At 40.2% G+C, this 1153433-nt stretch overlaps 29 protein-coding genes, 4 long non-coding RNA genes, 1 other non-coding gene and 2 pseudogenes across 49 annotated transcripts; 20 read left to right on the forward strand and 16 right to left on the reverse strand.

Annotated features, from left to right (window-relative positions):
* Positions 1 to 764: 764 nt before the first annotated feature.
* On the forward strand, positions 765 to 98907 carry LOC134222878 (dual specificity protein kinase shkE-like). Of its 2 annotated transcripts, XM_062702021.1 has the most exons (3): positions 765 to 1243; positions 1669 to 2366; positions 61420 to 61965. In XM_062702021.1, the coding sequence occupies exons 2-3, from the start codon at positions 2020 to 2022 to the stop codon at positions 61463 to 61465; spliced, it is 393 nt and encodes a 130-aa protein (XP_062558005.1). In that variant the 5' UTR covers positions 765 to 1243; positions 1669 to 2019; the 3' UTR covers positions 61466 to 61965. The 2 variants fall into 2 exon arrangements, with proteins under 2 accessions (XP_062558005.1, XP_062558004.1); XM_062702020.1 differs by lacking the exon at positions 61420 to 61965 and adding an exon at positions 98634 to 98907 and having other exon boundaries at positions 766 to 2366.
* Positions 98908 to 184279: 85372 nt separating this feature from the next.
* LOC134225991 (IQ motif and SEC7 domain-containing protein 1) lies at positions 184280 to 650888 on the forward strand. 7 transcript variants are annotated; one of them, XM_062706474.1, is made up of 9 exons: positions 353959 to 354855; positions 453895 to 454304; positions 454608 to 455604; positions 615405 to 615803; positions 639372 to 639686; positions 645371 to 646452; positions 646512 to 647315; positions 647574 to 647966; positions 648468 to 650888. In XM_062706474.1, the coding sequence occupies exons 3-9, from the start codon at positions 455009 to 455011 to the stop codon at positions 648920 to 648922; spliced, it is 4044 nt and encodes a 1347-aa protein (XP_062562458.1). In that variant the 5' UTR covers positions 353959 to 354855; positions 453895 to 454304; positions 454608 to 455008; the 3' UTR covers positions 648923 to 650888. The 7 variants fall into 7 exon arrangements, with proteins under 7 accessions (XP_062562459.1, XP_062562458.1, XP_062562463.1 ...); XM_062706475.1 differs by lacking the exons at positions 353959 to 354855; positions 453895 to 454304; positions 454608 to 455604 and adding an exon at positions 184280 to 184524; XM_062706479.1 differs by lacking the exons at positions 353959 to 354855; positions 453895 to 454304; positions 454608 to 455604 and adding an exon at positions 600932 to 602406.
* LOC134222900 (RNA-binding protein fusilli-like) lies at positions 321858 to 322919 on the forward strand. Of its 2 annotated transcripts, XM_062702045.1 has the most exons (3): positions 321858 to 321921; positions 321989 to 322243; positions 322416 to 322919. In XM_062702045.1, the coding sequence occupies exons 1-3, from the start codon at positions 321907 to 321909 to the stop codon at positions 322896 to 322898; spliced, it is 753 nt and encodes a 250-aa protein (XP_062558029.1). In that variant the 5' UTR covers positions 321858 to 321906; the 3' UTR covers positions 322899 to 322919. The 2 variants fall into 2 exon arrangements, with proteins under 2 accessions (XP_062558029.1, XP_062558028.1); XM_062702044.1 differs by having other exon boundaries at positions 321989 to 322919.
* On the forward strand, positions 585108 to 585937 carry LOC134222938 (uncharacterized). Its single transcript, XM_062702084.1, has one exon. It carries the CDS (start codon positions 585108 to 585110, stop codon positions 585921 to 585923), a length of 816 nt encoding a protein of 271 aa, XP_062558068.1. The 3' UTR covers positions 585924 to 585937.
* A 12155-nt stretch (positions 650889 to 663043) lies between the features above and the next one.
* Positions 663044 to 727596, reverse strand: LOC134226001 (zinc finger protein 791-like). 5 transcript variants are annotated; one of them, XM_062706504.1, is made up of 5 exons: positions 727018 to 727596; positions 692203 to 692326; positions 673223 to 674566; positions 672167 to 672992; positions 663044 to 663453 (listed from the first exon to the last, which is right to left on the reverse strand). In XM_062706504.1, exons 1-5 carry the CDS (start codon positions 727446 to 727448, stop codon positions 663413 to 663415), a joined length of 2766 nt encoding a protein of 921 aa, XP_062562488.1. In that variant the 5' UTR covers positions 727449 to 727596; the 3' UTR covers positions 663044 to 663412. The 5 variants fall into 5 exon arrangements, with proteins under 5 accessions (XP_062562488.1, XP_062562490.1, XP_062562487.1 ...); XM_062706506.1 differs by lacking the exons at positions 663044 to 663453; positions 727018 to 727596 and adding exons at positions 692520 to 692608; positions 694015 to 694444 and having other exon boundaries at positions 671514 to 672992; XM_062706503.1 differs by lacking the exon at positions 663044 to 663453 and having other exon boundaries at positions 671514 to 672992.
* LOC134222946 (uncharacterized) lies at positions 674985 to 680077 on the forward strand. The gene is made up of 3 exons (XR_009982448.1): positions 674985 to 675122; positions 675387 to 675652; positions 679519 to 680077. It is a non-coding gene; the product is annotated as an uncharacterized LOC134222946 (long non-coding RNA).
* A 13668-nt stretch (positions 727597 to 741264) lies between the features above and the next one.
* Positions 741265 to 744903, forward strand: LOC134226003 (BAG domain-containing protein Samui-like). The gene is made up of 2 exons (XM_062706508.1): positions 741265 to 741776; positions 742817 to 744903. The coding sequence occupies exon 2, from the start codon at positions 742831 to 742833 to the stop codon at positions 743824 to 743826; it is 996 nt and encodes a 331-aa protein (XP_062562492.1). The 5' UTR covers positions 741265 to 741776; positions 742817 to 742830; the 3' UTR covers positions 743827 to 744903.
* Positions 744904 to 762491: 17588 nt separating this feature from the next.
* On the forward strand, positions 762492 to 774840 carry LOC134226004 (zinc finger protein 853-like). Of its 2 annotated transcripts, XM_062706510.1 has the most exons (5): positions 762492 to 762752; positions 763955 to 764192; positions 764781 to 766574; positions 774276 to 774348; positions 774454 to 774840. In XM_062706510.1, the coding sequence occupies exons 1-4, from the start codon at positions 762712 to 762714 to the stop codon at positions 774306 to 774308; spliced, it is 2106 nt and encodes a 701-aa protein (XP_062562494.1). In that variant the 5' UTR covers positions 762492 to 762711; the 3' UTR covers positions 774309 to 774348; positions 774454 to 774840. The 2 variants fall into 2 exon arrangements, with proteins under 2 accessions (XP_062562494.1, XP_062562493.1); XM_062706509.1 differs by having other exon boundaries at positions 762493 to 762752; positions 774276 to 774840.
* A 2106-nt stretch (positions 774841 to 776946) lies between these two features.
* Positions 776947 to 778345, reverse strand: LOC134222971 (regulator of nonsense transcripts 3B). Its single transcript, XM_062702114.1, has one exon. The coding sequence runs from the start codon at positions 778233 to 778235 to the stop codon at positions 776982 to 776984; it is 1254 nt and encodes a 417-aa protein (XP_062558098.1). The 5' UTR covers positions 778236 to 778345; the 3' UTR covers positions 776947 to 776981.
* A 7687-nt stretch (positions 778346 to 786032) lies between these two features.
* Positions 786033 to 787609, forward strand: LOC134222973 (uncharacterized). Its single transcript, XR_009982450.1, has 4 exons — positions 786033 to 786390; positions 786459 to 786608; positions 786720 to 787037; positions 787124 to 787609. It is a non-coding gene; the product is annotated as an uncharacterized LOC134222973 (long non-coding RNA).
* A 3478-nt stretch (positions 787610 to 791087) lies between these two features.
* LOC134222794 (RNA-binding protein spenito-like) lies at positions 791088 to 800467 on the reverse strand (annotated as a pseudogene).
* Positions 797021 to 798448, forward strand: LOC134222978 (uncharacterized). The gene is made up of 3 exons (XM_062702120.1): positions 797021 to 797467; positions 797527 to 797604; positions 797832 to 798448. Exons 1-3 carry the CDS (start codon positions 797290 to 797292, stop codon positions 797885 to 797887), a joined length of 312 nt encoding a protein of 103 aa, XP_062558104.1. The 5' UTR covers positions 797021 to 797289; the 3' UTR covers positions 797888 to 798448.
* Positions 798602 to 799557, reverse strand: LOC134222977 (uncharacterized). Its single transcript, XM_062702118.1, has 2 exons — positions 799164 to 799557; positions 798602 to 799101 (listed from the first exon to the last, which is right to left on the reverse strand). Exons 1-2 carry the CDS (start codon positions 799212 to 799214, stop codon positions 798679 to 798681), a joined length of 474 nt encoding a protein of 157 aa, XP_062558102.1. The 5' UTR covers positions 799215 to 799557; the 3' UTR covers positions 798602 to 798678.
* A 705-nt stretch (positions 800468 to 801172) lies between the features above and the next one.
* Positions 801173 to 802722, reverse strand: LOC134222979 (uncharacterized). Its single transcript, XM_062702121.1, has 3 exons — positions 802347 to 802722; positions 801758 to 801903; positions 801173 to 801666 (listed from the first exon to the last, which is right to left on the reverse strand). The coding sequence occupies exons 1-3, from the start codon at positions 802675 to 802677 to the stop codon at positions 801304 to 801306; spliced, it is 840 nt and encodes a 279-aa protein (XP_062558105.1). The 5' UTR covers positions 802678 to 802722; the 3' UTR covers positions 801173 to 801303.
* A 542-nt stretch (positions 802723 to 803264) lies between these two features.
* Positions 803265 to 804808, forward strand: LOC134222980 (uncharacterized). The gene is made up of 2 exons (XM_062702122.1): positions 803265 to 803690; positions 803753 to 804808. Exons 1-2 carry the CDS (start codon positions 803271 to 803273, stop codon positions 804302 to 804304), a joined length of 972 nt encoding a protein of 323 aa, XP_062558106.1. The 5' UTR covers positions 803265 to 803270; the 3' UTR covers positions 804305 to 804808.
* Positions 804809 to 805537: 729 nt separating this feature from the next.
* LOC134222981 (deoxyhypusine hydroxylase-like) lies at positions 805538 to 809981 on the reverse strand (annotated as a pseudogene).
* A 1258-nt stretch (positions 809982 to 811239) lies between these two features.
* Positions 811240 to 815321, forward strand: LOC134222983 (serendipity locus protein alpha-like). The gene is made up of 5 exons (XM_062702124.1): positions 811240 to 811435; positions 811514 to 811693; positions 812222 to 812867; positions 813123 to 814031; positions 815000 to 815321. Exons 1-5 carry the CDS (start codon positions 811340 to 811342, stop codon positions 815209 to 815211), a joined length of 2043 nt encoding a protein of 680 aa, XP_062558108.1. The 5' UTR covers positions 811240 to 811339; the 3' UTR covers positions 815212 to 815321.
* Positions 815322 to 819352: 4031 nt separating this feature from the next.
* LOC134222795 (uncharacterized) lies at positions 819353 to 821573 on the forward strand. The gene is made up of 3 exons (XM_062701948.1): positions 819353 to 819772; positions 820914 to 821186; positions 821550 to 821573. Exons 1-3 carry the CDS (start codon positions 819353 to 819355, stop codon positions 821571 to 821573), a joined length of 717 nt encoding a protein of 238 aa, XP_062557932.1.
* Positions 821574 to 826005: 4432 nt separating this feature from the next.
* On the forward strand, positions 826006 to 827558 carry LOC134222987 (uncharacterized). Its single transcript, XM_062702128.1, has one exon. The coding sequence runs from the start codon at positions 826008 to 826010 to the stop codon at positions 827505 to 827507; it is 1500 nt and encodes a 499-aa protein (XP_062558112.1). The 5' UTR covers positions 826006 to 826007; the 3' UTR covers positions 827508 to 827558.
* Positions 827559 to 839989: 12431 nt separating this feature from the next.
* On the reverse strand, positions 839990 to 935768 carry LOC134226007 (uncharacterized). Of its 3 annotated transcripts, none has more exons than XM_062706514.1 (6): positions 934961 to 935768; positions 865545 to 866773; positions 848634 to 848836; positions 848028 to 848438; positions 846448 to 847969; positions 839990 to 841629 (listed from the first exon to the last, which is right to left on the reverse strand). In XM_062706514.1, exons 2-6 carry the CDS (start codon positions 866754 to 866756, stop codon positions 840760 to 840762), a joined length of 4218 nt encoding a protein of 1405 aa, XP_062562498.1. In that variant the 5' UTR covers positions 866757 to 866773; positions 934961 to 935768; the 3' UTR covers positions 839990 to 840759. The 3 variants fall into 3 exon arrangements, with proteins under 3 accessions (XP_062562498.1, XP_062562499.1, XP_062562500.1); XM_062706515.1 differs by lacking the exon at positions 934961 to 935768 and adding an exon at positions 894827 to 894968; XM_062706516.1 differs by lacking the exon at positions 934961 to 935768 and adding an exon at positions 878116 to 878518.
* LOC134222796 (uncharacterized) lies at positions 921227 to 923206 on the reverse strand. The gene is made up of 2 exons (XM_062701949.1): positions 923194 to 923206; positions 921227 to 923046 (listed from the first exon to the last, which is right to left on the reverse strand). Exons 1-2 carry the CDS (start codon positions 923204 to 923206, stop codon positions 921227 to 921229), a joined length of 1833 nt encoding a protein of 610 aa, XP_062557933.1.
* Positions 935769 to 945619: 9851 nt separating the features above from the next.
* On the reverse strand, positions 945620 to 947058 carry LOC134223015 (larval/pupal cuticle protein H1C-like). The gene is made up of 2 exons (XM_062702153.1): positions 946902 to 947058; positions 945620 to 946797 (listed from the first exon to the last, which is right to left on the reverse strand). Exons 1-2 carry the CDS (start codon positions 946911 to 946913, stop codon positions 945853 to 945855), a joined length of 957 nt encoding a protein of 318 aa, XP_062558137.1. The 5' UTR covers positions 946914 to 947058; the 3' UTR covers positions 945620 to 945852.
* Positions 947059 to 984894: 37836 nt separating this feature from the next.
* On the forward strand, positions 984895 to 985838 carry LOC134223018 (cuticle protein LPCP-23-like). Its single transcript, XM_062702154.1, has 2 exons — positions 984895 to 985041; positions 985130 to 985838. The coding sequence occupies exons 1-2, from the start codon at positions 985030 to 985032 to the stop codon at positions 985691 to 985693; spliced, it is 576 nt and encodes a 191-aa protein (XP_062558138.1). The 5' UTR covers positions 984895 to 985029; the 3' UTR covers positions 985694 to 985838.
* Positions 985839 to 1000086: 14248 nt separating this feature from the next.
* On the reverse strand, positions 1000087 to 1001533 carry LOC134223019 (adhesive plaque matrix protein-like). Its single transcript, XM_062702155.1, has 2 exons — positions 1001412 to 1001533; positions 1000087 to 1001136 (listed from the first exon to the last, which is right to left on the reverse strand). Exons 1-2 carry the CDS (start codon positions 1001421 to 1001423, stop codon positions 1000231 to 1000233), a joined length of 918 nt encoding a protein of 305 aa, XP_062558139.1. The 5' UTR covers positions 1001424 to 1001533; the 3' UTR covers positions 1000087 to 1000230.
* Positions 1001534 to 1023981: 22448 nt separating this feature from the next.
* On the reverse strand, positions 1023982 to 1025343 carry LOC134223032 (larval/pupal cuticle protein H1C-like). Its single transcript, XM_062702170.1, has 2 exons — positions 1025190 to 1025343; positions 1023982 to 1024913 (listed from the first exon to the last, which is right to left on the reverse strand). The coding sequence occupies exons 1-2, from the start codon at positions 1025199 to 1025201 to the stop codon at positions 1024110 to 1024112; spliced, it is 816 nt and encodes a 271-aa protein (XP_062558154.1). The 5' UTR covers positions 1025202 to 1025343; the 3' UTR covers positions 1023982 to 1024109.
* Positions 1025344 to 1042470: 17127 nt separating this feature from the next.
* On the reverse strand, positions 1042471 to 1043988 carry LOC134223033 (cuticle protein 16.5-like). Its single transcript, XM_062702171.1, has 2 exons — positions 1043836 to 1043988; positions 1042471 to 1043336 (listed from the first exon to the last, which is right to left on the reverse strand). The coding sequence occupies exons 1-2, from the start codon at positions 1043845 to 1043847 to the stop codon at positions 1042596 to 1042598; spliced, it is 753 nt and encodes a 250-aa protein (XP_062558155.1). The 5' UTR covers positions 1043848 to 1043988; the 3' UTR covers positions 1042471 to 1042595.
* Positions 1043989 to 1061589: 17601 nt separating this feature from the next.
* On the reverse strand, positions 1061590 to 1062875 carry LOC134223035 (cuticle protein 16.5-like). The gene is made up of 2 exons (XM_062702173.1): positions 1062755 to 1062875; positions 1061590 to 1062485 (listed from the first exon to the last, which is right to left on the reverse strand). The coding sequence occupies exons 1-2, from the start codon at positions 1062764 to 1062766 to the stop codon at positions 1061712 to 1061714; spliced, it is 786 nt and encodes a 261-aa protein (XP_062558157.1). The 5' UTR covers positions 1062767 to 1062875; the 3' UTR covers positions 1061590 to 1061711.
* A 22577-nt stretch (positions 1062876 to 1085452) lies between these two features.
* LOC134223038 (cuticle protein-like) lies at positions 1085453 to 1086085 on the forward strand. The gene is made up of 2 exons (XM_062702175.1): positions 1085453 to 1085602; positions 1085661 to 1086085. Exons 1-2 carry the CDS (start codon positions 1085591 to 1085593, stop codon positions 1086021 to 1086023), a joined length of 375 nt encoding a protein of 124 aa, XP_062558159.1. The 5' UTR covers positions 1085453 to 1085590; the 3' UTR covers positions 1086024 to 1086085.
* A 17842-nt stretch (positions 1086086 to 1103927) lies between these two features.
* LOC134223039 (uncharacterized) lies at positions 1103928 to 1104715 on the reverse strand. The gene is made up of 2 exons (XM_062702176.1): positions 1104576 to 1104715; positions 1103928 to 1104514 (listed from the first exon to the last, which is right to left on the reverse strand). The coding sequence occupies exons 1-2, from the start codon at positions 1104582 to 1104584 to the stop codon at positions 1104020 to 1104022; spliced, it is 504 nt and encodes a 167-aa protein (XP_062558160.1). The 5' UTR covers positions 1104585 to 1104715; the 3' UTR covers positions 1103928 to 1104019.
* Positions 1104716 to 1121362: 16647 nt separating this feature from the next.
* Positions 1121363 to 1121767, forward strand: LOC134223313 (uncharacterized). Its single transcript, XR_009982520.1, has 3 exons — positions 1121363 to 1121468; positions 1121533 to 1121608; positions 1121670 to 1121767. It is a non-coding gene; the product is annotated as an uncharacterized LOC134223313 (long non-coding RNA).
* Positions 1121768 to 1121853: 86 nt separating this feature from the next.
* Trnak-cuu (transfer RNA lysine (anticodon CUU)) lies at positions 1121854 to 1121926 on the forward strand. Its single transcript has one exon. It is a non-coding gene; the product is annotated as a tRNA-Lys (tRNA).
* A 1101-nt stretch (positions 1121927 to 1123027) lies between these two features.
* LOC134223044 (uncharacterized) lies at positions 1123028 to 1123359 on the reverse strand. Its single transcript, XR_009982452.1, has 3 exons — positions 1123308 to 1123359; positions 1123168 to 1123243; positions 1123028 to 1123106 (listed from the first exon to the last, which is right to left on the reverse strand). It is a non-coding gene; the product is annotated as an uncharacterized LOC134223044 (long non-coding RNA).
* A 3089-nt stretch (positions 1123360 to 1126448) lies between these two features.
* Positions 1126449 to 1127820, reverse strand: LOC134223046 (serine protease 1-like). The gene is made up of 2 exons (XM_062702183.1): positions 1127373 to 1127820; positions 1126449 to 1127320 (listed from the first exon to the last, which is right to left on the reverse strand). The coding sequence occupies exons 1-2, from the start codon at positions 1127407 to 1127409 to the stop codon at positions 1126533 to 1126535; spliced, it is 825 nt and encodes a 274-aa protein (XP_062558167.1). The 5' UTR covers positions 1127410 to 1127820; the 3' UTR covers positions 1126449 to 1126532.
* On the forward strand, positions 1127427 to 1128182 carry LOC134222797 (trypsin, alkaline B-like). The gene is made up of 2 exons (XM_062701950.1): positions 1127427 to 1127459; positions 1127700 to 1128182. The coding sequence occupies exons 1-2, from the start codon at positions 1127427 to 1127429 to the stop codon at positions 1128180 to 1128182; spliced, it is 516 nt and encodes a 171-aa protein (XP_062557934.1).
* An 8422-nt stretch (positions 1128183 to 1136604) lies between these two features.
* Positions 1136605 to 1144146, forward strand: LOC134222798 (trypsin-like). Its single transcript, XM_062701951.1, has 2 exons — positions 1136605 to 1136638; positions 1143356 to 1144146. Exons 1-2 carry the CDS (start codon positions 1136605 to 1136607, stop codon positions 1144144 to 1144146), a joined length of 825 nt encoding a protein of 274 aa, XP_062557935.1.
* A 1500-nt stretch (positions 1144147 to 1145646) lies between these two features.
* LOC134223047 (uncharacterized) lies at positions 1145647 to 1146514 on the forward strand. The gene is made up of 2 exons (XM_062702184.1): positions 1145647 to 1145930; positions 1145997 to 1146514. Exons 1-2 carry the CDS (start codon positions 1145808 to 1145810, stop codon positions 1146444 to 1146446), a joined length of 573 nt encoding a protein of 190 aa, XP_062558168.1. The 5' UTR covers positions 1145647 to 1145807; the 3' UTR covers positions 1146447 to 1146514.
* Positions 1146515 to 1153433: the final 6919 nt, after the last annotated feature.

Genomic DNA, 1153433 nt, shown 5'->3' on the forward strand with positions numbered 1-1153433 from the left:
TCTCTTGGAAAATTTCAAGAAGGGAGGTAGACATTATTTAAAAAAAAAAGTGTTGTGGTGGTTTACAATACAACGCAAATTTGGGTAATTTTAGACCCTCTCTCCCCATCTTAACCTTGCACAGACAAACAGACATAACACAATGAACATTCACTCATTAAAATTCAGCAACAATTGCTGAAAAAAATATTAAAGATGATTTCCTAATGCTAGGGTAAAGGATGTATTTTGGACCACCCTCACAGGGTCTCTTATTTTGGACCACCAAGAGGAATTTGCACTCAGTGGTCCAAAATATGAGCCGTTGAACTGGTGGTCCAAAATACTTCCCTTACCCTACAATGTGTCAAAGTGTTACCAGCACTGATCGAGTGATGGTCAAAAAAATGTCATCAATGGAATGTTGTGAATGGCAAGAACGACGACAATGACACAACCGTGAATGAGTTTCAGTTTCTTCACACCTTCGCTCTAGCAGTGTTTATGGTCTTACTCCACGCAAAATCTTCGCTTTTGGTATTAGTTCCGTCGTTGCAGCACTCAAACACCACACCAACAACGTGGTACGTACCGCGTTTGCATACGGTCGATGGACACGATCCTACGCGCGCTTGTTGACGAGAGAAGCAGCGAGCAACGGCGATGCAGAGAGCGAGGAAAACCAGTCTCGCTGCCAGCCAGTGCGAATATACACAAACCCAGCCAGATAAAGCCAGACGGAACGGTATGGGTTGTTCTGAGCCTTCTACTGCTGGTGTTGCTGCTGCTGGTAGCTTGCCGCCGCCTCTATCTTGTTGCAATCAGTAGTCGTACGGAAACTCTCCGGCAAACGAGTTCGGCACAGCATCGTCATACGGCGTCTCGGTCGTCGTTGTCGCGCGGTTCGTTGTCTCTGAGTCACCACAAGTGTCACGGTTAAGGCAGTGCAGTGCGGAGCGGGTTTAGCCGCGTGTGTGGTGGGTTCTTTGCGCGAAGTAGCGACAGGCCGTGGAACTGTGTTCTTTGCACGGGGTCTCCTTTGTGGCGGGTTCGGGTGTGTTCCGTGGGTTGGATAGGAGATTTGCGTTTCACCGGGAGTATCAATTGGTCAGTTTTTGGGCTCTGGGCTGAGCCAGGCTACTTGACGGGCCGCTCCGCGGAGGTCCTCGTAGTGAATTTTCCTCGGCAAAGTGCAGTTGTGGCGAGGTGATCTAGTGGTCAAGCGAAAGAGTGGGTCCTGCGAAGCAATCGCAGCAAGCGGAAGGTGAAATTTTTGAATTTGAATGTCATGGTGATGAAATTGCGAATTGATGCGAAAAAGATCATCGCCTACTGATTTTCGGTCAAGTGAGCAGAAGTAGAAGAAGAGAAGAGGGAATTTGCACACTCTCGCTTTCCAGTGCTTTTGAGATTGCACTTTCTGGACGGTCAAGAGTCTGTGAATAGAAGAACTAAAAACACAAGGAAGAGTTGACGGCTCCATATCAGCAGGAGTGCAGTGCATGTTGCCTGATGCTGAAGCGTACGGAGAAGTACAAGGAGCAACATCCGTGAATGTGTATGCGTGCGTATTTTGTTTGTGCGGCTATCTCCACTCGCTCATTTTGCTGCAAATAAGGAGTAGGGGAATGAAAACAAAGTAGAATCCGTGCAGCGATTCTATCGTCGTCTCCGTTGTCCTTGTTATAGGACTATCGCTGGATGCAAAGGGAAACGATGTGAATGAATTTATCAGCGCGAATCGGGAGTGTAGAAACCAAACAAAAAGAGGGAAAATGTGAATGATAAACGATTGTTATCAGCAGTGAGTGAAATTTCAAGGCGAAGAATATCGATCTGCAACCGGGTGTCTATCCGTATCTCGTGTATGTGAGAGTTGGTGCTGGTGCATGAGTTATTGAATCGTCTCGCGGGTGATAAGAGCAGGCCTGCTACATTGCTCCTTTTGCTCCTCGGTCGAGGAGGAAGAGAAAGCGCATTTGTGTTCAGTGCGTGAAAAAGTGTGATATTGTCCCTGCAAAAAATAATTTCAAATTCAAAATGTGCGACAATGAGAGTGCGGTTAGCTCCACTGCCGGAGCCAACGGCAACAATAACAACAACAACAACAATACCAACGGAACTCCCACAACCAATGGATTGCTGGTAGAGGCCATCAATCCGGCGGTTCACATGGCAAGCTCCCTGTCGGCACCGTCGATGCAACAGCAGATTCAGAAGCAGCAGCAGAATGAGTTCTTAACTGCTCAGGATCTGGCCATGGAGAACCACTGGTTGCGGGAGAAATTGAAGGAGGTGACGTCCGATCGTGATCGGCTACTGTGCGAGGTGGCCAACCTGCGGCTGGAGTTGGATATGGCAGAGCTCAAGCGGCTTCCCGAAGACAGGTAGGTCGGAGGTGAAATAATTTAGTTTGCAAATTGTTTTCGCTAAGAGTGGATTCGACAAATCCGAGTTTCACACACGGATATCAAATGCTCACAAAGGGTTCCGTTAAGTGATGTCTAACGATTTTTGACATTGTGACTACTGACTGTGTTAAAGTTAATTAGAGCAAAATGTTCTAGAGTTTCAGGTCTGTATGGTAATAAAAAAGAAATAAAAATCCAAACACGACATTAGGAGTGTTCCCAACCGTTAGACATTTTTGAACATTTCAAGGCTTTGAAGAACACACACTTAGTATACGAGAAAGGCAAAGGCCTGGATTCAGAAGAATCTCTCTTCAAGCAATATCCGCTCCGAGATTTAGACGAATCCTATTCATTAATTCAGAAGAATTTTCTCCGAAAGATTCAACAAATCCCCCGGCGGGTTTCAAACAAATCCATCTACTTGATTCAGAAGAATACATCTCAGGAAATCGGGCGAACGGGATCCGGACAAATACTTCAACGGGATACAATAATTCCCTCTGCAGCATTCAAAAAATCCCTCTAAGGGATTAAGACGAATTCTTCCGAGGGCTTCAGACAAATCGTTATGAGGGTTTAAGACGAATCTCTCTGTAGGATTCAGACGTATTCGCCTGCTTGATAAAGACGAATCTCTCTGTAGGATTCAGACAAATCCATCTGTGAGATTCAGATGAATCCGTTTGCGGGATTTAGTCAAATGCCTCAGCGGGATGCAGATGAAACCTTCCTCGGGATTGAAATGAAACTTTCTCCGGATTTCAGACGAATCTCTCTCCGGGATTGAGTCTAATCTCTCTCTCTCCAACATTTCGACGAGTCATTTTCCGAAATTCAGATAAATCTTTCTCCGGGACTCTTCAGTACTTTTGCAAGAGGTTTGTCTGAATCCCGGAGAGGAAATCGCCTGAATCCAAAAGCAATCCCACTTTGGGATTCAGTCGAATCTCGCTTTGGGATTCAGACGAATCTAGTTTTGGGATTCAGACGAAATCCGTTCCAGTATTCAGACAAATCCCGTTTCAGGATTCAGACGATTCCCGCTCCGGGAATCAGACGAATTCCGCTCCAGGATTCATACGATTCCCGCTCCGGTTTCAGATGAATCCTGCTCAGATTCAGACGAATCGTGCCCCGGGATTCAGACGAATCTCGCTCCAAAATTCAGACGAATCCCGCTCCGGGATTCAGACAAATTCCGCTCCGGAATTAAACGAATCCCACTCTGTTATTCAAACGAATCCCGCTCTGTTATTTTGACGAATCCCGCTCCGGGATTCAGACAAATTCCGCTCCGGAATTAAACGAATCCCACTCTGTTATTCAAACGAATCCCGCTCTGTTATTTTGACGAATCCCGCTCTGAGAATCAGACGAATCTCGCTCCGGGACTCAGACGAATCCTGCTTCGGGATTCAGACGAATCCTGCTCCGGGATTCAGTCGAATCTCGTTCCGAAATTCAGACAAATCCAGCTTGGAGATTTAGACAAATCCCGCTCCAGGACTCAGACGAATCCTGCTTCGGGAGTCAGACGAATTATCGCTTCGGGATTCAAACGAATCCCGCTTCGCTTCAGACGAATCCCGCTCCGATTCAGACGATTCCCGCTCCGGGATTCAGACGAATCCCGCTTCGGGTTTCAGACGAATCCTGCTCCGGGATTCAGACGAATCCCGCTTCGATTCAGACGAATACCGCTTCGATTCAGACGAATCCCGCTTCGGGATTCAGACGAATCATGCCGCGGGATTCATACGAATCCCGCTACGGGATTCAGACGAATCCCGCTTCGGGATTCAGACGAATCCCGTACAGGGATTCAGACAAATCCTGCTCAAGGATTCAGACGATTCCTGCTCCTTGATTCAGACAAATCCCGCTCCGGGAATCAGACGAATCCCGCTCCGGTTAGATGAATCCTGCTTCGGGATTCAGACGAATCCCGCTTCGGGATTCAGACGAATCCCGCTTCGGGAGTCAGACGAATCCCCCTTCGATTCAGACGAATCCCGCTTCGATTCAGACGAATCCCGCTTTGGGATTCAGACGAATCCCGCTTCGGGATTCAGACGAATCCCGCTTCGGGATTCAGACGAATCCCGCTTCGGGATTCAGACGAATCCCGCTTCGGGATTCAGACGAATCCCGCTTCGGGATTCAGACGAATCCCGCTTCGGGATTCAGACGAATCCCGCTTCGGGATTCAGACGAATCCCGCTTCGGGATTCAGACGAATCCCGCTTCGGGATTCAGACGAATCCCGCTTCGGGATTCAGACGAATCCCGCTTCGGGATTCAGACGAATCCCGCTTCGGGATTCAGACGAATCCCGCTCCGGGATTCAGACGAATCCTGCTCCGAGATTCAGAGTCATCCCGCTCCGAGATTCAGACTCATCCGCTCCGTGATTCAAACGAATCCCGCTTAGGAATTCAGACGAACCCCGCTGAGGGATTCAGACGAATCCCGCTCAGGGATTCAGACGAATCCCGCTCCGGGATTCAGACGAATCCCGCTCCAGGATTCAGACGAATCCCGCTCCGGGATTCAGACGAATCTCGCTCCGGGATTCAGACGAATCCCGCTCTGGAATTCAGACGAATCCCGCTCCGAAATTCAGACGAATCCCGCTCCGGGATTCAGACGAATCCCGCTTCGGGATTCAGACGAATCCCGCTTCGGGATTCAGACGAATCCCGCTTCGGGATTCAGACGAATCCCGCTTCGGGATTCAGACGAATCCCGCTTCGGGATTCAGACGAATCCCGCTTCGGGATTCAGACGAATCCCGCTTCGAGATTCAGACGAATCCCGCTCCGAGATTCAGACGAATCCCGCTCCGGGATTCAGACGAATCCTGCTCCGGGATTCAGACGAATCCTGCTCCGGGATTCAGACGAATCCCGCTCCGGGATTCAGACGAATCCCGCTCCGGGATTTAGACGAATCCCGATCCGGAATTCAGATGAATCCCGCTTCGGGATTCAGACGCATCCTGCTCTAGGATTCAGACGAATCCCGCTTCGATTCAGACGAATCCCGCTTCGGGATTCAGGCGAATCCCGCTTCGATTCAGACGAATCCCGCTTCGATTCAGACGAATCCCGCTTCCGATTCAGACGAATCCCGCTTCGATTCAGACGAATCCCGCTTCGGGATTCAGACGAATCCCGCTTCGATTCAGACGAATCCCGCTTCGGGATTCAGACGAATCCCGCTTCGATTCAGACGAATCCCGCTTCGGGATTCAGACGAATCCCGCTCCGGGATTCAGACGAATCCCGCTTCGGGATTCAGACGAATCCCGCTTCGGGATTCAGACGAATCTCGCTTCGGGATTCAGACGAATCCCGCTCCGGGATTCAGACGAATCCCGCTCCAAGATTCAGACGAATCCCGCTCCAAGATTCAGACGAATCACGCTCTAAGATTCAGACGATCTCCACTTCGGGACTCAGACGCCTCACGCTTCGTGATTCAGACGAATCCATCTCCGGAATTTAGATGGAATGCAATCCGGATTTCAGGCGAATCCCACTCAAGAATTCAAATGAATACCGCACTGGGATTCTTTGAGGTGCATACGAATCTAGCTTTGGGATTCAGACGAATTCCATTCCGGGATTGAAAAAAAAGAAAGAAAAATCCCAAGACAAATGCTGCTCAGGGATTTAGACGAATCATGCTCCACGCTTCAGATGATTCCCGCTCCGTGATTGAGATGAACCCCGCTCCGAGATTCAGACGAATCCTGCTCCGGGATTCTGATTCGTCTGAATCAGATGATTCAGACGAATCCCTTTCCGTTATTCAAACGAATACCGATCTGAGATTCAGACGAATTCAACTCCGAGATTTAGACGAATCCTGCTAAGGAATTTAGACGAATCCCACTCCGGGATTCAAACTAACATTGATCCGGGATTCCGACGAATCGCACACTGGATTTCAGATGAATCCGGCTTTGGGATTCAGATAATTTCCGCTTTGGATTCAGACGAATTTCGCTCCGGGATTGAAACGAATCACGCTGCGTGATTCAGACGAACCCCACTGCGTTATTCAGACGAATCCCGCTCTGTGATTCAGACGAATCCCGTTCTGGGATTCAAACGAATCCTGCTTAAAAATTGAAACGAATCTTGCTCCGGGATTCAGACAAATCACGCTCCGTGATTCAGACGAATCCCATTACGCAGTTGGAACTGTGGACTTCTATGCATCTATTTTGAAAAAAAGAAATCATGATATTGTGCATGCTAGCCGATTTCTGGTTATGTGAAGCTTTCATTTTAAGGTGAAGGTGGGTTGAGTACCAAAACAAAGCTTTGAAAGTATTGGTACAATAAAAACTGTCATATACTGTAGTAGTATTGGTGTCGTATTTGTAAAATAACAAAGAATATTAGTAGGGTGTGTCAAAAAACGACCCAGCTTCACCACGCTCACTCGATTCCGTCCCATACTCCGAGTGTCTTCAAAAAACCGATTTGAATAAAAACTGGTTTAGCGCAAGCCGGTTCAAGTTTGTATGAAAACTAGTATGGGAAACTAAACCTTTTATTACACTGGCTACAGCGCCTCCCCTCCAAACGCTGGCGAAAAGAGAACCCACATAGCCGAAAGCAACATTCCAGAGACTTCACTGAACGAAAATCGCACCGCAGGAAAGATCCATTGATTACGTAATGCAAATATAGCATTTTATACCCCACTCACCCTTATGTCATACTTTTTGTATGAAGCATCTGCCCCCCGTGCGATAGTGTAGGCTAGACTAGACTAGAAGTACCGTGGGGCATCGAAATCCGTACACTTAAGCACCTTAGTGTATGAAAAAGTCATTAGAAAACAGGAATCGAACCTAAATAAAACGTTTGTCATTGACACAGGAGCATGAAGGCTTCTACTTTTGAAGTGTTTCACATTTACTCATTAAAAACGTCGAAAAACATGATAAAATAAGGAATAAAATCAACTACTCTTGACTCGAAATCCGTCCACCGTGGACGGATTTCGAATCAAAAGATCAAAATCCGTACAGCTATTTTTAAACTAAATATTTAAATTGAAGCAATCTGATTGACTAAACTACCACTGTAAATAGTTCGATACGCACCTTGAGAAGCGATCCCTTTGATTTGTATTCCGCTTATCTCATGTAATGATTTGTAATTAGCAATTAAAACACAGTTACTTTTGGTGCAATTATGCTCTACACGAAAACAAAATGGCGGCCAAAACTCCGCGTTTGGTGGGTGGTGATTTGTTTTTTATTTTTGTTGTTTTAATTTCAAAGCCTTCTTTCCATTTCTATGCCGTCAAAGCTTACTGCCAAGTATCTGAACAGGATAAGATAAATTATTTCTTCATTAATCATCTTCAACCTCCTTTAATTCATTGGTATCTCATGAGGTGGACGGATTTCGGTGCTGTACGGATTTCGGTCCCGCACGGTATCTGCCCCTGGTGCGATAGATATCACAGACAAATTTTGGGTACTTTGTTGAATTGCACGTTTCACTGATGCCTTCTGAGAAGGCTAATTATCATGCGATAGATTCGCTACCTCGATTAAAATCGACTCCCAACAATTGGAACGACCATTTAATATGGATTGTCTATGGAGTTGAAGCTCTTGAATATTTCATCCAGTCATATGGTGTCCCCCCTCGCTAGCGCCCAATGACGGAGTGCCAGAATCAGAATAATGTTTAATTCAACCTCGGCATATCAACTCTCATACAAACCTGAAACGACTTGATGTCCGTCTAGCTGGCAGGTCACTTATCATAACATTGAAAATAAATGCCTCTGGGTTGATGTACTAAATGCGTACCTATGCGTACCTCCGGGGATTTTCAACGTACCTCAATATTTCCTAGAAAATCGGTGGCCTGCTAATAGACGGTCGATTTTTCGAAAATCTTCGTAAAACTTCTCAATTTTATCGCTAATGTAATGCACCAAGTACGTACCTTCTGGAATTATATTTGTTTTTCAACGTACCTCAAAGTTTCCCATACTTTCTTATACTAAACTTTTCAAAACATTTTATATGTTAGATAACTCTACGGAATCGGATTCCTTGGAAAATTCTAGGCCGGAAACATATACAAAACCTTATACTTAAGTTGAATAATGGCAGTTTTATACTAAAAAGCGTGATTTCGGGTCAAAAATCATATAATTACATTAGAAAACTCCTAAATACACACCAAAACATAAATCAGAGCTTACGCCTGAAAGTAGGCAATATAAAAAACGCGTGGATATTGTATGAAATGCAATTGCAATAGTTTTTAATTCAAAACGAAATTTAAAACCGATAAGATATACATATATAGTTCAAAAATGCATATCAATTAGGTACATTGCACAAATCGACCCCAAATGTCCTTCTGATCCTTCAAGGACATTCTCAGGTATTCCAAGTTTGTCGCAATTGCATAGCATGCCAACGTACCTCGATAAAAATAATTTTAATCAAATTATTTAATAAAAAGTCAATTATTCCAGATTAAATCCAATTAATTCGAATTTCTTTAAGTACATTGCACAAATATTTCTATCGAGGTATGTTAGAATGCCATGCAATTGCGACAAACTTGGGATACCTGAGAATGTCTTTGAAGGATCAGAAGGACATTTGGAATCGATTTCTGCAATGTACCTAAAGAAATTCGAATTAATTGGATTTAATCTGGAATAATTGACTTTTTATTAAATAATTTGATTAAAATTATTTTTATCGAGGTACGTTGGCATGCTATGCAATTGCGACAAACTTGGGATACCTGAGGATGTCCTTGATGGATCAGAAGGACATTTGGGCTCGATTTGTGCAATGTTCCTAAAGAAATTCGAATTAATTGGATTTAATCTGGAATAATTGACTTTTTATTAAATAATTTGATTAAAATTATTTTTATCGAGGTACGTTGGCATGCTATGCAATTGCGACAAACTTGGAATACCTGAGAATGTCCTTGAAGGATCAGAAGGACATTTGGGATCGGTTCGTGCAATGAATCTAATTGATATCCATTTTTGAACTATATATGTATATCTTATCGGTTTTTAATATCGTTTTAAATTAAAAATTGTTGCAAATGTATTTTATACAATATCCACGCGTTTTGTTTATTGCCTACTTTCAGGCATATAAGCTCTTATTTATGTTTTGGTGTGTATTAAGGAGTTTTCTAATGTAATTATATGATTTTTGGCCCGAAATCACGCTTTTTAGTATAAAACTGCCATTATTCAACTTAAGTATAAGGTTTTATATATGTTTCCGGCCTAGAATTTTCCAAGGAATCCGATTCCGTAGAGTTATCTAACATATAAAGTGTTTTGAAAAGTTTAGTATAAGAAAGTATGGGAAATTTTGAGGTACGTTGAAAAACAAATATAATTCCGGAAGGTACGTACTTGGTACATTACATTAGCAATAAAATTGAGAAGTTTTACGAAGATTTTAGAAAAATCGACCGTCTATTCAGCAGGCCACCGATTTTCTAGGAAATATTGTGGTACGTTTATAATCCCCGGAGGTACGCATAGGTACGCATTTGGTACATCAACTTAGAGGTATTTATTTTCAATTTTATGATAAGTGGCCTGCCAGCTAGACGGACATAAAAAATAGCAGTTTATATTAAGTTTTCGGTGTAAACAAGTGACAGATTTCGAAAAGTGATGTTTAATTTGCATTCCATCAACATTTCGGGCAGCTCATGTGCAGAGAAGTGAGTAAAAACTTGATTTTTTGCGTGCCCTTTGAGAAGAAGTGAAGTGCAGTGATAAACCCACCAAATCACGAACCGCTTTTAAATGAATCAGATACAGTGGTTGGTTTCCTACCTGCCGCTGCCGTACCCAGGCGCTAACGTATATGTAAAAATAGCCGGCAAGAGTTAACCACCTGAAGTTTGTATGGCGAAAGACATCTAACGCGGGTTTTCTCAACAGTAGAGACTTTTAACGAAAAACTATTTGGTACCAGTTATGTAGGAAGGTATCCGCTACTACGCCTACCAAATATTTTTTCGATTAAGGTGCTTATTTTCGATATATTAAACATTAGATGCCTTTCGTCATACTGATTTTCAAAAGTTAACTCCTAGTGTGCCGCTGTAAGCACGCTCAAAGCAATCGATTTATTGACACGAAACTGCTGATTTACGATTAAATTCGAGCCGAAATTCATAGGACTCTTTGATGAAACATGTTCATTATCACGGGAAGTGAATAAATATGCTGTGAACAGGTTAGTAATTTCAATATTAGACTTTTATTCGATGCTGTTCGATGCATCCGAATGTTGGTGGGAGAGGAGTGCGGGAGGTGTGGGGTTGACCCGTGAAAGGTCCGGTGCCATATTGACTGCCATCGTGGTACTCTTTCAACTATGTCCTTAATTTAGTCCGATGTACCGTCATGACTCATATTCCGAACATTGGCGTTTTAGCGCCCCAAAACTAAAACATTCATCAGTTTCCGCACTGAGGATCAAGATTACAAACAAATTCAAGATAGATCCTATGGAGAAAATTACACGAATAATTCCATTTCATCGCGGAATATGAGTCATGTTCGGAATTTGAGTCAAAACGGCAGTATGCATCTCTAACTGCACCAGTTTTGTGAAAAAATATTAAAATACGGTTAACTCGGATGAGCTGTATACATTGTTAGTATTTCGGGAAATTTTCAGTTTAAATATTCTTTAGTGAATCAGTGGAAGTCTTAAGAGCACTCTCGTTGTCTAGAGTAAAGGTAAATAGTGAGCAAGAAATTAAGAACAATCTCTGTATAACATTCACCATATGAGAATGCCGATAGTTAATTTTTGACGATGAAATTTTTCCTTCGGATTTATTCTTTCATTTAGCCACAACATTGTGTTAATAAGTAGCCGGGATATCCAAAAGCGAGTCAATAACGAACTAACTATTTATGCACAGCACACACATGACGCTCTACCGTGCCATCACGATGTCATTCGGCCAGCATAATTACGTGTCAAATTTCTCAACCTCGTAAACCTTCCATAGGCCAGACTTCTTTACACTAACCATCTGGACGATGATGCACCATGTCAACCCGCTACCGCATGTCTGCCCGCTTTGCATTGTGCTGACGTTAATTCGCCCTCGACAGAAACCGATTGTGTTAACCACCGGCAGTTGTCGTTCCCAAACTACGACATTCTTCCGCACTGTTTCCTAGCTCTGTGACCTGCTTAAGCGATAAGCTTGGAGGAGGACGAGGTGGATCTCTCGCTTTGTGCAGAGTTTCATCCTACTGCTTGTTAACGATTCTTCGCTTGTTTACTTCTAACAACGGTCCTCCACCGCTTCTGTTCGTTTTTGATTTCAAGTTGGGATTTCCATGTTTTGATTTTTTTTTTGCGTAATCAGCTAGGTTTTCATCGCATTTTAGTAGTTCTTGCCTGTGTCTGACGCCTTTTCTCGTTTCTTATGGTTCTCTCTCCGGCTGTTGTTGGTTGTTCTGCTACTGATGAGACCGAGTTGTACATGTGCTTTAGTAATTAAATCCATTTTCAACTTTCAACCTGAGACGAGGAACAGCGACAATCTTGTTCGTCGAGGAGGTCACCCAGATTCACGATGGAAGCTAAAAATAACCCATCAGGTCGTATGACATGGAGGGGGCTTTCGATATTTTCGGATTGTGTATCTCCGGCTTCGAATGGGATAAGCCATACTGGCGGTCGGCGTTGTTGTCATCGTCGGTAGCTGCTTGCCTTTCTCCATAAATGGGTGACAACTCGACTCGGCAGAGGCACACGGCACAGCAACACGGAACGCTGGATGACAACTAGCAGCACTATAATTGCTCTGCGGCATCGTAAATAGAGGGAAGAACCAATCCGATGACCTAGTTTTGCTTTTTGTAACTAAAGTGGGAAATCGTAAAACTGGGACGCGCACATGATTCAATGCTATTTGGCTTGCTGTAGGCTTGCGAGTTGCGACGACTTTCAACCCAACCCAGCAAAAGGAAGCAGGCAAGTGCCGTCGAGTGCATCGCGATTATGCTCATCTCTGTGTTGGATGGTGTTTAAGTAAGAGTTTTTTTTTTTCGAACAGTCCGATAGAAGACGAAATAATTAAAATGGAACATAAATGAACTGACAATAAACTGTTCGGAGTTGAACATGTATAAGTACTTCTACGTATTGGTATTGAAAAATGCATACAAGATTCATAAACAAATGTGGTTTGATTGAAAATCGGGAAACCATCTTCTGATATTGCAAACATTTTCAGTGTATAAACTCCCTAAGGATTGCACCATTGAAGAAATGGATACTGTGAATATTCTTCAAGCATTCCAACAAATCAACTTTTGCAACTTTTTGCAACTTTGGCCGCTTAGCAACGGAAGGCCGCAATTCCAACTCCAAAATTATAACTTAACCATCTCGTGGTAGAAAAAGATAGATGGGATCCATTAGTTTGCATATCAATTGCAATGGTGAGGTCATTATACTACGACACTTACGAACTGAACTTGAGTCATCAAACATGAGTTGCAAAAACTTCCCTCTGGAACCCCAAGAAACAGAGCATGAAATTCCAGATAAACAACAGCCCGCATCTCAATCGTCAACGATTGAACCGGGGCCCTGCTGCTATGTAGCTGCATTGAAGGTGAGACCTTCCCGTGAAAGTTCGAACGAGAACAAACGGAAGACGCCGGTTGACGACGACGACAACGACAGTAAGACGACGCGAAAAGCATTTTCGCAATGACATTAACGGTAATAAACGCCACCGTGCGATGAACTGGCGGTTGTTGGTCGTTGTCGTTTGTAGCCAGCAGAACATCGAAGCTCCTATCTTCCATTCAAATTGTAGGTATACTGCAACACATCGGTGTCTCTGTGCCTCGGTCTGGGTGAGAGGTTATCACCCATGTTCTGGGCGGAAATCATCCGGCATCGTGTCGGGTGGGCGGTGCATGGGGAAGAATCACAAGAAATAGAAGAAAAGTCAAAGTGGCTGACTCCGGACGATTACGAGCTTGAAGAAAGATCGTCGAAAATGTGATTGCCCCGGGAGGTACCATGGAGCGGAGGGAAGCTAAAAAGTTGTTTAGCTGGGCGGAGAAAATTGCAATTCAAATTCAATCAATTAGATGCCCGTTGCGAAACGACGAGTCGGTGCTTGAAGAAATCGATACGATAGCTACTTATGCTGGGAGGTGTGATGAAATTGTGTAATAACAAATTGCATTCAGTGTTCGTTTATTTTTATTTAAGTTTGGATCAGTTATAGTTAAAGTTGTCTAAGTCAATATTTCAACACGATGAACCTTTTAGCAGTCAGTCCAAGTTACGCTTCGTGGCTATCTCGAGGGTTTTGAAGCTATCATGTAATGATTTAGAACCATCGTCATCATACCGGATAACGCGTTATGCATATCTCTCTGCGCTCAAAATATTGAAAGATATTTTCTGGTCGTATATGTTTCCAGAAAGCCGTTGGCAGTGCTAGTTCTAATGTCTAGAATCTCAAGATTGTGCTTGAATTGATTTTCTAGCCCCAAAAATTGGTTTGTCAGAGTGTAGTTCTTAATTCACGAGGGTTTTCGCAATTTAATGAATTTTCCACTCTAACATTCTTCAGAAATTTTTCAATTAATAAATTATGAAATCATGAATTATATTCTTGGTGTATTTCCATAACATGAAAACACGATGGATTCACGAAATCGTTTTCACATTTCGAGGAGCAAATTTGTATTTCACAAACCCATCTCTTCTTCACGATCTATTAGTTTGTAGATTATCGAATTAAGTGGAATTAAGTATTAGAATTAAGTCTAATGAACAGGCTGAAGTAGCTCGAACTTTTTCCCATCCTGCTCGATCTTTTTTGTCAACAAATGGAATTACTTCGAGACGAACGAGAGAAGGCCTTGACTAAGATGGATGATTTTTTTTATCTCGGCTGTCAATTTTTTCTTCAGTAATTGGCCCATTTTTGGATTTTCTGAGTCTATTTGATGATCCTGAGAACTGAGTGATTTCAAAAAGTGATGTTTATTTGGCATTCCATCAACATTTCGGGCTGCTCATGTGCGGAGAAGTGTGTGAAAACTTGATTTTTTAATGTCCTTTGAGGAGAAGTGAAGTGCAGTTATAAGCCCACCAAATCGCGAATGGCTATTAAATTGGCACGAAACTGCTGATATATGATATAATTCGAGAAGAAATGCATAGGACTCTTTGAATAAACATGTTCATTATCACGGGAATTAAATAAATATGCTGTAAGCAGGTTAGTAATTTGAATATCAAACTTTTGTTCGGTGCTGTTTGATACATTCGAATGTTGGTGGGAGAGGAGTGCGGGAGATGTGGTATTGACCCGTGGAAGGTCCGGTGCCATATTGACTGCCATCGTGGTACTCTTCCAACTATGTCCTTAATACTGTATGATAAATCACTATGAGTGTGATCACCTTTACATTCAAGGGCATTTTTCCCATTCAGTTATAGAATGTTGAATGAAATATATTACTTTAGCGGGAGGGATAGCCCCAGGATTCAAGAATACCATTGTCAAGAAATTTAAGCCGTTTGTGAAACATTGCAACACAGTTGCGTAGTAAGTGCTCAGAGCTTTCACTCTCAAACTTGCAAAAGCGACATACGTCGGCTTGAAGCTTTCCAATGGTTTTTATGTGATATTTACAAGGACAGTGACCTGTTATCAAACCAGTGTAAAATCTTAAATCATGTTTACTTAGGCTAAGTAGTCGTAATGCACTGGAAACATTTGGACTAATAAATCGTTTTGATTGCCGGGAAGCTAAAGTATTTTTCCAGTTATTCTGTATCTGTACTTTTTCCCAGTTTCTAATCTACATTTTGAAAGCACAAAGTGATGGACTTGTGGAGTTTATCCTGACTGTTGGCAAGCGGGAGCCACTTGGAACGTCTTATCGCACTGTTTGTTCACTGAATATGACGGACGACACATTCCCCGATTGCTGTGATTGCTGATGATGTGACTCTAAGTTGTGGTTCATATTAGGCCTACTTCGATGGTTTCAAAGCAATTGAATATATCTAGACCAACATTTGAAAAGGGCGTAACAGCCAAAATTTATTCCTTCTGATTCTTTGCCTACATATATAGCTATATATGTGGACAAAGAATCAGAAGGAATAAATTTTGGCTGTTACGCCCTTTTCAAATGTTGGTCTAGATATGATTTATGTAGTGAACGGCAAGTACTGTTTCACTGCCACACAGGACTGATGAAAGGTTCGGGTCCAATAAACTGTCTGCTAGATCCACATTTTGCTGGCTGGTCTGCTATTTCGTTTCCCTCTATTCCGCAATGGCCAGGAACCCAATATAGATTAACCTTATTGCGATAGGAAATTAGCTACAGTAGCTTGGAGCATTCCCACGCAAGCATTGAATTATAAGTTTTTGACTTAAATGCTTTCAATGCTGCTTGGCTGTCTGAACATATGCATATATTTGCATTTCGATAATTCCGTTTTAAATAAATATCTGCACATTATAGAATGGCGTACATCTCCGCTTGAAAAACCGTTGGCTAAATTCTCGTTGAATCGAAATGTTAATGCCAGGGCCAGGACAGGCATTTGGAAACACTTTAATATGGATGGTTCGTAACACACTTTTTTTTGGATACGTTTGGAGGTCTTTCGTCTTACCGATCTCATATGATTTCACTAACTACGCATCGCAATGTTAGCTGTAGCCATCACTATATTTTGGCTCGTTCTAAAGAATACAATCGTTTTATTAGAAGTGCCATTGTTATATTACTGTCGACTCACATCGGTCAGATCACACAATTGACAGACCACCGATTGTGTTTTGTACTTTGCCGAAATTTCTATCCTGATCAGCTATGTTTTGTTTTGAATAATGGTCTTCAAAAAAAAAAAATTATTTTCAATAATGCGAATTTCCAATCACTAAAGCCCCCTACGCAATAACACTTGGCTTGATAGCGACAAACCCAAAATTAGAATCTTGAGAGCAAATTTCACTTGGGTGACACTGTCGCCATCCTTGCGAATATATTTTTGCAGGGGCTGCTTCTATCGTTGCACTTGTGATTCTGCTGCCAAAGGCCACTTACTGCTGTCGCTTAGTGATTATGATTTCGACCGCTTTATGCAATACAGGAACAACTCAAAATCCGCAAGTTTTCAGAAAAAAACGTTCAAATTTTGTGACCCAAACAATTAAACTTTTATATGAGTTCAGTGCGTGTTGGCTCTTGTTTCGGACGGCAGAACGATTTGCCGAAATTCTGTGTTTCCCTTAGGACGGTTCGTAAGTAAATTGATGAATATATTTTATTATTTCTACAGCATATACTGTCATTGACAAACGCTCTATATTGTCGAATAGAGCTCCCTATTATTCACCTTTCCCACTAACACAAACTTTCCTTCCCGAGACATCTATGAAGGTAGTATGGGTTCCCTGCATCTTCACTAGTAGATGTTGAACTAACATTCCTTCCCTTCCTTCCGTGATTGTAAGGACGTGGCCAGGTATACAACTGCTACTGTATAGGAAAAGGTACTAATCCCAAGTACCAATTTGCGACAATATACAGTAGATTGCTCAATTCAAGCTCTGTCTGGTGGGGGGGCGGGTGTCGCGGGGGAGGGTTCTCTTCGTCGACTTCCCCTCATTTGAATGGAGGTGACAGGCAGGGAATTTCTTTGCAGTTTATCACCTCAGAATGCAAGTTCGCATTGTTTTCTTTCGTTCTGAAGTGATGAACCACAGAGAGATCTGCTGCTTGTCACTTTTGTTTAAGGGAGGGGGGGTCGACGGGAGAAATCTTCTCTTGCGACATTCGCCCTTATTCCAGAGGTAGCTTGAATTGTGCATTGTATAGCCACCCACGATTTGTACAATCACATATGCTATGCTATGCCAAACAATTAAACTTTTATATTATTGGCATTATTTCGAATTTCGCGGTTCTTTGTACAATGGATTAGTTTTGTGTGTTTCAGCGAGAAAACTTCAAAAAATCAAAAAAAATAATAGTTTTTAATATTTTTTACTTTTACTTTAACGTTTCACCTGACAATTACTCAGATTGAAATTCACAATACATTGAAAGTAGAAAAAAAGTAAAAGTAAAAAACAATTATTTTTTTTCAATTTGTAAAGGAGAAACAGTAAGGTACAGTGGGGCAAGTGGGTAAAGGAAATCGTATAGTTAATGTTCATCAAGTCATAAAAGTTGAATATAATATTGAAATTGATCATATTTATGTTATAACAAATCATCTATCCAATCTTTATATGCCTGTGAACAATATTTTTGAAAAATATTTTTAGGATACAGAATATTTAGAAAACCAAAAAATCTGTTTGAATTTTTTAGTGAAAAATGTATTTTAAAAGAGGATTTTTCCGAAGTAAGAACACATTTTCTGTTCATATATTTCATGCAAACGATAATTATACTGAATAGAGCACAATTGTGTTCTGTTGTGATGCTTTTTGATACTTCAAGAAAGTCAAAGGGCACTGAAGTGCCTCCATTAAATGATTTTTATTTTTTTGTTTTCTTCACTTGAACTTTTTGAAATCTAACATTTCATCTCCATTTGCGTCCAACATTCTTTTTGTTTCAGGTTTAAAGTAAGTTGATGAACCCTTGGCGATAGTGATGTTTTGTGTATGCAGAAAAATCTCGCTAAACTTTTCAAAAGGTCCTAAGTAACATTTTTTTCATGAATTAATTTGAATAGCGCAATCAACAGACCAATATGAAAGCTTTTGATTGCACTACTCAAATTAATTCATGAAAAAAATGTTACTTAGGTCCTTTTGAAAAGTTAAGCGTGAAATTATCTTTAAAATATTAATCAAACCTAGAATCAACGATGTTGTGCTTCATAAACAATCCACTTAGTATTTCAGTAGGTCTGCAATAGCAAAGTCTTCTAAATCTCGACTAAATAAATCATAGCTGTTGATATATTCGCAATTGTAGTGATTCTTGTTTTTGAGTTCTATAAATACCATTTTTTCACGAAATATTTATCAAACATGGATTATTTTATACACTGACACGCTTTACACTTTCGGTTCCTTATTTAGTACTACCAAGTGTTACCTTAATTACCAAAAGCCTTCGAATGAGTTTAAATTGGTATAAGCTAAATTGAAATTATTTGTATTTGAAAAAATATAAAAATGCATTTAATGTCGGAAATTTTTCACTTGCCCCATCCGTGGTGAAAAACAGGCAAAATCAGGCCTATGCTAAGAGTTCATGTTTAGCGTAGCCAACACCAACACCAACGCCGAGCAACGTACGTCAAATCTAAAAAAGCTTAACATCATAAAACATCTAAATTCAGCTTTCTTCAATATGCAACTTCAATCGGGAATATTCATTAATTCATTATTCATGAGTTTAATTGATTCAAAACTTATCTACATGATCAATTTTGATTTTAATTACATGGAGAACAACAATTTGTCTTTTATTTCACCGTGAAAAGCTTGAGCAGAATTTAAAAATAAATCCTGCTCTTTTATTGTTGTGGATATTTTTAATTATCAAGCTACAATCATTGGTGTTGTTGACGATTGTTGACATCTCATGCAACTGACAGCGGTCTATCTGCACACTGTGCCCGGGACATGGTGGCTATTTTCAGGCTAAGGGAGTTAGATAGGGATGTCTATAGCCTGGGCAAAATCATAAATTTTTTTTTTCAAAATTTTGATGTTCATATCCAAAAATTTTGTGTCTGGAATTCAAAACTACAGAGAAAACCAACTTAACAATGCTCTAATTTTGAATGTGTCATGAAAACCAACATAAAAAATATTCGTATTTATTGATTCGCAAAACAACTTGTGCAAAAGATAAACATGGCAGCTTAATGAACTTTTACTCTCGCATGTTGAAATGGCTCATATTTCATGTTTCACTTATTCAACACAATGATTAGAATGGCTTTGTATGTTTGTGAAATGAAATTGAATAATTCTGTGCTTCATTAGTGAAATATTTGCGTTTTTTTTTTCACTTACCCCATTTACCCACTTACCCCACTGTACCTTATACCATTTTCCGTGTTTTGCCATCAAAAGATCAACAACGAGAAATTTTGAGATGTGCCAGTATTGCACGAAATCTCGATTTACACTTTAAAGAAAATTTGACTCAACTTTTTCTTCTATCATGTGGCTCAGAAAAGAACCGATTTATTTTCTATAATGCGCCTTTCCAATCACAAACAGCAACAAAACCAAAATCATAATCTTGAGAGGAAATTTTACTTGACTGCTACTGATGCAATCCTTTTGAATATTTTTTTTGCAGCGCCTCGCTCCGACGCCCGCTCGTGATTCTGTTCGACTGGCAACTTTCTGCCGCTTTGAAGGAAATTCTCCCCGGCTCAACCTCTCTCCAAACCTTTTATAGAATAGTGGTCCTGAAAAGAACCGCCCAATTTCTAATAATACCCCTTTAGAAATAATAACAGCAACAAAACCAAAGACAACATCAATAGAGGATGCAATACAGGGTTTTCATTTCGGAACGACACATCACTAAAACCCCTCCGCCAAACTTGGTATCACAAATTAGCATCACACAAATTCATATAATGTCCGCATGTCATATCTGGCTTGTGGTGCGTGTACGAAAACTCTTTCTTCTGTGAGTGTGGCTGTGGCCCAGAAAAGAGCCGTTTTGGTGTACCTTTCGTCGTTGTTCGTGTTCAGCTGGAGCTGGTGTATTTGGTGACGACTTCGATTCCTTCAGATGGCGTGCTTGACCACCTTGTGTGGCAGCAGGAGGCAGACGCAGGTCAGAATCTTGCACAGGTCATCGTTGAGCCTGGTTGTAGTGCGTCAGACGGGAGGCTTCATCTGCGATGCGCTCGAAGATGTTGTAAACTTTTTTTTTTTTTCAGTATCTTTATTAAGGAGACTTTCAGCCCGAGGCTGGCTCGTCTCCGCTTTTGTAAACTCCGTCTGTGGTTTCCGCTTCGGGTGTTGTCGGGCTTGACGATGTTCTTCTGGCCTTGCTGTGCCGCCTCCATTACCGTTGTTGTTGCTGCAATCATCATCGTCGTCGTCTTCTTTGGTCTTCCGCCAACTTTGGTGCCATGCCTCCGATGTGCCTTGCTTCGCTTCGTTTCGTTTCGGTCCGGTGCGATCTGTTCGGTTCGACACGCACAAACGGGATTGGTTGGATCTATCTAAACTGTTTACCCTTGTTTGACAATAATTGAAATTTTTAATAGTTTATCGGTGATAATCTGCTGGCGAGTTTCTGAGTTGATTGATATATAAATCTCCAAAATCCATCGAAAGATAAAGGCGCTATTAACGTGGAAAATCTTACATGATTTCGTGACGATTCCCAATACTGGATTCTGATTTGACACCCAGTGCCTTCGGGTAAGACGTTGTTGAACGCCAAAAAGCATGTCGACTTTTAGCAGTGTTATACGAAAAAGTGAACAAATTATGTAGTTTTTTTTGGATAATGACGTCAAATATGAAGCAAACGGCTCAATTGGAAACACTGATGAGATCGATCCTTTAAGTAGATTACTGTAGGCATTTTTGTCTGCACTCTGGTTCCCATTTGGGCTCGAAAATCAATGAGGGCAACGCTTATTCTATGTGGCTCAAGAATCCGTAAACCGATGAACATTCTGAAACAGTGGAGTAGCAGCACTGTCGTACATAATCTGAAAAAGTGACGTATACGCCAAATTACATCTTACATGTTTTGCATATTTTTGTTGAAGAGCTCGACAAGTACTACTCGCTAATACTATTTTTGAAAAATGGCATATTCGTCAATTTTTCAGATTATGGCAGAGCAGACCGCGATGCTTTCGTTGGGCTTTAGAGCCTAAGACAGAAGTTGCCATTTTCATACTTTTGTGCCTTTAGACTTGTATGTTTTATTAAACATTTTTATAATAATGTCGCCAAATCAAAAAAAAAATATTTACATGCATTAGTTTTTACTGTGAGTTGATATATAACTCTAACTCTAGTTAGAATTTCTTATCCTTGACAGTATTTCTAATAGTTGAATCTTAGAATTGCCACACGCTGGGAGTTAAATTTGGTTAAATTTTTCAGAGGGCGAGCAATGGCGCTTAAACCCAGCCTTATTAGCTAGGAAAAGTCTGATACCCAGTCAACACAACATCGTATATGAGGTCACAAAGATGCCAAAGTGGAGGCAATATAGATACTTCCCCATACAATATGTACGCCAAATATCGCCTCCAGTTTAGCATCTTATGTTGCATCATATACGATTTTGTGTTAACTGGGTACCTTGTCCCATCTCAAAAGATTCTACGGCCAGGAGAACGGAATAACATAAATTTTCTTATCATGGTCACTCCCAGCAACTCTACTGATTTCCACGACGAAAAAACTAACATAACGGTGCTGGGTCATTAGGCCGAATTATTATTAGTCTGAATAAGAAACGAAAAGTTATAAGGAAATAACAAGGATGCAAGGATGAAAGAAGAAAAAGCAAAGGAAAGAAAAAGGAAGGAAAGATCGAAGAAGGAGAAAGCAAGGAAGAAGGAAGTAGAAAAAGGGTGATTGAGGAAAAATAGAGAAAGAAGCAAAATGAAGAAGAAGGCTAGAAGGAAGAAGCAAAAAGAAAGAAGGAAGAAAACTTTCTGACCAATTTTCGTGACGGTCTCAAATCTGAATCTGCAGAATGGCCTCCCTTTTTCCAGAAGGACGATTTCCTAATTTAAAATGAAGAAAGAGGAAACATAAGAAAAGGAAGAACAGATTTCTCTTTCTAATTTCTCACTTCTCAATTTTCATTTTTCAACCGGCCCCAAAGTCATTCGGTCTAATGATTATTCGGCCTCCTGCTTTAATTCCCACACATAGATTGAAATTATTTACCAACCATCCGCTTATAAGGTGGGCCAAAAACACATTCATGAATGTTTTGCGTTTGTTGCGTTTTTCTTTTTCCATTCTATTTGCTATGGATTTTCTATGCTATTAACAAAATTTCAGCCAAATCGGTCTACGTTTGGGCGGTGATAAACTCATTGACATTTTATATAAAACCTAGATTAACCCACCTAGCAGTGATGATTCCTTTCTCGCTCATTATAAAATGTATCGAGAAAAGTTCTTTAGGGAGGTCAAAACAGAAATATAAAACATTTAATGGTTTTTGGCTGTCATACATGGGAAGAAGTTCAATTGTGGGCTGGTGTTCGATTATGGGCACCCCTACATTTCTTTAGACAGATAACAGATACTATCACAGTGCCGGAAGTTCCTGTGTGGACCATATTGTCACGCTCCGTATCATTCTGAAGCAGGTCAACAAATTCCAAGAGTCCCTTTACTTGGTATTCATTGACTACGAAAAAGCTTCGACCGTCTCAATCACGAGAATATGTGGGGCGCCCTGAGACGCAAGGGAGTTCTGCACAATGCACATTGGGCCACGGAGCGGAGCTAGCCCGACAAAATACCTTGGAGCTTAGGGGATGCGTAATTTTGAGTTGGTGTCTTCGGAAGAGTGTCGTGTTTTGAAAACGTATGTAGCCCAGCGTCGAGCATTAGTTCAAATTTTCGTCGCATAAGTGGCGCTGCAATACAAACTTTTTTGTTTTACGGTTTAGAGCTTTGGTGTCTTCGGCAAAGTTGTAGAACGTGGAAAAATAATTGTAGTTGCCGAAGACACCTAAGCTGTATACCTTTTATTTGCAAAGATATAGTAAGAATTGTAAAGTTCCACCTTTTTTCGATTTTCTTGGACTATTTACGAAAAATGTAAAAAATATCATATTAAAACCTAGTAGTCTGTCACAGCGATAGTGCTCATGCTTTATGCAAGAGTTTTTGATATTTCATCAAGTTGAAAGAGAAATATTAACCTGAATATTGAAACATATAATGTTTGTTTGGTATCAAATATATTAAATAGTTTTAAAGTTTAGTATAAAAGTAACATTAGTGGGTCACAGCAAACAATTCATGGCTAACCAAGAAAACTAGTTTGCAAACACAATACACTTCAGTTGCCTTCTCTTATTTTTCCCAGACTTCAACTTTCATTGGACAACGTGACATATGAAGGAAAAAATAATAAAAATGACTAATCTACAAACAATTATGAAAATGCTTTTATTTGCTCACTTTAATAGTTGTTGCACTGATTCTGGGAAGAAATCTCTGGCCGTTTGAGGAAACTGTTTTCTTGGCAATTGTTCGTATGGTGATACTGGATACTGATATACTAATTAATGTATGATATGTATAAACTGATTAAAATAACTTACCTTGAGCCATATCGATTATCGGATAAAAACAAAAAAAAAACACATTCGATATAATGTTTAACAAGAAAACCACAATTAATGAAGATGAAATGTTTTGATTTTGCCTGCATAACCCTCGGTAAATATGTTTACTAAGATCAACAGCATACGCTTTGCCTACTATGATTCTTAATCGATATGTTGTGGCAAAGATTTGCAGAACACGTTACCGTGCATCGATTATTTACTGAATTTATCGTAAACAAATATATATGACTAAAAATGTCAATCATGTTATGCGTTTAGATTGCATTAACTCATTGAAATTGATATTTATCCGATGATTTGTACTGTGTGATTTGTTACTCGATAAAAATATGGACTACTCTGATCGGTTCCTTTATCTTAATATGATAGTTTAATGTTTCGAATTCAATAACTTCCCTAACTCTATGATACTTTTATACCAAGTTACAGTAAAAACAACTCAAGCATGGACCATAACCATAATCAGTTGTGTAAATCAGTTAGTTCTGTCGCGATTAGTTTTTTTTTACAATTTTGGGTAAAATAGTGCGAGAAATATAAAAATCAATGAAATTTTACAATTTTAACTATATCTCAGCAATTTGAAGACATAGAGCTTAGGTGTCTTCGGCAACTACAGTTATTTTTTTACGTTCTACAACTTGCCGAAGACACCAAAGCTCTAAAACGTAAAACAAAAGAAATATCTGGGAAAACAGGCAGATAAGTGAATGCACCAACATACGAGTTTTCAACTCTAACGTGAAATCTGTGCTGTTATACGCTAGCGAAACATGGCGTGTATCAGTGGAGAACACTCACCAGATGCCTGCGGTATGTAATTCGGGCCTGGTGGCCTCACAACTGGATCTCAAATAATGAGCTGCATCGTCGTTGTCACCAGAGGCCGATAGCAACAGAAATTCGGGATCGGTCTGGGGGAGTTGGCCTGTATCGAAATCTGTAAACAAGCATTTGACTGGAACCCAGCGGGATATCGCACAGTGGCGGAAAGCTGGACAAAACCCCAATTATTTTCGTGGTTTTCGTCAATAACATATTTTTTTAATTTAACATATACATTAAATGAGCTGATTCCAAATTTTTTTGATTGAAGCTTGTAAATTTATTTTTCGGTGTCTTGTTGAAGTTCATTCCGTAAAATGTCTCCCGAACAAATATGTATGGGGAAATGAAATTTGGCTAAACTTTTTTGGGAAAGATTCGAAAAGATCTGGTATTATGTATTGAAATCTATTTTTTTGTTTACTTTCCGGTGGTTAGTGTGGTGAATTGCGCATAGCTGTGCCAAGCGGGAAATTAACTGGTGCAATGTTAGAATAAGGTCTTTGTTCTAGATCCTAGGGCTTGGGCGTGCGATTACGTTTCAAAATTACTCTGTGGTGAAGTTTTGAACGCAATCTCCGGGTTTGTCCGGGATTTGTATGAGGGCCCGCCACTGTGCATCGCAGCAGAGGCAGACCCAGAGGTTCATGGCGGCGAAGCCTCAATAAAAAAATAAAAGAAGTCGACCGAAATCTAACCTGGCAACAGATTAAAGCGATAGCTGGGCAACGCTCAGGATGGGGATCTTTCAAGGCGACCCTTTGCACCACCGGAGGTGTACAGGATCCATAAGCTAAGCTGAGTCACTGTGACAACCGTCATTTATTCACTATAGCAACATGATGTTTTGTGCTCAATAACAACCCAAATAGACATCTCTACTTTGAACTAAGAATACTTTTTTTTTTACAAGAAAACTTCACGGAAGTTTTTTTTTACCTTTTTCAACGTGTAAAAAGGGAAGATCCATTAATTACGTAACGCAAAAATTGGCCATTTTCACACTTTTTGTATGAATCATTGAAAATTGTTGTATGGATTGTCACACTTTGGTCAGCCCCCTCCCCCCTGTAAGCGTTACGTAATTTGTGAATGTTCCTTAAAATAAAGTAATTTTATTGGAAAAGTTAGTTCTACTACGTATTTATATAGTAGATTCAATCTATTTTGAGGATCAATAACGATTGTCATCAAAATTTTAAGGCAAAATTTGTTTTCTTCACATTTCAAAAAGACTGCGAAACACGGTTGTGGACATACTTATTGGTTCGGTTATGGGCAACCACATTTTATTGAAGATTTTTTGCAGTTTTTATAATTACTTAGACACGATCGATAGAACACACCGTTCCTGACGCCAAATGCCAGGATGAGGTGCGGTAATTCCCTAATTACGAATCCTAAGCCCCATCCATAAGAAAATGTTAATCTAACTTCGAGTCACCACGTCCCTCTCTTATCACAAAGAAACGTGGCTTTGTAAGGTGTTATACACGCCTGAGCCTACCAAACAATCAAACTAGGAAAAAAAAATGATCGATAGAAATAATGAGTTTAATTGAATTTTTGGTTTTTGGGCAAGTGGGCAATACCTATCATAAATCATTCAAAAACCTGCTTGGTGCAGTTTGGCAGAATATCGACCAAGTAGGCAGTATTTCAAGAAAAATCTGGATCATGTTGATCCTTTGTGTCTGCATCATCAAATAACTTTTCAAAAGGACCTAAGTAACATTTTTTTCATGAATTAATTTGAATAGCGCAATCAACAGAAAAACATGAAAGCTTTTGATTGCAGTACTCAAATTAATTCAAGAAAAAAATGTTACTTAGGTTCTTTTGAAAAGTTAAGCGAGAAATCTATATTTTTAGATAACAGAACCTTTTATCGAATCATTAACTTTAAACTTTAAACTTCATGTTATATTCAGATAGGCAAAAAGTAAAAATGAATAAATTTTTTTCGATATATTTGCTTACATATGTAGAACGTATACCAAACGAACGTCCGTGTACGTACTACCGAGATATGCCAGTATCAACATTAGAGTGATTCAAATTTTGACTTTTTTGCTTTCCGATGCTTAAACCACAGACGTAACACTGAGCAAATTCCCATCGACCATGAGCTCAACAGTCGTTTTAAATTCAACTGCCTGCGAGTTTCACATCTAGGGGCGCGCGCATCGTATACCTTTGTATTTGACATCTCACACTACCGCCTTCTGTTGACATTGTCGTACTAAACTTTGTTTCGTACAACATGTTTGTTAGGTGGTGGTAAAATAACTGGGCAATGGATTTTAAAACAAATTGTTCTAGCTGTTACGTCTGTTTGTCTGTGGTTAAACGATTGCATTTGCCATTTTAAGAGTCCTCCTAAATTTTCAGCTAATTTGGATGTAATTTGAGTGAGCACGCACAGTTTGTAGTTTGTATGAAAATTACTATGGAAACAGTAACTTTTATGCAAAACGTTCCCCAGCGCTTCCCATAAAGCTTTAAAAACATATGAGTACATCAGCAACATAGAAAATTTTCCAAGGAAACAGGTCGTCTTTGTTGCGAAACGATTTGATGCTTGCAAGAAAAGTTATTGAGGGAATACTGAATCGTGGGAAATTCAATTTAACACGTAAAAGAATTACATCAATATCAATAAAGAGAATTTTTGTTTTCTTCATAACTTTGCTTCCAAACAACAAATTGCTTTGCAACAACAACTGCCTTCTAGCTTAAGAAGTATTCTAAGTAGTCAATGTGTTGATTATATATTAATAGTTCATGGGCCACCTCACGGAAAGGTGTTTCACATAAGTTGCGATTTCCATAGTAATTTCTATAATAACTTCAAATGAGGCGTGCACAATCAAATTACATCCAAATTTGCTAAAAATTTAGAAGGATTATTAAAATGGCAAATGCAATCGTTTAAGCATCGGGGGGCAAAAAAGTCAAAATTTGAATCACTCTAATCAACATACTTATTTCCCTCCAAAATGATATAACAAATTATCTTAATCATCCAACCATACGCATGTAATCACAAATTACAGCTCAGGAACATCGTCGTGAATTTCAAAATCACAACATGTCTATTAAAAATTCAAATCAGATACAGCCACTAGCGGCACAAGCTATGGCTCTATACCTGCAAAAGGGTCCAGACCAAACAAGTTAGTTTTTTTTTCGGCTTGATCGATGATGGCCGTAGTGGGCCACCCAAAAATAGGCAAATTAATTATTCAACCGAGTCCGCTACCGCCTCCATTGATGTCGCCAGGGAGCTCTCGGTTGGTTTACTGAAGAAGATCTACGAGTTCTACAGTACCCAGCTGAGAGAGCCGTTTGCGATTTTGATTCATAGATCATCGTGGGTGATTTGGCGTTTTAATAGCCATCCCATAGTGGGAAAGATTGCTCGAAGGTCGATTGGACCAACAATGTGCCAAAAACAAAAAGGTTTCAAACTAATGACTGGTTTAATCGTCTGTTGACGATCGCTGATCCAATGCACGATGGAAAGATTTCCACAATCGAACTTGATCAACCGCATGTTGCAACGCGAAGCACGGTGGTCGCAAGGTGATGCAATCGAATGCAGCTCGGAATATATATCCAGCAGAAGAACACCATCCATCAACAGATGCGCTTGTTGAAAACGATATTTGCCATAACGAGCTGTTAGGCATATTTACCATTCAATGACTATTGAAAGTCCAAGCGTAAATTTGATATTTCTCCAAGTCCAAGCGAAACAAAGTCATCTGTTGTATGACACTGTGCTTGAAATGATTTGTAGCCTTGGTTGTCATCCTTAGTGGAATGCATCACCGACAAATCAGAAACGAACACTCCTCTAATCTAGCGTGACAGTGTGAACAACTTAGTCCACTAAAGCCATTCAAATTAAATACCAATATCGACCGCAGACGGAGATCGTCATCGAACAGTTTCACACATATGACTGTGCAGCAGCGGAAAGTTTCCGATCGCTTAACCTTTTTGGGCACGGAGTCTAAACGCATCAGACCGCATCTAAACCGCTGTTTCGCGTTTTATTTACGCATATTCATTGAAATTTAAAAAACCAAAGTAAGATACAATCGAATTATTGGTTTAGATAATCTAACAAAAAGCTTATTTATAGAATAGTCCAAATTTGATGAATTAAACACCTACATCTGATTACGTCCACAAACGAAAATTAAAACAGAACAACATTTTTTAATAAGATTACACCATATTCAAAAGGGTTAAAACGATTCATGTCTACACACTGACAACAAACGTCGTCATCGTTGGTGCTGCCGCCGCACAAACGAGTCAACCGCTTGCTTGACAAAGAGAGCTGCTTGGGGCGCTTCATGCCCAACGGCCTATAACCGGTAACGAACGAATTGAACACCTTCAAGGACAAGACTTCAACTTGACGCCACATACTGACTGTCGGGGAAGATTAGGTTTGCATTTGTGAAGAAAAGATCGCCACGAGCCACGAGGGATGATGATGCTTGCGGTACGTTGGACGATCGGCCGGCGGCGGCTTGAACGATGTGGTAGGTACCGCACATACTCTGAGGATACGTCTGGGCGTCACAGTGGGCGTTAATGAGGGATTGATTGCATGGTCAAGAGGAATATTTACGCCTTATATCAAGTAACACGGAGGAGACCTGCTTGGGACAACGGCTCCTATATTACGTGATATACCGTACAAATGGTGAGTCGTTAGTGTCATTTTAAATTGCGAACGGAGCATGACACCGCACGAGTTACGGGTAATCTTGCTAGAGAAAAGACTTTTTATGGCTAGGAAATTTGAATGATAGGTGATGTTTGTTATTCCACACCCTACAGAATGATTTGTGTTAACGTATAATAAATTAGATCCATTATACACTTTACGCGGCGTGACATAAATTGCAAGGTGTCAAAGTAATGAATTAAAAAATATGTATAAAAAATCTTTAAACTAGACTCATAATAAGAAAATATGATGCTTTGCTAAAATTGAGCTCAACCGAACATGATTTAAATTGACCCTGTGCCACCCCTAAATCATCACCAAACCGCCTGAAATTCTGCCAGGACTCCGAAATCATCAAAAACTCAAAGATGCAGCCCCATCGGGTTGTACGCAAAGATGACGTAGGACTACGTAGTTATGCGAAATGAATGGTATTAGTCATTAGATGGCATTAGCTTGTGTCTTTTTATTAGCATTGAAAACTGCTCGGAGGTCAACCGAATCAATAAGCCGAACAACAGATCCCAGTTGGATGGACTTTGAGTCACTATTCGTGGAAAAGGGATTAACACGATTCATCGGCCGCATCGCCGCTGAAGCCACTTCTGCTTTTCAGTGGAGGACATCAGAATCCCAGAGGACACCAGATATAAACAGAATCTTAAGCAGCGCAAAGCAAAACGCAAATATATTTATTTGCAACGTTCGGTTTTGAACAGGGATATAGCGCAGCTGTCAATCCCATACAAATGCACCGTATTTAGTAAACATGAATTCGACATTTTTGGAAATTTTGACAGTTTTGGGCATTCTGACATTTTCGGTTTGTGCACGCTTAATTCAGTTGACCTTTTTCCATGAGTTTCAACGGGTTTATTTCCTGTAAACAACTCGTTATTTTTTAGCGTGTACGTAAGTGCACTACACAACTCAGAGGAATAAATCATTTTCAAGTCATAAATCTGTGTAAATCAACGAATAAAAGAGTAAACATATTTGGGTATGTATTTTATGTTCGCTACGGTGGTTTTATCTTTTGCTATGACGAGCTCTGTGGTCTAGTGGCTACCGCTTCTGACTTATAAGCAGGAGGTCGTGGGTTCAATTCCAGGCTCGTCCCTTTCCTACTTTGTATTTCTATCTTAGTTATCTCTGTGTTTCACGTTCTACCAAAACGATTCCTACTGTTATAACCTTCCACACCCAAAACCTCCTGTGGCACCTATGAGAGGTCGTAGAGTTCTCTGCATCTTTCTTAAGTAGGTGCCCAACTAACCATCCTTTCCATTCCTCAGCATTCGCAAGGACGTGGCCAGGACAGATCTCGACTATTGGAGAGTGCATTGCTTCCATCTAAGAGATAGTGATTAGTCCCAAATCATTATCTATGGTAACGGATGAAAGTGATGCTACTTTCATACAATAGTCTTGGCTTGTACCACCTACGAATTTGTGCGAATTGCTCAATGCTAATGCTAATATGATAGCGCCTGGACGTGGAAGTAGAAAATTAGTGCCAATAATTAATTGTTTTTGATTCATATTCATCAGAAGAAAAAAGTAAAAACAAACCGTTCGCAATCATCGGAGTATGAGCGGAAGCGCGTGCGCGGTGCGCCTTTCGGCAAAGCACAGCCCGACACTCCGACCGAGTCTAAACCGAAGGTACGTCGCGTCGTTGATTGTTCTCGCAGCACATCGAACGGGTTGGACTCCTTCGCAACATCTCAGCACTAACAAACGACAAAACCACCGTAGCATAATTAATTATATATAAATACATAAATATTAAAATATAAATTATCTATATATTACTGTAGCTGTGTGGAGGTAGTGGGGTTTTAATGAGATTTATCATAATTATACACTTTTCGATGATTTTGATTGATACGTTGTGCTTTAAATATCCTGTTAAATGTACACGGATAAAAATCCGTTCAAGGAAATGAGAAAATAATTCATGATTTCATGAATCCAACGTGTTTTCATTTAATAAAAATACACCATGAATATAAATCATGATTTCATGATTTATTTTCGCGTAACGCAACCAATGCGTTACGATTTGGTTGTTGAGATTACCTCCACTATTGGTACCGTTACCCTGGATGCCTTTCACCATACTGTTTTCAGAAAGTTAACTCCTAGTGTGCCGCTGTAAGCACGCTCAAAGCAGGCGATTCATTTAGCATTAACAGCAATAATAAATTAATGTTTGAGTTTTGAAAAGAGACAAATTATCCTTGTTTACAAATAATCAAAATCAATCAAAACTAGAAATCAGCTAAACATACAAAAAAAGGTAGGGGAGGAGGTTCGGTTGTGGGCACCCCTACGTATCTTTTGACAGATAACAGATGCTGTCATTCTGACAACCGTTATTAGTTTGCTATTGTAACATGATGTTTTGTGCTCAATATCAAACCGGATGGGGATCTCTACTTTGAACTAGGGACAAATTAATTTTTTTTACAAAAAAACAACACGAAAGTTTTTTTGCCTTTTTCAAAGTGTCATAAATTGAAGTGATTTAATTCAAAAAGTGAGTTCCAATGCATATTTATACAGTAAATTTAATCTATTTTGAGGCTCAATGACGATTGCCATTAAAATTTTAGCGTGAAATTTTTTTTCTTCATTTTCCAAAAAGGCTGCGAAATTCGGTTGTGGGCACCTTTATTGGTTCGGTTATGGGCACCCTTATTTTATTGACAAATCATTCAATATCGTTTTAGTTGTCCCCTAACTTATTTCAAATGATGTTTTTATGCAGTTTTTATAATTATTCAGACATAATTGATTGAAATAATGAGTTTAATTCATATTTTTGTACTTTGGGTATGCCTAGTTATTATATACACACTTTGTGGAACACATCGTTCACTTATTTGCTTGTAACAAGTTGCATTCGACGGGAAATCCTGTCCCATTATTGAAAATTGGTCAGATCGGACCATGGGATCAAAAGTAATGGCCAAAATATTAATTTTTGCAATGAATGAAAAAGGTAGGGGAAGGTGGGTAGACTTGATCCCCGGGGAGACTTGATCACCCCCTGTTTTATCGAAAACTAAAGTAGTTTTGTTCTAGTGTATGTTTTAGTATAGATCCTCTAGACAAATGATCTTTATGTGGTGAGTTATTTTTTGGATTGACAATCTTATTTATTCTGCAGGGCGGTTTGTATGTTTTGACCTTCCGAAAGATTTGTTTATTGGCCAAACAACTTTTCATAACAATGACCAAATGCTTTCGTTTTTTCACAGCACAAAATCATAAATATGCTTAATGATCTGTACTGATGAAAATGTCAACATTCTATCAAAGTTCTAGGATATTTGGATTTGAAGTTATTACCTCAATATGGGGACACTTGATCCCTCATTAGTCATCCATACAAAAATTTGGCGGAAAAATTCAAAAAAATATAAATATGTTCTCAGGCTTCTAATTTTTTGTAGATTTGACAGATTTGATGAAGGGTTGTCAGGAAAAAATATTTATTGCGTAGATATCATAAAAAGGGGATGAAGTCTCCCCAAATTTTAAAATTGCATGTGCTGTCGAATTCAATAACCAAAATCGTTCACGTATACGCACAGAAATTCGAAAATTCCGCGTATTTTGAAGGAAAAATATTTAAAAATTTGAGGGTACCTTTCTAATTTTATCAAAGCAAGTTCTTGGAGAGGGATCAATTTCCCCCGAATATATTAAAAGTTGATTTTTGACTGCACTCCAAAAAATCGATTGTGTATCAATAACAACAATAATTTAAGGACTGTCATACATCAGTAAAGTTAAATATTATATTTCTTAGAGAGTGTGTGTAAATCGCGTATGTTTATTTATTTTTAGTTGTGATACATCGGAAATCAGAAAAGGGGATCAAGTCTACCCAGTCTCCCCTACTAGTACCGCTAGGGTGATTAATCAGATTGTTTTTCTTTGGTGTATATCAATAAAACGTAAATCAATGAAAAATTGATACCCATTTGCCTAAAGTGCTATTTTGGACTTTTCTAATGTGATTTTTTTTTTCAATATCCTCCCTAATGCACCGATGGAGGCAGCATCACTGCTAGGTGGATTGATCTGATTTTTAGTGCCTCCTGGCTATTAGAATGAATAAATTATTCCTTTTCTCTTAATCTGTATGGTTTCTATTCATGCTTCTTCATTTTTAGCTGAGTTTTCAAGGGTGCCTGCAACCGAACCACAAAATTGAAATGTCCAAAAATGTCAAATTTGCAAAATTGTCAATATTTTTTTTTCAAACCGATGAAATCAAACTATTTTTTCGCTAGTAGTAAGGTTATTAGTCTAGCTTTACATTGGTATACAAATGTCGGCATAAGATCAACTAGGGCCAAAGTTATGGATCAAAGACAAAAGGGTGCCCACAACCGAACCTTTTCCCCTACCTATACTTTTCACTAAATTTTCCAAGATTAAATAACTGAAAATCATTTCAGCTTCTGAATGCGACTCATTGGTCGTCACAATTTGGGGTCGTATCAAATGATGATGATACTAATAATGGCTAATAAAACTTCTCTTATAACAATAAAACATGTGAGAGTTTAAATGTTAGCGGATTTAGGCGGATATGGGTCCTGTGCACTTCGAATGGTGGAAAAAGCTGATTTTCAAGATCTCATCATGAGCAATATCCAGCTGTCGCCAACTGTTATCAAGTTAGATTTCGGACTACTTGCGAGAGTGTAAAATTTTAAGTGCATCTCAATTCAAAACATTTTTGGAACAAAAAAGATCAATTGGCTGTTTATTGTTTTGTAAATCCTTTCTATTTAAATTGATTTGTTTCAAATATTTTGTTGAATTGCACAAGAAAAGCATACTCAAGCATATTTTTCAGCAGGTCGGTAGAACAGGTGTACCAAGACTCCACGAGACGCCCCTGAGAAAGGCTTTGAATGATTCGAAAAGAAACGAATGATTGAACAACATGTGGTAAAGCAGATTTGAAGGAAGAAATTAAGTACCTACTTCGGAAGATTCAAAAAGAAAAATGGAAAATAAACAATATCTGAAAATTAGAATGTATGCCTCTGTGCTTCATTTTATTGACGTTGAAGCGTGATCTGATTTAAGGAAATACTTATCTACCAAGTTACTAATTCCGGAATAAGCAGAGAAAAATCATTGATTGTATGAAAATCTCCAGGAGAAGTACCTGTTGTCATTATCTATTAAAAACGATTAAAAACTATTAAAATTCGATTAATGTAATATACAAAACGGCATTGATAGCATTATTTTAAAAGCAACACTAATAACATTATATCTCACCCTTTTTTTAATGGATTTCGTCCACTTTCTTCATTGAGGGCTATAAATCGCTTTAAAAAGGATGCTAAAAAGTACACACTATGTATAATAATTGAAAAAACGGGACAAATTGAGGATTTTTCAGATTACGACAGAACAGCTCAAAAGATCTAAAAAACGGGGCTGTCCCGTTAAATACGGTACGAACTGTAAGCCTATCTAGTAGCCTACACTCAGAATAAAATGCATATTACATCTATGTTCCCCGCACTTATATTTGGACCAGTGTACTTTGCATTTCCAAAGTACGTGCGGCGCTAATGCATGCATACCTATTCTCGATCATAATAAGTTTTATGTGCAAATGTATTGCTTTTTCTATTAGCTCTGCACTTAAAATTCATAACAAAAATTTTTCGCATATATTCATTAGGCTTGCTAATATTTTCCATAATACGTGATTTATCAGTAATGTCCATCAAGAAATAATTATTTGTTGTTTAATATCAATCATAATTATATTGTTTATTATTATAAGATACACGTTAAGTTTTGTTACCTTTACAATTATACAAGCCACTTGGTGTGGATTTTGGTTTTAGATGAAACTGTATTCTGAAGATCAATTTGTTTTTCCTTGATGAACTCGGGCATAGTCAAACATCCCTCGGTGGACTTATGCATAAACATTCGGTATGCATGTTAAGGATCCATCCACCGATTTTAAAATGATGGGACACGTTGGCTTTTGGTGAGAAAGATCTAGAAAGATATACGTTTTCCGTCAATTGGCAATATGGGTGCTTGAGTGATAACGACCGTTTTATGCGTGGATTTGACCAAATTCTGAAACCGAAGATTTTTTGAATTTTTAGATTCATCTCTGTGTTAGACTTTACACGTTTTCTGCACTTACCTTGTTATAACTATTTATGGTGTTAGATCTAGTTGATAATAATGAAAAATTCCACGTTTAAAAACAGCTTAGGAAAGGCAGTTTTCACTCGACACATTTTCTTTGTTTTGCTGCTGACAGTTGTTGGAGTCTGTTAATTATCTTCGTAGTGAATTCTATGTGTGGGAATCATAGTTTTGTTTTATTATTCACCGCACTTAAAATAATTTCAATTGTGTAATGAAATGCAATAGCTTGGCACATATTTCACAAAAGGTGCACTTGAAACTGAAAACTAGCACTGATCATAAGTTCTATGCGAGTTTCGCACATAGAATTTATCAATCAATTAGTTTGAGTGTAGAAATTTGAATATATCGGCATAGGGAGAGTTGAATGAAACTTTCTGGACATGTAAACCAAGTAAACTTTGTTACAAAAAGCCACTTTGTGAATTATTTTTTACAAAATTGACCTAGACTATCTTTTGGAAAGGGCCACACTGTGGATTATTATTATCGAAGATTATTATCGAAGTTTCATGTACCTTTGATTTTTTTCGCAGAAAGTAAGACAAGACAGCAATGAGGTACAAGGTGTTTAAAAATATTTCATCGGCTATTTTTTGAAAAAAGGTAATTTTTATTGTTTTCTTCCTTAATATACCGTCCTAAATTCAATTGATAACTCAGCAATAGATAAATTATAATATTTTTCTTATCTTTATTAAGGAGGCTTTCAGCTCTTGGCTGGCTCACCTCCGGAAAGATAGTAATTAAAAATATACATATTTTTAGACTTGTATATAAATTCTATCTTGAAATGGATCTGAAAATTTGAAAAAAATGTTTTTTTTTTCTGTGAATTAAGCGTTTTCTGACATCAGCTAGAGTGAGAGGGTGCGTCCTGTAGGGTCTTTCTAGGATGTGGTGGGGTTCGACAGTGGGCTCTGTTGAACTTCTATAAAAAGCTGCATGTGTCCCCAAGCAGGCCCTATCAAAGCGACCGTGTGCCGCTCAAAGCGCACTAGCCTAGTCCTGGTGTTGGGTGGGACTTTAAACAAATTTGACCCGACTGATCGAGCGTCTGTCCACCAAGGAGGTGCGGCTACAACAGCGTCTGTTCTGGCATCCAGCGGCTGAGTATGAAATGCTATTTCCCGGAAGCTATACCTAAGATGGCAGCCCCATCCCGGTGGTCAACAACCTACTGTTCCTGAAACATCAATTTGTTCGAGAATCCGATAATGAAAGAATACGGACTGATTTTACGGCGAAACAACGGACACGAATAGGAACATGGAACGTTTTAACCCTAGCACAGCAGGGTAAATTGGCATAACTTGCCAATGAGGCACGCCGCATGAAGCTTGAGATCCTGGGACTGAGTGAAGTCCGTTGGCCAAACTTTGGAGAACACAGTTCTGCTATACTCTGGTTTACGAGGTGAACACGCTCCCCGGCATCGCGGAGTTGGCTTCCTACTAAGCACTCAGGCACACTCTGCGCTTATGAAGTGGGAACCTATAAGTGAAAGGATAATCGTTGCCAGATTTAGAACACGGGTCCGAAACCTTACTTTAATCCAATGTTATGCGCCAACCAAATTGATCCTTTTGGCCAAATGACCTTTTAGGCTAATTTACCCTTTCGGCCAAATGACCTTTTTGGCCAAATTATCCTTTCGGCCTATTCGGCGGCCAAATGTCCTATTCGGCCAAATGACCCTTTCGGCCAAATGGCCCTTTCGGCCAAATGATCCTTTTGGCCAAATGACCTTTTCGGTCAAATGACCATTTCGGCATATTTGGCTAAATGACCCCTTCGACCAAACGACCCTTTCGGCTAAATGGCCGTAAATTAATGATTTCGTGTGTGTTACTTCTACGTGAAGTTAAACGATTTAGGGTAAGACGGTATAATATGCCCCCCCTAAGGCAACTCCTTGATAACTTTTTATTTTTCAACGCAATTTAAGCAAACTTTGTGTTATTTGGTAGTCCAGGAAGTCGCAAATGCATTTCCCGTGAGTAGTCATATAAAAATATTACAGATAACACGTAACAAAGCTTTTTTGAAAAGTCGTGACAAAATGAATTTTAAAAAGTGCCAGGGCAATACGCCCCACCTTAACCAAAGACGTTTCATAGCCCTTCATTAGTATTTTATCAATCCCATAATAAAAAGGCTACAAATCAACATTAAAAAACCAACATAGGTCCATTCAAGCAGGTGTGAATTACATTTCAATATTTTCCATACAATTTGGAAGCAACTGCTGCAGGCTCGCTGCGCTTGTGTCCGGTTGGTAAGGGCATATCGTCCTGCCTACACTGGGGTGTTTTGGCCAGTGAAACATGTTTTCGAAAATCGTTACATTTTTGAAGATGGAAGCAATTTTATATCTTATTAACCAATGAGAAAAGTTATTTTGTTACCCAACTGAGTGTTCCAATGCAAGTTTTGCCAGAGTCATTCCATAAGGTTGGGCAAACAAACATGAAAAGTTACATCAAAACAGTAACTTTTTGTATTTTGTTATTATTTTCATTGTGTAATACAAAAATACTTCCACATTCACATAGTATGGTGGGTTTACAAATACTTATAGGTACCAACTGATTTTGATCCTTAATTAGTTATAGGAGGGAAGAATATCAGTGTGGAAGCTGATATATCTTCACTGGCAAAAGGAAGGTGGTTTGACTTGCTCATATGCCATCGCGTGCGGAAGGATTTTCTATCGACGAGTACTGTCTCCGAATTTCTAATATGACATCAGCAAATGCTCGACTAAATGCTACTCGTCGGTAGAAAATCCTTCCGCACGCGATGGCATATGAGCAAGTCAAACCACCTTCCTTTTGCCAGTGAAGATATATCAGCTTCCACACTGATATTCTTCCCTCCCCCTTCATACGGGAGCTTGGCAGAAGGAAGGTCGTGTGATATATGCCATCACAAATATTGCCCTCCGCTCGCTTTCAAATCGACTTCTATAAAAACATTATTCATGCCTGCCGTATCCTAACGGAACTATCAATTCTATACTTTCGCCTCTAATTCTATCATGAACATGTACGTCCAAGTTTGGAAGATGATATTAGCATTTCCATATCATTGTAAATGGCCCTATTTGGCCGAATGACCCTTTCGGCCAAACGACCTTTTCGGCAAAATTACCCTTTATGTCAAATGATTTTCGGCTTAATGGTATTTTCGGCCAAATCGTCATAAATCCAAAGAATAGTTCGGACACCCCCATAAAGAATAATTTTTAAAACAACAACCAAGCTAAAGTTTAGAAATTAATAGGAAACTATGTTACGTTAGACATGATCAAGACAACACAACAACATTTCTTCTATTTTGAACGTATTGCAAATGATCCATAAATCTTCAAATTTGCGCATTTTTTATCGTGATGATAATCGATAATTTCGCTAACATTTTGATTGATAGTTTTGTTCATATGATCAATATTTTAGTGATATGATTTATAATTTTTACCATATATTCCATAGATTTAGAAAACAATGTGGTTCAATTAATATAGTTTTATTGGCCTTATTTCCAAGTGTTATGGATCATATTACCCAAACCTATGGATCATCATCACGATAAACAATGCCCCAAATTTTAGTGTAGTTATGGATTTAAAAATTATTCCTTTTGGATACTCCTGAACTATTTTATGGGTTAATGGTAGCGTTTCATGGAACATTCAGATGTTATTTACGGATCGATTTTCATTTTTATGGATCGTTTTTGCCTCTTTCACGGTACAAATTAAGGGCTATCATAAAAAAACACAGTCGTAGTCCCACCGAGTGAAATTGAGAATATTTGTTCATGAAAATTTTAGCTGTTTTTCTTTTAGAAATTCAAAATAATTTCCTGAACAAAAAAATGCCAGAGTAATTTTGTTTTTTTTCTGTTTGTTATTTTTTTAAACTTACAGTCTTCTCTTATGCAAGGTCAAATAATTTTCTTAGGCAAACTGATAAGACTTCTTTCTCTGCAAAATTGAGGATGTATTCTTCGGGAGTGCTTGGCAAAATATCCAGGTATATTTAAAAAAAAAATCGTCAAGATTTTTCTTACGAAATCCAGAAGAATATTACGCCGCCAGCAAAATAGCAACAAATTTTTGGAATAGCAAAAAACGACAAACTTGTTGGCGACGATGCCAGGTGGATAGAGGAAGCATAGACCGCTTTTATGCCTTAGCTATAACGTTTTTCATTGGTGTTTTTACTTCTTGCAACAGTTAAAGAATATAGCTAGCTATTATATTAAAATTAAGAAAAATCTCAATCCTATTGATGATATTCACATTTTAACAAAGTGGTGATTATTCGTTGCTGGAAAATTAATGAGGCAAAACGCCTTTTAGCCGGCAGCTCTTAGGGATCAACGCACCACGCGTCGGCGTCGGCCACGAATCAGCATTCATGTACGGACAATGTGTTGAGACGCGTAGTACATTGTAGGTTAGTCACCCTAGGGCGTTTGCCTTGCCGAAATGTGGAAATGCGGTTTTTCCTACATTCACTTCTATCATTTTGACACTTTTTTCGTCAAACCTACATAATTTTACGTCTAGTTTTGTTAAGGCTATCTCAAACATGATAAATATAAGTGAATACGCAAGAGTCGTTTACCTCGAAGCGGGTGGCGTTTTGGGGCCTCTTCCCCTACCAGAAGAAGAAACTAGCATTGCGTAAGATTGATCAATCAGGTTGATAAAGACCAGGCGAAATGGAGAAATTGTAACCCAGATGACATATTCGACCGAAATATGCCCCTTTTCATTCTTGTTTATTTTGCCTTTGTGTTAATATTGCGTGGAATATAAATTATAATGCCAAACAGCAATTAATCTGTTGGCCGATATAAACCTTTGAAGGCCTCTTTCAGATCCTTCATCTGAATGCAACCAACGTGAAAAGTATCTCTCCCAGAACAAGGCAAATCACCCACTTGCATTCCTTTTATTTCCGAATACAAAAGCGGCATGCCAAGTAGCAAAAAGCTCCGGCTAAATTACTGTTTCTTGTTCGCTGAAATGCGCTTTGCCTGTTTTTGCACTTGTTATGCACTGTCCCAGTGCCAGCTTTTTCCCGGCTTGTTTGTTTGCATCTCTCTCCATGCGCTTTGTTCGGGCACTGTGCACTGTTGCAGCAAAACATAGAACAACTAGCATCAGGCCCGCCCGGTGGCGTTGGGATTGTCATCGGTCGTCGACACTGTTGTGTTGTTTCCAGTTTTCCGACAATTCCGTTCACGGCGATGCACAGTTGAGAGAAAATTAATTACGGAAAAGCTCCCGGAGGCACTTCCAGACGAGAAACATATGGCAGAGAGCGGACAAAAAATCCCCTGAATGAATAAATGCCTAGTTTCTTATTCCGGTTTATCTGTCTCGCATCTCTCTAGTTTGAAGAGTTCTTTCTGTGGGGCCATCCGAATGGAACGGAAGAACTTTTTGTTCGGTTCACGCTGATTGCTTCCATGTTGAAGAAAAAGAAACTTGAAAATGTGTTAACATCCATTCTTTGCAAAGTACCTGCTTCACATTCTTTCAGCGACATTTAGGTAGTACATGCATCATTAACTTTGTTTTTCAAATAGTTCGAAACTATGTCAGTTTTAGTTTATTCTGAATCTATTTGAAATCAAACAATCTATCTTATAAAATCTGTAATATCAACTTTGATGTCTTTAAAATATACTTTCCTTCCAAGAATCTTCAACGGTACTGTCTTATATCTCTTTCACATATTTCCACAAAAATTCCACGCGTTTCCGACCATCCAAGCAGATAAAGCCCTTTTCGCTACTTAGCCATCCAGAGAGTATGAGAAATATTGGTTTTTATCAAGTTTCCCCGGCACCGTTTCCTCCCTCCGCTTCCGTCAATCCAGCTCAGTCTTGAGATGCCATACCCGTCATGTTTAGTGTAGGGGCACGTGGGCGTACTCGATCAGCATTCTTTCTCACAGAATATCTAAACGAAGCCGCGAAGATGCTTTCCTCTAGTGTTTGCTCCTCTTCTCTATGGACTTTCGCTTGGCTTCCACTATTCGTCTTTCGCATCTTTTTCGGATTAAAATACGTACCGTACACCAGCGGCTCTTGTCGCGGAAGCTGCCGACGTTATTCTACACCATGTCCCGGTGCCGGTGGTTGTCATCATTGCGAGCGAGCCCATACATAAAAATATCATCCTCCCATCCACCACGCAACACCCTCCGGATTTATCCGCGTAATCTGAACGGGTTGAGAGCATAAGCCCTATTATGGAGTGAGCAGACGGGAAAATAAACCTCCTATCTGTGATTATGCAACCATCGCCACAGCCGCCTAGGAATCGTCTTCACATGATCGTTGAAGCCTACCCAGCCAGGCCGCACCGTCTCGGTCTCAAGTTGCATCCCGAAGGAACCGAGTCTCGGTATGGGTGGAACTTCATTAGACGCTCTATTCACCAACCACCATCATCATTCATCGTAGTTTTATGAGACAAGGTGAGTAACCGGAGAAGTGCACCGCACAGAGACGGTCGGCTGTCGCGATACGATTTTGAGCCTCCGGCAGATAGCGCGCAGGCCGTTCAAAAGTGGGTGGATTTAAGTTGTGCAGTTTTAGTGCGATATCATCGTTCACCATCGTCGTCGTCGCCATAAACTGGGTGGAAATTGGATATGGCGATTTCCCTGGCAGCGGCGATGAACTGAACAGCTAAACATGTTTTGCGTTTGACAACAAACGAAAAAAAAAATTAGCAGAGTACAAACTTAATTTTGGAAATACACATCAATTGTTCTTTACTGCTTGTCCTTGACGGTACCAAACATGAATATTTTTATGTTGTTTCGATACAAATCTGTGTTAATGATTAATCATCTGTCTTACACATCGTACAAAAACTCCCATTCCCATCAAGATTTGTTATAAGTAAGCTATTTTCTTGTGTTCGGGTTGTGACGACGGGATCGATTCTCACCGTTAGGCGGTCATTCATCCGCACAGTGAAGCAAATGGGCGTTTAGCAATGGTTCGTTTAGAAGCCACAGTGGATTCGGCTGTTTTTTTGTTACGACTGGTGATGTAATTTCGTTTGCATTCCGATTTTTTCCCGATAACTAAAAGTTTATACCAATCAAATCAATTACAAAATGAAAAGAGGCATTCGTTTCGTTTGTTGCAGAAAACGATGCTAGGCGAGGTTGAGATGTTTAAGACGTCGGAAAGCAAAAAAAAGAGAAATTGATTTTGCTTGAGTTGGAATTCTCGCTTAACTTTTCAAAAGGTCCTAAGTAACATTTTTTTCATGAATTAATTTGAATAGCGCAATCAACAGACCAATATGATAGCTTTTGATTGCACTACTCAAATTAATTCATGAAAAAAATGTTACTTAGGTCCTTTTGAAAAGTTAAGCGAGAATTGTAAGAGGACCATTTTAACACTTTCGTTTACATCCCCCGTTTTGAAAACGAAAATAAAAATCTTTTTGGTAGTAACTTTTTTGTACTTCAACTTCAACTTCAACTTTCAACTGTCTTTCTTCGCACGTTTACCACAAGAATCGGAATTTATCCTAGTTTGAGAAGCTTTGCTAATTTCCGGGATTATTGGTAATTTTGTTCCAGAGTTATTCTGGATTTGAAATGGGTTATAGCATTTGGCCATTTTCCATAACGCATAGTTCGGAAATGATCATTTTAGATACAGTTAATTTTCTTCTTACGTCACTTACTGGCGAGACGTAAAACGAATATGACCTAAACAATAATTTATCCTCAAATTACTAGTAGGGCCGTTTGGCCAAATGACCTATTGGCCTATTGGGCAAATGGCTTTGGGCCGAATGGGTTTCGGCCAAACGACCCCTCCCCGATCTTGGGACACTCTTAAATACGATACACAAACGAGATTCAATTTCTTGTTTAACGCTCATCCAATTTGGTTCTATGGATCACAAAGAGCATGAATCATCTTTGGAAAATTGAAATATCTAATAACCCTTAAGGCGTATAGTCCAAGAAATTGTTGGATGACCTGGAATGGATTTTTTAAGGAATATCCATTTTAAAAAGAAATAAAAGCCCTTTGGGTACGCGTGACGAACTCAAGACCTAAATTCCAGGGAAAAGTATATTTATTTTTTTATCCACTTGTGCATACACCATTGTTAAAAAGTTACTAGAGGCTTTCATGCGTGTAGTTCTTAAGTCATGTGCTCTAGGAAATTGTTGGACGACTTGGAACGAAACATTTGCTGGAGGGCTACCCAATTTGACATTTTTTAATCAAAAAGGGCATGAACCTTTCTTTAAAACAACATGTCCTTTTGACGTAAACTACGTCTAAGGGGAAGACTCTGATACAGGGTGTAAAACGGAAATTTCCAAATTTGAGACCGTCACGAAATTAGGATAGATTTCAAATGCTAATAGCTCCTTTATCTTTCAATGGATTTTCGAGATATTATTATCAATCGAATCGGCAACTCTCCAGCAATTTTTTAAGCCTATTGGAACTATTGATTATCAACGTAAAAACATGAAAAAAATCCAAATCTTTACCAATCCAGTAAAATTTCACAGTTTCGTTACGACCGCCGTCTGCGGTTGGTTCTTGCGCTCTACTTTTGTGCGGTGATTCGTAAAAAAAAATTAAAAACAGAACCAGAGCAATGACGCGGCCGGAGCAAAAAAGTAGTGTTTATGAAAAAGTGCTACAGATGCTGGACATATTGTCGGCGTAGCACCAAGTTAGAATTCGGAAGTCGGGACTTCCGAACCGAATTTTCTTCCGAAGTTTTATTTGTCAAACTAATTGATGCGTTGTTTATGGCCCGTTTACATATGAGCTAGTTCTAGCGGACAATACACTATCCGACAATACTAGCACGAAATTAGCATAATGTAAACGCTTATTAGCGAGGACAATTCCTGTTTACATTGTGCTAATATCGCGCTAGTATTGTCGGATAGTGCATTGTCCGCTAGAACTAGCTCATATGTAAACGGGCCATTAGCGCATCTTTAGGCGAATCCAGCGCCCTACTTCCGAAGTTGGGAAAGTTGCCTGTATCTGGAGAAAAATCCAACTTCGGTATAAAAAGCGGTATAAATTTATTCCGGAATCACAATATTCATGAAAGCAAGAGGTGAATATCAAAATTTATTAGGGGTCGTACACATATTATGTAAGCACTTATGGGGGTCTGTCAATATCTTACGCTCTATATAAATAAAAAATCATTTGTATGAAAAAAATCTTACATGGGAGGAGGATGGGTCAAATATCCAGAAAAATTGCTTACGTAATAAGTGTACGACCCCTTATCAACTTTAAACAAGGTTACAGTCTAACTTTTTTGACTGAAATTGAGTAAAATTTCTGTGGGATAGAAAGAGAGAGCAATGCAATTTTACTCAGTCACTGAGTAGGTGAAAGTTAGCGTGTATCCTACTATTTAGGCAACACTTCATAACATTTAATTGCCATTTAATATGCAATTAACTATGAAATGCATTAATCACTCTAAGTCGAATAACAATCGGAGAAAGGCATCATCACCACTGCGGAATAATAAATTTGGGGTTTTTAAATGAAAATTTTAAATTGTCATATCCAACCATTTTCATATATAGTGAGTTACGCCAATTTTGTTCGAAACATAAATAGATTGGTGTCCGATCGAACATGATTTGCGGAAAAACTACACATTACACGCGACAAAACGTTTACCAAAACAAACCTTGCTACCTCCCGACCCCATGCATATATCCAACATCCCAATGTTGCAATTTGACTAAGCACGCACGCGCGGTTTGAAGTTTGTATGAGAATTACTATGAAAACAGTAAATTTTTCGGAAAACCGTTTTGCAACGTTGCATATCGTCATAAATATCTAAAAATATATGAGTACGTTGGCAACATAGGAAACTTAGCAAGTGAATAAATCGTCTTTATTGTGAAACAATTCCCTGCTTGCAAGAAAAATTATTAAGGAAATACTACATCGTGGGAAATTCAATTGAGCACGTAAAAGAATAACATATCAATAATGAGCATTTTTTTTCTTTATAACTTTGCTTACGAAAATCCGATCGGTTCGCAGATTTAGACAACGATGTTATCGATCATTTAGTAATCTTCGTTTGATCATTTAGTAGTTTGTCAATAACTCATTCCAGAGGCCTAATTTCAAAATATATTGTATGGTGGACTTTTAGTGCGAAGGTTTTTCTACAACTCTTCTTAACAGGTCGATGTTCGAATTCCACTATTAAAGGAGTTACGGTGCTAGTTGCTATACTCATACTAAATGATAACAAAATATGCAATCATTTAGTCTAAGTTACTGCTACTAGCGATATAGCTCCGTTATTAGTGAAATTCAAGCAACGAACTGTTAGGCAGAGTTGTAGATAAACCTTTGCACTAGTAGTCCACCATACAACACATTTTGAAATTTAGCCTCTGGAATGAGTTATTGACAAACTACTAAATGATCGAAGGCAGATTACTAAATGATCGATAACATCCTTGGATTTAGATTTACAGATTTAGAAATATTCTATAAAGTATTTGGGTTGACTATATTTAGGGGGATATCCTCCAGTTCCGGACACATAAGTCATTTAACAAACAAAAACTATCCGGATTTTGTTTCCTTTTATACCATACTAGCAGAACGTACCCTGCGTTGCTCGGGTTTTACGTTTAACGTTCGAAATGTCATTTTCTGCGTTGATTGCGAGCGACGCCGCACTCTAGATAATTGTTCGAGCGATCGCATTATGCAACGTACACACCAGTCAAGCAGTTTGACGAACATTGACTCCGCCCCCACGAAAACCCTTCGGTTGCTGCTTTGTTTGAACGTGTGTGAAGTTGTTCGAACAACCATTTGACAGTTGGCGGCTCGGTTGGAAAAAATTCAATCGGTTTGATTTTGGTTTGAGTTGTCGGGGGTGGAGTCAAGGTTCGCCGAACATGTTAGAGCATTTGTAGTTAAGTTGGACAAACCCCCATATATTTTTTGATGGTTGGTGCTCAAGTTGGGGCTTCGGTCATTCGTGTGTGATATTGTTGGTCGAATAAATTGATTGTTCGTGCCGCTGTTGTTAAAACTTTATGGGTGTTTGAACAAACGAGAGATGGAGTCAATGTTGGTCAAACTGCTTGACCGTGTGTACGTTCCATTAGGTTTTCTCCAAACTCGCCATAATATTGTATTTTGACAATTTTCCCAACTTTTCCTTAAAAATTTACTAACCTTTTGCATAAAAACACAGCTGATCCCAATACGAATCGATTAGTGAGGAAATCTCGCAAATCGGTCATCCTCTTCGTGAGTTATATTCCCTCAAAGGAAGAATAGATGGAAGAAAGAAACACAAAATATGACTATTGACCATTGATGATTCTTACCTACAAACTATATTTGATCATTTGAACACGTTTTTCGACAATGAATTTTGGTGAAAAAATGTCTCCTAGTACCGGACACTATTGCATCATATTCAAATGTGACTAAGTTCCTGTTACATGAGTAGACATCATTCAGAATAGTAATATTATTCGCGTGCTTTAAGTAGTAAATATTAAAAATTGTTACTGGAGCTTATTTGACTCTTCAGTTAAATTGTTTACATCCTAATCCAAATTCCCACCTTTTTCAATGTCCTCTTCAATTTTTGTTTCTGCTAATTTCTGTGGCTTTCTCAGCAAGAAGAAACAATTGAATTGAAGTTAGTGTAACAAAACAGGAGTGAAGAATTTTTATTCAACTTCAAATTTTGTACAAAGTTTATCACATGAAGATCTGATATTCCTTGCCATTAGGAGCCTTTTCAATAGCTTCCTTTTGTACTTAATAAGATGAAGGAGGGACCTCTGCAAGTAGTGTCGTTTTAAGAAGTGTCCGGTATTGGGAGGTGTCCGGCGCTGGGAGATCTCCCCCTAAATAGTTAATGATCCGCCTCACGAAACGATCTCTCACATACGGGGCGATTTCTATAGTAATTTCCATACAAACTTCAAACTGCTCGTACTCAGTTATATTCTAACCAATTCAGTTGAAAATTTGGGAGGTACACCAAAACAGCAAATGTTATCGTTCAAGCATAAGTCAAATTTTCAATCACTCTAGGCTCTAACCACAATAACTATCTTATGATATGTTTTACGTAGTTTACGTCGAGCGGTCGTATCTTGTATATAACCCTTCTGATTTTTAGGACTTTTAAAGGCCTATACCACAGATAATTCTTAGATCACGTAAACCAGGACAGATATTGAAGGCAAATCCAGCCATATGGGCTAAAAAGAGAAACAGACCCTTAGTTATGTTTTTTTTCTTCCTAAGTAATGGAGAGGGAATCTGCTCAACAGACATCCTGGGTTGTCCAGGAAGTGCGGGGTTAGGGACCACCTCCAACAGCAAACTAGTGAGGCAGGACTACATCCCCGACCCGCTAAACCGTTTGCATTTCCGCCGAGCTCGTCGTCCTTTCGGTACAACCAGAATGTAATTCTTCAAAGGGGGGCCAGTGCACAATACACCCTCGAGGTTAGCTGCGTGTCCTTGCAGCATCGAACATCGTGACTCGCTTTTTTAGAAGAACACCATGGATCGTGCCAGCGCATTGCCGGCAGTCTTCCCAAACGAACATCGAACACGCTGAGTACAGCTGTTCGTATACTCCATCTGTACCCTTGCTTCGTGTTTGTACGCATACGCACGAAAAGTATACTTGTACCCGAACTTGCGTTCGAGTTTCATTTTGTACATGTGTACTGTACATCTGTACAGTACCATGTATAATCTGGCTGTAAAATTTTGCCGCTGAATATAATTCCAGAAGCTTCTCGAACAAAACAAATGTAGACAGTAAACAAAATCATAGATGTGCGAATATGAGAAAATTTGGGTTCTCAATATTTTCATGAGGTTTGGTACTTTAGAACGCTCAGTGAAGTGTTCATGCAAAAATTAGGTTTATATTTTCAAATGTTATGATTTCTCCGCTTTGAGGAAATTCATGCCTTGAATATGCCCCCTCCCTAAATACGGTATTTATTGCGACCCATCAAACTGCGAATGTTTGTATATTTCAAAAGCAAAACATATGGCTATTTTTATGTCACCATATTGAAAACCAATAAATTCTTGACCGAAAACACCGTCAGAAGCCGGTCACTTCACTAGATGCGCGGAAAACAATCATGTTGTCCTATTTTGTTGCATTCGGGGCCGTACACTAATTACGTAAGCAAATTTTTCGGGTTTTTGAATACCCCCTCCCCCCATGTAAGATTTTTCCCATACAAATATTTTTTTACTTATGTGGAGCGTAAGAAAATGGCAGACCCCCCTCCCCCGTAAGTGCTTACGTTAGTGTATTAGTGTAGTTAGTTAATTAGTGTACGATCCCTTCCTTGGTTGTAGCCTGTACAAATTACGAATATAGTCATTTGATATGATTGTAAAAGAAAATGAGGCGTGTGATCTTTGATATCAACCTATACTTTTTAATAAGTCATAGAGCTGGTAGTCTGTGAAGGCTATTACGTAATATGTTATAAAGGGTATTTTCCAACACGATGCCGGTTTTTGATATTATAATGCGGTCATGCGGTGCATCCATGAGGGGTGTTCATGGTTTACGTGGCGCTATAGGGGGATGAAGGGGATAGCCTCAAGCGTTATGATCCAGACAAAAGATTTAAATTGTCCATACACCATGTGCCATAAAGGAGGGTCTGCATTCGCCCCACTTTATGTTACGTAATTTGTGAGCGGCTCCATAGCGCAACGCAAAATGCTTTCTCCTGATGAACAATACACAATTTGGTTTTATTACGAAAACATTAACGGAGAGTCAAGAAATTGTTCCGCTGATCTATAAGTATAAATAGTATTTATAATTATGCGCTTTCTATTCCTTCTCTGTGGAATGTACACGCTCAACTAAAGTTGTATAGCGGCATGTGAATCGAAGTCAAATTTATCAACATCTTCTGTTCTCTTAGGGACACGGCAGGTATTTCCGTCCATCGTCGTAGGGGCTAAAACCAACGTACATTTGCTTGAACTCCACTATGGCAGAACGTTTCTCCTGAACTTACGATTTGGTACGTATTTTTTTATAAAAAAAGCGTCTCTTTTATTGGTTTTCGAGACTATGACGAACAGACGAAAATACCTGCCGTGTCCCTACGTGATGTTGAAAACCCATATCAGTTGGTCATTAACGTCATGAAAAAGTGCTGCATCATTAGAAAATTATTCGCAAAAAACCTTTCAGATCCACCCATCACTGCGCATCTTCATTTCAGCGTGTATAGTTTCCGAATTCCATTTTGTTCTTTCTCTTTGTCTCTTACTCTATCGACTCTCGGACCGCTCGGAACTGAAAGCAAGTTTGTACACGTGTTTTGTACTTATACTTAAGTACAAGTTTGTTTAGGCAGGTACTGGGTATCCCGTTGTACTCGAGTACGTCAATAATTCACGTTCTGTGTTCAACACGAGTTGATGAAAATGTACTTGTGTTGAACATCACACATGTTCGTGGGAAGACTGATTGCCGGTCTTCCAGGTGGCCTTACCACGCCGTATATCCTCGGAAAGTGGGAATGGTCGACTTCGCGCCTGCTTCCCTCTGCACGGCATCCCAAATTGACCTCTCTGCGATAGGGCCTATTTGCCAACACACAGAGGGACTTGCCGACGCGGCCACCTGTTCGATAAAAGATCGAGTTCGACCACAGGGCACCGGTACGACCCATGAAGCCGACCCCGGAAACCTTGGACCACCTTTTAATTAGCCATTCCTCGAGTCCACGCGCCACCTTCTGTGTAGCTCCGAGACGATTTGGATGATAGCCGATAAAACGGCGTTCCAGCCAACTTCATCTTTACACATCCTCCGGACCAGGTTGTCCGGGGTAGTGTCCAGACCACATGTGGCAAGCATGTGGTCACGCATTGTGCGAAAACGCGGGCACACGAACAACACGTGTACCGCCGTTTCCTCTAAACCTGCGCAACCTCAACTGGCACTATTGAATGCATTCCTCACGTCGAGAGTCACTACTGCACAATAGCGAACTCACCTCCTCTTACGCTGGATAGCTATCTCCGCGGATTTGGTAACCGACAAGATAGCGTCTACGGTCGACTTTCGACCCTTTCGGAAGCCAAACTGGTTACTCGATAGACCATCAGTACCCTCCGTGCTTATCAACAACCTGTTGAGGATGATATTCTCGAGCACCTTTCCCGCCGTATCAAGCAGGCATATTGGTCTATATGCCGACGGATCCCCCGGTGGTTTTCCCGCCTTTGGCGATAGGACCAAGCTATGCGTTTTCCATGTTTCAAGGAAGAATCCCTCGTCCAGGCATCTCTGCATGACAGATCTGAACATTTCGGGAGCCTCAGCAATGGCCGCTTTGATGGCCAGGTTCGGAATACCATCCGGTCCTGGCGCCTTAAATACACTAAGGGACTGTACAATCCCCGCAACCTCCGCCATAGTTACTCTTCCCTCGAGGGCCACCCTGGCCCATGGCAGTTCCACAAAGTGAGACCAGCGACTTGGGTCATGACGTGGGAAGAGCCCCGCGATGATCCTCTCCAGCATCTCTAAAGACCGCTCTTTAGGGGCCATCGACCCACGTGTCTTGGCCATTTCGACCCTATAGGATTCGCGTTGGCACTTTGACACAGGCCCTCGAAGCAGGCTTTTTTGCTTGATCTAATCTCAGTCTTCAGAGCGGCTCAAGCAGCCACGAACGCCACCCGTCGTTCAACACGCTCCTCTTGTGTGCGTACTCGCTGCATCCGCCTCCGTGCCCGTAGGCAGGCGTGGTGCAGGTTCGCAATTGCTTGAGCCCAGCAGTAAGCCAATGGCTTTCCATTCCCAAGGTGGACTTTCCTAGGCATGGTGGCATCGCATGCACGCGAGAGTACTGTTACCAGCTGCTCGCCGCTCAGACCGAGAGTATTGTTCTCGTGGCAAAGCGCTTCCTTAAACACCTCGTCGTCGAAGTACGATGTCTTCAACATACTAGAGCTAGGCCTCGCCCCCGCTGAATGCTGGTCGTATAGTCGATACTGTAGCGAACCACCAGGTGGTCGCTGTTAGTGTAGCCATCATATATATACCCTCCAGTTCGATCTACTCGTTTGGCTAGGGCTCCAGAACCTAACGTCGATAATCGACTCGGCCCCGTTCCTGCTGTAGGTACTTTTGGTACCGGCATTGGCCAAGTCCACATCCAACATGGCCAGTGATTCCAGCAGGATCTGCCCCCGTTGATTTGTGAAAAGGCTCCCCATTCCACGGCCCAAGCGTTGCACTATGGGGAATCAGGTGGCCGAAAATAAAAAAATCGACTTTCTCTGATTCGTAATTCAAGTTGACCTACTAAATGCTAATGCTTTGGAGCATTAAACCCCAGCATATCAGCACTCTAAGCCATATGGTTATCAAGATATAGGCATTAGAGCCAGACACTTTTTAGTTCTTGAAAAATCAATGCATTATTCAACTGTCAATATCTTCGGTTACAGTAGATCTTTTCCAACTCTTTAAAAAGTTTCTGAAAGCTTGTTTCATGGACTTGCGAAGAACGGGTTAGTTATGGGAAAATAGGTAGTGAAACATCAGAAAATGTCCCGAAGAAAAAAAAAATTTTCATACAAAAAGTTCCATACAAAAAAAGTTTATCAAAGTTTCGCTTAGCGACTACCACTACGACTTTCTTTGGACCTCCCAGAAGGCATTAAAACAAATTCCAGCTGCTTATGGCTGCAAATCTGCGATTCCGATCACTTGTTCGAAAAAAAATCTTTAATTTTGAAACATTAAATGTAATTATTCTCATAATACACGGCAGACTGTGATGGGCTGGATACAAATCCCATGCGTATGACAAAAGAGCATCAAGAACAGTTAAAATAGAGATAGTAGATAACACGAAAAGTGTCGTAGGCTTCGTGGTAGGCCGTGTACACGATAGCTTATGCAGCTATATGATACTCCATTTGGCGTAGGCTCACCAAAAGGAGGCAACTCATTATCTATCAAGTATCAAGCAAATAAATATGAAAAAAAAACAATATACTCTTGAGGGTTACGAAAATACTCTAGGCTTCATTTGAAATTATTTCATAAAAAGTAAAATTTTGATTTTTTTTGTTAAATATCTTGGCTGTGCATATGCACAGCATATGTTTCGAAATGGACAAATTGATATGAAATTTTGCGAAAAAGAATCCACGTGTCTTGGAGGGACTCGAACCCTCAACCTCCTACTAGGAGTAGGAGGAGGTAGGAGTAGTAGGAGGTTGAGGGTTCGAGTCCCTCCAAGACACGTGGATTCTTTTTCGCAAAATTTCATATCAATTTGTCCATTTCGAAACATATGCTGTGCATATGCACAGCCAAGATATTTAACAAAAAAATGGTTTTCGTACGGCCGAGTTGCCGAATAATATGCAATTAAGTGAAAATTTTGATATTAATTTAAATCCAATATGTGAATACAAGAAGCAAAAATGTCTGTACCTAAGGACATCTTTCGATAATTATTGGTACGTACCTAGGTGAAATAAATAAACAGAACATTTATAAATGTCTATCTGAGTGCATAGTGAGCTGTGAGTGCGAAGGTAAATCGTGTGAAGTGTTTGTACTTATTATTTGGTGAATCATGAATTATAGGCAACTCATTGAAGTATTTAGAACTCACGAGGGACGTCAGGTAGATCGCGTTGAAAAAGCTTTGGAATATATCTGCCAAAGCTTCACTGTGGATAAACAAAAAAAAGAGTCAACTCCATACAAAATTGAAAAATCTGCTTTTGAAATTTGAAAAAAAAATGGCAGGCCGCATCCCGGTCCAAAACTTACTTTGACTCATATAATGAGGAATGGCTTGACACAGAATTTGAATTAGAAGAATTTTATCATGCTGAGCCAGAGCCAGTGGCTTCAACATCTCGTGGAAGGCCATAAAAAAATTTTGAGGATTTAAGTGAGCGTACGAAGCGCAGAAGAATTAATGACGAGCTAATGGATCCAAGAGAGGATACCTTAGAAAAAGCGCTACTGGGAGCAAGAAGAACTGCCTACAACAGAAGTGATACGAGTATGGTGAAAGTGATAGGCCATATTTTAAAAAAACCGAGATCACGCTTCCAGAATGTACACTACTCTAAGTGATTCTCATGGAATGATGTGCGATGAAGAAACTTTTGAATATTTTCTCGATTGTGATATGAGTAAATATGTGTACGAACAAACACATAAAAAAAATCCTGCAAGATTTCCTACTTACAAAGTGATACAAAAAATGAAAGCGATATGTTCTCCTCCGCTGGATTCCATCGAAAAAACGCCAACAAAAATACAGGTAATGAAAGATAGATCATCTCCCTTGAAATGGAATAATATATGTATTCATATTTTTCTTTTAGGTTAGAATACAATCGCTAATGCAACATACTGTAGAACGAATAGTGAAATCATTGAAACACGAAATCAATCAATATATGGATGAAAATAACCAGGACTTCGTCGAAATGGTGCTTTTAAGTAGTTGGGGTATGGACGGATCTACGGGATACTCGCAATACCATCAATCATTCCCAGGTACGAATCAACAAGATGATTCAGATGTATTTTCAGTGACAACGACTCCAATACATTTGTATTTACTAAGTAATCGTAAACATATTTTCTGGTACAACTTGACCCCACAAAGTATTCGTTATTGCAGACCAATTATGCTAGAGTTTGTGAAGGAATCGAAGCAAGTTGTGATCGATTGCAAAAACACCATAGAGAGAGAAATAAGTGGATTAGTTCCAGTTAAGATCGATTTGGAGCAGGAGAAATATGTTTTGGTTGACTTCGATTTTGTCATGAGCATGGTGGATGGTAAAGTTCTAAATTACATAACTGGTACGTCATCTATGCAAAATTGCCCAATTTGTAAAGCCACTCCAAATGTAATGACAAGCCTAGAGGTATTATTTTTTTAAAGAAATACTTGTACATTTTTAAAAACTGTTTTGTTTTTCAAATATTCTAGGAGTTTGAAAAGGATATACACCAGAGATAGGGACACTTATTTATGGAATATCTCCATTACATGCATGGATGCGATTTTTCGAGTGCCTTCTTCACATATCTTACCGAATGGATTTTAAAAAGTGGCAGGTATCAAAGATATTAAAGGAAGCGTACTTGAAGAGAAAACAACTTATACAGAAAAGGCTTTATGATAGCTTTGGTGTGAGAGTCGACCAGCCAAGGCAAGGTGGAGCAGGATCAAGTACAACTGGAAACATTTGTCGACGAGCGTTTTCGAATCCAAATCTGTTAAGTGAAGCATTAAATGTCAACGAAGAGCTAATTCACCGGTTCTGGAACATTCTGATCGCGATAAACTGCCAAGAGCCAATCAATCCTGAAAAGCTAGACAGTTATTGTAAAGCAACCTACCGGTTATATTTGCAGCTGTATGATTGGTATAAAATTCCTGCTACGGTGCATAAAGTCCTTGCCCATGCTGGGGATATAATTATTCATTCACCAGCACCACTTGGAATGTTGGCTGAAGAAGCAGCTGAGTGTCAACACAAGCACTTAAAAAAGTCGGACTCATCATGCCAGGAAAGCCTCAAGAGAAGAAAATTTACATGACGTTTTCATTCGTGCTATGAACTCGTCGGATCCTTTGATAAGCTCCCTCAACTTAGGTAAGCGACTTCAAAATAAATCTAATCTGGAATATCCAGAAGATGTTCAAAGTTTTTTAGTGACTGAAACTTCTTGCAATACAACAGATTCGAATACAGAAAAATATACCATAGCAGATATTTTAATCGATCTTGAAGAAATAAATGATGATTTTGTTGAGGATGTTCATGTACATAATGAATAAATAAATGTTGTTGCAGAATACTTATATATCTTAAAGCTTTTATTGCATGGAGTTCGTTTAGCTTTAATAGAGCTTTATATTGTATTCCCTTTACTTGTTTTACGGGTTAAGAGCCTGAACCAATCTGAAAAATCCTACAAAGACAACCTGTTACGTATGTAGATGCAATGGCCTGTATTTGACGGAGTCCTTGTGCAACTTAGAACATCTGTACAACTCAATTCACATAAAAACAGTATACAATTTTCTAGTTTGAACTCTACAGGTCTGCGCTGCAATAAAATACACATCTATAGACTGCTGTGTACATGAGACATTCGTAGGTAAAAGGGATATATTCCATAGAGATCAAAGGTCTGTATTCCAGGGAGTTTGGAGACCTTAGAAGTAATAACGACCTGCAAAACAAGTATTTCACATCTTTTAGACAATAATCTACGATATAAGTGTGAAATATTGCAGAAATGAAATGAAAATATTTTCGGCCACCAACTTGTATAGAGCCGCCCCATAGTGCGTTGAAGTCCCCCGCTATCACCACCGGCCTACGCCCCATCCAGTTAGCCGTCAAACAATCCAGCATACGACAAAACTGCTCGATCGACCATCGAGGAGGCGCATAGCTGCTGCAGAAGAAGACCGCGTTGACTTTGGCAATGACGAAGCTCTCGTGTGTTGAAGTCACCAACTCTTGGACTGGGTATTTCCCCGTTGTCTATATCGCCGCCATTTTATACCCATCGGTGACCCAATTACCGTTCCTGGCGGGTACCCGGTAAGGATCCGCTACGATGGTGATATCCGTCCCCCATTCAGCAACTGTCTGACATAGCAGTTGCTGGGCTGCATCACTGTGGTTCAAGTTTAGCTGCGTTACCTGCACTGTGATTTAGCAGCACGCCTAAACGCCGGGCACTTCAAACCCCCCATGGGGTGCTTGCTGTTCGCAGCTTTGCTGAAACAAATCAAAGAATTGGAAGGGTTCTTGCAGCATTGTGCCTTATGTCCTTCCAATCCGCAGCATCGGCAGAGCTTGCTTCTGTCAGGGCCTTTGCAGTCCCATTGCTTGTGCCCCGGTTCCAGGCACTTGAAGCAAACTTCAAGACGTCCGAGTACTTAGCCTCGTCCGTCTTGATGACTAAGGAATCGTCCCTGGAGCGATTGACGCCTACCCTAGACTTCTTGCTACCCTCGACTCCACGGAGTTTACGGGTTTGCACTTGGCCGTCCCAACCGCCCTCTCCAGCTTGGCGTCCAGCATCGACTTTCGAAGTTTAAATAAGCTCCCCTTGAGGTCCTTACTGATATTATGCTTCGATGGCGTAAAGTCGATGATGGCGTCCAGCTGTTCCGTCGCCACCTCGGAGGCCGAAAGCCCATCGCGTTATCGGTTCATCGCCCTCACAAGCCATGGACCGTCCATAGCCTCTACCGGCATAGCCTGGGAGATGGTTAAGTGACCCACGCTGGCGCTGTGCACCGAGCTGCCGACTATTGCCTCTGGCCTCCTAGGCGAAGACCTGAACAACCCATCTCTGGCGAAGGGGTTGTCGCTTACACTACTACCACTAATTGAAGAAGAATTGACTTGGTTTTCCGTTTTGATCCCACGAGTTGCTCGGGAAAAAAGGTCCACCACGCCAGAGCCGTGCATGACGCGGTAAGGGACAATTACTGTGGAGGGTGCCCAGGTATGCCACAGCATCCGTTAAAGGCCTAGCTCATTATTTCACCTCCTGGCAATGAATTCCCTCGGCACGGGTCGCTTAACGCCTTGGGATTAGGGGTTAGAGACGATGGTCCCCTTGGTCTCACCCCTTAACTCGCGCCTTCTTATAGGATTGGATGTCAATAATGCTTAAAATTCTTTTTACGTCGCTTTCCGTAATAAAAAAGACGAAAAAGTGACGTATGAAAAAGTGCAATAAAAAGAGGGTTGAGTGTATTTTGAACGGAAATGACGCGTAAACTATGCCAACTTTAATCTGGAATTCGATCGGTCCAAAATATGGCCTGTATTAAGGATTTTGGATGTTTCGCCGGAACCCTTGTTACTAGGGATTTTTAGTCACAATCGAGTTGCTGCGACCATTTTTGTCTGACTTGTGTTGCTCGGGTATAGAATAATACCATCATAAGAAATAGAAAACTTTATAATTTCAAAAGTTATGACATTCTGTGGTAGTTTTGTACTACCTAGACCATATTTGAACCGGTTGCGATCGGCAGACGCGTGGAACGCGTGGATGATGATGGCCCCGCCACATACCCCTACAAAGGTTTGAGCTAGACGAGTTAAGATCAATTCAATTATATTTGCCAATAACAAAACAAAAACGATCCGATTATTTTACAAATATTAATTCTAATACTGGGCCTTCCTTAGCCGTGCGGTAAGGTGCGCAGCTACAAAGCGAGATCATGCTGGAGGTGGCTGGGTTCTTCTTCTTACTTCTTATTTCTTACTTTTCACAGCCGACATCAGCTTTTCACAGAGACGTCAAATGACACATTCGGCCTAACGACCTATTCGACCGAATAACCTGCTCGGTCAAATGACTTTTTCGGCCAAATAACCTATTCGGCCAAATGGCTATTCCGCAAAATCATCTATTGGTCAAATTACCTATTTGGCCAAATTACTTATTCGACCAAATGGCCTATTCGGCTTATGAAACCTATTTGGCTATATGACAAGGCCATCTTATTGTACTGCGGGGGATATATATTCTCAATGAAATCAAGCTTTTCGGGCAATTTTGACCTCTCGGATCCAAAATAAAACCATTCTTTTGGCGGGCGTTCCATCAACGCACAGGAAGAAACTAGAGGTGTGCGCCGGCCGTTTGGTTATTCGGCCGAAAATCATTGTACCGAAGGACAGTGGACTGAAAGTTGTTGGGCCGAATATGTCATTTAACAAACCATAAGGCCGAAACCCAACTGGCCAAAATGTTTTAGTCGAAAAAATCGTTTGGTCGAATTGGTTATGTTACCTAAACTACCATTTGACCGAAATGATCATTTGGCAGCAAAGACCGTTCGCTTAGTTTAGCATAGGCCGATGACATAATGCCGCGTGTGCGTGCGTGATCGCGTCCAAGACAAAAGAATTCCTCTTGCTGCTATTCTGCTTTACGAATGGTTAGATGCGCTTCGCATCGCTTGAAGTGTCAGCATGGCAGCCCACTTAGACTTAGTTCGGCCAAATGACATTTTCGGCTGTATGTCCCTTGCGACGCTATGTCTGTTATTATATTTAAGGCCAAATCGTTTTCGGCCTATCCATCTATCTATCTCAGCTGCTCCTTATTGGACCTCCAAGTCAGGAATAAAAAATATATTTGAGGTAATCCTATTCAGCAGACATTGTGTCAGTTACAATAACTCCAGCCCCCATTCACGAGACCCTTATACTTCCAACTGGCATGCGGTTAACAGTCGTGAAACCAAACACAATTCCGCATCCAAATGGACAGTGACTCACCATGGGCGGCAGACACGCAGCGACAGCTATTGGAAGCCAACCGTCTGGGGCCACCCTTTTTCCACACTATTTGGTCGTCAAAATTTGCACTCAACTCGTCACGCTCGAGCTGTGGCCGCCCGCCGCCACCTAAAATGGACTTCAAACAGTAGTGCCTCCTCCACTTCTAAACGCTTTCCCCCTTACTTGGCGTGTGCTGCAATAACTAATCTAATAAACAGACAGTTTTTGCATCATCAGTTGGTCGTTCAGTCAAGCGAATTGCTTCGAGTGAAAACTGAAAACTCGTTCACTCGAGTGCAGATGGGGAAAAACAACTATACCGAATCGAGAGACTCTTCGACTTGTATAGAGACAAGATCCATTCATGCGAGGCAGATGACGATCAACATCATCAACATCGAGCGCAACAACAACAAGCAAAACGTCGAGTCGCCGAGACTGGAGCAAAAACTAAGAGTTCATAAACATTCCAATCCCTTGTGCTCGGCCGAGCTTTGTTTGTTTTCCGTTTTTCCTCTCGGCTGCTGGAAAATATGTAAGCTTGGATTGCCACTGCCTCTTCCAGTAAGTGGAGTGGCGCAGAGCAGCGAAGGAAATGGCTTTCACCACCTACCCACCCACTTCAGCTTGGCTCGCTTGCTGGCAGTTCACACTCGAAGTTGGTGCAAAACTAATTTTCACTCCAGTTTTCGAAAGTGCATTCAGCATGGATTTCCGAGCGCGTGCTTAAGATGCTACTCGGGATTCTCATCAACGGTAAATTAGCGATAGGAGGCACTTTCCTGAAATGGGCAGCCGGTTCCTAATTGGAGATGAACTTTTTGCGGCGATCGCTTGGTGCGTCGATGGCAAAAAATTAAAAGAAATCACATCACTCGAGTCTATTAATAGGATTTTACAAATAGCAGCAGTGCGTCAGTCAATCAATCTCCCCCGGGTCCATAGCGCGAACTCAACCATCTGGACGATGACGATGGTGATCTGGTCCGGGTGTAATAACTTTTCGGTGTGAAAACCAAGTTGGGCAAACAAGAGATCCAATGTGTGATTCTTTTCCTACCTCGAATCTTCCAAAAGAGAATCATCCCGGAATGATGGATAAATATTGACTAACTGTGAAGAGCGTGTTGGTCGCCCCATATGGTTCCGGATAGAGCCAGACCACGTGATGGAGCAGATCGATATCGGCGCTTTTTCATTGACGGGATTTAAATGAGACTCAACCGTGACGACTGTCATTAAGTAGTAGCTGTTGGCTTAGGATCGACTCGCTCAACTGCTAGCTGCTAGCCGAGAAAGTGTGAACGTACAGATGAGGTATTTCCGGTTGAGACGGAGGGCGATATTTTTGGATGGCTGGTCAAGGTTTGTGGGCGTTCTCATATGAAGGCCAATTAGGTGAGGTCAGATTTGATGGTGTTTATCCGGAAAGATTAATTCAACATGTGGGATCGATTAGAGCAGAGAATAATTGGCAATGATGAGATAATTGGAGCATTGTATGATTCTGTTGGATTATCGCAAGTGTTTTTTTTTGTTCAACATTCCAAACTTGTTGCAAATAATCAAATTAAATCCATTACCATGCAAGCAGAATCCAGCGCAAAGTCACACTTTTGTTGAGATACCAGAAGCACCCATTGCTTATGATATCATAACTCAATATGCGCCAAATAAATCTCTCTCGACCTACCAAGCAAAAAAAAAGCGTAATGCAAAACTGATCCAAATTGTGCTATTTATATGCGTGAATCTGAACCCGCTGGCTGGCTGACAGCCAATATCCAAACAAAGTCCATTCACTAACGAGCAAATGTTTACCGAACAACGCAAAACCCTGTTCCATTCCATCACGGTGTTGTGCCAATCAAACACCGCGTTTGCATACCCTCGAAGTAGCGGCACGTGCCTATGGCACACCGGTTCAGCTAAACTGGCCCCGGGGAGGAGGGTTTTAATTTATCTGGCTGTGTTTAGTTGGCGATTTTTTTGTTTTGCTCTCGTCCAATATAATTACGTAATTTACGCAAACTATCCACATCTTGGTACGTGTATCTCGGTCAGCCTTGGGCCGGGTATGGTCAGTTTTTGGATGGCTCTCCTCACTTTGCTTCAGGTGTGGTATTCGGAGCTTCTCTATTGCATGGTGCCATTTTTTGCTTACTTTTCGATGATAAAATGCCTACGAAGCTTGCTTAGTGAAATATAAACATTTCGTTTCAAAACGTTTCAATTTAAAGATTGTCAAAATTTATAGATTTTTGTTTGTAATGTAATAAACAGCTCGCTTTAATTTAATCAGCTTAGTGACGAGAGTGTTAGGGTCAATAATATTATATATTTTGATAATGTTCTGATAGCGAATTTGTTTTGTTTAATTACAGGTACGGTGAATCATACAAAAATAATGCAAGCTCACAGGTACAGTAAAATCGATAATGCTTAATTACTTTCTTTAGATAGACTTCAACAGATGCATTGTCCGTTTCATGCAATTAGAAAGGTTTTGCCGTTAGAAACTTTTGATTAGCATTTTGAAATATTGAATAATCAATACAGACATGAGAAATACATTAACAAAGATATGTTTAATTTACAATCAAAGTTCATTACCCTTGTACACGTAAGCAAGAACGTAACATGCATTCACGTTCCATCCGCGTTGAGTCACAGTTTGATTCCATATCATAATTTGCATTTTTGCATAATTCCTCCTCCGCTAACAATTGCCACCATTCAGCGAATCAGCTCTTATCAACCCTGCGGATCAAAAGGTGCTACGAACAACGACGCTTAAAAAGTCATTATTTAAATGTCTTTCTTACCTCATTCTCCCATCCTCCGCCATTCTTCGAAACATCACCCAACAGGACTGAAACTAAACACAGAAGAACAAAGTTCACCGGCCACCTCTGACTGCACTTGCGAGCTTGCGACATACGGATGCGCTTTTCTCTGTCACCATCGCATGCTCACGGGGACACGCTTGCGCGCTCATGCAATGCTGCTCGCCATCCGATGCAAGTTCAATGTGCATCAACAATCAGCAGGCGAGCGAACGTTACGAGAAAAGTCAAACATTCGGGGCCATTCAATGATTACGTACCGTTTTGACGCAAATCCTAAACATACGCATATTCCGAACACTTGTCACATGGAGATTTATCTGAAACACAAAAACTGTGAAACATTTTGCTATTATTGTGTGAATAAACATACTTTTTCGACAGGCATACAGATCACGGATTTGATAATAGCCCAACAATGGGTACCGTTGAAATCAAAACGGAAGCCAAGCACGAAGCAATTTCCCAAAAGTTAAAATTCGAAAGGTTAGCCTGTCGAAGTGGAAGTTATTCTTGAGAATTCGACAGGATTTTTCACGGAATGCCGAAAAAGCTCTTGTGGAGTTTCATAAGAATTTTCCGTTGAAATTGGAAACAATTTTTCGTGGAAGTTTGGAATAATATCTAAAAGATTTACATTGAAATTTCGAAGGATTTCTAGTGAAGATTCAAAAACGTTTCTCGTGGGATCTCGGGTGAATTTTCCAATGATATTAGACAAAACATATTGACACATAAGGCTGAAAACCCATAAGGCTGAACACGAAAGGCTGAAAAAGATAAAATCTTACATAAGGCTGAAATAACAAAAGGCTGAAAAATCGTGAGAAACCAATTTTAGTGGAAGAATTCACGTTTGACGCTAATAGGGGCACAAACTAAAATGATCCGCAACCTTCTTGCGACTTCTTGTTGTCTTTCAATTTTTATTTTTCGATCTATACAGCTAAATAACCATATGCGGTATTTCGAAAAATTTCGTTTTAGGGCATTCGAAACGAAATTCCGCGAAATTTTAGTATGGCGAAATCTGATTTACTGATTTCGTTTCGTATCGTTAAGTTTTAAAAAATTTCGACAGAAAAATCATTCTTTTAACGAAATTTAACGGAATTTCGTGGAATTTGAAATTTATTTTTAATAATTCCAATTTCCATATCATAAAACAAAAATAGGCTGCGCCACTTAATGAAGCCAATCAAATTCCACTCAATATTTTATACATATAAATTCTTTCATTAAATCTCACTACGTAATACAATTCTGTATCTTCAACAGAAACGCGTTTAGCTTTCCGCTTGAAAATCTCTTCGATGTTTTGTTAAAAGTGTTCAAGTATAAAACGTAATGCATATTTGTTAATTTAAATAATATTGTTCAGTGAAGTAAAAATAATTTGTAATACTTTTGATTCCGTATATCATGGAAATCTATAATTTTCTCACATTTTCTAGATCCTTCAGATCCAGATTATTCAAATGCTTCAAAATCGTACCGATTTTCTGTCATTATCTGGTGCGGTGCGTTTTCCGTAGGGCAGTTTGTTGTTAGTTTGGACGTGCTGCTGCTTTTAACAGTTAATATTTAGCAATAATCGTAAATGTCTGCGTTCGAGTTGTTGGCATAAAATAAGTAATGGCCAAAGTACATGTAAGTAATGTACAAAAAGCGTATAAATAGTCCAGCCATTTTTTTCTTGCACGTATTCTCAACCAACAAGTTGCATTCAAATGGAAATCCTGTCTTATCATTTCATATTGAAAATTGGCTGGATCGGACTATGGACTCAAAAGTTATGGCAAAAACACTATTTTTCCATAATACACCAGAACACCACCAGAACACACCATAATACACCACCGATGCCGCAGGTGGATTATTCAGAGTTTTTTTTTCTAAATAATATCTAAATAATATTTTAAATTGCAGATTTTATTTTTTATGGTGATTCGATTATCCGGAGTGAAAATAAAATCGATACTCCGGATAATCGAGTCCAACCTGTATTTGGAAGATTCTATGCCATATTAATTAGTTTACACTGGCGATCACCTTTTCAGAGCTACCGACTGAATAGTAACAAGGCAGTCTCGATTGAATTGTTATATCATGTCCTTGCTTTCATTTTATTGCTAAAATCAGCATATAACCATATTTTTTACGGAAATTTGTTTTTTATTTTGCTGAGCTGCAGAAATACTGGCTTTACAGATTCATCATGGAATTCGGAACGTTTTCTGGGGCACCAGGAAATGCGAAGCAAGTAGACTGTGTCACTATTCCACATAATCCGAGACGTTTGGCCACTGTAAGCTAACGCCTACATTAGAGTGATTCAAATTTTCACTTTTTCGCTCCCCTATGCATAAACGATTGGTTTTGTCATTTTAATAGACCTCCTAAAGTTTTAGCTAATTTGGATCTAATTTGACTGTGCACGCGTCATCTGAAAAATGTACGGAAATTGCAATGGAAAACGCAACTTACGTGAAATAATATTTCCTGTGGCCCATAAACTATTTGAATATAATTTATATTTGTAGAATGCTTTTTAAGCTGGAAGTCAGTGGTTGTTGCGAAACGATCTGACTGTTGTAAGTAAAGTTATAAAGAAAACAAAAATGCTCATTATTGATATTGATGTTATTCTTTTACATGTTAAATTGAATTTCACACGATTCAGTATTTCCGTAATAACTTTTCATGCCAGCATCATTTTCCATATTGGCAGTGTATTCATGTATTTTGAAGCTTAGTGGGCTACGCTTCGAAACGGTTTTCCACAAAAGTTACTGTTTTCACAGTAATTTTCCTACAAACTTCAAACTGCATGTGCTCAGTCAAATTACAACCAAATTAGCTAAAAAATTATGAAAACTATTTTAATATCAAATGCCATCGATTAAGCATAAGGGAACGAAAAAAGTCAAAATTTGAATCCGTCTAGCCTACATGCAGATAGCGTAAAAGTTTTGCTAGAGTCAGCGCATACCACGGATATTATTGTTAAGGTTCAACTCCCACCACAGCGCACCAAAGAATTTGTGAAAAGTGATGAAACGAAAAAAGGTTTTCATCTAGCAGTCACGATTTTCGTTTATCTTCCAAGGCTAACTCCATAAAAAAAGGGATGGATGAAAAATGCCCCTCACCATAAAAAAAACTAACAACGTAAAAAAAATACTTTAAATTAAAAAAGTAATATTTCGAACAGACCAATTTTTTTTAAAACAACAGAGCAATTTTTTTTAAAAAGTCCAGTTTTGTATTGCAATCAACTGAAAGCTGTTTGTACTGCTTAGATCTGTTGAAAAGACTATTTTGGAAAGTTTTACAGATTCAATAAATCTTCATGAATTTGGTCGAAAATTTACCTGGAGACTTTATTTAAGATGTTAATTGAAATGGAGGGGTGACACTTTGAATCTGTAATTCTTTTCTAAATGGTGAACAGATCTAATCAATATGAAATTTGTTGATAATATTGAGCAATATTAGGCGATGAATATTTTCAGTTTGTTTATGGTGAGGGGCATACTTTTGAAAATGGTGAATAGATCCAAAATGATCTGTTACTTACCTATGTCCTTTTGTAAAATTAAGTCATATTTTCCCTATGGCATTTGGGTAACAATTATGTAGAATGAAATCAGTAGTGATTCAGTTTCATTTCAAATTTTCGATCACTATTCTACTTTGAATCTGGAGCAAAATAGAACGAACTCGCTTGTTTCCCCAACACATGTTTTTAAAATTTTCAATTAAATGAAATCATTATGTTGCTGCCAAGATAAAATGATGCCTTCATTAACCAAAATATTTGAAACTGGTGATTCATTGGTGGTCCAAATCTGCAGAAAATAGAACTAAGCGTTTTGTCAGTTTTAAGTTTTTGACAGTTAACTGGTGTCTGAATCTAAAACAGCTTATGGGCAAATAAATGTTTCAGATTCATATTCGAAATGAGCATTGCTGATTTTTCTCAAAGGCCGTTACATTTAATAAAAAAATAGGCCCTACTGATGCCGGCAAGGTCAAGGGAGAGGAGGTAATAAAAAATAGATATTAAAATGAAGAAAAAAAATCAAAAACCTCCTCGGATTTGTTAAAGAATGTTTTGAAAATCCTTATAATTTTCCGATATTTTTTGTTGTCGCATCTGAATTTTATTTTAGAGAAAAAAAAATCTAGAGAGGGCAAACTTTTTTATATATTTATATCGACCGTTATCGAATGTTAAACAAAATTATTTTCCCCCCGGATTTTTTTTTATTTGATTTTGAATTATGTAGGTATATAATGCTAAAAAAAAACTATTTAATAAAAATTCCGCGGAAAAAAAATTAAATTTCGTTTCGTTTCGAAAAATTTCAAATCAAATGGACCCTGATTTCGTTTCGTTTCGAAGTCTCGGAAGAAAATTTGAATTTCGTTTCGTTTCGTTCCGATTCAACAGTAGCATTTCTAATTTCGTTTCGTTTCGTTTCGTCAGGAAAAATTGTGTTATCGCATACCCTTACAGCTAAAAATGTTGAGGTAACATAGAAAGGAATAAGACTTTGTAGTTCTTGGTTCTTGTATTTGGTTTTTTATTCTTGCCAAGATTACTTTCTTATTTTTTATTGTTTCTTCTCTCTTCTTCTTCTTTTCTCTTCTTTATTCTTATTTTTTCCTACTTCCTTCTCCCTTTTTATCTTTTTCCTTTTTTTATTCCATTTTTTTTCTTTTTTTCCTTCTTTCTTCTTCAACCTTTTCTAGTTCCTCCTTCCTATTTCTTTCTTGCTTCTTTTTCTACCTTTCTTAGTTCTTCCTCCATAGTTCTTCCTTCTTCCTTGTTCCTATTTCCTTCTTCTACCTTCCTTGTTCTTTTTTCTTCTTTTTACTCCTTTTTCTGGTTTCTTCTTCCTTCATTTTTCTTTGTTCTTCTTCTTCCTTCTCCATTCATTCCTTAGGTTTTCTTAGTTCTTCCTTTTCCTTGTTTTTTCTTCTTTCCTCCTTCTTTTATTTCCTTGTTTTTCCTTCCTTTCTGTCTAATTTCCTCTACCTTCTTCCTTTTCCTAGTTTCTTCTTCCTTTTTCCTTATTCCTTTTCTCTATTTTTCTTTATACTACCTTCTTTTTTCTTCTTTCTTCATTCTTTCAACCTTTTTTTTCCTTTTCTTTCTTTCGTCCTTTCTTCCCTTGTCTCTTCACCTTTCTTTCATCATTCGTTCTGTTTTCTTTTTCCATTATTTTCCTTCCTTTTTTCCATTTTTCCTTCTTCTTTCTTTTACCTTCTTCTTTTTGCTTCGTTCTTGTTCCTTCTTCTTTCTTTCTTCTTCATTCTTCCATCTTTATCCTTTTTTCTTGTCTTCCTTCTTCCTTGTTTCTTTTTGCTTCATAATTATGCCTTCTTCCATCGTTATCTTATTTTTTCCTTCTTTCTTCTTCTATGTTTTTTCTTCAATCTTTCATCCTTTTTTTTCCTTCCTTCTTCCTTGTTTCTGCTTGCTTCATCGTTATTCCTTCTTTCATCTTTATCTTACTTTTTCCTTCTTCTTTTTTCTATGTTGTCTTCCATCGTTCATCTTTTTTCCTTCTCCCATTTTCTTACTCTCTTCTTCCTTCTTCTTTTCTCCTTCCTTCTTCTTTGTGCAATTTTTAATTCTTTGTTCTCTATTCTTTATTCTTTAATCTTTATTTTTTATTATTTATTCTTTATTCTTTATTTTTTACTTTTTATTCTTTATTTTTTATTATTTATTCTTTTTTCTTTAATCTTTATATTTTATTCTTTATTATTCATTTTTTATTTTTATTATTTATTCTCTATTCTTTATTCTCCATTCTTTATTCTGCATTCTTTATTCTTTATTTTTTATTCTTCATTATTCCTTATTATTTATTCATTATTATTTATTCTTCTTTATTCTTCATTATTATTTATTCTTCTTTATTTTTTATTCATTATTCTGTATTCTTTATTCATCATTCTTTAAGTTATTCTTCAAACATTATTCACTATCCAACCACTCAACATAGTTGGTACAACATATCGTATGGTTGGGATTAATTTTATCCCATCAATTTCATCCTTTCGATACATTTCAGCCTTCTGATACTTTCAGCCTTTAGAGACTTTCAGCCTTTCGGGATTTCAGCCTTTTGAGTTCAGCCTTATGAGTATTCAGCCTTATGTGTTTCAGCCTTTCGTAGGACACCCGAAATTCCGAAGGATTTCTAGTGAAGATTCAAAAACGTTTCCCGTGGGATCTCGGGTGTATTTTCCAATGATATTAGACAAAACATATTAAATATTATAAATTTTTTTGAGATTCGATATAATTTTCCATGGAAAATCGGCAGAACATTTCGAGAAAATTCTGAAAATGGCAAATGTTGAGGAATTTTTCTTAAAAAAACGTCCGAAGAAACCCTGAAAGCTTTCTCGTGGTATGTGAAAAAAAATTCATTGACCATTTAAAAGAACTTTCCGCGACAATCCGAAAGATTTTTTCCAAATAATAATGAAAAAAATCAGAATGGCAGACACGACCGCCCGATGCAAACTACAAAAAACTTTTTGGTGCAATGAAAATTGTAGCGTCATGTAAATATAAGGTTGTTAAACGCTACAGACTCTGCCGTCGCCAAGCTGTTATGTTCTGTACTTTGAAGCAAATTAGTCTCGAATCAACTTTCTCATTTATAAAATCCTGCTACCAACCAATTATTTTTAATAGTCCAATTTATTTTCAATAATATGAATTTCCAATCATTAATGATGATGATGATACTACCATCTATTGTAGCAAGGCACCTACCGATAGCACTGACCATATCTGACAAACGATTGGATCACGATTATATTATTGTTTGTATTTCATCAAACTCCTCTATGAAGGGCCAAAAATGGGTGGGGTGGTTCCATAAGCAGAGACACTTATGCGTATCTATGGGATGAATAGAGAATCTCCTTCCAGAAGAGAGTTCGTAAATACAATAATATAATCTAGCCCTCGATTCCCAGACTGACCCAATAGATGGGGAGAAGAGCCCGCCCAATCACTAATAGCAACAAAACACAAGTTATGCTGTAGCGATTTTAAATGCGTATTTTTGAGTACAGTTGATCCGAGACGGACTTTCTTCAAACCACAAAAAAATGGTTGGCGTTGGTCACGGAATCATGGCAACAGTGCCGTTCCGAGCGAAGACCTTCAGCGAGTGGTTGCTGCAGAAATTTATTGGCGTTTTCGTCGATTTGGCTGTAGTTATCGAAAATTAACATTTTTTTACACGATTCTATCTTTGGTTTTGTTGTTATTAGTGATTTAAAATGCGCAGTTTGTCGGAATAAGACGCTGCAATAAATTAATTCGCAGACGACGGCTGAAAATGTCTTCACTATGCTGTCGTAATCTGAAAAAGTGACGTATACGCCATTTTCCAAAAATGGTGCTAACGAGTACTACTCATCGCGCTCTTTAACAGAAAAATGGAAAACATGCATGTTGCAAAATGGCTGTTACGTCACTTTTCCAGATTACGGCAGTATGGTGGCGTCTTCATCGGTTTTGCTGGTGTCGGTGAAAAGTGCATTTTTTTTTTTGCAAGATTCTGAGAAGAATTAACGAGTGCAGTTCATATGATCTGTGCAAAATCATGCGTGCAATATATAAACCACAGACAAATATAAACTTTTATTTTAAATGCATGGTTTTGCACATATTTTGCGAACTCCACCTAAACAATATAAAATAAGAAATCAGAAAATGCCAATCGTTTAGTCGTCGCCCTCTAGATCGATTTCAGTTCGAGCTTGACGGTTTTGTTCGGAATTCATGGAAACGCATTATTTTTACATTTGTTCAACTTTCCCAGAAAAATGTTTTTTTTTCATATACATAAACACAGAAGAGCCCAAAAAGATTCGATTGGTGATTAAATCTTGCAAATCGGTCAGCCCGTTCGTGAGTTATATTGCCTAAAAAGGAAATGCAAACTCATTTTTATATATAACTAGTCGACCCGGCAGTCGTTGTCCTGCTTAGTAGGCGAAAATGCTCATGTGAAATTTCCATACGAATCTCAATTTTATATTTTTACAATTTGTACAACCTTTCGCGTAATTTTCGCATGAGGAAATATCATATAAACCCGTCGGAAACGGTAACGAACATATCTGCTGAAGAAATGAAGAAAATCCATCCAGCCGTTTTCGAGTTATGCGGATACGAACACAGACCATTTCATTTTTATATATATAGATTATATAAATATATATTTTATATTTAACTTTCTTTCCAAATATACTGGTGGAAAAGAACTGATTTATGTCTACTTATGTGCCTGATTATCGGGGCCCTCCTTAGCCTAGCGGTAAGATGCGCGGATATAAAGCAAGACCATGCTGAGGGTAGCTGAATGCCGGCTTCCAAGATTCCCGGTGCCGGTCTAGGCAATTTTTGGTTTGGACAGGGAAACAGAAATTTAGTTAAATTAACTAATTTGTAAATGTAAATATGCTAATGGGTCCATTACTAGCACACAAGGGGGGGGTCCATTATAGGCAAAAGGAACATGTGGGAATGGAACATGTAAGTCAAATGGGGGGACCATAATATGTATACAAACAAACTCGACGTTGCGTATTATGGACCCGGGGTGGCCATAATAGGCATGCTAGCTACATAATTTTAAAATGCTTTTTTTATTAGTAAAAGTGAATGTTTTGGCTAGTTTTATGTCAAACGGCCCGCGGTTTGGTTCACGGTCAATCGCTCCTACCAGAATCTCGTCGATTACGATGAGGAACAGTAACGGTGATAGAATACATCCTTGCCTCACACCAGCTACGACCAGGATAGGGTCGGACAAGACCCCATTGTGCAGCACTCTACACGAGTGCTCAGGGCGCCCCACATATTCTCGTGATTGAGACGGTCTAAAGCTTATTCGTAGTCAATGCATACCAAGTAAAGGGACTCTTGGAATTCGTTGACCTGCTCCAGAATGATACGGACAATATGGTCCACACAGGATCTACCGGCACGGAATCCGGCCTGCTGCCGCCGGAGAGTCGCATCGATCTTCTCCTGAATCCGGGCTAGGATAACTTTGTACAGAACATTGGGAGCGGTACACAGCAACATAATGCCTCGCAAGTTATCGCATACAGTCAGGTCACCCTTTTTGGGCACCTTCACTAAGATACCTTTCCCAGATACTACCCAGATATTACGAAATAAACGATGCAGTAGTTGAGCGGATTTCATGGGGTCAGCTTTGAGCATCTCGGCTGATATGCGATCGACCCCTGGGGCTTTATTCGATTTCATGCTTTGGATGGCTGTTTGAATCTCTAGCAGTGATGGAGCTTCGGTATTGACGGGTGTTATACGTCGGATCCTAGGCAGATCATGCCGAGGTGGTGGTGGCCTGGCTGGCGCTTAAAAAAGCTATTCGAAGTCCTCGAGCCAGCGTTTCAGCTTGTCAGTTGGGTCGGTCAATAACTGATCATTCGCGTCTTTCACAGGCATCGTTGCATTCATCTTCGCCCCGCTTACGCGTCGTTAGATATCGTAGAGGAGGCGAATATCTCCGGTTGCTGCCGCACTCTCTCCTCCGTCGGCCAGAGAGGCCGGCCACGCTCGCTTGTCCCGGCGACATGAGTGTTTTACATCCTTCTCCAGAGCCGAATATCGTTGACGGGCTAAGACTTTGGTTCCTCTGGTTTTGATCGCTCTATTGCGGCTTTGGCTTCTTGTCGCTCTTCTATCTTCCTCTAGGTCTCATCGGTGATCAATTGTTTTCTCTGGGTGCGCAGTTCGCCCAGATTGTTTTCGCTGGTGGCGATGAAGGCATTCTTGATGGCAATCCATTGGTCTTCCACGCTGCAACCTTCCGGAATATCTGAAGTACGCGTCTCCAGTTCCTCAACAAAGGACCATCTTACCGTGGCATCTTCCAGTCGGCGTATGTTGAACCGTCGTCCAACTCTCTCCTCCTGCTGACGAGTCCCAAGGCGTATTTCGCCGATGAGGAGGTGATGATCTGACGCAGTATCGGCACTACGTTAATTCCGTACATCAAGAAGGCTCCGTTTCCATTTTCTGCTGATGAAGATGTGGTCGATTTGATTTTCTATAAAACCGTAACGGGAGACCTACGTGACCTTGTGAACCGGTCGATGAGGGAAGAGCGATCCCCCGATCACCATGTCGTTATTACCACAAAATTCTGCGAACAGCTCTTCGTTTTCGCTCATTTCTCCGAGACCATGGTGTCCCTTAATGCGCTCATGGCTCGAGTTGTCGGATCCGATCTTCGCATTGAAGTCGCCCAAACAGATCTTGATATAACCCTTCGGAATTCTATCTACGACGGCATTGAGTTAACTGTAGAGGTTCTCTTTGTCTTGCAGATCGGCAGCATCGGTTGGCGCATAACATTGGATTATAGTAAGGTTTCGGACCCGTGTTCTAAATCTGGCAACGATTATCCTTTCACTTATAGGTTCCCATTTCATAAGCGCTAAGTAGGAAGCCAACTCCGCGATGCTGGGAGCATGTTCACCTCGTAAACCAGAGTATAGCACAACTTGTCCCGACGGCGTTCTGTGTTCTCCAAAGTTTGGCCAACGGGTTTCACTCAGTCCCAGGATCTCTAGCTCCATGCGGCGTGTCTCATTGGCAACTTGTGCAAATTTACCTTACTGGGCTAGGATTAAAACGTGCCATGTTCCTATTCATGTCCGTTGTTTCGCGCTAAGAGTCGTTGCTGTTAAAACCAGTCCGTATTCTTTTATTATAGGATTCTCGAACAAATTGATATTTCGGGAACAGTAGATTGTTGGCCCAAGGTTTTCTGTCCACCGGGATGGGGCTGCCATCTTAGGTATAGCTTCCGGGGAATAGCATTTCATAGACGCTGTTGGAGCCACACCTCCTTGTTGAACAGACGCTCGATCAGTCGAGTCCAGCCCTCCCGTCCTACTTAGTCACACTTGGTCGACAACTAAGAAGCTTTGCACAAATCCAAAAATTTATATTTGTCTGTCTAGGCTATATGTGTGGATGTGAGCGTGTATGTGTGTACAAAAAATAGTGTGCCGTACGGCCGATCACCTTTACAGTCTCTTAAAATGCTCCTGCAGGTACGGATTCACACTGCTTCCGCCCTCATGGGTCTCAATTGCGTACTGTTGGTTACTATCAACTCCCCAAAGCCAACATTTTGCGCTCCCTCATGTACGGATTCGCACTGCTTCCGCCCTCATGGGTCTCAATTGCGTATACTAGCATCCATATTGGTCCCAGTTTCGTATTGGAAGTATCTTACTGTTCCCCTGAAATCCCATTTTCACATCGCATGAAAAAATAGTTTATTTTGGGATACTTGGGTTGATATTTTCATTGATGTAGGTTTGCTGATTGTTATTGTCAATTAAGGCATTCATGGTTTTGTTGATGTTGTGGAGATGTGTAAGTGACAAAAACTTAGTTTTGAGAAAAATGGGTGCAAAGTTTCTCAATATTTTTTCGTTCCATATAAATTGTATGGAGGTTCAAAAAATTACTAATTTTCTTTGAATTTTCATATTAATTATAAACATCGTACAAACTCTATCACCATATTGCCGCAAAGCTCTACAGCCATAGATTTTTTTGCTATAGTCAAGTCAATTTTGACAAAAATGTCAGTTACACCCCTTTGCTTCTTATTTTTATAGACCCTTCTACGTGATTTAATAGACCCTTGCTCTAATCCGAGCAAATATGGAAATAACCGATCAAACATTTTTGATTATGCTAAGCATTTTTTTTATGTCAAGCAACTATATGAATCATAAAACTTCAGTGGGAAATTATTCTTGTAAAAGAAATCTGTTCGACTCTATAACCAATTCGGGTGAACAGTCCATTCGGGCGTGTGGTCAATTCGGGCAAATTGTCTTTTCGAGCGTTTCGTCTTTTCACGCGAATGGAATTTGGGCAAGTGTTACATTCGGGAGAATGGAATTCGGTCTATATCATTCGGGCGTTTGTGATAGAATCCAACCAGTGCCATCGTTTCCGCTGTTTCCGCTCCGCCGCGACTGCTCTGCATGAAATCTTGTTCGCACTGAGGATTAGATCCAAACCCGCAATTTTGATGCTTGATTTTTAAGTCTGTGCTTGCGATGCATGTGCGGGATTGGTTGTTTTGCTATTTCTACACTGTTGGTCAATTTTCAATAATAAATAGTTGAAAATCCGTATTTTCAGAACAGAAATCCATCCAGAAACGGCTGAGATATTGACGATCAAAGTCTATCATATTTTCGTGACAGTCTCCGATTTTCTTAATCGCAAAGTGAACCACAATATAGAAAAGACACACATAGTCCTAGGCTAGCTCCTAGGTCGAAATAAGGAAAAATGGGGTAAAATAGTCCATATCTTTTTTTTTGTGTATATGAAACCACCGCAAATCGATTCTTTAAGAAGTTTTACATCGAACTAGCCTTTTTTAGTAATTGTCGGGAGCTCGGAGTTAAAATATGGACGAATAATTTACAACACTGTGGGGAATTGGGGTATAATGAGCTCGATATCTGCACTATTGGCTTTGTGCGGTGCATAAAACCACCTCCATTCAATTCTCCAGTAATTTTGACTTAAGAAAATGTTCTTTTTGTCCAATGCATCCCACTCCGAGCTGAATTATTTCGGTTTCGGATCCTTTTTTCCTACTTGAGATAGTTTGGGAAATAGTTTAGGAGTTGACAAATAATAAAAAAAAAATATGCTCGTTGAAAACATAGATTTCATCCACACTCTCCTTGATATTCAATTTAAAAATAAATCCATATTAAAAAATCTAAAATGCGAATAATTGACATTAGAAGGATTTTACGATTTTAAATGTAGTATTGATTCAATTGAACTTGCTGCTATTTTAAACCGGAATGAATTCATATTGTAGTAGCTTGTAAAATCTAGCAAGACGTTGAATTCCACTACGTTTTGTTATCTTCACAGATACGTATTTCGACCTCAACTGTGAGGCCGTCTTTAGTGTCTCGTATTTGACTTGACTGACTCGTCGAGTCAAGTATGAGACACTAAAGACGGCCTCACAGTTGAGGTCGAAATACATATCTGTAAAGATAACAAAACGTAGTGCAAAGTACTAAACTCGTCTTAGACAGCTTAAAATACTGTTTTCGTAATTATCGAGTAACCCCTTGAAAACAACGTGCGAATGAGGTGTAAAGTCCTCACACCACTGATTGCTCCCCTGTGTGGCGCGCCCGGTGCACTCTCTTTGTTCATCAAACAAGAAAGGAAGAATGGAACAAAGAAAGAGAGATAGCAGTTGTGTCAGGTATTCCACTAATGCTAATATGGGAACATGCAACCCATCATGACACAGCCATTTGCATACGAAAGTTCCGATCTGAAACAGTTTCGCTGCTGCACGCGGCATGGTTCCAAATTAGGATGCTGCTTCCTGGGGCTAGATTCCGGCGAACTAATTTACAAGTTGCCTATTTAAATATTCACAAGCCCGGCGCTCCGGAGGAAAAACCGCACGCTGGTCCCAACGTAACCAGGATATGGTGTAGCGTTAAATTTTTGAAAAGCGCGCAATTATCAACTTGGCGCTCTCATGGGAACGATTTATGGAACAGGGAACCAGTGGATTCGGGATGGTCCGCATTAGCAGGAATATGATTTCCATGGAACACTTTTCATCGGAAACGGACGTCGTCTACAGCAGGAGCAACAGCACTCCCAGATCCAACTTTCGCCCAACTTTTTCGGAATGCTTCGCACGGGCACGGCTTACAGTGCCGCAGACGTGCGCCAGATAATTTGAATTTCCAATTAATTTTAATTGCTCCATGTAGCGGAAAACCTGGTGATAACATTTACCCCCTTCGCATTGCCCTCCGAATGGGCGCTGCTCTGCTGCTGCAGCCGACTGCGAACTCTCCTCTAACGGTGGAGATGGATGGTCTCGTTGGGATCGGTCCGAAGGGCAAACTTAGCGCAGTGCTATTTTTGGGCAGACGCGATATGGATCTTCAGCGTTGGAGTTAGGATGAAATAATTGGAAGGGATTAAGCGATTTGGTTGATCCGAAAAATGAAGACTTTGCATTTCATTTTCGTGGTAGATCATTTAAACGTTCTGATTCAATTTAAAGCATAAAGATAACAAGTTTCTCTGTATCCATCGGAAGCATATTATCTGCATTCCGACAACAAATGTCATGGAACGCGTGATTTTGTTTTTTGCTGTTTTCCAAAGATAAAGTCGATAAAGATATTAAAAATATTTGGGGAATTCATAATCGAAATAGTTTTTTTTTTCTTTTTACAGCTTTGCTCTTCATCGGATAACCAGATAGCTACAGCTGGGATAGAATCTAAATCCCATTTTAAAAGAAAATTTCATCTGAAATTCTCTCAAAGGTTTCTTCAGAATGTTCTTGCACTATTTTTGACTCCTTCCCGATACAGCCGACTGGATAATGCTTGTTTCTGTACCTGTTCCTTTGGGGGTTACATGCTTGGTTACCATCCTTCTTAATACGTCACTGATACCGCACTTGGTAAAGACAAGAGCAACCTCTTTCCAGCTCAGTAAGATACTGTCTCGTCTCGTCTTGAAACAGCTGCAGTATATCTTTGCCTTCTTGAGAATCGTCATCTTCAATGAGACCTGACGACGCATTTCCAGACGGTGTGAGTGCCGGGTTGCATTTGTCACCAAAGATCAAACCGCACTTGACATGGATTGCGGATGACTCGGCAGCAAATCTGGCACCAGACAAAACGAAAGCTTTACAAATTGGTCGGTTCCCTTTAAACAGAAGCACTAAGTCCATCAGCGAAATCCTCCTCTTGTCCATCTGTCAGCAAATCGTGAACCTCGTAATGCGCCACCGAGCAGAAAAATTCCCCTCCGAAAAGGTAAACAAAACCTAATTCCATCACAACAGCCAGAATATAAAGTCATTAAATTTATGAGTCTCTTAGGGATCTATCGACCATCACGCCATAAATCCGACAGCCGCGACGACGATAGGCGCCGACACCGTGCCGTGCGTCGTCTTCGTCGTTTTGGCCTTCCGTGCCGTCTCACACCACACCGCAGAGCTAACACGTCGGTCGGTCGCGATTCATGCTGCACTGCGTCCCCATTATTATTCCGGAATGGGTGTGTGCATCTTCCACACGTGTATTCTCGATGGCTGGGCCTGTGCGGTGTTGTTGGACATCGCATTGCATCATCGCCCTCACCAGCAATGTCGTCGTTTTCATTTGTTTGTATCGATTTTTAAATGGATTTTATGCGCGACGAATGCAGCCGACTATACTATGGCGAGATTTTTCACACTATGGAAAGCCGGTGTGAGAATTCGTTCTAATCGTATCAGAAGCCGCAGCGACACTTGCGCGCTGTAGCGCGGAGGAACGCTTTTTCGTGCACGTACTGTTGCAATTCGATAACGGGTGCAGCCTGGATGGCAGATTCAGCAGCACAGCGGAGCAGATCTATACGTGACAAACGTGGCGGTTCGTGAATGGAATTAATTTTTTCGCATGAAACTATAATCGCTTATGGTTGGAATAGTGTGGTGGATGTCTTTTAATGGGTAGCTTATTGGAAACTGTGCTTACGACTTGGTAACATATGTTAGGGATATATTGAAGCGAGATTTACCAACATTCTCCCAACAAACAAAGTTTGAAGTAAATAAAACTACTGCCTAACAAAGTTTGAAGGAAACAAGACTAAAAATGAACTTCTTGCGAACTTTTTTTGTGAATATCTTTTTTTGTAGTCTCACAATAAGGTCAAATTTGGCCGCTTTGGTCGGTGCTCCTCCAGTTTCTCCGAACATTTTGGGTCCCTAGGACTTCCACTGCGTGTGGCCAGGATGTTCGTGGCCTTTTACGAAGGCACCGACCTTCTTCTTTTACATCTTCTTCTAAATATGGATCTTCTTTCCAACTAGAACTTGGCCTACTTTTCAACATAGAGGATTTCAATCAAACTTTCTGGACATGTAAACTTTGTGACAAAAAGCTACTTTGCATACATTGTTGTTTTTTTCAAAATTGACCTAGACTATCTTTTGAAAAAGGCAAAAGATTTTTTTACCGTTTTTGTTCAAATGGATATAATCGTAAAACGACGCATCCTACAAAAAAATGTTGTATGGGTGAATATCGCAAAATCAGTCAGTTTTTCAAATAAAAATATTGAATAAATACCAAATTTAGTCATACACTGAAAAACCCATTTTTTTTAAGTCGATTTGCAATCCCATCTGACAAGGGATTATATCTTTAAACAAATATTATATTAATCCATTAAAGAAACAAATCCGAAAGATCCTCCCAAAAATTCCTCCAGAAAATCCTCCAGAAAGTCCTCCAGAATTTCTTTCGATAGCTTCTCCAAAAAGTCGACCTCGAGGTTGAAGGTTCGAGTCCCTCCAAGACACGTGGATTCTTTTTCGCAAATTTCATATCAATTTGTCCATTTCGAAACATGTGCTGTGCATATGCACAGCCAAGATATTTTTCCTACGGAATCTGGAGAGACTTCCTAAATAATTTCGGGTGAAATTTCCGGAGGACTCTTATTTGTGTTTTAATCGGAATTATGTACAACATAAAAGATAGTTTCCGGAGGAATTTCTGGAGGATTTTTTGGAAAGACTTTTTGGAGAAACTATCGAAAGAAATTCTGGAGGACTTTCTGGAGGAAAGGGAGGATCTTTCGGATTTGTTTCTTTAATAGAACCATTTGAAATTTGTTTAAAAATATAAACCCTTGTAAAATGGGATTCTAAAATCAGATAAAATACTATAATAAATAGAGCTTCATTGGATTCTGAGATGATTAGAATTTTTACTGGTTTAATTTCGGATGAAAACACACTGAAAAAAATCAATTTCGGTTAGTAGGGAACATATTTACCTAGGGGAAAATACCTATTCTTGGCAGTCTAAGACATTCGCTAAATTGAATGATAAAAATAATGAATAATTCTAGGAACTTTTTCAAATGGGCGTACATGATTCTGACCTTGATTTTTGGAACGGCGACTGTGCTCTTCAATTAAACTATGTTGGTGAACTTATGTGCCTAACAGAAAGAATAGATTCCGAGCTATCTGGTAGTAACGTTTGTTGAACGAAATATGCTGAATTGAGGGAATATTAACCGTTTCTAATTTCAAGGTCAAATACAGTTACGCCTAATTGAAAAAAGTACCTAGAATTACACTAAAACACAGGAACAGTTTAACTGGTATACAATTGTATGCTCTTTCTTTGATGATTGGTGCTCACTAAATATAACAGCTTCTACCACAAACTCAGTAAATTTAATATTAAGTAACAGGTCATCGTTTCTTCTATTGGCATAGCAATTTCTATTATCAGCAATGAGTTTGCTCCCTTTAGCAACTAGACATGGAAGTAGAAAACTGGTAATGTATTGGTGCCAAATGCTGGTTGTTTATATCCTCCAGTAGTAAAATTCATTCATATTAATCGGCCGCACGCTCATCTCGCTTCACTCAATTTTGGAACAAACTTTATTGTTCATCAAAACTGGCTTAAAACAAAACATGAATTTTTAGCCTTGGCATCAATTTTATGTCATGTAGACAATTTTAATTTAAAACAAATTTAACCTTTATGCGGCCAACAAAAAACAGACGTGGATGGCAGATAGGGTACCCGTGTACCCAGATATTGACATTTTCATAACTTTTACCATTTTCAACCTATTTGAATAATGTTGGCCATTTTGGAGAAGGGAACTTATATGCTTTTTGTCCGCTGCCAAGATTTACATCTTTTGTCTTTTGTAATGCCTTAGAGTCGTTAGCCAAAAGTCTATCAACCAGTTTCAAATTTACAACCTGCGCTTTGCGGTCCTTACATAATCTCTTTGTGTAAGAAAAAAATCATGGTGGTTGTGTACAAGATAAATAGAGGTAATACTATAGAAGAAGATTGTCGCTGTCGTCACTGACGAAACATCTTTTGCTGGCGAGAATAGGGCACTAAATGTCAACAAAGGAAAAATCAGTACGTTTTGACAGATAGGTACCCAACATGTTTGGGGACGATAACAAAGGGAACCGCAGCGACAATCGTCCTCTATAGTTTATTACCTCTATTACAAGATACGACCGCTCGACGTAAACTACGCAAAGCCAAATCTATACACATAAGAATGAATTTTTGTCTGTCTGCCCTTATAGACTAGGAAACGGCATGAACATTTGTTTTTGGGAACGATGAAGATTCTTATGATGGTATTAGACCCCTCCTCTTCTGGAAGTGGGACTCCCATACAAATGAAGTACAAATTTCTGCTTTAATCGAAAATTAATCTAAAAAATGGAATCCAAATTTGCAAATTTCGAATACTTAACCATCTTTTATATAATGTAAAAAATATATAATTAATCAATTTTAGGTGAAACGAAGCTCGTCGGTTCTGGTAGTATAGTATATTAACAATATATTCCACCTCGTGAGTCTTCATATGTTGAATAATGGGCAGCACTGTCCTATCCATATCCTATCCCCATTCTTACACTACGTTTCACAGTTGAATAATATATAATACCCTAAAAGTAGGCAATTATTTATGGTTGAAATGCGCTATGTAGGAACGGGAATGGTTATGATTTTTTGGATGAGCTTGGAAAGTATTGAAGTTGCAAAAGGAAAACGGTCCTGTCAGCCACATAAGGGTTAAAATATTACGGTGTTGCTATCACTTTTGATATATGTAATTCATGGTCTGCGTAAAAATCTGAATAGAAGCATTTATATTTTAACACTTTTTTTTAAATAAATGCCATCGCCACCTAATGCCACCGCCATTAGCGTGTGTTTGATATGCTCACAAACACATTCTCTCGCTCTATTCCGAAGTGTGCTGCTGTCAAAGAAAACGAACAGTCCCGATTTTATTTAGTGAAACATAGAGCAAATATTGCATAAATTTGCTCTTTGTGGTGATAATCAAGTGGTTATAAAGTGTAAAAGTAGTTTACGTACTTAATTGGTCGTGTCATACGCAATAAATAGGAGAAACAGGCGATCCAAAAAAGCAAGTAACAGTTTGCTATTCGTGCGCTGCTTTCTTTGGCAATGCAATAATGGCAAGGTTTTCGTAGGTGCAAATTTGTTTCGGTGATTATCACATCAAATCTTGCTACTTTTACGCAAACAACTTATTCAAATGAAAGCTTAGACTTGAAATTGTGTGATTGAATCAAAATTATGTTCATAAATAGTGTATGTTTGCTGGAAAACGCAAATATTGTTGAGGGTGCCAACAACTGTCGCACCCTGCCAATGCCGTATTCTACCCTATTTTAATTTTAAAAATCGATTTTTTCCAGTGTATGACTCAATTTGTAATTTTTCCAATATTTTTATTTAAAAACTTGACTGATTTAGCGATAGTCACCCATACAGCACTTTTTTGTAGGATGCGTCGTTTTACGATTATTTCCATTTAAAAAAATCGAGACGAGTCAGTCTCGGGCTAAAAGCCTTGTTCATAAAGACTAAAAAATCGGTGAAAAAAATTTTGGCTAGTCTAGGTCAATTTTGTAAAAACTAAGTATGCAAAGTGACTTTTTGTAACAAAGTTAACATGTCCAGAAAGTTTCATTTAAATCTGAGAGGATGCTGCTAGCCCCATATACGAGTTGGCGTGAAATTCCTCCATAGTAAGGGAAGAGGTGGTAAAATGAACAGTAGGTTATATTTATATTAAAACAGTATTTAGGCGTATGTTAACCATGAATACGTTTTCCTCGAAATAAAATAAGGTACCTTAGCTAATATTTTGGTTTTGAGACCGGAAGAAAAGTTATTACTATCCAAAATATCGAACGAGGCCGTAAAAATAGGGTCTGATGTAATTTCTCAGCCAGAAAGAGAGCATAGAGAGCGAGCAGAAGAACTTCCGAGCGCTCCAATGTTCACACTTTCTGGCATCGTGGAGCTCATCCTCAACTTCTTTGATGCTTCCGAGTTCGTGAAGAACATGGTCAAAACGGTTCTTCCTATTCTGACTCCTCTCCTGAAGCAGCTGGCTTCGAAAATGCCCCTCCTCGAGTCATTTGTATCCTTCGATTGCTAACTTAGTCAATAAGGGTAACATGATTTCGATTATACAGTGGAACTGTCGAAGTATTCTTTCAAAATTAGATGTTTTCAAATTTTTAGTTAACAAAATTACAATGTCACCTGTCTTTGTCGAGTCAAGTACGAGACACTGAAGACGGCCTTACTGTTGAGGTCGAAATACGTATCTGTCAAGATACAATTAAGTGGTGGAATTCAATGGGATTGTATAAACTCGTCTTATGACAGGTAAAAACATTCCACTAAAAAGCTCAAAATAATTTTCTTATCAAATTACAATGTGATGCTTTTGCTTTATGTGAAACTTGGCTAACACCAGATGTGAACCTTCATTTTTCTGATTTCAACATAATCCGCCACGATCGGGCAAATCGATATGGAGGGGTGCTTTTAGAGATCAAAAAACAGCACTCCTTCTATAGAGTTTAACTTGCGCCGATATCTGGCACCGAAGCTGTCGCATGTCAGGTGACTATTCAAAGAAAAGACCTCAGTATCGCGTCGATATATCTTCCTCGAAACATCGCGATATCTCGTAGAGATCTCTCGCACATCTGCTCGGTTATGCCCGAGCCATGGTTGCTCCTGTGAGATTTTAACTCCCACGGAACAGGCTGGGGGGAACTGTACGTCGAAGACCGTTCATCATTGATATACGACCTCAGCGACGACTTTAATATGTAAATTTGGAATACAGGCGAAGTTACACGAGTGGCTCCTCCAGCCGTCTAGATCTTTCCATTTGTTCGAGCTCATTATCGTTGGACTGTACTTGGAAGGTGGTCCAAGATCCCCATGGTAGTGATCATTTGCCGATTGAAGTTTTGTTTTCCAATGGACGTAATCAATCTGTTTCTGTCGACCTCTCATATGACCTCACGAAGCACATCGATTGGAGCACATATGCGGAGGCCATCATTTATGGCGTAATGTCGATAGAAACACTTCCCCCGCGAGAAGAGTACGAGTTTCTACCCCAGTTGATCCTTGACAGCGCTCTTCAGGCACAACGACGGCCACTGCTAGGAGCTTCGGTTCGTAGGAAACCATACAGTCAGTGGTAGGATGTCGAGTGTACACAACTTTATCGCAAGAAATCCGCCGCGTTTAACGAATTTCGGAAACACGGTTCGATCGTACTTCACAAACAGTACATCGCGCTCGAGATCCAATTCAAGAAAGGCGGATATTAGCGCACTTTTGTTGAAGGTTTATCGCGCGAGACCTCAATGAAAACTCTGTGGACCGTCGGGAGAAGAATGCGCAACGTGTCGTCCGTAAACGAAGATCGTGAAAGCTCGTCGCGGTTGATACTCGACTTCGCAAAGATAGTTTGTCCGGATTCGGTACCGATGAGGCAAGAGCTACGTGATGCTTTTGATGACAGGGATGATATGGATTGTCCCTTTTCGATGATTGAATTCTCACTTGCTCTCCTTTCATGTAACAATTCCGCTCCAGGGATGGATAGAATCAGGTTCAATTTGCTTAAAAACCTCCCGGACGTCGCGAAGAGGCGCTTATTGAGCTTGTTCAACCAGTTACTGGAGTGCAACATTGTTAGGGATGATTGGAGGCAAGTGAGGGTGATCCAAAAAACCGGAAAACCCGCGACGGATTATAATTCGTATCGCCCCATCGCTATGCTGTCCTATCTTCGAAAGTTGTTGGAGAAGATGATTCTCCTCGGGCTAGACAAATAGGTTGAATCAAATAGTTTTTTGTTAGATACACAATTTGGTTTCCGCAGGGGCAAGGGAACGAACGACTGTTCTGCGTCGCTTTCTTCAGAAATTCAACTAACATTCGCTAAAAAAGAGCAAATGGGCTCAGTATTTTTGGACATTAAGGGGACTTTTGATTCAGTTTGCGTTGATGTCTTATCTGACAAATTCCACTCGTAAGGACTTTCACCAATTTTGAACAATTTTTTGTACAATTTGTTGTCAGAGAAGCGTATGAGTTTTTCTCAAGGTGACTCGGCAACTTCACGAATTAGCTACATGGGTATCCCCCACGGCTCATGTTTGAGCAATCTTCTTTACAATTTTTACGTTAGAGAAGTTGATGAATGTCTCATGCCGAATTGCTCGTTAAGACAGCTTGCAGATGACTGCGTTGTATCCGTTTCGGGGCCAACCGCAATTGATTTGCAAGGACCATTGCAAGATACTTTGGACAATTTCTCCACTTGGGCTACGAAGCTGAGAATCGAATTCTCTCCGGAGAAAACTGAGATGGTTGTCTTTTCAAAAAAACATAAGCCGGCAAATCTCCCGCTCCAACTGATGGGTAAGAAAATCATTCATGGCATGTCTTCTAAATACCTCGGGGTCTGGTTCGACTCGAAATGAGAAAGCGGACTCTTTGGCTAAGGTGTTTGTCGTTAATCCCTTCCGTATGTCTTCCTCTAGTAGTCGTTGTCTCCCAAAAAAAAGTCTCAAAAAAATTTTTTGAGAAATTTAAATTAAAACGATTTTTTTTCAGCGTGAAATACTTTTTTTCCCGATATAATATTTTCCCATCAAGGCTTTCTAGTCCCATACAATTCGTTCTCAGACAGTTGTTTCGTACAATAAATGGTTTCCTAGTTATTATAAATTCCTATACATTTATTACTATAATTATTTAATAAATTTGTTCGAAAACACATACGACCTTTTTATAAATTACTTGATGGTCGATTTTTTTTTAAATAAGTGGAAAATTGACTATATCCTACCTACACCGAATATATGTGAACAGTTTCAGTCATCGTCAAGTTTGGTCGATGTGTCATTCTGCGCGGAGCCCGCCAGACCGCTATTAAAAGACACTCAGAAGAAGAGACGTTGAGAATAACCCAACAAGCTTGCGAGTACGGCAGTAGCAGGGGAAGCTCGGTCGATACTGATGCATGTTCGAAGAACAATGTGGAGAACTGGCTGACAGTAGACAGAGGAACCGGTTGCTTGCAGTGAACCTTAAGGCCGATGTCCACGTAGCGGTTTTTTAAGCTGCGTTAACGCCGCGTCCACGCAAGGTACCCAGCATCAAATAGAGTAATGCACACGTATACGTGTGCACGACTACATTTGATGCAGGGTACCTTGGGTGGGCGCGGCGATAACGCAGCTTGAAAAACCGCTACGTGGGCATCGGCCCTTAGTGGTGCATCAAAGCAAGTAGAAAATACTAACCGTCAACAATTCAACAATAGGACCGCTAAGAGCTCAGACCTTCCACCTTACCAATTAATGCTGTCTTTGTTAGGAAACCTTTTTCCTCACAACATCTTATTAGTCTAGCGATTTAAGAACAGCAAGCTCACACGAATGCTTTCGCAGAACGACATTTCGTTGATGAGCTTCAGCAACTGGGCTTAGGAGATGCAAATGTTCACGCCAGTACCAGTAACCATGCTCTGAACTTGTTTGTTGGCGATGTCAAATGTAACGATGGCTTGCAAGGACGGAATCAGATCAGCAACTTCCGCCGATCACCATCTGCTTGTGGATTCTCCGAACCGGCTTATGATAAGTACCCTGAAGATGCGGTATGGTCGGCCTGAGGACACTTATTCGTTCTATGACGGAACGAGTTCGAGTTCAGTAGCCTTCTTTGAAGATCAATGACCCTGAGGGAATAATTTTTGTTACTGTATTCGACAGCACATGCAATTTTGAAATTTGGGGAGACTTGATCCCCTTTCTATGATATCTACGCAATAAATATTTTTTTCTGCCAACACTTCAGCAAATCTGTCAAATCTACAAAAAAAAAAAGAAGCCTGAGAACAGATTTATATTTCTTTGGATGTTTTCGCCAAATTTTTGTGAAGTGTCCCCATATTGAGGCAATAGCTTCAAATCCAAATATCCTAAAACTTTGATGGAATGTTGACATATTTATGGCTTTGTGCTGTTTAAAAACGAAAGCATTTGGTCATTGTTATGAAAAGTCAAATAAACTCTATTACCAAAATAACGGAATATATTGGCAAGAGACAGCACATTCATACCATCTTGCGTCACAAAATCAGCCTCTATTGGAAAGTTATTCAAATTTTGCGTGGTCAATAAAAAAATGTTTGCCCCGTCCAGCGGAATAAATAAGGTTGTCAAAACAAAAAAATAACTCACCACATAAAGGCCATTTGTGTAGAGGCTATATACTAAAAAATACGCTAGAAAAAGACAATTTTAGTTCTCCATAAAACAGGGGGTGATCAAGTCTCCCCACCTTCCCCAATAGTTTTCCAGTAATTTTAAGTATAGAGAAATAATTGAGAATCAACGATTATATTCAATATCTAAGTGTAAAACCACCTTACCAGCGTAGAGATTCGCTCCGATGATAGCAACAATCAGGAGTTCACCTTGACACTCTCTCAAGCGGAAAAGTCTATTACCAAAACCAAATTTCACCTAACGGAACTAATCGATCGCTTAATAATGGGCTCAACAACTCCCCAATACTTTGTAGCTGATGAGCGCGCGCAAATAACTTTTTTTTCATATGCAAACATTCTTACTGAGCTGTACCCGTCTTGGTAATAACCTTCGATCACGATTTCATTTCTAGCCAATGTACAACGGCCACCAAAATGATCAGCCAGTACTTCGTTCAAATGCCGGCACTTCTCTGTTCTTTTTGATTGCGATTTGGCTTCAAATCCTACTCGAAGGACCAAATCATGTCCGGCTTTCGAAGATCTTTCTTAGCAGCCACCGAAAAACACTAAAGTCCGGCAAACACCAGCACGAAAGTACTGACCGAGGGGTTGGATCACCACAAGTTCTTTGTTTCGCGCACTTGTTCTTCTTAAACTGAACCCCAAGAAGCTGGTCCACCTTTTCACTAAGGTCCGGCCAATACACTTGATATAAAAAATCCACCAAAATTACATCGTGCGGGAGTGATTGACATTGCATTGAATTAGACAACCCTTTGCATAATCGAATATGACAACACTTTATACTTCAACTTCACATACTCGATGCATGAACATTTGCTGCTTGTGATATTTTTATAAATAGACCACCGAAAATTCACAGTGGCTATAGGGGAAAAAGCCGCATAATGCCAGAGCACACACCCCCCTCCCTCAAAGGCTGACGAGAAGCATGACGGGCTCTTATTCATTGGACTGGAGGTTGGTAAAAACTCAAATTCTCAAATCTCATCCATGATTCAAATCAAGCGCGAGGCAAACCTCGCCCGACTCATGGCCCAGAGAATCGTCCGTGATTCGACTTGCGATTTGCATCATTGCGTGATTTTTGCGTGTTCTTCTTCGTTAAACTCATCGGAATAAATTTCGTTGCTTGAAACAATGGATAACAAATCCATACCTAAACATAAAATACGTTTCGATTGGGTATTGACACTTTTAGGAGCGAAATCATTTTTCGGCGAATGAGCGAAACGATGCGATTCTGCGTGAAAAACTCATGCGCATTGCTCTCTATACAGAATCGCATGCAAGACAGCTCGCGCATGAGACTTATGCAACGTACACACCAGTCAAGCAGTTTGACGAACATTGACTCCGCCCCCACGAAAAACCTTCGGTTGCTGCTTTGTTTGAACGTGTGTGAAGTTGTTCGAACAACCATTTGACAGTTGGCGGCTCGGTTGGAAAAAATTAAAACGGTTTGATTTTGGTTTGAGTTGTCGGGGGTGGAGTCAAGGTTAGCCGAACATGTTTGAGCATTTGTAGTGAAGTTGCACAAACCCCCATATATTTTTTGATGGTTGGTGCTCGAGTTGGTGCTTCGGTCGTTCGTGTGTGATATTGTTGGTCGAATAAATTGATTGTTCGTGTCGGTGTTGATAAAAATTGATGAATGTTTGAATAAACGGGAGGTGGAGTCAATGTTGGTCTAACTGCTTGACCGTGTGTACGTTCCATTAGGCGAGTGAGATTTGAGCATGATTCTACCAACACTGATGTTGATCTTCTTGTTGAACTTTTTTTTCAAACCACCGACCACCGAGTGCATCTCTGTAATCTTGATCGCACTGATGATAAAGATTACAAACTAATTCAAGCAAATGTTCGGAATATGAATCATGTTCGGAATTTGAGTCAAAACGGTACCTTTCGCTCACCGCTTTTTTCTCTATAACAAATCTGGAATAATCTGGATAATATTTAGTAGAGAGCCCGGAAGTCAATTAATGTTTTAGGTTAAGGGCAGGGATTTAATCCTAAAGAGAATGAACAAATATCTCACTTATCATCTCTGTACACATATACGATATGTAGCATACCGCGAGATACTTTTTTTTCGCAAGCTGTCATGATAGAGAACTGATTTGGGAGGCTATACCCCATGATAAATTTCTTTTAGAAAGCTCAAAATGCGGGGAGCACTGGCTCTGATGATGCATTTCAACTTGTTCTACACAGCTGTGCAGTAACCAACACGAAATGAGCGAAAACAAAGCGAGAATCACCATTTTTCTGTGGGGGGCCCAGTGTTGTAAAATGTCATTTGCATTCGTTTGTATAATTTTCCCAGAACTTTTTTCAGAAGGTAGCTATCAATTCATGTTGTATGACGAACTTATAGCGGTTAAATGGGCCTACAACTTTGTCTAACGAGACTTTGCTGTAAATATGTAATCTGGGGCGTGGGAGGCAAAATGTCATTCAAATGGCATTATGTCAAATGACACGTGACATTTTGGAGAGTTTTTGCTCTCCAGCCTTTGATGTTATACTTAGAGCAATGTACCCTTGGACAAAAATATAACCCTACTCAAGCGTTATGAGTACATTCAAAATTAAGGAAGAAATTTGGCTTCTAATGAAAGTTATGAACAAATTAGTCAAATGACATGCAGATGACATTTTACAAACCTGGACTGGGGGCTGCCTATCCGATTTTGGTTTTTCGCACTTGTATACAAGTTTGATGAATTTGTTATCATGGCTTGTCATGATTCGGAACAGTTTTTGCCTCTCTTTTATCGTTGTTCGTTATCTATTGAAAGCGATTTCTGCAAACCCTGGTTTAGGGCGCTATTTTAGCCAGTAGTGTTCGGAATATAAGTCATGTTCGGGATTTGAGTCAAAAATAGAGTCCTGTAAGAAGAGTACCGTCATGTGTCACGTTTGACAGGTCTTTTGTTCATTTAGAACGCGCATTTGCGTGGAACTGACAGTTGAACTCACATTTGATGACACTGTTATTATAGTAGTCACTGTAGGAAAAAATATCCACCTTCGACCGAAAATCGCTGTTTTTCGTCTCAAACGAAACATTAGGAACCCTGCCCTGATGAATAGTGTAAAATCATCAACTAACAAAACACTTAATAAAAGCACCCACTTCTTGCTTCTAACGAAGTCGTTTGCGTGAGATTCGCTACAATTTGTATTGGTAATAAAGACCGAGACCGTGCAATAAAGTAATCTCACGGGCTATTAAAAATTCTGATGTCTACAATCGCTTACGCGATTAAACACAAATGGCATGGAATCCAGTGTTGGGAATTTGAATTCATCAGTACCAGCTATGTTGCGAAGGCTGACGGAGGTCCTTCGTAGCTTAGTTGGAGAAGACACCGATTTGGCGAACTACGGGTCGTGGGTTTGAATCCCACGCCAAAGGAAAGTGGTTACCTTCATTTTTCACTTGCTGTGCAGATGCAAATCGAAATTTCAAACATTGTATATAATTAATGTACATGTCAGATACTCAATACCTGCAAAATAGGCAATTAGCTTTGATTGATCTGGGAGAAATCACGTTTGATCGCAAGATTGATTTAGATAAAAAAGAACAAGTGCCAAATGCACTTGCAGCTAAATGTCACTCATCCTATATCTCGAAATCATCTCGATGGCCATTGCCTCGATGGTAGATTCTGAGCAGAGACGGGGAGCCATGGAGTTCGTTCTGTTTTCAACCGAATAAATAAGCCATAAAATAAATTGCCAACGCCTATTGCTTTGACACGCGAGTCAGCTGGTCAAATCAAGACAGAAAACGAAACGACACAAATTGAATCGAATGACATGACGCTCAAACGTTCTATCTACCATCTGGCAGAGGGGGCTCTGGGCCAGATAGATATTTGCAGCATAGTTTTTGTAGAAAACTGTTTTTTGCAGTCATTTTCTTCAATAAATGTACGAAACATGGTTCGACCGAGATTGACACATTTGAAGCGGATCCAAGATTCAAGCGTCGAGAAAACTCTGCATCTGACGATGTTTACCTCAAACTTGAGGCAATCTCCCACGGCGGCGAGTGCATTTCGATTTATGTTGTTTTGAGGAGAACCATTTCTGGGTTAGTTTACAGAAGAAATCTCACGCCCGCAGAACGACACGGAGTGGCATGAGGTGGACGTGCTCGATACTGAAAACATAAATGTTCCACTTTTGGTAAATCACCGAGCAGCCGCCTGCAACCACAACCGACTGTGTGCAACCACTTTCAATCGGTGAGTCCGCAACGAGAAGGTGGTTCGAGCAAGTAAGCAATGGTATCGAATTTCCGCCGAATGTAAATAAATGTAGCCCCTCGTTCGAAGGAAAAGCTGAGTATAACCAAACCTGTGGAAATTCGAAATTTTGAACTTCCTGGCAGGGAATGCGGAACGCTGTGTTGCACTAATGGATTAGGTGTGGGGCGAATTCCAGTAGGCTGCTTTGTGGTTTCTTCGTATTATTATTAAGTTCGTAGCTTAAGTGTTACTTTTTCGCTCTTTTTCTTTCTGAATGGCTCTACATTCCAACTGGAACTAGATCTGCCTTTAACTTAAACGGCATATCAGCGCTCAGCAGTTTGCGAGAAGTGCGATATTTGTTGTTGAGTTTCCACAATCTTCGTCTGTTTTCCAATTGAATGATCGCGGAACTCTATTAATTTGTACCACCCCTGAATGTTTAAAGATTGCCAATAAAGAAATCATAGTTCCCAAACCTGAAGTTCTTAAAATTTGGATTTGACCCAAACTCAATTTCGGTTCCGTTTACAGCTGGACTTTGAGATAAACAAAACCCTCTTCACGTATGAATGCAATGCAATGAGTGAAACGAATTAAGTACACTCAATAGTTAGCAACTGAAGTATTAGAATTTAGTTTTTCTAAAAATAATTGTAAGAAACCAAGTGAATCAAAATTAACTGGTAAGTTTGGAAATTAAATCTGCATGAGCATACTACAACATTTTCTGACGGTCTGAATTGAAATTGAATGTCGCTAGCTCATGTCTCAGCGGAAACATTGATTGCATCAAATAAATTCGATTCCAAAATTGACACATCGATGAATAACCAATAGTTCACCCTTCGAATGTGACCCACATCGAAACGATTGTCCCGACGACCGACGTCACAACGTGTGATGACATTTCTCCTGGCCTCATATCCGCATACACAAATTCATGGGAAGCACGTTCCTATCGGGAACATCATTGTCGCCGATCTAAACTGACAACCCCATCGTCTTTCTAAGCACTTCAAACCGATCGGTAGCTGCATGATGAAGGTGCTTGTCGCTTGTTCCCGTTTGATACCTTCAATCATCGATGGAACGGGGACGATGGACTAAGGCGCACTTGTCATTGTGATGGAATCAAACGAATAAAATAATTTACTGAGGATGTCCAAACAATGAATTGGTTGTATTGGTGAATTTAGATCTTTCGACTCTGATATTATCAGAGACATAATACCGAGTCCCAACAAGTAATAAAAAAAATTGAAATATATTATGATTATACACACTAACTTTTTCTTTCTCGAGCTCGGCAAAATCGGGCACCGCTGTAGCTCAGTAAATTTCAGAACTGAACTTCGGTATAAAATTTGGTTTATTACTGATTTTCGGCAAAATATTTACCATATCTCAGCAACTGAAACGTCACTTTTACTGAGATCTCGGCAAAATTGAATAATTTTTCGTACCTCGAGACGAGCCAGCCTTGGGCTGAAAGTCTCGCTAACAAAGACATACCGTACCTCATACATTTTTTATAATTCTCCTGTGACTGTTAGTTGACTAAATTTATGGAGAAGCATGTTTGGGCAGTCGCCTCTTCACATCTCGATATTGAAGGGACCATCGAGATAGGAAGATATCGAGGGATGGAAGAAAATTGAAATGAGTACTAGATCCAAAAAAGATCATTGCTATGAAAAACGACAACAAAACAAATGTCGTTTCCTGTTGTTGATGTATTTGTTATTGTCCAAAGATGGTATTCACGGAGAAACTCGATTTACTAATTAATGGGTACATTTATGTATTATCTTTTTCTGCCTGCACAAAAAATTACCCATTTTTTTAAGTTCAGTTATGCAGCCGAATTTAAAAAAAAAATGGGTAATTTTTTCTGCAGGCGGAAAAAGATAGCACATAAAAGTACCCATTAATGGGTAAACGAAAATCTCCGTGTTGTAGACTAAAAATTTGAACATATCGACATAAGGAGAATGAATCCTGAACAAAATATGATCAGAACCCATCAAGATAAGGAGGCTAGGCTAGGAGTCGAGTGCATGTTTTTTTTTAAATCGAAACTTTCAACTAATTTCATAATGATGTTAACTAACAAACTAATTGCTACCAGACTTACGTCAAATTCATGTAAATCTTCGGTTCTTTTAATTTGTTTTTTTTTAACCCGCCACTTTCCCCCACACTAAGAAGCTCGGTGGGGCAACAAACAAGCAAGAACAAAAAAACTACATTAATAAGAACTGAGGTAAAAACACAAATGAAATAACAAAAAAAGAGAGTAAGTAACTAGTCCAACCCTACACAACTAGGCCTGGTAGCGAGTAACTTTTTAGTGGCTTGGTCACTATTTTGAGTCTAGTCACTAAAAAGCCACTATTTACATCCGAAAGCCACTAAAGTCAATATTATTCGGAAAATGCTCACTAAAGTCACTATTAATACATCGCCTACTGTAAAAAAAAATAAAAATAAATGTGTTTGTGCTTCCTTTTATTATCAACCAAATCATGTGAATCTGGTAGCAAATTGAGGAGTATTGGAACCAGAACCACGCCTGTTAGTGAGCGTTAATACCCTCCAGTGACTAAAATAGCGAACAGCTTTAGTTTCATCACATGACAACGCCGATGTCGAGCGATGTTTCTCAACGTCAGGGTGAATAATGAGCGATAAGGGCGTTTATGAGAGAAAGTACATTAAAATCGTTTATGGTTGTTATATCCGCCTTGCGATCCTCCGGGATAAAAGTCTCGAAAAAGAAATTGTAAAGCTAGTGTCGTTTACAGGGGAAGACGGCTGCATCCATTATCTTGCATCAAAATCAGGAGAAAAAAAAAACATTTTCAACATTCTACTTATTCCTACTCTTTGTTTATATTTTTAACGCTTAACTCAGGTCAAACACTGATTTCGGGATGCAGTCATGGATGGAGCTCACCAGGCTCTAGAACATCAATCTCTCATCAAAATTGAAAAAAAAAATCATTAACAACATTCTACACAACTCTTTGCTTATAGTTATTCTTACACTTTGTTTACATTTTCTAACACTAAACTGAAGTCAAACACTGATCTCGGAATGCAGTAATGGATGGAGATTACCAGGCACTAGAACATCATTCCTGCATCAAAATCCGAAAAAGAAACATCTACAATATTCTACATCATTCTTCGGTTACTTATTCCTACTCTTCGTTTACATTTTCTAACACTGAACTCAGGCAAAAACACTGATTTCGGAATGCAGTCATGGATAGAGCTTACCAGGCTCTAGAACATCAATCTTGCCATCAAATCATAAATTATTCTCTACGCATCTCTTTGTTTACATGTTCTTACTCTGAATTCAAGTCAACCGCTGATCTCAAATATGCCGTCATGGAAAGAGCTTAATCAGCTCAGTGATACCCTCTCGGGAGAATGATTGTTCACCATCTCAGGGGAATGATCGTTTACCCTATCAGGGATAGCCTCTCGGGGGAATGATTATTTACCCTATCAGAGATACTCTCTCCGGGGAATGATTGTTTACCCTATCAGGGATTACCTTTCGGAAAATTATTGTCTAGTTCACACTACTAATAATCTACACTTTGTGAAATCTTTAAGTGCAATCAACTAAGTTTAGCAGCGCACTCATAAATAATTCTCCATGCGATATACAAACAATATCTATATTCAAATTTCTGTTTCTGTCTCGAATCAGAAATTTACATTTACATTTTCAAGAAAAAAAATTCTTGTGTCACATTCTATTTTTGCAAACAGTTTTTTTTTCCAGTGTCACAAATGTCACAAACGAAACTTTCACAATTTCGCTTTTTCCGAGATTTTTTTCTTTTTTTTTTCAAACAAAACAAGCACCAGCGATCCCGATTTTTTTTGTTTTCCCACACTTTTTTGCGACCGAGCTTGTAATTTCGGGAGCGCAACTGATCACAACGTACCGACTTGGCCATTGGCGTGTCAGGAGGAGACGGCTGCTTCCGAATCAGCCATCTCCAGCTGCTGCTACTTCCCGCAAAATACACGGAAGAAATAAACTACCCAATAGTGAGTTTAATTCACCCAACCTCGAACATCCGTACGGGAAGCCAAAATTGAGTAAGTAGGGTCGAAGTAGTTTGCCTTTACTCCCATGTTAAAAAAGTACCCAACGGAAAATTTATTTACCCAAATGTAAGTTTAATTCACTCAATTTCGACCTCAGGTATTAAAACTCAAAATTGGCTTCCCGTATTGAACTCTAGACCAACATTTGAAAAGGGCGTAACAGCCAAAATTTATTCCTTCTGATTCTTTGTCTACATATATAGCTGTATATGTGGACAAAGAATCAGAAGGAATAAATTTTGGCTGTTACGCCCTTTTCAAATGTTGGTCTAGAACTGGCGTCGTTGGATTGTTTGGCTCTTTTGTTTTTGACAACAAAAGAAAGAGTGGATGAAAGAGAAGAGGAAAAATAACTCAAAAGTAAGTTTAAAAATACTCAATTTTGGGTACTTTTTTTCTTCCGTGTACATCACAAAACTGAAGGCTAACTCCGCTCATCTGTCACCCTCACATTTGGCACTCACGACCATTGTATATGCCCTTTTATTCAGTTTATATTTATTTTATCACACCCGACTCAATCCTTCCAGCTAGTTATGTCAGAAGTAATTGACCTTTCCTGTCAAACATCTCGTTTTATTGTCTCAGTCCATTCTTTGGCTTATTTAAGGTCAAATTTCCCGAAGAACCCATATTTTTTGAAGCCTCTAACTATTTTCAAAATCGAAAACAAAAATCGGAAAAGTGCTTTTTTTTAAGATTGGTCCGATTTTGAACGAACATCGGGTGAATTTTTCAGGCCGGTCTACACGTGCAGCACTTTGCGGTTTTTGTTTTCGATTTTAAAAATGGTTAGAGGCTTCTAGAAATATGGGTTCTATGGGAAAATTTACCTTAAATATGCCAGCGAATCGATTGAGCGAATAAAAATGTTTGACGGGATAGGTCAATTCTGGCACAAGTCTGGCCGTGCATCAAAAACAGGCTTTGCAAAAATGAGTAGCGGATCAAGTGCAGGAGGTCTTGAAAGAAGAAAATTGCTTGATTTTTTGACCGTCTAAGACGAGTTAAGTACTCTCCATTTGATTCCACCAATTATTTTCGATACCTTTGCAGATACGTATTTCGACCACAACTGTGTGGTCGTCTTCAGTGTCTCGTACTTGACTCGACGAGACACTGAAGACGACCACACAGTTGTGGTCGAAATACGTACCTGCAAAGATATCGAAAATAATTGGTGGAATTAAATGGAGAGTACTTAACTCATCTTAGACGGTTGAATACATTCCACTAAAAGAGCTTAAAATATTTTTTTTGATTTTTTGCTTTTTCACAAAAACATCGAAAATTGACACGACGCTGTTAACGAGGGTGTTCTTTTTTACTGTTCTTGTGCCGATTTCTTCATCTCCGATTAACTCCTAAGTTAACGCTTACTATGATGGTTTAAAAATCGTTATTGCTCCACCACACTCATTCGATTCTGTTCTGAGTGTCCTCCAAAGTTTGGATAATGATTTATTTGAATAAGAAATAATTCAATGACATTGTTAATTCGCGCGAAAAAAGAACTCTGGTGAGGTTTGTAAAGAACATGGGCGTGTGGAAAAACCTTGCGAATAAAATCACTTAAAAAGGATCATGATGTAATTCAAAACTTTCCGATGGAAAATATTTCAGAAAAACCACATTTTTTGAAGAGATTCTGTTCATTTAAAAAAAAGAGTAGATGCTTAATTAAAAATTGTTTGGAGGTTAATGAATCGGTTGAATTTATAAAAAATCTCAAAAATAAAACGAACAAGAAATAAGATTTAAATTATTTTTTAACTTGAGATTATTTGTCATTTAAGTCATCAGTTTTTCTATCAACTTCAATACTAAGCCTGCTATTTAGAAATTATAGTTAACTAGTTTACTAGGATTTCTAATAAGAGACCATGGTTTTATTAGAGCTTCAATTTGCCACTCAAAATCTCAAAACTTCATTTATATTTGTTATTAAACCGAATACGTATAGTTTTGCTAGAATAACCGTATTTAAAAAAAATCATCGCTAACAGCCCTGTACGCAAACAAAAGACTTCCTGCCTATAAGGGGCCTTTCACAAATTACGTAACGCTGAAGGGGGATCAAGCCAAGCGTTACGATTAAACCTTCCATACAAAAAGTGTTACGAGGGAGAGGGTGGGGGTCAAAATCACCAAATTTAGCGTTACGTAATTTCAGAAAGAACCCTAAGAGTTTTGCCAGCTATGCCAAAGTGTTCGAGAAGATTTCGCTTGCGGAAATTACGGAGGACCTCGATGAATACAACCCGCCACGCCTAGCTTGCAACCAGTAAGGCTACCGGACCACGGTACTTGTAAAAGTTGTTCACGACATCTTCAGCAACCTGGAGAACAATCGCTGTATAGTTAGGGTATGGGTGGAAATAACTTGTCCGCAGAACACCACAGGGATCGTCCCTCAGTACGTTGCTGTTTAGTTAGTATATTAACAGTTTTCCAAGAGCTCGAAGATGCCAATGGCAACTATATGCGGATGATTTACAAATTTATCTTCATGGACCTGCCGAAAAAATTGATGGAATGTTGCAAACTATCAACAAAGATCTAGCTACTGTTGTCGAATGGTACAACCGGAATCGTCCCACGCCAAACCCCAAGAAAACACAGGCGATTTTCAGAGCATCAACAATCTTCTTGCAATCTACCTCCTTAGGTATAATGTCCACCAGGTCTACCAATGCCGTTTCAGTGCTACAAGACTGTCGAAAACCGTACTGAAATTCTCATAGTAGATTATATCGCCCAAAAAAGTTCAACTACCTGTTGGCTAACAATATCTCAAACGCCTTACTAAACACTGACAGCGTAGAAATGGGACGATATTTGTCCAGTGAACAAGCGTCCCCAGACATAAAAATAGGCGAAACTTTTGCTAGTTTTGGGTAGAGGCCTGAATAAGAGAAACGCGGATAGGTATGTGCCGCCAATCGAACCGTCAAAAAACAGCAGCCAATCGAGCAGGAGACCTGTCAAGCAGCCAAAATGTTGGCTCAAATACTGAAAACGGCCAAATTAGATATTATGCCATTTTTCAATAAACAAAATTGAATGTATTTTACATTAGTTTGCAATAATATATGCTAGTCATTAATAGATTGTGAAATGAAATTCCATTGTTTATTGGATTCTATTGTTATGTGATGTGGACACATAAAATAGCGGATTGTGAGATTTTATCTACATAAACCATTTCTTCCTTTTCATGTGTTGTTCTTTGATGAAGTAGATTGAATGCAGTGTTGGCAGAGTCATATTTTCTATCCGCGTTTCTCTTATTCAGGCCTCTAGTTTTGGGCATTCTTCCCGGTTGAAATTATTTTATTGAAACTTTTGTTTAAAATATTGGGAAAAATGGAAGCATTAGTTTTAAGTATAAGTGAAGGAATATTATCTGATCCAGAAGTTTTATTTACCTTCAAATCATGAATAATATTAATGACCGGAAAGCAAGGTTGTAAAAATATAGCCTCTCTAACTGAATGTAGCTGCTCTATAAGATTCTGTATATCAGCTAATGGTATACTATTGGTTATTTCTTTAGTCATTGAGATATTTTACAGCATACAACATCGAAAAAGTTCAATGAAGCCATGTTTGACCGTTTTCCCCCTATGTAATGTAGGTGGGTAATAAAAGGAACGGCCGTAGAGCCAGACCCACGTGTCCACGAGGGAAGGTGCTCGATGAAACGAGGTGGAAATCGATACAAATCGAACCAAATTTGAATTGAAATGTGTGCTGGCTCGTGACCTGTCGGATTCCGTCTGTTAACGTCGTCGTCAGACCGAGCGAGCTCCTATGCCCTTTTGTTCCGAAATAACAAACATGCCATTGTGAGTGTGCTCTTTTGACTGCCGCCGAACCGGCAGTAACTTTATTTGATCTCCAACAATTGGAGGAAATGAATTCGGTATTAACTCCGCACTGTAAATATTGGAAGTTTTGTTGATTTTAATGGGATTTTTTTTCTGTCTTTGTTCTCTTTCTTTCAGGTATGGACCGAATTCGGCGACCCACGATTGGAATCATAATAGCTAATAGCCGGTGGCGTTGTTGATTATGCGCTCTTTGAATTCGCCCTGGAAGTCCGTTTATGGCCGTGTCGTATGTAGGTATTTCGTGTCAAAGCTCAACAATAACAATGAGAAACGGTTTGCATCACGAGAACGATACTGAGGCTGATTCTGACGACGAATGATTCATGATCTGCATCATTGCAGTTTGACTTTGAAATGAAGCGAAGATGATAGACAGCTGGACAATCGTCCCATAATAAAAGTTGGCTTATTTGGATTTAAAAAAATTAATGAAATTTACATTTTTTTCCTACGTATACCTACCTCTATGGGTTTATATAAGCAGGTTCGTATTTTGCCTTCTTCTTCTTCTTCTTTATTGGCATTACATCCCCCACTGGGACATTGCCGACTCGCAGCTCACTGTCCATTAAGCACTTCCACAGTTTTTAACTGCGAGGTTTCTAAGCCAAGTTACCATTTCTGCATTCGTATATCATGAGGCTAACACGATGATACTTTTATGCCCAGGGAAGTCGAGACAATTTCCAATCCGAAAATTGTCTAGACCGGTACCGGGAATCGAACCCAGCCACCCTCAGCATTTTGACTTCTACTTTACCATATTCCAGTGTTTTGTTATCTACTTATTAAGTATTTTTATCAACTATGGAGACTCTTTCAACACTCGGTGACAAGCTTCCGGCCGGTTTAAACGTCAGACTTTTAAAGAAATTTAATAAGAGTTTATGGAGAGTATATTTCCAGGTTATGAGAAATATGGAACCATACGAAGCCATGCATCAAATCCAAGCACGAAAGAGTGAACATTGACAATGAAATTAACCTTTTGATACAATTGAGGCTCTTCTGCACCGCATGGTTGTTTTGCTCTCTTTATAGCCGGCAGTCCTCTTTGTGAAAGCTGTATGTCAGTCAGAACCGCAGTAAAAAACGATATGAACTTTAATAATTGTGCACCCTTTGTGCAAGCACATCACCTACGCTAGTTGATGATGTTCCCACATCCAACTTCATCAGTTCTGGGCAGTTGGTATACGCATACATGCATCAAAAATGAAGAAAAATCCTTACTCATATGCTTTCGTTGATTACCGTTTTGACTCAAATTCCGAACATGGCTCATATTCCGAACGCTCGCTTTTAAATGGCCATTTTAGCTTTATTGGTGTATTTTTTTTCCCATACGATCTTGTATTTATTTGTAATCTTGATCCTCATGATGAGGCGCTAAGGCGCCAAAACTCCAATGTTCGGAATATGAGCCATGTTCGGGATTTGAGCCAAAACGATACTAATTTCTAAACACATTCATAGCACTGTTCTGATTTATGTTCCGAACATGACTCACATCCAGAGTCTCCTAATTCTCGTGTATACATGGATGAGACAGTGTGCCATGAGCTACAAAAGCTCACGTAGCACCGATTCAGTGCGACAAGAGAAGCTAGCGCGCGCATAAAATAACTGAGTGAGCGTGTCTCAATGTACGTCTCATGAGACTCATCTCATGCGCTAAGAAAGCATAGCTGGGGTTACTTAGGCGACGATTTTATTGAATGAAAATTTCCCGCCCAAGCTGTTTTACGCACCTTCGTTGTTGTTTGCAAAGGTTTGCCATGGCAAACAGCGCATGAGCTGATCGCATTGAGATGTCTCATTGCGACTCACCAATGTTAATGTGAGGTACACAAGCTTCGTGAGACTCGCGTGCGCTAAATTTTATGTGCGCGTAGCAGTCGTTGCTCAATCTCATCGTTTTTTGTACGCGTGCATGATGTCTGCTCACATCCCTAACGCTCGCTTTTTAAAGGTCATTTGAACTTCAAACAAGCGTATCATGCCGCAGGATCTCGTATTCGTTTGTTCTCCTACTGGCCATCCTTAAAAGTTTTATTTTTATGGTGTCAGAGCACCAGTGTGCAGAATTCTAGACATTATAGTAGACTCCCTTTTATTAGCTTTCGTTTGGTGGTGAATATTTGTGGACATTCCACAAACAAGGAACGTACTAACTTGTTTTGTTATCGATCAACTTAGTGGAACTTTTAAACACCTTGACCGACTTCAACAAAATTTGGAACACATAATATCTGTCCTAGGAAGACGATAGTGAACCAAGTGGGAGGGTCATAGAGGATTAAATTTGTATTTGGAGATTTTCTCACTTGAGGGCACCATCCTCAATACTAACATTGTATTTAATATGATTGTACCCCGTTTGGCATAAAGTCGTTTGGCATAATAGCCGTTTGGCATAACGGCCGTTTGGCATAATGGTCGTTTGGCATAAGGTCATTTTGCATAATTGTTATTTGAGCTGTGTAATGGATAAGTAAGATTTGTTGAGCCATTCAGTATACGAGGTTTCATTCTTATGAGCAATACATGATAATTGGAAACGCAATTGTATGGCGTGCCAAATTAAGAATAATACAGCTACCTGTAAAAACGGGACATATGTTGACGCACCTACCAGTGAGATAGATCAGCATTAAATTAAATTCACATTGGTGGCTTGTTTTGTTTTTCATGTAAGTGTAAGCCAGAAAACTTGCCCATTTCTCCCTTTTATTAGCAGCGGTTTCTAAGAAAGGATCATTTTTTCCCGAACCAAATGCTTCAATTGAAAGAATGAGTCATATCCTCTGGCTTCTGCTGGGAAAATGCATGCTTTGAAAGATTAATACTTTTATTCAATACCTTTTCCTCAAGCCGAGCAAATGCCTAAATTGAAGGGAGAAATCATATCGTCTCTTGCCGTCTGCCGGGCAAATGCATTCACCGTGTTGGACTCGCGATTCGGTTAATCAAACTGAAAACAGTATAGAATGAATAATTCTGGTTACATACTATGTGCTACCTCTGAAGACTGTTGAAGCCGAGGTGAGAATTTCGCAGCACGTTCTCATGCTCAATGCAGGGAGCTGGAGGAAATTTCAGGCATTGTTTTGTTATACCTTGCAAACGCGATCATTTAATAGAGGTGTTACCTCTTCTGTTCGCCTCATACCAGGCAAACGCGTTTTTTTAATAGCAAGCAAGCAACTATGTTTGCCTCATATCGGGCAAATACATTCATCTAAACAAGGCTTTATCATCTCTGTTCGGATTAAACCGAGCAAAAACGTCCATTAAAAGAAGGCATTATCTTCTATGTTAGCCTTATCCGGGCAAATGCAGTCATTAAAAGAAGGTATTACCAACTCTGTTCGCCTTATATCTGGCAAATGTGTTCATCTTTTTTTTTTTTTTTTTTACAAGGGAGAATGCATTTACACACTAACCCAGTACACGTGCATTGTAGTTGCCAAACTACCACACGGAAGTGTACTGGAGTGTCGGACTCGACCATACCGGTAATACCGACTAAACTCCCTTGGGCTCCACCATCGTTTCCCCCAGGAACTACCTCGCAGTACTACTTCTGGGGGGATGGCAGTACTAAGCGTAATCGCTCATTATCACTCACACAGGCACTCGTCCCATGCGAGACTGACTTGGGTGCTCGCACACCATTCACTCCATTTGAGTCTTACTTGGATGCTCTCCCGGGCGCTCCGCTGCCATGCCTCGAGGTGTCAATAGCGGTAACTGCCTGGGCCTACAGATATTACGCTACGACACTCCTGCCTCAGCACGAGCAGATCAATCACACCACTGCCGAAGCAGACCACACGCTACCCTGCCGAAGCAGGGACACTCCCCATGCACCACATGTGCACAACTGTAGGTGTGTGGGTACAACCCACTGCTACCCTGCCGCCGAAGCAGCTTCTCCAAAGACCATTCGCTCCATGTGACCCTTTTCGGGTGCTCACTCTAACACTCCACTGCAATGCCTCGAGGTGTCGATGGGTACCTCGACTCCTACCTCAGCATGTGCAGTCCATACTCAGACTTCTGCTGCGCTTCGAGGTGACAATAGCGGCGACACGCTATGACACTCCTGCCTCAGCACAACCAGATCACTCACTCCCTGCCGAAGCAGCTCACGCGCTACCCTACCGAAGTAGGGACACTCCCCAACTCACTCTAACACTCCACTGCCATGCCTCGAGGTGTCGATAGCGGTATGTAGGGACCAAACAACGATACTACGCTACGACACTCCTACCTTAGCATGTGCAGTCCATACTCAGACTTCTGCTGCGCTTCGAGGTGACAATAGCGGTGACGCGCTATGACACTCCTGCCTCAGCACAAACAGATCACTCACTCCCTGCCGAAGCAGCTCACGCGCTACCCTACCGGAGTAGGGACACTCCCCATGCCAATTGGCACTCCCTGGGCTTGTGCTTTTGAACATAGTCGGCACATAGTCGCTTTGATAGAGTCTGATTACGGGCACTTGTGGTTTTTTGGGAGGGATTTTAGCAGAGCACACTGCCAAATCCCACCACGCCCTAGGCAGTTCTCCCTGACTCGCAGACAGCTGGGGAGGGGTCGTCAAGCCCTTGGACATGGTCCATGCTGTCCCTGCTGCCCCCAAAATGTGTTCATCTGAAGAACTCTGTTTGCCTTAAACCGGGCAAACGCGTTCATTTTAAGAAAGCGTTATCAACTCTGTTCGCTTTATATCAGGCGCATTTGCGTTCATTAAAAGAAGACATTACCAACTTTGCTCACATTAAACCGGACAAAAGCGTTTATTTGAAAAAGGCATAACCTCCTCTGTTTGCCTTATACCGGACAAATTCATTTAAAGAAGACATTATTTCCAATGTTCACCTTATGTTAACAGAAAGAAGGTGTTATCTCCTCACTTACACCATTTCGTAGGATAGCAGTTTTACAGATAATAATGGTCTATAAATTTAAGTTAATTAGAAGAAAAGTCAAAAATGTTGAATAAACAGAACCTTTATTGCGTTTCTCTAAGTAACTCTAAGTAGTATATACTTTTATTCTTAACAGATTCTATTCAAAGATTGTCATTTTACGATTCATCAGTTAAAAATAGTGCTAGTGGAAAACTACAGATTCGAAATGTATTCAGGGTAATGGACTTTCGGGGTAATGGATTTCGGGGTACTGTCCCATTCGAGGTAGTGGCCTTCGGGGTAATGGTATACGGGGTATTGGCATTCGGGGTACAGGGGTGAAGCCACCATCCTCTCTTGACTTCTGCCGGGCGAATGCATTTTCTGAATAAAAGGATCATACATTCCTTTGCCTTAAACCGAGCAAACGCCTGAATTGAATAAAGGAACTACGTTGTCTTTAACCTTCTGCCGAGCAAATGCATCCTCTGAACAAAAGAAGTAAATGCTTGAATTGAAAAAAGTTACCATACCAACTTTTGCCTTCTGCTGAAAGAAGGGATCATATCTTCCCTCGCATTAAACCGAGCAAATGGCTGATTTGGAAGAAGGAAGCGTATCGTATTTCGCCATCGCCGGGCAAATGTGAAAATTGGAACCATATCTTCTCTGAAGCAACTGTCGGGAAGATACATCCTTTGAAAGAAGGGATCATATCTCCCTTTGCCTTAAACCGAGCAAATGTCTTAATTGAACAATTGCCTTCGCCGAGAAAATGCATCTTGTGAAAAATGGAATTATATCTTCCCTTTCCTTGAACTGAATAATGCATACCTTGAGAATAGGAACAATACATATTCTCCCTTGTGTTATGCCTGGTAATGAAAAAAAAGTTTCGAGTCTTCTTTTGTCATATGCCGGAAAAATTCATCTCTTGAAAAACGAAGCATATACTTTTTAGACTTATGAACGACAAAGTATACTTTTAAAGAGGTGAATATATCTCATGCAGAAATAGCTTCATTTGCTTTCCATAGCCTTTTTTGTGTGAAAATAGTTTTTGCTCTTGAACACTCACAATCTTGCTATTTGAGTTTCCGTATTTTGTAGTTTGTTTTAGTCAACGACGATCTTGCTGCTGACCCAGAGGTAAAAAGATTTTAAGTGAAATAGGCTGATAATTAAAATTCTACTAAAGTTCCTTCGAGCAGTGATTTGATAGAATCTGATCTTCAATTCGAAATCATCAATTTAAAACATCTCTCTTATAATGTTCAAGTGACGATCATTATAAATAAGGGAACGTCCAAAAATTACGTAACGCTTAGAGGGGGAGGGAGGTTCCATGAAGTGTGACGACTCATACAAAAATTTCAGATGCTTCATACAAAAAGTGTGACATAGGGGGAAGGGGGGCTCGAAAATGCCCAATTTTTGCGTTACGTAATTAATGGATCTTCTCTAATTATACATAATATACATATTATACATAACTTCGAAATTGATGATTACAAAACTATTATGCCAAATGACCATTATGTCAAACGGCAGTTAAGCTAAACTACTTTTATACCAAACTGCGTTATGCCAAACGACATTATGCCAAATGAACTACCACCATTTAATATTATGTAATTGAATAAGAATTCAACCCAAGAAACAATTCAGAGCCATAAATCAACAAGCTTGTTGAACAATTGTTGTATAGAAGCGATGGTAGTTGAACAATAAAGGATGTTTAAGAAGTTGTTTAATAAAGGTTATACTGATTGAAATCACCGCATTAGTTCACTGTTTTGTTGTTATTTGAATAAAGCATCGAATGAAAGTTTAACAAATGTTGCCCTAAAATTTCCCTTGCAGGGTGAAGTACAGTTGTATTATTCACTGTAAATATACTTTATTCCACTAAAGTAAATCCTAAGTTGAAATTTAATAACATGTTTATTAGACCTCTTCATGTTTTCAAAAAGTGTCAAAAATTCAACCGGTCAGCCCAGAATCACAATTCTTATGCTAAAAAAAGTCTCCTGTCAAATTTTCAGCTAATTCGGATGAAATTTTGAAGTGGCGCAAGTCGATTTGGTGTTTTTAGGCTATTTTTAAGTTTGGATAGAATCTAACAAGAGATATAAACAGCGTGAACAAGTTGTTCAAACAAAGAAGCTTAGATTTCACTTGTTACTACGATGCACTCAATGTTAAAAGCAAGAAGACATATTGTGAAATTAACAAAATTTGGAAGTCGTTTGTTGTAAGCATCAAATATCGTATAATTTGATTTATGTTTTGTTCGATCAACTTGTGTTAAGAAATCCTAGCGTGCAAATTTATGACAAATGTTCAGCTTCTGATTTTTAAGAATTTAACGGTAGATCGCACATATTACTCAAATTTTCAGGGAAAAAAGAGGAATAATAATATAATAATTTAGCAATCATTTGTCATAAATTCAAGAATTTTATAGATTAACGACTTTTGGGGGAAACAGTATTTTTATGCACTTAAAAGCTTGAAAATCACTTTTACATGGACAACGGAATGAATCACAATGTTCACAAGACTTGTAAAACACACCAAAAGCTTCCGTATAGAGGTTGTTGCGATAGTTTTCAACGTTTATATCTCTTGTTAGATTTTTTCCAAAATTGAAAATAGCCCAAAAACACTAAATCGACTTGAGCCACCTCAAAATTTTATCCGAATTAGCTGAAAATTTGACAGGATACTTATTTTAGCATAAGAATTGTGATTCTGGGCTGACCGGTTGAATTTTTGATACTTTTTGAAAACATGAAGAGGTCTATTGTTTATGTGATGTTTAATAACATTTGTTAGAATTTGTTATTCAACAGCACTGCCGAAGCTGTACAATTCAATGAAGTAATGTGTCTTATATTAGATTGAAAGCCTTTGAACCAATGTTGATTAATTGTGAAATAAGTTTACTGTATGATAACTGTTAATTATAGTGATGTTCTTTCAAATGTTGTTCAACACAACATAATTACTGTTGATTCATCATTGTTGACAAAATCAATTATGTCGTATCTGGCTGTGCAGATCTCGGTGCGGATGTCACTGTGCATTGATTTTTTTTTTTGTGAAAATGGATAAATCTTTCTAAAAGTTCAAAAAGAGTGGTACATATCATATCAGTGGTTAGTGAAAAACACCGGTTGTTGTGTAGGACGCTACAAGTACAACACAAAACAGTGGAAAATGCAGCGACATTCGCAAAACTCAAAAATCCTACGAATGGTATAAAGCTTGTTTTTGCTTAATATCATCAAATTATACTAAAAAGCATAATTTCAGACCGAAACTGTTTGTTGTTGCTGTTTTCACAGTGATGGGCAACGGATGCGCGCACGGATTGACTATTGGAGGCAGATTGTTTCAGAATTCATTATTCAACGATTCTTAAACTGCAATCGGGGCAACTACATTCGATGCTCATCTGAATTTGTATAAACGTTGCTGTGCAAACGTTTTCAACAATATTGTTGTCATATACATTCTATTTAATAAACATGTTCAAATGTTGTTTATGCAATGTTTGTGCAATAAATTGTTCAATTTGGTGTTAAATAATTTATAACTACATTTAACATGGTCGATTTATATGACCTTGCATGGAGCAGCGGAAGAGCAAGCGGATGTCAATCGAAGGGTCCTGGGTTCGAGCCTCACATTGTTCGAGATTGTGATAACTGTAGTAATGACTAGTTGATGTAAAAAATCAAGTCACTGTTATATAAATTAATTAGTTGAAAGACAAAATATTATCAAGATAAAAATTATCCGTAAGAATTAGTATTCTTTTAACATTTTTATAAAAAAATGCTTGTTGTAGAAACTTGTAATAAGCTTTATTTGAGATATTCCTTACAACAATTTAGATGCCACCAAAACTAACGTTATTCAACTTGTATTCGGGACTTTTTCTCAAACTAATGTTGAATAATAGTTTCCTCCAATCTTCCAAACAACAGTATATCGAACAGCCTTATTTGTAAAACATTGAACAAAAGCTTTATTAGTTCGGGTAATAAGCTTTGAAGTAACAAGCGTTGAATTAATGTTGTTTGAGCTCTTTTATTATTTTTGCAGTTGAACAATCGAGGCAAGGTGATAGCTTGAAATTTTTTTCAGCATGCTTATAGAACCACTGTTGTTGAATAGATTCTCCATTTTTGGGCGAACAAGGTTGGTATAGTAGTATCAAATGCAATAAATCAATCATAATTATACATACAGCTGAATAGCGTAGCTGTAAGAGACATTTCTTCAAACAACAATTGTTTCTTGGGAAATTACTTAGTTTATTTCTATCTTCAAAAGAAACATTTATGAAGCCGAAGGGTATTTAACCACATCCTTGGCTGCAACAAAACAGCAGTTAGAGAATATGAGAAATTGATGAAAGCACATTTTTGTAAGTGCAATATTGCACCGTGACAGCGCCTGCAGTAGCCCCGTCAGTAATTTCCAAGATATCTGCAAACGTCAAACCAGTTGAAAAGAATTTTGTCCATCATTTTCACCATCCGGAACACCGAGTTTGCTGATAAACGGTCTTGAAGAACTATGACCCTAGCCAAGGTTATTCGTTCTTCGAAATTGATCTGCTTTAGATTTTCTTCAGATCTTCTCTTCTGAGCTCACGGCTACAAAATCTTCCTTTTTATCTTCCTACCAGAGAATATTTAGATTATTTACAGTGTAGTTCCGAAGCTTTTGGGTTATCTGTATTGGGGTAACGTAAGAATAGTGTTACCGAACGATAAGTATTTTTTTCAATTGGTTTGAGGTCGTAGGGCTAACATTTATATAGACAGAAATTAACGGGCAATTTAGAATTTGCTCGTTTGGCCGCGGTGCTTATGTTTACCAAGCGCGCTGATAACGAGTGATGGAGAAGAAGATCCAAGTGGTAGCTATACGAGGCAAGTAGCGAGAGTGAGAACCAGGAAAAGAATAAGAGATATTGGTAAGCATGGGCTTCGAGATTGGAGACATGGGGATTGTTCGTGAGCTCTTTCGATGGTGTGGTTGTATTTATACCAGCGGAAAAAATGATTTAGCAAATTCCGGTTAATTTTTAAACCAACTTGTTAATTTTTTTACTGGAAAATTATACTCCAAGTGCGACAGTGTTCTGGGTGTACCCGTGAACGTAGGCAAGCAATCGAGAATAGCGGAAATCACCATTCACTCGTGCGCGATTTACATCGCCATTGTGCTCTGTTTGGCTAGCAGATAGGCTTCTAGGCGGGTTCTTTTGACATCGGTGCCCGCTGAGTATAAGTGATTTCATGCTGCCCTGCCATTCGACTGGCCGCCTATGAGACGCTGCTAAGTTCGCTAACATTAAAGCTATCCGTCGTAAGTCCTGTGATCCAATAGGTCACCCCGACCATTCGACCGAAAAGTTACTCCCCATCGTCGCCTCTACGCTCCTGAAAACCAAGCCTTCCCAGCCAGCGCCGTCCCTCGGCAGATTAAAATCCGGCCACCAAAAACCGTCCTCCGACAGGCTCTGATTCTGTCGCTGTGAAGCCCGTTTCGGCACACCACGCCTCTACGCTCCGTCTCCGCTCAGTCTCAAAATCCGGCCTCCAACGTGTCAGCACCGCAGTTATTCCTCGCCGGCTCCGCTGCCGTCCTCTGACAAGCCTTTATTCTGTTGCGGTAAAGCCCATTTCAGCACACCACGCTACTGCGGCCGCCATCCAGCCACCACTGCTGCAACGCTTGCAGCAATCGAAGTCATCTCTTGCTGTTGGCCGTCCTTCGGGCTATTGTCATTCTTGCTTTCACTGGAGTTTTCGGCCGCTAGCCAAAACTGGCCGCTGCGTGGACGAGCTTTAATAGCTTCACCAAGAAAGCGTATAGTATTTCCAGAGAGCATGAAGAGATATTTCTGGAAGAGTTCTTAAAGGAATTTTCGCGGATATTCTTGTAGATATTTTTGAAGTATTTTTCTTATGGCATTTCGGAGGAGTTCTCAAGGGTATTTCCCAGAAAAATCCTGTAACCTTTTCTAGGCGACTTCTTAGAGACATTCTGGAGAAGTTCCCGTGATTCTTGGAAACAATTTCGGAAGAGTTCCTAAACAAATTTCCGGAGAATTTATTTTCAAAATAATTTATTTGTGAACGACTTTCCGGGAGAATCCCTAAAGTAATTTCGGGGTAGGAATTTCTGGAAGGATTGCCAGCAGAATGCGCGTAAGAATTTCTAGATCATATTTTCGCAATACAATTTCCATACGAAGTTCTTCAAGAATTTCTGGAGAATTTTCTGAATTTCAGAAGGAATTCAGCAGAAATATCTGAAGGGCCCTCGTGGTAATTTATGTGGTGTTTGCGAAGTAATTTAGACAACCTAGATTCTCACCTATGGTTTTCAAAATTTTACCGCTAATGCTTTCAAAGTTTGAAGAAAAATTTGTTCTTTTACCGATTCTTGCTAAAATCAGTCTTGCTCTCAAACCAAACCGAACATCTACCGGAGTTCTCCTGACGCAACAGCAGATATCCATCCGAAAGTGGAACAGTACGAACACGATCTTTGTTGAAGCTACTCCCGCGTACAATTCATTTTCTCGCTACATGGAATGGAAGCCCAACTAAACTTTTCGGTGATTATTCGTCAAGTACTGATGCAGCTCCCTGGTGCTGAGGCAGATCAAACGAGCGCCAGCAGTTTTTAGCTATTACCAAGTTCCGCCTGGCGCCTGACCTGTTTCTGAGTGCAATCACCGTTTACTAAACATGGAGCCAGCTGCTTATGTCAGAGACATAATCCAGAGAAAGTTCTGAAAGCTGTTGAAGTACATATCAAGCGGTTCTGAAGCGTTTTGCGAAGATGACTTCCCAGTATCTAAGGTGATAAACAAACTTCCTTAGTCGATTGATATCCATCCGTCAAACAAGGACCATCCAACTTGCCATCCAACGGATCTTTGGTGAGCCCTTTCTGATTTATTTTATTATTGTTCGTTTTATATTCGTGGACAAATGTATGGTACGAAGTAACTTGTACCTATTGAGGGTTTTTATCCAGAGTTTAAAAAAGATAATTAGATATTTTTAGTATATCCAATTGAGCAATAGGAAAAAGCACTGATAAATTTTATGTAGGCTCAGATTGTTTGGCCTCATGTGATTATTGTAGGGAGTGATTAATAGGTTAAATCGTGAATTTTATGATTTGAATAATTTAAGTTTGTGATTTTGGGTTCATATTTTTATATACTCAAAGTGGTTCCAGAGTAGCGGAACTGATTTAGAATTCGAATACTTTTCTATATTGCAAGTCTATTAGTTATCTTAATTTTCTTCACCTCATGTTAATTTATAATCACGGATGTCAGGGTTATAATCATGCTAATATAAGGCCACAGGTCGGAAAGATATTGGTAAAAAATTAATCTGAACGTGATCTTGCCTACCGAGTAAGAAATGGATAACTCCGTCTTGTGTTTAAGTTTTTAAATATCATATTGACATTTAATTTAAGCCATCGATATTGTTAAAAAAATATATAAAAGCGAAGCTATCAGCGAATCACTTAGTCTATAATAACTATAATCAAGAACCTGTTCTACAGAGACGAGTCTGTCGAAGGCTGCAAGTGTCTTTAATAAAGACAACAACCTCTAAAAATCAGATGATAAAATGCTAAAACTGTTGTACATAAAAATATTCATACAAGTTAATAAAATAGAAGTTGCATAGGTCACATCACTTTCCATTGCGAATCACGATCTATGTAACTGAATAAATCGTAAAGAGTGCAAGTGTGTTCGTATTTTGTGCTGGACGCAGTACGGTCGCGCGGTTATCAAATTATCTGATTCTGCTGTGTGGGTGAGTAAATTGGAAAGTGAAACAATCAGTTCAGTTCAGATTTGTTCGTGTTTTCTATTGGACGTAGAAAGATCTGAGATCGCATCCAGACGTGTTTTCTTCAGTAATCAGAACGATCGGCCGGTCATCGAAATTTTGTTCTGCTTTGTGCGGTAAGCAGAACGATCGGCCGGTAACCGAGATTTTGTTCTGTTTCGTGCGTGTATGTAATTTAATTAGAAAGTAAAAGTTTAAATCGTGTCTAGACATGTTTTCTTCAGTAAGCAGAACGATCGGCCGGTCATCATAGTTTTATTCTGCTTTGTGCGGTAAGCAGAACGATCAGCCGATCACCGAAATTTTGTTCTGCTTTGTGCGGCCTTTAAAAAAATAGTTTTCTTTTCATCGATCAAACTACACGCTATACACGGCATACCGTTTACCAAAACGAACCATGCCACACTCCCTACCCCATATATCCAACATCCCAGTGATCTCTCGTGGAAGTGCAGATGACTCGTCGGCTTCTATCAAAGCGAGTATCACGTCAACAATTCCCTACCTATTCCCTAATTGACCTGCATTCGGACACGGCCGGCGCTGGTATTGCTTACTTTTGGGTCACCAGTTCTTACACATTGAGGATGATGTTAGTCCCAAACTTCATCTGTTGGTTCTCTGTGTAATTACAGCTGACCTGGCAATAACGGAGTAGCAACCGTGGGCGGTCAATCATGCTCATGCTCATGCTGTTTGCGAAGTAATTTATAAAGTGTTCTTAGAGAAGTTTTATGAGTAATTTTTCAAGAAGTTACAGGTTTTCTCGTTTATTTCTTGAGCACACATTCTAAAGAATTCATATAGGAATTTCCGGAGGAATTCCTGAAAACTTTTTGAAGGAATTACCCAGAGAATTCCTAGAGGCGCTTTCGAATAAAGTCCTGGAGAAAATTCCGGACGAATTGATGGAGGGACCTGCGGAAGACTCCCTGGAGGAACTTCCGGAGGAATTCCTGGAGGAACTTCCGGAGGAATTCCTGGAAGAACTTCCGGAGGAATTCCTGGAGGAACTTTCTGGAAGAAGTTTCGGAGTAATTCCTGGAGCAGCTTTCAGAGCACTTCCTGGTGGAATTTGCGGAAGAATTTCGGAAAATTTCTAATGCTTGAAATAAACTCACGCCGCCGCCGATTACCACCGGCGTGACGCCGCCAAGCCGTAGCCGATGGCTGAAAATTATTTATCACGCCGCCGCCGACAAATTTTCAATCGGCGCACTGGTCTATTTCAGCGAGTATATGAGGGATCCGAAGTCAATACCTCTGAAAGATGGACCCCTCGTTAATTATACACGAAATCGCTTGTATGGACCCCTCAAGTTTTTGTCAAATCTTAACCCTCCAAAACTGTCATAACTCCAAAACATTTCTCAACCGATCTTAGAGGTCAGCATATCGTTGGGAAGAGGAAGAGTGTAGCTTCAATTTCCAATCATAAAAATTGAAATAGCCATACTGAATTTGGCCGCTATCTTGGATTTTTTTTGAAAAATATTTTTTCGCTAGATTCGCAACCACCGATTTTTAATATTATATATATTTTTAATATTATATAATATTATATATTATACATCGTTATATTTTTTTACTGTAGTTATAAATATAAGTTACTGTTATTATAAATATTCTTCTTTTTTTTCTTCTTCTTCCATGGCTCTACATTTCAACTAGAACTTGGCCTGCTGTCAACTTAGTATTCTACTAGCATTTCCTCAGTTATTAATTAAAAGCTTTTCTATGCCCGCCATTGCATGAGTATGTATCTTGTGTGGCAAGTACAATAGATGCACTATGCCCAGGGTGTCGAAAAAGTTTCCAAATCGAAAACATACTATACCAGACCGAGAATCGAACTTGCCATCTCCGGATTGGCAATCCTACGCCTATGCAAGCAATGCTACTGGAGACTGTAGTTATAAATATAAGTTCTAATAATCAAGACCTCTTTTCACTTTTATCGCATTTTTCATTGATGATATGTTGGGAAAAATAAGTTTAGAATAATAATAAAAAAACTTTACAATACCAAGATTCTTGAATTATTTAATCCAATAACTTGAATACGGCTTCGTTATGCTCAAAAATTTTGAGCCTTCCCAATACTGTTGAAGATATGCTCTTCATATTAAAAACGAAAGTTTGGCGTAGGTAGAATAGTGTATAAAATCAAGAAACTGACGTCGTTGTATCATATTAACCATAAAATAAAGTTCGTTGGTCATAAAATTATACACTTGAGATTTTTGGACACAAATCACAATGATAAGAAAATTATTTTGAGCTTTTTAGTGGAATGTTTTCACCTGTCATAAGACGAGTTTATACAATCCCATTGAATTCCACCACTTAATTGTATCTTGACAGATACGTATTTCGACCTCAAAAGTAAGGCCGTCTTCAGTGTCTCGTACTTGACTCGACTATGTATGAATATTAAAATCGGTGGTTGCGAACCTAGCGAAAAAATAGTTTTCAAAAAAATTCAAAATGGCGGCCAAATTCAGTATGGCTGCCTTAATTTTTATTATTTTGAGAATTTGGCAATTGAATAATATTTCATCAGAAGACCATTAGCGTCCCATCGTATCTGTAATATGAATTGCCCCATGCCAAACTTTAATAAATTATTTTTATGAATTGAGATCATTGTTGTAATGGTGCTTGTTAAAATTCACAGATATGTGATAAGGGTGCTTAGATATAAACTTAACAGTTCTCCAATGTCTCAAACATTCATCAAGCTTTGAACATTGCTAAAGTATATAGTGATGGAAAATCATTTTCCAAGTTGATGACGACATTCAAACTTTCTATATCAATAGCTACGGAGCGGTCCTTACACAGGCGAGTATCTGAAACTATGTACTGGAGAAATTTTGCAGCTCCAACCACCCACGCCGGCTTTTTCTTAACAAAGCCTCAACACGCGCGCTCGGCCACAACTGGGAACAATTTACCATCCGAAAACGCTTCAATTCCTACAGCGAAATTTTTGCTTCCAAGAAGCACTGGCGGCCCAGTTATTTTCGCATCTTCGGACTGCCGCTGCTGGTGCTGATATCAGCAGGTCTCGTCGTTTCATCATCAAATACCGCGAACGAAAACAATGCGAATTCTTTCTCTTCAAATGGCAGCAGATCTTACATGATTACCTTGGTGAAGAATGCTTTCTGCTGGATGTTGCCTTCGTGGTTGCTGCGAGCTCAGTCCGCATCGTGGAGCAGTTTTAGTGTTGATGTGCTTCATGATGCAAGGTGCTCTTACCCTCGTTAGGCTTCGAAGCTAATCAATCATAACATTACCGTGGATCCGGGGAGTTGTTCTTTGCCAAAATGACTACGCGTAAAAATGGCATCATTCTGTTTCGTGTGCTTATCAGGAGCGCAGTTTTACGAAAACAACGTTTTGCAGCTGCTCGCATCTTTTTTTGTGTTAACCCTCCGGGGATGGTTAAATCATTGGTAAAATGTTAATGAGTTTGATACATGATTTTGTAGTAAGTGACGTTTGTTTAAAGCTTGGTGAACCATTTTAACCTTCATTAAGACTTTAAGATTGTGCGCTTGAATTTTGGGAATTAAATTCCAATACTTTGGATACTTTACGTTTGAAGCCAAAGCAATTAAGAAATCCTCGGAAATTACAAAAAATCCAGAGAGATTTAGTTTCTCTCTATCTTTATACTTACTATAATTCTGAAACCCAATAATCGCTACGTTAGTATAAAACTTCAACGTCTTCTTCTCAACTCGTTTCAGATTCCACTCCTTCTTCTCAATTTCCACGTTTTCTTTTCAACTGGTTCCGGATTTAATTAAGTTCTTTCGAAGAGTTTCGAAGTAGGTTCACGACAGCTCTAAGAAATCAAAGGATGCCTTGCTTGTGACCCGTCATCAATAGTGATTTTTCTTTATTTTTCTCATGCTTTGAAACTGTTGAAACACAAAACCTTGGCAAATTTCGGCTGAACGCTTCCAAATGTTTCGAATAAGTTGCATGACTTCATGCAACTGATTCGCAACTCAGAACTTTATGCAACTCAAAGGGTTAAACAATATTGTGGCGGTGGCGGTTGTGGTTGCCGTTGGTTGTTAAAATCCTTCCTTTATGACTGGGAACAAACGAAATAGGGCTTCATTGGCAGCGATGTATGCGGCAGCTGCAATTGCCATTCCTTGGCTCGCCGAACGAGCTACCGGTGGTGGTTCGATAAAAGGGCATCATCATCATCGTCATCGTCACAGCCACCGATGCTGGGCAATAAGTAGCTACGTCCCCCCTTCCTCGGAGAACCAGTTAATGTATGTCAGGGCAGGCGTTTTATAGTGCAGGCTGGGAAAAACACTGGATGCAGCCTGCAGGACAACCTCTCTCTCTTACCCTGTAGGTACCAATTTACTTCAATGTGGGAAGTGAAGAGGTCAATGCAACCTTCTTGTTTCATGATCAAGTGGCACTTGGGCGGGAGTACAAATCTGGAATCGAATTTCTGCACGTCATTTCCCAGATGAAAATTGGAAACGAGAGGGTTGTTTTGTGAAAGAAGGAATTTCAAATGATGGTATTATTTGATATGCAGTTGGGCAAGAAAATTCACACTTCTTTTTAAGCGGTTTTTTGACGAGCTGAGAAAATCTGAATTTCTCTTTGTCAAACGAGGGCGTCATGCCGGGTACTTCAGTGTGTCGATAAAACTCATCAAATCTAAGTCATTATCGATCATTTGGATTCTATTGTCGCTGTTCGTCATGTCCTCATATCTTGACTGTCGATCGGATATGATACCGCTTCAGAAGAAAACGCGATTTATTGATTTTTCTTCCTTTCCATTATGAGCGATAATCATCAGAGATGGTTGGAGAACCAACCGAAAAATCAAAATCAACCGCAATTCAAACTTGCATTGACCCGATTTTGAAATCCGTCGCAAGACACCGCATCATTGGAATAGGCAGTTAACTACCATGTCACGTTCGATCTTTATCTTTATGGTTTTCGACGGCTGTCGGTTAGCCACCCGGTGTGTTTCGTCTCCACCGAATGCAGTCAAAGTGGCAATCTTGGGCAAACGTATACCGTTAACTGTACGGGTTGGACCAACAGGTGGGATAACATCAGCATAGCGATAAGCCATCAAATAATCCAAAGAGAAAAAAATAAAATCTTGGTTGCCTTATTGCAATATTCGTATAAACGAGTTAACAGCTCGAAAAATAGAAACAAAATATTTGGAATCAAGCGAGAGTTATGACAGTCTTACTAGAATTCCAAAAATCTAAACAAAATCTTTTACTATAAAAACAATATATCTTGAATCGAGAAAACCTTTAATATATGAAGAAATATTTATGCTCCCGAATAAATTTATAAAATTTGAAAAATAATCCAAAACCAAAATTCAACTATAAAACTTGAGGATTTCTTTACGAAATCTTAAAAATTTAGTGCAACAATTATGATTTATTCTAATCTGTCCTTTAAACTGGGGATTACAATGAATAGGGCACCCAAGTAAATATCTGATCTGCGCCATTGGGTCGTATGAATAAAAAGTTGCAAAACTCAACGCTTGTAGTATCTTCTAAAAAATAAGTCCACAAAGAAAACTACATGTTTGATATGAATAGAAATAATTTCGAACTTATGGCATATGTAATGTGACCAAATGGACATAATCCTCCGAAGTGAACAATTTTTTTGTGTCAAACTGGTGTCCTGAATCGCTGCAGCCTACTTCTTCCATGCTTTCTCTTATCTATCGCGTCCTGAATGAGGCCATAAATGTAACTCTCCAGGATCAGGCAGATTGTTAAATGGGAAGGGTCATTTGTATGCTATTATACCGCACAAGCTGTTAAGCCGAAACCAATTTGGTCAAAACGGACATATGTACTAACATACGAAACTTTTCACTGTACTTTAACCTTTTGTCTGTGCTCTGGGGTCAACTTTGAAAGACTGCCATTTTTTAATTTTCAACCGATTTTCGTAATTTTTAGTAGTTTGGGAATTCGCAAAATCGCTTGGGAAATCTTGAAAATAAACGCTACAGTCTAATTTTATTGAAAAATTTACGTTGTCTGTGCTCTGGGGTCATATTAACCCCAAATTTAAATTGTTATAACTTTTTGGTTGTTTGGTTTCCGGATTTTTTGGGCTGTTTCGAAAGATAAATTAATCATCTTTTATCATCTTAAGATCGACCATAGCTGGGTGGGTACCTCGCGGGGAGGGGTTTTCATAAAAAAAGGTACGAAAACAGTGATTTTTTATGCTTATTTTGCTTATATCTGAAAATCCTACCCATTTTGAACTGCACCTTTTCGAAAAGGTTATGCAGGAAGGCGTGTGCAGGTGGTGGTATGTATGAACCCATCATTTTAGACTACTCAAGATACTTCGATATATGGAATATTGTACATTGTAAATATTTTTGTCAAACAAATTTGGAATTTGTAAAGATGATGTCTTTAGCAACGATCGTCTAGTGCAGCGGTTCTCAACCTGGGGTACATGTACCCCTGGGGGTACCTTCGATGGCCCTAGAGGTACCTCGAACGAAAATTCTTAATGGCGGACGAATTACAATTCCAATCAAAATTTATTGATACAGTTTTGATAATTTAGTATTTTTTTATTTCAACACTTTGTTCTCTACATAATATGCATGGCGATAAGTAAATCCAATGGAATCCTGCCCTCCACAACCAGCACAGATTTCTTCCAAGCAGCTCGACGGCCTCCTTACAATCGGAGGACTCCTTTCAAGTTGTTCAGAAGCCTTTTTCAAAAGGTTCGGAAGCTTGGAAACCTCCTTTCAAGACGCCTGGAAGCCTCCTTTCAAGACGCCTGGAAGCCTCCTTTCAAGAGGCCTGGAAGCCTCCTTTCAAGAGGCCTGGAAGCCTCCTTTCAAGAGGCCTGGAAGCCTCCTTTCAAGAGGCCTGGAAGCCTCCTTTCAAGAGGCCTGGGCCCTGTAGCATAATCAGACTAATAATATTAGCTACAAGTTACAAGTTACAAGTCAACAAATTACAAGTACTTGTAATTTGCGTCGCATAATAATGTTTTGCCAACTAATAATATTAGTACTTGTTTTACTAGTAAGATTGAAATTACAAGTCCGTCAGGTTCATTTACCTGTCAAAATTCATTCGACAGTTCACTGTCAATGCGGACAGTGTTGCCACAAGTACAGATTTATCTGGAAAGGTACAGATTTTTTAACAAATTTTGGTACAGATTCTGTACGGTACAGATTACAGATTTTTACCAAAAAGTACAGATTGGTACAGATTTTTAACAAAGCATTAGAAAAGTAAATTTGCTTCTGCCTATCATTCTCAGACTTTGACAGTTATCTTACCCTCTCTCTTCATCATGGACAGGAGGAAAACAGAATGTCAAACCCAACCCAGATTCCAAAGAAGTACAGGGACGAATACACTTTTAAATCAACAGAGCCGCCATTACCATGCGCGATATTTTGGCTGGATATATTTTGGCTGAAATCCCCATATAAACTTCAAATCAAATGCGCCAACTTATGCAACAAGCGATTGAGCTGAAATTTTGAGAGGTTGTTTTTCTCACCCAAAAGACACAATCCTGGGGGATGCCCCGTGGAATTCCACAACTTTTTGTTTCCTGGGCCAGTCTAGTCAACAGTACGTAAAAATTTAATATTGTTTCGTGTTATGGCTCTGCGATAGGAAGAAAAATTAGTTCAAAACGTAACACTAACGATAAATGCTTGAAACTAAGATACGATTTTTGAACGATTCTTATTCGCTGGCGAGTTTTTATTAATTGATAATTCAAACTTACATCGCGTGTGAGTGTTCATCAGCCTTGATTTATATATAGTTACAAAGTGGCAAAATAATATCAACTCATCCTTAGTAACACCGACGGTTCTATCATGGTTTTATAGCATACTTGAATAGTAAATCGTTGTCTCCAATTATAAATCATAATTATTACTTGGGATGCAGGAAAAAATATTGAAAATTAAACGACAAGTAAAATATGAAGTAAAATTACTGGAAGTTACTATTTTACAGGTAACCAAAGAATATGTTAACTATAACTTATTGCAATACGTTTTCATAAGAAACCACTGAAATTCATAAAAATGGTACAGATTTTGGTACAGATTTTTGAAGATTTTGGTACAGATCAAAAAGATTTTTGAGACCATGGTACCGATAAAAATGTGGCAACACTGAATGCGGAGGTAAACGGTTTGTTTACATTTGTTTGCAAATTTGCAGATAGAATATATATTTTGACTGCGATAGGTATGCACGGAACACTCTCTGTAAATTTATTGATTCCGCGGCTTAAGCCGGCTTCGTGGTATTGGCATTTTTAACCAAGCCAATGTAATGCACACTGGAGTCGTTTTTACGTGGTCTTTGGGATTGACTTAAGTTGTAATTAAGGCGATTTGTAAGGTACGCGAACGTATGCTCCATGACAAATCGAATCCCGCTAGATTTGTTTGTTGTGGGGTTTTGAAGAGGGTTTAATTTACGTGTATTGTGAGACTTACGTAAGTACTTCTACTATATTTAAAATCATTTGAAAATTTTCTTAATTCTCAGTGTTATATCGGAACGAGAAATTTATTCTTAGTGCACAGTATTTCATTATATGGTAATTTGAAGCAACTAGAATAATAGTTTCTTTCTCTGTTATGTCGTTAAAAACAATTAAACGATACATGATTGCTTTGCACAGCTAAAATAATAAAATAAAAGCTACTTGTAAATTGAATTACAGCACCATTCATACTTGTAAAAGAAACTACAAGCCAACGCTAATAATTTCTACTTGTTGCATAACAGTTACTTGTAAATTCCACTAATATTATTAGTGCGGTTTACTTGTAATATTAGTCTTGTAAATTCATACTTGTAGATTCATTATGCAACAGAAAAATACAAGTTACAAGCTACTCTACTAATATTATTAGTAAAGCTTCGATTATGCTACAGGCCCCTGGAAGCCTCCTTTCAAGAGGCCTGGAAGCCTCCTTTCAAGAGACCTGGAAGCCTCCTTTCAAGAGGCCTGGAAGCCTCCTTTCAAGAGGCCTGGAAGCCTCCTTTAAAGAGGCCTGGAAGCCTCCTTTAAAGAGGACTGGAAGTCTCCTTTCAAGAGGCCTGGAAGCCTCCTTTAAAGAGGCCTGGAAGCCTCCTTTAAAGAGGCCTGGAAGCCTCCTTTCAAGGGGCCTGGAAGCCTCCTTTCAAGAGGCCTGGAAGCCTCCTTTCAAGAGGCCTGGAAGCCTCCTTTCAAGAGGCCTGGAAGCCTCCTTTCAAGAGACCTGGAAGCCTCCTTTCAAGAGGCCTGGAAGCCTCCTTTCAAGAGGCCTGGAAGCCTCCTTTCAAGAGACCTGGAAGCCTCCTTTCAAGAGGCCTGGAAGCCTCCTTTCAAGAGGCCTGGAAGCCTCCTTTAAAGAGGCCTGGAAGCCTCCTTTAAAGAGGCCTGGAAGCCTCCTTTCAAGAGGCCTGGAAGCCTCCTTTAAAGAGGCCTGGAAGCCTCCTTTAAAGAGGCCTGGAAGCCTCCTTTCAAGAGGCCTGGAAGCCTCCTTTCAAGAGGCCTGGAAGCCTCCTTTCAAGAGGCCTGGAAGCCTCCTTTCAAGAGGCCTGGAAGCCTCCTTTCAAGAGGCCTGGAAGCCTCCTTTCAAGAGGCCTGGAAGCCTCCTTTAAAGAGGCCTGGAAGCCTCCTTTCAAGAGGCCTGGAAGCCTCCTTTAAAGAGGCCTGGAAGCCCCCTTTAAAGAGGCCTGGAAGCCTCCTTTCAAGAGGCCTGGAAGCCTCCTTTCAAGAGGCCTGGAAGCCTCCTTTCAAGAGGCCTGGAAGCCTCCTTTCAAGAGGCCTGGAAGCCTCCTTTCAAGAGGCCTGGAAGCCTCCTTTCAAGAGGCCTGGAAGCCTCCTTTCAAGAGGCCTGGAAGCCTCCTTTCAAGAGGCCTGGAAGCCTCCTTTCAAGAGGCCTGGAAGCCTCCTTTCAAGAGGCCTGGAAGCCTCCTTTCAAGAGGCCTGGAAGCCTCCTTTAAAGAGGCCTGGAAGCCTCCCTTCAAAAGCCTCCCTTCAAAAGGCCTGGAAGCCTCCCTTCAAAGGCCTGGAAGCCTCCTTTCAAGAGGCCTGGAAGCCTCCTTTCAAGAGGCCTGGAAGCCTCCTTTCAAGAGGCCTGGAATCCTCCTTTCAAGAGGCCTGGAATCCTCCTTTCAAGAGGCCTGGAAGCCTCCTTTCAAGAGGCCTGGAAGCCTCCTTTCAAGAGGCCTGGAAGCCTCCTTTCAAGAGGCCTGGAAGCCTCCTTTCAAGAGGCCTGGAAGCCTCCTTTCAAGAGGCCTGGAAGCCTCCTTTCAAGAGGCCTGGAAGCCTCCTTTCAAGAGGCCTGGAAGGCTCCTTTCAAGAGGCCTGGAAGCCTCCTTTCAAGAGGCCTGGAAGCCTCCTTTCAAGAGGCCTGGAAGCCTCCTTTCAAGAGGCCTGGAAGCCTCCTTTCAAGAGGCCTGGAAGCCTCCTTTCAAGAGGCCTGGAAGCCTCCTTTCAAGAGGCCTGGAAGCCTCCTTTCAAGAGGCCTGGAAGCCTCCTTTCAAGAGGCCTGGAAGCCTCCTTTCAAGAGGCCTGGAAGCCTCCTTTCAAGAGGCCTGGAAGCCTCCTTTCAAGAGGCCTGGAAGCCTCCTTTCAAGAGGCCTGGAAGCCTCCTTTCAAGAGGCCTGGAAGCCTCCTTTCAAGAGGCCTGGAAGCCTCCTTTCAAGAGGCCTGGAAGCATCCTTTCAAGAGGCCTGGAAGCCTTTTTTCAAGAAGCCTGGAAGCCTCCTTTCAAGAGGCCTGGAAGCCTCCTTTCAAGAGGCCTGGAAGCCTTTTTTCAAGCGGCCCGGGCGCTTTTTTCAAGAGGCCTGGACGCCAACTTTCAAAAGGCTTGGAGGCCTTCTTTTAAAAAGGTAGCAAGGTTCCTTTCAAAAGGCTCGGAAAGCTCCTTTCAAGAGTCTAGGAAGCCTCTTTACAAGAGGTTTAGAGACCTTTTATCAAGACGCTCGGAAGCCTTCTTTCAAAAAGCTCAAAAATAAGCATAAAAATTCACTGGTTTCGTACCCTTTTTTATGAAAACCCCTCTCCGTGAGGAACCCGCCCACCTACGGTCGATCTTAGATAACGTTCTAAAAGATGATTAAATTATCTTTCGAAACAGCCCATAAAATTCGGAATTGACCAAACAACCAAAAAGTTATAACAATTTCAATTTGGGGGAAGTTTTTTGAGCATAGACAGAAGGTTAATTACCGACAGAATCCATAAACAACATTAATCAACAAGCTGTTAATCTGCTAACAAATTATAAGCTGTTCATCTGCCATGTATTATTATTATCATTATTATTAATTATTGGGATGAAACTAAATAAATAAATAAATCGCATGATAAAAGTAAGGAAACTGTTCCGTTTTCCAGCTCATCGCGAAGCAAAGAAATACAGCACTAATTTCGTCGCTTCTTGTTGCTAACATGATGCTCAATAAATCAAATTCCATTAGATAAAGTACAGGAGCAGTAACCCTACTCTAGATCAATTTATATATGATTGTATTGAATTAACACATTCTCTATCCAAGCAAATGAAACCCCTAATGAAATATTCTCAAGCCCCGGCCTATTCCTCCTTTGATCACATTAGACAACAATGCAATGGCTCTAAAATCGTTGGATAACTTTTGTAGAGAAGGTCTCCAGAATAGGTCGTCACTTCGTCAGCTCGCACAATATTGGACAGAACATCATTTGTCCACACGAAACAGCTGTCAACGAGCATGCTAACAACATCCACTTGACTCCCAAGGACTTTTCGGAGGAGTTGGAGATCTCAGCTGGCGAATTGACGGTTTATATCAAATCATCAAAAACATGAAAACATTTCGAAAACTTTTCAAACCTTAAAAACACTTGAGTGCTACGTTTTTCGACCATTTTTCGCTTATCTTTAATCAGTGTCTCCTCTGTAGCTAGTACTTTCTAACTAACTTTCCAATCACTAACTCAACAGCAGCCTACTATTAGTCCGAAACTTGCGCAAAAATATCACTTGACTGCTGCTGCTGCTGGTCAATCACACGAAGATTCCCCACGCTAACGCCATCGAAGAAATTGAATTCTCAGTAACAACCACCAGAAGGCCATCACTAATGGTATTCCATTCCAACCGTTACAGGGGCCTCCGTTGCTAAGCTGCTGGGTCCGCTCTCCGCGAAATTTTGTTTGAACTGAGGATTTCAGCCAAACCTATAAGTTGCTAGATTCTGAGGTCTGTGCTTGCGATGCACGCACGTGATTAGTTGGTTTACCTATTTCTAAACTTTTTATAAATTATCGATAATTATAAATAAATGACATTCAATATTTTTTCCAATGCTATATAGAATCGTTGACTCATCTTTGATCGAATGTTCATAACAACTTGAAAAACCATCGAAAAACGGCTTAAAAGTCCAACATATTTTCGTGAGGTTCTTCCGCTTCCGGATTGTGTTTGCTTGAGAATTTTTGTTTAAACTCCCTCGGGATTCTGTATCAATACCTTTCGGGTTTTTGCGAAATCTTCAAGATCTTGTTCAAAACTATTTCGGTATTTTGTTCAAATCCACTTCAGGATATTGCTCAAATCTCGTTCGGATTTTGTAAATACATTTCAGGATTTGTTTCAAGTGTCCTTCGGGATTTCGATTGAATCAGGAGTTCATTCAAATCGACTTCGTGATTGTGTTTGATTTTTCTTAGGGATTCTGTATAAATCCCTTCCGAGATTTTGTTCGGATTATTTTCGAGATTTTGATCGAATCTTCAGCTGGGCTGTGCACCTTGGAAATCCACGTTATCGGAGAAGTTCTTGAGCTGCTTCAAACATCATCTTCAATCATCCAGAGGTGTATTCTGTACGCCAGAAACGCTCGCTTTGGATGATTTGTTCAATTACCTAAATACTGTATTAGAGTGATTTTTTGATAATAATTACGTTCATTACTCATGTTTATTTAATCAGCCTCTCTTGCAGATCATACTTACCGACTACGAATTAGTTGCCGAATCGGTTTGCTGGTCCGTTCAGCAAAATAGCATCGTAGGATCGTAAATTTCGTTCGCTGAACTGGTGTTAGGCTATTGTTTAGCTGCGAATAGTGCATGTGAAAAGTGTTAAATGCTTTAGGATAATCAATAAGTGAGAAGTAAGAAATAAGAAACAAGAAGTAAGAGCTGATTTCTCACTTCGCACTTCACTCTTCTCATCGTGAAATACCCTTCCATAAAATTCTAACCCAAGTTTAGTATTTTGCATATGTATATCATGTGGCTATGTGACACTTTTATGCCCAAGCAAGTCAAGTCCAACCAGACCCGCTGGGCTGGGGAGGGCTCCGTTTGACGATTGGTGATGTCATCTTCAATCTACAATTTTTCCAGTTACCGACTGCGACTATTATGTCTTGCTGTGCGCTTTACACAATTAAAATAAATCTTCAGTGAAATTTCACCAAAACTCAACAGCAGAACTGTTCGGTGAATAATTTTACAGATTTTCGGTGGTTTTGACAGTTGAACAAAGGAAAACCCGCCGAAAAATTTGTAAAACAATTACCGAACAATTCCGCTGTTGAGATTTTGGTGAATAGAAGCTAAATTAATCGAAATCTGTGAAACGATTTAAGTGTGTAGGCTGGAAGTTGGAATACTAATAATTATTTATTGAGAATAACAAACCTAGGTTAATGGAAAACGAGTAGTAGACTCCGCTCTGATCGGGAGGCATGCTTTGAATTTATTTCACATTAATGGCTAATTTCATTTTCCATCGGAATCATATGCTTCATATACTACCTTACCATTAGCCAGTCAAATGCACTCTTCCAAAAGGGATCATATCTTCCCTTTCCTTAAATCGAGCTAATGCCTGAATTAAAAGAAGGAATCATATCCTCTCTTGTCTTCTGCCGAGCAAATGCATCCCTCAAAAAAGAGAACATATCTCCCCTTGCCTTAAACCTGGCAAATGCCTGAATTAAAATCAGGAGTCATATTATATCTTGTCATCTGCCGGGCAAATGCATTATTTTAAAGAAGGGATCATATCAGCCCTGGCCTTAAACCGAACAAATTCCTGAGTTGAAAAATAGAATCATATCCTTGCTTGCTTTCTGCTAAGAATATGGCTCCCTCAAAGAAGGGATCATATCTCGCCTTACCTCGAACCGAGCAAATGGCTTATGGCTATATCGAAATAAGGAATCATATTCTTTCTTACCTTCTGCCGCTTCGGCAGAAGAGATCATATCTCCTCTTGCCCAAAACCGAGGAAATGCCGGAATTGATAGAACGAGTCATATCCTATTTTGCCTTCTACCGAGCAAATTCATCATATGGAAAAAGCGATCACAAACTTCCCTTGCCAGAAGCAGAGTACATGCCTGAAATGAAAGAAAGAGTCATAGCCTTTCTTGCCTTCTGCCGGGCAAATGGATCCAAGATGCTAAGTGGAGAAGGCACCATCTCTCCTATGATGTACAAAAGTGACAATAATTATAAAGGATTGAACATATTTAGCATTAGTTCCGAAATTGACCATTATACAAAACGGTCATTATACCAAACGGCCGTTATGCCAAACGACATTATGCCAAACGGCTTTACGCCAAACTGCGTTATGCCAAACAACTTTTTGCAAAATGACCTAGCCGAATATTCCCTAAAGAGTGACTCGATGTGAACACACTGGAATTATCGATGAGGTGGATCAATTTGACTGCGACAATGGCAAGTAGCAGCAGCAACTGGAGCCTCACAAAAATTATCACAACCAACAAGAATCGGCTGCATTTGGGCGTTGCGATAACGATTCCAAATGAAGTAAAGGTGAATGAGAAGTACAAATTTTGCAGTCTTCTGGGTATCCCTGACCCTTCAGGTACGAAATTGCAGCACTTTAAATAGTGGACGAACTAAATTGGTGATCCCCGTTTTAGTTCTTTTACATTCTATCTTTCATTCCATCAATAATTTATAAATGCATACAATCCGTTGGAGATTTCTGCGGAATTCCTCCCGGAATATTCTTGGTAGAATTCTCCAGAATTTTTAGTGGGAATTTATGTGAGAAAACTGCTGCGGGAATTTATCTGAAATTCCTCAGGAAAATAATAATGGGAATTCGTCCAAAACATATGTGGAAATTCGTTTGAAAACATGTTTGGGAATTCATCCGGAAATAGATTTGGGAATTTCACTGGAAAACCCTGAAGGAATTCATTTGAAAAAATAATGTAGAATACATCCGGAAATTCCTTTGGAAGGACTTCAATAAAATCCTTTTAAAATTTCTATGAAAATTGTTCTGAAAATTTGACTGGGAAACTTAATGCGAACCAATTCCTGGTTTAATGATTGTTGCAATAACTGTGAAAATTAATTTGGCCGGAAATTGCTGTGGAGTTCATATTTGGAAAAAAAAATCCTTCGATTTATTTTGTAAACTTCTGTATTTTGTTCGGAAACTGTTCCAATGATTCCCAACGCAATTACTGTGGCAATTTTTCAAAAATATCTTAACGAATTCTTTCGGATACGTCTGCAAGATTAGTAAAAGAACTTTAAAAGGAATTCCTCTGAGTATTTCTGTGAAAAGTCTTCCATAAGTTGCTGTGAGAAATCATCTGATTTTTTTGATGTAGGACGTCTGTCTTTTCTATATTGGGGTACACTTTGCGTTTGCGAGAATCGGAGACCGTCATGAATATATGATTGTCTTTGAACGTCCCGCAAGGTTTGTATATACATAAAGTGGCTGATTGTGATGGGGAAAGGTGGAAGATCATTGAAACAATTTTGGGTCAGCTGTTGGGGAAAGCGAAACAATCGCACGGAAATTGATCTGGCGTGCGGTGCTGCAAAGAGTTCAATATACCTATGTGACAGTTGAAACAGAAACACCCGGGCAAAGCTGAATATTTTTCGCTAGTTTTCAATAATATATAGAATTATACAACTATACTATGACTCATCCTTGATCGAATGGTCCAAAAATATTAGAAATCCGGCTGGGAGTTTGGAAATAGTACAACAACCAATCTCGTACATGCATCACAAGCACAGACATCAAAATCAAGCAAATTGCGGGTTTGAATTTTATCCTCAGTTTGAACAAGATTTCACGCAGAGCGGACACAGCAGCACGAAGGCGCTGGTAGCATTTTCAATGGAAAACCATTGCATTGGTAATGGTTGTCGGCGTCGGTGGTCGTCATTCAACCTCAACGAACGAGCATCTTATGTGAAGCAACCCTTTCTTCACATAAGATGCTCGTTCGTTGAGGTTGAATGACGACAAAAATGCCATCTGTCGCATAAACAGCACAAAATGAAATTTCAACGCGGTTGGTTGCAGTTAGACATTAGAAAAACGCATTGGGGAAACAAAATTGGTTCTTCTCAGGACCAGCATTTTCTGAACAGGAAGGGTTGATTGCAAAAATGGGCTATTTCGGTGGCTTTGGCGTGGTAGCTGTTAGTGATTCCATCCATTCGAACAAATTTATTGCATTATCTCCCTCCAACACGCGCTTGTGATTCTGCTACCGGAAGGTAACATTCTGTCATCGCTAAACTATAAATTATGCACTTTGATGAAAATTATTGGATCTCGGATCAACTTTCCCTTGTGTAAAATAATGGTCCTGTAAAGAACCGATATATTGCTAGCAATGCAACTTTTCAATCCCCAACAGCAACGATTATGTTTCAAAATGCCTAAAATAAAAACTCCCTTTAAAAATTTAAAAAATGTTTATAAACATTAAGGAAAATGTCAACAAAGAAATCAGGGTATGATCAATAAATAAATATAAAATATCCCCAAATAATGCAAAATTCCCATAAACAATTGACATTTTAACAAAACAAAAATAAATTAGCACTTTCAAAAGCAAAAAATGCAATTATAAGAGAAGAATTTTCAATAAAGAAATCAAAATGTTCCATAAATAAATCAATATACAAATATACAATCAAATATACAATATACAATTTACAAAATAAATATTTTTCCCATAAAAATTAATAAATTTCCAAAAAATCCAGCTTTTTCTTCTTCTTCTTCTTCTTCTTCTTCTTCTTCTTCTTGGCATTACATCTCCCACTGGGACAGAGCCGCCTCGCAGCTTAGCGTTCATTAAGTATTTCCACAGTTATTAACTGCGAGGTTTCTTAGCCAAGTTACCATTTTTGCATTCGTATATCATGAGGCTAACACGATGATATTTTTATGCCTAGGAAAGTCAAAACACTTTGCAAACCGGAAATAGTCTAAACTGGCACCGGGAATCGAACTCAGCCCCCCGTCAACATTATTTATTATTATTTATTCAGACTAAGGCCGAAGTGGCCTGTGCGGTATATAAGAGTCTTCTCCATTCGGCTCGGTCCATGGCTACACGTCGCCAACCACGCAGTCTACGGAGGGTCCGCAAGTCATCTTCCACCTGATCGATCCACCTTGCCCGCTGCGCACCTCGCCTTCTTGTGCCCGTCGGATCGTTGTCGAGAACCATTTTCACCGGGTTACTGTCCGACATTCTGGCTACGTGCCCGGCCCATCGCAGTCGTCCGATTTTCGCGGTGTGAACGATGGATGGTTCTCCCAACAGCTGATGCAATTCGTGGTTCATTCGCCTCCTCCACGTACCGTCCGCCATCTGCACCCCACCATAGATGGTACGCAGCACTTTCCTTTCGAAAACTCCAAGTGCGCGTTGGTCCTCCACGAGCATCGTCCAGGTCTCGTGTCCGTAGAGGACTACCGGTCTAATTAGCGTTTTGTAGATTGTCAGTTTGGTACGGCGGCGAACTCTATTCGATCGGAGCGTCTTGCGGAGTCCAAAGTACGTACGATTTCCAGCCACTATGCGTCTCCGAATTTCTCTGCTGGTGTCATTTTCGGCAGTCACCAGTGAGCCCAAGTACACAAATTCTTCTACCACCTCGATTTCGTCACCACCGATGCAAACTCGCGGTGGGTGGCTCACATTGTCTTCTCTTGAACCTCTTCCTATCATGTACTTCGTTTTCGACGTGTTGATGACTAGTCCGATCCGCTTAGCTTCCCTCTTCAGTCTAATGTAGGCTTCCTCCATCTTCTCAAAGTTACGTGCCATAATATCTATGTCGTCGGCGAAACCAAATAGCTGGACGGACTTATTGAAAATTGTACCACTCGTGTTAATCCCTGCTCTTCGTATTACACCTTCCAAAGCGATGTTGAATAGCAAACACGAAAGACCATCACCTTGCCGTAACCCTCTGCGGGTTTCGAAGGGACTCGAGAATGCCCTGAAACTCGAACTACGCACATCACCCGATCCATCGTCGCTTTGATCAACCGTGTCAGTTTATCCGGAAAACCGTGTTCGTGCATTAGCTGCCATAGCTGGTCCCGATCGATTGTATCATATGCGGCTTTGAAGTCGATGAATAGATGATGTGTGGGCACGTTGTATTCGCGGCATTTCTGCAGTACTTGGCGAATGGCAAACACCTGGTCCGTGGTGGAGCGTTCGCCCATAAAACCCGCCTGGTACTGCCCCACGAACTCCCTTGCAGTTGGTGCTAGTCGACGGCATAAAATTTGGGAGAGTACCTTGTAGGCGGCGTTCAGCAATGTGATTGCGCGGTAGTTGCTACAATCCAGCTTATCGCCCTTTTGTAGATGGGACACACGACACCTTCCATCCACTCCTGCGGCAAAACTTCCTCCTCCCAAATCTTGGTAATGACCCAGTGCAGCGCTCTAGCCAGTGCCTCACCACCGTGTTTAAATAGCTCTCCTGGTAGTTGGTCAACCCCAGGGGCTTTGTTGTTCTTGAGCCGGCCAATCTCCTCCTGGATTTCCTGGAGATCCGCAGCCGGTAGAATTATGTCCTGCGCGCGTTCTCCCAGGTCCATCACCATACCGCCATCTTCGTCTGCCACATCGCCATTCAGGTGTTCTTCGTAGTGCTGCCGCCACCTTTGGATCACCTCACGCTCGTTCGTAAGAAGGTTCCCGTTTATGTCCTTACACATATCGGGCTGTGGCACGTAGCCCTGACGTGAACGGTTTAACTTCTCATAGAACTTTCGTGTGTTATTAGCACGGTATAGTTGCTCCGTTTCTTCACGGTCTCGATCTTCCTGCTGGCGCTTTTTCCTCCGGAAAGTCGAGTTTTGTCTGTTCCGCGCCTGTTTATATCGTGCCTCGTTCGCCCTCGTGCGGTGTTGCAGCAATCTCGCCCATGCTGCATTCTTCTCTTCCACTAACTGCTCACATTCGCCGTCATACCAGTCGTTTCTCTGATCCGGGGGCACCGTGCCAAGTGCAGCGGTTGCGGTGCTACCAATGGCGGATCGAATATCTCTCCAGCCATCTTCAAGAGATGCTGCGCCTAGCTGCTCTTCCGTTGGAAGTGCCACTTCCAGCTGCTGCGCGTATTCTTGGGCTAGTCTACCGTCTTGTAGCCGCCCAATGTTAAGCCGCGGCGTCCGACTTCGACGCGTGTTGTACACCGTCGAGAGTTTTGAGCGCAGGCATACTGCAACGAGGTAGTGGTCGGATTCAATATTCGCACTGCGGTAAGTGCGGACGTTCGTGATGTCGGAGAAGAATTTACCGTCGATTAGAACGTGGTCGATTTGGTTTTCCGTTTCTTGGTTAGGTGATCTCCATGTGGCCTTGTGGATATTTTTGCGGGGAAAGAAGGTGCTTCGGACTACCATTCCGCGGGAGGCTGCGATGTTTATGCATCGTTGGCCGTTGTCATTCGATACGGTGTGCAGACTATCCGGTCCGATGACCGGTCTATACATTTCCTCCCTTCCTACCTGTGCGTTCATGTCACCGATGACGATTTTAACGTCCCGCAGTGGGCATCCATCGTATGTCTGCTCCAGCTGTGCGTAGAACGCTTCTTTCTCGTCGTCGGGTCTCCCTTCGTGTGGGCAGTGCACGTTGATGATGCTATAGTTGAAGAAACGGCCTTTAATCCTCAGCTTGCACATCCTTGCGTTGATTGGCTGCCACCCAATCACGCGTTGGCGCATCTTACCCAGCACTATGAAGCCGGTTCCCAGCTCGTTGGTGGTGCCACAGCTTTGGTAGAAGGTAGCCGCTCGATGCCCGCTTTTCCACACTTTCTGTCCTGTCCAGCAAATCTCCTGCAGCGCCACGACGTCGAAGTTGCGGGGATGTAATTCATCGTAGATCATCCTGTCGCAACCTGCGAAACCTAGCGACTTGCAATTCCATGTTCCAAGCTTCCAATCGTGATCCTGTATTCGTCGCCTAGGTCTTTGCCGATTATATCGAGTCGCATTATCTCTTATATTGTTCGTAATGATTGGTTTTCTAGGCGGCTTATTGGGCCTGCGCAAACCTCCTGTCTCGTCGGAGGGCCGTCGTGTCAGGGCTGTTTAGCGTCCCACCTAACACCAGGACTTGGGCTTGTGCGCTTTGAGCGGCACACGGTCGCTTTGGTGGAGCCTTCTTGCGGATACATGCAGCTTTTTATAGAGGTTTAACAGGGCCCACTGTCAAACCCCACCACATCCTAGGCAAGCCCCACAACTCGCAGATGGCCTGGGGAGGGATCGTCAAGCCCTTGGACATAGTCCCTGCTGCCCGCAAATGGTCTTGCTTTAAAACCGCGCGTCTTATCAGCTTTTTACGCCAGCTATAAATTAACAAGGGGTAAATCAATTTTGACGTATGCTGTGTACAAACTTATGGCGACGTCTCATCAGTAGCGATGGATTTTTGTTCATCAACAACTGTCAGACTTTTCAGTCATGTTGCGGAGATATAAACAAAATCAAGGACACAACTGTTCTGAATAAAAAAGTTTACTAATTGTACTTGAACTAGTCCATATTCAGATTCTAAGTATTATTCTTCTCTAGAAAAAATGACAAATCTCAGGGTAATAGCTGAATGTTTGTGGTGAGACAGAAGACGAACTTCATAGGGCACTGCACGGGCTACTTTGTTTCTTTCTCGCTGCAAAGAAATTAGAAAACAACAAGGCCAGTAAACGTCAAAATTTATGAGGAACGGAAGAGAAAGAGATGTTTCCGTGCAGTGCCCTATAGTTGGACGAGTGCGAGTGTGTAACAAAACTGTCGCGCCACGCAATCTGACAATGTTTTCGATCTAAGATCTCCAGCATCAGTCTACCTCATTTTAAATTATTCCAACATTTTTCCTCTAAACAAACTAAAACTTTACAATGTTGTGAAAACTCATATGTGAATAAGTATATTATGCGGAAGATATTGATTTGAAAATGTACTGGAGGTAACCACTTTCCCTTCGATGGGACTCGAACCCACGACCCTACAGTACGCTAGGCTGGTGCTTTAACCAACTAAGCTACGATAGACCTCTGTCGGCCTTCGCAACCTGGTGGCTACTAAATGAGCTCGAAATTCCCAAATTCGTAGATTTTTTGTCAGATGTTCTGATCAGTTTTCATGTACATGTGTAGCTTGTTAGAGGTTCGAAACCTTCAGTACATATGAGCTTGTTTAAATAAAATTTGCTTTAAGATCAACATGATAAAATAAAAAAGTCCGCGAGAAACAAATTGCCAACCGTATGAAGCTTTGTTAGAAGCTCGAAGCCTGGCACTATCATATGCATATTGTGTTAAACAATTTTTTTTTCTAAATAACCTACCGGTAAAAAAAAATTACGAGGCAGACAAAAAATAGGTTCTCGGTCAGAAAACAGGTGCCGTCAATTTTTGTTTTTTTTTTTTGTGTAGATATTTTCATTCATCTTCATTGATTATTTTGTGGATTTTCTTTTATTTGTGGCAAATTTTGTAATTGATTTATTAATGGATTTTTTTCGTGGAAAATTATGATTTCTTTATGGAAATTTCTTCTTTTAAGTTGCACTTTTTGCATTTAAAAGTGCTAATTTATTTTTGTTTTGTGAAAAATTCTCAACTGTTTATGGAAATTTTTCATTATTTGTGGAAATTTTATATTTATTTATTCCTCATACCCTGATTTATTTATTGGCAAATTCCTGCACTCAAAATAATTTTCACTTAGAAGCTACTTGAAAACATATGCAGATATTTTCCATGTAGTTTCGTGTGTAAAAGTTAAATGATTTATTAGTGATGGCACTCATTATTCTCAATTCACTAGAAAATAAAATAAAATTTAAGTGAATTTTTGTTTGGCCATGTACTTAAATTTTAAGTGAAACTTTGATAATTTTTTTCTATACTATCCCTATTAGTAATGTGTATCCCGTCCACTAGAAGCGGACGAGGGCAAAAATAGGAGTACAAAACTATTTCATACTCAAACATTTTGCTTCACAAATCGTTCTCATAATGCTTTTGCAAAATGTTTCATTAGCGATAGTTGATAAACATACATTTCGCTCTGAGAACCCCACTCATATATTTTTCATACATTCATTTTGAGTAGAATTCACTAGAAGAGTATATAGATATTATTTTCTATGTTTTCTAATGAATTCCACTACATTTCTTATTAAGATTTACTTGTGATTTGAGTAAGATTTATTTGATTCCAGTAAGGCCGATGAAAGTTTCGATTTTTAAAGTCTACATGACTTTTTATAGTGGAATTTAAGTGACAATTATTTTGAGTGTGCCTAATCAAAATCGTGTGAGGAAGTTCCATTTGGCTGCTGCTATCCATTCGAAAAAAAATATTGCATCATCTCCCCTCCGATCCGCGCTTGTGATTATGCTACCGAAGGGCAACTTTCTGTCGTCGCCAAACGATTAAGTTTTGCACTTTTAGGAAAATCTATTTCGGATTAATATTCTTCTATATAAAATGTTGGCCCGGAAAAAAATCGATTTCATTTCCAATTACTAACAAAAACAAAACCAAAAAATCTTGCCAGAAAATTTCACTTTCCGCCGAAGACAGTCAAATCCATGAAGACGCCACTGTAGAATCATTACGAAATTGTTGAATATTTACGGGAGCTTTTGACGACCATTCGGTCAGACTCTACACCTACACAGCCACCTTAGTGGAAAACTTGGTTTAGCAGCTTTAGTGTTTGAAATGGTGCAGTATTGAAAATAAAGGTCCTTTTTGAAATCGTCATTGTTGTTTAAATTCGAAAACCATTTAGCTAAAATTAAATCCAAACGGAAATCCTTGTTTTTGCTCATGGTGGTTGACGTTTGTTGTTCTCTGATTTTTTTTATTATCCATGGCAAACTAGATGAGTTCCAATGTTTTCTACCTCTTGAACGTCAAACTGTATGGCACTCACGCCGCCATTACCGAGCGCAAAATACTGGATTGAAGTTCCTTTCGCTTTGTCACCGGCGCCATAGAAAACGATACGCCTAGGCTTCCATAGCGCAAATAGATATATTTGCGTTTGGCTTCGCGCCACTACCGATTCTGCTTATTTTTATTTTATTTCGGACATTTCTGAAGATGGTCTTCAAGGATTCTGATGTCCTTCACTGGAAGCCAGACGAGTGGCTTCAGTGGAAATGCGGCTACGGCAGATGAGTAGTGTTAATCGGATTAACTTCATCCCTTTTTCACGGTTGGAGACTCAAAGTTCATCCTACTGGGAGATACTTTTCGACTTCTTGATTAGGTTGACCTCCGAGCAGTTTGATCAATGTTAATAAAACAACACAAATAATGACGACAAATACCATCCATTTCGAATAGCTACGTGGTCCTACGTCACCTTTTCGTACAACCCAATTGGGCTGTACCTTTGATTTTTTTAACAGAATACGGGATTAATGATTAATTATTTTAGAGCGTCTTAGGGGAAATGCTACAAGGTTAAAAGACTATTATTCTAGGAAGTAAATGGAAGAATAATAATACGGGAAGCAGGAACAATTATCAAATCATCATCATTTCTATCGCGATGAAAAATAGATATGACTTTGAAAAAATATCACTCCGCGTACTTACTTGCAATATGCGTGCTGATACATTTACTGTAACATAAAAAAACTGGAACCTTATCATCAAGGTGATATGCTAGAATTGTACGAAAGGTAGGAAAAATAACATAATGCATAGTGCCTTCTCGAAAGGTCTTTAAGGTTATTCGATGAGCTTTCAAAAACAGAAACTCCTTCGCCAACCTCAAAGTCACCATTAGTATTGACCGATAGTTAGACCTAAATCAAAGATTTGTAAGCTAATTTTTATTTATTTATTATTTATTAAATTCATCTGACATTTTCTGTCTTAATGAATATCTTAAAACTATTGCAACTAACTTCATTTACATCAGAATCCAATAACATTTTTACATTTAATATATAATAATTTAATATACCTATAATATTTGCCTAAATGCTTACAGCATCCACAGATGAAGAGACCTTTTTGGGCCTATTCGCGCACCTTCGGCGAGCATTGCAAATACTGTTTCTTATAAATTTTCTTGGCAATGTTCTACTTTAGTTGGCCACTAAAAATGGTAGATCAACTAGGATATGATATGAGTGCAAAACAATCCCGTATCACTTTTTCGGAGCCGGTTCCTGTGACGAACCATTATTGATGAACCCGTGAGCAAGGTATCATTTTTTGCCCATGTTTTCATTTATGATGCAATTATTTTTCAGTGCGATGATGCTGCAGCATCGTATGATGGATGGATGGACATCAGTGGTCAAAAGGAAAAAAAAACACCTGCACATTATGGTTGTTGTTTCATGTTTTTGTCGTTTTTAACAATAGACCTTTCTACTTTCTGCTGCGGGTGTTGCAATTCAGGTTTTGGTTGGAACATGGTTAGGAATTTTAAAAAACTGCGTAAAGAGAAGCAATTCATCTTAATTTCTCGATACATTTTTTTATTGATTTTTAGCGACAGGGCCTATTAGAGCATCAGAGCACTAAACAGGGGGCTCATCATCGGTTCTCGCTGTAGGACTTGCACAGTAGTTCGGCAACGAGCATCAAAAAAGGTTAAGCAATCGCGGGAGTTAAAGCAACGATGCTGATTCACGACTTTCAACATTTCACGTCGTCACTGTGGATGTTATCCGATTTTTTTGCGACCGTCTGCCACAGGCTCTTTTCGTTCATGAGTATGCTATTGCTGTAATTTGGTTAGGCTCAGCCAAATGAGCCAGAACGTTTATCGTAGAATCCCAATGGCCGTTTTGGAATTGAGATAAATGTATTTTAGTGAAGGGAGAGATAGCTAGACTTGTTTCATAGATATGTTTGAATCTCTCTGTCTCTGAGAGGAATCCTTTGTTGGTGTACTAATAATTTAGAAACAAAAGGCATTTTGTATCTTAGATTGACAATAATGATCATTATTCATAGTACTTCGGAATCCGTACGATAATTAAACCGAATATTATGGCGACGAAAGAATTTTATCATCTACATAAAGTTTATTGGAATGAGGATATTCAAGCGGCTTTTTAAGAAGGCTGGGATTCTCTGTATGAAATCAGTCGTCTAAAGTCAATAATCCAGTGAAAATGGTTTTCGCTAATTATCTGATTGGATGATGAAAATTAGCATACGAAATGGATCGATCCGATCGGATGACTCTTACACGCTACGCAGAACAGCCTTAGTTTGAAAATATTTAATAAAACCTCTGAAAGTGTAAAAGACCCTGGATCCACTAGCTTCACCTGTCTTCAGACAAATTAGTGGCAACTGCACTAATCCCATGAACAGTATTTTCTATCTATTCGCCATTGAATCGCCCTATAACGCGCAATAATAACTGAAAACCTCCAGGAAAATAACAAACGAATAAAAAAAATCTTTCATTAAAATTTTATAATATTTCCATTTGTTTGAACTTGAAGCTTATTCTTCAAGATCGAACAGAAGGAGAAAAAACTGCAACTTTTTAGTGCTGCTGCTGGTGTTGACCACGAACGATGAAGAGATTTGGGGCGCCAGTCGGGAGCGCCCACGCGCAAAGGCCGTTTCTCCATTTGACGCAGGACGGCGTTGATGGCGACAGCAGCAAGTAGTCGCCGCGCCGCGATCAATCGGGGGACCTAGAAACTAGGACACAACATGCCATTTGAAGAGCAAACAGTAGTAAGCGGGGCGTTCTGCGGAGGTGATCGACCACTTGATCGGACGAATGCATGCACGGTGCACGCGCGCGGGTTTCGGATTAATTTAATAGCTTTGTTGAGGATATTTAGGCATGAGCCAAAGGCGGACTCTTTGACGATGTTAATAGGTGGTTAATGTGGAAACCTTGACTAAGGTATAAATGGATTTTTCAAGGTTGCAAAAAAATGTGTGTCTCTTTTGCCTCAACTCGATAATTAGTCCAAATACAAAAATATTTGCTATTTGGTTGAATCGGAGAGAAATTAAACAACTAACTCGCGGAATGTTGAAATAATAATAAATCATAAATTTGAAGTCACTTCCTACGACTGTAAATAATCACTTTCCCACATATCGTCTAAAAGTTCAATCTTATTGATTATATCTTTATTACTCTATAAATATACTGAAACCCAATCAAGTTAAAACTGTTATGAACACCCCTCCCCATCAGCTTTCAAAACAATCAGCAGCTTTCCTCAAAACATGTCCAACATGACAAACAACGGATGACCGCCTCTGCCATCCTTCTAATCGGAGCCAGTTTTTCCATTTCAATCCACCCGTAAAGTGACGACCGCACACCAAACAGATGAAAGAAGAACCAGTTCGAACCAGAGTACCGTCGTCGATCCAAGCCCGCGATAGAGACGAGCGAGACCAAGCGCCACCACCACAGCACGATGGAGCTTTGGCTCCAGTTCAGTGCCCACATCATCCATCGGTTTGCTAAAACCTGACATAATTTGCGGCCCATTAAGCACCAGCAAGCAGAATCTCCCCGGGCTGCAGCAGCAGCGATAGAAATCTCCGGTGCTGGCTGGACCGGATGATGACGATGACGTCGACGACGACGTCGATGATAATCGAAAGGAGAGCGAAAGTGTTTCTCGGTAGCAGCACTGCTTATAGGCAGTCGATGGTACTCCAAGACTAATGGACTTTCACTTGTTTTTATATCGACAGCTAAACCGATCATTTAGAGGTTGAGTAGAGGATGCTCTGGTTGGTGCGATTTCTATGCGCAGTCAAATCAAAGTCGAAGCATTTGATTTTTTCAAAATACGAGAATATTGTATTGAAAAATTAATTTAAAATCAACTATTCTGCTGTGTCAACTCATTTCGATACTGGAACTCTAGAACAGGCAAACCATTGAAAATGTTATACTAAAATTTCAAAGCGTATATAACAGCATCTTATTTACAATCTGAATCTGAAGTTGCAGCGGACTAGTTCTTGTAATCCTGAAATGTTTATCAAATCCATGTGAGAAGCACGTATGATGTCAAAATTCTCAGAGAGAACTTTGCGTATCGAACGTTTTACAAAATGTTGCTATTTTTATTTCAATACCAGTACCTAATGCATATCATATTTTGCATATTTAACATATCATATAAGCTTACTTATTATCATTTTTGTATTATTTTCATTTGTTCCTGAGAAACTGGTATTCCATTCCCATCTATCTAATTGAAGATATTTGTGAGATGGAAACTGATTATTCGATTTAACGATTTTAATCAACGAAATGTATTACAACCGAGGGGTTTTGCTATTTTATTATTTCTATAGCTATTTTATTATTATTTTTTTATTTCTATAGCTATGGTTGAAATCGATCCAAGGGCTTGGAAGTTGCATTAAATTATTCGTTCTATTATTAACTATTTTTATTATCGTCTCATCCCCTCTATAATCGACTACAGAGGATAAAGAATATTTATACCAAATTTGACAAAGCAAATCGCCAGCTTGGTTTCGTTTTTTGAGACCTATCAAATGGATTTGCTTCTGCTGTCTGGAATCCATATCAAGCTTTTTAAACTGCTCGGCTTGAAGCTGTTCGTCCATAAGCACTGCCCCATCTCTCATAAACAGACCTGCAGACAAACTGAAACGGACGGCGCTAGCTGCCAAAGTATTGCTATCCGAGTACCACGTATTGTTGGATTTGTTGGACAAAATTGCACTGTACATTGCATGCACCCTTACGATCACGTCGACCTAAAGATTTGATTACGTTGAAAAAAGGCAAAATATCAATTAAGCTGCTAACAGCTGATTTGTCCCCATGATCCGCTATATCAACGATCGTTCAGATCAATTCAACTTCAACATCAATTCATTTGGATTCCGTCAACGGCTGAACAAATATTTTAATAACTGACCTTTATTTTTATGTTTTCATATAGACCACGTTGTCAGATACAATGTAACTTTTTCGGCGGGTGATCAGATCATATTATAATTGTCGTTGAATTTTTGCATTATTAGTGATTTGTAGTTAGTATTCGTAGTTTGAATCAAGGTATTCGGAATTGAAGTCTCTTTTTTCTAAACGTGTTTGTTGTTTGAGACAAAGTGTAGCGGAAATGAAATCATTCATTATTGATAGTTACAAACAATAAAACATGATTATTAAGTGATTACAATTTTATTCTAATCCACGAGTTCAAATCTCCATCCTAGTCAAACACCATGTCCATCCAATCCGGAAAACCGGGAAAAGAAAAAAAACGGGAGTTAAACCCGACCGTGAAAATTCGGAAAAACATACAGCCTAACAGGAAATTGAACTATCAATATAAGTCAATTCTGATTGTTATGTTTTATTTTATTTTTTGAAATATGATACTGAATAAATATTGCACTATTCCAACATTTATTCAAGCCTTTTTTTCCTGGTTACAAACCGCCATAAAATTGCATCGTTTTATAGCACGATTACTTTCTGGTCCGAGTTCCGGTCGCTTGATCTTGATGCTCTTCTTATAGAACCATGTGTCCAAAACTTCAATATCACTTCCATTTAACGATACATCGGAGACAACAAACAACCAAATTCTCTTGTCATAAGACGAGTATGCCGAGGAAATTCGGCATCGATTTAGTATTCTCCAGCAGAAGCAATCAACTGAAGACACTGTTGGGCTCCACAAAGGATAGAGTAGAAATGTTAAATAAGGCCGGGGTTTATCAAATTAATTGTTCACAGTGTGATAAAGTATATGTAGGTCAAACAAAAAGATCGTTAGATGTAAGGTTCAAAGAACATATTGCAGAAGTAAGTAAGGCTAAGAGGGAAACTGATAAGGGATTAAATTATGAGTTTAGGCCTAAGGTAGCTGAACATGTATATCAAGAAAATCATTCAATTACGACATCAAACATTAAAATTTTAAGAAATGTCTCTTCTCTGTGGAAACTTGATGTTGCTGAGAGCTTGGAAATCTACCGACAGGTACAAACGCGGTTGTTGAATAAAGATCAAGGAAATGGTAGCTCCTGGCTGTTCAAGTTTATACCTAAGCATTAAGTGCAACAAGCGAGTAGAAGTAAGCACCGTAGTAAATGTAACTAGATAAGTACCTAGATAAATTATTATACCTACGCATAGTATAAATAGTGTAAGCTGCGATCATTTTCTTCAAGTCGAGTCAAGTACGAGACACTGAAGACTGTTGAGGTCGAAATACGTATCTGTCAAGATACAATTAAGTGGTGGAATTCAATAGGATTGTATTAACTCGTCTTATGACAAGTGAAGACATTCCACTAAAAAGCTCAAAATAATTTTCTTATCAAAATGGCAACCAAATTCTGATTCCAAACTTACAAGGTAATACGAACCAATACCTTTATGAGCTTCTGAGTAGTAACACTTTGAAAGTGGATAACTTATTTTCAATACAGTACTTATTTCTTTGGCAATGGCATTAGGGATAAATATGTGTGGCACTAATGTGAATGACACAAAAACTGATAATTTCAGGATTACAGAAAAGAATCTAAAACTTCTATTCAAAAGAGTTGGATTTTATGAGGCATCGTGGGTATTTTGTAGTTTCTGAAATTGTTACAGACTTTTTGATTCACTATTTTGTGAGTTTCATTTGAAATGTATTCTCTTTAATCAATCTCTGCATTTCCGCATTCCGGAAGGTTTCAAAAACTTAAGGCTCTGGCTTTTCACCATATTAAACTTACACTAATAGTGATAACTAAAAACAACGAATGTTTCTTTTGACCTGTAAGGCCATGAAATTTTTTTGACGAACATTCAATTGTGTTGTTAGGTTAATTAAAAACAAGAATTACCGAGGATTAAATTTTGACCATTTTCTATGCTAAGAATTATTTGCATACCATGTCGATGATTTATTATTTGATGATCGGGATTGTATAGCTCTGGGATATTGTCAGCTATCGCCTCGAGTAATAGCTAGAAATTCATGAGAAAATTTCCCTAGGAACTCGAAGAGTAACATATTCTCAATAATTCCTAATGGAGCTTATAAAGAACATCAACAAAAGCTTCAAATAATGATAAATGATTCCTGAAAAATTATTCATGAATACCAATTAATTTTAAAGGAATTAGGAGTATTTATGAGAATACTGTGTTGAGACTTTTAGATAGTTTTCAATTATTTATTTATTTGTTCAGACAAAGGCTGGGGTGGCCTGTGCAGTACGTGAAAGTTTTCGCCATTCAGCTCGATCCATGGCTGCACGTCTATGGAGGGTCCGCAAATCGTCCTCCACCTGATCAATCCACCTTGCTCGCTGTGCACCTCGCCTTCTTTTGCCCATCGGATCGTTGTCGAGAACCACTTTCACCGGATTACTATCCGACATTCTGACTACAAAGCTGGCCTATCGCAGTCGTCCGATTTTCGCGGTGTGAACGATGGATGATTCTCCCAAAAGCTGATCCAAATCGTGGTTCATTCGTCTCCTCCACGTACCGTACGCCATCTGCACCCCACCATAGATGGTACGCAGCACTTTCCTATCGAAAACTCCAAGTGCATGTGTTCGTAGAGGTCTACCGGTCTAATGATCGTTTTGTAGATAGTCGGTTTGTTACGGCGATGAACTCTATCCGATTGCTCGGCTTGTGAAGTCCAAAGCATGTACGGTTTTCAGCCACGATACGACTCTGCATTTCTCTGCTGGTATCGTTTTCGGCAATCACTTTTTAAAAAGGGATTATATCAACCTTTGCCTTAATCCGGACAAAGGCCTACTTTTAAAGAAGGAATCACATCCGTCATTGTCTGATACCGAGCAAACACCTACTTTTGAAGAAGGAATCAAATCCACCGGCACAGTGGCGAAAATCGGTTTTTAGTGTCCTTATTAAGACATTCCACTCAAAAGCTTAACATAATTTTCCTAACAAAATTGAGAAAATTGTTTAAGCTCTTTTAGTGGAATGTCTGCAACTGTCTAAGACGAATTTAAGAATTTCCATTTAATTACACAACGTTTTGTTATCTTTGCACATACGTATTTCAACGTCAACTGTGAGGCCATCTTCAGTGTCTAGTACTTGACACGACGATTTAAATGGAAGTACTAAACTCGTCTTAGACAGCTGAGAGAAAAGTTTGATTATTTATTTAAATTCACTTTTGATTATTTATTTACCTTGAAAATATTTCAAAGGAAACGTGTCTTTTAAGTTTTTAAGAATTTCTGTATGCGAATAATAAGGAAAATAAATCAACGTTTTTACGCTGAAGTCCATTTTTACCTAAATCCCAGAAACCACGTAAAAATTACTTCAACTAAAACGGCGTTGAACTTAATTTTAAGATAAAAAAAAACTCAAAGGTGCAGCCCAATCGGGTTGTACTCAAAGGTGACGTTGAACTACGTAGGAGTAAGTAATGTAAAGGTTTTTGACTTCTCTGTTCTGTTTTCGTTGTTTATCCTGGGGCCTCATTGCGCATCTCCTTTCGATAGCTCTTTCGTTTTGCATGGTTTGCTCGTGTCGAGTCGAGGTGCACAATGTCACCTCAGTGCTCCTGAGATTGAGTGAGTATTACGAACCCTGGTGATGTATATTATTTTTAGGCCAACATTGGAAAAGGATGATACCTTATTTTCTTAATAAACACCAAGACACAATGCCAAACATCCGATTGAACTTCATTGTTGACGTTAAATTGGTATTAGCAAATTATTAATTATTCGCGTGGTTGTGTAAAAGTTTGTAGTGGTCATTTTGAAGTATGCCATTATGCCTCCGTTGCGTGGTGCTAGTGTGCTGATAAACATGGTTCAAATTTGCCGTGTTTTACTTTTTAGCGCTAGGGTTCATTCCAAATTGCCCCTAGGTGTTTATGTATTGTATTCCAACGCCATCGCTTAGTACGATAGAGCTTTTATGTCGGATAGCCCGCGTTCGCGGCGCTGAGGTGCGATTTAAATCTTTACACACGATTTCAACGAAATTTTCTTCGAGCATCCAAGTCTGTTCTCTGTGGTATTAGTTAGGTTTACAGATTGGCGTAGCTATCCTCGATGCCTAGGGGGAGCTATAATCCCTTCATCTATCTTCTCTATTTTGAACTTTTTTTCAAAAATTCTCGAACATTTGACCACCTCATTAAGTTGTCTTAGTGGTAATGTAATTAATCCGGTCCAACCACCTAAGGCAACTGGGGAACAATAACACTCATCCATATTCTCTTTTCTCAGGCACGTACTTTCTGTTTTATCCCACGGTATCGAAGAGTGTTTGTTTACCTGCCGATGATTGCTACAACGACTCAAATTGACGTATGGCTATTGCATCTAAGTGTAGTAGCGCTCGGCTTTGTCCCGCACACTCAAAGGACAATATGTGATGGGTCGCCGTCAGGTTCTCACCGAGGCAGTGCCACAGTGTTTTCTAACCCAGGAATTCGTGATCGAAAATGTTTTGGCCATGAAAAGTTGATTTTAGAGGCTCAGTGACTTCGGAGAAAAGTTTCAGTATGTTAAGCTCCATATTTTGGAAAAAAATATTTTTTGACTAATCCCCCTAAAAGTGAGATGGAAATTCTCTTTCCTCCAATTATGAAGATACATCATTGGTGTCTTCGAAAAAGTTGTAGAAAAAGTTTCTAGGAAAAATTTTGCTATATAAATTTTATTTCTATCTGCTATAGAAGTCGAGATATGGGTTGTTATTTATGAACGACCACCAAAAATCAGGTTTTCACGATACTTTCGTCAATATATTTTTTAGATTTTTCAAATGTTCTACAAAGATCTCCGTCGCGATAAAAAACATGAACCTTTCGAAGACAGTTTCTTCTTATTTTCAATATTGACGAAGTTATTGACGATTTTTTGTTCAAAAATGAGCATTTTGACATTAATTGCATACATGTAGGGGCAAAATGGGGCAGAATTTTAATTAGGAGATTGAACGTATAACTCATGCACTAACGGTTGCATTGCAACATATATGTGACTTAGCTTTCCGTAAGTACCGTATGGATATGTTTTCTTCTTCTTCTTGTTATATATAAAAAATGAATTGGTCTGTATTCCGCATAACTAAGAAACGTCCGGGTTCAAATTTCTTCATCACAGTTTCCGATGGGCTTACATAATATTTTCTTGTGTAAAAATCACGACTTGAACTGAAAAAATATGAAAAATTCAAATTAGAATTTGTATGGGTATTTTGTATAGGCATATCACAACACGCATTCTCACCTACTGTGCAAGACAACGTCTGCCGGGTCATCTAGTTCATGATAATAACACTTACGCCAGACCTATGTCTTGTTTTAATGTCCAAATTTTGAAAATGATTATCGAATCGACGGATATTTTATAGAGAAATACCAATATATCGGGATATTGGTATTTCCAGAGAATTCTAAATGAAAAGAAATAAACTAAAATTTTTGGAACACTTTTCTGTTAACCTGTTTTGCAATATTGTGATGTTTTAGACGTAGCAAACCGGCTTTTTATTATTCCGGATATTTCGAAAAGTAAATAGGTAAAACAAGATGACCCTGCAGACCTTGTCCTGCACAGTAGGCGAGAATGCGATCTACCTTTTTAAAATTTCCATACAAATTTTATTTTCAATTTTTCATATTTTTTCCAATTTTGGTCGAGATTCTTACATGAGAAAATATACTGTAAATCCGTCGGACATGTTGATAAACAAATTTGGTGAAGAAATGAAGAAAATCTATCCAGCCGTTTCTTAGTTATGCACAATACAGACCAATTCATTTTTATATATAACAAGAAGAAGAAAAAGATGTTCATACGGCACTTATGTCAAGCTATGTCACATATATGTTGCAATGCAACCATTAGAGCATGAGTTATACTTTCAATTACCTAAATAAAATTCAGCCCCACTTTGCTTCAAAATTTATGCAGTTTATGTCAAAATGCACATTTTTGAACCGAAAATCGACAATAACTTCGTCAATATTGAGAATAAGAAGAAACTGTCTTCGAAAGGTTCATGTTTTTTTATCGCGACGGACAACTTTGTAGAACATTTGAAAAATCTAAAAAATATATTGACGAAAGTATCGTGGAAAACCTGTTTTTTGGTGGTCGTTCATAAATAACGACCCATATCTCGACTTCTATAGCAGATAGAAATAAAGTTTATATAGCAAAATTTTTCGTAGAAACTTTTTCTACAACTTTCTTGAAGACACCAATGATGTATCTTTATAATTGGAGGAAAGAGAATTTCCATCTCACTTTTAGGGGGATTAGTCAAAAAAAATTTTGTTCCAGAATATGGAGCTTAACATACTGAAACTTTTCTCCGAAGTCACTGAGACTCTAAAATCAACTTTTCATGACCAAAACATTTTCGATCACGAATTCCTGGGTTAGAAAACACTGTGCCGTGAATACATCTGCATATTTCTACAAATATTCTATCTTTCTCAAATAAGGCAAAGACAAAGGTGCTGTTTGAAAGAGATGGCGCCACAACATTTAAAGTAAAATAAATTTCCTTGTATGGACAAATCATCCGTTCTCATTAACTACGCATCGCATCAATATGAAACCTAGGTCAAAAAGCAACAAATAATTTTTAGATTTTTTGTTCCCACGACTTGTTTTACAGTTCTAAACAATAAAAGAGATTTCATTGTACCTCCATACTAAATTCTAGCTGTATACTTTCAATTTTTTCAAGACTGTTCTCCACCTCGTGTGTGTGGAAGGAACATTGAAAGCTTACGATATCGAACAGCAGATGTCACTAGTGTATATGCAATATTACATTGATACAAACACACAGCAACACCACCTGTCGCCTGATAATGGAAATATTGCAATTATACCATCAGGTGTAGTGGCTGTTGTTAAAATATTTAGGAAGGGCCTAATAAAAAATATCAAAATATCATGAAAACAACTTGTTTAAATCACGTCCCTTAACAATAAAATCTGCATCAAACTGCAATTCTCGAAATAACTTACACAGAAAAAAAAATTTTTTTACTAAATGTGAAAATTGTGAAATGTTTTAAATGTCATAACTTTTTTGTTTATTAGTTTACCATCACCAAATTTTTATGGTAGATAGCTAATATAATGGACCGTTTTCCTAAAAAATTACGTTCGAAAAAAGATAGGGTTTTGAGATATTTGAGTTTTTGTGACAAAATGATATTTTTAAAGGCAAAAAAATTTTTTTACTGTGCACATTTTCTTAAGAATCACCATTTAGTTGTCTAACTTTGCTGAAAAAATCATAACAATCGAACATTCCGTTTTTGCTGTGCAGCTTTTAAATATTTTTGAACCATTTTCACATACACCCTTTTGAAAAGTTAGTCGTGACTCAATATGAAGATTTGATATCGAAAAATGACGATTTAGATGAAATTGAAAAACTGTGCAAAGTTTCAACTCAATAGAAAATCATGAATTAAAAATTTTCTTAAATTTTGATGCTGTTGCTTGGAATCGCTCAGGGGGAATATGGGAGATAACTCTTTTATCTTCTTTTTCAGTAATTCTTTATGCTATATGTTGAAAATTCACATCACTACTTACTAACTTTTCAAATCCTAGGGGGGCTAATTTCTAAAGCCCCCCCCCCTTTATTTACGCTAATGGGTTTACATTAAAATGATTATTTTGTTTATTATCAATCGATTGCAAGATTTGAAAAGTTATCGCCGATGAAAACTCGCTTACTTCATCAAATGATAATTCCAATAATTATCGTTTGAGAATGATTCTCTGACTGATAGTGTACCGCCGCAACTATCACCGACGCAAACTGGAACAGAGACTAAGCACCCGCTACTAAGTCAGTCTAAACTCCCGGTGGCTCATTACAGAAAAGCCCATCGTGAAAGCTGGGCTGTCAACAGCGTTTGGTGGCCATTCTATGGAGAAAGTCAGACGTGACAAAGAAGCTTGACAGTTTATTGATAATAATTATTATTCCTTCACGTCAATTAGGAATTAGCAAAAACGAGCCGCAGTAAGTTTACCAGAACCCATCCACTGCAGCAGCGAAGATGATTCCGAGCCGATATTATCATACATAATTATTGTAACACACTGGAGTCGGTTTTTACGTGGAGGATATAGGCAGCGTAAATTAAACCAACGTTAAAAACCTTGTAATTCCCAAAATATGTCTAAATAAACCGCGGAAATACCGAACATCAAGTGAAAAATAATCGCATAAAAAGCTATTCGTGTGAAAAACCGCGTAAAAACGACTTTGGTGTACATCGGGTATAAAGCGTTGACTCTTTCTTGATCAAATTGTCTAAGAAAATTGAAAATCCATCGAGAAACGGCTGAGATTTTTACAATCAATGTCTATCATATTTCCGTGACGTTTTTCGATTTTTTTCGACATTATAAAAAAGACAGACGTGGTTCTACGTCAAAACACCTAAATAAATCTTAAAAAACTTCAACTAAAATCGGTTTCCATGGATTCAGGTATTCCTCGTGTTTGTCAAAAAACCTACGTATATGGAAACACTTCAATTTCAAAATCCGCGTATAAAAATTTGCTTGTAAAGCAACCTCAATGTATTTTATAATTATTCAGCTGCGTTTCCTCATATTGATCCGCTTTTTCATCATCATCATCTTGACGGTTACTATAATAAAAAAACTAACTGAAAAAATAATCAACGTGCAATTAAAATACATGTTTTTTTTTTCCAAATGCAAGAAAGTATTTCAGACAAACTATTTTTAACAATAGTTTTATTTCTTCCAACGGCTTGTTTATGTTGAATGGAAAATTAAATATTGTCAACAAATAACAATAACTGTAACAATCAATTTGGAGTTATATATCGCGCTGCAGAAATTCTTTTTTTACATTTATCTCTGATCGCCTAAATAAATTTATAACTGTAATCATCTATGATTTTTTTTTGACTTCACAACATACGAGGTTTGTGTCTTCACAAAAGTTGTAGCAAAACTTCTTCTGAAAAACTTTGTCAAAGACGCCAAGTTCGTGATTTTATTGCTTTTGGAGATATATTCCTATTTATGCCTAAAAGTTTTGAACATGTTCATCATATAAGCACAGACAAACAGACATAACACATTGAACATTCACTCATCAAATTCATCGTCATTCAAACACTAACGACATCTGTTGATTTCAGTTGGTTGGGCAAATCACGAACCAGATGGCGGTAGTGAGCAACATCAGACTCGAGCAAATCCGATGCGAGCGCCACGAGTGATCGATTGGCCAACTAATGATTAATTGAATCAACCAGTAAATCGCTGAACGATGGAAATTAGCCGAGTGTTATGTCTGTTTGTCTGTGATATAAGCATAAAGCATATGGAGACGCATGGTGTATTGTTACATCAGCTATCGGAACTAAACTCTTTGTGCAGCAATTAAAGGTTTATAATATTCCGCAAGGCAAGACCATACTGAGGGTGGCTGGGTTCGATTCCCGGTGCCGATCTAGGCAATTTTTGGAATGGAAAATGTCTCGACTTCCCTGGGCATAAAAGTATCATCGTGTTAGCCTCATGAGTCATGATATACGAATGCAAAAAATGTACCTTGGCTTAGAAACCTCGCAGTTAATAACTGTGGAAGTGCTTAATGAACACTAAGCGGCGAGGCGGCTCTGTCCCAGTGTGGGGATGTAATGCTAATAAGAAAAATAAATGAAGAAAAAGAAAAATATTCTGCATACCAATGAGAGCATATTTGCATGAAGTTATGACCTAGCTTGATGTTAAAGCCTACTGAAAGTTCCACGGAGACTGGTTCGCCTCTTAATGCCTAGAAGACATTATTACACTAAATCGCATAATAAAGGTGCTATTAATTAAACGCGGTAAAACACGATTTATGTAGTATCGTTGAATTCAAAGGTTTTCTTTTTGGTTTAGTTACTCCGAAGGTAGAGGTTTGGTCTGAGTTACTGAGTTTTCGTTCTACATAGACCTCATGAAAGCGGCCATAGAAAGTGTGTTCCAATAACTGAAGTAATTTGACAGTTGCTCAAGTATGATCAAAGTTTCATATTTTCTTATGGAACAATAGGAATATTTTTCCAGCAAGAAGCTCTATTTTAGTTTTTTCCTTGATTGATGACTTGTGAGGGAAGTCAGATTTTTACTTTTTGGAAAAGATGTTTAATTTTGATCACATAGTTAAGTTTGCCATTTTAAGGTATTTTTTTATGCGATATTGCGAAAAAAGAATCGGCTGCCGGTGGGATTTGAACCCACACTGTTCCATTAAGTACACGAACGTATTACCAATTATACAATAGCTGCTCTAGCGAGAAGTTATTCCATAACCAGCTAATAACGATGGGATATCAGTCTCAATACGACAAATAAAAGCACATGTTCGTGATTCAAACGCAACCGACTGTTGTTCAATTCTGATACACATAGTTGGGTAGAAAGAAAAGGTGTGAAATGTTGCCAAAGTAGATTCGATGGATATGTACAAGGAATTAACTGATATCTCATCGTTATTAGCTGGTTATGGAACAACTTCTCGCACGGGCAGCTGTTGTATAATTGGTAAAACGTCCGTGGAATATTGTGGGTTCGAGTCTCACCAGCAGCCGAATACTTTTTCGCAATATATCATGCAAACTTAACTATGTGTACCAAAATTAAACAGCTCTATTTTAATTTACATTACAGGCGTTATTAGCGTAACCAGCTCTCTACTGTTCAAGGATTTTGAGTATTGTCATTCCTTGGCCGCTACTTGTTCTCTCTATTTCCTATTACTTAAGCTAAGCACCCAAAGGTGAGCTATAGATCAGTAACAAATATCTATAAAACTTAAATTATTTTACGCCTGAGGCTTATAGGAGCAGTCATCGAATTCTCTCCAACGAGTATCCTTTCTACTCATGGCTTGCCCGGAAAAAATATCAATATTAATCACTCTAGTCTCTTACGGGTCGTACGCACCTATAAAATACTGTGCAAATAGATAGAACAAGTAATGGTCAAGAAATGTTCCGTTGCTGAAATTTCTACTATTCACCTCAGTTTACCAAAGAATAATCTTTAAATATTATTTTTTTGAACTAAATTATGGCCTCCAGACAAAAGTTAAAATGTTCGCCCTAATCACCTAAACATTGTAGGAAGGTTAACTCGAACGTCACTAGTATACAAAAAGTTGAGCAAACGGCAAACCCCGAATTGACGAGGCGACGACAATGATAAGCCTGTATTGCTGAAAGGTGCTTGCCGAATGTCGATAGCCTAATATGAACTTTGTGGTTTTTCGCTCAGTTAGATGTGATTCGATATGACCAAGACGACGCAGCCGTGGGTTGTGATAATTATGTAGAGCTGTCCCGACGACGGACGGCTGAATGAAACCTAATGGCCATGGGAACTTTTGAGCCAGCCGATTCGTTTGATGGTTGTTGAAGCAAGTCCATTGACGATTTCTGTTAGCAAGTCGTAAAATACCAGACTTGTGATAACGACGAGATTGACCTTTTGTAATGTGGAAAGATTATTTTGCCATAAAAGCAAAGTTTTAAAGAAAGTGTTATTCTTAATTAATAAAATTAATTAAGAGTAACACATTTCAAACTAAAAGAATTGAAAACACGGTGAAGTAAGTAACTGACTGTTCATCAAAATTATTTGTCAATTGGTATTTTTGGAATTAAATTACATTCCTAGGCAACTAGCATTATATTCACCCAAGCCTATAAATTAAAAAAAAAATCAAATATTTTTGATAGTGTTTTTAAAAATTTTCCTATGATTTTGACAGGATTGTTCTATTGCACATGAACATTCATCATTGGCCATGGTATCCTGCCAATAACAAAACGAAACCCAGGTACCACGGCGAATATAGAAGTTTTTTCAACCACCCTGCTCGATTAGCCGCCTACGGAAGTTACCGACATCGAACGGGTGGGGTGAATGCATCCTTTGGAGCAACATGTTTGCCACCCACTCAAAAGCACACTAAACCACACTCACGGTGCATCGAGTGTAGGCGAACCGTTCTCATTTTGTGTGCGCAGAATCTCTCCCAAATTGTTGAGGGCTACATTGCATTGGTACTGGTGTTGTTATGGTTTTGAGACGCATTTTCAACACCACCAGAGTATGGTGTGGTGGTGTTCCAAATAAAACTGTGATAGTAGGTGGAAGGCAGAATGATGAACCGAGCATAAAGGAGGTCATTATCGACGCCGGATATGCACAACATGGACAAGGAAACAACAGAGGGTTGTGTCTTGGCAGTGGTTGAGATATCGAGGTTCAAAAAAGCAGAGGAATATGTAGCAAGCGGTAGACTGGTCCAGCTGGAATTGAACCGTTCGATGATGTATGGTTGCTTTTCAACAATGTCGCATACCAATAATGGTGGGTGTTTTTTGAGTAATGTATAATGAAAACTTAAAAGGTTTAAGGGTTTGCAGATATATTATAATAAGTATAATAATTCAAAGAAATATTTTTATTAACTTTACCTTTTTTTACATTTTGTATGAAATGAAAACCTGGTGAAACCTCATAGTGGGTGAAAATTCAACACGGGAGTAAATGCAAAGTACTCACCGGATTTTTTTCGCATTTTCCATATTTTTGGCTTTTTTACGCAAGGGTGGATTTGGGTGAAAGGAACCATAAAGTGAGTTGTTTCGCGGGTCCGTGTACGTTCATTCGATTCTGTCTCATGTTCTTAGAATTTCAAAAAATAATCTTATTTGTATGAAGCCGTTTCAAGATTGTATGGAAATCAGTAAAGGAAGATTGAATTTTTCATTTAACTAATTATTGCTTCCTAATCAAGCGAAGGCGAAAAGAGAACCTACATCGCTGTAAGAAAGACTCGATGGCTTTTACTCATATTGCAAAAATCATATTGTACTATTTGATTCCAGGCTGCGTATCTTTGGTCATTATCACTAAGCTTCTCAGAGGGCATCACTGACTGCAACGTAGCTAGCTCGAGAAAATTACGACATAGATGATGCTTTCTTCTATTTGGCTTTCTTGTGCAGACTCGGTGCTAACCCTTTTCCTTTCTTTCGCGGTAAACATGAGAAGCGATTATGCAATCGTTTAACCAATGCAAAAAACCTAAGCCCAACCGTATCCCTTATTTCATGCATCCATAGAAGAGAATCAGGGGTTAAAGGCGAGCACATATTGGGGAAGGAACTAACCCATCCCCTGGTTGCAGTTTCGTAATCGCATGGCGATCTTTTGGCGTGGGGTTCGGGCTCTACTGGATCCTTCCTTAGTGGTGGGGGTGGTGCATGACGTGTTTGGTTTCAGGCAAATTTTGCTTTCATTGCACCGGGCGATGAAAAGAACCAGATAGCCAGCCCGTATGGTGCCTTTAGCTTTCGTCAGCCCTTTGATTTTGCCTTTGCTGTCCGGTATAAAGTCGCCGTCGTCGTCGTTGTCGTCTTCGTGTAATCGGAAGCAGTTTCATCTTTACCGGTCGGCTCCCCATGGCTTTGAAAGGAAATTTGTTTGAGATTGTGCACTGAAACCTAGCAAAAAAAAAATTGTGGAGAATGGAAATGACCTAAGGCGTGGATTAAGGTTGAATAATTTAAAAGCAAAAAGTGCAAATGGTTGACACCCTGAATGATCCCTGGGGGACTTTTGTATTTTTGGAAATTCATTTTAACACAAAACTGTGCACATACAAAGCATGAGTCGGTTCGGTTTGTAATTTATTCATTCTCTCTTCGAAATCAACAAAGTAAATTACAACGTGTTAATTTGCGTCAAAATACTTGCGGCTCGTCTATCGTAATTGCTCAAAATAAAGAACAAGACTTTACCTTTTCTTCAACTGAGTTAAACAAAATTGAGAAAAAAAACAGAATCATCCACCTAATGATTCGAATTTCTATTTAAGCATATTATGCTTAAGTGAATTGACATAATTTATTGTATTTCTGAGAACAAATTCACAAATACAAAAATTAGGTAGAATCGCAGGGTCCAGTTAGTTTTTCGCCGCTTTTGTAGGCAAAGTCGATTGTCATACGAACCCAAACCAACCATGCCTTACGCCGGTAACTTCTTCCCAAGATGATCTCACACCCATTCAGTGCACTCTGTAGTACAGAAGTGGCGAAAATTTGAATGATCGTACATTCAATGCCGAACACAATTATGCCATGTTCTGCAGAGTGCTCAACGAGCGTGACTAACTTTTTTTTTCCTTTTCGTTGTTTTTTCTATCGGTGTGCTAATTTTTTATAACCACGATATTGAATTCAAGAAGGAACGCCATTGTCCGCAAAGAGTAGTATTTGCTTTTCTATGGTGACGGCAGTCGTAAAATTTTACGCCCGTTGCGCGAGACAAGATTGGTGCAAAATTTGACGTCACTCCGCACGGTTCGCAATGACTTGAGTGGGAATATTCAGTAATTAAAATATGAAGATAGCATCAGAAGCACACGAATCGATAGGGAATAATTGGCTATTGAGCAGTTATGTTTTATAATTCAAATTATATTTGTTTTTAATTGGCAGCTTTTACGATCATCATAATCGGTAAATCATTGAATCTTTTTCAAGTGATCGAAATCAACTGTTAGCTATGTTCCCGCAGCAATGCGATATTCAAAATCAATCCAATATCGATTTGTATTGATCGAGTTGAACAATTAACCCCTCAACACAGCTATTCTACGCAAGTGAGCTTAATTTACGCAACAGGAATGGTCATAAATACTAATGATTGGGTACTTTTCTTTTCGTTCTTCGTGGCGATGGTTTCGATGAGAACCAATAACAGGGTAATTATTATGAATGTCACTCAGCAGCACGACATCGGGCTTAAATAATGTGCTTTGCATATGTATGCGATTTGATTAGGTTCTATTTCGATCATTAAAAATGAGCAGTGTATGGTACTAATTCTATCAATAGAACAACACGAAGTGATGTCTAATAAATGGACTGATATGCTTGCATGCATGGAGACGATTTTCACTTTTCGTCACACTTGTTCAAGCGAGTATTGTTTGGAAGCATTACACACTGGAATACATTCATTATCATTAGGTAATCATATTAGGTAAAAAACGAGGGAACAATCAAAGTAAATTGCAATAATTTATTAATGGGAAAATCCAAATACACAATGAAATTGAATCTAACTCAATTGAAAACGAAATTCGGAATGACAAATTGCAAATTAAAATTCCTACAAAGTATAATCTAAATTTGATATAATCAAAAACAAACCCAAAATTCAGTTCCAAATAAAATTTACATTTGAAGTTGATTTGAATACAAAGCCAAATCCAATGATAATGAAAATAAAAAAGCAAATTACAACCAAATATAAATTATTATACAAATCCATTAACAGATCTAAATCCATAGCTTATTATGAATTTAAATTCAAGTACAAACATAAATGTGAATCCAAATTCAAATCAAATATTTGTTCGAATCTATTTCAAAATATTTGTTGTTTTATAAACGTTTTCACTATCTAAAAAGACAGTCATGATAGCCTTTTAGCTTTGAAAATTAAATTAATTATGTTCAGATGACCCAATAATACACATTTTTGATCCAAGGAGAATTAGTGTGTCTTAGTTCGAATCAAGTTTCTAATTCAAGCTTCAACCGAATTTGAATCTGAAACAAACACAAAAGAACCAAATGCAGATCAGTAAATAAACCCCAAACAAAACCAAAAATTAAGTCAAAAGCCAAATGAAATCTGCATTTGAAGTCCATTTTAATTCTAATAATCAACGTCTAAACTAAATTTATTATAGGGGAAGTGTACCGGTTTTAGCCACCTTAGTGCCTAATTTGGCCAAACCTGAAAATGCATATTTTCCAAAAACTATCGATCAGTTTCCACAGCGAAGAAGCATAAGGGATGTATCTCCTGATACAGCTAATAAAGCCCATGGAAATGGCTTTATTTCCAAAGTTATGCGAGAAACTAACCAAATTAAGAACATGACCAAAACTGGAACAGATACAGTACACGTTATTTATTTCTAAATCTAATTCTTTTGAAACCTTAGTCATCAAATCTAAACGCCGCCAGAGAATTCTTATCAAATGTTCAAACCCAAACTAAATTTACATTCAACGCCAAATCAATATGCCAATCCAAATGCATATAAGAGTCAAAACCAAACCAAAATAGAAATCCCCAATCAATTGCCTAGATGAATTTGAAGTCGATGAAAAATAATCAAAATCTTAGTTTTGAACAAATGAACAAAATGAACAAATCATAGTTCAAATAAAATTTCAAATGGAAATCAAAACTCACCAATTCGAAAGCCAATTTAATGTCTCAATCCTAATCCTAATAGATGTATGAATGTAAATTTCATCACAAATCAATATCTAAATACATAACTCATATTACAAATCAAAATTTATTTCCCAGTAGAGGAGAACAGAGCAAAACGCACCCACGAGGCAAAATGACCAAACTCATAAAGTCTCTTATGTATATCATCTTTTGTAGAACATTTCTGAACAAATACTACCATTGCAATTCAATATCAGCTATTCATCACCGAGCTGCAATGAAGAAACTGAGCAAAATTCCTCCTTTTTCATTTGCATTGAGCGATTTGCTTTTCTGGTGCCGTGCCGTACGATTTTCGTTCAATCTGTTCAAACAAAAAAACAACTATACGATTACCGTCGTTACATTGCAATATGTTCACACCACCATTCGGGCGTTTTGCCCCAAGCCGTTTTTAAAACATATTTTAAATGTTTACCTAACTAATTTTAAATGATTACCTACTAATGAAAACATCGAAGGAACTAAAAGGGTGCTTTTTGGACTGTTCTCCCCTACATATTCGATAAGGGTCAGAGTTTTTTCCTCGAATTTCGTTCCCGCATATTGTGTGAAATGAGAACGAGAACTGTGTGATTGAGAAATAGATAGCAACAAGTGAGAATTCCCATTCCGCACTTTTATGTGGCATCTTGTTCTCGCTTTTCCTTTCCCACAACTAACTTCTTGCTACTTGCTGTGAGAAGAGAGTTGTATAAAGTAAGACATTTGACAAAGAATAGAAAAAATAAGAAAATCGAATACACAAATCCAGAGAAAAAAAACAAGAAATATTGAAACATGAAATTTAAATATAAGGGAAATAAAATGAAAAAAAGTGAGAAAATATGAGAAATGAACAGAAGAGGAGGAAAAAATAGAAGAAAGATCATCAAAAATAAATAAAAAAGCGAGAGAAAAACAGAAAAAAAGAAGAAAAATAATGAAAAAAGAAAGCAAATAATGAAAAGAGAAGAAAGAACAAAAAATTGATTGAAGAAGACAGATCAGAAGGAAGAGTAAAAAATAAATAAGAAAGAGTGAAGATGAACGATAGGAGGGAAAAAATTAAGAAGGCATCAAAAGTAGAAACTAAAAAAAGGAAAAAAGCTAGGAGAAAAAAGTAGATGAATAAAAGAAATACATATTGACTAAATAATAAGGTGAGAATGAAAGGCAAAAAGAAGCAAAAAGGAAAGCAGATATAAGAAAGGAGGAAAGAAAGAAGAAAGAAATAAAAAGAAGGAAAAAAAATTAAAAAAGGGAAAAAAAACAAAGAACAAGGATTTAGATGTTTTGACGTAGAAGAATAGCGTTGAAGGAATAGAAAAAACAAACGAAGATAGAGAACGTAATAAGGAAGAAAATAAAAAAAGGATGGAAAAAAGAAAGAAAAAACGCAGAAAGAAGAAATAAAATGGAAAAGAGGGGAACAGAAAAAAGATAGAAGAACCAAAAAATAAATAAGGAATGACGCAGAAGAAGGAGAAAAGAGGAAAACGGAAAAATAGAGGAGATGGAAAAAATAGAGAGGAAAGAAAACGAGAGAACAATCCTCCCTTGGAATAACGATGACAAAAGATGAACGAAAGGCAGAAGAGAGGAGAAAGGAGAAAGAAGAAAAAATAAAGAAGCAGGAAGAAACAAGAAATAATAAATAAGACAAATAGCGATGTGCAGTCTAGAACTCTGTCTGAACGTTGATTTTATGTAAGTCCGAATGTCCGGACGTACATACGTACATACATAAAACCATCGTTCTGACACAGTTCTAGACTGCACAGCCGAATATACCATCACAGATTATAATTAAGAAAGTAGTAAGAAAAAGAAATAAAGAATACAGTAGAAAACCGGAAGAACAAAAAAAACAAGAAAGTAGAAAGAAAGAAGAGACAAGATAAAGAAGGAATAAAAAGGGAAAAAAAGAAGTAAGCAAAAATAATATAAAAAATAATAAAATATGAAAGATAGAAGTAGAAAGAGAAAACAAGCTTATTAAGAAAATTGACAAAAAGAAGGTAAGAAGTAATGATAAAGAATAAAGAAAAATAAGAAGAGAAGGAAAAAGCAATGAGAGTGAGTAAAGAAGTGGGATGAACGAAGAAGGATGATGGCAAAAAAGGAACTAGCATTGTAATGTAAGAATAGAGAAGGAAAAGATGAGAGAATGAAAATAAGATAGTCGAAGAGGGAATACAGAAGAGAGATAGAAGAAGGAAGAAAAAAGGAACGAGTAAAGAAGAAAAAAAAAATACAAAAGTATAAATCAAAAAGAAAGTCGATAGAAGAAAGAAGAAAGAAGAAGAACTAAATGAAGAAAGAAATATGTGAGAACAAGGAATAAGGGTGACAAATGAAGAAAGAAGGCAAAAGGAAGTATAAATAAAAGTAAGAAAGACAGTCAAAGGATATAGAACTAGTAAGAAGAATAAGAAGGCAAAGGAACAAATAAGAAAAGAAAGTGATAAGAAGAATGAAGATTGATTAACCCTTAAAAGGCTGGAATGACACTCATCTCGTCCAAAGTGCTCGTTCTCAGTAATGCGCTGACCGATCCTCATGACCTCGGGCTTTTCTCAAAGGGGATTAGCAGGGCTTTCTTTTAACATTGGTATTGCCCGCTGAACCCTTCCCCGCGTTCATAAGATTACGATTTGTCTGCGTTTTTTTGTTATTTTTTGCTGTTATAGCCAAATTTCTTAAGTAATCAACTATCATCAATCCCTAACGTCATAAAACCGAAGTAGATACATGAAATATATCAAGTAGAAGTCAGTTTGAATGTTTCTTATTTATCTTATTACTGTATTGAGAGCCATATATACCTTAGTTATTATTGACCATACGTCTGGTCATATTTCTTGAAATCTTGTCACGTAATATACCAAATCGTGTCGTGTTGTAATCTACCAAATCGTGTCAAACAAATGTGGAGATGCAATTTAATTAGTGAGAATACTATTGGGAACATTCCAAATCATGCAAAACATTCATGAGATCAGGTCTTGAATTCTTCCTTCTTCCACAGATATCAAATGATTCATGTGCACATTCTTGGAGTGCCCCATAGTGATATTCCAGGAACTAGCGAAATATTCTTAAGTTTAGCTTGCATAGGCCTCCAAAATGTCTTTGGATTCAATCAGAATTCTTCTCAACAGACCCTTAGGCATCTGTCAAGATATATTAAATGTATTATCCTATATTTTAATGCATGCAATGTCATCCAAAACGTTCTTGTGTTCAGGTCATCAGATATACAATCATGTAGAAGCGTGATGCGTGTTTCAATCCAAGCTAAGATCATTCTGCTTAATTCAAAGATATTAGATGATTTATGTGTAAAAAATTTGCTTGCTCCCAAGTGATATTCTAGAATTCGCGAATCGTTCTGAAGTGTAGGTCGTAAGGCCTATGCGGTAATGTTCTTCAAAAAGTTTATGGCATCTATCAAAACTCTTCCCAACAAATCCTTAGATGTCTGTGAAGATATGTTATACCAATCTTGCTGTACTCCAACACACCGAACGCCATCCAATATGTTCTTGAGTTCAAGTCATCGGATCTACAAGCATATAGAAGCGTATGTCATGTTTCAAACGCAGCTCCTGTTGAATTCAAAGATACCAGAAAATATTTTGCGAAAATATTCTGAGTGTCGCAAACTGGCATTCTAGAAGTCGCAAAACAATCTGAAGTTCAGGTTGTAAGGCCTATGCAGTAACGACTTCAAAAATGACTTCAGCTTCATCCAAAATTCTTCTCAACAGACCCTTTGACGTCTAAGGCCTGTCAAGATATGTAAGAGCTGTTATCCTACATTTTAATTCATGCGAAAATTCAAAAAACGATCTGATCTTTAAATTATACAGTCTATACAGTAACGGCCTTCAAAAAGTTCATGGCATACATCAAAACTCTTTTCAAAAACATAATGAGTAGCCTCACACCTCGTCAGATCTTCAATCATGTAGAAGGTTACTGCGTGTCTCAAACCAATCCCAGGTTTTCTGCCCAGTTCAAAGATATCAAAGGGTTTATGCGGATCATATGATTTCTGTGGATCTGCACATTATGGCTTTCAACATAGTAAGGTTCTGGAACTTGCGAAACGTTCAGATGTTTAGGTTATAGGAACTACACACGGAGTACCATCAAAATGTTTTTGGCATCTATCCAAACTCCTTCAACATTTGTTTACCCGAGTAGCACACATGTCACACAATGAGCACAGTAACTTATATGTGACCATATTCAGTCACTATAATGTTGCTGCAACCAGTTTCACTTGACTTGTTCTGCTCGGGTAGATACTAAACCAGATAAGGGATACCAATCTTGCTGTATTTGATTACACGAAACCTAAAATGTTTCTTCACCTATCAACATTATTTTCAAAAGATCCTTGAATACCTGCACGATTATGTGAGACCTATCTTCCAAGTCAATGCGGTAGGTTCACCAATGAGAAAGAGCATTTTTAATGAGGCGACCTTCCTGCCATTGAACGGACCTTGCAGTTACTTATTTCTTTATTTATTGACATCGTTTTCTATGGAAACTGTCATACAGACTTATTCAAATTTTATCAAATATTAGTAGAAATATTATTTGAACCGCCCGCTAAAGTTTTCTCTTCGTTTATTATATGCAAAAAAGTTCAATTATTCAGAAGTTATGAATCGAATTCGCCATCCCCGGTTTATTAATCCTACGCCTTTGCTCGCAAGGCTTACTGCCCGAGTAGACGAAAATAACACAATAATATCAAATGTTGATCAGATAGCAAAACCGAGATGTTGACAAGATTGATATAAGAGATAAAATATTAAATGACAATATCAAAATTTTGCACTAAAATATCATGAGGAGATCAAGTTAAGCAATTTGTAAGAACCCGAGTAGACGAAAATAGCTGAATAATATCAAAAGTTGATAAGATAGCAAAAGAGATATGTACATGATTGATATAAGAGATAAAAGATCATTGTCGCCTGATCTTATTTCAATATCTGATCAATATTTTGCACTAAAATATCTTGAGGAGATCAGGTTATGCTATTTGCAATAAGTTATCATTATAATGCGCCATTAGTTTGTTCTTATCCATAGCATATCTTGATATTTAAATAATATTTCGGTGCAAATTTTTGATATTGTTGCCTGTTCTGTTATCTCTTATATCAATCAAATCCATATCATGTTACGATATTCTGTTCATGGCTTCTGCCCGGATGGAGACCCGACTCAAGAATTAAACTCAAGGATTATTTGAATGGCCTTCAATGTAATTAAGAAAAGCTGAATGGGCAAGATAAATATCACATATCTTGTCAGGTATCTAAGGATCTGTTGGGAAGAGTTATGATAGATATCGAAACCAAATTGAGTTAAGAAAATAATTTTGAGCTTTTTAGAGGAATGTCTTCACTTGTCATAAGACGAGTTAATACAAGCCCATTGAATTCCACCACTTAATTTTACTTTAAACTTTAAGTGGTGGAATTCAATGGGATTGTATTAACTCGTCTTATGACAAGTGACCAAATTGAGGTCAATACTGCATAGGGCTTACAACCTAAACTTCAGCACGTTTCGCAAATTGTAGAATAACGCCACCATCAGGCTTGCCATTTTTTTTTTCACATAAATCATCTGGTATCTTTGGTCTGAGCAGGGTGACCTACAGTGGTACCAGTTCCACAGACTTGTTAAACTATCCCAAAACAAATGTTTAGTAAATGTTGATGTCAAGATGTACAGCGCTGCTGTTTGAACCTTCAGCGTGCATATTGAAAACATGATCAAGAGAGAGACTAAGAGATTACAACATACAAGACACGTGTCCTATACGCCACCACATATTTTTGGTTCACGCGAATTCGCATGTTATCCTGTTTTGGTTCGGTACACCGTGTCCAATATATATAGTTACACTTTTTCATCTCGTCGTAGTGGTCAAGTTATTTGATATTGCGGCGAGCTACCGTTTGTTCATACAGAGAACGGTGTTAAGATGAACGCTTTCTATTATAAAATGGAAGTGTCGTTAGCCCAAACTTGAAGGAAATATTCGAAAAAAATATTTCGTTTTGACGTAGAACTACGTCTGTCTTCCCTATATTTGGGTACACTTTACGATTGTGAAAATCGGGGACCGTCACGAAAATATGATAGACTTTAAACTTTAATATCTCAGCCGTTTCTCGACGGATTTTAATTTTTTTTTTCGGACAAAGATGAGTCAACGCTTATTTGTATTTATATGAAAATACTGATTTTTAAATATTTATTATCGATAATTGAAAAAAAGTTTAGAAAAAGGTAAACCAACCAATCACGTACATGCTTCACTAGCACAAACATCATAAATCAATCACATGTGGGTTTGGATCCAATCCTCAGTTTGAACAAGATTTCACGCAGAGCGGGCAAGGCAGTGGCAATTATATTGTCACCAACAAATTATATGTTTTTCTGTTTATTAACAAGTGCTCTACTTATTATTTCCCATGTAGTGGCTATATTTGCTACCTAGCAACCCCCCAGATGAATTTGTACCATAAAAATTGAAATGCCAATTTGAGAATGGTTTTTTTTATTAACAGATTGTAAGTTTCGAGTTGAAGAAGGATTTTCAGTTATAGTTCGTTGAAAAAAGACGACAAAGATATACTTTTCCCATTGGTGATACTACTACTACTACTACTACTACTACTTATTGGCATTACATCCCCACACTGGGACAGAGCCGCCTCGCAGCTTAGTGTTCATTAAGCACTTCCACAGTTATTCACTGCGAGGTTTCTAAGCCAGGTTACCATTTTTGCATTCGTATATCATGAGGCTAACACGATGATACTTTTATGCCCAGGGAAATCGAGACAATTTCCAATCCGAAAATTGCCTAGACCGGCACCGGGAATCGAACCCAGTCACCCTCAGCATGGTCTCGCTTTGTAGCCGCGCGTCATACCGCATTGGTGACAATTATTTAGAATCTCATATGTTAGATTATGGTGTGATTAGCGTGAGGAATGCTATGCCTTTCTTATATATTAGGGTAGCTCAAATTAGTATGCGAATTTTTTTTTCAAATTTTTTGATGGGCCTCTTATTCGGTTCTATTTGATGCCCTGATGCTCCGGACAAAATTTCAGCCAGATCGGTCAACGTTGGAAGTTTATATGCAAAAATGTATGCAGAAACATCCAAAAACAGTGAATGGCAATTGGACGGCACAACTTACGGTGAAGAACTATGATACTCATTCAGATCTTGAAGAATTTAATACAGAATGTTATGCAGAAAACCGCGAGAAGATTAGATTGCTTCTGCATACAATTTTCCATATAAATTTCCAACGAGTTTAGCACCGCCCAAACGTTGACCGATTTGGCTGAAATTTTGTCCAGAGCATCAGGGCATCAAATAAAACCGAATAATAGGGCGGCCAATCAAAAAAATTTGAAAAAGGGTTTTTTGAGCCACCCTATTATATATTTGGTTTTTAGATTTATGACGAAATTCCTTGGGAAAAAAAATTTCTGCTGTTATTCTTCACAGCAATACGTGTCTTAGATAACCAACAGCTCATAACCAAATTCAAAATCTTGCGAGAAAATTTCATAGGATTCTTAGAATTTGTCATTCTACGAATGGTCCGTTGTCTGCGGAATCCCGATCAAAATGGCTCGCTCCATTCTTCATTAATCGTTATGAATGCACATTTTATTTACACCCACATCAGATCGCAAAGGGGCGGGACTAACGGGCCCAATTTATTGAATACAAGAAAACTGCTTTCCGGCGCGCGCGAGTCATTTTGATCGAGATTCCGCAAAGAGCGGTTGAACAAGATTTCATGCAGCGGAGCGGACATAGCAGCACGAAGGCGTGGTTAGCACCAGTGGCAATGCTGAAAATGTATTTCAAATGGTGGAGGCCTAGCGAAAAATCATCAAGTGGCTGTCGGACAATTTCAACGCAAGATTCCGAAAAGCATTTGGATACAGTTAGTTATTGGAAAGGCGCATTGGGAAAAGAAAATTGGTTCTTCTCAGGGTTGATAGCAAAAATGGTTTATTTTGGTGGCATTGGCGTTTGGCGTGGTAGCTTGGTTGCTGTGAGTGATTCCATCCATTCAAACAAATGTATTGCATCATCCCTTCCATCGAGCGCTTGTGATTCTGATACCGAAGAGTAGCTTTCCACCGTCGTAAAACGATTAAGTTTTGCACTTGAAGAAAATTTAACTCGAATTGACCTTCTTTTGTATAAAATGGTGTCTCGGAAAAAAACTGATTTCAAATCCAATGACTAACAGAAACAAAACCAAATAATCTTGCCAGAAAATTTCACTTTCCGCCGATGACAGCCAAATCGATGAAGACGCCAAGTCCTGCAAAAGAACATTGAGTAAATAATTCTTGAATTTCTCCTCACTTTGCCACGTACGTTCCCATCGCGGACGAAAACCAAACGTTGCAAATAAATATATTTGCGTTTGGTTTCATGCCACTTCTGATTCTGCTTATTTCAAAACGGTTAAAGGCGGTATTGTTGCGAAGCACATACTTTAATTATTGCATATTATATGAACTTTCAAATAAGACAATTACCGTTGACATCCGAATAACTGATCAAATAATCATAATGTTAATAATAATAAAATATTTTTTATGAGAATATTTTGAATACGGTGTATATACTTGTCTTGTACAATTGGCATTTTCTACAGACTGGAACGAAAATTGGATCCACCATAGCAGGGATCAGAAAGTCAAATCCAAACCCGATAATCCAAAATACTAATACTCTTACCCAAACCTAAATCCCAATCCAAATTCAGGCCGAAACATAACTAAAATATAAATCAGAGACGAAACCCAAATTCCATAATATAAATACCTATCTTAATCATTATCCACTTCGAAACCAAAATCTAAATCGCAACTTATATCCACAACTTTTGGATTTGTTAAGGAGCGCAAAATAATTTCATTTATTTTTGACAAATCTCTAACATGAGAAAACAATAATATTTCAAATTTCAATCGTTCTCCTTTTCTTTTTAGTGAAGAGCCACTCCAAGAAATTTCTGCTTTTCAACTCAGTGCTCTACTAGCAGTTATTATTTGACAGCTTTTTTATGACCGTTTTATGACCTTTTTTTATGATTTTGTATGGCGAGTTTATGGATACACTGATCCCTAGAAGCCGAGGGTGTTTCCCTAGCCCGGATCGAGAATCAAACTCGCGATATCCAGATTGGCAATCATACGCCTTTGCTCGCTAGACTAACTGAAAACCATCGTCTTCAAAGATAAAATTATGTCGAAGTGATCTAGTGTAATCCAGGGTTATTACAAAAACTGAATAATTCGGCTATTCTCAAGCGCAGAAAAATAGGATTAAGATTATCGTTGAAAGTAGAAAATATTTAGATATATGAATATTACTAAATACAATTAAAAAGAAAATAAAAGCCTGCTTTTAGGGATGCATCAATTGTTTTTTACGGGAAAATTATTGGTGAACATTGAATCTCGCTAAAAAGAATACTAATGTAAACCAATTCAATTTCGATTCAATTTATTCGTGTAATAACATCTATTTCTTTCTCTTCCAGGTACGGATCATTGCAGTTCTACGTACTACGTTGCAATCTAACAGTTCCAAACAAAACAAATGAACTTTTCCTAATCTACGTTATCCGACATCATCCTATGAATGGTATGACACTTTTTTATTGAATATAAGCAAACAAAAATAAACGGCTGTTCCCGCATGATCCACTTCACGCTGAGCCCGATGGTTAGCTTTTCCGTAGTCTGTGACTCAGTGATAGTATAAATGTATTCCGCAAGCTCAGTGTGATCATCGAACTTAGTTTTTATTGTAACTACTTCATAAATCCTGTTCGGATATAAGAGAAAACGTTATGGAAACTCTCTCGCGAGTTCACTGAATGTTCACCTTACTTCCACCTTCATTTCAATCGGACACATGCCCCAATTCGAGGAAAAAAAACAATCCAACTGAACAGCCGCACAGCCGCAACCCTTTCCATACAACCGCGCAAATCGCCTGTTTTTACAGCAACTACCGACCGAAAACTTTTCCTAATAAAATTACGTAAACATTTCCCCGAGTAGTTTCATGAACATCGAACCAGCTGAGAATCTCAATCCTGAATCCGTGTGGGCACCCAGAAGGAAAGTCGCCTCCTGTGCATGGAAGCTTACAATATTCAAAAGGCAGTTATCGTTGTCGATGCGATGTCGTCGTCGCCGGTCGTCGTCGTCGTCGGCGACAACGTACCTAACCATGTCAAGCAGAATGGAGAAAATATGCTCGAGGATATGCAGGATGGCTTACTTCTGGCTGGTAGCGGGTGGAACGCAGGGCGAGGCGAAATTTTTCCGACTCACGTTTTCTCAATCGGGGACAAGTCGCGGTAGACTAGTTGTCGTCAGACTCGAGCTATGAACTGGTCTAGCTACAGCATGAATATGGGCCGGAGGAAAATCTACTGAATTGTCGGTAGCTAGTTTGTTCGTGCACAAGGGGGGTTGTGTTAGACGGAATAACAACTTGTAAATCGTAAAATCGTGTATTATCGCAGCACGGCATATTTAGAGGATATTACACATGACAATAAGTTAGTTAGGTGCGTTGTTGGAAGCCGGATGTCATTAAATCTCGGTGTAGAACAGTTTATTATCACTGAAAACGCTCAGAAGTTGTTAGGCTTTACGTCGCTTCTATAAATAAAAAAATAGAAAACAGTATTTTTATTATTACACAAAAAATCAAAAACCACGCAGAATGTAAATTTGTTTAAACTAGATTACATGTCAGTTGAACACAAAACAATTAACTTGTATTAAAAAGTTAAGCATTATACAATCATTTTTTAAATCAATATCAATAATAATCTTATGGTACATACAAAAATAGGCGCTCGTGAACTAACAATATCGCGGTGTATTTTAAGTCGTAGTTTCGGGCACGTTCTGGAAAACGTGTCTGGTTATATGGAACGGCGAAAGTTTTCATTGAATATTACTCTATTTTGAAAAATTGTGGTAATGTTGAATTGAAAATCAGTGAGGATATATTGATTGACTCCTCTGTGTAAATAATTGTATACACTATAGAGTGAGGAAACCCTACTTCGATTGGATGGATACAATAACCACAATAACCCGATATTTCATCACTAATTTAACCTAGCCCTACCCTCATGATATCAATCGTGCCGCTAATATGTTTTTACCGCCTCCAAAAATCTTAACCAGTTGGCACGGCATTTCACAAGCCGGAATATCACTTTGTCATTGTTGTTCGCTGCATATGTTTGTGTAGTGCAATGACAATATTAATATACACACAAATACTAAAATTTGGAACATGGGATCAGAACCTACATAAATGAACGCGTATTAACGTTTTTGCTGCTAACAACATCGTCATCATCGTCGTTGGTTGACGGTGGCTGCCATTCATTAGGGTGTTCCCCGTTTAGTAATTTACTCGGAATACAAGACTTGCAACAATTTAAATCGCAAACATGAATGTACCGTTTCGACTTGAATCTCAAACAGACTCATATTCCGAACACTCGTTATTACTGTTATGCTTACGTGTTATTATTCTTCTTCTTATTGGCATTTCATCCCTACACTGGAACAGAGCCGCCTCGCAGCTTAGTGTTCATTAAGCACTTCCACAGTTATTAACTGCGAGGTTTCTAAGCCAGCTTACCAGGTTACCGATGATACTTTTATGCCCAGGGAAGTCGAGACAATTTCCAATCCGAAAATTGGCTAGACCGGCACCGGGAATCGAACCCAGCCACCCTCAGCACGGTCTTGCTTTGTAACCGCGCGTCTTACCGCACGGCTAAGGAGGGCCCCTTACTTACGTGTTATTACTGCATACATAAACGGATTCTCTCGGCAGGCGTACAGATCAAGGGCATTATAAATTTCCAACGAACAAATAACGTTTAAATTATGCATTTGGGTGTATTTAAAGTGCTGTTTGGAATTTGAATCAAAGCGTTTGGAATTTGAAATAATTTCTACTATGCGTGTTTCATTTAATTTATTTATTTATTTACACCGCCTTCGACATTTGCGTACAGACTGAAGTATTAAAATTAGCTTTTCTTATTTCCCTAATTCTATTTCTAAAAACATCTCTTGACACGTTGAAATCAAATAAGTGGTAAGGAATAGCCGAAAGTGAGGAGTGACGAAGTCGTCTGCTTGGAACGTGTAGTGCGATTTGTTCTAAAAGAGGCGGACAGTCGATGATTCCGGTAAAAATGTCGAAAATAAGCATTCACTGCAGGTTGATTCGTCTCGTTGATTTATTTATTTATTCAGACTAAGGCCGAAGTGGCCTGTGCGGTATATAAGAGTCTTCTCCATTCGGCTCGGTCCATGGCTGCACTTCGCCAACCACGCAGTCTACGGGGGGTCCGCAAGTCATCTTCCACCTGATCGATCCACCTTGCCCGCTGCGCACCTCGCCTTCTTGTGCCCGTCGGATCGTTGTCGAGAACCATTTTCACCGGGTTACTGTCCGACATTCTGGCTACGTGCCCGGCCCATCGCAGTCGTCCGATTTTCGCGGTGTGAACGATGGATGGTTCTCCCAACAGCTGATGCAACTCGTAATTCATTCGCCTCCTCCACGTACCGTCCGCCATCTGCACCCCACCATAGATGGTACGCAGCACTTTCCTTTCGAAAACTCCAAGTGCGCGTTGGTCCTCCACGAGCATCGTCCAGGTCTCGTGTCCGTAGAGGACTACCGGTCTAATTAGCGTTTTGTAGATTGTCAGTTTGGTACGGCGGCGAACTCTATTCGATCGGAGCGTCTTGCGGAGTCCAAAGTACGTACGGTTTCCAGCCACTATGCGTCTCCGAATTTCTCTGCTGGTGTCATTTTCGGCAGTCACCAGTGAGCCCAAGGACAAATTCTTCTACCACCTCGATTTCGTCACCACAGATGCAAACTCGCGGTGGGTGGCTCACATTGTCTTCTCTTGAACCTCTTCCTATCATGTACTTCGTCTTCGACGTGTTGATGACTAGTCCGATCCGCTTAGCTTCCCTCTTCAGTCTGATGTAGGCTTCCTCCATCTTCTCAAAGTTACGTGCCATAATATCTATGTCGTCGGCGAAGCCAAATAGCTGGACGGACTTATTGAAAATTGTACCACTCGTGTTAATCCCTGCTCTTCGTATTACACCTTCCAAAGCGATGTTGAATAGCAAACACGAAAGATCATCACCTTGCCGTAACCCTCTGCGGGTTTCGAAGGGACTCGAGAATGCCCCTGAAACTCGAACTACGCACATCACCCGATCCATCGTCGCTTTGATCAACCGTGTCAGTTTATCCGGAAAACCGTGTTCGTGCATTAGCTGCCATAGCTGGTCCCGATCGATTGTATCATATGCGACTTTGAAGTCGATGAATAGATGATGTGTGGGCACGTTGTATTCGCGGCATTTCTGCAGTACTTGGCGAATGGCAAACACCTGGTCCGTGGTGGAGCGTTCACCCATAAAACCCGCCTGGTACTGCCCCACGAACTCCCCTGCAGTTGGTGCTAGTCGACGGCATAAAATTTGGGAGAGTACCTTGTAGGCGGCGTTCAGCAATGTGATTGCGCAGTAGTTGCTACAATCCAGCTTATCGCCCTTTTTGTAGATGGGACACACGACACCTTCCATCCACTCCTGCGGCAAAACTTCCTCCTCCCAAATCTTGGTAATGACCCAGTGCAGCGCTCTAGCCAGTGCCTCACCACCGTGTTTAAATAGCTCTCCTGGTAGTTGGTCAACCCCAGGGGCTTTGTTGTTCTTGAGCCGGCCAATCTCCTCCTGGATTTCCTGGAGATCCGGAGCCGGAAGAATTATGTCCTGCGCGCGTTCTCCCAAGTCCATCACCATACCGCCATCTTCGTCTGCCACATCGCCATTCAGGTGTTCTTCGTAGTGCTGCCGCCACCTTTGGATCACCTCACGCTCGTTCGTAAGAAGGTTCCCGTTTATGTCCTTACACATATCGGGCTGTGGCACGTGGCCCTTACGTGAACGGTTTAATTTCTCATAGAACTTTCGTGTGTTATTAGCGCGGTACAGTTGCTCCGTTTCTTCACGGTCTCGATCTTCCTGCTGGCGCTTTTTCCTCCGGAAAATCGAGTTTTGTCTGTTCCGCGCCTGTTTATATCGTGCCACGTTCGCCCTCGTGCGGTGTTGCAGCAATCTCGCCCATGCTGCATTCTTCTCTTCCACTAACTGCTCACATTCGCCGTCATACCAGTCGTTTCTCTGATCCGGGGGCACCGTGCCAAGTGCAGCGGTTGCGGTGCTACCAATGGCGGATCGAATATCTCTCCAGCCATCTTCAAGAGACGCTGCGCCTAGCTGCTGGTCCGTTGGTAGTGCCACTTCCAGCTGCTGCGCGTATCATTGGGCTAGTCTACCGTCTTGTAGCCGCCCAATGTTAAGCGGCGGCGTCCGACTTCGACGCGTGTTGTACATCGTCGAGAGTTTTGAGCGCAAGCATACTGCAACAAGGTAGTGGTCGGATTCAATATTCGCACTGCGGTAAGTGCGAACGTGCGTGATGTCGGAGAAGAATTTACCGTCGATTAGAACGTGGTCGATTTGGTTTTCCATTTCTTGGTTAGGTGATCTCCATGTGGCCTTGTGGATATTTTTGCGGGGAAAGAAGGTGCTTCGGACTACCATTCCGCGGGAGGCTGCCAAGTTTATGCATCTTTGGCCGTTGTCATTCGATACGGTTTGCAGACTGTGCGGTCCGACATTTCCTCCCTTCCTACCTGAGCATTCATGTCACCGATGACGATTTTGACGTCCCGCAGTGGGCATCCATCGTATGTCTGCTCCAGCTGTGCGTAGAACGCTTCTTTCTCGTCGTCGGGTCTCCCTTCGTGTGGGCAGTGCACGTTGATGATGCTATAGTTGAAGAAACGGCCTTTAATCCTCAGCTTGCACATCCTTGCGTTGATTGGCTGCCACCCATCTTACCCAGCACTATGAAGCCGGTTCCCAGCTCGTTGGTGGTGCCACAGCTTTGGTAGAAGGTAGCCGCTCGATGCCCGCTTTTCCACACTTTCTGTCCTGTCCAGCAAATCTCCTGCAGCGCCACGACGTCGAAGTTGCGGGGATGTAATTCATCGTAGATCATCCTGTCGCAACCTGCGAAACCTAGCGACTTGCAATTCCATGTTCCAAGCTTCCAATCATGATCCTGTATTCGTCGCCTAGGTCTTTGCCGATTATATCAAATAGTATTATCTCTTATATTGTTCGTAATGATTGGTTTTAAAGGCGGCTTATTGGGCCTGCGCAATCCTCCTGTCTCGTCGGAGGGCCGTCGTGTCAGGGCTGTTTAGCGTCCCACCTAATACCAGGACTTGCGCTTGTGCGCTTTGAGCGGCACACGGTCGCTTTGGTGGAGCCTACTTGCGGATACATGCAGCTTTTATAAAGGCTTAACAGGGCCCACTGTCAAGCCCCATCACATCCTAGGCAGGCACCACAACTCGTAGATGGCCTGGGGAAGAGTCGTCAAGCCCGTGGACATAGTCCCTGCTGCCCGCTCGTCTCGTTGTCTCGTCGTCTCGTCTCGTTGATAGTAACTCCAGTTTAATTAACTAACACCGATCCGGGTAAGGTGGCAGATTTGATGGCGACATGACGACGAATGAACCCTAGTGTTAAATAGACTCAGTTATTATTGCCTGATTTTCTCAAAATTGCCCGCGGCGAACCCTTCATGAAAGGTATCGCCACGCTTTCTGCACCCCGTTAACTTGATTCTTATGGGTGAATAACATTGCGGTGTATCGTTTGGCACGGCCGTACCTTTCGACAGTCATTCGCCGCGTGAAGTTTTGTGCAAGTACCTATTCGAAAACATTACAAACGCCGCGCAGTGTATTATATCCAGAAAATTTGACAATATCCCTATGTGATCTGTGAACCTCAGCTTTGAATCCATAGACTCCTAGATCACAAGTATATTGTGCACGATTTAGTAGGGTAAGACGGTATAATGCGCCCCACCTGGCCAAAACGCCCCACTTTGATTTCTAGAAAACTATAACTAATTAAGGATCAAAATCAGTTGGTACCCATAAGTATTTGTAAACCCATCATACTATGTGAATGTGAAAGTATTTTTGTATTACACAATGAAAATAATAGCAAAATACAAAAAGTTATAGTTTTGATGTAACTTTTAAAGTTTGTTTGCTTAACATTCTGGAGCGACTCTGGCATACTGTCCGCAAAACTTGCACTGGAACACTCAGTTGGGCAACAAAATAACTTTTGGCAGTGGTTAATATGATATAAAATTGCTTCCATCTTCAAAAATGTAACGATTTTCGAAAACATGTTTCACTGGCCAAAACGCCCCAGTGTAGGCAGGACGATATGCCCTTACCAACTGAACACAAGCGCAGCGAGCCTGCAGCAGTTGCTTCCAAATTGTATGGAGAATATTGAAATGTAATTCACACCTGCTTAAATGGACCTATGTTGGTTTTTAATGTCAAGCGCATAAGGATTTGTAGCCTTTTTGTTATGGGATTGATAAAATACTAATGAAGGGCTTTGAAACGTCTTTGGTTAAGGTGGGGCGTATTGCCCAGGCACTTTTTGAAATTCATTTTTTCACGACTTTTATAAAAAGCTTTATTACGTGTTATCTGTAATATTGTTATATGATTACTCACGGGCAATGCATTTGCGACTTCCTGGACTACCAAATAACACAAAGTTTGCATAAATTGCGTTGAAAAGTAAAAAGTTATCGAGGAGTTGCCTTAGGGGGGGCATATTATACCGTCTTACCCTATAACGTTTGCCATGGAATACTCGTTATGCAAGGGGCTACCATTTCTTGAAAATGATATGACGATGCAATTTTTATAATAACTCGGTAGAATCGTCAGCGAAGGGAGTTTAGATGAGGATATCATCATGTTCAAGTCGTTCACGAATATGTTAAGGTCACTCCTGATGAAATCCAAGTTTCAAAGTGCTCGCGTTTTCGGGGGCAAAAATGCCAAAAATGACAGTTGTGCGTTGCTTCCGTATCGAGTGGTGTGCCCCCGAAAACGCGAGCACTTTGAAACTTGGATTCCGTCAGGAGTGACCTTAAACAACAATGGCCCCAACACACTGCCTTGAGGTACGCCTGAAGCTATTGAGATCGACCGAAAACGGCAGTTGTTGACTACCACAAATGTTTTGCGAGACGTTAGGTAGGAGTAAATCCAATCAGTGATCCATTTAAGATATCCCAAGCGCTTCATTTTATCGACCACTAAAATATGTGGAACGGTCTTGAAGGCTTTTGCTAACTCTGTATGTATACTGCATCTACCTGCCGTCGTGTAGCTCATCAAATTGGTAGAAGTTGATCGATGTTTCATGAATCCATGCGGGGTGTTTGATATGAACGGATACGCTGCATCATACAAAGTTTGTGTAACGTCGTCAGGGGTGACAATGGGTCAAATGGGGGTGAGAATGGGTCACTGTTACAACTACTTAGAATGCTTGTAGAATAGATTGAATATATCTGAGGGCAAGAAGACTTTAATATATATACCCTTTTGAATGATTTTGCTCTACGACCTCCAGGCTGCCGGTGAGAGCGATGACCCATTCTCACCCCCTAGACGCATTGTCACCCCGGATGACTGTACCAAATTTTCAAAAACTTTACTCCTGCAGCACAGAATAGAGATTCCTCTGTAGTTGCATACGATGTTACGGTTCCCAGATTTATAAATCATCGTGATTCTTGCGGATTTTTATGTAGCCTGGAATGTCTTATAGCGTAGGGCAAGAGTTGTGGCGTATTTCTTGAGGAAGAGTGGCGGAATACCATCTGTATCAGCGCCTTTGTCGGCGTCGAGATTACACAGTGCTTCCCGGACTTCATTCATTGTAAAATTAATAGCAGGCAAAAAAACATCGCAGTTGGGAACATGTGCAAAATAGTTACTACGTTGAACTGCCGACGCTTTGCTATACACATTTTCAAAAAATCAGCAAAAAGATCAAAAGATCAGAAGCAGTTTTGGCTGTGGTTGAACTATAGCATATATTAGATGGAATACGGCTAGTCGACTATCGTTGCCTCACGAAATTCCAAAAAAATGACGGGTCTTGCTTTCTTCTTGCCTTCTCTTGCATATCAACGATGTAACTGTCGCAGGACGATGATAGAAGCGATTTATATGAAATTTCAATATACCGAACGATCTCTCCGTCATTATTGAATCTTGAGCGATAAAACCGTTTACAGGCTTTCCTCAGACTATTTCGAAGATTTCTTAATTCTGGTAACCACCATGGTTTCCTGGACTTTAGACTTTAGAACTTCCCTTTGCACAATCACGTGCGTTGACTGCGTTGAGACTATCGAGGAAAATCGAAAGCATTTCATCCACTGTTCCTTAGTATCCCATCTGATAAGAGAAATAGCATCGTTCACCTGGCAATAATCGCAAGCTTGGAAGTCGTGAATAGTCCTGTAGTCTAGATGGTCTGGTTGATCAATTTCGCAGCCGTCCAGGAGTAAAATATATGGAAAATGGTGATTATCGACCGGAAGTAATGGTGATGAAGGTAGGATGATGTCAACATATTCAGGAAGATTGATGAATGATAGGTCGAGAAGCCTCCCATTGATGTTGGAAAACCCGTTGACCTGGTGCATGCCCATCACGAATAAAGTTTCAAGGAGAGTCCTTTCGTTTTCAGTTGAAATATTCGACGGCAGGTATCCATTCGTATCGTGGTCTAATTGCCAATGCAAATTCAGGAGGTTGAAATCCCCTATCGACAGAACAGCATCAACATCTCTTGCTCGCTTCACCAGTAGCTTTGTTGCATTTACGTGAGCTGAGTAAAGCTCGACACTAGAGTTTGGAGGAATATATACGGCAACGGCAGAAATTTCGTGATTGAGACTCGATACAAACGGCGATTTGTTCAAGATTCTCACAATCCTCTAACGACACATGTTGGCAGCTCAGATTGTTTTTGACAGCGATTAGTACACCTCCCCCACGTAAATGAAGGCTTGTAGATTCATTGCGATCGCCACAGAAGATGATATAATCGGTTGAAATCTCTGAACTTGTGATATTGGAATGCAGCCAAGTTTCGTAAAAACTAGTACGTCATAATCAGCAGGGCTCAAGGGCGGCGATTGAAACGATAGGCAAGGCTTTGGTGAAGGACTGAGATTTCTGCTGCAATGGGAGCCATCATCAGCGCCGGAGGCGTTCAAAAGATGATCATACTTGCCAGAAAGTACCGGCTGGAAGCCCCTTCCACCAGACCCAAACACAGGACCAGGATGGCTGTTGTTCGCTGGCCGGATGGTCTAGACTGTGTTGGGGGACTCTAGGGCTTCCAAGATGCTTGATTCAGTGCGTCCTGGGTGGTGAGCTGTAACAGCGGGCGGGATGTTGCGTGCGAGTGCGTGCTGACCTCACATTTGTCTGCGAGCATGGATTGGAATTACTTTACACGTGACCCAAACACAGGACCAGGACTGCTATCGATCGCAGGCAGGAAGGACTCGACTGTGTTGGGGGGCTCTGGGGCTTCCAAAATGCTAGATGAAGTGCGTCCTGGGCGATGAACTTGTATCGTGGATAAGCTGAGGCTTGTCGACTGGAGGAGCTCGATTGGGATGGTTTCGAATTTGTAGGGTGGTTCGAGGGGTTCCAAGGTGAAATATTCAGTGCGCCCTGTTGCGCTTATCGGGTAGAGGGCCTCTGCGGTTGGAAGAAATGTCTACAAAGCTGGCAATGTTCAAGCTTGGAGAGTACTTGCCTGATGACACAGGCTGGAATCCTTTTACACCTGGCACAGCATACAACATAGCTGGTCTAATAATTTGTTTGTAAATCAAAAGTTTGTTTTTAAGACAAAGTTTTGATTTTCTGTTTATAAGTGGATCCACTTAATATATTTGTTACATTAGGCTTGAATGCCTTCAATGTGACTTTTAAAAGTTAAAGTTCTAGCAGAAGTCCTAAATATTTAGCTTCGCTAGAACAATTAATAGGAACCCCATTCATAGTGACAATATGTCTGCTAGAAGGTTTAAAATAAGAAGCTCTCGGCTTATGTGAGAAGCTTATAAGCTGAATTTTGGAAGCATTCGGGGAAATTTTCCATTTTTGCAAGTAAGTGGAGAAAATATCCAAACTTTTTTGCAGTCTACTACAAATGACACGAAGGCTTCGCCCTTTGGCTGAAAGGCCCGTGTCATCTGCAAACAAAGATTTTTGACACCCTGGTGGTAAATCAGGTAAGTCAGAAGTAAAAATGTTATACAATATGGGCCCCAGGGGAACACCAGCTCTTACAGGTAATCTATCAGATCAAGAATTCTGATAGTTTACCTGCAGTGAGCGATCTGATAAATAATGTTGGATCAGTTTAATGATGTACAGAGGAAAATTAAAATTCATCAATTTTTCAATCAAATCTTCATGCCAAACACTGCCAAATGCTTTCTCTATATCAAGAAGAGAAATTCCAGTCGAATATCCTTCAGATTTGTTGGGCCGAATTCAAGCTCTACCTGGAATAAGGGCGAATGTCGCAAGAGAGAATTCTCTTCGTCGACTTTCCCTCTTTTAAAATAAAGTGACAAGCAAATGATTTCGTTGCGGTTTTCCCCTCAGAACGAAAGAAAACAATGAAACCTTGCATTCTGAGGTGATAAACCGCGATGAAATCCACTGCTTGTCACTTTTATTTAAAAGAGGGGAAGTCGACGAAGAGAATCCTCTCTTGCGACATTCGCCCTTTTACCAGATAGAGCTTGAATTAAGTTCGTAGCTCTTAATAACTGATGAGTGGTTGAATGTCCATGGCGAAAACCAAATTGCTCATCAGCAAAAATAGAATTGACATTAATATGAATCATCATTCTATTATATATCAATCTTTTCAAACAGAACAGAGAAGAAAGCAAACGGATTGAGCGATAACTAGAAGCCTCGGCTGAATTTTGTCCGGCTTCAAAATTGGAACAACTTTGGCGTTTTTCCATTTGTGTGAAAAGTATGCCAATTGAAAACATTTGTTAAATAAATTAACCAAAAAGGATAAAGAGCTCTCAGGAAGTTTTTCGATAAGTATGTAGAAAATACCATCATCACCCGGGCCTTTCATATTTTTAAATTTTCTTGTAATAGATCTCACTTCATCCAAATTAGTTCCCAACGAAGGGTCGAAAACATTCACTTGGTTGAGCATGTCTTCGAAGCTCCGTATAACCTGATCCTCAATTGGACTAGTGAGACCTAGACTAAAAATATGGGCATTCTCAAACTGCTGAGCAAGTTTTTGAGTCGTTTCGTTATTTATTGATAATATTTTATTTCCCTCTTTAAGCGCTGGAATTGGCTTTTGAGTTTGTTTTTAAGAATTTCGTTCATTTCTAAAAGGGTTTCGAAGTGGGATCCAACTTCGAGAAATTATTCTCAAAGTTGGTATTTCTCAGAATAGCAAACGTTTTTTAATTTAATTTTGCAAATCACGCCAAATAACTTTCAACGCGGGATCGCGAATTCTTCGGTATCACCTTCGCTTCACATTTTTAAGATGGATCAGAAGCTGAAGATTGTCGTCAATAATAATGGAGTTGAATTTAATTTCACATTTAGGAATTTAGGAAGTCTCTGGCTTTGACAATAAAATTTGTCAAAGATACGAGATCATAGTCAATATCGCTTTTGGTATCGAAAGGAATATCTACATCAAAATTCTTATCTTTATATGTTTTATATAAATCCCAATCAGCTCTATGATAATTAAAAGTAGAGCTGATTGGATTATAAATGGCTTCTTGTGTATAATATCCCGCAGAACAATCTTCAAATAAAATTTTGCCGTTGGAATTGCTTTGAGCATTATTCCATGAACGGTGTTTGGTATTGAAGTCACCAATTACGAAGAATTTAGATTTGTTGCGAGTTAGAATTTGAAGATCAGCTTTCAACAAATTCTTTTGCTGCGCCTTGCACTGGAAAGACAAGTAGGCAGCAATAAAAGATAATTGTCCAAAATTTGTTTCAACAGAAACTCCCAAGGTTTCGAAAACTTTGGTTTCAAACGAAGAATATAATTTATGTTTGATAACAATGATTTGATGACAATGGCGACCCCACCACAGGCGATGTCAAGACGATCATTTCGGTAAATAAAATAATTTGGATCTCTTTTGATGAAAAGTCCAGCTTTTAAATATGTTTCAGTTATAATGGCGATCTGCACATTGTGAACTGATAGGAAGTTGAATAATTCATCTTACTCTTTAAAGAGCAGGCATTCCAATTTAAAATATTCGAAAAATTATTCGGATCGATTGAAACGAAGTCCAATAACAATTTTTTTAGTAAATTCTGAACAGCTTCAGTTTTGGTATTTGCTTTGAACATAACATCAATCATGTGATGCAATTGTTCATTTAGGAAATCAAAGTCAGAAGCAGGCATGCTATCTGAGTCGTCAGAACGAACGTTATTTTCCGTTGAAGAATGGGTATGAAAATCATTCATCGTCGGTAAATGTTTAGAAATGAAATTATGCCTGCCTGTAGCGATGCTTGCATAGGTAGGCATGTTTGAAAAATTAGAATTCGACGAACTATTTGTTACCCGTGAGAGGTAGGAGTAAAATGCGTTCGTTGATGGTGGTGGCTGGTGGGTATTGATTGTTCGACCGGCAAATGATTTCGGATTTTGAAGGTTTGAAATACGTTTACCCGGTGAATCTGGTATCTTATTAGAATTTCCCGTCATCAACTTTGGACGGGAATTCACAACTTTATTGCGTGAAGGGCAGTCCCAGAAATTGGATTCATGGTTGTCTCCACAATTGAAACATTCAAATTTATTAGAATCTTCTCTCACAGGATGGGCGTCCTTGGCGTGAGAGGTTCCACCACAAATCATGCATTTAGTATCTATGTGGCAATGTTTAGTTCCGTGACCCTCCTTTAAGGCACTTAAGACACTGTGTGGAATGCTGTAGATTTCCTCCAGGCCTGCGTAAATGCTCCCATGTAACACGGACAAGGGACATAATACAGGCCTTTTCCAAACTTTTCATATTATTTAGTTCACTTTTGTTAAAGTGAAGTAAATCAAATTTTTGAGAAATACCCCTCTGGGAAGTACCAGAGCGAGATTTCTTTTTCATCTTAATTACTTGGACTGGTGAAAATTCAAGTAATTGAAAATTTTCAATTTTAATCCCATCCAGTGATTTATCATCGCTGGGGAGACCTTCCAAGACGACTTTGAACAATCGCTCAGTTTTGTCGTCATATGTGAAGAATTTATGCCGCTTCTCAGTTAAATACTGAAAAAGACGTATGCGATCGTCAAAGGGCCCCGGCAAAACGAGGCAGCACCCTTCCTGGCAATCTGAAATGAAACCTTGATCCCCTGCAGGTTACTCAAAATCTTATTACTAAGGCCAGAAAACTCGCAGCATATACCACAATTGGCGGAATCCTTTGCTTTTTCGCATAAATTGATTCACCTGGGCTAGAGGTAGATTCGATTTGCTCAATTTCGTCATAGATCAAATCGAACTGATTGCTCAGTTCGATAGGAGAAGAATTATGCTCAATGTTAGCGTTAGAAGGAATATCTGAAATCTCCAGCTTCCTTCTATTTTTTCCGCGCTTTGGCAGGATGGTTTTGAAACCTTATTTCTTAGAAGGAAGTGAATAATTGAGATACTCGTCCATCCTCTTGTTTTTATTAATGTTCATTGCTGAGCGAGAACGGTGTCCCTGCAGGATTACCACTGCTTGTCGGAATTTTTCTTCCGCAAACGGATCCAACGTAAAACGAAGACACGGGTCCAAGCAAAGATCGTAACGGAATCAGTAAGAGAAGCACTATTGAAATTAAAATAGCTTCGGGTAGTATTAAAAACTTCCTTCCGCAAAGAGATAAAAGAACCGCACAGCACGAAAGCACGATGCGGTCTGATAAAAAATTGTTTTCAATTTTTGTTATGCTCTTCTATAGTCGGGTAGACAACATACACAGTTCAAAAAACCCTGTAAATTTACGCCATATAAGACCGACATATAAAACCAAACCATATGACGGATTTTTACGTTAGATTTTTACAAGAGGACAACACACTTCGAAAAAGATCACTCTTAATTTTATACGGCTGTTTTATTCAAACAAAATTGGCGAAGTTCCACATGGGAATCGAAAATTTGGTGTCCTGAGTGAGCCCCACCCACGCTACCACTCCAGCCATTGCTGCTTTTTGAAGAAAGAGGAATCAAAGCAAAACATGTTCTACAAATGCTGATGTCATATTAGAAATTAGGAGACAGTACTCGTCGATAGCAAATCCTTCCGCACGCGGTGGCATATGAGCAAGTCAAACCACCTTCCTTTTGCCAGTGGAGATATATCAGCTTCCACATTGATATTCTTCCCTCCCCCTTCATACGGTGCCATCACAAATATTGCCCTGCGCTCGCTTTCTAATCGAGTTCTATAAAAAACATTCTTCATGCCTGCCGTATCTTAACGGAACTATCAATTTTATACTTTCGCCTCTAATTCTATCATGAACATGTACGTCCAAGTTTGGAAGATGATATTAGCATTTCCATATCAATGTTCTACATGTTTCCGCGAATGTTCTGTTCGCTGCATCAACCCCCGTCGGCTGCTTGAGTGTAGGAAGCGTATATTGTCATTCCAAGCGCTCATCGCAACGGTTGCTGTGTTTTGGTTTAGATGAATGTAAATTTAAGTTCTTCTCCATTAAAACTACTGCAGTTGGACAGAAACTTTCGTGTGCATCCAAGTTGGCTGGAAAATACAGCCATATTACGTTATTGTTTAAGGTACTGTAATTACGTCACCTTTAACATTCATATTTTTTAGTGTTTTTTTTTTAGTTTTAGTTTAGAACAAATTAATGATTTAGCAATCGACGAGTCCGTATCCAAAGTAAAAAAAATACAAAAAAGCACAGCTGCTCTAGTTTATGCTTGTTGTTCAGTAAAGCTTGTCTTCCATAAGTAGGCTCGCTAGTGTTTTAAAATCAAGGATGAGCCATATTCCACGGCAAACATATACCTACCGTCGTCGGACGTGACAATGGGTCAAATGGTGGTGAGAACGGGTCACTGTTTCAACTACTTAGATTGCTTGTAGAATAAATTGGATGTGTCTGAAGACATGAAAACTAAAATATACGAGACATCTTCTTCTTCTTATTGGCATTACATCCCCACACTGGGACAGAGCCGCCTCGCAGCTTAATGTTCATTGAGCACTTCCACAGTTATTAACTGCGAGGTTTCTAAGCCTGGTTAGCATTTTTGCATTTGTATATCATGAGGCTAGCACGATGATACTTTTATGCCCCGGGAAGTCGAGACAATTTCCAATCCGAAAATTGACTAGACCGGCACCGGGAATCGAACCCAGCCACATGGTCTTGCTTTGTAGCCGCGCGTCTTACCGCACGGCTAAGGAGGGCCCCATGAGAGACCTATTTGAACGGTTTTGTTATCCAACCTAAAAGCTGTCGGTGAGAGCGATGATTCACTCTCACCCCCCTTGGCGGCATCTGTTTCATTTTCTGATAAGCCTCACAAACAGATGGAGACGCATGGTAGCAAAGCATAGTTACGGTGTACTTCGTAGATTGGACACTAGTGATACCTACTATGTTTTTCTAATATACTTATCCAGATTACTATCAGAAATCAATTTGGTCCTTAATTTCAATCTAGTATGAAAATCACAAAAGCATGAGAATTACTACTCCTGGCCAACCCCATCTTCACCGTACTTGGGAGGGGAAGAAAGTGTTGATGTTGCACTTATTTAATGAGAGGCCCCCGACTCAGCGACACCCTCATAAGTACCACGGAGTTAGTATTGGGTAAGGTATTCGTTGGATCAGGATTAGTCTATAACTAACAATGTGACCATAGTAGATCTTACACCGTAACAAACAGATGGTAAGCATGGTATACTAAAACCCAAATGAAGTTTTTATCAGTATCTCCTTCTTCTTCTTTTATGGCTCTACATTCCAACTGGAACTTGGCCTGCTTTTCAACTTAGTATTCTATTAGCATTTCCTCAGTTATTAATTGAAAGCTTTTCCATGCCCGCCATTGCATGAGTATGTATCTTGTGTGGCAAGTACAATGGATACACTATGCCCAAGGAGTCGAGAATGTTTCCAACCCGAAAACATCCTAGACCGGACCGAGAATCGAACTCGCCATCTCCGGATTGGCAATCCTACGCCTTTGCTCGCAAGGCTACTGGAGACCCCTTTCATCATTATAATTTTGTGTAAATTCCATACATTTATTCAAAGAGCGTTTATCCTATTATTTGTATGGAGGCAAACAACCCACGCTTACTTGGAACATCAATATAAATAAGTTCTATAATTGGCGATGGTGTATTAATGACAATCAATCCGATAAATGTGTGGGAGATCCGATTACAACAAGTACGATTCTCAGTCGGAACGATTATCTTATCGAATGTCAAAATTAATTGATGGCCTTAGCACCTGCATGATTTCCACAAGTAATCGTTCAATATAATTCAGAGTCAAAACTTTCGAAAATCGAACGCAGATAAATGAAGCGAAAATTCAAACCGAAAAGCATAGATCACAACGAGAAGAATGCTGAAAACAATGCATTTTTATTGAGACACCCTATCGTACACTCCTATCGCTGATCTATGCCTTTCTTTCGCCGCTAGACCTAGTTCAGTTCAGAAATAGTAGCAGTAGTCGTCCTTTTGCTCGTTTGTCCTTTATCCTCTGCCTTCAAGCGTGTTTTTATTTTCGTAGCCCCATCAATCCCCACGGCATCCGATACCCTCACATACACCGCAAACCCACGCTCCATTCATATTTGTTTTTTTTTTCACTCATTGCTGTTAATGCGGAAGACCCCATCCACGTAGTTCGTTATCCTGCCTGGCTACCGCTTCCGTTTTTTCGTCGTCGGAATGCACGACGACGTCGACGCAAAATAGAAAAGTCGAAAATATAGAACCAAACCGAACTCGAACTCAAACTCAAACTCGGTGATTGTGAGTTTGTTTTCCGGCCTGCCATCGACAGTGGCATTTTGGAACTCGCCAGTTTTGCATCTCGCACGGTGTGGAGCGCTCCGTCAAGCGATGTTTGATTTCTTCGGGTGTCGGTAACAGACCATAGTGGGCAGAACTGCAGTATCGGATTGATTTCTTTGCTGAAGTGGTGTTAAGCATCGACCCGGCAGAAGTGGTTCACATTGAGGGCTCCTCTATAGCACACCACCGTCGTCGGAGAGTCAATGTCATAGATCCGATTTGATGTCGGAACGAAGTGTATGGAATTTTCGGTCCGGTCGTGTTTTCAAGTGGATGTGCCCAAAATAGGACCTCCGGAGGTCACACAGTTGCAATGTGCTACTTGTCAAAGCAGTTGAATAGGCATTTCGCGAGTGGAGTACCCGGCGCCACCATACCGTCGTCGTCGAACCGTGTGGGCTGAGGATGTGCAATGTCGGTTTTCGTTGATTAAGATTGTATCTTTGCAATTGGATTTAATATTAACTGGGATTGTGTATTAATTCATTAGAATCAAAAATATTTTAAATATCCATTAGTGAGCAATTCTGTGGAAAATAGTTTCATTTGATAAAAATAAACTTGTGAATATCGCATACCCTCGTTGAAAGCCTCACTTGTGTTCTTCTCGGTAGCAACTAGAGTTCGCTCTCGCTCTGGCTCTGTATCGTAAAATCGATACTCAGTGTCTGGTGATGTGAATGGTTTACGACGGTGATTGCCATCGTCCGGCTGTCCGTCCGTTGGCGGTCATTGAGTGGTGGTTTACGGCGACCGCGGAGGCCCCTCGAGATACGAGTCCGGACAAGCCACACTTTACTCCACGTCGTAGGGCGTCCAATCGAGTGCAATCCGGTCCGCTCGCGTGGAGTGAATTACCGGTACAACGTCGAGGAATATAAGTAATTCCATTACATAGTTGCAGAGGGGAAAAAAGGAGTGAGAATTATGCGTCATAGTTTCGATACCGAGTCCATCCGGCGGCAGAGTACCGAATGGCGCAAGGAGGCCGTCTACCGGCAATCACAGTACCAGCCACGACAGGAGCATGATCGCCGAGGGGTGGGTCAGCACGGGAACAAGTACAACACGCTGGTGGAGGAAGGAGCCGCTCGTTGGCGGCAGCACCACGAGCTTCCGGTGGAGGTGATTCGGATGACGGTGGTGCGGCAATGGAGGTAGGCGTTTAACTATTTTTAATCCTTTATCTACTACGGAACTGTATATTTATGAAAATTGGAGCTTATGAAGTATGTAATATTAGTAATGCCTGACATCATAACCAGAGAACTAACATAGGGGATAGTTCGGAATATTTAAATTGGCTTCACAGTCTAATAATAGTGGAAAACAATACATCAACTAAATGCCACCAGCAGTAGGAAGCCGCACATCGAGAGCCTGGCAATCTACGGGTGGTCCAGAAATCATCTTTCACCTAATTCATTCAATCTTCTCTGTTTTCTCTTCTCGTACCAAATCAATTTCAGTAATAACACAACTTTTCACTACAGGTTTCCTAATAATTAAATAGCATTATGATTTCTTTAGAATAAAAACTTCTTAAATTAGGATATTTTAATGTTTTTTCCCGATATTAGGCCGGAACAAACATTAATTCCTTTTTTGTTTTGTTGGTAATTGAATCGTTTGTTTATGGAACAGTATATGGGACATTTTTGGATAAAATGAAGTGTGTATATATTCTGAATCTCCAGTTAGGTTCAGTTCCAAGAGGTCTCCAGTCACCTTGTGAGCAAAGGCGTAGGATTACCAATCCGGAGAAAGGTGTTGAACTTAATTTTAATCTGGGCCCTTAAAGTCGTAAGACTTATGTCCCGACTCTAAGCACCAATATTACCTGCCCACTGAAGGTGGCTGAAGTTTGCTTATTGGGCTTACTGATCAGGCGATTTCAACATCCCTCGCTTCATGAACTAGGGTAGGCTAGCTGCGTGCCAAATGGACGACCTTTGTACCGAACTGCTCTCTGACACCAGATACGACGTCATCCGCGTTCGTGTCCTCGTCCTGTTGCTTGCACCTCAGCGCCGGCACCCAAGATCTCTTCCCGAGCGGTACAAGTCAGACAAAAATTGATTGTGTCTGAATCTGGTCACTAGGGTGGCTTAAATTAGTATGGGAAAAACTTTTTCAATTTTTTGATGGGCCGCCCTCTTATTCGGTTCTATTTGATACATTGGTGCCTTGGACAAAATTTCAGCCAAATCGATCAACGTTTGGGCGGTGCTAAACTGGTTGGAAGTTTGTATGCAAAAATGTATGCAGAAACATCCAAAAACAGTGAATTGCAGTTGGACGGCACAAATTACGAATAAGAACTTTGATACTCATTCAGATCTTGTAGAATTTAATACAGAATGTTATGCAGAAAACCGCGAGAAGTTTAAAGTTTGCCCGGCTAAGTTATTAGCATTTCTCTGATGTGGGGTTTGAGCAAATTTCGTTTCTTTTACCTTTGAAAAGAAATAAATTCACCCCTACAACACTCCAGTAAAATGCTAATATCTTTGCCTAATAAACTCTAATCTTCTCGCGGTTTTCAGCATAACATTCTGTATTTATTTCTACAAGAACTGAATGAGTATCGTGGTTCTTGATCGTAAATTGTGCCATCCAACTGCAAATCACTTTTTTGTGATGTTTCTGCAACCATTTTTTCATATAAACTTTCAACGAGTTTAGCACCGCCCATACGTTGACCGATGTGGCTGAAGATTTTGTCCACAACATCAGGGCATCAAATAGAACCGAATAAGAGGGCGGCCCATCAAAAAATTTGTAAAAGTGTTTTTGAGCCACCCTACTGGTCACATATGAGTTGCAGCAACCTATGTGAAGCATGTGTGCTGCTAGGGTTGGGCCAGTCGTCTCGCTAGCTAGCGCTTTACGTTTCAGCACAAAGATCATTTCACCAGTCTTTTCGATTGATTTCCGCTTTGAGCTACTGACCAGCTGCCAGGGATTTTCGGTCGCTTGTGCCCATGGCACTGGCCGGCAGGTACCCTCTTGCGGCCCGGCGACTTGCGTCTGGTTTGTGCCTTTCGCTTTTTGGGCCGAGAAGTCGCCTTCTCGGGTCAACGCCCTTCGGGCTCCGCTACAGCCCGATGTGCTCCGTCAAGACAACGTTTGGCCTACTGTCGCCTACTGTTTGGCTTTGCTCTGAGCACCTTCGCCGGTTTGCTGCCTGAGCCGTTTTTGGTTAGGCGCAGTCTTTTCCTCGTTGGCCGTCAGGGCGAAATCAATCGCCTCTTCGGCCATATTCGATCTTCCAACGAAGGAGAAGGCCTCAGTTGTGGCACCTTTGTCCGCCTTCTCGCTTCCCTGTTCTGTCTTACGACTCGAACAGCATGGCGGTGCACCAGCAGGTTGTGTTTCAGTTCCTTACTGATGTTCTGCCTTCCGCTTGCGAACTCGATAATGTTATCGAGCTGCTTTGCGACCACCCGCATCCCGGGTAGTTGTATAAATATTGTACCAAAATCAAAAAGGTTCTATAGACGAGCTGAGGCGAAGACGAGTGTAGCCAAACGAACTCTCAACTAAGCATATGCGGTATTTCGAAAAATTTCGTTTCAGTTGGTTCGAAACGAAAATCCGTGAAGTTGATTTGGTTTCGTTTCGTAAAATTACAAAAATTTTGTTGGAAAATACTTGCTTTTAACGAAATTTAACGGAATTCCGCGGAATTTCGAAACAAATTTAAACTTAAACCATGCTGTCTCGTACGGTCGTGTATTATCAAAAATTTTGGCTGCGCCGCTGAACAAATTCATACAGCTTTATGCAAAACTTAATGTTTTACAATTTTTTCTATTAAGGTTCACTACATAATTCCATTCTGAGTCGACAAAAACGTATTTAGTTTTCTTCTATGAAACGTTTTCAGCGTTTTGTTAGAAATGTCTTACAGAAAACGAAAAGTGTCTTTAATTATTCTATCCTATTTTTTTCAAAAGTGATCTGACTCAATATTTAAGACGTCAGGCTCAGAGTGTAAATGTAATCAGAAATGAATCAGATTAGTAAAACTTGGCCCTTGGCATTGTCAAGTCTTCTAGAGCGCTTCTTTCTTATTAAAGGCCGATTTCGTCATCTCTCTTGGGCAGCAGGGACTATGTCCAAGGGCTTGACGATCCCTCCCCAGGCCATCTGCGAGTTGTGGGGCTTGCCTAGGATGTGGTGGGGTTTGACAGTGGGCCCTGTTAAACCTCTATAAAAAGCTGCATGTATCCGCAAGTAGGCCCCACCAAAGCGACCGTGTGCCGCTCAAAGCGCACAAGCCCAAGTCCTGGTGTTAGGTGGGACGCTAAACAGCCCTGACACGACGGCCCTCCGACGAGACAGGAGGTTTGCGCAGGCCCAATAAGCCGCCTAGAAAACCAATCATTACGAACAATATTAGAGATAATGCGACTCGATATAATCGGCAAAGACCTAGGCGACGAATACAGGATCACGATTGGAAGCTTGGAACATGGAACTGCAAGTCGCTAGGTTTCGCAGGTTGCGACAGGATGATCTACGATGAATTACATCCCCGCAACTTCGACGTCGTGGCGCTGCAGGAGATTTGCTGGACAGGACAGAAAGTGTGGAAAAGCGGGCATCGAGCGGCTACCTTCTACCAAAGCTGTGGCACCACCAACGAGCTGGGAACCGGCTTCATAGTGCTGGGTAAGATGCGCCAACGCGTGATTGGGTGGCAGCCAATCAACGCAAGGATGTGCAAGCTGAGGATTAAAGGCCGTTTCTTCAACTATAGCATCATCAACGTGCACTGCCCACACGAAGGGAGACCCGACGACGAGAAAGAAGCGTTCTACGCACAGCTGGAGCAGACATACGATGGATGCCCACTGCGGGACGTTAAAATCGTCATAGGAGATTTGAACGCACAAGTAGGAAGGAGGAAATGTTATAGACCGGTCATCGGACCGGATAGTCTGCACACCGTATCGAATGACAACGGCCAACGATGCATAAACTTCGCAGCCTCCCGCGGAATGGTAGTCCGAAGCACCTTCTTTCCCCGCAAGAATATCCACAAGGCCACATGGAGATCACCTAACCAAGAAACGGAAAATCAAATCGACCACGTTCTAATCGACGGTAAATTCTTCTCCGACATCACGAACGTCCGCACTTATCGCAGTGCGAATATTGAATCCGACCACTACCTCATTGCAGTATGTCTGCGCTCAAAACTCTCAACGGTGTACAACACGCGTCGAATTCGAACTCCCGTGCTTAACATTGGGCGGCTACAATACGACTAGTCCAAGAATACGCGCAGCAGCTGGAAGTGGCACTCCCAACGGAAGAGCAGCTAGGTGCAGCGTCTCTTGAAGATGGCTGGAGAGATATTCGATCCGCCATTGGTAGCACCGCAACCGCTGCACTTGGCACGGTGCCCCCGGATCAGAGAAACGACTGGTATGACGGCGAATGTGAGCAGTTAGTGGAAGAGAAGAATGCAGCATGGGCGAGATTGCTGCAACACCGCACGAGGGCGAACGAGGCACGACATAAACTGGCGCGGAACAGACAAAACTCGATTTTCCGAAGGAAAAAGCGCCAGCAGGAAGATCGAGACCGTGAAGAAACGGAGCAACTGTACCGCGCTAATAACACACGAAAGTTTTATGAGAAGTTAAACCGTTCACGTAAGGGCCACGTGCCACAGCCTGATATGTGTAAGGACATAAACGGGAACCTTCTTACGAACGAGCGTGAGGTGATCCAAAGGTGGCGGCAGCACTACGAAGAACACCTGAATGGCGATGTGGCAGACGAAGATGGTGGTATGGTGATGGACCTGGGAGAACGCGCGCAGGACATAATTCTACCGGCTCCGGATCTCCAGGAAATCCAGGAGGAGATTGGCCGGCTGAAGAACAACAAAGCCCCTGGGGTTGACCAACTACCAGGAGAGCTGTTTAAACACGGTGGTGAGGCACTGGCTAGAGCGCTGCACTGGGTCATTACCAAGATTTGGGAGGAGGAAGTTTTGCCGCAGGAGTGGATGGAAGGTGTCGTGTGTCCCATCTACAAAAAGGGCGATAAGCTGGATTGTAGCAACTACCGCGCAATCACATTGCTAAACGCCGCCTACAAGGTACTCTCCCAAATTTTATGCCGTCGACTAGCACCAACTGCAAGGGAGTTCGTGGGGCAGTACCAGGCGGGTTTTATGGGCGAACGCTCCACCACGGACCAGGTGTTCGCCATTCGCCAAGTACTGCAGAAATGCCGCGAATACAACGTGCCCACACATCATCTATTCATCGACTTCAAAGCCGCATATGATACAATCGATCGGGACCAGCTATGGCAGCTAATGCACGAACACGGTTTTCCGGATAAACTGACACGGTTGATCAAAGCGACGATGGATCGGGTGATGTGCGTAGTTCGAGTTTCAGGGGCATTCTCGAGTCCCTTCGAAACCCGCAGAGGGTTACGGCAAGGTGATGGTCTTTCGTGTTTGCTATTCAACATCGCTTTGGAAGGGGTAATACGAAGAGCAGGGATTAACACGAGTGGTACAATTTTCAATAAGTCCGTCCAGCTATTTGGTTTCGCCGACGACATAGATATTATGGCACGTAACTTTGAGAAGATGGAGGAAGCCTACATCAGACTGAAGAGGGAAGCTAAGCGGATCGGACTAGTCATCAACACGTCGAAGACGAAGTACATGATAGGAAGAGGTTCAAGAGAAGACAATGTGAGCCACCCACCGCGAGTTTGCATCGGTGGTGACGAAATCGAGGTGGTAGAAGAATTTGTGTACTTGGGCTCACTGGTGACTGCCGAAAATGACACCAGCAGAGAAATTCGGAGACGCATAGTGGCTGGAAATCGTACGTACTTTGGACTCCGCAAGACGCTCCGATCGAATAGAGTTCGCCGCCGTACCAAACTGACAATCTACAAAACGCTAATTAGACCGGTAGTCCTCTACGGACACGAGACCTGGACGATGCTCGTGGAGGACCAACGCGCACTTGGAGTTTTCGAAAGGAAAGTGCTGCGTACCATCTATGGTGGGGTGCAGATGGCGGACGGTACGTGGAGGAGGCGAATGAACCACGAATTGCATCAGCTGTTGGGAGAACCATCCATCGTTCACACCGCGAAAATCGGACGACTGCGATGGGCCGGGCACGTAGCCAGAATGTCGGACAGTAACCCGGTGAAAATGGTTCTCGACAACGATCCGACGGGCACAAGAAGGCGAGGTGCGCAGCGGGCAAGGTGGATCGATCAGGTGGAAGATGACTTGCGGACCCTCCGTAGACTGCGTGGTTGGCGACGTGTAGCCATGGACCGAGCCGAATGGAGAAGACTCTTATATACCGCACAGGCCACTTCGGCCTTAGTCTGATTAAATAATAATAATTCTTCATCTCCGGTTGGGCCTCAAATCAGGTTAAAGCGCATGGGTAAGCACCGCTTAACAGTTAAGAAGGCCCTAAAGAAAACAAAATGCTACATTTTACGTCCAAAGAACAATTTGAATATAAAGTTCAGAGTCAATATTCGACGGATCATCGAAACATACATACAGCCCCAAGATTTAAATTTAAATTTTGTGATTGTCTTTGACAATTTGCACAATATGAGTGCGGAATCGATTTTTTTCCTGCTGGTCACGAGACGGCAGCTAGTCCGGGAGAACGCGAATTGAAAAAAAAATCTGCCTCGCAGAGCAGAAACTTGCTTAATCAGTGTGCAATCGATCGTGTTGATGCTGATCACGCCAGCTAGTTGCGGGAGCACGCGAAGTGATGAAACTAATGTCTGCATCGAAGAGCACAACATTATTTAGTGCAGAATCGACAGTGTTGTAGAAGCTTATTAAACGAAGCACATTGAGTTTGCGTTGGATTGATTTGAAACACGGTTTTCGTTTTCGAGTTTTTAAAATAACTTCATTTACGTTGTGGTGGCTCTTACATGAATTAACTTTTCAACTAACCAACGATCCCTTTCCCGTGGTGCTCACGGAGATACACAGCATTCCTGGGTCTCTTATAACAATGAGTGTCAAACTAATTTTCCTCTCCTAATCCTAAATTGACTGTAAGGACGTGACCGGTTTGTACTGTCCATAGCAGCTGTTTTATTGCATTCAATTGAAGTAGCTTGAGGATGAAAATTTGGCAACAATTTCTGCATGCCTCATATGCAAAAACACATATACAAGGACAGACATACAATGGACTATGGATGTCCGTACCTCCTATAAAAAGGTTGAATTTGGAAAAAATGATAACCTTTTGGTACATCTTTTTGTATGAGGAAGAAATAAATGTTTTTTTCATACCTGGCAAACTGCTGCCTTAAAAACTTTGCGATCGTGTTTCTGAAATACATATCTTTGCGCATTCAAGAAAGGTGCAAAGTTTTCTTCTTGTGAGCAAATGCATGCTATTAACGATTCTCTATCCGCGTTTACGCCCGACAGATGTGGATATATATGCATTTATTTTCTGGTTTTGAGTTAGCTCAATACCATAAAACCACGCTGATAAGACAATATGAAGTATGCTTCAGCATAATCACACAGTTTTTTTTTTTTTTTTTTATCAAAACAAACAAACCACAAATTTGTAAAAACATACACACACATCTACACATGAGGCAGGGTACGAACGATAAACGGAAAGGGTTTTACCATAAACGCGGTGCTCGAACCGTTCTCGTTTATGTGGGAGTAAGTACTCTGGAGGAAATACTGTCTGGGTAAAATGAATATTAATCGAAAATGTTATTATAAAACAGAAATCTTGACCTCATGACAATCATGGTTCAGCAGAACCACAGTTGAGGATAAACCTGTAAGAATTGGTAAAAATTAAATCAAAAAAATGCTTAATTAGAAATAATTACAAAGTTCAAATAAATACTTTTAGAGTCCCTGAGGAAGGTCCCAAACGGACCGAAACGTTGGACAAGATTAAATAACAGTGTTTTGATTTTGTCAAGACTGAAAAGCCATCTCCGAATCATCTTCTCATCCACTTTTTACTTCTTCCTTCTCGCTTCTCATTTTTTGCTTCTCGTTTCACACCACTCGTTTCTCATTTCTCAGTTCTTACTTCTCACTATTCACTTCTTACTCCTCACTTTACACTACTTACTTCAAACTTCTCATTTTTCTCTTCGTATTTCCTACTTCTCTCTTCTCACTTCTTTCGTCTTAATTTCACTTATCGTATCTCATTTCTCACTTATCACTTCTCACTTCTTACATATCACTTCTCAATTCTCATTTGTCACTCCTCACTTCTCACTATTCACTTCTTTCTGCTCACTTCTCACTATTCACTTCTTGCTTCTCACTTCTCACTTTTTTTTATTCATGTATTTATTTGGTAGGCACTCTGTGTTCTTAACCGCTACTGTGCCGTGATCTACTATGGTATTCTGCTGTACAGAATCCACACAGAATCTATTTTCAGATATTTCGTTATTGTTGTCAATGCCAGTTCGTCTTGTCGTGAGTCCATTGTGTCCGTTTGTCCATGTCGAGTATCCAATGATCGTTGCATTGTTCGGTTGCCATTTAATCCGGGTAACGTTGAAGGAATGCCTCCGAGAAAAACAAGTTGTCAGTCGTCATCAGGCAGCCGTAACGGTAAGGCGCGTACCCCAAACGCCACCGTATGGGCTGCGGATCCGGCGACTGACGAGGGTTTGGTGGAGGGACAGGGTTCACCTTACGCTTGTAAGGCGAACGTGTAGCCTACTATGCTACGGGACCCCCCAATGATAGCCTTACTATTTCAAATAATTTTGCAGAATAAATTTTTCTTTTAAATATAGCTTTGGCGTAAAATACATCTTTCCGCGTAAAACTGTATCCTGGACCATAGTGCACTGCTTACTTTCCACGGTGAGAAGTGAAAAATGATGCGTGAGAAGTGAAAGCGAATTTCAACTCGTAATAGCAAACAGCAGCGGTAGAAACGAAAACGGAAGCTAATGAGAATTTTTTTCTTGAGCAAATCGTAACTTCTGAAGACCCTGGTGGACTATAGAAAAATTTAAAACCTACAGAAAAAGCAAAATATTGATGGTGAAATACCCTCTATTCTCTTTTTTGACACAAGCTAGAAAAACAATGATATCAATGTTATTTTGCCAATGCTTCATCGCAGTCAGCTTTGGGAAATTTCATCGAAAGGACGTTTAGTCGAATGGACATTTTATCAAAAGTAAAGTGCAGCATAGGTTTTCTTATTAATTTTATGGATATTTTTTTGCCTTTCTCGTATACTAAGGATACGTAAAGGCTATATGTTCGCTCCAAAAACAAACCTTTTATAGAAGGCTCGGAGACCTATAGTGTGATATATCAATTGACTCAGCTCGACGAATTGAGGTGATGTCTGTGTGTGTATGTATGTGCGCAAAGAGTCTCGCTCACTTTTTAGGCACTTATCATCAATCGGACTATGGGCTTAGTAGTTATGGCCAAAATACCATTTTTTCAACCAAAAACCCACAAAAAAGTCTCGCCTACTTTTTGGGCATTTATCCTCAACCTATTTACTAGCAACAACTCGCATTTGACGAAACGTCATTCGACTAAATGTACTAGGATTATTCGTTCGAAAATCTACTTAGGACCAATGTCCATTCTACCAAATGTCCTTTGGACCAAACGTCAATCTGACGTCCAAAATCTGCTTTCGACTAAATATCCATTCGAAGTAGTGTTCTTTTGTCCAAATGCCATTCGACTACATCTCTAGTGGACTAAAAATTCATTTTCGACCAAATGTCCACTCGACGTAATGTCCTTTCGACCAAATTTTCATTCAACTAAATGTCATTCGGCGAAACGTCTTTCGATGATATTGATTCAATGATGTATCGTTAAATGACACATGTTCGGAAAGACATTAATACGTCGAATAGACATTAGGTCATATGACCATTTGTTCGAAATTGAATTTTCGCTCAATAATTAGCGAATTACGATTGGAAGTGAATTTTATACTGAACTAATTGTTGTGTAAATATTGAGTGAAAGAAAAAGTATCAATGAAAAGAATAAGAAAACCATTTCCTTTCGACCACATGTCCCTTCGACTAAATGTCTTCAACTTAGTGCCTATTTTGGCCAACCCTGAAAAATAAATATTTTTACAAAATAATCGATCAGTTAAAAGCAGCGTTGAATCGTGAGGGATATATCTCTTGTTGGAACTAATAAAACCCTCTCGAGTTGCTTTATTTTTGGAGTTATTCGCAAAATTGGTCAAATTAGGCACATGGCCAAAACCGGTACAGTTCCCCTATCTAATATTTCGCTATTTCTGTAGGTTTTCAATTTTTCTATGATCCACCAGGGATCTTCAGAAGTTTCCGTTTGCTCAGGTGAAAAATCCACATTAGCTTCTGTATTTGTTTCTTCCGCTGCTGATTGAACTTCCTCACGTCCACTGAATTCATCTAAACAGTTCATCCATGTTTCTTGTGGATTATTAATTCAAACTTAGCCAAAAATTAATCGACAAATTATCCATTTTACTAAATTATCTATTACCAGTTGAAATTCGCTATCAACATTCGACTGAATTTCCATTCGGCTAATCGTCTCCTCGATCAGTCGACCAAATGTTCCTTCGACCAAATGTCCTTTGGTTAAATAACATTCGACCAAACGTCATTCGACGAAATGTTATTCGACCTACTATCCCAAATCCCTTTATGGATGGGGGCTTTTGTTCTTCCACGACAAACTGAAAAATTCCAGCCCTTGTTCCCTCAACTTATCTCTTATTTGCGATTGTATGGAAATTTCACAAATTTTGTATTGTTATAAATTGTGTTGGCGAAATTGTAAGAATTCTAGACGCAGAAATGCAGGATTACGTGAAGTCATGCCACTAAACGAACTCTCTGATACACAAAATCAGGATTGAAATAGACAACATGCTTAACCAACAATATCCCACAGAAGAATAAGCTTATTTTTTATTTCACTTCTTATAAGCCGAGTTAGTATTATTTCATTGAATTCAATTGCTTTTTGTCACTTTACAAATTCTTAATTAGACTTCAGTTTCTCGTACTTGACTCGAATCGACTGTTAAGTTGCAATCAAGTGTAGATATTGAGTGGAATAGAACTGATTCGTCTCATTCCATTGCTTGAACCTAAAACTCTTCATATACTTGATGGACTACAGCTCATCGATGAACCTACGCCGAATGGAGTATCCTTCTCCACTGGACTCGATCCTGGACCAATCGCTTCCAGTCGCCCTGAACATTGAGCGCCCTCAGGTCCTCTACAACTGCAAAAAGCCATCGTGTACGCGGCCTTCCACGAAGCCTGCGGCCTCTTCCGGATTCTCTACTAAATATTATCTTCGCTAAACGTTCTTCCGGCATACGAACAACGTGACCAGCCCACCGTAGTCTGCCGTGTTGTATAAGCTTAATAATATCCAGCCCTTTATACACCTGGTACAATTCGTGATTCATGCGACGCCACCAGATACCGTTCTCCTGTTTACCGCCGAGTATTGTCCGCAGCACCTTACGCTCAAACACTCCGAGAGCTTTCCGATCAGCCTCCTTTAACGTCCATGTCTCATGGCCGTATAAAGCCACCGGAAGAATCAAAGTAGTATACAGCGCGAGTTTTGTTTTCGTTTGCAGACTACGGGACTTAAGCTGGTTACGAAGTCCGTAATAAGCCCTATTTGCAGCTGCAATACGCCTTTTCACCTCGCGGATAACATCGTTATCGCACGTCACTAATGTTCCAAGATACACAAATTCTTCTACCACTTCAAATTTTTCACCATCCAGCACCATTTCGCTACCACCACCACTAATGAACCCACGTTGATTGCCAGCGACCATGTACTTCGTTTTGCTGGTATTGATCGTGAGTCCAATCCTCGCTGTCTCCCTCTTAAAAGGCACAAAAGCCTCTTCCACGGCACGGCGATCAATTCCGATAATATCCATATCGTCCGCAAATCCCAGGAGCATATGCGATATTGTGATAATGGTACCGCTCTTGCACACCAGCTCTCCTAATCGCTCCCTCAAGCGCTATATTGAACAGTAGATTCGAGAGTGCATCACCCTGCTCTAATCCATCTAAGGTAACAAATGACGTCGATATTTCATCCGGAACCCTTACACTTGATTTCGATCCGTCCAACGTTATACGAATCAGCCGTATCAGTTTCGCCGGAAAACCATGTTCAAGCATAATTTGCCATAATTCATTCCGTTTCACTGAATCGTACGCCGCCTTGAAATCAATGAACAGATGATGTGTCTGCAAGTTGTACCGTTTGTTTGTTTGTCTCGGGGTAAACATTTGAGCCGTCGTTGATCGGCCCTCACGAAAACCTGCTTGGTATTCGCCGACGAAGGACTCTTCAAGCGGTCTTCAAGCGGTGTTGAACAGAATACGGGACATAATTTTGTACGCCGAATTAAGGAGGGTTATTCCTCGGTAATTGGCGCACTCCAGTCTGTGCCCTTTCTTAAAGAGAGGGCAAATGAGGCCGTCCAACCAGGCATTTCCTCGTCTTGCCATATTTTCGACATAATATGGTGCAGAACTTCATAAAGCTGCTCACTGCCATGTTTGAGAAGTTTAGCCGGGAGCAGGTCCTTCCCCGCAGCCTTGTTTTTCAGCTCTTTAACAGCTTTTTTAACCTCACCTAGTGTAGGTGACTCCACAGCTTGTCCATCGTCGCTAATATTTATTCTGTTCACCGATGCACCGTCACTTCCTCCATTCAACAAAGTCTCGAAGTGTTGCTTCCACCTGGCAGCCACTTCAGTTTTATCTGTCAGCAAATTCCCTTGTTGGTCGTTGCACATGACGGGAGATGGCGCTGTCTTTCTCCGCACGCCATTGACAGACTCATAAAACCTCCGCATATCGTTCTGCTCCATTTTTTCCTGCACCTCACTAATAACTTGTTCTTCGTACTCTTTTTTCTTCCTGCGGTGGGTTCGTTTTTCGGCTGCTCTTGCTTCCTTGTACCGATCTCTATTCGATCGGGTACCCGACACCAACATCCGGCTTCTGGCAACGTTCTTCTCGTCTGTCACTCTCTGATACTCCACATCGAACCAACCCGTCCTGGGTCGCCTCTGTGCAGTGCCTACCACTTCTCGTGCTGTTGTGCTCACCGCTCCATTGATCGACTCCCATAGATCGTTGATGTTGTCACTAATGTTGATTGCACTTATCCGTTCGTCGAGCTTCTGGCGGTACTCAGCCGATACTCCTTCCGCCGACAATCGCTGGATATTGTAACGCATCGTTCGCTGAGATCTTTCGTTCGATACAGTTGACAACCGTGATCGAATTTTACTGACAACGAGGTAGTGATCAGAGTCAATGTTCGGACCTCTGAATGTCCGCACATCGATAACATCCGAGCAGGGATTGAACTTATCATTTCATTATCATTTAGTATTCAGCCAATAACTCATTCCAGAGGCGGGGTTCCGAAAAGTGTTGTATGGCGGACTTCTAGCGCTGATTCCCCTCTACAACTTTGTCTAAGGGTACATTGCTCTATGTCTAATATTAACAGCGTGAAACGCTAGGATCACTCAATATACTAAATGATAATAAGTGTTATTATCATTTAGTATATCAAATGATACTAGCGTTTTCCGCGGTGAATATTAGACATAGAGCAATGTACCCTTAGACAAAGTTGTAGAGGGGAATCAGCGCTAGAAGTCCGCCATACAACACTTTTCGGAATTCCGCCTCTGGAATGAGTTATTGGCTGAATACTAAATGATAATGAAATGATAAGTTCAATCCCTGCATCCGAGAAATGGCGCCCATCCACCAGAACATGGTCTATCTGGTTGCAAGTTTCACCATTTAGGTGTCTCCAGGTGTGCTTTCGGATGTTCTTTCGTGCAAAGTAGGTGCTACTGATGGCCAACCCTTTGGCAGCAGTGAAATTGACTTGCCGTATGCTGTTGTCATTGGTAGCGGACTGAATGTTCTCGCTACCGGTTATAGGATGGAAAAGTTCTCTCTACTGACCTGAGCGTTAGTGTCTCCGATAACAATTTTCACGTCATGCTTTTGGCACTCTCCATAGGCTCAAGACATTCATAAAACATGTCCTTCATCGTCGGATTTATCGTTTGTCGGTGCGTAAACGTTGATTAGGCTGTAATTGAAGAATTTGCCCCGTATCCTCAACACACAGATTCGTTCGCTAATGGGTTTCCACCGCATCACTCGCTTCATCTGCTTGCCCATCACTACGAAACCAACTCCATGCTCTGCTTTTTCACCGCCGCTGTGATAGATGTTATACTTGAATGCAGTGTTGGTCGTGTGGTCCACGGCTCGGAATTCACGTTCTCCGGTTCTAGGCCATCGGACTTCTTGAATAGCAGCCACGTTCACTCCAACCTTCTGCAGTTCACGAGCCAGAAGGCTCACTCGTCCGGTTCATTTAGGGTCCTGACATTCCAGGTACCGAGTTTCCAATCATAGTCCTTATTTCGTTGCCGGGCCGGTTGCCAAAAATAACGTTCTCTTTTTCTTCTATCTCCATTTTTCGTGGTATTTGAGAGGCTTCAGTAAGCTACCTTACCGGGGTCGCGTTACCTACATCGCGATGATGGGGCTGCCACCTTAGGTAGAGCTGACGCGATTCAGCGTTCCGTTAATCAGCCGCTGGAATCTGGATACCAGACAGACGCTGCTGTTTGAACCGCATCTCATGGTGGACAGACGCTCGAGACGTACCTTCTCACTCTAGCTGATGTCAAAACGACAACAGTGCCCGGGCTGCACTGCCAGCTAAGTACACAACCCTTAGCTGGCGGTCTTTTGTCATCGGACGACCCGTGGAAGCGTGAGATAGTGACTTGTGGGGACCAGAGCTCTCTTGGGCGCTCCTTCCTTGATGTCAACCCACCATTTTGCAGCCCAACTCTTCATATACTAATTTAATATTGACGAATGTCTATCCATGTGTGACAAATTAGGTTGCTTTTAATAAACAAAACCACTGAGCCCTTCGTCCAAACTTTCTTTCGCACATAAGGTGTTTCCGATACAGACAGCAAATTTTTTACATGTTCAGTTACAACTATGAATCATGCTTCAACACCATACCCGACTCCGATCGTTTTGTAACAAACGACATTCTTTTGTTTTACACTCCCAGTGCTAGTTTACAACGCCATACATCATGCTTTTTCCTGTTCATTGCATAGAAAGTAGCTCCGAAGAGCGAGCGGAGCTAGGATTCCAACCAATAGACCAATGCATCCCTGAATCAGACAACCTATCGTCCTGGATACCCAACTGAAGTCCCCTCCCTGGATAGGAATGCTTTAGCCCCACAAGCATCATTTCCTACCGCAACTCCGCCCAGTTCCGTAGCACCCAGCGCGTTTCTAAGCTAGACGAAGTAGTTTCCAGCAACTATTTCCTGGCTGACGTGCCACAGTTCAGAATCTGTGTCGCAGCACTATGGTCGCCGCGTCGTCGTCGTCCCCATCTGGATCGTTTCGAATACATTATCGTGAGTCCCATCCCGTGGTTCCTTCAGACGGAAACTATACCCCGTTCCAGAGAAAACTAACTGCAGCCCGAACCCAACCCAAACGGTATCGGCATCGGGATGCCATTCAGCTCACCGACCGGGGACAAAAGACTATTATTATCGGTCCGTCAGGGTAGTGTCCTGTCTGTTTAGTGCCGCATATTTGCTCCACATGCAATTCGATTTTGCCCTCGCAAAGGAAGGAGGACCGACGAAGTTCTACGGCGCGGGAAAAAAACGGAGTGTCGTTGTTGGTTCGAAATTCTAAATTTTCCTGGCGGACGGGCAACGCCAGTTAGTTATTTCCGTGCCACTGACTGACTACGATGGTTGGGATGGTTTCTGTTCGGGGTTCGAATGCAAGGAATTTTTGGGTTGGGATATTTATGGGTAGCTAATTTATTGCTTGCCTGCACGAACATGTAAAGCGGAGATGGAAGTGCAAAATAATGAATGTTACATAACGAAAAAAAAAATGATTCACGAAACAAACGATAAACCTATCATGTGACCGAAGCTCTTTGCTCGGTGCAGAGAATAGCACACCAATGAAAACCAACCAACCATAATCACAATTTAAAACAATGCGTTTATAAATAAAGAGAACAATCCATAGCTCTGTGTTCTACAGATTTCAAACGAAAATAAGGAGAACAAATAAAACTTATAACATCTTTCACATAGTTTGAAGCAAACGATTCCAATCAAAAATCGATGCATTTACCGAAAATCAAAGTTCTTTAAGATGATTTCTAGGAACTTTTTTCAAATAGGCGTAACTGTATTTGACCTTGAAATTTGAAACGGCTCCTACTCTCTCTATTCAGCATATTTCGTGCAACTGGCGTTACTACCTGATAGATCGCAATCTATTCTTTCTGTTGAGTACGTTAGTTGACTAAAATAATTCGAGTTAACAGCACAATCATCATTCCAAAAATCAAGGTCAGAATCAATTACGCCCATTTGAAAAAAGTTCCTAGATTTATCGTTCCTAAAATCTCAACCAACTTTAAATTAGTTTTTTTTACAATCCCTACAATGTCGAACTATCTTACCATCCTTGAGTTGCAATAAAACACATGCTTCCAGAACTGTGCACCAGCAATGCGAGTTGGTCATTTGTTTCTGTAGCACAAAAACAATGACCACAAATAACGGAATCAAGATTTTATTGCACCCCATTTTCATACAGCTTACTACCTAAAAGGGAAAATTTTACGACATACGGAGTTATGAGTCATCCAACGCCCACAACTCCCTTCGTTCGTGCTGGAAAAACGTATTAATCATCCCGTTGTTTCCCCAGCCCTTACCGGTCCCATTCGACTCCAGACGGACGACCCCGGTCAAGGTGAAACCTCGTGCCAGACCAAATTTTTGGAGCAACGCCAAAATCGTGGCGTGAAAATCGTGGTCCATGCTCATCATTTCTCGCACAGCTGCTCAAGGTGTTACGTAACGGATGCATTCGAATCCACAGCACCACAGCCACGAATCTGGAAAGGGGTCAAGGTTGCAGAGCTCAGTGTCTATTTATCGTGGCTCAGTACGACCGACTCTATTAGGAGGGACAATAACGAGCCATCATTGTGTCGGATTTTCCGAAAATCCATAAAGAAACGCAATTTAATGACGATTATGGTGGGCGTAGGTGGATGGTCAATTGGCGTCGGATGCGGGGTAGCGTGGTCTGAACTGCACCCTTTAAGGTATTTCTTGTGAGTTGCTGTTTTATTTTGTATGTGAAACATTTCCCAAAATATCTACCAAAGTCACATTGTAATTGATTGAACTCTATCATGATCAAGTCCCTAACTTGTTGATATTTTTGAAAATAATTTATAAACAAAATAAAAGTTTCAGTAATGCATAAGGCACTCAGTTCCCCCTACGCAGCCGGTTGTTTATTTCAATAAAACTGTGTGGATTAAAATGCTTGTTCGTCGAAATGTGCAAAATCTATTTTGCGAGCGTGGCACACTCGTCGCTACATTGTTGTTCTGTTTTTCTAGTGTATTGCTGGCTGTGGTGCACCGACTATAGATAAAAGAGTTCATTCATATCGAATTGGTTCGAGCAGGAAGCGAATCGGTTCCACTGACTGGCGTAGCGTAGGTTGACGTGCGTCTGTTTTTTTGCTGCGATAATCCTGCCAGCAGGCCAGCGCAGGTGTGTCAATAAAGTTGTCATCCTATGGAACGGACAAATTGGGTGTCAGCTTAAGAGTATGGATGTTTCGAAAAGATATATCAACCGATGCTAAGAGCTTCCGGTTAGACTAGTGAGGGACTGACGTTTCAGAGATAATGACTTTCACTAAAGCTTTTATATTTTCAATAACAGAATACTTTCATCATTATGACACTCGTTCAAGTAAAGTTTTTCAGAAATACGAATTGGAAATCGGCCTGAGGACTCAGCCAGTGTTCATGATTCGAATCTTGATCGAGCATTATTTTCTTCTGATAATTTGGTAAACAAATCGAAGACGAGCTCGGTGGTCTAGGGGCTACCGCTTCTGCCTCATAAGCAGGAGGTCGTGGGTTCAATTCCAGGCTCGTCCCTTTCCTACTTTGTATTTCTATCTTAGTTCTTTCTGTGTTTCACGTTATACCAAAACGATTCCTACTGTTATAACCTTCCACACAATCCCAAAACCTCCCGTGGCATCTATGAGAGGTCGTAGAGTTCTCTGCATCTTTCTTAAGTAGGTGTCCAACAAACCATCCTTCCCCTTCCTCAGCATTCGCAAGGACGTGGCCAGGACAGATCTCGACTATTGGAGAGAACATTGCTTCCATCTAAGAGATGCTGATTAGTCCCAAATCAATATCTGTGGTAACGGATGAAAGTGATGCTACTCTCATACAATAGTCTTGGCTTGTACCACCTACGAATTTGTGCGAACTGCTAAATGCTAATGCTAATGCTATGCTATAATTTGGTAAACAAATCGAAAAAAAACGTTTGTAGACCAAACCACCATGACTGTAAACGGAATCTGGACCATTCGGGATTATATTGAAACCTAGACCAAGAATTTGGCCATACCAGGATTCCAATGAATTTGATTTCAATGGGGTGGATTTCAGATCAAGGTTCCGTTGAAATACGGACCAGAACAGAATTCCGATGAAACCCGGACAAGGATTCCGGTGGAATCCAGACAAGGATTCCAGTGGAATTCAGACAAGGATTCCGGTGGAATCCGGACCAGGATTTCAGTGGAATCCGGACCAGGATTCCGGTGAAATCTAGAACAGGATTTCAGTGGAATCCGGAACAGGATTCCGGTGGAATCCGGAACAGGATTCCGATGGAATCCGGAACAGGATTCCGGTGGAATCCGGAACAGGATTCCGGTGGTATCCAGAACGGAATTCCGGTGGAATCCGGAACAGGATTCGGGTGGAATCCGAAACAGGATTCCGGTGAAATCCCAAACAGGATTCCAGTGGAATCCGGAGCAGGATTCCGGTGGAATCCGGAACAGGATTCCGGTGGAATCCGAAACAGGATTCCGATGGAATCCAGAAAAGGATTCCGATGGAATCCGGAACAGGATTCCGATGGAATCCGGAACAGGATTCCGATGGGATCCGGAACAGGATTCCGATGGAATCCGGAACAGGATTCCGGAGGAATCCGGAACAGGATTCCGGTGAAATCCGGAACAGGATTCCGCTGGAATCCGGAACAGGATTTCGGTGGAATCCGGAACAGGATTCCGGTGAAATCCGGAACAGGATTTCGGTGGAATCCGGAACAGGATTCCGGTGGAAACTGGACCAGGATTCCAGTAAAATCCGGAACAGGATTCCGGTGAAATCAGGAACAGGATTCCGGTGAAATCCGGAACAGAATTCCATTGAAATCCGGAACAGGATTCCGTTGGATTCCGGAACAGGATTCCGTTGGAATCCGGAACAGGATTCCGTTGGAATCCGGAACAGGATTCCGTTGGCATCCGGAACAGGATTCCGGTGGAATCCGGAACAGGATTCCGTTGGAATCCGGAAAAGGATTCCGATGGAATCCGAAAAAGGATTCCGTTGGAATCCAAAAAAGGATTCCGTTGGAATCCGGAACAGGATTCCGTTGGAATCCGAAAAAGGATTCCGTTGGAATCCGGAACAGGATTCCGTTGGAATCCGGAACAGGATTCCGTTGGAATCAGGAACAGGATTTCGTTGGAATACGGAACAGGATTTCGTTGGAATCCGGAACAGGATTCCGTTGGAATCCGGAACAGGATTCCGTTGGAATCCGGAACAGGATTCCGTTGGAATCGGGAACAGGATTCCGTTGGAATCCGTAACAGGATTCCGTTGGAATCCGGAACAGGATTCCGTTGGAATCCGGAACAGGATTCCGCTGTAATCCGGAACAGGATTCCGTTGGAATCCGGAACAGGATTCCGTTGGAATCCGGAACAGGATTCCGGTGGAATCTGGAACAGGATTCCGGTGGAATCCGGAACAGGATTCCGGTGGAATTCGGAACAGGATTCCGGTGGAATCCGGAACAGGATTCCGGTGGAATCCGGAACAGGATTCCGGTGGAATCCGGAACAGGATTCCGGTGGAATCCGGAACAGGATTCCGGTGGAATCCGGAACAGGATTCCGGTGGAATCCGGAACAGGATTCCGGTGGAATCCGGAACAGGATTCCGGTGGAATCCGGAACAGGATTCCGGTGGAATCCGGAACAGGATTCCAGTGGAATCCGGAACAGGATTCCGGTGGAATCCGGAACAGGATTCCGGTGGAATCCGGAACAGGATTTTGCTGGAATCCGGAACAGGATTTCGCTGGAATCCGGAACAGTATTCCGTTGGAATCCGGAACAGAAATTTGGAACTGGATTCCGGTGGAATCCGGAACAGAATTCCGGTAGACTTTGGAACAGAATTCCGGTGGAATCCAGAACAGGATTCCTCTGGAATACGGAACAGGATTCCGCTGGAATCGGAACAGGATTCCGTTGGAATCGGAACAGGATTCCGTTGGCATCCGGAACAGGATTCCGTTGGCATCCGGAACAGGATTCCGTTGGAATCCGGAACAGGATTCCGTTGGCATCCGGAACAGGATTCCGTTGGCATCCGGAACAGGATTCCGTTTGAATCCGGAACAGGATTCAGTTTGAATCCGGAACAGGATTCAGTTTGAATCCAGAACAGGATTCAGTTTGAATCCAGAACAGGATTCAGTTTGAATCCGGAACAGGATTCAGTTTGAATCTGGAACAGGATTCAGTTTGAATCCGGAACAGGATTCAGTTTGAATCCGGAACAGGATTCAGTGGAATCCGGAACAGGATTCCAGTGGAATCCGGAACAGGATTCCGGTGGAATCGGAACAGGATTCAGTGGAATCCGGAACAGGATTCAGTGGAATCCGGAACAGGATTCCGGGGGAATCCGGAACAGGATTCCGGGGGAATCCGGAACAGGATTCCGGGGGAATCCGGAACAGGATTCCGGGGGAATCCGGAACAGGATTCCGGGGAAATCCGGAACAGGATTCCGGGGAAATCCGGAACAGGATTCCGGGGGAATCCGGAACAGGATTCCGGGGGAATCCGGAACAGGATTCCGGGGGAATCCGGAACAGGATTCCGATGGAATCCGGAGCAGGATTCCGATGGAATCCGGAGCAGGATTCCGATGGAATCCGGAGCAGGATTCCGATGGAATCCGGAGCAGGATTCCGATGGAATCCGGAGCAGGATTCCGGTGGAATCCGGAGCAGGATTCCGATGGAATCCGGAGCAGGATTCCGATGGAATCCGGAGCAGGATTCCGATGGAATCCGAAAGAGGATTCCGGTGGAATCCGAAAGAGGATTCCGGTGGAATCCGGAACAGGATTCCGATGTAATCCGGAATAGGATTCCGGTGTAATCCGGAAGAGGATTCCGGTGTAATCCGGAAGAGGATTCCGGTGTAATCCGGAAGAGGATTCCGGTGTAATCCGGAATAGGATTCCGGTGTAATCCGGAAGAGGATTCCGGTGTAATCCGGAAGAGGATTCCGGTGTAATCCGGAAGAGGATTCCGGTGTAATCCGGAAGAGGATTCTGGTGTAATCCGGAACAGGTTTCCGGTGTAATCCGGAACAGGATTCCGGTGGAATCGGAAACAGGATTCCGGTGGAATCCGGAACAGGATTCCGGTGGAATCCGGAACAAGATTCCGGTTGAATCCGGATCAGGATTTCGGACAGGATTCCGGTGGAATCCGGAACAGGATTCCGGTGGAATCCGGAACAGGATTCCGGTGGAATCCGGAACAGGATTCCGGTGGAATCCGGAACAGGATTCCGGTGGAATCCGGAACAGGATTCCGGGGGAATCCGGAACAGGATTCCGGGGAATCCGGAACAGGATTCAGGGGAATCCGGAACATGATTCAGGGAATCCGGAACAGGATTCAGGAAAACCGGAACAGGATTCCGGAAATCCGGAACAGGATTCTGGGGAATCCGGAACAGGATTCCGGGGGAATCCGGAACAGGATTCCGGGGGAATCCGGAACAGGATTCCGGGGGAATCCGGAACAGGATTCCGGTGGAATCCGGAGCAGGATTCCGGTGGAATCCGGAGCAGGATTCCGGTGGAATCCGGTACACGATTCCGGTGGAATCCGGAACAGGATTCCGGTGGAATCCGGAACAGGATTCCGGTGGAATCCGGAACAGGATTCCGGTGGAATCCGGAACAGGATTCCGGTGGAATCCGGAACAGGATTCCGGTGGAATCCGGAACAGGATTCCGTTGGAATCCGGAACAGGATTCTGCTGGAATCCGAAAGAGGATTCCGGTGGAATCGGAAAGAGGATTCCGGTGGAATCCGGAAGAGGATTCCGGTGTAATCCGGAATAGGATTCCGGTGTAATCCGGAAGAGGATTCCGGTGTAATTCGGAAGAGGATTCCGGTGTAATCCGGAACAGGATTCCGGTGGAATCCGGAACAGGATTCCGGGGGAATCCGGAACAGGATTCCGGTGTAATCCGGAAGAGGATTCCGGTGTAATCCGGAAGAGGATTCCGGTGTAATCCGGAAGAGGATTCTGGTTTAATCCGGAAGAGGATTCTGGTGTAATCCGGAACAGGATTCCGGTGGAATCGGAAACAGGATTCCGGTGGAATCCGGAACAGGATTCCGGTGGAATCCGGAACAAGATTCCGGTTGAATCCGGATCAGGATTTCGGACAGGATTTCGCTGGAATCGGAAACAGGATTCCGGTGGAATCCGGAACAGGATTCCGGTGGAATCCGGAACAAGATTCCGGTTGAATCCGGATCAGGATTTCGGTGGAATCCGGATCAGGATTCCGGTGTAATCCGGAACAGGATTCCGATGGAATCTGGAACCAGATTCCGGTGAAATCCGGAACAGGATTCCACAGGAATCCGGAACAGGATTGCGCTAGATTCCAGAACAGGAACAACATTCCTATGGAATCCAGAACAGGAACAACATTCCCGTGGAATCCGGATCAGAATAGGATTGCGGTGGAATTTGGATCAGGATTTCGGTTGGTTCCGAAACATAATTCCGATCGTTCCACCTCCAGAAGTTATGTCGAATCAACACATGCCAACTAGAAGATCCTACTTTGAATAGAATGTTCAAAATCAACGAGTACAACCTTCACGAAAGATTGACTACTGGCGCAAAGAGGCAGAAAATTAAGGAGTAATGGATTTCAAAATTCACAATATAAAAAAGGGGGAGATAGAGCGGAAGCAGATTGGAAATAAAATTCAATTGAACTTGCAATAATCTTAACATCTATTTGGATTGAAATTGTTGTTGTTGCAAAATTTAAACTTTAAATTTGAATTTTTATACTTTTCTGTCACGTGCCGTTAAATTTCCAATACTGTTCGCTGTGCAAGCACGAATGCAAAAACAGACTCGAAACACTCAATCTCAAAAAGCACGCCCATTTTATTACTTATCTCGATTCGGGCTTCACGGGAAGTGGGGCTCCCCAGAAAACAATTAGCAACCGCGAAGCTGTGAAATGAATTATAATCAGTTGAAGGCGTCGATTGATGTGGTCCCATCTTCACAGATGTGCTGAAGTGGTCAGAATTCTGTCTGGAAGCAACCCGTCCCCTATATGGGAAAAAGCGTGGGCTTAAACCATCCAGCACTGAACGGAGTTGCTTTTGGTCGCCGTTTTGGTAGTTATGACCATTTCGGTCCGTAAAGCGTACACAAAATATCTCGTTAAATGAAATTAACATATTCCCCTATTTAATTTGAAGTTTTTATGCGCTGTGAGGCTCAGAGTTTGAAGCGATAATATTACATAAGACTGGTAGCAGTAGAGAGAGAAGGCCGAACAATTGAACTCGCCGGCAATGCCAGTGGGTTATCCATGAGGATGAACGAGTCTAATTCACTGTGGGAAAGAAACTCCAGTAGTTCGTCGCATTAGGGTTAGGAAGAATAATGTCTTATTCTTCCGACGAGTCGGTAGGTCCACTTGACGGTGCTTGAGCGTGGAAGCACGATTAACGATCATGGGAGCACTATTAGGGTCTCGTTGGATTTGGAATGTGATCTAGAATAATTTTACTGATGGGCAGTAAATTTTTCAATTACATAACGATGTTGTTTACGAGACTAATTTATACAACTTTGGATTGGGAGAGGGAGAAGCTGCCAGAGAACTGAAAACTCTGGCTTGGTGGGTCGCTACCTAGCCGTCAACTTTTATCGAACAAGACATACTTCGCCTTTTTAGCAATTCAGTCAGTGCTTTGCAATTCAGAAATCAGGATATCTGATGCATGTCCTTCTGCCACCAAACTGTAAAGCAAAGCAGTGAAAAGCACCGTCCCCCTTAAAAGGCAGCCAACTTTCAACAGAATCCCTCCATATCTGCCAGCATAAACGCCTTTTGCGGATAAAAAGCAATGCGGTACCGAAAGTCAATCCACCCTCACCTTCGAAGAATACGGTACGAACCGAATAAAGGCGAAACACGAGTGAAATGCTGTGCACCACTTAGACCAACTAAATGTGTACTGGCGGGCGAGGGCGGCGTGCGTCCGGAACGTGGAATATTCATGAGAAGCCGCATGCACTCCCCGCACGCGTTCGCTGCGCTGCTGTGTTGTCGTCGATTCGTCGACCCGACCATGACCCTTCCCAGGAGAGGCAACAAACTGTTCAATTTATAACGTTTTCTGGTTGTGGGACGATATCCACATCACCGGTTTTTGGCTCCGTAAGAAGTCTCAAACAGCAAGGCCCGCAATGGAACGCTTGGTGAAAGGATCCTAACTACAACACGTGTATTGCATTTTCTGCATCCGTGCTCGGTTTTGTATCGATCAGATCGATCCCAAATTGGGTATAAATATTTAATCAGATGTGCTACGTATGGCACGAAAGACGAATAGCAAGAAGATGCTCTCGTGCCACTAAAATTGGCAAATAAGACCAAATATGGGATGTGTATCAATATCGCTTCGAAAGAAGAGAGTGAATTTTTGATTGAAATCGTCCTTAGAGCAGTGAAAGGGGGACAAAAGGCTGAGTCATCGCGTTATGGATTTTCGATAAATGGATATAAAAGGAAAATATTTCACTTGCCGTCTGAAAGTTTTTATTCTTGTTAGGAAGAGGGACGATCACTTTGGTCGGAACGGAAGGGTCAGCATGATTGTAATTACTTAAGATAAGAAATTGGATTCAAACGGTCATCTTCATGTATCCTAATGTATAGGCTTTTGGCTGAGGCATAAATAGCAATATGGAAGATACAACTCGTTATTTTTCTTGCTGATGTGCACATATTGTTGGCGATGCTGCTCCAACTAGAGCAGTGCGCCGTGCCACGACGATTTTCAAACGCCTTCGTTCTAGGGGGAAAAGGGTGATCTGATCATTAATCGAAAAATTGACTATGTTTAATTTGTCTAACTCATATACCTAAATGAAAGTATGTACCCCAAGAGAATCTGAAAATATTGAAGCGTTTATTTAGTCAAAAGATATGGGCTGATTAAGTGAATAAAGGGTCTCCAGTAGCCTTGCGAGCAAAGACGTAGGATTGCCAATCCGGAGATAACGAGTTTGATTCTCGGTCCTGTCTAGGATGTTTTCGAGTACGAAACTTTCCCGACCCCCTAGGCATAGTGTATCCCTTGAACTTGCCACACAAGATACATACTCTTTCAATGGCGGACAGAAAAAAGCTTGTAATTAATAACTGAGGAAATGCTAATAGAATATTAAGTTTAAAATCAGGGCAAGCTCCAGTTGGAACGTAGAGCCATTAAAGAAGAAAAAGAAAAAGTGAATAAAGCTGATAAAAATTCAACATCATTCCTTACATTGATTTGCATGTTATGGAACCAATTTTTTTTTTCAAATATAAGGTTTTTTAATTAATTGCATATTATTCGGCAACTCGGCCGTACGAAAACCATTTTTTTGTTAAATATCTTGGCTGTGCATATGCACAGCATATGTTTCGAAATGGACAAATTGATATGAAATTCGCGAAAAAGAATCCACGTGTCTTGGAGGGACTCGAACCCTCAACCTCCTACTCTCTAGTTTATCACGCCTATCTAGAGAGTAGGAGGTTGAGGGTTCGAGTCCCTCCAAGACACGTGAATTCTTTTTCGCAAATTTCATATCAATTTGTCCATTTCGAAACATATGCTGTGCATATGCACAGCCAAGATATTTAACAAAAAAGGTTTTTAAGCTAAAACTTCAGCTTCTCGATAGTTTGATCCATTTTAAACGTAATGATTAATATCAAAATCTTGTAGAAGAAAAACTATCATTAAGGGAGACTTGATCTCCTTTTCTGATTTCCGATGTATCACAGCCAAAAATAAACAAACATACGCGATTTCCACACAGACTCTCTAAGAAATATAGTATTTAACTTTACTGATGCATGACAGTCCCTAAATTATTGTTGTTGTTATCGATACATAATCGACTTTTAAAATATTCGGGGGAAATTGACCCTCTCCAAGAACTTGCTTTGATAAAATTAGAAAGAGGCCCTCAGATTTTTTAAATATTTTTCCTTCAAAATACGAGGAATTTTCGAATTGCTATGCGTATACATGAACGATTTTTGTTATTGAATTCGACAGCACATACAATTTTTAAATTTGGGGAGACTTGATCCCCTTTCTATGATATCTACACAACAAATATTTTTTTCCTGCCAACCCTTCATCAAATCTGTCAAATCTTTGTTTTTGTATGGGTTACTTTGTCGTTTTCGTTGGATGCTATAATTTTCAAATATGGATGCCTTTTCTGTAGGAAAAAATGTTGTTTCCACAGAAACGTCAGGAATTTTTATTGTTGATTTTTTGTATAGGTGCCGTCGTCGGGGGTGACGATGGGTCAAATGGGGATGAGAATGGGTTACTGTTTCATCTACAGGACGGATTCGATTATCCGGAGGCTCGATTATCCGGGGCTCTATTATGGCTCGATTATCCAGAGTAATATTTTTACCCATCTGACAAAAATAGAAATTTGTATTATCTGTGTGTATCCGTAACGTATCCAATATGTGCAAGACACCTAGTAATGATAGTGCTTTTCTCGCTTTCCTAAGGGACACATCACAAAGGGAGGAAGTGACCAGGCGTTACGGTCTGTACAAAAAAATTAAACCCTCCTTAAAAAAGGGTTGCGAGAGGGAGAGTGGGGTTTCAAAATTATCAAATACAGCGTTACGAATTTTGTGAAGGAACCCTAAGGCAACGGAAATCAAGAACATTCATACAAATGCTCAATTCTCGGGTACTTATTCAAAAGGACGTATGTAATTTTGTAAACAAAGATTTAAACGTCGATTTGTTCAATCTGATTGCACACCCACGCAAACCAACACCACCAACAGGTAGCCGAAGACTCCCCGTATCTGTCTATGGTGATGGTTTGCGTGGGAGGGCTATCAGATCGGACAAATCGACGTTTGAATCTTTGATTACAAAATCACATACGTCCTTTTGAATAAGTACCCGAGAATTTATGAATTTCAATTCAAAGCACCGATATTTTTTAAGCATTCGTACATTCTGAGTACAGCATTGACATTGTGACTCTTGCTACCAAATGGTCCTCCGGAATATCCGGAATGGGTACGTTCACAAAATAAGGAACCGCTATATTTGACGATTTTGAACCTCCATCCTCCCCCTCGTAACGATTTTTGTATGGAAGGTTTAATTGGTTTGTATGAATCGTAACGCACGGTCTGACCGGCTGCCTCTTCTTCCAACATTTCGTAATTTGTGAACAGCCTCAATATTTATATGAAAAAATGGTTATTTCGCCAACGATGGTCCATGTATAGATTCAAACACTGGAACTGGTGTACGCATAGTAACCACAAAAAATCCTTGGGTTACGTAACGCTTAGAGGGGGAGCGAGGCTCCCCGAAGTGTGACAATCCGTACAAATTGTTTAGATACCTCATGCAAAAAGTGTGACATAGGGGGTAGGTGGATTGCAAATGGCCATTTTTTGCGTAATTAATGTATCTTTCCTTAATTATGAGTTGAATATTTTCATTTTCTAAAGAATCACTCGGTGGCCAAAGTGATCCATACACAATGTCATGCTTAGAATGTCGGATAATAACCCGGTGAAAATGGTTCCTGATAGGAATCCGTAGGGGACCAGAAGGCAAGGTGCGCAGAAAGCAAGGTGGATCGGTTTGAGGCCCCTCCGTGGACTACAAAGTTGACGACGTGCAAATACTGACCGAGCTGAATGTAGACGAATTTTATGTACTGCAGGAGCCTTAGTTTGAATAAATCAAATGAAATAAATTCCGTTGTTAGAATGTCACAGCCCTTGTGAACAATTGGAGCGTTTTCCGCTTCAGGAAATGTTTTCTCCTTACTAGGGCGGGAATCAAACTCACACTCATGGCTTGCAAATACGCTTAGACGACTGACGCCACTAACAATGCAAATTCCAGAAATTTCTCGCGTAAATTATAAAGAATTTTCTTTGGGAATCTCGAAGAATAACCTGCTTAAATTTCCAAGGATTTCCTGTTGAAATCCACAGAATTTCAAGTTGAAATTAAATGTTTTGACGGAGAAGGGCCGTTTGATGATTGGCCGAATATGTCATTAATCCGAAACTCGACTGGCATAAAATCATTTGGCCGAAATAGACATATGGCCGATAATGTCGCTCGGCCGAACAGGTCATTTGACTGAAAAGTCGTCTAATCGAATGTGTCATTTAGCCAGAAAGGCCTAGATGGTCGTTTGAAAGAAAAGGGCCAACATATGCTGTTAGGGGCCCTCCTTAGCCGTGCGGTAAGACGCGCGGCTACAAAGCAAGACCATGCTGAGGGTGGCTGGGTTCGATTCCCGGTGCCGGTCTAGGCAATTTTCGGATTGGAAACTGTCTCGACTTCCCTGGGCATAAAAGTATCATCGTGTTAGCCTCATGATATACGAATGCTAAAATGGTAACCTGGCTTAGAAACCTCGCAGTTAATAACTGTGGAAGTGCTGCTTAATGAACACTAAGCTGCTAGGCGGCTCTGTCCCAGTGTGGGGATATAATGCCAATAAGAAGAAGAAGAAGAAGATATGCTGTTGTTTGCCCGAGCTGCCGAAAAAAAATCGTTTGACCGAAAATGTTGCGTGTCCGGGGTGACATAAGGTAGAAAACGGTTTGCGACGTACGGGTGAAGATCATACGACCGAACTGATAATTTGGTCGGAAAAGACGTTTGCCTCGACAGCTCATTTGTTCGAAAATGACGTTTGGTTGAACGGGTTGACATTTTTCGCCGTATAACCCGATCAGCCGAATAACATTTTTGGCCAAATTGCCCTTCCTGCTAAACTACCGTTTCGGACAAATGGAATTTTCGGTGACAAGGCCTATTCGACCAAACGACCTGTTAGGGCATTCGGCTTTTTCGGCCAAATGACTAGTTTGGCCGTACCACCAAACCATTTTCCACATTACAACCGTATCGGAAAATGGAATTCGGCTAGATAGCTTTCGGCTTAACGTTTCGGCCATGTGGTATCCGGTCAAATGACTTTCAACCAGCGACAATTCGTCTTTTGAAAATTTTCTCGTAGAATTTCCGAAGAATTGCTAATAGACAACATAAGAAATTTCACGTAGAAATCCAAAGAAATTACGTAAAAAATCCAGTTGAAATTCCGTTGAAAAAAGTTTTTGTGAAACTTTACAAAAATTACAAGGAAATTCTGTTAAATTCGAATCATGTATGCCCGGTGGCATAGACAAACTCCTAAACAATTTCCCGTGAAAATTTCAAAGAAATTTCCGTGAAAACTTTAGAGCAATTCCTGTTGAAAATTCGAAAAACTTGGAAGAATCTCCTGGGACAACTCATTAGATTTTTCCGGGGAAATTAAAAGGATTCTCCCGTTAATGTCTTGAAATATCCGGAAAAAAAACTTTACGTAACGAACGTAATAAAAAATCGCCAAGCCTTCGTCGACGAAAATTATGACAAACGTTGCCGCCGACGATTTTCGGATCGGCGCTGACCTCTAACGGTAGACAGAATCCATGAACTGACCAACGGGATATTTTATTAGATGTTATATAACCAAAATAAATATTATTTGAGCAAAAGTTATATTTTCAGCAACAACAAAAAATGGCTCGATTATCCGGAGGGTTCGATTATCCGGAGTGAAATTTTTTTCAACACTCCGGATAATCGAGTCCGGCCTGTACTTAGAATGCTTGTAGAATGGATTGAATGTATCTGAGGGCAAGAAGACTAAAATATAAGAGACCTTTTTGAACGATTTTGCTCTACGACCTCCAGGCTGTCGCTGAGAGCGATGACCCATTCTCACACCCCAGACCCATTGTCACCCCCGATGGCGGTATTAGAATTATATTCAGCACCAGTTCTGTGGGTATCAAATCAGCTTGCATCTATCTAGATAAAGGATTCGTTGTTCAGTTGTGACTCTGCGAACGGTATAATAATAATAACTGAGAGCTGAGCTTAAGTTTGAGGACGACTTAGATGATCTATTTAGCAGTACTTTTGGGGACTGTCCTAATATACCCGTACTAGAATACTTCCGTTGATCGATACAGACGAGGTTTTAAAAAAATCCGGGTTAAATTAAATGCTAAAATCACTCACACGCAATTCGATTAACAAAACAACTAAATTAATGTAAATAAAGTGTAGTTAAAACTACCTGAGTTGATGACAAACTTGTAAGACTCTAAGGAGGCAAACGAACATACGAGATTCATAAAACTTATCATTATGTAGACGTGCACATGGTTCCAAAATGGTTGTAGGACAAAAGGTCGAGGGTCAACAGGTCGAAGGACGAAAAGTCGAAGGTCAGAAGGTCGAAGGACAATAGGCTGAAAGGACAAAAGGTCGAAGGGACAAAAGGTCGAAACAAAAATCATGAGTTAAAAGGTCGATCGACAAAAGGTCGAAAGGACGAAAAGGTCGGAAGAACAAAAGATAAAAATTAGGGCTGTAGGACTAACGATCGAAGGACAAAAGGTCGAAAGGACGACATGTCGAAAGAACAAAAAATACATAGTTATTACGATGCACTAAGGGGAAAAGGGTGGCCATTAATCGGAAAATTTACTATCTCCAAATTGTCTGATTTATATATCATATTAAAGTATATACCCTCGATAAGAAAATCGAAAAATATTAAAGCGCTGTGTTTATTCAGTCAAAAGATATGGGCTGTCGAACTGAAAAAAGCTGATGAAAATAAAAATAAAAATCATTACTTACTTTGATTTGTATGTTATGAAGTCAATTTTTATCCAAATATAAAGTTTTATATACCATTTCAAAGCTTAAAACTTTAGCTTTCCGATAGTTTGGTTTATTTTGCACGCGAAGATTAATATCAAAAAGTTGTACAAGAAAAACTTTAATTATCATAATTCTTTGCTATTAAATGGTCCCGCAAACCTAATGTCCCCAAATGTCCCCTCATCTGTAAATGGGGAATTGAAATACAACCCCAATACCACCTTTTAGTGAGTGATTTGCTTGCGCATATTTGCGCTTTCACTACAATTAAAGTTTTCTTGAAAATTGTACTTTTTATTCTCTATATCTCGTAATGATTAGAAAATGAACAGTATCATAACTAGAAATATGGTTGTTTGCTATTGTATGCAAGCTGTATGTAGCTGTACAAACAAAAAAAAAATACAAAAAAAATTTAAAAAAATGTTTTTTTTTACGGGTGACATTTTTTGAAGGGTTAACGATGGCCCTTAAAGGGTTAAAAACGGTTCTCAAATATAGATAACACATAAGATAAGTTGCATAGAAACAATTTTCATTGAAAAAATATTTTTGGCCGCCCATTTGTATGAGAATTCCCCATAGTACGGTGGTAGGACCAAAGGTCGAAAGTCAAAAGATCGAACGATCAAAAGGTGAGATGGGTAAAAAGGTCGATGTTTCAAAATTGAGGCAAAACAACAGTCTAGGTTTTGGATCCTGTCGCTGATTTCATGAGGGGAGTTGAATTCAAGTGGTTAAATTGTGACGAGTGATATATTTCAGTTTGCAAAATCACAAGACCGTCGGAAAATGGTTTGTGGTTTGCCAAATCACAAGACGCGTCTCGAAGACCGTCGGAAAATAGTTTGTGGTTTGCTAAATCACAAGACGCGTCTCGAAGACCGAAGAAAAATGATTTGTGGTGGTGCATCTGAAAGACCGCTGGAAAAATGGTTTGTGGTTTGAAGAACATACATGCCTTGCCGTGGAAGACCGTAACAAATTGTTGTGTGGTTTGCAAAATTACAATGCGCTTCTGGAAGATCGGTGGAAATAGTTTGTGGTTTGGAAAACTATAAGGCGTATCTGAAAGGTGACCGAAAATAATGTTTTGTAGTTTGTCAAACTACAAGGTGCGTATCTTCCACTAACGGAAAATGGTTTACGATTTAGAAAAATCCAAAGTCCAGCGAGCATTGATTTTGATTAGAACATATTAAGATTTCGTGAAGCCACTTGGCGATGTACATGAGACTACCAGTTGAGCTATGATATAACGAAATCTGAGAGAAATGGAGAAATATTCAATGCTGTACTGTTTGAAGCTGTTCGGAAAGCCAAATATATTATCTAGAAATTTATCTTGGAATGTACTGACTTAGTAGCAATAGCGGGATCACCTGAAGGAGCAGATATCTTGGAATTTGAAAAAATAATATGATTGCCGGATTTTACAAAACTATTCGGAAGTTCAAATTTATTATGCGTAAGATTAGTTTGGAGCTATTGGCTAGCAGTACTACTTGATGCCAAATGGTTAATAGTGTACTGCGAAACTAAAAATTGGATTAAATGTACGGATTTGGATTGGATTTGGATTGGATTTGAATTGGATCGGATTTTGGTTTGGATTTGCATTAGAATTGGATTGGATTTGCATTAGAATTGAATTGGATTTGCATTAGAATTGGATTGGATTTGGATTGGATTTGGATTGGATTTGGATTGGATTTGGATTGGATTTGGAATTGGATTGGATTTGGATTGGATTTGAATTAGATTTGGATTGGATTTGGATTGGATTTGGATTGGATTTGGATTGGATTTGGATTGGATTTGGATTGGATTTGGATTGGATTTGGATTGGATTTGGATTGGATTTGGATTGGATTTGGATTGGATTTGGATTAAATTTGGATTGAATTGGATTTGAATTGAGTTTGGATTAGATTTGGATTGGATTAGATTGGATTGGATTTAGATTGGATTTGAATTAGATTTGGATTGAATTTGATTTGGATTGAATTTGGATTAACATGGATTTTCTCATCTTTGTTATGTTATTCTCAAATTTTCTTAGTAATGAAGTTCAACAACGCTTAGTTTTGGATTGCATTTGGGTAAGATTTGGAAAGTTTTTTGGAAGAAATTGTCATTGTATTTAACAAACAAAAGAAGGGCATTGGCTTCGTAAATTTGTTGTACTCTAACCATCCAACGAAAGTATGAATTTCGTTTATTCTTTCGCAACTCACGGTTTGGGAACCCACACTCTGAATCATTGTTCTGGTATTAAAACCATGATGTTGAGTCAAGTTTATTTTGGTGTGCAGTTTTCAATTTAGTTAACCGGTTGCTCAATTGCAACCAATGTTCACCTTCGTTTCATTTAAATAACCTAGGAGAAAAACAAGCATTGCATCCTATGCTGGAAGATTTTTTTTTGCGTTTTTAATGAGAGAAGAAGGGAAATGTGGGGTTTGAGTAAAGTGCCTTCAGCGTGTGTTAATAGATTCACACATCAGTGTGTCAATCGGCGAGCAGCAAGCCATGACTTTTCCTCTTCTAGTCAGACCTCCACGGCGTGCACACGCATCCACGGAGAGTCGCTGTCATAACTTCGTTGCCGGCCATTTAGGGCTCACACACCATTAATAATTAGAAAATGAACATAGTGCGCTGCCAGAGTCCTGTACGTAGGAGTAACGATAAGTGCCGCATTTGACAGGTCTCCTAGTCGTTTGGCACACGATTTTGTATGAGAATGACAGATGAATCTTGTTCAAATTTTGACACTGTAGACACTTTGTATTTCACCCGCTTAATGCGCCGTCGTCACTATTTTTGATCGTCGCACTGCTGCAATTTTTTGTCCACGCCGCCGGTGAATTTTAGCCGCGCCGTTGAAATAATTTCAGTGCTGCAGCCTGGGGGTTTCGTACAATTTGCATGATTTTTTTCAATGTTGACAATCTTCTATATATATAAAACAAAGCTGACATTTGTTCGACTGCGCATCTTTCTTCTTCTATTTTCGATGTTAAATACGAATTTGAAAAACAAAACCCAATCTCTTCGATGAAATGGTTTTTCGTACTAGATTATCTGTATATATAATAAACTGTAAAAAAATGAGGAATAATTTTTAAACCTCGATTTGCTTTCGAGATAAATTGTGTACGCGAAAATTGTATCAGAAAATTGATCATTTTTGGCGAGACAAAGTTCGCCGGGTCAGCTAGTTTCTCATAAAAAATAAAGAATTGCCAACGGAAAAAATCAGGGTATGAGCAATACATAAATATAAAATTTCCACAAATAATTCAAAAGTTCCGTACACAATAAAGAACAAAACAAAAAAAAACAAATAAGCACTTCCAAAATCAAAACTTGCAATTATAAAAAAGCATTATTCATAATAAAAATCCAAATTGTTTAACAGAAAAAATACACAAGTTCTTAAAATAAATCAATATTAGCAATAAACAATTACAAAATTTCCCCTAACATAATTTTTTTTTCACATTAAAAATTTAAGTTGTCCACAAAATAATCAATAAGAAGCACAAAAAATAAAAATAAAATCCATAGATAAAACAAAAAAGGCAAAAAAACTGATGAAATTTTCCATGTCCTTTAAGCACAGAGGGGTCATCTATGGAAAAAAAAATAGTATGATTGCTTTGAGGTTGAGGATCAAAGGCCGGTTCTTCAACTTCAGCATAATCAACGTCCATAGCCCACACTCCGGAAGCACTGATGATGATAAGGACGCATTCTACGCGCAGCTGGAACGTGAGTACGACAGCTGCCCAAGCCACGACGTCAAAATCATCATAGGAGATTTGAACGCTCAGGTTGGCCAAGAGGAGGAGTTTAGACCGACTATTGGAAAGTTCAGCGCTCACCGGCTGACGAACGAAAACGGCCTACGACTAATTGATTTCGCCGCCTCCAAGAATATGGCCATTCGCAGCACCTACTTCCAACACAGCCTCCCGTATCGTACACCTGGAGATCACCACTGCAGACAGAATCACAAATCGACCACGTTCTGATTGATGGACGGCACTTCTCCGACATTATCGACGTCAGGACATATCGTGGCGCTAACATCGACTCTGACCACTATCTGTTGATGGTTAAACTGCGCCCAAAACTATCCGTCATCAACAATGTTCGGTACCGACGACCGTCGCGGTACGACCAAGGGCAACTGAAGCAACCTAATGTCGCCCCTGCATACACGCAGCATCTCGAGGCAGCGTTGCCGGAAGAGGGTGAGCTCGATGGGGTTCCTCTTGAGGACTGCTGGAATACAGCCAAGGTAGCCATTAACGACGCAGCGGAGAACAACATCGGGTATATGGGACGAAATCGACGGAACGATTGGATTGACGAAGAGTGCAGACAAATTCTGGAGAAGAAGGACGCAGCGCGGGCGGTCGCGCTGCAGCAAGGTACCCGGCAGAACGTGGAACGTTATAGACGGAAGCGGAGACAGCAGACCCGCCTTTTTCAGGAGAAGAAACGCCGCCTGGAAGAAGCGGAGTGCGAGGAGATGGAACAGCTGTGCCATTCTCAAGAAACACGCAAGTTCTATCAGAAGCTCAACGCATCCCGCAAAGGCTTCGTGCCGCGAGCCGAAATGTGCCGGGATAAGGATGGGAGCATCTTGACGGACGAACGTGTGGTGATCGAAAGGTGGAAGCAGCACTACGAGGAACATCTGAATGGCGCTGAGAGTACAGGCAGTGAAAGTCAAGGCAGCGGAGGAGATGACTACGTCAGTTCAGCGGACGATGGAAGCCAACCAGCCCCACCTTGAGGGAAGTTAAGGATGCCATTCAACAGCTAAAGACCAATAAAGCAGCTGGTAAGGATGGTATCGGAGCTGAGCTCATCAAGATGGGCCCGCTGGCCACTTGCCTGCACAAACTGATACTCTGAATCTGGGAAACTGAACAGCGTGGAAGGAAGGGGTTATATGCCCCATCTACAAGAAAGGCGACAAACTGGAGTGTGAGAACTTTCGAGCGATCACCATCCTTAATGCCGCCTACAAAGTGATATTCCAGATCATCTTCCGTCGTCTGTCACCATTAGTGAACGAGTTCGTGGGAAGTTATCAAGCCGGCTTCGTTGACGGCCGCTCGACTACGGACCAGATCTTTACTGTACGGCAAATCCTTCAAAAATGCCGTGAATATCAGGTCCCAACGCACCATCTGTTCGTTGATTTCAAGGCGGCATACGACAGTATAGACCGCGTAGAGCTATGGAAAATTATGGACGAGAACAGCTTCCCTGGGAAGCTTACCAAACTGATCAAAGCAACGGTGGATGGTGTGCAAAACTGTGTGAAGATTTCGGGCGAACACTCCAGTTCGTTTGAATCGCGCCTTGGACTTAGACAAGGTGATGGACTTTCGTGCCTGTTGTTCAACATTGCGCTAGAAGGTGTCATGCGGAGAGCCGGTGTAACAGCCGGGGTATGATTTTCAGCAGATTCAGTCAATTTGTTTGCTTCCTGTATGACATGGACATTGTCGGCCGAACATTTGCAAAGGTGGCAAAATTGTACAACCGCCTGAAACGTGAAGCAACAAAAGTTGGACTGTTGGTGAATGCGTCAAAGACAAAGTACATGCTTGTGAGCGGAACCGAGCGCGACAGGGCCCGCCTGGGAAGCAGTGTTACGATAGACGGCGATACCTTCGAGGTGGTCGAGGAATTCGTCTACCTCGGATCCTTGCTAATGGCTGATAACAATGTTGATCGTGAAATATGAAGGCGCATCATCTGTGGAAGTCGGGCCTACTACGGGTTCCAGAAGAAACTGTGGTCGAAAAAGATTCGCCACCGCACCAAATGTGTCATGTACAAGACGCTAATAAGACCGGTTGTCCTTACGGACATGAAACATGGACAATGCCCTGCAAAGATGGTGTTCGCTTCCGATCCGGCAGGTACGAGACGGCGTGGAGCGCAGCGAGCGAGATGGGCAGACCAGGTGCAAAATGACTTGGCGAGCGTGGGGCGTATCCGAGGATGGAGAGATGCGGCCTCGAACCGTGCATTGTGGCGTCAAATTGTTGATTCAGTGTTATCTGTTTAGATGTTAACTAAATAAATGAATGAAATGAAATGAATGATTGCTTTTTTGTGTTTCTTTATGGAAAGTTTCATATTATTTTTATTGCTCTTTATTGATTTTTCGTGGAAAGATTTAATTTTTTTGTGGAAAATTTTGTAATTGTTTGTAATATTAGCAATGATTGATTTATTTATGGAAATTTAGTTTTTTTTTCGTGGAACAATTTGATTTCATTATAGAAAATTCTTGTTGTGTAATACAAGAATTTCTCGTACAAGAAGTTCTGCAGTCATGTTCTCAGTCACTCAGCAGTGTCCCTGGCTTCAAGTAAAAGTTGTGACTGACTAGTGCACATTGGCAAAGATGCTCTGGATATACAAATGATTGGGTGCTCACTTTGGAGTGCCGTGTTGGCACAGGCGGAATCAGACTAGTACGGTTCCCATACGGAAAACGTCGCGGAATCTAGGTTCGTATCCTGTTAGCTTGATTCCTTACATCCCAGCTAATGAACTACGGAGGGCTTCCATATGCTGTGCTCTTCTGAATCGTAACGCAATGGAATCGTATACCACTGCTTTGCAGGAGTGCCAGCTACTCGCAATCCGGTCTTTTTTTAGCTACTTAGACATGTATTAGTTATGGTCAAATGCTATTCGAAAAGTATGGAAACTGAAATCTATATTCTGGATCATCTATCATTTCAGGGTTTTTATCATGAATCTTTTATTTTTGATTTTTGTTTCTATTAGCTTTGCTCCAAATACATTGTGCATTCTCGTAACGGTTTCTATTGACTGTGATATCCCATCTCCTTCAGTCTACTCAAATTCTTTTCTTTTTCATCCACAGGTACGTCATCTTTGCTTTTGAAGTAAATTTTGCGACCTATATAGGTAAGTCTGTTCTGATTTCAGGATTCAGAATTGAATCTAAAAAATATGTTAAAATGTTTTTATATTTATGTACTTTTACCCATGTTAGCTAAGCGGCACAGTTCAATTGTAGCTTCATGTCTTTGTTTGAATGACATAAATTAAATTTCAATGTTCATGAAGTAGCAATTCTTACTACAGAATTTTTTTTTCTGTGTATTTTTTATTCGATGTTGCGATAACAAACTCTGTTTGACAGATAATTCGATTTAAGTTTGTATATAGGAACATGCGATGTGAACAAATGAAGCTGGCATAAACTGAAATAGCCTACTGTGCGGGAAAAATTATAAATAAACTTGAGAGCCTCGCAACACAATGAAAATTTATTGAAATTTGTATAAAAAGTAAAAAAGTTACATATTCCTGCGAGACCATGTTCCGAATGATATACAGTGAACTCTCCCTAACTCGATATTCTATAATTCGATATTTTCTCAAGCTCGATGAAATTCAAAGTCCCTTGAATCTAATATACTGTGTTCCCTCCCTAAGTCGATATCTCTCTAACTCGATAGTCTATAAGTCGAAGAAATTTTCCAAGGCATGATGATGAAAATCTTGCTAACTCGATGTTGTCAGAAACAGTACATGCGCGACATATTTAGAAGTTGGAAGTGAAAAGTGATAAGCGAGAAGTGAGAAATAAGAAGTTAGAAGTGAAGAATCAGAAGTGAGATATGAAATATAAGATATGAGATGTGAGAGAGGAAAAGTTAGAAGTGAGAAATTAAAAGTGAGAGATGCAAAGTGAGAAATGAGAAGTGAGAAGTTTGAAATAGGAAGTGAGAAATAAGTAGTGGGAAGTGAAAAATACAAAGTGAGAAGTGAGAAATTCAGATTGCGAAGAGAGTTATGAGAAGTGAAATAAGATAAGTGAGAAATGGGACGTCATAAGTGAAATATAAGAAGTTATATGTGAGAAATGAAAAGTGAAAAATGAGAAGTGATACGTGCGAAGTCAGAAGTGAGATGTGCGTCGTGAGAATTGAGATGTGCGAAGTGAGAAGTGAGAAATTGATATTGAGAAATGAAAAGTTAAAAGTGAGAAGTGAGAAATTCGAAGTGAGAAGTGTAAAGTGAGAAATGAGAAGTAAGAAGTGAGAGGTGAGTAGTGGGAAGTGAGAAATGAGAGGTGAGAAGTGAAAAGTTAAAAGTACGAAGATCGAAGCGAATAGGGAGAAGGGAAAGAGAGAAGTGAAAAGTGATGAGTTTCTCACTCATCAGAGAAGTCAGATGTGAGATATAAGAAGTTATAAGTGAGAAGTAAGAAGTGAAAAATGAGATGTGAGAACTTAATAGTAAAAAGTGCAAAGTGAGAAGTGAGCGGTGGGAAAAGGGAGATGAGGAGCGAAATGTCCGATGAGAGAAATAAGAAGTAAGTAGTGAGAAGTGAAAAGTGAGAAATTAGGAGTGAGAAGTAAGTTGTGAGAAGGGAATAATAAGAAGTGAGAAGTGAGGACCGAGGAACAAGAAGTGAGAAACGATATTCTTTCTTTTTCCTTCTTTATTTTTTTCTTTCTTCTTTTGTCTTCCTTCTCCTGTCTTACATCTCTCCACTCACTTCTCAGTACTTAACATCTCGCTTCTCACCTCATAATTATCCTCTCTCCATCTCACCCCTTGCTTCTGTTTTTCTCACTACTCACATCCTTCTTCTCACTTCCAAACTATCACAACTCACTTCTCACTACTTTCGGCTCACTCCTCATTTCTCATTTTTCTACTCACATGTTACTGCACACATCTCACTACTCAATACTCACTTCCGTTTCTACTCATTTCGAACATCTCATGTCTCACTACTCAGTTCTCGCTGTTCACCATTCACTTCGAACATGTCACTTCTCACCTCACTTAATAAGTAAACAAATTTTAACTGTTCGGTCAAACGGCATTCCGTTAAATATATATGAGTTCCTTATATCGATACTTCCCTAACTCGATGGTCCCTTCAATATCGAGTAAGGGGGAGTTCACTGTAAGAATTATAATTATAATTGTAATGAAAATTATGATCCGAAGTCCGTCTATTTTGAAGGCACAAATAGCACAGCTTTTTTTAAACATTGATTTTGAAAGCTGATTATACAGAAATAAATTATACAGTGTTGACCCGATTTTGTCACTCCCCGATTTTGTCTACCCCCGATTTTATCACGTTTTCGACCCGATTTTATCACGTCCCGATTTTATCACGTTTTTGACCTGATTTTGTTACCCCAAAAAAAATGGTCATTCTTTTTATTTTCGTAAATAATAAAACAAACTACATTGATTTTCATGAAATAACTTTCAGCGCCTGTAGTTTATTACGAACGACTTCTAAATACCTGGAAAATATTCTGTAAGCAATTTCGACAAAAAATAACGGATACCGTCCACGAATTTGACCTTTCCAAGGCATAAAAGTATTCATTAGAACACACTCAGAACATGATAAAGAATCATATGAGCACTGTGGAGCAAAATCAATTTTTTGAACCACCCTAGTATTCATATTTTTGGAATAAATAAAAAAATTGGATTTTTTTTTTCCATTTTGTCACATATCCTGTTTTATCACCCCAAAGTTCACCAGGGGGTGATAAAATCGGGATATTACTGTATTTGATTAAAAATATTCTTTTCTTGCCTTGTCCAATACCAAAATATGGGTATACCTGACGTACACAGTCTTCCTCCTTTGATTTGAAAAACACATTCCCTAGTTCTCTTAACCTTCTGTCTGTGCTCAAAAAAACTTACGTTGTCTGTGCTCTGGGGTCAAATTGACCCCAAATTGAAATTGCTATAACTTTTTTAATGTTTGGTGAATTTTGAATTTATGGGGCTGTTTCGAAAGATAATTTAATCATCTTTCAGGTCGTTACCAAAGATTGACTATTGGTGGGCGGGTACATCGCGGGGAGGGGTTTTAGTGAACAAGGGTATAAAACCAGTGATTTTTCATGATTATTTTACTTATATCCGAAAATCTTACCCTTTTTGAACTGCACCTTTTCAAAAAGGTTATGCAGGAAGGCATGTGCCCTGGCATGAGGCGTTGTTAAGTTTAGAACTCGGCCGCCAGGTGGTGGTATATTTGAATTCATTATTTTGGACTACTTAAGATATTGCGATATATAGAATTCTCCTCAGTGTAAATATTCTTATCGCACAAATTTAAAAATTGGAAGACGTACTCATTATGTTGAGCACCGCTTTGTAGTGCTAGACATCCTGAACAATATTGCCGAATACAACTTGAGTGTAGGTATGATGGATCTCAAGCTAAAGCAATATTTCATATATGCAAGAATATTGCAAGTACGCTAGCGAGGCCTATTTGTAAATTTCCTAATTATTTATTCCGTCACATGACAGTCCATTCCCACCAGACGAACTCTATTAAAGACGTCATCTTTAAAAACTTCAAATTTGTGCGATAAGAATATGTACAATGAGGAAAATTCCATATATCGGAATTACTTGAGTAGTCTAAAATAATGAATTCAAATATACCGCCACCTAGCGACCATGCTCTAAACTAATCAATGCCTCATATCAAAGCACACGCCTTCCTGCATAACCTTTTTGAAAAGGTGCAGTTCAAAATGGGTAGGATTTTCAGATATAAGTAAAATAAGCATGAAAAATCACTGTTTTTGTACCCTTTTTACGAAAACCCCTCCCCACGATGTACCCGCCCACCTACAGTCAATCTACAGTAACGACCTGAAAGATGATTAAATTATCTTTCGAAACAGCCCCAAAAATCCAAAATTGGCTAAACAATAAAAAAGTTATAGCAATTTCAATTTGGGGTCAATTTGACCCCAGAGCACAGACAACGTAAGTTTTTTGAAAAAAGTACACTGTAGCGCATACTTTCAAGATTTTTGAAATGAATTTGCACCTAGGAAACAGATTTCGGCGAGTTTTACCAAACTACCAAAAATTATGAGAATCGGTTGAAAATCAAAAAAATGGCAGCCACTCAAAGTGGCCTGGGGTCATATTGACCCCAGAGCACAGACAAAAGGTTAAAGGGGTTCAACGGGTCAGAAAATACAAATAAATTTTTAAATTAATCATACATAAAATAATAAAACGCATAACTTGTTAAAAAATATTTTGTTGCTAAAGATTATTTTCTCAGTCGGTCAATCCTACTTAAATTTTTTTTCTTCCAAAGTGCATTGAGCTGCAAATAGCGTTGATGAATAAAAGATCACCAATAACTCGTTGCAAATGAGAGGTACACAAATTTCTGACTCGACTCAAAATAACCAAAGCTTGAAAAACAATCAAATATCAACCATTTCACTAACGATCTGCTCGTTTATTCTTTGTTCCCAATCACAATACGTGTACAACATTCTAAATCACACGACCGGCGCGGCGGCGTGCGTTGAATTGTCCCCAAGCTATAAATCGAAACAATCATATGCCATGCCGGGAGTTCACAAAACAGGTCCACCAAACGAACCGAACCGAACCGAGCCCGTTTCGGTTGAGCGAGGCTGCGGGCTCCCGTTTTCTGATTCTGATGGCTGGTCACGCTCCGTCAAATCCACATTGGCTGATTCAGTAGAGTAACAGTTATTATCATTCGCATTTCGACCGGCCAGCGAGTGGACAATCGGCATCGATTCGATTCACCCTCTCGTCGCAGCCATCAATCAGCCCGCCGCCGCCGGGCAGTCAATCAGTGAAGGAGACACGTGCGAAATGAAGCTATCAATCAGCTAAGCTAACCGAAACGAATCGCGCCGAGCTGTTATCGCAGTGATTAGTTCCCTTATTACCTGAGCGCGGGTTTGTGCTGATGAGGAGTTTCACACATCATTCGGAAATCCCGCGGGTGGAACACTTCTAAGTGCGAAGGAAATTGAAATCGTTTCGCTTCTCCGTCATCGTCGTCATCGCCCCTCGGTGCAGACCCATCATACGCACGATTATGTTTATGCGCGCGCGTAGTTGATTATAAAAGCCGACAATAACTATGCTTCGTTCGATTCGTTGGACCACAACTGCATGGTAGCTGCTGCAGCGCAAAGACCGTAGTAGATTCCTATAATTAGCACGTGGTTCGAGTAGCTGCAACAGCATATCTAGTAGATTTCTCCCATGTTGAATCTCTCGGACTGCCAGTTGTAGTAATTTCACTGCAAATTTAACACTAATTGGTACTAATCGAGTGGGGCGGGCATTTCTGATTGACCAATGTCTGGCTGCTGCTGCTGCTGCCGGTGAATGACTATGATCGCACCACGATAGACGCTTGATGACGATGGTTATGAAAGTTGTGCGTAGCGGCCAGTCTTGTTATGGCTGTGCGGAGTAGGGCACTGAGACGAATATGGTAAGTTGATGTGGATGCTTTAGATGGGGTGTTGGATAAGAGCAGAATTTGATTGATATGATTAATGGTGGAACACTTGCCATTAGTAGCTGATGTGTATCTTATTGATAAACTACCTTAATCACATCGAAAGCAAACATACCACATGGCTCCTTATTAAAACATTCCTGTTTGTGAAAACTTCGGGGCTTTCAATCATAAAGAAGTGATATATCCAATGCATCTTCCGCCTTAAAATTGATGAGTTCGCTATGTCCAAAACTAGAAATAGCTACCACATCATATGTTAGTATTGATCAGGCTAAGCCTAGTATGTAACTGATGTAACTTAGTATGTAAACCTGAAGAACACTAACCTGTGATGTGGTAGTTATTTCTAGTTTTGGACATAGCGAAATTTCTTTTTTGAAAACTCTAGTCCCAAGAAAATTGTTAGATCAAATCAAATCTTTCGAAGTACGACTTCACTCCATTTACATAGTTATTAGAAACTCAAGCAAGATTATTTTAAATTCTTAGACATTACCATCGGACTTTTTTGTCATAGACAAGAAAATTCCCAACAGGAAAGTTTCCTAGACCGGCACCGGGAATCGAATCCAATCATTTTAAGCATGATTTTGCTATGTAGCTAAGCATCCCAAGTAACATTTTAAGATTTGCCACCAAATCCCTTCATTGTTGCATTCAAACTTCTTAAGAACTGCGTCTGAATGGTAGATTAAAGAAAAATACATAACTTTTTTTAACTTCTTAATTTTGAATCTGTCTAAAAATTATGCCAAATTGAAAAAAATAAAATTTTTCGATACCGTCATGGAGGTGACAATGGGTCTAGGAGTCAGAATAGATCATCGCACCGGCAGTCTGGACGTAGGAAAGGAAAATCATTCCATATTGTCCATATTTTGTTTCTTTTTTATTTTTTAAACGTATAATTTTTTTTTGTTATATTTCAACATTCAAAATGTTTAGTATTCTAGTATTTTTCAATTTCAATTTTGTTCAAATTATAAACTGACGGTAATTTTTGAATATTTGATGAAATGTATGTATCAGATGGCTTAAAATTTGTATTTTTAGTATTCAAAGTCTTTAAAGTTTTCAAGTATTTATGAAATAATTAGGCACATTTTTTAAATTTTTGAACATTTTAAAATCACTTGAAATTTTTGGGATTATTTCTGGAACAATTCTTAACCAATTTTTGAACTTTTCAATTATTTTACAAATGTTTGAAAGTTATGGAATTTTAAATGTAAAAATTATCAAAATTTGATAGCAAATTTATAAATTATTTAAATTTTTGAAATTAATGACATTTTATAACTTTTGGATCTTTGGAATTTTAACCATAATTTTTGAAAATTTTATCATTTCCAAATTTATTGAAATTGTAAAATTTCATATTATAACTAATTTTTAATTTTTTTTCAAATTTCCATTTTTTTCTCATATTTAAAACAAATAGAAGCTCAACATTTCCAAAGTTTGAAATTCAATGAATTTTCCAAATTGTTTTGGAATTTTAAAATTTATTTTCTTTTAAACTTCTGAAATTTCCAAAAATTATGAAATTTTAAAACTTTTAGACTCTTGAAACTTAGTTTTGAAATTTCTGGAATTTTTCAAATTTTAAATGCATTCAAAACTCAATAGAAATGAGAATTTTAACATGATAAATTTGTTTTTAATTTTGAAATTTTTAGAATACTGTGCAAGTGCATAAAAAAAATAAGTTTTTGAAATTTGTAGAATATTGACATTATTTTGAAATTTTCATTCTTTTTATTTTTGATTTTCTTACTATAATTTAAAATATTCAAAGTCTTCCTAAACCGTGCGGTTAGATGCACAGCTACAAAGCAAGATCAGGCGGATGGTGACTGGGTTTGATTCTCGGTCCGGTCAAGGAAATATTCAGGTTGAATTTTTTTTCGACTTCCCTGGGCACAAAAGTATCATCGTGTTAGCCTCATGGGATATGAATGGAAAAGTGGTACCTTGGCTTAGAAACCTCGCAGTGAACACTAACCTGCGAGGCAGCAATGTCCCAGAGGGAGATGTAATGCCCATAAGAAGAAAAGGAATGTCTAAAACAATTCTAATATTCTGAAATATTCAAAACTTAAAACATGCCTATCGTAACAAAAAACCTCAATAAAATCCTCAAATTTTGCAAAGCTCCAATATTTTTAAACTAAAAAAAACATTTTTCTTCTAATTTAAGTATATAAAAAACACAATATTTTCAGACAATTTAAATTGTCTTTCATTGATAATATTATAAAGAATGAAAAAATGACACACAAAAATAAAAACCTAAAAAATAAAAATTCTCAAAATTTCCATGATTAAAAAAAAGTTAGGTTTTAGACTTTTTCTAGCTTTTCTTCTTTTTAATAATTTTCAAAATCCATAAAATAATAAAATTAAAAAAAAAAAGTGGACTTTTTTTAAAAAAATTGAGCATTTTGTAGCTTTTTAATTTTTTATAAAATTTGTAATAATTTTGAATTTTATAAATTTTTGAAACTCTCAATTTTTAAATATTGAAAAATTTCAAAATTTTGGATCCATTTATATTTTTTATATTTTTGTGATTTTTTATTCTTTATACAGTGAATTCTCCCTTTAAGGGACCTCCGAGTTAGGGAGGTATCGGGGTAGGGAATACATTGTCATTTATTTTTTTAGAAAATCGAAGCACTTTCCCTAGTATGTTGAAATCAAGACAAAATTTTCAAAACGACTTATCTGCTTTTGTAAACAAAGATTCAAACGACGATTTGACGAATCTTATAGCTCTCCCACGCAAACCAACACCATCAACAGGTACCGAAAACCTTTATCTACCTATTTATACGAAATCCATTTGGCCGAGAGGGTTATTTGGCCGAACATCGTTTGGCCGGATGACGTTTGACCGAATAGTAAACATTTGTTTTATTAGTAAGTGAATTGAAAAGTGGGATGTTCGAAATGCGTAGTGAAAAGAGAGAAATGAGATGTTGGAAGTGAGTACAGAGTGGTTGGAAGTAAGTACAGAGAAATGGAGAGTAGTGAGATGAATGCAGTAACAAGTGAAAAGTGGGTGGTGATCTCTTCTTACTTCTCACTTATTATTTCTCATTTCTCACTTGTCCCTTATCACTGCACACTTCTCACTTCTCATTTCACACTCCGCACTTCTTCCATCTCACTTCTCACTTTTCACTTCTCATTTTTCCACTTCGCATTTCGTACTTCTCACTTTTCAGTATTCGCCTCCCACTTCTCACTTTTCCCTTCTCATTGCTTACTTCCTACTTCTCACTTCCATTTCTCACTTTTAATTCGCACTTCTCAATTCTCACAACTCACTTCTTATTTCGAACTTCCTCCTTCTCACTTTTTACTTACTTGTTACTTCTCACTTCCCACTGCCCACAACTTAATTACTTTTTACTTCTCAATAAGTACTCACTTCCTTCTTCTCACTACTCGCTTCTCACTTCTCACTTTTCACTTTTCACTTCTCACTTGGAATTTCACATCTATCTTCTTACTTCCCACTTTTCTTTTCTCACTCACGTTTCACTTATCACTTACCACCCTGCTTCGCACCTCTTCTTTGTTATGAGATGTGAGTAATGTCTCATTCTTAACTTTTCGCTTTGCACTTTATGTAATTTTCATTACTCACTTCTCATAACACACTTTTTGGTACTCGAAATTTAAGCTTTTTTAAAACTATTCGGCCAAACAGCATTCATCCATATGACCCGGTTCGGCAAACGGCAGTCGGCCAAACGGTAAGGGGCCATCCACAATGTACGTCACGCTTCTAGGGGGAGGAGGAGCTCCGAGCAGCGTGACGAGCCATACAAACAATTTTAAAGTTTAATACAAAAAATGTGACGGGGGTTGAAAATCGACCATTTTTGCGTGTTGCACTTTATGGATCTTCCCTAATCGGTCAAATGGCTCGACGCCGTGTATATCATGCATATGAACTGCTTCTTACAACATCGAGTTAGCGAGGAAAAAATGCATTGGAATATTACTTTGACGTAGAGAATATCGAGTAAGGCAGGTATCGACTTACGGAGGGAGCGCAGTATTCTAGATTCAAGGGACTTTGAATTTCATCGAGTAAGGGAAAATATCGAGATCAGTACTGAGATTTTCATTTTCATTGAGAGAGATCACGCGATATTTACATTTTATTCTCTCCCGCTTTCATAGAAAACATAAACAATGAAAGGAATTCTGTTAAATTTTCACGGATTTTTATTTCATGAAAGCGCATCAAACTATTGTAAACAAGCTGTTTCTTCTTCAATAATGATACTTCTAACTCGAAAATCAAAAACAATACAACCATTTTATCGACTAGTCATCGTTATTTGCACAGATCTATTAAAACTGTTTGGAAATTTGGATTTCAAAACAAAGCAACATTCCCATCATGACTGCTTGTAATGTGACAGGTGACCGGGAGACGGCTACATTTTCATTTGATCTCTTGAAAATGAAAATGCAATGTTTTCGCTTTCACATGACAGTCACGAAAACTACCAGTACTGATCGAGATACAGATTATAAGTTAGGGAGAGTTCACTGTAATATGTTCAATGTAAAAAAGGTAATATTTTACAAAAATTGTTTCTGGAAATACCTATTCAAATTTATAATTTAAATTTTTTAAATATTAATTTTTTTACAATTTTTAAAAGGTTGTATATATTAAATTTCCTAGCTTAAAAATATTGAAGATTGGAAAATATGAAAATTGTGGTTTTCATATCTTTAGAAATTTAAAAAAAATTCTAATTTTCCAAAACATCTGAAAAAAAACATCTGGGGACGTCTGTATGGAAGACTAACTTTCGGAAAAATCGCTGAGACTCGTTATTAGTGTGGCAATTTTGTTTTATACTGTTCGATGTGGGATCCCTGGAGAAAAATTGAGTAACTGGCGAAATAGCCCAAACACCAGTTTGCTGGTACCCCAAGTGAATCTGGAATGATTTCGAAACCATCCAGAAATTCCGAAAATCTCAATTTGCAGCCAAAACTAGAATAAAAATTGGACCTTGTGTCAAAATTTCATCAAAATTGGACAAAAAATAAAAAAAATATGATTTTTTCAAAATCAAAAATCGCTTTCTCAAAGAGCTTGGCCTTTTGGGTGTTAATTATAATATGTTGAAAGCACAACAATTTCATACAATATGAATTACCTTTTATAGATAGATAATATTGTAAAGAAATAAAAATTCTATGGTTAAAAAAAATAATTTTAGACTGTTTCTAAATTTTCTTTAAATGCTGAAACATTAAGAATTGTGAAAATTTTCAAAATATTCAAGAGCTATAAAATTACAAATTTTCTGAGTTTTTTTTTTAAATTTTTTAAGTTGTTTGAATGTTTTGTAACTTTAGCAACTTGGAAACTTTTAAAAATTTTAAAATTTTGATTCCATACAAATTCTTAACCTTCATCCTGGACCGCTCACACAGTCCCGCCTGTGTTGTGAACGAGAAGCGTGCTTTTTTCGAACCTGTTGTACTTTTTACAACGGCGCGAGTCCCCGAAGGTTAAATTGTTAACTATCTAAAAAAAATTAATATTTTTTGTGATTTTTAAATTCTTTATAATATTTTACATGTAAGACAGTAAAAGTTTGCTTAAATTAATTTCTAAGCATTTTCAAATTTATTTAAAGCTATGAAATATAAAAGATTTTCCAGGGGGGGGGGGGTGCCGTTGCTTAGTCGGCTACACGTCCGCTTTATAAGTGAATGGTCATGGGTTCAATTCCCAGCCCCCCCCCATTAAATTTGGTCGACAAAAACCCCCCTGCCAATAATAGAACAAAACCTGCCAAAGCCGTGTTTCCCCCTATTTTAAAGTCTTGAATTTTTTAAATTTCCATGAATATTTGTAAAGTTTTAAAAACCTTTTAAAAAGGAATTCCAGGTAATTTAAAATTTTAATTTTTTTCGAACGTCCTAATTTTTTTCGAGTTTTAGTTATAGAGCATTTAGGAAATTTGATTAAATAAAAGTTTTACAATTTTTTTTAAGCCACACGATTTTATTTTTAAATTTTGTAACGTTACGAAATTTTTGTTACTTTTCAAGTATTGAAAAAAATTACTTACATATATATTTTTTGTTTTTTTATTTTCAATATACTTCCATTTATTAATTTTTTTTTAGACATCTGAAATTCTTGAATAATATGAAATCTTGAAATCATTGTAATTTTTTTAATATTTTTAAATTTCAAGTTTTTCAATGTTTTGAGATTTAGAGTATTTTGATTTTTTTGGTTATATTCCTAACTTTTTTTTTTCAATTTTCAAATTTGTATTTTTCTTTTAAGTTTTTAGTTCCTGAGTTTTTCAAATTTTTAAATATGTGTATTCAAAGTTTGTAAAATATTAAGGATCTCCAGAATTTTTGAGTTCAACTACTTTTTTTTTCAAAAGCTCAGTTTTTATTTTCAAATATTTTGATATTTAAATAATATCATACCTCTGTAGTTTTCAAAATGTTTGGAACTTCCAATGAAGTGTTATATTTTTATTCCGTATTTGAAAAGTTGAAAAAAATATAATCCTTGGATTTTTTTTTTATTTTAAAAAATTTAAAAGTTTTAAAAACATCAAAAGTATCAAATTTTTTGAATATTTATAAAAGTTTATAAAATTTTGAATACTTTAAATGTTTTCAAAAATTATTAATATTACAAAAAATATTTGAACAAATTGAGTTTCAGACATAGTAATTACTGATATTGTCAAATTTCTAAATTTCAAACTTATTAAAATCTTATTTTTGTTTGAAATTTAAAAAAATTGAATATTTTTGTTATTTCATTAATTTTTTTTTATTTACTGAATTTTTGAAAAGTTCTTTAAATATTCATAATTTGAAATTTTGTAAATTTTTACAAGACTGAAATTTAAAAAAAATATTTTTTAAGTTTTTATTTTATAAACTGTATTACATCTGTGCAAAATTATTAATATTATTCAACATGTCAACCTAACCAATCAATATTTGTCGGCAAACATCGTTATCTAGGACGGGTCTACATCGATAAATATATTTCCATGCGTCGACGACATGAACATTGTGATTGTGTCCTTCTACGGCTTAATGTTTGCATGTCTTTTCACCTGCTTGCTGAATGCTTGCTTTATTACCCGCCGCCGTCGACGCCGCCATTAGTACACATGACCTGATGTAAACTATGAGATTACGGATTTGCATAAACAACTTTACTGGTCGCATGAATCGCGCTATATAGAAAAAGAGTTACCCGAACCAGAAATGGCGCCCAGCATACCTACAGCAGCACACTTGACCAAGTATCGAACTAATCGGTTTAAGTGCACCCGATCGGAGATTTGCATAAATTTTTGCATCCCGTATCGCAGCCCCGATCTAATCGGTGCCGTTGCAAACTTGAACGTTAAGTGATCCATTTGTTTCGACACGTATCCACCAACTTGCGTACGTTTAGCTAAAACCGCAGTATGTTTGGTAAATAACCACTTCGAAGCGACACCTCGGAGAATGGAGACAAGTGTCGCCAGAATCGTAATGAATCAAATTTATTGTCGGTAGGTATGTAGAATGAGTCATTTGTTAGACGAGTTACAATTGATAAGCAACTCTATACTTGTCGACTTGGGCATGATAAAGTGAAACTGCATAACATCAATGGGCTTATCAGAATTACGCTATCTCAAAACTGGGCGAGCCTATGCCGCAGGTACGGCGATATTGACATTCGAAATCCATGAAACCTCAATTATCTAAGTTTATTTATAAGTAACCGGTGAACATGTCGGACACAGAGAACGTACATGCAGTACGTCACACATCACATTTCCGAAACGTAGCGTTTCGAGAGATGTGTCAACCATTAGGGCATTAGGGTTTATTCGACCCCCTCCCTCCCCCTTGTAACACTTTTTGTATGTAAGATTTATTTTTTCTTGTATGGACCATAACGCTCGGCCTTACCCCCTCCCACTCCTTCAGAGTTAAGTAATTCGTGTACAGCCCCTTAGAGATTAATCATTTTGTTTGTCATACGACTCATAACAAATTGACATATAACATGACATAAAAAAGCGAATCTGATCCAATGTCAAATATTGTATGACGTATTTTCATTTCCACATCACAAAACAGTAGTTCCAAAGTTTATTCAAACGGCTTAATAAAGAATAATCCATGCATAATATAATCAAATGCTCATACTACGATCCAAACCAATTCCTTTATTCTGATTTAAAAAGCATTCGTGATTTATCGCCGTCTACTAATAAATGTCGTTGACTTCTTCCTTAATGGATTCAATTCAATTTTATTTCATAGCGACCGCGCCCATGAATTATTTAAAGCCACTTTGTGCGTTAAAACGATTTCGTACCTCGCCACACCCCGACAATCAGATGCGTTGAAACAAGGCTGAACAATAAAACGCAAAATTTTATCCATTTTACCACAACAATGTTTTGGAATTGATTTTTTCTGTTCAATTTGATATTATTGACTACAAACATTTTCTCCTATATCGGTACTAAACTATTTCTGTTTAATATATTCGATGACGTTCTTGACGAAACAAACGAAGAAGCTTCAAAGCGATTGAATGCAAGAATTTCGACGAAATTTATCAAAAACTGGATTCATATAAGAATTTGAAATACAATGTTAGAACAACTCCAGAAAAAAATACATCGAAAGTAACATGCAAAACTTTAAATTTTTGAACTTTTCAGAATAGTTAAGGATAATGTCTCCCACAAATATTTACTGTAAGGAGGCAAAAATTAAAAAAATGATGTCTAACAATATTAATTACTGTTGTCATAAACGACCGCGCTTTATACATTACACCGGCGCATCAATCTTCACACTTTGGAGATCAAGATCCGACATCAAGCGATGTCTTCATTTACTCTGCACAGTTTTTCAATTATCGTCGTTCACGCAACGCAATTTTCCACTTTGATACCGCACTCTCACCCATGTGCTTTCTCACTTGCCTATCAAGCATCCAACAACAAACGTGAGCCCTTGCCTTCACTCAGGTTAAACTTACTCAAAGGGCCCGACCGACTCTGCATAATCCGATTTGCATATCGCACTTCGATCGCACTTGGATGAAGTTGCTTCTGTTATATTTCTTCTGCTGCTACTGCCTCTTTATATAAGTGCGTTCGAGCAACATAATCCGCGCAGGAAACTTTTCAATTGACTCGGATTGACCGCTTTGTGGTTTGTGAGAAAGCGAGAGTGCACTGTGAAAAACCTTCTTTCCGTTTGTGGGTTTGATCTAATCATGAAAACGAGCTTGCATTTATTTGATTTTCATGACAGTGTACAGCTCGTTTCCAGTCGAATAAACAAATGCTTCACTAACCGAAATGCAAAATGTAAATAAATATACTGAAGCCAGATTATCAGACCTAACCCGGACGGACATGCAAAGCAAACGGCACCGACTCAATTGAGAGGAAACCAGTGGCAATAACAATTCGAAAAAGCGCACCATATCTATTAAGTAATTGAGTATTATGAGTAAGCAAGATCATACTTTTGGACCTAAACACAGACTGGTGTTTGTGCAGATTTGGTAGTCAAAAGTGGTTCATTAAATACATCCAATTTAAGATCATGACAGCTCCCTTTGCAATCATTTTGATTTAATTAGAAGAATCGAATGAAACATGTTTTGTAGTTGAACAGTTGAGAAGTATTTTTCGCAACTTGAAATCATTCTTTGGCGATTTGTATTCGCAATAAAGATTCAATCAACTAAAAATTTCAAATATAATAATTTCATATTATAAGATACTGTTAGACAGAGTTGCTTGTGAGGTAGTATACAAATGCAAATAATATTGAAAATAATATTTAAAAAAAATTATTGATGTGTCGGTCGCGCATGTAAAACGGTAGTCCACGATGAAATTTTTTACACGCGAAAAGCATTTGCCTCCTCCTCCTGCTTTATTATGGAGCAGCTAGGTATTTAAACCATTCAAATTCAGGAAAAACTCCACCGTGTCGTCTGCGGTTCTCCACGGGTTCCCGCCTTCAACCTTCGTGCAATGATATAATTTAATCTTTCCTCCAACCGCCAAGGAAGCTCAATAAATGTGTGTACTTTAGCACTGTTAAAATCCCTGCAAATAAGATGCACTCGGTGCGCGCTGGTGGTGATCGTACCGGAGTTTTCAGGAAGCCACTGTGCAAGAACAAGTTGTGTTTGTTTATTCGATTGCGTTCAGGTTGCCGGTTCTGTGGCCGGTCGAACGAACAGCGACCAAGACTCGCACACCGCACTCGATGCTCTACTCGCTTCTTCTTGGATTACGACGACGACGATGATAACGACGAAGCAATTCCGCAAATCTTTCTTGGGTGAGATTAATTTTATTTATTTTGTTGATTTATTTGCTTCGGACAAACGACGCAACGAATGATTTTCGAGAGGAGAGATAGTAAACGACCAATTGAATAAATAAGCGAATGGTGGAGATGAGAGATGATTACGGCGGGGTGTTGAGTGATGAGAACAGCAGTTCTTAAAAATCTGGTTTGAATTGAGTGAAATGTTGTGTGATTTTGGGAGAATGGTATGCTAGACTGAATAATGGATGGAACGTTTACCTGAGTATCCCGTGGACTTAATCTGACAGGTTTTCATAAATATAGTTTAGACACGATTATTCCATTTTCGTTTCAGTTATTTTAGAATGTTAACTACATGTTTATTAGAGACTTCTGCATACGTTCCTATCTGATTCTGAAAAATGCCTTTTTTTTTGTATAAATCCTCAGTTTAATTTTATTTCTTTGTTAATAAGCTGTATTGTAGCTTATCCTCTTTGTTGTATGCCTGTCACAAGATATGCTTTCAATCTTAAAAAATACGAGCATATATCAAATTATCGAAATCAATTACTTGGATGCAATCTCACGAATCACCTCAAACTTAGAATGTATATTCAAGTCCATAAAATAATAAATAACCCTCCTTCATACCTCAAAAATTTCTTTGAGTATGTTCGATCCTCACGAGCATCAGCACTTATCGTTCCGAGATGTAACTCAAATGATCTAAAAAGTATCCTTTCGCCACCGTGCTGTAAAACTTTGGAACGATTTACCCAGAAATTGCTGGAGCGAACGAGATCTTATTTGCTTTAAGAGAAAAATTGGATGCGTTTTGAATTAGTAGTGCATAGTAGTTAGGTGTACATAAGAGCATATACTCTGAAAACCATTAGGCGGTTGTTTATGTAATTATGTTGTATTAAATAAATAAAATAAAAAAATAAATAAATAAATAAATAAAATGATTTCACCAAATGAATTCTGTTACTTTAATGGGAAGAATGGGGAAGAGTTGTTTGGCCGAAACTCATCGGTCGAATGCCACTAGACCGAACAAACCATTAACCTTCCGCGACTCGCTTGGTCCTGGACCGCTCACGCAGTCTCGCTTCTGTTGTGAACAAGAAGCGTGCTTTTTTCGAAGGTGTTGTACTTTTTACAACGGAGCGAGTCCCCGAAGGTTAAAACGAAACCCATCTGGCCGAAAGGCATTTGGCCGAATAGGTCAATTCTAGGAACTTTTTTCCCAATTCCCCTCTTTGATTTTTAAAATGGCGATTGTGCTTTTAATTTACACTTTTTTGGTCATTTTATGTACTCAAGATCTATATGCAAATAATGTCAGTTGAGCAAAATATGGTGAATAAAGAGAGTATGAGTCGTTTCAAATTTCAAGGTCAAATACAATTGCGTCTGTTTGAAAAAAAAAGTTCCTAGATTTAGCTGAATTGGTCATCCTGCCCAACAGGTCATTCGACCGAATATGTCACTGTGAAAAGTGTGAAGTGCGAAGTTAGAAGTGAGAATCTTCGCCCTCGCGCCTTATTTCTCAATACTCACTATCTCACACTCGCAGGGGTCCTCTTTGCCAAACGACCTATTCGGCCAAACGACTTTTTCGACCAAATAACCTATTCGGCCAAATGGCCCTTTCCGCTAAACGACCATTTGGGCCAAACGACATTTTCGGCCAAATGACCTAATCGGCTGTATGATTCTCTCGGCCAAATAACCTGCGGTCTAATTGTCTGTTCGACCAAATGGTATATTCGGCCAAACAACTTTCGGCCTAGTGGCCTAATGACATACGGTTGAATGATTTTCGGCCAAACGGCTTTTACCTTTTCCCTATATCCATTTCAAAAGTACTAGGTGACGGACCGACAAAAGGTCCGGGTCCAATAAACTGCCTATTTGATCCACATTTTGCTCCACACTGAAAGATTAGTTTTTGACTCCGATGTCCTCAATATCGCTAGGCCGTCTGAACAAATGCATACTAGAGCAGATCTTATTTCAAAAATGTTCTAAAAATTCAACTAACATATGTCTTCCAGCTTTTTTTTTGATGATCAAGAAGTTCTGGCAGAATCTCAGGCAATTTGATGGTGCTTTCGGGGTGACGCAAAGGCAGTTTATGTTATGGAAAAACTTTTTTTAAATTCTCATACAGTTGTCAAATCGTAATGAATTCAAATGTATTACCTCAATCTCCGTTAAGAAGAGCGTTGAAAAATTATGTTTTCGTTACCTAGAAAAAGGATCTATTGTTGTTTTTGTAGGATTTATTATTTTCAGTCCTTTATTTTTGCTCTATAACAATGTTAAATGCATTGCAGATTGCATTCTTTCGAAAACACTATGATAACACATCTTCCACGGACTACAATGTATAATAACAATGCCATTAGCAAACCTAAACTTCGAAGCCTTGATGCTGTAAATAAATGAAAAGTAATTTACGACTAGACACCAAAGTAGAGGAAAGCGCAATCCTTCTTGTAGGCAGTCATTTACAACTTTTACTTTTACTGTTTTACGTTTAAATTAGATGATATTTCTCTTTTAAATAGTATTTGGATAGATTCAAATGATAAATCAAGTTAAAAGATTCAAGCATTACATGTTTATCAAATATTCCGGAAAATAAATAAAAATATTCCGGTCAAATATATGGTAAATAAGTTTTGAAAAAAGTCATTAGCAAATCAACAATAGCAATGCCATGGCATTTTTGTGATCGTTCTCAACACTGGTTGGGAAAGTTGACTTACTTAATTGAAAAGCAAACTGTGCTCTAGACAATGGTTTGTTTTGAAGAATTTGATGTGATGTAAGTACTCACAAATTAGGTTTTTAATTATTATTGGAAAAACTAATAGGTCAGAAAAACTTCTATGAAGTTATATCTTACTTGCTGTAAGATTTATGGTCGAAAGTAATCTAAATGGACATATGGCCGGAGATGTTGTTCACCACAACTGGCCATTTGGCCGAAAAAATAAGTTTGGTAGAATATGTCATTTGGCCAAAAATATCATTTAGTCGACATGGTCGTTTTGCAGAAAGAGCCATTAAGCCGAAACTATCATTTGGCCGAGCAAGTCATATATCCCAAAATATCATTTGGCCGAACAGGTCATTTGGCCAAAAATGTCGTCTGGCAGGAATGGTAGTTTAACAGATTGATCCATTTGACCAGAAACATCATTTGACCGAACTTGTAACACTGCCAAAAATGTCGTTAGGCTGGACGGATCTTATGATCGTAAATGTCATTTTGCCGAACAATAGTGAATCCAAAACATGTGATGAGAAGTGAGTAATAAGAAATTAGAAGTGCCAAAAATCAGACCGCATCGTGCTTTCGTGCTGTGCGGTTCTTTCTCTCTTTGCGGAAGGAAGTTTTTAATACTACCCGAAGCTATTTTAATTTCAACGGTGCTTCTCAGCGCTATTTGTACCCACTGATCCCGATACGATCTTTGCAAGGACCCGTGCCTTCGTTTTACGTTGGACCCGTTTGCGGAAGTAAAATTCCGACAAGCGGTGGTAATCCTGCAGGGACACCGTTCTGGGAAAAAACCTCTCACGCTCAGCAATGAGTATTAATAAAAACAAGAGGAAGGGGGAGTCTTTGAATTCTCCACTTCCTTCTAAGAAACAAGGTTTCAAGACCGTCCTGCCAAAGCGCGGAAAAAATAGAAGGAAGCTGGAGAATTCAGATATTCCTTCAAACTCTAATGTCGGAAATAATTTTTCTCCTATCGAACTGAGCAATCAGTTCGATTTGATTAATGATGATATTGAGCAAATCGAATCTAGCCCAGGTGATTCGATTCATGCGAAAAAGCAAAGGATTCCGCCGATTGTGGTATCTGTTGCCGAGTTTTCTGGCTTTAGGAATGAGATTTTGAGTAACCTTCAGGGGATCAAGGTTTCATTCCAGATTGCTAGGAAGGGTGACTGCCGCGTTTTGCCGGGATCCTTTGACGATCGCAAACGTCTTCTTCAGTATTTAACTGAGAAGCGCCATAAATTCTTCACATACGACGACAAAACTGAGCGATTGTTCAAAGTCGTCTTGAAGGTCTCCCCAGTGATGACAAATCACTGGATGAGATTAAATTGAAATTTCTCAATTACTTGGATTTTCACCAGTCCAAGTAATTAAGATGAAAAGAAATCCCACTCTGGTACTTCCCAGAGGGCATTTCTCAAGAATTTTATTTAGTTCATTTTAACAAAAGTGAACTAAATAATATGAAAAGTTTGGAAAAGGCCTGTATTATGTCTCATGTCCGTGTTACATGGGAACATTTCCGCAGGCCCGGGGGAAATTTCCAAAACCCCACCCAGTGCCGTAAGTGCCAAAAGTGGGGTCATGGAACCAAACATTGTCACATGGATGCTAAATGCATGATTTGTGGTGGAACCTCTCACGCCAAGGACGCATGTCCTGTGAGAGAAGATTCCAATAAATTTAAATGTGCAAATTGTGGGGGCAATCATAAATCCAATTTCTGGGAATGCCCGTCACGCAAAAAGTTTTGAATTCCCGTGCAAAATTGATGACGGGAAATTCCAATCGGATCCCAGATTCGACGGGTAGAAATTTTCCAAACGCTCAAATTTCGAAACCGGTTACCGGTCGAGCAATTCATACCCACCACAATTCACAAACAAATTTTGCCGCTCGTCAACGGGTAGCAAGCACTTCAGTAAATTCCAATTTTTCGAATGTACCTACGTATGCAAACATCGCTGCTGGTAGACAAAATTTCTCTTCTCAAAATGAGGTTTATACCCATGTCCCGACGGAAAATAACGGTCATGTTGCCGATTCAGGTAGCATGACTGCTTCCGATTTTGATTTTTTAACTGAACAATTGCATCACATGATTGATGCAATGTTCAAAGCAAATACCATTCCTGAAGCTGTTCAGGTTGGTATAAAGTACACACAAAAAATTGTTATCGGACTCCGTTTCAATGGATCCAAATAATTGTGTGAAAGTTCTAAATTGGAATGCCCGCTCTCTAAAGGGTAAGGAAGATGAATTATTCAACTTCCTTTCAGTTCATAATGTGCATATTGCCATTATAACTGAAACGTATTTAAAACCAGGACTCTCCATTAAAAGAGATCCAAACTATTTTATCTACAGAAATGATCGTCTTGACAGCGCCTGTGGTGGGGTCGCCATTGTCATTAATAGACGTATCAAACATAAATTATATTCTTCGTTTGAAACCAAAGTTTTTGAAACCTTGGGAGTTTCTGTTGAAACAAATTTTGGACAATTTTCCTTCATTGCAGCCTACTTACCTTTTCAATGCAATGGGCAGCAAAAGAATTTGTTGAAAGCTGATCTTCAAATTCTGACTCGCAACAAATCAAAATTCTTTGTAATTGGTGACTTCAATGCCAAACACCGTTCATGGAATAATGCTCAAAGCAATTCCAATGGTAAAATTTTATTTGAAGATTGTTCTGCGGGATATTATACTATTCAATATCCCAATGGACCAACTTGTTTTTCTTCCAGTCGAAATCCTTCTACAATTGATTTAGTTTTAACGGATTCAAGTCAGCTGTGTGGCCAATTGGTAACTCATGCTGACTTTGACTCTGATCATCTTCCTGTGACATTTGAAATCTCACAAGAAGCCATTTATAATCCAATCAGCTCTACTTTTAATTATCATAGAGCTGATTGGGATTTATATAAAAACGTATATCGATAGGAATTTTGATGTTGATATTCCTCTCGATACCAAAAGTGATATTGATAATGCTCTCGTATCTTTGACAAATTTAATTGTCGAAGCCAGAGGCATTGCAATTCCTAAATGTGAAATTAAATTCAACTCCATTATTATTGACGACGATCTTCAGCTACTGATCCGTCTTAAAAATGTGAGAAGAAGGCAATACCAAAGAACTCGCGATCCCGCGTTGAAAGTTATTTGGCGAGATTTGCAAAATGAAATTAAAAAACGTTTCGCTATTCTGAGAAATACCAACTTTGAAAATAATGTCTCGAAGTTGGATCCCAGTTCGAAACCCTTTTGGAATTTACCAAAATTCTTAAAAACCTCAAAAGCCTATTCCAGCGCTTAAAGAGGGAAATAAAATGTTATTAACAAATGGCGAAAAGGCTCAAAAACTTGCTCAGCAGTTCGAGAGTGCCCATAATTTTAGTCTAGGTCTTACTAGTCCAATTGAGGATCAGGTTACACGGAGCTTCGAAGACATTCTCAGTCAAGAGAATGTTTTTGACCCTTCGTTGGGAACTAATTTGGATGAAGTGAGATCTATTACTAGAAAATTTAAAAATATGAAAGCCCCGGGTGATGATGGTATTTTCTACATACTTATCAAAAAACTTCCTGAGAGCTCTTTATCCTTTTTAGTTAATTTATTTAACAAATGTTTTCAATTGGCATACTTTCCAGATAAATGGAAAAACGCCAAAGTTGTTCCAATTTTGAAGCCGGACAAAAATCCAGCTGAGGCTTCTAGTTATCGCCCAATCAGTTTGCTTTCTTCAATAAGCAAACTGTTTGAAAAGATTATTTTAAATAGAATGATGGTTCATATTAATGACAATTCTATTTTTGCTGATGAGCAATTTGGTTTTCGCCATGGGTATTCAACCACTCATCAGTTACTAAGAGTTACGAACTTAATTCGGCTCAACAAATCTGAAGGATATTCGACTGGAGTTGCTCTTCTTGATATAGAGAAAGCATTTGACAGTGTTTGGCATGAAGGTTTGATTGTAAAATTGATGAATTTTAATTTTCCTCTGTACATCATTAAACTGATCCAAAATTATTTATCAGATCGCTCACTGCAGGTAAACTATCAGAATTCTAAATCTGATAGATTACCTGTAAGGGCTGGTGTCCCCCAAGGCAGCATACTGGGGCCCATATTGTATAACATTTTTACTTCTGACTTACCTGATTTACCACCAGGGTGTCAAAACCTTTGTTTGCAGATGACACGGGCCTTTCAGCCAAAGGGCGAAGCCTTCGTGTCATTTGTAGTAGATTGCAAAAAAGTTTGGATATTTTCTCCACTTACTTGCAAAATGGAAAATTTCCTGAATGCTTCCAAAATTCAGGTTATAATTTTCCCACATAAGCCGACAGCTTCTTATTTGAAACCTTCCAGCAGACATATTGTCACTATGAATGGGGTTCCAATTAATTGGTCTAGCGAAGTCAAATATTAAGGACTTCTGCTAGACAAAAATTAATTTTAAAAAATCACATTGGAGGCCTTCAAGCCAAATGTAACAAATATATTAAGTGTCTATATCCACTTATAAACAGAAAATCAAAACTTTGTCTTAAGAACAAACTTTTGATTTACAAACAAATTCTAAGACCAGCCATGTTGTATGCTGTGCCAATATGGACTAGTTGCTGCAATACCAGAAAGAAGGCACTCCAGAGGATTCAAAATAAGATTTTGAAAATGATTCTGAAGTTGCCTCCTTGATATAGTACAAATGAACTTCATAAGATTTCTAATACTGAGACATTGCAACAAATGTCCAACAAAATAATTTCCAATTTTAGACAAAAATCGTTGCAATCTTCTATTGCAACGATTAGCTCCTTGTACCCTTAGTATAAAATAGGTTAAGTTTAGTTTAAGTTGAAAACATTGTAATTCCTACATGGTTCAATTCAACCAGAGGAAAAATTCTAACTGCCAGAGGCAATTGAAATGTATTAATAATAACTAAAAAGTAACATAGCAAATAAGGATGATAGTGTTAAGAAAACACGGAACACCTAGTCTAAGAGATGAATGCATGTATTAGATAATTAGCAAATAAAATTAGCTAAAAAAAAAAAAAAAAATAAAGAGAAGTGCCAAAAGAGAAGCTACAAATGAGGATTGAGAAGTGAGACGTTTCATTTCTCAATTCTCACTCCTCACTTCTCATTTTCCATTTCAAACGTGAGAAATGGTACATGAAAATTGATAAGTGAGACATTAGGAGTGACAGTTGAGCAGAGAGTCACATCACTTCTCACTGTGAAAAGTTAGAAATGAGATATGTGGAGTGTGAAATTGGACTTCTCATTTTTCATATCTTATTCATCACACTCTTTTCTTCGCACTTTCTCCTTGCACTTCTCACTTTTCCTCGAGAGAAGTATGAAATGAAGACTGAGAAATGAGAAGTGTGACGTATCATTTTCAACTTCTCACTACTTTTTTGTTACTTAACACGTATTTGTGATTTGGTGTTTTTTTATCGTTTTAGACTTTAATGCGTCTATTTGTCTTTGACTTGAATACACTATTGAAACCTTCTTATGACCATTAGGCTTTATCCACCATAAACAAGCTTGTTGCAAGCTAAATAGTGAGCCAATTCCGTTAGTTTTGTAGAATATTCCAAAAATCGATATTATGCCGAAAATTGGCGCCATAACCCAATAACGTCACAGAAAAAATCTTTTTCATATCTATCTATATTCCTATGACAAATACAACCATTATAGAAGGATTCTTAGTTCTGGTCAAAAATTCATTTTTTTTTTCCTATTGTGCATTCCAATGAAAAAACGATGCTTATCTTACTTTATTTATCGCAAGCCAGAAAACTTGCCCATTTCTCCATTTTATAAGCAAACGGTTTCTAAGAATGGATCATATCTCCCTTGCATTGAACCGAGCGATCCAAATGCTTGAGTTGAAAGAAGGAGTCATATCCTCTTTGGCTTCTGCCGGATGCACCCTTTGAAAGAAGGGAAATATCTTCCCGTGTCTTAAACTAAGCAAATTCCTACCTACCCCGAATGCCATCACCCCGAGTGGGAACCTACCCCGAATGAGCCAGTACCCGGAAACAGTCCTGATTTCAAGTTTATAGTTTATTTCAATAAAAAAAATATATAAATAGAAATTTATTTATAGCTCATATAAATTATTATTACTTGTTTTACGACTTATTCAATAGCAGGGCGACTCCAGTCGAGTAAATTATACAATTTTCACGAGAATTTTTTGTTAATCCATAATTATTTTTGGATCCAATAGTCCTTTCACGAGGGTCACCGTGTTGGACTCGCGATTCGTTCAATCAAACTAGAACTGTTTGAAAACAGTATAGAACGAATAGTTCTAGTTCTAAAAATCCCCGAGGAAATTTAAAAATAAAGGGGTAGAAGAGTTTCTTCTGATGTTTGCAGGCGATAAACCTTACTTTGACAAGAAGGGTATGGCGACAAGACCCTAGATTGAGAAAATCTCTTTTGTTCGTCGAATATGCCTGTCCCTCCCATGTCAAGGAACAGGCATAGTTGCGTTATACCTTGCAAACGCGATCATTTAAAGGAGGTATTATCTCGTCTGTTCGACTCATACCGGGCAAACGCGTTTTAAATAGCAAGCATTTTCAACTCTGTTTGTTTTAAACCGAGCAAATGCGTTCATTGAAAGAAGGCATCATCTCCTGTGTTTGCCTTAAATCGGGAAAATGCGTTCATCAAAAGAAGGCATTATCAACTATGTTCGCCTTACACCGGGTAAATTCGTTCATTTGAAAAAGGCAATACCTCCTCTGTTTGCCTAATACTGGACAAATGCATTCATCTAAAGAAGGCATTATCTTCTATGTTTGTTTTATACAGAGCTAATGCGTTCATTTTAAGAAGGCATTATAATATTTAAGTTAATTAGACGAAAAGTCAAAAATGTTTATTAGACAGAAGCTTACCTGCGTTTTTCTAAGTAAACCTAGGTATTAGGGGAACGGCACCGGTTTCCATCTCACTGAACATATATTCATCTCATGGCAAAACAAATAAATACAGCACCAATCGCTTCGCTTCTTTTTGATAGCATGCATGCTCACTGCTTAAAAAATCGAAGGAACAAATCTCCATTCGCTCTCTTGACCTCTGCCGGGCGAATGCATTTTCTGAATGAAGGGATCGTGTATTCCTTTACCTTAAACGCCTGAATTGAATAAAGGAACTTATTTTACCTATTTTACCTTTTACCTATATAAAAACCCAGATTAATCCACCTAGCGGCGATGATGCCTTTCTCCTACATCGTAAAATGTACTGAAAAATCACATAAGAAAGGTCAAAAAAGCACTTTGGGAGAATAGATCGCATATTTTCTATCATTTTGCATAGTTTTGCATTAATTACTATGTATTCCCACCATTCTAGAACAAAATTTCGATTTTGAATTTTTTTTTCAATGATTTTTCAATAATTCCGAAATGCAATGTCCGATCGGGCTAATTTTCAATAGCAAACAATGGGATCGCATTCCCCGTCAAATGCAACTTGTTGCGAGTAATGCTAAGTTCCAAAAAGTGTGTCTACAAAATTTGTACACATACACACATACACACACACACATACATACATACACACAAACAGACATCACCTCAATTCGTCGAGCTGAGTCGATTGGTATATAACACTATGGGTCTCCGAGCCTTCTATCAAAAGTTTGGTTTTGGAGTGAAATTATAGCCTTTACGTATACTTAGTATACGAGAAAGGCAAAAAAACTGTTTGTCAAGCAAATTTATTTATTTATTCAAACTAAGGCCAAAGTGGCCTGAGCGGTATCTAAGAGTCTTCTCCATTCGGCTCGGTCCATGGCTACACGTCGCCAACCACGCAGTCTACGGAGGGTCCGCAAGTCATCTTCCACCTGATCGATGTGCCCGTCGGATCATTGTCGAGAACCATTTTCACCGGGTTACTGTCCGACATTCTGGCTACGTGCCCGGCCCACCACAGTCGTCCGATTTTCACGGTGTGGACGATGAATGGTTCTCCCAGCAGCTCATGCATCTCGTGGTTCATTCGCCTAGTCCACGTACCGTCCGTCATCTGCACCCCACCATAGATAATACGCAGCACTTTTCTTTCGAAAATTCCAAGTGCGCGTTGGTCCTCCACGAGCATCGTCCAAGTCTCGTGTCCATAAAGAACTACCGGTCTAATAAGCGGTTTGTAGATTGTCAGTTTGGTACGGCGGCGAACTCTATTCGATCGAAGCGTCTTGTGGAGTCCAAAGTATCTTACCCAGCACTATGAAGCCGGTTCCCAGCTCGTTGGTGGTGCCACAGCTTTGGTAGAAGGTAGCCGCTCGATGCCCGCTTTTCCACACTTTCTGTCCTGTCCAGCAAATCTCCTGTAGCGCCACGACATCGAAGTTGCGGGGATGTAATTCATCGTAGATCATCCTGTCGCAACCTGTGAAACCTAGCGACTTGCAGTTCCATGTTCCAAGCTTCCAATATTGATCCTTTATTCGTCGCCTAGGTCTTTGCCGATTATATCGAGTCGTATTACCTCTTATATTACTCGTAATTATTGGTTTTTCAGGCGGCTTATTGGGCCTGCGCAAACCGCACAAACCTCCTGTCTCGTCGGAGGGCCATCGTGTCAGGACTTTTTTTGTGTCCCACCTGACACCAGGACTTGATAAGAAAATTATTTTGAGCTTTTTAGTGGAATGTCTTCACTTGTCATAAGACGAGTTAGTACAATCCCATTGAATTCCACCACTTAATTGTATCTTGACAGATACGTATTTCGACCTCAAATGTAAGGCCGTCTTCAGTGTCTCGTACTTGAGTCGAGTCAAGTACGAGACACTGAAGACGGCCTTACATTTGAGGTCGAAATACGTATCTGTCAAGATACAATTAAGTGGTGGAATTCAATGGGATTGTACTAACTCGTCTTATGACAAGTGACCAGGACTTGGACTTGTGCGCTTTGAGCGGCACACGGTCGCTTTGGTGGGGCCTACTTGCGGGTACATGCATCTTTTTATAGCACGCAGAGAAAATCTACCTTTTTGAACTAAAAAAATAAAATTATTGAAATATTTTTTAAACTCAAATATTTTATTTTTAAAATCAAAACTGAAATATATTGAATTTAAAAATTTTAATTGTTTAATTGTTTAAAAATTTTAATTAACTGCAATCCAGTATAAATCTTCATAGATTGCATTTCCAACCAGAATTTTTCCACCAGACTGCTTGCTTACTTGGAGGGAAGGTCTCGACGCAAGAGGTGATTGGCACCCCCTCTAGTGTCAGCGAGCGAGGGACTGCGGCGCGCTCCAAACGCGCCCGGCAGCAGTCAGAGGGTCGGTCCGGTAACGTTAAGCGGCGCCTAACTGTTACGGAAAGCGGTACGGTCGAGTTCGATAGGGCGCCCGATCGTCGAGAGAGGGCACTCAATCGGGCGAAACCACGAGGGAAGGGCAATGGTGCGGCCAAAGGTGACCCTCCGGTGTAAACAGCTGGACGAAGTCACTGAGGCAGAGGACCTCATTTCATCGTTAAAGTCGCTGTGCGATATAGAAGTCGAGCGGTCTTCTATTCGTCTTAGAGGTGGGCCCTTTGGCACGCAGGTAGCTTGGTTCAAGTTACCGGTAGCGGACACCAAAAAGGTCCTGGCGATCGGGAAACTGAAGGTTGGATGGTCAATATTAAGCATATTCCAGCCACCTTTAATCGAAAAGTGTTTTAGGTGCTTCAAATCTGGTCACAAGTCATGGGAGTGCAAGGGGCCGGACCGAAGTAATCTGTGTCGTCGTTGTGGAGAGGAGGGAAATTTTGCGCAGGCCTGCGATAAAGCACCAAGGTGTCTTATCTGCGCTAGTAGGAAACAAGCTCGTTACCATGTTATGGGTGGACTTGTCCACTTGTATAAGAAGACGCCGTGCGGGTAGCACAGCTGAATCTTAACCATTGTGCTACTGCCCAGCAGCTGCTGTGGCAGTCGGCCTCTGAGTCAGAGACAGACGTCGCTATTCTTGCAGATCCCTACCGTGTCCCTGCTAACAATGGAAACTAGGTCGCGGACGACTCCAAGATGGCGGCGATCTGCACAACGTGCCGGTACCCGGTCCAAGAGGTCGTACACACACCTGTCGAAGGTGTCGCCATTAGACCTGTGCGCCGCCGCGCCACGCCGCCGCCGCCGACACTTATTGTCGTACGCCGACGCCGGTCAAGGTGTCGGCGGCGCGCCATACGCCGGTTGGCTCGACGCCGCCGAATTTCGTATTTCACGCCGATGATTGGCCAACACAAAAATCACAGTATCCAGATCGTTTGGATCTGCCGGACCAAGGCAACCTATCAGGCATTAATTAAATAGCTGTTATACCTTTAGCAGATTTGTTTGCTTCTATCTCTGTCACGTTTATCTTATTGGCTACAGAAAGCAATAATGGTAACTTGGCATCTGAAGCTGGAACACGATGGGGCACGTGACCCACCAAATTGAACATTTCCTTCACTCTCCTTGAAGTCAGAATTGCTCTAAAAATAACGGTTTTGATTTATTTTGATAAACAATTCTCGCTTAACTTTTCAAAAGGACCTAAGTAACATTTTTTTCATGAATTAATTTGAATAGCGCAATCAACATAATAACATAAAAGCTATTGCTGCGCTATTCAAATTAATTCATGAAAAAAATGTTACTTAGGTCCTTTTGAAAAGTTAAGCGAGAATTCTTAAAGAAATGTATTGGTTTTCCTGAAATAATTTCTGAAGGAAGTCTTGGAGAAAGTTCTGAAGGAGTACCTGAAGAAAATTCTTAGAGTCTTGAGGAATTTCGGAATTTATCTCCGTCTGGAAGATTTTTGGAGGAATGTCCAAAAAAATTCTTTAAGAAATTTAAGCATGTCGGTAATTCCTTTAGAAGTTCCATTGAAAATTGCTCATAGTCAGAATTAATTTTAGGAGAGTTTTTTAAGAATCTCCAGGAAAAATGGTTTCATTTGTGGAGGTTTTTTGAAGGAATTCCTGGAGAAATTCCCGATCGAATTCCTGACATAATTTTTGAGGTATACTGGAATGAGTTTCTTGATGACTTACCGAATAAATTTCCTAAAGAATTATTAAAGGTATTCACGAAAAAAATATGTAGAAAAAAAAAGTCTCTTTTTCTCGAGCCCAAATCACTAAAGTCACTATTTTCAACTAAGGTACCCCGGGGCAAGTGGGACCTAAAAAAACGCTAGTTCAGCGAAATTGTTAACGCATACTTATAAAACAGGGTATTTAACCACGGATACATCATTATATGCTTCCGTTGTTGAAATGTAGACGTGTTGGAAGCCATTTATTCATTTACAAAAAATATTGGTAGTGAAAGAAAGAAATTTACCTGTAGGACCCACTTACCCCTTCAAACGGGGCAAGTGGGACCTATTCTGCTTTATACTATCAAATGAAACTAATTAAAGGAATTTATAATGTTATTATTTCTGAGTCGTAGTATGTTCAGATCATGGATGAAGGTTGGTTGTTTGTCGGACTTGTGTTTCAGCAACGAGAAAGGGATTATAATGTTATAATGAAAACAAGACAACAGCCGACTCACTGTTTAATTATCTCTTGTCTTGCTTTCTATTAGCTTACTTTTGTACCAAATGTTTAAAGTGGAAAGGATAAGTAAATCTTTATTCACCATTCGAATTAATATCTCCCTGTTTAGAACACGAACTGTTACATAAATTAAGATACTTCAAAAGAAAAATTTTCATTCAGGCAATGCGCAGTGTTCTAAATTTGTAATAGAACGAAATTGCCAATTTATATGTTAAGCACTTTGTTTATCTGAAAATCTGTAAATCTGATGCAAAGTTTAAAAATAACAAAACACGAAACAAAACCTGCTAACCTATTGCAGAATAAATGAATTATTTGCACTGTAAACGGAAATAAATCGTATAGTTATATCCATTGCTCTTTTTCATTCGGGAGATAATTTTAAGAATGTAAAATGTTGTTCAAATATGTCCCACTTGCCCCATGTATGTTAAAACTCAAAGGCAAGTAAAAACTGCAAGTTTTGGCTTTAATTAAAATTTTTGAATCATTTTTTATGTCACACAATTATTGATTTGCTCAAACTATTCGCCTTCCACATCAATGAAACATTTAGGAACGACTATTCTGTTGGAGATCCATTGAATCAAAATAAAAGTAATAGCTTTTCCCGGGAGTTTTAAGTCATGATCAAACAATAGCATGAGCATGGTGCCTTAAATGGTTTTAATTCCAAATATTTTTGTGTCGGGTGGATTCGTTGATATTCCTGCTTTATCTTTCTAGAACATTGTTACCATTAAAAACGTTTATCGATCCATCGGCAGCCATAGTACCCACTTACCCCGTATTTTCACTTGCCCCGGGGTACTTTATTTTGTAACTTTTAACTAATTTCAATTTTGGCCAATTCCTAGAGTTCATGGCGAAAATTGAATGACGGATCGGAAAAAAATGACCGCTAAGTGCCTTTTGGTCCGAAAGTTGCTCTTAACTTCTTCGTGACTTAATATTCGCTTCGAAACTTGGCCAACTTGGTGTTCTTATGAGATTTTCGACAATAATTTATTGAAAGAGCTTCATGTCATTGTTTATAAACTATAAGTGATGCAAACAGAATGCGCACAGGGATTTTTTGTAACAAATAATTATAACAATTTTGTAACATAAAATGAATCGAAATATTAAAATCTGCATCTGTGTTTAATAAGGTAATGGGATTTCAGACGGTTTATTGATTACGTATCAATACTTGTGAATTTTTAAAAATATATTCAGATGATCATCTGAAACTTAAAATGCATAAATTTTGAGTACTAAAATATTAAAAATCGTGAATGTTTAAAAATTTTAATGATTTTGAATACGACACACACCGTATGATATTCCGAACAAACTGCTTGTTCAGACATGTCATTAACAAAAAAAATAGATTTTGAAATGATTCTTTGATCTTTAAACAGTGAGCATATATGTTTGTGAAAAGTTACAATGAAGATTGTGCTGTATTTGTTTGTTTTGCGATGAGATGAATATATGCTTAGTGAAATAGAAAACGGTCTATTTGGTCCCTTTTTTCGTCAGCATTGGTCACTAAAGTCACTATTTTGAACGACATTGGTCGCTACCAGCCCTGCAATCTCGATATTTTGGGAGTTTTTCTTGGCATGTAATTTTGATTCTAGAGTCAAAACTGATTTTTTTTACTACTGTCCGGGTTTTTGAAGAAATTCCAGGAGAAAAATAAAAATTTCTATGTAAATTCCAATAGCTGTTTGGGAAATTCATTTAAAATTCCTTCGTAAATTATTTTTAGAATTCCTTCGAATATTCCTTCAGAAACTCATTTTAAAATTCTGTATGAAAATCTTTTCAGATTCTTCCTCGGTTATTCCTTCAACAATTGAGTCGGAAATTTCTTCAGGAATTTCTTCGAAAATCTCTTCAGAAAAGCCACCAAGAACTAATTTGCAACATTTATCTAGGGATTCCTTCAGAAACCCCTCCGGAAAGGCAATTGTAATATTTTCAGAAATTCTTTTGGAACTTCCTCCAGGAAGTATTCAGAAAATTACTTCAGTAATATTACTGCAGGAATAGTTCCAGAAAGAATTCGAATTTGGAGAAATTTCTAAAGGTATTTAAGAGTTAAACTTATTTTCAAATAAAAAAAAAACCCTTAAAACGTTTTTAAAAAAGAAGGAATTTACAAACAAAATTTCCAAAGAATTCCCAATAGAAATTCCGAAGAGATTCCCGAAATAATTCAATTTAAAAGGAAATTTTCGAAGTTCTACAGGAATTTCTGGAAGAGTAGCTAAAGGAATATCCGAAGGTATTTCTATAAGAAATTTTAAAAGAAGTCCTGAAGAAATTTGTTAAAATAAATTCCAGAGGGAAATTTCGAAAGAATACCAAAAATAGCTTCCCAGAGTTTCCGAAATGTTTTGATGAATTACTGGAAGATTTTCTATTAGAAATTTCTAAAGGATTTCTCCCAAATGGATTTTCGAATGTGTTTCTAAAATATTTTCCATGGGTATCTAATTCTTACAGGAATTTTCAAAGGAATCCCTAAAAATAGTTTCGAATGAATTACTGAAGAAATTCCCATAAGACTCCGTAAAGGAATTTCCGAAGAAATCCATCAAGTAGAATGAAATTCCTGATGGAACTTTTGAAGAAATTTCGGAAAGAAGTTCCGGAGAAATACCCTAATCAATTTTCAAGGGAATTCTTGGTGAAAGTTCTGAAGGAAATCATTAGGGAAATTTTAAATTAATTCTTAGAATTCCTTTGTCGAATTTTCTGAGGAATATCTTGAGGAATTTCCACCAGAATTTCTGGATTTATATCCGAAGTACTTTCCAATGAACTCATGTGCTGTGATGCGAGAATGTCCTAGTGAAGGATGTAATGTAAACTTTTGCTGTGCTGATATAAGCTATAGCTATTAGGCTGTTCCCCCCATCAGTCTGACTAAGGCTAGCAATTGTCCAAAAAACCCTAAAATTCATAAAAAGCATGTAATGCCTTGCAGCGTGTTTTTTTTTTTGAGCTCAAAATTCTTCACGCCGATTCACGCCGCCGCCGCCGCCGCCGAACATTGCTTACGGCGTGACGCCGCTGACGCCGCCGCCGCCGGTGTAAAAATGGCCTTACGCCGCCGCCGTTCACAAATACTACGGCGCACAGGTCTAGTCGCCATAGCTAAGATCTACGGGGTGTTCTATTGCAGCTGCTATGCTCCACCACAGTAGCCAATAGAGCAGTTCACCCGGATGGTCGATAGGCTATCGTCCGACCTTGTAGGTCGGAAGCCGGTTGTCATAGGGGGGGACTTCAGTGCTTGGGCGGTGGAGTGGGGAAGCCGCTGCACCAATCAGAGAGATCAGAGCTTTGTTAAAGGCTCTAGCAAAGTTGGAGGTCGTGTTAGCCAATGACGGCTCAACCAGCACTTTCCGTAGGAGTCGTGGAGTCGTTCATTGATGTTACGTTCTGTAGCCCCGGCCTAGCCGGGGGACTGAACTGGAGGGTCGACGAGGGCTACACCCACAGCGATCACCTAGCCATCCGCTACGAGATCAGCTGTGGTGTGCAGCCACCGAGGTTGAGGAATCCCCGTCAGGTCCGTGGGTGGAAGCCCCAAAGCTTCGACAGCGACGTTTTTACCGCATTGCTGGAACTGGAGGGTAACACCGACAGTCTTACAGGGGACGCACTGACAGCTGTTCTATCACGTGCATGCGATGCCAGCATGCAGAGGAGGGCACCACCGAGGAACGGTAGACCTCCAGCATACTGGTGGAGTGTAGCAACCTGCCTTAGGGCTAGGCGAAGGATGCAGATAGCTCGCTCGGAGCAGCTAAGGGATGAACGCCGCTTGACGTTCAAAGCTGCAAAGTTGGCCCTTAACAAGGCCATCAGTAGCAGTAAGAGGAAGCGTTTTGACAACCTATGCCTGAACGCCAATGCTAATCCTTGGGGCGATGCTTACAGGATAGTAATGGCAAAGACCAGAGGGGTGCTGGCGCCTCCCGAAAAGTCGCCGGAAAGGTTGAATCGCATTATCGAAGTTCTCTTCCCGTCCCATGCCACAAGTCCTTGGCCACCTCCAGCACCGCAGAACGCGAGCGCTGAAGTGGCAGCGGTAACGAACGAATAGTTGCTTGCGGTGGCCCGAACCCTTGATACGAACATAGCTCCGGGGCCCGACGGAGTGCCAAACCTCGCTCTAAAGGCAGCGATCATGGCTAACCCTGACATGTTCACGACAGCCATGCAGAGATGCATCGACGAGCGCAGTTTCCCCGATAGGTGAAAGAGACAGAAGCTGGTGCTGTTGCCGAAGCCCGGGAAACCACCAGGTGACCCATTGGCGTACAGACCAATCTGCCTACTGGACACCACAGGGAGGTTGCTTGAGAGGATTATCCTCAACAGGCTGACCCCGTACACCGAAGGTCGTACACCGGCCTGTCAAACAATCAGTTTGGGTTTTGTAAGGGTAGGTCCACGGTGGATGCTATCAACTCGGTTGTGAAAACTGCGGAAGTAGCGATACAACGCAAGCGGAGGGAAACTCGATTCTGTGCGATTGTGACGCTCAACGTCAAGAACGCATTCAACAGCGCAAGCTGGGATGCCATCGCACTCTCGTTACTTCGGTTGGGCATTCCGGTGGGCCTTTACAGCATTTTGGAAAGCTATTCCCAGAATCGCGTACTCTTATACGAGACCGATGAAGGGGAGGGTAGTGCTTCTATCACCGCAGGAGTCCCTCAGGGATCTATCCTGGGCCCGGTGCTATGGAACACTATGTACGACAGTGTTTTAAGACTGAAGTTCCCCCAGGTGTTAAGATCGTTGGCTTCGCTGACGACATAACGCTGGAGGTTTACGGAGAGTCGATTGTTGAGGTGGAACTGACGGCGGCCCACGCGATCGCTATAGTAGAGGAATGGATGAGCTCAAGGCAGCTGGGGCTAGCTCATCATAAAACGGAGTTGGTTGTTGTTAACAACCGTAAGTCGGTACAGGAGGCAGTGGTTCGCGTGGGCGACTGTGAGATCATTTCCAAGCGGGAGGTGAAGCTCCTCAGGGTGCTGATCGACGATAGACTGTCGGCAGTCATGTTCCTAGCAGCACATATGTTCCACATAAGTTACAGCAACTCATATGTGACCAGATTTAGTCACATTCAAGTTGCTGCAGTCATTTTTGTCTGAACTGTGCTACTCGGGGTAGATTACGCCTGCAGGAGATCTTCAACAGCTATTGCGGCATTATCCAGAATGATGTCCAATAGCTCGGGGGTGCGCTCCAGCAGAGGCAGGTTATTAGCTGGGGTTGCAGTATCTATCCTTAGGTGCTTAGCGTCGAACGTAACCTGCAGAAGCTGAAGAGTGTACACAGACTAGCGTGCCTCAGAGTCGGATAGTGCCTACCGCACGGTATCACGGGATGCAACTTGTATGATTGCGTGGATGTTACCCATTGGTTTAGTCATACGGGAAGACGAGGAGAGTTTCGAAATGCGCGGAACCAGAGGAGCCCGTAAAGCCATTAGAGTCACCTCGACTATCAAGTGGCAACGAGACTGGGATAACTCTTCTAAGGGTAGGTGGACCTAGCGTATCAAGATGGGTTAATAGGAGGCATGGGGAAGTTCACTTCCATCTGACACAGTTCCTGTCAGGCCATGGCTGCTTTAGGTGGTACCTACATATGTTTGGGCATACGGACTCTCCCGTCTGCCCGGACTGCCCAGGGGTCGACGAAACTGCCCAGCAAGTACTATTCTTATGTCCTCGTTTCGTCGATGTGAGGAGCGGAATGCTTGAGGTGTGCGGAAGGGACACTACCCCGGATAATCTTATCCAGAGGATGTGTCAAGAGGTTGAAAAGTGGAACGCGGTCTCGGCCGCTACCACTCAGATTGCCAGCATCTTGCAGCGCAACTGGCGCGCCGAGCAGTAGTCGGATAGCGCCGACTAGTGGGTAGCTAGTCTGGAGGGTGAGGTACCGGTGAGTTTCCCGTGGAAATTTGAAAGAGCTTACCGAAGAAATTTGGATGGATTTCCTTCGGAAATTCAAATAAAATTTCCCGTTGATGTTTCGATGATTTCTCCGTGGATATGAGAAAGAAAAATTTGGCAGAATTTCTTAAGTTATATAGAAGAGTTTTACGTGAAAGTTTGGAGGAATTATTCCGTGAAAAGACTTTGGAATAGTTTTGGAATGTTTCTTTTTGAAATTCCAGAAAATTTCATGGGAAAACTCTAAAGAAATTCCCGTGGAAATTACGAAGTAATTCTTATGAAAATTCTGAAGAATTTACCGTGGATGTTCGAAATATTTTTCGTGGAAATTCCGGTCTACATTTCGTGGAAATTTCAAAGGAATTATCATGGAAATTTTGATAAACTTCTCGTAAAATTCGTACGGAATTTCCCGTAAAAACTCCGAAGAGTTTCCCTCAGATATGCCGAAAATACTGACCTGAAAATCTTGAAGAATTGCATGTGGAAACTCCTGTGGATTTTTGGTTGAAATTAAGAAGAGTTTTTCGAGAAAGTTCAGAAATATTTTCCGTAAAAAATATGAATACTTTCCTTTCCATTCATAATTCATTTATCTCATTCTCATTATCGATGAGGTTTCCCCATGGAAATAAAGAAAGGTTTCCCGTGGAAGAACTAAAGAGTTTCTTTTGGAAATCCAGAAGTATTTTCCGAAGAGATTTCAGGAATTTCTCTTGAATTGTAAAATTCACAGCGAAGAGGTTGCCGGACCAGTTTAATTCAGAATATAATTCATTTTTACTCGTCTTGCAGCTCAGTTTTTTCAGCACTTCTACAGTTAAAAGACTATTATTCTTCCATTTACTTCCACTATTAACTTTTTTATGTATCAACAAGCAGATACGCATTTCGTTTCCTACTTGGAAACTTCTTCAGTGTTTGTTATCGACACTGAAGAAGTTTCCAAGTAGGAAACGAAATGCGTATCTGCTTGTTGATACATAAAAAAGTTAATAGTGGAAGTAAATGGAAGAATAATAGTCTTTTAACCTTGTAGCATTTCCCCTAAGACGCTCTAAAAAAATAATTAATCACTTCTACAGTTATTAATGGCGAGGTTCCTAAGCCAAGGTCCACTTTTTCGCGTTCAAATATCATGAGGCTATCACAATGGTTACATAACGATGATGCTTTTATGTCAAAAAAAAAGTCTAGAAAATATCAGACCATAAAATTTCATATACTGGGACGGGGATCGAACCCAGCCACTTTCAGCATGGTCTTACGTTGTAGCCACGCACCGTACCGTACGCACGTACCGCTTAAAGGAAGGCCTTACCCATTTATTCAAAATCAGAAATTAAAGACTCGGCATGCTCAATAAAGTCTTCTAATCTTTCCAGGAACTGAGCGAACTGCCCACAACCCATAATTGTCTGTGTCGGACAACTTTAACCTCAACAATCTCTGCGGAGCAATCACTCTTGCAATAACCCACGCATTTACCGCAGAAAATAACATCCCATATTTTTCCCCGCCAAGCGAATGCACCCGCAGTCAGTCAGTGCTGGATGATGCACTTTCTGGTGTGGGAGCATTCATTTACGTAATAAATTAAACTTAATTCCACCGCATCTTCTGCTGTGTATCAGAAAGCAACTTTTTCTATAGAATGTTGCCACGGGTACCGTTTTACTTTCCGTTCGTTGCGAGCGCGTAAATGCTTTGCCATTGCAAACCATTCCAACGGCAGCGCTAGCCAACATAATTAGTAGCTACTCCAGTTGGCAGAACTCTTCCGGCTTCTTTTGTTCCGGCCGCTAGTTTGCTTTGCTTCCCGATGTCCATGGTATTACATCGCAACCACTCCGTACTTATGAGAATGTATGTTTTTCATTCTCAAATGCTTGAAGTTGGTCGGGGGATCGGAAAGAAAAAACCTGCAGACGGGGGAAAAGTAGCCCATCATCATCCAGATGAAAGGCAGCCCCAGAAAATGAGCCTTGAATGGGATGTAATTTTTCCTGAACACACGCGCGCGCCCCGTAACCTAGACTTGGAACAGCCACGACAAGTTTTACTTCGCTGCATCAACGTTGACGACTGGGAGGGGAAAATAAGTGGTCCGATTCTGTGAGTGAAAAATTACCTCGGATATGGCTGGGCGGGTGGAAAAAGCGGTGACACAAATGGGAGCCAATTTCAGTCGATTTCTTTGCTGGGGTTTTATTCACTTATGCAGGCTGAAATGGTGCGGAAAATTATGTTTAGGGAAATTTTTCTTTGGGTGAAGGGAAAAGGCAGATTTATCACTTCAACAGGTTCTCTTGTAGGACTGGTCATAGTATCATTGTACTGAATCCTTTTCGAAAATTATATATGTAGTAAATAACGGAACATAATAATAAAAAAAGAATGTTGTGATAATACTCACCTGGGAATAAATACGATGAAAAAAAGAGAGAGAAAAAAAGGAGAGGGAATGATGATGGTACAAGAGTGAGATTTCATTCAGTGATCATAGTTTGTCAAAGGCGGTCGCGTTTTCTATTTTTGATTTCAATTTCAATATAGATTTATTTCTTGCTTTCGATCGGTGAGAACGGGTAAATTCCAATAATGTTGGAATATAGTCACCTCCCAATAGTTCTTACCAGAATGTGGCTTGGTATCAACTCTAAGGAGTTCATTTCGATTATTCTTGGGTCTCTTATTAAATTCCTTCATAGGGTTTTCTACCTTCATAGAAGATTCTCTTTTTATTATAATTATTAATCGAGTTTCGATTGAGTGTTCATGAAATGAACGAATGAAAGAAGCCAATACCACGTACCTCGTTTATTTCTCCTCGTCGCCATAATCAAGATTGAAGCAGACCTTGCTAGCACCACAGCACATTAAATCGCTCATAAATCTTAGCACTTTCGCGCCATCGATCTTAGAGAGTATAATCCGAACAGCCTCTTGATTGTGTCCAATATATGCGGCAGCAGAGCGCCGGTCGGATTCTTAACCCATGATACTTGTACGTGATCTGCCCGCCTGCTCCTGGCGCGAACCGATGTATTTTATGTGCGGTGAACCTTCCGACCACGATTCGGTCGATGTGTCGACAGAATTCCACGGAATTGATCTTTGTTCCCATTTAGCAATAGCGATAAATCATATACGACAATAATTTTTGCACATGAATTTTGATCCATCCCAAATTGACTGTATTTATTTTGTTTTTCTCTTTCTCTTGCAGGTAAGCATCCAATGGGATGCAATTCAGCAAATTCCTGGTAATCCGAGCATTGCATTGGCTAATCGGATCCGAGCCCCCCGTATCAAGGTTTTTCGCATTCTCTTTTCTATTTTTACTTTCATTCAACGGAATTAGGATGGGCTTTTTCATATTTTTCTGTCCGAGTAGTCGGTGAATTCTCGTTTTTTTGACGTAAACTACGTCTAAGGGGAAGACTCTGATACAGGGTGTAAAACGGAAATTTCCAAATTCGAGACCGTCACGAAATTAGGATAGATTTCAAACGCTAATAGCTCCTTTATCTTTCCATGGATTTTCGAGATTTTATTATCAATCGAATCGGCAACTCTCCAGCAATTTTTTAAGCCTATTGGAACAATTAATAGTTCAACAACAACAATCAACGTAAAAACATTAGAAATTCCAAATCTTTACCAACCCAGTAAAATTTTACAGTTTCGTTACGACCGCCGTCTGCGGTTGGTTCTTGCGCTCTACTTTTGTGCGGTGATTCGCACAAAAAGTACAAAATAGAACCAGAGCAATGACCGCGGTCGGAGCAAAAAAGTAGTGTTTACGAAAAAGTGCTACAGATGCTGGACATGTTCATGTTAGCAAGAGGTGAATATTTAAATTGATTATCAACTTTAAACAAGGTTACGCTCTAACTGTTTTGACGGGAATTGAGTAAAATTTCTGTGGGATAGAAAGAGAGAGCAATGCAATTTTACTCAGTCGCTGAGTAGGTGAAAGTTAGCGTGTATCCTACTATTTCGCCAGCATCCCTATGAAATAACACTTCAAAAGCATTAATGGGCAATTAATCACTCTAAGTCGAATAACAATCGGAGAAAGGCATCATCACCACTGTGGAATAATAAATTTGTGGTTTTTAAATGAAAATTTTGAATTGTCATATCCAATCATTTTCACATATAGTGAGTTACGCCAATTTTGTTCGAAACATAAATGGATTGGTCTGCGATCGAACATGATTTGCGGAAAAACTACACATTACACGCGGCAAAACGTTTACCAAAACAAGCCTCGCTACCTCCCGACCCCATAAATCCAACAAAAAGATATTTTAGTTACTAGATAAAGATTCGGTTCCCTTTATTCTGCTGTCCGGAACATGTTGGGTACCAAGCTGTCAAATCGTATGGATTTTCCTTCTTTGACATTTAGCTCCCCTATCCTCGCCAGCAAAAGATGTTCCGGACAGCGACGACAGCGACAATCTTTATCTAGTAACTAAAATATCTTTTATCCAACATCCCAATAATGGTTGTAACTTGACTAAGCACGCACGCGCGGTTTGAAGTTTGTATGAGAATTACTATGAGAACAGTAAATTTTTCGGAAAACCGTTTTGCAACGTTGGTCATTAATATCTAAAAATATATAAGTACATTGGCAACATAGGAAACTTAGCAAGTGAATAAATCGTCTTTATTGCCAAACAATTCGCTGCTTGCAAGAAAAAATGTTGAGGAAATACTAAATCGTGTGAAATTCAATTGAACACGTAAAAGAATATCATATCAATAATGAGCATTTTTATTTTCTTTATACTTTGCTTACGAAAATCCGATCGGTTCGCAATTACAATCGTCTTACAGATTAAGAAATATTCTACGAAGTCTTCGGGTTGATTATATTTAGGGGGAGATCCTCCAGTGCCGGACACATAAGCCATTTAACCAAAAAAACTTTAACTATCCGGATTATGTTTCCATTTATACCATACTAGCAGAACGTACCCTGCGTTGCTCGGGTTTTTACGTTTAACGTTCGAAATGTCATTTTCTGCGTTGATTGCGACGCCGCACTCTAGATCATTTTTCGAGCGATCGCATTAGGTTTTCTCCAAACTCGCCCTAATATTGTATTTTGACAATTTTCCCAAATTTTCCTTTAAAATTTACTAACCTTTTGCATATAGAAACACAGCTGATCCCAATTCGAATCGATTAGTGAGGAAATCTCGCAAATCGGTCATCCTCTTCGTGATTTATAATGCTTCAAAGGAAGAATAGATAGAAGAAAGAAACACAAAATATGACTATTGACCATTGATGATTCATACAAACTATATTTGATCATTTGAACACGTTTTTCAACGATGAATTTTACGATTCAGAAAAATCTCGCTTAACTTTTCAAAAGGACCTAAGTTACATTTTTTTCATGAATTAATTTGAATAGCGCAATCAACAGAACAACATGAAAGCTATTGATTGCTGTGTTTAAATTAATTCATGAAAAAAATGATACTTAGGACCTTTTGAAAAGTTAAGCGAGAAATGTCTCCTAGTACCGGACAATATTGCATCATGTTCAAATGTGACTAAGTTCCTGTTACATGAGTAAAGACATCATTCAGAATAGTAAATTATTCGCGTGCTTTAAGTTGCAAATATTAAAAATTGTTAGTGGAGCTTATTTGACTAAATTTTTTACATCCTAATCCAAATTCCCACCTTTTTCAATGTCCTCTTCAATTTTTGTTTCTGCCAATTTCTGTGGCTTTCTCAGCAAGAAGAAACAATTGAATTGAAGTAAGTGTAACAAAACAGGTGTGAAGAATTTCAACTTCAAATTTTGTACAAAGTTTATCACATGAAGATCTGATATTCCTTGCCGTTAGAAGCCTTTTCAATAGTTTCCTTTTGTACTTAATAAGATGAAGGAGGGACCTCTGCAAGTAGTGTCGTTTTAAAAAGTGTCCGGTATTGAGAGGTGTCCGGCGTTGGGAGATCTCCCCCTAAATAGTTAATGACCCGCCTCACGAAACGATCTCTCACATACGGGGCGATTTCTATAGTAACTTCCTGTAATTTCCATACAAACTTCAAACTGCTCGTACTCAGTTATATTATAACCAATTCAGTTGAAAATTTAGGAGGTTCACCAAAACAGCAAATATTTTCGTTCAAGCATAAGGGAGCGCAAAAGTCAAAATTTCAATTACTCTAGGCTCTAACCGAAATAATTATTTTATGATCTGTTTTACGTAGTTTACGTCGGGCGGTCGTATCTTGTATATAATCCTTCTGATTTTTTTCGGGAGAACCAACATAACAGTAGTTACTTATTATTGTTGTACAACTTCCAATGGCTGAAAGGGCTGAAACTAATGATAAAGATTAACCCTAAAAATAGTCCAATTCCATTTGGTCGAATTGAACTTTTGGCCGAAACGATTTTTAGACCGAGAACTAGTTGGCCGTATATGACGTTTGGTCAAAGAAGCCATTATTGTAATTGTAATTGTAATTTATCAGCCTTCACCCTGGCAGACACTGTCCGCCCATCTACACTTAAGTTAGGTGAAGACCTACCAAGCCTTCACCGTTAGCATGCGCTAGACCGTATAGTACACCGGTTTCCAATCACAAGCAGGCGCTGGGCTTAACCAGTCCCACAAGTGTCGGATACATTAAAGAAAAGAGAGTTGACAGGAAAGGGAAATATTAGTGGAGAAGAGTTGCGTTTGCTGAAACGAGACAAATGAATTATGATTAGTATGGTAATTGTGCACCACGGACGGATGCTAGTCCTTGCATCCCTAGATGTTCGATTCCACGCCTTTCTTTCAACCGATATCTGTAGCTTCGTCTATGTTTGGTGGTGGGAGTATAATCTTTCTGTTCATATGGATGTTCATTTTCTTCAAATGCCGGTCGTCTGTAACAAAAATAATAAAAGGGCCTCCGCCATTTGACCCTGGAATATTAGTAATTGTCCAAATAAAGTTCTTGTTGATATTAAAGTCACTAAAGAAACATTCCAAACACTGGACAACTGCTCCAAAGATACGTTACATTTAAAACAAAATAAAATCAAATCAGTTTCTCGAAAATTTTCACCCAATTCCACGCATCATCTGTTTCTCTGTAATATAAATATAAAATTACTCGTCACATAAGGACTGTTCATTAAAGTAAGTGGACACCTTTTTATGAATGGTTTAAGGTTAAAAGTTTACGAAAAATTGGTAATTTTCGCTCTGTGTGTAAAGACATTGTTTACTTTTTCAACAAACCTGAACAATTTGGAAAAACCTTAGACACTCAGAATGATAGGTCGGATCAGTTTATCAACTCGCAGATTAATTCTGCACAAATGGTACAGTGCATTTTGATGGACGACGAGATATACGTCAAATTGGACTTCAGTACACTTCCAGGGCCACATTTTTTCAACGCTGAACAGAGGACAGATGTGCCTGATGACGTGCGATATATCCGAACCGAAAAAAAATGGGAAAATGTTTTGGTATGGCAAGCAATTTGCTCCTGTGACTCCGTATTTCACAAACAACGGTGAAAATTGAAGAAAATAATGTATCAAAAAACGACTTCTAACCATCTACCGAAAGCATACGGATCCTCTATTGTTTTTGCCGGATCTGGCATCGGCTCACTACGTTTCTGCTACGTTGGAGATGCTGAAGAAGGAAAAAGTCGATTTTGTCGAAAAATGCCTAAATCCACCAAACTGCCCTGAACTGCGTCCTATCGAAAAATACTGGGCTATAATTACGCGGCATCTTAAGGTAGATGGGAGAAAAGCAAACTCTGTTGACTGCTTCAAGAAAATTTGGTCTGCGTACAATAAAAAGTTACGGAAGAAGTTGTGCAGAATCTAATGGGAGCTGTCAAGAGAAAAATCCGAGCATTCTTCAGAAAAGAGAAGTGATTATTCAAAATCACGTGAATTCGTTCACATGTATGTTGATTGTCATTTATATTAAGCAACCTTATGAATTTGTTCCAAAATAAACATGTTCCTTTGAAAAACAGGTGTCCACTTTAATGAACAGTCCATAATTGACCCCCTTAACAAGTATAAACTTTTGTCATTCCTATTATTGTTATTATTATAAGTTTTCACTCAGTCTTATTCTATAGGGTTAAGGCAAGCATTTTCGTCTTTTCGTCATAGTCTTGAAAACCAATATAAGAGACACCTTTTCCCAAACTCATCCGTACCAAATCGTAAGCTCAGGAGAAACGTTCTGCTACAGTGGAGTTCCAGCAAATGAACGTTGCTTTCATTGGTTTCAGCACCTACGACGATGGACGGAAATACTTGCCGTGTCGCTACCAGATTATTTGCCTAAACATCACCAAAAACTGTCTATATTAAACACTTATGTTATATTCAAAGGATTCGACGTAATTTTATCAATTTTGACGAGAATTGAAACATATTTGAAGCAGCACATTCGTTTCTAAAAGAATCAGCTGTCATGTGAATGGAACGTTTCGGTAGTTCGTAAAGTATTTTAGAAGTACACTACAACATTTACGTGCACATGCTTTAATAAATCATGTTTACTTTAGTTATCCAAACTCGATCCCAACTACCCCGAAACAGCTATTACTGTAGTAATAACGCATCGAATCGGGGAATTCATGCAACGCAGAGTTTAAACCCTCTCTTGCGTTATGTAATATCCACTAAAATAAAGCTCCTAAGAAATTGATGCGTGAAAAATAAATAAAAGTTATCAGATTGCATAAGCAAAAGTTTATATTTTAAGTTGATCCGTTTAGTGTCAACCGGTGGATACCTGTTCTAAACACTCATTTGTTTCAAGTTCTATTTCACGCAAGCCCCCCACATTATAAAATAATGAGTGCTGACAACTCAAGATACTTAAGATCATGAGCAGAACGGAGGTAGGCATAACTTCTAGGGATCAACCACCACCAACGTTTGGTCAAAGAAGTCATTATGCAGAAAAAAGTCATTTAACACAACAGGCTTTTTGGCAGAACAACTTATTTGACCGAAAATGTCTTTGAGTCAAACGAGTCATATGACGGAAAATCGGTTGGCAAAAAGGGCCATTTTACCGAAAATGTCTTTTGGTCATACGAACGAAATTTGGGTCATATTCTCACTTCTCACTTATCACAACTTATTTTTTACCACTCGCTTATCAATGGAGAATGTGATATGCTACACTTCTTTATAATCATTAATCGCTTCACACTTTTTACATTCACTATTGTTCGGCTTCACGACATTTTCGGTCTTAAAATCCATTCGGCAAATGAACCTGCCGGTCATATGACTCGTTCTGCTGCAATTTGCAATTGCAATTTGTCACGAGCAAATCGGTTGAACTAGAGTGCTCGAAAAATAAGTGTTTTACACACAGTTTTTACACACGGACAGACACACAGACAGCACATCAAATGAGTCGATCGATATATAACATTATGAGTCTCCGGGCTTCTATAAACAGTCTATTTTTGGAGCGAACGTGTAGCCTTTACGTATGCTTAGGCAAAAAATAGAAAATTATTAAGCACTTTTAATGGACTGTCTAAACCTGTCATAAAACGTATACAATTCCATTCAATTCCAACACGTTGTAATCTTTACTCATAGATCATTAATTAACGGCTACGCAGTCTCATATGATTCAAACCAGTTTTTATTCGTCCGACGTTTCGACACGGGATTAGTGTCTTTTTCAGGGGAAGGGGAATGATTTGTTCGCTTTTTGTCTTATGTTTTGTCTAACTGTCTGGTTATTATGGTGTCGGTACATAGTCTCGGAATTACTTTCCATTTCACTAATAACATTCTAGAAATATTAGCTTTTATTCAGATTTGATATTCAAAATCAGATTAAAAATCTTTAATTATTTAAAGGATTTTTTAAACCAGTAAAAACGTTTCTTTTTCAGAGCTGCAGCCGCTCTTAGATATATAAGGAGTGTCTATTCTGCTATTTGAGGCCATAGTACCTCTTTTTTTGACGATTTATTGTTTTGATAAATCTTTACTCGGAATATAATATAGAATTGAAGCATGGCGGTATATCAGTACGTAAGTGAATTCCTTGGGGTTTGAAAATGTAAAACTGTTTCATCATAAATTATTTTTTGTTCGTAAACCAACCAGCCTCCCCCAACCCTAAGCCTTCGCGTAATAAGTTTGAGGCCCCAAAGCAGCCAAACGAAATTGTTTATTTTTTTTACTTTTTGTTATAAGCATCATAGTTTTTATGACTGCTCAGAACAATCATTATGGTTAGATAGCGATACAATCACAGGCGGCAAGAATATTGTCACACGATACGAACGACTTGCGAGTGATACATTAATTGCTATGAATGGCATGTGTCACAATAGAATATTGTGCAACATTCTGTCCGGTACTAACAATGTGACATGATAATAGGAGCAAAAATGTTCTATTCGAATTTTGTCTTTTGGACCTTTTGTCTTTCGACCAGTTGTCATAGATTCCGCATAACTTTTGAAATCCCCCATCAATGAGTGATTTATTTTGTAGAGTGATAAACAGGTAGTAGATCATTTGACATAACGCCGTTTAGCATAACGGCCATTTGGCATAATGATTATTTGGCATAATAGCCATTAGGCATAATAACTGTGAAATTTCCAATGTAAAATATGTTCGAATAATTATTGTAGCTTTTACATCAAAGGAGATATGATGTGTTTTATATCTGCCTTTCTTTCTCGCCCAGCAGAAGACAAGGGAGGATATGATTCCTCCTTTCTACATTGGCGTAAACAAGGGGGGGCCGCGGGGGGCCTGGCCCCCTCCAGACCTACTTGTGCCCCCCCAGAAAATTTTGGAAAGTAATTCCAACTTAGTCAGTTTTTATTTCATTTACATATTTCCTACATATTTCTTAATTTTGATTATGAATTCTATAAACATATTTTTTGTTGCGTTATCACATCTATGACCATTTGTTCAGCAAAGCATCGAAATATTTAAGTTGAACCCCCGGGAACATTTTCTCGATTTTTAAGCTAAAATCAATGCCGCTTCTAATTCAGTTGCTAGCTTAAAATAATAAATTTGTTCTGCATTTGTTTGACTAGTATCCTGGTCACAGAAACATAAAAACATAATTGTATTAAGATATAAATATTTCTGTTCTATTAAACTACCATCCGCTTCAAAAAAGACTGAAGCAACCACATCAAAATGAGCACATGTACACAAATCCGGTCAATGAAATTTCGAACGACCATTCTTTCGAAAATCTTCCAGTTAATCGCAAGGTATGCCGCAAAACAGTTGATCAAATTCCTATGGAGCTTTTTGCTCTCGCTATATAATTCTGGCACAGAAAGATATACAATTATAAAACTTAAGAATCTTTGTTACAATGACAGAAAAATCAACAATGCATTCCATTGAAAGTATTAGGACAAAACTTAGGCAACCTTCGCACTCACAACAGAGATTGCATTAAAGAAATATTTTTAAAATCATCAAAAGATCTTGTTCCATTTAATTTTTTGGCGATTTCGTAAGGATCATCAAAAAACTCTTTTGTGCCTGCTTTAGTTAGAATTTGTTTTTTAGAATAAAAAAAAAATAGATTTAGAAACCAGTTAGTATCAGAAAACGTTTCTTTTGCAGCACAATTCAGATCGATTTGGTTGCTTCTCAAGTCTCTTTGATTTTTGCAGAGAAATCTCTCACCTATTCAGAAAACCATAATAAAGCCTCTTCCTAACGTCAGTAGCTACAAAAACCCTATGTTATTCTGGAATTTGATTTATGACTCATAATTTTATGACTCATGTAATTTATGACTCATAAAAACACTTTAGCATTCCAAATTTATGTTCATCGGTACTTAACTATTTCAGCACATAGCATACATTTTGGAATTGCATGAATACTTATATTGATTATGACAAAATTTCGTGGAATTTATTCCACATCTAAAGAGTTTCAAAAATATCAAGTTTCAAAAAAATCGAGATCTTTATGCATTAAGTAATCATGGAAATGCTTGAAAACTTTCAGAAATATACTCATATCGAATTTCATTTATAGATAATTCGAAGAAGATTCTTGAATCTTAGATTACACACTTATCCACATTTAGTAACATGGAGAAGACAAGTAGACACAGACACAGCGTTTTGAAGCAATCACAGCATCATTGGAAATCAATTGTATTATTCGCGATTTTTTTTATGTTAGTTCTAGGACGAATGAGCGATAAACTTAGTCAAACAATTTCTATTACCATCCATGCGCACAGTGCTTTAAATCGCCTTTGAAAATTACATCCCACCAGCTGGTGCCATGGCCCCCCCTAGACCGAGACTCTAGTTACGCCTATGCCTATCTATAAGGCTATTTGCTAACTATAAGGCACGGAAAGGTATGATTCCTTCTTTCAAGGGATGCATTTATCTGGTAGAAAGCAACACATCTTGGTAGCTTCATTCAGTTCAAGCATTTGTTCGGTTTCAGGCAACTGGAGACATGATCCCTTCTTTCAACCTGTAAAAAGGCAAGCGACGATATGATGCCATCTTTCAATTCACACATTTGCTCGATTCAAGGGGAGATATGATCCCTTATGTAAGGGATGCGTTTGCCCGGCAGAAGGCAAGATAGGATATTACTCCTTTCAGTTCATGCATTTGCTACCTTTATGTCAAGGGAGATACGGTCCTTCTTTCGAGGAATGCATTTGCCCTGCAGAATATGACTCTTTCAATTCAGGCATTTGCTTTATTGATATATTATCTTTGTTTATCTTCTTGAGGTATGCATTTGCCCGGCAGATGGCAAGAGAGAATATGACTACTTCTTTCGATTTAGCCATTTAGTCGAAAGGAGATATAATTTCTTCTTGAGGGATGTATTTGCCTGGTAGAAGGCAACAGAGGATATGATTCCCTCTTTCAATTCAGACATTTGCTCAGTTTAAGTGGTTTAAGGAAAGGCAATATATAATCCCTTCTTCCGAAGAGTGCAACTAATAAAATCGGGGTTTCCACTAGCCTTGCGAGCAAAGGCGTAGGATTGCCAATCCGGAGATGACGGGTTTCATTGTCAGTCCGGTCCAGGATGTTTTCGGGTGGAAACATTCTCAACGCCCAGGGCATAGTATATCCGTTGTACTTGTCACAGAACATACATATGCATACAATGTTAGACACAGAAAAGCTTTCATTTAATAACTAAAGACATGCTTATAGAAAAATATTAGATGAAAAGCAGGCAAAGTTCCATTTAGAATGTAGAGCTATTGAGAAAGTAGATGAACTAATGAAAAGGATGGTAGAATCAACGAAGTTGAATGGCTTAATGTTATTCATCAATCACATAGCTAACAATTATACCAAACTAGCTGACCCGGCGAACTTTGTCCAAAAAATGATTAATTTTCTGATACAATTTTTGCGTCCTCTATTTATCTAGAAAACAAATCGGTTCTTTAGGATGATCTCTCATTTTTTATAACTTAAGTTTATAAATAGATGATCAAAATTTAAAATTTCCATTCAAATTGTACCGAAAATCATTTCATCATCAAGATTGAGTTTCGGTTTTCAAAGCATTCCAATTTCATCATAAAATTTTTCCTCGTAAAAAGAAGAAGAAAACGTATATAAATTAGGCTTTAGGCCAAACAGGGTAAAATCGATGAACACATATTTTTTTTTTTATTCAGACTAAGGCCGAAGTGGCCTGTGCGGTATATAAGAGTCTTCTCCATTCGGCTCGGTCCATGGCTACACGTCGCCAACCACGCAGTCTACGGAGGGTCCGCAAGTCATCTTCCACCTGATCGATCCACCTTGCCCGCTGCGCACCTCGCCTTCTTGTGCCCGTCGGATCGTTGTCGAGAACCATTTTCACCGGGTTACTGTCCGACATTCTGGCTACGTGCCCGGCCCATCGCAGTCGTCCGATTTTCGCGGTGTGAACGATGGATGGTTCTCCCAACAGCTGATGCAATTCGTGGTTCATTCGCCTCCTCCACGTACCGTCCGCCATCTGCACCCCACCATAGATGGTACGCAGCACTTTCCTTTCGAAAACTCCAAGTGCGCGTTGGTCCTCCACGAGCATCGTCCAGGTCTCGTGTCCGTAGAGGACTACCGGTCTAATTAGCGTTTCGTAGATTGTCAGTTTGGTACGGCGGCGAACTCTATTCGATCGGAGCGTCTTGCGGAGTCCAAAGTACGTACGAACACATGTATGAACACATATCTGTAACATTATTTTTTTTTTCATTCGTATCACAAGTACTAAATGGATAATGGCGTCGAAAATGTTTTTTGACATCTAGGACGCCAGGAAGTGGAACAAAAACGGACTTTGGGAACCACCATAAGAGCAGCGGGCCAATTGGCATAAAATCATTTGGCATAACGTCATTTGGCATAAGGTCATTTGACATAAAGACCATTTGGCATAACGGACATTTGACATAATTAAGAACGGCGACCAAAGTTGTTTGTGTTCGTGAAATTCGATACTAGGCTAAGTGGTGCTGGAAAAACCCGGAATGGTGAATATAACGCAGCTCGATAATAATATTTAAAAGACATAATCCAAAAGACATTAGACATTAGTATAAAGCTGAATATTAACTCTCCATTGCAAATTAAGCATCCATCGGGATGCGTTTACCCGGGTAAAGGCAATGGGGGATGTGATTCATTTTTTAAAAGTAGGCGTTTGCTCGGATTAAGACAATGGTGGATGTGGTCCCTACTTTGATAGTAGACGATTGCTTGGATTAACGCAAAGGTGGATGTGTTAAACAAAAAAGGCGTTTTTCCGGCATTAGGCGATGGTGAATATGATTCCTTCTTTAATAGTAGACACTTGCCTGGATTAAGGCAATGGTGGATGTGATTCCTTCTTTATAGGTATACACTTGCTCGAATTACGACAATTGTGTATACGATCTCTTTTTCAAATGAAAGGGTTGTGCTTGGCATAAGGCGATGGTAGATGTGACCCTTTCTTTAAGTAGGTGCTCACCCTGGTTAAGGCAATGGTGGATATTATCCCTTCATTAAAACTAGGCACTTACTCGGATTAAGGCAAGTGTGGATGTGATATCTTCTTTAAATGTAGGCATTTGCCTGGATTAAATCAATGATGGATGTGATACCTTTTTTAAAAGTAAGCGTTTGCCCACAATAAGGTAATGGTGGATTTCATCCCAACCTTCAGTCTGAGCTTCAGAAAAAAAAATCAAAATACCCAAACCATAACCTTATTCACACTTCAATTTGTTAAACTTTTACCGAAATTCGCACAGTCGAGCATCAGCAAGCATGTTTTTGGTGAGATTTGCAGAAATAATAACTGTAAGTGTGTTGGTTTTCCAGTCCTTTGTTTCAGCGACCTTTTTTGATTTTATTTTAAATTTCTTGGCAAAGTAAAAGCTGTTTCGGAATTTTGAATAAAATTAAAAAATAGACTAAATTTATCATGCGATTTGTCGAGTTTGACGTCTGCCCCAAAAGTTTGACGTCTGACACAATCGAGGCGTATCTTTCTGATTAAATATGGATATATTAAGCATTGTTTTAAGCAAAGAAAGCTTATCAACAAAAAAAAACGTGAAAATCGTGCATCAATCAAACCACAAAGGATTTGACTCACGCTTGATTTTAATCGCGTATGAGATTTCAGAATTTCAGGCTATACCAATACTGGTTAAGAGGGACATTTATATGCGGAAGTGTCAGTGCAATCCCGCACATGTCTGAGAAACAAATAATTACCCAGAAGACGCGACTAAACGTGCTGTTGAAAGCAATCGAAGCAACAAACATCCAATTATGTTCTCCAATCATTTATGTCCCTATTACGGTCCGTACTAAAGGTTACTAGATATTCACGGAACATTAAAATGTCCTGGATTTGAAATTAAATAGTCTACTGGATCAACCTCAGCATCCATGATCAAATAAAATTATCCACCTAAATATGTCCAATAAATAAATGTGTTTTATTTGTGGCCCATTTCTCGCTTAACAATTGCCTACAATGAATAGTAAACAAATTTGATTTTAGCACCCTTCAATAGCATCCTTCAATAGCTAATAGCTTCAATAACTAATAGTATAAACATCTTCCGCATCTTCCATTAAATTAATAGAAAAACTAATTTTTGATTGGGCCTACAACGTGTTATTTAAAAAAAAAAAGTGTAAGTCCACCCTAAGAAACGGTCAAGCCACTCATTTTTTCTCTGTCAGGAATAAGCCTTCTCCAACTTCGGGGCCGATAACGGGATTTTTTTCCAAACCGTCATCGGCCCGAGCTCGGAGAGAAAAATTCTCTCTCCGAAAAAGCCTAATTTTTATTTTTGAAAAATGCCACACGTAAAAAAATAACCTTATATGTTATGGCAAAAAACCATTCGAAAATACTTATACTCTTCATTATGCCACCTAATGAATGATCCCATATCAAAAAGCTAATAACATTCATAAGTTAATGAAAAGTATAAGTTTCGGAATGTATGTGACTAATGCGATGTATAAGTTTTTTCTTATACATGTCATTAAGCGCCTGCTTCGGCAAAAAAGTATTAGAAATCTTAATAATATATAACATTAAATTTTTTTACGTGCATAAACAAATGGTCTATGAATGACAAGCAAACACAGAGTGACTTATCAGGAAGGCCTATCCCGAAGAAAAAAAATTAAAATAGAATTAAATTTAAATATTAAAAAAAATTTATTTCAGCACATACGTTACACAAATATTGAACGCTTCGGTATTGGATCTGATTATGTGCCCTTTTAACTACAAATTAGACATTACTCAGATTTGCCTTATCTGTAGAGTGTCAAAAGTTGCAGGGTGGCCTACAAACGGAGACATTACTATGAAAAACACAATTATGCCTATTTTTAGAAAAGTTCATATTAATATTTATAACTTCTCTCAGCAATTTTCATAGGAAATCATTACTAGTGTTGCATCCTCCCAATAAACAGCGTAAATTAAGCAACACTGATCTCTAGGAAAAATTGAAAAATTTAAATTAAAAAATCAGAAATATTCTGCATTTTGAAGAAAAGTTGACTCGGATCAGCTTTCTTTTCTATTGAATGTTGGCCTTGGAAATAAAAACGTTTTGAATAATACGCGTTTCAATCACTAATTCCCACTACGCAATGCAGCGGAACGGCGACGAAATCGGCTGATCTGGATCTTGAGCGAAAACTTCACTTGATTGCTACTGATGCCAACGACATTCACCCGCTGATTTGCCCCTGAAACGCTATAGACGCCATCCATGCGAATCTATTCTTGCAGCGTCTCTCTTTAACGCGCGCCTGTGATTCTGCTACCGACAGTAACCTTCTGCCGTCCCCAAGTGATTATGATTTGCACTTTGAATTTTTTTGTCATGCCTCAACCTTCTCCCCTAAAGAATGGTAGTCCTGAAAAGAACCGATTTATTTTAAATAATGCGCCTTTCCAATCACTAACAGCAACAAAACAATAATCAGAATTTTGGGAATAAATTTCACTTGATTTCTACTAAAGCCAGCCATATCTACGAATAAATGTATCACAGCATCTCCCTCCAATGCCCGATTGTGATTCCGCTGCCACGACTTTCTGCCGTCACCAAACGCCACCATTACCGACGCCATCGTTCTGTCCACGCTCTGTCACGTGTCCGCTACCGTGGATTCTCGAATAATATTAAAGCACTCACGTAAGACACGGTGGGCCAAAAGGCCTATAACTTGGATGTAACATGAATCTGATATCCGTGTTTGGATAGCATGAATAGTATTGGTTAGTTGTAAAATGTTTACTGGGATGAAATTTTCGACTGGAAATAAAATTTGGGATAGTTCAACGTAAATATTCAAAAGATTCAATAAAATTGGCAAATTGGTAAAAGATAATAAAGTTATAATTGCTAAAAAAATTTACATGGAAATTTATCGGAACGAACTCCAATTTTAGATTCTGATTTGACACCCAGTACCTTAGGGTACGATGTTATCCAACGTCAGAAAACAACAGCATTTCTCTTTCTAACCCTTCTTAGCCAATACCTTGAACATACCAAAAAGAGTTTAGATTTGTTTTCATGGAATGTGGAAAGATATTTGTGAAAACCGCAGCCCAATTCGTATTTAGTATGTGATGCTGATAGAACAAATCAACAAATGCCTCCAAATCTATTTTAATAGCATCCTCCCATGCTCAACCATCAATTGACGCACAATTCAGTTTCAATTCGAAAATTAATTAATCAAATCACTATTTATCGGCGCCATCTAGTATCGTCCCTCAAACAAAGCATCCGGCACTGGTGTCGAAATGACACGCTCAGCAGAGCCGTAAATGACCATTACCAATCGCATCACAACGATGCGACGATGTCAACCGGCAACGCTCCGAAATGATTGATTAATCACACTTCAGGCACCGGCCTGGCTCTAAGCTCCTATCATGCGATGTACTAATTCTACCACTCGGTCCGGTGTTACACACCGGCACCTTCAATACTGATTGACGAATGTGTATGGTGCCCGAAAATGGAATGGAACCTAAGAGGTCCATAATTGATCAGATTTTATTTAATGATAAAACCATTTCAATGTGTCGTCAAATAAAGCTCAATATCATTATAGCACCAGATCACTTTATTTATATGAGATTTTAACACGTCATAGAAGCTTCTGCTTATTTGTTTATTTCAATATTGAAAATTCTTCAATCGATTATTTTGTTCAATTATGCAAAATGAATTATGTGAGAATGTAATTACAAAATAAAAAAATTAAGATGGACATATTTTACCTTATTATGGGACATTCATCTGAACGTTGCAAAAAGCGTTCGCTGGCGACGCTGACCAAATTTGAATATGCATATGATAGGTGTGCATCGATGTACGCCACCGAAAACCCATATCGAAAATGTAAATAAGCACATGGCTGCATGCCTCTTCTCAAACCTATATTTCTAACGATAGCCAATGACAGTTTCCCAAAATTAAATTGGTTGATTTTTGGTGCGTACCGGCGTCCCACCTGTTTGGTAATGAGACCAAATTTATGCCCACATCTACACTAATTGGGGACTGCCCTGAGCAGAATAAGAAATTTTTGCATCGGAATAAATTTATGGGACAGACATGTCTAGTTTCCACCGCTGCTGTTCCGTGATGACGTGCACTCACGCATATGTTTATACTGCAGTTTAAATTTATAAATAACCCATTAATCGCAATTGATGATATCGATCGTCCTCCGCTCCGTTCCGACTGCGACTGCCGGCTGTGAAACCTAAACTCGGAGAATGCGTGCACTAATTTATGAGAACCATCTGTACCGTGAGGTCACGGGGATGGCAATCGATACACATTGTGTGTGGTATGAATGATGTGCCATGGTGGTCACATCACTTAGCGCTTTGCATGCATATTTATGCACCATTAACAGCCAGAGGAAAAAGCATACAAGGTCGAGCTTCACTGCAGCCATGCATGCCACCAAATTCCATTATGTTCCATTGAGTGGGTCTCATCCATACCATAAACCAAAAGCGTCATATCAGCATGATTGCTTTATTTGTTCACATAATCTTGCTCTATACAAAGCCCTAGAATGAAATATGCGTAAGGTAAATAATTACTCACAGGTTTGAAGTTCATTACCCTGTGACAACAATCGATAAGAAACTAAAATAGATAGCTCAGGCATAACAATTCCATAACATTTTATCGCATTATATAGTTACTGGTCTATTAAAAAATAACTTAATTGGTTAATCGACATTCATTTCAAGGTTTTATGAACAAGATGAGCTTCCATAAAAATAATATTTGAATGAACATTACAAGCTTCATTCAAAAAACATTACTAGATAGGGCTTAGTAACGGTCGATTTTTGCGTAACGAGTTTTATGAATCTCTCCTAGTATACGAGTCCATCCAAACGACATTGAGGTACAATAAGCTTTCCTCGAATTTGAAAGTACATCGAATAAATTGTTAACATGTACCTAGTCCCTATCTTATTTACCAAACAGATAAAAATAGCAAATGTATCATTAATATTATGCTCTAAAAAAAACATGCAAAAATCAATGGAAAATAATTGATGAATATCTCGAGCTATCACTTTAATACTTTAAATAGAAAAATTAAAAGTTGCCGTCCCCAAGTGATTATGATTTGCACTTTGAATTTTTTTTGTCATGACTCAACCTTCTCTTCTATAAAATGGTGGTCCTGAAAAGTACTGATTTATTTTAAATAATGCGCCTTTCCAATCACTAACAGCAACAAAACAAAAATCAGAATTTTGGGAAGAAATTTCACTTGATTGCTACTGCCAGCCATACCTACGAATAAATGTATCACAGCATCTCCCTCCAATGCCCGATTGTGATTCCGCTGCCACGACTTTCTGCCGTCACCAAACGCCACCATTACCGACGCCATCGTTCTGTCCACGCTCTGTCACGTGTCCGCTACCGTGGATTCTCGAATAATATTAAAGCACTCACGTAAGACACGGTGGGCCAAAAGGCCTATAACTTGGATGTAACATGAATCTGATATCCGTGTTTGGATAGCATGAATAGGATTAGTTAGTTGTAAAATGTTTACTAGGATGAAATTTTCGACTGGAAATAAAATTTTGGATAGTTCAACGTAAATATTCAAAAGAGTCAATAAAATTGGCAAATTGGTAAAAGATAATAAAGTTATAATTGCTCAAAATTTTACATGGTATCGGAACGGACTCCAATTTTAAATTCTGATTTGACACCCAGTACCTTAGGGTACGACGTTATCCAACGTCAGAAATCAACAGCATTTCTCTTTCTAACCCTTCTTAGCCAATACCTTGAACATACCAAAAAGAGTTTAGATTTGTTTTCATGGAATGTAGAAAGATATTTGTAAAAACCGCAACCCAATTCGTATTTAGTCTGTGGATGCTGATAGAATAAATCAACAAATGTCTCCAAATCTATTTTAATAGCATCCTCCCATGCTCAACCATCAATTGACGCACAATTCAGTTTCAATTCGAAAATTAATTAATCAAATCACTATTTATCGGCGCCATCTAGTATCGTCCCTCAAACAAAGCATCCGGCACTGGTGTCGAAATGACACGCTCAGCAGAGCCGTAAATGACCATTACCAATCGCATCACAACGATGCGACGATGTCAACCGGCAACGCTCCGAAATGATTGATTAATCACACTTCAGGCACCGGCCTGGCTCTAAGCTCCTATCATGCGATGTACTAATTCTACCACTCGGTCCGGTGTTACACACCGGCACCTTCAATACTGATTGACGAATGTGTTTGCTGCCCGAAAATGGAATGGAACCTAAGAGGTCCATAATTGATCAGATTTTGTTTATTGATAAAACCATTTCAATGTGTCCTCAAATAAATCTCAATATCATTATAGCACCAGATCACTTTATTTATATGAGATTTTAACACGTCATAGAAGCTTCTGCTTATTTGTTTATTTCAATATTGAAAATTCTTCAATCGATTATTTTGTTCAATTATGCAAAATGAAGTATGTGAGAATGTAATTACGAATACGAAAATTAAGATGGACATATTTTACCTTATTATGGGACATTCATCTGAATGTTGCTTAAAGCGTATCGCTGGCGAGTGACCAAATTTGAATATGCATATGATAGGTGTGCATCGATGTATGCCACCAATAAACCAATATCGAAAATGTAAATAAGCACATGGCTGCATGCCTCTTCTCAAACCTATATTTCTAACGATAGCCAATGACAGTTTCCCAAAATTAAATTGGTTGATTTTTGGTGCGTACTGACGTCCCACCTGTTTGGTAATGAGACCAAATTTATGCCCACATCTACACTAATTGGGGACTGCCCTGAGCAGAATGAGAATTTTTGCATCGGAATAAATTTATGGGACAGACATGTCTAGTTTCCACCGCTGCTGTTCCGTGATGACGTGCACTCACGCATATGTTTATACTGCAGTTTAAATTTATAAATAACCCATTAATCGCAATTGATGATATCGATCGTCCTCCGCTCCATTCCGACTGCGACTGCCGGCTGAAAACCTAAACTCGGAGAATGCGTGCACTAATTTATGAGAACCATCTGTACCGTGAGGTCACGGGGATGGCAATCGATACACATTGTGTGTGGTATGAATGATGTGCCATGGTGGTCACATCACTTAGCGCTTTGCATGCATATTTATGCACCATTAACAGCCAGAGGAAAAAGCATACAAGGTCGAGCTCCACTGCAGCCATGCATGCCACAAAATTCCATTGAGTTCCATTGAGTGGATCTCATCCATAAACCAAAAGCGTCATATCAGCATGATTGCTTTATTTGTTCACATAATCTAGCTCTATACAAAGCCCTAGAATGAAATATGCGTAAGGTAAATAAATACTCACAGGTTTGAAGTTCATTACCCTGTGACAACAATCGATAAGAAACTAAAATAGATAGCACAGGCATATCATTTCCATAACATTTTATCGCATTGTATAGTTACCGGTCCATTAAAAAATAACTTAATTGGTTAATCGACATTCATTTCAAGGTTTTACAAACACGAGGAGCTTCTATAAAAATAATATTTGAATGGTAATGCTCAAGCTTCATACAAAAAACATTAATAGACAGGGCTGAGTAATGACCGATTTTTGCGTAACAAGTTTTATAAATCTCTCCTAGTGTTCGAGTCCATTCAAACGATATTGAGCTACGATAAGCTTTCCTCGAATTTGAAAGTACATCGATTAATTTGTAAACATGTACCTAGTTCCTATCTTATTCACCAAACAGATAAAAATAGCAAATGTATCATGAATATAATGCTCTAAAATAACATGCAAAAATCAATGAAAAATAATTGATGAATATCTCGAGCTATCACTTTAATACTTTAAATAGAAAATTTAAAAGTTGTATTATTATTCCTTTGCAAGGTTTTCAAATTGATGCCGTTTATTCTAGCTCTTAAGTCAAACAAATGCGAATAATATCAATGTAGGGTGGGTGTACCAATTGACGCCATACATAAGAACAACTATTTTTTTAAAAATAAGTAAAAGGCATGTGGGTGGACTTTATACATCAAGCGAAAGGTTTTACTCCCTGCTTTTTAGAACAGCTGTGAAAACCACAATAAAATTTGATATAATCATCAAAATTGATTAGTCCATAATAGGAACGCATGCACCAGTTGTGGCACTATTCTTAATTTTGGTTCCTTATTTGGCAAATCCCATTGTTTTCTTATGGGATTGGCCAAATAGGGACCACTAGTGCGACAACTGGTGCAAAGGACGTCAAAAATTAAGCAAAATCAATTTTTACAATTATGCTTTGCTTGTTTTGGAGGAGATCAAAGGTTTTATCGTATCATATGAATATGCTTTATCGATATGAACTTGGTTTGCGGTGATTTGATAGGCCATTTGGCATATAAAGCACTAGTGCGACAACTGGTGCTATAGCCACAACTGGTACATCTAGCCTATAACAAAATCGACAAACACGAAGCGAAAATATACATTCATTTTATTAATCGTGATTTCGTTTTGAGTTGAAGAATTAAAGCCACAGCAAACTAGCATCACTGGTGCTTGAGTTCTCAAATTACTCCCGAGACACGATCAACTAAAGTGAAGCAAATTTATTTCGCAGAATGTACCATAGATGTCTGTTGCTCTTATTCAAGTGAGCTAAAAGTGACGATGATATTGAAAGTTGCATGCAACTCATAAATGAAACTTAACGAAGTATAAATTTGCTTAGTAGCTGAACATTCATTGTTCGCATTCTGAATTTTAAAATTACTGTCTTCTAAAATTGTTCAATTATATCTATCTTCTGACTATTTCTCAAAAAACTACCATCATTTTTTAACATTTAAAACGAAAGCATACCACTGAAATTTAATTATTTTTCATGTCGCACAACACTAATTACCAGTACTATGAACCTTGCATGCAATATTGCTACCTTATTGAGGCATACAACAGCCCAATCACAAGGGAGAAAAATCGGTTATCTCCGATTCAAGTTTCAGACCATATAAAAATTGATTGAAGTTTGATTCTCAGCGCTAGCAGCGTAGCATTCGGCGAAAATGTGAACCTTGTTCCTAAGCAACGATACAAACCTTGCAGTGGCACAATTCGAGTAGCTTTGATTCGTACACACTGGGAAATGTTTACTCAAATGTAAGTATGCTGCAGCCAATATCACTTTTCCATTTTCATATCTGATAGTTCAGAGTCGAAAAAAAAATGAATAAAATCACAATTTATAGCAATTTGGGGACCATCCACAAAGTACGTCACGCTCCTAGGGGGGAGGGGGGGTTCCTAACAGCGTGACGACTCATACAAAAATTTTAGAGGTTTAATATAAAAAGTGTGACGAAGGGGGGAGGGGGGGTTGAAAATAGCCAAATTTTGCGTGACGTACTTTATGGATCTTCCCTTGTTTGAATTCTAGGGCTGTAATGCTTCCAATTATAATTAGTAAAAACTAGGGAAATCAATTCCAAATTTGCAGGTTCATTGCTACTTAATATTGAATCCAAAAACTTCTGCCTTAATCTAATGAATTAAATGACATTTTCAGCGAAAAGAAATCTCCACAAAAAAAAACTGGATTTCGCTTTTTGTATTCTCCGAAGGATCATCACCCGTCGTAACAACTACCATATTGTAAGCATATGCGGTATTTCGAAAAATTTCGTTTCAGGTGGTTCGAAACGAAATTCCGCGGAAATTCGCGGAATTTGAGCATGGCGAAATCTGAATTATTGATTTCGTTTCGTTTCGTAAAATTACAAAAATTTCGCTAGAAAAAACTTGCTTATAACGAAATTTAACGGAATTCCGCGGAATTTCGAAACAAATTTAAAGCATACTGTCTCGTAAGGTCGTGTGTTATCAAAATGTTTTGCTGCGCTGCTGAACAAAATCATAAAACTGTTTTCAAAACCTAATGTTATACAAACTTTTCTATTAACGCCTGCTAATTAATCCCATTCTGAATCGACAAATACGTATTTAGTTTTCTTCTTTAAAACGTCTTCGGTGTTTCATTAGAAATGTCCACCAGAAAACGAAAAATATCTTTAACTATTCTATCCCATTTTTTCCTGAAGTGGTCCGACCTAATATTTGAGATGTCAGGCTCAGACTGTAAATATAATCAGATCAGTACAACTTTGTCAAAGAAGTCGTGGCGCGGATTCCTAGCATATATGTTTATAGTTGTTAAGTGTATGAAGAACGGCAGACTGCTTTTCCCTTGAAAAAGACCGAATGAACGGGCCTAAACGTCGGGCAATGCGAATATAAACCCGTTTGAATATATCAGACTGAAAAAGCCAAAATATATCTATAAATACCCCAGTCGGACTGTAATCAAATATAAATTATAAATCAACTGAACAAAATCGAATCTAAAGTAGTTTCAACGAGGGAAAATTTGTTCGCATTTCAGTCTTCACGTACTTTACAGATCAGGCTAGTTTACAAATCAGGAGCTTGTCTGCAAATTTCGCCAGGATTTGTTTTACTTTCCACGACGAAATTGCGCCTTTTTGGAAGCACATGAGAACAAAATAAATGGACAAGATTTCCGAGGTGTAAGGCTATATGTAGTATCATTTGAATCAATTTCGATCAAAAAGGACTGTTAATTGATTGGATTTGGCATTTATTCGTATGCGCCAAACATATTGATGGAAATAAATAAAATTACATTTTATTCATGTTCTTTGCTTGTTGAGATTCTTGTTATTCTTATCCGCAGATTTTTCCTCACTTATGTTCATGAAAAAGGATTTTAGCACGAGAAATTAATAATCCCACTCTGTTCGCATTTGTCTTTTTTTTTTTTCTTATCTCTCTAATACCCAGACAGGGTACTCTGACTATTTTTTGTTATTTTCAATTGACGATTCCCGTCAAAAATTGCTTTCGTTTTAATGTCTCAATCAATTCTTTGGCTTTTTAAGTCCAATTTTCCCAAAGAACTCATATTTTTTAAGCCTTCAACTTTTTCCAAAATTTTAATCACATGCTAAAAAAGTGCAGCAGGTGTGAACCGCCCTGAAAAATACAATCGATTTTCGTTCAAAATCGAGCAAATGTTAGGCTAATCTTTAAAAACAGCACTTTTTTTAATTCTGTTAAAATACTTAAAGGCGTCAAAAATATAGGTTCATTGGGGAAGTTGACCTCAAATAAAATAAAAACCGATCGAGTGAATAAAAAATGTCGGGAAAATCCAACTGTTCAAAATTGGAAAAGTTTTTGATATTGGTCAGTGATAAAATCCTTAATGTATGTGTTAATGTAGTAGCCTCGGGCTAAAAGTCTCGACAATAAAGACAAAAAAAAATTAATGTAGAGTAGATCAAAATAAAATTCCAAAATTCCATATTAGTTTTAAAATATTTAAAAATGCGTAATTTTTTGGTTTCTTCGTGTTTATGTTCTCGCCCCTTTAGAACAGTGAAATATTTTAGTTCAGTATTTTTCCACAACTAACCTAATACAATAGAAAGTTATGGTGGTGAGTAATTCACTCTAAGAATTTTATCCAACTTCTAACACGAAAAATGAAAATTAAGCCCATAAATTTTGAATTTCCACTGCTCTTGAATATTGTCACAAGTTTTTTGACTCCCGTTGTGCAAACGCGTTTGTCCACCGAAATGATCTGGTCAGCCTACCTAATCCTACATTGATGGCGTGACAGGCTCATACTGTCCATAGCTGCTGTTTCTTGCACTCAATTGAAGTCGGTTGAGGATGAAAATTTGACAACGATTTTTGCATGCCTCATATGTACAATTGTACAAACACATACAAGGACAAACAGACAATAGCTTGGTTCGTCGAGTTAGTTGTACATAAGTCTCCGGTCTCCGAGCCTCCTTTAAAAAGGTTGAATTTTGAAGGAAATTATATCCTTTTTTTACATGCTTTTGTATGAAAAAATATTTTTTCATACCTGGCAAACTGCAGTCGTACAAACTTTGCGATCGCATTTCTGAAACACAATCTGAAAGACATACTTTTGTGCATTTTGGAAAGGTGCAGAGGGTTCGTCTAGTGAGCAAATGTATGTTAATAACATTTCTCTATCTGCGTATACTTTCTTCGTATATTCTGGTTTTGATTTAGCTCAATGCCATAAAACCACGCCGATAAATGAATATGAAGTATGCTTCAGCATAATCACATTAGTCTTAAATAAAATAAGGTTTTAAATAGAATTTGAATTAGACTACAAAATGAATCCCACAATTCCTATGTTTTTATACACATACTTACTGATATAAAACTGAACTGATATAAAATTGATCAAATTCGGGAGAACCCACTCCACGATGAATTCTTTTGAAAGTGGCACAAATGCTGGGGTATTGCCTTATCGTCAATGGTAAACGGGAAAACGGCGATTTATCACAGACTGCTTCTTCTGTGACTATAATTCTATTGGTCGCAAAGCAGTTATTTGACCTTTAGAAAATGAATTCAGAATTGCGTACATAATGTAATCAAAATTCCGCGGAAAAAAATCAATATTTCGTTTCGTTTCGAAAAATTTCGAATTAAATGGACGTTGATTTCGTATCGTTTCGATGTCTCGAAAGTAAATATATATTTCATTTCGTCTCGTTTTGAATCAACACAAACATTTTAAATTTCGTTTCGTTTCGTTTCGTTAGGAAAAAAATTCTTATCGCATACCCTTACCATATTGGACGTATTTCGCACCGAATCGCATTTAGAGCTGGCAGTACCCTCTCAGATTGGTTTACATGGCAGTACGGGTTTCTACCAGCTATCGGAAAATTATTAGAAAAACTTTTTTCTCTACAAGTGCTTAGCTCACGGTTGGAAAGAATTATCTATCCCGATACAAAATTTCGTCCAAATAAGAAAAGATGTTTTTCTTGTAAATTGACTGTAAATTGTTTGAAATAGATTAAAAAAATTCAAACTAATTGCCATCCTGACATAGAGAATAAATGGCTTATATGCGCCCCCTTAGCAAATATCTTAATTTAATGTTGATTTCATCTGAAACAAAAAATTTCCGAATCGTTTATCAATAATCTAACATATCAATCATTAGAAGGTTAAATAATTTCCAAAAAAACAACAATATTTCAAGAAAACGATTTTATTCCAAAATTGAGTATTTCCATTTACAATGAATGATGATGGGTAATATGCGCCACCTAAAATTGATAATCCAAATATTCCAACATTTTTCATGATTATAATAAGAAGATTTTTTTTCAATAAACTCTATCCTAATGTTGATTCAATTCATAATTGCTTCTTTCACGATTTAACAGAAATAGTGAAGTTTATTTTTAGTAGATTCTTATTGTGCACGTTACGAGAAAAATTAGAAAAGAACTGCCATCGTCTTCCATAACACATGGATGGCATTTTTCCGTGATAAATCCGATGAGAATTGCTGTTACGGAACAAAATATCTAAAATAGCTTCCGATATCAAAATGATGTATTACCGAGTCTTGCCTAAGTGACTCATCTTGGATTTCCAGCTTAAATTACTGTCCATTACAATTTACAAAAGTAATTGAAAGAGTTCATAGCCAGTGGCGAATTGAGATAGAATGGGCATTTCCATTCGGCTTCATTGATTTGTATGAAAAAAATCTTTTGGAGCTTCGTTGAAACCTCGTTGAAGAATTTTATTCTTAGAAAATGTATAGCAATATTAAAATATCTTCCAAAGTGAAGACTTCATTCAAATAACTCATAGCAGATTGCCAGAACAAAATTGCTTCTCTTTTGTTAAGCATTCCAAAAAAATCCTCGTCGAAGAAGTTTGGAACTTATCGAGCAGCAGTTTGGATCTTATCGAGATACAGAGAAATTTTAGGTGAAGTTTTGAAATAAATCAGAAGAATTTCTCAGGATCCTAACTATTTCTATAAAATTTTCTGTCCCAGCTGAATAAGCAAATTTCCAAACACAATCAGCAAACTTCTAGTCCAACTTCTACTTTTGTTGTGATGCGTCCTAACGCTAAGCTATTGAATGATCAGGATGCAAAATTCGTTTCCTTATTAGAATTTAAATTCTGGATTACCAAAAGATTTATCAAAAACCTGAATGATCCACATAGTGTTATCCACCTAGTGTTTGTGCCTTTCCGAAAAAAAATGAGTGAAAATTACTTAGCGTGTTTTTTGTACATAAATCTTATTTTGGCCATAACTTTTGATTCCATTGTGCGATCTGGCCAATTTTCAATAGGAAACAATAGGACAGGATTCCGCGTCGAATGCAAACAAATCGGATAAGATAAGTGCCTAAAAGATGAGTGAGTTTTGTTTTGCATACATACACACTATGGGTCTCCGGACCTTCTATCAAAAAATCGTCTTGGAAGTGAATATATAGTGTACGAGAAAGGCAAAACTTAAAATTTATATAAGAGCTCAGAGTCGAGAAACCCTGAATTTTTCAATTTTATCAACATAATTGATATCTATTTATTTCATTTCGAAATTTTTTTTCAATTGTTTAAAAATATTTGTATAGTTCGATTTTCGGAGTGGCTTTCAGTCGTAAATAATAGTTTTCCAAATTCATTGAAATTTATTTTTTTCAGTCCGGTTCTAAAAATATTTATCAAAAACAAGGATTAAATGGTCAACAATTTCAAATACAGAAATCGATAGTCGCTCTCGAATAAAATAGTGATTTTTTAGATTTTTTCTGAACAACAGCTCAGAAATTATTATGAATTGATATCACATTGAAATCAAATAAGTGTTCTTCTCTACATGCTTCTAGGCGCATCTATCTTCTTCTTATTATTATTGGCATCACATCCTCACTGGGATATTGCCGCCTCGCAGTTTACTATTCATTAAGCCCTTCCACATTTATTGACTGCGAAGTTTCTAAGTCAGTTTGCTGTTTTTTACATTCGTATATCATGAGGTTATCACGATGATACGCATCTATACGAATCTGAAATATTAAAATAGAATCGTTTTGCAACTAGAGTTTTAATTTCTAGTAAAAATGAGATTAATTTTGTGCGGCCGGATAGTAAATCAATTAGTTCGGGATTGAACATGATTCGCATGGGACACGCAGAAAAAACTACGGTAAAAACAAACATATTCTAGGTAAATCCAAACAATAATTCAGTTTGTTCTGGCATCAAAAATAAATGTGTTTGGATCCAACATATTATTATTGCATTTGAAGCGAACGATTTTTTTTTTGAATCAAATGTGCGTTTCAAGTTGTTTCAACCAGCTAAATGTTTGGAGCAAACATGGATATTATTGTTTTGGTTTGGCCATTCATAATATTTTCTTATCAACTCTACCAATTTTCATATTCTGGTAGCATTTGACTACCAGATTCCACAATTCCAATCGTTCATATTACATTTACTTACCTTTCTGTACCTGAAAAACATCCTTATCATCAATTTGGAAGCAAGAAAACATATTATTCCATGCTTGCTCCTGCTCCTCTGTTGACGTCCGATCGGATCCGATCCGAACTCGAGTGTTTGTTTATTTTTGCAAGAGCTAGCGAGGGGCTGCCCACTAGTGTACGTATAAAACAAACAGGGATTTAATTTGGTTTTAAAAATAAATATGTTTGATTCAAACATTTTACCATTTTCGAAGTAAACATGTATATTTTTGAAGCAAATGGATGAAATTTGTATCCGTGGACGCGGTCGAAAAGTGAAGCAATTAGTTCGTAACTGAACGTGTTACGTATCGGACGCGGATCCGGGTGTGCGGATCAGTGCGGTAATAACACAATACTACATCCCAAGACAATCGTGGAGATGCAGAGGTATTGTCAGTCTCTAGTAGTAACGAGAGTGAAATTAACAATCATTACTTTCATTACGTATACATTGAGAATGGATAGCAAATCCCATGCTACATTCACATGGTTCTCACGGAGTAGCAACTACGAATTGTACGCTCATAATGCTCATGCTCATACCCATTCCAAAACCCTGGGGGTACCCCCAAGCAATGCCAAGACCTGAGGGGTACCACTCAACAAAAAGGTTGAGAACCGCTGATCTAAAGAAAGAGCATTATTGACGTAGACGCCAACGTTGCATCGGAAAGAGCCAAAAACCAATTTAGTTTTAAAAATTTAAATACATACAGAGCTTTTGACTAAGTTTTTTATGTAACGACGTGTAAATAATTATTGGCTTAACCCGCTTACCATTTTGAAACAAAATTAGGATTAAAAACGAGAAGACGTGGTGCCGCATTTTACCCAACCGGAGATTCTATTCATATTTACCCTATAAATGAAGAAATTTGCACAATAGTTTTTGCAATGGAACCATGTTACACCATGCGTCTCCATCTATTCCATTTTATAATGATGAATGTTTCAAAGATTTCTAGGTACCGTTTTATTCATATTCCGAATACTTAAGCACATTTTCACGTCGGATGTCTTTATGGCACATGAATTAGAGTATTTTAATAGATTAATTGTTTCCATCGGGTAGCTAAAGAATATAGCTTTCATATAAGCGCTTGTTAATACAATCTCAAAACTGTGAGTTCACCCTCGAAAAAAATAAGCAAAAGTTTCCAATTTTGGATATTGTTAGCTCAGTACAAATATTATGAGCAAATCTTGCATCGTATGTATTTAAGACGAACAAATGTAATATTTTTTATTTGCTAAAGTATTACCTTGAGATACACATTTTTCTTAAATTCAGCACAATAACATCATGCAACAACAATTATATTACTGCTCGAAAGAATGCTGAAACTATTTCACATATGATGCGAACAACATCCGGTTTGGACATATGTAAGGGCCTTTATAGTAAGAATATGATGGGTTGCTATTGGTCTGTTCGGGTGTGCCACTGCGACCTGTTATTAGATCTATTGTAGCGTTACCCGTATCCTTGGTGTTTGTTAAGTGCATGTCGAATTACTTCATTAAAGCTATGTCCATTTAAAATCCGGAATCATTTATTGTATTGCAGCGGCACGGAAAGTGACCGCTGCAAGAATTCTTTTACAGCGGTTTGTCTACCTAGGCGCCCACTTGCTGTTGTATAAATTTCACGAAGTTTCGTGCAGCGTGTCAAAAATTATTCCAGATGAAAGCCGAAAGGAGAGAAAAAAGTCTGCACACCCACGTTGATAATGCTGTCATCGACGATGGAACCTACGTCAAAATGGATTTCGGACAGCTTTCTAGCCAAAAACTCTACATGGTGGCGGCAAGAGGAGTAGTTCCTGCGAATTTTAAGTTTGCTTTTTGGACAAACTTGTAAAAAAACGGATGATTTTGGCAAGGGATATGCAACTGTGGGGCATAGACCTAAGTGCTTGTGACGAATAAGACGGTGGACTCGAAGCTGTACAAGGAGGAATATCTCAAAAACCGCGGTCGACCTTCTATAAAGCCCATAAAGGTCTCGTGAAGTTTTGGCCAGATTTGACGAGTTGCCACTACAGCCGGGAAGTCATCCAGTGGAACCGCGATAATAACGAAGATTTCATCGATAAAAACATAAATCCACACAACTGCCTACAGCTCCGGCCCATCGAGACATTTTGGGAGGTAATGAAGCGGAAGCTTAAGAAAAGTGGAAAAAGTGGAAAACAGCTCGGGACGCAACTCAGATGACCAAAATGTGGCACAAATGTGCCAAGGAAGTTGACTCCGGAGGTGTGCAACTTTTGATAAGAGGAATAAAGAAGAAGGTGCGAATTTTCACTAGAAACAAGAAAAAAATATTTTAACCAATAGTTTTTCCTTAAAGTACAGTGAATTACCCTTGTTTTGATGTATTAACCTTATTTGTACGTCAATCCGTTACCGAGATACAGATGATTTTATTATTCCGGATTCTAAATGGACATAGCTTTACTATTGATAAGCAATGCAGTATCGCTTTCGATACAGTTGTTGTTTTGTTTTCTTAAGAGCAACATGACAAGGTCACGCTATTAAGACCCTTCACAGAGAGCAATCCCATTGAAGGCGCGCCCCTTATCAATAGGATATCAGTCCTTACTTGAGAAAACAGTGATACTGTTTTTGGCCATGCATCGGAGCTCTAGCCACATCCTTGTCTTGCTTCTAGAATATCACCAGTAAAGGTTCCCCCAAACACACGCGACGCGATTCTATCGCTTGGCGACAGCGATTCTGTCGCCGTTGGTATGGAAGCGTAAATAGACCATTGCCTGCAGCGACCTAACGATAGAATCGCGGCGACTAGTTGTCGCCGTCGCTGCGATGAAATCGCTTAGGTCTGGGGGAGCCTTAAAACAATGAAAACCCGGGATTCAGCTCTGTCTACAAGACCATTTCAAGCAAGAGAATTTGTTCAGTAATAAGAACTTCCGTGTGTTCCTCTCACTACCATTGTTCACCAGTTCAAGAAGAGTTAGTACGTATTTAAACCCCTAACTCGATTTTTCCAGCAGTCAGTTCAGCCTAGGACCGGGTACCGAGGTTTTTTAACTAATTGTTTGAAAAGTTGTTTCCGCTGCATACAGTTTAGCCTCAAACAAGAGGAATTCGAGTCTTTCAACTGTCTGCAAGGTAACATTAATTATGTTTTATTTCTGAGACTGCTGTTGGTAGCGGGGACTAAATACGATGAATAGTGATTATACAATCAAGCCCGTGGTGAATTTCGAACTCACCACATACTTTTCAACTACTCTGGTCTCTCTTCAAATGTCGAAGCTCGAAGTCCAAATCTAACAAAAAATATTCGTACATCGCTGAAATTAAAGTCGATTAGAAAAATGGATTAAGCTAGGGCTCTGTTTGGTAGATCTTACACCGCAAAACACTATTCAAAGTGATCTGCCGTCTTACGGGACAATCTATGCTATTGGTTTTGTACCGAGCGTTATTGACAAAAAAAATCTGAATTCAAGAATGATTTGGAGAACATAGAACATCTGCAGAACTATTGGCTGCATAACATTTCCATTATACGTGAAAAAGTTTTAGCGCATTATCCAGAAAAAAAGTAATAAAATCGTTATTGCTCGATTTTATTGTGCAATTTCCGTCCATATAAAATAAGACATATACTAACCATTCATAATCCATTCATCCACCGTAGATTACAGAATGTAGGTGTGGTCGATCATCAACCTGAGGTCAGTTTCGAAAAATTGATGAGCTCACGATTATTCTAGTATATAACATTTGAATATCGATGAGAAATGTCTGAAATATTGCTATGACAAATTCAGGTTAATTTGCCCCAAATATCCTTAAAGTGAGTGTTTTTTTGGACACTGTACACAGAAAAAAATGATTAAATTTTAACGGCATGTAAACAGAACAAGTTGTAATAACAGAGCACTTAAATTTGTTATTTGATTGAAATTTCCATTGAAATCGATGCACATATTTAGAGCATTGGAAAAGATATAAAATTACACGGCTCATTGCTCATTTTTCAATCGATGTAAAGATACATCAAAATGCATTTATTTTTCCATCAACAAAACTTTATTTTTACACGATCGTGTAAATTTCAACCCATGTACTTTAAAATATTAAAGCAACATTGAGGCAGAACTCGTCATCTCGTCAATATATTGTGAGATAAGTAAAGTGAAACCGTTTGTTAGTGAACAAGTTTAACCTAAACAGCGGAGCAAGTACGGGGATGGTAAGATTAATTTTGGTGAATATTATTTCATGTCTCAAAAGTCATCCATTGCTTAATTTGCAGCCAATTCGGCTCTCAATTTCAGCTTAAGAAAGCTCCGCGGATGTCTATCAATCAGACATTTATGCATAAGCAACAGTTAACCGGATCCCTTCATACCATATCGAACGGATAGATATAATGAATATAAGTTTTTAGATTTATGATTTTTATTGTGCGAAAAAAAAAAAATGAATGATAAAACAAAATTTTATTTAATTCAAAGTTTGATTGAATTTGGGGAAGAGGGAATCAAAGGTCGTCGTCTATTGATTTTTACATTCATTTAATTTTACACGTGTGTGTCATATTGAACGTGTGGAATTCAACGATCTTAATTGAATTTTAAAGTGATGTAAATTTAACAGCTAACTTACTTTTAGATGTATTTCGATGCTCCAAATATGTGCATCAAAATAAACGTAAATTTACACAGAAATTCTAATTGTGTAAGACCAAACCAAATTTGTGTGATTTCCTATGGTTTTTCGATTAAAATTATAATTTATGCATATTTCCATTTCAGCTAAAAGCATCACGTTAAACAGAAACGGTGTGAATCATTCCTGAACACTGAAGTTCACTATAATTTTCATAATTGGATCAATCAAAGTTTCCGTGATAGATTTTTTGATAATGTGGAAACGTCAGAGGATTTAATTGTTTCCTAATGGCTTATAAATTTAAAAATTTCAGTCCAAATATTGTGATGAATATTCATCTCATTTTTGGCACTTTCTAAACTACTCGGAAGTCATAAAATGCGCGGCGATTTTTTTTAGGAAATACTTCAAAGGGATACTACGTGCATTTTTGCTCGAATAGCAAGGGGAGGACAGCCTCGCGGTTTCTTTTTCGTTTTTCGTAAATATGCCCTTCTACGGGCTTCGAATTATGTAGAGATACCTTTAAATCAAGTGATTGACGTGGATCAGCAAGTGTACTATGTACTTAGTGCTTATAGATGGTCAGATAGGTTGAGCGTCAGAACTGCAGTCTGCAGACTGAAACAAAAAGAAGATCTAAAATGTTTTATCTCCAGATAAATGAAATAATAAAATTTTCAACAAAATTTCAATCCAATAGTGAAATGAAACTTCCCTGGACAAAGATAAAGGACAGAGTGCAGTGTAAATTCATTTATGGGTAAAGCAAGGCCAGTACTTATTGCACTTGATGCGGTCGTGCCGTTTCAGTAACCATCAGAGCTTCCGCCATTGTCAAGGATTTCTTCCGCCCTTATGTACTGCTGCCCTATGCCAGGATTAGGGACGCCATATTGTCAGCTTCAGTGTTGTACCGAGCCTGACGATATGACCAAATTGACACCGTTAGGCACTACTTCCAAGTATGCATATTCCAACGTAACGGGAAAATCGCAGCATGTGTGAGATAATGAATATGACAGTTATCCATTGCTTTCGTTTTGGATGTTAGGGACAAGCCTCCTGGAATCCAAAAATAATTCCACTCGCTTTTTCCAGAGCCCATGACACGTTTACGTTTCAATCAGGGGATATCCAATGAAGACCCTCACAATATTCTCAAGAGACATTACGCACTGAAAAAGTAGATGGCCAGGATTAATCAATTAGCACGCTAAATTGTGGAACAGACTATGAGACTTGTGGGATATTATTGCTGAACGGGGTATCTTTGGAAATCCAACGAATTACATTTTGCGGATAGCTTTGAAGTCTCTGAAGCGCATGGAACACAAAGGGAAGAAGTGAGAAAAGATCGTTATTAAGAAAACCGAAGAATATCAGGCCAAAATTATGCCCGATTGAGGAAGAGCTAGCTAATACTGAACCAAGAAAGGCTTGGTACCTCTAATTGATCGTCATCGCGAACCCGTACAAGAAGTTTTTCTCAACTTGTTGTTGCGTAAGGGCCCAGACCTACCATAGACTGTTCCAAAAATTATAAGCACACTTTCTTTTTTTTATATTTCGAACTTTTGTCATTTTTTACAAGTTTTTGGCTAAGTATAGTTTATTATCTTGTCCACACACTTAAAATAAATCGCAGATTTCACCGAAATCTCAACAGCAGAACTGTTCGGTTAATAATTTTACAGATTTTTGGTGTTTTTTTGATTGAACAGATTGAACAAAGCAAAAATCGCAGAAAATTTGATGAAATAATTACCGAACAATTCTGCTGTTGAGATTTCAGTGAATTGAAGCAAAATTCGCCGAAATCTGTGAAATGATTTAAGTGTGTACTTTCTTCTAGTGTTAAGTTTGGCAGATTTTAAGGACTATAAGTAATGTTTTATAATTCTTTTCCTCACACAGTTGAGGTGATTGCACAACACAGTTTTAAGTAGTTTTTTTTTTATTTCTCATCGGTATCCAAAATAAATCCATTGCATATGGTCATTATGGCTATTTACCAAGCATTATAGGTGTCCAAATTTCAAATATTGTAACCGAATGAGAAATAGATGTATTTGAAATTCACAGGGTGTCGCTCCGAAAAACGTAAAATAAATGTCGAGCCCTCGTTTTGCAACCACTTCTTGACTATAAGACTAGCATTCCTACACCCAACCGGCGGTTGTTAGATTTTCCAACAATTATGTATAAGAATCTACCAAAACCTGTATAAGAACTGGGCATATGCAAAATTGCTAGATTCTTATACAAATATTGTATAAGAATCTAACAATTTTGTAAGCTTTTCTTACATTTTTTGTATAAGAATCTAACAATTTCGCATATGCCCAGTTCTTATACAGATTTTGGTAGATTCTTATACAGAATTGTTAGAAAATCTAACAACCGCCGGTTGGGTGTATACAGTTCCAATTAAAATTCTACTAATCTAATCATAAAAAGGCACCCTAAAAATGGTTAATTTGTGCAAGCTAATTTTTCTGACCCAAAATAGAAGCTCAATATTTTCTAAACTTGACGTAAAATATTCGCAAAAATTACATCAGGTTCATTAAATGGATATTATCTATAGGATGCATCGAAATTTGCAGGGTACATAACATGCATTTCTATTAGCCGACTATTGTTCAGTGTGCTTATAATTTCTGCAACAGTCTATAGTGCCACTGATAACGGTGATAGTAATGGGAAGATAATCGCCATCAGTGGGGATAACCGTGAAATGTATCACCAACTAAAAATCATTTCCGGAGACATCAGACCCAGCGCACAATGGTGGAAACCCGTGATTTGATGAACTTAATTGTTTTGTGCCCAAACGGCTGATGTGATCTAAATAGTGTCTTCAGAGAAAAAAATCATAAAAATATTGCCCATATTTGAGTGGATTTTATTTTTCAATAGTACCTACTATTGAAAAAGTTGAAAATCTAACTTTTTTCACGAACGTGATAAAAAAAAGTTTCTTCGGCAAAGTTGTAGATCTAGCAAAAATATGACATTTTGCTATAGAAACTTTTTTCCTAAGATGAATACTTTTGGAGCTATGAGCGTTTTTATGGAAACTCCCTTAAATTTAGAATTTTTAGTATAACTTTTTTTCTAAGATTTGTGATGTTCTACAAAAATGTGAGCACTAAAAAACTACGCGTTTTGATAAATATAAAACTTTGCTACGACAACTATATCAAAAGTTATGAAACTTTTAAAGTCAATTTCACACTGATTTCAATTGCCTATAGAGAGAAGGTGAGAAACTGAATCACAATGTCAAGTACTCTTCTGAAAGTTTAGTCTTCATACTATAAAGTAGTGAAAGTTTCGTGAGTGCCAATTCATAAACGAAGAATTGACGTAATTCAAAAGCATGAAGTTTTCTTTAGAAAAATACACCATTTTTCAATAAGATGCGTATAGGGGAGAGGGTAGCACACCGGGATACAATGTCAGGCACATTTTAGAAAGTTTTTACTTTATGGTTTGAAGGTGGGATGGTTCGTTGAGTGCCAATTCACACACAAACCACAAGGGTCGGCTTCGACAGTAGGGTGAGAGGGAGCCCTTGAAACGCATCAAATTAAATAAATACTGTCGTCAGACAACAATTAAATTTGAAACAAGAAAATAACAATCAAAGTGTGCGCCACCTGAAAGGCCAAATTTTGTTATGAGTTGTTATGTTGCCTTAGAGAATTGGCTTGCACTGTCAGCTAGATCTCGGCTCAGCTGGACACGCACATTTTTTAAACCTGTTTCTCCCCCACAGGACGTTATTATACTCTTTTCCGTAATTTTATATGCATATATGGAAGCAGGGCCAGATTTAGGAGGGGGCCGGGGGGCCATGGACCTGGGCATAAATAGTAGATTGGTATACAAATATTATGTATCAAAACTAACCTTTTTTGTACATTTTGGAACCCCTACAAGCTGTCGGCCCCGGGGCCCCCTTCCGGCTAAATCCGGCCCTGGAAGATGGGATGTTGTTGATCTCCCATTCCAGGCATTGACTAAAAAATCAATGATATTAATATTATTTTCCCAAGAAAGTTGAAGCGCCATCTGTCTTCCAATGGACAATTTAATAAATGTGGCTTAAAAATATACAAATATTTAACATAATTATTCACTTAATTAGCACCCACGAAACAGCTATCACTACTGCAGCACTGCAGCACAAGCTATCACAAAACTATTCGACAATGTTTGCCATCTCTCTCCCTGTCTTCTTCTGTGACATCCGCCACTATACATAACTACTTATTCAATGTTTATTAAGTAATTTCATATTTACCAATTTCCAGGATTGTATACCAATCTACTATTTATGCATTTGTATATCCAAGAAACTAGCTTAATAGTACTCTTATGCCAAAAGAAAATTTATTTGACCAGACCGACAAATGAACCCAACCATATCGACATTGCAGTCAAACATCTAACCGCTATAGGTCGAGAAAGGTCATAACTTCTTCGATATACGCATATACGCATATGAAATTAACGAAGTAGATGTGCTTATTCTGCGTCTCGAATGACCCGAAAATTGTCGATTTCGACACAACTCACGTAAAACGACCGTGTATTTCAGATGGAAGGTATCGACAATTGTCACTTCATTCGAAACGCTTCACCTCATACGAGACGCAGAATAAGCACAAGTTGTCAAAGGCGAGACACTGTTGTTACAATTCTAGTTATTTATGTGTAAATTGGCACTCGCCAAACCTTCATACCTATAAACTATAGAATGAAAACTTTCTAAAATGTGCCTAATATTGTGTTCCAGTGTGCCACCCTCTCCCCTATACGCATCTTATTGAAAAATGGTGTATTTTTCTAAAGAAAACTCCATACTTTTGAATTACGCCAATTCTTCGTTTATGAATTGGCACTCACGAAATTTTCACTACTTTATAGTATGAAGTCTGAACTTTCAGAAAAGTACTTGACATTGTGATTCGGTTTGCCGCCTTCTCCCCTATGCGCATTTGAAATCAGTGTGAAATTGACTTTAAAAGTTCCATAACTTTTGATATAATTGCCGTAGCAAAGTTTTACATACATCAAAACGCGTAGTACCCATATTTTTGTAGAACATCACGAATCTGACTTTTGTTTCGAAAAAAAGTTATACCAAGAATACGGAATTTAAGGGAGTTTCCATAAAAACGCTCATATTTCCAAAAGTATTCATCGTAGGAAAAAAGTTTCTAAAGCAATATGTCATATTTTTGCTAGATCTACAACTCTGCCGAAGAAACGTTTTTTTATCACGTTTGTGAAAAAAGTTAGATTTTTAACTTTTTCAATAGTAGGTACTATTGAAAAATAAAATCCACTCAAATATGGGCAATATTTTTGTGATTTTTATCTCTGAAGACATTATTTAGATCACATCAACCGTTTGGGCATAAAACAATTATGTTCATCAAATCACGGGTTCCGACCATTGTGCAGCGCTTCTTCTTTCGGAACAGTAGCGAAGCACCAAAAATTTACCTAATGGATGTAGCCATGTTCAGCACGACGCGACGTAATCCCCGGCATCAGCATAGTTTGTAAAGAATCTGTCCATAATATCCAATAATATCCAGAAGCAGAATCATAAGTAATCATAATCGACAGCCACTACGTCGATTAATATTTCGACAGTGTCGACACATTTAAGCGTCAGTGGTTTTTGCGAAACGATGTGACAGTTGTAAGCCAAGTTATAAAGAAAACAAAAATGCTCATTATTCTGTTATTCTTTTACATGTTAAATCGAATTTCCCACGATTCAGTATTTCTATAATAACTTTTCATGCCAGCATCAAATGGTTTCGCAACAAAGACTATCTGTTTCCTTGTCATTTTTTTTATATTGACAGTGTATTCATATATTTCAAAATTTACTGAGCAACACTGCGGAACGGTTTTCCTCAAAAATTACTGTTTTATAGTAATTTTTATACAAACTGCAAATTACATGTGCTCAGTCAAATTACAACCAGATTAGCTAAAAATTTGGGAAGATTATTTTAACACCAAATGCCATCGTTTAAGCACAGGGGTACGAAAAAGTCAAAATTTGAATCACTCTAATGATCTGGGTCTATCTGACAATCGAGTACTAGAGTTTATTAGTGTTTATAAGAACTATCCCTACTTATGGGTCGTTTGACCTTTGTGGCCCTACATGAGTTTAATGAAATAAAAACAATAATTAAAACTGGATCCAATTAATATTTAATTCAAAAATTGAAAAAAAACTAAAATATCCATCACCATCACGAATGAAGTAGAAATGTAGGTATGTAAAAATCTACCAAACCAATAATATGGTGGTATATACGACGTAACAGCTATTGATTACTTCCTTCCCGTCAAGTTTTACAGAGGATTTTCAATCTCAAAACCAAGGTAATCGCTTTTTTACGCTTATTAGTAAATCCATTACCAAAAATTAAACCTTTTTCTCCAAAAGATCTCGTTTCAATAGCAGCAAGTGACGAAACCACACCGACCGAATCCGCCTCATGGCAACTCCGCAAACCATAATCCTCTTTATTTCCTTCACGACAACCACAACATTGCCGGTCACCTTCGTTGTTTCGTTGTCATACGCCGCACCGCGCCGGCCCCCAACATTCGCTCGATCGACGGGGTTATGCAAACCAAGTCAGTCAGCCTGAGAGTGAATGAATCGAGGCGCTACTGCCTGGCTTGAAGCAGTCGTTGAGCAGGTACATTTTGCAACCGTAAAAGGCGACAATTCCCCACTCTGCTCCGGGCCGCGCTCAGCTGTTTCGCGGGGTGGCGAGCACGTGATCGTAATTGTTTGTTTGTTTTCCCGGGGCATGTGTTGGTGATCACTGGTTTGGAGCTGCTGGGCAGCTTATTCTGCTGTTGTCGTCGCCATCAGCTGGGGGTCTTTCGGAGCTGCGAGCAGTAGGATTTCGGTCAACGACAAGCGTTTACCTGCCCGAGCGACCACAGGGTACCTTCTAATGCTGGTTGGTTTCGGTGTGTGTGGCCGTAAAATTGATTTTTATGAACCCCAACATGGTAAAAGGCCACACCGGTAAGGGAGTTGCTTGGGTGGATGCGGCGACATTACATGATCGGTCTGTTTTCGCCAGGGGAATGCCCATCAAAGCGGTTTTTCATTGATGGTGTTTAGTCTAGTAGGTCACTTGGGGATAACAGCATAGATAGAGGAGTTGGTCTTTGTCGAAAATGGTCTCTGGATGTTTTCTGCATTAAATTTGATCTCAAAGTTATTTGTTGACGATGTATGGAATTATATGTGACATCCTATATTTATTTTCAATCTGTTCACTGTTCCTGTGTGTCTGTTTTGGAACTCAATTTTATTCTCGTCATTATTACCGACTGCTCATCAAATAAGATGCAATTTTGATTGAAATCTGCCAATTTCCGATTCGACGCATGCAACACCCAACTAACAAATTTAGCACTTTGATTGACCTCCTCGAGCATCACGACGACCTGTTGTTAGGTTCCTTCAACATAATTAGTCACGATAGATTGTGGTGCCGGATCCTCTCTCCAGTAACAAGTTGACCCACTACCGAGTGCTGAAGATATGTGAATACAAGGTATCACATCGTCAACAAGTGGCACGAAAAGAAGATCGAAGCCGAAACCCACGATCGCCCACGGCTATATCTCAAGCACCTTTTGTGTGGGCAACCTTCGAGAGCCATCACTTGTCGATGTTCTATGGAACGAGGGAACTCTTTGTCCGCTGTTTCGCATACATCCAACACCGTGGCTGACCGCAACTCGCCGGATTTTTTCTAGTTTGTCACGAACTTTGATATTGTCTTTAATCACACATGGTTGAAATAGTGAATGGAACGGTGAGTCACACAGAAATTTATCACCTATCTTGGTATTTCTGTACAATTGAGCCATTCAAATTATTTGAATACCTCTCAAAATAAAAAGATTCAAACTCAGTTTGCACATCAAGAAATTTGGTTAACAGAATCAAAGGAATTTGGTATGTCAATCATCGAACGACTCGTTCGCAATCAGCTGACTTACAGAGGGGAAACCAGCTGCTATATTACGCCCACGATGTTTCAGATATTGGATAATGCTCGAATGATTATCTTCATACGGTTTAAGCTGGCAGAGCCACAAATTTGATGACATTGTTGTGACTGGATTCGGCTTGGTATCACATTTGAATAACATTATCCAAATACGTTGACTAACGTTGACTTTGAAATTGAAAATCGGTTTTTCAAAAGTTACATATGGAGTCCTAACGAGTACTGGTGGGTGTGTTGAAGATTAAGGCTACGACTTTGACCTGGAGTGATGCAATCATAAATTTAACTTTATTCAGCGTTATGACCTTGACCAAGAGAAAACAGAAAATCTGGTTAATACTGTCATGTTTCTGTTGGACGAATGATCATTATTGATTTTAACAAAGTGTGCATATTTACTGATTTTGCTAAACTCGGAACTTGTGCCATTCCCAGTCACGCTGGGAAAAATCAAATTCACCATCCCGCACTAACTGAAGATCCTAGGAAATTGACCAAGTCGAGAAATTTCGATGAACTTAACGATTTAGACGTACATTATGGTTCTATCACATGAAATAATGCGTAATGGCGTAATGAAATCTTCTATCTTCTTCTATATAATAAAAATGAGTTGAGATTTCCTTCCTGACGATTTAACTCGCGAACGGGTTGACCGATTTGCAAGATTTTTTCCCTAATCGATTCATTTTGGGATCCGCAAGGTTTGTATATACAAAAAGTTGGTGAATTTGGCGGGGGAAAGTAAAAAAAACATTAGAACACAATTTTGGGTCAGCTGTTGAGGAAAACAAAACAAACGCATGGAAATTGATCTAGAGTGCGGCGCTGCAAATAGTAGGTACATTGTGACATTTGCAACACCCAAGCAAAGCTGGGTTTCTTTCGCTAGTTTTAAATAAACAGAAAGTTAATGATGGCTTACTTCTTCATTTTTTTTGTTTCCCCGAAACAAAGCCTAATGGAAAATGATTAAAATTTTCTGCTTTTTTACCATGCGTGAAGAATATAGTTTCTTTTTCATTAGCATGCATATCAAGCATAAAGCCGTATGGAGAAAAACCGGAATAATAAATAAAGCAAGAATCATACTCTTCACAGAAATTCATTTCATTGCAATTCCACCAAATCTGACCTCAGAAGTCCATGTTCTATTGGAATCAGAGGTGCATCTACGTTTTGAGTCGTGGGTACAAAACGGAGAAATGCCGATTTGGATGACAGTCAGTGTTCAGAAATCGATGCCCATTTTACATGCATATAAACAATTCTAAATATAAAAACATGGTCGATGGTCAATGTAGGATATGAAGAGAAAAATTATTTCATCGATCTTTGCTACAAGAGGGATGGTAATGTTCAGCCCTTGGAAAGCGACTAAATATTTCATTTCACGACGCTACTGCAAGACATATAGAAGAAAATTTTCATTCAAACGCTTGATGAGCAAAAACACATTCCATCAGGTACACTGGGGTCGCTTCTTACATTCTATGGATCCACCCCAAAAATCTAATGATCGTCAATTTATCTTTTGGGGACAGAACCCTTGGCCAGTTCCATAGACAGACCGACAGTTATTAACTGCGACATTTCTAAGCCAAGTTACCATTTTTGCATTTGTATATCATGAGGTTAAACACAATGATACTTTTATGCCCAGGGAAGTCTAGACAACTTCCTAGACCCGACCGGAAATCGAACCTATCCACCCTCAGCATGGTCTTGCTTTGTAGCCGTGCATCTTACCGCACATAAAGTGAAATATTAAACACTCCCGTAAAAAAAGTAAAAAATTGAGATATTTAATGTTTTCAAAAAATAAAATAGTTCTCGAAACTTTAAGTGACGATGGTGGAACAGGCTGGGTTCGGTTTCCGGTCCGGCCTAGACTTTTTTTTATTTCCCTGGGCAATAGAGGTTTATCGTGCTAGTTATGCAAAAATAACAACTTGACTTTGAAACATCGCAGTTAATCATGTAATGCAATCGAGGAAGGAAAAGAACATTTAAAATTCTTAGAGGATATTTAAATTATGAACTATTTATTAGTCCATGAAAATATTCTAAAAGTATGGGATCCTGAGTATAAAATTGCAATTCTACTCAAAATTCTAGGAATGAAAAGGATATTACTAGAAGTCAGCTTCTGAGAAATTTTATCTCATGCTCTCAAACATATAATGGAAGTCTTTAACAGAACTTTCGAGAATTGAGAATCTTAGAATTTAAATTTAAAGAATTTAAAGAAACAGAGATTATAATGCTGCGATGTGCATCTTGGCATTTAACAAAGTAGATCATGCTGAATGTGACTGGTTTCGAGCCGAGACCCAGGTTAGGCGTCAAGTATGTACAGAAGTTAGATAAAAGGGTTGAGATAGGCAAACATTTGACGAAATTCCGATTTTTGGATGCAGAAATTCTTCTAGGTTTCTGTCTTAAACCCGCTCACTGATACAAGAAATGTTTCGGGGCTGTCAAGGTAAAATGCATTTTTTTGCTCGTCATTATTTGTGACGTGAGCTTTTATCGTGAATAGGATTTCCCCAGAAACTAGAATTTATTTCCTGATTACTTGCTAGCTGCAGGTCGAAAATCTTTTCTAGAACATCTTTCTGTATTCGGAACAGGAGAATTTTTATCAAAATAGTATTATTTAGAGCAAAATTATGCTAATTTGAAATTAGTCAAAATTTTGCTTATATCAACTTTTTTGTCTAATTTGCATACGTTTTTTCCATTCACAAGCCGATGTGGAAGAAGAATACTGACACTGGAGCAGTGAAATAATAGTTGCCAATGGTTAAAAAATGGCGTCGCTCTTTGGTAAGCATACCTGCTTCGCATTCCAGAGCATGAGACAATTGTACATTCACTCCCCTGAGGCCTTACGAAATTAGTATGCAACCTATATGAACTCTAGGGCTAATATGGACTTTTTGAAAACTATCATCCATATGGCCTAATGTGTCGATTTTTCAATTTTGAAACTCACGCTGCAATCCTCTCTAGATATGTCAAAATTGACGCACGGTTTGTTACAAGAAGTCTATTTTGCCCATAAGGGCGTGGTGCATGTTATAGAATCTGCCCAAACTTTACTGAGCAGAACTAGCTCTTGCTATTATGTTTGAAGATGACTTTCCAATACACCAATTGATGGACTTTTTCCAAATGTGCGTAATAGATTTTAAACTTCGGCTTTTGAACAGCTGATGGAGAATCTCATGGAGACCCAAACCCTAGTATTGTGTTCTTTATTCAGGACAACAAATGACTTCAGTAGAAAAAAGATTCCGTTCTATCTGGTAGTCACATAAACGCAATACGACATCCGCCATTACGCATTTTTGTCTCAGGTACCCCCAAAGACAAGCAAAAGTACCCCCAAGGGTACATATACCCCAGGCTGAGAACCGCTGACCTAGGCCAATAAAATCCATCTCTCAAGTGTGCCGGTCAGTGGTTGGATCACTATCGGACGTAGTCGCATCAAGAAGAACCCTACTTTGGAGTGGATCGAATGACCTTCGGAATCGCCATTAGACCTTGGTTGGTGGTTTGAAAGAACTTTTTTTTAATTGCTCGACGTTTTGGCCGATGGGTTGTGGCCTTTTTCGAGGTCTATCATTTATCGTAAATAATGGTACACCACGTTCAATCAGAGAGGGTGCGATTCAAGCTTGCTTTTTGTAAAATTTTGGAAAAGTGATTTTAAGATTGGGTTTGTTTGCTAACATATAACAGCTGGAACGTCGGGCAAGTATAAAACCATCGTCCTGATTCTTCAGACTGAGAAAGCCAATTTCCGAGTAAAACTACTGTACTTTAAATGAAATTAGAGAGAATTGGTAGAAGATTGGATTAGCGAATGGACCAAGTCGAATCAAGAAAAAAACAACTCCAGGCATCTTCAGATCAAGATATATCAATTCCTAAAGTGGGTGTATCAATTTTTTAGTGGCATGGGTTGACTTGGTTAGGTCAATAAATTTCAACTTTGAGGTAAATCAATTGCCATCATTACTGATATCCCCCGATGCAGATTCTCGAATTCAGCATGTCTTTAAATATTTGCCTCGTTTAAAGAGTTGCCAGATTATATAAACCCAAAAAAAAATCAAATTCAAAATATCATTGTATATTCAACGGCTTTGCTTGTTTGTTCACCCTCATACAATTGTCTGGTTTAAAGGAATCGAAAATGTCACTGGAACAAAATGGTCCGAATTCACCTCAAAATAAAACAAACTCCCTATCACTACTTCTGAGTATCTATTATTAAGCCGTTTCTTAGATTTCTTAGACAAACGAACAAAAATTATACACGTTTTTTTAAATTACTCTGTGTTTCGCCTTTGGGGTATTGAAGTCCTCATCTAGGGCTTCTTCCCCAGAAACTTGTTCCATTCTTCTTTTCATTTGTATTTTTTATTCCTTTCTATTTTGCGCTTCCTTTTTCGTATGGTAAATGGTAATAAAAAAGGGAGGGAAGATTCTCACTGAATCAGCGTTCTGACACCTGACGGAAAAGGGCCTTTCGGAAATAAGTTAAATGGTTGATAATGGATGTAGTCCCCAAATCTCGTATCTGAAACTCTTTGAACCGTAGAATATACCAATTACCAATTAACAATTACACGGTTTGATTTTAGCCGTTTGAGACCCTCAGCATCAATAAAACAATGAGTTAACCTCAGCAAAAAAAATTCACAAAAAATCGAAGAAAATTCAAGTTGTATCCAACCGCGTAAAGAAAAGATTTTACACCATTTCTCATAGTGCAATTCTGGATTTCGGCGCAACCAACTCCACTTCAAGAAAGAGCTTTTTGGGGTGTGGAAAAAGGTGCAAGAATGATATTTTGGATTGTGCTTTCGCTAATTTCTATACAATTGGACGTGTGAGCATTTGTTTTGGCACTTCGACCAAATTGCACTTGCTATCAACTTGTTCTTGATCGAACTTTTGTCCTTTCGACCTTTTATCTCTTTCGAACTTCTGTCCCTTTCGACCTTTTGTCCCTTTCGACCTTTTGTCCTTTCGAACTTCTGTCCCTTTCGACCTTTTGTCCCTTTCGACCTTTTGTCCTTTCAACCTCATGTCTCTCTCGACGTTTTTTCTTTCGACCTTTTGCCTTTCGACCTTTTTTCCTTTCGACTCTTTGTCTTTCGACCTTTTGTCCCTTTCGACCTTTTGCCCCTTTCGACCTTTTGTCCTTTCGATCCTTTGTCTTTCGACCTTTTGTCTTTTGACCATTTGCCATAGATTCAAAATTGACACACTTTGAATGACAAAAATTCAAAGAAATTGACAAATAACATTCTTGTGCGCGTTTATAACTATCCACTATAGCAAAGTCCACATAAAAGTCGTTAGCCAAATAAAGGGTTAGATGTCATGAAAATTCATATAATATGAAGGATACAATATTGTTAAAATATATGTGTACCACACATAAATGTAATGATTGAATTTTTATCAGTGTATGGCCGATAACATGATTGTACCCCGTTTGGCATAAAGTCATTTGGCATAATGCCGTTTGGCATAAAGTCGTTTGGCATAATTGTTATTTGAGCTGTGTAATGGATAAGTAAGATTTTTTGAGCTATTGGTTTCCTTCATATGGGCAATAATGGGAACGGAGTTGTACGGCGTGACAAATTGAGAATGAAGAAACTTCCTGTCAAAACGGGACCGTTTGAAATGTTGACGCACCTACCAGCATGATAGATCAGCATTAAATTAAATTGACATTGGATTTTTTTCTGTAAGGGAAAGCCAGAGAACTTGAGCAAACGGTTTCTAAGAAAGGATCATATCTCCCCTTGCATTGAACCGAGCGAACCAAATGCTTGAATTGAAAGAAGGAGTCATATCCTCTCTGGCTTCTGCTGGGCAAATGCATCCTTTAAAAAAGGGATCATTATTTCCTTTTCCTTAAGCCGAGCGAATACCTGAATTGAAGGAAGAAATCATATCGTCTCTTGCCGTCTGCCGGGCAAATGCACCTTTTGAAAGAAGGGAAATATCTTCCCGTGTCTTAAACCAAGCAAATTCCTGAATTGAAAGAAGGAACCATTTCGACTCTATGACACTACCCATATATCCATTACCCATAATGCCATTACCCCAAAGGCCACTACCCCGAACGCCATTACCCCGAATGAGCCAGTACCCCAAGTAGTCCTGATTTCAAATGTATATTGTATAGTTTATTCCAGTGAAAACAAATTAATCAACAGAAATTTATTTATAATTGATTTGAATGATTACTACTTGTATTACGACTTATTCAATAGCAGGACGACTCCAGTGTTATAAATAACACAATTTTTACAAGAATTTTTATCGTTGATCCTTTTACAAGGATCACCGTGTTGGACTCGCGACTCGTTTCATCAAACTCGAACTGTTTGAAAACAGTACAGAACGAATAGTTCTCGGTCCAAAAACTCTTATTACATATCATGTGCTACCTTTGAAGACTGTTTAAGCTGAGGTGAGAATTTTGAAGCACGTCCTCATCTAGAGATGGGCGTTCAGATCCGGATCTTTGAAGTGAGTGAATGATTCGAGGCTCACTTTTTAAAAGATCCGGTTCACCAGATCTACAAATTATCTAAACTTTTGTAAGAAAATGACAAAATAAGAAAGTTTATTGTAGGTTTACCAGACATGTTATATATATGCTTGTGAGTGAGATCTGGGTGAAAATATTGTCTGTGTGGGTCAGACTGTGGTCTTGAATGACAACCGTTTCACCATTTTGCATTCTCACTACTTTTTGATCCAAAGATCCGATGAAAGATCCGGATCATTAGACTGAATGAGCCAGATCTGATCCGCTCAACAAAGTGATCCGTTTTGCCCATCTCAATTCTTATCCTCAATGCGGGGATCTGGAAGAAATTTCAGCCCACGACGACTGGGCTTGAGACGGCTCACGGAACATGTAATTAAATAGAATGAAGGGGTAGGAGTCAAATAGGTAGGGGCCAAATTGTTGATTCAGTGTTATCTGTTTAGATGTAGACTAAATAAATGAATGAAAGGGGTAGAAAAAGTTGCTTCTTGAAGACGAGCCAGCCTCGGGCTGAAAGTCTCCCTAATAAAGACAATAAAAAAAATAAAAATAAAAAAATAAAGTTGCTTCTGAAATTTGCCGGCGATAAACCTTACTGTGACAAGAAGAGCATGACGACAAGACCCTAGAATAAGAAAATCTCTTCTGTTCGTCGAATATGCTTGTTCCTCCCATGGCAAGGAACCTTGTTATACCTTGCAAACGTGATCATTTAAAGGAGGTGTTATCTCTTCTGATCGCCTCACACCGAGCAAACGCGTTTTTTAAACGCAAGCATTTTCAACTCTGTTCGCTTTAAACCGAGCAAATGCGTTCATTAAAAGAAGGCATCATCTCCTGTGTTTGCCTTAAATCGGGCAAATGCGTTCATTAAAAGAAGGCATTATCAACTATGTTCGCCTCATATCGGGCAAATGCATTCATCTAAACAAGGCATTATCATCTCTGTTCGCATTAAACCGACAAAAGCGTTCATTTAAAGAAGGCATTATCTCCTATGTTCGCCTTATACCGGGCAAATGCGTTCATTTGAAGAAAGCGTTATTAACTCTGTTCGCTTTATATCAGGCGTATTTGCGTTCATTAAAAGAAGACATTATCAACTCTGTTCGCCTTAAACCGGGCCAACGCATTCATTTAAAGAAGGTGAAATAGGCAGATAATAAAAAGTCTATCAGAGTACCTTCCAGCAGTGATTTGATAGAATATGAACTTTAATTCGAAATGTTAAAATGTTGAATTGACAATCATTATAAATAATTGAACACATTATCCATAAGTTTCGAAACAGATGATTACACAACTATTATGCCAAATGACAATTATGCAAAACGGCCATTATGCCAAACGGCCGATATGCCAAACGGCATTATGCCAAACGACCTTTATGCCAAATCGGCCTTATGCCAAACGGCGTGATGCCAAACGACTTTATGCCAAATGACCTACCACCGAAAATATCGTTCAGACGAAAATGTCATTTGGTTGATTTCGTGATGAACTCATAAATAATAAAAAAAAATCACGAAAATAAAGCTTTAAAAAAATCATTTGGCTAAAACGGTCGTTTGGCAGAAAGGGCTATTGTCATTTGATCGAAAATGTCATTTGACTTAACGGGTTGGTCATACGGCTGAAATTGTCGTTTGGCTGAACAGGTCATATGGCCGAAAATATCCTTTAGCCGAACGAATCAAATGGCCGTAAATATCGTTTGTAAAACGAGTCATAACTTCCCACGTCTAACTTTTTACAGTGGGAAGTGAGAAATAAAAAGTGAAAAGTGAGAAGTGAGGCGTCTCTCTGCTCATTTCTTGCCACACATTTCACACTTCTCCTTTTTCACAGTCGTAAGTGAGGAGTGAGAAGTAAGAAACGTGAGATATTGAGTGAAGAGTGAGAAGTGAGATGTCAAACGTCGTACTTCGCACTGCACTTTGCTCACTTCTTATTTTTTAGTTTTACTTCGCACTTATCACTTTTCACAGTAAGAAATGAGCAGCGCGAAGTGCGTAGTGAGAAGTGAGAAGCGGAATGAGGGAAGTGAGGAATGAAAGAAGAAAAAAGAAGGAGAAAAAGGAAAAGGTAAAAGAGAGAAGGGAGAAGGAAGCAAGGAGAAGAAAGTAAAACGTCTCACTTCTCACTCCTTATTTCTTACTTCTCACTGTGAAATGTGACTAGTGCGAAGTGGGTAGTGAGACGTCTCACTACTCACTTCGTGCTTCTCACTTTTCACAGTGAGAAGAGAAAAATGAAGAGTGAGAAGTGAGACGTCTCGGCCAAACGACCCTTTCGGCCAAACGACCTTTTCGGCCTAATGACTCGTTCGTCCAAACGACCCTTTCGCCTAAATGACCCTTTCAGCCAAATGACCCTTTCTGCCAAATGGCCCTTTCGGCTAAACGACCCATTCGGCCAAACGACCCTTTCGGCCAAACGACCCTTTCGGCCAAACGACCCTTTCGGCCTAATGACCCTTTCGGCCAAATTACCCATTCGGCCAAATGGCTTTCGGCCGAATGGGTTTCGGCCAAATGACCCTCCCCCCCTACTACAGGTGAACTTCGATATAACGTACATATCGATTTCAAAGTTGTACGTTATATCGAAGCATGAGTAATCATCCTTATTTTACACTACTTAAATGTTGTACTATCTTATTTACTTTATGGACAAATATTATTTTTTATATAAGGCTCAGCTAGCAGTGTAAACAGCTTTTCTTGTTAACATTTTCTAAAATCTTGTTCGTTACTTATGAAAATGACCTGAAGAATTGAATTCTTCATTTTATATCTATAGGAAATAAAAGGCTAAGAGGCACAGGAAACACACGCTTGCTTTTCGTTGCACCGTTTGCATGAATATTAATTTGAGTATCCGCGATCTTTAGTGGATTTAAACTAGGGCACGATGGGGCACGTGACTCGACAAATTGAATATTTTCACTTAAATTTTATTATATACGCCAACATTATTCTGGAAAAAAAAATTAAATCTGGTATCACGCCAATTTTATTTGAAATTTTTGAAGGAATTTCTAGAGGTCTAGAGAAATGTAGGATTTTTTTATCGCAAATTCCTTTGATAATTTCCAACAGAATGTTTGAAGGAATTTTCAACGAAATAGTCAAAGATTCCCTAAAGGGATTTTCCAAGAAATTCCAAATGGTATTTCCAAACTATTTCTCAAAGGAATTCCAAAAAAACGAAAGAATTCTCTGAAGGATTTTCCGCTGGTATTACCAATAAACATTCTAAATAAATTTCCTCAGAAATATTTAAAGAAATTCTGGAAATTCTGAAGAAAATTCCAGAGGAATTTCCAAAGAAATTTCTAGAAGAATTGCTGAAAAAACTGAGGAATATCCTAAGTGAATTCCTGCAGAAAGTTCTGACAGATTTGCTGGAGAAAGCTCTAAATATATTTCTGGAGTACTTTTTAGAAAATCCTGAATTTTTTTAATTTCTATCAACGTCCTTTTTTTAGAAATTAAGAAATTAACGATAACAGGAATTTCTGAAGAAATTACGTAAGGTATTTGTGAAAGAATTTCAATAGGAATTTCCGGTGGAATTCCTGAAGGAACTCTTAAATAAATTAAAAAAAAAAATTCAAAAAAAATCTGAGGCCACTTTCGAAGAAATTCCTACGCGAATTTTCAAAACCTTAATAATTTTCCGAAGGAATTTGTAAAGGAATTCCAGAACGAATCCCCAAAGGAATTTTCGAAGAAATATCCGAAAGAATTACCAAAATATTTTCCGTAGATATTTCTAAAGGAGTTTCGGAAGGTATTTCCGGAGAATGTTTAAAAGGAATTCGTGAATATATTTCAAAATGAATGATTCGAAGAATTTCCGAAAGTATTCAAGGAGGAAGTTATATAATATAATAGTTATATAATTAGACTCCATATAATAATGTCATCCCTACATGAATGATCAGAATAATTTAGTAAGTTATTTTGTAATAACTACCCAAATTAAAATTATTTGTCAAAGTGTACGCTTTAACGGGGAAAAACGTACGCTATATCGGGGGTACGTTATTACCTGTCATTACCTGTATAGACTTATTGGAATAGTGACTTAACTCGCAAGGCTCTAGGGATTTTTATGGACTTGTGATGGACTGCTTTCGGTTTGGTATCAGGATTAGTTGACAGACTAACTTGTCTCAATTCCAGAATATTTGGAGGGCCTAGAACACCTGCTTTAGACATGAAAAGTAGAGCCACATTCATTTCGTAGATTCTACTTCGTGACTGATCATAACAATCGTAATTGCACAGGGAACCAATGGAGTTGCCTTCCATCCTCAATGTGCATAGTCCAAGTGCTCTAATCTTTTCAATGACCAATTACGGCGCCGGCAGGTCCTTACGGTCATCGGGGATAGGAAGAAAATGATGATACAGTCACTCGCCCGCAGTAAGCCGAGTATACCTCTGCACTTGCTTCGAGCTCATGCGGAATTTAATGGGAATTGACTTAACATTGAAACTATTAAAAAACAATCAAGCAATTATTGAAGCACAATGAAAAACTTTGTTCGTCTTCCATTGATTTCGGCTATGCTAGAAAATTGATTCCTTTATATTAAGATCCCCGAAAAGTCGTGAAAAGAAAAGGGCTAAATCAAAATACTCAAGTAAAAATGGAACTTTTCATAAGTGACAGCCACCCTCAATTGTGAGACATTTAGATCTTGGTGATTGAAACAGACGAAAGCGTTACATAAATAAGTTAGCAAAAAAACCGCAACATGCTCCCGTAATAATTTACAATGAAAGAAACAAAACGCCCTCATTTCACACCATACATTTGCAACACCATGCTCCAAATTTCTAATTGTCTCCCATTTCTCATTAAGCGGGTATGTGCCGCGACTGAACTGAAACAACGAGCACCAGGCAAATCCGACAGTGGTAAAAGCATTTCGCATCACATCAGCTTCAAATGTTTCCGCAGCCGAAACAAACCAGAACTAACCCGACAGCGAAAACAAAAGTGAAAATTAATAGTTGCAGTTTACTAACGCCCCAGCCAGAGGAGTTGGACGGGAGGATGGAACCTTTTCCAGCAAGTCATTGTCGTTCCGCGCGAACATGCCAGTGATGATGATGGTGTGGTTTGGTCTGTATCTGCATCCGTCATCGCATCCCACCCATTCATCCGGAAAGCTTCGCTCCGGAGCTGCGAAAGTGTACGAAAAGTCAACTCGAAACAGTTCGCTTTTATGGGTTCGAATTCAGACCAGCCAGACCAGCGGGGACGTTCCATTGTGGAGCGGTAAGTTGGACCGATCAGACAGACACCTCAGGTGAAAGATTTTAAATGGTTATTTGCCATCGAACAGCAAACCGGGCAATCAATTTTCTCACCGACTTACCTCACTTCACATTGCATTGGCCCGGTGGTGGTCGGCAATGGTGCGGGTAATTGAATTTTGTGCATCGGGAGCTCAACTGGTAAGAGAGGGAGTTTCGAATTCAAAGTGCCTCGATAGAAGGAAACAATCGAGGATATGATTTTAACGAAGTTTCAGCTCTGTATTTATTGCTACTTACTAAATTGTTTTAATTTATAATTTGCTTGGGAGAAATTCCTCGAAATTCTACTCAACACAAGACTCATTTGATACACAAAACGGTCTGGGAAATATTTTACATGTTTAGAATTGGAACAACTTGCAATCCGTCTCGCTAAGTTTGAATCACTTCGAGACTAGTAGGCCCGAGACATAACCTAATCCAATAAATCAATTCCAACATAGGTGATTAGTTTATTTTATTTGACTATTCCAGATTCTTAAAAAAAACTTAAAAACCCAATGAATATAAAAAGATTTTTTTTTATTAACAGTGCTAGATCCCTCGTTTTGACGAGGTTCACATTTTGCATTTATCAGCGTCCATCCATGTCTTGCATCTAGATGAAACTCATTTATTTCTGCTTTCTTTTATTTAAAGCAGCAGCCCCCATAATTTCATGTTTATGCTGCCATAAAACCATATTACAGTATGAGGTTATGATTTATGGATCCATTCATGCGTACACTTCACGAACTAGAAACACTGATGATTGTTCGCATCGTTAGGGGGTTTTGAATGTCACCGCATTAGCTACAACCTACGATTGACTCAGACTTTCGCTTTCGGCCCATCAAAACCCTCATTGCGGGGCCGAATTAGGCTCGTTGCGTTGCGTTATGAAACAGCTAACCATTCCGATCCGCCTCATTGCAATTACATTGCACGCTGATCATCCATAAATGTTTCCAATTGCAAGCTGATTCAAACCTCGTAACCAATTCCCCATCCCCCACCATCGTCAACGGTCGCAGTGAAACATTCGGTTCAAGTTTTGGCACCTTGCGTTTGCCAAACGAGCGACGACCTTCGATTCCCTTGCAGTCAAGAAGCTTCAGTCTGCGTCCCAAAATGTGTGTAGCCGTTTAATCTAATAGTTGCAAAAATTACTGGCCTTTGGCGATGTGGAAACCGCATCCTCCGGTCATCACTCTAACGATGGTACTGGAACGCCTGACGATGCCGACGATAATGCTTAGGTTAGCCCAAACCAGTATCATCATCATCATCATCATTTCAACATCTTCTTAGTCCACAAGTTTATTTGGCAGTGATGCATTAACCTAATGAGCACGAAACCAAGCTTATCTCTGTCTCGCTAAGTGTCATTTAATTATGTCCACGACTTGGTTAGCTAATGCGGCAGTGTCTATTTTGGCTCAATTGGAGAAGAATATCGTCATGTACTCATGATTACCACTCACTGTGCAACTGTGGGAAGTAACAAATAATTTTGGGCAATATAATGATCATTAGAAATTAGAGAACTAAATATAACGCTCTGTCTACGATTTGCATTTTGTGGGGAATGTTTCTGCCGAGAGCAAGATCTAACTTTTCCAATGGCTCTATGTTCTAACAACAATTTGGCCTGCTATCCAAACATGCATTCTAGAAGGCTATTAACTGAAAGGTTTTCTGTGTCTGCCCATGAGTATGTATCTTGTGTGTCAAGCACAATGGAGTCGAGAATGGAGACTACCGAGCCTCTTAAAAGGAGGCTTCCGAGCCTCTTGAAAGGAGGCTTCCGAGCCTCTTGAAAGGAGGCTTCCGAGCCTCTTGAAAGGAGGCTTCCGAGCCTCTTGGAAGGAGGCTCCCGAGCCTCTTGGAAGGAGGCTCCCGAGCCTCTTGGAAGGAGGCTCCCGAGCCTCTTGGAAGGAGGCTTCCGAGCCTCTTGGAAGGAGGCTTCCGAGCCTCTTGGAAGGAGGCTTCGGAGCCTCTTGGAAGGAGGCTTCGGAGCCTCTTGGAAGGAGGCTTCGGAGCCTCTTGGAAGGAGGCTTCGGAGCCTCTTGGAAGGAGGCTTCCGAGCCTCTTGGAAGGAGGCTTCCGAGCCTCTTGGAAGGAGGCTTCCGAGCCTCTTGGAAGGAGGCTTCTGAGCCTCTTGGAAGGAGGCTTGAGCCTCTTGGGAGGAGTCTTCTGAGCCTCTTGGAAGGAGGCTTCGGAGCCTCTTGGAACGAGGCTTCTGAGCCTCTTGGAAGGAGGCTTCTGAGCCTCTTGGAAGGAGGCTTCTGAGCCTCTTGGAAGGAGGCTTCTGAGCCTCTTGGAAGGAGGCTTCTGAGCCTCTTGGAAGGAGGCTTCCGAGCCTCTTGGAAGGAGGCTTCCGAGCCTCTTGGAAGGAGGCTTCTGAGCCTCTTGGAAGGAGGCCTGAGCCTCTTGGAAGGAGGCTTCTGAGCCTCTTGGAAGGAGGCTTCTGAGCCTCTTGGAAGGAGGCTTCTGATCCTCTTGGAAAGAGGCGGCTGAGCCTCTTGGAAGGAGGCTTCTGAGCCGCTTGGAAGGAGGCTTCTGAGCCTCTTGGAAGGAGGCTTCTGAGCCTCTTGGAAGGAGGCTTCTGAGCCTCTTGGAAGGAGGCTTACGAGCCTCTTGGAAGGAGGCTTCTGAGCCTCTTGGAAGGAGGCTTCTGAGCCTCTTGGAAGGAGGCTTCTAAACCTCTTGAAAGGAGGCTTACGATCCTTTTGGAAGGAGGCTTACGAGCCTCTTGGAAGGAGGCTTCTGAGCCTCTTGGAAGGAGGCTTCCAGGAGCCTCTTGGAAGGAGGCTTCTGAGCCTCTTGAAAGGAGGGAGGCTTCTGAGGCCTCTTGAAAGGAGGCTTCTGAGCCTCTTGAAAGGAGGCCTGAGCCTCTTGAAAGGAGGCTTCTGAGCCTCTTGAAAGGAGGCTTCTGAGCCTCTTGAAAGGAGGCTTCTGAGCCTCTTGAAAGGAGGCTTGAGCCTCTTGAAAGGAGGCTTCTGAGCCTCTTGAAAGGAGGCCTGAGCCTCTTGAAAGGAGGCTTCTGAGCCTCTTGAAAGGAGGCTTCTGAGCCTCTTGAAAGGAGGCTTCTGAGCCTCTTGAAAGGAGGCTTCTGAGCCTCTTGAAAGGAGGCTTCTGAGCCTCTTGAAAGGAGGCTCTGAGCCTCTTGAAAGGAGGCTTCTGAGCCTCTTGAAAGGAGGCTTCTGAGCCTCTTGAAAGGAGGCTTCTGAGCCTCTTGAAAGGAGGCTTCTGAGCCTCTTGAAAGGAGGCTTCTGAGCTCTTGAAAGGAGGCTTCTGAGCCTCTTGAAAGGAGGCTTGAGCCTCTTGAATGGAGGCTTCTGAGCCTCTTGAAAGGAGGCTTCTGAGGCCTCTTGAAAGGAGGCTTCTGAGCCTCTTGAAAGGAGGCTCTGAGCCTCTTGAAAGGAGGCTTCTGAGCCTCTTGAAAGGAGGCTTCTGAGCCTCTTGAAAGGAGGCTCTGAGCCTCTTGAAAGGAGGCTCTGAGCCTCTTGAAAGGAGGCTTCTGAGCCTCTTGAAAGGAGGCTTGAGCCTCTTGAAAGGAGGCCTGAGCCTCTTGAAAGGAGGCTTCTGAGCCTCTTGAAAGGAGGCTTCTGAGCCTCTTGAAAGGAGGCTTCTGAGCCTCTTGAAAGGAGGCTTGAGCCTCTTGAAAGGAGGCTTCTGAGCCTCTTGAAAGGAGGCTTCTGAGCCTCTTGAAAGGAGGCTTCTGAGCCTCTTGAAAGGAGGCTTCTGAGCCTCTTGAAAGGAGGCTCTGAGCCTCTTGAAAGGAGGCTTCTGAGCCTCTTGAAAGGAGGCTTCTGAGCCTCTTGAAAGGAGGCTTCTGAGGCCTCTTGAAAGGAGGCTTCCAGAGCCTCTTGAAAGGAGGCTTCTGAGCCTCTTGAAAGGAGGCTTTGAGCCTCTTGAAAGGAGGCCTGGAGCCTCTTGAAAGGAGGCTTCTGAGCCTCTTGAAAGGAGGCTTCTGAGCCTCTTGAAAGGAGGCTTCCTGAGCCTCTTGAAAGGAGGCTCTGAGCCTCTTGAAAGGAGGCTTCTGAGGCCTCTTGAAAGGAGGCTCTGAGCCTCTTGAAAGGAGGCTTCTGAGCCTCTTGAAAGGAGGCTTCTGAGCCTCTTGAAAGGAGGCTTGAGCCTCTTGAAAGGAGGCTTCTGAGCCTCTTGAAAGGAGGCCTGAGCCTCTTGAAAGGAGGCTTCTGAGCCTCTTGAAAGGAGGCTTCTGAGCCTCTTGAAAGGAGGCTCTGAGCCTCTTGAAAGGAGGCTTCTGAGCCTCTTGAAAGGAGGCTTCTGGGCCTCTTGAAAGGAGGCCTGAGCCTCTTGAAAGGAGGCTTCTGAGCCTCTTGAAAGGAGGCCTGAGCCTCTTGAAAGGAGGCTTCTGAGCCTCTTGAAAGGAGGCTCTGAGGCCTCTTGAAAGGAGGCTTGAGCCTCTTGAAAGGAGGCTTCTGAGCCTCTTGAAAGGAGGCTTCTGAGCCTCTTGAAAGGAGGCTTCTGAGCCTCTTGAAAGGAGGCTTCTGAGCCTCTTGAAAGGAGGCTTCTGAGCCTCTTGAAAGGAGGCTTCTGAGCCTCTTGAAAGGAGGCTTCTGAGCCTCTTGAAAGGAGGCTTCTGAGCCTCTTGAAAGGAGGCTTCTGAGCCTCTTGAAAGGAGGCTTCTGAGCCTCTTGAAAGGAGGCTTGAGCCTCTTGAAAGGAGGCTTCTGAGCTCTCTTGAAAGGAGGCTTCTGAGCCTCTTGAAAGGAGGCTTCTGAGCTCTTGAAAGGAGGCTTGAGCCTCTTGAAAGGAGGCTTCTGAGCCTCTTGAAAGGAGGCTTCTGAGCCTCTTGAAAGGAGGCTTCTGAGCCTCTTGAAAGGAGGCTTCTGAGCCTCTTGAAAGGAGGCTTCTGAGCCTCTTGAAAGGAGGCTTCCTGAGCCTCTTGAAAGGAGGCCTGAGCCTCTTGAAAGGAGGCTCTGAGCCTCTTGCAAGGAGGCTTCTGAGCCTCTTGAAAGGAGGCTTCTGAGCCTCTTGAAAGGAGGCTTCTGAGCCTCTTGAAAGGAGGCTTCCTGAGCCTCTTGAAAGGAGGCCTGAGCCTCTTGAAAGGAGGCTTCTGAGACTCTTGAAAGGAGGCTTCCGAGCATCTTGAAAGGAGGCTTCCAAGCCTTTAGAAAAGAGGTTTCCGAGTCTCTTGGCAGAAGGTTTTCGAGCCTCTTGGTAGGATACTTCCGAGCATATTGTCAGAAGACTTCCGAGCATATTGTCAGGAGACTTCCTAGCCCCTTGAAAGGAGGCTTCGGAGCATCTTGAAAGGAGACTTACGAGGTGCTTCGAGAGGAGCCTCTTAACAGGATGCTTCCAAGCTCTATGCGATGAAGCTACTACCCAGTCAACACAAGAACGTATATGATGCTACATAAGATGCTAAAATGGAGGCCATATAGATACTTCCCCATACAATATGTACGTATATTATCTCCACTCTAGCATCCTATGCTGCATCATATACGATTTTGTGTTGACTGAGAAAGCTTTTTGGATAAAACAAAGCCATCACGTCTCTCAACTGGAGGCTTCCGAACCTATAGATTCTATATTTTGGTTCAGAAGCATTTTATACAACATTTTGTCTCGATCAGGTAGATTTCATTGAAGATTTTTTAAACTTGTTCATTCGACATTTTGTCCTTTTGATCTTTGTCACACAGCCCATTGTACTGCTTGGGGTTGACAGTATTCAAAAGTGTTGGATTTACTGATCGCCATGCTTATTATGTACAATAACCGGTGGCTACTAAAAAGCGGGAATGGAAAGAATTGCTCGAGAAAAACCTACAAAGCAGAACTTGCAACTTGATGATTTGAATGGCTTTTTATATTAATTTGTTAACTATTTTTTTTAATCTTTATTAAAGTGTTTTTTTAATCTACAGATTAAGTTCAACACTGAATTTGTTGACTAGTCATTGTTCAACAAACTCGTTTGCATAAATCTATCAAAATCATGTTTAGAAATTTTGATCTCAAAGCAAAGTAAAAAATCCCTTGATGATGCTTCTGATCCTATTGATGAGTTGCTTCGTGTATTTGGCCTTTCAATCACCTTTGTATACAACTGAGTTCAGTACACCAAAAATCCTTTGCACAGTTTTCGAAATATTTTCACGCTTAAAATTGTTCACCATGTACTTTTCCCACGATCTTTGTTCGCTTGAAGAAATTGCACAATGCGCGCCGTAGTACTTCCTGTTTTGAAGGCATATTTTACAAAACAGAACATGTTGGAGTAAAAGTGTGTGGGGGACATTTTCTGAATATTCTAAGGATTCATTCACATGAGGAAACATTTATCTGGAAGCATTAATGTTTTCTTAGAAAAGTATTGAAGTATTGGAATTCCAGTTTTTTTTTGAGTCCACCCGTTACAAAGTTTAAGAATAACATAATATAAAATGTTTACAATAAGTTTCTATTGGAATTGGAATCCATCTGCCATTATTGACTATGAAAAAACATGTGGTCAAATGGAAAGAAAAAAGTGGAGATTATCCGCTGTGATTAGATTAAATTAAATCTAAAAGAGAATTACATCGATTTGCTTCTTGCCCCTTCAATCATAAAAGAAAGAAATCTTGCAAAGGGTTGCTCTTTTAGCCCAGGATATTGCATTGACTACTTCAACATTTTCACCTATCTCTCGGCTACTATTTTATTGCCAACATTTCAGAGGGTCAATGTGTCAACGAGCCCCACGGCCAGCTCGTGATCAACGCCGGCATTCACTTTCAATCTTGCCATTTATGCACTTCAATTTGTCTGCTGGTGCTGTTGCTGCTGCTGCTGCTGCTGCTGCTGCTATTGCAGTTTCTGATCCCTTCGAGCATCACCGCAGCAACAACGGTAGAACCAGACGAGGTCACTGTAAAAGATCACCCCACTGCAGTAGATCGAACAATTTATGCACACCACCCACCAGCCTCAATCGCCACCAGTCCAGTCTGGTAGGTAAGTAATTGCAACCCTCGTCGTCCGCCGTTGCAAGATCTTGAATTATTGACCAACAGCAGTATACTCAGTGGTTCGGAAATGTAATTGAACACCATAAGTTTTCTGTTTAATGAACGACATAACTAACATACAAATAAAAGCAGGATGCCAATCACTCAGAGCGGGAAAACTTGGAATAATTTTGATAATAAATTAAGCCCTCACTTTTAGAAATTTCAGACCACTATGGCACTGTTGCACGGACCACTGGTAGATCAAGATTTATTGCTTCACTTCCGCCCGACGCAAAGCACTGAACGCTTTGCTGATATTTTAGCGCTCACGGCAGCTTCTACCGTCAAGCAAATTTAAGCACACGCGAAGCGTAATTTGGTCACCTCATTTGCGGAGCTAAACGACGCTTCAACGGCACCATTCGGCGATGAATTATTCATGCGCGGTGATCTAACTGAGCTTTCGGGAGATTCGCACAGTGTCGCGCGATTTGGTTCGATTCCTTCCAGTTTGGTTTTCATTCGGAGAGCGTCGACCGCCGACGGAAGAAGAAAGCGGACACCCCCTGTGACAATGTTTTGGGGTGCAGTGATTGTGGAAATGTAGATCAATTGCCGAAAAACGGCCAACTGCCCCCAAAACAGCGGGGGCGTTTCAATATAAAGACTATCGTTCCACTCCGATAGGTTATCAGTAGTTGTTTGTGTTTCCTCGGTACATAAAGAGTCCAATTTGGTTTGGCATTGTTTTAAATATGCTACTTGGACTGGTGAGTTATTGAGTGCAGAATTTCAAGTATTGTGGATGTCAAGAATTTCTGCGTTTCTTTATTCCAGACCATTTTGGCTGGCTTGGCAATTAGCAGTGCCACAGCAGAGCCTCATCTAGATCACGCTGCCGCTTATGGATACGGAGCACATCTGTTCGGCGGTATCAACCCAGAACTGTACGCCACTGCCAGAGCTTTGTCCCCATTGCAGTACGCGTCCAGTGTGCCAATGGTCTACGCAAACCAGTATGTGCCAAATTCGCTGCACAGGTCCATCAAACCGGTGGTCAGTGCTCCGCTACAGTACGCAGCCTCTCTACCGGTAAGCTACGCTGCCCCTCAGGCTTCCCTAGCTTACAGCAGCCCGTACGCCTCCCATCCCAATGCTCATCTGGCTTACGGAGTGCAGACTCCGCTGGCGGCTAGCTACGCGGCTGCTGCAGCTGCGCACTCGACCCAATTTCACACCCCTACCCAATACGCTTCGTACGCAGCCGCTCCTGTACACGCCGGACACGCATCCGTTTTGGGATCCTCTGCTGCATCCGCATCATCACCATCCCTCAATTACGCCGCTGCTCTCGCCAACGCTCAAGCTTACGGAGGGAGTTCTCTCTACGCACAGCAACAGCCACAGTCACCTTACCCCTATCACCAACAATATTCTGAGTATCAGCAGCAACAGCAACAGCAACAACAATCCTACCAGCAGCATCTGGACGCCGCTTTTGGGCGGTCTGCCGCTGAGCTCTACGGTCGAGGAGTACCATTTGCATATCCCGGCAGACAGGTGGCGTCCAGCGCTGCGGGCCAGGAGATTGCTCGCCAAATGGCCGTTCAACTTTCTCCGGGTTACCACCAGGAACAGGCGGCATCGGCTTACGGGGAAGCACGCACGCAAACTAGGACTGATAGTGAGTAGGATCCGCTGGCTGGAGAAGTACCTGCACACGGTGCACTTCCACCGGAGGCACTGACACTTGCCGGTGAACCGCAGCTTTTGGGGTTTAGTCAGTTTGAGTAACATCGGATCGGAGGCGGCTTGATATGAATGCAGTTCTGTATAGATGGCATGCCAAAACTGTATACTGACTTGATCATGATTTTATACAGCTTTCGTGTTGTTTGTTTTATACAGGATTGTATTTGAATTCAGCTGCCTTTGATTGGGTATGAGTGTATGTATTTATGTGTAACTATTTATTTTATTTTAAAATAAATATTTATAGCTAGTTAAGTAAATATCATTATCACAATTGTAATTATATTTAAAAAAAAGTAGACATGCGTATTAAACTCTGTTCGAAAAATCATAAGCTATTATTAAAATATTGCTGTTTAAATTCTGCGATAAACAGACAACAAATATTTCACCTTCACCATTTTAATGGCGTCAGCCTTATCCAGATAGGTACTCTCATTGCTTAAAACCCTTTCAGTACGTTTCTGCGTAGATTTAACGTTTAAATTTCGGTTTTTTACTGGATTTCTGATTTCTGTTTTTTACTAGATTTCTCTTGTCTGGTGGCCAAAAACAAAAGAGGCTACTGCACAGAAGAAGCTGACAAAACTACAAAGGTTAGTGTCCATTGCTATAACGGGAGCGATGCGCAGCACCCCTTCAAAATCTTTAGATGCAATTCTTAATCTGCTACCATTGTATGAATTCGTGCAGTTAGAAGCGGAAAAGAATATGCAAAAACTTAAACGATTGAAGTTAGTCAAGTCAGACGATTTAGTGGGCCACTTGAGTATTTCACAAAATTTTTAATATGGGCCAGTGATGAATATGAATGGAGACTGGATGAAACCTGTGGAGAACTATGACATTCCTTACAACATATATGAACCATCACGTATGGTTTGGGAAGTCGGATGTCCCACTGTTCGGGACGGTTCCATACAATTCTACACAGATGGCTCAAAAATAGGAACCAAAACGGGTGCAGGAATCTTCGGCCCTGGGATAGCGATCTCAGTGGCAATGGGAATCTATCCAACGGTGTTCCAAGCGGAGATTTTTGCTATAATGAAATGTGCTAATATATGTGTAGAAAGGAAATATAGATATGCAAATATTTGTATTTCTACAGATAGTCAAACGGCACTCAAAGCGTTGAGTAGCTTTAAATGTACGTCAAAACTTGTCTGGGACTGCATTCGTTCATTGCGAAAGGTGTGCCAAGAGAACTCCGTAAATCTGTACTGGGTTCCAGGACACTGTGGCATTGAAGGTAATGAAAAGGCAGACGAGCTTGCGAAACGAGGTTCAAACACACAGTTTATTGGCCCAGAACCTTTCTGCGGTATATCATACTGTACTATAAAAATGGAATTGAAATCCTGGGAAGCACAAAGGTTGATGACCAACTGGTTGGTTGCCGAAAAGTGTGCTCAATCAAAGAGATTTATAATTCCCAATGTTAAAGTAACCGAACACTGCCCGAGCAGATATCACTTGAAAAATATTGGCCAGATTCAGAATGATATCTGTCGTTTCTGTAACATGGAACGTGAAACCTCGGAACATCTGCTTTGCAGTTGCGATGCATTGTACAAGGGTAGATCTAAATTTCTAAATAGTGGCTTTATGCAACCAGGAGATATTTGGACTGCAAATCCTGGAAAGGTAGTGGGTTTTATTAACTCAATTATACCGGACTGGGAAAATACGCGTCTTAGGTTGTTTACTTGACAAATGGTGATCAACCTAGAAGATGCGAATAGTTAATAGTAATCAGGGGTATACCACAAAAGTTCAACTCAATGGACGCAGTAGTTCTACGCCACGACAAAAAAAAAATCCCGGCCAGCGCCAAGAGGATGTAGGGATAGGAGTTGCTGGGTGAGAGGCTAAGGTCCGCGAGATCGTAGGCTGACCATTAGGGCAGTTCAAATTTCAAAAATGTTCGAAAATTCCAACTCCCATATGTCTACTAGAATCATTTTGATGATATATGAGTCCTGGCAAAATTTCAGGCAATTCGGTGGCCATTTAGGGGTGGCGCGAAGTCAATTTATGTTTATATGGAAATTTGTATGGGAAAAACGTAAAATTTATTCAAGTATCCCTACAGCTGTCAAATCGTGATGAATTCAAATAAACATCCCCAACCTCCCTTTTTGGAATCTATATAAATGAGACCTCCAGATAACACATTAGTTATGAGTGGATTGAACGGTTCTATTGACAGTGTGAATATGGGATAAATGGCTAAAATGGTGTAATTAGCCTCAACGTAGCAGTGGAAATATAAATAAAAATTAATGAGTTACCCACTGGTTGAGCTCAAATAGATTCCAAAAATGGAGGTTGGGGATGTTTATTTGAATTCATCACGATTTGACAGCTGTAGGGATACTTGAATAAATTTTACGTTTTTCCCATACAAATTTCCATATAAACATAAATTGACTTCGCGCCACCCCTAAATGGCCACCGAATTGCCTGAAATTTTGCCAGGACTCCTATATCATCAATATGATGCTAGTAGACATATGGGAGTTGGAATTTTCCAACATTTTTGAAATCTGAACTGCCCTACTGACCATACGTACCGTATTTAACGGGATAGTCCCGTTTTTTAAACTTTTCTGTGCTGTCCCGTCCCGTCTAAAAAATTATCAATTTGTCCCGTTTTTTCATTGATTCTTCCAAAGAGCTCCAAATATTATTCATACAAATTCGTTATTTTAGGCAGGAATCTAAAATCAAGTATATAGAAAATGATTTCATTTTGTGTCTTTATTAGAGGGATCTGCAGCCCTCGGCTGGCTCATCTATCAACAAAGAAAGAGAACGAAACCCATCAAAAAGTGTTAGATGTTATGTTATTAGTGTTACTTTTAAAAGAATGTTCTTTATACCTTATATAAGAATACCTTTATACCATTTTCCATTGATCGACTTTTCTTAAGTTTTTTAAAAGTTTAAGACAACAGGTGCTTTTTGGCCAATTTCAACAGAGGATTGAACGGAACTAGTAACATGGTAGGCAATTATTTCTTGAAAAACAGGTCACGCCTCAACGTCAATAAAATGAAGCGCGGGATCAGACATTCTATTTTTCAGATTAAGTTCAATTTCATGATTTTTTTTTCAGATGTGGTTTATAACAATATTTCCAATCAGTTGATTCATTTCGAAACATTAAGAACCATTCAAAGTCTTTCTGAATAATTCTGAATATTTTGAAATCATCCACTATAAAAAAAAACGACGACATCAAAAATAATTTAAAAATCAACTGAACAAAATCGAGTTTAAGGCAGTTTCGAACCGAGGGAAAATTTGGTCGTATTAAAGGCTAGATTTAAGGTTACACATTGGGAGCTTGTCTGCAAATGTCCCTCCGATGTGTGTGGACGGGATTTATTATGTTATTTCGTTATGAAAAATTAGAAATTCGGCCCGATTTAAAATAATATCTGGCGGAATTCTCCAAGAGTCCGAGCTGTAAACCAGACTATAAATTGGCAAGGATTTTTTTTACTTTTCACGACAAAATTGCATGAGTCCCGCTTTTTTGGGAGAACATAGGAACAAAACCAATGGACAAGATTCCCAAGGTGTAATGCTACTTGTAGCGTAATTTAAATCAATTTCGATCAAAAAGGACTGTGAATTGATTGGATTTGACATTTATGCTGCTCATGCGTAGTTTTCTGTTCCTTTGTGGATTTGTCCGCGTCCCTGAAGTGTGAAATATTTGTAGTTTAGTATTTTTCCACAACTAACTTAATACAATAGAATGTTATGGTGGTAAATGATTCACTCTAAAATATTTCTGATTTCTTATATACGGAAAATGAAAATTAAGCCCGTAAATTTTGAAATTCACACATCTCTTGAATTTTATCACAAGGTTTTTTGACATGTCCCGTTTTGCAAGTGCGTTGGTCCCGTTTTTTCACTGAAATGATCTGGTCAGCCTAACGAGATGGGGTCTGTTTTATTCCTTCGAGTACACGAAGTATAAATGGTACGCTTTACCCAGAATTTGCCATACCATTTTCACAAACTACTACAGGCCTTTTTTGTACTCCAAAACGTCCAGGAGATCAAAACGTATGATACACGTTCTGTAGTTCGGAACATATGATATACCCGATCAACCAAGTCCTGAACGATGCGTTCGTACATCACAAAACATCCCAGGTCCATTGAGTCAATAGGCGTTGTTCTGTCATTCGATGTCAACTCGTGGAACCATGTGGTTTACTGAAAATAGATTCTCGTTTACTCTATCTTCCTGCGCGGCTACAATATAAAACCAAGCTGAAGATGGCCGGGTTCTAATCCCGGTCGCAGCCAAGAAAATTTTAGGATTGAACCATTTCTCGACTCGCCTGGGCATAAATGTATCAATGTGTTAGCCTCATGGTCATGCTTGGTCATGCTCAAATTTGTGGAAGTTCAAAATGTCCAAGTGGGGGATGTAATGTCAATAAGACGAAGAAAAAGTTACTCTATTGGTTCTTTCGAACCATTTTCCAATAAACTTCTGTCTACAGTTCTGAACTTCTGAACGCAGTGGTTCTACGCCCAACAAAGAAAACCGTGGCTATATCGAATGGACAGATTCAGTCACAATCAAGGTGCTGTGACCATTTTCGTCTGATTTGTGCTGCTCGGGGATATTTTAAAAGACCTTATTGATCTGTTAGATTTGGAGTACCTTGAATACCTTATATACTTTTTGAACCATTTTGGGTATACACCGACGATGAGGACATTGCAAAAGCCTTGGTTGATCTGGTAGATAACGTGGGCTGAACTCGAGAACGTTTTGGAGGAGTACCTTGAACATCTCGTGTTCCTGAAAATTGATCACTTGATGCCGGAGGTTAAGGATAACCAAACTTGACTGAGTGTTCAAAATTATCAAACAATGCGTTATAGGATTCAAATATTTCAGATTCATTTGCATGCTCTCAGAAGTGAAATCTTTCAAATGTTTCTGGTTCTTCAGTGTAAAATCACACAAGACTTGCGATATTTTTCCTGTAAATCCAACATCCGGATAAACAACTTTGAAGAATAATAAAGGGACCTAGCTCTCTTCTGTGATTTTACACAGCCAATCTAAAACGCTGGGCATATATGACCCATCTTTTCTGAAAGGGTTAAAACCGCAGTACCCCCTCTTTTATCCAGACCTCACCAATTTAGCCCAATAACCCAATTTTGAGTAGAGGTAATATTCTCGCACTAGGTAGTTTGCCTTTTACCACGGGAAATAATTTACCCAACACTGAGTTTAATTTACTCAAAGTTAATCTAATCTACTATTGAATTTGCTCAAAATTTGAGTAATTGACAACAATCACGGAAAGGTAAAGAAAACACTACCCAAATTTAGGTAAATGTTTATGCGAAATTCTCATCTTAAAGTACTTTTTACCTGGGCGCTGTGGATAGAGTCGCTTTTTTGAACTCAAGCGAGTAAAGGGGTGTTTTGAAATCAACCAAACCCATACCCAAAATTATTTTGCCGTGTCATAGCTGTCGAACATTTCTCGCTCTTCGAATTTCTCTTTTCACGCCTCACGAGGGAACCGAAACGCGCGAGACTCTACATGACTTTACTATGATTTGCTTACATTTCCGCTGCAATCAGCTGTTGGATATCACGGAATTTATCAACAAGTGGTTTTAAATTGTTTCCCAGTTTGCCGCTCGAAATATAATGGGAAAATATATATTACAAAAAATACAAAACTGAAACGTAATTTATTTTAATTTTGTTTCCGAATAATAATAGTATTTTCCCGTATAGGATTTGAAACGAACATAATCACTATCTTCAATGTTTGGCTCCGGCACAATAGGCTATTTTGGCTTCAGTTTGACAAGCAAATCGATTCTATTCGCACCACCCAGCTTTTTACGTAAATTTTGGGTTTAAATATCTGCCCACGTAAAAATAAAACAACAGTCTCAAAATATTTCTCTTAATGGCTGATGAAAATAATTGCAATATATAAATATGTCTAAGATTAGAAAATTGACATTTAATTCCTCGTACTTTTCAGATAATATTTACTGTACGAGACAACGAATCAATTGACCTTTCCCGTCAAAAAATGTATCTCGTTTTATTGCCTCAGTCGATTCTTTGGCTTATTTAAGGTCAACTTTCCCAAAGAACCCATATTTTTTAAGCCTCTAACTTTAAAATCGAAAACAAAAACCGAGAAAGTGCTGCACGTGTGAACCGGCCTGAAAAATTCACCCGATGTTCGTTCAAAACCGGGCCTATCTTAAAAAAAGCAGTTTTTCGTCTTTTTTTAATTTTTAAATACTTGGAGGCGTCAATAGATCTAATAACTGGTCGCAGTGGCACACCCGAACAGGAAAAAAATATAGCATGGCATAGCATATGTGATTGTACAAATCGTGGGTGGCTATACAATGCTCAATTGAGCAATCTACTGTATATTGTCGCAAATTGGTACTTGGGATTAGTACCTTTTCCTATACAGTAGCAGTTGTATACCTGGCCACGTCTTTGCAATCACGGAAGCAAGGGAAGGAATGGTAGTTCAACATCTCCTAGTAAAGATGCAGGGAACCCATACTACCTTCATAGATGTCACTTGAAGAAAATTTTGTGTTGGTGGGTAAGGTGAATAATAGGGAGCTCTATTCGACAATATAGAGCGTTTGTCAATAACAGTATATGCTGAAAAAATATTAAAATATATTCATCAATTTACTTACGAACCGTCCAAAGGAGATCAAAGTAACCTGGATTTTACAAATGTTTCGCATTATATACAAAACACGTTCAACCGCACACTTATTCACCGAACATTAAAATCAGAAACAAAAACTCGGACTTTACGAAAGGTCTACATCCTACATCTACGTCCAATCACGCACCAATGGTTTACTCGCTCGGCCGCGCGAACTACAGGGGTTAGGCAAAATGATTGAGATAGGCAAAATTTGGCTCAAATTCAAATCCTTATAACTTTTTGAAAAATTGATGAAATTGGACAAAACCGGAAGCATTCGACGGCAAATTTAGTCAAGATTTAGGAACATGTGCGGTCAAGAATACTGGCCACCGGACACCGGAGATGTTCCGGATTTTCGGAGGCCATGTCAAAAACACATTTTTTCTGCTGCGCGTATTTCTGTGTGGTTTGACAGTATATATCACCTTGAAAAATCTTGAAGTTTGATACCCATATTGATAGGGTTCTGAACGTTTTTCAAATTGGCAACTCGTCCTGAATCCTGATCGAATCGTCCTGAATATGCTTCCTGAAGCATCTCCATGAAAAATCTTGAAGTTTGATACCAATATTGATATGGTACCGGATAATATATACGTGATTGGAAGGATATACATAATTGACCATAGTATCCGGAACCAGGTTTACTGAAATGGCCATATCTCGGATGTTTTTCAACGGATCTTAGCGCAACAGCCCGCATTCAATTTTCAATAAGATCTAGTTTCTAGGAAAATAATGTTTATCGATGTAACTTCAAACCACACAAAAATACGAGCGGCAGAAAAATGTGTTTTTGATCTCAATCATTTTGCCTAACCCCTGTATCTGCTTACTGAGCAGAAACACGACAAAGCAGTCACTGACGGCCGCGCAATGCAGAACACAATATTTGGCAAATCGCTCGATCGTTCTGCCGTCCGAAACAAGAGCCAACTAGCACTGAACTCCCGAACAGGAAAAAAAAAATGAATAGAAATTATGTTCTGTTCAACGGTAATATGAAGATTTTTCTTACGGATTGAAAAGATAAATTATAAAGTCAATGCATTGAAAGTCTTTGAATTTTTGTTGGTTAAAATTTATTTATTTTGATCTTTTGATTTTTTTGCAAATTGATATAAAATTGCTCACTTTGTGCTCTAATTCCATAGTAAAACTAACGCAATGTCGAATGGTATCATCAATCTTTTCAAACTTATAAAATGTCCTAGTTTATACATAAACATATTTTCATAGCTTTGATTATTTTCCAATTCTTGTTTAATAACGTAAACAGTGTTGCGTAAAAATTGATCATCTTTTCTGATGTATGAGTCGTCATACCCTAAGAGTTTACAAGATTCATTTATTCGACATTGTACATGATTAAATTGAAATCTATCATGATAACTAAATTCTAATTTTGAAATATTCAGCTCACCTGTTTTTATGGAGGTGGAAATTGTAAATTTTATTTGTTCGTCATATTTAAACTTTACCGCTTTTTTCAGGTACCAGATCCGCGAATGCCAATTTAGAACTATTGATGATTCTGGTGTTATAGCCTAAAATGACAAAACCTGTTCATAATATTTTTTTGGATGTTTGTACAACTGGGTGATTGTTCCCCATTCTATATTTTAGGATCATATCATTTGCACTTCCATATGGAAATACAGAAGAATTCCAAAATGCTCCAAAGTTTCGTGCGCATCTTACCTGTTTATAATTTGCAGATCGACTACTTGAACAGAGATATCTCCTGCACGACGATCATTCTGCAGCTATCAAAGTGGCTTCGAACTACAAGAAGCTTATTCATTACGTCATAAGCAATCGTTCGAGATAAAATTATTTTCTATTATCGGTTATAAAAAGACTGAATAATAATGAAATTAAATAACCCAACACAAAAAGTCAAACTAATTTTGATATTTTGATTTTGATATCATCTCAAATAAATTGAAACAGAACAGGAACTGAATCAAATATTTTCCTGATATCAACACTTATAGAAAATAACTAAATGATAGCTAATCTAGTTTGTAAATCTTGATATCGCATAATATGTGTTCGATCAAACGAGTAACTAAATAAGATATCAGTATTTTGATATACCTCTATAAGTCATGAATCAAAATAATATCAAATTGAGACATTTTTTTTGTTTTTGCTCGATATAGTAATGAAAACTCATTATGTAAACCGTAGAGAATATGCCCAAAGTCAAAATAAGTTTTTTTTTGTTTTCCATGACATCAAAAACTGTTATCATTTTGTTTATTTGAATACAACATTTAGTTCTCAAATTTTGATGTGATTACTATTAACTCGACCATAGGGTCACCAAAGTATCAAACTATCAAAATAAGTTTTCAGATTGTTTTCATTTTCTGCTCGGGTTTTCCTTTTAGGCTTTATAAAAGTTGCTCAATTTGTCGAGGAAAGTTAGGAAAATTGTCAAAATGCCACGGTTCCGTAAGTTCTGTAGAAAGCCATCAAGCTCTAACAGAAATTTATCTTGAGCGCGACTAAATGATTGACAGATCAAAAATAAAACCCGAGCGATATCGGGCTGGTTCCCCTAGTACTAGTTCAATCTAAAAATTTATAGTATGCAGAATTACTGTTCTGAGTCAGTGCCGTAGCCAGAAAATTGGTGGGGGGGAGTTTTCTGAACATTTTTCAATTTCGAGAACGTTCGAAAAAAAATGTTGTCTCTGGGGGGGTTTTATGTCCAAAAGCACCCACGTGGCTACGCCACTGTTCTGAGTGCATATATGGATCTGTAAAAGGTAAAAGATGAGTTAGTAGAGTATTTTATTGCTAAGACGAATGGTTTTAAGATAGCGAAAGTCAAATATGCAGGTCGCCGTAGAATCAAGGTTGAATAGAGGAAATTACGGGGGGAACCATAAATGTATGTATAGTTAGGAATAATAAGAATTGACGTTCCCCGTTCAAAATTTTTATTCGCTCAATCGATTCTTTGGCTTATTTAAGGTCAACTTTCCCAAAGAACCCATATTTTGACGTAGGACTTACGTCTTTCTTTACTATACTGGGTGTCATTTAGATTTTTGGAAATCGAGAGCGTTACGCTAGAAGGGAAGATTTTGAACGTTAATAGCGCCTTTATCTTTCCATGGATTTTGAAGATTTATATATCAATCAACTCGGACACTCTTCACCATTTTGTCTATTTCATTGAAACTCAAGATTATTAACTATAAGCTATTGAAAATTTCAATTCTTGTCAAAGCCAGTAAAAATTTCATATGTAACCAATCCCGTGCATTCCTAACACGGACATCAGAATGCGGTATGTCACGGGCCTTCGGGTCTACCGGAAGATTTTCTTTGTGTATAAAAGAAGCAGTGCCTGCCGTGTGCGAGTCATTACAGTTTGTGACAGCAGCGCGTACTGACGTGCTTTTTGCTCGCGCATTTTTCGTTTCGTTCGTTCGTTCGCTGTTTACCTACACAGCGACAGCATGCAACCACCAGCGGTAGAGCTGCCGGTGGCGAATATGCATGAAAGAAGTGGGCGCATTTTTTTGCCATTCTGTGCTTGATGATGGTCGGATGCAGTGGTGTCGGTTGCGATGGATGCAATCACCCATCGCATCGCTCGGAGTTCACGGATAGAGGCCAATGATAGGTGAGGCAGCGAGGGCAGCGGTGGTGAATGAAGAAGAATAAAATTATAGAGATTTTGACTGCTCATCCGGGTGATTGGTTCCATAATCCACATGATCCCGGAATGGGTACGAGTCATGTCATATGACTGACCATATGTTAAGTTGTGCTTGGTACTAAACGACACGTACATTAAAACATGGTTATACTATTCAGTTCTGACACAGTTCTGATTTCCCAGCAAAAAAAATCAACTACACTGATGAAAATGAAAATTTGATTAAAATAATTACTTTCAATTATTTGCAGAAGGCATTAGCAATTAAAGATGCACAATCAGCAATAGTGATCATATCCATGTTAGATTAGAAAATTTCGCTGTATTACATGTAAATGTTTTAAAAAAGTCCGCAAAAAATAATTTCCAGAAGAATATTTAAATAAACTATCTTATTCTTTGTTTTTCATTTTCTGAGAAACTGTATTATTAAACTTGACTTAGACTCGGAGTTTGGAATCAAAACATTAAATAATTTTTCGTAGATGTATCAGCAGTACCTCCTCTATTTTAGTAGGATTACTGCTCCTTGACTTGTTTTTCTATTGTTGTGATTTTTTTTTAATGCAGAATTTTTTTGTTTGGAAAATGGGACAGTTCCCATAAAATAGCACATTTTGCCCAAGTTTATAGTTAGAAGTTAGAAGTGAAAAGTTAGAAGTTAGATGTAAATACGTTACGTTTATACAAGTCCTACGTCTACTTGCGGTTATGTTGAAAACATTACCCATTGCTCGTTTTTAGAAGCCTCTAACTATTTATGATATTTGAGTGAGAGAGTTACCCTAGCAGCACAATTCAAGCCGATTTGATTGATGCAACTCAAATGTGACCAAATTCAGTTGCATATAGGTTATAGAAACTTGAATATCACATGTGTGTTGCTCTGGTAGAAATTTTCCAGTGAAATTCTTCAGAATTTCTTTTATTTTTAACTTACGTTATTTGGATGGCTCGTTTACCATTCGGCGTAACGAAGCTGGTCACTTTTTATTTGTTTCCAATCCCTTCTTGCAACTATAGTTAGTTTGGCCAACCGACGTACTCGCGGATAAGTTGCGATTAGGTATTACAAGTACACAATTGGGAAATAAAGGGTTTCGGGGCTCTTGGGTTATTGATTGCTGTGTCGCTGACTTGTTTTCATGGTGGATTTCGGTGTGTAACGGAAGATAAATAAAATCAAAAAGACGGAAGACAACGAACGGAAGAAGACGTTCTGACGGTAAATTTGAGCCTCTTTTTATCTTGTACTGCCTTCGACGTATTGATGGCTATTCCGATCCGCTTTGCTTCTCTCTTCAGTCTGAAGTAGGTATCTTCCATCTTCTTAAAGTTACGTGCCGTGATTTCCATTTCATCGACGCACCAATAGCTGAACGGTCCTCGGGAAAATCGTACCACTCGGGTAATTCCCTGCCCTTTGTATTACTCCCTCCAAAGCGATGTTGAATAGCAGGCACGAAGGACCATCACCTTGCCGTAACCCTCGGCATTAACCAACCCAGCCAAAGACGCTTGATGCTTTCAGTAGATCGAAATAATATTCGGCTTCGATGATCAAATCTATTGGACCGGATTCGTGAATTCCGGGGTCAGTAGATTTTATCATCGAAGAACGATTTTTTTCAGTACTGCTAATTGTTGAATGGCGACATGTACAACTGTTAGTTTTGGAAGGATGCTGCATGGTTTCGTTCTGAGGGTTATACGATGATATCTGAAGTCGTTATACGATGATATGCCCTGGAAACGGGGAGTAACAACAGCTTCAACTGATTTTGATGACCGAACGAGAGACTGCAAGATTTCTTTGGATCCTGTCAGCTCGGATTTTGACAAAACATCGAAGTAGCAGAACAATACTAGGAACAAGATTCCGAAAGCATAAATTGCTGCACTGAGTATACTGGTCGTAGGATTTTCATACGATTAAACTTATAAGAATGCTTCATAAGAATTGAACAATGAAAATCATATAGGAAATCGATTCCATTATTAATAACATCCTCATATATCGATAACATTCGAAAACAGGCAATTTAGCCTCAATTTGTGTCGTGTTTTGATGTTATCCGGCGTGCTCAGTGCTGAAAAAAATCAGCAAAATAAGAAATAATAAAATTTGCGCACCAATTTTCTGTTTTCGAATAGTATTGATTAGGGTACATGGCATGAATTCAAGGAGCGGTAACCCTATAAAACCTTATTTCGTTCAAATCTAACTTTTTATTGGATATCCCCGTATTATTGAAGCGTCTGTAGGTACTTTTTTAAACAAAATGAAAATATTTCATACAATTGCCATATAAAATGCATTCCACAAGAAAATTGTATGAAAATCAATACAATATTTCAAATGAGAATCTTATGATGGTGAAGTTAGTTATACACATACTAAGGAAACTCGTCATATGACCATCACAAGAAATTTTGTTTTGTATATCATAAGTTTCCTGGACTAGGTAATTCAATTTTCAGGGATGACTGTTCTGAAATTCTTTAAAAATTCTCAAAAATTCAATGATAAATACTACTGATTTTTTTTGGGAATTCGTTAGATTTTTTACAGCAAATAAGTTTCTACGAAAGAACCAAAAGAACTCACGAGAAAACATTCCGATTTTTTTCCGAATGCATCCATCCATTTAGAATGCACCCATTATTTATTTTTCGAAGCGTCAAATGGGTTTGCGAAACGCGAACCAAATGTCAAGGGTTCAGTGAAACCTCCACTGCAGATAATTTAACTTATTTTCTTAGAATTATCTACAGCGACAAAAGTAATCATAAGAAGATATCAATTGGTAATCACATATTCCGTTGAGTAATCATTTTTTGGCACACATAATGCACAGAGCTATGCATATCAAACCCGAAGGCACTGTCCCGACCGCCATTATTATGCAACAAACCCAAACAGAAAAAGTAAAGCAAGGCCCCTGATAGTTCAGTTGGTCCCTTGGTCGGATTCAGGTTGACAGGTTTTTGCTTACTTATGCATCTCGTTTTTTTTTGCTGGATGCTTTTCAAACCTACTTTTCGAAGGCTTATAAGTTTACGGTCGGTCGGTAGTTCACGTGCATTCGCCGACCGTCGAGCAGTGTTGGACAGGATGCATGTCATGAATTTTTAAGTAGATTTTCGAAGCATAAATTATGGAACTGCTACTGCTGTCTTTCTCCCCATCGCATCGCTGTGTTATTCAACAATGGCGAGACTTTGATTGTCAGCCTTAAGGAAACTACTCCACGTTATCTGGATTACGTCCAGGGGCGAGTTTAAGTGTGGCCGTGCCCGCGAGTGACAGACCTTATCTAACGAAGGAAGCGCCCGCAAATGTGTTGATTGGTGCGACGTTTTGATGTCCGACCGAACTGGGAGCTGGAGCTACTTTAACCGTGGGAAACCAATTGTGCGATTCAATGCGAAGATTAATGATGATTAGGTAAAGCGAGTTGAAACGTGTTGTAAATCTTCTGTTGAATTGCACCAAATGTAGATGAAACGATAAGATTATAGGAAAGTCAAATGCCAAATAGGTTTAGTTTATAATCAATGCTTGTTTTATGCATCGATGGTTATCATTTTCAAGCCGCCTTTTCAAATCACAGATACACAGTTTTACAATACATATTGCACAAACTCGCACCCATACGTCTTTCACTTGAAACAAATGTGCATTACAAATCCAGCGTATGTCACATCTCATTTGCAATGAAGCCCATGACAATCTTCAACCACCAAACACTTCAAGATGAATCGCATTCCTTGCTGCATCACATTGTGGAAGCCAGCAGTCGAAGAAATTCGTCCGTGAGCATCTAATTTGCAATTTCACGGTCCTGCGAGTGCTGTCGTCTTACCGCAGCAAATCGTGATGGCATCTTCCAGCTATGTATAGTGCTTGGCCCCGCGTAGGTTTAAGCTAGGGCTGGCACAGCATCTTCTTATTATATTCGTCATCGACAACTTCTATACGTCCCCATCCACCACATAACCGCAATTATTCGTTACATAAGTCATAATTGCGTCTCCAAGGTTTCACTCGCAAAATTGTCTCGTTTGGATCTATGGCTTCATCGAATCGAAGTCAGAATGCCTAATTCAACTCGGTGGCATTAAAGCCAAGGCAATGTTGCTCACAGTTCCAAATGCTACGACAAACAAGCTACCAATGGTAATGGCCAGCTCCGAACGAGATCGGATTACACACCGATCATTAAACCGATCCGATTGACTATCGTAAAACAGATTTTCCCTCTGGGCCCAGCATTGCCAAAACCATTAATTTTCGTTCAACCAAACCGCCAGAGATCACAACAACACTATGGAATTAGCTCAGCAACGGACTCTACAGCCGTATAGCAAAGGAAAAGTGCACTCTGTTACGGCTGGATTGCATTCGATTTTGGTTTGCATTGTGATTATGCTGTTTGGATCGACGTCGTCGATGGCGACCGCGATGTGCGCGATATATGGGTCCGGGTTGAGACATAACTTTCACTTCCAATCGTTAGGAGTTGCAGCAGCAGCAGCAACACAACAACGCGCCATTTTCCAAATGACCGTGGTTGCAATCGCATTTGTCACATTTCTTACGCTGCTGCTGTTGCACTGTTACATGTGCACTGCATTTGATTGAAGTGCCCCCAGTGGTACGGTGGCGGGACGTTATCAACTCGGTTCTATGTACTGTAATTGCTGGTTTGGAAGAGATTATTGGACGAAAGGAAAGCGGGAAAAACGATGACAGATGAGCTTGTTGGATTTCCGACAGTGACTATTCGATGTCCGATTCCCGGTGATTGATGAGGCAAACGAGTGGCATCTAGGGTATTATTGATAAGCGGAAAAAGAGATTGTAACGTTTGAAATACGGTGTTTAACAAGTCCATTGGCCTGTCATGCTAATATATACATTTTTGATCCGTTGGATTGTTTTAACAATTCTTTGTTTTTTTGTGTATGACATCTCAAAAACTGGGGCCCTCCTTAGCCGTGCGGTAAGACGCGCGGATACAAAGCAAGACCATGCTGAGGGTGGCTGGGTTCGATTCCCGGTGCCGGTCTAGGCAATTTTCGGATTGGAAATTGTTTCGACTTCCCTGGGCATGAAAGTATCATCATCAGTTAGCCTCATGATATGCGAATGCAAAAATGGTAACTTGGCTTAGAAATCTCGCAGTTAATAACTGTGGAAGTGCTTAATGAACACTAAGCTGCGAGGCGGCTATGTCCCAGTATGAGGATGTAATGCCAATAAGAAGAAGAAGATGATGAAGAAGAAGAAGAAGATCTCAAAAACTTCGAGTGCTGTTTTTGTAGATTCAATTCATTGTCGATAAATACATTGAAAACTACAAACCCCTAAGAAATTCTTCCAAATTGAAAGAATAGCTTTTAAGATCTAACAAATTGGATAAATTATAATAACTGAAAAAAAAATGTGCAATTCAGAAAACCGGATAACATCAGATTCGACAAAACAGTGGACAACTTACAAAGGATCGCAATAAGTAATCGCAAAAACGCAATCGCAATAATGTAATTTTTTCAAATACAAGAATCAGGTAAATTTGGCAAGAATCTCAATTATGTGAAAATCTCACATATATTAAAATTTAGCACGGAACATTCTTCTTAAGAAAACATTTCAATTAGGATCTCGATAAAATTGCGTATTTTCAAACTTTAACGTTTTAGATCATTCTTTTGAGAAAGATGTTAAATTTAAATTTAAAAAATAAGTGTTTTATCATGTTCATTAACTTTGTAAACCCACTAGAGCTTGCAGTAGCCATCGAACAAAAAAAATACAGTGCATGTTTTAGTCATCGGGAAAGTAAGTGCTGAATATCTGTTTGATATTCGGTGGATCATTCGCTTGTATTGCGTTTTGCTCCGGTAGAGACAAAAGCGATCTTCCATAATTTGCAGTAGCTATCGGGCAAGTGAGTACGGAGGAGCAACCGTTTGGTCGCTCAAAACGCGATTCTCCTTAGTTTTCCTATGCCACCGAGCGTGCATGGTTTAACATTTATCTCGTGGCGAAACAGGGAATTAATGTTATTTCCCATTCCATAGATCTCATCAATTACCGAAGTGAATGCAGATAATCTATCTTTTGTAACTAAAACGATATCCTATCCCAAGACAATCGTGGAGGTTCAGAGGTATACTCGGTCTTCAGTAGCAACGAGAGTCGGACTAACAATCCTTCCCTTCTCCTATATAACCATAAGGACGTGGCCGGCGCCGTTATTGACTTTAAATATTTGAGCTCCCGAAACGTGTACATAGAGAATGGGTAGCTAATCCCAAGCCCCATTTATTGTGTTCTCTGTACAATTTCGCAAGTTCTTGTCAATCACGGAGTAGCAACTACGAATTGTGCGGTCATAATGCTCACAGCTCACCACAGCTCAACGTCACGTCATCTACCCCACTGAAACCAAGAATTTAATATAAATGAGGATACTTTGCGAACTCTAGATGTATAATCCTCCTTCAAGAAAATTCAAACATTGAAATTGATAACAATGAAAAAGATTAAAAATAATTTGGCTTAATTTTTTGGCATATATAATACCTAATAAGTTTTGAAATGAGTGCCTGCTTTATCGTGTTCCTGCTCAGTAACCCAGTAAATCAGAATAAAGTCAAAAGTCAAAAATCTAAATCGCACTGCATATCAAACTTTGTCAAATTATTGTCGAAAAATGTTGTATTGAATGCATCTTATACGATAATTTTTACTTATGACTTATATTCTTACTTTACTAATGACTTACTAATTAACTTACTTTACTTATGACTTATATTCCTTGCAATATGCTATATCAGTGCGAATGAATGTCTATGTGAATCGTATCACGATTGAAACCACTTCAGTCCAAATGGCTTGTAGAAGTTTCAGTCAGTCGTAAAGATATTAATTATGTAGTTTATGTTTGACAAAAATCCGATTCACTTCAAGATAGGGAAAGGGTCATTTAGCCGAATGTCAATAGGCCGAAAGTTGTTTGGCCGAATATACCATTTGGCCGAACAGATCATTAGGCCAAAAGTCATTTGGCCGAAATCGTTTGGCCGAAAAATCATTTAGCCGAAAGGGTCATTAGGCCGAAAGGGTGATTTAATCATTTTGCCGGAAGGGTCGTTTGGCCAAAAGGGTCATTTGGCCGGAAGGGTCATTTGGCCGATAAGGTAGTTTGGCAGAAAGGGTCTTTCGGCCGGAAGGGTTATCAGGCCGAAAGGGTTCCAGAAGTTACTCAAAAGATCTCGTCCATAAGTTCCTTAAAGGAAATCATCCGGAAGTTCCTGAAAGACATTCCTCTGGAAGTTATACAAAGGAATTCATTCTAAATTTTTTTTTCGAAGAAACTCAACAAACATTGAAAGCTGATAGAGTGCTTATTAATCCAAAAATAATCTTCTTCAGTGAAAAAACTGGCTTTTCCTGCTTGAATTATTCGAAAGTTCCTCACAGCAATTCCACCGAAAGTTCCTCAAATCGAGAAATTCTTTTGAGTTCCTCCAGGAATTCCTCCGGAAGTTCCTTCGGAAGTTTCTTCAGGAATTCCTCCGGAAGTTTCTCCAGGAATTCCTCCGGAAGTTTCTCCAGGAATTCCTCCGGAAGTTCCTCCAGGAATTCCTCCGGAAGTTCCTCCAGGAATTCCTCCGGAAGTTCCTCCAGGATTACCTCCGGAAGTTCCTCCAGGATTACCTCCGGAAGTTCCTCCAGGAGTTCCTCCGGAAGTTCCTCCAGGAATTCCTCCGGAAGTTCCTCCAGGAATTCCTCCGGAAGTTCCTCCAAGAATTCCTCCGAAAGTTCCTCCAGGAATTCCTCCGGAAGTTCCTCCAGGAATTCCTCCGGAAGTTCATACAGGAATTCCTCCGCAAGTTCTTACTGGAATTCCTCCACAAGTTCCTACAGGAATTCCTCCGGAAGTTCCTACAGGAATTCCTCAGGAAGTTCCTCCAGAAATTCCTCAGGAAGTTCCTCCAGGAATTCCTCCGGAAGTTCCTCCAGGAATTCCTCCGGAAGTTCCTCCAGGAATTCCTCCGGAAGTTCCTCCAGGAATTCCTCCGGAAGTTCCTCCAGGAATTCCTCCGGAAGTTCCTCCAGGAATTCCTCCGGAAGTTCCTCCAGGAATTCCTCGCGAAGTTCCTCCAGGAATTCCTCCGGAAGTTCCTCCAGGAATTCCTCCGGAAGTTCCTCCAGGAATTCCTCCGGAAGTTCCTCCAGGAATTCCTCCGGAAGTTCCTCCAGGAATTCCTCCGGAAGTTCCTCCAGGAATTCCTCCGAAGTTCCTCCAGGAATTCCTCCGGAAGTTCCTCCAGGAATTCCTCCGGAAGTTCCTCCAGGAATTCCTCCGGAAGTTCCTCCAGGAATTCCTCGGAAGTTCCTCCAGGAATTCCTCCGGAAGTTCCTCCAGGAATTCCTCCGAAGTTCCTCCAAGAATTCCTTCGGAAGTTCCTCCAGGAATTGCTCCGAAGTTCCTCCAGGAATTCCTCCGAAGTTCCTCCAGGAATTCCTCCGGAAGTTCCTCCAGGAATTCCTCCGAAGTTCCTCCAGGAATTCCTCCGGAAGTTCCTCCAGGAATTCCTCCGAAGTTCCTCCAGGAATTCCTCCGGAAGTTCCTCCAGGAATTCCTCCGAAGTTCTTCCAGGAATTCCTCCGGAAGTTCTTCCAGGAATTCCTCCGGAAGTTCCTCCGGGAATTCCTCCGGAATTTTCTCCGGGAATTGCTTTGGAAGATCCTCCAGGAATTCCATCGGAAGTTCCATTCAGAAATTTCTCCTGAAGCTCGTCTAGGAATTCTTCCGGGAGTTCCTCCGAAATTCTTCAGGAAGTTCCTCCAGGAATTTCTCCGGAAGTTCCTCCAGGAATTCCTCCGAAAGTTATTCCAGGACTCCTCCGCAAGTTCCTCCAGGAATTGCTCCGGATGTTTCTCCAGGAATTTTTTCGTAAACCTCTCCAGGAATTCTTCCAGAAGTTCCTCCGGGAACTTTTCCAAAAGTTATTCCAGGAATACCTCTGGAAGTAACTCCAGAAATTCTTCCGGAAGTTCCTGCAGAAATAGCTCCAGAATTTCCTGTAGAAATTCCTCCGGAAGTTCCTCCAGGAATTTCTTCGGAAGTTCCTCCAGGAATTCTTCCGGAAGTTCCTCCAGAAATTCTTCCGGAAGTTCCTCCGGGAATCCCTCCGGAAGTTCTTCCGGGAATCCCTCCGGAAGTTCCTCCAGGAATCCCTCCGGAAGTTCCTCCAGGAATTCCTCCGGAAGTTCCTCCAGGAATTGCTTCGGAAGTTTCTCCAGGAATTGCTTCAGAATTTCCTCCATGAATTCCTTCGGAAGTTCCTTCAGGAATTCCTCCGGAAGTTCCTCCTGAAATTCTTCTGGAAGTTTCTCCGGGAATTCCTTCGGGAGTTTCTCCAGGAATTCCTAAGAAAGTTATTCCAGGGATTCCTCCGGAAGTTCCTCTAGGAATTGCTCCGGAAGTTTCTCCAGGAACTTTTTCGGAAGCTTCTCCAGGACTTCTTCCGGAAGTTCCTTCGGGAATTCCTCCGAATGTTATTCCAGGAATTCCTCTGGAAGTAACTCCAGAAATTCTCCCAGAAGTTCCTTTTTGAAATTGCTCTGGAAGTTCCTCCAGAAATTTCTTCCGGAATTTCCAGAAATTCTTCCGGACGTTCCTCCGGGAATTCCTCTGGAAGTTTCTCCAGGAATTCTTCCGGAAGTGCCTCCAGAAATTCTTCCGGAAGTTCCTCAGGGAATTCCTGCGGAAGTTCCTCCAGGAATTCCTCCGGAAGTTATTCCAAGAATTCCTGCGGAAGTTCCTCCGGAAGTTCCTCCAGGAATTCCTTCGGAAGTTAATCCATTCCTCCATTCCTCCTGAAGCTCTTCCAGGAATTCCTCCGGAAGTTCCTCCGGAAGACGAAAGAAATTAGAACATATGCTGCATAATTGTTCAACTTTTATACGGCTGCACACCAAACACTTATTTCTGGCTTCCACTCACCAAGCCCATTCCGGCAATGTCAATATTGCATGGATTTTCAGTGATTTTATCAAGCCGGAAGTCGGCCATCTTGAATTTCAAAATGGCGCCAAACACCAATTTCTGGCTTCCACTCATCGTGTTTTGTCAATCAAATAAAATGAGAAACTTTTAACTTACCAGTAAATTCTTCTAGTCTTTTCCATTGAAAAGGGATTGGAAAATGTTCGATGGTTTTTTACACGGATTTTCAAATTAACGCGGTTTTTACACGGTTTGTTTTTGCGTTTGCGTTTGTTCGTTGCTTCCGTATTGAGTGGTGTGCCCTTAGAACGCGAGTAGATTTAAATTTTTATTCCGTGGGAATTGTCCTTAATCTTTTATCCTTTTGAGGAACGACTCCGATAATAATAATAGATAACGAACAACAAAAAATTTATCAAACTTGTATACAAGTGCGAAAAAAACAGAATCGGATAGGAGGCCCCCAAAGAAAAATGGTGATTCTCGCTTTGTTTTCGCTCATTGTGTTGGTTATTGCACAGATGTGTAGATCAAGTTGAAATGCATCATCAGAGCGAGCTTATCATGGGGTATAGCCTCCCGAATCAGTTCTCTATCATGACAGCTTTCGAAAAAAATCTCTTGACGTTTGCTACATATTATGTATACAGAGATGATAAGTGAGAGACTTGTTCATTCTCTTTAGGATTCAGTCCCTGTGTATGCGGTGCTCAGAATTTATTTCTGCATTTAGATGTTTAGTACAGCTGATTTGGTTTTAATGCAGTAATCGAATAAAGCAACTTTTTTCTTTATTGTATACTACTTTGAACTGTTTTTGGTTATTTGGATTAATATGTTCTAATATATTATTTTCTATATCTTCTACAGGTACGTCATTTTATCACAGACTCGCATACTTGAAGTGCAAACGTAAGTACATATACAATTGTGATGAAAGAAACATACCCTTTTCCCATCCACAACATCTAAAAATTGAAATGAGGTGCTGTTTCAACCGCATGATATTAGGTAAAGCAATTATCTTAAATTTTAAAAATAAAATAAAATAATAATTAAAAATAAACCACTCTTCCACTTCCCTCCGACACACCACGATACATGACCGCTTGTCATAAAACGTGCATCCGTTGAAATTTCGCACAAGTCACGCACATTCCTAAACGTGACCGACGACCGCTGGTACTGCTTCAAAGCCACCGAACCTTATTTTGATTGTCAGGTCGGTCGATTGCCATACCCAGCAGCTACGTTGCCAATCAATCAAGCCATTGCCAGTCGCTCGTCCGAACAAAGGAACTTGACGCAAAGTTTGCCATATTTATAAGTTTTTATCATATTAGTCTAGAAATTAGTCGCCAGTCGGTTCGTGACGTGACGTAACTTCGATCGCCGCGACGAGCCACATCACGCACAGAGCCGTTCGATTGATTAGCACTGCGCCGTGATCCATTCGGCGGCGGTCGGTGACGATGCAAATTAGCCAAGTCAACAACACAAGCTGAACCGTTCTGGCGGTTGTTGGAGGGAAAACGCGAACTCTCATTCGCCGACGCGGTGACGATGACGAATCACGAGTGCCAAATTGAAAGTCGAAAAAGTAATGCCGATTGTTTTCGGTTTCAGAAAGAAAAGGTTCGTCGTTTGCTGCCAAAATTGCCTCAACATAAGATTGTATTGTTTACTGAACAATGTGTTTAAAAGGTTATATTTTCGTCACATGCTACTAAATCAAGTGATCAAAAATCTTTCAGCCAAATGAATACGATAAGTCCTCAATCGTGCATGTCAGGATAATCTTCCCTCGCGAAAAAGCGACTACCTCAACTTGAAAACTTGATGGGTGAATGACGGAAATTTGGTTACTCACTTATGCAGATTTTAAATGCTTAATGTAATGTAATTTTCACATCGGTTCATTCGTGAGTCGTGGCCCTAACAATATTAAATGGAAAAATACCTCAATTTTCAAACTATACCAGGTTTTTTGGTAATCTACGCCTGTTGGCCGATACGTGCCTTAGAATTGACAAGTTTTATAATTTTCCGGGAGGGGAATCATTCAATCAGGTAGCTACCGTCCGGTAGTCGTATTTGTCCAACGTGACATTGGAACAAAATTGAACAAGTGTTAAAGCCATCAGCTAACCTAACAAGTCCCACGATAGTCACGTTCCGTATTGCTACTTTTGATAATGAAGTCCTCCAGCTATAAGAGACACAATACATAATTAGAAAATTCATGCGGCCAACCACCCAGGTGGTCGTTTCAACAAAGAACAAGAGAGTCAACAGTCAGAGCATTGACTACTCATCCATCCTCACTTGCTTTGAAATTACCTCCGCTAGCTGGCGGAAGAGTGCCCAGTAATAAAATAGAATTATTCGAGAAAAAAAAAAATGCTGTCAATAATTATTAATATGAATACACATAAGAGTACAAGTACAAAGTATGTAATACAATAAATCCGATAAAAAATACATATCATTGTATCGCTAGTTTTAATTTTTTATATAGACAAATATAATTTTATTAAAAAGCTGCTAGCATCTAACCGTGCCGGGCAGAAGCTACGATAAAACGATAAACAAAAACAATCTCGCTGGACTCTGGAGTGTCGTCCAGCGACGAGTGGAAATCCCTTGGCGTGCTTTGTTTCGAGCGTTTTTTTTTCACCCATGATGCTTGTACACAGAAGAGGTATCAGTAGTTGAGTGAAACGCTGGAGCGTGGCTACCTTGTTTATGTTCCGCGTTTGGGAAGCCGACTGCTGGCCACTGGCGCTCTAAAGCAAGAGCAAGTAGAATCTTTATTACGTCAGCCATTTGTATTGTCTAATGAAATTTATGTGGCAAAATTAGTCACGGTGCTGTAAATATGAATTGGTAAGAGGTTAGAATTTAGAAAAGTAACTGACACGTGGTCTACGGTAAGATGATCGAGAAGCCGAGATATCAACATTGTCTACTGAACGATTATCATCAAAATATAGATACATACATAAAACTATCACAATTATAAAATTGGAATGATTGTATAATTCACCAATCCAAATTTGGTGTAAGCAGTACTGCATTTATAGACATATTGAAATAAAACCAACATGCATTTGTAGGTAAGCTCATACTCCAGAAAGCAAAACCCACAACTTTAAAAATAGATATTTGAAGTGCCAAGATCGGGAGAGTGATGCTCATAAAGAAAACAAGCGATAAAAACAAATCTACTGTGAACTGCCATTTACACGCGATTCAATCTTCCCACAAACAGCACACGGTTCGGTGGAAAGGAGCGGAAATGCAACCATCGCGGAATCGCGGAGGCCCTTGCAACAGCTGTCTTGTCTCAGCTGTGCGTGTGCCTGCGTCCCGCGCGATGCAGCTGAAAATGATCACATGAGGAGGATGTGGCTGTATGATGTACAGGCATGCAGGAGCATGAACATCGCAGTTCTCTCCATCGCTGGCTCCACCAACATGCTCTTCATATCTCACAATTTTAAACATCTTCTCGTACACGCTTGAGATGAGTGACAAAAATATGTTCCAGTTGAACAGACTAAATCAACAGAACAGTATAAATTAATTTACCAAGTAAATTTTCTCAGAGATTCAAGAGAATTTCTAAGGGAAACTATGGAGAATTTTTGAATAAAAATATAAAGAATTTACTATGGAATTTCATGTGCAATTCTCATGAAGGTTCAGGCAAACTTCCCTTGATATTCGAAAGAATTAGGAAAGAGAAATCAAGAATATTCCAATTGAAATTCAGAAGAATTTCTCATCAAAACTAACAAAAATTTCTAACAGAAAATTCAGGACTTTCAATGGAGAATCAATGTGTGAAGTTGTTCGAGCAATTGTTTGGCAGTTAGCGGCTTAATTGAAATAAGTCATGCGATACGCGCAGGCAACCCGTGGAACATCATCCGGTGTACTCTGATCGATTTCTTGACACTGCACCCAGCCTAAAGTTCCTTGGACCATACTGGTACGCCGTATCGAATAATAGACAACGCTACTTCCGATATATGCAAGGATATACGCCTACACACCAGATTATGCACCGCCGATCCGTTGGACATCATTCGAGATAAAGCTATATCCATTTAGAATCCGGAATCATTTATTGTATTACAGCGGTACGGAAAGTGACCGCTGCAAACATTCTTTTACAGTGGTTTGTCTACCTAGGCGCCCACTTGCTGTGGTATAAATTTCACGATGTTTCCTGCCGCGAGTCCAACATTATTCCATATGGAGGCCGACCGGAGAGAAAAATCTGCACACCCACGTTAATAATCCTGGTCATCGACGAGGGAACCTACGTCAAAATGGATTTCGGACAGTTTCCTAGCCAAAAATTCTACATGGCGACGGCACGAGGAGTAGTTCCTGCGAAGTTTAAGTTTGTTTTTTGGACAAACTTGCAAAAAAACAGATGATTTTGGCAAAGGATATGCAGCTGTGGAGCAAAGACCTAAGTGTTTGTGACGAATAAGACGATGGACTCGAAGCTGTACAAGAAGGAATGTCTCAAAAACCGCAGTCTACCTTCCATAAAGCTCATAAAGGTCCCGTTTTGGCCAGATTTGACGAGTTGCCACTACAGCCGGGAAGTCATCCAGTAGTACCGCGATAATAACGAAGATTTCATCGATAAAAACATAAATCCACGGAAGCTTAAGAAAAGTGGAAAAACAGCTCGGGACGCGACTCAGATGACCAAAATGTGGAACAAATGTGCCAAGGAAGTTGACTCCGGAGGTGTGCAACTTTTGATGAGAGGAATAAAGAAGAAGGTGCGAATTTTTACTAGAAACAAGAAGAAATGATTTGTATCAATATTTTTTCCTTAAAGTACAGTGAATTACCTTTGTTTTTATGTATTAACCTTATTTGTACGTCAATCCGTTACCGAGATACAGATGATTTTATTATTCTGGATTCTAAATGGATATAGCTTTAATGATTTTATCGCTAGTGATGCCCTTTGGCATGCATAATCTACGGGGCTCGTAAATTTGAGCTAACCGTCGATCATCACGCCCAGATCTTAATGATTTCTCGGACTTAACTGAGCAGGTCGCAACCTTTATCTTAGCTTCTTGACACTTATGCCACCACCACGATTTCCGTCTTGTGATGTGCTAAAGCCAACCTCCTTGAGTTGAGCCATTCCTCGACTCTGCTAATCGCATATGAAGCTTTAAGTTCAATACGCGTTTGCTTCACAGAGTACTCAGCCAACAGCTCCAAAGGTCAAGTTCAACTGAAATCCGCCGAAGATGTTAAGAGAGAAAAGGTCGCGGCCTAACCCGAAACATTACCGAACGCTTCAGCGCAAGCTCCAGACTTCCCAAATATTTTAATGAAGTTCGCGGGAAATGCCGAATTCCTGTTTGGCCTAGGCCACCGTCCTTAATCTGAGGGTAACGGCTTCAAATTTAATTTCACCCAAACCGCCAACTGAAGCAGAAGTGTCGCGCCTTTTTGTCCATTGTACATTCCATGTTAAAGTGTAAGTTAAGCAACGTGTTAGATTTTCTTTATTAAATTATATTTCTTTATTAAGTAGTGCCAAGTTGTGCGTTAGGATCAGTTGTGTGCGTTTCTGGAAGAAATTGGTAATGTGCTCCACGTGCTCGTTGATTCCCGTGCATTGTGTGTAATTAATTGTCCTTTATGTAGCCGACCGCTGCGTTTGTCTCAGGCAACTGCGTCACACCGCCATCGTTGGGACGAAAGATTTCCGGAATTCGTCGCTGAAGGAGGCCAACCCGTCCACACGTTGGTCCAATGTCCTATCGTGGTCGCCAATTTCCACACACCCACGTGGGTGATTTGGCCACGCCACCAACCGCCATTCAACGCATCGCTGCGGACAATAGCTGCCTTCCGCCGTCTACCAGGAGCGTAGGCGGTAGGCGAACAACAGTCGGTGAGTCAAGCGATCTCTTTTTTTTGTCGAGTAGGGCGTCCGGTGAGGACGCCTCGGAGGATTTTTTGTGCCGAGCGTAGGTTGATGACTGACTGAGTCAGTAATTTAGACGCGTCCATGAAATTGTGAAGTTCGATGTGGAATTGACGACAGGTGCACTCGTGACGTGATTAATGATCGACTCATCTTTTGTTAGTCCCCGGGTGTGAAGCCTCTCACTGTTTTGTCGCGTCGTGTGGTCTCCGAATGGAGTGGCGCTTAAGCCACACGATTTCAAGAGCATCGGCCAGCGCCGACTACAAGCTTCTTAACTTGCGTTGTTAAAAGCATTTTTACATCTAATGTAATCAATGAATAGTACCTAAAACCTCTTCTTCACCAACAAACTACTCAGTATCACAAACTACTCAGTATCACCCTCTCCAACAACTTATCAAATATGTAGAGCAGACAGATTGGTCTGTTTGCCGAACGGTCTACTGGGGGCTTCCCGGGCTTGGGCAACAACACCAGTTTCTGCCGTTTCCAACGATCTAGGAAGTTTTCTTCATCCAGGAATCAATGGCAACTCCTAAACTTATCCGGATTAAAAAAAATCGCAAGTTCCCTCAGGAATTCATTCTGAATTCCCCCTGGAATTCATTCTGAATTTCCCCAGGAATTCATTCTGAATTTCCCCAGGAATTCATTCTGAATTTCCCCTGGAATTCATTCTGAATTCCCCCTGGAAATCATTCTGAATTCCCCCTGGAATTCATTCTGAATTCCCCCTGGAATTCATTCTGAATTCCCCCTGGAATTCATTCTGAACTCCGCCTGAAATTCATTCTGAATTCACCATGGAATTCATTCTGAATTCCCCCTGGAATTAATTCTGAATTCCCCCTGGAATTAATTCTGAATTCCCCCTGGAATTCATTTTTGAATTCCCCCTGGAATTCATTCTGAATTCCCCCTGGAATTCATTCTGAATTCCCCCTGGAATTCATTCTGAATTCCCCCTGGAATTCATTCTGAATTCCCCCAGGAATTCATTCTGAATTCCTGAATTCATTCTGAATTCCTGAATTCATTCTGAATTCTCCTGGAATTCATTCTGAATTCCCTTAAATTCATTCTGAATTCCCCTGGAATTCATACTGAATTCTGAAATTCATTCTGAATTCCCCTGGAATTCATTCTGAATTCCTGGAATTCATTCTGAATTCTCCTGGAATTAATTCTGAATTCTCCTGGAATTCATTCTAAATTCCCCTGAATTCCTTCTGAATTCCCCTGGAATTCATTCTGAATTCCCCTGGAATTCATTCTGAATTCCTGAATTCATTCTGAATTCCCCTGGAATTCATTCTGAATTCCCCTGAATTCATTCTGAATTCCCCTGAATTCATTCTGAATTCCCTTCTGGAATTCATTCTGAACTCCTTTCTGGAATTCATTCTGAATTCCCTTCGAGAATTCATTCTGAATTCCCTTCGAGAATTCATTCTGAATTCCCTTCGAGAATTCATTCTGAATTCCCTTCTGGAATTCATTCTGAATTCACTTCTTGAATTCATTCTGAATTCCCCCTGGAATTCATTCTGAATTCCCCCTGCAATTCATTCTGAATTCCCCCTGGAATTCATTCTGAATTCCCCCTGGAATTCATTCTGAATTCCCCCTGGAATTCATTCTGAATTCCCCCTGGAATTCATTCTGAATTCCCCCTGGAATTCATTCTGAATTCCCCTGGAATTCATTCTGAATTCCCCTGGAATTCATTCTGAATTCCCCTGGAATTCATTCTGAATTCCCCTGGAATTCATTCTGAATTCCCTGGAATTCATTCTGAATTCCCCTGGAATTCATTCTGAATTCCCCTGGAATTCATTCTGAATTCCCCTGGAATTCATTCTGAATTCCCCTGAATTCATTCTGAATTCCCCTGGAATTCATTCTGAATTCCCCTGGAATTCATTCTGAATTCCCCTGAATTCATTCTGAATTCCCCTGAATTCATTCTGAATTCCCCTGGAATTCATTCTGAATTCCCCTGAATTCATTCTGAATTCCCTGGAATTCATTCTGAATTCCCCTGGAATTCATTCTGAATTCCCCTGAATTCATTCTGAATTCCCCTGGAATTCATTCTGAATTCTGAATTCATTCTGAATTCCCCTGAATTCATTCTGAATTCCCCTGGAATTCATTCTGAATTCCTGAATTCATTCTGAATTCCCCTGGAATTCATTCTGAATTCCCCTGAATTCATTCTGAATTCCCCTGAATTCATTCTGAATTCCCCTGGAATTCATTCTGAATTCCCCTGAATTCATTCTGAATTCCCCTGGAATTCATTCTGAATTCCCCTGAATTCATTCTGAATTCCCCTGGAATTCATTCTGAATTCCCCTGGAATTCATTCTGAATTTCTGAATTCATACTGAATTCCCCCTGGAATTTATTCAGAATTCCCCCTGGAATTCATTCTGAATTCCCCCTGGAATTCATTCTGAATTCCCCTGGAATTCATTCTGTATTCCCCCAGGAATTCATTCTGAATTCCCCCAGGAATTCATTCTGAATTCCCCCAGGAATTCATTCTGAATTCCCTCAGGAATTCATTCTGAATTCCCCCTAGAATTCATTTTGAATACCTCCTGGTATTCATTCTGAATTCCCCCTGGAATTCATTCTGAATTCCCCCTGGAATTCATTCTGAATTCCCCCTGGAATTCATTCCGAATTCCCACAGAAATTTATTCCGAATTCCCACAGAAACTCATTTTGCATTTCCCCAGGAATTCATTCTGCATTTCCTCAGGCATTCATTCTAAATTTCCCCAGAGAAAGGAATTCCGAAAAAAAAATCCTGGAAGCAGTAATTTCTGCATTAACTTATGGAGTAATTCCTGGAGGAACTCCAAAAAGAATTTTTGTAGAAACTTCAGGAAGGATTCCTGGATGACCTCAAAAAAATCCTTCCCCTTCCTTCAAAAAAACTTCCCCTGGAGGCCCTTCTGGAGTTCCTTTAAAATTTCATTTATTTATCATTAAATTTATCTTGGAGGCACTTCAGGAGTTCTTCCAGAAATTCTTGGAATTACTCATGCCGCTGATCACATCGGTTCAAACTTTTAGGAATTCAGATCAATTGGACTACAAGGTCAACTACTCCTGGTATCAAACTAAGACCAACACAGCATGTCAATATAAGTCCATAGAGCCCATGCGTATTATGTGCAGTACAAATAAGTTTGATGCAGATGTTCTAGGTTCTCCAAATTGTCCTAGAATTCCTACCAATTAGTCTACCTGGTCAACTACTCCTGGTATCCAACCGAAAACGACCGGTCATGCCTACCTACACAATGTGCCAAAAAATTGTGATACTATTTTTCTTCGGCCGCAGACTGTTTGTTGCTGCATGAAAGTCTCGTGCCGTTTATGCACACAGCATTTGCTTGAACTTTCTTTTTCCAGCTCGTGTGCAGCGCTGATTTCGGTTTGAAACCAGGCTTAATTGACCTGCTAGACAGATTGATCTGAATTTCGGAACAATATGGAGAACCTAGAATTTGAGCTGCATATAATTGGCAACGGCTCTAGTGACTTGTATGGGCATGCTGATTTGATTTCGGGGCCCTCCTTAGCCGTGCGGTAAGACGCGCGGCTACAAAGCAAGACCATGCTGAGGGTGGCTGGGTTCGATTCCCGGTGCCGGTCTAGGCAATTTTCGAATTGGAAATTATCTCGACTTCCCTGGGCATAAAAGTATCATCGTGTTAGCCTCATGATATACGAATGCAAAAATGGTAACCTGGCTTAGAAACCTCGCAGTTAATAACTGTGGAAGTGCTCAATGAACACTAAGCTGCGAGGCGGCTCTGTCCCAGTGTGGGGATGTAATGCCAATAAGAAGAAGAAGAAGAAGAGTTGATTTCGGTTTGATTCCAGGCGGATTTGACCTGGTAGACTAATTGATCTGAATTCCAGAACAAGGGTTCTCTACTGAATATTATTTTCGCTTGACGTTCTTCCGGCATACCAACAACGTGTCCAGAAATGTTTATCATTCATAATCAATGAATTCTTCCCGAGCATGATTAGCGTGTATCTGTAGGGAAACCCTATTTTTAAATAAAAACTTAAAGTTGAACTCCATGCGGATAACAGGAGATCAACCAACAAATCCATCCTCACGCGCAAAATACAGTCTCACTATGGAAAGATCTCTCCTCTCATACACGCTAAAAATAAATAGCACCGAAATGTGTTCACACGCAATGTGCCTCGCCTGGAATTACACATAGAGTTATAGTGTCACTAAAATGGTCAGTCCGATCGTGTTATTGGCCCTTTTTATTATGAAATCATTTGTGAAGCTTCCTGGTTCTATGAAGAATGAAAATAAGACGATCCAAGCTTCAATAAAATGTCATCAGCTATTTTTACGACTGTGTAACTATACCCAGGGGAAGCTCGTTTTGTGTGAATCAATCATCTCTGTGTTATTGTCTTCAAGCGTGTACCTCGAGCACCATTCTCTCAATTCTCTCACCGCGCGCTCCATCCGCCAACAGCTCGCAGCTGGAAAAGGGGGCCCATTCACGCCACCCAGTCAACCGACCGGAGTTAGTCCATTCCGAAATACGAACTCGCTTGGATCGCGTTGCCCAGCGAGCGAACCAACGACGACGACTCCGACGTCCCTTTCCACTGCAGTCCTGGTTGAAGTGAACCGAAGTGTTGATTAGGCGCTTTTATTGGTGAAGGTTGTTTTGTTTCGAGCGCGAGTGCGTCCGGGTCCCGCGTGCCTACATTATTGGTGCCCCTTTTACGTTCACGTTGTGGTCATGTGCTACAAACTGCAACTGCAGCCGCTGCACCGTTGAGGGACGGGCCAACCAATAACAACTGTTGCTATTAATTCAAAATTTCCGTTTGTTTCCCTGAATAACCGTCGAAAGATGTGGTTTTGAAAAGATCCCCATCGGAATCCATGAATGAACGACACACACAGCTTGGGCGACAATGTGACGTGAAGTGGTTGATGTTTGACAGCCAACACTGGCACACTGGAAAAAAAATTAAACGCCCACTTTTATGGGTTGGGATTTAGTTACAGTAAATGTTGATTAAAATTGTGGGTGTACGAGTTGTGCTTCGATTCGAGGCTCGGAATGACCAAGTGCATCATTTGCATTAGCAGCACGAGTACCGCGAACCGTCATAAACGAATGTGAGTGAAACGAAAAGAAAAACAGTGGAAGTGCGGATCAAATTCGAATGAATTTTATTCCATTGTCGATCGCGAGACGGTGCTGCGTAGAATAGTGAATGGGTAGTGGAAGGAAGCGAAAATTGACGAGTTGTCAACCTCTACGGCAGTTTTAGAAACAAAGCGGAAAAGTACATCGACAGAAACGGCGACGATGTGTGGAATAGTGAAAATTTTAGTGCAGCAACAGCAACACGGTACAGGAAGAGAGGAAAACAATTAGAAAACAAAAGGCACGCAAATCATTAAACAGCGGATAACAGCAGATCGACCAAAAGTATGTATTCGTAATAGGAAATTAACAAGCGAAATCAAGATGCGCAAGCGGCAAGTGCGACGACGACGACAGCGAGAAAAGTGTGTTTGTGCGTGATGTAGCAGCGGGCAGCGGCGGTGAAGCGATTCGATCCAGTGCACGGACGATGAAAGTTATTGGTCAGAAAAGCAAACGAAGTTATTGCAATTTGGTGTGACACGACGAGTGACGAATGATGATCGGGTGGAAATGAGTTTGGCCAATTTAGTGCTGCACGAATGATGTTCAGCCGGAATATCAAGTACAGCGGCGAGGAACACTGAAGCAAATCCTATGATTGGGTTTTGAGGAAAAGTGATCGAGAAAACTTTCTGCAGAGATTCGTTACGGAGGATATCAATAGCAAAGACTAATGTTTTAGTATCGAAGTTGGTTGACGTTTTCCAAACACAGCTAAAGGTAACAATCGTATTGGTTTCCGACAGGAAAACATTCAAATGAAACTGAGAAACATGAGGTATGATGTTAGGCAAAGTGGGTGGAATAAAGGGATAGATAAATGATGCATTCAGTCCCTCCAAAAATTGTCTTGTAGCAACCAAATCAGTCTATATTGGGTTCCAGGACACTGTAAAATAGATGGTAACGAAATAGCCGATATGCTGCCGGGACTCGGATCATCAAGTCGGTTCAAAGGACCGGAACCTTTCTGCAGAACCAATTGCAACGTTTTATCACCAAATGTTTCCATAGCTCGCAACATTTTGGAATTATATAAAAAAAGACCTAAGCACTCATGCGGGTCTCATCACAGGTCATTGTCCGAGTCAATATCATGTTAACGGCAAAATGATCTGTGTCGCTTCTGTGACATAGAAAACGATGATTCGGAGCATCTTTTATGCAGTTGTTCGAAGTTCTTAACCAAAGGGCCTATAGAACCACTTGAGGTTGGTAGAACAAATTCCAATTCGGTGCTGCATTTCATTCGAAAAGTTGAGCCGTGTAATAACATAGCTAGAAAAAAGGGAATATATTACAATAGATAAAAAAATGGTTGCAATGATAAGAAATACCCGCCAAGGAAAAAAATATGCAAATTTCAATAATTTCTTTTATCCACGTTAATGTGATATTCCGTAAAAAGCTGCATTATTTTCAAAATTGTTTTTCTGTTGAATCATGAATCATTTCCTATCGAATCCGTGAACAGAAGAAAACATTTTGATATTTACATTCACCTGAAGGTTGTCACCAGGCAGTGGTTGTTGAATTGAGTAGATTGAAATACAATCTTGAGCTTGAAGAGTGTCGTTGAATTTTAGTCAATTCAAGAGAAATTCGGATGAATTTCCTCTGGAAATTCGGATGATTTCCATCTGGAAATTCGGATGAATTTCCTCTGAAAATTCGGATGATTTTCATATGTTAATTCGGATGAATTTTCTTCTGGAAATTCGGATGATTTTCATCTGGAAATTCGGATGAATTTCCCCTGGAAATTCGGATGAATTTCCCCTGGAAATTCGGATGAATTTCCCCTGGAAATTCGGATGAATTTCCCCTGGAAATTCGGATGAATTTTCCCTGGAAATTCGGATGAATTTTCCCTGGAAATTCGGATGAATTTTCCCTGGAAATTCGGATGAATTTCCTGGGAATTCGGATGAATTTCCCCTGGAAATTCGTATGAATTTCCCCTGGAAATTCGTATGAATTTCCCCTGGAAATTCGTATGAATTTCCCCTGGAAATTCGTATGAATTTCCCCTGGAAATTCGTATGAATTTCCCCTGGAAATTCGTATGAATTTCCCCTGGAAATTCGTATGAATTTCCTGAAATCGGATGAATTTCCCTAGAATTCGGATGAATTTCCCTGGAAATTCGGATGAATTTCCTGGAAATTCGGATGAATTTCCTGGAAATTCGGATGAATTTCCTGGAAATTCGGATGAATTTCCTGAATTCGGATGAATTTCCTGAATTGGATGAATTTCCCTGGAAATTCGGATGAATTTCCCTGGAAATTCGGATGAATTTCCTGGAAATCGGATGAATTTCCCTGAATTCGGATGAATTTCCTGGAAATTCGGATGAATTTCCCTGGAAATTCGGATGAATTTCCTGGAAATTCGGATGAATTTTCCTGGAAATTCGGATGAATTTCCCAGGAAATCGGATGAATTTCCCTGGAAATTCGGATGAATTTCCCTGAATTCGGATGAATTTCCTGGAAATTCGGATGAATTTCTCCTGAAATTCGGATGAATTTCTCCTGGAAATTCGGATGAATTTCCTGGAAATTCGGATGAATTTCCTGGAATTGGAGTGAATTTCCTCTGGAAATTGAGTGAATTTCCTCTGGAAATTGAATGAATTTCCTCTGAAATTCGAATGAATTTCCTCTGGAAATCGAATGAATTTCCTCTGGAAATTCAAATGAAGTTCCTCTGTAAAGTCTAATTAATTTCCTCTGGAACTACGAATTAATTTCCTCTGGAAATCGAATGAATTTCCTCTGGAAATCGAATGAATTTCCTCTGGAAATTGGAATGAATTTCCTCTGGAAATCGAATGAATTTCCTCTGGAAATTGAATGAATTTCCTCTGGAAATTGAATGAATTTCCTCTGGAAATTCGGATGAATTTCCTCTGGAAACTCGGATGAATTTCCTCTGGAAACTCGGATGAATTTTCTCTGGAAATTCGAATGAATTTCCTCTGGAAATTCGAATGAAACTCCTCTGGCAATTCGAATGAAATTCCTCTGGAAATTCGAATTAATTTCCTCATGAAATTCGAATAAATTTCCTCTGGAAATTCGGATGAATTTCCTCTAGAAATTCGGATGAATTTCCTCTGGAAATTCGGATGAATTTCCTCTGGAAATTCGGATGAATTTCCTCTGGAAATCGAATGAATTTCCTCTGGAAATCGAATGAATTTCCTCTGGAAATTGAAATGAATTTCCTCTGGAAATTGAATGAATTTCCTCTGGAAATTCGAATGAATTTCCTCTGGAAATTCGAATGAATTTCCTCTGGAAATTGAATGAATTTCCTCTGGAAATCGAATGAATTTCCTCTGAAATTGAATGAATTTCCTCTGGAAATTGAATGAATTTCCTCTGAAATTCGAATGAATTTCCTCTGGAAATTTGAATGAATTTCCTCTGGAAATTCGAATGAATTTCCTCTGGAAATTCGAATGAATTTCCTCTGGAAATTCGAATGAATTTCCTCTGGAAATTCGAATGAATTTCCTCTGGAAATTCGAATGAATTTCCTCTGGACATTCGAATGAATTTCCTCTGGAAATTCGAATGAATTTCCTCTGGAAATTCGAATGAATTTCCTCTGGAAATTCGAATGAATTTCCTCTGGAAATTCGAATGAATTTCCTCTGGAAATTCGAATGAATTTCCTCTGGAAATTCGAATGAATTTCCTCTGGAAATTCGAATGAATTTCCTCTGGAAATTCGAATGAATTTCCTCTGGAAATTCGAATGAATTTCCTCTGGAAATCGAATGAACTTCCTCTGGAAATTCGAATGAATTTCCTCTGGAAATTCGAATGAATTTCCTCTGGAAATTGAATGAATTTCCTCTGAAATTCGAATGAATTTCCTCTGAAATTCGAATGAATTTCCTCTGAAATTGAAATTCGAATGAATTTCCTCTGGAAATTCGAATGAATTTCCTCTGGAAATTCGAATGAATTTCCTCTGAAAATTGAATGAATTTCCTCCGGAAATTCGAATGAATTTCCTCCGGTATTTCGAATGAATTTCCTCCGGTAATTCGAATGAATTTCCTCTGGAAATTCGAATGAATTTCCTCTGCAAATTCGAATGAATTTCCTCTGGAAATTCGAATGAATTTCCTCTGGAAATTCGAATGAATTTCCTCGGGAAATTCAAATGAATTTCCTCAGGAAGTTCAAATGAATTTCCTCTGGTAATTCGAATTAATTTTCTCTGGAAATTCGAATTAACTTCCTCTGGAAATCGGAATGAATTTCCTCTGGAAATTCGAATGAATTTCCTCTGGAAATTCGAATGAATTTCCTCTGGAAATTCGAATGAATTTCCTCTGGAAATTCGAATGAATTTCCTCTGGAAATTGGAATGAATTTCCTCTGGAAATTGGAATGAATTTCCTCTGGAAATTGGAATAAATTTCCTCTGGAAATTGGAATGAATTTCCTCTGGAAATTCGAATTAATTTTCTCTGGAAATTCAAACGAATTTCCTCTGGAAATTCAAACAAATTTCCTCTGGAAATTCGAATGAATTCCCTCTGGAAATTCGAACGAATTTCCTCTGCAAATTCGAATGAATTTCCTCTGGAAATTCGAATGAATTTCCTCTGGAAATTCGAATGAATTTCCTCTGGAAATTCGAATGAATTTCCTCTGGAAATCGAATGAATTTCCTCTGGAAATCGAATGAATTTCCTCTGGAAATTCGAATGAATTTCCTCTGGAAATTCGAATGAATTTCCTCTGGAAATTCGAATGAATTTTTGAATGAAATTCGTAAGAATTTCCTCTGAATTGGAATGAATTTCCTCTGAAATTGAATGAATTTCCTCTGAAATCGAATGAATTTCCTCTGGAAATTCGAATAAATTTCCTCTGGAAATTCGAATGAATTTCCTCTGGAAATTCGAATGAATTTCCTCTGGAAATTGAATGAATTTCCTCTGGAAATTCGAATGAATTTCCTCTGGAAATTGGAATGAATTTCCTCTGGAAATTCGAATGAATTTCCTCTGGAAATTCGAATGAATTTCCTCTGAATTCGAATGAATTTCCTCTGGAAATTCGAATGAATTTCCTCTGGAAATCGAATGAATTTCCTCTGGAAATCGAATGAATTTCCTCTGGAAATTGAATGAATTTCCTCTGGAAATTCGAATGAATTTCCTCTGGAAATCGAATGAATTTCCTCTGGAAATTCGAATGAATTTCCTCTGAAATCGAATGAATTTCCTCTGGAAATCGAATGAATTTCCTCTGGAAATCGAATGAATTTCCTCTGGAAATTCGAATGAATTTCCTCTGGAAATTGAATGAATTTCCTCTGGAAATTCGAATGAATTTCCTCTGGAAATTCGAATGAATTTCCTCTGGAAATTGAATGAATTTCCTCTGAAATTGAATGAATTTCCTCTGGAAATTCGAATGAATTTCCTCTGGACATTCAAATGAATTTCCTCTGGAAATTCGAATGAATTTCCTCTGGAAATTCGAATGAGTTTCCTCTGGAAATTCTAATGAATTTCCTCTGGAAATTCTAATGAATTTCCTCTGGAAATTCGAATGAATTTTCTTGGATTTTCTCCGGAAATTTGGATGAATTTCCTCTAGATGTGTGTAGATTATCAGACAAAAATTAATTTCTCTCTCCTCGTTGTGGATGTGGACAATCCAAGTCATGTGAGAGAGTTGGTTCTAAAAATATATTGCGAGTGTGGAACCAAGTGCCCAGTGTTGAGAATTTGGCTAAGCTATGGAGGACGGATAGATCCTTCGTTGCTTAGCAGGGAAAGCACCTGTCTAGTGTACCGGGACATGTGATGAAACCCTAACAAAGATAGTAAGGTACACTGGGGGAAGTGGAAAAGGAAAAATCGATAGTGCATGTTTGAATTAGTGTAAAACCAGTTTAAATGATCTAAATACATTCAATCAAAATGGGGCTATTAAAAACAGTCAATTTTGCATCAACTGTGCGGTAATTCATACCATTTTGGTCGCTTGAAATTTATGGAAATAGATTTCAAAATTAGGAGTTGTTTTTCCACTTAACCCAGTGGGATGGGGTAAGTGGAAAACCCATGTTACCTTGACCTTCAATAGTGATGAGTAGTTACATATAACTAAAATCAATACGATAATTGCTCTGAGTATCTTTTGTGGAATAATTTCATTACTTTAACGGAATAGATCCTCAAGGAATTCTCGTAATAGCTAGGGGAGGGCTGGTTTTGCCTTCTCGAACACTAAGTTTACGTAAAATCTATATGTTCGCCCCAAAGATGAACTTTTTAAAGGAAAAATGGGACTTACAGGGTTATAAACTAATCAAATTAGTTTAACGAATTAAGATGATGTCTGTATGTGCGTATTTGTATGTATGTGTGTGCGCAAAGCACGCACAAAATTATCAGCTATTTCTAAGCACTTGTCCTTAATCAATTTGTTAGCAAAAAAAATGTATTCAACGGCGAAACTTGTTATGAATAAAAATTAATGTGAATTATACAATATATTTACCTATCAGTGCTATTTTTAACTTTCTTATACATTTTTGTCATGTGAAACACATGTGAAAGGCATCAACACCGATAGGTGGATTAATCAGGCATTTTCTCATTTATATGAGTCCAATCACCACTGGAATCGCAATAAGAACAAAGAAGGAACATATTAAGATTCACAGCTATCGAAATAAACCCTGGAGGGAAGAAAAAAATTGAGTAATTAGAACATTATCCACTTCCCCCGCAGTGTTTGATACCTGGGGTAAGTGTAAAATCTTTGAATTAATTGCTTTCTTGGTACAAACCACTACCAATTGAATGGGATTAGTTTAATTGTATTATAATGGTCACCTGGGATATAAATTCACTTGAAAAAAGAACAATTGGTGCAAATAAGAATTGATTTTATGAATGCAAAAATCAACTTTTCGCGAAACCTAAATCTACAGTTCTAGCGTTAACCGTGTTAGTGTATGTATTATACAAATTTGAACAAAGTATTAGTGTGAGCATCAAAGTATTTTCTTGCATAATGTCATGATGTGTTAAAAGCTGTAAAGTATATACAATTGCAATTTTTCGAGTCGATTTTTACACTTACCCCCTTTTTCCACTTCCCCCAGTGTACCTTAATTACTCCAATACTGTTTTCTTACTAAATCTTTCACATGTTGTGAATGAACTGAATTTGGAAGAACTTTCTTTGGAAATTTGAAATTATTTTCCTTGCAAATTCGGAAGTTTCATTCAGAAACATTTTTATTTGTTTCTACCAAACACGTTGATGCGACTTCGTCAAATGTGTATACGAGATTATCAACAATTCATGAAGAGATTTAAAACTTATTTCATTTTATAACATGACGAGTGAGTACTGTTCTATCTTCATCCACTGCTTCGCGTAGCGGCAAACAGACAAACAAAATCTATCCTTGGTCCAAACCCTGCAATTTAACATACAAATATTTACCGCAGAACAGATACTTTCGAATCTATGGAATTGTGAATCCATCATATCTGCTCTCCGCAGTTTTTTTTTGTGCGTGATTTGGCGAATCTATTTTTCAATCCGTAGATACACGAGGCAAGTCCAATATTGTAACAATTCATTAGCACGATCACCAAGCATCGAGTTGCTAATCGAATTTATGGAAACACGTAAACCACATTGCACCACCTTCAACGCCGTTAGTTAATTAACGAAGCCCATCCGAAGAGTGAAAGTGCCCCGGTTCATACCCAATTCGAAGGACGTCCTCCGCCGTGATCGACAACGTTGACCAACTTTTGTCGACTTGTCACGTATCGTTGGTACCACCACGGTTTCGATTCGGGAATAAAAACACGAAACTAGACCACGCCATGAAGAATCGTGGCATGCATTCACAAGTCACACGTATTTATGGCCGACCAGTTGCGAGCAAATAAGGCGTTCACCACCTCAGATGATGGCGGCGCTCACTTGTGCACTTTGCAAAACGGTCTGTTCAGTGACTATTTATAAATTTACGCTACTTAGCATTGATTGTCCCCCTCCGACGTCGACGCCTCATTGATTGCTGCAACATTGAGGGGGGAAGATTCCGTTCGCAGCGAGCTCCGCTTGCTGGAAACTGGTTTTATCAATTCCATGTGGGATGACGACTACTCGAACTGCAGTTTTGAAGTCGAAATGAGCTCGCGATTCCCTAGATGGCAGCTTGTCTTGTCTTCAGCGCTTCGGGGGCTGCCTCGAACAGTCACTGTGGTGGCCATTTATCAAGGTGAGCGTGACGAAACAACATCGCGCGTATTGATTCCGCGGATGGCTTCCAGCTAAAACTATGCAGCCAACAGGCCCCCTGTCTCTTTACGGGGGTTGGGATTTCAATAAACAAACAAAAACAAACTCGATGGTAAAAAGTTGGTCAGTTAAAGGTGAGGTGAATCTTGTCCATTTGTGAAGTGGGGTTCAAAGTAGTGCCAATTTCACGGGTAATGGTCGTTAATCAGCTGTGTTTGTTTGGCATGGTAATGTCACTCACTGGTACTTGAGTTGGGTAAATTGCAGTTCAAATATAACTTGGATATCAATACGCTGAATTGTCGAGTTATTTTTGTCGTAATTATAATCCTTATCATTGGTTTTTAGCCTACACAAGTCTATCGATTTTAATAATTAATTGTAAGAAAATCTAACACCCGTTGGTTGGGTGATATCTCTATAATTCTCTATAAGGATCGATGAAGAGCTTTATCCTGCTTTGAAATGATCTGATTTTTTTATTTCTGCAATTCAAATGAGACGATAGAAGTTAAGAAAGTGCAAAGTTTTGCGACCCTGACTGCTGACAATGGGATTTATATAACGTATCTTACAACCTAACAAATAGCATAACAGCGTTTACACTGCTAAGTAACCTCATTTATTCTGTTAGTAATAGCTGCTGACAAAGCACAAAACTTAGGGAAAATCCCACAAATCAACGTAATTGCCGTCTCATTCGACTGCTCCTTCGGTATGGATGTGAAGCTTCTTTTAATGGGTCCCAAGCCATGAAGAAGCCACAAAAAACGACAACCTTCGCAAATCGCCTAACTGCGGCGCAAACCAGCGATTGAGTAACATTCACATGATGCAAAAAAAAGCAATGACGTCATATCAATTCCAATTAGAACAGGCTAAATTGCATTTGAAGTGAAACAGATCCCGCCAATTCAAATAATTATGCATAATTGTCTGAACAATTGAGTTAAAAATTCTTCACTTTCGTTCGAATCGATCAACCGTCGCATTTGGAAAACCGAAAAAGAAATAAGTGACCAAACTGTGCAATCAACGTGAAAAATCAAACACAAGAAGAAAATTCCTAGCGCCGCCGCGCTTCGAGCAAGTGGATTCCAGCCGTCAGCTGCCGGCCCGCAGTATAGTGCCCCCGTCGTCGAAGTGGTGAAAATGAAACAAAAGAAGACGAAACCGCGAGCGCGCGCGTCGTCCAATCAAACGCATCTAAATTGGATTAAAAGCTGAATCGCTTCATCGCGTGTGCGCGCGCTGCCAGCGCACAAACACACCGGGCGGTGGTCGTCGTCGTCGTCGACGGGCTTGCGCTCTGTAAGTAGCTCATTTTTTGTTTGATAATTAAAATAGGCATGAAACATCTGTTTTGAAAGTCATTTCTGGTGTGGCGAATCGAAAACAATCGAACATCAAACAGGGGGCTCGAAATGGAGCAAACACAAGGAGGCTGGTTGTCACATTACGCAGATCATAACAAATAGTTAAATTGATTTTCAGGGCTTATGTAACACGCAAAGCATTGATGTGCGTTACAAAGTGGCGTTACAGCGCTTGAACGGTTATGGAAAAATGCAAATTTCCAGATCTCTACTGTAGAAAATGTGATACAAAATATGTATTAAAAAAATTAAATCATTTTTATATCCCTGTTGACGCAATTGTTCTGAAAAAGTCACCACCTAATGGTAGGTGTCACCTTTTGGTTGTATCTATAGGTATTGTGTCGCTCTGTCTATGATTTTGCATCGACAATGAAAGCAGCCGGTTTTCCACGAAGACGGTGAAGATGTCGCAAAACTTTATTACGTGCGGCTTGGTTTGAATTGAACTTTGGGTTAAGTTTGAATAACTATTGCTACACAATGAATAGCGTGGACTGTTTTCTTTGTTTAATGAATGGCAAACTTGAGGAGGTTATATATTTATTACTAAAGCTCGAGTCTCTTAATAACTGAGGAGTGAGGACGCACTGCTCATATTCTTCGTTTCGTTTCGAGTACCTAGCCCGTTTTTATAAGTTTTGACAGCAAAATGTTTGGAAAGTTCTCCTCTTTCAGTGATCAACATTTTGTAATTGAAAGTTCTTTGATATTAAAAACAAATGTTTGACAAACCAAAGCTCAAAGAAGAAAATTAATGTTGGGTACCTATTTGTCAATTTGAATAGCTGAACACTTAGCTTGAAGTGTTTGGCAAGGCTACGCAACGGGTTGTGAGCGAGCGGCAGCGGCCGGCGTTAGGAAAGCGCACCCATGCAGGATTCAAGTCTATCGTTCAAACGATTGATTTGTGTGTCTTCCTAAATATTGGCTCAAAACCGGAATATGTTCCCAAAGCATACTAATGAAGAAAACATCTGAACCAACTAGGACAAACCATGAAAGGATTGTGTTTTTCACAAACGGAAATTGGTGAGAGAATTCCATAAATAATCTACTTTAAAACTACTTGATTATATATAAATGAACCATCTGGGCACCCGATTGAAGGGATTTGGATAGGAAGAGTGAAATTGCCAACTTCCTATTGTTAACATTTCGTGGATAGAGGGCGGGCTATTCTCCTTATCTATTGGGTCAATCTGGGAAACGAGGGCTAGATTATATTATTGTATGTACGAAATTTCTTCTGGAAGGAGATTCTCTATTCATCCCGTGGATTCGCATAAGTGTCTCTGCTTATGGAACCACCCCACCCATTTTTGGCCCTTCATACAGGAGTTTGATGAAATACAAACAGTAATATAAGCATGATCATCATCATCATCATCATCTATTTTTCAATTTGAATAGCCTTTACAATAACCATTTCCTGATATCTGTAGCATCCCGACTCCTGAGTAACTTTTCTATTCTTTAACATAATCTGAATTCCAGTATTTTACGCTCAATAATGGCGGCATGAGTTCCCCTCACTTTGACATTCAAGAGGTAGAAAACAATGAAACTCACCAAGTATGCCTCGATGCAGTGTTTTTTTGTAGTCAACAAACGCATGTCAACATGAGAACCATTTTACTACTAGGTTTACTAAAAAAAGTTTTCTTATATTCAATTGGATTCATTACCAGCACAGACAATTATTAACACTCATTCGAACGAAGGGGGGACGGAGTTTAAAATCGCCAATTTTTGCGTGACGAACTTTATGGATCTTCCCTTAATATAGGTCTGTTATAGTTGGACTACAGAATACTTGGACTAGTTTGACATTTAATTTAACTTAAATTTGTCGTGGTTGGTTTTGTGCAGCATTTCTGTGAGAACTTGAAGGACATATAATTGCTCTAAACAAATCAGTTGCGGCGATCAGTGAAAAAGCATATTTTATTTTAAGATACCATACATAATAAAACAGAAACTTCTTTTTGGCTGCAATAATCAAAAGCATGGATACCAAATTAAGTTTCCTGTGCAACCCCTTTTTAGGCGCACGAACACATTCCAAAGATCCGTACAAAGTTTTTAGAAGCATATAGCTTGTGACTTCGGACTTCTTCATCTAAAAATAAAAAAAAGGTATAGGGTGAAAGACCCAGGAGGAGGAGGAGAATAAATGCTCATCCTCCATAATTTATGGAGGCAATAAACACCCGCTATCACTATTTAATCGCTTACACCTAATCTATATTGCATTCAACTTACCTTGAGGGTGTATCCAAAAGCTATTGTACTCGAAATATGTTCCAACCGCTAGGAAATCTATCACTGTTGCCTAAAATTATTTATCCAATTATTGGTACAATGTTCCAATAGTTGCGGTATTTTTTAAGAAGTGTTCCGTTGTTTTCTTACGGGACTCGAAACTATAGGAACACTACCGTAACTATTGGTGCAAAGCCCAAAAATAAATAATGTATTTAAGGATAATTTACCGTTTTCGAGGATATTCCTAAGCTGTTTTCGCTTGTTTCGTACAATGACAGTTCACCTAATCGATCAACAATGTGGCTTGCTACGATTAATCTGTAGATTTTTGAAAAAATACACCACCGCAACTATAGGAACACTCACGACTATCGGAACTTTTACCCTATTAAATAAATTTAAATTGTAAAAGAATAATTCTAACAATTGGAAATCACGACGACGGATATGTTTCAACTTTTGATAAACAAAATTGTTGGTTCAAGGCAGAGCTGATGAGTGCCAATATTATTCTTTGAATCTAGGCCTACATTGATTAAAATATGTAAATACTGTCTATCTCTTGAATGTCAAATTACCTAATTAATCCCGAATTAGTTTTAAATATAATTTGCAATATTGCCTCTCTACGACTGTAGTGAGGCAAGACTGTAGGGGAAGTGAGCAAAATCTGGCGAAAACGTTACATGATGTGCATTTTTACATAGTAAAATGCGTTTTTCGAGCTCGTAGACTCGTTTGTAACAAACGTTTATTTTACCTCTACAGCTGTGAAATGCAGTAAACTGATCTTTCCACATGTACCAACGTGAGCTTGTTCGACATACAACGAATTGAGTTAGATTTAACCGTCTAAGACGAGTTAAGTACTCTCCATTTAATTTCACCAATTATTTCGATATCTTTGCAGATACGTATTTCGACCACAACTGTGTGGTCGTCTTTAGTGTCTCGTACTTGACTCGAAGTCGACTCACCTTTCATCAGAACAAATCACATTATTTTCGCAAACTGTCGCATATCGCTACGTTGATAAGAAGAGAATATCGACGTAGCGAAATCGATCAACGCAGACACGCTGTTATGACCGCTCAATTCCCACTTTAAATTCTCGTTTTTTCCCGCTTGGAGTCTGTAATTTTTCCGTAATCAACGAATAATGACGTTTTGTATAGCTCATTCGCCAAGCCTATAATTGTTAAACAATCGTGACACTGTCACAAAATCAAACTATCGAAAGCTTCAAATATAATAGAACCTTTGAACGCAAAATGAACTTCACAAATATAGTAATTGATCTTTCCGATGAAAGTTTTCAGTCACTTTTTGACGTTTTTAGCAGAGAATCCATATTTAATACAGACGCTAACTGTTTTTAAAAACCAAGAGCTATTCAAATTTGATGTGATTTATTGGAAAAATGCCACTTACGGTAGACGTTCCACAAATAAACATTTCCCTAGCTGCACACATGTTCCACATAGGTCATATGTGACGACATCATTAAGTCACAACAACGAATGGATGAACTGAAAATTATGGCAACTTGTACAGGAAATTAAATTCACAAACCATTTTTTACAAAGTTGAAATGCGATCGAATGCTTTACAACTGTCTGAAACGCCAGTAAAACAATCAATCTATTGGTTCAAAAAAGATCAATTTGTCGGTATTCTATCTTCTTTCAATCCTAAGTACCTTCGAAATGATTTTCCTTTGACTTTCTAATCAGACTGGTATGTAACCGGTTTTCGTTGTCCATTAAGTGCAGCACGATCATCTTTTTCGTTTCCAGCGATTATAAAATGGCCAGCTACCCAGCAGTATCGAACGTCTTTGCCTGGATATAAAGGTGTTTAGATTGGGGAAGCTTCGTTTGGCTCATTCGGACGAAAGCCATTTGGCTTCTCACACTCCACTTAAGGCAAACGAGTAGTGCGAAGTGAGAAATGAGGCGTCTCACTTATCACTTCTCACTAATCTTTGCTCACTTCTCATTGTGAAAATAGAGTATTGTGAAAAATTGGAAGAGCAAAGTCAGAAGGGTAACGGCTGTATGATCCTTTCGGCCAAATAGTCTGTTCGACCAAACGACATTTCCCCGTTTAGATTTACGTGCTTCCTATTAGAAGATTGCTGAATCACTGAAAATAACGGATTTGTCTTTCACTAGTCTCGTTTCTTGGGCTAGAGCTGCAGCTTCGGCCGAAAACATTGACTTGGAAGACTGACTTCGTTGACAATGCTCGGTCCAACCACCCCAAACCCGAACATGCCTTCTGCCATTGATCCATCCATGAACCATAGGTCATGATGTTGGTAATGTGACTGAATATATCTTCAGAAAACTTCCATTGCTAAGTTTGGTGCATTCCCTGCTTTAATTTTGGTCTCGATGGTCCTATCTACAAATGGCTTTCGTTGTTTCCATATTCTATCATGACATCGTAGAATTTTGCTTACAGGTGAAATGAATTTTCCTGTTTAGGTTTTGATCAAATTAGTAAATTAGTAAATAAGTAAATTAGGTTCTTTGAAGGCCCTTTATTGAAAAGAACATGGTTGTTAAATATATGTAAGGACTGCTTTGTGATGAAATGGTAGAACTCCGGATTCCGCCATAAGATGAAGTATTGGGCCAGTCCATAGTGCGCCCATCGAGATCTGTATCATTAGATTGTAGGTTGGAGCCACCATTGCAATATTTTCCGCTTGTAGAATTTCTATACTATAGCAGAGTTTGCGGTGACGATGACATTTCCTATACTCATATAGATGCGTTCTTCTGTCCACTTTTCCAGATATTGCTCGGGGCAGTTTCAATCGGCTGATACAATCATCCATCAATTGCTTGTTGCGATTTTACACTTATTGTCAAAAAATATTCCCAGCACTCTTATGGTTTTATTCCGTGGCATTACTTTACCTCCTAACACAATTTTTGCTCCTTCCGAAAAAGTTCAACCCGTTTGTCAGTTGCGATAATCAGGATATCGTCCGCCAGTACTTGGATACTTTTTGGAACCACTTAAAAAAAAGTATACATTACGAGCAGAAATAATGTCATCTCGGTGTTATCGAAACGCAATCTTCCTGATTGATTTTCTTAGAAATGTGTCCCGCGCAGCTTACTCAAACAGTACGTTCCTTCAGGAAACTGAAAATGAATTGCTTCATTTTTTTTACCAATATTGATATTAGAGGTGTGCGCCGCCGCCGATATTTTTGCATCGGCGCGCCGCCTTCCTTGATCAGCGGCGTGATCTATAATTTTCCACGCCGATTCAAAGAAGTCCGCAGAATGTTCAGTGGAAATTCCAATGATTCAGTGAATTTCCATAGAATTTTCTGATTGATCCCTACTACAACATCAAGTTGCAACTCCAGAGAATGTTTCGAATTGTTTGGAACTTTTTCCGAAAAATCATTTCTTTAGAATTCTAAGCAATTTCTTGTTGAAATTTCGAAAGAAAAACTCGCCGTAAAAAAACTAAGAAAAATAATTCTGTGGAAATTGCGAAGGATATCTCGTTGAAATCCAGAGAATTTTTCGTTGAAATGGAATTTTTGATCGAAAAAAAAAACAGTACTTCAGCAGTAAGCCATTTCGCCAAAAACCACAAGGCTAAAAGTTGTTTGACCGAATATGTCGTTTGACCGAATAAACCATTTGGTAGAAGACTAAATATCTACCCTAAAGTTAGTTGGCCGTAAATGTCATTTGGTCGAACAGTTGCTGTGGCTGAAAAAAAAAGGTATGCCCTTTGGCCGAAATGGTCGTTTTTCAGAAAGCGCCATTTGGCCTAAATGAATATTCAGGCGAAAGTGTCGTTAGGCAGAATTGGTCGGAACGGAAGAAATCTTTCGAATTTCGCCTGAAAAGTCTGACCAACTTCCCCAGATAATTCTTAATTTTTCTAGAGTATATTCATTTGAAAATTATTTTCAGATTTTCCACTAGAACTACTTTGAAGTTTCGATACATCTTTGGAATTACCCAGAGGAACGCTTTGGATTTCCCAAGGAAAGTTGTTGGAAATTTTAGCGGAATATTCATCGGATTTAACACGAGAATCTCTTCAGAATTTTCACGGGAAGTTGTTCCAAATTTCTGCAGAAAAATATTCGGAATATTCGCTAAATGTTCCTGTTAAGTTTCTGTTGAGCATTGATGCTTCAACTTTGACTTTCTCAATCTAGATTAATTGGGTCCAAAAATGAAGAATGGATATTCGATATCCTTTCAGAAAACTATGAAGCTAATCATCTAAAACGCGTCAGGTTTTTCCGACTTTGTTTGAAATTTGCAGATGGAAAAAGCTTCCTCGACATTTTCGGTCTTGTTTGACGTACAAAATAAAGTGGTATAATATGGTTTCAAACGCAAGGGTACTTCATTCCAACTTTTGTCAGTTAATAAAGCTCGCTAACGTTTGATTATCTGTCTCTTACACGCACACAGAAAAGATAGGATTTGTTTTCATCGGGAAACGCTTCCGATTTTAAAGGAATTTCCTTGGATTTCTACAGAAAATTCTTTGTATTTTCCATAAGAAGTTCTTGGGAAATTCTATTGGCCGGAAGCGACAGACGATCGAAAAGCCATTTGCCCTAACAGGTCGTCTGACCGAAACGATCGTTTGTCCGAAGAAGTCATTAGACCGAAAATGACGTTTGGCCATTTGGCCTAAAATGTCATTTGCCATACGGCCAAATGACAATTACTGAACGGATGATAAGCACCAAAATTTAATTTCCATGAATAATGCAAAAAATACATGAACAATTAATTGAGAATTTTCCACAAAACACAAATAAATTAACACTTATTAAAGCAAAAATTGCAATTATAAAAGTAGAATTTTCCAAAAAGAGACCAAAATGCTCCATTGAGAAAACACAAAACTTCCAAGAAAATTTCCATAAATAAATCAATATTATCAATATATCAATTTCCACAAAAAAAAATTTTTCATGAAAATAAAAACTTACCACGAAAAAATCAATAAAGATCAATAGAAAATAAGAAAATTTACATTGAAAAAAACAAAACCGCAATAAAATTGATAAAATTTTTAATAAACGTTTGGCGAAATGGCCTTTTCGTCAAATGACTATTGAACAAAATTCCGTAACCTCTCTACTTTTTAAGCTGATACTGGCCTTTAAGCCAAAATTCATCTAGCCAAACTCCATTAGGCCGAGCCAAACTGAACGTTTATCTGAAACTATTATCAGGTCTAAAATGGTTTGACCGAAAATGTAGTTTGGCTGAAAGCGACATACAGCCGAAAAGAACATTCGGTCGAGCTGGTAACAGTTGTTTGCCCTAACAGGTCGTTTGATTGAAAATGTCGTTCAGCCGAAAAAGTCGTTTGAAGGAATAGATCTCAACAGGAACTTTCCGTGGATATTCCGAACATTTTTCTGTAGAAATTTGGAACAATCTCTCGTGAAAGTTCTGAAGAATTTCTCATGTAAATTCCGACGATATTCCTGCTGAGATTCCCAAAAATTTTCTTTGGGGATTCCAAACAGCTTCTCTTGGTAATTCCAAAGAATTCTCGAAACTTCCGCTTGAAAATCCAAAAATAATTTCTAAATGAATATTTTGGAAGAACTTAAAGAAGTTCAAAAAAAATTTTTTTTCGGGGGGAAATTCGAAAGATTCTGCTGTTAAGGTTAATAAAAAGGTAATAAAATAATCGCCGCGCCGATTCATGCCGCTGCCGGCTAGAATGCCTATCGGCGTGAATATTGGACCGGCGCACACCTCTAATTGATATCATCATGGTATGGGTCATTTAGCATACACACACTTAAATTATTTTGCCAACCTCAGCAAAACTTTCGCCGAGATTCCAACAGCCGAGATCTCGGTATCTCGGTAAATTCGGTAATTCTTTTCCCGAAATTTCGTCATAATTTTAACGAAATTCGGCAAAGGTGACTTTCTGCCGAGATCTCGGTAACGATTACCGAAGTTTACCGAAATCTCGGTAAAATTTTTACCGAGATTCGTCGAAATTATTTCCGAGATTCCGGCTGTTGGATTCTCGTCAATCGTAAAATTTCGAATTGTAAGTGTGTAGTCATTTGGTATAAGATCATTTGACATGAAGGTCATTTGGCTTAGCGGTTATGTAACTGTAACAAAAATGGCATTACGGACATTTAACATAAATTAGAGAAGTGAAATAGAAAGGATTATTTGATGTTTTTAGATAAAATAGATTGAGGGTGTTCTTATCAATATAGACTGATGGACAAACGAAACGGCAGTATCACATCCATATTTGACTCACTCTAGGCCAACTTTTGGAAAAGGGAATCTGCCATTGCCTTATGCCAAACAAACGCCTACTTCCAAAGAAGCAATTACATCCATCATTGCCTTATACTTGGAAAACGCCTACTTTTAAAGATGGGATCACAACCGCCATTTCCTTAATCCCGATAGATGTATTATTTTTGAAATGGAAAACACTGATTTTCACTGGGTAAACCATGATTCCAATGGAAGGATAACATTTGTGATTGCTTTATATCCGGCTAAGGCATGCTTTCTATTAAAGGATAATATCTTTGTAATTTTATTGGGGGCGGATTTATTTTCACCAAGTTGGGTTTATTCTAGCACCAATCAGTAAAATCAAGGACGGAAATCTTCGTTTTACGATCACTTGCATCGATGCTCAGTAGGCAGCTTCGTCATTGATTCGTGTTTGTTTTGATCAGACGCTCGGCGATGCGGACACGAACATCTCGCAGCTTGCTGGAAGTTTTTCCATACCAAATTTACCGCCCGATCTTCAATAGCCGATTGATAATCGAGTGTAAAAAATGAATATCTAACGGGGCTGAAATGAATATTTTGAATTGCGGTTATTTTATACCGATAAATGATGATTATTTTACTTTATATACTAAACAGATGCAAATATTTTAGGAATCTGATTTCAAAATGTTGAATCCATGCACCGCAGTACAAAATGATATTCAAATTTTGAGATTTCAAATTGAATATCAATGTGCCAAGCTGAAGATTCATTTTGACACCGCACAAAACAACGCTGACACCGAGAGTCGACGCTTGCTGCTGTTCGTGCACATGCCGTCCTATTCTTCGCACATTCAAATTCGGGAAGGACTAGCAACTTAATTGTGTGTTGGATGTCAGCTGTTTGAGTGTAGTTGAAATGACTTTTTCTGTCCCTGTAAAATAACTTATTTAGTGAATACAAAAGCATTATGCCAAATGTCTGTTCTTGGAAGACCTGGAATTCATTGCAAATTACCTCATGCCGTAATGTCTTTTGGCATTAAGTCGTTTTCCATAATGGTCGTTTTGACAGAACGGTCATTTGGCATAATTCTCGCGTGATTTTTGAAAACGTCGTAAGTCCAAAAGAGAGGCTCTCTTTGTTTACTTTCTCTTTCGTTTATTACAAAGCCATACTATCATACACATTGGATTTTCCAGCACTGATCTGAAGAAAATAGCTTTGTCTAGTGTGCTGAGGTGAAAATATTGCAACAAATTTTAAACTAGTCTAGATATTAGCAAAAGAGAGGATAATGAAAGAGAGTCTCTCATTTGGACTTACGACGTTTTCAAAATCACGCGAGAATTGTTATTATGGATTGATGAATAAGATTTGTCGAGCCATTCAGCTACGTAGTTTCTACCATATAGGCAATAGATGATAATTGAATGTATGATTGTACGACGCGACAAATAAAGAATAAAGAAGGTTCCAGTAAAAACGGGAACATTTCAAATGTTGACATACGTATAAGCAGGATAAATTATCATTGAGTTAATTTGACATTGGGTTCTAGTTTTTTTTAGTAAAATAGTAATATAAATTATTTCCGTGATGTCAAAACGATATGAAATTGAGGTCCCATTTGATTCAAAATTTGACGAAACGAAACAAAATTTTAATTTTTTTCGCGGAATTTCCAGAGTTTTTTTGTTTTGTATTTTTTTAAATTTTATATGTTTATAGTCTACATCTCGATATTGAAGGGACCATCGAGATAATGAGAGATCGAGGAATGGAAGAAACATTGAGGTGGGTACTAGATCTACAAAAAGCTCGTTGCTATGTCGTTGATGTGTTTGTTATTGTCCAAAGATGGACAAGAGCCTATAAATTTGAATACATAGACATGGGGAGAGTGAATCCTGAACAAAATATGATTTGAATACACCGAGAGATACCGAGATAGGGAGGTTATCGAGATGTAGGGAGTAAAAATATACGTGGATTGGAGGTACCGAGAAAACCACCGACATAGAGAGAGACATCGAGATGTAGAGAGTCGACTGTATCTGTTTTGGATGTTTCTGCATACATTTTTGCATATAAACTTCCAACGAGTTTAGCACCGCCCAAACGTTGACCGATTTGGCTGAAATTTTGTCCAGAGCATCAAGGCATCAAATAGAACCGAATAAGAGGGCGGCCCATCAAAAAAATTGAAAAAAGTTTTTCCCATACTAATTTGAGCCACCCTACTATGTATTCATTGAAACATTTGTCTATCATATAATCTTAACTACATAATTTATAGATTTGTTAGGCGGCGCAGCCGAAATTTTTTTGATTTGATGAAATTAGGTATTTATTATAATTTCCCTCGAAATTCCGCGGAGCTCCGTTTAATTTCGATAAAAGCTAGTTTTCGCCGGCGAAATTTTTTGAATTCAACGAAACGAAACGAAATCAAAAAATCAGATTTCGCCATGCTCAAATTTCGCTCTGTCTAGCAAATGCACCATTTGAAAGAAGGGATCATGTCTGCGCTTTCCCTAAACCGATCAAATGTCTGACTTTAAAGAAGAGATCATATCCGGAAGGTGCAAATATAATATTTTGAGCGGCGAGTTCGTAGGGAAGCAATAAAAACACTTATTGCAAATTTCAACAGTTGATTGTAAAAAAGTTCGCAATTCAAAAGTCGATTTGTAGTTGCAACTAATGTAGTTTGAAATACTTTTCTCATGATGAGTTAACTTTTCTTTTCGGATAACAATATTATCAATGAGGCCAACACGATGATACTTTTATACCCAGGGAATTCAAGACAATTTCCAAGCCGAAAATTGCCTAGACCGCCACCGGGAATCGAACCCAGCCACCCTCAGCATGGTCTTGCTTTATAGCCGCGCATCTTACCTAGCTTATAAACTTCCCCTGACGAAAAGGTCTGAAAATTTATCTTTTCATTATTTTCTTCTTTCGAATAAAAATTATTGGTTTATATCACCCCGAACTCAAGATCTTCCTGAAGATGTCTGGTTTAGATCAGGATTATACCCTGGAGTGGTTCATCTTGAAAAGTATAAATTCCTAAAAGTGTTTTTTGTGTTTGACCTGAAACCAATTAAGAGCTTCTTCCGCATAGGATTTTCATTGTAATTGATATCATTGAAATTCTTGACACAAACGCATATATTGATCAACCACTTTCCAATTTTCTTCTAATCCAAGTCATACCGTTGCTCGACTCGACCGTATCGCCTGGTCCAGTGCACTAATTAGCGGCTCAGTACCAATACGCAACGCACCGCACTCGCTTGCAATCAAACGGATTGTGATTCACATGCCTTCCTACACATTTTCAAGGCTGAAGCTGTTAAACCTGATACCCCGAGCCGGGCTATCCACCAGCACATGTAGCCCCTGAAATGCGATCACGCCGTATTTACACGAGCGTTCCAGCAGGAACCAGAATCCAGCATCAAGCCACAAGCACAACCACTCCGGAACGATCTCGTGTCGGCGTCGTCGATCCGTGCAGTAAAAGAGACGTTAGCCTACTTTCCGCCTACATGTGACCACCGCGCCGCGACGACTCTCGCTTTTCACGTGTGCACTCTCGCTCACTGACTGCGCTGTTCCAGTTTAGGTTCGAGTTTTTCCAGCTGTCGATTCAGCGATCAACCTCCTAGTCTCTGGCGCAGCAACATCAGTTCAGTAGTAGCAGATGCTATTTTTGAGCAATGTCCCCGTTCAAACGTTCCGTCCAGTGGGGATTCGCTTCGTGCGACCATTATCGGATGGGAGCGGGTGATGTTGATGTTGATTGTGTTCAATCAATTTTAATCAAAACCATTTCATTAACATAAATATTGTGTACAAACACTCTCTTCTTCAGCAGTTTAGTGCCCAGCGCACTAACGACTCTTTTACTGCGGCTGTGATGGTGAGTGATTGCAGTTGGTAAATAGATCGCGCCCGCCGTTTGTAGGCGTGATGGGAATTGATGGGTGATGAAACCTTCGCGATGCTGGCTGGCAAATGGATGAAAACCGGCTGGAGCTCGGTATGCTTCCTGAGATTAGGATCAAGCTGGACCGTGAAATAAGTTGTTTTGCATTTTAATGGCTTAACCAGTGGAGGAAATGCAAAGCAGAAGGAAAGTAGGGCAAATGGAATGCTTTTGTATGATGAATTGATAATTCGACATATGTAAATTGTAGAACGTCAACTGCCAGATGCATAAATTGATGAAAAAAAATAACCAGCAACGAAATTGTGTGTACTTTACAATGAAAACCTGCGGTCTGTGATAATAAGCTGCAAACAAATCCTCTGTTTCACTTTTATTGAATTTTCCAATTATTAAGCTTGAGTTGGAGTCAGTTCCTTTACACATCATGCAATTAAGGCTTGTACGCGACAAAATCTGGACACCTTTAAACACGTATAACTTTTGAAATAGCTCATCAACAAGTGAATTATTTCGTAGATTGATGAATGTATGTCTGTACTTTCTGAAAATATATTTCTCATAAGTGTTACAAGTACGTAGTGAAAGATGGCGTCGGAGGAATTGCAGGTTCGGAAAGAATTGTGTGCAGTCGCAATTGAAATTCGGGTCTCTCGATCCAGAAACTGACTAAAAACATTTTGTTTTCATGTGAACACTGTTCAAAGCGTTTTAAAATTTGTCGATGCTTGTTTGACAACATCTAAAACGTTAGAGAAGAGAACAAAAACGGATTTTATGAGCCACCAGAAGGATACGAGCTCGAAACAAATTCTACTGAGCATGCCAGATCTTTCGGCACGTGTTATTTCTTTGAAAATTCAAATGTCACCAATTTTCGTGCATACATCGAAGCATCGATAAGGAATAAAGCCATTTGAAGTAAAAAACGTACCGAAATAAACCAACAGCAGTTTATTTTTATTCTTAAAGTTTTGTGTCCAGATTTTGTCGCGAACAAGCCTTAAATGTGATGCCCCAAAAGAAGTAAATAGAATTTATATTTAATGTAGCAGAATTTGCTCACCAGCATGCCGGAAGTCAAGCTTAATTCACATTTGTCTCCTCTTGTGATCACTTGATCTACACCCACTGATCATCAAGTATCTCCTCGGAGTGAAGTAAAGTCGTTCAACTTGCCTTTCCTCCATTCCTAATTAAAAGCATTGTTTGTATAGCTTCGTACACATTCAAACCTAAGCGTAAGTCGCATTCTGCCTTTGTGCTTTGCGCGAACCCCTGGTCCGCGATCGCGTGAGCGATTCTAGCGCATCGGCAAAAACAATCGCCCCAACCAGACCAGCCAGCAGCGCGTCGTGGTGCGCTCGGTGTCTTAATCGCAGAAACTCCAATATGGTCATCCACTTGGAACAAAGTACCGTACCGTACCGCACAGCGCATACACGCAGTGGCATAAACAGGGAAAGGGAAGCTAGCTGTAATTAAAAACGCCGGCTTTAGAGGAACTCTACCGTTCTTGAATCTTGATGCGAGTCCCACCGATGATGACGGTACCCGCGATGCAAAAGTTAGTTTCATTAGTCGTGAGCCGAGATATGGATGGGTTGGGCGAACAGAAGAAGTAGAATGACTGACAGAGTGTGCTCTTCCTGATCAAGTGGGTGTTCACTGGAGCGTTTTGGGCTGGAGAAGGAAGGCCCCCTCTCACGTGGCTGCGTAGTGGGTTAAGTAGCTGTTCTTTTGTGTTGAACTGATGCTTACTGATTAGGGTTCTGTTGCTGTGGGAGCATGGAAAATCAGATTGTTGGGAAATGATGATGATTAAAGAACGATTTTAAAACAATTAAAGCCCAATAAGATAGTCCACAACGCAATGCTAAAATTGTACAATCTCGAAAGCGTGTTCATGTGGTCCGATGAACAGCACCCACATGATCGAACAGGCCGATGAACTTTTCCATCAGCAGACTGTCATACCACCAGTCGTCATCGGGTTTGAATTGCGCTAATGGAAAACAATTATCATGTTTTGCAATGAGAGCAGCTTTCAAGTCATCAGATTGATTGCCAATATGATTCCAATCGGACGGTCATGCTGTTTGGTGTGAATTATTACGCGCATGCCACGCGCATTTGCCTGAAAGAAGATATGAAAAAAAAATCAAAACAGATCGTTGAATAGGCGTTGGAAAAAAAATCAAAAACTCAATCATAATGATGCATTAAGCGTGGATAATCTATATTTCACTAAAATAGATTTAGTTGTTCTTGTTCATTAGATTTTAAGCAATGTGTTTTTTTTTATTCTTACAACTATTTCAAAGAATTGTTTTAAGGTGAGCCTTTTCGTTAGGCATTGGAGTGCGAGAAAGGTAAAACCATAATAAATTAACTAATGTATGCTCGAATTTGCAGTTGAGTCCTTATCGAATCTCTCTGCTACAAGTTTTGTTTTGTAAGACTCGTGGAAGAATTTACTAAGAAGTACAAAAGTATCCTCTCATTTTTCTAAAAGGCGTACTGCTATAAACGATGTATTTCGATACTTCCTCCTGCTTCATTTACCCGTCCCTTTTGTAATTTGGTAGACATTTATTACTTAATTGCCCCGATATTTTGTCGTTTTTGCTTTTGCAAATTGTTTGTGTTACGTTTAATTTTTAAATTTTGTTGCTACGAACCATGGACGGATTGAGATTCATGAAGGCTGACGCTCTATGTACTCCTAATGTATATCAATTTATTTCTCCTGATTTCCAAAACAATTCTACGCTGGCAACCAAATATTTTCTCTGATACTGATACCATTGACAGGGTTTGCAGAAATCGCTCTCAATAGATAACGAACAACAATAAAAGAAAGGCAAAAACTGTTCCGAATCATAACAAGCCATGATAACAAATTTATCAAACTTGTATACAAGCACATACAAGTGCGAAAAAAACAGAATCGGATAGGCAGCCCCCACAGAGCAGTGGTCGCTTTGTTTTCGCTAATTTTGTAATTAGGCACAGCTGGGACAGGGATCAGGGAGATTCGAATTAATTTCCCATTTTAATTCCGAGGAAATCGAGAAGAATTTCCCGAGGAAATGCCCATGAAGCTTTTAAATAAATTCGGATGAATTTCCCCAATAAATTACATATAAGCTTCGGATAAATTTCCCGAGGAAATTCGGATAAATTACCCAAAAAAAATCGAATAAATCTCACGAGGAAAAACGGATCAATTTCCACAGGAAATTCGTATGACATTTCCGAGGAAATTCGAATGAATTTCTTAAGAAAATTCGGATGAATTTCCCGAAGAAATTCGGATGAATTTCCCAAGGTAAATCGTATGAGTTTCCCTAGGAAATTCAGATTAATTTCCCAATTAAATTCGGAGAAATTTCCCAAGGAAGATTTTTCCAATGAAATTCAAATTTATTTCCCGAGAAAATTCGAATGAATTTCCCAAGGAAATTCTAATGAATTTCCCAAGGAAATTTGAATGAATTTCCCATGGGAATTCGAATGAATTTCCAAAAGGAAATTCGAATGATTTTCCAAAAGGAAATTCGAATGAATTTCCATAAGGAAATTCGAATGAATTTCCAAAAGGAAATTCGAATGAATGTGCAAAAGGAAAGTCGAATGAATTTCCAAATAGATATTCGAATGAATTTCCAAAAGGAAATTCGAATGAATTTCCTAAAGGAAATTCGAATGAATTTCCAAAAGGAAATTCGAAAGAATTTCTCAAGGAAATTCGAATGAATTTCCCAAAAAAAATTCGAATGAATTTCCAAAAGAAAATTCGAATGAATTTCAAAGGAAATTCGAATGAATTTCAAAAGGAAATTGAAATGAATTTCCAAAAGGAAATTAAAATGAATTTCAAAAGGAAATTCGAATGAATTTCAGAATGGGAAATTCGAATAAATTTCAAAAGGAAATTCGGATGAATTTCCAAAAGGAAATTTGTATGAATTTCAGAACGGTAAATTCGAATGAATTTCAAAGGAAATTCGGATGAATTTCAAAAGGAAATTAGAATGCATTTCCAAAAGTAAATTCGAATGAATTTCAAAAGGAAATTGAATGAATTTCAAAAGGAAATTCGAATGAATTTCCAAAAGGAAATTCGACTGTATTTCCGAAATTTGAATGAATTTCAAAACGGTAAATTCGAATGAATTTCCAAAAGGAAATTCAAATGCATTTCAAAAGTAAATTGAATGAATTTCCAAAAGGAAATTCGAGATGAATTTCCAAAAGGAAATTCGAATGAATTTCAAAAGAAATTCGAATGAATTTCCAAAAGGAAATTCGAATGAATTTCAAAAGGAAATTCGAATGCATTTCCAAAAGTAAATTCGAATGAATTTCAAAAGTAAATTCGAATGAATTTCCAAAAGGAAATTCGAATGAATTTCAAAAGGAAATTGAATGAATTTCAAAAGGAAATTTGAATGAATTTCAAAAGGAAATTGAATGAATTTCAAAAGGAAATTCGAATGCATTTCCAAAAGTAAATTCGAATGAATTTCAAAAGGAAATTCGAATGAATTGCCAAAGGAAATTTGAATGAATTTCCAAAGGAAGTTCGAATGAATTCCCTAAAGAAATTCTAATGAATATCAAAAGGAAATTTGAATGAATTTCAAAAGGAAATTGAATGAATTTCAAAAGGAAATTCAAATGCATTTCAAAAGTAAATTCGAATGAATTTCCAAAAGGAAATTCGAATGAATTTCCAAAGGTAAATTCGAATGAATTTCCAAAAGGAAATTCGAATGAATTTCCAAAAAGAAATTCGAATGAATTTTCAAAAGGAAATTCGAATGAATTTCCAAAAGGAAATTCGAATGAATTTCCAAAAGGAAATTCGAATGAATTTCCAAAAGGAAATTCGAATGAATTTCCAAAAGGAAATTCGAATGAATTTCCAAAAGGAAATTCGAATTATCTTCCAAAAGGAAATTCGAATTATCTTCCAAAAGGAAATTCGAATGAATTTCCAAAAGGAAATTGGAATGAATTTCCAGAAGGAAATTCGAATGAATTTCCAGAAGAAAATTTGAATGAATTTCCCAAGGAAATTCGAATGAATTTCCAAAAGGAAATTCGAATGAATTTCCAAAAGGAAATTCGAATGAATTTCCAAAAGGAAATTCGAATGAATTTCCAAAAGGAAATTCGAATGAATTTCCAAAAGGAAATTCGAATGAATTTCCAAAAGGAAATTCGAATTAATTTCCAAAAGGAAATTCGAATGAATTTCCAAAAGGAAATTCGAATGAATTTCCAAAAGGAATTTCGAATAAATTTCCAAAAGGAAATTCGAATGAATTTCCAAAAGGAAATTCGAATGAATTTCCAAAAGGAAATTCGAATGAATTTCCAAAAGCAAATTCGAATGAATTTCCAAAAGGAAATTCGAATGAATTTCCAAAAGGAAAGTCGAATGAATTTCCAAAAGGAAATTCGAACAAATTTCCCAAGGAAATACGAATGAATTTCTCAAGGAAATTCGAATGAATTTCCCAAAGAAATTCGAATGAATTTCCCAAGGAAATTCGAATGAATTTCACACGGAAACTCTAATGAATTTCCCAAGGAAATTCAAATGAATTTCCCAAGGAAATTCGAATGAATTCCCCAAGGAAATTCAAATGAATTTCCCAAGGAAATTCGAATGAATTTCTAAAAGGAAATTCGAATGAATTTCCAAAAGGAAATTCGAATGAATTTCCAAAAGGAAATTCGAATTATCTTCCAAAGGAAATTCGAATGAATTTCCAAAAGGAAATTGGAATGAATTTCCAGAAGGAAATTCGAATGAATTTCCAGAAGAAAATTCGAATGAATTTCCAGAAGGAAATTCGAATGAATTTCCAGAAGGAACTTCGAATGAGTTTCCAAAAGGAACTTCGAATGGATTTCCAAAGGAAATTCGAATTATTTTCCCAAGGAAATTCGAATTAATTCCCAAAGAAAATTCGAATTAATTTTCAAAGGGAAATTCGAAAGAATTTCCAAAGGGAAATTCGAATGAATTTCTAAAAGGAAATTCGAATGAATTTCCAAAGAGAATTTTGAAAGAATTTCCAAAGGGAAATTCGAATGAGTTTCCAAAGGGAAATTCGAATGAATTTCCAAAAGGAAATTCGAATGAATTTCCAAAAGGAAATTCGAATGAATTTCCAAAAGGAAATTCGAATGAATTTCCAAAAGGAAATTCGAATGAATTTCCAAAAGGAAATTCGAATGAATTTCCAAAAGGAAATTCGAATGAATTTCCAAAAGGAAATTCGAATGAATTTCCAAAAGGAAATTCGAACGAATTTCCCAAGGAAATACGAATGAATTTCTCAAGGAAATTCGAATGAATTTCCCAACGACATTTGAATGAATTTCCCAACGAAATTCAAATGAATTTCTCAAGGAAATTCAAATGAATTTCCCAAGGAAATTCAAATGAATTTCCCAAGGAAATTCAAATGAATTTCCCAAGGAAATTCAAATGAATTTCCCAAGGAAATTCGAATGAATTTCCCAAGGAAATTCAAATGAATTTCCCAAGGAAATTCGAATGAATTTCCCAAGGAAATTCGAATGAATTTCCCAAGGAAATTCGAATGAATTTCCCAAGGAAATTCGAATGAATTTCCCAAGGAAATTCGAATGAATTTCCCAAGGAAATTCGAATGAATTTCCCAAGGAAATTCGAATGAATTTCCCAAGGAAATTCGAATGAATTTCCCAAGGAAATTCGAATGAATTTCCCAAGGAAATTCGAATGAATTTCCCAAGGAAATTCGAATGAATTTCCCAAGGAATTCGAATGAATTTCCCAAGGAAATTCGAATGAATTTCCCAAGGAAATTCGAATGAATTTCCCAAGGAAATTCGAATGAATTTCCCAAGGAAATTCGAATGAATTCTCCAAGGAAATTCGAATGAATTTCCCAAGGAAATTCGAATGAATTTCCCAAGGAAATTCGAATGAATTTCCCAAGGAAATTCGAATGAATTTCCCAAGGAAATTCGAATGAATTTCCCAAGGAAATTCGAATGAATTTCCCAAGGAAATTAGAATGAATTTCTCAAGGAAATTTGAATGAATTTCTCAAGGAGATTCGAATGAATTTCCCACGGAAATTCGAATTAATTTCCCAAGGAAATTCGAATGAATTTCCCAAGGAATTCGAAGGAATTTTTCAAGGAAATTCGAATGAATTTCCCAAGGAAATTCGAATGAATTTCTCAAGGAAATACAAATGAATTTTCCAAGGAATGAATTTCCTAAGGAAATTCGAATGAATTTGCCAAGGAAATTCGAAAGAATTTCCCAAGGAAATTCGAAAGAATTTCCCAAGGAAATTCGAATGAATTTCCCAAGGAAATTCGAATGAATTTCCCAAGGAAATTCGAATGAATTTCCCAAGGAAATTCGAATGAATTTCCCAAGGAAATTCGAATGAATTTCCAAAGGAAATTCGAATGAATTTCCCAAGGAAATTCGAATGAATTTCCCAAGGAAATTCGAATGAATTTCCCAAGGAAATTCGAATGAATTTCCCAAGGAAATTTGAATGAATTTCCCAAAGAAATTTGAATGAATTTCCCAAGGAAATTCGTATGAATTTCCCAAGGAAATTCGAATGAATTTCCCAAGGAAATTCGAATGAATTTCCCAAGGAAATTCGAATGAATTTCCCAAGGAAATTCGAATGAATTTCCCAAGAAAATTCGATTGAATTCCTCAAGGACAACGTGCTGGGTTAATTGTACGAATATTCTCCGAAAACCAATTCCCCGAACGCAATTTCCCCGAATGCAATTTCTTCGAATAACAATTCCCCTAATGTCACATTTCCACGAATGGAACAATTCCCCGAATGAAACATTTCCCCGAATGCTTCTCTCTTATTTTTGAGTGCGGAACAAAGCGATGGGTATCCATACAGATAGCCATACAAACAAAGGTTTAGGATTGCCGATCCGGAGGTTGCGCGTTCGATTCTCAGTTCGGCCTAGGATGCTTCCGGGTGGGAAGCATTTTCGGCTTCTTGAGCACAGTTTATGCATTGTACATGTCACACAAGACATTCGTGTAATTGACAGGCACGGGAATGCTTTCAACAACTGTGGAAATGCTAGTAGAACACTATGTTGAAAAATAGCCCAAGGCGAAGTGAGGAGATATTGCATTATATTATTCATTCAATACATATTGCTTAAGAAGGGATCTTATATATTTTTCCTTGTGCTGGTCAAATTCGTCTGCATCAAAATTCTCATTCTCAATTCATTCATCTTTGCATTGTTTCAAGCTTACGCCTATTTCTGAAAAAGCGACCACATCTACCACTGCCTTACTTCGTGAAAATGTCTTTTTTAAAGATTATTTCATTATTAAAGAAAGAATAATAACATTAATTATTCCACTTAAGAAGGGACACATTTACCATTGCATTATTGCGAGCAAATGCATTCTTTTTAAAGAAGGAATCACATCACCATTGCCTCATTCCGGGCAAACGCATTATTTTTGTTCACCACTGCTTTATACTTTTTAGGAAGGTATATACAGGACATAAGTTTGATTTCGAAGATAGAAAAAATATTTACCAAAACACTTTCAATCGGAATTGCCGTTTGCGATTCTACTGTTAAAAAATACAGCCGTTGTTTGACTATTTTAGATCAAATGCTTCTTGGAAATCACTGGAAAAGTTTGGAAGATCAAGAACCTCTAATAGTACCAAAGGATATTGGGCTGATGATGTACACTAAGACACTCTTGAACGTATCTTTGAACGCTGCTTTTTTCGGACGCATACAGTCGATTGCGAAGATGGGTTTGCAAGAGGTACTTTTTTTCGGGGAATTGTTCAATTCGAGGAAATGTGGTCGGGGTTCAGCCAAATCCCACCAAGCGCCAACGAAAAATTACTGATTTTTCTGCTAAAAGTTTTGTTTAACAGATTTAATTGAACGCAAATCGTATCGGATATCCCTCAACCCCATAACTGAGGATATCCTACTGCAAATGTACGCTTAAATTGATATGAAACTATTTCCGTTGTCCTTGTATGATCAAAATATCACAAGTCAGTCAAAAATTCGCTCAGTGCGGTTTGGCTGAACCCCGACCATGTAACATTTGGAGAATTGCTACTTTCGTTCATTCGGGGAAATGGTTTTCGGGGAATTGTCGTACAATCTACTGGTTCAAATCTCCTTGAAACTCGTAAAAATTTGATTATAATTTGGCTTCTTCTTGGAAAAACTCTGTCACAATTGCTCGAGTACCTATTCAGAAAGAATGAAAGAATTCTTTACTTTTGAATTCTGTAAAAAATCCAACAAAAACCAAAATCACGGTGTTCCAAAAGAAAAGTATCTTCACTATAAATCCTTTAGCAGTTGAAATTCTTTATAGTACAGAAAAAAAAAAAAACACGAGAGCTCCTAAAGGAACTCTTCTAAGCTGCTCGTCCAAATTCTGTTGAAACTTGTAAACGATTTGTACAATAGAGAAACATGTTTTTCATAGTGATTTTAATTCTTCTATATATGAAGGCACCAACCAAAAAATCTACTTCTCACGGAAGAACTTGTTCGATACGCTCTGAATATTAATTCCAATTCCATTACAAGTTCAAGAACACACCGGTCCATTCGCATAAAACCAAACCACGTGCCTCATAAACCATCGCGTCGGCAATGCGCAATGAACTACTGTTCAGTCACCCTCAATCAATCAATCCAATCCCATCAGTGGTTAGTGCAACGCCGTTCCACCCATTACTGCAAATGTAATCAATTCTTGAACGAGTTCATCACTCAACACCTCAGGCAAATTGCCACCAGTCGGTATTCAGTGCTTGAGACTCTCGACGAAAAACGACGCAGTAAATCGTTTCGCATAACGTCTGCGCCACCGCACCATTCGCTGGCGCTGCAATTCGCCACATTCGACTCCGACCCCAGCATTGAAAATGGCTGGCCGCGAAAAATTAAACCATCAGCATTTTCCTCGTCGAACATCAGTTGACAGCGCTCGCGGCGTCAAGTTTATTAAATATGTTTCACTGGAAAACCGACCGAAACTAGAACAAGTGCTCGAAGCATTAGTGCCACACTTAATCGGCAGCGAGCATTTTAGCACTTGAAGCAAATAATGGCTAGGGGGAGCTCGTTTGTGGTTTCGAGTGGTCATCAAATTTTGATAGCTGATCGTTACTTCGACAAAAATTATCGGAACTTTCAACCCTGAATGAAATGCTTTTAATAATATTTGAAATTTAGTAAGTAAGTAAGGCGGTTGATTTAGTAAGCAGAATCAGTATTAAATGGTCAGTATAGTGATTGTTCTTTTCAATAAAAATGTCCAGCCGATTTGTTCTGATAACATTTTCAAAATGATATTGAATCTTTAAAAGAATTTTATCGAATTCTGAGAACTCTCGATTATTATTGATTTGTAATTTCTTATTATTCTAATTTCAATTTTTATATGTAAGTTGTTAGCATACAATTGCATTTATTTGTAAATTTATTGTTCTTTAGTCGATTGACCTCACTTAGATCTCAACAAGTTCATGCAAATTTTGAATTTGAAAACGTATGCAAAATGTCTTTGAAAAGTTGAGTTTCAAACTTCAAACAATACCTCGGAGCTAGAGGGCCTTATGACCTAAGACTTATTCAATTAGAAGCTGGATCACGAAGAACCCTCCTGCATAGAGTAAGAGCCAATCTTGAAACAACAGCTACTTTAAACCGCAAATAAACAGAAGAAAGCACACCCCTCTGGGCAAGCGTCTACGCCCATCATCGCCTACAAGACTGTTCACCTTTCCATTGTGGATGCAATCCGCACACTTGCCGTTTTTTTTATATCCATTATTTTTATGGTAATTTAATTTAACCAGTTTCAACCAACAACACAGTCTCCTCTTCGATGTTTGTTGCTTCCTTTCTTCCTCGAGCCAAGCAGCGTAAAAGAGTGTGCATCTATGTTCGAGCTCGTGCCTATAAGCATCTATCACACACTACTGATGGTTTACTCATTACTGGCTGCAAGTGTAGTTACTTTACTGTGGAATAGAATGACGAAACCTAAATATACTGACAATTTTGGTATCCAATCGGGCATGAAGTTTTGAAAAATGTTATAATAAAATCTATGTCGAACATTCTTCGTTGTGGCACATTTTATTCTGGAAAAAGTCGTCTGCCAGACTAAAGTATTGTCGCTATATCTGCAAGTACAGGTACCTAGAAACTTCATCTCATTTTACTTTTTTGTATACCTTCAATCGTTTCACTCAGATAAGAGCTAACTTAAGTGTTCGGTATTCTAGTAATTCAAAAGACCAATCTTGTGAACCATCGGCATGGGCATTCAATGCTTTATCTCCTTTCCTTAAACGACTTTTTCCACGCAACATTTGAATCGAAAATCGTCAAAAACATTATCAAAATCACAGTTTCATTTAATTTATATCCTAAACTTTATGTGCATTTTTGCTTTGAAAATGTAAAATTTAGGCAAGAAAATAATCATCTTGTTGAGACTCAGAAAAGTCAACACAACCATTCGGTGAGTCAATCACGACTCATCACCCTCTATTCTGCCCTGTCGACTCTTGGTGCAATACGGGATGTGGCCTAGACTTAATTGCTTCCCCATTTCTCCTCCCACCGCGCGCGCGCGTGCTCTCGTGTTCCAGCGTTCTATGCGCTCTGAACAATTCCAACAGAGCTCTCGCTTTTTTGCTTTCCGATGGTTTTCATGGTATAGAAGTACTGGAAGTGGATTCATTCATCACTTCACTGCGCAGCAGCCAGCCAGCGTTCTGAAAAGAATCGCGCTGCTGCAATGAATGGGAGCAACGGAAGTGGTGTTTTCCACCAGCTTTGCCCGAAGAAGAGGAACTGCGCTTCGTGGGTCATTGGTGGACTTCTTTGAATTGTGATTTCTATCTGTGGCAGTTGATGGGATGTTGTTACTTTGAAGAGGGAGCCTGCCCTATCATGTCCATTGTAGCTGCTGAACAGGTATGGGATTCCATTCAAAGTTTGTTCAACTCATGTAGAGTCAGAAGTCGGTTCAACCTAATTTCGAATACAGATTTTTCTTTTCCACCAGAAGTGTCTTTCTGTATGTTACATTCAAATTATAGTCCAGTGAACACGAATTGTTAAGAACTAATCATGTTTCCATCAAAGTCCGAATAGATTTAAAACCCCATCGTAGAGAGCGTACTTCTTTGAATATTCCAGGTGAATCGGGATATAGTGGAATTGTGCACAAATTCCAAGGGTTAGGGCATATAGTCTGAGATTCTGGCCCTGTCGAGCTTGACGCTTTAGCAAGAAGAAGAGGAAAGAAAGAAGAAATCCCTGGATAAACTTAATTCAAATTCAAATTGCTGGTGATGGAATCTGAGTTCCACCAGAAAGTACATTTTCTGAAGATATCGTTTTAGAGAATAAGAAGAAACTGAACGAGAAGCGTCACCAAATCGATAACTGTATTTACGTTCATGAGTTCGAGAGCTTGTGAATTCGACCAAACAGGTCATTTGACCGAACAGGTCATTTGACCGAACAGGTCATTTGACCGAACAGGTCATTTGACCGAACAGGTCATTTGACCGAACAGGTCATTTGACCGAACAGGTCATTTGACCAAACAGGTCATTTGACCGAACAGGTCATTTGACCGAACAGGTCATTTGACCGAACAGGTCATTTGACCGAACAGGTCATTTGACCGAACAGGTCATTTGACCGAACAGGTCATTTGACCGAACAGGTCATTTGACCGAACAGGTCATTTGACCGAACAGGTCATTTGACCGAACAGGTCATTTGACCGAACAGGTCATTTGACCGAACAGGTCATTTGACCGAACTTTCCACAGTAAAAGGTGAGAAATAAGTAGTGCGAAGCGAGACGGCCTTTTCGGCCACATGACCTGTTCGACCAAATGGTTTGTTCGGCCTAGTTGCATTCTTCTCTGCAATTTTGGCTTAATATTTAAATGATCAGGTCTTGGTAAATGATCGTGAAATGGTAAGAAACAATAATAAAAAAATATAATGGATTAAATTACGTGCGCCCTGTATTCATAGGCTGACCATACGTACCGTATTTAACGGGACAGTCCCGTTTTTTAGGCCTTATTGTGCTGTCCCGTCGTAATCTAAAAAATCCTCAATTTGTCCCGTTTTTTCATTGATTCTTCCAAAAAAAATTAAAACTTTATTTTCGTGATTTTTTATGGGTATAAGTTCTTTCAAAGAGATCCAAAATATTATTCAAACAAATTCAATATTTTAGGCAGGAATCTAAAACTAAATACAAAGAAAGTGGACGCAACCCTTTTTTGATGTGTGAGATGTTATAAGTGTTGCTTTTAAAGGAATGCTATTTATGCCGTTATTTATTTTGCATGGATCGACTTTTCTCAGGGTTTTAGACAGTTAATGACAGGTGACAACGGGAGATTTTTTCATGGAACCAGTAACTTGGTAGGAAAGTATATCCTGAAAATCAGGTCAAATTGAGTCAATATAATGATGCGCATTGACAGACATTCTAATTTCCGAATAATTCTGAATATTTTGAAATCATTCACTGTAAAAAAACGACGACATTCTAAAATAATTTATAGGTGAATCAGCTGAATAAAATCGTGTTTAGGGCAGTTTCCAACCGAGGGAAAATTTGTTCGGATTTCGGACCTTACGTACTTTGAGGCTAGTTTACAGATCAAGAGCTTGTCTGCAAATTTTGCTTCCATATGTGTGGGCAGGATTTATTGGATTCCGTTGTAGGAAATTCGAATTCCGGCCCGACTCAAAATACAATCCGGTGGAAATCTCCGAGAGACCGAGCTGTAAACCCGTCTATAAATTAGCCACGACTTACTTTTCTCCTCGAAATTGCACGAGTCCCGCCTTTTTGGAAGCACATGAGAAAAAATCAATGGACAAAATTCCCGAGGTGTGAGGCTACTTTTAGCGTCATTTAAATCAATTTCGATCAAAAAGGACTAAGAATTGATTAGATTTGACATGTGCCAACCATATTCATGGAAATAATTAAAATTAGATTTTATTAAAGTTCTTTCCTTGTTGAGATTCTTGTTATTCTTATCCGTAGATTTTCCCGCACTTATAATTCATGAAGAAGGGTTTCAGCACGGGAAATCAATATTCCACCCTATTGCTCGTCTCGCATTTGTCTTTTGACATTTTTTCTTTCTTAAAATTATTTTTTCTTATCTCTCTAATGTCCAGACCGGCTTGACTTTTTTTGTCATTTTCAATTGTTTAGAATTGGAAAAGTTTTATATTGGTCAGTAATAAAATCCATGTTTAAAAAAGAATAAAATCAAATATTTCAGAATACCACATTTGCTTACAATTTTTTTAAAAATGCTTAATATGTTGTTGTATCTTTGTGTTTTTTCCGCGCCTTTTTGAAGAGTGAAATATTTGTAGTTTAGTATTTTTCCACAACTGACTTAACCCTTAATTCACTCTAAAAAACTTCTTACACGAAAACTGAAAATCAAGCTCATAAGTTTTGAAATTTCTACAGCTCTTGAATTTTGTCACAAGGTTTTTTGACATGTGCCGTTTTGCAAGTGCGTTTGTCCCGTTTTTTCGCCGAAATGATCTGGTCAGCCTATGTATTCAAGATAAGTTATTTTGGATCTGGAAGTTTTATTATGATACCTTTATCCATTTGATGAACGGTAGCATAACCAGGCGGGGCTTATTGTTAGTGATAGTGACCTTGGAGTATGAATGAAAGATCAGGAATTCGGAAATGGGTCACTGGAATTGCAATATAGCTAGCACTTTCAGACTCCCGGATTAAATCTGACTGCTTCAACAAACAGCTTTCTTTCATAATATCACTGGGTAAGTCTCTACACAAGTCCACAATTTTATATAGTTGTCAACAAATCCATTTATGACATATCCAAGGAGGATTTTTCATAAATCTCCGTGGAAATGTTGCGCAAATCCCAGTGCGCAAATTTTAGCGGAGAATCGAAGAGGGAATTTTGTACAAATCCCAAGAGGACTTCTGCACAAATTCCAGGATAGTTTTAAGTCGAATCCCAGGAGGAAATTCACATGAATCCCAGTCGTTTTGTTGAAATCTCGAAAGGGATTTTGCTCAATTCCCAGGGGGATTATGCTGAAATATTAAAGGGGAGGGAATAACCGAAATCCCAGGAAGAATTTTATTTGAATCCCAGGATGGCTTTTGCCGAAATACCAAGAGTGATTTTATCGAAATCTCAGGGGTGATTTCTCGAATTCTAAGGAGGATTTGATTGAAATCCCTAAACTGTTTTTGCCGAGATTATTTTACGCAGATAACACGAAAATTTACAAAATAACAAAATGTGACAGGGACTGCTTGGAGCTACAACATATGGTGCGTACCTTCGCAGATTGGTGTTCGTGTAATTTGTTGTAAGTATCCAAAAATGTAACATCATTTCGTACCACCGCAAGAACATGCCGATCATGTTTTACTACAGCTTTTCTGGACGTAGTCTTACCCGAATGCAGCACTTTCGAGTTCACTACAACGACATAATCGCCAGAGCCAACCGACAAATGGTCTTTATGTTCAAAATTACAGACGAGTTCCATGATCCATTTTATATCAAAGTCCTCTACTGTTCGCTGGTATGATCAATTTTGGAGTTGAATGCTGTCATATGGAGCCCATTCCACGCAGCGGAATCGCTCGAATTAAAACTATTCAAAGAAAGTTTGTCAGATATGCACTTCGGTTACTCAGGTGGCGCGACCCGATGAACCTGAAACCGTACGTGGAACGTTGCCATCTTCTGCAAATAGAACCGCTTGAGGAGAGACGGTCAATTGCTTAGGCCGCTTTTGCTGGGAAGCTACTTACGGGAGATATCGACTGTCCTGCTCTGCCAACTCAGCTAAATTTGTACGCTCCTGAGAGACCACTCCGTCAACGCATTTTTTTGTATCTGAACCCACGAATCACGGACTACGTATTATCGGGTCAAGGAAGGGGTTAGAAAATACTAAAACATTTGAAACAATTAGAAAAATGAAAATTTTAATTCACTCTAAACTAATCTTTTGGCAGCGGCTTTGTAGGACGTCAAAGTTGGTTGCTTTTTAATTTCCAACGGTAAACCACTTCAGCAGGAAACACCGTGTTTAAGCAGACTCTTCCCACTTGACGTTGCGTTCCGAGGGACGATGAAGGAGCCGGTTTTGTTCCTGGCGACATTGTTGCATATGTTCCATGACGTAATTTGGTGCTGATTAAAATAGGCCTGCCACATTATTCACGAACAATATTAAGACGGAAAATCGTGTCCCAGATTCGAACTTCAAAGGTTTTAGTTGAGTATCTTTTACGAAGGCCATGCACACATCTCAGCGTAGATTTGAAGCATCGTAGTCGATTCTTCAGGGAACATGTGATGCCTGGATAATATCAGCAGTCAGCAGTCAGCAAGATGGACATTATCACCGATTGTGCGAGTTTCAGTCTGGTCAGCATGGAGAGTTCAGGAGCAAAACAACAAAAAGTTCGCATGGTATCGGAGGTTTTCTTTATTACACTGTTTACTTGATTGTTCCACGACAGATTGTTGTCAACCTCCAGTCCCAAATTCGTTACTTCGTTCGAGATTGGTGTGATTTCTCCACAGAAAACGATGTTTGTTTGGGGAATTACGACGCTAGTTCTGCTGAAGATTATTACCTTCGGTTTTTCTAGGATTTGGCGACAAATAGATAGCCTAAGGCAGGGCTGCCCAACGTACGGCCCGCAGGCCGGATGCGGCCCTCGGCTCTGTTTTTTGTGGCCCGCAGCATGTAAGAAAAAAATACTTCACAACAGGCCCGCATGCTTTCTATCTAACTCGAGAAGCTTCTTTTATACTATTTATGGTTAAATACCGTAGGTTACCACTGGTTAAAAAAATTGAAAACGAAAAAGAATATTTTACATAATTTAAAATGGTAGCATAGGGTGACCTCTCGAAGCAAAAGTACGATGTGGGACAGTGGCGATAAATGAGAGAATTTATTTTTCACGTTGACCGAAGGAAATTCGGATTGCTTAATTTGTTCGGAAAGTGTTACTGTGTTTAAGGAATATGATCTAAAACGACATTAGGAGACCAAGAATTCTAAAATATATGATATTCACATTGGATACGGAAGAAACAATTATTTGAAAGAGTTTCAAAGGTACAGCGCTCATTCAATAAAAATTTTCAAAATTGATAAAAATGATTGGTGGAACAGTAGATTATCGAAGCAACAATCTCGATGGCTTTAGAAAATGCCTTCTTCAGTAGCAATAGTTTGCCGTTTTAAAACTTCAAAACTCATGAAGCACTGGCAAATATCGAAAATAATACGGGTGTTGTAACACTTCTAAGCAAGGATGTTATCGATCATTTAGTAATCTGTCTTCGATCATTTAGTAGTTTGCCAATAACTCATTCCAGTGGCTAAATTTCAAAATGTGTTATATGGTGTACTTCTAGTACAAAGGTTTATCTACAACTCTGCCTAACAGCTCATTGTTTGAATTTCACTAATAACGGAGCTATAGCACTAGTAGCAGTAACTTAGACTAAATAACTGCATATTTTATTATCATTTAGTATAAGTATAGAAACTAGCACCGTAACTCTTTTAATAGTGGAATTCGAACATCGACCTGTTAAAGAGAGTTGTAGAAAAACCTTCGCACTAAAAGTACAACACATTTTGAAATTAGGCTTCTGAAATGAGTTATTGACAAACTACTAAATGATCGAAGGCAGATTACTAAATGATCGATAACATCCTTGCTTCTAAGGTACCATGCTTGAGAGATTTTATACTCTTCGGAACTTGTTCATAAAGCCAATACAGATAAATATATCTATGATAAAGCTACACGCCAAGGACAACACGTTGAACTTTTTCTATCCAACAAGCCATCCAAGCTTTTAAAATAAAATCAACAATATAGCACATTTGATTGCCGAAAACTGGTACTTGTACTAATGCTGTTGAAAACAGTTCATGCAAATCTGTTAAATATGCTGGTAAATCGAAACCTTCAACGTGAATTTTCGAACCTATTCGCTGGTTTTCGAGTACAGAAACGAAATTTCCATTTTCACAACATCGTTCACTGATGTGAAAAATGTACCCTTTAATGTTTCGAATGGAGAATACTGACCTCCAATGCAACGACAAATTTATGGTCTTCTTTATAATTTCAACCAAAATTAAACGAAAATAAGGCAAGGAAAAAAATTTTACGTAAATAAATTTCAGTCATTCCACAAAAATTATGACTGGCCTTGGCCCGCCAACAGTATATTTCGAAAAATGGCCCAAGGCTTGAAAAGGTTGGGCAGGCCTGGCCTAAGGCGATGTGATGGTTGATCGAAGGTCAACGTTGATGGTCGTCACAAGTCGTTCGACATCTGATGATGGACCGCATCCATAAACCTGCAAATCATCTGCATTTAAGTGCTACCTACATTTTATTGATAACGGCAGACGGTTTATGTATGTAAAGCTGAAAGCAGTGCGCTAAACGATGACCCTTGGGGAGCCCTACCTAGAACATTGCGCTCGGCCGATACAGCATTTTCAAGATACTAAATCGCAGACCTGGAAAACCTGAAATTCGTTTCGCAGCTTGGTTTCAAGGATCCTGTGTTGTTTTACTTACAATGTTACGTTCAAGAGTATGGTGTTGAATTCACCGAACAAGGATCCACAGTACTGAAGAATGGATTGAAGTCCCTTGCTTGTCCAGCAGGGGATCGATGGCTTGAAAAATTTCAACTCGAATGGTTTGTGGTACAGGCCGTGGTATTCTAACGTTAATCAGAAGGTAGATCAATGGTATTGCCAGTCGTTGATATAGATTTTTTTACCGACTCAGGAGAGTCAGTAAGACGCACGGCTACAAAGCAAGACCATGCAGAGAGTGGCTGGGTTCGATTCCCGGTGCCGGTCTAGGCAATTTTCGGATTGGAAATTGTCTCGATTTCCCTGGGCATAAAAGTATCATCGTGCTGGCCTCATGATATACAAATGCAAAAATGGTAACCTGGCTTAGAAACCTCGCAGTTAATAACTGTGGTAGTGCTAAATGAACACTAAGCTGCGAGGCGTCTATGTCGATGGTGGTCGCACTATTCTGGGTAACGCGTGTCAGTACGATGGGCAGAATGGTGAGGTTGAACACGGTGTTAATTAGGTGCAGGCCGATTAGATTTGCGGAAGGCAGTGGTAAGTGATATTTATATTTTGAGCAGATCAAGAAGAATTTTCTCATAGCTCTGGCAGAAATGAGAAAGCCACAACACAGATGTTAATTTCATAGATTGAACAGCAAGGAACTCAATACGAAATCTTATAGAGAGTTCAGAATCGAGCAATGATTTTACAATGGGTATGTCTTTTATTCATTTTGTACGTAGAGTCCAACTCCACTACAGGTTTTGGTTACGCTTCCTCTACCAGAAAGCAAGGAATGTCTTATAAGGTTGTAAGCAACGATACGCATGGAGCCAATAGGGGATTACGATTTTAGTTTTGTCTCTGTCACGGCAAAAAAGTGATATCAAGTTCTGTCCGATTCGAAGGTTTGTTAGATTTGTTGGGGGCATTTTTAATGCTCGAACGTCCGCATAGTATATTGCTAGGTTAGAAATTTATAAAAGCAGACAAATCCGATAAAGCATCAAAGAAGACAGAAGACAAATCATAGGCTAATTGTGGTACTTGTGTTACCACTTGTTCGACCAGTTCGAAAAGTTGGGCTGTACTTACAATTGTATTATACCGTTCCCGATCAGGAAGCAGGACGGATACACTGTCATTACGTACGAACGCTGAAAGGACAGATTTTTCTGTTTCATCCAAATGCCGAGATTGCGTATCCGGAAGGTTTGCGGGGACAATACTTCGTTGAGGATGAACCGAGAGTCCAGTGCAGGGCTTGTTTCAGATTACACAACTTTGCTTGTTTTTTGTATCTCGAAATACCTTCTGAGGACAGTGTCATGGTATTCCCGGTTGTCAAAGATGACAACGATGGTAGAGTCGTTCGATCAGTCCATTCAAATGGCCTTAACTGCAGACGGAATCAATTATAGACGTTGCCTATCATATCTTGAACATCAAGAAAATGCAGGACATGCTGGACGATCACTCAAACATTCTCGCCCTGGTGGAAAGGAACCTTGTTGCGGATGCGGATGCTTCGGAAATTTAGATTTAAAAAAAACTGTATTACCGGAGACAAAACAAGATACTATGCCGCAAGACAGTGCTGCAAAAAAAAAACTTTACTGACATAAGACGAGTTTAGTACTTTTTTTTTAATTCCACCATGATGTAATCTTTACGGATACGTCGACCTCAACTTTAAAGCCGGGCTCAGTTTCTTTAATTTAAAAATAAAGCAGCGAACTTAACTATTGCCAAAATTCCATAGAAATTTTGCCGCAATTCCAGGCGTATTTTTTCCGAAATCCTTCGGCTTTTGCCATAACAAAGTTGGCATTTGTACGACAGTGCATCATTCACGAATAGACAACCCAATTTTTGCTAATTTATATTCGTTTTCTTCTTCTATTTATGAGGAAAATGGTGTTATGGTAAAACTGGAATACTTTCTAAATCAAAACACTATCTTTTCGATGAAATTTTATCAGACTGTTGATCATTTTTTGGCGAGATAGAGCTCGCCGAGTTCGCTAATGTTTTTTGAAAAAATCATGTTGTTTTATAAATATATCTGCTGATAATTTAATCATTGCAAAATCATGAAACTGGACCACTCCGCTGCCAGCTGTCAACCATAAAAATCCCGCACTAGAGCTTGCAATCAAGACGGCTAAAAACCGGTACGACGTGCTGTGTGCTCACGCGTTCGTTCATATTTGGGCAGCTGATCCGGAAAGTGTTGTCCCTTCGTATGACCAACCACGCCGCCATATGACCACAGAAAATCATCTGCCGCGCACTCGCGTTTACAACCGTCAATTATGCGGACCGACGACGCAGTTGAACGGATGGACGAACATTGTACGTCTACCTTCCTCCTACCTACAAAACGACCAGTTTGTCCCAATTTTGGACACGTTCATAACGGGCAACGCACATGGCCACATGACGCGGATAATTGCACTTTTCATGACAACAATGGCGTGGTCGTCGTTGTTCCTCCGGTTGGCCATACGCTTGGAGATGACCCCGCGCAGTTGTTGCTGTTGCGGCGATGTTGAGGCGACGCAGAGCAAAGGCCCTAAAATGCGGTCGTAGGGCTCGATTGCTATTTACTGTTGTTTATTACCCCGAATGGTGATTGTTGTTCCATCATAAAATGAAACTCCGGACCAGAAACATGTGAAACAACTCGCACTTGAATGACCGCAGAAATGTGGGGGTGTTCCTTTCCATTGTATCTTGTTGTAGCAATAAAGCAGCCAACAACGGCGCGGCGCGATCTGCATGATTTAGTGCCTACGCGCCCTTACAATCGGTCGTATTACCCCGCCCATAGATTGCCGTTGCCTACCGCGCGCGCCCCGGGTCTAAACAGTGAGAATGTCAACTATGGAAAATAAAACTCACGGCAGTGACGTTGGCGGTAGTCAGTGGTGACACTCATGCCATTAGTCGAACAACATCATTTGAAATGAAACAAAAGGGAGAAATTTCACCTCATTCCCAGAAACTTGGGCGTGCAATAACTTTGAAATAGCAACTTTAACATTAACACCGTGTAGGGCTTATCGCTCTTGGGTGCAGCAAGCGAAAGCTTTCTTCTGCGCGAATGATATTAATTATTTAAAAGATCCACACAGACAACCGCAAACGGATGAAGTTGTTGGTGTTGAATATTTAAATATTAATTACCCACCCTCTCGTTGGCTGATATTCCGGAGGCTTATGTCTGATGGTTCACGGATTTAATGAGATGTTTTATTGCTCATTTAGATACGGATGAGTGCATTAAGATTCTTGACAGTTCAACAAATGTGAATCATTAACTTTAAATGAATAGTTTGTAAAATTATTGCATCCTAACCTTAGACTTTTTTCTACTTTTTTTTACTTTTAGGCCTTTAATTTTAGAAGTTTTGCTGGAGCTGCTGTTTTGATATTCCGTTTGAATTGTCAAATGATTTCTTTTTTTTTTGTCATGATGACAAGAGTCATATTCCAAGAGTTTTGAGGAATATTTCATAGAATTCTTCTGTTGGTTAAAATTCCTTTCCGCATTCGATTCGAAATTCATCTAGAAATCATTTGGAATTTTATCCGAAATTCAATAGGAACTCCTTCCGGAAAACGATTCGAATTCCTTCTGAAATTCGGTTGTAATTCCTTCCGCAATTCGGATAAAGTTCTTTCTGAAATTTGGTTACCATTTCTTTCGAAAATTGGGTAACGTTCTTTCCGGGATTCAGATAGAATTCCTTATGGAATTCGGATAGAATTCCTTCCGGAATTCGGATAGAATTCCTTCTGGAATTCGGATAGAATTCCTTCCGGAGTTCGGATAGAATTCCTTCCGGAATTCGGATAGAATTCCTTCCGGAATTCGGATAGAATTCCTTCCGGAATTCGGATAGAATTCCTTCCGGAATTCGGATAGAATTCCTTCCGGAATTCGGATAGAATTCCTTCCGGAATTCGGATAGAATTCCTTCCGGAATTCGGATAGAATTCCTTCCGGAATTCGGATAGAATTCCTTCCGGAATTCGGATAGAATTCCTTCCGGAATTCGGATAGAATTCCTTCCGAATTCGGATAGAATTCTCTTCAGAATTCGGATAGAATTCCTTCCGGAATTCGGATAGAACTCCTTCCGGGATAGAATTCCTCCGAATTGGATAGAATTCCTTCCGGAATTCGGATAGAATTCCTTCCGGAATTCGGATAGAATTCCTTCCGGAATTCGGATAGAATTCCTTCCGGAATTCGGATAGAATTCCTTCCGGAATTCGGATAGAATTCCTTCCGGAATTCGGTTAGAATTCCTTCCGGAATTCGGTTAGAATTCCTTCCGGAATTCGGTTAGAATTCCTTCCGGAATTCGGTTAGAATTCCTTCCGGAATTCGGTTAGAATTCCTTCCGGAATTCGGTTAGAATTCCTTCCGGAATTCGGTTAGAATTCCTTCCGGAATTCGGATAGAATTCCTTCCGGAATTCGGATAGAATTCCTTCCGGAATTCGGATAGAATTCCTTCCGGAATACGGCATGAATTCCCTTCGGAATTCGAATAGAATTCCTTCCGGAATTCAGATAGAATTCCTTCCGGAATTCGGATAGAATTCCTTCCGTTCTGCGGATAGAACTCCTTCCGGAATTCAGATAGAATTCCTTCCGGAATTCGGATAGAATTCCTTCCGGAATTCGGATAGAATTCCTTCCGGAATTCGGATAGAATTCCTTCCGGAATTCGGATAGAATTCCTTCCGGAATTCGGTTAGAATTCCTTCCGGAATTCGGTTAGAATTCCTTCTGGAATTCGGTTAGAATTCCTTCCGGAATTCGGTTAGAATTTCTTCCGGAATTCGGTTAGAATTCCTTCCGGAATTCAGTTAGCATTCCTTTCGGAATTCGGGTAGAATTCGGTTAGAATTCCTTCCGGAATTCGGTTAGAATTCCTTCCGGAATTTGGTTAGAATTCTTTCTGGAATTCGAATAGAATTCTTTCCGGAATTCGGATAGAATTCCTTTCGGAATTTGGATAGTATTCCTTCCGGAATTCGGATAGAATTCCTTCCGGAATTCGGATAGAATTCCTTCCGGAATTCGAATAGAATTCCTTCCGGAATTCGGATAGAATTCCTTCCGGAATTCGGATAGAATTCCTTCCGGAATTCGAATAGAATTCCTTCCGCAATTCGGATAGAATTCCTTCCGGAATTCGGATAGAATTCCTTCCGGAATTCGGATAGAATTCCTTCCGGAATTCGGATAGAATTCCTTCCGGAATTCGGATAGAATTCCTTCCGGAATTCGGATAGAATTCCTTCCGGAATTCGGATAGAATTCTTCCGGAATTCGGATAGAATTCCTTCCGGAATTCGGATAGAACTCCTTCCAGAATTCGGATAGAATTCCTCCCGGAATTCGGATAGAATTCCTTCCGGAATTCGGATAGAATTCCATCCGGAATTCGGATAGAATTCCATCCGGAATTCGGATAGAATTCCTCCCGGAATTCGGATAGAATGGTTCGGATAGAATTCCTTCCGGAATTCGGATAGAATTCCTTCCGGAATTCGGATAGAATTCCTTCCGGAATTCGGATAGAATTCCTTCCAGAATTCGGATACAATTCCTTCAGGAATTCGGATACAATTCCTTCAGGAATTCGTATAGAATTCCTTCCGGAATTAGGATAGAATTCCTTCCGAATTCGATAGAATTCCTTCCGAATTCGGATAGAATTCCTTCCGAATTCGGATAGAATTCCTTCCGAATTGAATTTCGGATAGAATTCCTTCCGAATTCGGATAGAATTCCTTCCGATTCGGTTAGAATTCCTTCCGGAATTCGGTTAGAATTCCTTCCGGAATTCGGTTAGAATTCCTTCCGGAATTCGGTTAGAATTCCTTCCGGAATTCGGTTAGAATTCCTTCCGGAATTCGGATAGAATTCCTTCCGGAATTCGGATAGAATTCCTTCCGGAATTCGGATAGAATTCCTTCCGGAATTCGGTTAGAATTCCTTCCGGAATTCGGTTAGAATTCCTTCCGGAATTCGGTTAGAATTCCTTCCGGAATTCGGTTAGAATTCCTTCCGGAATTCGGAGAATTTCAGAATCGACAGGAATTGAATTCGAATCCTTTCCGAATTCGAATTCGGAATGCCCTTCCGAATTCGGGAATTCGAATTCCTTCCGAATTGAATTAGAATTCCTTCCGGAATTCGGTTAGAATTCCTTCCGGAATTCGGATAGAATTCGGAATTCCTTCCGAATTCGAGAATTCTTCCGAATTCGGACCTTCCGGATAATAGAATTCCTTCCGGAATTGATAGAATTCGAATTCAGAATTCTTCCGGAGAATTGGATAGAATTCCTTCCGAATAGAATCGAATTCGGATAGAATTCCTTCCGAATTCGGATAGAATTCCTTCCGAATTCGGATAGATTCCTTCCGAATTGACAGAATTCCTTCCGAATTCGGATAGAATTCCTTCCGAATTCGGATAGAATTCCTTCCGGAATTCGGATAGAATCCTTCCGGAAAGAATCTTCCGGGTTAGAATTCCTTCCGAATTCGGTTAGAATCTTCTTCGGAATTCGGACAGAATTCCTTCCGGAATTCGGATAGAATTCCTTCCGAATTCGACAGAATCCTTCCGAATCGACAGAATTCCTTCCGGAATTCGGATAGAATTCCTTCCGGAATTCGGATAGAATTCCTTCCGGAATTCGGATAGAGAATGAATTCTTCCGAATTCGGACAGAATTCCTTCCGGAATTCGGATAGAATTCCTTCCGAATTGGATAGAATTCCTTCCGAATTCGGATAGAATCTTCCGAATTCGGATAGAATCTTCCGAATTCGGATAGAATCCTTCCGAATTCGGATAGAATTCCTTCCGAATTCAGAATTCCTTCCGGAATTCGGAAGAATTCTTCCGAATTCGGCAGAATCCTCCGGAATTCGGTTAGAATCTTCCGGAATTCGGATAGAATTCCTTCCGAATCTAGAATTCCGGAATTCGGATAGAATCCTTCCGGAATTCAGTCAGAATTCCTTCCGGAATTCGGTCAGAATTCCTTCCAGAATTCGGATAGAATTCCTTCCGGAATTCGGTTAGAATTCCTTCCGAAGGACAGAATCTCTAGAATTCCTTCCGGAATTCGGATAGAATTCCTTCCGGAATTCGGATAGAATTCCTTCCGGAATTCGGATAGAACTCCTTCCGGAATTCGGTTAGAACTCCTTCCGGAATTCGGTTAGAACTCCTTCCGGAATTCGGTTAGAACTCCTTCCGGAATTCGGTTGGAATTCCTTCCGAATCTGGTTAGAATCCTCCGGAATCTGGATTAGAATCTCCGAATTCGGTTAGAATTCCTTCCGAATTCGGTTAGAATTCCTTCCGGAATTCAGTTAGAATTCCTTCCGGAATTCAGTTAGAATTCCTTCCGCAATTCGGTTAGAATTCCTTCCGGAATTCGGTTAGAATTCCTTCCGAATTCGGTTAGAATTCCTTCCGGAATTCGGTTAGAATTCCTTCCGGAATTCGGTTAGAATTCCTTCCGGAATTCGGTTAGAATTCCTTCCGGAATTCAAATTCGGTTAGAATTCCTTCCGAATTCGGTTAGAATTCCTTCCGAATTCGGTTGAATTCCAGAGAATTCCTTCCGAATTGGCCAGAATTCCTTCCGAATTGGTTAGAATTCCTTCCGAATTCGGTTAGAATTCCTTCCGGAATTCGGTTAGAATTCCTTCCGGAATATGGTTAGAATGTCTTTCCGAATTCGGTTAGAATTCCTTCCGGAATCGGTTAGAATTCTTCCGAATTCGTTAGAATTCCTTCCGGAATTCGGTTGGAATTTCTTCCGGAATTCGGTTAGAATTCCTTCCGGAATTCGGTTAGAATTCCTTCCGGAATTCAGGTAGAATTCCTTTCGGAATTCAGGTAGAATTCAGTTAGAATTCCTTCCGGAATTCGAATAGACTTCCTTCCGGAATTCGAATAGAATTCCTTCCGGAGCTCGGATAGAATTCCTTCCGTTCTTCGGATAGGATTCCTTCCGTTCTTCGGATAGAATTCCTTCCGGAATTGGAATAGAAATTCTTCCGGAATTCGGATAGAATTCCTTCCGGAATTCGGTTAGAATTCCTTCCGGAATTCGGATAGAATTCTTTCCGGAATTCGGATAGAATTCCTTCCGGAATTCGGTTAGAGTTCCTTCCGGAATTCGGTTAGAATTCCTTCCGGAATTCGGTTAGAATTCCTTCCGGAATTCGGTTAGAATTCCTTCCGGAATTCGGTCAGAATTCCTTCCGGAATTCGGTCAGAATTCCTTCCGGAATTCGGTAAGAATTCCTTCCGGAATTCGGTAAGAATTCCTTCCGGAATTCGGTAAGAATTCCTTCCGGAATTCGGTAAGAATTCCTTCCGGAATTCGGTCAGAACTCCTTCCGGAATTCGGTCAGAACTCCTTCCGGAATTCGGTCAGAATTCCTTCCGGAATTCGGTCAGAATTCCTTCCGGAATTCGGTTAGAATTCCTTCCGGAATTCGGTCAGCATTCCTTCCGGAATTCGGTCAGAATTCCTTCCGGAATTCGGTTAGAATTCCTTCCGGAATTCGGTTAGAATTCCTTCCGGAATTCGGATAGAATTCCTTCCGGAATTCGGTTTGAATTCGGGTAGAAACCCTTACGGAGTTCTTCAAAAAAATCCTTTCTGGCATTCGTTGTGTTCTATTTACAGTTTGTACAAATTCCTTACGGTATTCGTTACTTTGATCTAAAGTTAAAATCTCAAACACGTATTGCCTCATCGCCCACAACCCTCCCATAAATATCAAACTATTACCGTGTAATGATTTCACAAAAAAAAAACTCCTAATAATAGGTTTACTCTAGAGCGAAGCGATCAGATGAAATGAAACTAGCAAAGCGAATCTGCGGTACGAGGCCGGCTTTCTAAAATGGTCAAATTTCTTCTATTTCGACGGTTGCATTAACCAGGATCGATTTTCTTTTTCTGTGTAGCTTGCTGTACGAGAAAAGGGCAATTAAGATGCTCGAGTACAACAACAAGTTGGAAATGAAAACATGCTTCCTTCAGAAGCAACTATTAACTAACAAGCGTAGACAGGTACACATCCATTACGGTCTTTCACTCACTTTTAGAGGTCTCATTCTCAACGGTGGTGATGTAACTAAGGACTCAGCACTTAAATGAACTGAGTTGGCATGAAAGCACCGAAGTAATTATCGTTTGGGCAAATTACTAAATTCAACCAAGACCTATTCGGATCCAACTTTTCCTGGCATCTTCACTTACGATTTCCTTCCCCAAGAACGAAAGTGGTTTCGAGAAGATTCCACACACTAACCCAATTACGAGCACAGAAAGCCTCCAGGTGAAACCACGCTCCTACAGTGCAAGTAACCAGGGCTATAAATTATCACACTGCCGTATTATTAACCGCTGCTGTCGATAGTAGGTGTTGAAGGGGAGTATAAATTTACTGCCCGCTCACCAACACTTTCGTTCGGCGGTCGCAGCAGTGGTGCTGCTTGTGTTATTTTGCATAAACGAAGTGGCGCACGCGGTGATGCCGACCTCAGCTACCAACCCGTCCATATTGAATAGTGATTAGAGGGATGTTGCATGCATTCCGCGCTCGATTCCGGTTTATTATCATCCTCATATGCACCACCATTAGTTGCGTTTTTTCTCCAATCGTACTGGAGCCTAGTTAATAACACACGATGCTGGTGAGTGGGTGCAGGTATCGTTCCTCCATCATCCACAGACCGGCCATCATCAACGGCGTCGGTGGCTTCAGCATGGTAATTAGAAAGGCTTGTAAAGAGTTTTGATGTGGATGCTTCCTTACAACTTTGGCTACCTACATAGGCATCTCGGCGTGGACAACCAATAATCAATGATGATTTATTGCGGTTGCTGGTAGCGATTACATGATTATGATGCGGGATTATTGTGGTTATGGTGGTTGGAATCTGTGCTATGAAAATGGGTTTTATTCGGATGGGTATCGGGTACGGAACTTACTTAGTATGGATTATTTTAGTCGCATTTTCGTGTTTGAGTTGCACAGAATTCGCTGAACTTTGCCAAGTTCTGGAGATAATCGTTGAATTCTGTAGGAAGTCGCTACATTTCTCAAGAATTTTTATCTTTACCAAGATAGATTTTTTTGCTAAACTTTGAATCAATTACTCCGAATTTTGCAAAAATTGATCATGGTATTGCTATATTTTTTTTAACCGTTATATGAGTTCTACTAACCACTAAATCAGTGGTTTATCTGAAGGCATAATGTATATTGGGAAGTGTAGCTGAGTTTAAATCCTAGTTAACGAGTCTGTTCGGATCCTATGCTTCTTGGTAACTGATCCCCGAAGCTTTTCCATCTTCCGTGGAGACACTTTACCATATCTATCTCCGGAGCTCTATTAAACTGCCTTTCATAGTGATTGCTCAAGTAAACCGCAGGATTACCTTCTATCGGAAAGAACCACTGTTCGATCTCAAATTTGTTCATGGCGTAACCACATCGAAGCCGATGCGGCTTGGTTTGCATAACCTCAATCTCTCATAGGACTACCGGTTACCGTTGCCATCATCTGGTTGTCAGCATCCCTTCATGCACTTTGCTCATTAGTGGCGGCACTTCAACGAGGCCTGCGCTTATCCAACGGAATCGGAATCGATTACCAATTGCGATCATAATCCGGTCGACTGACGAGGCTCGCAATTATTGATCGAGTGCTCGCTCGTTGAATGGCGATCGTCGAGGGGCTGCGGGTGGCTTTATGATGCTGTGTATGGAAATGTCGTAATATCAGCCAACATTACGCCAGGCCAGTGTTGTTCAATTGAAAAGAAATGTACAGCGGTGGAGAAATTTGATCGATGGCTGTGACGGATGGTGATGTGGCTAATCGTTGAGTATTCGATCGATTTTATTTGTTTGGGTCTATGGCGTTGATAGAGAACGACTTTTTTATGTAGAGAAAATCAGGCGGAAATCTGAGTGAATGAAAAACAAAAGATTCTTAGATATCTTGAACATGATATAAATAAGAAGCATGCTTAACTATTCTGATATTTTCAACGTCTATTTGGACATCATTTGTGATGCCACCATGGGCATGCTTTTTTCATGCCCGTTAAAATCAAGAAACCAAACGAACCGCAGGAAGAGACCGTATTAATAAAATGCATATGTTGACTAAAACTGGGTGAAATGTTGCATCGCCTAGCGCCGTCGTCGTTGCGCCACGGCTTGGCAAGATGATTTTAATAGGAATCGATTGGACGTGGTCTAGGCCGCGCTCGATGGCACGGGCGAGCTCGTGGTTGATTATGTGACCGATGAAGTGGAAGGCTCGAAACTACAATAAGCATATTATACAGCTCTAATATCAGTAAGTCATTCGGTCGATAGATCACGGGGCCGACTTTTGGTGGTTAATATTTCGGCGGCACCGTCTGATTTAGTGGATCAATCGATTGGGTGAAAAAATTGAGAAACTGGCTTTACAGTTTGAATGTATCGATACGGCCCGAGGTCGGAGAGTTGGATAACTGTTATTTGCAATGAAACATATTTGCAAATCAAATTTACATAATTTGATGCAAAACGTTATAAACGCAAACCTACCTCAAAATGTTCTACTTTGTAGATCTCGCAACTTTTTACTTCACAGCTGTCAACATTTTACCACATAAGCATGAGCATGAGCTTTATGACCGCTCAATTCTTAGTTGCTGTGGCCACATCTTACGATCTTATACACTGACGGCGCCAGAGTTCTGTAAATGGTGGGCACCAGCATTTTTGGCGTAATTGGTTAATTTATAATTTGGCGTCAGTAGTAAGCACTATAATTGAAGGGGATCATCAGTCAAGCACGGTAAGATACGCGGCTACAAAGCAAGACCATGCTGAAGGTGGCTGGGTTCGATTCCCGGTGCCGGTCTAGACAACTATCGGATTGGAAATTGTCTCGACTTCCTTGGGCAAAAGTATCATCGTGTTAGCCTCATGATATACGAATGCAGTGGGGGGTGTAATGCTAATTAAGAAGAAGAAGAAGAATCAGTCAAGCGATAAATCAATTTAAACACAATGTCAGGCAGTTTCAAATATTACGAAATTTTAATATGGATTTCGACGTCTATGTCTGTGTAGTAATTTATTTTAAAAAAGCCTTAAGGAAGTTTTTGGAATGTTTTTACAAAAACTTCCAATTCCTTGAATTCCTGAGAATATCCGAAGAAGAATGACAATGGATATTTAGACATTTTTAGGGGTTTTATAAAGTTAAAACCGAGTTTTACTGCTGGCCTGATTTTCTTGGGAACTACTTTCCCACATTTTTTCATAAATTTTCGAAAATTTTATAAATTTCCAATTTCATAAATTTGAACCCCTGAAGGAATTTCCGACATTCTTTCACATTTTTTTGGACATTTCTTCAATACATTGATCAGAATTTCCTCCAGGGATTTTTCTCGAAAATCCTCCAGAAAATACTTCGGAAATAAATCCATAGATTTCTTTGAAAACTCCTCAAGACATTCATTTGAAAATTCAAAGAAGGAATACTAAGAACATTTCAAAAATTTCTTCACAAATTCCTTTACGAATTATTTTAGGAATTTCTTCAGAAATTCTTTTAAAAATACCTTTGTAATTCTTCTAAAAATTTCTTCGAAATTACGTTAGGAATATCCTTCAGGAATACATACAGAAATTGTTTTAAGAATACCTTCCTAAATTTCTTTAGGAGAAATCCTCCCGAAATTTCTTTACAAATTTCCTTTCATAAAATCCTTCAGAAATTCACTCCCGAAATTTAATCTGAAAATTCCTTATATCCAATTCCTCCAATATCTTCCATTTCCAATTTCTTGAGAATTTTTCGAAAGAATATCTGGAGGACATTTCGAAGGAATTCTTGAAGGTATGCCCAGAGATATTCAAGAATGTCGGAAGTTGCTTGGAAAATTCCTTTAGATAATCGTTCAGAAATTCGTGAAGGACATTCCGGAGGAATTACGGGCGCCAATGGAACACAATTTCTGATGGCATGCCTGAAAGTATTACTAAAGGAATTCTTGAAGGAAATTGCGGTGCAGCTTTTAAAATTATTCTTAGAAAATTGTGTAAAGGAATTTTCGAAAGGGTTACTTAAGGAATTTCTGAAAGTATTTCTAGATTCATCTGCGGAGAATTTTTGAAAAAAAAAATCTTGAGGAATTCTGTTTTTGCTGGAGATATTTTCTATGGATTACTTAGATAAGGAGGAATTCTTAAGGTATGCTTGAAAGAATTTCTGGATGACCAACCGAATCAATTCGTGGGGATATTTTCTGCGAAAAAGTGAATGGATGGTTTTCCAAACGGACTTTTGGCTAAATTCTTGAAATATCACCTGAATGAATACTCTAAGCCAGCGATATTCAACCTTTTTCTTGAGAGGTGCCCCTTCGAGCTTTTGCATTTATTAAGGTAGCTCCTATTTTTCTACTATACACACTACAAATCACATTAGATATCCCTCAACCCCATAACAGAGTATATCCTACAACCAAAGAACCTGTTAATTGAAACGAAATGATCTCCGTTTTCCTTGATTAAACAAAATATCACAAGTTAGATAACAAGCCGCTTGGTGCGGGTAGGCAGAACGTGCATACATCATGCTTTCTACAAGACATCGAGGATTTTTGGTGTCTTTCGAGCTTCTTGAAAAAAAGACTCCAAACCTCTAGAAAGGGTGATTCCGAGCCTTTTGAAAGGAGACTTCCGAACCTCTTGGAAGGAGGCTTCCAAGTCTTTTGAAAGAAGACATCCGAGCCTTTTGAAAGGAAACTTCCGAGCCTCTTGAAAGGAGGTTTCCGAGCCTTCCGAAAGAAGGTTTTTGAGCCACTTGAAAGGAAATTTCCGAGCCTCTTGAAATGAGGTTCCCGAACCTCCTGAAAAAAGGATCCCTAACAATTGAAAGCAGGGTTCCACGGGTCTGAGCCGAGCCTCTTGAAAGGAGGCTTCCCGAGCCTCTTGAAAGGAGGCTTGGAGCCTCTTGAAAGGAGGCTTCTGATCCTCTTGAAAGGAGGCTTCTGAGCCTCTTGAAAGGAGGCTTCTGAGCCTCTTGAAAGGAGGCTCCGAGCCTCTTGAAAGGAGGCTTCCGAGCCTCTTGAAAGGAGGCTTCCGAGCCTCTTGAAAGGAGGCTTCTGAGCCTTTTGAAAGGAGGCTTTCGAGCCTCTTGAAAGGAGACTTCCGAGCTTCTTGAAAGGAGGCTTCCGAGCCTCTTGAAAGGAGGCTTCCGAGCCTCTTGAAAGGAGGCTTCCGAGGCTCTTGAAAGGAGACTTCCGAGCCTCTTGAAAGGAGACTTCCGAGCCTCTTGAAAGGAGACTTCCGAGCCTTTTGAAAGGAGGCTTCCCAAGTAACAATTTCCATGCTTCTTGGATTTATTTATTTCTTATAGCGGATTTATAATAGCAATCGCCATAGCTAGTTGCTCAGTTTTATTGTCGATCTTATTGCTATCAATAAACTTCTCATAAATATGCTGAAAAAGCTTCAAACGTCAAACGCTTATTGACCTTATGAGCAGCGCTACGGTCGTGATGAAGAGCGTGATAAATCCTATTTTCAAAGCTCGATAAAAGCTACAATTTTTGGTCGTAATGTGGTCAAATGAATTACTCCAATAAGAATATTTGCATTGCAAACAGCTTATGACGGTATTTAATGAGAGCAACATTTTTCTGATCGAAATTTGTGAAGGCCATATTGAAAATGCAGAAGCATTTTAAGACAGTTAAATTTTTCACTGAATTTCATGAATTGACGATAGTTTCACCGCGTAAAGCACTTTTTTGGTAGTTTATGTGCATTACAAATGTTTTGGGGTGAAGTATCAATCGAAACAGTGGAAATTTGCGATATTGCTGTTATGATTATTTCAACTCAAAACCCAAAACTACATTATTTTGAGAGCGCGTGGTATTCAATCTTATTTTTTCTGGCTTCCGCCGTGAAATTGGAAGCGCACCTCATTTAGATAGATGTGAATTGAAAACAGATCTGAAAAAATATTATTTTATAATCGTCCCTTGAATCATCCTCATCACGATTGTCATCATCAATTTATTTTGTTATTATTTTCCAGCAAAGTTTTCTTTCTCTTTTTTAATGCAACTTTTTTGACAGCTGCCGCAGCCAAATTCCCTTTTTCCGGGTGGTTTAAAAAGGATTTCTAAATAACTCTTATAATAGGTTTATAGTGGTAATCTAGAGAGGGCCACTTGGCCATATCTTACTCTTATAGTGGTCATCAGAAGGTTGTTATGTAGTCATGGGTTTTATTGTCAGATCTTATAATTTTATCTTGAAAACCATTCCTAGAGCGGAATAAAACTTAAAATGTTACTTGGGAGGCTTCCAAGCCTCTTGAAAGGAGGCTTCGAGCCTCTTGAAAGGAGGCTTCTGAGCCTCTTGAAAGGAGGCTCTGAGCCTCTTGAAAGGAGGCTCTGAGCCTCTTGAAAGGAGGCTTCGAGCCTCTTGAAAGGAGGCTTGAGCCTCTTGAAAGGAGGCTCTGAGCCTCTTGAAAGGAGACTCTGAGCCTCTTGAAAGGAGGCTTCTGAGGCCTCTTGAAAGGAGGCTTCTGAGCCTCTTGAAAGGAGGCTTCTGAGCTTCTTGAAAGGAGGCTTCTGAGGCCTCTTGAAAGGAGGCTTGAGCCTCTTGAAAGGAGGCTTCTGAGCCTCTTGAAAGGAGGCTTCTGAGCCTCTTGAAAGGAGGCTTCTGAGCCTCTTGAAAGGAGGCTTCTGAGCCTCTTGAAAGGAGGCTTCTGAGCTCTTGAAAGGAGGCTTCCTGAGCCTCTTGAAAGGAGGCTTCCAGGCCTCTTGAAAGGAGGCTTCTGAGCCTCTTGAAAGGAGGCTTCTGAGCCTCTTGAAAGGAGGCTTCCAGGCCTCTTGAAAGGAGGCTCTGAGCCTCTTGAAAGGAGGCTCTGAGCCTCTTGAAAGGAGGCTTCTGGGCCTCTTGAAAGGGAGGCTTCTGAGCCACTTGAAAGGAGGCTTCTGAGCCTCTTGAAAGGAGGCCTGAGCCTCTTGAAAGGAGGCTTCTGAGCCTCTTGAAAGGAGGCTCTGAGCCTCTTGAAAGGAGGCTGGAGCCTCTTGAAAGGAGGCTTCCGAGCCTCTTGAAAGGAGGCTTCCAGGCCTCTTGAAAGGAGGCTTCTGAGCCTCTTGAAAGGAGGCTTGAGGCCTCTTGAAAGGAGGCTTCTGAGCCTCTTGAAAGGAGGCTTCCAGGCCTCTTGAAAGGAGGCTTGAGCCTCTTGAAAGGAGGCTCTGAGCCTCTTGAAAGGAGGCTTCTGAGCCTCTTGAAAGGAGGCTCTGAGGCCTCTTGAAGGAGGCTTCCAGGCCTCTTGAAAGGAGGCTTCTGAGCCTCTTGAAAGGAGGCTCTGAGCCTCTTGAAAGGAGGCTCTGAGCCTCTTGAAAGGAGGCTTCTGAGCCACTTGAAAGGATGCTTTTGAGTCTCTTGAAAAGAGGCTTCTGAGCCTCATGGAAGGAGGCTTCTGAGCCTCTTGAAAGGAGGCTTCTGAGCCTCTTGAAAGGAGGCTGCTGAGCCTCTTGAAAGGAGGCTGCTGAGCCTCTTGAAAGGAGGCTGCTGAGCCTCTTGAAAGGAGGCTGCTGAGCCTCTTGAAAGGAGGCTGCTGAGCCTCTTGAAAGGAGGCTGCTGAGCCTCTTGAAAGGAGGCTGCTGAGGCCTCTTGAAAGGAGGCTGCCGAGCCTCTTGAAAGGAGGCTTCTGAGCCTCTTGAAAGGAGGCTTCCTGAGCCTCTTGAAAGGTGGCTTCCAGGCCTCTTGAAAGGAGGCTTCTGAGCCTCTTGAAAGGAGGCTCCTGAGCTCTCTTGAAAGGAGGCTTCCGAGCCTCTTGAAAGGAGGCTTCTGGAGCCTCTTGAAAGGAGGCTTCTGAGCCTCTTGAAAGGAGGCTTCTGAGCCTCTTTGAAAGGAGGCTTCTGAGCCTCTTGAAAGGAGGCTTCTGAGCCTCTTGAAAGGAGGCTTCCAGGCCTCTTGAAAGGAGGCTTCTGAGCCTCTTGAAAGGAGGCCTGAGCCTCTTGAAAGGAGGCTCTGAGCCTCTTGAAAGGAGGCCTGAGCCTCTTGAAAGGAGGCTTCTGAGACTCTTGAAAGGAGGCTTCTGAGCCTCTTGAAAGGAGGCTCTGAGGCCTCTTGAAAGGAGGCTTCTGAGCCTCTTGAAAGGAGGCTTCTGAGCCTCTTGAAAGGAGGCTTGAGCCTCTTGAAAGGAGGCTTCTGAGCCTCTTGAAAGGAGGCTCTGAGCCTCTTGAAAGGAGGCTTCTGAGCCTCTTGAAAGGAGGCTTCTGAGCCTCTTGAAAGGAGGCTTCCGAGCCTCTTGAAAGGAGGCTTCCGAGCCTCTTGAAAGGAGGCTTCCGAGCCTCTTGAAAGGAGGCTTCCGAGCCTCTTGAAAGGAGGCTTCCGAGCCTCTTGAAAGGAGGCTTCCGAGCCTCTCTAAAGAAGGTTCCCGAGCCTCCTGAAAGAAGTATCCCGAGCCATTTGAAAGGATGCTTCCAAGGGTCTTGCAATGAGGCTCCTGAGGATCTTGAAAGGAGGCTTTCGAGCCTCCGGTCTTGCAATGAGGCTTCCGATGGATCTTGAAAAAAGGTTTCCGAGCCTCTTGAAAGGAGGTTTCCGAGCCTCTCGAAAAAAGGTTTATGAGCCTCCTGAAAAAAAGGATCCCGATCCATTTGAAAGGAGGATTCCACGGGTTTTGAGATGAGGCTTCCGAGGATCTCAAAGGAAGGCTTCTAAGCCTTTTGAAAGGAGACATCCGAGCCTTTTGAAAGGAAACTTCCAAGCCTCTTGAAAGGAGGTTTTCGAGCCTCCCGAAAGAAGGTCCTCCCTTTTGAAAGGAGGCTTCCAAGCCTCCTGAAGCGAAACTTCCGAGCCTTTTGAAAGGAAACATCCGAGCCTTTTGGAAGGAGACTTTCGAGCCACTTGAAAGCAGGTTTCTGAGCCATTTGAAAGGAAATTGTCGAGCCTCTTGAATTGAGGTGTCCGAGCCTCTCGAAAGAAGGCTTCCAAGGGTCTTGCAATGAGACTTCTGAGCCTCTTGAAAGGAGGTGTCCGAGCCTCTTGAAAAGTGGTTTCCAAGCCTCTCGAAAGGGGGTTTCGCAGCCTCTTGAAAGTCGAATTCGGAGCATCTTGAAAAGCGGCTTCGGAGCCTTTTTGAAGGCTTAAAAGGCTTTGGAGCTTCTTGAAAGAAGATTTTGGAGCCTCTTGGAGCTGCATAAAGTAGGCTCCCGCGACACTTAGAAGGAGGCTTCCATGTCTCTTGCAATGAGGCTTCCGAAAATTTGAATGCTAGATTTTTGTTCAGGAGTATATTTTCAACATCTTATTCAACATTTGGTCTCGATGAAGTAGATTGCACTGGAAAAATTTTAAATTTGTTTTTTCGACATTTTGCCTTTTAGATCTTTTGTCCCACAGCCCTTTATACGCTGTGCTGGTTGGGGTGGGCAGGATTCAAACGTCTTTGATTTAATGATCACCATGCATGTTATGTACAATAAAAAAATTTCAGAATAAAAAAATATGCAATTGTCAAAACTGTATAAATAATTATATTTATTTAACGGCTACTCAGTCTTACAATTTCACAACGAGTTTATTACCTATCCGTCGTTTTGACAAGGGAATTGTGTCTTTCCCCTTTAAAAAGAAACAATTCCCGTGTCCAAACGTCGGGTAGTTAATAAACTCACTGTGAAATTGTAAGACTGAGTAGCCGTTTAGTAAATATAATTCTAACGTACAATCGATCTATAATCAGTAAATGTATCATTTTTTTAACTGTCATACATCCGCCTTTACGCATTCTTATTCGAGGTACCCTGCTGGGGCCAGCGAAGGAACGCCTAGGGATACATGCACTGATTGGTTTTCATTTCGGTCACACAGAAGAAAAAAATCGGCCTGCACGAACTATCTGCTTACTGAGCAGAAAAACGACAAAACAGGCATTGATTGGTTTTCATTTCGGTCACACAGAATAACGAAATCATGGCATGGCAAGGCATGAAGTCTTAATTCCACACTCTCAACTGTTTTGTTTTACTACTTTCTGGATTTTCTAAAGAATTCCCGGAGAAATTTTTCGAAGCAACTCCTTCAGATGTTTTTAAAAAATTCTTGCAGGAGTTCCTGAAGCCAAAACGGTTATAGGAAGAACTGAAAGACATTGATATATTTTTTCGGAAGTCCTAGGCCATCCAAACGGTTCTGGAGTACACATCCTCGAGTGCATCAGAAAACTTGTCTAGAAACAAAATGTAAATTTTTGGATAAACGTAAACTATATCAGGTTCTCCAAAACGTCCTGGAGTTCGAAACATATGATCTACCCGATCAACTAAGCCCCGAACGATGTATACTTGTATCGGTAAACATCCCAGAAGGTCCGTTGAGCCAATAGTATTGAACTTCTATGGTCCTTCAAATCATCCTGTAGTGCAGAACATGTGATTTACCCGATCAACCAAATCCGGAAAGATGGATCGATAAACATCCCAGCAGGTCCGTTGAGCCGATAGGATTGAATCATATGAATCATTGATGTGGTACATACCCTAAGCTGAACTCGAGAAAGTTTTGGAGTAAAACAAACATCTCGTTTTCGAGGAAATTGAGTTCATATAATGGGTCTTGCTTAATGATCCAGCTTAAGGTCACTCCTGACGGAATCCAAGTTCCAAAGTGCTCGCGTTTTCGGGGGCACACTACTCGATTCGGAGGCGGCGCACAGCTGTCATTTTTGTTAATTTAGCTTTGCTGCGTCGCATCATGCTTGAAATAATAAAAATGACAGTTGTGCGTTGCATCCGAATCGAGTGGTGTGCCCCCGAAAACGCGAGCACTTTTAAACTTGGATTCCGTCAGGAGTGACCTTAAGATCGTGAATAACCGACGATGAGGACATTCCAAAAGCCTTAGTCGATCTGGAAGATAACGTGGACTCAACTCGAGAACGTTTTGGCGTACCTTGAACAACTCGTATTCAAAATAATTGGGTTTACATTATGCGCATATGCTTATTGCATCAGATTGGATATATATCGATTCTGAGGATTTTGCCAAAAGCTGGGCTACAAAACGCTGATTAGACCGGTAGTCGACGGACACGAGACCTGGATGATGCTCGTGGAGAATCAACGTGCACTGGGAGTTTTCGAAAGGAAAGTGCTGCCATGGCACAGGCCACTTCGGCCTTAGTCTGAATAAATAAATAATAATAAATGGTTCATCTGGTAGATACAGTCTTCTGAGTATTTGAGCTTGGAGTACCTTGAGCGTCTCGTACTCAAGAAAATCAGTTTACATGATGTACATATGCTTATTGAACCGTATTGGGTATATACCGACGATGAGGACATTGCAAAAGCCTTGCTTGATCTGGTAGATACCGTGGGCTGAACTCGAGAACGTTTTGGAGTACTTTGATTTGATATTCAAGAAAATTGAGTTTACATTACGCGCATATGCTAATTGAACCGGATTGTGTATATACCGAATATGAGGATATTGCCAAAGACTTGGTTGATCTGGTAGATACGAGAATGTTTTGGAGTACCTTGAACATCTCGAAATCATTGGATTGGATATTGCCAAAGATTTGGTTGATCCAGTAGATATCGTGGATAATTAAACCTTATAGAGTGTTCAAAATTATTATACGATGCCGTATAGGACTCAAATATTTCTTATTCATTTCCATGCTCTCAGAAGCGAAATCTTTCCAAGGCTTCGGATATCCGTGTATTCAGGATATTTCACACTTGACGCTAGGCATATATGATCCATCCGTCCCGAAGGGGTCAGAGAGTCAATTGTAAATTCTTTTCATATTTTTTTAGGATATTCCTTGAATAATTCTTTCAAAAATTTATTCAGAGTTCTTCTACGAAAATCCATTTAGGTTGTTTTTCGGACACTACTTCAAGCATTCTTTCTGAAATTTCTCCCGAAATACATTTGGAAATTTATCCAGGATTTTTTTTTCTAAATTTTCTCCAGAAAATCTTCCAGGAATTCATTCGAAAAACCTTCAGAAATTCCTGTACTGAAACAATATAAAACTTCTACCAAAGTTCCTGAATGAATTACGAAAAGATTTTATTAATGAGTTCTCAAAGGTATTCTCAAATTAATTTTCCGATGTACTCCTGAAAGAACTTCTGATGAGATTCCCGAAAGAAAGCTCAAAAGAAATTTAAAAAGAAATCAATGGAAGACTTGTAAAAAAAACTTCTGACTTTTCTGAAAGAATTTTTAAAAGAACTCCTGGAAGTAGTTCTGAAACAAAACCTTTAGGGAATTTCGAAGCAATTCGAAGAATTTCTGCCTAGAGTATTTGAAAGGATTTTTTGAAAGAACAATAGAAGAATTGTTAGAATTCCTGGAGAACTTTGTAAAGGAATTCATAGATGAATTTCCGAATAAATTTTCTTATAATTCCTTCCTGAAATTTTCAAAGGAAAATCTGGAATTATCTCCGAAGTAATTTCCGGAGGATTTTATGAAGAAATCTCTGGATAACATTCCAAAAGAATTCACGGAGGAATTTCCGGGGAAATTCGTGCAGAAATTTAAGAATGTCGGAAATGCCTTTAGGACTTAATTTGAAAAGTCCGTTAAAAATTCCTTCACGCATTCTTCTACGAATTCCTTTGATTTTTTTCGGAAATACCTATGTAAAATCCTTCGGAAATTCCTTCAGGAATACTCCGGACATATTTCCGGAAATTCCTTAAGGAGAAATTTCTCGGAAATTCCTCCAGGTATTCCTTCAACCATTGCTTTATGAATTTATTTAGGATTTTTTTTGTACATCTTTCCAAGAATACTTAAGGAAATTCAAAAGAAATTTCAGAAAAAAAATCCTCGAGAAATTTAGGAGCTCGCGAAGAAATTTCCGTAGAAAATCTGAAAGGTTTTCTCTTCCGAAGGAATTCTTACAGGAATTCACGAAGGAATTTCCGAAGAAACTCCTACACGTGTCTCAAAATTGTTTTGAAAATAACTCCAAGAATCTCTTTGAAAATACAAATATTTAAAAACAATTATGTCTCCCCCCTCGGTCTTGTTTAATTAAAAATAATATTTTGAGGAGGGGACAAAAAAATCGGGTAATTTTGAGGATTTCCAAAACATTCTTTAACAAATCTGAGGAGTTTTTTGACTTTTTTTATTTTATTATTTATTTTTTATTATACCCCTCTTGACCTTTCGGAGACCAGTAGGACATAATTTAATATAAATATATGTAACGGCCTTATGGCGTATGTAGGGGAAGGTGGGTAGACTTGATCCCCGGGGAGACTTGATCACCCCCTGTTTTATCGAAGACTAAAGTATTTTTGTTCTAGCGTATTTTTTAGTATAGATCCTCTAGACAAATGACCTTTATGTGGTGAGTTATTTTTTGGATTGAAAACCTTATTTATTCTGCAGGGCGGTTTGTATATTTTGACCTTCCTAAAGATTTTTTTTTGTTAGCCAAGCAAAATTTGAACAACTTTTCAAAACAATGACCAAATGCTTTCGTTTTTTTACAGCACAAAGCCATAAAAATGTTTAATGATCTGTACTGATGAAAATGTCAACACTCCATCAAAGTTTTAGGATATTTGGATTTGAAGTTATTACCTCAATATGGGGACACTTGATCCCCCATTAGTCATCCATACAAAAATTTGGCGAAAAAATTCAAAAAAATATAAATCTGTTCTCAGGCTTCTTATTTTTTGTAGATTTGACAGATTTGATGAAGGGTTGTCAGGAAGAATTATTTATTGCGTAGATATCATAAAAAGGGGATCAAGTCTCCCCAAATTTTAAAATTGCATGTGCTGTCGAATTCAATAACAAAAATCGTTCACGTATACGCACAGAAATTCGAAAATTCCGCGTATTTTGAAGGAAAAATATTTTTTAAAATCTGAGGGCACCTTTCTAATTTTATCAAAGCAAGTTCTTGGAGAGGGATCAATTTCCCCGAATATTTTAAAAGTTGATTTTTGACAGCACTCCAAAAAATCGATTGTGTATCAATAACAACAATAATTTAAGGACTGTCATACATCAGTAAAGTTAAATACTATATTTCTTAGAGAGTCTGTGTGGAAATCGCGTATGTTTATTTATTTTTGGCTGTGATACATCGGAAATCAGAAAAAGGGATCAAATCTACCCAGTCTCCCCTATTTATACTTTGGGGAAAATATTCGGTGGGTCACGTGCTCCATCGTTCCCCAGCTTAACTCTGAAGGGGACATTTCTAGAGATATTCCTGGGTGCATTTCCGAATGATTTTCGGTGGGGAATATTTAGAAGAATGTGAAGGGGGAAATTTCGAAGTAATTTCGGGAATTTCCGGAGGATTTTCGGGGCGGAATTTTCGAAGAAACTTCGGAGGAATTTCCGATGGCAATCTATATAACAAAACATTTCGAGTGATCAAGTAATTGTCCTTGTGCTGTTGAAATATGATAAAACACGCACTCAAGCTGTCAACATTTTAATACAAGCCAGAAGGTCTTTAAATCACAGAAAGAAAAATATGAAGCGTCAATTAATCAGAAATATTTCCGTTAGAACCTCATTTCAGTCTGGTTTTGATTAATAATACTCAACAATGCACTTTTTGTTTGACATATAACAGTGACCCGCTACCGCTATCCAACGGAGCTAATTGCTTTTGCACTTGCACTGCACGTGTTTTCCCTTCTAGTCAGAAATAGCAACGTAAATACCCAGGTCTGCTGATAAAACGCTCAGAAATTACCAGGAATGAAATAAAAGCCATCCACATTCACAAACAGAGTAACTAATTCGTACTGCGCAATTATCACAACAGATGCCGCGCGACAAAACAGCCACTGTGCAATATATTGGGAGCTCTTCTTCAAAGTATGAAAACGATTCTTTTGAGCAACAATACCAACTCTCTCAATTCAGTATAGCATTCGGCAGCTAATGTCGATGATTTGAAATTCAGTCGATATTTCGCTGTTGTCTTATATGTTCTTATTTAAATTTTGTTTCTGGATTCGTTTTATAAATTTTTAATTACATTCTGTCAAGTTTCACCATTGTTTAAAATTAAAAAAAAAATCCTCATTACATTTATTTAGACAAATTTTGATTCAAACAACTGATGACAAGAGAAGAAAAAATTGCAATCATTTAAAATTTAATTAGTCGCAAAATGGTTACGCGTGGACGGGTCCAACCGAGTTCGAGCAAGCTTTTCTACGTGCCAGAAGTAATTATACCAAGAGACCAGTCGCTCATGCGAGTTTGTTCGAAGTAATCACAGATAGCTGTAGCCGCTGAAGTTACAGTGCAACAGTTATGAGGGTTTTCAATTTTTTTTTCTAACGATAGCTGGCGATGAAAATTATGGGTTCAGCCCGTGGTGGTGGCTCATGCCTTAATTTACCCCAGATTTGCAGGATTTGTTTGCCGCTGGTTATCCAATGGTCCAAGCGTCAGCGTCGTCGCCGATGACGGTCCAGTGGAGCAATTGATTTGCCGCGTCAATTAGATTATGTAAATGTGTGCGAGTCCATTCGAGTTTCTTCCACCAGCGCGCACAGCAGAGGCAGGCGGAACACCTGCCTGCAGTTCATCGTTGGCGGCAGAGGAATTCCCGGAAAACACGTATTAGTTCCAGTCCAAAAAGCATTAGTCAGTGTTCACCAAACGACACACCTCCCCACCCCGCCTAAGAGATACAGACTTATTGGAATCGCTGGCTGACTTTTTAAAGCACAAACGTAATGTATCCGGTTTAATGAAGTTGTCACATCGGAAACGACTCTAATGATGTCAGATCAGTGTTGGATGCTCGTTTTTTTGTTCAAAAATTGATGGGCAATGTGATTCGTAAACTCGTAAAAAAGAAACAAAAATGTAAACTAGAGCACATCAAAGATGTTCCATAGGGCCTCTGAAAAAATAAAAAACGAACTGCGGGATGGCTGCACTCGGATGGAACATCGTGCGGCGGGAGGAGAAAAAGCGAGTACGACACAAAAGTGCCATTAAAATTGAAAAGCGAGAGCTAATTGGAAAATAATTGACTCTTACGGGGGCCTCCGTCCTCCCCGAGCCAAACCGTCGTCCGATCAATCTGCATGTTCCGAATACAGTGTTCGGGTTCATAAAAATTCAACACAATTTATGGAGCGTGCATCAGATCCATTTGTATGGCATTTTGAGTTGTGCATCTTTTGCGAATACAAGCGTAAGTTTGTTTAACAAACATTGTTTTTAATGGATAAAAAGCTGAAAAACATTAAGAGATTTGACATAAAAATTGAGATTCGACCTTATTTCAACTTTATTATGTCTAAATTGTCCCCCGGGAACATATGATTGCTTGTGAAAAGTTTGTTCAAAAAATGCCTTCATACAGCCTAAAACTAAAGCAAACCTTTTCATCAAGTCCATTCAATTTTACATAAAACTTCAAGCTTATCTCTAATCACCAAACGTTCCCGTCATGGTGTATATACACACGTTTTCCATCGTCAAACTCTGCTGACATTTAACCGATCAAGCCGAAATTTCATAGCGAATTTCTTCAAAAAATCCTTAAGAAATTTTTCCAGGAATTTCCTTCCGTTTTAAATTAAAAAGATCTGGATTAAATCCAGAAAACTTATGATTCTCTGGAGAAAAATTTTCTGATAATTCCTTCTGTCATTTAGGATATCGTTGATACTTCGATAATTTCCGCTGGGATTCTCCTAAGGAATTCCTAGAGGATTTTTTGAAGCCATTCCTGGTGTAGTTTTTGGAAAGATTCATGGGACATGTTCCGAAGAAAATCTGGGAGGAATTTCCGATTGTGACGAATCCCCCTGAAGGAATTTAAGTAGTTGGGGTCGTCACACAGGGAAGAATTTCCAAAGGAATTTCTGGATGAGTCTCGGGGAAGAATTCCGCGGGAAATTTGTGGCGGAATTCCAAAGGGCATTTCTGAAGGTATTTCGAGGCGAATTTCCCAAGGATTTTCGCTTCGGGAAAGAATTTCTAGAGAAGAGAAATTTTGGGGCAATATTCAGAGGAATGCTGTGAGGAACTACCGGAGGATTTTCGAAAGGGGATTTCCAGAGGAATTTCTGGGTGAATTTCTAGAGAATTTCCGAGGAGATTTTCCGGAATTCCGTGGGGCATTTTTGGAGGTACTTACTTCGGACATTTCGGGGAGAATTTATGGAAGATTTTTCGGGAAATATTCGGAGGATTTCCAGGGAGAACTGTCGGAGGGTTTTCGGGGCGCAATTTTCGGAGGAATTTCGAGGGATTTTTTGGAAGAGTTTTGGGGGAATATTTGGAGGAATTCCGGGGAGAATATCCGTAGAAATTTCGAGGGAGAATTTCCGAAGGATTTTCACGGAGCATTTCGGGATTTCGGAATTTTCGAAGGAGTTCCGGAGGATTTTCAGTGCTGAATTTTCGATGGAATTTTTGAAGGAATTTTGGAAGGAATTTCCGAAGGAATTTCCGAAGGAATTTTGGGGAGATTTCTAGAAAAAAAATCCGGTAAAAATTCTTTGGAGAATGTGCGGAGAGATTTCCGGAGAAATTCTGGGAAAATTTCCGAAAGAATTCATTGGAGAATTCGCGGAATTCCATGAGAAAATTGCGGAACAATTTCATGAGGTATTTGCGAAACAATTCCTTGAGAAATCTGCTAAATTCTGGGGAGAGAAATGCAAATATTTTTTTGGAGGAATTCCGGGAGAATTTGAGGAGGAGATCCGTGGGGCATTTCTGAAGGTATTTCAAGGCGAATTTCTGAAGAATTTTTAAGGCAAATTTTTGGACAAGAGAAATTTTGGGGAAAATTTCAGGAAGAATTTATCGGAGGAATTTGGGGGAGAAATTCCGTTAAAATTTTGGGGGGAATTTGTGGAAGAATTTCGTGGGGAGTTTTCGGAGGATTCCGGAGGGAAAATTTGGAGTAATTTCTGGAAGAACTCCTGGAGGAACTCCATGAAAAATTTCCGGAAGAAACCCTTGGGAAATTTTCGGAGAAACTCAGGAGGGAATATTCGAAGTTATGCGAGGAGGAATTCCAAGAGAATTTGCGGAGGTTTCCGGAAGAATTTCTTTGGGAGTTTCCGGATGAATTCCATGGAGATTTTCTGAAGATATCTCGGGAAAAATTACGGAAGAAATTTCTAAAATAATTCCGGGAGGTATTTCCATTTCGGAGAAAATGTCAGGAAGAATTTATCGGAGGAAATTCGGGAAGAAATTCCGTTAGAGTTTTGGGGGGAATTTCTGGAAGAATTTCGTGGGGAGTTTTCGGAGGATTCCGGAGGAAAAATTTGGAGTAATTTCTGGAGGAACTCCATGGAGAATTTCCGGAAGAAATCCTTGGGAAATTTGCGGAGGAATTCCGGAGGAAGTCAGAGGGGAATTTTCGGAGGAACTCTGGAGGGAATATTCGAAATTATTCGAGGAGGAATTCCAAGGGAATTTGCGGAGGTTTCCGGAAGAATTTCTTTGGGAGTTTCCGGATACTTCCGGGAGGTATTTCCAGAGGAATTCCGGGGCGAGTTTCCGGGGGAATTTCTGGAGGAATTCCCGGGGGAATTTTTGAAGGAGTATCTAAGAGACGAGCCAGTCTCGCTAATAAAGACAAAACAAAAATTTGAGGGAGTTCGGGAGAATTCCGGAATGGATTTTTCGCAAAATTCCTGAGGAAATTTCAGTAGGAGTTCCTGGAGTAATTTCCGCAGGAATTCCGGGGGTAATTTTCATAGGAATTCTGAAGGTAATTTCTGGTGGAATTACGGGGGGAATTTCCTGAGGAATTCTGGGGAGAATTTCCGGAAGAATCCCGAGGGAATATTCATAGTTATCTCGGGGGAAATTTCTAGAGAAATTCCGAGAGAATTTCCGTAGGCTTCCGGAAGAATTCCTTGGGAAGTTTCCGGATGAATTCCGTGGGGATTTTCCGGATAAATGTCGGAGGGAATTTCTGGAGAATTTCCGGAAGAATTCCGGGGTGAGTTTCCGGAGGAATTCTGGGGTAATGTGCGAAGGAGTTTTCGGGGAAATTTCCGGAGGAATTTTGGGTTAGAATTTCCGCAAGAATTCCGAGACAAATTTCCGGATGAATTCCGAGGGCTACTTTCGGGGGAAATCTGAGGGTAATTTCCGAAGGAATTCCGGGGGTAATTTCCATAGGAATTCTGGGAACTTCTTCCATAGAGAGTTTCGGGAAGAATTTCGGGGGCAATTTGCGGAGAAATTTCGGGGGGAATTTCCGAAGGAATACCGGGGGGAATTTCCGGAGGAATCCCGGGGGGAATTTCCGGAGGAATCCCGGGGAGAATTTCCGGAGGAATTCCGGGGGGAATTTCCGGAGGAATTCCGAGGGGAATTTCCGGAGGAATTCCGGGGGGAATTTCCGGAGGAATTCCGGGGGGAATTTCCGGAGGAATTCCGGGGGGAATTTCCGGAGGAATTCCGGGGGGAATTTCCGGAGGAATTCCGGGGGGAATTTCCGGAGGAATTCCGGGGGGAATTTCCGGAGGAATTCCGGGGGGAATTTCCGGAGGAATTTCGGGGGGAATTTCCGGAGGAATTCCAGGGGGAATTTCAGGGGGGAATTTTCGGAGAAATCCCGGGGGGAATTTCCGGAGGAATTCCGGGGGGAGTTTCCGGAGGAATTCCGGGGGAAATTCCCGGAGGAATTCCGGGGGGAATTTCCGGAGGAATTCCGGGGGAAATTTCCGTAGGAATTCCGGGGGAAATTTCCGGAGGAATTCCGGGGGGAATTTCTATAGGAATTCCATGGGGAATTTCCAGAGGAATTCCGTGGGGAATTTCCGGAGTACTTTCTGGGGGAAGTTCCGACAGAGTTCCTGGTGGAGTTTCCTGAAGAATTTTTGGGGAATTTCCGTGGAATTCCGGAATTCCGTGGGGAATTTCCGGAAGAATTCCGTGGGAAATTTCTGGAGGAATTCCGTGGGGAATTTCCGGAGGAATTCCGGGGGGAATTTCCGGAGGAATTCCGGGGGGAATTTCCGGAGGAATTCCGGGGGGAATTTCCGGAAGAATTCCGTGGGGAATTTCCGGAGGAATTCCGGGGGGAATTTCCGGAGGAATTCCGGGGGGAATTTCCGGAGGAATTCCGTGGGGAATTTCCGGAGGAATTTCTGGGGGAAGTTCAGGAAGAATTCTTGGTGGAGTTTCCTGAATAATTCTTGGGGGAATTTCCGGCGCAATTCTTTCGGAATTTCCGGAGGAATTCCGTTGGGAATTTCCGGAGAAATTCCGTGGGGAATTTCGGGAGGAATTCCGTGGGGAACTTCCGGAGGAATTCCGTGGGGAGCTTCCGGAGGAATTCCTTGGGGAGTTCTCGGAGGAATTTCTGGAAGTGTTCTTGGGGGAAATTCCGGAGGAATTCTGGGGGGAATTTCCGGAGGAATTCCGGGGGTAATTTCTGAAGAAATTTCAGGAGAATTTCCGGAGGAAGTCGGTGGGGATGGGGAATTTTCGAAGGCATTTCCGGAGGAATTCCGGGGCAAATTTCTGGAGGAATTCCTATCGGAATATCCAGAGAAACTCCCGATAGAATTCCCGGGGAAATTTGCGAAGCAGTTCCGCGCAGAATTTGCGGAAAAAATCCGTAGGGAATTTTTCTGAAGATTTCCGAAAGGAATTTTCCGACGAATTCTGAGAGGAATTTCCGAAGGAATTCCGGAGGGAAATTCCTAAGGTATTCCGAGAGGATTTTCCCTAAGGATTCTGTAGGGAAATTTCCGAAAGATTTACGGGGAAAATTTCCTAAGGAATTTCGATGATAATTTCCGGAGGAATTCCGGGGAAATTTCCTGAGGAATTCCGGATGGAATTTTCGGAGGAATTCCGGGGATAATATTCGTATCAGTTCCGGGGAGGACTTCTAGAGGAAATCCAAGGCAATTTCGGGAGGTTTCCGGCAGAATTCCATGGGGATTTTCTGAAGGTATTCTTGGTAAATGTTTTAGAGAAATTAATGAAGAAATTTCAGAAGAAACTCCGGGAGGCATTTCCGGAGGAATTCCGAGGAGATTTTTTGGAGGAATTTCGGGGGAATTTTCCGATGAATTCAGAGGGCATTACCATAGAAATTCCTGGGAGATTTCCGAGGGATTCCGGGGGGAATTTCCTGAGGAATTCTGGGGTTTTTTTTTTCTGGGGGTTTTTGCACAGGAATTCCTCGGGAAATTTCCGGAGAGAGGTGGAATTTCAGGAGGAATTCCGGGGGGAATTTCCGGAGGAATTCCGGGGGGAATTCCGGCGACATTTCCGGAGGAATTCCGGGGGAAATTTCCGGAGGAATTCTGGGGAAATTTCCGGAGGAATTCCGGGGGGGATTTTCGCAGGAATCACGGAGGAAATTTTAGGATGAGTTCCGGAGAGAATATTCTTGTAATTCCGAGGGGAATTTCCAAATAAATTCCGAGAGAATTTCTATATGCATTCCGTGGGAGTTTCCGAAGGAATTCCGTGAGGAATTTCCGCAAGAATTCCTTGAGGAATTTCCTGGGAAATTTCTGGAGGCATTCTGTTAGGATTTTCTGGATGTATTCCGGGGAAAATTTTCTGCAAAAATTCTAGGGGGCATTTCCGGAAGAATTCCGAGGGGCATTTCCGAATGAATTCCAAGCAAATTTTCGAAGGATTTCCGGGGGGAATTTCCGGAGAAATTTGGAGAGAAAAATACGCGGAATAATAATAATCAGGACTATGGTTTTTTTTCACTTGCCTGGAGAGAGAATTTCTGGAGGAGCTTCGGGAGTAATCTCCTTTTGGGGAATTCCGAAGGGGAATTTCCAGAGGAATTCCATGAGGCAATTTTCTGAAAAAAAAAACTTGAAGGATTTTTAAAGTAATTTCTGGAGGAATCTTCGAACAAATTGCTGGGGAAACGGTGACGAAACATGATCAGACTTTTGTATGCGTCATCTAATCGAAATTGTCGTAAAAGCCTCAAACCGCGCACTCGTTATCACAATAGAAAGCTGCTAATCAATGTTTGTCCTATTAAACACACCTTTGCCATGTCTGTCTTATTTACCACCTAATGTGAGTATGTTTCAACTTTGATCGCATATCGAAAACAAATATTGCCACACCGCATATATATCGAACATCAAACGATCGCTACTATTTCAATCAGAGGAACAAACCATGATCGTCCAATCAAACCTAAGAGGCTACCACTTCAGCCAAGATCAGTTTGATCTGTTGAACTCCGACAAGTCAAATTTCGACAAATTCGACCTAATGGAGGGACCACACTTTTGTGTGATTAATGGTTTCGATACTCGGCTGCGTTTCGTCGGTTGAAAGACGTTTGTGAGGTAGCTTCGACGATCAATCGATAATGAGGCTCCCCGCGAACGGGGGGTAGTTAAATTGAAAAACAACTAAAAAATGATTCATTATTCGCACCGGCCGCGGTACTTCGGCAGGTTGTTTCGAAATTTGGTTGGCATGCTGCTGCTGGCGGGAAATGTTAAAAAGGTGGCTTGTTGCTGCGTGTGTTAGTTGGAAGGTGATGGAAAAGAAAGTGCTGATACGAGAGGGTCACGTATGCTGACGGACTTAACTACGCGGTGACATTACCCGATTGCATCAGTCAGTGGTACGGTGTAGGGTGCCACTAAATAGTGGAGTGACGTAAAGGCCCTTGCTGAAAGTGGATAGTTCGCATAACGATTATGCACTGAGTAGAGGATGTGTGTTTTTCGTGCCTGCACGCATGGTAAATTGCATCCGGGTTAAAATAATTTTCGGATGTAAGCCTTAGGAATAGTTTTCCCATTCGTGCTTTCACGTCCTAATCACCTACTGGTTTAAATTAATTTAACCTTGAAAATTGTGATTGTTTTAAATTGTTTTGCTTAATGATGCAAATTTAATTGGTACAAAGTTCCCTCATTTTTATGTCATCTGATACCGAATTTATAACACTTAATGGTTTTTAAATTAGAAATGAACGCATTTAATACGTAAGTCGGAAAATTTCTTCTGTCCGTCGTGCGTCAGAACGGCGTCAGATAAACACTTCTAGCCCCAAAACCTCAGTAAATCACATTTGTGCAGCTGCTTACATCCATGGAAACCGTTTATCATCGCCGCCAGTTTCCAGTCTTGTGGCGCCTTCTGCTCCATCCACTTCACGCTCCCATTTTTCCCACACGCATCCATCGTCAGGGAATCGTATGACGGAAAAAGAGACACTATCAAGCACCACACATTACTTAATTCGAACGATTTTTACGATCGCTGACGACGGTTGGCTGGTTCCTAATGCCGCTTCCCGCCATAAAGTCAATTTCCAAAACGTTGATTCCCTGTAACTGCGCGGTCACTGCGGAGGATGGGAAGTCACGGTGCCACTGACTCTTCGCATCACGACAGCAGATTTCGAAGAATGGTAAAGTGATACTTCACTTAACAGCGATGGTGGCACCATGATCCGCGCTTTGAACTTCAATCGCCCGAAGATTTCCAGATCGACCGGAAAGCTGTAAAAAGTTTGAACGATGCAACCCTAGTGGGCTGAAGTGTGCACAAAATGAATCGCTTTGGCTTAGTAAAGAATGCTTCGAATAGCTCTGTGCGTTTTACGTAATGGTTTCCATCGAGCTCTAGATTCAACAGTTCTGCAAATTGTTGTCGCAAAAGCCTCAAGCATCTACCCAGTAGTTGCTACAATTAGCTGCTCCAATCGAGTGCGTTTTGTTTGCTTGAGGTTTTCAGCGAACTAGTTTCCTTACGAATGTACACAAAACACAAAGAGGATGTTGGGGTAAAATATCCATTCTGAGCAATTAATCTAATAAGAAAAACACAAGACTTATTCGAAACCCCGCGTTCCCCTCACATTACTGGAAACTGGTTCACTTTTTGCTGCAAGCGCACGAACGTGCGAACTCACGCTTGACACCGCGCGCGCCCGCACTGCTCGTTGTTGCTGGTCTATGGCGGTCTCGATTTGGCGTTCTTGGTGTCAGCAAAAGTACCTTCGAGTGCCAACGAAATACCCGGCGGTCTCCATTCGGCTTTTCTAATTTGCGTTCGCTTATGGTGAAATGTGTAGGAAGTGGGACAACACGGAGCTAACTCAGCGTGGTGCCGCGTTTGCGTTGGTGAGACACGATTTTTTTTTCGGACAAAAATGAAGTTTGAACCAAATTAGAGCTTGAATCAAATTATCGTGATGAGCAATTCTAAGTATGTGACGAGGAAAAGATTAAATGAGTGTCGGTTTACACCGATGGCTGTTTCTTCCGGGGTGATGACAAAATCAGTCAACCATATTTCTTCGGAGATTTAGACGCCATTGCGAATAATGACCAAACTAGTGGAAGAATACTTTCTGAATCCTTCGAATCCTGGGTCAGTCGTAGGGTATAATTGGAACTTGCGTGATTAACCAATTGAGCGGAGGCATTCTTCTAGCAATTTATCGCCCAAGGTCTACATGGATTCCAACGCATTCCGTGATCTAGATATGATTTAAAGACCTCTTCGACTCTCTTCCAGCAGAAATAAATCGCACTGCTGGCTGTAGGCTCCAGTTCACGTCCGAACTCGAAGGCATGGCTGTTTGTGGTGCACCAGGGCTAATAGAGGCGATTAAAGTCATCGTACTACACATCGTTTGTTAGACATCTTACAATTATGTATAAAAGCTTGTCATATAAGCAATTTATGGTTGAGCAATAAGTATGCAGAATTGTTTCCTGCAATACCTGTAAAGAAATCTACCAATTTGTATATGTTGTTATTTGGTACAAATTTTGCGAGATTCATGAACAGATTAAAAAAAAACTAGCATTTGCTGACTGGGTGTAAACATCACTAAAATTGTATAAATAGTCAATCACCAGGTAAAAATGGTTTTCAATGGACTAGTACGAAGAGACGAGGCACAACTGGAAAGAAGGATCGAACCGGAGCTCATGTTAGTCATGGAAACTGGAGAGGGCAACTTTTATTGCATTTTAGCGATATGACTCTGCTCTCGGGAAGATGATGCGGATTTCCAGAGCTAGTTCACCTGAGAAGATGGACACCAAATTCTACCCTAAGTTATTGAGGGCTTATTCAGGGCTTTTGATAGCTTAACATTTGTAGAATCGGGAGATTTTTTTTTTTTTTTTTTGACTTTGTTAAGGAGACTTTTAGCCCGAGGCTGGCTCGACTTCGAAATCGGGAGATTTAAAATACAATCGTTCGCACCATCTGAAGCTTTGTTTAGGTGTACGTATGTGAAGTAGAACTTCGTAGCTGTATTCCCAAAAAATCTGAATCCTAAAGAAATCCATTTGAATAATTCAAAAAATCATCCAAATTCTTATAGAAATCATTCTAAAAATATATTCAAATTCTGATAGAAATCAGTCTGAAAAAAAAAATCATCCGAATTCCAGAGAAAAATAATAATCGAAATTCTAGAAAAAATCATTCGAGTTCTGGAAGAATTCATTCGAATTCTGGAAGAATTCATTCGAATTCTGGAAGAATTCATTCGAATTCTGGAAGAATTCATTCGAATTCTGGAAGAATTCATTCGAATTCTGGAAGAATTCATTCGAATTCTGGAAGAATTCATTCGAATTCTGGAAGAATTCATTCGAATTCTGGAAGAATTCATTCGAATTCTGGAAGAATTCATTCGAATTCTGGAAGAATTCATTCGAATTCTGGAAGAATTCATTCGAATTCTGGAAGAATTCATTCGAATTCTGGAAGAATTCATTCGAATTCTGGAAGAATTCATTCGAATTCTGGAAGAATTCATTCGAATTCTGGAAGAATTCATTCGAATTCTGGAAGAATTCATTCAATTCTGGAAAATTCATTCGAATTCTGGAAAATTCATTCGAATTCTGGAAGAATTCATTCGAATTCTGGAAGAATTCATTCGAATTCTGGAAGAATTCATTCGAATTCTGGAAGAATTCATTCGAATTCTGGAAGAATTCATTCGAATTCTGGAAGAATTCATTCGAATTCTGGAAGAATTCATTCGAATTCTGGAAGAATTCATTCGAATTCTGGAAGAATTCATTCGAATTCTGGAAGAATTCATTCGAATTCTGGAAGAATTCATTCGAATTCTGGAAGAATTCATTCGAATTCTGGAAGAATTCATTCGAATTCTGGAAGAATTCATTCGAATTCTGGAAGAATTCATTCGAATTCTGGAAGAATTCATTCGAATTCTGGAAGAATTCATTCGAATTCTGGAAGAATTCATTCGAATTCTGGAAGAATTCATTCGAATTCTGGAAGAATTCATTCGAATTCTGGAAGAATTCATTCGAATTCTGGAAGAATTCATTCGAATTCTGGAAGAATTCATTCGAATTCTGGAAGAATTCATTCGAATTCTGGAAGAATTCATTCGAATTCTGGAAGAATTCATTCGAATTCTGGAAGAATTCATTCGAATTCTGGAAGAATTCATTCGAATTCTGGAAGAATTCATTCGAATTCTGGAAGAATTCATTCGAATTCTGGAAGAATTCATTCGAATTCTGGAAGAATTCATTCGAATTCTGGAAGAATTCATTCGAATTCTGGAAGAATGCATTCGAATTCTGGAAGAATTCATTCGAATTCTGGAAGAATTCATTCGAATTCTGGAAGAATTCATTCGAATTCTGGAAGAATTCATTCGAATTCTGGAAGAATTCATTCGAATTCTGGAAGAATTCATTCGAATTCTGGAAGAATTCATTCGAATTCTGGAAGAATTCATTCGAATTTTGGTAGACTTCATTCGAATTCTGGAAGAATTCATTCGAATTCTGGAAGAATTCATTCGAATTCTGGAAGAATTCATTCGAATTCTGGAAGAATTCATTCGAATTCTGGAAGAATTCATTCGAATTCTGGAAGAATTCATTCGAATTCTGGAAGAATTCATTCGAATTCTGGAAGAATTCATTCGAATTCTGGAAGAATTCATTCGAATTCTGGAAGAATTCATTCGAATTCTGGAAGAATTCATTCGAATTCTGGAAGAATTCATTCGAATTCTGGAAGAATTCATTCGAATTCTGGAAGAATTCGAATTTCATTCGAATTCCTCCGAATTCTGGAAGAATTCATTCGAATTCGAGAAGAATTCCTCCGAATTCTGGAAGAATTCCTCCGAATTCTGGAAGAATTCCTCCGAATTCTGGAAGCATTCCTCCGAATTCTGGAAGAATTCCTCCGAATTCTGGAGGAGTTCCTCCGAATTCTGGAAGAATTCCTCCGAATTCTGGAAGAATTCCTCCGAATTCTGGAAGAATTCCTCCGAATTCTGGAAGAATTCCTCCGAATTCTGGAAGAATTCCTCCGAATTCTGGACGAATTCCTCCGAATTCTGGAAGAATTCCTCCGAATTCTGGAAGAATTCCTCCGAATTCTGGAAGAATTCCTCCGAATTCTGGAAGAATTCATCCGAATTCTGGAAGAATTCATCCGAATTCTGGAAGAATTCCTCCGAATTCTGGAAGAATTCCTCCGAATTCTGGAAGAATTCCTCCGAATTCTGGAAGAATTCCTCCGAATTCTGGAAGAATTCATCCGAATTCTGGAAGAATTCCTCCGAATTCTGGAAGAATTCCTCCGAATTCTGGAAGAATTCCTCCGAATTCTGGAAGAATTCCTCCGAATTCTGGAAGAATTCATCCGAATTCTGAAAGAATTCATCCGAATTCTGGAAGAATTCATCCGAATTCTGAAAGAATTCATCCGAATTTTGGAAGAATTCCTCCGAATTCTGGAAGAATTCCTCCAATTCTGGAAGAATTCCTCCGAATTCTGGAAGAATTCCTCCGAATTCTGGAAGAATTCCTCCGAATTCTGGAAGAATTCCTCCGAATTCTGGAAGAATTCCTCCGAATTCTGGAAGAATTCCTCCGAATTCTGGAAGAATTCCTCCGAATTCTGGAAGAATTCCTCCGAATTCTGGAAGAATTCCTCCGAATTCTGGAAGAATTCCTCCGAATTCTGGAAGAATTCCTCCGAATTCTGGAAGAATTCCTCCGAATTCTGGAAGAATTCCTGCGAATTCTGGAAGAATTCATCCGAATTCTGGAAGAATTCATCCGAATTCTGGAAGAATTCATCCGAATTCTGGAAGAATTCATCCGAATTCTGGAAGAATTCATCCGAATTCTGGAAGAATTCATCCGAATTCTGAAAGAATTCATCCGAATTCTGAAAGAATTCATCCGAATTCTGAAAGAATTCATCCGAATTCTGGAAGAATTCATTCGAATTCTGGAAGAATTCATCCGAATTCTGGAAGAATTCATCCGAATTCTGGAAGAATTCATCCGAATTCTGGAAGAATTCATCCGAATTCTGGAAGAATTCATCCGAATTCTGGAAGAATTCATCCGAATTCTGGAAGAATTCATCCGAATTCTGGAAGAATTCATCCGAATTCTGGAAGAATTCATCCGAATTCTGGAAGAATTCATCCGAATTCTGGAAGAATTCATCCGAATTCTGGAAGAATTCATCCGAATTCTGGAAGAATTCATCCGAATTCTGGAAGAATTCATCCGAATTCTGGAAGAATTCATCCGAATTCTGGAAGAATTCATCCGAATTCTGGAAGAATTCATCCGAATTCTGGAAGAATTCATCCGAATTCTGGAAGAATTCATCCGAATTCTGGAAGAATTCATCCGAATTCTGGAAGAATTCATCCGAATTCTGGAAGAATTCATCCGAATTCTGGAAGAATTTATTTGAATTCTGGAAGAATTCATCCGAATTCTGGAAGAATTCATCCGAATTCTGGAAGAATTCATCCGAATTATGGAAGAATTCATCCGAATTATGGAAGAATTCATCCGAATTATGGAAGAATTCATCCGAATTATGGAAGAATTCATCCGAATTCTGGAAGAATTCATCCGAATTCTGGAAGAATTCATCCGAATTCTGGAAGAATTCATCCGAATTCTGGAAGAATTCATCCGAATTCTGGAAGAATTCATCCGAATTCTGGAAGAATTCATCCGAATTCTGGAAGAATTCATCCGAATTCTGGAAGGATTCATCCGAATTCTGGAAGAATTCATCCGAATTCTGGAAGAATTCATCCGAATTCTGGAAGAATTCATCCGAATTCTGGAAGAATTCATCCGAATTCTGGAAGAATTCATCCGAATTCTGGAAGAATTCATCCGAATTCTGGAAGAATTCATCCGAATTCTGGAAGAATTCATCCGAATTCTGGAAGAATTCATCCGAATTCTGGAAGAATTCATCCGAATTCTGGAAGAATTCATCCGATTTCTGGAAGAATTCATCCGAATTCTGGAAGAATTCATCCGAATTCTGGAAGAATTCATCCGAATTCTGGAAGAATTCATTCGAATTCTGGAAGAATTCATTCGAATTCTGGAAGAATTCATTCGAATTCTGGAAGAATTCATTCGAATTCTGAAAGAATTCATCCGAATTCTGAAAGAATTCATCCGAATTCTGAAAGAATTCATCCGAATTCTGAAAGAATTCATCCGAATTCTGAAAGAATTCATCCGAATTCTGAAAGAATTCATCCGAATTCTGAAAGAATTCATCCGAATTCTGAAAGAATTCATCCGAATTCTGGAAGAATTCATCCGAATTCTGCAGGAGTAATTCCCGTAATTCTACAGGAATTCATTTTAATTCTGGAAGAATTCATCCGAATACTAAAAGAATTCTTCCGAATTTCAAGGAAATGTTTTAAATTGTTCAAGAATTCATCTGAAATCTGCAAAAAGTCTCACGATTTTTATAACTCTAAATTTTAAAGTATTTTTCCTAATTATGCAAGATCTCTTCCAATTTCTACGAATATTCTCAGTGTGGGAAATGCACTCACTATCATGTCTTGACAAAAGAAACCGAAGACTTGCTACCAGCCCTGTGCCGCAATGCCCAGTTGAATAACATCCACCCTTCATCCTTCGATTAGGCCTTGCAAAACGGGCAGCAAAACGCAATCATACTTGTGCTGCATGCATGACTGAATTCGGACCAAACATGCAAATGCAGCTCTGAAACTTCGACGCTCTTGCTGCTCGGAAAAGCGTCCTCGTTCCGGATAGTACTCACTACTCGCTTCAAATCGGGGGAGCCCACTTTCAGCCCGTAATGGTTAATGGGAACTTCGGTATGATCGGACTCGTTTGTTTACAAAATAAATCAAACCCACCAACGCATCCACCGCCTGCGAGTAGCTTTCGATACGTTACAGTGAGTAAAGTAGGTGTGCCTATCCCTTTTCGATGAAACTCGGGCGAAGCTCATTGAACTCAGGGAGCATCTATACTTTTTCTTACAAACACATCTCGCTGCTTGGATGTTATTTTCTCCTCGGAACAACGCTCGACGCATTGATTGGAAAATAACAAACTTCCCAATTGGGGCGCGCTCGTCTCGGCGGAGTCTGTGTGGGAGGTGAACCCCTCGAGTTTCGCAGATCGCTTTGTATCGTTCGTAGAGTAGGGAGGGATCGCTTCTCTGCTGGTGGTGCCCATTCTAAATGCCGTGCCGGAATCCGTTATTGTTGCCGAAGTTTGGTAGAACCTGGAGCGAGAGCGATTGTGTCCATTTAGGGGAACTGGCTCCGACGACGCACGGTTCCACGTGGGAGGAATCATCGAGTCAGCTCCAATTAAACTTGTAGTCAGCTGAGTGCTACTTTTGGCTGGGTGAAAGATATTGAGTGTATTGCTTCTTAATTAGCGAGTTATTGCCAAAAACGATTCGGTGCGAACTGATGAGAATTGATGTCATCGACATTTTGTAGATGGGGTTCCGTTTCTTTGTTACAATCGTAAATACTTATGAATATGGGAACTCGACATGTCATTCACCCTAAAACGGTGTAAATTATAGGTTTATTAAAAATTAAATTTATTCAGTCAATCCCGTCTAGTCGAATTCCGAAAATATTCGGAGCTCTTTAAAAAGGAGATCTGAATACCGTTGGCTGGTTTGATTAATTGTTCGTTTGTGATTTTTTTCGGGTCGGAATTTTCTGAACTTTTTTCGAACGTGAAAACCTTTATATTGAATTTAAAGGAAAATGCGTGTAAGCTTATAGACAAATATAAATGATGCTGCGTTAATTACAAAAGAAAAAAACAGAAGCAAATGCCGTTAATGAACTCTCCATATGGTATGCAATTTGCTCTGGGAAATGGCAGTCAAAGTGTCGACCGCTAGCAAGGTTAGCCTCCAGCCACCACCTTCCACCACGTTCATCATCTTCAAACAGCAAGTCAACAAAATAGCAGTTAGTCTGCGTCCACACATCAAGCAGATTGTAGAGTGATGTCATTGAATATTAATCGATTCGTCAAGTGTGCTAAGTGTTCGTTCATTCAACGACATATTCCACCTCCCCCTCAACCAGACTGACTGACTGACTGACTGACGAGTCAACCGGCTTTTGTATTTGTGCATTAAACGGTGTGGGGACTTGCGGGAGATCACTTCTCTAGCAGCGACAGTTCAGACAGCAGAAATACTGTACTTGGCGTGAGGCTTTCAACTTTTGTAACAGACGACCTACTATACTATGCGAACGCAACCTGAATATTGATGAAGGATCGGATGTTTGCTCCTTCTGAGTCAGCCAGGAACAACAGAGAGCGTTGGCACCGGCAGCTAGGCGAACGATTCCATACCGATCGGTGTGTAAATACGCATTTGCAAACGACGCACATTGTGGCTGTTTGATTGGTCAGTGATTGTTTGTGATGACACCAATTTACATCATCTTTGTGTTCTGCAGTGGAAGGTCATAGTGTTTAGCCACAATCAAGGTGAATACGTACAGGTGCAACAGTTTCAGTCTGTTAATGAACAAATTCTGCACCGTTTGTACTGACTTGGATCGGCACACAGATGAGTAACATGTTTTTCACTTTATTGATTTGTTTAGAAAATTTATGCTCTTTATTCGAAATTTCAATCTCTTTAACGGGGTTGTCAAGCAATCTTAAGAACCAGTGTTATCTAATCGAATTAAAGGTGATATGGGCAGAGACTTGATTTAAAAAATTGGGTCTATTTCCAAAACGGCTTAACATAGTCTGGAAAAGCGTAGGTCTAATGGGAGAGTCACTATTTCTGAGGTCCATCACTGGCGTGGATAATTTTTGTCTTGTGATTGCAACGTGACATAAGCACAGGCAGGTCAGTAGGTTGGTACACAGTCTGCGAGATCCAAACCAAGATTTTTTTATGTATAATAATAATATATGTATAAAAAAATCTTGATAAAAACGACGCGAAACAACCACCAGCATTATTCCCAGTCTACCGACGATATAAACAACGCCCCTTTTTTCAGCCGAACATTCTTATGGGGATTTTTTCTGGTATTTTTCATTATTCAATGTGTAAACATCGGAAATATATTATAAGAAAAAAACGAGTCCATCTTAGCGGCAGTCCACCCGAAAAGGAGTGATCTGGTCAAGCCAGACCACCGGCCCGACGGTGACATAAAATGTATCTGGTCACTTCTCTACCTTTGTCCCATTTATCGAATCTAACATCGGATTCATCCATCGGAGCAACTTTAGTGAAAAGCAGTGCTCGCTAATGTTGTTCTTATTTTGCACGCTACAAAAAGCCGCGCATTCAAATTCAAATAAAGTGATTGTCACTTTGCTTTGTGTCGACTGTAAAATCCAAATCATACCTGGGCCAGCTTGCTTATACATCCGCTCAATTCCGTAGATCCGCTCAAAAAATTGGCTGGCTCAGTTTCGGCGCTCGTCTACAATTCTATCAATATACAGGACATTGCACGGACTATCTCTAACTTTTTCTCGATAAGCATGTGCATGAGCATGATTGACCGCCCACGAGAACCAACAGATGAAGTTTGGGACTAAAATCATCTTCAATGTGTGGTGATGCTGGTGACCCAAAGAACTGGTGACCCAAAAATAAGCAATACCAGCGCCGGCCATGTCCGAATGCAGGGTAATTAAGGAATATGTAAGAAAATGTTGACATGATACTCGCTTTGATAGAAGCCGACGAGTCATGTTGGATAGATGGGGTAGAAAGTGTAGCAGGGTTCGTTTTGGCAAACGGTATGCCGTGTATAGCGTGTAGTTTGATTTATTTTAAACAACACATTCGAATGAACACTGATTGTTTTAATTATCTACCCCACTAAGCAGAATAAAATTTTGATGACCGGCCGATCATTCTGCTTACTGTAGAAAACACGACCGGGCTCGATACAATTTTTTACTTTCTAATAAATTTACTCACCCACACAAAGCAGAACAAAATTTCGATGACCGGCCGATCGTTCTGCTTACTGAAAAAAACACGACCGAACCCGATCGATCTTTAACTTTTTCTCAATGTATAAAAACTAGATACAAATCAATAGTGACTGCTGTTATTACTTCTCAACATTCATGAAACACTAAAAAGAAAGAGATTCTTACGCGATGTGCCCTATACAGTTTTATTCGGTCGCCTATAAATATATCTGACAGAAACTGTTTTCAACACTGAGGCTACCGTCTTGCGGGGTTTCTTTTGACAAACTAGGGGTTAATTTGTACATATTGAAACAGGAATTATAACATAAATTACTATCAAATTGCCACTATCACCGTTTGGGTGTCTTGTTAATACAGTGTCGACCCGATTTTGTCACTCCCCGATTTTATCACGTTTTCGACCCGATTTTAATACGTCCCGATTTTGTCACGTTTTCGACCCGATTTTGTCTCCCCAAAAAATTTTGAAAATTTTAGTCGTTCTTTTTATTTTTGTAAATAATACCGCAATCAACAATGAATTTCATGAAATAACTTTCACCGCCTGTGGTTTATTATAAATCATTTTAAAGTACCTATAGGGCACTGCACGGTCTGCTTTGTCTCTTTTTCGCTGCAAAGAAATTAGAAAACAACAAGGCCAGTAAACGTCAAATTTCATGAAGAACGAAAGAGAAAAAGAGATTCTTCCGTGCAGTGCCCTATTAAGGATTTTAACGCCTTTCGACAAGAAATAACGGGTGCCAATCACGCATTTTGCATTTCCAAGGCATAAACTGATTCATACTTGTAAGACGAATGACAACTTTCTGTTTCAAATTTGATACTTTTTTCTCGTTTAATTTTTTTGGAAAATCAAAAATTCAAAGAAACCCCCGAAGTCAAAAAAGCCTCGCACGACGGTGCCATTTTCGCATAACATATTTATTGAACTCTGTTTAATAAATATTTAATTAACTTTCCAATTTAATATTATGAACGTCTTATTTTTAAGAACATTTCTAATTATCGGAAATGTTCTGATGACAAGTAGTCACTACGATTTATTGTAATGATTCTTTCGCTGGGTGAAATTCATCACTTGAGCTACGCAACGGGGTGTAAACGTGAGGTGGTACAGATCAAATAAAAAATGGATCCATTCTACTGATTGTACTGATTGTCTGTTGGAGAGAACCCAGTTTGGCTATATCACTGTAAGTTTTGTTTTCTCAAATTCATGCAGATCTCTCTTAAGTTTAGGACAATGATTAAGTTTGTTTAACTTAGGAGTAGAGGTGTGCGCAGTTTTTGGCACGCCGCCGCCGACATTTTTGCATCGGCGCGCCGCCGTTTAAAATTTGTCACGCCGCTGATCTATAATTTTCCACGTCGATTCAAATTTTCAGTGGAAATTCCGAAGATTCAGTGCAATTTCCGTATAATTTCCTGTTAGATCTCGCTACAACATAACGTTGAATCTCCAGAGAATTTTTAGTGAAGATACCAATGATTTCCATGAAAATTCTCTACACTTTCTTGTTGAAATTTCGAAAAACTTTCCGTAAGAACTAAGCAAAACTTCGTGCGAAGCAATTTCCGTTGAAATCCAGAAAAAATCTTATTGAAACTGATTTTTTAAATGGAAAAGAGTCGTTCGTCAGAAAGCCATTTGCCTGAAGACCACAAGACTGAACGTTGTTAGGCCGAATATGTCGTTTACCCGAAAAGACTATTTGGTAGAAGCCTACCCGAGCAAAGCTTGAGAGGAAATCAATAACTTGTTTTAATGTTGTGAAGTCATCGATTATATTTACTTAATTTGATAGCTTTTTGGTTTTTTAGCGGTTTAAATAACAAAACGTATAGCAGAAAAATCTTACTGTGACATCAAATCAAAAACTATTCCTCCTGTCGATGAGAGCAAATCGAAAACTAATTTTGATTTTTTTTTTCGATAACAAAATAAGTACACAGTTTAATGTCATATAATTTAAAATGAGATTAAAATATGTAATCAATAATGATGATTAATATTTGAAAACACTGATGTCAAATTCAAAATATGTTTTCCATATGCTCTCATTATGTTTTCAGACTTTGCTAGGGTATCTAGCCTAAAGTTATTTGGTCGAGTCATTTGGTCAAACATGGGAGTGAGCTCTCGATACTACACATCAAATTAATTATATACTGTCGTCATGCGTCGTCGTCGTCGTGATGTAAATTTTCAACAAGAAAAAAACAATCAACGTAGGCGCCACCTGAGAAGACTAAGTTCTGTTTTGCGTGTTATTGTTGTTATATTGCCTTCAAAAATTTGCTTGCCGAGAGTTTCGTTTTCGGCTCACACTGACAGCTAGATTTCGGCTCGGCTTGACACACACATTTTTCGTATCTGTTTCTCCCTCCCAGGGTCAAACAGCTCCTTTGGCTGAAAAAATCGGTTGTCCGCTTAATAGCCGAATATGTTCTTTGGCCGAAATAGTCGTTTGGTCGATAGGGCCATTTGGTCAAAATGGACATTCGGTTGAAAGTGTCGTTCGGCTGAATTGGCCATTTATTAGAGCGATTTTTTCGCAGGGAGAAGTTCATCACTAGGCATAGCCAACTTTAAAACAATGGAGAAATGCTCGGAATATTTGAGGATTTTTTTTTTATCAGAAAGTTCTTTTTATCTTCGATAAGAAATTCTTGGGAAATTCCATTGACCGAAAGCGACAGACGGCCGAACTGGTAATTTAACCGAAAAAGCAGTTTGCCCTAACAGGTTGTCTGACCAAAACGATCGTTGGCTAAAAATGCCATTTAACCGAAATGCTTTTTTACAGAATGGGCCATTTGGCCGAAAATGTTATTTGGTCCAACGGGTCATACCAAATGTCAATGACTGAACCTCCGACTATGGACCGAGTAATATAATAACTGGCCACTTGCTTGGCGAAATGGCCTTTTTGTTAATTGGCCATTGAACAAAAGTCCGTGTCCTCTATATTTTTATATCGTTACTGGCATTTAGGCCAAAAAATATATAGCCAAGTACCATTTAGCAAAACTAAACGTTTTACGGAAACTCTTATCAGGTCAAAACTGGTTTGACTGAAAATGTAGTTTGGCCGAAAGCGATGTACAGTCAAAATGAAAATTTGGCCGGACTTGTAAACACTTGTTTGCTCTAACATGTCATTTGGCTGATAATGCCGTTCGGCTGAAAAAGTCGTTTGACCGAATACAGATCATTTGAATAAATAGGTCTTTGGTAAGAATTGTCATTTGGCAAAAAGAGCCATTTGGCCCAAAAATGTCCAAAAGTACGTCACGCTAAATTTGGCAATTTTCATGCCCCCTCCCCCTTCGTCACACTTTTTGTATTAAACCTCTAAAATTGCTGTATGAGCCGTCACGCTGCTCGAAACCCCCCTTTCCCTTAGGAGCGTGACGTACTTTGTGGTTAGTCCCTAACATGCAGAAATATTGTTTAGGGTCATTTAACAAAATACCATTTGGCCGAATGCCGTTTAGCCGAATAGTTAAAATTGATTGCCTTATTAAATGGAGTGAGGAGTGAGATGTTCGAAATGAATATTGAAAAGTGATGAAAAATTAAATGTTCGAAGTCAGCACTTCTCACCTCTTACTTTTCGCTTCTCATTTCTTACCTTTCACTTCTCATTTATCACTACACAAATTTCCCACTTCTAACTTCTCAAGGAAAGCAGGAAGGAAGGAGAAGGAATAAAGATTAAGTTAAAACATTCCAATTTTTAGCTCACTTTTCACTTTTCACTACTTGGTCCTTTTACTTCTCAGTTCTCACTTCACTATTTTCACTTTTCACTACTCACTTTGCACTTCTCTTTTCTCACCATTCACTTTGCACTTCTCGCTCCTCACTACTCCCTTTTCACTTTTCACTTCTCACTTTTCTATTCTCGTTTTTAACCTTTCACTTCTCATTTCTCGAGCTTTTCACGTCCAACTTTTTACCTCTCACTTTTCATTTCTAACTTCACCATTCTTACTTCTCACCTACCACTTCTTTCTTCTCACTCCTCACTTTTCACAATTTTCTTTTCACTTTTTGCTTTTTTTTCTCACTTTTCATTTCTCACATCTTACTAAACAAATTTTCACTTCGAATTAGTCACTTTTCACTTCTTACTTTTAACTTCTCACTTCTTACTTCGCACTTCTGACTACTTACTTTTCACTTCCCATTTTTCACTTTCACTTCTCACTTCTCAAATTTCATTTTTCAATTCTTGCTTCTCACTTCTCGCTTCTCAATTCGTACTTCATACTTCTTACGTCTCACTTCTCATTTTTCGCAATTTACTTTTCACTTTCTCACTCAGAAATTCTCACTTCAATTTTGTTACTTATCACTTCTTACTTTTAGATTCTCACTTCTTACTTCTTACTTTTCATCTCTCATTTTTCACTTCTCACTTCTCAAATTTCTAACTTCTCACTCAAGTAGTTCCCGTGGAAAATCTGAAAATGTTTTCCAGATTTTGGAAAAAACTTACAGAATTTTCTGGAGAAGTTTATTAGATTTTTCAAGCGAAATTCAAAGGATTCTTCCTCTTCCGAAAAATTGAATTTTTTTTTAAAGAAACGTGATGAAAAAATCACCACGCCGCCGCTGCTGACCAAAAATCTGGCAAACGCCGCCGCCGACGAATATCGGACCGGCGCACACCTCTACTTGCGAGCGAAGGCTTAGAATTGCCTATTCGGAGATGGCGAGTTCGATTCTCGGTCCTGTCTATAATGTTTTCGGTTGGAAACCTTCTCGACACCCTGGGCATAGTGTATCCATTGTACTTGCCACACAAGTTGCAAACTCTACTCATGCAAGGGCGGGCATAGAAACACTTTCAATTAATATCTGAGGAAATGCTAATGGAATACTAAATTGAAAAGCAGGCCAAGTTCCAGTTTGAATGTAGAGCAATTAAAGAAGAAGATTTGCATTTGAGGGAAAGTATTCAATTTGATGGGTCGCGTGTTTCATCGTTCCCCAATTTTACTCATCCAGTGTAAATGAGTAAGCTCTGGATTATCATGGAGGAAAGCTGAAGTTTGGCATAGACAAATTTAATGTGTTCATTGTCACACGTTCTTGATCCTGTCCTGTAAATAAATATTATACAACATATTATACAACAACACACCTCGAAAATTCTATTCACCTTTGGTGGATATCATTTTATTAGCCTTTAGCGTTGCCTTCACATTTGCAAATTTGTTGGCATTCTTACGCAGCACCAAATGTTGCTTCTTCAAACGATTGACGCGATTTTGCGAGTTCTGAAGCTGCTTCAGTACTTTGGACAGGGCTTGCTCTCCGGATTTCGGTGACACAGCTGAAGGATCTTTGATATCACCTGCGTAAATAGGGAGATGCGGTCAATATGCGCCCCCTAAGCTAATCACTTAATTTAATGGTGATTTCCTCCGAAAACATGTATTTTCGAAGTGTTTATCAATAATCTAACATATCAGTCACCATATATTGGTCAAAACATTTCCATGTAAAGCCATCAATATTGCAACAAAACGATGTTATTCCAAAATTGAGAATTTCAATCCAAAATTAACAATGCTGGGCAATATGCGCCACCCAAAAAAGATAATCAAAATATTCCAATATTTCTCACCAAAATTTTCAAACTCTTCTGCACAATATTTGTGTCAATTCTATCATTTCAATTAGTCAATGTCTCACACTGATAGTAATAAGGAGAAAATATTTTTTGTATCTAAATAAAAAGAATTGAGGACATAAACGACGAAATTGCGTTGGAATGAGCCAAAATATTATTTTATTTTTAAAAATTTTAATATAGTGTTGTTAACTTTTTTTTTGTTTGACGGCTTACACATGATTTTTGGCTTCATCAGCTTATGATTTTGAAACAAAATTTGGGATATAAACCAAGAAAAAGTGGTGGCGCATTTTATACATACTTCCCTACCTTATTCTAAAACAGTAATGACATTACTGAAAATGATTTTTTATATTATAATAAGAACATTAACATACCGGTCTGAACGCTGATTCATTTATTTTTGTGGCGGTTCGGCACTTGGAAAACGTTTATCGACGACATGGTTTACAGGAACCTGTGCTGTACCACAGCTCGCTACTGTTTTCGTTTCTGTCGGAGGGTATAGAAGATGTTCATTGGCGATAAGGAGCAGCATGATTACTTGCGACTATTCGTGTTCTTGTCGGTGGATGTGAAAGAAGGTCATCGGAGCCTCAGACCAGAGAAACATTGAAACTTCCACTGCTCTTGTTTGTCGGAAAATCCGCCGAGACTTCATCATCGACATGGACCGGAGGGCATTGGCCCAGAGGTAGAGCAACTTCAATGGTGCTGCCAAAGATATTAACTGGTACTGATTGGAAATATTCTTCGGATATTTTGTTTGACGCAGGCACGAGCTTCCTGCTGCTTTTTGGCTACCGTTTTCTATAGCAGCACAATCGAAATGTTTAAATTGCGGTATTATCCTTCAATACTGCACAAATATAATTAAATTCTGATATTTTTTTTTTTACTTTTCAACTTTATTTTACAACAACTCCCAAATTACCCCAATTCTGTGATGCTCTGTAAGCAGTTTTATCTAAATCGGTCAAAAGTTTTAACTAAATCGGTTATGTTAGTAGAAGTAGAAGTTAATATGGAAAAATGAATGGAGAATTTCGAGGAGGAAAGGCAGCTGGCGCTTCGTTGGGCCCTCATCTTTCTATCTTAGGCCGCCTTTATGTACGGCTTCCTGAATTTACCGCACCTGCAACAAAAAATAATTTTATCAAACTTGTCGCTTTTTTTCTTCTGGAGCATTCATGCGGAAATTGCTGACGAAAAAATCCAGCCACTCGCGCAACAGCTTCCTGGCGCGGGATTTGGCCATCGTGTTTTGTTTGTCAGTTCGGTTAGGCGCCTTGAAGACATGAAGTCCGGCCCGCTTCGTTGTCTGCTGGATGAACCAGACGGAAGAATTGACCATCTGGGCAACGTCCCGAATCGAATGGTAATCCTTGCGTTCATGGGTTCGGTTGTCTTTGCTTTTCTTCTGCTGCGAGCTCGTTGCTAGGTCGTCTGGGTCTCCTTGAACAATTTGACTAAACGGTCGAAAATATGTAAACCTTATGTTGGATGGAAATTCCAATCTTGGTCTGCGATGGCGATAAATTTTCTTCATGTTTACTATCAATGTGCCAAAAATCTAATATGTTTTTCACGAGCAGGGCCGGATTTAGCCGGAAGGGGGCCCCGTTCCCTTCACCAACGGCTCACAATATTTCAGCAAAACGACTATCAACTCAAGACAAAATTTTCAAAACGACTTATCTGCTTTCGTAAACAAAGATTAAAACGAGGATTTGACGAATCTGATAGCTCTCCCGCAAACCAACACCATCAACAGGTAGCGGAAACCTCCACCTACATTTTGGTGGTGTTGGTTAGCGTGGAGAGCTATCAGATTCGTCAAATCGTCGTTGAATATTTGTTTACAAAAGCTGATAAGTCGTTTTGAAAATTTTGTCTTGAACTGTTTTCTTTTTGAATCATTAATATCACCCGCTCAAACCAGTTCCGAATTCACTGTTTTAGTCCGAAAATTAAACACAAACAAAAGTGGAAAGGTAAACCATCCGGAGCAAAAATGACGTGTTCCTCGATGAGTGTTCAGTTTCCAGTTCTTTGCGTTTACCTCATCTGGGCGAAAACATAAGCAATCCCGGATGACGGACAATCGGCAATCATGGCATCCGGGAATTACCATAAATGTTGGTACATAAATGATCTCCGGGTAAAATAATGAATAACTGTTCGTTTGGTTCGATATTTGTGTATTGTCTGTTTTTATTTTCGGTAACCCCCCAGACCGACACACTGAACGGTCAGACGAAACAACGAGCTCTTTCATTTGCGTGGGATATTCCAAGCTTGGGTCCAGCCCGAACACCATTTCGTTGACCTTCGCAATCAATTGTGCCCCACCACAAGTCGCAATTGTCTGTATTGGAGACAGACGGAGTCAACCTCAATCAAAATCAAAATGAAAAAGAATGTTGTTTGTGATCATCCGATGGAGAAAATAATACTTTTTTAAATGTAGATGTCAGCTTATTTAAGGATGATGCTGCACAAAAACCAATGTATCCAGTACTGTGAGCAATCGATGATTCATATTTTGTTTATATTCGGATCGAATTATCGAAACTTTCAAAATGCTCTGTGCCATACGTGGAAGGTATCATCTTGTAAGCGCATGATATTTATCTCGCACAACCTCAACGAGCTAAAAAGTCAACCCCAACATAGCAGACCTTGACAAGGTTCTCCAGGGCTTACTACGTTTCGTGTTCTGCAATCGTTAAAGCGTCGAAAAAAAAAACACAAGCGAAAGTGAAACTTTGTTCTGAAGTCCTCCACGCATCACTAAACCGGTTCGCTACGGATTTCGTCAACTAAATCCCCTTTTCTCCCCTATCGTCGCCGCACCACGCTGCTGCTGCTGAACGTTTCCATATGGACCAATAGACCACGAAAATCAACGACGGATCGATCGATTTGACATTGAAATTTGTCAGCGCGAATTGATCGCTTGTGTGCCTTTTTTCGTGCTATTTCTTGCCCGATCGATAGCTATGAAGAAATCGAAAAACAAAACCAGGAAGGTGTCTTTCGTGGTCATGCAAATTCGATTATTACTTATGCACACTTTATGTGGAACCGTGCCGAGCGATGTCGCGCTGGATATGGCCGGACCGTTGCTACGCGATCATCGTCGAACCAGCAACAGTGGCTGTGCGATCGCGATGTGGACCTGTTTGGATGCAGTTGAGTGAAACTGGTGGCGGCGTCGACAGTGACGTCAAAAAAAATAAATTGGTCATGGTGGGTATTTATGCCTGCTGGGTTTGTTATGCTTGCGTGAGTACGATCATAATCGGACTTTTCTTCCAATAAGGCTTGAGATAGGACCAAACTTTTACGTGTTTTGATCATGATGACGTTTGAAAATCTGGTCCAGAGAGCTCACTAATTTGTCGGTTATGTACTTTGTGGATACGATCTGCTATAGAAAATTTGAATGGACAGCTGAACAAGAAAATTAGCTTGTTTTGTAAATTATTACTTTGGTAAACAAGCTCAGTTATGAAGGGTTTGAAATAGTGAAACTATGGCCTGCGACATTGACCATAGGAGTGATAAAATCTAATCAAATTATTCGTAGAGTTTTTACTTTTCCATCTGATATATTAAACGTATTTATCATGTCATTTAACTTATAACCGGCTCTCACTAAGGAGGTATACAAAAACCACGTGGTTATTCACAAAAAAAAAACAAAACAAGTTCAACCACGTCATGTGGTGCCAACCAGTGTGTAATCAATCAGACCAATCGAACTCCGCCATCCGCTTAATCGAACCAAATTGATCTTTGCCAAAACTTGCCTTCCAGTTCCCATCCTAAACCGATCACAACGAAATTCACCACTGATCTTTGCTCGGAAGATCGCGATTAAACGATCAAATCAATGCGGTTACTCGCTGTTTCTCTTCCTCACCCGGTTGCACTCTCACCGGGTATGGAATATTTTTTTGCGCGGTGAGAAATAATCCCTCGGCTCTAGCAATTGGCAATAATTGGCCAATTTCGGATGGTAAATCTTTTCCTTACAAGAGCACACTGGCACAAACTTGCAATTTCGTTGGGCGCCGACCACGGCAATGCTGCTGCATCCGAGGGTGTGAGAAAACTCCGACTGACTGTGCGCGGTGGAAGTCACGCATATCAGCTGTACAATTCCGACACCACACCGTGGAATTGTGGCAGGAAGTTGATTCTCGAAACCGATCCCACCAGACTATGTACCGATGGAGAAGAACTTCGGTTCCGGTGCAGCAACTTGCAACCTAGACTTGGGAGTGTTGAAAAACGAAAGTGAAGCTCGTGCTGTTGAAAGGGCCTGTCTTTCTGCTATTATGCAAACGAGATGGTGAGACCTCTCCGATGTTCGTGGGAAGTTCCCGCCCGAGCACCGGGCACGGGTCGTGAGATGTAACGCCAAAATGATTGTTCGTTGTTGGAAATTTCGTTTTCGTCTAGTTCAATTTCGCTAGCATTTTGTTTCGATGTCCAATGTGGGTTTTTCAATTCATAATCTAAAATTGTTAAGAATTTTATTTTTGGGTCTTTCACGTACGTGGATTTCATTGTTATTGGATTTTGTTGTGAAGCAAATCTTCGTAGAAACAACGTACAGATTTTTTGAGTGTGTGACTGAGCAACTGAAGTGTGTTAGGCTTGTTCATGTTATCGGCCTGCCACACATCTTCTCTCTTCTCTAAAAATGGCTGAAGCCTTGTTCTTCTATTAGGAAAAAAAAAACAATTCCGACGTTTTTATTATGGGGCTACTTTTTCGATTACGTATCATAGGGCTACTTGCTCGCACTATAATACAAGGGTATCTTGCAGCAAACAATTTCTTCCAGCATATTACTGTATTCCATTCATATTACTGTATTCCGTCTCACTAAATAACACTTTGGATACAACGATATCCCATAATTACCGAATATAGAGAGGATAGAAGGCCCTAGCAGTTTTTTGTCTTTAATCGCAATGGAAGTAGTATTTTCAAAAACTTGAATTTTCTATTTTACCTAATTATAAATATTTAGTAGTGATAGTACTAGTCTATTGCCTCCGTTTCCTTCGAACATAAGTTTGTGTTTTTACAGTTGTCGAACAACCAGTATTAAAAACTGAAAACCATATAAAAACACATCTTTCAACGTGGGAGTCGTACCATGCAAGATTATCATCAGAAGCCAGCAGTTCGCATGGTAGGACAGAACAATTTTTTTGGCTTCCTGCCCCCTTTCCGTGAACAAGCGTGGAAAATCATATACCCTTTCCACCAGTCCATGCGTACTTTTTTCATTTCTTAACAAAACAAAGTTCATTTTCTTTGTTCATTTTCATTATTGTAGAGGGCTTGTGGAAATGACAATAAAAAATTAAACAAAAGCTGTGCACAGTTAGTTCATATAAAATATGACAAATTGCAAACCGAAGTTGCACTTCTCGCACATTAAGAAGTGTCTTCTGGAGTGTTTATTTAGTTCATGTTGGTCTTGCCTGTTTCTTCGATCACTGCTTGAAATCTTTTTATAACTTGAACGGTGTCTTGTGCATCCAGACAACTTGACCGTCGCAGTCAACACAGGTTAACACTTCATTTGTTCTTATTCGCAATGCGGCTTTTGTTGTGGCAAGTAACAACTGATTTCGTTTAGAAATGCATTTCGCATTCCAGGGTATTCACTTGGCCCCTCATTCTGATCTACTATATATAAAGCTATAACATTCCTCTTTCGGGAATCGCACCAACGCAGAGGGAAAAACTCTTGAATGCGGGCGTACCCCCACGCAGAACCATTCCGATCCACATTAATATTATTCTTCCTATGAGCGTCCCACCAAAGCAGAGAAAGAAAAAATTGAATGCGGCCGTCCCAGTACACAAAATTGCGATCTGTCTGATCCACAATAACAACATTCTTATTTTTTGTCTTTATTTGAGAGATTTTCAGCCCTAGGCTGGCTCGCCTCTTAAACAACATTCTTCTTTTGGGTGTCCCATCAACGGAAAGGAAGAAATTTTCTGAATGTTCAATCACGCAGACTTGTGATCCATCTGATTCAGAACACCAGGTTGCATAAACGGAGAGCAAGAAACCCTCGAATGTGACCGCCCCACCACGCAGATTTATGATTCAATCCATAATAACACAACTCTTCTTGCGGGCGTCACACCTACGTAAAGAGATGAAACTCTTGAAGCCGGGCGTCCGCAGAATTGCGGGCTCTCTGATATGCAATAATACTATTCTTTTTACGCGCGTTCCACCAACGGAAAGAAAGAAACTTTTGTATACGGTATTTCAATGAGTAGCAGCAACTATGATGTGACTTACTAAAGGTCTGAATTATGCACATTGCATCGTATGTGGAACTTATTTGTGACACAAAAAGCGCAAGACGTGGAGTCTATTTGCAGCATGTTACGGCTAGAATAAAAATTAAAACACGAAAACCAACTGTGAATCGAACCATGGACCTTAAGATTTGCAATTTTTCACTCAAAACATCATGTCACCAACTCTATTTGAAGATTCTGCCTACAAATGCACCATATAAACAACAAAGTTCTTTGTAAATTTATTTTACCTTTATTCCCTTTATTCCCGTGTATACATGGATGAGACAGTGTGCCATGAGCTACAAAAGCTCACGTAGCATCGATTCAGTGAGACGAGTGCGTTTCTTGCGCATAAAATAAATTGTAAATAGTTCATAAGAAGTACTCTCTACGACCCAGTCGAACAGTACACATAAATAAATAAAAATAACTGAGTGAGCGTATCTCAATGTACGTCTCATGAGACTCATCTCATGCGCTAGGAATGCATAGCTGGCGTTACTTAAGTGACGATAATATCAAATCCTGATTTCTCGCCCAAGCTGTTTTTCACACCCCCGCTGTTGTTTGCAAAGATTTGCCATAGCAAACAGCACATGAGCTGATCGCATTGAGATGTCTCTAATGTGAGGTTCACAAGCTTCGTGAGACTCGCATGCCCTAATTTTTTTGTGCCCGTAGCAGTCATTGCTCAATCTCATCCTTTTTTGTACGCATGCATGATGGACATGAGGGACTGATAAAACTAAAAGTGTGATATGTGATAAGTGATATGCAACATATCAGAAACATTGTGGCAACTGTTGTGTACCGAAATGTTCTTTTATTTGTGCAACTAATTTCTTTTGGTTCTGATGTGCCACGTATTGAACCCAATCAAAGAAGAAGTCATTTGAGAGGCTGATTGTGATATCAGCGGAACGGAAATGAAACATTGTGTGTCTCTGAAACTGGAAAATGGCTTCAATGAGACTTGATGTATTTCCAAAATCTTCAATGCCATTTATAAGGAACAAGCAGCTATTCAAAAAATGTTGCACGTGCTGCTTGGGGGGCGTCTCACTACACGGATTTGTGATCTATCTGATCCATAACAATATCATGTTTCAACAGAGAAAAAGTGTGCGAGTGTCCCACTACGCATAATTATGATCAATTAGATACTTGCATGCAATGCAAAGAAAAAACCTTTTGAATCCGGGTAGCTCCCACGCAGAATTATGGGCTCTCCTACGGAACAAAAAAAAACTCTTGGCTGCGGACGTTCCACTAAGTGTTATTGTGATCTGTCTGAAACACAATAACACAAGTTTTATTTCGAGCGTTGCGCCAACGCAGCGGAAGAAACTCTTGAATACGAGCGCCCTACCACGCAGCATTGTGATCCATTCGATCCACAATAACACAATTCTTCTAATGGGCGTTGCACCAACGCAAAGGAAAAAGAACTTTTGAGCGCGGGTGTCCCACCAAGCAGAATTCTTATTGTCGGTGTTGTACCTTCGCAGAATTGCGATCCATGCGTGTGTTGCTGCATCGCCCGCAACGGGCGTCCCATCAACGGACAGAAAGAAAATCTTGAACGTGGGCGTTCCACTACGCGGACTTGAGATCCATTTGATCCTCAATAACACATTTTTTCTTCCGGTCGTTACACCAACGGAGAGAAAGAAACTCTTGAATGCGACCGTTCCACAGCGTATAGGGAAACCCCAAAACGCCCTCCCGAAATTTTCCGCATTTTGATGAAAAATCTAACATTTTGGCGGGCAAAACGCTCTAGGGCAACTAACCTATAATGTACTGCGCGTCTCCACGCATTGTCCATACCAGAATGCTAATTCGCCGACGCATGGTGCGTTGTTCCCTAATAGCTGCCAGCTAGAAGGCGTTTTGCCTCATGAGTTTTCCGGCAGTGAAGTATCACCACTTTTTTGAAATGTGAATATTATCAATATAATTGAGATTTTCTACAATTTACTGTTACATGAGGTAAAAATACCCATGAAAATCGTTACAGCTAAGACATTAAAGCAGTCTTTGCTTAGCTAGGGCATATTGCCCCTCCTTCCCCTAATTGTGATTCATTGGACCATACCATTCTTCTTGTGGGTGCTGCGCCAACGGAAAGGAAGAAACTCTTGAATACGGGCGTCCCCGTAAGCAGACTTGTGGGCTCTCCGCAATAACACTATTCTTCTTGCGGACGTCCCACTAACGGAAATGAAGAAATTCCGGACGTCCTCCCAAGTAGAATCTTGGGCTCTCTGTTTCGCATTTGATTCACTATTTTTTACAGGCGTCCCACTAACGCAGATGCAGAAACTTTTGAATACGAGTGCTCTCAAACGGAAAATTGTATGCTCTCTGATCCACAAAAAACACTTTTCTTCTTACGGGTGTCTCACTACCATAAAGGAAGAAACTTTTGACTGCGGGCGTCCCGCTACGTGGACTAGAGATTTATCTGCTCCACAATAACACCATTCGTCATTGCGAGCGTTGCACTAACTTAGAGGATACAATTCTTAAATGCGGGCGTCTTATACGCAGAACTGTGATCCATTCGGTTGACAAAAACACCGTTCTTCTCACGGTCGTCCCACTAACGCAGAGGAAGAAACTCTTGAATGCGAGCGTATCCTCAAGCAAAATTGTGGGCTCTCTGATCCGCAATAATACTATTCTTCTTTCGGGCGTCCCACCAGCGGAAAAGAAGGAACTCTTGAATGTGGGCATCCCATAGGCAGAATTTTGGGGTCTACGATCAACAATTGATTCACTATTTTTTACAGGCGTCCCACTATCGCAGATGCAGAAACTTTTGAATATGGGTGACCTCAAACGCAGAATTATATGCTCTCTGATCCACAAAAACACTTTTCTTCTTACGGGTGTCCCACTACCAGAATGGAAGAAACTTTTGACTACGCAGACTTGGGATTTATCTGCTCCAGAATAACACCATTTGTCATTGCGAGCGTTGCACTAACTCAGAGGATAAAACTCTTAAATGTGGGCGTCTTATACGCAGAACTGTGATCCATTCGATCGATAAAAACACCATTCTTCTCACGGGCGTCCTTCAAATGCAAAGGAAGGAACTCTTGATTGCCGTCGTCCCTTTCAGCAGGCGTTGCGCCAACTCAATGGAAGAAACTCTTGAATTTTCTTACACAACACGGACAAGAGTACTGCTCTCAAAATTTGAGCATCCGCAGTTACAATTTTCGGTCTAGGAATGGCCACCCTGCATGTAATTTCACAACACTTATATTTAAAGAGCAGTGTGTATGCGTCTTCTTCTTCGGGAAATTCTTCTGATTTTTACAGAACCCAAGCAGCACAAGCCAAGTGAAACTGGTTGCAGCAACCTAATTGTGACTGAATCTGGTCACATATAAGTTACTGTGATCATTGTGTGACATGTGTGCTACTCGGGAATGTTGCCAAATAAAAAAAAATATCCTCAAATTAGTTAGAAAATGCTGAAATTAGAAATTATTACAATTTTCTAAACTCTTTCAATACTCCTCAAAGTGACATTTTTTACTTAAAAAACTTAATCCATCTGCCCCCTTTTAATTGTTAAACCGATTGTACTCGTGATGCAGAAAAAAATGCATATTAAGAAAAAAGCATGTGGAAAGCAATATTTTCTATTAAATGGGTGAAAATTAGAGGCGAAACGAATAAGGTACAATGCTTTACATTTTCCACACCATGCCGTTCACACTTTCTAGTGACAACCAGCCACCTTCGCCGCCGATGTCGTCGCACCAAACCAGAAATGACTTTCAGGAAGTATCGAACCGGATCGATTCACATCCAATCGATCCAGTGCACTAATTTAATGCATGAAAACTTTACCTTCAACATTATTCTCTTTCCTTCCAACCTCTAGCCCACTCTCGCGCTATCCACCGACCAAACGAAAGTGCAAGTTTCGTTCGGATGTGTTTCTGTGGTTCATGAACCAGCCGCAGTGGGAGCGCAATCCCGTCGACCAACGAAACAAAACAGCATCGACCAAATATTTAAAAAATAAGCCCAAACCAACCAGCAAGCATCGAAATTTCTTCTCGCCCAAATAGCGCCGATTTCAACTGACATTAAATGAAACACCTCAACGAATAGACTCGAACTAATTTTAACCGAGCCCCGGCCATAGTAACAACCGTATCCCGCACCGTTTAACTGAGAAATTTAAGGAAACAAGATCGCGCTTGGAGGGGGAGGTGCGGATCGAGATAAACGAGTTTTAGGGTGCATTGTTTTGAAAGTTCCTCCCTTCTCACACCTCACAGCTGCAAAGTACGAAACACTAGTCTACAATATTTTTGAATTCATAAAATTTAAAACAGTCAGGAATTTCCATGCGTTTGAATCTTCGTTAGCTTCCAACATTCCGCAACAGAATTAAATATTGCAATTCGTATTAATCTGCTAATTAAATTTGGAGATAAAATTTTCAATAGCTTGAGTTGTGTGTTGATCAATGCGTTTTTTAGAGTTTCAACAACTCAAAGTTTGAACATATATGCCTTGAGGATAATTCTGCTTAAAATTTTTCTGATCACTTTTTCATTCAAAACTAATTATTGTTTCGTCCGCAAGATTAACTACTGCAGCTTATCCCTTCGATGTTTTTTTTTCTGTGAACTAATGTAACCAAAACGAGCAGAAATGACTAATAAGTGCTTTGTGCGGCGCTGAAGAAAATGATCGTAACAAAGGAAAGTGATATTAAAAGTGAAATTAACGCGAGCACGGCAGAAGCACCAGTAACATAAAAAACGACTATAATTAATTAAACAATAAACGACGACGACGACCGCGACCGCGGGTAATCATGTTCCTCCGCTGTGCGAAGCACCCGCCGCATCCAACGTTGTCGGTCTGAGGTGAAATCGATCGAGTCTGGGTACCCACGGTTGCACGCAAATTGTGCTTCCCACCTCGAACCACTTGGCGCATAACAATCGACAACCAGCAGCGGGCTCAGGCTACGCTACGTCATGCTGGAACCGGAGCTGTACGGTGGAAACGGAGTGTCCGATCATCATCACCACTTCAAGAATCACCATCGGCACTACCACGGCCATCACCACCACCACCATCCGCACGAGCGAGGGTCCTCTTCCGGCGAACGGAAGTCGTCATCTTCGTCGAGGTCCTCACCGCGGGGACACCTCCATCATAGCAGCAGTCCCGGGGAGAAGCTGAAGTATCAGAATGCGTTCAGTGATCGGGGATCATCGGATGGGTACTTCCGGTACTATCCCCATCAGCATGGTAGCTATTATGATCTGAGTGACAAGCTGGACAGTTTGAATCACAAGTCGGAAAGTGGGAGTGAATCGAGGGTTAAGAATGACAGCAACAATAACAGCAGCGCAAACAACAACAGTGCGAGTAGTGCCTTGAGCAATGGGGGGAGTGAGGGCGGGAGTAGCGGAAGCCGGAAGAAGACGACGGTGGTTTATGTGGGGGATGGGAGAAGTCGGGTTCGAAGGGTGGTGCGAACGCAAACCCGCCATATCACGGTGGTAAGCTACTCGGGCAGGAAAAAGGATACGGAAACGCACACAACGCATCATGCTACGGTTTTGAGGTGAGTTCAATGAAAGTGAAGTCTTCAATTTATTACTAAGATTCAAGTAACCACTATCATACTTCCATATAACAAAAATGATGATAGTAAATCTGAAGTTTTTGCATCCATATTTTAAACTTATTCAAAAGAAGCTATGCAGTCAACGTATGCCTCCCACAAGGCAAACAAGTCGGCTGTTCGCTCTTCCAATTAACTTGCGACCGACGTATATACGCGACCACCACCCAGAGACTTCATTGCCAGGGTCATCAACTAGTTAGTAAACACAAGCTTTATCGTCATGCTTGTCGTCCCTTCCGTGCGATAATAAACACGCTCCCTTAGTACTCGTACGTACATTCCAAGTCTACAATCAGATTCATGGTGCAATCACATATGAGTTTATTCGAACTCGGTTCTCCTTGACCGTAACGATCTCCCGCATACTGCAACCATCTTAATCATGGGACCATTCACGAAAGCATAAACTCATAAAAAAGCATACAAAGTAAACTTGACCTTTTCACAGTTTGATGCCTTTTTTATAACCGAGTCCGTCTGGTCGCCATCGGTCATAATAATATTGTTATCAGGTCTGAAACAGTTGCGACGATGAAGACGACGGCAACGACGCCGATAAACTGAACTAGCGTGCTACGCACTGTAACGAGTGAAAACCCATTTCGGTTCAAATTTGAAGCACGAGCAATCTCGGACGTGTTGAACCACCCGTTCCGGTTGAATTTTGACTGATTGATGTTTGTTAAAACACAGTGCAGCAACGCCTTCCATTTGGTTGTTGGCTGAAGAAAAATCCAAAACAAATACATTCGGTGGAATTGATTAACATTGAAAGTGGAGTGCGTCGAGGTGTGTTCATGAAAAATACATACAAAACGACTATCGAATGTGATGGAAAACAAACAAGCATATGAGTATCGCATACACCGTCGAAAGTGGTCAGTTTTTTTCTGATGCTGCTTATAAAGCTTTACCATGATCTTGTTTTATTAAAAGAAAAGTATGTTCATATTGAACATAAAATTGATACATCGAAAAACGATAAGCAACGTTTTTCGAACAAAACGCGAAACACATATTTTTTGCTTCCTAGGTTTTAGTAAAAGAGCGAGTTTAACTCGATGCAAATATGTTACTTAACGAAGAAAACAAATTTTATATTAACAAGAATAATTGAATCGTAATTTATTTATTTATTTATTTATTTAGCAGCAACTGCCAACAGGTGAAACATACGCACCCCAATGACATACTATACGGTATACAAACAAAAAATTGAATGCACTATATCTAACACAAAATACTCTTAAATCTATTCTTATTAGTTATACGAGGAACATGAAAATCAAATTTCACCAATGCGAACACAAGACAAGCAGCAATAGAAATCATCCGACAAACACTATCTAAATGAATGATCAACGAGTGTGTCCAAGTCGTTTAAGGGGATAGTACATACTGCAAATCTAAGAATATTTTTTACTAATGAATCGCCTACTCTGAGCGTGCTTACAGCAGCGACACACTAGGAGTTAACTTTCTGAAATCAGTATGGGGAAAGCCATGTAAGGTTCGATTTCTCAAAGTAAAGCACCTTCATCGGAAAAATATTTGGTAGGCGTAGTAGCGGACACCATCCTTCATAACCGGTACCAAATAGTTCTTCAGAAAAAGTTCCTAATTTTGAGAAAAGCCGCGTTAGATGTCTTTCGACATCTAAATTCTAACGGGTAACTCTTGCTGGCTATTTGGGCATATACGATAGCGCCTGGATGTGGAAGCGGCGGGTGAAAATCAGCCACTGTCAATAATTCATTAGACCGATTCAGTCCTATACGCAGGAGGTCGAGGGTTCAGTAACAATATTTCTCCTACTTTGTATCTTTCCAAATATTTCTCATGATCTAGCTAAAAATAGACTTCATACCGTTTCCATCTTCTATTACAGCGGTTCTCAACCTTTTCCCTCAAAGATACTTTTTCAAACTTATGCTTTTATTGAGGTACCTCCTATTTTTTCCGATGTAAATAAAAATAAGCGTAATTCATAATATATATTTAAAACAGACCAGAAATCTAACGGTATAAATGGCTCTCCAAAAAGTTTTCTGAAATTTTTATTATTCCAAGAAACTTTCCAATTCAAAAAAATAAAAGTTCATACATCAAACTTCCTACAAGACTTTGAGGACTTTTGAAGGCTTGAAAACATCTTCAAACGAGGCTTCCGAGCCTCTTGAAAGGAGGCTTCCGAGCCTCTTGAAAGGAGGCTTCGAGCCTCTTGAAAGGAGGCTTCCAGGCCTCTTGAAAGGAGGCTTCGAGGCCTCTTGAAGAGGCTTCCGAGCCTCTTGAAGGAGGCTTCGAGCCTCTTGAAAGGAGGCTTCAGGCCTCTTGAAGGAGGCTTCCAGCCTCTTGAAGGAGGCTTCAGGCCTCTTGAAGGGCTTCCAGGCCTCTTGAAGGAGGCCAGGCCTCTTGAAAGGAGGCTTCCAGGCCTCTTGAAGGAGGCTTCCAGGCCTCTTGAAGGAGGCTTCCGAGGCCTCTTGAAGGAGAGCTGGGGCCTCTTGAAGGAGGCTTCAGGCCTCTTGAAGGAGGCTTCCAGGCCTCTTGAAGGAGGCTTCAGGCCTCTTGAAGGGAGGCTTCCAGGCCTCTTGAAGGAGGCTTCCAGGCCCTCTTGAAGGAGGCTTCCAGGCCTCTTGAAGGAGGCTTCCAGGCCTCTTGAAGGAGGCTTCCAGGCCTCTTGAAGGAGGCTGAGGCCTCTTGAAGGAGGCTTCCAGGCCTCTTGAAGGAGGCTGGGCCTCTTGAAGGGGCTTCCAGGCCTCTTGAAAGGAGGCTTCCGGGCCTCTTGAAGGAGGCTTCCGGGGCCCCCTCTTGAAGGAGGGCTTCAGGCCTCTTGAAGGAGGCTTCGAGGCCTCTTGAAAGGGGCTTCCGGGCCTCTTGAGAGGAGGCTGGGCCTCTTGAAGGAGGCTTCCAGGCCTCTTGAAGGAGGCTTCCGGGCCTCTTGAAGGAGGGCTTCCGGGCCTCTTGAAGGGAGGCTTCCGGCCCTCTTGAGAGGAGGCTTCCAGGCCTCTTGAAGGGAGGCTTCCAGGCCTCTTGAAGGAGGCTTCCAGGCCTCTTGAAGGAGGCTTCGAGGCCTCTTGAAGGAGGCTTCCAGGCCTCTTGAAGGAGGCTTCCAGGCCTCTTGAAGGAGGCTTCCAGGCCTCTTGAAGGAGGCTTCGAGCCTCTTGAAGGAGGCTTCCAGGCCTCTTGAAATGGGGCTTCAGGCCTCTTGAAGGAGGCTTCCAGGCCTCTTGAAGGAGGCTTCCAGGCCTCTTGAAGGAGGCTTCCAGGGCCTCTTGAAGGAGGGCTTCCAGGAGCCTCTTGAAGGGCTTCCGGGGCCTCTTGAAAGGAGGCTTCCAGGCCTCTTGAAGGAGGCTTCCGAGCCTCTTGAAGGGAGGCTTCCGAGCCTCTTGAAAGCAGGCTTGAGCCTCTGGAAAGGAGGCTTCCGAGCTGCTTGAAATGGGGCTTCTAACTTTCTTTCAACGAAGCTACGGAGCTTTTCGGAAGAAGGCCTTCATGTCTCTCAAATAGAAGTTTCCAAACCATTAGATTCTAGATTCTAGTTCAGAAGATTATAATTCAACATTTTGTCTCGATTCGTTTTGTCCTTTTGATCTTTTGTCCAACACCCCTTCATACACTGTACTGGTTGGGGTGGAAAGCATTAGAATGAAAAAAATATTAAAGTTTGTTTTTGGAATTATAATACATCCGCCAATTAGTATTTTGGTCCGAGGTACCCCCAGGGGTACTTGTACCCCAGGTTAAGAACCGCTGGTCTAAACCTGTTCTATAAACACGACCAATTCTAGCACTAATTGTTAAATGTCGAAATTAACGAAAAAGCTCGTTTCGGCATCCAATAACACACAATCCTTTCTCCTATCCTGCCATAGAGCCTAATCCCCAGATACCAATAAAATTCGGCACAAACTCGTGGCAAGTGCAGAGGTTTTTCTCGGCTCACAATGGGCTAGTGACTGCATCCTCAATTCCTTTTCATCCCCGACTGTAAGTCTACTGAAAGGAGTTCTCGATCTTACGTCTCACATGACTTGCTATACGCAACCGCGCCAACGAGGCATAATTTGAATTGAGCATCAGTAGGCCATGACTAACAACACGTTTGCAAAGCAACGAGTTTTTCCCCTGATTTCCCCTGACTGCCGTCGGTACTATTAGTACTATTTTGTCCCCGACAAATACATAACGTATTCGGCTGGCCCTTTTCCGATGACACATTTGGCGATCCTTGCCGGGTATAATTTGGACTTGACGTTAATTTTCCGATTCACCAGATAAGCTGGCTGTTTATCAAATTAATAAACTCCGCATCGGGAAAGGATGGGCCGATCAAAGTTTATAAATAAAAATGCATAATGAATCTACAAAAAATCGCTAAAATGTTTTGAGCGCGAGTGGTGCTTGCAAAAGTGCTCAATGCGTATCCAAATCGCTAAAACATTTTGAGCGCGAGTGGTGCTAGCAAAAGTGCTCACTGTGTCTGAAAAATCGATGAAATATTTTGAGCACGTGTGGTGCTCGCAAAAGTGCTCAATGCGTGTGAAAAATCGCTAAAATATTTTGAGCACAGAGTGGTTCTTGCGAAAGTTGTCAGTGCGTATCTAAACCGCTAAAACATTTTGAGCGCGAGTGGTACTCGCAAAAGTGTTCAGTGCATATCCAAATCGTTAAAATATTTTGAGCGCGAGTGGGGCTCGCAAAAGTGCTCAGTGCGTATTCAAATCCTTCAAAACATTTTTGAGCGCGAGTGCTGCTCGCATAAGTGCTCAGCGCGTGTGAAAAATCGCTAAAATATTTTGAGCACGAGTGGTTCTTGCCGAAAGTTGTCAGTGCGTATCTAAACCGCTAAAACATTTTGAGCGCGAGTGGTACTGGCATAAGCGCTCAGTGCGTATCCAAATCGCTAAAAAAAATTTGAGCGCGAGTGGTGCTCGCAAAGGTGCTCAATGCGCATCCAAATCGCTAAAACATTTTGAAGCGCGAGAGGTGCTCGCGTGCGTGTGAAAAATCGCTAAAAAATGTCGAGTGGGAGTGGTGTTCGCAAAAGTTCTCAGTGCGTATGAAAAATCGTTAAAATATGCATATCTAAATCGCTAAAATATTTTGAGCGCGAGTGGTGCTCGCAAAAGTGCTCAGTGCGTATTCAAATCGCTAAAACATGTTGAGCGAGAGTGGTGCTCGCAAAAGTGCTCAGTGCGTATTCAAATCGCTAAAACATTTTGAGCGCGAGTAGTGCTCGCAAAGTGCGTGTGAAAAATCGCTAAAATTTTGAGCGAGAGTGGTGCTTGCAAAAGTGCTCAGTGCGTATCCAAACCGCTAAAACATTTTGAGCGCAAGTGGTGCTCACATAAGTGCTCGGTGCGTGTGAAAAATCGCTAAAATATTTTGAGCGCGAGTGGTTCTCGCTGAAGTGCTCAGTGCGTATCAAAATCGCTAAATCATTTTGAGCGCGAGTGGAGCTAGCAAAAGTGCTAAGTGCGTATTCAAAATTACTGAAATATTTTGACCACGAGTGCTGCTCACAAAAGTGCTCAGTGAGTATTAAATAGCTGAAATATTTTGAGCACGAGAAGTGCTCTGTACGTATTAGAATCGGTAAAACAAGAAGTATCAACTTAAACAAAATACAAACCCCTGGAAAATATGTTTGTTCTTTATTGTACCTAGTTTTCTGAGACTAGTGACGATGGATTCGAGCACAGTCAACAGGAGGAAGACACCTCGTTGACAAGCAATTCTGTAGATAATGACACGAACAAAAGAAATACACGGAAATGAAAGTTTACTAAAAGTTGAGTTGTTCTCACACTTAGCACTAGATAGTTTGGCTTAAGCCACGGGACAAGTGAGCGTGGGCGGACTCTTTCGCCGATGAAGAAGAGAGAGAGCCGCAGCAATCAGATCATTCACCCCTCTATGATATCTCACGACGCTTAAACGGGGCGAAGACGAATGCAACGATGCCTGTGAAAGACTCGAATGATCAGCTACTGATCGTTGGCCGTTCAAAGCATGAATTTGAACGAAGCCCCTGGGGTCGAACGCATATCAGCCGAGATGCTCATAGCTGACCCTAGGATATCTGCTCAACTACTGCATCGTATTTCCTAATATCTGGGAAACCGCAACTTTCCCTGTCGACTGGATGCTGAGTATCTTAGTAAAGGTGCCAAAAAAAAAGGTGGCCGAACTGTATTCGATAGTTGGCGAAGCATTAAATTGCTGCATACCGTTCTCAAAGTTCAATGTAAAATTATCCTGGCCTGGATGTAGAAGATGATCGATGCCACTCTCCGGCGGCAGCAGGCCTGATTACATGCCGGAAGATTCTGTGTGGACCATATTATCACTCTCCGCATCATTCTGCAGCAGGTCAGTGAATTTCAAGAGACCTTGGGATGAGACCAATTTAGATAACAATCATGAAAAATAACAAAAAGAACATATCACAGTTTAGAGGAAAATTTTATACAATTTTCTCATCTGTAAGTATTTTCAACTTAAATTTTGGATTAATCTATGTATGTAAAGGAATCAAATAATAATTTCGCAAAGAAATATGCTTCTTAATAATTTTTGAACCGTGAAACTTTTTGAAGGCTGGGATTATTTTTTTTGAGTCGAGGGAAAATGAATTTATAGTTATTGAATTCTTCGGAGACAGGCCAGCCTCAGGCTAAAGTCTCTTTAATAAAGACACAAAAAATTATTTGAATTCTCGTTTGGCAGTGTGTAATATGCATAATATCCATTGCCTATATCTATCTTATCGATCTTACGTCTCACATGACTCGTCATACGCAACCGCGCCAAATTATAGATTCCAAAATTATAGATCGAAAAGCGAAGTTGCGTCACAGCGCTCCAAGTAAAACGCTTTTATCTGGAAACTATGTTTTCAAAGATGGCGGACATCATACATAACTCTGAATTCTAATTTTTTTTATATGAAAATTTGGTTCTTTGGTGTTATGTTCTTTTTGCGCTTGATTTTTTTCTTCAAAACGTTATCATTTAGGAGTTTATTCAAAGAAATGCTTTCAGAGTTTTACACTTGCGCAAGATTTTCATAAATTTCTTCTAAAATATCTAATTGATAATATTTCTTAAGACCCTATAGCAACATATTTAGGAAATACAGGAGTCAACTGAACTGAAACATTGCAATATCAATACGCTGTTCCTCACTTGCGTTAGTCAGAGAAAAAAAACAAAACTCCTAACGAGCAACTTGAACCAATAAAGAAAAATAATGTTAAAACCATTTTTGGAAAATGCCGCATACGTCACTTTTTCAGATGACGGCAGTACAGGAAGTGAATCTTTTTGCTTTCATTGAATCATAAAAAGGCAATATTGGGAAAACCTGGCAGTTTACTCGTCTTATAACAAGCGAATTTTCTGAAGTCATTCTGTTGTTGAGATTGCCGAATCACATCTGATAGTCCAATCCAGTATTTATTTAAATCAGAATCTTTGAACTCATTAGGATTAGGATCCATACTCCCAATTCAATTCCAAAATCCGATTCTTCGACTTTAATCAAGTTAATCTTGATATAAATATTCCAGTAATTGTAATACACGAATGCCTTCTGGTTTTCTTTAAATCTTTCTAGTAGTTAAATTTTATATCATGTGACATTTAATATAACCCGAAGCAAACACTCTCTTTAACTTGTATACCGCAATTTAGAACTGATTGATTTCCGAGCGTGGGATAAACCAACAAATAATTACCTACGTATAAGAGGCGTGTAACAAAAATAATTTCAATCTCTCTTCCCGAAGCGTGAAGTTCTTAACCTTCCCGCGAACACCCGAATAAGGTCATCAGCAGCATTACCAGCGCTCGCTGCTATGAAGGGTCGCTCGTGGCTACCGCAAAAAAAAACCACATCCTTCTAGAAAACTACACGAATGCAAAAGTCCAATCTAAACATCATGTAAGTGACCTTTTTGGCACAACCACTACCGCGCTGCCGTTAGTCAAGTCTAGTAGCTCTGGTGCTACTTAACTTAGGGATCCGGTGCAAAAGCTTGTAGCACTGGCAGTCACCGACTATTAGCAGCCACAATCCCTTGCCGTGAGAACCGTGTCGAGTGCCTATTCTATTTTTAGGCTCGCTAATCTCCATCACTATCCAGTTGTTACGGAGACCCTTCTCCACAGCCAGCGGCGAGGCGATGACGACGACTTAGTATAGTGGTAGTAAGTGCTTGTGCTACTGCTTATTGCAACACCTGACAAGAGTTTATCTACTGATTTTTTTTTGCACCCAGGCTAGGCAATTCATTCGTCGGGGTATGTTTTTAATTTGCCAATCGTGACGGACCAGACTAACAACTCCTTGCGCGTATAGAGGCGGTTGTCGTAGTCATCGTCGGCTCAACTGCAAGTTAGGGTGTTTCGTCGAAACGTTAATGCTCACGCTTGATTGTATTAACAAAATACGCGAACTAATATGTCTTGACGTAATACATGTATCGGATATCAAATAGTAAAATTATATAAACTTCAGAAATTGCTGAAACAAACTTTATAAGTCAGGCTAGCAATACATTCAAAGGCATGCATTCAAACTAATGCATACAGTTTTCAGATAAATTACTCCAACAGCTTGTGAAATTATTTTGCACAACTGTTAAAGTATTAGCGAGATATGCTTGATACCAAATACCGATAACTTTGTACAATATTTTTGAATAAAAATATATGCATCACTATTATATTTTTATATTTTTGATTACATTCAAAACGGATGAAATTCTTCAAATTGCATTAAAAATATCAAAATATTCCAAATCACGTCTATTAATTTATAACAATATCTATCGAGTACAAGAAATGGAAAACCAAAACATGAAAAGCTCAATCTAAGTTCTGATAATCGTAATTTATGCAAAATTTTATCATATATACATTTGAGAAAAGTGATGAAAATCTTGGCTATTTTTTGGACCACCCTTCGCTGGATGTTGCACAGAGAAAACAAACACAACACCGCAACAACCGGCATCGACCGCGGCGACGACTATGGTGGCAAACTTCGAACGAGACAAGCCCGGTACCTACATATTATTTATTATTGCTACAGATTGATAAATAGTGAGAAAAATATTGTTTCGACTCGAAATGGGCTCTTTGCCAATTCATTTGGGCAGGCTGTCAGTTTTATTTTCAATACATGAATGAAATTCAGCAGAGCAGTTGATAATGATGGGAACTACTGAATAATGGATATTTGTTGTTTTTTTTTCTTTGCTGCACTACAATGTAACGAAGACTCTGGTGCCTATTATTTTTGAAACTGCGTTTTGTTTTCCAAATTGTGTTGAGAACGTTTCGATCTAATCAAGTCTTTTTATTTGGCTATCTTTTCAGGTGAGCTATGATTTTCTAATCACATTGTTTGTATGCGGCTCGTTATTTCGAATGGTAAGAAATTTATTGATAATAATCAAATAAGCGGTCGTTGGATTACATAAGGTTTTGAAGAGTACCAAGATTATATAAACATACCACTGAGTTATCGGGAATGGCAAAGGGTATCCAGGATATTGGAATATTTCATACTTTTGAAGATGGTTTACAGGTAGAAAACCAAAAATCGTTCAAAAAAGATGTTTTATATGTACCTACCTTCCATATTCCGTTACTCCGTAGCTGAAACTGATTCTCACTTTACTGATTAATTGCTGATTAATTGGTTTCAAAATACACATCGACTATTTTTGTCGATTAAATTATTTCAAAATAGGTTTAAGATGATGCTACATTTTTCAATGTTTAGGTCATAGTCTTGAAAACTCTTCTTGGCTTCTTAGAAGAAGCTTTAACGCTTAAAATAACTCAATAAGGAATGCAAAAATAGTTATTGTATATTTTTCCGCTACTTCGTGGAACATCATCTACCATAAATTTTAAATAACAAACTTCAAACGATTTTTAATTCACTTGTTTCTTAAGTCTGTAATTTCCGTGAAATGAGCAAAACTCATACAGTCTAACTTGATACTACTGCTACTGCTGGGGTTGATAGTGGAGAGCAAGCTGCTGACTCATCATCACAGTTGTTAGCTGCCAGGTTTAACCTTGACTCCACCTCCACCGCAGCACACCGACTCAACACATGAGTCACGTCACTCCATCGAGACTCTGCCCAGAAGCTTCCCGGTCAGCAGTAATCAACAGAGTTTAGATAGAAAAAAAGCACACTTTGTGAGTTGTTGTTGCCGTGTCTAAACAGCTTTACACACAGTCAGCATAATACAGCTCCCTAACAATAGCGCTTGCGCCTCTTCCTGTAATATATTTGATGCAAACCGCATAAATGCTGCATGTGCTTTATTGAACTCGGCCTGTGATTCTCACAAATAAATATCTAAACGAATTCAACGTTGGTGTGGTTGTGATTATCTTAATCCTAATGGAGCGCTTGCATTTTGAAATAAGAAGTTTAAAAAGATATTAGAATTAGCAAACTTTATGAAGATGATTAGAAGACTGCTACTATACTATACCATAGTTCATAATCAATTGGCAATTTGATCATTGTGGCATCTTTATGTTGTTGTTAAAAAACTAATATAAAGGGTGCTTCGATCAAATATTAGTCAAACAAAAATGTGTGTAAATATTTCATTAAAAAATCAAATTTTGTTTCTTTTAAAAATTCAATTCGGTCAGAACAAAGAAAAAATATTCTCTAAAGCGTTTACAAATGTGAATTGTCTCTCTTTTGAATCTTTCTATCAAGTTTTGCATAGCCTCCTTGGTTGGTCACTTTTCTCGCTGCACACCCAGGGTTGCCATTATGCTAGATATATCTGGCACTGCCAGACTTTTTGGTACCAAAAAGAAACCATCCACAATGCCAGACGTTTCAAATTTCAGACAGATTTTTTTCGGTTTTATATAAAGGAATAAAGATTCCAATTTTTGGCGTAATTTCTTACGTTTCGGGTTCCGGAAATGCTTTCAACATGTTGTCCCAATAAAATGTAATCATTGTCTATTTCTATGGCTTATCACATGTCCTGGTTATTCGACAATCCGGTGTGCTTCTGGAAGATCCGAAACATCATTAAACTCATTTTGATGGACCTGAGTGGCCACTGGAGGTCCTTCGGAAGATTCGAAGCTTCCGACGGTAAAAGCAGTTTATAAAACTCATCCGTCTCTTAAGGTGACACGGGAAGCACTAACAATCATCAAATCGTCATCATTTTCACCATTGAATGCTTAACTTTTTTTCTACAACAAATATGATTTTGAAAAAGTATCACCGGCGCATGCTTACTCGCAATCTACATGCTGATACATTTACAGTTACATCAAACAACTGAAAACCGAAATACGCCGCTCCAAAGTTACGAGGTGATAATGCTAGAAAGAGACGAAAGATAGGAAAAATAACACGGTGCAAGATTTTTTTATGTATACAGGTTATCCTACTTGTCAATATCCCCAACTCAGCCATCTTGGATTTTTGTATGGAATTTATGCTCGTTTGTTTACGTTTTGCACTGAAAATGTATGTTTCCCCCCCGCGCTGGTTATTCCCATCTACTGACGAAGTCGGATAACCTGTACATAAAAAAATCTTGGTTTAGTGCTTCCCCGAGTCACCTTCATATCAACTGATTGATGTTGCCCATTCTCATGAATCTGAGTGAAGATGATGATGAAGATCCGGAACCTCCGTAAAAGTGGTAAATTTATGATACTCATCTTTGAGGAGCGCAATTTTGTTCAAATCTTTACATTATCATACTTTTGAGTAACAAATAATTGTCTTAACCCATTCTCATAGACTTGTTACGCTCTGGAAGATCAAAATCCTCTGTTGTTATGAACAATTCATAAAAATTATGAAGGCACTATTTTTTTATTTTTTTATTATTTATTTTTTATTATTTATATTTTTTTCATTTTCGAATATCTGTGTGCTTACTATTTTTAATCTGAATACTTTATAATTTGAGCTACGTTCATTAATCGATCAAATTAAAAATAATTCTAACATCATTTAGAAATTAAAATTAATAATTACGCAAAACTTGACAGCAGGGACTATGTCCGAAATTTTAATCAGAATACGAAATATTTAATGGATTTCCAGTTAGCCTTGCCAGCAGTACTGCTATTTCTCAAGATCAATGAGAGATGTCACGCGATTTTTACATGTCTGCCCTTTTTATTCTCCACAGAAACGTGATGGACGAAAGGCATGCTATGAAAATGCGCAATATCTGATTCATTATTGTGTTTATTACCTCTTTCAACTCGTTGGATCAAAGAAATATGATTAATTTATCGACTAGTCATTAGGGCTGTGACAAGCCTTTATCAGAACCCGAACATAACATGAAAAGAAACATTCGCTTTGCATGCTCTGATATTTTCGAGAATACGATGCTATTTTTGTAATCACGGTTAGTTTCTCGAATATTTCCATTAAAGCAGAAATTACGATAGTACAAAACCGAAATTTACTGTAGAGATAATAACGGGTAGAAAAGTTAGCAACAAAATGGTCTTCCTTTTTGTTGTTGACAAAATTTTCCGGATCTTTGTCAGTCATAACGCACAACATCCTTTCGTGACTGCTTTTCTTGCGATATTGATCAAAGAACCCACGATCAGGGAGTTAGTTTTTCTTGGATGCAAATAAGAAACAAGCGACAAAAGACAACCAACGACAAAGCTTTGTTTTTGTCGGTGATAATAATAACAGAGATCCGAAAAAAATTGGCCGAGTTAGAAGCGATTAGAGTGTGCTTCGCTCTGGGTCGGGCCATGGCCTGGTGAATGGTCGCAGATTCCGCTGAAAAGACCGAGCAGTGCACAGTGGCGAAAATCATTTTTTTAGCGCGTTTTTTTAAATACGATTCACCCTAATGGTATTTTCCATCAGCAAGTTAATGTGCTTCTTAGGAAATATACAAACCAAGTTCGTAATTTCATTACTTTTGGAGATATATTACTAATTATGCCTACAAGTTTTGAACATGGTCATCATGTAAGCATACAAGCATATGGAGCCGCATGGTTTCATCAACTCCTTGGAACTAAACTTATTGTGCAAAAATTTAAGGTTTATAATATTCTGCATACCAATGAGAGCATATTCAAAACAACCTGACATGATGTTAAGACCCACTTGAAGTTCCACAAGAGTAATGGCAAAATACCGAGGATTGATTTCGTCTTTGAACAGTAGGAAATGATTTTTGATTAAACATACCTCACATCCGCTTATAACTCGACAGTTCAGGTATTCAATCATAGTCAATTACTTATACGTTGAAATGCGTATGAAATTGTCTGCCACAATTTGCCTCTTGTCAAGTTACAATTATATCAGATTTGCCTAAAAAATCCATAAAAACCGTTATAACTTTATTATTTTTCAAGTTTTTAAGTCGCAAAAGTCACCAAATGGCGTATTTTTATATTATCTAGAGCTTCATAGAACATGCAAAAAATGTAGACATGATAATAGATAAGATTTAATGAAAACAAGGCGTCATGGGCCCGAATGGAATTTTTCTTAAGCCTTCGTTTTAGGAAGAAATTCGTTTTGGGACTGCTCCTCCACCAGCTTCTTTGTCCTGAGCGGCGGAGGTCGGAAATCCTGAGAAGGCGTTTCTGCTACAGGACGCTGAGTGCGTTGTTCGATCGGTTGCATAGAGTGCAGTCATTATCGCTTCCCGTAGTTCTGTGCAGATAGCTAACTGTTTTGCTGCAGAGGGTGGCGGTGGCCTTGTACCGGAATGGTAGTATGGCAGCTTTGCCGGTTTCGACGGAAGGAGTCCGGAGATAATCCTAATGGCTCGATTGAATGTAGGTACAGGCGATGTAAACGCGTCCGGAAGGTTTGTAGGTAATTGTCAATTCCAACCCGTATAGAAGTAAGTTGTTCAATGTTCATTCGCTTGTAGTCATTCGTCGGAAGATGGATTTGATCATGTCGGTGGAAGCCCCTGTCCACTTTGATTCGCAGTAGTCTAACGGTCTTTCTGGTGGGTATTACAATAAAATCGATGGCGATTGGCTAAGGGGCGAGTCAGTGGTTTGAATCGCAGACGAGCATTCTGACACATTTTTCTGTCGTCCACGTAAACCTGGGGTGGCATTGCGCACCTCGATTTGAAACGAGCAAACCATGCAAACTGTCATACAAAAGAGCTGTCGAAAAAAGATGCGCTTTACGAAAGTATCCTCCATCGTGGCCAGTATGAGAGTGGCTGCGATTACGGAGCCTTGGGGGACCCCAGTTTCAATCTTCATTATTTTAGGTGTTTGGCTCCAAAGTGGGCCTTGGAACGGGTGACCAGAAAAGAAGTTTTTGACTAATTGTAGTATGTTTCCGGTGATCGCCCAAAGCTTTAATTTCTCTCAGAAAAATATATTAGCTCTTTTAGTGGAATGTATTCAACCGTCTAAGACGAATTAAGTACTCTCCATTTAATTCCACCAGTTAATTTTCGTTATCTTTGCAGATACGTATTTCGACCACAACTGTGTGTCGTCTTCAGTGTCTCGTACTTGACTCGACTTGAAGAAAACAATCGCAACTTACACTATTTATACTACGCTAGGTACCTAATCTAATCTTATTTGCCTAATTTATTTACCTATACAGTAAATTACTTTATTGCTTAGGTAGAAACTTGAAGAGCCAAGAGCTGCCATTTTCCTGATCCTTATTCAACAGCGCTGTTTGTACCTGGCGGTGGATTTCCAAACTCTCAGCTACATCGAGTTTCCATGGGGAAGAGACATTTCTTAAGATTTTAATATTTGATGCCGTAATTGGGTGATTTTCCTTATACACATGCTCTGCTACCTTAGATCTAAATTCGTAATGTAATCCCTTATCGTTTTCTCTTTTCGCCTTACTCACTTCCGCCATATGTTCCTTGGCCTACATAGATTTTTTCACATTGGGAACAACTTATTTTATAAACGCCTGCCTTATTCAACATTTCTACTTTATCCTTCGTTGAACCCAATAGAGACTTGAGTTGGTTGCTTCTACTGGAGAATACTAGATCGACGTCTAACTTCTCACTCTTCATTTCTCACTTCTCGTTCCTCTTTTTTTACAGTGAGAAGTAAGAAGTGAGACGTCTCTCTTCTCACTTCTCATTTATCACTTCTCGCTGTAAAAAGTGCGAAGCGCGAAGTGAGTAGTGAGACGTCTCATTACTTACTTCGTGCTTCTCATTTTTGACAGCGAGAAGTGAGAAATGAGGAGTAAGAAGTGAGACGTCTCACTTCTCACTCTTCATTTCCCACATTTCGTGAAAAGTGAGTGATGTGAAGTGGGTAGTGAAACGTGAAGAGACGAGTAAGAAAAGAGTGTAATTGGGCCTACCAAAAATGCCATACTCGCGCGAACCTACTGTCTGCATTTTTCTGGCGCTTGCTTTGTTCACGAGTACGGGCAGAGCAAAGACAAAAAGCAGGGCAGTATTTTGTTCGGGAGTAAAAATCACGGTCGCGAGTATTTGTGGTTACTTCGAATATAATGGATAAATTTGACTTGACATAAACATAATAACAATAAACAACTGTGTTCTTGCTCGAACATCCGTGAAAAACATGTTCCGATGTTGTTTTATGACTTTTTGCAAATTAACCCGAATGACTCGCGAGGCTTCACGAACATTTTTCGGGGATTGTTTTTTTGTTTTCTCTGCGAGTAGTAGGTAGGCAAGAAAAAGGCAAAACAAATGTTCGCGAGTATTCCGCATTGCCTACTTCTCGTTTTGTGAGTAAGGTTCACAGATTTCCATCACTGCTCTCTTCTCATTCCTAATTTCTCACTTTTCAATAAACTATTCAGCTAAATGACCTATTCGGCCAAATGTCCTATTCGGCTAGATGACCTATTCGGCCAAACGACCCTTTCGATCGAATAATCCTTTCGGCCAAATGACTCTTTCGGCCAAACGACCCTTTCAACTAAATGACCCTTTCGGCCAAATTATCCATTCGGCCAAACGACCCTTTCGGCCAAATGACCCTTTCGGCCAAACGACCCTTTCGGCCAAACGACCCTTTCGGCCAAATGACTTTCGGCCAAACAACCCTTTCGGCCAAACTACCCTTTAGGTCAAATGACTTTCGGCGTAATGGTCTGTTCGGCCAAACAACCCTTTCGGCCAAACAACCCTTTCAGCCAAACTACCCTTTCGGCCAAATGACTTTCGGCGTAATGGTCTGCTCGGCCAAATGGTATATTCGGCTAAACAACTTTCGGCCTAGTGGCATTCGGCCAAATGGCTTTCGAATGGGTTCCGGCCAAATGACCCTTTCCCTTGATCGAAAAAGTCGTTTGACCAAATAGATCATTTGGTAAAATGCCGTTCGTCTGAAATGGGCGTTTGGCAGAAAGGGCCATTCGGCCGAAAATGTCTTTGCATCAAACAAGCCATACGACAGTAAAAGTTGTTTGCTGAACAATAATGGCTGTGAAAAGTATGAAATGATTAATGATAATTAAAAAGTAAGACACAAGAAATGTGAAACGGGAAATGAAAAATGAGAATTGCGAAGCGAAAAGTAACAAGTAAGATGAGCAACATCTCACTTCTCACTTCTTTACTTCACTTCACAGTAAAAAGGGAAAATGGGAGAAGGGATAAATAGAAAATAAATGAGATGTTTAAATCACAGTGAGAAGTGAGAACGTGAGAAGTGAGACATATCACTTTTTTTTTCATTTCGCACCTATCACATTCCTCTTCTCACATTCACTATTGTTTGGTTAAAGAGAAGAAAAAAAATTGCGTTTGGCTTCATAGCTGTCGACCAATCGTGACTAAGCAACACAGTAAGGCTTCGATCCAACGACATTTTCGTCCGTATGACACGTTCGATCCAACGGCACTTTCTACTAAATGAGCATTTCCGCCAAACGGTATTTTCGGTCAAATATTTTTTGGCCTAATCACCGCAAAATCCGCACAGCCGTCTGCTCAGCAAAAGAAAGAACTGATTAGGCTGACCATACGTACCGTATTTTACGAGACAATCCCGTTTTTTAGACCTTATTCTGTTGTCCCGTCGTAATCTTAAAAATCATCAATTTGTCCCGTGTTTTCATTGATTTTTCCGAAGAGCTCCAAAATATTATTCACAATCAAATACATAAAAAGTGTTTTATTTGTGTCTTTATTAGAGAGATCTACAGCCTTCGGCTGGCTCATCTTTCAACAGAGAAAGTGGACGAAACCCACAAAAAAGTGTGAGATGTAATGTTATTAGTGTTTTTTTTAAAGAATTCTATCTATGCAGTTCTGTATTTTCCTTTGATGGACTTTTTTTAAAGGTCTTTAACCGTTTAACAAGGCAACAGTTGCTTCTCCGGGAGATTTTTTTGTACAGTTTCATTTTAATGTTTTTTTCTTATTCCGGAGGCATTAGAATTTGGCCAATTTCATCAGTTGTTTGAACGGAATTAAGAACCTGGTAGTTCAGTATTTCCTGTGAATAAAATAAAGCGCAAGGACAGACATTCTAATATTCAGATTAAGCTCATTTTCGATTATTCTTAGTAGGTAACTCAATTTTTTTTTCAAATCTACTTTATCAAATATTTTTCAATCATTTGATTATTTTCGAAACATTAAAAATTATTCAAAGTCTTTCTTAATAAGTCTGAATTTTTCGAAAAAAAAACATCGGCATGAAAAAGTAATTTCAAGCCGATAATTTGGTCGGATTAAAGGCCAAATTTAAGATCCTCACGTACTTTATGACTAGGGTACACATCAGGAGCTTGTCTGCAAATTTCGCTGCCATATGTGTGGACGGGATTTATGGGATTCCGTTATGAAAAATTAGAAATTCGGCCCGATTTAAAATACAATCCGGTGGAAATCTGAACTGTAAATCAATATGTAAATTAGCCAGAATTTTGTTTTACTTTTCGTGACGAAATTGCATGAGTCCCCCTTTTTTGGGAGAATATGGGAACAAAATCAATGGACAAGATTCCCGAGGTGTTAGGCTACTTTTAGCGTCATTTAAATGATAAGAAATAATGATAGAAAGATAATGAACTAAGCTTCCATTTAAACTAGCGTTTGCAATTGTAACATGTCTCTATAATGAAATAAATGTACTTTGTTCTGACGGCTCATCTGATGCCTGCAATTTGGTTCAAACCATGATTGGATACCCTAATACAATAGAGGTTATGATGGTAAATGTTTCACTCTAAAAAATTACAAATTTCTTACACGGAAAATGGCAATTAGGCCCATACATTTTGAAATTTCCATAGCTCTTGAATTTTAGTAGAAGGTTTTTTTGACATGTCCCGTTTTGCATGCGCGTTTGTCCCGTTTTTTCACCGAAATGATCTGGTCAGCCTAGAACTGATATTCCAGCAATAATAACGTTTATTGGCTGATTTTTCGAAAAAAAATTGCTGAGTCTCAGTAACGAAACATCACTTTGACAGGAATATCTGCATAAAATATAAAGAAATCCTCTTACAATTAAACGATTTTCGAAAAAGCCCATTAGGCATCTTCTAAACATTCAACACTCAGCACGACATTTTTTTATTCAAAAACCGAGATACGCACAGCCGAGTTCTCGGTTTAGGGATATTCCAGCTGAAAAAATCATTTTTACAACAATTCATCCGATTACGGTTTGTTCGTACCAAAAAATGTTATAGTGCGTTTTTCATGACGACACAGTTGTAATCTGTGTATTGAAACCAATGGTTCATTAAAATTTAATATTTAAAGAATATTGTGAAAGAATTTCACGGAAAATTATGAAAAAATACGCCAAGGGCAGCAATTATTCGGTACAGATGTTCCTCAGACAGGGATTGAATCCTAAAGAGAATGAACAAGTCTCTCACTTATCATCTTTGTATACATATACGATATGTAGCATAACGCGAGAGACTTTATTCGCAAGTTGTCATGATAATGAACTTATTCGGGAGGCTATACCCCATGATAAATTTCTTTTAGAAAGCTCCAAATGCGGGGAGCACTGGGTCTGATGATGCATTTCAACTTGTTCTACACAGCTGTGTAGTAACCAACACGAAATGAGCGAAAACAAAGCGAGAATCACCATTTTTCTGTGGGGGCTGCCTATCCGATTCTGATGTTTTGCAATTGTATACAAGTTTGATAAATTTGTTATCATGGCTTGTTATGATTCGGAACAGTTTTTGCCTCTCTTTTATCGTTGTTCGTTATCTATTGAGAGCGATTTCTGCACACCCTGTCCTCAGATAAAAGTTGGATTGCAGTGTCCTCCATAACTTGGTGCTGGATTATCTAAAATAGAACAAAAAAAAGATCATTTTTAGATTATTGATTTTCCCAGGTAACGCTGGGAGGGTCTTAAGAAATTTTAATTGTTCACTCTTTTGCAACACTTTGAAGGAAAGACGCGATTTAAAAAAAACGGCTAATTTGTAATTAAAAATAAAAATTATATACAAATTGGAAGAAAAAAAACTCTCCAACATTATCTTGTAAATTATGTACAAAAATAGTATTCAAACTTTCAAAAATATCAGTTTAGTATTTTTGAAGTTATGAGGGACACCGACTCTTCGGACGTGAGATTTTATTTGAGAATGCCTTTATCAAAATAATCACTAATCAATGATAGCTGTGATAGGAAGTATCTATTAAAATTAAAAAAAAAAAATTCTCTAAACATTGATTCAAAACGGATTAATCGGTATCGGTAATATTTCTTATTGCATGCTGAACTTCTTATAATAACGAAAAGCGTTTACTTCGATTCCAGAGAATTCGTGCTACATAGTTTCGAAGGCAAATCGAAGTTTCATAGAAATTACGGACTTCCTGAAGTTTATGCGAAGTTTTAAGAATCAATAAGGATTCATATAAAGTTATACAAGTTAATAGATCTGGAAACATTGAATAAAACCCTTAAGCTCTGTAAAATAGCATAGCATAGCATAGCATATGTGATTGCACAAATCGTGGGTGGCTATACAATGCTCAATTGAGCAATCTACTGTATATTGTCGCAAATTGGTACTTGGGATTAGTACCTTTTCCTATACAGTAGCAGTTGTATACCTGGCCACGTCCTTACAACCACGGAAGGAAGGGAAGGAATGTTAGTTCAACATCTACTAGTGAAGATGCAGGGAACCCATACTACCTTCATAGATGTCTCGGGAAGGAAAATTTGTGTTAGTGGGTAAGGTGAATAATAGGGAGCTCTATTCGACAATATAGAGCGTTTGTCAATAACAGTATATGCTGAAAAAATATTAAAATATAGTCATCAATTTTCTTACGAACCGTCCAAAGGAGGACAAAGTAACCTGGATTTTACAAATGTTTCGCATTATATACAAAACACCGCACACTTATTCACCGAACATTAAAATCAGAACCAAAAACTAGGATTTTATGAATGTTCTAAATCCTACCTGCACCACGTCCGATCACGCACCAATTCTCGGGTACTTATTCAAAAGGACGTATGTGATTTTGTAAACAAAGATTCAAACGTCGATTTGTCCAATCTGATAGCACTCCCACGTAAACCATCACCACAAACAGGTAGGGGAAGCCTTCAGCTATCTGTTGGTGGTTTTGGTTTGCGTGGGAGTGCCATCAGGTTGGACAAATCGACGTTTGAATCTTTGTTTACGAAATCACATACGTCCTTTTGAATAAGTACCCGAGAATTGTTTACTCACTCGGCCGCGCGAACTATCTGCTTACTGAGCAGAAACACGACAAAACAGGCACTGACGGCCGCGCAATGCAAAACACAAAATTTCGGCAAATCGCGCGATTGTTCTGCCGTCCGAAACAAGAGCCAACTCGCACTGAACTGATTAACTTTATTACCGGCCGCGCAATGCAAAACACAAAATTTTGACAAATCGCGCGATTGTTCTGCCGTCCGAAACAAGAGCCAACGCGCACTGAATTGATTAACTTTATTACCGGCCGCGCAATGCAAAACACAAAATTTCGGCAAATCGCGCGATTGTTCTGCCGTCCGAAACAAGAGTCAACACGCACTCAAAAACCCTTAAGCTCTGTAAAATGTCCATAAAATTAAAAAGCTTGCATTTTTTGTATGCATTTTTTTTTTAAGTTTTAAGTTGCTAGTCCCAGAATATTATCAGAATTGTAAATTATCGACAAATTTTCAAACGATATCTACACTTTTCCCCTTTGTTCGAAAACCTATTTTCGTGCCATCTTCGGTAATCACAATTACGCTTTTTCCCTACTAAGTCTGTGCCGATGGCTACACTAAACTGTACCGCCAACATGTTGTGGCATGGAGGCTCGTACAAGCCAAGCTCGAGAGAGTGATTATCATCAGCGACGATTCAAACGATATTAAATGTTCCTTCTACCTTATACAAGGCATGGAAACGCTCGCTACTGTCCAGTCGGTATAGGCTGATCAGCTAACGGCGGCCAGCTAATCGTCCCGAGCGCAACGTATTGAAATTAGCCATTAACGTTAATTGGTTCGTTGTTGGGAGAGGGGCAAAAACTACTGGCAATCGATAGCGAACGAATGTCAAAAATTAAACACGTAATTGGAATAAGATTGCGTTCCTGGAATGATGGCCGTCGTATGATTAATTTGCGGAAAATAACAGGGAATCTAATTGAAAACGACAACCGATTGGAAAAGTACCTTTTTATTGCCGAGAGATTTCAAACAAGCGCACCGAAAAGGTCATTGGATGAATTAAACTTGAACGGGTAATAATCAGCTCATTAGTGGAGCAGTAAAAAGCATACAGAAACATCATCATTCGTGTGCACCTTTTTATAGCTGCACTTCTGCCATAACGAATCGGCTCAGCAATGTACCTTACACACACGCCACCCAAAATGATCGCATTTGTGCAACATCAGCGTGAGAAATTAAATTTTGGCCGCAAACAGTGATGCCAACAATGCGTGAATATTCTTATCCATAACTATCATATTTGTGCCTAAATCTAAATAAGTAAATCGAATACTTTTAATCAGCTGGCATCTTTGGTTCCAAATCAGGTCGAACAGTTCGCTGAGAATGGAAGCCCCTACCTAAGCAAAACACTGTCCGAATGAATGACTGACCGCCCAGGCCATATGATCAGGGCAGTAGCAGCTCATAAACAAACACGAACACCTGACTCCGACGCCGGCACTGTTGATTGCTATAATAGCCTTGCAGTAGATTAAATACGTTTTGTCATTGCTTGATTGCTGTGTAGTTGCCCGGAGGTTTGAACAAAAAAAAAGCTGTAGGCATCTCACCATATTAACGGACGGGAATCCTTGAGAGCAAGTGAACGAATCGTGTCGACCCTTACTACGGTATAAACATATAGAACGAACCGCCGCTTCCGTTGGCAATCGGCGCGTAGGCAAAAGTTATGCTGCGAAACGGCCCAAGATCAGTCACAGCCTCCAGGTGGGATTTGATACAGATATCCACATCCACCAGTCGGCTTTATCCGAGATCGATCGCCAACGTACGGAGATATGGTGTTAATTGTGTTGATTGGCTGTGGGTATGTGCGGGACACGGATAAACGCGTCGTCGTTTGACCGGTTCGCAAAATGGATAGGAGAGGATGGTTCAAAACCAAATCTTTAAGCTATTTCGAAGTGCCAATTTATAATATTATTTGAAAAAAATATACCAGTGTTAGCAACATGCTTCTCATTTTAAACAATTAATTTTGCTCTAAAAACGACTAATTACTCAATCGTAGGTTACATGAATAAGTTTGCCTTAGAAATCAACCATTCTCGCAAATGTGAAATAAAAATATTCTAAGATCGAATTCATGTGTTTGTCAGTTTTGCTACATTGGCGCATGATACACCAGAGTTCCCTATGAAACATAATCCAAATGGTTCGCATGGTGGTTTGCTTGGAACTGTAAATCAGGTGGCAACGTATTGATCTTCGGCTGTGAAGTGTTGCTCTTTTGTGTACTCATTCGGATCCTGTTCAACAAGATATTGTACAGTTCGAGAGTAAACACGTTAATTATTGAACAACTTATTTCTATAGTTCAATTGATGTCGTTATATCAAAAGGTTGAGACTCGTTTACATCACATAACTTTTGTGAGTTTATTTTGATTGTGATTGTGAAAAACTTATTTATTTTGAGTTCTTCTGCCATTGCTAAGTCGAGTCCAATTTGACCATTTTAGCCATTTATATCTACCTATAAAACCGTTAAATTAGCTCAAAACTAATGAGTTAACCGCAGGTTTCGTTTATATAGATTCCAAAAACGGATGTTGGGGTTGTACATTTGAAATCATGACTATTTGACATTTGAGAGAGAACTTGAATAAATTTTATTATTTTCCATATAAATTAGCATTAGCATAGCATTAGCATTAGCATTGTTCCGGTGTAATTCGTAGATTGGACACTAGTGATACTCATGTTTTACTTTTGAGATCCTTATCTAGAATGCTATCAGAAATCAAGAAGGGGAGTGGTCCTTGATTCCAGTCTTAAACAAAAATAACAAAAGCATTAGGATTACTACTCCTGGCCACGCCCATCTTCACCGTAACTAGGGAGAGGAAGGAAGTGTTGATGTGGTACTTACTTAACGAGAGGCCACCGACTTAGCGACACCCTCATAAGCACCACGGAGTTGAAAAATGAGGAGGGTATTCGTTGGGTTAGGATTTGCCTGTAGCTGGCAATGTAACCGTGGTAGATCTTACCCCGTAACACACCACGTAAAGGTGTCTACCCAGCATTACGGGTAGAGGTTTTTTGTCATTCATTATGGAGAAAACTAAATATGAAAGAACGATGGAAATAATTATTTGCAATGGAACTTTGGAGTGCTGTAGAACAACCAAAGCGAACAAAGTATAAATATGTAGGATGCAAATAATAAACAAAAACCAGTGATAGCGATATTATTTTGTCAAAACTCCACCGTAATCAGTTGTACTCACTTGAAAATTGATGTTAGTCTAATCTTAATATACTGAAAATTTACGAAATAAGAGTTTGCAGCACATTTGTTTTGGCATTCATTTATTTGTTAGGCATTTGTTTATTTGTTGGACATTCATTTATTTGGGGCTTGCCTAGGATATGGTGGAATTTGACAGTGGGCCCTGTTAAATTCCTATAAAAATCTACATGTGTCCGCAAGTAGGCCCTACAAAAGCGACCGTGTGCCACTCAAAGCGCAGACCTGACACAACGGCCCTCCGACGAAACAGGAGGTTTGCGCAGGCCCAATAAGCCGCCTGGAAAACCAATAATTACGAACAATATAAGAGATAATACGACTCGATATAATCGGCAAAGACCTAGGCGACAAATAAAGGATCACGATTGAAAGCTTGGAACATGGAACAGCAAGTCGCTAGGGTTCGAAGGTTGCGATATGATGATCTACGATGAATTACATCCCCGCAACTTTGACGTCGTGGCGCTGCAGGAGATTTGCTGGACAGGACAGAAAGTGTGGAAAAGCGGGCATCGAGCGGCTACCTTCTACCAAATCTGTGGCAACATCAGCAAACTGGGAAACGGCTTCATATTGCTTGGTAAGATGCGCCAACGTGTGATTGGGTGGCAGCCAATCAACGCAAGGATGTGCAAACTGAGGATTAAAGGCCGTTTGGATGCCCACTGCGGGACGTCAAAATCGTCATCGGCGACATGAACGCACAGGTAGGAAGGGAGGAAATATATAGACCGGTCATCAGGCCGGATACCCTAGCAGCACACATGTCCCACAACTGTTATTGCAACTCATATGTGACCAGATTTAGTCACAATCGAGTTGCTGCAACCATTTTTGTCTGATTTGTGCTTCTCGGGTAGTCTGCACACCGTATCGAATGACAACGGCCAACGATGCATAAACTTCGCAGCCTCCCGCGGAATGGTAGTCCGAAGCACCTTCTTTCCCTGCAAAAATATCCACAAGGCCACATGGTAATCACCTAATCATGTAACGGAAAACCAAATCGACCACGTTCTAATCGACGGCAAATTCTTCTCCGATATCACAAACGTCCGTACATACCGCAGTGCGAATATTGAATCCGACCACTACCTCGTTGCAGTATGTCTGCCCTCAAAACTCTCGACGGTGTACAACACGCGTTGAAGTCGGACGCCGTGGCTTAACATTGGGCGGCTACAAGACGGTAGACTAGCCTAAGGATACGCGCAGCAGCTGGAAGTGGCACTCCCAACGGAAGAGCAGCTAGGCGCAGCGTCTCTTGAAGATGGCTGGAGAAATATTCGATCCGCCATTGGTAGCACACCAACCGCTGCACTTGGCACGGTGCCCCCAGATCAGAGAAACGACTGGTATGACGGCGAATGTGATCAGTTAGTGGAAGAGAAGAATGCAGCATGGGCGAGATTGCTGCAACACCGCACGAGGGCGAACGAGGCACGATAAAAACGGGCGCGGAACAGACAAACTCGATTTTTCGGAGGAAAAAGCGCCAGCAAGAAGATCGAGACCGTGAAGAAACGGAACAACTGTACCGCACTAATAACACATGAAAGTTCTATGAAAAGTTAAACCGTTCACGTAAGGGCCACGTGCCACAGCCTGATAGGTGTAAGGACATAAACGGGAACCTTCTTACGAACGAGCGTGAGGTGATCCAAAGGTGGCAGCAGCACTACGAAGAGCACCTGAATGGCGATATGGCAGACAACGGTGGCGGTATGGTAATGAACCTAGGAGAACGCGCGCAGGACATGCGACTTCCGGCTTCGAATCTCCAGGAAATCCAGGAGGAGATCGGCCGGCTGAAAAACAACAAAGCCCCTGGAGTTGACCAACTACCAGGAGAGCTGTTTAAACACGGTGGTGAGGCACTGGCTAGAGCGCTGCACTGTGATTACCAAGGTTTGGGAGGATGAAGTTCTGTCGCAGGAGTGGATGGAAGGTGTCGTGTGTCCCATCTACAAAAAGGGCGATAAGCTGGATTGTAGCAACTACCGCGCAATCACATTGCTGAACGCCGCCTACAAGGTACTCTCCCAAATTTTATGCCGCCGACTAACGCCAATTGCAAGAGAGTTCGTGGGGCAGTACCAGGCGGGATTTATGGGTGAACGCTCTACCACAGACCAGGTGTTCGCCATACGTCAGGTATTGCAGAAATGCCGCGAATACAACGTGCCCACACATCATCTATTTATCGACTTCAAAGCCGCATATGATACAATCGATCGGGACCAGCTATGGCAGCTAATGCACGAAAACGGATTTCCGGATAAACTGATACGGTTGATCAAGGCGACGATGGATCGGGTGATGTGCGTAGTTCGAGTTTCAGGGGCATTCTCGAGTCAATTCGAAACGCGTAGAGGGTTACGGCAAGGTGATGGTCTTTCGTGCCTGCTATTCAACATCGCTTTGGAGGGAGTAATACGAAGGGCAGGGATTGACACGAGTGGTACGATTTTCACGAAGTCCGTCCAGTTATTTGGTTTCGCCGACGACATTGATATCATGGCACGTAACTTTGAGAGGATGGAGGAAGCCTACATCAGACTGAAAAGGGAAGCTAAACGGATTGGACTAGTCATCAACACGTCGAAGACGAAGTACATGATAGGAAGAGGCTCAAGAGAGGTCAATGTAAGCCACCCACCACGAGTTTCTATCGGTGGTGACGAAATCGAGGTGGTTGCAGAATTCGTGTACTTGGGCTCACTGGTGACCGCCGATAACGATACCAGCAGAGAAATTCGGAGGCGCATAGTGGCTGGAAATCGTACGTACTTTGGACTCCGTAAGACGCTCCGATCGAATAGAGTTCGCCGCCGTACCAAACTGACTATCTACAAAACGCTTATAAGACCGGTAGTTCTCTACGGACACGAGACCTGGACGATGCTCGTGGAGCACCAACGCGCACTTGGAATTTTCGAAAGTAAAGTGCTGCGTACCACCTATGATGGGGTGCAGATGGCGGACGGTACGTGGAGCTGGCGAATGAACCACGAATTGCATCAGCTGTTGGGAGAACCATCCATCGTTCACACCGCGAAAATCGGACGATTGCGGTGGGCCGGGCACGTAGCCAGGATGTCGGACAGTAACCCGGTTGAAATGGTTCTCGACAACGATCCGACGGGCGAAGTGCGAAGCGGGCAAGGTGGATCGATCAGGTGGAAGATGACTTGCGGACCCTCCGTAGACTGCGTGGTTGGCGACGTGTAGCCATGGACCGAGCGGAATGGAGAATACTCTTATATACCGCACAGGCCACTTCGGCCTTAGTCTGAATAAATAATAATAATTATTTGTAAGGCTCATTTGTTTCATGAAAAACTCTGCGGAGCCGATCATCAATTCAATATTCTTACAATTCATTAAGTCTAATTTGCAGTTTTTTTACTTCGACTGTAGCGTTAATTTTTTTGAATTTTCGGAATTGCAGTCGATTGATTAGAACAAATTTTCAAATTTTGTCCGACGTTTCAATATGGGGTTCGATGTCTTCTTCAGGGAAAAAAATGATTTGCCCTTTGTTAAGAATGATAGGTGTTAACGGTCTATTTGATTTTTGGTCGGTATGTATCTTATAGGTTTGATTATTATGACAATAGTTTTGTCTTGTTTTGTTGTTTCTTATTGTAATTACAGCTGGCCTGGCAAAAACGGAGTAGCAATCATGGGCAGCCAATCATGCTCATCATTTCATTTATTTAGTTAACATCTAAACAGATAACACTGAATCAACAATTTGACGCCACAATGCACGGTTCGAGGCCGCGTCTCTCCATCCTCGGATACGCCCACGCTCGCCAAGTCGTTCTGCACCTGGTCTGCCCATCTCGCTCGCTGCGCTTCACGCCGTCTCGTACCTGCCGGATCGGAAGCGAACACCATCTTTGCAGGGTTGCTGTCCGGCATTCTTGCAACATGTCCTGCCCATCGTACCCTTCCGGCTTTAGCTACCTTCTGGATACTGGGTTCGCCGTAGAGTTGGGCGAGCTCATGGTTCATTCTTCGCCGCCACACACCGTTTTCTTGCACACCGCCAAAGATGGTCCTAAGCACCCGTCTCTCGAATACTCCGAGTGCTTGCAAGTCCTCCTCGAGCATTGTCCATGTTTCATGTCCGTAGAGGACAACCGGTCTTATTAACGTCTTGTACATGACACATTTGGTGCGGTGGCGAATCTTTTTCGACCGCAGTTTCTTCTGGAGCCCGTAGTAGGCCCGACTTCCACAGATGATGCGCCTTCGTATTTCACGACTAACGTTGTTGTCAGCCGTTAGCAAGGATCCGAGGTAGACGAATTCCTCGACCACCTCGAAGGTATCCCCGTCTATCGTAACACTGCTTCCCAGGCGGGCCCTGTCGCGCTCGGTTCCGCCCACAAGCATGTACTTTGTCTTTGACGCATTCACCACCAGTCCAACTTTTGTTGCTTCACGTTTCAGGCGAGTGTACAGTTCTGCCACCTTTGCAAATGTTCGGCCGACAATGTCCATGTCATCCGCGAAGCAAATAAATTGACTGGATCTGTTGAAAATCGTACCCCGGCTGTTACACCCGGCTCTCCACATGACACCTTCTAGCGCAATGTTGAACAACAGGCACGAAAGTCCATCACCTTGTCTTAGTCCCCGGCGCGATTCGAACGAACTGGAGTGTTCGCCCGAAATCTTCACACAGTAAAGTACAGTAAAGATCTGGTCCGTTGTCGAGCGGCCGTCAACGAAGCCGGCTTGATAACTTCCCACAAACTCGTTCACTAATGGTGACAGACGACGGAAGATGATCTGGGATATCACTTTGTAGGCGGCATTAAGGATGGTGATCGCTCGAAAGTTCTCACACTCCAGTTTGTCGCCTTTCTTGTAGATGGGGCATATAACCCCTTCCTTCCACTCCTCCGGTAGCTGTTCGGTTTCCCAGATTCTGACTATCAGTTTGTGCAGGCAAGTGGCCAGCTTTTCCGGGCCCATCTTGATGAGCTCAGCTCCGATACCATCCTTACCAGCGGCTTTGTTGGTATTTAGCTGTTGAATGGCATCCTTAACTTCCCTGAAGGTGGGGGCTGGTTGGCTTCCATCGTCCGCTGAACTGACGTAGTCATCTCCTCCGCTGCCTTGACTTTCACTGCCTGTACTCTCAGCTCCATTCAGATGTTCCTCGTAGTGCTGCTTCCACCTTTCGATCACCACACGTTCGTCCGTCAAGATGCTCCCATCCTTATCCCGGCACAATCATGCTCATGTTCATGCTCAAACTAGTGACATAAGTAATCATATGGATGGCATGATGGCACTACATCCATCAATGCACCAAACTGTTTTATGTAGTTTACATCAGGCGGTCCAAAGACCAAAGTGTTCGTGACGAAAAAGACGATGAACTCTGAGCTGTACAAGAAAGAATGTCTCAAAAACCGCGTACTAAGTTTCATGAAAGCCCATGAAGGTCCCGTGAAGTTTTGGCCACATTTGGCGAGTTGCCACTACAGCCGGGAAGTACCGCGTTGTACCGCGATAATAACGTAGATTTCAACAATAAAAACATAATCCACCCAACTGCCCGCAGTTTCGGCCTATCGAGACATTTTGAGTAATAATGAAACGGAAGCTTAATAAAAGTGGATAAACAGCTCGGGACGCGACTCAGATGACCAAAATGTGGAACAAATGTGCCAAGGAAGTTGTATCCGGACCGGAGGAGTGCAGTGTTTGATGAGAGGAATAAAAAAGGAAGTGCGAATTGTTACAAGAAAACTAGAAATGATTTGCATTTATATTTTTTCCTGAAAGTACAGTAAATTACCTTTGTTTTGATGTATTAACCTTATTTGTATGTCAATCCGATACCTAGATACAGATGGTTTATTATTCCGGATTCTAAATGAACATAGCTTTACTTCGACCTGGCAGCCAAATTACCGGCACTACAAGTGTCAAACCGATGTTGGTGATGAAACCAAATATGCACTACCGTGGGGCATCAAAATCCATACACTTAAGCACCTTAGTATATGAAAAAGTCACAAGAAATTATAAATCGAATGGGAATGAAACGTTTGTCATTGATACGGGAACATGAAGGCTTCTACTTTTGAAGTCTTTCATATTTACACATTAAAAATTACAGAAAAAATAATACAATAATGAATCAAATCAACTACTCCTGAATCGAAAGCCGTCCCCCGTGGAAGGAATTCGAATCAAAATATCAAAATCCGTACAGCTATTTTTTTTAAACTAAATATTTGAATTGAAGCAGACTGATTGCAGAAACTACCACTGTAATTAGTTCAATACGCACCTTGAGAAGCGGTACCTTCGATTTGTGTTCCGCTTATCTAATGTAATGATTCGCAATTAGCAATTACTTCAGGTGCAATTATGCTTAACCCGTTGAAAAATGGCGGCAGAAACTTCGCGTTTGGTGGGTGGCGATTTGTTTTTGATTTTTGTTGTTTTAATTTCAAAGCCTACTTTCCATTTCAATGCCCTGAAAGCTTACTGTCAAGTATCTAAACAGGATAAGATAAATTATTTCTACATTAATCAACTTTAACCCCCTTCAATTTATTGATATCTCATGCGGTGGACGGATTTCGGTGCTGTACGGATTTCGGTCCCACACGGTACAACATGATGCATGAATTATAGCCAATTGAAGCTTGTTGAAACATAATTTGGTAAAATAATTTAAATGACTACATTAACGTTCTACTACTTATGCTTCTACTTTTCCAACAGTTTATTTTTGGGAAGCTCCAGGAATTGCATTAGAGTTTCTACAACCAGTTCCCATAATAGCGTTTTAAATATTTTTCGAAAATATATCCAAAGATTGATTTAAAAAAAACTTATTTGAAATCTGAGATGGTGTGACAAACTTATTTTTATGTTTTGGATAAGGTGTTCGTGGAATTTCAGCAAAACCTCAAACCAAAAATAAGTATGGAGTGGCTATTGCCCCTTCTAGATATTAATGCGTAGCTGCCATTGATAAACCCGTTTTAAATATTATAAACCAGCTTAGGAATGTAACTAAATTTCTAGAAATCAAGAGCCTTCTATAGTACGAAACACGAAAAACCAAATATGTGTTGCAAGATTTAATGTGGCGGCAAATGTAATAATTTTTATTTCGTGTGTCCAGCTATGGTTATAAATATTTGAAGTCCACTTTAAACTGAGCTTCCATATTTAATTGCAAATACCAAATTGTAATTGTTCATGGAACCATTTCATTCAGTCACGAAGTGATCGCGACATCACGACCGCTAAGCCAATTTCCATGCATCACTGCCGCATTCGGAATTAGCATTCTAACGTGGATTAAGTTCAAGGCAATTCTACCGGCGAATGATTATGATTTTGTTGAATGTTAACAGTGCCCATTTGGAGTAGCGAAAAGAAGTCCCACAAGGCTGCTACACAAGTGCGAATGGTACTTCATTATGTAAATTAACTTTTAGCAAAAGCATGATGTTTAATGCACAGCAGTGCGTTTCTATTTGTCGATTCATTCATCCATTACAATCGATTGATCACATCACAAACGAAACGAATTGATCAGTGTACCCCTGCCTGGGCACTGAGCAGATTTCACTTGAACCTTTAACTGACCGACCGCCGATCGTCGATAAGATGGCAGCAGCGATTTAATTTTATTGCTATAAGTTTTTCCATCCCACAATTCAACAGCTGTTCATTTATGCATTCATTTTTAGAGGTCAATGACGGTGCTGCGAATCGTACCGATTGCCAAATTTTCGTCTTACGAGAAGGTCGCTCGACTACTGGTGGCCGCTACTAAACTGATCATTTTATGACAACATTGATGCTGGACAAAGTAATGACAGTGACCTTGTGTCATTTGTTTAGCGTCTAGATCATGACGACGCGACGGTGCTGCTCGGAGTAATTATAACATTGTGTTAGAGAGCGCGACCACGGTTAATCGTTGCACGTGGTGCACTCCATAGAACGGGGCAACTAAATGGATAAATACTGGCGAAGGTAATTACACAAAGCGAATCAACAGGTGTATTGACGTACAAGAACCAGGGCTTTTGTGCAATTACGTGAGCTGTTGTGATGTTTTGCCTAAACGAACAAATAACTACGGTGACTATCATTATTGCTCGCAATGGTTTCATGGTTGCGGTGTGGATGACAAAATTGAAGAAAAAGCCATATACGTGTCATAGTTAATCAGCTTAAACGCGCTTAACGATCTCATTTGACACAGATGGCAAATGTTCTGCGGATCTTGAAAAGCAATGTCAGAGGTTGACATATGATACATATGTCAATTGCCGGATGACTTTTTTTTCAATGCAAAGTAGAGTTTCATGAATATTTAGTATTAAAAAGGTCGTCCTACTCATACTCCTATTCGTGTATTTTGCCATGAAAATGATTATCTCAACTACATAATATGTACCTTGCTTAATGAGAGATTAGTTTGATTAGTTCACAATAGTTCAGCAGACTAAATCTTCGTCTTCTTGACTAAGCTGTAGATCCGTAACATTTGCTTCACTATTGCCAAATCGACGAGATTATAAATCTAAAAATTATAGAAGGTTTATTATATAATCTACTAAATGACATCATGGCAATTTTCATTAGCAAAACTATATGCCTACAGAGATCCCAAATGGAAGGATTAACCTTCTTTAACTATGATTCTAGCACTCAACAAAATAACCGTCATAATCATCTGATGACAACGATGATGTGCACTATGCTATCTTCTCCACCTAATGGATACCACCGACCGATGGTGATGATGAGAACACGATAATGATGATGCTCCGGCTTAAACCTCATTTGCATAGGCAAGCCAAACCCGGCACGCCACTCACCATCCGCCGCCGTATTATTGAATCAGGTGTGTGCTGGGCAGATTCACGCGGTCTACACTCTACAGAACGCGCGCCCGTCGGCCAACAGCAACGTACCGCGAAAATTGCTGACACGATTGCTTCTATGACCATTGACCATAGCACACCGATCCACTCGGGTCCGGAAAGCACACCTTCCGCGATGAAGATACGGCACAGGCTGACTGAACAACCGCAACAGAAGAAGGGTCGAAAATAATAAACCGGTAGCCGGCGGCTTCTTCATCATTTTTTTTTATCATCACTCACGACGAACTGCTAATTGCACTTATGACCTGGATAAGGGTTCGCGCGCGCCGCGTCTGCACTGAGCTCTGACCAAAGTGTGCAGAAGACAACAGAAAAAAGCTTTCAATTTTTTGCGCCGCCAATCGCGTTTTGATTTTTGCGCTTAGATTGCACGTCGACGATGTCGACGCGACCATTGTTGTCGATATAGCTTTAGGGCAGTGGTTTTCACCTGCTAATAAGCTGTGGATCACTAAGAGAGTTCTGAACGTTGAAAACCCCGTCCATTGTAAAAGCTACTTCCTGGAATTGAGAAAAGGCAAACACAATTGTGGTGAATGAATGTAGATTTCGCAGAAAATAAAAATCAAGGAAATCTAAAAGTATTTTCCCCTGGAATTTTTGAAGACTTTTTTCGTGCAGTTTCAGGCTGCCATTATGCACATGTTTTCGAAATAGACAAATTTATAGTAAATTCATGAAAAAAAACATGTGTCTTGGAGGGACTCGAACTCTCAACCTCCTACTCTCTAGATGGGCTTGATAGCCGCTGCACAAGACAAAACAAGAGTTCGATATTTACACCATTTTCGTCACATGGTACATACTTTTAAACCAAGTAAGGCTGTTAAAATTAACATACACAAACAATGGCCTATAATTATTATTTGTCTATTGCAAAATGTCGTTTTTTGTAGTGCAAAAAAGTTGTCACCATTCATTTTAATTCATAGCCATGGTTGATTGTATCAAATTTAGCAATGGACAACTGAACTGCATCCCACGGCAAATGAAAAATTGGATAAGAAGTGGAATATGGTAAGTTGCTCAATGTTTTCTTATATTGCTCTTCTTCTTCTTCTTCTTATTGGCATTACATTCCCACACTGGGACAGAGCCGCCTCGCAGCTTAGTGTTCATTAAGCACTTCCACAGTTATTACCTGCGAGGTTTCTAAGCCAGGTTTTTTATGCCCAAGGAAGTCGAGACAATTTCCAATCCGAAAATTGCCTAGACCGGCACCGGGAATCGAATCCAGCCACCCTCAGCATGGTCTTGCTTTGTAGCCGCGCGTCTTACCGCACGGCTAAGGAGGGCCCTACTTATATTGCTCACGTATTGATTATCGAGCCAAGTGGTACAAACTTCATTTTTTTTTTACCGGGATCTCAGCAAAATGTCAAACTTTTACCGACATTCGCACAGCCGTGCCCTAGCAATCATGTTTTTGTCGAGATTTCTGTCAAAATCGATGAAAATCAGCAAATATTTTGCCGAAAATCAGCCAATCTCGTTGCTTCTTTTTGCTAACATACGCGCTCACCGCTGAAAAAAAATCACAAAAATAAAAAACAAATCAAATTTCTTTTCATTGCTTTGTTTTTGATGGGATGGAAATGGGAGCTATGAGATGAAGTGCCGAACCGTTCCCCTACAATGTTCACGGATGCAATGGTAGGCGAATTCATCCTTTTACGAGGAAGGGCCACTTGGCCGAAAGTCAATTTGTCGAATAAGTCATTTGAATGAACAAACTATTAAGCCGAAACCAGTCTGACTACTGGTCCTTTGGCCGAGAATATTTTTTAGCCGAAAATGCCGTTTGGCCAAAATGTTTGGAAGAAAGAGCCATAATGGCCGAAAGGGTCACACGGCCGTTAATATCGTTTGCCGAATGGGTCGTAAAGTCGAAGATGTCATTTGGCTAAAAAGCAGTGAGTGAGAAGCTTCTCACTGTGAAGAATGAAAAATACGAAGTGAGTAGTGAGAAAGAAGAAATGAGCTGTGAAAAATGGAACGTTTTATTCCTCGCTTTTCACTTCTCACTAATCATTTCTCACTTATTATTCTCAACTGCTCACAGTGAGAAAAAACTGTGAGACGTATCACATCTGATTTCTCACAGTGGATAGTGAGAAGTGAGAAGCGAGAAATGAAATATCTCACTTGTCACTTCTCATTTCTCACTTCTAATTTTTCATAGACAAATCATAACATTTTCAAACTTATGATGTAGAATATCGACAAACGATATTTACGGCCATAGACTCGTTAGGCCAAAAGATCAAACGGCATTTTCGACCAAATTACCTTTTCGGCAAATCAATATTTTCGCCTGTCATAAGACGAGTTTAAACAATCCCATTGAATTCCACCACTTAATTGTATCTTGACAGATACGTATTTCGACCTCAACAGTAAGGCCGTCTTCAGTGTCTCGTACTTGACTCGACTTTAAGTCGAGTCAAGTACGAGACACTGAAGACGGCCTTACTGTTGAGGTCGAAATACGTATCTGTCAAGATACAATTAAGTGGTGGAATTCAATGGGATTGTTTAAACTCGTCTTATGACAGGTGAAAACATTCCACTAAAAAGCTCAAAATAATTTTCTTATCAATATTTTCGGCCAAACGAAATTTCCAGCCCAATGACCAGTTTGGCCGAACCGCATTTTCGACGGTATATCCATTTCAGCCAAACGACATTTACAATTTAATATGTTACTGTGTTTTCTTGACATTATGAGCAGGTACTCCGTCTTGTTGTAACCTTCTTTATCCACGGTACAACAACATCCTGTAGAACCTTCAAATATACATCGGCTGTTACCTTTATTCCTTGATTCAAGAAATACGGCGGTATTACATCTCCCTGGCTAGGGGCCTCTCTCTAGGCCTATTAAGACCATACTGTTTGTGGCTGGGTTCGATTTGATTCGTCAAGGGAATTTTCGGGTTGGGAATTTTCTCGATTGGCTATAAAAGTATCATCGTGTTAGCCTCATTGTATACGAATGCAAAAATGGAAACATGGCTTAGAAATCTCGCAGTTATTATCTGCTTATTATCTGATCATTTAATATCAATTCATCCATACATTTGTTGTGGGATATCCTTAGTTATGGGGTAGTGGAATATCCAATACGATTTTTAATCAATTCAATCTGCTAAGCGGAAGCTTGGGCAGAAAAATTGGTAATTTTTATTGCGGCTTGGTGCGATTTGGAAGAACCCCGGCCACTTCACACTGTGAAAAGTGAGAAGTGAGACAGTGAGAAGGGAAAAATGAGAAGTGAGAAGTGAGGCGTCTCGCTTCTCACTCATCATTTCTCAGTTTTCACACCTCACGTCTTGCTTTTCAAATGACCTGTTCGGCTCAATGACCAATTCGGCCAGATGACCTATTCGACCAACGGGAGCGGGCCATTTGGCATAAGGTCAATTGGCATAAAGGCCGTTTGGCATAACGGGCATTTGGCATTGTGACCAGCGTCAAAAGTAGGGATCTTTTGGAATAACGGACACTTGACATAATTTTTCTTTGCGTTCGCCAAATGGTGACTAAGTGGTGCGGGAAACATTCCGGAATAGTAAACATAACACCCGTCGATAACAATATTAAAAAGACATTATCCTCTCGTGGAAAGAATGCATTTGCAATGCAATGCTAAAGTAGGCGCATGCCCGGATTTGAGCAATGGTGGATGTAATCCCTCTTTAGGCGTAGGCGTGTGGCCGGATTATGGCAATGGAGGATACAATACCTTCTTTAAAAGTAGGCGTGTGGCCGTATTATAACATTGAAGGATGTGATCCCTTCTTTAAAAGTAAGTGCTTTCCCAGATTATGGCAATGGAGGATGTGATCTCTTCTTTAAAAGTGGGCGCTTGCCCGGATTAAGGTCATGGTGGATGCGAAGGGGCCCTCCTTAGCCGTGCGGTAAGATGCGCGGCTACAAAGCAAGACCATGCTGAGGGTGGCTGGGTTCGATTCCCGGTGCCGGTCTAGGCAATTTTCGGATTGGAAATTGTCTCGACTACCCTGGGCATAAAAGTATCATCGTGTTAGCCTCATGATATACGAATGCAGAAATGGTATCCTGGCTTAGAAACCTCGCAGTTAATAACTTCTTAACGGATCTCTTCTTTAAAAGTAGGCTCTTGCATGGATTATGGCAATGGAGGATGTGATCCCTTCTTTAAAAGTAGGCGCTTGCCCGGATTATGCCAATGGTGAATGTGATTGCTTCTTTAAAAGAAGGCGGTTGCCCGGATTGAGGCAATGATGGATGTGATCCCTTCTTCAAAAATAGGCGCTTGCACGTATTATGGCAATGGAGGATGTGATTCCTTCTTTAAAACAAGGCGTTTGCTCGGATTGAGGCAATGATGGATGTGATCCCTTCTTTACAAGTAGGTGTGTGGCCCGAATTGTGGCAATGGTGGATGTGATCCCTTCTTTAAAAGAAGGCCTTGCCCGGATTATGGTAATGGTGGATGTGACACCTTCGTTATAAGTAGGCACTTGCCGGGAATAAATCAATGGTATATGCGTTCTCTTCCCCGAGTAGCACAATTCAGATTGATTTGGTTGCAGTAACTCATATGTGACTTGATTGGTTTTATTAACTCGTCTACGACAAGTGTATTGCTTGAGTTTTTAAAGTGAGGCGCTTGCCCGAATTAAGGCAATGGTGGATTTGATCCGGTCTTAAGGCGCATGCCCGGATTGAAGCAATGGAGGATGTAATCCCTACTTTAAAAGTAGGAATGTGGCCGGAATAAGTCAATGATGGATGTGATCCCTCCCTCGGAAGTAATTCTGCCGTTTTGTTATGCCAAATGATCAGTATGCCAAATGTCCTTTATGCCAAATGATCTTATGTCAAATGGCGTTATGCCAAATGACTTTATGCCAAATGGCCATGACCCTCGACCAACTAACCTGTTTGGCAAATGACCTGTTCGGCCAAATGTCCTATTCGTCCAAATGAACTATTCGGTCAAATGTCCTTTTAGGCCAAATGTCCTTTTCAGCCAATTGTCCTATTCGACCAAATATCCTATTCGGCCAAATATCCTATTCGGCCAAATGTCCTATTCGGCCAAATGTCCTATTCGTCTAAACGTCCTATAAGGCCAAATCTCGCTTAACTTTTCAAAAGGACCCAAGTAACATTTTTTTCATGAATTAATTTGAATAGCAAAAACAACATGAAAGTTTTTGATTGCAGTACTCAAATTAATTCATGAAAAAAATGTTACTTAGGTCCTTTTGAAAAGTTAAGCGAGAAATGTCCTATACGGCCAAATGACCTACAGTCAAACCTCCATGAGACGATGTTTTATGACTCTATATTGACTCATAGAAGCAAATTATGCCATACTTAAAAAAATATTTCTTAGTTACTGTGATGTTCCCTTCATACAGCTTTCCAAGGATTTTCTATTCCACTCTTCGATATTTCCATCAGTCGATGGTCCCTTCAATATCATCTCATGGAGTTTTGACTGTATTCGGCCAAATGTCCTATTCGGCCTAATGTCCAATGCGGCAAAATGTCCTATTCGACCAAACGACTTATTCGGACAAATGACTTTCGACCAGATGGGTTTCGGCCTAATGATTTGTTCGGCCGAATGGGTTTCGGCCAAACGACCCTTCCCCGATAAGTGTTTCGGTTGAGCCGTAGAACGAAAATAATCCGAGATTGGATATGAAAACCGATGCAGCTGCTTTGTGCAGTACCGAACCAAACTTTTTGAGCACACTTCTTCGTGCTTCTACTTTCTTTGTTTATACTTTGTTCCAACATGATAGATCAGTGTTGGCAAATCAACTGATTTATCAATTTGCAGTTTTTCGCGTGTTGAAAAGATAAAACAAAAATGTTAATGTTAATGGTTAATAACAGGTCGGGGAGCATGACAATATACTCAATCCAGCTGAAACCGGAAGAACGAGTAGTGAAGTTGGGATTTTGATCCGTACGTTAAACCCAACTGTTTTTAATTGGGGAAGCACTTTACAGCGCGCCACCTTATTAGAAGTTAGTTATAAGTTTTTTTGTCAAGCATTTTGAGAAAAGCGGACGGCTGGTGCTCTGTTTTGTGCAAGTGCTGTAATATTCATTTTGACCCAATCAAAATCATTTGTTCATGCCATTTCATTACTGAAATCACATTTCTCTCACGCTCAAGAAACAATATTTAGAGCAGTTTTATGTGAAACAAAAAATTGCAGAATTATGATTTTTATTTAATTATGATTTGCATTAGATTCGTCATCTGTTTTGATTTTTTCTTCTGAATTGAGTTTTAAATAAATGATTATATTTCAAAATGAATGTTTCAGCTCTTGTCAAGACAAGCTACATGATGCCTCTAATCCGTTCAATTTTTTTCGGACAGTTATTTTTTAATCAGCTTAGTCGACGTGAAGTGAATTGTGTATTAAAAAACGTTTTTTATCTTTTTATACAAAAGATTATCTAAAATTTGATCAGTTTTCAATAAACTTTTGTCACGAATGGCAATTTGACAACCCCTACGCCAGTCGTGCCACGGTCGTCGGTTGCTAACCATGTAGATGCTAATGGGACTCATCATCCTTTCTGTTTCTCTTTGTTTCGTTACAGGTAAGACGAAAAGACCTACCCACTGATCGGTTCACCATATCGCAAGGTGCTTATTCTGGTGGGGTCAAACCATACGGTATAAGAAGAGAGTCACGGTTGCGGAGTTCGGTAAGGTGTAAGGTGTCTGATTGATGGGTACAAGGCGATGCAATGCAAACGAACCAATATTATATAACCGTTTGGATAGTGTATACTACATAGCACAATGAAACAAAAAGATGACTGCTAAGCGACTTGATGAGCTGATGTTGTCAGCTAAAATTAGGTTTCCTGAAGACCGACTGAGGGCGAGCTAGCGTTACGAGTAGAGGTGAAGGTTTGACAAACCCAGATATTGAAAATAAGACTTCCTGGGCGTAGAAGATCATTCGTGCTTGTCACACACTAATCCGCTAATTGTTGAGCTACTAATTCATGCAATGGCAGATGTATAGAATGCATTCTTCAACTGTACACATGTATAATACTTGTTGAAACAAATGCAGAGTTCTAGTAGGATTATAAAGTCGCTGAAGAGAAAGAAAAACGAATATTTCGATGAATTCTTCCATCTTGCTCTGCTTAGCACAATTCTAAATAAGTTGAAAGCCTGTCAGATTTTTTGTTTTTTTTTATTTCATTTTTTTTCTTATATTCTGATTATTAAATCAATCAAATAAATATTATTTGACCCCTATTTTTCTATGATCTGACAGGTTAAAACTTTCGACTCTTGGAACGAAAATTAGCTTGTTTTTCGCTGACCGCATTTAATTAGGTCTTCTCGTGTGCCTCTTCATTTCTCACCATCCATTGTTCAAAATGTTTTGAAATTCTCATTTTTTTCACTTTCATTTTTTCACCATTACATAAAGCTAGACGTCAATCAATAAAATCGCCTTACATGTATAAAGCTTCAAACTTTTACAAATTATTTAAAGTCAGGTTTATTTTCTGAACGATTAGCTACCAAACCAGAAAGCATAACATATTTCTCTGAACTGGACATAATAGGTACGTGCCATCTTCTCATGAAAACAGGCTAAGATGCACGAATTAGCCAAACGACTGAAATGGCGCTTCCAGTAATTTATTATACCCACCAATAAAAAATTCAATCGCGCCACAATGCCCAACAATAACCCATTCGATTAGGCGGCACGCCGACGATAGCGGAATTTCTCCCTCGTGCCATCTCTCCATGATCGTAAACAAACCTAAAAAAATCGACGCAATCTCCATTCATCACACGCATTCCTCATAACGACCACCGAACCTTACAGCATCTCGATCATCATCATCTCACTTTCATTCGATCCACTTGGATTACGGGATCGGACGGAGAGATGCCCGTCGCCAGCCCAGCCGGCGCGGTGGTGAATTTCGTCGGTGGACGGAAGGCAGGAATCGATGGAAAACGCGATGAAGCAATATTTGGTGGATTATGATTTGGCTGGATTTCGTTTTCAATGTGACTGAGGAAAAACTCACACGGATGCCACAAAACAGATAATAGGCCATTTTCGGAGACTTTGGGAACGACAACCGAAGCATCGTCCCATAAAATGGTAGCAATTTGACTTGGACAAGGAAAACCAGACATGGCAATGAAGAAGAGCGTGCAAATGCAGCAAATAGTTGAATTTCAAGCTATTGTATCATTATTCTCATGATAACAACACAATTGATAAACATCTCAAATTAATTATTGCAATAACAGTTTATTTTTAAAGTTAAGATGCCAGTTAAGATTAAAGTTAAGGTAAAGACTATTTCCAATCCGAAAATTGTCTAGACCGGCACCGGGAATCGAACCCAGCCACCCTCAGCATGGTCTTGCTTTGTAGCCGTGCATCTTACCACACGGCTAAGGAGGGCCCCACCAAAGCTCCTATTAGTTTTAATTGTTCTAATGAATCAATTTTTCGATTCTTATTACTTATTGTTTGTTTTATGGAACACATAGGCTCTGACGATTGTACATACATCAGAGCCATTTTAATGAAGCAAATTTGAAATTTCCAAAAAATAACAAAATGTGACTAATCTTCCACCTCCAGTGTAAACCGCTCAACGGCACACCGTTGATTGCGTGTGGGAAAAGAAGTTTCGCTTTCGTTCGTTCAGCACGCAAGATGGAAAGAAAAACGCGCACGCGTTCGTTCCGACCGAACCCGGGCGGATCTGAGTAGCTTATCTTTATTTTCTTTTTTATTGTTATCTGGCATTACATCCCGAACTGGAACACCGACACCTCCCAATTTATTACTCATTAAGCAATACTGTACTACACTGTTCCACGATTGTTTAAATACTTAGATGCCCAGACAACACCCCTAGACGAGACCAGGGTTTCGAACCCAACCACCTTCCACACGTCTTCCAATTGATGCTGCGCAACATACCACCGAACTCCAGGAGCCCTCATCCGAGTGCAATGAGCTTATGATCCCGTTCATGTTGCTCTCGTTGTTGCAGCCATTCGCAAGCGCTCTTTTCGGCGAGCTTTCCGTCTTATTGCTGCCGTTCAAGTTTAATGCGTTAATTTTGATTGTGGCCGGTCAGCGATCGCATTCATCCATCCATCCGTCAGTTTAGTGAAAGTAATATATGCAGCAGTAGGTACAACATACCATGATGAGATGAGATGCTGAGGTAGGAAGATTGCCGAATGATTACAATCGAGACGAGGCACTGGAAGCGACAGATATGGAAACAAATTGGTCGGAATTTGGTCATTCAGTTATGCAACGTTTTGGGCTTTTCTTGTTGCAGCACGAAAATTATGATGGCAGGTAATTAAATAACCATGGAGGCCTGAAGAGACAATGAGTTTTACCGGTTTATAGTGAATAAATATTCACAAAACATACTTGTAAAGACGATACTTGTAAAGACAGTAGTCAATTAAATGTTTCGATACCTTCTTAAGATGTTATTTTTGTCCTTTACTTATAACGAATCAAATGATAATATGCTAATATGTGTGTTATGTCACATATTATACGACACCCTTACGTTCCTCTATGTTGTAAGAATCGGTGTAGTAATAATCCGTGAAGATGAAATCCTCATTGGAGAAGGCCCGATTGTAATCTAGTCTAGACTAGAGCTATGCTGCCGCTAACCACAAGTTATCAGTTATCTGTGGTGCCCAAATTGCCCTATAGTGATCGCAAATACCAACATGAGCAAAACAATATTATTCGCGCATGAGCAGGGTAAAAGACGAGTAGTGATTCAGTTTCGACCACTATTCTAGTTTGAATCAGGAGCAAAATAGAACAAACTCGCTGGTTTCCCCAGCAATGTTCGATTCATGTTTTTAAATTTCCAATAAATGAACTAATTATGTTGCTGCCAAGAAAGACGCCGTAATTGCAAAGTGCATTGATCCGTAAATAAAATGACGCATTCATACACCAACACAATTGAAAAATATTTGATTCTCGTGATTCATTCGTGGTTAAAATTTGCAAAAAAAAAACTGACGTAACAGGATTTAGGGGGGATGGGGTACGTATACTAGGTATACAAAATATCGTGACAGAGGTGGGAGGGGGGATTCTAGAAATCTCAAAAAGTAGTGAACGTCATATTTGAATCGCCTTATACCAGTTTTAAGTTGTTGATATTTGACTAGAATTTTTTACAAGGAGAATGCATTTGCGCACGACCCAGCAAACGTATAGTTGCCAAGCTACCACACGGAAGTGTATTGGAGAGTCGTACTCGACCAGTGAAGGTAATACTGACTAAACTCACCTTGGGCTCCGTCATAATTTCCCCCAGGAACTGCCTCCCAGCATTACTTCTGGGGGACATTTGACTGGTATAAAACATAAATCTAGAACAGCTGCTGGGAAAATTAATGTTCGAGATTCATATTCAAAATGACAATCCCGAACAATTTGAATCACTGCTGATTTCACTCTTACAATGCGATGCCATCTTACCTTGGCAATAGTTCAAAACAGAATCAACTAATTAATTTACTACTGCAGAAATTAATGTTTTATTTGTATGGGAGTCCCCCTTTCCAGAAGGGGGAGGGGTTTCGAATCACCACAGAACCATACCTTCCCTTCCAAAACCTCCACATGCCAGATTTGGTTCCATTTGCTTGTCAAGTTATGAAGAAATTGGTGTTTCATTTGTTTAGGAGCTCCCCTTTCCAAAAGGGGGATGGGTCTCGAGCCATCTTAAGAACCTTCCCCGGCCCCAAAAGCATCTGCATACAAATGATCACGCCGATCGGGTCAGTAGTTTCCGAGTCTATAAGGGTCAGATAGACAAAAAAAATGTTTTAATGTAAGGGAAGTTGGTCGGTTGTCGGCACCCTTTTGTTTGTAGTTTATAACTTTCCTCCATTTGCACTATGTGTAATGTGACCAGATAAATTTTGTGTGAACGCGGGACAAAAAAAGTTCATAGTTTAATATGTTTTAGTAATACGCTTAATCAATTTTTTCAATTTTTAATTTTTACCAAGGTTTTCGATAAACGTCAACTCATTTTAGAAGTCAAAGCTTCCTTCAAACGTTGAATATGCAGCTCCATGTAGCTGTCATGGAGTTTCGTATAATTTTGAAGTTTAGCGGTTCCCTGTCCGATAACTGATAAACTATAGTTGCACAGTTTTTACAGTTAAAAGCATTGCAGTTAAATTACTTTCAGCTGATGAACGACTATTGTATATAATTTTGTTAAAATATTTTTTTTGGTAGCGGTAGAAGCAATGATACCGAATCTCGAAAATTATTTTCTGAATAACCTAAACAACTCTTTCTAAAATACCAAACAAAAGTAGATACTGTGATTAAGAATAAATAAGAACATATTTTTTTAAAAGTTCTGGTTGAAGTTTCCGCCTTCCGGAATATGGTTTACGATTTTTGTTCCAATCTATTTTCAAACAGGTGAGACTGAATAAATAATTGCTCAGAAAATAAAAAATCCCGTCAAATTTCAGATAGCTGGAGAATCCGGCCTAAAATTTTACAGGAATGTGAGGCTACATTGAACACAATATTCACATTTTTAGATCACTTTTTAGCACCAAGATATTCAACGCGGTCCTTAGCCTCTTACCCAGCAACTCCTATCCCTACCTCCCCGCGGTGCTGGCCGGGATACGAGCAACCTTAGGGAAGATCGGGTAACCAACCCCGGTGGGAACTATGGTCGTATGCTGACAGGGAAGGGGGGGTTTGCTCCTCTCCGGAGGTGCAAATCTTATTGAGCGTCTGTTCTCCATGTCAGGATCGGCTCACAACAGCGTCTGTTCTCCATGTTAGGGGCGGCTGATCATCGTCCGAGTGCCAGCGAGGGACTCTAAAGTGAAACTGTGCACCATGGTCCACCGGAAATAAGGAGGAATGGTCCTCCGGAAATTTAGGGGGTTTGGTGTCAGGCCCTGCAAGCCAGCCTGTAAAAACTCATAAGCAACGAACAATCAACAAGAGAGTACGGACCGGAACCATCGGCGAAGACCACTGCGACGAAAAGGGACTAGCGATTGGAAACTCGGTTCGTGGAACTGCAAATCTCTCAACTTCATCGGGAGCACACGCATACTCGCCGATGTGCTCAAGGACCGAGGATTCGGCATCGTAGCGCTGCAGGAGGTTTGTTGGAAGGGATCAATGGTGCGAACGTTTAGAGGTAATCATACCATCTACCAGAGCTGCGGCAACACACACGAGCTGGGAACAGCTTTTATAGTGATGGGCGACATGCAAAGGCGCGTGATCGGGTGGTGGCCGATCAACGAGAGAATGTGCAGGTTGAGGATCAAAGGCCGGTTCTTCAACTTCAGCATAATCAACGTCCATAGCCCACACTCCGGAAGCACTGATGATGATAAGGACGCATTCTACGCGCAGCTGGAACGTGAGTACGACAGCTGCCCAAGCCACGACGTCAAAATCATCATAGGAGATTTGAACGCTCAGGTTGGCCAAGAGGAGGAGTTTAGACCGACTATTGGAAAGTTCAGCGCTCACCGGCTGACGAACGAAAACGGCCTACGACTAATTGATTTCGCCGCCTCCAAGAATATGGCCATTCGCAGCACCTACTTCCAACACAGCCTCCCGTATCGGTACACCTGGAGATCGCCACTGCAGACAGAATCACAAATAGACCACGTTCTGATTGATGGACGGCACTTCTCCGACATTATCGATGTCAGGACATATCGTGGCGCTAACATCGACTCTGACCACTATCTGGTGATGGTTAAACTGCGCCCAAAACTATCCGTCATCAACAATGTTCGGTACCGACGACCGCCGCGGTACGACCTACAGCGCCTGAAGCAACCTGATGTCGCCACTGCATACGCGCAGCATCTCGAGGCAGCGTTGCCGGAAGAGGGTGAGCTCGATGGGGCCCCTCTTGAGGACTGCTGGAATACAGTCAAAGCAGCCATTAACGACGCAGCGGAGAACAACGTCGGGTATATGGGTCGAAGTCGACGGAACGATTGGTTCGACGAAGAGTGCAGACAGATTCTGGAAGAGAAGGACGCAGCGCGGGCGGTCGCGCTGCAGCAAGGTACTCGGCAGAACGTGGAACGTTATAGACGGAAGCGGAGACAGCAGACCCGCCTTTTTCAGGAGAAAAAACGCCGCCTGGAAGAAGCGGAGTGCGAGGAGATGGAACAGCTGTGCCGTTCTCAAGATACACGCAAGTTCTATCAGAAGCTCAACGCATCCCGCAAAGGCTTCGTGCCGCGGGCCGAAATGTGCCGGGATAAGGATGGGAGCATCTTAACGGACGAACGTGTGGTGATCGAAAGGTGGAAGCAGCACTACGAGGAACATCTGAATGGCGCTGAGAGTACAGGCAATGGAAGTCAAGGCAGCGGAGGAGATGACTACGTCAGTTCAGCGGACGATGGAAGCCAACCAGCCCCCGCCTTGAGGGAAGTTAAGGATGCCATTCAACAGCTAAAGACCAATAAAGCAGCTGGTAAGGATGGTATCGGGCTGAGCTCATCAAGATGGGCCGGAAAAGCTCGCCACTTGCCTGCACAAACTGATAGTCAGAATCGGGAAAACGAACAGCTACCGGAGGAGTGGAAGAAAGGGGTTATATGCCCCATCTACAAGAAAGGCGACAAACTGGAGTGTGAGAACTTTCGAGCGATCACCATCCTTAATGCCGCCTACAAAGTGATATCCCAGATCATCTTCCGTCGTCTGTCACCATTAGTGAACGAGTTCGTGGGAAGTTATCAAGCCGGCTTCGTTGACGGCCGCTCGACAACGGACCAGATCTTTACTGTACGGCAAATCCTTCAAAAATGCCGTGAATACCAGGTCCCAACGCACCATCTGTTCGTTGATTTCAAGGCGGCATACGACAGTATAGACCGCGTAGAGCTATGGAAAATTATGGACGAGAACAGCTTCCCTGGAAAGCTTACCAGACTGATCAAAGCAACGGTGGATGGTGTGCAAAACTGTGTGAAGATCTCGGGCGAACACTCCAGTTCGTTCGAATCGCGCCGGGGACTAAGACAAGGTGATGGACTTTCGTGCCTGTTGTTCAACATTGCGCTAGAAGGTGTCATGCGGAGAGCCGGGTGTAACAGCCGGGGTACGATTTTCAACAGATCCAGTCAATTTATTTGCTTCGCGGATGACATGGACATTGTCGGCCGAACATTTGCAAAGGTGGCAGAACTGTACACCCGCCTGAAACGTGAAGCAACAAAAGTTGGACTGGTGGTGAATGCGTCAAAGACAAAGTACATGCTTGTGGGTGGAACCGAGCGCGACAGGGTCCGCCTGGGAAGCAGTGTTACGATAGACGGGGATACCTTCGAGGTGGTCGAGGAATTCGTCTACCTCGGATCCTTGCTAACGGCTGACAACAACGTTAGTCGTGAAATACGAAGGCGCATCATCTGTGGAAGTCGGGCCTACTACGGGCTCCAGAAGAAACTGCGGTCAAAAAAGATTCGCCACCGCACCAAATGTGTCATGTACAAGACGCTTATAAGACCGGTTGTCCTCCTCGGACATGAAACATGGACAATGCTCGAGGAGGACTTGCAAGCACTCGGAGTATTCGAGAGACGGGTGCTTAGGACCATCTTTGGCGGTGTACAAGAAGACGGTGTGTGGCGGCGAAGAATGAACCATGAGCTCGCCCAGCTCTACGGCGAACCCAGTATCCAGAAGGTAGCTAAAGCCGGAAGGGTACGATGGGCAGGGCATGTTGCAAGAATGCCGGACAACAACCCTGCAAAGATGGTGTTCGCTTCCGATCCGGCAGGTACGAGACGACGTGGAGCGCAGCGAGCGAGATGGGCAGACCAGGTGCAGAACGACTTGGCGAGCGTGGGGCGTATTCGAGGATGGAGACATGCGGCCTCGAACCGTGTATTGTGGCGTCAAATTGTTGATTCAGTGTTATCTGTATAGATGTAGACTAAATAAATGAATGAATGAATATTCAACGTAACTATTGGATCTATTACTATCGATATCCGCTGTAAAGGTCGTCTTCGAACTGGGCTAAATTTTCCGCAAGATTTTGGTCCGTACAGAATTTAAATGGAGTGGAATTTTCGACATTTCATGTCTTCCAATTAGATTCCAATTTACGCATTAGGAAATACATGAGAGCAAAATCTGCTTATAAGATTCCCAGGGTATAAAGGTTTGGGTAAAACAAACTATAGAGATAATTTAGTCTGAGTCACAGGAGCACATTTTAGTCTTGATTTCTATAATCCATATCCCGAGCAGCACAAGTCAGACAAAATTGGTTGCAGCAACTTGATTGTGACTAAATTCAGTCACACATGATTTGCGGTAATCTATGTAGCATGTGTGCTACTATGAATGATTGCCTTACAAAACAAAAAAGTCAAAGTCCTAGTCAAAATTATAAATTTTCAAAATCTAATAATTTCTTTTAAAATACTGAGTAATAGCTAATAATGTATTCTATTTTTCTGTATTTCGCGGGACATAACCTAGAAATAAGTTGAACGCGGGACGTTTCGCGGGACGCTTTTCAGCGCGGGACAAATAATGAAAATGCGGGACTGTCCCGCGAAACGCGGGACGTCTGGTCACATTAATTATGTGGTAATATTTTCATACCAATGGAAGCCTATAGGCATAAGATAATATCTGATGAAGTGTTTTGATTTATTCCATCTATTGGATTTTTTTTATTATCAATATTGTTAAGCGTTGTTTTTATGTCATTCGGTTGTCGCCACCCCCAAAAAATTATTCCAAATTTAAAAAATATGAATTGAGGGTGTTATGGCTGGAAAAATCAAGATTAGTTTGGCAATAGTCATGAAATTTATTGCATTTAAGTTATACACATTTTATCAAGATTTTTAAAATTGTTGTTTTGGCTTACAACTTGGCTTATACCCTGAAATACTTCTTATGGAAATTTGTTACATATTTTGTTGAAATTCGGACGAATTTCCCTTAGATATTTCACTCATATGAGCCAGTGATTTGCTGGTTGCCATGGACAGGGATTGAATCCAAAACAGAATGAAAAAGTCTCTCACTTATCATCTCTGTATACAAATACGATATGTAGCATACCGCGAGAGGCTTCTCGCAAGCTGTCATGATAAAGAACTGATTGGGAAGTGAGATAAATTTCTTTCTAAAAGCTCCAAACACGAGGAGCACTGGTTCTAATGATGCATTTCAACATGTTCTACACAGCTGTGCGGTCCCCATAACAATTTGAGCGAGAACAAAGCGCGAATCATCACTTCTTTGTGGGGGCTACCTATCCGGTTCTGTTTTTTCGCACTTGTATACAAGTTTGATAAATTTGCTATCATGGCTTGTTATGATTCGTAACAGTTTTTGTCTTTCTTTTATCGGGGATAGGTCATTAGGCCGAAACTCATTCGGCCGAAAGCCATTTGGCCGAATGCCACTAGGCCGAAAGTCATTTGGCCGAAGGGGTCATTTGGCCGAAAGGGTCGTTTGGCCGAAAGAGTCTTTTAGCCGAAAGGGTCGTTTGGCTGAAAGGGTCATTTGGCGAAAGGGTCGTTTGGCCGAAAGGGTCGTTTGGCCGAAAGTGTCATTAGGCCGAAAGGGTTATTTGGCTGAAAGGGTAATTTGGCCGTAAGGGTCATTAGGCCGAAAGGGTTATTTGGCTGAAAGGGTCATTTTGCCGAAAAGACCATTAGGACCAGAGTGGTCGGTATTGGTCATTTTTGTCAAATACCGGCATTCGGTATTTGATGGAGTCAATACCGGTAATACCGGTAGAATACCGGTTTTTGTGAAAATTTCAGGTAGTAAAAGAAAAACTTTAGATTTGGACCTTTGGATGAAAAACAATATTTATTGACAAACTTCAAATGTTTAAATCATTGCTTGTTGAGCTGGGCAAAGCGAATCTTAAGTAGACATTACATACTGAGCGACTCATCTCCCAATCCGCATTGGATTTTGTTAACAATCTTGCCAACTACTGAGAATGCCCTCTCTGGTTCAACCGAAGTAGGACGAATGGTTCCAAGACTGTAAAAATCAGTGTCAAATACTTGCCCTTAATCCCTTCCGATTTAGGTAGGAAAATTCTTTACGGATTGTAAGGCAAGAATCCTGGCGTCAACGTATTTGCCACCAGCAACGCAAGTGTTTTGCTCTGCTACAGTCTCTTCACTACTTGGTCTTTAACCGATAAACCAGAAAAAAAAAACCATAGAGACATCTTCTTCGTATCGATCGTCAGGTATGATCGTTGTCAGGAATCATTAGACGCTTCAAGATCCCATACGCTTGCTTAATCAAAGTAGCTCTGGATACCTCGAAGAAAATGCCAAAATCGTTTCTGATTAATTGCTTCACGGCATGGATTGGTTCTCTTGGATTTATTCCTTAAAAGTTAAAAGCATCGAAATAGTGGCTTGATTTGATAATTGTTCCAACGTAAATTGGAACGCCACGTCGCACAGAAGAGTAACTAGAACAAATTCGTGGACAAAACCCAAAAAAATTTTTTCAACATTTGTCTTCTTATTGCCATTACATCCCCACACTGGGACAGAGCCGCCTCGCAGCTTAGTGTTCATTAAGCACTTCCATAGTTATTAACTGCGAGGTTTCTAAGCCAGGTTACCATTTTTGCATTCGTATATCATGAGGCTAACACGATGATACTTTTATGCCCAGGGAAGTCGAGACAATTTCCAATCCGAAAATTGCCTAGACCGACAACGGGAATCGAACCCAGCCACCCTCAGCATGGTCTTGCTTTGTAGCCGCGCGTCTTACCGCACGGCTAAGGAGTGCCCCTACAACATTTGTACATTCTTATATTTTTTTTAGATACTTAAAAGCATTCTGCATACTGTGACTATTTCAGAAGTGACCCAAAATTTTGTAGAAAAATATAATTAGGGCTCAAAATTGAGGTATTGAATTGGATTTTATCTACTTTATTTGTGGCGTATTTGGAAAATCTGATTTTTACACAACATAAATGTAATCAACAAGCTATTATTAGTACACAATGAGTAGATTATAGTTGTATGTCTCCATTTTGTTCATGTTTATGGTCAAATTATAAATTTTATGGGTCAGGTTATGACCACTTAAAAATCTCTATTTTTTTCTATTTTACATGTTTTTCTTCAGAAGAAAAGTTAATCTATACGGCAAGATCCAGCAGAGATTAATCACTTGGATGTCACTTCAAGATGTGGACTAAGCATTCCACGTGAAAACTCGTCCGCAAACGTCCGCAAATTAGTTTTTGAGCTATTTGAATAAAATGCGATTTTTCATCATTTTAAAACAAAATTCCAATATTTGTTCATAAATTACCACATATAACGAATCCGTTAAAAGAATGTAAATAGCATGCTATTTAGCATGCATTTTGTCAAGACATAAATAGAATATTTGGTCTCCCATGAGGCGCGTTGATATTTTTTTGAAAATCTTATATCTTATCTATAAACTATCTTATCTATAAATTCTGCATTGTAGAGAAATTTGTTACAACCTAGATTTAGGATAAACCCGTTTTCATTAAAGTGATCATAATTTATGAACGGTACCTTATTGTAATAGTTTCGTCGTGGCTAGCTATGATATTTTGTGTGCTTCGACTCGGACATGGTAATCAATGTGATGTAATTTTGGGATATTCTGGGTCATCTAAACTGTTCTTAAGTTCAGAACTTGCGGAACTTTTTTTGTTACGCAAATTATGGATATATTTTTATTTATATTCACAGCATCTCCTGGACCTGACGAGTGTTCAAGCAGAAAACAGTGTTTACTTTTGTGATGCGAATTTATACAACCATTTATCTTTTGGGATCTTGGGTCCGAATAAGTTAAAATGAGTTAGATGTTTTTTTCCTATGTAAATGTTAGAAAATCCATTTAAGGATAGAGTTTTAACTACGGGTTTCTTGCTACTTTGTGAAATATAGCCATTTTAGAATCGTTTACGTACCGGAAGCAAGAAATTTTACATAAAACGCGAGGTTTTATTTGAAAACATATGCATTTTGAGATTTTTATCTGATTTTACACTGTTAAGTGGATAGATTTAGCCATAATTGGTAATTATTACTTCGTCCTAGGAATATCAGGCCCTAATAACCGCAAAAAATAGTTTTGGCCAAGAATTGGCCCATTTACTCCTATGTGCGTCGGCTTCATATAGAGTGCAGAACTCACAGAGCAGTAGTTCCACAACAGCTTGATAAGGTTCCAGGGCTTGAATTATTTCAGCGTGCCTTGGCATGAGCCACTAATTCAAATTCTTTTCCGAATTCAGAACGGACATATTTTTGCAGAAAATCGTTTTTCACAGGTGGTCTCTGAAAAAGAACTATTATGATGGCTAAGATAATAAAGCAACAGGTATGATTAATGACGATGTTGATCGATTTTTGTTGTAGCGTAAACTTCGTCAATGATGCTTACTTGGGCAAAGTTACTCATGCGCATTTAATTGATGTATTTTATGCTCGATGAGTCTTTACTGCTTGTAACCGAATATTTGTCCAATCTATACTGGATTTCCTGTTTATATGGGACAGATATGCGATTACAGGCAGTTGAGTTGATAAAAGTAGGTGAAAATTATTCGAGATTTTTTATACTGACAGCAAAATTTGAAATACCGAAAATACCGGTATTTTCCGTCTCTAATACCGGTATTTTCGGTACCCAAAATTGGTAATACCGGTTTCGGTACTACCGGTTAGACCACCCTAATTGGACATTTGGACAAATAGGTCATTTGAAAAGTGAGAAATTAGGAGTATAAGAGAGAAGTCCCAATTCTCATTCCTCATTTCTCATTTCTCACTGTAAAAAATTAGGGGGGCGAAGCGGGTAGTTAGGCTTCGATCTTTTGACCTTCGAACTTTTTTCCAACAACCATTTTTTCTATCTTTTGATCTTTCGTCGTTTCGTCCTTTCGACCTTTCGGCTCAGATGATTTGTTGCGACATTTTATCCCTTCGACCTTTTGACCCTTCGACCTTTTGGCCTTCGGCTCAGATTTTTTGTTTCGACCTTTTGACCCTTCGACCTTTTGACTTTTGGCTCAGATTTTTCGTTTCGACCTTTTGCACTTTTGTCATTTCGACCTTTTCTCCTTCTATCTTATGTTCTTGAGATGTTTCGTCCTTTCGACATTTTGTCCTGCGTCCTTTCAACCTTCCTTTTGGCTCCTATTTTTTGTTTCGACCTTTTACTCCTTCGACCTTTTGACCCTTCAACATTTTGTCCTTTCGACCTTTCGACCTACCTTTTGACTCAGATTTTTTGCCATTTCGACCTTTTGACTCGTCGACATTTTGTCCTACAACCCTCACATTAGGCAACAGTAACATATCGGACTAATCCGGCAATACACAGCACGGTCTGATTCAGGTTACCGTGTGGAAGTCCATAATGCACTAAAAATGGCTTAGGAACTGATTCCCCTACCATGCGACTACATTCATTCGTAGGACTGATTATTTAATTTTCAATTTTTTATCTAGGTGTAACTTGGTTAGTATTAAGAATCGAAGTTATTTGAGAATCCTGTACGCCCAGTTATTGTTTCTTCGAATGATGTGTAAAGGGACCTTTACAAATCACGTAACGCAAAATTTGAGCAGTTTTAGACCCCGTAACACTGCTTGTATGGATGATTTAATTTAGGGGAAACGCCCCCGAGGCAAAACGCCTTTTGGCATTTCCATTCCCTCATATTTACCGTATTTGACATGGCCGTAACGAAACTAGACGTAAAATTATGTAGGTTAGGCGAAAAAAGTGTCAAAATATCAGATAAGAAGGCTGGAAAAACCGAAATTTTCCACATTTTGACGAAGCATCTAACATTTCGGCGAGGCAAAACGCCCTAGGGCAACTAACCTACAACGTACTACGCGTCTCCATGCACTGTCCATACCAGAATGCTGATTCGCCGACGCGTGGTGCGTTGTTCCCTTATAGCTACCAGCAAGAAGGCGTTTTGCCTCATGAGTTTTCCGGCAGCGAAATATCACCACTTTTTTGAAATGTGAATATTATGAATATGATTGAGATTTTCTACAATTTTTAGATGGCATCAGTTAGCTATATTGTTTAACTGTTGCATGAGGTAAAAATACCCATGAAAATCGTTACAGCTAAGACATTAAAGCAGTCTCTGCTTAGCTAGGGCATATTGCCCCTCCTTCCCCTATTTGTATAAACCATAACGCTTGGTTGACCCCTTACCTCCCCGACACCGCTACGTAATTTAAGAACGGTAGGGATACAATCCTTCAAAATAGTCGAAACATTCCCAACATCGTTTTCGATTGAAATATGAAGAAGACTTCAACAATATCAAATGAAGACTTCTAAGCGACGAACTCAGAAAAACATTTTTTGATCTAATTAAATCTAATTTCGGAATTCTTATCGAAAGAGTCTGAGTAAAACTCTAGAAAACTAAAATTCCACAAACGCTCAAATATTACACAATCTTTACTAAGAACAAATTATGCCAATCCAACCGCAACACAACACAATACGAACTGCTTTTAGTTGAAGTAATCCACCCGCACTTACGGCCTGTTTGTGCATAGTATGAGACCAGCGCACACACACGTATAATCCGGTCTAATCCAGCCAGACAACCACCACACGTTTTCGCACATTTGCATTCTCATTAGAGATTCTCACCCATTCGGTTACTTTCAATTCACCATTCGCCAAACCAGTATTCAACACCCATCTTCAGTACCTTCGTTCGCCTCAACATCTAATCCGATCTGTAAATAGATAGAAGCAACACAGCGCATTCACAGCTTTCGGGTTGTTCGAGCAACTTGACTCGGGTCGTATCCGCCGCTCCATACACAACTAAAGCACACATATTATTCATAAATTCGCAAACAAGTGCGATACGGTACGGACTGCGGCTCGTTCCCACCACCCCCGACTTAAAACACAAAATACAAAGTGGATAAGTGGTCAACATTAGTCATTATCATCGTCATCACCATCATCGTGTTCAAGCTAGACTGCCGGCAACCATATATATATAATAAATTGGAAGCTCCAGAGCACCAACACACAAATTCTCTGTAACCATATTCGTTCGGTATTAGTAAATGAGCTTTTCTGTGTGAAAGCTTCGTTATATGCACGCTAATAATGAACTATTCAAAACTAAGTCGAATTTTCATTTTCATTAGAAACGGGACTACTCGAAATTTGCGTTAAAGAAACTACTTCAATAAAATGATGATTTCTTGCAAGTTAAACATGCGGCCTTCCATCATTTTTTTAAACAACAGATGGGAAACAAGTTTATCTATTCATCTGAGTGCATTTTACAGCGAATAGATTCTTATTTCAATCGCATTCATCATTTTATTGATGTAGTACCTATATTTTACACAAATTTTGAGTAGCTAGTTTTAAATGAAAATGAGTCAGATTCGATTCAATTTTAAGTAATCCATTTTTAGCGTGCGACTCCAAAGCAAAAACGGTGTAAAGCTCAGACTTGGCAAGTTTGCTTGGAATATGGTGCAACAACTTTGAGCAGCAACCTCCAATGTCGCTTAGGACAGCAGTGTAAGCTCTTAGCTTTGTCCGGAATGTAGCAAAAGCTTCAATAGAGATATTACTGATCTCAAATGTAGAGGCGCTGCAGTTGGTTAAAAGATTCAGTTTACCCGTTGGTACTTTGCATTGATTGTATATGAAGCTGGCAAGTTGGCACGTTAGTTCGCTGTTTTTATAATGCAAAAGGCTATTACTTTGCCTGTGCTATTACATTCGATTTTGGCAACATGTTTGGAACATTTATGCTGCCAAAATCAAATAATGCAGCTGTGTACGCCATCTCCGTTTATCACTGCTTCTGCTGTTTTTTTTGCAATTTTTTTACGTCGGTTATGGGGCCCAACAATTTTTTTTTACAAGCATTTCAAAATTAAGCGTTTTTCTTGAAACACATTTTTTCGCTTTTTTTTACAATTTTGATTTCGTGGATTAAACTCAATGTTGCTTCAAATATTTCATATATCGAATCACTTGTTTTCGACAACTGCATATTTAGCATCTTTGTGGCATATACTATCTCAGGATATTAAGGCAAGTTTCTGGAATTGCTTCCCAATCCTTTTGAATAAACTAAAATAGATGATTACTGTTTCCGACTCCATTGCGATTTATTCTTTGTTTCATGATCTCACAGAGGTTCTCAATGGAGTTGAGGTTAGGTCAAGTGATTGAGGTTACCATTCTATCATCGAAAGGGTTTACTCAGAAACCACTCTTCAACGATTTACGCGATGTGTTTTGGTGTTAAATTGCTAAATTCTCCAATTCAATGGAAAATACCATTCAGCGTAATGTCAATGTAACATGTTAACATGTATGTTGTTGTTTATCAATCCATTCATAATTCCACAATTTGATGAATCGAACCAAAGCCGCTAGCGAAAAAATACAAAATTACTTGAAATGAAGTCGAGTCAAGTACAAGACACTGAAGACGACCACACAGTTGTGGTCGAAATACGTATCTGCAAAGATAACGAAAATTAACTGGTGGAATTAAATGGACAATACTTAATTCGTCTTAGACGGTTTAATACATTCCACTAAAAGAGCTTAATATATTTTTCTTGAAATGGACATTTTCGCACAACCACCACCACCTATCATAGTGCCTTCTCTAGGGGTGATGAAACTTGGTATCCCGCCTCATAGATTCATTACTATCCTTTCTATTAAACGGCATTTATGTAGCTCCAAATCGCGATTTTGTCAATTTTCGCACACGATGTTTGTCACAAATTTGTTTTTATGGGAATCCTTCTTGCATATCTGCAATAATTCTCTTTCGAATCTCAAAACCAAGGCTGTCTGGAACGATTCCACCAGTGGGCATCTATTTTTTAGCAAAACTTGTCGAATGGCGTCATTTAAAATAAATCTTCAAATGTTCCAATGGCATGGTACTTCAACAATTGTTGTTTAATGATTGCTCATTTGGCGAAAGCTACATCGGCAGCTGCTTCTTCTAATTGTATCATATACCATAATTTATGTCGTGCTTCTTAACTCCAGAAAGCTAAACTGCCCAAATTGACCGATCGGTTTCAAATACATAATTTCTTGCAGAGAACATGTGGCGTGCGCCAAGCTATCTCCGTTTATCACTGCTTCTCATCTTTTCACATGTTTCCTGATTGTGGAAAAGATGATCGTTTCCACGAAGCATGCGAAAAGATTAGCAGCCGTCGATAGCCCCCAGTCAAACAAACTTGCCTTCGGCCCCAACCATTATCCTTTTGCATTTCGGTTAGCCATGACGGTAGCCGCGTGGCATCAAACAAACCCTTTTATTTAAAGCAACCTAAATGAAAATGAGAGCGAACAATGGAAAAACAGCTTGCCCTGCATTCGTGACTCGAATTTCCAATCAAAAAAGTCAACATCGGACAGCCGGATCAAGCTGAGGGTCTTCACCATTTGTCTTCCCAGCCAGAGCCGGGGCTTGACCGACCAGCAACCAAAGCACCACACGAGACCACGGCGACGGCGACGACGAGAGACCCGTCGTATAATTTATTGGTATAATCACCATTCAGGGATTAAAGTTGCACCTGCTCTCGCGTGCTCTCACTTTGTTATATTCCGTCGAGTATGCGGGGCTCGAAAAAGTCCCCCACGTGTATGTGCGCCGTGCCGAGCTTTTGCCCTCATCAGCAGCTCCGCGTTTATTCTGGTCGGGTAAATCGACGGTGCTGCAATCTTACATAATTATCATTTCTGAATTTAATGCTCAAGGCTCGTCGCAGTCTTGTTCCTCCAATCGTGCCAGGTTGGTTCGATTGCAGTTCTGTTCAGGATACTAACTTGCGTGTTTCAAAATACGCGACGTGCGACCCACGTTGTATGCCGATTAGGGTGCGCCGAGAACGTCAATGCTTGATTAGCTATGATATCTTCCTCTAAGACGCAAGATAACTAATACATGAAAACTTTTTAAAAGAAATGAAATGTTCAAAAACAGAAATGGACAATTTTGTGCTAATGGTCTTAGGAATTGATTGCAACAAATTCCGAATTTCAGAAATTGAAACTGAGAAAAACGAGAAATGAAATTGATAATGAAAATCTATAGATTATTTTTCTTTTACAAACATTTGATTAATACACAAAATGTTCATTAAACGGTATTGAGATACCCTAACGTTGAGATCATTTTGATTTGCGCTGCCCCTCTTTCGCGACGAGTTCGAGAGACATTGCTTGATCCTGATTATGATTGGAGAGTGCACCGCCGCCGTCGGAGAGGAAGGTCGAGTCGGTCGGTGGAAGCATCAACAGTCGACACTGATATTATATCTTGGCTTGTTTTTCTGTGTTTACTTCGTGAGTGCGTCTTACAAATAAGGGCCAGGTGTTTTCCGATCGAGACGACGCATTTCGAATCTGATGCAATTGTTGGGCTGATGATGCCTGTTGCAGGGTTCTTTGTGTTTGACGGTAAAACAGAAGATCGAATGCTAGGAAAAAATATGATGGAGCAAACTAATTTTTTAAAATTCAAAATTTTGATGAATAATCCAAAATGTTGATGGAATTTGATGGAAATTCAAAATTTTGTAGGATTGCTTGCCAATTTAATTCTCCGCACAAGAGTTTCTTCTATCAATTTTTAATTTGATTTTGTTTTTCTATATAGGGTATCGATTATTAATAACATGCTCCTATATCAATAAGATTCACAAAACAGGCAATTTAGACTCAATTTGTGTCGTGTTTTGTTGTTATGTATGTTATGTATATTTATGTTGTTGTTTTGCGTGCTCACTGCTGAAAAAAAATCGCAAAAATGAGAAATTTAAAATGGGAAGTGTGTAGCTAGAAATGAGAAATAGGATGTGAGAAATAAGAAATAAGGAGTAAGACGTGAAAATGAGAATTGAAAAGACGTAAGAAATGGGAAGAGAGAAGTGAGAAGTAGTGAGAAACTAGAAAAAGAGAAGTGAGAAATGGAAAGTTAAAAAAGAATCGGGGTGAGGAGTGAGAAATAAAAATGAAAAGTGAGGAAAAGCGAGAAAAGAGACATAGTTTTTTGGAAACAATTGATTATTTTTTGGCTATTATGTCGTTTACTATGCTTTGCTTCAATTCAGCACCACTTATCCGAGATCCTTTTAATCGTACGACAAGGAGTGGGATTTTGATCAGATGGTACCCATTAGCTTCTGCACGGATCGTTTGTCAACGATTTACATTTTCAATCATTTAAAAAAAGTTATGATGGAGTCCGCTTCCTTAAAGTGCTTTCACAAATCTGCCTTTGTCAAAGCCCAAAAAGTTTCAATGGAAATTTTCCATCTCCTTGAGTACGGATTCGACTCCTTTTGCTTTGTACCAGATTACCGTGCCCATCGCGTATCTGATATCAAAACAGGACAACATAGTACTGGGTTATGATGCTTTCAAATAACGGACAGTAACCGCCGTTACAAGTATTCTTGAACGTACACACCAACTGTTATTGTATCGATCGCTGCAAATGAGAACATTCCACACTTACAAATTGCTTTCAAAATCAATGATTTTTTGCTTATCAGCATCGTCAATGCTTTACCAGCACGGATCATGTTGAACTGGTCCCATGGAAGTCATCATCATCACCTTGCATAACGATCTTCCACACAAAAATTTATCGTATAACTTATGGGCCCAGGTTCTGACATATGCGGCATGTTATTGACTCTTTTTTTCTTCTTTTGCTTCCTGAAAGTCCGCAGTTCATTTTGTGTCTTGTTCGGTCGACTTTATTCTTTGATGTTCTCTGATGTTCCAAATCTTGAACAGACGAACCATTTTTAAGTGAAGATTGAATAGTTTTCCGATCGAGCAGATAGCTCATAGAGACCGATTTACGTTCCGATTTTTCATGTCCTGGAATGAAAACTCCTCACCATACTTCCGAATCGCATTGCAAACTGCTCCGATGCTCTTATCTTCTATTTTCGCCATCTGACTTGATGAATGTTGGAAATAGTACACCATTCGTGCAAGGTCTGTTTGCGCTTTTCCACAAAAGCTTAACTTTTGCGCATTTCCACAAAAACTTAACCAATCTCACTTAACTATCTCACTTTCATCATTTATCATCATCTATCATTTCTCACTTCTCACTTCTTATTTCCCACTCATTACTCATTACTTTTCGCTTCTCACTTTTCACCTACCACATCTCACGTCTCACCACTCACTGCAAATTTCTGACTTCTCACTTTCAACTACTTACTCACTTCTCATTTTTCACTACTCACTTCTCACTTTTCATTACTCACTTCTCACTACAACATCTCACTTCTCACTACTCATTTCTCAGTACTCACTTCTCACTGCTCACTTATAACTTCGAATATCTCATTTCTCACTTCTCACTTTGTGCTTCTCATTTCTCACTAAACTCCCTTGATAAGGGAACAAATTTCAGCAATTTTGCCTAACGGTTATCGCCAAATAGCGCTGGCGTCTAATGACCCTTTAGATCTGATGGTCTTTGGCCGAACGACTTTCGGTCAAATGGCCCTCAACCATCGAAATGTAACCAAACACTGATTTATTACTACACCCAAGGCCGTTTAGGTTAATCGAGAAATCCGTGTTTGTGATTTGTGCGGTCGGTGAGTAAATAAGTCAGCAAGATTGGACACAACCTTTTCTGTACATTTTGGGGCAAGATTGGACACGATCGTCGGTGAGTAAAAAATCAGTGCAAGAATGGACGCGATCGTCGGTGAGTAAATAGATCAGTGCAAGATTGAACAAGTTCGAATTAGAACGCAGAATATGTTCTAATTCCTGGTTTTGTACTTTGTGAGTAAATGAGTAAATAAAGACTGCGGCCGGTAAACAAATTAAGTTGTACGCGTTTGGTCCTATTTCAGGTTAGCAGCCGCGGCCGGTTCGATAGAAAGGAAACGGAGAAGAATATTTTAAATGCGCATAATAATTTCCCATCCCAGAGATCGCATTGCTTACTGAAATGAATCGAGATAAATTACCCTTTGTAACTAACACAATGAATGTCCTATCCCAAGACAATCGTGGAGCTGTAGTGGTATACTCGGTCTCTTGTAGCAACGAGAGTTGGGCTAATATTTTTTCCCTTCCAATATGACCGTAAAGACGTGGCCAGCGCCGTTATTGACTGAAAATTTGCGCTTCCCAAACATGTACATTGAGAATGGGTAGCTAGTACTAGTCAATCACGGAGTAGCAACTACGAATGACTAAAATAAAAACTACCCTTAAAAACCCAACTTTATCCACTGAGTGGTGATATTGCCTTTCTCGCACTTAGCCAAGACACCAACCTGATGTGGTACTAATATATTTTGATGTACTATTTTCTTATTAACTTCTAAACGCAACGGCCAATCGTTGCCAAATTCAATAGTGATCAACCAGGCTTTGCCCTCTATCGATGCAACTCGTTGCGAGAAAATCGGTTTAGGATTACTATATGAAAAGTTGTCTAATGTTTTTCTTAGCTTTTGTGCACACACATACACACGAACAGACAGACATTTGCTCTACACGTTAAGATGAGTCAATTGGTATATAACACTATGAGTCTCCGAGACTTATTTAAAAAGATCGTTTTCGGAATGAAATGATAGCCTTTCGGTACAACTTTGTTGTACGAGAAAGGCAGAAATTGAAATTTACCACAAATAATGCAAAATTGCCATAAACAATTAAAAATGTTCCACAAAACAAAGTAAATTAACACTTTTTAAAGCAAAATTTAAATTACAAAAGATGAATTTTCCATAAAGAAATCAAAATGTTCCACGAAAGTAATGCAAAATTTCCATAAATAAATCAATATGTATTAGCAATAAAAAAATACAAAATTTTCCACAAAAAAAATAAAAGCTTTCTACGAAATAATCCATAAAGACCAGGGTTTCAACTTTTCATTTCAATTAGACCAAAGCAAGCGTTTTTTGAGCCAAGGGAAAATCTTGTTTCGTTGTTTATGTTGAGGATCTTCTTTCACCCATCAATTTTTTCTCTCGAATTAGCATTGGAAGATAAACGAAAATCTTGCCTATTAGATGAAAATCCTTTGTCGTTTCATTACTTTTACCTCTCACTCACTTTTCGCGAGAATTACCCAGAACAATAACAAAATTGTATGGCCGCGCCGGGATTCGAACCCAGAATAGTAACAATAATAGCTATGGGGATGCGCTCACTCTAGCCACACCACCACGCTATCTGTATGAAAGCATTAAGTTATTTGTTCCACATAAGCTACTACAATTTGCATTTATGATGCCACGAAAAGACTCGAATATGAAAGAAAAAGATCAAACCAACGTTTAGCAGCAGTCGAATTGAGCGAAAAGTTGGTATCACTCTCCGTGCTATTTTTCTTTCCCGAAAAGCGATTTCTCCCCGAAAACTTTCGTGAGGGAAAATCATGTGCTCCTGAGATTGAGTGAGCATTACGAACCCTGATAAAGACCAATAAACAAAAATATTAAAATTTCCATAAAGAAATATAAAAAAGCAATAAAATTGAGCATTTTTCCATAGATGACCCCCTCTTTAACAGCGAAAAAGAAAATTTTATCAATTTTATTGCTTGTTTGTATTTTTTTATGGAAATTTTCATATTTTTTCATTGCTGGTTATTAATTGTTGCTTTCGACTGTGATTGATTATTGACGATGGTATTTTTTCGGCTCTTTCAGTCTTTATGATAAGCTAAAACGGGTTTTGCGTCAACTATCCAACGTTTCGGTGTTTATTACACCTTCTTCAGGGATTTCTAAAATTTTTTGAATGTTTTACAGAGAATGTAATGGACCAGTCTAAAATGTGTTGTTTGACTTACAGAGGCTGCGTTTTGTTGTACTTATGTGTGTCATGTCCGACATGTTGCTGTCTAAGAGTTTTGCTAATGGCGTCCAACTACGGCTAATTTTTTTTCGTGATTAAAATTGTGTGTTTGATTTTAACATTTTTATCACTTACTGCATGTGTTTCAATTTTTGTGCACTCCACTGTTCAATTGAAATATTTCTGCGAAAAGCTTTGTTGCTTTCGCACCTACGCTTTTGATAAAAGCTGTGGCAATATTTCATGAAGTGCGCGGGCGATAAAGTTGAGGGATGTCGGAAACGATTTGCGACCAAATAGATCTGCTAAACGAAAGTTTCAGCAGAAAAATAGGTAATTTTTCGTTGGCGCTTGGTGCGATTTGGCTGAACCCCGACCAAATATTGTAAAAAACAGTTTGCAAAATTGTAAGGTATCATACAATATTTGTAGCATTTTCGCATATGCCAAGTTCTCATACAGGTTTTGGTAGGTTCTTATACAGAATTGTTAGCAATCACCGGTTGGAGGTTATAGGACCTAACAATCACCGGTTGGAGGTTATAGGACAAAAGGTCGAAGGTCAAAAGGTCGAAGGATAAAAGGTCGAAGGTCAAAAGGTCGAAGGATCAAAAGGTCGAAGGGACAAAAGGTCGAAACAAAAAACTGCGTCAAAAGGTCGAAGGACAAAAGGTCGAAATGAAGAAAGACCCTTCTTTTTTCTTCTTTCTTTATTATTTTGTCTCCCTTTTAACCTCTATTTTCTTTCTTCTTTCTTTTTTCCTTCTTCCTTCTTATTTCATATGCTTCTTTCCTCCCATTCTTCTTCCTTTTTTCTTCTTTCTTACTTTCTTACTTATTTCATCTTCCTTATTTCTAAGTTCTTTCTTCTCTCTTTGTTCCTTCTTCCTCCCTTCTTTCTTTCTTTTTTCAGTTTTTCAAAAAACAGTTTCTCTTCCTACTTTCTTTCTTCACTCTTTTTTGTCTTTTTTCTTTCTTCTGTCTTTCTTCCTCCTTTTTTTCCTTTTTTCTTCCTTCTTTCTCCCTTCTTTTTTCCTTCTTTCTTCCTTATTCTTTCCTTCTTTTTTCCTTCTTTCTTCCTTCTTTCTTCCTTTTTCCTTCCTTTTTTCTCCCTTCTTTGTTTTTCATTTCCCCTATCTTTCTTTCGTCCTTCCCTATTACTTGCTTCTTCTGTCTACCTTATTTTTTTTGTTTCCTTGTGTCTTCCTTCCTTCATCTTTCCTTCTTCTACTTTCCTTCTAACTCCTTTCTTCATTCCAACTTCTTTCTTTATCCTTTTTTTTCTTCTTTCTTTCTTCCGCATTTTTTATTTTTGTTTCGTTTTCCTTTCTACCTTCTTTATTACTTATTTCTTTCTTCCGTCTTTCTTCATTCTTTCTTCCTCCGTTTTTCCATCTAACTTTTTTTCCTTATTCTATCCTCTTTTCTTTCTTTTTTCTTTCTTCTCTTTTTCTTCATTCTTTCTCTCTTCTTTCTTTCTTCTTGTGTTCTTCTTTCTGCTTGTTTTTTTTTATTTCTTCCTTCTTTTTCCCTTCTTCATTCATTTATTCTTTTTTGCTTCTCTCTTCCTTGTTTCTTCTTTCATCCTTCTTCATCCCTTCTTTTTTCCTTCTTCTTTTCTTCCTTCTTTCTTCTTCCTTTCTTCCTTCCTTTTCTATTTTGCCATTCCCTGTTACTTGCTTCTTTCTTTTTTTGCATCCTTGTGTCTTCTCTCCTTCTTCATTCTTCCTTCGTCTTTCTTTTTTCCTTCTCACATATTCCTTCTTCTTTCTTTCTTTTTTGTTCTTTTTTCTTCCTCTGTTCTTCTTCATTCTTCTTTTTCCTTTCCTTTCTTATCTTATTTTTCCTCCCTCCTTCTTTCTATCTTTTCACTTCTCATTTTTATCACTCCTTATATCACATTTCTCACTTGTCACTTTCTACTTCTCATTTCTTCCTTTTTACTTTTCACTTCTCACTTCTCACTCACTACTCACTGTTCACTTCTTACTTTTCACTACTCACTATTCACTTTTCACTTTTCACTTCTCACTACTCATTCCTTGTCTTTTTGCCCTTTCGATCTTTTGTCCTTCGACCTTTTGACCTTCGACGTTATGACACAAGTTCGACCTTTCAACCCTTCGACCTTTTGTCCATTCAACCTTTTGACCCTTCGACCTTTTGTCCTTTCGACCTTTTGTCCTTCGACCTTTTGACCTTTTGTCCTTCGACCTTTTGACACAGATTCCCGGTTGGATGAGTCAGATCATCAGATCATGTCTTATGGGTAAACTATAATTATTAATTTGTTTTGTCCTCAGGGTTCACAGAGTTCGCTTTCAATTGAGCTTTCTCGTCAAAGTTTTGTATTCGCTCAATCGATTCTTTATTTCACTTCAGGTCAACTTCCCCAAAGAAACCATATTTGTTGACACCTCTAAGTATTTATATAGTTTAAAACAAAAAATCTTAAAAAAGCTGTTTTCAAAATTGGTCTAACATTTGCTCGATTTTGAACGAACATCGGGTGAACATTCCAGGGCGGTTGACACGTGCAGCACTTTTTCGGCTTTTGTTTATAATTTTCCAAATAATTAGAGCCTCTTTTCAGGAACTAAATTTACTTTACAATTTTTGATGTACTCATAATGCTTGAAAAGCCCTACACACCAATTTTTTTTCGCTGGAAACCAGCAAAATTTTGCTGAATTTTTCCGAGCTGTAAAACCAGCAATACATCCAGCAAAATTTATTTTGCTGTGCTTCCAGCAAACATGACAATCATAAAAATGACAGGTTCATAACTGTCTTTCCAGCAATGTCGATGATGGCTTGCTGGACGATCAGCAAAAGAAAAATCAAAATGATTTGCTGTATTTCCAGCATTTTTTCTCATACCAGAAAGCGCAATAAAGTTAATAATAAAATAATAATGAAAATGAAATAACTTCTCTTAACACCCATCAGTTAATGATGGTACATGTCACAGGAAATATATTTTCATAAAACGATATGCATCAATTTTTGTTTTCAATTATGTAGATACAAATAAAAGCAGTTGAAAACATCAGTAAAACAACCTCACGATAACATTGTTCACGGAAGTGGATGGCCTAATAAAATTAGAAGCACCCGTAGTTGTCTGGTCCAGCAACTGGATGATGGACTGCAGTTCCGGATCAATTTCAAATGTTTTCATTGAAAAAGCAGCTCTAACTCAAACACCCGGTAATGAAGCAAAAATGGTGGCCGTGTACTTTTGCACATTTTTATCTCTGACGCATGACTTCAATTTGACATATAAACACGGTTGCTGGATTTCCAGCAATAATTTGCCCGCATTTCATTTTTGCTGATTTTCAGTAAATCATTTGAACGACAGCTGGATTTCAGCAAATAAATTCATTGCTGCTTTACAACCAGCAACTTGTTTTGCTGGAACGAGAAATGAAAATTTGGTGTGTATATTTTTGTCGAAAGGTACATAGTTCTAAATATGACAGCTGGAGCTAGAGAGTAAAATCATTGCAAAATGTCACGTGTCATTTGACATAATGTCATTTGAATGACATTTTGCCTCCTGAAGAAGACTTTTTTAATCATACATATAAGCGCTTTACTCACTTCCAATGTCTGTTGGGTTGTTACCCCCTGCATCTGGAGTTTGTCATACAAATGTATCTTAATATCTGCGGAATTAATTCTCCGTTTCAACGAGAAATTAATTGCTATATTTTGATGTAAATTCAGCATTTCCTAGGCAAACCCTTCTTGTTATCCTCGAGAATATTTTTTTAAATATCCATCGAAAAATTTACTGAATTTACACGAGAAACTCTTCTTAATTAAAACAAAATTCCTTTGGTTTTGCACAGATGATGCTTTTGAATTTCTTTATTACAAGAGATTCAATAATAAAGACTTCTACAAAAAAGGACCAGCGTAACAAATATTGCGTTGCGGCGTATTCATCATAGAAATTTATGTTACTGATAGTAATAGTTGTTTTATTTCTTCTCGTTTCAGGTATGCCCATTTATCAATATGCTCAATATCAACAACTGGTCTGAATAAATAAATAAGTAAATCAATAACTGGTAAAGTATCACATCAATCTTGATTAATTTTCATTTTCTATCATTCATAGTTAACCAGTCAGTGCTCATTAATTTATATTCTCAGTCCGGCACGAGATGAGCCGGCCAAGGGATGAAAGTCTCGTTAATAAAGACAACAAGAATAATAATTTATACTCTCGAGATTAGAAGCTTCTCTTCAACCAGAAAAGCAACCGCACTCAAGTGTTCCACTTGAGGATCCTTCAAACCTCAACATTTTCTTCCAGAACCTCCCTCCCCTTGGCAGAATGATCAGCAGTTCCTTCCGGGAACATTCTCGACAAGTTCCCTTCTCCGGAAAGCAAACACACGCGTCTCCTTTCATCCGAATTTATATTGCCATCCGGATCACACATAGTTATGCTTTTTTTCTGCTTAGACAGCTATTAATGCAAACCTGCTGAAAATGCAAAATGAGCCGCTTCTCAAGTTTGGACAAAACTTTGCAGACCCCTAAGAACGAGTGTTATTTTTTTTCTGTCATCGCGATGGCGAAGAAGGTGTATACATGTTCCACCAAAAAGGGAAATCCAAAAGCAAAGAAAAAAGCATAATCTTTTCGAACAAAGAACATCCTCAGAGGACCATCGCAGAGCCGAAGCAAAAGCCAAAGCACCTGGCGTTTCTGGTTCTGGTTCTGCTTCTGGTCCTACTCCACACTTTGTTCTCTCTCGCTGCACATACTTATATTTGGGTTCGATTTGCGCTTCGAGGCCAAACCAAACGAAACAAAGATTTTCAGCTTTTTTTTTTTTATTCCATTAGACGAAGGAAAGTTATACCAACACTCGCTTGCACAAATGCACAGCTTTTGGCCCGGAGTGGGAGATCAATCGGGTGTAGGGTTTCACACCGTTTTCTCCTACAAAACTGATCGATTGAACGATTTGTCACATAGAGCTAGGATGAAGATCGAACGTTCCTTAATATTGGCCTACTAAATGCTCGATTGATTTAAAGATCCAAGGTTCTTATTGTAGGTGCCCTCTATTTCGTTCTTTACAAAGCTGCATTTGGCTAGCATTGCGCTCCCAGCCAACATTTCAAGTAAAGCCTTAGAAATTTCTGCTTTCAATTCTAAATTAACATTTGAGAGAGCATGCAAAAGAGCAATGATAGCAAAATTATACCCGATTCTGTTTTTACACGGATTTTTTTTACACGGCCGTGTAAAAAAAGTCCCATACAATTTTTTTGCAAAGTTGCTCCATTTTGCATGATTCGTCGAGAAATCATAAAACTTTTTTTACACGGATTTTCAAATTTTGAACTGAAAACTTTTTTTACACGGAACGCATCCCCCGTGTAAAAAAAGAATCGGGTGTAACCTTCAGACAGTGCACATTTGTCCGAAAACCAGTACTTGACCCTATACCCACGCTGCATGACTCGGTTCGGAACAAGAGCAGTTGCAGCTGCTACTAGAGTCCGTCCATCCACCGAGCCACAGAACAAAAAAATGGGACCCATTGGTGTCTGTCTTCAATTCATATGTGCCATGTGTTCTCGCTGTTATCGCGCACATGAGAAAATAATAGCCAAAACTGCGCGCGCTCGTAGCTACATCAATCGACACATTTCATAATTAACCTTCTGTCTGTGCTCAAAAAAACTTACGTTGTCTGTGCTCTGGGGTCAAATTGACCCCAAATTGAAATTGCTATAACTTTTTTAATGTTTGGCCAATTTTTGATTTATGGGGCTGTTTCGAAAGATAATTTAATCATCTTTCAGGTCGTTACCAAAGATTGACTATTGGTGGGCGGGTACATCGCGGGGAGGGGTTTTAGTGAACAAGGGTATAAAACGAGTGATTTTTCATGATTATTTTACTTATATCCGAAAATCCTTTCCATTTTGAACTGCACCTTTTTAAAAGGTTATGCAGGAAGGCATGTGCTCTGGCATAAGGCGTTGATAAGTTTAGAACTCGGCTGCCAGGTGGTGGTATATTTGAATTCATTATTTTGGACTACTTAAGATATTCCGATATATAGAATTCTCCTCAGTGTAAATATTCTTATCGCACAAATTCAAAAATTGGAAGACGTACTCATTATATTGAGCACCGCTTTGTAGTGCTACACATCCTGAACAATGTTGCCGAATACAACTTGGGTGTAGGTACGAGGGATCTCAAGCTAAAGCAATATTTCATATATGCAAGAATATTGCAAGTACGCTAGCGCCGCCTATTTGTAAATTTCCTAATTATTTATTCCGTCACATGACAGTCCATTCCCACCAGACGAACTTTATTAAAGACGTCATCGTTACAAATTGCAAATTTGTGCGATAAGAATATTTACAATTAGGAAAATTTCATATATCGGAATTATATGAGTAGTCTAAATTAATGAATTCAAATATACCGCCACCTAGCGAACAAGCTCTAAACTAATCAATACCTCATATCAAAGCACACGCCTTCCTGCATAACCTTTTTGAAAAGGTGCAGTTCAAAATGGGTAGGATTTTCAGATATTAGTAAAATAAGCATGAAAAATCACTGTTTTTGTACCCTTTTTAGGAAAAACCCTCCCCGCGATGTACCCGCCCACCTATAGTCAGTCTTTGGTAACGACCTGAAAGATGATTAAATTATCTTTCAAAACAGCCCCAAATATCCAAAACTGGCCAAGCATTAAAAAAGTTATAGCAATTTCAATTTGGGGTCAATTTGACCCCAGAGCACAGACAACGTAAGTTTTTTGAAAAAAGTACACTGTAGCGCATATTTTAAAGATTTTTGAAGTGAATTTGCACCTAGGAGATAGATCTCGGCGAGTTTTACCAAACTACCAAAAATTAGGAGAATCGGTTGAAAATTAAAAAAATGGCAGCTACTCAAAGTGGCCTGGGGTCATATTGACCCCAGAGCACAGACAAAAGGTTAAGAAGATTCGGGTTCACTTCATGGGCGCACGGGCGGGTCGTCTCCGTTCGATGTAGCGCCAAATGCGATAGGTACCACAGTTGTTGTGGAACGAAAATGACCTCGGCTTTTCCCATAACTGACTATGGTCGGTTGGTCAGCCGGCCGGCGCGGCGCGCTGGCGTGATGGCCTGGCAATGTCATAATTAACAACAAATTAGAACAATAAATAAAAGGTTATATGTTCTGGCCGGGCTTGATGTGAACGGAAGGGTAGCCGATTTTCCCGCGTTTTTTCTCTCAATTCGTTGGTCGTTCTTTGCGTCGATGAAAACTCGCATTTGGAGACTGGGCAACAGTGGCGAGTCGAAAGCAACGATGACGCCGGCTTTTGATGCTTATTTGGGGATTTCGTTTCGGCTGGGTGAGCTGCAAACGTGTTTTTTTTTATTTCGGCTGGAATTTTGTTTAGGAGCCGCTAGATGATATGTTGCAATCTACGAATCCGGTTCGATCTAATATGAATGGAGTCAGCAGTTAGACAAAAAGGGTAATGATCACCGGAAATTCCGATCATTTGTTGTTGGTAAGTATTATAAAGTGGGAGTCGGATGTCGTCAGCATTTTTAATGTTTTTCAAGGAATTGGATATTCGAGATTCGATCTATGCAAAAACAACTATTTGGCAATCAACGATCAAATCTCGGGTTGAGGAACGTAACTAAAGTGTGAGGGTACTGGACTCTCTTTCGGTCACAAGTTGACCAGAAAAGTATATTACTGTGTGTTTTTCGTTGTTTTATTGTGATAATTCTAATGCTGATGCTAATACTATTGTGATATAATCATCATCGTTTACCTAGTATAAATATTTCATTTGAAATATGCCACTTTTTATTCTGCCCAAGTCTGACCTAGAGAAGGTCATAGCCTGAAATAAGCTGCTTTCCATCATGCTATTGATGGCTGGGTTCGAACAAAGAAATTGCCTGCGGAAATTCCAGAAAAAATTCAGTAGAAAATAAAAAAAGAAGATTTTTGGAGAAATTACAAAAAAAAATCCGTGTGAATTTCAAACATTTTCCGGTGAAAATTCAGAAGAATTTCTCGTGGAAATGCTGAATATAATTCTTGTATAAATTTCAACAACTTTCTCGAAAAAAAAAAATAAAAAAAAAAATCCCGTGAAATTTCTAAAAAAGTTTCAAAGAATTTTCTGTGCAAATCATTCCTACCTGCTATCACCGTCGCCGTTATTTTTTTCGATTCTTATAAACTTCCTTAGAAATAATACTTCAACTCCTTGAATTTCTTCTGAACTTTCATTAGAATCTCTTTTAAGAAATTCTAAATAAGCATTTGTTCTAGAAGTCAATCGTCTCGATTTTTTCTAAGAATTTTTCCAAAAAGTACTCTAGGGACTCATACCAGGAATTCCTTCACGAATTTTACCAGGAACTTGTTCGAGTAATCCTCCAGGAATTGCTAAATGAAATCTTTCAAATATTCCCACAAAAATTTCATCTTTAAATCTACCTGAAAAAAGAATACGCCGGAACCAGTGGCGTAGCCAGAAAATTGGTCTTTTGTCTTTTGGTCGAGAATTTTGTCTCTGGCTACGCCATTGGCAGGAACAGTTTATGGAGGAATTTTCTAAGGAATACCAGGTGGATTTTTTAGGAAATTCAAAACAAAATTCCTGAGAAATTTGTAGATGGAAAATTTCTTGAAGTAATTTCCGCGAAAATTCCTGAAAGAGCTTGTGAAAAAAAATACGGAATAACTTCTGGAAGTATTTCCAGGTTAATTTCTTTTGGTAATTCCGGGAAAATACCTGAAGAATTTTTCGGAAAAACTTTGAAGTAATTTCTTCTCCCGTTACATTGGTAGATCACTTTTTCGTAGTGTGTTACGGAGTAAGATTCACCAAACTTAGCCCTAGCAGAGTCTATTTTCGAGCTATGGCAATAAGTTGTGCTAATTAAGGATTCACCGTATTTAGTCCTCGCTACCAACAGTAGTCTCAGAAATAAAACTTTGATTTGAGGGATTTCGTGTCAACTCGTATAGGGGAGACTGGGTAGACTTGATCCCTTTTTCTGATCTCCGATGTATAACAACCAAAAATAAATAAACATACGCGATTTCCACACAGACTCTCTAAGAAATATAGTATTTAACTTTACTGATGTGTGACAGTCCTTAAATTATTGTTGTTATTGATACACAATCGATTTTTTGGAGTGCTGTCAAAAATCGACTTTGAAAATATTCGGGGGGAATTGATCCCTCTCTAAGAACTTGCTTTGATAAAATTTGAAAGGTGCCCTCAGATTTTTTAAATATTTTCCCTTCAAAATACGCGGAATTATCGAATTGCTGTGCGTATACATGAGCGATTTTTGTTATTGAATTCGACAGCACATGCAATTTTAAAATTTGGGATGACTTGATCCCCTTTCTATGAGATCTACGCAATAAATAATTTTTCCTGCCAACCCTTCATCAAATCCGTCAAATCTACAAAAAATTAGAAACCTAAGAACAGATTTATATTTTTTTGAATTTTTTCGCCAAATTTTTGTATGGGTGACTAACGGGGGAACAAGTGTCCCCATATTGAGGCAATAACTTCAAATCCAAATATCCTAAAACTTTGATGGAATGTTGACATTTTCATCAGTACAGATCATTCAGCATATCTATGGCTTTGTGCTGTGAAAAAACGAAAGCATTTGGTCATTGTTATGAAAAGTTGTTCAAATTTTGCGTGGCCAATAAAAAAATCTTTAGGAAGGTCAAAACATACAAACCGCCCTGTAGAATAAATAAGGTTGTCAATCCAAAAAATAACTCACCACATAAAGGTCATTTGTCTAGAGGATCTATACTAAAAAATACGCTAGAACAAAACTACTTTACTGCCGCTAACCGCAAGTCGAGCACATCTGTATACGGAGGCCCATATACAGATGTGCTCGACTTGCGGTTAGCGGCAGTTTAGTTCTCGATAAAACAGGGGGTGATCTAGTCTCCCCGGGGATCAAGTCTACCCACCTTCCCCTATAGGGCTGGCAGCACCCTCTCAAATTTGGTTTCATTCTGGACATGTAAAAACTGAAAAAAATCGGTTTAAAAAAATAAAAGTCGATTTGCAAAAAAAGGCCCCGTTTGATTAATTGGATTATGAGATAATAAGAATTTTTCGGATGATAACAACTTAACTTAAAACTTAACTTATATATAACTTAAAACAGGAACAGGAAAATATTTACCTATATTGAGACAAAATTTCGTCCAAATAAAAAGGAGTGTTGTTTGTTTGCAAATCGACTTTGATTTTTTTTAATAGATTATTTCAGTATATGACTCAATTTGGAATTTTTCCAAAATTTTTATTTAAAAACTTGAATGATTTTGCGATAGTCACTAGGGGGGTTCAAAAAATCGATTTTGCTCCACAGTGCTCATCTGATTCTTTACCGTGTTCTGAGTGTCCTCTGAAAATTTGAGCTCATTTGGATTAAATCTGATTTAGCACAAGCCGTTTCAAGTTTGCATGCAAATTAGTATGGGGAAATTTATTTTTCCATTAGGGTAACGGTACCAATAGTGGAAGTATTAGTAGATCCACAAAAGAAAATATTTTTTAAAAAAATTATGAGGAATTTACTACTTTATTATCCTAGTCAACAGATAAACTAATAAATTTGCTAACAAAAATGAGATAGATGTCATTTAACATCAACAATTACCAAATATTGCTTGCACCACTATGGGTACACTGTTCCTTTAGTGGCGGTAAAAAATAATTTTGGTTCCCATAGTGGTGCTATCCATTGGTTTCTTATGAGACTCGCCACTATTGGTACAGTTGCACCACTATAGGTGCAAGGGAGTCAATTTTGTTAAGGAAAATCATTGTTTTCAATAGTTTATTAAGCGAAATCTTAAGATAAGTTGCATTTAACAGGATATTTAAAGCACGATGCATCAACTGAAACCATCGTAAAGTGTATAAATATGATAAATCTCATTAAAACCCCACTACCTCCACTATTGGTGCTACCTCCACTAAGGGTACGGTTACCCTATACTGTTAATGACACTTCCCCATCAAGCGCATGTTAAAAGAAAACCTACATAGCTAAAAGGAATACTCAACAGCTTTCACTCAGTGAAAACCGCATCTCAATTAACCGTTCCAATAAGAGACGACGGGGGGTTAGGGATGCTCTTTGGAAAAGGGGGAGGGTGTGGGGGGAGGGGTAATGCTAAGTTATTGATCAACTCAGTGTACCTTTTGAACCCCTTGGCCGATTGCAACCAAATTTGGAACACACATTCTTTATCTTAAGGAGGGGACGATAGGGGGGTTGAGCATGCTCTTTGGAAAAGTGGGAGGGTGTGGGGGGAGGGGTATTGCTTACTTATCGATCAACTCAGTGTAAATTCTGAAACCCTTGGCCGATTTCAACCAAATTTGGAACACAAATTCTTTATCTTACGGAAGGGACGATAGGGGGGTTGAATATGCTCTTCGGAAAAGTGGGAGGGTGTGGGGGAGGGGTATTGCTTAGTTATCGATCAACTCAAGTGTAAATTCTGAACCCCTTGGCCGATTTCAACCAAATTTGGAACACAAATTGTTTATCTTACAGAGGGGACGATAGGGGGTTAAGCATGTTCTTTGGAAAAGGGGGAGGGTATTGATAGGAGGGGTATAGCTTACTCATTGATCAACTCAGTGTAACTTCTGAGCCCCTTGGCCGATTGCAAACAAACTCGGAACACGAATTCTTTATCATAAGGAGACGACGATAGGAGGTTAGGGATGCTCTTTTCAAAAGAGGGAGGGTATGGGGGGAGGGGTATTGTTTAGCAATCGATCAACTCAATGTAAATCTTGAGCCTCACGACCGATTTGAACCAAATTTGTATCAAATATTGTCTGTCCTAAGGAAACGATTTTAGTGGATATGGGTAAGTTATTTTAAGCAGGCCATTAACACAACACTATTTGGCCTCAGGTCATTCGACATGAAGGACGTTTGGGATAATTAAGAACAGCATCAGATAAATCTTGCATAGAAAGCAAGCATTTGCTGTGTATAAAACAATGATAATTGTTAACCTTCATCGGAATAATGGTATGCCCAGTGAAAAGCAATGATTAATGTGTTTCCTTCTGAATGGTGGATGTGATTGCTTCTTTAAAAATAGGCATTTGCCCGGAATATGGCATCGATGGATGTTTTTCCTTCTTTAGAAAAAGACGTTTGCCCGGAATAAGGGAGTTCAGTGCATGATCTCTCATGTTTCGGACAGCAGAACGATCGCGTGGTCGGACGAAATATTGTGTTCTGCATTGCGCGGCCGGTAATAAAAATAATCAGTTCAGTGCATGATCTCTCATGTTTCGGACAGCAGAACGATCGCGCGGTCCGCCGAATTATTGTGTTCTGCATTGCGCGGCCGGTAATAAAAATAATCAGTTCAGTGCATGATCTCTCATGTTTCGGACAGCAGAACGATCGCGCGGTCGGCCGAATTATTGTGTTCTGCATTGCGCGGCCGGTAATAAAAATAATTAGTTCAGTGCATGATCTCTCATGTTTCAGACAGCAGAATGATCGCGCGGTCGGCCGAATTATTGTGTTCTGCATTGCGCGGCCGGTAATAAAAATAATTAGTTCAGTGCGTGATCTCTCATGTTTCGAAGCGGGCCTGGTAGTCATATGGCTACTGCTTCTACCTCATACGCAGGAGGCCGTGAATTCAATCCCAGGTCCGTTCCATTCTCCTACTTTGTATCTTTCTCTTTATTTCTCATGTTCTAGCAATCGCTAGAACTGGAAATAGACTTCCATACCGTTTCCATTACTATTCCTATACCTTCAATTTGAGTATTCTAACAGTAATCTGCTAGAATTAGAAATGAACTTATAGAGCTCGTTTCCTACATCCAATTAGAAATTCCATCAGTTACCTTATCCTATCTATCACATTGGCAGCTCGTTAACCAAGACGGACCTCTGCCTCTCCAACCTAACCCAGAAATTCCAACAAATTCCGCATGAACTCGTGGCAAGTGCAGAGGTATATTCGGCTTGCAGTGGGCGAGTGATTGCATCATCATTTCCTCCCCTTCCCTACATTGACTTGCATTCTGACGTGGCAGGCGCCAGTATGACCTAACAAATGAGATCACCAGTTCTTGTACATTGAAGATGTGTGCTAGTCCCAAGCAAACATCTGTTGGTTCCCTGTGCAAGAATAGCTGATCTGGTCATAATGGAGTAGCAACTACGAGCAGTCAATCAAGCTCAAGCTCAAGCTCAAGCTTTAGAAAAAGATGTTTGCCCGGAATATGGCTTTTCAAACCCACGATCCCTTCTTCAAAATCAGTCAATGTTTCCCAAAGCCTTCTTTTAATCAAATGATAAAGTATGAATGAGTAAACACAATTACCCTGTTGACCAATTGGTTTTATCATTTTCCGATTGTAAAAGAAAACTGCAAACCAAACTGGCAATTCCGAGCAAGGCCGGGTACATAAAGCTAGTTAACAATAGTAAAGGAGTAATTCGACATGCACTTATACACTAAGGATACGGCTACAATAGATCTAATAACTGGTCGTAGTGGCACAACCGAACAGAAAAAAAAGTGATTTCTTGGCGATATTTGGAGTATCTAAAGAAATTATTAGTGGATTTTTGGCAGGAATGTCTGGAAAAGTTTCAGTGGGAATTGTCGGGAGGATTGCGTTAATAATTTCCAGAGGAGTTTACGGGTCGATTTATGAAGAAATTTTGGGAGGAATTACCGGAAAAATATCCAAACGAGTGCGTGTTGGCTCTTGTTTCGGACGGCAGAACGATCGCACGATTTGCCGAAATTTTGTGTTTTGCATTGTGCGGCCGGTAATAAAGTTAATTAGTTCAGTGCGTGTTGGCTCTTGTTTCGGACGGCAGAACGATCGCGCGATTTGCCGAAATTTTGTGTTTTGCATTGCGCGGCCGGTAATTAAGTTAATTAGTTCAGTGCGTGTTGGCTCTTGTTTCGGACGGCAGAACTATCACGCGATTTGCCGAAATTTTGTGTTTCGCATTGCGCGGCCGGTAATAAAGTTAATTAGTTCAGTGCGTGTTGGCTCTTGTTTCGGACGGCAGAACGATCGCGCGATTTGCCGAAATTTTGTGTTTTGTTTTGTTTTTCCCTTAGGACGGTTCGTAAGTAAATTGATGAATATATTTTATTACTTTTACAGCATATACTGTTATTGACAAACGCTCTATATTGTCGAATAGAGCTCCCTATTATTCACCTTTCCCACTAACACAAATTTTCCTTCCCGAGACATCTATGAAGGTAGTATGGGTTCCCTGCATCTTCACTAATAGATGTTGAACTAACATTCCTTCCCTTCCTTCCGTGATTGTAAGGACGTGGCCAGGTATACAACTGCTACTGTATAGGAAAAGGTACTAATCCCAAGTACCAATTTGCGACAATATACAGTAGATTACTCAATTCAAGCTCTGTCTGGTGGGGGGCGGGTGTCGCGGGAGAGGGTTCTCTTCGTCGACTTCCCCTCATTTGAATGAAAGTGACAGGCAGGGAGTTTCTTTGCAGTTTATCACCTCAGAATGCAAGTTCGCATTGTTTTCTTTCGTTCTGAAGTGATAAACCACAGAGAGATCTGCTGCTTGTCACTTTTGTTTAAGGGAGGGGGGGTCGACGGGGAGAGTCTTCTCTTGCGACATTCGCCCTTATTCCAGATGGAGCTTGAATTGAGCATTGTATACCCACTCACGATTTGTACAATCACATATGCTATGCTATGCTAATTACCGGAAAAATATCCAAACAGATATTTGTTTAGGAATATCCATGGCAATTCTTTAATAATCTCTCAAAGAATTTCTAGACCATTATATCCGGAGAATGTCCCATCTACAAAAAGGGCGATAAGCTGGATTGCAGCAACTACCGCGCAATCACATTGCTGAACGCCGCCTACAAGGTACTCTCCCAAATTTTATGCCGCCGACTAACACCAATTGCAAGAGAGTTCGTGGGGCAGTACCAGGGGGGATTTATGGGTGAACGCTCTACCATAGACAAGGTGTTCGCCATACGTCAGATATTGCAGAAATGCCGCGAATACAACGTGCCCACTGATACGGTTGATCAAGGCGATGTTGGATCGAGTGATGTGCGTAGTTCGAGTTTCAGGAGATTCTCGAGTCCCTTCGAATCGCGCAGAGGGTTACGGCAAGGTGATGGTCTTTCGTGTCTGCTATTCAACATCGCTTTGGAGGGAGTAATACGAAGGGCAGGGATTGACACGAGTGGTACGATTTTCACGAAGTCCGTCCAGTTATTTGGTTTCGCCGACAACATTGATATCGTGGCACGTAACTTTGAGAGGATGAAGGAAGCCTACATCAGACAGAAAAGCGAAGCTAAATGGATTGGAATAGTCATCAATACGTCGTAGACGAAGTACGTGATAGGAAGAGGCTCAAGAGAGGTCAATGTAAGCCACCCACCACGACCCGACTAGAAGAGCATAACAGAAACTGAACACAATATTAACATATTGTGATATTTATAACTTATTTTGATACAATTTTGTTCTTAGTGGCCATTATCTTTCAAATGTTGTAACAGGATTTTATCATAATATGGTTTAAAAAATGCTTAACACCGAATTGCCCAACAGTAGGCAATTAAAATAGCCATATAGATATCACAACGCTGATATAATTTGCAAAGGTTGCCTTATTTGTAATGTTGTTAGTTTCATGTTCTCGAAAAATATTCTTGTTCAGACAAAAACAAAAGTTTTGTATTGTTGATCACAATCTGGAGACCTATCACGAACTGTGAAAATGTGCAACTGCACAGAAACAATATGTTTGTATCTGATTCTGTTATAAATTTCTAACACAATATGTTATTTTTATGATAAAATTGTAACAAAATTTGATAGTTTTTTGTTTCCAGTAGTGTGATTTTTGATAGAAATTTAGATATTTTAACAACATCCTGCACCACGTTTCTAACAAATTTTGTTATAAAAATATAGTATAACATAATAACATAGGTTGATATAATTTTGATATGACCTTCTAGTCGGGGAGTTTCTATCGGTGGTGACGAAATCGAGGTGGTTGAAGAATTCGTGTACTTGGGCTCACTGGTGACCGCCGATAACGATACCAGCAGAGAAATTCGGAGACGCATAGTGACTGGAAATCGTACGTACTTTGGACTCCGCAAGACGCTCCGATCGAATAGAGTTCGCCGCCGTACCAAACTGACTATCTACAAAACGCTTATAAGACCGGTAGTTCCCTACGGGCACGAGACCTGGACGATGCTCGTGGAGGACCAACGCGCACTGGAAGTTTTTGAAAGGAAAGTGTTGCGTACCATCTATGGTGGGGTGCAGATGGCGGACGGTACGTGGAGGAGGCGAATGAACCACGAGTTGCATCAGCTGTTGGGAGAACCATCCATCGTCCACACCGCGAAAATCGGAAGACTGCGGTGGGCCGGGCACGTAGCCAGAATGTCGGACAGTAATCCGGTGAAAATGGTTCTCGACAACGATCCGATGGGAACAAGAAGGCGAGGTGCACAGCGGGCAAGGTGGATCGATCAAGTGGAGGACGATTTGCGGACCCTCCGCAGACTGCGTGGTTGGCAAAGTGCAGCCATGGACCGAGCTGAATGGAGAAGACTTTTATGTGCAGTACAGGCCACTCCGGCCTTAGTCTGTTAATAAATAAATAAATATCTATTCCTGATAAATATAAATATCTATTATGAATTACTGAAAGAATTTTTGGAAGAATTCCTGATGGTGTATAAAAGGTGGGTTTAGAGGAATCCTCTGTATGTTTCGAGGAACTATCGGTAGAGCTCTCGAAATGATTTTATGAAGAGTTCTTGGGGTTAATTCTGGAGGATACCCGTAACGCTAGGTAGACACCTTTACGTGGTGTGTTACTGGGTAAGATCTACCACGGTTCCATTTCCAGCTACAGGCAAATCCTGACCCAACGAATACCTTCCTCATTATCCAACTTCGTGGTACCTATGAGGGTGTCGCTAAGTACCATATCAACACTTCCTTCCTCTCTCTAGTTATGGTGAAGATGGGCGGGGCAAGGGTTAGTATTCCTCATGCTTTTGTTATTTTTGTCTAAGAGTGAAGAGTATCACTAGTGTTAAATCTACGAATTTCACCGCAACAATACTAATACTAAATTCTAGAGTAATTTGTAATAAAATATCTTAAGGAATTCTGGTGGAATATCTACGGGAGTATTAGTGGAAAAAATCTAAAAAAAAATCTAAAAATCTTCAGAAATTCACAGGGAAATGTCTGTTGTAACTCAAAGTGAAGTTTCTGGACTCCAGAGAAGTTTTTAAAGCAAATCCGGAGAAATTGTTTGATAAACTTTCGGAGGAATACCTCTGCATCACTTCCGGAGGAGTTACCTGAGAAACTTCCGGAAGAATTCCGGAGGAGTTCTTGTTGGAACTTGTGCAAGAATTCTTGGAGGACCTTTTAGAAGAATTCCTGGAGAAAATTTTGGAGGAATTCCTTGAGGAGCTTTCCAACGAAGTCCTGTAGCAACTTTCGAAAGATTTCGTTGACGAACTGCCGGAGGAATTCCTTCAGGAACTTTTAGAAGAATTCCTGGAGAATCTATTAGAAAAAATCCTGATGGAACCTCCGGGCGAATTCCTGCTGGAGCTTCCCAACGAATTCCTGGAGAAACTTTCCTTCGAATTCCTGAGCCTGGGGGATTGTTCGGAGGAATTCCTAGAGGATCTTTTGGAAGAACTTTGGGAAGCACTTTTGGAGGAACTTTCGGAAGAATTCCTTGAGGAACTTCTGCAGTCATTTCAGGGAAAAATTTTTATTGGTATTATCATCGTTACTCAGTACGGAGTTGTTTTGTTGATTTTTCTCGGTGAACTCGGTGAACGGTAAAGGTCACCGAGAAAAATTAACAAGACAACTTCATTTCTGAAGGAATTCCTGGAGAACCTTCCCTTCCCAAGAAGTTGCAGTAGAATTGCTGGAGTATCTCCTTGAGGAATTCCTGGAACAATTTTTGGAATAATTTGAGGAGCAACTTTTGGAGGAATTCCTACAGAAACTTCCGGATGAATTCCTGGAAGCATTTATGAAGTATTTTCTTCTTCTGGAGGAACTCCTGGGGCCTGTAGCATAATCGAAATTTTACTAATAATATTAGTAGAGTAGCTTGTAACTTGTATTTTTCTGTTGCATAATGAATCTACAAGTATGAATTTACAAGACTGATATTACAAGTAAACCGCACTAATAATATTAGTGGAATTTACAAGTAACTGTTGCATAAAGAAAATACAAGTACAAATTATTAGCGTTGGCTTGTAGTTTCTTTTACAAGTATGAATGGTGCTGTAATTTAATTTACAAGTAGCTTTTGTTTTATTATTTTAGCCGTGGAAAGTAATTATGCATCGTTTTATTGTTTTTAACGACTTAACAGAGAAAGAAACTATTATTCTAGTTGCTTCAAATTAACATATAATGAAATACTGTGCAATAAGAATAAATTTTTCGTTCCTATATAACACTGAGAATTATGAAACAAAACTATTCAAAAGTGGGTTGTTTTAGCTCAAATCCGTACTTAGGACCAATAACCCAATTTTGAGTGAAATGAGTTTCCTAACACTTATAGTAGTTTAACTTAATCCACTCAAAACGTATTAACCAAAGCTGAGTTTAGTTTACCCAAAGTTGACTTTATTCATCTCAAAATTGAGAATATATTAATGTGACCAGACGTCCCGCGTTTCGCGGGACAGTCCCGCATTTCCACTATTTGTCCCGCGCTGAAAAGCGTCCCGCGAAACGTCCCGCATTTAACTTATTTCTAGATAATGTCCCGCGAAATAGAGAAAAATTGAATACATAATTAACTATTTCTCAGTATTATCAAAGACATATTAGATTTTTTAAATATATGATTTTGACTGAAGCAAACATTTTGTAAGGCAATCATATGGATCATAGAAGTCAAGATTAGAATGTGAATCTGTGACTCAGACAAAATTATCTTTATAGTTTGTATTTACTCAAGCCTTGTGGAAAGGCTCAAATTCTCAAATCTCATCCAAAATTCACATCCAGCGCGAGTCAAACCTCACCCGACTCATTGCCCATAGAATCGTTCATCGTTCATGTTCGACTATCTATACGTAAATCTATACCTGAACATAAAATTCTCTTCGATTGGGTTTTGACGCTTTTTGGAGCGAAATCATTTTTCCGCAAATGAGCAAAACGATCTTGCGGAAAATTTTCCCCCAGTTGGAAGACCGACTTCCAGAGTGTTGATATTCCGACAGTTGCGTCGAATAACTTGATGCAAAAAAGTGCTCTAAAAAAAGAATATTGTGTTCAAGATAGCCTCACATTTCGGGAAAATTTTATGCCAGATTCTGATGTGAAACTCAATGACAGCTACATTGCGCTGCACGTTCAGCGTAGGCTTCGACTTCTAAAATGATCGAAATTTTATCGAAAAGTTAGCAAACTAAACCTTAGTTTATTAATAAGTTCTGAGTGCATTTCTAAAACAAATTGAACTATGAACTTTTTTTTTGTCCCGCGCTCACACAAAATTTATCTAATCACATTAGAATATATTAATTTACTGAAATTTATATTATTGATTTATTGTAGTATTATTGTATTATAATACTAAACAATCTCATTTAAGACCACGCATATTGCTTTATGTTTAACAACAATCATGAGAAACAAAAGAAAAACGGAAAAACTAGCTAAATTTTGAGTAGAATTTATTACGATATTTTCATCAGTTAGTAGTTTGAATTAAAAAGAAATTGTCCAAATTTCATAATCGAATTAGAAGCAAAGCCTAAACCCGCATAAGTCTCACAATACACGTAAATTAAATCCTCTTCAAAAACCCACAACAAACAAGTCTAGCGGGATTCGATTTGTCATGGAGCATACGTTCGCGTAACTTACAAATCGCCTTAATTAAAACTTAAGTCAATCCCAAAGACCACGTAAAAACGACTCCAGTGTGCATTACATTGGCTTCGTTAAAAATGCCAATACCACGAAGCCGGCTTAAACCATGGAATCAATTAATTTACAGAGAGTGTTCCGTTCCAAATTTGCAAACAAACGTAAACAAATCGCTTACCTCCGCATTGACAGTGAACTGTCGGATGAATATTGACAGGTAAATGAACCTGAAGGACTTGTAATTTCAACTTTACTAATAATACAAGTACTAATATTATTAGTTGGCAAAACATTATTATGCGACGCAAATTACAAGTACTTGTAATTTGTTGACTTGTAACTTGTAACTTGTAGCTAATATTATTAGTCTGATTATGCTACAGGGCCCTGGTGGAACTTCTGAATCAATTCCTGATAAAACTGCCAGACGAATTCCTGGAGGAACTTTCCAACGAACGTCGTGAGGAACTTCCGAAGGAATTCCTGGAAGAACTGCCGGAGGAATTCCTGGATGTTCTTCCCGAGGAATTCCTAGAGGAACTTTTGTTGAAATTTCTGAAGGAGCTTTTGGAGGGCTTTCATGAGGAAATTCTTGAAAGAATGTTTGGAGGTACTTCCGGAAGAATTCCTGAAGGCATTTCCGGAGGAATTCCTGGAGAAACTTCTCGCCGAATTCCTGGAAAAACATCCTAAAGAATTCCTGGCAGGAGGAATTCCTGGAGTAACTTTCTAGCGAAGTCCTGAAGGAACAAGCGAACAAATTTCAGAAAATTTTTAATCCATGAAATTAGATCATGCCGACTCAGGCCACCATTAACCAACGGCGTGACGCTACGCCGCTGCTGATTAAAAATTGTCAAACCTATCACGCCCCTTCAGATAAGTGTTTAAGCGGCACACTTCTAGTCCTAAGAATTTATCGTAAAAATTAAAAACTAATTCTTATGGAAGTTTTTAAGAAATTTCCGTGACATTAAAAATAATTTTAGATAGAAATTCCAGAAAGTTTCCCGTAAAAAAAGCAAAAAAAAATGGATAAACTATCAAAGAATTTCCCGTGAAAGAAGAATTTTCCGCGATATTGAAGAAATGGAAGTTCAAAAGTATTTACAGTGAAAATTCAAGAGAAATTACCCAGAACAAAATTCCTGTGAAAATAAAGAATGGTGGTGGTGGAATTTTTCAAAGAATTTAAGGAGTTTGTGAAAAAATTTTCGTATGAATTTCTAAGAAAACTACTACTCTAATGAGGTGTACAACTCTTCAACATAGTGTCGGATATTTCCTGTAATCGCTTATGCGATTCCTGCAAAGCTTGTACTGCATTAGCAGGAAGAACGTTGAACCTTGGCTTATTCGGTGTGACTCCACGGGAAAATTGGTTTAACTTACGGCTTCTGTAAGATTCAAGTCCTTTGCGATATAAGCCCGGGCCCTCCTTAGCCGTGCGGTAAGATGCGCGGCTACAAAGCAAGACCATGCTGAGGGTGGCTGGGTTCGATTCCCGGTGCCGGTCTAGGCAATTTTCGGATTGGAAATTGTCTCGACCTCCCTGGGCATAAAAGTATCATTGTGTTAGCCTCATGATATACGAATGCAAAAATGGTAACTTGGATTAGAAACTTCGCAGCTGTGAGGCGGCTCTGTCCCAGTGTGGGGATGTAATGCCAATAAGAAGAAGAAGAAGAAGAAGCGATATAAGCCGGTAGTCGGAACATCCTTTTTCCTTCTTCCTTCTCCCTTTTTCCTTTTCCTTCTTTTTTCTTCCTTCTTCCTTCTTCCATCTTCCTGCTTGTTTCTTCCTTCTTCCTGTTTTTTTTACTTTTTCTTTTCCTCTTTTTATATACTCTTCTCTATTTCGCTGGGATATTTACAGAAATTTTTTCTGAGATCCTCCGTAATATTTATCTGCAGTTCATATGAGGAAATGTGCTACCGGAAACTCTTTTCAGTATTCAAAAGCGATTCAGAACGAAAATTCTTCTTCGGGGTCGTTCAAAAATGACGTCCACAGTTTAAGGGGGGAGGGGGTTTAAGATTTTGTGACAGTGCGTACCCTCGGTATACAAAAACGCGTGACAGAGGAAGGAGCGGGATGGTTAAAAATCTCAAAATGTAGTGGACGTCATATTTGCCACGGAGATTGTTTTCTGAATTTCGACCATTCTTAATAGAAATTGTTTCCAAATTTTCACCGAAAATAACCCCGTGTGAAAACCAGATATTCAAAAAAAATTAGAAAATGAGAAGAAGAGAGAAATAAAAAACAATGAAGATTTTGTAGGATTTGGCAGGATTGTGGAACAAAGACATTTTGGCGTCGCATATTCGATCAAATAAAAAACACAAATCTCGGGTGCTAAGAAGGACGTATGTGATTTTGTAAACAAAAATTCAAACGTCGATTTGTCCAATCTGACCACGCAAACTATCACCATAGACCAGAGGTTCCCAAACTGTGGGTCGCGACCCCCAGGAAGGTCGTGGGCTGTTCAGTGGTGGGTCGCGAAAGACAAATTCCTTATTCATAATTTTGTTACTAATTTGTTCCACACATCTATTCCATATTTTGAATTAGGATCTAACTAATGATTGGATGCTTAAAGAACAACAATCCTGGCGAGGTCAACGGCCTTTTTTTTGTTATACGATATTTGGGCAAGTAGAAAGAAGTCCTATACAATCCAAATGTAAGTCCCGAACCCAATCCACAACCAATCCTTATCCAATTCGAATCCAAACTAAATCAAATCCAAATCTATTTAAAATCCAATCCAATTCTAATTCAAATCCAATCCAAATCTAATTCAAATTCAATCCAAATCCAATCCTAATCAAATCGAAATCCAATCAGAATAAATTTTAAATCCAATCCAAATTCAATTCAAATTCCATCCAAGTCCAATCCACATCCAATCCAAAAAAATGACGAATATTTGACAAATACAATGATAGGATATAAAACAATTTATTATAATTTTTATCTAATTTCACAAAATCAATGCATCTGGTACCTGATGGGTCGCAAGCAATACGGGATTCTGCTAGGTGGGTCGCATATCCGAAAGATTGGGAACCTCTGCCATAGACAGTTAGGGGAGGCTTCGGCTACCTGTTGGTGGTGTTGGCTTGCATGGGAGTGCCATCAGATTGAACAAATCGACGTTTGAATCTTTGTTCACAAAATCACATACGTCCTTTTGAATAAGTATCCAAGAAATATTCGAATCAATAAAAAAAATACGTTTTGCATTTGATTTATAATTAATTATTTTGAATCAATATAACAGAATTATTCTTAAAACAACAGCTGATTTTTTAACTTCGTTTTACAAATTCATTACAATTCATACTGCCTTTCAAATATTTTTCCATTTTTTTTTTGGACCAGAATCTATGTGAGATGCATTTTTGGAAGATCTAATTTCAGGCCAGTAACGCAATCCAGATAGGCGTCCCGCGTTTCGCAGGACGCTTGCTGGTCACATCATCTATATGTGAGTCAGAATTTGATACAAAAAGTTGTGTCATTACTTCCAAATCGCACTTTACTACACTAAAATCAGCGTGCACACATCATATTGCCATTATAACTGAAACGTATTTAAAACCAGGACTCTCCATTAAAAGAGATCCAAACTATTTTATCTACAGAAATGATCGTCTTGACAGCGCCTGTGGTGGGGTCGCCATTGTCATTAATAGACGTATCAAACATAAATTATTTTCTTCGTTTGAAACCAAAGTTTTTGAAACCTTGGGAGTTTCTGTTGAAACAAATTTTGGTCAATTTTCCTTCATTGCAGCCTATTTGCCTTTTCAATGCAATGGGCAGCAAAAGAATTTGTTGAAAGCTGATCTTCAAATTCTGACTCGCAACAAATCAAAATTCTTCGTAATTGGTGACTTCAATGCCAAACACCGTTCATGGAATAATGCTCAAAGCAATTCCAATGGTAAAATTTTATTTGAAGATTGTTCTGCGGGATATTATACTATTCAATATCCCAATGGACCAACTTGTTTTTCTTCCAGTCGAAATCCATCTACAATTGATTTAGTTTTAACGGATTCAAGTCAGCTGTGTGGCCAATTGGTAACTCATGCTGACTTTGACTTCAATCACCTTCCTGTGACATTTGAAATCTCACAAGAAGCCATTTATAATCCAATCAGCTCTACTTTTAATTATCATAGAGCTGATTGGGATTCTCTATAAAACGTATATCGATAGAAATTTTGATGTTGATATTCCTCTCGATACCAAAAGTGATATTGATAATGCTCTCGTATCTTTGACAAATTTAATTGTCGAAGCCAGAGGCATTGCAATTCCGAAATGTGAAGTTAAATTCAACTCCATTATTATTGACGACGATCTTCAGCTACTGATCCGTCTTAAAAATGTGAGAAGAAGACAATACCAAAGAACTCGCGATCCCGCGTTGAAAGTTATTTGGCGAGATTTGCAAAATGAAATTAAAAAACGTTTCGCTATTCTGAGAAATACCAACTTTGAGAATAATGTCTCGAAGTTGGATCCCAGTTCGAAACCCTTTTGGAAATTAACGAAAATTCTTAAAAAACCTCAAAAGCCAATTCCAGCGCTTAAAGAGGGAAATAAAATTTTATTAACAAATGGCGAAAAGGCTCAAAAACTTGCTCAGCAGTTCGAGAGTGCCCATAATTTTAGTCTAGGTCTCACTAGTCCAATTGAGGATCAGGTTACACGAAGCTTCGAAGACATTCTCAACCAAGATAATGTTTTGACCCTTCGTTGGGAACTAATTTGGATGAAGTGAGATCTATTACTAGAAAATTTAAAAATATGAAAGCCCCGGGTGATGATGGTATTTTCTACATACTTATCAAAAAACTTCCTGAGAGCTCTTTATCCTTTTTGGTTAGTTTATTTAACAAATGTTTTCAATTGGCATACTTTTCAGATAAATGGAAAAACGCCAAAGTTGTTCCAATTTTGAAGCCGGACAAAAATCCAGCTGAGGCTTCTACTTATCCTTAATCAGTTTGCTTTCTTTAATAAGCAAACTATTCGAAAAAAATATTTTAAATAGAATGATGGTTCATATTAATGACAATTCTATTTTTGCTGATGAGCAATTTGGTTTTCGCCATGGGCATTCAACCACTCATCAGTTATTAAGAGTTACGAACTTAATTCGGCTCAACAAATCTGAAGGATATTCGACTGGAGTTGCTCTTCTTGATATAGAGAAAGCATTTGACAGTGTTTGGCATGAAGGTTTGATTGTAAAATTGATGAATTTTAATTTTCCTCTGTACATCATTAAACTGATCCAAAATTATTTATCAGATCGCTCACTGCAGGTAAACTATCAGAATACTAAATCTGATAGATTACCTGTAAGGGCTAGTGTCCCCCAAAGGCAGCATACTGGGGCCCATATTGTATAACATTTCTACTTCTGACTTACCTGGTTTACCACCAGGGTGTCAAAAATCTTTGTTGGCAGATGACACGGGCTTTTCAGCCACAGAGCGAAGCCTTCAAGTCATTTGTAATAGATTGCAAAAAAAAAAGTTTGGATATTTTCTCCACTTACTTGCAAAAATGGAAAATTTCCCCAAATGCTTCCAAAACTCAGCTTATAATTTTCCTACATAAGCCGAGAGCATCTTATTTGAAACCTTCTAGCAGACATATTGTCACTATGAATGGGGTTCCAATTAATTTGTCTAGCGAAGCTAAATATTTAGGACTTCTGCTAGATCAAAAATTAACTTTTAAAAATCACATTGAAGGCCTTCAAGCCAAATGTAACAAATATATTAAGTGCCTATATCCACTTATGAACAGAAAATCAAAACTTTGTCAAACTTTTGATTTACAAACAAATTTTTAGACCTGGCATGTTGTATGCTGTGCCAATATGGGCTAGTTGCTGCAATACCAGAAAGAAGGCACTCCAGAGGATTCAAAATAAAATTTTGAAAATGATTCTGAGGTTGCCTCCGTGGTATAGTACCAATGAACTTCATAGAATTTCTAATATTGAGACATTGCAACAAATGTTCAACAAAATAATTTCCAATTTTAGACAAAAATCGTTGCAATCTTCTATTGCAACGATTAACTCCTTGTACCCTTAGTATAAAATAGGTTAAGTTTAGTTGAAGTAGAAAACATTGTAATTCCTACATGGTTCAATTCAACCAGAGGAAAAAATTCTAACTGCTAGAGGCAATTGAAATGTATTAATAATAACTAAAAGCGTAACATAGCAAATAAGGATGATAGCGTTAAGAAAACACGGAACACCTAGTCTAAGAGATGAATGCATGTATTAGATAATTAGCAAATAAAATTAGTTAAAAAAAAAAAGCGTGCACACATTGCCAGAAGTTCATTCCTCAAACGCGTACTTATTTACAGAAGACCTACAACACCTGCAATCCACACATTCCATCTTCCTAAGAAATAAAAATAGCCGCCAGCTACTTCCCAGTCATCTCGCAGGATAATCCACTAGCCGCACGGCTTGCACATGTTGTCTTTTGATTTTATCCTTTGTTTTACAGACTTTGTCACCGCTCATTCCTAGTCCTCTGCTTCCGCTTTTTTTCGCTACCGGACTGAATCTAAATCCGTTCCAGAAAAGAAAACAAGAAAAACAAAAATGAAAAAGTGTCACATTTTCCGAGATTTTTCTTCCACACCTTGCAGAGCACCAGTAGAGCAGGAATTTTTGTCGTCGTCATAAAGACGACCATAAAAACACGCTGTAATAACAAAAACACAGTTTCTATGGTTTGGTTCGATCGATAGCACTGGTGTGCAGAATAAAAGAATATCGTAAACTCTAGTTTTTGACTGAAAAGTCATGTGAATTTCGTCTTTCCTGCTTTTCCAATCTATTTACCATGTTTTTGATTTCATAAAAAATAGAACATTTGTCTCATTTTTACTCATTTAATTAAACGAATAAAAAATACCTAAGCTTGGCCGTCATAAGTTTGCTTGAACAAATAATTGATTCACAAAACAAACACTTTTGATTGATCTTGTTAAAAACTTTTACAAAATCCAGGTTAAAAATCTCAAAGTTTAAAAGTTCTGTACAAACATAAAAAGAATGTAGTACAAGATGTAGTAATTCTGTAGAATTATAACTTCTGAAATAAAAAAAAAAGCATTAATTTTGCTCACTAGTGTAGTCGTTTTAGGTTCCTCTCGACATTTTTTCTTAGGTCCATTATTTTGGAAGCGCTGAAGATGACGAGGATGATGTAGGTAGCTGTAGTATAGGTTCGACGGCACAAAGCAGAACAAAAACAGACGACAGCTGTTTTCATCCATCCCAGAGCAGAAGCGTTTCCTGTCTGAATTGCCGTTCGCTCAACAGATTTATCCTGCCGCGCGCTTTATCGACGCTGCACTGACTGATTCGTTGGGAAATTAATTACCATCGTCAACAGCATCTCCTTCTCGGGGCATTTGAAAGGGAAGCGAAGAAACCATTCAAGTCACTTGTCATCGGGCTGATAATCATATTTTGAACTTTCATAACTTGCGACGTGCTGATTCGTCGTCTAACAAGAAGCGATGCCACTTTCTCTGCCGGTAACCATACTGAGTTATTTCGGTTCATGCTGTAAGCCATGTTGCGGCATTTGTTTGAACATGTAACAGACAACGTTTGACCCCGTAACCCTTTAATACCAGCGGAAGCAGTTTGTTGTGTGTCGTCGCCGTCGGTTCTTTCGTTGAAAGACAGTTTAGGTGACGACAATTTCGGATTCTTTGTCTGCAAGCCGATACTTTCTTCGGCGGCACGTCGACGGCACACGTACTCCAGTTTTAAACATTTTCCTTTCTCTAATTTTATTACCAATTGTTGTGAAGGATCCGCCCTGGGTAGTCGTGACTGAAAGGGGTCATGACTTCGCCCGGGACGAGAATTAGCGTTTGCTGACGACGTCGCTGGGGTAGCTTAAATTTATTCCGCCACATAAATGTCAAACGATGCACTGATGGAAGGAAGCACGTGTCTGGTTTCGTGGAGTCATTTCCTAGGAATTGCATTAAATGTGACTGAACTTCATAACTATATGGGATTTCAGTCGGATTCCACAGCCGAAGACCACGTATCAAATATCCAGTCCTTGTTTCTGATCCCCTTCAATCTGTTAGCAAAAATCTAGCTCACTTTACATGTCTCGAATTCGCAACAAAAAATAGCCCCAACTTTAATACCGCTCTGGGAACGATGCAACGGAAACCAAAATCACTTACATGCGTCTCCAGTCGGTATCGTTGAGATGGGATGTCACTCGAGAAAAAAAATGTATCCCGGAAAGTGAATCCTTCCACTCATCTTCATTGTCCGTGCTCATCGTGGACACCATATGCGAAGCGAATGGGAAAACTTGAGCAGCATCTTCGGTTTAACGGGTCGCAATAAAATTATGCCAAGGATGAAAACTACTCCCCTATGACGATGGGAACGAATTCGGTGGTCATAAAATTCGTTCCCGTCCGCATGCAGTACAACAGCTCGCTCAAATCAGGCTCACGTCCGGGTTGCGCGCCTGTCTCGTTATCTGTCCATCCCGACTTCCACTACTGGTCCTCTTATGGCTCTGATCAGCCCATAAAACTAAACCACCCCCATTAGTCAATCCGCAGAGCAGGGATGGGAAAAGGGAAAAAAGGACCTTCATCCGTCGTCGTCGACGACGTCGTCTTGCCAGTTGACGACACTGCTGAAGCAGAATCAAGCGCGGATATTACATTGAATCCTATTTCGGGAAGATATTGGGGGCGTGACATTGTGAAAGGAGTTTAATCAGAAGGAGCAGAGAAATCAGGACGAACGACCGACGACGACGGGATAAAAGGAATGAAATGCGGCAGTCAGTGCCGGGTTGGAATGAAATGGTTAGGATGGAAGTCGTAAAATTCATAAATTATTATTCATGCAATTGAGGAGGTAAAGATTAGGAGAATCATATTTTATTGGATTGATGTAGTTTCAAGGGTGATTTACTATTTTTTCATCTTTTTCTCATTGTCATTAAATTTACCGCCTCGCGGTTTATTGTTTATTCAGTACTTTCACAATTATTGACTGCGAGGTTTCTAAGGCCGAGTACCATTTTTTGCATTCGTGATTAACACGATTATATTTTTATGCCCAGGGGAATCGAGGAAATTTTCAACCCGAAAAGGAATGGCTGGAGTCTGGAGTCTATACGAGTAACCAAAACCTTAAGATCTACACACATAACCAAAGAACTTTTAAAAACTGGTTCATGTCCTATTTGATCCATAAACCAAAATTGATATGTTTTTCCAATATAACTGTTCAGTCTTTAATCATCCAAGATTTCCCTGCAGAATAGGTTTTAAGGTCTACACATGTAACTGTTATCTCTTTTTTTGTCCTATTCGATATATGAACCAAATTGGATAGACTCCAACAGCTGTTCCTTTCCAGTTCATCCAATCATTTTTTGGAGGCCTTGAAGTCTACACGCGTAACCAAAGGTTTTTTTTTAATTGGTTCATGCCCAATTTAATCCAAGAAAACAAATCGGATTCGCCTTCAATAACTGTTCCGTTTCAGGTCATCCAAGAATTCCCGGAGAGCAGGGTCTTTAAGGTTCATATGCGTAACCAAAGGACTGTTATTCTCTTTTTAAAATAGGTTCTTATAAAGCGAAGCTTCTTTGGCAACCGTCTGTAGAATCCCCTCGTCCCGGCAAAAAGGAAAGGTGCAGAATCTCGTCGCTGAAAGTGGATCGAGGATGAAGCCACACGACAAAGAAACAATCGAAGAAGATGAAAGCTTAGAATAGCAAAAAAAAGTCATAAATATTTCTGTTAATTTACAGAGTTCTTTATATGGATAGATCGTAAGATTTGTATGGTATACAATATTGTTGCGGTGGCTGCATAAAGCTCTTTTAAACACGACTGATTGCCTGGAACAAATAAACGAAATGGCAAAAAATAGGTTCATGTCCTATTCGATCTAGTGAACTAAATTGGATACGCCTTCAATAGCTGTTTATTTTCCAGTTCATCCAAGAATTCCCTGGAGTATAGAGCCTTGGAGGATCATACGTGTAACCAAAGGGTATTGAAAAATTGATATTTTTTTTAATGCTTCAATCCCTATTTGATCCAGGAAACCAAATTGGATACATGCTAATAACTGTTTTCGTTTCCAGGTCATCCAAGAATTTCCATGGAGTATAGGCGCAAAGGTTTTCATGTAACAAGATACCTGTTTTCTCTTTTTTTTTAATGGTTCATGTCCTATACACCTGAACCAAAATTTGATCACGCCTTCAATAACTGTTCCTTTCCAGATTATTCAAATATTCCATGGAAGTATAGGCGCTAAGGTCAACACGCGTTACCAACGGGTTATTTTCTCTATTTGATAATTGTCCATGTCCTTTTCAATCCATAGGAAAAAGAAATGGATTCGCCTTCAAAAACTGTTCCGTCCTAAATCATCCAAGAACTGCATGGAGTATAGGCCTCAAAGTCTACAGCGTAACCAAAAAGTATAGGCCTTTGAGATCTACAGAATCTATTTAACCAAATAGGATACCCCTTCAATAACTTTCCTGTTTCAGGTCATCCAAGAATTTATTGGATTATTAGCGCTAAGGTCTTCGCGTGTAATCAAAGGGCTGTTTTCTCTTTTTGAAAAGACCCTATTTTATATATTTAGTCAATTTGGATACGCCTTCAATAGCTGTTCAATTTCAAGTCATCCAAGAATTCCCTGGAGTATGGGCCTCGAATCTACACGCGTTACATTAGATGGTTTATTTATTTTAAATGGCACCTGCCCTCTATTTGGATTAATGAAATCATATTTGATACATAGCCTTCAATGAAACCTTGCGTTTCAGGCCATCCAAGAATTCCCTGGAGTATAGGCGCCCAGAAGTCTACGACACGACCCCCTCTAAAGGTTTTCCGTTATCTCGTTTTGAAAATAGTTCATGCTCCATTCTATCTTATTAAACCAAAACAAATCGACACGGTTGTTTCATAGGCCAATTATCGCAAGAAACGTAAACAATGCCTTTTCCTGCCAAATTCCTCGACAGCTAGGACCGCTCCCCAGATAACAATCACTTGTGAATTGGTGGCGCTCCGCGCCTTCTTTCAGTATCGAAAAGGAAGTGGAAAATACCGCCAGAAGTCTCTAATCTTCCTGAAATCAGCAGAAGAAGTCAATGTTTACGTTTGCGGAGTTTCGCCCTTTTGAAACAACAATGTCGAAACATGCTTTCAATAGCTATTCTCTAGGTGCTCCAAGAACTACTAAAATGGTAGGCTCTCAGTACTCTCCACCTTCAACTATTGTTGCATCCAAGTTCATACAAGAAGTACCTGAATTATAGGCTTTCAGTTCCTTGAGAGCTGTTAACCTTTTTGGATCATTTATGCTGATACTGGCGATCCATAGAATTGAATTGGATGAGTGTTCAACAATTGTTCTTTTTCAAAAAAATAACTGGAGTTTAGGCGTTTATGTTGTTACGCGAACCCAAAGGACTGTTATCTTTTTTGTAAATGGTCCGTGCCTTTAGTAATCCATATCACCAAATTGGATAAGCATTAACCCGTACCGGCCTGAGTGAAGGAAAAAATCAAATTGCTGCCATTTCGTACTTTTAAGTCGTATTAGCGTTATTTATTAATATTTACGCTCCATATTAGCAATGAGGGTATCAAACTTTAGCAGGAAACATCAAAATCGACCATTTCCGAAATGTCACAAACTATGACAATATGGGTATCAAACTTCAGCATTTTGCAGGACATTTTCAAATTGTTATTATGGTATCTGATATGACCGTCTAAGACGAGTTATACGACAACTCGTCTTAGACGGTTGAATACATTCCACCAAAAAGAGCTTAAAATATTTTTTCGAATGCGGATATGATTCTGGGGGCATTGGCCACCTTGGGGTCTGTTCCGAGGCCCTTGAGAACGCATCAAAATCGGCCATTTCCGAAATGTCACAAATTACGGCAATATGGTTAACAAACTTCAGCATTTACACGAAGCTAAGGCCATCCGGAAGATAATCCCTGACGATCCACAACTCGAGCACGATGCTACGCCATACCGTTAATGACGTCAAACACAAGGATGAGCAGCTGTAATACCTCAAACCTAAATCCCAACCCTCGTCCATCCTGAAATTACGCAATCTAACCTTGAGTCGCCACGAGTATCTTGGTCTATGCCCCTTTCCCCTACTAACTGTTGATAAAAAATATGATATCGATTGTAAATATCATAAAGTCTCGGCTCCGTTAAAAATTATACACGCCTGAGCCTGTAAAATAAACGCAATAGATAAAAAATTCAGCATTTTGCATGAAGAGAAAAATACATCCGATATGATTCTGAGGACATTTGCCACCCTAGGGTCAGTTCCGAGGCCCTTGAGGAAGCCTCCAGAAGCATCAAAATCGGCCATTTCCGAAATGTCACTAACTATGAAAATAAGAGTATCAAACCTCTGCATTTTGCAAGACAAGTAGGATTATGACATCCGCAAATGATTCTGGGTATATTGACCACCCTGAGGTTAGTTCCGAGGCTCCTGGGTGATGCTTCCGGAGGCATCAAAATTGACTATTTTCAAAATGTCACACACTATGGCAATATGGGTATAAAACTTCAGCATTTTGCAATACAAGTAGGACTATGACATCGAGATTCGAGACATGCCTTCGGAGATATTGACCAACCGCAAGTCAGTAGCGATGCCCTTGAGGTATCCGAAAGCAATAAGCCATTTTCAAAATACCACACACTATGGCAATATGGTTATCAAACTTCAGCATTTTGCAAGGCAATGTCATCCAGATATGATTCTGGGAACATTGGCTAACATGCAGGCGTTGGAGGCATCAAAATTGGGCATTTTCAAAATACTACAAACTATAGCAGTATGGGTATGAATCATCAGCATTTTGCATGACAAGTGGGATTGTGACATCCAAATATGTTTCTGGGGATATTGGCCACACTAAGAGAGACCGAAATGGGTATCAATCTGACCTCAGTGTGATATTTTAAAAATGGCCTGATTTTGATGCTTCCTGAAGCGCCTCTTAGAGCCTCGGAACTGACCTCAGGATGGCTAGTATCCCCAGAATCATATCCGGATGTCATAACTCTACTTGTCTTGCAAAATGCTGAAATTTGATACCCATATTGCCAAAGTTTCTGACATTTTGAAAATGGCCGATTTTGACGCTTCCGGAATCTCCCCAAAGGGCCTTGGTACTGGCCCCAAGGTGGTCAATGTCCCCAGAATCATATCCGGATTTCATAATTTCACTTGTCTTGCAAAATGCTGAAGTTTGATACCCATATTGCTAATATGGAGCGTAAATATTGAACTGGCCATTTTGAGGCCGGTTCCCAAAGGTTCACTTCAAAGAAACCTGTATTCCATTTATAGAACAGGTATCATCATGATTTTTGATTCTGATATAATCCCTTCATACAAATCTACTGAAATGGTATACATAGGGACGAAATAAAGTCATTTTCTTAGACTTATTTCGCCAAAAAAGGAAGTTGTGGTCAAATTTACTGCATCACTAGGAGCATGTTGCATTTCTCAATGGAGCATGTAGATCTTTCGTTACGCGTATTGACCTTAAGACTTGTACTTCACTTTTCGGAATTCACGAATAGACTGGAATGGAACATGCATTCGATTCATATCTAATTTGGTTCAAACTATCTCTAAGAGCATTTTTGATTTCTAAAAGGATCAAACAGATCTTTCGTTACGCGTATTGACCTTAAGGCCTGAACTCCAATTCTTTGAATTCTTGAATGACCCGGAACGTGCATTCCATTCATATTCAATTTGGTTCTAATGATCATTAAGAGCATGTTGCATTTATGAAAAGAGCAGACAGATCTTTCGTTGTGCTTATTGACCTTAAGGCCTGGAACAAATGCTGACGGCTTGTCCAATTTGATTAAAGAATAGCAAGCAGGCTTGTCATTGGTCACCGTCCATAGTCATAGTCAAGCAATAAAGATCAACATAATTTGCTTGTCTCTGGTTTAGATACGTCGCAAGCCAGATGAAGCATGACTCTTCATTGAATGAGCACATCTCGTTACCATGAATAACGCGGACGATGTTTTCCAGAGAATGACCCTCTCTGGGTAGATAAAGGACGGTCGCGAAGCTCGCTGCAGTGAATATGTTGCCCATGGCATGAAGGCAAAGTTCCCTCTGATTTATTTGTCATATCATAGCGCTATAGAGCACAACCTTCATGGACCTAAATTGGTACAAAAACAAGGCACTATCGACACGTATGTAAACATCAACTTTCGTTGTAAACAATTGACGTCACTGCTAGTGCTCCTTGGGACAAAACAAGCCAACGCTCTACGATTTAATTTGACCTTCTTTTGCACTCGTTCATACTGCGATAGCAACACGTCACTCTCGAACTGTCATTTTCGTTACGAGCCTACCTTGATTCTGTATACCGTGGGTAGCAGTATATGTTTGTTTATGGTGTTTAGGTGTCATTATTTTTATTTCTAATTGCTTTTTATCTTATTACAGATATTGATTAGTTTCTTGGCAAGTAAAACTATTGGCTACTGTAGCGTACAATTTTTGAGTGCAAGATGTAGAAAAAGTTTATGTAAACACTGCCAAAAACAGATTGGTAAAAGTTGGAGAACATTTTGGTCGCGACCATCAAACTAACAACGGTCAGAGCCACTGAAGATCAGAGGAATGAAAACACTTGTTATGGTTACCTGTGGTTTCTTGGTCACGCGCGTTGCTAAGGAAAAAATTTCTAAGTCTTACTGGCCTTCTTGTTTTACGGTTCGGACTTCAATCGATTTTCAATAAAGGTGTGATTGAAACCAGAGCCTAAAATATTCATCTTCATGAAGCGACTCTCGGTCAGAAATTTGACAAACATCGCATGAATATTCAAAACATAGAATGACATAGTCAGACGACTACCTCCAATTAATTCATTCATTTGACTGTCACTGAGTGTGCTTACTGTGTGCAGAAAAAACATAATTAGCATTGTTTTATGTTTATAAGTTTACCGTTGAAAGTGCCTCGTGGATGAAAATCAGATTCAATTCAATGTGACAAATTACTTTACTCATTTGAAACGTGTTTAGATTTCAGATAATCTAACAATTTATGAAATGTGCATAAATATTCAATGACTAATATTCAACTGAATATTGACAGTCTAGAGCTGACTATGAATGTGTCTGGAAGTGAGCTGACTAGTGAAGAATGGTGGACTTCACCAAAAATTTTCGATTATTTTACACTCTGATTGAAACAGAACACCTTGTATCGCGCACATTTTGCTCGTTGCATAACGAAACGTGTATAGACATGTGGTTATCGTTAGAGCCTCTCGTTCGCGACGTCATTGGTTCGAAGCTATTCTGAGCTAATTTATATTTTTAGTTTCTGGTATCCTGAAGGCAATTCTCGGGATTTCAGAATTCTATTTTTCCGGAAGCTTACAGTATTTACAAAAGACTAAGAAAGATTCTTGGGGTGACTCGGGAAAGATTAATTTGCGGCCTCGTAGTGGTATTTGCTTGAATTTAAAATGAAGCTTTGATTGATAACTTGTGCGGTTATAGTTTCATCGATTCTAAGTCATTTTCTGGAGCGATTTAGAAGATTTTTCACTGTTTCGACCATTTAGAATACCTGTATAATAGATTGGATGTATCTGAGGACAAAATAACTCTACAGTATACCATTTTCAATGATTTTATTATCCGACCTCCAAACTGTCGGTAAGACCTCACCCCGACGAAGGTACTAAATAGTTGAGCATCAGCTATTTTTGCGTAATCAATACAGTGATAATTTGGTGTCAGTAGCTAGAACTGGTTATTTGCGGGAGAAATTATCAATCTGTTTGAACAGTGACTTGACTTGAAAATCATTCTGTAACAATGAATGATTTGATTCGGCAATTCCTCCACCAACTCAATGGGACATTCAGACATGGAAATTGGTGTTGGTTATGAGCTTCCCTCAGGAATTTCCTCAATGAGTTACTTTGGAAATTTCTTCAAATATTCTTCAAGGAATTCTATCGGAAATTACTTAAGGAATTGCTCAGGATATACCTCCTGAAATTTCTTATGAAACTCATTCATGGACTCCTTCCAGGAATTTATTTGGAAATTCCTCTAGGCGTTTCTTTGGAAATTTCTTCCTTAACCTCATCAGAAATATCTTCAGAAGGTGCTTATTTTTTCCACAGGAATTACCAGGGAAATTCTACTAGGAATTCTTTCAGCAGTTCCCCAAGGAGTTAGTTCTTAAATTCCTCTAAAAATTCTATTAGAAACTCTTCCAGGAACTTTTTTGAAATTATTTCCGAAAATCCTTCGAAAATTCCTTCACAAATTCCCCCAGATGTTCCTTATTGACATACCTCAGGGATTGCCTTTGAAATTCATCTAGGATTCCTTTCGGAAGGTCATCAAGGTGTTAAATAGGAAATTTCTCCAAAAACTTCTTCGCAATTTCTTACGGGAATTTCTTTGGAAATTCCTCCAGATTTTGGTTATGAATTGAATAGAAAATTCTTTTAGGAATTTCCTCACGAACTGTATCGAAATTCTTTCAAATATGTCTTAAGGCACTTCTTTGGTAATAATAACTACAATTCCTTGGGAAACTTATCCATGGGTTCCTTCCTAACGTCTTCCAGGAATTCCTCTGCACATTACCCTCAAATTCCTTCAATAACTTCATCAGAAATTTCTCCAGATAGTTATTATTTACTTCCCTTAGGAATTGGCACGGAAATTCCTGTAGGAACTCTTTCAGGAGTACTTCGAGGAGTTACTTTTTAAATTCCTCTAAAAATTCTTTTGGAAATTTCTATAGGAACTCCTTTAAAAATCTTTCCAAAAAATATTTTTCAGAATTATGCCTTCGGAAATTCCTTCGAAAATTCCCTCACGAATTCTTTAGAAAATTCTTCCAGAAAATTCTTCCAGAACTTCCCTCGGGAATTGCTCCATAAACTCCTCCAAGAATCCTATCGGAGTTTCCTCAAGGAGTAGCTACAAAAATCCCTCCAGAAACTTCTGAATTTCCTCCAAAAAATTCTTAGAAAAATCCTTCAGATGTCCAGATAAACTTCCCTCAAGAATTGTCTAAAAAACTATTCCACGACTTCATTCAGAAGTTCCTCCAGAAATTTCTTTGCAACTGTCCAAAAAATTTCTTTGGAAATTCCTCCGGGAATTCCGTGGAAAATTCCTTAAAGTACTCCTTGGACAATTCCTCCTAGAATTTCTTAGAAAATTCTTCCATATACTCCAACCAGGTATTGCACTGGACATCACTCCAGGAATTCCATCGGAAATTCTTCAAGGAATTCGTCAGGATGTTAGTAGCATCTGTGGAAATCCCTTCCGTACTTTGTTAAAAAAAATAACCGGATTGTTTTTAATTTCCTCCTGATGAATATTCAAAGAAATTCTCTAATTATTATCCTTATAAAATCCCTCTAGGAAATTATTTCAATTTCTTCAGGAATTCCACGGGAAACTCCTTTAATTATTTCTTCAATAATTTCATCGGAAATAGTTAGTTCCTTAGGATATTCCACGAATGAATACCTCCAGAAGTTCCTACCTGAATTATCAAAGAAATTCCTTGAAGAAATTAACGGATGTAGTTCCTAAATGAATTTTGGGAATTTCAGAAATATCTAAAGGAATTCCTTTAGGAAAGCGCAAACCATTCGGGAATTTCTCCAGGAATTCGGAAGGAAATTTTTCCGGGAATTCGGAGAGAGATACTTCCACGAATTTGAAATGGAATTCCTCCAGGAATTTCGAAGAGAATTCCTCGTGGAATACAGAGACAATTGCTATAAAAAACGAATGGGATTTCTGCGGAAGTTTGGAGGAGGGTATTCGGAGGGAAATTCCTCTGTAAATACGAGAAGGATTTCTCCGGGAATTCAGAGGAGAATTCCTCTGGGAAATTGGAGTGGTACACTTCCGGGAATTCGTAGTGCATTTCCTCCGGAAAAACGGAGGGAAAGTTATTCGAGAATTCGGAAGAAAATTCGTCAGGGAATTCAGAGGGGAATATCTCCAGGAATTCGGAGTAGGATTCCTTCGGGAATTCGGAGGAGAGTTCTTCCAATCATTCGTAGGGGAGTTCTTCTAGGAATTCAGAGAGGAATTCCTTCGGGAATTTGGAGGTCAGTTTCTGCGTAAATCCTCAAAGAAGTTCATGAGCAATATCTGGAGCAGGGTTTGCAGAAATCGCTCTCAATAGATAACGAACAACGATAAAAGAAAGACGAAAACTGTTCCGAATGATAACAAATTTATCAAACTTGTATACAAGTGCGAAACTACAGAATCGGATAGGCAGCCCCCACAGAAAAATGGCGATTCTCGCTTTGTTTTCACTCCTTTCGTGTTGGTTTCTGCACAGCTGTGTAGAACAAGTTGAATTGCATCATCAGAGCCAGTGCTCCCCGCATTTGGAGCTTTGTAAAAGAAATTTATCGCGGTATGCTACATATAAAATATGTATATGGGTCTTTGAATTGCTATGATTATAAACTGTGGACATGCTGGGTTGATTTCGGTTTGAAACCAGACGTAGTTGACCTTGTAGATAAAATGATCTGAAATCCAGAACAATTTGGAGAACCTAGAACATCTACATCCAACTTATTTGTACTCCACATAACACGCAAGGGCTTTAGGGTCTTGAAGGGACAAGCTGGATTGATTTCCGTTATGAGGTTCTTCTTAATCGGTAAATTTAGCACATATTGAATTTGATAAATCGAAATCTTCTACATTTTAAATGACAGTATCCTAGAAAAATAACAAACTAGTAAACTACAGGAAACTAGATGAGGTGGACACGACAATCATGAAAAAAATGCTAAAATCGCTAGAAGACGCCTGGGAACCTGATGATTGAAATCATGATTCTAATGATTTCTTGATAACAGTATTCGACATGTTAACCAAGAACATGTAGGGAACAACATGCAATTAGATTCAAGTTTCCCATAATACAAGTTCCATGCAAACGCTTGCACAGTTTCTCATTTATTTCATAAAATTGATAAGATGAAATTTGCGTAAAAGTTTAATCACAAGATGAATCATCGCACTAAATGTATCATTCGTCTCCATATGCTTTTATGTTTGCATGCTGCTTAACAGTTTTCACAATTCCTACCTATCGGCTCCCCTAAAAGGCTCATTTTTGCCTGAAAACACTCGTGGAGACATTCAGATTTCGTAATAACTCAGATTATCGTAATAACTTAGTATTTTACCCTATCTAAACAAGCAATAATACATACAAACATGCAAGTGACTTCAACGCCGTTAAAACGATGATCCCTTCCTACTATGTGACCAAATAATCTCGGAATTTTTCCAAATCAAACAACAAACGCCAGTAAGCAGACGATTTTAGAGGTCGAGACCTACAAATGCAACACATGAGCATCGCGAATACAAACTTTTTTTTTTCAAATTTTGTCGTCCAGTGTTACGTCTCGTATTTAAAATTGTCCAAAAATCAATGAATTGTTGTACAATTAATTTAAGCAAAAATTCTTTTACGTCCATTTAACGTCTATCAACTTTCCTACCACGTTTATGAATGACATTGTTTTCCAACAACTAGATACGTTAAAAGCATGGTTTTCTTTTAAGCTGCAAAAACTTTGTAACTTTTCAAAACAACACATATTTTTGAGGCCACTAACAATTTTCAAAATGAAAACTTTTTTTAACGTACCTCGATCTCCTCCCCTCTGGCGTGTGTTCCTAACATATTCCTGATTTCACCGAAAGAGTTTTGCTGATTCAGATGTCAATCATTTCATTGAGAAACATTTTCTGATAGGGTAAGAAATACGACTACGAATCATGCTATCCTGAGGATGTCCTCCAAAACATGTTTGCTGGGGCTCGGCTGTGCGAAACTCGGTAAAAGTTGAACAAATTGCTGAGATCCTGGTAAAAAAATAAAGTGTGTTGTACTGGAGAACGTTCTTAATAAAAATTTAAACTGTTGAAAGCTTTTCAGCTTGTATAACACACGGCTTTCGTTAACGAGAGAAGCTTAAGACATAGAAATACTGGCTGTTAACTCATCAAGAATGCCACCAATATGTGACAGAACGTAAGACCCAATCCCTAATCCGCTTTGGTAGTCCGAAGAAACGATTATACAAACATATGTGTCACTAGACTAGAATTAGAAACCTACACCCGAGCAGAACTAAAAGGGGCCGCGTTGACAAGCTTCAGGAAAATGCTTCAATCTGCTTGCCCTCATGGTCAAACGCCATTCGATACACATTTCCTTCCTAATACATGCAGCTCGGCTCACGAGGGGGTCATCAGACTGAAGACGCATAATGCTGAAAGCGGCACGACAGTGTCCGCGTCAGCGATTCCCTTGTCGTCGATGGGTGTTTGTTTACATTTTTGTTTGTTGGGTGGGCCAGCAGCGACTACGCGTCCAAAGTGCCGCCTAAAAAAGAGACATGATTTATCAATGCATAGGGCCAAGCAACAACAAAAAGAAGCGAAATGACATGTGAATTGTGACATGTGGGACACATTTCTTCCGTCCGTCTCTACTGGCCCGGTCCGGTCGACGGCATCGTATGATTGTCATTGGTATGTTCTTGTGATAAGCTATCGAGCGTTCAAGTGAGGTCAAATATTTGCATGATACATCGCTGGTACAGTTCGCCGACAATTGTGGATCACAGTTGGGTAGTATGTAATATTAAATTTTAATATCAATACTTCTTCTATTTCAAAATTAAATAAATAGCTATGGCGTTGAGAACTTATATCCAAAATGTTAAGCAAAGAGGATTTTACTTTTTTTATATACCTAATATGCACAAAACTGATTTCTTTGTGAATCATAACTGGGGAGGTACTTAACTTGAACGAGACAATGTTTGGCTCAACTGAGCATCAAACGAGCAGCTGAATCAGTGCACTGGGATTTATTCGAACTTGTAAATCTGAACGCATCGAATGACTCGCATTTCAGTTCACCAAAGAAAAAGAGTCCCAAAAGAGGTTAGCTTCGCACAAGGCAGAAAATCCTTGCTCCTACAATAATTGAATCTTTTCCAACTGAATGGGAGATGGACCGTGAAATTCCTTTCTACAAGAGCTCCCGCTTCATAGGATCAAAAACATCAAGGAAAACGATTTGGGATGTACGACGTATTTCCACCACTGAAACGTGAAGAGAATGACAAACCGTGCACCGCTTTGGGCCAAATTCTAACCGACGACACGGCTGATAGGGTTGGGTTCATTACAACGATTCGAACCTAGCTCCAGTTTCTGCGATTCAAATCGATTGGAATTTCATTGACGAGACGAAAGCCCTTCAGGTTGTTTGTCTTGTTCTGGACACCTTTGATCTTTCGCCGATTCCCTTTCGGCACAAATGAAATGCAACGCAAGGACGAACCTGGAAAGGCGAAACTGTAGGCTTCTTGAACTCATTTGTTTACACGTGAGAGACTTTTTTTAGAAACGATGTACAATGGAGAACGCGGTATCTTTTGTTATTCCCTGTTGTAGACAAGAAAGAATATGAAATCTTGACCACCGTATGTCTTTCAATAGGTGTTCTATCTCTTCACCTTCTATAAATACTCATTAGGAATTGATGAAATCTTTCTCAAGGATAAAATAGAAATCCCCAAATACCTTCATGCAAGCATAACCAAAATCGAAATCTATTTTCTTTCTCAAGAGAATTAATCCACTGTCGAAAATTGATTACATCCATTCTTCGGTTGCATGTGAATGATATTTCCTCGTTTGAAGGCGGAGCTAAAAAGCAAGTATAAGGAGTGCAATGAATAAGGAGAAAGGATGTATGGAGTACGAAAGGGAGATGTAGGCATAGGAACTGTGACAAATTTATTTGCCGATGCGGATTTGTTATGTGATTTTTTGAACAGGTAAGAAAAAAAACTATTCAATTTATTAAGGGCCTATTTGAGTTGGGTTTTGTAAATGATAATCAAGTTTTCTTGAGTTTCAAAATGCTGCTATTTTGATTAGTTCTGGTTGCAAAATGGATTAGGATTATCCTCATAGGCATTTTCAACAAACAACGTTATTGTTCATACTGTAATCTCTGAATTAAATTTCTGAGAAACATAAATAGACAAACAAACCAAAAGAAATCGTAATAAAATTCTATACTATGTATGCTATCTACTAGTCACGTTGGACTTCAGAAATTATTCGATGAAATCACATGAGATTTTGTGTTGTGGAATTTATGTTTCGTATCGGTACCATCATTTCGAACTTGTATTGTTTGCTCTGTCATATGAACTACATAAATTCTAGATCGCTGCAGGTTTGCTCAATAATGAAAAAAAAATCTTTTCCATTAGTCGATAATATCCTTAAAAGCATCCAGGCTTATCTGAATTGCGTCAACATCACCGAGACGAAACACACAACATCGCATCCTTCAACAATGATAAACTGCCAGGGATGTCGTGCACAGTGTCCCGTCTCAAACCCAGCCAAAATTCACCAACCACCGGAAACAAGCCCAATTTCCACCATCCCTTTACCGAGCTAATGAATCCACCCAGGGCCAGAGGCGACGAAACCTAGACAGCAGCACCGACAAAGGACGACAGGCGACGACGAGGACAACAACTAATTGCAGCCTGTCGCATCTATGGCTTTCAAAGGCCAAATTACCTACCACCGTGTGTGCCACGCAGCAGTCTCCGACCGGCAGCAGGCAACAGAGGTCAAAATATTTGCCACGGAATGCCGAAAATTGCGTCCCCCGCCGGGATCCTGCTGCCTAAGCGTCGGGATTCGTCGGGACTGGCACCGATTTTTGCATAAATAAGCCATAACGCACTTGGCTCATGGCTGGTGCTGGAACCGGCTGGTCTAAAACGTTATGATGCGATGGATTGAAGGTCTCTTCGCCGATCTGTACGCTCAGCATGAAGTGCCCATAATTAACTCACAATTCGATGAGTGAGACAAGTTCCATTCCGAACACGAATTTTGACGATGGCCTATTATTATTCTGTAGGCAGATACTAGTGCAAGTGGGAAGCAACAACATCGGAACGTAGCGGTTGACCCCAGGCCTACGCTCCGGTGCAGCCCACTCAACGTGGGTGGTCGCACTAACATGGCATTCGGCGGTCATCCAAATCCGAATCGGTTAATAGAGTAATAAACATATCGGTGAAAAAGAATCTGAAAATAAAGTTTGGTTAAGATGATATCTACACTGAATGGAATGAGGATTGAGAATATAATTATAAAACTGATTTATTCAAGTGAGATTGAAACATCTCGATATCAATCATCAGGTATATCACTTGGAATGAAGAGTAATAAAAAGCGCTAAGCAATTACTATACTGAAGGCAGCACAATGTGAACAATTCATAAATCTCATGAATATGGTCACAGACAAGCGTATGTAACCCATCGCGGCCTAATTAACATTTAACTTTTGTTGACCGACGTTGATTAGCAAAATTATCTAATGGATTTTTTAATTCGACAATTGGAAAAAGTCTTAGGGCAATCAACATTTCTTCTCTTTCTCTATCATGACGCCTCAATCTCAGTAGGTTAGGAAAATGTTCGGCTTTGAATCTCCATAAATTAATTTTATAGCAGTTTTTTTATGAAATTTGCAATGACTCTTCGATATTTTTTCTATATTGCATTGCACATTCTGTCTACATTTGTTTTGTATAACAATGCAAGTCCGTTTGTCCCTTTTTCCGTCGTATCTCCAAGAACCGAACCATCCAACGTCGAACGCAGCGTCGATTTGGGTGGTCTACGCGACGAGCAGCCATCCAAAGAAGCAACATGATGAGCGTTAATCGTTGGTTGCTTCTTTGTCTGGTATGCCGCACCGGCCGGCTGGCTACCACCCGCCCTTACTCCCATCCATTCAACCAACGCAACGCAACGGCTAATAGCTGGCTTAGTGGCCTATCATCCAACGGGCACGGGAGTGATCTTCATCGCGACGCGCGGCCCACGGCCTGGCCCTTGCTTGCTTCGGTGGCGCGCGTGAGCCTGGATTAGATTTCGATTGTTTCGTTTTTGTTTTCGTATGTGATTAGGCACCTACCTGATGCAATCGATCACAGCAGGCCATCGATGACGGCGGCGACGACGACGACAGGGGAAACAATGAAGACTGGGGTGACCATCATCAGCCAGCCGGATAATTATACGATTGTTGAGCGCGAACGGAGTTGCTTCCACGGGTGTCCTCTCTGTGTTTAAAATTTTAGGAATAGAGATGATAACGACGAAACGACGATCATAGTAGGCGATTATGATGCCATTAGATTGGGAGTTAATGGAAGGATCATTTTCTTCTTAAAAAATCGATGATTCTGTGGTTTTCTGAGGTTTACGATGAGCTGGGTCGTCCTTTTTCTTGTTGTATGAATCCCTTGTTAGATAAGGATATGTCAGGTTCTGGTTGTGACCAGGACGATAAATTGACAGGCTAATGGGATTTGAAAGCTGTAGATCGTCTGTGTTTTTATTTTTCTACCATGCAGTCACATTTTTTAATAATTTTTGATCGATCAATAGCATTAATGATTTCCTTTTTCCTTTTTTCTTTACAGGTAAGAGCACATACTCTTGGATCTTGTATTCAGAAACAACAGAGTGGTAAATTCCTTTAAAAAATTACAAAAATTTGTTCTTTACACATGTTGTTTTCATCGAATTTTTTTTCCAAATTATACACTATCCAAGATTTTATTCGTTAAATAAATTATCAACAAGTACAATGGATACACTATGCCCAGGGTGTCGAGAAAGCTTCCTACCCGAAAGCATCCTGGAAAGCACTGGACCGAGAATCGAACTCGCCATCTCCAGATTGGCAATTCTTCGCCTTTGTTCACAAGGCTACCCAGAGACCCCACCAATGGACCAATGTTTGTCCAAAAAGAAACTTGTTAAACCTTTACGAAATTCTAAAGAGGATGTAGTATACTTATAGAATAATTGATTCCTTGCCCTGCTTCATTTTGGTAAGGTTTTCTGGAATTTGTTCCGTGATGACAACCCACAACAACTACATATGGAACTTCACAAAAACTGTTTAAGGATCACCCTAATAGATTCTGTCAAAGTGGAAAATGCAACAGTTATTCAGTGAATTTGTTCCAAAATCTGCTAAAAACATTTTAATTTGAATAGACAAATAGGCGCTGGCAACGTCTTTTTGGCAATGGTGTTCGGTAAGATGAGTTAGAACTATTCCATTTTATTCCATCACTTCATTGTAACTTTTACGATACGTATTTCGACTTCAACTGTCTTTAGTACTTGACTTGACTCGACAAAAAGACCGTTTGATGTAAGATTCGAAGAACCTATTGCGGAAGTAAGCACACACACGCTGGGATATGGATACTCTGAAGTAGTGCGTAACGGTGTAAATCCGGTCATATCGCCAGGCTCGGTACAACACTAAAGCTGACAATATGACGTCCCTAACCCCGAATCCCAAGGTGTCAGGCGACCCGTATCGAGGAGATAAATGGCCTTGGGGTGAAACAATTAGCCAGGCTGTTAAAAGAGCATGTAATGCTGGGTAGACACTCTTCGACTATAATTTGCTTTTAGATGACCCATTTTTTTGCTCCTTTTGGATGGAGTCAATGGAGTAAATTGTAAAAACGTAACTCAACCTTAGGCTGGTTTTCGAAACCGACGACATGAATCTCCAAGCTCCAGGGCGCTGATTAATTAGGAAAGTAGCGGATACGAATTTGGTGGATCTGCTGAACCCTCTGACTGATTAGAGCTTAGTGTAAAGGTGAGATTCGGAAATGCCAAACGCAATGAAATCAAATCTCTATACAAAAACGAATTCGGAACTCATAAGAAGAAACAAAAATATGTTTGAACTTCAGTACCGATGCATGGTCAAAATCAGTATTATCCCACTTATTGTTGAGCCGAAACTGATTGAGGAACGCGTCTTTGAGAGTTGGTGTAAGCCATTTTTCGAAGGGTATAAATACTGCCCATGATCACATAGTTGACGTATAAGCCAAAATGACCAAAACACACTTTTTTGCGGATATGGATTCTTCGTACGATTATACATATGCTCCATGGAAAAATATTCATGTTTTTTCGGAAACATTCGAGTTATTGCGATAATTGTTTTTGGAAAAATGGTTATTTGATCGCATAAATTGACGTACCTCCATTAACTGCTGCAATATGGAGCAAAAACCTGTCTCATATTTTTTCGACATTCACAATCCACTAATTAAGCACAACATAGGTTTTCGTTTTACTTTGTCGTATTTCAGGACTACTTTATGATTTGGGCGTAACTGATTTTGTAATCAAAAATTAATAAGCAAGTTCCTGCTAAAGCAAGCATTTCTTGTGAAATCCACGGTATAATTCGACAAAATAAGCTTTCATCCACTGAGGTCATCCATAGCTCTGGAGATAAACGTTTACATTCTTTTGAATCAATAAAATAATGTTTGTTTGCTAAATATTGTCGTAAAAAGTTTTGATTTAAGACAATCGCGATCATTTAAAAGGAAGTATAATATAAAAGAAGAATGAGAATCTAATAATTATGTAACGTAATGATTAGCTATTTGTGTCACACTTTTTTTCAGAAGCATATCAAAATTGTGTATGGGAAATCACACTTATCTAAATCCCCATTCCTCCTCTAAAGTGTAGTATTTTATGGGTATTTTCTAAAAGTACATATCAGAACCAAAATCTAGCTTCATTTTTTTGCGTGGCAGGAGAGGTCTGCCACTGAGGACTTAACACATAAGAATTAGTGCGAGTTAAATGGCTTTTTATGTATACCTCAGCTTGATAATATTGGTATGTATATTTCGAGCACATTTACTGGAAAAGTTACTAATATATTTCACGGCTGTTATCTTAATTTTTACAATTGCAATGCAATTCTTATTCATGTTTTTCATCACCTTACCCGGACAGAACTGAATTATGAACATGATATGAACTTTGATGTAAGATTCAAAAGAGCAGGCAAAAATATCAACAAAAACGCACCGAAGTGTTATTTAAATATCAAGATGTGTTATGGATAAAAACGAGATATTAATAACTTCTTCCAAATACCATTAACTGATAACCTCATGATATTTCAGAACAAAATTGGATATTGTCGTCTGATATTTTGTGCTTTTATATCCTACATAAATCAGACCCATATCTCATTTTGCAATCTAAACACGATTGATTTACTTCTAATCCTCGTCTACTCGGGTATTTTAAAATAGGGATTGGAAGCATTTTTGCTTAAAATTTGGTTGGAACGAGAGCTTTACATGAAAACGGTAACTTGTTACAGAACCTTTCTAATGCTGTAATAGTGCAAAAATCCCGGTACGGTACTGATTAAATTATTTGCAACACGAACTCTTCGACAAACAATTTTATCTTTACCACATAATTTTAATTTTCACGAAAAGAGCTATCCGAACAATAAATCTTTGGAACTAACTACAATTATTCTTTAGCGCTATATAACCACACGTAGTAGCCTGGTTTTTACGCCAGGTTATGGGAACAAACATTTCACAAAACGATTGTTTGATCACATAAACTGTCGTATGCATATTTTGACCACTTCAATCAAAGGAATAATAATCAATTCCCTGCGGCCTTTAAATAACTACTAATATTGTCCATTTAGACAGATTAGTTCATGTATTTTGTTGATTGATATGATGATTTGGGTAAAAATATTAAAAATGCGTTTTCCCAACATCGATTGTGCTGGTTGTTACGTCAACTATGAAAGCATGGGCAGAATAGCGGTACCTTAATCTAAAAAGGCCTTACATTAAGCTTGAGAAATATATGAATAAAAAATGACTACTTCATTTCTTCTCAATAGAATTGGAGCAGAAAGACATGCACTAAACAAATGACACGGGTATACTACAAAAGTTCAATGATATGGACGCAGCAAGCATGCAAATAAACGTAACATTCAATCGACCTCACTGTTATTTTAAATCGAAATAAATGTAAACTGAAAATTTCATGTTTCGCCTTCTTTTAGAAGGTTTGAATCAACAATATTAAAAATCAATCGAATGTATTCTGATTATGTTGAGATGGTCAATATTAGTCATATTTCAAATAGCGATCACGATTTGATGGATGTATAATGTATCTAGGGTGCAAAATCAGTTCCTGTGTCCGGTAGTGAGTATTTTCATGTGATCAAATAGCCATTCTTGTTTTTTCTTGCTGAGGTATCAGAAATAAGGAGAAACAAAAGCTGAAGATGTCATTGAATATGGAGGGAATTTTGAGTAGGGTGTAACAAATTGAGTTAGAAAGTCAAAAAAGCTCCACTAACACGTGTTAATATCTACAACTTGAAATTCACTCATGTAATAAGAACTTGGTCCTATTTGAACATGATGCAATAATTTCTGGTACTCGGGAACACTTTTCTGAGCCGTGAAAATTTTCACCAAAATACATTGTCAAAATACGTGTTCAAATGATCAAATATAGTTTGTAGGAATCATCAATAATCATATTTTGTGTATATGTGTATAAAGTGAGTAAACATAATCCGGATAATTAGAGAGTTTTCCGTTAAATATGTCTGTTGTTTTTTTTTTGAGGAAGGGCCGTTTGACCGTTCAGCCGAATGCCATTTGGCCGAAGATTGTATGGCCGAACAGACCATTAGGCCGAGAGTTATTTGGCCGAAAGGGTCATTTGGCTGAACAAACCAGTGGACCGAAACCCATCTGGCCGAAAGTCATTTGGCCGAAAGGGTCATTTGGCCGAAAGGGTCATTTGTATAGGTCATTTGACCGAATCAGTACTGGCAGTTTTCGTGATCGTCATGTGAAAGCGAAAACAGTTGCATTTTCATTTTAAAGAGACCAAATGAAAATGTAGTGGGCTGTCACATTACAAGCAGTCATGATGGGAATGTTGCTTTGGTTTGAAATCTAAATTTCTAAATAATTGTAATAGATCTGTGCAAATAACAATGACTAGTCGATAAAATGATAATATTGTTCCTGATTTTTGAGTTAGAAGTAACATTATTGAAGAAGAAACAGCTTGTTTACAGTAGTTTGATGCGCTTTCACGAAGTAAAAATCCGTGAAAATTTGGTGATGTAATTTGGTGAATGTAAATATCGGGTGACCTCTCTCAATGAAAATGTAAATCTCATTACTGGACCGAATAGGTCGTTTAAAAAGTGAGAAATAGTGTGTGAAAAGTAAGACTTCTCATTTCTCACTACTTATTTCCCACTTCTTACTGTGAAAAGTGAGTAGTACAAAGTGTGGAGTAAGACGTCCCACTACTCACTTTTCACTTCTCATTTTTCATGGTGAGGAGTGAGAAATTAGAGTGAGAAGTGAGACGTCCCACTACTCACTCCTCACTTCTCATTCCTCATTTCTCACTTCTCGCTGCAAGAAGTGGGAAGCGCGATGTTAGTAGTGTGACATCTTACAACCCACTTCGCACTACTCACTTCTTACTGTAAAAATAAGAAGCGCGAAGTGATGAGTGAGACGTCTCACTACTCACCTTTCACAGTGAGAAGTGAGAAATGAAGAACAAAAAGTGAGACGTCTTTTCACAGTGAGAAGTGAGAAATGAGGAGTGAGTAGTGAGACGTCTTACTTCTCACTCCTCATTTCTCACTATTCAAATGATCTATTCTGCCAAATGTCGTATTTGTTGAAACGTCCTAATCGGCCAAATGACTTTCGGCCAGATGAGTTTTTCGGCCTAATGGTTTGTTCGGCCTAGTGGCATTCGGCCAAATTGCTTTCGGCCGAATGGGTTTCGGCCAAAGAACCCTTCCCCGTTTTTGTTATGTGTCCGGCACTGGGGGATCTCCCCCTACAATATTTGATGTGAATTTTCAATATTTCATGCAATTTTCGAGCAAACTTGTTAGAAAGAGGACCATTTCAGCGGAGGATAGCGTAACTTTTCGCATCTTACGCGCTGGTTACTTTCATTTTTTTTTCTGTTCAATGTTAAAAAGTAGAATAAGGTAGCAGACCATGTATATAAGGAAAATTCTCTCATTAAGACATTAAATATTAGAATTCTAGGAAACGTCTCTTCTCCAGGGAAAATTGATGCAGCTGAGAGCTTCTGAATATGCGCACTAGAGTGCCAATGAAAATCGACTTTTCGAATTTAAAAAAGGGGGTGGTGCTCAACAGTTTTATCTCAAAAAAAGTCCCCATGCAAAATTTCGCCTCAATCGGATTTCGTTAAGGGTTTGACCAAAGCTTTTTTTTTGTGTCTTTATTAAAGAGACTTTCAGCCCGAGGCTGGCTCGTCTCCGTTGACCAAAGCTGTCAAACAGAATGCGTAATGCTCACTCAATCTCATAGGATGCCAGGGTTGCCAAATGAAAATCTGCGTTTCCTACCGAAAAAATCTTTTCATCTGTATTTCTCATTAAAAAAAATCTGTATCGATATCTGTATTGAACGCCCCTCCTTAGCCGTGCGGTAAGACGCGCGGCTACAAAGCAAGACCATGCTGAGGGTGGCTGGGTTCGATTCCCGGTGCCGGTCTAGACAATTTTCGGATTGGAAATTGTCTCGACCTCCCTGGGCATAAAAGTATCATCGTGCTAGCCTCATGATATACGCATGCAAAAATGGTAACTTGGCTTAGAAACCTCGCAGTTAATAACTGTGGAAGTGCTTAATGAACACTAAGCTGCGAGGCGGCTCTGTCCCAGTGTGGGGATGTAATGCCAATAAGAAGAAGAAGAAGATATCTGTATTGAAATCAAACTGTGAAAATTAAGGTTGTAAGTGTCAAAAATTTAGTTTAGTGGGTGTAAAGTGTTTCAAAATGTTATTGTTTCATACAAATTGAGCGCAAAATTCTAATGCAAAAATTATTTTTAAGCTTTTAGTAGAACATATTTATTTGTCATAAGACGAGTTTGTACTATTCCTTACTGTTGAGGTCAAAATACGTATCCGTCAAAGGTACGATAAAGTAGTGGAATTAAATCGAATAGTACAGACTCGTCTTATAACAAAGAAAAAAAATCTGTGAATTTTTACTTTTATAATAAAAAATCTATAAATAAAATCAACATATTGCCGCAAAACTCTAAAACGGAAGCATTTATCTTTATAATCAATTTAAGGAAAATGTCACTTATGCTACGTTTTCCCAGAACAAGTAAATGGATCAGCTCAGTTGAATTCTTTCAAGTCAAATCAACGAAGATGTTCAGACATTTAATTCGCGTCCAATTCGAGCGGCTTGTTTAATTCACTTGTCTCTGCCTCCAACCCACTTATTTTTTAACGTCCAACTAAACTAATTAGTTCTTCACATTTCCCCGTTAAATTCACCAACTATTTGTGTATACAAATCTTGCGGGTCCCAAAACGAATCGATCCTTGCAAAATTCATCTTGCAAAAACAGCATTTAAAGTCATACGACATACATTGCTATCTGTAATAATGTGTAACCAAACAAGACCATTTTCTTCTTTCAGTCGCGTCACAGGAATTCAATAAGGAACTGTCAGACTATTCATGGAGAAATTGAATTCGTAGTCCTGAATAGGAGGTCTATGAAACACTAAAAATATATTACAGATAGTTCACGGTACAGCTAATAGTAGTTTGTGCAACTAGTTGCAAAAAGATGATTTTTTCAGCACGAGTTGTACGTTTATCCAACGAGGCTTGCCGAGTTGGATAAATACTACGAGTGCTGAAAAATCGAGTTTTGCAACGAGTTGCACACGCTATTTTTTGCAATGACGAAAAATGGGCTTAAATATGATAAATCTGTACCAAAATGGTACAATTTTATTCACTTAGCATGACCAATCTTGTCAAACAATCATGTTGCTGCAGAAAACAAATAGATTCCATGCAATCGTGCCTCATTGTGTGCTCGACAGACCATAAGGCGGTAGATAAACCAGAGTTTGGAGAATTTGATGTCATGTTTATTACGTGACACATAGAATACACTATTTGAACACTCACCCAAGCCGATTTAGCTAAATGTGGTCATGTAACTATTGTTCTAATACTGGTTTTCCATTATAGCACCCAAATGAGTGCTTTAATGGATTTTATGCAACCCATTTGAGTTGCATAATGTCCATTAAAGCACCCATGTCATTGGTATGGAAAAGTAGGCCGTTTTATCACTCAAACGTCAACTGTAAACCAGATATTATGATCAGGAATTGCAAAAATAAAATTTAAAATATCTGTACATACAGATCGTGATTAAAAAAAATCTGTATATCTGTATATACAGATTCTGTATTTGAAAACTATTTAAAAATCTGTATTAATACAGATTAATCTGTATTTTTGGCATCCCTGTAGGATGCTCCCTCGCCAAAATTTTCGGGGAGAAATCGCTTGTCGGGAAAAAAAACAGCCTGGAGTGTGATAACCATTTTCGCTCACTTCGATTGCCGCCAAACGTTGGTTTGATCTTTTTCTTTCATATTCGAGGCTTTTCGTGGCACCATGAATGCAAATGGTAACAGCTTATGTGGACCAAATAACTTTACGCTTTCGTACAGATAGCGTGTTTGTGTGGCTAGAGCATCCCCACAGCTATTATTGTTACTATTCTGGGTTCGAATTCCAGCGCGGCCATACAATTTTGTAATTGTTCTGCGATAATTCTCGCGAAAATTGAGTGAGAGATAAAAGTGATGAAATGAAAAAGGATTTTCATCTAATTAGGCTTTCAGCGATCGTGTACGTACACGCAGGTTTCACTCACACTTTTACTCGGTTTGTTTGCAACCACGAGCAGCTGTCACGGCAAAATCAAATGGGATTGTTTGCAACCACGAACCTGCGTTCGTGTTGGTGAGAAATGTCGGCGAGACCCTAATAGGCAAGATTTTCGTTTATCTTCCCAGGCTAATTCTGGAGAAAGATTGATGGGTGTGAGATGATCCTCAACATAAACAACGAAAAAAGATTCTCCCTTGGCATGAAAAACGCTTAGTTTGGTCTCATTGAAACGAAAAGTCGAAACCCTGCTGTCAAAGTTTACCTCTTTTGAAACACAAAAATTTTCCCCGTCTACAGGAAAGTTTCGAAATCGAATTTTAATTTTTGCTGCAAAATGTCTTAGAAATGCACGAAACGTCGAGATCTGATGACAACTTGAAAAAAAAATTGAAGAAAAATTCACCTTGGGACTTCAAAAATTTTTGGGACTTGTCTTTACATATTCATGAAACGTCGAGATCTGGTGTCATCGCGGAAAAAAAATCTTTAAAAAAAATGACTTGGGACTTGGGAAATTTTTGAGACATAGAAATCTTTTTTTGGAATCGAATTTTTTGTTTCGTGTCTTAGAAATGCATGAAACATTGAGATGTGGTGTTAGCTCTTAAACAAATTTTTGAAAGACATTTTGCATAAAAAAAAATTGTCGAAAAAAAAAATCCAAAAAATTCGACCAAAACAGTAAGCACGTCTACGTCTACCATCATCGCCTCTTTTGCAGACCGCACCAGTCGCTCCAAACTCCCACCCATGTAGGGAGCGGAAGACCCCTATGCTCTGTTCGGTGAACGCATCCGTGCAGGTGATGTAATTCCGTGATGTGATGTGATTTAGTCGATTCCTGAGAAACTGAAAAGTCCCATGGTATCCGAGTGGCCACCATGTTTGGTCCTCGATTTTACTATCAGTATGTTAAATCCTCTATTGTCTTCCGGCAGAGTTTTTGGATGTGAGTGACGAAGCTGTTTGTCCGATCGAGGTGATCCTAGATGCTTGTAGCTCAGAACTGTTTTGACAGTTTTGCCTCCGATTCCACATTAGTGGCCTTGAAAAGCATTGCCTAGGATTTTTTCCGGCCTTATTGCCAGATTTAACTCTCAAGCTTTTTCGAGAAACCTGTCGAGGTAGTTACGCTTTTGCGGTTTTCAGATTGCTTCCTGTGACTGTTATGGTTCGCATTGTGAATCAGAACGACTTCCACGTCTTCGGTGTTGTGCAACAGGTATTTGTGGATTGTCCCAAAAGAGTGGTTGGGTACCTAATAATTTGTGGCTGTCGATGAACTTGATCAGTCCATCAAGAACTGCTGTGTTGATAGTTTGGTCGGGTGGGCACTGGTGCCGACGATTTCTTACGGCTGAGGATAGTGTGCCATTTGCTTTGGTCGATCGTGTCGTAGTTGCATACTAATGACTGCATGGTCCCAACAGGTTGACGCTGCATGGTTTTAGGTGAAGGTCCATGAATTCCTTCGCTAATTCTGCACTGTCCTGCATTACGTTGTTGATGGTGCTTGTTCTTTTTCCGGCGATGCGACCTATTATTGTCCACAGCCCGGTTGAGCTAGTCTGATGATTCACTTCCTCGGCGAACTTGGTCAGAACCAAAGATGGCAAGAAGCAACAAGATAACCGAGCTCAAAACTTTTCATACATCTAGTCGGAGACACTGAAATCCATGAAAGTGCTTCCATCTATTGCACAAAAACTCAAGCATTAATACTATTTTTGAAGCTTTTTGTTTATCGTGTATCGAGAATGTAAATATAAAAAAGAGCACAAACGTCAGTTACACGGCAACACCATCTGTGTTTTTTGTTTCTGCAACGAGATTGATTCGTGACTTCTGTTTAGACATATTTTTCTGATAGCCTTACTTTTTTCTTTAAAACTCTGTTCTCCTCCTCCACAATAACAAGTCGCTCCATAGAATTAATAACTCGTTCCACATCCAATGCGTAATCATGATCATTAACCAAATGATTGTCGCAAGTTTTCCTTGTATTTTCGTTAGCTAGGTGTGTTTCCTGATCGATGCCAACATTTCCCAATTCAACTTCTCCAGCAACATCAATTTCGTTATCCTCATATTCGTGGCCTAAATCAATTGGAGTTGATTCTTCGTTCGATGAAACATATATTTCCATCGGAGTGATGGAGCGATGAAGCTGCGAAATGCCTTAAGCTAAAATGGATTTAAAAGCTGGACTTTGTTATCATTGTTCTTTATGAGCGTACCCTTGAGATTCATTTTTGTGATTTGTAAAAGCAGAGTTGGCGAAATGCTTCGAGCAGATTTGACTGCTCTTATTGATACCCGGGTTTTGACAAAACTTGATCCAGGGTCTCACATTCTTAAACATAATTTAATATGCGCACTTCATTAAATGAAAATAATATTGGTAAACATCTTGCCAGTTCACTTTTAAAGAAACTGTTTTTGGCCATCGCCTTGTATGAGTTGTTTACATGGTGCAATAGCTCAGCTGTTTTTGTTTCATTTTATTGACATTTCTTCTAAAGATGATCGATTAAAATTAACAGTGTACTAGTTCGGTTTTTGATCACTTGGGGCGCTTATCGTGTCTCGTCGGCATACAAATCTAAATTCTAGTATTTTACGATTTACTCAACCTTATTCGTGAGTTTCGCATGAAGAAATATCATATAAACCCGTCGGAAACGATTACCAACATTCCTGCTGAAGGAATGAAGAACATCCATTCAGCCGTTTTCGAGTTATGCGGATACGAACACAGACCATTTCATTTTTAATATATAGAAAGAAGAAGAAATCGACATGGATATCAGGCTGACTTGACAAATATTTGTCACTATGACAAACAGTGTACTGAATACTAACTGACTGAATCACTATTTTGAAAATCGAAAATAAAAACCGAAAAAGTGCTGCACGTGGCTTGAAAAATTCATCCGATGTTCGTTCGAAGTCGAGCAAATGTGAGCCAATTTTAAAAAACAGCACTTTAACGATTTTTTGTTTTCCAAATAATAAAAATTTTGTAGATTTTTTTCCAAGAAGTTCAGTACATATATGTACGGGGAAACTTCCCATGGCAATTCATTTAAGTTCGCTGTCGGCAGCTATGTGAGTTACGGCAATCGCCATCGCCGACGATGTTTGTACCAGCACACACCTCTACATAAAAGGATTTTGAATAGGGCGAGGTATTCTATTTTCTGTACAGAAATCCAATAAACCCTGCTCCACTGAGAAAAGAAATGGTCGAGATATTTTGACCACCCCGTGAAACGAAACAAAAAAATGTTGGTATCGCTACATCAACTGTAAAGACACTCGTCCTCTATGTTTGTGATTCTATCCATAATTCCCAATTTCACGGATGATTTTCCTAGCTTTTCTGGGCTCTGTTTCAGCAAAAACAAAAATGGTGAGTGCATGTGTAGACAAATTCCTTATCATTTTTGTATAGAAGAAAACACCTTTCAGTTATTTAGTTTCAATTTCAACATCAGCTCCCAAAGCTCTTCAGAAAGTAAAAGTGTCTAAACAGTAACGTAAACAATTTTATGCTGACTGCATCTGTTTGCCCTTGCTCTTAGTTTGCGATTTCTTTTCTTTTATGACCAACATCGACTGCCCTTTTATTTTCTCGTATTTGCACAGCCCCAAGTCTCGCTCTTTGAGGTAAAATGATATTTCAGCTCCGTCGTCTTGTGGCGTCTTATCAGCATTATCTTTTAATAACGTTTCAACTTTACGAAAACCGTTGTTTACTTCTGTGGAGTATTGAGAAAATCGTTCTTCGTATAAATCGACGGATTTACCTCGCCCCAAACCTCAAGTTAAATGGAAAAGTGAAACCTAGAGTCCCTTATTTTCCCATTTCACAATACTCAATTCGGAAGAAAAGAGCCACATGTGCCTTCAATGCTACGCAAAAGCTTCCAAATTTAAAGTGCTTTAAAATGTCAACCCAAACATCGCTCCTAGTAAGCGAACCAGACGAGTGTCCTTTATTCCTTTTGACTCAGAAGGGGAGTCAGTCGAATTACGATTCACAAGCGACGGCGACATTTTTTGTCGTCGTCTTCAAGACTAGGCCCCCCACAGGGGATCACTTTAATTAACCACCCACTGGCTCCAGCTTCAGGCTCCTGGACTGCAGTGAGGGTTGGTACATTTCTAACGTCCATTACGGGCGCATACCGACGAGAGTAGGGACGACGTCCTAGGCGGTATGATTTTCCCAATTTTGCATCGCACGATAGTGGGCGGGGGTCCAACAATCGGAAGTTTCAACATCCATCGAAATGAACGCAATAGTCGGCAACAACAGGGAACTGAGAGAAATTGTTTGCGAACGGTACAGGGGACCCGGTAAAAGGGATCATTAACCTTTTCCGCCGTCTTAAAGTTGTTCGGTAGGGAGAAGGAGCAAAAGGAAGTCCAAATTGCATGGGCCATTAGTGATACGCACTGGGCGTTTAGGAGTTTGTATTATATTTCCGCTTGAAGCATTTTGGTAATTTTATGAAAGAGCATTTGATAGACATTGAAACTTTCATTCCACGTACAGATTATTGTAATGACTCGAGTGAACATTCCTTGGAATTCATTGCATTAGAATCATTAGGGAGAATCGATTTAGAACTAAATTTAATTTTCCAATCAATTTAAAAAATCTGCTTAAATCAGAATGAATTTCATTTGAATACTCAGATGAATTTCTAAAAATTGGGAAGAATTATCTTTGGATATTCTGATGAATTCCCTCTGTAAATTAGGATGAATAATCTTTGAAAACTAAAATGAATTTCTCAAAAGAAATTCGAATGAATTTCCTCTGAAAATATGAATGAATTTCCTCTGGAAATTCGAATGAATTTCCTCTGGAAATATGAATGAATTTCCTATGGAAATTCGGATGAATTTCACCTGGAAATTCAAATGAATTTCCACTGGAAATTCAAATGAATTTCCACTGGAAATTCAAATGAATTTCTACTGGAAATTCGAATGAATTTCTACTGGAAATTCGAATGAATTTCTACTGGAAATTTAAATGAATTTCCACTGGAAATTCGAATGAATGTCCCCTGGAAATTCGAATGAATGTCCTCTAGAAATTCGAATGAATTTCCTTTGGAAATTCGAATGAATTTCCTTTGGAAATTCGAATGAATTTCCTCTGGAAGTTCGAATGAATTTCCTCTGGAAATTCGAATTAATTTCCTCTGGAAATTCGAATGAATTTCCTCTGGAAATTCGAATCAATTTCCTCTGGAAATTCGAATGAATTTCCTCTGAAAATTCGAATGAATTTCCTCTGGAAATTCGGATGAATTTCCTCTGCAAATTCGGATGAAGTTTTTCTTCAAATTTGGATGAATTTTCTCTGCAAATTCGGATGAATTTCCTCTGCAAATTAGGATGAATTTCCTCTGGGAAGGCTGAAGACACATCTGAATTGGAAACAACTGCTCCTGTTTTTTTAACAGCAATGTGAACCCTACAGAAAAGAAAAAATGCTTATAATCAAAATTATTCTACTGATTGTAAAGTTTTCCTTTTTGGGAGTACAAAGGAATCAAACATTTCAGTTTAACTGCGATTTTCTCCAAGCAAAAGGATTTCTACATTCCAATCCAATCCCATCAACCCTAATGTGATAAAACTTGCCTGCGGCGCAAAACTCATATATAAACTTTGCTACAAGAAGCATACAACTGTGTAGAGATTAAATTTATTATCTTTTTTTCCCTACCAACATTCTTGACGCCCGGGATGACATCCATACCGTATTACATACTCAAATATATTTAGGAACAAATTAAACTTGGCTCTCAGACGATACCACTGCTACCGCACTTGTTTACTACCGGAGCGAACCGAACGGTGCCAGCTACTGGTATGGAACGAAGGACTCAGTTGACAGAGGGCTTGTTGATCCTCAAAGCAAATATTGTTTTACGAGTGCCATAAGCGTTTCATTTTCGACGTCGATTGTAGGATGCAGCCGAGGCGAGCTCCCAGAGCCGGCAGCGCAGGTTAAAGTAATGAGTCTTTCATTCGGAAAAGTTTAATCTAGCTTCGACATCAATTTCATGCCTTTGCCAATTTACCATTATAACTATTTGTTTAGAAACTGTCTCATCATGCAAATCGTTCTTGGCTGAAGTTGTGGAAAAGTTTCAAATCTAAAATTGGCAAACAAACATTTATTTGATCAGAAATATAAACATAGTTGATGATTATTCTTCTATTAATTCTATTTCTTCCTATTCCATGGCTCTTATAGTACCTTAAAGAACTTTGTTTGCTTTCCTATTGATTGATCTATTCAGCATTTCCACGCTTATCAAACGGAAATTATCTAAACCGGTAATTTTATGGAATAATATTTTATTTTAAAGAACTTCTTTTCTACCATAGAAGATCCTAATTCGGACCCAGATGTGGAACGTTTCAACAATTAGTGGAAGAACTTTTCTAAAATTTATCCCGCCCTATCACTGACAAAACACGCTTAGATAAGACTTGAACTATGTAAAGTAGTCACATAACTACGTCACAAAATTCCTCGAAAAATAGTACAAAATACCACAACATGATTTCAATCTATTTCGAGGGATGCTGCCTGGCTGCGAAATCAATATTTATTATACGCACGCAAAAGTTTCTCCCTTCTGGCTGACGTAAAGATATTCGGGGTACAAGCGCACAAGTTCGCCCACGCAGTCAAGAATAACGACGCGAAGCGTAGGCAGCGGAAATCTCGCACCTACCTACCGGCTCTTACAATGTCTAGGATTCCTTTACACAGTTCCGCAAAAATCCTAGCTATACAAGTAGCTATAGGTACGTGTGAAATGTTCACCTCCACAGGCCCAAAATACACCACCGCGTCCGCCCGAGGGATGTTGCATTGCCATTTTTCCGTCTCCTTCACCGTTGTCGACCCGGTCGACAGACGACGATTTTCATCTGAACCAATTGCGGAATGTAGGGGACAGACGACGGAGAAGAATTTTCTGCACAGTTTGTTTTCATCGTTCTTCACTTGCTTGGCCATAATTCACCCTCTCTCGTTTCTCGGAGACTGTTGATGATGGCGAGCTCTCCTGTCTGTGAGGTACTTATTCTACGATTATATGAGTTTGTGCCTTGAAATTAAATTCTCAATGATAGTCAGTAGAAAGCGTGTGAGTTTCGGTCCAGATTAGTTCATGAAGCATGTTGGATATCAACTCTTGTAGTAGTTAGAATTGCTAGATGGGGTAGAACATTATTATTCCCAGTCCATTCCAAACATTATTCGAGTCTTCTCACAGCAATTCAGAAATAAAGAAAGGAAACACAACATCATTACCGTCATCAGACTGAAGCTTAAATCCGAAGAGCGACGGTCGTTATGGTGCCACTGCCCTCCTTCTTAACATCGTACCTACCTTGCAGTGCCAGCAACGACTGGATTGCGTCGATTCTGTTTTTGATATTCCTCCCCTTCGTCAGCTCATTCGCAACACACAGTAGGTATTATTGCTTTGACTAGGTCCCTTTTCCACACACAGTCCCATAATCACCAACAGTCTTCTCCTATTTTATTCCATAGTAAAGCCACCGTTTTGCGTTGTTTTTGTACTTTCTTCTTTTACTTTTCTTATTAGGGAAATAGAAGTTAAATAAAAACTGCATCTGCACCGACTCAAGGCGATGTACGAAGTATTCTGCCCCTGTCATATCGACCTGAACAGTAAGGCCGTCTTCAGTTTCTCGTACCTGACTCGACGTAACTTGTTTTTCGAAATCAGCCAGAGTGGACTATATTGGTAATCTAGTATATTTGGTCTTGGCATTATGAGCTGGAAATTTTGTCACCACATAGGAGTATTTCAACCTAAATTATAGTTGTTTATAACAAAATAAACTCGCAGTAATCCTACACGTAGCTGAAACTGGAATGTATATACATTGTACATCCCAAAAACCCATAAAGCCATAAAGAAACGATTTCAGAATAAAGCTCGATTTACTCAATGCCTCGAAGTATAAAATCAGCTCAAACTCAGATTTGATGAAATAAAACATTTAAGCTTGTTATGGGGGCTCTTCCTTAAATTGGAATTCTTGTGGAGCTTCTGAGATATATTTTTTTTTATTTATTTATTTTTAGGGCCTTTTAACTTGTTATTCAGGTCCATTAAAATTTTAATGATTTTAACGGAGGATTAAGTTTTTAACGGGATTACAAACGCCTATCAAACATCCAGACATTCTAACGGACATTGTGGACTCTTGCTGGTACAAGTACTTACGAACCACCAGGAATTAATAGTACAAACTTACTTCCCGAAATCTCTCTCTCTCTATATAAATCCATAGAGGCTATTTCGAGATCACCACAACTGGATGCAAATAGATACAAATTATGAGGTTAGGAGGGCCAGGAAGATGGGATATCGGGGCAGAGCCTTACCACGCAAACGGCAATTAGGCAAGGCAATTAGGCAAGAAAAAAAAAGATGGTTGGACGCAGCCATGACCTCCACAGCAAAAAAGGGGAATTGATGCTGGGCTTTCGCCACAACCAGAATGTTTCTCTTCTTCTCCCGCAGTTTTTCTGGTGGTCGGTCGTGCTTCATATGCTTTGTGGTGTTCCAGTGCTGATCGAGAAGAGGCAACCAATATGGGCCATAAAACCTATACTGCTTGTCGGGGATCTGCTTAATTATCAACACCCGGAGCTCCACTCTGATATGTCCAACCTAATCGATTGAAGTGGTTTTGTAAACGCATGTCGTTCCACTTTACTGTCTGAGAGTGCGAATTCCAACCTTATGCATTGCTATTGAGCGATGATGGTATACACCTTGCATTTTGTCCACTTTCAGTTTTCAGTAAGACTGGTAGCATCGACACCCAACAAATCCGGTTCTGGTTTCCAAGGAATTCCAAATTCCTTCACCTATTTTCGGTAGAAATTGAGCGTGAACTGTGCTCCTAACTCGTTCACCGATCACCTTTGTAGATGACGATCATCTTCATCTTCTGCCAATTGATGCAAACAACGTTCTCTGAAGAAGCTAGGATGGAACTCCAAACGTAACTAAGCTCCCAACCAGCGGATAGCAGATTTTAATACAGTTCTGCATGCGCTATATTTGTATCCGGCCTCCATCAGTAGTAAGAACGTGTAGAAATACTGATTTTTTAGCAGAAGTTCAATGGAAGCTCGTTTGTCGAAACCTAGATTTGCTAATAACATGTTCGGAGACAGTTCCCAGCCGCCAATTGGTCGTTGACGGTTGATCCTCAGTTACTTTCCCTAATATAAGAAAATTGGAATAGCACATTGTTTGACAGATTAATCAATTGCGGCAGGAACAGAAATTTTTATCTGAATCTGCAGACTACCCACACTGAAACCCGGTATATTGCTATCACTCCGTGGCACCCTCAGCGCTTATCATAACCTCTCTGAAATGAGATTCGTTTACGACCCACTTTAAGACTTTGCCTCAGCTGATATGTTCGTCGCGTAGATCGACTCGCAATTCAGCTGGTATGTTTGTTGCGTAGATCGCAGACACTGCCGATTGAAGCGCCTGTTGAGGATCTTCCACGATTCTTACAGTGGTTGAAGAAACAGCAGAACCACCAATTTTCGATAGTTTCATGTCCTGCCAAGCCAAATCAAACAGAACCAGATGATGACAACCTACGACAAAAGCAATTGTTGCAAAGTTTCTTTGAATTTACGACCTGGATCCAATAATACCTCAGAGTTCACTTACCAAAAGACCTAAGACCTAGACAAAAGACCTAGCAAAAGACGTAGAATTGGTGATGTAATATCAACATAATGTGGTCCTACACTAGCATACATTTTGACAACGAACTCTAGGATGCTGCATACACTTTCATCTTTAACACAAATTTTTTAAACAGAATTATAGGAGTGAAAAATGAAGTACCGTCAAATTGGGGTAAAAAGAAGAAAATATTTACATATTTCTATCAATGTAGTAATTGTAGCCTTGATTAATTGGAAAACATTGGCACCCATCAAGTATCCTCAAGCAACAACTGTCACATGTTTTTCATTGCGTTATTCAATCTGCATCTTTCTATCTTTTTTCTATCTATCTTCTTGGATTTTTTCATTCCTTCAGCAGATACATTCGATATAGTCTCCGACGGGTTTATATGATATTTCCTCATGTGAAATTTATTAGTAAAGTTGTGTAAATCGTGGAAAAGTAAAATAAAGATTCGGATGGGAATTTTGCATGGGCGGGCAGTTCACAACGCGCATTTTCGCCTACTAGTGGTTTGATCAACTAGTGGTTTGAGAGATTTATCATGTGTGTGTGTGTGTGTATCATCCTCTATCCCTCACCCATCTGGGGGTGTTGGATAAGTAGTACTATGCATAATTTGATCAGATCTCATGCTCTATAGTGGTCCCTTTTTGTTGTGAAGGCTAGTACAGTAAAAAGGGATCACTTCTAAAGCAAGAATTGTGTCTTCAAGAAGTGTGGGGAAAGGGATGTACCAGCTCTCCATAACAGGTACAGCAAAATATCACATAGACGCCCTTAGGGAAGATCCATAAAGTACGTCACGCAAAAATCGGCGATTTTCAACCCCCCCTCCCCCCTTCGTCACACTTTTTGTATTAAACCTCTAGAATTTTTGTATGAATCGTCACGCTGCTCGGAACCCCCCATCCCTCCTTAGAGTGTGACGTTCTTTGTGGATGGCCCCTTATGCTGTAACCGTTTGGTTACAAATTGTAGATTTTTGTTTTGGTAGGGTATCTGTTCCTATATCAATAACAATAAGGCAATGCGCATATGAAATGCATTGATTTCTCACCCAACAATCAAGAAACATGTGAATAATTATGCTCGGCTCATGTAATTTTTAATTGAAAACAATTTGATAACTTCAAAAATGAAATTTTCATCACATTATAGAAGTATTTAGCTAAAAAACATCATTACCGCCATGCACCTATTTCAATAACATTCAAAAACAGTTAATCCTATGCCTGTACCTATATCAATAATACTGTTTCCAACATAAAATACGCACACTATTACATGTGTGTATACGTAACGATATGATTGCAGTGATGCCGAATTCTTCAGTATTTTGTATTTGATTTGAAATATAATTACAAAATTGCTGTTTTTGTTGCAGTTTTCCATCTTATAAGTTCAATTTTGTGTTTGTCATAATTTATCTTTTCGATATAATTTATTTTACAAATTTCACAATTATACCCTTGTGGCCCGAGGTAAACAACCCTTCAGGGAAGTTCGAGGTGTTTTGAGAGATCGTGATGTTGTCTATATGCAGGCCATTTATACTTTTCTTGGAGCTTCTGACATCAAAATTTTTTTTTTTTCTTTCTTCAATGTTTTTTTTTTGTTAAGTCTCTACCTTTTTGTTCCGTAGAGCCCCATAGCTCTTGCCATCCGGAAGATGCTCCCAGTCGAACCATTCCTCGAGCACGACGACACGCCACATCGCCACTGACGCCAAATGCCCGGATGAGAAACTGAAATTTCCTGATCCCAAATCCTAAGCCCCGTCCATCCTTAAACATTGTTAACTAACCTCGAGTCACCACGAGTACGCTGGCTTCTACCCCCCTCTTACTAACCGTATAATAAAATGATATTGATTGTATATATCACAAAGAACAATGGCTCCGTAAAGTGTTATACACGCCTGAGCCTACCAAATAAACGAAATTGGAAAAAAAAAAAAAAAAATTTCACAATGAAAGTTCATTCAAGCATTTTTTAAATAAAAATGTTGGTCGGCAACCCTTGCAGATACTGCCAGCCATGTAAACAGTTTGGAATACGGACAAGGATAATTGAGACGTTGTTCGAAAGAAACCTATATCAAACTATAGGAAATCGCGATGGTTTTTTAAATATAATTATATTCATAGTGAAAACATGATGTGCTTTATGTGCTGTGAAGTGAATTTTGAAGGGATAGAATTGTTTTAGCCCGAAATTGAGTGGAAAACAACGGCGTGAAAACAGATGAATCTGCTAGTAGCAATCGAGCAGTGCATCAAACCATCAGTTCAAAGGTAGGAAAATGCAAATAAAAGTGCTTTCTAATTTTATCTTTTAATAATTTGATTCTTGTGAATTAAAACATTACTCAAACAAAATCTTGAATAATATTCCAAACATTCAAGAATGTGTTCCATCCATTATTGTTTACATACGATGTGAGAAATTGTAAATAAATTGATTTTTATTTGGTTTATCGACGGTTGGGATTAATATATGGGCTGTTATTAATATGGGAACAGATACCCTATATTGTTGTTTGTTTCGGAGCCTCCACGTTTCTCGTGTAAAAACAGCAGAACTATCACAGAAGCGTTAGGGTTTGGTACCGCTGTAAAAATAAGGGTGCTACCAAATATTCAACATGGCATCAATATTGGGCAATTGCCATGTTGGATGAAACAACATGCAAAACAGCGGGAAAATTGTGGAGGGGAATTCCTGAAAAAGAGAAGCCATTTTCCTATTGTGGCCTCTTTGTAAATCAGGCGTCCTTGTGCTAAGACGTGTTTAGTGAAGTCAAGTTGTGACAAGTGAACCAGACCCACCCACCCCTGGAGATTTGGGGAAGATGTGTTCAGGACCTCTACTTCCTATTATTTTGTTCCGTCTAGCACACGGTTCGGTCCGCTAAGCCAACAGGCTTTCGGGCCTAAACAGTTAAGGATTGCGTCGTCCATAGTCGGACGAATCCTCAGGCCGTAAAGGAGGATTTCCCCTCTCGGCCGTCCAAGGTGGCTAAGCCACGGCCGGCCGATCGCGCCTACGAGGGAAGACGTCTGCCCACCATCGTCCAGCAACGCCCGCTGGTCCCGTCGGACGACGATCGTCCGCATAGTCTCTTGCATCTTGGTTGTGCTCGCTACTGCGTATTGTCGAGTAGTTTCAATTGGCTCCCAGCCAAAAGTCCGCGAACGGTAATCAAGGGTCCGTAGTAGTATACAAAAATCTAACGATTTTGCCGACGGGAGGTGGCAGGGATCCGTGCTTGCACGAATGACATCCACCTTTAATCACTGTTTATTCCTTGATGTGGAAAAAAGTGTTTGTACAAGGTTTTTGCCTTCAAAAGAGGTCCTGAGCACATCACGGACACATTTGCGATCGATTGTCGTTTTTCCGATCTGAAATTCGTAGATGTTGGCAAATTTTGTGTTTGAACCGTTTATTGACATTACAACATATATCATAATCAAACTTTACTGTTTTATGTCCAATCCACAATGACAACATACGCGCACTATTCATTTTAATCTGTTTGTTTTGTTTCGTCACTGTGTTTTTTCGATTTTGTTTCACCCACTTAACCACCACTGATTCTCATACAATGACACGCAAGCGACGAGCAAAGGCTGAAACCAATTATGCAGCAATAAATTGGCAGCCGAAGACATATGATGCGGACGAATCGGACTTGGAAGAATCTACTGAGATTCCCTGTCCGTTACTTTCGACGCATCCTAACTACCCGCTAGAGGAGTTAGAGCTGGACCTCGAAGAGACTCTGCATACCATTCGGGGGCAGAGGACTTCGGGGATAATGATGCCAGCAGATGTCGTGAAAATCAAAAGAATTATTAATTTATTTATGCGTGACATGGACATCGTCACAAGCGATGCCAATTCTCGCTATTTACCCCCTAGCGCGACATGCGAATTCAGGGAACCGGAGTCGGAACCAGAAGAAAACTATGAGTTGATAATTCCTAGTTCCGATTCCGATGAAAATGATATGTCCTTCAGCGAGTCCGAATTCAATTCGGAAGACCAACTTCTGGTCAATAAGGGAACGACAAGAAGCCCAGTGTCACGCTTTTCTTCCGGTTATTTTTCTCCCGATTTCACCAGTAAGTCGATGCTTCCTTCATTCGACTATCCCCGAGACTTACCTGGTGCTTTCCATTCTTCAAAATCGCAATCTTCGAACCCCGAATCCCTACGAAAGCAAACCCGGACATTTAAGATCCGACGGAAAAAGGCCAACAATAAACTTCGAGCGGAACCAACGGCCAAAGAACTGTGCATAAAAATAACTTCGATTTTGGAACCAACATTTTCATTGAAAAATCCCCGTTCCGGACGCACACCTGGAACCCATCAAAAGGTATTTTCTTTCAATAAAAAGAAAAACAAATCCAACTAAGAATTAAACAATTTTATTTCTCATTTATTTCAATTTCCACTCTTACCTATGGCAGATTGCCCAGTTCCGGTGCTGTGCGGGATTACTTTTTGCCCCCAGTCACTTGGTGCAATCACCGCCGAAAGGATGAACACCTGGAAAGAATTTGAGAAACCAATTTTAATCATTTTATAACACCCAAGGACAATGGAATTGTTAGTCGGTTGTGTTAGTTGTAATGAGAATCAATTAGCTGTTAGTCTAGTCCTAATGTAGTTTGACCGACGGATGAAAGACTCCGATCAGTCGTTGAAAAAGGCTAGCATGCAATAAAATGATCCACTTACCTGATTTATTACGGGGATCCATACCAGCACTGGCAGGATCGGAGCGGGAGGCGAGGGGTCAAAACAATTTCCCTCATCTTGCTCCACCTGTGGAGCTGTTGGAAGGGGATCGCCCAATTTGTTTAATTGGCCAAATCTAATAAAAATATTCCAATCATTACTTATGATGGATTGTTAATTGTGTACACTTTACTTAGGGTCTGTTCACAAATTACGTAACGCTTTTGGGGGGAGGGGGGAGGTCCAACTTGCGTTATACTTTGTTACACTAAAAGGTGGGGGAGGGGGTGGGTACTACCAAATGTTACGCATAACGCGAATAAAAATTTATTTGAATGTCTTTTTTTTTAATCACTGATTGAAGTAGGTAATTGTTGTTTATCGTTATCGAACATTAGTCATTATCGAAATCAAGCATGCTGACATAGTGGGACTGTTATGCGTAAAAATACCAAGCGAATATTGTATTTCTCGACACCACAGTTCCGCTAAACTATGTAAATGGTTATGATCGCAAATTCTATTTTCGTTTCTACTAGCTGCATTGTTAAAATCCTTGATTTTTGATCATGTGCCATCCCTAACAGTGTTTAAAAAATACCAAAACCCAAATGCATCAGCGAAGAAAAAAAACTGCCTTTAAAATTTTCACAGTTACGCGTTACACGGGGGACGGAGGAGTACCAAAAATGTTACTTTTTGTTACGAGGGGGAGGGAGGGGGTATCAAAAACTCGGATTTTTGCGTTACGTTTTTTGTGAACAGACCCTTACCTGATTGCATCTTGCAGAGGCAAGATGATTATCATGGTGTCCGTCCCGGGACCGTTATGGGTTTGCTATTGGGCAATTTTTCGCCTGAAAGATTGCTGCCAAATAGCCCAACAACCCTTGATGAATGGAATCCATTCACCTAAAAAGAGAACACAAACACATACGAAGATTAGTCTTCGATATGTTTATATAAATCGTACGTACTACTTACCGATTAATTCACAAAAAGGCACTTTTCACTTTAAATTATTTCATCGTCACTGCACAGCATAACGTAAACATAAATAAACAATAGATATGCTGTGTCAGTTTGATTTGACAGATTCATGACGTTTCAGCGAGCTGTCACTCACTGACAGTCCGCTCGCCGGCGAATCAATCCCGCCAGGGCTTCGGCCGTGCACATCGAATGTGATCGAATGTGGTGTAAATATTGTAAATAGGGTTGTAAAATTGTTTTTCGATGCGCAACTTGTAAATATTATAAATAATGTTGTCTACCCATAATACGGGATATTTTAAGGATTTTAATTTGTTTTATGTATATTTTGCATGGTTTAATTTATTTCATTTTTGTATTTTAATTTGTATATATTGGTGCACGTACGTTATTGTTATTTTATTATATTTATTATTTATATTTTTAATTTGTTGTAAAGCTATATTATGATATCGCGCGATATAAGTAGAGTAGTTCAGTAAATTTGAAATTGTTGTTGTGCATTGTATATATTTTGAAATTGTTTTACATCCACGAACCGATGACGGCCGAAGATGACTTGAGAGAGCGAATCGAAAAAAAAAAATGCAAAATCTCTTCGTGCTTTCACATTTTTTTCATCGGGGTGGTGGATAGTGTAACCGTTTGGTTACAAATTGTAGATTTTTGTTTTGGTATATTGTTGTTTGTTTCGGAGCCTCCACGTTTCTCGTGTAAAAACAGCAGAACTATCACAGAAGCGTTAGGGTTTGGTACCGCTGTAAAAATAAGGGTGCTACCAAATATTCAACATGGCATCATGATTGGGCAATTGCCATGTTGGATGAAACAACATGCAAAATAGCGGGAAAATTGTGGAGGGAATTCCTTTAAAAGAGAAGCCATTTCCCTATTGTGGCCTCTTTGTAAATCAGGCGTCCGTGTGCTAAGACGTGTTTAGTGAAGTCAAGTTGTGACAAGTGAACCAGACCCACCCACCCCTGGAGATTTGGGGAAGACGTGTTCAGGACCTCTACTTCCTATTATTTTGTTCCGTCTAGCACACGGTTCGGTCCGCTAAGCCAACAGGCTTTCGGGCCTAAACAGTTAAGGATTGCGTCGTCCATAGTTGGACGAATCCTCAGGAATTTCCTTAAACGTCAAGGAGGATTTCCCCTCTCGGCTGTCCAAGGTGGTGAAGCCACGGCCGGCCGATTGTGTCAAAGAGGGAAGACGCCTGCAACGTACCAACCAGCAACGCCCGCTGGCCCCGTCGGACGAAAATTGTCCACATCACCGCTCGCCTCGCTAGTCGGCGAGATTTCTGGCCGCACAGTTGGACTGGAGTCGCTGTGGCGGCTATTTCGGCCCATCATCAACAGCAGCAGCGGTATGTACCGGTACAACAACTAAATTAGGTCACACGTAACAAATTAACACACAATTTGATAACACAGAACAACACGCACACGCCACAAATAGGAAAAATAAAATATGCATAAGTAATGTGAAAGTTCCCGGTGTTAGTTTTTGTTTACCGCGAAAAACCCTTGATTACCCAGTAGTTAGCCGACCCTGGGATTGCCGGAGAGTCTCTTGTGTCCTGGTCGGACTAGGTACTGATTGTTGACGATTCAGGAAATTCTAGTTTCAATGCATACTAACTACTCAGGGAATAGAAGGTCAAGAAGAGCCACCGCTGCTTACTAAAGCTTGAACCGGATACCTGGGAATCCCACAATATCCGCGGCAATAGCAGCAAACGATGCCCTGTGCGTATTTAGTTTTTAATTCAATATGAAGCATCACATAGTAAATAACTGGAACATGCTCACCAAATTCGTAAGTCCATTTGCTTCTATGTGCTTATCCCATTTACGACGTCTCTTCCAGCACGCATAGGATCGAGGCAAATCTTTTTGATGGAGCCTTGGGTGTGGTCTCGGCGGAGGTGGAACATTAGAAGTTACTACCACTGAAGTGCACCAGCTGGATAAGATGCATGTGTAGGTCAGAGTCATTAGAGAAGGTGGGTTTGGGTGTTCTCCGACAAATGTTGGTGTCACGATTAGTACTGCATCCAAAGCCATCGAACAGAAAATCTTCGACGACCTGATTTCGTTGGAAGCACTTTCCTGAGCACTTACTTTAGTAGTTTTGTTTTTTTTTTTTCAACTCATTCCTTACATACAGCAATTTTTTCCGTTTAAATACACGAATCTTCTTTCAAGTACACTTAACCAATGTTCTCAGGGACGGGAAAAAACGGAGAACAAATAACACAAAACGAACATGAACGCCTATGACGTTTACAAGGAAATGCAGGCACTTCAAAATACAATAATCTAAATAATCGCGATACAAATTTTGTTTAAAACTGGGAGTTTTATTCAAATATTTGACGGGAGAAAAATTCAGCACACCCGTCTGTTTTCACAGCACACTACGATCCCTCAATCCTATGCCTGCACCTTTAATGCAATAATACTATTACCAACATGAAATTTCAGACAGTAGTCGTAATGAAGCTTCCTTCTTGTTTAGTGGTCAGAAGCAGACCAGAATCTGGTTTGAGAGATTTATCATATATTTTTTTGTAGTTTTTTTTTTATTTTATTTTTCTAACAATTTAAAAGCCACAAAATGTCGAAAAATCGACTTTAATCAGTATTTTTAGGGGAAAGAAAATCTGCAAACAGACACCTGGGTGAGGCGATACGTTAGGTGCCTGCCAAAGTAAACGCGACAAGCGATGCGGTGCGACTCATGTAAAAGAATAACAATTATTATCAATGAACTGTCAAATTGCGCTGTCGCGTCGCGTTTACTCTGGCTTGCTCCTAAGGCTGGGTTCGCTAAACTCGACTCAATAAAACGTCCCAGACTAAAACCAACTTTGCATTAACCACTTCCCCCGGAGAAACTTCATGGATGACTGTTAAGCATTGTGGTTACCGTTGTGTGTGCACAAAAACATTCCGGCACCAAACACCTGTGCTATAGCACTATTTCATATTAGTATAGTGACAAAGAGCGTGCTATGGTCTAATAATAATTGATTCAAGTAGTATCAAGTCATTTGTCCTGATGTTCGTGAATGAATCCACCAAACATATTTATGTGCATCGCAAATGAAACCAGCTAAATAATTCTAGAACTTTATTGTCCACCTTGATTATCTTGGCCAAATAGAAAGCACTAAGCAGAATGTTGTTGCATAAAGTTGTATGTCATCAAAAGCGCTAAATCTCGAGATTTAAATAGACCATTACGAATGCACAACCATAACTACTCAAGGTGTCGATTCATTTAACTTCTAGCAGTATTATTTATCGCATCGACTCCGGATTATTTTCTTGACACAATTAATGTGTTTCGAGATATATTCAAGTACCAGCCAAAGTGCCAGTACTACAAATGTCAAACCTATGTTGATAATGAAACGAAACATGTACTACAACATTATGTAGAAATTATGGCCAATTGAAGCTTGTTGAAGCAAAATTTGGCAAAAAATTGCTACAGCGCTACTAGTGTTCTAGTACTTATGCTTCTACTTGTGGAATTGTCAATATGTGCTCAAGAAAAAATGTTTTTCGTCTTTAATCCGATCCTCCGGTATTTTTCGAATAGCCGAGCTGTAAATTAGAAATGATTCTTGAACAAATGTCAGCGCAAAAAACATGATAGACTTGATTAGAAGATACACTAACTGTTCATAGCTTTGTCAAAATTTGTGGCTCCCTTAATCGTAGAAAATAAAAGAATAATATTAGAAATAAAATAACTAAAAACCTATATCGAAATTAAAACCAATCAAATAGCACAAGTAGAAATATTTGACATTATTGTTTGTTAGAAAAGTGCCAATGTTTCTCATTGAAACAAGCCGTATTTTGATTTTTTTTTGTTTACATTTGAGGCTTTAATTTAGTTCTTATTCTTTCTCCTCTTGATGATTAAAATATGCAAATATTTACTACCTTTTGAATGTTAAAAAGGCACTCTTTGGAACTCACTCGGCCGCCAGAGTTTTTGGTGCCCTTGGGAAGCGTTTATGATGCCCCTACGTACGGATGTTCCCTTATTCGTTTCACCTTATTCCCTTAAGCGTTTCTGGAAAAATTTGAAGCTTTTAACGATAAACTATGTCGGTGAAGTTAGATGCATGACGTATTCTACACGTCTTCATTAGGATATCTTCTACGGCTGATACATTTACAAAGACTTTGAAAATAAAAATGTAACATGTAACACTTGCATGTAACCCTATTTGATGGTACTCTAACTAACTCTAAACTAGCGCCCGTGACAGCATTCCCGTCTCTAACTCCTAGTCACTTCCCCAAAATAATCCAGAATGTTCGTAGCCTATCAGAACAATCGGTGACGTAACGTATCCCACGCGCAGACATCTTTTTTAAACTGGGAAACTGAAATAGCGTTTAGTGACGTGCCCTTTCTGTTGCAGGTACACGTTCGAATAACGTTTGATCAAAGCTGACCAGGCAACCTCATAGCATGCTTCACTCATTGGAAAATTAGTGACGCTCAAATATAGTGGAAACGTTGTATAATTCGTTGCTATAGATCATCACTTTGAGCGTATCTTTAAATTTCTACCACTTATCGAGCTCACCATTGAGTTCTGGCAACTGTATGCCTGCATAAGCCCCCGCAGCACAACTTGGAAGCACAACTCTTCGAACTCAGCACGTGTCTTCTTCTGGTATTTCGTTTTCTCCTTTTGTTGTTCCATTTTCTCTAGCTACGTCATTGATTGTTCGATTGTTGTGCTGTTCAATAGACGGTCTTCATGCCCCCCTTTCACACTCCATCGTTTCAAACTAAGTCTTGTTCGTGCCCTAGCGAACGACTCTCAATCTTTTGATTTTCAATTACCTATCTTTCGATTATCTACTCCCTCATACTTTTAGTAGAACTGACCGATAAAGCCGATACACAAATCATCCAGCTATTCTACAGAATCTTTACCAGTCGATCAATATGAGATCAGCAGCCTCAGTGATGATGACGTCTTCAGTAGTCATATAACCTCCGGACTAGTCTAGCCTCTCGAAGGTACTTTCCCAGTGATGCTTTGTATGCAACCGTATGAGTATACTCGCCTCCTGTAACAAAACAGCAGTCCAGATCACTCGGAACCACCGATTGGTTAAGTTCAGTTGACATGTAGCAAGAATCAAGAGTTTATTTATTGCCCTTCCGAACTACGTCGATCCGTTGATCTGCAAACTGTGGAAACGACGTTTTGGTACTCTGAATCACTGAATCTGCTTTCGGTTGTTTACTCAAATTTTGCGTGAACACCTTCCTACATGTCAACCATATTAAACTTTGCTTCGCACACACCACGTAGTGTGAATGAAAGTAGTGAAATGGTGTACATGGAACTTCCACCAGCAGGATTCGCCGCCGACGGGCCGCCACTTATGTATGCCTGCCCTACCCCCTCATGACTATTTTTTTTTTCGCAATACGATGGGAATCTGCAAACACACACACGTACAGAAGTCCGCCCAACTTCTAAACCCCACCTCATCCAGTTGCTTGCAATAAAGGTAAAAACAAATTGGTAACGGGGTAAAAGGGTTACAGTCATACCTCGATAGTACGTACCCTCGATAGTGCGTACCCTCGATTGTACGTACATTTTACCTCGATAGCACGTATAAAAAAATTTTTCTTTCAATTTTCTGTACGATTTTAGTTAAAATTTTAAGGTGCTTTGATCATGGCACATGCGTGGGGTACTTTGTATGCTACGTAATAATTTTACATCTGATTTAAACACCATTGTGAGCTTATAACGAATTTAGTAGCAAAACTTTAAAAAAAGCAGCGTGTCATAAATGTTTGCCAGTCTTACGTAACCCATATTATACTATCATTTTGAACAATTGAAGGAATATCTGAAACAGCTGAGCGATGCGGAGCGCGCGGAAAGCCCTCATAAAGCAGAATATCAGCAAGAGGAATTCTTTTGTCTTGGACGCGTTCGCACACGCACTCGCGTGAGTATGTCATCGGCATAAGAGTGTTATCAGCAATAATTGAAATTTTATGGGTATGATTTTCTTAGAAAGCAGATTAGCTATCCACCTAATTGAACAATTATTATGTTTATGAATTATTGTATCTATCAAGGAAATTAGTTCCAGTTCTAGAACCCTTCCCCAAGCATTAGTTCATCTGATAGACCAGAAAATATTTCCCCGAGGAGTAAATTAATTCCATCATGGGAATGGTGATTCATAAAATTGAATTGTCGGCAAGATATTTCATTGTTTAATTAAGTTTACATTAAGTTTAGTTCCACAATTTTTTTTCTTGAGAAACAAATTAGCAGCGTTACTAAAATGAGGAAAATTTTTGGTCGAAAATTTCCTCTGAGACGTCTTATCCTGGAACAATAGTTCCAGGGGTTCTTCCTGGGATACCTTGGTAGTTTGGTCGAAAATTCCATACATGATTTAACTCAATATTCTATCTAGACCTGCACGCCGATTGAAATTTTATCGACGGTGAGGCGTGATAGATCATTTTCAACCAGTGACAGTGGCGTGGTGGTGATTAGCGGCGGCGTGAGTCAGCGTGAATCAATTTCGTGTATTACAAGTTTTCCGGAATTTATCTGGATGTTCCTCCAGGAATTCCTCCGAAAGTTTCTCCGGGAATTCCTACGGGAGTTTTTCCAGATATTTCTCTGAAAGTTCCTCCAGGAATTCCTCTGGAAGTTCCTTCAGAAATTCCTACGGAAGTTCCTCTAGGAATTTCTTCGCGAATTTTTACGAAGTTTCTTCGAACATCCATCTTAATATAGAGCCAAATATTTCTCCGTTAATCCTTCCCAATATACCCTCTAAATTCCATTATTTTCTCGGTAATTTCTTCAGCAATTCACTTAGGAATTCTCTTAGAAATTTCCACATCCCCTTTCTCAGAACTTCCACCAGAAAATCATTCAGAAATTCCCAAATGTTTTAAAAGCGACAACCGTGATTATTGATTCTGGTGCAAGATACAATCATCCTTTATCATACCAAACCATTAAATCATCGACAAACTCAGAGGCGACTCGTCCATACGTTCTACCTGTTCATGGAACAGGTAACCATTTTTAGGTCTGAAGTAGGAAATTAATGTCTTGGCAATTAATTATTAGGGCAAATAATTTACTCAGTAAATTTTTAAAACAAAGTTTCGCGTAGTATTTCCAATGATTTTAACATCTAAACATCTAAAGAAACAAAATATTTCGTAGGCAGATCAAGTTAACGCCACATGCTTGGCGTACAGTTAAATTGCAGCTAAATGTGTGTTTCCCCGACACACCACACCCCATCACATAGAAAGCTTTTGCCAGTCGTACGATCCATAATGAAGAACCAACAGCAGCGCTGCCAGAAGTCAAATTTAAAGTTTTGCGCCATGACAAATGATTTGAAATAATTTCCTTCTTGGTAGGGTAAAACGTCCTATTGTTGTGGTATGCCCTAATGTTGCGGTAGTGGTCAAGTAGTCCATTCTGGATATAATACCATTGAAAATAATTGTGGATACGTTAAAACTCTTCGGATTAACGACTAGAGCAGCTTTTGTTTGACAAAATTCCGTTAAAAATGATGAAAAATCAACATTTTTCGTTAAAAATTTGAATCCTTTGAGCCTATTATTGCGGTAGTGCTAAGGTCCTATTGTTGCGGTATCGCTCTCCATAAGAATTACATGCAATACCGCAACAATAGGACTGACCTTCAAAAAATATCGCAACAATAGGCAACTGCGTCCTATTATTGCGGTAGTTTGTTTTTTTGTGATAAAAACAAAACAACATAAGTTCAGCACAATTAACGTAATATCTATGAAACTATAGTTAACAAACATCCTATTCGACTACAGCAATGTGCAACAGACCAGCAGGTAATCTTTAAAGAATTTTTGTAATCAATTTTGCTTTCACACGGTGCTTAACCCTCCATAATAGGACGTTTTACCCTATGCTCACTCGTTCTCCGCGCGCAGAGAACCAGCGTGAGCGTTGCCAGCTTTCTCCGTTTCCTCATATCATCCTCTTTCGCATGCGAAGCAAGCTCGTTTAGATGCAAGTTCTGCTATGCACGCAGCAGGAGTCAAACCCGTTCGACGCGCTGCGAGAACAATCAACGACGCGATGCACCTTCGGTTAGACTCGATCGTAGTGTCGGGCTGTGCTTTGCCGAAAGGCGCACCGCGCACGCTTTCGTTCATACTTCGATGATTGGAAACAGTTTGTTTTTCTTTTTTCTCCTGATGAATATGCAATGCATCAAGAACAATATTAAACTAATGTTTGCGTTTTCAAAAAAGACATTAAATAATGCTTTTTTACGAATACGTACTCAAAATCAATCCACATAGAGAAAAATGTATAGTTTTCACTAAATTTGAAGAATTAAATAACTGGAACACATTTCAACTTCTAAATGTGACTCATTGGTCGTCACAATCTGGGGTCGCATCAAACAATAATTGTATAATTTACAATGTTGTGAAAACTCATATGTGAATATGTACGTTCAGTACGCTAGACTATTCACATATGATTTTTCACAACATTGTAAACGAATGTTTTAATCCCCGGAAATAGGCAATTAACTTTGATTGAACTGAATAATTGTATAATTATATACTATTATTATTATACTAATAATGGTTAATAACATTTCTTTCATAGCAACAAAATATGTGAGGGTTTAAATATTAGCGGCGATGGGACCCGTGTACCCCGAATGGTGGAATGAGCCGACTTGAAAGATCTCTATTCTGAGCAATATCCAGTTATTGCCAACTGTTATCAAGTTAGATTTCAGACGATTTGCGAGAGTTTAGAATTTCAAGTGCATCTATATTTAAAACATTTTTGTAACAAAAGAGATTAATAAGCTATTTATTGTTTTGTAAATCCTTTCTATTTAAATTTTTTTTCTAATATTGTACATATAGTTGTACAAGAAAAGGTTGTAATATTAGGTTAAATGCACAACTTTCATTCGAAACCACTCAGCTTGATGAATAATTTTTTATCAGCATGGTAGAACAGGTGTAGCAAAAGTCCACGAGACGCCCCTGGACAAACTAGCGCAATTCAGTACAATAATAAAAAGCCCCTATGAAACTAAGCGCGAGAAATGTGTTCTTGCTCGAACATCCGTGAGAATCATGTTCCGAGGTTGGTTTATGACATTTTGCAAATTAACCCGAATGACTCGCGAAGCTCCACGAACATTTTTCGGGGTTCGCTTTTCTGTTTTCTCTGCGAGTAGTAGGTAGGCAAGAAAACGCAAAACAAGTGTTCGCGAGTATTTTGCATGGCCTACTTTTTGTTTTATGAACAAGGTTCACAGATTTCCACCACTGGTCAAAACACTTTCGGAATTACCTACAAAAAATCCCCTAGAAATTCTTCTGGAAATTATTGAAGGGATTCTCCCAGAAGATCCTGCAGCCATTCTCAAAATTTCTACGATACTTTGCTTAAAATGTCTATAAAAATCATCCAAAATGCCATTCAGTATTTTCCGTGATTTTTTACCAGGAATTCGCAGCACTATCTTAAAACAATAACTCCGAAAATTCTTCGAGTAACTCTCTCACTTTTTATTCCAGAAATTCCTCCACGTATTTCCCAAAAAATCCGCCAATAATTTCCCCGGAAATTACTTGAAGAACTTCTTCAGAAATCTCTTTTAAAGTTCCCCCGAAAAGTTCTTCAAGAATTATCCGGAAATTCGTTTCGGAATTCCCAAAGAATTTTCTCAAATTATTCTGCAGAAAATTCCTCCAAGTTCTTTTTTCAGGAAGAATAGGAGTATCCGAAAGGATTTCCTGAAGAATTTCCTAAAGTAATTTTTGAAAAAAATCCACGATGGATTTCTTGGTATGAGTTTGAGTTTCGAAAAATCTTGATGGATTTACTATGAATTTCCTGGAGATATTCTTGAAGAAAAATTCTAGAAGAATATCTGAAACAAATCTAGGAGAAATTTGAAGAAGTTTTTTGAATAAATTTCCTAAAGATTTTTCAGAGGACAATATTTATGAATATCAAAACAAATTTCAAATAAAGTTTTGAAATAATTTCAAATTAAAATACGAAAAAAATTCTAGTAGAATTTCAGAGGGTGTTCTTGGAGTAATTCCTTAGTTTCCTGAAGAACTAATCCACATTTTCAGGAAAAAGTATCTTTATGTTTGGCCGAGAATGTGTTGAATAGTGACCATGTAGCCAAAAATTATTCCACGTCGCACTTTTTGGCCAGAGATCCACGCTAGTTGCAGTTTGTGAGTAGATCAACATCCAATGATTAAGATGTAAATACTTTATCGACAGACACCAGTGGTACCTCAATTCATCAAGCTGATACCGATCAAGTATATGAAAGTCGGCCCACCAGGCCTCCTATCAAAAAATCGTTTTTGCAGTTTATAGCCTTTTCGTTACATATTGTTGTACGAGAAAGACATAAACGATTCTACAGACGAGAAAATTAAAATCGCTTTGGTAAGGAAGCGTCAATGGAGCCAATAGAAGCGCAACGAAAGTGACAGTTCAGGACAACCTTAAAGCTTTTCATTTAAATAAAATATATAGGTGGAACCCATAAAATACGTCACGTAAAAATGTTGTGATCCACTTCCAATCGTCACTTTTTGTAGTAACATGCATAATTATGCATGAAATGTAACATATCTTTGAAACGTCACGAATATCACGTAATTTATGGATGTTCCGAAGCATTAACATATGTACAATATTTCATAAAAATAATAGCCTCACATTTACAAGGACGATAATTTTGCGCAATGCTATATGTAGGCACCATTTCAAGAAAAATCTGAGTCATGCTGGTCCGTTGTGTACTATATCGAATATAAATATGCTTAGGATACAGAGCCTTCTATCGAAATTTTGGCTTCCGAGTGGTTTTATAAACATTACACCACTCCCAAATAAATAGGAAGGCAAAAACAAATGTTTTTTTTTCGGTTTTTTTTTGCTTCGATAGTACGTACACTAAAATTACGGAGGTGTACGTACTATCGAGGTATGCCTGTACCAACAAATTCACCTCGACACTGTCATCCAGGACCTCCTGGGCCAGCTTTTTGTAAGCCCCAGTTCCTCGGCTTTGTTGCGTCTGACGCTTCGCACGTCTTCTCCCAGGACCGAAAGTCTTCGCATCGACTTCAGGACTTCGGCGTACCTTTCCTTGTCGGTTTTAACCAACAAGGCCTCGCCTCTGTCCTCAAGTTGGATGCGTTCGACTTACGCTTCACCTTACTAACCAGTTGCCATGGGTTTTCGGTTCGCGGTCCGTAAAATTTTAATTGCATATTTTTCATACAACCGACAAAATATTTTACAAAAAATGGCATGATTTTGTTTTCACAGGATAGAATCTTCCACCTTCTTTAAAGTTTGAACAATTCGTTGTTTTGCAATTTAGAAATTTTTGCATAATTATTTACAACCAATAATCCACATTGTTCCCGTGAACTTTTGAGCGCCGTCAATAGTAAACTTAAAATCTGAATCTCACTCTGCGAACTCGTTCAGTGCCCCCTGAAATCCTGAGAGACCGTTCGTGACTTCTGGTCATCAGATCATCCATAATAATTACCACACCAAACGATGTGCCCGGGGTTTATTTTCGATCTGTCAATCATTTAGTTGATTGCAGCGTCGCACTCTAGATTGATTTCGATCGACTTCAGAACTCATGAAACCGTTGCATTTTGATAACTTTCAACTTTCCCCGTCAAATTCATCAACACTTAGTTTGTACTAACACAGCTGGCCCCAAGATAAGTGATTAGTCTTAATATTAGGTCCCAAGATTAGTCCCAATCGATTAGTGAGGAAATCTTGCAAATCGGTCCATCCGCTCGTGAGTTATATTGACTCAAAGGAGATGCGAACTCATTTTTTCGGAAATGGTTGTTGACGAAAAATAACCACGCCTACCGAGATGTTAACGCTGAACGTAGACAAATATTACAAAATGACAGAATTAACCACGCCTGTTGCGATGCAAAATCGAAAATAACATAGAATTTCAAATTCATAATTTCCACATTATAATTTTTATTATAGAACTAAATGAATCTGGATTGGTTTCGAAATAGTATTGGATATATTGTCTTATTTTCTACAAGGCCCTCGTTCCCAAGGTTTCCTCGAAGGATTTAAATATTTCAATGGTCTTCATTATTTCCATATGAAACATGCAAGAACTCAAACGGATTAAACGGAAAAATCTCAAGCGAAAAGCTCCAAATTTTTAACACTTGTGCCTTCTACGATGGATTTAGAAAATAATTTTAAATTCTCATCTGTGTTTGCTATTAATGCTGTATATTATATCAACGTCAATCATCCCTCCATGTGAATTACTCCTCAACCTCCACACTGTTTCACTTTACGCACACAACAAACGTCGTCCTTCGTCCCTTCCATTTCCATCTGTTAGGCATTATCGATAGAAGGTATCCTAGCAGCAGGAGCACACATCTAGCTGTGATGACGATGATGATGATGATGGTACTGCTACTGGATGAGAAAAACATGAATCGAAAACCGCCCAAAATATCAAACATCAAGAGGTGGTTGCTTTGTGCATACAAACCCGAAGAGCGCACTTAGCTCGAAATACACAATTTCGGAGAGCTACAGTAATCCGTCGAGTAGTGTCGCTTAAGAGGGTCCCACTAATCACTTCTTCATCTTCTTTTTCTTATTGGCATTACATCCCTACACTGGGACAGAGCAGCCTCGCAGCTTAGTGTTCATTAAGCACTTCCACATTTGTTAACGGCGAGGTTTCTAAGCCTAGTTACCATTTTTGCATTCGTATATCATGAGGCTAACACGATGATACTTTCATGCCCAGGGAAGTCGAGATAATTTCCAATCCGAAAATTGCCTAGACCGGCACCGGGAATCGAACCCAGCCACCCTCAGCATGGTCTTGCTTTGTAGCCTGCGTGTCTTACCTCACGGCTAAGGAGGGCCCACTAATCACACATGATCTAATATGTGAAATAAATTCATTAAATGATGGTTTTGTGTATAGATGTGTGCGATTCTTACACACCTAATTTGAATACATTCTGCTTATCCTTGATACAATACAAATTTTACCATTCCATATTGACAATTAAATGTGAGTTTATTCAACAATTTTATGCTGACAAATCCATTTAAATTATACAGAAGTGTAGAAAAATGCGATATATCGAAATAAAAACTTTGAATAGCCAGTCATTTCTTTTCTGTTTATATCGACACCGCACACTTCTGAAACAAGCTGTCTTCCGAGAGATAGCCCGCAGAACTTACAACCCATCCACCCAGTTTTCGGAGTTGTAAAACGAACGTAGAAACGCAACGCGTGTCTGTCTAGCAGCAGCAGTACCAAGAAGCTGGAAGTGGTAGCAGAAGGGACGGGAAAAACTCGAGTTTCCACCATCATCATCACAACAACAGCAGAGAGCGGCGGCGTGTGGCTCAAGCAAGCGAAAGGAAAATGAGCAAAGAGAGAAAACCCAAAGCACGCCATCGCCAGCGCTTCGACGACGACGGGACAGACGCACGACGAACGATTCAAGAAGAACAAAAGCAAACCCAACCGCACGGACTCGGCTCAGTCAACCGAAGGATGTCGCCGAACGCGGACGAACGCAAAACCCGATCTCAGTGTGCCGCTGCTTTGGCGTAACGAGTGAACGAACGAACCGCCACCCCTCGCGCGAAAGGATATTCGACAACGGTTTTGCATTGTGTGTGCATCGACTGGAATGGGGTGTGGAAAATTGTTTGTAGCATGAGAGCGAGAGTGAGTCGATCTCGCGTGTGATCTGTGATTTTTACCAACTAGAAGAAGAAACCGAACCACGGGACAGGACTATTTCTGTCGTCCTCTTAAAGCTCACGCTGACGGTGATAAGTGAATCAAGTGTGTGGAGACGGCAGTGCTCCCCCTCGTTGGGCGCGGAAACATTCATAGCGAAGCGTAGGCGAACATCATCGTAGACGTAGTGAAGCGTGCGCGTGTTTTTAAGAGCTTATCGATTTTTCGTCCACCTCCCCGGAACCCGTTCCGTCTCGCTCTCCGTCGGTTCAGAGGTCGTAAATGGACTCTACTGAAGGGGAAGCTATAAGTGAAAAGTGTGATTTGCTATCCTTCGCATACTAAAAAGCTATAACCAACTAATCCCAGAGCGAAGTGTAATTTTACAATCTATCCTGCGACGACGTCAGTGTATTGGTTAATGACGTCGAACGAGCGGGTGAACCTGTGATAAAGCTACTGACTAGCAAGAGAACAAAAGGATCAAACTATCAAGTTCGTCCATGCAAGGATAATCGTGGGGTGGCAGAGCTTACTTGCATATATGTGTTTGAGTGACGGTGGTGATTACTATCTCGGGAGGATCCGCCACAGCCGCAACAGTGCACCACCCAAGCCAGAAAGGCAACGGCGGCGGCAGCAGCAGCAGCAGAAGCAGTAGCCAGAATCGGGCGAAAATGCTACTGTTTCAGATCCTAAAGTATTGATTTTCGAGAACCGTTATCACACCCGCTTGTGTACTGTGTGTTTTCCATTCAAAATCACCCCCGCACTTAGAGCCATATTTTTATGCTTTATTTCGCGCTCCCAACTTCTCCCCCGGGCAACCCCCCAAAACAAAAAATCAGGGGGTGTGTACGTGTGTGCTCGATTCGTGTTTATGTTTATGCTACTGAGGCTGCTCTAGAGCAGAGATATAGACAGACGGGAGCAAACTGAGCACACATTTTTTTGAAATGCACCTGGACTTCGCGGTGGCTAAACAAACGAAACCGGAACGGTAATGTTAATTGGCAAAGCATGATGATTCGTGGTGATTCGAATGAATGAACTGGCAGAACAAAAAGACTGAACTGTGATATGGATGCCCCTCATTTTGGTGTGATTTAGTTTTGTTATTGTTTGTGCTTGAGTGGAAATTTTGTGCGTGCTCGGCGCTTCTGTTTTGTGTACAAAAATTGGCTTGAACTTACTTAGCGGAAATAGTTTGACGACTGACGATTAGAGCAGCAAGATGATTATTTGTATTTCTGGATTTATCATAGGTGGAAGGTAGAGTTTCGTTTTGTTCTTTTGATTATGCTTAAGTTAGTTTTAGGTGTGTTTTAGTTTGTAAGTTTCAAGTTTTTAATTTCTTCAAACGTCATTACATCATTATTGAATTTTCTTATTGGATACTGCAATTTATGTGACGACTTTTTATTGAATTATTATGGTTTCAGATTTTTTTAGTGGTAATCCTTTATTGCAAAACTACGCCTATCAGTCCGTTAATATTTGCCATCACTGATACGCTGCTCAAAAACAAAATTTGGATATTCTTGAAGAGCTTGAGTAAAGTATTGAAAATGAATCTTTTACAAATCAATCTCTCCACAACTATGTTTCAGAATTTCAATGATAAGAATATCATGAAACAACTCCTGAAAAAAACTTTTGAAAAATCATGGGGAGACTTTTACATGAATCCCTAAATATTACCTCTAAACAAATTCCAAAGATGAACTTCTGAATTGAATCAATTAGGAGGATGATAGAATTATTCGTTTAAGGGTCGTTTGGCCGAATGCTACTTGGTAGAATAACACTTAAGGCCGAAACGGTTATTAGGCCGAGAACTATTTGGCCGAATAAAATGTTTGGCCGAAGAAACCATTTAGCCGAACAAGTTATTTAGCTGAACAGTTTGTATAACCAAACAAGTCATACGGCCAAAAATGTCGTTAAGCCGAAGTAGACTCACATCCAAAAGTGTCGATCGGTCGAACTAGTCATTTGATCGAAAATGCCGTTCGGCGGAAATTGTCCTTTGGTAGGGAGGGCCAATTGGCCGAACAGGTTTTACGACCGTAAATGTCGATTGACGACGGGTCATATGGCCCAAAAAGTTGATTCGCCAAATAATTAAAATGAAAAGTGTCGAAGATTTGAAAGAATTTCCCGTGGAAATTTGAAAAAAAAAAATCCGTGAATACTTTGTTGTGTAATATTAGAATAACATGACGTGGAAATTCGGAATAAATGCTCGTGGAAATTGGAATGAATTTCCCAAGGAAATTAGAAAGAATTTCCCAAGAAAATCCTAAGGAATTTACCTAGGAAATTTGAAGAAATTTCCCAAGGAAGGAATTTTGAAGGAATTTCCCAATAATTTTTGAAGGAATTTCCCAAGAAAATTCGAAGGAATTTCCCAAGGAAATTCGAAGGAATTTCCCAAGGAAATTCGAAGGAATTTCCCAAGGAAATTCGAAGGAATTTCCCAAGGAAATTCGAAGAAATTTCCCAAGGAAATTCGAAGAAATTTCCCAAGGAAATTCGAAGAAATTTTTCAAGGAAATTCGAAGGAATTTCCCAAGGAAATTCGAAGGAATTTCCCAAGGAAATTCGAAGGAATTTCCCAATGGAATTCGAAGGAATTTCCCAAGGAAATTCGAAGGAATTTCCCAAGGAAATTCGAAGGAATTTCCCAAGGAAATTCGAAGGAATTTCCCAAGGAAATTCGAAGGAATTTCCCAAGGAAATTCGAAGGAATTTCCCAAGGAAATTCGAAGGAATTTCCCAAGGAAATTCGAAGGAATTTCCCAAGGAAATTCGAAGGAATTTCCCAAGGAAATTCGAAGGAATTTCCCAAGGAAATTCGAAGGAAGGAAATTCAAAGGAATTTCCCAAAGATATTCGAAAGAATTTCCCGAGGAAATTCGAAGGAATTTCCCGAGGAAATTCGAAGGAATTTCCCAAGGAAATTCGAAGGAATTTCCCAAGGAAATTCGAAGGAATTTCCAAGGAAATTCGAAGGAATTTCCCAAGGAAATTCGAAGGAATTTCCCAAGGAAATTCGAAGGAATTTCCCAAGGAAATTCGAAGGAATTTCCCAAGGAAATTCGAAGGAATTTCCCAAAGGAAATTCGAAGGAATTTCCCAAGAAATTCAAACGAATTTCCCAAGGAAATTTGAAGGGATTTCCCAAGGAAATTCGAAGGAATTTGCCAAGGAAATTTGAAGGAATTTGCCAAGGAAATTCGAAGGAATTTCCCAAAGGAAATTCGAAGGAATTTCCCAAGGAAATTCGAAGGAATTTCCCAAAGGAAATTTGAAGGAATTTCCTTAAGAAAATTCGAAGGAATTTCCCGAGGAAATTCGAAGGAATTTGCCAAGGAAATTCGAAGGAATTTGCCAAGGAAATTCGAAGGAATTTCCCCAGGAAATTCGAAGGAATTTGCCAAGGAAATTCGAAGGAATTTCCCAAGGAAATTCGAAGGAATTTGCCAAGGAAATTCGAAGGAATTTGCCAAGGAAATTCGAAGGAATTTCCCAAGGAAATTCGAAGGAATTTCCCAAATAAAGTCTATGGAATTTCCCAAGGAAAGTCGAAGGAATTTTCCAAGAAAATTCGAAGGAATTTCCCAAGGAAATTCGAAGGAATTTCCCAAGGAAATTCGAAGGAATTTCCCAAGGAAATTCGAAGGAATTTCCCAAGGAAATTCGAAGGAATTTCCCAAGGAAATTCGAAGGAATTTCCCAAGGAAAATCGAAGGAATTTCCCAAGGAAATTCGAAGGAATTTCCCAAGGAAATTCGAAGGAATTTCCCAAGGAAATTCGAAGGAATTTCCCAAGGAAATTCGAAGGAATTTCCCAAGGAAATTCGAAGGAATTTCCCAAGGAAATTCGAAGGAATTTCCAAGGAAGTTCGAAGGAATTTCCTAATGGAATTCGAAGGAATTTCCCAAGGAAATTCGAAGGAATTTCCCAAGGAAATTCGAAGGAATTTCCCAAGGAAATTCGAAGGAATTTCCCAAGGAAATACGAAGGAATTTCCCAAGGAAATTCGAAGGAATTCCAGGGAAATTCGAAGGAATTTCCCAAGAATATTCGAAAGAAGTTCCCTAGGAAGTTCGAAGGAATTTCATAAGGAAATTTGAAGGAATTTCTCGAGGAAATTCGAAGTAATTTTCCGTGGAAGTCGAAGGAATTTCCCAAGGAATTCGAAGGAATTTCCCAAGGAAATTCTAAAGCATTTCCCAAGGAAATTTGAATGGAAATTTTCAAGGAAATTCGAAGGAATTTCCCAAGGAAATTCGAAGGAATTTCCCAAGGGAATTCGAAGGAATTTCCAAGGAAATTCGAAGGAATTTCCCAAGGAATTCGAAGGAATTTCAAGGAAATTCGAAGGAATTTCCCAAGGAAATTCGAAGGAATTTCCCAAGGAAATTCGAAGGAATTTCCCAAGGAAATTCGAAGGAATTTCCCAAGGAAATTCGAAGGAATTTCCCAAGGAAATTCGAAGGAATTTCCCAAGGAAATTCGAAGGAATTTCCCAAGGAAATTCGAAGGAATTTCCCAAGGAAATTCGAAGGGATTCCCCAAGGAAATTCGAAGGAATTTCCCAAGGAAATTCGAAGGAATTTCCAAGGAAATTCGAAGGAATTTCCAAGGAAATTCGAAGGAATTTCCAAGGAAATTCGAAGGAATTTCCAAGGAAATTCGAAGGAATTTCCAAAGAAATTCGAAAGAAATTCCCAAGGAAATTCGAAGGAATTTCCCAAGGAAATTCGAAGGAATTTCCCAAGGAAATTCGAAGGAATTTCCCAAGGAAATTCGAAGTAATTTCCCAAGGAAATTCGAAGGAATTTCCCAAGGAATTTCGAAGGAATTTCCCAAGAAATTTCGAAGGAATTTCCCAAGGAATTTCGAAGGAATTTCCAAGCAAATTCGAAGGAATTTCCCAAGGAATTTCGAAGGAATTTCCCAAGAAATTTCGAAGGAATTTCCCAAGGAATTTCGAAGGAATTTCCAAGCAAATTCGAAGGAATTTCCCAAGGAAATTCGAAGAAATTTCCCAAGGAAATTCGAAGGAATTTCCCAAGGAAATTCGAAGGAGTTTCTCAAGGAAATTCGAAGGAGTTTCCCAAGGAATTTCGAAGGAATTTTCCAAGGAAATTTGAAGGAATTTCCCAAAGAAATTCGAAGGAATTTCCCAAGGAAATTCGAAGGAATTTCCCAAGGAAATTCGAAGGAATTTCCCAAGGAAATTCGAAGGAATTTCCCAAGGAAATTCGAAGGAATTTCCCAAGGAAATTCGAAGGAATTTCCCAAGGAAATTCGAAGGAATTTCCCAAGGAAATTCGAAGGAAATTCGAAGGAAATTCGAAGGAATTTCGAAGGAAATTCGAAGGAATTTCCCAAGGAAATTCGAAGGAATTTCCCAAGGAAATTCGAAGGAATTTCCCAAGGAAATTCGAAGGAATTTCCCAAGGAAATTCGAAGGAATTTTCAAGGAAATTCGAAGGAATTTCCAAGGAAATTCGATGGAGATTCCAAGGAAATTCGAAGGAATACCCAAGGAAATGCGAAGGAATTTCCCAAGGAAATTCGAAGGAATTTCTGAAATTCGAAGGAATTTCCCAAGGAAATTCGAAGGAATTTCCCAAGGAAATTCGAAGGAATTTCCCAAGGAAATTCGAAGGAATTTCCCAAGGAAATTCGAAGGAATTTCCCAAGGAAATTCGAAGGAATTTCCCAAGGAAATTCGAAGGAATTTCCCAAGGAAATTCGAAGGAATTTCCCAAGGAAATTCGAAGGAATTTCCCAAGGAAATTCGAAGGAATTTCCCAAGGAAATTCGAAGGAATTTCCCAAGGAAATTCGAAGGAATTTCCCAAGGAAATTCCCAAGGAAATTCGAAGGAATTTCCCAAGGAAATTCGAAGGAATTTCCCAAGGAAATTCGAAGGAATTTCCCAAGGAAATTCGAAGGAATTTCCCAAGGAAATTCGAAGGAATTTCCCAAGGAAATTCGAAGGAATTTCCCAAGGAAATTCGAAGGAATTTCCCAAGGAAATTCGAAGGAATTTCGAAGGAATTTCCCAAGGAAATTCGAAGGAATTTCCCAAGGAAATTCAAAGGAAATTCGAAGGAATTTCCCAAGGAAATTCGAAGGAATTTCCCAAGGAAATTCGAAGGAATTTCCCAAGGAAATTCGAAGGAATTTCCCAAGGAAATTCGAAGGAATTTCCCAAGGAAATTCGAAGGAATTTCCCAAGGAAATTCGAAGGAATTTCCCAAGGAAATTCGAAGGAATTTCCCAAGGAAAATCGAAGGAATTTCCCAAGGAAAATCGAAGGAATTTCCCAAGGAAATTCGAAGGAATTTCCCAAGGAAATTCGAAGGAATTTCCCAAGGAAATTCGAAGGAATTTCCCAAGGAAATTCGAAGGAATTTCCCAAGGAAATTCGAAGGAATTTCCCAAGGAAATTCGAAGGAATTTCCCAAGGAAATTCGAAGGAATTTTTCAAGGAAATTCGAAGGAATTTCCCAAGGAAATTCGAAGGAATTTCCCAAGGAAATTCGAAGGAATTTCCCAAGGAAATTCGAAGGAATTTCCCAAGGAAATTCGAAGGAATTTCCCAAGGAAATTCGAAGGAATTTCCCAAGGAAATTCGAAGGAATTTCCCAAGGAAATTCGAAGGAATTTCCCAAGGAAATTCGAAGGAATTTCCCAAGGAATATCGAAGGAATTTCCCAAGGAAATTCGAAGGAATTTCCCAAGGAATATCGAAGGAATTTCCCAAGGAAATTCGAAGGAATTTCCCAAGGAAATTCGAAGGAATTTCCCAAGGAAATTCGAAGGAATTTCCCAAGGAAATTCGAAGGAATTTCCCAAGGAAATTGGAAGGAATTTCCCAAGGAAATTCGAAGGAATTTCCCAAGGAAATTCGAAGGAATTTCCCAAGGAAATTCGAAGGAATTTCCCAAGGAAATTCGAAGGAATTTCCCAAGGAAATTCGAAGAAATTTCCCAAGGAAATTCGAAGGAATTTCCCAAGGAAATTCGAAGGAATTTCCCAAGGAAATTCGAAGGAATTTCCCAAGGAAATTCGAAGGAATTTCCCAAGGAAATTCGAAAGAAATTTCCCAAGGAAATTCGAAGGAATTTCCCAAGGAAATTCGAAGGAATTTCCCAAGGAAATTCGAAGGAATTTCCCAAGGAAATTCGAAGGAATTTCCCAAGGAAATTCGAAGGAATTTCCCAAGGAAATTCGAAGGAATTTCCCAAGGAAATTCGAAGGAATTTCCCAAGGAAATTCGAAGGAATTTCCCAAGGAAATTCGAAGGAATTTCCCAAGGAAATTCGAAGGAATTTCCCAAGGAAATTCGAAGGAATTTCCCAAGGAAAGTCGAAGGAATTTCCCAAGGAAAGTCGAAGGAATTTCCCAAGGAAATTCGAAGGAATTTCCGAGGAAATTCGAAGGATTTTTCCGAGGAAATTCGAAGGATTTTCCCGAGGAAATTGGAAGGAATTTCCCACGGAAATTAAAAGGAATTTCCCACGGAAATTCAAAGGAATTTCCCACGGAAATTCAAAGGAATTTCCAAAGGAAATTTGGAGGAATTTCCCAAGAAAATTAGGAGAAATTTCCCAATTAAATTCGGAGGAATTTCCCAAGGAAACTCAGAAGAAATTGCCCAACGTAAATCGGAGGAATTTCGCAAGGAAAATCGAAGGAATTTCCCAAGAAAATTCAAAGGAATTTCCCAAGGAAATTCGAAGGAATTTCCCAAGGAAATTCGAAGGAATTTCCCAAGGAAATTCGAAGGAATTTCCCAAGGAAATTCGAAGGAATTTCCCAAGGAAATTCGAAGGAATTTCCCAAGGAAATTCGAAGGAATTTCCCAAGGAAATTCGAAGCAATTTCCCAAGAAAATTCAGAAGAATTTTCCAAAAAAATTCAAAAGAATTTTCCAAGAAAAACACAAGAGTTTTCCAAGAAAATTTTAAAGAATTTTCCACGAAAATTTAAAAGAATTTCCCAAGGAAATTCGAAAGAATTTCCCAAAGAAGTTTGAAAGATTTTCCTAAGGAAAGAATTTCCCAAGGAAATTTGTTATTTGACCTAAAAATCAAATTCCTCCCCAAAGATATCGGCATATCATTCTCATGTTTTCCAGCACTTGTTTATAGCACAATATTTATAGACCATAATTTCAAAGGTTCAATATTTTTGCTTTCCGTGCGCTATCACCATAACTCTTCATCTGGGTAACATCCCCTACTGGTAAGCGGCAACTTCATTTTAATAATTTTCCACTTCCCCAACAAGACTTCCTGTGTGCCGCTCACCGGGCCAGTCACCAATCATCCGATCTTGTCGGTTCCCTTTAGGAAAACCATTTCCCGTCGAATTTCCCCACCGATGATGATGGAGTAGCTGAGGATGGGGATGATTCCCGGCAAACAGTTGTCGGAATATTTATTGAACAGATCCGGATGCCGGTACAGGTGGATTGCAATTTGGCAACACTGAAGGATAGAGTGACATGAAGTTTGAATAGAATTTCTGATATAATGACAATCTACTCTTTTGCGATTTAGTTGATTAAAAAATGCATTGTTGTCAACTGTAGCAATGCAATAAAAACAATTATGGTTAACAGATCAACCAGTTTATTATGGGTTGCAAAAATCCAGAAAATACTGTACTGACCACAACCGAAGAGAGTTATGATGATGATGATGTAGCGAGCAATATTCAAATTCGGTTTTTTGGTTTTCAACACGAGAAAGCATTACTGGCTTGTAGTACACCACACACACCCGACGAGCTGGGTGATGACATGCGATTTATCAGACCATTCAGAAGCAACCTTCCCTATATGTAAAAGGGAATATTGATTGTGTAGAAACGTCTGTAGTTGGCAGGTGATATTGATAATCTTTATATTGATATTAGACTTACTTTCCTTTTTTAAGAAGGAGGGTGGAGCAAACGGTATGGAAATTCGTAATATATTAACAAGGCAAGTAGAGTGGAAAACTGAAAATGATAATCATTTATCACCGATGGGGACGACTAGAGCACTCTTCAGAAGAAATTTAAGTTATTGTACCTCAGACAAGAATTATAACTTTTAAAACCGTTTCTTACTCATCTTTGGATAGAAAAGTCCATTAGCACTATATGTGAATAAATTTTATGTCTCTCGAAAGTCATTACTCGATCAGTTTTTTTCGTGAAAACATTTCATCTCAGAACCCCTCACCTTTTCAGCGTAATAACGCGAAGCCCGGTCCTTCCTATATACACCCCCACTGACAACGCTGACTGCAAGAATGCTGAACCTGACGCCGGAAATAACCCCCTTATCTTTCGCTTTTCCTTACACCCAAGCTTCAATAACTATGTACCGGAATGTGTCGCGCCCTAAACGAATCTGAAAGGACTGTCAAGATTTATTATGGAACTTTGACAAGCGCCGGCGACATGTTTCTTTCCTAATATTATGGCTTCGACGCAATCTCACCATTAGGTGGCTGAAGTGAGAATTGTACATCCGCCACTTTAGCTGATGAATATCTTAAGAGTGGGAGGCGTTAGCAACACTGAGGGCACGTCGACCATTGATCATATTTACGCCCAGACTGTTGTTGGCAAAAGGGGCGCGTGTCTCGCCACACGACTTGGGCCTCAGCCAGCGCCACTCTCGCGTTGGGATAGTGTCCTTCGTGGAAGCGATATACCTTTTTGACCATCTGCCTTCCCGACTTGTGTGTGCGTGCGTGTCAGTCCCGCTGTCCGGCTGTAGGGAAATCTAGCAGGGTCATCCCACCGGCAGTGTGGAGGGTAGAGGAAGATACAACACGAAACTAGACACAAGGGAAAGCGAACAACTACCCAAATAACGAAATGTTTTGTTTACGCCACGCTGAAGAGATCATCTGCGCAAGATGTTTACCACGGCTTAGAGTGCTGTCTGAAAATCCTCAAACACATGTCGCTGTCTCGGCATTAGATCTTCGCAGTCAGTGATTCGATATGGTGCACATGTTTTCAACTACCTCTAAAAATAAATGAGGCTAACTCTATCAAATTGACTTAGCTTGGCTGTTGTAGGCGCTTGCCCAACCCAAGCGAGTTCAAAAGTGGTTGAACTCCCTCCCGAAGATTACGGAAAATTAAGCGAACTGTTACACATTAATCCATACCGCGCTCCTCGATTCCCTTCGCAACCGATAAATAAAAACCATCGCCAAGAAGGGGAAAACCTGGGAAGTCCATACGGTCTTCTTGTGCGTCTGTGCGCTGCTTATGTGGATCTGCTTGATCAACCAAGCATGAAGTTCATAAATATAAAAATTTTAATTAAACAAAATTATGTGTCCGCCGAGCGGATTCGACCGTGAGAGAGGACGGGATCTTCGTCGGTTGCGGCGGGCTCGGTGCGGAGCAATAAGTTGTACGCACCTTCACCCAACGTTCTTGAAAAATGTTGCTTCCTAGAAAACGTTTTGTAAAAAAAAAGTGGCGAAACGTGACAACCGAGTAATGCAGTTTGCCACGTGACGGCGTTCCTGTTGTAAGCCTAAATGGGGTACAGGACAGCGCAGATGATAAAGGGAATGCTATGCCGCCCCCATTTGGGTGAAACATTGAACGCGAAATGCCAGCCATTTAATGATTATTATTTTATTACCGCGGTTGCCCCTTGATTAATGTTTTTGTTGATCTTGGACTCGTTCGTGACGGGCTTCTGATGACTCATAGCTTCAAGAAATTCTTTTTTCAGTTTGTGAGAAAATAATTCTCCATGGCTTTTATTGAAGCCTTCTATCACAATAAAAAATCACTACCATAGTCGGGGGTGATAATGGGTCTGGAGGGTGAGAATGGGTCAGCGCCCTCAACGATAGTCAACTTCGGAATTTTCACGATTTTTTTTTTCAAAATTTCCTAAAGATTTTCTCGGGAAATTCTTCGAAATTTCCTTGGGAAGTTCTTAGTAATTCTGTCGGGAAATTCCGAAGCATTTCCCGAAGAAATGCCGAAGAATTTTCCGAGGAAATTCCGAAGAATTTCCTCGAAGCATTTTCCGAGGAAATTCTGAAGAATACGAAATTAGAAATTAGAATTCTTGTAGAATTCTAAACGAATTCTTGTAAAATTCGAAACGAATTCTTGTAGAATTCTAAACGATTTCTGGTAGAATTCGGAACGATTTCTTGTAGAATTCGGAACGATTTCTTGTAGAATTTGAAACGAATTCTTGTAGAATTCGAAACGAATTCTTGTAGAATTCGAAACGAATTCTTGTAGAATTCGAAACGAATTCTTGTAGAATTCGAAACGAATTCTTGTGAAATTCGAAACGAATTCTTGTAGAATTCGAAACGAATTCTTGTAGAATTCGAAACGAATTCTTGTAGAATTCGAAACGAATTCTTGTAGAATTCGAAACGAATTCTTGTAGAATTCGAAACGAATTCTTGAAGAATTCGAAACGAATTCTTGTAGAATTCGAAACGAATTCTTGTAGAATTCGAAACGAATTCTTGTAGAATTCGAAACGAATTCTTGTAGAATTCGAAACGAATTCTTGTAGAATTCGAAACGAATTCTTGTAGAATTCGAAACGAATTCTTGTAGAATTCGATACGAATTCTTGTAGAATTCGATACGAATTCTTGTAGAATTCGAAACGAATTCTTGTAGAATTCGAAACGAATTCTTGTAGAATTCGAAACGAATTCTTGTAGAATTCGAAACGAATTCTTGTAGAATTCGAAACGAATTCTTGTAGAATTCGAAACGAATTCTTGTAGAATTCGAAACTAAATTCCAATGAATTTCCCAAGGAAATTCCGAAGAATTTCCCAAGGAAATGCCGAAGAATTTCCCAAGGAAATTCCGAAATATTTTCCAAGGAAATTCCGAAATATTTCCCAAGGAAATTCCGAAATATTTCCCAAGGAAATTCCGAAGAATTTCCCAAGGAAATTCCGAACAATTTCCCAAGGAAATTCCGCACAATTTCCTAAGGAAATTTCGCACAATTTCCTAAGGAAATTCCGAAGAATTTCCCAAGGAAATTCCGAACAATTTCCCAAAAAAATTCCAAAGAATTTCCCAAGGAAATTCCAAAGAATTTCCAAAGGAAATTCCAAAGAATTTCTCAAAGAAATTCCGAAGAATTTCCCAAGGAAATTGGAGAATTTCCCAAGGAAATTAAGAAGAATTTCCCAAGGAAATTCCGAAGAATTTCCCAAGGAAATTCCGAAGAATTTCCCAAGAAAATTCCGAAGAATTTCCCAAGGAAATTCCAAAGAATTTCCCAAGAAAATTCCAAAGAATTTCCCAAGAAAATTCCAAAATTTTCACAAGAAAATTGCGAAGAAATTCCCAAGGAAATTCCGAAGAATCTGTCCTAGGAAATTCCGAAGAATTTCCCGAGGAACTTCAGAAGAATTTCCCAAGGAACTTCAGAAGAATTTCCCAAGGAAATTCAGAAGAATTTCCCAAGGACATTCCGAAAAATTTCTCAAGGAAATTCCGAAGAATTTCCCAAGGTAAAACAGAAGAATTTCCCAAGAAATTCGAAGAATTTCCCAAGGAAAGTCCGAAGAATTTCCCAAGGAAAGTCCGAAGAATTTCCCAAGGAAATTCCGAAGAATTTCCCAAGGAAATTCCGAAGAATTTCCCAAGGAAATTCCGAAGAATTTCCCAAGGAAATTCCGAAGAATTTCCCAAGGAAATTCCAAAGAATTTCCCAAGAAAATTCCAAAGAATTTCCCGAGGAAATTCCGAAGAATTTCTCAAGGAAATTCCGAAGAATTTTCCAAGGAAATTCCGAAGAATTTCCCAAGGGAATTCCGAAGAATTTCCCAAGGAAATTCCGAAGAATTTCCCAAGGAAATTCCAAAGAACTTCCCAAGGAAATTCAGAAGAATTTCCCAAGCAAATTCCGAAGAATTTCCCAAGGAATTTCTAAGAAATTTCCCAAAGAAATTCTGAAGAATTTCCCATGGAAATTTCGAAGAATTTCCCAAGTAAATTCCGAATAATTTCCCAAAAAAATTCGAAAGAATTTCCCAAGGAAATTCGGAAGAAATTCAAAAGGAAATTCGGAAGAAATTCTCAAGGAAATCCGGAAGAATTTCCCTAGGAAATTCGGAAAAATTTCCCAAGGAAATTCCGAAAAATTTCTCAAGGAAATTCCGAAGAATTTCCCAAATAAATTCCCAAGAAAGTTCCCGAATAATTTTCCAAGGAAATTTTGGAGAGTGTTCGATTAATTCCCTTAGGAAATTCCATCGATTTTCAATAGATTTCTCGCTTAACTTCCCAAAAGGACCTAAGTAACATTTTTTCATGATTTAATTTGAGTACTGCAATCAAAAGCTTTCATGTTGGTCTGTTGATTGCAATATTCAAATTAATTCATGAAAAAAATGTTACTTAGATCCTTTTGAAAAGTTAAGCGTGATTTTTTTTTCCAGTGCGCTTATGGAGATGCAGACTAATCCTCGGTCTCTTATAGCAATAAGTATCGAACTAATTTTCCTCCCCCTATCCTAATTGACTGTGAGGACGTGGCCGGCATCGTTATTGGTCTTGAATTAAAGAAACTCCGAATCGGAATTTCCTCGGGAAATTCTTCGGATTGCGGTCATATTTTTATTAAAAACTACCTTGGCGGTACAATCTTAATAATTAATAATCATTCAAAATATTCGGTTTGCAGCTGCCATTGTGATTGCAATTGAAATGAAAAGATGGACAAATAGTTTTTTTAATACAAACCAATACTCGCCAGACCATTTTACCTGCTTGAGTGACCTCAAATCACGCCGGACTCACATAGCTTCGTAAATTCTCCTGCTTTCCGACGCTATTTTCAGTACGAACAGATGTCTCTTTTTTCATGCGAAGCCAACTGTTGATCAGTTGCTGCAGACAGCGATAGATGAAGAAACACCACATTCCCATTCAAAGCAAAGCCAGAACCTGATTCTTTCTTAGCTCCATAATTGCATTCATGTATCAGTTTTCATTTTTTTATGCTATTACTTGCGCTCTTCCCTACCTTCGGCCCTTCGCTTTCCTTTTGCGATGAGTTTGAACCCAATATAACTTTGGTAGTATGGTGTGGTAGAAGAAAGACATCCTTTCAGCGAGAAACATCTGCCCCTGTTTTTTTTTCGTTCCCATCTCGTTCTCAGATCATGGCCATCAAGTTTTAATCGTCCCTTTTTGCCTCCGTTCTCCGTTCTCGTCCGTAGCTTTCCACAAAAGATCGATCGTCCGGCGCAGATTTACTCGACACATCACCACCACCCCGGCAGCAGTGGTGGCAACGGCAGTATCCTGACCAGTGGTGCCATCAGCAGCAGCAATGCGAGCAGCCTCTGCGGGGGATCGACCGGTGGTAGCAGCGGGGCTGTGGCCACTGCCACCGGTGGCTACGTCTACCTGCCGCAGACCACGACCCAAACCCAGCACCAGCATTACGTGTCCCCGCAGCAGCTTGCCTACCACCATCATCACCAGCAGCCGCCGCCCAACAGTTACCACAGCCATCAGCTGGCCGGCCACCAGACGATCACCACCCCGACGCTGCACAAGAAGGGCTCGATCCGCAGCAACGGCGAGGTGCTCAAGCGGACGCGCGTTCAGAATGCGTAAGTACCTTTCTAGTGTGCAGAGTTTCGCTTTTCTCTCCGACCCGCATATTTAGAAGTCACCCGCAGTCAATGTTTTGTTTACTCAACCCTGAAGTCGGAGGTGACATAACTTGCCTTTTCCAAGACGACGCGTCGACCGACACCTGCCATCGCCGTCTTATAGTCAGGCCAATAATCTAATTGACAGAGCCAAGTCAACCGCAAGAATCGATACCTCGTGCCTCGTGCAAGACGCAGACAAACCGAACCCAGCAACGCCGAGGTGGTAATGTTTCATATTATGTAGATAATTATTGCTCATTTCGCCACTTTCTTGCTTGTCTGTCCGTCTGGGTTGGCCCCTCATGTGTGTTTAAAATGTGAAACATGCCATTCGACATCAAAGTTGGGCGAGATGTCGGAGCGAAGTAATTTATTATTATGGTGGAAAGCAACTCTAATTGGATTAGTTTCTGAATGTGATTGCGTCTAATTTTAGATGTCACGTAGTTTACGTTGTTAAAATTCAAATGTTACCGTTTTCAAAATTTGAGTGTCTCCGGATTCTACGTACTTGGAATTAGCATTCTGGTAATTGTTAAAGGAAGGGATATGAATCAGATAATTTATAGTGAGGTAACACTAAGGTGTTTTTCTTATGACAATTATCATCACTGAAGCTATCCTTTGGACTTGTGGAGCAGTTTTTTCATCCCGAATTCATATTCCCTGATAACCACAATCTTCTACAACAAACGTGAATCGAACAATTCAAACCAACAGACGCGTGGGCACCAAAACTTAAAACGAAATGAATAGCGTTTTCTTTGTGTGACTTGTTCGCACCCTTATCAGTACGTTCTCCTCACCCCAATTGGCGAATCGCAATCGAGCACCTTTTCGAGGTCACATTTCACGATCTGTGTTGAACGTTTGCGATGAATCAACAAGGGGCTTATTTTTCCCATTAGCCGAGAGACCGGCGACTCTTCGTCCTAATTAGGCGCAATTCATCTGCTAATGCACTGTTATCAATGGGAATCTCAAACCGACTGACCGCCTTTTGGAGATCAAAACAAATCGTTTTTGTTTAGATTCAAAAACATTATGGAAATGAGAGGGGCAGCATTTGTTGACTGACGGGAGTGCAGCGCTTCGAGCCAGCTTTCGTAAGCATACAGACTTCGTGTTTTATTCTCCCGTGTGCCTGCCAGCGTCACCATTTGTGTAAACAAGTGCGCGGCTCCACACGCTCCATAGGTAGATGTTTCTGACGGTAGACTGACTGATAACGGGCGAGAATCGGGCTCCGTATGTGTTATTGCTTGGCTCTAGTCTAGGGTCTGGTCAGAGATGTTCCCGCAGGCCTGTTTGATGTTATTCGAATTGGTACCATCGATGAGCAAATTGCGATTCGACCGTAACTGATAACAGACTTGTTTCGCGAATTTGTCGAAACCTTGGACGAAGTCAGTTGAATCTCTACTTTGAATCGAACAGCATACAATCGCACTTAGCGACCGTCCCAGAGCTGCCATTCATTTGGAAGTGAAGTACAACGTCTTTAATGCTGAGAAAACTGTGATAATTGCCCCGGTAGATAATTGAAAGAAGTGCAGAGCAGATGGTTATTTGTGCTCCGGTTAATTGAAGGTAATTGAAAGTAAACTTCCAACGTTGTTGTTGGTTACCCAACTCGTGGGACGTTCGCTGGTCCACACACATCCGACGTGCGGCTGATCTTGTTTCGCACCAACATAACCGACAATTACTGCGGGGGCGTAATATGTGGCCCCACTTGAGACGCCGCAAACAATGGATCAAGTGTCACATTCTGATGCCGACTGCAGGGTTACCCAATGCTTAATTTCCATAGATTTGCGATTACCCAGCTGCCATAGGTCTCATGGGACAAATATTTTCGACAGATCACCGCCGAGATGTGAATGGAATAGCAAAAACTGATCCCCGAAGAGATTTCTGATCTAGAGCGATAACATCTTTTCCGTGTTGTTCGCCGCCATTCGATGCTGACACAACATGCCGCGTATTCCCACGGTGTTGTCCAACTCGGTAAAATTTATTGGCCTACCCTAAATAATAATGTGTGTAGGACCGAATGTGCTAAGTGTTCTGGCTTCGTTGGACAGCCTGTGCCAAGCCAAGACAGCTTAATCAAATCCAGAGCCCTTCCACCGTGTCATTAACCTATGCGATATACAACCCGGAATAACCATCTCACTGAGTCCAACCGAGTGCCACTTGGATTCAGCTCGGAGGTGAAAAATTAATCTCATAGGTTTTTCCACCCACTCGGCACCACGCGCCCGTTCATACGTTGCGTTGCTTGTGGTGGATGCTTCTCGAACGAAACTACTGCCAGCCACTACCAGCGCTGTTAGTTCTCCGTTTCATCTTGTTGTCGTCGTCGTCATCGAGCGACGGTAGCAGCTGAGCTGTCCAATGACTCGACGAGAACGGAGGATGTTTTAGTTTACAGAACATGCTGCTGGCTGGAGTAACTTTTTATCTTCCTCAAACACAGCGTGAGTAGTGGCGGGGTGCGTGTGTGTACTGTGCAGAAGACGAACGGCCGTAGTGGTTTTGAGGATGAACTGAGATTTTATGAAGTGATCTATTAGACGCTGCTTCACGGTACGGATTGCCACCGGAACGAAGGGCTGAAGTGATGTAAACATAAAAACAAGAAGGCACCGTCAGTGAAGATGAGTTTGCACTTCAATTTATTGACTCTTGTTGAATGATTTGAAGAACCAATTCAACTACATATTGGTAAGGGAAGGTAAACTCTTTAATTGGTTTCATTTTTAAGATTTGTTAAACAAAATCAGGAAATTCAAATTCTACAAGAATTCGTTTCGAATTCTACAAGAATTCGTTTCGAATTCTACAAGAATTCGTTTCGAATTCTACAAGAATTCGTTTCGAGTTCTACAAGAATTCGTTTCGAGTTCTACAAGAATTCGTTTCGAGTTCTACAAGAATTCGTCTCGAGTTCTACAAGAATTCGTTTCGAATTCTACAAGAATTCGTTTCGAATTCTACAAGAATTCGTTTCGAATTCTACAAGAATTCGTTTCGAGTTCTACAAGAATTCGTCTCGAGTTCTACAAAAATAAGTCTCGAGTTCTACAAGAATTCGTTTCGAATTCTACAAGAATTCGGTTCGAATTCTACAAGAATTCGGTTCGAATTCTACAAGAATTCGGTTCGAATTCTACAAGAATTCGTTTCGAATTCTACAAGAATTCGTTTCGAATTCTACAAGAATTCGTTTCGAATTCTACAAGAATTCGTTTCGAATTCTACAAGAATTCGTTTCAAATTCTACAAGAATTCGTTTCGAATTCTACAAGAATTCGTTTCGAATTCTACAAGAATTCGTTTCGAATTCTACAAGAATTCGTTTCGAATTCTACAAGAAATCGTTTCGAATTCTACAAGAATTCCTTTCGAATTCTACAAGAATTCGTTTCGAATTCTACAAGAATTCGTTTCGAATTCTACAAGAATTCGTGTCGAATTTGTACAAGAATTCATTTTGAATTCTACAGAAAATCGATTCGAATTCTACAAGAATTCGTTTTGAATTCTACAAGAATTCGTTTCGAATTCTACAAGAATTCGTGTCGAATTTGTACAAGAATTCGTTTCGAATTCTTCAAGAATTCGTCACGAATTTTACAAGAATTCGTCTCGAATTCTACAAGAATTCGTTTCGAAAAAAAAATCAACAAGAATTTGTTTCGAATTCTACAAGAATTCGTTTCGAATTCTTCAAGCATTCGTTTCGAATTGTTCAAGAATTCGTTTCGAATTGTTCAAGAATTCGTTTCGAATTCTACAAGAATTCGTTTCGAATTCTACAAGAGTTCGTTTCGAATTCTACAAGAGTTCGTTTCGAATTCTACAAGAATTCGTTTCGAATTTTACAAGAATTAGATTAGAATTCTACAAGAATTCGTTTAGAATTCTACAAGAATTCGTTTAGAATTCTACAAGAATTCGTTTAGAATTCTACAAGAATTCTTTTAAAATTCTAAAAGAATTCGTTTAAAATTCTACAAGAATTCGTTTAGAATTCTACTAGAATTCGTTTAGAATTCTACTAGAATTCGTTTAGAATTCTACAAGAATTCGTGTCGAATTCTACAAGAATTCGTGTCGAATTCTACAAGAATTCGTGTCGAATTCTACAAGAATTCGTGTCGAATTCTACAAGAATTCGTGTCGAAATCTACAAGAATTCGTGTCGAATTCTACAAGAATTCGTGTCGAATTCTACAAGAATTCGTGTCGAATTCTACAAGAATTCGTGTCGAATTCTACAAGAATTCGTGTCGAATTCTACAAGAATTCGTGTCGAATTCTACAAGAATTCGTGTCGAATACTACAAGAATTCGTGTCGAATTCTACAAGAATTCGTGTCGAATTCTACAAGAATTCGTCTCGAATTCTACAAGAATTCGTCTCGAATTCTACAAGAATTCGTCTCGAATTCTACAAGAATTCGTGTCGAATTCTACAAGAATTCGTGTCGAATTCTACAAGAATTCGTGTCGAATTCTACAAAAATTCGTTTTGAATTCTACAGTGAACTCTCCCTTACTCGATATTGAAGGGACCATCGAGTTAGGGAGGTATCGAGATAGGGTTTTTTTTTAGAACTTCTCAAACCTTTACATTGTATGTACAAAAATGTGTGTATGTAAATGTTAGTAGTTGATTTGCGTTATAAAACCTTATTACTGTATATTCTGTCCCATTACTTATGGGACGCGCCGATTGACTGTTTTTGTATTTCTCGTACATCCATTGTACATCCTATGTATTTGCTCCATAAACAAACTTTTCATGGAGGCCTAAAGACAAATAGTGCTGCATACCAATTAACTCATTTAAACGAATTGAGGTGATGTTTGTGTGTGTGTATGTATGTGTGTGTACAAAAAAAGTTTTACCAACTTTTTGGGCACTTATCCTTAATCGATTTGCTTGCAACAAGTTACATTCAACGGATAATCATGTCTCATCATTTCCTACCAAAAAAAATATCATGAATCGGACTATTGGCTTTCAATTGTGGCCAAAATATTGTTTTTATAATGCATGAGAAGGGCATTATTATGGCTAAATAGATTAATCAGGTGTTTATTTTATGGTTTGCCTAGAACCGTGTATTGTGGCGTCAAATTGTTGATTTAGTGTTATCTGTTTATATGTAAACTAAATGAATAAATGTTTTGCTGAACCAAAAGTTCAGGCACCGTCAGTATGGTCAATATGCATTTTCAGCTGAGCTATGAAAAATCCGTAATGTAATGTAATGTAATGTACTGGACTGGAAACATATAAGCTTAGACTCAAACGAAATGATAATGAAAATTACATACAAATATTACATCTGATTGTCAATTCGGTTTATTGTGTATTTTCAAAATTAAATTGAAAAAAATAATACATTGAATAGTGATTCAATAGCTATATCGACCTTTCAAGAAGTGCTCAAGTGCAAAGAATTGTTCAAATAGCTTCGGCGGTACGTTCTCAGTGGATTGAAGAATTTCGGACAGGTTGTTGATATTGGTTTTTACGCTTTCTGGCGTAATATCAAATGGAACTCTGTCACAAACAGCCATGACCTTCACCTCCGCATCATTCTCATCAACTTCTGCTTCTGTGATGCTATCCAGAATATCGTTATCGGTCATCAGCTCATAACAAATCACGTTTTGGTCTACTTCGCAATATTCAATGAATGATGGTGAGATTTCAAAGTCCGGGGAAATGTCTGCAGCTGCTCTTTCCTGGCGTAATAATTCAGCCAAAGGCAAATCGTCCTCGCCTTCTAAGGAAAACCCCGCTTTTCTAAAACAATGTAAAATCGTTTCTGATTTTACATCATTAGTCCACGCTTTGGATATAATGTTGATGGCATCCAAAACCGTTATTTCCGATATACCCTGAAACAAACAAATAACTATCAAATCTGTTTGAAGTAAGTTCAACGGATTTACCGAACAATCTTCCATTTCTTTCAGCCGTAGTTTTACCAGCTCATGGCGGTAATAAAGTTTGAGATTTTTGATTATCCCCAAATCCAATGGCTGTAGAACTGAAGTGGCATTCGGAGGAAAAAACTGCAGATTTATGGCTTTCAATTTTGGTTGCAATGATTTCGGGTGAGCAGTGCAATTGTCCACCAGAAACAATACTTTGCGTCTCTCTTCTGTGAATTTTTTATCCAAAGATAAAATCCACTTTTCAAAGAGTACTGACGTCATCCAAGCCTTAGTATTGCTCTCGTAAGTTACTGGTAGCGATTTCACGTTTTTAAAGCATCTTGGCTTACGACTTTTTCCAATAACAAGCAACGGAAGCTTCTCGGTTCCGTTCATGTTAGTTGCGCACATGACCGTCAACCGCTGTTTTGAATATTTCCCTCCATGGCAAGTTTCCGAGCGGAACACAAACGACTTTTCCGGTAAACATTTGAAAAAGAGGCCTGTTTCATCGGCGTTGAAAATATCATTTGGCTCATATTCGTTAATTAAACCGGGAAGTACATTTGACATCCAATCGCTTGTCATGTTCAAATCAACACTAGCACTCTCGCCGCATAGCTTACGGAATGACAAGCGCTGACGTTTGCAGAACTTACTAAGCCATCCAGCACTTCCTTTGAAATTTGCTAATCCAAGTTTAACAGCAAATTCGCAAGCTTTTGCTCGAATAATAGATCCGGATAACGGTATGTTATTTTCCCTGGCTTGACGAACGAATAGCTCCATTGCCACTTCAAGCTTATCGTTACCTACTAACCTCATACGTTTCTTATGGAGATTTCCGGCATTTTCGGCTTTTACCCTCCAATTTTCCTTGTTCTTGTAGATGGTTGACACAGTACTTTGCGGTAAATCATACTCCTTGGCCACATCCTTCACCTTCCGACCGAAGACTTCAATTTGCTCGATGATTTTCAACCGCACGGCAATTGTAAGAGTTCGTACAACTCGTTTTTCCGTATTCACGATAATATCCATAACTGATTCCCGATTTCAACTGATACAATTGAGAAATGGTTGCATGAAAATGACATTTACATGTAACCACGGTGTACTGAAGCAGGTACGCTCGTCAGAAAATCACAACAGAAAATTTGGTTACCGCCATTCATTGGAGCATAATGATCCGATACTCCGGGGCGTCCTTTCATTGTCACGTGCACGCAGCGTTGAAAAGACGCTACGTGGGCATCGAGCCAAAAGTAGGAATGTTGAAACCTCAGGGCTTAGCTTGAGCAAAGATAGTTTGACGTCACATATTTACATTCAAACTGAATGTTTACATACGTTTTAGGCCTACCTTGTCTTATTGTATGCCATGAAAGTGAACTTCTTCTGACAACATCGAGTTAGCGAGGAGAAAATGCATAGGGAAATAACTTCGACTTAGAGAATATCGAGTAAGGGAGATATCGACTTACGGAGAGAACGCAACATACTAGATTGAAGGGACTTTGAATCTCATCGAGTAAGGGAAAATATCGAGTTACAGAACATCGAGTAAGGGAGAGTTCACTGTACAAGAATTCGTGTCGAATTCTACAAGAATTCGTGTCGAATTCTACATGAATTCGTGTCGAATTCTACAAGAATTCGTGTCGAATTTTACAAGAATTCGTTTCTAATGCTACAAGAATTTCGAATTCCGCAAGAATTTGTTTCGAATTCTACAAGAATTCGTTTCGAATTCTACAAGAATTCGTTTCGAATTCTACAAGAATTCGTTTCGAATTCCACAAGAATTCGTTTCGAATTCTACAAGAATTCGTTTCGAATTCTACAAGAATTCGTTTCGAATTCTACAAGAATTCGTTTCGAATTCTACAAGAATTCGTTTCGAATTCTACAAGAATTCGTTTCGAATTCTACAAGAATTCGTTTCGAATTCTACAAGAATTCGTTTCGAATTCTACAAGAATTCGTTTCGAGTTCTACAAGAATTCGTTTCGAATTCTACAAGAATTCGTTTCGAATTCTACAAGAATTCGTTTCGAATTCTACAAGAATTCGTTTCGAATTCTACAAGAATTCGTTTCGAATTCTACAAGAATTCGTTTCGAATTCTACAAGAATTCGTGTCGAATTTGTACAAGAATTCATTTCGAATTCTACAAAAAATCGTTTCGAATTCTACAAGAATTCGTTTTGAATTCTACAAGAATTCGTTTCGAATTCTACAAGAATTCGTTTCGAATTCTACAAGAATTCGTTTCGAATTCTTCAAGAATTCGTCACGAATTTTACAAGAATTCGTCTCGAATTCTACAAGAATTCGTTTCGAATTCTACAAGAATTCGTGTCGAATTTGTACAAGAATTCGTTTCAAATTCTTCAAGAATTCGTTTCGAATTCTTCAAGAATTCGTCACGAATTTTGTAGAATTCGTCTCGGATTCTACAAGAATTCGTTTCGAATTCTACAAGAATTCGTTTCGAATTCTACAAGAATTCGTTTCGAATTCTACAAGAATTCGTTTCGAATTCTACAAGAATTCGTTTCGAATTCTACAAGAATTCGTTTCGAATTCTACAAGAATTCGTTTCGAATTCTACAAGAATTCGTTTCGAATTCTACAAGAATTCGTTTCGAATTCTACAAGAATTCGTTTCGAATTCTACAAGAATTCGTTTCGAATTCTACAAGAATTCCTTTCGAATTCTACAAGAATTCGTTTCGAATTCTACAAGAATTCGTTTCGAATTCTACAAGAATTCGTCTCGAGTTCTACAAGAATTCGTGTTGAATTTGTACAAGAATTCATTTTGAATTCTACAAAAAATCGATTCGAATTCTACAAAAATTCGTTTTGAATTCTACAAGAATTCGTTTCGAATTCTACAAGAATTCGTGTCGAATTTGTACAAGAATTCGTTTCGAATTCTTGAAGAATTCGTCACGAATTTTACAAGAATTCGTCTCGAATTCTACAAGAATTCGTTTCGAAAAAAAAATCAACAAGAATTTGTTTCGAATTCTACAAGAATTCGTTTCGAATTCTTCAAGAATTCATTTCGAATTCTTCAAGTATTCGTCTCGAATTGTTCAAGAATTCGTTTCGAATTCTACAAGAATTTGTTTCAAATTCTACAAGAATTCGTTTCGAATTCTACAAGAATTCGTTTCGAATTCTACAAGAATTAGATTAGAATTCTACAAGAATTCGTTTAGAATTCTACAAGAATTCGTGTCGAATTCTACAAGAATTCGTTTAGAATTCTACAAGAATTCGTGTCGAATTCTACAAGAATTCGTGTCGAATTCTACAAGAATTCGTGTCGAATTCTACAAGAATTCGTGTCGAATTCTACAAGAATTCGTGTCGAATTCTACAAGAATTCGTGTCGAATTCTACAAGAATTCGTGTCGAATTCTACAAGAATTCGTGTCGAATTCTACAAGAATTCGTCTCGAATTTTACAAGAATTCGTGTCGAATTCTACAAGAATTCGTGTCGAATTCTACAAGAATTCGTGTCGAATTCTACAGAATTCGTGTCGAATTCTACAAGAATTCGTGTCGAATTCTACAAGAATTCGTGTCGAATTCTACAAGAATTCGTGTCGAATTCTACAAGAATTCGTGTCGAATTCTACAAGAATTCGTGTCGAATTCTACAAGAATTCGTGTCGAATTCTACAAGAATTCGCGTCGAATTCTACAAGAATTCGTGTCGAATTCTACAAGAATTCGTGTCGAATTCTACATGAATTCGTGTCGAATTCTATATGAATTCGTGTCGAATTCTACAAGAATTCGTGTCGAATTTTACAAGAATTCGTGTCGAATTCTACAAGAATTCGTTTCTAATTCTACAAGAATTCGATTCGAATTCTACAAGAATTCGTTTCGAATTCTACAAGAATTCTTTTCGAATTCTACAAGAATTCGTTTCGAATTCTACAAGAATTCGTTTCGAATTCTACAAGAATTCGTTTCGAATTCTACAAGAATTCGTTTCGAATTCTACAAGAATTCGTTTCGAATTCTACAAGAATTCGTTTCGAATTCTACAAGAATTCGTTTTGAATTCTACAAGAATTCGTTTCGAATTCTACAAGAATTCGTTTCTAATGCTACAAGAATTTCAGATTCTACTAAAAGAATTTGTTTCGAATTCGTTTAGAATGCTACAAGAATTCGTTTCAAATTCTACAAGAATTCATTTCTAATGCTACAAGAATTTCGAATTCAACAAGAATTTGTTTCGAATTCTACAAGAATTTGTTTCGAATTCTACAAGAATTCGTTTCGAATTCTTCAAGAATTCGTTTCGAATTCTACAAGAATTCGTTTCGAATTCTTCAAGAATTCTTTTCGAATTCTACAAGAATTCTACACGAATTCTTTTCGAATTCTACAAGAGTTCGTCTCGAATTCTACAAGAATTCGTCTCGAATTCTACAAGAATTTGTCTCGAATTCTACAAGAATTTGTTTCGAATTCTTGAAGAATTCGTCTCGAATTCTACAAGCATTCGTCTCGAATTCTACAAGCATTCGTCTCGAATTCTACAAGAATTCGTCTCGAATTCTACAAGAATTCGTCTCGAATTCTTCAAGAATTCGTCTCGAATTCTACAAGAATTCGTCTCGAATTCTAAAAGAATTCGTCTCGAATTCTACAAGAATTCGTTTCGAATTCTAAAAGAATTCGTTTCGAATTCTAAAAGAATTCGTTTCGAATTCTAAAAGAATTCGTTTCGAATTCTAAAAGATATCGATTCAAATTCTACAAGAATTTCGAATTCTACTAGAAATTTCAAATTCTACAAGTTTCGAATTCAACAAGATTTTTTTCGAAATCTACAAGAACTCGTTTCCGTTTCGAATTTTACAAGAATTCGTTTCCGTTTCGAATTCTATAAGAATTCGTTTCGAATTCTAATTAATTCGTTTCGAATTCTAAAAGAATTCGTTTCGAATTCTACAAGAATTCGTCTCGAATTCTACAAGAATTCGTCTCGAATCCTACAAGAATTCGTCTCGAATTCTACAAGAATTCGTTTCGAATTCCACAAGAATTCGTCTCGAATTCTACAAGAATTCGTCTCGAATTCTACAAGAATTCGTCTCGAATTCTACAAGAATTCGTCTCGAATTCTACAGAATTCGTCTCGAATTCTACAGAATTCGTCTCGAATTCTACAGAATTCGTCTCGAATTCTACAGAATTCGTCTTGAATTCTACAAGAATTCGTCTCGAATTCTACAAGAATTCGTCTCGAATTCTGCAAGAATTCGTCTCGAATTCTACAAGAATTCGTCTCGAATTCTACAAGAATTCGTCTCGAATTCTACAAGAATTCGTCTCGAATTCTACAAGAATTCGTCTCGAATTCTACAAGAATTCGTCTCGAATTCTACAAGAATTCGTCTCGAATTCTACAAGAATTCGTCTCGAATTCTACAAGAATTCGTCTCGAAATCTACAAGAATTCGTCTCGAATTCTACAAGAATTCGTCTCGAATGAGTTACGGCACCTCTCCATAAATTCGTCCATAATTCTGCAAGAATGTGTCTACAAGAATTCGTTCGGAACTCTGCAAGAATTCTTCCTAAATTCTGCAAGAATGCGTCTCGAAGTCTGCATCTGAAATCTAAATTCTGAATTCTGTACAAATGCGTCCTGAATTCTGCAGTTAATCATCCTAAATTCTGTAAAAATGCTTCTGAATCCTGCAAAAAATCGTCCTTAGTTCTGTTATTCTTCATGAATTCTATTTGCCTGGATTCTGAAATTTGTCCGCATTCTGCAAGAATTTGTCCAATTTCTGCGAGACATTGTCTTCGACTGCAATAATTTCTCTGAGTTCTGCAAAAGATCGCCTGAACTCTCCCAGTCTTTCTCTGAATTCTGCAAAAATAATGAACTTGTTCCACTCCACAGAAGTGTGCAAGCGGTTAATCGAATTTACTCACCGAATGGATTTTAACATTCGCTCGAACAAATATCCATTTTTCGTTCATCTTACGCCCCGCTCAAAATTCAGATTTTTCAAACGGGGCTCACATGGCATTGAACTATGGCAGTTTACACCAAATGAACTTTACGATCGTTTTGACGTTCGCGGGCGCCTAAATGAGCATTTTTTCGTGTGTTAAACTCATTTCAACTGAGTTTCGGCACTTCCCAAAAAAGCCCCATGACATGAGGTAATGCATTAAATGAACTTAACGAAGGTTTTGATGTTTGAGCGGTGCCTAAATGAACACTTCTTCTTACATTGAGCTCATTTCAAATGAATTTCGGAACCAAACGTCAAAACCTTCGTTAAGTTCATTCGGTGCACAGCCCCATAGACTAACGCAAAATGAAATCCTCAAAAGCTGATCTTTGAGCAGGCTGTAAAATGAACTTTTGATCAAACATCCCGCTCATATATCAGAATCCATTGGGTGAGTGAATTTAATGAACACCTGCACAGGTCTATGGGGCTGTACACGCGTTCATTATTGGCGTTTGAGCGAAGCCGAAATGAACACATTTCCATACATCGTGTTGATTTGAAATAAATTTTGGCACCACCCAAACGTCAAAACCTTCATTAAGTTCATGCGGTGCACTGCCGCATTAAGTTTTTTTTCAGACATTTTTGCGGGGACTTCATTTTGTTCCGGTCCATTTAGATAATATAGCAATGCGTCTGTTACAAATCAATAGTTATCGGATTAACGAAATGACGATCGCCCACAGGAGCTCGATACTTAAGCGAGATGTACTCCGGTGGACCAATGGTAACATTCCAAAATGATCTATAAAACATTTTTGAAAACTACAAGTATTTAATCGAAAAAGATTTGGTCAACATAATTGGGAAGATCATCAAATTGTCATAGCTGATTGTTGTCATATGATCCACCAGATCATATGAATTAGAAACACGAATTCAAAGGTGAACATTTTAACAATAGACTAACGCAGAATGAACTCCCCCAAGAAATTATGACGTTTGAGCGGGTCGCATAATGAACGCAAAATGAACTTTTGTTCGAGAAAACGACCCGCTCAAATGTCAAAATCCGTCGGTTGAGTGAATTCGATGAACTCCTGCATAAGTCTATAGATGTCTCATAATAGGAAAGGAAAGACGTCTACGTGTTGATGTCTTCGTGGATGTGTCATGAAATTTGATAAATTGTGGTTTGAATCTATGATATTTAACAGAAACTAGTTGTTTTGAAAATTTCATACTGACTTGACTCAAAACTTCTACGGCTGGTGAAAACTGTAGAGCAACGGTACCTCACGGCAATCGCAACGATCTCGTATGTGCGATATTCTCTCGCCGCTATGCAACTCTAGTCCCACTGTCTACAGCTCAATGATGATGGTCCAAGCCAGCTCAGGCGCGAGATTGACCGCCCCCGATGTGTGATGATGAGCTGCAATTCTCCGCGCGGGTAGCTATCCCCATCCGAATAATGCTACTTGCCCGTCAGTATGCCGCAAATTCAGTAATAGGACGTGCGGTAGGAGCTCCCAGCTCTAGAGCAAGTAGAGGGTGTTTGTTGTGAGAGATAGCGAACCACCACCGCGCGCGGTCCAACCGAGTGTGCGATATCGGCAGGCATTAAATAGAGAGGCGCACATGAACGACTCATCATCGGCCGCGGCGGCATGGACTGTATTGAGGAACCAACCGCAACCGGACCGGACCGATGATGATCGACCGAGTTTGCTCTGGGAGCCAGCGCCAGCGGTACGGGCTGTCACAACGGTTTTGCGCATCGCGTCGAACAGCGGTCCGCGCGCGCGTTGGCTCGCTCGAGCTAGTAGCAGTCAGCGTCGTGATCGTCGTCGTCGGGCAGCGTGTCGATATCAGTCACGGATCGTTAAATCAGGGCACACCGGTAAATCACCACCACTTCCGTCCACACGGCCGCAGCCGTGCGCCAGTTTCCTCGAGATTTCTGCACTACATGAGTTTTATCGGAGCGAAGGAATTTAATAATTGCTGTTTGGTTTTAATTATACGAGTACACAATGGCTGGGGTAGAAAAAGTGTGCCTCTAATGCTCTAATGGTCGTTTAGTTGGAAGGAAACGAGCTGCGTGCGGTGCTTGGCTGTGAAGGAAAAGGCCAGTTTGATGCGAGTGCCAGCGAGCGGTCAGTAAATCAATCGAAGGTATTTGGTGCACGTGAGAGAAACAATTAAATCGTCGTGGCCGTTCATCGTCAAGCCTTTGTGTGCCGGATTGGAAATTATGTCTTCCTCGAAATGCATCAATTACGAATTCAGCATCCGATTTTTTGAATCGAACAGGACCTCTGTGATCCTTGTGTTGTGTTCTCTGATCCCTCGACAATCGGGAACAATCTCACACACATCGCATCCGGACAAAGAAAGGAGGCAGAACCGGAAGTATTGCTTCCTCCTTGCAGCGGAACTAATTGTATTGTAATTTGTGTGTCTGCGCGACGACGATGTCTCAGCATCCAGTCGGAAGTGGAAAATGGACAAGTGGGACGAGGAAAAAATCCCACAGAAGAAAAAAGAGAAAACACCTTACCGAAAACGATGTGAAAATATGGTGTGTGCAAGAACAAGAAACAAACAAGCGGGCAAGGTACGCCGGACCATACCGAACATATCAGAAGCAAAGGAGGGCGAACTTGTGTGAGATGAAATTCCCAGTCAAACGAAAATTGTACATACATACCCTGATTAATCCGCCTAATGATGATGGGGCGCTTGTTTCGGGCAACCTCGATTGCAGTTTAAATTTTTGCTCCGCTGGGCAGTACATTCCAATGTTTGAATCATTATTGGTACCTATAACATCGGAATTTATCTGGTCGATATGAAACAGATTGCAATTTAGCGAAAGTTTCAGTTTGGACGGTAATAGAATAATTGTTTGAATCATAATAATTGTTCGAATCTCTTTAAAAAAATCAATTTGGAAAACATAGATGCGTTCAAAGCATGTGCGTCTGATCAGTCTGTTCGAACATTCGATAAACATTCATGATCGTGATTCATGGAACTATACACGCAAAAAAAAGCGTTCTCGAATTCGTGATCTAGCAAAAATACACCGCGATTACAGTCAGAGATTCGAGACCATCAGTCACCTCCTCCAGAACGTCACCGAAAACATGACTGTTGTTCCCGATACCGTGCTCTTGTTAGTTCACGAATTCGCTTATGCTATTTGTGCGTGTAGTGTTAATATTTCTCAATGATTTATTGCATTTTCAATAAAATCACGCTCAAATTAGCAAAGTTCCTACAAAAAAGTGGTTCAACTAATGAACTCGATATTGGCAAACGTCTACTGTGACAATTTTTAAATGCTAATTTAGTCTTTTATGAAAAGTGGATTAACAATCCAAGCAAGCACAGATACGCATGTGAATAAACAAATGACGCCCAGAATATCGGGTGCCATTGACGAGAGTGTTGAATGTGACGTAAACAAAGAGAATATATTTGCATGAGCCGAGTATAGTAGCAGCCGCGGAAAATTAGACCAAGGCATGACAGATCATTAGTTTTTCCCGAAAGAGCACCGCACTTGCGGTGTTTAGAAACAAGGCCTTTTTTCTAAGCGAAGGGGACGACCGAGCAATGCCTCTGTTCTCGCCATCGCGGGGTAAATATATAGAATGGTTTTGCGTACTGTGCTCGCCACCATTAGAAGATGATGTGTGATGATGAGGCTGGTAAACCGCGTAAACATCATACGATGCGTGAACAGAGCAGATCGTATATGCAAAAACAGAAGCACATAACGAATGTTTTAATTAAAATTTGATTATGTGTAATCCTTCCTGACGTCCGTCAAGTGCCATGGATGAGTATCGCTGTCACCGGCGCACACTGGAGAGAAACTAAGTTTTGTAGCGAACAAATTATCTTTATCGATAACAATCGTTATTGCACAATCGTAACCAGGGAACCAATAATGGATGAAGCAACCTCAATGTGCACTAAACATTTGAAATGTTAATTACGGCGCCGACCACGTCCTTACGGTCATCAGGGATGGGGAGGAAATGATGATGCAGTCACTCGCCCACTGCAGGCCGAGTATACATCTCCACTTGCCACGAGTTCAAGCGCAATTTTATTGGAATTTTGGGGTTACGTTCTATGGCAGAGGATCGTCTTGGTTACCGGGTTGCGATCGTTGGCGAATGGGACACGTTACCCACTGAATTGAGTATTTTCACTGAAATTTTATTATTTACGTCAACATTGTTCTGAACATAGGCTGATATCCCGCCAATTGTGATGAATCCAGAGGGAAGTCCCGAAGGAATTTCTAAAGAAGACCCTGAAGGAAATTTTGGAGAAATGTAGGATTTTTTTGCGGAAATTTCTTTGAGAATTTTTTTGTAAATTCATTTAGAAATTATTCCAAAAACTCCCTCAGGTTCCCTTTCGGAAATTCCTTTAGTAAAACCTTACAAAGTACCTGAATTGTATCCGGAATTTTGTTGAAAGAATTCTTCCGTAAATTTACTATACTGAAGAATGGAATAGTTTTTATGGGATTCCTAAAGGAAATCATAAGGGAACGCTTAAGGAATTTCCGAAGGAATTCCTGAAGTAATTCTCAAAAGAATTCGTGAAAGAATATCGGAAAGACGTTATGAAGGCATTTCCAACAAAATGTTTGAAGGAATTTCCGATTTTTAACAAAATTTGCTCTTAACCGAGACAATAAAAACCCCAAATTCTGAATTGTGTAATTTTCAAGTCAAATTCGCGTGGTTGTTGCTTCTGGTGTAAGATGCAATCATTCTTTATTGATCAAGCTAAACCTGCGGTTCACAACCTAGGGTACATGTATCCCTGGGTGTACCTTCCGCTGGCCCTAGGGGATACCTCGAACAAAAATTCGTAATGGCGGACGAATTACAATTCCAATTAAAATACAAATGATGATTGTGTATTTTTTTTATTTCTAAACTTTGTTTTGTACATAATATGGATGGCGATTAGTAAATCCAATAGAATCCTGCCCTCCACAACCAGCACAGATTTCTTCCAAGCAGCTCGAAGGTCTCTTTAGAAGATGCTCGGAGGACTCCTTTCAAGTTATTCAGAAGTCTTTTTTTTTAAGGTTCGGAAGCTTGGAAACCTCCTTTCAAGAGGCCTGGAAGCCTCCTTTCAAGAGGCCTGGAAGCCTCCTTTCAAGAAGCCTGAAAGCTTCATTTCGAGATTCCTGGAAGCCTCCTCTTTCAAGAGGCCTGGAAGCCTCCTTTCAAGAGGCCTGGAAGCCTCCTTTCAAGAGGCCTGGAAGCCTCCTTTCAAGAGGCCTGGAAGCCTCTTTTCAAGAGGCCTGGAAGTCTCCTTTCAAGAGGCCTGGAAGCCTCGTTTCAAGAGGCCTGGAAGCCTCCTTTCAAGAGGCCTGGAAGCCTGCTTTCAAGAGACCTGTAAGCCTGCTTTCAAGAGGCCTGGAAGCCTCCTTTCAAGAGGCTTGGAAGCCTCCTTTCAAGAGGCTTGGAAGCCTCCTTTCAAGAGGCTTGGAAGCCTCCTTTCAAGAGGCCTGGAAGCCTCCTTCCAAGAGGCCTGGAAGCCTCCTTTCAAGAGGCCTGGAAACCTCCTTTCAAGAGGCCTGGAAGCCTTCTTTCAAAAGGCCTTGAAGCCTCCTTTCAAGAGGCCTGGAAGCCTTCTTTCGAGAGGCCTGGAAGCCTCGTTTCAAGAGGCCTGGAAGACTCCTTTCAAGAGGCATGGAAGACTCTTTCCAAGAATTCTGGAAGACTCCTTTCAAGAGGCTCGGAAGACTCCTTTCAAGAGGGCTGGAAGACTCCTTTCAATAGGCCTGGAAGCCACCTTTCAAGAGGCCTGGAAGCCTCCTTTCAAGAGGCCTGGAAGCTTCCTTTCAAGAGGCCTGGAAGCCTCTTTCAAGAGGCCTGGAAGCCTCCTTCAAGAGGCCTGGAAGCCTCCTTTCAAGAGGCCTGGAAGCCTCCTTTCAAGAGGCCTGGAAGCCACCTTTCAAGAGTCCTGGAAGCCTCCTTTCAAGAGGCCTGGAAGCCTCCTTTCAAGAGGCCTGGAAGCCTCCTTTCAAGAGGCCTGGAAGCCTCCTTTCAAGAGGCCTGGAAGCCTCCTTTCAAGAGGCCTGGAAGCCTCCTTTCAAGAGGCCTGGAAGCCTTCTTTCAAGAGGCCTGGAAGCCTTCTTTCAAGAGGCCTGGAAGCCTTCTTTCAAGAGGCCTGGAAGCCTCCTTTTAAGAGGCCTGGAAGCCTCCTTTAAAGAGGCCTGGAAGCCTCCTTTCAAGAGGCCTGGAAGACTCCTTTCAAGAGGCCTGGAAGCCTCCTTTCAAGAGGCCTGGAAGCCTCCTTTCAAGAGGCCTGGAAGCCTCCTTTCAAGAGGCCTGGAAGCCTCCTTTCAAGAGGCCTGGAAGCCTCCTTTCAAGAGGCCTGGAAGCCTCCTTTCAAGAGGCCTGGAAGCCTCCTTTCAAGAGGCCTGGAAGCCTCCTTTCAAGAGGCATGGAAGCCTCCTTTCAAGAGGCCTGGAAGCCAGTCGTCGGATTAGTAAGGTCCGGATAAGCGGGGGGATACTGTAGTTGACTCTTTCCAATCTATCTGTTCGCGCACGGTAAAGGTTCAAAAATCGACCCATCACTGTACATTTTGACAACAAGCTTCAACTTGACGTTTTGATTTACCTCTCCCCTCATCCTGGGTACAGGAGTCTGAAAAGTTAGAAAACTACAGAGACTGACACTTTTGATACAAACAAAAGCAGCGAAAAGCTCGTTTGGAATCTTTGACGAAAAAAAGTCGTGGAAACCAAATGGTCAACTCCACTACATAATGCGATCGAATAATCAGGACAATTCTCCGACTTACTAAAAATTCCTCACGTTTTCGTTTTATATCATGTTTTGTAACTTTATTTTTATTTTCATTCCACTGCTTGTGTGTAGTGCGGTGTGAAAATGTTAGTCCGATAAGCAAGAAATGAGACACGTGCTCCCCAACTTTTTAATTCGCCAGCGTTAGGTTACCGGGGCACGAATTAAGTGTCAAATAAAAACGGGTCAAATGAGCGGGTTTTCAAGGAAACGGGCACTTTTATGAGATTTTTCGTAGTAAAATTCTTTTGAAGATATGGGAAATGTCGACTGTGCCATTTTCTGTTCTATTATTGGAAAATAGACAATAAAATGGTTCGATCACATGGGAACGGATATAACTTTTAGAACAAATTCCACGCAAATTCATTTTTACACAGCTTGATCGAGCGAAGTTTAATGGCGCTAGTCGGCAAATGTCAAATCGAAGTAACAACGTGGTGCTTTTGATCAAATATTTGAATAATTTTAAAAGTTTGACGCTAACAAATTCCCAAACGTTGAGTGTTTTAAATTTTAGAACTGATAGAACCATTTCATACATTTTTTAATAAAATGCAAATGCAAACGAACCTATACTGTTTTGATATTTTGTTCTAAAAACAACACATTTCACCGCCGTGTGCAACTTGTAGCAGCAGCAGCAGCAGCAAACGTGCGGCGGAGCTGAATCAAAATTGACATAATAAGAGTCAAATTAATACGAAAACGGGAGCGCATACGGGCGCGCGAACTGATTTACGCCGCTTTTCCTTCATCCACGGTGCCGACGACGAGGCAGCCAGCGATGGAGAGCGCGCGAATGAATTCTATCGCTACACGCTCCAATTAGTGCTTGTTGGGAGTGATTAAATAAGATCGTTGGATTAAGATTTTACGAATACCGTCGTAGCTCATCGAAAGTGCGTGGCAGTAACGAGACGTCACCGTTACGATCAAAAGTCAAAATATGACATGACATTTCGCACCTTTTAGCAGGCCATATCTTATCTGCCCTGGCCTGGCTCCGCCAATCGAATATTATCTACTAATGTAACCATTTTGTACCGCGAAGCTGGAAAGCAAAACAAAAAGGTTATTTGCGAACGATGACGAATCCCATTGATAAGAAATTCGAACGCACACCAAACCGGTAATCCCTTTTCATTTTCGGGGATATTTGAAGCTTGTTAGAGCTGTCATAGAAATGTTCCGATTTTCAAATGATTGGTTTTTTGTTCTCTAAATGATTTGAACAAAATGTTACAATTGGCGCCCAACTAGATAAAACGTATAAAAGCATCAATTAATTCAGCAACGTTTGGTCAAATTATTTATTGTCGATACTGAATCTTACCAATCGATGCATCTCTATATATGTATTTGAACGGTCTTGTTTACATGACAGTGTGATGCCTTATCACCTCGGAAATGAAGTAAGTGATAGCCCAAGTTCTCTGTTCCTCCAATCGAATTCAGCAAAATTCCGCACCTTTATCGTTCGACATAGCATTATCGTCATATCGATGCGAATTTACCCACCGTTCGACATCCTTGTTCAGTGTTCAGTCTAGTTTTCGACTTGTTGTTTGGGTCACGTACCTACTGGAAACGCTGCTTTTATTCCCTCGGAGCAATTTTCTCGAATCCACTTCCCAGATGTGACGATTGTAAATCGTTTCGGATTACATCTTCCAGCAACTCACTCGGAAGTGAAAGAAAACAGGAATTCCTACAAGTTCTAGCGCGGACTAGCAGTCCCCTCTTATATTTTCATCCATAGTCTCAAGCTGTCTGCGAGTGAGGACGCGTCGAACTTTCGGTGATGCGTAGCGCACGTGTGGTGGCATTAAACATCAAATATATGCTTGTTCGCTGTGCCAGAAATCAATTTTCCGATGCACCCTCCGTTTCCAAATAGTCGATATTCATCGGAATTCTTACAAACATGCATTTCAAAGTAAACCACACAATCGGATGCAGCAGCACGAGTAGCATTCGGTAGGGTACGTCACACCGCGCGGAAAGTAAAGACGAACGACGGCGCTCCCTATATGTGCGTTGACAAAGTCGAATTAATGCTCGTTTGGCCGTCGTCGGAAGTGGTAGTGACACCGAAACCAGTGATTCCGATCCCGCGCGCGCGATACATTGTGACCGAAATCCGACAGCCACAATAAAAGCTTAACAACAATTCGATGGCGGCATGGTGGTTCCATTATTATTACTATTCAGTGCCGGTAGCGAAACGAAAGTGCGAATTCCAAACGACTGTGACTGTGGCCAAAAATGTACAACAGCATCAAACCCGCCATAACCGTTGCTGATTCATATGGCAACGGCACCGGCAGGGCCATCGCCGACAATGGCGCTGACAGTGACAATAATAATAAACCGGAATTCCAGTGTGACTGCGTGTGTTCGTGCTGTTGTCAGTGCTTCGAAGTTCAGCAAGCGCCACTGGAAATCACGCCGAACGATGACAGTGCAATCGACAGCACTCACAAAAGAAGCGCCCAGGACCTGGCGGTGCAACGGCAGCAGCGGCGGCGGTTGCGACGCCGGAAGCGCCGCGCCAAATCCAGTAACTTTGACCAACAACGGCTCAGTTTGGGCGAAAATCACCGCCACCACCCGAGCAACGCATTATCTAGTCATCTGTCGATCAGTGGGTCTCAGTTGAACCGCCGGAATTCGGCCTACTGCATCTGCAGGCTACAGATCAAATTCGTATGGTAATTAATCCACGCTTAATGTCACTTGTTTATGGCACATTTTTCAGGACAGATTTTCATATTTCTCGAAATGAGTTTTCTATTTCGACGTCGCTCCTACACAGGTATCTCCTACAAACTCATTTGAAATTAAATTTTCTATATTTTATATCGTCCATCATATGCTATGGGTGGGATTCGCAAAATTTCGGCATTAAAACTTAAATCTCATTTAATTCTATTTTCTCCGTGGAAAACAGGCTTTGAGCGCCTAAACAATCAACGTCCTTCCGTCTCAAGAAACGAGCACTGAATGATCTGTATTTATTTTCTATGTCACCTTCCGAACCCGAACAATTTAGAATTCAATGTCAGCCTACTGAGATTGAACTTCAAATTTCTTCTCATTAACTTCTTCATATGCTGGCATTTCAAATGCTTACTACGATTGAATTTCAAATTCGTTATAATTTTATTATATTATTGACATTTGAAAAAAAAAAAAGTTTATTTTATTATTTTTATTTCTATTTCTACTTTATCTATCAATGTAACCAAAAATACGAATGCTCTTTTCAGGCTCGGTTTATTTCCCACATGGCATACGATAGTTTTTCTTTCTGGTCTCAGCAACCATATTTTTGCCGAGAATTCTGTCGAAGTGATATTTAGTTGCTGAAACTCAACAAATAATTTATTGAAAATCAGTTTGACAAAGCCATTTTTGTCGAAATATCAGTTTTTGTTTCGTATGTTGTTTCGTATCTCCATTAGTTTGAACCAATATCAACCCACAGTGCGCTCCCACTGTTTCTGAGGTTTCTCTAATAGTCACGGTACTTTCTTATTAATTTCGTCGTCTGTACGCTTGCTGCGAAGGTACGCGCGTTGCGTTGCGCATGCTGCCTAGCACCTATAAATGGCACATGGCGGCACTCCATCAATTTAGAGAGCGCTCCGTAAGGTCAACGAATCGTAATTCTCGAAACTCGAAAACTTACTTTAGAGCTTCGGTATATAGTGTGCTCGTTGAAAACAAGTATGGTGCCCCTGTGGCGTTTCGAGGCATCATCAGGTTCGGCGACATTATGAGGAAATTCACTAGACCAGAACGGTTGGCTGTAATTTCCCTCAGGCGGTTTTTAAATGATTGTGATAGAATGGCCTCTGTCTTGAGCAATCCACGGTAAACGCTCCCTAATTGACCATGATTGTTCTTTGCGTTTCAAATCGTCGCATTGAGGATGTTTCTTATGGTACCTACCATTTGATTGTCAATCAGTTTTTGACTGACTCACCCTACTATCCATGTCACATCAGAACCACAACCGTATAGGATAGTTGTGTTAAAATTCAAACGCTTCCTCTATCAATCTCACCGAATGGCACTTAAATCAGCCACTTCTGCTCGAAATGTTGCATTAATTAACCAAACACTCGAGCTCATCTTCTCTCGCTTGCATTTTACGATGACTGACTCAGTCGACGTCCCTGCATAGCACATCATCCCACACACAGAAATGCGATCGGAGTCGAGCGTGGAAAACCGGAAAATCAAAACAAATCATCACCCTGACAGTGACTGGCGGAAGAGTTGTCTTCTCGCCGGTAACGTATGAGTGCACTTTCCCTATAGGGAAATGCATATTGCGTCCTTTTAGGCGTGTCTGGTCGAATTAAAGTTGATATTTACTTTAATGTTAACCTACATTCTCTGTTCTGTGTTCAATCCGCCAAACTATATGAAATATAGTTTTGAGTTTAGTTTTATTTTCCTCATTCAGAAAATGTCTTGCAGCATGCTTTATTCTGGATTCTTCTTAAATGTATGACTGACATTATACATTTTTCAATCGAGGATATCGAAAAATTTTAAATAATTGTCACGTTCTGTTCAAAAAATTTCTAACTATTCGACTTTATAAACATTTAATTTCTGCTTTTCTCACCTTTCATCAATTCTAATATCCCCGATCCTTCTTATCGCCATCCACACAGGTATGAACTGTCGCAGGATCTGTTGGACAAGCAGATCGAGCTACTGGAGCGGAAGTACGGTGGCGTTAAGGCGCGTAACGCAGCCCTCACCATCCAGCGGGCGTTCCGGCACTACACCATGGTGAAGAAGTTTGCCTCCATTACGGCCATGGCCAAGGCCGAGAAACGCATGAGCCGGCGGGTGCAGCACCAGCAGCAACAGGCGGCGGAGCTGGAATTGATGCACCAGCAGCAGTTGCTCCAGGGCCATATCGCGGAGGACGGGCAGCAGTACGAGGATGGCAGTCTTGTCGGCGGACAGCGTGTTTGTGCCACGTGAGTATTATTCATATGCCTAATGATATCATTTTTAGCAAAAATATTGCGAAATAGGTTTTCCGGGGTGAACATCAGGAAATTTTCGATTCGTACCTAAAATATCAGGGAAAGTCGGGAAATTTCGGAATATATTGTGAGTATTCCTTTGACACATAGCTGCAGATTAATTCATTTACACACAATGTCCATTATTTCTGAAGGACGTCCAAAAGTTACTTAGGGTCTGTCTCATTTGGAGAATTAAACTTAAAAGTGACAGTTCGAAAATTAAAAAATCACCCCGTTATAAGAATGGCTGGTGCTACCCAGCAATTCCAATAGGACATCGATGGAAAATGATTCGATATCTGTCAAAAGTAATCTTGCTCTGCGAGCAGGGTTATTTGATAATTATTGAAATGTCACTTTTAAGTTTAATTTCAGTTTAATTATCCAATTGAGACAGACCCTAAGGGTCTGTCTCGCAGAGCAAGATTACTTTTGACAGATATCGAATCATTTTGCATCTATGACTATTAATTGCTGGTAGCACCAGCCATTCTGATACCGGGGTGTTTTTTTATTTTTCGAACTGTCACTTTTAAGTTTAATTCTCCAACCCAACCCCCAACCCTTAGGGTCTATCTCATTTGGAGAATTAAACTTAAAAGTGACAGTTCGAAAATAAGAAAATCAGCCAGTCATAAGAATGGCTGGTGCTACCCAGCAATTCCAATTAGGCTTTCTGCGATCGTGTACGTACACGCACGTTTCACTCACACTTTTACTCGGTTTGTTTGCAACCACGAGCAGCTGTCACGGCAAAATCAAATGGGATTGTTTGCAACCACGAACCTGCGTTCGTGTTGGTGAGAAATGTCGGCGAGACCCTAATAAGACATCGATGCAAAATGATTCGACCAGGGGGGAGTAAGCCTGTCATCCACGAACAAATCAAGCCTACCTAAGATGTATTATCCGGGCCTCGCCGCTTGGGAAAGGCGGGCCACCCTGGGCCACCCCGGATTCGACATCTGCGAGCAGGGTTATTCGATAATTATTGAAATGTCACTTTTAAGTTTAATTTCAGTTTAATTCGCCAAATGAGACATACCCTTAGGGTCTGTCTCAATTGGATAATTAAACTGAAATTAAACTTAGAAGTGACATTTCCATAATTATCGAATAGCCCTGCTCACAGAGCAAGATTACTTTGACAGATATCGAATCATTTTCCATCGATGTCCTATTGGAATTGCTGAGTAGCACCAGCCATTCTTATAACGGGGTGATTTTTTAATTTTCGAACTGTCACTTTTAAGTTTAATTCTCCAAATGAGACAGACCCTTATTCAATGTTCTCAAAGAATTTCAAGATAAATTCTTCTTATAGTTCAAGACAAAATTTTCAAAACGACTTTCTGCTTTTGTAAACAAAGATTCAAACGATGATTTGACGAATCTGATAGCTCTCCCACCCGCATAATAAAAAACAACATGTTATATGGTCAGAATCACTATTACGATGTAAGATATAGCTTCACAGTTTACGTTGCGGTTATCGAATACTTTTCGATCGATTCAACCATAACTGCTCGACATCATCACTAAATGTCAACATATATCATGCTGTCTCTAAAATGTTCTTTATTTCCTGCATTATATGTCAACATTTTATCATACTGTTGAGCGAAAATTTTGCACGCGAAAACAGACGATTTTTTATGGTGACATAACTTAACAACCCATTCAACATATTGTTATTTGTCAAATAACCGTACCGCAAACTGTTAAAACTTTATATGAGATTGTTCATTTACAGTTGTCAACAGTAAAGGATACTGTTGTCGACCGCACGGGAAAATATCCATGTACAGTTTGTAATTATGCGTGCACGCAAACCAACATCACCAACAGATAGCGGAATCCTTCACCTACCTATTGATGGTGTTGGTTTGCGTATGGGGAGCTATCAGATTCGTCAAATCGTCGTTTGAATCTTTGTTTACAAAAGCAGATAAGTCGTTTTGAAAATTTTGTCTAACTTATAAATTTTGTGACTTCTATGTGCAGATCACATAAATGTTTCAAAAGTTATACATAATAGACTGATGTCTCATGCTTTAAATATCAAACGTAAAAACACATTTACACTAGCCGGTTGATAATGTTGACAACTGCAACACATTTTAGTTATGTGCTGGTTAAAAAATTCCCGATGGCAGCATTCGTTGAAATTTTGCTTGGTAGCGGTGGCGTTTTCGACGTGTCTGCTAAAAAGGTATTTCGATCATTGTATCAGAACGCAATGACCGATCTAATTGATTTCAAACGCCAAAATAGACAGAATTTTACTATGAGTTGTTGGGCTAGAACCATTTTTTTAAATTTATTTATAATTCATCTGATCTTTTCGGTATTCCCAGAATACCCGTCGAGAAAGAGAATAAATTTTGAAGAACTCGATGAATTTTCCGTGGATTTTAGAAAAAAAATTCAATGAAAATTCGTTTTAAAAAATTAATTCGTGTAAAATAAGGAGAATTGGGTCCTCGTTTATGTTTGCAAACGATAGTGCGTCGGTCAGGAATACTTAAACCGAAGTTATAAAAATTGTGGTAAAAGTCTAAATCAGTTAAAATAATATTTTTTATTTAAGACATATTAAGCAAATATTTCAACTGTCAAAGGTTGCGGTGTTTTGATAGTGCATTTGAATCATGTTCCTTTCGATTTTTAAGTCAAATGGAAAACTGACGCGTTCAGGATGATTAACTTCACCGTTCTGTGAAAGAAATTGAATATCGATTCTTCATTCTGGGACCCAAGTATGGGCAGTAAAGGAATTCCCCCAAAATTTAAACGGGACATTCATCTTAATTTCCACAAAATTACTCCTACAAAGAATTCATGTTTATTTCCACAAGAAATTTGTCTAAATTTTCGTGGGATGTACTCCAGATTTGTATTTAAAAGTTAAGTGATGTCTCTTTGGATTTTCAATGTACCACATTTTTACGAAAATTTCCACAGGAAGTTTTTTTCACCTGTCATAAGACGAGTTTATACAATCCCATTGAATTCCACCACTTAATTGTATCTTGACAGATACGTATTTCGACCTCAAAGGTAAGGCCGTCTTCAGTGTCTCGTACTTGAGTCGAGTCAAGTACGAGACACTGAAGACGGCCTTACCTTTGAGGTCGAAATACGTATCTGTCAAGATACAATTAAGTGGTGGAATTCAATGGGATTGTATAAACTCGTCTTATGACAGGTGAAACATTCCACTAAAAAGCTCAAAATAATTTTCTTATCAGTTTTTTCATTCCACGGTAATTTTTTTCCGAATCCCTACAGGCAATTCTTCAAAAATAAATTTAGAAAAATTCCACAAGGAAATTCAGTTCAGTTAGAAGAATCCGTTGGAATTATATTTTAAGACTCATTAGAAAATCCAAGGGAAAGTCATTTCCCTTACTCATGAAGATTTAAAAGAATATTCTCTTGAATTCTAACAATTTGAGTGTTAAAAAATAAACGATAGGGTAAAACGACCTATTATGGAGGGGATAAGCACCGTGTCAAAACAAAATTCACTACAAAAATTCTTCAAAAATTACCTGTTGGTCGATTTTCACATTGTAGTAGTTGAATAGGATGCTCGTTAACTATAGTTTCGTAAATATTACGTCAATTGTGCTGAACTTATGTGTTTTGATTTTATCACAATAAAAACAAACTACCGCAACAATAGGACGCAGCTGCCTATCGTTGCGATATTTTTTGAAGGTCAGTCCTATTGTTGCGGTATTGCATGTAATTCTTATGAAGAGCGATACCGCAACAATAGGACCTTAACACTACCGCAATAATAGGCTCAAAGGATTCAAATTTTTAACGAAAAAAGTTGATTTTTCATCATTTTGAACGGAATTTTGTAAAACAAAAGCTGTTCTATTTGTTAATCCGAAGAGTTTTAGCGTACCTACAATTGTTTTTAATGATATTATATCCAGAATGGAGTATTTCAACACTACCGCAACATTAGGGCATACCACAACGATAGGACGTTTTACCCTACGTAAAACAAGGAGATGATTTTACAAACCTATTGGACTTAGACATTTTTTCACTGATAATCATAATTTTGATATTGAAGACATTTGAAGACATTTTTACTCGACTGTGAAGACATTTGAAAATATCCCCTGGCATCCCTGTTCAGCGCCAGACTCGGCGACAAGGCGAAAGTTATAAAGTTGGTAACCCTGATTTTTGACAATTAATGTCCATTATTTGTGTGAGTGCACCGATGTCAAAAAATAGAGCTTTTAGCTTAATTTTCTATTGTCAATAATGAAAGTTTTGACAGTATTATTTATGTATGAGTGAAAAACATTGTACAAAAGGTCTATCGGGGAAACAGTCGCTGAAGACAAATGTAACTGTATTGAACGACGAAAAGAAAAGTTTTAATGCAAAAAGCAATATTATGCATCCCAAGATAAACACTCAGATCATGATCATCTTAATCAGCCTCCGTCGAATCGCGCTGGGGCGCGCCCATTAGGTTCTGCAGCATGACGTCACGAATGAATTCGGTCCTCGTCAAATGAACTTTTTTGACAGTTCAGTAGTATTAGGTTCTGCAGCATGACGTCACGAATGAATTCGGTCCTCGCCGAATGAACTTTTTTGACAGTTCAGTAGTACTTTCGACTGACTCCGACAAGGGTCGAGTTCGTGATTGGTTGGCTGCCCCTGAGTCCATCAAGAAGTACTACTGACCTGTCACCAGATTGAGGCTACGTTCAGACGCTGCAGAACCTAATATACTTTCCACTGACTCCGACGAGGGCTCCGACTCCGACAAGGGTTGAGTTCGTGATTGGTTGGCTGAGTCCAACAAGAAGCTACTAAACTGTCACCAGATTGAGGTTACATACAGTCGCTGCAGAACCTAATTTACTTCACACATCGCTTATTAAATAATGTTTGTTTGTTTGTTTATTAATGACACTTTACACCAGAAAGGTGCATTCGTGTCAGATTTATTAAGATTAAATAAGCACAGACACACACCCTGTGTAAAAGCTTCTGGGCGCGCTGCTGCGCAATCTTTGCTTGCGCGTTACCACCGCGAAGAACTGAGCGTTTTAGAAGAACGCGGCAATAGCAATATTACGAAATTAAAAAAAAACTCGTCTGTTTGTCTATGATTCGAAACTTGAAATTTCAACCCGTCAGGTAGAAATGCTCTAAAATTTGATGTTTCAAATCAATACCAAATTTTCAAAATGACTTATCTGCTTTTGTAAACAAAGTTTCGAACGTAAATTTGTCGAATCTGATAGCACTCCCACGCAAATCAATATCATCAAAAGGTAGACGAAGCCTTCACCTATACGTATTGATGGTGTTGGTTTGCGTGGAAGTGCGATCAGATTCGACAAATCGACGTTTAAATCTTTGTTTACAAAAGCAGATAAGTCGTTTTGAAAATTTGGTATTGAAATCATAACAAAATCGAGGGCGGATTTTAAGAACGCCCCTCTATTTCGTGTTTGTTTTTGTTCAGTTGTTTTTGTCATAAATTTTGCTGTAAAAATATTGTTTAATTAATATTCCTTGGTAATTTTGTCTTTGATTTCGATCATTATCAAATAAATGCCTAATCCCAAATTTTTCCTGCCCCCCAGGATCTCCGCCACCCCGCCGGGAACGCTGCACCACCGGATGACGCCGGCCCGTTCCATGTCCCTTCGTGAACGCCGTCTGGACAGCAGTCCGATTCCGCGCAGTCAATCCGGAAACGCCTCACCAGCTCCACCTGCCAACAGTTCCTGGTCCCAGAGTCCGATGCCTGCGGCCGTTGCCACTGGATCACCCCAGCAACAACAACAGCAGCAGCAGTACTCGCACCCGCATGTAAATATCCTGCACCAGCAGCAACAGCACTACTACAGTACCGGAGGAATTACTTCGTCCTCGCCCCACCAACAGCTGCAACAGTACCAAAGTCAATACGGGTCCCAGGATCTGAACGTCAGCGGCGGCAGTTCCGTGCTGGACTCGACCATCTCGTCGATGAATCTGTCCTGGAACAGTGGTTCCGGAGCGGCCATCGTTGCCACCGCTGGCGGTGTACACCAAAGTCCCTACACGCCACATTACACGGCCGCACAGATCTACATGCGCCCCCGGGGAATTGGCATCGGAAGCTCCGGTGGCAGTTCGGGATCAGCTGCCAGCAGCAGCAGTGCCAGTCGCAAAGTGCCACCGGAAGTACCAAAGAGAACGTCTAGCATCACCTCCCAGCACACACCCAATCGGTCACTGAGGCCTAACGGTCTCTGCAAAACGGCCGAGAATGGTTCGCTCAGCTCGGTGCAATCTTCTGGCAGCGATTCTTCAGCCTCTGCCGAACGGATACAAGGTGTTGGAGAAATTGGATCGGACCGATCCAGCTCTCCCCAATGGAAACGGAAGGGTCCGGGAAGTAGCAGTGGAAGTGCCACCGGGATCGTCATGACCGCTCAGAGTCCGGATCATATGATCGGACCGACAACGGGCGCCGGAGCACAGAGTGGCAGCAGTGCCAACGTCACTATCAGCAGCTTGGAAAACGAATGCCTCAGCTCACACACCAGCGCCGCGCAGTATTCAATGGAGCAGCACGACCACATCGTGCAGACGCCAACCAGCTACAAAGTATCTGAGACGATCCGAAAGCGGCAGTACCGGGTTGGACTGAATCTGTTTAACAAAAAGCCCGAACGAGGTAAGATTAAGGAATGTGAAGGACAATGCGACCAAATATTAACCTTTTTTTCTTAACAGGTATCACCTACCTCATCCGCAAGGGCTTCCTGGAGAACACCCCGCAAGGTGTTGCCCGGTTTCTCATTTCTCGAAAGGGACTTTCTCGTCAGATGATTGGCGAGTACCTTGGAAACCTGCAGAACCAGTTCAATATGGCCGTGCTGGACTGCTTCGCCGGTGAGCTGGATCTCTCCGGGATGCAGGTGGATGTTGCTCTGCGCAAGTTCCAGGGTTACTTCCGAATGCCGGGGGAGGCACAAAAGATCGAGCGACTGATGGAGGTCTTCTCGGCGCGGTACTGCCAGTGCAACACGGACATTGTGGCGCGGTTACGTTCCAACGATACGGTGTTCGTACTGGCCTTCGCCATCATCATGCTCAACACAGATCTGCACACACCGAATCTGAAGCCGGAACGGCGGATGCGCTGCGACGATTTTATAAAGAATCTGCGTGGCATCGACGACTGTCACGACATTGATCGGGACATGCTGACCGGCATCTACGAGCGAGTGAAGGCGAACGAGTTCAAGCCGGGCTCGGATCACGTGACGCAGGTGATGAAGGTCCAGGCGACGATCGTGGGGAAGAAACCGAACCTGGCGCTTCCGCATCGGCGGTTGGTGTGCTACTGTCGGCTGTACGAGATACCGGATATCAACAAGAAGGAGCGACCGGGGGTGCACCAGCGAGAGGTGTTCCTGTTCAACGATCTGCTTGTGATTACCAAGATCTTCAGCAAAAAGAAGAGCTCGGTGACGTACACGTTCCGGAATAGTTATCCGCTGTGCGGAATGGTGGTCACGCTGCTGGATGTGCCGAGTGAGTACCGTTTTTTGATTATTGACATTCTGTGTCCACTCATTTGGTAACGATTGACAGAAAATGATTTTTTTTTTTCAAAATTTGTTGGTTCCTCGTAAACATGTTATACATTGAGTTTTCAAATGCATAATTTTTAAATCAATCTTTACTGCAGAAGGAAAAGCATGTCAGATCCTCGCATCAATGGTTCCCTGATTTATGAATCCGATTCTTACTCACGCCAGTAATCCTCATCTTTCTCATTCCGCCCCGCAGACTACCCATACTGCATCCGACTATCGCAGAAAGTCGACAACAAGGTGCTGGTCACATTCAACGCCCGCAATGAGCACGACCGGTGCAAGTTCGCCGAGGACCTCCGGGAGTCGATCAGCGAGATGGACGAAATGGAAACCCTGCGCATCGAGGCGGAGCTGGAGCGACAAAAGTCGGCCCGCGGCCAACGTGGCGGTGCCAACAGTGAGAACCGCGACTCGGGCGTGGCGGACGTCGAAGTTTGCGCCGGACAGTTCCACCATCACCATCAAGGTAGTGGCCCGATCGGCGGCGGCGTTTCACCTAGCGAATGCGGAATTGCACACACACATAGCGAAGCACAGTTGAAGCGAAGCGCTCTTAGCAATTCACTCTTAGATATGCACGAACAATGTAAGTCATTCTAGCGGTTTTCCCCTTCATTAGCGCTGGTTTCCTTTCTTTTGGTTCGGAAAATCCGGAAGGAACAAGCAAGCTTTGTACTGTTATGTTTGATTATATAGTTTCTATTTGTTATACGGCTTGTCCTCGAAAGGGATCTAAAGGAAGGACTTTAAAAGTGCCTTGCCTTCCGTTGGGTCCAGGTTTTTCGTGCTTGATTCGAAACCATGTGATACATAGTTGTTTAAATAAATGCGAATGTTATACTCACTGATTTTCGTTTCTATTCTTTCTGTTTCGTCTCATTTTCACAATTCACACAACGATGCTGTACGAATCGCTACGGTCTTCATCCATCAAATCTTCATCTTGCACCCATCGGCCGATCAACAATGGCATCGTGCGACCATAACCATCATCAATCACGAAACCATCCACGTGCGCACCCACACTCACACCTGTTATCGGTAACTGCCCTTATCACAATAATCTTTTGTTCTGCGGAACGTACAGTTGGTAATGAGAAGCCGCAACGGCGTGGTAGTGTTGGCTCGCTAGATAGTGGCATGTCGATCTCATTTCAATCCACCTCGGCAAGCACGGGCTCACGTAGTGACATTAAGGTACGAATGCTGCCCCATAGCAACACATCCGGTCAGATCATAATGCATGCCGGCCAGCATGCTACCGCCCTGATGGGTGCCATCTACCACCAGCAAATAGTGCAACAACACGTGCCGCCAGCAGCGGCATCCGCACCAGCCGCGCAACCAATCAACGGACAAATTCCACAGCAGCAGCACCTGATTCCGACACAGCCAAATCAGTTGTCGGCGTCGTCCCAGCAGCCTCCGATGACGCGACGGGAGCGAAAACTCTCCCGCTCCGAAGAGAGCGCTACGTTGGCAGCGGCCAATGGAAGTGCACCCGCCGCAGGTCCCAACTATGGACGCTCAACGGAAGTTTAGGCTTCCTATCAAATGATTCAACCGAGTAAAAGAATATAATTCTATTGTACCGAAAATAATGTGTAAATATAGATACTGTCTGTCATGCATCAATCGCAAGAAACACAAACCAAATCTGTTTCCTAGAGTTATTAGGTAGATGTTTTTCATAAGTCGCGCAAACCACAAAGTTGTAAGCAGATATACGCGAAATTGATTCTCCACATTGGTTGTCATGTTTAGAACACTTCCCTTCCAACAATAGATAACCACGGTTCTTCATTTATCGTTAGTTATAAAAATAGGCTACCGAAGCGGCGAAATCCAGTACATTTGAATTGTCTTCCTAAGGCGTCCATATGAAGGAAATAGAACAGTATCATAGAATATATGCTACTTGTCGAGTAACATAAGTTACTTGATGAGCCTTGTCGTTCGATAAGTCCTATTTATTGTGAGTTTAATATTGATGGTAAATGAAGCAACGTGGCAACCATTCTATCGGTAATCTATTAGCACCCGTTAGATTCAGCCATAGTATTATAGGTGTTTCGACCCTACAAATCAACCTACCCCATAAGCAATAGCAAAACAATAATACATCTGACAAAATTGATTTCCCAAGTTCCTTTTATAGGTGTGTTGAATCTTCTTCTCTCGGGATTAAAATCTATATACAAAACGATAGGAATTGTGCATGTAAATAGTTAGGATCGATGTTCCCAATATCCAGCTCACCCATCAATTCCCTTAAGCCTAAACAAACATCTTTTAACATAATAGCTAATGTAATTCCGCTCAGTTTGTTGGTTCTCGACCACAGAAAACAAATTAATCTATTTGTGAAATCATTTAAAAGCATACAAATAGTACGCCTAGATTCAGAAAAAAAAAACAATAATATATTGACTTAAATTAACAAACGAGGAATCGCCTCCGCGCCAATCGGAATCGTGCTTGAGATATTGCGAAGGAACCTACTCGAAGCGACGAGGTGGATTTATTTTTGTATCATATTAACCCCAGATAAAGGCGGGACAAAACAAAATACGCGTTTACCAATTACAAAACAATACAAACCCTGTATATTATTTTCTATTGTGTAAGCCTAATGGACCCTTATTATTAGACAGCAGCAAAGTGAAAAGGCAAAAGGTGAGAAGCTTGAAAGTCAAGGATTTTGCGAGCAACGTCCCCGTCCTGCGATTCTAACCAAATCGTAAAATGACGGAGACATTGACTAGTGATGAAGTCCTTGCTCTGTGACAAAGCCAATCTGGAACGTTGTATATTCGCTGGGAAATTATTGTTTTATGATTTGTAACCATGGGTTAGAAGCTGTGGAAAGTGAGCGGATTTGAAGAGCGGTTTTCTTAGGATACGTCCTATCGAAAGTACGGTCTTGTATCATTTAAGTAAGGTGTAGGCTAGCGTCAAAATGTGGAAACACAGGAAAAGTTATAGGCGAGAAACGAACGAACCACGTGGAGGGTATACAAAAATGAGAAAAAAATAAAATAATCTAGTCCCGTTCGATAAACGTAGTAACTTTGATTATTGAAAACAGTTGAAAATAATTGACAAAAACAATTAAAAATATGGTGGGAAATAATTGTACTCGTAATTACCAATAAATACAATGGATTATAACACAAATCAACCATTCGATTACATTCAGTGTAGATTGAATTGACAAAAATACAATAGTTCACAACCTACAGAAGAAAGAATTATAAATTGTAGCCAGATTAAAAACTCTCCCGTCGTCATACATCCCCTTTACGTCATCAGTAAGATATACCAACCTAACCCATCCTGGACGTTACAAAAAAAAACTCTCGATGGATTAGTCACCAGATTATCTACCATATTAGAGCGGCAAAGCTGAAAAGCAAAACGACAAACGCAACCATACCCATCCGGCACTTGAATCCCATATGAAAACAATTTAACAAGAAGAACAATAAATATTCAAAAAATGCGAAAATACTGTTTGACTTGAAGATATCACATTCTAATTGAAGTTGACACCTAGTTTTCCAACTCTGCACGCTATCAATAAATCTACAGTCCGCTTGTGATAAGGGAAAGTAAGAGAGGCTAATGTATAGACTGAATCGAATCCCGATCCAGTAGGTATACGTGTCCGAATATTCGTGTTAGCTTAACAGAGCAAAACGTTGCTGTTACGTAGCAGACCACGGTGGCTGAAATAGAAGCCCTTTCCGATTTACAAAATAAACTCGATTATCCTGGCCACAGAGTAAGCCACATGCGATTATAGCAAAATAATCATAGTAACTTGAATCAATAAAATCGTTATTAATTTGTCAACCACTGTTAATAGAAGACGTATACACATTAATAAAGTTTAAAAAAAAAAGCAGACGTTATAATTTTAATTGGTTTTTGACCCAGAAGAATTAAAGATAGATCGTCTAGGAGTTGAAAAACTGAACAACCAAAACTACACTGCCGCTAACCGCATGTCGAGCACATCTGTATATGGAGGCAGCTGGAAATTTACCGTTGAACTGCTTTTCGTAGACCCATGACAACCGCCAGCGGAAATACGAAGGTACTACGAAGTCTACCAAAGTCCTCAGTACGCTCACAACCGCATTGGAGTGTCGCAAAAAAGACGAGATAACGCTAGAGCTGGTAACAAAAGTGATTGATGAAGTTCTGAAACATGGACGTGAAGTATCATCAGATCAAGCTTTGGAGGTAGAGGACCGGAAGCAGAAAAAGAAAACCAACAATATTGTGTGCCACAACTGCAAGAAGGGACTATGTCCAAGGGCTTGACGATCCCTCCCCAGGCCATCTGATAGTTGCCTAGGATGTGCTGGGGTTTGGCAGTGGGCCCTGTTAAACTTCTATAAAAAGCTGCATGTATCCGCAAGCAGGATCTGCCAAAGCGACCGTGTGCCGCTCAAAGCGCACAAGCCCAAGTCCTAGTGTTAGGTGGGACGCTAAACAGACCTGACACGACGGCCCTTCGACAAGACAGGAGGTTTGCGCAGGCCCAATAAGCCGCCTTTAAAAACAACCTTTACGAACGACATATACGACTCGATACAATCGGCAACGACCTAGGCAACGAATAAAGGATCACGATTGGTAGCAAGTAGGCTAGGCTTCGCATGTTGCGACAGGATAATCTACGGCGATGTATTACATTCCAGTAAATTCGACTTCGTAGCGCTGCAGGAAACGCGGGCATCGTGCAGCTACCTTCTACCAAAGCTGTGACACTACCAACAAGCTTCATAGTGCTGGGCAAGATGCGCCAATGCGTGATTGGGTGGTAGCCAATCAACGCAAGGATGTGCAAGCTGTGGATAAAATGCGGTTTCTTCAACTATGCAGCGGTTCTCAACCTTTTTCTTGAGAGGTACCCTTTCGAACTTTTGTATTAATTGAGGTACCCCCAATTTGTTTTGCTATAAATGAATCTGACGTAGATAAGATATATGAAAGACGGACCTGAAAACTAACTGGATATATGACTCTCCATGAAGTTGACTGAAACAATTCAAAGTAAATGAATACATTAAGATTCCTACAAAACTTTTTTGACTATTGGGGCATCTTGAAAGGAGGCTTTCAAGCCTATTATAAGGAGGCTTCTGAGCCTCTTGAAAGGTGGTTTTCGAGCCACTTAAAACTAGGCTTCAGAGCTTTTTGAAAGTATGCTTCCAAGCTTTTTTAAAGAATAATTCCGAACCTCTCCAACGGAAGCTTCCCAGCCTCTTGAAAAAAGGCTTCCGAGCATCTTGAAAGGAGGCTTTCGAACCTCTCGAAGGGAGGCTTCCAAGCCTGTTGAAGGGAGGCTTCCGGGTCTCTTGAAAGGCGGCTCTCGAGCTCTTTAAAAGGGACTTAAGAGGCTCTTCATAGGGGGCTTCCGTGCTTCCGATCCTCTTGAAGAGAGACTGCAGTGCCTCTTGAAAGCAGCTTTCGAGCCACTTGAAGGGTGACTTATGAGCCCCTTGAAAGTACGCTTCCAAGGCTCTTGGACGAAGATTTTCGTGCCTCTTGAAGGGAAGCTTACCAGCCTCTTGAAAGGAAGCTTTCGTGCCTCTTGAAAGGCGCCTTTCGAGCTTCTTGAAGGGTGACTTCCAAGCATCTAAAAGTACGCTTCCAAGCCTCTTGAAAGAAGAATTTCGTGCCTGTTGAAGTGAAGCTTTCGAGTCTATTGAAGGAAGGCTACCAATCCTCTTGAAAGGAGGCATCTGAGCATCTCAAAACAATGCTTCTGATCCTCTTGAAAGAATGCTTCCAAAACTCTTGAAAAAAGGACTCCGAGTCTTTCGAAGGGAAGTTTTCGAGCCTCTTGAAAGGAGACTCAAGCGCCTCTTGGAAGAAGGCTTACGAGTCTCTGGAAAGGAGCCTTCCGAACCTTTTGAAAGTAGGCACTGCTCGTTTTGAGAGGATGCTTCCAAGTATCTTGAAGGGATGCTCCCGAGCATCTTGAGGCTTCAGAGCCTTTTTAAAGGCAGCTTTTGAGTCATTTGAAAGGAAGCTCCTGAGCATTTTGAAAGTTTCCAAGCCCCTTGAAAAAAGAATTCCGAGTTTCTTAAAAGGAAGCTTCCGAGCCTCTTGAAAGCAGCCTCTCAACCAGTTTGACAGCAGCCTTCCAAGCCTCCTGAAATGAGTCTTTCGAGCCACTTGAAAGAAGGCTTCCGAGCCTCTTAAAGGAAGGCTTCCGAGCATTTTGAAGGGAAACTTCTGAACCTTTTGAAAGGCGACTTTCTAGCCACTTAAAAAGAGGCTTCCGAACAGAAACTTCAGAGTCTCTTGAAAGGTGACTTCGAGCTGCTTGTATAGAAGCTTCCAAGAAGCGTAAAAGAATGCTTCCAAATCTCTCGCAACGAAGCAACTGAGATTTTCGTAAAAAAAAAGCCTCCATGCCTCTCAAATGAGGCTTCCGTACCATCAGACTTTAGATTTAAGTCCAGAAGCATGTTGTTAACATATTATGCAATATGTTGTTTCGAATAGGTAGATCGCACTATTTTTTTTTAATTTTCTCATTCATCGTTTGGCGTATTGATTTTGTGTCGCACAGGCATTCATATACTGTGCTGGTTTTGGAGGGCAGGATTCAATATGCTTTGGTTTACTAATCACCATGCATACTATGTACAAAACGTAGTTTTGAAATAAGAAAAAACACACAATTATCAAAACTTTATCAATAAGTTTTGATTGGAATTGAAATACAGCCGCCATTACGCATTCTTGTCCGAGGTACCCCCTGGGGCCAACGAAGGTACCCCCAGGGGTACATGAACCCCAGGTTGAGAACTTCTGAACTATAGCATCATCAACGTGCGCTGCCCACACGAAGGGAGACCCGACGACGAGAACGAAGCGTTCTACGCACAGCTAGAGCAGACATACGATGGATGCCCACTGCGGGACGTCAAAATCGTCATCGGCGACATGAACGCACTGGTAGGAAGGGAGGAAATGTATAGACCAGTCATCGGACCGGATAGTCTGCATACCGTATCGAACGACAACGGCCAACGATGCATAAACTTTGCAGCCTCCCGCGGAATGGTAGTCCGAAGCACATTCTTTCCCCGCAAAAATATCCACAAGGCCACATGGAGATCACCTAACCAAGAAACGGAAAACCAAATCGACCACGTTGTAATCGACGGTAAATTCTTCTCCGACATCACGAACGTCCGTACTAACCGCAGTGCGAATATTGAATTCGACCACTACCTCGTTGCAGTATGCCTGCGCTCAAAACTCTCGACGGTGTACAACACGCGTCGGAGTCGTCTGCCGCGGCTAAACATTGGGCGGCTACAAGACGGTAGACTAGCCCAAGACTACGCGCAGCAGCTGGAAGTGGCACTCCCAACGGAAGAGCAGCTAAGCGCAGCGTCTCTTGAAGATGGCTGGAGAGATATTCGATCCGCCATAGGAAGCACCGCAGCCGCTGCACTAGGCACGGTGCCCCCGGATCAGAGAAACGACTGGTATGACGGCGAATGTGAGCAGTTAGTGGAAGAGAAGAATGCAGCATGGGTGAGATTGCTGCAACACCGCACGAGGGCGAACGAGGCACGATATAAACGGGCGCGGAACAGACAAAACTCGATTTTTCGGAGGAAAACGTGCCAGCAGGAAGATCGAGACCGTGAATAAACGGAGCAACTGTACCGCGCTAATAACACACGAAAGTTCTATGAGAACCGTTCACGTAAGGGCCACGTACTACAGCCTGATATGAGTAAGGGCATAAACGGGAACCTTCTTACGAACGAGCGTGAGGTGATCCACGGCACGGCAGCACTACGAAGAACACCTGAATGGCGATGTGGCAGACAAAGATGGCGGTATGGTGATGAACCTAGGAGAACGGGCGCAGGGCATAATTTTACCAGCTCCGGATCTCCAGGAAATCCAGGAGGAGATTGGCCGGTTGAAGAACAACAAAGCCCCTGGGGTTGACCAACTACAAGGACAGCTGTTTAAGGTCACTCCTGACAGAATCCAAGTTTCAAAGTGCTCGCGTTTTCGGTGGCACACCACTCGATACGTCAGCTATGCTGCGTCGCAGCATGCGTGAAAAAATAAAAATGACAGTTGTGCGTTGCTTCCGTATCGAGTAGTGTGCCCCCGAAAACGCGAGCACTTTGAAACTTGGATTCTGTCAGGAGTGACCTTAAACACGGTGGTGAGGCACTGGTTAGAGCGCTGCACTGGGTCATTACCAAGATTTGGGAGGATGAGGTTTTGCCTTAGGAGTGGATGGAAGGTGTCGTGTGTCCCATCTACGAAAAGGGCGATAAGCTGGATTGTAGCAACTACCGCACAATCACATTGCTGTAAGCCGCCTACAAGGTACTCTCCCAAATTTTATGCCGCTGACTAACACCAAATGCAAGGGAGTTCGTGGGGCAGTACAAGGCGGGTTTTATGGGCGAACGCTCTACCACGGACGAAGTGATCGCCATTCGCCAAGTACTGCAGAAATGCCGCGAATACAACGTGTTATGGCAGCTAATGCACGACCACGGATTTCCGGATAAACTGACACGGTTGATCAACGACGATGGATCGGGTGATGTGCGTAGTTCGAGTTTCAGGGGCATTCTCGAGTTTCTTCGAAACACGCAGAAGGATTAACACGAGTGGTACAATTTTCAATGAGTCCGTCCAGCTATTTGGCCTCGCCAACGACATTGATATGCCACGTAACTTTGAGAAGATGAAGGAGAGTCTACATCAGACTGAAGAGGGAAGCTAAGCGGATCGGACTAATCATCAACACGTTGAAGACAAAGTACATGATAGGAAGAGGTTCGAGAGAAGACAATATGAGCCACCCACCGCGAGTTTGCATCGGTGGTGACGAAATCGAGGTGGTAGAAGAATTTTTGTACTTGGGCTCACTGGTGACTGCCAAAAATGATACTAGCAGTAAAATTCGGAGACGCATAGTGGCTGGAAATCGTACGTACTTTGGACTACACAAGACGCTCAGATCGATTAGAGTTCGCCGCCGTACCAAACTGACAATCTACAAAACGCTCATTAGACCGGTAGTCCTCTACGGATACAAGACCTGGACGATGCTCGTGGAGGACTAACGCGCACTTGGTGTTTTCGTGCTGCTTAATATCTATGGTGGGGTGCATATGGTGGACGGTATGTTGAGAAGGCGAATGAACCACGAGTTGCATGAGCTGCTGGGAAAACCATCCATTGTTCACACCGCGAAAATCGGGCGACTGCGGTGGGCCGGGCATGTAGCCAGAATGTCGGTCAGTAACCCGGTGAAGGCGACGTGCGCAGCGGGCAAGGTGGATCGATTAGGTGGAAGGTGACTTGCGGACCCTCCTTGGACTGCCTGTTTGGCGACGTGTACTCATGGACCGAGCCGAATGGAGAAGACTCTCATATACCGCACAGGCTACTTCGGCCTTAGTCTGAATAAATAAATAAATAATATATTTAGGCTATGTACTAAATCTTCCATGTAAATACGTTGTTGTGAGCGCCTAAACAGACCATTTTATACACAACAGCAACAGCCCAACTCTACGGCGAACCCAGTATCCAGAAGGTAGCTAAAGCCGGAAGGGTACGATGGGCAGGACATGTTGCAAGAATGCCGGACAGCAACCCTGCAAAGATGGTGTTCGCTTCCGATCCGGCAGGTACGAGACGGCGTGGAGCGCAGCGAGCGAGATGGGCAGACCAGGTGCAAAACGACTTGGCGAGCGTGGGGCGTATCCGAGGATGGAGAGATGCGGCCTCGAACCGTGCATTGTGGCGTCAAATTGTTGATTCAGTGTTATCTGTTTAGATGTTAACTAAATAAATGAATGATGAATACACAACAGCAAACACACACGCGACCGAAAATATTCTCACTCTTTCTCGATTATGTTTCTCTCTGCTTCAATCACATGCACGCGTGTGAACGCACTCGAGTGTGAATCAATACACTTCTCTTTACTTGTAAAATCTCTACACATTAGTAGGAGGTTGAGGGTTCGAGTCCCTCCAAGACACGTGGATGGAAACCTAAAATGGTCATGTGGATTTACACAGCAGTGATCCGTCCAAAAGTTACGTATGCTTCGCTAGTGTGGTGGCCGAAAACAAATAGGCAAACGCACAAAGGAAGCTGGCAAAACTTCAACGTCTAGCGTCGATTGCTATAACAGGAGCGATGCGAAGCACTCTAACGAAGGCTTTGAATGCCATTTTAAATTTGCTTCCTCTGCATGAATACGTGCAGCTGGAAGCTGAGAAAGGTTTGCTAAGGCTTGAACGATTTAACAAGTTCAAAGCAGGTGATCTTGTCCATCACTTGGAAGTGTCCCAGCTCTTTCGAAAAAGACCAGAAATATGAGTATGATTGGAGACTGGATGAAACCTATAGTTAACCATGATATTCCCTACAAGACGCGTGAAACATCGCGAATGGAATAGGAAGTCAGGGGTCCTACGGTTCGCCAAGGCTCTATCAAATTCTTCACAGATGGATCGAAAATTGGAACGCAAACGGGAGCAGGAATCTTTGGTCCTGGAATTAATCGTTCAGTGACAATGGGACATTACACAACGGTGTTGAGATCTTTGCTATATTGGAATGTGCGAATATTTGCATAGCTAGGAAGTACCGACATGCAAACATTTGTATCTTTTGTGATAGTCAAGCAGCGCTTAAAGCGCTGTTTACTTATAAATGTAACTCCAAGCTTGTCTTCGAGTGCATTCTGTCACTAAGAACATTATGTCAAAAGAATGCAGTACATTTGTACTGGGTTCCAGGGCATTGTGGTATTGAAGGCAACGAAAAGGCAGACGAACTGGCAAAACAAGGTTCCAATTTACAGTTTATTGGCCCAGAGCCTTTCTGTGGAGTACACCCGGTTCTTTTTTTACACGGGTGGGTTTTAGTTGATTACGACCTTTAGCGTTGATGAAACTATGAGTTAATCCTATAAAATTCACAAAAAATCAAAGAATATTCAGGTGGCATTTCAAAAGCTGTGAAAAATCAGGTTAACCGGGAAATTAAAGAATACCAACCGTGTAAAAAAAATATTGGGTGTATCGTATTGTACGATAAAAATTGAACTCAAAAGATGGGAAGAACAAAGGGTGATGACAAACTGGATGGCCGTCACAACATGTGTTCAATCAAAAAGATTTATTGTGCCTAACGCCATAATTACAAGAAGGCTACTCGAACTAAACAAACATGCTCTAAGTATTTTCACGGGCCTAGTAACTGGGCACTGTCCGAGTAGATATCATTTTAAAAATATAGGTCTGGTCCAAAGTGATATATGTCGTTTCTGTAACATGTAACGTGAAACATCGGTGCATCTGCTTTGCAATTGCGTTGCATTATATAAACTGCCGTGAATCGCATATCTGTCCCATTTTTGCTGGGTTTCCTATTCATATGGGACAAATATGCGATTCACGGCAGTAAACGAAGGTCTAAATTCTTAAATGGTGCATACATGCAACCGGAAGAGGTTTGGACCAGAGTCTTTTATATAGAGTTGCGCAAAGAGGATCTTCTTACACTTATTCTGAATGATCTTCTTGTTATTGTGTTTGCAACTTTCATTTCTGTTCAACCCTTAAAGTGACTTCACGGAAGTGTTCACTACTCTAAATATAACATCTAAGGCTGGAAAGTGAAAACTCTCCAAAATGTCACGTGTCATTTGAATGACATTTTGCCTCCCACGCACAAGATTACATATTTACAGCAATGTCTTGTTAGACAAAGTTGTAGCCACATTTAAGCGCTATAAGTTCGTCATACATCAAGAATCAATAGCTAAATTCTGAAAAAGTTCTGGGAAAATTATACAAAAGAATGCAAATGACATTTTACAACACTGCCTGGTTTGGACCACAAATCCCAAAAGGGTGGTTGGTTTGGTTTTATCGAAGCCATCTCACCTGACTGGGAGAAGACGCGTCATAATTCCTAGTTGGTTATCATCAATTGATTCTCCAGCCTATTTGACGCGTAATATTAAGTAGGGGTTCACCACAAAAGTTCATTTAGTGGATGCAGTGGTTTCTCACTTAACAAAACAAAAACTGTGGGGTCTGCCTAGGATGTGGTGGGGTTCGACAGTGGGCTCTGTTGAACTTCTATAAAAAGCTGCATGTGTCCCCAAGCAGGCCCTATCAAAGCGACCGTGTGCCGCTCAAAGCGCACTAGCCTAGTCCTGGTGTTGGGTGGGACTTTAAACAAATTTGACCCGACTGATCGAGCGTCTGTTCACCAAGGAGGTGCGGCTCCAACAGCGTCTGTTCTGGCATCCAGCGGCTGAGTATGAAATGCTATTCCCCGGAAGCTATACCTAAGATGGCAGCCCCATCCCGGTGGATAGGGAACCTTGGGCCAACAACCTACTGTTCCCGAAACATCAATTTGTTCGAGAATCCGATAATGAAAGAATACGGACTGATTTTACGGCGACGACTCTTAGCGCGACACAACGGACACGAATAGGAACATGGAACGTTTTAACCCTAGCCCAGCAGGGTAAATTGGCATAGCTTGCCAATGAGGCACGCCGCATGAAGCTTGAGATCCTGGGACTGAGTGAAGTCCGTTGGCCAAACTTTGGAGAACACAGAACGCCGTCGGGACAAGTTCTGCTATACTCTGGTTTACGAGGTGAACACGCTCCCCGGCATCGCGGAGTTGGCTTCCTACTAAGCGCTCAGGCACACTCTGCGCTTATGAAGTGGGAACCTATAAGTGAAAGGATAATCGTTGCCAGATTTAGAACACGGGTCCGAAACCTTACTATAGTCCAATGTTATGCGCCAACCGATGCTGCCGATCTGCAAGACAAAGAGAACTTCTACAGTCAACTCAATGCCGTCGTAGATAGAATTCCGAAGGGTGATATCAAGATCTGTTTGGGCGACTTCAATGCGAAGATCGGATCCGACAACTCGAACCATGAGCGCATTATGGGACGCCATGGTCTCGGAGAAATGAGCGAAAACGGAGAGCTGTTCGCAGAATTTTGTGGTAATACCGACATGGTGATCGGGGGATCGCTCTTCCCTCATCGACCGGTTCACAAGGTCACGTGGGTCTCCCGTGACGGCTTTACAGAAAATCAAATCGACCACATTTTTTTTACCGGGATCTCAGCAAAATGTTGAACTTTTCCCGAGAATCGCACAGCCGTGCCCCAGCAAACATGTTTTTTGCCGAGATTTCTGTTAAAATTGCTGATAATCAGCAAATAATTTGCCGAAAATCAGCTAACAAACGCTATTTTTGCCGGAATATCAGTTTTTTATTTTGCTGGCGCACGGCTGTGCGGATTTTTGCCGAGCTGCAGAAATAAAAACTGAGTGTGCACCTCCTCATCGGCGAAATACGCCTGCGCATTGCACGGATTCGTCGGCAGGAGGAAAGAGTTGGACGACGATTCAACACACGCCGACTGGAAGATGCCACGGTGAAACGGTCCTTCGTTGAAGAACTGAAGACGCGTGCTGCAGATATTCCGGAAGGTGGCAGCGTGGAAGACCAATGGACCGCCATCAAGAATGCCTTCATCGCCACCAGCGAGAACAATCTGGGCGAACTACGCACCCAGAGAAAACAATGGATCACCGATGAGACCTGGAGAAAGATAGAGGAGCGAAGAGAAGCCAAAGCCGCGATAGAGCGATCGAAAACCAGAGGAGCCAAAGTGCCCGTCAACGATACACGGCTCTTGAGAAGGAAGTAAAACGCTCATGTCGACGGGACAAGCGAGCATGGGCAGACACTCTGGCCGACGAAGGAGAGAGAGCCGCCGCAACCGGGGACATTCGCCTCCTCTACGATATCTCACGACGCTTAAGCGGGGCGAAGATGAATGCAACGATGCCTGTGAAAGACGCGAATGATCAGTTATTGACCGACCCAACTGACCAGCTGAAACGCTGGTTCGAGCACTTCGAACAACTTTTTCAAGTGCCAGCCAGGCCATCACCACCATATCAGCCGAGATGCTCAAAGCTGACCCCATGACATCCGCTCAACTACTGCATCGTTTATTTCGTAATATCTGGGACACCGCAACTTTCCCGGTCGACTGGATGCAAGGTATCTTAGTGAAGGTGCCCAAAAAGGGTGACCTGACTGTATGCGATAACTGGCGAGGCATTATGTTGCTGTGTACCGTTCTCAAAGTTCTGTGCAAAATTATCCTAGCCCGGATTCAGGAGAAGATCGATGCGACTCTCCGGCGGCAGCAAGCCGGATTCCGTGCCGGGAGATCCTGTGTGGACCATATTGTCACGCTCCGCATCATTTTGGAGCAGGTCAACGAATTCCAAGAGTCCCTTTACTTGGTATTCATTGACTACGAAAAAGCTTTCGACCGTCTCAATCACGAGAATATGTGGGGCGCCCTGAGGCGCAAGGTTGAGCCTGAGAAAATCATCGGCCTCATCGAAGCACAGTACGAGGCCTTTTCGTGTAGAGTGCTGCACAATGGGGTCCTGTCCGACCCTATCCGGGTCGTAGCTGGTGTGAGGCAAGGATGTATTCTATCACCGTTACTGTTCCTCATCGTAATCGATGAGATTCTGGTAGATGCGATTGACCGTGAACCAAACCGCGGGCTGTTATGGCAGCCTATAACCATGGAGCACCTAAACGACTTCGCTCCTCCTCGGCAGGTTTAGTCATCAACGTCAACAAAACCAAATCGTTGGATGTAAACACGGTGACTCCTTCCAGTTTCACAGTAGCCGGGCAACCAGTGGAGAATGTTGAAAGCTTCCAATATCTTGGTAGCCAAATGGCGTCAGACGGCGGTACCAAGATCGACATAGGCGCACGGATCAAGAAAGCAAGGGCTGCCTTTGCGAGTTTAAGAAATATCTGGAAAAACCGGCAGATAAGTGAACGCACCAAAATACGAATTTTCAACTCTAACGTGAAATCTGTGCTGTTATACGCTAGCGAAACATGGTGTGTATCAGTGGAGAACACTCAACGGCTGCAGGTGTTCATTAACAGATGCCTGCGGTATTGGATCTCAAACAACAAGCTCCATCGTCGTTGTCACCAGAGGCCGATAGCAACAGAAATTCGGGATCGGAAGTGGGGCTGGGTCGGCCACACTCTACGTAGGGGCGGAAACGAAATCTGTAAGCAAGCATTAGACTGGAACCCAGCGGGACATCGCAGCAGAGGCAGACCCAGAGGCTCATGGCGGCGAAGCCTCAATAAAGAAATAAATGAAGTCGACCGAAATCTAACCTGGCAACAGGTTAAAGCGATAGCCGGGCATCGCTCAGGATGGAGATCTTTCAAGTCGGCCCTTTGCACCACCGGAGATGTACAGGATCCATAACTAACTGGATTTCCTGAAGATCCGAAAGTGTCGCATGTCCTGCGCGTGTGCTCCCAGTTCCAGATTTGTCACCAAACTACCATCGTTGTCTTACATATCACCATTCTGGTGCTCTTCTAGTGTACAAGCTATCTAAGAATATAAGCGACCATCCACGGTCAAGGAGCTTAGAAGATTTTTAACGTCTTCACTTCCACTTAACTCTTAATTGGTGCTTAATCCATATTTTTTTTCTTTGCTACATCAGACGAAGAGCGACAGTTCCAATCAGATTTATTTCGGGAATTTATTAACATTCTTGCTTGGTTCTCATTATATAATTGGATCTCATTATATACGAATTCATCGAACCTTGAAAGCATCTCTTTATATGTAAAAACAGCAATACGTGGAGAAGAAATACCATTGGTACTACAATGCCTCAGAAACACGTATCTCGCAGACTTGAAATGTTCTGCTGCTGCTGATCTGGTTTATGGATGACGGCTACGACCGCCAAGAGAGTTTTACGATCCCCCAGCGTTGAATGTTGATCCTACGGGCTTCGCTAAGGAGTTGTATGCATTTATACGTATCGATTCAGTGCGACGTTCTCTTCAGCAGCCTTATGAAGAGCTATATCCAGTTATATAAGTCGTAGCGACAAGCACTTCGAAGTTGTAGTTTCTGGAAGAAAAAGCATATATATAGAGTCGAACATTATGCAGGAAATAAGCAATAAGATAAAACGCATTTTGTATGAGATCATATATTTTACTAAACGTATCCGGTTTGTTTAATTTTTAATCGCTTCCGTCCATCACATACATATTAGGTATTATATCCAGCGCCGTAGCGTGGGGTTGGCCGGGTTGGCCCCCGCCAAGGGCGCCAGCCCTCAGGGGGCGCCGGAATCAAGAATTACGGTATGGTAAACAGAACAATTTTATTAGTTACATGGCCAAATAATAACAAACCGACCATAAAGTCCAAAGGTCTATGGCGGAGTTATTTCAAGAAATCTAATCTTTCTTCTATCTGAAATAAACAAGTCGAATGATTTGGTCCTAACTTTGACCTTTTCGGTTTCTCTGAGCCTTTCGGAACCGTCTACAAGGGGCTTAGAAAAAGTCTAGAAAACTTATATTCAAAAAGTTATTTGAAAATTTTATATCAGATTGTTACTATTTACAATTACTGCCACAAGTGTTGACCAAAATTGTAAAAGACCTTTTGCGCTTATGACTTATATCGGATTGAGGTAGGGGTAAAGATGGTGTAGATTTAAGACAAATTTGCTCATTTCATTCAGAAAAACTTCATTTAGTCCGAAAGATTATCATCATGGACGCATTTGATCCGGCGGCATTACGATAAGCAGTGAAAATGTGCCTTGATTAAAAAATTACTACTTTGGTTATCATTTATCAATGCTCTCGTAGATTAGCATAATTTATCCGCAATACATACAACATGTGCCAAGGCATGTGCTATCAAAGCAGTCATAGCCTAATTTCACCACATGGCCGTCCTGCTTCCGATGTCGATTCCGACCACTTCAAAGTTGGATGTTATCCATTTCCAGCCCACTGACAGATCCATTCTTATGTTGTATCTTTCTTGATCCGAACTCCGAAAGCGATTCCGATCATCGATCGATCCACTCCAGGGTTGGATATCCTTGTTCCAACCATTTGACATTAGTATATGATTTGTCACGATTTTCAAATCTCTTTTCTCTGCTATGTACTTGCAAGTACGTCAGTTCCTTCCACTAAAAGCAAGAAACAGCCGTTAGGACACTATGAGCTGTAAGTAAATAACTTTCAGCAATTTTAATAATCTTTCAGCCTGGATGTTCCAACAGATTCCATACGAGGATCCAGAAATGCCCACGACTCTACCAACATATCTCACCATATTTTGCAAATTATTGTAAAAGCTCACAACATTTGAAAACTTTCCAGGGACATAAAAATTCATAAAACATTAAGGTGGGAATCAAAATGCTATTGGATTGTGAAATATTGCACATTTTTCCTTAGTAAGAGAGGGGCGCCCAAAAAAGATTTCGCCAAGGGCGCCTAGGATCCACGCTACGGCTCTGATTATATCAACACAAATCAATATTAAAATTCAAATTCAATGCTGATAGCTGTAAAACAAGCCCAAGTCCTGGTGTTAGGTGGGACTCTAAACAGCCCTGACACGACGGCCCTCCGACGAGACAGGAGGTTTGCGCAGGCCCAATAAGCCGCCTAGAAAACCAATCATTACGAACAATATAAGAGATAATGCGACTCGATATAATCGGCAAAGACCTAGGCGACGAATACAGGATCACGATTGGAAGCTTGGAACATGGAATTGCAAGTCGCTTAGGTTTCGCAGGTTGCGACAGGATGATTTACGATGAATTACATCCCCGCAACTTCGACGTCGTGGCGCTGCAGGAGATTTGCTGGACAGGACAGAAAGTGTGGAAAAGCGGGCATCGAGCGGCTACCTTCTACCAAAGATGTGGCACCACCAACGAGCTGGGAACCGGCTTCATAGTGCTGGGTAAGATGCGCCAACGCGTGATTGGGTGGCAGCCAGTCAACGCAAGGATGTGCAAGCTGAGGATTAAAGGCCGTTTCTTCAACTATAGCATCATCAACGTGCACTGCCCACACGAAGGGAGACCCGACGACGAGAAAGAAGCGTTCTACGCACAGCTGGAGCAGACATACGATGGATGCCCACTGCGGGACGTTAAAATCGTCATCGGTGACATGAACGCACAGGTAGGAAGGGAGGAAATGTATAGACCGGTCATCGGACCGGATAGTCTGCACACCGTATCGAATGACAACGGCCAACGATGCACAAACTTCGCAGCCTCCCGCGGAATGGTAGTCCGAAGCACCTTCTTTCCCCGCAAAAATATCCACAAGGCCACATGGAGATCACCTAACCAAGAAACGGAAAACCAAATCGACCACGTTCTAATCGACGGTAAATTCTTCTCCGACATCACGAACGTCCGCACTTACCGCAGTGCGAATATTGAATCCGACCACTACCTCGTTGCAGTATGCCTGCGCTCAAAACTCTCGACGGTGTACAACACGCGTCGAAGTCGGACGCCGCGGCTTAACATTGGGCGGCTACAAGACGGTAGACTAGCCCAAGAATACGCGCAGCAGCTGGAAGTGGCACTCCCAACGGAAGAGCAGCTAGGCGCAGCATCTCTTGAAGATGGCTGGAGAGATATTCGAAACTGACACGGTTGATCAAAGCGACGATGGGTCGGGTGATGTGCGTAGTTCAAGTTTCAGGGGCATTCTCGAGTCCCTTCGAAACCCGCAGAGGGTTACGGCAAGGTGATGGTCTTTCGTGTCTGCTATTCAACATCGCTTTGGAAGGGGTAATACGAAGAGCAGGGATTAACACGAGTGGTACAATTTTCAATAAGTCCGCCCAGCTATTTGGCTTCGCCGACGACATAGATATTATGGCACGTAACTTTGAGAAGATGGAGGAAGCCTACATCAGACTGAAGAGGGAAGCCAAGCGGATCGGACTAGTCATTAACACGTCAAAGACAAAGTACATTATAGGAAGAGGTTCAAGAGAAGACAATGTGAGCCACCCACCGCGAGTTTGCATCGGTGGTGACGATATCGAGGTGGTAGAATAATTTGTGTACTTGGGCTCACTGCCGAAAATGACACCAGCAGAGAAATTCGGAGACGCATAGTGGCTGGAAATCGTACGTACTTTGGAATCGAACACCGGGACTCGTTGCCACTGCCCGGCAAGCGGGAAAACATTGGTGGCAATTGCCACTGCCCGGCAAGCGAGAAAACAGCAACAACAAAAATAAATAAAAGATTTTTTTAAATTAGGTTTTACGTAAAATCAGTCGAATCAAGGCACGTTTTATTTTTTGGTGAAGAGTCCTAGTCGGAAAACGCATTATAAGTGAAAACAAATTTTTTTGCGCTTTTGTTCCCAAGGGGGGACCCTTGGGAAAAAAACACAATCTCGTCAAAAATCCAAAAACCAAATATACAGAAAGGCAAAGCTTTTTTCACGCTAATCACGTAATAATCTAACACAGGAGATTCAAAATAATCAATACCAACGGGGAAAAATATATCTTTGTCGTTTTTTTAACGAATTATAACTGAAAATCCTTCTTCCACTCGAAATTTACGATCTGTTCGTAAAAAAACTGTTCTCAAATTGACATTTCATTTTTTTCATGGCTCAAATTCATCTGGGGTATTACTAGGAAGCAAATAAAGCCCCTACATGGGAAATAATAAGTAGAGCTCTTGTTAATAACTAGAAAAACATATAATTTGTTGGTGGCAATATAGTTGCCACTGCCTTATAAAGGGTTAAACAATGTCTCCCTAAAATTAATTGTTTTTCAAAAGTAATAAACTGATCATGAATGGTAATACTCCACACATTGGTTTTAATTAATCAACGATGAAATATGTGTTCTTGTAAGACCTGTGTCTACTAGGGGAAACCGCCAAATGTTGAACGGCTAAAATTCTTGCCTATTGTTGAACGTCCATAAGAAATGCACGTGCGTTCAACAATAGGCGATGAAATTAGCCGTTCAACATTTGGCGAATTACCCTAATTTCCTTAGGGTGACCAAATTGTCCTACTTTCTCCTATTATCTTAATACTAACAGGGGCTTTATACCCTTCCCTCGGATATGTGATCTTGTCGCGATAGGTGGGCTTACGCCGTTAGCATTGAGATGGCAATCAAAGACATATCCTGTCGTGGTGAAATCACATGTTGACTATTTTTGTTAAATGCCGCGTCACAATCTGGCATTGAAGCACTGATTTTACGGATGTGATTCAACGGACATCGTGTCTTAAAGCCTAGAACGGTAGTGCAGTCAAGCTGATCTCTTTCCCCAGTGATAATCCCAGAACTCACATCTTTTTTGTAATGACATAATCTGCAATTAGTATAATAGACTTATACTGAATAACGTAGGAAACATTAAATAACTACATAAGACAAAGTGTTAGGTGAACTAAATGTGGTAAGACGAAATGACGGCTTGGCAAATGCGTACCTGAAGGAACAAAATAGACCCCATTTTGCGGCACTACCTCCTCGTGGCGCTGGCCGAGATACGAGGAACCTTAGAAAAGATCAGGTAATTTGCTCCTCTCCGAAGGAGCAAATCTGAATGAGCGTCTAGTCTCCATGTTAGAAGTGGCTGATCATCGTTCGAGTGCCAGCGAGGGACTCTAAGCCAGGGTTTGCATAAATCGCTCTCAATAGATAATGAACAACGATAAAAGAGAGGCAAAAACTGTTCCGAATCATAACAAGCCATGAAAATAAATTTATCAAACTTGTATAATACAAGTGCGAAAAAACAGAATCGGAACAGAAAAATGGTGAGTTTCGCTTTGTACTCGCTCCTTTCGTGTTGGTTACTGCACAGCTGTGTAGAACAAGTTTAAATGCATCATCAGAGCCAGTGATCCCCACATTTGGAGCTTTCTAAAAGAAATTTATCATGGGGTATAGCCTCCCGAATCAGTCCTCTATCATGGCAGCTTGCGAAAAAAGTTTCTCGCGGTATGCTACATATCGTATATGTATACAGAGATGATAAGTGAGAGACTTGCTCTTTCTCTTTAGGATTCAATCCCTGCTCTAAGCAAAACTGTGCATAACATGCTGCATCGAGAAGGCAGCTCCTTCAACGCAATGTAGGTAGCGCAACCCTGGTAAGGTACCCTACCGAAGATTCTACAGTTACAAAGAAAGGCGAAAATAGGGCAAACGGATTGATTCAACGGCAACAGACCTAGCAACGAATAAAGGATAACGATTGAAAAATCAGATCTTGGAACGTGAGAGCTTTGAACGAACCTGCACGTGTTGAGCTCCTGGCTCGTGCGCTGCAGAAGGCGCATGTGGCAGCAATCCAGGAAATGCGCATTTGCGTGTTGAAAATGAAGTGGAAATTCTTCAACTAGAGCCTGATCAACGAACTAAAAGCCTGATGCTGTGAAGGGTGAGTTCTATGAGAGCCTTGATAAGGCCTACGAAAAGTGCCCAACACACAATATAAAGATTGTCATCGGGGATGCAGATCGGAAGAGGAAGTTTTATTCATCCTGTCATTGGTACGGAAAGCCTTCATTCCGCTACCAACGATCATGGTATGCGACTTGTGACCTTTGCTGCTGCTAGAAGGATGTCAATTATGGCAATCTCACTTCGCACGTAAGAATATCCCAAAACACACCTGGCAACCATTTGAGCGCGACTGATGATTTTCAATATCCAACGCTTGTCAGATTGAGGAGTTGCTGAACAATACCACCAGAAGCTGGACGAGCGGATAGTAGATGCCACCGGATCTGGTGACGTCAACAGATTGTGGGAAAATATCCACGAAGCTGTGACTACAACAGCGCAGGAAGTGTTAAGCACTGCACAGTGACGCCAACGAAATGGTTGGTTTGATGAGGACTGCCAGTGCCAGAAGTGACGGATGATTAAAAAGCTGCTAGGAGTCGAATGCAAGTGGCTCGTACCCATTCCAACATATATCAGTACAGTGGAGCAAGGACAGAAAAGAAATAAATCCACCGCAGAAAAAAAGACAACACGAAACGCAGGAGAACATGGATAGAAACGATATGCGGAGGTTAAGCGCCAGTACCCACCATGTGCAATAACCGAGAGGGGAATTTTCTGACAGACAAGACTATGATGGCAGTCAGGTGTAAGGAGTACTTTGAAGATTTATTGAACGGTGATAATGAAGGTGTATTAAGGAGCAGTATGGACAATAGAGTGATTCAAATTTTGACTTTTTTGCCCCCCGATGCTTAAACGATTGCATTTGCCTTTTTATTAGCTAAATTTATTACCTAAATTTAATTTTTAAATTTGGACATAGTCGGCGACGGTCAAGCTGTGGAACTACCAACGCTGTACGAAATAAAGAAGGCTCTAAACGAGCTGGAAAACAGTACAGCTGTTGAAAGGTCCCGGTCGAGCCTCTCACACACGGTGAGCAACTGAATCAACCGATCCTCCAGATTATCCAGAAAATATGGGAGGATGAAGAACTGCCTGCCAGATGGTTGGATGGCCTCATATACCCAATCTATAAGAAAGGGCACAGACTAGAGTGTGCCAATTACAGAGGGATCACCCTTCTGAACTCGGCGTACAAAACTCTGTCGCGTATCCTGTTTGACAGACTGAGACCGCTTGAGGAGTCCTTCGTCGGCGAATACCAGGGAGGTTTTTGTGAGAGCCGATCAACGACGGATCAGATGTTTAGCCTGCGGATGACCCTTAATAATCTTTAATAAATTCCGGGAATACAACTTGCACACTCTGCTCATTGATTTCAAGGCAGCGTACGATGCAGTGAAATGAAATGAGTTATGGCAGATAACGTCCGAACATGGTTTCCCGACGAAAGTGTTTAGACTGATACGTGTAACGCTGGATGGCTCGAAATAAAGTATTCGGATTGCAGACGAAGTGTCAACCTCGTTTGTGACCTTAGACGGATTGAAGCAGGGTAATGCACTTTAATTTATTGTTCAACATTGCACTCGAGGGCGTTATTAGGAGATCTGACGTGCAGAGGAACGGCACTATCATCAAACGGTCGCATATGTTCCTGGGCTTCGCGGACGACATCGACCTCATTGGAATCGATTGCAGAGCAGTAGTGGAGGCTTTTGTCCCACTGAAGACGGAGACGGCGAGGATAGGCTAAACCATTTCTACCAAGACACATTACATGGTGGCAAACAGAGATAAAGGAAACCCTAGTGATGTTGGTGCTGAGGTAGTGCTTGATGAAGATTTTGTTCACCTTGGAACGCTAGTGACATGTGACAATGACGTTTCCCGTGAAGTGTAAAGACGTATTGCTGCTGCGAATAGGTCCTTCTACGGATTACGTAACCAGCTTAGATCCCGCAACGTGCAGACGGAAACGAAATTTTCTCCATAAAAAACTTTAATTCTACCAGTGGGTCTTTATGTACATGAAGCATGCACGCTTATTTCACGGGTTCGTGATGGCGGACCCAAGCGATAGTTAGCAGGATTTTCCAACTTGCGAAAGATATTCTGCTGGTTTTAGCAGCACATTCAATGGCTTTTCAGTCTAAGACTGGTATAAATGGAGTAAACGCTCCCAGCTTTTTGAAGGCCGTTGATCTCTTTTTAATGAAGGCGAGTTGCGATGACGGTGGTTTGATGAACCGACTAATGGATTTCGTCCTTATGCAAGTCCCCTGGGCCTTCCCGGATTAACAAACAACGGACGAAATCATTGAATCCTCAGATTAAGAAAGGTAGACTCGGACACAACCGAAAGTACGCCATTTCCCAAATCCGTTCGTGTACGATTGGGACCTTATTGGCACGATGGATAATCTGACACGAAAGTTGTGCTGTTTTCACTTTCCCACCTTATCCAAAAACAAATGGTCTCAACATTGGACAGCTTGGCTAACAACTTGATGCTCGTTTGCCTACATAAAGGAACAATTCTGTATATTTTAATTGGTAATTGAAAGTTGAAAATACTTACAATCTACCTTAATTAGAAAAAATATATACAAATTTATTTAGCATATTCCTGACTGCTACATAGAATCAAATATTAGGAATTTCTCTAAATTCATTTTACAGCATTAGGATGTCATCGAAAAAAAAATGCAAGGGCGTGTTTACGGATTGTACTTTTTCATTTTAAAATACATGCTTTTACATTCTATTGTATAGTTATTAAGAAAACTGTTTACAAAAATTAGAACTTATGATAAACTTTTTAACAGACATATACGAAAAAATATTCATTCATACGATACTTTTCCCTAAGTTTATATTAATTTTTAGATATAATCTTCAATCGTCCAAGCCTTAAAAAATAAGATCAGGCATAAAGGTGTTATTACGAACAATTATAAACCAAGCACAAGACGACAAAACTTAAAAAAAACAATTTAAGAACAGCTAGGACGAAGCAAATGAAACGTACAAACCGAAATCAGTATTGTAAAACTTTGAAGGAAACTAAGGTATTTTGATTGTTTTGGAATCATGTGTTACATAGAATAAACTTTTCCAAAATGAAATCGCGCGCACATCCCACATGCAATCATCATTCACCAAGTCTTAGCGGAAGTAGTAGTCGCTCGTCTTAAAACAACCTTAGCCTATAAGGTCTGCCCCCATAGCAGACCTACGTTACCGTGACGCTATTTTCCTGTAGGTATTTGAGCACACACCGTTTCCGGTGGATCTTTAGCCCGGCATACAATTTGAATGCCGCCGGACAAAGATCGCACTTGAACGGCCGCTCGTTGGAGTGCAACTTACGATGGGTGATTAGATTCGAGGGGTGCACAAATGCGCTGGAGCACATGTCACACTTGTGTCGCCGCTCGCCGGTGTGCGTCCGGATGTGGATCAGCAGATAGTCCTTCCGCTTGAACCGCTTATGGCACTCGGTACACTTGTAGGGCCGATCGGCCGATGGCAAAAACGCAACAGCTTCATTGTTTTTGAAGTGGGTCATCACGTGCTGCTCCAGCTTGTAGGCACAGTCGAAACTCACGGCGCAGATCTCACACTTGCGCTCCCCTGACGCTGTTGAGGTTCCACCTTCAGCCGTCGTGGCTGTGTCTACAGATTCACTCTGCGATTGATTGCCGGCATCGTTGCTGCTACTGTCCGGGGACTGAGGTTTTTCCTCGGCAGTAGCCGCAGGCTGTTGTCCGCCCTCTTCTTGCAGTTGCTGTTCCCTGACAAATGTTTCATACTCGTGATGTTTCTTCATGTGCGAAACCAGATTCAGTTCACACTTGAACGCCTTGAAACAAACCTTACAGCTTCGAGCTTTTGTGACATCTTTGTCCGTTTTGTGAGTTTCAATGTGGACCCTGAGCAGCTCTTCGGTTCGGAACGCTTTGTCACATTTGGGACAGTCATGTTCCGGTAGTGGTGCGTTCGCAAGCTCACCGATGTCCACGTCAATCGACGGATGGCGCGCTTTTTTCGGTGGAGGCGGTTGCGAGGCCGATTCCACTGGGATCGTCACCGTTTTCGGCTCGTTGTGTATTTTCATGTGCACCCGCAATTCATACAGATACTTGAAGATCTTCATGCAATAGTCACACCGGAACAGAATCACTGGAGGAGCTTCCTGTTATTGGTGAAAAAAAGAAAAGTACATAATTATTTACTATGATATCCGTTCATGTATAATTAAAATATCCACTGAATTTTGAATCAATCGCTTTGATGTAATAGTCAAAACTTATCTAATTAGTGCCATTTAAACCTTATAAAATTATTAATAATAAATGATATGCCAAGTCTATGAAAAATCTTGTTTCGTTCACGATGGATATGCGAAAAAAAAAACCATCTTACCTCTTCGGTCGGTGGAACCAAGGTTGACAGGTGTTGCGTTAGCACCTGTGTACCGTCATGATTGCCAACCAACGTACCCAGAGTTTCTTCGTCAACCGGTTCCTGTTTGATTGCTATATCGTCCAAATCGGGTACCTCTTCCTTGATTTTAATCTCGCCGCTGAGACCGACGGCAGTAGCACCCAGCATCGCCGATGCCGGTGCTGCGATTAATGGCGGAGGACGTGGTGCCATTTCGGAAGCAGATTCATCACTATCAGCCTGCAAACCAGCCGCGAGCGCCGCTGACAGTGTAGTTTCGTCCGCTTCCATCTCGATTTTGAGAAAATCTCCGGCCGCGAACGTTTCCTCGATGTGCTTAGCATAGTCTTCCAACCGTACGTCGCCATGTTTCGCCGAAATGTGATCCGATAAGGCTTGGTAACTACTGGTTGCCTCTAAACAGAACTTGCACTCATAGGCTTTCAGCTTTCGGTGTGCTCGCAAGTGATACTTTAGAGTTGATGGAGAGATAAAAGTTTTGAAACAAACAGCACATCGGAGCAGATTATCGCCCGTGTGAGCCCGCAGATGAATCTTCCAATTGGATCGATCGTTGAACTTTTTATTGCAGTATTCACAAGTGTAAAGATTCTCTTCAGTGTGCAAATTCATGTGACGGCGAAGGGTGTACGAATTGCGGAAAGGTCTTGAACAGACTTTGCACTCCAAGCGTCCGTCCGGGTTCACGTTAAACTGAAGCGGGGAGTTTTTGTCGCCTTCCTTGGATGCAGAGGATTCCGTTGTTTCTGGAACAGCTTTCTCAGAAGATTCTACATTAGGTTTGGCAGCCAGACTGGACAACGGTTTTACGCTTATAGTTGGTTTGACGGCAGGTACAGTTGCTTTTTCTGTCGACGTTGCCGTCGCAGTTGAAGGGTTCGTTTCAGCTGCATCTTGTACTTTGTCGACAGTGCTGGTACTTGCGATGGTATCAGTTGATGCATTCGAGGTTACGTGGGTGATTTTCGGCAGCGGAGTTATTGCACTCGTCCTATCCGAACCGGCAAATTCACTCTGGCTGAGCGTATTCTCATCGGACGAACCGTACAATTGTAACTGGAGATCTCTGATTTCACTCGATTCCTGAAACTCCAACGGGCGGATTTCCGTTGAAATGAGTTGTTCCGGACTAATCACCTTCACTTCGTCATTACTCTCCTCCTCGTCCTTGTCACCCTCGTCGAGAATGTTGTGTAGTAATTCGTCATTCTCGATGCATCTGTCGCGGAATCTGCTGTACTCTTTTAATTTAGTGTCGCATATTGCACATATTGCAACCGGATAGCTATCTTTCAGCATGACCTGCAAGGAATAGAAATGAAAGTTTGTATAAATATTATTGTAAATGATTCGGTGAAATTGAATGTCTAAAAAATCTGCAATAGATCTGAATAATCAGAACATAAAGTACTTGGGAGCTTGGGCATCTCAAAGGTTCATTGAATTGTTTTTTCGTAAGTTTTAAGTTATTTGGCAGACTCAGGAAAACCCAGAAATCAAAACCAAAGGAATTCAATTAAATAAACAGGAAGATCTAAGAGAATATAAAGAATGTGTATGATCTACAAAATCCAAAAAAAAACGAAAATATTCTGATAAGTTTAGACCAAGACAATGAATCGGAAGTGTAGCGTACTACGCAGCACGCATTCGATTAGTTGAACTAATGCTCTCGGGTGAACAGAAAAACCCATCTGTGTTCAAAGTGAGAAGATGTAATAAAGTATTCAGTTCGATCTGTGACTGCAAAGAGAATAGTCGTGTTTGCTTTTACTATTGAAGACAGAATACCCACGGAGTCAAATAGTTTAACCTTTTAGTAAACGGTTATACAAGAACATAATAAGTGGCGACGAAGGTAAATCGGATTATTTAAGTCAAACGGAATATTTCTTGTAGCAAAGAAAATTCTAGCGTGAATATGTGCAGCAAAGTTATCAGAGTGTAATACTTGGAGAAACTTGTGCTTAGACGGTGTGCAGTTGACTGTTGAAAAGAGTGATTAAGTACTGCAGTAGAGTCATTGTGTTGAAGCATATTTGATTTGTGAAAACTTTACTGGTATTTCGAACGTATATCTTAAGAATTTTATTCAACTCGTGTTTCCTTCTATTGTTCACAGCGGCCGGTAGTGTCCATATCTTGGTGGTACAAAGCCTGCAATACATCAGTTAAGTCTATTGTGTGGCGCACAAAGACCGCGTCTCCATTATCTGCGAGTTCAGCGGCACAGCGAGAGGGGATCAGAGATTCCTAGTGAGTGAGCAGTGAGGATACAAGTGAGTCGTGAGTAAGGCCTCCGGCTGTGACTCCATACTGTTTAAGCTCAAAGGTTGCTATCGACTGTGTGAGTGCATCTGCATATAAATCACCTCCTCAACATTGACCGTAAGTCTGCTATTCCTTTTATTGATATTTAATTTAATCAGAATCAGTAGTGAAAAAAATGCCATCGTTCGGTACATTGGATCACTATGTGAAAGGATCTTCATTTACCAATTACATGGAACGTCTAGAACACCTCAGCTCGTTCAACGGCTGGACGGAAGGAAACAAGAAATCTGTTCTTATCGCGCTGACTGGTCCAGTGGTGTACGATGAGTTAAAGCTCATGTTCCCCACTGTAGAGTTGGCCACATTGAATTATGCTGATATGGTGAAGAAGTTAAAAGAGCGTTTTGATAAAGTGGATCCCGACATGATGCAACGATTCCATTTTTATAACAGATTTCAAAAGCTTGACGAGTCTGCAGAGAGTTTCATATTATCAGTTAACCTACAGGCAGAGCTATGTAATTTTCAACAGTTTAAAGAAACTGCTATTAGGGACCGTTTGATAATGGGAACGCAAGATAAAGAATTGTAGAAATCTTTACTTATGTCTGAGGTATTGACACTAGACGTCATAGAAAAAAAAACTTTTGAGTAGTGAAGTGGCAAATAAACAGACTAGAATTATGACGAGCGAACCAGCCAGAGAGCAAGTGCATTCTGTTAAAAACAGATTGGGTGATAGAGTTGGTGATAACAATCGGGATTATCGTGGTCGTAGTGATAAGCAATACAATAACAGAAACTATTTTAAAAATGACAGACGTGTTGGCTTTAGAACTAGGTCACCGTCGGCTAACAGGATGCGAAACTCATACGCGAATGCAATTTGTAACTTTTGTAAGAAGAAAGGTCATCTGAGACGAGATTGTTATAGCTACCAGAACCGGTATCCAGTGCGTTTCGTTGGTAGTAAGGATGATAAGGACACTAGTTACGATTTCAAGAGATCGGCAGGACGCGAAAGCTCTGATGAGGAAACTGATGGTATGGAATGTCTTATGATATCGGCTGTTAAAAAAATTAATGAACCGTGTATGATCACTGCAAAAATTCAAAGTCGCGCGTTGAAAATGGAAATCGATTCAGGATCAGCTGTGTCAGTGATTAGTCAAGCTGATTACAAAAAAATGTTCAGTGATATTCCATTGGTTAGTTCAAGCAGGCAGCTTGTGGTTGTTGATGGTGCACGTCTAAGAATGCTCGGCGAAATGTTCGTGAAGGTTGAGCTGAATGGCATTGTTGATGAACTGAAATTGATCGTGCTAAAGTGCGCCAACAGCTTTACTCCGTTGATAGGCAGGTCTTGGCTCGATCGATTTTTTTTCAGACTGGAGATCTGGCTTCACTACCTCCGCTGTGGTGAATAATCTAGTGCAAGATAAAGGTATTGAAAATATAGTGGATAGCATAAAACTTAAGTACAAAGACATTTTCGACAAAGACTTTTCAGACCCAATAGTTGGATACGAAGGAGAGTTGGTGTTAAAACATGATCAACCTATTTTCAAGAAGGCATATACTGTACCGTACAAGCTAAAGGAAAAACTGGAGCAGCATTTGGTGTTGCTTGAAAAACAGAAAGTGATAACACCTCTAAAGGCTAGCGAGTGGGCGTCGCCTGTGATAGTGGTAGTGAAAAAGGATCAGGATATCCGAATGGTAATAGACTGTAAGGTATCTATTAACAAAGCGATAGTGCCAAATACATATCCACTACCACTAGCACAGGATATATTCGCTTCCCTGGCAGGCTGTAAAGTATTCTGTTGCCTCGATTTAGCTGGAGCCTATACTCAGGTTCCTTTATCTAGGCGGTCCAAAAAGTTCACTGTTATTAATACAATGAAGGGTCTATTTACCTATAACCGGCTTCCTCAGGGTGCTTCTAGTTCAGCGGCAATTTTCCAACAAATAATGGACCAGATACTTCATGGGTTGGAAAATGTAAGTTGTTATTTAGACGACGTTTTGATTGCAGGTGAAACAATAGAAGATTGTGCAAAGACTTTGGAGTTAGTTCTCGATAGGCTTGCAAAAGCAAATGTTAAAGTAAACTTCAAAAAGTGCAATTTTTTTGTTAACAGGCTTCCGTACCTAGGACATCTGATCACCGATCAGGGTCTTCTGCCATCACCCGATAAAATATCGACGATTTGTCAAGCCAAATCACCCACAAATGTAACAGAGCTACGAGCTTTCCTCGGCTTGATAAATTTTTATAACAAATTTTTGCCTAATATCTCATCAAAATTAAGGAATCTGTATGATCTGTTGGCAAATGATGTAAAATTTGAATGGACACAAGAATGTGAAGAAACTTTTCAATCATCCAAAACGGCTTTGTTGAATGCAGATTTGCTTGAATATTACGACCCAAAGAAACCGCTCATAGTGGTTTCCGATGCAAGTTCATATGGACTGGGGGGTGTTTTAGCCCACGAAATTAATGGCTTCGAAAAGCCCATATGCTTTACTTCTTTTTCGCTCAACGCAGCGCAGAAACGATACCCCATACTCCATTTGGAGGCATTGGCGCTAGTTTGCACTGTGAAGAAATTTCACAAATTTCTTTTCGGTCAGAAGTTTAAGGTTTATACTGATCATAAACCTCTGGTCGGTATTTTTGGCAAAACTGGCTCCAATTCGTTGTTCGTTACTAGAATTCAAAGATATACCATGGAACTTTCCATCTATGATTTTGTTATAGAATATAGAGCATCTGCAAACATGGGAAACGCGGACTTTTGCTCCCGTTTCCCACTAGAGAAACCCGTACCTAGCAATTTGGATATTGGAAGTATACAAAGTTTGAATTTTTCGGAAACTTTTCCTCTGGATTATGAATTAATAGCTAGAGAGTCTACGGCAGATTCTTGTTTGGCTGAAGTTATGCGGTTTGTTGAAAATGAATGGCCAGATAATGTACAGTGCCCATTTAGAGATTTTTCATCATTGAAGACTGATCTTGAAATTGTTCGTAACTGCCTTCTCTACCAAGACAGAGTTGTCATTCCTAAAGCTTTAAAAAGTGACATACTTAAAATGTTACATGCCAATCATATTGGTATTGTAAAAATGAAGAATCTGGCACGTCAGACAGTGTATTGGCCAGGTTTATCATCGGATATTGAACAATTTGTAAAATCATGCGAAGCATGTATCAAAATGGGTACAGTACCAGCAAAACCGCCTCATAGTGAATGGATACCCACTAATAGGCCATTTAGCCGTATTCATGGTGATTTTTTCCATTTTGAAGGAAAAACGTTTCTGCTGCTTGTCGACAGTCACTCAAAATGGGTAGAGGTAGAGAACATGCAGCACGGTACCGATGCATATCGAGTTATTAATTCGCTAATCTCTCTTTTCACACGGTTTGGACTACCTGATGTAATGGTAACGGATGGAGGCCCACCTTTCAATTCTAGAGAATTCATAACATTCCTAGGAAAACACGGAGTGAAAGTTATGAAAAGTCCTCCTTATAACCCAAGCAGCAATGGACAAGCTGAGCGCTTAGTAAGGGTAGTCAAAGATACGTTCAAAAAGTACTTGTTAGACCCTGAACTACGTTGTTTGGAATTAAGAAATAAAATTAATTATTTTTTGATTAATTACCGTAATCAAATAGCAAACAAAGATGGTATTCCACCATCGCACATAGTTTTATCATATAGACCCAAAATTTTACTGGACCTGATACATCCGAACAAACAATATAATACTTTTCTAGAAAAACCACCTGCTACTGCAGCACAAATTCCAACAAATGTTCCCGTCATACCAGATCCCTTTTCTAAGCTAGTGGTAGGGGATACTATATATTATAAAAATTATAAAAAGACGGATCCGCAAAGATGGATCGAGGCGAGATTTGTCAAGCAAATATCAAATAATACGTTTGAAATCTCCCTCCACAGGACAACCATCATGGCACACCGGAGCCAACTGAAGCTCCCGATCACCCAAAGCCGGAGCTCACGACTGGTACTTCCTGAGCCCCAGAGAAGAAAGCGTAGTCGTTCAGAACCAGACGAGGTGGAGTTCCGAGGCTGGATTGAGGCTGAGGAAAGACCATTTTTAGGGCTTCCTGAAGACACGGACTATGGCAATTCTGCAAATGCGAAGCGCCGTAAACCAGACAACAGCATGATAATGACAAGAAGCCGTACCCGCATGCAAGAGGAGAAAAGTGTGAAATGAATCATCTAATTTTCAATTGAAATTTCAAAGCATGTAATGCGATCTGAATTGTTAGTTAGTTCAACAAAAGTTCTAGGACTTGAAAAGAACACTCTGAATTTTTTAAATTAGTTAATTTAAGTTGTACAATTGTATACTCTTATCTAAAGAGGGAAGGACTGTAGCGTACTACGCAGTACGCATTCGATTAGTTGAACTAATGCTCTCGGGTGAACAGAAAAACCCATCTGTGTTTCAAAGTGAGAAGATGTAATAAAGTATTCAGTTCGATCTGTGACTGCAAAGAGAATAGTCGTGTTTGCTTTTACTATTGAAGACAGAATACCCACGGAGTCAAATAGTTTAACCTTTTAGTAAACGGTTATACAAGAACATAATAGGAAGGATCTCAGCAGCCGAATTCCGGTCAAAAAATCTCTTGAAAGTGTTAGACCCCTTGCGCACACCCTCCGCATTCGAACACTCAAGCGCTGTCATCTTTCGTTATAGCCTTCGGGCGACATGAGTGCCGTTGATCGGTACGAAGTGGTTTACCTAATGAGAAGTTGGAAAAAATAAAGCAGTTTGATTCGTGACTCTAAACCTATCGGTCGTACCTAATCTAATCCGCCTGAACTAACATCACGGTCTACTTTTCATAGTCCATATAATATCTGCAAGTGGTCAAGACAAGTCTTTTAAAGAAAGAAAAGAAATTATCAAAAAATTTCTTATTTTGGAGTTCCGACAAAAGTGTGGAAGACATTTTTTAACAGATGAAAAAAAAAACATAAAATTTAAATTTCTACGAAAGTTTTGTGAGAGAAATTCGATAAGAGATTTTTTTGAGATGTAATTTGAAGGTATAATTGTTGCTTTGAAATCAGCAACATGTAGATCTAAACTCGTTTTGGAATGTGTTTAGTCACTCCAAACCTTGGGTAGTCGTAACTGAACCTGTATTGGGTTCCTGGTCATTGTGGCATTGAAGGCAATGAACAAGCTGATATGCTGGCCAGACTAGGTTTATCTCGACAATTCATAGGTCCCGAACCATTTTGGGGTGTATCTGCGTGTTCTCTTCGAATGAGACTCACATCTTGTGAACATTCTAAAATAGAGGACATCTGGAAAAACGATTGCGAGGCAATCAAAACGTTTCATCACACCAAACGTATTTATCACTCGCAAAATTTTAGATGTTTCAAAAAAAGATCTTAACACATACACAGGTCTTATAACAGGCCATTCCCCGACCCGATATCACTTGAAGCTGTTAGCAAAACTTCATGATGATGTATGTCGTTTCTGCGGCATACACGTAGAAGACATGGAACATTTTTTATGCCATTGTTCGGCAATTTTTAGAAAGAGATTACAGTTCTTCAACAAGGGGCTGATAGATCCCTCAGAAGTTTTGAGAACAAGTCCCAATATGGCAGTACGATTCATCAAAACCATAATACTGCATTGAGATAACGCTGGTAGTCAAGTAGTAGTGGTAGTGGTATAGTGCAATTGCTCTAAATAGTAATGATGCGTCAACTTGACAAAGCTAGATCAAATGGGGCATATATCACAATAGATCTAATAAATGGTCGCAGTGATTAAAATACCTAACAAGAGGAAAAAAAAACAATATATAATCTGATAAAAAAAAATATAACAATTTTATAACAAAACTCATTCAAACAGCATTTCATGTTTCTTGAAATTAAAAATAAAACCGGGCTGGTAGCGATCAATGCCACTCAAAATAGTGACTTATGAGTATGCCAAAACATTATTGAAAAAAAACATGAAAAAAAAATTGTGTGCTTATTTAGTGGAATGGATGGGGGATGTAATGATTATTTAGTGGGGGATGTAATGCCAATAACAACAAGACACAACGATCGACCGTTGCGTTTAGAAGTTATTAAGAAAATGGTTCATCGAACTATATTAGCTCCATATAAGGTTGGTGTCTTGGCTAAATGCGAGAAAGGCAGTATCACTACTCGGTGAATTAAGTTGGGTTTTTATTTTTCAATGCCGGGTACTTATGACGAATTGTATTGTAATTAGTGCATTCGAATAAGATGTGGGATAGGTTTTCAATGGTATTACAAAATTCACACAATGAAGACGTGATAAGACCCCAGTTATGTAGTCTTTCTTTTGTCGCTGTGTGTAACGATCTAACCCTAGTATTGAAAGGCATTTTGTAGAACCACGGTTTTTCGTTTACTTTGTCCATGATTTCGAAATCGAAATTATTCTGTATCTGCTATTCCAATCTTCTATGATAGTATTCCTCCACGTTAGTATCACATCGCCTAAGGTCAAGCCTATTGGGAAAGTCGTTTGCAAGTTCAAACTGAGCTTTGCAGCTGTATCCGCTCTCTCATTGCCCAAGATACCTATATGGCTGGGTATCCATTGGATAATTACTTTATCCACGTCGTTTTGCTCCAGAAAGATATAAATTTCGTTAACTAAATAGTTCTCTAAATTTCTACCGTTTAGTATCATCTGACATCCACTTTTCGAGTCCGTTAGTATACAAATTTTCTTTCTACCCTGTTTGTATCCGTATTTGATTGTTTCTAATATTCCTACTAATTCTGCATTTGCTATAGAGAAAAGTGGGTTTAGTTTGTGACTAACTGATACTAAAGTCTGTGAGTCATAAAATCCAAATCCTGTTCCTGTATTAGTTTTTGTCCCATCTGTATATATTTTGTTATGTTCAAGGTAGTTATTCTGAATTGTTTGTGGGGCTATAGTTTTCAAAATTAATTTATTTGTGTTTTTTTGGACTATGGTTCCTTTTTTTTTTAAAACTTTATTTATGTGTTTCACTATGGTTCCTAAGTTGAGATAGATTTCTAGTTTATTAGTTTCAAACATTGGGGATTGAGCTATTTATAGAGCAGAGTTGAAGTAGGAGATAATTATGAATAGTGGCATTATTCTCTAAAAACATAAAAATTTAGGGTAGTTATCGGAGAATATTATTAGAGACAATGACTCTAATATTGGACTTTTCCTGAAGTACCGTGAAGTACCCTAATTTCACGCACTTAAGATCTGACAAAGTTAAAACGTTCATTAAAAAACATGTAGTGGCCATTTGGAAACATTTGCTACTGCATCACGTAGTAGAAGGATTCTAGGTTCTCAAAAAAATGTTACTTGCAAATTTTGCTGCTATTTGAAAAAATGGGATATGAATCCGAGACCGTTGTATGCCCCTTATTTCGCGCAAGAAAATAGGATAGTTCCTAATTTCGCGCAAAAGTGTTCCTAACTTCGCTCATATTTGGAATTGAATAGGACTTCCAGTCGTCCTGAACATTGAGCGCCCTCAGGTCCTCTTCAACTGCAAAAAGCCATCGTGTACTGCGGCCTCTTCCGGGTTCTCTACTAAATATTATCTTCGCTTGACGTTCTTCCGGCATACGAACAACGTGACCAGCCCACCGTAGTCTGCCGTGTTGTATAAGCTTAATAATATCCAGCCCTTTATACACCTGGTACAATTCGTGATTCATGCGACGCCGCCAGATGCCGTTCTCCTGTTTACCGCCGAGTATTGTCCGCAGCACCTTACGCTCAAACACTCCGAGAGCTCTCCGATCAGCCTCCTTTAACGTCCATGTCTCATGGCCGTATAAAGCCACCGGAAGAATCAGAGTAGTATACAGCGCGAGTTTTGTTTTCGTTTGCAGACTACGGGACTTAAGCTGGTTACGAAGTCCTTAATAAGCCCTATTTGCAGCTGCAATACGCCTTTTTACCTCGCGGGTAACATCATTATCGCACGTCACTAATGTTCCAAGATACACAAATTCTTCTACCACTTCAAATTTTTCACCATCCAGCACTATTTCGCTACCACCACCACTAATGAACCCACGTTGATTGCCAGCGACCATGTACTTCGTTTTGCTGGTATTGATCGTGAGTCCAATCCTCGCTGTCTCCCTCTTAAAAGGCACAAAAGCCGCTTCCACGGCACGGCGATCAATCCCGATAATATCGATTTCGTCCGCAAATCCCAAGAGCATATGCGATCTTGTGAAAATGGTATCGTATCTTTGCACACCAGCTCTCCCAATCGCTCCCTCGAGCGCTATATTGAACAGTAGATTCGAGAGTGCATCACCCTGCTTTAATCCATCTAAGGTAACAAATGACGTCGATATTTCATCCGCAACCCTTACACTTGATTTCGATCCGTCCAACGTTATACGAATCAGCCGTATCAGTTTCGCCGGAAAACCATGTTCAAGCATAATTTGCCATAATTCATTCCGTTTCACTGAATCGTACGCCGCCTTGAAATCAATAAACAGATGATGTGTCTGCAAGTTGTACTCCCGGAATTTATCAAGGATTTGTCTCAGGGTAAACATTTGATCCGTCGTTGATCGGCCCTCACGAAAACCTGCTTGGTATTCGCCGACGAAGGACTCTTCAAGCGGTCTCAATCTGTTGAACAGAATACGGGACATAATTTTGTACGCCGAATTAATGAGGGTTATTCCTCGGTAATTGGCGCACTCCAGTCTGTGCCCTTTCTTAAAGAGAGGGCAAATGAGGCCGTCCAACCAGCTAGCAGGCATTTCCTCGTCTTCCCATAATTTCAACATAATATGGTGCAGAACTTCATAAAGCTGCTCACTGCCATGTTTGAGAAGTTCAGCCGGGAGCTGGTCCCACTCCGCAGCCTTATTGTTTTTCAGCTCTTTAACAGCTTTTTTAACCTCATCTAGTGTAGGTGACTTCACAGCTTGTCCATCGTCGCTAATATTTATTCTGTTCACCGATGCACCGTCACTTCCTCCATTCAACAAAGTCTCGAAGTGTTGCTTCCACCTGGCAGCCACTTCAGTTTTATCTGTCAGCAAATTCCCTTGTTGGTCGTTGCACATGACGGGAGATGGCGCAGTCTTTCTCCGCACGCCATTGACAGACTCATAAAACCTCCGCATATCGTTCTGCTCCATTTTTTCCTGCGCCTCACTAATAACTTGTTCTTCGTACTATTTTTCTTCCTGCGGTGGGTTCGTTTTTCGGCTGCTCTTGCTTCCTTGTACCGATCTCTATTCGATCGGGTACCTGACACCAACATCCGGCTTCTGGCAACGTTCTTCTCGTCTGTCACTCTCTGACACTCCACATCGAACCAACCCGTCCTGGGTCGCCTCTGTGCAGTGCCTACCACTTCTCGTGCTGTTGTGCTCACCGCTCCATGGATCGACTCCCATAGATTGTTGATGTTGTCGCTAACGTTGATTGCACTTATCCGTTCGTCGAGCTTCTGGCGGTACTCAGCCGATACTCCTTCCGCCGACAATCGCTGGATATTGTAACGCATCGTTCGCTGTGATCTTTCGTTCGATACAGTTGACAACCGTGATCGAATTTTACTGACAACGAGGTAGTGATCAGAGTCAATGTTCGGACCTCTGAATGTCCGCACATCGATAACATCCGAGAAATGGCGCCCATCCACCTCTCCGGGTTCTATTCAGTGTAAAACTGTCCTGTGTATTAAATTGCTTTTGTTTCATTAGAATGTTGCAAATGAAACTACGCAACAACAATAAACGAAATTAGGCGCCCCAATTAATCTCATTGCCTTATTTCACGCACAAAGCGAAAGTCTAAATAAACACAAAATACATAAAATTTTACACTATTTAATAGTAATGACGAATAAACATAACCAACAGAGCATAATGGATACAAATATTTCCAAAAAGTAGCCAGTTTTGTTAAAATCATTTGTTTACTTGGGTCATGTTCTTCGTCGCTGTGCTAAGCACAAGCAAATATGGCGGTCGATGGAAGGTTCAAATTGAAATAATTTTATTTGGTGTACTAAACCAAGTTTGTTTTTCAAATTTGATATTTTGTAATCCTCAACAACAACAATGATATTTTGTAATCCTCCAGATTTTTCAATTTTGACTGGCACCGAAAAATTGAAAAAAAAAATGATTTTATAATGAAGTTAGGGCGCGCGCGAAATTAGGGCCCATCGCGGTAAACAGGTTTAGCTGTTTCTTTCAATGTCAGGATGTTTGCTCTAAGATCTATCGGCAATTCTCCATTTACACTCAATACAACATGATTAGGAGTGGATTTCAATAGTCTTAATGATAACCTTAGCCCTACATTTTGTGCAACCTGAATCCTGTTTAAATCTGTTCTACATGCAGAACCGTAAATAGAAATACCATATTGATATGTAATCGTACTAGTGATTTGCTAATTTGTAACATGACTTTGGGATGGGCTCCATCATTCTTTTTGCTTAACATTTTAAGAACATTCGTTTTCTTTCTGATTTTGAATACTGTTTCTGATATGTGTTTTTTAAATTTCAATTTGTGATCTAACCATATACCAAGATATTTCTGAAAAGGCTCCGATGGGATGTTTATTCCATTTATTTTAATACCTAAATTATCATGGTATTTATTGGTAAAGCATACTGTAGCTGACTTCTCCAGATTTAAATTCAATTCAAGTTCAGTGAAGGTTGACTGTAGGTAATTGGCTTTCTTCTGCAGTGCGTTATGCATCATCCCCACCTAAAGCATTGTTTAAGTCTTGAAAAAAAACTTTGAAAGTATCGCACTGCGAGAGCAGTGAATCTCAAAATTACGCGGCAGCCTATAATTAACATATAGAACATTTACCCTTTTTGCAATTGCAGTTTTTAAAACAGTTTTCATTTTTCTAAACTTCTTCACTTACAATATGGTAAATATTTGGGAAATAAATGATTCATATAATAGTATTTTCGTTAGCATGTCCTTGGTAAGTGTGCTAAGCGGGTAAAGACACTATAAACAAAGACACGAAATCTGATCCCTGAGCAAACCGGCAACTCTGAATGCGCAACACTGCTGATGCTGCGTTAACTTTTCAAATTGGTCAATAAAATTTTCATGACTGAACAATATTGAATTTGTAACGTGTTCACTAAATCAAATCGGATTGTGAATTCACGATATATAAATAAAGTTCATTATGAACCATTTGATTAGCTCAAAATGATTTTGTTTGTCTCTATTCAACGCAAGCAAAATGACTTGTAATATAAACAGCAACCCATCTTTATCTTTCGTATGTTCGAAATCAACAATCACTCGTCCCAAGTGGGCTGAAAAATCATCCACCTGATAGGGACAATGGTGTCGACATTTTGTCCATTTCGCTCGAGACTTTCGCTGGTTTAAATGAGATATTGCGGACATCTATCGTCGTTTTTTGCTGTTTGGCGTCAAAACCAAATATAAGCAAGCCGACTGGTGGAATAATTCTGGTTGGAAATGCAATATATAAAGATTTATAACGATAAATATGCTCAACCATAGCATAATGGGCCAAGGTATGAGTTGTTACTTCTATTTAGATTCTCAATCGTAAACTGTGACACGAACCCCCTGCAATAAATCGCAGTTGAAAATCTAATAAGAACACCGAGTTCATATCGAATTTGGTAAAGCCGTCGTGAATAAAGCATCTTCCGACGGATAAATAGTTTCAAAATAGTTGAAAATGGAGACTTTTTCCGAGAAAAAGTGACTTTAGTTACTTGAGACCGACAAAAGAGACTTCATAGTGATTGACCCGACAAAAGTGACCAATTCACTAGAAACCCGTTACCAAAGAATTTCCGAAAGAATTCCTAAAATATTTTCCGTTGGCATTTCTGAAGTAATTTTAGAACCTATTTCCGAAAAAAAATCTAAAAGAATTCGTAAATGTATTTCTAAATGAATGATTTAAAGAATTTCTGAAAAATCTCCATGAGAAAATTATGAATTCCGAAGGCATTGCTGAGGCAAATTCTGGAGTAATTCTTAAAGTTCCTGCTTTCAATTTTTGAAGGCACACCCGAATAAATTTGAAAATGAATTTTTAGATTTATTTCCAAAGTAATTTCCGGAGCATTTTTAAAATTCTCGGAGGAACTTCTTGAAACAGTGCCCAGAGGAACTTTTGGAGAAATCTAAAAATGTCGGAAATTCCTTCAGGAGCACCTTTGAAAAATCCTTTAGAAATTTGTTCAAAAAATCCTCGGACACTTCGTAAAATTTTGTTCCAGAGCTTTGAAAGGAATTCATGAGATAAGTTCTAGAAGTATTCCTAAAAGAATTGCCGAAGAAATTCTTGCAGGAATTTCCGGAAATCCAAAGTTCTCCCTAAAAAAATCCCAAAACAAACCGTTACTGGATTCATTTCCGGAGCGCAGGGCTGGTAGCGATTAATGCCGTTCAAAATAGTGACTTTAGTGACCAACTATGACGAAAAAAGTGACCAAATAGTGACTTTCAGTTGCAGAAAAAGTGACTAAATAGTGACTTTTATATGAAGTTTATAAACAAGTAGTGAGCTGCGAATTACATTAACATTGTTATTGTGCAATTCGTAGATTGAAAACTAGTGATACTCATATTTTTAGTTTTAAGTTCTTATCTGGAATGTCATTTTTTTTTAAATTAATCAAGGAAAATAACAAAAGCATGAGGATTACTATTTCTAGGGAGAGGATAAAACTTAGCAAGAGGCCACCGGCTTGGCTACACCCTGATAATTACCAGAGAGTTGGATATTGAGAAAGGTACTTGTTGGGTCAGTCAGAAGCCGGCGTCAGGAGAACAAGTTGTTACACAAAATTATGTTTATAATTTTAACAACGATTTTGAAGCAAGTTCTTCAGCATTGTGGTAGCAATGTGTAATATGATCTCGAAAAAGAAATGGCAGAATAATCTAATTAATTCCAGAACAAGGAATTGGACTCACAAAGCATATAAATATTTATTATGACTCTTAAATTTGATAAAATCAAAATAATAAAGAAATTATTGGAATAAGATTGTTATTGTTATTTATTTATTGAGATTTTCAGCTCTGGGCTAGAATAATATGTTTACAGTAACACAGCGATTGAATAACAAATTCAAATATTTTTTTTTAGATTTCGAACTTGACGTGGATGCGAAGTAAATTTTTTTTGTGTCTTTATTAAGGAGACTTTCAGCCCTAGGCTGGCTCGTCTCCGCCGAAGTAAATTTTTAAGCTTCAATAAAATATACCGTCGTCGGGGGAGACAATGGGTCAAATGGGGGTGAGAATGGGTCACTGTTTCAACTACTTAGAATACTTGTAGAATGGGTTGAATGTATCTGAGGACAAGAAGACTAAAATATAAGATACCTTTTTGAACGATTTTGCTCTACGACCTCCAGGCTTCCGGTGAGAGCGATGACCCATTCTCACCCCCAGACCCATTGTCATCCCCGATGGCGGTAATCACGATTTTCTGATTCGAAATTAAAAATATGTCCTAGTGGTCTCCAAGAGGTGCGGGTGATGAGGCGGATTGTTAAAATTTATAGAATTAAAAAAAAAATCGGATTTGTTGAACAGTTTGGAAAATGCATGAAAATTTCCAAGAAAAAACATTGTTGCTCCCTGAAATGATATTACTGTTGAGCAAAAAAAAACGGGGGGGAGGAGGCATATAGTTTGTTTCCAATATTTGTATCGGTTTTAGTTTACAAAGTAATTATTTACCTAAATCAACTTAAGGTGTTGAAATTGACTCTAAGATAGGAAAAATGAACTAAGTGGACACCCTCTATAGCAAAAATAAGCGCCGCAGCGGCACATTCTTATTTTCCTTTAAAGAAGCCTGTCATCATGATTTTTTTGTCTGTACAACCTCTTGTAGTAGGTCCGCAACTAGATTTTGCAAATCCTGCTTTTACTCGTGGTCAAAATACCATCTAACCTTTTGGATCTTTTAGCCTGTAACTATTATTTAATCCCAAAGGATCACAAGGCAGATTTAACAATCATGAACTTTTGTAATGTACCGTGCACGCACCATACTTTGCGCAGTTAAGGAAATGCAAAATTGAATCAACTTGTACAACTTACAGAAAGTAGCTATCTGCCTGCAATAGTTTCCATGCTGTAGTATAATTATCATATTATTGTTTGAGAACTAAATTTGGTACAAAAATTTGAAATAAATAGTAAATTGAACTTCAAAGCTGACCCCTTATGATATGCCTAACTTTGCGCACATAACTTGGAAAATTTCTAACACGAAGCAAGCGTCTATCATACAATTTTTCATCCAAATTTTATTTTTTCAGCTAATACTACTATTACAATTCATGTTCATTCCATTTGTAGGCATATTTGAGCATATTAGAGAATATGAGGATGCCCAGCATTATTTTCTTATGATTCGACATACTTAGTATGTTTTCACGTCTGTTGGTGTATGTACAGCCCCATTTATGTACATTGGCCAAAGCTAACAAAAGTTCTTTTTTGCGTAAACCCTATTCCGTCGAGGTACATCATAAATGTTGAAAATATTGAAGAAATACGAGTTGTGCGCAAAATTAGGTACACTGTATTGAAAAATTGTTCCTAACATTGCGCATCATATATTTTAACGAAAAATGTAAATAACTAACCAAATTCTTATGAGATGGCTTCAACAATATTATAATTATTGGGTCCATGTGTGATCAGTTGTCAGCGAATGTAAAAATTTACAAAAAATAAAGTTTTTCGGGTAAACCGTCACTTGTCATTTGTGCTAAGAACACGCCATTTTGGTCATTTTCACTGTTTTCAGTACAAGTTTCGACTATTAAAATGAAAAATGTGTCATTTAACAGCGAAAAAATGCATGCACTGTTATGATAACATGTATATTGTGCTGACAAGTTATAATTATATTTCGAAATTCAATTTAAACGCATTCTATTACAAAAATAAATGCAAAATGCGCAAAGTTAGGAGCTGCGCAAAGTTGGGTGCGTGCACGGTATTCCTTCATCGACTTCCTATTATCGCTGATTATTCTCCCTGATTTAGAGAACCTAACTCGACATAGTGTGATGCTGCGAAAGCTGTTTTCACTATCCTAGTCACCGGAGAGCATTTAAGTTCACTTACACGCTTAAAATCAATAACACAGAGATATGTTTGCTTCACACAAAACGGACCTAATGCAGAACAGCACCTAGATGAGCGACAGTTACACAGCCACAAAAATAGCTCGTGTGGTTTTATTGAAGCTTGGATTATTTCAATATTTTCAACAGTATTTGGTTCCTCATGGAACAGGGAATCTGTACAAACATTTACATGTTGAAAAGGACCGTTATCACGACAGTACGAGGCATTTTGTGCCTGTGTAACTGTCGCTCATCTAGGTGATGTTCTGCATTAGGTCCGTTTTGTGTGAAGCAAACACATCTCTGTGTTATTGATTTTAAGCGTGTACAGCCGTTTTTAAAAAAAAAATTGGTTCCGATACTTTGCATAATAACAAGTTCCATTCTTGCGAAAATAGTGACTTTAGTGACCATTTTCCGAAAAATAGTGACTTTAGTGACTTTTGAATACAAATAGTGACTTTTTAGTGACCAGACTCAAAATAGTGACCAAGTCACTAAAAAGTGACTCGCTACCAGCCCTGCGGAGGACGTTTTGAAGAAATCCTTTCGGGAATTTACGAGGGAATTCCTGAAGTAATCTTATAGCAATTTCAAAAATAATTATTGGTGAAATTTTTGAAGGAATAACTGCCTGGGGTATTTTCGAACGAAGAAATTCTCGAAGGATTTCCTGAAGGAATTTCCGAATGAATACCTGCAGAACCTAGAATTTCAAAGATTTCTTGTGAAATTCTTGTTAAAAATCCATAGAAAATTGTTTTATGAAATTCTTTTAGAAATTTATTTCCTGGTTCGTTTCAAAAAATACTTCAGTTTTCTTTTTAATTCCTTCATAAAATCAGTAGAAAATTTTCTAGAATTGATTCGCAAATTACTCTTATAATTCATTTAGAAATTCCTATGGGAATTCCTCCACCAAATCAACCAGATTTTTTTTTCGGGAACTCCTTCACAAAGTTCCTTCTGTTACTCATTTTAAACTTGGATCCTCAACTTAGACCTGAACCTCCTTAACTCAATACCTCGGGAGACAATTGCTTTCCGGACCGAGTGGAGTTGGAGTGATATTCATACCAAACTAACTTATGAAAATGAATATTATGAAATACATATTATTAAAATTGTCAAACACCTAACTTGAGGAGAATGACCTTATTGTTAAAACCTCTATAATAAAATATAACAATAATAATCAATACCATCAACTAATGAATTCCCTTCGATATTTTTAAATCACTTGATTATAGAACACGTTTGTTATAACATATGAACTAGTTCACAAGCAATTAATAGTTTATGGTAAACCTAAATGTTTACATTCAGACTATTACGCCGCACTCAAATGTTACAATTACATTTCATTACAATTAAATTTTCTATCTGAAAGTAGAACCATAAACTATGATTTGAGAACCAAATCAGAACTCACCTTCACAGTAGTACATTCGTATATTCTCTGCAACAAATCGTCATCCGGACCACCTTCATTCTCGAACGGCCTAGTCAATCGGACGTCCTTTCCCAAACACAGTCGGCAGATTTTCTTCGAGTTGCTGAAAAACAAAAGCATGAAATGACCATCAGTTTGTAGGTATAGGTACGATTGTTTAAATAAAGCAGCGAAAACCTGTTTCTGCAAAACAGAAACAAAAAATAAAATAAAAAGAATTATAAAACCAACATCATCGATCCTGTCTGGCCTCTTCAATGGTGGTAGCAGCAACAATAAAACGAAATGAAAACAACCTCAATCGCGAACATTCCATCCGCACGGGCTATTCATTAAAAATGTGCTCTACAACGAACGTAAATGGCCATTGTTCTGCGTACTTTGCCTGAGGCTGATGACATACTGGGAGCGAAGAGAAGCGAAGCGAAGAGGTCGGTGATAAGCCAAGCGAAGTGAAGCGGCGATCAAAGCGAGCTATGACATACTGAAAGCGTTTTCGGAGTGTTGATCTCGCAACAAATACAAGTGTAAAAACACGGATTTCCTCGGATGTAGAATATTTTGCTTCTCCAAGCATATTTAGCACAAAGAGAAGAGTGTTGAGGAGATTTATAGAATGTCGCAATTGAAAACCGATTTTATTATGTGAGCGATAGATTATCACCACATACAAACAGACGTAGAGCGTAGCTATGGTAAAACTTTTTGGGCCATGTTTTATTCCTATTTTACGTTTGCTCCTATGGAAGATCCATTAATTACGTAACGGGAAATTTTCAACACGACCCCCCCCCCCCTTTTGTATGAAACATCTGAAAATTTTGCATGGATCGTCACACTTCGCCGACAACACCCCTCCCCCTTCAAGCGTTACGTAATTTATAGATGTTCTTCTTACATTTCTCTACACTGAAGTTGATTTCTCGGGAGATACGCACATCATGAAAACAACTTCCACAAAAATCGTTTTGTCTCGGCAACCTTTTTGAAAAACGGCGTAAACAAACGCAAATCCCAAAAATCCACAGAAAAAAGGGAAACCATTTCCCACCAATGGCCGGCAGATTGTTCCCGAAGTTTTAATATGCGGACATAAGCAAAAATTTCGCAAACCCGATTTTCGTTGAAATTGAAGGGCTTTTCAAGATACACGGAACGCGTAAAAATCGACTCCAGTGTAAAATCAAATATCAAAGCGATTGAACACAACAATTTCATTCGGTTCAAACGCGCATTACAGATGCGTGAAAAATCTATCATTTGAATAGTTTCCTAAATACGAGAACGATATGTAAAAAACAAGTTCAACATCCATTTGTCTGTGGTAACAGCAAAATACGTGTTTTTTTGTTTCAAAGTGTTTTTAAATGTATGGACTGCACCAGAATATTCCCAATGTTAATAAGTACCGCTACTATCATATACATCATATACATGAGTTAAAAAACCATACATATTTTAATGTTTTCATTAACCAAATTAACAAAATAAACAATGTTGCTTTCCTCTCCCGCAATACTATTCACCCACAGCCATTTTACCCAACTGCGAACGAGGGTAAACTCAAATCAACAAACATACAGAAGTGATCCTTTGCGATCTCGCGCGGCAAAGCACTCTACGAACTGCTTCCCCTCTTTGGCTACCGCTTCTCGCCTCTTCTCATCGCTTCCACTATGACAGGTATGAGCGATTTCTATATATCGCTCATTGAGGTAGCTTTCACGCGGACGCTTCGCTTCCCTCTCAACTCTTCTAATCGCTTCTCTTCTCTCCCAGTATGGCATCAGCCTGAGACTGTGCTTAACGACATACAGGTTCTCCCCTTCGACTCCGTCGCATTGGATGACGTAGGACGGTAGATTCGTTCCACCACAAGCTACACCATACGGCCGTTCGATCCGAGGAGAACAATAGATATCGTTATTTGTTCCGCCATCTCTATCACTCCCGTGCCAAATTGAATTACTACCCATTGCGCTGTGTGGCTCACTAAACTGAGGAAACTCCATATATTAGCCGTTCGTGGTGCAGCACTCGCTGCTGATAGGTCGATGATACATCAACCAACTTGGATACCAGCGCAGCCAGCAAACAGCAGGAGAAAAACAAACACAATCACGCACACACACCAGCAGAGTTACGATTCCATTCTATTCGACGACAATCTACACTTTATGTGATCCGTTGACCGATCAAGGGTGAGGTGATCGGAGGGGACGAGGATGAGACGAATGACCGGGTTCGCCAAAGCCAACAACAGTCAGTGGAACATTCGTCCATACGTGCACGCAGCTAAACTAAATAAGAGTGAATGTGGTTGTTTTACAGATGTATCTCGAATTTGGTAGCTCTTAATTGAAATGCGATAAATTAATGATTATCTGAAGCGGGCTGGAGATGATCATTATTTGAATCAATTATATTTATTTTCTTTGGAACAATCCATTACGATAGCACGGTTTAAATAAAAAATCTTTCCTTCTATTTTAGGTGGGAGACTTCAGTTTTCAAATACATACTGTGCCATACTACACTGGCGACCAGAACCTCTCACATTCGTGCCTTATACTATCGCAATTCACCTTATGACGATATGGTGATCAAAATAACAAATGCGGATTAACATCCCATCATAACAATATCAAGCAAACTCATCAAACACAAGAGTTAACCGACAAGGCTCGGTTCATAAAATCGATCTACGTCTGTGCTGGTCATCCATGCTGCCTGTTTGCTTCCCTGCCTACCACCCTCCAACTATCAATGGGTACTATCCACCATCCACGGAAGAACAGATCTTTCTTCTCGTCGGCGCAGTGTGTGGTGTGGAGAAGGCAAAACAGTGAAGCAATAACCAGTCAACAACAATAACGGCGACGTGAAGAAAAAGAAGCAGCTGAATTTTGACCGCCTTTGTGTGTTCGTCTTTTGTGTTTTGTATCTTCTCTCAATCGACACCCGCGAGCTCCCTGCCATTCCCCACTAAACGAACGATACCATCACTATATTCAGTTCCTTCAGATAGGCAGCATATTAGCAACCAATACCACGGCCATCGGAACGGAGATACGTTCTATTGCTGCTAGCGGCAAACTACTTCAACAGCAATTCGCGCTACCATGCTATCGTGCCTACTGTGACGATGCGCGGTGGAGCAGTTCCTTCCATGAGACAAGCCAAAATAAATAAATCAACAAATAATTGCTTTCAGTGCTGCTTGGATACCAGAGTCTATAATCCATTACGACTGTTATCGTTATTCCGAATCAAATAACGAATGCACCAATTTAAAATCTAATTAAAAACAACACATTATTTTAGGTAATTTCGAAGTACACACATATACAAATTTTGACCAGCTCGTTTTTACAATCATGTGCCTGTGCGACAAATGTGTTCGGCACCAATGAGGTAATCTATGCATGAGGAAGGCGATTGAATTATAAAACAAGACATCCTCCGGTAGCAATCAGTGTTCATTCCATTGATACACATAATAGGTCCTCATAATACTTATCCAGAACCAAAAGGCAATTTCAGCACTCACTTTTCCAAATTCTTTCGCACTGCTTCCGATCCTACCACCATGCTGCTGATTTCTTCTTCTACAACACAATAGACTTATCCAGAAATAATTTCACCAAACCATCATCCACGCCGCTCACGTTCTGCACTGGCACTTCATGGAATCGGTGCAATTTTCACCAACCAGGAAAAACACAAAAAAAACTGCCTATGAAACACTCGATTCAAATTCTCTGTGATGAATGATTTACTGACTGCTGCTAGCTGCTTTGAACAGCTTTTGAATGGCAATGGATTCATCTCTTGTGTTGCATGTTTTCCCATCTCTATTTAGTGCTGGTTTCATCGGTGTTGGTAGGTAGCACAGAACTACAGCAGCTTTACATTCAAATACCAGCAAACCGAACAATCGTAGCTTTCGGTGTGTTGGTTCTCTCTTTCATCACATCCCCGCACAGTGAAGTCAGCAGACTTCGCCAGAGTCTCCGTCGAAAACACAAAAGAACATCATCAATGAAGACTGCCAGCGCTCGCTCGTCGTGATGTACCTGCCGTCGATGTACCCAACAGCATAGGCGTTCTCAAGATGATTCTTTCGACGGAGCATCCCGTGTTCAATCTGTACTTGAATTAAACAATATAAGACATAAAATCTCGCGTAACATATGATTACGGCTTATAAACCAAAACCATGATTTTTGATTTTCTGGCATGAACGATTGCTTTGTAAATTATTCTTCATGTTAGTTAAAACTCCGTACTTGATATCTCTTAAGAAACACATTAATTGCTATTTTGAGTGAACGTCTCATGAACCATTTGCACCGTTGTGGTTTTTAAGTCCTTTGTTGGCGCCCTTAACTACCATGCGGAATGTTTGCTTTGGTTTTTAGGCCGTTCACTTTATATTGTTTATTTAGGAAAACTAGCTTCAAGTTATTTTAAAATGTATATTCTTACTAGGTTTTCGATATATCGCATAGCAGAACTGCTCTGGCTAACAAATCTAAACAAATCCGATGGTGTTAGTAGCTTTGAGCAAACGGCTTAAAAACCAGACGTGTTGCCGGTGATGCGAGTAAACGGCGTGATTTTTGTTTTAGCTGAAATTTTGTAGATTTTGAATGGTTTTTCAATTAATCTTGATCTGCTGTTATAATATAACCATCAACGTATAGTATTGACATGGTTTTGGCAATGAAATGAGTTTCTACTTCAATAAATGAATTAAATTAGTCATAGAAAATTTGAACCTCATTTTTCTCGGTTCAGCTTTGTTGGTTTTTCGGCCCTAATCATATGTTGCTCGAGAAATGTTTAATTTTTGGTCTAAACTCATGGATATTTTGTCTCAAAATAGGTAAAAGCGATATTTAGCATTATTTTTTTTTTTCAAGATGTTTACAAAGCCTATGTAATTCGAAAAATAAATTTAAAAAAAATGAATGTAATAGAATCGCCGATTCAGGCTACGAGCTTGATAAGGGGTTTCTTGATATTGTGTGATAAAGCTCATGAAATAGTCTGTATAGGCTATTCTTCTTCTTAAATTGCACCACATTCCAACTGAAACTTGGCCTGCTTTTCAACTTAGTATTCTATAAGCATTTCCTCAGTTATTAATTGAAAGCTTTCTATGCCCGCCATTGCATGAGTATGTATCTTGTGTGGTAAGTACAATGGATACACTATGCCCAGGGTGTCAAGAAAGTTTCCAACCCAATTGACTCCTTTGCACTTATAGTGGTGCAACTCGGCGGTGTCCCGTGCGGCATAAGGGCCGTTTGGTATAATTTACATGCGGTATCAAATGGAGGACCGTTTGGCATAGCTTGTATGCGGTTTCAAATTGAGGGCATTTAGCATAATGGTCATTTGGCATAATTGATCTATGTTATTCAATTAATGGTCATTTGCCATAAAAATTTTCAGGCGATAACAACACTTCCACACTGTCATCAAGTATTTGTTAACTTTACTCGATAGGTAGACGGTTTGACAGTGCAATATGTAGATTTGCCTTCACTCTTTGCGCAACTTTATAGGGGAAATGTTCCGATCTCCATCTCACTGTACATATATCCATCTCATCGCTAAACAAAGAAATACGGCACCAAATTCGTCGTTTTTTTTTGTCAACATGCGTGCCCACCTGCTGAAAAAAATCACAAAAATAATAAACAAACCAAATTCCTTTCCATTGCTTTGTTTTTGATGGGATGGAAATAGGAGCTATGAGATGAAGTGGCGAATCATTCCCCCATATAATAGTGTCTTGTAGGTAGCTGACTTATGACAATTTGATATAACGCATATTCGATGGAACTTTTGTGTTTTTGAAATAGAACAAATAAAACATCAAGATATGAGTACATTTCTTATCGATTGACAATTGTATATTAGATATACGAAATGAAGCCTTCTATTATATATAATTTTCAATCTCTATTGTTACCCGAAGCGTCGCGTCAACATGTGCAACATGTGCACTGCACAGGTGCTCCTCGAATAACAAAAATTAAAAAAAGTTATTCAGAAACAATAATTTAATCAATATGCATGTGGTTATATTTCCTCATGACAGGGTGGCCAGTGAATTTTGAAATTCAAATTCCCGGTTATTTCCCGGTTTTCTCCCGGTATTATGAAAAATTTCCCGGTACAAAAAAAATATATAAGTAGAAAAAAACCCACGAATTCATAAATGTTAAAAATAGAAAAAAAAATCCATATAAACAATTATACTGTAACTGCAAAATTAAATGTAGAAGAGTGATTTTTGCTGGCTAAATAATACTATTTTTTACTTAGGCCGATACAAATATTAAAAATCCACTTTGTCTCCCTCTCCCTCGGATTTTTTTGCCAAAAAATATTTTGAAGGGGCAACAAAATAAAATTCGAACAATTTTGAGGATTTTCAAAACATTCTTTAACAAATCCGAGGAGTTTTTTGATTTTTTTTTATTTTAATATTTATTTTTTTATTATTCCCCCCCTTGACCTTTCGGAGACCAGTAAGACAAAAAGTCAATTAAATATTTGTAACGGCCTTAATTAGTTTGATTTTTTATTCTTTTTATTCTATTTTATTCTTTTATTCGATAAATAAAAATTAAGCAAAGTTCAAATCAGATTTAATACAAAAAAAATCGGTGCAATCAAAGTTGATTGCTCGTGTTCCAGGTACATATAAGTAACCCAGCGTTGTTATTAATTACTAGGTCTGAAACTCTAGCCAACTTGATTGAATGGGATATCTATGGTCTTCATAATTACATGACATACTTTAGAAATTTGTAAACTCTGAAATATGATGGAATGAGTAAATGAGTCTACCAATTTTCTCATGATGTTTGAGATTACTGCACTATTTTTTACCAGGGCTGCCCAACGTACGGCCCGCGGGCCGGATCCGGCCCTTGGCTCCATTTCTTGTGGCCCGTGGCGTGTAAGACAAAATTCTTCATAACCGGCCCGAAAGATTTTCTATCAAGCTCGAAAAGCTTCTTCTTATCATTTATTAATCAATACCATAGATATTACTGATAAAAAATAAATCTATGCTAGCACAGATTCGAATAATCCAGCACGGGCCAGTTCTGTTGTTAACGATATTTTGGCAATACTGATGAAAGCTTTCCAGAACGGAGAATTTGTTAGGAAATGCATATCGGTTTTTAGCGATATCGTGTGCTCTAAACCACGGTGAAGAGTAAAAGTTCTCTCAGAAGATTTGAAAATTACGTTAAGTTCTACCCGCTCACAATCGATGAAAATATTCAATGTATAAAAAACAAGACGCAGACTGCCTTCATAAGAGGCGTTTCTGATCATCTGAAGACCGGTATAGACCTGAAGAAAGCTGTTTAGCTCTGTATGAAGGAGCTTGAACACTTCTTTGAAAGCTTTAGGCCTAACAATGACTTGAACATAGTGTCTTTACAAATGAGCACCTCGACCCTCAGGCTGTAGCCAACGCTACCAGGAATATTCCCCGTTTTGAAGCCGCTGAGCAGCCGTTCTTCGTTACCGACGATAATGTAATAACAGCTAGTAAGGAATTGAAAACTTCAATTGGATGCGGCCCGGATGGTATTCCGTCTCTTATTGTGAAACGCTGCGCTGATACGCTTGCAAAGCCGTTAGCTGCAGTATTCAACCTCTCATTGACTACCGGATTATTTCCGAACTGCTGGAAACAATCATATTTATTCCCAGTTTTCAAAAAGGATGCAAGAGGACTGTTTCAAATTACTGGGGAATAGCTGCGCTAAGCGCCATTTCTAAGCAGTTTGAGCTGATTATTCTCAAAGAATTGGTTCAAAAGTATGCACATAACATATCGAACGACCAACACGTGTTTATGCCTAATAGATCGACGACTACTAACCTAACGTGTTTCACTTCCTTTGTAATTCGACAAATGGAGAGTAGCCATCAGGTGGATGCCATTTATACAGACCTTTCCGCAGCATTCGACAAGATGAATCATCAGATCGCCATTGCGAAATTTGACAAATTAGGCATTAATAACTCCATGCTCGGTTGGCTTCAATCCTATTTAACTGGACGGAGTATGGCGGTTAAAATCGGAGATGACATTTCACTGCCCTTTCCGGTTTGTTCTGGCGTTCCACAGGGCAGCCATTTGGGTCCGTTTTAATTCCTGTTGTATATGAACGACGTTAATTTTGTGCTCAAATGCCTTAAACTATCGTATGCCGACGACATGAAGCTATATTACTCTATAAAGCATCCTCAAGATGCAATGTTTCTGCAACAACAATTCGAAGTGTTTGCTGAATGGTGCCGCATAAACCGAATGACATTAAATGTCGCAAAATGTTCTGTCATATCCTTCGGCCGCAAACATTCGCTCTTCCTATTCGACTACGCTTTGGAAGATATTCAGCTTCAACGCGAATCGACAGTCAAGGATCTCGGAGTTTTGATCGACTCGAAAATGACATTCAAGGATCATGTAGCATATATCGTTTCGAAGGCATCTTCACAACTAGGCTTCCTGTTTCGCTTTGCCAAGAAATTCCGGGATGTGTACTGTCTGAAATCACTGTTTTGTGCAACCGTTCGCCCAATCTTGGAGTACTCATCAGTTGTCTGGGCTCCGTATTACCAAAACGAAGCTCAGCGCATCGAAGCTATCCAGAGAAAATTCGTGCGCTTCGCTCTGCGACATCTAAGGTGGAGAGATCCGCTCAACCTACCAAGCTACAGTAGCCGTTGTCAACTTATTAACCTCGACTCTCTTGATGCAAGGCGTAACGTGGCTAAGGCCTGCTTCATCGGTGATCTTCTACAAGGAAACATTGACTGCCCTACGTTGCTCAGCTTGCTGGACATCAACACTCGCCGCCGTAATCTCCGATCGCACTCGTTCATCAATCTCCCTGCAGCCAGAACTAACTATGGACTACATGAGCCGGTCCGAAGCATGTCCCGCTTATTCAATACGTGTTATTCTGTGTTTGATTTTAATGTGTCGCGAGAAACAAATAAGTGTAATTTTCAGTATATTTTTCGCTCTTGACTATAAGCTAACGTATGTACGTAGTTAATGTATTTATTTTAAGATAGCGGTCATTGGGGTGTCTATTTCACCTGTTGACAATAAATAAATAATAATAATAACATAGAACTGCAAGTCAGGGATCAACACGTCGAACTTTTATTATTCAACATAAAAACTATTGGAACAAAATTAAAACAATTCGGCACAATTTATTGTAGAAATCAGAAACTTTTTTCTAATCCTGTAGAAAACAGTTCATGCAAATCTGTTAAATATGCTGTTTAACTCGAATCCAGACATTTTCAGACCTATTTGCTAATTTTTGAGAACACAGTTCCTTAACACCTTTTACTGATGTGAATAATGTACCTGAAATATTTCAAATGGAGATAATTGACCTTCAATGCAACAACGAGCTCAAATCTAAATTTTAGAAAGACACATCTCTTGTAAGATATTTTCTCTCTTCAGAAGTACATATATGTATGAACAACTCTTATCAAGAATGAAAGCAGTAAAAAGTAATTGTTAATCTTCATCTGCTTACAAAATTTGATCACCGATTGTGAAATCAATATGCATCGAGTATTGGAAAAAAAATCCAACAATTCCATGACCTGTTATGTAAAACGAAAGAGAAAATAAGCACAATTAAAAAAAAATCAAACGCTTTAATATCGTGCTTAGTTTTTCTTTTAAAAAAATTAGCCATTCTGCAAACTAAACCCCATTCTGAAAAAAAAACTCACTTTGGGTATTTTTAAAATGTATAAAAAATATGTACCGAATATTTCCTGGCCCGCCAGCAAATGGCTATTCTGAAAATTCTGAAAAAAAAACTCACTTTGGGTATTTTTAAAATGTATAAAAAATATGTACCGAATGTTTCCTGGCCCGCCAGCAAATGGCTATTCTGAAAATTGGCCTGAAAAGGTTGGGTAGGCCTGTTTTACAAAGAGACAAATGCAGATTTGAAAATTTTCCCGGTGGTTATTAAATTTGAAAATTGGCTTGAAAAGGTTGGGTAGGCCTGTTTTACAAAGAGACAAATGCAGATTTGAAAATTTTCCCGGTGGTTATTAAATTTCCCGCATATTTCCCGACATTTTCCCGGTGATTTTCAATTCCCGGTTTTTTCCCGGTTCTCCCGGTTTTCCCGATTCGCTGGTCACCAATGTACGTCTATCATTTGTAGTTTGTGGTTTTTGGTACGATCCTTTACACTATAGATAGTGGAATATATAGATGAGCGAAGATAAATCCTCTGTCTCCAAACGAACTGTCAAACGTGTCTCCAAACGAGCATGACGTCACTATTTCAATGGAAACGTTAAGGGCTGTGACGTCATATGCGCGTGTGCACGGGCAAAAAAATCGACTCTGCCATGCTTTCGCTCATCTATAGATTCTACTATCTATACTTTACACTATCATGTAAACCAATAACATTGCCAGGTTGAACAAAAAACGGCAGCAACGCGGAAAAATCTGCCCAAAACGCTTTGACCATACAGTCACTCTCAAAATTGAGCGTACAGTATGGATTAGTTCACTACATTCGAAAATTTCAAAGGAAATTAAATGGTTGGCTCGGTTGTTTTCAATGCATTTCAATATTCATCTCTTCCTTCAATGTATGCGTACATAAAATTGTTGAAATTTTTTCTCCAAAGTTCATTTATTTGAAAATAATCTCAAAATACGCCTATAAGATGTGACAAAATTGAGCGTACACCTATTTTTTTTCTATAAAATTTCTTATTATAAACTGTAACCTTTTCCAAAGTTTTCAAACTTATTTTCAAAAATTTGATGAACTTTTAATTTGAAAATAAATAGATATGTATTTAAAAGTAAATTTCCTCATGCAATATAATGATTTTTATTATATAAAAAACGTTCAATTTAAATCTAAATCAACGGAATTCGTTCACAAATCATATGAAGTAGATGGACTTAACATTGCTCCACTGTAATCCACACCAAAATCCAACTGCTCGAAACAACGAAGCGCGCAAAGATCCGAACACGATGATCGTTTGATGGGGTGGACGAACCGAACGGACGACTCAACCCGACCAGCGCCCACTGAGCTATAAAAGCCCCATCCCAAGGGAAAAAGCTCTCTTGATCCTGGGATAGCGTGAAGAATAGTTCGACGAAGTTAATTTTGCAAGTTTTAAAGTGCTAATAGTTAAAGAGCTTGGCTCGCACATTATCGCGTTTTTGAGAAGTGGAGCTAAACGTTAAGGAGCAACGACTCGCTCAGCTCAAGTGTACGCTTTAGTATCGCGTGTGATTAGTGATCCACGAACAAAAGTGAATACCGTGGTGATATAATCACATCGGTAAGTGGCACCACCCACGTGGTGCAACGCCTCCCAGAAGGTCGAACGGGACTGTACGTCACCAAACAGTTCCCCAAGTCCGTGTCAGAATAATTTCTCACGGTGAAGCCCGTCGGTAGTTGAAACCGACATCGCAAAGCTGGTTCCTGAGTTCGGTCAAGCTAGATCCCATCCCTCCGGCAGAACGCGCCGGTACTCCGGCCCCCACAACGTCGCCGCCCCATCGCAACAGTGAGTTTGTAGAGCAGTGAAGTGTACTCTTCCCAAAATTAGTCCTTTTAATAAATGCGCTTGATAAAACCCCTAGTAACAAATTACCTTGTGTCGCGAACATTATTTGCATGCATCAAACGTTTGATTTTCAGGTTGAGAACAGATAAAAAAGAGGTAAGTCTTCCTTAGTGCGGTATTGTGCCGGCCCTGAGATCCCCAAGAGGTGAGCTGGCTCGGGACGTACGGACGTCCATGCCACAGACGCATGGGCGTCGTTGGTAGTAACAATTGGCGATCCTCGTAAAAAAAAAATTGATCTTAAATTGTGCGGCCATACCACACAATTTAACCGCACTAGGGGAGACACACTCTGAACTCCTCTGAGTTTGTCGTGATTAGACCAATATTTCATTTCGATTTTGATAGCGTGTGGAGTGACAGAAAATTCGTTTGATCTTTTGCGAAACGGCAAAAAAGAAGCTACCGACGGTGGCAAGCCAGACAAACATCTATTGTGTTCTGGTATAGCGTGATACTCAAAAAAAGATAGATCACTTGGCTCGATGCGAATGCCCATCCATCCATTCTTTACAGCGATACGTGCTCTAGTTTAGATCGATTGTGCGAGGTAAAATATTTTTGATTCTGCTTTGGTGCGTTTCAAGGTCTCTGATTGTATTATTAGCAACTTGATAATTCCTTTTTGCAACAATTTCGCTCGTAATGGATACTGTAGATAGCAGTCCAATCACTTGTGTAGAGGACTTGGAGGCACATTTTTGTGAGCTCCGAGTCGACTTTTCGAATGAAGATGAGCTCGATTACGAGTTGCAGATTAGAGGAATAGTGTGTGAAGAAGGCGCGCAAATGGCTAGAAAGCGTGGCAACCTTAGAGAAGCTTTGAAAAAAGAGAAGGAATCACGCGTACCTGTTCAGGTTAAATACGAATTAAATCCAGCAAGCGACTTCGAATGTTGTGTAGATAAATATCATCAGATTCTTGACAGTTTGGTTGGCGCGAAAACTGCTCCACCTCGTTGCCACTCAACGTTGCTGCATTTAGGGGTTAGAGTAGGTAGGCTTATGCCGCACGTTGAGATAACACAGCGTGACACGTTGCAAGTATATCTCGATAAAATTATCGAGCTGTTGAATTATTTCTTTTATCAAAAGCGTAATAGACAAAGGGAAGCTAGCGAAGATGACGAGATGATTTTGCCTGAATTATTACAGTTTCCGAACACTCAATCAGTCGGATTTCCAGTTCCAACTACTACATCTAGTTCCGATAATGATTACAGAGAGAATAGCGACGGATTGTTGAATCCAGAAGACGTTGATATGATTCAGTGTTTACAGAGATTAGGTTGCCTTGATCCCACGAATACTTCAGGTAATCAAAAGAAAGATATTTTGAATGCAATGTTGAGTTTTGAACACGAACTGTATCTTTTGCGTAGGTTTAAGCAGTCTTCACAGGCAAGAAGTGCTAATATTATTCTCACCACACCCGTCGTTACACAAACTGTTAATGTAACCTCAATATCTAAATCGCGATTATCGAATCCGTCTACAGCGGTGGTTAACACAGTGGCTTTTCCTAGAATGACTACATCGATTAGTAGCACCACGCCACCGGTAGTAAGCTCGGTTTATCAACCTAGTTCAGTGTGCACAATTCCAAACGTTTCGATTCCGTATTCAATGCCCCACTATGGTGGTGGATGTCCTCCGGTATCAATGCCTTTTGGTTATCCCACACCGTATTCAAGTACTTTGCCTGAATTGAACTCAGGGTGGTATCCAAACTTTTATGGAACCAATCGACTAGAATATTACAATTATCCACCAATCTCATATTATGCTCCTCATGTTCCATATTCGCAAACAATTCCGATCGTCTCTTCGACACCGCCGGCGACAATCACACCATCAGTTGCAAATCTTAACCCCATCGCTTCATCGTCAGCGAGGCTACATGCAGCACCGACTCCCATACAATCATCTCTCTTATCGACGGTTCAACCACATGCGTCGTACAGTCACAAATCGTTGCCTGTATCCAAATGGAAATTAGACAAATACGCAGGGACTGACCAGGGCAGTGGATTGAATGAGTTTTTGGTGTTAGTTCAACAGCTTTCGCTCGCTGAAAGGATTTCAGCACAAGAACTTTTTGATTCAGCTTTCCACCTGTTCACGGGTCCGGCGTTGAATTGGTTTATGTCGATGAGTTCCCAGGGACTTTTGAACGACTGGGATCACATGGTTGAGGAATTAAGAAAGTCATTCGTGCATCCAGAGTTAGATTCTCTAGTGCGTTCGAAGGTATACCAACGTCGCCAACAAAGGAACGAATCGTTCCAAGACTATTATTATGATATGGAGAAATATTTTCGTTCAATGACAGCTCAGATGACCGAATCTGAAAAGCTGGACGTAGTTAAGCGTAATATGCGAGGAGATTATAAAAAGTATTTATTGTGGAAGCCTATCGCAAATCTTCAACAACTCGTTGAAGCTGGGCGACAGATAGATGCTTCGAATTTTCGCTTTACAACAAAATGTTCGGTTCGGAAAAATCCGCGAATGTTGTAAATGAAATTAAATCTAGCAAACAGGAAACTAAACCACCGAGCTCTCGACCAAACAATAAGAAATGGTTTGATAATTCAAAATCAAAACCGAGCAATAAAAGCTATACCAAACCGGTAAAGGAACAATCGAAACCCCAACAAAATCCAAAAAAGTTTCCCTTGAATGATTCTGCATTTAAGCCAGAAGTGGGGAAAGAGAATCCTCAAGAGGGGAATCATAACAATATTCGATCCTTAGACAGTCTCATTGCGGCTCATAAACCCCCTCAAATGGATCAATGTATATATTGTCGGTTCACTAACCACACTGTCGATCAGTGCAGATCAAGCAAAGGTTTATTCTGCCGAATGTGTGGGTTTAAAGGATTTGACACTCAAAATTGTCCGTTCTGTTTAAAAAACGGATTCCAGACGGCCAAAAGTCGCAGGTCGTCGACGTCCTCCGCGTAAATTCGTTTGCAAATTCAGTTACTCCTTATGATTTCTGGGAACCAACTCAAGATGATATGTATTCTAGAGAAAAACCAGAAGCACAGGTCATAACGACCTGCCATCCAAATGATAATCGACCGTATGCCAAGATTAAGTTATATGGTCTTATTACGAAAGGATTATTAGATTCTGGAAGCAATAAAACACTAATTAGCGATCGAGTCTATCAAACCCTAAACAAGCCTAGATTGCATACATTAAGAACCCCGATAGATTTACGATCTGCTAATGGTACACAATTAAATGTACTAGGGAAATTGTACATACCCATTTCATTCGACAACCAAGTTCGTATAATTTCTATTCTTGTTATCGAAAATTTAGCCTTGGATTGCATCCTCGGAATGGACTTTTGGAGGAGATTTGGAATATCCCCGTCCATTAAGAGATGCGCCATGATAGAAGATGCACGGAACTCTATTCCTGAAGAGTCAAAATCATCATTGACGGAGACCGAGAAGAAACAACTAGAAAAAGTAAAACAACTTTTTAAAGTGGCGGTACCCGATGAAATATCATCAACCCCGTTAATAACCCACCAAATTGAAATATTAGATGAGTGGAAGAAAAATCCAGCAGTTCGACAGTACCCTTACACGGTATCGCCGAAGGTACAACAAAAAGTGTCAGAAGAACTGGATCGTATGCTTAGAATTGGTATCATAGAACGATGTCATTCAGATTGGTCTCTTAATGTAGTCCCCGTAATCAAACCCACGGGAAAAGTACGCTTATGTCTTGACGCTCGCAAGATAAATGAGCGCACCGTTCGGGATGCGTACCCGTTACCACACCCCGGTAGGATCTTGGGACAATTACCTAAAGCTAAATATCTTAGCACTATCGACCTCTCTGAAGCTTTCTTACAGATTCCACTTGAAACTTCCTCACGCCGTTACACCGCCTTCAGTGTACAAGGAAGAGGGATGTTTCAGTTTACCCGCCTTCCCTTCGGCCTGGTCAATAGTCCGGCGACACTGTCCCGTCTTATGGACCAAGTTTTAGGGCACGGGGAACTGGAACCCCGAATTTTTGTGTATTTAGATGACATAGTCATTGTGAGCGAAACATTTGAAGAGCATGTCAAGTTGCTCAAAGATGTCGCATGCCGCCTACGAGCAGCAAACTTAGCAATAAATTTAGAAAAATCTAAATTTGGCGTCAACGAATTGCCCTTTTTGGGTTATTTATTATCCACTCAAGGATTGAGACCGAACCCCGAGAAAATAAAAGCTGTTGTTGACTATGAGCGCCCGACAACAATTACGAAGCTACGAAGATTTTTAGGGATGAGTAACTACTATCGTAGATTTATTCAAGATTTTAGTGGTACTACAGCCCCACTGACTGAGCTATTGAAAACCAAAAGTAAAGTTTTGGGATGGAATGAGCAGGCTGAAGATGCTTTTTGTAGCATCAAAGAGAAGCTCATATCCGCTCCCATTCTTGTGTGCCCAGACTTCTCTAAAGAGTTCAGCATTCAAACAGACGCAAGCGATGTTGCTATCGCTGGCATCCTTACACAAGAGCATGATGGCTCAGAACGAGTCATCGCTTATTTCTCCCATAAGCTCTCTACCCCACAGCGCAACTATCACGCTTGTGAGAAAGAGACGTTAGCGGCGTTGATGGCTATCGAAGCATTTCGAGGGTATATCGAAGGAGCCCACTTTACTTTGATAACCGATTCGTCGGCTCTAACACATATTATGACCACCAAGTGGAAAACAGCTTCTCGTTGCAGCCGTTGGTGTTTAACATTACAGCAATATGATATGACCATTTTGCACCGCAAAGGAAAAGATCACGTAGTTCCAGATGCTTTATCTAGGAGCATAGCTGTTGTTCAGACTCGTTCCGCTTCGGCATGGTACGATAGAACATTAGAAGAGGTCAAAAACAACCCTGACAATTACGTTGATTTCAAAGTTGAGGATGGAATACTCTTTAAATTTGTTTCCACCCCAAATTTGCCCTATGACCATAGATACGAGTGGAAAATCGTACCACCCGATATGGATCGGGAAAGCATAATACGGGACAACCATGATGGATCAATGCATCTTGGCGTTGACAAGACGGTTGATCGCATAAGACAGCGTTACTTCTGGCCCAGATTAGCTGCCGAAGTACGCGAGTATATACAAGCATGTACAACGTGCAAGGAGGTCAAAGGTGCAACTGTACCAGTAGTGCCTCTTATGGGTGATCAAAGGATAACCAAGCATCCATGGCAGATAATAGCGGTGGATTTTATTGGCCCTCTTCCCCGCAGTAAGAAGGGACACCAACATATTCTAGTAGCACTAGATCTATTTAGTAAGTGGATTATGTTAACCCCTGTACGCAAAATCGATAGTAGCGCCTTGTGTACTATTTTGCGAGATCAGTGGTTCTTTAGGAACTCGACGCCTGAAGTAGTAATAAGCGATAACGCATCATGCTTCCTATCCAAAGAGTTTAAAACTCTTCTTGATCGTTATAATATACGGCACTGGTTAAATGCCAAATACCACTGCCAAGCCAACCCCGTAGAAAGAGTTAATAGAACGGTAAATGCGGCAATTAGAACTTACGTTAAATACGATCAAAGAGATTGGGATTTAAAACTATCAGAAATAGAAACGATTCTGAATTCATCGGTTCATTCAGTAACCAAGATGACCCCATTTTTCATCACCCATGGTCATGAACTGTTCGTCCGTGGCTCCGACCATAAGGATCTAGCGAACGAACAAGACCAAACCCTGGAACAGCGATCCGATAATCAACGGAAACTGTTTGATAAAATTTATGAGGTTGTAGAGAAAAACCTTAAAGATGCCCACGAAGTCGGAAAGCATAGGTATAATCTTCGGCATAGAGTGCATGCTAAAAGTTACGAAGTAGGACAAAACGTCTACTATCGTAATATGAAGCAATCCAGTGCATTTCAAAATTACAATGCTAAATATGGTTCGATGTATCTTCCCGCACGAATCAAGTCCAAGTTAGGATCTTCTGCTTATGAGATCGAAGATTCTAAAGGAAAATCTTTAGGGATCTGGCATGCATCGCATTTAAAACCACCCTAGAATGAATTTTCCATTGACCAATAACGTTTCCATTAATATAGGATAAAATACAAGCATCTCACTGAATAACTGAATCATCGCGTTCTTTGTAAACAAATCAGTACGTCAATCTCAGGTATACGGATCGATACTCTTTGTCGTTTGCTAGAAGAAAGAAGAATAGTCAAAAGGAGTAGTCAGTTCGAATCGTGTCACGATTTCCGTGTAAAACAACAAAATTATCTCTATTTTTCCTCACGAGCTGGAAAACTCAGCTGTTTTGTTGTTGAATCTCGAATACGATAGAATAGTTGTCATCGTTATGAGCTAATTAGTCCAGAATTCGAACACACATATTGGCTCACATCTCTAGCACGTGACCAGCCGTCCGAAAGTTGCACACAATCCAAGATTATGTATTTACTGGCATAGTGAAAACTGTGTCTGGCGCCTAATAATAATAATTAATTACGATAACTTTTTCCAAACTTAATTGAATATTTTATTAAGTTTTGCCTCTAGACAATTGCGTCTTAGGTTTCAATATGATTAGAATAGAGATAGGGTTAGTTTAGTATTAGGGATTGTAAATATTAAATACAGGGTACAGATAGTAGTGAGCCTGGTACCATATTGAGCGACTGAGAAAGAATGATAGAAGATGAATGAAAATGTAGAGGGTACCCGCTTGAAAGATTGGTGAATGAAAGTATGAATGCGAATCAGTATCATTGGAACGCCCCAATACTTGTTTTTCCTCACTATATGAGGGAGTCCTAGAATCAAAAGGGGGTGATTGGGAGAGCCGTATCTCACAAAAGAATAAATGAATGGAAACCGAATCACATCTATTGATGATTTAAAAACAGATGAGTATCACAAATAACCTCAAAACGATAGTATGATATTAATTTAACGGATCTGAATAGACTGTCCGAAACGTGTTACCACTAAAGAAGTTGGTATTGAACTAACTGACAAGAAAAAAAATTATCCTTATAATGTAATTTTTTTAAACGAAGAGGAGGACATTGTAACCTTTTCCAAAGTTTTCAAACTTATTTTCAAAAATTTGATGAACTTTTAATTTGAAAATAAATAGATATGTATTTAAAAGTAAATTTCCTCATGCAATATAATGATTTTTATTATATAAAAAACGTTCAATTTAAATCTAAATCAACGGAATTCGTTCACGAATCATATGAAGTAGATGGACTTAACATTGCTCCACTGTAATCCACACCAAAATCCAACTGCTCGAAACAACGAAGCGCGCAAAGATCCGAACACGATGATCGTTTGATGGGGTGGACGAACCGAACGGACGACTCAACCCGACCAGCGCCCACTGAGCTATAAAAGCCCCATCCCAAGGGAAAAAGCTCTCTTGATCCTGGGATAGCGTGAAGAATAGTTCGACGAAGTTAATTTTGCAAGTTTTAAAGTGCTAATAGTTAAAGAGCTTGGCTCGCACATTATCGCGTTTTTGAGAAGTGGAGCTAAACGTTAAGGAGCAACGACTCGCTCAGCTCAAGTGTACGCTTTAGTATCGCGTGTGATTAGTGATCCACGAACAAAAGTGAATACCGTGGTGATATAATCACATCGGTAAGTGGCACCACCCACGTGGTGCAACGCCTCCCAGAAGGTCGAACGGGACTGTACGTCACCAAACAGTTCCCCAAGTCCGTGTCAGAATAATTTCTCACGGTGAAGCCCGTCGGTAGTTGAAACCGACATCGCAAAGCTGGTTCCTGAGTTCGGTCAAGCTAGATCCCATCCCTTCCGGCAGAACGCGCCGGTACTCCGGCCCCCACAACGTCGCCGCCCCATCGCAACAGTGAGTTTGTAGAGCAGTGAAGTGTACTCTTCCCAAAATTAGTCCTTTTAATAAATGCGCTTGATAAAACCCCTAGTAACAAATTACCTTGTGTCGCGAACATTATTTGCATGCATCAAACGTTTGATTTTCAGGTTGAGAACAGATAAAAAAGAGGTAAGTCTTCCTTAGTGCGGTATTGTGCCGGCCCTGAGATCCCCAAGAGGTGAGCTGGCTCGGGACGTACGGACGTCCATGCCACAGACGCATGGGCGTCGTAGGTAGGAACAAAACACGATTAATGTATTTTAATATTGTTTTTTCATGATTATATTTATAATAATAAACATCCGCTACTTAAACATTCAATGTTTTGAAATTAAACCATGTTCTAATGAAAATGGCGAACAAGTAAGACGTATAAACAATGCTATTTAACAATTCAATGCTGCTGGGCTAAATAGATGCTTTAATTTGTATGTTTCACCGGCATCGTATTTTATATATGATAGATAATCGAAATCAAGCGAGACATACGATAAATTTTGGAAAATTCAGTCGGTAAATTATGAAAACAGATGTAAACATACAGAGAAAACGACAAACGTTAGGAATGACATAATTCAAATTTAGTATGCCTTTAACTTAAATTTGTTTTAAAGTTCGATTATTGTCTCAGGTCTATCATTAAGAGTAATATTATTGAATCCAACCATTCACAGTCAAATTTTAAAAGTACAAGGTGCATGTTAAGGTACCGAACATAAAAACAGCTTTTCATCCCCGTAGAGCACTTCTGATTGAATATTGAAAAGATAGCTTAAAATCGTAATTTCATAATTAAATTTGGATTGAACTCCACGATCTGTTACCATAAGGAATACAATTGGATGATTTCCATGAGGCGAGTAAAAATAAACTTTTTTAAGAGTTCGGCAGCTTATTTAATGATATCTTGGTGAGTTTAAACGTTTCAACCAAATTTGTTCCTACGGGGACTGAGTCTTCAAATATAAAATGACATCTTAAAATGTATCTGTGTGCTGCTCTTTTATTAATATTATTATTAATGAGTGTCCTGAGCTTATAAGCTACCTATACATCGACATTTAAATAAAGTTATACTTAATTTGAAATATGCCATTCCCAACATTTGTCGTTTTCTCTGTACGTTTACATCTATTTTCAATATTTACCGACTGAATTTTCCCGAATTTATCGTATGTCTCGCTCGATTTCGATTATCTATCATATATAAGACACGATGCCGGTGAAATCCATATCTTAAAGCATCTATTTTGCCCAGCAGCATTGAATTGTTGAATAGCAATATTCTTACCTCTCACTTGTTCGCCATTTTGACCAAAACATGGTTTAATTTCAAAACATTGATTGTTTATGTAGCGGATGTTTATTATTATAAATATAATCATGAAAAAACAATATTAAAATACATTAATCGTGTTTATAATAAGAAATTTCATAGAAAAACATTTGCTGTACGCTCAATTTTGTCACATCTAATAGGCGTATTTTGAGATTATTTTCAAATAAATGAACTTTAGAGAAAAAAAATCAACCATTTTATGTAGGCATACATTGAAGGAAGGGATGAATATTGAAATGCATTAAAAACAACCGAGCCAACAATTAAATTTCCTTTGGAATTTTCGAATATATTCATCTAATCCATGCTGTACGCTCAATTTTGAGAGTGACTGTATATCTTAAGAAGCATTAAGAGGAAGCATAAAGATGATATTCGAAAAAAAAAATTGCACGGGTAAGCATACGAAGAAGATTTTGAAAAAAATAAAAATTCTAGAAGCATTTTAATTAAAAACGGTTAGCAGGGTGGGGTCGGGAATATCTTATACTGTGTATAAAGTGCAATATTACTAAATAAAATTTTTAATCGAAATGATGTGGTTATTATACAATATAAGAATTTTCGACCCCGTACTACTAACCATTTATAATTAAATTGCTTCTAGAATTTTTAAAAAGAGTTTCAAAATTTTCTACGTATGCTTCCCCGTGCATTTCTTTTCGAATATCATCTTTTCTGTTTCTTCCTCTTCATGCAACATTAGACTGCCAATATATGTATTGGCGATTAAAGGTTGCATGAAGAAGAAGAAGTCGAAGGATGATATTAGAAAAATATTGCACGGGGAAGCATACGGAAATTTTTTTAAAACTCTTCTCAAAAAATTCAGCGACAATCTTTATCTAGTAACTTAAATATCTTTTTTTTTTCGACTGAAGGAAAATGTGTATGTATGGATAACCAAAGCGTTTCAAAGTCGCAGTGCACATTCGGAAATGTTGCCTCGCTCTCCTGCAACAACACAACATTCGCAGTAAATAACGCAAAGAAGCGTATCTTTTGGAATAGGTTTCAAATGTACAGGGTTGTTCCGGGGATCCTGAAATATTTTCCGCGCCGACCAAAATCAAATTCGCGTCATTTTGAATTAAATTGAAAACACAACATTTCAATCCTAGATCGCTCTATGAGAAAAAAAAATATATTGAAAATATTGAAAATTTATAATGACAGTGGAGAGCCTAATTATGTATGAATTGGTTTAAGAGTGCCGTGAAACGTTTTTATTTGAATGTTATTTAAACAAAAGGTGAATTAGAAATGTACTTATTATTAGTTAGTGATCGATTAAGTTTTTGTAGTGGAAACCAGATCTGGGAAAAGAAAATGAGTTCGCTGGAAGAGAATATGCCGGATGTCATAAGGGATGTTCTACATCGGCCTTTTTCAAATTGAACCATGGAAGATAATCTACACCTTGTAAACAGAGAAGTGCCCCGACCGAAGATGGGAAGCCTCAAGACAACGTGTTTAAGAAAAGGGAAGGAGGTAATTAGAAACTTTAACACTAGTGCATATGATGCGAAGTGGCTATGTGGATCGGAGGAGTTGCAAAAGCTCTATTGCTGGCCATGCTTACTTTTTCACAAACCCAGTGAGAAATCTATGTGGAGAGAAAGTGAAAGTTTGTTTCTTGTCCAGGCGTGTTTCTCCAGTAAGCGGATCGTCCAGTCGACGAAATTTAGTTTTGCTTTGTGTGGAAGGCAAAACGATCGGCCGGTCACCGTAATTTTGTTCTGTTTTGCGCGGGTGAGTGAATAAATCAGAAAGTGAAAGTTTCAGACAGCGAGAGTATTATTTCCCATCCCATAGATCGCATCACTTACCGAAGTGAATCCAGATAAATTATCCTTTGCAACTAAAACGATATCCTATCCCAAGACAATCGTGGAGATGCAGAGGTATACCGTAAGGACGTGGCCCAGTGAGAAATCTATGTGGAGTAGGAATGGATATAACGATCTCAATCATTTATCCACCGCCATAAAAGTGCACTCAGCTACTAGGGATCACATCGATAACGCGATGGCATCCCGGATAAAAATTTACAGTAACTTGTATGACATAACCCATTGAAATACAACAGATTGTGTGACAAACAATACAAACTATTGTATGCTTATTGTAAAATGTTCACGGTTGTGAAAGATCTTTATTGTACGTCCATTAAAATAACAATATATTTAAATGTTACCGATTCATTCTATTATATTTTTATTGTTCGCTTATGTTTAGTATTGCTCATCCAAAAACTAAACAAATTTTAAAAGTATTCGGTTTGGATGATCTGGAAATCCGTCTAATGTAATTGTATTAATATAATTTTGGAATATTTCATGGATTTATTATATTGATGAAATAACAATTGAAAACAATAAAATTACAATAGCTTTGCTTATTAATTGAATAAAAATGTTATACCGATTCTCAAGTATATATTTTAATATTGCAGGTCTAGGAATGTTATGCAATTTAAAAAAATTTAATTAAAAAAAAATGAAAGAGAACAAAAACTTTTGATTATCATTTTACTCGGAGAATGGCTGAATTCATTTGAGCGTGTACAGTTTTGTTTATAATTAGTGAAGAGATGAAAATAATGAAACTGTATGGTGCAGAAAGTGTCTTTTCCATTATTATCTATGCGGGTCGTCGCTGGAACGTCGCTGGACCGTCGCGTCGCTCAACCAGCGAGCGCTTTCCAGTTTGGTGCTGTAGCGACGCATTGAATTTGCCTGCGTCGCTTGAGCACTTACTGGAAAGGGTCGCCAGCGACCAGCGACGTTTCAGTCGAGCGACGTAGTTGAGACAAGTTCATACATGTTCTTGATTTTATCTGCATCGACAATACAGTTTCTGCTGCTAGGCAAGCGTTAGATCACTATACGGCTTCTGTACCGTGGTAAGTATTTAAAGTGTTAGTGCGCGTTAGAGCATCATTACTGGGAGCGAGTATTTTGATCAGTGCTGTCATTTTAGATTAGTCACTCTTTTTCGCATCGGTCACTATTTTTGGTTATCATTTTGGTGGCTGCATTCCGTATCGGTGACGTTCGACGTTTGATAGTTCATCAAATAGCAAATTTGGTCACCTGTCAGCGGCGCTACTGTTTTAGCAGCGCGTTTAGTAGCGACCGGTAAAGTGTCAAGTAATGATACTGCGCTGACAAACGGTTTATACTCACCACCGGTAATCGTAATCTTAGGGCCGATGCCCACGAAGCGTTTTTTCAACGCTGCGTGCACGTGGCGTTGAAAAAACGCAGGTGTGCATCGGAAAAAAGCGATAACGCAGCGTCGCCGCACCAATGCACACCTGCGTTTTTTTCAACGCCACGTGCACGCAGCGGCCCTTAGGGTGCGGCCAGAGTAGACGCAAAGTGCGATGCGAAGCGTAGCGTCCATACGATTTGATAGCTCCTTAAGCCCCAAACGCAATACAACGGAACGGCGACGGAAACGGAAAACTTGACAGGAAATATATGGGCTAACTGTCAAATTTGCCGTTTCCGTCGCCGTTCCGTTGTATTGCGTTTGGGGCTTTATTTTTGATTGTTATTCCCTTGCGTGCAATTTTCGCGCGGCGTCGCGTAGACGCGTCTACTCTGGCAGGCACCTTATACTACACGGATAACCTCGTAAACTCATTAAAGGGTAAATTTTCACCCATTTTGGGGAATAAGTGGATCTACTCATTTAATGAGTAAACCACGATTTACTCATTAATGAGTAAACGCAATATATGTCAAAAAATGTTGCATTTTTACCCATTTTTATGAATTGATTTTTGTTGAAAGTGGGTAAAAAACTCTGGGAATGGATAATAATAAAAATGGGATTTGTTGCAGTTTTAATGAAGAGTACGACAAATAAAATGCTCAAGCTTATTTATTTATTTCATGATGATGGTGTGTAATCAAATAATACAATGAATAATGATATTTTCTTAAATCCAGCCAGCCCTCATCGTGGTGTGGTTGAAGATCCATCGGTTTCGATCCTGCTAAAACAAAAAACAAACTAGATTTTATTGACATTCAATTGAAATCGATTCGAATTACTTACGTTTGGGCTTCTTCATGGTTTCCGATTATAATCCGCTCACAAACATCTTTGAAACTACTGCAACTCCGCAACACGCAATTGGCAGTTAATATTGATACGCAAATTTACAAGACTTTTTTCACCCATTTATGGGTTTACAAATAAACATTTTTAAAGTCGGTCGACATTCTCAAAATGGGTGTTTTTTCACCCACTTCAAGTTGTCAAATTTTCCCCACTTTATGGCTCGATGCCCACGTAGCGCAGAGTGCACGTGGTGTCAAGAAGACGCAGGTGTGCACCACGAAAAAGCAGTAACGCAGCGTCACCACGCCGATGCACACCAGCGTTATTTTAACGCTGCGTACACGTGGCGTTGAAAAACCGCTACGTGGGCATCGGCCCTATGAGAGCTCAATACAAGATCCAAAAATGGTTAAATTTTTACTCATTAATGAGTTTACGCAGTTATCCGTGTACATACAAAAGTTCAATGTACATAATGAACGCAGTGGTTCATCCCGAACAAATAATAAGTAAAAATTTTATCTTCATAATTAGGTTCTACAGTACAGCATGACGTCACGAATGAATTCGGTCCTCGTCAAATGAACTTTTTTGACAGTTCAGTAGTACTTTCCACTGACTCCGACGAAGACTCCGACAAGATTCGAGTTCGTGATTGGTTGGCTGCCCCCGAGTCCAACGCGAAGTACTACTAATCTGTCATCAGTTTGAGGTTAGATACAGACGCTGCAGAACCTAATACCTGATGACATACCTGATAACATGTATCCTTGTTCCTTCACAGAAATGAAGCTTATGATAAATAAAATACTGCTGCCTGCTGTTCACTGATTCAAGATCGTTCAGTGGCTACCATTGGCCAATCTTACCAAAGGGATATAATAAGAACTGATGCAGGTAATTTTTTCTTTTCTTCTCGACGTACTTCTAATAAAACTGACATTCTTTAATAATTTACATTTTTCACAGGTTTATGCACCCGTAGCCAAGTAACAGCAATGCGAGTTAAAATGAGTTAAAATCAAGTTTTTACTGAATTAAAATTAATCTGAAAATAAAAAAAAATGTAAAACATTTAATTGTATTGTATTTTTATTGTAATATTGGAGTATAATGTATTCTAAATCTTGTTGTATTTATATTGTAAAACAATAGAAACAGTAATTGAAAACATTTAAAAAACAATGTTTGCTATTGTTTTGTCGCTCGAAATCATCCCATTGAAGAACCGTAAAATCAATTGTTTTTCTCCAAATTTTTCATGGAAATTTTTCGATTTTTTTATTGTAAAGATACATAACAACCCCCCTTTTTAATTGTAAAAGTCCCATTTACCATTCATTTTATCGTGGAAAACCATAATTTCTCATGTGATTTTATTGTTAAAATTCCATTATATTCAATGGTAAAAATAATGTGTTAAATGGTGTTGTAACAATAAAATTTATGATATTTTACTAATATTTTTTATCCGGGATTGCAGACCTTTGGGAAAAATCGAATTGACGAAGCGATTGACCATGGCCGTGAAGTACAGCGAAGTAACCATAATATTTTGGTAAAAAAGAATCGGCACGGTATGACCAAATTAATTGAAATAGTATGTTTCCTGTCGACTCATGGGCTTAGCTTCCGGGGGCATGAAGAACACGACCAATCGTCTAACCGTGGCAATTATCGAAATTTGTGTTCTTTTCTCGCGATCCATGACGTAAATTTCAATGACTTCGTAACCAAAAATCCAGTTTTCACTGGTGCTTCTGCTAGTCTAAGAACACTTTCCTCACGCTCACTACATTCATTGCCAAGCACATGTGCTCAACTTAGTGCTTCTGCATGCATGTAGTAATAATCCTCAAACCAGAAAATTTTTCTCTACGTTATCTTCGTTGGCGTCATTTTTCTCACAAAGTCCAAAAAGGAATTGCGAGTTGACTAAGTTCATGCAAAAAAAAATACCCAACGTTTGCAAAGTGAAATGGTCTTATAACTCACGTATGGTTAACGTCGTTGAACAACATTATTCGGAAATTGTTTCATGTTTGGGAGAAATGTACCTAGGAGAGATAGTTTGGGATGGCGAAACATCTACTATGGCCAGAGGTCTTCACGGTTTTCTACTGGATTTTGAAACGGTACTATATCTCAAGATATTTTCTGAAATATTTAGCTTTACGGATGTACTGTACCGCACTTTGCAATCAAAGGACCTAGATTTTGTTGCTTGCATTAAGAGTGTTTCGAATTAACCGGCGTTTCAGACAACCGTCGTAACGAGTACACGAAGTTCTATAAAACTTATTGCGTTCAACTTGATAACGTGATGAAACAAATAGATATTCGCTTCAAAGATCTCCACAACTTTAGCTATTCAGCTCCAAATTCGAGTTGTATGATAAAACATTTCCCAAAGATTTGGTTGATATTTTTTGTACTCGGTTTGAGTATACTGACAAGCTCAAACTTATTAATGAACTGAAAGTGGTGTATTCCAAAGACGATTTCAAAGATAAAAATGTTTCCGAAATCGTGTCGTTTATCAATGATACAGGTTTGAAAGATGTGTTTTCAGAAGTGTTCAAGCTTGGAATGCAAATTTTGTGTCTTCCAAGTACCACTGTTTCGGTGGAAAGGAGCTTCTCTGTTATGAGAAGAATCAAGTCTTATTTGAGAAGCACGATGGGAGAGGATAGGCTGAAGTGGCTAATGATAATGTCTGTTGAACAAAAGCTTTTGCAAGAGATGCAGAAACGTGAGAAATTTTACGATACGGTGATTGACACGTATGCCAAACGTTGTGATAGGAGAATACCATTGATGTATAAATAAACATTGACAATTATTTGAAATGCACTAAATAAACTACTCAAGAAATACTGTTTACGTCATAATCAGTTGTACGAGAAGTAAGTGCACATGTAACAGAAACGGGCAAGCGATTGTTAACTATTGTACGTCTTTCAGTTCCATCTAAATATTCATATTGACCGTACAAAAAAAGAAATAGCGTCGCTGAATCTCTGGTTCATTAAAATAATCGTACTTAGAAAGTATTTCTTTCTGATATCTAATATATGATGGCCTTTTCAGTTTTGTTATAAACTTTAGCCATCTCAGGGCAACGAGATCTATTGAAATAGAAAAAAGATGTTAGTTGCTCTGACATAATTGAATGTACGTGACACTATAGCTTTTTTATATATCGCGGCCACATGTATGACGAACCCGTAATGCTGGGTAGACAACTTTTCGTGGTGTGTTACGGGGTAAGATCTACCATGATCATATTGCCAGCTACAGGCAAATCCTGACCCAACGAAAACCTTTCCTCAATTTCAAATTCTGTCTTCTTCTCCTTCTTATTGGCATTACATCCCCACACTGGGACAGAGCCGCCTCACAGCTTAGTGTTCATTAAGCACTTCCACAGTTATTAACTGCGAGGTTTCTAAGCCAAGTTACCATTTTTGCATTCGTATATCATGAGGCTAACACGATGATACTTTTATGCCCAGGGAAGTCGAGACAATTTCCAATCCGAAAATTGCCTAGACCGGCACCGGGAATCGAACCCAGCCACCCTCAGCATGGTCTTGCTTTGTAGCCGCGCATCTTACCGCACGGCTAAGGAGGGCCCCAAATTCTGTAGTGCTTATGAATTGGCGGTAAGTCACTAAATAAATGTTACACCAAGCTTTCCTTTCAACTTCCTAGATGCTCCCCGGCCGTATTACTGGTAATGTCGTGGGAGAAAGCAACAACAATCAAAATCTTTTTGGAGCGTTCAAAAAAAAATTCAAGCTCTCGCATTTTTGTCAGCTGTAAAAATAGCTGATGCCTTTAAAAATATCAAGTCATCGAACCCACCGGAACACGATTTTTCACATATGTCGAAGAATGTTATGTGAAAGGTACAATCAGGTCAGTATACCAGAACGTGAAGGATAGAATTCGACAAACAATCAACCAAATCGGAGCTTGGGATGGTCGTTTGAATCGTGTGGTAGGACGCAACACGAGTATAATCGGCATAATCAAAGGCATAATCACCTTAACGTTTTCACTTCCTGTAATTTACCCTTGTTTGAAACTTGAGCATTTTTTTTTCAACGGAAATTTCGAACCGACTATTTGTTGAACGCCTTGATAGCAAAGTTTTTAATAACTTTTCCTGTAATCTACCTTTCTTTATTGCATATGCAGATCTTCGACTTTTAGCTTTTCATGTAATGATTACCCATGACGTAAAAAGGCTTAACATTAGATTAAAGGGCAAGCGGGAATTCAAATAAGCAAGTTATTTTTTTAGTTCTGTCAAAACGGCCTGGTTTGTGTTATACTGCATGATTATCTCATGTAATTTTTGGCGAATGGACATTATGTCAAACGACTTTTAATTTAGTATTGCATATGAATTATGCCAAACAGCAATTAATTTGGCACCGTATGTAAATTATGCCAAATGGCCTTTATGCCCAACGGCCATAAAAATTATGCCAAATGGCCCTTATGCCAAACATGGTTCCGCCGTGCAACTATACCAACTGGGATCTGAAGACAGCGTACGAATCGGCGGTGTAGTTCGGGTCCTGCTGTGAATCTTCCGACAATTGAAAAATTTAAGGGTCGTCAAAACAACGATTTGAACGAAATTGTATTCGAAGTGAATGACCAGTTGCTGGCGTCATTACTGATGAAGAGGCTTTCAGAATACTATCATCCCATGGTAATTGCATGGGGGGCTGGGTCGGCCACACTCTACGTAGGGGCGGAAACGAAATCTGTAAGCAAGCATTAGACTGGAACCCAGCGGGACATCGCAGCAGAGGCAGACCCAGAGGCTCATGGCGGCGAAGCCTCAATAAAGAAATAAAAGAAGTCGACCGAAATCTAACCTGGCCGGGCATCGCTCAGGATGGAGATCTTTCAAGTCGGCCCTTTGCACCACCGGAGGTGTACAGGATCCATAAGTAAGTAAGTAAAATGGTAATTGCATTGCAAGCGTCCTGTTCAGCATTGACTGCTGTTGTGGTGAAAACGAAAATTCTGCAAGATGTGAATTGGTCAACTGTATAAGGGCACGAGCAAGAAGGGCAAAACATGTTTCATTTGCAATAAGCTTGAACATTTCGCGACAGAATGTAATCCGAAACAAAAGTAAAGTATTCATTCAAAACCATAGAACAAGGCTTTGTGCGCGATATTGGCTGTTGGTAAAGGAAGCGCAGAAGATTGGTACTTAGATTCAGCTGCTATTTCACACATGACAAGATCCGAAAATAAGTTCACGAAGCAAGTGTTTTCTCATCCAGTCTATACTACAAGCAATCAATGTTTAATGACTTTAGCAAAAAGAAGGACCCATCGGAGTCAAGAAGGTACATGTTCCGGATTTGGCAACAAACCTGCTATCGGTCAGTAAGATTTGCCGAAAGGTGGATGGTCGGTACAGACTCAACTACGTTACACCAGAAACATTGTTGATGGCAATCGAAACGAAAGTCTGGCATGAAGAAACTCGCAGTCATGGCAGATGGTATCGATTTTCGGAAGGACGTTGTTACTCTGTAACTTGTGCCACAGGAAATCAAGCTCGTGATCCGTTTTATTCCAGCACAAATCGAGCTGAAGGATTGTTGGATTTGGCACATATGTACATACCAATCGAGACCAATCAAAAAGCCACGCATCGCTTGGTTAAATCCTGTTGATTTGAAAAACTTTAAGTAGTGAAAATTATTGAGACATTTTAAAAGTAAGACCTTTTCCAGTTTTTGAGATTTTGAGCTGGACGTGGATTGCTGAGGAAATTTTTTACCCTCTGATAAAAACGAAAATTCAATTCCTGTATGTGAGGTCTTTGAAGCTACTCTTGATTTTACGGTAAACCTCCAAGAAAGCCACCATGGCCTATCGGTAATCTACGCAACCTAAAATAGGCTCGCGCTAGAGCTCTCCTAATTAATTATTAATCGTCGTTGTACTATTACTAAAATAAGCTTCTCGATTGCTAGCAATTGTTATTGTCGCAATAACAAGCTACTCTACAAGCGGTATGTGTGTCGTATGCAGCACAATCTTCGACTAAGAGGAACTGAAAGGAACGAAATCGGTCTCCCATCTAAATTATTCCTGGACAACGAAGTTATGCAATTTTTAATGTTAATATAATCATCAGAATTTAAAAAAATCTTAAGTATTAATCAAAAGTACATTATAACGCCAGTGACCAGTGATTGCACCATAGTAACAGCCTATTCAGATAACGTCATTTCTGATAATAAATATCATGATAGGCTATAACGAAGGAATCTTGAAACCAATATAGATGAAATGTGAACCATCTAAAACTTTACTTTGTAGATTATGAGCTTATTAAAAAAGAAATCACGGAAATAAGGAAAAATCTAGACCAACATTTGAAAAGGGCGTAACCGCCAAAATTTATTCCTTCTGATTCTTCGTCCGCATATATAGCTGTTACGCCCTTTTCAAATGTTGGTCTAGAAATGATATGATGAAATTGGAATGCTTTGAAAATCAAAAATCAATCTTTTTGATGAAATGGTTTTTCGTATAATTAGCATGGAATTTTAAAATTTTAACCATCTATATATATAAAACAAAGTTGTAAAAAAAATGAGAGATCATTCTGAAGAATCAATTTATTTTCTAGAAAAAATGTGGATTGAAAACATTGAAAGGCAAATTCCTGCTAAAGCAAGCATCTTCTGAAAAACCCAGATTAATCCACCTAGCGGTGATGGTGCCTTTCTCGACCTTCGTAAAATGTGTGTGCTTGAAAATAGATGAGCTAGTAGCTAGGAGTAAAAAGACAAATTTCTTTGTCCGTTCTATGAAAATCAGATTACGGCAAAGATATTGTAGATCCAGTTGAAAACCGAAAATCATATTTTGTCCCATTCCCGGATGTCGCAACTGCATCGCGAGTGGTGCCCGACTATGGCACAGTTGCGCACTACTTGCGATGCGCTACTCCTACTACTACTCCTACTACTGCACTATACTACTCGCACTACTCCGGAAATGCGAGAAAATGCGATTGTCGCGAGACCTCGGTTCGGTTTTCAGCTTGATCTACAATATGCTAATATTAATAAGAATTTCGACATTTTTATTTCCTTTTCCAATGTTTTTGACGTTCATACCCCTGTTTTATTTTACCCAGTTATATATTTTAAGGATATCACTTTTGGATGTTAGTTGAACTGAAGCTCCGACTGCGGAGGGATATTTGATATTTGATATTTGTTATGATATAAATCTCATGACCGTCTTTCTGCCAAACTCCCGTATGAAGAGGGAGGGAAGTGCATCAGTGTGGAAGCATCCGATAGTTCGTTTTCGGAAAGAAATTATAGCCTTTCGGTACAACTTTGTTGCACAAGAAAGGCAAAAAGAATTTTGGCCATAATTTCTAAGGTAATAGTCCAATCTGGCCAACTTTCAATAGAAAATAATAGAATAGGATTCCGCGTCTAATGCAATTTGTTGAGAGTAAATCGGTTGAGGGTAAGTCCATTAAAAGTCAGCTAGACTTTTTTACTCGCTTTTTTATAACACATAGTATATTTTGGCCATAATTTCTGTGCCCATGTTCCGATCTTCCAAATTTTCAATAGAAAACAATACGACAGGATTCCGCGTCGAATGAAACTTGTTGGAATTAAATCGGTTGAGTTCCAAAAAAGTGAGCTAAACTTTTCGCACTTTTGGTGCGCGCACACACACACAGAAACATCATCTCAGTTCGTCGAGCTGAATCGATTTGTGTACATCACTTTGGGTCTCCAGGCCTTCTGTAAAAGTTTGGTTTTGGAGCGAACATACAACCTTATCGTATAAAAAGGCAAAAATGATGTTTCGGCCATAACTTCCGATCCCATAGTCCCGACCTGGCCAATTTTCAATAGGAAACAATGGGACAGGATTCTGCGGCGAATGCAATGTGTTGCGAGCAAATCGGTTGAGGACAAGTGCCCGAAAAATGAGTGACATTTTTTACGCGATTTTTTCGTATGAATTTGTATTTTGGCCATAACTTTCGATCCCATAGTTCGATCTGGCCAATTTCAAATAGGAAATAATGGGACAGGATTCCGCGTCGAATGCAATTTGTTGCGAGCAAATCGGTTGAGGCTAAGTGCCCGAAAAATGAGTGACATTTTTAAGCGTTTTTTTCGTATGAATTTGTATTTTGGCCATAACTTTCGATCCCATAGTTCGATCTGGCCAATTTCAAATAGGAAATAATGGGACAGGATTCTGCGTCGAATGCAATTTGTTGCGAGCAAATCGGTTGAGGCTAAGTGCCCGAAAAATGAGTGACATTTTTAAGCGTTTTTTTTCGTATGAATTTGTATTTTGGCCATAACTTCTGATCCCATAGTTCGATCTGGCCAATTTCAAATAGGAAACAATAAGACAGGATTCTGCATCGAATGCAACTTGTTGCGAGCAAATCGGTTGAGAATAAGTTCCCGGAAAATGAGTGACATTTTTTACGCGATTTTTTTGTAGGATTTTGTATTTTGGCCATAACTTCTGATCCCATAGTCCGATCTGACCAATTTCAAATAGGAAATAATGGGACAGGATTTTGCGTCGAATGCAACTTGTTACGAGCAAATCCGTTGAGGATAAGTGCCTGAAAAATGAGTGACATTTTTTACTCGATTTTTTCGTATGAATTTGTATTTTGGCCATAACTTCTGATCCCATAGTCCGATACGACCAATTGCAAATAGGAAACAATGGGACAGGACTCTGCGTCGAATGCAACTTGTTGCGAGCAAATCAGTTGAGGATAAGTGCCTGAAAATTAGTGACATTTTTTACGCGATTTTTCGTATGAATTTGTATTTTGGCCATAACTTTTGAGCCCATAGTTCGATCTGGCCAATTTTCAATAGCAACCATGGGACAGGATTCTGCATCGTATGCAACTTATTGCGAGCAAATCGGTTGAGAATAAGTGCCCGAAAAATGAGTGACATTTTTTTACGCGATTTTTTCGTATGAATTTGTATTCTGGCCATAACTTCTGATCCCATAGTCCGATCTGACCAATTGCAAATAGGAAACAATGGGACAGGATTCTGCGACGAATGCAATGTGTTGCGAGCAAATCGGTTGAGGATAAGTGCCCGAAAAATGAGTGACATTTTTTACGCGATTTTTTCGTATGAATTTGTATTTTGGCCATAACTTTCGATCCCGTAGTCCGATCTGGCCAATTTCAAATAGGAAACAATGGAACAGGATGCTGCGTCGAATGCAACTTGTTGCGAGCAAATCGGTTGAGGATAAGTGCCCGAAAAATGAGTGACATTTTGTTGAGTAGTTTTGCACACACACACACACACACATACACACACACACACAGACATCACCTCGATTCGTCGAACTGAGTCGATTGGTATATAACACTATGGGTCTCCGGGCCTTCTATAAATAGTTTGTTTTTGGAGCGATCATATAGCCTTTACCGTATACTTAGTATACGAGAAAGGCAAAAAAACATCACGGTATGCATCCGACATAACAAGCTTTTCTCTATCAGATCTTAAGGGAATTAGATTTTGAGAAAAACGCTTGCATTCTACGGAATTGATAAAACAACGTTTGTTTACTAATATTAAAATTACAGTCTCGATATGGAATTTCGTTTCCTGTGGAAAACCGCATGAAAACCCCTACACTAACAACAGATCCAAAGGCACTTACGTTCTAATCAGATTCTCCCGCTGTTGTGCGGCCTTGGATTTGGCCACCGTCGGATCACTACTGGGGGTCACCGTAGACGATCCCAAGACACTTTTAGAGCCAGTTGCGGGTGCTGCTGCTACTCCTTTTACCGCAGCCTTCGGCTCCCGCTGCTGCTTCCCATTATCTGCCCCACTCATATGCAACGACGGAATCCAATCGGCACTGTCCGTTTCATGTAACTGGGATGGCTTTCCGGAGAGGAAATGCCTACCGCAGACCACTGCCAGGTCCCAGTTCACATTGTTCCTTCCCACGGCTCGGATCCACGCCGTTCTTCGGTCAACCGATGCCTGGCGGTTCTCATCCGAGCGGATCACAGGAAAGCGATAGAACGGAAACTTCGGGCGAAACGTAGTTGACGGACACAGTTTAACACAACACTCGATCATTTTGAATCCCGGATACGCGTTTTCACATGCACTAGAGATTCATTTTAACCAACAAGCACTATTTTTCAAGAAAAAATAAACCTTTCCGACGACGGGATGACGAAACGCGAACCGAAATGCTTGGAGAAAATCTGAAGACTTCTGAAGATGAAGAAAATCGCATCTCTGCATGTGCATGCATGTGTGTGTTTATGCTGTCATAAAACATCGCCAAACACGGGGCGAAATTATTATGCAGGGCTGTACACGCAAGTACACGCTCCTGAACCTACCCAGAAATAGGGTCTCGCCGACATTTCTCACCACCACGAACGCACGGTTCGTGGTTGTAAACAATCCTATATATTGACTTCTCCAAATAAATAAAAGTGTGCGTGACTTCGCTGTACTCCTGTCAATGTATGCTGTCTTCCTCCAAAAGTATTCGTTATATTTTTGCCGCAACTATATTACCACCCACTTTTATTTCATACTAGTCGACCCGGCAGACGTTGTCCTGCATGGTCTGTTCAAATATTACGTAACGCAATAGGGGGTGGGGGGTTGTTTTATTTTTGTTACGATTTGTTACGCAAAATATAGGGGGTGGGGGTCCTTCAAGAAATTGTTACGCGTAACAATGAGAAAAAATATTTATATTTTTCAAAAAATAATTATTGTCTTCAAAATAGCATAAAATACACAAAAAATAATAATTTATTGTATCGTGGTTCAAATTCTACCAAAAACAAGATTTTTCTCAAAAAAAATGTATTTGTTACGCGTTACGCATGGGGGTGGGGGTAGTTCTAAATTTTGTTACAGATTGTTACGAGGGGGTGGGGGGTTCTTAAAAACAACGTTTTTAGCGTTACGTAATATTTGAACAGGCCCTAAGGTAGCCTCACACCTCGGGAATTTGGTCCGCGGATTTTCCCCCATGTATTTTTACATATGCGATGTTTTCGGGAATCAGGCACGGAAAATCGGATTCCCTGTCCCATTCAAAATGCACCGGGATCAAAATCCGGCGGAAAATTTTCCCGAGGTGTAAGCAGGAACTAATAACCTTATTAGTTATTAGTTCCTGGTGTAAGGTAGCCTATAGTAGGCGAAAATGCGCGTTGTGAACTGCCCATGCAAAGTGTCCATACGATTCTTTATGTCAGTTTCTCACGATTTATTCATCTTTAAGGTAGTCTCACACCTCGGGAATTTGGTTCGCGGATTTTTTCCCCATGCATTTTTGCATATGCGATGTTTTCGGAATTTGGACACGGAAAATCAAAATCCCGGCCCCATTTAAAATACACGGGGCTCAAAATCCGCTGGAAAATTTTCCCGAGGTGTGAGGCAGCCTTTACTAATAATTTTTGCATGATGAAATATCATATAAACCCGTCGGAAACTATTGGGGGCAGCAGGGACTATGTCCAAGGGCTTGACGATCCCTCCCCAGGCCATCTGCGAGTTGTGGCGCCTGCCTAGGATGTGGTGGGGTTTGACAGTGGGCCCTGTTAAACTTCTATAAAAAACTGCATGTATCCGCAAGTAGGCTCCGCCAAAGCGACCGTGTGCCGCTCAAAGCGCACAAGCCCAAGTCCTGGTGTTAGGTGGGACGCTAAACAGCCTTGACACGACGGCCCTCCGGCGAGACAGGAGGTTTGCGCAGGCCCAATAAGCCGCCTGGAAAACCAATAATTACGAACAATATAAGAGATAATGCGACTCGATATAATCGGCAAAGACCTAGGCGACGAATAAAGGATCACGATTGTAAGCTTGGAACATGGAACTGCAAGTCGCTAGGTTTCGCAGGTTGCGACAGGATGATCTACGATGAATTACATCCCCGCAACTTCGACGTCGTGGCGCTGCAGGAGATTTGCTGGACAGGACAGAAAGTGTGGAAAAGCGGGCATCGGGCGGCTACCTTCTACCAAAGCTGTGGCACCACCAACGAGCTGGGAACCGGCTTCATAGTGCTGGGTAAGATGCGCCAACGCGTGATTGGGTGGCAGCCAATCAACGCAAGGATGTGCAAGCTGAGGATTAAAGGCCGTTTCTTCAACTATAGCATCATCAACGTGCACTGCCCACACGAAGGGAGACCCGACGACGAGAAAGAAGCGTTCTACGCACAGCTGGAGCAGACATACGATGGATGCCCACTGCGGGACGTCAAAATCGTCATCGGTGACATGAACGCGCAGGTAGGAAGGGAGGAAATGTATAGACCGGTCATCGGACCGGATAGTCTGCACACCGTATCGAATGACAACGGCCAACGATGCATAAACTTCGCAGCCTCCCGCGGAATGGTAGTCCGAAGCACCTTCTTTCCCCGCAAAAATATCCACAAGGCCACATGGAGATCACCTAACCAAGAAACGGAAAACCAAATCGACCACGTTCTAATCGACGGTAAATTCTTCTCCGACATCACGAACGTCCGCACTTAAGCTTAGTATGGAGATCTCAAGTAAAATGGTCAAGGAAAATTTGATCAAATTACCAAAGTAATATTGACGTAATATGACGTAAAGATACAGTAGGCGATAAAAACATTTTTGTCTGTCATTAAACAGGTAAGAAATTGGAAATAAACAACTGCAATTTGTTTTCTAAAAATAATAATCTCTTGAAGCATCTCCTCGCCCGCATCGCCGTTGGTGTTGTAATGTTTGACTAGCCCCGTGGCTGTACCCTCTCAGGATCGGCGAAACTTGGTCGGATTTCCTTACCAAAAATTGTCGTCGTGCATGGGGAACTACATATACCTTCCACCCGGGGTTTTTGTATCGTAGAATGGCTGCGAGGAACCTATCTTCCTCACTCTCCCGCCCCTTGCTGGGATAGTTGTAGCTAGAATTGTTCATCGTGTGTGGTAAATCTTGAGGCTTGATTCTTCCGGCTGCAGTATCAGTAACGATCTTTTACTTTTCAGCCGTGGCGTGTGGTCCAAAATGGCGCCCTTTATGTCCACATGGAAGACTGTTTCGCTATAGGGCCGAAGGCCCCTTCAATGGACGACGAAACGGGTGGCTTCAGAGCCCAATTAGGGCATGATTTTGTGGATGTGTAGAAATGACCAGTTCACATGCTCGTCGATGCCCTCCCGCATAATGAAAAACGACATACCATGCAGTCAAAATTACATATGCGTTATAAGATATATTGTCACTATTCACTTCATTGTTAGCATACACTTTTAAGCTTGATTCACCATACCAACCCTACATCAATACTTACTGTTAATACATAGCATGCTGTCGATGTGTAATTATATAGTTATTCAATTGTACATCTACCAACTGATGTATGGTACATCGAAAATTTTGTTCGAAAAAACGACCAGATTTAAATGTTAATTATACTTAACCGCCCATTACTCATATGGTCGTTTGGCCGTTTACCATCTGAGCTACTGTTGAAACAGTATATGAGACTGTCCATTTATGGTTACCTACTATTAGTGAGACCATCGCTACAATAACACTTATTCTCTTCAATTATAACAGATGCGGTCTACGTATGGTTCATGATTATGCGGGCTCTCATCCCCCCTCGGACCCAGGTCCGAGCTCGATAGCAACTGTCCGGGTTTCACTTGTTTCGACCCGTAGACAATGCGAGAATTCACTATGTAACGTATTAGCTGAAGTTCAGTACAAACAGCGGCTTATGCGTCACTTCCTCAAATAAGGAAGACTGCTGATGCTATTTTGGGATCCGGGCTATGAGACCTTCTTCTAGGGCGAGTCTTTCAATGGCTCAAACACTACGCGAAATCTTGCACCCGAACGGTGAATAAACTTACCTGTTCAAACCCACCGTGCAAACCGAGAGAACTCTTTAGTCTACAGGAATTATAAATTCAAATAGGTTAAATGAGAAAGAGAATAAAAATAAACCTTGAATTCATTTCAATTGAGATGTTAATCAATGCAGAATAAGCTCTTACGGGTATCTACTTGGGACCAATGCACGAATGAAGATAATTAACTTGATTGGTCCAATTTCAGTGTTCACATATTCTCTCCTAGCTACCCTGCCTTCTCTAAACCTAGCTATGTTGCTTATGAGTACTTGCCGGCGCTGAAGGTCCAACGATGGTTGATCGAGACCCCGATAAGAATCGAATTCTGCTGACTCTCACGTTCTCTCCTCTCCGTTTTCTACGCTTTGAACCAGGTTGGACACACCTTACCAAGCTTGACGTTGAAAACCAGCTATGCGAAAAAAATCATCCGTCATCTCACACTACGCCTCGGAAACAAATTCGACGTAACTACCGCGTGTTAAGGCTCAAATTACTGTCATCCAGTCATTGACGAGAAAGACAGCCACGTGCTCGTTCCATCCCCCACCCGAGCAGTACAAGTCAGACAAAAATGGTTGCAGCAACTTGAATGTGACTAAATCTGGTCACATATGTGTTGCAGTAACCTGTGTAAGATGTGTGCTGCTAGGGCAGTAATAAAATCAATTTTTGTTTCAAAACTACAACATCTAATAGCGAAGACACAATTATATCCGGTGGATGCTTCATTTGGTTGTATTTCGCTTTAGTTTTCAAAAAACTGCCTTTTGCAACATTTTTTCCCAAGAGGGGAAATCGACGATTCACTCTCACGCTCTCTGATATAGATGACCGAAAATAATCTTCTTCAGCTAAAATTGTTTGTTGAGAACACACCTTGCAACGTCTCAAACTTCATGATTTCGTGAAACGAACCCAAAAGAGTCTACTTTTAGGTACCTGAGGTGCTGGTCACATTCAGTGGCATTTCAGGAACCTAGTTCCCCCGGTGAAGTGGCCACATTTTGAATTGATCTGAAATCCATCTTGCGACGTCTCAATCTTCATGATTTCGCGAAACGAGCTCAATAGAGTCTAATTTAAGGTGACTGAGTGGTGCTGGTCAGGTTCCATGGCATTCCGGAAACCTGGTTACCTCCTGGAGGAACTTCAAGAGAAACTTCCAGAAGAACTACCAGAGGAACTTCCGAAGGAATCCCCGAAGGAACTTCCGGAGAAATTCCCGAAGAAACTTCCAGAGGAATTCCCGAAGGAACTTCCGAAGGAATTCCCGAAGGAACTTCCGAAGGAATTCCCGAAGGAACTTCCGAAGGAATTCCCGATGGAACTTCTGAAGGAATTTCCGAAGGAACTTCCGAAGGAATTCCCGAAGGAACTTCCCGAGCAATTCCCGAAAGAACTTCCCGGGGAATTCCCGAAGGAACTTCCCGAGGAATTCCCGGAAGAACTTCCAGAGGTAACTTTCGGAGGAATTCCCGAAGAAACTTCCGGAGGATTTCCAGAAGGAACTTCCGGAGGAACTTCCGACGGAGTTCCAGAAGGAATTTCCGACGGAATTCCTGAAGGAACTTCTGAAGGAAATCCCGAAGGAACTTCCGGAGGAATTCCCGAAGGAACTTCCGGAGGAATTCCCGAAGGAACTTCCGGAGGAATTCCGAAGGAACTTCCGGAGGAACTCCCGAAGGAACTTCCGGAGGAATTCACGAAAAAACTTCCGGAGGAATTTCCGAAGAAACTTCCGGAGGAGTTCCCGAAGAAACTTCCAAGGGAATTCCCGAAGGTACTTCCGGAGGAATTCCCGAAGGAAATTCCGGAGAAATTCCAGAAGAAACTTCCGGAGGAATTCCCGAAGGAACTTCTGGAAGAATACCCGAAGGAACTTCCGGAGGAATTCCTGGAGAAACTTCCGGAGGAACTTAAGGGGGAATCCTGGAGGAACTTTCGGAAGATTTCCTGGGGGAACTTCTGGAGGAATTTCTGGAGGAACTTCCGAAGGAATTCCTGGAGGAACTTCCGGAGGAATTCCTGGAGGAACTTCCGGAGGAATTCCTGGAGGAACTTCCGGAGGAATTCCTGGAGGAACTTCCGGAGGAATTCCTGGAGGAACTTCGGGAGGAATTCCGGAGGAACTTCGGAGAAATTTCTGGAGGAACTTCCGGAGGAATTCCTAGAGGAACTTCCGGAGGAATTCCTAGAGGAACTTCCGGAGGAATTCCTAGAGGAACTTTCGGAGGAATTCCTAGAGGAACTTCCGGGGGAATTCCTGGAGGAACTTCCGGAGCAATTCCTGGAGGAACTTCCGGAGGAATTCCTGGAGGAACTTCGGAGGAATTCCTGGAGGAACTTCGGAGGAATTCCTGGAGGAACTTCCGGAGGAATTCCTGGAGGAACTTCCGGAGGAATTCCTGGAGGAACTTCCGGAAGAATTCCTGGAGGAACTTCCGGAGGAATTCCTGGAGGAACTTCCGGAGGAATTCCTGGAGGAACTTCCGGAGGAATTCCTGGAGGAACTTCCGGAGGAATTCCTGGAGGAACTTCCGGAGGAATTCCTGGAGGAACTTCCGGAGGAATTCCTGGAGGAACTTCCGGAGGAATTCCTGGAGGAACTTCCGGAGGAATTCCTGGAGGAACTTCCGGAGGAATATCTGGAGGAACTTCCGGAGGAACTTCCGGAGGAATTCCCAGAGGAACTCCCGGAGGAAGTTCCGGAGGAATTCCTGGAGAAACTTTCAGAGGAATTCCACCGTAAGTTCCATCTTTAATTTCTTCGAATTTTTTTTCAGCAATTACTTCGGAGGTGTCTTCAGAAATTCGTCCGGAAGAATTTTTTCGGAAGTACTTTTAGTAGTTCCTTGGAAAATTCCTTCAGGAGCTCTACAGGAATTCCTTGGAAAGCTTCTTTTGGCATTTCTCGAGAAAGTTATTTCAGAACTTAATCCAGGAACTCCTAGGGAAGAAAATGGATTCCTTTAGGAATTCTTCCAGGAGATCAACCAAGAGTTCTTTCGAAGGTTCTACAAGGAATTCCTCGGAAAGTTTATCCAAGAATTCACCCAAAAGTTCCTGCAGAAATTCCTCTAGAAGTGTTTTCAAGAATTCCTCGGGAAGTTCCTTCAATAATTCCTCGGGATGTTTCTCCAGGAATTCCTCCAGAAATTTCAAAAGCAATTCTTCAGAATTCTTCCAGGAACTCCTCGGAAAGTTCAGGAACTACTTAGGAAGCTCCTTCAATAGTTTTTCCTGAAGACCTACCAGAAATTCTTTGTGAGTTTCTTTGGGAACTGCTAGAGTAGTTCCTTCAATAATTTCTAGCAGCAAAATACGAACCGATGTTGTTGCTGTTACTCAAATGTGAACGATTTCAGGTATATGTAGAAGTAACAGAAACCTACATGCCACATGTGTGCTGCACGGGTAAGGAATTTCTTCCAGAAAATCCTTAAAGTATTCCTCAACAAAACTTCCGGGAATTCCGCCGGAAATTCCTATAGATATTCTATTGCGAATTCAACTGGGAATTCTTACACAGAAGTTGACCAAAAATTCCTTCAAGCACTTCTCAAGAATTACCACAACAATTCCCCCTTAAAATTGGTTCTGAGATTTTTTGGTAGAAAACCCTAAAGGTAGCCTCACACCTCGGGAATTTGGTCCGCGGATTTTTGCCCCATGTATTTTTGCATATGCGATGTTTTCGGAATTTGGGCACGGAAAATCAAAATCCCGGCCCCATTTAAAATACACGGGGCCCAAAATCCGGCGAAAAACTTTCCCGAGGTGTGAGGCTGCCTTAAGGAAATTCCTCTGGAAATTCATCCGGTTCTTCAGGAACTTCAGAAAATTTGCGTTGCGCAAGCTTTCAGGATCTTCGGAAATTCAAAAATTCTTCAGATACTTCAAAAAATTTCCTCGAAAAATCCTTCGGAAATTGGAAATGCCACCAGAAACTGTTTAAGAAATTCCCACAAAACTGTTTTGTATAAAAATCCCTACTAGACTTTTTTAAATTTCTAATGCTGTTTCCCCTTCAATCAAAATCCCTCAAAAAATTCTTAAGGATTTATCTCTGGGAAAAGTATTCAGGAATTTCCTAGAATATCCTAAAAAAGTACCTCCGGAAATTCTTCCTGGAGTTCTGTGTTTTTTCTACCACGAACTCTTCTAGGAATTCTTCCACAAAATTCTCCCAGAAAAACCACCAGGAACATCCACTGAAATCACTTCTACATATTCTCTTGGGAATTTCTTCAAAAATTCATCTGAACATTCGTTTTGAAATTCTACAGAAATGCTTCTAGGTTTTCTCCAGAAACAGTTCCGACAAATTGCTTTTTCGAGTAGAATTCACGATGGAATTTTCGTTGGAAAATCCGAACCAATTCCTGAAATATGCCAATCAACTTTCAGGAAATAATCGTGAAAAATCCTGGAAGAGTGTTGAAAATCAGGGAAAATTCGCAAAGGCATTCCAAAGACAATTGAAACTAAGCTCAGCTCGTCGCGTGGTAACGATCAAGTAAAGATTGCGCAGGGTGTGAGTCTGCACTGTTAAATTTAATAAGCCGCCAAATGGGGTTGCTGTAGCTGAATAGCCGTCGTGTGTAAATAGGCGCTTTCCGGAACAATTCAACGGTGTCTGATTTAGATGATAACGATATGTTTATAATTTTGCGATAATAGTTGGCATATTTGACAAGGTGAATGCTGGTCATGGCGTACAATGCGTATATTGTGTACTTGAAAAATAAGAATAAACCTATATAAATATGCCCTTAGCTTCCGTCCTTCCTTGGCCGTGACCAATGACCATGAGGGGTTTATTTATCTTCGCATGTGCTAATCAGATCAAGCATATTGAGGTTCACCCAGCAAGTGCGGCCTGTTCGCCTGATCATCGTCCGAATTCTTGCGAAAATTGTGAACTATAGCTCTTCGAGAATTCAGCGGGTTGGCGCCCGTCTTGCTAGCTAGCATTTAAAAATATAAAGAAACGAACAATTTATCAACCAGATAATACGGACGGAACAATCACAGAAACCACAGTGACGATTAGGGACCAGTTATTAGAAGATCGGTACGTACAACTGCAAATCGCTTAATTTCATAATGTGGAAAGCACATTTGCTGATGTACTGAAGGAATGCGGATTCGTCATCGTACCACTGCAGGAAGTGTGTTGGAAGGGGTCAATGGTGTGAATGTTTGAAGCAATCATACCATTTACCAGAGACTACGACAACACATGCGAGCTGGGCTGGGAACAGCTTCCATTTTTGACATACTGTGACACTGTGGAAGCACTGATGATGATAGCATTATACACGCAGTCCAAACGCGAGTACGACAGTGCAGTGGCTCAAGCTACGCCATCACAAAATTTTCATGGGGTATTCGAACGTTCAAGTTTGCCAGGTAGAGTCAGTGCTTTTGGTTGAGAACGGCATTGTTTACTCCGCTGCATCCATGAACTTGCCCATTAGCAGCACCGACTTCCAACATTGCTTCCCGTATCACTAACTTGAAGATCACCACGGACGAAAAATGGTAGACCTGAAATTAATCGCAAACAAAATAAACAGAATGGAGAAAAGAAATCAAAACGTCATTTTACTTGCAGAATAATGCATCAGTGCATTATTCCGCAAGGGAAGACGCTAGTCTGTGTTTTGTTCACTGAAAAACGCCTGCTATTGCCTAATTATTCGATTTCCTTGTGAGCTCCGTACTGTTTAAGGAATTTCAGTAGCGGAATCATTTCTTGACCACTACTTGTCCTATCTATTTGCACAGTACTTTAGAAGTCCATACCACCCTTTACCGCAGTGCGAATATTGGATCCGACCACTACCTCGTTGCAGTATGCCTGCGCTCAAAACTCTCGACGGTGTACAACACGCGCCGAAGTCAGACGCTACGGCTTAATATTGGGCGGCTACAAGACGGTAGACTAGCCCAAGAATACGCGCAGCAGCTGGAAGTGGCACTCCCAACGGAAGAGCAGCTAGGCGCAGCGTCTCTTGAAGATGGCTGGAGAGATATTCGATCCACCATTGGTAGCACCGCAACCGCTGCACTTGGCACGGTGCAGAAACGAGATTGCTGCAACACCGCACGAGGGCGAACGAGGCACGATATAAACAGGCGCGGAACAGACAAAACTCGATTTTCCGGAGAAAAAAGCGTCAGCAGGAAAATCGAGACCGTGAAGAGACGGAGTAACTGTACCGCGCTAATAACACACGAAAGTTCTATGAGAAGTTGAACCGTTCACGTAAGGGCCACGTGCCACAGCCTGATATGTGTAAGGACATAAACGAGAACCTTCTTACGAACGAATGTGAGGTGATCCAAAGGTGGCGGCAGCACTACGAAGAGCACCTGAATGGCAATGTGGCAGACGAAGATGGCGGTATGGTGATGGACCTGGGGGACGCGCGTAGGACATAATTCTACTGGCTCCGGATCTTCAAGAACTCCAGGAGGAGATTGGCCGGCTGAAGAACAACAAAGCCCCTGGGGTTGACCAACTACCAGGAGAGCTATTTAAACACGGTGGTGAGGCACTGGCTAGAGCGCTGCACTGGGTCATTACCAAGATTTGGGAGGAAGAAGTTTTGCCGCAGGAGTGGATGGAAGGTGTCGTGTGTCCCATCTACAAAAAGGGCGATAAGCTGGATTGCAGCAACTACCGCGCAATCACATTGCTGAACGCCGCCTACAAGGTACTCTCCCAAATTTTATGCCGTCGACTAGCACCAATTGCAAGGGAATTCGTGGGGCAGTACCAGGCGGGTTTTATGGGCGAACGCTCCACCACGGACCAGGTGTTCGCCATTTGCCAAGTACTGCAGAAGTGCCGCGAATACAACGTGCCCACACATCATCTATCCATCGACTTCAAAGCCGCATATGATACAATCGATCGGGACCAGCTATGGCAACTTATGCACGAAAACGGATTTCCGGATAAACTGACACGGTTGATCAAAGCGACGATGGATCGGGTGATGTGCGTAGTTCGAGTTTCAGGGGCATTCTCGAGTCCCTTCGAAACCCGCAGAGGGTTACGGCAAGGTGATGGTCTTTCGTGTCTGCTATTCAACATCGCTTTGGAAGGGGTAATACGAAGAGCAAGGATTAACACGAGTGGTACAATTTTCAATAAGTCCGTCCAGCTATTTGGCTTCGCCGACGACATAGATATTATGGCACGTAACTTTGAGAAGATGGAGGAAGCCTACATCAGACTGAAGAGGAAGCCAAGCGGATCGGACTAGTCATCAACACGTCGAAGACGAAGTACATGATAGGAAGAGGTTCAAGAGAAGACAATGTGAGCCACCCACCGCGAGTTGGCATCGGTGGTGACGAAATCGAGGTGGTAGAAGAATTTGTGTACTTGGGCTCACTGGTGACTGCCGAAAATGATACCAGCAGAGAAATTCGGAGACGTATAGTGGCTGGAAATCGTACATACTTTGGACTCCGCAAGACGCTCCGATCGAATAGAGTTCGCCGCCGTACCAAACTAACAATCTACAAAACGCTCATTAGACCGGTAGTCCTCTACGGACACGAGACCTGGACGATGCTCGTGGAGGACCAACGCGCACTCGGAGCTTTCTAAAGGAAAGTGCTGCGTACCATCTATGGTGGGGTGCAGATGGCGGACGGTACGTGGATGAGGCGAATGAACCACGAGTTGCATCAGCTGTAGGGAGAACCATCCATCGTTCACACCGCGAAAATCGGACGACTGCGGTGGGCCAGGCACGTAGCCAGAATGTCGGACAATAACCCGGTAAAAATGGTTATCGACAACGATCCGACGGGTACAAGAAGGCGAGGTGCGCAGCGGGCAAGGTGGATCGATCAGGTGGAAGATGACTTGCGGACCCTCCGTAGACTGCGTGGCTGGCGACGGGTAGCCATGGACCGAGCCGAATGGAGAAGACTTTTATATACCGCACAGGCCACTTCGGCCTGTCTGAATAAATAAATAAACCGTCGGAAACTATAACGAATGTAACTGCTGAAGGAATGAAGATAATTCATCCAGCCGTTTTTTAGTTAGGCGGATACGAAAACAGACCATTTCCTTTTTATTATATAGAAGATAGAAGAAGAAGATATCTTGTACAGTGACGTTAGTGTGCGAGAATCTAGGTTTGGAGCTGGGTGGTGCGGATAGAATCGATTTGGTTGTCAAACTGAAACCAAAATTTTCTATTGTGCCGGAGCCAAACATTGAAGATTGTGGTTATGTTCGTTTCTGATCTAATATTGAGAAGTATTGCTATTATTTGGGGAGAAAATAAAAATAAACTATGTTTGAGTTTTGTATTCTTTGTAACTAATATTCTTACATTATATTTCGAGTGTAAAATTAGTAGGAATGCAACTAAAAAGCACTCGTTACGTAATTTCACGAGATTCTGATTGCTGATTGGAGCATGAATGTATGTAAACAATCGTAAAGTCATGTAGAGTCTAGCGCATTTATGCGCCCTCATGCAGCGTGGAAATAGAAATTCGAAGAGCGGGAAATGTTGTGCCAAGTAAAGGTGCCGTCAGACGTTGCAAGCAAATCACTCGCAACGAGCATTTTGCTCGCAGAAAGTGACAACTGTCAAAAAATTTCCTGTCTGACTATACTGAAAGTGATTGCATGCAAACAAATGACAACTCGTAAGCAAACGCTCGTTTGCAATGTGTGACTGCTAAGCGTTAAAAATTTTCAACTCGCAGAAACGAAATTGCGCTTGCTAGTGCAGCACTAGCAAATTTTTCGCTCGCAAAAGTGAAAACGTTTTCAGGTGGCAGTATTGCACTGCAAAAATAGGAATGAAATTAGATTTTGTGGCCGAAAAACAAGTTTTTCGTTTTTGTTTATATTTGCATGAGAGTAAATCTGTCATTTGCTTGAAGTAAAAAAATGCTACGTGTGACTGCAATTGCGAGTGCTCTCAGAAATCATTCGCTCGCACGAGTGATTTGCTTGCAACGTCTGACGGACCCTTAACTGCAAAATAATTTTGTTTGTGGGAATGATTTCAAAATATCCCTCTACTCGCTTGAGCGCAGAAAAGCGGCTCTATCCGCAGCACCCATGTATTTTTGCATATGCGATGTTTTCGGATTTTGGGCACGGAGAATAAAAATCCCGGCCCCCTTTAAAATACACGGGGACCAAATTCTGGCGGAAAATTTTCCCGAGGTGTAAAGAGGTGCGGGGCGAGTGCGAGGATACGTTTGCGTTGCGTTTGACACATTTCCCATGGGATAACTGTCAAACGCAACGCAAACGTATGCTATGTGTGGGGCTCTTAAGGCAGTCTTAACGTTCGAAATCTTCCCTTTCAGCGTAACGCTTTTGATTTCCAAAATTTTAAATGACACCCAGTATAGTAAAGAAAGACTAAGTCCTACGTCAAAAAGGCCTATAGGGTGCTATAGGGCTAATATACACCAAAAAATCTGCACGTTGTTTCCACCTGAAAAGTACGTAGATTTTTTCCACCTGAAATTCACGTAACTTTTACCTTATATTTTGATAGAATTATCATTCTACGTGAAAATCAGGTAAGTTCTACCTGAGTTTTGAATAGAATTCACCGGACAGGTAAGTTTCACCTGAATTTTCTGAAGCATTTGCAGCTACGTGTGCACCTAAAATGTACCTGAAAATTCAGGTGGAAACAACGTTTAGATTATTTGGAGTGTAGGGCTAATAGCCCCCTCCAAACCTTAAACCTTTGACATCATTTTTGAACGATCCAAATAACCCACCCCTGAAATTTCGCCTCTGTCAAAATATCGACAGCTGTCAGTGAAAAGCTCCTCAATTTTTTTTCTGATAGACTAACGCAAAATGAACTCCCCCAAGAAATTATGACGTTTGAGCGGGTCGCATAATGAACGCAAAATGAACTTTTGTTCGAGAAGACGACCCGCTCAAATGTCAAAATCCATCGGGTGAGTGAATTCGATGAACCCCTGCATAAGTCTATCCTCCGTCACTCCAGCCCATCAGCAATCGAATGAACTCGCGAAAAAATATTGCGTACCAGCAGCAAATATTTCTGTGAATAAGCCCCGAAAAAGTGCATCAAACTGTTTGATAATCATCTGGTAACGCAGTTCTTGAGAAAAGAAATCACTGCAACGGTTATTGACGTTCAAATCAAGCGCCAAACGGCTTGAAAATCACATTTCAGAAGTTTGGAAAATTATTGTCAGTACAGCAGGAGCAGGGCCTGCTGTGTTCTAGAACAAACTCGACATCGCCTTCGGTTCCATTCGCGGTGTGCGTGCTTGTGGTTGTGCGACCCGAGAAAGGACCATCTGCGTCGGGAGTGAGTGAAAGCGAGACGGAGAGTGAAAAGTGTAAAGCAGCTGGTTGGAGACTGAAGGAAAACACAATCAAGAAGGTGTGCGAAACAGCTTTGGGTGCAAAATAGGAAATTGACAGGACAGGAAGGAAGGTTCGCAGAAAAAGGAACTAGATTCGGGCCGAGCGGAACAAGGTAAGTTTTGAGCTGTAACCCTCGATTCGGGTGCTAATGGGATGTTCCGAGAATTCGAGATGTTGGCATGTTTGTTTTGGTAGTTTGTATGTAACGGAATGACGGCTTTGTATGGAGGAAGAGAGTGACTAATCGTCTAAAATAGGAAAATTGGTTGGAGAGATTTGTGTGTAGGAGAATAGAGGCAGGAAGCATTGATAATGGAGTGTGACGTAAACGTCTGTTTTTATGGGGTTTCAATTCCCAGGGTTCGAATGCGCTCTGAAAACATGCTGTGGCTTCCGGATATATCCAAACATAAAGCAGTAGGAATCTCGAATAGAAAATAGTGGCATATCTTTGCTTTTGGCATTTGCATGGCCAGGATATGTTATACGACAGTTTTATCGTAATGATAAGTACATATTAACAAGCTGCATTTGTAACTTTTCGAAAAACCGTGAATTTCTACGGAGGGAAAATTTGATATAGTTTGACGAAATAGCCACCAAGTTTTTTTTAATGCATGTTAGGTGGTACGATAGACCAGTATGGAAGGGTAGCATCACTTCCGTTGCTACAAATAGTGATTTGACACTCACTCACTTTTCTGCACGAAAGCGCACCAACAGAGAATGCGTTTCTACTTAATCTTACTAAACAATTTGTTACAAATTGTGATCTAAAAAATATTTTTATTTTTTTTCGTTTTAAAAAAATTAAAAGATGCTCTGTGTTAGGCGGGCATAGAGAAGTTTTCGATTATTAACTAAGGAAATGCTAATAGAATACTAAGTTGAAAAGCAGGCCAAGTTCTAGCTGGAATGTACTGCCCACGATCGCATATTTGTCCCATAGTAATAGGAAATTCAGCAAAGATGGGACTGATATGCGATTATATGCAGTGTAGATCAATATAAGAAGAAGATCTCGTTGCTTTATATTTGAAAGAGTCATGTTGCTTGAAAAAGCAGTTCTGAATAGTGATGAAACAAATTAGTCTTAACCCAAACTTATAATCTAAAAGTACGCAAAAAAACTATATTTCATATCTATTGCAGATCTTTTGTGCGTTATGTCTCAGCAAGAGCAACAATCTCAGCCCACAGTGCGGCACATTCCGATTTTTGTTGAAGGTCGATCGGAACCGTTGGTGAATAAAATACCGGAGACTCAGCCGAGCAAAAATTCTTCATCAAGTTCGATTCCTGAAATGCCTCGGATGGATATGCCACGAATGGATATGCCCTCTCACAATACCAGTGATTTTTTCAAGCATGGATCTATTTTTGATCGCGCACGTGATTTCCCGGTTCGGAGTTTCCCAAATTCATCATTCTTCAATAAAAACAGTCCTGCGCGGGAAGCGTCACCTGGTCGACAAGTTCCTGTTTTTACAGACTCTTCATCCACAGTGCCTCCTCCGCAACAACAATCACAGCAACAGCAGCAGCAGCAGCAACAACAACAACAGCCACAGACTCGTGGAGCATCGGTCCCTCGGCAAACGCCTTCACCGCCGACAGCCACGCAACAACAACAGCAATATCAACAAGAACAGGCCAAGCGCTATCAGCAATACCAGCAAGAACAGCAACAAGCAGCTCACGATCAAGTGGATTCGCAGGCCCAAAAGCCAACCCCCCCTCCACCATCGGCGAACGACCCTATTAGCAAAATTCAAAAGATCCAGCGAGATGTGCTACAAATTTTCGATCAAGTTGAAAAATTCCAGGGCAACAACGAAGGCAAAAAGGACAAAACCTACATCTTCTTGGACGAAATGTTAACGCAGAATCTTCTGAAGTTGGACTCGATCGATGCCGAGGACCAGCCCCAAATAAAATCCGCCCGAAAGGAAGCTATCAAGAGCATAAACCATTGCATTGCCGTACTGGAGGCCAAAGCGGAGGCTGCCGCAGGTGGTTCGTTGAGTAATGTCAGTGAGCCTCCGAATAACGAACCACAGGTGCCTAACGGAACGACCGACAGAACTAGCTCTGGTGCCTCGTTATCGCATTCTTCGTCCACTTCTAGTCAGCAGCAGAAACAGTCGGAACAGACGCAATAGGATTTCTTCCCTTTGATCGGGGTCATAATTTCATAGTTCACACCAAACTCTTGTTCTTCAACAAACCTTTCAATCCAGCTAGTGGGCACAGCTATTAGAAATACGAAGATTGCTACACTTTGCCGCTATTGTCCATTTTAATAGTCCCTATATACCTATTCTTACAACGTGTTCTTTGAAAAAACTGTGTATGTACTCCATTTCTACCAGAAAGTTTTGTATTGATTGAATATTTTTAGATAACAACTTTGTAGATAACGAGCAAACTTGACTAACTATGATTAATTTTTCAGTTTGCAATCGTGTATTTGTTCTAAGTTAACTATTTCATTTTTACGCGGGTAGCTTCTTTAGATTCGCAATCATTTTTGAATCGTTTAAACCGTCCGTTTTGCGCATTATACGGGGAATCATCGCTACTTCACCATTTACACTCACTGTTAATCACGTTTAGGCACTACCAAATTTTCCACAGCTGTTGCAGGAGTGCTTATCTGTATGCATAGAACTATTCTTATTTGTAGTCGAATTTTTGCCAGTGATGCCATCGAATTCATGCGAGCGCCGTCACGACGGGCGTCTTCTTAGCGAAAGATGCATATTTTCCGTCGAACTTAACTTCTATTGAATTCGCAAATATCATGCGCCACGATTTTCAAGGTTTTAAATAAGGTCAGCACCACCGCAAGACGCCTGATCGCAGTATAGACATCGCCGGACCCCAAAAAGAAATGTTTACTAAGAGTTTTATTTATTTGTTTGTTTATGCTTTTGTTTTATTTTGTTTTCTGTAGTAATAAACACTAATTTAAATGATGCATAATTTCTTAGAAGTTTAATCGAAGCAGATAAAATACTGAAACGAAACGTTTAAACGTGAAAACGAAAGAATTGATGATAGATCTATAAGAAATAAATTACTATGGTATAGTTTATATATAAAGATTAAACTTATCTAGAATCAAAAGAGTAAATTAATACAACCATAATAATCAAATTAATTGACACGCAAATGAGAAGAAGTGCAACAAAAGTAATAAAACTCACACAAACACATTTCAGTTTAGTGGACAACAAGTGCATTTGGAAATCAATTCTTTAGGATTCTTCGAAATATCCTATTTAAGCAGCTAGTACATATCAACTGTCTACGGATCATCGATCAAACATTTGATGCACCCCACGGTGCGATCTGGCTCGGCTAAGCAAAGTGCATCCATTGTGCATCACTTCGTATGCAAGCCTAAGACGAAGACAATTGCTGATCATCCCAGCCGAAGTGACAGGAGTATGGAATTGAATACTTCGCCTATCGGATTAGACGGAATCTGAGCCCAAGTATTTTATGCAAACTTGGGCCAAAATATATGTTTAGTAAGTAGAAATAAATATTATTCCTGTCTAATAAAGTGTAGTTATTGTATAGTAAAAATGTAATGTGTAATGGACTCTTGTTGTATAAATTGTGGACAAACCGACAAAGTAATCGACCGAAATACCCCGGAATAAAATAACTAAGGTCGTCAAGTCCATCCAAAAAAGGTGTCCACCTCAGCTACCAGGAATCATCACTCACACACTCTAATACAGTCTACGTCGGAAGGAAGGTAAGGACCGGCTCCAAACACCAGCTGATACGCAAAATGGACTTCTGGAGATTATTTTCAAATCATGCTGCATGATTCGATTTCAAGTTTTCGGAGTATAAACAAGGTCATCACCTCTTTGAAATTTGTTGCCCCACCTTGATGAAGTCACTCGTGATTGACGGTGACGAATAGAGCTAGGACTTTCTATCTTTCATAAATGACTTTCACGTCTTATAACCTCGGAACAAAGAAGGCGGACTCGCTAGCAAAGGTGGGCGCACAGGAAGGTGAAGTTTAGGATAGGCAAATCTCAAACAACGAGTTTTTTTCCCATTAGTCCGTCAGAGTACTCTTCAAGATTGGCAAATGATTTGGTCACACAATGAACTTTGACGGTGGCTATTTTCCATAGTTCCTAAAGTTTCTGCCCGTGCGTGGTTCAGAGGTGAGGACTTAAGTCGATGCTTCTTTCGCACGATGTCGAGACTTATGTCCAATCACTATTTACAAAACACACATCTCTACAGAATAAACCTGGTCGATAGCAACCTATGTCCGTCCTGTAATAAGTAATTTCCAACCTTGAGTCGCCACGAGTATTATGGTCTATGTCCCCTCCCAACTAACTGTTAAGATGATATACCATATAAAATTATCATACTTGAGAATTGCGGGTCCGCAAAGTATCACAAACGACTGAGCCTACCAAATAAATGAACTGGTAAAAAAACCGCAGAACAATCCCGAACCCCTCGAAGCTTAACGCGCTATGAACCTTTTATCTTTAGTTATAAATAAATCGACACGGGTGTTTCATAAGGGCCAATGTCGCAAACGTAAACAATGCCTTTACCTGCAAATTCCTCAACAACTAGGATCGCTCCCAGCTAACAACTACATGGAACTGGTGGCGCTCCGCGCCTTCTATCGAACGGAAGTGGAAAATACCGCCAGAAGTCTCTAATCTTCCTGGAATCAGCAGAAGAAGTCAATGTTTACGTTTGCGACTTTCGCCCTTTTGAAACAACAATGTCGAAATATTTATGGTTAATATATCAACTGGCCCTAATTTCTTTTTCTGGAACTCGATTCATGTAGGGTTTCTTACCCCATTCCCGGCCTAACATGCGTACGACTGCATTATTTAATTGATATTTATGACAAGGAGCAACTTTTCCTTATTTTTTTGGGCCGTGTAATACTTCAATGGGGTTCACCTTTGTTGGAAAAATACCTATTCTTGCGAAATATCGATTGAAAGCTTTTATTTGATTTAAAATCACAAGGTGCAGCACTCATTTCAGTCTCAGCGAATGGCTTTTCCGGCATACATCAAGTCTCATCGGCATACGCAATATTTTACCCATTCTCTCAACATCTTACTCTTATTCTCTCTCTCGGGACGGTAGGAAATGCGATGTAAACAAAAATATGTACGTTCCACGATAACGTGATGCCAGATGGTATTATTCATAATAATATTTATTTGTTTAAGAAGATATCAAAATTCATCCCAAACACTTGAAAAAATATTTATTTTACTTTTTGAAATCGAGATAATCATAAATAATATGACAGCGTCAACGTATTAGACAGTTTTCCTATTAACGATGAAGGATTATTTTCATACTAAAAAAAGGCTCCTGGCCTTTTGGCAGCACTGTGCGGCTAGAAGTTCTTGGGCCGAGGTGATTTTTTGTTCGGTTTGAGGATACATTTTAAAATGTATTCTAATATGTTTAAATAAGTTCTAGTGAAACGAACCAATAGGTAGAATTGAAGTGCGTGTGTTTAGAATTATGGTGTGGTGATTAACAGCTTCAAGCAATGGTTGTATCGAGCACTGTGACGATTTTCAGGTAGGTGTTTATTCGATGATACCGTTTTGTAAAAGTGGAAAGAATCACTCCGGCTCAGTGGTGTTGCAACGAAGAGCGAAAGTTTGAAATCTACATTTTTATTTTCTATAATTAGACCAATTAGAAGTAAAATAAATGGTTGAAAAATATTGAGTATTGTGCGAGATAAGTAGGAGACACTTTTAAAATTATCAATCACAATCCTACGGCTTCCAAACAGTATAAATCATAAGTTTTATGTGCAGTGAGCCGGGAACCGGGTCCATAGGCCCAAGTAGTGATTTACCCTATATGCACATGTGATAGGTTTAGCTCGAAAAATGCTTTCCCTACTGAGCTGATTACTAACGTAACGAGCACACGCTTGGGTAAGTAATTCCCCGTCATTTTGAACTGAGTACTACACTCATGACCACTCCGGCACGCAGCCGCTCAAGGCTTTGCTGAGAGGACTCCACGATATGAAGGAGGAAGAGCTCCAAGCAGAACTCTAAAGTTGCCGACTGAAGCCAGTAGCCGATCATAAGATCGCCCGTCCCGACAAGCCGATGAGGTATCGCGACCAGCTTTACCTGATCCATCTGGAGCTCGGCTCCCTCAGCTGGAAGGACCTGAAGCTGGTTCTTCTCCTTCTTCTTCTTATCTGCCTGACATCCCCCACTGGGACTTTGCCGCCTCGCTGCTTAGTGTTCATTCAGCACTTCCACAGTTATTAGCCGCGAGGTTTCTAAGCCAAGTTACCATTTTTACATTCGTATATCATGAGGCTAACAAAATGATACGTTTATGCCCAGGGAATTCGATACAATTTCCAAGCCGAAAATTGTCTAGACCGGCAACGGGGATGGAACCCAGCCACCCTCAGCATGGTCTTGCTTTATAGTCGCGCATCTTACTGCTAGGCTAAGGAGGCCCCCCCTGAAGCTGGTTTTTCGTTATAAATTACACCGTCGTTGACTGGGAGCGATATCGGTCAGTGCACCAACTGCTTCAACTTCGGGCACGGCACCAGGAATTGCTGCATAAAGCCGCGCTGCAAGAAGTGTGTGGCGAGTTCCATCCAAATGACGAGTGGGATAAGATGGAGGTGGCCGAACCCAAGTGCGCCAACTGTGGCGACAAATATCGGGCCACCACAAAGGGCTGCCCAAAGCGAGCCGGGTTCCTGGAAATCCGGAAGAAGGCTTCCACCAGGACTCTACCGAAGAAGGACGTGGTGTTCATTCAGCACTTCCACAGTTATTAGCCGCGAGGTTTCTAAGCCAAGTTACCATTTTTACATTCGTATATCATGAGGCTAACAAAATGATACTTTTATGCCCAGGGAATTCGATACAATTTCCAAGCCGAAAATTGTCTAGACCGGCAACGGGGATGGAACCCAGCCACCCTCAGCATGGTCTTGCTTTATAGTCGCGCATCTTACTGCTAGGCTAAGGAGGGCCCCCCTGAAGCTGGTTTTTCGTTATAAATTACACCGTCGTTGACTGGGAGTGATATCGGTCAGTGCACCAACTGCTTCAACTTCGGGCACGGCACCAGGAATTGCTGCATAAAGCCGCGCTGCAAGAAGTGTGTGGCGAGTTCCATCCAAATGACGAGTGGGACAAGATGGAGATGGCCGAACCCAAGTACGCCAACTGTGGCGACAAATATCGGGCCACCACAAAGGGTTGCCCAAAGCGAGCCGGGTTCCTGGAAATCCGGAAGAAGGCTTCCACCAGGACTCTACCGAAGAAGGACGGTGTTCCTGTACTCGACGAGGTGAACTATCCGGCCATCGTGGCTCCCCGTCGAGCGATTCCAATACTACCACCGTTTCAACCGCACAAGCGGCTAGCAATGGCAGCTGCGTCGGTTCAAGCTCCAGCACTGCCGGCTCAATCCTCCAGCGAATGGCCTCTGCTCCCTCCTCCTGGATTCCGTCGGCAGCCGGAGCTCGCCACTCGGTTCATCATTGAAAATGGCTGCTAGGGTGGGCCTGGTCAACTGGAACTCTTGCTCGCTCAAGAGCAAAACAATCGACCTTGAGGAGAAGTAAATAGACGTGACGTTCGTCACCGAAACGCACCTAAGACCGGAGGTGAACGTCAACATCCCGGACTTTCGCATCGTGCGACTTGACCGGCCATCCAGCGGAGGTGGTCCAGCTTCAATCCCAGTGTCATCGAGACCATGGCTACTTCTGTCCGCACAATCACGCTCATCGGCGGCGTACTGTCCAACTCAAGCCAAAGCCGGCAGCTGTTAATCTAGGATAGGATGTGCCAGTTAGTCATTAAAAATCGTACCGGTTGCTGATTGAGTGAAAATGACAATCGATTACTTCGATCGGTGGTATCTCATTTTCAAAGCAGCTTGTTGTTACCTTGGCTGGGTGATCAAATTGAAATTTATGTTATTTGATTTTTTGGGTAAAATGAATTTATGCTAGACTACAAATGATATATGCATGATTCTCAAGGGTTATGCTAATTTAAAACACTCGAATTGCAGCGCTTATAACCTACTTTTTACCCATTTCACTGTAAAACTCATCCAATTCCATTTAAAAACTTTTTTCTGATTGTACGTAGCATCTTTTATTACGAATAATGTAAGAAATGGACCAGAAAATATGATTTTTTTACATATACTATTCGGCGGATTTTGCGAAAATAAAAATTCGGGAGCACTGACCACCACCTCGTCGAAGCAACCGACTGAGGAAACAACAAGGCAGTCGCAATTCAATTGTTACATACTATCCTAGCTGTTAACGAGCATGCCAACATCCACCTTATTCCCAACGACTCTGGAGGAGTTGGGAGATCTGAGCTGGCGAATTGACGGCCTATATCAAATCATCGAAAACCATGAAAGCCCCAGGCTTCGACAGCATCCTGAATCTCGAGCTCAAACATATGAGTGCTCCGTTCTTCGAACACCTTTCGCTGATCTTTAATCAGTGTCTCCGTCTCAGCTATACTTCCCATCGTCCTGGAAGTCAGCCAAAATCATCCCCATTCAGAAGCCTGGGAAGGGTCCTTCCTCTCCGAAAAGTTATCGCCCCATCAGCCTCCTCTCAGGTTTATCCAAGCTGTTTGAAAATGCGATTCACAGCCGGTTATTTGAGTTTGCCAAACGCCTCAATATCTTGCTCGAGGAACAGGTCGGTTTTCGACGCGGTCGAAACAAGTTTGTCTCAAAACATCCGCCATGGCCTTACTCGATGTCGAGAAGGCAATCAACAATGTACAAACTACAACGCTACAATCTTCCCAGCTACCTGGTGAAAATCATCAACAATTACCTGTCGGTCCGGGTTTCCATCAGCGGAGAGAGTTCCAATTCGCGCAACATCGTCGCAGGCGTCCCCCAATGGAAATATCCTCGGGTTCTTGCTTTTCAATCTGTTTACCTCCGCCATGCCAGAACCTCCAGAGGGCAGCATTCTGTTGCTGTTCGCAGATGACACCTCCATCGTCAACAACGGTAGATCAGAGCGCTAGTGGTAAAACTCCAACGAGGGCTGGATGCCCTGACAGAGTACCTCACCAGCTGGAAGATCTGTATCAACGCGGCGAAGACCCAGGTCTTCATTTTCCCCCACTCTAAATCCCATGAACATGTTCCGCCTGGAGACTATCAAATCATCCTTAATGGCACAACTGTGGAATGGGCCAATGCGGCCGACTACCTTGGCTTGACCCTCGACAGCAAGCTTATTTTCAGGCAACAGGTTGACAAGACGGTGACGAATACTGAACCCTTTGATCAACCGCCGGTCGTCATTGTCCCTGAAAAATAAGCTTGCTGTCTACAAGCAAATCATCCTCCCTATGATCGAATACGGCACGGCAAATGCTGGGTAAAGCGTACCATTGGTACTTCGCGTACCTGAAGGAATAAAATAGACCCCATCTCGCGGTTCTTAGCCTCTTACCCAGCAACTCCTATCCCTACCTCCTCGTGGTGCTGGCCGGGATACGAGCAACCTTAGGGAAGATCGGGTAACCAACCCCAACACCTCTCCGGAGGTGCAAATCTTACTGTGCGTTCTCCATGTCAGGATCGGCACACAACAGAGTCTGTTCTCCATGTTAGGGGCGGCTGATCATCGTCCGAGTGCCAGCGAGGGACTCTTAGTGAAACTAAGCACCATGGTCCACCGGGAATAAGGAGGAATGGTCCTCCGGGAATTTAGGGGGTATGGTGTCAGGCCCTGCAAGCCAGCCTTTAAAAGGCACAAGCAACGAACAATCAACAAGAGAGTACGGACCGGAACCATCGGCCAAAACCACTGCGACGAAAAGGGACTAGCGATTGGAAACTCGGTTCGTGGAACTGCAAATCTCTCAACTTCATCCGGAGCAAACGCATACTCGCCGATGTGCGCAAGGACCGTGGATTTGGCATCGTAGCACTGCAGGAGGTTTATTGGAAGGAATCAATGATGCGAACGTTTAAAGGTAATTATACCATCTACCAGAGCTGCGGCAACATGAGCTGGGAACAGCTTTCATAGTGATGGGCGATATGCAAAGGCGCGTGATCGGGCGGTTGCCGATCAATGAGAGAATGTGCAGATTGAGGATCAAAGGCCGGTTCTTCAACTTCAGCATAACCATAGTCCACACTCCGGAATCACTGACGATGATAAGGACGCATTCTACGCGCAGCTGGCCAAGCGACGACGTCAAAATCATCATAGGAGATTTGTGTTGGCCAGATGAAGGGAACCCCTCACAAAGAATAACAACTGGAATTCCCTCTCCACAACACGGCAGGCTACTGACTGATACTCTGCCAGCAGCTGCAGTTCTATTTTATTGAAGCACAACGGGTATATACAATCATCTATAACAAACATTTCCTTAATCTATACTTAAGAGCAACTACAACTAACCGGTGCCTGCTTCATGCACATCTTCATCGACACCGAGGCGTCGCACCTCACCTGGTAATCCAACAATTTGAACGCTCAGGTTGGCCAAGAGGAGGAGTTTAGACCGACTATTGAGAAGTTCAGCGCTCACAGGCTGACGAACGAAAACGGCCTACGACTAATTGATTTCGCCGCCTCTAAGCATCTGGAGTATTCGCAGCACCTACTTCCAACACAGCCTTCCGTATCGGTACACCACTGCAGACAGAATCACAAATCGACCACGTTCTGATTGATGGACGTCACTTCTCCGACATTATCGACGTCAGGACATATCGTGGCGCAAACATCGACTCTGACCAATATCTGGTGATTGTTCAACTGCGCTCAAAACTATCCATCATCAACAATGTACGGTACCGACGACCACCGCGGTACGACTTAGAGCGAATGAAGCAACCTGATGTCGCCACTGCATACGCGCAGCATCTCGAGGCAGCGTTGCCGGAAGAGGGTGAGCTCGATGGGGCCCCTCTTGAGGACTGCTGGAATACTGTCAAAGCAGCCATTAACGACGCAGCGGAGAACAACGTCGGGTGTGTGGGACGAAGTCGGCTGAACGATTGGTTCGACGAAGAGTGCAGACAGGTTGTGGAGGAGAAGGACGCGCTGCACCAAGGTACCAGGCAGAACGTGGAACGTTATAGACGGAAGCGGAGATCCGCCTTTTACAGGAGAAGACACGCCACCTGGATAAGGATAAGGATGGGAGCATCTTTCCGGACGAACGTGTGGTGATCGAAAGGTGGAAGCAGTACTACGAGGAACATTTAAATGGCGCTGAGAGTACAGACAGTGAAAGTCAAGGCAGCGGAGGAAATGGCTACGTTAGTTCAGCGGACGATGGAAGCCAACCTGCCCTCACCTTGATGGAAGTTAAGGATGCGATCCAACAGCTAAAGAACAATAAAGCAGCTGGTAAGGATGGACGGAGCTGAGCTCATCAAGATGGGCCCGGAAAAGCTGGCCAATTGCCTGCACAAACCTATAGTCAGAATCTGGGAAACTGAACAGGTACCGGAGGAGTGGAAGGAAGGGGTTCGTTATATGCCCCATCTACAAGAAAGGCGACAAGCTGGAGTGTGGGAACTTTCGAGCGATCACCATCCTTAATGCCGCCTACAAAGTGATATCCCAGATCATCTTCCGTAGTGTGTCACCATTAGTGAATGAGTTCGTGGGAAGTTATCAAGCCGGCCTCGTTGACGGCCGCTCGACAACGAACCAGATCTTTACTGTACGGCAAATCCTTCAAAAATGCCGTGAATACCAGATCCAAACGCACCATCTGTTCGTTGATTTCAAGACGGCATACGACAGTATAGACCGCGTAGAGCTATGGAAAATTAAGGACGAGAACAGCTTCGCTGGGAAGCTCACTAGACTGATCCAAGCAACGGTGGATGATGTGCAAAACTGTGAAGATTTCGGGCGAACACTCCAGTTCGTTCGAATTGCACCGGGGACTAAGACAAGGTGATGGACTTTCGTGCCTGTTGGTCAACATTGCGCTAGAAGGCTAGCAGTGTTACGATAGAAGTGGTCGAGGAATTTGTCTACCTTGGATCCTTGCTAATAACAATGTCGGGCCTACTACGGGCTCCAGAAGAAACTGCGGTCAAAAAAGATTCACCACCGCACCAAATATGTCATGTACAAGACGCTGATAAGACCGGTAGTCCTCTACGGACATGAAACATGGACAATGCTCGAGAAGGACTTGCAAACACTCGGAGTATTCGAGAGACGGGTGCTTTGGACAATCTTTGGCGGTTTGCAAGACGGTGTGTGGCGGCGAAGAATGAATCACGAGCTCGCCTAACTCTACGGCGAACCTAGTATCCAGAAGGTAGCTAAAGCTGGAAGGATACAAATGAACAGGGCATGTTGCAAGAATGCCGGACAGCAACCCAGCAAAGATGGTGTTCGCTTCCGATCCGGCAGGTACGAGACGACGTGGAGCACAGCGAGCGAGGTGGGCACCCAAGTAACCACCAAGCATTAATTAATGCACGAATTCAATCACAGATCAGCATATTGAATGCTAAATGCATTAGATCAGTTTTAACGATGTAAAGATGCATTTATTCATCAACTGTCAAGCAACGATACACTATACTCCAGGGTTACGAATGCAGCGATGCATTACCACAGATAACAGACATCCAGGCTAGAACAAATTTTACTCAAAAAGCTGTGTAAATCAAAGTACGTTAGAATACTGACTGTGGTGGTGGCGCTAGGTGTCTTTCATGGCGTCATTCGTACTAGCTGTCATATTTCATCAAACAAACATTGCGCGCCAAAATGATACCAAGCTTGCCGCCTCTTCCAGCACGTGATACCTGTTGATGTTTATTTTTCAGGCACTATGGAACCAACAAGGTAAAAAAACATTTTTTGCAAAACGTTTTTTTCGTACCTTCAAACAATCTGAATCAATTGCCAAGTAGAGTTTCTGCTACTCAAGCCACTTCTCATATTGGTGAAAAATTCTATGCTTATAATAGTTATTAACTACTGTCGAAGAGAGATAGTGTTCCAAAACAGTTATTCAGTTATATTCCTATACATAACCTGAATTGAAAGACTAAACGGGACATGAATAATTGAAAAATCATGAATATATTTGCACACCAAAATATAAATTCTTGTTACAGCAAAATTAATTGCTGAAGTATATCCAGCAATCTAATAGTTTACTGTGATTTCAGCATCAGCTTTTTTCTCCTGATTGATTGCAATTTCTATGAGACGTAAAATATGTTCTGTCAATGTCATTAGTAGAAATGAAAAAAGTAGAAAATTAATTGTGAAGTTGCTTTTAATGAAATTCCAATACTGTCTGATTTCCAGCGAAATAAACTTAAAGTGTGAGCTCAAATTATGGCCTTTTCATCCTTTTAGTGCTTCGCTACTGGCTGTGACGGTGGTGGTAGCTGCTGTTCACCAACGAAACATCGCAGGGAACATCCATAAATTCTATAACGCTTAGAGGGGAGAGGGGTGGGAAGTGTGAAAATCTAATCAAACATTCTAGATAATTCATATAAAAAGTGTAACATAGGGGAGAGGAGGTATCGTACATGATCGTTTTGGCGCTACGTAATTAATGGTCTTCCCAATTACAAAGCAAACCATGCGCTTTATGATGGCAGAGAAATCGCTTGCGTTAGTGTGAGAAAGAAACATCACATATGGAATCAAAACCAGAGTAAGGAGGAGGATCTGTTGTTTATGTCTATGGTGGGTGGTGGTGGTGGCGCCTAAAATTTTGACAGCTTGATGAGAGAAACTATGCGATGCCAGCGCCTCCACGAGATTGCCACTTGTGTTGCGTTTCAAAACGTCCGTTAAATTCTTTACACAAGATTGAGAATGGACTTGTATGTCTGTTCTCTGTGGCATTACTTATGTTTTATTTCAACATGTCAAAGTAATGAAACATTATTTCGATCGTAAAGGGGCCTTTTTGTCTTGTCTTGTCTTGTCTTGTCTTAGCACATGCACAGCCAGTATTGAAAAGCATCCTGGAAATGTCGGTTGTATTCCCGAGCATTTTCTTGTCTGCATTAATATTTTCAGCATATCATAAATATGACACAATTATTAAAACGGCCAGGCCCACCGTGCAGGCTTGAATTTGGGAGAAAATCCAGAGCTCCCCGGCAATCAGATTATTTAGTAATAAATAACATGATCAACGAAAAGTTTTGAATCTACGAAAGGAAGAAGCGGGGACAGCCGTACCAACCGTTTCACATTCAGGGGAAAGATTATTGACGAATCGTTGGGAGTGACTTTGCTAAGAAGATTAATGTACACTCCATGGGTCCTCGACGTCTTGGGATGGGACACAGTTTTTAGTCTAGTGCCCTGGCTTATACACTGATGGGCAAAAGTATTCGCATAAATTCAGATAGATTACTATGAAAGCATGACGAATACTTATGTACATCAGTGTACATATAGGCCTAGGTTTAAGCGCCATTACTCGCTCTCTGAAACGAGACAAAGAAAAAGAAACAAAAGCGATGAAAACCAAGCGAAAACTCAAGACGATAAAATTATACCAAATTTTTACTTACAACATCTCCATATTTTCCGTGCTTGGAGGCGTTTTTTTATTTTCCCGTCAAAACACAATTTATTGAAATTGCTTACCACAAATTTTCGCAAAAAGTGAATGAGGAATGAAAATGAAGAAACGGAAGAAAAAATAATCAAGAAAGCCGATTTTCCTTTATCTCCCAGGATCATTCAAGAGAAAAAAGGAATGATTCAAAAATGTTTTTCACCACAAATCACGAAACATTCTCCATCGACCAGAAAATTACATTGATACTTCGGCGGTACACTAGTCGAAGAAAACTGACGAAAAACTACGCAGAAAAAACTTTGATCAATTCCTCGTCCGATTCTGCAACTAGGTATGGTGATAGATAACGATGACAGATAAATGACGATAAATCACAGAATCATGATTCAAAATGTTTTTCAATGTAAGCAAAAAAACTACATTACAGTGATCACAGGTATAGAAGAATGATTATTCATTACGCTTTTATCATACTAATCTAATCTAATCTAATCGAACACAAACGCAGCCAGTACAAAGAAAGCATCCTGGAAAACTATTGAGTTAGATGACGCCCAATAATTTTTCTTGTCAATATTGAGGCTCACAGCATACCAGTGGTATGACATAAACTTCAAAGCAGCCAGGCCCACTGCGTTGTGTTTGCCGCAGAGATGATTCTTCGAGATGTATCGTGTTCAAGTAGTCACTTCAACATGATACATATCACGAATCTACAGGGGTTGAAGGATGCGTGGACATACCGTACCATACGCACCGCGTTCTTTTTAAGTTCTTATTTTGGTAATTGTATATAAATAAATATGTAGTGAAATGAATAACATTATGATAAGAAATTATATCAAATTTTATATATATTTGTAGAGTACAACGTCAACTAGGAGCCGAAGTTGATTCGGGATGTACATCTCTTGTAGAAGAAGCTGGAAATTGTTAAGAATTTATTTATTATTTAGAATGTTATATATCAGATAGCAGTTTATGTGCCAGGAAGTCGTCTACGTAAAGGTTACATGGCAGGTTGTGAAGCTTTCCTTCCTGGGATGTTTTGTAGTGGGCTATGAAAATGTTAAATCAGTATGAAGGTACATAATACAATAATATAAATATATAAAAGCATAAAAATATGATTTTTTAAATACGAAAATAAGAAACATAAAAATATAGTGTAATAATAGAATAAAAATTGCTATATGAAAATTTAAAAAATATGAAAACATAAAAATAAAAAATGAAGATACAAAAATATGAGTACATAAAAACATGAGAATATGATAATACAGTAATATCCCGATTTTATCACCCCCCTGGTGAATTTTGGGGTGATAAAACAGGATATGTGACAAAATTGGAAAAAAAATATTTTCATTTTTTTTTATTCATTCCACAAATATGAATCATTGTATGCCTTGGAAAGGCCAAATGCGTGAACGGCACGCGTTATTTCTTGTCGAAATTGCTTACAGAATATTTCCCAGGTACTCAGAAGTCGTTCGTAATAAACTACAGGCGGTGAAAGTTATTTCATGAAAATCAATGTTATTTTTGGTATTATTTACGAAAATAAAAAGAATGACAAAAATTTTTGGGGTGACAAAATCGGGTCGGAAACGTGACAAAATCGGGACGTGATAAAATCGGGTCGAAAACGTGATAAAATCGGGGGTAGACAAAATCGGGGGTAGACAAAATCGGGGAGTGACAAAATCGGGTCAACACTGTATTGCAAATGTTAAAATATAAAATGTGATATTAAAGTATTAAATTTTGAGAATATGACAATATAAAGATCTGAAAATAAGATAATATAAAAATATTAAAACACAAAAATATAGAAGATGGAAATATGAAAGTATAAAAAATAATATAATAAAAATATAGAAATATGTAAATATGCTAATTAAATTATAACAACATGAAAGTATGAAAATATAAGAAAGGCAAAAAATTAAAATATGAAAATTAAATATTTCAAACTACAATATGAAAATATGATATGAAAAAAATACAAATATATGAAAATACAAAAGTATAAAAATATGAACATATACAAGTATAAAAAATGTGAAAGCATAAAAAAAGGCATCATAATGTGTATATAAGTATAAAAATAGAAAAAAATATAAGAGTAAGGAAAATATGATAATATAAAATATTATAATATGAAGGTGTAATAACATGAAATTATATAAATATGAAAATACAAAATATAAAACATAAAATATCAAATTTGAAAGTGGAATGTTCAATTTAAAGAAATATGAAACTATGATAATATTATAACCTAATAATATGAAAATTTTAAGACACAAAAATAATAGAATGTAAAATATGAAATTATGAAAAAAATAAAATGTAAAAATATGAAAAATAAATATAATGAAATATGAAAATAAGTATAATAAAATATGGAAAATAAATATTTTACGAATATATATAAAACACGAAAGCATGGCATTGCTCCGGTATATTTCGTAGACTGGAAAATAATGATACTCATGTTTCCTTTGAAATCTCTGTTCAGATTGCTATCAGAAATCAAGGTGGGTGTAATCCTTAATTTCAATCTGTGACAAAAATGACAAAAGCATTAGAATTACTATTCCTGGTCACGCTTGTCTGTACCGTTACTAGGGAGAGAAGGAATAAGTATCACGGAGATGGATATTGGGAAGGTATTCGTTGGGTCAGGATGTGCCTGTAGCTGGCAATGTGACCATGGTAGAACTTACCTCGTAACACACCACGAAGAGGTATCTACCCAGCATTACGGGTAGATTATTCATTACGCTTTTATCATACATTCTTAAACTTTTTTCTTATTTTATGTTTTAGACAATTAAGGGCTTTTCAAAAGTTTTACCGAATTTTTTCAAAGGCTTCCATAATCTTTAACGATCATATTTATGGAACTATGCCTGAATTTCACAATACGTGAATCATCATCAACATATTTGTCAAGAATGTGTTGTAATGTTCAATGATGAAAATATCTGAATATGCAAAGTATATAAAATTTATTACAAAATAAAAGGAAAGGAGATGAAATTCCAATGTTTGCGTGAGGTATGGATTTTCTCTGACATATCCAAAATTTAACCCTAATTCAATAGTAATGATTTATTATCTCGTCTTGTCTTGTCTTAGCACATGCACTGCTAGTATTGAAAAGCATCCTGCAAATATTTACTCCTCAACACTGAATGATGAAAGCAATGCAACTGTTGTTAGGAATGCCTGTCGCGATTTTTTCCAGCACACATATAGTTCCCATTCCCAAAAATTCAAACAAGCATTATCTTTCTGGTCACACTATGCTCTGCATACAAGAATAAGGATTTTGCTAGAACACATGTGCATGTTAAATGCAGTGCGTCACCGATACAACATTTTATAAGTAAAAAAATTGCCTCGCATTGCGTTAATTCTGGTATTCATATCAGTTAGGTTCGTCACAGCCATCACGCAATGATGCGCCCACATAAACAGTATTAGCTAATGACTAATAGCACTTGTCTTCATTATAAAATTATCCACCTACCTTGCGGGCACTATTCCTTCTAGGAGAAAAAGACTGTATAATTCACCACGATCGTGTAAGAAACTTATCCCCTAGAAAGTAGTCCAACCTGCTCGATAGTCATATTTTCTTGATGGTTTGATTATTTGCATTAATGGAGCCTGAAATGCCAATCCACCGATACACCTGCTCCAGAAACTGCTCAGCATGGCTCGATCCACGTTCCGTTTCATCAATGTGCAATGTATTCATATAAACGCACTCATTCTTCCATCTTCGGCTCCAGGCAGTGGCCTAATATTCACAAAGTTCGTTTTTTTTATTTTTAGAAAACTAAGTCAAATTGAGGAATACTAAAATTTTCAAAAATTTGGCAGAACGTGGAAACAGTGCGTCCGTCTTCTTATGTAGCATACTACGATCCTCCCGATCGTAAAGGGGCCTTTTTCCACTTTAAGTCAACTTTAATGGCTGTATTATTTGCAAGCATATATAGCTCCATGGTTACTTGGGCAGACCAGGTGCAAAATGACTTGTCGATCGTGGGGCGCATTCGAGGATGGAGAGGTTCTAAAATGTTCTATCGGGGGATCTAGAACAATTGTTATTTTTTTCACTATTTTTGGTGCAAACTCCATATAAATCTTAAATGATTGCCGATTTGACCCCCCCCCCAAACATGTATGAAAAAATGACCCCCGATAGAACATTTTAAAAATGCACCTACGTGAAAGAGGAAAATCTATACTTTCGTGTAGTGAGTGTTTTAGAGATACTGATTTTTTGAAAATAAGCCTCTTCGGACAAACACACCGTGGCTTGGCTTCTGGAAATAACTAATTTCATTAAACTTTCGTCTAAATTATCGTTATTTTTGCACTGGAAACTAGTTAAACAATTGCAAAACAATCTAATTTTCTTGAAGCCAGTGAGGGAACCTCAAGGGGGACCTGGTCTTGTTCATCATTTTTTTTTCTTGAGCAAGGGTAAACGGAAATCTGCAACCAGACACCTGAGGAGGTAACTCAGGTAGTGTGGGGATGGGTATGTCATGTAACTCTTACCCGACCCACTAAAACCAAAACCCAATACAATCAGGGGGGGCTATTGAGAACGCTCACGCCTATGTCAATACACACAACATCGACTTCAAGGGTGGCTACCTCACCACCCGTCGATCGCAAGCTATGATAGTAACCTAGCGGTCCGTATCATAATCTCACGTTGGAGACGAGCACCCCGACAACAACCACCGCGCGTGAACCGCAATGACCTCTATATCTACATACTGAGGTCCCCGCAGCTCACCCGCGACATGTTGGTTGTCGGGGTGAGCAAAATGTTCACTGCATCACAGGTGCCCTTACTGCACTCGTTGGATTTGTTCAAGACGCCACCACCGCTGCAGTTTCGACATAATCTGTTGAGATGCTGTGTTCACCGCATTCCATATAGCTTCCTCCCGGCACATCCTCTCGACGAGGTTGTCCGGGGTTGTATCCATACCACTAATAAGCAGCATGGCATTGCGTTCTACCTCGAATCGCGGGCATGCGAACATCACATGCTCTGCCGATTCTACCTCGCCTACACATTCAGGACACTCCGCAGAATCTGCGAAGCCAAACCTGTGTAGGAAGTTTTTAAAGCAACCATGTTCAGACAACACCTGTGTTAGGTGGAAGTTGACTTGACCATGCTTCCTATCAACCCAATTGGACACATCCGGAATTAGTCTGTGGGTCCAACGACCTTTGACTGCGGTGACCCATGCTCTTTGCTATTTAAGCAACGAAGCTGCCCTCTGCTTGCTCTCGCACTTGCACCGAGTCCCTTTCGTTGTAGCACTCCACATCTTCCTCTAGGAGTATGTCAATCGGCATCATTCCAGCTCATATGATATGAAGCCCGCTGACATGCATAATCGACGTGGCTCGTAAAATGGAGCTTATCATCGATCATCACGCCCAGATACTTGAGAGACCTCACGGAGTTAACTGTGCAGGTCCCTACTCTTATCCTCGCTTGCTGCAACCCATAGCGGTTATGCACTACCACGACTTCCGTTAGTTTCGCCGCAAGAATATCAACTACCCTAGTGTACTGCTCTATACTCCATCTAGGAGGACAGTAGCAGCTACAAAAGTAAAAACCGTTTACCTTTGCTATGACGAAACGAAACCCTCATCGTCGGGTGGTCTTGTTCATCATGAAATAACCCAAGTAACTAAAAGTTTCTGTAAACGTACGTTTTTCGCTTAATCAGCTCAGTCAAGCTGATTAAGCGAAAAACGTATTTTTAAAGGAACTTTTGGTTACTTGGGAATGATGTTTTCAAAGTTTTCTGAGGTAAACATCCAAATAAATAACAATAAAATCGAACATTCACTGTGTCACCGTTCCAAATGACACGAACAGTTATGTAGCATTTTCGCAAAAGTCAGTCGTCAGCAGGTCGGTGGGGTGGGGTGGGTTTCTCGTATACACACCAATACATACGCAGCCTGAACTGCTGGTTCTCGCAAAATCCTCCTTGCATTGCACACTGATATGGGCGAAAAGGAGAAAGATGGGTGTAGAGAACATGAGTGGGTGGTGGTGCGAATCGTAAACACTTGCCCATCCAGTCAGTCATCAGTCGCAAATGGGCTGGTGCTTGTGTGGATGTGCCTGCTACGTTGTGTGCATCGGCCAACAAGAGACCATCACCCGTCAGTGTATGGCAAAGCAAAGCGCAGATTAGGTCGTAGTCGCCGTTGGTTCGGTTCGACTGTGTTGTAGTATTTCAGCAAACGCAACAGAAGGAAGGAAGAGAACCCCAATTTGAAATTTGCTGGTGAAAAGTGCAAATTTAGCCCCGTTTAGAAGCGTTTTTCGCGTCCCAGTTCGCGATGGAGGTGGAAAGCAACGTCATCAAGGATGATTCCTCCCGGTAAGTGGGTCGATGGTGCCGATTTTCCGTGCCTTCAATCGAGTAGCTGCGAAAAAATGGATGACAGAAGGAAGAATACGAAGGAGAGATTTTTTTTTCCTTCGCTGTAATACAACTTCGATCTTTTTTGCCTTCCACTACTTCTGCTGTTGGGGGCTCTGGTGCTGCTGCTGCTGCTCTACTCTCACTTTGTTGTTTTTGCTGCTGTGTGGGGCCATAATAATGATGCACAGACTACGAGTGATATCAAAATACCATCACTCAGGGCATTGGGGAGCTCGAGTATGTGTATGTGCGGCCCCAGTTTGGGGACATAATCGTTTCAGATAAATTTGCGGTATACAGAGTCTGTTCAGAATGATGAATTTTAAATCTCAGTTTTTAGATATGTCCAACTGCAATGGAGTAACTCGTGGTATAAGTATCGAGGTTTACTTGTCTTGCATCGGACTTTATTCGTGGTAGACAGCCTTGTATCACGATCATATTATACATGAATTTTTGTGCTCAGTCTTATATTATTGTATGTACTCCATATCACCACCGAGAAATGAAGAACGTACTGCTTGAAGAAAGGAATTTGTCTTCAATAGTCTACCCTAAGCATATTTCGGTTGCCAGAACAATACTTTTGCATTTATTATCAAATGATAAAATTGAAAAAATAACATAAAAATTCCAACCCGAGCTATTACTGTAACAGTGGTTGATCATACAGACTGAGCTAGGGAGGATTCCTTCAGTTTAGATCTGTTCATATGTATTGTGCGTTTTCTCATATTTGTAGTTGCCGTGCTAGCAGTTGTTGTATTTAGGTACTGCATACATACTTGCTGCAATCAGTGAACACACAACTTGCAATGTATTAAGGACCGTACAGAAATTATGCAATGGCTTTGGAGTGAGGGATGGTTTGATGCTTCATTATATGTCATGAAAACGACTGGATTTACTTAAAATAGATATAAATATTAGTAGAATGTCTGGCGTAGTTTCTAGACGATCCTTCAAAATACATGGGAGCTAGGCACTAGCACAAAGCTGAAAACAAATCTCGACAGTCAGACGTTGATCAATCGAGATTGCTCCATAATGAAATGCATACACAATAATAGGCCTATCATGTTTCTTGAAAACTGAATTTAGTCTTCACTGTACAGCATATATGTATAGCATCTTATGTATTTTGTTTTTGTCCACAGAGTCAGAATCAGAGGTGTTGCTGGACAGCACCATCATAGAGGTAACAACAAGAGCAATGCAGCTCCTAGTGTCAATACTGGCAATACCGTTACAGTCAAAATTGGTCTAAACATGAACATCTGTAGGCTGTGCCTAACGGAGGGTACGGTCAATTCGAGGCTCCAGCCGGTTTACTACACTAAGGACACCCCGGATGAACCACTGTTGCAGAAAATATTGGATTTAACGACCATTCAGGTAACTACATTATCGTTAGATGATCAAAAATTTAGAATTTATCTTTCTACAATGAATTTAACTTCTACGTTGTGTTTAAATCAAATGGCAATTAGCTACCAAATAAACAGGCCAACGAAGTATCAGGTGCCCAAGTTTGCAAATTTCGAAACTTGAATATTGTCCCGGCAATTCAACATCTCTTGTTAGTATCGAATTGCATTATAAATTTTATTTACAAAACTCGTGACTCCTTTCTATTCTTCGAAAAAAAGAATTATCAATTACCAATGTTTGGACTAAGCCATTTTGGTGATGCTGTTCTTAATGTAATGTGCGCATGGACATCGTAATGTCAACCCATCCAAAATATTGAAAAAGACGTTGAAACCGTTTTTCATATATGGTATTTTACACACGCATATGTGAATTACTAAATTTTACACATTTGCTTCACGCAGTGTTCATAGAATCAACTGCGACATTACCGAATGCAGCCCTCTAAAGAATTCCAGTAATATGTATTGATTTACGATGAATTTTAAACAAGATGCACGTATCGAGCAATCCAATCAAAAGTCTTGCCTAATCTTCTATCGTTTTTTCCAGGTTACGTATGCAACGGATTTTCCTTCGTCGATTTGCGTCAATTGTAAAAGCAAGCTTGAGGAATATAGTCACTTCCGACGACAGTGCATTGAAAATGATGAGCTACTTCGGATGAAGTATTATGAAATCAAGACCGCTGAAGATTACCATCTCCAACAACAGCAGCAGCAACAGCAACAACAACAGCAACAGATCCATCGTGGCCATCCGATAGAGCACGAAATCGTTGAAGAGGTAAAAGCAGAGGAATACATCGACGACACGGATGACATTACGCTGGCCATCGATGAATCGGCCGATGCCGATGAAGATTTTCAAGAGGAAAGCAGCGAACAACATCAGCATCATCAAGGGCAAGTGGTTGAACAACAAACCATTCAATACGTGGCCGCCGATGGAACCATGACCGAGTACGTCGAGTCGGGCGATGTCAGGACAGTATCTAGTTCTTCGCAGCAGCAACAAATTCACATTAGTGGATACGGCGAAGGCGAGACTATTCAAGCTGGTGAGGGGCATGAAATTTACTACACCGATGGAAACGATACCTATGCCATTCAAACGACGGCCGAAGGTTATGTTAACGCCGCAAATTATGTGCCTCAGGGCTACGATAATCAAACTGAAATCGAATGCACTACTATTGAACACCTCCCGGAAGAAGAGGTCTATATGGAAGAAGGAGGCGAATCCCAGGTGGGAAGTGGTATGACTTCTCGAGGCATGCATGACCGACCGTTTGTCTGCAAACACTGCAAAACTAGCTTCAAATATGAGCACAATTACGAGAAACATATGAAGAACCACGCAAAAGTATTGTTTAGATGCGGCAAATGCTCAAAAACATTCACTAAGCAGAGGAAATGTCAGCAGCACTTCTTGAAGGCGCATTCGTCCCAGCGGTACGAATGCGACATTTGCTTCAGGACGTACAGTCTCCCGACTCGCCTAGAGAATCACGTCATAGAAATGCACTCGGATAATGGAATCTACAAATGCGATCGATGTACTGAGACCTTCACTTCATACCTAGATTTCAAGTCACACCGCAACACCCATCACAGTATTAACGGATCCAACGCCGCAACTGTGATTGCTCAGGCTGCTGAACAACGACCGCAAACCTTACAGCAAGCTCACTCTCCTTCACCACACGGAGCTCCTCACACGACCACGTCCGTCAGTACACGCTCCTCCGTTTCCGACAACTGCGATTTCGAAGTGATGATCGATGAAACTAAGATCCCGAAGCCGGCCACTGGGGTCGAATCTGGTGACGAAAAACGGCCTCTAATGGTAACAGCCAGCAGTTCCACGCAAGAGCAGGACATCATTCTTGTAGATGACGAGGCATCCGTTAACGCGAGCACCAACAATAACAAACCTCCCGCGGCAACGATAGTCGTCACCACAGGAACCAACAGCGTAATCAGTGGAGGAAAGATAGCGACCACCGCGCGTGGTGGTACCATTGTGACCAGTGTGGCTGTCGCTGCGCAACCCACCACCAGTACGGTGCCGCCACCGACGATGGCGACGGCAACGGCGACGACGGTCATCACCAACGGGATCGACAAGAACAATATGCACCGGCAGTTGTTGCAGCAGATCGAGGAAAGTGAAGCCAACTCGACGGGGCCCAAGATTTACAAGTGTGACAGTTGTACGAAAAATTTCGTACACTTGAACAACCTGAAGGCGCACATTTACGCGGAACATGACAACGACAAACCGTTCAAGTGCAAACTGTGTCCCATTTCGTTCAAGACGAAGGAGATTCTGGTGATGCATATGGTAAGTTCAAGATGATTTTGATTTGACCTCATTTGTTTAAGGGCTTCATTTTTTTGTAATATATATTAAGACACTAGTCGACCCGGCAGACGTTGTCCTGCATAGTAGGCGGATGTGTGCGTTGAGAACAACCCATGCAAAATTTCCATACGATTCTTAATTTTAGTTTTTCGCGATTTGATCTACCTTATGCGTGTTTTTCGCATGAGGAAATATCATATAAACCCGTCGGAAACGATAACGAACATATTTGCTGAAGAAATGAAGAAAATCCATCCAGCCGTTTTCGAGTTATGCGGATACGAACACAGACCATTTCATTTTTATTAATATAGATTTTGCATTCGATTGAGAGATAAGCCAGCAATCGCTTGAAAATTTTGTTCAACAAATTCTTCTTTTGTCCCATTAGTCTCTTCTTGGTAATGAAGGGGGTGGGACATAAAAAAATAAATCGAAAAACTCATCAGTTTTCTTAGAATTTGCTATAAAAGTTTAAAGTTTTATTATTTTTCCGGTAAAACTTTGAAACCCCCCTGAAATATTAAAATTTAATCATAAAATTTTAAGGGGGCGGAGACAAAAGAAAATAAAACTTGTTCTCGTCCCATGTTTGAAATCTCCATTTGTGCATATGTAAGGCATGCGAAAGATTAAGTTCGAAACACTGATTGATCCACCTAGCGGTGTTTATGCCTTTCTCGTGTATTAGATACACGGATATACTAAGTGAGTTGTTCTTAGCGTGTTTTTGTATGAAAATTGTTTTCTGGCTATAACTGTTGATCCCATAGTCATAGCCACAAATCTGAAGCGTTCTGGAAAAAAAGTTGAATCCGTTTTGAAACGTTTCTGGCGAGGAATCAATACAACCTTGCAGAATTAGACGTCGGACGACTCCTTTGCACCCGCACCAAGTCTACACACGTTTACTGGAATGTTTAGTAACAGGATCCCTATCCCGTACCTCGTCATGATCAAAATTTCCATTCGTTGTGGTGCGCACTATAGACACAGGACAGAAACGATGTGATTCAAACTCACAATCAACTCGCATGTATGTTGTGGCGATTGTCAACAATTTCTTGAAGTCCTTGAAACTGATAATGTTTTTATGGTCCACTAGTTCTGTCTTTCAACTGCTGCAGAACGAAAATTTGGTGAGCCAAATTGAACTGAACCTGAGTTGCGTGCTCTTGCCTACGCAATGCGGTCGGGTCTGAGCTTGACGACCGACTGGCAAATAGCTTACCCACTTTTTTTTTCGCTGGAAACCAGCAATTTTTCGCTGATTTTTTGTGCTGTTCAACCAGTCTAATCTAAGTCAGTCTAATGTTGCATGAAGAAGAAGAAACAGAAAAGATGATATTCGAAAAAAATTGCACGAGGAAGCATACGTAGAAAATTTTGAAACTCTTTTTAGAAATTCTAGAAGCCATTTAATTAAAAACAATTAGCAGTACGGGGTCGAAAATTTCTTATATTGTATAATAACCACATCATTTCGATTAAAATTTTGATTTAGTGATATTGCACTTTATACATAGTATAAGATATTTCCGACCCCGCACTGATAACCGTTTTTAATTAAATTGCTTCTAGAATTTTTAAAAAGAGTTTCAAAATTTTCTACGTATGCTTCCTCGTGCATTTTTTTTCGAATATCATCTTTATGTTTCTTCTTCTTCATGCAACGTTTGTTTGCCAATAAATTCAGCAAAATATTTTGCTGTATTTACAGCAATCAAGACAGCAATGCGTTTTGACAGAACTATTGCTGGTTTTCAGCAATTTTATCGCGGCTAAAATTTTACTGGTTTTTCAGCAAAAACTTAAGTTTGTGTTTGCCATTAGTTTTCATTGAAAATATGGTAAAAACATGAGTCATGAATAAATATGTAGGCTGCAAACTGCAACAAACTGTTGTCATCTCCAAAGCACAAATAATCAATTTATTCCTCGGTTCCGCTTTCGCCTTGGCTTTCATCGTCTGTCGCAACATGGCGAATGGAATGAACGAATAAAAATATAAGTGTTTGACATATACATTGCTGGATGTTTAGCAATGTCGAAGAATTGCTGGATTTTCAGCTAACAAAACCAACTTAGCTGAAGTTTCAGTAACAGGACATTTACTGAAGCAATTCCAGCAATTAATTTTGCTGGACGACGATAAATAAATTTGGTGTGTACAGTTGCTGATGAAGAATGTGTATAGCCGCCAGACATTCTAAATACTCACGCTCCTCTAATGTGGACGTGTACTATACACATGTGGTAGTGTTGGCTTGAGAAATGGATTGCGAGTGATTTGACTATGCGTCCAATTTGGAAATCTCGAGCTCGTTCAGTAGCCGCTAGGTTGCGAAGGCCGACGGAGGTCTGACGGAGGTCGTAGCTTAGTTGGTTAAAGCACCAGTCTAGCGTACTGTAGGGTCATGGGTTCGAGTCCCATCGGAGGGAAAGTGGTTACCTCCAATACATTTTCCAAATCAATATCTTCCACATAACGTACATATTCACATATGAGTTTCCATAACATTGTAAATTAACGTCCAAGTCGGGTGGTTTAATCCCCGGAAATAGGCAATAAACTTTGATTGAACTGTTTTGTTAAACTTAGCTCTACTAACACACATTAGGTAGATACCTCATGACAGCCGCGCGCAAACTTTTATTTACAGCCCATACGAAAAACCGAAGAATCTCTTCGACTAATGTGTACTGTAATCTAGACGACGAATGAAAGACTGTTAATGAACAGCCCATCCGACTCACTACATCCCTGGCACTACAATGTCGAATAAGCTGCTATGTATAATGGAACGTACACACGGTCAAGCAGTTTGACCAACATTGATTCCACATCTCGTTTATTCCAACATCCATCAAGTTTTACATCACACACGAACGACCGAAGCGCCAACTTGAGCACCAACCATCAACAAATATATGGGGCTCATTCACAAATTACATAACGCATTAAGGGGTGGGTGGGTACATAATATTGCGTTACAAAATGTTACAGTTTGTCTAGGGGGTGGGTGGGTTTGTTTAGTTCTGTTACGGGTAACATTTATGATAATAAAATAATATAAAAAAAAAAGAAATTTAAAATTAAATTCAAATTTGACAGTATTATTATGTACTATATATGTACTATATATGAAGGAAGTTATGGAAGAGTTCACTAAAAATACCAATTTATCATTTTTGTGAAATTTTAGTAAGACGTTTAAAATCAAACCGTTTTAATTTTTTCCAACCGAGCCGCCAACTGTCAAATGGTTGTTCGAACAACTTCACACACGTTCCAACAAAGCAGCAACTGAAGCGTTTTCTTTGGGGTGGAGTCAATGTTCGTCAAACTGCTTGACTGGTGTGTACGTTGCATAAGGCCGAATGTTTCGCGACAGCATTCATTCGTGCTTGCGTGCGTATCATCGCTACGACACTTCGGGTCGGGTTGAATAAGAAGTGAATAGTACGAAGCGATAAATAGCAATAAAGCGAAAGCTCGTGCTCTTCCAAAACGGGTGGGCGTAGCCTACTTCGATAATCGATTTTCGATGGCCTTGAGACATTCTGCTCCCAGCTTATTGGTTGAGCCATTCAGCTCCTGCCTCAATCGCGATGGCGGACCACTCGGATAATCTTCGACGGCAGATATACCCTTCTTCGACGAGAACCCAAGTCAACTTTGGGGCTGTATTTTATACAAGCTTATAAAGCATCATGGTTACTTAGGAAGTTTCCCGAAACCGGCCGTGGTACTTTGGGAAGAACTCAAAATTTCAAAACTCATGATCGATTCAAATCAATCGTGAGTTGAACCGCACCCAACTCAGCATCTAAAAAATCATGACTGAGTTCAATCATCGTAGGTTTTCTTTTGTTCTCCTTCGTAAATTAACAGTAAATTAAAGTTCAACACATAGACCAATAGATATTCTTGGGTGTGTAAACAATAGATTGACCCCAAATTGATTTTAAACAGTTTTTGGAACGAAATGTTTTTTTGGGGAATGAGTGACATGATCCGTTTCAGCATGAAAAACTCAGACGTGATGCATTCCTTTAAACCTCTCTCGCCCATGGTAGTGTCTGTCGAGCATTATCAAATTTTGCACCTTCTAACCTTCATCGAATTGTTTTAACAACAAAATGTAATATTTGGCACCAGACAGTCCATTAGACTGCAAATATAATTGATTTTGAAAACAATTAGTTAAACTATTGAAAACAATCAATTAACTATTGACTTACAATCAAACACTTTTTTTTCGTCTGTCACTAATTTAAGCTAAGCTCGATAACTTTTGTTCTAGCAATTTTCTCAAAGATGATTCCTTCCTAGTGAAATCCTTTAAAAAGTCGTGGGCGGGATTTATTCATGGAAATTTTGTTTTTTTTTCTTTTATAGAAAATTCTTAATTGTTTATGGAACTTTTGCATTATTTGTGGAAATTTTATATTTATTTATTGCTTATACCCTGATTTCTTTATTGACAATTTCCTAATTTTTTATAGAAAATTTCTAATTCTTCATGGAAATCTTATCAATCTGCCGCCCGAACTTATGCAGATACCACCTGAAACATCCGTGGCCTGTTAAGAGCTAAGTAAAGCCAAAGTTTAGCCACAGACAAACAGACATAACACATTGAACATTTACTCATCAATTTCATCGTCGTTCAAACACTAACGACATCTGTTGATTTCCGTTAGTTGGGCAAATCACGAACCAGATGGCGGTAGTGAGCAAACGTCAAACTCGAGCAAAAACGATGCGCGCGCCACGAGTGATCGATTGGCCAACTAATGATTATTTGAATTGACCAGTAAATCAGTGAACGATGGAAGTTTGAAGAGTGTTATGTCTGTTTGTCTGTGGTTTAGCACTCCTCTGCTATCTATGCCGCAACACTTGGGACTATTGGCTCCACCTGTTCTTAGTCGAGTTGTCCTACTACCTCTGCCATTTGGCTATCATTGCTGCCTTGATATTCTTTCGGACCTACAACAAGATATTAATTCATTTGCGGCTTGGTGCACATTGAACCGGATGGTTGTCAATCCTAGCAAATGTTCCGTGATCTCTTTCACTCGTGTACATCAGCCAATAATTTACAACTACGAGCTCAATGGAATTGTGATGCAACGTGTGAACTGTATAAAGGATCTTGGTGTTATTCTAGATACGCATAACATATATACGATAACATTCAAGAATCATGTCTCTTACGTGATTGAGAAGGCTTCTAGAACATTAGGATTCATCTTTCGCGTCGCCAAGGGTTTCACCGATGTTTATTGCTTGAAATCCCTGTACTGTTCGCTGGTTCGATCTACGCTGGAATATTGTTCCGCTGTATGGCATCCTAGTTACCAGAACGGATCAGTAAGAATTGAATCTGTTCAACGTCGCTTCATTCGTTTTGCTCTTCTGTTGCTTCCATGGCGAAACCCATTCCGGTTACCAAGTTATAGCAGCCGTTGTCAATTAATTAATCTTGAAAGCCTACAATTGCGGAGGGACATTGCACGGGCCATGGTCGTTGCTGATACGCTCCAAGGCATAATCGACTGCCCTGAAATTCTGGAATCAGTAAACTTGAACGTTCGACCTCGGGCACTGCGAAATAACGGAATGCTGAGGATACCTTTTCGAAGAACGAATTACGGACAACGTGGAGCGATGGTGGGTCTACAGCGGGCATTCAACGGGGTTGCCCCATGTTTTGATTTTAATCTATCCCGACAGACGATTCGTCGTAATTTTACAAGGGCTTATTCTGCAATGGTTCATAATTAACGATGATTTTATTATAATTACTTTTATTAGTATTAATTAGGATAAGCATCATTAGGACCTAAGTTGTCTGTTGATGAATCAAACAATAAAGAAGATATTCCTTCGGACATTACCAGTGCCCCTGAGGAGCACTCCGCTTCCTTCACTACCAGTTTGATAGGCATCATGCCCGCGAGTACACATGCCGCCTCGCGAGATACAATGCGATGTGCGCTAATGACTCTCACCACAGATAACTCTTACATTAGCCTATAAGTATTCTCCAGATTTCGGGTGTTGCAGTTTGCGCAGAACGCCGACGACCATACTGGACTGGACTTCGGTACCGCAGTATTGAAATCGCCACGCTTGCTGGACATGACATTTTAAGATCAACTTATCGTCGATCAATTGTTTAGGAGACCTCTTGGAGGTAATTTCGCAGCCGCCATTCTAATTGTCGCCTTCTGCACAGATCTCCGGTTGTTGACGACTTTCATCTCCATTTTATGAAGCGCCTACTGTAGCTTCTTGCTGTACAACCATTCCTCAACTAGACTGATTGTTATTACTGCGCAGCGACCTCTGCCGTACCAACGGCTATAGTCTGTTCAGGATTAACTTCTTCAGTAGCTTCCCTACAGTGTCTATTAGGCAGATTGGTAGTTGCAGGAGCTTAGAGTCCGCTCAACGTGCGATTGCGGTGAAAATTCAATGCGTGCAATATGAGAAAGATTGAGGGCATCGTACCAGATCGCGACTGGTAGATTGGCAATGTTGCTACACGATGTTCAAACTTAAAAAAAAAACCCAGATCAATCCACCTAGCGTTGGTGGTGCCTTTCTCGCGCATTAAAATAATAAGAAAAACACATAAGAGCGGTCGAAATAGCACTTTAGGGGGATATATTTCACTTTTTCCATCAATTCATATGCATTTGCGGTCACTTAAATGCATTGCTGCAATCTTTGAAAACAATTTTTTTTTTTCGTTTTTGAATTTTTTTTCCCAAGGGGGGACCCTTGGCAGAAAAACAATGTTTTTTCAATAACTTTGGAACGCAATGAGCGATAGAGCCAATTTTCAATAGGAAACAACTCGACCGCAATCCGCGTCGACTGCAACTTGTTGCGAGCAAATCGAATTATGCTAAGTACCAAAAAGTGTGTCTCACATTTTTGTACACACACACACACACACACATACATACACACATACAGACATCACCTCAATTCGTCAAACTGAGTCGATTGGTATATAACACTATGGGTCTCCGAGCCTTCTATCAAAAGTTCGGTTTTGGAGTGATCCTATAGCCTTTAAGTATACTTTGTATACGAGAAAGGCAAAAATATAATTTTAATGTCAGTAGAACAAAAAAACAGATTAATCCACCTAGCAGTGACGATGCCTTTCTCGATTTAATCCGTTGGTTTTGCCTTAGTGTGATACACATATATTATAAATAATTGCAAACGCTGTAAGGCAAACAACCAAACAACCGTATATGGTTCAACTCACCATTTTCTCCATAACTTTTTAACACAATAACCGATCGTGATTATATTCAATAGTGATCAACTTGTCCCCCGTCGAATGCAACTTGTTGCGAGAAAACGGTTAAGAATTACTATATGAAAAAGTGGCTAATGTTTTTTGATATTCGTGTGCATACACACACATACACACGGACATACAGACATTTGTTCAGCTCGACGAGCTGAGTCGATTGGTATATAACATCATGGATCTACGAGACTTCTATAAAAAGTTCGATTTTGGAGTTCGAAATGATAGCCTTTCGGTACAACTATGTTGTACGAGAAAGGCAAAAACATATTTAGTAATCCCAATAGACGTTTAACTTAATTTCCAAACAAATATTCTCTATTCTTTTTCATTTCAGGTATTACATTCTCAGCATAATACAGCAACTTAAGATTGTACAGACTGCGCTTCAGTTGTGCATCAGCAATCCGGTATGTTTTTATAGTAAATAGGAATACAAATCAACAACACAAAAACGTTATGTAAACAAATCTCACAAGGAAATTTTTTTCTCCTTTCTCACTAAATATATGTAGCAATTGAACAATATTGAAATTATTGCAAAAACACATACACCCATGTACTACAAGAAAAAGAAAAGCGATAGTAACATGATATAGCAGTTGCACAGATTGCTATCAAAAAGGAACAAAAATACAAGGAAAAACAAAAAGGATAGCGAATTAAAATTATACGTCTGTATAAATAAGTGAAGATAACTATTATTAGTAGTTAGTAAGAAAGTACTAGAAAATGTAACGATGATTTCCTTATTGTTTCAGTTTTTATAGACCATAATATATATTTTTATTTATGCAAAATTTAATGTTTTCTACGATTAAGTTTGTTCTCGAATACAAATCAAAACGAAAAAAAAACAAAAATACGGATCGCTTGCAATAGTAGTTGCCCATAGGATATTATTCTTTTGTTTGTTCTTTTATTTCGTAAACTTTTAAGTATTGTTCTTATACATAGTAAGTGTCCTGCTACAAACAGCAAGTTAAAAACTTGTTTCAGATGGTGCTTTGTCCCCACTGCTGGTGAGAGCACTGTATCAAACCGAAATCGAATTATGGATCGCAAATCTCGCTCTCATTTGGTGGCGCTACGATTTTTCCCTTTATTTTTTATTTCTTTCCCCGAATAAGTAACGCAGAATAGTTTCCTATATTCATCGAGAAACGACGAGATTAGGTTTAAGGAGGTGTGTATTGAGAACAATGGAACAACCGAACGTCTCTCTTGTTTAGAAAACGATGGGACATAAATTCTATTTCCTTTAAAGTATATGTAATAGCAAAATCGGAACTAAGTATGTGTCTGTTTGTATGAAGTTTGTAATCGGTTCTTCCAAACTAAAATTTATTACAAGAATGAAAAAAAACTAGGAGGAATATATGCGAAGTAAATTGAGATATAATTCCGTTTCGCTTAAGCATCCTGAAATAATCAAATATTCGCTTCATTTTGTGATCTATAGTTTAGATGCGTTGAATTTTTATTATTTTTAAAATTGGTTGCGATAATTCCTCATGAGAAACAGATAAATTATTTTTATCTCATACCTATGAATAGTAACTAGAAACTGTTCGGTTGCAATAGCGGTGAGGCAGAGCATGAATGTTTAAGAACACGAATATTTGTGTTAGTGTGAGCATGAATGAGAAAAAGAGTTGATTTTCGATATATTTTATTGTCACTGTTGAGTGAAGAGATTAGAGTGTTAAATGGGAAATTTCGTGAAGGAAAAGAAGCGAAATTTGAATTCGCTTTAACAGATGAGACCAACTAAATTTCGTTACATTAATGTTAACTTTTTTGTCAAAAAATAGAGCATCGCCCCCGTTTGGATCATTTTGAATGTCTTCATCGATGCAGATAAAAATACTATTTAGGTAGAATTGCGCACTAAATATGCAAGTGCTTAGAAAATTTTTAAAACGTCGGGCAGAAAAAGTTAAGTTATGACACAAAACCAGAATAAAACTGATTATGATAGGAAAATTGGAACTAAATTATGAGAATTCTCGAAGTTCTTGAATGTCGCCATGATATATGAATATAAAGTGTTCTGAAAAATAATGGGAGAGTATAATACATGAATGCCGAAATAATTCCTAAAGTCTGAATGCTGATAGGTACCTTCCTTTTTCGTCTGCTGTCTCCATCGTTGTTATGTCCAGCCAATATGAAATTTGACTCTGAACTCTGAATGACGCGTACACTGGTGTACGTGGCGTGTATATGAATGTAAAGAAGGAAATCCCATTATACTACATTTCATGAATCGGAAGAGGAACATATTTTATGATGGAAACAAGAATAAATGTTTGCTCTGCAAAATGCACGGACACCGGATGAACATCTGTCCCAAGCGGAAACCCCGGGAACAACAAAGGAAACAACGACAGGACTTCGCAAAGCAGCAGGAAAAGCAAACCAGCAAAAACGTTACTTCCGCTTCGGTAGTGGTGGAAGAGGATCCTTCGGTCTTTACGGAACATGAATCGGAAAAGGAGACTGAGTTTGTTATGGATGTGTCCAATCCGAATATGTACTAAGAAATCTAATAGAAAACGTGCGAGTCAAAGTGAATGTCACAATACGGACCACTCGACGTGTGAAATGCCAAAGACGCCGGACAATAGAGAATCGGAGGAGCAGTGGATGACGCAGCGGAAGAAAAAACACTTACATCGGGTCAAACCCCCGTCTTTTCCAATCCCTAGGAAAACCATTAAAAATGTTTATCTAATATTATCATAATAAAAAGATTATGGCTCTGTTAAGTTGTTTTATACGACATCTGAGCCTATCAAATAAACGAAATAAAAAAAATCTCAGGCATCCAAATTTTTTTTTCGTATTAATGTTTTAATTCCCTTTTGAACAAAAGTTGTTTGTCCGCATTACAAGGGCTAAAGATTAAAATCACACGTATGGGCAAGCAGTCTGTAAAACTCTACAACCGGAATATCAGATGGCTAGGATTTCGAAGAGCTATTCTCACAAATAGGACACACAGGTAGATGGCATAAATGTATTTCATATTCGACTCACCTTACTCATCCTTCTCATCATCTTCCTGGGTAAATTCCTGTATTGGTGCCACCTTTAGCACCTCATGCTCATCCTCCGAGTCATCGTTTTTGCCAGCTGGTCCCTTTCGCTTAGTATCGTCCTTCTTCTCTTTCTTACTAGCACCGGATGCCGCCTCCAGACCGCTAGCCCAGGTTCCTCGCGGTATATCCGAGTAAGCAGCCGGATCCATCGGGTCCAACGTTCCCGACGATTTTCCACCACGCCGATCACTGCCACCACGGTCACGGTCCCTGTCTCGGTCACGATCGCGCCTGTCATCGCGACGATCTTCCCGCCTGTCACGGCGGTCACGATCGCGATCCCGGTCCCGGTCGCGCTCTCGGTCACGATCCCGTTCGCGGTCCCGATCGCCTCGATCGGGACGGCCTCCCATCATTCGCGGGCGCTTGTCGTCGTCCCGGAAAGTTGGATACTTTTGGTTCGGATACGGACGTTTTGGGGGATTCACCACGGGAGGCTTGAGATTTTCCCCAACAGGTCCGACCATCAGTTCACGATTTGGAAGATTCGGCGGCTTCGGCACCGGAGGGTAGCTTTCTACAATGACAGCTCTCGGTGGTCCGTCGCTTACATTATCCTGACTCTTGGAATTCTCCATCAGTTCTTTTCGAAGCACTTTGGCGCTCTTAGTCATTTTCGCGTCTGGATGTGTAGGTGGAAGCCAGGAAACGATTCGTGTTTCCTTATTGTAGAAATAGAATGCCTTACATCCGATGTCGTACTCCTTCCGCCAGTGCCGCGGCAACGGATAACGTTCCAACAAGCGCTTAACCCTCTTCTCGTATTCTTTTTCGATCTCGAATTCCACTTCACCGTAACGCTTCACGCAGTACATGGAACAGTGATGGTAGATGTTGTATTTATTCTGACACCCATCCACCGATTGGAACCCGTACCGCTTGATCATCTTCTGCTTGATTTTCTCCGTCCAATCGACGGCGGGTGCAATCTTTTTCTTCTGCAAAGGATATTCGAACGCTTCCGGATTCACTAGCTGTTGATCTTCCTCATCATAATCTTCGGCAATAATTTCCTCATTGTTCATGTCGGTTTCGCCCCGATGGTCTTCCATGGATTCGTCATCGTCGCTTCCGGATGATGAGTCTGAATGTTGCTGCTGCCGGGATTGAGTTCGTTGTTGTTGGCTAACTTGTCCATCATTCTGGATGATCCCGCGCTTGGCAAGGCGCTTCAAAAGCGCCTCGGGTAGCATTTTGATAACGTTTGATGTCTTATTAAATTAATTTAAAGCAAAAATTCCAAAGTTCACGATTTTTGGCCAGAAAATAATGTTTGTTTTTAAGGTACAGTTTGACAGATCATAATAAAATTAATTACACTGAAAGTAATTCGCGAAGTCGAAGCAAAACAGGGGGAGAAGGCGCAGCACTAAATCCCTACCCCAACATGTGCGACATCTATAGATTTGGTTCTAAAATGTAAACCTGGGTGCTGCGGATAGAGCCTCCACAGACAAAAAGACGTAACACTGAGCAAATTTCCATCGACCATGAGCTCAACGGTCGTTTTAAATTCAACTGCTTTCTAGTTTCACATCCAGGGGCGCGCGCATCGTATGCCTTTGTATTTGACATCTCACACTAGCGCCTTCTGTTGACATTGTCGTACTAAACTTTGTTTCGTACAACATGCACGTTAGGTGGTGGTAAAACAAGTGGGCGATGGATTTCTAAACAAATTGTTCTAGCTGTTACGTCTGTTTGTCTGTGGAGCCTCTTTTCTGTTCTCAAGCGAGTAGAGGGATATTTTGAAATCAATCTCATAAGCAAAATTATGTTGCAGTTACTTAGCTGTCAATCATTTCCCGCTCTTCGAATTTCTCTTCCCATCCTGCATGAGGGGGCACAAATGCGCAAGACTCTGCATGACTTTATGATTGTTTACATACATTCTTGCTACAATCAGCTGTTGAATCCCGTTAAATTTTATAACAAGTGCTTTTTAATTGCATTCCTACTAATTTTCCACTCGAAATATAATGCGAAAATATTTGTTACAAATAATACAAATCTCAAACTAAGTTTATTTTTATTTTTTTCCCAAATATATAATAACAATTGAGATTCTCACGTCCGAATGTGTGAGTGGCGATAAAAGGAAAACAAACACTCCTAGATGGTGCTACTCAGCAAAGTTTGGGTAAAAATGAGTGTTGGATTAACTCCAACGGGAATTTTCCGATATTATTATTCTCCGAGACGGAAATGATGAACACAGATTATCCGTTTTATAGGTAGAATATAATATTCCTACGGAGAAAATTTTCATTTTGTATAAATTAGTGGCTCAATAATGTAATATATTTTATATAATATTTGATCGAATGCTCCGCGATCATGCTTTTATGAACCTCTGCTTTACTATTAGAGGTACACAGTAACTTTCAATTACCGAACTCAGTAAAATTTTACTGACTTTTTGAACAGCTGACTAAAGTCAGTAATTAGTTCAGTTACTGAAATCTCGGTAATACAAAATGCTCCTGAATTGTCAAAAAGTACCGATCGAATCAGTACTTGTTATTACTGAATTCTCCCTTAACTTTTCAAAAGGACCTAAGTAACATTTTTTTCATGAATTAATTTGAATAGCGCAATAAACAGAACAACACGAAAGCTTTTGATTGCAGTACTCACATAAATTCATGAAACAAATTTTACTTAGGTCCTTTTGAAAAGTTAAGCGAGAATTGTTCAGTAAATTTTTGTTTACTTTTTATTTGCTGAGTTTTCCAGTAAAAATATTTTCAAAATTATGATCCAAAATGAAATAAATACTTTTTTCAAAAGTCGATATTAATGTTTTTTTTTATGCATGACACTGAACAGTTGCATTCCAATTTGTTTTCAATAGTTTACAAAAAAATCAATTCGAAATTGCTCGATTTTTACGAACATTTTGTAAAGAAATGCTGTTTCTATCTCGGTTTCTATCATGTTTACAAAAAAGTTGTTCCCAGCACTTATCATCTTTGTCACTGAGCCATTCATGTTATGGACAAGTTAATTCTAAGTTCTGGGCCCCAATCTGGAGTCCTGGAATAACGAAAAACTCCTCTCAAACAGATCTCCGAGTCAATTTTCCAGTATGCTTTTTTGTCAGGTTCCGCAGACACATAACTTTTCCGGCTTCGTTAGCAAGCAATGAAGAGCAAAAAAGCCCGAATTGAATGAATTTGTTTGATCCAGAAGCGTAGGATAAAATATAAGCCATGATGTCGTCGTGATAAACTTGAAAATCCGAGGAAAGTGATTTGACATAAGTTGTCATTCTTGTCTGAAGAAAACTCAGTAAATATCTTGGTAAATATGGTGTATGCTGAAAACTCAGTAATTATTTTTACTGACTTATGGCGCAATGCCGGTAAACATCAAGCATTACCGAAAACTCAGTACTAAAAATTACAGTATATATATATTAGTACTGAGTTTTTGAAAACAATTACAGGAAGTCAGTAATTTCCAATGAAATTGCTGATTTTCTCGGTAATTTTTATGCTTTACGGTGTAAATCCGTAAAAAAATTTACCGAACAAGAGAGTCGAGAATAAGTGTGTAGTGAAATTTAACAATATAAGACAGAGATTTACTCACGTTTAGTTCCCTCTTATAATTTCGTGGTGAGCTATAGCAATTCTAGGGATAGTCCTAATAATAAATTATGGAAATAATTATGCCATTCGAAGATATTCGTAAAGCTTATTCCTTACCGGTTTTGATGAACAATAGGCTCTTGGAAGAGCTTGAAACAAAGGAGTTGCGGTACAGTTCAGGTGCCTCCTATATAAACACGCATGTTTTAAGATCTATTTTAATTATTTGCATGTTATTAGTCTTACCGGTAGAATTCAATATAAATTACTGGTTTGCACAGAATATTCACCAATATTAATAGTAGAGCATTTAGTATATGATTATTCAATTTAAGATTCGCAGACATAAGCATAACTAGGTACGTTTTCTATTAATCCACGTTTGACCACTCACCCGGTGACAGGTGGAATACCTGTCACTTCAATGTCATAGCAATTTTCTCGCAGGGTTGCGAGCAATGTTGATCTACGGCGATAGATGCGCGCGCTGGCCTAATGGGGTAGGCCAACAATGAGTATATTGCCATATATTTTTTTACTCCTTCGCAACCATCGTGATGACTCGATCAATTTTGAGGTTATGAGCAGAAGGAAAACAAACATGTATTTACACATGCCGAATTGCACATCAGTGTTTTTTTTTTTTTTTTTTACAAGGGAGAATGCATTTACACACTAAGAGCACCTCCACGGGAGTCCCCATCTGGGTCCCTATCGCTATTTCCGGGCCCTTTATAGGGACTCACTTGTACACCGGAGGTATCTAAACGGGAATGTAAAATAAGAACGCAACTCAAAATTAGCCGTGAGTTTCCAAATTTAGCGCCCCATACTGGGTTGCTATTTTGTGAAACGTCACTTTGGTATTGATAAAAAATTGCAGAAAATTTGTTTTTCTTTTTCAGAACAATTTCGACGTAAATAGCAAGGGAAATATATTTTTTTTGGATCTAGTGCCCCAGTTCAACTTCGCGTCGTAATTACAGTAATTAATCAACTATAATGAGAAGCGTCCGCTAGAACCCGAAATATTCATAGATTTTTCGCGAATGAAAATTCTACTGTTTTTATTTTGCAAGTTAATTCAAGGAGGTCTTCCAGGATTCCATCAGAAAATTCCTTTAGTATTTGTTCTGTATGTCCTTCAAGTAGAAGTAGCTCCTCCAGAAATCTCCAGAATTTTTTTTTTTGCTGTAGTTCGTTTAAAAATTATTGTATTGGAAATTCATCTAGGATCCCTAGAAGATTTTTTCGGGAGTTCCCCAGCAATCTTTGTGTTCTTTCAAGAATCTTTAGCAGTTCTCTTAGAATAGTTTTAGGCTTTCTTCCAGATTCTTTCGGGGTTTTTTTTAGCTTTGGAATTGTCCTATAATTTTTTTGTGGTTCGTTTGAAAACATAGTTTTTTTTTAAAGAAAAATCTCCGGATTCTTCCGGATGCTGTTACAAATGTTTTCCTTCAAAAACTCTGGATGAATTCCTGCAGGATTTTGTCAAGAGAGTCCTGTAGGAAAACTGGTGGAAATTTCAGAAGGACTTTCTTCGACTGGAAGTATAAATTCCCGAAGGAATTTTTCAGGATGAACACACTTAGCTCATTTTACAGTATTCGGTAAATTTTACCGAAATCTCAACAGCAGAACTGTTCGGTAATTTTTTTTTACAATTTTTTTGTAATTTTTTCCATTGCTCAACTGTCAAAATCACCGAAAATCAGTAAAATTATTTACCGAACAGTTCTGCTGTTGAGATTTCGGTAAAATTTTACCGAATTCGGCGATTTATTTTAAGTGTGAAGGAAATCCAGAAGGAATAATAATGAAAAAGTTTAAGATGACGGGTCTCCACTTGGCCTTGCGAGCAAAAGCGTAGAATTGCCCTCCGGAGATGGCGAGCTCTATTCTCGATTTGGCCAAGGATGTTTTCGAGTGGGCTCCTTGGGCATAGTTGTTACACAAAATACATACTCAAGCAATGGCGGACACAGGAAAGCTTTCAATTAATAACTGAGAAATGCAAATATAATACTAAGTTGAGTATAGAGCCATTGAAGAAGATGATGACTATACTTTTAGCAACGCCCGGTGAGAACTTGATATGTTTACGAAGTCGCTATACCTAAAACAGAAACCACCGGTGGGAAGATGGGGCGCTATCCTAAAATAGCACTCGGGAAGGAGCGCTATTATAAGAATAGCGATGAGGCCTCCCGTGGAGGTGCTCTAACCCAGTACACGTGCATTGTAGTTGCCGAACTATCACACGGTAGTGTACTGCACTGAGGAAAATGGACGTATGATTTTCAATCAAACGCCTTATGAAAATTTGCCACAAGGAATCGGTATGAATTTCAATATGTTGCCTTATGAAAGATTTTCAATAAAAAAAGTAAAGTGCGGCAGAATGGATTCGAACCATGGACGTCGGGGTTGGGAGGCCGGTACACTGAGCTGATTTCCCATCTAAATTTTACAGGCTATAGACATCCCTATCTAACTCCCTTAGCTTAAAAATATCCACCATGCACAGTGTGCAGATAGACCGCTGTCAGTTGCATGAGATGTCAACAATCGTCAACAACACCAATGATTGTAGCTTTATAATTAAAAATATCCACAACAATAAAAGAGCAGGATTTATTTTTAAATTCTGCTCAAGGTTTTCACGGTGAAATAAAAGACAAATTGTTGATCTCCATGTAAGTAAAATCAAAATTGATCATGTAGAATACGTTTTGAATCAATTAAACTCATTAGTCATATTTAATGAATATTCCCGATTAAAGTTGCATATTGAAGAAAGCTGAATTTGGATGTTTTATGATGTTAGGCTTTTTTAGATTTGACGTACGTTGCTCGGCGTTGGTGTTGGTGTTGGCTACGCTAAACATGAGCTCTTAGCATAGGCCTGAAATTTTATGTGCAATGCACATATATTTTTGCAATCAAGCTTTGCAAATAATATTTATTAGTTCTGCACATAAAGCTAGAAATTATTTGTACATTTAATTTTATGTGCAGTATTCATACAACATATATGATCCTTCCAATATATTTTATGTGCGGCTGCAGATAAAAATCAAATGCCTTTCTTTTATTATCTAGATGGATTCTGTTAATTGATTTTCTTGTTTAACCGTAAATAAAAACAGATAAGCTTGCTATTACTCATATTGGATTTATTAGACGATCCCCACCAGTGCGTGAATAAAGGCAAATTGGCAACCTCTATCATAATGATTCACCGCACCGGTCGTTGTCAAACAGAGTTGGAAAACGACAACCCACCCTTCCGCAAACATTGGGTTGGTATATTTGGCAACGCTATCCAACCGTTGCTATCCAATACATAAACAAAGGTCATATACGTTTGGCCTATAAAACAACAACAACAAATCTGTCAAAACAAAAACAGCGAACAAAAAATGTTTTTCTAAACGAAACGCAAGTGTTGAAAATTAATTAATTTAAATAACAGAATATTCTCATTGGATAGGTAGGTAAATATATTTAAACAATAATCTCAAAATATTCGTTTCTATCTTATTTCTTTTTCATCTTGAAAAAGGTTTACATCACCAGAACATTTTGCAACGAATTCGCTAGTAAAATTTGTCGAAGTATATCTAAAAAGAATTTGTGTTTTTGATTGGACAATGACTACAAGAAGCAACATAATGGAAAGGAAGTGAAGCAGTTAAACTACGATGAAGAATATATGGAAAGTTCGATGTCCGAATGCAGAACGATCGCCGTTGTCAAATATTCTATTACAGACCAACTGGCGAGTGGTACCTGCGCTACGGATCGGTCGACGGTCTATTTATAACAATGCTGATAAAGATGTTTAGTTAAAGTGAATGCCTGAGACGAATGTTTTCCTATCCGCCGGGATCGTCAGATCGTAGTACACCCAGGTTTTTTACACGGTTTGGTTTTAGTCGTTTAAGACCTTCACCATTAATGTAACAATGAATAAACTCCACGAAAAAAATCACAAAAAATCGAAGATTAAGGTATTTAAAAAGCTATGAATGTTCGGGTTCACCGAGAAATTAATAATTAATAGATTATTGCTATTAGTTCTGGAGACCAGAGAACACCGGATGTGTTCCTGAAAACACGCAGTTTTTTTTCGTGCAAATTATTTAATTGAGAGAGATGGCCACAAAAAAGATTTGTTTTAATTGATTTAACTAAAAGATATTTTAGCTACCAGATAAAGATTGTCGCTGTCGTCTCTGTCCGGCGAGGATAGGGATCTACATGTCAATGAAGGAAAAATACATACGATTTGACAGTTAGGTACCACACATGTTTTGGACAGCAGAGCAAGGGAACCGAAGCGACAATCTTTATCTGGTAACTAAAATATCTTTTATTTAACTAGATTATGATCGAAAACAATGCACTAAAGTGAAAGATTGCTACTGTGGTTCCTTTTGATATCATTCCCTTGTTGTTGGGTAGGGAAATAAGGGCATTTTGAACACCCAGGCACACCAAGGGTAGATTAATCTGATTGGACGGCCTAAAATCGAATACACGATTTCATTAGTTTGAAGTTTTATTTTAATGTTTTGGCACAAATTTGTCTTAAATGAATTTATTTTATGGTGATGCGTTTATGCAGCACCACTCGAATTTTAAAAAAATGAACTTGTATACCTACTCCTTTATTTAGGATTTCTAATCAGCTCGAGGTGTCTTAAATACGAATATTTCCTCTATGTTTGACAAATTTGGAAAATGCGCTATGCTTGCTTTGTAACGGAATTGTTTCATAGATTGCGTATTGTTAGCTGTTATATACATTATTTAATTTTCTTATACCAACTGAAATTTATGGAATACGTTTTACTGTACAAAAGCCCAAAACTTCGCATGGATTTTTGCAACGGATGTTGTTACTAGACAGGACTTGTTACATGCCTTGGTTAATAGGATTACAAATTCTGGTGTGGACCTAAAGCATTGACGAATACATAGACGGAGTGGTGGCCATTTTTCGGGCACCACTATATACCCCTGGGGAGTGACGGATTACAATTATTACAATCACTCGACCATTGAGAAGCCCCTCAATTCAAATGTCATTTCCATTTTTGTTTACCTCCTGTTTCTGATTCAATGAATCGAGACGAGTATCATCATATACTCAATCCAGTTGAAACCCGAAAATGGGTGCTAGCGAAGTTGGATTTTTCTTACAATCCGGACGTTAAACCTAACTTCGGAAGTGGTGCGCTAAATAGCGCTTTGCAATATGAAAACAGCGCACCACTTCCGAAGTTAGGTTTAACGTACGGATTATGAGAAAAATCCAACTTCGCTATCCCCCAATTCCGGTTTTCAACTGGATTGAGAATATGTATCTGAATCCATCGTATGTAGCAGAAGGAAATGGAACTAAACCGCCGATAATAATCCACATCGATGATATCATCAGAAAGAACGATATCCCTTGGACAGACTTGGATCTTTCCTTGCACGGAAAGCCCTCAACGTCCTCCTTGATATAGTGGTCGCTGACTCAGGAATTCGGAACACAATTATCCAGACTGACAATGCCTAAGCAAGTTTTTATATCTGTGGAGATATCAGAGGAAATGGAGGAAATCGTTGTTCCTAGTGGGCTCACTTGTCACTTCCACTCCGAATGCCGTTGCGTTTGTAAAAGTTTCATCTGTTGTATGTCCCGATAGCGCCTGCACTCGATAATCCTGTGAGTGCGTGAAGAAAAGGAAGACGCTAAGAGGTGAGATTCTAACGAATGTTTAATGTATATGTACTTATAACGAGCTACAACTTTCTCTTTCCTTCTAGAAAAGATATCAATCAGCTGAAGAAATCGCTGCTCACCATACCGTTCGAAACTGCAGAAAAGCTAAAGCTAATCGTCGTCGAACATTGCGCATATTAAGAAATATCAACAGCAACTCGGTCGTTAACATAATTGAACGGGAAATCAATTAGGTAAGCACTGAGTGATGTATTGATGATATATGATGTACATGATACACATAATACTGCATCAATAACTGTATTATTGAAACGTACTAAAAAAATGTTTCTTTTCTATTTCAGTCAAATTACATATATACTACTTGGGGATTCTAAACTGAGAACTTTTCTGGAAGATGGAATATTCAGCTGCTAAAATTCTTGACAGCTTGTGAAGGACGGCCTGTGGTGCAAATGTATTGTTCTGTGAGCCATAATCGGGTAACTAGCGTCTCGACAAATATTTATGACGGTAGCTCATCGCTATTGCATCTCGATGGCAACTGTCTGTTCCAAAAGAAGATTATTGTGAACCGGATGTCGTTTTGTATGCCCCATCAACGATCGTAAAAGTTAGGAATGACACTGGCTACCAACCAGTAACCGTGAGGACGTTGCTAGGTAACATACTTTCACTCGGAAGACTTTCTAAATGCCAAACGTCTTCTAAATGACATGATTAACACACGATGTCTTTGCTCTTTCAGATGCTACAGTATTTCTTCTTTTGAGCTTGAATTTCGACATTACTCCTTGGGAGTATAGCTTGCGATAACTTGCGGCAACTCGACACGGACGACAAACTCGGATTTAGTGAATAAGCTCTTCAGAACTGCGGATATGAGATGAGATCTGCTGGGCCAATATTTATCGCAGATATTAGGTTGTGACTACAGAGGCCGCTTATACGATCGTAGCTTGGCAGCAAGCCATTGCACATGACTCAACTCAGCTGATAGAGATATAGTTTCATCCAGGTGTAGTAGTGTACTGCCGCTAACCGAAAATCAGGCTAACCTGGATACGGTATCCATATACAGATAAGTCTGACTTGCGGTTAGCGGCAGTGTAGGTTTAAATACAACACTTCTATTTCAGAACTTTTCCTGAAACGATATTTAACGTAACACAAAATTACTCAGTTATCAGCAAGTGATTCTTCTTCGTGCTATAAATTGTTCAAATAAAGATATTATTATTGAAAACAAACTATATCATTCTTTCGTTTTTGAATTTAATTGTTAAATAACAAATTTCTAAAATATTTTCATACTTATTAAATAAGTATTTCATAAATCAGACTTTTTGAATTTCATAAGGTTGATCAATGAAAGTTCAAGAGCAACCTTAAGAAAAACATATGCTTCATTATGCGCATAATTCATTCAGTTCCATAAGCAACCTTATGGTTTTCAATCAATTTTATTGTGGCCAAATTTCATAAGGTAATAAGTTAATGAACTTCGAAAGGTTTTTTTCGGCGTATATTCGGTAACATTCCTATTCCAAAAAATGGGATTTGGTTCGTTATTTAGAGGGCAGGCCCCAGTAATTTATGTATTCAATATGAATGTAATGTTTTTAAACATATATGAACATAAATAAATTGAAAGTTAAAGTAATTTTTTACTTGACTTTAATATTATCCCAAATGAATTAAAATAACAAGAACCTCATTTTTATGAAAAATATATTTAGCTCTTTTAGTGGAATGTATTCAACCGTCTAAGACGAATTAAGTACTCTCCATTCAATTCCACCAATTAATTTTCGATATCTTTGCAGATACGTATTTCGACCACAACTGTGTGGTCGTCTTCAGTGTCTCGTACTTGACTCGACCACATGTTTACAAAAAGAAGCGACGAAATTGGTGACGTATTTATTTGTTCCGCGATGAGATGAATATGTTCAGTGAGACGGAGATCGGTACATTAAATAATATTGTCGCGTAAAATACACGATGACATTTATTCAATATGAATCATTGATTATATTTACGGAGATACATTTGCATAATTTGGTGACTCGCATTGCTGCCCACACTACCGTAATGTGTAATAAATTACCGTAATGATTACGAATACATACCTATTTTAAGATCACTTCAAAACGAACTTTTGTTGAGAGGCCCGAAGATCCATATTGTTACATCAAACGACTAAGTGGCTAAGTTGCTTGATTGGTTGATTGCTTGTTTGATTGATTGATTGGTATGGTAGCTTGTTTGAATGGTTGAATGGTTGGTTGCTTGAGTGGTTGAGTGGTTGGTTTACTGGTTGATTGATTGGTTGTGGTTATTTAGTTGATTGGTTGATTAGTTGGTCGGCTGGTTAGTTGATAAGTTGTTTTGTTGATTGCTTGGTTAATTAGTTGGTTGGTTGCTTGATTGGTAGCTTGATTGCTTGGTAGATTGGTAGCTTGTTTGACTGGTTGGTTACTTAATTGGTTGGTTGATTATTTAGTTGGCTGCTACTTGATTTGTTAGTTGGTAGTATGGTATGATTGATTGGTTGGTTGCTTGACAGGTTGATTGATTGGTTAGTCGGCTGGTTAGTTGATTATTTGTTTTGTTGGTTGCTTTGTTGATTAGTTAATAGTTGATTGGTAGCTTGCTTGAATGGTTGGTTGCTTGATTCGTTGGTTATTTGGTTGGTTGGTTGCAGCTTGATTTGTTAGTTGGAAGAATGGTTGATTGGTTGGTTGCTTGATTGTTGGTTGGTTGCCAATCCAACCAACCAATCAGGTTATATGATTGATTGGTTGCTTGACTGGTTGATTGATTGGTTGGTCGGCTGGTTAGTTGATACTGTTTTGTTCAACCGTCTAAGACGAGATTAGGACTCTCCATTTAATTCCCACAATTATTTTGATATCCTTGCAGATACGTATTTCGACCACAGCTGTGTGGTCGTATTCAGTGTCTCGTACTCGACTGTTTGTTGCTTGCTTGATTAGTTCGTTGGTTGTTTGGTTGGTTGATTGATTGGTTGGTTATTTGGTTGATCGGCTGATTGGTTGCTGCTTGATTTGTTAGGTGGTAGAATGGTTGTTTGGTTATTTGGTTGCTTGATTGTTGATTGGTTCTCAATCTTACCAACTAATAAGGTTATTTGGTTCATTGGTTGCTTGACTGGTTGATCGATTAGTTGCTTGATTGGTTGGTCGGCTGGTTAGTTCATATGTTGTTTTGTTGGTTGCTTGGTTGATTATTAGTTGGTTGGTTGCTTGATTGTTTGGTTGATTGGTAGCTTGCCTGAATGGCTGATTGCTGGATTAGTTGATTGTTTGCTCTACTGGTTGATTGAATGGTTGGTCGGCTGGCTAGTTGGTTAGTTGTTTTGTTGGTTGCTTGAATGGTTGATTGGTTGGTTGCTTATTTGGTTGATTAGCTTGTTGGTTGCTTGATTTGTTAGTTGATTGATTGGTTGGTTATTTGGTTGCTTAATTGGTTGACCGGTTGGTTGGGTTGGTTGGTTGCTTGATGTGTTAGTTGGTTGAATGGTTGTCCGACATTTCGCGGTAAAACATTCCGCGGTAAACCATTTCGCGCTGTACCATTTCGCGGTCTGTATCATTTGGCGGAAATCTGTTTCGCGGTTTATACAATTTGGCGGTATTCCGTTTCGCGGTATATATTATTTGGCGGTTTGCAATTTCGCGGTGCTCCGTTTCGCGGTATTCAAGCTTAGCTTATCTGTTTAACTTTTTTTGGATTTTTAAGAGTTTGCGAATCGGTTCTAGGAACAATTAATTTTCACTTCCATATGTGGCCGTTTCGTTCATGGCGTTTCCCTTTCAAGTATTTTTCTCTTTTCTTTTACGCATTATTTTATGTTATCTCCAAAAGACATATACATTATTGTCAATATTAGATGTGTGAACTTTGTCATCAATATACACTATATCATATGGTAAAGGTCGCTGTCTTAATACCTTAAAAGGCTCTGGTATTCTGGTAGAACTCAGAAGATGGAATGACTGAAAATTATGCATAAGGCAAAATGTATCTTCCTTAAATGTTAGCCGGTATTAGGCTAAATACCATATGCTGTCTTCTTCAAATGTTCGCATTTGCCCGGTATAAAACAATATGTGTTGTTTCGTCTTCTTTAAATATTTGCATTTGCCCGGTATAAGGCAAAGCAATCTGTTGTTTCGTTTTCTTTAAATGTTTGCATTTGCCCGGTATAAAGCAAAAATGTTATGTTTTGCTTTCTTTAAATGTTTGCATTTGCCCGGTAGAAGGCAAAGTGTGTTGTTTCGCATTCTTTGCATACCGTCATCGGGGGTGACAATGGGAAAAATGGGGGTGAGAATGGGTCACTGTTTCAACCTCTTAGAATGCCTGTAGATTGGATTGAATGCATCTGAGGGCAAGAAGATTAAAATATAAGAGACCTTTTCAAACAATTTTGCTTTTCGACCTCCTGACTGCCGGTGAAAGCGATGACTCATTCTCACCCCCAGACCCATTGTCACCCCCGGTGCGGTGGCGGTAGTCGTATTTGCAAATATGTTTTGCTTAAAACATTGTTTTTGTTGGGATTTGAATTTATATGAGTCTGGTGTAAACTCAATGATTATTCGCTATACATAATAATTAGGTGAATTTCGAGGCTTTACAAAGCCAAAGAACACATTCTTGAACTACTTTTAACATTAGTAAAATTAAACCTGCAAATTGGTATTGACCGCGAAAAGTTTCACCGCGGAATTGTACTAACCGCGGAATGGTATATCGCCAAATAATATAAACCGCGAAATGTTATACCGCGATATGATACTGAACGCGAAATGGTAGACCGCGAACTGGTACACCGCGAAATGGTTAACCGCGGAATGTTTTACCGCGAAATGTCGTACAATCGGTTGAATTGTTATTTGCTTAATTGGCTAATTAGTTGCCTAATTGATTGATTGGTAGGTTATTTGTTTGATTGGTTGCTTGACTGATTGATTGATTGGTTGGTCAGCTGGTTAGTTGATTAGTTGTTTTGTTGGATGCTTGAATCGTTGATTGGTTGGTTGCTTGTTTGGTTGATTAGCTTGTTGGTTGATTAGTTAGTTGTTTGATTGGTAGCTTGCTTGATTGGTTGGTTGCTGGATTGGTTGGTTGCTGCATTAGTTAATTGATTGATGGTTGGTTACTTATTTGGTTGATTGGTTCCTTTACTTGATTGATTGGTTATGGTTATTTAGTTGATTGGTTGCTTGATTGGTTGGTCGTCTCGTTAATTGATAAGTTGTTTAGTTGATTGGTTAATTAGTTGGTTGGTTGCTTGATTAGTTGGATTGTTGCTTGATTGCTTAGTTGATTATTTGGTTGATTGCTGCTTGATTTGTTAGTTGGTAGTATGGTTGATTGGTTGGTTGCTTGACAGGTTGATTGATTGGTTAGTAGGCTGGTTAGTTGATTAGTTGTTTTGTTGGCTGCTGCTTGATTGGTTAATAAGTTGATTGCTGGATTGGTTGGTTGTTTGATTGGTTATTGATTGGTTGCTTGATTGGTTGATTAGCTGGTTGGTTGTTTGATTGCTTGGTTGATTGGTAGCTTGCTTGAATTGTTGGTTGGTTGCTTGACTGGTTGATTAGTTGATTAGTTGTTTTGTTGGTTGCTTGGTTGATTGGTTAATAAGTTGATTGGTAGCTTGGTTGAATGGTTGGTTGTTTGATTAGTTAGTTAGATTGATTCGTTGGTAATTTGATTAGCTGGTTGCTGCTTGATTTGTTAGTTGGAAGAATGATTGATTGGTTGGTTGCTTCATTGTTGGTTGATTGATTGATTGGTTGGTAATTTGGTTGATTGGTTGCTTTACTGGTTGATTGGCTGGTCGGCTCGTTAGTTGATATGTTGTTTTGTTGGTTGCTTCAATGGTTGCTTGGCTGGTTGATTAGTTGATTCGTTGCTTGATTGATTGGTAGCTTGCCTGAATGGCTGATAGCTGGATTAGTTGGTTGGTAGCTTAATTGGTTGGTTATTTGGTTGATGGGTTGCTTTACCGTTTGATTGAATGGTTGGTCGGCTGATTGGTTGATTAGTTGTTTTTTTTTGGTTTCTTGATTGGTTGATTAGTTGATTGATTGATTGATTGGTTGGTTGTTGCTTGATTTGTTAGTTGGTAGAACTGTTGATTAGTTGGTTCCTTGATAGTTGGCTGGTTGCTTAATTGGTTGGTTGGTTGCTTCATTGTTTGTTGCTTAATTGGTTGGGTATTTTGTTGATTTGTTGCTTGATTGGCTACTCCAGCAATCAGCCATACAAGCAAGCTACCAATCAATCAAGCAACGACTCAACTAATCAACCAACCAAGCAACCCACAAAACGACATATCAACTAACCAGCCGACCAACCAATCAATCAACCAGGCAAGCAATCAATCAATCAAATAACCTGATTGGTTGGTTGGATTGGCAACCAACCAACAATCAATTGGTTGATTAGTTGTTTTTTTTTTGGTTTCTTGATTGGTTGATTAGTTGATTGATTGATTGATTGGTTGGTTAAGCTTGATTAGTTAGTTGGTAGAACTGTTGATTAGTTGGTTCCTTGATAGTTGGCTGGTTGCTTAATTGGTTGGTTGGCTAATCCAGCAATCAGCCATTCAAGCAAGCTACCAATCAATCAAGCAATGAATCAACTAATCAACCAACCAAGCAACCAACAAAACAACATATCAACTAATCAGCCGACCAGCCAATCAAGCAACCAAACAACCAACCCATCAACCAAATTACCAACCAATCAATCAATCAACCAACGATGAAGCAACCATCCAACCAACCATTCTACCAACTAACAAATCAAGCAGCAACCAACCAACCCATCAACCAATTAACTAACCAAGCAAGCAACCTAGCAATCAACTTATTAATCAATCAACTAAGAAACCAACAAAACAACTAATCAACTAACCAGCCGACCAACAATCAATCAACCAGTCAAGCAACCAACCAACAATGAAGCAACCAATTAAGCAACCAACCAACTATAAACCATTCAATAGTTCTACCAACTAACAAATCAAGCAGCAACCAAACAATCAATCAATCATTCTACCAACTAACAAATCAAGCAACCAACCCATAATCAGGCAACCAACCAACTAATCTACCAATCAAGCAATCAACAAAACAACTAATCAACTCATTAAGCAACCGACCAACAATCAACCAACCAACAAATCAACCAATCAACTAATCAATCAACCAATCAAGCAACCAATCAACTGAATAATTAACTAGTCAACGATTCCAGCAACCAACCAATCAAGCAAGCCACCAATCAACCAATCAAGCAACCAACTAACCAGCCATTTAAGCAACCAGCAAAACAACTAATCAACTAACCAGCCGACCAACCAATCAATCTACCAGTCAAACAACCAATCAACCAAATAACCAACCAATCAAGCAACCAACCAACTATGAAGCAACCAACCATTCAACAGTTCTACCAACTAAATTAATCATTCTACCAACCAACAATCAACCAACCAACCAACCAATCAAGCAATCAATCAACTAAATAACCAATCAATCAACCAACAAACAATGAAGCAACCAAACAAGCAACTATCAAGGAACTAACTAATCAACAATTCTACCTACTAACAAATCAAGCAACAACCAACCAATCAACTAATCAATCAATCAATCGACTAATCAACCAATCAAGAAACCAACAAAACAACTAATCAACCAACCAGCCGACCAACCATTCAATCAAACGGTAAAGCAACCCATCAACCAAATAACCAACCAACTAATCCAGCAATCAGCAATTCAAGTAAGCTACCAATCAACCAAGCAACCCACCATTCAAGCAAGCTACCAATCAACCAAGCAATCATTCAACCAACCAACTAATCAACCATTCAAGCAACCAACAAATCAACATATAAACTAACGAGTCGACCAACCAATCAATCAATCAGCCAAGCAACCAATCAACCAAATTACCAACCAATCAAGTAATCAATAAACAAAAAAAGAAACCAACCAATCAACCATTCTTCCTACTAACAAATCAAGCAGCAACCAACTAACCAAATAACCAACGAATCAATCAACTAACTAATCAAACAACCAACCATTCAAGCAAGCTACCAATCAACTTATTAACCAATCAACCAAGCAACCAACAAAACAATTAATCAACTAACCAGCCGACTTTTTTACTTTTTTTATTGTACTTATTTTTTACTTATTTACATTTATTTACTTATTATTTTACTTATTTACAAACAAATTTTTAGACCACCCATGTTGTATGCTGTGCCAATATGGACTAGTTGCTGAAGGCACTTCAGAGGATTGTTCCTCCTCGGACCACACGATTACCAGATGGTCTTCCTTCAGTCCCTCCTCGGTGAGGTTGTGACATGTTCGTTTCAACAATTCTGTCGAAAAATCGCATGGCGGGAATGAGTAGAGCTCATCAGTTACTTCCGTTTCCATATTGAGTAAGGATATAACGCCGGCCGCTTCTTTCTGCTTCAGGTAGGACACGAGATTACGCAGTGGACGCGTCTGAACGCTGGCATCATCCGACGATGCTACCGATGACGTCGATCCCGGAAGGCCGAGGAAGATTGCGTGCGACGATGACGTCGAAATGCGCTACTGCACATCTTCCAACTTGGGTTGATCGAGGCCTAGTCGCTGAGTAACACGAAGGTGGTGTTTACCTTCCTCGTCCTTCATCAGGCTGTCCACTATTTCGTTGTTTCCGTCCGTTAGGTGCAACTTGGCGGGGAATAGTGAACTCTTCAAAATCAGCGCCCCTTGCCAGAATGTGGTAGATTTCCGTGCCACTTCTGGTAACGTTCTTGCATTCGATAACATGCCATTCCTTGTAATTTTTAGTACTGAGTTTTCAGTAATACTTGATGTTTACCGGCATTGCGCCATAAGTCAGTAAAAATAATTACTGAGTTTTCAGCATACACCATATTTACCAAGATATTTACTGAGTTTTCTTCAGACAAGAATGACAACTTATGTCAAATCACTTTCCTCGGATTTTCAAGTTTATCACGACGACATCATGGCTTATATTTTATCCTACGCTTCTGGATCAAACAAATTCATTCAATTCGGGCTTTTTTGCTCTTCATTGCTTGCTAACGAAGCCGGAAAAGTTATGTGTCTGCGGAACCTGACAAAAAAGCATACTGGAAAATTGACTCGGCGATCTGTTTGAGAGGAGTTTTCGTTATTCCAGGACTCCAGATTGGGGCCCAGAACTTAGAATTAACTTGTCCATAACATTAATGGCTCAGTGACAAAGATGATAAGTGCTGGGAACAACTTTTTGTAAACATGATAGAAACCGAGATAGAAACAGCATTTCTTTACAAAATGTTCGTAAAAAATCGAGCAATTTCGAATTGATTTTTTGTAAACTATTGAAAACAAATTGGAATGCAACTGTTCAGTGTCATGCATAAAAAACATTAATATCGACTTTTGAAAAAAGTATTTCTTTCATTTTGGATCATAATTTTGGAAATATTTTTTACTGGAAAACTCAGCAAATAAAAAGTAAACAAATAGTTTACCGAACAACTCAGCAATAACAAGTACTGACTTGATCGGTACTTTTTGACAATTCAGACGCTTTTTAATTTTCCGAGATTTCAGTAATTGAAATAAATACCGACTTTAATCAGCTGTTCTAAAAGTCAGTAAAATTTTACTGAGTTCGGTAATTGAAAGTTACTGTGTATATATTAGTACTGAGTTTTTGAAAACAATTACAGGAAGTCAGTAATTTCCAATGAAATTGCTGATTTTCTCGGTAATTTTTATGCTTTACGGTGTAAATCCGTAAAAAAATTTACCGAACAAGAGAGTCGAGAATAAGTGTGTATGTGAAGACGAATCAGCCGGACTGCGTCGCCTCGGTGAACGGGAGCGAACTCTATCGATTCCTGGTTCACGTGATCCAGAACGACGGCGTGAATCATATTCGCCATCGGCTCCTGATCGACGCCATTCATCATTGTCCCCGCACACAAAAAAAATCGTTGGTAGAACTAAGAAAATCGTTGGTAAACTTAAGAAAATGCGTTAGTGATTTTCAGTAGAAAGTAAAACACTGTCAAATTAACAAACACAAATCTTTTGTTTCAGAAATGTCGACTTTGCTATTATTTTAACTACTATCACTCTCAAATTAAAAACTATATTTTCAAAATAAAAGTTGATTTTTCTTTTGTTTTAATTAATCTTTCTTCTTAAATTTAAATGTGCCTTTTTTGTTTCTTTCGTATTTATTTCATGAATTATAAAAATTAGTTTCAACCCAAATTTCAAATAATGCTGTTTATTGCGAGGTTTATTCCCGAATAGAAATAAATTGTACGCCTAATGGTTGATATTATTAGCATTCCATTCCACTTGTAATCATTATAAACTGTATGATACTTGTATAATTTTTTGATTGACAGAAATAACAACCCGATCATATACAATTATTTGCAGATTATACATGCTGTAATAAGGATTACCTGATATCATTTCATTGTAAACATATCATACCATTAATAATTTGGATAACTTTTCACCAACACAAAAACTTAGGCTGTGAACCATTTCACCGATCCGTTTAACTTTTAGTTAAAATTTGACACTCCGATGGTTATTTTCCCATCGTGGTTAAAATTTTACTCCGAAGCCGACCCATTTGAGTTTTGACAGATTGATAGTTATTCGGAACGAAATGGATTTGGCGCCAATTTTCTCGCGAACAAAGTTTAACTATCGAACTGTCAAATCTAACCATGCTCCGGAGCAGGGTTATTTTTAACCACGGCGAAATAACCATCGAACTGTCAAATTTTAACTAAAAGTTAAACGAATCGGTGGAATGGTTCACAGCCTTAGTTGTTTTCTTTTTCAGTGTAGTAGTGACAAATGCACCGGCATCAGTTCCAACTGCCATTTAAGTTTTTGTTACAAAGTCAACAACGATGTGGAGCACGAGCTGGAGCATATAAAACGAAATATGTATGCCGAAAACGAAAATAAAACGGATCAGAATTCATGTAAGTGGAAACAACATTATACAAAATATAAATAATATATATTTGTTGTTTATTTTCAGATGCATCTACAAAAAAAATAAAAACTCGAGAAGGGTATGTCATTGTACGATCGGATTTGGTTGAGCCGCGAAAAAACGGTAAGAATTGCCTATGAAGCGCAAGATGATGGGTCAGAAGTCTATTTCAAATTTTGACGTGATCTCGGACGTGATTAGATTTATTCTATTCTACTACCAAAATTTGATTAGTTAAAATGGTCTTATTTCCGGGGTATGCCTATCAAGAAAACAGGCATAAAAAATGCTCACCGCTGGACTCAACACCTATATGTTTATTCATTGCTTTCTTTGATTTTTGTTCACAGGATCAAGCAGCACGATCGAAATTTGCGAAGAGTCACTGATGGAAGATGGAAGGTGATCCAAGTAACGCACAAAAAAGCGCAAAGCTTTCAAATAATCATGAGGCAGAAGTTTAACAAGTGAACTTAAAGCTAGAAAAACTTAAAAAGAAACAATTTTAGGAATTATGAGACCGGTACGGCTCGGTGATGCATCGATAATAAGAGAATCACATACATTCCGGTGATCTTTTTGAATAGTATAAGAAAACAGTTAAAAAAATATAAAAAAGATAAGACAATGTAAATAAAACTTGTTACATGCTCAATGATTTATTAATAACTGGAAAGCACCTCCTTTAACTATCATATTCAGTATCGTTGCTCATAGAACAGCATGATACATCCTATAATAAGGTTATCATATAACTGAATGTTTATTATACACCTTTCAATTTGGATTAACCACTGAATCATTATTTCATCTATACATCTTTTTCCGAAAAATCATACTAATTATCTTCTTTGTTCAAATCAATTATAATCCGTATCATAACAAGAAAAATAATGATGATAAATTAACGATATCTGGTAAAATCGCTTAACAAAAATGTATGGAAATGTTGACATTTTTGAATAGTAACGATACTTAACAACCCGTTCAGCGTATCGTCTAAAATCAAATTATTATAAACGCTATCATAAATATTATTCATGGTGTAATTAACGTTCGATATTTTTTATGATTCCATCAATAATTCAATTTCAATTCACTATAATCTAAAAACGATAACTAGAAAAATAGTTGTATAATTTCATTCTATTCGGGTTGTTTCCAAATGATAATATAATAACATATTTTCGCGTATAACTAAAAAATCGCGTATCTGTAGGAGTAAATATGCATGAGATTGTTGCCACCACCTGCGCCGCCACGTCCATTACCACCGTTGTCCCCGCTGCTCAAGGATACCGTAACCATGAACATGTTGATGATATTGGTCGAGTGGATGTTAAGGCCATGGTCGAGGTCTAATGATGTTGATTGACCGTTTGTGGACACGACACTTGATGATATTGAGCTCCATTTTCGGTTTATAGTTTTTGCTTTCCGGTGACCGCCAGACCTTGCACAACTCCGTCTTATCCAACAAGGGAAAGTGGAACATATGTCACATTTGGATCCAATCGGAAGTTTCATCCCACATCTCCTGCCCTTGATGGCTTTTGGGAGCTCAGCCGGATCGTTTTCCAAATTCTGGAGAGCGTTTTGCTGCGCTCGTGGGTGATGCTTCTGTAATAAGTTTTTTTTTGTGATGAGTGGCATGAGTCGGTTAATTGTAAATAAATACTTACCGGTAGAACTCCGGATTCAACGCAAACTTTCGCATCCTTTTGTTCACCCATTAGCGCCTTTTTCCTTCTGTTTGCAAATTCGTATCCTTGACTTTTTTGAATTTGGCCCCATCAACATCAGGCTGTCGCGCAATTGTTCTAATCCTTAGCCGACGAGTACGCTTGTTGGCTTCGCGGAAGCTGGCAGACCGTTGGATGTTCAGGAAACTGTGGTATTCTTTACATGTGGAACTGCATTTTCCAACAACAGCAGCGGTTGAATTATTATGATTCTGATGGCGCCGAAGAAAACAAACGAGACACCAAGTTAAACCGCGGACACCGGATGAATCAAAACCGCGTTTTTTACAACTGTCAGACAGAGCAGTGGGCTGCCAGTTCACATGATTGATTCCTGTTGGACAAAAAAATATGTCCAAAAATATGAAATGTTGATTGATTGTTGATTGTTTTTCAAATTTTGGTCTGAAATCTTTCACTGTAAAAATAACAATTCTAAACTGAAAAAAAACTTTCAAATAAATCAATTTACCATTTGACTGAAAAGTTTTAGCTCTTAAAAATACAACATTTCTCATATTTTTAAAATAACATTAGAAAATGTTGGAATCCCAACTTTTTTTTTCTCTGTGCGTGGTGCGGTGGGCCATCCTATGAAAACTGCCACGGAAACCACCACGCCCGCGGAATTCTCCTCTGCCGCGGAACGGTCTTCCACCATAGCCGTACAATGAATTTTCCTCGTATGATGCACCACCTTCCGGATATTCGTAGTCGGGGCCGCGACGATACTCACCGCCTACCTCAAAACCTCCACTGCGCTTTGAGAACGATGGTGTTGTTCCGTTATCAGCAAAATCGATACGAATACGACGATCCGGTGCCCCTAACGGGAATCCACACATTTCCTTCACAGCAGCCGTAGCAGCATCAATAGAATCGTACGGAATGTAGGCCTGGGTGTCCCCTTTGTAATATTCAATCTTTTGATGGCACCAAAACGGTCGAACTCACGCTCCAACTGAGTAACGAAACGAACAAACAACAAACGAACCGAAACGACGTCACAAGGTGAGGGAGAAAACAAACAAACTGTCAAAACGTCAAGAGGGGTAAGTCAGCGCTCGTAAAATATTTATGTAATTCGTCACCCACAAGGGGTATTTTCTTCAAAATGAAGAAGAAGACATGGTGCCCGATTTTCTGATGCCTTTGTACCGGACATTTCGGTCTATGTATTCGTCAATGCCTAAAGTGTGTAAGCTCGACAGCGACAACGTTTGCTTCACATCAAATTGTACCATATTAATTTAGTTATCTTTTTGGAAACGCGTTTCATAAGCATTATTCTACAAGCCAGGACTGGACCACATGATGATGCTGTGGTCCTATTGATTCATAGTAGTCCAGTGGCGTAGCCAGGGGGGTGGTTTTGGGGATAAAACCCCCCCCAGAAACAACATTTTTAGAAGAATTTTTTTTTTTCGAAAAAAAAAATGTTCAGGAAACCCCCCCCAGACCAATTTTCTGGCTACGCCACTGTAGTAGTCCATATCATTCAACGGAGAGTAAATTCAAATCTGTATACATAAAAATGAATTTCTGTCTGTCTGAACCTTATAGACTCCGAAACTACTGAACCGATCGGCGTGAAAATTTGTATGCAGAGGTTTTTGGGGCCGGTGAAGGTTCTGAAGATGGTTCAAGACCCCTTTGGAAAGGGTGCTCCCATACAAATGAAACATAAATTTCTTCACAACTCGAGAATAAATCAGTTTTAGGCGAAACGAAGTTCGTCAGGTCTGCTAGTAGAAAATAAAACATAAAATTTTCTCATCAAGTCAATTGCTTATAAAAAGTCCGCATGGAAAAAAAGTTAAACTGTAGGATTATAATAAAAACATATTTACTGGAATATAAACATATTAAAAACATATAAGAATATTTACATTAAATATCAAACATACTTAACTTAGACATACAAAACTGAAAATTCCATTGGAGTTTAAATGAAAAATAGATATTCAAATGGTTAAAGTTACCATTAAAATCGGTAGGTTATCGTTTAAAACAGAAAACAGCAGTTATTTAAAAAAAAGTACTGATTTTATAAAGTTTTCGCATTAGCATTTGTGTACCATCATTCCTCTTCCGTTTCTCCCTTGATTTGCCACAAATGCTCAATTAAATCGTTCTGAATTTGGTAATGAAGCGTAGTATCGTGCACTTTTTCATATCTTGACAGAAATTCTCCGAATTCTGAATTATTCTTGGGAGATTCAAAGATGTTGCCATGAAACGAACTGTGCGGAAAATGTGTAGGCTCATTACGTTGGTCTTCTATTATCATATTGTGAAGTATTATGCAGCAGCGCATGACCATGTTGAGGTCTTCATTGTTCCACAACCTGGCGGGTTGTTTGATGATGGCAAATTTCTCAGTCATAGCACCGAACGCACGCTCCACGTCTTTTCTTGCGGACTCTTGCATTGTAGCGAAGTGCTATAAACATAAAAAAGATTGATTTTAACATAAAATACATTATAGGAATACAGACATATACAAACTCATTTTTCGAGCTGGTTTAACTTACTTTACGTTTTTGGCCAACGGGTGACGAAATCGTTTGCACTAAAGTAGCCAGCGGTGGGTAAATACCATCGGCGAGGTAGTACCCGGTATTGTATGTATGATTGTTGATTACATACGTGATTTCCGGTAGAGTTCCGTTGTACAAATCTGAGAAAAGAGGAGATCTATCCAGTACGTTTATGTCGTTATTGGATCCTGGCATTCCAAAAAATGCGTGCCAAATCCAAAGATCGTATGATGCTATAACTTCAAGAATTATGGAAGGTTTCTTTTCTTTGCCTTTATATTGGCCTGCCCAAGCCATAGGACAATTTTTCCATTGCCAATGGGTACAGTCCAACGAACCGAGCATTCCTGGAAAACCTCGTTTTGCACCTATTTGCAAGAGTCGCTGTAAATCACTACGCGTTGGGGAGCGCAAGTAAGTTTTCCAAACAAGTGGTTCACAGTCTTGCAGAATTCTTGCAAACATTTACGTGCAGTAGACTCTCCCATCCGGACATATTCATCGATTGCATCGGAAGGAGACCCGTAGGCTAATTGCCGGATAGCTGCTGTACACTTTTGAATATTTGTCAAGCCTAGCTTACCAGTTGCATCAGGTTTTTGAAGAAAATATTCGTTTTGCTCCAAAGCCTTCGCAATTCTGAGAAACAAGCGCCTGGACATACGAAAACGCCTTTCGAACTGCTCGTCTGTGTAAACAGGCGATTCCGAGAAATAATCGTCGTACAAACGTTGAGCTCCTTCCTCTGCCTTTCGATCGATGTTTGGGCGCTTCCCAGGAAGAGATCCTCCAAATCGCGGCGTGGATTCAGCTTCATCCATTGCAAGTGCCTGCGCATATGATAGCACTTGATGTACGAGTTCAAGTTCTTCATCACTAGATTCAAAATATTCCACTACATTTTCTAAATTCATGTTTAGGTCTCAATATTTAACTTTCATGTATTTATTTCATAAACATTCCGGTGCGGTAACAAATCAAGACAAAATTTTCAAAACGACTTATCTTCTTTTGTAAACAAAGATTCAAACGACGATTTCAGTACCAAATTTTCAAAACGACTTATCTGCTTTTGTAAACAAAGATTCAAACGTCGATTTGACGAATCTGATAGCACTCCCTTGCATGCTTCGAGTTGAAAATCGAATTTCGAACTCGCGAAAATCAATTTTATTCGCGTTCAACTTATATAGCGCATCATTGCGCAACTAGTGTACATTGTTCGCAACTAGATGCGCTATACAGCGCACCAGATGCGCAGTAATTGAACTTGCGACTAATAGGAAAAAAATGATTGCCGTCAGTTCAAAAATTCGGTTTCGAGCTGCACACATAATATAACCGTTTTGAATGTTCAATTGGCCCTGACGAAAGCATCGATAGTGTCAGTGCCGTGTAAAAAACATCAGCGACTACGGTAGGACAAGTGTGGCGAAATTAATTAAATAAATTCGAATTCTCTTTTGTTTGCTTGCGTGTGGATCCGTTTTTTTCGGTTGTTCTCGAGATGAGTGCCTCAAAGCCAAGAGGGAAAAACTGGACACAGCTGGAGGATGAAGTGCTATGTAAAGCATGGCTAGAAGTGTCTCAGGATCCAGCCGTCGGAACGTATCAAAAGACAGAAAAACTATACGCCCGTATATTTGAAAAATTCGTCGAGATATGTACGATGAATGGCGTACCGAATTCGGAACTACGGGCACCGAGTGGCATCAAAAGCCGGTGGCACACCATAAACAAATGTGCTAGCAAGTTTGCCGGATGCTTGGCTCAAATAAATGCTCGCCCACAAAGTGGTGCTTCTCCCGAGGATAACCTGAAGAAAGCACTGGCATTGTACGCCACTAAGGAAAAGGCACCATTCACACTGATCAGCTGCTACAGGTTGCTGGAAAGTGCCCCAAAGTGGCAGCAATATCACGTAAAGGTAACAATTGAGATTTATACTTGAGTTGAAAGCACATCTGATTTTTATTTTGTTATTCTCAGGGCCCAGCTGTGAAGCGATCCGGTGACCACATCTCAAACGACGACGTTGAAGAAGAGGATGCGGATGCAAGTTGTTCAAAAACAATCCGTCCAAGAGGCCGAGACGCTACCAAAACACGAAAAATAACAGACTCAGCCACCCTCGAACTCGCCAAATCGGGCAGGCTTTTGGCGGCAGCGGCTGGCGCAAAGGTGGAGGATGGATTCAAGCGGACAAAAGCACTTACAAGAATAGCAAACCACGCTATTATGTCTGTAGATTTCAGTGGACTAAATAGTGTTGCGAAGAGATACTATGAGCTTGAACAACATCGCATTTTGGAAGAAACACTGAAAGAAGTAGCTCCCGCACCTGAAAATCCTATGATAGCTGATGTAGAAGCGCAAGATTTAGTTCCTGAACAGTCAGTGGAAGTTTTATTTTCAGAGGAATCATATGAAGAAGAAGCTGAAGGACTGGAAGCTGAGCACCTCAGCTTCGACGAGGCGGAAGGAGAAATAGAATGCCTCAACCTGGTGGATGAAGAGCCGTATGAAGAGTTGGAAGATTAACTCATTTCTTTAAACTAATAATTTATAAGTGAAAGTTGCTTGAAATCCGGTTGTTTACTTTTCTTCTTACAATCGATCGATAATATTTGATACAAGTTTCTCAGCTGTTGAATACTTTTACGTTTGATACTATGTATTCTGTTTTAAAGTGTTAAATGTTCCTTAACAGAAGCGCAAGATTCAGTTCCTGAACGGTCAGTTGAAGTTCTATTTTCAGAGCAATCATATGAAGAAGAAGCTGAAGGACTGGAAGCTGAGCACCTCAGCTTCGACGAGGCGGAAGGAGAAATAGAATGCCTCGACCTGGTGGATGAAGAGCCGTATGAAGAGTTAGAAGATTAACTCATTTCTTTAAACTAATAATTTATAAGTGAAAGTTGCTTGTAATCCGGTTGTTTACTTTTCTTTTTACAATCGATCGATAATATTTGATACAAGTTTCTCAGCTGCTGAATACTTTTTACGTTTGATACTATGTTTGATATTCTGTTTTAAATTGTTAAATGTTCCTTAACATGTTCTGAAACAAAGTTTTAAATAATAAAACATAAATTTCATAAAAATAAAATTGTTTAATTTATGAAACAATTTCATAAAAATAAAATTGTTTATCAAAAAGAATTATTAGAATGACGAGAGATTTTATAAGCATTCGTTTTATATGTGCAGAGACCACAACATGTATGTGTTTTCTAGATATTGGCTCTTTATTTTAGTTCACGCATGATATGATTAGACCAGCAACTATCTTCCCCTCTCGTGCTTACGATATTGTGCAATCACGCCTTCCACCCAGGATGTGGGGGATTCAACATGCCCTGTCTGTCGGTGTATTCAAACACCTGAACAGCATCAGAGACCATGCTGTGTGCATGGAATGTGAAGGAACGGATGAAAATATGTATTACAATATTGGAATATTAGGACAAAATTGCCGGAGCGTCGGTGGAAGTTCAAGCTATACCCCAAGGGTATCAAGCGGCGTTCTAAAAAGAAATAATTTGTTTTCGTGCAGGGAATAAGATTTTGATTCTTCAAAGAAATAACCAATTTAAAGCACTTTGATTGTTAAACGGGTGATTACCAATAAATAGTAAGGGACTCGATTCGATGACGCTTCTGCAACTGATAACCAACATTATGGTAGATAGATTCTGACAATGAATCAATTTTATTTCAAGTTTGTGATTGTGATATTTCCTATCAAGATAATAATAAACCAAATGCTTGAATCAAACATACATAAGCTAAATCCTTTTATTACAATATACTTAGTGGGTTACCTTCCCCAACATGTCGGCATATAAATACTGAAATTCCGAACTACTTTCATACTCGCACATATGTAGTGCAACCTCGCAACTCTCCTTGACAACTCGTGTCTCGTCCTTCAGGTATTCGTTTAGTATTTCAGTGCATTCCTTGGTGGCAATGACTCCCAAGGCGCATTAATGTCGTACCATTTCGTTCTCGGCACTATCTCTCAAATTTTCGGCCAAAAATGGAATGCTGCATGGCTCTTGTAATTGTCCTAATACGAAACCAACTTCATGTCTAAAAAAGCAATCCTGTGGCAAGTGCCAGAACAGATTCTTCGTTTCGTAAGTTTCATAATATGAACATAGCGCGGTACCGGTTGAACAAAGACTCATTTTCATCCAGCAGAACCTTCTGCAGCTTTACACATTAAATGTCGTCTCTGCTAGAGGTGTCGAATCGACTGATGAATATTTTCTGTGAAATTCGCAACCCGCAGCAATTTCACATGTTTCCGCTACTTCGACGATTGGGTCTTTTGAATACTTGATGAGAATCTGCTCGACCTTCGATGTGCCAATTGCCCCAAGTGCTTCCGCTGAAATAAGAACCTAAATTGAATCATTGTACAATTTGTGATTGTATTCGATTGCAATGGATTTCATAGTTAACATCAAAATAGCTAGTCTTATCCGTCTTATCGTTATATTTTCATTATACAAACTGAAAGTATGCTCTTTTGGGGAGAAGTATGCTCTTTTGTGGGAGAATGGGACTACCCACACAAGGAGTAAAATTTGATGCATAAACCGCACAAGTTTTACATATTTTCCTGTTTTTATACATAAAAGTTTTGTTTTTGTGAGTAGTCCCTTTCTTCACCTAAAGAGCGTATTTTGAAGACATAATTACATACACTTTATATTAAAAAATGCATACTTTAAAATCTTTTGTGTGTAAACTTTTTTTTAGCAGTGTAGGTATACCTATGTTAGGTACCTACAAACTTTTAAACAACTTTGACCCACTGTGCAACCTGTAGCTATTTATACTTACAAGTCTCATGTCGCATCATTGGTTCCTGCTTAGTGTCCTGCAATACTTTCGTCAGAATGGGAATAGCCGCTTGGTCTTGCATCTGTCCTAACAGTACGCTAGTTCGTGCTTAAGCAACGCCGAATAGTCTCCGAATCAGGCTTCGATGTCTTGTTTTTGTCCGCCAATATTTCCCAACGTGAATAGTACGCGGAAACGCTCCTTCAGTGGCCAACCTTGGTCGTTCAGCATGTGCCCCTATCAAAACACTGAGGCATGGGGAACGCTCTTGAAATGTCGCCAAGCTAATTTTCGTTACGTATCTGTAGAAACCGGGAATATATTATTCGTTTTGTTCCATAGCGTTTGCAATCCTAAGAAACTAACACTTGGACATACGTAAACGCTTTTTGAACTAGCTGCTTCCGTGTAAACCGATTCTTCCACGAAATAGTCGTTGTACAAATATTGAGCTCCTTCCTCTGCATTCCGAATAATGTTTGGGTGCTTACCAGGTAGGACGGCATACTTCAAACTGCGGTGTTGATTCAGCATCTTCCATTGCGTATTGCCGTACATGAATTAGTACTTTGTGTACTAGTTTAAATTATTCATCACTATAATTTCTTAACATTCTACAACTGTTCAGTAAATTTTAAGTGATTTAGTTTGCAATTCAGAATTGTTTGTAAATAAAGGTAAATAATGGAAAACAGTGTTTGTTTACACGTGAATATTTATGTAGCAACCTATATGTAGCAACAACCGGTGCGGACACTAGATTGTATTTTGAAAACATGAACAATGACAACCGGTGCGAAAATGAGTGAGTAGCTAAAATAAAACCACATTGAGTACTCATTCTAGACACGCATATGTCAACGCATGGGTGGGGATCGTCTTAGTGAATTGAACATAATTTTAAACATAAAATCGTAGCATGGCGAACAACACCATGGGTTTGATGCCATCATTAATTGCAACATCGAATGTATCGAATTTCGGTCATCAAAACTATCGTGTAACAAAATAATATTTTGCACATGTTGGCCACTGCATCTAATATTCATCTAAATTGCTAACTTCACGGCTTTCACTATAGTAAATTTCCGCATCAGAATGTTTCTCGGATCGAAAAACATTCTGATGCGGAAATTCTGTTTTGAAGCACTTCATGGGGAAGCTGTATGGATGCTGTTGTTGTGAGGACGTTGGGCGTCTAAACTGGTTGCGTTAGAACTGGAAGAGGATTCTCAGATTAGCCGGATGGATGAAGAATGGTTCCCGAAAACATAATTCCGCCGAACGAAGGAGTAAAATTAAAAACCGAACTGCCGTATCGAATGCGCATACGAAGCGTTGAAAATGTTCGCAACCTGGTTCGCCGTTTGAATGGCGTTTGCTCGTTTTTCGCTAAGGCGGTCCTGAATTTCATCCAACATTTCGTAATTTGTGTTCGATGCTGAAAATGAAGTAAAAGAGGCTTGATCAGGTATTATAAATTATTAATAATGAAATTATTTAGCTTACCTCGCTTCGTCCTCGGATTAGCCGTTTTTTCCGAGCCGTCTCCAGGCAGCCATTTTGATATTTGGAAAAACTATAGAAAGCTATAGCTTTCCATTGCGCGCATTTATATTTTATGTGCCGATAATAATATTTATCAGCTATTTGTCGCTGCACATAAAATTCATTGTCAGATCAAATAAAGTATAAATAAACCACCATTATATTGTATGAATTTAGTTCTTAAGTATCAATGTTCACTAATCAAATTCAAATGCTGCACATAAGATAGAGCTAAAGCCAGCCGAATCGTTTCTATATGATTACCGCACATAAAAAATAATGGAGATTTGATCTCAGTGTATGTAGACCACACGCCCATCGACGCTTGAATTTCCGGGAAGGTAACTGCGTATAAGAAGCACTGCTGGTGAAATAATTGGTCGAACATTCATAAGGCGCCAGTTATGAATTTCGATAGTCCAGTTCGCTGAGTGTGGAGTGTCGGACTCGACCATACCGGTAATACCGACTAAACTCCCTTGGGCTCCACCATCGTTTCCCCCAGGAACTACCTCGCAGTACTACTTCTGGGGGGACGGCAGTACTAAGCGTACTCGCTCATTATCGCTCACACAGGCACTCGTCCCACGCGAGACTGACTTGGGTGCTCGCACACCATTCACTCCATTTGAGTCTTACTTGGATGCTCTCCCGGGCGCTCCGCTGCCATGCCTCGAGGTGTCAATAGCGGTAACTGCCTGGGCCTACAGATATTACGCTACGACACTCCTGCCTCAGCACGGGCAGATCAATCACACCACTGCCGAAGCAGACCACACGCTACCCTGCCGAAGCAGGGACACTCCCCATGCACCACATGTGCACAACTGTAGGTGTGTGGGTACAACCCACTGCTACCCTGCCGCCGAAGCAGCTTCTCCAAAGACCATTCGCTCCATGTGACCCTTTTTCGGGTGCTCACTCTAACACTCCACTGCCATGCCTCGAGGTGTCGAGAAGGTACCTCGACTCCTACCTCAGCATGTGCAGTCCATACTCAGACTTCTGCTGCGCTTCGAGGTGACAATAGCGGCGGCGACACGCTATGACACTCCTGCCTCAGCACAACCAGATCACTCACCGCCTGGCGAAGCAGCTCACGCGCTACCCTACCGAAGTAGGTACACTCCACAACTCACTCTAACACTCCACTGCCATGCCTCGAGGTGTCGATAGCGGTATGTAGGGACCAATCAACGATACTACGCTACGACACTCTTACCTTAGCATGTGCAGTCCATACTCAGACTTCTGCTGCGCTTCGAGGTGACAATAGCGGTGACGCGCTATGACACTCCTGCCTCAGCACAAACAGATCACTCACTCCCTGCCGAAGCAGCTCACGCACTACCCTACCGAAGTAGGGACACTTACGGGCACTTGTGGTTTTTTGGGAGGGATTTTAGCAGAGCCCACTGCTAAATCCCACCACGCCCTAGGCAGTTCTCCCTGACTCGCAGACAGCTGGGGAGGGGTCTTCAAGCCCTAGGACATCATGCTGTCCCTGCTGTCCCTGCTGCTGTGTGCGAGCGTTAAACGTCACTCATCTCTATACTTCTCAATATAGAATCTGAAACGAACATAACCACAATCTTCAATGTTTGGCTCCGGTCCAATAGAAAATTTTGGCTTCAGTTTGACAACCAAATCGATTCTATCCGCACCACCCAAATGTAAACAACAGTGTTAATTCCCTACCACCTTTTTGTTATGGCGAGGCAATTTTTATGCACACTTTTGTTTTCGATATTTTATCAAAATTAAACACTCAATCATGCAGCAATATAACGATGTGGCATGCTTGAGACCTCTGCTTAAATATAGGGAATCGAGAAAGAATTTATTTGCAGTAACTAACTGAATATAAAAATGTTCGCATTAACGATTGCGCCCTAACACCGGTTCTAAGCTCCGATGCAGAGTACACGAGCTTTGTTCGCCAGTGACAGGCGTATGAGGCCCTTGAAGCAAAATTCTTCACACAAACAATGACATGTCATGTACCACCACCCCCCTGGCGTCCTATACTATCACAAGGGGTTTGACAATAGCCACCATGTCCACGGACGGTAGCTCATTACCGTCCGTTGTTATTGTACGAAAATAAACATTATGTTTTTTGTTTACTATTTGTTTTGGTTAAATCTGAAAATTGTTTTCGAAATAATTTGCAAGATTTACATCTTTGACCATGGGAATTATGTTATTTGATGATAAAATATAATAAACTAACGAATTGGAGTGAATCGATAGGTCTAATCAAACGCTACACGAAATCAGATTTCGTAACCTGTTCTCCCGCTCCGAATCAAACAAAAGATATTATTATTATTTATACTGTGATGAGCATCACAGTTGAAATGGTCCGGGGATGCAATTCGAACAACATTCAATAGTGAAATTGAAATGAAATAAATGGTGTGCAGAAAGATGTTTTAGGATTATATTTACATGCCCATAATAGCTGGTATTATTTTTGAATAATTTGAAAATATGTAGCCAACAATAGTTTGGATAAAATGTAGTTGCTTGTAAACGCACGATTCGGGAGAAGTGCTTTTCAAAATGTATGCTGGACATATTCATGAAGATGTTCGCTACGCTGAAAAGCATGTCTTGCCACGGGGTTGTGTACCACACATGTTTCGGACAGCAGAACAAAGGGAACCGAAGCGACAATCTTTATCTAGTAACTAAAATATCTTTTTACATACCTGTCAAATCGTATGGATTTTCCTTCTTTGACATTTAGCTCCCCTATCCTCGCCAGCAAAAGATGTTCCGGACAGCGACGACAGCGACAATCTTTATCTAGTAACTAAAATGTCTTTTTACTTGTACCACCAGTGTGTCATTAGTATTAAATACATCACGAGGAGGTGAACTACACTGCAGCCCCCATCTCTTGCCCCATCTGTTTGTCTGTGATGCAAGATATGTTTTATCATTCACAATCAGAGGGCGAGGGTGTTGCGTGAGTTGCAGCCGTTGCAGCTCGCGCTCAAAGTGCATTTAGCTCAAAGTGCATTCGAATGCGTTTTTGACGTTTTTGTTTTGTTTGTTACCCCTCCTTCCCCTTATCAACTCGTTCAACCGTTTTGCGCGTTTGGTGAAGCAGCAAGCTAACGGAAAAAAGGATCATCGTTCGCAAAAAAATATTGAACAAAACCAAGAATGATTCCAGAACTTCAGGAAGCGATAAAACTTGCGCAAGAAAATTTATACAGAGGATTTATATCCTCAAAGAGAAGCAGCATAGATTGGTTGAATGTAAGTACCTTTTGGTGTTTCATCATCGATCGATAACGCTCTGCCTTCATGGGAATTCAATTTTTATTTGTTTTTTAGACCGTTTGTGGGGATTTTCATAAATTATTTCGAGTTCTACATAAATACCTGGCATTCGAGGTGTATAACAATGTAGCATTCATGGAAATGGCTTTTCTCTGCTTGTCGCAAATTGTCATTTGCATCAGGAGCCTGGAGCGAACGCTGGTAACTGAGCAGGACCAGAAGTGCATTTTGTCGGTAAGTGTCCGTCCACTATTCGAATATATTGCCATTTTAGATTTTCATAATAACTTTGAGAAAAATGCTGTGATTGTTCTCTGATTATCTAAGTTGATTTTGATAGTAGGACATTTAGGACAATCCTTTCCACGGTCAAAGATCGTTTGTATGTTCTTTATACTGACGTTCTACGAATAATACTTATTGTCTCCCGTTACCTCTGATCACAATAATCAAACTCGAGTCAATTTGTCCCACTGATATAGAATAGAATAGATGTAAAAAGTTTTCCAATATTTCTGGAATGTAATGAGCCTAGGAAACATTTTTCAAACACAGGCATACGCCGGCTGTAAAGCGAAGTCCTATTTGGTCTTGTCTTTTTTAAATTTTTAAATTTTCCGATATAACAGTGGAACAACCAGGCGAAAATAATAAACGACGAAATGGTGTATCAAATTGGCAAACATAAATAAAATAAAACTTAAATCAAAAAGAGACTTTCGAACCGTGCAGAACATGTCTGATACGATTGATTCCTTCCAGGCCACTCGTCAATGTTTTCTGGACCGGATAATTTGGTGTTTAACGAAGCTTAAATCCCTCACAGAAGAGCAAAATCCACCTGCACAGGAATGCACTACAGAATCCAATTTCGTCAGTTTCCTTGACCTGGCACTGAATTTGGTTGGACCGTTAACGGTTTCGTTTGAGGATCCTGAACCGAACCACGCCCAGCAGAACGCTGATGCGACATCGGAATGCGCACGAATTAGATCAGTGATTGAGGCACTGATCACGCAGACGTTTGCTTTCGGCAACGTGCTGGAAGACGGGGATAGAAACCGACTGACCAACGTTTGTCAGAAAGTGCTGAAAGAATGCTTTGGGCTGGAGAAAGAATCGGCACTTGTGGAAGGTCGGCCAAATGGCCAAAATAGACGTTTGAAGGCGAGCGTTTTAGAGAGTGCCATCTACCAACTGGAAACGCAAGTTAACGATTGCTTGTTGAAGATAGTTTACGAAACGTTTGCAGAAATGGATCGTAAATTGATTGGTCAAATGAGAAAGTTGGTCAAAGATGGAATACGAGAGGAGGAAATCGATAACATGACGAACCGGATTGATACCATGGTGGATAGGATTATGCAGATTGGTTTATTTGCAATATCCTACGCTGATAACTACAAAGGTGAGTCTTGTTAACATTTATGGATGGTGATGCTTCCCAAAGTGAATTGATTATTGCCTATTCGCATTGACTTTTTTCAACCTACTGCACTGCTAACGCCTCTTGGACACAATCAAGCTTGCGTTAATTATATTGTACCTACATGCAATGGTGTGCAACCGTTTTAAAATAAAAATACAAACATTGTAATCTTCCCCATTTTCCATTTTTTGTATTAGCTTATCAATAATATTATTACCCTGCATTAAATTTCAGCTGCCTCTGATATCCGTAGCTGCTTGGCATCTATCGAGGCTCTTGATTCCTATCTGATTCCCTCATTCTACGTGCCATGCGATTACCACTCGAAACTGCTGGAAGATCACTGGATGGAAGAGTCAGCTGTTCTTCGCGGTCACGTGCAAAGGATAATTGACAGCAATGCCTTTGCTCTGTGTTTGATCGAAATCGTCGACGGTGGAATCGATCGGTTGGCCGAGCAGTACGATCCAACAATTGCTGAAAATATCGTTCGAAAAGCAGATGTCTTCAAACAGCACATAGAGATCAACGCCACTGATTTGAATTTAAACCAGTTGGAGTCGTTGAAAATACATTTCGAAGATTTTAAAACAATGACGCTTGAGTGCAGGGCCATAGTGAAATGTTTCGAGTCAGATTCTTCTATAGGGGTCGATCGGATTTTGAAAAGGTTCCGCATATTGCTGAACAAATTGAGAAAGATTCAGCTGTCGATTAGCGCTGGTAAAGTGAATCAGCCAACTAGGGAAGAGGCAACTGATGCTGCGACGAAGGATGTTGCCCAAACCGACGAGGAAAAGGAGGTCGATCAGAGTGTAAAGGAATTTTTCTGCAACACTGTTCAGAAACCGTCGACCGGCAGTATTTTGTATCGCAGCACAAGGGGAGAGAAATCCCGACGGGATTCAACTGTTTCGTTATTGGAAATGAAGAGTTTCTCCGACGTAACGGCCCAATTGCGGAAGCGAGCGGAAACCACCTCGGATGGGAGTTTTTCCAAGAAGTCACTGCCAGATCACTTCAGTCGGAGAAAATTAGTCAAGCGCAATAGCTTACGTGTGGTGCTGTTCAAACGTCAGCAGTGCAAACAAACGGCGGAGTATTTCGAGAGTTTCAAAAGCGACATCGATTTGCAAATAACAGGTTGGTAGCATAGTTAATGGACATATCAATAGGCTATGACAAAAAGGTTGAGATAGGCAATATTTTGCCAAAATTCAAATTAGCATAACTTTACGTAGAATAATCCGATTTTGATAAAACCGGGACCATCGGATGTGGAAACTTTTCTAGTTTTACGTTTCCGTCTTAAACCTTAAACTGGCCTCTGCGACCGCAGATGTTTTGGGTTTTCCAAGGGTATGTTAAAAATGCGCATGGTTAAAGATGGTTCCAAAACCGGTCCCTCTTCGAAAGGCCCCTGGAACCTACTATAAGGGTGGCAGTGAACACTATAATCTTGGAAATAATTTTATAATCATTGTCTGGCAAAGCCATGAAGTTAGATACCAATATTCGCATTATTTTGATATGTTATCATTTCATTATGTTCTAGTTTTTGGAGAAATCATAAAACATGATGAAAATAAACGTCACATAAAATGACAAGCAATAGAAAAAATGCATTCCGAACATACCCTCGGTAAACCCGAAACACCTTCGGTGCTCAAAAACCGATCCGCAATTTCGGAAGGGGACAGAGTACTAAAAGAATGTTCGCTTCTGATGGTCCCGGTTTTATCAAAATCGGATTCAGTTTCAATAAGAGAATTATTTTGACCTTTTAGTGGAATGTCTTCAGTTGTCATAAGACAAGTTTGTACAATTCCATGAAATTCCACGACTTGATTTTACCGATTGTAGTCGAGTCAAGGACGAGGAACTGAGGACGGCCTTTACTGTCCAAATACGTATACGTCAAAGGTACAATCAAGCGGAGGAATTTAATGGAATTGCACGAACTCGCCATATGACAAGTGAATATCGGATTATACTACGCAAAGTTATGCTGAATTAAATTTCTACAAAAAATGTCTTTCTCAACCTTAGTTTTCCCCTGTGGTTAACGGTAGATGTGTTGATTCTCTCGGATTGCTTTTATTTTATTGCAGATATTTTAGATCAACTGACCGATTTGTCAAGTACATTTTCACGAGCCTCAAATGCAGAGGAGCTAGATGATAAAGCATTGAAAAAGAATGAAGAAAAAGTAATTTCAACTGAAGCAATGACCACACCAATTGCGAGGAAGTCTATCACCAAGGAGGAGATAGCGATCCATGATGACAACAGGATTAGTATAAATATAACTACTGATATATAAATTTTAAATTTATATTAAGTGATCATTATGTACATAAAGTTTGGTGTATGGTTTCTACTTATATGGATTGCGTCCACTGAAAATCTCGATTTGATTAAATCTTTAAAGTTTATTCGTAGGTGTTTGGTCACATCCCTCGATTTTGCAGGTTCCATGTCATGTTTTACGCCTCCCTCGGATATGTGATCTTCATGCAATGGGTGGGCTTACGCCTCAGCTTACCACTGAGATGGCAACCTAAGACATACCCTGTTGTGATGGTATCACATGTTGACTATTTCTGTTTAGTGACGCGTCACATATAATCTGGCATTGATCCAACGGACATTTTGTCCTGGAGTCTTAAATAGTAGTTTTTCATCAGTGGTAATAATGTGAGTTCTCTTCTTTTTGGCAATACTTTTTCGATGCGTTACCTGAAGATTATTCGTAACCACGCTCAAATCTAGCTAAATTGGAACATTTCAGTAGAAGTTTTATCAAAATTAGGAACCACAGGGCTGGGGTAAGTTGGCCGAGTTTGTTAAAATAAGTGAAACACATCAAATCAATCTGTGGGCAATATTTAGAAGTGGGAAAAATGTAGTGTTAACAGTTTTGTTATTTTTAGCTACGTAAAAAAAATCTTAACTCTTTACTTTTTAGTCTTCTTAAAACATGTTTAGTGAACTTTTTACAACTCTCGCTACATTCATTTTCTCTGCCAGAGTATACTTTCATTTGATATATTTTCTCGAGCATTTTCTCTTTTTTCAATGCTGCTTTTATTGGAGAATCGGTAAAAATTGCGTCGATTGTTTTTTACTAAGTTTTCAACTCGGCCAAACAGACCACACAAAAGTCGGCTAACCTACCGCACGAGATATTTTCGAGAAACGATTTTTCATAACCTCTCCAGCGTATCACGTTTTTAGAAATCTGATGAATAATGATTCTTGTTAGAAATATGACATTTACCTAACATAAATTTACTCACTAGCACCAAAATAGCAAAACACGTGATCCTGAGTAAACGGACACACTAAAATACCTGAAATTACATCCGTACATGGGTGTTCTATTACCCCACCCAAATCATTATAATGAGCTTTAAATGTGCCTCAAAAAGTTTTCACAAAAGCCACTCGGTCAACCTGCCCCAACCTGAAACAAAGAAATGATAATAAAATAGACTAAATGCACTAACAGCTTCACTTTTTGCCTTTCTCGTACAACAAAGTTGTACCAAAAGGCTATCATTTCACTCCGAATACGAACTTTTTATATAAGTCTTGGAGACCCATAGTGTTATATACCAATCGACTCAGCTCGACGAGCTGAGCACATGTCTGTTTGTCCGTGTGTATGTGTGTGCACAAAAGCTAAGAAAAACATTAGACAACTTTTCATATAGTAATCTTTAACCGATTTTCTCGTAACAAGTTGCATTCGACAGAGGGCAAATCATAGTTGATCACTATAGAATTTGGTAACGATCGACTTTTGCTTTTAGAAGGCATTAAGAAAATGGTTCATCGAACTATATTAGCTCCATATAAGGTTGGTGTCTTGGCTAAATGCGAGAAAGGCAGTATCAAAAAGATATTTTAGTTACTAGATAAAGATTGTCGCTGTCGTCGCTGTCCGGAACATCTTTTGCTGGTGAGGATAGGGGAGCTAATTGTCAAAGAAGGAAAATCCATACGATTTGACAGGTATGTACCACACATGTTTCGGACAGCAGAACAAAGGGAACCGAAGCGACAATCTTTATCTAGTAACTAAAATATCTTTTCAGTATCACCACTCGGTGCATTAAGTTGGGTTTTATAAAACATGAGTACTGTCTAATGAACGGATTGATCCTGATTCTTCTCTTTTGTCAACAAATGGAACCGAGCGAAGCCTATAATTTGCATTGAGTTTGATTATATTACAACAGACCAAAAATATTAACCTTAGTAAGATGTTGGGGTCAGTATGACCCAAAACGAAACTTCAAAGTAGAATAACTTTTTACCTGATAATCCGATCGTTCTGAAATTTCTTGACTTTTAATATTTTGTGGAAATGAAGCATCTGACATGAAAAAAGTATTTTAAGGTGCTACAGGAACGACCCCACAAAAAAAAGTTACGAAGAAGATGTTAGGGTCATATTGACCCAGAAATGTAAATGCTTATAAAACAGTCAAATTATAACCGAATTACAAAGTTTATATACCGTTCGAAAGATAAACTCATCAATTTTGTGGCTATACTGGTTGTTTGGATATTTGCGTCAACTTTCCTTCCCCTCGATCAACCAGCGCACCCTAATTTTATAATCATTTTGGCTGACGCGAAAACCACGCCAGCACCAGGAGTAGAGAAAAATTACCTAACCACGAATCATCACTTGTATTCGAACTGCGAAGAAATAAACACATGTAATAGTTTGTCCGTATTTTTATTTCGCGACCCGCCGGTGGAAAAGTCTCGTTCGACCGAAAGTATTCTCCAACCTCGTTCATGTGGTCCAAGTTCCTCTTCGCCCTCGCGGTCTAGCATCCGGTTTTCGTACATAAACCATTGGTCCTTCGGAACCTCATAATGGATAAGCCGAAATGGAAAAATTGCATACGAAATGCGAGGTTATGTTTTCTAAAGTCAAGAGGAAGTTGTCCGCCGCGAAAGCACTCCATACGTAGGGAAAAACTCACGGAACTTGCCGCTAATTTCGATGTGGTTCAAACGACAATTGAGGAGAACACTTCGAACCTTGTAACAGCCCCACGTAACTATTATTTTATAACAACATAAATATTAACTATCAACATGTAATAAATAACAAATTAAAATAATGCACGTTCTCTCCTGGTGCCCTGAGAGAGACGGCTAGGTGGTGCCCATTACGGGAAATGCCGAGGTTTCATATGAGATTTTGGTCCATCAGTCAAATCCCGCAAATATATTTTTATTGCGTATTGCGCTTTTTGTCTACAGCAATTAGTTTGCTGTATTCATAGCTGAGCCTTTGTGTAGGATTCTTATCCTATTTGGGCACCCGAATCAATCAATGCCATTTGGCATCAACGATTCGATGTCTGTGTCTGGAACAAACTTGGGACAAATCACAACTAAATATTTTATTGCCTACTTTCAGGCTTTCCTCTTCAGCCCAGACACTGAATCAACAAATAAAACGTACACAAAATAGCACAAATGATACAGACTCGATCGAATATTTACAACTATTCGAACAACATAAAACCAACCGTAACACAACCTTATCCAACAGCACAGAATTTTTCGTGAATCGGAGATCCGATTCATGAAAAATTCTTAAGTCAGCTAGTGACGAAAAATCTGACTAGAGGACTAACAGACTGGAAACTTAACCTAAGCCACAAATCTCAAAAACTAAATCTATTCTAAACCTCAATAACGGTAGCGAATCCTACCAAAAAAGCCTGAACGCCAACGAGTCTTGGCAAATTTTCCTATAATCAGATTCTTTACTACACTAAACTAACTCTGTTGATCCTACATTGAATTGGATTACAAATGATTCTCGCGAAAAATCAAATGAATCCCACACTAAACAATCAAATCGATACTTGTCGTAATCTCAAATCTGCATTCGTATCATTGTGGGTTTTTTAGCTGGGCGCCAGTGTAACAAGCCCCACGTTACAATTATTTTATACAAACATAAAAATACTCAATCAACATGAAACAAAGAACAAATTAAATAATGCACGTTCTCTCCTGGTGCCCTGAGAGAGACGGCTAGGTGGTGCCCACTACGGGAAATGACGAGGTTTCATATGAGATTTTGGTCCATCAGCCAAATCCCGCAGAAATATTTTTATTGCGCATCGCGCTTTTTGTCTACAGCAATTAGTTTGCTGTATTCATAGCTGAGCCTTTGTGTAGGATTCTTATCCTATTTGGGCACCCGAATCAATCAATGCCATTTGGCATCAACGATTCGATGTCTGTGTCTGGAACAAACTTGGGACAAATCACAACTAAATATTTTATTGCCTACCTTCAGGCTTTCCTCTTGAGTCCAGACACTGACTCAACTAACAAAACCGACGAAATCTAACACAAATGACACAGACTCAATCGAATATTTACAAGTATTCGAACAATATAAAACCAACCGTAACAACCTAATGGACGTCACATCGGTGTTCAATTATCGGACACAATTCGATGCCGCATATTTTAAGGTTAAGGATCTTTATACGGAGTTCCTTGATGCTAATCAAGACCGAGTTTCGTGGCACAGTGCATCGAATGAATCGCCCAACGATTTGCGGGATGCAATAAGGGCACTTTTGCAAAGTCAACATAAGTTAATCGACGGCCAACATCAACCACAGCAGCAAGTCGCAGCGGGAAATCAGATGTCGAATCATGAACCCACAGTCAAACTACCACAACTGAACATCCCCATATTCTGCGGTGAGCGAAAATCGTGGAATTCATTCAAGGATTTGTTCATCAGTACGATTCACAACAGGGTGGATCTGAAGGCGTCCGTAAAAATGCAGTACTTGTTTTCCTACCTGGACGGTGAAGCGAAACGGATAGTAAGTTCCTGGGTACTGCGGATAGAGCTGCTTTTCTGCTCTCAAGCGAGCAGAGGGATATTTTGAAATCACTCCCATAAACAATATTATTTTGCAGTTACTTGGCTGTCAAACATTTCCCGCTCTTCGAATTTCTCTTTCCACGCTGCATGAGAGCGCACAAATGCGCTAGACTCTAAATGACTTTACGATTGTTTACATACATTCATGCTCCGATCAGCTGCTGAATCTCGTGAAATTTCGTAACGAATGCTTTTTAGTTGCATTCCCACTAATTTTCCACTCGAAATATAATGTGATAATATTTGTTACAAAAAATACAAAACTCAAACAAACTTTATTTTTATTTTTTCCCAAAATAATAACAATACTTCTCAATATTAGATCAGAAACGAACATAACCACAATCTTCAATGTTTGGCTCCGGCACAATAGAAAATTTTGGCTTCAGTTTGACAACCAAATCGATTCTATCCGCACCACCCAGGTAAGTTCCTTTCCGATCAGTGACGCGAACTACATGGAGGCATCGGATACACTCGAGACGCACGATGACAAGAAAAACTATTGGCAAATAAAGGTTGCACAAAGAAGAAGAAGTCGAAGGATGATATTTGAAAAAAAAATGCACGGGGGAACATACGGGAAGTTTTTTAAAACTCTTCTAAAAAATTCTAGGAGTAATTTAATTAAAAACGGTTAGCAGTACGGGGTTGGACTTTCCTTCTACTGCATAAAAAACGCAATTTTTCGATTTCAAATTTTATTTTGTGATATCACCCTTGATACACAGTACAAGCAAAGTCCAACCCCGTACTGCTTTCCGTTTTTAATTAAATTGCTTCTAGAATTTTTGAGAAGAGTTTTAAAAAACAGCCAAAATTTATTCCTTCTGATTCTTTGTCCCCATATATAGCTTTATATGTAGACGAAGAAGCAAAAGGAATGAAATTTGGCTGTTACGCCCTTTTCAAATGTTGGTCTAGAAATATCATCCTTCGACTTCTTCTTCTTCATGCAACCTTTAATCGCCAATACAGTTTTTGCTCTTGTGCGGGAGTTTGTCGATCAGCCACTTGTCACTTGTAACGCAGCTGGTCTGAAAAAACTTGTGGCAACTTCTGATGACGTCATCCAACAGTTGAAAGCTCTGGGAAATGAGTACGAGACACGAGATCCCTGGCTTATTCATCTACTGCTCGAAAAAGTTGACCGAGAAACCCGTACACTGTGGGCGCAGAAGATCATTGACGAGGAAAATCCACTGTTCGCTGATTTCATCGAGTTTCTTCAGAAACGATGCGACACTCTGGAGACTTGTGCAGCCTTTTCAAGAAAAGCAGGAGAAAGTGTGAAAAACATTCCCAACATTCCGAAAAACATTGTAGCTGAGAAAAAGTTTCAAGCCTTTCATGTAAGTACTGCACCGCAATCGTGTGCACAATGTAAAAAGGATCACCCAACGTTTAATTGCGAGCAGTTCAAGGCCATGGATGTATCGGCTCGAAGGGAATTGGCACTCACCGCAAAATTGTGCTTCAATTGCTTGCGTGCATCCCATTCGCGAAGTCGAAGCAAATTCTGCTCTTCCCTCCTATGGAAAACCCCATTGCTATCTGTCAGAGTTTGAGTGAAACATGGCCGCCATCTCCTCCTCTCTGTTGCTCTACTGTAAAAACCAATGAAGAACTGCCATTGTTTGTGTGAAGAATTTTGCTTCGACTTCGCGAATACAGCAAAACGGTGTTCATCAAAATCTGTTTGCCGCACTCCACAGTGCAACCAGCGCACGGTGGAGTAACTAGAACAAATGGCTGGCCAAAACCCTTTCTCGTTTTTCAAACTTTTGCATGGTATTACATTTTTAGAATATTCTTCAATATTATCGCCATTATGAGTCATTGAAATTTTTACGTTTGTTCCTTATTAGTATTAATGAGAACCTATCAAAAATCATGTTAATTTGATGGCTTTTAGCGTGCCGTAAGACAAAGATCAGCTACCATTGCTGACAAATCTAAACAACACATAGGGTAAAATGCCCAATAGTGGACCCCCTAGTAGCGGAATTTTGCTCTTCCCGTCATACGGCTTATAAATTTTCAAAACATTAACTCTGCTTGATATCTAACAACAAGCTCTGCATCCCTTCTTCACGATACATACATAAAACACCCAAATACACGACGTTATTCGTTGAAATTAACATTTTAAAGTCTAACTGAATTCGCCCTATAGTAGACCCCCTGGGGGTCCATAATAGGAAATTGCTTCCCTATAGTCGACACTTCATTTGATTTTCATGTCCCGTTTCGGGACGTTCTTTTTCCCTATTATGGACCCCCCAAAATATTCCTATAATGGACACTCTCGTGTTTATTTTTTATAGAATTGTAAAAAAATCAACTAATTTGACTTTCCATAGCATTTCCAACGCATGTAATCAAATCATAGGACTGTAAGGTAGGTTCTCCCGATAGAATTTCATAGCAAAATGTTGACATTGTGCAGTAATAATGCAAAAATGGCCTGAGGGTCCACTATTGGTTGGGGGTCCACTATTGGTCACTTTACCCTATAATGTTAGGTTTATAGTACACAAAGCATCATTTATAGACTGGCCTAAGTTGAAATGAATTTTATTTAACATTAGGATATTATTTCATAAACATAAATAACATGGAGTTTTTGACATTTTTTAACAAACTTCATTAATAAAAAAGTAGAAGTACTCCCTCGTATTCCGCTACGAGATTGTACACACATGAAAATATAGGCTTTCATCTTTCTATTGCGGGTTAAAGATCATCCGCACTCGTCCGCAAACGAATTTTGCGAGTAACTTCAAAATAAATATGTTGTTTTCATATTTTCCGCCATTGTTTTCAACAGTATATAGGCAAAAAATTTTGGCAGATAACTTTTTCTGGTTTTCGAGGCATATGACACATAGACATGATTGAATACAATAGCACAGAGAAACAGACGTCTCACTTAGAACAAAATGTAATCAAAATCATCGTCACGAAAACATTGTCGCCCAATGCTATAATCCCGGTGTGTGGCCAAGCGGCAACCAGATGGCGGTAGTGTGCAAACGTCAAACACAAGCATAATCGATGAAAGCGCCATCGGTAGCCAATTGACCACCTAAAAAAAGTTAAATAAACCGTTAAAAAGGTGTACGATGGAACATAAGTTGAGTGAGACGTCTGTTTATCTGTGACAATAGTAACATACTCTGTTATTTGTTATTTATTCGTTCATTTGGTAGGCTCAAATGCTGTAGGGCCTTACGGAGCCGATTTAAAAAAACTTTTTTATTACAATTTTGTAACCTAACGCTCAAATTATAATGTTAGTTTGGGGCATCTGCTGCTCATTTAAATCTCTACAAAGCATGGCGCATGCTTCATTATCTTTCATCTCATTCCCACTAACCAATCTTATGAAAAATCAAAATATCAATTGTATTGAATTTGGCGATTGCATTGACAACAGATATGTAAATATCGATATAACTTAAATACATCATAGTTGATATTATGTAGACAAGTTGGAGCAAAGATATAATATGGGGTAGGGGATAAAATGGGCAAGTGCCACTTCAAGCTAAATAGAAACAATTCGAATAAGCAGTCTACTTGGTCTCAAGAGAAGTAACCACTTGAGGCAACATTGTATATAGGACCAAAACAGGAAATAGAAAGAAACATTTCCTCTCCAAAAATAATCGATCCTATGTTTTTGTAAGATGAAGATGATTTAAGCAAAAAGTTTATGAACGACCCATAAGGGGCAAAAACAATATCCAGACTTTTGTTTAATCAATTTCAAAGTTTCAGATGCAACTGATGTTATGCGTGAGTAATCAGTATTGATTGTACGTTCTGGGTAGCTTTCGCTGCTAAAAATATAATAAACTTGTGAAATGGGAGCGGAAAATCTAATGTTTTGTTTTAAATCGATTAATGTTTACCTTTCTGTAATAGGCCCTTATCAAATGCTACGCGAGATTTTTCATTTTTCACGTTTCCCACGCGAATTAAGGACAAAAGTGAGTAAAAAATGAACTATCATGGAGCTGTCGCCTCTGTATCAGTTTATAATTTAATTTTTGAACATATCAAGAGAGGTAATTTATCACTGGTAGGTGAATTTGCACCTTAAAAATGTTCGAAAATCGTTTGTTACTCTGTTGTTGCATCATAAATGCAAAACCTACCAGAAAACGCCGAAATATAATTATGGCCAGGATTTTGGTCTAGTTACCCCTTAGTGCGGTGGCGCGATGAGTATATCGCCACCCTGCAGCCACGTGGGAAATGGAAAAATCGTGAGGATAACATCAAACCAGATCAGCTCGTTCTAGTTAAAAATGACAACGCACCGCCAACAGCTTGGGAATTGGCACGTGTAGTAGCGGTTCATCCTGACAAGCATGGTTTGGTCCGCACTGTTACGCTTCGTCGAGGAAAATCAGAATACAAGCTTCTGGTACAGAAGCTGTGCCCCCTTCCAGATTGAGTCTCTGCCTCAAGGCGGGAGGATGTTTGGATATTTGCGTCAACTTTCCTTCCCCTCGATCAAGCAGCGCATCCTAATTTTATAATCATTTCGGCCTTTCGTTGTTATTTTTTACCAAACAGATGGTCATGCGCTTGGAGTCGATTAGTGACATTGTCTACTCTTGGAACCTATAAGGTGTCCTGCAAACCCGTAGGAGAGGACATTGTCATGTTTATATCAACATGTACCGTGCCGCTTGCGGCAGCTCTATCTCCATGTTTTTCCAACAAATAGATGGTTTTGCGTTTGAAAACGATTTAGATCACATTGTCTACCCTGGCCGCAAGTCTTCAAATAGTTGGTTATGCGCTTGAAATATTCTTCTTTTTAAATTGATTACTGGTCACATTGGCCATTTCAAGAAGCTCTGAAGTGCCCCGGTCTACCCTTAGATGCGCACATTTCATTCTTACATCAAAATGTACATGCATCAGCTCTGCCTGCATGATGCAGTCATACCTTCATGAGTCGATGTTCCATGACTTAAGTTAAGTCAAATTAAAAAATATTTTCTGGGCTACTGTGATGGTTCCTTCGAACAGCTCTCCAAGGATTTTCTATTCCACATCTCGATATTTCCATTAGTCGATGGTCCCTTCAATATCGACTCATAGAGGTTTGAGGTTTTCACCGATCGCCGTGGACAATGATATGAAAACGCTACATTTTGATATATGTAAAATAGAAAATCTCTCTTCTATTATTCTATATATTCATTTTTACGAGTGCACGTTCCAGCCCAAAGCGAATGTTCATTCGAATGCGGCAGCACGGATAAAAATTTGCGCGAAGCTGCACCTTGAAGACTGCGCTCAGAGGGGGGACAACGAATTTTTTTTCATATGGAGTTTGGCAAGTATGACAGTACCCTCTTATTTGGCGCATAAATTTATACTCCAATGTCAAAATGCTCATATACTTACATAAATTGTCGTGGTATTTGTGAAAATTTGTATTGTTTACCATTTTTACAAGAGAGAGTGGTGTCGAAAGCACATATTAAATTAAAGATTGCAACGAACAAAAATACACCAAATCCGTAAAAATGTAGTGTTTTCACTTTATTCCGTACGCGAAATATGCAGATAAATAAGTATGTTGGTAGAAAAAACTCTGTGCTGAGCAGAAACAGTTGTTTCTGGCATTATCCAAACTTTGTGCGTTTCAGAACATTCTCACTCACTGCAGTGTTTATTTTTCATAGACTACGGCGCAGTGTTAGTGCCGTCGGCATTCGCTTGATTTAAGGCAACAAATGTTTGACACCTTAGCACCCGCCTGACTGCGCTACAATAGATCTAATAACTGCTCGTAGTGGCACACCCGAACAGGAAAAAAATGGTATAGGAATTCCTAGAAAAATGCGTTGCATTTATGAAACGGAACATTCCACAAAAGCCTAGGCATATCGATCCCAATATGAATTGCGTACATTACGCAGCGTTAGTGATCCCTTCCTATCACAATGCTCACAGCCACGTGTCATATCTTGTGTCATGTGGAAAGCGCGCGTATGGGATGGTGATTTGAACGGCTGGATAGAATGGAAACGTATTTCCGTGGCAACGGCTTGGGTCGTTGTTGGATCGATTGCATAGTAAAACACTTTCGCTTGTTTCGGTTTATATTTACCTTTGTGAGGTGTTTCCGATTGGATTCTCAAATCATGTTTAAGCTGAAAAATAAACTAAAGAATAAGTTTAAATCGTCAAAGATCGATTGCCATCCGGACGATTTCAGTTTGCTGTCCTTTGACTTCAGTCCTGAAAGATCTCCAGCACCACCGCCAATGACGTCGGAGGAATCGGATAATAACACATTCCCAGGATGTGAACATTCATTAATTAACGACGGATGTGAGCCACCTCCGGGAAGTGTCGAAGAGAGTGGTCCGACCAGTTCTAACAGCAGTGGGCAGCAGTCTTCTTCGATGAACTACAGCTGCTGTTATAATTACAATTTCAACATCAACTACAACTTCTCTCCTCCTCCACATGGCTGCAACACCGGACGAGAGTCTCCGAAATGGTGTGACGAGGAGATTTGCGAGGAACTGCACCTCTTCGACAGTGATAGTAATTTGGCAGCGGACGTTCCTGTTGAACCGATTAAAAAAAGTAAACCCAGCAAAAAAAGCAGATCAGCCTCAACAGACCGAGGTAAAAGAAGTTTCTCGAGTATGTCTTCCAAAGTCACACCTGGTAATCCACGGCTGCTGAAAGCATCTATGAAAGCGCCCCGATGCTTGTCAACAAGCGATTTGTCCACATACAAGGGCAGTGGCTACAGCGACCACAGTTACGATTATAACAACATTTGCAATCGGTTGCACTCGGTGAAGATAACGGAAATGTTAGATCAGAAAGGCACCAATCTGACTGACCACGATCGACGGATTTTGCACTGCATGGTCTTGAAACGCATCAAGGAAATTGAGCGACTGGAAGAATCTGTTGTGGCGAAGCAGTGCTGGGAACAAGAAAAGGCTTATCGAAAATCGTTGCTCGATGAACAGGAGCGGAACTATAAAAAAGCCATCCGACAGAAGCGTAACATTGAGAAAATCGAGATCCGAAATCGCAAACAGCGATTGGAGCGATTGGAACAACAGCAGATCGAGAAGATTCAGAATGAAATAACCGAGAAGGACATCCGATCTTGCAGTTTGCGCAAAACCTTGGAAATACAGAAAGGCATTAAGGAGTGCGAGAAGAAGAATCGAGAGCTGAAGCGTATCGAAGATGCTACCATCAACCAGGAGGAGAAAACGCTGGACAAGGACATTTGGCGGCAGGCACTAGTCGACCACTTGGAGGAGCGCGTCCAACGGGCGGACGAACTCAGACACCGGGTCTTGGACGTGTACAAGCGACGAGTGAAGATCGACAACCAACTCGAAAGGAAGATGCATGACCACAATCTCAAGCAGACGCTGGAACAGGAGCGCTACAAACTGATGAAGCTGCAGGAGCGAATAATGATGCGGGAAAGTCGCTTCCAGCGGTTCAAGGACAGCAAGAAGCGTATATTCGATCAGCTGAAGAGCCGCGCCAAAACGACCGCCGCCCTCAGGGATATGGTGAAGCATTCGATTAGTCCGGATACCTGTGCGAAGACGATTGGCGGTAGCCAACAGCGGATGGTCAATGTGGTGCAGGTGAAGTGAAGGCAGCTGGGCGCGGTTTAATTAAGACTAAAATTAGATATTTTATTGAAATGTGTGCAGTTTTGTGTGTGATTGTCGAAATGAAGTTCTCTATAATAAAAGCAGTAGCTTCCAGGGTGTAGTAAAATGAAATCGAGTTTGTTTTAGTTCGCTCCAAGTGACAAAGTCTGTTGTACTATATTGTTTTGAATTCTGAAGCAACAAAACAATCAGTTTAAATTTTTAATCAAAATTTCCATTTAGACTTTTTTTGTTTCGTCTAATAAAGTGATCAATAATCGATTTCGATGTGAGATGCAGTTGTTGTTGCAGCCTGTAAATAATGGAAAATGTTCTGAAATTGATCAACGCCTTAAATCACCGGGGCAATCACGGTAACGGGAGATACTGTTAGCATAGGTTATGAGAAAAGAGGTTATAAATTACAGCGAAAGATTGTCACGATCATCACTGCATTGCTCTGATAAGAACATTTTTTGCTGGCTGAGAGCGAAATTTAGTTGCAAAATCCATACGATTTAATTGGAACGATGGAACGAGTCAAGTTGAAAACCGGAATGTGCACAGATAAGAAAAGTTGTTGCAGATTCGTCAAATCGTCGTTTGAATCTTTGTTTACAAAAGCAGATAAGTCGTTTTGAAAATTTTGTCTTGAACTTTTCTCGCAATCTGTACGTCAAACCTAACTTCGCTTGAAGTGCGCAAGTCAAATTAAACACTAATTAGACTAGCCCGCCAACTTAGTTGAGTATACCTATTCTTTGTAGTTTACAACATCGTTAGTTATAATGTTATAATATTACCGCCAACGGGGGTGTCATTGGGCCAAAATGTGGTATGCTCCAAATAAATGTTACAAAGCTCTAGTAGTTAACATTGGAATCAAGTTTTAATTAGTTTGTTACAAGCTTGAACAATGAATTTATCACTGTGTGGTCAAAAAATAATAATCGAGCGAAATTCTTCAAAATTAGGGGGAATGACGGCTTTGGCAGGTTTTGTTCTATTATTGGCAGGGGGTTTTTTTATGACTGACTAGGCTCAAATTTGGCCTAAACATTCTTTGCATATCAAAGAATATTGTGGCCAAATTTCATAAAATTCGGTCGACAAAAACCCCCCTCCCAATAATAGAACAAAACCTGCCAAAGCCGTCTTTCCCCCTATATGTTGTTCAAAATTGGCCCATTCTCACCCCTCACAGTGGGTGACATTGGGCCAAGTACAATAAAGTTCAACGGTGACGATGCAACGATTCAATCGTTCATTAAAAATAATTGCCTACATTACGGCTCTTACCAACTATGTATGGCAAATCAACCAAAGGCTTGGCCCAATCTCACCCCTTTTCAGCGTGCATTGCTCGTTGCTACGAAAAACCAGAACCGCTAGATAAATATTCATAAAATTCGATAAAACATCAACAGATTATCGTAACATGATAACCACGTATCCATCGATCTAAAAACTAGTTATGTATTGCCTTTGCTATCAATGTTTAGACTTCTGCGAAAATTGTCAACGACTGGACTTATTTCCTCATCCTAGTAATCTGTCAAATTACTGTTGATCAGAATTGAGAAGTTGACATTAAAATGCGTGTCAAAATAGATTAGCTTCTAATGTTGTTGTCTGATAAGCATAGACCCTTGCAAATCTTTTCTGATTGGCTATTACGGCGCCAATTCTATTAGCAGTAACTCACCAGCAATCAGCATTGTACTAACTTTTGGTATCTTATGGTTCAACAATAGTCTCTGAATCCTGGCAATCAACTGCACTTTCGGATTGTCGTTCAACAACGTCAAAGAATTACATATACGCCTCCACGTTAATTGTCAGACTGAATAAAATTCATTTCCATAAAGTTTTCCATATATGCTGAATTTTATTTTAATTAATTTTATTTCGAACCTTTAACTTATGTCAGCCCCAGTTAAACTGCTCTTTTCACCAGCTCCATTTTCACAGATGGTCGGAAGATTCTCACAGGCAAGCACGGGCAAGCATCCTTATTGTCCTGCCCTTATTGCGTTATTGTGTAAGCTTTCGAATAGGTTTGGTTTAAAACGTCTCATTCAATCACTAGTAATGAAACACTAGCCTCCACTAAACCTCCACCCTCGACTACCTGTACTATTTTCTTAGCACTTTGGAGAATGCAGCAATTTGACAAACGAGTCATCGGAAAAATAATCAAAACAACCCTAGAAAAATCGTAGTAATCATGCGTTTCATATTGAGCTGAGAGATCGTAACTGAGCAAATAATTGCAGCTCAGGAGTCTAATAAAGTGCAAAGTACTCAATAATAGATTTGTGGGGCATTACTGACACTATTTTAATACGGGTTCATTCGATCAATAGTTTTACATTCAAATTCCAAGCATTATGATACAAGCACAATTAGTTCTTGGAATTTGTTTTGTGATTTCCTAGACGTGAATTTTATTATAATTTCGAACCGTTTGAAGTTTTGATCAAAATTCGTAACAGTTTCTGAGATATTAGGAGTTGAAACATTTTTCGTTTTTGGCCCAATCTTACCCCCTAGGCCCAATGTCACCCCGAACGACGGTACTCAAATGAATCAAAAGTGCAGTCCTATCATCCGGAGTGACGACATCGATAACAGCAATTAGTGAGCTTATCAAGATTTATTATGTAAATAGCAATGAAATTATTTACATTTAAACATGTTATACATAATTACTATGTCTGAAACTTGATTATGCATATGTACAACATGTGATAGATTTAGTTCGGAAAAGGTATTGGAGGGTAACCGCCCCTTCGGTTGGCTTTGATCCCACGACCCCAGTTCGCATGACAGGTGCTTTTCCTAATAAGCTACGAAGGACCTCCGTCATCCACCGCAGCTTAGCGTGTACTGATGAAACCAAATTCCCAGCACCAGGTACCAGCCGATCTCTCGCAATACATTTTAAGAACTAACTCTCTCATATGTATTTTTGTACACATGCCAACCAAGTAGGATGAGTATTTAGTATTGTCCGGCTCCTACACACTTGCTTCATCAGCAATGGCGCTCAATGAAGTAGGGTTGTGTGAAGTTGTGCCAGTTTGGTCGTCAGATCCCGACCCGACCACACAAGCGAAGAGAGATCGCCACTCGAGTTCAGTACATTCAAATAGGCATGTAGGCAATTAACTTTGGATGTACTGATGTTATACATATTTAATTTTTTTTTTTCGAAATAGCGTTATTTTTGTTCAGTAATAGTCAATCTATCTATCTTCCGGCTTTCGGAGGCTTCCGAGCCTTTTGGAAGGAAGCTTCTAAGCCTACTGACAATAGCATTACGAGCCTCTTGATATGGGGCCTCCGAGTCTCTAGAAGGGATGTTTCCGATCATTTTGAGTGGAGACTTCGGAGCATTTTGAAAGGATCTTGAAAGAATGGATCGAAACAACGGCGACACTGTATACGCATATTTCTATTCGTGTTGTTTTGACAGAACATGTCTACGGTGGCTCGATCTGTTCGTTTCATAGCGGCAGTTTTTGCTTATTGATTGATCCATTCCGGGCGTCTTAAAAAGAGGCTTCCAAGCCTCTTGAAAAGAGGCTTCCAAATCTCTTAGAAGAATGCTTCCGAGCCTCTTGAAAGGAGGCTTTCCAGCCTTTTGAAAGGAGGCTTTTGAGCCTTTTGAAAGGAGGCTTTCAAGCCTCTTGAAAGGAAACTTTCGAGGCCTCTCGAAAGGAGGCTTTCGAGGCCTCTCGAAAGAAGGTTTTCCAGGCCTCTTGAAAGAAGGCTTTAGAGCCTCTTGAAAGAAGGCTTTCGAGGCCTCTCGAAAGGAGGCTTTCGAGGCCTCTCGAAAGAAGGTTTTCCAGGCCTCTCGAAAGAAGGCTTTAGAGCCTCTTGAAAGAAGACTTTCGAGCCTCTTGATAGGAGGCTTTCGAGCCTTTTGAAAGGAGCCTTCCGAGCATCTTGAAATTACGTTTCACAATCTTGAAAAGGCCTTTTGAAAGAATTTCGAGCCTCTTGAAAGAAGGCTACCGAGAATTTTGAAAGTAGGCGATCAAGAATTTTGAAAGTAGGTGATCAAGTGATCGGCAGGTACGAGACGACGTGGAGCGCAGCGAGCGAGATGGGCAGACCAGGTGCAGAACGACTTGGCGAGCGTGGGGCGTATTCGAGGATGGAGAGATGCGGCCTCAAACCGTGTATTGTGGCGTCAAATTGTTGATTCAGTGTTATCTGTTTAGATGTAGTTGATGCATATATTTGTTGGAAGTGTAGATGGGGGTGACATTTTTCCGTTCGCCGCCTCTGTACTAAAGGGCTTCCAACTAATCGACATCGCCAAGAGAAAAAAGTAACACGTTTCAATTCATTCAAATGTGAACCGTCGCGAAATAAAGTTCAGTTTCGAATACGTTGCTTTTCATTTACTCCGCGCAAAGTCCCAAGGTGATTCCGTTCTACCGTCTCGCTGATTGGGCTGTCCGCTGCATTCCTGTTGGGCGTTCCGTCGGTATTCTCCCACAGGTTATGGGCCCAGTATTTCGAGTGAAAGAAGTATCGTATTTTTTGGACGAAAAGCTCTAGAAGCAGTGAACCTTTTTTGAGGTTGTGTTCGCGTGCGGTGCCGTTAGTTTGCGGCGGAAAAAACATTTTCGCGTGAGTCTTGAGCAGTGAGATTGTGTGGTCGTGCGGGTGGAAGAATATTGTGTTGACTCGCGTTTCGTTGTTTTGCTTCGTGATACAAAACAAGATGAGTGACAAATACCTTTTCGCCCGGCTGAACAATCTAAACTATCAAGTTTGGAAGACCCGTATGGAAATGTTTTTAAAACGAGAAGATACGTGGTTTGCAGTTGAGGATCCGGCACCGCAACCGGTAACGTCAGAATGGACGAAGGCTGATCGTAAGGCACACGGTGCAATTGTGCTCTACGTGGAAGACAGCCAACTAAATTTGATTCGTGGTGCTACTTCTGCCGAGGAAACATGGAACCGCCTGAAAGATTTTCACGAGAAGACGACCATGACGTCACGCGTGTCAGTTTTGCGTCGTATCTGCAGCCTGAACATGGCCGAAGGTGGTAATGTCGAACAGCATTTGGTCGAGCTAGAGGAGTTATTTGATCGCCTATCGTGCGCTGGTCTGGAGCTCGAGGTTCCGCTTAAGGTCGCCATGATCTATCGGAGCCTTCCCGAGTCTTTCGGAAGTTTGGTGACAGCCCTGGAAAGCTGGTGAAGCAGAAACTCCTGCATGACGAACAAAAGGGCTTTCTTCAGCAAGCTGAACGAAGACGTAAAAATCAAGGTGGTCCTGGCGGATGGTTCAACTACTACGTCTGCCGGCGTAGGCGAAGGTACAGTAAATTGCATCGACGATAAAGGTGGAGTTTTGGAGGTACTCTTCGAGGATGTACTATACGTCCCCAATCTCGATAGTGCTTTGCTATCTGTGCGGAAGCTGACCCAAAAAGGGTTGAAGGTCAAATTTGGAGAATCACGGTGCACTATTTCGACGTCAGCAAAGCGAGTGGTGGCAGTTGCAGAACTTCGCGGAAACTTGTATATGCTGAAGGAAGCGGCGGATGCAAAGGTGGGCAAGGAGGCTAGGCATTCGTCCAGCTGCCAACACACTTGGCATAGGCGGCTTGGGCACCGGGATCCGGCTGTTCTCGAACGAATCAGAGCGGGCAATCTTTGTGAAGGTCTAAAGGTACATGACTGTGGATTACGGCAAGTTTGTGAGCACTGCCTTGAGGGTAAGTCCAGCAGAATTCCTTTTCCTAAATCTTCAAGAACGCGTGCTGAGCGTGTTTTGGATCTTATCCATACAGACGTATGCGGTCCAATGAAGAATATCACCCCAGGGGGGTGTCGCTTCCTAATGACCCTCATTGACGATTGCAGCCGATACACGGTGGTGTGCTTGCTTAGGCAAAAGTCAGACGTCGCCGCTTGCATCAAGCGTTTCGTGGCACACATGAAGACCCGTTTTGGTAGAGCCCCGTGCGTAATTCGGTCGGATGGTGGAGGTGAATATGTAAACCAAGAACTGAAGCAATTCTACGAGGTGGAAGGAATCCAAGCGCAATTCACGGCCGCTTATTCACCCCAGCAAAACGGCATTGCAGAACGCAAAAATCGCTCTCTCCAAGAGATGGCGACATGTATGCTTTTGGACGCCGGTCTTGCGAAGCGATTCTGGGGTGAAGCAGTAGCAACCGCGGCCTACCTGCAGAATCGACTACCATCACGTGCAGTTGACAGAACTCCATACGAAATATGGTTCGGCCAGAAACCTTCGTTAAGTAATTTGAAGATATTTGGGAGCCCCGCGTACGTTCACATCCCGGACAATAAACGCTCAAAACTTGACAGTAAGGCTCAACGACTAATTTTCGTCGGATACTGCGACGATCGAAAGGCCTACAGATTCTTGGACCCGAAGACCAACGGAATAACAATAAGTCGCGATGCGCGATTTATAGAACTTGGAGATGGATCATCATCGTCTTGTGATCCGATTCTTGGCAGTAATGAATATCATGTTGAACTGGATTCCGAAGATGAGGACGCCACTCAGGAGAAAGCAGTAGCGAACGTTCCGCAGGAGCAAGTTGATATCGAGAAGCCGTGCATTGAGGAGGAGCAGCAAGCAAGTAATGAGTCTGAGGAGGAGTTTTACGGATGGGATGATGAACCCGAGCGAAACAACGTGTAAGCTAGTGAGGTTGAGCGCGCGCATACGAAACGAAGCACAAGGGGTGTGCTTCCCAAGCGATTTGACGATTTTGAAGTAGATGTTGCGATGGCTGTGCGCGAAGAACCGACAAGCTATGAGGAAGCGATTAGTGGTTCGGAACAGGACCTTTGGAAAGTGGCAATGACTGCTGAGTACAAATCTCTTATAAAAAACGGGACGTGGATTCTAGAAGAACTACCGGCTGGACGTACGCAAGGAGCACCTTGTGTGCCGTCTCCAGCGCAGTTTGTATGGTCTTAAACAGGCGGCTAGAGTGTGGAACACGACCATCAGTGGCATACTCACGGCATTGGGTTTCAAGCAATCCCGATCTGATCCGTGCTTATTTTCGAAGAAGCTGCCTACTGGACGAATGTTTCTGATTATATATGTTGATGACATGTTGGTGGCCAGTACCAGCGAAAAGCATATTACTGATTTGGAGAAGGAGCTGAGCAAGAAATTATCACTAACATCGCTTGGAGAAGTGAGTCACTTCCTGGGAGTTCGTGTGACCAAGAACAACGGCTTCTACAGTTTGGACCAAGAGGCGTACATCAAAAGACTAGCGGTTCGTTTCGGTCTAGAAAATGTCAAAGGTTCGAATGTTCCGTTAGATATTGGTGACTACCGCAGTCGCGAAGGAAGCAAGAAACTGGACGACAACCGACTCTATCACAGTCTCGTAGGAGCGCTACTTTATGTGACAGTGAATACGCGACCGGATATCGCCGTAAGTGTTTCTATTTTAAGTCGCCAAGTGAGGTTGACTGGACAGAGCTTAAGCGCGTTGTCCGGTATTTGGTCAAAACGAATAACTACAAGCTGTGTTTGGCAACAGAAAGAAGCGGACCGGATACGTTGATCGGATTCAGTGACGCTGACTGGAGCGGAGATACGCTCGACCGGAAATCGAACACCGGATATATTTTTCAACTGGGAGGTGCGACTGTTTGCTGGGTAAGTCGAAAGCAGACAAGCGTATCATTATCCAGTATGAAGGCAGAGTATTTTGCGTTATCTGAGGCATGTAAGGAGGTGGTCTGGCTGAGGCGTCTGTTAGAGGAATTAGGAGAAACGCAAAACGGTCCAACAGTGATACTGGAGGACAACAAAAGCTGTATCGATTTTGTCAAAGAGGAACGGCTATCTAGAAGGTCGAAGCATATTGATACGCGCCTTTACTTCACCAAGGATCTGGTAGAGACAGGTGTAGTGGCTTTGCAATACTGTTCTTCAGAGGAAATGACCGCAGACATTCTGACGAAACCGTTATGTGCTGTGAAGCAGAGGAGGTTTGCAGAAATGATGGGCCTGTTCAACAAAATTGAACAGGCTAACCAATGATAGAGTAAAATGTCAAGGAGGAGTGTTGGAAGTTGTGCAATTCTGCATCGCTCATAACAATCACCCAGCATGTTTGCATTGCTTACACTCGCGACTCACTAGGCTTGACTGCCTGCGAAAGTGTGTCTCCCACGATAGCTGCTGTGATCTGTCATCTGACTGAGGAACAGATGTTTATTAGGCTTGTTCATGTTTATAGGCCTGTCCAATGCCACACATCTCCCCTTTCCTCTAAAAAAATGCTGGCGTCTTATACTCAAAGGAAAAAAACAACAATTCCGACATATAATGTACAATGGAATTACTCTTCCACTATGGTACAAGGCCATCTTGCACATTAAACACAAACAATCACTTTTAGCACATTATTGTACTGCAAACGTCCCATTTCGTGATCGAAAAACATTTTGGATACACAATTATGGGTGCCAACCCTAAATATAAAAAATAACTCTCTAAACTTTCCCGAATAATGACGTCTCGACTTGTAATTTCCAATTACCCTACTAATACAAATCATCTCTACTACTACTCCTACCTGTACTTTGAGCACACGTTTATTGAACTGTGCAACATGAAACCAGAAACCGTAACTGGACTGGTTCGATAAACAGCTTTTAATCGTGGGGGATATATATTCTCAATGAAATCAAACTTTTCGAGCACTTTTGACCTTCCGGATTCACTTGCGGGCGTCCCACCAACCCAATGGAAGAAACTCATAAATGCGGGCGTCCCACCACGCAGAATTGTGATCATTCGATCCACAATAACACCATTCTTCTTGCGGGCGTCCCACCAACGCAGAGGAAGAATCTACTGAATGCGGGCGTCCCACCACGCAGAATTGTGATCATTCGATCCACAATAACACCATTCTTCTTGCGGGCGTCCCACCAACGCAGAGGAAGAATCTACTGAATGCGGGCGTCCCACCACGCAGAATTGTGATCATTCGATCCACAATAACACCATTCTTCTTGCGGGCGTCCCACCAACGCAGAGGAAGAATCTACTGAATGCGGGCGTCCCACCACGCAGAATTGTGATCATTCGATCCACAATAATACCATTCTTCTTGCGGGCGTCCCACCAACGCAGAGGAAGAATCTACTGAATGCGGGCGTCCCACCACGCAGAGTTGTGATCATTCCGATCCACAATAACACCATTCTTCTTGCGGGCGTCCCACCAACGCAGAGGAAGAATCTACTGAATGCGGGCGTCCCACCACGCAGAATTGTGATCATTCCGATCCACAATAACACCATTCTTCTTGCGGGCGTCCCACCAACGCAGAAGAAGAATCTACTGAATGCGGGCGTCCCACCACGCAGAATTGTGATCATTCCGATCCACAATAACACCATTCTTCTTGCGGGCGTCCCACCAACGCAGAGGAAGAATCTACTGAATGCGGGCGTCCCACCACGCAGAATTGTGATCATTCCGATCCACAATAACACCAATCAAACTCTTTTTGTTAATTTTTTTACATCGCATCCACATATTTTCTTAATGATAGATCAAAAACATTCAAACAAAACTCCAGTCTTAACAACATTAGCTATCAATATTCACCTAATCCAAATATTGCTAATCAACTGCAATCAACTCAATTCACGCGAATTTTCTATCACAGCATTATTCCATTTCACTATACTTCGATACAAGGACCAGTGCTATCGCGTATTCTTGATAAATAAAGCTTTTGTAATCAAAAAGAAAGGGCCCTCCTTAGCCGTGCGGTAAGACGCGTGGCTACAAAGGAAGACCATACTAAGGGTGGCTGGGTTCGATTCCCGGTGCCGGTCTAGGCAATTTTCGGATTGGAAATTGTCTCGACTTCCTTGGGCATAAAAGTATCATCGTGTTAGCCTCATGATATACGAATGCAAAAATGGTAACCTGGCTTAGAAACCTCGCAGTTAATAACTGTGGAAGTGCTTAATGCACACTAAGCTGCGAGGCGGCTCTATCCCAGTGTGGGGATGTAATGCCAATAAGAAGAAAAGAATCAGTAAGAAAATTCGGAAACATTTGGTTTGAAGATGACAACATTGAAACTATAACACATAAGAGAAATGTTGCATCGTACTGTATGTGAATTCATCTCATCTTGAAACAATGAAATAAAGCACCAATTTCATCGGATCTTTTTGCTATCGCCCGTGTGGAATGCTATCGCCCGTCTGGAATGCGCACGTCATACACTTGGTGTAAACCATCAACACACTAAATCAAATCGGCATGATCGGATCCAATAAACTGCTCCGTTTAACAAATCAGAAGCAAGTCTCACAGAAACTACTATATTTGACACAGGAGATTGAAGAGCTGGCCAATTCGTCTACCATCATACATTCAATATGGCGTACAATGTTTTTGTTTTTATTTCGTTTATTTCATGAAAACAAGGCTTCGGAATTAATACTGTTGTTTACATTTAGAGCCAAATCCAGTTGTCACACATGTCGGGGTAGGGCTTCACTGTTTTGCCATCTCCCTCTGGCGTTTCACCCGTTTAAAATACCGAAATGAATTTCCAAACATAATCGTCAGATTTTTAAATTACTTCACATGCCAAGCACAAGAACAACATCACGAAAGCAGCACCTCTTCCATTAATTACTCTTCTTACCTGCGTGAAAAAAAATTTCGCCGCTTCACCTGTTTTTCGGCTCCCCAAGAAATGCGTTTGAAATAGTCACACACTTCTACATAACATGATGGGTGATTTCACGAGCAATGTTGGTACACACTCCTGGCAGGATCGCCAAATGTGCAATTCTGCATCGCTCATAACAATCACCCAGCATGTTTGGGTCTGTTCACAAATTACGTAACGCAAAAATCCGAGTTTTTGACCCCCTCCCTCCCCCTCGTAACAAAAAGTAACATTTTTCGCACCCCTCCCTCCCCCTTATAACGCGTAACTGAGAAAATTTTAAATCAATTTTTTTTCTTTCTCTGAAGCATGTGGGTTTTGGTATTTATTGAAAACTGTTAGAACAGGAACGGAGCATGATTAAAACCAAGGATATCAAATGCAGCTAGTAAAAACTAAAATAGAATTAGCGACCATGGCCATTCAAATTTTAGTTTAGCGGGACTGTTCTTTCGAGAAATACGATATTCGCTTTGTTCTTTTACGCATAATGGTCCCGCTATGTGCTTGATTTCGGTAATGACTAAAACGATAACGATAGACAAATCATTTTTAAATTTAACTGTTTATGTGGTTGAGCTAAAGTGCAATTGCTTAGAATGAAAATGAATGAAAAAAAGAATGAAAATTTAGCAACAATTATTCGAACAAAACTCGCTGTCTTTTAAGATTCCCAAAAAACATCAAAATAGCCTTCACAAGTAAAAAACTACAAAGACTAGCATGCGACAATTATGCGTAGTATAGTAGTGAAGAGGAAAGGTTAGTACGTATTCATCGTCGTGATTAAGACATAGCAATTACTTCAATCAGTGATTAAAAAAAAACCTTCAAGATTAGCTTTTATTCGCGTTATGCGTAACATTTACTTGAACCCACCCCCCCCCCCTCCTTTTAGTGTAACAAAGTATAACGCAAGTTGGACCTCCCCCCTCCCCCCAAAAGCGTTACGTAATTTGTGAACAGACCCTTTGCATTGCTTACACTTGCGACTCACTATAGGCTTGACTGCCTGCGAAAGTGTGTCTCCCACGATAGCTGCTGTGATCTGTCATCTGACTGAGGAACAGATGTTTATTAGGCTTGTTCATGTTTATAGGCCTGTCCAATGCCATACAGAAGTGTAGATGGGGGTGACTTTTTTCCGTTCGCCGCCTCTGTACTAAAGGGCTTCCAACTAATCGACATCGCCAAGAGAAAAAAGTAACACGTTTCAATTCATTCAAATGTGAACCGTCGCGAAATAAAGTTCAGTTTCGAATACGTTGCTTTTCATTTACTCCGCGCAAAGTCCCAAGGTGATTCCGTTCTACCGTCTCGCTGATTGGGCTGTCCGCTGCATTCCTGTTGGGCGTTCCGTCGGTATTCTCCCACAATATTTACGTATTTACGTTAACGGAAGCAAAACCAAGTTGGAAAACAATTCGAACGAAACGTATTTGTTCGAAAGTGTGGTTGGTTTGTAAAAAGACTTTTGACAAATTTACATATGATTTAGCTTTTTCTTCGTTGAACCTAAAAGATGAAAGAGCTATACTGCCGTTATACGCATAACTGTCCTATGTATATAAGAAATCTCAGCAAACATGGGACAAATATGCGTATAGGCAGACAAATATACAAATAGGCAGTATAGAAGTTGAGCAAGGGATTATCCATACTGATTTTAATCATCTTTCAGTGAGAAGCGTTAAATTTAGGTGCTTTCGGATTGAGCTAGATATAAAAAAATGCTATAAATAAAATTCACTTATTTCATTGCGCTTTCCTATTGAAATGGGAAATAATCTACTTAAAAAGATGGATGGAAGAAAAAGGAGTTTGTGAGCACGATGTCATATGATTGGAATAATAAATGGAAACGGAAATGAAATCATTTTTATAAAGCTAAACATAATGAAAAAAAAAAATGTATTTATTTAGCATATATCAAATATATCTAACAAATGCAGCATTTGAGCAATAAACTTCGAAATAATCCATTTATGCAAATAAGTAAATGCCAGAGTGTGATACAATATAAAACCAATCTAAAAATTTATCTTCACTATCGAAATGCGTCTAAAGATTGCTAAAATTTCGTTTAAAACCGTATTTTTCAATTTATCGTATCAGGTCTTTTTTCTCACGATTGCGATATAAACTTTTCTAAGTCTGTATAGGCAAAACTTTTTTCTTTAACATATAAGAACAATTTTCTTAAATTTGTAAATTTGTGTCTTTGCCTCTCAAATTTTTTTCAAAAAAAATCTATCACTCTCATTACGCTTATGTCTTTATCGCTTACAGTCTAGTTTGATCAGTTTGATCTTGTGTCAATTAGCACAATATTCTTAAGTTGTATATAAATCGGGAGTAACACGTAATGTTGCGTCATTCAAAACGTCAACATGTGCATTTTGGCACCAATACAAAAATGCTAATCAATTCAGTATCGCAGTATAGAAAATGTACATTAACATGTAGTAGATTGATGTCAGCACCGTTCGAGTAACTCCGCGGGATATTAGTCAGATGAGGAAAGAACCGTTAGCAGAGTGGACCCGAATCGGTGGGGACTCGAAACGGCTGGCCAGTGCGTTACGATCTGTTTGGTACAATCTCAGGTAGTAGAGATATCCTTCGTCATCTATGGTGAAGAACTTTTTGAAATCTCTGCTGATTGCTAGTTTCTTGGCCGAGCCGATCAGTTTAATGCATGAGAGCAATTGGGGCTTGTTGGACGGACCAACCTTAGTGGACCACTGGAGTTCGGCCTCGTCTATGTCGAAGGTGAACGATCCGTTTCGAGCGGGACTGCCAGCCAGTGGCGACGATAATCCCGATGAGCGACTGCCGAATGACGATCGATGATGGATTTCCATGGCTGGGGAAACGATGGAAGACCGTGATTTGTAGCGGTTGGAGCGTCTTTTGACGTCATTGGAATCTAACCGGGGATTGTTAATCACATAGTCCAAACTCCAGAACACGATCTCTTCTCCAATGCTGACCAGTATGTGGGGGCTGTTGGGGTCCTGCCAGGGACTGAAGTACAGTGAAGCCACTTCTCGTTTGTGCGATTCAAGTGTGGCGATCAGTTTGCGTTCCTCTATGTTGTACACCTCTATGGCACCTCGTTTATATCCGACGGCAAGCATTTCTCCGTTAGTAGACATGGCACAGCTGGAAATCCACTTTAGCGGGCCGTTTTCTGACGGACCATAGCTATGTTTAACGTATATATGTAGGCAATCGTTCTCATCTGAGCTGAATTCCAGTTGGTTGATAGCACCATTGCTTGTACAAATGATTAGACATTGCTCATTGAATGTCGATGCACCATAAGTAAGTCTTAGAGAGAGTTGGTTCTCGATGTTCTTGGTTTGCGCGTTGAATATCTGAGGGAGACATGGATGGAACAAGAGAAAAGTATAAGAATTTTTTGTATAACAATTTCAAGGAAGCTTAGAGGTTGATGAGTATTCCTGATGAACCGTTTGCTACTTTCAAGATTTATTTTATACGCCCAGGATTTTTCACGGTTTGGTTTTAGTCGATTATGACGTTTAATGTCAATGAAACATAAGTCATTGTCACTAAGTCACCCTAAGGAAAGATTCACAAAAAATCAAAGAGAATTCAGGCGGTATTTAAAAAGCTGTGCAAGTTCAGATCATCCGAGAGATTAATGAATTCCATCAGCCTAAAAAACCTGGGTGTTCTTGTTACACGCCTTCGTTCCAGGAAAATCCAGCTTGGGCAAACATTGATTAAAATGGTCAAAGTATGGATAAATTTGCCTCTAATTAAGATGTGGCAGCGGATGGATTTCAAACTAGCGTTGGTGGTGCCTTTTTCGTGCATTATGAAAATAAGAAAAACACATTAGAGAGGTCGAAATAACACTTTGGAGGGATAGATTCCACTATTTTACATTGCAGACATTTATGGGAATTATTCTTTGGTTTGGCAAATGTGGGGCAGAAACTCTAGAATCTAACTGTTGCGATGATTTTGAGATGCCTCCCCCATTCTAATGAGGACACAAACGCCTTTGAAAGCCGGTCGTACGACGAACTCACATCAGAGATACTAGTTAAAAAGAAGCTGGCCACTAGAAGGAAGGAAACAGTTTCGTTTGCGCTGGTTGCAGGAGGAGTAACGGTCGTCGATTCCGGTGGAACACGACACACTGTAGTGAAACAAAAGTCTTCTGGGAGATTCTAGAAAGTGGCGCCTAGTAATTGTCAACGTGACGGATGTAAAACAAGCAGAGTAGCGCGGTGCAGGTTGTTGCATCGTCGAGCTTGGACATCGTCGTGAAATGAACATCAGCAACGTATTTTACGCCCCAGCCTAATGATGAACCTACTCTATGTCCCGCCTTTCGTTCAAAAGCCGTCTACAGTGGTTTTCGCCGCGGCTGGTTACCGCATTTCTTGTCGAGATGCCATCAGAACTGCAGCATCTTTGAAGCAGAGCTTGATTCAAATCAAGCAACCAAAATGGATTGTCAGCACTCTTGGCAGATTCGGCCACCGGGATCCGAAAGCAATCGACCATTTGCTGAAGGCCAAGCTGGTGGATAGTTATCCCGAGCAGGAGCGACGACCTCGATAACAGAAGTTGGTATGAACTTGGCTAAAATACCAAAAAATAAAACCAGGAATTATTATTGGCAGGATCGCCAAATGTGGAGTTTGTAGGCAAGCGGGAGCCTCTTGAACACCTTATGTCATTAATGTTTCGCTACATGTGACTGACGGTACATTTCCCGATTCCTTTGATAGCTAATATTGTCTATCCGGAACAAAGTTAGATCGCTTTTTATACCGAAGTTGGATTTTTCTCTAGATACAGGCAACTTTTCCAACTTCGGAAGTAGTGTGCTGGATTCGCCTAAAGATGCGCTAAACAACGCATCAATTAGTTTGAGAGATAAAACTTCGGAAGAAACTTCGGTTCGGAGTCCCGACTTCCGGAATTCTAAGTTGGTGCTACGCCAACAATAATGTGGCTGTCCACGGCATACAAAAAACAAGGCAGGCTATACCAGTCTTCAAAGAGCATCCTCTTTTGAGAATGATTCTCAAAAGCATGCTTTGGAAAAATGATGTAAATTGGGATAAACTTACATCTTTGCTTTTAATTACTCCTTTGCACACTTGATTGAAAATATCGCATCATTGATGCAAATCATTTCAGGCGATGATCTACCGAATTGTGAATCGAAGCATCAAATTGCCCTTTAAAAGCATTGAACTCAAAGGTGGCTCTGTGGTTATATGGCTAGTGGTGTCATATTCAATTGTGTCAATCTCTTAAGTAAGAGTTTGATTCTCTCGTCGAACTTTCTCGTATTTTAGACTTTATATGGATATGATTCGAGTGTTAGGACACACATGGTGTCGAATGAGGGTACTAACTGTTAATTTTCGTGAAAAAAAACTTCTAGCTAACAGCAGCATCGAAAAATGTAGCCAACAACCTTACGAGCACCAAATCTATAGAGTTCATCGTAATGAAACTGGCGATTCTATCTGTTGCATGAAACCTATTGCTATTTATTTTAAAACTTTCATCATGTAAGAATTGTGGTTGGGAATTAACAAAATGTATGGAAAAACCTGTTATGGCATGAAATTATGTTTGACTGGTTTGAAATGCTAGTTAGCTCCCGATGTACTAAATATGTTCATATTCGGAAAAATAACATTGGAAGCACCAGCAGCACATTTGGAAGAGTCATATAATGTAAAACAAATAGGGCAATTATTTTGTCAACACAATTCATTGACGTTTTGGTCTTCGAACATCTCGCTTTGTTTCAAATATAATTTCCAAAATATGACACAATATCCAGTTGCTAACAACAAACGTCTTCGCAACGTAACAACGAAGTGGAAAGCAAACCGGTTACTAATAATACGTACCACGTGTTTGCCTTTGCCTAGAATCCAATGAAAGGATTCAAATCAATGATGTAGTATTTTCTAAAATGATGCAAGTGCATCAAAGCAATGATCACTTGACAAATAGGGAGCATTTATTCTCCTGCTCCTTGGATTTTGCATCAATGCAACGAATTGCAAAGGAACTTTTGAAGACTGGGCTATACACGTATATAAACATTCAGTTTATCTTAGTACAAGCTAAACCGAGACGATGCCCTACGGTCTTAGTATGCTTATTTCTGTACTCTAACATGTGGCGATAAAATATGCGTCACTTTTTAAGTGCCATTTTTCTTACAAGCCTACCTTGTTGTCTGTATACCGTGGTGGCTGTCAGTTGTGGTTTGCATTAGGCCTACTTCGATGGTTTTGAAGCTATTGAAAATTTGCTTTATATATAAGCCATTTTATGAGACAGTTTCGATCAGCTGATCGATTTTTTAAAATGATTTTTGAATATTTTACTGAAAACAACTAATAAACGTTCTTCCTCTTGTTGTCCATTTTAATATCTGTCGTTAACCCCTTTCGTATGTCTTCCTCTCATTGTTGTCTCCCAAAAAAAATGTTTGTCCCGTTACAGATGTGAAACATCGCCAAGAATGTCAACTATGTGAACATCAGCATCGTAATTACTTAAGCACCCTAAATTCCCTTCCTTTCCTACTATATTATTGTATTCCCTAACCTCGACCAAACCGCGAGTCTTTCGGTTCCCCAAAACTAATATTATGTATAAGATTTAAGAAATTAATTGTTAAACTTGATTTCGGCTCCGTAACGCTTCACGGCAATTGAGTGGACGGGTGGACCATCGACGTCGTCGTCGTCGCGGTGGGATGAAAGTCACCAGTGGTGGAAGTAAACAAACGTAGACACGATCTTGCTTCCAATGTAAACAACAACCGGGACACACGACTTGCATTCTCTAGTGCCGCTCAGTACTCCTCAACATATCAGGATCAGACTAGGCAGGTCACCTCTATGTACTCGATTATGGAGACGTATTGTTTGGTCTTAAATCAAAGGCAAATCTAAAAAGACTTAGCCAGGTTTTCAATTCTTTCGTGATATATGGGGTAAGGCTCCCAGGTAGCACACATGTTGTAAACATGTCCCTATTGCTTATATATAACAAAATTGGGTCCTAAAATGAAGAATCGATATTCGATTTTCTTTCAGGGAACGATGAAGGTAATCATCCTGAACGTGTCAGTTTTTCTTTCGGCTCAAAAATCGAAAAGAACATTGTTTAATTTGAAATTGAAAAATAGATGAAAAATGCTTCCTCGACATTTTCGGTCTTGTTTGACGTACGGATTCAAACGCACTAGCAAAACACCACAGGGCACTTGACTCACCTTTGACAGTTAATATATGGGGCTGACGTTTTGGGCTGATGGTTCATTCGTTCTGAAATGTTGCACAGCCAAAATTTGCCTTAAAATGTCTTAAGGTGATTATAGAATGAAGCCAGAAATCGGCCATTTTGTAAACCACGTGCTTTTCCAATATTTTTTTCAAGAACACGAGATGATAGAACCATAACGTGTATGGGGCTGAAATAATGGTAGATCGTTTGCTTAGTTATGCTGAACAATCATAATTTGAGTTTCGGCACTGTACGAAAACTATTACGCCAGATTTGGGCTTTTGGAAATGTATGTAGATAAACGTGTGGTGAATTTGAAATTCACCATGGGCTTCATTCTATAATCACCTTAAACACAAAAATATTATTTTTACTGATTTAGAATTTTACCAGAATTTTTATAACAACGGTTCAAGTATTCTTGACCGATGCACTATCGTTTGCAATCATAAACCTTATTTTTTTTTCGTCGAGCATATGAAGGCAAGACTCGTACGGAGCATTTACGGTTTGAAGCATGCCGCGCGGATCCGCTTCTGTTTTGCGAATGGGAGGGAGCTTTGTAGGAACGATTGAAGATTACAAGGCTAGGTTCGATGGTATGGTATGTCGCCTCATGTGGCAGGAAATCGTACGTACTTTGTACTCCGTACTTTGCTCGGATCGAATAGAGTTTGCTATCGTATCAAACTTATTATCTACAAAACGCTCGTAGGAATGGAGAATACGGATACGAGATATGTTCTAGCTGTTACGTGTAACACTGAATACATTACATAACTAAATCTTACCAACTCCATAGATTAGCATAGACTTCAACAAAAGCAATGACTATTGGAAATTGTTAGTAAAATATGTTGTTACTTATGTTGAAACGTATCATAACTTACCTCAACGCTGCAATTCTCATATATTAGCACCAAATACCGATCCGAATACAAGTAGCATTCGCAAATTTCATTGCCGATCTTGTGTTCTATTTTGCTATCGATGACTATCACACAGCTCCTCTCAGTAGCGGCCACCAACAGCTGGATATCATCGTAATACTTCAGCAGGCTAATAGGCTCATCTAAACAGAGTACGATTTCTGGAGCAGGTCCACCTTTGGGATTGCACCACTGCGGTAACCGAAGAACATCGCCATTTCTAAGCCCAATGTAGTACCCGGATCGACACTGAATCAACTGTTGGATTTCGCTTGGCAGTGGCGCGTTCTCGCAGGCGGGCGTCAACTTATCGAAATCGTCCCGTTCATGGAGGGTAGAAAATTGCAACTTCTGGATGATGCGCCTGCGATCGATCGTTTTTATAGTAACTGGGTCACGATCCAGATCTACCAGGAAGTTTGTGTTGCCCCCTAGTTGGTACTGATTGCTAACCAGCTGATTGTTGGCAGTTACCATGAGCGAGTACATATTGATAACGTTTTCACTGTCCTCGGAAGAGGAGATTAAAATGTATCGGTAACGGTCGTCATCCAACGAATAAATGTCCACATCCAGAATGTTGTGACTGATGTTGGTTCTGAGGACTTCCACGTGGTCTCGGATACTGAAGATGGAGATCCCTTGCGTGGTACCCAAGATGATGTACTCATTATCGTCCGATATGGCGCTACACGTGTTCTGATGATGGAATGGCGTTTCGTAGATCACTTCCAAGCGGTCAGTTTTCAACTGACTACGTTGATCCCGACAAAAAGTGCGCGAACGGATTTGATTTGGACCCACGGATATAAGTCTAGGGTGTATGTAGTGGATGTTAACAACTTGGGGTTCCTCGAAGCTGTACTCGACGCTGGTTGAGGTTAAATTGAAGATGTGCGCCATATTGTCGTCAGTGAGGAAGAGCAGTTTTGGTATTTTGGATACTCCATCTATCAATGGTTTGATCATATATGTGTTTATGATTCTAGTGTTGCATAAGTTTGTCTGTGTAAAAGAGCTTACTCCTTCGTAGAAATATAAAAATCCATCTCTGGTGATGGCAAACAAGTCGGATGAAGCATTACTAGCCATATTGGAAAAGCCTCTCTTCTGCACGTTACAGAAACTCGCAAAAGGATCTGTGTTATAATTCAAAGAACGTAGGCTTTGAGCTCTTTTGCGAAAGTTTCCATCACTTCCATGCTGTCGAACATTTCGGTCCTGTGGTATATTCTTCGTAGACCATACATTGATCGTTCCCTTATCGTCCAACGATATGAGTACATTGTTGATCATCTGCATATCGTTCACTCGACCTTGGTTTCCGTCGAATATGGTGGCCGGAGCAGAATACCATGGCGAGAGATCAACCAAGGAGATTTGATTGTTATCCAAGCTAACCAGCGCGGATCCTGTGTCTTGAAATCGTACTTTGTGCGGAGTGCTGCGCACCTGAACCAACTGGTGCTGATGAGTGTGATCGCTGTAAAAAATATCGCTGTAAATGCTATGAATCTGAAGTTAAATCTTTAATTACTCACATGTCGCAAAACCAAACTCGGTTATTGAATTGACTAGCTTGCACCTTCGCTTCATCCGCAATCATTCCGGTACAGTTCAAAGCAAGTTGCAAGAGGCATGTGTCCGCCGATTTGGACAGCAGAACCTCCGCCCCCATGAGAAATTCTGTCAGCATTTCGGCGTAGAACTCAGGATTTCCCATACGGGTGAAGATGTACTCCTGAAACACCCGCAGGTCGCCAACCGTATTCGGTAGACCCGTGTAGCGTACCTTCTGCTCCAGGAAACCAAAGTCTGTGAAAAGGTCCGGAAAAAGCTGGTGCAAACCCGATTTCTCCAGGTGAATCGCGATGTAGTAGTGGAAGTAGTGATCATTTGGGAAAAACTTTAGCAAGTCCAGTTCGGTCCGGTGGCGGAGTGCGTCAGATATTCTAAGGATGAGTATGGATAGATTTCAGTGTAAAACTTTCAAGAACATCTAGGAGAAATCATGGTTAGGAAGGTTTTTTTTAGTACAGTGATCTTAGTGTAGTGCGATCATTTGTTGGGCGGGCTTTTCTTTGGCTATTTAGAATGCCCCACTGAGCAAAACGAGTGAATGGATTTTAGTACTTGGTGCAAATTACCTATAGCTTTCGACCAATCGACGATGAAGGTTAGCATAAGTTTCACCTGGCTTTTCCTTGCATAGGAAGCTATAACATACATAGTGCAGGATGTAGAAGTCCTGCTGATTGGAGATCCGCTTGTCCAGCAAGCCTTTGCTGATAAGCTTCGATGTAAGCAATTCCGTGTCCTCCGCTGTCATGCCCCAATAACGTTGTAGAACCTAAAACGAAGTGATGCAAACAAAAATATACTTTAGTAAGTTAGGGTAGCTAGACGGCTTTGCTATGTTAAAGTATGGTCTGGTTAATGAGGATATTCAAATGAGTTTTCTTATGTCTTATGTCCCCCACTGAGGCATTACCGCCTCGCATCGCAACTTAATGTTTATGAAGCACTTCTACAGTAATTTACTGTCGAGTTTTTCGTTTTTAATTATTTGTGTAGCTGGTAGGCTGCTAGGGCAGCCTGGATTAGGAGGTATCCGGCAGAGGCTATGTCCAAAGGTTCAACTACCCCTCCCCTTAGCCTCTGTTAGTCAAGTAATCTGCTGGGGATGTGATGGACCTCTTAAAAATTGATCTGCCGCTTATGCGCAGAAATGGTCCTGCCGCCCAACGAGATTTTTTACGTGCCTAATAGTGTTTTCTCTTGCGTTATTATCCATCAATGCATTTACAAATTTAGCCGGCTGCTCAGGACGGGAAAAGGTGTCTCTCCAGTTGCTATAGAAAACGTCTAATCAGCTGCGACCCATCAGCGGTAAAAAGTCTTTGCTTCCCTTTAGGACGATCAAATAAAGTTCTTTTACAATTCCATTTATTTGCACTGAAACCTTCATTTTACCCAACATGCTCTGCCTGTTACAATCTATAACGTACAGCCTTTTGCAACTGTCTTCAACGCGTGTTTATAAAAAAAATATTGAAAAATTCTTCCGATATTATACGCTTTCTGCAGACCCACAATCGACCCCCATGGTCAACGATATAGCACGGCTGATTCACCCTACCTTTAGCATTATTCATCATGCAAGGGGACTTTTTATCCTCCGAATCTGAAGCTAAGCTAAATCACTTAAAAAGGCCCGATGTTAGGGAGAAAGAAGGCTTAGGTGAGTCATTGAATTTCACAAAAGGTTTGTTTCTAGGGCTTTTCTTAGGGCTTTTTCGTTTCAAACTAAAGCAAAACTTTTTTGTGTGTTCGGTTTTTATTTATTTATTTTTTGCCTTTCTCGTACAACGAAGTTGCACCGAAAGGCTATCATTTCACTCCGAAAACGAACTTTTTATAGAAGCCTCAGAGACCCATAGTGTTATATACCAATCGACTCAGCTCGTCGAACTGAGCACATGTCTGTCTGTCCGTGTGTATGTATGTGTGTGTGTATGTGTGTGCACAAAAGCTACGAAAAACCTTAGACAACTTTTCGTATAGTAATCTTTAGCCGATTTTCTCGCAACAAGTTTTATTCGACAGGGGACAAAGTCTTGTTGATCACTATTGAACGATCGACCTTCGCGTTTAAAAGTTATAAAGAAAATGGTATAAGGTTGGAAAATCATATAAGGTTGGTGTCTTGACTAAATGCGAGAAAGGCAGTATCACTACTCGGTGAATTAAAATGTTTTTTTTTTCCATTAGTAGACCATCTTTGATCATGTCGCACAGATTGATTCCTTAATAGCCAAATAATTCTAATTATCTAATCCTAGCACTAAATATATTTTTGGACAGAATAAAATCGAACTTGTTACAAACATCGTTAAAAGAACGCAAACACAAATCAAAACAATTATTGTAGCCATAGTTTGTTCTGTGAAAAGGGATCTCACATAAATGCGAGTTTCGCAATCTGCGTAAGGGAACATTACAACGTACGAGCTCTAATAGCTCGGGACAATCCAGATTCCCTGTTAGGAGGTCGAAGATATACAATCTCTGCATTTTTAGGCGCCTGGCGGAAAGCGTTTCCAAGTCGATCAGCTTGCAACAACTTGGATAGCTCGGGATCGGGAGGTTGAATGGGTCGTTCCAAGGTAGCTGTCTTAAAGCAAACCTAATGAAAACTTTCTGAATTTTTTCGAGTGCCAGCGTATGGACCAGGTAACATGGAGATCAGACTGATGAAGCGTATTCTAAAATGCTCCGGACCAATGAGCAGAACAGTATTTTTATACAGTAAACATCGCTGAAGCCGACAGCATGACGACGGATAAAACCCAGCACAGTGTATGCCTTAGATGTTATGATGCTGATGTGTTCGTTAAATCTCAACTTTGCATCGATGGTATAACTCCTAGGTCGCAAATAGATAGAGCTGACGCATTCCAAGCCGTCCGGTCCAATGGAAAAATGCTGCAGGATAGCGTTGTGAAAGTGTGAAAGTTATGACCTTGCATTTTTTACTGTTTACGCGCATGACGTTGTCGCCAAAACAAGCAAACGATTAATGTCGTCCTGAATAACAGCACAATCAGCACGAGATGCAATTACGCGGAAAGACTTCAAGTCGTCAGCATATGAAATCTTGCTTGATGAAATCACTAAACCGAGGTCGTTAACGTAGATGACAAATATTAGAGGACCAATGACGCTGCTTTGAGGTACTCCAGATGACATAGATATTGGAGCACCTGCAGTTCACCGTTACAAAAGTCTTGCGTCTAGATAGGTAAGAGTGCAGCCATTCTGTGATTCACGCTGGGAATCATATATGATTCAGTTTATCGATAATAATGTCATGGGGTACAGCGTTGAAGGCTTTTGTAAAATCGACATATATGGAATCAAGTTGTCGCTTGGCTTCAAGCTCTCGAGATATGGTTGATTTATGGATCGGTATTATGGACACGGTTTTCCAAGCAAATGGAAACACTCTGTCTTGGAGCGAGCGGTCGAATACTGCAGCAATTGGGGTCGCTAAATTGGCGGCGCAATTCTTAAAAAATGCAGGAGGAAGATGATATGTTCCTGAACCTTTAGATGAGTGAAGATCATTCAGAGCTGCTCGAATCTCATCAGAAGAAAACTGAAAGCATGGCAAGTTTATGTTGTAGGAAGGTGACTAAAACAATTCTGGCGACAGACAGGAGATGTTCTACGGAAAACACTTTCGAAGTAGGCAGTTTTTCGTGGGCAGCAGAAAGAATTGCTTTATATTCCAGCTCGAAATCACGAAGTCTGTCCCTGTCAGAGACGTTCTTTGTTACGAGGTATCGGCTACGCAGCTTGCGGAGATTGTTGCCAAGGTTACGTACCTAGCTCAGGAGTCCACCAAAGTTGATTAAAATCAGACTTTGAGGACGCTTCTTCCGAGGAACGTGTGTGTTGATAACTTTAAAGAGAAGTTCGTAGAGGGCCGATAGCATTCCGTCCGGTGTCCAATCGATGTCGTCAAAAGTAGAATTAATCAGATCGAAGTTACATGCCGAATAGTCATAGATAAAACAGTCTACGTCGTCAGATAATGCTAACATGACATTCTCGTAAGGAAGTTGTTACCGAATCCTTTGAGTCCTTTGAAAGAATAAAGGAAAAATTGATTTCGGCTCCTATTTTATCCTCGCCGGACTTTAGCGCAGAATTTAGCATTCAAACCGACGCTAGTGACGTAGCGGTTGCGGGGGTTCTCACCCAGTTGCAAGAAGGACAGGAGAGAGTAATAGCTTACTTCTCTCACAAAATGACAACTCCTCAAAGGAACTATCATGCGTGTGAGAAGGAAGCCCTTGCTGCACTCCTGTCCATCGACGCTTTCAGGGGTTACGTAGAAGGGTCGCACTTCACACTTATCACCGACTCTTCTGCGTTAACCCATATTATGACGGCAAAATGGAAGACGGCGTCCAGATGCAGCAGGTGGTGCCTGGAACTGCAGCATCATGATATGACCATTCTGCACAGAAAAGGTAAGGAAAACACGGTCCCGGATGCAATATCACGAAGTATCGCGGCCATCACTGCCACCGCACCCAAAAAAAACCAGGACAAATGTCTTACCTTAGTAAACCCCGAGTCGGACTCTTCTATCGAGAATGACACGGCCATAAAATGGTACGAGGACCTGTTAGATAAAGTGACCGAAAGGCCAACGGATCATGTTGACTTTCAAATACGAAATGATCAGCTTTTCAAATATCTATCCACACCTAATGCTGCGCAGGATAATCGCTTCGACTGGAAGGAAATTCCCCATCCAAATGAACGGCTGGGGATAATTCAGGAGAATCATGATGGTTCCATGCACTTAGGGGTGGATAAAACACTCTTTCGAATACGCCAGAAGTTTTTTTGGCCTGGTATGGCCATTCAGACACGGGAGCACATTCAGGGGTGCACCGTCTGTAAGGAAACTAAAGCATCCAATATAGCCCTAGCTCCCCCATTAGGGGACCAACGTATCACCACGCACCCTTGGCAAATAATAGCAATCGATTTTATTGGCCCGTTGCCCCGAAGTAGGAAACAGAACCAATACATTTTATCCATCATGGATCTGTTTAGTAAATGGGTAATGTTAATACCATTCCGGAAAATAGATAGTGTTTCTCTCTGTAACACCCTACGTGATCAGTGGTTTTTCAGAAACTCGGTGCCCGAGGTGATCATTACCGATAATGCGACTTGCTTTCTATCAAATGAGTTTCGGAAGTTGCTTCAAAAATTTGACGTGAGACATTGGCTTAACGCCAAATACCACTCCCAGGCCAACCCGGTGGAGCGTGTACACCGTACTGTTAATGCCGCCATCCGCTCCTACGTTCGTGAGGATCAGAGGCTGTGGGATACACAGCTGTCCGAGTTGGAGACAGTGCTTAACACCTCTGTCCACTCAAGTACTGAACTCACTCCTTTTTACAACCCACGGATATGAAATGCTGTCCAAGGGATCTGATCATCGCCTAGGGGATTCTGACGAATCTCTATCTTATGAAGAGCGATCCATTAGACAAAAAGAATTATATGGAAAAATTTGCGATCTGGTTAAGACTAACCTGGAAAAGGCTCATCAAGAGTGCCGGAAAAGGTATGAGCTCCGTCATCGCACGTTTGGCAAAGCCTTACAGGTAGGCCAGCTTGTATATCGCCGCAACATGAAATTGTCAAGTGCCATAGAGCACTACAACGCCAAGTATGGGCCACAATTCTTACCAGCGAAAATCATACGAAAACAAGGGACTTCGTCATATGAGCTCGAGGACCTTGCCGGGAAGCGACTAGGAGTCTGGCCGGCTTCTCAATTAAAACCAGGGTAGGTAGCACGTTCACTTGCCGGAGTCTCAATGAACTTACCCAGCATTAATATAAAAGTTCCTCCTATTCAATAAAATAGATAATCGTGATTCGTAGATTTGCTTTCACTTTCAGAAAGCTGCGCTATCGTTGTTTTGTTTACCTTTAGGTTTTCGTTTTTTTTTGGTAAACGTCAGGGTGATACCTAAGAGTATGACCTGAAGTTAACTGCGATGTTTGAGGCGAAAAAAAATCAACTGTGATTCGCCTGTTCCGTGCGTTCACAGAGAATTAACGCAAACTTGTTGCTGCACACTACAAACCAATTCTATAAATTCTTAGAATTGAATTTGGTTTTGATGGAATGCTTTCGTTATGCATCTAACGGAAATACACATTTGAATAATAGTAATATAATTCTTAGGCACTAGAATGCACTAAGCCCACACGAGACAGAATTAGGCTCGGTGAACAGATCTTGAGAAGGGACATGTCTTCTGAAAGGTATAGGATATGATTAGGCCAAACGTAATAGGAATCTAATTATGGTATAAGAATGAAAGGATAATGAATGGATGAATAAGGGCCCAATGAACGCAGGTGATAGAGTTGAAAGAATGAGTAGGTGAGACAGATTTAAGTAACTTAAGGAAGGTAGTTTAATAGAGCCTTCCGCACTAAACAAAAAGGAGAAAAAGAAACTTAAAAAGCGAAAAATAGTAAAGATTCTGATTCGCGTACCTAGCCACAAAGGTAGATTTGGCAATATCAGTGAAGTTCAAATCTCGAAGGGGGTGAAAGCAAATTGGTACGAGAGGTTAAATAATATTGGATCCGAACCCTGGTCTTCATTGAATAGATTCTGGGGTTGCCGTTATTGAGACTCCTTTTCTGACGAACCTACGAACAAATCAAATTATCCTAGAAAGGAAAAAAAATTGAGCCTTCTAGTCGGCCCAATTTTTCTTCCCGACGGGGGATGATTGTTACCGAATCCGACAACAATGTACTAGTCAAACTATCCACTTGTACTAACTACACTAACGACAGTATAAACCAAGCACTGTGAGACTTCGCATGTAGTACAAAATGAGTAGAATCATAGCATAAGCAAACTTTTTTATGATTATTCTACTCTAAACGTGTAACGTCAACTAACACTAAAAAAACGACGACTCGCATCCCTCGGGCGAGCTACCACAGAGGCAACCTGATATCCGGTGGCGAAGAAGAGGAGAAAAAGGAAGAGGAGAAGAAATCTGTTGGATCGGGGAGAGTCGTGTTTGATCAATCGTAGCAGATAGACGTACCTCATCGACGCTATCGACCACGTGAATCGCGGAAAAAATCTTTATTCGCACTCGTTTGTCGTGCAAGACGAATAAATCCGGACAAGTCGCCAGCCGGGGAAATACCCGGAGTAGTGATCATCAAAGAAGACTCCCTCGGGAATTGTCCCGTCGTTCGTTACAAGTCACCGCAATTGAGGGCGCCGTAACCGTCATTAAGGCAATTTTAGCTTGCCAGGTGGAGGTTTCTCGTTGATGGTTGTTCCGAAGAGGCTAGCCGCGAAACGGCCACGGCAACAGTCGGCGGTTGTCGGAATCGGAAGCCCCCGACCAACGCACGCATTGACCACCACCCGTCGATTACTAGGAAAGTCCCGTCCGGCGCGTCAGCCGGTACTTCCGACGAAGTTCCGCAGGATACACCCCTGAGATCCAAATCCTTTTCGCATCCGGTCGGTCCACGCGGCCAGGTCCGAACAAGCTCCAGCTGCCGTCAAAACCACATCGAACGAAGCAAAGCGTCACCAGTCCTCCTCGCATCCAGTCGGTCCACGCGGCCAAAATCGAACAAGCTCCAGCTGCCGCCGAAACCCCAGCGAACGAAGCAAAGCGTCACCAGTCCTCCTCGCATCCGGTCGGTCCACGCGGCCAAAATCGAACAAGCTCCAGCTGCCGCCGAAACCCCAGCGAACGAAGCAAAGCGTCACCAGTCCTCCTCGCATCCGGTCGGTCCACGCGGCCAAAATCGAACAAGCTCCAGCTGCCGCCGAAACCCCAGCGAACGAAGCCAAGCGTCACCAGTCCTCCTCGCATCCGGTCGGTCCACGCGGCCAAAACAGAACGAGCTCCAGCTGCAGTCGATACCCTAGACCGGTCAGCTATTCAGGCCAATCCGAAGTCACCCGACAGAGTCTTCATGCCGCCAAGGCGACATCTCCCCGAACTGTGTAAGGTATGTTGGGAGTACGATCTCCGCATGACACCGAAAGGGCCCCAACTTCTCCGATCGGCCGCAACCTAAACTAACCCTAACCCACTAACCCTAAAATAAGATGAAAAAAAATGAAACAAAAGTTAAATGTATCTCACTATTCTTCTTTTTCAATGAAAGTAATCCTACGCATGCAAGTGGTTGGTCCTGGCTAGTATAGTCCGCTTCGTTTCGTCCGTGTGTTCCCTAAAGCAGGTCGATTGCCGACCCTTAGACCTATCCTACGAGGTGAGCTAGTTTGGGACGTGAGGACGTCCACTCTCCAGACGTGTGGACGTCATAGAGAGTTACAAAGTACGATGATTGGTTTATGGTGGATATCAATAGGCAGTAGCGGAGACGTTGGCTCAATTATATCAACGATCTCAGGGAGAGTTGTGAATATCAAATCGAAAAGTCTTCCATTTATGTGTACAACATGGTTAATTTGCCACAAACTGTTGGTAAACATTGCTTCCGAGAAGTTCAGCTTAGTGTTAGTGGAAACCTTGGAAGGGACGTACCCGTTGATATCAACATCGAAATTCCAGCGCAAAGATGGAAGGTTATAGTCACCAATCAATAGAACTATATCAGACTCAAAGGAATTGTCTGCTATGGAACGTACAGCATTCGCATGAGCAACGTATAACTGTATACTAGAGTTTGGCGGAAGATACACAGCAATAACGAAAAGCGGACTGCGATTTGTTCCAGTTCAACAGAGTTGGCTAACGATACACATTCACTTTCCAGTGAATTTCTAATTGCGACCAAAACGCCACCACCTTGTGAATATGACTGGTTAAATCGTTGCGATCATAACGGAAAAATGTGTAATCGGAAGAAACTTCGCTACTTTTGGTATCTGCTCGTAGCCACGTTTCCGTGAAAACGAGCACGTCATAGTCATAGCTGGATAACGTCAAACGAAGCTGACTAATTTTTGTGCGCAACCCTCACGTTCTGGTAGTAAACAGATATCATGTGGTTTGAGGAATGCCGAGCACTGGTAGGTATAACTGGCAGAGGCGGTGAATCGTGGCTTGGTGGCCTGCTGGCTGAGACGATATGCAGAGCGGCCTGATGTTCACCATTGATACTTTGCATTCACTCTGCAGTTGCCTGATGATGGTTGGCGGAAGACCCTCTCTCCTGATTCATACACAGAACCGGGACGGCTGATGAGCGTAGACTAGAATGGCTCGACTGTGATGAACGGATAAGGGTCTTCCTCACGGCCAGCGACGCGACAATCGCATCAGCACTCAAGCGCTCCTAATTTCTCAACTGATGCACTTTTCGGCGTTATTCACTTCTTTCTCGAAAACGTCAGATTCAGTGGAAGTGATTATTTTACCACGTGTATGTCACAGTTGACCACAATAGGGTGCGTGGCAGCTATATACTTCGTGGCCGATAAAATTCACGCCAAAAGTATAATGAAACCGGCGGTCGTGAAAAGTACGGGAAGTTGAAAAAATATATTCTCCCTCTTCGCCACTGTAACGTTCAACTATATGGGTTTTCTTTAAACTTGCAGAGGGATTGAGACGTCTAGTTCAGTTGGTAGTTAAATTATAACAAAGTGTTTATTCATCGTCAACTCAATACATTGATCACTTAGGCGCAATTGGAAATAAAAACCCAACCAGTGGGATTTACCTTTCTACCGAATGTTAAGGTGACACGGGAAGCACAAACAATCATCAAATCGTCATCATTTCATCATTGAATGCTTAATTTTTTTTCTACAACAAATATGACTTTGAAAAAGTATCACAGGCGCGTGCTTACTCGTACTCTACATGCTGATACATTTACAGTTACATCAAACAACTGAAACCCGAGAAACGCCGCTGCAAAATTACGAGGTGGAAATGCTAGAAAGAGACGAAAGATAGGAAAAATAACACGGTGTGTAGTGCCTCCCCGAGTCACCTTAAGAGGTGAAATAAACAGTGCGAGCCGTACTGCCATAATCTGAAAAAGTGACGTATACGCCATTTTCCAAAAATGGTGGTAACGAGTACTACTCATCGAGCTCTTTAACAGAAAAATGGAAAACATGCATAAATGCTGTTACGTCACTTTTCCAGATTACGGCAGCGTAGCGCGATCATTTCTTCTAGTCTGAAGCGTTGACTAAGTAACACGCTACTCGTCATTTACTATAACGGAAAATCACAACGACCAATTATAAATTAAAATCTGTCTTCTACAAACTTTAAAACAGACGATACATAAAAGTTATGACATAGCTCGACGACATTATTCGATCTTGAAAACCATTTCTAGAGCGGAATAAAACTTGAAATGTTACTTGGGTATCGACTTCACCAACGGACGGAGCGATATTCCAAAAGAACTTCGGCTGAAGCTTCGCTTCTATTTTTATGCTAAAGCAGGAATAGCAAGTGTTAGCAGTTAGGTTGGAAGATTGTGTCAAGACGGAAAAGAGCACACAGCACCCTTCCATGGCGAAGGAGTAAGAATTTGTACTCAGCAATAGAGGCGCAGAGCGAAGGATGGACAAGCGCGCCAAGAGCTTGCTCAGTAATAGACGCCGAAAGGTATCGGGAGAGCAAAGATCAGGAGATCAGGGCCACGTATGTCGCAAACTATGGCGAGGGCGAGACAAGGGCGAAACAAGCTAGTCGGTTACCGGGTATATGAGAAGCATCAGTGCAAACCTCAGTGTACTCGCGGGCATGATCGCGGGTAGATCCACCGCCTATTTCCAAGCCCAAGTGTATCAGTCTGGATTAACAGACCTCATGGAGAGCTGAACTTTGACTTGAACTAGTTCTAAATAGGCTTAGCGGATGCCTCAGTTGTTACCTAAACCAAATCGGACATGCTGCTTCCACCGCCAATTCGGGATGTCCAGACGTGTCAAAATCGAATAAGCATGCTCTGTTCACATGTCCTGGTTGACGCGGGGAGGAGGGCGATGCTGGAGGCGTGCTACGCTGAGTACGATCTACAAATACGAATTTAAAACTACAAACGACAATGTCAATCGACAGATCAATGTCAAATTAAATGCTCAATCTTTAAACACAATCTCAAAATCAATATAAAAAATCAAATCTGCAATTATTTTTTATCTTCAAATCTGAGTTCTAGACCCATACTTTAAATCCTATATATTCATTTGCAGCTACAATATTCTCGTCCAAATGCAAAATTACTCGATAAATCTTGAATCAAATCAGAAAAAGCAAATATTAAAATCAGCAAATCTGGGCTCTGGAACCAATCTTTAGTGAACCGTGAACCGGCGTGGATGAAAAAATAAATGGTTATAAAAATCAATTTTACCGCGGATTTTTGGATTAATGCGGTTTGATTCACACGGCAGGAATTATACGGGCGATTCCGACTTCAGTGGATTAAAATTGCAATATTCTGCGTTTGGCAGTCATCAAACAGCTCATTCAAAATAGTCAATTGCCGGCGATACTAATCAATACCTGATTTCAAAATGTTATTTGAATTACCACTATTTTGTTACTCTTTGATTTTGATTAATCAAATTTTAACAATAAATCCTGCTTCACTTTTTCGTGACCTTTAGTGTTAAGAATTAGATTTCGGTGGCATAGAACAAATTGGTAATAACTTTTTTTATAAGTTATTTCCAATTTAGGATTTAGATACACTTCAGTCGTTTTGATCTCAAAATAACTAAGTTTCAGAAAAAATCTAATATTTCCCTGATATTTGCCTAAATACGCCAACAAAGCTCTTGGTGGAGTTTCTGAAAGAATTTCTGGAGGAAACTATGATTTTTTTAATTCCTACAAGCATTTCTCAGTAAATTTCATAGGGAATTCCTTCGTAAAATCCTATGACAATGTCTGCAGAATTTTTCTATTTTAGAAAGAATAATCCATTCAGGTTCTCTTTGGTAAATTCCTTTAGTAAAACATAAAATATTCCTGCATGTATTCATTCGGAAATTTGGAAAGTGTAGTAAGAAACCTTTTAAGAAAATTTTGAGCATATCCCCACAAACATTTCGAAGGAATTACTAACAGTATTTCCAAAATACATCAGCGGTTGCTTCCGTATCTTCTTCGATTGCACACCCCAGAGCCAACGTCCTGTTCCAGGTTCTCTGCAAGTTCTTTTGCTGGTCTCTCTTCCTGCTTACGCACTACATGTCCAACCCACTGTAATTTGCCTTATTTCATCAACCTGCCTATGTCTGCATTTTTGTATACTTGGTTTAACTCGTGGTTCATTCATTCATCAGCTCCATTTACCATTTTTCACCTCGCTGCCAAGTATTGAGCACAGTATTTTCAACTCAAACACTTTGAGAATTTGGACGAAAATTGACGTACAGGACGACTGGACGAATCAACGATGTGTACAGAGCTAGTTTTGTCAGTGTCTGTAGGTAACTTCATGAAGTTACAAAAGGATTTTCTGGAGGAATTTTCAAAGGATTACCCTGAGAAATTTTCTATTAAATGGCTTAAAGTAGTTTTGGAAGAATTCCTATGGGAATTTCAGGAACAATTATTGTCAAGGAACTTGCTAAGGAACTCCTAGAGGAATAACTAAAAAAAATCCGAAGGAATATCAAATTGATTTTCAAAGAAATTCCAAAGCAAAATTCCGAAGCTGACAGAAATTTTCGAAGTAATCCGTTAATAAATTTCTGAAGGAGTTTTTAGAGATTTGGAATTTTGAAACAATTTCCTAAGGAACTCCTAAAACATTCTCTGTAGATATTTCAAAAAGAAGGATTTTCAGAAGTTATATCCGAATTTCTGAACGAAGTCTTGACGGAATGTCCAAAGGAATTTTCGGAGATATCTGAGACTGTCAGAAGTTTCTTTAGGAGCTACTTTGAAGAAAACCTGCAGGATACCTTCTACGGATATTCCTTCAGGAACTTGTTCAGGAATTCTTAAGGAAATTTCGTCTTAGAACTTTTCAAGGAATTCTAAAAGAGTTCTTAGAAGAATTTCTTGAGTAATTTTCGGGAATAACTCATAACGATTTTCCCAAGGTTTTCTTAAACAAATTTCTGAAGGAACTTTTTCCGAACTAATTTCTGAGAGAAATTTCCGAATATAGCTGAGAGAATTTTCGAAAGACTTTCTGGAATTCGTTTCCGGAGGAATTTTTGTAGAACTTCTTGAGGTAATATCCGAGCGAATTCCTGGACGAATCTCCATAGGCATTTCCTCTGAAATTCTATTAGAAATTTCTTCATCAATTCCTTTGAAAATTCCTCCGGAAATTCCTTCAAATATTCCTTCAGAAATTCCTTTAGGGGTTGTCCATAAACCACGTAGACTCTTGAGGGGGAGGGGGTTCGAAAAATTCTACGTCAGTCTACGAAGGGGGGCGGGGGTATACGAAAAGTCTACGTAGACTTTTTCTTATTTTTTTTTTCGGAGGACCACAAATTCAATTGAAATCCTCCATAATTTCCACCGAAAATTATCCGGAAAACTCTTTGATTTTTTTTAAATTTCTTCAGGAAATCGCTCCTACTTTGCAAGAGAAATGTTAAAATATCGTACACTAATAAAAATCCACACATCCCAACAAACAACGACAAGCTACAAATAAGCATCTAAGTCGAATTATTGTTTATTTGTAATCTTCATAGCTGAATAAAATGGATGCTGAATAATTCGCTAGACAGATTTCATCTCAGCATTTGGTCCAACTAATATTCGACTTGGCCTATTTATTTGTTTACCACCTTTATTTGAGGTCGAACTAACGCTTTAGTTTTATCACATTTCAGCACATTGGGGAAGTTCATCAATGTGCTGAACTAATGATTTTCAAAATTCTCTGTTCGACTATGATGTGATGCTCTAAAAGGGTGGTCGAATTGAGTTTGAATAGTAGATTAATAAGCAAGCATTAGACGTCCTTCTTAACCGTTGTCCTTCTTAACCATTGGATTTCACCTTTACCGGATTTATCGCACAGTGGGAGAAAACATAATAATAGTTTATGCTTTTTCCGTTTGAAAAAAAAATCGTGATGGCTTGAATTGATGATATTTGGATAGGAAAATAATAATTTATTTTCAAGACATTGTTGGATTCATTGACAAGAACACTCAGGCTTTTTATATTCGTGGGGCAATGCATAATTGTTTTGTGATACATAATTAATTCCTGATCTAGGATAAAGGTGTTGGAGATTATAACGAACAAAATTGCTGGTGCAATGAAGAAAATTCATGCAGTTTTTGTAAAGACGACCATATTGCATGTCTGTTACAGATTTTCTATATACTTGTTGTTGTTTATATGTAAATAAATGTCGATATGTGCAGTTATTTACTCGCGGCATGTGTGGTATTGATGGCAGAATAATATCGCGACCGGTTATTCAGAGTATCCGAGAAAGGTCGAACATAAATTCATTGAATTTTCATAATCCCCATCATTGGAGACGAATTTTATTTTATCGTTTTGACATTATTTTCTTATATTTTTTCCCAGTGTTGAATGGTTATGACTGGCTGAACAATGGTTGAAATAAAAATCTTGTACAGTTATTAACAAACTATAGTTTGACAGATTGACTCGTTGATTAAGAGTCCAATTATGATTCATATTCAGCCATACGATTATTTATGTTTTGCATTGAGTAAGCCATAACTTACAAATCAAGGATGGCGCGGATGGAAACGTTACCGGCGGATGATCAAATGTCAGCAGTTCGAGACCCGATTTAGGAAAATTTTTCAATATGATTATATGAAAATAGCAATTGCAATACTTTAATGGAGATCTTGATCATGGTACTCTCAATGCGTTATTATTTTCGAAGAATTTACATGTAGCTGAATTAAGGCTAAGTAAAATGCTTAATAAAGGTTTAACGAATCAGGTAATAAAGTTGTTTTTCAAAATTAGATGTTGTAGCTGTATAACTTCTCCAAAATTGTGTGAACAAAGCCTGAACAGAAGTTGCGATAAGAAATAGTACAGACATAATTCAACACAGTGCTGAACTGAATCATCACACTGATGTTAGTTAAACTAGTGAATGTTTGTTGGGATTTTTATTGGTAAAAATTTAAAGAAATTTCCAAATAAATTTAATGTGTGCGTTAATAACCACCCGCTATAGGAGAATCCACATAAAGTTTATTAGTTAATAACGGTTATGTGTCTTTCCACATATATGCTATGCGAATTCACATAGCCGTTATATGGGAAATGCTATAGTTAAAATTTATGTGTGCCACACATAATGGATATGATTGGATTTTTGTCAGTGTAGGAAACCTTTAGCATGGTTTCAACGGGAAATCATTCAAAATTTTCACGGAAAATTACTCGACATTTTAACGGGAAAACTTTTGGAATTTAGAAAAAAATCTTGAGATTTCAACGGAATGGAATTTTTAAGAAAAATATCGGAATTATCCCAGAGAGTTCTTTGGAGTATTACCAGGAAACTTTGAAGGTTATCAATCGGGAAATTCTACGGAATTTCTACCACAAACTTTTTGGAATGTAGACTTGACGTTCTCGGAATTTCAACTCGAAATTCTGAAAATTCTTGGGTATTCTACAAATTTTAACCGGCATGAAAAATTATAATTCAGATGCGTGACAGATTTTAAGCAGTGGCGCGCCTATGCAAGTACCGGTAGCGGTACGCACAGCTCTAGGAGGAATCAAATTCAACAGAAATTAAATTAATTGGCTGCGAGATTTGGTTTCAGCAGCTTTGGACAGAGGATTTAATTTGATTTCGTTGATATTGAGTTGGATTTTATCAAAGAATAAAAATAGAAAGAATGGCAACTCTGCCGGATTCCGGGGGGACACTTTTAAAGCGCCATCTACGAGCTGCGGTTCAACTATAGTATTGTAGTATGTGTGTGTTCAAATAGATGCATTCGTCTGAATGACCGAGCTGTCAAGTGTCGAATATTTACCATTTCCAGTTTCGTAAACAAGTTCGATCGAGTAATTCAGAATGGAAGTTAAACGATACAGTGTGTTGGGTTGAGAACGACAATCTCGAAAGTGTTTTATTGGCAGACACAATTGAGAATCGTTTCACCACGCCAGTTCTTTTCTTCCATCGCATATCTGGGCCATAACACATATCATTATCGACAAATTCAAAGGCTTCAACTTTCTATTTCTTAGAAGCACTCTTTCCTTCGCCAAAACTCGTCATATTTCAGATACAACACACCACACACCTATTTGAAAACACGCATCGCACTCATCTCGCTTGTCCGATGCCTGTCCTTGAATCCCAGTTCAGTTTCTGCGCTTGTATTGTGGTTCCTTAGGTCCTATGATATTTTTATTCTTTGCCTACAGGCAGTGTTGTCTTACACTCTGTGCAAGAAATTCTGCTCTTTGATTTTACTCCATCTAAACGATGGACATTTAGAAAATTCAAATACCCTTCTATTAGTTGCACAAGTAATAGTTAGGATTGTAAAATCGTTTGGATGGAGTAAAATCAAAGAGCAGAATTTTTTGCACAGAGTGTAGGACAACACTGAATACAGATTTAGGTGCCCGACTGAATGAGGCTTTGGCTTGGACGAATTCCAAAGACCATTTCAACATTTTTTGTATTATTCTACTTAGTAGATTAAATCTATTAGATACAGCCTAATTCAAATTCACAACTAATCAACCAACCAATTCATTATCCAATGTTTGTCACCACACTGTCTTAGAGGCACCATCACTTGAGGTAGATTTGAAATTGAATTCTGACGAGTTCCTTCTCAACAACATTCTAACAACAACAATCATAACACGAGTTTAGTACTATTCCAATCAATTCCACCACGTTGTATTGTCTTACAAATACGTATTTTGTCTCTGTAAGGCCATCTTCAGTGTCTCTTATTCTACTCGACTCGACTCAAGTTAATTGATTTTTTTTATTGCGATTAGTCATCGGCGTGGCAAAATTATGATCGGCAGCGCGCCGATCCAAAATCGCCGGCGGCGGCGGCGTGATTAAAACCACCGGCGGCGGCGGCGCACATGTCTACTCTGAGTATCATCATGCTAGCCTCATGATATACGAATGCAAAAATGGTAACCTGGCTTAGAAACCTCGCAGTTAATAACTGTGGAAGTGCTTAATGAACACTAAGTTGCGAGGCGGCTCTGTCCCAGTGTGGGGATGTAATGCCAATTAGAAGAAGAAGAATGACGATGCTTTGAAATATTTCATAGGAACTATGCAGGGCCGGATTTATCCAGAAGGGGGGCCAGGGCCCGACGGCTTGTGGGGGCCTCAAAATGTACAAAAAAGGTTGGTTTTGATACATAAGATTTGTGGGGGCCCGGGGCCACGCCCCCCTTAAATCCGGCCCTGGAACTATGGGACCTAATTCAAGTTATCTCTCTTAAAGCTCACAATCAAAATACCCAGATGTATTCGGCGATAATACTCACACTGTGAGGGATTTTAACATTGTCCCGGAAGATCACCAAATCGCGGAATGCTTTCTGCTCCTTTTCGCTCAACTGGTCCAATATCGACCGGATGGTGGAGTTTTCGATCGCAATCGGATGGTTGTGCAAATCTTGGGCCAATTTCTGCCACACGTCCAGCACGACGCCGGTCGCTACCGTGCTGTACGTTTTCGCGTAATCGGACATCTTCCGGGCTATAAGTTTGATGACGAACGGGTTACCATTGCACCTCCGGTGAATTTGGTGGGCTTCCACCGGGAGATGACCCGATTTCAGGCGGAGTGCCTTACCGAAGAGTTCCATGCTTTCGTCCTCGGTGAATCCGAAGGCCAGGTTAACGACGAACCGTTCGTTTTCGTTCACTTTGTTGATGACTTCGGTACTACTGGTGACGACCAAAGTTTTGCATTTCAGGTCAAACTTTTCAATCAAAGTGGGATCACGAACGTGCGACAGAATAAGCAGGCTGGAACGGAAGCGATTCTCGAACAGCTGGATCAGGCGCTTCCTGCGAAGGTAGATTTCGTTGGTGGGATAGCGTCCATTGTAGGCGACGTCGTCGCTTTTGTAGTCGGTTTCCATCTGATGGCTGAGATGCTCGAGTTGCTCGAGAATTTGCACATCCGTTTTGCAGTTGGCCAAACTTAGGTAGAATATGTGAAACTCCATGTGGTGGGCGATGGAGAAGTTTGCGCAAGTTTGACTCACCAGTGTCCACTTGCCCGTACCAAAGCCTCCGTGTACGAAAAGATATCGTTGACCGTTCACACCATGCTTCAGTTGTTTTAGGTACTTCTGGATCTGCCACAGCTGCTCCCGTCTGTAGACATTGAGCTCATCAATGCTTGGAACAGTTGTATTGTTGAGATAGGAAATGAAGCGAATGATAGGCCCGGTGCTACCGTTTTTAAGATCTTCAGTGTGTTGTTCAACGATCCAGTTATAGTAGGGTTTGAGAACATCCAGGAATTCACTGACAAGTAGGACATTTCCTTTGTGATGTTTCTGTTCGAGTATAAGGAAAAGCAAATCCAATCGATCGTCATCCTTTTGTTCGGCAAGTATCTCTGCGACTTCGGCTCGGGTAAAAATTTTATTCGTTATCAGTTCATCTTTGATGTCTTCGATGTCTAAATCGTACAGCTCTTCGCGCCGCAACCGCAGATGGAGGAGGTATTGCGAGTCGGTCATTTTGCGCACCCAATGTTCTGCAAGTAAGAGATGGAGAAAGCCATTATTACCATATGATCTACTAAACGAAACGCTTATTCAATTACAAATAAATTATGATCATACCGATAGGTGAGAACGTTTATCACCTCAACCTAACCAGACGAGCAAACAAACGAGCCTCGACTAGCAACATCAACCGCAATGTTGTTAGTATCATGTTACAATAATTGCAACCATTTAAATTGCACCCCGGTATCAGATTTCCCACACCACAAATCAGTGCACTGGCTGTGCTTTTCCGACTATGATGATTGCTGTCATAATTTATAATTTAATATGCACCCATGTCAAATGCCCCATCTCTATACATTTTTTGCGCCAATTTGTTACGAATTAGTCAGAAAAAAAATCACCGCACGTCAAGCGCGAGGTGGAAAACCATTTTTTGTGGAAACATCACCTGGAATTATGAACGGACAAGCAGTACGCTTGCTACATGCATACAGACCATACAAACCTGCTGATCAACGTTGTTGTCGAACAGTTCGCATGCTAGTAGTTGATGGTGCCTTATGCAGTTTATCACAACAACAAAGCGCACATGCATCGATAGCCAGCCTTTCTACTACTGTAGAGAAAACCAGGAGCAAAAACAAAGGAATAGCTAAATTATGATACATCACATTGCATTGACTCGAACTGCGTGTGCATCGGAACGAGGTTCGTGAACGATATTCTGGGGTCAGTTGTTCAATATGCACCTTTTTCAATTATGTTGTCTTAGTCCATAAAAATCATCATAGAAAAATATATTGTTTTTTTTTTGTGGATGAAAAGTTTCTCTTCAACGACATCCTTAAGTTTTATTTGTGGTTGGAACGTGTCTTTTGAACGTGTCGCTTCTGCGAATACTATTACTATGCTGCCTTAATGTTTTTCATTTTTCTGTTAAAGAGTGTGATGAGTACTACTCTTTAACACCATTTTTGGAAAAATGGCATATACGTCACTTTTCTAGATTACGGGAGTATAGGACCGTGTTATCAATAATGGAATAAATACCCCGAATTGAGGCCATAACAAATGGGCTTGTGTTAATGCTAATATTTTAACGATTACATCACTGTATTCGTTGACATATTTCTCTGTGATGCATTTTAGACTATTGTCTCCACATGTTGGTTTCTGTTGTGCTGAGGTGAGCCGCATGAGAAAAATGGTTAGTTTAACGGTGGTCAGCTAAAGCTAGCCTCGCACGCGCGTTTTGTGACTCACTCTGTTAGAGGAACGAAGAAAACACCTTTTTGGGAATGACATGATATAGAACGTGAGTAATTCTAAGGTACAATTATTATTTTTCCTTTTTGCAAAAAAAAACTATTTGGAAGGATAGAAGAGCCTTTACCGCAAAGATTATATAATTTTAATGGTTCCAATTACGATTTTTTTTTGTATACTTGATTTCGGTTAACCTTTTTCAGATATTAGGAAAAACTTACGAAATAGATGTTAGGCTCATATTAACCCAGAAATGTATGTAAATGCTTATAGAATAGTCAAATTATAACCGAATTACAAAGTTTACATAGGTAAGGTTCGAAAGGTTAACTCATCAATTTTATAACTATGTGGTTGATATGCTGGTTCCAGTGACAATGGCTACCGGGGAAGGACTTCCATGGGGACCTTGTCGGTCATATAAGCGAGTACAAAAATCGCTCCATATATATCTTTCGATGGTTAATTCTTTAAATATTTTCATAAAACGGGAATGTATGGTCCATACCAGAGTTTTCGACTAAAGTGGCCATTCCTGGAGGTGCCCGGGGAACCTGTAGAAAAGGACTTTTCCATTTTTACACCAAAATATGCCGAGCGGAAGCTCTTTCTTCATGATTTTCCATCAAATAGATGATTATGCGCTTGAAATCGAATATCGACCATGTTGGCCACTCTTGGAACCTATGAAGTGGCCCCGGAGAGCCCGTGGAAGAGGACATTTTCGTTCGGGGACAGATCCGTCGGGAGAAGGTTGGGGCAGGTTGCCGACCCTAAGGAACGGCGGAAACCAGTTCCTCCTTCTAAGACGACTACCGAGGTTCGCCGGGAGGAAGGCCTGCCCTGGAGGGAGGTTGTGAACCCCAAAAAGACGAAGAAGGAGCGAAAAGCGGTAGAGAAGGCGAAGGCGCCATTGGCCAAAAAAGGGAGTGCTCGTAGAGGAAGAAGCACACCTTACAGTGGTCATAGCAGGAAGGACAAAGGCGAAACAATTATCACCAAGGCTGATGATAAGAGCTATGCTGATAAAAAGCTATTTGGCCTAGGGGATGATGTCAACTGTATCCGTAGAACAAGGAAGGGCGAGATGATCCTCGTCCTGATGCGGGATGCTGCGCGGAAGAGTTCTGCGTATAAAAAGTTGTCAGAAGAGCTGCTGGGTGGTGCGGTTCAGATGAGAGCCCTATGCCCAGTGGAGGTAATCCAATGCCGAGGGCTGGACGAAATTACCGAAGCTGATGAACTGGTAGCTGCGCGAGAGATCAGTGTGGCGTTGAAATCCAGGATACCGCGATTCGGTTGTGGAAAGTTTATACTGGAACGCAGGTTGCCTCATTCCAGATACCCCTGGCTGACGCCAAGAAGGTACTGATTAAGCCCAAGCTGGAGGTGGGTTGGTCGGTATGCTCGGTGAGCGCAAACCAACAACCTCAGGCCTGCTTCAAGTGCTTCGATTACGGACATAAGCCATATGACTGCAAAGGTCCTGATCGGAGTCGGCTTTGCCGGAGGTGTGGAGCTGAAGGTCACAAGGCTCCCATCTGCCAGGCCGCACCGAGGTGTTTGATCTGTGGTCCTGGCACAGACAGCAAACACCCATCCGGTGGGCAGGCCTGTCCGGCCTCCAGACGGGCTTGGTCATGCAAGTAGCTCAGCTAAATCTCAACCACTGCGAGGCAGTGCAAGCGCTGCTACAACAGTCGGTGCAAGATGTTGCCTTGCTGTCCGACCCTTACCGCATCCCTACTAAACATAGCAGGATATGGATACTCTGAAGAAGTGCGTAACGTTGTAAATCCGGTCATATTGCCAGGCTCGGTACAACACTGAAGCTGACAATATGACGTCCCTAACCCCGAATCCCAAGGTGTCAGGCGACCCGTGCCGAGGAGATGAATGGCCTGGGGGTGAAACAATTAGCCAGGCAGTTAACGGAGCCTGTAATGCTGGGTAGTCACCTTTTCATGGTGCATTACGGAGAAAGATCTACCACACTGTGCTCTAGTTCTTACTATTCTTGATAATACTTATGAGTGATGGTCGGAAGAGTATGGAACGACTATAATTTGCTTTTAGATGACCCATCTTTCCATCTTTTTGGATTGAGTCAATGGAGTCAATTATAGAAACGTAACTCAATCTTAGGCTGGTTTCGAAGCCGACGACATGAATCTTAAAGCTCCAGAGCGCTTATTAATTAGGAAAGAAGTGGATACGAATTTGGTGGATCTGCTGAACCCTCTGACTGAGTAGAGCTTTGTGTAAAGGTAAGATTCAGAAATGCCCAAACGCAATGAAATTAGATCTCTGTACAAAAACGAATTCGGAACTCATAAGAAGAACCAAAAATATGTTTGAACTTCAGTATCGATGCATGGCCAAAATCAATATTATCCCACTTAATGTTGAGCCGAAAGTGATTGAGGGGCACGCCTTGGTACCATGATCTAAAGGGGAAACAGAAAATTCTTACATAATTTTCGGATGGGTTTCTTTTATTTGGGTTGGCTAATTTTTACACTAATAATTAAAGGAATTTTCAAAAGAATTTCTGAAAATACTCTTAAGTGGAATGACAAAGAAATTCTAAGGAATTCTTACTAGAGTTTTGGAAGGAATTTCTTGAGGAACTACTGAAGGCATTTGTTCGAGAGTATCCTTCAGTAATTGTTGATTCAATTTATAAAAAAAAATCGAAGGAGTTCCTAATACAATTTCTGCGGGAAATCATAAGGCAATTTACAAAGGAATTCATAAAGAAACTCAAAAAGAATTCACCTCTAAGAATTTCGGTAGGTTTTCCTGAAACAATTTTTTTAAAGGGATTTCTGATGGGTATTCCGTAGGAATTCCATAAAAAATCTAATGGATCTCATAAAAGTATTCCTAAAGGATTTTTCGAGGGATTTCTAAATGAATTTCCGTAGAAATTTCTAGAAGAGTTTGCAAAGGTATTCTTGAAGGAATTTTGAAAGATTTTCTGAAGGAATTTTCGAGGAAATTTAGAAAGGTATTTCCAAAAATAAATTGTAATTCCGAAAATAAATTGGAAGATTCCTTTGGAAATTCCTCGAAAATTCAAAGAAGGAATTAAAAGAAATATCGAAAGTCATTCGGAAATTATTTTACGAATTCTTTTAGGAATTTCTTCAGAAATTCTTTTGGAAAATCCTTCTGAAGTTCCTTCAGGAATACCTACGCAAATTGTTTTAGGAATACCTTCGGATTTTTCAGTCCTTCCGATGTTTCTTTAGGAATGCCTTTGAAAATTCCTTCAGGAGTTGAAAATTGATTTAGGAATTGCTTTGGAATATATTTTAGGAATTCTGCTAGTACTTACTCAATCAATCCCTTCGGAAACTCTAGGAAGAAATTCTTAGAATACCTTTGAAAATTCCCTCAGGAATTTCTCCAGAGATTCCTAAAGATTCCTTTAGATCTTCGGACATTCATTTTGAAATTGTTTCAGAATTTCCTTTGAGCCTTTCCTTTTATTTCGGGAATTTATTATAACATCTTTCAGAAATTCTTTTAGGAATCATAGGGAAATTTAAATTGAATATTTTTTGGGAATTAAGGAAACCTTTCGAATTTCCGTTAGAAACTCCTACGAAAACTCCTTTAGAATTTTCTATTTCATTCTTCAATAATTTTTCGGAAGAATTCTTTCAAAACATTTTCCGGTACAACTTCAGCACGAATATTACATTACATTACACTTAAGGAATTTCTGGAGAAATTTATAAATGCCTTTCGGGAGGTTCTACGGAAGAATCCCTAGAGGAATATTCAAATAAACTATTGAGGTAATTTTATTAATTATTCCTGGAGGAGTTCCCGAAAGAATTCCTGAAGTATTTTCTGGAGAAATTTTGGAAGAAATTCTGGCAAGAGTTTCCAAATGTATTTCTGGAGGAATTTTAGAATGTATTCTAGAATAAATTTATAGAGCACCACCCGAATAAATTATCGAAAATATTTTCCTACCGAAATTCTGAAAGAATTTGCTATTAAAGAGCTATTAAAGTCATTCACGAAAAAAATCCAATAGAATTTTCAAAAAAAAACTTACTGGAATTTTAATATAAACTTGTAGCTTAATCAGTGTTGGTAAAAACTCAAAATCTCAAAACTCATGGATGATTGAAATCAAGCGTGAGTTGAAACGCACCCAACTCAGCACCTAAAAGCTCATGGATGAGTTGAATCATCCATTTGAATCATCGTAGGTTTTCTTTTGTTCTCCTTCGTTAAAAACAGTGAATTGACGTTTGTTGCATAAAATATTAGACACTCTTTTATGTATAAGCAATAAATTACCCCCAAATTGATTTCAAATGCGTTTTTAAACCAAAATGATTTTTTGGCAAATGAGTGAAATGATGCGTTTTAGCATGAAAAATTCAAGCGTGATGCATTCCTTTAAAATCGCAGACGATTTCGTTCGTACGGGAGCGCTCGTTGATTGAGATTTATGAGTGATTTTACCAACACTGAGCTTAATACAAGAACAAGAATTCTGTAAGGGAAATCTGAAGGAATTCCTTCGATTTTTTTGCGCAAATCCGAACAGTAGTAAAACAAAACCCTGTTTTGCATCTGGAATTAAGATTTAATGCTAAAAATAAAAATCCAAAAATATCGGGATTGCAGTCGATCCATCATCATACTTCTTAGGATATTTTCAAGGATTTCTTGGGAATTTACTTCAGGAGTTGCTTCGGAAATTTCTCCAGAAATTTCATAGAGTATTCATTCAGGTGATATTTCATGAATTTATCCAAAAGCTCGTTGGGAATATAGTCCAGATATTTTTTCGTTAAAAGATACCTCCAAGAATTAATTCGATTAGTTATCCAGAAGGTCTTTCATGCATACCATATCTAGGAATTCTTTAGCAATCCGCCGGAATTACTTTCAAGAGCTACCAAACAAATTGCCAAAGAAATTTCTAAAAAGAACTTGAAGTTCTTGAATTTCTCTGTAGATTCCTCCAGGGATTCTTTCGGCAAATTCCCAGAAAATTTCTTAAGAGATCCCTCTAGTAAGATGGGAGAATTCTTGGCAATCTTTCAGAATTCCTTCAAATTTTCATCCAGGAATCACTTCGGACATTCCTCCGTAAATTCAATAAGATATTCCTTGAGACCTTTGGACATTCCTTCAATTAAATTTCTGGAATAATTCCTGCGGGAATTTTGAAATTCCGTATTGTTTACTAATATGATTGCCGCAGAATTTCTTGGATGATGTTTCCAAGGAATTTACGGATAAATGTATAAAGGTCTTTCCAGAGAATTTTCCGAAAAAATGTCAAAAGGAATTTCTTGGCGTAATCTATGTGAGAATTTCTCAAAAGTTTTTTTCTGAAGGTTTTCCTAAAACATATCCCGTAGAAATTCCTGAATCAATTTCTGAAAAAATTCCTAAAGGAATTTCCAATGAATTTCCTAACGAAAATTCGGAAGGATTTCTTCGAAAGTAATTTTCTAAGGTATTCCTAAAACAATTTCAACAATTCCTGATGGAATATCCGAATTTTAATTTGAATTTTCAAATAATTCCTACAGGAATTCTCAAAGGAATTTCTAAAAGAAAAAGTTCTTAAAGAACTCGTAAAGGAATAAACGAAGTAATTTTCAAAATTTTCTTATATTATTTTCTTTGAATTTCCAAGGGAATTTCTGGATCTATCTGCGAAGTAATTTTCGGGGGATTTTCTAGGAAAACCACAAGAGGAAAATTTTGTCCTAGACTTGAGGAAGGAATTATTGCTGGAGAAATTTCCGAGATAATAGAATTTCCGTTAGTATTCGAAGGAATACCTGATTTCCATGGCGTGTAAATTTCAGAATTTTTAACTGTGCATATATGCTGTAACATTTTTTATACTGTGTACTACATAAAGTAGTGGAATTAAATGGAATACACCCAATTTTTTTTTACACGGTTGGTATTTTTTAATTTCCCGTTACCCTGATTTTTCACAGCTTTCCAAATGCCACCTGCATTTTCTTTGATTTTTCGTGAATTTTTCCATGGGGTTAGCTCATAGTTTCATCAACGCTAAAGGTCGTAATCAACTAAAACCCACCCGTGTAAAAAAGAACCGGGTGTAGTACAAACTCGACAAACAGACCTGGCACGACGGCCCTCCGACGAGACAGGAGGTTTGCGCAGGCCCAATAAGCCGCCTGTAAAACCAATAATTACGAGCAATATAAGAGATAATACGACTCAATATAATCGGCAAAGACCTAGGCGACAAATAAAGGATCACGATTGAAACGTTTGCTCTCTCAAGCGTAAAACGATTTACCTAATGGACTTTCTCAACCTGAAAGAAATCGACGTGGTGTTCATAACGGAAACACATCTTTACTAGGAGCTTAAAGTGTTGATATTCTCCGAATAGTGAGACTCGATTGGCCCAACTCCAGGGGAGGATATGGGGCCATTACATTGTGAAGACTGTCGCAATGGCGTTACTAAGCTTCAAGTTCCAATTGGTCGAGACCGTTGCAGTGGATGCCGACACTTTTCGTAGACGACATCAGTTGGGTAGTGGCCAAGCTTAGCTCTTCTATTATTCGGATCCTATTTTCCCAGAGAACCTACCACAGTGCGAACTTTTACCGATTAGAAAATTCCGATACCAGCATTGACTATGAAGCACGCTTCGAGAAGCCTGAAGACATTAAGTGTCAGCTGCGCTCGATGGCCCATGAGTGGCAGCAGCTCGTCCGGTAAGCAACACCCTAACCATCGACGCACCAGAGAAGGAAGGATCCTCCATTTTGAAAAGCTATCGTCCATGCTCTTCATCAATCTTCTCTCAGGGTTATCTGATTAATATGAAACAGGCTGTTCACTGCCGCACAGTGGCTAAAATCGTGTTTTAAGCGCGTTTATTTAATAATACCTTTATTATGTGATTTAGCGAGACATTTTCTCAGTAAGTCGACGCGCTTCTTCGGAGGTATTCAGCGTTATAATCAATCCACCTAAAAGTGAGATGATTTTTTTTAACTTTACAACATGCAAGGTATATGTCTTCACAAGAGTTGTAGCAAAAGTTCTTCTGAAAAACTTTGTCGAATACATCAGGGTTCGTAATTTCATTACTTTTGGAGATTGCCAACAAATTTTGAACATGTTCGATGTATAAGCAATAATATGGAGACGCATGGTGCATTGGTTCATCAACGCCTTGTGATGGGTGATTGTTTTCTACCTTGCAAAGTAGGAAATGGTTTTTGTTTACATATGTTTACAACTCTACAGCTCAGGTATTAATTTAAAGTTCGTTACTTGTGCTTTGTGATGCATATGAGATTGACTGCCTCAATTTTCTCGGTGTCCAGTAGCAGTTAAACCAAATATTACTAAAAAATCTAATAAAACTGTTATAACTTTTTATTTTTGAAGTTTTTAAGTCACAATAGCCACCCAACGGCGTATTTTAATATTATCAAAACCATTCTAGAACATGCAAAAAAATCCGAAATGAAAACGAAAAAGATATGATGAAAAACCCTTTTTATTGGGTTGTCAGCATCAAACGTAAACATTCTTCAAAAGTAACGGAATTACGAACATGGTGTCTTCGACAAAGTTTTTCAGGAGAACTTTTGCTACAACTTTTATGAAGAATCAAATCTTATATGTTGTGAAGTGGAAAAAGTAAATTTTTCATCTCACTTTTAGAGGGATTGATCAGAGCTACCTCTAGGATGATTATCTAGGGAGTTGTTCATCCGAAATACGTACCGTCATGACTCCGGGGACTACTTTGGATTTTTGATTTTCTAAAAAAAATTAACGAAAAAACACCAGAAAAAAACTTGCAGAAACTTGCCATCCAACTAACTTTATACACGTTGTTGAGAAGCAGTTTTTTTTCTTCTTCTTCTTCTATATTTTTCGCACGTAAATTTGTGTATTTTTTGTAGTTAGCAATGATACTCTATGCCCAGATGAGTCGAGACAATTTCTAACCCGAAAAACTCTCGACGGCTCCCGGAGTCAAGCCCGCCACTTCCGATTGCATTATGCCGTGCCTTTACCGACTCGGTAGGTTTCAGATGTAGTTCTAATCATGATTCTCTAGTTGGAATTTTGATAGGGTAAGTGTACCGGTTTGCCTATTTCGGCCAACCCTGAAAAATAATTATTTTTCAAAAATTATCGATCAGTTTCAAACTGTTGAGAAGCCTAAGAGACGCATCTTGTTGGAGCCCATAAATTCCTCGGAACCTGCATTATTTTTTGGGTTATTCGCAATGTTGGCCAAATTAGCAGTTGGCATTTGTACGACCCCGCACCACTCAAGAATAGACAGCTCAATTTTTGCTAATTTATATTCGTTTTCTTCTTCTTTTTACGAGAAAAAATGTTATGATTAAAATGGAATGCTTTGAAATTCAAAAACTCTTTTCGATGAAATGGTTTTTCGTACAATTTGCATAGAATTTTTAAATTGTGACCATATATACGACCGAACGACCTTTTGGCATTTTTAGCGGTTGGAACACTCCAGGAATATTTTCAAGAATGTTTACTACTGGATTGGTAGATCGAGATCCGAACTACATGCGCTGTAGAAAAAAAGAGAAACGATGATACCCTGCAGTATCACACACCGCAGCTGGTCGGACGCTCGGTGCCAAGCGAGCCTCTATTGTCGTTGCAGAAGCAAACCCGCCTCAATACGACAAATAGAAGCACATGTTTGTGATTCAAAACGCAACCGACTGTTGTTCAATTCTGATACACATACCTAGTTGAGTAGAGAGAAAAGGGAGTGAAATGTTGCCAAAGCAGATTCGATAGATACGGAGAATTGACTGATATCCCATCGTTATTAGTTGGTTATGAAACAACTTCTCTGTGTACTTAATGAAATAGTGTGGGTTCAAGTCCCACCGGAAGCCGAATCTTTTTTCGTAATATGAGGTAAAACACATTAAAAATGGCAAACTTTACTATGTGTATCAAAATTAAACATCTTTTCCAAAAAAAAGTAAAAATCTGACTTTCCTCACAAGTCATCAATCAAGAAAAAGTTATTTTTATATTAAACACTTTTCCTGACTATTGAAATCTATTTGATATGATTAATTTTCACTTTCAACGGCACTTGAGAAAATGACCACACTTGAAAGGGGAACTCAAACTACAAGCCTACTTGAAATCTTTGTCTTCGACTGGTTGCCATCTTTTATAATTGTTATTTTCATGACCATATTGCATCACTCGGTTTCATAATTGCAGTGCATCAATCAGGTCAGAACAATCTCGATTAAAAAACTGAATAAAACCGGATTATCATTTTCGTTTCGATCTTTGTCTTCGATGCTTGTCACTGGATCTAATCATTTGATACCAACACAAGTGCAGGGTTCGATGATTCATTAGACATACGACGAACGGATTCATATCATACAATATACTGAGCTTTTTAAGAACAGGGAAAATGAAAATGGTTTTGGAAATTTTGATTCTATCACTTCCATAGTTTTGTAAGACCTTTTGCACTCAAATTTAACCAGAAGATTGATGTTTACTCCACATAGTGTTATGTACAACATTGCGTTGATGTCTTCATCTAGTTGGTCGTTCAGCAGTTGTAGAGTTTGTAGATTTGTAAAGCATGGTGGAGTCTGTTGTAGTCCTCCAAATATTTATAGAAGTACAGCGAATCACAAAATACAACACAAAACAACTTTTTTTCCTGATGCTTGCGTTCTGCTTTTTCTTTGAATCGCCTATCTATGTAAGTCATTCGACAACAACGATCAACTTTCAACCGAATTATTGTGAACTCGCAATACGATAAGTGTGGATTCGGGCATTCATCAGCGTTTCCGTAAATACAACGCATTCAGATTACACTTGACACACTTCATTTTATGATATATTCACCAAATTACGATGGCTCAGATATTGATTTATGTGTTTATGGGCAGCGTCTTAACTTGGTTCGCCGCAAACCGCAGCTCGCGTGGTTGAAGAAAATGCGATAAGCGAGCAAACAACGAACTTTCACGTTTTGCGCTACAGAACCCTCAATGATGAGGTGACATTTCTGGTGACGTACCATTGATATTTGATCAAAGTTAGTCCAGCGTGTTCCAATTTCCGAAATATATTCACTGCACTCTTAAAATAAGTAAACACTCATCACTACACGAAGATTTTGATTGTTTGTACGATAAGAAAATTGAAACGCACTTTTTGTCTTTTATTAAAATTGTCTTCACTTGAATGACTAATTGTGTCTAAATCACTTATCTATTTGTTCTTTCCAAGTCACTGCAGGTCTCCTGCGAAACCATGTGAAATGTCCAAATATAGAAATGCTGAAACTGTCACTTCCGCGGATTGCTTTAGACTGTGAATATCTTAAACGCTTTCGAGTCACTATACAATAAAGGTAATTCACTAGCAGCTTTGAATTAGGGGGCACGTTCTGTCCCTTTGCGGTCGTCTCCACGCGACTGTTGAAACTGAACTGAGTTGAGCCTGCGCGAGAGGCGCTCTGCTCTAGGGAGGACTGCTTAGCCTATAACTGGCGGACCGGACCTGCTGCAACGTGCAACAGGCTCCAACCAACGTCTTCCAACGCCTGTCGATGTAATGGTGCGGATAAAGGATTGGATCGTATGATCCACCGGTGTGCAGAATGCAATCAACACCAGTTAGTGGGGGCCCGTGCTAGCCGTATATATATGTATGTCGGACATGAACGGATGGACGAGTATGCGGTTATGGTCATTAATTGGATTGGGATTTGTGATTTACACACTGATAGTAGATAATAAAGCATGTATTTGTAGTTTTTATTTTATGTATCGGTGTTTAAGTAATCGAGTTAAGGGGATTTTTAGAGGAAGCGTATGTACTTAAAGAAGACGGTATCTAGGTGCTAATAATGCTTTGAAAGTGCGTATAGTTAAATGTATGTAATTAAGTACACACCAAGTTTGTCTTTTTCGAGTTCGGCAAAATTTGGTATACTTCAAAACTTCGGAAACTTTTGCTAAACTCTTTTAAAAAATCATATGTTTTGAATCTCGCGAAAAAAGTTAAGTGTATAATTAGCAAATATATACAGTTTTGTATTACCATGTGATAGTGCGCTGCTTTACTTAAATGGGCAGATCCACAAACGAGCTTTTAACCGGGTTCAATCACTCAAGAAATACATGATTAAACACGTTCTGAGAACTTATTGCGGAACCAATAGAACGTCATATATATTTTGAAACGTACGAAGTGAAATTTCATCGTAAAGATTCCGGCAAGCGTTTTGTTGCAGTTAGTTATTGGGAAGGCGCATTGGGGAAAGAATATTGGTACTTATCAGGACCAGCATTTTCTGGGAAGAAAGGGTTGATTGCGAAAATGGACTGTTTCGGTGGCATTGGCGTTTGGCGTGGCAGCTTAGTTGCTGTTTGTGTTTTCACCCATTCGAGAAAACTTATCGCATCATCTTCCTACGACTCGCGCTTGTGATTATGCTACCAAAAGGCAACTTTTTGTCGTCGCCAAATGCTTAATTTTGAAGAAAACACTCGGATCTACCTTCCCTTGTGTAAAATTATGGACCAGCAAAGAACCGATATATTTATTTCCAACTAGCTTTATGTACCCGGCCTTGCTCGGAATTGCCAGTTTGATTCGCAGTTTTTTTTCACAATCGGAAAATGAATAAACCAATTGGTCAACAGGATAATTGCGTTTTCTTATCGATACTTCATCATTTGATCAGAAGAAGGCAGATTTCATTTGAAAACATTGACTGGTTTTGAAGAAGGGAGCAAACCCATAATCGCCATATTCCGGGCAAACGTTTATTTCTAAAGAAGGAAAAACATCCACCGATGCCTTAATCCGGGCAAACGTCTATTTTTAAAGAAGGGATCACATTCACCATCCAGAAGGAAACACATTAATCATTGCTTGTCACTGGGCAACCATAATTTCGATAAATGGTTAAATTGATCGATAACTAAACAATACAATAATGGGTTCAGAAGTTAGGCTGGAGCATACACACAAACATACAAACATTGAGTTTTATATATCTCGGGTACTTATTCAAAGGACGTATGTGATTTTGTAAACAAAGATGCATACGTCGATTTGTCAAATATGATGGCACTCCTACGCAAACCAACACAACGAACATGTAGCCGAAACCTCCCCCTACCTGTATGTGGCGATGGTTTGCGTGGGAGTGCTATCAGATTGCAGAAATCAACGTTTAAATTTTTGTTTACAAAATCACATACGTCACATACGTTGAATAAGTATCCGAGATATATAGATAGCTAATAGCTATATGTATTCGGCTTTGCTAGGGACTGAAAAGTAAATTATTCAATTAAAATGTCCAATGCTGTAGCACAAAACCCACAGAGGTAGATCTACCGCTCATAGAATTGTTCCTTTGTATCAATCTATTTTTATATATTTGTTTGGCCCTTCTACCTTTTCAATAAACATCTTCCAAAAATAGAGAATAAGTGTACCAAATCTGGTTGTAATTTATCCTGGGAGTTACACTGAATTGCTCATTTTTTAAAGACAACACCTTCCCCATAACTTCCCTTTTTCCCCAATGACCCTCCCACCTCCTTTGTTATCTTCTCCTTGGGATAGAAAATGTGTACACCAATTTTGGTTGAAATCGGTCCTGGGAGTTAGGTGTTACACTGAATTGCTCTTTTTCTAAATACAACCCTTCCCCCTTACCCTCCCTTTTTCCCAATGATCATACCACCCTTTGTTATTTTCTCCTTAGGATAGAGAATGTGTGTACCAAATTTGGATGAAATCGGTCCAGGGGTTCAAAAGATACACTGAATTGCTTGTTTTCTGAACAATACCCCTCCCCAGACCCCTTCCCTCTTTCCCAAATTACACTTCCATATGATCGACTTCTTAGTGAATATGTGTACAAAATTTGGTTGATATGGGTACTGGGGTTGGGAGTTACACTGAATTGCTCGTTTTATAAAGACAACCCCTCCCCATACCCTCCTTTTTTACAATGACCGCCCCACCCGCTTTGTTATCTTTTGTTTAGGGTAGAGAATGTTTGTATCAAATTTGGTTGAAATCGGTGCAGGGGTTCAGAATTTACTCTGAATTACCCGTTTTCTGAACCATACCCCTCCTCCAGACCCCTCCCCTTTCAAAGATTACACTCTCATATGGTTGTCTCCTTATATTGAATATGTGTACAAAATTTGATTGAAATCGGTCCTAGGAGATGCAAGTTACACATAATTGTTCGTTTTCTAAACAAAACCCCTCCCCCTTTTCTAAATGACCCTCCCACCCCCTTTGTCAACTTCCCCTGAGGATAGAGAACGTGTGTACCAAATTTGGTTGAATTCGGCCAAGTGGTTCAGAAGTAGTTAGCGAACATACATACATAGATTGATTTTTATATATATAGATAGAAGATAGATAGATAGATAGATAGATAGATAGATAATACGACTTTTCAATCCCTAACAGCAACAAAACAAAATCAGAATCTTGTGAGGAAATTTTATTTTACTGCTACTGATGCCATCCATTCGAACAAACTTATTGCATCATCTCCCTCCAACGTGCGCTTGCGATTCTGTTACCGAAGGCAACTTTTAGTCGTTTTGCACTTTGAAGAAAATTCAACTCGGATCAACCTTCTTATGTATAAATCGAATCGATTTCATTTCCAAAGACTAATAGAAACAATACCAAAGAATCTTACCAGAAAAGTTCACTTTCTGCAGACGACAACCAAATCGGTGAAAACGCCACCTTAGTGGATAATATTTACAGTAACCACCCATCGGCGACTGTCGCTCGGACCGACAGATGCCAAGCGATAATATTTTGTAATATGAAGAAATTTAGTTTTGTGTCAAATTTCTGTTGTTACGCTTCTCAACAATAAGCATTTTGAATAAGTAACAGCTCATAATCAAATTCAGAATCGGTCCGCTCTTTGTGGAATCCCGATTGAAATGGCTCGCGCGCGCCGGAAAGCAGCTTTCTTGTATTCAATAAAGTAATCCCTTTAGCCCCGCCCCTTTATTAATCGTTATAAGTGCACATTATATTTATACTCATAACCAGAGGCGCATCCACGTTCCGAGTCGTGAGTAGGACAAATAGGTAATACCGATTTGGGCACAAGTCCTGATATTAGCATTAGCACTAGACGATTCGCACCAATTTTGAATGTGTTCAACTCTCTTCAACTCTCTCAACTCTCGTAGATGGAAGCAAAGCACTTTCCAACAGTCAATTTCGGTTCTTCTCATAGGCAGTCGTTATACTTCTCATATGTGACACGGAAGTATGGTCTGGAAGGTACAACAGTAGGAATCGGATTTGAGAAATAACTCAAATACTCACATAATTTGAGAAAATTTCTTCAATTTTCTGGACAAATATTGCTTTTCCAAAATGGTTTATGATTTTCCAAAGAAGCATGACATACAATCCTTAGGTTATCGAATATCTTTACAAGGTTTCAGCAGAAATCATAGATCACAGAAATTTGTATAAATCTGCAATGGTTTCATCAAAGAGAAACGGACGTCTCACTTAGAACAAAATGCATTCAAAATCATCGTCACCAAAGCATTATCGTCCAGTGCTAAATGCACAGTGTGTGGCCAAGCGGCAACCAGATGGCGATAGTGTGCAAACGTCATACACAAGTAAATCCGATTGAAGCGCCATCGATGGCCGATTGGCCACCTACAAAAAATTGTAACTACCGTTAACCTTTAACGATGGAACATGTGTTGATTGAGTAATTTCCAGAAATGGTTATGGATCTGGTGATTCATAGCGATCTTCCAAGAAATCGTATGACTGTCAAATAATCTTTTTTGGGACCTCAGAATCTTCTATGGTTTCCATGTTGTCGGATCGGCTGCTTTCCAAAATGTATAGTATGGTGGATTTCTAGTGCGAAAGTTTTACTACAACTTTGCATAATACTTAGTTGTTTGAGTTCCATAATGGGACTAAAGCGCTAGTTGTAGTAATTTAAACTAAATAATTGAAATTATGTTATCATTTAGTATACAATACTGTTACTAACGCTTTAACTCCTTTATTAGTGAAATAAAAAATCAGAAGGGTTATGTACAATCTAATCTAATCTAATCTAATCGAGCACAAACGCAGCCAGTACAAAGAAAGCATCCTGGAAAACTATTGAGTTAGATGACGCCCAATAATTTTTCTTGTCAATATTGAGGCTCACAGCATACCAGTGGTATGACATAAACTTCAAAGCGGCCAGGCCCACTGCGTTGTGTTTGCCGCAGAGATGATTCTTCGAGATGTATCGTGTTCAAGTAGTCACTTCAACATGATACATATCACGAATCTACAGGGGTTGAAGGATGCGTGGACATACCGTACCATACGCACCGCGTTCTTTTTAAGTTCTTATTTTGGTAATTGTATATAAATAAATATGTAGTGAAATGAATAACATTATGATAAGAAATTATATCAAATTTTATATATATTTGTAGAGTACAACGTCAACTAGGAGCCGAAGTTGATTCGGGATGTACATTTCTTGTAGAAGAAGCTGGAAATTGTAAAGAATTTATTTATTATTTAGAATGTTATATATCAGATAGCAGTTTATATGCCAGGAAGTCGTCTACGTAAAGGTTACATGGCAGGTTGTGAAGCTTTCCTTCCTGGGATGTTTTGTAGTGGGCTATGAAAATGTTAAATCAGTATGAAGGTACATAATACAATAATATAAATATATAAAAGCATAAAAATATGATTTTTTTAATATGAAAATAAGAAACATAAAAATATAGTGTAATAATAGAATAAAAATTAAAAATTTAAAAAATATGAAAACATGAAAATAAAAAATGAAGATACAAAAATATGAGTACATAAAAACATGAGAATAAGATAATATTGCAAATGTTAAAATATAAAATGTGATATTAAAGTATTAAATTTTGAGAATATGACAATATAAAGATCTGAAAATAAGATAATATAAAAATATCAAAACACAAAAATATAGAAGATGGAAATATGAAAGTATAAAAAATATGGGCCCTCCTTAGCCATGCGGTAAGACGCGCGGCTACAAAGCAAGACCATGCTGAGGATGGTTGGGTTCGACTCCCGGTGCCGGTCTAGGCAATTTTCGGATTGGAAACCGTCTCGACTTCCCTGGGCACAAAAGCATCATCGTGTTAGCCTCATGATATATGAATGCAAAAATGGTAACTTGGCTTAGAAACCTCGCAGTTAATAACTGTGGAAGTGCTTAATGAACACTAAGCTGCGAGGCGGCTCTGTCCAAGTGTGGGGATGTAATGCCAAAAAAATCAGAAGGGTTATGTACAAGACACAATCGCCCAACGTAAACTACGTAAGGCAGTTTTGTTCATTGAGGATTGTATTGTCATCATGCATGAATATTTTTAGAAAATTAATTTGATTAATTATGTCACTAGTTTCGAACAAAATTAGCGTAAGATATAAAAGATATAAAAATTGTTGGCGATTCAAACCATGCGTGAGTCAAATCCCATCAGAATCATGGCCTAGAGATTTGCTCATGATTCGAATCGCAATTTGAATCATTGCATGATATTTACGTGTTCTTCATTGTTGAATGCATTGAATTAACTGTTTTTCGTCTAAAACAATGGCTAATAATTGCACATATAAACAAAACATACGCCTCGATTACGTTTTGACGCTTTTTAGAACGAAATCATTTTTCGGTGAGTGAGCGAAGCGATGCGATTCTGGCCGAGATACTCAAGCGCGATGCTCCCCTAACAGAATCGCAGGCGAGTTAGCTCGTGCATGAAACCTCGATGATTCAGATTTGAGTATGCTTCTACCAACCCTGAGTGTCACTATGGATAAAATATTCGTGCAACAATTTTATTAATATCATTGCAAGACTTTTGAATTAGGGAGCAAGAAGGTGATAGCTCTATTGTAACTCATAAAGCCCGTTTCAAGAACGTATACGTTCCGAAGCTTTTGTCATATACAATAAGTACCGCATGAGTTGACAGCCAGAGCTTCTATACTTCGGACCTGAGACGAGACCTGCAAAGACGCTGCTTCTTTTCTCTTGTTTTGACACTTGTTCTTCTTTTCATCACAGTTGACCATCGAGTTTCAACTGTTTACTTGACTGTTTCACCTAAGCCCCAGGTGGACCCTTCTGAGCACAATAAAAGTGTATCCAATTCACGAAATAGTTAATTCATTTTCATAAGGATTTTTATACCGGGAACAAAACACAGGTTTATTACTGATTATTAACAAGCTAAACGGAAGGTTTGTAATACTCGTTAAAGTAAAAAGTCTTGGTAAAACAAAAATGATGTGGAATATTTTATTTGGGATACCAATACTTTCACTCAAAAAGCTGCTGGTTGCACCTGACAGTTCGTGACAGCAGTTGACTGGCAGCAGCTGAAGTTACATTTTTTCCTCTTTGCAGGTCTCGTCTCAGCTTCGGACGATTTTTCTTATAGCTCCTTCGATTGTTTGAGTATATCGGTAACAGAATTGAAATGAATCCTAATCGACCAAATACCGTAGTAATTGATTTTAGCGCACTACCTGTGCATCCTGATGTGAAGAACGTAAAATTGAATTTAGCCGACGTGAAACAAATTCAGTTTCATAATATTCCAAAGTGTGTGTTCATACAAATGACTAGCTTTGAAATTGCTTGCCGCTACGAGACGGAACACAACATCAAGCACTATTTCTTGTGTGGAACTAATAAATTTGCAATCCATGTATATTTGGATAGTGAGTTAACTACTGTTAGGGTGCACGACCTTCCTCCGTCCGTGGACAACAACACCGTCCATAGCTTCATGCAACAGTTTGGAACGGTAACATCAATCACGAAAGAGCGGTGGAAATTCTATTTTCCCGGAGTTTACAATGGTGTCCGAATTCTGCATATTCGACTAAAACAAGCCATTCCATCCTACGTTACAATTAGCGGGTTTCAATCTTTATGCACTTACAGTGGGCAAAAACCCACTTGCAAAGTGTGTACCAAAGCAGCGCACCCTAAGCAGAAATGCTCGGAAGCAATATCTACGCATTCCAACTCCAAAATCACAACAGATACAACTACATCAAGAACAAACATCGAATTCCCCTTACTGACCAGCGAACAAACACTACTTTCTACGGATCAACTTCGATTAGCAGCAGAGAATCGTTCTGGACCCGGTGCTGAGGCTGATACGGCAGACAACAAAAGCAATGCATCAATCGATGATAACTATTCAACATCTAGTTCAAACACATTCGACGATATTACGGGAACAACAAAACGGAGGCTGTCAACCAGAAGGCAGAATGAGAAGAAGAAAGTTTGTTCTGAACAGTGTTTCTCGAATGTGGATCAGACCACAGAAAACGGTTATGAAATTAATGAAATTGGAGAAAATATTAAATATTTAAGAAGTGGAAAGGTGATTGTAAATAATTATAAAAATAGCTAGTCGGCTCCGTGAAGCTTTTAAGCGATTGAGCCTTACAAATAAACGAAATTGAAAAAAAGTACCGCATGATTGCACCCACGTATTATAAAAATATCTTAAGTGCATTCACACTTCGTGAATCAAAGTATAATCCTTCTGATTCAGGCGCGTATTTTATTGGACAAAATATTATTAGGGCGATATATATATTTTTTTTAATATGTCCCCCCCCCTCCTTCGGATTGTTTTGCTCAAAAATAACAATTTGAGGGGCAACAAAAAAAAATTCCGGTAAATTTTGAGAACTTTCAAAACATTCTTTAACAAATCCGAGGAGTATGTTTTATTTTTTTTTCCATTTTAATATTTATTTTTTACTAGCAGACCCGACGAACTTTGTTTCGCCTAAAATTGATTTATTCTCTGATTCGTTCTCGAGTTTTGCAGAATTTTTTGGTTTATTTGTATGGGAGCCCCTCTTTTCCGAAGGGGAGGCGTTGCAAACCATCACAGAAACATATCATCCTTCCAAAACCTCCACACGCCAGATTTGGTTCCATTTGCTTGATCTCGAGTTATGATGAAATTGGTGTTTCATTTGTATAGAAGCCAGGTTTCAAAGAGGAGATGGGGTCTCGAACCATCTTAAGAACCTCCCCGGCCCCAAAAACCTCTGCATTCAAATTTTAACGCCGCTCGATTCTGTAGAAGAAGAAGATTACCCCCCCCCCCTTGACTTTGCGGAGATCATAATTTTTCATAAATATGTGTAACGGCCTTATTAGTTTTCAGTTTGCAAAAAAATGCTTAACATTTTTCCAAAGTCGTTTTTCAATATAAACATGTTTGTGCAATTACATTGCGATGATTGCATTACTAGCAAGGGCATTGGCATTGATAACAATTGATCGTCTCATGCCTGCACAAACATGCCCCTATCTGCATCACTTTTTATACAGCATGCACTACATTACGCATTTTTGTTACATTTGTTTCGACCGCGGTCACTGGTCCGGCTCCATTGTTCTACTTTTTGTGCGAAACACCGCACAAAAAGCAGAGTCCAAAAGCCAATCGCACTGAACGGCAACGGCCGAAACGAGACTCTAGCGGACAAGAAAAGAGGGTGCTGCCAAAATGATCCGATACCCTATTTTAACGTTCATAACCCAAAGTTTCAATATAATTGACAAATTGGTAGAGAATTTCCGAGTCGATTGATATATAAATCTCAAAAATCCATCGAAAGATAAAGGCGCTATTAACGATCAAAATCTTACATGATTTCGTGACGGTCTCGAATTTGGAAATTTTCATTTGTCACCCTGTATCCGAGTCTTCCCCTTAGACGTAGTTTACGTCAAAACAGCAATTTGTTAGGCCGAGTCGTAGAAAAACGCTCACAATAGAAGTCCGCCATACAACCCATTTTGGAATTTAGCCTCTCAAATGATTTATTGAATGAATTATTGGAACCCAAATTACTTAATGATCAAACAAATCAATGTAAGAACAATTAGTAGTCTATTTCTTTAAGATCCCAGAAACCTCTATGATTATTGTTTAGATACTGATGCACTTTGAAACCACCTTTTGCCATCACACGGATTCTTGTCAGCCAATGACTTCATATGTTCTTTTCATAATCAAAGGTAGGACAATGCTTTGACTGTCTCACCCGGGAAAACTCATGCGTTGGACATGTCCTACTTGTCCCACCCACTCCCGGCGCCACTGCTCATAACAGATCACAAAAGGGCGGGGCTAACGGGCTTACTTTATTGAATTTTCGCAGAGAGCGGAACCATCTCACTGATGGTGCTCGTCAGCGTGGTTGCAGATTACCCAATGGCGTATTTTTAATTTTACCCAACCAACAAAAAGGGTAAATCGTTTCTTGTCAGGACCACCATATTTATCAGAAGAGAGTTTATTCAAGACGAATTTTCTTCAAATCGACAGGAAATTCAAAAACAATGATAGTGTAGGTAGCGATGATGGCGATCAGAGATAGTTGTGGTAGAAAAGTTATTCGCTGCGATAGCTTCTGCAGCCATTTGTGAGTAGAAAGTGAAGTTTTCTTACAAGATTTGGGGCGATTCAAATATGACGTCCACTACTTTTTGGGATTTCTAGACCCCCAGGGACAGCAGGGACAGCAGGGACAGCATGGACCATGTCCAAGGGCTTGACGACCCCTCCCCAGCTGTCTGTGAGTCAGGGAGAACTGCCTAGGGCGTGGTGGGATTTAGCAGTGGGCTCTGCTAAAATCCCTCCCAAAAAACCACAAGTGCCCGTAATCAGACTCTATCAAAGCGACTGTGTGCCGCTTCAAAAGCACAAGCCCAGGGAGTGCCAATTGGCATGGGGAGTGTCCCTACTTCGGTAGGGTAGCGAGTGAGCTTCGGCAGGGAGTGAGTGATCTGTTTGTGCTGAGGCAGGAGTGTCATAGCGCGTCGCCGCTATTGTCACCTCGAAGCGCAGCAGAAGTCTGAGTATGGACTGCACATGCTGAGGTAGGAGTGTCGTAGCGTAGTATTGTTGATTGGTCCCTACATACCGCTATCGACACCTCGAGGCATGGCAGTGGAGTGTTAGAGTGAGCACCCGAATAAGGGTCACATGGAGCGAATGGTCTTTGGAGAAGCTGCTTCGGCGGCAGGGTAGCAGTGGGTTGTACCCACACACCTACAGTTGTGCACATGTGGTGCATGGGGAGTGTCCCTGCTTCGGCAGGGTAGCGTGTGGTCTGCTTCGGCAGTGGTGTGATTGATCTGCTCGTGCTGAGGCAGGAGTGTCGTAGCGTAATATCTGTAGGCCCAGGCAGTTACCGCTATTGACACCTCGAGGCATGGCAGCGGAGCGCCTGGGAGAGCATCCAAGTAAGACTCAAATGGTGTGAATGGTGTGCGAGCACCCAAGTCAGTCTCGCATGGGACGGGTGCCTGTGTGAGCGATAATGAGCGAGTACGTTTAGTACTGCCATGCCCAGAAGTAGTACTGGGAGGTAGTTCCTGGGGGAAACGATGGTGGAGCCTAAGGGAGTTTATTCGGTATTACCGGTATGGTCGAGTCCGACACTCCAGTACACTTCCGTGTGGTAGTTTGGCAACTACAATGCACGTGTACTGGGTTAGTGTGTAAATGCATTCTCCCACGTAAAAAAAAGGACCCCCCCTCTCCCCTCTGTCACGCTTTTTTGTATACCTAGTACACGCACTGTCACAAAATCTTAGACCCCCCCCTAAAATCGATGACATCAATTTTGAACGACCCCTTTCGTCATTTGGATGTTTTCAATGTTTGGAAAGGTGCATCCATCACGGGCGCATTCTATGTTTCTCATGGTAATCGAGTTTGTTTTTATTAATCTCTATTTTAGATCAATAACAGAGGTTCCAAAGCCACGTTCCTCAAATGGTCACTGTTGAGGCCTGATCCAAATAGTTAATTTTTTATTTTTGAAAATGATCCAAAGAAAGCAGTCGAAACTGAATCAAATGGCTGAAATGGGCCATAGTTCAGAACCGTTCAACAAACAATCAACAAAAATGTTCAACCTATAATCAACAACTAGATATTTTAAAGCTTGTTTGAAGAAAACGCCGAATATTATCTTTGTGAACCTATGACGGCACTCCGTAGCATTATCTCCAAACAAGATTCTGTAGGTAATGTTTCAAAAACATTTCGTTAACTTCCATTTGATCATGGGCTTATATTAAAGTCATTGATCAATCCTTACGTCCTTAAATGGACAAATTATTGGCTCCATAACCATGCTCGGATGCAAAGGGAGAACATTGTTGTTGTCAATAGCAATGTTTCAGTTTTACATTCGCTGCTTTTGATGTTTATAATACAATTTTATCAGGCAATATTCTGGTTGATGTTTTTTTGGGGTATTTTGTGCAGAGATTACTTCAGTGAAAATGTTTATGAATATCTTCTGAAGATATTTATTCCCTTCACAAAATTTTACAAATTACTTCAAAATTTTCCCTGAAACATTTAATTTAAGAATCAAACCGCGCAAGGCGATTTTTTTAGAAATCGCCGAAAATATTTTTAACGTAAATAATTATTAAATTCATTAACAATAAACGTATTTTCGGTTTGTTTTAAAACAACATTGCGCATTTAAGGGTTAAAAACGAATCCAGGATTTTCAGTAGCTCTCTCGATAGTTTTTATCCTGTTTTATCCAATGAATGTTCAGTAGATTTTGTCGACTAAAATAAAAGCTCTCCCTAAAAAATTAGGAAATTGCTAATAAAGAATAAGTGTATAAGAAATGAATAAATATAAAATTTGTACAAATAATGCTAAATTTCCACAAAAAATTAAGAATTTTCCACAAAACAAAAATAAATTAGCACTTCTAAAAGCAAAACTGCAATTATTAAAGAAGAATTTTCCATAAAGAAATCAAAATGATACACGAAATAAAATTACAAAATTTCCTTAAATAAATCAATAGGTTTGCAATAAACAATTACAAAATTTTCCACAAAATATTTTTTTTTTCCACAAAAATAAAAACTTTTCATGTAAAAAACAATAAAAAGCAATAAAAAATATGGAAATTTCCATAAAGAAATATAAAAAAGCAATAAAACTGAGCATTTTTCCATAGATGACCCTTTTGAAAGGGTTTAAAGTAAAACTTTTACTAAAGGAAAACTTTATCAATTTTATAGCTTTTTTGTATTTTTTTGGAAATTTTCTTATTTTTTCATTGTGAAAAATCTTGTAATTGCTTATTACTAATATTAATTTATAAATAGAAATTTTATATTTTTTCCAAGGAACATTTTGATTTACCTGAACTTAATGAAAAACTCTTCTTTTATAATTGCAATTTTTGCTTTTAAAAGTGCTAATTTATTTTCGTTTTGTGGAGAATTCTTAATTGTTTAATTTTATTTTTATTTATTGCTCATACCTCATACCCTGATTTCTTCGTCAATTTCTTAACTTATTATGGAAAATTTTTAATTCTTCATGGAAATTTTATTTTGCTGTCGATTTTTTCAAAAGCTCTAGTCTTAAAACTTGGTATATTTTTCCATGGGCCATTGTTTCATTTAAACCATAATCGGCAAAAAAATAAACGACCTTAGTGTATTCAGACCAAAATATTAAAAGTATTGTAGTGATTAGAATGTTTTTCTGTGCTTACTGAAAGTGTTGAATGGATTTATGTAAGCTTGTAGGGATTGAACTTAAAATTATCTGAAGGATTGCACTATTTTTAGAAGATCATTAACTCCACAGAGAGCGAATAAGAATTCTTTCTCCGCAAGTATACTTGAGAGCCAATGTAGGTTTTCTCGATGTCCATGAAAAATGTCTGTAAGATTTTTTTTAACGGAATTAGAAGGAATTCTAGAAGCTCCATTGATTGTTTGGAAAGAATTCAAAAGTCGTGTCAAGAGATAGCGTTTTTACTCATAATCCGAACATGACACATATTCCGAACACTCTCTTTTAAATGGCCGTTGTGACTTTCCGAGTAGACGAAAATAGCTCAATAATATCAATTGTTTATAAGATAGCAAAATTAAAAAAAAAATTGTTTGTAAGATAGGAAAATTAGAATCATGTGCCGTTAGTTTGTTCTTATTCATGACATATCTTAATATGTATTTAAATGTTATTTCGGTGATAATATTTTATATTGTTGTCTGTTCTTTTATCTCTTTTATCAATCAAGTCCATATCATGTTTTGTTATTCTGTTCATGGCTTCAGCCATGGTTTATTCATGTAATTTTCTCCACAGGAGCTTGAATTTGTTTGTAATCTTGATCTTCAATGTGGAAAACCAATGAAAATTGTAGTTTTAGGGCGTTAAAACGCCACTGGTCGGAATATGAGTCATGTTCGGGATTTGAGTCAGAACGCTACACGATTTCACACAAAATGAAAGAAAGATGATGAGAATTTCAAGTCCGTCAGCATTCTTGGGTGTCTATTGCGACTCCAGGGAGCCCGTTCGAATTCCCGATGGAGGATGAACGCACAAGAAAGTTTTAACAATAATTGGAATTAATTTTAGACAGATGTGATTTATGCTGAATTATGATAACCTTTCAGGAGTTTTGCGCATTTACAAGAATCTTTGTGACCGACCAGAATTACATACGATTTTCTACAAATCCTTAATAAGGACCTATATAAGGTCCTATATAAGGAAACGAAGAAAGAAGTAGAACAATATTCTAGTACCAGATGCAATTATCTTTGATCACACCAAGCCATAAAATCTTTGGCTATCTGCCGCCATTTGCTACATTGATAAAAAAGAACAAAGACTAGGAGAAATTGATTAAATAGCGCCGTATGATAATAGACGCGAGAAAAGGTGAAATAAACTAGCTTGATATTGATCCTAATTTTAAAATAAATCGATGACCCCATCAATATCGAGCAGTACGTAATAGTACGTAATAGCGAAGTAAAAAATTAGAACATGAAATCATTCGAAGAAGAGCATGAAAGGCAAAATACTGAATAGTAGTAGTATCGGAGACTGCTAAATTGAAGAACAAATCAAGATCGCGGAGGAAAGAAAAAGTTGGTCCAAACTGATAACACGACTCCCGGAATTTCGAATGACTCACGATTATTTCACATTCAAATCATGCACACCTGTGTGAAGTAACATGTAATGCATACATTCACACTATATCGACAACTATTTCATACTGTCGTCATCACTTGGGCGGGCAACTGTTGAGGTTGAGAGGGCGAAAGACGAACGCGAATCGCGGGTACGCCTTCCTCCAGCCACAGCCACCAGCACGGCGTCAATAAACTTCTTCAAGGCTAAATCCCAAACGCCTGCTCTGTCCAGTTTCACTGCACTCGGTCGGTGCGTCGCACTAAGTCGCCGACCGACCGGCCGGCGGCGCACAGTGAGACCATTTCTTATGCGAAATGACTGTCGTCTTGTTTTTTTTTGTCTTTTTCGTATACTAACGTTAGGTAACTTATGATAAAAGGCCCAGGCATCTATAGACATTATATATCAATCGACTTAGGTCGGTGAATTCAGATGATGTCTGTATGTAGGCGTATGTTCCAAAAAATAGAGGTACAATTTTGTTACTATTAACATTTGCTTGCAAAAAATGCATTCTACGAGACTTGTGTTTATGGCGACATAAATGACACACTACCCAGTCTGTGAAAATTGTTTTAGAGCGGTTTAGTTGAAGTATGTGCTTAGACCATTTATTTTCGTATTTGCCCACCGTGCTCTTGACTGACCAGCTGATGTTGCTTTCTTGTTTATTTTAAGCATATTTGTTTATCGCTGAGTTTTTTTCTTCGCATATCAATCTGAACTTGTTCAATTTTGTAATACTGCTACGCATGGTAGCATTTCACTCCGATAACGAACTTTTTATAGAAGGCTCCTAGATCCATATAGTGTTATATGCCAATCGACTCAGCTAGACGAACTGAGAAAATGTCTATCTGGCCTGTGTGCACAAAATTGTAGCCAAATTTTCATACAGAAATTCTCACCGATTTTCTCGAAACTATTGGCATTCGAAAGGTGGTAAAGCCTTGGCGGTCGCTATTTAATTAACGATAACGATCGGTAATTGCGTTCAAAAGTTATGACGAAAATGGTGTACCAAACCAAAAAAGTTGGTGTCTTGGCTAAATGCGAGGAAGGCAGTATCACTACTAGGTGGTTTACTTTGAGTTTTTACTGAGAAAAACATTCACTGTAACACCAAATTTGAAACTTTTGTTGAGTAAAATGTAAATTTATTGTTATATGAATGATAACAACAAGCAAACAAGTTTAACTAACTAACTATAACAAGTTTAACTAAATAATTGAAAAATATCAGGAACAAATAAAGAGTCAACGTTATTTTCATAAATACGTTATGCTTTGTTCGGGTGGTAGGTATATTGCAGCTTCCTAATGTTTTGAACATAAAGAGCTTTGCGCAAATCCACTTGAATGACGATGAACTGCTGCTCAGATGCTCAACTTGGTGAAGTATAGGCAGCGCAATTCAAACACTCAATCATAACGAGCCCTACACGAATTTATCAACTGGAATCGGCACCAGCATGTTGTTGATCTGTTTCCTTTATTTCCTATTCAAGTTGTAATAAATCAAATTAAATCTACAATAATTAGGTTACGTCGCGTTTCTGAGAAGTACTTATTATCGTACGATACTTATCTTTTCACAGAATTTGACATATAAGCTTCAAACTTGATAATTTGCATAATAGAAAATCTAACCTGCAATAATCGACACTTCAAACACATTTGCGTTATCTTCTGCTCGTAGATGGCTAATGTAGCAACGAACGTATCACACATCCACGAAACCGGACTTCACAACCGTCACGTACGCGACGCGGCTCCTTCCGACCTGCACGAGTGTTGAACGAGAAATGGCATTACTGAAGGAGACTGGTTTACCCGTTTCCCAGCCTGTTTGGCGGTGGGGACAGTGCTCCAAAACACACAGCAGATTAAGGGGCATCCCCGTTTTTTTTTACCATCTTGATGGTTACGATACTCTGTCAATTTTATGTGTCACATATATCAAGGGCTTAATAAAATCAACAACAGGTTGGTCTAATCAACGAAATTCGATCAACTGTAAAACAGGAATCATTATGGAGAAGCATGATTAATGATTATGTACTATGTTAACAAATTGCAGACATAGTATGGTACATATTGTTCCATCCTCTCCTAAGATATTGCCGCTCGTCGTTTAGGCATCAGCAGCATATGACGAGTCCACCAACAGTATATTGGGCGATTACGCGGGTGGTGGTGGTGGCGGAAACACCCAGCAGACGACGGAGTGGAAAAACAAGAAATGTATGTCAATCTCCAATTGGTAGCGACCGACGACGGCGGCGGCATTGCACTGTTCGAGGTTCATCCGGCGCGATTGAATGCTCCTCTTGGTGGATATCGCACGATTGACTTGCAAGGTGTCGTCGTTGATGTGGGCTGTGGCCAGCTGAGCGGTCGAACTACGCAACGTTGCGTGTGTGACGTCGGACGTGGGGAGATTTCTTTCTTTAGGAGAACGGAATTTCTGTCTGGTGGTTTATTTTGATTGAGAATCTGAATTGAAATAAATGTGGAACGGATGTGGAGAAATTTCTGCAGGCAGAAGTTTGAATTGGTTAAATTCAAATAAAAATAAATGCATACAGACGTGCATCTGCTATGTTGCGCATTAATAAACGACTGGTTAGAAAAATTATGAAAAATATTGCTAAAATAGAAATCCAGCTATTAATTTAAATATTGACAGCCGTATTCCAATTTTAAAGTTGATTTGGCATGACAATTATAATCTGGTCAGCTACCCAAAAGATAAGTCGAGAGATTAATCGATATGAAGACAGCAAACCTTTTGTTTTAAGCCTGCAGGAAATTTCGGACTTATAAAACTAAATCAGTCGAATTTCAATCTCGTTATATGAAATTCCATTGCTTTTCGTTGCAGATACACTCTAAAATCTAACACTGAGATAGCTCTACAGCATCAAACATTGCGTCATTTAAACGTTCAAATTTCGACAGAATGGGTCCTCTCACCTCATTTAAACAAGGATAAGCTAGGCTTACAGTTCTGGTTTTTTATCATATGACTTTTTTTTCTTCTAGCAGTGCTCACTGCGTATTATCGAACAGAGCCGAAGAAATCGACAACTCTTTCGAGAGGAAATGAATGATTCATAAATTATACTTGTGATAGTGAAGTGAATAATGAACAGTCTTCTTATCTATCAGTTAGTGGTGCTGATAATAGGAAGAAAATCATTTGTGGCGCAAGTTTTCGGAAAATTATATATTATTTAGAATTTAAATAATTGATGACACATTCTTCGGACAGGTACACCAGAGAACCAATTTTTCAAACTCAATTTTTGACATCATCTATGTGTTTCCCATATTTTCCAATGCCTAAATCATCAAGTAAAATATTTGGTATGCTAATAGTTTGGCGAAAAAGAAGTTTTTTGCTTACAATTAGTATAATTGACAATAATGAATGAATAGTGACGACTATTTAGACATATTTTTCCCAATTGACTGTAATTTGGGTTCTGATGCATTAATTTGAACTCTGATCTCACCTATTCAAAGATGAACAAGTATAAAATCAGTGCCCTAAGTATGTAAAATTTGATTAAAAATTGTAAAAATTCTGAATTTTGACAAAGTAAAATCTGACGTTGTAACATCACGAAAAATTGACTGTTTTCGATTTTCTGAGAAGTACATATAAGCCTTGTATTCAAAATTTCGTATGCTCTTTGTACTAAAGAAAAAAGCTTTGTAATAGAAAGAAAATCAGAGTTCAATAGCCTGAGTTTCACCAAATTTGCGTTGTAACGTCAAATCTGATTTAGGTCTGCACAGAAAAAATAAAGAACCTAAAAAAAAAGTTTAAAGAACTCAACTTTGAGCACGAAGTTCAAATTTTTAACTCAATATTAGGTAGTTTTCTCACTCCCTCTCATGAATGATATTATAAACAAACAGAGCTGCATCGACCCAACGTGTGCTGCTCCGTGGAAGAAGCCAAATTTGAGTTGTTTTCATCATAGTCTCGAGTGAGTGAAAATAACATAAATTTGAGTTGGTGAAACTTTATAGTGGGTGAAAATTTAACATGAGAGTAAAGGCAAAGTACTCACCGGATTTTTTTGCATTTTACTTAATTTTGGCTTCTTCCACGCCAGGATGGATTTGAGTGAAAGGAACCGTAAGGTGAGTTTCGCGGCTCCGTGTATTGAATGATGAACTTCTATTTAAGAAAAAATCACTTTAAATGTCTATTCTAAAATCTCAATGAGTATACAAACATTCATGATCAACTAGACCTCGGCCAGGTTTTTGAAATTTGTTCTGCCCAGTACTGCGAAAGGTCATGATCAGGGATTGAATCCAAAACTTTACCATGATTGACTTTTTTTTCGCAAGCTGTCATGATGAAGAACTGATTCGGGAGGCTATATCTCATGATAAATTTCTTTTAAAAAAGCTCCAAACGCGGGAAGCACTGGTTCTGATGATGCATTTCAAATTGTTTTACACAGCTGTGCGGTCCGCAACACAAAATGAGCGAGAATAAAGCGAAAATCATCACTTCTCTGTGGAGGCTGCTAATCCGATTATTTTTTTTTCGCACTTGTATACAAGTTTGAGAAATTTGTTATCATGGCTTGTTATGATTTGGAACAGTTTTTGCCTTTCTCCTATCGTTGTTCGTTGTCTATTGAAAGGGATTTAGAACGATCAGGTTTATGTTTCTACTCGGTGGAAAATATAAAGAAACCAAAATAAGTCTTTCCCTCCGTGCCATCGATCAAAAACCGGGATTTAATCTAATATATTATCGAACATTATATCTTTTTTATTTTGGTACAATATCATACTACCACCCAGGAACGGCAGGGCGTTAGGCAGAATAACAGCGGTTTATTATATGGCCCTCTGCTAATCTTCAGTTTCTATTCATTTCACACTTGCCGCTCGCTTTTGCTTTGAGTAGTATAATTATCATCGAAAAAAGCCAATAAATTAATTTCGACGAATTCACGCGGTGATCAAATCAAAACTGTACTAATTGCGAAAGTCATTTGGCCGAAAGGGTTGATTAGGCCGAAAGGGCCATTAGGCCGAAATGGTCATTAGGTCGAAAGGGACATTTGGCCGAAAGGGTCATTTTGCCGATAAGTTCATTTGGCCGAAAGGGTCGTTTGGCCGAAATAGACATTTGGCCGAATAGAACATTTGACCGTATAGGTCATTTAAAAAATGAGAAATTTGGGGTGAGAAGAGAGACGTCTCAGTTCTCATTCTTCATTTCTTACTTCTCACTGTGAAAAGTGAGAAACGTGAAGTGAGTAGTGAGACGTCTCACTGACACTGCAGAAGTAAGCACCGTTAGTAAAATAAGTTAATGTATCTAGATAGTACCTACGCCTAGTATAAACAGTGTAAACTGCGATCATTTTCTTCAAGTCTAGTCAAGTACGAGACACTGAAGACGGCCTTACGGTTGAGGTCGAAATACGTATCAAAATGACCTATTCAACCAAATGTCCTTTTCAGCCAAATTACCCTTTCGGCCAAACGACCATATCGGCCAAATACACTTTCGGCCTAATGACTCTTTCGGTCAAATTACCCTTTCGGCCAAATGACCCTTTCGGCTAAATGACTTTCGGCCTAATAGTCTGTTCGGCCAAATGGTATATTCGGCCAAACAACTTTCAGCCTAGTGGCATTCGGCCAAACGGCCCTTTCCCGTAATAATATGCATATGTTGACTGATGTTCCATGAAAGTTTTCTTGAAAAAACCATTCAAAAGTAACATAAAAAACTTAACTTCACGCCGGAATGTGTTTAAATACTAAAATACCGTGGCCTCCGAAGTGTTTCAAAGTCTTTAAGAGCATACGAAGCGCCTAAAGGACTCTACCTTTGAGTCTTTCCGCTTTTACTGACTGATATTCAGGTTAATTTTTATACAAAACTAGCTTTATGTACCCGTCCTTGCTCGAAGTTGCCAGTTTGATTCGCAGGTTTTTTTTTACAACCGGAAAATGATAAAACCAATTAGTCAACATTCATTATTTGACACTTTGACTGATTTTTAAAGGAGGGATCAAACCACCATTGCCTTTTTTTTTCGGGAAAACGCCCACTTTTAAAGAAGGAACCACACCGCATTTAGCCTTATTCCGAGAAAACGCCTATTCTTAAAGAAGGGATCAATCCCAATCGCCCTATTACAGGCAATCGCTTTATGCCAATGGGACGCTCCCTTCAGGGTTATGTCATTTTCGGAAAATGCAATGTTCATTCTAAAGTCATTTTTGGGTGAATGTTATTATCGAAAAAAAAAATATATTGTACAAGATTTGCTTATTTTGAGGAATTCGGGCACTTAGTTTTCGGAGAATTATACAATCTAAATAAAACCTCGGATGAACTAAAAAATGTGGAATTTACATTATGCCCAACGTCCATTATGCCTTACACATTTATAGATGTGTCCCAATATTTATGGAATACGGTTAAGTTTCCGAATTGCCAACCCTAACAACCTCCCGTATTACAAATGTCCCTCTCAGCCTTTCTATAATTGTTTCCCTTGGGCAGAGAATTCATGTTCCAAACTTGTTTTAAACCCATGCGTTAAAAAATTATTCAAAACGGCTCTTTTCATAAATATGCTCTCGCTTTCATTCGGTCAAGGGATTCAGGAGTTACACTGAGTGGGAGCGGGTCATTTGGCATAACGCCGTTTGGAATAAGGTCATTTGGCATAAAGACCATTTGGCATAACTGAGAACAGTGGCAAAAGTGAGAGTCATTTGGCATAACTGACATATGGCATAATTTTTTGTTGATCATAAAATCAGTTACTAGATTAAGCGGTGCTACCACAATAGATCAACTTAATGGTCACATTGGTTAAAATCCCAACAAAAAAAAAGCGGTGCTGGAAGGAACCCGAAATGGTGAATATAACACATCTCGATAAAAATATAAAAAGACATAATCCTTTCGAAGAAAACATGCATTAGCCGAATATGTTATCAATGATAAATGCTATCTCTCCATTGAAAATAAAGCATCCATCGTGATGCGTTTTCCCGGGTTCATTGCCTTGTGGATGTGATCCCTTCTTTAAAAGTATACAATGGTGGACGGGATCCGATTTTTAAAGGTAGGTGTTTGCCCGGATTAAGGCAATGGTGAATGTGATCCCTTCTTTAGAAGTAGACGCTTGCTTGGATTACGGCAAAGGTGGATGTGATCCTTAAAAAAAGCGCTTGTCGGGATTAAGGAAATGGTGGATGCAATCCTTTTTTTAAGTAGGCGTTTGCTCGGATTAAGGCAAAGGTGGATGTAATCTTTTCTCCAAAAAAGACATTTGCTCGGCATAAGGTGGTGGTGACCCCTTCTTTAAAAGTAGTCTCTCGCCCTGATAAAGGCAATGATGGATGTGATCACTAATTTAAAATTAGGCGCTTGCCCAGATTAAGGCAATGGTGAATGTGATCCCTTCTTTAATAGTAGATGCTTGCCTGGATTAAGGCAATTATAGGGATGTGATTCCTTCATTTTATTAAGGCGCTTGCTTGAATTAAGGCAAGGGCAGATGTGATCACTTTTTCAAAAGTAGGCGCTTGCCCGGATTAGGGCAATGGTGAATGTGATTCCTTCTTTTAAAATAGGCATTTGTCAGAATAGAGGCAATGGTGGATGTGATATATTCTTTAAAAGTAGGCGTTTGTCCGCATTAAGGCAATGGTGGATTTGATACATTTTTCAAAAGTAAAAGTGATTCCTTTTATGGAAATAGAAGTTTGTCCCGAAAACGGCAATGGTAGATGTGATTTCTTCTTTGAAAGTAGGCCTTTGCCAGCATTGAGACAATCTTGGACTAAATCCATTCTTTAAAGTAGGTGTTTGTTCGGAATCAAGTAAGGGGAATCAAGATTCTTTTTTGGATGTTGGTGTTTTCCTGGAATAAGTCAATGACGGATGTAATCCCTTGCTCGGAAGTAGTTCTGCCACTTCGTTTGTCCGTCCTTCATAAAATGTCTATCGTCAGTCGAAATCTATCAGAACACAACCTCGATCTAACTATGTGAAAAAGTACATCAAATAACCCTTTCCCTTTAACAGTTCAAAATTATGCCAAATGTCCGTTATGCCAAATGTCCGGTATGCCAAATGTCCTTATGCCAAATGACCCATACCCCCACTGAGTTTATTTTTTTATTTTTTGTTTTGTTTTTATTTTTTAATGTTACCTCCTTAGACTTAGGGGCCATTCTCAAAGTACGTAACGCTGTAGGGGGAGGGAGGTGGTCCGACCAAGCGTTACGGTTCATACAAAAGTGTTACGAGGAGAAGAAGGGGGCCTGGTGCTGCCAAAATTCGCGTTAAGTAGGGGATTAAATGCCAATAAGAAGAAGAAGAAGAATTTGTGTACGGTCCCTTAGAGCCTTAATGAAGTTTGATGGGGAGAAAATCCAGCTTGAGTTGGTCATAAAGCGCCTCAAAGTGACATATTTTTTTCAAGTTTATTTGAGTTGATCAAAGACTAAACAATACCCATCGCCACATACCCCTCCCCCTCCAATGAATCTCCCATCATCTTGTTGAGTTGAGATTGTTGAGTTCCACTGAGTTAGCATAGCATAGGGGGAAGGTATTCGTTGGGTTAGGATTTGCCTGTAGCTGACAATGTGACCGAGGTAGATCTTACACCGTAACACACCACGGAAAGGTGTCTATCCAGCGTTACGGGGCCCAGATTGTTGAGTTCCACTGAGTCGATCATAAACTGTATTGTTTCATCTCCTCCCACACCCTCCCCCTTTTCCAAAGATCATTGTCGTCTCCTTAACCTTTTCAGGCCCAAGGGGTCATACATGACCCCAACAGAAATATGGATGTATAAAATCGCACGATGGATAAAAGCGAATTCTATCTTCAGCAAAATTGCTCCTGCAAATTGCTCCTCAATTAGGGAAAAGTATCAGACATGGGGGATCAAGGCCCTACGACAACCTAGAACGTCATGAATACGGTGAAGCCATGAAAGAGAAAATATTAGGTGTATTGGCAGCGTATTGTTCTGTTTCAAATTAGGATTGTTATTTAAACGTATCCGTAGAGTTACCGTGATGTAGAATAAACTATTTTTTAACTTCCTTGGACGTTCTAGACCATCCAAACTATCCTTGAGTTCAGGACTTGAAATCTACAGCTGCAAAAAAAGCTTTTTTTCGTTACTCAAAATTTATTTGAGTGTTCAAACGTGTTTATTACATCTTATATTGTGGGATATTCTGGGTTATCCAAACTATTCTTGAGTTCGGGACTTGTGATGTACTGCTTAGAAGCCTTTTCCGGTACTTTAAGCTTCGATATGCATTCAATTATATCCATTACATCTCCTGAGAAATCAACAGATATCGTTTTGGGATATTCTGTGTCATCCAAACTGTGCTTATGTTCAGGACTTGAGATCTACAGCTGCATAGAAACTCTTTTCGGTACTCAAAGCTTTAATATCTATTCAATTTTATCCATTACACATCCCGGGAGGTCAACAGATATGGTAAGATAGTTATTAGATATGCTGGGCAATCCAAACTGTCCTTGAATTCAGAACTTGAGATCTACAGCTGCGAGAACAGTTTTTCAGTACTCAAAGCTTCAATATGCATTCTATAATATCCATCACACCTTCTGGGAGGCCTACGTATATCGTAAGATATTTTTGAGATATTCTGAGTCATCCAAACTATCCTTGAAATCGAGACTTGAAATCTACAGCTGCGAAAGTAGCCCGTTCGTCACTCGAAGTTTTTAATTGTATTTAACCATGTGCAGTACAGCTCCTTGATGCTCAATATACATCGTAAGATAGTTTTTAGATTTTCTACATCGTCTAAATTTTTCAGAAGTATAGCTGCCTATATAGCCTTCAAGGCATCTTATGTTGCTCAAAGTTTCGATATGTATCCAACAATGTGCATTACATCTCCTGTAAGACCAAAAGAAATTTTAAGATAGTTTTTAAATATTTTGAATAGTCCAAACTTTTCTTGAGTCAACAGTTGTGATTGTAGCGTTTTCCGCTACTCATAGTTTCGATACGTGTTAATCCATTTTCATCACATCTTCTGGAAGTTATTGTCCTTGTATATAACGGCTGATGGTTTGGATATACTGTAGGTAACCAAAACTGTCATTGAGTTCGGGACTTCAGATCTACTGCAACTAAAAAAAAATTTCATCGCATTTTTTGTATGTATTCAACCATGAGTATAACCTTTCCAATGTAGGAGGTCAATGTAAGCCACCCACCACGAGTTTCTATCGGTGGTGACGAAATCGAGGTGGTTGAAGAATTCGTGTACTTGGGCTCACTGGTGACCGCCGATAACGATACCAGCAGAGAAATTCGGAGGCGCATAGTGGCTGGAAATCGTACGTACTTTAGACTCCGTAAGACGCTCCGATCGAATAGACTTCGCCGCCGTACCAAATTGACTATCTACAAAACGCTTATAAGACCGGTAGTTCTCTACGGACACGAGACCTGGACGATGCTCGTGGAGGACCAACGCGCACTGGGAATTTTTGAAAGGAAAGTATTGCGTACCATCTATGGTGGGGTGCAGATGGCGGACGGTACGTGGAGGAGGCGAATGAACCACGAGTTGCATCAGCTGTTGGGAGAACCATCCATCGTTCACACCGCGAAAATCGGAAGACTGCGGTGGGCCGGGCACGTAGCCAGAATGTTGGACAGTAATCCGGTGAAAATGGTTCTCGACAACGATCCTAAGGGAACAAGAAGGCGAGGTGCACAGCGGGCAAGGTGGATCGATCAGGTGGAGGACGATTTGCGGACCCTCCGCAGACTGCGTGGTTGGCGAAGTGCAGCCATGGACCGAGCTAAATGGAGAAGACTTTTATGTGCAGCACAGGCCACTCCGGCCTTAGTCTGATAATAAATAAATATAACATTTCCTGGAAGGTTGACATACACAGTCTTGGAACATTCTAATTCATTCAAATTGTTTTTAGCATAGAATCTACGATCTTAAGCTTTCAAAGTAGTGTTTCTTGTCTCTCAATGTCTTGAAATATGGTCAAACTCGTTCAACACATCTGTTGCGAAGCTGCCCTTGGTAAACAAGAGCTTCTCACGTCGCTGGTGGGCTGATTTGTGCCCACCCACGCAATCCAGCGCAATTTAATGAAAGAAAAGGGTTCGCTGCTTTCATCAGTGGTGTTGGATTACGTGGGCGGGCTCTAATTAGCCCATAAGCGACGTGGTCAGCTCAACTATAATAATTACATACATCTAGCAACTTTGAGAAAATTTGAAATGTTGGTGTCGGTATATTGAAGCTTTGAGTAATGGAAGCCCCAAGTAACCATAAGCACTATATATCGCCTTTTCGATACATAAGCACTATATATCGCCTTATAGCTACATAAGGCAAGCTCTATAAGCCAGTATAAAGCATGTTTGCAATGTGACAGCGTTATAGTCGCACATACGGATTTTTTAAATGCTTACGGTTACCTGGAAAATCTAATGCTGTGGCTGTAGATCGCAAGTTCTGGACTCAAGGACGGTTTGAATGACCCAGAATATCCCAACACCATATAAACATGTCCCTTGATCTTCAGGAAAGTGTTATGGATGGATATGGTTGAATACATATTCAATCTTGAAGCGACGAAAGAAGGTAGAGTGGTGGCTGTAGATCGCAAGTTATGAACTCAAGGACTGCTTGGATAACCCAAGATGTCCCAAAACCCACCTTACTATGTCACTGTGTCACTTGAATACATATCCAAGCTTCTAATGACGAGAAAATATAGTGTCGTGGCTTTAGATAGCAAGTTTTGAACTCAAGGACTGTTTAGATGACCCAGATTATCCAAAAACCATCTAACCATGTTTCCTGATCTTTAAAACTATATTATGGATATAGTTGAATACATATCACAGCTTGGAGCGGCAAAAAAGCTATAGCGGTGGCTGTAGAATGCAAGTTCTGGACTCAGGAACGGTTTGGATAACCCTGGATGTCCCAAAACCATGAACATAGTTGAATACATATGCGCCGCAAAAAGTCAAATTTGACATGCTGTAACTTTTTCCTACGTTGATCGATTGTGCTGGAATAGCATAGCATAGAACCCTTGCATAAATCGTAGATGGAGTAATATGGGTTCTATGGGAAAGTTTACCTTAAATAAGCCACATAATCGACTGAGACAATTGGCGCTTTGATGTGAAGAAGCATGAAGAAGAAGAAGAAGCTGAAAGATGATAATCGAAAAATTCTCCACGGGAAAGCATACGAAGAAGTTTTTAAGACTCATTAAAAAAATTCTGAAAGCTATTTAATTAAAAACGGTAAATTTCGAATAGAAGTATTGTGTTTATGATACAGTAGAGGTACAAATCAACCGAGGTGTAAATCAACTGTTTTACTTCTTAACAACCTTTTACATCCGAAAAATGTGTATGTTTTTTATGGACACCGATTCATCAAAGTCTAAGTTTTCTATTTATGTGAACTTCGTCAAAATCATAAATATTAATTTTTTTGGTCTAGCTTTCTAAGCAAACTTCACTGTTTTTAAAATAAAACTATTCACGATTGCGCGAGGATGCGTGAAATGTTTTTCATGGAGCTTATTAAGGCAACTCCAATCTTTCCAACGCCGACAATTTTGTTGTTTGATCGGGTTTGGATCCTAATCGAAAGTTTTATTTTGTAAAACATATTATTGTTAAAAAGGTAAAGAAAAAGCCAGTAATTGATATCATCATTATGGATCACCTGAAAACTATTTCAGATCGAATCACGCTTGAAAACGTTTTACATTCAATATTTTCTTCTCATTCATATTTGCATATGACGTGTGCAGTAAGTAGCGTAAACCGTAGGTGGTTGTAGTCTGTCTAATGCAGCCAAAACAAATATTTACCTCCTGTCCACTCAAGTGCTGCAAGGTGTAAATTTGCATTCAACAGTTTACCAGCAACGCAACGTCTAGCGATAATTTTGCCCCAGACCTACCCCAATGGCAAAAAAATACTCCGTCGGTGGTTTCGGTCAATGCACTTCGATTAACTCAGAAACGAAAAATATTATGTCTGTGATTCATTCCGGAACAAGCTGAACCGTACAAAGTAGGTAATCAAAACTCGATTAGCCATACATATGTTAGCCCCAATCAAAATGCACCTAAACGGTTTCATTGTCTTCCTTCATCATTGAAAGGTTGACGCCCGGCAATTTTTGCTCCAGTTGGTGCCAGTTCTCTGATAAATAAAGAATACTCATCGCGAATTTTCCCGCCGTCATCGCTAGCCGACGCAGTTTGACCTCGCTTTGTGACCGCGCTCGGCACAGATATTATCCATTGTCAAGGCCACCAACAGTTGCGCACTGAAGTGGCGCCGTGCCTTCGTCGTATAGTGTCGGAAGGTGGGTAACTTTAACCTCCCCTGCTGACGCGGGGTGATACGATGTTATAACATCCGCTGCACAAGATGCGTCTTAGAAATTGATTTTGACCAGAGAAATGGGAATTGATTCTGATCAGAATAGTCTTAGATTATAATTATATACTATTATAAAATTATAATAAAATTGCTTGTGGCCCCTCGGCCACAATAGACACGGGTATGACGCCACATAGTAGTGAGCCACTAGTCTAGTAACTAGATAACGCCACATGGCAAAATGCACACCCGGACAATGTGGAACAAAGAAAAATACAACCCATTGACTGGGTCGAGCTGGTGCTGCGAGCGAGCGGAGTACAACGCGATGTCGTACTCGGGTATATAACGATCCTTCGATAGATGAAGCACCGTGCCGCCCGAACCGAGCACATGGAAGGTGGTACATGCAGGAAAAGGCGGAAAAATCTCGTCTTATTGTGGAACGCGCATGCTAGGAACTTCAGACTGAACCTTCACCGACACCCACAATATCATCAGCGAGCGACCGAGGTCACTCCAGGTTGAACCAACCACAGTACGTTCCATTGGATCGGCACGAAAGCTATGTGAAATTGTATCATCGCATCGATAATAACTATAAGGAAGGACGTGCTGGTTTTGGGGTAGGTCGCTGACTTTCAGTCTTTTTTTGTCGTGTTTCACTGGCTAATGGGAAACGTCTGCGTTCAAGGATAAGGAAACTGACCCTGACTGGGAAAACTGCATTGTGAATGTTCATTGCCCTTCGGCATAGATGATGCTGAAAATTGGTTAAGATGCTCTGAAGCACAGAAAGTTTGAGAAATTGTTGTTGTTTACGGTTGAAAGATGGAACGATTGTGAACCGTCGACCTCGGTCAATTTTGCAATAATCGTTACGGTCAGTGAACGCGACCGTCTGGAGGAATCTATCGCAGCGTTGGATGGAATATGTATGTGTCTGCGGAATTCTATACACAAGCATCAGCCTGAACATTGTTGTTTTGTGGTTTTGATGGTGATTAATCATCGCTTGCTTGAAGCTCGATGGTTGATGACGTGCTTTTGTTGCGATTTTTGGTTGACTGCTGAGTTCATCGTTGGGTAGGTCAGTTATTCAACAGTGTAAAGCCCGTTAAAGTAAGTGCTCGGTTTTTGAACCTAGCTTGAGTACACCTTAATTGATAGGGTAAGCAAAAGTGCAAAACGAATTTTAGTAATATTCTATTTATCAACAATTTTTTAGTTGTATCCTAACTAACTAAAATCAAGAAGGGCGGCAAATTGTCGTCTCATAGTTTTCATCTGGGTCGTAGCTGGTGTGAGGCGATGATGTAAGCTTAGTAAGCAGACCTTGCCATACGCTCCTCATCGGCAGGTTTAGACATCAACATCAACAAAATCAAATCGTTGTATAAAAATACGGTGACACCTTCCGGCTTTATCTTTCAATATCTTACCAGTCAATTGGCATCAGGCGGTACTGTGATCGACATAGATGCACGAATCAATAAGGACAAGCTTGCTTTTGCAAGTTAAAAAAATATTTGAAGTAAATCAAACAGGCAGATTAGTCAACGCTCCAAAATCCGAAATTTTAATTCGATCGTGAAATCTTTGCTGCACATGGTATGTATCAGTGATCACCAAACGGCTACAGGTGTTCGTCAACAATCTGTTGACGGTTCATAATTTGAGCCTGGTGGTTACATAATTGGATCTCTCATCGTTGTCACCATATGCCGATAGTTACTTATATTCGACAGTGGAATTGGGGCTAAGTCTGCCACTTTTAGTGAAGAACTGATGAAAATAATAATAAACGATAGAAAAAAAACGGCCACACCATACATACGCAGGGGTGGAAACAAAACCTGCAAACTAGAGTAAGATTGGGGCCCGCAGCAGAACATTGAAGCAGAGACAGACTTAAAGAATCATGCGGCGTAGCTTTCAAAACGAAATAAAAGTAGTCGGCCAAACTCTAACCTGGCAGTAGGTTAAGATCCTAAGAACATAGAAGATACAAAACACGAATTCTTAGATGCAAGATTTGTAATCGAATATCAAATGATCACATAGTGGATTTGGAATACTATATGATCACGTTAGTGGACCAAATGGTCACATGGTGAATATAGTGAAGAACGGAATGAAAACGTATTATAAGCGGACGCATGGTGTGTTGTTCCTTGAAAGGCAAGACGCGGCCGCGGCGTCTAATCCGCGAATGTTTCATTACCTACTTTTTTCAATTGTAAATGTTAGCAATAGGTTGTACAATTTTAACTCAAGTCCCGAATATGACTCACATTTCGAACATTCGCTTTCAAATGAAAATTCAACTTTATTCGCTTGATTCTTTCCATAGGATCATGAGTTTACATTTACATTTACATTATTCATCATCTGTACGAAAAATCTGTGAAAATTTTAGTTTTGCGTTGCTAAAACGCTAGTGTTCGGAATATGAGTCATGTTCGGAATTTGAGATAAAACGGTACATTTATTCATTTTCTGATGGCAACAGCTAAAACTTTTCGTGAAAATAGCTGCAGATGCAACTTTTTGGCACAAATTGCTTATCTAGGACATATTACTTTCCTTCTCAGGTAACTATTAGCTCTATATTTTGCTTTTTCGGCCATATAGGGCTATAATAGAGCTAGTACCAATAGTCACGTACGGCTTATTTAAATGCTTATAGTTACCTGGCAGGGATACATGTGCATCATGGGCTGTCCGATTTGACTGAAATTGTCCACAGTATCGGGGCATTAAATAGAACGAAATGAGTGAGCCATCCACAAATTAGAAAAAAAAGGGTTCGTTGAGCTTCCTTATTGTTGACTATCATGGGATTACTAGTGCGACAGAATCTATATCATTTGGTCGAATAACGTTTCGTCGAATGACATTTGGTCGGCGGAGTGAAAAATTGCCAAAATGGCAACGTATGAAAATGCATGAAATCGTGAAAATAAAACTGGCATCACTTTAAATTTTTGCTTGCTTCTTATGGACGCAAAATGTAAACAAGTCGAATTGGAACCGCTTTTGACGGTTCGATTGGAAACAAGATAGCATCTTCGCCGATCTCTTATTCAAGTATTTCTAGTTGGAATGACTTTACTTCGAAGGGGCATTTATATAAAATGCGTTTCCAACCCCAAAGCTGTCGGGTTCGCACTTTGTTGTTTTACATTTTCGCACCAGGTTTAACAATACAACTGTACTTCAATTGTCAAACCCATATGAGTGCAACGGGGCGAAATAAACAAGCAGAAGGGTAAATAAAAATGAAACTGTTCGATCATTCAATTGAAATGCGCGTCGAACCCGTTTTCTTCTGTAAATGGATATGTAGTTTTAAATGAAGCTAAACTAAGAAATAACTTTGGAAAATTGATTCCAAAAGTTCATTCGGGATTTTCTCCACATATTGTGTCCTAAATTAGGTCGGTGGATGGAATTAGTTTGGGAATTCTCCATGAAACCCGTAAAGAACTGTCAGAAAAGTATATGTGAGGAATACCGAATAGATAATATCTAGTATTTGTTATGAAATTTATCTTCATTTGGATTTCTTAATGAATTCCTTATAGATTTCTTCCAGTAACCCCTTATGAGTATTTGATTTGAACGGAAATATATGGGCCTTCAATATTCAAGGAATTCTTCCAATTTTTTTTCGAGATTTCTTAAAAAAACTTTTATGCGTTCTTTCAGGATTTGCTTCGAATTCAACCAGAAATTCCTTCAGTAATTCTTCCAGGAATTTTTTTTTTGAATGCTTGGCGATATCTTCCAGAAATTTTTCATCTTCCAGACATTCCTGCATTTTTTTTTTTCAGGAAATTCCTTCGTGATGAATTCTTTTGGTATTTCTTCTAGAAATATTTTGAGCATTTTCTCTGGAAGATGCTTCAGGAATCCATCTGGGAATCCCTGCGAGAATTCCTCCAGACTATCCATCTGGATTACTCTCTGAAGCTCCTTCAGGAATTCCTCCGGAGTTTCCTCCAAGCATTCCTTTGGAGTTCCTTCAGGAATTCCTCCGGAAGTTCTTTCAGGATTTGCTCCGGAAGTTCATCCAGGAATTCCTTCGAAAGCTCCTCCAGGAATTCCTCTGGAGGTTCCTCCAGGAATTCCTCTGGAGGTTCCTCCAGGAATTCCTTCGAAAGTACCTCCAGAAATTCCTCCGGAAGTTCCTCCTGAAATTCCTCCTGAAATATCTCTGGAAGTTCCTCCAGGAATTCCTCCCGAAGTTCCTGCAGGAGTTCCTCCGGAAGTTCCAGCAAGAGTTCCTCCGGATGTTCCTCCAGGAATTCCTCCGGAAGTTCCTCCAGGAATTCCTCCGGAAGTTCCTCCAGGAATTCCTCCGGAAGTTCCTCCAGGAATTCCTCCGGAAGTTCCTCCAGGAATTCCTCCGGAAGTTCCTCCAGGAATTCCTTCGAAAGTACCTCCAGAAATTCCTCCAGAAATTCCTCCAGAAAATCCTCCTGAAATACCTCTGGAAGTTCCTCCAGGAATTCTTCCCGAAGTTCCAGCAGAAGTTCCTTCGGAAGTTCCAGCAAAAGTTCCTCCGGAAGTTCCTTCAGGAATTCCTCTAGAAGTTCCTTCAGGAATTCCTCTAGAAGTTCCTCCAGGAATTCCTCTAGAAGTTCCTCCAGGAATTCCTCCGGAAGTTCCTCCAGGAATTCCTCCGGAAGTTCCTCCAGGAATTCCTCCGGAAGTTCCTCCAGGAATTCCTCCGGAAGTTCCTCCAGGAATTTCTCCTCCAGGAATTCCTCCGGAAGTTCCTCCAGGAATTCCTCCGGAAGTTCCTCCAGGAATTCCTCCGGAAGTTCCTCCAGGAATTCCTCCGGAAGTTCCTCCAGGAATTCCTCCGGAAGTTCCTCCAGGAATTCCTCCGGAAGTTCCTCCAGGAATTCCTCCGGAAGTTCCTCCAGGAATTCCTCCGGAAGTTCCTCCAGGAATTCCTCCGGAAGTTCCTCCGGGAATTCCTCCGGAAGCTCCTCCAGGAATTCCTCCGGAAGTTCCTCCAGGAATTCCTCCGGAAGTTCCTCCAGGAACTCCTCCGGAAGTTCCTCCAGGAATTCCTCCGGAAGTTCCTCCAGGAATTCCTCCGGAAGTTCCTCCAGGAATTCCTCCGGAAGTTCCTCCAGGAATTCCTCCGGAAGTTCCTCCAGGAATTCCTCCGGAAGTTTCTCCAGGAATTCCTCCGGAAGTTCCTCCAGGAATTCCTCCGGAAGTTCCTCCAGGAATTCCTCCGGAAGTTCCTCCAGGAATTCCTCCGGAAGTTCCTCCAGGAATTCCTCCGGAAGTTCCTCCAGGAATTCCTCCGGAAGTTCCTCCAGGAATTCCTCCGGAAGTTCCTCCAGGAATTCCTCCGGAAGTTCCTCCAGGAATTCCTCCGGAAGTTCCTCCAGGAATTCCTCCGGAAGTTCCTCCAGGAATTCCTCCGGAAGTTCCTCCAGGAATTCCTCCGGAAGTTCCTCCAGGAATTCCTCCGGAAGTTCCTCCAGGAATTCCTCCGGAAGTTCCTCCAGGAATTCCTCCGGAAGTTCCTCCAGGAATTCCTCCGAAGTTCCTCCAGGAATTCTTCCGGAAGTTCCTCCAGGAATTCCTCCGGAAGTTCCTCCAGGAATTCCTCCGGAAGTTCCTCCAGGAATTCCTCCGGAAGTTCCTCCAGGAATTCCTCCGGAAGTTCCTCCAGGAATTCCTCTGGAAGTTCCTCCAGGAATTCCTCCGGAAGTTCCTCCAGGAATTCCTCCGGAAGTTCCTCCAGGAATTCCTCCGAAGTTCCTCCAGGAATTCCTCCGGAAGTTCCTCCAGGAATTCCTCCGGAAGTTCCTCCAGGAATTCCTCCGGAAGTTCCTCCAGGAATTCCTCCGGAAGTTCCTCCAGGAATTCCTCCGGAAGTTCCTCCAGGAATTCCTCCGGAAGTTCCTCCAGGAATTCCTCCGGAAGTTCCTCCAGGAATTCCTCCGGAAGTTCCTCCAGGAATTCCTCCGGAAGTTCCTCCAGGAATTCCTCCCGAAGTTCCTCCAGGAATTCCTCCGGAAGTTCCTCCAGGAATTCCTCCGGAAGTTCATCCAGGAATTCCTCCGGAAGTTCCTCCAGGAATTCCTCCCGAAGTTCCTCCAGGAATTCCTCCGGAAGTTCCTCCAGGAATTCTTCCGGAAATTCCTCCAGGAATTCTTCCGGAAGTTCCTCCAGGAATTCCTCCGGAAGTTCCTCCAGGAATTCCTCCGGAAGTTCCTCCAGGAATTCTTCCGGAAGTTCCTCCAGGAATTCCTCCGGAAGTTCCTCCAGGAATTCCTCCGGAAGTTCCTCCAGGAATTCCTTCGGAAGTTCCTCCAGGAATTCCTCCGGAAGAATTTCTGAATGAACTTTCAGAGGTATTCCTGAAGGAACTTCTGAAAGACTTCCCGAATTTTTGGACAAACGAGCTTCTGGAGCAATTTCTGAACAAACCTCGGGAGGAATTCCTGAATGAGCTTCCGGAGAAATTCCTGAAGAAACTTCCAAAAGACTTCCCGAAGGCACTACCGGAGGAATTCCTGAAGCAACTTCTAAAGGAAATTCTGAACGAACTTCAGGGGGAATAATTGAATGAACTTCCAAGGAATTCCTCGAAGAACTGCGGAGGAATACCTAAATGGATTTCCGGAGGCATTTATTGTATATAAAACTTGCAGAGGAATTCCTGAAAGAAACTTCGAGCAAATTCTTGAACAAACTTCCGGAAGTATTCCTGAAGGAACTTTCGGAGGAATTAGTAAAAGAATTTCCGGAGCAATTCCTGAAGAAACTTCCGGATGAAGTCTTGTAATGAAGAGAAAAACTCTAGATGAATTTCCAGATGATTTCTTTGGAGAATTTTAGGAAGTATTTCCGAAGGAAAACCGAAAGAATTCCTGGTGGAGTTTCCTGGGAAATGTATGAATTCTGGTTGAAATTCTCTACGATTATTTGGAGTAATTTCTGTAGGATTTTCTGAAGAAACCTTTTTTGGAAACCCTTGGGAGTTTTAAGGAGAAATTTTAGAGGATTTCCCTGGTGATTTTTCGGTTGAGACTTTTTTTTAAGTTTTCCATGTTTGAATCTAGGAAGGCGGTTCTCAACCTTTTTCTTGATAGATACCCCTTCGAACTTTTACATTCATTGAGGTACCCCTATTGTTTTTCGCTGTAAATGAAAATAAGCATAGCTCATAAAATATATGGAAAACGGACCTGAGAAGCTTCTTTAGCTTCTTCCAAGCCTCTTGAAACGACCTTACCGAGCCTCTTGGAAGTAGTCTTCCGAGCCTCTTGAAAGGACGTTTTCGAGCCTCTTAGAAAGAAGCTTCTTTATCTTCTTCCAAGCCTCTTGAAACGACCTTTCCGAGCCTCTTGAAAGGAGGCTTCTGAGGCTCTTGAATGGAGCCTTCCGAGCCTCTTGAAAAGACGCTTCCGAGCCTCTTGGAAGGACGTTCCCGAGCCTCTTGAAATGAGGCTTATGAGCTTTGAAAGGAGTCTTCCGAGACTCTGGGAAGGAGGCTTCCGAGCCTCTTGAAAGGAGGCTTCGAGCTTCTTGAATGGAGGCTTTCGAGCCTCTTCAAGGAGGCTTCCGAGCATCTTGAAAGGAGGCTTCCGAGCCTCTGGAAAAGAAGGTTCCAAGCCTCTTGAAAGGAGACTTCCGAGCCTCTAGAAAGGAGGCTTCCGAGCCTCTTAAAAGGAGTCTTCCGAGCCTCTTGAAAGGAGGCCTTCGAGCGTGTTGATAGGAGGCTTCTGACCAGGCATTGCATTTTATCCCATCATTCGATCTTCTGAGCAAAGATACTGATGATATCCAGGGATATCGATCTTAGTTATCTATCTGCTCAGTAAACAAAGTGCAATGTTCGCCATGGAGAAACATTTGTTCACAGTTTTTGTTGTGGCAAGGCCCTCGCAACGTGAACAACCCCGAAACACGCTGGCTATCTGGATTATCATTGAATGCTCAAATGATATTATCTTTCCAGAGTACTCTTTGATTTGGGATAATATCTTTGCATAAGCAAAGATAATATCCTGTGCTCAGATGATATTGCAATGCCTGCTTCTGACACTTTCAATGCTTTTGCTTCCTAAAAGGAGGCCTTTTGTAAGGAGATTTCCAAGCATTTTGAAAGGAGGCTTCCGAGCCTCTTGAAAGTAGGATTCCTAGCCTCTTGAGAGGAGGCTTCCGAGCGTGTTGAAAGGAGGCTGCTGAGACTTTCGATATTTTATCAACGAAGCTACTGAGCTTTTCGGAAAAAAAAATCTTCATGTCTCTCAAATAGAGGTTTACGAACCTCTAGATTCTAGATTTTAGTCACTAAACTTTTTGTACTTTAGAACTTTTGTTGCACAGCCTTTCATACACTATGCTGGTTGTAGTGGGCAGGATTCAACAGATTTTGATTTACTGATCGCCATGCATATTACGTACAATACAAAGTTTTGGAATCTAAAAATACATATTTATGAAATCTGTATCAATAAGTTTTATTGGAATTGTAATACATCCGCCATTACGCTTTTTGATCCGAGGTACCCCCTGGGGCCGGCAAAGGTAACCCCAGGGGTACATGTACCCCAGGTTGAGAACCGCTGTCCTAGAGGACTAATTAATTATTAAAATTATTTTATGCATGTAGTGGAGTGTATTCACTTGTCATAAGATGAGTTTGTACTATTCCATTTATTTCCACTATTTTATTGTACCTTTGACAGATATATATTTCGACCTCAACAGTAAGGCGGTTTTTAGTGTCCCGTACTTGACTCTACTTTCGATAGTCGAGTCAAGTATGAGACAAGGAACCAATTTATGAGAGTTTTCTATAGAGGAGACCGGGTCTGGTTGGTCGAGTTTTGATTCGGAATGTCAGTACTCATTCTGGTAAGATTTGTCAAAAACCGGTTTTCACTTGACTCGATTCAATCGCTAGTATTTTACTGGCGTAATATGAAAATAATACGGTTTACGAGTACATTGGGGACCGTTTGAGGTTACTTGTTTCTGCACTTTGAATTTAATGAAAAACTGAGTAGACCTTACGAAAAAAATCCACAAAAATTCGTTAAAAAAACAGGTAATTGTGTACAGAAAAATTGTAGAAATTAAGGAGGACCGAGAAATTGTTGAAAACTGATCGCGTAAGAAGGGACCTCGGTGGACTATTTCATCAAACGAAAGGAAAAATGGGATCCAACTGGTTTTAACCGGTACCTGCTGGTAGCCCTCTTCTATACAAGAAGGTGCGTTAATAAATTCATAAAAATGAATGTTTCTTAACTTAGTGCAATCAATCGGTCATACCGTGGTTGGTGAGGAAGTAGAGCTTTGCCTATGGACATACTCATTGTACCCCATATCAATTTGTTGTATTCACATAACGGAATTGTTGGTAACAAGGAAGGTCTATCCATATCTTCAAACAAGAAATGGAAAAATTAGTTTAGATTGTTCGCCGTACAGCGAACCTTCTTACATACTAAGCCTGTTACTAGCAGTGTTCATCGGCTCACCATCCATGTGAACAAAGAACGCAACTCGTAACACACATATCTTTTATTCCTCAGCCTTTTCGCCCCCCATATAGGTACCCCCTCATCACACATCACAATCTCCACGTTGCTTCCCTTCAGTTCAGTTATGAGACGTCTGCTGCGATTGTGCGAGCTGATGGGGTGGCCTAACGTCTTTATGTGGCACTCAGTTGTATTGCCATGCGGTTATTCAGCCGTTCTGGAAGTGCAACTGGTGCATTCGGATCGCACACCAACACGATTGCTTCAATTGTACGTCATATCAGGTAGGGTGGTAACGATGCGACGAAGATCTACTACGTCCAAAATGAAATTTGAAACACGAAATTCTCTGTGGAGACACTTTTACTAAACAGTTGTTAGTTTGCTAAGAGTAAATATAACACAGCCCAAAGTTGTAATTCTCTAACAATGAGTGATCTATTTCGATAACTTTTTTGACTCTTGAAAATTCGTCGTGGTTGTCTGACGTTTCAAATATCGGTCCCCTACTAAAAAAAATCGTGGTAAAAATCAACGATAGTTACACAGTCAATCCCACCCTAACGACACGAGTGGTTCACCGTCGTCGTTGCATGAAGGTTGCTTCCTCCTCAAGCCTGGATGGCGACTGTTGCGTTTTCCCATCGACAACGATTCCAACACAGCCGGTCCTCAGTTGGATGGGTTCGTGATTCGTGCAAAAAGACACGACTCCATACTGCCATACTGACTGCACTGTGCGGAAAGATCCATGCGTCGCCGTTGGGTGGTGCTGAGGGCTACACAGCACAGACCTTGACAATGTACTAGCTGTTCGTGCGACGGACGACGTTGATCTCTCCGGGTTGTCCTCCACGAGGAAATACATGGCTTGGCTACTATATGGAAAATGGAGAGATGTTTTGCACCCATTGAATGTCACGGCTTTTATGTAACTGCCATCAATATTACTGGTAAATGTGTTATTGCTACTGTTGTGCAGGAAGGGAAGTTCTGAATCAAATTCAGTAGAATTTTATGATTGCATGATTTCAAATTGGTGGAATACAGTAGTAGTTACGAAGAATGGAAGATATAAGGAAATTAGACGGAGTTTTTATGCATCGATCTCGCGATTTGCTCGCAAAATTGACCTTCGAGACCCTCAGATTACAAATTAAAAATTTATGAGAAAAAAACAGATTAATCCACCTTTGGGAGATGATGTCTTTCTCGTGCATCATCAAATGTATTGGGAAAATCCCATTAGAAAGATCAAAAAACCACTTTAAGGGTCTACTTTTTCTAACATTTTTCATGTTTTTGCATTAATTAATATGCATTGACACTATTTTTGGTAAAAAATGAGTATGTATATTGTATGGCAAGTGCAAGGGATACACTATGTTCAAGGTGTGAAGAAATCTTCCAACCAGAAAATATCCTAGACTGGACCGATAATCGAACTTGTTATCTCTGGATTGGCAATTCTTAACGGAATTTCTTCATGTGGTTCCATAAGAATTTCTTCGTTCAGAAAAGTTCTTTCCAAAATCCATGAAATGTTTCTCTTTTCTAAAACCTACTACCTTCAGGAACTCCAACGAACATTCCTATAAAAATCCATAACAAGTTGCTCGAAAAAAAAAATCAAAACTTTTTCCATGTTGCGCTAGAAACTTTATCAAATTCTGTATGTTTTTTTAATTTCTTCACGAATAGAGGATCAATGATTGAATATTGTTTTACGATATGTTGGAGGTCTCCATATAAAATCATTGTACAGTTAGTTGAACGGACCATCACAGTAACCCAGAAAATATCTTTTATTATGGCATAATTTTGCTTCCATGAGTCGATATAGAGTTATAGAACATCGACCCACCGAGGTTTGACTGTATTCAAAATAAGCTGAACAATAATGTGCGGCCTATTTTCCGGATATATCTAAAACCTAAAATTTGTACGCTTTTATACTTCTTAAGGTAAAAAAAAGTTTGAAACAAGAATATTGAAGTTTAGTTCTTGCACAATCCCTGATAAATTTTCTGGATAAAGCTTACGGACTTATCATCTGTATGTAAACTTTAAGGCAACGTATGGCTCAATAAAATCCACCTTTCTTTTTCAGATAATGCTAGAACATGGCGTTCCAGCATAGCTGATTCGTACGCCGCTGGATGGCTCCGTATCGAGGGTCAGTAAATCTGGCGAGACGTCCGATTATTTCATGACGAAAAATAGGTTGAAGCGGGCAGATGTGTGCTATTCAACAAAGCTCTGGAATGTGTAATTTGCAAATCTGATGTCAAATGCGTTTTTTTTTCCAAAATTTATTCCCTTGCCTGGTATGGGAAACTTCATTCTGTTGTAGGGAAGAAAGGTCCAAAATGCACTTAAGCTTTTTCGATGTTTTCACCAATATAGGGTAAGACGGTATAATGCGCCCCACCTGGCCAAAACGCCTTTGATTTCTAGAAAACTATAACTAACTAAGGGTCAAAATCAATTGGTACCTATAAATATTTGTAAAGCAATCATGCTATGTGAATGTGGAAGTATTTTTGTATTACATAATGAAAATATTTGCGAAATACAAAAAGTTACAGTTTTGATGTAACTTTCAATGTTTGTTTGCCCAACATTCTGGAGCGACGCTAGTGTAGTAGATAAGATCAGGTCTATAGAGTGTCGGAAACAATATTCACTTTACTTCATTGTCTTATTTGCATTTAGTTATTATCCAATTAAATTATACTCATTTGTAGTATATTTTGTTTAAACGTGTAGCGAGCAAACTAAGATTATAAGATATTTTGATTCCATCTAGCAAGTTTGAGAGCGAAATAACAATCAGTTTGCTGAGTATTGTTGCGACGAACGGTCGAGACTAGAAATCTCGGTCGGGTCGCGACAGCTAGCATACTGTCCGTAAAACTTGCACTGGAACACTAAGTTGGGCAACAAAATAACTTTTCCCAGTGGTTAAAATGATATAAAAATGCTTCTATCTTCAAAAATGTAACGTTTTTCAAAAATATGTTTCACTGGTCAAAACGCCCCAGTGTATACCAACTGGACAAATGCGCGGCGAGCTTGCAGCAATTGCTTCCAAATTATATGGAAACTTTTGAAATGTAATTCAAACCTGCTTAAATGGACTTTTGTTGGTTTTTCAATGTCAAGCACATAAGGATTTGGGATTGATGGGATTGATAAAATACTAATGAAGGGCTATGAAACGTCTTTGGTTAAGGTGGGGCGTATTGCCCAGTTACTTTTTGAAATCAATTTTTTCACGTTTGTTTAATTTGCGTTGAAAAGTAAAAAGTTATCAAGGAGTTGCGTTAGGGGGGGCATATTATACCGCCTTACCCTAAACAAAAATACCGAACCATTTCAACGTGTAGATGCAAAATTTACAAAACCAGCTATATTCCGCAATGATCTCCTATTCAAAACAATAAGGATTTCATGGCTTTCTAACGCATTTAAAAAATGTTTTAAAAATAGTTCTGTGGCAAAACGCCCGAATGGTGGTGTATAATAACCCAATCGCATGTAAAATAATGGTGAACGCATGGTTCTTTGTTTTTTCTTAATGGATTTAACTACCATCTTACGGGAGAGGTGGAAGAATCGCAAATTTTAGTAAATATAAAGGGATTTTGGATAACTATTTATGATTTGCAATGGTAATCTTCGTTCGTAAACATCCTACAGTAGATTATATGAGTGAGGCCATTTTGCCCCGGGGTGCATTATGCACTGCTCTTCTCCCCTACATATCGTGGTTTTCTGAGGAAATGCTTGCTTTGCCAGTAATTCGTCTTCTAATATTTGTTCATGTAGGGGAAGAGGCCCCAAAACGCTCCCCCCTCCGGGGCAAAACGCCTTTTGGGTATTTCATCATATTTACCCTATTTGGTATGGCCGTAACGAAACTAGACCTAAAATTATGTAGGTTAGGCAAACAAAGTGTCATAATAAAATATAGGAAGGTTGGAAAAACCGAAATTTTCCACATTTTGATGAAACATCTTAAATTTCGGAGAGGCAAAATGCTAAATGGGACTAACCTACAATGTACTACGCGTCTCCACGGACTATCCGTACTAGAATGCTGATTCGCCGACGCGTGGTGCGTTGTTTCTAAAGAGCTGTCAGCTTGAAGGCGTTTTGCCTCATGAGTTTTCAGGCAACGAAAAATCACCGTTTTTTTAATGTGAATATTATCATTATATGATTAGGATCTTTTGTTTTTAAATGGCATCAGCTAGCTAAATTGTTAAGAAAATTATTTTGAGCTGTTTAGTGGAATGTCTTCACTTGTCATAAGACGAGTTTGTACAATCCCATTGAATTCCACCACTCAATTATATCTTGACAGATACGTATTTCGACCTCAACAGTAAGGCCGTCTTCAGTGTCTCGTACTTGACTAGACTTTTACGTACGTCAAGTCAAGTACGAGACGCTGAAGACGGCCTTACTGTTGAGGTCGAAATACGTATCTGTCAAGATACAATTGATGAATTCAATGGATCAAACTCGTTTATACAAGTGTAATAAATTGTTTGACTGTTGCATGAGGTAAAAATACCCATGAAAATCGTTACAGCTAAGAAATTAAAGCAGTTTTTGTTTAGCATGCCCTTAGCATTGCCCCTCTTTCCCCTATACCCCTATATTTACGTCTCAATCAATCCCGAACTATAAGAGTAAGATATGGTTAAGTAGTTTTATGTGGTTATTGAGAAACCATATTTGAACAACCGTAAAAAACATCTCGTAAAAAGGGAATTTAGCTGTCAAGAATGTAGCTCTGGAAAAGGAGGAGGAGCTAAGCTAAAGCTAAGCTAAAGCTAAGCTAAAGCTAAGCTAAAGCTAAGCTAAAGCTAAGCTAAAGCTAAGCTAAAGCTAAGCTAAAGCTAAGCTAAAGCTAAGCTGGAACAAGCTGGCTAAGCTGATAAAAGCTAGGCTAGCTAGCTGCTAAGCTAAAACTAAGCTAAAGCTGGAGCTGGAGCTAGTAAGCTAAAGCTAGCTGAGCTAGCTAAGCAGGGGCTGAAAACTAAGCTAAACTAGTAAGCAGCTAAGCTGGGAACTAAGCTAAAAGCTACAGAACTAAGATTATGGAGCTGGGGTGGTGGGGTGGGCTGGGGCTGGTGGAGGCTGGTGTGGGTGGGGGCTGAGGGCTGAGGCTGGGTGGGCTGGCTGAACAGGAGCTGGGGTGGGGCTGGGGGAGCTGGAGGCTGGGTGGGGAACAGGCAGGTGGGGTGAGACTGGGAGGTGGGGCTGGGCTGGGAACAGGGACAGGTGGGGTGAACTGGGAACTGGGGAACAGGTGGTGGAACTGGGGTGGGGCTGGGAACAGGGTGAACAGGTGGAGACTGGGGCTGAACAGGGAACAGAACAGGAACAGGAACAGGTGGGAACAGGGTGGGGACAGGGCTGGGAACAGGGTGGGTGGTGGTGGGAACTGGGGTGAACAGGGTGGGAACAGAACAGAGGAACAGGAGTGGGACAGGAACTGGTGGGGTGGGGTGGGGTGGGAACAGGTGGGTGTGGGCTGGGAACAGGGGTGGGGGGTGGGGCTGGGGGGAACAGGGAACAGACAGGAGCTGGGGTGGGGAGCTGGGGCTGGTGGGGTGGAACAGGGAGAACTGGGCTGGAGTGGAGCTGGAACAGGGTGGGGCTGGGGAGCTGGGAGTACAGGTGGTGAGTGAACAGCAGGTGGAGTGGGGCTGGAGTGAGCTGGGAACAGGTGAGGTGACAGAACTGGTGGAACAGGGGTGGGAGTGGGAACAGGTGGAACAGGTGGAGTGGGAGACAGGAACAGGTGGGAACGAGTGGAACTGGGAGAACAGGTGGGAACAGGAACAGGTGAGTGGGGCTGGAACAGGAACAGAACAGGAACAGGAACAGGTGGGAAGCTGAGACTGGGTGGAACAGTGGGACAGTGGGAACAGGAACAGGAACAGTGGGGCTGGGAACAGACAGGAACAGGGTGGAACAGTGGGGAGGGTGGAGGTGGGAACTGGAACAGGGCTGGTGGGTGGAACAGGAACAGGAACAGGAACAGACAGGAACAGGTGGGGTGGAACAGATGGACAGACTGAGGTGGTGGGGTGGAACAGGTGGGGAACAGGGGCTGGAACAGGGGCTGGTGGAGTGGGGAACAGGTGGGCAGGGCTGGGGTGGGGTGGGGAACAGGGTGGGGTGGTGGAACAGGGTGGGAATTTGGGGTGAACAGGGAGTGGGAACAGGGTGGGAACAGAGATGGTGGGAACAGGAATTTGGGAACAGGAACTGGGGGTGGGGTGAACAGAGGTGGAACTGAGGCTGGGGTGGTGGGGCTGGGCTGGGGCTGGTGGGAACAGGCTGAACAGGGAGTGGGAACAGGAACTGGGGCTGGAGGTGGGAACAGGGGTGGGGCTGAGGAACAGGGGCTGGAGCTGGAGTGGGTGGGAGCTGGAGTGGAACAGGTGGGGCTGGGAGTACAGGGCTGGGGTGGGAACAGGGGTGAGTGGAACAGGCTGGAGTGGGGAACAGGGTGGAGGCTGGGTGAACAGACAGAACAGGACAGGCAGGAACAGGGGCTGGGGAGTGGGGAACAGGGTGGGGGAACTGGAACAGAGGTGGGGTGGGGAGTGGGAAGCTGGGAACAGGTGGGTGGGAGTGGAACAGGAACAGGGGTGGGAGTGGGGTGGGCTGGAACAGGGCTGGGAACAGAGTGAGCTGGGGTGGGGAACAGGGAACAGGCTGGGAGTGGGGTGGGAACTGGAACAGGAGGTGGGTGGGAACAGGTGGGAACAGAACAGGGTGGGGTGGGGAACAGGGGTGGGGTGGTGGAACAGGAACAGGGGTGGGGCAGGGTGGGGCTGGAACAGGGAGATTGGAACTGGAGTGGGGCGGAACAGAGTTTGGGGTGGGGTGGAACAGGAACAGCTGGGGTGGGCTGAACAGACAGGAACACTTCGCTAAAAGGGTCACTTGGGAACAGGTGGGAAACTGGAACAGGTGGGCTGGGGAACAGGAACTAACTAACACTTCAGCTTCATCGGTGGGAGCTAACTAAGGGAAAACTTGGAACAGGGGCTAAGCTAAACTAGAACAGCTAAACTAAAAGCTGAACAGGTGGGAACTAAGCTAGCTACTAAAACTAGCTAAGCTAACAGCTAACTAAACAGCTTGCTAGCTAAGCTAAAGCTAAGCTAAAGCTATGCTAAAGCAAAGCGAAAGCCAAGCTAAAGCTAAGCTAAAGCTAAGCGAAAGCCAAGCGAAAGCCAAGCTAAAGCTAAGCTAAAGCTAAGCTAAAGCTAATAGACAACCAAATTTTTGCTAATTTATATCCCTTTTCTTCTTTTATTTACGATGAAGAATGTTAAGATGAAATGGAATACTTTGAAGATCAATGTCCAATCTTTTCGTTGAAATGAGTTTTCGTACAATTTTGCATATTTTTTTTCAATTTTGATAATCTATATATATAAAACGAAGTTGGCATTTGTACGACCGCGCATTGCTCAAGAATATACAACCCAATTTTTGCTAGTTTATATCCCTTTCCTTCTTTTATTTACGATGAAACTGAAAAAAATTGCGATCCGATCCGCCATTGGAAGCACCGCAACCGCTGCACTAGGCACGGTGGCTCCGGATCAGAGAAACGACTGGTATGACGGCGAATGTGAGCAGTTAGTTGAGGAGAAGAATGCAGCATGGGCGAGATTGCTGCAACACCGCACGAGGGCGAACGAGGCACGATACAAACGGGCGCGGAACAGACAAAACTCGACTTTCCGGAGGAAAAAGCGCCAGCAGGAAGATCGAGACCGTGAAGAGACGGAGGAACTGTAACGCGCTAATAACGCACGAAAGTTCTATGAGAAGTTGAACCGTTCACGTAAGGGCCACGTGCCACAGCCCGATATGTGTAAGGACATAAACGGGAACCTTCTTACAAACGAGCGTGAGGTGATCCAAAGGTGGCGGCAGCACTACGAAGAGCACCTGAATGGCGATATGGCAGACAACGGTGGCGGTATGGTAATGCACCTAGGAGCACGCGCGCAGGACATGCGACTTCCGGCTCCGAATCTCCAGGAAATCCAGGAGGAGATCGGCCGGCTGAAAAACAACAAAGCCCCTGGAGTTGACCAACTACCAGGAGAGCTGTTTAAACACGGTGGTGAAGCACTGGCTAGAGCGCTGCATTGGGTGATTACCAAGGTTTGGGAGGATGAGGTTCTGCCGCAGGAGTGGATGGAAGGTGTCGTGTGTCCCATCTACAAAAAGGGCGATAAGCTGGATTGTAGCAACTACCGCGCAATCACATTGCTGAACGCCGCCTACAAGGTACTCTCCCAAATTTTATGCCGTCGACTAACACCAATTGCAAGAGAGTTCGTGGGGCAGTACCAGGCGGGATTTATGGGTGAACGCTCTACCACAGACCAGGTGTTCGCCATACGTCAGGTATTGCAGAAATGCAGCGAATACAACGTGCCCACACATCATCTATTTATCGACTTCAAAGCCGCATATGATACAATCGATCGGGACCAGCTATGGCAGCTAATGCACGAAAACGGATTTCCGGATAAACTGATACGGTTGATCAAGGCGACGATGGATCGGGTGATGTGCGTAGTTCGAGTTTCAGGGGCATTCTCGAGAAACCCGTAGAGGGTTACGGCAAGGTGATGGTCTTTCGTGTCTGCTATTCAACATCGCTTTGGAGGGAGTAATACGAAGGGCAGGGATTGACACGAGTGGTACGATTTTCACGAAGTCCGTCCAGTTATTTGGTTTCGCCGACGACATTGATATCATGGCACGTAACTTTGAGAGGATGGAGGAAGCCTACATCAGACTGAAAAGCGAAGCTAAACGGATTGGACTAGTCATCAACACGTCGAAGACGAAGTACATGATAGGAAGAGGCTCAAGAGAGGTCAATGTGAGCCACCCACCACGAGTTTGTATCGCCCAAGTAACAATTAAGGTTGTATCAGAGTTTTATAGCGTTCTTCAAAACCTAATCTCAAAACCTTCCATGCAGTCCTCGCAGTTTCCACAACCTCCTGTAGATTTCTATAAAACCATGTTACAGCCAGTTGGCCCAGTTTTATTGCAATCATTAAAACCTAATATGCGTTCCAGTTCAGAACCAACGGTTTTATAATATACTTCAAGTCTCACATAAAACATGCAACATAAAACCTCCTCTAGACTTGGTGGTTTTGAGAACCACTATATAACCATGATACAACCACTTCATGACTATGATACAACAACAAATAAGCCGATAATGAAACAGTTGTCAACTCTCAAGTTGATTATTTGTTTATTGTTTGTACTCGAAAAAAATATTCTTTTCTTCCTGCAATACATGGATTACATGTCAACAACAAAAATAAAAGAATTATTATCAGCCAGTTCAATAAAAGTTCATATCTGGCTTTGAGTGTTCTATGCATGTTTGAAGGCATGCCAGGGATTTTTCATGGTGAAACCATGATAAATAATCAGTATTTTAACAATGCGCTTCGTTAATTTGTTATTATTTATAATTTTTCAAGTTTAATCAATTGCCTTAGTTAATTGCTTTAAAAATAATTTCAATGAATAACCACTTTGGTTGATCAAATAATCAAAGCATTGTTCCTAAAACTTATTAGAATGTCCAATTTTACCGTTTAAAAGGTGAAACAGAAATTTGTATGATATTTCGATTATGAAATTATTTATTTTTTCATATCGGCGACATTTTTTCGAATAAAACTTTGATTGCATAAAAAATGCCTCTATATAACCATCACTCCTGAACTGGCCCTATCTGGGCATTTCAAACACCTAGAGGCTTTATCTTGGCCTTTTCAAGACCATGTTACGACTAGCAAGTTTTATCTTGGTCAAACCTAAAGCTTGGTAGTTTTATATATAATGACAACATGACAATGTAGACAGATATAAAAAATGATAAACAAACTTTTTCTGCCCTCGGCATCGAATGCAAGTACTTTTAAAATAAGTATTTCAATTAAAAAAGCATATAGTGGCAATTGTTAAATGGTATATTTTGTACCATAAAAGTGTTTTACTCGTGTTAAATTGGCAAAGCATGTATGGATTAAATACATATTTTCATACCCCTCATGAGCAAATGCTGTTTGAACAGTTTTTGCAACGACTTGAATATATAAGGGAACTGCTCCTGGATTTCAACTCATGGCTCCGATGTTCATCCCATTGAAAGCAGAGCAATGGAAAGGTATTTGATTTGTGATTTTTTTCAGCAGGAGTTCGCATGTTGACAAAAAGAAGCGAAGAAATTGGTGCCGTATTTATTTACTTCTCGATAAGATGAATGTATTTTCAGTGTGTGAGATGGAGATCGGAACAGTTCCCCTACATAATTCACGACATAGAAAAAACTGCTAATGTTTTTTTTTTCATTTTCGACTGAAAGCAAAATGAAAAAACTTCCGTGGGTCAAACAATTTGTGCTAAAAATTTAGTTTCTATCCATAGTAGTAGTTTCAAGCTTCGTATTCCTATGCAGGTCTTCTTCAGGAGTAAAGGTTTTATGTGGGTTTTATACAGGACTCTACGAAGCTTGGCAGCTTTTATAAGTCTTGATCAAAACCAACTTATAACTTAACTGCTGGCTTTATGTAAGTTCCATTTTTTAGCTCTGAGGAGGAACACAGGAGCATTATAAAACCTAAAGAGTTGTGGTTTTATGTTGGAATTCAAAACGTAGTTCTCAAGTACTCTTGCGGATCTAATTAAATGACAACTGAATAAAACCAAAATAAAACTTTAAGCATTTCTACATGCCGTAATAAAACCTCTATAAAACTAGCATAAATCTTCGAAGCATTGAGATTGTTACTTGGGTGGTGACGAAATCGAGGTGGTTGAAGAATTCGTGTACTTGGGCTCACTGGTGACCGCCGATAACGATACCAGCAGAGAAATTCGGAGACGCATAGTGGCTGGAAATCGTACGTACTTTGGACTCCGCAAGACGCTTCGATCGAATAGAGTTCGCCGCCGTACCAAACTGACTATCTACAAAACGCTTATAAGACCGGTAGTTCTCTACGGACACGAGACCTGGACGATGCTCGTGGAGGACCAACGCGCACTGGGAGTTTTCGAAAGGAAAGTGTTGCGTACCATCTATGGTGGGTTGCAGATGGCGGACGGTACGTGGAGGAGGCGAATGAACCACGAGTTGCATCAGCTGTTGGGAGAACCATCCATCGTTCACACCGCGAAAATCGGAAGACTGCGGTGGGCCGGGCACGTAGCCAGAATGTCGGACAGTAATCCGGTGAAAATGGTTCTCGACAACGATCCGACGGGAACAAGAAGGCGAGGTGCACAGCGGGCAAGGTGGATCGATCAGGTGGAGGACGACTTGCGGACCCTCCGCAGACTGCGTGGTTGGCGAAGTGCAGCCATGAACCGAGCTGAATGGAGAAGTCTTTTATGTGCAGCACAGGCCACTCCGGCCTTAGTCTGATAAATAATAATAATAATGAAAAAAATTGACAATCAAAATACAATCTCTCCGATGAAATGGTTTGTCGTGCATTTTGTATGATAATTTCAAATCATGTCATCTAAGTTGACATTATCATCAGATAACGGAACGATCGATTTTTGTTAATTTTGGTTTGGCTACTAAATTAATTCGAAAAATGTCATGATAAAAAAATGTCAAAAAAAAGGGAAAATTATTTTGAACTAGCAAACCCGACGAACTTCGTTTCGCTTAATATTGATTTATTCGCTGATTAGTTCTCGAGTTATGAAGAAATTGTTGTCCCATTTTCTGAGCCTCCTTTCCAAATGGGGGAGGGTTTTCGAACCATCTTAAGAACCTTCCCCGGCCCCAAAAACCTCTGCATACAAATTTTCACGCCGATCCGTTCAGTAGTTTCGGAGTCTATAAGGTTCAGGCAGACAGAAATTCATTTTTATGTATCTAGATAACCGGTTTGTTGTTTAGATAAATTGTGTACGTAAAAAAATATATCAGCAAATTGATCAGTTTTGGGCGAGACAAAGTTCGCCGGGTCAGCTAGTTTATTATAAATTCCAAGTATTCCCGTAGACTTGTGGGATTTTTCAATGTAAATTCCTTCACATGCGAAATGCATAAATAAGACTTCAAATCAATATTATTTCCCTACTTAATACCCGGTGCTTAACCAAAATTCTTCTAATCTCTAAATTTTTATCGAGTTACTGAATACAATAGTATTCGGAAATGAATTCTGAGACTACCAAAGCTTTTCAGTAAGATTAATGAAAACCGTTCTTCGCTGTTTAAAAAACCCAACTTAATTCACCGAGTGGTGATACTGCCTTTCTCGCATTTAGCCAAGACACCAACCTTATATGGGGCTTATATAGTTCGATTCCATTTTCTTAATAATTTTTAAACGCAATGGACGATGGTTATCAAACTTGTTGCGAGAAAATTGGTTAAGAATTACTATATGAAAAAGTGGCTAATGTTTTTCGGTTTTCGTGTGCACACACACACATACACACGGACAGACAGACATTTGTTCAGTTCGACAAGCTGAGTCGATTGGTATATAACATCATGGATCTCCGAGACTTCTATAAAAAGTTTGATTTTAAAGTGAAATGATAGCCTTTCGGTACAACTTTGTTGTACGAGAAAGGCAAAAAGGAATAGAGGAATAAACTGAAATACCGAATCATTTCAACATCTAAACTTAAAGTTTATAAAATTAGCTGCATATCGGAAAGATCTCCAATTTAAAGCATCTTTAACCTTTCCGTCCCCAACGTCTGTTTTTAAGGGCTTTCAAAAATCTAAACTGCTGTTAAAATTGCATTTCTTGACCGATTCTTTCGCAACAAGTTGCATTCCATCCGGATGGATCCCAATTTTTGATTTATACTAGTTTCGAGGCTATCCACAGCACGGTTCCAGAATTATTCCAGATTCCGTTGGGGTCAGTTGTCCCCGGAATAAGTGGCCATTTACAATTTTAAGTCAAAACAGGTCGTGCGACACCTCAAACTTCATGATTTCAAAAAGCAATGATGCGAATGATATTTTTGGGGTTCCTGGCCCACTCGGACTCAATCTGGCCACATCGGTTACAATCCGGGGACCTACGGAATAGCCATTTTCTAAATTGATTCGAAATAGGTCGTGCGACACCTCAAACTTCATGATTTTACAAAGCAATGATGGGAATGATATTTTTAGGGTTCCTGACCCACTCGGATACAATCCGGCCACAACGGTCACAATCCGGGGACCAACGGAATGGCCATTTTCAAAATTGATTCAAAATAGGTCGTGCGACACCTCAAACTTCATGATTTTACAAAGCAATAATGAGAATAATATTTTAAGGGTTCCTGGCCCACTCGGATTCAATCCGGCCACATCGGTCCCAATCCGGGGACCAACGGAATGGCCATTTTCAAAATTGATTCAAAATAGGTCGTGCGACACCTCAAACTTCATGATTTTACAAAGCAATAATGAGAATAATATTTTAAGGGTTCCTGACCCACTCGGATACAATCCGGCCACAACGGTCACAATCCGGGGACCAACGGAATGGCCATTTTCAACATTGATTCAAAATAGGTCGTGCGACACCTCAAACTTCATGATTTTACAAAGCAATAATGAGAATAATATTTTAAGGGTTCCTGGCCCACTCGGATTCAATCCGGCCACATCGGTCCCAATCCGGGGACCAACGGAATGGCCATTTTCTAAATTGATTCAAAATAGGTCGTGCGACACCTCAAACTTCATGATTTTACAAAGCAATGATGGGAATGATATTTTTAGGGTTCCTGACCCACTCGGATACAATCCGGCCACAACGGTCACGATTCGGGGACCAACGGAATGGCCATTTTCAACATTGATTCAAAATAGGTCGTGCGACACCTCAAACTTCATGATTTCACAAAGCAATGATGAGAATAATATTTTTAGGGTTCCTGGCCCACTCGGATCTATTCCGGTCACAATCCGAAGGACCTACGGAATGGCCATTATCTAAATTGATTAAAAATAGGTCGTGCGACACCTCAAACTTCATGATTTTACAAAGCAATAATGAGAATGATATTTTTAGGGTTCCTGGCCCACTCGAATTCAAACCGGCCACATCGGTCCCAATCCGGGGACCAACGGAATGGTCATTTTCTAAATTGATTCAAAATAGGTCGTGCGACACCTCAAACTTCATGATTTTACAAAGCAATGATGGGAATGATATTTTTGGGGTTCCTGGTCCACTCGGATTCAATCCGGCCACATCGGTCACAATCCGGAAAACAACGAAATGGCCATTTTCAACATTGATTCAAAATAGGTCGTGCGACACCTCAAACTTCATGATTTTCCAAGCAATGCTGGGAATGATATTTTTAGGGTTCCTGACCCACTCGGATGCAATCCGGCCATATCGGTCACAATCCGGGGACCAACGGAATGGCCATTTTCTAAATTAATTCAAAATAGGTCATGTGACACCTCAAACTTCATAATTTCACAAAGCAATGATGGGAATGATACAAGGGCGTAGCCAGAGTGGGCAGGTTGGGGCAAAACAACTCGAAAAGTTTCGGGCTCAAGAATTCTCCTTGAAATCGTTCTAGAAGCTCCCCTGGGAACTTCTAAATTCCTCCGGAAAGTAATCCACAAATTCCTCTGAAAATCGTTCAAAAATCTTTCTCATGTAATTGTAATTTCTCCTTATCTAGAAACCCCTCACTAAATTTGTTTTTTAGGAAATTCATGAGGAAATTCCTCTTTTTCTTCTCCAATTTTTCCTTCTGGACATTTCTTTAGCTATTCTTCTAGAAAAAACCTCCGGCATTTCCTTCAGGAATACATTCGAGAGTTCCTTCAGGAATACAAACGGAATTTCCTTTAAAAGTTCCGCTAGAAGTTTTTTCAAAAATTTATGACGGAAATCCTCCGATTTCGCTCCACAATTTCACTTGTAAATCTATAAGAAATTCCTTCAGAAATTCTTCTAGGAACTTCTCCGGGCATTCCTTCAGGAGCTCTTCCTTTAATTCCTCCAGGATAACTTTCAGGAGTTTTTCCGGTAATAGCTCCATAAATTTAATAGCGAAATCCTCTAGGATTTCATTCTGAAATTCTTTCCGCTATTACATCAGAATATCCTTCAAGAATTCATCTAAAAATTTTTTCAGAAATTTATCCAGGAATTCGTCCATATATTTCCTCGGAAATTTTTCCAGGTATTTTCCCGGGAATTGCTTCAGGTACTTCTCCAGAAATTTCTCCCGAAATTTTGCCACGGAATTGTCCTGGAATGCTTTCCGGACTTCACTAGAAATTCACTCCAGAATTTCATTTCGATATTAATTTGAAAGTTTCTCCAAGATATCTTTCAAGAGTTCTTCCAAGTATTTCTTCAGAACTATCTTCGGGAATTCATCCGGTAATTTCTTCAGCATTTCATCTGGGAATTTCTGCAATAATTTCTCCTGGTATTTTTCCGGGAATTCCTTCAGATATTTATCCAGAAATTCCTTCATGAACTTCTCCAAGAATAAGTTCAGGACTTCCTTGTGAGAATTCTTCCGGAAGTGCTTGTGGGACCTCCTCCAGGAGTTTTTCTAAGAGTTCCTTCACAGGGAAATCCAGGAGGATATATGGCAAGAATTTTACGGGAAATGGGATTTCGGAAGTTCATCTAGAAATTCAACTCCGGGTATTCCAACGACTGTTTCTCTGAAAATTTCTTCGGGTGTTCCAGCAGTAGCTCCTCCGGGAATTCATTCAGGCTTTTTGAAGATAATTTATCTACAAAATCCTCCAGAAAATCCTCGGAGAATTTCTCTGGGAGATCTTTTGAGAACTCTTCCAGGAGTTCCTCCTGGAATTCTTACGGAAGTTCATTTGGGAGTTCATCCAAGAGCTCTTACGAGAGATATTCTAGAAATTCTTTCTGTAGTTCTTTAAGAAATTCCTCCAGAAGTTCCACCGGAAGTTATTCGAAAAATCCTCTGATAATTTCTTCGGAAATTCCTAAAGAAATTTCTCCAGGAGCTCCTCCGGAAATTACTCCAGGAGTTCCTTCTTAGAGGAACACTCGGGGAAACTGCCGCAGAAACTACTGGAGGAATGCTCATAGAAACTGCCGGTGGATCTTCCGGAGGAATTCTCGTAGTAACTGCCGAAAGAGCTCTCGTAAGAGCTACCGGAGGAATTTCAGGAGGAACTCCTAGCAGAATTCCTAGAGGGACTCCCAGAGAAACTATTGGAAGAACTTTGGGAGGAATTTGCAGCTGAATTTCTGAAGAAGGACTAAATGATTTCCTGAAAAAAGCCTGCGTGATTTCCTGGAAGTAGAAGGCTACTGGTAGAACTTCCGGAGGCATTCTTGAAATAACTTCCGGAGGAATTTCTGAAAAAACTCCCGGGAGAATTTTCAATTGAACCCCCGAAGGAACTGCCAGTGAAACTACCAGAAGAATGCTCGAAAAAAATCTTGGATAATTCATCTTATACACAAATCTGAGCTGGATCATCAACATCATCAGAGGACCTCCCGGAAATTACCTTCAGGAGCTCCCAGAGAAATTCTCGGTGGAGCTTCTGGAGGATTTTCTATATAAATTCCTGAAGAAGCCTAAATGAATTCCATAAACAAAGCTTGAATGAATTCCCGGAGGAAATTCTGGAGAAATTCCCGGAAGAGGAACCCCCGTAAGATCTGCCGATAGAACTACCGGAATAATTCTCGGAGAAAATCCTGCAGGAACTCTTTGAGGAACTGCCGGTGGAATTCCCGGAGGAACTCCAGGAGGAATTTTCAGGAAAACTCCTGGAGGATGTCCCAGTAGAAATCTTGAGGTTTCCACCGGAATTCTTTCCCAAAGAAATGGGAATTAATCTAGGAATTCCTCCGAAAATTCCATTGTTGATTTCATTTACTATATAATTTCTGTATAAATTTTCGGTGGAATTCCTGGGTCCTTGGATTGTGACCGATGTGGTCGGATTGAATCCGAGTGGGCCAGGAACCCTAAAATATCTTTCTCATTATTGCTTTGTAAAATCATGAAGGTTGAGGTGTCGCACGACCTATTTTGAATCAATTTAGAAAATGATTATTCCGTAGGTCCCTGGATTGTGACCGATGTGGCCGGATTGAATCCAAGTGGACCAGGAACCCTGAAAATATCATTCTCATCATTGCTTTGTGAAATTATGAAGTTTGAGGTGTTGCACGACCTATTTTGAATCAATTCAGAAAATGGCCATTCCGTAGGTCCTCTGGATTGTGGCCGGATTGGATCCGAGTGGGCCAGGAACCCTAAAAATATCATTCCCATCATTGCTTTGTAAAATCATGAAGTTTGAGGTGTCGCACGACCTATTTTGAATCAATTTAGAAAATGGCCATTCCGTAGGTCCCCGGATTGGGACTGATGTGGCCGGATTGAATCCGAATGGGCCAGGAACTCCAAAAATATCATTCCCATCATTGCTTTGTAAAATCATGAAGTTTGAGGTGTCGCACGACCTATTTTGAATCAATTTAGAAAATGGCCATTCTGTAGGTCCTCTGGATTGTGGCCGGATTGGATCCGAGTGGGCCAGGAACCCCAAAAATATCATTCTCATCATTGCTTTGTAAAATCATGAAGTTTGAGGTGTCGCACGACCTATTTTGAATCAATTTAGAAAATGGCCATTCCGTTGGTCCCCGGATTGGGACTGATGTGGCCGGATTGGATCCGAGTAGGCCAGGAACCCCAAAAATATCATTCCTATCATTGCTTTGTAAAATCATGAAGTTTGAGGGATCGCACGACCTATTTTGAATCAATTTAGAAAATGGCCATTCCGTAGGTCCCCGGATTGTGACCGATATGGCCAGATTGAGTTCGAGTGGGCCAGGAACCCCAAAAATATCATTCGCATCATTGCTTTGTGAAATCATGAAGTTTGAGGTGTCGCACGACCTGTTTTGACTTAAAATTGTAAATGGCCACTTATTCCGGGGACAACTGACCCCAACGGAATCTGGAATAATTCTGGAACCGTGCTGTGGATAGCCTCGAAACTGGAATAAATCAAAATTGGGATCCATCCGGATGGAATGCAACTTGTGGCGAAAGAATCGGTCAAGAAATGCGGTTTTTAGCAGTTTGGATTTTTGAAACCCCTTAAAACAGACGTTGGGGACGGAAAGGTTAAATTTTGTGACTTTCGAGCGCATTTAAAAATGCTCAAGAGATGGACGTGTGCTCATAAAATAACAAATAAACAGTGAACGCATGGTTGTTTGTTGTCTGAATTTCAATGAAAAATAAAAATGGGAATAACTAAAAAAACTTTAATTATTGTAAATCACATGCATGTCTTTGAAGTCAAATGCAACAAATTATTAAAGTATTATATTCACTCACAGCTCTCAGAAGAAGCTATAATTTGAATGATAATGCTAATAAAAATTACATTTGTAATTTGATGTTCCATGAGTATGATGAGTGCACATTAGATAAAAAAACGAAAGAAACCTGAAAGTATTACAGGTAGGTTGTTGAGGTTCGGCACACTGCTTCCAAACGTTCTATTGTTAAGATCAGTTTTATTTAACTGCATTATAATTTTTCTAGAAATCACGAAGACTTACAGTAGAGTATCACTACCATAAGTTTTAGGGTTTATTACAGAAATATGATTCCCATAGGTAAAAATTACCGTTCCTCGACAGTCACAATAAAATTTAGTATGTACTCACCTAACTATGTATGTATGATGTTTTTATATTGATCAATCGTCTTGGGGTATAGATGAATATAAAGTTGAATAATTTCTACTTAGTTTTATATTTTGTGCGTTAGATTGCATTAGCTACATTAGCTATTTATCGACATATTTATTAGAACACCATTTAATAATTATTTATTCTCATTAACTTTCATTATTGCATACACTCTTAATCAAACAATATTTCATCGCCACACTTATCATCTGCTTCCCACTAACGCGTTCGACCGTTCACCATTAAGGTGTTGTTATTATACAAAAAACAGCACCTTCCCGATTGTAGGCAGAATGAATGTACATTAAGCAGGACGATTCAAAACACTACAGAATGAATGCACTTTACGAACGAACCCACACATTGCACTACGAGACCGTATAAACCTTAACCGTGACCGCACTCACACTTGGTGAACCGAACTGGTCGTTATAACCAGTCTGAAGCAAAAAGGAACGAACCAAACACAACCATTAAAAGAACGACAATATACTAATTACAGAGGGGGTCCTCATCTCACTTCAATCGAAATTCTCACATGCAATTTGCACCATTCTAGGCGAATTAATTCTAATTTGTGCGTTTAACTATGCGAAAACGTGCTTCTTAGCTATCAATCACACTCCACTAGTTGTGTCATTTCCCTAAATATTATCTACGCCAACGGAAAAAGGGTGTGTTGACGGAACACATCCTCGCGAGGAGAAGCAAAACACACAACGTACGCCTCGAGGAGAGCGAGGCTTGGACTGGACTGTTCGCTGAGTTGTACATTAGGTACTGAACTCTACACGACGGGCATCTACGCGTACTGCAATGGCAAGGAACAGAACAGGCAGCAGCAGCGGCAGGAGATAGCGATTCGTCTCGCGTATAGCAATGTGGTACGAAGAGAAGGAGAGCAAAATTGTATGATGAAAATATACAGTTTTTGCGGGTCTAACCAAGACACACCAAACTGAGTTTGAAAACATTACGATCTCAGTATGCGTGATGCTCAATCGAAAACCATGGTAACGTAAGTGATATGAGATACAAGCGCGGGTAGTTACATCATATCAGGTATCGTGGGTGTTATGTTTACGAAGAGTTCAGTTTTGAAATTCAGGAAGTATTATTGGAAACTATGGCGAGGTTCATAATAGCCAAAAAATCGTTATAAGTAATGTTTAAGTTAATTTCTATTTGGAGATTTATTTCTTATCAATGCCAAACAAGTTTGTGCTTTACATTCACCAATACACTGCTCATAGGAAATCTTACTTTACCTCGTAATAAAATATGAGGTCTCGCCGAGAAACACCGTCACATTTCTCATTTTCTAAAACAGTGTCATATAAATTATTTTGCTTGTAACTCATGTATAAACTTTATTTGAAAGCGATATAATTGTTGCGAAAAAACGTTTCGTAATTATTAGGTTGCCATTGCTTGTGAACTCTAGCATAGGAGGCGAAATTTAGTTACTCTATCTGAAAATGGTTTGTGTCTGCACTATATTGGAGAAGGTGTCCTCTGGATGTCGACGAGTAATTTCAAAGTTGACTGTTAGGAGTAGGAAGAAACAGCTTTAAAGTTAATTTATTATTCAAAATATATAACAATATAATATGCGTTAACGAATATAGATGACGAAAATTCATTAATTTACAAACTTTCATTTTCATATCGACAATGTAGTATTTTCATAGTATTACCAATATTTCACCATATCATAGTTATGGCATGATTGACGTGAGATGTAGCAGTACTACTTAGCGAAATTCGCGTCGCTCGCTGGGCGAATGCGATTGTCTGTAGCGTAGATATAAAAACGTCAATGGGTGTTTGAGGTATCTTAAATATGGAATCTACCGCTACTTTTAAATTTGGAAATTGCCCTAACTAAGCAAAGATTACATTATTGTCTTAGCTGTGAACGATTAAGATGGGTATTTTTACCTCGTGCAACAGTTGAACAATGTTGCTAGCTGATGCCATCTCAAAATTGTAGAAAATCTCAATGATATTGATAATATTTACATTTAAAAGAACGTGGTGATATTTCGTTGCCGGAAACGGGGGATGAACAGTGAACACCATGCGTCGGCGAATCAGCATTCTGTTATGGGAAGTGCGTGGAGACGCGTAGTACATTGTAGGTTAGTCCCAATTAACATTTAGCCTCTCCGAAATTTAAGATGGTTCATCATAATGTGGGAAATTAGTCTATTATTACGACATTTTTTCATTTAGTGCTCGTTGACATTCAGTGCAGCAAAAGATGTTTTGCCAGTGACGTCAGCAACAATCTTCCTCTATAGTTTATTACCTCTATTGAAACAAGCGACAAGAGAGAACCAACGACAAAGCTTTGTTTTTGTCGGAGATAATAATGACAAAGATCGGAAATTTTTGTCAGCAACAAAAAAGAAGATAATTTTATTGCTAACTTTTCATCCAGTTATTTTGCATTATCTCTACAGCAAATTTCGGTTTGATGCCATCGTGGTTTCTGCTTTTAGGGCAATATCCGAGAATCTACAAAAATAGCATCATGTTCTCGGAAATATCGGAGCATGCAAGGCAAATGATTCTTGTCATATTGTGTTCGGGTTCTGATAAAGGCTTGTTACGAGGTGCGTTTATCAGTAACAAACTCTGTTGATGGCAAAGGGTATATTGTTAGGTGTTGCTCGAATATTGATTCCCTGATCACGGCCATCCCAATCATGGTAAATACGAGGGAAACCCTAAAGGCGGTTTGCATCGGAGGGGCGTTTTGGGGCCTTTTCTTCTAATTTGAAATTTTTTTCGGAAAAAGGAAAGGGTCCATACTTACAAGGATAATTATACGGTCCTCCATATGGAGGCGCATGGCATTTCAAATAAAAACAAAATGCACACACAGATGAAATTAGCTGAGACTTATTCAATTATTTTGATACCGTCAATAGAAGTAGGTCATTTCGTGGGGTTAGTGTTCTGTACAACCACCAAGTGCATCATGGTTTACCAAATCTGTGTGTGTGTGCTTCATCCTCTATCCCTCACCCACTGGGAGTGTTGATCAATTTGTACTACGAATAATTTGATCAGATCTCATGCTCCGTAATGGTGCCCTTTTTGTTACGAAGACTAGTACTGCAAAAAGGATTCACTTCTGAAGCAAGAGAGATTTGTACTAGTTATCCATAACAGGTACAGCAAAACATCACAAGAACGCCCTTATTCGCATTAACTACTCAGAGAATAGAAGGTCGAGAAGAGCCACCGTTGCTAACTAAAGCGTGAACCGGATACCTGGGGCTCCCACAATATCCGCGGCAATAGCAGCAAACAATTCCCTGTACGTAGGGGAAAGACGGCTTTGGCAGGTTTTGTTCTATTATTGGCAGGGGGTTTTGTCGACCGAATTTTATGAAATTTGGCCACAATATTCTCTGATATACAAAGAGTGTTTAGGCCAAATTTGAGCCTAGTCAGTCATAAAAAACCCCCCTGCCAATAATAGAACGAAACCTGCCAAAGCCGTCATTCCCCCTATTTAGTCTTCAGTTTTATAAATTTCCCAAGTAACATTTTAAATTTTATAACGCTCTCGAAAACCATTATTTGCCCTACAAGACTTCTATAAAACCAGCATAAAACCAAAATGTTACTGGGGCTATATATTGGTGAAGCAATTAGAGAAGGAAAAGTAGAGAACTGGAACGTGCTCACCAATTTAGTTCGTCCAGAGTTTTGCATTCATGATCCTCCTTTGCCTCCATTTAAAACGTGGTCGCAAAGCCCAACAGTTAGTCTTTGTCCCAACTGTGGCTGGTTTGGTTGTGAAAGTGGAAGTTCCGGTTGCTGTTACTGTCATGGCTGCTGCTGCATTGATATTGGTTCTAGTCGTTTTCACGATTGAGTCAATATCTTTGAACATTTGAGAATAGGACGCGTTCAAATATTGAAATCTAGAATTCTTGAATCCTGAAAATATTAAACGAAAAGAAGACGGCAGTATCAAACATCACAATATGAGTGCTTTCGTTTGAAAATCAATATGTTCTATGGTTTTCTTCATTATTACCGAGTGGTTATGATTAAGTTGAATTAATTTATCGTTTATTTGATCTAAACTTTAAATCTAACCATTTTTGGAAAGATGCAATGGAAATAGAAATAATGGTAGTAAACGTTCTCACATTTTTAAGAATTATGTTACGTATTAAAAAAATGGTTAAATTCAACTACACAAAAAGTAACCGGAAAAGGCTTTTTGAAAAACGATTGCATTCCAATGTCTGAACAGGAGGAATGGGTTGATTATTGAAAAATAAATGGCAATCTATATCTTCTCGTCGCACATCATTACGAATTTCGGAGGTGCTCAAATGCTTCTCTGGATTAGAACTTAACATGATAGTTGAAATTTGGAAGATGATTTTTTTTTTTCAATTCCTCATACCTAATATGATGATAAACATTTCGAAACGTTTCTACGGTGGTGTTGGAAGAGATTCATCTTCCAAAGAAAATTGAAAATATCCATTAACTATAATTGTAAAAATAAAATAAAAATATGTATGCGAATACCCATACAATACTAGATAGGTAGTTATATATTAAAAGAAGAAAAGGATAAAATGATACTTATAAATTCTGGTAAGGAAGAGTTCTTTATTGCTATCAGCCATAATCCTTAATCCGCTGCATAAGTCACGGGATATCAAATTGGAACTTCACTCATTTACACACTTCATTATTTTTAATCACAAATTACACAAGTTATTATTTTTTTAAAGCGAATTCTGCAGCAAATTCAGCGAAAAAAAAGTAGCAGTAAAAAACACGTCAAATCCCAATCAAGGCACACTATGATCCCTCTGCATCATGGTTTACCAAATCTGTTATTAAATTCGAATAGTTTCAGTTCGCTAGCTCAGTCTGACCAATAATCAGGAAACACTTCTCCAAGTCCTTTCGGGTTAATGCTTTCCAAGCCAGACCATCTTCAAATCTCCGAAACCTATAATTAATGAATTGAGTGCATTACACCATAACGAACATATCTGCCTAAGGAATGTTGAAAATCCATCCAGCCGTTTTCGTGTTATGCGAATACGAACACAGACTAATTCATTTTTATTATGTTCTAGCAGAACAGTACAAGCATAAGTACTAGAACGCTAGTGCCGCTGTAGTCATTAAAAGTATTTTGCCAAAATATGCTTCCACATGCCTAACTCGTCGGTTTGTTATGCATAATGATGTAGTGCATGTTTTGTTTCATTACCAACATTGATTTGACACTTGTAGTACCAGTACTTTGGCTGCCAGATCAAAGTGACCTAGATGTTAGTCACGCGAACAGGAGCGACATTAACAATCTAATACTTATGCATCTACTAGCAGAACGTATCCTGCGTTGCCGTTCTAAATGTCAATTTATGAGTTTTTTTTGCGACGCCGCACCCTAGATCATTTTTTGCGTGATCGTTTTGGGTTTCCTCACAACTCGCCCCAATATTGAATTTTAACAATGTTTCAACTTTCGCCTTAAATTTCACTAACTCTTTGTATGTATAAACACAGCAGAGCCCAAGACGAATCGATTGGTGAGGAAATCTTGCAAATCGGTCCATCTGTTCTTGAGTTATATTGCCTCAAAGGAAATGTGAATTCATTTTTATAAATAGAAGAAGAAGAAGAAGATAGAAGAAGATATAGAAGATGGACCTTCGGTTTTTTAAGACACCTGGTCAACTTAACGATCAAGAACAGAATGGGTGGTTTATTGGTTACTTTTTATTGATGACATGGCATTTTCTCCAAAGTGCTGATGGTTGCAGTGGACTTCGGTCATCCACACGTATGTCATCAGAATGCTTGGTTGTTGCTACGTGGAGCTGCCGTTGGTTTTGAGGTCGTCGATACCGAAGGTGTACTCGTTGTCGAAATGCTGAATGTGCATCCGGTTGCCGAACTTGGTAGCGACGTTGATGTTTACGATGTGGTGCCCATATTCAAGTTAACGGCTTCCTCCTGAAGAACGGATCGTCCTGGTACGTTAACTTGTGGTTTCTTGTGCTGGAGTTTGAAACGATCCTTCATGAGGAAAACTATCAAAGTTATAACGGTGATAATGGCTGTGCAGTGCATGTATCAAAGATGGAAATTAAGTTGGTTCTAATGTAAGGTTTAAAGCTGTGTTCGAGTCTGCAGATTCACTTCTTCTAGCTGGTGAAGTGAAACGTTGTTATGGATTTGCTTGCCAATAATCTCTAGTCCATTTAAAGGAATTAGCAACGGGGGTTGTCTTCTGATGTACTCCGTGTCTGTGAAAGACTTTTCATTTAAAGTGACCGTACATATCGAAAAAAAATCCCAAAACGTTTCTGTTGGAAAGTCCACAGTTCGATGAGATCAGAGTATCTTCTTTACATGGTATTTCTTCTTCTTATTATTATTATTAGCATTACATCCCCATACTTGGACAGAGCCGCCTCGCAGGTTAGTGTTCATTAAGCACTTCCACAGTTATTAACTGCGAGGTTTCTTGGACAGGTTACATTTTTGCATTCGTATATCGTGAGGCTAACGCGATGATACTTTTATGCCCAGAAAAGTCGATACAATTTTCAATCCGAAAATTGCTTAGACCGGCATCGGGAATCGAACCCGAACCCGCGTCTTACCGCACGGCTAAGGAGGGCCCCTGGTACTACAATGTAGTTATTGGTGATTCTTCTGGTTTGTTGCCAAAAAATCACAGCTGTCTGAAATCCCAAGCAAAAGTTTTGAATAACATGAGTCTTTGGATTCATCCTTCACCTGGTATTCGTTGCAGATGACAGTCTCTCCAATTTTCTGATATTTGTTGTTTATCGAATATGCCTCTTGGTCGTCGTTGAATATAATTTTTGGGTGTTTATGAATAACAATAATCTCGAGATTTTGAATAGTTCCATCAAAAATGTTTTAAGTTACATTTTAATTTCCTCCGTCGTCCACCGCAGCTTAGCGGGTACTGATGGAACCAAATTCCCAGCACTTGGTACCAGCCGATCTCTCGCAATACATTTTCAAAGCTAACTCTCTCAAATGTATTTTTGTACACATGTGAACCAAGTAGGATGAGTATTTAGTATTGTTCGGCTCCTACACACTTGCTTCATCAGCAACGGCGCTCAATGAAGTAGGGTTGTGTGAGGTTGTGCCAGTTTGGTCGTCAGATCCCAACCCGACCACACAAGCGAAGAGAGATCGCCACTCGAGATCAGTACATTCAAAGTTAATTGCCTATATGCCGGGTATTAAGCCGGGCTTAAGCCACCCGGTGTGGAAATTAATTACTAGGTCTGAAAGCTAGACCCTAGCAGAGGATATCGAGTGTTACCAACGGAGAGATACCAGAAATGTGAGGAAGACGGTGAGACTGGACTCTATGGTGAAGTGGCAGCAGGAGTGGGACAATGCGGATAATGGAAGGTGGACCCACCGGCTCATCCCCAATGTGTCGACGTGGGTGTATAGGGAGCATGGAGAGGTGAACTTTTACCTCACACAGTTCCTTTCCGGACATGGCTGTTTCCGTCACTATCTGCATCGGTGTGGCCATGCGTCATCGCCATTCTGCCCGGCGTGTATCAACATAGAGGAGACTCCAGAACACGTGGTATTCGATTGCCCAAGGTTTGCGGAAGTACGTAGAGGAATGCCTGCCCTACGGGCGGACAATATCGAAGAGCGAATGTGTCGCGATGAGGATACGTGGAATGCAGTAAGCAGAGTCGTGACGCAAATACTGTCAGAGCTGCAGCGTCGATGGAGAAGGGACCAGCAAATAAGCGTCAGTTTGGTCTCGAGTCGTCGAACCCAGCGAACTGGAAGTCTTCTGCCAACCGGAATCGTTGGACTGACCTTGGCACTCGAACTGCCAACCTGCTGAAGAAAGAAGAAGGAAGTGCTTCGGGTATGTAGGGCACCGCCAGTGCGGACGTCATCCACCACCGGAACTGTCGAACCACCTCTGCAACCCGAAGACGAAGTCGGCGCAATGCGCGAAAGCGTCCCCTGCGATAGCCGCCGGTAGTCGGGGCACCATCAGTGCTTAAGTTTCCTTCACCGGAACTGGTGGACCACCCTCGACGCCGGGGGAAGTCAGGAGGATTCGAGTCAGGAAGTATGCGACACGACCGCCGAGGAATCGTGACAACGTAGCAGTGGATCTCAGCAAGTATTTTGCTGTATTTTTTGTCGGAACAGTTCCCCTAATTTAAATTTGATTTTATCTCGTTTCGGAGAGCGACTAATGACGCTTTAATTTGGACATAAGAGCCAGGACATATGGGAGAAATAGGTACTTATATCCCATCCTTGGAATTTGGATCTGCGTGAAGTGACGCAAATCTTCTTAACAATGTCACTCCCAACGTCACCCTATCATATAACCTGAATAGCTGAATGAAAAAAGAATCGTAGTTTGCCGCGCGCGGAGGATGTCATTTTTTTTTCGTTTTCGCTGGTGACTCTCAGAAATTATTTTGAAAACGAAAGCCAATTTGTACCTGAGATATTTGTACACTTGTGCTATGTGGTTGTGATATGCTGTTATAGTGATGAACTAAACTATTGGCGAGGATTATCCAAACAAAATTGGTGAAAGTGTTTCATTATGGTTTTATTACTGTTTCATTTTAAAGAATAATAAGAGTTAGAATTCAATTAAATGTTATAAACTGAATTAAATAATCCGTAAGTTTGTTCATGGATCCATTATCCAATTGATAATGGTAGCATAAACAGGCGGGGCTTATTGTATGCAAAACTGACCTCGGACTGGAGCTGCAATAGAGTTAGCACTTTCTAACTCTCGGATTGAATCTGACTGTAAAATCATGTAATACAGACAGCTGTAGCAAACATTCGTATGTATCAATTATAACATTGAATCGTGGCGATCCATCCATTCTCATCACCAGCTTTGGTGGAAAATGAATCATTTTATCCGGTCAACTTTCATGCATCGAATAAACCAAAACAGTTCGCAAACCCAAAAATGTACATTTCCATCTGTTATTCTTCTTTTGCAGCAAACTTTTCGCTGTTGTGTCATTGCGTGAGAGTCTCATTATCTTCGTTCCACAGCATTTGCTTGAAATTTCTTATATCTGTTTGTGATCAGCGCGACCAGTACAGAATCGAATTTAATTACCTGAGACACAAAACCATGAAGGTGTGTCAGGTACTGACACTGATTCTTCAGTCTAAATCTCTAAATTAAGCGGGGAACGATCAAATGAATATCATCCACAGGAATTCGACCATTTCGTTGTAAAATTATTGTACAAACATATTTTACGGAGGGCCGGGGTCTTGATATTCTGTGACTGCTTCGCAGAATAAAATAAATACCGTCTACGGGGATGTCATTGGGCCAAAATGTGGTATGCTTCAAGTAAATGTTACAAAGCTCTAGTAGTTAATATTGGAATCAAGTTGTAATTAGTTAGGTACAAGGCTGAACAATAAATTTACCACTGTGTGGGGAAAAATAATAAATGAGAGAAATTCTTCAAAGTTATATGTTGTTTAAAATTGGCCCATTCTCACCCCTCACAGGGGGTGACATTGGGCCACATACAATAAAGTTCAGCGGTGACGATGCAACGATTCAATCGTTTGTTAAAAATAATTGCCTACATTACGGCTTTTACCAACTATGTATGGCAAATCAACCAAAGGCTTGGCCCAATCTCACCCCTTTTTAATATGCATTGGTTGTTGCTACGAAAAAACAAGACCGCTTAATAAATATTCATAAAATTCGATAAAACAACAAACAGATTATCGTAACATGATCACCAGGTATCCATCGATCTAAAATTTAGTTATGTAATAGATTTGTGGGGCATTACTGACACTATTTTAATACGGGTTCATTCGATCAATAGTTTTACATTCAAATTCCAAGCATTATGGTACGAGCACAATTAATCCTTGGAATTTGTTTTGTGATTTCCTAGACGTGAATTTTAATATAATTTCGAACCGTTTGAAGTTTTCATCAAAATTCGTAACAGTTTCGGAGATATTAGAAGTTGAAACATTTTTCGTTTTTGGCCCAATCTTACCCCCTAGGCCCAATGTCACCCCGAACGACGGTACCGTACCATTCCTTGGTCATCATATTTTCAATTTCTTTTCTCCTTTTCCTCCACTGTTCAAGAACGATGTTTTGGCCATAGTTTCTGAACGCATTTGTCGAGCATTTTGTACCTTGCAAATGATTGAAATTATTTGTGTTACACAAATACAGACATCACCTCGACTTGACGAGCTGCATTCAACCGACTGAAAATGAGTGAAAAAAGTTCTTTTTTTATGGGATGAACATACAACTTTTCGAAACATCTTAGCCTCACAGAAACGCAAAACGGAGGAAAGCTATGAATCGTGGATAGTAGCCGTAAAAAATGGTTCAAGGTTGTATCGCAAAACGGTTGTCGTTCGCGGAACGGCTGAGGTAAAACCTGATTCGTTTTAAATGGCTCAATGAAGGACGTCGCCAATTTAGGTTTTTGCAATCGATTTTGGCCATGAACTGGAATGACAAAATGAATCATGTGGTGGTTGTGATACATTTAATACGGGGTTAACAAGCGGTTGTTGTTTGGTTTTGTCTAACGTTTCATTTTTTTCACAATCGTGGAATTGCCCTCAGGATGGCAATCTCCTTCCCAAATGAGGGAAGGGACAGTTGAGGACAACTCTTTAGAGCGAGTTTCTTATACAAAACAGTCTAATAAATAGGACATTTTGGGGGAGGGGTTGGGAGATTCTGGGGGAGAAAATCTGTGCAAGGGAGATGTTGTGTTAGTGACTCAGTGTTGGATGATTTACCAGCCATAATGAGCATGAGTTCCGTCGTAGCTGACATGGGCGACCTCCACAGCTGGGGAGTAGGTCAGGGTCTTGGTGGAGTGGGCGGCAACAACTGGGCTAGCATGCGCGTAAGAGGCAACAGCTGGAGCAGCGTAGGTCTGGAGAGCTGGGGCAGCATAGCTAACCTGCTTGGCAACGGCAACTGGGGCAGCATGGGCATAGGTGGCCACAGCTGGAGCAGCATGGGCGTAGGTCTGGAGGGCTGGGGCAGCATAGCTCACCTGCTTGGCGTAGGCAACTGGGGCAGCTTGGGCATAGGTGGCCACAGCTGGAGCAGCATGAGCGTAGGTCTGGAGAGCTGGAGCAGCGTAGCTAACCTGCTTGGCGTAGGCAACTGGGGCAGCATGGGCGTAGGTGGCAACAGCTGGTGCAGCATGGGCGTAGGTCTGGAGGGCTGGGGCAGCATAGCTCAACTGCTTGGCGTAGGCAACTGGGGCAGCATGGGCATAAGAGGCAACAGCTGGGGCGGCATAGGAAGCATAGGCCAGCTTGGGGGCTTCGTTGGTGATGCGAGTGTCAGACTTACGGATGCTGGAGAAAGCAGTGTCGATGGCCTTGGACTGGTGAGAGATGGTGCCGTCATGGCTGCGGATGGTGCTCTCATGGGTAGCTCCAATGGCTGGAGAAGCGTATGCCAAGGTCTTGGCTACTGGAGCAGCATAGGTGGCAACGGGGGCAGCATGGGCATAGGTGGCAACTGGAGCAGCATGGGCATAGGTAGCTTGGAGAGCTGGGGCAGCATAGGCCACAGTCTTGGCCACAGCTGGAGCAGCCTGAGAGATGGAGCTGTAGCTCACGGACGAAGCTGGAGAGTAATGGGCCACCGGTGCAGCATACGACACTGGAGCTTCCAGGTATCCAGCGCTGGCAACAGCCAACGAAGCCAGAAATACGACGAACTATAAAAACCACAAGAAAAAAATCAATTTTTTTATCACTTCACAAATTTTCAATCACTAAATATATACAATTTTAATTCAAAACATTAGAAACAATTTCACACCTTGAATGCCATTATGCTGAAACTGGAAAAGGGGTATGTACTTCTACACTGAAGTCACTGTGATCAATGATACTATTTTGTTGGCGTGGTCCAATATTTATATCAAAAACTGTTACACGTACTAAAACCTTCGTATCGGGCTTCAACGCTTGTTTCGCGAAAACAATCCAACCTCGGGGTCGGAATCTTTTTTGCTCTCAATCGGGGAGGGCAACGCCAAAGAGAACACTCGATTCCTGCACATGTCTCGAGTAGGTGCGACAATTTACGAAGTCAACCTCCAAAAGAAGGAAGCACAACGAAGTAAGTCTTCACTGTTGGGAGCACCAAGTGGATAAAAAAACTATTTTAGCGTAAACGAGAGCGAGAGGGATTTCGAATAAATCCGGTGGCCGTAAGAGACGAACCCCCTGTCGTCGTCGTTGCCGTCATCATCATCGTCGTCACAGCGCTTTCGCTTTCATTATAACGAATTAAGTGCCAGGAGTAAGGAGTAGGCATGTCGAACTTTGCAAGCCTCCCCTCAGCTTGAGTAGCACGAACAATGACAATTATCACATACACGTAGCGCAATGGGTGCGCGGTACGAGCTGACCGCGCGGGGAGAACTCCTTTTGTCTCCGCCAGAACCTGATTCAATTTCGTAGAAACATGACACCGGCTTCGGTATGCAGCAAACGGAGGGTCACGCGATCTGAACACTGAACCGTCGCCGTCGTTGGGGTCGCAATTTTTGAGTGAGAGTTTACGCTGAGAGACTGAGGCAGTGGGTAACGGAGGAGTAGGGTTAGTTGTTGTTGATTGATTTTCTTTTGGCGATTTGGAAGTATCACGCATTGGAGGTAAGGCGGTCATAATTGGTCTAGTTGTGCCAGTGGATGGATGGTGTTTGGATTAGATTGAAACAGCAATATATCAATGATAATATTTGATTACGTGACTTTTCGGCTTTTGACTAGTTCACGGAAGTTGATAATATACAGTTATAGTACGAAGATGTTGAGGATTAATTAGTTAGAATTTTGACTTCTAACTTCAGAGATAAAAACGGTCCATAAACAAAATTATATAAAATTGAAAAATAGTCAAATCTGAATCGAAGTATTCTCTAGACAAGAAATTTCAACATTTAATTGTCCTAAAAACATTTGAATATTTTCTATCAATCTAAAAGAAACTATGTCGTGTTTTGTTGTTATCCGGCGTGCTTACTGTTGAAAAACATCACAAAAATGAGAAATGAAACAATTTGCGCACCAATTCTTTGTTGTAGAATGGTATTGATTTGGGTACATGGATGAATTCAAGGAGCAGTTCCCTTATATAATATTTTATATGTTTCATGGTGTTTTTCAAATTTTTAATATAGCATTTTCAATTATTGATAAGGTATTTATTTCGCTTCCATTTCATGATTGGCGACACGACGTCTGATTTAGTAGTGACTCACTACTAGTGAGGTAAAAAAGCGTTCCCAAATTCATAAACCAGCAAAAACACACCGTGATTTAAATCACAGATTAGGGAACACCAGTTATGTTTTCCAGATCGTACCAGAAAACGTTGTTGCCGAAACCGTGATTTAAAATACACTGTGATTTTGTTAGTGCACAATTTCGTAAACGATTTTTTTTTTGCGTGCCATGTTGGGAAATTACCGAATATACAACATTGAGGAGGATGGCTGTACTTTTTTCATGCTGTTTATCATGAAGGTTCGACTCATGTTCAATAATCGATTACGATGAGCAAAAGCTAGTAGTAGGTGATTGAATTAATCCACGCAGTCATGATCGAAGTGGAACGACCAATTATGTTGTAAGGTATTGAAGGGCATACCACATGTTCTCGTGATTACCTGATTTGAGAAATCTACCGATGCTTCCGCTGCAGACAAATCGCTTTCAGTTATCGACACCAGCGTTATTTCCACTCAACACCATTCACAGTGAAACCCCAAACACTTTAACAAACGGTGGGTGCATACCTACCAATCTACCATTGGAGCAGTTTAATAGTTGTAACAGCCGAAACTCGTAAGATACAAGAGTTAGATGGCTGTGTTAGCGATGATAGAACGGGATTAGTTGGTTCAGAAATTTCTACAAATCCTTCCTGAATTGACCTCTCGCGTCAACAATTTGTATTCGCTCAATCGATTCTTTAGCTTATTTAGGTCAACTTTCACAAAAAACATATTTTCTGGCGCCTAGAATTATTTTTTAAATTTAAAACAAAAATCGAAAAACTGCTGTATTGTTTAAGATTGACCCGATTTTGAACGAACATCGGGTGAATTTTTTCAGGCCGGTTCACACGTGCAGCACTTTTTCGGTTTTTGTTTTTGTTTTCGATTTTAAAAATAGTTACAGGATTAACAAAATATGGGTTCTTTAGGAAAGTATACCTTAAATAAGCCAAAGAATCGACTGAGACAATAAAACGAGATACAATTTTTGACGGGAAACGTCATCCGAATCATTTCAAACTTGTATACAAATGCGGGGGCAGCAGGGACTATGTCCAAGAGCTTGCCCCAGGCCATCTGCGAGTTGTGGGGCTAGCCTAGGATGTGGTGGGGTTTGACAGTGGGCCTTGTTAAATTCCTATAAAAAGCTGCATGTATCCGCAAGTAGGCCCCACCTAAGCGACCGTGTGTCGCTCAAAGCGCACAAGCCCAAGTTCTGGTGTTAGGTGGGACGCTAAACAGCCCTGACACGACGGCCCTCCGACGAGACAGGAGGTTTGCGCAGGCCCAATAAGCCACCTGGAAAACCAATAATTACGAACAATATAAGAGATAATGCGACTCGATATAATCGGCAAAGACCTAGGCGACAAATAAAGGATCACGATTGGAAGCTTGGAACATGGAACTGCAAGTCGCTAGCTTTCGCAGGCTGCGACAGGATGATCTACGATGAATTACATTCTCGCCGACGTCGTGGCGCTGCAGAAGATTTGCTGGACAGGACAGAAAGTGTGGAAAAGCGGGCATCAAGCGGCTACCTTCTACCAAAGCTGAGGCACCACCAACGAGCTGGGAACCGGCTGCACAGTGCTGGGTAAGATGCGCCAACGCGTTATTGGGTGGCAGCCAATCAACGCAAGGATGTGCAAGCTGAGGATTAAAGGCCGTTTCTTCAACTATAGCATCATCAACGTGCACTGCCCACACGAAGGGAGACCCGACGACGAGAAAGAAGCGTTCTACGCACAGCTGGAGCAGACATACGATGGATGCCCACTGCGGGACGTCAAAATCGTCATCGGTGACATGAACGCACAGGTAGGAAGGGAGGAAATGTATAGACCGGTCATCGGACCGGATAGTCTGCACACCGTATCGAATGACAACGGCCAACGATGCATAAACTTCGCAGCCTCCCGCGGAATGGTAGTCCGAAGCACCTTCTTTCCCCGCAAAAATATCCACAAGGCCACATGGAGATCACCTAACCAAGAAACGGAAAACCAAATCGACCACGTTCTAATCGACGGTAAATTCTTCTCCGACATCACGAACGTCCGCACTTACCGCAGTGCGAATATTGAATCCGACAACTACCTAGTTGCAGTATGCCTGCACTAAAAACTCTCGACGGTGTTTAACACGCGTCGAAGTCGGACGCCGCGGCTTAACATTAGGCGGCTACAAGACGGTAGACTAGCCTAAGAATACGCGTAGCAGCTGGAAGTGACACTCACAACGGAAGAGCAGCTAGGCGCAGCGTTTCTTGAAGACGGCTGGAGAGATATTCGATCCGCCATTGGAAGCACCGCAACCGCTGTACTTTGCACGGTGCCCCCGGATCAGAGAAACGACTGGTATGACGGCGAATGTGAGCAGTTAGGAGAAGAGAAGATTGCAGCATGGGCGAGATTGCTGCAACACCGCACGAGTGCGAACGAGGCACGATATAATCAGGCGCGGAACAGACAAAACTCGATTTTCCGGAGGAAAAAGCGTCAGCAGGAAGATCGAGACCGTGAAGAGACGGAGCAACTGTACCGCGCTAATAACACACGAAAATTCTATGAGAAGTTGAACCGTTCACGTAAGGGCCACGTGCCACAGCCCGATATGTGTAAGGACATAAACGGGAACCTTCTTACGAACGAGCGTGAGGTGATCCAAAGGTGGCGGCAGCACTACGAAGAACACCTGAATGGCGATGTGGCAGACGAAGATTGCGGTATGGTGATGGACCTGGGAGAATGCGCGCAGGACATAATTCTACCGGCTCCGGATCTCCAGGAAATCCAGGAGGAGATTGGCCGGCTGAAGAACAACAAAGCTTCTGGGGTTGACCAACTTCCAGGAGAGCTATTTAAACACGGTGGCGAGGCACTCCCTAGTAACATTTTAGTTTCATGCTAGTTTTATAACACTCTTGAAGAGTAAATTATGGACTTCAAGGGCGTTATAAAATTAAAAATGTTACTTGGGCTGGCTAGAGCGCTGCACTGGGTCATTACCAAGATTTGGGAAGAGGAAGTTTGGCCGCAGGAGTGGATGGAAGGTGTCGTGTGTCCCATCTACAAGAAGGGCGATAAGCTGGATTGTAGCAACTACCGCGCAATCACATTGCTAAACGTGCATTTGTGCATTAAAAAATGTTCACGTTTTATCATGTTTTTCAAGATTTTTAATGAATTTCAAGATGAAAATCAATATATGTATCATTGATGAGGGTATTTAAAACTTCTTCAAGTATGATTTGATCTGAAATCTTTTTCTGGTGATCCATAATCATGATATTAATTGCTAGCTTTTTTTCTACCTTTTTACAATAATATGTTGTACGAAATAAGACTTTTGATTGGGTTCCAAACCAGTCCAACTAACAAAATTGTTAGCGTTAGAAAGATTGGAGTTTCCTGAATAAGCTCAATGAAAAACATTTCACGCATACTCACCCAATGGTGACTTATTTTTATTTTAATATAGTGAAGTTTGCTTAAAATGCTAGAAAATAAATCATGGTTTTGAATGCTAAACCTCACATAAATTATGTTTCGCTTCCAAAGAATAGTGAGACTTTGATTAACATACCGATCCATAAAAGCATAAGCATTTTTCGGATGTTAAGATTATTAGGAAACATAGCGGTTGATTTGCATTTCGTATTTATTAGATCTGGTCCATTTGATATTACAAATCATCCAGAGGCTTTAACATTATTCGATGATAAATTTATATTTTTGAAGAAAACAAAGTACATCTTTTCGGAAAATTTAGTAAGTAATAATCAAAGAATGAAGATTAACATAAGGAAGATCATACTCACTGACAGAGTCAGAAGTGAGCACCACTCGTTGCAAGCGCGCTGTAGTAGCTCAAAGACAGCGTTCTTGCGCCAAGTGGTGCTCAATCAAAAAGCAATAACTGACGCCGCTAGTGGTCATACTTCACTGCTAGATGAATGTAGACAACATAAAAACAAAAAATATGCTTTACTGCTTTTATTGAATGCAATAACAGACGACAAAATGATTGACATACTTTTGGCCACGCTTTTACACTTAGAGCTGTGCGCCGAGGCCGCCGACGATTTTTATGCGCCGCCGCCGCCACCGTTTTTGACCGGCGCGCCGCTGTAATTTTTTGACCGCGCCGCAGGTGAATTTTGAGCGAGCCGTTGAAATAATTTAAGTGCCGTAGTTTGGGGTACTCCCCCAATTTGTTACAAAAAAAATCCATTCAAACCCTTATACGTTTGAAAAATTTCGGCTGTGCCGCTGAAAAGAACATGTCCACTCAACCGTATTTTTATGTCACTTTGCTGTTAGGATGCAAAATGATTTTTTGTTAAGATTACTTGTTTTTCATTTAATTGATCTTCGAATTCTTTTAAATATGATACATGGCAATCCACGAACCCAAATTAAATTAATTAATTAACTATGTTATCGCCAGGTTCGTTTCAGGTCTTCCACTTATTTCCTGGGGAGATCTCCACGCGTAAACTAATATCAATATTCCTAGTGATTTATGAATCAAATTGGACATACATTCAACATGTGTTCCATTACAGGTAACCCAAGAATTCCGCGACCTTAAGGTCTATACGGGTAATAAAAGATCTATTAGCTCCTTCTTGACATTAAACATGCTCTGTTTGCTCCTTCTGGAAATGAACATACTGTTAGTGACGTTTTCGATCAAATAGCATTTGACTTCTTGTTTAAGGGTTATCCAATTTGGTTATTTGAATCACATAGAACATGAACTGTTTTTGAACATATCTAAGATCCAATAAGGCGTAAACTCAAGGAAATTCTCGGAAGATCTGCAATAAAATAATTTTTGAGGGGATATCCAATCTGGATCTATGGAATACAAAGCGCATAAATTTTCAAGGTTTCCCATAAGACGCTCAATATTAATTAAGCATCCATTTTGAAAAAAAAATAACAGCCATTTGGGTACGCGAGCAGACCTTCATGCCTAAACTCCAGGGAATTCTTGGATGAACTGGGATGGAAAACTTTCATCAAATTCAATCATATAGACCAGCGGTTCTCAACCTGGGGTACATGTACCCCTGGGGGTACCTTTACTGGTTCCAGGAGGTACCTCGGACAAAAATGCATAATGGCGGATGTATTGCAGTTTCAATAAAAAACTAATTGCTAAAGTTTTGATATTTTTTTCCGAAAAGCTCAGTTGCTTCCTTGCAAGAGGCTCAGAAGCCTCCTTTCAATAGGCTCTGAAGATTCTTTTCAAGAGGTTCGGAAGCCTTCTTTCAAGACTCTCGGAAGTCTCCTTACAAAAGGCTCGGAATCCTCCACTTCAAGAGGCTCGGAAGCCTCCTTTTTCAAGAGCCTCGGAATCCTCCTCTTTCAAGAGGCTCGGAAGCCTCCTCTTTCGAGAGGCTCGGAAGCCTCCTCTTTCAAGTGGCTCGAAAGCCTCCTCTTTCAAGAGGCTCGGAAGCCTCCTTTTTCAAGAGCCTCGGAATCCTCCTCTTTCAAGAGGCTCGGAAGCCTCCTCTTTCAAGAGGCTCGAAAGCCTCCTCTTTCAAGTGGCTCGAAAGCCTCCTCTTCCAAGAGGCTCGGAAACCTTTTTAACAGACTCGGCAGCCTCCTCTTTCAAGAGGCTCAGAAGCCTGCTCTTTCAGCAGACTCGGAAGCCTCCTATTAGGATGCTTGGAACCCTCTTTTCAAGAGGCTTGGAATTCTTTCGAGATGCGGAAGCGTCATTTAAAGATGCTCAGAAGCCTCTTTTCAAGAGGCTCGAAAGCCTCCAAATGTTCTCAAAATCTAGTAGAAAGCTTGATGTATAAACTTAATATGAACTGGAAAGTTTCAGGTTCGTTTTTCGTATATCTTATAAGTTGAACTTATTATGAGGGGGTACCTCAATGTATGCAAAACTTTGAAGGGGTACCTATTAAGGAAAAGGTTGAGAACCGCTGATATAGACCATAGTCAGCATAAGCGAATAAAAATAAAACTAGCAGCCCTCAAGGAGCTCAAGGCCTGTGCTTCAGGCAATCCTTGTATGGACTGGAATGCATATTTTTTCTATATTGGTAGGGATGAGCCTTTTCTAATTATTATAAAAATTGGAAAACGATTCGTTGCGCTCAAAATTTTATTTGCTAAAGAGAAGCTTAGAAAATGAAAAGATTCTGAATCGTTGTATTTGAAAGACGTGGGACACAAAGTCGAGCAGACACATAATTCCTAGTTCCTAATTCGAATGCAATACAGAAGTCCCTTTCCTCTCCAACAACGAAATATTCTCGCTACGCCACTGATTTGCAAGATGGGCTATCTTTTTTAGAAAATATGATTTTGTAACTGATGACAGACATGATGTAATGTGCCATCAAATGGTTCGAACAGCATAGCATTTCTGACAATGACAAAATCATCATTGAGCCATTTCGTACATAAGAGAGCTAGAAATATTTATGAGCATCTTTTTTACATAACTAGTAATATAACGGGCCTGGTGGTCACATGGCTACCACTTCTTCCTTATACGCAGAAGGTCGTGGGTTCAGTCCCAGGCCTGTTCCATTCCTTCTACTTTGTAAGTTTTCATATATTTCTCATGTTCTAGCAATCTCCATAACTGAAAATGGACTTTCATATCGTTTCCATCTTCTATCCCTATACTTACAACTTGATTAGTTCTAGCAGGTAACTGTTAGAATTCGAAATGAATGAAAAAAAGCTCGTTTCGGCATCCAATTAGAATATACCACCCTTTCATTCCTGTTACATTGGCAACCCGCTTACAAAGACGAACCTCTGCCATAAAACCTAACCCCTAGATTCCAATAAAATTCCACAGGAGGTCATAACGAATGCAGAGGTGTTCTCGGCTTGCAGTGGGCGAGTGATTGCATCATCAATTCCTTTCCATCCCCGATAAGCCGTGAGGATGTGGCGTTATCGATTATTCAGAAAATTAGAGCTCTCGGACTGTGTTCCATCCATTGATTCCTTGTGCAATTGCGATTGCTCTGGTCAACCACGGAGTGGCAACTACGAAATGCACTGCCATCATGCTCGTGCTTTTAATAAAACTGGTAATCCTCCAGGTTTATTTTTAGCTAACCCTTCCTAGGAAATTTCTTCTCCCGGAACTCTGGAAAATTCATTTCTGGAATTCTGAAATTTCGGGAACTCCGTCACCAGCGATTCTTTCTGCAGAAGTTCTGGGGATTCAAGACTCCTCCAAGAAGTAGGGAGCTCCCACACTAAGAGTTTTGAGGAATTGCTCTGTTAAGAATTTTGGATTATTTGATTCAGAGAAATTCTTTTCCCAGAAATTTTGCAAGATTCTTTCTTTGGCAATTCTGGGAAACTGGTATTTCAAGAATACAGGGTTATACCTTCTGTAGAAGTTCTTGAGAATTCCTACCCAGGAGTTCTGATCATTTATTGCTTCATTTTTCAGGACAGGGATTTCAGGACTTTGGCCCCTCCAGACTGTAGGGGAAGGGTCGTTTGGCTGAAACCCATTTGGCCTAATGCCACTAGGACGAAAGTTGTTTGGTCGCACAGACCATTAGGCCGGAAGTCATTTGGCCAAATGGGTCATTTGACCGAAAGGGTCATTTGGCCGAAAGGGTCGTTGGGCCGAAAGGGTTAATTGGCCGAAAGGGTCATTTGGCCGAAATGGTCATTTAGCCGAAAGAGTCATTTGGACATTTGGCAGAATAAAACATTTGGCCGAATAGGTCATTTGAAAAGTAAGGAGTAAGAAGATAGACGTTTCAATTCTCATTCCTCATTTCTAACTTCTCACTGTAAAAAATGAGGAGCGCGAAGTGAGTAGTGAGACGTCTCACTACTTACTTCGCGCTTCTCACTCATTTCGCGCTTCTCTCTTTTACAGTGAGAAGAGAAAAATGAAGAGTGAGAAGTGAGACGTCTCTCTTCTTATTCCTAATTTCTCACTTTTCAAATGACCTATTCGGCCAAATGTTCTATTCGGCCAAATGTTCTATTCGGCCAAATGACCCTTTCGGCCAAACCACCTATTCGGTCAAATGACCCTTTCGGCCAAATGACCCTTTCGGCCAAGCGACCCTTTCGGGCAAATGACCCTTCTGCCAAACGACTTTTTCGGTCAATCTACCCTTTCGGCCAAGCGACCCATTCCCATTCGGCCAAATGACCTGTTTGGCCGAATGGTTTTCGGTCAAACAACTCTTCCCCGTTATTATTCTTCAATTTTGAACAATTTCTCTATGACTCTGAGAAATTCCTGCTGCATGAATTCTGGGAAACTGATTTCCCAATCATTCTTGGTTCTTCCATCTCAGGTGGTCTGAGAACTTGCCCATTAAGGAATTATGGGGAATAATTCCACCCAAAAATCTAAATAAATGCAACACCATCGCCTCCCTTCCAGCAACGCAGGTATTCTTTTCTCTCACTGGAAATCTCCCCCAGATATTTTGGAGAAATTCTCCTCCAGGAATTCTAGGAACTCATTATACAAGAATTGTGAAAAACTCTAAGATTAGTATTTTTGGAGAATTCCTCCTTCAGAAGCTCTGGGATATTACAATTCCAACGCAGTGTTCCATCTCTTTGATTTCAATTCATCGCTAGCTATTCTACAACGACTTTTTGCAGCACACTTTCGAGACACAAATTAACACAAAAATTGGATATTGATATGTCCTGTTTAATTGTATTGATGTGTTTCTTTTGAATTCTGATTGCTGTATTATGAGCATATTTTATCCTTGTTTGTACATATAATAATTAGGTTTGGGGGACATTTTTATCCTTATAGTCATTGAAACATAGGAAATAAATAAAAATAAGAAAAATATATAAAGCTCTTTTAGTGGAATGTATTCAACCGTCTAAGACGAATTAAGTACTCTCCATTTAATTCCACTAGTTAATTTTCGTTATCTTTGCAGATACGTATTTCGACCACAACTGTGTGGTCGTCTTCAGTGTCTCGTACTTGACTCGACTCGAAGTCGAGACGTCTTAGACGATTGAGTAAAAATAAATAAATAATTATTTCCCCTACATGAATTCCTTCTACAGAAATTCTCCTAAATACTCAAAAGGTTGGGGCAATTTCTCTCGCACGAATTTTGTGGAATCCCTCCCCCAGAAATTAATATGAATTCCTCCTTAAGGAATTTGGAGGAATTTATCCTCCGAGGATCCCGGCGAATTATTCACCTCATCCTAACTCTGGGGAATTCCTCCCTCACGAATTATGAGGATATCTTCTCCTATGAATTATAGAAAATTTCTTCTCCTTGTATTCTGGGGAATTCATTCGATAGGACTTCTATAAAGTTCCCTCTACAAGAATTCCTGTGAAATTGTGGGGGAGGGTGTGCTGTTTTATACTCCCAGATTTTAGTTCACTCCAAGAATTCCATATCTATGAGTTTTAGGGATTCCCTTGTTCAGAATTTCTGTTCCCTTGTCCCAGAATTTCGGTATGAAGAATTCATGGAAAATTTCCATCATCAGATTTGTAGGGTTTTCTGTCCTTCAGGAATTTTCTCATCTGATCTTTTTTGTTGACATTACATCCTCCATTTGAAAATTTCTGTATTGCAGCTTGGTGTTCATCAAGCACTTCTACAGTTTCTAGCTGCGAGGTTCACTTTTTTTTTGCATTCCTGTGTCTTAACACTAACACGAGGATGCTCATAGGTATAGGGAAGAACAAAAAAATCCATGAAATGGATCCAGTCACCTTCTGTATGGCCTTGCTTTGTGGCCGCCAGGCTAAATAATTCGGGTTTTTTGATAGTATTTTCACTAGGAACTAAGATTTATGAAGAGATTTCAAGAAAAAATTCTGGAGAGAAAGTAACGAAGTTCCTAAAGAAATTTTTAAAGGAATCTTAGGTGCATTTTCTCATATATTCCTGAAGGATTATTTAAAAGCGCACAATATAAATGATGCTCATTGCCATTATTGCACGAGACATGCAAATAATATTCCAAAAAACAATTGTTCGTCAACACCGAAGAAATGATAATTTTGAATCGCGCCGATCCGAGCCGCCGCCGCCGCCGCCGAGACTAACCGCGGCGTAACGCCGGCTAAGCCGCCGCCGCCGATAAAAAATTGCGTTCACGCCGCCGCCGGTTCAAAGTGGATCGGCGCACAGGTCTATTACACTGCGTACTCCTATGTGCGACGATGGATCGGGTGATGTACGTAGTTCTAGTTTCAGGGGCATTCTCGAGTCCCTTCGAAACCCGCAGAGGGTTACGGCAGGTGTCTGCTATTCGACATCGCTTTGGAAGGGGTAATACGAAGAGCAGGGATTAACACGAGTGGTACAATTTTCAATAAGTCCGTCCAGCTATTTGCCTTCGCCGACGACATAGATATTATGACAAGTAACTTTGAGAAGATGGAGGAAGCCTACATCAGACTGAGGAGGGAAGCCAAGTGGATCGGACTAGTCATCAACACGCCGAAGACGAAGTACATGATCGAAAGAGGTTCAAGAGGAGACAATGTGAGCCACCCACCGCGAGTTTGCATCGGTAGTGACGAAATCGAGGTGGTAGAAGAATTTGTGTACTTGGGCTCACTGGTGACTGCCGAAAATGATACCAGCAGAGAAATTCGGAGACGCATAGTGGCTGGAAATCGTACATACTTTGGACTCCGCAAGACGCTCCGATCGAATAGAGTTCGCCGCCGTACCAAACTGACAATCTACAATACGCTCATTAGACCGGTAGTCCTCTACGGACACGAGACCTGGACAATGCTCGTGGAGGACCAACGCGCACTTGGAGTTTTCGAAAGGAAAGTGCTGCATACCATCTATGGTCGGGTGCAGATGGCGGAAGATGACTTGCGGACCTTCCGTAGACTGCGTGGTTGGCGACGCGTAGCCATGGACCGAGCCGAATGGAGAAGACTCTTAAATACCGCACAGGCCACTTCGGCCTTAGTCTGAATAAATGAAAGAAAATGAATACAAGTGCGATAGGGTAAAGAACCATTTGGACAGTACCTCCTATTCACGTCTACAACGATCATTACTCGAGCGCATTACAACCTAATTACTTGTAATTTAGTACATGGTTAGTTTCTGTCGATATCTAGTGGTATACAAAAAAAAGCCACTTGGTTGGCACGCGGTCGAGTTATTAAAATTGTGGACGGGAATAGGGGTGCTGCCCAAATGGTCCCGCTCCCTAGTTTTGTTTTCATGGCTTGTTATGAATCGAAGAGGTTCTCGACTCTCTTTTATCGTTGTTCGTTATCTATTGAGACCGATTTCTGCAAACCCTGTAAAAAGTCTTCATTTTTTCTATCAACACGAGTACTTACTAACTGACATATTGATATCAAAGCCATGAACTTCATTCAACTGATATTAGAATCTCAATTTGTTTTAGATTGAACAGCCTGGAACCATTTATACTGAAGGACGTAATCTTAAGTCAAAAATGGTATAGTAGAGAATGCTTTTACATGCAAATTTAGCCGAGAAATCGGTTTGTTAGAATGGAAATAATGTCTGATGAGATATAATAACTTATTTCTCACTGCTTTTAAAAGGTTTCTGGTTTCACTGGTTTTGGTAAGGGGTTGGTAACGGAAGGGTTTGGAAGACAAAAATTAGCTGAGCTGCGTGATGCCGTTATGCCGTTACGTTAAAGAAATTTCAGTTTAGTTCTACTACTTGGTCACGCCTAATGACGATCAACATGGGAGAGCATATTGAATTACAGCTTACAGTATACTGAAATATTAACAAAACTCATCCATTTTCGAAGGAATTATTCCATTCACTTCGAATATGCAACTCCAAACACCTAACTCCACGGTAATTATTTAAACAAATTAATCACATTGAGGTTTTTCCCTATGGCCCCACACAATGACTAGGCTAGACCGTCGCCGAAACATCATGCTCGATCGATCTACGATACACTTATTCAACTTCAGAGACCTGTTGACGCCGCCGCTGCCGCCGCGATTCCTAGTGGGCACAAACAAATCACGAACTCGAGCATAAACTACAAATCATTTCATCATATCAGAAATGTACCGCCCAATCTGTCGCTCGCGCTGTGCGGTTCATGAGCGTTCCATAGCGTAAGCGACCATTCATATGAAGTTCGCGGATCTTCCAAATCGAAGGTAGGATACCGTCGGTCTTGTTAGTAAAATGGAATAGGTAAACACTTTTGCGAACGTTTGGATCCTTGTTGCGGCGAGACTGAAACTGAAACCATGCCTGACCTTCAATGGACAACAGAAAATAATGAGACAATAAACCGGCTGCTGGTTTTTTGAAGCATTTTCATACTTCTCCTCCCCGAAAAAACCAGTAGGACGACGCTGCACAGTAAAGTAGGTACACCAGGGTGAGATGTCGCTTGAAACAGTGCCTATTTCCCCGTCACGTTTTGCTGTATTCAATTTATCTCTTGGGCAAAATTGTAACAACTTCTTAGGGAGCCATGCGGTGGGGCTGGGTAGCTTGGTAGCCCGGTAGCCCTTTTGCGGTGGTCTCTGAAAACGTGTTAATGGTCAACTGAAGCAACTGTGCAGGATTGGCTATCGGCAAAGTTAAAAAGATTTATTTTGTTGCGTAATCGCAGTTGTGAAGTGGTGGTTTTATCATGCAAAACGGACAGAGCATACATATTACGATATTATCAAGTATTTTAGATTTATTTTGATTGTATTTTGTTAACTTTTCCATATACATCTTTTGCTTTCGATTCCATATTTTGAAATGTTTTAATTGTTTGGAAGTAGGGATTGTTTGTAAACAATTATAATAGCGCATCTTTTTATGGCATTGTATTTCCTAATGTTTCCCGGTTATTTTTTTGCCATCAATCTAGATGTTCTTCAACACGAAACAAATTACCGCTAAAACTCAAATTAACTAACAAAGGTTTTTAAGTGAATAAAAAAAATCCTTTAACTAGCACAAAAGACATTGTATATGTAATAAATTCACATATGAAAATGTAAAGAATGTATGCTGAAAATGATTAATAGCTTTCATACTGTCGGAACTTTACCAAAGATGATGGGAAGGCCATGGATCTTTAAATCAAACTATGCATTTCCGATCTATGGTGCATTCAAACAATAATTGGAGCATTCATCAAGGCACCCCTGTCCGGTATGTCCGACTCAGATACAAATAACAAAACCTTTTCAGCTAGACAGATACCTCCGGCCATCCATCACGCATCAGCTTAACCCCTCCCTCGATGGTTCAATCCGATAGTTTCTTGTCGAGTGAACCCCAGTTAGTTGTCGTCTCCCATGCTCAGCTTTGGCACCAATTGATCGGAACAAGTCTTGCAAAAATAGCATTCGCGACAGCTTGCGATCACCACTACCTTCATAGTACTGATCACCCAAATCTGAGCCGCCTCCAGTTTGACTTGACCCAACCTTGAAATATTGGATAGATTTAGAGACACATGTACGCAACGGGTGTTCAATCCTGGGCACTCTGTGAAGATCGAGCTTAATTGGATATCGATTTTCTGGAGGCCGCTGATTGTGTTGTTTTTATTCAACTGTTTAATTGAATGGCTGTCTGGTGTTACTAAGCGGAAAGTTTTGGTTTTTCTTTTGATATTGTTTCACATTAATATTAGTAGAATCATAGAAACAAAAAGTGTGTGTACCTAGTCATCTTATTCGTGATTGGAAATAAATTAAGGATTCCAAATATACAATTAAAATGAAAAGGGATGCAAAGGTTCATGAAATAAAAAAATGACTATTCTATACTACACAATTTGAAAGAAGGAATTACAGTTCACAATGTATTTCTTCCTTGATTAGAACGGTCTGCTGTGTACATGTCAACCTATTTGCAAAATTCGGACAACCAGATCAGTACATATGCTATGGTACTATGCCTCTGCAGTGACCTCAAGAAGTATGAGTCATCCCGTCCGCGCGAAAGATTTTATTGGTAGCGGCGGCAATTTGATTCGCCAGTTTAATTTCGATATTCCCACAGCCTTGCTGGCAGTTCTGGGGTGGAACGGTCAATGGAAATACGCAAAATTCCTTTTGCACCCCGCAGCGGTCAGCTGGGCTTGGGGCGAACAAACGCGTGATGACTTGCGTAATCATGAAACCAGATCCTTGCGCGTTCAATCAGTGTTATTGGCCCACTTTAACATTATCTACATATATGTGTTGGCTATCTTGACAGGCATCGGGATGATTGATTTTCAGTGAACTGCTTCACGATACTGCAACATTTGACAACGTTGCGCCCGCGTGAACTATTTCCTCCGACGGTCAATCGAGCAGAATGTCAATGCTACGCTTGATAATGTCAATAAGTTTTAATTACTTGCGATTTTCTTAGTTAAAGCATGATCCAGTAAGTGCAGAGGCGCAACGTGGCCGGTAGTCGGACAAAATAGCATACTCTCTTGCGGTGATTTTTAAAGTAATATTATGGTTGGTATTGTTAGAGACATGAAAAAGAAACAATAGATCAACTTCTTACAGAAAAATGTTACAGTAGGTGAAACTTTAGCAGTTGGCCCAGTAACTACATAATCATTTCTTGTTTAGGTTTTTCGTTACAAAAATACAAAGGTGTATAGGAAGCATCCATTGCTCGATAATTTTGTAACACTGCAACCTCATCTTGGTAAACGTTAATGGTGTGCATCAGCGCTGCAAACCTCTTCCCGCAATAATTATCAAAAAATCGCTGGTCATTTCCGAAATTCGTCACTAACTCGATGGGTCTCATTTCTATCTCGGTGAAGAGATCTTCAACGGAGGTGTAAGCAACGTCTTTCTTGGTTGACGCAGGAACTCCGGACACTTGAACCACTTGTACAGGGTTCGGCAATTGAACTGTTACATAAGTAAGTAAAAGTAATATAATACAAAATACCGAACCATCGGCATGTCGTTATTCTGATACCAGGGGTTGGGTCTTACGACAGGATTAGATGCCGGCTCAAAAAGTGAAGAAAACCTAGCTAAGGGGTTTTCAGGGGTCATTTCGAGCTAAGAGTGGAAAGCGAGTTCGCCGGACATAAACCCTATAAATTTCACTGTCAGGAGTATGTTGGAGGCCGCGGCTGCAGTAAAACATGTTTTTTTGTGCAAATCCTGAAGTTACATCTGGTGGCCTCTGGTAAAATAACACAAGAGCACCTGCGGTGCTCGAATGATGCATTCCTCAATTGTCTGCAACGAGTGGTTCAGCTCAAGGAAAAAAATTGATCTTTACCCATTAGACTGGCCCAGCTTAGTATGGGGAGAAAAAAAATGTTATCGAATTCCACGGGGCACCCCCCAGGATTGTGTCTTTGGGTGAGAAAATCAATCTCTCAAAATTTCAGCTCAATCGGTTGTTGCATAAGCTGGCGCATTCGTTTGTTGGGGATTTCAGCCAAAATATATAGGAAAATACACCTTCGTCACTCAATCGAACTGGAAATTGGTTCTGATTGGTCGATTGAGCTCAGAATTTCAAAAAGGGCAGTTGGTATGTTACAGAACAATTTCGCAGAATGTTCGATGATTAAATAAACTTTTACTTAGCTTTCGGCTGATTTATTAGGAGCTGAATTGTGTATTTTTGCATTTAATGATCGAATCGTATCAGCCGAAAACTATATAAAAATTTATTTAATTATCATACAATGTTCTGTGAAATTGTTCTGTAGCATACTAACTGCCGTTTTTGCAATTCTGAACCAATTTCCAGATCGAATGAGTGACGGAGGTGTATTTTCCTATATATTTTGGCTGAAATCCCCAACAAACGAATGCGCCAGCTTATGCAACAACCGATTGAGCTGAAATTTTGAGAGATTGATTTTCTCACCCAAAGAGACAATCCTGGGGGGTGCTCCGTGGAATTCGACAACATTTTGTTTCCTGGGCAAGTTCATTACCCATGAACATTAAAAAAGTGATATGTTTTCTTGTGAAATCGAATGAAATTGAAAGAAAATATTTTTGTTCTGATCAATTTGTCTGTTTATTCTAATGAAGCACTTCAATAACCAGCGGACACTGTAGGATCGATCCCGCCATATGGTCTCATAACGAGTAGCACAATTTAGACCGATTTGGCAGCAAAAACATACATCTACACAGTTAAAATTTGAAAATTCAACGACGTGTACAATTTCAGCTGAATTTTACAGCAAACACAGTTTAAATTTATTTAGATTTAAAAGAGTATTGAGATCTATTGAATGTTACGTTTATGTGCATGCTCCAAATATGTACATGAAAATACATTTAAAATACAACATATTTTTATCTGTGTATGTATAGCTAGATGGGGCAGAAGGGTCTATGTCCAATGGCTTGACGATCTTTTCTCCGCCCACTGCGTGTTTGCCTAGGATGTGCACACTTATTTTGACGTAGAACTATGTCTGTCTTTTCTATATTAGGGTACACTTTACGATTGCCAAAATCGGGGACCGTCTCGAAAATATGATAGACTTTAAACTTTAATATCTCAGCCGTTTCTCGATGAATTTTAATTTTTTTTACCATTCGTTTAAGGATGAGTCAACGCTTCTTTGTATTGTATGAAAATATTGATTTTTATCTATTTATTATCTTTAATTGATAAAAAGTTTAGAAATAGGTAAACCAACTAATCACGTGCATGCATCACTAGCACAGACAGCAAAAATCAATCACTTGCAGGTTTGGATCTAATCCTAAGTTTGAACAAGATTTCACCCAGAGCGGACGTATCAAAGCGATCGCAGCGGAGGGGACACAGCATCACGGAGGCGCTGGTAACATTTTCAACGGAAATCCATCGAATTGGTGCTGCAACATTGCTGCAGATCATTCAACCTCAACGAACTAGCATTTTATATGAAGAAAGGGTTGACTATAAAAATAGCACTGTTGCGATCCCGTGCCGTCAGTGACGATGCTTTTATTACATTATTGGGGAAGCGCATTGGGGAAAGAAAATTGGTTCTTCTCAGGACTAGCATTTTCTGAACAAAATGGATCAATTGCAAAAATGAACTAAATTAATGATTTCGTGTGTGTTACTTCTACGTGAAGTTAAACGATTTACAATGATATGGAAATGCTAATATCATCTTCCAAATTCGGACGTACATGTTTCTGATAGCATTAGAGGCGAAAGTATAGAATTGATAGTTCCCGTTAGGATACGGCAGGCATGAAGAATGTTTTTATAGAAGTCGATTTGAAAGCGAGCGGAGGGCAATATTTGTGATGGCATATATCGTACGACCTTCCTTCTGCCAAACTCCCGTATGAAGGGGAGGAAGAATATCAGTGTGGAAGCATTCTGTTCTGTTCACCAGTTCTTTTTGTTCGTCTCGTCGCAACCAACCAGCTGGTTGCGACGAGACGGACGCAATGAGAAAACAGAACTGTGCAATAAAAATCCTATTCGACTAAATGCTGATGTCATATTAGAAATTTGGAGACAGTACTCGTCGATAGCAAATCCTTCCGCACGCTATGGCATAGGAGCAAGTCAACCCACCTTCCTTTTGCCAGTAAAGATATACCAACTGGTTGGTTGCGACGAGACGGACGCAATGAGAAAACAGAACTGTGCAATAAAAATCCTATTCGACTAAATGCTGACGCCCTATTAGAAATCTGGGCACAGTCGTCGTCGATAGCAAATCCTTCCGCACGCTATGGCATAGGAGCAAGTCAAACCACCTTCCTTTGCCAGTGGAGATATACTAACTGGTTGGTTGCGACGAGACGGACGCAATGAGAAAACAACCAACCAGTTGGTTGCGACGAGACGGACGCAATGAGAAAACAGAACTGTGCAATAAAAATCCTATTCGACTAAATGCTGATGTCATATTAGAAATTTGGAGACAGTACTCGTCGATAGCAAATCCTTCCGCACGCTATGGCATAGGAGCAAGTCAAACCACCTTCCTTTTGCCAGTGGAGATATACCAACTGGTTGGTTGCGACGAGACGGACGCAATGAGAAAACAGAACTGTGCAATAAAAATCCTATTCGACTAAATGCTGATGTCATATTAGAAATTTGGAGACAGTACTCGTCGATAGCAAATCCTTCCGCACGCTATGGCATAGGAGCAAGTCAAACCACCTTCCTTTTGCCAGTGGAGATATACCAACTGGTTGGTTGCGACGAGACGGACGCAATGAGAAAACAGAACTGTGCAATAAAAATCCTATTCGACTAAATGCTGATGTCATATTAGAAATTTGGAGACAGTACTCGTCGATAGCAAATCCTTCCGCACGCTATGGCATAGGAGCAAGTCAAACCACCTTCCTTTTGCCAGTGGAGATATATCAGCTTCCACACTGATATTCTTCCCTCCCCCTTCATACGGGAGCTTGGCAGAAGGAAGGTCGTACGATATATGCCATCACAAATATTGCCCTCCGCTCGCTTTCAAATCGACTTCTATAAAAACATTCTTCATGCCTGCCGTATCCTAACGGAGCTATCAATGCTATACTTTCGCCTCTAATGCTATCAGATACATGTACGTCCGAATTTGGAAGATAATATTAGCATTTCCATATCATTGTAAAATGGACTGTTTCGGTGACATCAGGTTTGGCGTGGTAGCTTGGTTGCTGTTAGTGATTCTATCCATTCAAATTTACTGCATCATCTCATCTCGACGCGCTATCAAATTCGCTATTTACTATTGAGTTTTGCACTTTGAAGTAAGATTATTTCGGATAGTCGGATCAACCTTCTTTTTTATAAAATGGTGGCTTTTGTATAAAATCAATGAAGACGCCACCTCAGTGGAAACTTCGTCTTGAGTCAAATTTCTGTTGTTATTAATAAAAAAGTTGTAGAAGAAAAACAACTATTATAATAATTCTTCTTTATAAAATGGTCCCGCAAACGTAATGTCCCCAAATCTGTAAATGAGGGAATGAAATATAACTCTAGTACCACCTTTCAGTGAGTGATTTGCTTGCGCATATTTGCGCTTTTACGAGAACGCTGCAATCAAAGTTTTCTTGAAAATTGTGGTTTTTATTCCATACCTCGTAATGATTATGTAATGAATGCTTGCTATTTTATGCATGCTGTATTGGAGACAAACAAAAAAAAATGACCAAAAAAATTTGTAAAAAGATTTTTTTTTTTTGCAGGCGACATTTTTGAAAGGATTAAAAAAGGTTTTTAAATATTCCTTCACATAATATATGATGCATAGAAACAGTTTTCGTTGGAATAATATTTTTGGCCGCCCATTTGTATGAGAATTCCCCATAGTGGATTGGTATGACGACGAATGCGAAAAGTTAGTAGAGAAGAATAGCGCAGCATGGGTGAGATTGCTGCATCGCCGTACTAGGGCGAAAGTGGCACGATCTAAACGGGTGCGGAATAGACAAAACTATGATTTTTTGGAAGAAAAAGCGTCAGCAGGAAGATCGAGACCGTGAAGAGACGGAGCATTTGCACCGCGCTAATAACACAGGGGTTCACGTAAGAGCCACGTGCCACACGTGTGTATAAGGACATCAATGGAACTCTTCTTACGGACGAGCGTGAAGTGAATCAAGTGGCCACAGCACTACGAATAGCACCTGAATGTCGGTGTGACAGAAAACAAGAGCGGGTTGGTGACGAACCTGGGAGCACGAGCGCAAGGCATACGTTTTCCAGCTCCAAATATTCAAGAAATCCAGTAAGAATTTGGCCGGCTGAAAACAACAAATCACCCAACTACCAGGAGAGCTGTTTAAATGATAGGATGAGGTTCTACCCCAGTAGTAAATGGATATGGAAGGTGTCGTGTGTCCCATCTACAAAAAGGGCGATAGGCTGGATTGTAGCAACTACCACGCAATCACATTGCTGAACCGGCGGGACTAAAAGGGACTCTTCCAAATTATATGCCAAAATTGCAAGAGAGTTCGTGGGGCAGTACCAGGCGGGATTTATGGGTGAACGCTCTACCATGAACCATGTTCATTTTTCATTCGTCGACTTCTAAGCCGCATATGATAGAATCGGTCGGGACAGCTGATGCACCAAAACAAATTTCCGGCTAAACTGATACGACGATGGTTCGGGTGATGTGCGTAGTTCGAGTTTCAGGGGCATTCTCGAGTCCCTTCGAAACGCGCAGAGGGCTACAGCAAGGTGATGGTTTTTCGTGCCTGTTATTCATCATCGCCTTGGAGGGAGTAATACGAAGGGCAGAGATCGACACGAGTGGAATGATTTTCATGAAGTTCTTCCAGTTATTTGGTTTCGCCGACGACATAGATATTATGGCATGTAATTTTGAGAAGATGGAGGAAGCCTACATCAGACTGAAAAGGGAAGATAAACGGATGACTAACACGTCGAAGACGAAGTACATGATAGGAAGAGGATCAAGAGAGGACATCGTAAGCCTCCCGCCACGAGTTTGTATCGGTGATGACGAAATCGAGGTGGTTGAAGACTCACTGGTGACCTTCGAAACGAAAAATTCGGAGACGCATCATGGCAAGAAATCGTACGTACGTACGTACTTTGGGCTCCGCAAAACGCTCATATAGAATAGAGTTTGCCGCCGTACCAAACTGACTATATACAAAACGCTTATTAGACCGGTAGTTCTCTACGGACACGAGACCTGGATGATGCTCGTGGAGGACCAACGCGCACTTGGAGTTTACGAAAGAAAAGTGCTGCGTATCATCTATGGTGGGGTGCAGATAGCGGACGGTACGTGGAGGAGGCGAATAAACCACGAGTTGCATCAGCTGTTGAGAGCACAATTCATCCTTCATACAGCAAAAATCGGACGACTGCGGTGGGCCTGGCACGTAGCCATAAATTTGTTATCATGGCTTGTTATGATTCAGAACAGCTTTTGCCTTTCTTCTATCGTTGATCGTTATATATTGAGAGCGTTTTCTGCAAACCCTGAATATGGTTCTAGTGATTACTGATCTATTTTTGGAATATCCAATAATCATTAGGACGTATAGTTCAAGAAAATATTAGATGGAATGGATTCTTAAGGTGTATTCAATTTGGTTCGATGGATTACAAAGAGCATTTGAAAAAAGATATAACAGCCCTAAGGATATTTTGGATGAACTAAAGTGCGACAATTGAAGAACACTTATTCAATTGGATAGATCACAAACAGTATTAACGATTGAAAACGGCTAACAAATCTCAAGGTGCTTAAGGACTTTATCTCAGAGAATTCCTGGATGAGCTGGGATGCTACAATTTTTGAAGGTATATCAATTATTTTTATTTCTATAATGTTATTAGAGACCTTTAGTTATGCGTGTAGATCTCGACGGAGCAGTTATTAGAGGCGTATCCAATTTGATTCCATGGATTAGAAAGGACTTGAACCATTTTAAAAAAGAGATGATTGCCCTCTGGTTACGCGTGTAGACCTGAAAGCCTAAGCTCCAGGAAATTCTCAGATTTCCTGGACAGGAACAGCCATTGAAAGCGTATCCAATATGGTTTACTATGTCAAATAGGGCATGAACCATTTTCAACAGAGATATCAGCCCTTTGGTTATGCATGTAGACCTTAAGGCCTATACTCCAGGGAGTACTTGGATGACCTGAAACGGAACAGCTACTGAAGGCGTATGCAGTTTGATTCTACGGATTAGAAAGGGCTGAACCATTTGGAACCAGAGCCCTTTGGTTATGCATGTAGAGACCTTAGAATTATGATAAGACGATAAGAAGTTCCATAAACGGAATCACAACTATCACAGACAAATGATTCAGTGCGATGATTGGCGGATTGAAATCCACAAAGACATTTGGGATTAAATTTAAATTATTGCAAGAGAGTTTTTTTTTATTGATAATTTTTAGCTAGTTTAAAAAATATTCCGATTCAGCTTTAATTGGAAAGCCCACCACTGCACTGCACAGTGGCTAAAATCGTGTTTTTAGTGCGCTTATTTAATGGTACCGATTAGGGGGCGTTTTGGAACCCTAAAACTAAAAATTCCATCGGTTTTCAGTTCTGAGTATCAAGATTACAAATGAATTCAAGATCCTATGGAGAGAATAACACAATTAAAGCCAAAATTGAAATTTAAAAGCGAATGTTCGGAATATGAGTCATGTTCGGAATTCGAATCAAAACGGTACCTTTATTATACGATTTAACGTTCTAATGTTTTCTGATGCGCTTCTTTGGATGTATTCAGATGATTGAACATTAAAATCCCCCTATTAATGAGGTGAAATTTGTTTTCTATTTTACAACATACAAGGTTTGTATCTTCACAAAACTTGTAGCAAAATTTTCCCTGAAAAACTTTGTCGAATTCGCCAAGTTTGTAATTTTATTACTTTTGGAGATATGTCACGTCTTTTTTATTTTCATTTCTACTTTTTTGCAATTTCCATTAAGCTTATATCAAAATACGCCATTTAATGACTGTTGCGACTTGAAAACTTCTGAAATAAACAAGTTTAAATAGTTTTCATTGGTTTTTGGGCATATTTGACATAACTGCGACAAGGGGCAAACTGTGGCTGACAATCTCATACGCATTTCAAAGTACAAGTAATTAACTATGTTTTAGTACCTGAGTTGTAAGCGGATGTAAGGTATGTGTAATCATACTGTTCAAAGCAGAAATCAATCTTCGGTATTTTGCCATTACCTCTGTGAGTCTTCAAATTTTCAAGTAGGCTTTAACTCATGCCGATTCATGCAAATATACTCTTACTGTTTTGGAGACTATTATAAACATTTAATTTTTGCACTAAAAGTTTAGTCCCAAGAATGAAACAATGCACCATGCGTCTCCATACGTCTGTATGCTTATTTATGTATACGATGAACATGTTTAAAACTTGTAGGCATAAACTGTAATATATCTCCAAAAGTGATGAAATTACGAACTTGGCTTCTTTGACAGAGTTTTTCAGAAGAAGTTTTGCTCGATCACATTATAACTTTTTTGAAGACGCAAACCTCATATGTTGTGAAGTGAAAAATATATTTTTTTCATCTCACTTTTTAGGGAATCGATCAGTAAGCAAGGAGCGCATAAAATATCTGGAAACACCATTAGGCTAAATCGTATAATAAAAGTACTATTAAATAAACGCGCTAAAAAAAGATTTTCGCCACTGTGCGTTGGTCAGCGTTTTAATGTAAGAGCGTGACATCATCCGCAATAAAAGGAGAAATCCGATTAGTACACGCCTTTTGAGGCCTCCATTGCTAGAATACAGAGAACACCATTATATGTGCAATTATGCTTTTAAATGTCACGCCTTGCATGATTGCATTCACTTGTCACATTATCGATGCCTTCAAAGGATATCTAGCAGGTACAATTACACTCAGAAATAGAGCCAACTTATATGTAGTAGCAAACGAACCCATATTTTTCTCGTATTTGCAAAATTTATACTTGGCGTAGGATGAAAAAAGATCTTTTTGAAAATATCATTAAGCATGAAAGTTATGCTAACCGAGTTTAGTCTTTACATGAACACCCGTTCGGGTCTACCGAAGATTTTCAGAGCGTATGAATAGCAATTGTAAGACATATTCGTCGGAGTGTCTTTGAAGTGCGCTACCATTTTCGTTTGTAGCGAAAACAGGTGCTTAATAAAATTATCATAATAAATTGCCTGATATGACACACTTTGCTTGGAAACAGGTCTAAAATTATTGGCGGTATGGCGGTATAATTATCGAATGAGTCGCGACCTTGGTGGTGAACAGTTATGCTTTCGCAATCTCCCCATATTTTTTGGCAAGAGGTGAGAGTGCACCAATAAAGAAACAAAAAATCCGAACTGGTTACTTCGTCGAATGGATAAAAATAAAAGCAAAAATCTCACCCAACACAGGTACGTGTAAATTGGATCATGCGTTCGAAATTAAGAGTTTATTTACGCACATCGCCATATGATCGTTATTGGCTTGCGAGTACTTGCAGAACTGGATTTCAGCCCACCATTCCATACTGGTTCAGTAATATATTCGCTGACCTTGATGGACTCGGATGTATTGTTTGATTTTTAGTCTCAAAACTTTTGTGTTTCGATTTATACTGAATTTGTTATGTCAGCCTTGCCAGGATTTGTTCTACTAGTGTCAGAGTGTTTCCTCAGACATTGCGTGCCAAAATTTGACCTAATCATTGTTTGTATATCAAAGCATCTTGTAGAGGAGTCACATAAAGATTGATCATCAGAAATAAATATTACAGAGCTCATATGGTGATGCTGTCGCCTTACTCAAAAAGTAAGAAAACCCTTTAAGTAATAGCTTATCTGGAATGTTTGCGGTACATTAAATACCGTACTAATTTTTATATGATTGACTAACTTTTTAGGAACATGTTGCAAAGATTTTGGTGGTAAGTTGAAGTCACATGAACAAAAATACGACCGAGAAAAAACCGTGTAAAAACTGAATTCTGTGTAGTACATATAGCAAATATTTTCGGAAATTACCATTTATTAAAGTTTTTGTTCTTAATTGCCATATAATTTTATGTATCTTTTGGTAAAAAAGAGCGCAGTGACGAAATATTATTTCGGGCTATGAATGGATTTTGATGTCAATCCATTTATTCTTGGTCCGTAATAATCACTGCATTGAGATATATATTTTTCTAAGACATGTCAAGTAGGTACGGACGTCATTTTCGAAACGCAGTTCAAGAACCACAACTTTTAGGCTGGTTCGAAACATCCGGAAGCCTTAATCGTGCTCTGAATCGCGAGCAATTAAGTTTGACCTATACTAACGACAACTCGTAAAGAGTGCCGTGCACGCGTCAATCCCCTTTTGGAAGCAGTCTATGAGTTAGCGGCAGCCTAAGGCAGTTTGAAATGATTAATCATAAACATTCACTCTTTTTTTGTGTTTCACGCCACCGTTAAATCTATTTCTGGTGTCCCCAAACATGACAAATGGGTGAGCACAAAAACTTTTTATTTCGCGTAGTGCTAAAATAGTTGTTTTTTTTTGCATTCCAGGTGCATTGTTTTTTGGTTCAACGTGTGTGGTTGTCGGTCGAGCTTTCAATGAGTCAGGAGCTTGCTCAACGCCTTCTTTATGGGTGTGTTGTACTTCTTAGCTAGACTAAGCGGAAGATGACCAGCGTCCAGTTTCAAGGGAAAAACGAATCTAAGCAAAAATGGCTATGGACATCTATTATTACAATTTTATGGGTAGTTTTACTGCTATCAGCAGTTAACAAACATAGCAAACAGATACTCTCGTAAATATAATTGACATTGTTCGAAATATAAAAAAGTGGAGTTGTTCTATTGCCGCAGTCAAAACGCTTCCGTTTTTATTGATTTCGTGTAAAAATAGCGTGGAGAAGCGTGGTACATCGTAAATTTAAGGTTTTAGGGCCCTTTGCTTCGCATTCGATCTTACAATCGTCTACAATTTCGGAATACTATATTTTTTAGGGCAGTGGAAAAAGTCTGTGAAAGTTAATTTGCGATTAAGGGATCGGGGTATTTTTACTCTGTCTTACGATGAGACGATTTACATCAAACAACTGTGTCCTACCATCACAACTTCCCAACATTTTCAGAACCAAACAAACAACCATAGCGTTTTGCCGATATGACCTTATGCGACAATCATATGACTGCTCAATCCAATTCACAGAAGACAACAAGTCTCCAGTTGTTAAAACCAGTTTCGGGACTCGATCGCATTATAACGTTAAATTTCGGTTATCTGATTCAACGAGCCGCAAATCGAAGACCAACCCTCTTGTCTGCTGGTTTGACTGGGAAAGGGTGGCCCCTGTCGTCGTGTGGCGTGGGCTCGTGCAACCTTTCTCTTTCGCGTACGGCGACACGCACGCGAGTAACCAACAAGATCAGTACTGCCACATAAATAGCCTGACTGGATGCTGTGCAGCGTGACAGCAATGGCGAGAACCATCGGACCCGATTACATAACCTTAACCTTGGACAACAAACCCGATCCGGATAAATTCGGATGACGCTGTTTAAACATAAGAAACTTGGTGGTGCAGCAGATGGGACACGAGGTAGGGTAGTGCAGGAAAAAAAAAGAGTGCACTTTTGATCGTTTCTTTCGCGAAGATCGCGTGCTCTGGTATTTAGTCGTTTTTGTTTTTGCCCTAGAGGATGTTGGTGCCGGACGATGGAGAAAATCATGCTGACGATGGCCCTCGTTGCAAGGTCAACTCCTGCACCGGTTTCTTCGTTGCGGCGTGAGACATCAAAATTGATATAATGGGGAATTGCAAACGAGATCTTTCGGTTGGTATGAAGCTTTCGATAAAAAAGAAAGCATTTTTGAAAATATTTGGCACGGTTGCAGACTGTAGGTACCTCATTAATAATACTGTTTCAAAATTGGATTCCAGTTCGCAGCCCAGAGATTGGATGATTTTATTTGCAAAGGTTGAATGTTTCTTCAACTGCTTTCAAAACACATTTTATCAGAAACAATATTTAAGCTCTTTTACTAGAATGTCTTCAACTGTCTAAGACTAGTTAAGTACTTTCCATTCAATTTCACTACGTTTTGTTATCTTGACACTGAAGACGGCCTAACAGTTGAGGTCGATATACGTATCTGTAAAGATAACAAAACGTAGTGGAATTAAATTTACTTACTTATGGATCCTGTACACCTCCGGTGGTGCAAAGGGCCGACTTGAAAGATCTCCATCCTGAGCGTTGCCCGGCTATCGCTTTAACCTGCTGCCAGGGTAGATTTCGGTCGACTTCTTTTATTTCTTTATTGAGGCTTCGTCGCCATGAGCCTCTGGGTCTGCCTCTGCTGCAATGTCCCGCTGGGTTCCAGTCTAATGCTTGTTTACAGATTTCGTTTCCGCCCTTACGTAGAGTGTGGCCGACCCAGCCCCACTTCCGATCCCGAATTTCTGTTGCTATCGGCCTCTGGTGACAACGACGATGGAGCTCGTTGTTTGAGATCCAGTTGTGAGGCCACCAGGCCCGAATTATATACCGCAGGCATCTGTTAATGAACACCTGCAGCCGTTGAGTGTTCTCCACTGATACACACCATGTTTCGCTAGCGTATAACAGCACAGATTTCACGTTAGAGTTGAAAATTCGTATTTTGGTGCGTTCACTTATCTGCCTGTTTTTCCAGATATTTCTTTTTTCTATATAACATATGGCATAAGTTTTTTGGTGTTAGGTGCTTGACTAATTGGTGCTGGAAAAAATCGGAATGGTGAATATAACACCGGTCGATAATAATATTAATAAGCATTTCATAGAAGGCTTGCATTAGCTGAGTATAAAGTATGATATTTGTCATTCCTCCATTGAATGTATGGTTTGCTTAGTGAAAAGCAATGTTTATTAATCAAGGAAATGGTAAATGTGATCCCTTCTTTAAAAGCAGGTGGTTGCTCAAAATAAGGCTATGGTTGATGTGATCCCTTCCCTTAGAGCAGGCGCTTGCCCAGATTAAGATAGTGGTGGATGTGATACCTTCTTGAAAATTAAGGAAATGGCGGACAAGATAATGTGATCCTTTCTTTTGAAGTAGTTTTTCGCCCAGATTAAGGCATTGGTGGATGTGATTCCTTCTTTAAAGGTAGGCGTTTGCTCGGAATATAGCAAAGGTGGATGTGATTTTTTTTAGGTGGGCACTTGCCTTGGTTAATCCCTTCTTTTGAAGCAGGCGCTTGTCCGGATTAGGGCAATGGTGGATCTGATCCCTTCTTTAAAAGTAGATGCTTGCCCGGAATCAAGCAATGGTAGATGTGATCTCTTTTTCAAAAGTAGGCGTTTGCCTGGATTAAGGTATTGTCAGTTAAGGCAATGGTGATGTGCCTTCTTTAAAAGTAGTTTTCCCAGAATATGGCGATGGGGGATGGGATTTGTCTTTGGGGAGTTGACGTTTGCTCGGATTGATGCAACGGTGGATTTGATCCTTTCTTCAAAAGAAGGTGTTTGTCTGGCATCAAGCAACGGCTATTGAGATTCCTTTTTTGAAAGTGGCCATTTGCTTGGAATAAGTTGATGATGAAAGTGATCTCTTCCTCGGAAGTAGTTCTGCCGTTTCGTTCGTCCGTCTCTATGTGAAAAATTACATCGATTAACTCTATCTCTTTCACAGTTCCAAATTATGCAACATGTCCGTTATGCCAAATGACCCACTCTTTTATTGCGGTTCAAAATTATACTAAATGTCCGTTATGACAAATGACCGTTATGTCAAATGGTCTTTATGTCAAATGATCCAGATCCAGTCGGAAGCATATATTATGGCATAGACATAAATTTTGAGACTAGACATTTTGTTTGTTGTGCTACTGTTAATTGCTATAATGCCAAGAAAAAGGCACTTTAAATGATTCAAAATGAAATTTTTCGAAATAATTTCAATTTTAGCATAATCAACATCCACAGCTTAAACTCCTTATACTGATGATGATAAGGACATATTAAAAGCGCAGCTTGAACGTGAGTACGCCAGCTGGTCAAGTCACGATACCTAAATCTTCACAGGAGATTTAAACGCTCAAATTCAACAGGAGAAGGAGTTATAACCAGTCGTTTAGCGATGTTTATTCTCTTCTCAAGAAACTCCAACCACAAATAATAATTAGGAGGAAAATCCGGTAAAATACGTTGAAAATTTAGCTAGCTAGTAGGGACAATCTGAAACCATATATTACTAGACTGAAAGTGATTTTAATAAATATTGTTTATTAACTAAATCATGCAATTAAATAAAAATCATGCAAAATTATTTAAAGGTAGATAGAAGGACGGCACAACGATCAAATTAAAATAAAGCACAAAACACAAAACAGAATTTGTATCCACAGTCATACAACACTACACTTCTACAAAAACACCTTTTCCGCTCTCGGAACTTGATAGCCGTCCACTGGTCCCGACGATAAAAAGTTTTCTCCCCGGTTCCGAGATGGTCTAGCGCTCTCCTAATTAGGAGATTCTGAACAACCACGTTTAGAACAACACATCCACAAAAGTTATCAGGAAAAGTTTTTTAAAGTTCACTAAAAGTAGTGTCAAGCGTCTACAGATAGTGACGAGCATAATTGGACTTCAAATCACCACCATATCTAGTGAGTGTCCCGGAATAACCGGCGAAGAACTCTGGTTCTGTTAAAGGTGATAGTTCCGGACTCGAACGTGGCGGCGACATCCTTCAAGGACAATTCCGGCCAGGCGGCCGACGCCCTACCAAAGCGTGTAAGCATACTCGGAGAATCCACCTTCGGATGCGAACGCGACGGTAATAAATAACCCTCAAACACCATTCCGGCCCGGCGGCCGACCCCTCAGCATCGTAGCGACGGTACACGAAGTGGCGGACCGCAGGCAGCAGCAAAGTCATCGAGGCGGTACTTTGGCGACGACCTCCGGATAAGGCATCTCGCATGAGCGACTGCGTCTCCGATGCCACGACTGTCCACAAACGGATCCACAGAAACATACCAGGCGGCGGCGTCATCAGGGCCCTACACTTACACCATACACTAACTGTGAGTATTTTGTCAATGGTAGGCCGTAGTTACTGTCATTACTCCGTATTATTACCGTATTTTCCTCTTGTTCGTTAATTCTCGGTGGAAAGCGCCGACCCTGAGTGGGCTGGGAGTCCTTGTGACTGAACGGGCGTAACAAACGTAAGTTACAGAATTTAGGCCAATTATTGGAAAACTCAGCGCTCATTGACTAACGCACGTAAGCGGCCTACGATTGATTGATTTCGCCGCCTCCAAGAATACAACCACCAAAGCAGCACCAACTTCCAGCACAGCCTTCCGTATCGGTATAACAGGAGACTATACTGCAGACAGAATCAACAATCGATCACGTTCTGATTGATCAACGGTACTTCTCAAACATTATCAGCGTTAGGACCTATCGTGGTGCTAAACATCGACTCTGATTACTATTTGGTGATGGTGGAAGGGACTGAAAACTATCCATCTCAAACAATGTTCAGGACCAATTATTAAGTTTTTCAAGTATTAGGTATTTTCCGAAATATTAAGTTTTCCAAGTATAAGCAGGCGCTTCAAGCGCAGCGGGGGAGCCCTTGAAAAATGGTGGCTAGGTAATCGCTAGAGTACACGGCACTAGCACTCCCTCAGCGGGAAGGGTCGAAGTAACGTTCTGGCTCGGTGGGATCCGGTCAGCAGCCGAGCATGTCGATGAGTTCATTGAAACAATTTTTATGACATTTTGATAAGAAAATTATTTTGAGCTTTTTAGTGGAATGCTTTCACCTGTCATAAGACGAGTTTAAACAATCCCATTGAATTCCACCACTTAAGTGGTGGAATTCAATGGGATTGTTTAAACTCGTCTTATGACAGGTGAATTTTTATGAATTTCAATTGGATTTGTTGCTAATAATCAGGATTTTCATCTTTCAGGAACTGAAAGCCGAAAATGCTGATTATTAGGTCGAAACATTATTAGTAAGTATTATCACACGCGCTTCAAGGCGATTGGGTGCGAGAAGGCAGAGGTAGGATCGCAGACCGAAGCTTAAGCGGCGTATCAATTACTGAGCAGTAAAAGCAACGCACACGTGTGGAATGCGTTCAATATCACTGCTGGGCGGAAATCGCAAACTCGTTGCTTTGGCTGGAAGTATGGATAGGGCTGTATGAGATTCAGGATAGCTACTTCCACAATCGAGTACTAATCTAAGAGAGAGAGGAAGGCTTGGTTAGCGCCCGAATAGGTATCCAGCAAGGATCAATCTTTTGTCCATTGGTGTGAACGTGATGAACGATAGTGTGCTGAGGTTGAAGCTTTCACCAGGGGACAACCTAATGGGACTAGCCGATAACCGTGTACGGAGAGATCATTGGGGGAGGTCGAATTGACTGTAGCCTATCCGAGCAGTCTTATCAAGCAATGGTTGCGTAGTGAGAAGCTACAGCTGGCGCATCATAAAGCGGAGATGATAGTGATGGCGGCTGCGACATCATCGCCAAGTGCTCGACGATAAGCTGAGCTTTAAAAGTCATGTCGACTACGCCTACGAGCGCACGTCGACGGCTACAGCGGCATTATCGAGGTTGATAACGAATGGCTCTAGGATGTGCTCCATTGCTGGCAAACGTGTCGTTTTCAATACTGCGGTACGAAGGTGCAGTCAGGGCATCGTTGTTGAGCACAAACTGTAACGCCCAAATCTGGAGATTATTCATAGGCTGATGTACCTAAGAGTTAGCAGCGCATACCACACCGTATCTCGCAAAGAGGCATGTGCACTCGTGGGCATGATGCATATCAAACTGGTGGTCAAGTAAGTCGCCGGTAGCAAAATGTATGAGGTAGTGGGACAACTCGACTAAGGGCAAGTGGACCCGTCACCAAGTCCGTGGATAAGCATGTATTGACGATGTACACGGGTGCTTTAGGTGGTACTTGCATAGGTTCGAACATGCGGTTTCTCCCGCCTGTCCGCGATGCCCAGACGTGACAGAAACAGTTCAGTCTTTTCACATGTTCCCAGTTCGGAGCGGGCATGAGGACAACGTTGAAGCCATGCGGAATGGACGCTACCACCGATAACATCGTCGGAAGAATGTATAACCGACATCCTACAATGAGGTTGGCACACGAAACTGCGACAAGTCGCCATTGGGGAAACGGGACCACAAGAGTCAGAATACATCGTCGCGGAAGATATATGTCGGCAATACAGGAGAACGCAACGTCGCTAATGTCGTCAACTGGGGTGGTCGGGTCACCATTTGAACCTGAAGCTGTCTTTACCCGAAAACTTTGGATCTCAACGGGTGACTGCACGAGGTTCGAGGTGACGAAGTGCTTAGGACTTGATCTAATCTATGAATACACTCCGTGATGAACTCATACCAAAAATAAAAAAAATTACGTAAATAAGTGAGAGACGTTATGAGATTATGGGATAAGTGGGTATGATCAGTCACTGCTGGAGAGTCCCACACTCTGGCACACTTCCTTGCGGTAGGTTGGTAACTTCCATAATAAATGTGTTGGGTGCATGCATAAAGCATTCCTTTTTTTGTATAAAAAAGACCGAAGCCTTCTCCTTTCTTGGAGGTATGGTGCTGGCGCAAGAGGCGATTTATTTCACGTCGAAAGTCAACGAGTCAACTGTGGAGCGCTCCAAACGCGTTAGGCAGCCGACTGGTGGTGAGTCTGGTAAGGCTAGCCAGGGCCAAGCGGCGTTTGGTCGTTACGAATAGCGATGCAGTTGAGCTTGAAAGGGTGCCCACCCAATCACACGAAGCAGCGAGGTAAGGACATCGGTGCCACCCTGGCTACTAATCCTCAGAGGGTGCTAGCAAATCTGCAACAGTTGTGCAGCGGACTGACAATCCCTGGCAACTAGCCGGCAGAGTTAAGAGGAGAGTGAAAATTTCTCATCCGGCAAGGAAATTGAGGAACAGTGGCGAGGCCTTGCTGGCGAATACCGAAAAGACAGGTACACCAAAGTATTGAAGTCCTTGCGAGATGCCGAAAGTCTATCGGCACTGAGTGAGGATGTGCGATGTATCAATGCAATAGACGCATCTGGGCAGGTGAACGGATCCTGGTGTTGAAGCTTGGAGTACATGCGAGCGGTACAACACGTAAAAGACATTCAAAAAAGGTCCTGATGAGGGCATATATGTGAGGTCCCTGGGCCCTGAAGTAACTCTCAATGCTTGGCCATTGGAGTAGGATACCCACTGTACCAATCACAGTTCCTAGTACATTCTGTTGGAATTGACGTTCTGGCTTGAGGACTATACCCATAACAATCATTTAGTAATCCGCTCATGGTCAGCAGTAGTGTGCAGCAATCAATGTTGAGGAACCCCTGAAAGGTTCGTTGGTGGAATGCTTTTAGCTTCGACAAGGAAGTTTTCATCGCAGCTCAGGGACTAGAGACTAACACCCAAAGTCTTACCGGGGATGCGCAGATAGCTGTGTTGTCACACGCATGAGATGCTAGCATGCAAAAGAGAGCCAGCAGCCTCGTGATCACCATAGTGGAGGATTATAGATGAGCTCTGAGTTGGGGCTAGCTCTCCATGAGACAGAGGAGGTTGTTGTTGACAACCGTAAGATTGCACAGGAGGGGATTATTCCTTAGGGTGACGGCGCAATCAATTCTAAGCGATATGTGAAGGTGTTAGGATTAGGGTGTTAGGGTTGCTTGGAGGAGCCCGTAAGGTCATCAGAATCACCTCGACTGGTGAATGGCAACGGAACTGGGATAACTCTAGACCAACATTTGAAAAGGGCGTAACAGCCAAAATTAATTCCTTCTGATTCTTTGTTCACATATATAGCTATATATGTAGATGAAGAATCAGAAGGAATAAATTTTGGCTGTTACGCCCTTTTCAAATGTTGGCCTAGAACTCTTTTAAGGGCCGCTACCGTTCAAATCGTTTGGTTCTTGCAGCGCCGCGCAGTAGTCGGCAAGCTTCGACTAAACTCTAGTCAAGAGGGATTGAAACTAGTGGGTAGCTAGTTACGTAGCGTAGTCGCACGGAACTCTCTAAAAAGTATTGCTGAAAGGTGATGCCGGGTAGATCCAGGGTCTGTGAACAGGATGAGTTTAGTAGGTCGGCAGTAGCCAGCTCCGTTCATATTGCATGAATAAGACGCATGTTCTATCAAAAGCTCAACGCATTCCGCAAAGGTTCGTGTCACGATCCGAGACCTGCAGGGTTAAGCATAGGAGCATGATGGACAAACGTGAGGTGATCGAAAGGTCACTTTGAGTAACATCTGTTACATTTGTTTTAGTGTTTCATCGACTAGATATCCTATTCGTAAGAATGAAGTTATTTCTTCATGGTTATTCTTACAATTATCATAGATCTTAACCCCTCAAACACTCCGGAACTGAACAGGGAAAATGCTGGTCCTTTATGAAGGAGCACCTTCTAAAGTGACCAGGGATTGACTCCTAAAGAGAATGAGCAAGTCTCTCACTTATCATATCTGTATACGTATACGATATGTAGCATCCCGCAAGAGACTTTTTTCGCAAGTTGTCATGATAGAGAACTGATTCGGGAGGCTATACCCCATGATAAATTTCTTTTAGAAAGCTTCAAATTGGAAAACACTGGCTCTGATGATGCATTTCAACTTGTTGACTAAAATAAATACTCCCCCTAAACAATTAGAAAATTCCCATAAAAAAATAGAAAATTGCCAATAAAGGAATCAGGGTATGAGCAATAAATAAATATAAAATTTCCACAAATAAAACAAATTTTCCATAAACAATTAAAATTTTTCCACAGAACAAAAATAAATAAGCACTTTTAAAAACAAAAATTGCAATTATAAAAAAAGAATTTTCCATAAAAAAAAATAAAATATTCCACGAAAAAAAATACAAAATTTCCATAAATAAATCAATATTAGCAATAATAAATTATAAAATTTTCCACAAATAAAATATATTTTTTCCATGAAAAAATAAAAAATTTCCACAAAATGATCAATAAAGAGCAATAAAAAAATAAGAAAATGTCCATAAAGAAATATAAAAAAGCAATCAAACTGTGCTTTTTTTTCCATAGATGACCCCTTCTTTAAAAGCGTTTAAAGTTCATGCAAAATTTCATCAGTTTTATTGCTTTCTTGTATTTTTTTATGGAAATATTTTTTTTTTTATTGCTCTTTATTGATTATTTTGTGGAAAATTTTTAATTTTTTATGGAAAAAAAAATATTTATTTTGTGGAAAATTTTGTAATTGTTTATTGCCAATATTGATTTATTTATGGAAATTTTGTATTTTTTTCGTGGAACATTTTCATTTCTCTATGGAAAATTCTTCTTTTATAATTGCTGTTTTTGCTTTTAAAAGTGCTAATTTATTTTTGTTTTGTGGAAAATTCTCAATTGTTTATGGAAATTTTGCATTATTTGTGGAAATTTTATATTTATTTATTGCTCATACCCTGATTTCTTTATTGGCAATTTCCTAATTTTTTATGGAAAATTTCTAATTCTTCATGGAAATTTTATTTTGCTGCCCAACTTGTTCTACACAGCAGTGCAGTAACCAACACGAAACGAGCGAAAACAAAACGAGAATCACCATTTTTCTGTGGGGGCTGCCTATCCGATTCTGTTTTTTCGCACTTGTATACAAGTTTGATAAATTTGTTATCATGGCTTGTTATGATTCGGAACAGTTTTTGTCTCGCTTTTATCGTTGTTTGTTATCTATTGAGAGCGATTTCTGCAAACCCTGAAAGTGATCCAAAGTGGTGAAGAATGTAGAAGAAATGAAGAGAGAATAAAGAGGTTTCTGAGGTCGTGAAGAGACTTATGGCTAGAGCTAACGTCAAGGTTATCGCAATCGGATATAAAGGCGAAATAAATTAAATGATAAAATTAATGATGCCAAAACTAACTTCAGTTGTTTCTTTTTACTTCCTGACAATTTGGTAATAATTGAATTTCAAGAATATATTTTGTGTTTGCGGATTTGACTCGGCAAACACATTAGTATAGACCGTGCGTAGTGCTATGGAAAATCATGAACAAGAATTGATTTCTCGGTTAGATTACAAAACTGAGAAAAGCTTCTTTAATTTCGTCATTCAGTTGGACCAAAAGTTACAACCCTGATTCTAGCTTCTGCTATAGCAAGATGCAATTATTCTCTTACATGCTAAACCCTAAAATGTGAGACAAAATACCCATTGCATTGATAAAAATAGAACATAGACGAAAAAATCGATCAATGAAGCTACACCGTTATGATACTAAATGCGCGAGATTGAAGAAGAAGACATAACACATACCCTATATCTAAAGTTGCAATCAAATGCAATTGGAAAAGAGTACTAACTGGTTCCAAAACAAGTGAAATCATCCCACAAAAAACTCTAAAACTGATTTTCTATTCAACTTGATGCAATAACTCATCGAACTAGCTGAATCAATCATCTTTGTACTGTTTGCATGCCAAACTGGCATGTTTCGTTTCGCACTAATTAAATTTACTTCTCTCAACAGTGTAACTCGAATCAACCGTTGCCAACTTGTTTCGTTATGCTTAATAGTGGAACACATACACCATCACAGTTGGATAGTATCAGGACTAGATCCGGCACCACTCTACCCGAAAGATCATGGCAAACGGTTCTAGTCCTTGAGAAAAGCAAGTGAACGCGCCTGTCCGCTTCCGAAACAAGTTCTGCATCCTGAGAGACGCGGTTCCGTGCACCGAGCGAATCTGGTTAGCTTGCCGGTCTACTTTCACACGCTTCTGCTATGAGGCTGCTGTCGGCGCTGTTGTGTTGCATGATGCTCGGATTGGAAGTGGACGTTTTCGCTTCATTTATTTTGGGAGGAAAATTTTCATGTTCTTGTGGCTTACTTCATGCTGTGTAAATATGTACTAAGTAGAGGCTAGTTTATAGGTTAAAGTGGTAATCTTGCAAACTTGTTTCCTCCCTTCAAGAGTATATACAAGAGGTTTGGGCGTATGGCGTGTGTTGTTGGAACACTTTTTGTTTTTATTCGTTTTGCATTGTCCGTTTTATCCCCTGCGATTAAGTTTCGCTATAAATTGGAGTCCTGACCAGAATAAGATATCATTGATCACAGTGACTTCAGCAGTAACGCACTAACCACCATCTACCATCCAACAAAATGGCATTCAAGGTAAAAGGATCCGTTCTGAAAGTGTCCAGAGATTGTTTCTGATAAACTAAAGGAAACTGATACCGTGTTCCGTTTGTCATACTTGCAGTTTGTCGTCTTCCTCGCCTCTTTGGCCGTTGCCAGCGCCGGATACCTGGAATCTCCAGCTCTGTCGTACGCCGCTCCAGTTGCCGCTCACTACTCGCCTGCTGCTTCAGTGAGCTACAGCAGCCTTTCTCACGCCACTCCTCTGGCTTACGCTTCTCCAGTTGCCAAGACTGTCGCTTACTCTAGCCCAGCTCTTGGAGCTACCCACGAGAGCACCATCCGCGGACATGATGCCACCATCTCGCACCAGTCCAAGGCCATCGATACCGCCTTCTCGAGCGTCCGCAAGTCTGACACCCGCATCACCAACGAAGCCCCCAAGCTGGCCTACGCTTCCTATGCCGCTCCAGCTGTTGCCACTTATGCCCAGGCCCCAATTGCCGTCGCTAAGCAGGTGAGCTATGCTGCCCCAGCCATCCAGACCTATGCCCACGCTGCCCCAGCTATCCAGACCTACGCCCACGCTGCTCCAGTTGTTGCCGCCACTAAGACCCTGACCTACTCGCCAGCCGTCCAGGTCGCTCATGTCAGCTACGAAGGAACCAATGCCCATTATGGCTGGTAAATTGTTCTGCCCCCGGACCACCAATGATGCAATGATCAATCATCGTTGTGTCTATATTTATTAAAATCTACCGTTGTTGTTATGTTTGGCAGCACGCTCCGGACGTCATCTTGGAGTGTGTTTTTAATAAATTAGATACAATCAATTTAGTGGTGTTTTAGTTTACGATTTTTTTTTAATCGGCGATAAGAGGCACAGCAACAAAATAAACCATGCTTATGATGGCATGGTTTGTATAGTAGAGGCATAAGTACTAGAATGCCAATGGCGCTGTTAGCATTAAAACAAGTTTTCACAATACTGGCCTCAGTGTGTTAAGTATGACTGATGGATGATAGAACTAATATTGAATTTCTATGAGAAGTTCTGTTGAAGTTCCATGGGAAATTGTTTTGCATTTCCGTAGAACAAAAATTAGTTTTCATTGGACAATCTGATGAACTTCCGTGGGAAATCATTTTAAATTTCTATTGGGTTACTAGACGGTAAACTACCGTAATCTGAAAAAGTGACGTACGCGCCATTTTACAAAATACATGTATTCCATTTTTTTTTGTTAAAGAGTAAGAAGAGTAGTTAACGAGTAACACCATTTTTAGAAAATGGCGTATACGTCCCTTTGCCAGATTACGGCAGTAAAGTTGAATAATTCGTGAAAAACTTAAATTCGCATGGGCAGTTCACAACTCGCATTTTCGCAGGTGGACAACGACTGTCGGGTCAACTACACCCAAAAAATAAGTCTTACAATATTATTGCATACAATCTTGACTTATATGTTCCTTCAGTTCTGCAAGGTTTTAATGCACAAAAGTAACTTGTCATAAGACGAGTTTATACAATCCCATTGAATTCCACCACTTAATTGTATCTTGACAAATACGTATTTTGACCTCAACAGTAAGGCCGTCTTCAGTGTCTCGTACTACAGTAGTAATGGTTGTCTGTTAGAAAATAAGTGACTGAAAGATTTGTCCGCAGAAGATGGTGGAAAGTCAGTAAATCGACCAAAACGTCCAGACAGCGTGGCAAAGTTTTGTTTTGTCATTTTTCGCCGAAAACAAATCGATGAGAATCCCTACCAGAAATTTCGCGGTGATTGATCCATTATGAACATCAAAACAACACTTGCAGAGATCCCACCACCATCTTATGTATTACAAAAGCAAGCTATTGTAAAGTCCTTTACCTACATGCAATATCAGATCCTCACGTTGTAAGCTTTGTACTAAATTTGAAATTGAACGAAAATGCCAAAATATTTCATTTTTCGCTTTACTATAGAATATTTGAATCAACAATATTAAAATCCATCGAATGTATTGTGTATATATTATGTGGAGATGATCAATATTAGCCATATTTTAAATAACAATCATGATTTGGTAGATGTATGATTTAGAGGGAATCAATTTTTCTTCGATGTGCATGCCATGCAAGTGACAAAAGAGAACCAACGACAAAGCTTGTTTTGTCGGAGATGCAACAAAAAAGAAGACAGTTTTGTTGCTAACTATTTATCCCGTTATTTTGCATTATCTCTACAGCAAATCTCGGTTTTAAGCTATCAATCAGAATTTTATGGAAATATTCGAGTATTAGCATCTTACTCTCGGAAATATCAGAAATATGCAAGCCAAATACTTCTTGCCATATTGTGTTTGGGTTCTGGGCTTGTTGCGAGGTGCGTTTGTCAGTAAAGGGCCCTATACACTAGACCTCTTCATGTTTTCAAAAGTATCAAAAATTCAACCAGCCAGCCCTGAATCACAATTCTCATGCCAAAATAAGTCTCTTGTCAAATTTTCAGCTGATTCGGATAAAATTTCGAAGTGGCGTAAGTCGATTTAGTGTTTTTGGGCTATTTTCAATTTTGGAGAAAACCGAAAAAACGTAGTATGCTATGGCTGCAAGCGGACGTGAAAATTTTCGTGCTGATGTTATGTCAATTTTAAATTCAATATTGAAGAAAAGTGGAGATCTGCTCACAAATTTTTCACCGGAGATAGCAAAACACGAAGAAGCTCTATTTCGTCAATAATTATCTAGAAGCTCTACTCTACCAACAATCAACAAGGTGTATGTGTAGGTTATGAATAACCGCACCAAATGCATGCTAGCAACACGTAAGGATAAACCATTTGGAACAGCCTTCTCAAAAAAAATTCTTCGACCGATGGACTGCGTTGATGAATGAACAAATACCTACAAGGTGCACTTGGGGTGATATCATGACAAGATTACCATTGGACGAAAATGGTTAGGAAGGAATACAATTTGGTAATGCATGTTACGGTATGGAGAACAACTTCGGCAAGTTTTTATATTTTTTCATAATTTATATCAACTTTAATTATTATAGCAAATGCATTAAATCTTGCATTGAATACTAAATGTTTATAATATTCATATGCCATGTTTTTTGTTTTCAGATTCAGAGTTAGATTATTATTTATATGCTTTCATTTTTGTGTCCTTGTGCACCGACATGGTGTTCAATAGTATAGAATTTTTCTAAATTATTCCTATTGTAATATGTAGTATGAATTCTTCAACGAATAATGCGATAGCTATGTGCTCTAGCTCGGGAATCGTGTCTACCACCATTTATGTCGTCAAATCCACCCGATCATTCCATAAGATTCAATATGTTTCGTATCCAATGCGTATCCATTACAAAAAAATACGAATCAAACTTTGCTTTATGGAATATAAAAAGTAAGCATTCTCATTTTCTTAATATTATCAACAGTTACAGATACAGTTAGATCAAGATATTTCGTTGAAAAAGTCAATGTAAGAAGCGATATCTGTTTTAAAAATCACTGCGGGACGAAGGTGGTTTAAAAAAGTTTTGTTTTAAATTTATTTAACTCATTGTGACAATATTAATGAGCAAGATAATACTAAGAAATGCACCCAATGTCTTAGAAAGGATTAGATTACTGAATCACTTTCCGTATATGAACACATTGTACTCGGTGGTATTCAGGAGTAATCTGTCAAGTTTTCTGAGTCTTTTCTTCTTCTTCAATGTCTCAACCAGTATTGAGGGCCGCACAGCAAATATATACGAACTCTATGGATTAGTTTTTATTGGAATATTCGTGATTATTTAGTATTATTTGATGAATATTTTCCTTTTATTCAATCTGGAGTAGGAACCATTAATATGTACAGTCAGTATAAGCTAAGCTAAGCTAAGCTTATTCCGAATTTTATCCAAATCCAATCCCTTTTCATTTCAAACCCAAGCCAAATCTTATCAAATTTAGACCAAATCCAATACTAACCTTGTCCAAGTCCGATCTATATGTTTTTTTTAAATTCAATAATCCAATCCAAATCCGATCTATTTAAATTCCAAATGAACTTTAATCAAAGCCATCCATTCATATCCATTCCAAATTCCATCAAATTATAATCCATTTTAAATCTACTCAAATCCAATTCAAATATAATCCAAATCCTTTTCAAATTCGATACAAATCGTATTCAAACCTGTTCCAAATCCAATTCAAATTCAAGTCAAACCCAATTCTGATCCAATCATTCATTCCAAAGCCAATCCAATTCAAATGCAATACGAAGTCAATTCAAAGTTTAATTGAATTCCAAACCAAACCCAATTCCAGTCCAAACCAATTCCAACCCAAAACCATTCCTAATATACTCCAGATTAAACCTAAACCAAATTCAATCCAAAACTAATCTAAAGTCAATCCAAATGCAATGAAATCCATTCCAAGTCCAATCTGAAGCCAATTTTAATCTATTCCAGTTCTATTTTTAAATCTTTCTAAATACAATCGGAACCTAATCCAAATCCTTTTTAAATTCAATCCACATGCATTGCGAATTCATTTTAAATCCAATCCAATTTCAATTCATTCCTAATCTAATTCAAACAAAATCCAAAATTGAATCCAAATCCGTTCGAAACCCAATCCAAACCTAATGTAAGTTCAATCCAGATTCATTTTAAATCCAATTCTAATCCATTCCAAGTTAGAAATGTATCCTCAAACCGAACAAAAAATCACGTCGTGATTTGATTTATGTTTTGTTCGAACAACTTGTTTAAAGAAATCTAAGCGTGCAAATATATGACAAATGTTCAGCTTCTGATTTTTAAGAATTCAACGTTAAATCGCACATTGACAATTATACAACTTAAATTTCCAGGGAAAAAAGAGGAATAAAAATATAATTAATAAGCAATCATTTGCCATAAATTCAAGAATTTTGTAGAACATCGACTTTTGGGGGAAACAGTATTTCATTGCTCTTAAAGGCTTGAAAATCACTTTAACATGGTCAAAACGTGACCGGAACGAATCGCAATGTTCATAAGACTTGTAGAGCACCCCAAAAGCTTCCGTATAGAGGTTGTTGCGATAATTTTCGAAGTTTATATCTCTTGTTAGGTTTTCTCCAAAATTGAAAGTAGCCCAAAAACACTAAATCGACTTAAGCCACTTCGAAATTTTATCCGAATTAGCTGAAAATTTGACAGGAGACTTATTTTAGCATAAGAATTGTGATTCTGGGCTGACCGGTTGAATTCTCGATACTTTTTGAAAACATGAAGAGGTCTACTATACACGCTCCGAAATGTTGTACAACTTTGACTCCGCCCCAGGAAATTTGCTTTGGTCGGAGTAAAGTCGGTCCGTCTGTGGGCAAGTTGTACTGTCGAACAGTCGTACAACTTGCCAACAGATGGTCTCTACAAACTCTGTTGATGAAAAAGGGTATATTGTTAGGCGTTGCTCGAATATTGATTCCCTGATAATGTAAATGGGGTGCAAAATTATTTTTTGTATCCGGTAGCTGGCCCCCGGGTTCGGACAGTGAGATTTTTCATGTGATCAAACAGCCATTCTTTACACCTATTTAGTACAACTTAGTTCAATTCAATTGTTTCTCCTTGCTAAGGTATCCATTGGCGTATATTTCATGCGAGGCTAAATTTTTGCTTTTCTCGAACAACAAAGTTGTACTGAAAGGCTGTCATATCATTCCAAAAACGAACTTTTACAGAAGGCCCGGAGATCCATAGTTTTATATACCAATCGACTGACCTCAACGAGCTGAGCACATGTCTGTCAGTCCGTGTGTGTGTGTTTTTTCTTCCTTAGCAATGGAGGGGGAATCTGTTCAACAGACATCCTGGGTTGGATGTCCAGGACGTTCAGGGACCACCTCCATCAACAATCGAGGGAGGCAGGACTACATCCCCGACCCGCTAAACCATTTTCATTGCCGTTTCCATTGCAAATTCCATAGAAATCTCAAATGATAGCCGATTTAACCCCCCAAAAATGTATGGAAAAATGACCCCCGATAGAACATTTTAAAAATGCACCTACGTGAAAGAGGAAAACCTATACTTTCGTGTAGTGAGTGTTTTAGAGATACTGATTTTTTTTAAATAAGCCTCTTCGGACAAAGACACCGTGAGTATGGACCATTGTGGAACGCCCGCCGTAACCTTGGTCGACTTCTGCCCCGAGTTCGTGTCGTAAACCAGAATCCGATTCAGGAAGTAGCTCCTAAGGATCTTACACAGGAAGTCGGGGATTAACATTCCATACAGCGCTGCGGCGATGGACTCCCAGCTGGCACTATTGAACGCGTTTTTTACGTCAATCGTCACTACCGCGCAGAACCGATTGCCGCTCCTCTTATTATTGGACGCCCTCTCTGCATCTTTAATGACTGTCCTGATTGCATCCACAGTCGGAAATCCGAGATTTTCGTTCCACCAGTAACTTGGCCGCCGGCTGTTCGTTGGCTCTAATTTCCTCGGCATCGTTGAATCGCAAGCCGTCGCTAGCGTTTCCGTCAGCTGGTCTGCGTCAAGGTTTGTAGCGTCGCTGCCCGCTCGAAGTGCTTCGATAAAAAGATCCTTATCGAAGCCCTTCGTCTTCCATCTTCGCCAACTAAACCTTATCTCCCGTCGTACCGTCGGCGTTCGTTTTCCAACACTACATCGGATCGCCTGGTGATCACTATGGGCATAGTCTTCACAAACTCTCCAGTTCATGTTCCTCGCTATTGACGGATTGCAGAATGTGACATCGATGATGGACTCCCTGCCATCTCTGCGAAATATACTGACGGCACCATCGTTGTCCAATCTTACTTCCAGTTTATCCAGCGCCTCCTCCAGCAAACTGTAATCTCTGGCGTTAGTCAGTCTGCTTCCCCAATCCACTGCCCAAGCATTGAAATCGCCTCCGATAATCTCCGGTTTTCGGCCGATCAACTTCTCCGTGAATGAGTCCAGCATCCAGTTATACTGCTCCAAAGTCCACCTTGGGGGTGTGTAACAGCTACTAATTTTGGCGATTACGAAACCCTCGCTTGAACTGTCTACCCCCTCTTGTATAGAGAATCTGTCCATCACTTGGATAGCCACAATCCCGGTAGCATCCGCCACCCAGTTGCCGTTGTCAGAGAAGGGATCCGGTACGGCTCAGCAATAATGTGGGGTTCCAATTAATTGGGCCAACGAAGCTAAATATTTAGGACTTCCGCTAGATCAAAAATAAACTTTTAAAAGTCACATTGAAGGTATTCAAACCAAATGTAACAAATATATCAAGTGTATATATCCACTTATAAACAGAAAATCAAAACTTTGTCTTAAGAACACATTTTTTAATAACAAACAAATTTTTAGACAAGCCATGTTGTATGCTGTGCCAATATGAACTAGTTGCTGCAATATCAGAAAGAAAGTACTTTAGAGGATTCAAAATAAAATTTTGAAAATGATTTTGAAGTTGCCTCCATGGTATAGTACCAATGAACTTTATAGAATTTCTAATATTGAGACTTTGCAACAAATGTCAAACAAATGTCAAATATGCCAATTTTAGACAAAAATCGTTGCAATCTTCTATTGCAACGATTAGCTCCTTGTACCCTTCGTATAAATTAGGTTAAGTTTAGTTTAAGTTGAAAACATTATAATTTACACATGGTTCAATTCAACCAACCAGAGGAAAAATCCTAGCTGCCAGAGGCAATTGAAATGTATTAATAATAACTAAAAATGTAACATAGCAAAAAGGATGTGACAGAAGTCAATCGTTGCCTTAAAAGAAGGTATGCCCTAGGTATACTGGCAGCAATGACTGCCAGCATTATATGTAGCAATAAGGAAATATTCCATTTTTATAGCTTTTTTGAATTAATAGATGTTTCACAACGTAGGGTTAAAAAGCGATGTATCCTAATGAAGTTATCAGTTAAAGTTGAACCGCCAAACCGTAAGGAATAAAGTCTCTTGAATACTCAAAGGTGAATTTTGTGGTGCCCAGTTTTCTCCGAAATTGACATTTGTGGATAGTGTCCGAACAACCCGTGTGTGACCCCAAAACCCGCCGGAAGCCACGATCCTGCCCTAACATCTTGGTGCTCTGACCAGGATACGGCTTCCTCCCAGAAAATCCGTCATTGCATTTCGGACTACGACGTTATCTGACGGCATCATTCCGCACTATTGTGTGCCCAGCGGCATTCATAAAATCGCCATCTTCCTGGACCCTATTGTGCTCTCGCGCCAACGATAAGCTTCTCCAGCGTTCCCGCTTGTTTTATTAAAATACAAGGCCTAATCTTATTAGGCACTCGGTACGTATTATTCTGAGGAGCGCAAAAACTTTCCGCGGGTGCTTTGAGATTTTTAAGATTTTTTCCGGTCCTTCCAATCCGCTGTGGAGCTGCAGAAGTAGTGCCCGTCTATTGTTATCCAATAATAGCTAGTGAGAGACGACGTTATTAGTAGCCGCTTCTATAGCATTGCCCAATGATCCGCTGGATCCGTCTGGATAGCCGTTGCTGTTTTTTCATTGAAATCCAAGGCCTAAACCTAGCCTTGAGAAGGCTAGTAACGCTCCAAGTTCTTTATTCCGTTTGTCCGGCTCTACCGGGTCTTTCTCTTTGTCATCCAATCTAGGGCACGTGACGATCATCCGACTCCACAATGGCGGACGAGCGTACGAGACAACAGCTCATCAATCGCCGAACTACGCTCACCGCTTCCCTGGGGAGAGCAGAACAATTAATCGAGAAATTCGAGGAGGGACGGGATCGAGGCCAGGTGAAGCTACGTCTAGAGAATCTTGATACCGTGTGGATGGGACTGGATGACGTGCAAACCCAGCTCGAGGATATGGAGCTAACTGAGGAAGGTATGGCACAAAACCTGTCTTTTCGCTCCAATTATGAAACCCGTTACTTCCAAGTAAAAGCTACCCTCCAATCTTACCTCTCCAATGTACCTCCGACAAGCGCAGTCCCCCAACTAGTTCGACGGAGATTATAACTATTGGCTCCCATTCCACGACACACTCGTTGCTCTTATCCATTCCAACCCCGAGGTTCATGACATCCAAAAATTCCACTATCTACGTGCTGCCCTGAAAAGAGAAGCAGCACAACTAGTCTAGCCGATCGGCATCAGCTCTGCCAATTATGCCATCCCTTGGCAAACCCTAGTTTCCCGCTACGCCAACGACTACCTCCTCAAGAAACGCCACCTACAAGCCCTTCTCGTCTGTCCCAGTATGAAGAAATAATCCACCGCTGCATTACATTCAGTAGTCGACGAGTACGAGCGCCACACGAAAACCCCTCGCCAGCTGGGAGAACCAATCGATACATGGAGTACACCCAGTTCTTTTTTTACACGGGTGGCTTTTAGTCGATTACGACCTTCAGCGTTAATGAAACTATGAGTTAAACCCATGAAAAAAATCACTAAAAATCAAAGAAAATTCAGGTTGTATTTAAAAAGCTGTGGAAGATCAGGTTAACCGGGAAATTGAAGAATACCAACCGTGTAAAAAAAAATATTGGTTGAACTATGTTGAAGCATGTATTGTGTCTCCGACTCGACGACGCGACACTGAAAGCTCGGGAGAACTTTGCTACAACCGCTGAAAACCCCGATTATTCCTGTCTGATCGAGTTTCTCCAACGTCGCATTCGTGTATTGAAATCAATGTCCGTAAGCCACCAAGCACATCTAACATCTAGTAATCAAACCATTATGTTTCGACGCTCATCGTTCCATAAAACCGTTTCACATGCTGCAGCTGAAACTACTCATCGAAAATGCCACTCCTGCGATCAACATCATCCGCTCTTCCAATGCCCACGATTCGAAAAAATGTCCATTCCCGATCGACTGAAAGTTGTGAATTATAAACACCTCTGCCATAATTGTTTTCGCCAAGACCACCATGCTCGTAATTGCCATTAGAAATTCTCTTGTCGTCATTGCAAAAGGAGACACCATTCACTGCTTCACCCAGGCTACCACCCACTCTAGAATGATCATTCATCCGCAACATAACGCACCGTGCCTTCAACTACTTACACACCTAAGCCCTTCATCAGACAAGACACAGTAGTAAACAACAAACGAACACCCCCATCGATGAATGCTGTCACTGCTCAGACTACCAACTCGTCACAAATATCAAACGCTAAGGTTTTGCTGTCGACGGTCGTGATGATGGTTGTTGATTGCCACGGACGAGAGCATCCAGCGCGAGCATTATTGGACAATGGCTCGCAATCCAATATCATCAGTGAACGACTATGCCAACTTTTGCGGTTGAAACGGAATAAGAACGCCTACCGAAGCCGATCCATCTCAGGTCCACTATTTACCTCATCATGCCGTACTAAAAGAAGCCAGTACCACTACTAAAGTACGGGTGGTGTTTGACGGATCTGCCAAAACATCCACCGGTTACTCCCTTAACGATGCCCTTCAAGTATGCCCAATTGTCCAAGACGAACTTCTGACCCTCGTCCTTCGATTCAGACAGTATTCCATCGCATTAGTCGCGGACATTGCCAAAACGTACCGTATATTGCTGCACCCTGAGGAGTGAGGACAGCATCCCTACAGCGAATTCTCTGGCGATTCAATCCCATTGAGCCAGTGGCCACATATGAGCTGCAGACAGTCACATACGGACTCGCACAACAGCTTGCAGCGGACGACGGTGATACCTACCTACTCGGTGGACCTGCTCTGAGGAAAGGTTTCTATGTGGACGACTACATAGGGGGAGCGAACACAGAGGAGGAGGCAATACAAACCCGTGAGGAGCTGGATGAGCTGCTTGGCAGAGGAGGATTCCAGTTAAGAAAGTGGGCATCGAACAATCCAATCGTTTTGGAAGGCATCGCACCATCACAAATCGGAACCCAATAAACACTGAAGTTTAACCATTGCGAGCCCATCAAGGCACTGGGTGTCTGTTGGGAACCCTGCCCGGATCAGTTTCTTTTCGAATCCACTATAGTCTCCGGTGATGTTTTTCCCACAAAGCGATCCATTCTTTCCGCCGTCTCAAAACATTTGGATCCTCTTGGGCTCACAGCACCGGTCGTCATACGAGCAAAAATGTTGTTACAGGAGCTTTGGTTACAACCCTGCAGATGGGACGATGCAAATGCATCCCAGTAAGCTTATGGCGCTTGCGTTTATGATCGATCCACCAACTTCGAAGGGAAAACAAATGTAGAATTGATAGCATCAAAATCTAAAGTTTCCCCCTTAAAACGCATTTGTATTCCCCGGCTGGAATCATCCGCAGCTGTTCTCGCTACACGGCTGCATAATAAAGTTCGTCTAGCTTTAGACATGCCTATATCAGAATTCCACTTCTAGTCGGACTCTACTGTGACACTCGAATGGCTACGATCACCCCCCTCCACTTGAAACGCCTTTATCGCCAATAGAGTTTCTGAGATCCAAACCGCGACGCAGGGATCCAGTTGGCACCATGTCGCAGGAAAAGAGAACCCGGTGGACCTTCTTACAAAAGGAATGAGAGTTGATGATTTTCTCGGCAGCACCCTGTGGCATCATGGACCATCTTGGTTAGGAGCACCCGAGATTGAGTGGTCAATTATGACGCAACAAAGTAGCACATCCGAAGACATCCTCGAACGACGCAGAATGGTGGCGGCGATCCAAAACAGGCCAGAAGTCAACGAAGTTTTTGGCACCTCCGTGTCATATAATCGGTTGATTCGAGTAACCGCTTTCTGTCTGCGCTTTATCAAAGCTTGTCGTCGCAGAAACGCATCAACGTCATATTCCGATTCCGAAGCAATCCTGCACCCGATAACCGTTGAGGAAATGTCCGAAGCCCGTATGAAACTCATCAAGTTGGCCCAAGCTGATTCTTTCACAGAAGAAATAAGGTACTTGGGAAAGGGGAAAGCCGTATTCAAACATTCCAACTTGCGTCTTCTGTGTCCATTCATCGATCAGCAGGGAGTTCTCAGAGTTGGAGGAAGGTTGCGTCTATCCGATCAGCCATACTTGACCAAACATCCCATCCTTCTACCCAATTCCCACCCACTTGCACGGTTAATTGTCACACATTACCACCTCAAACTTCTACGCGGTGGCGGCCGCGTCACACTTGCTATTGACCAATACAAGGAAGAAGACTACTCAACAGCATCGTACGAAATTGCTTCCGTTGCGTTCGTGCCTTGCCCGTTCCCCTCCAGCAGCAAACCGTCCAGTTACTGCAGCCGAGAATCACAGTCAGCAGGCCATTCTCCATCACTGGAATTGATTACGCTGGACCAGTCTATATCAAACCCATCCACAAGCGTGCATCTCCAACCAAGGCATATAGGGGGAAAGACGGCTTTGGCAGGTTTTGTTCTATTATTGGCAGGGGGGTTTTTGTCGACCAAATTTTATGAAATTTGGCCACAATGTTCTTTGATATGCAAAGAATGTTTAGGCCAAATTTGAGCATAGTCAGACATAAAAAAACCCTGCCAATAATAGAACAAAACCTGCCAAAGCCGTCATTCCCCCTATCAGCGTTTTCGTCTGCTTCGTTACCAAAGCGGTGCACCTGGAGTTGGTGAGTGACCTGTCAAATGCTGTATTCGATACTTAGCAAATAAAATAAATAAAAAAAAGCCGTTTTCGAGAAGATTGTCAACAATAGACAAGATGTTTACTCTGCGACAAATCCTTGATAAAAATAATTGCCACGTCACACATTGTTTCTGAAGTCGACTGCCACAACAGCTGCTGTGCGGTGTCGCAATGATTGAGATTTGACTGGATGATCTCCATTAAGATCACTCCTCACGGTTTCAAAGTGCTCGCGTTTTCGGGGGCACACCACTCGATACGGAAGCAACGCACAACTGTCATTTTTATTTTTTCAACAAAGCTAAATCAACAAAAATGACAGTTGTGCGCCGCCTCCGTATCGAGTGGTGTGCCTTCGAAAACGCGAGCACTTTGAAACTTGGATTCCGTGAGGAGTGTCCTTATAGTCACTCCTCACGGAATCCAAACTAAAAAGTACTCGCGTTTTCAAGTGCACACCATTTAATACGGAAGCAACGCCCAACTGTCATTTTTGTTATTTCACGCATGCTGCGACGCAGCATGATAACAATGACAGTTGTGCGGGTCTGGATTCCGTGAGGAGTGTCCTTAATATCGACTCGTCACCGCCTTCTTGTAGGCAGGGCATTGGAAGTCACTCGTCATATGGTCGTTCCCGTCTTCCAGTTTGCAGAGCAGGCATCTTGGTTGGTTCGTGCAGTCCCTAGCAATGTGTCTTTCTCCACCACATTTCCTACAAAGACTGGATCTGTCCGGACTATTGCAGTTTCGCGCCTGGTGTCCAAACGCCATACATTTGAAGCATCGCTCCATCTGTTTGGAGATTCGAGGAGTGAGTATCAACGGACACATTGACCATCAGACTTTCACTTTGCCCAACTCTACCATTTTGTTGGCAGTGTACCACCGTACGCTTTCCTCAGCTGAATGGTCATCTGAACTTCGCCCAGCGCGCATTGTGAGGTCAGTGCATCCCTCAGTTTGTCGTAATTGACCAAATTTCAAATTGTTTAATGAAAAATACGATAGAAAAAAAAACTCCGCAGGAAAACAAAAATCTTTTCGTTTCGAAAAATCCTCAATAAAAAGGAACCTTAAGGTCACTCCTGACGGAATCCAAGTTCCAAAGTGCTCGCGTTTTCGAGGGCACACCACTCGATTCAGAGGCGGCGCACAACTGTCATTTTTGTTGATTTAGCTTTGCTGCGTCGCAGCATGCGTGAAATAATAAAAATGACAGTTGTGCGTTGTTTCCGTATCAGGTGGTGTGCCCCCGAAAACGCGAGCACTTTTAAACTTGGGTTCCGTGAGGAGTGACCTTAATTTCGTCTCGGAAGTAAATCTTTATCGTTTCGTTCCATTTCGAAACAACATAGAATTTATTTATTTGGCATCGTTTATGAAAAATTGTGTTATCGTACACCCTTATCTCGAGGACATCTGGGTACATCCGAGAAACGCTTACAAAGACTTCGAAAATTGTGAAAAATCATACCACCACAGTTTGGTTTGGTTTGACAAAAGTTGTAGACTTAAAAATAATGTCCCCATAGAAATGCTTCAAACACCATATCGTTGGTACTCCAACGGAATCTGGAATAATACCAAAACCGTCCGAAATCTGGACACCACACGAAGTGAAACGAAATTTGATTGAAAACTGAAAATTGTCTCAATTTTTCAAATTGATCGGTTGAAAGCAACCGGAGGTCAATTTTTTTAAATTTAAAAATTTGCCTTCTGGAAGACTTTGGCCTTTTTGGTGTGAATGTGCCTACACTGTGCGCTGACAGAATATCATCACAATCTGTCAAGTGGCAATCGAGTGGCATCGGAACAAGAGCAAATTCCCTAAAAAAATTATGCTGTCATGGAAATTCCAACTGCGTCGCACAGCCAGGAGATCGCCTTCAAATGCAGGCAGTGTTGTCTACATTCTAGCAAATAAAAATGGTCCGTTCAAACGATTATACAATCTTATTTCAGCATGTGCTAATTTTTTCCTCTATCTTTTTTTGTTGATGTCGATGAATGAACACATGGATACAGTCGAATTTGGCTCGGTGATAGTTGATAACTCTTAATTTGCACTGTATTCGTTGATTCGACAGTTGAAATGTCCGCGAAAGTCTTTCACTGGATGGGCAACTATTTGAAAGTTGACTTTCTAATTACCAATTTGAGACCTACAAAGGATGGACTTAAGAATATCATTATCGTAGATCATATAGATATTATAGAAATTAGATAGACTACAAAGCAGATAGATAATCATATTTTATGAGCTGATAGATAAGCAGAGCTGGTTTTCTAGGGGCTGTTTTTTAGGGCACGAATATTTGTAGTCATCCTTTTCTACAATCAGCAAAATGTTTTGATCGTTCTGATACGATTTATACATGGTGAAAGTCTGTTTCTTTCATTGTACACCATGATGCAATCCAAAAGATTCTCCAGCAATGAAAGTAGATTTGTTAATGTTTCATTAGCTTCTTAACTTTATTCAACAAAATCGTTCAACATTTTCGGCGGTTCGCGGTTATGTACAAATTGATCACGTTGTTCTATTTCTACCTGAGTATCAGCAAGACCTGGAAACTATTTCCGTATCAATTTACCAAGCGTAGTGAGCGCTAGCATCCTGGAAGCTAACGTGAGAAACAGTGGATTCTGGAGCGTAGCTGACAGTCTTGGCAGCAACAACTGGAGCGGCATGGGCGTACACGGGCTGTGGGGCAACAGTCTTCAGGTAGGTTGGCTGCTGGACGATGGTCTTGCTGTAGACTGGCTCGGAAACAAGGGTCTTGGCGTAGACTGGTGCATCAGCGTAGGTCTTGGCGTAGACTGGAGCAGCAGCGTAGGACTTTGCGTAAACTGGAGCAGCAGCATAGGTCTTGGCGTAGACTGGCTCGGAAACGAGGGTCTTGGCATACACTGGTTCAGAGACGTAAGTCTTGGCAACTGGAGCGCTGTAGGCAAGGGTCTTGGAGGCAACAACTGGGGCAGAGTAGACTGGCTCAGCGGCATAAGTCTTGGCATAAGTTGGGGCGGCGTAGGTGGCTGGGTAGGCCAGAGTCTTGGCGTACGCTGGTTGAGCAACAACCGTCTTGGTGTAGGCTGGGGCAGCAACAACAGTCTTGGCATAAGCTGGCTCGGCAACCACGGTCTTGGTGTATGCTGGCTCTTGGACGTACTGGACTGATGGCTGGGCATATGCGACGGTCTTGGTGGCCACAGGAGTGGCGTAATGCACAGCGGGTTGAGCATAAGCCAAGGTCTTGGCAACTGGAGCAGCATATTGGACGGATGGTTCAGCATAGGCCAAAGTCTTGGTGACTGGGGCGGCGTAGTGGACAGCCGGTTCAGCGTAGGTTACAGTCTTGGCAACCTTTACTGGGTGGTGTTCACGGGTGATGGAGCTGTAGCTGACGGCGGATGCTGGCGAGTAGTGAGCTGCGTGGTGGTCAGCTTCCAGGTAGCCAGCGCTGGCACAGGCCAGGGTGGCAAACAGTACAACCATCTGTTGACGAAAAGGATAAGGCCAGATATGTTGTAATCCATTTTAATTGTATATTTTTTCAACAAGTCATATCATAATTCACTGATTGTGTCCATCAAGAATATACATATTTGTAATCACGTGTTCTTGTTCTGATAATACATGCACAATAGTCCATTTCAAGATTTCACTAATGAGCTCTAATCTTTTATCAATCCAATCACTAATTAACACAATCACTAATCAACCCAGTCTCAACTGCTCGATCGAAACCTTCCGAACCGCATCACTCTCACCTTAAACGCCATAATGTTGCTGCGAGTGTGTACGATTTAGTCTTACTAAAAGTAACTGAAGCAATGATACAATTCAGTCGGTCACATCCAATATTTATACGGAAAATCTAAACACTTGGGATGAGCGCTCTCAGCCTCTAGTTCGGAACCGATCAACTCCGCGCTGGCGATGGTGATGATGACGAGACCCGCAAAACTCAGAAGAGAGGCTGACCTTCCCTGCGGGTAAATTGTTGATGACGGCTACGATTAGTCGGAGCGGTAAGGAGTAGCAAATTAAATGAAAAAAAGTCCAACTTAGTGAGTAATGCCGATATAAATCGCATATATCCCGAGCGTGCGAATCGGAACCGAGACCGGACGATAAGATTGGTCTGAGATTGATGAGATATGGTTCGAATCATATGGTCTCTCGCTTCAGGTTTCGACGACTGAGTTGATTAACCTCTGAAATAAGAAGACATGGTTGCCACGAGGAAGGCGGAAAAGACTAGGTGTTTGAGGAAAAAAGACGATCAAACCTCTCGAAACGTGGTTGACGGAACGGTGGGCTCGTTTCGCGGGCTCATTCTGCTTGCTACCGAATCAGCGAACAGATGCAGTTAGCGGCGTGCCTTCGCGAAGATGGTCTAATATGAGAAAAGTGTATCTCTGGGGGAACATCTGATTGAATCAGTTAATAATTTTATCGGGCATAGTGATTTTGTCATTATCACCGAGTTAGCACCAAAAAATATTTATTTGGTGTTTTTGTTACGGTCGCGAAAATGAAAAAGTTGCTTAAACGGGAGTTTACAACAATTGACGTTGGTACAAACTTCGCATGCCAATAAAAAATAGAGGATCAGTGGTTGGAAGCTAGCTGATACTTCTCTATGATGTAATATGCTTCTCATATTTTGAAGCAATCTTACCCGGATTTTTAGCAGTCTTAAAAGTATTCTGAGAATTAACTTTATTTTCGAGTCCCAGTGATAAATTTGAGTTAAAAAATAACATCTATAAAAGAAATAGACTAAGAAATTCGAATCCCCATGGTTTTTGAATAAGGGTTGTTATTACTCGTACCGAATTACCTAAATTACCTAGAATCCATTCATACTCTGAGGAATCACAGCAGATTTCAGATTCCAGCGAATCTAGCTCAATAAAACTAAACCGAATAGTACAACAAACATTCTTTTAATATAACCTAACGTTCGCAATGGTGCTTCTGCTTTGGAAATTCTAGTAATATAGTTTTAATCAATTTGGCAGGCCTGATCAATAGTTTCCATTTTAACTCTAGGAGCTTCGGGTAATTTGTAAAATACTTGTTTAAAATTGTGCTCCAACATACTGAAACGCACCCCAAGTTTGTTCTTCGTTCCAAAATCGTCTCCAAGAGTTTTTATTCAAGTCAGATGGTAATCGTGCGTATGCCTATATCGTTACGTTCCGTTTCTAAACAACATAGCATTTATTTATTTGGTTTCATTTCGTTTCTTCGTGAAAGATTGCGTTATCGCATACTCTTATCCCGAGGACATCTGAGTAACGTCCGAGAAACGTTTACAAGCACTTCGAAAATTGTAAAAAAAATTCATAGAACGGTGTTTAGTGCGATTTTATTACCAAGTAATTTTTGTGGAAAGTTCTAGATTTAAAAATAATGTTCTTATAGAAAATTCTTAAAATATCAAATCGTGTGGTCCGCCTCGTGCGGTTCGTTTGTCGTGCGTATGCCTCAGCGGGCGTCAATAATGATGCGAAGGAATTTATTCAATACACGTTAGAACTTTAGATGGTACTAGGTGCAAATTTGCCGTATGGGCATACTGTAAACTATGACGGGATAGATAACTTGATTGTAGATAGCCAGTTTACTTTTTTTCTGGACTCTAAGTTTACGATTAATCGATGGGTACACCGATTTCAGAAGTGTGTTGCACTTGGAGGAAGTTTTGGCGGCATGTTATCTAAAACAAGCTTGATAGTGATGATGACGATGGCTGGGAGTATCGGAAGGGCTGTACAAGATTCAAGATAGCAACTTCCAGAATCGAGTACTGATCTACGAGACACAGGGATGATGATGATGGTCCCGCCACATACCCCTACAAAGGTTTGAGCTAGTCGATTTATCTTTAAGATAATTAATTCAATTTAATTTTTCAACAATTTAATCAGATTTGCAAAACAAAACAAAAACAATCTGATTACCATCACAGATATAAATTTCATATCTTTCCATTACTATCCAGCAAAAATATGACTTGCAAAAAAACTGTTCATTTCATCAGATTCTCATCAGTATCAGTAGTGATGCTTCGAGTTCATAAAAATGCAAAACTTGTGAAACATCTCGCACAGATTTGAAAAGTTCCACCAAGAATCGCGTTTCATGTTATTACAAGTAACGTTAGCCACTCGAAGGCATCAAAAATAATCTAATAAACTAAATCGTTGTCAGCAAAATCAAAACTTGTGTTACTGCTCCGTCGTCGATATCAAATTTTTCGGTATCAACCACGGAAAAAAAACTCTACTAGATAGCCCATTACTAATCCGCAGAATCATTAAAACAGCTGAAAAGCGCAAGTCTGTACATTGTCTGTTCGGAATTCAACTATTCCAGCTGGTCCGCTAGCATATCCAGGCCTCCAACGTTTAAGCTTTGATAACTTTGTCGCTGATGTAAGGATGGAAAGGTGTCGTATGCACTGCACGTACACACTATCCTACTGCACTGGGGGACGCCTGCGGTGATGTTGTGTCGGAAGATGTTCTTTTTTGTGAAACCTGGAGGCATGGAGTGTTCTTGCCGACTGCTATTTACACCAAGTAGTGACGCTAAAGTTCTTTCGACTTCTAGCAGTACTTTTACAAGATTGTTGGTTTTGGACATTGTTTTTTCCGCCTGAGGATGTTACTCAAGCAGCATAGCAATGAACTGAGAATCGAAGGATCATAATTGAATTAGTTACATTCACGGTCATAAGTTTGGATTCACCCCCTTCGAAAATGCACATATTTTTGTACACTTATGTCCGATTTGCGATCTTCAGGAGTCATTCGATAAATAATGAGAAGTTCTTGAACTTGAGATATTTGATATATCGAAACTTTTCCTTATTATGCCCTTTTGTTCAAATTAATCTAAATTAATTGCATATTATTCGGCAACATGGCGATACGAAAATCATTTTTTTTGGCTGTGCATATGCACAGCACATGTTTCGAAATGGACCAATTGATATAAAATGCGGAAATTTGATTAGAAGCCAAAATATAGTTATTTTTGTGAACAACAATGAAATTTATTTATTTATTTTATTTACAGTCTTCGATATATTTACATCGTTCATCTCTACTAAATTAGTGGAGGCTTGACGGGGTCTTTAATGTAATCTATGAGAAATCCGTAGTAAAGGAAGACAGATCTACCCCTGTTACATATATCGAGAACCCAAATAGTTTTGCTGTACTGTAAATATTTACAAATGATGCCCTAGATAGAATCCTTATATGCAGTGACTCATGCTTTGGATTGATAACCGCATTAATATTTTAGAGTGGTTCATTTGTTGTGACACCTCTGGACTTTCGAGATTTTTTTTTAGATCAACGCTATGAATGTGCAAAATCAACTGTATTAATAAAAAGGTCAGCGTTTCTGTTCAGTATAATGTGAAATCGACGAAAAACAATTCGTGGAATTTTATTTCGTGGTACGATATTCCGCGGAATGTACCAATACTCCGAAACACATTTCGCGGAGTACAGCTTTTTCCGAAAGACATTTCGCGGAATGTACCTTTTCGCCGAAAACCATTCCGCGGAATGCCATTTGGCGGGATTCAATTAGAATATCTAACATTGAAAAATTTACCGATTTCTGCTTAATTACATACAATCCGGGCTAAATTCTTTTGGATTGCGATTTAACTAATGAACGAAGGTAATGCTTTCTTTGAATGACCGCATCCAGTCGGTATGGTTGTATACTATTTCGCCGAAAACCATTTCGCGGAATTTTTTTTCGCGGTACGACATTTCGCGGAATGTATCAACTCACCGAAACACATTTCGTGGAATGCACCTTTTTTTCGAAAGACATTTCGCGGAATGTACCTTTTTTTGATTTAATGCAAATCCGAACCCGACCTGTTCCGAGAATTTCGATTCGATAATTCAATTATTTCCCATAATTTAATTATTTTAGCCCGCACACAATTTTTCCCCGAAGAATTCAAACTAGATATTTTCTGGTTCTCTTAAAATTGAAAAACAAATGTAAGCCCAAACAACAAACTAGCCTCACAATAAATAAAACTGAATAAAATAATTTGCAGTATTTTATTTCTCAAACCCGTACCCGACCCGAACCCGATATTGTAGTATTTTTTCAAACCCGAACCCATGGGGTACGGGTTCGACTCGACCGTATCTACCGCCCGTTATAAGGCGAAAGGAGTTGCTAATGTTTTCTTTCAAAGAACACGTCTTCCCGGTATAAGGTGAAGGGAAGGGTAACGCCTTCTTTAAATGGATGCATCTGCCCGGCATAAGGCGAAAGGAGTTGGTAATGATTTCTTTAAATGAACGCGTCTGCCCGGTATAAGGCAAAAAATGTTGATAAAGCCTTTTTTTAGAAGAATGCATCTGCCCGGTATAAGGTGAAGACAGGGGTAATGCCTTCTTTAAATGAATACATCTGCTCGGTATAAGGCGAAAGGAGTTGATAAGGCCTTCTCTAAAAGAATGCGTCTGTCCGGTATAAGGCGGAAGGATGGGTAACGTCTTCTTTAAATGGATGCATCTGCCCAGTATAAGGGGCAATTGAAATTTTGAAAACTACTTCTAAATATTCTGGGAGGCGTTCCTTAGCCGTGCGGGAAGATGCGTGACTGCAAAGCAAGCCTATGCTGAAGGATAGTATCGTTAATCTCGTGTTAAACGAATGCAAAACAAAATGGTAACTTGGTTTAGAGACCTCGCAGGTAATAATGTCGGAATGCTGAGTGAACAAAGGCTATTATTATTAATATTCCGCGAAATGGTGCATTCCGCAAAATGATACATTCCGCCAAAAGTCATTCGGCGAAAAGGTACAAACCGCCAAATGTCGTACCGCGAAAAGTTACAAACCGCCAAATGTCATTCCGCGAAATGTTCAACCGCGAAATAGTTTTCGGTGAAATGTTATACAATCGGCGGTATAACGCAAAGTTAGTGAACAATGCCTTCTTGAAATAGACACGTGTGTATTAACGCGTCTGCCCGGTAAAGAAAATGCCTACTTTGAATGGATGCGTCTGCCCTAGAGATGGTCGGGTTTCACATTTTGCAAACCCAAACCCGACCCGAACCCGATTTGTAAATTTCCTTGAAACCCTGACCCGACTCGAACCCGGCATACATTTTTTTTATCAAACCCAAACGCGACCCATACCCGAGAATTTTCACATTCGTAAACCCGTACTCGACCCAAACCCGTCATAATTTAATTATTTTAGCCCGCACTAAAGTTTTGCCAAAAAATTCAAACTACATATTTTCTGTAATTGAAAAAAAGTAAGCCCAAACAACAAACAACCAAACTGAATAAAATAATATTGAGTGTTTTATTTTTTAAACCCGTACCCGACCCGGACCCGATTTTTTTATCTCACGAACCCGTACCCGACCCGAACCCGATATTGTACTAATTAACGCCTTCTTTGAATGGATGCATCTGCCTGGTCTAAGGCGAAAGAGTTGATAATGCCTTCTTTTGAAAACGCGTCTTCTCGGTATAAGGCGAAGGGAGGGGTAATGCCTTCTTTGTATGGATGCGTCTGCCCGATATACGGCGATGCCTTTTTTAAATGGTAGCGTCTGCCCGGTACAAAGCGAAGAGAGTATGTAATGCCATGTTTAAATGAATACGTTTTTTCGGTATAAGGCGAAAGGAAGAAATAAAGGATTATTCATATAAACGTAACAAAGTAAAGAGAGGAGATAATTCTTTCGTTACATCTGGCCCATCTGCCAGATATTATAAAGGATTTTAAGGGACAATTGAAATTTTGAAAACTACTTCTGCATATCCTGGGACACCTTCCTTAGCCGTGCGGGAAGATGCGTAGTTGTTTAGCAAGACTATGCTGAAGGAGACTAGGTTCAACTTCTGGCCCGGTCTAGGAAATTTATCCAAAACAATTTTTTTCGACTTTTTGAGTTATAAAAGTTATACGAATGCAAAAAATGGTAACTTGGCTGAGAAACTTTGCAGGTGATAATTGTGGAATTTCTGAATGAACACTAAGCTATTATTATTAATATTCCGCGAAATGGTACATTCCGCCGAAAGTCATTCGGCGAAAAGGTACAAACCGCCAAATGCCGTACCGCGAAAAGTTTCAAACCAGCCAAATGTTATTCCGCGAAATGTTCAACAGCGAAAATGAATTCCGCGAAATAGTTTTCGACGAAATGTTATACAACTCAACAAACTCTATCTAATCTAATCTAATCTAATCTAATCGAACACAAACGCAGCCAGTACAAAGAAAGCATCCTGGAAAATCATTGAGTTAGATGACGCCCAATAATTTTTCTTGTCAATATTGAGGCTTACAGCATACCAGTGGTATGACATAAACTACAAAGCGGCCAGGCCCACTGCGTTGTGTTTGCCGCAGAGATGATTCTTCGAGATGTATCGTGTTCAAGTAGTCACTTCAACATGATACATATCACGAATCTACAGGGGTTGAAGGATGCGTGGACATACCGTACCATACGCACCGCGTTCTTTTTAAGTTCTTATTTTGGTAGTTTTTATATAAATATGTAGTGAAATGAAATGAAAATTATGAAAATTTTATAATATGAAAATAAGAAACATAAAAATATAATGTAACAAGAGAATAAAAATTGCTATATGAAATGAAAAATATGAAAACATGAAATTAAAAAATGAAGATACAAAAATATGAGTACGAAAAAAACCTAAAAGCATGAGAATATGAAATTATTGAAAAATTTTAAAATATAAAAAGTGATATTGAAAATATGGCAATATGAAGATCTGAAAATAAGATAATATAAAAATATTTAAGTATAAAAACATATGAAAACATAAAAATTATAACAACATGAAAGTATAAAGATATAAGAAAGACAAAAAATTTAAATATGAAAATTAAAAAGAAATTATAACAATATGAGAATATGATAGCATGAAAAACGAAAATACAAATATATGAAAATACAAAAGATTAAAATATGGAATTTGAAATTAAAAATACAAAGACAAAAAAATATGAACATATACAGGAATAACAAATGTGAAAGCCTGAAAATATAAAAATATAAAAGCGTCATAATGTGAGCACATAAAAGTATAAAAATGGGAAAAATATAAGAATATGGAAAATATAATAATATTATAATATGAAAGTGTAATAACATGAAATTATATAAATATGAAAATACAAAAATACAAAATATAAAAGTTTAAAAATATTAAATCATTAAATATCAAAAAAGAAAGTGTAATGTTAAATTTAAAGAGGTATAAAAATATGATAATATAAAATCATAATAAAATTAAAATTTTGATGCACAGAAATAATATACATAAAAATGTTAGATTAGGAAGGTATAAAATACGTAATTAAAAAAATATACAATGTTAAAATATAAAATTATAAAAATATGAAAACTTAAAAAATTAAAATGTAAAAATATGAAAAATAAATATAGTGAAATATAAAAAATAAGTATAATGAAATATGGAAAATAAATAAATTACTATAAATTATTTCGTGGACTGGAAACTAGTGATACTCATGTTTCCTTTGAAATCTCTGTCCAGATTGCTATCAGAAATCAAGGTGGGTGTAGTCCTTAATTTCAATCTATGACAAAATGACAAAAGCATTAGAATAACTATTTCTGGCCACGCTTATCTGTACCGTCACTAGGGAGAGAAGGAAGAAGTACCACGGAGTTGGATATTGGGAAGGTATTCGTTGGATCAGGATGTGCCTGTAGCTGGCAATGTGACCATGGTAGAACTTACCCCGTAACACACCACGAAGAGGTATCTACCCAGCGTTACGGGTATTATACAACTCAACAAACTCTATGAATATTTAGTAAACCGAAATTATTCTAGTTATTGATTGGCCAGCTATCAACTTGATAATGTTGCTCTTAAACTTTTCAGAAAATATTGAAAGTTCCGATGCAATCCCCTATGACAATGAACAATGTGATACAGCACAATACACAGACACAATTGATCGGACTGATACATGAGGTTATATACTATTTCGCCGAAACACATAACGCGGAATTTTTTTTCGCGGTACGACACTCCGCGGAATGTATCAACTCTCCGAAACACATTTCGCGGAATGCATCTTTTTCCAAAAGGCATTTAGCGGAATGTGCCTTTTCACCGAAAATAATTCCGCGGAATGCCATTTGGCCGAATTCAGTTAGAATAATTATCATTCAAATATTTACCGATTTCTGCTTTAATTGCATGCAATCCGGGCATTTTTTTTAGATTTAATGCAAACCCGACCCGTTCCCGAAAATTTTTGCATTCATAAACCCGTACTCGACCCGAACCTGACATAATTTAATTATTTAGGCCGCACAAAAGTTTTCCCCGGAAAATTCAAACAACGAACTAGCTTCACAATTAACAAAACTGAATAAAACAATTTTCAGTCTTTTATTTCTTAAGCCCGTACCCGACCCGGACCCGATTTTTTTTATCTCACAAACCCGTACCCAACCCGAAACCGATATTGTACATATTTTCAAACTCTTTATATGGACGTGGGGTGGGAGGGTAACGCCTTCTTTAAATGGATGCATCTGCCTGACATAAGGCGAAAGGAGTAGATAGTGCCTTTTTAAAAGAATGCATCTGCCCGGTATAAGGCGAAGGGAGAGGTAACGCCTTCTTTAAATGGATGCATCTGTCCGGTATAAGGCGAAAGGAGTTGATAATGCCTTCTTTAAAAGAACGCGTCTGTCCGGTATAAGGCGAAGGGAGGGGTAATGCCTTCTTTAAATGAATGCATCTGCCCGGTATAAGGCGAAAGGAGTTGATAATGTCCTCTTTAAAAGAATGCGTCTGCCCGGTATAATGCGAAGGGTGGGGTAACGCCTTCTTAAAAATGGATGCATCTGCCCGGTATAAGGCGAAAGGAGTTGATAATGTCTACTTTGAAAGAACGCGTCTGCCCAGTATAAGGCGAAGGCAGGAGTAACGTCTTCTTTAAATGGACGCATCTGCCCGATATAAGTCGAATAGATTTGATAATGCCTTCTTTAAATGGATGTATCTGCCCGGTATAAGGGGCAATTGAAATTTTGAAAACTACTTCTACATATTCTGGGAGGCCTTCCTTAGCGGGAAGATGCAAGGCTGCCAAGCAAGACTATGCTGAAGAAGGCTGGGTTCAACTTCTGAGCCGGTCTAGGAAACTCATCAAAATAAAAATTTTCGACTTTTTAGGTACAAAAGTTTCAACGTGTTAATCTCGTGTTAAACGAATGTAAACAAAATGGTAACATGGCTTAGAAACCTCGCAGATAATAATTCTGGAAATGCTGAATGGACAAAGGCTATTATTATTAATATTCCGCGAAATGGTGCATTCCGCGAAATGGTACATTCCGCCAAAAGTCATTCGGCGAAAAGGTACAAACCGCCAAATGTCGTACCGCGAAAAGTTACAAACCGCCAAATGTTATTCCGCGAAATGTTCAACCGCGAAAAGGAATTCCGCGAAATAGTTTTCGGTGAAATGTTATACAATCGATACATGATACAGAGTGTCTACAAATTATCCGTACAAATTTTGACCGTTTGCTTCTACAGAGCTTAACCAGACAATAATGGACTGAATCAGTAGCTCTGTGAGCATAACATCTGTGTTGAACTTAGATTATAATTAAAAAACCCAGATTAATGGTGCCTTTCTCGTGCGTTATAAAATAAAATGAAAATATATTAGATATGCTGAAATAGTACTTTAGGCAAATAGATTCCATTATTTCCATTATTTGTCATTTATTAGCATTCATTTCAATACATTGCAGCAATTTTCCTAAAGAAAAAAATAACATTTGGCCGAATAGGACGTCATTGAAAATAATCAACACGCTTATCCTACACTGAAAATAATCAACACTGTTATCCTATGTTCTTTTGCACGTAGATCTAACGTGTTTCATTACTCAATAGTTTCACTATTTATCCACTTTTTTATGTCTTTATTTGTGTGTGCTTTTTTTTTAATTTTACATTAAGTTCAATACAAACTATTTATCCACGTTAGTTTTAATGCTTCTTGTCATGTGCATCTAACGTGTTTCATTATTATTCATTTTGACTGGCGATCCACGTTAAACTCATCAGGAATAATACAGAATAGATACCATTTGCCAATCCCGTTCATTTGAACGTGTTTTGAACATCAATTCTTTTAGGTTCATTATACTGAACTCCTTTGCTAAGCATGGTGAGAAAAACTTCGTGCTTCCATATTTACCACACAGTTTAGCGTGGTTCAAACGATAAGCACGGCAACGCAGATGAATTTTACAAAAAGTAAGTTCAAGGCCTAGTTATTTTTCTTAATACTTTTATAATAAATATGATTGAATTTACAGTGATAGGCGACCATCTGTTCGATATACCAGCCGCACGGAACAGGTAATTGGCAGCAGGATGTAGACGACATTCCATAAATGGCACAATTAGATTGCTGTGTGCCATGCACATGTTCATATGCATATATTCTTTTTATTCAGCAAATTCTAACTTGCGTTTATTTATTGTTTGTAGATAGTTTACATTTAGATGTGAATGCAATAAGGCACGGTACCCATTTTTGACGTCTCGCACAAAAGCAATCAATAACGATTTAACGTGTTTTTCTTGTTAATTCTTTTAGTAGTTCAAATGCATCAATCGTTTAGAATTTTGACATTAGCAACTGGAATTACACGTTAATTTAATATGGAACTCAATTAGTGATGTAGAGATGTAGAGACGTGTAGAGTGCTGCACAATGGGGTCTTGTCCGACCCTATCTGGGTCGTAGCTGGTGTGAGGCAAGGATGTATTCTATCACCGTTACTGTTCCTCATCGTAATCGATGAGATTCTGGTAGATGCGATTGACCGTGAACCAAACCGCAACTCTAACGTGAAATCTGTGCTGTTATACGCTAGCGAAACATGGTGTGTATCAGTGGAGAACACTCAACGGCTGCAGGTGTTCATTAACAGATGCCTGCGGTATATAATTCGGGCCTGGTGGCCTCACAACTGGATCTCAAACAACGAGCTCCATCGTCGTTGTCACCAGAGGCCGATAGCAACAGAAATTCGGGATCGAAAGTGGGGCTGGGTCGGCCACACTCTACGTAGGGGCGGAAATGAAATCTGTAAACAAGCATTAGACTGGAACCCAGCGGGACATCGCAGCAGAGGCAGACCCAGAGGCTCATGGCGGCGAAGCCTCAATAAAAAAATAAAAGAAGTCGACCGAAATCTAACCTGGCAACAGGTTAAAGCGATAGCCGGGCAACGCTCAGGATGGAGATCTTTCAAGTCGGCCCTTTGCACCACCGGAGGTGTACAGGACCCATAAGTAAGTAAGTTAGTCAATTAGTGAAGATTCACGTGTGGAACCAGTAGTATTAGCGTGTATAATATTTTCAGTGTAGGACATTTGGCCGAATAGGTCATTTGAAAAGTGGGAAATGAGGAATGAGAAGTGAAACGGCTCACTACTCACTTCTCATTTCTCACTGCTCACTGTAAAAAGTGAGAAGTGAGAAGTGAGTAGTGACAAATGAGAAGTGAGTAGTGAGTCGTCTGATAAATGAGGAACTTCTCACTGTAAAAAGTGAGAAGCGTCACGAGCTCGCCCAGCTCTACGGCGAAGCCAGTATCCAGAAGGTAGCTAAAGCTGGAAGGGTACGATGGGCAGGACATGTTGCAAGAATGCCGGACATCGACCCTGCAAACATGGTGTTCGCTTCTGATCCGGCAGGTACGAGACGGCGTGGAACGCAGCGAGCGAGGTGGGCAGACCAGGTGCAACACAACTTGGCAAGCGTGGGGCGTATTCGAGGATGGAGATATGCGGCCTCGAACCGTGTATTGTGGCGTCAAATTGTTGATTCAGTGTTATCTGTTTAGATGTAGACTAAATAAATGAAATGAATGAAAGTGAGAAGCGCAAAGCGAGTAGTGAGATGTCTCACAGCTTACATCGCCCTTCTCACTTTTTCAGTGAGAAATAAGGAGTGAGAAGTGCGACGTCTAACTTGTCTTTGCTTATTTTCCTCTCCTCATTGTAAAAAGTGATTAGTGCGAAGTGAGAGTGAGACGTGAGAAGTGAGAAATGAGGAGTTAGAAGTGAGACGTCTCACAACTCACTTTTCATTTGTCACTGCTCACTGTAAAAAGTAAGAAGTGAGAAGTGAGCAAGAAGACGTCTCACTTCTCACTTCGCACTACTCACTTTTCCTATTACACCAAATGTCCTATTCGGCCAAATGTCCTATTCGACCAAATTTCCTATTCGGCCAAACGTCCAGTTCGGCCAAATGTCCTATTCGGCCAAACGTCCAGTTCGGCAAAACGTCCTATTCGGCCAAACGTCCTATTCGGCCAAATGTCCTATTCGGTCAAATGTCCTGTTCGGCCAAATGTCTTATTCGGCCAAATGTCTTATTCCGCCAAATGATCCTTTTGGCCAAATGACTTTCGGCCTAATGGTATATTCGGATAAACAACTTTCGGCCTAATGGCCTTCAGCCAAATGCCATTCGGCCGAACGTTATTCGGCCTAACGGCTCTGCCCCATAAATAACAAAGGTAATAATAATAATGACTAATAACTAAATAATAATAACTAAAATAACTAATATCTAAAATAAAATAACTAATAATAATGAAAATAATAATAATGATAATGACTCTTCCCTATTAAGCGCAGGTTAAAAGAAAACCTACATAGCTAAAAGGAATACTCAAGAGTTTTCACTCAGTGAAAACCGCATCCTTATTAATCGTTCCAATAAATAGTAATCGAATTTAATCTATACCGTAGCTTTCTGGAGATAATTGCATAGAGTAGAGTGGGGCAAGAGTACGCACTTAGTTTTCAATCGATCATGTGGCCCTTATGAAGCAAGCTTCTGCATATCAAAACCGTGTCGGTGATTCATCTAATGTTCCTTGATGCTTCCCAGTGGAAAATATATTGAAATTAATGAGATTCGCTTTAGTAGAACCCTTATTGCAAAACAAGTGAAAACGCACTCTTACCCCACCGGTGGGGTAAAAGTGCGCATCGGGTGGGGTAAGAGTACGTATTTATTCAATCATGTGCTTTAAGTACATATTAACACAAATAAGAGTTAATAACATTTAATTGATGTTTAATGAACATATATGAGGGAATGTTTAAAGATTACGCAACTCTTAAAGGGAGAGGGGGTCCTAAAAATGTGCACTTCCATACGAAAAACCATGGTTTTTTATGTATACAAAAAACTACAGAGGTAAAAATATATATCAGGTTTCGCGTGGCGTATTCAAAGGCATTTTCCTTGAAGAAAGTCTACCAATCACGTAACGTAAAATTTGGCTATTTCATCACCCCCCCCCCCCCCCCTATCTTACACTATTTGTATGAATCCGCTAAAAATTATATGGATCGTCACACAACTCACAACTCCACCCAGCTAAACGTTGCGTAATTTATGAATGTTGATTAAATGAAATTATCATTGAAATGAAATTGTGTTTTCGTACTATGTTTAGGTGTACAACAAGTCCTAATACAATTTCATTATTTCGCTTCAGTGATTTGTTCGCTAAGTCCTTTCTAACACCGAATTACTTCAACTTATCCTAAAAACTTGTAATAATTTCGAATTCTGTCCCTTTTTTCTTAGTTGTAAATCTTTACGCTTTGGAAGAAGTCTTATTTCGGCCGGAGATACGGGTTTGACATCATAACAAAGATTCATATGCGTACTCTTGCCCCACCGGTTCCTGCGTACTTTTACCCCACAGTCCCAAAAATTATTCAAGTAATGGTTTTGACTTCTTGCAAAACCAACCGGATTGGTGTTCTGTACCATAAAGTACTCTATACAATAGGTTATCGAAATGGTATAATGTTCACCTGATTGATCGTATATATGGTAATGAAATACTAGTTGCGGAAATCCAATTATTTTTAACAAAATGACCAAAAAGCTATCTAATTCCATATCTCCCTTGTTGTTTATTCAAATCGTTTACAATTACACATGATAATAGTTGGCCAGAATACCTGTCAAACTGATGCAGTGCTGCTAGTTTATCTTTTTTTATTACTTCAAAAAATCGAAAACGTACTCTTACCCCACGCGCACTCTTGCCCCACTCTACTCTAACTCTTAAACAGGCATCATTGCTGCTCGTGGCGCGAAAGATGGTAATACTAATTCAGGCTACTATGTTGCAGTGCACATTTAAGTGTTGCTCTCAAAGAAGTTTAACGATCATGACTAAAGATTCGCAATCTGTACTAAAATCTATTACTTATTATTGGGGCGATTAATCAGCATGCGGTTTTTGTTGGGTGAAGTGAAAAGAGAAAAATGAAGAGTGAGAAGTGAGACGTCTCTCTTCTCATTCCTAATTTCTCACTTTACAAATGACCTATTCGGCCAAAAGACCCTTTCGGCCGAACGTCCCTTTCTGCCAAATGACCCTTTCGGCCTAATGACCCTTTCGGCCTAATAACACTTTCGGCCTAATGACCCTTTCGGCCAAATGACCCTTTCGGCCTAATGGTCTGTTTGGCCAAATGGTAGGTAAATTCGGCCAAACAACTTTCGTCCTAGTGGTATACGGCCAAATGACTTTCGGCCGAATTGGTTTCGGCCAAACGACCCGTCCCCATCAAATTCACTCAAAAAATTGTTAGGGTAACCGTACCCTTAGTGGAGGTAGCACCAATAGTGGAGGTAATGGGGTTTTAATGAGATTTATCATATTTATACACGTTACGATGGTTTCAGTTGATGCGTCGTGCTTTAAATATCCTGTTAAATGCAACTTATCCTAAGATTTCGCTTGAAAAACTATTGAAAACAATGATTTTCCTTAACAAAATTGACTCCCTTGCACCTACACCTGTGTTCAGAATAATAGCAGCGGAAGCCGTTTTTCATACAAAATGGTCAATTTTGACAAGCTGTAACTTTGCACCCCGATGACCGATTGAGCTGAAATTTTGGCAGTGAACTACAAATATGATGAATTTTACACATACTACGTACCATTTTTTTTTTCGAATGACGTGTTCAAAAATTACGCATTAGGTCAAATTGCTCAAAAAAATAGCAGTTTTTATTTTTGTTAAATTGGCCAATTCAAGTGTCAAATTCAACAATTTATATTTTTTTAAATTTTAAACTTCGTGTGAATTCAAATTGATAACATTCCAATCAATTGTTTTATTGATATTTCCAAAACAAAAACTGCTATTATTTTGAACAATTTGATTTAGTGCGTAATTTTTGAACGCGTCATTCGAAAAAATTGATACTTACTATGTGTAAAATTCATCATATTTGTAGTTCACTGCCAAAATTTCAGCTCATTCGGTCATCGGGGTGCAAAGTTACAGCTTGTCAATGTTGACCATTTTGTATGAAAAACGGCTTCCGCTGCTATTATTCTGAACACAGGTGTATAGTGGTGCAACTGTACCAATAGTGGCGAGTCTCATAAGAAACCAATGGATAGCACCACTATGGGAACCAAAATTACTTTTTACCGCCACTAAAGGAACAGTGTACCCATAGTGGTGCAAGCAATATTTGGTAATTGTTGATGTTAAATGACATCTATCTCATTTTTGTTAGCAAATTTATTAGTTTTTCTATTGAATAAGATATTAAAGCTTTGAATTTCTCATAATTATCAATTTTTAAAAAATATTTTCTGTTGTGGATCTACTAATGCGTCCACTATTGGTACCGTTACCCTATTGGACTTTATTTTAATGGATCCAAATAATTTCTAGAAAATTTTAAATTGGAATGTCCGCTCTTTAAAGGGCTTCCTAAAGGACTTCCTAACAGTTCATAATGTGCACATTGCCATTCTAACTGAAACGTATTTAAAACCAGGACTCTCCATTAAAAGAGATCAAAATTACTATTTTTATTTATCATCAGACTAAGGCCGGAGTGGCCTGTGCTGCACATAAAAGACTTCTCCATTCAGCTCGGTTCATGGCTGCACTTCGCCAACCACGCAGTCTGCGGAGGGTCCGCAAGTCGTCCTCCACCTGATCGATCCACCTTGCCCGCTGTGCACCTCGCCTTCTTGTTCCCGTCGGATCGTTGTCGAGAACCATTTTACCGGATTACTGTCCGACATTCTGGCTACGTGCCCGGCCCACCGCAGTCTTCCGATTTTCGCGGTGTGAACGATGGATGGTTCTCCCAACAGCTGATGCAACTCGTGGTTCATTCGCCTCCTCCACGTACCGTCCGCCATCTGCAACCCACCATAGATGGTACGCAACACTTTCCTTTCGAAGACTCCCAGTGCGCGTTGGTCCTCCACGAGCATCGTCCAGGTCTCGTGTCCGTAGAGAACTACCGGTCTTATAAGCGTTTTGTAGATAGTCAGTTTGGTACGGCGGCGAACTCTATTCGATCGAAGCGTCTTGCGGAGTCCAAAGTACGTACGATTTCCAGCCACTATGCGTCTCCGAATTTCTCTGCTGGTATCGTTATCGGCGGTCACCAGTGAGCCCAAGTACACGAATTCTTCAACCACCTCGATTTCGTCACCACCGATAGAAACTCGTGGTGGGTGGCTCATTGACCTCTCTTGAGCCTCTTCCTATCATGTACTTCGTCTTCGACGTGTTGATGACTAGTCCAATCCGTTTAGCTTCGCTTTTCAGTCTGATGTAGGCTTCCTCCATCCTCTCAAAGTTACGTGCCATGATATCAATGTCGTCGGCGAAACCAAATAACTGGACGGACTTCGTGAAAATCGTACCACTCGTGTCAATCCCTGCCCTTCGTATTACTCCCTCCAAAGCGATGTTGAATAGCAGACACGAAAGACCATCGCCTTGCCGTAACCCTCTACGGGTTTCGAAGGGACTCGAGAATGCCCCTGAAACTCGAACTACGCACATCACCCGATCCATCGTCGCCTTGATCAACCGTATCAGTTTATCCGGAAATCCGTTTTCGTGCATTAGCTGCCATAGCTGGTCCCGATCGATTGTATCATATGCGGCTTTGAAGTCGATAAATAGATGATGTGTGGGCACGTTGTATTCGCGGCATTTCTGCAATACCTGACGTATGGCGAACACCTGGTCTGTGGTAGAGCGTTCACCCATAAATCCCGCCTGGTACTGCCCCACGAACTCTCTTGCAATTGGTGTTAGTCGACGGCATAAAATTTGGGAGAGTACCTTGTAGGCGGCGTTCAGCAATGTGATTGCGCGGTAGTTGCTACAATCCAGCTTATCGCCCTTTTTGTAGATGGGACACACGACACCTTCCATCCACTCCTGCGGCAGAACCTCATCCTCCCAAACCTTGGTAATCACCCAGTGCACTAAGGGGTAACTGGACCAAAATCCTGGCCAAAATTATATTTCGGCGTTTTCTGGTAGGTTTTGCATTTATGATGCAAAAACATAGTAACAATCGATTTTCGAACATTTTTACAGGTGCAAATTCACCTACCAGTGAGAAATGACCTTTCTTGATATGTTCAAAAATGAAATTATAAACTGATACAGAAGCGACAGCTCCATGACAGTTCATTTTTTCACACACTTTTGTCCTTAATTCACGTGGGAAACGTGGAAAATGAAAAATCTCGCGTAGCATTTGATAAGGGCCTATTACAGAAAGGTAAACATTAATCGATTCAAAACAAAACATTAGATTTTCAGCTCCCATTTCACAAGTTTATTATATTTTTAGCAGCGAAAGCTACCCAGAACGTACAATCAACACTGATTACTCACGCATAACATCAGTTGCATCGTAAAATTTTAAATTGATTAAACAAAAGTCTGGCTATTGTTTTTGCACCCTTATGGGTCGTTCATAAACTTCTTGCTTAAAACATCTTCATCTTACAATAACATAGGATTGATTATTTTTGGAGAGGAAATGTTTCTTTCTATTTCCTGTTTTGGTCCTATGTACAAGGTTGCCTCATATGGTTACTTCACTTAAGACCAAGTAGACTGCTTATTCGAATTGTTTCTATTTAGCTTGAAGTGGCACTTGCCCGTTTTATCCCCTATCCAATATTATTTCTTTGCTTCAACTTGTCTACATAATATCAACTATTATGTATTTAAGTTATATCGAGTTTTACATATCTGTTGTCAATGCAATCGCCAAATTCAGTACAAATGATATTTAGACTTTTCATAAGATTGGTTAGTGGGAATGAGATGAAAGATAATAGAGCATTCGCTATGCTTTGTAGAGATTTAAATGAGTAGCAGATGCCCCAACACTAATATTATTTTTTGAGGGTTTGGTTACAAAATTGTATTAAAAAGTTTTTTTTAATCGGCTCCGTAACGCTCTACAGCATTTGAGTCTACCAAATGAGCGAATGAATAACAAAAAACAGAGTATGTTACTGTTATTTTCAATCATGTCTAGGTGTCAAATGCCTCGAAAACCAGAAAAAGCTATCTGCGGAATTTTTCTGCCTATATACTGTTGAAAACAATGGCGGAAAATATGAAAACAACCTATTTTGAAGTTACTCGCAAATTCGTTTGCGGACGAGTGCGGATGATCTTTAACCCGCAATGGAAAGATGAAAGCCTATATTTTCATGTGTGTACAATCACGTAGCGGAATACGAGGGAGTACTTCTACTTTTTTAATAATGAAGTTTGCTAAAAAATGTCAAAAACTCCATGTTATTTATGTTTATGAAATAATATCTTAATGTTAAATATAATTCATTTCAACTCATGGAGGTCCTAGGGCAGTCTATAAATGATGTTTTGTGTACGATAAACCTAACATTATATGTGTTGTTTAGATTAGTCAGCAGTGGTAACTGATCTTTGTCTTGCGGCACGCTAAAAACCATCAAATTAACATGATTTTTGATAGGTTGTCATTAATACTAATAAGGAACAAACGTAAAAATTTCAATGACTCATAATGGAGATAATATTGAAGAATATTCTAAAAACATAATAATATGCAAAAGTTCGAAAAACGAGAAAGGGTTTTTGGCCAGCCATTTGTTCTAGTTACTCCACCGTGCAGTGCAGCGCTCGAGCCAGTGCTTCACCACCGTGTTTAAACAGCTCTCCTGGTAGTTGGTCAACTCCAGGGGCTTTGTTGTTTTTCAGCCGGCCGATCTCCTCCTGGATTTCCTGGAGATTCGGAGCCGGAAGTCGCATGTCCTGCGCGCGTGCTCCTAGGTTCATTACCATACCGCCACCGTTGTCTGCCATATCGCCATTCAGGTGCTCTTCGTAGTGCTGCCGCCACCTTTGGATCACCTCACGCTCGTTCGTAAGAAGGTTCCCGTTTAAGTCCTTACACATATCGGGCTGTGGCACGTGGCCCTTACGTGAACGGTTCAACTTCTCATAGAACTTTCGTGCGTTATTAGCGCGGTACAGTTCCTCCGTCTCTTCACGGTCTCGATCTTCCTGCTGGCGCTTTTTCCTCCGGAAAAACGAGTTTTGTCTGTTCCGCGCCCGTTTGTATCGTGCCTCGTTCGCCCTCGTGCGGTGTTGCAGCAATTTCGCCCATGCTGCATTCTTCTCCTCAACTAACTGCTCACATTCGCCGTCATACCAGTCGTTTCTCTGATCCGGAGCCACCGTGCCTAGTGCAGCGGTTGCGGTGCTTCCAATGGCGGATCGAATATCTCTCCAGCCATCTTCAAGAGATGCTGCGCCTAGCTGCTCTTCCGTTGGGAGTGCCACTTCCAGCTGCTGCGCGTAGTCTTGGGCTAGTCTACCGTCTTGTAGCCGCCCAATGTTAAGCCGCGGCGGACGACTCCGACGCGTGTTGATCACCGTCGAGAGTTTTGAGCGCAGACATACTGCGACGAGGTAGTGGTCGGATTCAATATTCGCACTGCGGTAAGTGCGTACGTTCGTGATGTCGGAGAAGAATTTACCGTCGATTAGAACGTGGTCGATTTGGTTTTCCGTTACTTGATTAGGTGATTTCCATGTGGCCTTGTGGATATTCTTACGGGGAAGAAAGTGCTTCGGACTACCATTCCGCGGGAGGCTGCAAAGTTTATGCATCGTTGGCCGTTGTCGTTCGATACGGTATGCAGACTATCCGGTCCGATGACCGGTCTATACATTTCCTCCTTCCTACCTGAGCGTTCATGTCACCGATGACGATTTTGACGTCCCGCAGTGGGCATCCATCGTATGTCTGCTCCAGCTGCGCATAGAACGCTTCTTTTTCGTCGTCGGATCTCTTTCGTGTGGGCAGTGCACGTTGATGATGCTATAGTTGAAGAAACGGCCTTTTATCCTCAGCTTGCACATCCTTGCGTTGATTGGCTGCCACCCAATCACGCGTTGGCGCATCTTTCCCAGCACTATGAAGCCGATTCCCAGCTCGTTGGTGGTGCCACAGCTTTGGTAGAAGGTAGCCGCTCGATGCCCGCTTTTCCACACTTTCTGTCCTGTCCAGCAGATTTCCTGCAGCGCTACGACATCGAAGTTGCGGGGATGTAATTCATCGTAGATTATCCTATCGCAACCAGCGAAGCCTAGTGACTTGCAGTTCCATGTTCCAAGCTTCCAATCGTGATCCTTTATTCGTCGCCTAGGTCGTTGCCGATTGTATCGAGTCGTATTATCTTCTATGTCGTTCGTAATAGTTGTTTTTAAAGGCGGCTTATTGGGCCTGCGCAAACCTCCTGTCTCGTCGGAGGGCCGTCGTGTCAGGGCTGTTTAGCGTCCCACCTAACACCAGGACTTGGGCTTGTGCGCTTTGAGCGGCACACGGTCGCTTTGGCGGAGCCTACTTGAGGATACATGCAGCTTTTTATAGAGGTTTAACAGGGCCCACTGTCAAACCCCACCACATCCTAAGTAGGCGCCACAACTCGCAGATGGCCTGGGGAGGGATCGTCAAGCCCTTGGACATAGTCCCTGCTGCCCCCAAATCAAAATTACTATACTTATCGAAATTATCGTGTTGACAGCGCCTGTGGTGGGGTCACCATTGTCATTAATAGGCGCATCAAACACAAATTATATTCTTCATTTGAAACCAAAGGATTTGAAACCTTGAGAGTTTCTGTTGAAACAAATTTTGGACTATTCTCTTTTAATGCTGCCTACTTGCCTTTCCAACGCAATGGGCAGCAAAGGAACTTGTTGAGAGCTGATCTTCAAACCCGACGGGAGAGAGGTGACCCGACGGGAGTATTCATACTTATAGTGAAGACAACATTAGTGGAATGCGGTAGATTTGCGATAGGGATTGTAGCAGCTTGCGAAAGGAGAAGCAGCCATTAGTAGCTTTTATAAGATAATTTACTTATCAAAGTGTGTATATAATTATATTTCATCTAATGTCAAATAAAAACAAAAATAATAATGGTTAAAATTATTCTTCATGTTTTATTAAATATTGAGAGATTTGTTAGTATTTTTCTTTCTTTTCATAACCGAGCCCAGTTCTTTTTAATGAACTATTTCACCGAGTGCCCGGTAATGGTTACCGATATGTTTAATGATATTTGACATTTTGCCTGCGAGCGCACAGAACCGAGCAGTCGGTAAATGGGTGATGTTTTTGCTGAGATGACTGCCGAGAGCTCATCTGTTGAGAACTCGGTAATTCGTTTACCGAGCTCGGTGAAAAAATTAAGTGTGTAGCTAGAATATTGGAAGACACAAACATTTAATCTCTTGTCAAAGAATGTTAACAATCAACATTAAAATAGTACGAATAATGAACGGTGGATAAATCAAGGCCTATAACGACATAGGAAATATCATCTGCAAAGCGGTTATTGCGTCAAAATAGTTAAGCGTGTATTGATACGGAGATTCATTCTTTTCAAAGGGTTACACCACCGTAGAATTCTATTTTTTTGTAGGAGGTCATTCAGAGTCTCAAAAATATGTAATACACTAAAGAATAAAAAGTGGGACGAATTACTGAATGTCTTGATCTATTTTTAGAGTCCACTAAAAACTACAAACGCGTTTTTCTCGAAACTGCTCACTTGATCTAGCCGGAAATATAACTCTGACAAAATTTTACCGATCGATTCAAAAAATTTAACAACATTTAAAATCGTTGTCTTTAGAAATTTTATTTTTATTCGAAGCCTCACCATGTTACGAAAAATCAGTTTATCAAAAGACTCCTGTAATTGCTTAAAACTTTGGCCCAAAAAATACCATATTTCTTTTATTGAGTATTATTTTCTACACGATGGAGACGGATATTGACTTTCGGAAAGTAAATTTATGACACAATCAGTATCTCATTGATCAAATTAAAATTTATTCAACAAAAATCGTTCAACATTTTCGGCGGTATGTGGTTTTTATCTATATCACGTTTGTTCTTATGTTACCTGAGTATTAGCAGATTCGGTGACTTTCTGTTCTTACCATCCGTAGTGAGCGCTAGCATCCTGGTAGCTCACGTGAGAAACGGTGGATTCCGGAGCATAGCTGACGGTCTTGGCGGCAACAACTGGTGCGGCATGAGCGTACACGGGTTGAGGGGCCACGGTCTTCAGGTAGGTTGGCTGCTGGACGATGGTCTTGCTGTAGACTGGTTCGGAAACAAGGGTCTTGGCGTAGACTGGTGCATCAGCGTAGGACTTGGCGTAGACTGGAGCAGCAGCGTAGGACTTGGCGTAAACTGGAGCAGCAGCATAGGTCTTGGCGTAGACTGGCTCGGATACGAGGGTCTTGGCATACACTGGTTCAGAGACGTAAGTCTTGGCAACTGGAGCGCTGTAGGCAAGGGTCTTGGCAGAGTAGACTGGCTCAGAGGCATAGGTCTTGGCATAAGCTGGCTCAGCAACAAGGGTCTTGGTGTAGGATGGTTCATGCACTTGGTATCCCTTGCTGACGTACTGTACCGAAGGCTGGGCATAGGCGAGGGTCTTGGTGGCGACTGGAGCGGCATAGTGCACAGCAGGTTGAGCGTAAGCCAAGGTCTTGGCAACTGGAGCAGCATATTGGACGGATGGTTCAGCATAGGCCAAAGTCTTGGTGACTGGGGCGGCGTAGTGGACAGCCGGTTCAGCGTAGGTTACAGTCTTGGCAACCTTTACTGGGTGGTGTTCACGGGTGATGGAGCTGTAGCTGACGGCAGGTGCTGGCGAGTAGTGAGCTGCGTGGTGGTCAGCTTCCAGGTAGCCAGCGCTGGCACAAGCCAGGGTGGCGAACAGTACAACCATCTGCAGCACAGAGAAAAAGTTCATGGTTAGATCTAAATAATAAAAATAATATTATTCAGAATTCAGAAATTATGTGTGTTCTCCCAGCACTTGTTCTATTTTTCCTTCACTTGATATTTCTTCTAGAGAAGTCACAACACAGTTATTCTTGTTTCGAGATGGATTAACATATTTCTGTACACTTATGAGTCCATTTGAGCCACTAACATCTTTTATCCACTTAGTTTTTCCATCACAAGCATTCGATACATTTTCTTGACCCCATCACACTCTCACCTTAAACGCCATAATGTTGCTGTGTAATTGCACCTGAAGACGCGTGCAGATTTAACGATTTAGTCGAACGGAAAGTAACTGAAGCAATGATACAGTACGACCGGTTGGGTCCAATATTTATACGGAAAAAATCTAAACACTCGTTGGATGATCTCTTTTTTCGGGTTCGCATCGATCAGCTCGCGCAACGGAACGACGCTGCTGATGACACGAGGACCCGCGAATCGAAGAAGAGAGGCTGACCTTCCTGCTCCGACCGTCGTTGTCGGTATAGCGACTTGTGAATTGTGGTGTTTCCGCGACGGTGCCAGTGAGGCAGAACGGGTGTAGTAAATAAATGCTTTTACACAACGTTACAAAGTAATAAATCGCACTATCCACCAATCTGTGAACTCGGAACTGGAAAACAGTGCGCTCAGGGTGCGAGCGTATCGATCGGTGGTTGTTGGATGCGGGAGGTAATGATTGGAAATATTTGCTAGCTGTTTTTTCGCAGACCATTGAATAAGTGAGAATGTTTTTATTTGTTGCGAGTTTTGGATGTTGTTGTTGATCTATTTCATGCGACCACTCATGGATCTGAAGGTGATCACATTCTGAATGAAATAGTATATTGAATCAATAGATTTCAATGCAAGCGCTGTGAGCTGTGAACCAATTTTATGACCAGAGGTCTGATGAATAGTTCCGTATGTCGTTGAAAGAAGATTAAGAATTCCGGATGTTTGGTATAAAGGTGGAAAAAAGGAAGAGGAATTAATTAAGTCACTATTAATTCAAACCAACAATTTATCAGTTTGTACTATGTTATATGAAAACATGGACAAGCTATCCAGTTTTAAAATCAAGGAAACTGTAAATCATTCCTACGCATCATGTTGCAATCAATTTAGTGAGATTTGTACCAAATTTGACAAGTTTTTAATCGGATCTGATGAAACTGTTTGTAAAGGCTCTAATACAGTCTAAATTATTCGATCAAAATAATAACTTTTACGAAAATGGATAGAATATACAATAATTGTGGTCTGTGGGCCCTCCTTAGCTTAGCGGTAAGATGTGCGGCTATAAAGCAAGACCATGCTGAGGGTGGCTAGGTTCGATTCCCTATTCTAGGCTATATAGCTCCCAGTCCAGTCCAGAACTTACTGTCTAATTGCGTTTATAAATGTTGGCGCATCTCCTCTAGTACATATATCAATTTCATTATTGATTATTGTAGTTTAGAAGGTACTCACCTGTGTTATTGATATCCGAGCTGGCCCATATTGTATGATGCGCATTGGCATCCCAACCAATTTTGCACGCCTTGATTTGCAGTATGAAACAAACGCTGCCACTTCGGGTGGAGGAACACCCGCCAAGTCTCCAGGGAAATATGCGGAAGCAACATATACTTCTGCCTTCCCTTCCCTTTATTGTTGTTGAACTGGAGGTTGTACTTTGCCGCTTATGTTGGGATTTAATTTCTTCTCAGCTCTGGCTCTGCGGCCTCCTTCACTTGAATTTCTATCTAGTTGGATTCTAAAATCTCTGTATCCTGGTTTCGATCCTTTTTCTGGCGGTGTATCAGTACAAATCTGATTCCCGGCTGTATTGGTATTGTGACCAGAGGTTTTTTGGGTTGTGTTTGCGCTCTTAACTTCACTAGGTCCTGGGATCTAATCAGTTTTATCTACGATCATCCTTTCATCGCCAGTGCCAATGCGGATTCTTTCAGAGTTGCAATCATTCCAATACACTGGTCTTTCGCTACCATCTAACTGATTTCTCTTTTGGAGCATTTCCAAACTTGAAATCTAAAATGAATTCACTCTTCTTGATCGAGTTCAAGGAAACTCCATCGACGGGTGTCCTACGAAAGGCGGAAACACGAAAGGCGAAAAGCACATAAGGCGGAATACGAATGGCGGAACGATACAAAAGACAGAAACACGAAAGGCGGACTCACAAAGGGTATAATCACGAAAGGCAGAATTGCATTAGATTAGGCTGTTTTAACTTATGCGGTCATTTTGAACCAACAAATCAAATGGCGTGATTCTCCTTTCGGTATAAAAAGATATACTGTGGTCGTTGATTGGCCAGATGCATGTTTTCTTTTTTTTTAATTCTTTATTAGGCCGATACAAATATTAAATTTATTTTATGTTCGTCAGCTCTTGGAAAACACGAGGGGGCAAACGAGAGGGGAAACGAAAAAAGTCCAAAATGGCAATAATTGCATGAAAAATTTGGAATTTTAATGGAAAATGATAGCAAAGAATATTTAGAGAAAGCAAAGAATATGAATATTTGTAATATATTTATGCAGTAATGAACTTAGCACAAATTTTATGTAATTAAAAAAAAACTGGAGCTTATTTCCGTAGAAATTTTAGTTTTTCTATTTGGGAAAGTTTTTGCTGATGGACTCTAAACTGTTGAATCCATAACACCAATATTTTTAAAGTCAAAAGCTTTTCTTCAAGTATAGGTTGAAGCTCAAATTTGTTGTACTGGGGCAATGATCAGGTGTACTTTTGAAATCAGAGATATGTTGTCTGAACATGGATATTTTATGAAGGTTTGGAATTGCAAACTTCCCGGACTATACGGAATAGATAGGTGAAGTTTGAAGTAGAATCGGAGAAGCACATCATATCATGCTAACGTTCCTAAAATTATTGAAATGACATGCTACTTGTTAGCGGCATAGATACGGCCTCGGATCAACCAGTAGAGAGGATGCAATGGACGTTAAACTTACTCATGCAAGAAATATGCATGGATCAGCTGCGGGGGTTTCTGTATAGTCGTAAGGAGGCTATTTCGGCTCACGCAAGGCGATTGCTGTCTAGGCGCTTCCCAATCCTTACACGATCTGAGATGTCTTATCAGGTGTCTGGTTGCAGATTTTAGTTTATCTTACTCCAAGGTACGATATACTGAAAACAACCTTGGTTTTTGAGAGTTACAGCTCCACTTGTTTTATGAAAAATAAAACATTCTTCCAAACAAGTTCCAAAATAAATCTATTACTTAGTTTAGCTCTATTACATAGCCAATCAAAGTTACATAATTCATAGGCTATACGGCACTAGGATTGGTTTCTTTCTCAGCACTCATGTACATGTGGCATTCCTTAAGTGGGATCCAATTCTCACACACCCACTCTTGTGTTCTGAGTATCTTTTAGGGTATATAGGGCCAACGTTAAGGTTCTCCATCATTGGCTTGAGCCCAAGTCTGATTCCCATCAACTTTGTTTATTTCTCTGTTAGGGTTTTGTCGCCAGGCGATCCTGGGTCTGCCTCTGCTGCGATGTCCTGTCGGATTCCAGCGCTTGCTTGCAGATTTCGTCTCTGCTCTTATGTTGTCTGTGGCTGGCCTACGCCCATTCACACTGTGGAGTTGCTGTTGATATTGGATTTCGATGGCATTGTCGATGGGTCTCAGTATTCGGTATCCAGTTGTGAGCCCACCAGGCGCGAGCTGTAAAACATAGACATCGGGTGACGAATCTATGTGATCTCTGCCAATACGCACCAAGTCTCACCGATGTAGAACATCGCAGATATCATGTTGAGTTGAGTATTCGATGTTTGGTGCATTGTTTGGACAGATTGGATCTCCATGTTCTATGTTGATCTTGGTCCGCCGTCTGACGTTGACTGGCTTTGGTTTTGGTCAAAACTTGAAGAAGTTGTTGTCGAACCAAAGTTTCAACTGATCAGCTGGATCGATGAGTGACGGACATGTCGCATCTTTATCTATCGTCAACGGATTTGTCCTTGCTCCATTCAGGTGTCATGAAATATCGTAGATGAAATGAATATCGCCAGTTTTTGCGAGTTTCCTACCATCGGGGAGTCCTTCTGCGCCCGCTTTCCATATCTGCAGGCAACAGCATTTGACTTACTTCCCAGACCCGCTTTTAGTTGGTAGGACAAGTATCAGATGAAAACTGAGACGATGCTTTCTTGAGGTCGTAATAAACGCAGCGCTGACATCGCGTTTGACTATCATTTTCTAATTGGCGACAACGCATTGCTCGGATTCAGCGGTGTCAGGAGAGACTCGGGCGACGAATCAAAATAGACCGTCCAGAAGATCCAGCTGTGAAGAAATCGTTCGTTGAAGTTCTTAGTACTCGGGTAGTGGATGTTCTGGAAGTTGGCAGCGTAGAAGATAAGTGGGCAGTGAAGAATACATTTATCGAAATCTGCGAGAAAAACTTGGGTGAGCTGCTCACTCAGCGAAAAGAATGGATTACAGATGTAACCCGACGGAAGATTGAGGAGCGTAGAGAAGCAAACGGTGAGGAAAGTGAAGAATCAGAGAAGTAAAGTAGAGTCCGTCAACGGTATGTATTCCTGTAAGTGGGAGTCGGGCGCTGCTGCAGACAGGACAGGCGGGCATGGGTGGACTTCCTGACCGATGAAGAAAGGATGGCTGCAGCAACCGGAGGTTATTGCCTCAATTGCTCTTTGACTTGGACAGCTGAAGTGTTGGTTCGAGAACTTCGAACAGCGTCTTCAAGTCTCAGCCAGTGTTCTTCAAAAACCACCCATCTGAGGCATACAATTTGAAGTATTGGCTAATGATCACGAAATGCTATATTAAAGCCTGTCCACGTTAAATTTCGGACACTTAGGTACTGTCCAATTGATTTGTCGCTATTTATATCAATTTGGGCGTGTTCAAAATATCTTAAAGCAGCTCATAAAGCAGTAAATGTCATCTAAATTGATCGTCTCAGTGGTTTGCGAAAATTTTCAACAATTGCCTGCTGTGATGGCAATTTCAAGTTATCGAAATATTTGGAAACCATATCGAGTGTACCTACCACTCGATCTTGAAACGTGTTGAGTATATAGGCAAAGATAACGCAGATGATGTTTAAAATTTTCAATTCGGACCACTGTTCAGCTGGATAGCCATGCCGAGCAACATAAAAGCCATCAAATAACAATAACAGTATGTAGATGTTCGAGAACATTGGTGGATATGGGTAGGCAAGGGAGCTTAGACGGAATTTGTAAGTAGGAGTCCCCTTAATATGCGTGATCTGATAGGATAGAGAATATTTATGCAAATAGGTATGTATGCTGTTATTTTTATTTGAAATACTCTTGGTGACAAATTTATGGTCTATAAATGACATATTTCGAACCAAGATAAAAACAGTGATGCACATGTTCAAAAAGAATCGCCGAAAAAATTTTTTCGTCCTCTCAATATTTTTGGAAAAGTTTGAAGGGGGGGGGACTGACATAAAATAAATTTAATATTTGTATCGGCCTTAAGGTGTTCTTTTAATTCTATGTTTTCTAGTTGTTTAGTGTGGAGACCTTCCGTAGCTCAGCTGTAAGGAATATGACTTTGTATGAAGCATACCATGCTGAAGGTGCCTGAAATCGAATCTCTATACGGTCTGTTTTGGGTTGCAAATTTTCTCGCCTTTCCGAAGCATGGAAATCGTACACTCAATAACTCTGGATATGCTTAATAGATACTAAGCTAAGAGACTGTTAGTGTTTCAGTTGTGAGATGAGATTTCAATAGACAGAAAGGGGCTACCCCGTTTGGCATAAAATAAAATCATTTGATATTAATACGTTTGGCATAATGGTCATTTGGCATAACGCAATGAAAATGATCTTATTTTCAATAATCATACTCCTTACGCAATCTAAAACTGGCCTTCAACATAGACTTCTTGATATTTACAATGAAGAAGGCAATATGCATGCTTTCAAAGAAGGCATCATCAACTTTTTTTTTTTTTTTTTAACTAATTTTATTTGCTAATTATCTAATACATGCATTTATCTCTTAGACTAGGTGTTCCGTGTTTTCTTAACACTATCATCCTTATTTGCTATGTTACGCTTTTAGATATTATTAATACATTTCAATTGCCTCTGGCAGTTACGATATTTCCTCTGGTTGAATTAAACCATGTAGGAATTACAATGTTTTCTACTTAAACTAAACTTAACCTAATTTATACTAAGGGTACAAGGAGCTAATCGTTGCAATAGAAGATTGCAACGATTTTTGTCTAAAATTTTAAATTATTTTGTTGGACATTTGTTGCAATGTCTCAATATTAGAAATTCTATGAAGTTCATTGGTACTATACCACGGAGGTAACTTCAGAATCATTTTCAAAATTTTATTTTGAATCCTCTGAAGTGCCTTCTTTCTGGTATTGCAGCAACTAGTCCATATTGGCACAGCATACAACATGGCAGGTCTAAAAATTTGTTTGTAAATCAAAAGTTTGTTCTTAAGACAAAGTTTTGATTTTCTGTTTATAAGTGGATATAGACACTTAATATATTTGTTACATTTGGCTTGAAGGCCTTCAATGTGATTTTTAAAAGTTAAAGCAGAAGTCCTAAATATTTAGCTTCGCTAGACCAATTAATTGGAACCCCATTCATAGTGACAATATGTCTGCTAGAAGGTTTCAAATAAGAAGCTCCCGGCTTATTTGGGGAAATTATAAGCTGAGTTTTGGGAGCATTCGGGGGAAATTTTCATTTTTTTAAGTAAGGGGAGAAAATATCCAAACTTTTTTGCAATCTACTACAAATGACACGAAGGCTTCGCCCTTTGGCTGAGAGACCTGTGTCATCTGCAAACAAAGATTTTTGACACCCTGGTGGTAAATCAGGTAAGTCAGAAGTAAAAATGTTATACAATATGGGCCCCAGTATGCTGCCTTGGGGAACACCAGCTCTTACAGGTAATCTATCAGATTTAGAATTCTGATAGTTTACCTGCAGTGAGCGATCTGATAAATAATTTTGGATCAGTTTAATAATGTACAGAGGAAAATTAAAATTCATCAATTTTACAATCAAACCTTCATGCCAAACACTATCAAATGCTTTCTCTATATCAAGAAGAGCAACTCCAGTCGAATATCCTTCAGATTTGTTGAGCCGAATTAAGTTCGTAACTCTTAATAACTGATGAGTGGTTGAATGCCCATGGCGAAAACCAAATTGCTCATCAGCAAAAATAGAATTGTCATTAATATGAACCATCATTCTATTTAAAATAATCTTTTCAAACAGTTTGCTTATTGAAGAAAGCAAACTGATTGAGCGATAACTAGAAGCCTCAGCTGGATTTTTGTCCGGCTTCAAAATTGGAACAACTTTGGCATTTTTCCATTTATCTGGGAAGTATGCCAATTGAAAACATTTGTTAAATAAATCAACCAAAAGGATAAAGAGCTCTCAGGAAGTTTTTTGATAAGTATGTAGAAAATACCATCATCACCCGGGGCTTTCATATTTTTAAATTTTCTAGTAATAGATCTCACTTCATCCAAATTAGTTCCCAACGAAGGGTCAAAAACATTATCTTGGTTGAGAATGTCTTCGAAGCTTCGTGTAACCTGATCCTCAATTGGACTAGTGAGACCTAGACTAAAATTATGGGCACTCTCGAACTGCTGAGCAAGTTTTTGAGCCTTTTCGCCATTTGTTAATAAAATTTTTATTTCCCTCTTTAAGCGCTGGAATTGGCTTTTGAGGTTTTTTAAGAATTTTCGTTAATTTCCAAAAGGGTTTCGAACTGGGATCCAACTTCGAGACATTATTCTCAAAGTTGGTATTTCTCAGAATAGCGAAACGTTTTTTAATTTCATTTTGCAAATCTCGCCAAATAACTTTTAAAGTAGGATCGCGAGTTCTTTGGTATTGCCTTCGCCTCACATTTTTAAGACGGATCAGTAGCTGAAGATCGTCGTCAATAATAATGGAGTTGAATTTAATTTCACATTTAGGAATTGCAATGCCTCTGGCTTCGACAATTAAATTTGTCAAAGATACGAGAGCATTATCAATATCACTTTTGGTATCGAGAGGAATTTCAACATCAAAATTCCTATCGATATACGTTCTATATAATTCCCAATCAGCTCTATGATAATTAAAAGTAGAGCTGATTGGATTATAAATGGCTTCTTGTGAGATTTCAAATGTCACAGGAAGGTGATCAGAGTCAAAGTCAGCATGAGTTACCAATTGGCCACACAGCTGACTTGAATCCGTTAAAACTAAATCAATTGTAGAAGGATTTCGACTGGAAGAAAAACAAGTTGGTCCATTGGGATATTGAATAGTATAATATCCCGCAGAACAATCTTCAAATAAAATTTTACCATTGGAATTGCTTTGAGCATTATTCCATGAACGGTGTTTGGCATTGAAGTCACCAATTACGAAGAATTTAGATTTGTTGCGAGTCAGAATTTGAAGATCAGCTTTCAACAAATTCTTTTGCTGCCCATTGCATTGAAAAGGCAAGTAAGCTGCAATGAAGGAAAATTTTCCAAAATTTGTTTCAACAGAAACTCCCAAGGTTTCAAAAACTTTGGTTTTGAATGAAGAAAATAATTTATGTTTGATACGTCTATTGATGACAATGGCGACCCCACCACAGGCGCTGTCAAGACGATCATTTCTGTAGATAAAATAATTTGGATCTCTTTTAATGGAGAGTCCTGGTTTTAAATAAATTTCTGTTATAATGGCAATATGCACATTATGAACTGTTAGGAAGTTGAATAATTCATCTTCCTTACCCTTTAGAGAGCGGGCATTCCAATTTAGAACTTTCACACAATTATTTGGATCTATTGAAACGGAGTCCGATAACAATTTTTGTGTGTACTTTATACCAACCTGAACAGCTTCAGGAATGGTATTTGCTTTGAACATTGCATCAATCATGTGATGCAATTGTTCAGTTAAAAATCAAAATCGGAAGCAGTCATGCTACCTGAATCGGCAACATGACCATTATTTCCCGTTGGGACATGGGTATAAACCTCATTTTGAGAAGAGAAATTTTGTCTACCAGCAGCGATGTTTGCATACGTAGGTACATTCGAAAATTGGAATTTACTGAAGTGCTTGCTACCCGTTGACGAGCGGCAAAATTTGTTTGTGAATTGTGGTGGGTATGAATTGCTCGACCGGTAACCGGTTTCGAAATTTGAGCGTTTGAAAATTTCTACCCGTCGAATCTGGGATCCGATTGGAATTTCCGTCATCAATTTTGCACGGAATTCAAAACTTTTGCGTGAAGGGCATTCCCAGAAATTGGATTTATGATTGCCCCCACAGTTTGCGCACTTAAATTTATTGGAATCTTCTCTCACAGGACATTCGTCCTTGGCCTGAGAGGTTCCACCACAAATCATGCATTTAGCATCCATGTGACAATGTTTGGTTCCATGACCCCACTTTTGGCACTTACGGCACTGGGTAGGGTTTTGGAAATTTCCCCAGGCCTGCGGAAATGTTCCCATGTAACACGGACATGAGACATAATACAGGCCTTTTCCAAACTTTTCATATTATTTAGTTCACTTTTGTTAAAATGAACTAAATAAAATTCTTGAGAAATGCCCTCTGGGAAGTACCAGAATGGGATTTCTTTTTCATCTTAATTACTTGGACTGGTGAAAATCCAAGTAATTGAGAAATTTCAATTTTAATCTCATCCAGTGATTTGTCATCACTGGGAGACCTTCAAGACGACTTTGAACAATCGCTCAGTTTTGTCGTCGTATGTGAAGAATTTATGGCGCTTTTCAGTTAAATAGTGAAGAAGACGTTTGCGATCGTCAAAGGATCCCGGCAAAACGCGGCAGTCACCCTTCCTAGCAATCTGAAATGAAACCTTGATCCCCTGAAGGTTACTCAAAATCTCATTCCGGAAGCCAGAAAACTCGGCAACAGATACCACAATTGGCGGAATCCTTTGCTTTTTCGCATGAATCGAATCACCTGGGCTAGAGGTAGATTCGATTTGCTCAATTTCATCATTAATCAAATCGAACTGATTGCTCAGTTCGATTGGAGAAGAATTAATTCCGATATTAGAGTTAGAAGGAATATCTGAATTCTCCAGCTTCCTTCTATTTTTTCCGCGCTTGGGCAGGACGGTCTTGAAACCTTGTTTCTTTGAAGGAAGCGGAGAATTCAGAGACTCCCTTCCTCTTGTTTTTGTTAATACTCATTGCTGAGCGTGGAGACGTGACCTTCTAAGAGGTTTTTCCCAGAACGGTGTCCCTGCAGGATTACCACCGCTTGTCGGAATTTTACTTCCGCAAACGGGTCCAACGTAAAACGAAGGCACGGGTCCTTGCAAAGATCGTAACGGGATCAGTGGGTACAAATAGCGCTAAGAAGCACCGTTGAAATTAAAATAGCTTCGGGTAGTATTAAAAACTTCCTTCCGCAAAGAGAGAAAGAACCGCACAGCACGAAAGCACGATGCGGTCTGAGGCATCATCAACTCTTTTCCATTATCCAGAGCAATCGCGTATATTTAAAGAAGGAATGATCTCCTCCCTTTTTGCATTGCACCGAGCAAATGCGTGCGTTAAAAGAAGGCATAAGCGTAATATAAAAGGAGGCATCATCAACTCTCTTGAAGGAATGATCTCCCCTTTAAAAGAAGGCATCATCAACTCTTTTAAATTACCCCGAGCTATTGCGTAATTTGAAAGAAAGAATAGTCTCATCTCCCCTTTCGCATTGTACCGAGCAAACGCGTGCTTTAAAAGAAGGCTCATATCACGCGCTTCGCCTTAGCTCGAGCGACCGTTTGATTTAAAAAAGTAATGCGAACGAAAATTCAATAAAATAGAATTACTTTTACTTTCACTTTTTGGGGAATTATGCGTTCTGAGGAATGGTTCATTTCATTTATTTAGTCTACATCTAAATAGATAACACTGAATCAATAATTTGACGCCACAATACACGGTTCGAGGCCGCATCTCTCCATCCTCGGATACGCCCCACGCTCGCCAAGTTGTTTTGCACCTGGTCTGCCCATCTCGCTCGCTGTGCTCCACGCTGTCTCGTACCTGCCGGATCGGAAGCGAACACTATCTTTGCAGGGTTGCTGTCCGACATTCTGGCAACATGTCCTGCCCATCGTACCCTTCCGGCTTTAGCTACCTTCTGGATACTGGGTTCGCCGTAGAGTTGGGCGAGCTAATGGTTCATTCTTCGCCAACACACACCGTCTTCTTGCACACCGCCAAAGATGGTCCTAAGCACCCGTCTCTCGAATACCCCGAGTGCTTGCAAGTCCTCCTCGAGCATTGTCCATGTTTCATGTCCGTAGAGGACAACCGGTCTTATAAGCGCCTTGTACATGACACATTTGGTGCGGTGGCGATTCTTTTTCGACCGCAGTTTTTCCGGAGCCCGTAGTAGGCCCGACTTCCACAGATGAGGCACCTTCGTATTTCACGACTCACATTGTTATCAGCCGTTAGCAAGGATCCGAGGTAGACGACTTCCTGGACCACCTCGAAGGTATCCCCGTCTATCATAACACTGCTTCCCAGGCGGGCCCTGTCGCGCTCGGTTCCGCCCACAAGCATGTACTTTGTCTTTGACGCATTCACCACCAGTCCAACTTTTGTTGCTTCACGTTTCAGGCGGGTGTACAGTTCTGCCACCTTTGCAAATGTTCGGCCGACAATGTCCATGTCATCCGCGAAGCAAATAAATTGACTGGATCTGTTGAAAATCGTACCCCGGCTGTTACACCCGGCTCTCCGCATGACACCTTCTAGCGCAATGTTGAACAACAGGCACGAAAGTCCATCACCTTGTCTTAGTCCCCGGCGCGATTCTAACGAACTGGAGTGTTCGCCCGAAATCTTCACACAGTTTTGCACACTATCCACCGTTGCTTTGATCAGTCTGGTAAGCTTCCCAGGGAAGCTGTTCTCGTCCATAATTTTCCATAGCTCTACGCGGTCTATACTGTCGTATGCCGCCTTGAAATCTACGAACAGATGGTGCGTTGGGACCTGGTATTCACGGCATTTTTGAAGGATTTGCCGTACAGTAAAGATCTGGTCCGTTGTCGAGCGGCCGTCAACGAAGCCGGCTTGATAACTTCCCACGAACTCATTCACTAATGGTGACAGACGACGGAAGATGATCTGGGATATCACTTTGTAGGCGGCATTAAGGATGGTGATCGCTCGAAAGTTCTCACACTCCAGTTTGTCGCCTTTCTTGTAGATGGGGCATATAACCCCTTCCTTTCACGGTAGCTGTTCAGTTTCCCAGAATCTGACTATCAGTTTGTGCAGGCAAGTGGCTAGCTTTTCCGGGGCCATCTTGATGAACTCAGCTCCGATACCATCCTTACCAGCTACTTTATTGGTCTTTAGCTGTTGAATGGCATCCTTAACTTCCCTCAAGGTGGGGGCTGGTTGACTTCCATTGTCCGCTGAACTGACGTAGTCATCTCCTCCGCTGCCTTGACTTTCAATGCCTGTACTCTCAGCGTCATTCAGATGTTCCTCGTAGTGCTGCTTCCACCTTTCGATCACCACACGTTCGTCCGTCAAGATGCTCCCATACTTATCCCGGCATATTTCGGCTCGCGGCACGAAGCCTTTGCGGGATACGTTGAGCTTCTGATAGAACTTGCGTGTATCTTGAGAACGGCACAGCTGTTCCATCTCCTCGCAATTCCGCTTCTTCCAGGCAGCGTTTCTTCTCCTGAAAAAGGCGGGTCTGCTGTCTCCGCTTCCGTCTATAACGTTCTACGTTCTGCCGGGTACCTTGTTGCAGCGCGACCGCCCGCGCTGCGTCCTTCTCCTCCAGAATCTGTCTGCACTAGGGACGTTCCGATATTTCCGATATATCGGAATATCGATATTTTTGTTTCGATATCCGATATTTTTGTATCGATATTTTGCTTTCAATATATCGGTCATATCGATATTTTTGCTTTCGATATCGATATATTGAATCAGAACAAAGTAACACAAGAATAACAATTTCGTTGTATTTTGTGAAAGAAAATACTTGGAAATGAATCCGAAATGCAGCATTTTTAATGGTTTAGAAGATTTTTCTCGGTAGCGCGGATGGTGTGAGGTGTGCGCTGCCGTCACAAATAGTTTTGGCAACTCGACACTCGGCGTGTTGTGCAACATCTGTCATGCCGCTGGTCCTTGAATCCTAATGCGAATAATTCAATTATATATTTGACCTGTTCCTACACACATAAAATAAATCGCCGATTTCTGTGAAATTTCTTTATTAATCTTTATTTAATTTTTTTTAACGAGACTTTAATTTACAGATTTTCGGTTGTTTTGACAGTTGAACAAAGGAAAAATCGCAGAAAATTTGGTGAAATAATTACCGAACAGTTCTGCGAATTGAAGTAAAATTCACCGAAATCTATTAAATGATTTGAGTGTGTATGATAAATTAGATAAATTAACTTAAAGCATTAGAAAGGTATTTGTGGAAATGGAAATTTAGAAGAATTGGAAAACATACGAAAATTTCCTTTAAAATAATGTCCCGTAGGAGTTAAAGAGAATTTCCTTAAAATATTTCTGATGAAAGTTTTGAATTTTTTTCTGATGGAACTTTTTGCGTTAATTTTAAAGAATGCCTGTAAAAATCGAAGAGAGTTTCCTGCCGAAATTCAAGGGAGTTTCATGTGAAACAAAACGATGATTTCTCGTGAAAGGAGAGGAGAAATACAGAAAAAATGGAAGTGGAAGTGGAATTTCAGCAAATTTCTCGATTGATCAGTTGATTTTTTCGAGTAAACGGAAACTAGTGAGGTCAGCATCATTCCAAAAACGACGCCGCTACCGGTTAAAACTACGCCGCTGCCGATGATTATTGGACAAACACACTCTAGAAGCAGATTGGATTAAGTAATAGAAAAAAAGTCATTTCTAATAATTATTGTTAAGAGGTACTACGGTAATACGATAGTAGTTGAATAACCAAATATATTCTAAAAAATTTCATTTTCTAAATATCATATGATATTCCGATATATCGATATTTTCATTCCAATATATCGGTGATATCGATACTATGATTCGATTATCGTATCGAATCAAATATCGATATTTTGAAGTATCGGAACGTCCCTAGTCTGCACTCTTCGTCGAACCAATCGAACCATTCATTGCGTCGTTAATGGCTGCTTTAACTGTATTCCAGGCTCCAGCAGTCCTCAAGAGGGGCCCCATCGAGCTCACCCTCTTCCGGAAACGCTGCACAGTGCTTCGAACGTATGCAACTACGGGACAAAAATCATAACTTACATTCTACACGTTTTAACTCAATGGTGTCTTTGGGAAAATGATTGTAAACTAGTTTTTCTACTATGTGCATTATTGACCTATGTTAAATTGATAATTGCATTAGTGGCGTAAACGCCAAATTTCATAACATATAATACGCTTCGTATAATCGAGATCATTTTGGGAAAATTGTCATTTATGATAAAAACAACTATTTGCGTAATTGACCTATGTTGAACAGATAATTGTATAAATGCCGTAAACGCCAGATTTTACGATATGCCTCAAAGAACCAGGATCTTTTTACGAAAAATATGTGATATGATAATGTGGTATGATAACAATTTTTATTACAACAATTGACCAATTTCCAATTGATCATCTCATAAGTGACGTAAACGCCAGCTCTCATGTTTTATACTATAGAATCAGAATATCCTTAGTAATGATTTGAGGGATTTTTTTTAACGACGGTATCAGAAATCATTGGAACTTGTTATATTTTTTTTCAAGTTCGTTTATTTGGTAGGCTCAGGCGTGTATAACTCTTTACGGAGCCATGGCTCTTTGTGATATGTACAATCATATGTGCATATCATCTTATTATGAAGTTAGTAACAGAGGGGTAGAAGCCAGCGTACTCGTGGTGACTGAGATCATCATCAAAATGAAGGATCTTGAACATGGCCGCAAATTTGACCAGTGGATAGTGTTGTTTTCAATGTCGATAATTTTCATTGGAACTAAACTGCCCATGATGTCATAGTTGACGTATCAACCATTGCACTTTCGCAAGTATTTCGAATAATTCAGGGACAAACATCGCAAATTTAAAACATTTTAACCCGTAAACACTTAAGTGATGGTTGGAATAAGCAGCGGTTGAATATTCCTTATAAATGCTTAAATTTGCTGACATTTCGAATGGTTGATACGTCAACTATGAAATCATGGGCAGTAGAGCAACAAGCAGACTCTCATCTGAGCTCTCATCCTCCGAAAATTTTCGTTTGTAGGTGCTATGTCCTATACGTCCATCAGAACCCTATTTCCATACAAGTTTCACCGTCCTTGAGCTCTCTACCGAAAATTTCTGCATAATGCTTAGGGAAGATCCATTAATTACGTAACGCAAAAATTGGGAATTTTCAACCCCCCCTCCCCCCTATGCCACACTTTTTGTATGACGCGTCTGAACTTTTTGTATGGGTTGTCACACTTCACTGGACCCCCCTCCCCCCTCTTAGCATTACGTAATTTGTGGACGTTCCCTTAGCGAGGTACAATTCATCATGTCTTGCAAATTAACCTCAGCGGACGTTTCAGACGCGGAAACCTGTTTAGGAATGATTTTTTTCCTTTTCCTTTTTCAACGCGTAAAGGCTAGGAAGCAGATTTGCATGCACCTCGTTTAAAGTACTTTGAAGCAGATTGTACTTTCTGTCGGACAAATTCAAGTCAATGTACAACGCCAGTACTTGTGTCGCTGTCATTACCTTTTCATGATTTGCGCTTGAGCTGCTGGATATATTGGTTCATTTTTATTGATAAGGTCTTCAACACGTAATTTCTTGGTTTTATTCGAACATTCCTGAAACAATTTTTGAGGTCTACCCTTCGCGATGTTGAATGAAGACTTGGCAATTCCTTCAATATTTACTTTCGGATTACGAGGAAGATTTACCAACGAAGACAATCAAAGAGTTTTGCATCTCGAATTTCTCGGATGATCGAAAGCTCTTTATCCATTTTTGATCAATTCTCAAACAAAAGATTTTGCAAAACTGCTTTAGTTCTTTCTCAAGTTTCTCTGAGAAATCTTCTGAATTATATAAATCAGACAGAAACTTCAACACACGAGCTTATCGTTAGGACGGATCAACGGAAAGCTATTGTTTGTCTATATCCATGTTATTGAGCGCAAGAGTATCATCTAGAAAATCGTTAACAGCTATTAATAGAGCAAATAAGAGCAGCTAGAATCACTTCCATTCTCTTAAGAATACTATAAGTGAGATCTGGTGCGATTGTTTTGATGTACTTTTTTTTTGCGATGTGTTTTGATGTACTTTTTTTTAAAAGCTGTTTAAAGTTGTAGATTATTTCTTCCTATATAACTTCATGCCCAAGACTTGGAAGCTTCACTTATCACAATGATCGAAATATGTCCCACTGAAACACATTGAATTGGATCTTACTTACTTGATTTTACGCTTTCCATATCGATTTTCACAGTGAAAGGTACCGTTCGAAAACTTAGGCAATGAAAAAGATGCTTTTCACTAACAGATGATAAATCATCCACTTTCAGCGATGGAAATGTTTACAAACACGAGTTGTTCTGATCGTCCCAGTGACCTCACAAAGATACTAATGCGCATACAGCATAATTGAAACATATGTTAATATCATGGTCTACTTGATTCGACTAAATACGAGAGTCGATTTTTCCATTTTTGTCCAAGGGACACAGCACTGTGGGACGCTTACCTTCACGTAATGGACCACATCTTTGTACGATGGTTTGATCCTATTCTCATGTTCAGCACGATGGACTGAGTTTTCGGATCAAATTGCATCTATTCGATGTTGGACGGAGTTATTCTTGATCCCTCGTATTTGATCCGTTCAAGTCAGAGTTCCTTGAGCGTTTGCTAGGATCAGATTTTTTAAACGGCAATTGGACAAGTTGAAGGGCTTCCATTCGACTATACCCAGTTGTTCGGGTAACATTGATTCCATCCTCAAATTCATCGTCGTCATCAAAGTTATCGTCATTATTCGCGCCATCGTTATCGGTGTTCAGGATGGAGGATGAACAGGAGAGATTGTCGTCGATGGATTTACTTTCGAGCTGCATCTCCTCTTCTTTGTTCATTTCCGATTTGGATCCACTCATGGTGTAGCTAATAATTAGGTGTTAGACTCATGATATACGAATGCAAAAATGGTAACTTGGCTGAGAAACCTCGCGGTTTATAACTGTGGAAGTGCTGTATGAGCACTGAGCAGGGAGGCGGTATTGTCCCAGTGTCGGATGTAATGCCAATAAGAAGAAGAAGAAGAAGGAAGGACATGTTTTATCTTTTCCCGAAAGTAATGGACTTCCACAAGTCCCAAGGACATTATAGTTGGGAGTGGTGGTATAGTTAGCATAAGGGAAAATAAAACTGCTTTTGATTCGTTGATCTACAAATATATATATAATCAATCAAATTTTGCGTGAATTTGGTAAATGGACTGCGTCATAGATGCAGTAGATATTATCATGAATATCATTGTCTACCACAGAACCCGGTTTACCAAGCGTAGTGGGAGCTAGCATCCTGGAAGCTAACATGCGAAACGTGAGCCTCCGGGGCGGCGGCGGCGTAGGTCAAGGTCTTGGCGGCAACCACTGGTGCAGCATGAGCGTACACAGACTGCGTGGCAAGAGTGTTCAGGTAGGTTGGCTGCTGGACGACGGTATTGGCGTAGACTGGCTGAGCTACAACGGTTTTGGCGACGGCTGGGGCAGTGTATGCAACCGGAGCCGAGTGGTGGACGTAGGACTTGGCGTAAGTGGCTGGAGCGGCAACAACGGCTTTGGTGTAAGTTGGCTGATGCACGTACTGAAGGGCAGGCTGAGCATAGGAGACAGCTTGGGTGGCAAGAGGGGCGGAGTAGTGTACCGCTGGTTGGGCGTAGGCTAAGGTCTTGGCTACTGGTGCAGTGTAGTGGAGTGCTGGCTGAGCATAGGCCAAAGTCTTGGTCACCGGGGCGGCGTAATGGACAGCAGGCTGAGCATAGGCCAAAGTCTTGGCCACCGGGGCGGCGTAATGGACAGCAGGTTGAGCATAAGCCAGAGTCTTGGCTACCGGAGCAGCGTAGTGAACGGCTGGTTCTGCGTAGGTCACCGTCTTGGCAAGCTGAGCTGGTTCGCTTCGGGTGAACGAGCTGTAGCTGACGGCTGAGGCCGGTGAGTAGTGGGCCGTGTGGTGAAGATCAGCTTCTAGGTAAGCTGCACTGGAACAGGCCAGGACAGCAAAGATAACAACCAGCTGTATTAAAAACAATGAGAATAAAGTCATAAATTAGTCAATATGACTAGAGATAAATGAATGATTTAACAACAAATAATGAAATCATAATTGTATTTTATCGTTGATGTTATTTTTCGAAGCATGAAAATCTTCTTTTAATTTTCTAAACACCGCTTCAAGAATTGAGTTGATCACTTCGATTATAATAATACCAATCCATCGAACTAAGATGTGAATAATTTGTTTCAGATTTGACTTTTTTCTCAGATTTACTTAGTCTTAAAACTTCACTGCTTGCGATATTCTTACGATTATGAAACACTTTCACATCTTCTCATTAACATGTTTTATTATTATTTTATCGTAGTAATTTTGTTCATAGGTTACATATGATTTTTTTCGACGAATTTCTCAAATGTGTGATATATTCAAAATCAAACTAATTCCTTTCTGCTGTGCACATCATCTGCAAGCTTTTTCGACACTTTACGAATCACCGAGCTATCTTCGCTCTCACCTTAAATGCCATTATGTAACTGGAAATTTGACCTGCAACGAACCGATTCAAACCAACTAAACTGCACAGAAGCAATGACAATATTCTGCACCGTGAGACAAATATTTATATGAAAAATCTAAACTTCAATTTCGAACCAGCTGCACGGTGACACGTGTTGGCCCTAGTCAATAAAACAGGACGACCTTCCGCTTGTTCGCTCCGATGGGGTAGGAGGATAACAGAAGTGGGAATTGAAATCTAAGATCAGCTTTTACACCGGTTACAAGAAATCTCACTTCTTTTACGGAGGCAATTTGGTTTGACCTAAGATGCAAGTTGAACCGCTTTGCAAGAGAGTCATAACAGATCGATTGGAAGTTTCACACTTTTAGAGTTTTAGTAAGTTCTCCGTTGCAGAAAGTTCATGGACTCTGCATGTATTTTATTTCAATTTGGTTCACACCAAAATGTTTTTTCTATCCTTCGACGTAATTTCTGCACACTATTTTTTTTTCGCTGGAAACCAGCATTTTTTCGCTGATTTTTTTTTGGGCTGTTCAACCAGCAATAAATTCAGCAAAATATTTTGCTGTTTTTACAGCAATCAAGACAGCAATGCGTTTTGACAGAACTATTGCTAGTTTTCAGCAATTTTATCGCGGCTAAAATTTAACTGGTTTTTCAGCAAAATCTTAAGTTTGTGTTTGCCATTAGTTTTCATTGAAAATATGGTAAAAACATGAGACACCCCCCGCCCCCCCCCCCCCATTCAATAAGTCTTGAATAAATATGTAGGCTGCAAACTGCTTACGAACTGCTGTTGTCATCTCCGAAACACAAATTATCAATTTATTCCTTGGTTCAGCTTTCGCCTTGGCTTTCATCGTCTGTCGCAACAAGGCAAATGAAATGAACGGATAAAAATATAAGTGTTTGACATACATACATTGCTGTATGTTCCAGCAATGTCAATGAATTGCTGGATTTTCAGCTAACAAAACCAACTTAGCTGAAGTTTCAGTAACAGGAAATTTACTGAAGTAATTCCAGCAATTCAGTTTGCTGGACGACAATAAATAAATTTGGTGTGTGGTGACTTCTTTCTCCTCATCACGAAGTTGCATCCAATCACGGCGTTTAGAATCACAACCATCATAAATTAATCTGGATCTGAGCTCAATGTCAACTGTGAGACATGTCCAATACCTCTTTTTGCTTTTCTCGTATAGTAAGTAATGAAAAGACTATATGATCACTCCAAAACTGTACTTTTTCTAGAAGGCTCGGAGACCCATATTGGTTAATACTAATCGATCATCTCGACGAATTGAGGTGTTGTCTGTTTTTGTGTGTATGTATGTTAAGGTGCCAATGAAAACGACATTTTCGAATTTAAAAAAAAAAACGACATTGCTCACAAATTTCATTACCCCAAAATATAACCCCATGCAAAATAAGAGCTCAATCGGACATGACTTATGAGTGCCTAAAATTCACCAACATTTTGAAATTTTTATCCTTGAAAATTTGTCCAAGGGGGGATCAATGAAAAAGTCGAAAATCGATTTTTTATTTTTGATGCCAAATGACTTAAAAATGCATGAGACATCGAGATCTGAAGTTATATTAAAAAAAAAAATTTTCGAAGTTCGATGACAATTTTTTTCCGATACATTCCATTGGCACCCTAATGTATGTGTATGTGTGTTCCATTCGACGATGAATCCTGTCCAATTGTTTGCTAATGAAAATTTGCCTAATCGGACTATGGGGCCAGAAATTATGACCAGAATACTGTTTTTGCAAACAAAATTTTGTATATGTAATGCACCAACAGCGCTAGGTAGAATTATTAGAGTTTTTTCTTCCTTATTGGCAATACATCCCAGAAATAATCAAAACAATCATTGCCGCTATGTTTTCGCGTAAATATTCTGTATTTTGTATTTGTTTTTTTGCCCCCGTTTGTTACGTGCCTCGTTTGCCCTCGTACGGTAATCCGTAATAATCCCTAATAATCCCTGGAGTAAAGAATTAAGGTCTACACGTGTATAGATAATGACATTTTTAAGTGATTTTTATTTGCGCGAGTCGTTTTTTACGCGGCTTTTCTTACGCAGATTATAGGATTTACGCGGATTTTCTTGTGAATTATTTGGAAAAGTAGTTTTTTTATGCGGTTTTAAAAAAGGTCTAGAAACTCGAAAAAACGCGGAATTTCAATGAAGTCGTTTTTACAAATGGGCAACTGTCAGAACATAATAAAATTGCATCAATTTCCGATTTTAAGATTTAAATTTAAAAATCTCTAAGAGATTTCAAAATACTGAGAAGAATTGGCTTTAAAAGAAATAAAATACAAATTGAATTGAAATTTTCGACGGGAAAAGTCAAATAAACGCTCAGCCTGACCCATCTACTCGTCTCGTTTTCTTTAAAAATAGAGCAATCTAAAAATTGAGGAATGGATACTACTAAATAAAATGATAATCTCTTGAAATTTAAGGCCCCTTATTTCAGTGCAATTTGAGGATATATCGCAATAGTAAGCAATAGATGTACTAATTCTAGGCAGCTGGTAATTTATATGACCAGAGGGGGTGGTTTGGTTAAATATAAAATATTTATATCGATCGGCTTTCCGATCGAATGTTACGAAGAACTAATAAGCAAGGAGAGTTGGGAGTAAGAGTACACATTATTGTTTTCTAGCCGTTTGTGCCTCCACGGACCACGATACTAATCTAGATTTTGGATTCAACAAAGTGATTAAAGATTCCTTAACCGTGACAAATATGTTATCAAAAAATCATAACTTTTCAATTGTAATTTCATATCTCGAACCAAAAATCATTTGAACATAATATGTTATGATTCTGTCAGATCAACGCGTGGCAGATGCAACGGTGGCAAAGACAATGCTCTAACTAAAGTACTTGACGATTACTACATGGCTATTTAGACCTGTTCACCATTTTCAAAAGTATTCCAGACTCAAAGTGACACCCCTCTATTTCAATGAGTATTTTAAATGGAGTATCCTGACCAATTTTCAGCCAAATCCATGCAGATTTAGAGGTGCATCAAACGAGACTTGTTATTTTTCAGACTTTTTTCAAAGAAATGTCGTCTGAATGCATCAATTTTACTCCACATATAGAAGCATCAATTGATGCTAAAATGTTTAGAGTGCTTATTTTATGACTTTTTAGTAGATTTAGCTGAAAAAATGCCTTAAAACCAGAAAAATATGTTTAGGTGCTTCAATGTGTGCCCAATTAAGTTTTTCGGTTCATTTCCTTCGAGTGTTGCGGAAGTTTTGTCAATACATCACTTTATTCTGAAAAATAATCTTCCGCATGTAATAATGCAGTTTTCATGAAATACTCAACATTCGAATAGGGTAGTCAAGCAAGTCCATTCCGCCCATGCTTAAACAAAGTAGAATATGATTTAAAAGCAATGCCATCTAGTAAGCTCAACCCACTGGTAAGGATCTAGAGTGGGCTATGTGGTAGAGTCAGGGCGTGCAGATCAAGATGTCTTCGGTTTGAGGCGCCGAGTAGATGTAGTAGACGGCATAGTTGAGCGGCATAGCAAATAAAGACGAATCGGAGTTTGCAGATGAAATAAGTTATGGTTTCAGTATTTGCAGATATACATACATGGCAGCATAGACAGATAGAAAATAATCTAAACAAAATAAGTACCTCATATTTAATTGCACTCTGTTGAACGATATGCAGGATTTTATTGCTTGAATATTTTCTAAATGTGTACATGTGTCATTTATAATATTGTTCTGAATTTAGCGAATATCCATGATTCACTATTCATTTAATGGATTTGAATAAGTTTTCATAAAGATTCACTAGAAACATTTGACTACCTACTGAAAACTGCTATATACAGAAAACAATGTATCATCGATAAGACTTGGAGGTAGATAGAGGAGCGAAAAGAATCCAAAGCCGCGATAGAGCGAACAAAAACCAGATGAGCCAAACTCTTAGCCCCTTAACGATACTTGGCTTCGGAGATGGAAGTGAAAAGCTCATGACGACGGGACAAGCGAGTGTGAGCGGACTCTCTGGTCTTCGAAGGAGAGAGAGATAGAGAGCCGCAGCAACCGGGGACATTCGCTTCCTCTACGATATCTCACGACGTTTGAGCGGGGCGAAGATGAATGCAACGATGCCTGTGAAAGACGCGAATGGTCAGCTATTGACCGACCCAACTGACCAGCTGAAACGCTGGTTCGAGCACTTCGAACAACTTTTTCAAGTGCCAGCCAGGCCACCACCACCTCGGCATAATATGCCTAGGATCCGACGTATAACACGCGTCAATACCGATGCTCCATCACTGCTAGAGAGTCAAACAGCCATTCAAAGCATGAAATCGAATAAAGCCCGAAAGTTCGATCGCATATCAGCCGAGATGCTCAAAGCTGACCCCATGACATCCGCTCAACTACTGCATCGTTTATTTCGCAATATCTGGGACACCACAACTTTCCCGGTCGACTGGATGCAAGGTATCTTAGAGAAGGTGCCCAAAAAGGGTTACCTGACTATATGCGATAACTGGTGAAGCATTATGTTCCTGTGCAACGTTCTCAAAGTTCTATGAAAAGTTATCCTAGCCCGTATTCAGGAGAAGATCGATACGACTCTCCGGGGGCAGCAGGCCGCATTCCGTGCCTGAAGATCCTGTCACGCTCCGTATCATTCTGAAGCAGGTCAACGAATTCCAAGAGTCAATTTCCTTGGTATTCATTGACTACGAAAAAGCTTTCGACGAGAATATGTGGGGCGCCCTGAAACGCAAGGGGGTTGTTGAGAAAATCATCGGCCTCATCGAGGAGTACGAGGCCTTCTCGTGTAGAGTGCTGCACAATGGGGTCTTGTCCGACCCTATCCGGGTCGTAGCTGGTGTGAGGCAACGATGTATTCTATATATACTCCAGTGGCGCTCCTGTGGCTCTGGCGTGCATGTTTTTGACAGTTTGCCATGGCATTTAGAAAATTCAAATGTTCTCCTTTAAGTTGAACTTACTTAGTTAAGACTATAAAACCGTTTAGATGGAGTAAAATCAAAGAGCAGAATTTTTTGCCCTGAGTGTACGACAACACTGCTGTCGTGGGTTCCATGTAGTCTACGACCTCCATAGAGTTTAAGATCTACAGATGAACCTCCGTAACGCAGGCAGTTATTGAAGAAATTATAAGTAATGCAACCTCATCTTGGAGTATGATTGCATTCCAAGTAGTTCTTGTCGTTGTCATGGATTTCAAGTAGTCTACGAACTCCAATGTATCGGAGGCAGTTATTGAAGAATTAATAAGTTTGTGCAACTCCATCTTTGAACATGTTTGAATTCCAAGTAGCTCTTGTTGTTGTCATGGGCAGTAGCTTACGAACTTCATAGAATCAAGACCTGCTGATTACAGTGAAGATCTACGGATCAACTCCCGTAACAAAGGGAAATATTGATGAATCAACAAGTTGTGTAACCCATCTTGGTATACGCTTGCTATCCTGGTAGCTCTTATTGTCATGAAGTCTGCCTTGGTAATGCAAACGGGATTAAATTGGGACGTAATTAAATCGAGCCAAAAGCGTGTTGAAAATTAAGGGGTGGACAAAATCGCACCAATATAAAAAAGAGCATGTACAATTGTACAACATTTGAAACAGGCTGATATAACTTTGGTTAGGCATGTTGTCCTTAATGACTTACTCCAGGGTTTCTTTAATTTTTACTTACTTCCTGTACTCCCCCGGTGGTGCAAAGGGACGACTTGAAAGATCTCCATCCTGAGCGTGGTCCAGCTATCGCTTTAACTTGTTGCCAGGTTAGATTTCGGTCGACTTCTTTTATTTCTTTATTGAGGCTTCGCCGCCATGAGCCTCTGCGATGTCCCGTTGGGTTCCAGTCTAACGCATGTTTACAGATTTCGTTTCCGCTCCTACGTAGAGTGTGGCCGACCCAGCCCCACTTCCGATCCCGAATTTCTGTTGCTATCGGCATCTGGTGACAACGACGATAGAGCTCGTTGTTTGAGATCCAGTTGTTAGGCCAACAGGCCCGAATTATATGCCGCAGGCATCTGTCGATGAACACCTGCAGCCGTTGAGTGTTCTCCACTGATACCCATCATGTTTCGCTAGTGTATAACAGCACACATTTCACGTTAGAGTTGAAAATTCGTATTTTGGTGCGCTCACTTATCTGCCTGTTTTTCCAGATATTTCTTAAACTCGCAAAGGCAGCCCTTGCTTTCTTGATCCGTGCGCCTATGTCGATCTTGATACCGCCGTCTGACGCCATTTGGCTTCCAAGATATTGAAAGCTTTCAACATTCTCCACTAGTTGCCCGGCTACTGTAAAACTGGAAGGGGTCACCGTGTTTACATCCAACGATTTGGTTTTGTTGACGTTGGTGACTAAACCTGCCGAATAGGAGCGCTCGGCCAAGTCGTTGAGCTTACTCTGCATATCACAGCGCCGTTGAGCGAGGAGTACATCGTCATCAGCCAATTCGAAGTCGTTTAGGTGCTCCATGGTTATAGGCTGCCATATCAGCCCGCGGTTTGGTTCATGGTCAATCGCACCTACCAGAATCTCGTGGATTACGATGAGGAACAGTAACGGTGATAGAATACATCCTTGCCTCACACCAGCTACGACCCGGATAGGGTCGGACAAGACCCCATTGTGCAGCATTCTACACGAGAAGGCCTCGTACTCCTCGATGAGGCCGATGATTTTCTCAGCAACCCCCTTGCGTTTCAGGGGACCCCACATATTCTCGTCGAAAGCTTTTTCGTAGTCAATGAATACCAAGTAAATTGACTCTTGGAATTCGTTGACCTGCTTCAGAATGATACGGAGCGTGACAGGATCTTCAGGACCGGATTCCGGCCTGCTGCCTCCGGAGAGTCGTATCGATCTTCTCCTGAATACGGGCTAGGATAACTTTTCATAGAACTTTGAGAACGTTGCACAGCAACATAATGCCTCGCCAGTTATCGCATACAGTCAGGTCACCCTTTTTGGGCACCTTCTCTAAGATACCTTGCATCCAGTCGACCGGGAAAGTTGTGGTGTCTCAGATATTACGAAATAAACGATGCAGTAGTTGAGCGTATATCATGGGGTCAGCTTCGAGCATCTCGGCTGATATGCGATCGAACCCTGGGGCTTTATTCGATTTCATGCTTTGAATGGCTGTTTGTCAATGTTTGTCAATGGCTGTATCTGTCAAGATACAATTAAGTGGTGGAATTCAATGGGATTGTACAAACTCGTCTTATGACAAGTGTACAGAAATTAGACGGAAAGGTTGAAATAGGGTTCTACCGGTGTTCGAGCCGGCATAGCTTTGCGTGAAATAGTCGGATTTTAATAGGACCGGACCCATCGAATGCGCAGGTTTTTCTAGTATTCTGTCCTCATCCAAAACCGCAGTTTGATCTTTGGCCACCGGGGATGCTCCATGTTTTTTTTCACCGCTTTTGTTTCTTTTAATCGTTCCAGAGAAGCGAGTAATTGCGCTTAAGCCTAGGCCTATATGAAAACTGATGTACATAAGTATTCGTCATGTTTTCATAGTAATGCCCATCAAGGACAGGACACTAGACTAAAAACTGTGTCTCATCCCAGGACAGGTCTCTGTGCCAGGACACTAGACTAAAAACTGTGTCTCATCCCAAGACGTTGAGGATCCAAGGAGTGTACATTAATCTTCTTAGCAAAGTCACTCCCACCGATTCGACAATCATCTTTGCCCCTGAATGTGAAACGGTTGGTACGGCTGTCCCCGTTTCTTACTTTCGCAGATTCAAAGCTCTTCGTTGATCATGTTATTTTTATTACTAAATAATTTGATTGTCGGGGAGTTATGGATTGTCTCCCAAATTCAAGCCTGAACGGTGAGCCTGGCTGTTTTAATACTTGTGTCATATTTATGATATGCTGCAAATATTAATACAGACAAGAAAATGCTCGGAAATACAATCGAGATTTCCAGAATGCTTTCCAATACTGTCTGTGCATGTGCTAATACAAGACAAGACAGGTGAAAAACATTCACAGTCCATCGGATTGACAAAAATTTAGAAACTGGGTATTGCCAGAGCCCAGAATAGGCTCGATGAGTGGAGGTCGGAAATCAGTTTTTAGCGCCATTTCGGAATTTAAGATGGCCGACTTTCGGCTTGCTCAAATGAATGAAAACCTATGAAATCCGGAAGGGGCTCGATGAGTGAAAGCCGGAAATCGGCGTTTGTCGCCATTTTGGAATTCAAGATGGCTGACTTCCTGTTTGTCAAAATGACTAGAAACTCGCGCAAACTCAAGAAACACGCAAGCTCATTCAGAAGCTCAACGCTTCCCGCAAAGGCTTCGAAACGCGAGTCGTGATACGCAGGGATTAGATTGGGAGGAAAGGACACTTTAATGGCGCTGAGAGAGCAGGCAGTGAAAGGCAACGACCAACCACATTGAGAGAAGTTAAGTATGTCATCCAACAGTTAAAGACCAATAAAGCAGCTGGTAAGGATGGCACAGGAGCTGAGCTCTTCAAGATGGGCTCGGAAAAGATGACCACTTGCCTGCACAAACTGATAAGCATAATCTGGGAAACTGAATAGCTAAGGGAGGAGTGGAAGAAAGAGGTTATATAAATGAATTCGTGGGAAGTGATCAAGTCGGCACGTACCATCTGTGCAAGGCGGCATACGAAAGTATAGACCGCGTAGAGCTATGGAAAATTATGGACGATAACAGCTTCCCTTGGAAGCTTATTAGACTGATCAAAGCAATGGTGGATGGTATGCAAAACTGTGTGAAGATTTCGGGCGAACACTCCAGTTCGTTCTAATCGTGCCGGGGACTGAGACTAAGGTGATGGGCTTTCGTGCCTGTTGTTCAACATTGCGCTAGAATGTGTCATGCGGAGAGCCGGTTGTAACATCCTGGTAAGATTTTCTACAGATTCAGTCAATTTATTTATTTCGCGGATGATGTGGACATTATCGGCTGAACATTTGCAAAGGTGGCAGAACTGTACAGTGTACACCTGCATGAAACGTGAAGCTTCAAAAGTTGGACTGCGTCGAATACAAAGAGGGTGCAGCTGATCATACAGGTCGATTGAACAGGCATACTTTCAAAATGGTTTGATTTGCACAGATTTGCACAGGTTCTAATACAAAGCTGTAATGAGTAAAAACTGGGACACGTTTGCTGGGTTCGGTAATCGTTAAGACTTACCATAAGTCCAATATAAAATAACTTGTGAAATGGTAACAGCTCTTAATCACAGCTTCTGTCAACTGATATGAACAATAAAATCACAACCTTTCATACTATCAAAACCAGTCAGTGAGCTATGCTGTTATTGTTGTGGGATCGTCGTCATTTTTTTCTATAACGGTTGTAGCTAAAGTAACTAGAATAGAAAACATGCACTGCCTCCAATATAGGACCAGAATAAATTATAGGTTCAAACAGAGCCGATCACCGATGCCTGATAGCGCGATTGGTGACAGCGTCGATTGAACCCTTTAATGGACTTCAAGGGCCAAAGAGTCTATTCAAAAGGTATCAATGAGTGGTGATTCCTTTGACAAGAGGCGTGAGGCTGGCGTGATCAATGATGGTGGTGGCACTTAAGGTCAACCACGATCAACTGAGCCGTTAATGTGTCCGTTTCTACGAAGTCCGATTTGATTCGGTTAGTTTTTGTTGAGAAATTTTTTGTCTGCCTGCTATGATTTGTTCGTGATCTAGTCATGAAAGGGATCCTTTTCCACTGAATTCGAGCTGGAATATATTCATTGTCCGTTTCATGTGATCAAATAAGGAAACACCCAATTAACACCGTGCCCTAAATAATTTATAACAAGGCAGTATTAATTAACAGCCTTTAAATTTACATGAAAATTGAAATTTATAAATATTTTGAAATATAGAAACCTCGAAAACAAGCAATATAAAACAATCACCTATTGAGGAAGCTGAGCTCCCATAATTATCGAGAGTATTAATGCTTAAGTTACTAAATCAACGGCGTTCATATTGCCGGTTATCTGTATTGCCACTAAATCTGGCCACCATTGAGATGATCCGGCTTAACTAAAATGTCAATCGTTCGATTCCCTTTGGCGCCATTCATAGCTCTTAGTTCCCTTGGCCAAGGTCGTCCATCGTCGCCACAAATCAAAACCACGGACATAGATACGTATTACCTTGTTTGTGGTTGTCTCTCGCTCTCGTTCAAAGAGGAAACAGTTTCGGCTAACCTGCAAACAAATCATTAATTTATGGTGCACCCATAAAATGACCCACCAACAGCATAAAGCTTGGGCTGTGAATCATGTGAATCTAGCTGGCTTTTTTGTTTATCTGCGTTCGGTCTATCATAAATCGACGGGTATGGTGGGCCATTCATTTCCACTTGCTCCCTGAACAGCAACAGCACTGATGACGGCCGCAGTGCAGAAGGTAATTAACCTCCCATGGTTGGGGTGTTCGCTGCTCCACACTGACGAGCTTGAAACATGTTGGTAGACTCATAGCATTTTCAAATATAACAAAAGTGTAAGCATTTGGATTAGTGTTTCGTAGAAATGAAAATTACAAATTAGGTTTATTATTTCAATAAGACTATGTAGCTTGTTTGTCAGCTTAGTGGTCTGATAAATACATATTACCATAGTTGTTGAATACGTAACCGATATTAATGGCAACTGGCTTGGTAGTCATAGGATCAATAAATATGGATCCCTAGATCATAGACCTAATATTTATTTGTTTATCAATATGTTTATTTCCTATGAACGATACATCGCAGCACAACTTTAAAAAGAGGTGTTGAAAATTTGCTTGAAGACAAAAAAATTAATGAAAAACACAAATAGGCCTCCAACTGGAGACACTCCCCTATATTTTGGAGGGTAAACAGACATTCAAAGACGCCCGATTCAAATCGATCATTCAAAAACTTCTACGTGTCCTAGAGGGTTAAGAAGGACTTCCTTTGAATACAGAAGTGTGGAAATGAGAAATACTTGATCAAGCCATAGCATTTCATAGAATTTGCATCTACTAACAGGTCAAGGCAGGTTCTTGACAATCGCACGTCAAATCGTTGCACATTTGGCTGCCCACGATTAAAAGTGAATTATACCATAATTTGTAAGTAATAACACAATTTGAAAGATGATCACTTGCGATGAAGAAAATCTGATCAAAAGTTGAACCAATCCGATGGAACATATTGTGCTCGCACCACGTTTTTTCTTATTTTTATTTCTTAAGCAGACAACATAGATATTGATTTAAAACGATTTGGACACGGACGGGCTGCTAGGTGTCGCGTTCCAACTATAACGGCAACGCCGCCAAAATACCGCGCGCGCGTTGGTGACGTGTGTCAGAAACGTGTAGCCAAATTATTCACGTGTGTCTAACAATTCTATTAAGGAAACCGTTCGACTGGCGACGGGAGGTCTTATGGCGGTTGATCTAATTTATAAAAACACGCTTGTGGGTAACAAACTTGTGCTCGAGTCAACAAACTTGGCTTGTACAAATTAATCACATTGTGCAAATCAAATTATATTTTTTGGAATAGATTTATGCGAGTGCAGTTGGTATTTCGTGGAATTTTCAAGGTGATGGTAAGGAATGTCAAACAGAATTGTTAAATGGAGTCACGAGCAGCGAAGCAATAATGGTATGATGATGCGATGGAAATGTTAAGAGAAGCGATTATTATCTGTAATTTTTATTAATGAGAAATGTCAAGTTAAATATCTTGCCAGTTATAAGAGGAATAGTAATTTGAAGGTTTTCCTAGGTAACATCAATCTACACAACAATTCACAACAATTCAACCTTCAGAAACAGCGATCAGCTTGACCAATGTGTTCAAGATCACAACATCCATATCGGACAGCAATCGAAATTTGATCAACTAAAGTCGTAAATCTCCATCTGAGCCCAACATCGATGATCATATACTTTAGAATGGTAATTAACATCAGTTTAAAAAAACACGAGCAAAAATGCGAATCAAGATCGCCGCAAGCGTTTCGTTTAGTCGTTTTTCAACACGGTGCAACAGAGTGCAGCAGGTCGCTCTTTAGTCTGCACTGTCCTACAACCAAGTTCCACGGCGACGGTGTGTGGTGTCCGTGTAGACAACGATGACAGTGACTCTTTTTTTTCTGCTACGGTTGACGGATCCTTTTGGAAACAATATAACGATCGAAATTGCGGCCCAAGGCCGCGTTGGAGCGTACTCAATTGGCCGAGTGATGCCATTCGGGATGTTTTCTTCCAAATTTGTCTTTTTTTGAGGGTTTGTGAAAGTCGCCATGCACTGCCGCGAAAAACGCGAAACGAAATCAGTTGAACTAGGCGTCAATACATAGTTATATCACGGAACCGACTGGATTGCTGCATTTATAGATCATGACGATGGGTTATGCGGCTTTTCTAAGCGGGCATAAAACAGATTGAATAGCGATAAGGCAATTACTTGGTATGTAATACATGTGAATTCCCCACGTTCAATAAGGTTTTATGACTTTTTGTATCAAGCAATTGAAACTTGCAGATCAAAAAATAACATCCATAAAAGAGTAAATTAAAACCAAGTTAATAAAACTAGCGGTGATTGTGGCTTTCTCGCATTATATTAAGAATAGTAAAACTTCATAGAAGGTAAGGTGAAAACGTTTTACTGGTTTCACTTTTTCAACAAATTTTCATTTTCTTGTACTTTCACATCAGTGAATCTTCTTAACATATTACTTACAAGCTTTCGAAAATCCCACCCAGATTTTATTTGAAATTTCGGTCTGAATTAAAATTTCATTTAAATCTTGTTTGTAAATTTTACAGAATATTTTCTAAAAGCAAATTTCTCCTGAAATTTATTCAGATAGTCCATTGGCAGTTCTTTGCTAATTTCTTCAAAAAGTCCTCCAGGGTCTCCAGTAAGCCTTGCGAGCAAAGGCCTAGGATTGCCAATCTGGAGATGACGAATTCGATTCTCGGTCCGGTCTAGGAAGTTTTCGGGTGAGAAACATTCTTAAGGAAGAATTTACAGAGGAATATCCAGAGGAACTTCCGGAGCATTTCCCGGAGAAACTTACGGTGGAATTCCCGGAGGAACTTTCGGAAGAAATCCCGGAGGAACTTCCGGAGGAGCTTCAGTAGATTTTCCCGAAGGAACTTTAGGAGGAATTCCGGGAGGAACTTCCAGAGGACTTCCCGGAGAAATTTCTAAAGAAATTTCTGAAAGAACTTCTGAAGTACTGCCGGAGAAATTCTCGGAGGAACTTTCAGAGGAACTTTCGGAGTTACTTCCGGAGAAATTCTCGGAGGAACTTCCGGACAAATTCCCATAGGTAATTCCGGAGGAATTCCGGGAGGAACTTCTGAGGGAATTTCCGGAGGACCTTTCGAAGGATCTTGCCGAGGTATTCTCGAAGGATCTTCCGGAGGAATTCTCGAAGGAACTTCCGGAGGTTTTCCCAGAGGATCTTCCAGAGGAATTCCTGGAGGAACATTCGGAGGATTTCCCAAAGGAACTTCCAAAGTATATTCCGGAGGAAATTTCTGAGGAATTATCAGAGCAATTTCCTGACGAATTATCAGAGGAACTTCCTGGGGAATTATCAGAGGAACTTCCAGAGAAATTCCAGGATGAATTCCTTGAGGATTTTCAGGAGGAACTTCCAGAGGAATTCCAGGACAAACTTGCTGAGGAATCGGAAAGAATTCCGGGTAAATCCCAGCAGGAATTCCTGGAGGAAGTGCCGGAGAAATTTCCGGAGGAATTTTCGGAGGAATTCTCGGAGGAACTTCTGGAGAAATTCTCAGAGGAACTTCCGGAGGAACATCCGAAGGAATTCTCGGAGGAACTTCTGGAGAAATTCTCACAGGAACTTCCGGAGTACTCCCCAGAGGAACATCCGGAGGCATTACCGGAAGAACATCCGGACGAATTACCGGAGGAACATCCGGAAGAATTCCCGGAGGAATATCCGGAGGATTTCCCGGAGAAACATCCGGAGGAATTCTCGGAGAAATTCCCGGAGAAATTCCCGTAGGAACTTCCGGAGGATTTCCCGGAGAAACATTCGGAGGAATTCTCGGAGGAACTCCCGGAGAAATTCCCGAAGGAACTTCCGGAGGAATTTCCGGAGGAAGACTCGGAGGAATTCCCGGAGAAACTTCCGGAGGAATTCCCGGAGGAACTTTCGGAGGAACTTCCGGAGGAATTCCCGGAGGAACTTCCGGAGGAATTCTCGGAGGAATTCCCGGAGAAACATCCGGAGGAATTCTCGGAGGAATTCCCGGAGAAATTCCCGGAGATACTTCCGGAGGAAGACCCGGAGGAATTCCCGGAGAAACTTCCGGAGGAACTTCCGGAGGAATTCCCGGAGGAACTTTCGGAGGAATTCTCGGAGGAACTTCCGGAGGAATTCCCGGAGGAACTTCCGAGGAATTCCGGAGGAACTTCCGGAGGAATTCCCGGAGGAACTTCCGGAGGAATTCCGGAGGAACTTCCGGTGGAATTCTCGGAGGTCCTTCCGGAGGAATTCCCGGAGGAACTTCCGGAGGAATTCGGAGGAACTTCCGGAGGAATTCCGGAGGAACTTCGGAGGAATTCCCGGAGGAACTTCCGGAGCAATCCCCGGAGGAACCTCCGGAGGAATTCCCGGAGCAACCTCCGGAGGAATTCCCGGAGGAACTTCCGGAGGAATTCCCGGAGGAATTCCCGGAGGAACTTCCGGAGGAATTCCCGGAGGAACTTCCGGAGGAATTCCCGGAGGAACTTCCGGAGGAATTCCCGGAGGAATTCCCGGAGGATCTTCCGGAGGAATTCCCGGAGGAACTTCCGGAGGAATTCCCGGAGGAACTTCCGGAGGAATTCCCGGAGGAACTTCCGGAGGAATTCCCGGAGGAACTTCCGGAGGAATTCCCGGAGGAACTTCCGGAGGAATTCCCGGAGGAACTTCCGGAGGAATTCCCAGAGGAACTTCCGGAGGAATTCCCAGAGGAACTTCCGGAGGAATTCCCAGAGGAACTTCCGGAGGAATTCCCAGAGGAACTTCCGGAGGAATTCCCAGAGGAACTTCCGGAGGAATTCCCGGAGGAACTTCCGGAGGAATTCCCGGAGGAACTTCCGGAGGAACTTCCGGAGGAATTCCCGGAGGAACTTCCGGAGGAATTCCCGGAGGAACTTCCGGAGGAATTCCCGGAGGAACCTCCGGAGGAATTCCCGGAGGAACTTCCGGGGGAATTCCCGGAGGAACTTCCGGAGGAATTCCGGAGGAACTTCCGGAGGAATTCCCGGAGGAACTTCCGGAGGAATTCCTGGAGGAACTTCCGGAAGAATTCCCGGAAGAACTTCCGGAGGAATTCCCGGAGGAACTTCCGGAGGAATTCCCGGAGGAACTTCCGGAGGAATTCCCGGAGGAACTTCCGGAGGAGTTTTAGGAAAAGTTTCCGGAAGAATTCCCGGAAGAATTTCCGGAGGAATTCCCGGAGGAACTTCCGGAGGAATTCCTGGAGGAATTCCCGGAGGAATTTCTGGAGGAATTACCGTTCGAATTTCCGGATGAATTCCAGGTGGATTTTCCGGAGGATTCCCCGGAAGAACTTTTCGGAGGGACCTTCGTAGAATTTTTTATGCAATTAAAAGATTTACGCTGACCCACACCCACGCTGACCCGCTGCCGCTGATGCCATATTAATGCTTCACGCCGCCTCCGATAAAACTTCAATCGGTGCACAGGTCTAATTATTATATTATTATTAATTAATAAATACTGTTTGATAAGTAAGTATAATTTGAATTTGATTTCTAAGGCTTAATATTAAATTCATCGGTCATTTACCTGTATGATCCAATACATAGTTTACCAAATTTCATTATTTTCAATTAGAAATTCATTAAATCCAATGTGTTCAACATGCTTCAATTGCCAGAAAAACCGCTTTATTACTTAGAATATCACAAGAACAATATTTTAGTTTTCCCGCCAAATAAAACCAACAAACCTCCCAACTTTAAATCTAGATCATAAACATAAGCTCAAAGAAAGAGGGTTGAAAATGTATGTCATGTAAATCAATCACTTATGTAGATTTTAACAACCGACAGCTTTCCGGGCAGCTGACATTGGATGCGGTTTTGCATCAGACAGATGAATATAACACCAACTCCAGCCATAAAAAAATGAATCAATCTTTCCAAAAAACCTGGGGGTGTAACATTCAGTTAGTCCACACATTTCAATTTGCGTTTGAAAGGCCAAAAGTCAACCCCATTAGCCAGCTGTGGTGCGCGGTGTCATGAGCAAATGATCTATTGTCCTGATCGAGAATTGGTCAGATTTAGTAACGCTCGGTTCGTTTCTTTCTACCATGGTGAAAGAAACATGGTGACGGTGCTCAAGTTGAGAAATTCTGTATAGAGCCTAAGGACATCTTGCTGCACTCATCGAAAGGCCACGTGTGATATAATTCCACTCGCTTAACGAACGGCTGTTGTTGAATGGTGTTTGCTCGAAGAACGACCCGAACGGTACCAGCCCGGGCAAGAAAGCCGAGACAATCATTAAGACACTGCGTCGGCATGCACTACTGAGCTTGACGATTTGTTTTGAAGTGCGACAACCTAAGCTTACAAGTGCATTGTGACTAATGTGCGACGGGTTGCCCGTGAGGATTGAATGAATTGCCATTGATAGATATCTTTATTTAGTGCTGAGGGTTGCATTTTTCTCGATTGGCACCCTTCGTGCGTTTTATGAGGTGATCCCTTCATAAATTCTGTCAATACGATTCTGTTAAGTTGTTTTGGTGCTTTGGAGCACCTATTGGAAAGCATGATTCATAATTGCTCAATATACCTATTTCTTGAAGATCACATCTAAGACAGAGTATTTCACAAGTTTGCTAATGTACCGTGCTTTCTCGCATTTAAACTTAAAGCTATATGGACGGCGGCTATTCATACAGTTCAATGATCGTAATGGCATAGATTAAAGGTGGTGGCAATTTGTTGCACACAGTTTGACCTATTAAGTCATTTGCTTCAGATGCAAGTCCAGCATCAACTATGCTCTGAAGAATAGTGAAAAGTCATTGCATTTACCTTCTGAACTCATAAAAATGCCAAATACTTTTAAATTCGCTGGGTTCAGTACGTGACCTGATCAATAGGTTGCATCAATGTAGAATATTTGTTGCAAATTGTTTTAAAGCTGTAAGAAAAGACACGCTATTTTATTATTCTACTTCGTGGAACGTTGAAACCATAAGGATTCAAACCTATGTGCGTCTCGAATGGATGCATCTCATAGAGCTACCTTTTTTCGCACTTCTTGAAGCTACTGGCGCGCATCAAATTGCCATAACCTCTCAATTGAAAAGCAGACTCAAATGAAAACGATTTTATCCTTAACCGTTGTCGCGATCGGCGTTTGGTAGAAGTGGGTACTTGTGGCGTGTGAATTGTATCCAATAATGGAGTGACTTACTGGCATCTGCAGGGTAGGTACGTTTCCATACCGTGATCAGCAGCGTCGTGTGTGGTAAGGTTGAGGCAATTATGGATAGTTTGGAGGATTATTTGCTTTTGTAGTGAATTGTTGACTTCAAGTGCGACGGTGAAACGATTTTGAGTCGAGGATGAGGACGTCATCGTGGAGTGTAGCGGTTTTTTGATACACAGCGCGGAAGTATGTCAGTTACTTTCTGCATTGCAGACGAATTTATTCAACAACATCATTAAACTATGGTGCGGACCGAGGTCATCAACGAACATGGATAGGAACATGATGGGTGTATTGCGAGATTCCTAATAAGCATAGGCAATTAGGGGGCTGTTGTACTTCATGTAAGAGCCGGTGTAGCTGGAGGCATGAGCTGGAGCGTAGGTCAGGGCTGGGCTAGCGGATAACAAGGATCCAGAGTGAGCGATGGCGGCTGGCTGCGAAATAGCAACTGTCTTGGCCAACGGAGCAGAGTACGATAGGGCTGGAGCATAGCTACGGGCGTAAGACAGAGCTGGGGCGTGTGCGATGGCAGCTGGCTGAGCAATGGCAATAGTTTTGGCGCTGGCCAATGGTGCGGAGTAGGACAGAGCTGGAGCGTAGCTACGGGCGTAAGACAAAGCTGGAGCGTGTGCGATGGCAGCTGGCTGAGCGATGGCAACGGTCTTGGCCAATGGTGCGGCATAGGACAGGGATGGAGCGTAGCTGCGGGCGTAGGACAATGCTGGAGCAGCGGAATGGGATAGAGCTGGAGCGTAACTTTGAGCGTAGGACAAAGCTGGAGCAGCGGAGTATGATAGAGCTGGTGCGTAGCTACGGGCATACGAAAGGGCTGGAGCGGATGCGTAGGTTTGATGAGCGATTGGAGCAGCGTATGCTTGCTGGATAAGAGGGGCAGCATAGCTCTGGTGGGCGATCGGTGCGCTGTAGGCCAATTGATGTCCAGAGTTTGCGTATCCGTAACTGTAGGCTGGGCTAGAGTAGGACAGAGCTGGGGCTTGGAGCGAGCTGTAACCTAAAGCAGCTGGTTCCAGATATCCGGCACTGGCGTAAGCCAGGCAGGCAAACAGGAGAGCGATCTACAATTGGAACCGAAAATAAGAAAAATATATTAAGCTCTTTTAGTGGAATGTATTAAACCGTCTAAGACGAATTAAGTACTGTCCAGTCGAGTCAAGTACAAGACACTGAAGACGACCACACAGTTGTGGTCGAAATACGTATCTGCAAAGATAACGAAAATTAACTGGTGGAATTAAATGGACAGTACTTAATTCGTCTTAGACGACCGAAAATAAACATTTTACTAAATTTATCAAGTCTAAATTAATGTTAATTGATAATTCACCTTGAAAGCCATTTCTGCGAGTTTCTGTAAATGTGATGTGTTCACTAGAACAAGACACTGAAGAATGATAATATTCCGAAAAGTGAATCCATTATTTATATGAAAAACAATTACTACAGTGATTGCAAACCCACCATCCACCATCGACCTTCCTCAATTTTCATTTCTGTTACACATTTATTTTCCAACTATCCCCAATTGCGGCAATCGGATGGGTTGGGTATCTTCTTACACCTTACGCGGTGACCAAAATATAACCACTCATGCAAGACATTCTCTGCATTCGCCGATAAACCGTTCCAATGTGTTTACCTCCAGAACAGCCGAAATCCATCCAAGGCCATCCGGTGGACACCGGTAAAGATGCTGCTTGAATGAAATATTCTGTGGTCGCTTACTTCCATTCTGGTTTTGATTTTCCTTGTTAAGCGAATTTAAGCAGAAATGCATTCTGGCCTTAAACTGCAACTCGTCATTGCGTAAATTGTGAGCATTGCCGATTTAAGAATGTATACTCACATTCAAGCTTAGGCGAAGCGATCGTTAATTTAAATAATCGATGAAAATTGAAATAATCAGCTACCGATTTCTGCCGCCGAAGTGTTAAACAGTACTGCCGAACGAATCAATTTGAATGCCGCCATTATCATAAAACTGTCTCATTAAAGATCATCTTCTTCGAAACGTGATGAAATATATCTCAATTTTATCACGTTGGAGGGTCGTGTGGCGCTCGGCTTCGGGACCGCGACAACGTATTTAAAGATGATTTTTGCATGCATAATTGGATGGAAGAGCATCTGACCGGATGATTTTTATCACGAGGATGATTATCATGTTGAAGAGGGTTGAAACATCATACATAGTGCGTGAGCACAAACGATTAATTTACGTGAGAAACATAAATGGTACCTTGCAGTGCTGCAAGCTCAGTGTTGATTTTCCCTAGAAATTTTATGATTGCCGAAATTTAGTAACATATCTTTGGTCTCGAAACAGCTGAAATGCATCGTGATGTATCTGATAAAAATACTATGAAACATTTATAGTTATTAACAAACATTTATAAATTTATAAATTCTTTTAAAATTGTGGAAATTGTTAAGGGAAACTGAAAATTGATTTATTTAATTGTATTCACGAAATGTTTTGAATGCTTTTGTTGGCATTTCTGCCCAAAACCGCCCAAACCGTCAGCCATGTGATGCATTGAATTATTTCCGTCTTGAAAAGGAGCAGACTCGAATATCAACATTCGATTGGAACAGGTGAATACCTGAATGGTAGGGTAACGTTTAACCAATCACCAAAATGAATTTTAATTAAAAAAATGCAGAACCTAGTGGTTGAGCAAATACAAAGAAAACCGAAGAACTTTCTAGGTTTTATTCAACAAATAAAGGATTTTTTAAAGCCTTAATGCATAGCGAGATGTGTCTGATTTAATGATTCGTTACATCGCGCTTTTTGCAAGTTTCCGGGTCAATAAGAATACAGGACGAATAAGATGCGTTTGATGATTATTCACAATTGAAGGGTGTAACGGCCGTTACAGCCGTGTAAATATTTATAACAAAGCAATTTGAATTCATGTAATTATAGAAAGTAGTTTAATTAATATTTTCCTGTAAATAGTATAAAGCTATAAAATAATTCCATTCCAATACACCGTGTTTCAAAAGTTCTTTTATTCTCTCACGCTCGCAGAACGCTCGGAACGTTCTAGATCAACGTCCCTACCATGTGGCGAGCGCGTGTGATTACGTCACGGGTTGGGTAGTGACCATCCACCTGGGGAAAATCCCAACAAAGCCTCTTTGATAATATTCGGGAAAGATCGGCAGGCAAAGCGTGAGGTCAAAACCGAAGGCTAAGAATTAGGACAATCTTACATTTAATCTGAGGATTCTTGACTGTTATGACGACCGCTGAGGGCACGCCGTCTTGCGCGCGCCGCGGAATCGGGTTCGTCCACGAGGTAGTTCTTCGCTTGGTAGTGGGCAGGCAATCTGCCTCTTCGCTGGATTGTGCCTCTCCGCAATGTTGTCCGTCGCCTGTTCGACCACCGCTGATGGGTGATGGTTGCCAATGGCAACTGATGAGTCCGCGTTGGTTTCCTGGCCTGCTGAGATCGGTTGGCTGTTCGAAGCGTACGTTATGACGTTCGAGAGTAGAGATGTCGCAAATTAATCGATTATTTCGATTAATCGCTTAATCGATTAATTTTGAATCGATTATTACCCAACGACTGATCGATTCAATAATCGAGAAGAATCAACAGTAATCGATTAGTTACTAATCGATTAATCGGGATTTTACGACATCATAAGGATGTCGCAAATTAAGCGATTACTTCGATTAATCGATTCATCGTTGTGATAATCGATTAATTTTTAATCGATTACTACCTAACGATTAATCTATTCAATAATCGATAAGAATCGAGAGTAATCGATTAGTTACTAATCGATTAATCGAGATTTTACGACATCTCTATTCGAGAGTATAATGGCTCGAGTCTCCGATGACCGTCCGTTTTATATAGACGAGGACTTGTCACCTGGAGACTCTGTTCCCCTTGTTACTATAGCAACCGTTTTTTTTGTTTCCCCTCTTTTGCAACGATTCGATTTTTTATTTGGGTGTAGATGGTCTTGTGACATGAAGTTCATGACAAGGGATTTGTAACGAGAAACATTTTAGTTTGTACTTTAGTCGTAACATTAACACAATCCGCTTTTCCCAGAGTGTGCCGTGGCAAGTGTGCCGAAGAACACACTTCCCCTCACAGGTTTTAGCCAGCGACTACTCCTGACCCACCTTGCAGTTCCAATGTTTCCCGGCGGTCCACCTTGCCGGAAGGGAACGCGTCCGTTAATTTCGCGTCCAAGCAGGGCGAAGGCAAAAACAACCGTAAGTCAGTCAGCAACAGCAAACGTTTCCCGCTTTCGGTGACGACCGAGAGCGCAGCAGCAGAAAAGCCCACATCTCGTTTGCGAGGCGGCGTCGGCGCATGAAGACTGCCGTAGCGTAGTAGAAAAAGGACCGCAACAGAGTGTGCACCGCGGGCGCGGTGTAAGAGACCGGCATCGGTTCGATGAGGTAGACATCACATTCTCCACCATCCCGTAAGCACATGGCAAGCGTCGCCATCTCCGTCCGTGGAGCACGTGCGTAGGCGTCGTCCGCTCACTAGGCCGCCTGCGGCACCGCACCGTTCGTCGACCGGTCAACAGCATCGTCCGGCAAGCAACCAACAGCAGCGTCCCCGTCGTGGAGCACAACGCCGACAATAATATATGGTCCGTAAGTAAACGCATGCATGCAAAACTAAATCGGCCAAGCGCGCTTGGTAAAGAATCTTTTAGATTTGCCTGCTCCCAATTTTGGTTGGTGATGCATGGCGGTGAGAGGCTATTTTTTTATTAGCCGATCCCTGAAAGTGAATTCCCACACCGCACAAAATCAGGTGATAGGAGAATAGATGCTTGAAAGTCAGTAGATAGAATAGAAGCAAATAGAACTAAAGGATAATATAGGGTACCATAAACAAACCGACTCGAGTTTTATACGAGAAAATGTAATGTAAAGGAGGTTTTCATGTTACCCGGTTTCGTTATTTTGTAGCATTTTCTTTTGGATTATTTTACTGGGGAGGTTGGCCCTGAATCCAACCAACGGACACTCTCCATTTTTTTTTTCAGATTTTGGTCGGGGTGAGCAGCCAACCGATGATGATAACAACTCTAAGTGGATATTCTGAATTCAACTAGGTTGTCTTTCTTTCGATTAACGATCGATCTGTGTTTTTAATTGGAAATAATTTTCTTTGGAATCCCTACAGCCTGTCGATCTTCGCACTTTCCTTCCATTATTGGAAAAAAACACAACCCTTTCCTCTGAAAGGTCTTAGGCCGGGCAACCCTAAAACAGGTGGATGGTCTCCATTAGGAGTGGCGCTTAAACCACCCGCAATCCTTTCGGAAGGCGCGGACGGATCGTACGGTTATAGACAAAAAATACTTTGGTTCAGAACTTTGCGGCAATATAGTTTGTACGTTTATAAAAAATTAGAAAATTCACAGCAAATTAGAAAATTATTGAACTTCTATACAATTTTTATGAAACATTAGACAATTGGGGGATTGATCGTAGTAAGTGGCACGAAAGGTTGCTAAAAAATCGTGTAAAAATCAAAATCTTACATCTGTGCGTCATCGGCGAAATAATATTATTCGCTTGGTCGTAACATTGTGATGCATCTGTGCAGAATTTGTGGCCTCACTTCTCTTTTTTCATTTTTCTCTTCTCACTGTAAAAAGTGCGAAGCGCGAAATGAATAGTGTGACGTCTCACTACTCACTTCGTGCTTCTAATTTCTACAGTGAGAAGTGAAAAATAAGAAGTGAGAAGTAACACGTTTCACTACTCACTTCGCGCTATCCACTTTTCACAGCGAGAAGTGAGAAATGAGGAGAGAAATGAGATGACTCACTTCTCACTCCTTATTTCTCACGTTTCGCTGTGAAAACTTTGAAGCGCAAAGTAAGTGGTGAGACGCTTCACAACCCACTTCGCACTACTCACCTATTACAGTGAGAAGTGAAAAATGAAGAAAGATAAGTGAGACGTTTCACTTATCCCTCCTAATTTCACAGTTTTCAAATGACCTATTCGGGCAAATGTCCTATTCGGCCAAATAACCTATTCGACCAAATGGTCTATTCGGCCAAATATGAGACGTCTCACTTTTCACTCCTCATTTCTCACTTCTCGCTGTAAAAATAAGAAGCGTGAAGTGAGTAGTGGGATGTCTCACCATTCACTTCACGCTTCTCACTTTCTACAGTGAGAAGAGAAAAATGAAGAGTGAGAAGGGAGACGTCTCACTACTCTCTTCACTGTGATAAGTGAGTAAAGTGAAGTGGGTAGTGAGACGTCTCACTACTCACTTCGCTATTTTCCCATTATACAGCGATGAGCGGCAAATGAGGAGTGAGAAGAGAGATCTCACTCCTCATTTCTCACTTTTCGCTGTAAAAAGTGAGAAGCGCGAAATGAGTAGTGAGACGTCTCACTTCTTTTTCTTCATTTTTCTCTTCTTGCTGTAAAAAGTGAGAAGCGCGAAGTGAATAGTGAGACATCTCAATACTCACTTCGCGCTTCTCATTTTTACAGTAAAATGTGAGAAATGAGGAGTGAGAAGTGAGACGTCTCACTACTCACTTCACGCTACTCACTTTTCAAAGTGAGAAATGAAGAGTGAAAAGTGAGACATCTCACTTGTCACTCCCAATTTCACACTTTTCAAATAACCTATTTGGCTAAATGTTTTATTCAACCAAATGTCCTGTTCGGCCAAATGACCCTTCGACCTATTGACCCTTTCGGCCAAATGAGGCTTGTTTGCGACAAAATCTGGAAACAACATTGAGAATTAAAATAAAACTATGTATTCAGTTTATTCGGCACAGTTTTTACTTCAAATGACTTTATTCTTTGTCGATGCTTTGACATATTTAGGCACTAAAATAGGTGATAGGGGGAAAGACGGCTTTGGCAGGTTTTGTTCTATTATTGGCAGGGGGTTTTTGTCGACCGAATTTTATGAAATTTGGCCACAATATTCTTTGATATGCAAAGAATGTTTAGGCCAAATTTGAGCCTAGTCAGTCATAAAAAACCCCCCTGCCAATAATAGAACAAAACCTGCCAAAGCCGTCATTCCCCCTATTTTAATTTCCCAAGAAACAGTTTGTGCCGAAAGATTTGTGCTCCTCTGTAGTATTTGTTTCACCTTCCTATCCTTCTGGTGGTTCCCTAAATCCATTCTTGTTCAACTCCTTGGCATCCTCATTGGTGTCAAAGAAGCATCAAACTATTTCAAGACTCTATGAGGGACGCTTACATGAAAACAAAAGCTTTTAAGCAAGATTTCGCATCAAAAGACCTAGACCTTAATGGCGGCTGCACACAATTGATTTTCGACCCTGCTCTTTCTTCGACACCATGATCCACTAAGCACTTGTAATACTAATAAATAAAATTTTTCCTAATAGTACAGACATACGTTCATTACTCTACGAAATATTTCACTCGTTGATGAGGTATATCAAAAGTTATACGTGTTTTGGGGTGTCCAGATTCTGTCTCGAATAAGCCTTAACCCTTTCGGCCAAAGACCCTTTCGGTCAAACGACCCTTTCAGCCAAATGGCCCTTTCGGTCAAATGACTCTTTCGGCCAAACGACCCTTTTGGCCAAATGACCACTTCGGCAGAACGATCCTTTCGACCAAACGATCCTTTTGGCCAAACAACCTGTTCGGCCAGATTGGTTTAGGCCTAATGGTTTTTTTTCGGCCTATTGGAATTCGGCCAAATGGCTTTCAGCCGAAACGACCCTTCCCCAAATCTAACTGGGCAGCAATTAACCTTTTTATTGATGAAGGTGGTCTTGCTGCACTCATATCCGGCTGAAAAGGCACATATTTCGGACACGTCCAAGCGGCCCGTGCCAAACATATCGAGAATGCTTACGCATTTGTGTGTAAGTTTAAACTCAAGATCTCTTTTTTCAGATAATAAACCACCTTTATAACATAAAAACAATTTAAAAGGCGACCACAGAGGCCATCCAAAACTTGCATTTCAGCCACAACTACAAGGTGAAAGCTCCAAAATCCATTGATTAAGTAGATGCCCCTTTTAAGAAATACTATGCAGCAATAAAATATCATTGTTATACAGTTAGTGTGGAAAGTGATAAAAACGGCGACTGGTTTGTGCCTTCCTTTCAGAAAATCGCAAAAGGCAACGCTATTCAGCCGAGGCTGTATTCTTCCATTGATAATAAAAACACAATAAAATTATTTCCAATAATATAAAGGCATCTGAGTTACCCAAACTTAAACTGAAAGTCAATATATTCGAAACGTTAACTCCAATTCCAACAGATTCAAATGAAGCACCTGATAAGGAGACGATAGAAAGTTTAATTAGAACAGGACATTTATCAAGGCTAGAAAAGGACAAATTCATTGACACGATTAAAAGGAACCATAGAGATTTGCTTAGGAATAACGAGAATAACTTCCACGACAATCGTTCAACACAAATTTGTTACAAAAAATGAAAACGTATCGATATCTACACCATTTTAGAAACTATGTTAAATCAACTCAAATTAAAGAAATGTTTGATTGTGGAATACTAACTTCATCTACCAGTCCTTATTCATCACCAATTTGGGTTGTTCCCAGAAAGAAGGAAGCTTCTGGTAAACAGAAGATTCGAGTTGATTTTGATTACAGGAAAATAAACGAAAAAACAATCAATGACAAATTCCCCATGCCAGAATCGGGCAATCTCAATACTTTACAACCTTAAATCTGATTTTCACCAGCAACTACCGCGCAATCAGATTGCTGAACGCCGCCTACAAGGTACTCTCCCAAATTTTATGCCGCCGACTAACACCAATTGCAAATGAGTTCGTGGGGCAGTACCAGGCGGGATTTATGGGTGAACGCTCTACCACAGACCAGGTGTTCACCATACGTCAGGTATTGCAGAAATGCCGCGAACACACCGTGTCCACACATCATCTATTTATCGACTTCAAAGTCGCATATGATACAATCGATCGGGTTGCACGAAAACGGATTTCCGGATAAATTGATACGGTTGATCAAGGTCGATGGATCGGGCGATGTGCGTAGTTTGAGTTTCAGTTTGAGGGCATTCTCGAGTCCCTTAGAAACGCGCAGAGGGTTACGGCAAGGTGATGGTCTTTCGTGTCTGCTATTCAACATCGCTTTGGAGGGAGTAATACGAAGGGCAGTCCAGTTATTTGGTTACGCCGACGACATTGATATCAAGGCCCGTGACTTTGAGAGGATGGAGGAAGCCTACATCAGACTGAAAAGCGAAGCTAAACGGATTGGACTAGTCATCAACACGTCGAAGACGAAGTACATGATAGGAAGAGGCTCAAGGGAGGTCAATGTAAGCCACCCACCACGAGTTTCTATCGGTGGTGACGAGGTGGTTGACGAATTCGTGTACTTGGGCTTCGATAACGATACCAGCAGAGAAATTCGGAGACGCATCACGGCAGGAAATCGGTATAGAGGATCGTATAGAGTTCGCTACCGTACCGAACTGACAATCTACAAAACGCTTATTAGACTAGTAGTTCTCTACAGACACGTGACCTGGACGATGCTCGTGGAGGACCAACGAGTACTGGGAGTTTACGAAAAGAAAGTGCTACGTACCATCTAAGGTGGGGTGCAGTTGGCGGACGGTACGTGGACGAGGCGAATGAACCACGAGTTGCATCAGCTGTTGGGAGAACCGTCCATCGTTCACACCGCGAAAATCGGAAGATTGCGATGGGACGGGCACGTAGCCAGAATTTCGGACAGTAATCCGGTGAAAATGGTTGTCGACAACGATCCGACGAGAACAAGAAGGCGAGGTGTACAGCGGGCAAGGTGGATCGATCAAGTGGAGGACGATTTGCGGACCCTCCGCAGACTGTGTGGTTGGCCACGTACAGCCATGGACCGAGCTGAATGGAGAAGACTTTCATGTATTGCACAGGCCACTCCGACCTTAGTCTGGTAATAAATAAATATAAACTAATCACTTATTATTGTTGGGTCCTCCTTGTGGCTGCCGTCAAATACAAGACAAGGTCCGTTAATATGCGACCAGAATTTTGGCATTCCATGGGCTCCTGTGCGTTTTTAACGGCAAATGGTCGCTTCGATAGGGCCTGCTTCCGGACACATAAAGCTTTTTGTAGAGGTTTAACAGAGCCCACTGCCATGCGCCACCACGTCCAAGTCCCTTAACTCGCAGAGGCTGTGGAGAGGGGTCGTAAAGCCCTTGGACATAGCCCCTGCTGTCCCTTGGTGGATTCTGGTGGAATCTATTATGACGATGGATATGTTTATCTATGCAACTCCATCTACGATTTGTGCAAGAGTTCTATAGTGGAGACTGGGTAGACTTGATCCCCTTTTCTGATTTCCGATGTATCACAGCCAAAAATAAATAAACATACGCGATTTCCACACAGACTCTCTTAGAAATATAGTATTTAACTTTACTGATGTATGACAGTCCTTAAATTATTGTTGTTATTGATACACAATCGATTTTTTGGAGTGCTGTCAAAAATCGACTTTTTTAATTTTCGGGGAGAATTGATCCCTCTCCAAGAACTTGCTTTGATAAAATTAGAAAGATGCCCTCAGATTTTTAAATTTTTTCTTCAAAATACGCAGAATTTTTGAATTGCTGTGCGTATACATGAACGATTTTTGTTAGTGAATTCGACAGCACATGCAATTTTAAAATTTGGGGAGACTTGATCCCCTTTTTATGATATCTATCGCAATATATATCGCAATGAATATTTTTTCCTGCCAAAACTTCATCAAATCTGTCAAATCTACAAAAAATTAGAAGCCTGAACACAGATTTATATTTTTTGAATTTTTTTGCCAAATTTTTGTATGGGTGACTAATGGGGGATCAAGTGTCCCCATATTGAGGCAATAGCTTCAAATCCAAATATCCTAAAACTTTGATGGAATGTTGACATTTTCATCAGTGCAGATCATTAAGCATATTTATGGCTTTGTGCTGTGAAAAAACGAAAGCATTTGGTCATTGTTATGAAAAGTTGTTCAAATTTTGCGTGGCCAATAAAAACATCTTTAGGAAGGTCAAAACATACAAACCGCCCTGCAGAATAAATAAGTTTGTCAATCCAATAAATAACTCACCACATAAAGGTCATTTGTTTAGAGGATCTATACTAAAAAATACGCTAGAACAAAACTACTTTAGTTCTCGTTAAACAGGGGGTGATCAAGTCTCCCCGGGGATCAAGTCTACCCACCTTCCCCTACTATGCTAAGAATCTAACAATTTCGCATATGCCCAGTTCTTATATAGGTTTTGGTAAGTTCTTGTATAGAATTGTTAGAAAAGTTATCTATCAGTCGCTGGTAGGATGCACGCAATGTTTTGTTACCGCCGTCGTCAAGCGACGGACACAGTTCCAACGCGTGTGTTTAGTATTTAGTCACCGAATTACTCGTAAATTCAACCGTTTAATTTTTAAAAAAATCTTAGATTTCTATTGAAGATATACATACATATAATTTTGCGCCCTTTGATGTTTGAATCGAATCGATTCGTAAAACAGTACCAAGAAACTTAATCTTCGATTCGACTTGTAATCAATTATATGATTTTTCTAAAGGTACCCAAGAAACCCGCTCAAGTCATTGGTGTCAATATCACTATAGTGCGACACCGAGTTGTGAAGACGACAGCAACCGGTTCAGCGCCAGCGCATCTTCCTACTATACCCATTGAAGTGCGGGAGAGGGTGGAGCAGATGCAACCGTAAATAAACGACACGATTTTGACATGCTTGTTGACACTCGAGCCGGCTTCTGTCGGTCCAGAGCCGCGGTGCGCGTGGCGGTGTGCACCGCGCACCGACCACTATCTAGTCGGCGTATCAACGGAATCCGACGATCATCAACGGCAGAGCCTCGTGGGAAATTGAGCGTGTCGTCTTCATTCGCTTTATTGGCCCGGTGCGATGGTTGTTAAACGATGAACCGGTTGATTCGGGTAAGGTAAGGAATGTGTGTTGTGTGTCCAATGCGTGATTATAATCATCCACGGACAATAATCGGTTTTCGCACGCCTTCAGCGGAACGGCAAATATAGGTAATTGGCGGTACAGCGAAACCAAAAGTGATTTTTCTGTTGTATTTTATTGCTGAATTATGCGATATTTATAGTGGCACTTGTGGGGTTAAGGCAGATGGGTTTGAGGCGTAGATGCAAGCGTTGCGGTTTATTACAACACAATTTTGGTTCTTTATACAAGAGCTTCAAATAATCTAATATTTTTGTTGGAGGCCACTCTTATCTTCATTGTCAGGTACTGTTCTAGACACAATCATAGTAGGCAGTATATAGTCATTTTTTTTTATTAAAATGTTGGTCAGTGAATTATTCGTTGACATTCTACAAACTAAGCCTTCGTTGTTGGATTTATTTATTAGCAAGATATACTCAGCGCTAAACAATGTGATATTTGAAATGAAAAGATGAATCACATTTCTAGAGTAGGTTGGTAATTCACTGAAATTTAGTAAGAAACGATCTACTGTAGTGGATGCAATGAGCTGAGGTGTAAGTCAGAGTTAGACTAACGAGCAACAGTGACTTGTTTTAGTCAAAAGGGTAGAGTAGGATAAAACTGGAACCTCATTGCAGGCGTATGGAGGGGCTGGGCCTGGGCGTACACAGAAAAAAATAATGAAAACTAATCAGCGCGTAAAAAATACAGACGCGGAAAATTACACTCTTCTGAGCACTCATGAATCTTTTCCATCTATTTCACCCTAAACATATGCAATTTGAATAGCATTTTACCACTTTATCGAATAAATAGTGGCATAATGTAATACAAATTGCATACATCCAAGCGAAAATATCGTAAAAAAGTACGCTCTTTTTGGCATTCCCTTTATGTGCATTACTTTCGTGTAAATTTCAACAACTTTTTCTATCTGTGTAGTTATGTTGGCGCCTAGGGAAGAATTGACGCACTGGCGCGAGCTACACAGATAAAAATATGTTGTGATTTGATTGTTGTATTTTTATGCATATATTTGGAGTATGCAAATAAATGTAACATTTGATCGATCTTATAAATCTAGATAAATTTGAACAGTGCTTGTTTGTAAAATCTAATCAAACTTAATTCAATGTTAATTTGTTTGTTTAAATTACCTGCAATATTACACGTCATCGAATTTTCAAAACTTTTTACTGTGTAGGCATAACAGAACGGCAAACTATCGATTAAGAATAATGGTTGGGTAGAATTGCATAAAGGTTCAGAGTTTAAGAATTCTGAATTTGAAGTGCATTTGGACGAAGCTCCGATTTGTGATGAATAAGATTTGCTACACGAAAACTAAGGCGAAAAACCCAACTTAATTCACCGAGTAGTGATACTGCTTTTCTCGCATTTAGCCAAGACACCAACCTTATATGGTGAATATGGTTCGATGTACCATTTTCTTTATAACTTTTAAACGCAACGGTCGATCGTTTTAAAATTCAATAGTGATCAACTAGCTTTTGCCCCCTGTCGAATGAACTTGTTGCGAAGAAATCGGTTGAGGATTACTGTATGAAAAGTTATCTAATGTTTTTCTTCGCTGTTGTGCACACACATACACACACGCATGCACACTTACATACACACGGACAGACAGACATTTGTCCAGTTCGTCGAGCTGAGTCGAATGGTATATAACACTCCGAAGCTTCTATAAAAAGTTCGTTTTCGGAGTGAAATGATAGCCTTTTGGTACTAGACCTGTGCGCCGCTGCACCACGCCGCCGCCGCCGGTGGTTTTACTCACGCCGCCGCCGCCGGCGATTTTGGGTCGGTGCGCCGCTGATCATAACTTTGCCACGCCGATGACTAATCGCAATAAAAAATTAAATTAACTTGAGTCTAGTCAAGTACGAAACACTGAAGATGGCCTAACAGTTGAGATCGAAATACGTATCGCTAAAGCAATACAACGTGGTGGAATTAATTGGAATAGTAATAAACTCGTCTATTGTCAATGAAGTTGAGGTGGAACTCGTCAGAATTCAAATTCAAATCTTCCTCAATCGACGGTGTCTCGAAGTCGGTGTAGTGACACGTATTATTATGGTTAATGAATAAGTTGATTGATTAGATTGAGAGTTTAAATGAAGCTTTTTCTAGTAAAATAATACATAAATTGTTTAACTGGTTTTGGAATTCGTCTAAGCCAGGGCCTCATTCAGTTGGGCACCTAAACTTGTAGCAGACTCCTAAAAAATATGTTTGCTGTGGTACACAAGCTTTTGTGAGGGCCTGGACACATGCTCAAAGCGCCCCCTCCCATTCCTATAGGATCTGACAAAGGTGTAGGCAAATCATTACAGTTCAGGAATATCAAGTTTAGTAACACATTCATTATCTTGACAATATTTTCTTTTTTATTTTATTAAAATCATCCAGGCCAGCTTTCTTTGTTTTTAGATTTGCGCTATTAGGACAGTTGACTTATTGACGAAATTTTATTTTATTATTTAATAGTTTATTGTGAAAGCTCTAGGAACATTTTCTTCAAAAACTTCCAATTCCTGGAATTCCTGTGAATAATCGAAAAAGTATCGTTTCGACATTCATTTAAGATTTCCTTCGAAATTTCTTCCAGGAAAATATTCCAGAAATTGAGGCTTCGGAAATGAATCATGAAATTTCGTTGGAAATTCCTCTACATATTCCTTCGAAAAGTTTCATTTAAAAACCTTAGAAAATTACTTCAGGAATTCTTCCGGAAATTTCTTTAAATATTTCTTTGGAATTCCTTACGATTCCTTCAGAATTTCCATTACCGATTTCTTCAGAAAAACCATTACGAATTTTATTCGGATTTCTTTAAAGAATACATACGAAAATGAGTGCAGGAATTCCTACGAAAATTTCGTTGGGAATTCCTTCGGAGAATCCCTTAAAAATTCCCTCGGAAGTTTATTTAGCAATTCTTCCAGAAATTCCTGAAGAGTTTCTCCAAAAATTGCTTACAAAATCCTTCATTTTTTAAAAGCAAAACCTTTAAAAAAATCCTTGAGAAGTCCTTGAGGAATTCTTCCTTTTGAAATTATTCCATGAATTTCTTAAATAAATTCTTCAAGATATTGAATAAGAAATTCCTTCGAAATTTTCTTAAGGAATTTTTTAGAATAACTTCCAACAATACATTAAAAACATTCTCCGGGAATTTTTTCAGAACTTCCTGCAGGAATTCCTTCGAAAATGCCTTCATTCTTTCCGAAAATCTTTCAGTTATTCACTCTGATTTTTTTTCTACAATTCTTGCTGAAAGTCTTTTAGGGTTCATTATTACAAAAAATATAACAATGAATTAATTTTTAGATTATTATTGCCTTAAGGAGTTTTACAAAACTCCGGAAAAGAATTCCAGAAAGTCTTTCAGAAATTCTTTCGGTATTTCCCCCAGAAATTAGTTCGAAATTTTCTTCACGTATTCCTTCAGAAATTTGTATACGAAAACCTTGGGAAATTCGTTAAGGTATTCTTAAAAAAGTAAATTCAGAAATTCTTCTGAAAACTCTTTTGGAATTCCTTGCAAAGTTCTTGGGCGAATTTCTAGCAAATTCCTTAAGAATTCCTGAACAAGTTTCTGAAAGAATATCCGAATTGTCAAAGCCTCTCCTGAAGGAACTTCCGACAATCTTGAATTTCTTCACATTCCGTCAAGAGTCCGTTCAGAAATCCCTCTAGGGATTTCTTCGGAAAATCCGCAAAATTTTTTAGGAAATGAATCTAGAAATTAAATAAATCTCGGGTACTTTTTCAAAACGGCGTATGTCGCAAATTGTAAACAAACCCGTTTTCAACAGCATATGGCATCAAATTCTTCTAAAAATGTGTATATCTTCAAAGCTACATGAAAATGTGTTAATAAAAATGTAAATAATTTTTTTGCAAAACGGTGTAACATCATTGTTGAAAATATTGCACATACACCGCTTAGCAGAAAATGTACTTTAAAAAGTTTTTTCGAACAACTAAATAGTTTAAAACGTGCGTCTGCTTGTACTTTTTCATCGCTGATTTCAAAATGCATGTTGCTTGAATATTCTGATTTTCGTTAAGAAAGACATTTTACATTGTTTTTCTGCAGCAAATGTTGTTACGTCGTGTTGTAGGTGTTGCAATTTTTTTTGTCGCATGTGCGTGAAACGTTTCAACTTGATGCAACATTTCGACGTATCAACAATGCAGCGTACGGAGCAGCGTAACATTTCGAACATTTCGACGAAAGTAGCATGACCTCGGTCATGCTGACTTAAAGCTATGTCCATTTAGAATCCGGAATAATAAATTCATCTGTATTTCGGTAACGGATTGACGTACAAATAAAGTTAATACATCAAAACAAAGGTAATTTACTGTACTTTACTGAAACAATTATGATGCAAATCATTTCTTTGTGTTTCTAGTGAAAATTCGCACCTTCTTCTTTATGCCTCTTATCAAAAGTTGCACACCTCCGAAGTCAACTTCCTTGGCACATTTGTTCCACATTTTGGTCATCTGAGTCGCGTTCCGAGCTGTTTTTCCACTTTTCTTAAGCTTCCGTTTCATTACTGCCCAAAATGTCTTGATGGGCCGGAGCTGTGGGCAGTTGCATGGATATATTATATTGATGAAATCTTCTTTATTATCGCGGTACCACTGGATGACTTACCGGCTGTAGTGGCAACTCGCCAAATTTGGCCAAAACTTCACGGGACCTTTATGGGCTTTATGGAAGGTAGACCGCGGTTTTTGAGACATTCCTCCTTGTACAGCTTCGAGTCCATCGTCTTATTCGTCACAAACACTAAGTTCTTTGCTCCAGAGCTGCATATCCCTTGCCAAAATCATCTGTTTTTTTGTCCAAAAAGCAAACTTAAACTTCGCAGGAACTACTCCTCGTGCCGTCGCCATGTAGAATGTTTGGCTAGGAAGCTGTCCGAAATCCATTTGGACGTAGGTTCCATCGTCGATGGGCAGGATTATCAACGTGAGTGTGCTTTCTCCTTTCGGCTTCCATCTGGAATATTTTTTGACTCGTTGTACGAAACATTGCGAAATTTATACCACAGCAAGTGGGCGCCTAGGTAGACAAACCGCTGTAAAAGAATTCTTGCAGCGGTCACTTTCCGTGCTGCTGCAATACAATAAATGATTCCGGATTCTAAATGGACATAGAAAAGATATTTTAGTTACTAGATAAAGATTGTCGCTGTCCGGGACATCTTTTGCTGGCGAGGATAGGGAAGCTAAATGTCAAAGAAGGAAAAATCCATACGATTTGACAGGTATGTACCACACATGTTTCGGACAGCAGAACAAAGGGAACCGAAGCGACAATCTTTATCTAGTAACTAAAATATCTTTTGGACATAGCTTTATCAAAACGACGTATGTGATTTATTTGTTGCAGAACGTTGTAACATATATTTTTTATCAAAATAACTAAAATGTTCACACGCAGTGCAGATTTCAGTCAGTGTCAGTCAGAGTCAGTGAAGATGAACCTTTTCATAATGTATCGTTGAGGTTAATTTAATTGCAATAAAAATGTTTAGTTTCTAAATAGCATTGGCGTAACTAATGAAAAATTCTAGGGGGGGCTAACTTTTTTTTAACTATTCTAATTTACAACAAATAAGACAGAAAGTTTACCATTTTTGCTCGATTCAACTGATGTATATTGTTGGTCTACCAGATATCAATGGACGACTTAAATATTCCAAATGATGTTCATCGACGCTCAGCCCTGTTTCAAAAATCTAGAAATCTCGTAGGATTCCCAAAATTCTTGATAGGTTAAAAAAACCATAGGTGTTGCGCTCGCCGTAAATAGAATGTGAAGCATGATCCTGATTTTCAAAGGATTTTTTTATTTGCTTCGAACCCAGAATACATTATAAATTAAATATTAGTAATTCAAACTTTTTTCGCCAGCTTTCAATTCAGTGGCCTGACAATTCCTACGAGCTTTCAAACGGCGATCTGACCACAACAAACTAACCTTTCTTTTCTGTTAGAATATCTTCTAGGATGGTTTAAAAAAATCAGTTTCACATCCCACTACAACTGATTGGTCGTTAATTTTCAATTTAGTTAAAAAAAATTGCAACAAATTAACTTATAGGCATTTGTTAACACATAGGAACATTTAACACATCTTTTCTCTCAGTAGGTCTGTTTCACGCCTACTGAGACATTTTCACTGGTTTCATTGCTGCAGCGACAATAGGACAATAGGAGCACAAAACAGATAGGTATCATAGATCAAACTGCGAATTTCAAAGTAGGCTCTTTGTTTATCAACCCTCAACAAACGGCACTCCTGTATTTCCAAGGCGAAGAAACGAGCCAGCAAAGCATGCGATACTGCTCTGTCTTATGCGCGTTGTTCAGTAAAGCTTAACTTCCACCGCTAGGTTCGCTAGCGTTTCAAAATCCTGGAAGGACCACATTTCGCGGCAATGATGCCTATATGTTATGTGATAGGAGCTTAGAGAATTAAATAGTATGCAGAGTTTCTAAAATCCATCCGAAAGAATACAATTTTCAGCTTTTAGTTACCTCTACTTGAAATCTAAGAGTTTTACCGAACCTTTCTCAGGAAGCCTACAGTGATAATAATGCGCTGCAGCTTTTAGGATTGGTATTAGGTTAAGATCATACGCTCGATTTAGATAACAATTACTCACAAACCCTGGAAAAACTTGAAAATCTCAACAAATTGTCCATTATCCATTAAGTATTTGTAATACTAATAAATAATATATTTTTTAATTCACTTGTTGATGAGGTATTTCCTTTGGTATTTCATAAGTTACAACGTGTTTTGAGGGGTCCAGATTTTGTCATGAGCAAGCCTTATAACAATGAATTATTGGCAGTGGCTGATTTTCTACCCGCTGCTTCCACATCCAGGCGCTATCGTATATGCGCCAATAGCCAGCATGAGCTAACCGCCAGAAATTTGTATGGTGAAAGACATCTAACGCGGGTTTTCTCAAAATTAGGTTCTTTTCATAAAAAAACTATTTGGTACCGGTTATGTAGGAAGGTGTCCACTACTACGCCTACCAAATATTTTTTCGATTAAGGTGCTTAATTTTGAGAAATCGAGCCTTAGATGCCTTTCGCCATACTGATTTCAGAAAGTTAACTCCCAGTGTGCCGCTGTAAGCACGCTCAAAGCAGGCGATTCATTGCTCGAAGTTCAAAAACTTGAGCGAATTGATTCAACTTGCTGTAGTGTTTCGAAGAGAGGGATTGGATAATGAAGAAAATCCTTTCTCTGCATTTACCCCTGTATATAATCAGTGGACTAGATATGTGCAATACTTATACAAAGTTACAAATTCTCTAGGGGGGGCTAGCCGGATCCTAGGCTATAGCCCCCCCCTAGCCCCCCTGTAGTTACGCCAATGCTAAATAGGAATAAAAATAAAATCTGAAAACTTCCAAGCCCATTTTCGCAGCTTGATCAAAATGTTACATACGCCGATTTGAAAAAGTTCCCGAGAAATGTTGAAATTTCTCACGATATTCCTCCAAAAATTCAAAAAAAGGTTTTATAAGAACTATTTCAAATCTTCCCTCAGGAATCTTTTAGGACTTCCAACAGAATTTTTTTAGGAAATTACTATGATAAAACTTCTGGAATTCCTTAGCATTTCCTTCACAAATTTCTTTTGAAATATCATACTTTAGAAGATCTTTCGAATATCCGTTTGAGAATTCCATAAAAAAATAACTAAAAATTCCTTCTGAAATTCATTTTCGATTCCTTCGCAAGTTCCTTTAGGCTTTGAAAATTTACTTAGAAATTTCTTACGGATTTTTCTGGAAATTACTTAGGAAATTTCTCAGAAATTACTCTATGGGTTCCTTAGCAAGATTCTAGGCATTTTTTCCTGAAAATCCCATAATAATTCTTTCAGAACAACCTTAAGCAATTCTTTGGAAAATTCTGAGGTAATCTTCAGAAAACTCCTTCCATTTCCCTCAGGAATTCCTTAACTTTCGTTTTTTTTCGGGAATCTCTTCAGAAATTCATTCAAAAGTCCTTTAAAAAATTCAGAAATTACTTTGAAAATTCCTTAGAAAATTGCATTTGGGATGCAATAAGAAATTCTATTAGGATTTTTTTGAAAGTGTCTGTCTTCCAGAAATTCTTTCAAAAAGTTTACCGGAAATGCTATCACAAACTCTTTCGGGCATTACATCAGGAATTCTCTTAGAAAGTCCTTTAGGAATCCTTTCGAAAATTCTTCATTCAGGTAATTCCTTCGGAAATTCTTTTACGAATACCATCGGAAACTATTTCGTTCCTTAATAAATTTCCGAATGAATTCCAGCAGGAATATGGTATGATTTTACTGAAGAATTTCTCATAGAGAACATGAATGGATTTTCGGAAGAATACCTATATGTGTTTCCGCGGAAATTCTCATAGGATTTTACCAAGACGAGCTCGGTGGTCTAGTGGCTATCGCTTCTGTCTTATAAGCAGGAGATCGTGGGTTCAATTCCAGGCTCGTCCCTTTTCCTACTTTGTATTTATATCTTAGTTTTTTTTTCTGTATTTCACGTTCTACCAATACGATTCCCACCAAACGACTCCACACTAACAATTCCAAAACCTTCTGTGCCACCAGAGTTCTCTGCATCTTTCATAAGTAGGTGTCAAACTAAACGATGGTTTCTGGGGCCCTTCTTGGCCTAGCGGTAAGATTCTCGGCTTTAAAGCAAGAAGCTCGCAGTTAATAACTGTGGAAGCGTTAAATGAACACTAAGCAGCGAGGCGGCAATATCCCAGAAGGGGATGTAATATCAATAAGAAGAAGAAGAAGAAGTTCAACTAATAATCCTTAGCCTTCCCCAGCGTTCGCAAGGACGTGGCCAGAACAGATCTTACCTGTTGAAGGGTGCCTTGCTTCCATCTAAGAGATAGTGATTAGTCTCTTATACAAGACTATTTTTGTACCACCTACGAATTTGTGCGAATTGCTCAATGCTAATGCTAAATTCTCAAGGAATGAAATTTCCCAAGTAATTAGGAGTGCCAAGAATAATCCCGGTTTTATTTCAGAGATTCTTTCACGAATTGCCAATAACTTTTTTGGCATATTTAATCAATTTCAAAAATCTGCAATAAAATTGATTTTTTCAGCCATTGATTTTTTCATCCACGCCGGTTCACGCCGCCGCCGATGAAAACCAACGGCGCGCCGCCGTGACGCCGCCGCCGCCGGGGCAAAAGTGGCCGCCGATTACCGTGGGGCATCGAAATCCGTACACTTAAGCACCTTAGTATATGAAAAAGTCATTAGAAAATAGGTAAATGTAGGTAAATAAAACGTTTGTCACTGACACAGGAGTATGAAGGCTTCTAGTTTTGAAGTGTTTCACATTTACTCATTAAAAACTACGAAAAACATCGTCCACCGTGGACGGAATTCGAATCAAAGGATCAAAATCCGTACAGCTATTATTTAACTAAATATTTAAATTGAAGCGGTCTGATTGACTAAACTAACACTGCAAATAGTTCGATACGCACCTTGAGAAGCGATCCCTTAGAATTGTACCGTGGGGCATCGAAATCCGTACACTTAAGCACCTTAGTATATGAAAAAGTCATTAGAAAATAGGAATCGAATGTAAACAAAACGTTTGTCATCGCATGAAGCATGAAGGCTTCTACTTTTGAAGTGTTTCACATTTACTCTTTAAAACTACGAAAAACATGATAAAATAATGAATTAAATCAACTACTCGAAATCCGTCCACCGTGAACGGATTTCGAATCAAAGGATCAAAATCCGTACAGCTATTTTTTAACTTAATATTTAAATTGAAACAGTCTGATTGACTAAACTACCACTGTAAATAGTTCGATACGCACCTTGACTTGATAAGGATCCCTTAGATGTGTATTCCGCTTATCTTATGTAATGATTCGCATTTAGCAATTCAAAAACAGTTACTTTTGGTGCAATTATGCTCTACCCGAAAACAAAATGGCGGCACAAACTCCGCGTTTGGTGGATGGAGATTTGTTTTTGATTTTTGTTGTTTTGTTATCAAAGCCTTCTTTCCAAATCTATGCCCTAAAAGCTTACTGCCAAAAATCAAACAGGATAAGATTTATTATTTCTACATTAATTACCTTTAACCCCCTTTCATTTATTGATATCTCATGAGGTGGACGGATTTCGGTGCTGTACGGATTTCGGTCCCGCACGGTATTTTGCTTATCTTATGTAATGATTCGCAATTAGCAATTAAAACACAGTTACTTTTGGTGCAATTATGCTTTACCCGAAGGGTGGCGATTTGTTTTTGATTTTTGCTGTTTTAATTTCAAAGCCTTCTTTCCATTTCTTTCCCTTAGAATCTTACTGCCAAGTATCTGAACAGGATAAGATAAATTATTTCTACATTATTTACCTTTAACACCCTTTAATTCATTGATATCTCATGAGGTGGACGGATTTCGGTGCTGTACGGATTTCGGTCCCGCACGGTATATGACCGGCGCACAGTCGGTACAACTTTGTTGTACCGAGAAAAGCAAAAACGTGTAGGCGTTGGCGCTTGGTACTATTTAGCAGATGCCGGGTAAAAACGCTGATTATTGATTATATATAATTATAATAATTATATATAATATATAATCAAATTTTCAGTTGAATTCAGCATAATTTTGGCTCAATCAATTATTTATTACGATTCCAGTTCGAACGAAAAGGTATTTACAAATTCAAGGGAACTTCAATGAGGATATAAGCGACGAGCCCACGCAGTAATACATTTATGTGTCGAAGTGGCGCTTCAATAGGGGAGAATAAGCAAAGCAATCTCCAATCCAATGACCAATATGCACCAGTTCATGAAGAGTTAGTTTAAGGTCACTCCTGACGGAATCCAAGTTTAAAAGTGCTCGCGTTTTCGGGGCACACCACTCGATTCAGAAGCGGCGCACAACTGTCATTTTTGTTGACTTAGCTTTGCTGCGTCGCAGCATGCGTGAAATAATAAAAATGACAGTTGTGCGTTGCTTCCCTATCGAGTGGTGTGCCCCCGAAAACGCGAGCACTTTTAAACTTGGATTCCGTCAGGAGTGACCTTAAATGGATTTTTCCTGGTAATGGTCAACGTTTACTTCGAATGAATGAGCTATTTGCGTTGAGCAAAAATGATTTGACTCGTGCAACTCCACAAATAATATTTTTTTATCGGTTTTATTTTTATCAATTCATAAATATTCTGTAAGAAATATTATCGATTTAAGATTAATCAATAAGAAGACACTGGACCCATTGCATTGTTTAAAAAATTCTCATTTCCTACAATTGGATTTTGAATGTTGGTTTCAATTTGTTCTCACCATGTGTGGATTTTTCAATTCTTGTCAACCTTTTTTTCCCTCTCATCCTATATATCCGTTTTTCTTTACTTTCCCCTACCAGGTCTATATTTTCAAAGCAAGGCAAACTTTTTTCATGTGACAAATCGACTTGTTCCCCATACATGGAGTATTGTAGCCCAACAGTCAACACCACAAAGCACCACCTTGAACTTTTAAACCGCTGCGCGTTACATTGGGATTATTGGCACAGTTGCTGAAGCAGTTGTTTTTCAATACTTCCTCTTTGGTTTCTTTTTTCGATCGAGAATCGAGACTGCTCGCAAACTACACCAGAAGAAATTGACATCTCATCGTCTCGATACTGTGAACCAGTTTAGTCGAGATTTCCAGTTGAGGCGTTATTTTGAAAATGCCCGCACTGCATTACAGCTGATGGGGACTGGATGTCTGGGACTATTTGTTTTGGTTGAATTTAATTGATATCTGAAAGGTGATGTTGTTTTATTTACAACAAGTGATCATGTTTACTCGTGAATGAAAGCCGCACCGCAATTTAGTTATAGGGTCTACTTTCGCTTGTACCGATATGGCAAGGACATCCGGCAAGTATTGTAGAACGTGCATTCATATGTTGGGGTACTTACTGCTTAAAGTTCAAAGCATTAAGAATAAGAATAAAATTTATACTATAAATATTGAACGCAATCTTCCAGAAGGTATCATTTAGCTGCCAGCTCTTCAAGTGTAGAAAACATCCGTTCTTAATTTAAAATGGCTTTCAAGGTACGTAAGGAACAACATATCTCAAGTTCTTGACTAATAAATTTTTCATCCAAAACAGATCGCTGCATTCTTCGCCTGCCTGGCATTCGCCAACGCCGGATATCTGCAACCAGCGGCTTACCAAGCGGCCCCATTGGCCTACAACGCCCAGGCTCTGTCCTATGGATATTCCAGCCCGGTACAGCGTCTGGCATATGCTGCTCCCATTGCCCAGCAGGCTTATGCTGCCCCAGCTCTGAGCTTGGCTCGTAGCTACGCTCCGGCTCTGTCCTACTCGGCACCATTGGCCAAGACGGTTGCCATTGCCCAGCCAGCTGCCATCGCCCACTCTGCCCCACTGGCTTATGCTCCAGCTCAAGCCACCAGCTATACCAGCTCCTTCATGAAGTACAACAGCCCTTTGATCACTTATGCTTACTAAGAAGATTGGGTAATGGTTTTCTATTAGACAGTACTTGTTGATGAATAAATAATTTTTGACATTTCAAATGAATCCTTTTTCATATGTTCAGATGTTACAATCGTTTCTAGTCAAGAAAAAAGGCATTTCGCAACTTTTCTTAAGTGCGATTCAAATAGAGTCCGACTGCCAACCCTCACCGACAAGCTATTATAAAATTTCTCGTTACATTTATTTATCGTAAAAAATCAAAACAAAAATTTATCATCGGCACCATCCCATCCAATTTTGAGCATTTTCCATGAATTTACCATGTTTGAAAACTCAAATAATTTGAAAAATGTTTTGGAAGTCATCAATCAATTTCCTTCCTTCAAATCAATCATTGGTGATTGGACTATTTAAGCTACAAACTACTTCTGCTGGTATCCGCAACTTAGCGGCTTATGATGAGCTCGAAATTCCCTAACCGGACTCTTAGGCAAAGCAATCATATTCTATTGGATTGGATTTGGATTGGATTTGGATTGGATTTGGATTGGATTTGGATAGGATTTGGATTGGATTTGGATAGGATTTGGATTGGATTTGGATTGGATTTAGATTGGATTTGGATTGGTTTGGATTGGTTTGGATTGGATTTGGATTGATTTGGATTGGTTGGATTGGTTTGGATTGATTTGGATTGATTGATTTGATTGACCTGGATTGGTTTGGATTGGTTTGGATTGGATTGGATTGGTTTGGATTGGTTGGATCTGGATTGACTTGGTTGGTTTGGTTGGATCTGGTTGGTTTGGATTGGTTTGGATTGGTTTGGATTGGTTTGGATTGGTTGGATTTGGACTGGTTTGGACTGGTTGGTTTGGATTGGTTTGGTTGGTTTGGTTGGTTTGGATTGGTTTGGATTGGTTTGGATTGGTTTGGATTGGATTTGGTTGGTTTGGTTGGTTTGGATTGGTTTGGTTGGTTTGGATTGGTTTGACTGGATCTGGATTGGTTTGGATTGGTTTGGTTGGTTTGGATTGGTTTGGATTGGTTTGGTTGGTTTGGACTGGTTTGGATTGGTTTGGATTGGTTTGGTTGGTTTGGATTGGTTTGGATTGGATCTGGACTGGATGTGGAGTGGTTGGACTGGTTTGGACTGGTTTGGACTGGATTTGGATTGGTTTGGATTGATTTGGATTGGTTTGGTTGGTTTGGATTGATTTGACTGGATTGGTTGACCTGACTGACTTGGACTGGATTTGGTTGGTTTGGATTGGACTGACTTGGATTGGATTTGGATTGACTTGGACTGACCTGGACTGGATCTGGACTGGATTTGGACTGGATCGGACTGGACTGGACTGGACTGGACTGATCTTGGACTGACTGGACTGGATCGATCTGACTGACCTGGACTAAACTGACTGGATCTGAATTGACCTGGACTTGACTGGATCTGACACGGATCTGGACCGACTGGACTGGATCTGGACTGACCTGGACTGACTGACTCTGGACTGGAACCTGGACTGACTTGACTGGATCTGGACTGATCTGGACTGACGACTGGATCTGACTGGATCTGGACTGACCTGGACTGGATCTGGACTGACTTGGACTGGACCTGGACTGGATCTGACCGACCTGGACTGGATCTGGACTGGACTGGATCTGGACTGACCTGGACCGATCTGGACTGACTGGACTGGATCTGGACTGACCTGGACTGACCTGACTGGACCTGGACTGACCTGGATTTGACTGACTGGACTGGACCTGACTGATCTGGACTGGATCTGGACTGACCTGGACTGGATCTGGACTGGATCTGGACTGACCTGGACTGGATCTGGACTGACCTGGACTGACTGACCGACTGGACTGACTGGACCGAATGGACTGGACTGGACTGGATCTTGGACTGACCTGGACTGGACCTGACTGGATCTGGACTGGATCTGACTGGATCGACTGGACTGACCTGACTGACTGGATCTGACTGGATCTTGGACTGACCTGGACCTGATCTGGACTGACCTGGACTGGATCTGGACTGGACCTGACTGGATCTGGACTGACCTGGACTGGATCTGGACTGACCTGACTGGATCTGACTGGATCTGGACTGATCTGGACTGGATCTGGACTGGACCTGGACTGACTGGACCGATCTGGACTGACCTGACTGGACTTGACTGACCTGGACTGGATCTGGACTGACCTGGACTGACCTGGACCGATCTGGACTGGACCTGACTGGATCGGACTGATCTGGACTGACCTGGACTGACCTGACTGGACCTGACTGGATCGGACTGATCTGACTGGATCTGGACTGACTCTGACTGGATCTGGACTGGATCTGGACTGGATCTGGACTGACTTGGATCGACTCTGACTGGATCGGACTGACCTGACCTTGACTGGATCTGGACTGATCTGGACTGGATCTTGGACTGGACCTGGATCTGACTGACTTGACTGGATCTGGACTGGATCTGGACTGGACTGACCTTGACTGGATCTGACTGGATCTGGACTGACTTGACCGATCTGGACTGACTGGATTGACTTGGATTTGACTGGATCTGGACTGGATCTGACTGGATCTGATCCGACTCTGACTGACCTCTGGGACTGGATCTGGACCTACGACTAATCGATCTGACCTGACTGGACTTGACTGATCTGACTGACTTGATCTGGACTGGATCTGGACTGGACCTGACTGGATTTGACTGACTCTGACTGGATCTGGACCTGGATCTGGACTGGATCTGGACTGGATCTGGATCAAATGCCACAAGACACTGAAGACTGGAATCCAACAGCCGTAACGAAACACGCATCCGCAAAAGACAACGAAAATCAACCTGGGGAACTAAACGGACAGCACCTTAATCTGTCCCAGACTGGGCCTGGACTGGGCCCTGACTGACCTGGACTGACCTTGGACTGGATCTGGACTGACCTGGACTGACTGGACTGACCGGACTGACCTGGACTGGATCTGGACTGGACCTGACTGACCTGGACTGACCTGACTGATCTGGACTGGATCTGACTGACCTGGGACTGATCTGACTGACCTGGACTGGATCTGGACTGACTGGACTGACCTGGACTGGACCGACCTGGATCTAGACTGACTGGACTGGACTCGATCTGACCGATCTGGACTGATCTGGACTGATCTGACCTGACTGGACTGACCTGGACTGACTTGGACTGATCTGACCGACCTGGACCGACCTGGACTGGATCTGGACTGATCTGACTGATCTGGACTGAACCTGACTGACCTGACTGACCTGGACTGGACCTGGACTGGATCTGGACCGACCTGGACTGATCTGGACTGGACCTGGACTGACTGACCTGGACTGAACCTGACTGGACCTGGACTGGATCTGGGACTGACCTGACCGACCTGACTGGACCTGACTGGACTCGACCTGGGGACCTGACCTGACCTGGATCTGGACTGACCTGGACTGACCTGGACTGAACCTGACTGGATCTGGACTGACCTGGGGCTGACCTGGACTGACCTGGACTGACCTGGACTGACCTGACTGACCTGGACTGGATCTGGACTGACCTGGACTGACCTGGACTGACCTGACCAGACCTGGACTAGACCTGGACTGGATCTGGACCGACCTGGACTGACTGACTGACCTGGACTGACCTGGACTGACCTGACCGATCTGGACTGGATTTGGACCGAACCTGGACTGAACCTGACCGATCTGGACTGGACTGAACCTGACTGACCTGGACTGGATCTGGACTGATCTGACTGACCTGGACTGACCTGGACCGACCTGGACTGACCTGACTGGATCTGACCTGGATCTGGACTGACCTGGACCGACCTGGACTGACCTGGACTGGATCTGGACTGACCTGGACTGGATCTGGACTGACCTGGACTGGATCTGGACTGACCTGGACCGGATCTGGACTGATCTGACCTGACTGGACCGACCTTGACTGACCTGGACTGGACCTGGACTGACCTGGACTGACCTGACTGATCTGACTGGACTTGGACTGGATCTGACTGGACCTGGACCTGGACTGACCTGGATCTGGACTGGACCTGGACTGGATCTGGACTGACCTGGACTGGACCTGGACTGACCTGACTGGATCTGGACTGGATCTGGACTGATCTGGACTGGATCTGGACTGACTGGACCTGGATCTGGACTGACTGATCTGGACTGGATCTGGACTGACCTGGACTGGATCTGGACTGGACCTGGACTGACCTGGACTGACCTGGACTGGACTCTGGACTGACCTGGACTGACCTGGACTGACCGATCTGGACTGACCTGGACTGACCTGACTGGATCTGACCGACCTGACTGACCTGGACTGACCTGGACTGGATCTGGACTGACCTGGACTGGATCTGACTGGACTGGACTGGATCTGGACTGACCTGGACCGATCTGGACTGACCTGGACTGGATCTGGACTGACCTGGACTGACCTGGACTGGATCTGGACTGGACCTGGACCGAACTCTGGACTGACCTGGACCGACTGACCTGATCTGACCTGGACCTGGATCTGACCTGGACTGATCTGGACCGATCTGGACTGACCTGGACTGGACCTGACCGACCTGACCGACCTGGACTGACCTGGACCGATCTGGACTGACCTGGACCGACCTGGGACTGGATCTGGACCGACCTGACTGGACCTGGACTGACCTGGACTGGATCTGGACCGACCTGGACTGGATCTGGACCTGGATCTGGACTGATCTGGACCGGATCTGGACTGACCTGACCGGATCTGGACTGGACCTGACTGGATCTGGACTGACCTGGACTGATCTGGACTGACTGACTGGACTGACCTGACTGGATCTGGACTGACCTGGACTGATCTGGACTGGACCTGGACTGGACCTGACTGACCTGGACTGGATCTGGACTGACCTGGACCGACTGGACTGACCTGGACTGGACCTGGACTGATCTGGACTGACCTGGACTGGATCTGGACTGGATCTGGACTGGATCTGGACTGACCTGGACTGACCTGACTGGATCTGACTGGACCGATCTGGACTGACCTGGACTGATCTGGACTGGATCTGGACTGGACCTGGACTGGACTGGACCTGACTGACCTGGACTGACCTGGACTGGATCTGGACTGACCTGGACCGGGACCTGGACTGGATCTGACTGACCTGGACTGGATCTGGACTGACCTGGACTGGACCTGGACTGACTGGACTGACCTGGACTGGATCTGGACTGATCTGGACTGGACTGGACCGATCTGGACTGGATCTGGACTGACCTGACTGGATCTGGACTGACCTGACTGACTGGATCTGGACTGATCTGGACTGGACCTGACTGGATCTGGACTGATCTGGACTGGACCTGGACTGATCTGACTGACCTGGACTGGACCTGACTGGACCTGGACTGGATCTGGACTGACCTGGACTGGATCTGGACTGACCTGGACTGACCTGACTGACCTGGACTGGATCTGGACTGACCTGGACTGGATCTGGACTGACCTGGACTGATCTGGACTGACCTGACTGGACTGACCTGGACTGGACCGACTCTGACTGACCTGGACCGATCTGGACTGGATCTTGGACTGGATCTGGACTGGACCTGGACTGGATCTGGACTGGACCTGGACTGACCTGGACTGGATCTGGACTGACCTGACTGACCTGGACTGGACCTGACCGACTGACCGACCTGGACTGACCTGGACTGGACCTGGACTGGACCTGACTGACCTGGACTGGATCTGGACTGGATCTGACCTGACCTGGACCTGACCTGGACTGGATCTGGACTGACCGACTGACCGGATCTGGACTGACCTGACCGACCTGACTGACCTGGACTGACCTGACTGGATCTGGACTGACCTGGACTGACCTGACTGGATCTGGACTGACTGACCTGACTGACCTGGACTGGATCTGGACTGGATCTGGACTGGATCTGGACTGGATCTGACTGGACCTGGACTGACCTGGACTGGATCTGGACTGGATCTGGACTGACCTGGACTGACTGGACTGGATCTGGACTGACCTGACCGACCTGGACTGGATCTGGACTGACTTGGACTGACCTGGACTGGACTGACCTGGACTGACCTGACTGGATCTGGACTGGATCTGGACTGGATCTGGACTGACCTGGACTGATCTGACTGACCGATCTTGGACTGACCTGGACTGATCTGACCGACCTGACTGGATCTGGACTGACCTGGACTGATCTGGACTGGATCTGACTGACCTGGACTGGACCTGATCTTGGACTGACTGGACTGACCTGGACTGACCTGACTGGATCTGACCGATCTGGACTGGATCTGGACTGACCTGGACTGGACCTGGACTGACTTGACTGACCGATCTGGACTGGACCTGGACTGGATCTGGACTGACCTGGACTGACCTGGACTGGATCTGGACTGACCTGGACCGATCTGGACCGACCTGGACTGGATCTGGACTGACCTGACTGGACCTGGACTGACCTGACTGGACTGACTGGATCTGGACTGGACCTGGACTGACCTGACTGGACCTGGACTGACCTGGACTGGATCTGACCGACTCTGGACCGACTGGATCGATCTGGACCGATCTGGACTGATCTGACTGACCTGACCGACCTGACTGGACTGGACTGACCTGGACTGACCTGACTGACCTGGACTGGATCTGGACTGATCTGGACTGACCTGGACCGGATCTGGACTGACCTGGACTGACCTGACCGATCTGGACTGGATCTGGGGCCTGATCTGGACTGGACCTGAACTGATCTGGACTGGACCTGGACTGACCTGGACTGGATCTGACTGGATCTGGACCTGACCGAACCTGGACTGACCTGGACTGGATCTGGACTGACCTGGACTGGATCTGACTGACTGGACTGATCTGGACTGGATCTGGACTGGATCTGGACTGACTGGACTGGACTGGACTGACTGGACTGACCCTAACACCTGACTTTGATTGATCTGACTGATCTGGACCGATTTGGACCGAATTTGGACTGATTTGACTGGATTTGACTTGATTTGGACTGATCTGACTGATCTGACCGATCGGACTCGACCTGGATCGACCTGGACTGGATCTGACCGACCTGGACCGACCTTGACTGGACTGATCTGGACTGACCTGGACTGGATCTGGACTGACCTGACTGGACCTGGACTGACCTGGACTGGATCTGGACCGACCTGGACTGATCTGGACTGACTGACTGGACTGACCGATCTGGACTGGATCTGACTGGACTGACCGATCGACCGATCTGGACTGATCTGGACTGACCTGACTGACCTGGACTGGATCTGGACTGACCTGACTGGATCTGGACTGACCTGGACTGACTGACCTGGACTGACCTGGACTGGATCTTGACTGACCTGGACTGACTTGACCGACCTGGACTGGATCTGGACTGACCTGGACTGACTCTGGACTGACCTGACTGACCTGGACTGGATCTTGACTGATTGACCGATCTGGACTGACCTGGACTGACCTGGACTGACCTGGACCGACCTGGACTGACCTGACCAATTGGACTGACCTGGACTGACCTGGACTGGATCTGGACTGATCTGGACTGATCTGGACTGACCTGGACTGGATCTGGATCAATCTTGGACTGACTGGACTGGACCTGACTGGATCTGGACTGACCTGGACTGATCTGGACCGACCTGGACTGACCTGGACTGGATCTGGACTGGACCTGGACTGACCTGACTGACTGACCTGGACCGACCTGGACTGACCTGACTGGATCTGGACTGACCTGGACTGGACCTGGACTGACCTGGACTGACCTGACTGGACCTGACTGATCTGGACTCGACCTGACTGACTTGGACTGGATCTGGACTGACCTGGACTGGATCTGGACTGGATCTGACTGGATCTGGACTGACTCTGGACTGACCTGGACTGGATCTGGATCTGGACCTGATCTGACTTGACTGACTGACCTGGACTGATCTGACTGGATCTGGACTGATCTGACCGATCTGGACTGGATCTGGACCGACCTGGACTGGACCTGGACTGGATCTGGACTGATCTGGACTGGATCTGGACTGACTGACCTGGACTGGATCTGGACTGACCTGGACTGACCTGGACTGACTTGACTGGACTGACCTGGACTGACCTGGATCTTGACTGGATCTGGACTGGACCTGACCGATCTGACCGACCTGGACTGACCTGACTGACTGACTGGACTGGACCTGGACTGGACCTGGACCGGACCTGGACTGACTGGACTGATCTGGACCGACCTGGACTGACCTGGACTGGATCTGGACTGGACCTGGACCGACTGGACCTGACTGGACCTGACTGGATCTGGACCGACCTGGACTGACCTGGACTGATCTGGACTGACCTGACTGACCTGGACCGACTGGACTGACTGGACTGACCTGGACCGACCTGGACTGGACTTGACTGACCTGGACTGATCTGGACTGACCTGGACTGGACCTGGACTGAATCTGGACCGATCTGGATCGGACTCTGGACTGACTGAATCTGGACTGGATCTGACCTGACTGGACTGGATCTGGACTGGATCTGGACTGGACCTGGACTGACCTGACCAGATCTGACTGGATCTGACTGATCTGGACTGACCTGGACTGGATCTGGACTGGACCTGGACTGACTCTGACTGACCTGGACTGGACCTGATCTGGACTGACCTGGACTGGATCTGGACTGACCTGGACTGACCTTGACTGACCTGGACCTGGACCTGGACTGACTGGACTGGATCTGACCGACCTGACCCGATCTGGACTGACCTGACTGGATCTGACTGACCTGGACTGACCTGACCGATCTGGACTGGATCTGGACTGACCTGGACCGACCTGGACTGGATCTGACCTGGACCTGGACCTGACTGGACTGGATCTGGACTGACCTGGACCGATCTGGACTGACCTGGACTGACCTGGACTGACCTGACCGAACCTGGACTGATCTGGACTGGATCTGGACTGGACCTGGACTGACCTGGACCTGACTGGACCTGGACTGGATCTGGACTGGATCTGACCGAACCTGACTGGACCTGGACTGACTTGATCCGACTGGACCGACCTGGATCTGACCGGATCTGGACCGACTTGGACTGACTCTGGACTGGACCTGGATCCGACTGATCTGGACCTGGACTGACCTGGACTGGACTTGGACTGGACCTGACTGACCTGGACTGACCTGGACCGAACCTGACTGAACCTGACCGACCTGGACTGACTGGACCTGGACTGGATCTGGACTGACCTGGACTGGACCTGACTGGATCTGGACTGGATCTGACTGACTGGATCGGACTGGATCTGGACTGGATCTGGACTGACCTGACTGACCTGGACTGGATCTGACTGACCTGGACTGACCTGGACTGACTCTGGACTGGATCTGGACTGACCTGACCGACTGGACTGGACCTGGACTCGACCTGGACTGGATCTGGACTGGATCTGACCGACCTGACTGACCTGGACTGGATCTGGATCTGGACTTGACCTGGACTGGACCTGGACTGGATCTGGACTGGACCTGACTGGATCTGGACTGGACTGGACTGACCTGACTGACCTGGACTGACCTGGACTGGATCTGGACTGGACTGACCTGACTGGATCTGGACTGATCTGGACTGGATCTGGACTGGATCTGACTGACCTGGACTGGACTCTGGACTGGATCTGGACTGACCTGGACTGACCTGGACTGGATCTGGACTGGATCTGGACCGATCTGGACTGACCTGACTGGGACTGACTGACTGGACTGGACCTGGACTGACCTGGACTGACCTGGACTGACCTGGACTGGATCTGGACTGGACCTGACTGACCTGGACTGATCTGGACTGACCTGGACTGGATCTGGACTGATCTGGACTGGACCTGGACTGGACTGGACTGGATCTGGACTGACCTGACTAGACCTGGACTGACCTGGACTGACCTGGACTGACCTGGGACCGGACCTGGACTGGATCTGACTGACCTGGACTGGATCTGGACCGACCTGGACTGGACCTGGACTGGATCTGGACTAGACCTGGACTGGACCTGACCGACTGGATCTGGACTGACCTGGACTGACTGGACCTGACTTGGACTGACCTGGACTGACCTGGACTGGACTGACCTGGACTGGATCTGGACCGACCTGGACTGGACCTGGACTGGATCTGGACCGATCTGGACTGACCTGGGACTGACTCACTGGACCGGGATCTGACCGACCTGGACTGACCTGACCGACCTGGACTGGATCTGGACTGACCTGGGACTGGATCTGGACTGGACTCTGACCGACCTGGACTGACCTGACCGATCTGGACTGGACTGGATCTGGACTGACCTGGACTGACCTGGACTGACCTGGACTGACCTGACTGACTTGACTGGACTGGATCTGGACTGACCTGGACTCGACCTGGACTGGACCGACTGGATCTGGACTGGACCTGACCTGACTGACCTGGACTGGATCTGGACTGACCTGACCTGGACTGACCTGGACTGACCTGGACTGGACCTGGACTGGACCTGGACTGACTGGACCGACTGGATCTGGACTGACTGGATCTGGACTGACTGGACTGATCTGGACTGACTTGGACTGACCTGGACTGGATCTGACTGGACTGGATCTGGACTGGATCTGGACTGGACCTGGACTGACCTGGACTGGACCTGGACTGACCTGGACTGACTTGGACCTGGACCTGGACTGACTGGACTGGACTGGACCTGGACTGACCTGGACTGACCTGGACCGATCTTGGACTGGATCTGGACTGAACCTGGACTGGACCTGACCGATCTGACTGGTCTTGACCGACCTGACTGGATCTTGGACCTTGACCAGTGGACCTGACTGGATCTGGACTGATCTGGACTGACCTGGACTGATCTGACTGGATCTGGACTGGATCTGGACTGGATCTGGAATCTGACCGACTTGAATCTGGGACCGACCTGGACTGGATCTGGACTGGACCTGACTGGACTTGGACCTGGACTGGACCTGGACCTGGATCAATGACCTGGATCTGATCTGACTGGATCTGGACTGATCTGGACTGACCTGGACTGATCCTGGACTGATCTGGACTGGATCTGGACCGACCTTGGACCTGACCTGGACTGACCTGACTGGACCGACCTGGACTGACTCCAGACTGGACTCTGACTGACCTGACTGACCTGGACTGATCTGGACTGGACCTGGACTGGACCTGGACTGACCTGGACTGGACCTGGACTGACCTGACTGACCTGGACTGGACCTGGACTGACTGGACTGACTGACCTGACTGGATCTGGACTGACCTGACTGGACTTGACTGGACCTGACCGATCTGGACTGGATCTGGACTGACCTGGACTGGATCTGGACTGACCTGGACTGGACTCCGATCTGGACTGGACCTGACTGACCTGGACCGACCTGGACCTGACCTGGACTGGACCTGACTGACCTGGACCTGACTGACGGACCTGACCGGATCTTGACTCTGGACTGGATCTGACTGGATCTTGACTGACCTGGACTGACCTGGACTGGATCTGGACTGGACCTGACTGACCTGGACTGACTGGACTGGACCGACTGACTGATCTGGACTGACTGGACTGGACCTGATCTGACCGACTGGACTGGACCTGGACTGGATCTGGACTGACCTGGACTGGATTGACTTGATCGACTGGACGACCTGACTGGATCTGGACTGACCTGGACTGACTTGACTGACCTGGACTGGACCTGGACTGACCTGGACTGACTGGACTGGACTGACTGACTGGACTGACCTGGACTGACCTGGACTGGATCTGGACTGACTGGATCTGGACTGGATCTGGACTGGATCTGGACTGGATCTGGACTGGACTGGACTGATCTGGACCTGGACTGACCGATCTGGACTGACCTGGACTGGATCTGGACTGACCTTGACTGGATCTGGACTGGATCTGGACTGACCTGGACTGGATCTGGACTGGACCTGGACTGACCTGGACTGGACCTGGACTGACTGGATCTGGACTGATCTGACCTGGATCTGGACTGACTGGACTGGATCTGGACTGGATCTGGACCGATCTGGACCGACCTGACCGACCTGACTGACCTGGACTGACCTGACTGGATCTGGACTGGACCTGGACTGACCTGGACTGGATCTGGACTGACCTGACTGACTGGACTGGATCTGGACTGGACCTGACTGGATCTGGACTGGATCTGGACTGGATCTGGACTGACCTGGACTGACTTGACCTGACTGGACTTGACCTGGATCTGGACTGACCTGGACTGGACCTGACTTGGACTGACCTGGACCGACCTGGACCGACCTGGACTGGACCTGGACTGACCTGACTGGATCTGGACTGACTGGACTGACTGGACTGGATCTGGACTGGATCTGGACTGGATCTGGACTGGACCTGGACTGGACCTGACTGACCTGGACTGACCTGGACTGGACCTGGACTGACCTGGACTGGATCTGGACTGACCTGGACTGGACCTGACTGACCTGACTGGACCTGGACTGGATCTGGACTGGACCTGGACTGATCTGGACTGACCTGACTGACCTGACTGACCTGGACTGGATCTGGACTGACCTGACTGGATCTGACTGACCTGGACCGACCTGGACTGGACCTGGACTGACTGGACTGGATCTGGACTGACCTGGACCTGGACTGGACTGACCTGGACCTGGATCTGACCTGACTGGACCTGACTGACCGACCTGGACTGATCAATCTGACTGGACCTGGACCGACTCTGGACCTGACTGACCGATCTGGACCGACTGGACCGGACCTGGACTGACCTGGACCGACCTGACTGACCTGGACTGGACCTGGACTGACCTGGACTGGATCTGGACTGACTGGACTGGATCTGACTGGACCTGGACTGACTCGACTGACCTGGACTGACCTGACTGACCTGACTGACCTGGACTGACTGGACCTGACTGGATCTGGACTGACTGACCTGGACTGGACTGACTTGGACTGGATCTGGACTGACCTGGACTGGATCTGGACCGACCTGGACTGGACTGGACTGGACCTGGACTGACCTGGACTGACCTGGACTGGACTGACCGACCTGACTGGATCTGACCTGACCGACCTGGACTGACCTGACTGGATCTGGACTCGACCTGGACTGGATCTGGACTGGACCTGGACTGACCTGGACTGACCTGACTGACCTGGATCTGGACTGACTGACCTGGACTGACTGGGACTGGATCTGGACTGACCTGACTGGATCTGGACTGGATCTGGACTGACCTGGACTGGATCTGGACTGGACTGACTGACTTGGACTGACCTGGACTGGACTGGACTGACCTGGACTGACCTGGATCTGACCTGGACTGACCTGACTGGACTGGACCTGGATCTGACTGGACTGGATCTGGACTGACCTGGACTGACCTGACTGGATCTGGACTGGATCTGGACTGACCTGGACTGACCTGGACTGACCTGGACTGGACTGGACTGATCTGGACTGACTCTGACTGGACTGGACTGATCCTGACCGGACCTGGACTGGATCTGGACTGACCTGGACCTGATCTGACCTGGATCTGACCTGGATCTGGACCTGGGAACCGACTGACTGGATCGATCTGACTGGACTGACCTGGATCGATCTGGGACCGATCTGGACTGACCTGACTGACCTGGACTGACCTGACTGGACCTGGACTGGATCTGGACCGATCTGGAAACTGACCTGCTGGACCTGGACTGACTTGACTGGACTTGGACTGACCTGGACTGGACTGGACTGGATCTGGACTGACCTGGACTGACTCTGGACTGACCTGACCGATCTGGACTGGACTTGAACGGATCCGGACCTGGACCGGATCTGGACCGGATCTGGAACTGATCTGGACTGACCTGGACTGGATCTTGGACTGACTGGACTGACCTGACTGGATCTGGACTGACCTGGACTGACCTGGACTGACCTGACTGACCTGGACTGGATCTGGACTGATCTTGAACCTGGACTGGATCTGGACCGACCTGACTGACCTGGACCTGACCTGGACTGACCTGGACTGATCTGGACTGACCTGGACTGACCTGACTGACTGGATCTGACCTGGACCTGACCTGGATCTGGACTGACTGGACCGACTGGATCTGGACTGACTGGACTGACCTGACTGGATCTGGACTGACTCTGGACTGACCTGGACTGACTGACTGGACCTGGACTGACCTGACTGACCTGGATCGATCCTGACCGATCGGGATCTGACTGACTGACTTGGACTGATCTGGACTGGATCTGGACTGGACCTGACCGACCTGGACTGGATCTGACCGACCTGGACTGGATCTGGACTGACCTGGACTGGATCTTGGACTGACCTGGACTGACCTGGACTGACCTGGACCGACCTGGACTGGACCTGGACTGGATCTGGACTTGACCGACCTGGACTGACCTGGACTGACCTGGACTGGACCTGGACTGACCTGGACTGGACCTGACTGACCTGGATCTGACTGACTGGACTGGACTGACTGGACCTGGACTGACCTGGACTGGATCTGGACTGGATCTGGACTGACTGACCTGGACTGACCTGGACTGGACCTGGACTGACCTGGACTGGACCTGGACTGACCTGACTGACCTGGACTGGATCTGGACTGGACCTGACTGATCTGGACTGGACCTGACTGGATCGGACTGACCTGACTGGACTGACCTGACTGGATCGATCTGACCTGGACTGGACCTGGACTGGACCTGGACTGACCTGGACTGACCTGACTGGATCTGGACTGACCTGGACTGACCTGACTGACCTGGACTGACCTGGACTGACCTGACTGGACTGACCTGGACTGGACTGACTGGACTGACCTGGACTGGATCTGGACTGACCTGACCGACCTGGACTGGACCTGGACTGACCTGGACTGGACTTGGACTGATCTGACCGACCTGGACTGACCTGACTGGACCTGGACTGACCTGGACTGACCTGGACTGGACCTGGACTGGACTGGACTGACCTGGACTGACCTGGACTGATCTGGACTGGATCTGGACTGACCTGACTGACCTGACTGGACTGACTGACCTGACTGGACCTGGACTGGATCTGGACCGAATCGACTGACCTGGACTGGATCTGACCGACTGGACTGACTGGATCTGGACCGATCTGGACTGACCTGGACTGGATCTGGACTGACTCTGGACTGACCTGGACTGACCTGACTGGATCTGACTGACTGATCTGGACTGGATCTGGACCTGACCTGACCTGGACTGGATCTGGACCTGACCTGGACTGACCTGGACTGACCTGGACTGACCTGACCGACCTGGACTGGATCTGGACTGGACCTGGACTGGATCTGGACTGACCTGGACTGACCTGGACTGACCTGACTGACCTGGACTGGACCTGACTGGACCTGGACTGACCTGGACCGACCTGACCGACCTGACTGATCGACTGGACTGACCTGGACTGGACCTGGACTGATCTGACTGACTGACTGGATCTGGACTGGATCTGGACTGACCTGGACTGGATCTGACTGACCTGACTGACCTGGACTGGATCTGGACTGACCTGACCGACTGGACTGGATCTGACTGGACCTGGACTGGATCTGGACCGATCTGGACTGATCTTGGACTGACCTGACTGATCTGGACTGGACTGACTGACCTGGACTGGACTTGGACTGGACCTGATCTGGACTGGACTGACCTGACCGACTGGACCTGATCTGGACTGGACCTGACTGGATCTGACTGGATCTGGACTGGATCTGGACTGACCTGGACTGGACCTGGACTGACCTGGACTGGACCTGACTGACCTGGACTGGACCTGGACTGGATCTGGACTGACTGGACTGACCTGACTGACCTGGACCTGACCTGGAACGACCTGGATCGACTGGGCCTGGACTGACCTGGACTGACCTGACTGGACTGACTGACCTGGACTGACTGAACTGACCTGGACTAGACTGGAACCGAACCTGGACCGAACCTGGACTGACCTGACTGACTGGATCTGGACTGGACCTGACTGGATCTGGACTGACCTGGACTGACCTGACTGGACCTGACTGACCTGGACTGGACCTGGACTGATCTGGACTGGATCTGGACTGATCTGGACCTGACCTGACTGACCTGATCTGGACCTGGACTGACCTGGACTGGATCTGGAACTGACCTGGACTGGATCTGGACCTGACCTGACTGGACCTGATCTTGGAACGGATCTGGACTGACCTGGGACTGGATCTGGACTGACCTGGAAACTGACCTGACTGACCTGACCTGACCTGGATCTGATCTGACTGATCTGACTGGATCTGGACTGGATCGACCTGACCGGATCTGGACCGACCTGGACTGACCTGGACTGATCTGGACCTGGACTTCTGACCTGGACCGAATCTGACCGACTGGACTGACCTGGACTGGATCTGGAACTGAACCTGGATCTGACCGAATCTGGACTGACCTGACTGACCTGACTGGACTGACCTGACTGACTGGATCTGGATCTGGACTGACCTGGACTGGATCTGGACTGGACCTGGACTGGATCTGACTGACTGGACCGACTGACTGGACTGGACCTGACTGGACCTGACTGGACTGACCGGACCTGGACTCGATCTGGACTGACCTGGACCGACCTGGACTGACTCTGACTGACTGGACTGGATCTGGACTGAACCTGACTGGACTCTGGACTGGATCTGACTGACCTGGACTGGACCTGGACTGACTCTGGACTGGATCTGACCGATCTGGACCTGGATCTGGACTGACCTGGGACTGGACCTGGACTGACCTGGACTGATCTGACTGGATCTGGACTGGATCTGGACTGGACCTGGACTGGATCTGGACTGACCTGGACTGGATCTGGACTGACTTGACTGACCTGGACTGACCTGGACTGGATCTGGACTGGACCTGGACCGACCTGGACTGACCTGGACTGACCTGGACTGGATCTGACTGACCTGGACTGATCTGGACTGGATCTGGACTGGACCTGGACTGGACCTGACTGACCTGGACTGACCTGGACTGATCTGGACCGACCTGGACTGACCTGGACTGGATCTGGACTGATCTGGACTGGATCTGGACTGGACTGACTGGACTGGACCTGACTGACCTGGATCTGACCGACCTGGATTAGACTCTGAACTGAACCTGACTGACCTGGACTGGACCTGGACTGGATCTGGACTGACCTGGACTGACCTGGACTGACCTGACTGGACCTTGGACTGATTTGGACTGATTTGACTGGATCTGGACCGACTGGATTGGATTTGGATTGGATTTGGATTTGGATTGGATTGGATTTGGATTTGGATTGGATTTGGATTGGATTTGGATTGGATTTGGATTGGATTTGGATTGGATTTGGATTGGATTTGGATTGGATTTGGAATGGATTTGGATTGGATTGGATTTGGATTGGATTTGGATTGGATTTGGATTGGATTTGGATTGGATTTGAATTGAATTTGGATTGGATTTGGATTGGATTTGGATTGGATTTGGATTGGATTTGGATTGGATTGGGTTTGGATTGGATGGTATTATTTAATATGTTTTGTTATTCAATATTTTATATTTCTGTACCAATCGACGAACTGCAATGAAGCCTGTCTGAAACTTACAAATAAAATAAACAGATTAAATATCACCAAGAATTTAAGAAATAGTGTTAGTTGGAAAACAACACCTCGCAGCAAAAAATCGATTTAAAATTTATAAATAAATATGAGTTTTATTATTTTGTGTTCAATATAATATTCCAATAGTAATTATCACAATGTGTCAGCTATCCTTTGAAGTACATCTAATAAGCATGATGTCCCTGATGATTGTTGTAGCCCAGATGATGAACTCCACCGTTGACGTTATTGTACCCATTGGCAGCTACCAAAACTGGAGCGGCAACAGCATGGCTGGCATAGGCGTTGTGTTGATAAAGAGGAGCCTGGGCAACAACGACAGCTTTAGCGGCTACAGGGGCTCCATGGCTGTGATATCCGTAGTTATTGTGCGCCACGTATTGAGCGTAGCCTTGTTCATAGGAGTGAGCAGGGGCAAAGTTGTGTCCGTACACGTGATGGTTGTTCAGTGGAGCTGCATATCCGTGGGTTGGAGCGGCCAGGACAGGAACTGAATGGGGATACCCTTGGGTCAGAGCCGGTGAAACGTGATGGGTGACAGTGGTGTAGCTGAGAGCGGTGGCCGGAGAGTGATGTGCTCCAATTGGTGCAGAATAGGAGTGCACAGTTTCGACATTTCCGGCATAGGCACAGGACAGAATGGCAATCAGCAGAGCTAACTGTAATCATATTAATCGTTATAAATATTCTACTCTTCATAAACTCCTCAATTGATCTCACCTTTAACATGTTGATTGTTGTTGAGTTGGTTGTCACTGAAAAACGATGCTAGAAACAATGATACCGATTTAAACTTTTGACTCAATATTTATAGCTCAAAAAAAAGTGACCAGGCAATCGGCTATTTATCACTGAACTAGAGATCAATAAATAAATGAAACACACAATGTTTCTCATTCCGCACTACTGCGACCTTCAAGATTCGGTTCACTTGTTACACTGCTCTCGCCACAACACACGGGAAATCGTAACTCGAGTCGATGCAATGCAATAGAGTGATTTTCTTCGGAATTTTGTGTCGTCTTCTCTGGTGTTGTCCGTTGTTACTATATAAGAAGTATACATGATAGTGGAAGCCAGACAAGATCGATTATAAAAAATCTAAATGCAAATATTGATCATGCGTATCAACAAAATAATTTAACATATTTTAATATAAATAAATCGTAGTGTGACAATGGGCTAGAATCGAAATTCTGTTTCAGCTTCGTTAACGGACTAAATGTTTCTAAGAACTATAAAACCAAATAAAATTACACTTATTTGAATGATTTTGACTTTTGACCTCCAGACTTTCCACAATAGCTCGACCCATTGTCGTCCCTGATGACGGTAGCTGAAAGATAGTATTTCTAATATCAATGTTTGTTTATATTTCTTAGACTAATTGTGATATAACTAATTATTTTAGTGATTTTTCACTGCTGAGCACGCATGTTATCAAAAAGAAGCGACAAGATTGGTGCTGTATTTCTCTGTTTTGAGATGGCAGTAAGATGGAAGGCGGAATATTTCCCCTATTTTTTCACACCGCTCCTGATGGCTTCTTATTAAAAGAACTACGAGATTTGCTCAATAATCAGTTTTTGTGTGGAATATCATAGAATAAACTTCTTTTTCTTCTTATTTTTTAATGGCTTTGCATTCCAACTGGAACAATCGAAGAGTGCCGCGCTCGCGAGTGGACGTGAAAAAAACTGTCAAATGTCGGGGCGGAATTTCATCCGAAAGTGATTTTAGGCCAGAAAAACCAAGTGACAAAATCAGAATTTGTTTGATTAATTTGAAAAGTCTAGCACCACTACGCGAGTTATTTTATGTTTGCGAGTTATTTTATGTTGCAAATTTAGTTCATTGTAGGTTTTCAGAAGCCTTCAGTGGTGCATGTTGAGTTAAAAAAAAGCGTTTCTTCAAGAGAACAGATCCCAATGAATTGGAATAAAACATAAGACAATAAAAAAGAATAATGTGAGATATATTAGACCCGTTATTCATTCGTGATCCGAAAGTGATTTTTGCAAATTATACTCTGTGAAATGACAAGCAAAAAAACAAGCAAGTCGAACAAAGAAGAAGATGAAATTCGCAACATACTACAAACCGATGAAATATGCGGTGAGCTCGTTTCATGCTTTTTATTTTAAGTAATTTTGTAAACATTTCAATGCCTTTTGACTATTTCATACATCCATGAATTAGTTTTTGTTTAGTTTACTCTACCTCTCTACAAATTGAGCAAACGGCCAGATGTATTGGATAAAATAAAAATTTCATATTCTATATATAAATTATATTTATTGAATTTATAACAATACCGATGAGTTTCAGTTCCCTTATTACGTGGATTTTGTTTCTTTATCCTTCTATCTAAGAGATTAATGTTAAAATCCTATTATATATATTTTTTTCAGTTCATCTTTCTTCCTTATTTAATCATTAATTGTTATGTTATAATCAAACTGTCTTCGTACTGTCTTATTGAATACCAGATAAATCTAAAAAAAATACATCAAACAAGATTAGCATGATTAACAAAATACTTTTTTTTACATAAAACCATATTCTTACGTAGAAACCGTTCACGGTATAAACATCGGTCTACTTAAAGGATCAGTGATAGTTTTAAAAAATAATACAAAAACATTCATTCGAGTTTCCACATTATAAACGAATTCCCTAAACCTAATGTTTTCAGCCATGTTACAGGATTTGTATTGCGAAGATAAAAGCAATTTAAATTTAAATAAAGTACAATTTTTGACTTTTTCACCATGACACCAATTATGTAACATCTATGTAATCCGGATATTGAAGTCTTGTTGCACATGATACAATTCGTTGTCATTATGATCATTTCCTATGACATTTACTATATATACTACATTATTTATTTTCATCACATCATTTTATTTCATAACTAAGCTTCAATCACTGGGCCAAAGATCGAACTCGTCATCACCGCACCGGTCGGATTGCCAAATCAATTCGTGACATATTTTATACTCACCATATTCCTTCTAAACATTATTATTGTTATCATTATTAAATCATGTTTATATTAGCTGAAAGTAGCCGGTCTTGATCAAAGGAAATAATAATTGTGACGATAATTTGTGTTGCAATTTGCAATGAATAATTTATGATATACGGATATCGGAAGATATTGGATTATAACTTTCGTACAGATCGATACTTTTCTTCACGGTTATAATGGATTTGATAAGCCCTTTTAGAAATAAAGCATATTGTAGGAAACCTAAAAAGTGCTGCAAATTGTGTTATCAGAATGCTGTATTACCCTATTGTAAATAGATTCTTTGTACCCCGCGGAATTCGTGGAGTTTCTCTGTAGCCACATTACTATCACTGATACCGTAATAGATACAATGATGTATTGCTGGCAGAATAAGAATTCAATTTGTCTAAACATTTTAGGGGAGCCATGTGAGGACAAGTGAGAATTGAAGCAGGTAGCTGAGCAATTTACATATAACAGACTTAATAATTTTATTAAAACTAATTACATATCTAGGACTAGAACTTCCATATAGTTCATACAGTAAACTTTGACTCTTCTTATATTATGTAGCTTTATATATTCCCTTGCTCGATGGTTCCTTCGTTATGAAGAATACATTTATTTTATTTTAAAATTTTCATTAATTTAATTTTTTTGCATAAATTCCATCTACTTGTTTAGTAATTTTGTATATTTTCATTACTTGAGATTTCTTCATATTAATTTATATCCCATGGTCTAGAGTGTTTATCCCCTGGAATCCTCATGCACCGGATCAAAAGTAGAATTCATTATCTTTGGATTAACTCTTGCGTGTATATTGTATATATCTATGTATAATAACTATTTCAGTGGATCAATTATTTGTTATGCCGTCTGGGATTATTTACCACCGTAAATTTACAATGAAAATAATTCTTCAGAGTAAAGTATTGAAGCAGAGTAGCGTTCTAGGATTATCTGCCATATTACTCTTTTATATATTCTACACATATGCCTAGTTTCCTATACAATATATGGGGTTGGGAGGGTGCATCAGGGCATCAATGAAGTTACAACTGGACAATGAAGTGGTAGCCAATCGGAGTCAAGGGAGGGAAATATTAGTCGTTCGCGTCTATTATTTCTATCTCCAACAGTTGTTAACCAGTTGATGCGCCCTTCTTCAAACAAACCATCCCGTGGAAAGCTTAACAAGTATTGCAAATTTCATTATTATTTTTGTTGGATCAATCTGCTGGAAGGAGATTCTCATTTTCCCGTGGGTTTCGGGTTCGGGTTACAGGTCCACCATCCCCATTTTGGTCCTTCATACAGCAATATGTTGAATTCAAAATGATATTGAAATTTGACCTTACTGTTACGTGGAACCGCATGCAGAGCAAGACTCAAGCTAGGATGGTGGCTAACTACATACATACATACATACATACTTTGCATTCCAACTGGAACTTGGTCTGCTGTTCAAGCTGTTCAACTGCAATGTTTTATTAACATTTCCACAGCAATATTAACCGAGGGAGGTACGGAGGAGGGGGTGGATAACATAAAATGTGGGGGCGAGTCAAATCGGCTATCATTCGAGATTTCTCTGGGTTTGTTTTGGTACAACGAAAAAAATAAAATAAAAACTGTACTGAGGTACACCGGGGCAAGTTGAAACGATTTTTATAAAGTTGAACTTTGAAGTGTTGTAAAAATGTCACCCTTAGATAAATTTTAATTCCGTTTGCGGTGTTTACTAGTTCATAAAAATCTATAAAAATCTGTAATCTGTGAGACTCAAGAAACACGAGGTTGTTCAGGTGACTAATCACCCCCGGAAATAATTGCTTGCGCTGTTTTTCATACAAAATGGTTATGTTTGAGGATTATTATCTCGATAGTGAATATATTAGGGACATATTATGCTTCCCAGCACAAAAAGACCTGAATTCTCAATGATTGATTGTTATTTGTATGCATGTACACTGAAAAGCCATGCTTCAGTTGGAAATAGTCATACATTCACCACTTTTTATGGGTCTTCATGCAAGTGGAGTCACTTTGAGTGACTTATGTAAAGTAAAATTAGATGATTTTTTTTTTCAATTCTATAAAAAATAAACACGAGAGTGTCCATTATAGGAATATTTTGTATTTGTATTTAAAATGGTCTATCTGACAAACAGTCTTAATAGAAATAAAAACTTATTACTAGTTTAACAAACGTTTAACCCGATTTACGAAACGTGTAGTTGGCTCGTTGAACTCGAATAAATCTTCGACAGCCGTGAATGCGCGAATACATGCCGAGATCGGTTCATTGTATCCAAACACCGTTGGTAGCGTGGTAGCGTGGTTGTAGTAAAGTAGTATTCCGCAGTGATCTATTCGGTACACGGAAGTTCATCATGGATAGAAGGTCGGGGGCATCAGTTTCAGCAGCTAATAGTTTAGCAATAAACAAAGATTGCTGTATTTTTCGTCGGGTTTCCAGCGTGTCCAAACCTAACAATCGACATCTATCAGGATACGGCGGCAAGTTTTCAGGATCTCTCCACGGTAAAGATTTTAGCGCTGAACGTATGATTTTCCTTTGTACTCGCTTGAGTCTTAAGCACCACGTGACCTGATGGGGGTGTCAAACAACAGACACAGTTTCCAGAATTGGACGGACGAGTGCACAGTACAATGATTTCCAGCAGTGTGGATCAGAGAAATCCTTCGCAACCTTAGAAATGAAGCTGCCTTGTTGCCTTCGAAATTATCGATGAACGGTGCAAATCAAAAGTCATTCTTGAGTCCAGCATGATCCCAAGGTCAGTCACACTTGAGACCCTGTCAATAATTTTGCCATCAATATGATAGTCGAACAAAATATGAGATACGGTACGGTGAAATGTTATCACTTGGCATTTTTCCACGCTGACAGTCAGTTTATTCCTACGGCACCAGTCGGCAAATAGAGTTAACGATACTTGTAGAGCCTGGCAATCATCCAACGTTCGTACAACAATGTAAAGCTTCATATCATCAGCGTACACAAGTTTGAAACATTCACCAAGACCCAAAGCAGCATCATTGAAGAAAAGAACGAACAGTAGCGGTCCAAGATTGCTACCTTGCGGTACACCAGATTTGTTTGTGAAAGGCGCTGACACATAACCATCGATCTTCACCCGAAGCTGCCGATACATAAGATAGGATTTCAACCAAGATACCAGTTGGGTAGATATTCCCAAGCGGGATAACTTGTGTAGCAGAATTTCGTGGTCGATTTTGCCAAAAGCTGCTTTCAAATCGGTGTAGACAGTATCGACTTGTGCTTTGTCCTCCATACTCGAGATACACTTTGATGTAAAACTCAACAAATTCGTGGTAACCGATCGCCCGGGCAGAAATCCGTGTTGATTGGTGGATATATAGTAGATCTGTTCAAATTTCAAAAAGTTTTTTAAAATCGACCGGTCAACTAGTATTCACAATTCTTATGCTAAGATAGACTTCTGGTGAAAATTTCAGCTCAATTGGTTGAAATTTAGGTGTGCTTCAAATCGATTTAGTGTTTTTGGCATGATTTTGCCCCTAAAAAAATCGTAACTCTAAGTGGGATGAACGAAATTCATTGCAACAACAACTAAATGAAAGCCATACCTATCCTCGAAAACTTTGTAGAACATTGTATTATAATCGGAACAGACCTTCTACGTGTTTCAACAGATTTCGTCCTTCGAGATACTCAAAAATCAACATTTTTCATTGATAAAAGGCCTATGAAATCTACATCCAGATATTTTTTTTAATTGAATTCGTCGGGGAGTTGCAACTACACATTCATTTTAGTATGGCACGGTATTAAATCTTGAGCGGGTATCAAATAAAAATTGTAGAAAATTGAGAAGTGGATTCACATTTTAATTTGCTTAATTGATTGCCTCATTACAAAGACTTGCACGCTGGCAAGCATTTCCATCGAACAAGTTACCATTGCTTTTCAATGATCGTCATCAAATAATTTTGGTTGGGACCTGAAATGTTGTGACAAGGTAATCATTGATGACTTGGTAGATTGTCATTCAATTTTAACATCATGCTGCAACGGCAAGCGTATATGGTGCAGTTGGTAGGGCGTTCGGCTGGTAATCACAGCGTCATGAATCGAATCGCACAGAAATTGAACAAAAATTTTGTTTGTCAATTTTTTAAAAGAATGTCCTTGATATGGAAATGCAGCTAATATTATCGTTTCAATTTAAACGAACATGTTCACGATAGAATTAAAGGCGGAAGTACATATCTACTTCTACATGGAAGTCTTCATGCCTGTCGTATTATCAACTATCTGTACTTTCGCCTCTAATTACATCATGAACTTGTACGTTTAATTGGAAGGAGGATGTTAGCATTTTGCAATCCCTTATCAAGAAGTAACAAACTCATCTCATCAATTATAACGTGATTGATGTTACAAACAATTGCTCTTGTCTGATTCTTTTAAAAAATTGACAATCAAAATTTTGCTCAATTTCTGTGCGATTCGATTCATGACGCTGTGATTAACAGCCGAACGCCCTACCAACTGCACCATATACGCTTGCCGTTGCAGCATGATGTTAAAATTGAATGACAATCTACCAAGTCACCAATGATTACTTTGTCACAACATTTCAGGTCCCAACCAAAACTATTTGATGACGATCATTGAAAAGCAATGGTAACTTGTTCGATGGAAATGCTTGCCAGCGTGCAAGTCTTTGTAATAAGGCAATCAATTAAGCAAATTAAAATGTGAATCCACTCCTCAATTTTCTACAATTTTTATTTGATACCCGCTCAAGATTCAATACCGTGCCATACTAAAATGAATGTGTAGCTGCAACTCTCCGACAAATTCAATCCAAAAAAATATCTGGATGTAGATTTCATAGGCCTTTTATCAATGAAAAATGTTGATTTTTGAGTATCTCGAAGGACGAAATCTGTTGAAACACGTAGAAGGTCTGTTCCGATTATAATACAATGTTCTACAAAGTTTTCGAGGATAGGTATGGCTTTCATTTAGTTGTTGTTGCAATGAATTTCGTTAATCCCACTTTGAGTTACGATTTTTTTAGAGGCAAAATCATGCCGAAAACACTAAATCGGTTTGAAGCACACCTAAATTTCAATCAATTGAGCTGAAATTTTCACCAGAAGTCTATCTTAGCATAAGAATTGTGAATACTAGATGACCGGTCGATTTTAAAAAACTTTTTGAAATTTGAACAGATCTATTATATAGTTTTTAGAAGCATCCAGAATTGCTCTGCACATTATAATCTCAAATAACTTTGAAACGGCCGAGAGACTTGTGATACCACAATAATTAGCAACATTTAGGCTATCACCACGTTTGAAGACTGTTGTTACGAACGACTGCTTTCAAATGCGAAGAAATTTTGCCTGTCGGAGTGAACAATTGAAAATATCACACAATGGTTGTGCTAAAGCTAAAGCGTCAATGCACCGGCATATTACAACTGCAGGAAAACCGTCTGGACCAGCTACGAACGAACGTTTCAGTTTTTTTGCTGCCAATGAAACCATTTCTGGATTGATGGTAAATAATCCAAGCTCGACCATATTAACAGGAACATCCCGGATAGCTTCATCGATTTCCAACTTTGAAGTCTTACTCGATGCGAATATGGATGCGAAATGCTCGGCAAACAGTTTGCAGGACTCATCGGTAGACGCAGCAGATGATAAATTCAGATATACGCTCGATGGGATCGCCGCGCTTTTCCGTTTTGAATTGACAAAACTCCAGAATTCTCGTGGGTGTCGTCTAAGATTTGTTTGCACGCGCAATACATATGATTTGTAGAGTGTGCTATTCAAAAAACGATACGCATTACTAGCTTGCTTAAAACTTAGCTTGTTGGCAGGCGTTCTTTCACGTCGTAGCTTTTTTTTGGCAAGCATTTCGCACTCTTCTTAATTCAAACTTCTAGTACTCCAGGCAGGAAAAGTTGGCGGCGGGATTCGTGGAACAGGCGAAGAGAGCCAATCGTTCAAAACAGAGCAAAAACCTTCCACCATGTCGTCGACGTCATTCATTGCGGAAATCGAATGCCAGTCGACGGTCATCAAACAATCCAGAAGACTCGCAAAATCAGTTTTTCGATAGTCCAGTGGGTGCTCATTTTGTCTGTTCACCAGTTCGTCACATTTTGCTAACGCTGGCAAAGAGCTCTCAAAAGGAGGGTGATGAGAATCCGCAGGTAGAAGCGGCGCCACACAACAACTTACATTAGACTCCCGTTATACTAATTGACTGTGAGGACGTGGCCGACATCGTTATTTACAATGATATGGAAATGCTAATATCATCTTCTAAACTTAGACGTACATGTTCATGATAGAATTAGAGGCGAAAGTATAGAATTGATAGTTCCGTTAGGATACGGCAGGCATGAAGAACGTTTTTATAGAAGTCGATTTGAAAGCGAGCGGAGGGCAATATTTGTGATGGCACGAATCGTACGACCTTCCTTCTGCCAAACTCCCGTATGAAGGGGGAGGGAAGAATATCAGTGTGGAAGCTGAGAGAGGCCAGTGGAGATATATCCGAATCTCCAGGAAATCCAGGAGGAGATCGGCCGGCTGAAAAACAACAAAGCCCCTGGAGTTGACCAACTACCAGGAGAGCTGTTCAAACACGGTGGTGAGGCACTGGCTAAAAGCACTGCACTGAGTAATTACCAAGGTTTGGGAGGATGAGGTTCTGCCGCAGCAGTGGATGGAAGGTGTCATGTGTCTCATCTACAAAAAGGGCGATAAGCTGGATTGTAGCAACTACATTGCTGAACGCCGCCTACAAGGTACTCTCTCAAATTTTATGCCGCCGACTAACACCAATTGCAAGAGAGTTCGTGGGGCAGTACCAGGTGGGATTTATGGGTGAACGCTCTACCACAGACCAGGTGTTCGCCGTACAGATGACCCATTCGACCGAAAGACATTTGGCCAAATGCCACTAAGCCGAAAGTTGTCGTTCGGCCGAAAGGGTCATTTGGTGGAAAGGGTCATTTGGCCGAAAGGATCATTTAGCCGAAAGGTCATTTGGCCGAAAGGGTCATTTAGCCGAAAGGTCATTTGGACGAATGGGTCATAATTTGGCCGAATAGGATATTTGGCCGAGAGGGTCATTTGGCCGAATATTCATTTGAAAAGTGAGAAATTAAGAATGAGAAGAGAAACGTCTCTCTTCTCACTTCTCATTTCTCATATCTAGCTGTCAAAAGTGAGAAGCGCGAAGTGAGTAGTGAGACGTCTCACACAAGTGAGTAGTGAGACGTCTCACTACTCACTTCGCGCTTCTTACTTTTTACAGTGAGAAGAAAAAAATTAAGAGCGAAAAGTGAGACGTCTCACTTCTCACTCCTCAATTATCACTTCTCGCTGTTAACAGTGTGAAGCGCAAAGTGAGTAGTGAGACGTGTCACTACTCACTTCGCGCTCCTTCTTTTTCAGTAAGTAGTGAGAAATGAGGATTGAGAAGTGAGGCGTCTCACGACACTTCTCGCTGTTAATTGTGAGAAGCGCAAAGTGAGTAGTGAGACGTCTCACTACTTATTTCGGGCTTCTCACTTTTTACAGTGGAGAGAGAAAAATGAAGAGTTAGAAGTGAGATGTCGCTCTTCTCATTCCTAATTTCTCACAATTCAAATGAACTATTTGGCTAAATGACCTATTCGGCCAAATGACCCTTTCGGCCAAACGACCCTTTCGGCCAAATGACCCTTGCGGCCAAACACCCTTTCGGTCTAATGACCCTTTCGGCCTAATGACCATTTCGGCCAAACGACCCTTCTGGCCAAATGACCCTTGCGGCCAAGCGACCCTTTCGGTCTAATGACCCTTTCGGCCTAATGACCATTTCGGCCAAACGACCCTTCCGACCAAGTGACCCTTGCGGCCAAGCGACCCTTTCGGTCTAATGACCCTTTCGGCCTAATGACCATTTCGGCCAATAGACCTTTTCGGCCAAATGACCCATTCGGCCAAACGATCCATTCGGCCAAACGACCCATTCGGCCAGACGACCCTTTCAGCCAAATGACCCTTTCATCCAAACGATCCTTTCGGCTAAATTACCCCTTCGGCCTAATGGTCTGTTCGGCCTAGTGGAATTCGGCCAAATGGCTTTCGGTCGAATGGGTTTCGGCCAAATGACCCTTCCCCCGTGAATACAACGTGCCCACACATCATATGATACAATCGATCGGGACCAGCTATGGCAGCTAATGCACGAAAACGGATTGCCGGATAAACTGATACGTTTTATCAAGGCGACGATGGATCGGGGGATTCGGAGTTCGATTTTCAGGGGCATTCTCGAGTCCCTTCGAAACGTGCAGAGGGTTACAGCAAGGTGATTTTCTTTCGTCTTGCGTCTTGCGGAGTCCAAAGTACGTACGATTTCCAGCCACTATGCGTCTCCGAATTTCTCTGCTGGTATCGTTATCGGCGGTCACCAGTGAGCCCAAGTACACGAATTCTTCAACCACCTCGATTTCGTCACCACCGATAGAAACTCGTGGTGGGTGGCTCACATTGACCTCTCTTGAGCCTCTTCCTATCATGTACTTCGTCTTCGACGTGTTGATGACTAGTCCAATCCGTTTAGCTTTGCTTTTCAGTCTGATGGAGGATTCCTTCATCCTCTCAAAGTTACGTGCCATGATATTGTAGCGTTTGCTACAATCTGCGAAAATAGGATAGAACATAATTATAACACATAGCTTTCTCCATACGCTAATTTGTTTCACGTACGCCAAATGGTAGGCCAGCAAAAGTGAAACGACACTGATCGATTACCATAAAACGATAGGTCGCGATTTCCGCCGCGTTCGATTTCGCGAGATCAAGGTCGGGTCCAAGGAAGTTTTCGGGAAGATTGGGAAAGAGAGAGTCGTGGCTGCACCCGAAATTGCACGAAGAGCCAGCGGTCAAATTAATATCTCGCAATTGTCCAATCGGTCGAAAAGATTCGCGGGAAATCCGAATTGAATTCGGCGAGGTCACGTTCCTTAATCTGAGGATCACGGTTTCGCTCACTTTCGTCCGAACCGCAGATAACAGTGGAAGTGTCTTGCTTTGTTCGTGTGTCGTTTTCAATTTGTAAGCTTTGAAAGTAACGTGGTTAAACTTAATTACTTGTATTTAATTATATTCTCCTCGTTAGTTCTAGTTGAATTGTGCAAGTCAATATAGTGTGCGTCGTAGGCTAGATTTGTGTGCTTAAAATCGATCTAGGCCAGGTAATTAGTTAATTTGTGCTATGTGTAGAAAAATGTGCATTGTTGTAATTGTTTCGAATAGCCGACGGCTATATTTCCTTCCACGCGCCAGGTCAGCGGAATCCCCCGGACGAAAGACCCCGGCAACCGTCATCTTGTCCGGTGGGAAGCGATTCGTCCCTATATCGCTTCAGTGGGGAGTGTGGTTGTCCATTGCCACCATCGACCAAGCCGCCATTCGAGACACGTGGAAGTCGCCAACCGCCATTCATTGGCCCACGTGGTGGCCCTCAATCGTCAACCGCCAGCGGCGGTAACAGCAGCGCAGGATACAGAAGCAGTAACCATCTGGTGAGTCCGGACCAATTATTCTTGCGTGAAGTGTGGCGTCCGCTGAGGACGCCACGGAGAAGTTTTTTGTGCCAACCGTAGGTTGAAGAGCATGACTTGCTAAAAAGTTCGAACTTTGGATGAATTGAGGTTGGGTGTCGGCGAGATACAAAACGTGCGCACGTACCGTAATTTATGGCCGCCCACCCAACCCATTCCATGTAGACACCCGGGTGCAACAGCATTAGCCGTTACGTTGCTGCATCGTCGTCGCATCGTTAGAGATGAAGAAACAAACACAATAGCACAGATAGTAGAATTTTGAATACGCACACAGATAGGATAGGAAAGGTAAAGAGGAGAGAAAGCAAATTGACAAGATACAAGCATGCTTGAATAAATAAAACCTATAATTAAAATGTAGAATAAACCTTTGTCGTAAACCATCACTACTGTAATAAATGTTATTCGTAAAATACAGGTTATTCTATTCGTTAAATACATGTTTTGAGTGTTTCTACGTTGCTTCGGATTCGTTTGTAGTTTAATTAATTTCGTCTTGAATTTGAATTTATGTTGCGCGACCCTTTAGCTACCATCGCGACTCTGGTGGAGGATAGCGTAAACTCCCGATGATGATGAAATGACGTCTTGTTGCGTCGTCATAAGTATGCGTGACCTCTTACCGTTGATTTTGAGATTTGATTGATGTTGCGAGAGTTATGCTGATGCGTCAATAGGGGTTTCTACCTGTCCCATTTTGGGAAAGTAGTCGCACTGGATCGATCTCTTTCTTCTTTGAAGATTGTACTTGGACTCGCCTTGATTGAGTCTCATCCGGGCAAACAAACTTGGTGTGCGGTCTCCTTGATTGGAGTGGCGCTTAAGCCGCATATTTTAATAAGATCTCCAGTGCCAGCTACAAAATGGCGCCCAACTAAAGGTTTTTTTTTTATGTAGTACGCGTTATGTATGGAGAAACATTTATGCTATGTTCGTCTTATGTTTTCGTAGATAGTTAAATGTTGTATATTGATCTGTGAATTAAGGATTCGTTTTGTTTGGAGAACATTTTGAGGATTTGTAGTGTTACGTCTTGATGTGCTGTGATTTCGGATTACGTTAAAAATTAGGCTTTTTGAGTACAATTTGAAACTATTTATTGCAAACTTTCGGGTATTGAAGAATTGGTGGGTAGAAATTATAATGGCTTATAGTTACTTAAGACGAGTCGCAGAACATTTGAGGGGTGGAATATAGTGGCTGGAAATGGTGGGAGGATTATGATACGGTGTATGAAGATTATTTGATTCTAGATTGTTGAGTTTTTGGTGTATCTGGAGATTATTTGGTAGCAATCCGTATTGAATAATGATTCCGAACAGAAATTAGATGTTTAGTCGAATAAAATGATGGAGAATAGCGAAAGGATTGCTTTGTTGTCAAGGATAGAAGAATTATCATTGCAGATAGCTTTGATAGAGAAATTAAGGATACAATTAAATAAAACACGAGAGAAATTAGAGAAGGTAACCGATGACCAGGAAAGAGAGATTCTTTTGACAGAGGAATGGGATTTGGAATTGGAAATCGTAGCTACAGGTGCAAAATTCCGAAGAACTAAAGAGGAAAGTAGGTACGTAGATTGTAGACGTTCCGACCATGGCGAAAACGATTGCGCAGAAGTAGAAAGAGACGAAGAGATTCATATCAAAAGTACAGGTAACCATAATGAGGAATTAGCGAATTCAAACACTGTCGAGCAGCATCAGGAACGCAAGACAGGAAATGATAGCATGCCGAATAAGGTAGAGATTAGGATTGATACGCCAAATCAACTACAAGGAAAGGAAATTCTGCATAGATGGAGGGTAAACACTGGCTGTATGTCGGAGGAAATGCTATGTGCTCAGATAAAAGGCGAAAAGTTTTTAATAAAACCGAATTATATGAAGGGTTATCTCGCGGCGTTAGCATATAAATATGCGTGTTGGATTTATGATCGGTGGAAGATTTGGTTCTTGAAAATATTACCTGATCTGTTTGTTAGCAGGACTTCATTCATAAATTCAAAGATTTGAATGGGAGGAAACTTGGTATATTTAACTGCAAGTTCCTCAAAAAGCTGGTTCAGTAGAAGATTTGTTTTTGCCAAGGAACTTGCATTTTTCAGCAAGCTATGTAGCTCTCTTCGGAGTAGTAACAATGTACCATGACGCTTTTGCTCTGGTTACACAAAAAACCACCGTGTGTGAGATTTAGCTCTGGCCATTCGGTCAGAGCAGCCCCACAACAACATCATTTACTGGGTGCTTCCTAGGGGAAAAGCTTTGGCTGGACCCCTAGAAGAAATCTCACATACGTGTTGGAATGGATAGTTGAAGATGGATTCAGCGGTAGCTATTTTGTTGAAGATTGTTGGTCTGCTCATGCCTACCCTCTCGACCAGAAGACAGAGCGAGTCCGGGAGGTAACTCCTGGATGATGACCTAAAACTACAAAAACTCGGAGCTGTAAAGCGCTGATGAGGAGTACTGAACAGGAAGTAACAATGCGAGAGTCTACAGACCGAGGGTTCTAAGACGATGACCGCCTAAGACTCGGATGTCTGCTCTGAAAGAGTAGACGATGAAGAGCAACCTGAGTAAATCGAGCTGGCAGAACAACATATCTTCAAGAAAAGAGATGCTGTCTGGAAAAATCTTTTTCAAAATTTGTAAATATAATTCCTCCCATGGAAATATCGACAATACCAAACTTTTTTATATTTAGTGTTGAGGGAATATTCTTTCTGTGTTGAGCAATGTTAGTTGGTAGTTAACATCGAGTCTTAACCTAGTTTAGTATGCTTAATGCTAGACTTTATTGTTCATGTATATAGTGTTGAGAAATTTTCATGTTAAATTATTGTGTATAGATAAATATTTACATCACATAGTTATTCATTTATTTACATAGATTTTCATATTCTGTTTTTCAAATATTTATGTTATATGTGATGTTATTTACAATATTTATTCAGAAATTTATTTATTTATGAAGATAGTTATTTATTTATTTATCAAATTTATTTATTCATGTTGAGAGTTATTTATTTGTTTATGTTGATAGTTATTTAGTTTTCAAATTTATTTATTTATTTATTTATGCTGAACGTTATTTATTTATTTATTTTCTAAAATATTTATTTTTGTTGAAAATAAATTTCTTCTATTTCGTTGAAAATTTCTGGTTGGCACGTCATTTTCGCACGACCCCCTGTGCAACACTTCGAGTGGGTCGCGCGACATCCTTCTCATCCGATGGTTCCTTACCTAAAATTACAAATTAAAAGCGATTAATATATGTTCATTAAACTTACCTCACATTGGAATCAAACTCTCCTGTTCTTCAGCAGCTTCTTCAGATAATTCGTCCTTCCTTCCTGTCCGTCTTCAAAACCAGGATTTGGCAGGTAGAATTGAAAATTACTCCTCCGGTGGCAGCACCAAAACAAAAACAATATCCATCTCCGGATCCTCATTTCCAGTCACTTCGCCTATGAAACATACCAGAAACATATTTGCGGGATTAGATTCGTCAATCGGATCACATCATTACACTTTATTTCACTTTTATTAAAGGATAAACTAAAGAAAAAAGCAAATTACCGAAACTAAAAATCACTTCAGCACCATCACTTTCACTACATATTCTTAACTGACGTTTCGTTGTTTACTCGATGAAGATTCAATGTGTGCGTGTGGATAACTTATGTTGCGCGACATGCTGTGCGATAATAGGGTAAGGTTACAACTCATTTTATTCGTGTTTCGTAGGGACCGATGAAAAATTCGGTGACAGAAACATGATGTAAAGTGATATGTATTATGCAAATTCAGTCATTATATGCTTTTCAATAGCTTATGTTAGATTAAGCGTGATAAGCAGTAATAAACTGATTTGCGGAGTTATGTTGAGTTATGTATCGTTGTGTCCGGTCCGAATAAAGTTCGGCATGTAGAGTAATAAAAATATACGTTCATTCACTCATGTGGGAGTGTACGTTTCATTCAGTAGCAAAGTACGGAATACAAGGAAAAGCCTTGGAAATGCTTTCGAAAGATGAAACAGTTATGCGGTAAATTCAGAATATGGATGATGTTCCAACGTAATGTTTGGTGTAATCTTTAGTCTGGATGAACCTGTTTTGTTGATATATGTGAGAATTCGTTGTGTCGGTTAGTGTTGTAGTAGTGACTTGAGCTAAAATTGGAGTATTTCAGAATCAAGGTCATGGTTAGGAAGTTTGTGTGATGTTGTTGTCGGGTGCCCATTGAAGCTAAATTGAGTAAAAATGAAACGTCGGGTGAATGAATACAATAGTCTATCTTTTTTTTTTTTTTTTTTTTTTTTTGTTTGATGAATCCGTTGTTTAGAGTATTACAATAATCAGTATAAAGGAAAGATCAAATTACAGAAAAGGTATATACGAAATAAGTAGTAGAATTTACCCTACGAAAATTTGGTTGTAATTCCACAACCAAATTTTCGTAAAACAAGCTCGGTGTTATGTAGCGTTTGCTACAATCTGCGAAAATAGGATAGAGGATTAGGATAGAAAATAATTATAACACATAGCATTCTCCATACACTAATTTATTCGCTTACGCCAAATGATAGGCCAGCGAAAGCGAAACGACACTGATCGATTACCATAAAACGATAGATCGTGATTTCCGTCGCGCTCGATTTTGCGAGATCAACGTCGGGTCCAAGAAAGTCTTCGGGAATATTGGTAAAGAGAGAGTCGTGGCTGCACCGAAATTGCACGAAGAGCCAGCGGTCAAATTAATATCTCGCAATTGTCCAATCGGTCGAAAAGATTCGCGGGAAATCCGAATTGAATTCGGCGAGGTCACGTTCCTTAATCTGAGGATCACGGTTTCGCTCACTTTCGTCCGAACCGCAGATAACAGTGGAAGTGTCTTGCTTTGTTCGTGTGTCGTTTTTCAATTTGTAAGCTTTGAAAGTAACGTGATTAAACTTAATTACTTGTATTTAATTATATTCTCCTCGTTAGTTCTAGTTGAATTGTGCAAGTCAATATAGTGTGCGTCGTAGGCTAGATTTGTGTGCTTAAAATCGATCTAGGCCAGGTAATTAGTTAATTTGTGCTATGTGTAGAAATATGTGCATTGTTGTAATTGTTTCGAATAGCCGACGGCTATATTTCCTTCCAAGCGCCAGGTCAGCGGAATCCCCCGGACGAAAGACCCCGGCAACCGTCATCTTGTCCGGTGGGAAGCGATTCGTCCCTATATCGCTTCAGTGGGGTTTCTACCTGTCCCATTTTGGGAAAGTAGTCGCACTGGATCGATCTCTTTCTTCTAGCTTTCTTCTAGCCCGGCTAGCTCAGTCGGTAGAGCATGAGACTCTTAATCTCAGGGTCGTGGGTTCGGGCCCCACGTTGGGCGCCATTTTGTAGCTGGCACTGGAGATCTTATTAAAATATGCGGCTTAAGCGCCACTCCAATCAAGGAGACCGCACACCAAGTTTGTTTGCCCGGATGAGACTCAATCAAGGCGAGTCCAAGTACAATCTTCAAAGAAGAAAGAGATCGATCCAGTGCGACTACTTTCCCAAAATGGGACAGGTAGAAACCCCTATTGACGCATCAGCATAACTCTCGCAACATCAATCAAATCTCAAAAATCAACGGTAAGAGGTCACGCATACTTATGACGACGCAACAAGACGTCATTTCATCATCATTGGAAGTTTACGCTATCCTCCACCAGAGTCGCGATGGTAGCTAAAGGGTCGCGCAACATAAATTCAAATTCAAGACGAAATTAATTAAACTACAAACGAATCCGAAGCAACGTAGAAACACTCAAAACATGTATTTAACGAATAGAATAACCTGTATTTTACGAATAACATTTATTACAGTAGTGATGGTTTACGACAAAGGTTTATTCTACATTTTAATTATAGGTTTTATTTATTCAAGCATGCTTGTATCTTGTCAATTTGCTTTCTCTCCTCTTTACCTTTCCTATCCTATCTGTGTGCGTATTCAAAATTCTACTATCTGTGCTATTGTGTTTGTTTCTTCATCTCTAACGATGCGACGACGATGCAGCAACGTAACGGCTAATGCTGTTGCACCCGGGTGTCTACATGGAATGGGTTGGGTGGGCGGCCATAAATTACGGTACGTGCGCACGTTTTGTATCTCGCCGACACCCAACCTCAATTCATCCAAAGTTCGAACTTTTTAGCAAGTCATGCTCTTCAACCTACGGTTGGCACAAAAAACTTCTCCGTGGCGTCCTCAGCGGACGCCACACTTTACTCAAGAATAATTGGTCCGGACTCACCAGATGGTTACTGCTTCTGTATCCTGCGCTGCTGTTACCGCCGCTGGCGGTTGACGATTGAGGGCCACCACGTGGGCCAATGAATGGCGGTTGGCGACTTCCACGTGTCTCGAATGGCGGCTTGGTCGATGGTGGCAATGGACAACCACACTCCCCACTGAAGCGATATAGGGACGAATCGCTTCCCCACCGGACAAGATGACGGTTGCCGGGGTCTTTCGTCCGGGGGATTCCGCTGACCTGGCGCGTGGAAGGAAATATAGCCGTCGGCTATTCGAAACAATTACAACAATGCACATTTTTCTACACATAGCACAAATTAACTAATTACCTGGCCTAGATCGATTTTAAGCACACAAATCTAGCCTACGACGCACACTATATTGACTTGCACAATTCAACTAGAACTAACGAGGAGAATATAATTAAATACAAGTAATTAAGTTTAACCACGTTACTTTCAAAGCTTACAAATTGAAAAACGACACACGAACAAAGCAAGACACTTCCACTGTTATCTGCGGTTCGGACGAAAGTGAGCGAAACCGTGATCCTCAGATTAAGGAACGTGACCTCGCCGAATTCAATTCGGATTTCCGCGAATCTTTTCGACCGATTGGACAATTGCGAGATATTAATTTGACCGCTGGCTCTTCGTGCAATTTCGGGTGCAGCCACGACTCTCTCTTTCCCAATCTTCCCGAAAACTTCCTTGGACCCGACCTTGATCTCGCGAAATCGAACGCGGCGGAAATCGCGACCTATCGTTTTATGGTAATCGATCAGTGTCGTTTCACTTTTGCTGGCCTACCATTTGGCGTACGTGAAACAAATTAGCGTATGGAGAAAGCTATGTGTTATAATTATGTTCTATCCTATTTTCGCAGATTGTAGCAAACGCTACGATATCTATGTCGTCGGCGAAACCAAATAACTGGACGGACTTCGCGAAAATCGTACTACTCGTGTCAATCCCTACCCTTCGTATTACTCCCTGCAAAGCGATGTTGAATAGCAGACACGAAAGACCATCACCTTGCCGTAACCCTCTACGGGTTTCGAAGGGACTCGAGAATGCCCCTGAAACTCGAACTACACACATCACCCGATCCATCGTCGCCTTGATCAACCGTATCAGTTTATCCGGAAATCCGTATTCGTGCATTAGCTGCCATAGCTGGTCCCGATCGATTGTATCATATGCGGCTTTGAAGTCGATAAATAGATGATGTGTGTGCACGTTGTATTCGCGGCATTTCTGCAATACCTGACGTAAGGCGAACACCTGGTCTGTGGTAGAGCGTTCACCCATACATCCCTCCTGGTACTGCCCCACGAACTCTCTTGCAATTGGTGTTAGTCGGCGGCATAAAATTTGGGAGAGTACCTTGTAGGCGGCGTTCAGCAATGTGATTGCGCGGTAGTTGCTACAATCCAGCTTATCGCCCTTTTTGTAGATGGGACACACGACACCTTCCATCCACTGCTGCGGCAGAACCTCATCCTCCCAAACCTTGGTAATCACCCAGTGCAGCGCTCTAGCCAGTGCTTCACCACCGTGTTTAATCAGCTCTCCTGGTAGTTGGTCAACTCCAGGGGCTTTGTTGTTTTCAGGCGGCCGATCTCCTCCTGGATTTCCTGGAGATTCGGAGCCGGAAGTCGCATGTCCTGCGCGCGTGCTCCTAGGTTCATTACCATACCGCCACCGTTGTCTGCCATATCGCCATTCAGGTGCTATTGGTAGTGCTGCCGCCACCTTTGGATCACCTCACGCTCGTTCGTAAGAAGGTTCCCGTTTATGTCCTTACACATATCGGGCTGTGATACGTGGCCCTTACGTGAACGGTTCAACTTCTCATAGAACTTTCGTGCGTTATTAGCGCGGTACAGTTCCTACGTCTCTTCACGGTCTCGATCTTCCTGCTGACGCTTTTTCCTCCGGAAAATCGAGTTTTGTCTATTCCGCGCCCGTTTGTATCGTGCCTCGTTCGCCCTCGTGCGTTCGCCCTTGTGCGTTCGCCCTCGTGCAGCAATCTCGCCCATGCTGCATTCTTCTCCTCAACTAACTGCTCACATTCGCCGTCATACCAGTCGTTTCTCTGATCCGGAGCCACCGTGCCTAGTGCAGCGGTTGCGGTGCTTCCAATGGCGGATCGAATATCTCTCCAGCCATCTTCAAGAGATGCTGCGCCTAGCTGCTCTTCCGTTTGGAGTGCCACTTCCAGCTGCTGCGCGTAGTCTTGGGCTAGTCTACCGTCTTGTAGCCGCCCAATGTTAAGCCGCGGCGGACGACTCCGACGCGTGTTGATCACCGTCGAGAGTTTTGAGCGCAGACATACTGCGACGAGGTAGTGGTCGGATTCAATATTCGCACTGCGGTTAGTACGTACGTACGTTCGTTATCCCAAAAAATCTGAATCCATTAAATTGTCCTCAGTTTCATACAATAGAGTTATTTTTGATTATTACCACTGACATTGGCCGTATGAAGAATTGGTGGAATCAGCTAGCCAAAATCATGATTGGAGAAGGTGTGCGCCGACTGACAAGCGGCATCAACAGGAAACTGCGAGTATTCCTTCGAAATAAAGATGCGTGATTCGTTTCATTCGTTCATATGAAATAAAATAATATATCTTTTGTCCCATTCTTAGAAAGTTTTTCCATCAAACTAAAAATTAAACAAATAGGTACACGCATTTGAAAGAGCCCCATTTCTAAATTATCTGATCTTTATGCGATGCACGAGCGGTATCGGTTCGTTTGCATGTTTTATCGGTGCCTGACGCAATTATATTTTTATTGGTTCAGTGATTTGAATGAATCATTTTCAATAGTTGTATGGAATCTCAGTGTGTGTGTATGTGTATCTTCAATCTAACCCCCACTGTCTGGCAGTGGTATTATGGAATAAAGCTGTCTTTAATAAAGTCAGCTTAAGCTCGGGAGTTAGAAGGTGTTAGCTCTACTGCAGCTCCAGTGACCCATTTCAGACTGCCTGGTAATGTCCAGTCCGAGGTCACTTTCACTTGCAATAAGCCCCGCCTGTTTATGCTACCATTATCAATTGGATAATGGATCCATAAACAAACTTCCGGATTTTTAAATCCAGCGCGTATTTAGTTTTTGAATCATATGAAAACATATGAAAACATATTGAAACAATCTCACCAAATTGATCAAATTCCGGATAAATGAACTGAGGAAGAGAAGACCACAACAAGTGTTCACGAAAAAATCACTACTCTTCCAGAGCTATTCCGAGCAATTCGTTATTGATCCTTATTTTCCTGGTATTATCACAAATTCAAACATATTTTCACCAAATACATCCGCGTATACAAACTACACAAACGATTTCGCGCGCTCTAATAAGAATACACTTGAGTAAATGTTACCAAACTCGTAAATCTCAAACAGATAACTTAAACTTTTTTCTTCTAGTACATATGCAAAAAATATACATCAGCCGAATCTATTTCTTGCGGAAACGAATAAAAACGTGACAGCAAATTTAAAATCTGCAGCAAATAAAAAATAAATTATCCGCGTGCATGGCTTGCTGCGATCGCAGTTGTATGGAATCTCAGATAACAAAATCCTCATGATCTATTGAAAGGCGGCTTTCTTACCGAAGAGCGTTATTTTATTTAAAATCTAGGAAACTTCGTACATATGACAAGTCATAACTTTTCTTTACAATGGATTTGGGGCCCATCCTGGGGCAGGATTATCCGTTCGCGCAAATTGGCTTTCAATCCATGAACGGTACTGCCGAATATCCATGTAGACTCCGGGGTTGTTGGCGGCTCCACAAGAAAGTCCAAACGTCAGTACCCCCGCCAGTTGACCATTGCAGTAAAGTCCACCTCCGATGTTACCCTGACAAACAGTGCTGGCGATAGCGTGGACGAACCCGGCACAGAACATCGTGGAAAGCACACGATTCGCGTGCATATTGGCTGCATTGCACTGAGTGATGGGGACAATTGGCGCCGGAATCATCCGTTGAATGGGGTTCAGTGGAGCGCCGACAGTGATGGAATCGGCTCCCCATCCAGCGTAGAGGCAATCAGTGTTATCGGGAAAAATCACTGCACTGATTAAGGCCGGCTCGATTGTATTGTGGAATTCCGGATAGGAGCTGTCGACACGGATCACAGCCAGATCGTTGTTGCTGGTCACTCGGTTGTAATTTGGATGCACGAAGAGATGCGTCACATTGCGTACTTCTCGCCGAATAGTTCGCGACACCAGGTTGACATCGCCGGCGATGACGCGCAACCACACCGGATTGATGAGAGTAAATGTGGTTGGATGCATGACGCACCAGGCCGCCGTCAATACATGTTGACGATTGATTATGGTTCCCCCGCAGTGCAGGTTGTAAGGAGAATCGATACTGACAGCCGAAGGAAATTGTCCCGGTGCAGTGTTGGTTCCTCCGGTTATACGAGCTGATGCATCTTTTTCGGCAAAGGCAACTGAAAAAAAGTAAGCTGAAGAGGAGTTTTCATCACTTGGTTTATCACTTACCAGCGAGTACTGCGAATAACACAAGCAGCTGTTTCATTTTACTAACCAATCAACATGAGAATCAATCGGAAACTGTATTTATTGCTTGTTGGGCGGTGCAATTATGCTTCCGATTCCAAATAGCTTATCTTATCACTCTATTATCTTATAATTGACTAATTCATGCAATAATTACCAGGAAATCTGGTCAAAATCCCCGAAATTATTGCCCCCCTGTAATCAATTCTAGATAAAACAAGTTTTTGTTTCCTGTTTATATAAATTACTGCATACAGTACGCTTTACAGTTCATAGCGATGAAGTTCACGATTATAGCTCTGTTCCTAGGTAAGTTGGGTTCACGTTCAGTACAAACATTCGATAATCGCTTTCTTTCCCCTAGGATTTTCTTTGTCGAATGGCTACCGGCTTCACGACGATGAGTACGACCCCTTCGATCCGTTCGTCAGCGGAGGCACCAACTCCGTCCTTGGACAGTTTCCATCCGTGGTAGCCGTCGGCGTTCCCACGCCGGCCAATGCGTTCTGCGGTGGAGTGATTCTCAACGAAAATCATGTTCTAACGGTCGCTCGATGTGTTCTCACACCTCAAAGTGCGCTTCTATACCCAAGTCAGATAACCATCATGTCCGGCGTGCTTCAACTAAACTTCGCCGCTCCCCGGATCGAAGTCTCGGCAGTATACGTCCACCCACAGTACAACCCGTTCACCTTTGCCAACAATTTGGCGGTGCTCCGTACGAAACGTCACTATCAAATTAAACTCCAACTATATCGTAAACCTGGAATGAATTTGAGCGGCCATACATGACTTTTTTATATTAACTTTAATTATTGTTTACTTCAATATTTCTTGAACAAAACTTTAATCATTACAAGTGGTTGCCCTTCATCTTTATACAAATATGTTTTTCTAGGTTCCAATAAATTTAAAATTATCTTGACGAACAATCTAACAAGATTTCCTCATGGCATTAGTATTTTGTTCATACTAACTTTTCAATTTGATAAACTAACTTAACTGTTTACACTACAAAAATTTGATGACCTCAATTGGAACTAACGCTCTAATTGCATCTCGTTCGCAAGATATGCAAAGAATGAGGAAAAAAGAAGAAGGAAGAAGGGAGAAGGAAAAAGAAAGAAGGAAGAAGGAAAAAGAAGAAGGCATCATGATGAAGAAAGGAGGAAGACGGAAGACGGAAGAAAGAAAAGAATGAAGGAGAAAAAAGGTGGAGGAAAAAAGAATGAAGAAAGCAGGAAGAAGAAATGAGAAATGAGAAAGACAGAAAAGAAGAAAGGAAGAAGAAAGAAGGAAAATAGAAAAGAGAATAAAAGAAGAAGGAAGAAGGAAGAAATAAGAAAAATTATGGAAGAAGGAAGAAGAAAGAAGGAAGAAGGGAGAAGGTTCTGTTCTCAGTTCTCAGTGCACTTTTCTCACTTTTCACTTCGCACTTCCTACTTCTCATTACTCACTATTCACTACTTATAATCTGAGGTCAATATTTTTTAACTTTTCGGCCAAATGGCATTCGGTTAAACGACCCGTTCGGCCAGATGGCCTGACACCGTCAGAGAAGAAGGGTCGTTTGACCGAAACCCATTCGGCCGAAAGCCATTTGGCCGAATACCACTAGGCAGAACAAACCATCAGGCCGAAAGTCATTTGGCCGAAAGGGTCGTTTGGCCAAAAGATTCATTTGGCCGAAAAGGTCATTAGGCCGAAAGGGTCCTTTGGCCGAAAGGTTTATTTGGCTGAAAGGGTCATTAGGCCGAAAGGATCATTAGGCCGAAAGGGTCATATGGTCGAACGGGTCATTTGGCCGAATAGGTCATTTGGCCGAATAGGTAATTTGAAAAGTGTGAAATTAGGAATGAGAATAGAGACGTCTCACTTCTCACTCTTCATTTTTCTCTTCTCACTGTAAAAAGTGAGAAGCGCGAAATGAGTAGTGCGAGTCTCACTACCCACTTCTTTACTACTCAGTGAGAACTGAGAACTGAGAAGTGAGACGTCTCACTTCTTACTCCTTATTTTTCTTTTTTCGCTGTCAAAAGTGAGAAAAGAAAAATGAAGAGTGAGAAGAGATACGTCTCAATTCTCATTCCTCATTTCTCACTTCTCATTGTAAAAAATGAGAAGTGAGAAATGAGGAATGAGAATTGGGACGTATCTCTTCTTATTCCTAATTTCTCACTTTTCAAATGACCTATTCGGCCAAATGTCTTATTCGTGCCTAACAGAAAGAATAAGGTACACCGGGGCAAGTTGAAATGGTTTTTTCAAAGTTGAAATTTGATGTGCTGCAAAAAAACCATTCTTTGATAAATGTTTAATCCGTTTGCGGTGTTTGATAGTTCGGGCCAAAGATTATGCATAAAAAATAAGCAACCTTACCAAACTTTATTATAAATATTTTGTATACTGAAAATATTTTTTTATATGCATTGTTTCAACTTGCCCCACATATCGGGGCAAGTTGAAACACTGCCCTATATACAAACATAACATAATTTTGCAGTATTAAAACCAAAATGTACTCAGTGAGACTCAAGATCCACGAGGTTGTCAAGGTGACTGTACTGCCAGGATTCGCAAAAGAGTCCCATGTAAATTTTTGACGGTTTTTATTTTCTTTCAGAAATTAGCTCAAAATTGTCTCCTGCTTATGAAAAATTGATAAAATAGTAGGCTTTGTTCAAGAAATTTGAAAATCAAATCCCATTTGTGTTATCTCATCTAAAATATGGAACTCCTATGCGAAAAATGGCAGTATACAACAAAGTCACAAACGTAATTTTCAGGGACCAAATTCTAAAGATCGCACTACGCTGAAAATTTATCACACATACAAAAAAATCATGAACCAGCAAAAATACACCGTGATTTAATTCATGGATTCGGGAACACCAGTCACGTTTTCCAGATCGTTCCAGAAAACGTGACTATGTTCCCGAATCCGTGGCTGTTGTTCATGAAAAAATACACCGTGAACTTGTTAGTTCACGAATTCATAAACGCTTTTTTTGCGTGCAGATTGATTACGTCCTACTGGTGACCACTCGGATTACTTTTCAGGATGATTCATTAGTGGTTCACTTGAATTGTGTGCCTAATTAATTCGGTTGTGGCTTCTCCATAAATTCACATTAATTAACCACCGTATGTCTCATAAACTCCTCGATTAGAGAAAGAGGGGACTGCGGAAGTGAATGGTGGAGTTACTGAAATGTTTACATGCTCTATGATTTATATTTTTGAGTACCAGTGCTCACTAAGAGGAGAAGTTGATTAAGAATCTCAAAATTAGACCATGCAGTTTAACCATGACCCTTTTCATCCTCTTCTTCAGTAAAGATTGTATGGGTATGGGCGAAAATTTATTAAATTTATTTTCAGAAGTTTGGACCTTTTCATAAATTTATGTTCTCCGACTGTATTTACGGACCATGTTGGATTCTGGAAAAAATATTACTTTAATTTGCGAGAGTGACGTTTTGAATCGTTATTTCAACTTGCCCCACACCACGCATTTCTATTTGCCCCGATAGGTTAAAAATGCGGATCAATTTCAAACGACCATATTTCAAAAATTAAAATGGTTTTTTCCATTGATTTTTTCATAATCATTATGCTTATTCAACATTGGATGATTGCCTACCATGCAAATTTGATGAAAAAACTATTCCAAACATCATTTTGAGGCCTGCTTCATTGGCACGTCAAATAGTTGGTTTAGATTTTGCAAAGGGTGGAATTCCTTCTAGTAGCTGCAATCTTCCCGTAATGGCAGTCAGAAGGTGCGCTTAAGGGAGTAGTTTGTTGAAAAAAATAATAAGGGCATTCGGTCATTTCAGATCTAAATTACAGCTTCTGTTTCAACTTACCCTGCATTTCAACTTGCCCTGGTGTACCTTAGATTCCAATCTATCTGGTAGTAACGTTAGTTGTACGAAATTTGCTGAATCGAGAGAGTATTAGCCGTTTCAAGTTTCATGGTCAAATACAGTTACGCCTATTTAAAAAAAATCCTAGAAATGATTCTTTCGGCCTAATGACCCTTTCGGCCAAATGACCATTTCAGTCAAACGATCCTTTCGGCCAAATGACCCTTTCGGCCAAACGACCCTTTCGGCCGAACAACTTTCGGCCTAGTGGCATTCGGCCAAATGACTTTCTGCCAAATGGGTTTCGGCCAAACGACCCTTCTTCCTCACATACGTTTGCGCCAATAAATCAAGTCTGTTCTATCAGATCTCTAAAGTTCGTCATCTATACCGACGCGGCATCTCACCCGGATTTATCTTATACTACTCGGATTCTTCCGGTGGCTTTTCGCTGCCATGGGCATGGACCAGGGAGCTTTCGGAGTATTTGAGCGTAAGGTGGTGTGGTGGTGTCGAATGAACCGCCCTTTCTACCAGGTGCACATGTATAAAGGGCTGGACATTGTTTAGCTTAAAGCCTGTCCACGTTAAATTTCGGACACCCATCTTCCAACGCGATTTTTAAACATTTTTACAAACTACGAAGACAATCCATTTACTTGACAGCTAAATCTCTTTGGTCTATGTGCTGCTTTCAGCATATTTTCGCTCACTCCAAATTGAAGGAATGGTGACAAATCGATTGTACATAATCGAACTGTCCGAAATCTAACATGGACAGGCTTTATCCTACACAAAGGTTTGTGGAAGGCCACGTACACGATGACTTTTGCAGTTGGAGAGGACCAAAGGACGCAACTTGAACAGAATAGTCCGTGAAAAAGGATAAAGATCAGATCATTTAGAAATGGGGCACTTTCAAATGCGTGTATTTTTATAACTTTTCGTTTTATCGAAAAACTGTTCAAGAACGGAACAAAAATAATATCGTCTTATTACATATATGAATAACTAAAACGAATCATACATCGTTATTTCGAAGAAATTCTCGCACTTTTATGTTGATGCCGCTTGTCAGTCGGCGCACAACTTATTCATTCATGATTTTGGCTAGCTGATTCCATCAATTCATCCTTCGGCCTATGTTAGTGGGGACTGCTTCCTTCATCTTCAGTTTCTGGTTAATAATCACTCAAAATTACTCAATTGTATGGACAATTTGATGGATCCAACTTTTTTTATAGTGGTCTGGACCCCACTATCGTTTTACCACTGTAACACTTCCTTGATATAATGGCAGCTGGCTAAATTTGGCCAAAACGTAAATGGACCATCATGGGGCTGAATGAAGGGTAAAATCCGGTTTTTGACGCAGATGGATTTTGCAGGACTGTGCACAATTATTTTTATTTTCTCTCCCTGCATGGTGAATATCTTGAAACCACGTCAGTTACAAATTTCGAAAAAAAATAGACTAAAGAGATCTATTTACAAATAATAAAACGCTGTGAAAAACTTGCATATCCGACCACTTAGAACGCCAGTATCTCTAAAATGAAGTGCCTCATTTCTAAATGATCTAGTCTTTAGTCCATTGTTCGTAGGCTCATCGAGGAGGAAAAAAAGGAAGAAGTAAGAGGAGAAAAAAGAGGGAAGATAGAAGGATGAAGGAAAAAGTAAGGAAGAAGAAGGAAGAAGAAAGAATGAAAGAGGAAGAAGGAAGAAGAAGGTAGAGAAAAGGTTGAAAAAAGATGGAAGCAGGAAGAAGGGAGAATGAGCAAGGAAGAAGTATGAATGAAAAAGAGGGGAAAAAGAAGGAAGAAGTTCTTTTGACATTTTGTCTGGTTTTCTCCCTTTCAATGTTTTGTCCCCATTGACCTTTTGTCCTTTTCGACAATTTGTCTCTTCGACCTTTTGTCTTTCGTTCTTTTGTCCCTTCGAATTTTTGTCCTAAGCCCCTATTAACAATTTTGTTAAACTCTAATCAATCACGGATTAGTAACTGCGAATTGTCCTGTCATCTCATTTGTATTGTTAAAGGATCTCCTCCAGAACCAATCACCTAAAAATACCGGACACTTGTTAAAACGATACTCGAAGAAGTTCCTTAAACTCCATTGTTGTGTTTTGAACATCATTAACGCTTGCGGTACACAGCACGAACGAGCCTGCATTAGTGTTCCAGGACCTCGCGCGTGCTGAACGGCTAAATACATCTTGCCTGCGTGGTACGCCTACGTGGTACGTGGTACGTGATACTGCTCAAAATTTGGGAAACCTACTTATTTTGTACTTTTTCTCCGGGTTCGTTGCCCCTGTCAGACAAACATCGGCTCGTAGGAATCGTTTGGGAACACTGTTATTCTACTATTGGCTGATGTGCACAAAAAGTAACACAAATGAAGAAATCTTTCGCTAAGAGTGTTCTGCAGCCGAATTCCGGTCAAAAAATCTCTTGTAAGAAAAGAGATTCTCAAAGAGATTTTCAAAATTTTCTTATTTTGGAATTCCGACGAAAGTGTGGAAGAAATTTTTTGACAAACGAAAAAGAAAACGAGAATTGAAATTTCTTCCAAATTTTTGTGGGAGAAATCCGATAAAAGATTTTTCTGGGATGAAATTATTGAGTATTATTGAGTCTTCAATCCCATAATGTGTGTAAAATAATGTTTTCGGTTCCCTGGGCATGCATCCATTGTATTTAATTGGTACTCAAGATACATACTCAATACACATGCTATGGCAAGCATTGAAAAGCTTTCAATAAATAACTGTTTAAATGCTAATACAAACCATTCTAAAATCAGGCCAAGTTCCGAATGGAATGTAGAGCCATTGAGAAAGATGAAGAATCGTGTTTGATTGATTATTTGATTACATTGTTTCAAGGCAAACATTACAAAACATCCGAATTATTTATATATCATGATACATGTATGTGCACAATCAACTATCATAATAAAAGTACGCAGATTTCAAAAGCTAAAGCTAAAAGCTAAGTTAAAGCTAAGCTAAAGCTGTTAAAGCTAAGCTAAAGCTAAGCTAAAGTTAAGCTAAAGCTAAGCTAAAGCTAAGCTGTTAAAGCTGCCTAAAGTTAAGCTAAAGTTGCTAAAGCTAAGCTAAAGCTAAGTTAAAGTTGTTGGTAAGCTAAAGCTGTTAAGCTAAAGCTAAGCTAAAGAACAGCTGGGGTGGTAAGTCAGCTGAGGTGGGTGAGCCCAGTTGAGCTGAGCCCCAGTGGGGCCCTGGGGTTGTGGCTAAGCTAGTTGCCTGGAGCTGAGCTAAAGCTGCTGAGCTGGGCTCAGTTGTTAAAGGTAAGCTGGGCCTCAGCCTGGGCTCAGCCAGGCAGCCTGGGGCTAACAGGGCTGGGTAAAGCACAGCTGAACAGGCAGGAAGCAGGGTTAACAGCTGTGGGGGCTTGTAGCTGAGGTAAGCTCCAGCCTGGGGTGGAAGCTCAGCCTGCCTGTGGGCTCAGCTGGGGTGCCTGGGCTCAGCTGCTAAACAGCCCGCAGCTCAGCCTGCTGGGGCCTGGCTCAGCCTGAACAGCCCTGGGCTCCCCAGCCCGCCCAGCTGGCTCAGCCTGCCTGCCTGGCTCCAGCCTGGGCCTCAGCTAGCCTCAGGCTGGGACAGCCCTGCTCAGCCTCAGCTGGGCAGCCTCAGTGAGTGTCCTGGGGTGGGCCTGCTGTGCCGCCTGGTGCCCAGCTGCTGGTGCTGGGCTGTTCAGCCCAGCCCTGGAGTGGGCCTGGAGCTGGCTCAGCTGCTCAGCTGGGAGCCCTGGCTGCAGCCTCCGGTGGGGCTCAGGCAGCCTGTCAGCCCTCGCTCAGCCTCAGCCCGGGTGCTCAGCCCCGTGCCAGCTGGCTCAGCCTGGAGCTCCAGCTGAACCTGTGCCTGGGTGAGCCCGCCTGCGCCTGGCCTCAGGGCTCAGCCTGGGGTGGGAACAGCCTGGGGTGGGCTCCTGGGGCCTGCCAAAGCTGGTCAGTGGGGTGGCTCAGCTTCGCTCAGCCTGCCTGCCCGCCTGTGCTCAGTGCCTGGTGGGGAAAGCTGCTCAGTGTTTTAACAGCTGCTGCTTGGTGGGCTCAACAGCCTGCTTCAAAGCTGTTGTTCAGCTGGGGCTGGTGCTTCAGCCAGTGGGAACAGACAGGAGGTGGTCAGCTGTCAGCAGACTGCTCGTCGCTGCTCAGCTGGACAGCTCTGTTGTGTCAGCTGTGCTCAGGGCTAGCTCCTAAAGCCCTAAGTTTGTGCCAGCCTGGGTTTAAAGTTAAGCTAAGCAGCTAAGCCTGCTAAAGCTCAGCCCCGGCTTAAAGCCCGTCAGTTGCCCGTCTCAGTTGGCTAAGCTTGCTGTCAGCTGAAAGCTAAGCTAAAGTTGCTAAAGCTTGGCTTAAAGTTGCTTCAGCCTAAGCTAAAAGCTGCTCGCTAAAGCAGCTCGCCTAAAGCTAAGCTGCTAAAGCTAGCTAAAGCTAAGCTAAAGCTGTTGCCTAAGCTGTTAAGCTAGCTAAGCTAAGCTAAAAGCTAAAGCTAAAGTTGTTGGCTAAGCTAAAGCTGCTGTTAAACTGTTAAAGCTAAGCTAGCTAAAAGCTAAGCTAAAGCTAAGCTGCTAAAGTTAAGCTAGTTTAAAGCTGTTAAGCGCTTAAAGCTAAGCTAAAGCTGAGCCAAATGCTAATGGTTCGGTGTTTTCGAGGTATTGAAGTTAGAGCTTTCGTTATTTTCAGCCAGTTGGAAATCACAACAATGTTGCTGTTACTGCATATTTTCATCACTGGATTGAATATTTATCATTTTTCCCCTTCATTATTTCGGTAACCATAAGCGAAAGCAAGTTTTAGTTTCGATATGAGGATGTTTTGAGCAATCCGTATGCAAATAATTGTCAAAAGCCATCTAGTGGAAAATTTGTGAACTAATATTTTTCTTCGCAAGAAATATTAGATTTTTCTTTCTCTTCAGTCTATCGGAATACGGTTTGAAGAGAAGAAATTTTTGGAAAGAGAAAGAGAATTTAAAAATCTCTATTTATAATGAAATTTTTAAATTTTTTCTTGGGGCTTCGGAATTCGGCTGCTGGACTCGAAAATGTCCATTCAATATTTATCTTCAATATATTTCAAAATCATTTTGCAATCAACAACGCTTCCTGTGCGGGGGTTTCTATCAACCTAATTACCGTATCGACACAATAATTCATAGGAAATAGCATTGATTGGACATTCTTATCAAGAAACCTCTCCCCCAATAAATTACCAAAGATAAGGCACAACGGTTAGCTATTACCTGTTTAACAGCTTATTCAATAAAGTCTTAAGCCTATTTGGCCAGATTTGAGCCAGTTGTAATCGAAAAGTTGCCTCAACATGAAACGGCTCGTGGCGATTCTGACAGTGCTTGGTTAGTTCGGCAGCTAAATAAAATTTCCATTTAAAATTAGAAATTTTCCATAAACAATTAGGAAATTGCCAATAAAAAAATCAGAGTATGAGCAATAAATAATTATAAAATTTCCACAAATAAAACAAAATTTCCATAAACTATTAAGAACTTTCCACAAAACAAAAATAAATAAGCACTTTTAAAAGCAAAAATAGCAATTATAAAAGAAGAATTTTCCATAAAGAAATCAAAATGTTCCACGGAAAAAATACAAAATTTCCATAAATAAATCAATATTAGCAATAAACAATTACAAAATTTTCCACAAAATAAATATTTTAATCCAAAAAAAATGAAAATTTTCCACAAAATAATCAACAAAAAGCAATAAAAAATAAGAGAATATCCATAAAAATACAAGAGAGCAATAAAGCTGATGAAATTTTACATGAACTTTAAACGCTTTTAAAGAATAGGTCATATATGGAGAAAAGCACAGTTTGATTGCTTTTCTATTTCTTTATGGAAATTTTCTTATTTTTTTATTGCTTTTATTGATCATTTCGTGGAAAATTTTATTTTGTTATGGAAAAAATATATTTATTTTGTGGAAAATTTTGTTATTTTTTATTGCTAATATTGATTTATTTATGGAAATTTTGTATTTTTTTCGTGGAACATTTAATTTTTTATGGAAAATTCTTCTTTATAATTGCAATTTTTGCTTTTAAAAGTGCTTATTTTTTTTTTCCAATTTCGTTTATTTGGTAGGCTCAGGCGTGTATAACACTTTACGGAGCCACGTTTCTTTGCGATATGTACAATCGACATAATCTTATTATTAAATTAGTAAGAGAGGGAAATAAGCCAACGTACTCGTGGTGACTCGAGGTTAGGTTTACAATGTTTAAGGATGGACGGGGATTAGGATTCGGGAATCAGGGAATCATCATAATCAAGGAATTTCAGCAGCTCATCCGGTCATTTGGCGTCGGGGACGATGTGGTGTGTCGTCGTGCTCGAAGAATGGTTCGAATGGGAGCATCTTCCGGACGGCCAGAGCTACGGCGCTCTACGGGACAGACAGACAGAGACAAAACAAAAAACTTTGAAGAAAAGAAAAAAACAAAAGTATTAGACTTTTATGTCAGAGGAACAAAGAAAACTATAAATGGCTTGCATATAGACCACATCACGATCCCCCAAAACACCTCTTATCTCCTGGAAGGGTTGTTTACCTCGGGCCACTAGGGTATCCAATAATTGCTCTCTGGAGACGTCGTTTTCCGAGCAGAACCAAACTACGTGATCGATGTCATCATAACCGGCTCCGCACCTACATAAGTTGCTATCGACAAGGTTTATTCTGTACAGATGTGCGTTTAGTGAATAGTGATTGGACATAAGTCTCGACATCACGCGAATGAAGCCTCGACTTAAGTCCTCACCTCTGAACCACGCTCGCCCAGAAACTTTTGGAACTATAGAAAATAGCCACCGTCCAAGTTCGTTGTGTGTCCAATTTCTTTGCCAACTTTGAAGAGTACTCTGACGGACTAATGGGAAAAACTCGTTGCTCGAGAATTGTCTATCATAAACCTCACCTTCCTGTGCGCCCACCTTTGCCAGCGAGTCTGCCTTCTCATTGCCGTAGATTGAGCAGTGAGAAGGGACCCAAACAAAGGTAATCTTGAATGATCTTTCGACCAAAACACGCATCTGCTCTCTTATGTTTGTAAGAAAGTAAGATGCGTGCTTAACAGGTTTCATCGACCGGAGTGCCTCGATGGAACTAAGACTATCCGAGAAGATGAAATAATGGTCTACGGGCTGATTGGAAATTATCCCCAAAGCGAAGTTAATTGCTGCCAGCTCAGCAACATAAACCGAACACGGTTCCTGAAGTTTTCGGAAGGTGGTTGAAGTTACATTGAAAACACCAAAGCCAGTGGATCCGTTAATGCGAGAACCATCAGTGAAATATCTGTTGTTGCAATTGACATGTTCATATTTTTCAGAAAAAATGGAGGGAAATGAAAGATTTCGAAGATGATCTGGTATTCCTTGAATAGCATGTTTCATGGACAGATCGTATTCAATTGAGAAACTGTCAATGGTGAAGTCAACTCGAGGGGAAGACATGGAAGACAAAGATCTGACGATATGTAGTTGAGATAAACTCTTAAGAATCTTGACCGATGAACCAGTTCAAGCATATTATCGAAGTTGTGAAAGACAAGTGTGTTACTTGTTCCACATTTGATTAGTATTCTTAATGAGAGCTCCCAGTAACGGTGCTTTAAAGGAGTGACTCCAGCAAGTACCTCCAGGCTCATGTTATGCGTTGAATGCATACAGCCAAGGGCAATACGCAAACAACGATATTGAATTCGTTCCAATTTGATAAGGTGGCAATCAGCTGCTGAGAGGAAGCAGAAGGAGCCGTACTCTAAAACAGAGAGAATAGTCGTTCTATAGAGTTTGATGAGGTCATCCGGGTGAGCACCCCACCATGTTCCGGAGATAGAACGTAGAAAATGGATCCTTTTCCGGCATTTCTCTATCAAATACTCAATATGAAGTCTCCAGGTGCATTTAGAATCAAACACGACCCCAAGGTATTTAGAAGATAAAGATTGGTTGATGTCATCATTCAACAGCTTTAGTTTCAGTTGAGCAGGGTACCGCTTCTTAGTAAACACAACCAACTGAGTTTTTGCGGTGAAAACTCGATCCCCAAATGTCTGGCCCAAACAGTCAGATTATCTAGGGTACTTTGCAATGGTCCTTGCAAGACAGCTGCACTTGGACCTCTTAGAGAGACCACGGCATCATCTGCAAGTTGTCTGAGCGTGCATTGTCCTTCCAAACAATTGTCAATATCTTTAACATAGAAATTATAAAGCAGGACTTAAACATGATCCTTGGGGAAGGCCCATGTAGCTATTTCTGGAAGTTGTCAGAGTGCCGAGTGTGAAATTCATTTGTTTTTCTGACAACAAATTGTACAAGAAATTGTTCAAAATAACGGGTAATCCACTACTGTGCAGATTGTCTGACAGTACTTCTATGGAAACTGAATCAAAAGCGCCCTTAATATCCAAGAATACTGAAGCCAATTGCTCCTTGTGCGCAAAGGCCAGTTGTATATCTGAAGAAAGCAACGCTAGACAATCGTTTGTTCCTTTACCTTTTCGAAATCCAAACTGAGTATTTGAAAGCAATGCATTTTCTTCGACCCAATGGTCGACTCTTGAAAGGATCATTTTCTCCAATAATTTTCTCATGCATGATAGCATGGCAATCGGTCGGTATGAATTGTGATTAGACGCTGGTTTCCCAGGCTTTTGAAAAGCTATTACTTTGACCTGTCGCCATTCAGGTGGCACAATGTTGTACTCCATGAAACAGTTGTACAGGTCAAGTAATCGTCTTTTTGCGATATCTGGGAGGTTTTTAAGAAGATTGAATTTGATGTTATCGCATCCCGGAGCAGAGTTATTCGATGAAAGAAGAGACATAGAAAGTTCCAGCATTGTGAATGGTCCACCCAACGAACCGGGATCATTGACTGATTCTCGAAATAGCGGTTCTGCTGGTACGGAATCTGGACAGACCTTTTTGCGAAGTTGAATATCCATCGATTGGAGTATTCTTCACTCTCATTGGTGGAAATGCGGTTCCGCATGTTTCGGGTCGTTTTCCAAAGTGTTGTCATTGAGGTTTCTCGTGATAGTCCCTCGACAAAACGTCGCCAGTAGCTACGTTTTTTTGCCTTGAGAAGATTTTTGAGCTTTCTTTCAAGCCTCAAATACTCTTCAAAAAGCTCGGACCTTCCGTGTTTACGAAAGGCCTTGAAGGCATCAGATTTCTCAGAATACAACTTAGTACATTCATCATCCCATCCAGGAGTGGCTGGTCTTCTTATGACAGATGTACTTGGAACGCGTCGTTTCTGAGCTTCCAGTGCGCTTTTATGAATCAATTCGGTAAGGAATCGATACTCATCCAGTGGCGGAAGAATATCAGTTGATTCAATACCAATTTTTACCGCCGATGCAAATTTTTGCCAGTCAATGTTCTTCGTGAGATCGAAAGGAACATTAACTGGCTCAGATTCTTGATAGCCACTTTTAATGGTGGTGGCTATCGGCATATGGTCACTACCGTGGGGATCTTGGATAACCTTCCACGTGCAATCTAACGATAGTGAATTAGAACATAAAGACAGATCAATACGGCTTTGTTGACCATTTGGTCCTATTCGAGTTACTTCACCAGTGTTCAAAATATTCAAATTGAAATCGTCACACAAATCATAGAAAATAGGCGCTCTATAATCGTCATACGTTTCGCCCCATCCAATACCATGTGCGTTCATATCACCCAATATCAATACTGGAGATGATAGAAGGGAGACTGCGCTCCAAAAATGTCGACGATTAATAGAGGCATTTGGAGGAATGTACACTGAAGCTATGCAAAGATCTTTATTCTTCACATTTACTTGGCAAGCGACGATTTCTAAGCCGGGAACAGTCGGAATGGGAATTCTGTAGAAGGTGTAGCATTTTTGATCCCCAAAAGAACGCCACCATAATGATCATCCTGATCTTGGCGAATAATGTTAAAATCGTGGAAGTTGATTTCATCTGCAGAAGAAAGCCATGTTTCACAGAGAGCAAATACACCACAATCGAAATTGCAAATCATAAACTTGAACACGTCCAATTTATTGTTTAGACTATGACAGTTCCACTGCAGCACAGTGATTGTATCTTGTATGGCCGTATTATCCATCGAAAGATACAATTTCTGCAAGAAGGGCCATGAAACAGTCAATTGCTTTAGATAACTTTCTACTGTTGGAATAAAGAGGTCAATGATTGGCCTCAATGAATCCGGAATATTGAAAAGATTCAAAAGCGGTCCACGAGGTCCTTAAAGGATATCAATCCTCGCTTGGACGAGATTCTCTTTTCGGAAGTGCGAGTAGCATTTTCCTTTTCATTGATAATCCTAGCCGGATGTTTCTTAGGAACATCGGTTTTAGGCAATGGCGGAATGTCTTAGAGCAGCAGGGATCTGCAGTGAAGACTGGTTGCTTCGGGATTTTAAGTAATCCCCATTACCTTCAGATTTTGCCAAGCCTTTATGGATGACTTTTTGTTTTCTTTCGGCGCGATCCCTGGGAAGACGGTTGCTTCCTCTTTCGGGCGCGTGTACCTCCGAAGAATCATCCATGTCGGCTGCGTCAGAGTCCGATTCATCAATGGAGATGGAATCATAATAGTCACTTACTTGAACGGCAGCTGAAAAAGCAGTCTTTGCGGTGGCAGTGGCGGATGTGTCTTGCGCTTTAACCATTTCCGCATAAGACTGCTTGGAGCGCTGTACCAACGAGCGCTTCACTTTTTGGGTGCGTCGTTTGTACACCGGGCAATCTTGCAAACCATGGGCAGGATCCAAACCACAATAAGCACATTTTGTGGCTTGTTGCTGGCAGGTATCCTCCCGATGTCTTTGGAAACATTTACCACAAAGTGGTTTGTTGTCACAAAACTCGGCAGTGTGACCTAATTGTTTGCAGTTGGTACAATTAAATACCCTTGGTACAAACAAACGCACCGGAAACAACATATTCTCGATATCTACATATTTTGGGAGCATCGAACCGGCGAACGTCACCCGAAGCGAGCCTGACTTAGCATATATCTTTTTACCATCTACTGTGGTTGCTGAATGCAATTCCTTGCAGTCCAGGATATCCACGGTAGATTGCAGGGCATTCTTTAAGCGACCTTTCCCTGCAAGCACATCCTTGCAAGTTAAGCTCGCTGCGTTGATCACACCTTCTATTTCGACCTCCCGCGAGGGGACATAAACTAAATATTCAATGTTGTACGCCCTGTCGCCAGCAATTTCATTCGCCACCTGGTATGTAGGTGCGGTGATGCGTAGCTTGTTTCTGTTGATTTGATTGAATTCAAGCTTCGTAAAACGACGCGTCAAGTCTCGTTTGATGCCGAGAAAATCTAGGCTTTTCGCTTTCTGCCGAAAGTAAACAACCCAAGGGCCAGGCGAAGATGCCTGGTAAAACCGTGTGCGAACCTCTTTTGGTGGCTCACCGCCTCCCATAGTCTCTGCTTCCATTCTCACCCCGAGAGGTGGAAGGACAATTCTGTCTTATACTAACTTAAAACTATTAGCAAATCAGAAAAAAATAAGAAAAAAAAACTAATTCAATTGATTTCAATCAGTCCCGCTCCAAAGGGAGAACAATAAAACAAAATCTGCCACTTATCTGTGCTGCTGCTGTAGGTAGCAGCAGAAACAATAGCCTGCTTTACTGGCGTCGCCAGAAGCAGCTACTTCTCTCGCCGACAGTGATCGCCTTGGATCCGTAGGTAGGCACCACACAATAGACTCGCACTACCGAACAACACCCGCGATGAGACACAGTACACGTCTGGCTCGTTCGAACTATCGGCACGGAATGAAAAGTGCTTATTTATTTTGTTTTGTGGAAAATTTTTAATTGTTTATGGAAATTTTGTTTTATTTGTGGAAATTTTATATTTATTTATTGCTCATACCCTGATTTCTTTATTGGCAATTTTCTATTTTCTTATGGGAATTTTCTAATTGTTTAGGGGGAGTATTTATTTTAGTCGGTTAGTTCTGTGCGTGGTAAACTCTTTGCTCGATTTTTGACCTTTCACTGAAAACTTCCAGGTGTTGTTGTGACAGAGTCCATACCAGATCCTCGATTGATTGGCGGCAACAATGCCGCTTGGGGTCAGTTTCCATCAGCCGTTTCAATCAACACACCGTTCCTCCTTCACTGTGGGGGCGTCATTGTGGACTCCCAACATGTTCTCACCGCAGCCCAATGTGTTCTCAACGCCGAAAACCGATTGATCGATCCCTTCTGGTTGACAATTGTTGCTGGAGATATCGCCTTAGCCCCAGTTGGAGCACGTCGTCAAACTCGGAAGGTGTCTCGAATCTACGTGCATCCGGAGTTCAATGTGTTTACGCACGAGAATGACGCGGCTGTACTGCGGTTGAATCGCCCATATAATCTTCCATCGAATACGGTGGATGTAGCTCGCCGGAGAATGCGAATAACGCCGAACAACGAAGTTTGTCATTTTGCCGGTTGGGGAGTGTCCTCGGTGATGACTAACGCTCCGGTGAATGCACTGCAGCGCTTTTTCCCGATGACGGTCAACGACCGTGATCTATGCAATGGAGCTGGAATGCATGTAGGTCGTGTACAGGAAACGATGATCTGTGCGGGTAACATGGCTGCTTCCAGCAATACCGCCCCTTGTACGGGGAATCTAGGAACAGGACTCTACTGCAACCGTCAGCTGGTGGGAATTCTGTCTTTCGGGCTGAATTGTGGCAGCGCAAACAATCCACCGGTATTCACACAGGTTCGGTACTATAGTCGCTGGATCGATGAGCAACTCAATCGTACCGAGGGATCGCCACCAAATTGGACTCCAGGGATTCTGTAACATGTGGAGATGGATGTTGTTAGTGTTGTATATACTGATGGAAAATATAAAGCGATTTTCATATAAGATATCTTCAAATGCCGATTAAGGGATAAATCACCACCATTCTGATATTTTAACAACGATAATCACTTTCGCTAATCGAATGAGTGAAACTATCATTAGTCAAATGAGAGAAGAAAAATTAAAAACTAGTGAAATTTATTTAGAAATATTTTGATTAGACCATTTAACGTGAATGTTGCTGACATTTATTTGTTGATGCTTTTGTAATCTAGAAACAAACTTTGCTAATTATAACGCTCAAAGGAAAGATTAATCCCCATTTTGGCGATCTAAGGTGGCCGCGATCTACGGTTTCAACTCCTATCCGAAGAAAGATGTGATCAAATATTTTCTGGCGTCAATTGTAATCGAATCCAGGCCCATCTGAGTGAGAGGCAGAAACGTTTGCCACTCAACCGACTGCGTTGTGGATAAAAGCAACTATTTGTAGACAGTTTGTACTTCCTTGAAAAGATTTTTTTCAGAGCTTGTCTCACGCGATGTGCTTACTTGTCATAAAATACTAACTGATCTAATGTCAAGCCTTTTATTTTTTTCAATGATATTGATAAAAATATATTTTCAAATGATAAATTTCGTTTTTGAATAAATGTTGATGGTCTAATTTGCGTTCTATTACAGTATTGATGTTTTATGTTGTTAAAATTTGCTATTTTGGAAATATCTGAGCATAATGTTCTAATCAACGTCCCTGTTAATTAGGGTGCCAATGAAAATTACATTTTCGAATTTCAAAAAACGACATTGCTCACAAGCTTCATTAGCCCAAAATATGACCCCATGCTAAATTTGAGCTCAATCGGACATGATTTAGAGGTGCCTAAAATTCATCAAAGCTTTGAAATTTTTACCCATGAAAATTTTCTCAAGGGGGCTGGGGGACCAAAGGAAAAGTCAAAAATAGAATTTTTGTTTTTGATGCCAAATGACTTAAAAATGCATGAAACGTCGAGAACCGATGTTAAAAAAATATATATTGAAAAAAATCGTTTTTTCCTCTTAAAACATTTTTTGGACTTGTGAGAAAAAAAAATTTGATTGATTTTAAGCACCCCTAAATTATGTCCGATTTAGCTCCAATTTTGCATAGGGGGATATTTTTGGCTACGAAAACTTTGCGTATCGTCCGGTGTTAAAATTCGATCAAAAAAATTTTCATCAACTGAAAAAAATTTCAAATCCCAAAAATGTTCTAAGAGAAAAAAAACGATTTTTTTTAAATTATTTTGAAGTAATTTTTGATGTTGACGTTTCATGCATTTTTAGGTCATTTGGCATCAAAAACAAAAAAATCGATTTTCGACTTTTCCTTTGGTCCTCCCTTGGGAAAATTTTCATAGGTAAAAATTAAAATACTTTGATGAATTTTAGGCACCCCTAAATCATGTCATGATGGGCAAAACTGAACGTGACTAATAATAATAATATTGCAAAGTTACTGAACGGAAAAAACGAAACAGTAGTCGAACAGTTATTTCATTGATGTACACGGCTCTTATGTGGTAAATGGTTACAGAGCTGGTGAACCGAATTTCGAAGGTTATGCCGATGAAAATGTAACCGATTTTAAGTATTGTCTCTGTGAAGCGAAAGACATGACATTTGTGCGAAAAGTCCACAGGTTGTATAAATATTGTGACCGAAATGGGAAGCAGTATCATTGTTCAAATCAACGTCTAATGGTGATAGCATCAAGAAGTGCAATCAAAATGTTCAAAGTAGGTGTTAATCTAAATGTCGTGAATTTCATTAATCTATCGTATTCAATTGTTTTTTTTTTTCAGTTCGCTCTTCTCATCGTATCTCTGACCTGCGCCAGCGCTGGGTACGCTGGACAGCAGACTACTTACGTCGCACCGGTAGCTGCACACTACGCTGCTGCACCTGCCGTTAGTTACAGTACCGCCACACGCAGCCACGCACCAATTCTCACCCAAGGATACGCCCACTCTACTCCCGTATTGGTCGCACCAGTCCAGGCATACTCCGCTCCATTAACCAAATCTTACGCATATGGAAACAACTATGCTCCAGTTCTTGCCTATAATCAAGGATATGCCCCAGCCCTAAGCCACAACGGTTACGGACACGCTGCATATGCCACTCCATTGGTCACCAAGACTGTTGCTATTGCCCAGCCTCAGCTCTACCAGCAAAACACATATGTCGCTCATCCAGCTCCAGTATGGACCTCAAATAACTACAACAACTATCATGGGCATTATGCTCACTAAATTCACCCAAAAACCTGGTCATGATTTTACGTTCGTTGAATAGAAATACATTAATAAATTAATCGAAATTGCGTTTTTGTTACTTTCAATCGAATTTCATATCAATAATGATCATTTAACATTATGTATACGGGAAAGAGGATTTTGTATTTTAAATATTGGGGATTTTTTTGGGAATTTTACTTATCTGTCTAAACCGAAAAGGGTTTGTTGTCATAAAGAATAACCTCGTATTTTAACTGCATATGTATATGTATTGCATATGTAAGCGCATTGGATTAGAATATGTTTGGATAATCGTTGTTAAATTTATGAACCTCCATGATCAGAACAACGAGCATAGAGCTACGAAAAAGTAGATCAAATCTAGATTGCTTTGAGTTTAAGTCGTATGTGCAAAAGAGAGGCTCCCTTTGTTCACGCTCTCTTTTGCTAATATATGAGCTAGTATTAGATTTTTTGCTTCATTTTAACTTCAGCGCGCTAGACAAAGCTAGACTAAAGATTTCTTGCAATAAATCCAGAGTAAACTTCGATATATTTTTGTAATAATCAAAAGAGAAAGAAAAGGCTTATTTGCACATACGACCTAATCTCAAAGCAATCAAGAAATGCTTCACCGCAAAACGGCTTCAATTCGATGGGGAAATTGATGTTTTTCTGCACAAGATGAACCGGCCTAGGGCCGAAAATCTCGTAAATAAAGATAATTCAATTCAATGTTTTTCTTTGATATATTTTTGGCATTAATTACATCGGTTTAGGTACAAAGACAAAAGGTCGGATGACAAAAAGTCGAAACATAAAAGGTCCAAGAGACAAATGGTCGAAAAGTACAAAAGGTCAAAGAGACAAAAGATCGAAATGACAAAACGTTAAAAGGGACAAAAGGTCGAAAGGATACGTCGAAAGGGACAAAAGAGGCAGAAGGCCCAAAAGAACTTTCTTCTTTCTTTCTTCATCTTCCCTCTTCATTTTCCCCTATTTTATGTTATTCTTTCTTCTTCCTTCTTTCTATTTCCATCTTCTTCTCGTCTTTCTCTCTTCCTTCCTTCCTATTTTTTTCCATGAATTGAATTCGACACAATTGTCCAGGGATTTCTACTTGCCAAAATGGAGAATCGTACTTCTATTTTCCATATTCATAAATCAAGACAAAATTTTCAAAACGACTTATCTGCTTTTGTAAACAAAGATTCAAACGACGATTTGACGAATGTGATAGCTCTCCCACGCAAACCAACACCACCAATAGGTAGGTGAAGGTTTCCGCTACCTATTGGTGGTGCTGGTTTGCGTGGGAGAGCTATCAGATTCGTCAAATCGTCGTTTGAATCTTTGTTTACAAAAGCAGATAAGTCGTTTTGAAAATTTTGTCTTGAAATGACATCTTCCTGCATTACCTACTCGCTGACATTAAGTTCCAAACCGCAAACACGGTTCCCTGTTCCAAATATAGAGCCCTTGTTCCAAAAGCTATTAAAGCATTGCGAATGTCAGAGAAGAGAGATGCGATTAGGTAAATGTCACTAAATCTTAATGCAAAACAATTGAATTAAATCTCGTGCCAGAAGTGTGAATTGTTTAATCCAGGCCTTGAATTACTCGTAGAACGAAAACTACCATATTAGCTACAAATATTTGTTCGTCGGCAACATAGTTCGAACACTAAATTGTAAGTAATATACATAATACTAGCTGACCCGGCGAACTTTGTCTCGCCCAAAACTGATCAATTTGCTGATATATTTTTTTACGTACACAATTTATCTAAAAAACAAACCGGTTTTTCAAAATAATTTTTCCTTTTTTTGACATTATTTTATCATGACACTTTTCGAATTAATTTAGTAGCCAAACCAAAATTAACAAAAATTGATCTTTCCGTTATCTGATGATAATTTCAACTTAGATGACATGATTTGAAATTATCATACAAAAAGCACGACAAACCATTTCATCGGAGAGATTTTATTTCGATTGTCAATTTTTTTCAACTACATCGTAAATAAAAAAAGAAAGGGAAAGCAAAAATTGAGCTGTCTATTCTTGAGTCATGCGCGGTCGTACAAATGCCAACTTTGTTTTATATATATATATAGATGATCAAAATTGAAAAAAATCATGCAAAATTGTACGAAAAACCATTTTAACGAAAAGATTGGGCATTGATCCTTGGAGTATTCCATTTCATCTTAACATTTTTCCTCGTAAATAGAAGAAGAAAAGGGATCTAAAATAGCAAAAATTAGGTTGTCTATTCATGAGTGATGCGCGATCGTACAAATGCCAACTTTGTTTTATATATATATATATATATATAAATAGATAGAAGAATAGATAGATATAGAAGAAGATAGAAGAAGATAGAAGAAGAAGAAGAAGAAGAAGAAGAAGAGAAGATGAGATGATCAAAATTGAAAAAAAAAAAAATCATGCAAATTGTACGAAAAACCATTTCAACGAAAAGATTGGGCATTGATCTTTAAAGTATTCCATTTCATCTTAACATTTTTCCTCGTAAATAGAAAAAGAAAAGGGATATAAATTAGCAAAAATTGTGTTGTCTATTCTTGAGTGATGCGTGGTCGTACAAATGCCAACTTTGTTTTATATATATAGAAGATATAGCAATTTATATTCTAATAAATACATTTGTATCTAAAATATAAGCACGACTTTGCTTCAAGAATATCGAACGTCGAGAACAGTTCCTCGTAAGAGCGTTATTATAAAAAAATGGCCATCAAAACCAAATACAGGGCTCGATTCTTGTACTAATTCTGCACCTCTGAGCCAACCTAAAAAAATCCCTAGGACGAATTTCGAGAAATCTTTATTTGAAGTTTTCAGGTAGGAAATTTTAGAATAATCCATATTTGAATTGAATAATATCCTTAAATAACTTTAAAAAATCGTCCAAAAAGTCCTAAAATCATTCTCTTAGGTCACTCCTGACAGAATCCAAGTTTCAAAGTGCTCGCGTTTTCGGGGGCACACCACTCGTAACCTACGGAGGCGGCGGACAACTGTAATTTTTGTTGATTCAGCTTTGCTGCGTCGCAGCATGCGTGAAAAAATAAAAATGACAGTTGTGGGTTGCTTCCGTATCGAGTGGTGTGCCCCCGAAAACGCGAGCACGTTGAAAACTTGGATTCTGTCAGGAGTGGCCTTAATCCTCACAGAAGAGCATCAAAGTAGGCTTACAAAATATAATGAAGGTTGAAGGGTGGTATGGACTTCTAAAGTACTGTGCAAAAAGATAGGATAAGTAATGGTCAAGGAATGATTGCGCTACTGAGATTCCTTGAGCAGTACGGAGCTGACAAGGAAAGAGAACACTTTTGCAATAGCAGGCCAACTGCAGTGAAGAAAACACAGTCTGACAGTTTGCCTTGCGGAATAATGCATCGATGCATTATTCCGCAAGTAAACGTGACGTTTTGTTGTTTTCGTACTGCTCCGGTTCGTTTTGTCCGCGTTTCAAAGTTGGTTGGTTCGCGATTCAAAGTTGCGTCCGGCGAAAAGTTTATAAAAAAATTAAAATTAGCTTACAGGTATGTGTATCTGGAAGACTCTACCTTAATGTTATTAAGATGAATAGTGCGTCATTGCTGATACCATGACCTCATTCCATTTAGTTTCAGGTAGGATTCCCAGGTGCCAGTCGGTCGATGTTCAAATCAATAGTGAAGCCGTCTACTTCAGAATCACAATACTATTGGAAGGGATACCGGATGATTCGACCAATTTGGAAATTGTTGTAGTGCCGTCGGAGTAGATGATGTAGTCCAAAAGGGGACGCATTTTAGTTCACTTGTAATAACTCTTCTGTTCGGAAATGATGAATGACGTCGTCTTCTGAGATTGGGTGGAATGGATGGCCGACCTTGGGATCAGTGAGGTCGTTCATCTCGATACGCCTTATCCTGATTTCGACACCATGGTTTGGCTACAGATTGACCTGACGCTGTGTGGGGAAGACCACAAAAACAACAATGAAGAAAAATGACCCTATTTTCGATGTTAATTTATTGCTCCTTAGAATTCAGATTAGATATATCGTTAGAGATAAATATAAAACAAATTCAAAAGGATTATCAAGGTCCGTAGAATGAAAATAATATAAAGAGTACTACAGTTAAACCTCCATGAGTCGATGTTCTATGACTCAATATCGACTCATGGAAGCAAATTATTCCATACTAAAAAATATTTTCTGGGTTACTGTGATGGTCCCTCCAAAGAGCTTTTCAAGGATTTTCTATTCTACATCTCGATATTTCTATGAGTCGATGGTCCCTTCAATATCGACTCATGGAGGTTTGACTGTAGTTGCAAATCGAAGTGTGAAATTATTGAAAAATATGAAGAACACAGATTTAAAATAAATTATTCAAATAAAATAGGAGAAAATACCTATTCTTGGCAGTCTAAGACATTCGCCAAATTGAATGTTAAAAGTAATGAATAATTACACTAAAACAAGGTGCAGTTCAACTGGTATACATTTGTATGCTCTTTCTTTGATGATTTGTGTTCACTAAATATAACAGCTTTTACCACAAACTCAGTAAATTTAATATAAAGTAGCAGGTCAACGTTTCTTCTATTGGCATAGCAATTTCTATTATCAGCAATGAGTTTGCTCCCTTTAGCAACTAGACATGGATGTAGAAAACTGGTAATGTATTGGTGCCAAATGCTGGTTGTTTATATCCTCCAGTAGTAAAATTCATTCATATTAATCGGCCGCACGCTCATCTCGCTTCACTCAATTTTGGAACAAACTTTATTGTTTATCAAAACTGGGTAAAACAAAACATGAATTTTTAGCCTTGGCATCAATGTTATGTCATGTCATAGGCAAAAGCATTTAAACACATTGTAAAACAAATTTAACCCTTATGCGGCCAATAAAAAAAGGAGGTGAATGGTGTACCCATATATTGACATTTGCATAGCTTTTACCATTTTCAACCTATTTGAATAATGTTGGCCATTTTGGAGAAGGGAACTTACATGATTTTTGTCCGCTGCCAAGATTTACATCTTTTGTCTTTTGTAATGCCTTACACTCAGCGAACTGGACTATCGAAATTCATAACTGGCGCCTTATGAATCTTCGACTGATTACTCCACCAACAGTGATTCTTATACACAGTTACCTTCCTGAGTAATCAAGCGTCGATGGGCGTGTGGTCTACATACCGCCCTCCCGACCCCGACGTCCATGGTTCGAACCCAGTCTGCCGCACTTCACTTTTTTTCAAATGAAAATTCATCATTCATAAGGCAACTTATTGAAATTCATACCGATTTCTTGTGGCAAATTTTCATAAGGCGTTTGATTGAAAATTATACGTCCATTTTCCTCAGTGTAGAGTCTACACGCGTAAGCAAAAGTCTATCAACCAGTTTCAAATATACAACTTGCTCTTTGCAGTCATTAAAAAAAATGGTGGTTGTGTACAAAACATGGCCGCTCGACATAAACTACGTAAAACCAACTATACACATAAGAATGATTTTTTGTCTGTCTGCCCTTATAGACTAGGAAACGGCATGAACATTTGTATGTAGAGGTTTTTGGGAACGATGAAAATTCTTATGATGGTATTAGACCCCTCCTCTTCTGGAAGGGGGACTCCCATACAAATGAAGTACAAATTTCTGCTTTAATCGAAAATATGGAATAAAAATTTGCAAATTTCGAATACTCAACCGTCTTTTAAATAATGTAAAAAATATATAATTAATCAATTTTAGGTGAAACGAAGCTCGTCGGTTCTGGTAGTATAGTATATTAACAATATATTCCACCTCGTGAGTCTTCATATGTTGAATAATAGGCAGCACTTTCCTATCCAGCCGCTGGAGCCACCCCATTCTTACACTACGTTTCTCAGTTGAATAATAGATAATACCCTACCTCACTTTTGATATAATTCATGGTCTGCATAAAAATCTGAATAGAAGCATTTGTATTTTAACCCTTTTTTAATAAATGCCATCGCCGGATATTTTGTTCGTATTTTTGCTAAAATCAAATCACATAGAATTGTGCGTGGTGTCTTTTAAGCGTGTGTTTGGTATGCTCACAAACACATTCTCTCGATCTATTTCGAAGTGTGCTGCTGTCAAAAAAAAACGAACAGTCCCGATTTTATTTAGTGAAACATAGAGCAAATATTGCATAAATTTGCTCTTTGTGGTGATAATCAAGTGGTGATAAAGTGTAAAAAGTAGTTTACGTACCTAATTTGTCGTATCATATGCAATAAAGAGGAGAAACAGGCGATCCAAAAAAGTAAGTAACAGTTTGCTTTTCGTGCGCTGCTTTCTTTAACAATGCAATAATGGCAAGGATTTCGTAGTTGCAAATTTGTTTCGGTGATTAAGTCGTCAAATCTTGCTACTTTCACACAAACAACTTATTCAAATGAAAGCATAGACTTGAAATTGTGTGATTGTATCAAAATTATGTTCATAAATAGTGTATGTTTGCTGGGAAACGCAAATATTGTTGAGGGTGCCAACAACTGTCGCACCCTGCCAATGCCGTATTCTACCCTACACCTATTTTCTAAAATGCGGTTTATTATATTTTAACGTTTAAGTTAAATTTACAAATAATAAATTTTTTTGGGTGAAATATGACGAGCTCGGTGGTCTAGAGGCTACCGCTTCTGCCTTATAAGCAGGAGGTCGTGGCCGATATTGAATGCAAAGTAAGAACAACCAACATGTAAAGGTACGGCATAACCACGCCGAAGATAAATCCTCTCAAGTGAGTGAAAACCTGTACTATTTATAGGCCTATCCATCTCATGGATCATTGTGGTCTTCGAGAAATGTGCAACCAATATTGGGAAAATTTTTCTATGTGTTTTTTTAAAATCTAGAAAATGATTATTTTTTCCTTCCCTATTCCTTTTGAAATGAATTCTTCAATTTTTTTTCCTGAAAATACTCCCTGAAATTCCT

The sequence above is a fragment of the Armigeres subalbatus genome, chromosome 3, assembly GCF_024139115.2.
Source record: "Armigeres subalbatus isolate Guangzhou_Male chromosome 3, GZ_Asu_2, whole genome shotgun sequence".
Lineage (NCBI taxonomy): Eukaryota > Metazoa > Arthropoda > Insecta > Diptera > Culicidae > Armigeres > Armigeres subalbatus.

Excerpts from the sequence above, each read along its gene's own strand:
- LOC134222878 (XM_062702021.1), top strand. The coding sequence starts at position 2,020 with ATGTGCGACAATGAGAGTGCGGTTAGCTCCACTGCCGGAGCCAACGGC. Across the intron at positions 2,367-61,419 it reads AAGCGGCTTCCCGAAGACAG|GTACGGTGAATCATACAAAA; the intron begins GTAGGTCGGAGG and ends GTTTAATTACAG.
- LOC134225991 (XM_062706474.1), top strand. The coding sequence starts at position 455,009 with ATGCTGGAACCGGAGCTGTACGGTGGAAACGGAGTGTCCGATCATCAT. Across the intron at positions 615,804-639,371 it reads CGGACGCGCGTTCAGAATGC|GTATGAACTGTCGCAGGATC; the intron begins GTAAGTACCTTT and ends CCATCCACACAG. Across the intron at positions 647,316-647,573 it reads CACGCTGCTGGATGTGCCGA|ACTACCCATACTGCATCCGA; the intron begins GTGAGTACCGTT and ends TCCGCCCCGCAG.
- LOC134222938 (XM_062702084.1), top strand. The coding sequence starts at position 585,108 with ATGACACGCAAGCGACGAGCAAAGGCTGAAACCAATTATGCAGCAATA.
- LOC134226001 (XM_062706503.1), bottom strand. The coding sequence starts at position 727,448 with ATGATCGAGTGTTGTGTTAAACTGTGTCCGTCAACTACGTTTCGCCCG. Across the intron at positions 692,327-727,017 it reads CGGGAGAATCTGATTAGAAC|CAACTCGAAGAAAATCTGCC; the intron begins GTAAGTGCCTTT and ends TTTGTTTTTCAG. Across the intron at positions 672,993-673,222 it reads TGGTTCCACCGACCGAAGAG|GAAGCTCCTCCAGTGATTCT; the intron begins GTAAGATGGTTT and ends CACCAATAACAG.
- LOC134226003 (XM_062706508.1), top strand. The coding sequence starts at position 742,831 with ATGTCTCAGCAAGAGCAACAATCTCAGCCCACAGTGCGGCACATTCCG.
- LOC134226004 (XM_062706510.1), top strand. The coding sequence starts at position 762,712 with ATGGAGGTGGAAAGCAACGTCATCAAGGATGATTCCTCCCG. Across the intron at positions 764,193-764,780 it reads TGGATTTAACGACCATTCAG|GTTACGTATGCAACGGATTT; the intron begins GTAACTACATTA and ends CGTTTTTTCCAG. Across the intron at positions 766,575-774,275 it reads AGATTCTGGTGATGCATATG|GTATTACATTCTCAGCATAA; the intron begins GTAAGTTCAAGA and ends TTTTCATTTCAG.
- LOC134222971 (XM_062702114.1), bottom strand. The coding sequence starts at position 778,235 with ATGCTACCCGAGGCGCTTTTGAAGCGCCTTGCCAAGCGCGGGATCATC.
- LOC134222978 (XM_062702120.1), top strand. The coding sequence starts at position 797,290 with ATGGTTCACAGCCTTAGTTGTTTTCTTTTTCAGTGTAGTAGTGACAAA. Across the intron at positions 797,468-797,526 it reads TAAAACGGATCAGAATTCAT|ATGCATCTACAAAAAAAATA; the intron begins GTAAGTGGAAAC and ends GTTTATTTTCAG. Across the intron at positions 797,605-797,831 it reads GGTTGAGCCGCGAAAAAACG|GATCAAGCAGCACGATCGAA; the intron begins GTAAGAATTGCC and ends TTTTGTTCACAG.
- LOC134222977 (XM_062702118.1), bottom strand. The coding sequence starts at position 799,214 with ATGGGTGAACAAAAGGATGCGAAAGTTTGCGTTGAATCCGGAGTTCTA. Across the intron at positions 799,102-799,163 it reads TTGAATCCGGAGTTCTACCG|AAGCATCACCCACGAGCGCA; the intron begins GTAAGTATTTAT and ends AACTTATTACAG.
- LOC134222979 (XM_062702121.1), bottom strand. The coding sequence starts at position 802,677 with ATGAATTTAGAAAATGTAGTGGAATATTTTGAATCTAGTGATGAAGAA. Across the intron at positions 801,904-802,346 it reads TCAAAAACCTGATGCAACTG|ATTTGTACAACGGAACTCTA; the intron begins GTAAGCTAGGCT and ends CTCTTTTCTCAG. Across the intron at positions 801,667-801,757 it reads CCGTTGGCCAAAAACGTAAA|CACTTCGCTACAATGCAAGA; the intron begins GTAAGTTAAACC and ends TTATGTTTATAG.
- LOC134222980 (XM_062702122.1), top strand. The coding sequence starts at position 803,271 with ATGAGTGCCTCAAAGCCAAGAGGGAAAAACTGGACACAGCTGGAGGAT. Across the intron at positions 803,691-803,752 it reads GGCAGCAATATCACGTAAAG|GGCCCAGCTGTGAAGCGATC; the intron begins GTAACAATTGAG and ends TGTTATTCTCAG.
- LOC134222983 (XM_062702124.1), top strand. The coding sequence starts at position 811,340 with ATGATTCCAGAACTTCAGGAAGCGATAAAACTTGCGCAAGAAAATTTA. Across the intron at positions 811,436-811,513 it reads GCAGCATAGATTGGTTGAAT|ACCGTTTGTGGGGATTTTCA; the intron begins GTAAGTACCTTT and ends TTTGTTTTTTAG. Across the intron at positions 811,694-812,221 it reads ACCAGAAGTGCATTTTGTCG|GCCACTCGTCAATGTTTTCT; the intron begins GTAAGTGTCCGT and ends GATTCCTTCCAG.
- LOC134222795 (XM_062701948.1), top strand. The coding sequence starts at position 819,353 with ATGGACGTCACATCGGTGTTCAATTATCGGACACAATTCGATGCCGCA. Across the intron at positions 819,773-820,913 it reads ACGGTGAAGCGAAACGGATA|TTGAAAGCTCTGGGAAATGA; the intron begins GTAAGTTCCTGG and ends GTCATCCAACAG. Across the intron at positions 821,187-821,549 it reads AAAAGTTTCAAGCCTTTCAT|TGCAACCAGCGCACGGTGGA; the intron begins GTAAGTACTGCA and ends CGCACTCCACAG.
- LOC134222987 (XM_062702128.1), top strand. The coding sequence starts at position 826,008 with ATGTTTAAGCTGAAAAATAAACTAAAGAATAAGTTTAAATCGTCAAAG.
- LOC134226007 (XM_062706514.1), bottom strand. The coding sequence starts at position 866,756 with ATGACCGACTCGCAATACCTCCTCCATCTGCGGTTGCGGCGCGAAGAG. Across the intron at positions 848,837-865,544 it reads ATGTTAAAATCCCTCACAGT|GTTCTACAACGTTATTGGGG; the intron begins GTGAGTATTATC and ends ACTTCGTTTTAG. Across the intron at positions 848,439-848,633 it reads CGATTGGTCGAAAGCTATAG|AATATCTGACGCACTCCGCC; the intron begins GTAATTTGCACC and ends ACTCATCCTTAG.
- LOC134223046 (XM_062702183.1), bottom strand. The coding sequence starts at position 1,127,409 with ATGAAACAGCTGCTTGTGTTATTCGCAGTACTCGCTG. Across the intron at positions 1,127,321-1,127,372 it reads GTTATTCGCAGTACTCGCTG|TTGCCTTTGCCGAAAAAGAT; the intron begins GTAAGTGATAAA and ends ACTTTTTTTCAG.
- LOC134222797 (XM_062701950.1), top strand. The coding sequence starts at position 1,127,427 with ATGAGAATCAATCGGAAACTGTATTTATTGCTT. Across the intron at positions 1,127,460-1,127,699 it reads GGAAACTGTATTTATTGCTT|GTAAGTTGGGTTCACGTTCA; the intron begins GTTGGGCGGTGC and ends CTCTGTTCCTAG.
- LOC134222798 (XM_062701951.1), top strand. The coding sequence starts at position 1,136,605 with ATGAAACGGCTCGTGGCGATTCTGACAGTGCTTG. Across the intron at positions 1,136,639-1,143,355 it reads GGCGATTCTGACAGTGCTTG|GTGTTGTTGTGACAGAGTCC; the intron begins GTTAGTTCGGCA and ends GAAAACTTCCAG.
- LOC134223047 (XM_062702184.1), top strand. The coding sequence starts at position 1,145,808 with ATGACATTTGTGCGAAAAGTCCACAGGTTGTATAAATATTGTGACCGA. Across the intron at positions 1,145,931-1,145,996 it reads GTGCAATCAAAATGTTCAAA|TTCGCTCTTCTCATCGTATC; the intron begins GTAGGTGTTAAT and ends TTTTTTTTTCAG.